Here is an 856644-nt window from a genome sequence, read left to right as displayed (position 1 = left end):
ATAACCCCTAACCTATAATTACTCAACCTCACGCCATATAATTGCCTTATAAAAACGGGTACTAATTTTAGCGAATTTTAGTGAATTTGTAAATTAAGTCTGCGGTAATAATAAAACACATTTAATTATGATGTAAGTTTGAGAGTATGCTAAGCAAGCTAGCCCCTGTATCTGATTCCAAACTTTCCATACTTGTACATCTTTTGACAAAATATTGTGCCAATGAATTTGCCTACAAATTAGTGCCTAAAAACAGAAAAAAATCTGAAAACGCTAAAATTACTACCGTCTATAATAGTAACCTTAAGGTATACACTACATGTATGACATCTCCACCATAATTATATACATTACCCTCTATAACATTTTTTGCTAAAGTCCATGCAGCATGAGTTCTGTAAGTATTAATTGTTTCTGTTCTAATCTATATAGTAGTCATTGAGGTATCTTGTCCCGACACGCTAGCTACAGGCACAACACGAACACAAGCCCCTCTCCTCGTTATCCTCATTCTTGCTCTCTTCAACATTGTCTTTATACCCTCCCTAAATTTTCTTTGCAGACCAATGAACAATGCCGTAAACAAGAAACTATTCGATTGTGAAACCAGTCGGAGAACTGTACCTATTATCGGGATAAGTCTAGATAGTCCAAATCCATGACCAAGTATCGGAATAAGAGGAATCAAAAGACGTGATATGAGTGTGGTGAGGAGGAAAAATGAGATCATTAGAATTGGCAAGAAGAGCATTTTTTTTTGCACGCTAGCACTTGGAAGAAGCGATCTCTTGTAGAAGCAGCTGCATGAAGTAATGGTGGCGACGATAATTAATACAAAGCAAGGTAAGTCAATAAAGAATGCATCAATTGTGTTGAAGACAACTCCAATAATCACGCGAGAATCTCCCTCAGTCGAATTCAGATTAACAGACTCACATGTCCGAGCAATCATATAAAGGTAACCAGTTGTATTTACCATTGACACGATCACACCATATGTCCAAATAGCAAATATCGCTGTAACAACTCGTTTATAAGTCAATTTCTTCACACCATTGAGAATTCCATAGCACTGTACAAAAGCAATCAGAGTAATCGTGAGAGGTGGAAGTGAAAAGACGAGCATGTGTTGAGCTTTGATCTCGACATGTGTATACAAACACACTCCATTGCTTACAGCTATGGGATGAACGAATGTACTGAGAGAAAATAGAATAATGTGAATTGCTATGGACAAACAAGAGAAAGAGACAAACAGAAAGTTGTAAGGTGATTGAAGTTTCTTGCAGTAACGGTAGCTTGCCAGGATGAGAGAGTTGAGAATTGTTGATGGTACAAAGTTGATGAGTAGCTGTAGGATGGCAAGTAAGATAGTCCCAAAAATGCGGCCATTGTTTGTGTCTTCTGTCCCAAATACTAGCGTACCATTCAAATCATTCTCTGAGTCATTGAAATCCATCACTTTCCTAGACTATGTACATGCATGGTTTACTATACACATAAACTCTTTTATACTACAAACTGTACCGTGCATTTACGCTAATCAGAATCGCATAGCTGTAAACGATACTGAAGCCTTAAAGAAAGGAAGTGGAGCATCACAACAAAACATTCCACAACAATTGCACTCCCTTCTAAACTGCGAATAGCCATATAGGTAGCTACGTACTATCTTCATGCAATGTGCCAACAGCATGCTATTACATGCAAGTACAATCTATTATATTATTGTGACTTACATGCATAATTATAGTCTCATGAATCAGCCTGCCTTGGGAGAGTCTCCAAGGCCGGCTGATTCATGAGACTAACATGCATATAGGGCCCATGCATGGATGGATACACACTGGAATGATCCCATCCAGGAATTAAAGTAAGTACTACAAAATGGATCCTCAACGAAATAATATTTTTGAGGTGCAAGGCTAGCTATCTCATCGTCATTTTGACTAAAGCGAAAATGCTCCGTAATATTACAGCATATTCAAATTCACTTCATTACATACACGCTAAGAGAACAATAAAAAAAAAGTAATTTGCAATAAACTTACTTACTGAAATAAACTTACCAGTAACAAAAATAATAGGTAGTTATTAACTAAAAAGATCGTCCAAAGAATCAGATTTTTCCAGTTTTTCAGATGGTTGTTCGCTCGGAGAGTCTTTACCTGGGAGACTGCCGGGGAGGAGGAGGTCTGGTCTATGTTCTACTTCAGACTCAGCGTTTGATTGGTCGATGAGCTCAGGGGGTGGGCTGTTGGACGCCCGGGATTTAAGGAGCTTCAGTACTACCTCCCATTCATCTAGACACTACAGGAAGAGTACATTGCATGACGTTAGTACAAACTGCCGTATAATTATGTCATAGCATACATGTCGATGTACTTCTTTATAAATACAAGCTTTCACCGTAGCAAATCATGGGGCACACTCACAAAGCTAAGGTATGAGCATTCAGATTTGCTTATACATGTACCCTTAACGAGTCCACCACCTTACAATGTGTGCACAAATCCACTCAATTAATCTGTTAACGTTTCGTCTCGTACTATAGCCTAGGGATATTACAATGAGACAACTCCCATGTACCTTCTGATGATAGGTGATATGCGAGTCTCCCAAATGCTTCATGAGTGAGCACATCTCTCTGTCCTTAGAGGCCCCCCACTTCTCAATGTCCACCCTCAACATCTCGTTAGCTCTAGACAGGTCATCAAGAGCCTTGTCAGCATCTAGGCTGGACTAAAGGTGGGAGCACATAGTCGCTCATTACCTTGTATAATCAGTACTGTATACCGAATGTATCAAACATATGCGAACGTTGCGAGGGTTGATCAATTCACATAAATAAAATCGCAAAACCTAATGCACACGATCTGTACCTTTTGCACGTCTTCTGCCAATTTCGGTAGCTTCACCACTTTGCCAGTAGCAGCTGCCTGCACAAGAACACATAACATGGTAACACAGTCAAAAGACGCGGTTATACTCACGTCATCATGAGTCTTCTTCCTCTTGTCTCTCTCGTCCCACGCCCTTTCCTTCTCGTACTGGAGAGCGTCCCTCCTATGAACCGCATTCTATGTGGCAGACAGTTATGTACCATATATGTGTAATAACCATGGTGACTTACCACTCCAGCTGCAGAGAACAACTGGTACTCTCTAGAGGCCATCAGTAGAGAGTAAGCATTTGCTTCATTCTGGAGGGCAGACAACAATACATGTAATACCAATACTAACAGCAATAAAATAAAATGCTTACAAACTTCAGGTTTGATACTGCATGCATGTATACACAATGCATACCACACAATTGCATGACATTATCATATCCATGAGCCTAAACAAGTGCTGAATTTTAAAGGCCTTAAAACAGAGACAATGTTCAACGTACTAGAGTCTTGGTTGCACTGCCGCATGCCTCTATACAGGTGCCGACTTTCTGCAGGGGGTGGGCTAGGTGTGGCTCATGAGTGGCCCACTGTATCATGGCCGAAGAAAAGTCTTCCAAGTTGTTGGAGAGCTCGTCCCTGTCAGTGTGCAGACGGGTGGCTACTCTCTCCAAGTGACTAAACTTCTCGCCCAGCTCTGCATGGATAGAAGCCGTGCAGCTGGCAGACATATTGAGGGGGGGCAACGAGTAGGAGGATGTACAGTACGTGCATGTATATGGAATGGGTAATTAAGGCAAAGAGAACAAGACAATACAAGTCTAATGGGTTAAGAGTACGGTACATGTACATCAATTCATATTGAGACACACCAGCGAAATACTTTGCGTGCTTGAGGTAGTCGGGGTCAGGGTTTTTGAGCATGACGTAAGTGGTGGCATTCTTGACAGAAGAGGAGAACATGTTCAACAGTTTCAGGGAGTTGCCGCTGTTCTCGCTCACGTGGGACGAAAACGTCTGCAGAAACAATTTCATTCAGAATAGGTCAAAAGTGAAACATTTGAGACATCACGAATCTTTAATATGACCCCCAAGGTTACACTGTAAATGTAGGTATGGAACATGCTGAACAAGTTACTGTATAGCGGGTATTTTTTGTTGGAGCGAATGTTCGTATGAACTGTCCATTTAAACAATTAAATATTCGTACAACACAGGATAGTTACATTTAACATATTGTGGTAGAATAATTTCGTAGTTTTACTATTTTCGTATGATGCTCTACAATACGAAATATATGAAAAGAACCCGCTATATGGTATTGGGTGTTACATGTAAGTCTAGACTCGAGTACTATGATCCCTCAAAGTTAGGTGCCAGCATGCTGAACACGTTATTGGGTTAAATACACTGTACATACACGCAGAGATAGACTCACATCGGGGTCGGCAGTGAGGAAGATCTTCAAGTGCCGATCAAACGAGAAGTATGGGTGGTAGGCCAGTCTCTTAAGGAACCTGTCCAGTGCTTTCTGTCTCTCTTTGAGGAACGTCTCACTCTTGTGATCAAAGAATCGAGATATCTGCTTGCCAGGGAGAGGCTGAAGGGAAAGAGAGGGAGATAAGGTAATCTTTGTGTGAAGATTGTACCACGTGTCCTACTATTCTAGCATAATGTGCAAATCAACAATGTATTGTAGTGTACTACTATTACACTGTAATCACTGCAATGAAACATGTCTAACAGTGGCTGTAATAAAGAGGTGGCCCTCTAACACAGGTCAAAACACATGCTATGAGGCATATTAACTAATTATAGAGGGTGGATCGGCTTATTGAGGTGGCCTTATAATGACCAGATACTTTGGAGATCACGGTAACAACTCACAGGGGTGATAAGAGTGTAGTGTATCTTCTCCAGCACATCCCTGAGCCACTCAAAGTCCTTGTACCTCCTCCACACCTCGTAGTGGGACTGCTCGTACAGAGAACCGGGGCGGGTGCTCTGTGAAGTGTGTGTGTGGGTGCTCAGTGGAGTGTGTGTATGGTGTGGGGGTGGGTGCTCTGTGGAGTGTGTGTGTGGTGTGGGGGTGGGTGCTTAGTGGAGTATGGGGGTGTGAGTGTGTGTGTGTGTGTGTGCGTATGTATGTTGCTGACATAATTATGAGCAAGAATACCACCCCCAAGCAAACAACAAACAACATTTTCTGTGTTGACATTCTCAGCCAATAGTACAAGCCCAGAAATCTTCTATTTAACGCAGCTACATGTACGTATGTATGTATGTACATGTACAATAACATATGATGGTGTTTCAAGACAACAAGACGACCACCATAATAATTATAACAGATAGAGATTACAAGTACGAGCATTTTTAATTGCTAAGTGCTCAAAAGCACTTACATCGGTGGTGATTTTGTAAGATATATACGAGTCATTTTTGGCCGTGTGTTTCAGTCTTTCCGTTATCTCCACCTTGAGGTCGATATCCTGACCCTCCTCAGGCTCCAAGCTCCTCTCTCGACCGGGGGAAATGGGGCTCTCCATATCCATCATTTTACGCTGTTTTTTCAGGTAATCAGGGTTGTCTAGTTTTGATTTCGGTTGTTCTGTGGAGCTTGTACTTCCCTCGAGGCTCCGAAGTACGGTGGAATTGACGTCATCACCATAACCCTTGTCTGGGGGAGGGAGTTAATGAACCACGTAATTAACATTGTAGAATGATATTATAATTAAACTAGAGCTGCTTCACAGTTTAGCTGCTAATCTACAGGAATTCTTCGCAGGGGCAGACCAACAGTGATGAAGAGGTGGCCAGCTAACACAGGTTGATATACAGGCTATAGAGAGTTTAGGGCCTTGGCTGTATTATAGAGACAATAGACACATTTTACTAACAATACATGTACGTGTGCAAGTATGTGGTGGACCAAGTATGCCTGGGACTTCTACATGGAAAATGCTAACTTTTAGCTGGTTAAAGCTTATCAGCTCTACAGTATATAGATTTTAACAAGGAATCCAATGGTATATGAAACTTTGAAGTATGACAAAGTTATGACAACTTTATAAAGGTCAAACTCAACACAAATAGACTTTAACACAGGTTGATATACAGGCTATAGAGAGTTTAGGGGCTTGGCTGTATTATAGAGACAATAGACACATTTGACTAACAATACATGTACATGTGCAAGTATGTGGTGGACCAAGTATGCCTGGGACTTCTACATGGAAAATGCTAACTTTTAGCTGGTTAAAGCTTATCAGCTCTACAGCATATAGATTTTAACAAGGAATCCAATGGTATATGAAACTTTGAAGTATGACAAAGTTATGACAACTTTATAAAGGTCAAACTCAACACAAATAGACTTTAACACAGGTTGATATACAGGCTATAGAGAGTTTAGGGCCTTGGCTGTATTATAGAGACAATAGACACATTTTACTAACAATACATGTACATGTGCAAGTCTAAAGAACAAAATGGCAAGCGAACTATAGCAGTTAGGGTGAACAGATTCCACAAGGTTCCATTGTATAAGTAAACACTGTTCAGTATGTGTTACTAAGAATCTTAGAGCTGGGTGCATGAATATACAAGCATGGTTTTGAGCTTATACCACTATTTCGGACAGATCTCAGTTAGGGGGTTTTCTCTGGCTTACAAGAGATCATCAGCTAGGGTTCGTACCACTTGCAAGAGGTTGTAGTCATATACGATATTGTAAAGCTACAAGCCAGACACAGCCAGGGACTTTCCCTTACAAAACTACAAGCCACACACACAGCTAGGAGGTTTCTATACCGAGAACTGCAAACTATGCCTCAATCATGGCTGGCTTTAACCACCACATTACATAAAGCTACAAGGCAGACCTGACACAATAAACTACTGTAGGGGCTCACTGGACCAGCCCCACCCACTCACCGGGACTGGTTGGAGGCGAGAGGGTAACGAAGGAGTGGGAGTTACTGTCACTGTCTACTTGTTTATCAGACGGCGAATCTTCGGACTGATCGAGTGTGGTGATGTCACCGTTTGCAGTTGTATCTCTTGTGGGTGTGGCGTGCCCGTTGGTAGTTTTGTCGTTAGACTGGTAATCTTTGGAGGGGGTGTCGACATTAGGGGCAGAGTCCGGGGCTGCCTGATCTTCAATCTGTGCTGATTCCATCATCTTCTCAGCCTCTGCAGATCACATAGTAATAGCGTAATTAACTTCACATAGCTATAGCTAGCTTGAGGGGATTAATTAATTATAGGCTGTGTAGTGCAAAGCAGTTTCAAGCTACGAAAGCTTTTTAGCAGCATAGGTGATGTAATCTAAATGTAGCCTGCATGCATACACACCTGTCTTACTCCACTGGAGCCTGCAAATCTTGTTTCCAGCAGTTCCAAAAACAGCAACACATGTGACAGAGAAGGTGTTTAGTCTTGCAAGTCTAGCCACGCCCCTTCACACACACAAAACCCCAAAGAAGGGGCGTGGCTTGCTAGACTTGCATGCAAAATGACCTTCTTGTGGGGTCGGCCCTAATGACCTTTGACGAAAGAGCTAGTTAGTTTTCAAGCCAGCGTGACTGTCACAAGACCAAGAGAAGTTGTATTTGGAGACAGAGGTCGAGGGTGGACAACTGCTATGAGAGTCTGGTGAAGCTAGCTCCTGTTCTGAGAGTTGCTTGCCCTTCAAATCTAAGAGCCAGGGTAAGTGTATAAAAAGATACCTTCACTACACAGCAATAGTTAGTGTGCACCATTAATTTCATTGACCACACAGTGCTAAAACACTCCAACCAACACGTACGTAGGTACTTTCTAAGCACCGGCGTTCAACTTTAATTTGTCGTCAAAATAAAGCCTTGTAACCTTTGCAGGAAAGATGCTAACGCCTTGTTCATACATGTACACACTCGTTGTCTAACACTACTGCAGCCTATAATGAATGTGTACTGTTTGACAATAGTGCTGGCACTGTGTCAGACTGTTTTATTACTGCTTTAATAGTCTTTCATATTGGGCAAAATGTATTAATATAAATTCCAGTTAGTGCTAGTGTACATGGTGTGAGTTTCCTCAGTGCATGTTCGGCATGGTGATACTTTGTTATAGGACCTTGATTGTGAAGCTTGCTCTTAACACTAGCGACTGAGACTGGGTGTGTGTATATTGTATATTGTAGCTGGTTGCCTTGGCTTGCTCGTTTTTCTCCTTTTCATTTGAAGAATTTGAGGTGGGTGTTCGTTACAACTATTATTGTATTGAGCTAATAGATGTAACCCAAGAGTTCCCTCTTGATTAGAGGCCCCTGTTATAGTAGTCTTGGAGTGTGTGTACTGGAAAGTCCCCTACCATGAACCAATACCTCCAACAGAAGCCTGAATATTGTATCCTTTGAGGTCAAACAAGGAAGCTCTGTGTATACGTGTATATTGATGCATTTGTGAGCTATTATTTGTATCTTTTGTAAGCTAAAATTCAGTCTAAATAATTATTTGTAAATCACTTTCCCCCGATCGTAGAAATTCCTCTCAAGTGTTGAGACACTAAATGATGCCAATGGCATCTCCCGTCATATCTGACCACCGGATATCACCATCCCCTCGACAAACCACGCCCACTTCTCCCGGTGGTACCCGTTTACTCCATCAAACCACTCCCACTTCCCCAGGAGGCCAGTTACCCTACAGACAACAGCCTAACCCCAATTCCCCAGGTAATTCCCGGACTCACAGACAGTATACAATGCCTGTATTGCCAGTACCCAATCACGTACGCTCCCCACCACACAATATGAGTTTCACTATCGCCGAAAGTGACGAAGACGAAATAGATCCACTTGGGGACCACCTCCCGATGCTGCTGTCCCCTATGATCCCCCCTGGACAGGACAACATACTTCGAACACAGGAAATGCAAGAGACAGAGGAAGACGTGTTTTTTATACACCCAGAAGTGCCTATTATTTATGAAGAAGCGAGGAAAGAAGCTAAAATCATTGGAGGACGGTATTTAAAGGGGGAACAGCTGGGAGAGGGATCGTACTCAAAGGTGAAGGAGATGCTTGATGTTAACACACTGTGTCGGAGAGCTGTCAAGATTATGAAAGAGAAGCGGTTAAAGAGGATCCCAAACGGAGAGGCTAATGTTCAGAGGTGGGTGCATGGTGATTAATGTGGCTGCTCCCACAGTACTGCATACATGTACAGAATGTTATTGTACTCTCTCAAGTACCCAGTGAAACCAGTCTATTGCAGTCACCCTTGGAGCTGCTGAGTTCAATATACACCATACCTATTATACATGTACATGTAGTAGGTCACTCATCCTCTGTAATAAAGAGCAGGGCCACTTTGGTCTGCTCAAGAGTGACCGTTAGACTGTGTGTTTATGTAGTATGCATGTAGTCACAATTTGACCCAAAGTGACTGCTGACTTTACGTACAAAACAAGAAATTAATGTGTTTTCTTAATTACTGTGACCTTTCACTACGTGGGGCTATTTCTAGTGTGGTTTCTATTACACGTATCAATTTGTACACTTTGTATGGTTTTGACTGTGTGTATTGTGGAACCAACATTATTCTTGTTATGCAGAGAGATCAAAATTCTGAAGAGGCTGGACCACCAGAATGTGATACGTTTCATTGAAACTTTCAAAGACCCAGAGAAACAAAAACTATATCCTCTCAATAATACTTACACACCTCCACACTTGAGTCAGACCCACACTAGTTATTTTACAGAGTCTTATCAAGTTTGTCTCAATATTGTGCGTTTCCTTGACTGCCCTCTCACGTATATGGTATTGGAGTACTGTGTGGGGGGTCTACAAGAGATGCTGGACAAAGCTCCTCACAATCGGTTCCCACCGTGGCAGGCACACAGGTGAGTGAATCCAGACAGCCAATAGACTGTGTTTGAGTGTGTGGTCTACATGTACACTGCACGTGGTATGTATGTTATAGAATCTTAATAGATTGGGGTACATGTACACTGCATGAGGTACCGTTATTGGGACTTTGTTTGTGTTGAGTGTTTAGTCTATGTGTACACTGCACGTGGTATGTGTGTTTGGTCTACATGTACACTGCATGTGGTGTTGTTTGAACCTTAATGGACTTAGTTGCGTAATTGGGTGCATGAAGTAACCTTAATGTTCCCAGGTGTCAAAATGTTCTCAGGTGTCATTTCAATAGTCATAGCGAGGCATTTGCAATGTAGATTATTTAATGTCTGCCGTTTACATTAATTGTGTGTAGGCGTGTGCGTCTGACTAGCCGAAATGTCAGGCAAATCCCTTTCAATGAAGCTGTATAAATATGTTTTATGGAATATTTTTGGTATTGTCCTGCAGTTACTTTGTCCAGTTGATAGAAGGGCTGGAGTACCTTCATGGTCACTGGGTGGTGCATAAAGATATCAAGCCAGGGAATCTCCTCCTCACCTCTGACAATACTGTCAAGATTGCTGACTTTGGAGTGGCTGAAGTAAGTCTATGGAGGCACAGAGGAGTTAGCTCGCTTTTAGCGTCCAGAAAAATTTGACCAACTGAAGTCAAGTTCTGCCCCTTCAAAGCCATACATTATGTAATAATATTATGTAATACAGTCTTGCCTCCTTAGCTTATGCGGCAATCTGTTATCTAAACACACCCCATGCGAGGGACGTCCTTAAAAGCTACATATCCAAATACACTGTACTGGGCCTCAAATTCTCAATCTCCTGTATAACTACATAACTTACATAATGTGTCTTGTAGTAGTTTCATTTCACTACTACAAACCATTGCAGGAGTTGGAGCAGTTCAGTGGTAGTGATGTGTGCACTACCTGTCAGGGTAGTCCAGCCTTCCAGCCTCCTGAGATTGCCCTCGGCCAGGATGAGTGGTCAGGATTCAAGGCTGACATCTGGGCAGCTGGAGTCACATTGTGAGGGAGGATGGTTCTAGTCAACTCATGTATTGGTCATTGTCACTAGGAAATTAATATATGTACAAGCTTTTGTGCATAAAGATATCAGTTTCTGTAATTCACTGTGTATGACAACTCAATGTATTTTGCCACTACTCTGCCTGTTTTAAGCTTTGAGCAATCTACGTAGGATACTCACGTGTACAGCTTATCAAACACTGGCTGAAGTAGCTCTACATTTAGTCAACAATTGTGTATTTCTCTCTCGTATTAGATACCATTTTGTGACTGGAAAGTTTCCATTTGAGGGCGAGAATGTGTACAAACTCTTCTCGGTGATTGCCATTGGACAGTTTGAGATTCCGGGTGATTTGTCACCGCTCCTCACCGACCTCCTCAAGGGAATGCTACGGAAGGAAGCTGAAAACAGGTTCACCATACAAGAGATCATGCAACACTCGTGAGTGGATGGGCCTCCTCTGAGTACATGTACATAGCAGTTAGAGGGGTGTGGTGTACCGTATAGCGGGTATATTTCGAAGGTATAAATTTTCACGGATGTGCCTTTAGAAAGGTTTTCGCGGATTTAATGTTCGTGGAATAGCGCCTTTTTTGCAGCATGCATGCATGAAATATTAAATTAGTGGTTATAAATGTTCGCGGTTTATGCCTAATCCGCGTAAACCACGAACATTTATACCCTCGAAATATACCCTCTATACGGTATGTGCAACTGTACTCATGCATGCATTGTTGCAAGATTACAGAGTAGTATGCTTTTATTAAGTTGTCCACTGTATTTTTATATCAATTGCCTGACTACAGAAAAATGTGTTCCATGTACATGTACAAGTTCCCCTAATCTTTAAGTGTTAAACCGTGTTTGTCTAAAACTTACCCTTTCTCTCCCTCTATAGATGGTTCATCTTCAAACACTCTAAGCCGTTGCCCCAAGATATAGTTAGGTTCACGCCATACGCAGACTCTGGTGACCACTACCGAGGGACCACTGTACTCCCGTACCTCGAAGCATTCTACCAATACGGGGTGGAGGGTGGAATGGACAGGGCAGCAACTGCTACAGGTGTGTGCCAGCAAGCAACAGTACAGTAAAACCTAGGCTTGTAGTATGCCATTATTAGAAGTCTCTTAGAGTAGGGCCGTTGTATGGTACAGTGAAAGGTTGTCTTGTAAGCAGGTCACCCTATAATGCAGCCATGTTAATGGGCCCCAAGGTCTCCATGTAGCATGTGTTTCAACCTGTGTTAGTAGGCCACCTCTATACTACAGCCACTGTTCGTCTTCCCAAGGGTGACCACTATAGACATGTTCACTGCATGTATATTAGGGCTAAACTATGGGTGCATTAAGTTGTGGTAGAGTGCACATCATGAATGTGTGTATAGCTTTCACTGTCCCTTCAGCTTTTAGCTTATAGCTACATATGCGTACATATCAATTATGCTCATGCAGCCTTGAAAGGTTTGATAGTACATGTAAGTAGAAGCCCAGTAAAGGTGACTAGTTTTCGACTTTGTTGCCCAGTGAGTGGGCAGATCAAAGCAATCCAGTACTCGATATATGGGATGTTGCATCACTACCATGGCAACCATATATTGCACTGCATTGTATGGCATAATTCACTGGATTATATGCACTTGCACTGTGTGTAAATGCAGTAGATTTCTTTAAGGTTACGGTTAACCGTTTGCTCGTTAATTATTCATGAGCTAGATCTAGTGATCTTTTCCAGCTAGAATGAGCTGGGAGTCCAGCTGAAACGCAGTAGTCATTTTATGGCTCGAATAGACATTTTTACTATAAAGCTTAGGTACAGTCTACTGTAGCTTCACTATATGCAGGGCGGGTCGAAGGAAAAAGGCTACTGAAAGCTCACAAGAGGCTGTTTTCCTTGGCTCTGGCCGCCATTTTAGTCTACATAAAAATTATTATTATTTTGTGAGAGTTTCTTGGCCTGGAAAGAAAAAAAACGCTTCGACCCGCCCTCCAGAATGGTAAGAAGCATCATATAAGAGCAAGAACACAGAGCTAGAAGTGTTTTTGTAACTTTAAAATGACTACTAGTTTGTGTTGTTTCTAGTAACTTGATGATCGCTCAGAGCTTCCACTGGAAAATGTTTTGAAGACTGATACTTGTCATACAGGATGATACACCAATATATGTATCATGTATGTGCTTCAAACTTTTCATGGCATGTTATATAGTTTCACAAAAATCATTATAAGAAAATCATGAATATTCATGAGCAAACTTGTCCCTTTTAAAGGCTAATACTAGTGGGAAGAAAACCTAAAAATTTACTATGGAATTAAAACTAATGAATACACTAAATTCCTTCAAAACACATGTCTTTTATTACGATTTATATGACCAGTCAGACGAGTTTAATGTCATTGGGTAACAAGTTAGTTATTGCAGGCGCCCTCGTGCAACATGCCATATATTACACTGGATGACATAATGCCCTCGGGCATTATGTTGCTCCAGTGCAATATATGGCATGTTGCACTCTGGCTGGGCAATAACTAATACGTACTGTAAAGCTGGTAAATGTGACGTGTTAGTACATTGTACATACAATGTAGCTATAAGTGATCTAATGTACACACAATGTACTTTACACTACTAATGTTCATGTAGTACTGCCCCACCCCCACAGAAAACCCTCGTCACGATGTACAGGACCCTGCCTGGTCGAGTGAGGACGACCTCTTCAACCAGTACGAGGCCCAGAGCATGGCCTCCGTCCAATCAGAACGCTCGCTGGAGAACATAATACAGAGACGATCACGAGTCTCCTCACAAGAAAACGGTGGGAGCTCATTACGTACACTACACAATGTATTGTACAAACTTATTAGTACCATTGTCAAGCATCTCCTCCAGCACCTGTGCGTGTGAAGGGGGCGGGGTTAGTACAGAGCTAATGCTCAGCTAATACGGTATGGATGGTAGCCTAGGTGACAATATGACATTGTACATTGACTTGTACATGAGCAAGTGCCCCGCCCTCTCCTCGAATAATTAGCTACATGAAGAATTGCATCCATGACTAGCAGAGTACTGTTGCCGTGGCTTGCATATACATGTACACCATTTCAGCATGTAGCTTATAATTATTCAACATGTCTTGTGACATACGTATACTTGTACAGTTTGACTTATGGTCAAAGATAGGTACACTGTATTTATTGGTACTTTGATTTAGATTATGATCATCTTTTGTCTGCAGTTCTTTTTCCGATGTCTAGAAGTGTGGACGCATTGGGAGGGAACATAAAACCATCGAGCAGAAAGCCTAAAAAGAAAAAGAGCAAACTCAGAAAGATCAGTAGCAAATCAAACTGTGCCCAACAGTAGCTCATACTCGTATCATGTTTAGGTCTCTTTTTTTAATACTGGTCTTCACTTTTATGTATTAGTGTGCTTATTATCCATCATCCATCTCCGTACAATGTATGCATTCTCTATTATATAGATTTGATTTTTTTATCATTTCACACCTGTCTTGTCTTTGACATGCAATCCTCTAGTTTGCACAGCATCATTCCCATTCCCATTGTGTGTTTGTGTGTAGTATTCTCATGGACTATAGAAAGTCAATTTATAATATCCAACAATACATTATTGAGCAAAGTGCATGTTGATGAGGAAAAGGACAGTGAGATAAAAACTAGTGCATGTATATTAAATTAAAAATAATCGAATATTATTTCTACACGGGTGTCTATAATTATTATGACTGCATGTGTCATAACCATGTATATCTCTATCTATAGCTTTATGGGTACTGTCTGTGAAATTATTATAAACTCAATAATTATAATGGTGTAATTATTGTACGGGTGGTCTTCTTTCAATCACAGAGTAGGTAACGACGTTTTTTAGCGGCTGTGGAGCAGGAGGTAATTGTTGATTCTCAATCTTCCAGTCGTTTTCTGTAAGAGGAGCCAGTATATCGAGATCAGGTTCTCTCAGCATACTGTCTCTGTAGCTGTCCGTTTGTTGTGCATTGTTGCCTCTTACTTCTAAAGCTGTATGTTGTATGTTTTCGTGAGGTACTGCACCGTGTGCAGCATTCCTTCCATGGATGACATTTCTTTGAAAGCAATTCCGTACACATTTTCCGAAGCATCTCCCCAAGGGTGAATTTGAAATGAGGAAAGCGTACACATGGTACAAGCAAGTTACAAGGAAGGTAAGCATAGCTATGCTCACTGACACACTAGCAAATACAAGCTGTGTCAACTGTTGTTCTTTTGTCTCTGTGCTCAAAATGTGGTATGTTCCAGCAGCAAATATACCGAGATTTACAAGAAATGAAGTTTCTAGAAGATCGATAATCCAATTTTTATACACTCTTACTCGTAGCTGCTTCAAGAGGAGAAGAAAAAAGACAGTTCCTATGATAGCAAGCAAGGTTGCTTTGTGTTCAAGCGTGGGTTCAGAGTTAAATCCAATTGCATGCATATAAAGTGCTATACGAGTCAGTAGCAACAGACCTACCCAGTAACAGTGTTGCGGATTGAAAGGTGCGTAGTATGCATCCATGAATCCATGTAACTTAGTATTGTTTAAGTACTTCATTAGCCTCCATTTTGAGTATTTTCTGCAGCGTTTTTCAAGAAGTAACAGTAGCACATATCCAAAACCAGCCATGATGATTGTGGCAACCACTACAAACCTAAATAAGTGTTCAGTCGCTAGAAAAAGGACATTACCGTCCGGCAACCATACTGTATCTGAAGTACCATCAGGTAGTTTCAAATGGCCAAAAGATAGACCAGTTATTATTACCCGGATAAACTTGGTGAAGGACAGGATAACTAATGTGGCGAGAGCTGCAACTGGATTCCTTTTCCCAATAAGGGCAGCAAATCGTTCCGAATATTTACAAATGAATATCAGGATTAATACTAGTGTAAGAACATACGTGGGAAACACCACCTGTAGTAGAGTTTTAGCGTGCATGTCCATTCCATTGTAAAAGCATGTCTCAATACCTAGATCAAGGTTTATCCAAGCAATGAAGACAGACAATACTGCTGGCATTTTGTCAGGGAGAAATGCTGAGCGATTAGCAATAACAATATTGGCGTAGAATATGAGTCCATTCATTGTACCAGTAGCTACCGTCATGTTAAAAATCAGAAGAAACAAAACAAGGACAATTCCAGCTATTGCAAACACTACCAATAATGCAAGATATGAATTCGAACATTTGAGACATTTTGAGCTGCCAAAAATGAGACTGTGTCCAGGTATACAAGATCCACATAGCCTTCCTGATCGATTGAAAGCACACTGTTTATCAGCTCCATTAGGAACATTGAGGTCTATCGGTATTGGTCGCTTAAATGCACTCAAGCAATAGTCATACGGACAGTACTTGTAAATCAGGAAACCATTGGGGATCGTTTCATTTGAAAATGTCAACCAGAAGTCATTTTGCTTGTTTATAGTTCGGTTTGAAGTACAATTTGTGACAACTGAGCTTATCCTATTATCACAAATACATTCACAAGTGCTGCTTGAATTACTGGGTTGAAATCCGATTGCACAAGTGCATGGTTCAAAGTAGATTTTAATATTACGCTGCGATATGCCCTTGCCCATGCAGGGACCTTCAGCATAAAGCATCATTTCTTCCACATTGTTAGGAGAATAAATATTATATTCCAACTCTGTGCATGCTGATGATATGGATTGATTTGTTTGTCCTTCGTCCAATCCAGCGATACTTGATACTGATACCAGAATATTTGCTGGTAATGAATTCAATACTTGATCCACTGCTGTTAAAGAAATATTAAAAGGATGACCTCTCCGTACGTAAATCGTGGAATGCTCATAGTTGCAATTTAGGCTTTCATTTTCACAAAAGCACACACGGACAGGATCAGAACTGATAGAGTTGATGTCTTCTAACTTTGTAGTTACATTTAGAATTGATACTGCATTATAATTGTAGTTCATGTTTGAGTAGACAGCACGAAACTCACTGAAAATACTCAGTGTACACCTGTCAAGGAGACCTCCATATATGGAATTGCCACCATATCTAGCTGTATTGTTCGAGAATGAAGCTGACAAAATAGCAGGCGGTGTTTGATCGCGTAAATCAGAGAGTGAGTAGATTCGCACAATTTGCAAAAAGCAATTGGCTTCATTGTCGGTTGTGGAGTTATTGCTACACACATCTGAATTACTAGCATCGTTGACGAATACTGCTCCTCCATAATCGGCAGTGTTCTCTGAGAAGTCGATAAAATAATGAGGAAGTTTTTGTAGGACAAGTTTCTGTATAATTAACAGTGAGTTTTGCAAATACATACCGCCTCCATATTTCGCTCGATTATGGGCTAGCTTTAACTGATTTGCCATTATCACAATCGTACTGCTTGATGCCATAATCCCACCACCATTCTGAAAGGCGTTATTTCCTTCTATCAATATCTTTGCCCCGAGTATCAACTGAGCTTGAATGCAATAGATTGCAGCCCCTGAGAAAAGAGCCGTGTTATTGGTTAATTCAAATTGAGATTTCAATGTTGCAAAAAGGTTCGAATTTGAAATGTACATAGCTCAACCAAATCTAGCCTTGTTGTATGACATTACAAATTGTCCATAAATTACCACATTGCTTTCGATGAATGTAGCTGCACCACCTTCATCAGATAAGTACGGTTGCTTGTTTTGAAGAAAAATGCTCCTATTCATGAAAGTAATACCAGTTGCGAACAAAAACAGAGAGCCTTTATTATTGACAAACCACACCTCACCATGAAATTTAACATCACAGTTATGAAAGTACACAACACCTCGGTTTAAGCACGAATTATTTGTGAAAATTAGATAGCCACTGCTGTTGATTTTTGAGCCTTGTGCATATATGGCACCACCAATTTGAGCTGTATTTCTGCTAAACTCACTGTCGTCTAGTTGTGTACGGCATAACTCACAAGTATGCAAAGCACCGCCATGAGACCAGGCCGTATTGCCTCTGAAAATGCATGACTTGATATAAACCCATTTAGCAAAGTAGTTTAATATTGCTCCTCCTCTACCAGCTTCATTCTCTACAAACGAACAGTTGACTAAAATGTATCTATTGCCAGATAGACTCAGGGCACCTCCTCCAAAATCTGTATTACTTTTAATCAGATTGTAGTTCTGTTCAAAGTAGGTTTCGTATGCAGAGAGACTGGTGTTGATAGATGAGTATATAGCACCACCAAAGCCGTGAGCATAGTTACCCAAGAATTGGGAATGTTTGACAGTAACGATACTACCGTTGTTAATATACATAGCACCACCAAAAGTGATACTGTTGTTTCTATCATAAACAAAGTTTAGGGTGAGAACAGAGTGTTCAATTGTCACAACAGCATTCTGAGTATATAGTGCTCCACCACCAAAGCTTGCGCTATTGTTTAAAAATGAGCATTTGTATAACGATGTGTTTCCTTCGTACAGCAAGATTGTTGCACCTGACAGAGCTTTTCCATTGATGAATGTACTGTCATTAATGACTAATGTATAATTTTTGAAACAATACAAGGACCCTCCGTATTTTAAAGCTTCATTATGATCAAAAAATGATTCGGAGATGAATAGAAATCCACTAAAAATTGACAAAGCACCACCATTTATCGCCGTGTTATTCTGAAAATGACTAGCTTGAAGTTTGATCACACTATCCCCAGCGTAGATAGCTCCACCGTTTGTTGCACTATTATTAGCAAACACACAGTCAATAATTTGAGTGTTGCTGCGCACAATAAACAAAGCTCCTCCTCCATTAGTATTGTGGTTTCCAATAAAGTGTGTATTGTATATCGTCACACCAATGCACAACTCAAAAAACAAAGCACTACTGAGTGCACTCCCTGAAAATGTGGAGCTCACAACAGAAATATTTCGACTTCTAGTGATGGAAACTGTAGGACTGATTAGTTTTTGGCACCCACTGAACGTTATGTTACTGATAATACAATTGTTTGTTGTATCCAATGTAATGCTACCACTGTTATAGGAGCATTTGATATTTGGTAACACATAGCTACTCCAAACTCCGGAAAGAGAGATATTTTCTAGATTCTTAAAAAGCAGTGGTCTGTTTAGAACGTGTTCACCAGGGAGTAAAACTAATTCAGTGTTGTTCTTCTTATCGTTTAAATGAGAGTACTCAGATAGGTCCATGCAAAGGTAATTCGAAGGACAAGGTATTTTGGGTATCGTTGGTGTTATGTAAATTGCAACAGGTGATACTCGTGGTGGAATTTGAGCCGAAAGTAGCAAAATTATCAGCAGTATCATGTTTCAATTATAGCTGCATGTATGACGAAGTTCAGTACTCAGTAACAGGTCATTAGTTTTATGCTATGTTAATTATAGTCTATACTGAGTGTCGGAGATTGTATATTGCACTGAAGCATGCATGAGGGCTGAGTGCAATATACACCATGCATTCCGAGTGCACGTGTTATGACTAGTTTACATCCCTATAGCAATACAAAATACACCACAGCTTCTACAAAAATAACTGAAAGAGTTTAGTCCCAGCTAGCTACTTGCATCTCTGCTCACAAAGACACCAGTATCTGATCATTCAATTACGAATGGCTTGATGCTGCATATTGCACATAGCAACAGTATAGCAGTGGGATATATATGTACCATAATTATTAACCCCTGCAATTATCGCTAAAATCATGAGCAAAAAGCATATAATTATTATACCTCAATATGGAGAGATGCGATGGACTTGAGTTTCCTTCTCAGCAAAGTCACTGTCACTGTTGTATATATAATTATATAAGACTTTATATCTGTACAATTTTCTTTATCATCGACAGATACAGTTTCTTGGTACAGATGTCACTAAAGTGTTTCCTTTTTAGTATGTTTGCCACTATACTCGCTAGCCTCCTTAGCATGTTCTTTGTCATAGTTCAATAAGATAAAATACGGGACTAATTGGAGGAACAAAGAAAGAAAGAAGGAAGAGACTAAGAAAAAGGAGAGCCTGCCTTGCTAAGTCGCGTGACGGTAGACGAGTGGTAGACAAGTGAAAATGAACGTGGGCAATCACTAGCTGGGCGGAGCCTGACAGAGCAAAAGCTACAGCATGCCTACGCATTGCAAACTCTAAATAAAAGCTGTTAGCATCCTAGATAGTAAGCCAGAATCAACATCGTAGACGAGGGCTTACCTAGTAAAGACTAAAGAGACTAAATATCTAAATTTAGCTCAGTTTTTTTTCCTGAGTTCAGAACAGACCCACTTGATTAGTAGATATAATTATTACAGCAGTATAGTTTACTCTACTCTAGTCTTTCATACTTCCTCTACTGACTAAAGGTCTCACAAAGGCTGACTCTACTGCACTGTACTGTACTGTACTGTTCATAACAGATTATGTTCCTGGTAAATGCGCTCCAAGTACTGTGTGGGAGGACAGTTATTGAGGTTTTCTCTCGCCCACGCTCGTTAAAATTTGTCTATGTCAGTAGGGGATCACGCGACTTAGCAAGGCAGGCTCTCCTTTTTCTTAGTTGCTTCCTTCTTTCTTTCTTTGTTCCTCCAAGAACAGAAAAAGGAGAGGCTGCGAAGGAGGCTATATACTCGCCACATAATAAACCTTTGAGTACGCATGCGCAGTACTGCTGCGTGAACATTTGGCCAATTAGTCTCATGAATCAGCCGCTCCTTGCATAAGAGGTCTCTCCAGCCTAGCCGGCCAGGGAGCTGAGATCTAGCCAATGGGTAGGAACAGTTCTGGAGTCGCTTGACTGGTAGATCTATTAAGCTCTAGGCTAAGGCTAAACTCATGGACGAGTGAAGAAAAGAGACAAAAGAAGCAGGAGAAAGATGACTGATTGTAGCTGGCCACGCCCTCCCCAATTTTGTGTACAAAATGGAAAGAGGCTGAAATTCGAGACTAAGACTGATTGGACTTGAATTGGAGTCGCCCTCATTTCTGTGATAATTTCCTGTTGAGGAGGAAGTGTAGAATCACTTCTATTTATAAAGATGCCGAGATCCACCCCCAATTTAGTATTTGTGCAGGAGAATACAAGCTACCAATGCTCTTAGAAATTAAGCTGAAAGTGCATCACAAGTAAGAAAACCTAATGTTGTGTGAATATTTAAATATTATTTTGAAGAGGTTACCTAATTAGCTTATACCTCTGTATGAAAAGTCAGTAGTGATGTGCAAGCTAGGATGTGTGTGTGTTAGATTACAGCTACTAGCCTAACTTCCTTGCAGCTCACACAAGAATGAGGTGCTTACTGATCACCACAATTAGTTTCTTCTCCATCCTTGGTAAGTTGCAGTGCTCTATTAAACTATAAATTTACCTAAGTTGTAATATTAGAAGCTATAACTACTTAAATTCACGAGATTGAGATCTCTATCTGTCTATCTTGTGGCGGCATGAAATACTTAGTTCTGTACGTGTTTCAGCTTGCTTACTGCATGTTTACTGCACCAGCTCTGATAGCTAGCATAAACAATTACCGGGTCATTGACTTCTAGTCGCCATTGAATTGTGGGAATTTGTACACAATAGGCCCCCCACAGCAGTTAGTGGGGGGTTGACTTGTTGTGGTGCTGTCAAAACAATGTTGTCAGAACTAAACGTTGTTAGAACTGTGCCGTTCATTACAAACTTTTTTTGTTAGAGTTCTACAAAATGTTGTCACATAACACTCCTAATTTTTCTTGTGCAGGTTTGTCTCTATCAATTGAGTGCCCGGCAAATCAATATCCCTATGGAGATTGCTCGTCTTGTTTTGGCGTCATTGATCAGAGCCTGGAATTTGACGCAGCCTCGCAGTTTTGCCGTGAAAATGGCGGCTCTCTTCTTAGCATTAGCGATTTGTCGCAGTTTAAACTTCTTTCCCGATACCTTGAGGGGCTCTTGGAAGAGAGACAGTTGTGGATCGGGTATACATACAACAGTGAAGGAAGAAGGGTGACTGTAGATGGAGAAATGGCACCTGAAGTTATTCGCAACAACCAAAGCTTTGTGGGATCGACAACTGGCAACCAGTTGACTTGTGTAGCAGTGCAAGGATCTACTCTGGTGAATCTGCAGTGCACTCAAGCTCAAGCCTTTGCTTGCATGTATTCCTTTGCAGGTAAGTAGATGGGTGTATTATTATTAGCTGTCTTTCAAATAGTGGATTAATTGAGCGGTGCTATTTCTTCTAAAAAAGAGTGGCATGACCATTAATTTTAAATATTAGTGTTGTCCTTTGTCTTGATTTATTATTATTATTATTATGCTATTAGCTATAGGGAATAATTATGATTTTGTCTGTTTTCTTGAGCCCCAGTCACCCTCCAAATTCAGTTAGTTTGGGGCTTGTCTTAGACAATTTGTTAGGGAGTGTATTGAGTCCATTAGAGTTTGGGTTGGGTTAATGTGGTGGTGGGGGGAAGGTGGGGGGACCAAGCACTTCTATAGAAAGTTGGCTCGTTGTGACCCCTATAAATGGTTGATTGTTGTTCAGCAACTTTTATGGCGTGTGTAATATAATAATGTTGCAGACTATTGTATGGTCCATTGCACACTTAGAACTCAAACTCAGTCTTGCTTGAGTGGAGAGTTTTTCATCACAATTAAATACCTCACCTCAGTTGTAAATCGTTAGTAATGAATACTTCACAAGTCTTGTCTCCCAGGTGCAAGTCACACCTGTTTACACACCCCTAATGGGGAACTGTCTTCCTTTGAGTAAAAGAGTCCCCTCACAGTTCTGAGGAGGTGCCAGTCCTGTTCATTAGCACACACTGACTAGGGCTACGATATAAACCCGAGGCGCTCATGCATGGGGATAGCCTCCTTCACATGGCCTCAACAGTGCGGCCTGGAATCGAGGCTAGCATGGGGATTGTATAGCTTTAATTTGAAATCCATCATAATAATTCTGTGTTGACGTTTTGTGTTACTATGTTTCACAGTTCTGGAAGTCAGTCGAACTCCACCCGAGAGAATAGTTTACGTGTCCCCTTCTCATACGAACTTTGAACTATCAGTAGACGTCACCTCACCAGAAGCCGCTACTCTCTCTGCTCAGTGGAGGATGAATGGTGTCGCTATATCACCTGATCTTGACAATTACATAGTAACAGCTCAGGGCAGACTATTCTCGCTGGTGATTATGACCATGGTTACCCCAGGAACTTATGAGCTGTTGGTTACGGGGCAAGCTGGAACTGCTGTGTCAGCAACATGGCAGCTCAAACATCCAGGTGAGTCGTGTTGTCTTTGTGTCCTCCTCTCTATGTCATGTGATATGCATGGACACCCACTCTGTTGAACTTCTCGAACTTCTCTAGAATTAAGTCCAATAATTAAGTCCAGTAAAGTCGAGAGCAATGTCCCATGAGCTTCAACTATCCCCATCAATAAAGTTGGCACTGCATGTCTCTTGTGTAGACTATAATATGAGTCATTATTTGATTTATAGCCTCCACACTTATAGAGTTTGATTGTTTGCTGATTCTCCTGGCTAGCTCTGGCATTGTGTGTGTGTGGCCATTGTGTGTGTGTGGCTGTCATTAGTGTGCGTGTAATTAGTGACAACTGATTCAGTGTTGTCTTGGCGAGTAGTGCAGTAATTCTTTTGTATTCGTGAAGACCTCCTTTTCTTCTGTGATGGCCTCTATAGTGTACACCTTTGATGGCTTGCCAATTTCTGATTTGCATGTTCTACCCTAGCTGCCCGTGGTATACAAGCAAGCACATGCAGAGTTTGATATATCACATTTCTTTGCTTCTCAAGGGATAATTTTAATTGATATAATTGAACAAGTCTTTATTCACTTATCAGCTGTGATTAAAACAATTAAAAACCACCAACAAGCTGCATTCTTTTACGAGGCTTAATGTCAATATTGTCTTCTCGTTTGCGAACCATTACTAACTGCTTGTCTAATCTAGCTCAAATTTTCCGGGGTGCTTGATATGGTAAGAAATTAAGATTTTCCCATAGACAGGGTCTCCTTGTATAGAGCGATCAATTTCTGCTTGTTTAAGACCTTCATGAGTGTTTGTAGTCTACACACTTGCCTTGTGGGTGTCTTGTTCGACAACAAGACTGTCAACATTGAGTTTACCTTTTGGTATCAAATTCCTGGAAGCCAGAATTAGGATCCCTCTCCTTGCATCCCTTGTAGACTTCATGTTATATTACTCTCCTTACAAAAATCAATGGTATATAGGCATATACCAGACGTTGGTTTGAGAACTCTTAAAAAGTTGTTGTAACTGCTGCTATCTCTCCCCCTGTAGTGCTGGGTGACATCACTGTTCAGCCTCAGGACATTACTATTTTACAAGGCCAAATCGCAGCCTTCGAATGTAAAGCTGAAGATGCCCTCCCACGCACAACAATCACATGGTACAAAGACTCCGTGCGATTGGATGTTCCCGCAGACCGCCGTTTGTTCGTATCGGATGTGACGGGGACTCTGTTCGTACGAGAAGTAGGCGTGGCAGACGCTGGACAATACCACTGTGTGTGTGAGAATGGAGCTGGACAAGTGACCAGTCGAGTCGCCAATCTGACTCTGACCGCTAACATTGAGTGTGAGTGGGGGGGGGGGGGTCTCGTAGTCACTATAGTGATAAGTATATTACAAACATCTAATTTTATTGTTGCGTATATACGAGATACATGTCAGTGTTTCATCGTTTGTGTATATAATTATGCTTTGAGTTCGATTTTTGACTTATAATCTCTCGTTTTACAGCTAACATGTCCAATTTCTTCATTAACCCTCGTCCACTCACGATATTGGCTGGAGAACCGTTCAGTCTCGAGTGTGTTGGGTCACAATCGTACGACATGAACTCAACTGCATATCGATTCTTTTACGATCAGTCTGTCGTTTTCACTGCACCCGACGATGAATTTTTGTATCCTAGCGATAATGGTTTCCCCGTATATCGGATAGAAGCGGTCACGGTTGACAGCAGCACTACCTGCACTTCTTGTACCATCTCTGCACCAACGCCAGGTAGCTTCGGTGAAGTTCAAGAGTCGGCTAAAGCCCCATTGACTGTTCACTGTAAGTTATGCCTGGTACACGTATACGTCTAATTTGGTAATGTGTGCATGTAGCTGATTCCCTACATCCATGTCCAACAACGCCATACAATATATAGGTGGTTATAAGCACTCCTAATGTGTGTAGCTGATTCCCTATGCTCATTGTTCTATTGGGTCAGGTTCACTGTTCCCTATATAGACATGCATCCATTAAAAATGATGTCATGACTGCATTGTAGTTCATGTAGGGGCATTTATGTCATTGTTTTGAGGGTACTACATAGTTGCTTTGGGGATGAAATGAGGGGGAGAGGGGTGTGATATGCAAGTGACGTATTTAGCTTGATTATAGTGGACAGAGTATTATCATATCATGTGCTAGCCTCCTTCACAAGGCCTAAACAACTAGGAAGAGCGGCCTGGAATCGAGGCTAATCATGTGCTAGCTTGCAGTTGTCTATACATGTACATGTCTTTAGTTGTGGTGATTCATAGATACGGGGTTTTATTGAGGGTGGGTTTTGACCACGTTTTCATTTGATGGTGTCGATTGTTTGGATAATCTCAAGATAGCACTTTCATTGTTGGTAAGGGAAATGATATGTTTATTGTACACTTTCAGCTTTTGGTATCTCAGCTTATAATCACATGATATTCAGGGTATTGTTATTGGTCACTGATGCACACTCACTGTATATGTCAGCTGCTGCTCGGATAACATGTGTAAAGGGACTTTCATAATTATTTATACATGTATGGGTAATCAGATTGTCTTTTGTTCTGTATTCAGCTTTGGCTAAGGTGACCAGACTTGTTACAACTGTGGGGAATGGAATGCAGACAGAGTCCGGTCTCATACCGATACCAGGTGGATCTGACGTAACACTTCAATGTGAGTACAGTGGTGTCCCTATTCCAAGTACCGTGGAATGGACTCTGGACGGAGAAGCTGTCAGTGTGGGCGTGGTCACTGAAGGAGGCGTGTCTAAACTGAATGTGGAGGGTGTGACAAGTGGGGGTGTGTACCAGTGCCATGTGGGGAACCAGTACGGCAGAGACAGTGCCTCAGTGTACATCTGCTTGGAGGAACAAGGTACATGCACGTGTGTGTGTGTGGGGGGGAAGGGGGAGGTGCTGGTTGGTCAAGGGGAGGCTTTTATTAGCTAAATCGTAGTGCTATACTTGTATTTTTCAGTAGTGCGTGTACGTACATGACTTGTAGTGCCATTATGACAGTTTCTCACACACTCCTCTCTTCTCTCATACACACACAGAATCTGTAGTGGGTGTGGTCTCCTTCACAGCCGAGCCCCATACCAACTCCTCCCTCTACATAACGTGGGAAACTCCCTCCCCTCTCTCTACACACCCACTTCTTGTCCGATACGAGATCAAAGTTGAACAAGTTGATTCACAATCTCCAATACTCTATTCCCCACCGCCTGGAACTAACGAGTTCATAGCCTCGGGGCTTATAGCGGGAGAGCTGTATCAGGTTTCTGTGGTTGCTATGTCGTTGCTAGGGCCAGGGGAAGCTCCTGCTGAGGATTTCTTTGTCAGAACATTTGACATTCGTAAGTTATGATTTGAATAATCGGACTGAGTATGATTTGAACCATTGTGTGCTGATTTAGTACAAGTACTAAGTAGTACAGTGAAACCTGTCTGTAATCACTATTGGGATTGAAGACTAACAGTGGCATATTAACAGGTTGAAATACATGCTCTGAAGACCTGGGGGCCTACATGTATTAACCTGGAAGTACATGTACATGTATAAAAAAGGTTTATGTCCTTATAAGGTCACCATGCACACGTTTGTTGTGTCTTTAGATGTTATGTGTCCACACTAACTTCCTAGCATTCTCTTTACATAGGCCAGGTAAGGGGATATTTATTGCTTACAAAAATACTGTATTTCAATATTTTGATTTATCATTAATTTTGGTGTGTGTTTGTCACTCGTGTATAGTATCGGTTGTGATAACACACTGACAATGTTGAGGTACACTGTAATGTATTTCTCATGAGATCTCAATGGTACCCCCCCCCCACACACACACACAGCCATCACAGATGTAGTCAGTGGATTAAAAGTCCAGCGCACATCGGACAACTCTGCACTTGTGGTGATTTGGGATTCTGTTGCCATGGAGATGATTGCCCCCCTCCCCCGAATATACGAGGTGGAGTATCGACTGACGGGTAGCAACGAGGGACTGTTTGAGATAGTGAGAGGAGACAGTCTACTGACCATTGAAAGTCTGGACGATGCCGCCAGCTACAAGGTACACACAAATTCACATTATAATCAGTGTACGTGTGCATAATATATGCATACAACCTTTTTCATCTCTTGCTTGTTAATTAGACAACTTTTTGACTACGTGCTATGCTAAAATTTGAGAACAGTGGAAACACAGAATGCACTGTAGCTATCACTGTACACGATAATGATGCGTATTGCCCGAGTGTATTATTGACTAGGTACTGTATTTCAAGTGTATTAGTTGAAACAGGGTTTATTTAGAAAACCCATTACGTATAAGTAGCAGTATAATTAGTTGACTAAAGTCTGTATGTGTTCAAAGAGTTAGCTATTTTGTGAACAGTTCACACTCGATATGTTCCCTGTTATCGAGTTGCGTACACACTGTCTACAAGTTGTTTACTGCTTGTTGACATTGGTACAGTGTCACCATGGGATACGCTGCATTGAGCATGCTCACTTCCACGATGCTGATAGTTCGATGGTATTTTCTCGTGCCCATACGTTATTTTTGTATCAGACATCAAAGCACCTAGAGCCAGGATGTTGTTGTGTTACTATACACATGTACAGTAAACATTCTTACGGGTTAACAGCCCTAGGGCAAGGGGTCTATCTGTGGAACATGTATTTTTTTCTAACCCAGGTTCGTATTCGAGTGCTGTCACAGACGCATCGAGACCCCGCCCAGTTTGTTCTCGGGCCGTGGAGTGACTTTATGGAGGTGGTGGGCATCACGACCCTCCCACCCGTCTCTCAACCTACCACACCCTCTACAGTAGGGCTCTTGACTCCGATGGGGCTCCTACTGATCTACATCTGTGTGCCTGTGGGTGTGGTGTTACTCGTGGGGGTGTGTCTGTGTCTGGTCATCACTGTCTGTTGCTGTCGACAGGGTAAACGGTCAGTGAATAATGCTTTACTAATAAAGTAACAAGATTTACATGTAGCTGTACGGAGCGCTTTTTTAGCATGGTGGTACATGTACATATGTGTACATGTAGAAAAGCGCATCACCACTTTTTGGAAAATTCAAATTGTACAGTACGTTTAAAGGTATAGTCCGGGGAGAACATGACATATCTTACCCTCTAATCCTGCTTGCCTCCCTTACTATAATGACCATACTGTGTCCATGTGTGTGTACATGCATACATTCTAATGACCTGTGCCTACATTGTTGGTATAGTACTGCAATAATGCTGGTGCAAAAATGAGCAATACTGTATTGTATAATTGTGGGAGGTACAAGGTGATGGCCACTTCACACATTAACTCTGTTTACCTTTGTTACAGGAAACGGGTATATCGGCCCTCAAAGAAGGAAAGGAAGGGCGGCGAGAAAACAGTTGACACCGCTCAGCGGCCAATGGGATCGCAGGTCTATGCACTTCCAATCAATGGCCTTGCCAACCGAACGCAAGTATGGCTGGATAATAGCAGCTATGATCCGACAATCACTGCTGGTCAAAACACCACCCTCGAAGGACCTCCCACCACACCCCCCGTCAAGCCAAACAATGTGTCATCGACCAATTCTAAAGCGGCCACTCCGGCGTTGAGCGTAAAAAGTGGAACCGTGACGTTGACATATTACGACCAAAAGAACTCGAATTCTTCAAGTCCCATTCCAGATCCAGAATCGGAATCAGTTGCTAAGAGACCATTCAGCGAGCTTACTCAATCTCAATCTATTGGAGGTTCGGCCAAATTTTATTCCAGACCTGGAACCGCAACTCCAGCCGGCAAGGACGGCGGCTACACCACCTCTACGAAAAGTCTTATGACTCCCAGTTCTTCTGAAAGAAACTCTTTCAATTATGCATTCCAAGAAGCGAGTTCTGCTGCTGACGATCTCTACAAACTAGCCGTCTCCTTGGAGTCCGATTTGAGTCACGGGCATAGTGAACTCAATCTCAGAACTCGCGGACTTAGCAACAGTGAACAAAGAAAACGTCCACTCAGTGAAATCGACATCAAAAATCACCGGCTGAGCGATGAGTACGATTCGTTGGAACCCTCACCCGATATGAAGGAGGAAGAGGGCGGAGCTTATGGGGTGGTGACAGATTCGATGGATTTAGATTTCAAAGTGCTTGAGGAGTTAGCGGCAGAGAGCGCTGCTTTGGCATCACTGTCCGGCACACCCGACCCCTATGCTTACAAACCACCAACCTCTGAACCTTGACCTATGAACTCAGCACCCTTACCTAGTAGCTAGTTACTACTGTCGACCTTTCACCTGACATGTATGAACTCGATCTTTGCTCCATTAATTCACATCTTTTTAGTATATAGCATGATTGTTGCATTGAATTGTGATCACTATATTAATTTACCACTTCATATTAAATCGTTCTTGTAAAACCTGTTTGTGCTGCAAGTTCTGCTATGCATGTCCGGACGATCCATGACAGCAATTATTGTCTGAAGTTGCGTAATGCAAGCTGCAAGTGCAGAATAAAAGCACTCCACGGCAGGTGGTGCTGATGCCTCGGTGGAGGTGTCAAATTAAAGCTATACATAACATAAAGCTACTAGCAATAGCTTTTGTATATACACCATGATGAACATTTTTGCCAGAATCCAGAACATCAAAGAGTGGGTAATGATCGGGTGCCAAATTACGGTCTGAGTCTAAAATTAATGGCTACATCTCAGCACAGAGCCTTGCAGCTACCAATAGCTAGCGTTCTAGTGCAAAGCTAACTACTATGTAGAGTAGCAACATTCCATGGACAATTTTTTCTACGCACTCTCTGAAAAGGCTGCATGACATTCTAAGTAAGCAAAACAAAACTAGGCACAACTGGAGAACCAAGCATTATTTTGCAATCAATAAAACATGACTAGAAGCCTATAGAAACTCTTATTTGCACTTCATTGATCCATAATTATATCCTTGAGCAATAATAGTATAGCATCAAGAGTATATCTCTATCATGCAGTCTACACACGCGTATACGTACGCACCTCGATTGCGCATGCGCACCAAGGCATCACATTGTGGCAGCCATTTACTTTTTGTCACTTTTCCCAGTGGCACATACAGTTCGCTGGTTCAAATAAAGCAGCTCATCTTCTGTTAAATAATACTCTATCAGACAATGGCTGATGCTCCAAGCACTTCTAGTGTCAAGAACCGAAAGACTAATTATGATTTCAGTGATGATTTTGTCAAGATTAAGAAGAGGAGGTATTGTTCGTGCAGTTATTGTGATGTAGTTCATGACATGATCGACAATGATAAGCGTGTGATTAATTGGGGTTTGGATCAAAGTGTTGCGACTCGAACATGTTATAAAAAACAGCTGCAGGTGGAGGAGTCACTACCAATCCAAATCAAGTCATACCTTGCTGGAACTGCACCATCTGATGGTATAAAGGCTCATTACACTACTCACGGCCATGTAGTGTATTTATATTCTCATCACAGAACAGTACACATGTACAAGTCCACCATTGACACCTGGTACCTACTCCCCGATTGCCCTGCTCAATACGTATGTGCTTTTATCATGATTTATGGAGAGCTGACTGCTATAGGTGGAAATAGTGACAATAACAAGTTGTACACTCTGACTGGACAGGGGGCAAAGCAACAGTGGACTGAAGAGTACCCACCAATGCTTCAAGATCAAAATAAAGATATCCTACTTGCAATTTGTGTGGGAGAAGCTCTTATTGTATTTACAATCAACGCTATCAAAATAATGAATACCGTAAGCAAGCAATGGTCAACAGCAGGAGCTAGCCTTCTTCACAGTCTTCACAGGTATTCAGGTCATTTAGAGTTTTGGCGAGGTGGTGAAACACGACCCTTTGTTGAATTCCACGATTCACATCTCTGGGTCAGAGCGTGCAAAGTATCAGTGCACAAAGTATCACCTAGATACACTCCTCAGCTCATGTGAGCCTTCTATATTCGAGCAAGTACCTCTAGTCCAGGTATCACCCACTGAGTTTAAAATTTACCCTCAGGGCAATCGGCTGAGAACGAGTTCAAATGGTAGAATAATCACTGAAAATTATCGTGATGATGAAGACTGTTGCTGTAGTGGGCTAAACCTTCCAAGCCGTATGATACTTAAGTACAGCCAAACTGACGAAAGCTGGGAGACTGTTGGATTGTTAAAGAAAATCAAAGGGGCAGTGATCATTGCTTTGCCTGACAACAGATTCATGACGATTGGCTGTTGTACCAATAAGGTAGTGTTTTTCACAGTTGACTGACTATTAATTTTTGTGATGGACACTGAATTGTACACTGTGCATAATTATATTGCTATTAGAATTAGTTCCTATATAAATGCTGAGATGCCAGAGATGCCAGAGATTGTATATAGTGGTATATGTATGAGGTATAATTATGTTTATAATTATGTTACTGACCGAAACATTATAATTATGGTATAAGAAGACGGAACCAATGAGACAGCTGATTAAAAAATTTAAGTGGGTGCCAAATGTTTTTTAGTAAAATTCACTATAGGTATATCTGTTAAAATTAAACAGGAGTAACTGTTTTTATAGGCAGAATAATCACTATAATAATTATTTTAATATCATGTTAGAGTAGCCAATTAGCATTAATTGTAATGGTGTCTCATAATACCCCCCTGTCTCCGAATCTCTTTGAACACTAAATGCTAGCATTAGCTGCAAACAAAGCATTGTCACTATTTTTTTGCTTGCATGCAAGCCTATTGACCATAGTAGTTAGTGAACAGGCTATTTAGCTCCCTCAAGATTACTGCAAGACAGGCCAGGCCTGGGGGTCAGAAACATTTAGATGACTCATAATACCCAAATTTGTACCTATGGTACAGATTATTGAGAAATCTCTATAATTATGATGGTATGTATAATTACAGAACAGGGACAGAGGGACGCGTACGATGTATGGTCCATTGGATAAGATTATACTGTAATGTTTATTATACACTTCAGCTCTCTGTATGTTGGACAGCGTACGCCTACTCACATCCCAAAAGTGACCTCACCATTATATAATTTTCATTTGCTGAGCAAAAAATTATGCTATATCAAGACTATATACTTGTTATAAACTCACCCTAGCTCAGACACTTTATAAATGCTTGATCGTTTACTTATATATGTGTACAAAATGTATATATGAACTTTTGGCTCTACTTCCAATCAAGCACCCCATGCATGCATGCATTGTCATTGAAATTGTGATCACTATAATATACGTATAGTTGTTCTCGTAAAAACTGGTTCTGCTGTGTCCATGACAACAATTGTCTGATTGTACACAACAAATTAGTGATTGTGAAATAATAATTATAGACTTGTGAAAATTAGGAGTGCACAACACACAATACGTAAGTCATATTAAAAAGAATATAGACCACACCCACTAGGAGGTCTCCGCTGCATACAGTGTTCCATGATAACCTCTGCACATCAGAGAGAACTCGTTCACTTTGTCTTTTATCAATTTCTTGTTGTTCCTGCATGTGTAGGAGTGTGTGTGTGTGTGTGTGTGGGGGGGGGGGGTCAAGATAGTAATAAATGTACATCAGTTCACAATAATTATGAGCATTACGATTAGCCTCGGTCCCAGGCCGATTTTTTAGGGTAGAAACTAGCGTTATACTTACGTCTCCACTAATTGATCTCATTGGTCAACAGCTGTATATAGGATACATAATTATACAGCCCCAGGCATGCAAGTTTTTTTTCATTTGTTCAAGAAAGAGCCATGCTTGACAGTACTAAAACTCAAAGCGATGGCAAAAAAACACAGAAGCTTCTCGGGTCCATGGGCGTGGTTTAGATACATTTTATCCAAGAAGAGCTTGCAACTCCAGTATAAGAGACGTCGAATGGTCAACACTTGGACCAAGGAAGCTCTGTAATGAGTCGACATGTTGCTCAACTAGCTCTTGACGACTGCGAAATTCAGCATAGTCTTGCAGTCTGCATCGTGGATTAAATTGTTGCTAGGGGGAGGTCCTTTTATAGTGCTACGATTAAGTGGGGTAAGTGATATATCACACCTACTCGGAGGATTTCACCCCATAAATCCTCTGCTACCATGGTTACATACCCCTCGACTACGCCTCGGAGTAACCACGGTATAGCAGAGGATATATATGGGTGCATATCCTCCTTTTAGGTGTGGTATATCCTTAGAGACAACTCGGCTAGGAATGAGGCTAGAGCTTATTGCACTCCGTCTCTCATTCAGACAGCCGAGACTGCTCACTTCAGCATGGTGGACTTGAACTGTTGTTTCTCCACAATGGTGAGGTGGGTGGACGGGTAGCCATCTTGAGAGAGGAGATCCTGCAATAATGTGTGCATGTGTGTGTGTGTGAGGTCGAGTATAGAAACGCCAGAAAGTATAGAGGCATTTAAACAAAGCTTGCTTGGAGACCAGTCGTTTTCTCAGAGAGTAGAATTAATTATATGGTGTGTAATTCTGATTACGGAGACGACTCCAATTTCTCCGAAGATGGTTTCCCTGAACTAAGCAGTGATCCGCTCATGGTTTAAATACATGCACATGTCACACGCATGCAGGCTTAAAATAGACAATTGTTTCTTTATAATTCCTTTTTTACCGTCATTATAATTAAAAATTCTAAATTGCTAATTTAAGTATTATTTAGAACACACCTAGCCAAGATTAAGTGTTTTAATCTGCGTGCCGAGGATGGCCTCGAGGTTAACGTGGTGCTCGAGGCGCAGCCGAGTGCATTACGTAACCAAGAGGCCATCCGAGTGCACCAGCATTAAAACACGTGACTTGGCTAGGTGTGTTCTAAAGGATTTAGTGCTGTCACGTGAGCTCTAGCCTCGTGGCAGCTAGATCTAGCTACATTTTAAATCAGTTGCTGGTGGCTAGCTAGCAGGGTTTCATACAGGATTTTGAAGTAGAGGGGGGAAATAAGAAAAGTAACCAGAAAATTTTGCTAAAAAAAGGTCAACTGTTATTTCATAGTATGTAAAATTGCCAGCTATGGACCCTCAGTCAGCAAAAAAGGGGGGGGAAATTGGAGATAGGGGGGGGATATCCCCCCTTTCCCCCCCCCCTGTATGACACCCTGGCTAGCTAGCTAGACGTAATAGCAAATTTTAGTAGGTTTGTAGATCCAGTAACTGATGCAAAGGAGAAGGAGATACGATCTAAAGCTATCTGGACTGACTGGGCATGTTCTCGACTTATTTCTCCTGCTGACCAACAGTCCCAATCCCACTACTGGATATGCCTCCAGCTGATCTGGCTTACTGGATGGGAAACTTTGTGCGCAAACTATATGGCAATGAGTATCTGTTTGCTCTTTTGGAAAGCTATGATATTCGAAGCACCTTTGATGAAACAATCTTATGGATCTGGCTTAGGTACAGGTATGTACATCTTTGAAGCAAGCTGAGCCTATTTCTCCAGACGAAAAAGTGATGCTATGGTCAAGTCAGCAATTTGGTACACATGAAACAAGTCGAAACAATAACATTCAACTTTCTAAGCTTTGCTTGTGTACGTGTACATATTCAATCTGCTTGTATTATTATTATAATTATGATGACATTCAGATTCAATCTGCTTGTATTATGATTGTTCGATAAAAAGTGTGCATTAACAAACCAACTTAAAGCACACTTAAGTGTGGATTAAGTTATTTATCCATGGTCACCTGACTACTTTCAGATAAGCTGATTGGCTGGAGATCATGTGATCAGCACTAAGTAGAACAAACTACTGTTATAAATTACCAATTTACATTTTTACCCATAGTGCAATATTGTATAGCTACACATACACAATATACCTCGAGCCACTGTGACAGCTGGGAGGTACAGCTGCTACTGAGAGCTGACAAAATGTCGGCAAGCATCCTGAGATAGGATCGAGGGGCCGCCCACGCTATGGCCTGTGCAGGAGAGGAGACATTATAGAGACTGATGTGAAATCACCAGTATACAGTAGATGCATGGTACAGAGTATTGCAACACATCAGAGTTTTGGGGAAATAAAAACTGAATTTTCATTGTGGTTTTGCAGTTTGTCTATATGCAGTTCACTGCAATTTACATTTGTACACACCTTATATATACACTCAGGGAAGAAGTAAATACTGATACAATGTACATGAATGATTACGTACATGTATACACATCAAAAAGTTCTGTTAACTTCCAGAACATTCCCCACAGAGCACATGCAGCTCACATAAAGTGCTCAAATAACTGACTACATGTACCTTGCTGCTATTGCAGACAGTGACAATTGCTTGCATAATAATGTCTTACTTGTAGGATGTACTGCACTAGTGTTCGGCCGTTGAGGGAGAGGGTTTGGTTAACCGCCTCGTTGGAAGGGAATAGGGAGATGAAGGCAACAAAGAAAGAAGATGAGGCTGTTACTGTGGGCTGCTCGGGTAATTGGAGGGTGGTCAGACCTGTGAGGGCGTGTAATGTGTGTACCCTGAATAGTGTTGTCAGCAGAAACCAAAAACACTAGACGCACAGTTGTTAAATGCATACGTGTATATAAATAATTACTGAACATGCATGCAGACTCACTGATTTCAAAGAGGTTATTAGCGATGCTCTCTGAGTTTACAAACAAATAGGAGCAGACCTTCACAACCTGAGCAAAATAGACATGTGTAACTGCACAGTGTACTAGTGTAAGCAAGGAATTAGTGGTTCTTTCCTATGTACATAATACAGTGAAAGCTGTCTATAGAGGGCTGCAATGCACCCTTTGCACCCTTGGCCAGACCAACTCACTGGGTGTAATAAAAAGGTGGCCAGCTAACACAGGTTTAAACTATAGGTTGCATTTACTATTATAGAAGGTGACCATAATACAGTGATGTCCAGTGTTGCCTACACTTGGGAGGACAGTACTTGGGACGTTCTAGGACGTATATATAGGGCATCCCAGGATAGTCCCACCATTCATGCACCGTTATCACAATAATACACATGTCACTGCAAAGAAGCAATTGGACAACACATGTATACTCACAGCCGTCATGAGGCCGAGGTACGCCTGTACAGTGTCCGGGTGTTCCGCTATACCTGCAGCAGATGGAACCCAAGTTGGAGAAATGTTTTCATTAGGCTCAAAATAATACTGTCTTTCCAGAATTTAAGTAATAGTTACATTCGAAAATACTGCACAATTAAACAATCAGATTTGCTATGATGGCAACGTACATGCACTTGTGGACAAAAGCATCACCGTTGATGTACATAGCTATAGTACCCCCTCCAGATACACACACCACGTACACACACTCGTACCTCCCTGGAAGACCTGTACTGAGGTGGAGTGCAGCTGTGCCACCAGAGTGCCGATGATCTGTGAGCATGAGCCCTCCTTACCAAACACCTCCACTATCTGTGCATGGAGATATAATTATAATATAAGCCTTGTTACCATGCAGGCCAGTTTTTTTCTTATTGTATTGTTATACATTTCGTCGGAGGCTATAGACTATTAGATTTTAGTTGGAATGATCAATGAACACACCCCTCCTCACCTGTGTGGCCGTGTCCAGAAGCTTTGAGTGATGTACTGCGGCGTAACATTGCACAACTATTTCCACGGTGCCCTCCAGCAGGGGGACATACTGCTCCCCTACAGTACGCATGCCTCGGTTGAAACAGATACAAATGCTCTGTGTGTGTGTGTATGTATGTGGGGGATGGAGTAAAGGGGTGGGGTAAAGGGGAGGTTGACTCAGAGTAAGAGACTCGATATACAAGTAATAATATTAGCTAAACTAAAACAGTTGAACCCTAGCTCTGATTACATCACCCCTATGTTATATAATAAAGGCCAGGTCCCCAACAAAGGCCACCAAAGTGGCAGATACAAAGGGGTTATCCATCCACAGTATTACTTTTTCTTACAATTACAGCGCCACCCTAATAGAAACGCCAAGTCCAAAAACTTTTTACTCTAATTGAAAACCAAATAAATTTTACTTCGTGCTTAAATAATTAGTATAACGCGGCCCGAAACCCAGACTAACATACAATATGCGCATGCCTCATGGAACAGCTACTAAGTTCTATCGCTACAGTCATGTATAAGTCCCTCTATTTAAAAGTCCTTATTCATCGATCTATTTGCATGTGCACCACTGGAAATGTAATTAGAAGAAAGACGGTAATTATTGTATTGGAATACAAACCACTCTATAGCACTAGCATGACTGTGGATGGTTTATTTACCTCTACAATGTCGTGGTCAGTGCACCATTTACTGACGAGGGCTTGCAAGGAAGGAAACAGCTGAATCAGCAGAAGAACAACCTGCACAGATTCACAAAAAAAAAATCTATAATATCTGCACACTAACACCCACACACACTCACACACCCACACACACACCCACACCCACACACTCACAACTCACACACACACACTCAAACTCACTCACACACACTCACACACACACACACACACACACACACACACTCACACACACACACCCACACCCACACTCACACACACACACACACACACACACACACACACACACACACTCACACACTCACACTCACACACACACTCACACACACCCACACACACACACACACTCACACACACACTCACACACTCACACACACACTCACACTCACACTCACACACTCACAGGGTGTTCTTCTCCACTCTGCAGTGTGGGGTAAATATGATGACAAAGTGACGATAGTATAACGAGCTCCTTCTCCACCTGTCCCTTTGTCAATGGCGATACGTCCGTCATCGCTAGGGCTTGTAAACTCTCAACCCGTGACTGGACGAGGGACTCGAGGGGAGAGAGGAGGTCCTTGGCAGACATTGACGAGAGGACGCTGCCGATAGCTGATATCAGTCGCACACAATCTCGAGAGTCAAGGTCCGGGTTGGAGAGAGCAGTCTGAAATTTAAACGACAATGTTGGATTGCCAAATATATATAGCATAATTACATTGTATGTACATACATAAATTGCTAAATCTACAATAAAATTAATTTGTTGAGGATGGAATATCAAGAGCAAACACTGCATGAATCTAAACACATTAATAGAAAAGACAGCACCTTGCAGACTGGCACAATCTGGAGCACCACTGGGGCTAGCTCAGCTGCACACTCTCCACACACATCCCTGAAGGCCAACGCAGCATTGGGTGCAAGAGATGGCTGACTCAGCGCATCAAGGATCATGGGGAGAACGGCTTGTAAGAGGTCCACATGGTCCTTGAACCAGCTGGACAGACAGCCTGGGGGCATAAGGAACTTACTCATGACTCAATTAAATCAAATGACAGCAGAAATTATATGTATGTACAAAATGGTGTGAGTACAGTGAGTACTGTATATTGAGTGGACTTGATACAATGATATCATCTGTGGAAAGAAATCACACCAAGTTTTGGGCACTACACAACTGACACTGGCCTGCTACCAGGCCACTAACACCTTTGGTGTGTACACATGGGGACTGCATGTTACTGGTACTACACCTACTTTAGTTCCCACCACCAACCACCACTACCACCACCACCACCACCACCACCACTGATCCCCCACCCCAAGCATGTGGTGATGTTGATAGGCAGGATTTAGCAAGATTGATAGTGCTAAAACAGCACTGTGCATGCATGAGCTTGAATCCAGAGATGCTTACCTAACAGTGTTAGAGCAGTCTTCACTAGTATGGGATGGAGGGGCATTCTAGGGAAGAGAGAGATGACTGACTGCAGATGAGGGGAGCTGTGCTGATGGAGGTGGGAGGAGACACCTTGCAGGAGGTACAGGATCGCTTCAATTGACTGTGGGGCATAACCGATTTCGCAAAAGTTTTTGTAAATTAAGTTGTTGCAAAACATTCTAAATACATGCATGTAACATTGTAAAATTAAATTAAACCCTTGGATATTAGGCACTTTGTAAGTAGCTCTGAAGGGAAGTCCTCACAATAATTAGCATGCACCCATAATGTGATGTAACTGTGTTGCGTGTCTCACCTGCCAGGAGGGGGGTTGCGAGGAGGCAAGCAACGACGACAAGAGGGTGGAGAGGTGCTGTATGTACTCCATGTGCATAGTCCTCTGAATACACTCCTACAATGAACACACATTTTCAAGATTAAATTCTAGTCTTTGTATAGGTTGAAAAATACAATATTAGCTCCTACACATAGCATTCAATGAGTGAAAATGGTCACGGTCATAGAATTAGGTCTACCGGTATATTGAATGCATCTACTCGTACATTTTCTATCATGCATGCTTACCCCCACGTCACACAGATCCTCTCTGTACTTTGTGAAGTTGTCACGGTCCTCTATGGGGTCATACAAAGTTCAAAATATAGACAAAAAGAAGTGCATTTAACTGACCCTCTATCCAGTCGTCTTGCCACTCTTTCTCCAGTGGGTATTGCGCCTTATCTGGAAACACCTGCAATATGCACAAGTAAATATGAAATTTGACAATTATAGCCATTTTCATACACAGTGAAATTTTAACATTTTTGAAGAAGCCAAAAATAATGTTGTTGTTGTGTGTAAGAGGCTGCTTGTTTAGTGCACAATATACATGCAAGTAAAATTAGGGACGCATGAATCATTCTCTTGAAGGGAGGTTGGTAACTCAATATAGTGCCGTATTCTTCCTTACCTCAAGGAGAGAGCGGATAATGGATCCATAGAACCCAGAGAGAAACCTGCTCCTGTCTGGATCATCTGAAGCAATGTGGTCCTGTGTATGGTAGAAATGTTGAATGTGATAGCTGACAAATTTGTGTTTTCACAGTAATTATGGTACTTCTCACATTCTGTATGCTCAGCACAAAGTGATATAATGAGCTTCGCTACTATACCATACAGCGGGAAATTTCGTGAGGTGCAAAATTTGAGGGCAAACAGTTAGCGCAAAAATTAAAACTGGGAGAAATCCTACGCACCGGTATTTCACATGCAAAGCTATTGGTGTGTGTGGTTTCCTGGCATTGAAACGCGAATATTAGAAAATTTCTGCTGAGGGTTCTGGAGCCAAAATTTAATAGTGAAAATTTGTACCCACGAAAATTTCCCACTATACGGTACTCTGCAACAATAATTATACAAAGGCATGCATACTTTAATCAACTCTAATAAATTCTACCAGACCATGGCTGATGCTCCAAGGGAAAGGACTCAATACTCTATAAATGAAGACTGCCAAAATGATGTTTAGTTAGTTGTGGCGGCTTAGCCTTGAATATGTTACTGAGGCTGAATAAGATGAGGTTGGAACACTTTGACTTTAGCTAATATTGGCACTAATTGGATTTTTCCAAACTTCTCTTGCAGATTACTAGTTTTCAGTATCTGTAAAGAGCCGGGGTGGTACAAATTAGTGCTCTCGTGTTACCATCGAGACCAGATAGTTGCTCTAGGCTCTAGCGCTGACCTCAATATCAGGCCGCTCATGGTATTTGATGGGGTAGCACAGGAGCACCATTTACTAATTAGCTAAATGGTTCCAGCTTCAATTTATACACGGCCGCCTTAACATATTCGAGGCTGAGCCGCCGCCATCAACTAACATACCGCTGCGTCCTAATACAGATCATTATTCATCCCTCATATTGATGAACTTCGCATTTACCAAACTGTATAATTATGTCAACACTCGTAGTTACTGTACAGTGGTCTGTGGTTTGTAGCACTGCCCTGTATGCAACAGAAAAGGAGGTACGACAGGCTGGTACAGCAATTAACATACGGTGTGCATGGGCAACCGTGAGTGGATAATATCAAAGCCTGACTAACTCAAGACAAGAGTTGCACCAGTGCTAGCCTTGGTCCCAGGCCGATTTTTTTTAATAGAACGAAGTTGAAAAATACTAGTTGGCGGCATAGTGTTAGTTTAGAGACAATGAGGCTGGGAACGAGGCTGCACCAGCGCCTGTCTGTCGTTCCTTCTCTGGTGCAACAGCATGACTATTGTGCGGAAGTGTTGCTATACTCATAGTTATCAGTGACGACCAGAGTTGGGGCAAATGCTACTATAGTATCACATCAATGAACACTCTACATATTTATTATACTTTTGATTTTGCTTGATACCTGAGGTAACTCGATTATGCAAGTGTTGGAATCTTTATGGTATGTTGTGGTATTGTTGTGGTAATGTTGTGATATTCTCACATCCTGCTTTAATTAGTAAATTTTGACAAGACAGCACAAAATCAGTATAGACTAGATCTTAAACAGAGGATCTCAAAGGCTACTTCAATTAAAGGCTAAATATTCAGTTTCTACCAGGCAATTAATGGCTGCAGCTCATGATGTTCCAAGTACCTCTGGTATTGGTACCAAGAGGCAAAGGACTCAATACTGGTACTCAATACTGGGTTTGGGAAAAAACCGTTACAAAGAACTACGAATAATACGAAAAATAGAAAAGCTGTCACAGGTGAAGTCACCAATAATAAAGTCATTCCTTGGTGGAACTGCACCTTATAAATTAAGCAATGAAAATACTTATGAAAAAACCGACGATATCGATATCCGTTTCCATTACACTACTCACGGCCATGTTGTTTACTTCTCTTTTCTGGGATCCAGAACAGTATACATGTACAAGTCCACCATTGACACCTGGTACCAACTCCCCGATGTCCCTTTACGTGCTCAAAGTGGTAGGGCTGAACTTCCCGTATGTGTTACCACGATCCAGGGAGAGCTGACAGCTATTGGTGAGGATAACAAGCTGTACACTCTGACTGGACAGGGGGCCAAGCAACAGTGGACTGAAGAGTACCCACCAATGCCAAGGGGGGCCCCACGGTATCATCAACCTGCCTACGATGATACCTACGACTACCTTAATGCCGCCCTGAATGCATTTTGTGTGGGAGAAGCTCTTATTGTATTTACATGCACTGATATCAAAATAATGAATACCGTAAGCAAGCAATGGTCAACAGCAGCAGCTAGCTTTCGCCCTTCAATAGAGGAGCGGAGTGGTGGTGATGCTAAATTCTATGATTCACACCTCTGGGTCATCTATTACAATGATTCAAAGTGCATAAAGTATCACCTAGATTCGCTCCTCAGCTCATGTGAGCCTCCGATATTCGAGCAAGTGCCTCCAGCCCAAGCATCACCCACTGAGTTTCTCTGCCGGGAAATAGGTTCAAATGGTGCACTAAGTTTAAATGGTACTCTGATTGGTGAAGGGTGCGTTGATTCGAATTTAGATTATTCGAGGCGTGAGATACGTAAGTACAACCTAAACAAAACTAATAACCCAACTACATGTAATAGCTGGGAGCGTATTAGCTTGGAGAGTGAAAGTGTTGGCTTTTTAAGAAAGAAAGAAGGCGCACCAATAGTTGCTTTGCCTGACAACAAATTTATGACGATCGGCCTTCATACCGACAGGGTACTGTTCTTCACAATCGACTGACTATTAGTTTTTGCAAATTGTTGGACTTCAGTGAATTTCAATTACGAACATACACATGCTAACCGATAAAATTTATTTGTAACATTGCATGCCCACACATATACACCAAAATTACTGCATGTATACATCCTTGGCACATGCGCACTGAGAGAAGGATGGATCTAATCAGCTGTAGGGGGGAAGGCAATATCCCCTGATGGTGTATAGAAGCACATGCATGGTACTATACATAAGAATGCTCTGTGATACCGGAGCACACAAATAGATCTCTTTGGATATCAGTATGGGGAGGGTGAAGAGGCAAATGCTACTCTATACTATAGTACGTACGAATGCTAGCTGATGTGATAGTAACCCAGCTACCTACTGTTATATATAATCATGTATAATACACGCTAGCATAATTATAAACTAATAACGTTACAGGGGCGGATCCAGAGGGGGGGCTAGTAGAAAGGGGCAATCCCCCTCACGCCTTGCCGGAAGCGATAGCTTTTTACAATTTGCTCACAATTTGACCTTTAAACTTTCATATCAATGAGTGAATACCGAATACGTACATGTATACAAAAACTCGTTCTAATCAACAAAAGGTTTGTATACTGTACGGGTCAGATGGCATATACGGCACCGGATGTAATTTTGAAGGGGGAGGGGTTAGGGTTAGCTTAGGGAAAATAACAAAAATTAGGGCGTTTTCACATCCAGTGCCGTATAAGCCACCTGATCCGATGTTACATGTACATTCATGCACTCTTGGTACATTAAAATTAATTAAAGAATCACAATGACTGCACTGAGAGTGAGAGGAGGTAAGGCTGCTTCTTTGCAACTAGCTGAAAAAGTCTGAGATCTGCTCCATCACTGCATGTTGCAGCAGCATGCACAATAGCCTCCTTCACAAGGCCTAAAGAGATCGAGGCTACAAAACATTGCACAAGCCTTGAAGGAGCTGACTCAGCAACAGCAATAGTTGACCTATACACTTTAAATTGCTAGACCTACCTAGCTAGCCTATATCCTTTATACTCTTAGTACTAGACCTGGCTGTTGTCTAGCATATCTTAAGTCAGTGAGTCTACATGCAGATGCAGATGCATAAGTAACAAGGTTGGTGGCAAAATTGTTGTAACCTCAGACTAGCAATACATAGGTAGTTTTTTTCAAAAGGGGGGGCTTCAGCCCCTCAAAACCACCCCCTGGATTCGCCCCTGCGTTAACAGAAATAAGCTAGCATACTAACAGTGGCTGTAGCAAAAAGATGCCACAGGAACATGCTATGCATGCATGTAGTCGGCTTTAGAGCTGGAGAGCATTTGTTTTCCTAATCCTTAACCCCACAATTTAGTGTGTGCATGATTTAGTGAATAGTGATTGAGTGTGCTCTGTGCGTACACGTACACTCTTGTTACACTGCATAACAACGGTCTACGAATAAACATCTCGTAATCTGTCTGGTGCTTATATTGAATGCAAGCTAGTTCAACGTATAGTTATAGACTTTGTGATTTTACGTACAGAGTGACAGTCCATCCCACTCAACATAATAGCGTAAAACAGAATTACTACACTAACTGACCTCATGCTGCTTGAAATAGTGTACAGATCAAGCCTGTTTGTGTACAGCTATAGTACAAGTGATTGATTTATGTTTTCTCAAAGAAGATTTGCACGGTGTAGTAGTAAAAATGCTGACCATGCACACTACTCTCCATGCAGTAAGCTAACACACTGTAATTATAATTATAGCTACATTACATTAATGTAGCTATAATTATAATTACAGTGTGCTGCTCTCATGCACAACCACAAGTCAAAGGCACCCACTGCTGGTAAGTATGATTTAGTTGTTGTGGGCTCACCATGAAGTTGGACCAGAAGGTGAGGGACACTTCAGAACACAGCTCATCCACAGGATAGTTGCCAGACACACAAGTGAACTCCTGCGCAAAAACGTGATATTTGTAAATACTGTGTCCTTTGTATAGTACATGCGTAACTACTACTAGTAGTTGCGAATACTTTTTAGTCCAGGATTGGAAAATGGTCCAAGTGAACCTAATAATGATTCTGCAACAATAAGCTCCTGACACTGCACACACACAATTATATTGCCGATGGTATATATAACTCGTACCAAGAGGAGCTGGACCACGCCCATACAGAGATCTGCCTCTTCCCCATCCTCATCTGCCACGCCCACAAGCACATTCAGGTTAGCACTGGCTGCGTTTTGCACCAGCTGTGCCAAGCTCATACACACATCCTGTAGAGAGTAACAAGTGAAATGGGGAATAGGGAAAAACCCATCAGAAATACATGGGAGGGAAAACCACATCACAAAATACCATATAGCTGGTAATTTCCGGGAGGGGGGAGCAAAAAATATTCATGGTTTTTCATGGTTGAACACTGGACCACGAATATTTACCACAAATGAAGCGACCTTGACTCGACTACCTTTACCAGTGCAAGCAGGAACCACGAAAATAAGATTCACAAACTGAATATATTGCTCAACCACAAATATATTGCCCTCCGCTATATGGTAGGTTCTAAAATAAGGTACATGAATGAGAAATAAACGGCAGACATACATGTACATACATGCACTTTAGCTACATGTTCGCTGTACACAGTCACATAATCAACTAAAGAGAACATAGGCCAAATTTTTTATTTCTACGCTTGTTCGTGCTTTTCCTGGCAATCCTAGCAACGTTTCACATTTTTTAGTTTGATTTGTTACCGTCCACTACATGGCAGTAAACCTCCGAGGACGAGGGCGAAGCCCCGAGGCCAGGAATTGGTTTACGTTGCGAATGTAGTGGACAGTAAGTGTTATATACCCACTGGAATGAAAAGTGCTTGCTATACATAAGCTTCCGAGCCTACCTCACCTTGGATAAAACTAGCTAACAGTCTATTGAAAACGAACAAAAAGCTTGTGCGTATAGGTTGTAGCTAGTGCTAAGCTTCTAGCTCTACGCACTAACTTGTCCATGTCCAAGCAGTGACCCTTTCTCCAGCCTTCCTGGTGTGTTTAGTGAGCCCCACCCATCTGTCCTGCCCTTGCCAACAAGTGTCTAGCTATCTTTTTGGCTGTGTAAATCAGGTAGATCTAGTACATGTATATAGCATTCGGTTTCGCGTCGGGCCTTGCTATTGCTTGTTACTTGTGCTATTAACCCATATTTCAGGAAGTGATATATAGCTATAAAATCAGTGTACCCTCAAGGCAAGGGAGGAATGCGGAGTTTATGGTACCCACCCAATTGCTATGATACAGACCCCAAGTGGGATATAATTATAATAATAATAATCCCCCTATGTATGTAAAAGCAGGAACTGTTATAGAGGGTTATTTTCGAGAAACTAGTCTCTACATTTTCACGGATTGCTCAAACTAAATATTTCGCGGATTTTATTTTCGAGGATAGAGGTTCCAATGACTACATCCCTACAGTTGAACTGGAAGTAAACCAATTTTCGAGGCACGAGTTTCGAGGTCAATCCTCGAAAATAACAGCTATACGGTAGTTTAAGCATATGCAGCAACCATACATGCAGCAATGGGCATATTAACCATACAGAGTACGTACCACATCATTTTCCTCCACTTTGAGACTGATAAAATCTTTAATTTGGAGCAATCTTTGAAGAAACTTGCGCAGAGAAATTGGATATCTGTAAAATTAAGGTGCATCAATGTTCATGATTAGGACACCTCACTAGGAACTACAGAAAATGAGGATTAAAAATAGCCTCCATACAGTATTGTACAAGCATGCTCTCACTTGAATGAGTCGTCATGGGAGAGCATCTCTTGTAAAGTGTCTGAGGCCGTCTCCAATAACTCGGGGACAAGGAGACAAGCAAACAGGTGGTCGATGAGAGAGTCAACTTCGGGCAAAGGGAGCCCAAACTGAACCCAGCTGCTGCAGCAGTGCATAGCCTGGGGGAATACAACAAAAATATTCAGTAATTAATCTCCACGAGGACCTGAGGTGGCCATGCAATTTTCAATAACACTCATAAGAAGCGAATATTACATGTATATAATATATAAGTGCTGTGTATAGCAAAACTATATGTGTTGGTGTACGTTCATCGCAATTAAATGCTACACAGAACAAGGGAAACCTGCGTACATCGATTTTCGCAGAGTTATCTCGAGCATTTGTCAGCATCTCTTCGAGCAGTGAGAGTACTAGTGTATGAGGTGTGTGTGGTGTGTGTGTGGTGTGTGTGTGGTGTGTGTGTGTGTGTGTGTGTGTGTGTAGGTGGTGTGTGTGTGTGTGTGTGTGTGTGTGTGTGTGTGTGGGTGGTGTGTGTGTGTGTGTGTGTGTGTGTGTATGTGTGCAGAGAGAGACAGTTATACGTACATACACTGTCACCAGATGTCGGTATAATACGCAGACTATATATTTCTAAAGAAAGATTCGCTGTGTACTGAGACAGAGAAACGAACAGAGAGAGAGGGAGGGAGAGAGAGAGAGAGGGATTAGCTCACCACTCTGTAATCCACTGCATATTTCTCTTCTAATAATCCCTCTCCTTTGCGCAGTCACATTGTCAATAGTCCGCTGAAACTAAAAGGGGGGGGGGATATCACCGTTTGCTTTGAGTAACTATTGCCCTCTGTGCTTACCTCCTCCGGCAGTATCGTTAAAAACTGAAGTGTTGCTGAAGTGAAATCAGCACCCTGTACGGAAAACAAAAAAGTATTTAAATATAGATGGTACGTGGAAACCTTAATGTAATCTCTCTGAAACGAGGACTGCTAATTCCAAGCAGAAGCTACAAATTAACTCCAGAAATAAGGGCACCTCAATATAAGGAAATTTTCGACAGGTCCCAAAAGTGACCTCATTTAGAGGACATGCAGACAGTTTAATCTCTGGTAACTTAATTCCATTATGAGATGTATATGCACCACTGTATATATATAATAATAGTCCTTCTTTACTCCAGCTATTGTAATAAAATTTACGTAGAATTCTTTGCTTACATTAACTCACCGTGACAACCTGTGTAGCACTGCGTAGACTTTGAACACAGCTGACGACTGTGTTGGGCCATAAATCAGGCATCGTATTGAAAGCCACACCCACCAATGCTCGGCAAAGCTGGATTAACACCATTTTAGGACCAAGAGAAAATTTAGCGATGGATTTGAAAAGCTCTTGTTGAACAGCACCGTATTGGTCTCTAGGCAACTCAGCCCTGTAAAGGATGAAGCAATTAAGGCTTCAAAATTAGGTAAATTGTACATTTATAGTAAACCATGAAAATAATGATGCGAAGGCTTAATTAGTAGCCAAGTTGTCTGCGCAATAATTTGTTTGGGACTAGATTACTAAAACTTTAAATCATTTGTTTTTAAGCTTAATTGACAAACTCTCCCTTTCACATTGTGCGACTAACATGTCTTGTTGCCATGACAGAAATAATCCGTTGATTAGGCAACGTAAACACAAACCAAATGTGTAAACAACATTCCCAGAAAAAGGATGCAATATTTTCACTCACCATTGCTTTGTTATTTTTGAAGTAAGTGTCAGTGCTCCAAAGTTTTGAACCTCTATACTCTGTAAGTAATCCAATTACGACATGCAGCAATCAATAGCAGCTGTATCGTCTAAGAGCATTCAAAATGGAAACCATATTGAATTTAAATCCCAGTCACCACATACGGATGTACCTTGTGCTCACAGAATGACATATAAGACACAATAACTGTACTACTGTATTTTGGGCTATATGACAGCAATTAAGTCGTTTGTAGAAGGTCTGTCATTCTCTTCCCATGCCTCATATATATACATGCGAACAGCGCTAGCTGTACGTAACACATACATGTAGCACATACAATACATATACCGTAGTTCTCCAGAGGAGGATCGTCAGGGTTAATCATATAAAGCTGCTTCCAGAGGACTTTAATTGAATTCCACTCATCTACTCTTCCTTTAGTATCTCCAATTCACATGGAGCTTAGTTGAGTGGAATTCAATTTTTAAGTCCTCAGGAAGCAGCTTTATGATTAAGACCTTTTGACCCTGACAATTCTCCTCTGGTAGTTCTCCAGACAATCGTACCGTAAGATTATAGTTATACCTATACATAAGGTGGACATTTGCACCTTAGAGTGTGCCCAGAAATGTTGAAGTAGTGTCTATTTTCATGTAGTAAACTAGGCCTGGTAGGTGGTTAGTACCAACCACCACCACCGACCAGTGTGGGCACATCCCTGATACTTGTATCCTTCTCATTGTACATTCCACAAACTCTCTTAATTCTCCCTACTGACAGGAAAGCTACAACCCACACATCCCACACATCTAAGGATATGAAATTCAAGGCCTCCCTTGTCACCTGTTGTTCCAGCAGCGCCCAGGCTATGCTCCACGCCTGAGTGCTTCGTTGTATTTCTTGTAGCCAACGATCGGCCGTTACCTTCTTCACAGGATCAGGGTCACTGTACAGCTGGTAGAGTGCCTGGGGGAATATGTGTAGATAGAGATACGGACGGACGATTTTAGTTAAACTATAAACAAGCTAACATGATATTTACGAGCTTTGAACGAGGTATTATGTAACAACCTCGTTTTTCATCAAAATAATTATTATGATAAGGTCTCTCAACAGTCTCTTATTACAGTGATGTACAAATCCATTTAATGTACTCAGACTAACACCAGAGGAAGGTAATCATTTCAGTACGTATTGTTTTATGAATTATACAATAGTTTCGAGGGAGTATGTGTACTCACGTTCACTACTCTACGCTGTTGCGTCTCATAATCAAGCCGCCATCACATGGTATAAAGTGAGATAAATTAGTATCATTAGTAGCCCAGAATCACAATACAAAGGCAAGTTAGTACTCTCCTGAAATAAAATACTACAATCTACCTGTTCTATTTGAGAAATATCAACTGTTATGTTCGTGCTGCTGGGATCTGATTCATCATTATTCTGCTCCATCTTTTCTCTATTTGTGGGTAGGGCTTCACTAATAGTCTACGTCTGTTGAGCCATTATTGTGATGCAATGTGACGTTTAAATCATTTGTCTTTTGTTGTGGGTTTAAATGCATTCCACCATGTACATGTTTAGTAACAGCTTTCTTGATCGCTTGTACGACAGCTCCCCCCCAAAGTTAGCTACCTGAGAACTGTTTGTATTCTTTTCACCTGTCAAGCAAATCCGAAACACTATACCAACACATCTATCACTATCAGTGACAATACATGACGTCATATACTCATGGACTCCAATAGTTCACTTCCTCGAGCTCGCAGTTCAGTCAGCCAGAGTGCCCCAACTTTTGCTTTGCTGTCGGAGATAGGAGAGTCGTTGGATATAGACGTGAACACTGGGCTACCAAAGCTACCCGTTGAGTTGCCAGACTTCTTCACTGACTCTACTGAAGAAGGACAGCCCAGAAAGTCAGTATCTTTCCACCCAGTCCTGGAGACAGATTTGAGCATGAGCAGAAACGTGAGTGTGTTTGTGAGGGGCCATGAGGTAGCTATTGCTATGCATGGCTGCTTGTGCTTATTATTAAACACACACACACACCACACACAATGTATTAAAGCTTCTAAGCTTTGACCTCTGAGCTAGCTAGCTGCAGGTGTCATTAATTAAAGTATGCCCAGTTTTTTAAATTCAAACATGTAGTAGTTTGGAAGAGCTCTATATGTCATAGGTGCCAGCCCAATAGTGCATTTAATTTCTAACAGTGAATCCATGCTCTAACATGGCCACTGAAATTCTAATTAGGGATGTTGTTTCATTCGTATGTTTGACCTTTGCCAGCCTCTGTTTTAGCTCTATGTTTTCTATGCTGTACTAGGTATCAGGCATGTTGCATCATAAGTACGGTGTAAGTGTTTTCTTCCTTTTCCTTGAGAGCACCTTTTAGGAACTCTTTAATGCCATACATACACACACATACGGCTACTAGTCATTTACACAATTCCAAGGGAATGTTTCTGTTCCTCTTAACATAATATGTTACATAATAACACGGATAGAAATATTATTTCTATTCGTGTGCACACTTCTTGAGAGACTTCTTCTATATAATGTGCAAGTGTGTGTCTTTGTCTGTATGTTATTAGAGTAAGGAAGAACTTCCTTTCAGAATGTTTACTTTAGTAAAAAGTGTCATAACTGGTTCACCATTAATGTAATTTTAATTGATATGATACTCAGGGCCTGTATATTTCATTTATGCCCAACCCAAACTCCTTTTCCGACTGAACTATGACCTCTCAATGGCTCTGTTGTGTGTTTAAATAGTTTGACAGCTATTCAACTGGCTTCCTCCTCTCTACGTTTTATGGTATCTATATATAATTATACACTAGCAATAATTATTATACTGTTACAGCATAATCTAAGCCTACCATGTGATAGTCCCTAAGAGGTATCGTTTCAGGTGGCAGGTGGTTTTATGGAACGTATCCATTTATTGTATATTGCAACCAATTTCCTAGGAACCCTAATTGTTGGTGGTGAGGTCATTTGCACAATGCCCTGTGTGTGTGTGTGTGGTTTGTTTTTGAAATATACCCTGTTAATTATTTATTTATGTGTTAAAGTATGTACTATAGTGGTGTGGCTCTGAATGGTATGGTAACCTGATCCATGACTGTTGTGTGACAGTTACGAGATCTTTTGTAATTGTCTCCGGTATGTGCTTAATATAGTTAAGTGATCGAAATTATCATCATTGTCTTTGATTCAATGCTGTTGAAACCATAAGTGATAGACAAACTTGCGTTACGTACAGGTATAGTATACTCTGTGTACTTGTGAAGTGTTTAAGCTTTACAGCCGTAACAATTGATGTTTTTCTCGGAGATCATTCCGCAAAATTGGTCTGTGTCTAAGAGACTGTGCCGTCTTTGTGTGTGCATATATACACTTTAGATATTGCATGTGTTAGCTTCGAACTAATAGGCTTGATGGAGAAACTGTGTTGTCTGGGCCAACTATCAGACAAAGGGGTATAAAGACTGGTATCAGTTTTTCGCATCAAACTAGCACAGGGCAAGCCGTAAATAGAGTTTATATAGAGTGTACAGTACACTGTACAGTGTGCGTGCATTGTATTGAAGCCATGTGCTAACTATAGTTATTGGCAAAACTGTAATGATTGCCACTATGCATAATTATGGCCGTGTGCGTGTCATGTATAGGGATTGTGCCCCGAGTAATTATAGGGAGGCTTGTACTAGTACATGTATATCATTTTCAAGGAAATGATACTCCTCTGCACTTTTATAGTCCACCCCTTCTTTGATCAAGAGATCATTGTTTGTTATTAGTCCTTCTCTGCAACTGGTTGCGTACGTCACTAGCAAAACAGTGTCTTTTTTCTCAGTGAAATAAGAGTATATTATATTATATTGTGTTCAGACGGTTTTTTTTTTACTTTGGTTGCTTTGATGTTCAGGAGCATTGCTTAGCAACTATCGATGCGTAGATATGACACTGTGTGAACCTTGCTTAGCAACTATTGATGCGTAGATGTGACTGTGTATTCACTTTCCAAGTTTGCTTACCCATTGTAACTAGCAAGCATCCCTACGGCTATCTGTTAGTTTCCATCCAGCTTCACATTGTTAACAAATTGTTGTGCTTTGTGAATATAAACCAAAGTAAATGTTATTGATTTTCAAGTAAACTTTGTAATAATTATAGTGTATCATATAAAGAACACTGTGCTTGTTGGACCGTACACCCTGTTTATGTTGCCCCTAACGACCATCCACTTTGCGTGCAACAAACTATCCTTTACTTTAGTAGAGCCCTTGAAGATTAATGTTTGATCAACATGAATTAGGCAACACAGCACACAAATACACATCCCTACCAGTAGCTTTAGTGAGATCAAGCCTATAGATTAGTAGCCACGCTCACTTCCACTCCTGGAAGTACAATAGAACAATAGTCCATTACTATCAATTCCGCTGTATGTTCGATTGAAGGTTTCAAGCCCTACTGACTCCCATAGCTGCATGTGTGCTAACCAAAGGCTCACAGCCTGTGCAATAGTGTGGATCTATTACCATCATGTGAACAGAATAGAAGGAGTCATAATTATACTAACTTTGGTCAAAGAGCCTCAATCAAAATTGAAAATTAAGAGAAATGACTACAACAAACTTGCATTACTACTGTGGTTTATTATGATAGTCTTCGTTTGTTTCCTTATCTGTTTAATTAACTTCACTTTAAGTTCATGTCAATTATCCAATAATGTTACGCATGCGTGAACAGTCAGAGGTAGGCCTTGTTTTCTCAAGAGGCCTGCGAAGGTAGGAGATGAGCTTGATTGAGCAGCTTGATTGACTGCTTTTATTTAGGGATTCACGATTACAGGAAATGTCCTTATTTGGTTATCTCTTAATTAATAATGGTTTTTAAATAATTTATGAAATACAGTGGATACCTCTTATCCTCCCTCCTGTCCCTCCTGTCCCTCCCGTCCCTCCCGTTAGCCTTTCTTTTATGTGAGATCATTTGGAAATCTCGTACATTGTAGCTATAATTATCACACTGTGCGTAACCTTAGCTGTAAATCAATACATTTGTGAAATTGTTAGCATATATAATTAATACAAGTACACACCAGAGGAGGTCCGACACCAGAGGAGGTCCGACACGAGTGCCTCGACTCAGGCTAAAATTGAGTTAATTAGTCACATGCAACAATGGATTTAAGGTTTCATTTTGCATAATTATGATCAAGCCTAATCGAGGTACTCGTGTCGTGTCATACCTCCTCTGAGTATACACTGTATGTAGAAGGTGTGGCTGATCCAGTGACTGATCTTGATTTCCCATGTGTATGTAGGACAATATATAATGTCATGGGAAATCAAGATCGGCCACTTGCTCCACACCTTGATCCATAGTAATTATAATAAGCCCTTTCCTGTATTTAATAACATAGCTTAGCTAATTAATAGTCCATGTTTAGAGCTGAGTCACAGCAGCTGTGTAGGACTGACATTCTATAGAGCCTCTTGTACTGCGTATAGTTATCGTGTTGTGTACACGGGATTGTTTAATCTCAGCCAGCTATGGAATGTACAACTTTGACCCTAGTCAGGCTCTGTAACCGTAAGACATGAACTGGATCTCATATAAAATGACATGGTATTGGCTTTCATGTGGGTATCAAGGGTATGATATGCCTCGTTTCATGTGTATGTATAGAGCATGTTCTTAGTTCTAGTTCAGTTGTAACTCTAAAGCAGCTTCTGTTAAAGTGTCCAGTGCAGCAGCTAGTCCTGAGTTTTGACTCTGAGTTTTATGAACTTGAGAGTGTATAGTGCAGCCAGAGTAGGTATGATGTATGTGTGTTGAGACCTGTGAGATATATATAATAATACCTGAGTGGATTGTGTTGTGCTAGCTGCTATACTGAAAGACTCAAGCTGAAAGTTCACCAACAGTTTATTTTCTCACCGGTCCTAAGTCAACTGATAGTTTGTGTACGTGATCACTGTGAACACTCAAAGGATTTCACACATAAACCGATTGAATGCACAATTTCTCTATCCATTGAAGAAGGAGGGAGAGAGGCTGCACTCTGACCCCATATGAGCCTGACCTTTGTACATGTAGAAAAACACTTGCTGTGAGAAGGGTGTGTGTTGTCTTACTGGTGATGCCGATTGAAGTTTTCATGGGAAACATGCCCTGTGTGGTGGGTGTGTACAGTACATTGTGAGCGTATGTGTGTATAAGGGGAGGGAGGGAATTTGATCTATCATTTCCTTTAACCGGTACAATTTGGCATGCAGACATTGTAGTTGCCATTATACTCACTGATCAGTAGGTAGGTACCCTCCCTCTTGCATCTCCACCTGTTTCTGAATAGCATGACCTCACAGGAAATTGCGCGTTTGACATTTACTGAGAGGCGTAGTGAAGGAAGACTCACTTCCCATGAATGACCATTTTGGGCTTCATTGTGTGTGTACTGTTTGGATCCATTGTTGCTGTTAACATTAATTTGGTGATTCTGTTCTTTTACTCGAGTATTCTCTTATTTAGTCTTCAAGGTTGCAGTTTGTTGTCAAGTAATTATAGAGCAATTAGCATCTTTGTCTTTATTGGAGTAGAGAGCACTTTGGACATCATCACCGTGTAATGCTAATGTGAACATTAGAGAAATTACAGGGACCAATATTGGTACAAATTACACTGTTTGTGTCAGCAAATGCTTGTGTATCATACAAGGGGCATCCTCACTGCAAATACAGTACGTCTTGTTACCAGCTTGATAGTTGATAGAATCACTATAAACAAAACATAAACACATCTGACGTTTACTGTTGTTGATATTGTCACACTGCATCATGCAGTGTCATTTTCAGTTTCGTACGCTACAGTGCTTGCAATGGTGTGTGTACACTACTCACTAGATAACTATTGATAGCTGTACAGTACACGTACACTAGTATGACTGTATAAAGCATGAAGAATGAGCATCAATGTTGAAAGTTGATCCAGATTTGTGCCTAGCTGTCTCTCTGCATGAAACATGTTTGCTAATTGCACCTTCCTTATCTCCTTAATTGGAGGGGCTTACACAAAGAAGCTGTTGCAATGGTAGATTCCATTTGTCCTAATCAGTACAGGTGTGAGTGGGTGAGAGGAGGTGGTTCTTGTTTCCATACTTTAACACATGTTGCGAGGCACTTGTGTGTGTGTGTGTGTGTGTGTGTGTGTGTGTGTGTGTGTGTGTGTGTGTGTGTGTGTGTGTGTGTGTGTGTGTGTGTGTGTGTGTGTGTGTGTGTGTGTGTGTGTGTGTGTGTGTGTGTGTGTGTGTGTGTGTGTGTGTGTGTGTGTGTGTGTGTGTGTGTGTGTGTGTGTGTGTGTGTGTGTGTGTGTGTGTGTGTGTGTGTGTGTGTGTGTGTGTGTGTGTGTGTGTGTGTGTGTGTGTGTGTGTGTGTGTGTGTGTGTGTGTGTGTGTGTGTGTGTGTGTGTGTGTGTGTGTGTGTGTGTGTGTGTGTGTGTGTGTGTGTGTGTGTGTGTGTGTGTGTGTGTGTGTGTGTGTGTGTGTGTGTGTGTGTGTGTGTGTGTGTGTGTGTGTGTGTGTGTGTGTGTGTGTGTGTGTGTGTGTGTGTGTGTGTGTGTGTGTGTGTTGCAACTCTATTAGCCTACCCTCTCCCCTCCCTGTTTGCCCATATTGAATAAATTGTTAGCAGTGGTACCACCAGTAAGGTGAAGTTGGTAACTTAATTACTGTTTCCCTCTTGTGTATATAAATAGAGTGTTTCTCACTTAACATTAACTGTAGCCACCCAGTAAATGTGTATATAATGATAGTCACTCTGTCTGGTCCGTAACAGTGCCAAAAACTCTCCTATTGTTAGCCATAATCACTTATTTGTACGTGCCTGGAGTAATGTGACCTATAGCCTGGGGTAATGTGACCTGTATGTATATCCTTGTTGCGTGCATGTACAGTGTGTGTGTGTGTGTGTGTGTGTGTGTGTGGATTGTGTTACTCTGGTGTGTGTTATTGTCACCTTTGAGCAAACATTGTTGACCTTTCTTAAAAAACAATTGTACATAATTATCTTGTTATCTAATGAGCATGCTACCGTATAGCCGGTAATTTTCGGGGAGGGAAAAACATTTGTGGTTGAGCAATTTAGTCACTTTGTGGATAATATTTTCGTGGCTCCTGCTTGCACTGCAGTTAAAGGTAGGCAAGGTTATATAATATTCGTGATCTGAGTTCCAACCATTCAATCATGTACTTACTGAGTTGAGCCTATTATTCAAATAATTATTATGGGGTCCTTTCCCTTAAATTATACACAACATCTTCTTGGAAAGTGTATGTGTCATGCAATGTGGAAGCTAAAAGCAGCCAAACACTAGAAAAAAAATACCATGAAAAATTGTTTGAAATGTGAACCAGATACATTCCTAACCACAGTATTTGTGGCCAACTGCATTCTGCTACTAATAGCAACCGTTTTAATTGCGAGGAATTCATAAACTCATATTTCTGCCGAGTGGGGGTGGGTTATATAAAGGCACTGACTGCAGCAGTTGTAGTTTAGTTTTCTACACCAACAAGCTCTTTACTGTGCTCACTCAATTAGAACTTGGATATAGTACACGTAGGATGACTGGTAGTAGTATGACAAATAGGAGAATGCAAAGAAGATCTACTGTGGAGTGTATAGTAAGATGATTATACTGTCTGTGCAAGTGCATGTAATAGTATCTCAAGGTTTAATTACATCTATATACTAGCTGAAATTCTTATGATTCAGAAGTGAACCCACTAGTGAGTGTTTTTGGCATGTGCAGGATGAGCGAGCAAATGCAGCGTTCTGAGTAGATTAGCGTAATTATAGACATAGCCTTCATTGTTCTACTGTGCACTATTATTGTATTGAACTGGTTATCATTTCCTCATCGTTTCTCTCCTCCACACAGTCACCTTCGACCTCTGCCACCTGCCCTGTGACCAAGCCGTGCTCTCCCCTCGTACACCACAAGACATCCGATGACCCAGCCTCCTCTAACTCGAGCCGAAGCATCGATACCTCGAGCTCCACCCCAGAATTCAGGAGAGGGAAAAGAGGAAGGCACACACTACCACTCAAGAACCGGTCTCGCTCTGTGTTTATACGGCTTCAGCTGCCGAATGCTCGCACGCCCCCGCTACCACACCGCAACCTGTCCATACTCGGAGAGTCGGATTCTTCAGACACTGAGTGAGCACACACAATAAATCATTTTTAGGAAGCTTTCTGTTTGATTGAGAGGGTGTGCGACTGACAATCTTTGCCCACAACTATCTTTTGTCAATCAAACACACACACACACACACACGTTACCCATCAAAATGTTGCTTGTGCTACCATTTCCAGGCTAGGTACACGTATACATGTACCTTTTATAATGATAGCAGTTGCTTTTCAAATTTATGCTTACACACTGCGTATGTAAATACACATGTACATGTAGGCAAGCATAGTAAGGCCTCTATTGTATGCTATTGTATTACATATACCCAGATTCATTTATTTTTTTGTAATTTGTTTTTAATTGTGTGTGGGAGTTGTTTCCTTTCCTGGAAACTTTTTGCGACATCACACATACATCATACAGTAATACTGCTGCAGCATGTCTGCCAGCATAACTTGTATAGTACCTAGTAGGCAACGCCCACTCACATTATTAACCCCTTCCTCACAGCATTCAGACGGCTCCGGTGGTGGAGTCCACTGGCGCGCCATTCTTCCTGTATGAGTCCAACAGGAGAGCATCGGATGGTGTCAGTGTGGACAAGAGACTAGACTTCTCAGACATCAAGTCAGTGCCACACACCGCTACATATTGTACTACGTTTAGTATATGTAGCCAGCCTATACCAGTACTTTTATTGAAGCAATGTGGGCCTGTAACTGTATTGTACAGACTCCTGGTATGTCTGAGGCATGGGAATATGGTGATAGTGTCAGTATGACAGGTCAGGAGTGAATTGTAACCTAAGAATATTGTACAATGTCATGTTTGTTGCTAGTAAGAACTTGCAGATATTAAGTCAGTTAGTAGCCTGTAGTGACTTTATGAAGATGTTTTCCCCTGGTATGAAAATAAGAACATGGTTTTGAATTGAATGTCTCAGCTACATACATGTATCAGCTGTTGTACTCCCTCTGTGCATGTGCAGGTCCCCCCAAGAAGAGCCCCTCCCCTCACCACACACACACGCACGTGCACGTGTATCATCAGACAGACCAGGAACTACCAACAGGTGAGTAGATCAACTAGCTAGCACACACTTGTTTTGTACACAGTACTCTGGTTTCTGTTTGCCCACAAAGCTTGTCATCAACACTTAGCATGTTTGGAGACTCACTATAATTTAATTGTGCGTGTGCGCGAAACTTCACAATTATGGCAACTTTTTGTTAGGAGAGACAATTTTATTCTCCTGTTATGGAAAATTTGTTACGTATAGATAAACAAACATTTAGAAGAGTCTCTTTAAGGTACCTTGGAATATAATGTAGTAGGCGTTCATGTTAACTTCATGTAACCCCAAAAATCCACCCCCCTACCTCCTACCCCCCCACAGTGCTGGTCGTCGAGGGTCCTTTATCCATCTGTCTGATGCCGACGATGAAGATCAGCAGAATGTACGCTCCAGAGCCTCGAGCATGAACAGTCACATCGGAGACGAGACGTACATCACTCCATTCGCTCAGGTAACCGTGGCTACACCGCACTGTGATTTTGGTGTAATTCAAAAGGAAATTCCATTTTCAAGACCAGGCCTGCAAAGTGTTAAAAAAGCAATCAGTTTATTGTCTTGATTTTTGTACTGCTTCTGTTAGCAACAAGTTATCCATTCTCGTTTGGCACAGATTTTGGCCAACTTGCATCACATTCGGCACCAGTTCCTCTCGCTGTTCAGTCTCCCCCCAGAGACGAGGACCTCTCAGACGAAGGTCAACCCCCGCACCCTTCCCTCCCCACTCAGCTCTCCACCCAAGAAACTATCGGAGGGAGTACAGATGAAGGTATGTGATGATGTGTGTGTGTGTGTGTTACGTACATAGAATGTGATGTGTGGCTGTGGCTGTGTTTCCTATAAGAACCATTATATATCGATTACAGTTGTGCATTGTTAGTTGTCTTACCCACACTTGTTTGCCGTCTTATTGTTTATCTTTCTATGACTATGTTTATCTGATGGATATGTGTGGCACCACTAATAAGTGTATTCATGGCCGTGAATACTCGTACACTTGTATCAATAACAATAGGATGGTGACCTGTACTGACTATGAATTTGCTCAAGGTCTACGGGTTTTTTAGTTGCGCACGTTTTGCTTCTTTAACTATTCATCATAATGATTAGTACTGTACTACATTAGGAACCTCCCCTCCTTCCCTACAGCTGGCTATGCAGACTCTCGAAGAGTTTGACTGGTGTCTGAAGAAGCTGGAGTCTGTCAACTCGGCTTCAATGGGCACGATGGCTCAGGACAAGTTCCGACGAATCTTATCTCGTGAACTCTCCCACATGACAGGAAAGAGTCGAGCTGGTGACCATGTGGCTGAGTGGGTGCAGAACATCACCAACCCTGGTCAGTGGGGGAGGATAATTAACCTCCTGGTGGTTACTGTACATGCAGCACAGTGTGTACACGTGGGAGTTTCACATGTTATCATAATGTATAGTTGTCGAGGCTTTAAAGAGCATCCCATGATGAAATAGCGGTGGTTTGGTTATCTAGAACATTGTAGGTTCTTAGCATCTTTGCAAGTACATACATAATTATGATATGAAGGTCCCTATTTCTTCGTTTGTGTACATCCTCACACCTCACACCTCACACACCCTCACAGACGATGGCTCCTCTATGGTAGACCGTGCTCTGGACACCTCTACCATTCATGATGACACTGATGACATCAATGACACTCTGTATCTGCAGGAAGCTCGAATGTCCGGCTCTCTAGTTCACGACGTCTGGTCCAAGATGAAGCATAGGACCACCTCCACATCTTCTGTGGGGGGCAGTGTGGATTACTGCATCAGAGTGCCAATGTGAGTGTGTGTGTCAGTCAGTGTCATGTGCCCAGATTTTTCAAAGTGGTGGCTATTTTCAATCCTCAGTCTCCATTCAACACACCTTTTTACAGCCTACTTGTACATGTATAGTTTTGTATAATAAGAGTTATGTGATAAACTAGGCCTATGAGTTGTCTAGAGGTGGTTAGTACACCGACACATTTCTGTACATGTACATGTGTGTGTGTTCTGTGTTTAATTGTTACATAGACAGCGCCATATTTGATGGTACATATTTCTAATATCCCTCAGGTTCGGAGTTCACGACTCTAATATGGACAAGACTGCAATGAGAGAGGTAAGAGTATACCAGCAGGGTACACAGTTCACTTCCAATTCAATCTCAACCTCGTTATTCCTCTCTCTGATCTCTAACTAGTCTCTCATTTCAGCTCTGTAGCTGTAGTAGGTAGTAGGTAGCAGGTAGTAGTACATCCTTTACTACTTTAGAATGGCTGTATAGCAGGTAGTGCATTGTGTGGTTGTGCTAGTCTCTCACATACTCCCCCCCTCCCTCTAGTTCATGGTCCATCAGATGGATGCTTGGGACGTGGACACATTCCACTTGGACACCATCTCAGCTGGCAACGCACTTGTATCCGCCTCTTATCTCATTTTCAAGAAGCGAGACCTCTTCTCAACCTTTAAGATCTCCCCACACGCCTTCATCAACTTCATGTCAGAAATACAGGTAAGGGCAGAGGGTATACATGCACATACACTGTACCTTTAAATTGTGTGTGGTAGCAATGATTTTATTTTAGAGCTTGGGTATAGATTGTATAAGAGTTCCCGCCCACACATACTCACTGCATATGTATGACTTTTTAAAAAGATGCATGTGATATGTACATGTACATGTCACATGCACGGTAGAGAGCTAGCATTACTAGTAGGTGGTGGTTTATTAGTCGACGCAAGCTCTGCTTATAAGTAACCCAACTCCCACAGAGATCGTATCTGCCCAACCCTTACCACAATCAAGTACACGGTGCAGACGTCCTCCTAGCTACAAACTACCTCCTCAAATCCGAAGCCCTGAAAGGAGTGTTCACTGACCTCGAGATACTCGCCGCTCTGGTAGCTGCTGCTATCCACGACGTAGGTCATCCTGCACGTACCAACCAGTTCCTGGTCAATGTGCAACATGACCTGGCTGTACTCTACAATGATAACTCTGTACTTGAGAACCATCATCTTGCCCTGGCTTTCAAGGTCCTTCAGGTAAAGTGAACCTGTAAGACGCTCAGTTCCGTAGCACTGTTTGTAGTCGCAGAATTTGTCTGCACTTTTGTAACTGTGGCCACTACCATGTTTTGTAAGGAGCTGTTAGTTGTTATCTGCATGTACTTGCAGTGTACATGTATATGCAATCTTACCCACTAGTGAGATAGCTTGCCCACTAGTGAGATAGCTTAACTAACAGTTAGCCTGTAGTCTACTAATAATTGTAGAGATATAGACTTTGTAATGTGCTTCTTCTGTATACATGTACATGCATGTAATGCTTCCAATGACATGCAGTCACATTTAAACTCTGTTTGTTTCCATGCAGGACCCTAAGTGTAACTTCATTCAGAACTTCGAGAGTGACCAAAGACAGGCTTTCAGGAAAATGGCCATTGATATGGTGAGTGACTTGTCATTGCTGCTAGAGAGCATCGTGTATTGCACGTGGGTGCGGTACATCCTTTTGCAATGTGTGTTTGCCAAGTCTACCTCTGGTGTGTTCCAGTAATCCAATTGCCAACATTTGGTAATTGTCTGAAAGTGCTCTTTCTCGTGTGTTGTACTTGTAAGTAGTAGTGTACAATACAATAGCGTCCAGGAACCTTAATTGTCTTTACTATGTGTGTTATGCTACAGGTGCTAGCTACGAACATGAACCTTGTCTTTACTATGTGTGTTATGCTACAGGTGCTAGCTATGAACATGAACCTTGTCTTTACTATGTGTGTGTGTTATGTAACAGGTGCTAGCTACGGACATGTCCAAGCACTTCAAGCACCTGGGAGATTTGAAGACACTCCTGGAGACTCAGAAGGTGGCCAATGATGGAATACTACAATTGGACAAGTACAGTGATCGATCAGAGGTGAAAGAGCAGCTATATATACACGTGATCACATTTCATTTTGCCTTTTCTGTGATTCCCCGGGCTTTGTTAAGTACACAAATTTACCCCACCCCTCCACACACACACACTCTCAAAGGTCCTCCAATGCATGATCCACTGTGCTGACTTGAGCAACCCCACCAAGAGAGAAGACCTGGCTGCCAACTGGTCACGCAGAATAATGGAAGAGAACTTCCTACAGGGAGATGAAGAGAAATCGCTGGGAATTCCCCTGAACCCTCTCGGAGATAGGGAGCAGGTGTCACTGTGTAAATGTCAGGTGTGTGGATCGGGACTGTTAAATCTTAGTTAGTACATATTCGAGTAAATAATTTAGTGGGTGAACGTGAAATATAATATATTATATCATGTTATGTTCTGATTCCCCTGGTGTAAACTGTGCCCATTGTCAGCATCTCAAAGCATGTGTGTACAGTGTATCATATGTCATTGTAATCCTTACGAAATTGTGTGCTGCATGTACATGTAGCTGGCTGCATGAGGAATAGTAAGTATTGTCACACTTGTATGTATGTACATATCGCTTGCAACACAAACATAATTATTTGAATTGTCCTGTCATTACCCTAACATTAATTTATTCTCCCTATACAGGTGACATTCATCGACTTCATTGTTGACCCGCTATGGGAAACATGGGCAGAGCTAGTCTATCCGGACGGACAACTCATGTTAGACAATATTGCCAAAACTCGCGAGTACTGGCACACCCTGGTGGACCCCAACTCACCCCCACCCTCGGATGAATCAGGAAGCGAGGAAATAAATCAGACTAATGGGCCGAGGGAGAATTGCAGTGGCGAGAGGGTTAACGAGGTGGCTATACTTGATGACTCTCCTGCGACAGTGACGTGTACCGTACTGTCCTCTGTGAGCAGTGAAGCGAAGTACAGCACCAATGTATTAAAATCCTTCTCAGGATCTCCTCTATCAGACAGAAGGTGAATGAGTGAATGGCTGTGCTAGCTGAAGTGTACTGTAGAATTTATTGAGGCAGCATAGCATAATATTGTAGGTGGCATTTATGATACTACTACTGGCCAGTACACTTTTAAGCTTTTCCATTTAGTGTACGTAATGAGTCGTGAAGACGTTGCCCCTCACATCGTATTCGGTGATTTTTGTGCAAGTCTCAATTTGCTATCACTTCTTTTTATTGCAGGACATCTTTTCAAAAAATGAAAAAGCTGAAAGCAGTACAAGATTCAGCAGACTCTTAACTGTACAAGCACGTTGTAGTGCTCTCCACTCATTCACATGTTCAACTTTTTTTCTATGCTCAATGTTTTTCGAAGTTCGTACTATATAGTACGAATGCTCGGATCTCATTTGAAAACAGACTTTACTAGCATTTTTGACGTTTTATTGTCTTCATTTTTATGTTGTATATAGTAACCCTTTGTATAAATTACAGTGTTCTCATTACACGGTCCAACAAATATTAGCAAATAGTAATTTTTTTGGTATATATTACATAATTATGTTACCTAACTAACTTTCTAGTAGAATGATCCTATACCAAAGACTAGTTCCCAGGCCGATCGGTCTCCAATTGAACGCTAGGAGTCGACTCCAGCGTTCAATTGGAGACGGATCGGCCTGGGAACCCTAAGGGTTATTGGGCTTTCTAATTATGATGATCCTGTACCAGACTCTCAATTAATTAACATAAGCACAACCTTCAATCAAGTCATGTCCACTGTAAAAAAGACACATCACAAGAAGGAAGATGTAGCCACCAATAGACCAGGCTATAGAGAGGCCAGATGGGAGAGAGCTGTGAAAGTCAGTTCATGCATGGCCATGGGGTATAATAATTTATTGTGGTTGTCAAAAATCTCCTCTCTATAATTATGTCTGTGATCTAGAAGCATTCCCTGTTTGATATCGAAATATATACAAGTTTTAATCTGTGTACCGAGCGTCCATCCGTACGCGATTTTGTTGGCTATATAGTGCTGTTACGTGATCTCTAGCTTCGTGTACAGCCTGCCATTTGTACAGCTAGGCCTGTCAAACCAGTTTTCTATCTGGCTACATTTCGTTCTTCAATGTCTCAATTTGCTGTGCATTTTTTCTCACTCCACTAGGTGTACACAGTGAACCAGGAGAGCCAGTACCTATTAGTGCAGAACGTGCATGCCCTGGGGGTAACCCAGGAGCTCCTGCAGCTTTTCGCACTCTATGGGGCCATTCAAGAGTAAGAGACTCTCATTCTAATTCACTGTCAGAGTATTGTATCGGGTGGACTACAACGAGTTGCGTCAATGGTACACTGCATCATAATTATGTGCCATATATTGATTTGTTGATTACAGCATGGGCTCTCTCATAGCGTGACTTTTCCGAAACAGGCCTGTTTTGATGACTAACTTTGACTGCTCATAATTTGGGTTAAGATTGGCTACATTTTCATGCAGCCAAGCATAAATGCCAAATGTCTGAATCAATATGGTTCCTCTCTTCTACTGAGTTGAATTTTACAATAAAAAGACACATTCGAAGTACCTAAAACTGCCACTTTTCTCATGAGCCCTTTAGTGTCTCTAAATCTAAAATTATTGCAGATACCGACTGCTTGATGAGTATCCTTCAGAGCCCTATACCGATGTCTACTGGATAAAGTTTTCCGAGATTGACTCAGCCCGTGTGGCAAAGAGGAAGACCGACAACCACTCATTCTTTGGCAAGAACCTCCATGTCTGCTACGCCCCAGAGTTTGAGAGTGTGCAGGACACTAGAGAGAAACTGCAACAGAGGAGAAAGATTATTGCTGCTAAAACTAGAGGTATGTGTATGCCTCAAAATAATCATTACGGACCAAGTTCAGTTTTTTCTCCTATTTATAATAATTATTTTTCTACACAGAACAGTTCGTAATTATAATACCAATTTTGCAATTCGCTATAGTCAATTAATTCATTCGTGGTGACTTCTTTTCGACTCTTAAGACAAGGCTCATCGTCCGTTGGAGCAAGAACAGTCTCAAGCTAGCAGCATTGCACCTACCAACCCACCATCAAACAAATCTCCTAAACTGGATCAGGGATCAGTGCCTGGAAAATATCGTGAACACAATTTTATGACAGTACCTTCCTCGTTATTGGAACCAGCCTCGTCCCAAAGTTCCATACCAGTCCCTATTCCGATTCTACCAACCCCTCCCATAATGGGTGTGTCATCTTACCCCTCCATGGAAAGACATGTTGCTCCTCCAAGCAGCTACCCAGTAGGCAATAACGAGAGTGCTAAAAAATCAGATACTGGAACGCAAAAAACAGGGAATTACAGCCGCAAACCTCAACAAAAGATTCACGAAAGCCATGAACTGGAACCTAAAAAAGGGTTAAGTTCAAACGAGCGATTGTCTCTATATTTTTCTTCGCTAAACGACTCTCCTGGGGAAGCTCTGGGAGTAACTGGCAATAGAACAACGTCAAGTGAAAAGCAAGCAAAATCCACACAAAAAGTCGTAAGAGAAAATCAAGTACAATTAGTATGTACACCCTTGGGGATATAGTTACATGTATGTCACATGAAGTTGTGGGTGTTTTTTGATTGTGGTTTTAATAATTATGTGGTCTCTATGGGTTAATTTTATACATGTAGTACATCCATCTCATGTCTTCTTTCATTCCTCTCAGGTTCAGCAGGCCACTAATAACCCATCTACCAAGAAAAGAAGGAGAATATAATTTTTCATACTTTATTATGCATCTCTTCTTCTCTCACTATACTCAACTACGGACTATACTCGGACATAATTTTTGTGTGTGTGTGTGTGTGCTATTTTATTGATTGTGGAGCATTGCTCTGGTGGACATTATTTTAGTCAAAATGTCAAAGCCTAAATTTTAGGCGTTGATACTCCTGAGGGATGTTGGCGCACAGTCTTTACGAGACAATTATTTATAAGACAACTTGATCAACAACACGCCCCATACTGGGGGTGGCCTTGCGTAGTGAAGATTTCATTCACAACCTATTTTGATGTGTGCAAGATCGACTAGTGCTTGAATCTCAAAAGTGTTGACTGCATGGGGACTTGAAGACAGAATCCTGAATATATATTGTGTTCGCCTGACCCCCCCCCCCCCTCCGGCTAACACATGGTGGGGCATCACATTGCTACATTTATTTAAGGTAGATACCTGTATTATGTATTATGGGTATCTTTGATAAAATGCTTCCAAAGTTTCAGTATAATTATTCTTTAAATTTTTAAAAGATAACCTGATTTTCATAATCACCATGAAATTATCTTAATTGTATTATAGCGTAAATTTTACATATTATCTCCAGAGAAATTTATAATTAAGCTTATAGGTGACTTATTATACCAACATTTACCTTAAGCTATTGAGAATGCATGGTTGTGGTCAATTAGTGGTTAATTTGATTAATTAATTATTAATTTATACTTTCTCTACGGTAGTTCTAGTACAATCCTCTACACCTCTTTTTTTTAGTGAACCAATACCATAGATAGTGTAGAAGAGGGATTGGAAACGGATCGCGATTGTTGGCCAGTCCAGGCTGCGCAGGAAGTTAATTCACTGCACCGGAAGCTAATAATATTTTCTTCACATCACCTTGGGATGGCAGCACAGATTACAGAGCAGACAGACAGCACATGAGACTTGAGAAAAGCTAGCTAAAGAGCAGTGATGAGCATGGAAGGGGTATAAGTCCAAAATACCAGTCTACATTTGTATAGCTTGCTTGTCCATTTTAATATTGTCCCTTTTAATATTAATACAGAGAAACGCTCTACTGAGATCGAGAGAAGCCACTAAGCCTCTGTTTGTGAAGACGAAGGATTCAAGATATTTAGCAGTGCCAGCATCATGTAACTGCACTGACTTTGAGCAACAAAGTTGTAGCTATGAATGGATGATTTACGAGGGAAATACAATTTAATAGCTTGATCACTTTAGCGTATTGTGTATTCACACTCTTATACTCTTAGTATTATAGTTGATTCGATTCATAATTATAATTATGGTTGTTTGATCACATGTAAAAAAATAATTATGTGCATCAAATAGAAATGTAGTTAAACACTTCGAGAGGGTTCTAGCCGATTCGCTCACTCAGAAAGGCACTTGCGTCAGGGAGGATGAACAGGTCCCCTATCATGTCAATGAATGATTTGACTGCAAAGGGACGAGGGGAGTTTTAGGTTTACAATACACATTGTATATATACGTACCTGACTGTGAACTTCAGTCCTTGTGGCATCACTACAGCATCTTGTTGCAGCCAGTGCACTTAAGCTCCTTACGGCTAGAAACCGATTTTTCCCAGTGTCCCAGTCATCTAGGTATTCATTCTCTAACCCTATAGTATATATCACCCATGGGTAAGTAAACAAGACGGTAGTAACATAATAACGTATGACCAATATATACATGTACGTACGTCAATTTGTAAATATACATGTAGACTAAACATCACAGCTACTGCCAAAATAAGGCTTTGTTCAGTCAAATAAGGGTGCCCATTTCACAATATACAGTACTCACTACAATATAGAAATACCTAAGACAAATTATAAACCAAAGAGAGGTACGGAAAAGTGGACATAAATTCCGGTAAATTTTGCCATTTTATCACATGTTGTGAACTTTCCTTAGTACTTAGCAGTGCCAATTCAACACCATTCCATTCCTCACCTAATTCTCTATTCAACAAAGTCAAAATGGTAAATATTGCTTGTAAAACAACGAAGATATAGGTACAGAAAGTCATTCCCAGTTGAATATGCCGCTAATTTCACTAATATAGGCCTGGAAATCCAGGCCCCAATTAATAATTAGCACCTATGCATGGTAAGAGAGGCTCTAATAAATACTGCTACTGGTCTTAGTGCTATTGAAAGTTTTACCTTTGTCTAAGAATAGGAGAAAACCTTATCTTTGGTATCTCTGAACGTGCGTAATTTAGCGCTTGTAGCTGCATTAATCGAAGCCTGGATTGTCCACTGGCCTTTACGTTTATTACACACACTTGATAAGCCCACTTCCAATCCCTCTTTCTATACACTATCTATGATAATACCATCGTTCCCCAAAATTTGCATTTAGTACATCTTTACAATTAAATTACGATTTAAGTGACATAATTGGGAAATAACCTGATTTTCATAATCACCATATCTTAATTGTATTATAGCGTACATTTTACCGATCATCTCCAGAGAAATTTATAATTAAGCTTAGGTGACTCATTATACCAACATTTACCTTATAGTCTAGATGTACAAAAGAACAAAAGAAATGTAACCAAATCCAGATCACATTACATGTATAGGAACTAAATAATTATGATGGTAAGCAGGGCCGTAGCCACCAACTTTAGAGTGGTTAGGTTGTTACGCGCGCCGAATTTTGATTGAGGCCACTCCCATTTCCAGTATCGTTGGTGATTCTTATCATGATGGAGAAACAGCAAAGTTGTATTTGGCAAGACCACAGAACTGGTTTGGACTTTCCAAATGATCGCTTGGGGAACAAAAATGGTTAACTGGATGGTGAGCTTGGTCTGGAAGACTTGGAAGGGATTCTCTCTCGCCATAGCAATGATAGCATGTAGTTTAATAGTCTTGATCACTTATAGTTCTAGCATGCTTACATGTTTTGCACTGCAGAAGAAGTTCACTGCATTTTTGTCCATTATGTGTTTACTGTAGTGACGACCATTGCCTATTCACCTCGGAAAAAGTGCTCAGGTTGAAACCTGACTAACCTGACTGGTGGCTACGGCCCTGGTAAGCCAATAGGCTTTAACAAGTTCTACTTCTGTAGCTTTTTAGCACTTTGTAATAGGATTTGGTTACATGGAAACAACTAGATCTACTGAGCATTTACTGAAACAAACAAAATCCATTAAACAGATAGGTCTACTGTTTTGGAGTCTATATAGTCTGATGCTAGAGGTTGCATACAATGAAGGCTCAAGGTGTTCAGCTTCTGCCGCTGTTGCTATGTATTGTATCCACCTGCTGGGGACAACAAGGTAAATGGATCCAATCATGTGTCATGAATAATATTACATCTCAGCTGAACTGCTACAGTATTATTATTGGCATGGTATGGCTTAACATTGTAAAATTTGTGTCACTAAACAGTCTCACTGTCCCTGGGATCGGGTCGTACCATCACTACAAACAATATGGAGATCCTTATCACTGACATTGGGGAGGATGCTCCGGGTGGTCTCCCTTCTCTCACCTGTCACACTGATCTCACTACCTGCTGTAGAAGTAATGCTGACAACAATGGTATGGGAGCACTGGGACAGTGGACGTATCCTAATAGGAGTGTGATACCGCAAAATGGTGGCTCAGCAAACGCAGGACAGCAGTTCTACATTAACAGGAATGCTCCCAAACTCATCAGACTGAACCGTAGACAGGGTAACAACCCCCTCACTCCAACCGGGTCCTACTGTTGTACTGTACCAACTACTGGAGGAGATATGACCATCTGTGCCAACCTGGGTGAGTGGATAAAAGTATTACCATTGCCCTAACTTCTGTATTTAAATTTATTTCACCCAGTGTATGCACCTCCATGAGTTTATGAAACCATCACAACTCTCCTATTTACATAACCTTATCTCCCTTGCAGTTCCACCACTCTGTTTTGATAATCTCCCGACCATTTCTAATGGAGGCATAACCTATAATAATGGACAAGCCACTTACAACTGCTTTGGTGACTACCGTCTGGTCGGAGATGCAATGAGGACTTGTGGGAGTGAGGGTATCTGGGGAGGGTCAGCTCCAGTGTGTCAGCGTAAGGAATGACTGAATGTGTAATAACGTGTATGTTATGCGTATACCTGTTCCCATATAGAGATAACCTGCTCTGACTTACTACCCACACTGACCAACGGGGTGATATCTTACAGTGATGGATCCACTGGCATCAGACCAGTGGGCACTACAGCTACTTACTCTTGTACCAATGGCTACCGTCTGGTCGGAGAGGCAATGAGGACTTGTGGGAGTGAGGGTACCTGGAGTGGATCAGCTCCAGTGTGTCAGCGTAAGAAATGCTGATCATGAATGTGTAATAATGTGTACGTAGGGTGCTTGTGTTCCATATATAGAGATAACCTGCTCTGATTTATCCACACTGGCAAATGGGGACATTAACTATGGTGCTGGATCTACTAACAGCAGACCAGTGGACACTGTGGCCACCTACAGCTGTAACTTTGGCTACACTATCAATGGCGGCAGCACCAGGACTTGTGAGAGTGATGGAAATGATAAAGTGTGGAGTGGGTCTCCTCCAACTTGTCAGCGTAAGTGGAACTGACCCACTATATATTCTTTTGTTGAATGTACCTATTCCCACAGAGATAACCTGCTCTGATTTACCCACACTGATCGTTTCCTACGATGGTGGATCCACTGACATCAGACCAGTGGATACTGGAGCTACCTACTCCTGTGACACTGGCTACACTATCAATGGAGACACCAGCAGGATTTGTGGGGTTAATAGAATGTGGAGTGGGTCAACTCCAACTTGTCGAGGTAAGGAGTACAAGCTAGACGTGTATGATGCATGGATGGTTGATAGATTTTGTTGCCCCAGCCACCTGTCCTGACCTCCCTGTACCAACCAATGGAATGATCAGCTACAGCTCTAGTACCTCACCATGCCCTGAGGGAGCCACGGTCACACAGAGCTGCTTGAATGGATACGTACCCGCCACTACTACCAGCACTACTACCAGAGTGTGTCTGGCTAACAGATCATGGAGTGGATCACCCCTCACTTGTGAAGGTAAGTATATACAATGTTGTATAACAGAGATACAATCCCCCCATCCCCACAGTACCTCCAGTACCTCCTGTATACGTTTCCTTGGGAACCACCAACTATGCTGGTATGAACTCACAGGTTGACATAAACACTATCGGGGAGGCCGATGATCAGGCGCTTATCTGCAGAACTAACAATGCTCAATGCTGTCGTGGAAGCGACGGCCTTGCAGCCGGGGAGTGGAGGTTTCCCAGCGGAGAGGTTGTTCCTAGACGATCTGATGTCAACACCTCGGTTCCATTCGTTTCCTCTCGTGGTGTTGGGATACTTCGACTCCATCGTCGAGGGTCTGTGTCAGGCCCCACTGGGTCCTACTGCTGTGTGATTCCTGACAGTACTGGAGTAGATATGACATTCTGTGTGCGGCTAGGTGAGCTTGGATAATAAATTTTTTATCTGCAATAATCATTTATTCTCTTAGTAACTACCACTGCTATAGTTACCAGCACCACTTCATCTAGCTCATGTAAGCCTCACTGCTATTTGTGCTGATATTACAGTGTCTTATAAACAGTACTCTCCTGTGGCCCTCCTCGCTCTATTGACAACGGATATCCTGGACAACCAACCAGCACAATGATTGGAGGAGAGGCGACCTACACCTAGCTGTGACACTGGATTCATTCATTCTGGGTCATCTATTGCCACTTGTCTGTCCACTGGCAGTTGGAGCAATCCACCGTCTTGTCAGAGTGAGGGTTACCATTATATTTGTCTGACACTAATAACACCCCCATGCATATAGCCCCTCCCCCTGTCTACCTATCCCTATCCTCCACCAACTACCTGTCTGGGCTCTCTGAGATCCCCCTGTCCTCCTTGGGAAAGGGGAGTGGCCTCGTTTGTCATACTGACCTTGCTGGCTGCTGTGAGGGGAACACAGGAGATTGGTACTATCCTAACGGGTCTGTTGTTACAGAGGATGGAGCGTTGTATGTTAGCGGAGGTCAGATGAGTGTCAGTCTGATGATGAGTGGAACAGCTTCTGCTCCTGGTGGTGTCTACTGCTGTGTGTTGCCTACCAGTGGAGGGATGAGCACAGCATGTATTGTGTTAGGTTAGTGCTAACATAATTATACTGTTGGGTTGTCATTACCCCATATTCCATTACAGCCTCTACTGATGATCATGATTGAGAGCTCTCCCTCTAGTTCTGACAACACTGGTGCTATGGTGGGAGGAGTGGTGGCCCTGGTAGTGGTAGTGATTGCAGTGACTGTAGTGATGGTGACCTACCTGGTGCTCCGGTACAAGAGAGGAGGGAAAATGTGACAAACAAATGTTATTGTACTAAGTGATATCATCTGTTCTCTCCACACACAGGACCGTTCTGCAAGATATCCCCCTTACTGACCGGGGTCAAAGTGCAGCTGCTACCTACGAGACTGCCCCTGCCATTTATGAGGAGATCCCAGCCTCCAGAGAGGTCAAAGGTGACTACAGCTATACGCAAAACAAAGCCTACTCGACTGTGAGTGGGCGTGGCAACACAGAGGCTCCAGCTGCTGGAGGAATACGATCAAAAAACTGAATTGAACTAGCATATGTTTGTGAGTGCTCATATTCATTCAAAAAAATTAATGTTCCAAATTCAGTAGCAATATCAGCCCATCTCATTTTCGATGGTATATACACTGATTTTTTGTGTCCGGCATAGCTATTAAAAATTCGGCCTGCATAGGAACGAGCACACAACCACGTATGTGGGTGGGTAAAAATTAATTTCAGACACTTAGCTTGGCAACTCAATAAAAGTATAAAATACATAGTGTTCTCAAAGGTTACTCGTGTCCTTCACCAGATCAGCTATTCTGTACCAGGCAATCTTGCACACCTCAGCCAGTGCATTCTCAAGCTCACTCTCAACATCGTTATTTACTCTCTTTCTGATCTCTCGGAAAATCGACTCTTTCTTATTCTCTCGTGCACACAAAATGAATGGAAACTGAAATTTCTCCTTGTACGTCTGGTTTAACTCTGTTAGGGACCTCTTTTCGTCCACACTGAGGCTCAATAATCCAGCACTTTTTTGCTCTCTCGCCGATTCATCCGACAGTAGTTTTTCTGCAGCTAACTTCCCAGCGAGATCAGGATAGCATCTTACTACTCCTAGCTTTGTGGTTTTGTTGAGAGCTCCTAGGAAGGTCCCAAAGGCAGAGTGAAGTGATTCTCTGTTTAGAAATGGATGAGAACTCCAGACACCAGCTGCAACAAATGGACAGTGCTCTATGACCGAGCCAAACTTGTCTTTGAAATCTGAGTAGTCCAACAGGTTTACATTCTCAATAGATAGCATGTCGAGCCACCATAGATAAAAGAGAGAGAGGGATTGGAAACGGATCACGTGATGCTACACAATTTGCTTATGTGACGTAACACCCCCAAATAACAACCGCGTTTCGCCCTCGAAATAGCTTTGTGCTATGTGAAAAATCGTTTAACCAAAGCTAGGAAGTCTCATCAGTGACGTTTACAGTGGTAAAATGTGTTCACCCACGTGGCATACACTGTCATAAAGTTGGTATAGTGCAGCTGTAAAATTTTTGCAAGTATAGGTGAGTAACAGCAGTTTTTTCAGTAAATTTCATGTTTCTGTTCCTATAACTTATAAAGTAGTTTGTAAAATGGGCTGAAAATATATCTGGCACTAATTTACACTTGAATGAACAAGAATATTGTGTTAGCCAATTATAGTAAGAAATGTACTTGCCTGTGTCAGTTACTTTAATGTTTCCGTACCTATTATTAAAGTGCTCCAATAGTTATTACTATGATATTGGGCAATTTAAAAGCTGTGGATTTGTTGAATGAGAATGACTGTGTTTTGTTATAATCCGTTTCTTAGAAAATCAGAGAAGTAAAATGCCGCGAAAGTTGAGATTCTACCAAGCCAAAAATTGGGAAAGTGAAAAACAGAAAAAGAAAGTATGTTGCAAGTATATAAGTATAAAAACACAATGATAATGTCAATAACTTGCTACAGGAAAGCATATCCGCTGTTCCATCGACATCTAATAAAGAACAAAATGTTGAGGTTAATACTCTGGAAGATTTTCATGATCGCGTAGTGCCTACCCTTGATATGACATGGAGTAATCAAACATCACCTGAAAGGCCAATAACAGCAATCAAACTCTGTAAGATATCATCTGAAGCTTCTACTTCAAGTCAACCTCTGGTTATAACACATACATTGTTAGTAAATGTTGATTTATCTTGGGAATTGTTTGTTCACGGTCACAAAGTTGACGCAGGAAATACCAAAGTACTGTCATCAATTCCATTTACGCTAATAAGTTTTTCGAGTTTCAGACAGCTTTTGGATGTAATTCAATCAAGTACTGTGTGTACTGGTAACCCTGATCCGCATTTTGTGGGTATGATTGTGTCACGCAAAGGAAAATTATTGAGTCCTAATGGAGAAATAAAAGCTCAGTTAGACAGTGGATCTCTCCTCAGCTGCTTATCATTCCTTGCGTTCTTCTGGCTTTATAAGACTACCATCAGAAAGAACACTTAGAGATTATTCTCATGTATTCAAAGTTAAGTGTGGTTTCCAATCCGAAGTTGATAAAATGTTGCTGGAAGAAGCTAGTAAACATGGACTATTGGAGTGGAAAAAGTTCATTGTAATTTTAATAGATGAAATGAAGTTGCGAGAGAGTTTGGTCTATGATAAGCATCATCATAATGTGATTGGTTTCGTTCATTTGAGTGATGTAGAAAATCAACTAAGCGAGAGCAACATTTCCGATAATAGCGTTGCAACACATTTGCTTTGCCTTATGGTAAGAGGTGTTTTTACTGGATTGCATTTTCCGTATGCTCATTTTGCTACAGCTGAAGTAACAGGATCATCGCTATTTTTCATGGTCTGGGAGGCAATAGAACGATTAGAGAGACTTGGTTTTAAAGTAATAGCAGTAACCGGAGATGGCGCTTCAACAAATCGAAAGCTATTTAATATACACTCTGTTAGTAAGGATGATGTTTGTCACCGAGTTAAAAATCCATATACTACTGAAGAACGATACATTCACTTCTTTTCAGACATCCCTCACCTTATTAAAACAACGCGTAATTGTTGGTCACATTCCTTTGGGCATGGATGGACAAGAAAACTGTGGGTGAGTATAAATCATGTGGTTGTTTGCTCTTTCAAATTATGAATCTGTTCACAGATCAATGGCAAACATATTAGCTGGGATCATTTGCGCTCCCTCTACAATGGTAAAGTATCAATGGGAAAGAGGTCAGAGGGACTATTTCTTCTTAAAAAACTTTCGAAAGAACATGTTGATCTAAATTCGTATTCAAGAATGAAAGTGAGCCTTGCAGCCGAGGTAAGGAAATGCCTTGTTATTAAATTAATACATCGTTATGCACAGGTATTAAGTGAATCAGTCGCTGAAGGATTGTGTATGCAAGGGTCTGTGGACACATTTGAAACGCAAAGATTCGTGCGCATGATGGATAAGTTGTTCGACTGTCTTAATGTACGTCACCCAAAAGTATACTTAAAACGGAGAAAACACAACTTGAAGCCATATGAAGATGCTGACGATGCACGCCTAAATGTAAGATTAAAATGGCAACATACCATTTATAACACACTGTACACACACTTCTATTGCAGTGGTTGGAAAAAGATTTCCTAGGATACCTCAAAGAATGGGAGGATAGTGTGGAAACAAGAACTGATGTACCGAAGGCAGAAAAACCAACAATGCTTCTAAGCAGGGCAACTAGGGAAGGATTAAGGATTACTGGTAATTACATATAGCATATACATACATGTATAGGTATGTGCATATCTATTTTTGCAGTGAAATCATTTGTGGCTGTCATTCGATACTTGTTTAGTCTACCATGTGTGTCTGGTCGATACTTACTCAGCGAATGTTTCTCTCAAGATCCATTAGAAAACTATTTTGGACAGTTGCGTAGTAGAGGAGGATTTTGTACTAACCCTACTCTACAATCTTGCTTGCAATCTTCCCAATCAATTCGAGTTCAAGGCAGTCTTTCCATGCTACCAGTAAGGGGAAATTCGTCTAAAAAGAGAAGGCTATTTAATGAAGAGGAAGTAGTTGATGACACTCCCCTTAAGAAGAGACCTAGACATAAGTAGGGTGTGTTGTATGTATTATTGTGTTTCATGTTGTTTTTAACTCTATAATTCCATGACTGTATTAATTACTATCGTAACTTCAATACATACTTGTAATTAGATAAGTAATATCCCTAAAACGAGAGAAACATAATATTGCACCAAAGTATTAATACATGTACACAGCTACAGCTAGTCAGTACTGAGATCTTTTCTGAGACTTTTTGATCTTTTGACATTCTTTTGCTTGGCTAGCTTGTACTGCTCAAGCCAAGAAGACACCATTGAAAAACCTCTCATAGTTATCCACTTTTCAATTATCTCCTCCAGCAATTGTGATTGTTCAATCTCTAAATCAATGTCAATGGATATCATAGACCACCAAAATTGTACATCATCATCGGCTACTACTTCAGCAATCAACTCCTTACTGCTCGTTTGTTGTGTTCGTAAGTGCTGTGGGAGCAATTCTTGTGTTTTTATTTCAATAGCTTTAAACAGCATAAAACTTTTGTCATCTACGTAGAACAGTCCACCTCTGTCAATGTTTGCCATCCATTCCATTGAAAAGTCGTAAAAAGAGCAGTCTTCAATACTTCCATGTCGATGACCCACCATTTTCATTTGAGAGAGACATTCAACAAAGTTAGCAGCAGTACATGAATTAACTTTTTTATACACTTCTAATAGCTTTTTTGTTGTATAGCCGGCTGCATATCTAACAGCATTACATTCGTCACATGAAAGATCTTCTCGTTTACGGGTAAGCTTACTTGAATTATCTTCACAGTGACTTAGACTCCTAACCAAAACTTTTTCGAACAAAACTCGATTTACTGACTGCTGTTGATGTACACTGACAACTGATATTCCTAGCTGGGCACAACCATGTTTCCATACACCAGGTAGTTCCTGCTGTGATGACGTGAAGAATAATGTTTGAGCTCGCTCTTTTGCTGTGTGTTCTCTGACTCTCCCAAAGTGCTTCAGTGTTTTGTTTATCACAGCTACTAGTTCCAGACAAAATGTTTGAAGTATGGCCTTCTTTTCAGCTGACTGTGACAATTCCACAACTTGTTGTATAGATCTTTTACTTTCTACTTTAAACAGATAGGTCTACTGTTTTGGAGTCTATATAGTCTGATGCTAGAGGTTGCATACAATGAAGGCTCAAGGTGTTCAGCTTCTGCCGCTGTTGCTATGTATTGTATCCACCTGCTGGGGACAACAAGGTAAATGGATCCAATCATGTGTCATGAATAATATTACATCTCAGCTGAACTGCTACAGTATTATTATTGGCATGGTATGGCTTAACATTGTAAAATTTGTGTCACTAAACAGTCTCACTGTCCCTGGGATCGGGTCGTACCATCACTACAAACAATATGGAGATCCTTATCACTGACATTGGGGAGGATGCTCCGGGTGGTCTCCCTTCTCTTACCTGTCACACTGATCTCACTACCTGCTGTAGAAGTAATGCTGACAACAATGGTATGGGAGCACTGGGACAGTGGACGTATCCTAATAGGAGTGTGATACCGCAAAATGGTGGCTCAGCAAACGCAGGACAGCAGTTCTACATTAACAGGAATGCTCCCAAACTCATCAGACTGAACCGTAGACAGGGTAACAACCCCCTCACTCCAACCGGGTCCTACTGTTGTACTGTACCAACTACTGGAGGAGATATGACCATCTGTGCCAACCTGGGTGAGTGGATAAAAGTATTACCATTGCCCTAACTTCTGTATTTAAATTTATTTCACCCAGTGTATGCACCTCCATGAGTTTATGAAACCATCACAACTCTCCTATTTACATAACCTTATCTCCCTTGCAGTTCCACCACTCTGTTTTGATAATCTCCCGACCATTTCTAATGGAGGCATAACCTATAATAATGGACAAGCCACTTACAACTGCTTTGGTGACTACCGTCTGGTCGGAGATGCAATGAGGACTTGTGGGAGTGAGGGTATCTGGGGAGGGTCAGCTCCAGTGTGTCAGCGTAAGGAATGACTGAATGTGTAATAACGTGTATGTTATGCGTATACCTGTTCCCATATAGAGATAACCTGCTCTGACTTACTACCCACACTGACCAACGGGGTGATATCTTACAGTGATGGATCCACTGGCATCAGACCAGTGGGCACTACAGCTACTTACTCTTGTACCAATGGCTACCGTCTGGTCGGAGAGGCAATGAGGACTTGTGGGAGTGAGGGTACCTGGAGTGGATCAGCTCCAGTGTGTCAGCGTAAGAAATGCTGATCATGAATGTGTAATAATGTGTACGTAGGGTGCTTGTGTTCCATATATAGAGATAACCTGCTCTGATTTATCCACACTGGCAAATGGGGACATTAACTATGGTGCTGGATCTACTAACAGCAGACCAGTGGACACTGTGGCCACCTACAGCTGTAACTTTGGCTACACTATCAATGGCGGCAGCACCAGGACTTGTGAGAGTGATGGAAATGATAAAGTGTGGAGTGGGTCTCCTCCAACTTGTCAGCGTAAGTGGAACTGACCCACTATATATTCTTTTGTTGAATGTACCTATTCCCACAGAGATAACCTGCTCTGATTTACCCACACTGATCGTTTCCTACGATGGTGGATCCACTGACATCAGACCAGTGGATACTGGAGCTACCTACTCCTGTGACACTGGCTACACTATCAATGGAGACCAGCAGGATTTGTGGGGTTAATAGAATGTGGAGTGGGTCAACTCCAACTTGTCGAGGTAAGGAGTACAAGCTAGACGTGTATGATGCATGGATGGTTGATAGATTTTGTTGCCCCAGCCACCTGTCCTGACCTCCCTGTACCAACCAATGGAATGATCAGCTACAGCTCTAGTACCTCACCATGCCCTGAGGGAGCCACGGTCACACAGAGCTGCTTGAATGGATACGTACCCGCCACTACTACCAGCACTACTACCAGAGTGTGTCTGGCTAACAGATCATGGAGTGGATCACCCCTCACTTGTGAAGGTAAGTATATACAATGTTGTATAACAGAGATACAATCCCCCCATCCCCACAGTACCTCCAGTACCTCCTGTATACGTTTCCTTGGGAACCACCAACTATGCTGGTATGAACTCACAGGTTGACATAAACACTATCGGGGAGGCCGATGATCAGGCGCTTATCTGCAGAACTAACAATGCTCAATGCTGTCGTGGAAGCGACGGCCTTGCAGCCGGGGAGTGGAGGTTTCCCAGCGGAGAGGTTGTTCCTAGACGATCTGATGTCAACACCTCGGTTCCATTCGTTTCCTCTCGTGGTGTTGGGATACTTCGACTCCATCGTCGAGGGTCTGTGTCAGGCCCCACTGGGTCCTACTGCTGTGTGATTCCTGACAGTACTGGAGTAGATATGACATTCTGTGTGCGGCTAGGTGAGCTTGGATAATAAATTTTTTATCTGCAATAATCATTTATTCTCTTAGTAACTACCACTGCTATAGTTACCAGCACCACTTCATCTAGCTCATGTAAGCCTCACTGCTATTTGTGCTGATATTACAGTGTCTTATAAACAGTACTCTCCTGTGGCCCTCCTCGCTCTATTGACAACGGATATCCTGGACAACCAACCAGCACAATGATTGGAGGAGAGGCGACCTACACCTAGCTGTGACACTGGATTCATTCATTCTGGGTCATCTATTGCCACTTGTCTGTCCACTGGCAGTTGGAGCAATCCACCGTCTTGTCAGAGTGAGGGTTACCATTATATTTGTCTGACACTAATAACACCCCCATGCATATAGCCCCTCCCCCTGTCTACCTATCCCTATCCTCCACCAACTACCTGTCTGGGCTCTCTGAGATCCCCCTGTCCTCCTTGGGAAAGGGGAGTGGCCTCGTTTGTCATACTGACCTTGCTGGCTGCTGTGAGGGGAACACAGGAGATTGGTACTATCCTAACGGGTCTGTTGTTACAGAGGATGGAGCGTTGTATGTTAGCGGAGGTCAGATGAGTGTCAGTCTGATGATGAGTGGAACAGCTTCTGCTCCTGGTGGTGTCTACTGCTGTGTGTTGCCTACCAGTGGAGGGATGAGCACAGCATGTATTGTGTTAGGTTAGTGCTAACATAATTATACTGTTGGGTTGTCATTACCCCATATTCCATTACAGCCTCTACTGATGATCATGATTGAGAGCTCTCCCTCTAGTTCTGACAACACTGGTGCTATGGTGGGAGGAGTGGTGGCCCTGGTAGTGGTAGTGATTGCAGTGACTGTAGTGATGGTGACCTACCTGGTGCTCCGGTACAAGAGAGGAGGGAAAATGTGACAAACAAATGTTATTGTACTAAGTGATATCATCTGTTCTCTCCACACACAGGACCGTTCTGCAAGATATCCCCCTTACTGACCGGGGTCAAAGTGCAGCTGCTACCTACGAGACTGCCCCTGCCATTTATGAGGAGATCCCAGCCTCCAGAGAGGTCAAAGGTGACTACAGCTATACGCAAAACAAAGCCTACTCGACTGTGAGTGGGCGTGGCAACACAGAGGCTCCAGCTGCTGGAGGAATACGATAAAAAAACTGAATTGAACTAGCATATGTTTGTGAGTGCTCATATTCATTCAAAAAAATTAATGTTCCAAATTCAGTAGCAATATCAGCCCATCTCATTTTCGATGGTATATACACTGATTTTTTGTGTCCGGCATAGCTATTAAAAATTCGGCCTGCATAGGAACGAGCACACAACCACGTATGTGGGTGGGTAAAAATTAATTTCAGACACTTAGCTTGGCAACTCAATAAAAGTATAAAATACATAGTGTTCTCAAAGGTTACTCGTGTCCTTCACCAGATCAGCTATTCTGTACCAGGCAATCTTGCACACCTCAGCCAGTGCATTCTCAAGCTCACTCTCAACATCGTTATTCACTCTCTTTCTGATCTCTCGGAAAATCGACTCTTTCTTATTCTCTCGTACACACAAAATGAATGGAAACTGAAATTTCTCCTTGTACGTCTGGTTTAACTCTGTTAGGGACCTCTTTTCGTCCACACTGAGGCTCAATAATCCAGCACTTTTGTGCTCTCTCGCCGATTCGTCCGACAGTAGTTTTTCTGCAGCTAACTTCCCAGCCAGATCAGGATGGCATCTCACTACTCTTAGTTTCGTGGTTTTGTTGAGAGCTCCTAGGAAGGTCCCAAAGGCAGAGTGAAGTGATTCTCTGTTTAGAAATGGATGAGAACTCCAGACACCAGCTGCAACAAATGGACAGTGCTCTATGACCGAGCCAAACTTGTCTTTAAAGTCTGAGTAGTCCAACAGGTTTACATTCTCAATAGATAGCATGTCGAGCCACTAGCACTCGATCTCATGAACAGCACCCCCATAAGGTAAGGCAACGCCCATGCACTTGCTCCAATTAATGTGACTTGGGACGACCCATACCATATAGATCTATTAAGAGAACTTCTGTCTGGCTGGATACTACAAAAGTGACTCTGAGTCGAGTGAGGACATGTGGGGATCAGTAGCCATTGTGTTAGTGAGTGCAGTAGTGATGCTACTGGTTGTCAAGCACAGGACATCCCTGAAGAAGCACATGTGTCAATCCAAAGCTCATCTCAAAGGAAAAACAGTTTTGGTCACTGGAGCTAACTGTGGAATAGGATATGAGACTGCATTGGAACTCGCAAAGAGACAAGCACGAGTTATTCTAGCCTGTCGGAATATCGAAAATGGGGAGCAAGCTGCAGTTAAAATTCGCCAGAAAAGTGGTAATCAGGACATTATTTTCCTTCAATTAGATCTTGAATCGATGGTTTCAATCCGTCTATTCGCTGAGAAAATCTTGGAGTTTGAACCACACATTGATGTTTTGCTAAATAATGCTGGTGTGATGTATCCTGAATATTGTGCTACGGAAGATGGATTTGAGTTACATATGGGAGTTAATCATCTAGGCCATTTTCTTCTGACAAATTTGTTACTGGAACGTTTGAAAGAATCTCAACCAAGTAGAATTGTCACCGTCTCTTCACTTCTTTACAAAAACTGTGACCAATTTGACTTTGATAATATGAATAGTAAAAGTGAAGCACGTCTGAGCACTCAACCAAATCGTCATGTAGCTTACTGTCAGAGCAAACTGGCTAATATTTTGTTCACCCGAGAGTTGGCACGACGACTATCAGGCACACGAGTTACAGCTAATGTCCTCTCTCCTGGGATGGTCCAAACACGACTTGGACGACACTCTCTCCGCAAGCTACCATTTGCTCTACAGGTAAGTTCTTCTGCATGTTATATGGCATAACATATTTCTGCCACTGGTACTACTGTCTAAATAGCCACTGTCTAACTACCTATGTGAGGCTAGCCTCGTTCCCGGCCTCGGTCTATTATAAAACTAGGTAGAAAACAAAACTCTAACCCTCTTTTTGACCAAGTGTTATAGTCGGTCGGTCGGCCTATTGTGAGGCTAACCCATATCCCATATCCTAATTTCAGCGTAAAATTTCATCTGCACATTTTTTCCTGCAGCCGCTGGTATATGTTGTTCTCTCGCTGCTCTTTAAGACTCCTTGGGAGGGAGCTCAGACAAGCATCCACTGTGCCCTGGCTGAGGAGATGGAGGAGGTGTCCGGAGCATTCGTTCGTGACTGTCAACAAGCTCAACTCCTCACAGATGTTAGCAAGGATGAACATGTAGCTAGGAAACTATGGGATGTTAGCTGTAGATTAGTAGGAATCGTTTGATTATGGTTGTTTGCTTGTAGGGTGCTTTCCCCTGTGGCTGTGAACATTGAGTGGGCGTAGCTAATTTGCGCATGAGCATTTACATCCTATGGCCTATGGCATGTGATTATTATCTATTATTATATTATCTACTTCAGCAGCAAGCTTTTAAATATCATGTCTGTCAAGTGTCGCAAATGGGTCCTCAAGAGCCACTTCAGTGGCATGCCCAAGAGAGAAGACCTTGATCTAGTGGAGGAAGAGCTGCCACCACTCAAGGATGGAGGTTACCTTTTGCTGTTTAATAATGTTTTTCCACAAAGCTATAATTATTGAAGCTTGTGATAAAATAATATCAGCAGCAACGCCAGATAATTGTGTGATTGTACCATAGCTAGCTAGCTATAGCAACAGTGCCTAGCTAGCTAGCTATAGCACCTATCAATCAATAATGCACTTGTCAAAGTAATGCCCCACCTCCCCCCTACCGGGGATAAGTGGGGATTAGTTGGGGATTAGACTTGAATTACTCCCCTACCTAGGGGACGTACTTAGACAGATCACTTAGAGATCACCTGATGCATGCATTGGGTCAAAGGTCAATTAAAGATCACATGATATCTGCCCACACTCTTCCTTCCAACAGGTATACAGTGACAGCAAAATTTAATCCTGAAGCAATCTCTGCCTTGACTTCACTAGCTCTATAGGAGTAAGCTTATAGCTGTCAATGTAAGAACATATTTATACAGTGATTCTGTACTTGTTATCTTCTCGCTACAGTGAAACCATGAAGAAATAGCTACAGTGTGATACAATGCAGGTCTAATCCCCACATAACCCCCATGTTGCACCAGAGGATTAGACCAAATAAACATGCCTAAAGGTAGGGGTATTAGATCATGTGATTGGTCTAATCCCCACCTATCCCCGGTAGGGGGGGGTGGGGCATTAGATTGATAAGTGCATAAGTACTAGATGGGCGTGGCCTGTCCACCCAAAAGAACGGGTTTGAAGCATTTGTACTGCTGCTTTACTAACTATGAAGTTAATATTCGCCGCGCCTCAAACTGCAGAGCTAAGCTTGCTTTCCGGCTTACTGCTGGGAAACCAAAAAATGCATTACGTATATTTAAAGGATTCTGTGATCTGATTAGTCCGTGCTCTACTGCAATATTCAATTCTTGCATGCAGTGAGTACAAATCCATTATAGGCTTGAAACCCGTCATCCCTCTTTTTTTGGGTGGACAGGCCACACCCATCTATAACTACAGATGCTATTTTATCAGAATTGCCTCCTCACAGAGTACATGTGTGAAGCACTATGGCTGTCTGTGGATCCTTACATGCGTCCCTACAGCAGAAGATTTCCTGTGGACACCACTATGATCGGTGCACAAGTAGCAAAGTAAAGATGATGAAAATACCAGTTTTTTGGTTTATATCTAGTTAGCTAGAGCTATTAATGTGCTCATAAATGATGTGTAAATCCCTACAGAGTTACTGAGAGCAAGTCTTCGAAATTCGCAGTGGGAGATTTGTTGGCAGGATCCTTAGGATGGAGATCACATACAATTGGCTCTGAGACGACTGACGTGCATAAGCTCGACTCCACCCTGTACACGGACAGAGCGTCCACAGCTGTTGGAGTACTAGGAATGCCTGGGTAAGGTCATGTGATACTTTGTTATTGTTGCCTATGATAGCAGAATTCCTGATGAAAGTGACAGCACATTATTCTTCATTTCAGAGCTACTGCCTATTTTGGATTTTTGAATATTCTTGCACCCAAAGAGGGAGAGACGTTGGTGGTCAATGGTGCTGCTGGAGCTGTGGGCTCTCTTGTCGGACAGATTGCCAAGATTAAAGGCTGCAGGGTAGTAGGTGAGTGTGATTCTTGAATGAGCCTTCTGTAACATTGTATTGGTGTTTCAGGATTTGCTGGCACTGATGAAAAAGTGGAATACATCAAGGGACTGGGATTCGATGAGGCGTTCAACTACAAGACCATGGGGTCTATGAGTGAGACACTGAAGAAGGCTTGTCCCAAAGGCATCGACATGTTCTTTGATAATGTAAGTTAAACAATGTGACAATACCTTGTATAATAATTATATGCAATCATGTGTAGGTGGGTGGCGAGTGGTTTGAAACTGTTCTGACTCAAATGAATTTATTTGGTCGTGTATCGATTTGCGGGGCTATTTCTGAGTACAACATAGATGAACCAAAAAGTAACGTTCATAAGTTAATATTTGTCCATTACTCTTGAGTTATTCATTTTAGGCCGAGCCGTCAATCAGTTGATCCTCTTTAATCAGCTCAAGATTGAGGGGTTCATGGTGATGCGGTGGCTCAAGGAATGGCCGGAATGTTTCATGCAAATGAGCCAATGGATTGCTGAGGTGAGAATTAGCTATTTCTGTTCACCATGTTATTACTTGTTTCTTATGTGTAGGGGAAACTCAAGTATAAAGAAACTGTCACTGTGGGATTTGAAAATATGTTTGATGCTTTCCTCGGGCTTTTCACTGGAGCAAATACAGGAAAGGCAGTCGTTAAAGCTTGAATGACTGTAGATGCTATACATAGATGCTAATTTTGTTGTGTGCAACTGGTAGAGTAGTATCAAGATGTTTACTTTGTGTATTTGCAAAACTTTGTTCTCGAGTTATACCTATAGTTTTGTTTGCCATTGCAACTGTTTAGTAGTAAAACTTGCCTGTGTTGTGCTATAATAACATCGTGGGTTGCAATGTTTCACAATCAAAGTTTTTACTCAACCTGCGGTGTTAGCAGAGGTGTCTGTGCATAACTTGTGAGCGTGCATGCTGTGTGTGGGCGTCTGCACTCAGCAAAAGTCAGATTATATTCAGCAGTTGGGCCGGCTAACTACCTTGCATGCACTTAATTTGGCCTTGCAAACTTCAAGCAATCGTATCCTGCAACTCATCAAGCTTCATCATGTCTGTCAAGTGTCGCAGATGGGTCCTCAAGAGCCACTTCAGTGGCATGCCCAAGAGAGAAGACCTTGATCTAGTGGAGGAAGAGCTGCCACCACTCAAGGATGGAGGTTACCTTTTGCTGTTTAATAATATTTTTCCACAAAGCTATAATTATTGAAGCGTGTGATAAAATAATATCAGCACCAACGCCAGATAATTGTGTGATTGTACCATAGCAAGCTAGAGCTATATACCCATTGCAGTGACGTAATTAATAATGATGTCATTGGAATGTCAGCCATTTTGAGGTACCAGTAACAGACTTTTATGTACAATGAACACGATTTGGCTAGTATTTAGCACCAAAAAGATACCCTTTGTAGAAGTAGCCTCGAGACCAGCCGTTCGTTATCTGAAAGAACGCCTGGTCAAGTTCCAATGTAGCACTCGTTCTAGCTGAGTCAGCGTTTTATAGCATAATAATGATATTCATGGGTAATACACCTTGGGCGGACCTTTGTGGGCAATTACCGGTCCAAGAAATTCCTGGACCATGGGACGAGTGCTACATTGGAACTTGACCAGGCGTTCTTTCAGATAACGAACGGCTGGTCTCGAGGCTATTGTAGAAGGTTATTTATCTTCAAAACAAGACCAAGGTGGCAAGAAGAAGTACCTGAACAAGCTAGATATCATTATTGGACTAGATCCTTCAAAATGCGGCTAAAAACAAGGAGTGAAAAGATGGCTCTGTACTATTGGAAATGTGCACATTGTAATGACATAGAGTTATTTTCAAGTTTAGCTATATGTGTTAGCTATGATTTGTGACATGTGTGTGCAAGTATGAACTGAATTGAACATTCTATGAAAAAGTTACAGGAACAGCAAAACTGCAGAAATACACAAGCCATTCTCCATGTCTCAGGCTGCTCAGCTCTAATTCTTTGTCTCTTTTACTTGGGATGACACTTGAGAGTCAGTAGAAGTTCTTGTCTTTATCCCTACTACTAGAATTTCCACAATATATAATTACAAAAATCACTATTTTTACCTGTAAACTGCACAAATCTGTTTGATGTGGTACCCCAAAATGGCGGCTATCATCTATCATTGAAATATCAAAGCGTGACGTCATAACCACACCCACTGCAATGGGTCTATAGCAACAGTGCCTAGCCAGAGGAGGTACGCCAATGTCAAAAGGTCACTAATTAAAATATCACATGGGCTTATGTTTTACATGTAAAACTGAGTTTACCCTCACGCCCCTGGGTTTATACACCACCACTAGCTTCATCCTCTTCATAATGACAGCAGAAATCACTTGAGCTATCGCGCCCCAGACAAACCAGCTTGAGAGAAGAGATCCAGGAAACCTTTGACCTTTGTCAGGCTTTGATTGCATTCTTCAAAACCACAAGATATGGAAAATTAGCCTTCTGTAGCTAGGGTATAAATTTTGATGCACTGGTTTGCTGTACTGGATAGATCTAGCTTTCCAAGCAGGCAAATAACCGATCAAGAGCAACAGAAACGGTAGCTGCTATAATCCAAGCAAAGGTCAAGAACCCAGGACAAGATGATTAATGTTTCATTAAAAGTGACCCTTTTGACCTTGGCTTACCTCCTCTGGTGCCTAGCAAGCTAGCTAGCTATAGCGCCTATCAATCAATAAGTACTAGATGGGCGTGGCCCGTCCACCCAAAAGAACGGGTTTGAAGCATTTGTACTGCTGCTTTACTAACTATGAAGTTAATATTCGCCGCGCCTCAAACTGCAGAGCTAAGCTTGCTTTCTGGCTTACTGCTGGGAAACCAAAAATGCATTACGTATATTTAAAGGATTCTGTGATCTGATTAGTCCGTGCTCTACTGCAATATTCAATTCTTGCATGCAGTGAGTACAAATCCATTATAGGCTTGAAACCCGTCATCCCTCTTTTTTTGGGTGGACGGGCCACACCCATCTATAACTACAGATGCTATTTTATCAGAATTGCCTCCTCACAGAGTACATGTGTGAAGCACTATGGCTGTCTGTGGATCCTTACATGCGTCCGTACAGCAAAAGATTTCCTGTGGACACCACTATGATCGGTGCACAAGTAGCAAAGTAAAGATGACGAAAATACCAGTTTTTTTGTTTATATCTAGTTAGCTAGAGCTATTAATGTGCTCATAAATGATGTGTAAATCCCTACAGAGTTACTGAGAGCAAGTCTTTAAAATTCGCAGTGGGAGATTTGGTGTCAGGATCCTTAGGATGGAGATCACACACGATTGGCTCTGAGACGACTAAGGTGCGTAAGCTCGACTCAACCCTGTACACGGACAGAGCGTCCACAGCTGTTGGAGTACTAGGAATGCCTGGGTAAGGTCATGTGATACTTCGTTATTGTTGCCTATGATAGGAGAATTCCTAATGAAAGTGACTGCACATTATTCTTCATTTCAGAGCTACTGCCTATTTTGGATTTTTGAATATTCTTGCACCCAAAGAGGGAGAGACGTTGGTGGTCAATGGTGCTGCTGGAGCTGTGGGCTCTCTTGTCGGACAGATTGCCAAGATTAAAGGCTGCAGGGTAGTAGGTGAGTGTGATTCTTGAATGAGCCTTCTGTAACATTGTATTGGTGTTTCAGGATTTGCTGGCACTGATGAAAAAGTGGAATACATCAAGGGACTGGGATTCGATGAGGCGTTCAACTACAAGACCATGGGGTCTATGAGTGAGACACTGAAGAAGGCTTGTCCCAAAGGCATCGACATGTTCTTTGATAATGTAAGTTAAACAATGTGACAATACCTTGTATAATAATTATATGCAATCATGTGTAGGTGGGTGGCGAGTGGTTTGAAACTGTTCTGACTCAAATGAATTTATTTGGTCGTGTATCGATTTGCGGGGCTATTTCTGAGTACAACATAGATGAACCAAAAAGTAACGTTCATAATTTAATATTTGTCCATTACTCTTGAGTTATTCATTTTAGGCCGAGCCGTCAATCAGTTGATCCTCTTTAATCAGCTCAAGGTTGAGGGGTTCATTGTGAATCGGTGGCTCAAGGAATGGCGGGAATGTTTCATGCAAATGAGCCAATGGATTGCAGAGGTGAGAATTAGCTATTCCTGTTCACCATGTTATTACTTGTTTCTTATGTGCAGGGGAAACTCAAGTATAAAGAAACTGTCACTGTGGGATTTGAAAATATGTTTGATGCTTTCCTCGGGCTTTTCACTGGAGCAAATACAGGAAAGGCAGTCGTCAAAGCTTGAATGACTGTAGATGCTATAGATGCTAATTTTGTTGTGTGCAACTGGTAGAGTAGTATCAAGATGTTTACTTTGTGTATTTGCAAAACTTTATTCTCGAGTTATACCTATAGTTTTGTTTGCCATTGCAACCTTTTTAGTAGTAAAACTTGTCTATAGAACGTGATAAATTATAATAACATTGTGGGTTGCAATGTTTTACGTTTTTACTCAACCCGCGGTGTTTAGCAGAGGTGGCTGTGCATGCTGTGTGTGGGCGTCTACACTCAGCAAAAGTCAGATTATATAAACAGCAGTTGGGCCGGCTGCATGCACTTAATTTGGCCTTGCAAACTTCAAGCAATCGTATATATCCTGCAACTCATCAAGCTTCATCATGTCTGTCAAGTGTCGCAGATGGGTCCTCAAGAGCCACTTCAGTGGCATGCCCAAGAGAGAAGACCTTGATCTAGTGGAGGAAGAGCTGCCACCACTCAAGGATGGAGGTGAAGAGATGCAAATAACAAAATTAATAACAAACATAAAAATAATGTTTTAAATTTCCAGATACTTAGGCCACACCAAATTAATCTTATGTTTCACGGATTTTCGGGTCATATATTTTTGCAGAATGGCCAAAAAAATAAACCGATTAGTGGTCCAGGTCAGAGGTCAGAATGGCCATGTGCTCTAGCAAAACGTTGTAATGTTTTGCTAAAGTGACTTTTTGTGGTGTGTTGTGATCAATTCGCAACAATAAAATCTGCAAAACCTACTAGTACAGTAGAACCTCGATTATCCGGCCCTCCATTATCCGGAACCTCGATTATCCGGCTTGGCAGTTTTCTTGTTATCAGATCAGAAAATGGGGGTGTCCCTCAAACGCGCATGCGCGTTGCAGCTGTTACCATGGAGACATGCCTGCTTATCTTTTGCGCATGCGCAGACAACCATGTGGCACTGTTTTTTATCAATAAAGTGGGTGGATCAAGGCGTGGTTTATCTATTCGATTATCCGGCGTATTCACTTATCCGGCCTGCTTCTGGAACCAAGGTGTCCGGATAATCGAGGTTCTACTATATATACACACCATCCTTGCCATAACGCAATAGTAGATTGCAAAGGGTCAAATTATCTGCTTATTTGGCTCATTATGCCTCAGTGCGTATGCGCAAGCGAGGTATACGGTAGTGTGTTTGTGTGTGTGTGTGTGTGTAGACTATTTCAGCTGCTCAAGGATCAATGAAGTGCAAGTAAGAGTTTCTATAGGCTTCTAGTCATATTTTCTTGGCATGCTATTTGTCGATTTGCAAAATAAAGCTTCGTTCTTGAGTTATGCCTAGTTTTGCTTACTTGGAATGCCATTGCAGCCTTTTCAGAAGAGTCCGTAGAAAAATTTTTCACCGAGTGTTGCTACTCTACTTAGTAGTTAGCTCTGCACTTAGAACGCTAGCTATTGGTAGCTGCAAGAGTGAGAAGAGAGCTGCAAGGCTCTGCTGACTTGCAGCCATTAATTTTAGACTTGAACTTTTGGCATCGATCGTTTTTAACAACAATCATGGTCGATCATTACCTATACTATTTGAGTTTCCCTGCGATTACAATGCAGCAAAATTTAAAATGTTCTCATCATGATAATTATAATCAATGTGACAGTATATAAAAGCTAGCTAGTAGTTCTATGTTATGTAGCTTTGGCACCTCCACCGAGGCATCAGCACCCGCGGTACTTTCATTCGCAAAGGTTTTTCACCAGCAAAATATTCTAGTAATACGGTAACAATTATTTACTTTGTATATATACATGTAGAGTTTTTGTGTGAAGCTCTGTGGCTGTCCATGGACCCCTATTTTCGCCCAGCCAGTGCCGGACTTGCATTAGGAAGCACCATGATGGGTGCACAAGTTGCTAAGTGAGTGAAAATTACTATACGCATTGTGCATTGTCTGTCTCAAATCATGACCATCAGTTTCTGACTATGCTGCGTGGTTATTAATGCATGAATAATACATTGCTATACAATGTGGCTGTTTAATATAGGGCTATCTCAATAATCTATAATTATAGAGTTACTCAGAGCAAGTCTTCCAAGTATGCAGTAGGTGATCTGGTTGTCGGCCCGTTCGGCTGGAGGACACACACCAATGTTCCGGAGACAGGCTATGAGAGTGGAGACCTCAGTACTTACATGGCTAAGTTGGACCCCACCTTGTACAAGGACAGGGAGTCAACTGCTCTGGGGGTCCTCGGAATGCCAGGGTGAGATATAGATCAAGTTTCAAATGCACATTTAATATTCAGTATATGACTGATACTGTACAAGCCTGAACGATTCTAATGATTGTGAATTGCATGCCACAACATTCTTTTTTTAATAACAAGTCTTGCAATTTTATCATAATTGTTTTCGAATTCCATCTATATTCCGATCTACAATAAAATTATGATTTCCTTTTCGTTCACTATATAATAATGTAGGGCCACTGCTTATTGTGGGTTCCTGAATCTCTGCACACCCAAAGAGGGAGAAACGTTGGTGGTCAATGGTGCTGCTGGAGCTGTGGGCTCTCTTGTCGGACAAATTGCCAAGATTAAAGGCTGCAATGCTGTTGGTATGTTAGAGTATTATACAGCATATCACGAGTTTGCAAACAAAAATGAAGATTGTGCAGTAAGCACTGCATGCATGGCTTCATATACCACTCATGCATTAATGTACTAACATTGAAGACATCGTTTTTACAGGATTTGCTGGCAGTGATAAAAAAGTGGAGTACCTTAAAAGTTTGGGATTTGATGAGGCGCTTAACTACAAGACCATGGGGTCTCTGAGTGAAAGTCTAAAGAAGGCTTGTCCTAAAGGCATTGACCTGTTTTATGATAATGTGAGTGCATGCATGCTTCTTGCTTTGATTTGTGATTTGTGATGCATGCATGATTATGTATAGGTCGGTGGTGAGTGGTTTGAAAATGTTCTTGCTCAAATGAACACCTTTGGTCGTGTGGCTGTTTGTGGTGCTATCTCCCAGTACAATGCAACAGAACAGCCAAAAGGTAATTGATTGATTAACTTCATCATAAATCACAATTACGGTTCCTCTCACACAGGCCACTATGTGTCTCAGCTGATCCTTGGTCATCAACTGAGGGTGGAGGGGTTCCTGACGGCAAGGTGGCTGGAGGAGTGGCCAAAGGCATTCAAACAAATGAGCGACTGGATTTCAGAGGTAACTATCACACAAAACGTAAAACTTCTACGTATATATATGTGAAAAGCCAAAAATAATATGCCAGGAAAATCGGCTGCATGGTATATATTTATATATAGCCATGCATTGGCCATTCCCAGATCAGATTGGGGCCTTAGCCACATATATATGGATGGCTCATATACTTATGCACTATGTGCCTCTTACTTATCGCACAAACAATTTGACATTAGGGAAAACTCAAATATGAAGAAACCATCACTGTGGGGTTTGACAATGCGTTCGATGCTTTCCTTGGACTCTTCTCTGGAGCCAACACTGGGAAGGCGATTGTCAAGATTTGAACTACATTGACTCTAAATGCCATTAGCTAATATATAGTATACGTAGCTAATCTGGTTAGTTGAGTGATTTACTAGTTGTTCGTAAATTATGTCCTGATTGGTTGATGGGGTAAATGTCAACATCCCATGCAGATCTTGTGTTTGTATTAATATGAGCATGATGCTGCAGCTATAGTTGTATTCGGAAGCTCCTGTACAAATTATTATAGGCATGCATGCATGCTGTAGATCTGTCATAACAGATCAAATGACTGCATGCATGCACTGGCATTGGGCATGAATCAAACAGCTGAGTGATTAGTAAAGGTTGATTGGCATCATAGATAGTAGAGGAGAGGGATTGGAAACGCATACGTAAATGCCCGGCCCATGCGTGTCACGGTTAAATTTCTTCCTTTCCTGCCTCCGTCACTAGAAATTGACCTAGTATTTTAATCTTTAACAGCCAAAAGACAGGCAGGAAGGCTACTACTGACTAGCCAGAAAGAGACATGAGACAGGCAGGAAGGCTACTAGGATCAAGTTAGGCTACTAGCTTCCATTCGTGTTTCAGAAGTTAGTATTAGAGGAGTTTTCGCCATTGTATGAAATAGTTTACAGTGGGATTAGACACAGTGTTAATAGAAGTTCAAGAACATGTTAACTTCTCTTTTATAGATCTAGATCATAAACAATTCATTATACAAACAATTTAACATAATTATTGTATGTCTACTCGTGATGTAAAGACAGAAATAATGATGCAATTTTCTTGAACGTCCTCTTTGGTAGTGGTTCAGTGAACGTGCTACAGTCTGCCGATGTAAACTCTGAAGAACCATCATCAGATGCACACAATCTGAGATTAAAAACAGTATCAGTTTGAGATAACAGTTACCTTGGGTCTTCCACAACTGACACTTCCGTCGTTTATTCTCTCATAACTCTTCCCCAAAAAACTTGCCGATCCATTCGTATAACTACAAATAAAGTGTACAATAGTATGTAGTAACATTAAAGGGTCACTTCTAGCCTATATACATTTGCTACTTCAACACCTACACTTCCACAAAATCCCACAAGTGAAAGTCATGAGTGTGATAATAAATTTGTCAGCAAATACTACCATGGAGAGTCAATCACAAAGTTGCTACATTTAAAAAACACTTAACATACCACTGTACTTGTCTTCAATCTCAAACAGGCTGTACTTCTTTTTGGAGAGATAAAAAAATCCCACAATCCTCAGCCAGTCAAGGAAAGCTTAAAAAAACTCATGAAACTCCTTTAGTAGACACTTCTAGGTTAAGGTTACAACTATACTAGGTACTAAGAGCATAGTACTAACTGGCATAGCCCTGTGCAATATCCCTGAGGCCAAGGCACTTCTCTGTCCTTCTAAACAGATGCCTTGCTTCAGTTACCGCTACAGCATTGCGTGGGCGTAGGCAAGACACGGATGGGCCGAAATTGTACTGAGTCCCGATCCCACGCATGCGTTTCCAATCCCTCTCCTCTACTGTTGGCATTCAACAGAAAGTTTTGGGGGTGTGTCAACTTCAACTTGTACACTCAGCAGAATACTGTAAGTGTACTGTGTTGTGTACGTGTTGTACTGTGTGGAGCTTCATCATGTCTGTCAAATGTCGCAAATGGGTCCTCAAGAGCCACTTCTGTGGTATGCCCAAGAGAGAAGACCTTGATATTGTGGAGGAAGAGCTGCCACCACTCAAGGATGGAGGTCAGCTTGCTTGTACGTCCAGTAGGTATATTTCGAGGGTAAACTAGTTAGCACGACCAATAACAAAATACAGTTAGCATGGCTTCAAGGACATAGTCTGCAAGACAAGCTCAGTTAAATGCTGCTGTTGCTGATACACATTACTACTTTAGGTGCAGATAGCTAGATCGCAACGGTTTTGAAACATGGCTATATTCAAGGCAACCAGGTCATGTAATGCTAAGGTTCTACCCTATTCTTAAAACCAACTCTGCTGTCTTCCAAATGCACGTAGACCATTTCCCGATCAGAACAAAGATGGTACCCTCGAAATATATCGCTGTACAGTATATATCGAATGTGCATTCCTGATTGTACCAGCACTGGAGCTAGGAAACCATAAGAAATAGATCTGGCAGGACTTAGCTAATGGACCTCTGAATGGAAAACTAATTTTTTACAGAGTTCTTATGTGAAGCTGTCTGGTTGTCAGTGGACCCCTACATGCGTCCATACACTAAGAACTTTCCACCGGGCAGCTCTATGATTGGAGGTCAAGTTGCTAAGTGAGCCTATAGGAGCTTACAGCCTGCTAATTATATTATTCTTTTTACCTTTTACAGAGTCGTTGAGAGCAGATCATCCAATTACTCTGTCGGAGATCTGGTGGTGGGTAACTATGGTTGGCGCACACACACAGTAGTCTCCGATTCTGTTCCTGAAGCAGCTGGCGGAAGATCAAAGCTCAGCCCCACTCTGTACAAGGACAGGGAGTCCACGGCTGTAGGTGTACTAGGAATGCCTGGGTATATATAATACCCTCTTATATATAATTGTCTATTGTGGTCTATTAACAATTCTTGCAGAGCTACTGCCTATTTTGGGTTCCTGAATCTTTGCACACCCAAAGAGGGAGAGACGTTGGTGGTCAATGGTGCTGCTGGAGCTGTGGGCTCTCTTGTCGGGCAGATTGCCAAAATTAAAGGCTGCAGGGTAGTAGGTGAGTTGTTCTATTATAGTATACGGTATTATTGTATGTATAGTGTCATCCTGACGGTGTTACAGGATTTGCTGGCAGTGATGAAAAAGTGGAATATGTCAAGGGACTGGGATTCGATGAGGCGTTCAACTACAAGACCATGGGGTCTATGAGTGAAACACTGAAGAAGGCTTGTCCCAAAGGCATCGACTTGTTCTTCGATAACGTAATTATTATTCAGTTACGGTACTTATGGGTTCCTATACCCAAAACTCTCATAGGTTGGTGGTGAGTGGTTTGAGACTGTACTTGCTCAGATGAATACATTTGGACGAGTATCTATCTGTGGTGCTATCTCTCAGTACAATGCAGAAGAAAAACCAAAAGGTGCATGAAAACTATATTATAGGCTACTTCAGTTGAAAATTTCTCATTCAGGTAACTATGTGTCCCAGCTTATTCTGGGTCATCAGCTCAAAGTTGAGGGATTCATCGTCTTGAGGTGGATCAAAGAGTGGCCAGAATGCTTCAAGCAAATGAGCCAATGGATTGCAGAGGTGACACATTTTTCTGTACATTCCATGTTATCCTTTATTATGCAGGGGAAACTTAAGTATGAAGAAACTGTCACAGTGGGATTTGACAATATGTTTGATGCTTTCCTTGGGCTGTTCACTGGAGCGAACATAGGAAAGGCAGTCGTCAAAGCCTGAGCACATATTGTGTTTGTTTAGTGTGACTGACGTTTCTAATACGTGTCGTTAAAAATATTTATGTCTAGCTGTACATGAGTGTAGATGCACATCATGGTGACCACAACTAATTTGACCAACTAAATTTCTATTTGGTTTTGACATTGTAGCTTATATACCTACATGGCAATGAGTGCAATGCCATAAGTTACTGCATTTGCGAGGTCAAAAGGCAACAAATGTGCATGTACTATTATTTGTGGGTTTGTTGGTGGCCAGTGGGTAAAGCACTCGACTCAAGATCACAAGGTTGAGAGTTCGAGCCCCATCAGTAGCAGAAAAATATTTTGCAAGGAGTTCACTTATTGGTTTGCCCTGAAAAATGAGTAGGTGTCCACTACTGTCTGGATGTAAAGCCGGACGCCCAGAGATTTGACTCGACAAGCTTGAAGCTTACTTTAGACCCTCGTTAGCTACTACAGTGGTGAAACCTAATAGGGGTGTCGTAAAGAAAATGTAGTAACCATACATGGAAGCAAAGGTAGTTATGATAGTTATAAATGAGAACATAAAACATACACAATGAGGCAATCAGAAATTCAGGATGTGGGTTTCTACCAGGGAGGCATTTATTGCTAAAAATAGATGTTTTGGATGATGTCAAAATGTTATGTTTCTGGGCATGCGCAATAGGCAGAATCTGACCAATCAGGGTGCATATTTCGCAATATACGCATAGCAACGTTGACCACAAAACAACGTTGCGGTTACGACCAGTTCAGTCCAGAACAAACAAGTTGGAACCAGACGTTGTTTTCACGTCACGGTTAGTATATAAATGCCAAGCACTGTCTTGAAGTACAACTAAGGACCACTCTGGACACGAAGAGTAAATCGCCAGGCGGCTAGGCGCATGCTTAGCGGCAGATTCGACTACCGTGGCGCTCAAGAAAAGGATCATGGAGCGCTGAGCTAAGATAGCTTATATTCAAGGTAAGTTTCTCATTAAGTTACTGGTTTCTTACACTGTTAATACTATTGGGCTAATAGATATAATTATTATGGGCCAGTACAGTCTGGTTTCCAGTAGCTATGTGGTCCATGGTGATGGTAGCTCAATGATTTATTGCAGGGTCTTCTGGTACTAGGGCACAGTGATTTCAGTGTACTACTCCCTTTGGTGCGGCATGTTTTCCAGTTCACCATTCCAGTCGTGTGATGGGTCATTGATAGCCTAGTCTCAATGTAATGTCAAATTAGACAAAAGAGGCTTAAACACACAAAGTAAAAAAAGGTAAATAATCTGTGATTCAAGCGGTCAAAAAAACCATAGACTTGCTACTCAATAAAATAATAGTTCAATGTAACAGTGTTAATATGCGCTAATGATGCTAATGTTGAAATATTTGCGGAATTGAAACCTAAGAGGTGGTTGTATGGTGTTTTGCCAACTTTCTTTGTGTAGGTAACCCAACCCGTAGTGTATTGTGGTATCTAAGGAGGAAGAACCCTATCCTGTTGTACCTGGTACCAAGAAGCGTAAATTTGTAACCTGGTAGCCACAGCCTTCCTGGCAGGTCAGACATCAGAAGAATGCGGCTTCCTGGTAAAACCTGTTTGTCTGCCAAGTATAACTTCCTAACATAGGCATCATTCTAAACAATGTAACCACATGATAAGAACATAGTACAAACAGCTGTCTGGACATTCTGATAATGGGTTCATTGTGTTTTCTGCGTGCCTGCATTTCGCTTTGTCTTTGTCATTGGTGTATCTTGATGTGTCAACATAAGGTTGTTCATTGTGTCGCTAATAATTATAGCTGATAGCTAGTTCCAATTCGAATGTTTTCCCTTCCACATAGCAGAGAAGTGGCTGTCAATCTGTCCAAGGGACTTGTTCAATGGTATAACTATTTGTTTCACTCTTAGTATCAAGTAGGTATTTGTATTGGATCATTTCCTTGTGCATGTGTGCTTCTTAAATAGTTTACCCACAGTACATACAAGGTCAATATGTCTATGAGAAGGTTGCTCGATAGCTGATATTCTACGCTCTGTAAGTCGATAGTTTGTGCTTATCTACCTAACGTATATTGTATTCGAAGGAAATACGATTACAAGCCACCCATCAAAAATAGTTGTTGCGATCGAATTCACCATTGGGAAATCAACTGTGTACCATAGTTTAATTATGTGACCCGACTTGATGCTACTTGTCTTGTGGATCAATCAAAGTGTTTCCATGGAGTATCCAGGCAACCATTCCGATAATTAGTTGTGAGTTCAGTATATTTATTCAAGAATATAGAAATTGAATCTTCACCTGCCCTTGCTACTAGAAGCCATGCTTATGTTTCTTCTTCATTGTGTATGCATTTGTAATATCCAATAAATAAACCAGCCCTTGTTAGAAAACTATAATTGTTTCTTTTAGTTCATGATTCATTGTCAGGAATTGATGGAAAAGGTGTTGCTCAATAGAAGGTCTGTGTGCAAATGAGTTGCCTGTTTTGCTGGGAGGATAAGAAAAAATTGGCCAAGAGTCATGTACAAGTATAATTATAGGGTACATCTATTTCTGTACAAACAAAAACATTTGGTATTCTTTTTTTAGACAGTAACAAGCAAAAAACGCATCCTGTCCTCAAGTAATACCGGAGTCTATTTCGTAAGGTATTCTCACCATAAATTGTAATGTATAAATCCCTGTACAAGACCCATCAATCGAGATTTCCTGTTCCGTGCATTTTTAAAGTCCTTACCTGATACTACAATGTCACAAATTTTCACACTCTACCCAACCCATTCAACACCCTAGCTATGGTATGTGCCAAACCATTTATTAACCCCTAACAAGATTTCATTCCAAGAACACAAGGACTTGCAAGCAGAGTGCCGCGTAATTCCACCTGAAAAACAAATCAGTATTAGTAAGTCTTAAGTATTGTTGCTCCTTATGGTCCACAATTGTTTCTTTTGCTCGAAATAAGTACATTTACAAGCAACTTCTGGTTTGGCAAGTCAGCATGCAGTATTCTGTGAACAGTAAAATATATGGTGTGCCTGGTCATTACAAGATTCGCCTAATGCAATAGTAACCTGAGATCCACGATCGTAAGCTTTTCCCTCAGTGTGTGATTCGATACGGCCATAAAACAACGACTCACAGTTTGGTAATGTTAAAAGAATTGTGTATTGTTATGCATTTTCAATTTAGGTCATTCGCTATTGGCTAAATATTATACCTAACAAACCCTGGGTCCTGAGCAGCACTTGGGATGTCATTTGCAACCTTACTCCCTTTTCCTATACCAAGCAAAGTATCCAGATCCATAACAAAGCCGTATCCCATTGCAAATCGCCTATACCGTTGTGAGTTTCAATACTGCTACGTTTATTTCGCTACTAAGTATTGAATATAATATTATGTATACCTCTACCGCAAAATCCAATATTGTTACTGTCCAATTTTCTGCTGTGCGTACTTTATCATGATGTTTGTAAGCCAAAATCTTGTTACTCGAAAAGGTCTGCTTTTATCAAAGTTCCCATAATCAGAGATCATTGTCAAATCAACCATAGTTCAATACGAATGCTCCTGATTGATTCCTATCTACTGTGAACAAAGTTTCAGAAAATCAGAGTTGCTAGTATCTCCTGTGTGCTCCCCATTCATCAACAAACAAAGGTTCCAGTATTTCTATCCCCCCAGCATTTCAAGTATGTATTGTACCGAGGTTAGCTAGGATGTATGTTCTACATATAGTTTTTTTTATGCTCAAGGAAACGTTCGCTTGTAAACAAGTTCTGGTTATCTTTTAACAAGTCGCTTCACAGTACGTGTATGAGTGAGTGGTAAATGTCATTGGATTCTCGTATGTATACCACAAATGTGTTCAATTAAGTACCTTCTCCTGGTTTCCATCAGTTAGTTTTGCTGTGTTTCAGTTGTTTCGTTCCGCAAGTTCATGTTTCTCGATAAGTTTATGCAAGAAAATCATTTTTTCACAAGTCACTGTGCAGTAGTACGTATGTTCATCAATATACTTAGATGTATAATGTATGCCACAAATCCTGTTTTGCTTTTCAATTCCAAGATTCTCCCAAGTTATACTTACCGCAGTAGGGAAACATGTTGTCCAAGTGATTCCACTCGATTCTCAAGTGTATAGTAAGCAATGGTTTTTCGATTCAAGTAGTTAGAATGTATATCCAACTAAATAACGGTCTCCTTGAGAAAGCATAACATGCAATAATCATATTGTTTTTGTATGTATTCCACAAATCCTGTTCTTTATCATTCAAGATCCAATTACCTCTACTAGAGTTCCGAACATTTTTTCTCCTGATTTCACCATATCTAAAAGTCTGTTAAATTCGCCATGTTACCATTTTTTCCTCCCCCCTCAAGTTATCTACTCGCGCATTTTTCGAAAAAGCATTCCTTCAAACTTTTATTTGCAAGTCACTGTGCAATACATAATAATATTATGTGTATGCCACAAATCTTGTTTTTGCTTTTCATTCCAAGATTATCTCAAGTCTTACCAAAGTAGGAAAACAAGTTGGGGAAGCTGAGCGTGATTACAACTAATTCTCTATTGAGCAGTGTACAGGTCAGATGTTCAGTTTAGCTAGGTTTTTCATTCAATTAGCTATATAAGATGTACATCCAACAAAATGGTGTTCTTTTCAAAGCGTAGCATCAAGCAAGCTCTAGTTGGTAGTGCGACGAGTGGTAAATGTGATGGATTCTCTTACCTGTACAATACGGTGTAGTGTAGTAGTGTATGCTGTTCTACTTTTATAGAAGTGAGATTTGCCCCCAGAGTACTCTAGTAGTGTGAAATTGTCGAGTTCAGCATGATTCAACAAATCTTCTGTAAGGTCAGCGTTGTAGTGTTCCAGTATTCTACCCCCCCCCCCTTCAGCATCTTATAAGTACATTGTTTATGATCTACAAATACTGTTTCTTTTGCGTAGAAAGCATTCGTTTGCAAAAGTTCTAGTTTTCGAGTATAATTATGAGTGAATGGTAAATGTGATGGAGCCTCTTTAATTCTAGCACTTTCTATGCCACAATCTTGCTCCCCTGTCAAATGTCATTAGAGTTCAACCAACGGTTCAATTGGTTCCAGTTAACAGCGAACAAAGGTTCAGTATTAATTTATGTCCCAGTACCAGCCTGTTTGTTATTGTTCCAAAATAGATATATATGTTCTACAAATGGTGTTTCTTTTGTTTAAGAAGGTTGTTTGAGATCCTTTAAAGCACCCAAGTACCGGTAGCGATACAACTGAGTTCAGCTGATTTTGATTGGTGCCGTGGTAAACAAAGCTTCATGTAAAATTCCCCAAGTGGGCAAGTCACTGGTCAGTACACAAGTATGCCCACTGTTATTTAATGTACTTAGATAAGTATGTGTATGCCATAAATCCTTCCTTTCCAAGATTCTCTTAACAAGTTGGTCGAGCTGAGCGTGATTCCAACCGATTCTCATCGTTGATTGAGCTTGTGAGGTCAGATTTTCAGTTTACCTAGGTTTTCAATTCAATTAGCTAGGATGTACGTCCAACAAATGGTGTTCTCTTCTCCTTGAGAAAGCGTAACATACAAGCAAGCTCTGGTTGTTCATCTTAGTATTGTGGCGAAGTCGCACAGTGAGTGGTTATTATTTATAATGGATTCTCTTCTTTGTAGTGTTAGTTGTGTGTATGCAAAATATCTTGCTCTACTTTCTAGAAGGTCATTTCACCCGGAGTATCCTAGTATTGTGAAATTGTCGAGTTAGCATGATTCCAGATCGGTACTATTGAACAAAGGTTCTAAAGGTCAGCGTTGTTGTGTTCAAGTATGAAAAGTTAGCTAGGATGTATGATCCACACATACCATTTCTTTTGCTCGAGCAAGGGTTAGGCTGCAAACAAGTTCTGTAACAAATCGCTGTACATAAATTTGAGCAGTAACGCTAGGATGGTACATGTATGTCCAACAAATGGTGTTCTCTTCTCCTTAACGAAGTGTTTTACTTACAATTGGATGGTATTGCGATGAGTCACAGAGTAATGAGTGAGTGGGTAAATGTGATGGAGCCTTTTGTGATTCTAGTGTAGTTGTGTATGCCACGATATTTGTTCTACTTTTCTAAAGGTCATTTACGATTCTATGCCTGAAGTTATCTGCTCAGCATTAATGCGAGGCGGCTGGGTTCAACATGATTCAATTGGTTAAACAGCGAACAAAGGTTCAGTAGTAACTTTGCAGTATGATTAGATGTATGCATGTTCTGCAAAATATGGTTTTTGTTTAAGAAGGTTTGTTCGAGACTCCTTTAAAGTACCCAGGTACCGGTAGCGATACGTGATTACTGTGGTAAACAAAAGTTCGTGCAATTGAGATCACCCAGCATCCACAGGAAAAAAGCTTTGATTGGCAAGTCACTGAATGTACAATGTCCGTCCAAATTAATGTAGTTGTAGGTGTATTAATAGATGTGTATGCCACAAATTTGCTTTTTATTTACAAGAATCTTCCGGAAAATATAGTCGCCATTATTCTTCCACCCAAGTTTCTGCTTCACTACTACTACCCACATGTATAGCGTGCTGAAATCTGTGGTCGTGAGTCCCTAGCTACACTCTTTATAAAGAATGATCGATTGCTTAGTTATAGCGTAGGCTATGTGCATGCATACATGTACTTCTATTTTTATATCAGAACGTGTGATCTCAGCGCCTGATGTGTTTGGTCTAAGAGACTCTACTAATTAAAGACGCCCGACTGACAAGTACAGTACACAATCGATTAAATTGGAGGTAAAGCCAGTTTGCGGTCATCATATAGAAATAGCTTTAGGCTGTATATATGTATGCAACAAATCCTATTATCTCTCCTCAAGAAGGCACGCAAAGCATCCCCTAACTGACGTGAGATATCAATTCCCTAAAGAAAGTGAGTTAGTGTTGCCACCTTTCTCTATTGTTCAGCCATTCTAGGATTTTAATGACGCAATGTTTCCGCTCCGAAAGTTTCAAATTCTCCAATACTTGTGAGTTTTTAAATCATTCACTGCTACTGTAGTTAGCGTATAATTATTGTTGTACACAACAACTGCGGCATTTTTGCAAATACATCATAAATATTAAGCACCTTAGTTATCGATTATGATCAACTACCATCCATCTGCCTATATAATTAGTAAGTTGTATCTCGCCAGTCTTTGCCCTTGATCAATGGATCTAGCCATGCAGATAAGATTGTGTACATGTTTCTATTTTGAGAAAGGTAATTTCGAGAGATCCTGACAAATTAATAGGTTCTGCAAGCCCGTTGAGTAAAACTACATTTCCTGCAATGCATCTTGCCCTACCTCCATCCCGTCCCACACAAAAATCCCTTGCGGTATATAATTATATCAAAACTGTATCGAATGTCAGGCTGCATAATTCCTTTTTTTCTTTGCTATATAGTTTTAAATGTCGAGCCTAGCGTGTTGTATGTGAAGCGTATATCTTAGCAACAAGAGAGTAACAGATCAAAGCAATGAAAAGTGCGAGCAATGTGTTCAAAGAACGTGAGGGGATTAATTCCGGTAAGGGTAACCGTGTACAAGTTAACATGTTGTCTTCCATCTTTAAAGCTAACAGTCCGGATTTTTTCCAGTTAACAGCAAGCAAAGGTTCAGTAGTAACTTTGTCTTGGTACATTATTCCCTAACCCTGTTAGTGTTCCGGTTTAGCTAAAATGTATGTCCTACTACAAATGGTGTTTCTTTTGTTCAAGAAGGTTAAAGTACCCAAGTCTGATAAGTGATACAAAGTTCAGCATTTACTCCTGGTTTCGATTGGTGCCGCGGTAAAAAAAAGTTCATGCAGTTAAGGTCAGCTTAACCTCCACGAATGCTTTGAGTATGATTGACAATTCACTAAATGTACGCCCAAATGAATGTAGTTGCATTATTATAGGTGTGTATGCCACAAATTTTGCTTTTCTATTTTCAAGAATCTCCCGAAAAATGTAGTCACCATTGTTGTTGCACCTCTTAAGTTTCTGCTTCCAAGAAGATAATCCATTAAGTATCCCGGAATCTGTAGTCTTGAGTGAGTCTATAGATTTTACACATCATCATAGAGCTTATAATTATAGAGTAGCGTAGGTTGTGTGTGCATGTACTCCTATTCTTATATCAGAACGTGTGATCTCAGCGCCTAATGTGTTTGGTCTAAGAGTCTCTACGAATTAAAGAAGTCGACTGACAAGTACAGTACACAATCGATCAAATTGGAGGTAACGTCTGTTTGCGGTCATCCTATAGTTTAGGCTGTATGTACGCAACATATCGTTTTATCTCTCCTCAAGACAATACACAAAGCAATCCTCAAACTGACAAGAAAGTTTAAGTGTGAGTTGGTGTTGCAACCTTTCTCTATTGTCTTTTCGACTATGATCAACTAATCCATCTGCCTAACTTTAAGATATAAGATAAATTTTATCACGCCAGAAAATATTGCCCTTGATCAATGGAACTAGCCAATATGGAACTAGCCAATAGGATTGTGTATGCGAAAATGTTTCTATTTTGTGAAAGGTAATTTCGAGTGGTCCTTAATAAAGATTGAACATAAAGAGTTCTACAAGCCCGATACCGTGCAGTAAACTATGAAGGACAGCCTATCCTATCCCCGTCCCACCTTACAAAATTCCCCCGAGGTATTATAATCAAAATTGTATATGAAGCGTATATTGTCTTAGCACAAGAGTAACGGTTTAAAGCAATGGAAAATGCGAGCGGTGTATTCAAAAGGATTGATTCTGGTAAGGGTAACCTTATACAAGCTAACATGTTGTCTTCCATCTATAAAGCAAACAGTCCCGTTCTGAAGCTTTTGAGCCTGCCAATAAATCACTGAGCTGAGCTAAGTAATAATCAATTTCCTTGTTCAAATTAGATCGTTGGTGCGATGTATTTTTTGTCAATTTGGAGTGGGTAAGGAATTAAACAGCGTGTTTGTCCAGCCTTATTTAACCTTACAGTATTTTTCTGCTGCACTAACGGGTCAATGCTTCTGCTTGAGTTTTCAGGGATTATCCGGTCTTAAAATTCCTTGCAGGTATCATTAAAAACTACATACTTCCATATTTAGTGCTAAAAGTTTTAACGTTGCGCCTAGTATCTTGTATGAAGCGTATTGTCTTAGCGCAGGGGGTAAAGCAAACAGTATAGATTGGGCAAACAAAAGATTCAGCAACTTAGTCCCAGTAATAATTCCCCAGCCTGTTATTGTTCCAATATGTATGTTCTACAAGTGTTGTTTCTTTTGTTCAAGAAGGTTGTTCGAGATCCTGCACTGATAGTAATAGTAGTTCCTGAATTCGATTGGTGCCGAGGGTTAAGGTCAGCTAGCATCCGCAAGTGTTTGAGTAGAGAAAGAAAACAAGTCACTGAATGTACGTCCAAATTATAGTCGTTGTATAGGTGTGTGTATGCCACAAGTCTGCTTTAAAGGTAATTCATAAGTCATTAATTGCTTTATAGTTAGCTAGGGTGTATGCATTCCCTCTATTATTCACATCAGAATGTGTAATGTCAACGCCTAATGATTGAAGACACCGCGACTAACAAGTTACAGTAGTACACAATGGATTCAAAAATAGAGGTAACACCGATTGTTTGCAGTCATCCAATGAAAGTAGCTTTAGGCTTGTATGTATGCAACAAATCTTATTATTTCTTCTCAAGAAGGCACACAAAGCATCCCCTAACTGACATGAAAGTATGAATCCCTGAAGAAAGCTGTGAGTTGGTATGCAACCTTACTCGATTGTTTAGCCATTCTAGGATTTTTAATAACACAATGTTTCCGCTCAAATTTCACATTCTCCAATACTAGTGAGTTCATTCAACACAGCTATAGCGTTTATTAATGTTCTTGAACTAACACATACCCCATCTGCGTACAAGATAAGTTTTATCTCACCAGAAAAATATTGCAATGGATCTAGCCAATAGGATTGTGTATGCGAAAATGTTTCTATTTTGTGAAAGGTAATTTCGAGTGGTCCTTGAACATAAAGAGTTCTACAAGCCCGATACCATGCAGTAAACTATGAAGGACAGCCTATCCTATCCCCGTCCCACCTTACAAAATTCCCCCGAGGTATTATAATCAAAATTGTATATGAAGCGTATATTGTCTTAGCACAAGAGTAACGGTTTAAAGCAATGGAAAATGCGAGCAGTGTATTCAAAAGGATTGATTCTGGTAAGGGTAACCTTATACAAGCTAACATGTTGTCTTCATCTATAAAGCAAACAGCCCCCCGTTGTGAAACTTTGAGCCTGCCAATAAATCACTGAGCTAAGCTAAATAATACTCAATTTCCTTGTTCAAATTAGTTTGTTGGTGCGATTATTTTTTGTCAATTTGGAGTGGGTAAGATATTAAACAGCGTGTTTGTCCAGCCTTATTCAACCCTACAGTATTTTTCTGCTGCACTAACGGAGAATAGGGGTCAATGCTTCTGCTTGAGTTTTCAGGAATTATCCGGTCTTAAAATTCCTTTCAGGTATCATTAAAAACTACATACTTCCATATTTAGTGTTAAAAGTTTTAACGTTGCGCCTAGTATGTTGTATGAAGCGTATTGTCTTAGTGCAGGGGGTAAAGCAAACAGTCCAGATTTGGCAAACAAAAGATTCAGCAACTTAGTCCCAGTAATAATTCCCCAGCCTGTTATTGTTCCAATATGTATGTTCTACAAATGGTGTTTCTTTTGTTCAAGAAGGTTGTTCGAGATCCTATAATGAAACTGATAGTAATAGTAGTTCCTGAATTCGATTGGTGCCGAGGGTTAAGGTCAGCTAACATCCGCAAGTGTTTGAATAGAGAAAAAAAACAACTCACTGAATGTACGTCCAAATTATAGTCGTTGTATAGGTGTGTGTATGCCACAAGTCTGCTTTAAAGGTAATTCATAAGTCCAAAATCCTGTTAATTGCTTTATAGTTAGCTAGGGTGTATGCATTCTCTCTATTATTCTCATCAGAACGTATAATGTCAACTCCTAATGATCTAAGAGACTCTACTAGTTGAAGATCCGGACTAACAAGTTACAGTAGTGGATTCAAAAAATCTTATTAGAGGTAACGCCTATTGTTTGCAGTCATCCAATGAAAGTAGCTTTAGGCTTGTATGTATGCAACAAATCCTATATTTCTTCTCAAGAAGGCACACAAAGCATTCTCTAACTGACATGAAAGTATGAATCCCTAAAGAAAGTTGTGAGTTGGTATGCAACCTTACTCTATTGTTCAGCCATTCTAGGATTTTTAATGACACAATGTTTCCACTCAAGCTTCACATTCTTCAATACTAGTGAGTTCATTCACCACAGCTATAGCGTTTATTAATGTTCGTGAACTAACACATACCCCATCTGCGTACAAGATAAGTTACCAGAAAAATATATTGCCCTTGATCAATGGATCTAGCCAATAGGATTGTGTATGCGAAATTGTTTCTATTTTGTGAAAGGTAATTTCGAGTGGTCCTTAATAAAGATTGAACATAAAGAGTTCTACAAGCCCGATACCGTGCAGTAAACTATGAAGGACAGCCTATCCTATCCCCGTCCCACCTTACAAAATTCCCCCGAGGTATTATAATCAAAATTGTATATGAAGCGTATATTGTCTTAGCACAAGAGTAACGGTTTAAAGCAATGGAAAATGCGAGCAGTGTATTCAAAAGGATTGATTCTGGTAAGGGTAACCTTATACAAGCTTACATGTTGTCTTCCATCTATAAAGCAAACAGTCCCGTTGTGAAGCTTTTGAGCCTGCCAATAAATCACTGAGCTGAGTTAAATTTCCTTGTTCAAATTAGTTTGTTGGTGCAATGTATTTTTGTCAATTTGGAGTGGGTAAGGAGCGTGTGTTTGTCCAGCCTTATTCAACCTTACAGTATTTTTCTGCTGCACGAACGAAGAATAGGGGTCAATGCTTCTGCTTGAGTTTTCAGGAATTGTTCGGTCTTGCAGGTATGTCCACATACTTCCATATTTAGTGCTAGAGTTTTAATGTTGCGCCTAGTATTTTGTATGAAGCGTATTGTCTTAGCGCAGAGGGTAAAGCAAACAGTCCAGATTGGGCAAACAAAAGATTCAGCAACTTAGTCCCAGTAATAACTCCCCAGCCTGTTATTGTTCCAATATGTATGTTCTACAAATGGTGTTTCTTTTGTTCAAGAAGGTTGTTCGAGATCCTGTAATAAATCTGATAGTGATAGTGGTACGGAGTTCAGCATTACTCCTGATTTCGATTGGTGCCAAGGGTTAAGGTCAGCTAGCATCCGAAAGTGTTTGAGTAAAGAAAGAAAACAAGTCAACGAATGTATGTTCAAACTATAGTCCTTGTGTAGGTGTGTATTCCACAAATTTCTTTTTTAATTGTTTACAAGAATCTCCAAGTCTAACCAGATAATAGTTATAGTCACCATTATGCTTCACAAGTTTTTGCTTTAAAGGTCACAAGTCCTACCTTAATAATTATATATTTTATCGTGTCGAAATCCTTAGTTAGCTACGGTGTACGCATGTCCTTCTATTCATATCAGAACGTGTAATCTCAACACCTAATGATCTAAGAGACTACTAATTGAAGACGCTGACTAACAAGTTACAGTAGTACGCAATGGATTCATTAGAGGTAACGCCCAATGAAAATAGCTTTAGGCTTGTATGTATGCAACAAATCTTGTTATGCAACAAATCCTGTTAAAGAAGGTACACAAAGCATTCTCTAACTGGCATGAAAGTATGAATTCCTAAAGAAAGTTGTGAGTTGGTGTGCAACCTTACTCAGCCAAATGGCACAATATTCGCGCTCAAGTTTCACATTCTCCAATAGAGTTCATTCACCGCTATCTACATTTATTATAACTACGGTAGTTTAAGATTTTGAACTAACACATACCCCATCTACATACAAGATAAGTTTTATCTCACCAGAAAAATATTGCCCTTGATCAATGGATCTAGCCAATAGGAGAATGCGAAACATGTTTCTATTTTGTGAAAGGTAATTTCGAGGTATCCTAAAAGATGAAACGTAAAGAATTCTACAAGCCAGTAATACTGAAGCTTACCCCACCTCCTTTCCCCATCCCATCTCACAAAATTCCCTTGCAGGTATAATAATAATTGTATCGAATGTTGCCAAAAAACTACATAAATTCCTAAATTTTTCACTCTGTTATATTTTAAATTTCGTGTTGTATGAAGCGTATATTGTCTTAGCACAAGCACAGTTCAAAAAACGGGAAAGGATAGATTTTGGTAAGGTATAACCTTGTACGAGCTAACATGTTGTCTTCATCTTTAAAAGCTAGCGGTCCGGATTGGTTCCAGGTAACAGTGAACAAAGGTTATGTAGCAATTTTTGTCCCAGTTCTTTATTCTCCAGCCTGTTAATGTTCCAAAATAGATGTATACACTACAAATGGTTTTCTTTTGAACAAGAATGGTTATTCCGAGATTTTTTTAAGTACCCAAGTCTGATTCAAGGGTTCAGCATTTCCTGCCAAGGTAATCGAAGGTTAAGGTAATCTGGCATCCACGTGTTTGAGTATATAGAGAAGGTAAACGAGCTTTGATTTGCAAGTCACTGAATGAACGTCCAAGTTAATATTGCCGTATGTAGTGTTTATAGGTGCCACAAATTTACTTTTCAATTCCAAGACTCTCTGAAGTGTATCATTTTCTTCCACCCAAGTCTGCTTTCAAGAAGGGTCATTCATAAGTCTTATACCTATACATGTTTCAAGGTAAAAACCTATTGTTTGCAGTTGTCCTAGCTTTAGGCTGTATGTATGCAACAAATCCTTTTATCTCTCCTCAAGAAAGTGTACAAAGCATTCTCAAACTGATCCCTGAGGAAAATTTAAGTAAGTTGGTGTTGCAACCTTCTATTATTCAGCCGTTCTAGGATTTTTAATGGCGCAATGTTTCCGCTCAAGTTTCAATTTTTGTGAGTTTTCACCAGGTATCACTGTAGCTATTGTACAAAGATTATAATCTCAGCTATTCTAAGTCTAAGTATTCACCAGAAAATATTGTCCCTTGATCAATGGATCTAGCCATGTATGCAAAAAAAACATGTTCCTAATTTCAAGAGGTCCTGACAAATTTATGGAGATTGAAAGTAAAAAAAGTGCAACAAGCCCAATACCAGTAAAACTACATAAGTTTTTGCTCTATTGGAGGATTTTAAGGTATATGTGCCACCTGTATGTTTGTCCAGCCTATTCAGCTTTACAGTATCTTTTTACTGCTAACGGAGGGAAGTGTCAATGCTTTTTTGCTGATTGTCGAGCCTATTCCCATTACCCCGTTTTCCAAAAATCCAGGTATCAAAATTGTATGGAATTTAAAGAACTATGGCTTTTTCGAGTTTTTCGCTTTGCTATAATTATTATATTCTGTGCTAAAGTTTAAATATCGAGCCTAGTGTGTTTGAAGCATATTGTATCGGCGCAAAGAGATTGGAAAGTGTGACCAATGTGTTCAAAGAACGTGAAAAGATTGATTCGTATTGTATTGGCGCAAAGAGATTGGAAAGTGTGACCAATGTGTTTAAAGAATGTGAAAAGATTAATTCTGGTAAGGGTAACCATATACAAGCTAACGTGTTGTCTTCCACCTTTAAAGCAAACAGTCCCGTTGTGAAGCTTTTAAGTCTGCCAATAAATCACCCATGCAGCTAAGTAATCAATTTCCTTCAAATTAGTGTATGTGCCATTGTTAACTGTCGAATGGAGGATTTTAAAGTTTTTGCTCAAGTTGGAGTGTTGATGTTTGTCTATAGCCTATTTATCTTTCTGCTGCACTATCAGAGCTATGGGTCAAAGCTTTTTGCTCGAGTTTTCAGTGATAGGAAACAGGTATATGTCATTAGTGGCTTCATGCTCTTGTTCTTCTCCTTACAAAGACGTGCGTTGCAGTTTACTACTACAGATGATTAGGTAACTTCATGTTTTGTGTTGTGATTTTATTTTTATTCAGAGCATTCCCTTAAGTCTAAGTGTGAGCATTAATAATTTAAACTCCCCTATCTAGGCGAAAGGGCCAGGTTTTGTTCTCAACACAAAAGCTGGAGGGTGGGAGGTGGGCCTTTGTTAATCACCTTAGACATTGTTATGGGTGGGTGGTACCCAAGCATTAGGCAAAGGGCTCCAGCTTGTGTTGAACCAAACCTGGAGAGGAGGGAGGCGGGCCCTTTCTTAACACTCAATGTGTATGCATGCTTCTGTGCTAAGTTATTAGGCTGCTGGCAGACATTGAAGTGAACGGTTGAGGAGTGTACCTGGGCAAGAGTGCATGGATTTGAGGACAGTCTGACCACCGGACATGCTGGAGGACATACTCTCGTTCGAGAATCAAGAGGAGGCCTGATCTCGTGTGAACTGATAAAACATTTCAAACACTTTCCATGTGTATGATTTGCTTCTTTTCATTCATTTTGTGCACTTGTTGTTTCAAAGAATTGTTTACAAAAATAATTATTAATCTAATACTGAATGCATGCAAACATACAACTAATCAGTTTATCCTGAACAAAAGTATACGATATAGGGGGAAATTTTCGAGGCATGAGTCAACCAGGAGTTGAGTTGCCGAGGTTAGACATTTGCTAAAATCTAAACGTTCAATGACTAATATTATTTTAATAATTATTTATAATTAGAGCTACTGATCAGGGGGTGGGGGGAACTTTGGTACTACTTGGGTGTAGTAGCCAATCACCTGTGCTCCTGGGATATTAACACGCAAGCCTGTAGCTGTAGTCTCTATTCGAGTGGTGCTATGAGAGCGGCCATGATTGAAAGAGAACGAAGCACTCCACGGACCAAATCCTCCCGATAAACTCGCACTATACGACTCACGAACGGCGCGGGTACTGTATTCCAAATTATCTGTTTCAAAGTCCAACTCTATGTTTCGTGACATGAGGAGACCAGTGACGTATTGTGGTAGAAGGTACTTCTGTGCGTTGCCTGGTCGAATTTTATTTACGAAATCTATCTCAGAGAGCTCTCCCGGTGACACTCGTAAGTTTGGGTCGGTCTGTAAAGTGAAGAAGAACAAGAGCACGTCAACTTTTTACCATTTTTAAACCGTCCTAGGATTTATAGTTATGCAATGTTTGTAAATAGGGAAACTAATAGCATGCAGTGCCGTCACTCCGTCAATGTGTATGTTAATTAAGTGCATTTACCCTGATCTGGAATTGAGTACTTTTAAAGAGTGATGGGCGGAACCATGGTCTTTGCACCACAACACGAAGTAATTCGCCTTTAATTTTCACGTTTGCAGAATTCATGGCTGCTCGAAATGATGACTCACTTTTAGAGTACGAGAATGATCCTTGAACAGACCAGAAGAGGCCACTAGCCTTAAAAGCAGATGCCACTGATGTATGCTTTTGTGAAATCTCAGTTTCTTGAATCTTTTTGCTGGAATCAAACTGAAATTGAAGCCACCTTGAGTCTAGCTGGTCCTGCGAGTCGGCAGCATGGCGAGCGAGACTAGGGAATTTGCTGCCAGCCCTCAGCAATAAACGTTGCAAATCATCAATGTTTTCATCGATATCGTCAATGACCGCCTGAAAAGCCTCTCTTGTCTTGTTGACGCCGTTTACTTGAAAGTCCAAGTCTCTGACACACGCATAGAGATCAGAATTGCCAATAATTTCATCAGAAGCATTTCCAGTTTTGAGTTCATAATTTTGACAGTCAACTGTTTTGGGATTGTCACCAACTGATTTAGCTTTGATTCTGCTCACAAGACAAGCCTGTCGCAATGTCTCAGTCTCTTCAGCAAAATCATTTAAGTTTTGATTCGAGGATTAGTTTCTCTTTTAGCGTTGCTAGTTCACTTCGAAGATTTTCAGAACTGCCGGATGCCTGCTGCAGTGCTCTAAGGACTTGCTTTTTAGCTTCCAGCTCCCCAATTCGTGCTTGTATTTCGTCACGAGTTAGATTTTCCTTTTCTCTCACCCTCTCTTGTTGCGCGTCATCCCTACAAAAAATGGGTATGTAATGTAAAATGATACAAGTAATGTATCAGCTTCATTTCATAATTATAGGGCAAAGCAAAGAATATAGAACCCATGGCTTCACTATATAGACCTAAAGTCATTGAGTCAGCGAACGGAGTTTGTCCCAAAATAATTATGTGCATGGTAAACTGGTCCTGTATACAGACAGATACATGCACGTGTACACAATCGAAAGCATTTCTAAGGTTATGGCCACCACTTGTGGGTGAAGCCCTTATAAGTACTCGTGAGATGAGGTTAGAGGTAGATATATGGTCCAGACTGATAATAGGCTGGCTATACCCACATTAATAAATCCTGCATGGTTTCTAATGTAATAACAAGATCAGTCTAGCGGTGTCAGGTGCATGCATGCATTTCCAAACTCACACAGCGCTGACGTTGGTGAGGTAGCGATACCAGTTGGAGGGTGCAAAACTAACAGGGTAAACTGTTCTTGTACGATCGAGAGATGAGAGTCCTGATGCACGCAAAGCCATTCGAGCCTCCTCCAAGCCAATACCAGGCGACTCCACATCAAGGTAGCTCTTGTAGAGCTCCACAATTTCTTTCTGTCCAAAAATAAGCCATTCCGTATAGGCCCCTTCAATTCTAGAGTTGAGAGAAGGGTAGTTTCTCTGAAACCAGTGCTCGAATTCAATCCCTGGTAGACTGCTTCTTTTCTCGGCAATAGTGTTTTCCATTTCTAGCCGTTTAGAATTGTAAAGATCCTGACTCCTTCTATACAGCCCAAAGCGAGTTACAGTAACAGTTACATCAAGAGGATCCGGAATCTCTTCAGCTAGGTAGTCAATTGCCTTCACATAGCGTTCCTTCTGTGTTTGAGTTTTCTCATTGAAACCTTTAACTTCAAGCTGATTCAGAATGTTCTCGTAGATGATGGCCATACTTTCACCTGTTTCAGCACCTCCAAGAGGATAGACGCCTGGTATCACATCCGCTAACTGAAACATGTTTTCCATTACTTTTGGAGGAATGGGTACTTGTTGTCCATCGTGATGTGGGTCTTCAAGACTAGCTTCGTATCGGTCTCCCGGAAAATAATCGTAATAGTTTAGTACTTTCCCAGGCAGCAAGAGAACCAGCCGAGAATTAATGACCTCTTCTCCGCTGGCGGCTTCACTAACTGGAGGCTGGGCAATGCTGCGAATGGTTGTATATAGCCTCGCCAAGGTTCCCTCCGAGTCTTTAGCTGACTTTAACACTTCTTGCGAAACCTGCTGCCCTTTGCAGAAGTTTCCACACAGAGCAAGCAGCAGGAAGATACCAATAACTCTCTTCATCTCTATAAAGCCTGCATAAATTGCATGGTGAATAAACAATTTTATCATCTGCAACACAACAAGCTTACCTGATCTAACAGACAACAAAACACAGAAAAGGAGTGAATATGCACATTATAATATCTAAGAGGAAGGTAATTTAACCACATTCACCTATAATTAAGGTTGCTAGAAAGTATAACTATAGTAGATCTACTAGATAAGAACCTCCTAACCTTAGCTTGTCGAGTTTCTAATACCTACAACAGTCTCCACTAGTCTATAGGGCTACTTTGCATTATGGTGAGTTAATTGGTATTAATAGAGCTATAATTTATATAGATTGTTGTTGCTATTGTCATCTTTGCACAATCATCCACAGTCATTTGGATCATTGGTTTTTCTGGCATCAGCCATTTGCTTATCTTGCTGTAAGAGTGTGGATTCTCAAAGAGGTATAAGATATCAATGGCTAGAGTTTTACCATGAACACTTTACTTATATAATTGCAGTTATTTCTACATCCGCAAATGAGTTTGTGGTTGGATTCATGCGAAACTATGTGAAACCTAGCAACTATCGCTATTCTCTGCTTCGTCTGAACAATACATACCTATTTGTCACCACTGATGAGCCTGAGAGTATTACGGTTACCATAACATTTGATGGGAAGGAAACAGTTCACACTATTTCCCCTCGGGGGGCAGAGTTGATCTCTGCAGGTACCCTCCAACTACCGACAGGGGCTAGAGTACAGGGAGATTGGGACAGGAACAAAGGTGGTTAATTGATATTCATTTGAGAGTGCAGTGTTTAAGTTGATGGCCATTATTGGTTTGATTATTTACTGGGTAATGAGTGTTAGATTAATATTTATCAGGTGCAAATTCATAATTGTATAGTTGCTGCTAAGATACATTGTTGTCTGATTGCTTTGCAGGGATACGAGTCAAAGCTGATGGGAGTAATCATTTCTCTCTGCAATGTTTCAGCGAGGAGATTCATTCAGTCGAGGGTTACACAGCTCTTCCTTGTGTTCACTTGCCATCAGTAGCTGAGTATGTCTACTACGCCGTCTCTGTGCCCAGGTCTAGCACTGACCACTCAGAGAGTTATCGAGCACCTCACAGTATGTTCCTGATAGTTGCTTGCGAAGATAACACTATAGTGACTCTCACACCTACACAAAGAATAGAGAATCCGTTTGAGAGGGGATCATTTGTTGAACCTGGTCAGAATATGACTGCAACTATAAACGCTTTGGAAACACTGCAGATAGAACACCTCGAGGATTTAACTGGCTCTCGAATAGTAACCAATGCTCCAGTGACGTTTGTTTCTGGTCACGAATGTGGCAATATGCCATACAATATCAGGGAGTGTGATCATCTTGTTGAACAATTTCCTCCCACTGCAACATGGGGCAAAGAGTTTATGGTGACATCATCGTCAGCTCGTACGGTGGGCGATATTGTGATGATAATGAGCAGCAAAGAGAACACTGATTTCAATATCTCATGCGGTATTGGAATGTCTATCAACTCAGGCAGGATTACAAAAGCTGGGAGCACAGTCAACTTTACAATTGAGATAGAAAATCCCTACTGTTACATACAAGCTGATGAGCCTGTTCTTGTAGTGCAGTTCACTCCTGGTCGATATGCAGAGAGCCTTTCTTCAGGAACTGGAGATCCATTCATGCTATTGGTCCCACCTACTAATCAATACTTGAACAAAGTTGTCTTTTCTTCTGCTCAGGGCTTTGATTATACGGCTCTTGTTTTTCAAAACTATTTGAATCTTTTCGTTCCCGAACCACCAGACATTTTTAATTCCAGCTCAATTTCAGTCAATGGAAAAGAAGTAATGAACTGGTCGAAAGTTTACTGCCTCACTGATGTTTGCGGCTATACTGCTAGAGAAAGTACTCCAGAGCAGCAAGCAATTGTTGTTGCTCACTCAAATCCCGAGGGTAAAGTTGGCGTGACATCTTATGGGATCTCGTTCTTGGAGACGTATGCTTATATCGGTGGAATGAAAATAACTTTGAGTGAAGGTAAGAGCTAGCTAGTACTGACCACTTTATTTTGTGCAATTATGTACTCCATGCATGCATGTATGCACACTCAGGTCCATACATTGTGGAGCCTGAGCAGACATCATTTGTTGTACTTCACTACACTTCTTTGTGTTTGTCTTGTGATCTCTCTCATTCGCTTGATGCACCCGACATATCGTGGGAATTCAATAAGAGGAATTTGATAACTGATCGTAACCTGGAACTACTTGACAATGGAACTCTTTGTATTAATGCTGTAACTAGTCGTAACGGTGGCAACTACACATGTCATGCTGGTGAACACATGCTCGTGTATCAAGTCTCCACTACAGGTAAGCATCTTTTTATCTATATCCTAAGATAACTAATAATTGGTGTCTGCAGTTGGTATAGTTGTTAAAGACCCTGTGTGTCTACCCACAAGTAATGAAAATGTGTTGATTGGAATCGGTGTCTCCAAAACCGAGTACATCGATCTCGACACCTCGGCAATTGAGATTTGCTGCCCTACCCAAGGCGAGGAAGAAAATATGCAATGGCATGCTGACAATGTCAAAGTCTCAAACAGTACCAAGTATGTCATTGGATCTAATTTCCTTCGTGTCTCTGGGGAGTTTGTGGATGGGTGTGTCACTTACACATGCCATGCAGATTTTTCATCAAAAATCGTTCAACAATCTACTGAAGTCTGTGCCGGAAGTGAGTTGTATATTTGTTTTCCCATGCATGCCTGTTCTGCTAGTTCGCCGATTGTTTTTGTTTCTAAATTTTTATACTCTAATACTGTGTCCTGTGTTTGAACTGCTAATAATATTTACTAGTAATGTAATATCTTGAGAAGATTAAAGTTTATAAGTGCCACATGGAATATATTGGCTCAGTAGTGACTTGGCCGAGCCTTCAATTTTGTTTTTGTTGCTAGCTCTGAGTGCTGCCTAACCTGATTGTGATCTTGGATTGTTCAGTTTACTGACCTTGTTACACATAATATACACGCTAATTGTGATTGCGTTTACATTCCATGCAGGGATCAGTCCTCCCAGCAATGTGACTATTGAAGGGCCTGTGGAAGTCATGGAGGGGCAAACATTTACTTTCACCTGTTCTGCAAGTGGTTTTCCCTCTCCTGAAATCACGTACGTATACATCTATGTATGTGTTTTATAGAACACATGCAAAGCATAATGCTACGGTTAGTTTTATAACTATTGTCTCAACTAGTCATTAGTAAGAACTGTTGCTAGGCCATTTAGTACTTTCGAAAGTAGATGGCTCAAGGCATTTTCTAATTCTAATAACTGTTGTCTTTTTACTGTAGTAAATTGCTTTGTTTATAGTTGTATCATACATCCTGTAGGTGGTCAAGGTTTGGTGAGCTCCTGACTAGCATGGCTGAGCAGCACAGCAATGGAATCCTGATAGTTACTGGTCTCGGAGGGGACAACACAGATCCAGAATTCTGTTGTGATGTTGGAAATACTCAAGGAACAAGGAGCAAGTGCATCAGCCTAACTGTTCTAGGTAAGTAAATACCGTAATATTGTGGTTATTTAATTCTATGTACGTCATAAACCTCAGTTGAAATTAGTGCTAATACAATAATGAGGGGTTTTAATATAGTTGTTTTTGTTGCTGAAGTGGTATAAAGTACTTGGCTAGTTAGACGACTATACATAAAGGGTACAAGACAACAAGTATTCAGCTTATAGTCATTCTCTTCAATCTTCATTTTGTGATCATTATTAATTTTTAATGATCTTTCGCAGTTCCTCCAAAGATACAACAACCACCCTCCATCACAAACATCATTACTACAAACCAGGCCACATTGCCGAAAATTCCTCTACCTATTTCTCCGTTGAGTGAATTTCCTGCCCTCGGGCCATGGATAGCCCATGCTGGACAAATTATCCTGATCCACGTGAGCTTGAGTGTTCGCATTGACTGTGAAATAAGGAAAGGGTCTCCTCGACCTGACATTTCTTGGTGGAGTGGTCAAGAGCGACTACAAAACAGCTCTAAAATAGAGATTTATGGGAACGGCTCCTTGTTGATTAAGAATGCCGACAAGGACGTTGATGGTGTGTACACATGTATTGCTGAAACTAGTGGACTGCCTCCGGACCAAATAAACACAACGATATCCACTATAGGTAAGCCTTGCCAGAGATTTTTCATTTTTTTTAAACATTACTCACATTCTTTTTGCCCAGTTTCTCCGGAGATAGAGAGAGCCCCTCCCCCTTACCACTCACCTGGTAGCTGCAAAGATGCCACAAAAAATGACACTGTTCATCAACAAGTTGGGTTAGATGTCTGCGTGCAAGCGAAAAATACAACACAAATCTATATGTCTTGTGATATTGCAAAGGGAGTTCCAAAGCCTAATATCACATGGTACAAAGATCACCAGAAGATAAGCTCTAGGAACACAAATTTGACATTCTTTGAAAATGGGACAATACTGATTGAAGGACCTCTTGTGCCTATTGAAGCTAAAGTTAGTCATCAAGTTGATTACTCGGGTCTCTACACGTGTGTAGTCGTTAATATTGCTGGCATCACCAATTCTTCAAGTTACATTCTTCCATTTGGAGGTACGTTCTATTTTTTTTATGGTACGTGTACATGTGTTTAAACAGTTACTTTCATTAGGAGTTTCTCAAGATGTACTTGCCTATCATATCCGTCCAATTCACGTTGCACTCTACAAGGATCTACACTCGACCATTGCCGAGCAATTTGAAGAACTCTCTTCTGGTGAACAGCACCTTACTTTGTCGACTAACGGCAGGATATTACAATATGATGACTATTATCCAGGACGAAACTTTGATGGTAGTATGGACACGATCTTGTATGATGTCATGGAGAAAAACTTCAAACTGACTGATATTATTCCCAAAGGAAATTTAATCGTTACTGATCTGAGTAATGCGAAATCTTTATCTGAAACGTACGAGTTTTTGGTACGTCAATTAAGAGTGGTTCCTATGAATGTTGGGCCAAACGAAATGCAAGAAGCTAGATTGTATCTTCAAGAGAAGGTTGAAGACTTGGGTAGTACTGACAGTAATAGTACACGTCCCAGACTCAGTCTGTATATCCAGTACAAGACAAAATATTACGAGAAGAAACTGAGTATTGATAATCAAATTGAGGCGCAGAAGAATTTTTTGTCTGGGTATTATTTTAGCGAGTGGTTCGATAGACACTCGAGTTTATTGAACGGACAAGTGGAAAATGCCTACATACAGTGGGTCATGTATGGATATAAGGATGAGGTGGAGAAATGGCTGAAATTACTTCAACTACAAGATACCGGATCATCACCTCTCGATTATAACGAGTCATTGGAAGAAGCCAAAGCTTTGCTCATTGCCTCTAAAGAGAGGTCGAAGTTCAAGGAGGACTCTGTATATAGACCTGTAAAGTTAGTGCCTGACTATTGGTTCAGGATACTCAAGAATAGGTACGTGTACAACATAATTAAATTCATCTGTCTATCACAGATAATTAGTTAAACGTACACTTACCTTTATATATACTCTACTATTTTGCAGTTGTGATAATATTGATTATTTCTTCTACAGGGTTGAAGAGAGCGTGGAGCAGCTTCTGTATCATATTGCAAACTTGCGGTCACAGAAAGAGGTCCTCGAGGTTTCTGTCAACTATCTTCAGGAGGAGGAGAAGCGATTGGAATTTTGTAACCGACCGTCCATTCAATTCCCCATCCCTATCTCATGCCCAAAGGACCCATTGGATGATCCTAGTTCTGCTGTGAACCAGTTGAACCATGTTCGCTATTTTTTGGAGCATGAAGTTGAGCGCTCGGAGATGTTCCGATATCGTTGTCTAGTGACAAGAAAACCTAGTGATTGTGACTTGTATTCCTTGGAGCACGATGCTGTTCTGCATCTAATGGACACTTATGCTGACTTGTACTTTACCGTTCAGTTGGTCACTGCTGCGAGAGATCATAAAGACACCTCAAGCTTTGTAATTTTTTATACAATTGATTCGTTGGAGAAAAGAATACAATTTTTAGAGTCTTTGGTACAAGCACAACTTCTCAAAACTGCTGACAGGAAGAAAAAAGAAGAAATTGATGTATTCAGAGCATTCAAGAACCCCATGAATTTTGATTTTCGTTCGGATAGTATTCAGGACAATACAGATTCAACGTTAAGTCTTCCTAAAGCTATTAGAAATCAATTGTTGTGGCATTTTGAGTACAGCAGTTTCAGATCAAACTATCATGCCGATGACTCGAATGAAGAATATAAGTTGATTGTGGACTATCTTAACTCTCTCTACACCAATGTCACAGCTGATCTGGTGAATGTGGACATTAAGAGACGATGGCAAAAACCGTTGCTATTCGATAACAAACACCTTCAGTTGGTGAGTTAGATTTCGATAGATAAGACTGCATGCATGTGATAAATTTGATTGTAACATCATCATCTTCTGAATATTTTATTCCTATAGATAAATCACTCCATTTTGGTGTCGCCTGGCGTTACTTATCCTCCTGAGAAGTTTAGAGACAGTCTGGCTAATGAAACTTATCTATTTCCAATTTACCCATCATCAATGCTCCTAGCAACCAACATAAAGCTTTCTCTACACACCCCGTTTCCGTACTTCATTCTCCCTCCTCTTTTGAGGATGTCTTATGATCGGCACCTGCACGGTGGATTTGGACCGTTTGTTTTTGGACCAAACTTCAAATCTGCAACTGGTAGTATGAAGTTTAGTGTTTCTGTGAGGGATAGCAATGTAATAATTAGCCTATCTGGAACCCAGCTGATTGGTTACGTATGCAACATTGTTCCGCAGCATCCAAAGGAACCTAGTGGAACTAGGAGGAGTAAAAGATTCGTGAAGGATGATTTCTACGGTGAAGAATTGCGTGATAGTTCCAATCGATTTAAGCAGTGGCTCTCATTACGGAACAAAGATGAAGATAGTAAATTAGATGCAAAATTTACACTTGAGAAAGAAGGCGCTATTATTCCATCATCTACATTGTCTACATACAGCCTTGGTGAAGTGGAAACCTATGACAATTCGTCTATAGATCTTAGAGGCTTTAAGACTGACACTGTAAATTGATTAATGTTTGTGCATCATCATTCTGTATGTCTCATGTGCATGCACCTGCAAATGCAAGGCTACCTCGGTTTCTACCTGCGGCGAAATATACAAACACTTTTGTCGCCGCGCTTTGTTTCGAGGCTATACCAATCACACAAAAGCTAGCCGGCCAATTAACTAGCTTGGCAGTGAAAGCCAATCGAGGTGAAAGAAAGGCGTGAAAGAAAGCGTATGGCATCACTGGATGACAAGCTAGGTGTTAGACCAATTGCAAGTCCCCTTCATTCCATCAACACTTCCACAGAAAGCTCAAATATGGGAGACAACACTGAAGCAGTGGCTGAAAACCCAGGTATATTTGCTAAGCTCTCCAAAGCCTGGCGAGTGGCCACTCAAGGCACTGTTGTATCATCCATATTCATCCTACTGACGACGTCTGTGGGAGCTGGTACCCTCTCCCTGCCCTACGGGTTTGCTCAGGGAGGCCTGGTGTTCTCGAGTATCATTTTCTTTGTTATTATGGTGAGGTCACTCTTTATACACTATAATTAGCTTCATTTGTTGACCTTTCCACCTTTTGCCGCACGTAATTTACGGTACTTATCAGTACAGTATAGTCTATGTCAGTGTACAGTCAGGTGTATATGAGTGTTAACACATCATGGTTTTTAGCGCCATTTCCCATTACCCACATCTAACACCACCTCATCACCTCTCCAGTTGATATCTATTCACGTTGGCTCCATGTTATTTGCTGGTAAGAGGTACGCAGAAGAGGTCTACCCCGACCGTGAGGTGTGGGGATACGCTGACCTGGCAGAGGTGGCATACGGAACCATTGGCAAGGTGACTGATTGCAGGGGTATTTCATATTACCCTCTGCATATAGAGCTACATGATACAGGGGTACTTTAGTTTAATTTCCAAGCTTGCTACATGTATAATTCCTATCTATTAGTACTGTACTTTGCTGATATCAAAGGGACTTTGGACAATAGCATTAAAGGCATGTGGCAGAGGTAGTCATAGCTACCACACCTTGTTACATGTTATTTGATAGTGCTATTGTGTTCCCACAGATTGCTGTTCTATTGACAATTGCTGTTCTACTCTTCCTGAGTCTTATTGCTTACATGATATTCGCACGAGATCAGGTGATTGATTATCTGTTTGTCTGTTTCCTATGTGTGCGTGTGTTCCTTGTTACAAGTGGAACACAAGGAAGGCTGTTATTACATGCATCCTTGTGTTAGAAACCTTTGTGTATCAACATTATAGCCAGGCCTTGACACATTTAATTGCTCCAATAGCTTGAGTGTACATTGTATAAGCACTTTCAGTTTTATTCTTATTGTACGTTGGCAACGATGTTTCTCAAGAAGCATGGTTAGTTATCCCCGGGCCCCTCTCCCACACACACACACACACAGCTGGAGGCCATAGTGTCCTACGTCCTGGTGGCCACTAATAACATCCCCGCGTGCTCCCCCCTGCTCAACTGTGCCCTGCTCATGTGCATGGCCTTCCTGCCGGTATTTCCGATCACCCTGTTGCGTAACCTCTCTCCACTTCAGTTCACTAGCTATTTAAGGTATGTGTACCATCATTATACAGTACATGTGCAGTGTACAGATTAGATTCATTGTAGACACACGCAGTCAAAAACTGATCAGTATAGCTAGAAGACCGACCAGAGACTCCAACGTTCGGTCACAAATTGACCGGGAAGAATTATCACGTGGTTTGTGTTCAAAAACGTTAATCAAAAACGGCTTGGACACATGTTCTGTCTAGTCATTTAAATGTCAATTTCCAATTCATAATCTTTACTTGTATAATTGGGGGCGAGCAAAGCGAATTGAGATTTGACATTTCAAAAATTCTGGGCATATCACTGGGACTATGTACAGTGTATGGTATGACTTTGAGCACAGTAACTTATTTGCATGTACATGTATCTAACACACATGCACACGCCCACACAGTGCCACCTGTGTGTTCTTTGTTGCCACGGCCATGTCCATTGACACTGGTATCTACTGGACCTCTTCTGATTTCAACGCCAGTATAGCCGACCATTCGATTCAACTCGCACCTGTCGGTGTAAATGGATCACTGACTGTCATCTCTTACTGCAGTCTTGCCTTCATTTGTCATTTCAATCTTCTGCCACTCCAGAAAGAGCTGAAAGGGCCTGTTACAAAAGTGAAGCTGTATTCCATCATCGTAGGGGCTATACTCACTGCTTATGTGCTGTACAACATTGTGATCTTTGCAGGGTACTTCAGGGTAAGCCTGTGTGTGCATGTCTCTGTCCGTACAGTGATAGATTAACTCTCTTCCTGAAGCTTTTGTGTGTCCACTGTTAACTTAGCAAGCATAATTATACATGTACATGTAGTTGTACTTTCCAGCAGTACTGTATCTCGGGAATGTTCGTTTGCAGTATAATTATTATTCTTGCAAATTACTTATAATTATTATTTTTAGGTGCATTGAAGAACAATTTTGCCAGCTTACGTTTTTGGATTGAGTTCATTTGTGACTTTTTTGTTGATTATTATTGTGATGTACATGTAAGGTCCCTCAGCTAACAGTCCCCTCAACCTTCCCCCAGTTTTTTGAAAGCTTGAAGAGTGACGTGATGGTAAACTATCCTAAAAATAACCATCTGATGTTGGCTGCTCGTGTTGCCCTCCTTTTCATGCTCGTCACCAGCTACCCCGTCTTACTCCACCCCACCAGAGACTCAATCAACAGGTGAGGACATTAATCGTAGATAATGGTCAGTGTTGTCTTACATGTACAATAACACATTATTTTGTAGATTAGTGTAAACATGTACCTATTTTCAGATATATTTTCAGTCAATTCTCAACACTGGATGCTAATTAACACATGCGGCCCTCTATCTGCTTCACACGCACACAATAAAGTTCAATGTTTCCTTTGCTGCATTGTTTTAACCTCCCTCCCTCCCTCCCTCCCTCCCTCCCTCCCTCCCCTCCCCCACCTCTCTTTCCAGTGTGATCATATTGATCAAAGACTTGGTGAGTAACAAGCTCAAGAAGAGACGAGCACGAAAGAACAATGTCAACACTGAGGCCATCACTCTGCTCGATGATGTGGACTCAAAAATACCCAAGGGATCCAATAAAAACAAGGTGTGTCATCAATTTTCTTCTATTCTACCCCAAACTGTTGCCTGTACTGGTTGTTAGGAGTCTTGTACCATTAGGCAAAAGGCTTTCCTGTATTGTGAGGACTTTGTTTCTGTTCATCACGATCCTTTTTTAGGCTATGACTGCTAATTTTGTTTTGTACTAACAAATTTGCTGTGCTTTTTAAGAAGTTAAGAGGTGACGTTATAATATTTACCTGGAAATCAAAAAGTGCAAGTAATTTTAGTTGGGAATTAGTCTGTTTGCTAAACACACACACGCATACACTCCCACACGCACGCACGCACGCACACACACACACATGCAGATTCCTACTCTGATTTGGTTCTGTGAGACGTGGATTATCTTTGCACTTACTTTCCTGCCGGCTAGCTTCATTACAGACGTGAGTGTTGTTGTATGCAACTTTACGTCACACTACATACCTTAAAGAAATGCAGTGTGTATTGTACTGACATTAGTAAGTACAGGTGTAAAAATTAATGTACAGTGGAACCCCTCTATAACGGACACCTTTGGGGAACAATGTTTTGGCCTTTATACAGAGGTGACCTTTGTTGAGAGGTTGTTTTGTACACAAACTGTTCATTTGGGACCTGGGTGCCTGGCCGTTATATAGCAACTGGCCTTTATTCGGAGGTGGTTGTTAACAGAGGTTCCACTGTACTGACGTACCTGTCATATTAGGTACAACCAAGTATGTGTGTGTATGTATGCACATATGTGTATGTATAAGGTCAAGAGTTCATTAGGAAGAAGGAAGAAATTAAAACCGTAGTAGGCGTTCTGTCCAAACCTACATGTGCAGCACAACCACATGCTGTTGGAAAACTACAATGAAACACTAGTAAATGATTAGCACTGATGTTATTCATGGCCTTTCCTAGGTTATTATCAGCGGTGTTATTGTTAATGCCTTGCACAATAATGATTGTACAGAGTTGCATACTTCCTAATAAGGTATATAATATAAATGTATATCAGGGTTAATTTCATGGGGAAATCGGGGCTTTTATATCTCCTTGAATTTGAATTTGGTTTTCCCTTCTTGGAATTTTAAATTCAAACATGGTATCCACACCCCCCCCCCCCTCTAAAATTTGATCAACGATACTAATTGAAAGATGTTTAACTACAACCCCCCCTGCATGTTTAATCAATAGTTCGGGATACTTTTTCAGCTGCCATAATGTGGATCGATATGTGTCATCAAAATTCATATTAGTATTTGGCCATACCATGGAATGAATGCCCATGGTCCAAAAAACAACAAATTGTGGCCCTCAAATTGTGGCCCTCAAAGAAATTTTAAACACATCATTTGAAAGGCCTCTTCTAAGCTTTTAAAAATCATTTAACATTAGATTAACTAATTAAACAGTTACGGGTGTTGAAAGATCAATTAAAGCATTGGGGGGGGGGGGGTTGTTGAATATCTATGTTCAACGACGACCCCCCAATGCTTTAATTGCTGAATGAATAGAAACACTAGTACAGCAGCCCTTTATTGAAACTATTGTTTTCCTCGTGCAGGTGAGCCTTGTATGGAACTTTGTTGGCTCTATTGGTGGAGTGCTAGTCCTCTACATCTACCCTGCTGCCTGCTACCTCAAGCTACGATTTGCTCGCAACCGACTACGATCGGAACTGGGCAATATCACTATTCGGTCTCAATACAATAGTGCAGCTGTTGTGAAGGAACTGGTCGCATGGACAATTCTCATTATTGGACTCTTACTGCTGGTCGTCGAGAATTATCAGGCCATTTCTCAAGCAGTTATAATTACTTCTGGGAGCAAAGAGCCGAGCGGATTATGTTTCCAGCTGGACTGTAAAGTTGTTGAAGAATGGAACCACACCTACTGGGGACTCTATAGCTAGTGTTGTGACGATAGACTATAATAACTATGCTTGTGTGTGGTTATTATAAATAAATATAGTTTTATTTCATTGTTCAACAATTTCGTTATAAAGAGTTTATTACAATTGAATGTACACAGCATAAAGGGCGTGATAATAAGATTGAAAGTTGAAATTAAACAATAAATTAATTATATAAACACTATCACGAACAAAAACTTAGTTATTATATATAATTATATAGTGACGTACGTGCACGAATGGTATTGTCTTATATAACACAAAACATCAGCTATTCTATAGCCTGAGTCTCACTCCACTCTTGAGGCCTGCTCTCCTGACATGTCCATGTAAGTCTCAAGCTCACCCCCTTCGTGTTTGTCAGACCCCGCCCCTTCCTTGCTGACTGCCTGTATGATAGTGTCATACTCTTCACTGAATTGAAGGTACTCTTTCGATTTTGGCTCCTTCACATCGTCTTTGGCTTCCCCCGCTTTTGCCTCCATGCTTGCCTCGTGAATGATGGTGTCGTATTCGTCATTGAACTCAAAGTAAGGTGCTTTATCTTTAGTTTCAGTACTGGTTGCACCATCAATTGAATCTGGTTCTTTCTTCGCATCATCTCTGATTTCCTCCGTCTTTGCCTCCATGCTTGCCTCGTGAATGATTGTGTCATATTCATCATTGAATTCAAAGTAAGGTTTAGCTCCGGTACTAGCTCCACCCTCAATCGATTCCGGCTCTTTCTTTGTTGCATGTTCACTCACTTCAGCTTTTTTCCCCAGCAGACTAGTGTCTACTTTATCCTCTTGTTTAGCTGCACCAATATCACCATTCACGATGGTTGAAGATGGACTCAAGACAAGGTCAGTAGTGCTGGCCATAGCTTCATACACTTCTCCGCTGTTGTTTGATCCAGTGTCTTCTGTAGTAGGAGGAGGTTCGCTCGAAGATGGCTTCTTTAATGGCAATGATTTGTACGGCTTAGGTTGTGGTGGGGGAACTTTGTGTGCTGGATTGCTAACAACCAAGCTTGTGTCCAGTTTTGAAGATTTTGCACTGCTAGCATTTCCAACGTCACTGTAGATATTCGGATTAGAGTTTTTACGAACTAAGAGTTGATCTTTTTCAAAAGGATCATTATCATATACATCTTGCACAGGTTGCTCGGTTTGATGGTCAACTGTGTCATACGTTTCCATGTTTGCAATGACAGCAGTGCCTTTAGGTGGCAGAGCACGGAGAGAATGTTTAGCAGTGGGCGTGGTGACTTGTACGGTGCTGTATCGATCGACCTTATGAGGAGCTTGATCATCATTGTCGTAAATGTCTTCGATTTGTTGATCTTGTGTTACCGCTCGATAGGAGGCATTTAACTGTACTGCAGAGGTAGAGTGGCCAGAGAGAGTGGGCGGACCAACAGGGATGTTCGGCAGTTGTCTCCTGCACAGGATGAGGCCAAAATTGTTAACAAAGAGTGAAAGAATCCAATTAGACTAACTCATGAAGATACGTACATACAAATGTAGGTAGCAAAATCCTATAGCACACCATACCTTATCATCTCCACACTCTCATAATGTCCTTCCTCAAACTGAAGGGACGGATTTGACCTGTGCGAATGTGTAAAGGATAAGGAATCATTAATGATGCAAAATTATACGTCGATGTATTATGTATGTAAAAATGCTCGTATGCTAGAATTACAAGAAAGATTTACAATATAATTATGTACAATTCAGATACGTATGTACAATTGTGAGATATCGATTGTATAATTATGTTATCTACAAGCACATATTCAACTCACTTCTTTTTAGAGTCGTAGCACTGCTTTGATTTCAGGTAGACAAAGAAGACAATCACGCACACTATCACAGTAAGGATCACCACAATAGGTATGGATATTCCTAACTGTACCTCTGAGGTTTCAACTGTGTGTGTAAAGAAACATTATGACGTAATTTTATGGGCAAATTTTCTAATCCCCAAAATAATGGCAATTATAGTGATGTGCCCAGAATATTCGAAGGTGGCTATTTTCAATGGACACATCAAATTTGCTAACTAGTCTTAACTGGTGGTTATTTTTGTTTAGAGGTAACTATCACTGTGAGCAACATCCCTGCCATGCAATAATTATGCTTATCATACAAATGTTAACACTTACGGGGAGTTTCAGTAGCTTGGACAGCGAGGAAAGAGTCGTGATTGATAATCGATAGATCTCCTTCGATTGTATCATTGTCAATTCTCGCAATTGCTAAAACTCTAAACAAATATTTCGTGTCAGATAGTAGACCCTCAATCCTCCGACTGCCCTCACTGGCCTCAACATACACCGTGCTCAGATCCGAAGGCTCGCTTTCAGTGCTGTACACAATCTTGTACTGTACAACATCCTCAGCATCGACCCCAGTCAGTCGACTCCATTCAACTGTTGCAATCTCCTCTGACTCAGCATAGTTAACTGTGAGACCTGTCACCTCAGCTGTAAATATGTACGTAGGAGAACACACATTGAACTTGTGTCAAACAAACCGTCAAACAGAAAACACAAATCGTCAAGTCATCGACTTCTTCAAAATAATGTATCAGTCTAAAAGTTATGGTCAGCTAAGATATATAATTATAAGGTATATAAATACTTACGTGGTTTGTCTCTGGTAGTAACATGCATGGTTACGTACGGTCCTGGGCCAATTCTTGTGTAAGCTCTTACTCGTATGGTCACAGTTTGGCCGGTGGTGAGGTTAGAGACAGATCTCGAGGGTGTTATACCGGTAAGGGGACGTATGTTGTCAATAGTCACCAACTCAGTCAGAGTTTTGTTGTAGGCGAGATCATATTCAGAAATGACCCCGTTTGGTTCCAAGGGCATCTCCCATTCAACAGTTATCGAGGTGAACCTTTCCACCACATTTAGGTTGCTCACTTCACCCGGGCCTGTAAGAAAGAGATCAGAGAAAAAATGTTAGGCTCTAGCACAAATACATATGATTGAAGTGTGGGCCTGTCGTACGCAAACAAAAATTAATGAGTATGAACAGTGAACCTATTGCACAACCGTTGCCAGGAAAGATAATACGTCACAAAGCTGTAAGGCTGTTGTACATAATTATGGACTGTAGTTACTATAGTAATTATAGTCCACTCACTTTCTTCCAGAGTGCGAGGGTTGATATCGTCAGAGAAGGTACTCCCTCCCTGACTCGTAAAAGCAGCAACCTTTATCGAATACAGGGTCCCCGGTATCAAGTCGATAGCTCGAAACAACATTCCATCCGCTGCATTGACAATGGCTTCGATCAATTCCTCATTCACGGGTGCATAGCTAAGTTTGTACTGAACAATCTCTCCATTACGATGAATGAGAGGGACACTGTCCCAGAGTATTGTCATGTTGCGTGAGCCGGTTTCGTTCACTCTCAGACCAGGAGGAGCAACTGATGGAGCTGCAAGCAAAAAATGGAGATGCTTATATGCTACTTTTTTAATACATACATACAGTCCTGATTAAATATCTAGACTGCATGCAAAAGAAAGTATATCTTTTTTCGCATCCAGGGAAATTATAAGTGTTTATAAGTGCCTGACAACACTGGTTATCAGAAAGTATACCACTGCGTAGCAACTGTATAGCCATTGGGCTTATGCCTGTATATTTCATGGATTATCATAATAATTATGCTAAAAATTAATGACAACCCTTACCAAATTATGCCTCGAGGCTACATGGAAATATATATATAACACCGAAGGAACTGCATGACTTTTATTACACTCTTGTTACCTTGGCAACTACTTATATACCAAGGGTGTATGAATTAAGAGAAGAGGGCATGCAACTACAATCTATCATAATTATTATAAAAATGGGCGGGGGAAAATAGTAAAGAATTTATTGCATGTGCACTTTATACTCTCTAGACCAGCCTTCTATTCCCTAGTGGGCGGTTGGGCTAATATAGCATATCCTGCTGACTCATTAATAATACGACGCATACACAGTATACATTGTGAGTTGCATGCCCTCTTCTCTTCATACACCCTTGATAATAGTCTCATACGTACTTATGATACATATTGTATATGACACGCCCACTGCAGCTTAGTTACTTCACTCACTTCCTTCACTTGTCCGCCCAGTGACCGCTTGACTGAAGGGACCTTCTCCCACTACAGTGTATGCCCGTATAGACACGTTGTACTCAGTGTATTCCTCCAGACCAGATAGAGTAACCATCCTCACGGTTGTGGTTTCGGTTCCGGGTCCAATTTGTCCGCCATAGTTCTCCAGAGGCTGGTACATGATGTCATATCTGGTGATGATTCCATTCCGTACTGACCTGGGCACCTCGCCCCATGTGACTTGCAGGGACCTTGGATTGGGCAGCTGAGGGAACTGTATTTCAACTGGGGAGCCATCAGGTTCTGTGTGTGTGTGTGTGTGTGTGTGTGTGTGTGTGTGTGTGTGTGTGTGTGTGTGTGTGTGTGTGTGTGTGTGTGTGTGTGTGTGTGTGTGCGTGTGTGCATGCGTGTGGGTGCATGATGTGTGTGTGTGTGTGTGTGTGTGTGTGTGTGTGTGTGTGTGTGTGTGTGTGTGTGTGTGTGTGTGTATGTGTGTGTGTGTGTGTGTGGTGTGTGTGTGTGTGTGTTTGTGTGTGTGCGTGTGAGCGTGCATGTGGGTGCATGATGTGTGTGTGTGTGTGTGTGTGTGTGTGTGTGTGTGTGTGTGTGTGTGCGTGTGAGCATGCGTGTGGGTGCATGATGTGTGTGTGTGTGTGTGTGTGTGTGTGTGTGTGTGTGTGTGCGTGTGTGTGCGTGTGTGTTTGTGTGTGTGTGTGTGTGTGTGTGTGCGTGCGTGTGGGTGCATGATGTGTGTGTGTGTGTGTGCGTGCGTGCGTGCATGCGTGTGTGTGTGTGTGCGTGCGTGGGGTTGTAAGAGCAGTCCATTTCTGATTCGCATTGCTTTATTCATGTATGACCCTCAATTCAATGTATAGCTGACACAACAAAATCAATATGCGACATTTGAACATTTTCCCCATAATTATAGCACTATATATAATTATATGCCGTACGTGTGTATAATTATTTAGTGCGCACTCACTGTCTTGGTCTGTGCGTACTGTCCTTGGATCACTGAACTCTCCATCTCCGATAGTGACTGCTGCTAACTCCACATTGTAGTTTGTGAACTGAATCAGTTCATCTATTATAAACGACCTGTTAGCACTGGGAATGCTTCGGATATACACAAACTGAGGATTTGGTAGGTCAGTGTTCATGTAACGAACTGTGAATCCGCGAAGAATACCAAAGAGTTTATTCTGCGGTGGTTGCCATTCTATTAGTATGGATTCAAACGAGTTGCTTCTCACTTCCGTTACTATTGGAGCTTCTCCCGGAACTGTATAGGAAAGGAATAATGAAAGAGGAGATGCACCGACATAGTAAGCAATAGTTTTATTATATACCGTAGTGCTAGAAGTATGTGAGAGAGTATAAAATTATGCGGTTTGGCCAATTTTAAGGCTCTGAAAACGTTATGCGATTAACATAATATTATTTCCTCGATTAATTTATAAATACCATTTTCCTTGGTGCATCCAGTCTCATTGGCAACAGGCCCCTCCCCCACTCTAGTGTAAGCAGAGATCAAGATGTTGTAGCAGGTGAAGTTGCCCAAGTCATTAAGAACAGCTGTTGTCACTGTGGGGTCGCTCACATTGAACTGGTTGGTGTCGTCAGAGTTGACGACTCTACTGTACTGTACGCGATACTGAGTGAGCTCTCCGTTGATGTGGATGGATACTGGATTGCTCCAGGCTAGAGAGAGGTTAGTGGGCCCCGCCGCATTCGCTGTTAGGTTACGAGGGGGTGCTGTTGGCCCTGTGTGTGTGTGTGCATCACATGATCGTCACATGATCAGAATCAGAGCACACACTAACATTAGAAATTATGCACCATTAAATCTAGGCAATAAATGACCTAGTATGTCTCGTGCATACAAAAATTGAACTCAAATTAGAATTAATTATACAGCACATGTTTCGATATAACTTACTGTCTTCAAACGTAGTCTCTGTCAGTAACCCACTGCATGGACCGGCTCCTACGCTGTTTATTGCCATCACACACACTGTATAGCTTACATCCTCTTCAAGACCCATCACTAGTCGTACGTTCACACCACTAGAACTTGCATTGAGAACACTCATTAATGGAGGAATCTCCGTGAAACGACTTTGGTTGAGATTGATGTCATATTGGTTGATTAACCCGTTGTGGTGTATAGGGTCAGGTGCTTCCCATGTGACCCTTATCGCGCTAGAGGACACAGTGGTGACATTGACATTTAGGGGTGGTGACGCAGGTACTGAGGGGAGTGAAAACAATACAGGTATGAAACAAATCAACTATACTCGTAGAAATAAATGCAGTTATGTACGGAGTGGGTTTGAGCTCCATGCATGTAGATATATATGTACATTACCGCATTCAGCTATGTATGCATGATCAAATGACACTCACATGATGGTTGTGTTGTATTATAGACGGCTTCACTGAACGGCCCTGGCCCTCTGATAGTGGCCGCCCTCACACTAACATTATACATCAAGAACTCTTCCAAATTAGCGAGAATGAGGTTCATGACTGGAGCAAAGACTCGGGTGGTCTGGGAGCTGGAGAGGCGGCCATCAAAGGTCTCGGAGGGTTGGTACAAAACGTCATGCCAGATAATTTCCCCGTTTTGATCGATGTCGATTACTGGATCCCATGTAACAGAAATCTCAGTTGGTGAGAGAGCTTCAGTCCTAACACTCGTTGGAGGACTGGAGGGAACTAAAAAAGAAAAGAATCAAATTATACACACTCAAAGTTCCAAGTATAGCTCAGTATAGCTTTCATGCCAGAGCCTTAAAGTACACAATAAATACCTGCCAGTCTTTAAGTACATTACCATACAAAAAAGGTATTTTTTAATCACACGTGCATATCATTGTACGTACCATCGTCAATAGTTCTGACGGTGCTATTGGCACTGTAGGGGCCAGCTCCGACATCAGTGAAGGAACGGACAGACACAATATACACGATGAACTCTTCCAATCCAGTCAGAGAAAACTGTCGGGAAGTAGTAGTCAACCTACTCCCACCTTCAACACCATCAATTGTGGTATTTGGTACGAATCTGATTTCATACATGGTCTGGATTCCATTCTGATCTATTGGTTTCACCTCGTTCCATCGCACCACGAGAGAAGTTGAATTCACAGCGACGGCCGTGACGTTTCGTACTGGACCACTGGGTGCTGAATATAGGAAGCACGTGTAATGCATCTAAGTACACATGCAGCCAGTCATCACAAATGTACGATCTCTTGGCTACGTAGAATGATTGCATAGATTGACACAACTAGTTAGTTAATCAGGACGTTGCTTATAACTATGTATGTACATACGTATAGTTACACTTCAGAGTAAGTTTCAGACAAACCTGCGGTCAAAGTCCTCTGCGAGACGGGATTGCTATAGTTACCAGGACCCTCCACAGTGTACGCTCGAACTGATACCTCGTACACTAGGAATTCCTCGAGAAGTGTGAGTAGTATCGACCTATCACTTGTGAGCCGTGTCTCATTTGGTGGCAGTTGCCCGTTAAATGTATTGTTTGGATAGTATAAGACCTCGTACATGATGATAGGGCCATTTCGATGAATCACGGGTACTGGGTCCCATGTGACCATCAGCTGATCGGTCCAGTTGGTGGTGACGGAAACATTGATAGGTGGACTGCCGGGCACTGCATGAACATCACACGGACAGTAATAATACACACATGAGTACATTACATCAATCCTGGTTGAGTGAGGTGTTATGTGACTGGTTAGTAACTTGTGCCTCATCTGAATTCAGTACCGTATAGCATGCATACTTTTCGTATAAAGCCGGCCACTCAATAAAAAGTGTGTATACACCAAAATAATTATAGATCCCATAATGTCATTCAATATTAAAAACAAAACGTACCATCCATAAAGGTCATGTTTGTAACTGGATCAGTGTACGGTCCGGGTCCAACAGAAGTGTACACTCTAATAGACACGTTGTACCCAGTGTTCTCCTCCAATCCAGTCAGTATGGCAGATCGATTAGGCACGAATACACTAGCACTGCTAATGAGGCCACCGTATGTATTGAGGGGCACGTAGAAGACTTCGTAGTTAGTGATGATGCCATTGTGATCGATGGAGGGAGGATGCTCCCATTCTAGAGAGAGCTCTGTTGAGGATATTGTCACTATGGAGAGGTTCATAGGAGGAGCAAAGGGTACTGTGTGTGTGTGTGTGTGTGTGTGTGTGTGTGTGTGTGTGTGTGTGTGTGTGTGTGTGTGTGTGTGTGTGTGTGTGTGTGTGTGTGTGTGTGTGTGTGTGTGTGTGTGTGTGTGTGTGTGTGTGTGTGTGTGTGTGTGTGTGTGTGTGTGTGTGTGTGTGTGTGTGTGTGTGTGTGTGTGTGTGTGTGTGTGTGTGCGTGTGCATGTGATGGGAAGGGGTCATCTCACAAGGAAACTTCATTGCATGCATACTTTACTTTGTGACCTTTGTACTGGTTAAGTGCATTCCTATAGCTACGTGCACTTATGAGTTTCATTAACACACCATCACTACCATTGTTCAATACACACACACAACCGTGTGAAACACATATACGTATGCCATGCATTACCAACATCAACAGCATCAAAAACCCACAGCCATTAATTTTTTCAAACTACTTTTACAATCATCTGTAAACCTAGTATATATAAATGATCCATTTACGCTTAAACTAGGGCAGCTCACCATTCTCCTTGGTTGTATTTGACTGAGGAGAGCTATACGGTCCAGCGCCTATGGCAGTGTACCCCATGATAGTCACATGATACTCATTGAACTCCTCCAGACCCGACAGCATCACCCACCGATTGGACGTGTTTATAAATCTCACAGGATCAGTTATTTCACCACCAAAGGTGTTGAAAGTCTCGTAGCGAATCTGGTAGAGAAAGATTTCCCCGTTTTCTTTGCTACAGTTTATTGAGTCCCAAAGTACTGACAGTTCTGTAGGAGAGAGACAGTTGACCTCCACCCTCTCAGGAGGTCCAGAGGGAACTGAAATGAGAGAAATATTGTTCAATATAATTATTATGCTACACACTTAATTGGTTTTGTGCAAGCATAGAAATTTTGTTGACATTTAGCGCTACGTATAGCTATAATTATGTTCCACAGATATAGCTTCTAACACTGAGAGTTGCTTTGCATACCAAATGTTGCCAGTTAGCTGAAAATAAAGCTAATTACAAGCCTTTTGATTAGCCTTAACAATACAGGGGTTTAAACATAAGCACAAGAATAACTCGAACAAACGTACCATCTTCTAGGGTATTGTTGACCACGTTCTCTCCATAAGGCCCTGGTCCAGCACTAGTGTAAGCCCTCACTCTGAAACTGTACTCTGTGTTCTCTTGCAGCTCATCCACAAACAGCTGTGTGCTATTACCAAACCCACTCCTTGTTCCTGGGCTTATGGAGGAGCAGTTAACTAGCGGGGTGTAGTTAATTTCGTATGCAGTGATGATTCCGTTTCTATCGATCTCAGGGAGTTCGCTCCATGTGAAGTAGACAGATGTTGAGGATAGTACCGTTGCAGTCAGGTTAGGGGGTGGGCTAGCAGGTTCTGCATGCATGAGAGAAGATGTAAAAAGTACGATTATGATCAGATACCTCGATCCTATACAGAAGGTTGTGGGTTGTATACATGGTTGTTACAAGGTTTTACTAACCTCGTTCCCATGCTCACTTCACTTTAAAGGCTTGTAATTATAAATGTGATTTCCAAAGTTATTGCTGGTAATTTTCGTGGGACAAAATATTCGTGGTTTTCGTGGTTGAAGCTCTGCCACGATATTTTACCCACGAATGAAGCGACTTTGCTTACCTTTACCTGCAGTGCGAGCAGCTACCACACAAATATTATCCACGAAGTGACTAAATATTGCTCAACCACGAATGTTTCCCCCCCCCCCCCCAAATTACTCGCTATATACAGACCTCGATTAAAACTGCGGAAACGTTCTGCAAAACCTTAAGCATGTGTACATGTACACGTACAAGTATATGTCAGCCTCTAAGTACTTGCTGTGGCTTATGTACGTACGTACATGCTCCCTTAAATCCAAAATGTGAACTCTACATGTATAGATACACAGAGTATGTTAAAACACTACAGTTTCTATAGTTAGTGTCTGTCTTTCAACCAGTCTATCATTCTTCAGCCAAGCAGAGGTACACAAAGCTCCATGGTTGTTCTGTAGGTCCTCCCCCACCTCCGCCTCTTTTATTCAAACACATGGGTCTGTCTGCATACTCATCAACAAGTTCCTCTTCAATATCCCGGCATACGTCTTGAGATCTCGACCTGTAGATAGCTATCATACGGTTGAGGCCTCTCGCGTCGTAGGTATTATCACGACGTGATGTCATTGCAGCATGACCGGAACGGCTACTACCGCTAGTAATACCGATGTAAAACGCAGGGTCCCGTCTAAGATAAGCACTCACACTCCTTACAAGTTGATCACGGGGCCTGTAATTTTCCTCGGTAGTTACATCAGCCATCAAGATCGTAGCCTGATTACTCTATCCACAAGTATGCAATTGGTTGCACATGCACAACACAGATGATATCTTCTGACAAGTGCGTCAACTGGAAGCTATATGTGGTCTATTTATATGGCTTCATCTGTGTTGTGCATGTGCAACCAATTACATGTTTGTGGACGTTACGTGGTCAATTATGGTTTCATTTTTATGTGGTGGACAAGTATGCCTGGGACTTCTACATGGAAAATGCTAACTTTTAGCTGGTTGGAGCTTACCAGCTCTACAGCATATAGATAGAAGCGCATTTTAACAAGGAATCCAATGGCATATGAAACTTTGACTTTTAGTGAAGCATGACAAAGTTATGACAACTTTATGAAGGACCAAAACTTAACCAGAACTCAACAAAATGGACTCGGTGGAGGTGCCAAAGCTACATAACATAAAACTACTATTTTATACACACATTGATTATAATTATCATGATGAATATCTTTAATTTTGCTGCATGCAATCAACCGAATAGTGGGTAATGATCAACCATGATTGTTGTTAAAAACGATCGATGCCAAAAGTTCAAGTCTAAAATTAATGGCTGCAAGTCAGCAGAGCCTTGCAGCTCTCTGCTTACTCTTGCAGCTACCGTTCTAGTGCAGAGCTAACTACTAAGTAGAGTAGTAACACTCGGTGAACAATTTTTGCTACGGACTCTTCTGAAAAGGCTGCAATGGCATTCCAAGTAAGCAAAACTAGGCATAACTCGAGAATGAAGCATTATTTTGCAAATCCACGAATTAAAATCCAAGTAAACATGACTAGAAGCCTATAGAAACTCTTACTTGCACTTGATTCATCCTTGAGCAGCTGTAGCGGTCTACACACACAGACGCACACACAGACACACAAACACACTACCGTATACCTCGCTTGCGCATGCGCACCAAGGCATAATTAAGTTTACAATAAATTCCAAGGATCAAAATTTGAAGCGGGCAACAAAAAGCTCTCATACGCATAAATTATGGAGCGAGGTATGAACACACCACCATCATAAATCAGTTAAAGGAAGTATTATTTACCTTCGTCAAGGGTAGCTAGTCCCGTGACCACACTGGGCTCGCTGACTCCGAACTCGTTGTGAGCCACCACACTGAAGTTGTATACCACTCCCGGGTGAAGCCCGCCAATGAAACTCATCTCTGCACTGCTATTCACACTCTCTTCTTGCCCTCCCAGGAACGAGGGGTGTTGGTAGGTGACGGTGTAGCTGGAAATGGGGGCGTTGCGGTCGTGAGGCTCCACCCACATTACAATCATGCTGGTATTAGTGACGGAGAGAGAGGTTAACGAGTGGGGAGGGTCAGGAACATCTGTGTGTGGGTGGTGTGTGTGTGTGTGTGTGGGGGCGGTAATAATTATACGGCAATAACGAATTAAGAGCCAAGGTTTTGTAACGCACTACTGCATGAGTACTGATACACAATTTAAATGAGTGACTAATAGTCAGCATTTTATTCTCTGCATGTCCTATAGCTAGCAGCCTGTTTGAGGTAATTGAATAATTAATGATTATGCATACCTTGCACAAGAACTCTGGCAGGATCTGTAGTTATTGGTGGGAAATCTGCGATTGGACTGACAATCAAACAGCTGTAATTTCCCGAGTCGTTTGTCATCGCCATGGAAACATCGAGTGTGCTACTGATGGATCTCACTCCATACGTCTCTGTAACTTCAATAGGGACAAGTGAACCGGAACCAGAGCCAGAAAATAACGTGGTATTGAGCAGGTCCACTTCGGTTCCATTGAGTAGCCAAAAAATCTCAGGAGTAGGGACACCGTTAGCAGCACAAGAGAGGGAGAATGAGCCTGAGATGCTGACATTTAGGGCAGCGGGGTGCTCTGATATCTCCGGGGCAACTGTACAGAAGAGAAACGTACGACAGGTCATGTGATAGTCAGAGACAGGACAGTACAGACAGGGAGGGACTTGCAAGATTATGCATGCCTAACAGTTTTAACATGCATGAATATTCAATATTCAAGAGTATGTATACGTATATATGCTATTTGGTTAATCGCAGGTACAAGCCTAAGAAGCAGGATGACAAACTAAAATATTAAAGTACGACTATAATAACCCGGGCAAACGTTACCATTCAGAGTTGCTTGGAATGACCCATTTCCTGCTCTGTTGCTCACGTCACAGCGATACTCCCCACCACTCAATACCCCATCCACACTGACTTCCAGCAGAGACGAGTTGCTAAGCAACGTCTGATCCAAGAGTCGTACCCAAGAGAAAGAGTTGTTTGGGCCTCCGAAAGATATGCAGAGAAATTGGATGGTTTGGTTTCGTATACTATTGAGCAATGGTGGCATTGATGTAACACCAGCGTCTGGCGATACTGTGTGTGTGTGTGTGTGTGTGTGTGTGTGTGTGTGTGTATGTGTGTGTGTGCGTGTGTGTGTGTGTGCGTGTGTGTGTGTGTGTGTGTTCGCGTGTGTGACAGTGTGGCTCTCAAACATTTGTGAAATGCAATCGTTGATATGATGTACTTGCCTTTAAACAATTCAAGGGAGGTTTATAAGACTATGTATGTACACACATAATGTGGGTGTCACTAATTAGCCATAGTGCAATACCCTCTAAGGCGAGGAAGATTGCTCCAATCAATTGGCCGTGACTTATGCAATCAATAAATCAATCACTGCAGCTCACCTGTCAATAGTGCAGCTGTCGAAGAAGCCGTCAGGTTAGTGATATTCGTAGTGATATATGCCACGCACTGATACACGCCTTGAACTCCAAAGGTCACAGGTGCAAATACAAGCTCCTGATCTTCACTCACAATAGTACTATTATCACTAACTTTCTCCCAAAAATATCTAGGAGAAGGAAAACTTTCAGCTTGGCAGTCAAAACTCACAACGTTACTGTTAAACGATAGAACATCTGGTGTAGGGTTTAGTGTTATATACGGCCTAATGAAGAGCGTTGCATCTACAGTCTCGTTACCAGCTGCATTGCTAGCAACACAGCTGTAGGTACCACCATCAATCGCCGATACATTAGAGAGAGTCAGAATTGAGGTGGTTTCGTTGCTAAGGTCGATCGTGTTTTTCTGCCACTGGTACGTGTTGTTAGGACCTCCAAGGGAGAAACATTCAAACGTGATATTATCAAATCTCTCAACCACTTGAAACTCAGGCTCCACCCTCACACTGCCCTCAGGGGACACTGTAAGAAAACAGCAAAAACATTAAAGGAAGAAACGCAGCAAATACATTTACCACATACAAAATTAAAACCATGCATAATTATTCTCTCATATATACTACTAGCTGTGTGGGACAGTTCGACTAGTTTGCTCCAACCTTTGTCAGAAAAATGCATACTACTTTTACGCAACTTATGGAACCATGATTGTACAAATACTATTAGACTGACTGTACTAGCACTGTAGACTATACACAGCATTCTCACCAGTTACAAGGGTGGGCTGTGACATCACTGTTTCCAAGGCAACACCCTCGGATGTCTGAGCACTCACAACACAGCGGTAGTAGCCCTCATCTCCAAAAGTGACCAACGAAAACTCCAGTGGCAAATTATCAAACGCAGTAAGATTGGAATTGATACCGTCCATTGAAATATTTTTCATTCCAGAATTATTTCCAATTTCGATTCCAAGGCTCTCCCATGTCACATTCGGGGCGGGGAAACCATCCACAGCACATTCCAGGCTAACAAACTCTCCATTCATAGTGTAAATGTTCAGTTCCGGTGCCATGGTAATGTATGGATGTATGTAGAGATCGGTCACGGCCGAGTCATTGCCAGCGTTGTTAGCAGCAATACACGTATACGCCCCTCCATTGTCTGCACTGATATTAGTCAGTTTCAGGGCGGGTCCAAAACCGACAACCTCCTCGTTATATAACCAGGTGTACGAGTTGTTAGGGCCACCAAGAGAGGTACACGATAGAGTTGTGTTGTCGCCGAGGAAGTACGTCTCAATGTCCCACACTATGCTGACAGAAGACAATGGCGACACTGTGGAATTAATGTGGAATGTTAGTGTATACGGATTGATTCCGGGAATTAGCTATGAGTAATTCAAACACACACAAAGTGGACTATAAGAATGTTTCTTAATGGATACTCTATCTACTCAAGTCATGGGCAATCAAATAAGCTAACAAAATTTAATCACCAGGAAAAGGCTATAACTTTATGAAAGGAGTCAATTGTACAGTACACACATGCACATACATATTACACACACAATTGCTATTACGTCAATATGCACTGACTATACAAACCTGCCAGTTCACTGGGAGGGTCCGTCACGACGTCTTCTAGCTGCCTCCCATCAAACCTTTGTGAGCTAGCCACACACGCATAGAATCCTTCATTCCCAAACAAAACCGGTTCCAATTCCAACACACTGTTTCTGGTAACTTCAGAAAAGTCTGAGCGGTTCTGAAAACTTTCATACTTGATCCAAGTGATGTTTGGCATTGGAAAACCGTCAGCTTCGCATGAAATATTAGCCGCTGAGCCATTATCAGCTGTAACTAGTTCCTGTGGAAACAACGTTATATACGGTTGAATGTACACGATAATACTGGCATTCGAATTCCCGGCAAGATTGCGGACGACACATGTGTACGTTCCTCCGTCCATTGCTGTTACGTTGGCTAGAGATAGAAGTGTGTCAGTCTCGTTGAGTGGACGACCATCTTTGAGCCATGAGTAGGTGTTGCCAGGGCCCCCTAAGTGGTCACAGGTCAGGTTCACACTTTGTCCAAACGTGACCTCATCAGACGCCATCGCTGTTACATTGACCCCGTCAGGAGATACTGTACGAAAACAACAAATTGTACACAAGACAAAAAATTGCAAAAAAAATTGATCAACATGACTGTACTGTTGTCATGTAATAAGAATTTCAAAGTATACGTACACATATATAATTGACGTACATTCTTCGGGTGTAGGGTGCTGTTTCTCAAAGTACATGTAAGTTGTATAGTAAGTACCATTGCCCTCAGGGCTAACTTATGTAAATTGTGTACACCTTACATGTGAGAGTAGCATTGTCCGAGGGTACTGTCACGTTCAGTATGGTGGCCTCACAGTGGTACACTCCCTCGTCACCAAACAGCACGGACGTGTAGACTAACAACGAACTGTTCAGTCCAATGACTTCAGTACGAATCTCTTCTACCTCAGCTCGTTTCCATGCATACGAAGGCATCGGGAAAGCCTCTGCCAAGCAACTAAAGTTCACATTTTCACCATTCTCGGATAATACGTCCACAGGATGTCTGATAAAATACGGGGCAACAAAAAGTGTGGTACTAGCGTTTTCTCGTCCTGCAGAATTGCTGACAGTGCAAGTATACACACCCCCATCTCCAGCATTGATTTCACTCAGTACAATCTCTCTCTGTGTCTCTCCATTCACATCGAGTCCATCTTTAGACCACTGGATCGTGTTATTGAGTCCACCAAGAAATGAGCACGAGAAGGTGACGTTGTTTTCAAAGTAGTACACTAGATTGACTGGAGACACACCCACACTGCCCTCAGGGGACACTGTGGAAGCAAGCGTATAGTGTTAGAATGGATTGAAAATGGGGGCAATTTAATGTTAATACAGGCCAAATTCAGACAAAATCTCTACTGCAAAAGTGATACTTAAAACCAGTAAATAAAAAAGTAATGATAGGTTCACAATTAGTGTGTTTCCTTGCTCTAAAAAATTTTGAAGAGCTCAGCAACAAAATTAATGGCTGTCAAAACTATCATGATAATAACAAAGCACGCACACGCCTATACCGGTACCTGTGAGTAGAGCAGAAGCTTGTGTACTGTTTAACCCATCGGGAACATCGGACATCGCAAAACACTCGTAGTTGCCCTCATCTCCGAATTCGACAGGGTTAAACTCTAAAACATCCCCCGTTCCGACAATAATCCTCGAGGAATTGTTGACTTTAAACCAGGTTATGAACGGTGGGGGAAAACTCTGAGCCATACATGTGAAATTTATCGACCTATTGACCCTGGTCGTAATCTCAGTCTCGGGGAAGAGTACAATGTACGGGCGTACGTATAGGGTTACCGTGACGTTCTCACTACCAGCTGCATTCATTACACTGCACATATACGCTCCACCGTCCAATGAGCTGATGTTAGAGATGGTGATGTTTGCATTCGTTTCACCGGCAAGTATTTGCGCGTCATGGTACCACTGGAACGTGTTGTTGGGGCCTCCTTTAGCTTGGCAACTGAACGAGACATCATCAGTTAAGTTAGCCACTTGTGCTTCGGGTGAAACAGAGACACTGTCCCTGGGAGACACTTTAAAACAGAGAAAATAAAATTGTTAACCGCAGATTCAGAATCAGTTTATGTGGCACATACATACACCTAGCTGAGGAATGTATATAATGGAAGCTACACTCATTGTAAGTATGCATGCAGTTCAGTTTTTGTACTTTAACTTTACAAGCACATATCAGAAAATTAATGTATTCAGTTGCAGTTGTACTTACAAAGATCAAGGGAATGTATAACCTATTATTATAATTATCATGAGCAAACGTACACCATTCAATAATGAAGTGAGGGAAGCTAAGAGATTGTCTGTACCTGTGAGGATGGCTGTTCTTGATGTAGCTGTGAAGTTAGTCCGTGACGTTGCCGAACAGTAGTACTCTCCTTCATCACCAAACAGTACACTATCCAGTACAAGACTACTGGCATTGAGTCCCGTCAGGTTACCACGGATACTATCGTCCAATCGAAACCACTCGTACGTAGGCTCAGGAAACGATTCGGCCTCACAAATCAATACAGCTCTTTCTCTCACGTCCGTTTGAGTGTTGTTTGGTTGAACGATAAATCGGAGGCTAATAAACACTGTGGTGGTTGCACTTCCAAAGCCAGCTGTGTTACTAACCACACACGTATACACTCCGCCTGTTACGGGAGACTGTTCAAATGTTGACGATAGAGGGCCTTGGATAATGACATCATTCCTAGTGATAGTCCAATTGAATTGATTGCCTGGTCCGCCTTGGCTCTCACAAGAGTGTGTGATGTTGTCATCGTGCTCAAGGAGTTGGTTTAGGGGGGACACAGACACGCCACTCTCTGGTGATACTGTAGGGAAATAAGACATCATGTAATGTTGAAAGGACATCATGTGACTATGTAGGGACATCGTGTGACACTGTAAAGATATCAAGTGACTAGATGTGACGCTATATATAGACTATAAGAATGTCATGTGACACTACAGTAGGGATATCATGTGCACTAACTACTGTATATATAGCGAGTTATTTTCAAGGCACTAATTTTTCGTAGATTGCTCAAACTAAACATTTTGCAGATTTTATTTTTGAGGATAGAGGTTCGTATGACCACACCCCTGCAGTAGAGAGATCTTTCAATACCAAATGTACGAGGCACTAAATTTTCGAGGCTCGAGGTCAATCTGCAAAACAATCCGCTATCACTCCAGTATATCAATAACACCATAATTATTTCAAAGGCACTGTTAATTAAAAGAAATTTACTCCCTTATACAACCGAATGACTAGGCAAATTTATGGTTACAACGTTTGGAACTATCTACTTACATTAAAGTTTAGCAAGGTTATAGATTACTCAAAGGTGAGAGAGGTTGTAATTAGTGAAAGAATATATACATGCCACGAGGTATCAATATCTCTGATGTACTCCCACACTAGCCAGACGTCATCCAACTATAGTTTCAAAGGCGGAAATGGAGTAAGAGAATCAAGAGAAACTGTACACATTTCCCATATCAAATAATACGCTCGAATATCTCACATGCAGGACCACCTTTATATTATAGTCAAACAAGGGAACAAAATTAGCCGTTATTATGGGGAGCACCTTTGTAAGGCAATGTTGCCTATGTGTGACTCTTTCCCCTGTGGATAAACTTATTCATTCAATATGGCAACTCGATTAACATACATGTACATAGAGAGATCGCTAGACCATTAATTTTACAAGCCTCATTATGTTATACCTTATACAGCACATTCTGTCGTGCCCAATCAAACAAAATATCTGCAATGTCCAAAAAAAAATACCCAGTTCTTCACTCACCTGTCAGAAGAATTTCATTGGACGGAATCGACTCAAATTCCAGTGTGTAAACAACACACCTGTACACTCCTTCATCTCCGAAGATGATTGGATCAAAAGTTAGATTCTTCGACGTTGTGTTCAATATACGACCATTGGTGTCAATTTGTGGACTCAAAGTTTGAAACGTGTTGTTGAGCTCTTTCTGCCAGGTGAATGACGGCGCTGGAAAGTCTTGGACATCGCAAGTGATTGTTAAAGTGTCGTTGATAGCCACAGTGTAATTAATCGGTTGAATCACAGGGTCAACGTAGAGCAAGACTGTACTGTTATCAAATCCATCAATATTCTCAGCAATACATGAGTATTGTCCACCTTCGGATGAGCTAGCGTTGATGATAATCAAAGTCGTGTTTACAATTTCGTCATAAAAATACAGCAACACTTCGTAAGAAGAAGTGTTCTCTATTGTAGCACCCAGGGGCCCAGTCCAAGATGCACTGAAATTGGCAAGATCTGGTTGGAAGTCCAGTCGAGAGCTATCATTGGACGCATTGAACGAGCACTGATAAGATAAAGTGGTACCAGCTGTGACGTTGAGCTGCGGGGGGTCAGGTTCAATGATAAGGAAGGGGGCTTCAACGATGAACAATGTTGCACTATCAGATTGAGATGTTTCTGTACACCCAGGGGCATTATCATAACGTGTCTCACACCAATAATCACCAGTGACGTTATAAGTCACTCCTGTCAAAACGAGTGTGCTTTGTACAACACCATTTCCAAGTGGAAGTTGTGGCTGTGGATTAAAGCTAGGGGATCCAGCCGCAGGTCCAAACCATGTGATCTCCACTGGATGTCTAGTTCCACCGCTGACAATACATCTGAAGCTAACATTGTCAGAGTTCAGTCTGCTTGCTCCAATACTCGTATGTACGAGATGTTCAGTTATTTTTGGTGCTACAAGTATAGGATATAAATAATTATATAAAAACGATGTCAATTGGCTTAATGAATCAATCAATAGTAATCATGCAGTACAAAATTTAAACAGTGAAAAGTAAGACTGTCAGTAAATTCTACGAGTACTCAATGCGAATGATCCCCACTGGAATACTTTCACCAGCCACTAACAGAGCCTTTTATATTCTTCTTAAGTTCTACCTTCCTTCAAATAAAATAGACTCACCAACATCCACTGTGACTTGCTCAGAGAAGCTGCCTGACAAGATCTCCTCAGTGCAGGTGTAAGTTCCACAGTAGCCGGAATCAACTGTTATATTGAGAGAAACAATTTCGACATTTTCAGGAAGGTCCATGACATCTCTAACGTTACTAAGGTCGGCCCCGGTCGCGTTTGTGCTCCATGTTATGTCAGGGTCTCCATCAGTGAGAAAAGCAGCACAGACTAGGCCTTCCTCTGAACCAAACACTGTTGTGACTGATGTTGGACCAACGATGAACACTATTGTAAGCAGTGTGTGTGTTGGGGGGAGGGGGGCAAATGTGAGAGCTATATCTAGTGCATAGACACAATTTGGTACGGTTTGCATGCATATATCCACCTTCAAGTTGATGAGTTTTATGTAAATGGCAGTTTCACTTTTACTTTTAATATAAACTGAGCTATTAAACTATACCTACATGCACATGTACCTTTATATACAATGTTTACATGCATGGGGATCGAGACCTATTCTAATCGTTTCTTACCAGAGCCTTGTGCAGATACTTGCTGCACAGTAGCCATGAACAGCATGGTCAACAGCAACTGAAGGAGACAAGTCATTACTTGCATGCTGCCAACAATTATAGCTATAGAGCTGTTTGTACACTCAACAAGCTGGTACTATAAAATGAAGTAGCTATTAAACTGGCTATAACTAGAGTCACTGATCCATTACAGTCTGACTGCTGTCTATGGAAACACCCCCATCTCATACTTTCATTGAGATAGGATTACACAACTCTACAAACAATGATTAGCCCCCACACCTATAGCATCGTTGCATGCAGCTGGTACTATAACACACACACACATGCACACTATAATTATACAGTTTTACTCGAACATACACTGCAATTACGATGCATAGCAACGCAAAACAATCCTTCTATTTGTACAGTATTACAAACAATACGTAAATTTAATCCTATAATTATAACAAGGTACGTCGTTATACAGAATTTATAATATAGTGGAACCATATCCGGACACCTTGGTTCTATAGAGGCAGGCCGAATAACTGCCAGACAAATCGAATAGATAAACCACGCCTTAATCCACCCACTTAATTGATAAACAGCAGTGCCACATGCATGGTTGTCTGTGCCTGCGCAGAAGATATAAGCAGACCTGTCTCCATAGTAACAACTGCAAGAGACACGCCCATTTTATTAAAAATAAAATTGCCAATACGGATAATCGAGGTTCTACTGTAGTGTCACGGAAACCATGCTATAGATACACGTACATGTAGTCCAGCATGCACTTAATTTGCATGTTTGTAGTATAATAGCAACGAAATGTTTTTTCAAAAAGTAGTATATTGAACAAAGGTACGTAACCAAAAAATTAATATAAATTTTGAAGTGCAAAATGCACATACGAAAAAACATTAAACATCTGTATGGAAATTAAATCTTTTGTTGGAGTGTTCAAAATCTTAAAATAACGATGTATGTAAAAACGTAGAAAACCAAAAACTTTACAGCAACTTCACCTTAAGCATGCCAGCATTCACCTCCTCATATCTGTACAGTGAAGAAAACAAAGTTGTTAAGTGCATGGTGAAAATTTCAAGAGGACATCCAAATGATGGGGTTTGAACTACTGCATAGATAAGTCTAAATTACAGCCGAATTTGTCAGGGGGGGGGGGGGGGGGGGAGAGAATCTAAAACACAATTTACACACAATTTACTATCACAGTTCAAAGATCGCGATCAACAGGAGCACATTACAGAAGGAGCGTCTAACTGTGCATGGGTTCGGAAATCACATCTCGTGTGCTTTCCTAAACGCCGCATTGCCTTATAAGAAAAGTGTGTAAGTACTGTGTACATAAATTACGGACCGCGGTCAGCCTGTGAATATCATTATAAACGGATTTTGTATGTAGTGCAGCAGCAGGAGAGCTAGGTTGAGCCAGAAAGAGCTAAAATGAATAGCTAGATCTTTGATGGATGTTGGTATACATCATGGAAGAGACTGTCATCGGTGAGGTACAGAAAGTTCTAAAATAGGAGCATATCCAGTCACTTTGTACAGAGTAAGTTTGCTAGACTTAGACTAACACATACTAGGCGTTTTGTTTTTGCAGTAGGGAGTCTTACTGGGGTTCTTAGAGAGAGAGCTTACTACCAGGCCTATAGCTAGCTAGCTAGCTGTAGCTTTTCACTTTTATTGACCTTAGCCTCGATTCCAGGCCGCTAAGAGAGGGCCTGGTATCGACTGTTTGCGCATGTGCCACCTATTACCCAGAAAGTGGGTAATTCGGATACCATTGTATTTTGCTCAGTAAAACAATGACGTCACAACGAACGGAAGTAAATTGAAGAAAGTGGATAGAAGTGTGATTGTAGCCCGTGTGATAGCATTCTAATAGCTACCCTTAGCCTACTATGTTAACAAAGGACTCACAGCCTGCAACAGTGTGGATAACAATCCTCTGAACGGAGGGGAAGGCTGACAATAGCCTATATGATAGGCCACGCCCATCTGACACTAACCTTGGTGAAAGTCGACTCTATCAGAAAGAAATTGCTGCTGTAACCAATACAGCTCTGTCTCTAGCTAGCTAGCTATATAGCTCTGTGTCTGACTTTATGAAGAGTATTCTTTGTCTGTATATGTTATTCAGGATATAATTCGGGTAAAAATTCAGTTTAATGGGAAACATTACGGGAATATTATCCAATAATTTTGCGCATGCGCAAGCAGTCAGTAGCAGGCCTAATTGTTTAGGCCTTGAGAAGGAGGCTATATTGACCTATGCTTGGTAAAAGTGCACCGTCAGCTCAATTAGCACTCGCCCGCAGACCCACTTAGTGGTTTTGCATATAAGGTCATGCTTTGCAAACTTCCACGAGATGCGATTCCCGAGGTAAGACGCTCCTTCTGTAATGTGCTCCTGCGATCAACAAGGAAAGCTTTATAGGACAACCCAATTTGTAAATTCTCAGGCTACCATGTACTATTTCCAAAACCACAAAGCAGAATGAGGCAATGATAAATACAAATTATAATGATATTCATAGAATTTTAATTGAAACAATATTCTTTTCTTTTCCTTTAGTGCCACTAAATTGCCAACTTTGATGCGTAAGTGCCTGTGAGAAACTATGGCGACACAGCGCAGGCTTACTTGTAGTTGCAGCGTTTAAGGAAGCTAATGACAGCTGGTTTGATCCGGGCCACTTGTCCCTCGCTATGACTACCTCTCCCGGTCACCACCTCGAGCGCAACTCCTGTACAGGTGAAGTGGGATGATGGTCGTGAACAGACAAGCATATATAGCAGGTAATTAAATTACTCAAGCTGTAGCAAGAACTACAGTCTAGTATTGTACTCGGCAAAGTATCATGAACTAGAAGCTTAGGGCAGAACAATTTCAATTGACTAAGCAGACACCGTAATGGATTCGCACAGGTCATCCTTTCTTTCTTACTTACCCTTCTCTGTGTAGAGCTTCTCCTGCAGAGCCTCCAGAGCCTCACTGACATGCAGGCCATGGAGGTCCAGTCGAGTAATGGAACGGGAGCTTCTACTATGGGTCCTGCAGGGAGGGGGGGGGGGGGGAGCAAAATGGTGGATTTTGTTGACAACCAATGTCTTTGATAAACCAGTGACATTGTATGCAATGAATGATACTGGGTATATTAAGCAGCTCAAGTAATCACATTCCTAATGCCCAGATACATACCGTATAGAGGGTAATTTTCATGGGGCAAAATAATCGTTGTTTTCATGGTTGAAGGTCTGACCACGAATATTTTACCCACGAATGAAGCGACCTTGCCTATATACCTTTACCTGCAGTGCAAGCAGCAACCACGAACATATTATCCACGAAATGACTAAATACTGCTCAACCACGAATATTTTGTCCCCTGAAAATTACCCGCTATACGGTACATGTACATGTATACAATGTACATATAATTATAATTATGTGTTTACAAGTCTAAACTCGAAATAATTATAATGTCTATACACGTATAATGTTATAGTGAACATGTTCCAGACATAAGACTGTAACCATGCTAATTATGTGACACTCTAAGAATGCAGTGTCTTAAAGGAAGCTCTAATTGACCATCCCGGGGGAGATCAAGCCCAGCAAACAAAGCAACAAAGCAACTCAAGCCCACTCACTGCTTGGATAGAGTGTGCCCAGCTGCCCTCCTGTTGGCCTCCTTCATCTTGTCAGTGTGCAGGTGACCCTATAACAACCCATCACAATGTATTAATAGTACACAACTACATGTAGGATACGCACATCCTATACACTTATTTTATTGATGACTAATACCCAAGGGAGGTGCCTAAGCAAACCTTAAACTTTAATACAGTGTCATGCACAATGTATGAGGCTATTAATTTTAAGGAACTAAAGAGAGGTCGACCTTCTCTGCTATCACAATGTACACACCCACACCCACACCCACACCCACGGCCATGATCTACAGCTAATACATGTACCCCAGTTTTATAAGAGAACTCTTTAACTCTAAACCGAGACCATTTCACAACTTACTTGTTGAGCGTAGAATTGCGCCAGTGAATACTGCTTTTGCCCGTGTGCTTTGGCTGCTTTCTGAAAACTCTCTGCTCGTAGTTTAGCGTGTAGTGCCGCCTCGGCTCGCAACTCATCGTAGGAGGGTTGATAATCCTCCTCTTCCACCGATGCAAAGTCCACCACTTCCTGTCTAGATGAGGCCACGCCCACTACCCTTCTGGGAGAGGTCAGTTTGGTGGGAGATCGGTGCCGGGTGGGGCCAGCTGCAGACGGGAACAGGCCTTCAAGTTTCTCAGCAGCATCTTTATAGTTGAAGCTACATGTAACGGGGGAGGGGGGAAGGAGATCTTGTTACACGTGGACAGCACAATAAAGTTTTGTACAGTAGACTAAGATATGGAGGTGTTCTTTAGAATAACGCTCGCTTTTAGTTTTTAACGTGTACCTACATTGTAAGACTAGAATTGCATTCTCAGCAATCTTACTTTGTTCCCATAACAACGTCACAGATGGTTGACCTATTGACCCCTGGAAAGTGAGTGTACAGCTCAGTCAGCTTTAGCTGCTGGGACACCTTCAGATCATTGCTAGTCACAGCTGGCATTGCCTGAGGGGGGGAGCAACAATGAAGGCTTTGAATAAGATTATTAGAAACGTCAAACGCCAGTGGGTGTCATTATTCAGATATTTGCTTGCTCAGGCTAATAATTAGGTGTCTGAAACAGCCGCATTAGTGTAAACATGTACTGGCAATGTATAATTATACATGTAGAAATGGTAAGTTAAAACCCCTTTACGTGGATCACATGTAGTGTGGCCACACCATTAAGCACAACCTCCTTCCTCTCTTACCTCCAGAGTTAGTCTTCTGTCTCTAGGCAGTGTCTCGTCCTGACCCCTGGTGAGTGGGAGGGAGTGGTGGTGGCGTCGAGGGGTGTGGTCTCTCACGAGGAGCGGCTCACTGGCCACTCGATGTTTGATCATCTCCGTCTCCAATAGTGACCGTGCCAACGCTTCATCTGGACAGGGCATGAAATGAGTTGCAATTTAACCATAATAAATAAAAAACAGGACATACACGTACAAGTACAATTAAGCTCAGGTAGGTATACCTTTCTTCAGGAGAAGCTCAGCTTGTACCTGGTACTCGATATGCTTTGCCTGTGTGTGTGTGTGTGTGTGTGTGTGTGTGTGTGTGTGTGTGTGTGTGTGTGTGGTGTGGGTGTGGTAAGCTATTGCCTGTATCATTCTCTGCACTCTACCTGAAGCGTCTTGACCCACATCTGATATATTCCCTTGGCAACCGTCTCGGAGAGTAGTACCTTCAGATCGTCACCTTGTACCTCACCTGCACGTACAATAAACAGGGAAACTTATATATATAGTATGTGCAATAAAACACAATGAGAGAGAAACTCCGTTAGTATTGCATATAACTTAATTAGTATGCACGTCTGCAAAATAAGCACATACACACTGTAGTCTATAATTATACACACATGAAAATGCACAATAACAACTGTACAGTAGCACTAAAGCAAGTACGTGTAAGAGGCACATGTGACACACCCACACACACACCCACACCCACACATACACCAGAGTACACAATATTCTCGCACAGTACCTTCATGCGGCAGATGTTTCTCAATGGACCCATACAAAGTTTGCAGCTGCTTTGCAAACGATTCACTCAGCGTCAGAACTAAATTATCATCGCCATTGGATTCAATCTTGTCTCGACTGGACGGACTACTTTTAGTAGAGCTCACTGCACTACCTTCACTAGAGTCGGCCATTTTAGCGTTCCCCTCGGCAACGAGGCCATTCATTTCTTCTTGCAACATCTGTGCTATCTTCTCATCATTGTAACATTCCGCACTCTCAACTTCAATTTTCTTGTCGTCTTTCACTTTTTTCGGAGTTCTTAGCTTGCTGATTTCTTTAAACTGTTTTTTGGGCTTGTCCAATGGAATGGGCGTTGTCATGGAAACAAGAGCGACAGAGAGGGCACTTTCGACGTCCACACATTTTGTTAGCAGCTGCTGGAGATAGCTTGGCTCAAGATCGGGAAAACACCCAATGAGAAAGGTCAAATCGTTCTCTTCTTTGTTTTGTACACCATTGTCATTATCCTCCACACTTGCTTCTGGCGCTGCTTCTGTCAAGTCCATTTCGGTTGCTAAGAGAGCTGCTCCATTTTCTGAAACATCCATTTTAGCACTATTTTCGATTGCTACATTCTCAGTTTTCATTGCATCAACTTCTTCATTGTTTAGTACGAGAATATCCTCACTCGGTGGAAATGCAGAGAAATTTATTCCCTTTTCTTCGTCTTCTTCGGACGTGCAAATGCTTTCTCCCAGACTGACATAGATCTCCACAGGATGGGGGGAGGGCGGGGGGGAAAAAGAATCGCTGGAGGGCTCAACTTGTTCGTCTGTATTTTGCAGTATTGCATTGGTTTCGCTGGTTACCGGGAAAGCTGACGGGAAAATGTCCACATTTTGCACAATATTTGAGAGTTCTTGCTCCAAGCTATCCATGACCGAGCTACTGGCTACTTCTCTACTTGATTCCACCGATTCCTCGCTGCTAAGAAATGCATCTAAAGAGTCGCTATTCAATGGCTGAACATCTTCATCGACAGGTGAGCTGTTTCCCTCCTCCAAATTCTGGCGGCCATTAATGTCCTCCAAATGACCTTCAACATCTTCTGTAGACTCTTCTTTTTCGATAACGGCTTCTAAGTGTTCTGTTGCCACGGTAATACCTGCTACAGTGGAACATGAGAATTACGGTACGCACAATAATATTATCAGAGTAGTGCCTATACCGGTCGGTACTAACCACCTCCAGACAAAAATAACCACCTCTTAGGCTTAAAATCACATACAGGCATACATGTACAGTGTCAGTAATAGGCTGTAAAAGAGGCAAGTTTGTGTGTTGATCGAATTGAGATCATAAGGATTGAAAAAAGACAACCCACTTCTAAAATTATGGACACTTCTGTTCGGTTCGTAATTAATAATTACATGTACCTGCACTTTGCTTACCAATAATGCTTCTATCATCATCACCAGCTGCCACTGTTTCTCCACCTACATATCTGGAGACAGCATCACTGGGGAAGATGGTATCTATCCAACCAGACTTCATCAAGCTCTCCTGAAGCGCTCCTAGGAATGGGTCGCTATGACTGTGTTCCACACTATTGTCCTCTGGCAGCTGCTTCAAATCAAGTCCATCAACCATACGAGATTTTCTCACCACACCCATTTTGGGCGCTTTGTCGTCGCTAAAGGAGGCTAGCATTAGGTGGGCGTCATTTGGAATCAGTCCTTCCGTAAAATTCTCGTGCAAACTAGACACCAAATTGCCAAATGAATTCAACGGATTCTCTGCTTCGTCTTTCGTAGCCTCCAACAGATATTTTTCCTCCCATCCCTTACAGCTGTCAAACGCTGCACTGAGAATGTTCAAATTACCACGTGTTTTTCTCACGTTGTCAGGAACTAAATGAATCGTAACTGGTCCAACTTGCATTTCATTAATCATTGACTCATTTTTCTCCTCCACAGCAGCTGAGTCCAAAATGGGTGTGGTCACGTTCAAAACAGACGCATCAGTTGTAGAAGGTGCTTGTAATTGTGAAAACATTGCTGTCAAGTTTGTAGAATCATTTTCAGTGCTTTCTTTTCGTGCCATTTCCCAAGCTTTCTCCATTAAAACAAGTCCGTCATTCTTCATCATTTGTTCACTCGCATCAGTCTCCATGGATACAGATACAGGTTGCTGTTCAGAAATCCCAACTACTTTGTCTGTTTGTTTATTGTCCATTTTGCAAACGTTTTTTCGTTTTTCGTTGCCAACCAGTTTGGCCAGAGAGCTTGGGTCATGTGATCCATTGAGGTCCTCGTCAGTCAGCAATTCCATCTCTTCCGAGGAATCCCATTGGTCGCCTAAGAGATCGGCTTCTATCTCAGCCACAGAAGGAACATTAGCGAGAGAAATTTTAGCACTTTGCTCGAGGTCAAGCGTGAAATGAGCAGCTGCTGTAGGTGCAGATTTCGTCTTTTGTGGGGGAGGGTTCTCGGTTTTATTGACCTTTTTCGAATTGTTTGGCTTCCCGTTAGTATTAGTGCGGCTTTGCTGATTGTCATGGCTACCATTTTTCTCAGTACTACTCTCATGAGTATGTCTTCCGTTTCGTTGTTGATTGCCTTCATTCTTTCTCGGTGGTTTCGGAGAAACCATTTTCTTCGGTTTTGTTTCGTGCGTCTTGTTGCCTCGACTACTAATCGTGGGCTTATCTTTCTGCCATCTTTCGACTGTCGGAGATTTCGGCTTCTCAACTTCCTTCTTAACTTGCCTGCAAAAACAAATATAATGTCGATGAATATAATTATAGGACGTCACATGACATCTCTGCCAATGTACAAGGCATTCAATGAAACCGAGATCTAATTATAAGCACATTATTGGCTAGAACTATCTGAGTTACGATAATTATGGCTCTGTGAAAACATATCAGACAAATAGTTTGGGCTGAACAGTTTGAGAATATTGGCAAACAAAACTCAACTTTTGAAGCCAGCATCCATCCTCTAAGCATTGTACATGAGACTGAATATAGTTCTCACCTTTCCTTGTTTTTGCTCTGCTCAATGGGTGTGGTCTTGTTAGTGGGTGTGGCCTTGTCTGGCCGATCACTAGTGAGTATCCTCTCCACAGACATTCGATGTTCGTACTTCTCCAACATCCTCTCAATGGCCGCCCGAGGCACACCGTGTTTGTTACGTCTGCAAATGAGGAGAAGGCAATTAAAACTGAATACGTTCTCTTAATTACGTACCCTACATTGGTAACTAAGCATGCACACGTACGACTTTGAGTCTTGTATATGTTTACCATGCAATGTTAACATAATTATAGGGGGAAAATCCACACTTCAGGCATGTTACACATGCAGTCAACAATGTCTCTGGATTAATATTAGCACAGGGCCTTGTAGCAAGGCCTGGGGGCGTGCCTTTATATTGCAGCATCTGGTGTATTCTAAGTCACTGGGTCCGCACAGTCACATTCATACAATGAACTGTACATGTGTAGCCAACACCCACTCACTTTGTTAGCTCGGCAACTTTGAACCTCCACGGAGTGTCAGGCTCAACAATCTCGACATCATAACCAAGCTCAATAGCCTGTGAAACACACGCATGTATTTAGTACAGTCACCTCATACAGTGTGAGATGTTTGCACAGTATATACTGTACACCACTACACCACAATGTACAACACAGATAATACAGTGAGCACATGTACGTACAGGGGTCACCCTAGGGCAGACTCTAACAGTGGCTGTATTAAAGAGCTGGCCGACTGAAACACTGCTATAGATACTTGGGGCCCATAAACCTGACTGTATTAGTATTGCGAACTGCTTAGAGGGCAATCATAAAAGACGAGTCACTACGTGAACCAATCTCTCTTATACATAAACACTGTTAGAATAGGTAACTAGTACAGTGTGACGTATAGTTGACAACGTACCATTGACACATACGGCTTCATCTCCCATGCATTAGCGTTGGTATTGTCGATGACAACGGGTGAGCGTCCGCTGGCCATAGACTTGCGAGCTAGAGAGAAACACACAAACTTTTGAAGAAGAAGAATGTAAATTTGATGTCAAGACTTTACACTTTGGGTATACTAATAAGCACAAATAGCCTAAGGCAAACAATCTTCTTATGGGATAATAAGATATTGATTATGCTACAGCATCTGGTAATTTAGGCTCATACCTTTCACTCTGTTTTTTTCATGATTATCCGCCAATGCGGTGGGGTCAAACACATACCTGCGCCGAAGACATACATACTGATAGCAACAATCAAATAGCAACAAAATCACATAGCATGATGCGTGTATTCCAAGAAAATGTAAAAGAAGCCACATGCAGCTTTAATTCGAGCAAGTGGAACTTACTTTCCACTCACTACAAAGAAATCATCAGTGCTGCAAATCACTCCAAATTGACCTACCAGACTTCTAAAGAATGAGAGACATAGATCTGAATGACATAACACGACAACACCTCTGGGCACAATATTATACATTCTAAATTAAACCTTCTCACAATAAGTATACGTGTATTTACGGCCACAGATTGTACATCAACAATTTCTTACAGTTTGTACATTGCGAACACTGCAATTCTAAGCCCTTCTACATGTAACCTATTATAGCAATTTAAGCAGTGGTTCAAACAAAACATGCTAGTGATTTTAATCGTACAGTCATTAGTCAGTACCTTGCCAGAGTGCTCTTTCCACTTCCAGATAGCCCTCGAATGATTATCAACTTCTTCTCAACACTCTGCAAAGATGCCGACTTTTGCTCTGTTGGTTTTGACCTCTCTTGAACTTTAGACCCTTGTGGCCGTGGCTGCAGCGGCTCGAAACGATTTCTGACCTCAATGTGCCGATTCTGAAGACGTGGGATATTTCGTTGTCCAATCGTCACTGGAGGGGGTGGTGGTTTCTGAGCATACTCAGTAGAGTTCGTCCCGGTCACCTGGCCATTGCTCCTGATACCAGGGTGGGGAGATAGCCACTGCTGGGGTATACCCCCGGCGGCCATAGTGCTTGGAACAGTTTTACTTCTTCCCGGTACAGTTACAAAACTTCTGTTCGACGTCACTACTTCAACAGGTGAACAACTTCGTTTGCTAACAACAGGTTTCGGTGTCGGATGTTGCAGAGAAACAGCTGGTTGGATGTTGGGCCACAAGTTATCGTTATCGTAGTCTCCCGTATCTAGCGAAGATTTGGGGGTGGGACGAGGTGGTTGATACTGATACTGCTGCATGAAGGGGGGCTGGTTGTATACGGGGAGTGACGGGAAGGATTGTGGATCAGGAGTCATCCATCTGTGGAGTGACTGAGAGTTGGTGGAGGGCTGAGGGGGCGTGGCAATATACGCAGGTTTTGATTGGTCGTTAGCCTCCAAGGACATTTCGAGCAACCTCTCCACAGTAGTCTCAACTGTGTGTGTGTGTGTGTGTGTGTGTGTGTGTGTTGATACGTTCAGTGATATCAATGTTTGATCAGTGTTTTGTGTTCCACCCCCTAATAATAAATTAAGATCACATCTCACGTACACAGTAATTAAACGCTTAGCAGTACACTATGATGGGCCTCACCATTGTCCTTGCTCTGGTTGAGAATAATGGCGATCACATCAGCGTCCAAAGACGGAAACATGCTCTGCAGCTCACTCAGGTGCTCCATATTTAATATTAATTAGTGATTAAATCAATCAGATTCTGATCTCAACTTGACTGCAGCTTGACAGAACATCCTACACATCTTGGCCTTCATTTAGAGGCCTAGAAAAAACAGCAATCTACCTAGCTATTAAGTCCCAGTACAGGTGAAATAAAATACCATAATTTTTTTGTACAATGTGGGGCCGGGGAAAGTCATGTAGCCACTGTGCCACACCCATCATAATAAAATTAGCCACGTGGGTGTGTGTGAAGCTCACGTGCACACAAGTGGAAGTGGATGCAATGACCCTTTACCTATACTTTGACCTTTGTAGACTGAAGATGGGTAAAGGTCGACAATGCCATTTTGACCTTTGACCAAAAGGGGCAGAGACAGCAATGGCTGCTTTTTCCAAGCTATGGAGTTCCATGAACCCCAAAGCGGTGGTGGCAGCTGTCACTTTGACAGGAGGGCTTATCTTCTATGTCAACAGACGCATGGTGGACATGAGGTGAGAGACTGCAATGGCCACAATACATACTTGATTTAATACCGCCCCACAATTATTTTAAAAGCCCCATTTCAATATTAAATGTGACACCTTATAAGTTGTGTGGTACTTTGAGAGTCGCTCGCTTGTGTTATTAACAGACCCACCCTAGCTTTTTCTTCTTGATGAATTATGCCTCTGGGCGTGGAGTGGTATACTGTGAAGCTTTTCGTGTGTGTGTGCTTAACACTGTTTTTTTGTCCTACAGGAATGTTCGAGACATTATAAACGCTCAGGTACGTATGTAAAGTATCTAGCAATCACAAAAATGTCTGTACTTTATCGGTGCAGTACATTGTAACTTTGATAGTTTATTATAATTATTTTGCTTGCAGAAAAAGTCTGGTGGTGGCAAGAAAGAGAGAGCTGCTGTAGACATGACCTTTATAAGGTGAGATTATTGTAAATACTTGCAGACTGAGGTTAAAGGTCACCTCCCAACAATGGCCTCGTACTCACTGTGTGTGTGTCTGATTCACTCCACAATTGTGCATTGTAACCATGGTTGTAAAGGTATAATAGCTGAACAAATTGACTAACTTAGTACTAGTCAAATTGCTGGTTAAGTTGATCTGAGTGGGTGTTAAAAATCCCAAGTAGTGTCTGGGCTGACCCGTGTGGGCCTAACCCTTGTATAATAATGTTTCAGTGTTGATTCCCTTATTTCTCTCATCACAGGCGACTGATGAAACTGCTCAAGATCATTGTACCAGGAGTGTTCACACCAGAGGTACGTGTGTGTGTGTGTGTGTGGGTGTGTGTGTGTGTGTGTGTGGGTGGGTGTGTGTGTGTGGGTGGGTGGGTGTGTGTGTGTGTGTGCACTGTGCAGCTTGGTGGTCTGGTGTGTGTATCTGTATCCTCCTATGGACTGTGTACTATCAGTATGATACGTTGCTCTCACTTAATTTAGACTGGTTTTCTGATCATGGTGGCTGTCATGCTGGTTTTGAGAACCGTGGCCGACGTCTGGATGATTCAAAACGGCACGGCCATTGAAGCGTGAGTAACAGGGCTCGGTACATGCAATTCTAACAATAAAACGGGTGCCTTTGACCTAGTCAACTAAAATGGGTAAGCTTGTAGAACTTTGAGAATTTGTATAATTTAGGCGTGTTGCTCTACAAGATCTAGTAACTCGGATTAATACTTGATTTTAATTTTGCAGTATGGTTGTACCTAATGGTTGTATATGCGTGCACCATTGTGTATCGTGTTATGTGTATGGCTACTTGAATTCTAGAACCATTCTTACATGTAGTATTAAAGTTTAGGACAATTCTGTTTGATTAGATGTTCATTGTTGCTCCACACAGCTCCATCATCGGACGAAGTTGGCCCAAGTTTCTGCACAACCTGCTCAAGTTTGTGTACGCAATGCCCATCGTAAGTCATCAGTGATCCACAAGTTGTTTATTTCATTGTCACCTTCAATTTTAGATATCCATCGTCAACAGTCTGTTGAAGGTACGTTCTGGTTCTTAGATATAATTATACATGTAATTATATGTATGTACAGGTGTATACATGTATGTACAATTAGACACTAGTTGATAAGATCTACATTGGAAGTACATGGGAAAAGTGCCTCAGAGCAGGTATACTATGGGACTTATGTGTAGTATACCTGCAATTTACTTTGTATACCTAGTATTCCGTTGTCAAGTAATTGTATTGTAGTCAAGCGGTTTGCGCATGTGCACTAGTATCTAAATGAGTTAGACACTGTTTTGTCGGTGTCCATGTGATTTAGAAGCCCTCAGCCACTTTAGTACCCTCGCTACGCTCGGGATACTAAATCAGTGCCTTTGGGCTTCTAAATCTCATAGACACCTCCAAAACAGTGTCTAACTACTATGTATAGCACCACGGTACGGTATTGTGTCAAAATGGACCTGAAAATGATAAACATACATGATACATGTATATGTATCGTAGTCATGAAAGACCAGTATAAGCTTTTAAACAATCACCTTACAATTAGACTACCCACATTCAATTGTTCAAAGATGACCCTGTACCTTTTATTATAATTATACTGTATGTACATGTTACTTCCATTTCAACCCACACCCTCTCATCTCTCTGTCTCTCTGTCTCACCTCAGTATGGTCTGAACGAGCTCAAGCTGAGGTTCAGAACTCGGTTGTCCAAACACCTTTACGCCAGATATATGAAGTAAGTTATGCTATATGGAGGATCACTAAACATGGAAGTCACTAGACAAGTAATGTCTGTGTAATCATGATATTCAAAATCTTTGAGTTCAGTTACAGCTTCATTATTATAATTGTAGATGCATATAATTATTATAATTATGTGTGCAGTGTACATGTCAGCATATTAAGCACACTCCAGTACTGGACACTGTATGTGCACATGTATAGACTAGTAGGAACACGTATTGTTTCCTTCTCCCAGTGGTTTTACTTTCTACAAGATGGCTAACCTCGACAACAGGATAGCCAACGCCGACCAGCTGCTCACTCAAGATGTGGAAAAGTTTTGCGACACTATGGGAGAACTCTACTCCAACATACTCAAGGTGAGACTTAATGTCGGCACGTGTGTGGGTAGGAGTGAGTCTGTGTGGGGTGTGGGGGTGGGTATGTGATTAAACACTTAATCCTTTGATTGGGTTTATTGTGAATCATTATACCTGTACCTCCATGTAGAATCCGCTTTCTTTAACATATCTAAGTTACCTATAAGACTTGCATTTTAAATACGTAGGAATGCTTGTGCTTGACCTGTTAAAGCAGCTTCAGTAGTGGCTTCCTGTGTACATGCAAGTAACCGAAGTTGCCAGAAATCATGTTGTAGCTACGTAGTGCTCAGTGTGATACCGTAAGCCTTCATACAATAATGATTATACAGGTTTGTACTTTTTCTGAAGTTCTTTTCAAATTCTGATACACTAACAGTTTAATAATTTTTATATTGACGATGTGTGCGTACATGACTGTGCACCTGCCCACACCCTCTAGCCTGTGTTGGACATTGTCCTGTACGTGCGTGAGTTGACAGGGAGTGTGGGGGCACAGGGACCTATCACCATGCTCGTCTATCTTGCCATCTCGGGCATCATCCTAACCAGGTGGGTGTGGTTTCATGTCCATGGTGGTCAGAGGAGATCTAATAGCCTGTACAGTTTATGTATCTGATACATACAATGTGTAAAGAGCTTGCTGTGTACACTTTTATTCTAGATTAGAGATGGTATATATACGTACGTACATGTATATACATTGTGATGATGAATGGGTTAGTGTGGCTCATGCTTTGTACGCCTGTATTGTATTGCATAGACTGAGGTCACCGGTGGGTCCCATGACGATGAAGGAACAACAGCTGGAGGGGAAACTCAGATACGTCAACTCAAGGGTTATCACTAATAGGTACACACTATACTGCATTGGATGCATTACACATGTCTTTACAATACTACTTGCACTGCACTTGTCATGTACCCTTAAATATGTCTATAGACTGTCACTGTCTCTAGGCGTAGCTCTATAGAAGCCAGTTCCTCTGTGCATTAATTGTACTTCATACTATTCTATTTCTCTTTACAAGAATGGCTTTGTGCTTTTAAACAATGTCTTCTCTTTCTTTGCAGTGAGGAGATCTCCTTCTACCAGGGCAGCCCACGAGAGAAGAAGACCATTCTGGGCACACTGGACGAGCTGGTCAACCACTTGAGGAACTTTATACTCTTCAGATTCTCTATGGGCTTCATCGACAACGTCATAGCAAAATGTGAGTGTGTGTGGTAAGTAGTGTTTACTTTAATACTGATTTTATCCTCTTTCCCTGCAGATATTGCCACGGTGATGGGTTACCTGTCTCTCCAGGGTCCTTTTCTCAACCTTGCCCACCCCCGTCACTTGCACAGCACTCACAACGAGATCATGACGGTATGTTGATGATGATGATGTGTCATGCAGTGCAGCTTTATTTTATTTAGAATTGTGTTATACCTACTAATGTACTTCATAGTCACCAGTCCAATGCTATAGCATACATCAAATCCACAACCTGATTAAATATAGACTAGCATGATTTCATTATTGAAGAAAGCCTTCGTGTACAGTGTACTAACCCCCCTCTCCCATATCCACACACACACGCAGGACTACTACCGCAGTGGACGTATGCTTGTGAGGATGGCTGAGGCCATTGGTCGACTGGTTTTGTCCGGCAGGGAGTTAACAAGGCTAGCAGGGTAAGTGGAGACACGAGACATTGCACCCTCTACACACACAAAGTATTACAAGGCGATTGCTCGTACACTACCTTACTTGATCAAGATTAGAGTGTAATTCGAACCTGGCCATGCATGTTTGTGATATAGAAGTGCACTTAGCTACAACTACAGGTACAATTAAACAATTGTTTGCTCTTACAACCTTGCCTGTTGATACCTCTGTGTTTATAGTATGCAGTACATCTGTATCAAATCAATTGCTTCTGGTATATCATTAATAATTATGCATAATTTGTATGTATCTCTGAAAAAAATGTTTCGATGTCTCAAAGGCTCTTCTCATCCTCACAGGTTTACAGCTAGAGTGTCAGAACTGCTGACGGTACTAAATGACATGGAGAAGGGAGTGTACCAGAGAACAATGGTCAATCCCACAGCTGCTGAGTCAGCAGAGGACGGTACGTGTACGCTAAAAAGTAGCCCCTCCCCCTCATAGACATAGTACTCTATTATATAAAGCTTTACATTCGGTTGTAGTGCTCTGTTGCAATTATTTCAGTTTCTTAATTCTAACCCCCCACCCCACCCCCCTAGATCGAGTACCGTCTGTACCGTTGGTCCCGGGAGCTGGTGAGATTGTGGAGATGGATCACATCATCCGCTTCGAGGCCGTTCCCTTGGTAACGCCTAACGGTGACGTACTGGTGAGAGACCTCAACTTCGAGGTCAAGTCTGGGATGAACGTGCTCATTGCCGGACCCAATGGCTGTGGGAAAAGCTCTCTGTTTAGGATCCTGGGAGAGGTGGGTCCACTATGTGTATATATACATAGCTATAGACTTTGAGTAAGGCGACAACTTTGGATGCCGTTAATTTGGGTCTAATCGTGTTCTATTTTTGGATGCTGTCACGTACATGTAGGGACTTTTGTAGTATCAGTGTATAGCTATAATTATTTGAGGGTCTAGGATACTGGGAGAGGTGAATGTCCAGAGCATTACTGTGTGTATAATTAGAAAGCTACATGATTTGTGTTCTTCTCTGTATACATGTACAAAGGATGATCCAATTCTTACTTTAATAAATGCCAAAATATAGCTCTAAGAGATATCCGAAATGCATTATTTTAGCTATTTTGAGGGTCTTTAAGAGTGTCCTAATTTCAACAATAATGATCCCATGTTAAGATCTGCATCTGCATTACCCACTGTTCACATTCTCCCCCCCCCCCCCCCCCTCAGCTGTGGCCACTGTTTGGTGGCAAACTGATCAAACCTGCTCGCTCTAAGTTGTTCTACGTGCCTCAGCGTCCCTACATGACCCTCGGCTCTCTACGAGATCAGGTGATCTACCCGGATACGCATGACGACCAGAAGAGAAAGAACATTAGTGATGAGGCTCTTGCTGACTTTCTAAGCAAGGTACACGTATATACAGCTACTGAGTAAATGTGTAAGCTCACTACAAGATCTACTGTACAAAGAAAACACTTGTATTCGAAGACAGTACATTACATGTCGTAATAGTGCATTCTGTTTCTCGGATACCCAGGTGCAGCTGTCGTACCTGCTTGAGAGGGACGGTGGCTGGGAGGCCAATCAGGACTGGATGGATGTGCTCAGTGGAGGGGAGAAACAGAGAATGGCTGTAAGTAACTCTCAGTCACCATCTTGTGACAGCACCTCTAGTATACATTGTAGGCCGACACAGTACGTTGTGAATAGACTAGTATGATGAATAGACTAGTATGCATTTGTACAGTATCCTGAGGCTATTTAATTACTTGTACAGTGAATTAAATATTGTGGTCACCCTCTGTAACGTCCTCCAAGTCTCTATAGCATGTGTTTCAACATTCATACAGTCACTGCTGATCACTATAACATTTCGTACACTTCTGTACAATCATTGACCCATTCTCTGTAACTAGCTATACCCACCACCTCCTCCTCAGATGGCGAGGCTATTTTATCATGAGCCTCAGTTTGCTATCCTGGACGAGTGCACGAGTGCTGTGAGTGTGGATGTGGAGGGGTTCATCTACTCCCACTGCCGAGAGGTGAGTGGGCAGGTGTGAGGGCTCCTACCAACAAATTTTAGGACAATAATTATTATAACCGTTAACATTGCTAAATACTTTTTTTTGGTTTCTCTCATTTACAGAAAGGGATCACTCTGTTCACAGTGTCTCACAGGAAGTCACTATGGAAACATCATGAGGTATGTGGGCGTACTTTTCCCTTAAATGGCGTACATGTAATCACAGTAATATAAATTATGTGCGCTGATCCTACACAATCACATTTATTTATTGTGATTCTCATGCCACGCCTCTGCCACTCCCCCTTGCAGTATGTCCTCCAATTTGATGGCCGTGGGGCGTACGAGTACAAGCCCATTGACTCGAGTACTGAGGAATTCGGATCCTGATTTTTTGGCAGCAATAACTCTCTCTGTGTGTAGGGCCTACAGATATTAATAAACACTCTGCGCATGCAGTAGCATTTTTTTACTGACTATTATTGTCTGGCAGTTTTACCTTATATTATTTCTATAATTAGATTTATGGTTATTTTCGAACAAACATTAAATAACGAGCAATTAATATGCTGCACTTGTGAATATATCATAGGGGTAGTATATAGCTATATATTATGGAAACCGCCCTAATTATATATAACTGCCATATGGCCATTGACGACCATTATTTTGCAAAAAGGGAGGGATTTCACAAAAGTATATTGAGTATATATGGCTGGGTTATAGGTTACCAATGGGGGAAAAGAGGCCAAAATTGAGGTTGACATGTACAGTATAATTATAATTATAGGTGAGAGCTTGTTGCAGATATGTGCATGTGAATCGGGCGAGGTAGCAGAGATTGCAATTGATATTAAATTTTTTGAGTGAGAATCATTTAGCAGGTAATCATGCAGTTAACGAGCTACTCAAACAAATTTGTAAGCACTAATTATACACGTATAATTATGCAAGAGTGCATGAATATGAGTTAACAATTAAAATACCCACACAGTAATATAATACATACGAGAGTGGTTCCTGATACTACAGTCTGCCGGCTATGCTCTTCACCATTGCCTGTTCTGAGTGATCCTTCAGAGTCTCTAGAGACTGCTTGAGGGCTGTTCCTACATCAACAGGTAGACAGTACCTTACACCTGAATCAACATAAGCTTTTAGCCTCAAAAAACAAATTAGTTATATATAAGGGACCAAGTATCACTTCACTCTCTTGAAGATTAGTATGATTAATTATTATCGGAGAATAGCTTAATTTTCCACAAATTTAAATCTCCAGTGTACAACAAGGTGTATACAATATGGATGAAGCATACCTTGCAAGTATATAGTAACTGCATATAGCGATTGCAAGTAAACCATTTAGTATAGCTATATACCTATATAAATTGAGGGAGGCTTGTATCACGCCCTATAGGGCTCTGCTTAGCAACATAAGCCCCGTTTACCCGAGGCCTTTAATCCGGGTTGGAATCTGGATTAAACCTATAACCGCGTTTGTGTACGGCCCTTATCCGGGTTCTAATCCGGATTAGCCAACCCATCTTTGGAGGTGGTTTAGATTGTGTCAGAAGCGGTTTAGCTGTGAGTAAGCACAAAGGGCTAATTCTGATATGTTGTACATGTTCATGGGTGTTTCTAGAGTAAGCCTGTAGCTTCCTATCAGCCAATGTTTGCGCAAATGAAATTAGTGGTCATTTTACTATGCCCACTACCCAGAAAAATTTGACCCGGATTCAATCCAGATTCGACCAGGATTAGGTGTCGTGTAAACGGGGCTATATAGTATAGTATACACCTTGTCAGCTGCCGGTTGTTCTGGATCCTCAGGCTTCATGACAGAAACGCTACAAGAGGTGCACAGCAACTTCAGAGCTTTGAGAACAGCCACCTAGTATAGTGCAGATTGCTCATGCATAGTAAACTGCAAGCTTTTGGTGTCACTGCAAGACAATACATAGAAACATGGACATGGGCTGTAAATTAACTGTTTAGGGCAGAACTATTATTATATAATACCTTTCCCTCCCAGATCCTAATTCCTTGTAATGCAGAGAGGAGAGTAGTTAGAATAGTTGTGAGGTGGGGAGCATGGAGATCAGGGCCTGCAGGTCGTAGGATGGGGGGTAGGAACAATTATGCTGGTATGGCTGAAATATAGTAATAATTACTTGGGCAGATTGCACCAACAAACGTGATGTGTGCATGATTATAGGTGGTGGTTCAAGCTGCTGATGGCATGAACTGCATGAACAGATAGCTTGATATTATTGGAATAACACTTACTTGTCAATATTCATTCACCATCCCATGCACATGGGTACTATAACTACATGCACAGAAGTACTATACACGTGCATGTACATGTGCATGATGTGCATGACACTACCAATTGCCAACATTCATTCACCATCCATGCATCCAATGTGTATAGGAAGGTCAGACACATTTTGCATGTATATAGAAGTACTACACATGTGAAATTTAGTAGGGGGGAAAGGATATGTGCGTGGGTATGAAGACGAATGATTACACCACTAAGTTCATGTGATCAGATATGTAGCAGGTGCAGTGATATAGGAAGTGAAATGGGTATAATAGTTATTGAAGACAACGATTACACTACTAAGTTCACGTGATCAGATATGTAGCAGGTGTAGTGATATAGGAAGTGAAATGGGTATAATAGTTGCATATTTAGCCAGGGAAACACTAATAGGACAGTATACATTTATATACACATGTCAGGGTGACGCTGATATAGGTATAGCTAAAAGGTGCATGTAGTAGACATGTGTACATTAGCGCTCAGGCCTATTATCAGCATTGGTATGTATAATTACACACACCACATGTGTATGCGCTGTATACCTGTGTCCAGGGAGCTGAGAGCTTCCAGCAATGTGGGTACGAGAACAGCCACATGGGGCTTGAGGAGAGGACCCTGAGGAAAGAGCAAATCTATACACCCAGCTTAATTTATATAAGCAACATTCCATAGTTTAGTGCCTATAATTATATTTTTCCTAACATGCACAGCGTGAATGCATGCAGTATCGTTTTGCGTCAGCCACATGGCCTAACAAACAATAAGTATAGGAAATACTTCTGGCTAATATCACACACAGTTAGTAACAATGGAAAAACTTACAGCATTTTGTGAGACCTTTAGAATGGTGACAAGGCTGTAGAAAAAACATAAACACAAAGTTCAGGTGCCTACTAAATGACCAACCTTATGGCTTTCACTTCATCTGAAGGGTTTGTCATTCCTTTAATTATATATTATCCAACAGCAGAGGTAGAATAGCTTGGATAACTTGTGCGCCTGAAATAAAAGTGTTGTTTATCACAGGTATATATATATATACATATATACGTACAATTTAGTGGTGATACCAGTAAAAAGTAGATATCCCGTGGACACAAATATCTATAGAATGCATGACTGTACCTGTTTTGGACATGGTGGTGCCGTCACATGCTCTCACTGTCAACTTGTGGAGTGCTTTGCAGGCATTGGCAGCTGCCTTACGGACTGACTCCTGCATGCAAGCAATCAAAGCATGCAGGGTGAATGAATGCATGTGATCAGCACAAACAATAAAGGGTGCTATAATTGCATGCAGTGTAACATGCAGGTGAACAGTTCCTATAGAAAACAGAGTGGACTGCATGGTGATTGAAATTATACTGGAATGCACTTAGGGTTATGGGAAGTACTACCTTGATATTGTCGAGCACTCTCAGACACATTTCCCATGCACAGCTCAATCAAGTCATCCACGACCTCTCCAACTTGTCTGCCCGACAGAATCGAGGTCACTAAGAGCCATGCAGCTGTCGGTGGGAGGATAACATGTTTATAGTTACCACTCTACAATTTACATCCACGACCTCTCCAATTTGTCTGCCCGACAGGAGGTCATGCACTAAGAGCCATGCAGCTGTCGGTGGGAGGATAACATGTTTATAGTTACCACTCTACAATTTACATCCACGACCTCTCCAACTTGTCTGCCCGACAGAATCGAGGTCATGCACTAAGAGCCATGCAGCTGTCGGTGGGAGGATAACATGTTTATAGTTACCACTCTACAATTTACATCCACGACCTCTCCAACTTGTCTGCCCGACAGAATCGAGGTCACTAAGAGCCATGCAGCTGTCGGTGGGAGGATAACATGTTTATAGTTACCACTCTACAATTTACATCCACGACCTCTCCGACTTGTCTGCCCGACAGGATCGAGGTCACTAAGAGCCATGCAGCTGTCGGTGGGAGGATAACATGTTTATATTTACCACTCTTATAATTATAATACTACACAAAAACAAGCAAATTTATAGAACATGATTTTGCTTTACACCCTGTATTCCCGTGAGATACTATGCGCACAAACATGCAATCATTATGATGTCGTTGCAATAACTAGATGTATATATACAACATGCACTGTCTAGTTATAGTTCAACTACAGCGCATGATTGAAAGCTTCTGTTGGCAGGGAGAAATTTCGATGATTTCGGTGTTTTCACTCCTGTTAGTGACCATCTTGTTGTGTCCTCTCTCCCCTGAGGCACAGGAGTACTACGTCACTCCCAACGCACTCCCAAATCCTGACTGTCCTTTGGACCAGCCTTGTCACACTCTGAGCTACTATGCCAGCAATGTGTCTCTTTTCAATGATAGAGAGAATGTATCTCTGCTATTTTTAGACGGTGTTTATAATTTTGATATATCTCTGAACATTTCTCAAGTACATTCTCTGACTATAGCAGGAGTGAATGAATTGTTTAACGATGGAATCCCTCGTGCTGCAATCCAATTCAACCAAGTCTTCCCTTTGCTAATAAGTGTTTCAGTACTTGAAGTCAAAAATATCAAACTACTACGAGCTATTCTGAACATTTATAATGTTGAATGGTTTATAAGCCAAAACACATCCTACGAGGACTCAGCAGTTTCTATATTGTCAGCTACTGCCAAACGAGTTCATATAACAGGATCAAAGTATTTAAGAAGTTTTTTGGGTATAAACTTGTCTGGCAATCATTTCACGACTGTGCAAATTGCTAACACTGTTTGTCTTGATTATAATTATTACCCTAGCCTAGCTTGCTTTGGTTTACTAATATCAACTGATGCACACGTCCTCATAACAAACTCTACATTCGAGAACAATGTATTAGGTGTTGCAATTAGAGTCGATAGTGAAAGGAATGTGCAGCTGAAACTGGAAGTTATGGACACACAATTTATCAAGAATCAAGCCGCTTGCTATTCAAGTGGCAATCATTCTCAGACTGTTTTATTTCGAAATGTTTCAGTGATCGATAACCAAGCTAAAACAACTACAGGTGGAAGTGTGGCTATAATTGGTCCAGCAACAGTGACTATGGAAAATTGTTTGTTTGATCACAACAACGCTGGGTCAGCAATACGACTACTGCATGTTAACCTGTATTTTATCGGGAACACAACATTTTCAAACAATATTGGAAACAGTGGAGGAGCAATATTGATGATCAACACAACAATGTGGTTAGGCAATGGTACACACATCAGCTTTATCAATAACAATGCCACGGAAGTGGGGGGAGCTATATGGGTTACACCATATGATCCCCTACCCCCATTTTACTCTTCTATAACAGCCTACCCTCCATGCTTTTACCAACTAACATTCAACCTAGCAGAACCACTAAACAACCAGACACTTTCAGTGTCAGTAAACTTTTCAGGCAACAAAGCTCAAAAAGGAGGAGATGATATCTATGGTGCTGCTTTACAAAGCAACTGCAAAATGACACCTAACAGACAAATTAGTAGCTACATGGTGCAAGATAAAATCTTCCAATTTGATACTCGTACATTGTCTTCGATTTCCAGCAACCCCAAAAGAGTGTGTCTTTGCGAAAATGGAGTGGCAATGTGTGTTACTGATATCAGTCTGAACATCAATCGAAATACCTCTTCCAATTTTTTTGGCCCTCAGTTTATGTATAACTATCATAATGTATCAGTCACTCCAGGAGAGAAGTTCTATTTGAGTGTTGCACTTGTTGGAAATGATTTTGGCTTAGTCACAGGAGGTGTGTATGCCTTGGATACAAGCGGGGAGGATGTCAGTTTCTTGTTTTCTTCTGGGCAGAACTTACAGCCGATTACTAATTTAAACTGTACAGATATTGAGTATGCAGTACATCCAGTTAATGAAAGCACAACAACTGCTGATTTAATACTTTCTACAGATACTAATTCAGCATCCATACAACTTGTTGTGTTTCAGACCTCATTCTCTTCTGATTATCCCTTTTCCATAAGGAAGTACCGCAATGAAAATGAAATTACTGCCCAGCTTCTAACTGCTCCAGTATTTGTCAGGATAACCATTCTTCCTTGCCCTTTAGGGCTGATCTTAACCAAGGAAAAACTTGACCAATGTCAATGCCAGCCATACCTAACAAAAGATTTTGTTGAAAGTTGTACAATTATGAACAAAGTCGGTATATTGTATCGAAATGGAACCAGTTGGATTGGAAGATCCCCATCTAATAACACTACTATCTTAGCAAATAAATACTGTCCTTTTGGTTACTGCAATTCTACTAAACTCGGAGTCAATTTGGACAATCCTGACATCCAGTGTGCTCTCAATCACAGTGGTGTTCTCTGTGGAGGCTGTGCACCTAATTTCAGTCTGGCTATCGGCAGCTCTAAGTGTATAGATTGTCCTGACAACAATGGTGTTGCCTTGTTAGTAGTGTTCATTGTGGCAGGTGTGGCTCTTGTATTGTTCATCAAACTACTAGACATCACTGTTGCTCATGGAACTATAAATGGACTGATTCTCTATGCTAACATCATCTGGATTAATCAGGGAATATTTTTTCCTGTTCTTGATCTTAGTGGACAAGTTACTTGTCAAGTAGTTCAAAACCTTTCAAGCTTGTACTATTTCTTGAGAGTGTTTGTTGCATGGCTAAACCTTGATTTTGGCATTGAGACATGCTTCATGGAAGGATTGGATGCTCATGGTAAAACTTGGCTGCAGTTTGTTTTCCCCACTTACCTGTGGTTAATAGCACTGCTCATTGTGTTGCTATGTCGATACTCTACCAAGGCAACTAAGATTTTTGGACACAATGCAGTGGCTGTGTTAACTACAATGCTTATGCTGTCGTATACAAAACTTCAACGAACTATTGTCCTCAGTCTTGGAGCAACAAAGCTAGACCAGTTCAATCCTAATGACACGCAACTAGTTTGGACATTAGATGGTAATGTCAAATACTTTTTCAGCTTTCATGCAGGTATTTTCTTTGTCGCACTAGCTGTACTGATACTCTTGTGTTTACCATTCATCCTAATCCTTCTCTTTGCGGGTCATCTTCACAGGCTACCTTGTGCCTCTATTGCTAGACTAGTTAACAAAGCAAAACCTCTACTGGACACGTTCACTGGACCACTGAAGGCAAAGCATCAGTATTGGGTGGGTTTGACATTTCTTATTCGAGGTGTTTTAGTGGTAACAGTTGCGATTTTTGAGACACTTAAACCAACAGTTAATATTGACCTGATTATAATTCTGTCTGCTCTTCTTTGCCCAATAGTTGTTAAAGTATACAGGAAAATATATTTGGGTTTGCTTGAGTTGGCATTTCTAATTAACTTGGTGATTCTTGGTGTTGCATTCTTGTCGACGACACACGAATCTAATCCTAATATTCGTGTTGTGTGTACGTGCATATCTGTAGCAATAAGCTTCTTGATCTTTGTGGGTATTGTAGTCTACCATCTGTACTTGATTGTAAGTAAGTGTTGCAAAGCAAGAAAGGTGATGGAACCAGAAAACACAATCCAACAACCAACGAAGACAGTGACAACATACGATGTACGTATGGGTGATTTTCATACTACAACATGGGTAGAGCTTCGTGAAGATCTTCTGGAGAGCAATAACGAAAACTGACTTAAGACTATGATGATATATTGTATTTACTTAAAAGCTGCTTTGTAATTCTAGCTGCATGTGACACATGTGTGAGTGTGTATCTACTTGCATGTTTGAAAGTTTAGTTGAATACTGTGTGTGTTGTTGTAGTTTTCATTGTATCCATACAAAAAAAGTGTAAAATTGTCCAATTGAAAACATTTCCCTATAATTATTACTTATAGTAGACCAAGTTGAGACTGTAGACGGCAAATGACAACTGGGTGTGCCAGCATAGATCACATGAGCCTGTATATCAACAGAAGATTTTATAACTATAGCTGCTATCTGCTAACGTATAAAGTCGAATATGTTATATGTCTATGGCTCACACTATGAATATGGACAGCAATTTAGCCCACTTCAAGACTTAGGATATATACTGCACTTAAAAGGAGGATGTGCACCCATATATCCTCCGCTACCGTGGGGTATGTAGGTGCATATCCTCTGAGTAGATGTGGCATATCTGACTTATACCATGACTGCAGCAGTATAAAAGGACCTCCCCCTAGCAACAATTCAATCCACGATGCAGACTGCAAAAAAGAACACAACTATGCCGGATTTTGCAACTGTCAAGCATGGCTCTTTCATTACTTTCTTAAACAACAAAAAAAACAACTTGAAAACTGCATGTGCATGCCTGGGGCTGTATAATATTTTTCTATATATCCTATACAGCTGTTGACCAATGAGAACAATTAGTGGTGACATAAGTGTGGTATAAATACTCACGTGGGCGGTCCCACGCCTAACTATACCGGTATTACTACACAAAATACTATTGGCCTCGAGTATAAGTACATCACTGGAGGTCTGTTATCGAGGCTAAAGTAATATCACCCACGCTTTAAGTATTTTATTGTTTGAATTGCATTCCAACTGGACAACTCTCAACACAGAGGAGGGAGGGCACAATTAACCTTAGGCTAAAGTTAATTGTGCCCTCACTCCTCCGCTCTCAACATGGCAGCCTGCGAGTCCCTGTATCAAAGGGAGTGGTTTCCAGTCTAAAGTTGAGCCTCGATTATCCGAACCCCGATCATTAGAATTCTCGAATGAAAGATTCGACCAAATGATGATATATTCAAAGCAAACACCTACTCGCGCATGCATGCGCATAAAATGTCCACGTGGTTGAAAGCTTTTGTGTTTAGAAAGTATAGGAGCTACAGCTCAGCTATGACATCACCTAAGTACTCCTGTTCCCAGAATGAAAATGTGCTTTTAGCAGAAGCAGCTAAACGCTTCAGCTTAGCCTAACAGTACAGCTTGCTACCTTGTTCTGTCCATGCACTGATGCATTACGTCCAAGACTAGTACACCACGGCGAGGTAGCTGAATTGATATTTTAGCGAAAATCATCGGTAGGTAATCAGTTAACGAGCTATACTCAAAAAAGTTGGTACAATTTTTTTATACGCAAGTATATGCAGGAGTACATGAATATGATAGAGCTAAAAATTAATATTGCTAACCTAATAAAATACCCACACAGTAATATACATACGAGAGTGGTTCCTGATACTACAGTCTGCCGGCTATGCTCTTCACCATCACCTGTTCCGAGTGATCCCTCAGAGTCTCTAGAGACTGCTTGAGGGTTGTTCTTACATCAACAGGTAGACAGTACCCTACACCTGAATGAACAATAAGATTTGGGTAAGCGACCACTCTTTTGCAGATTAATATAAATTGTTCCGTAGATTAACACACTTATTATCAGAACACAGATTCAAAATCTCCAGGGTACAACAAGGTGTATACAATAATATTATGGATGAAGTGTATATACCTTGCAAGTAAGTTGTCAGCTTATCCAGAGCCAGAATGGATGCATGTCGTACAGCCGAGTACCTGACATTACCTATTATGGTGAAATGACAAGGTGATAATTATGTGACAGCTAAAAACTGCAAGGGGATATCAAGAATTGCTAGAATCAATATTTTGCAATAATTATAGCTGCAAGTAAAGTAATACGAACCTAAGCATGAGCACACAGCCGGTATGACCTCACTGTTGATGTGACCTTTGTTCACCTCACTTAGCTCAATCTTTAACCTACAGGGGATCACATGAGACGAGCTTAGAGGTTAATACATCAGAGTACGTACCTGTCGTAGATGTTTTGCAAAGCTGACAGAACAGCGATTTGAAGCTTCCAATTGTTTTTGATCAGTGAATTTGTGAGAAGTGTGGAGAACGAAGAGTAATGTACGCCTGTACACAAAGCAATTATGACAATGTGATCACGATAATTATAGGTATGGAGGAGGATACTAGAGGGTGAAGTATTACGCAACCACCTTGCAAACTGACATTATAAATGCAGTTATTATACAACGGAACCACAGTTTCAACACCAAAGAGCTATAGGGAACTTGTTGCTTTTGTTGAACTCACTCTGCGTGGCAGTAACTGAAGGCCAGGCTTGCCCGAGAGCCACCAGAGCTTTAGTCTGAAGGTCCATTCTCACAGCTGAGTTTGACCTCCTCTCTTCAATAGTCTCTTCCTCATCTTTATCAGCCTTCTTGTCCTAGGGAAAAACAGAGAGATACCTTTAATTACGAGGCAGCAACAAGCTCGATCCATGCACATTAATAAATAATGAGGTAGCAGTCTATGAGTAGTACAATGTACCAGTGCTTATGCAACCTCCACATTTCTTTCCAAAGTAATAGTAATATTTAGCTCCGATAGCCAAAGTGATACCACCTCACTTCTGTGCACTTACTTTATCAACAATAGGCAAGAGAAGGGAATAAAATTCCTCGAATCTGTCAACTTGTAGGCTCTCCATGACAACACCCGTTGTTTCAATGGCAACCGTCTTGTACAGCAGGTCCTGTTTCTTACACTGCCCGAGTAGAGCATCAATGATCTAATTGATAAAATTAACGTAGACTGAGTGTATAATTATTTGATTCCCTAAACAAGCCCTCCACTTGTTAAAGCTTATTACACAAAAATGAGCAGTTACAGCTGGAATACACAGACACACATGCACACAGACACTCGAACAGATTAACGTACATGTATGCCCCTGAAATAACAATCTGCTCTTAGTAGCGATTGCAAGTAAATCATTTAGTAGCTATAGTGAGGGCTTGTATCACAGCCTATAGGGCTGCTTAGCATATACACCTTGTCAGCTGTCGGTTGTTCCGGATCCTCGGGCTTCATGACAGAAACGTTACAAGAGGTGCACAGCAACTTCAGAGCTTTGAGAACAGCCACCTAGTATAGTTGCAGATTACATTCATGTATAAAAAAACTGCAAGCTTTTGGATTGTATTACTGAAAAAAAATTATTGTTGCCTGCGTAGTTGCATACAGATTTATAATTGATAGCTTGGAAACATGGACAAGGGCTGTAAATTAATGCAGTGAACGTACTGTTTACTATACTGTTTGCTATAGCACTGATGACAGAACTAACCTTTCCCTCCCAGACCCTTCCTTTTAATGCAGAGAGGAGAGTAGTTAGAATAGTAGTGAGGTGGGGAGCATGGAGATCAGGGCCTGCAGATCGTAGGATAGGGGTGGGAACAATTACACTGGTCTGGCTGAAATATAGTAATGGCTGAAATATAGTAATAATTATACTTGGGCAGATTGCACCAACAAACGTATTGTGTGATTAGCTTAAAATTTGGCATTATAATTATACCACCTAGTATACGTATTTACTTACCCATGCTTTCCGTGATTGTTGCTATAGACGATGCCCCGAGGGCCTTCACCCGCCACAGCTGTGCCTGTAGTGCTGAGCAGGCAATGTCCAGTAAGTCGGACAGGTAGAGTTTCACACCAGTTTTTGTGCTCGGCACAAGGTCCAGCCATGTCTCCTCCCACAGCTTGACTATTGCCGCTGATGTTGGGTCTATACAGTAATAAAAAGTAAATGTAAGCGTATACACCTTAAATGCACAGATAGGTTCCTCCACATAGAATTACTACATATTGTAGATTTCATTCAGACAGTCAAAGATATTCATCAAAAGTCATACAAATCAACAACCCCACGACAAATAATTTCTTAGTTGAACGACCTTTCTAAATTATAGAGATACCTTCCTCCACTGGTTGAGCGTGCTTGGCTAGAAAAACCAGTGGCAGGAAATCAGTTGCATGGTTAGACACAGCGTCAAGAGAACGAGTGACAGATGAGTGGAGGACCATCGCTATACCAGCTTGAATGGCATCGTCTGTAAATGGGAAAAGAGCATATCTATAATGTGAACATTATAACGACATTTTAGGACTAACACTAAATAAACGTACCATCTTTTTCGAAGTACCAACTCTTTAGTTTTCCAGCCATCTTAGTCAGAGTAGTTTCCTTTGCAATCTACACACAAGTACAATATTTTGTGAGCATCAAACATATATTATATGCGAACTTTGTGACTTTAATAACAATAAGATTGCTATAAGACCTGTACTATGTACATCCCGATCCTTGCCAGATCACAAAAGTTAGATAGCAAATTGGTAAATTTTCTGCTAATTTAGCTCATTCACAAAGACTTTTCACTTCATTAGAAGTGTTGATTACTAACTGCATGCAGCATAGTTACCTTGACCAAGTAGCCAGCTGCTCCAGCGTAAGCCTTCCTCACACCCGCACTACGATCAGAGAGTCCAGAGAGAAGAGCATTCACCAGCTTACCTGCATGCATGGGAATTGGAAACACAGGTTAATGGATAATGGATTATTGCACCATACATGAGTAGTGTATGCATGCACGTACTCGTAAGGAAAACATTTCAGTCTGTGAACTAAAGCTATAGAACAAAGAAATTTGGAAAGGCCTGATTTATAAAGAATCCATGCAGACAGCTAAAACATCGCACCCCAGAGTATATACTAACCAGCGTAGGGTGTGAGATCGTGCAAGCAGTGATGAACTAGTGAGACCACCACTTGAGCAGCTGCCACCTTTGTTCCCAGGCCAACCCCTCGCTTGAGGACCTCAACCAGTCTGGGAATTAGTGAGCTCAGAACATCAGTATCCACTTGTTGAGTGCACTGTGTGGGAGTGGTGATGCTTGCTTAGTACCGGAATTATAATTATATACATGCATGCATGTATAATTATATCTACTGGAGGGGCCTTGTTGAGTGCACTGTGTGGAGGTGCATGGTGGTGCTTCCTATAGTACAGGAATTACATTACGTATGATCTACTGGAGGGGCATGCATGCATACTTATTGTCATGTATGGTAACAAAATTAATATACTTCGGTGGATCGAAATAGAAAATTGTGCTAATGGAAGGTGTTATTATCACGACTGCATGTATATATACCAAGTTGACAATCTCCATCAAGGGTGAGGACTTCGAGGCAGCCACTCTCAAATCATCCAGTTTCTCCTGAGTAGAGGTCTCTCCACTGTACTGAAGGGTGATGGTATTGAGTGCCTGTATGGAGGAATGGTAGCAGTTTATGATACAACTTAAAACAGTCTTAAAAATGCAAATGAGTGAGATATCTTGTTACCCAGTAAGAAAGGAGCCTATAACAATGTTGTGTATCAAAAGATTATGACCAATTCTACTGTTTCCAAACACCTACCATCACTAGCAGGATACAATAACATTCACTGTTCTATTCAAGTGATGTACTGCATGTACACAATAACTGCATGGACAGGTACAATTTGTTGCACAACACTATAAACTTCAGTTCCTGTAACTGAAACATGATCACATGAGTTTGCAAAACACATATACAGCACTTCTAAGGCAGAAGGAAATAGACAGCGATATGTACCACGATATACTACATGCACTGATATCTCAACAACAACTGCTCAAAGCTACAAAGATTCGTAACTGATACAGATATCAAGAGTGATATAAAACCTCAAACAAGCTATACTAGTTTCCACGGCATGAATTGTCCACCTACCAAGCTTGATTCCTTTCTGCTCAGTATATACAACACAAGCAAAGTCAAGAATAAATTCAAAGGAACTCAATATGCGGGCCAACCTTTCATACAGATGGTGCAGGAAACACCCTATGCAGATGTCATGGAGGATGAACATCAGACGTACAGCGTGTATCTCGATAAGACTAACTTACACTGGATGTTATTATTGAAAAGCACTGTGTCAAGTCTACCGTATATTACACTCGAAATAAGCACACTAAATATGATCGATTTGCTCACTGTAATGAAAATTATAAGCGAAACCGAATGCACAAGTAAGAAGCTCACACATATCGGCAACTACAGCGGCAAACTTTCAACATTTTGCTTAACAGCTGATAAAGTACGAGAAGCGATGGATCGCTACGAACTATTGCATAGCAACTGCCAACACTTTTGCAACAACCTTGCCTACCAGTTTGACATGAAAGTGTACAATCCAACATGCTCTGCTATCTGCAATATACCAGCTGTAACTGTAATGGAGATACTAAAAGACGAAAGGTCGACAGATACACAAGACTTGATGCAGATCCAAGTGGTTTGTACAAGAGGCAACTCATTTCGATACACGCCACAAGTTGTGCAGAAAAATGTGGCAAGAGCTGTGGCTGCCTTTACGGGGGTCAAAGGTTATGGTGAGATGGTGGTTCAAGCTACTGATGGTACTGATGGCATGAACGAACAAATAGCGTGAATGTCAATAGTGTACTCAAACACTTCCTTGTCATTACGTTCACCATCCCATAGTACATTGCTATTGTAGTAACAAAGTCTAGGAAGGTTAGACAAAAGATGGATACTGTATGTATAGAATCACTACAATCACTACACACATGATAGCTATAGTTGTGGGAAAAGGATATGTGGATATTGAAGACCAGTAAAAAATTACACCACACAAGTTCAGTCAATACTGACATGCGTATAATGCAAGTGCAGTGATATAGGCAATGCCTGCATGTAGACGACATGGGTATTACTGTATATACATGTAAACAGGGCAACACTGATAGCCGGTAGCTACAGAACATATGGGTGTATAGCTAATATACAGTGTGAAGTGGACATGTCTGGTACACAGGGTGCCTAGCCTATCTGCTACATTGAGTCATAAACGCGTGCCCTGCACTGTGTCCATCGGAAATCTCACAGAGAGCACAAAGTTGCTAAAATCGATGCACGTAGTAAAGTGTAATTCGAAGGGGCCGTGCCCCTCACCTTGGTTAGGCACTTTTAAGGTTTCAGCACCCCCGAGACGTCATTTAGTGAGTAGCTGAGGGTGTACGCTACAGTTCAACCTCATCGTGTCCCGATATAGGTGTCATCCTGCAGTACGTTCCAAGGTACTTTGAGGTTGCCGAAAACATAGAATCTCTTGCTTATTCCGGCCATTATGTGGAAAAGGGGAGGGGTTTCACTGGGGTATTGGGGTATGGCTGGATTGGGTTACCAATGGGGGAAAAAGGAGCCTAAGTTGAGGCCAGTGGGTGAGAGCGTGTTACAGAAATCTGCACGTGAATCGGGCGAGGTAGCAGAGATTGACATTTTAGCGAGAATCATTCAGCACATGCATGCAGGTAAATGGTTAGCAGCATTATGTACGTGGACAGTATATATAGGGTGTGCTGCACACTACATTAATTATTACCTGTGTTTCTAGTGAGCTAAGAGCCTCCAGCAATGTAGGTATGAGAACAGCCACATGGGGCTTGAGGAGAGGACCCTGAGGGAAGATCAAATTTGTACACATGGCAGTTAAATAAACAGCATTCCATAAACCAAATGGCCTGGTAACAATTACACCCATATATACAACATGCACAGCATCTTTTTAAAGTAGCCATGCACACACTGAGTTTGGTCTAATAAACCATTTATAGATATGAGGTAGACAAAGTACTACAATCACATGTACACAGTCAGTAATAATGGAAAAACTTACAGCATTCTGTGAGACCTTTAGAATGGTGACAAGGCTGTAGAAAAAAACATAAACACGAAGTTCAGGTGCCCACTTAATGACAAACCTTATGGCTTTCACTTCATCTGAAGGGTTTGTCATTCCCTTATCCAACAGCAGAGGTAGAATAGCTTGAATAACTTGTGTGCCTGAAAGAATACATTAATTTTGGTGTCTAAATGAAGATGACATATACCGCTAGTTAGCAAACATTTGAACCCATTCATATCCCATGGACACAGATATGTAGCTGACTATACATGAGTGTACCTGTTTTGGACATGGTGGTGCCGTCACATGCTCTCACTGTCAACTTGTGGAGTGCTTTGCAAGCAGTGGCAGCTGCCTTACGGACTGACTCCTGCATGCAAGCAATCAAAGTACACCATGCAGTGAATGTGTTCTCAAGTAGGAACAAAAAAGGCTTAAAGGAACTTGAATATAGCTTATAAGGTAAACAGCTTTATAATTGTATGAAAACCCCTAATAACATAACTAATAATAATTGTAGGAAGACGTTGGATCATCCATGAGAGGTACCTTGATATCGTCGAGCACTCTCAGACACATTTCCCACAGCTCAATCAAGTCATCCACAATTTCTCCAACTTGTCTGCCCGACAGGAGGTCACTAAGAGCCATGCAGCTGTGTGGGAGGATAATAAAGTTTATATAGTGGGAGGAAAAGGTATACGTTATATACTATGCATTCATAGAAACAAGCGGTTTTAGAGAATAATGATTTTTTTAACCTTATTATGCAAAATTCACATCACATACTATGCACAAGTACAACAATAGAGAGAATCTGTATACAGCCCAACTAGGACCTTCTACCAATTCTGTTAGCTTATCAACACTGCATGCATGTATACACACAAGGCTTGTACAGAATCCCAAATTCGATAAGCTCAATTAGCTCTAGCCAAATAGGCTATAGGTGTTCTTTACTGTGTGATGGGGGAGTACTAGCTGCCCCATTAGCTATATATTCAACGTAGCATGCCAACACACATTTTTGTTAGCAATTGTTCAGGTATACTGATTGAAAAACCTTTCCTTAAGCTCCAAGTTGACCAAGCTATATACTTATCAAAAAATACAGGTCAGTTACAGTTTATACTCAGTGTAAATCAGCTACACAATAGGGTTATATTAATGCAGGGAGGAATTTCAATGGTTCCTGTATTTCCACTCCTGCTAGTGACCATCTTGTTGTGTCCTCTCTCCCCTGAGGCACAGAAGTACTACGTCACTCCCACCCCACCCCCCAATCCTGACTGTCCTTTGGACCAGCCTTGTCACACTCTGAGCTACTATGCCAGCAATGCATCGTCTCTTTTCAATGATAGAGAGAATGTATCTCTGCTATTTCTAGACGGTGTTCATAACTTGGATATATCTCTGGTAATTTCTCAAGTGCAGTCTCTGACTATAGAAGGTGTGAATGGATTGTTTAACAATGGAACCCCTCGTGCATCAATCCAATTTAACCAAGCCTTCCCTTTGCAACTTAAACTACTTGAAGTCAAAAATATCAAACTACTACAAGCTATTCTGAGCCTTTTTAATGTTGAATGGTTTATAAGCCAAAACACATTCTACGAGGACTCAGCAGTTTATATATTGTCAGCTACTGCCAAACGAGTTCATATAACAGGATCAAATTATTTGAGAAGTTACTTGGCCTTTAACTTTCCTGGCAATAATTTCACAACTGTGCATATAGCTAATACTGCTTGTCTTGATGCAGCTTATTATGCTTGCTTTGGTTTACTAACATCAACTGATGTACACGTCCTCATAACAAACTCTATATTTGAGAACAATGTATTAGGTGTTGTAATTAGAGTCAATGGCGAAAGAAATGTGCAGCTGAAACTGGAAGTTATGGACTCACAATTTATCAAGAATCAAGCAGCTTGCTATTCACAACATTCTGGTGGTAATCACTCTGTTTTATTTCGAAATGTTTCGGTAATCGATAACCAAGCTAAAACAACCACAGGTGAAAGTGTGGCTATATTTGGTCCAGCAACAGTTACTATGGAGAATTGTTTGTTTAATAATAACATGGCTGGGTTAGTACTACGACTTCAATTTGTTGAGCTGTACTTTATCGGGAACACAACATTTTCAAACAATATTGGAAACAGTGGAGGAGCAATATTGATGATCAACACAACAATCTGGTTAAGCAATGGTACACACATCAGCTTCATCAACAACAGTGTCAGCGAAGTGGGTGGAGTTATATGGGTTACACCATATGATCCCCTACCCCCTTTTTACTCTTCTATAACAGCCTACCCTCCATGCTTTTACCAACTAACATTCGACCTAGCAGAACCACTAGACAACCAGACACTTCCCATCTCAGTAACTTTTTCAGGCAACAAAGCTCGAACAGGAGGACATGACATTTATGGTGCAGCTTTACAAAGCAACTGCAAAATGACACCTAACAGACAAATTAGTAGCTACATGGTGCAAGATAAAATCTTTCAATTTGATACTCGTACATTGTCTTCGATTTCCAGTAGCCCTAAAAGAGTATGTCTTTGCAAAAATGGAGTGCCAGTGTGTGTTACTGATATCAGTGTGTATAACACCTTTTCCAATTTGTTTGGCAATCAGACTAAGTTTTTGTATAACTATCATAATATATCAGCCACTCCTGGAGAGAAGTTTAATTTAACTGTCGCGCTTGTTGGAAATGATTTTGGCTTAGTCACAGGAGGTGTGTACGCCTTGGATAGAACCGGAGAAGATGCAAGTTTTTTGTTTTCTCCTGGAGAAAAATTACAGCAGATTACTGATCTCCGCTGTACAGATATTGAATATGCAGTACATCCAGTTAGTGAAAACATAACAACTGTGGAATTATTACTTGCTACGGACAGCATTTCAGCATCCATACAACTTGTCATGTTTCAGCCCTCATTAGCCGTTGATTATCCCATGTCCATAAGAAAGTACATCAATGAAAATGAAATTACTGCCCAGTTTTTAACTGCTCCAGTGTTCGTCAGGATAACCATTCTTCCTTGTCCTTTAGGGCTGATCTTAACTCAGGAAAAATTTGACCGATGTCAATGCAAACCAGAGCTAAATGAGTTTGTTGAAAGTTGTGCAATTATTAATAAAATCGGTGTGTTGTATCGAAATGGAACCAATTGGATTGGAACATCTCCATATAACAACTCTACTATTATAGCAAACAAATTCTGTCCTTTTGGTTATTGGAAGTCAGAAAAGCTCGGAATAAGTCTGGACAATCCTGACATCCAATGTGCTCTCAATCACAGTGGTGTTCTCTGTGGAGGCTGTCCACCTGGTCTCAGTCTGGCTATCGGCAGCTCTAAGTGTATAGATTGTCCTGACAACAATGGTGTTGCCTTGTTAGTAGTGTTCATTGTGGCAGGTGTGGCTCTTGTATTGTTCATCAAACTACTAGACATCACTGTTGCTCATGGAACTATAAATGGACTGATTCTCTACGCTAACATCATCTGGATTAATCAGGGAATATTTCTTCCAGTTTTCAGTGAAAAATTAGATCAAAACCTTTCAAACTTGTACTATTTCTTGAGATTATTTGTTTCATGGCTAAGCCTTGATTTTGGCATTGAGACATGCTTCATCGAAGGATTGGATGCTTATGGTAAAACTTGGCTGCAGTTTTTGTTTCCTATTTACCTGTGGTTAATAGCACTGTTTATTGTTGTGTTATGTCATTACTCTACCAAGGCAACAAAATATTTTGGACACAATGCAGTGGCTGTGTTAACTACACTGCTTATGTTGTCGCATACAAAACTCCAGCGGACTATTGTCCTCAGTCTTGGAGTAACACAGCTAGACCAGTTCAATCCTAATGACACGCAACTAGTTTGGACATTAGATGGTAATATCAAATACTTTTGTAGCTTTCACGCATTTCTTTTCTTCGTAGCACTAGCTGCAGCTGTATTTCTGTGTATACCATTCATTCTGGGCCTTCTCTTTGTGGGTCATCTTCACAGGCTACCTTGTGCCTCTATTGCTAGACGGATTAACAAAGCAAAACCTCTACTAGACACGTTCACTGGACCACTGAAGGCTAAGCGTCAGTATTGGGTGGGTTTGACATTTCTTGTTCGAGTAATTCTAGTGGTACTAACTGGGATCTTTGAGACATTTAACCCTACAATTAATATTGACCTAGTTATTATTCTGTCTGCTCTTCTTTGCCCAGTTGTCATTGAAGTATACAAGAAACGATACTTGTGTCTGCTTGAGTTAGCATTTCTAATTAACCTGGTAATTCTTGGTGTTGCATTCTTGTCAACAGATGAGCTTGAAAGTCGTGTTGTGTGTACGTGCATATCGGTCGCAATAAGCTTCTTGATCTTTGTGGGTATTGTAGTCTACCATCTGTACTTGATTATAAGTAAGCGTTACAAAGCACAAAAGGTGCTGGAACCAGAAAACACCATCCAACAACAACCAATAACGACATTCACAACATCCGATGTTGACATAGATGATTTTCATACTACGTCAATGCTAGAGCTTCGTGAAGATCTTCTGGAGAGCAATTACAAGAAACTGACTTAAGACATAATTTGTGCATGCTGCATAGCTGTGACACTGTGTGAGTGTGTATCTATAGACTTGCATGTTTGAAAGTTACACTGTGTTGATAATTATTGTAATTACAGCCGATTACTGATCTAAACTGTACAGATATTGAATATGCAGTACATCCAGTTAGTAATTACACAAAGACTGTTGATCTAATACTTTCTACAGATACTAATTCAGCATCCACACAACTTGTCGTGTTTCAACCCTCATTAGCCTTTGATTATCCCAGATCTATAAAAAAGTACCTCAATGAAAAAGAAATTACTGCCCAGTTTTTAACTGCTCCCGTGTTCGTCAGGATAACTATTCTTGATTGTCCTTTAGGGCTGATCTTAACTCAGGAAAAATTTGACCGATGTCAATGCAAACAAGGACTAACAGAATTCGTTAAAAATTGTCAGGCTATTAACAATACTGGTGTGCTGTATCGAAATGGAACCAGTTGGATTGGAACATCCCCATTTAACAACACTACTATTTTAGCAAACAAATACTGCCCTTTTGGATACTGTAGGTCAGATAAACTCGGAGTCAATCTGGACAATCCTGACATCCAGTGTGCTCTCAATCACAGTGGTGTTCTCTGTGGAAGTTGTCTACCTGGTTTCAGTCTGGCTATCGGTAGCTCTAGGTGTATGGAGTGTCCTGACAACAATGGTGTTGCCTGGATATTAGCGTTCATTGTGGCAGGTGTGGCTCTTGTATTGTTCATCAAACTACTAGACATCACTGTTGCTCATGGAACTATAAATGGACTGATTCTCTACGCTAACATCATCTGGATTAATCAGGGAATCATTTTTCCTGTTCTCAGTGAACAAGAAGATAAAAATCTTTCAAAGTTTTACACTTTCTTGAAAGTGTTTGTTGCATGGCTAAACCTCGATTTTGGCATTGAGACATGCTTCATCGAAGGATTGGATGCGTATGGTAAAACTTGGTTGCAGTTTGTTTTTCCTATTTACCTGTTGTTAATAGCACTGTTCATTGTTTTGCTATGTCATTACTCTACCAAGGCAACGAAGATTTTTGGATACAATTCAGTGGCTGTGTTTAACTACAATGCTCATGTTGTCATACACAAAACTCCAACGAACTATTGTCCTCAGTTTGCAATTCTCAAAGCTAAGTCAATTCAATCCAAATGACACACAACTAGTTTGGACATTAGATGGTAATGTCATGTACCTACAAAACTGTCATATACTTCTTTTCGTTGTGGCAGTAGCTGTATCAATCTTCCTGTGTCTACCATTCATCCTAATCCTTCTCTTTGCGGGTCACCTTCACAGGCTACCTTGTGCCTCTATTGCTAGACGGGTTAACAAATCAAGACCTTTATTGGACACGTTCACTGGACCACTGAAGGCTAAGCATCAGTATTGGGTGGGTTTTACATTTCTTATTCGAGGTGCGTTAGTGATACTAGCTGCATTCCTTGAAACAGCTTATCCAACAGTTAATATTGACCTGGTTATAATTATGTCAGCTCTTCTTTGCCCAGTAGTTGTTAAAGTATACAGGAAAATATATTTGGGTGTGCTTGAGTTGGCATTTCTAATTAACTTGGTAATTCTTGGTGTTGCATTCTTGTCGACAGATGAGCTTGAAAGTCGTGTTGTGTGTACGTGCATATCGGTCGCAATAAGCTTCTTGATCTTTGTGGGTATTGTAGTCTACCATCTGTACTTGATTGTAAGTAAGTGTTACAAAGCAAGAAAAGTGGAAGAACCAGAAAACACAATCCAACAACAACCAACAACAACAGTCACAACATCCAATGTTGATATGGGTGATTTTCATACAACGTCATGGATAGAGTTTCGTGAAGATCTTCTGGACAGCAATTAAAGAAACTGGCTTGAGACTTAATTTGTGCTTTCTTAGAAGTGTGTAGTTCTAGCTGTGACACTGTGTTGATACTGTATAGTTTCACATGCACCCATATAAACGTGTAATTATTTCCCTATATTTTTTATGAGATTAAGTTGAGACTATTGATGGTAAATGGGTGAGCTAGCATGCATGCACAGAGTAATCACAATAAGCAGATGTATCCTACTATCATAGTACAAGCTACACAATAATTATTATTAATTCTTTATACATTAGCAGCTATATAGCTCTCAAGACTATAATCAAGGCTCTTGATTGTAGTTCCACTCCTGCTGGTGACTATCTTGCTGTGTCATCTCTCCCCTGAGGCACAGGAGTACTACGTCACTCCCACCCCACCCCCCAATCCTGACTGTCCTTTGGATCAGCCTTGTCACACTCTGAGCTACTATGCCAGCAATGCATTGTCTGCAATATCAGATACTTGGATACCCCCTTTTATTTTGGCACTAGCTGTACTGTTATTTCTGTGTCTATACCATCACCTTTAGGCTAATTCTTCTCTTTGCGGATCATCTTCACAGGCTACCTTGTGCCTCTATTGCTAGTCGAGTAATAACACCTCTACCGGATATATACACTGTAACACACAGGGCTATACTGAAGACTAATAGCATCAGTATTGGTTAGGTTTAACAATATTTTCTTATTCGAGCATGTATGGTAACACAGTTGCATTAGTCAATCCTCCAGTTAAATATTACGTGTTACAAAGCAAGAAATAATGGTACAAGAAGCAGAAACATAATCCAACAGCAACCATTATAGTGATAACAGATAATGCTCACCCGGTATACTATACAACATAGACAAATCTACGAGAAAAGCTTCTGGACCGCAATTATAATAACCGACTTTAAGACTTGAACTCAAGGAGACAGAATGCTTATAATGTGTGACCTTTATAATATTGATTTTATTATAATTTACACCACCATGACAAGTCAACTAATCAATTTGCACAAAGGAGGAAATGCTTTACCATTGCTATACATCTGTTAAACAATACTCACATGACATACTACTCATTGCTTTGCTGTTGTTACACACAATATACTGCATGCATGTATAGGGCATGCAATGTCATGTGCCCATGCATGTTTGTTTAGTGAGCCATTGTTCAGTTGATAATCAGCACTTACGTGATTGGAAGATCTTCTGTGCTTATAACCAAACTAAAGCAGAGCTAAAAGTTGACTAAGCCACAACACAGGTCAGTTACAATTTACATACTATAAATCAACTACAATTACTTATAATATGAATTTATGCAGAGAGCAAAGTCAATGGTTCCGGAATTTCCTCTCCTGCTGGTGACCATCTTGTTGTGTCCTCTCTCCCCTGAGGCACAGGAGTACTACGTCACTCCCACCCCACCACCCAATCCTGACTGTCCTTTGGACCAGCCTTGTCACACTCTGAGCTACTATGCCAGCAATGCATCATCTCTTTTCAACAATAAAGATAACGTATCTCTGCTATTTTTAGACGGTGTTCATAGCTTAAATACATCTCTGGTAATTTCTCGAGTGCAGTCTCTGACTATAGCAGGTGTGAACGAATCACTCGATGATGGAAATCCTTGTGCCTCAATCCAATTCGACAATTTGCAAGTGATCGATGTTTCAGTACTGACAGTCGAAAATATTAACTTACAGCGATCGAATCTGACCACAAGCAACGTTAAACGGTTTATAAGTCAAACTGCAGTTTATGAGGAGTCAAAAATTTCTATAATAGCAGCTACGGAAATCAGCATCAATAATACTATGTTTCTGACGGAAACTTACTTTAACGCCTTTAACCATTCCACGACTATGCAGATAGCCAACACTGTTAGCCTTGGTACATTGTTAGGTTTCACACTATTTACTAATAACACGAAAATCAGCATAGCAAACTGTACATTTGGTGACGAGAACACTTTGGTATTTCTGATCAATCGCGATTCCAACATAACAATTCTCGATTCAAGATTCTTCAACAACACAGTTGGTTTCGCACTACTCTATCAAAATAATGAACAAAATTTGGATTTGAAAATTGAAAACTCTCAATTTATCGGAAATCAAGTAGCTTTTTTTAATGCACCAAACACCTTTAGAAGCTCTCTGGTACGTTTTAACATTCTACTTCGGAACGTATCAGTCATCAGTAACAATAAAAATAACTTTGCAAACGAAGCAGCTGCCAATGGAATTGTAACTATAACAGGTCCAGCAATGCTTAATATAGACAGTTGCTTATTTGACAACAACACTGGCGTGACAGTATTACAGTTATTAGATGTTGATTTGTATTTTCTTGGAAACACGACATTTTCGAATAATACTGGAATCAGTGGAGGAGCCATGGTTCTGAGCAACACAACAATGTGGTTGAATAATGGTACACACATCAGCTTTATCAACAATACAGCGAGTGAAGTGGGTGGGGCCATATTGATTACACCAGAACTTCTGTTAGCTTTATTCGCCTCTCAACTGGGCATAGCCTACCCTCCATGCTTTTACCAACTAACATTCGACCTAGCAGAACCGCTAGACAACAAGACAATTCCAGTGTCAGTAACCTTTTCAAGCAACAAAGCTCAAATAGGAGGAGATGATATCTATGGTGCTGCTTTACAAAACAACTGCAAAATGACACCTAATAGACAAATTAGTAGCTACATGGTGCAAGATAAAATATTCCAATTTGATACTCGTACATTGTCTTCGATTTCCAGCAGCCCCAAAAGAGTATGTATTTGTGAAAATGAAGTGCCAGTGTGTGTTACTGACAGCAATCTGTTAGATACTGCCAATAACTATCTCAATGTATCAGTCACTCCTGGAGAGAAGTTCAATTTGAGTGTTGTACTTGTTGGAAATGATTTTGGCTTAGTCACAGGAGGTGTGTATGCCTTGGATAGAACCGGAGAAGACGAACGGTTTTTGATTTCTCCTGCACAGAACTTACAGCAGATTACTGGTCTAACCTGTACAGATATTGAATATTCAGTACATCCAGTTAGTGACTACACAGGGACTAATGAAAGGCTACTACTTTCTACGGACAGTATTTCAGCATCCACCCAACGTGTTATATCTCGAAGGAAATTTTTTTTGGCTCTTTATACGAGATCTGTACAACGATACTTAAGCGAAGCTGAAATTACTAACTTTATTCTAACTGCTCCAGTGTTTATCGGGATAGCCATTCTTCCCTGCCCTTTGGGTCTGAGTTTAACTAACGATACGTACAAGACATGCCAATGCCAGCCAGAAATATCAGAATTCGTTGAAAGCTGTGCAGTTATTAACAACATTGGTATATTGTATCGAAACGGAACCAGTTGGATTGGAACATCCCCATTTAACAACTCTACCATTATAGCTCACAAGAACTGCCCTATTGGTTACTGCAAGCCAGAGACACTCGGAGTCAATCTGGACAATCCTGACATCCAGTGTGCTCTCAATCACAGTGGTGTTCTCTGTGGAGGCTGTCCACCTGGTCTCAGTCGGGCTATCGGCAGCTCTAGGTGTATAGATTGTCCCGAAAACAATGGTGTTGCCTTGTTAGTAGTGTTCATTGTGGCAGGTGTGGCTCTTGTATTGTTCATCAAACTACTAGACATCACTGTGGCTCATGGAACTATAAATGGACTGATTCTCTACGCCAACATCATCTGGATTAATCAGGGAACATTTTTTCCTGTTCTTAGTGAACAAGCAGATCAACATTTTTCAAACTTGTACTATTTCTTGAGAGTATTTGTTGCATGGCTAAACCTTGATTTTGGCATTGAGACATGTTTCATCAAAGGATTGGATGCTTATGGTAAAACTTGGCTGCAGTTTGTTTTCCCCACTTACCTGTGGTTAATAGCACTGCTCATTGTTTTGCTATGTCGATACTCGACCAGAGCAACTAAGATTTTTGGTTATAATGCAGTGGCTGTGCTGACTACATTGTTAATACTATCATACACAAAACTCCAACGGACTATTGTCCTCAGTTTAGGAGCATCAGAGCTAAGCCAATTCAATCCTAACACCATACAAGTAACTTGGAGGTTAGATAGCAATATCGAATACTTCGGAGATCCTCATGCATTTCTTTTCGTTATGGCAATAGCTGTATCATTCTTCTTGTATCTACCATTCATCCTAATCCTTCTCTTTGCTGGTCATCTTCACAGGCTACCTTGTGCCTCTATTGCTAGTCGGGCTATAAAGTCAAGACCTCTACTGGACACGTTCACTGGACCACTGAAGGCTAAGCATCAGTATTGGGTGGGTTTGACATTTCTTATTCGAGGTGTTCTAGTGGTAACAGCGACTTACCTCGAGGTAGTTAATCCAACCGTCATTATTGGCCTAGTTGTTATTGCCTCTGCTATTCTTTGCCCAGTTGTTGTTACAGTATACAGAAAAAGATATTTGTGTTTGCTTGAGATAGCGTTTCTTTTGAACTCGATAATTCTTGGTGTTGCATTTTTGATAACAGATGAACTTGAAAGTCGTGTTGTGTGTACGTGCATATCGGTAGCAATAAGCTTCTTGATCTTTGTGGGTATTGTAGTCTACCATCTGTACTTGATTGTAAGTAAGTGTTACAAAGCAAGAAAGGTGCAAGAACCAGAAAACACAATCCAACAACCATCAAAGACAGCTACAACATACAATGTTGATATGGGTGATTTTCTTACAGAGACATGGCTAGAGCTTCGTGAAGATCTTCTGGGGAGCAATACCTGAAATTAAAGACTTACGCCCTGTTTCAATATGTTCTAGTGTCAATAGCATTAGTCGTTGACTACGATAATTTTTTAGCTGCGACACTGTGTAAGTGTGTATTTACTTGCATGCATGCATTATATCCTTTATAATTGTACTATAGATAATAGTGTTGCTGTGGTGCGAGTGTGTTTGCTTTGGGTAAAAATTTTGCACTGCATGCAGCTGTGAAATTGTTAGTACATGCAGCATAGTTGCATGCTATGCTATATACATACATTTCATTATGCAACATTCACATGACATTGCATGACTTGCTGTTACAATAAATATATTGTATATATATGGCACTGTCTATCCATATTTCTCTTTATATAGTATTCACATTGTTCAGTGATTCATTTAATCATCACTAGGTTTGGATGACCTGCATGGAGTGTTAACAAAGCAGCCTAAGCAGAGCTACAAGTTTACCAAGCCACGACACAAGTCAGTTACAATTAACATACCAGATCTACACAATTATATAATATTTATGCAGGTAGCATGTCAATGGTTCGGGTGGTTCCACTCCTGCTAGTGACTATCTTGTTGTGTCCTCTCTCCCCTGAGGCACAGAAGTACTACGTCACTCCCACCCCACCCCCCAATCCTGACTGTCCTTTGGACCAGCCTTGTCACACTCTGAGCTACTATGCCAGTAATGCGTCGTCTCTTTTCAATGATAGAGAGAATGTATCTTTACTATTTTTAGACGGAGTTCATAATAATATTATGGATATATCTCTGGTAATATCTCGAGTGCAGTCTCTGACTATAGCAGGAGTCAATGAATCACTGGACGATAAAAACCCTCGTGCCTCAATCCAATTCACCTTGCGAATGACCAATGTTTCAGTACTCACAGTCAATAACATCCAATTACAATCTGATCTGATAATTTGCCATGTTGAGTGGTTTATATGTCAAGACACAATATACGAGAACTTAACAGTTTCTATATTTTCGAGTACTACCAAAGGAGTTCTTATAACAGATTCAACTTTTCTGAGAAGTGACATCGTCGCACATTTTTCTGGCACTCATTCCACGACTGTGCAGATAGCTAACACTGTTAGTCAAGGCTCACGTTCAATGTATAGTGCCTTTGATTTTACAATTCTTACTAACACGGAAATCAGTATAGTAAACTCTACTTTTGGTAACAAGAACTACGGATTGGTATTTAACGTTGAACGTGATACATACATAACAATTACCAACACAACATTCGTCAACAATGAATTTGGTTTTTATATTACAAAAGAAAACTATCAGGGTAGGGAACAAACCATGGTGGTACTGAACATTGAGACCTCTCTATTTATCCAAAATCAGGTCTCTTTCTATTTTTTTAACTCTGACACCATGGAAAACACTCCAGTAGGTAACTACTCTATTCTATTTCGAAACATTTCAGTGATCAATAACTTTGCCAATGGAGCAGCTGCCACAAGCTTTGCCAATGGAGCAGCTGCCACGAGAATTGTCACTATAAGAGGTCCAGCAACACTTAATTTAGACAGTTGCTTATTTGACAACAACATTGGGGCGACAGTATTACAGTTATCAGATGTTGATCTGTATTTCCGTGGAAACACAACATTTTCGAACAATGCCGGAATCAGAGGAAGAGCTATGGTGATGATTAACACTATGATGAGGTTGAATATTGGTACACACATCAGCTTCATCAACAACACCGCTAGTGAAGTGGGCGGAGCTATATGGGTTACGCCAGAAGTTTCTCCAACTATTTCCAACTCTCTAACTCGCTACCCTCCATGCTTTTACCAACTAATTTTCAACCTAGCAGAACCACTAAACAACCAGACTCTTCCAGTGTCAGTAACCTTTTCAGGCAACAAAGCTCGAACAAGAGGAGACGATATCTATGGTGCTGCTTTACAGAGCAACTGCCAAATGACACCTAACAGACAAATTAGTAGCTTCATGGTGCAAGATAAAATTTTTCGATTTCATAATCGTTCCTTGCTTTCGATTTCCAGCAACCCCAAAAGAATATGTCTCTGTCAAGATAAAGAGCCAATATGTGTCACTAACTATCTCAATGTATCAGTCACTCCTGGTGAAAAGTTCAATTTGAGTGTTGCACTTGTTGGAAATGATTTTGGCTTAGTCACAGGAGGTGTATACGCTTTGGATACAAGCGGGGAGGATGTCAGTTTTTTCTTTTCTCCAAGAGAGAAACTACAGTCAATTACTGATCTACGCTGTACAGATATTGAATATTCAATACATCCAGTTAGTGAAAACTCAACAACTGTCGAACTATTACTCGCTACTGACAGTATTTCAGCGTCCATACAACGTATTCTATTTCAGAGACAAGACGTATTAACTGAATATCGCAGTTCTATAAAACAATACATGCAAAAAAATGAGATCACTGCACAGCTTTTAAATGCTCCAGTATTTATTAGGTTGACTATTTTCCCCTGCCCTTCAGGGATGAATTTAACTGAGGAAACTTACAATACATGTCAATGCCAACAAGGGCTAACAGAATTCGTTAAAAATTGTGAGGCTATAAACAATACTGGTGTGCTGTATCGAAATGGAACTAGTTGGATTGGAACATCCCCGTTTAACAACACTACTATCTTAGCAAACAAATACTGCCCTTTTGGATACTGTAGGTCAGATAAACTCGGAGTCAATCTGGACAATCCTGACATACAATGTGCTCTCAATCACAGTGGTGTTCTCTGTGGAGGCTGTCCACCTGGTCTCAGTCGGGCTATCGGCAGCTCTAGGTGTATAGATTGTCCCGACAACAATGGTGTTGCCTTGTTAGTAGTGTTCATTGTGGCAGGTGTGGTTCTTGTATTGTTCATCAAACTACTAGACATCACTGTTGCTCATGGAACTATAAATGGACTGATTCTCTACGCTAATATCATCTGGATTAATCAGGGAATATTTTTTCCTCTTCTCAGTGAACAAGCAAATCAAAACCTTTCAAACTTGTACTATTTCTTGAGAGTGTTTGTTGCATGGCTAAATCTCGATTTTGGCATTGAGACATGCTTCATCAAAGGATTGGATGCTTATGGTAAAACTTGGCTGCAGTTTGTTTTCCCCACTTACCTGTGGTTAATAGCACTGCTCATTGTTTTGCTATGTCGATACTCGACCAGAGCAACTAAGATTTTTGGTTATAATGCAGTTGCTGTACTGTCTACATTGTTTTTGCTATCATACACAAAACTACAACGGACTATTGTCCTCAGTTTAGGAGCATCACAGCTAAGCCAATTAAATCCTAACAACATACAAGTAACTTGGAGGTTGGACAGCAATATCAAATACTTTGGATACCCTCATGCATTTCTTTTCCTAATGGCACTAGCTGTACTGGTATTTCTGTGTCTACCATTCATCCTAATCCTTCTCTTTGTGGGTCATCTTCACAGGCTACCTTGTGCCTCTATCGCTAGCCGGGCTATAAAGTCAAGACCCCTACTGGACACGTTTATTGGACCACTGAAGGCTAAGCATCAGTATTGGGTGGGTTTAACATTTCTTATTCGAGGTATTTTAGTGGTAACAGCTACAATCTTTGAGGCAGCTAATCCAACAGTCAATATTGACTTGGTTGTGCTTGTTTCTGCTCTTCTTTGCACAGTTGCTTTAAAAGTATACAAGAAAAAATACTTGTTTCTGCTTGAGTTTACATTTTTGTTCAACTTGGTGATTCTTGGTGTTGCATTCTTGTCGACAGATGATCCTGAAAGTCGTGTTGTGTGTACGTGCATATCTGTAGCAATAAGCTTCTTGATCTTTGTGGGTATTGTAGTCTACCATCTGTACTTGATTGTAAGTAAGTATTACAGAGCACAAAAGGTGCAAGAACCAATCCAACAACAATCAATAAAGACTGTCACAGCTACAACATACGATGTTGATATGGGTGATTTTCTTACAAAGACATGGCTAGAGTTTCGTGAAGATATTCTGGAGAGCAATTAAAGATAAGAAACTGACTTAAGACTTAAATTTGTATAGATACTTATAATAGTAATTCTAGCTGTGACACTGTGTGAGTGTGATCTACTTGCATGTTTGAAAGTTTAGTTGCATGTGCATGACAATAAATGTGTGTTAAATTCACATGCACCGAATACATGCAGTCATGTCAAAATGTGTAAATAACTTATTACCAAGTTGATTGTTGACTGAGAATACATCTATCAGTTGTTTCAATTCATTCAAGTTGCATGTGCTATAGCATGCATGCATGCACAATAAAGTGATCACAATGAGTAGATGCATGTCAGTCACATGTATAACCTGCCATGAAGGGAGTAAGCAACTATACATGCCATACAAATACGTTGTTGTCTGCTGTGCACGTCACAAATACTTGCAGTCATGTAAACTGTGTGGGTTGACTTGACTGTTGACAGGACCAGTGTTTTCCTCTCGAGAAAAATGTAAGCAGGCGGATTTAAACAAAATATGGGGGCTGAACCACCCACCATAATTATAATACACCTTTGTAATTGGCCTGCCCTATATGTAACAAGCAGTATAGGCTATCAGCAGTTCGGATATAATTTGACGTGCCATAGCTAGTATTTTTTATAGAGAAGTTCTCGATATGATGGGAGGATCCGTTATGGGAGGTTCCACTGCATGCAAATTATTATTTCCCTATATGCTAGTAGATCAAGTTGAGACTGTTACAACTTAGATGTGCTAGCATGCACAACAGAGTGATCACAATAAGTAGATGCATGGCAGTCACATGCATCTTATATATACACAGTCCATTGTATGGTATCAATATTCATAGTAGGAGCCATATGACATGTCAGAATCTAGAAAGCTAAGAGTTATAGCTCTCAAGACTATGGCTCCCGTGGTTCCACTCCTGCTAGTGACCATCTTGTTGTGTCCTCTCTCCCCTGTGGCACAGGAGTACTACGTCACTCCCACCCCACCCCCCAATCCTGACTGTCCTTTGGACCAACTTTGTCACACTCTGAGCTACTATGACAGCAATGCGTCTCTTTTCAACAATAAAGAGAATTTATCTCTGCTATTTTTAGACGGTGTTCATAACTTGGATATAATATCTCTGGTAATTTCTCAAGTACGATCTCTGACCATAGCAGGAGTCAATGAATCACTGGACAATGGAAACCCTCATGCATCAATCCAATTACGCTTGCTAGTGAACAATGTTTCAGTATTCAAAGTCGAAAACATCAAAATACAACAAACTAGTATGAACATTATCAATGTTGAGTGGTTTATAAGCCAAAATGCAGTTTACAATCACTCAACACTTTCTATATTGTCAGCTACTACCAAAGGAGTGCTTATCACAGGATCAATGTTTCTAGAGAGTTCATTTCGCTCTACTTTTAATGGCAATCATTCCATGACTGTGCAGATAGCTAACACCGTTAGCCTTGGTGCATATTTACGTTATAGTCCCTTTGGTTTTACACTATTTACTAACACGGAAATCAGCATAGCAAACTCTACATTTGGTAACAGTAGACGTGGATTATTATTTGTGGTCAATCGTGCTTCTAACATAACAATTCTCGATTCAGCAATCATCAACAACAGACTTGGTTTAGTAATATTCTATCAGAATGATCAGGTTCATGGACAAAAATTGGGTCTGAAAATTGAAAGCTCTCAATTTATCGGAAATCCAGTCGCTTTTGTTTGTGTACCATTCAACAGCGTAAATTCTCTGGTACGTTTTCACATTCTATTTCGGAACATTTCAGTGATCAATAACTTTGCCAATGGAACTGGTGCCACGGGAATCGTAACTATAACAGGTCCAGCAATGCTTAATATAGACAGTTGCTTATTTGACAACAACAATGGCGTGACAGTATTACAGTTATCAGATGTTGATCTGCATTTCCTTGGAAACACAACAATTTCGAATAATATCGGAATCAGTGGAGGAGCCATGGTTCTGAGCAACACAACAATGTGGTTGGATAATGGTACACACATCAGGTTCATCAACAATACAGCGAGTGAAGTGGGTGGGGCCATATTGGTTACATCAGAAGTTCCGCTATCTGTGTATGCTTCTCAACTTAACTACCCTCCATGTTTTTACCAACTAACGTCTGAACCACTAGACAACAAGACCCTTCCCGTGTCAGTAACCTTTTCAGGCAACAAAGCTCGAAGAGGAGGAGATGATATCTATGGTGCTGCTTTACAAAGCAACTGCAAAATGACACCTAACAGACAAATTAGTAGCTTCATGGTGCAAGATAAAATCTTTCGATTTGATACTCGTACATTGTCTTCAATTTCCAGCAACCCCAAAAGAGTATGTCTTTGCGAGAGTAAAGAACCAGTGTGTGTTATTGACCCCAGTGTTGTCACCAACTATCTCAATGTATCAGTCACTCCTGGAGAGAAATTCAATTTGAGTGTTGCACTTGTGGGAAACGATTTTGGCTTAGTCACAGGAGGTGTGTACGCCTTGGATACAAGCGGGGAGGATGTCAGTTTCTTTACTTCTCCTGGAGAAAAATTACAGCAGATTACTGATCTACGCTGCACAGATATTGAATATTCAATACATCCAGTTAGTGAAAACTCAAAAACTAATGAAGGGCTACTACTTTCCACGGACAGTATTTCTGCTTCCACGAAACGTGTTATATATCAGAGGCAGAGTTTTTTGAATCGTTATGGGACATCTGTACAAAGATACTTAAGCGAAGCTGAAATTTCTACCTTTATTCTAACTGCTCCCGTGGTTGTCGAGATAACTATTCTTCCCTGTCCATTGGGTCTGAGTTTATCTGAGGGCACGTATAAAACATGCCAATGCAGAACAGAAATAACAGAATTTGTTGAAAGGTGTGCAGTTATTAACAATAATGGTGTGTTTTATCGTCAAGGAACCAGTTGGATTGGAATATCCCCATTTAACAACTCTATTACTTTAGCCAGCAAGAACTGCCCTTTTGGTTACTGTAAGACAGAAACACTTGAAGTCAATTTCGACAATCCTGACATTCAATGTGCTCTCAATCACAGTGGTGTTCTCTGTGGAGGCTGTCCACCTGGTCTCAGTCTGTCTATCGGCAGCTCTAGGTGTATAGATTGTCCTGACAACAATGGTGTTGCCTTGTTAATAGTGTTCATTGTGGCAGGTGTGGCTCTTGTATTGTTCATCAAACTACTAGACATCACTGTTGCTCATGGAACTATAAATGGACTGATTCTCTACGCTAACATTATCTGGATTAACCAGGGAATTTTTTTCCCTCTTCTCCGTGAACAAGCAAATCAAAACCTTTCAAACTTGTACTATTTCTTGAGAGTGTTTGTTGCATGGCTAAACCTCGATTTTGGCATTGAGACATGTTTCATCAAAGGATTGGATGCTTATGGTAAAATATGGCTGCAGTTTGTTTTTCCTATTTACCTGTGGTTAATAGCACTGCTCATTGTTTTGCTATGTCGATACTCTACCAAGGCAACTAAGATTTTTGGTTATAATGCAGTGGCTGTGCTGACTACAACGCTTATGTTGTCATACACAAAACTCCAACGAACTATTGTCCTCAGTTTGCAATATTCAAGGCTAAGTCAATTCAATCCTAACGACAGACAACTAGTTTGGACAATTGATGGAAATGTTAACTATTTTGGAAGTGTTCATGCAGTTCTATTTGTTGTGGTAATAGCTGTATTAATCTTCCTGTGTCTACCATTCATCCTAATCCTTCTCTTTGCTGGTCATCTTCACAGGCTACCTTGTGCCTCTATTGCTAGTCAGGCTATAAAGTCAAGACCTCTACTGGACACGTTCACTGGACCACTGAAGGCTAAGCATCAGTATTGGGTGGGTTTGACATTTTTTATTCGAGGTGCGTTAGTGATACTAGCTGCATTCCTTGAAACAGCTTATCCAATAGTCTACATTGACTTGGTTGTGCTTGTTTCTGCTCTTCTTTGCACAGTTGCTTTAAAAGTGTATAAGAAAAAATATTTAAATGCGCTTGAGTTTGTATTTTTATTCAACTTGGTGGTTCTTGGTGTTGCATTCTTGTCGACAGATGATCCTGAAAGTCGTATTGTGTGTACGTGCATATCGGTAGCAATAAGCTTCTTGATCTTTATGGGTATTGTAGTCTACCATCTGTACTTGATTGTAAGTAAGTGTTACAAAGCAAGAAAAGTGCAAGAACCAGAAAACACAATCCAACAACAACCAATAAAGACAGTGACAACATACGATGTTGATATGGGTGATTTTCTTACTACGTCGTGGATAGAGTTTCGTGAAGATATACTGGAGAGCAATATCTGAAATTAAAGACTCGTGTACTCTGTATGTACTATGATAATTGTAGTTGCGACACTGAGCAAGTGTGCATGCATGCATTATAACATTGTATCCTTTAAGTTTTTGTACTACACATAATAATTATACTTTGCTGTGAGTGTGCATGTGTCTGCTTTGCGTGCTATAAACGTGCTGAAACTTTTAATTAGTGCATGTCATTAAAACTGTGTAACTGATGCATGTCTGCTAATTATAAATGTTTAATTGAGTTTATAGTGTGTTTACCATGGACTATATATTCATGCAAGTCAAGGTGATCACAATGGAGTGCAATAAATAAAGATGAATGTCACATGCATTTACCCTACACACAATATGCAGTCTATAATTGGGTGACAATATTCATAGTACGAGCCAGCTGCATCTATAGCTAGTATAGTTACTCGAGAGTTGCCAAGATCAGCATCTTACTATATGGCTCTCGTGGTTCCACTCCTGCTGGTGACCATTTTGTTGTGTCCTCTCTCCCCTGAGGCACAGGAGTACTACGTCACTCCCACCCCACCACCCAATCCTGACTGTCCTTTGGACCAACCTTGTCACACTCTGAGCTACTATATATATGCCAGCAATGCATCGTCTCTTTTCAATGATAGAGAGAATGTATCTCTGCTATTTTTAGACGGTTTTCATAGCTTGGATGTATCTCTGGTAATTTCACAACTACAATCTCTGACTATATCAGGTGTGAATGCCAATGGAAACCGTTGTGCCTCTATCCAATTCAACTCGCAGGTGATCAATGTTTCAGTACTCAAAATTGAAAATATCAAACTACAACGAGTTAATCTGACAATTAGCAATATTGATTGTTTTATAAGTCAAATTGCAGTTTACGAGGACTCAGCAGTTTCTCTAACATCAGCTACAACCAATGAGATCAGTATCAAGAATTCCATTTTTCTGAAAACTAACGTTTCCGCTCGTATTAATGGCAATCATTTCACGACTGTACATATAGCAAACACTGTTAGCCAAGATTCATACAGAGGCTTTCAATTAGAAACATCAACGGATACACAAGTCTTTATAACAAACACTACATTTGAAAACGAAATCATTGGTCTACAAATCATAGTAGACGATGAAAGCTTGAAAGTGGAAGTAATAGACTCACAATTTATTAAAAATGAATTGGCTTGTCACACACAAGTTTTGGGGAGTGGGAATCACTCTGTTGTATTTCAAAATGTTTCAGTAATCGACAACTTAGCTAGAGAAACATTTGCAGTTGGAAATGTGATTTTTATTGGTCCAGCAACAGTTACAATAGAGAATTGCATGTTTGACAACAACACTGGTGTATCAGCCTTAGTGCTAGCACATGTTCAGCTATACTTCACCGGTGAAACAATATTTTCGAACAACACTGGAGTCAGTGGAGGAGCCATACAGATGAGCAATACAACAATGTGGTTGGATATTAGTACACACATCAGGTTCATCAACAATACAGCAAGTGAAGTGGGTGGGGCCATAACGATTACACCAGAAGTTCAGTTAGCTCTATACGCCTCTCTAATTGGCTACCCTCCGTGCTTTTACCAACTAACATTCGACCTAACAGAACCACTAGACAACCAGACCCTTCCAGTGTCAGTAACCTTTTCAGGCAACAAAGCTCGAAGAGGAGGAGATGATATCTATGGTGCTGGCTTACAAAACAACTGCAAAATGACACCTAACCGACAAATTAGTAGCTACATGGTGCAAGATAAAATATTCCAATTTGATACTCGTACATTGTCTTCGATTTCCAGTGATCCCAAGCGTGTATGTTTCTGCAAAAATAGAAAACCATTGTGTGTTACAGAAAAAAATTCAGATCTCAATGTATCAGTTACTCCTGGTGAGAAGTTCAATTTAAGTGTTGCACTTGTTGGAAACGATTTCGGTTTAGTCACAGGAGGTGTATACGCCTTGGATAGAACCGGAGAAGACGTGACTTTTCTCTTTTCTCTTAGAAAGAATCTACAGCAGATTACTGATTTACGCTGTACAGATATTGAGTACTCCGTACACCCAGTTAGTGAAAACACAACAACTGTCGAACTATTACTCGCTACTGACAGTATTTCAGCGTCCATACAACGTATTATATATCAAAGTCCTATTTTAGTCAATAGATACAAAACATCAGTAAGACAGTTCCTCAATCAAAATGAAATAAATATCTTTCTCCTCACTGCTCCAGCGTTTATCAGGATAAAGATTCTCCCCTGCCCTTCAGGTCTATACGTTTAAGTGAGGGTGTCTATAAAACATGCCAATGCAGGCCAGAGCTATCAAAATTTGTTGAAAATTGTGCTGTTATTAACAACACCGTTGTGTTATATCGAAATGGAACCAGTTGGATTGGAACATCCCCATTAAACAATTCTACTATAATAGCTAACAAGAACTGCCCTTTTGGTTACTGCAAGTCAGAGACACTCGGAATCAGTTTGGACAATCCTGACATCCAGTGTGCTCTCAATCACAGTGGTGTTCTCTGTGGAGGCTGTCCACCTGGTCTCAGTCTGGCTATCGGCAGCTCTAGGTGTATAGATTGTCCTGACAACAATGGTGTTGCCTTGTTAGTATTGTTCATTGTGGCAGGCGTGGTTCTTGTATTGTTCATCAAACTACTAGACATCACTGTTGCTCATGGAACTATAAATGGACTGATTCTCTACGCTAATATCATCTGGATTAATCAGGGAATATTTTTTCCTGTTCTTATTGAACAAGCAGATCTAAACTTTTCAAACTTGTACTATTTCTTGAGATTATTTGTTGCATGGCTAAACCTTGATTTTGGCATTGAGACATGCTTCATCAAAGGATTGGATGCTTATGGTAAAACTTGGCTGCAGTTTGTTTTCCCCACTTACCTGTGGTTAATAGCACTGCTCATTGTTTTGCTATGTCGATACTCGACCAGAGCAACTAAGATTTTTGGTTATAATGCAGTGTCTGTGCTGACTACATTGATTTTGCTATCATACACAAAACTCCAACGGACTACAGTCCTCAGTTTAGGAGCATCACAGCTAAGCCAATTCAATCCTAACAACATACAAACAACTTGGAGGTTGGATAGCAATATCAAATACTTTGGATACCCTCATGCATTTCTTTTTGTTATGGCACTAGCTGTAGCTGTACTCCTATCTCTCCCATTCATCCTAATCCTTCTCTTTGCTGGTCATCTTCACAGGCTACCTTGTGCCTCTATTGCTAGTCGGGCTATAAAGTTAAGACCTCTACTAGACACGTTCACTGGACCACTGAAGGCTAAGCATCAGTATTGGGTGGGTTTGGCATTTCTTATTCGAGGTGTTTTAGTGGTAATAGCTACAATCTTTGAGGCAGCTAATCCAACAGTCAGAATTGATTTGGTTGTGCTTGTTTCTGCTCTTCTCTCCCCAGTTGTTCTTAAAGTATACAGGGAAAGGTATTTATGTTTTCTTGAGTTTACATATTTATTCAATTTGATAATTCTTGGTGTTGCATTTTTGTCAACAGATGATCTTGAAAGTCGTGTTACGTGTACGTGCATATCGGTCGCAATAAGCTTCTTGATCTTTGTGGGTATTGTAGTCTACCATCTGTACTTGATTGTAAGTAAGTGTTACAAAGCAAGAAAGGTGCGAAAAGCAGAAAACACAATCCAACAACAACCAATAAAGAAAGTGACAACATACGAGGTTGATATTGGTGATTTTCTTACAAAGACATGGCTAGAGCTTCGTGAAGATCTTCTGGAGAGCAATAACTGAGCACTTACATTTGCACTATATATAGCTGTAGCTGTGACACTGTTCATCTATACTTGCACGCATTGTATGTTTGATATATTACGTTAATTGCTTTGTGATTGAGTGTGTATACGTATATATATATATATTTACTTGCGTGCTGGTTGAAAGTTTTGTATAGTGCAGCTGTGAAACTGTTAGTATACGGGTATGTCATTTAATTAAAGAATGTTATGCCAGAACAAAATTGTTTTAAGTGAGCAAAAGACCACTGTGTTTAACATGTGGCATGCACACTATTTAGGTCAGAGTGATCAGTCACAATGAGTGTCACATGCACCCTATACACACAATATGCATTCAGTCTATAACAGGATAAAAATATTCATAGTACGAGCTACTCAGTAAGATTCTTCCTACAGTAGCTATATCTAGTTAGTTTAGTTACTATAGAGATCAGAGTTGCCAATACTATTATAGCTGTAAGTATCTCAAGACTATATGGCTCCCGTGTTTCCACTCCTGCTGGTGACCATCTTGTTGTGTCCTCTCTCCCCTGAGGCACAGGAGTACTACGTCACTCCCACCCCACCCCATCACCCAATCTTGACTGTCCTTTGGACCAGCCTTGTAACACTCTGAGCTACTATGCCAGCAATACACCGTCTCTTTTCAACAATAAAGATAACGTATCTCTGCTATTTTTAGACGGTTTTCATACATTTAATGTATCCCTGAAAATGTATCCAAGTACATTCTCTTACTATAGCAGGTGTGAATGAACTGCTTGAAGTATAAACCTCCCAAGTTGTAATCAAATATGTGAACTACATTTGCAAACACTAACAATGCTCAAGGTAGAAAAGGTCACCTTTGAGAATTCAGTATTAAACATTGTTGACGTGGAGAAGTTTAGCAACCATAGAACGACGTATACACACTCAGCAATCAATGCTGTCAATGCAGAACAAGTTTTGATCGACCAGTCTAAATTTATCTCCACTGAAACAAACTTTTTTTTACAATTTTCTGCGAAACTTTTGGACGCAACTATAAGTAATACCACAGCTGCTCGTACCTTTACTATTACACAGACAGTGTTTACTGGTAATGACGTCACTAAACTGTCGCTTGTTCAACATGTACCTGCATCAACCACACTAACAGCTATATACAGTTGAGTTTATTAACCTATTGATCTCAGGAACACAAGTAGAGGTGTTTATTGATCAACCACTCCATACCTAAACATGAGTGTGATCAACTGTGAAGTAGCTAACAGCAGTCAAAGCGGCTTGGAAATAATCAAAAATAGAGATACTGACATGTACGTATGCATTACGAACTCTATATTTGTTGGAAATCGGTTAGGGTTGTCTGTGATCGGTAACACTGCTGCTACCATTCTAAGTTTGACAATAGAGGATACGAAATTTCTACAAAATGAAAAATCTGGACTTTTCAAGCTTGGTTCAGGACAGTCTCTACTATTGCGCAATACTTCATTTATTGATAATGTTGAAACACTGCCAAATAGTTTAGCGAAAAAATATGATTTAGTAGATCTACGAATCAGAGGCCCAACGATTGCTACTGTGGACAGCTGCTTATTTAATGGCTATGTTGGGGTATCATCTGTCCTAGCAACTGATGCACAATTATACTTCCTTGGAAACACAACATTTTCAAACAATGTTGGAATCAGCGGTGGGGCATTAGAACAGTTCCATGACACCGGCACTACTAGAGCAGACACTATACATATACATATATAATAGTTTATATCACTAGACCAACTGCAATGTTAAGTTGCTATAATTATAATTAGGATTGGCCATGCGCAAGGAAAGTACCAAAAACAAAAGAGAGAATCTTATGCTCATTCCATCACAGCGCCATTATACCAGCATACGTGTCATAATATGACACGTATATTATATAGCAAGTCAGGGATCTGCCCAGAATGTTAAAGTGTGAGCTATTTTCAATCCTTAAATTGGTTGCTTGTACAAAATAGGCTTACGAGATACGTGGTTATTTTTGTCTATATAGAGGTAAATGTTACTATCGACCATCACTGCATGACCGACCAGTGAGCATGCAGATCCCTGGCAAGTTCTTGCACACTGATTTATGGCGTTATGGGAGAACGAGCGTAATATTCCATAAAGTATAATTGTAGTAGAGAGAATACAATGCAGAATTGTTCAGGCCACATGCATTCCAGTAATTACTGGGTCTATTGTATATACTGACACAAATACATAGCTGTATACATAACAATGCAAACCTTGACTCTCTGTTCCTCCATTGTGGGTTGTTGAGGTTGCTCCTTAGGTCAGCTAGGATCTCCCTCAAGTACACGTCAACCTACACATGCATGCACAACAATTAAAGACTGAATTGATGAAATGCATTTGTTCATTAAAAAAAAGCAATCATTGAACCAAATTAATTAACAGAAGCCTTCATCGATTTAGCTTCCTATAATGGGTACGTCCTACACCAAAATTAATATCTGCTATACACATAGTCCGCTACTATGTACATCATTATAATAATTATACTGATATAAACTTACAGCTTTTTTGCTTTCGGGTACCACAGCTGCCCAAATGTTGCTCATGGCCAGCTGTATGTTTGGGCTGGGGTCGTACTTGTAACGATAGAGGCGTGGCACTAGTAGGGGGAGGTGGGGGGACAGCTGCTCTTGGGCCTGTGCCGCAATAGAGGAGAACCCGAACGCTGCACCCTACATGTATATGTACGAGATTATTATCGGTAGCCAGATATATAGGCCGGCGTGCACATGCAGTGTTTATATAATTATGTACATGCACCAGTGTTATACATGTGTACCCTGTGTTACCAGGTACAATGTAGGCCTCTTAATTACTACAGCCATGCACTGTTAGTCTGCCCTAAGGGTGATCGCGCGACCATTATAGACAGCTAGCTAGATTTCACTGTACACGTAATAACAAACACCATTCATTACCTTCTTAGAGTTCCAGAGTGAGTGGTGATTTGCCAGATGCAAGAACTTGTAGACGAGGTGAGGGTTGTTAAGGTCGCTGGCCAGGGAGCACAGTTCCTTGTACGTGGAAATGCTCCCTCCCTGAGGGGCTTTCCCTAACATGCCCTTGTTGAACAGCTGAGTGTCGCCAGACACCTTAACATCACTCCTGAAGAACAGAGAGAGCATTAATTATAGCTTTGCTTTGCTAATATAGGAATTAATCAAAGTTCTCCTATGCATGCTCTTGCATGAGTAAACTGTTATAAGCATAATAGTAAACTAAGAGTATGGAGTTCAGTTGCAAATTATGAACCCTAACATGAATTCATACATATACATCCATTTAAAGACAAACAGTCTTTCTATATAGAAATGCAGATAGCCTGCCTTAATAATTCATTAGCAAGTTGCAAACCTTCTCCCTTCCATGAGAGTGCCCACTAGTAGGTTGACGAGTGCTTCTCTCTCAGAGGGTGGGCTCATCTCGTACACCAGCCCCATGCCGCGAGACGCAATCTCCTGGGTCATATCTGGGGGAGGGATCAATGAATGGAGATTAGATATATATAATTATTCGAAGATAAAACAACTCTTTCTTGAAAACTCAATTAGACACAACACATTCAGCATTTAAAACTCAACTCCTCTATAGTTGAAAACACAGATTAGACTTTAAGAAAATCATTTCAAACTTACATAATTATAGAGAAGCTATCTCACCGTTTTTCTCAGACAGGAGATTCATAAAGGTCATTTGAAAGCGTTCGAGGAATCTCTATGGAAACAATTGATAATGATGTACAAACATATATATTATATTTTATGATGGCTATAACATATTTCTTACTGAAAAATCTGGATGACGACTGGTGTGCTTCACGAGGGAGAGAAGCCATACGCATGCAGTTTGTCGGACAATGGGAGACGCTTTCACTGTGTACCTCTCCAGTAGCGTTTCCACTGCCCACACCATCACACTAGTCACACCATCACCAGCCTCACTAGACACAGCTGTCATGTCACTCACACCCTCACTGCAAAATATGACGACATTTATTCAACTGGGGGACAGGTATTCCATCAAAGCTTTGTTTCGCAGTAATAAATGGCACAAGAATTTATATTTTCAACACCAGTGGTATGTATAGGATAATATTATACTGACAACTTGCAGACCAGGCATTGGCTAAATTTGTGTTCACAGTGGATTAACGACAAAATTTAGCCCTCACTTCTTGTCGTTCTTAAGTGCCTCCCACTGGTCCCATGCAGCCGTACACAGAGGGCCAGCTGCAGTGCATGCTATTGCCTCTCCGATAGTAAAGTGAAGATCGATGGCCTTCTCTTCTCGTGTATCAAACAGAGCCTCCAGCACCACCCTCTTGTGTGGGAAGGAGGGGTCGCCGACAGACAGGTAACCTAGCGACAGAGCACAACGACCTTTGACCTAGGGTGAGGGGGGATCGTAGTTTACAGCAGAACCACCAGAGACATGCAGTAATCAAAATTCATTATCAAAACATAGCAAACTAGCCCTGACAGAAAGCTAACTGAGATGACAGCAGAGCAGAAGCACATGTACTTTTAAAAGCTAATTTCAAATCTTAAGAGCGTAACAATTTAAAAGCTTCGATCTATACAATCACTGCACAAGTATACAACTCATCTAGCTACTACATAATATGCTAAGCCCTCACTTTAATGTCTTTCTCCGTGTCCATTTTGTTGACAAGCGTTTCAACGAGGCCCAGCTTGGTGAGCCCGACTGTGGAGGGTCCCGGTCCGTTGGGAAGGGGGAGTAGCCCACTCTTGAAGATTACCCCCAGCGAAGACACGGCAGTGAGTGTGAGAATGGAGGTTTTTGACTCACGAACCATTATTGCTGGGATGTGTGCGGAGAGAGTGATGGTGGGGAGGGGGGTATTCAACTTGTTATTGCACTAAGGTATATAGATTTACACAATCTACAGATAAATTACACGAACCACTTACACAGTGATTATCAACTGTCAAATTGTCATACATATGTATGTAATTTTAGTCATTGAAATTTTACAAGTATAAACTTCCGGTATAAGTTAACTTACAGAGTAACAACAAGGAAGAGTGGACCAGCTCCTTACTGATAGACTGACGATCAGAGGAGTCCATCTTCTCCTCGTCTGGATGCGAGGTACTCATCACATGACTGATCACATGACCAAGGATAGAGAGCGCACCCAACTGCACTGAGAATACCTACATGTACAGAAAGACAAGCAGATCATTTCCATGCAACAAATGTGCATTCCTCACCTCACTGGTTGCATCTTTGAGCAGGTCCTGAGCTAACTGAGAGAGCTCCTCTGTTGAGAGGTGGTCCGACAATACGCCCAGGAGGTGGGCAGCTGCTTCCCTCGTCTCTTGGCGACTAGATGCAGTGAAGCTCTGGAGCAAAGATCGAACAACAACATCTTTAAAGTCAAAACAGAGACAGGGTTTGAAACAAATTACGAAAGAGCTTTATTGTAAACTTTGAGTGTTGCATAGCACACAAAAATGTAACAGAAAACCATGGCAACTCTTAATTGAATTGTGAGGCAGTGTTGTACAGTAACCACTAGGATTACGCCATCACCTTGATCCATTGTAGCTTGCTCTTAAAGGAGAGAGCAACGTCGGGAGTGGAGCATGCCAGTACCTCCAGTAGAGCTGCCATGGCAACGCAGTGCAGATCAGCATCTGAAGTGTGTAGAATATTAAGTATAAGATTCCTGCCTGAGCATACATCGTAAATACAACATTCTGATTGGGGGACATTGTCACGTGACACAAGAACACACCTCCTGCTGGTCCGAGTGACTGTTCAAGAAGGCCCACATACTGAGAGAGGCAGGCCATGTCTGTATGGTAAATAACATTATTACCAAGAGTTTTAACTCTTGATATTACCAATACTCCAAATGGCTGGAACAAAATTAAATACTGTACAACAGATGACATATAATTATAGTACTAACTTCCCACATTTCATTTCGTCAGATTAGAACGAATAACTGTACAACAGATTGCATACAAAAGATCAATAGCGTCAACTACATTTTGTCAGAGTGGAAGGATTTCTCCCCACTTACTGGATGCATACAACTGATGTAGGTAGGTCTTAACGCCACTCAGGTCCAGCTGTTCCGTGGTCCTGGAGCCAGAGCTCTCGTAGAGACAGGCTTGTAAGAAGACCACCCCCTCACTTAATGAAGCTGGAGGAAACGGGAGCTTCCCTGCTGCTGTTGAGTACCCACCCCCTGTTTCCATAGCTACCTTTGCCTGTAGGGAGAGAGATAATAAACATTACGCTATTACCTAAATATGTGTCATTGATAGACTTGCGTAATTTTCATTCTAGAAACTGAAAGCCTACTATAAGGGTAACACTCACTCTTCTGTGCAGGTAGTCAACCATGTCGCTAAAGAGTGGAGAGGCGTGGCTCCAATCTTCAGGGAAATCCCCCTGCTCCCACGTCACCTTCTTCAAGCCACGCTTACCGTGCTCCCTCACATCCTCCTTACTGCACAAACAATAGAAAGAGGGATTTCATCAGACAAGAATGACATAATTATATGCATTATTATTATATAGGGTTCGGTATAATTATATGTAGCGACCCCACCATGCATCACCTGTCTCCAGTGGCAACGATGCAGACCAATCGAGATGGTGTATGGTTGAACGGAAACATGGCCAAAGCACACTTGACCGACATTAGTCTACACTGAGGCACCACCTATGTGAGTGAGTGTGGTGGGTGGTGGGAAGTGTGAGTGTGGTGGGTGGTGAGAAGTGTGAGGGGGTGGGGTGGTGCATGTAGCTGTGTGAGGAGTATTAAGTAATTATGGTGACTTTATTAACCAATTAAGTATTAAGTTATATGGTAACTTGTAGGCCAATTAATAGTTTTGAGTATATTGATGTTACTAATTACTAAAATTGTGAAACACATTTCTGTATACAACTAAGTATCGCAACTCAATATATAATCGGACACTCTATAACTTCCTGCCATGCACTCACAGAATAAATATTCTCCAAGAGTAGAGCTTCCAACAGCAGTGCGTTCTGACCTCTGACCCCGCGATAGGCCAGCGCCAGGGAGCTCAAACACTCTTGAACGGCCAGACCCACATCGGTCGGCAAGTCCTATCCATAAAGATTGTAATCTCTAAAGATGCATTATGCAGAAGGTACTGACCTTTTTAACAGCATCGAAAAGTTTAGAAATCTGTTTTGTGTCCTTTTGAAACAGCGAGGGGACTTGCCTGCAATGAAAGTACACATGTGATTTTAAGAAGTTGGAAAATGCTGTGAAAGTATATACGAACTTTGAGATCTTTCCCACAGCTGTGTAGGACAACGCTCGGAGACTGGTCTCCTGCATGGAAAAAAGTAGACCAATAGCTCAATTGCATCATGGTCATGTGATTATACTCTACCTCATCTGGTTGGTCGATGATCTTGTTGAGCCCTGTTAGCAATACAGGAGCCATTACAGTCAGCTTCTGGTCAGTAGCTCTGCACGTAAAGAACAAGACGCTCAAAACATCTTTTTTAGACTAGTGATCTGTTCGACAACAAAGCTATACTCAACTCTGGTTACTAGAGGCTCACCTGGAACAGATATGGTGGACCAGCTGCAGTGAGAGGATCCTCAGTCGCGGGTTAGTGATACCACTAAACAGGCCATCAAACACAACCTTAAGAGAGACAATAACTACTTAAATAGTATATTAATTGGGTATTTGGATCATAAATTATCTATCGAAGGTTATATATAATCATACCAATTTCTATATTAATAGCTCGAAAGGGGATGAAAAATACATACACAATACAAAATTACCTTGTGGACGGACGCAGCTATCACATATTTCCCTTGGGCATATTTTATAGCTGGTAAGTTACAATACAGGAGATACTATTTTACCTGAACGGCTTGGGGGAAGCAGCTGGCAGCGAGGGATGACCTGGTGATATAGGGCAACAGTCTCAACTTCACTCGTAGACTAGCAGGTGATACTCTATCCTTCACAGAGTTAGAACTCTGAGTGAATGAGTGCATGAGACATTATGATGTACGCTGATTCAGAAGAACAACACTGATACGAGCTTGTACTATACACGTATATAGGTGAGTGAGTTGTATTGGAATCAATCCATAGCTATAGGGAGGGGATTTACAGTTTTTCCATCAGCCATAGCACCTCTCGGCTCACACAGTAAATGTAGTCACTCGCCAGCTTACCTGCGGCCTTGTCTTCTTCCCTGCCGGGGTGGCCACTGTGCCTTGGTAGAGAGAGTAGAGTTGGGAGACCAGTGTCGCACTATCCCAGTCAACGGAGCTGCTAAACTGCCTCAGATGGTGGTCCCCTCGATCAGACACACTAGGGGGGGGGTGAGATAGTATCATGATAATTATTATTAATTTTGTTCTCGCTCAAGCTTTCAAGCATTGGGTGATCGAGTGGAGGTAATCATGCAATCAAAAGCAGCATACACATCAGCATATATATACTGATGGTATTTTTTGAGACTCTACTTTGCTAGCATGCTGACAAGCTTAATTTCTACGTTTCGATACAATGTAAGTGAACATTCGAAATAAATGCAACCAACTGTATATACTATAGTTAGACTTCACACTAATTATTATAGTTGACTAATGAACATCCCCCACCCACTCACTTGTGTCGGTTGTCCCCAGCTGCTATTATAAAGTGTACCACCATCTCATCTGCTGAGAACACTTCAGAGGAGAGAAGCTTCAATATCGCCAACTTCATCTAAAAATAAAAACGTATTTGATAAACCAAACGCAGTCAGAGAGAAGTATTGAAATAAAGCATGTCCAATACTTTTCTGGTTCTTCAGAAATTTAATACTGTACCTTCTCAAGTTCCTCTGGATGAAGGTATATACCCCCCGTTACCCTAGTTACCAGCGTCTTACTGAGACCAGGTGGAGCTTGCACTGTCAGTGTGTCAACATCTATCGCTCTATATCGAAAGAGATACACTTGAGATTTGGAACACGTTTGGAGCGTACACAGTACACAACACAACAACTCTGTGTTTGATAGCAGTTACAATTTTGGCATAAGTCAACCGCCCACTCACCCATACGGTAGCAGGAGGTAGGCTCTCATGAATTCCAGCACCGTTGCTCTGACTACCGGCTTGTCCTGCAGCTGTAATATTGATCTCCGCTGCTCTAAATCGTCAGGCAAGACGAGGTGAGGGAGGGAGGGGAGAACCAGCTGAAGAATGCTGTGACACAGGCAGTTATCGTAGTGTAACTTTTTTGCATCCAGAAATTGAAATAGTAAATGAAAACTTTTGCAGAACTTTCTCTAGCATGCACTTTCATAACTCCTTCACAACACTTCATTCACAATCATGGATACAAAATATGCGGTATTTTATAGCAACCACACAGTTACAGTAGCTCTGCAGCATGCAGTAATGAATGACCATCGCTATATTGATGAATTCATCATTTCTCACCTGTCTTGTTGATGAGTGGTCTTGCCCTCCAGAGCATCGATTAGTGAGGGAATGAGACGTCCCTTCTCGTTACCAGGGAGACGAGGAAACCCCAGCTTGATGTACACCAATGTGAAGTTCTGCAATTAAAGAAAAGACAGCAATGAGCACTAAAGTTTAGCAACCCCGATAATAATGTCCCATCCATGCTTTCTTTCGAGAGTGGAACATTTCACAATCCACTGATCTGAGATAGCTATTTCAAAGGGATAAATAATGCATAAAAATGCACAATCCCAACTACCAGAACATGACTTATTAATCTCAGCACACTAATACTGGTTGCTCACGGCAACTTGTGGAGGATGGTGGGTATCGGTAAAGACTGAGAGGAGGGCGATTAGGGGGAGGGGCACGTCGGGCCGACTCTTGATGCGTTTGCTGATATGAGTTAGCAACTCCAGCACCTAGAGATACAAGAATTTGTTGGATCGTAAATCGTAATTTTACCACTATACATTGATTGACCCTGCAGTCATTAATATCTCATAGGCGTTATTATAGACGAGAGTATCAAATGATAGATATGATCAAATGCTACCCAAAACGTCATTACATCATGAACATATTTATTATATACGATAATTATATTAATTAACAGAAGGAATGCAAAAGCTGAACAATGTTGTACATGTACGGAAATGTCTGAGTTAATAATCTCTAGTTGCACTGAGTAAGTCCAGCAGCATGCACTGAGCCAGGCCCTCACTTTATCTTGCACTGGCTTGTGGGGGGAGGTGATCTTGAGTATGGTGGGGAGGAGGAATCGAGAGAGACAGCTCTCCAACTTGTCATCACTCTCTGCCACTCCAAGACGCAGAAACACTCTCTCCAAGAGCTCTGAGAGGGATAGGATATATAGCTATAATTATTCAGAAGATATAAATAGATCTAGCTCAAGCATCAAGCTAGTAAGTTCTACAGTTTGTCTTAGTAAGCAATTGGACAACAACCAGGTACGTTAACAGATCAATGAATGTAGTGGATGTTGTTTGTACGTACATGTATGCTGAGTAAAATAGATATATTTTAGTACGATGGCATATATTATATACTCTGGCGAAGTTGGCCACCTTTTCGTTAAAGCAAAGGTATAGTGTGAGGTAGCGTAAAATTGGGTTTAATTAGCTGACCAAAAAATAGTGAATTATTATTTGTACTATAATTATCCTATAGAGACGGTCTAGTCTATAGTGTAGTATTGTGGTTTAATGCTTTCTAGTGTGAGACATGACTCACCTAATTCATTGCTTTCGCTTGATTTGACAACACTTTCCATGGTCCTAGTTTGTAGGTCTTATGATTAGACTTATCAACGGATCCAATATCCTTACTGTCAATGACAATCCTTACAGGCAAGCAAATCTCTGTAGAAAGTGTGATAGAGTTCTGGGATGATCAATGTTTATGGTAGCAAAGCTGCTACACGTGGCATTATATCAGCCCTAGCATTATGGGATATGTTGTCGTGTAGCTCTATGAGCTAAAATTTGCCAATACAACACATTATTGTTTGTGTGTGGATGAACTTTAAAAGCCAGTGCTAGTGCTAGTGCAAGTGCAAGTGGGGACCAGCTATAACTAAATCAGGTTAGTATTGGAGCTAGCTAGCTGTGCATACTTCACAAACTGAACCTGAACTGTTGTAACTTTACATTCCAATTCCAGGAGCTTGTATGGCTTCCTCTAGCAGAAGAGTGGCAATAGTGTCAGGCTCCAACAAGGGCATTGGGCTGGCTATTGTGAGGCAGCTTTGTAAGCAGTTTGACGGAGACGTGTTCCTCACTGCACGTAATGAAGAGAGGGGAAAAGAATCCGTTAGAGCTCTGAAGTCCGAAGGATTGAGCCCGAAATTCCATCAGCTGGACATTACCTCAATTGATTCCATTGAAAAGCTTCGAAAATTTACTACTGATACGTATGGAGGCTGTGATGTGCTTGTGAATAATGCTGGAATTGCTTTCAAGTATGATACAACTGCTTCCAATATCGAGCAAGCTACAGTCACCCTTGGGACTAACTTCACTGGCACAATGCAAATGCTTAGAGCATTCTCTCCAATAATGCAACCCCATGGGCGAATTGTCAACATCATGTCTTGGACTGGGATTTTTTCAAAACTATCAAGTGATGCTCTTCGAGATAAATTCTCCAGTCCTTCTCTGACCGAGAAAGAGTTGATTGCACTGATGGATCAGTTCATTGCTGATGTTAGGGATGGTAAACAAATTGAGAGAGGATGGGTGAAGACCTTCTACGCCAGCATATCAGTTGGAATTCTTGCTCTGTCAAACGTCTATGCTAGAGTACTAGCAGAATCAGGTCATAGCTTTACAATCTATATGACATTGTGTAGATGTCTGCATGTTGATGTGTTTTGTGTGTGGTACTCTCAATGTCTGCTATGACTGTATAGATTTACAGCTATTATAATTATTTACTGCAGGTAAAGAAGATGTGGTTGTGAGTGCCAGCTGCCCTGGGTATGTTCGTACGGACATGTCTGGACCCAAAGCCCCCCTCACTCCTAACCAGGGAGCAGAGACACCTGTACTGTGTGCACTACTGCCTCAGGGAAGCCCAACTGGGAAATATTGGAAAGATAAAACTGTTCAAAGTCAACTATAACTTAACTATAGGGACTCTTTAGTCTTATAATTGCTTATTATATTTGAAGGAAGCCATTTCTGGTGATTTATCAAATTATCATCAGAAGGAAAAACGACCTTTATCTAGTTTCATATAAATCTGCAAGGTGTACTAAAGATCTACTAAAATCTGCAAGGTGTAGAAGACAAGCAATCTACAAGGTGCATGCATGTGTATAGTAATATAAAGGTGAGAAGGTATCTACAATTTACATTGTTAACCTACAGGACTGAATCGAAGGTGTGAATGGCTTCCTCTAGAAAAGTGGCAATAGTGTCAGGCTCCAACAAGGGCATTGGGCTGGCTATTGTGAGGCAGCTGTGTAAGCAGTTTGATGGAGATGTGTTCCTCACTGCACGTAATGAAGATAGGGGAAAAGAATCCATAAGAGCTCTGGAAGCTGAAGGATTGAGCCCGAAATTCCATCAGCTAGACATCACCTCAATTGATTCCGTTGAAGAGCTTCGAAAATTTACTATTGATACGTATGGAGGTCTCGATATTTTAGTGAACAATGCTGGGATGGCGTACAAAAGTAGTACAACTGCTTCCAACATTGAACAAGCTACAGTTACCCTCAAGACAAATTTTACGGGCACACTAAACATGCTGAGAGGTCTTGCCCCAATTGTTCGTCCTCATGGTCGAATTGTGAATGTTACCTCTTGGGTTGGTCTTTTCTCAAAGCTCTCTAGTCAAGCTCTTATTGATAAATTGTCAAGTCCTTCTCTGACGGAAGAAGAGTTGGTTGCACTGATGGGTCGATTCATTGAGGATGTCAGGGAGGACAAGCATGTGGAGAGGGGATGGGCAAACAGCTTCTACTCCAACAGTAAAGTGGCCATGAATGCACTGTCTAATGTCTACGCTAGGAAGCTGGCTTCTTCAGGTAAAAGACATGCTGCTGTAGTACGTATACTATTGAATGTGAACTGCTGCTGCTTGATGTCTTAAAATTATTTTTTGTTGGCTTGTTGATATTTTGTTGGTATATACAATGCTTTTCCTTTGTACTGGCTTGCTACAGTAATATAATTATATAACCATTATGCAGGCAAAGAGGATGTGCTGGTGAATGCCTGCTGTCCTGGATGGGTTAACACGGACATGGCTGGACCCAAAGCCCCCCTCACTCCTGACCAGGGAGCAGAGACACCTGTACTGTGTGCACTACTGCCTCAGGGAAGCCCGACCGGGAAATTCTGGAAAGACAGAGTGGTGCAAAGCTTAGTTTGAACGCTACATATAGGAGTTAATTTTATGGCTGAAAATGTGACTGTACTGTTAGTATTTTTGTGGAATTAAAGGTGGGAGGAAACTGACTGCATTGTGGTTTGCAATGAATACCATTAATTTCATTGGAATGCAATAAGGTACCGTATAGCTGGTAATTTTCGTGGGGCAAAATATTCGTGGTTTTCGTGGTTGGAGGTCTGACCACGAATATTTTACCCACGAATGAAGCGACCTTGCCTACCTTTACCTACAATCCAAGCTCCAACCACGAAAATATTATCCATGAAATGTCTCAATATTGCTGAACCACGAATATTTTGTCCCCCGAAAATTACCCGCTATATACCGTATAGCGCGAAATTTTCGAGGCACTTATATTTCGTGGAATGGCCTCTAAAAACCATTTCGTTGCACAATGTTCGCGGAATGACTGCTTACCGGAAGCCACGCCTTTAAATATTTGCACGATAGCAGGTAATTCTAATTAAAGAATAATTTTCGTGGACTTAATTTTCGTATAGAATTCTAACCCACGAAATCCGCGAAAATTAAGCCCCTCGAACATTTCGCGCTATACGGTATACGGTAGTTAGCATTGGAAATTCCCTTCTTGTTCGTTCAATTAGATAGTTAATTGTGCAATAGATGGGCGTTTTATAATGATCATGCATCGACATTGATGTCAATGTACAACGCTTGATCGAATATCTATTAAACATGGAGAAAGCTGTATCTCTCTTTTGTCTACTAGCTACTTTAATTTCAGGTAAGCCTAGATGTTTTTTATATAACCTTGTTGTGGTTGAATAGTTTAAAATGGGTGTAGCTAGCTTGTCTGTTTAATTAATAACACTCCTACAGCTGTGAAAGTGGAGTCACTGAATTGCCCAAATGGAGAGAGACCCTACCCTCCCAATAGCTGTATCAATCTATCAACTGCAACTTCATTAGCAAATGCATTCACTTGTGGTTCGAGTTCTTCTAAACTAATCACCTTTGAAGACAGCGAACAGTTCAACACACTCTCGAGATACGTTGAACTCTATCAACAAAACTATTGGACTGGCTACAGATACAACGCTAGCAGCGCACTAGTAGACAGTGATGACAGCCCACCATCTCTTGGAAGCCCCGTCCTGGATTCAAATAATTTTGCTCCTGATCAACCAGCCCCTGAGGCCGATGTCACTTGTTTGTTTATCGGTATGGTTGATGGGAGCAATGATGTGCGACTGTTCCGACAGATGTGCAGCATGGAACTACGTTATATCTGTGCCGATCCTGTTCAAGGTTTGTGTGTGTGTGTGGATTGAGTCACTAGCACCTGCATAATCTATGATAATACTGACAGTACAGTGGGACTTGATTAAACAATGGTATTGGGTTGTGCATACGTATCTGGCTGACTACGAATTTGGCTGGGATAATTATACAAAATTGTCTGCTGTGCCAATTATTGCGCAATGTGCTTGGCAGTCTGATAATGCTTGCTGCATAATTAGTGTATTTGTCAGCAACAATAGGATGATGATTCAGCTTCTACATATACTGTGACTGTGAACCTGTGTGTGTGTCTACTACAGTCAAAGTGTTAATTAATGCATAATTAGAACTATGACCGTTCTCGCGCACACAGGACATGCACTGATGACTGACTTCCCACAATATTATATGTACTGTCTAATGGTACATTTGCTTGTAGCCATTTTGTTAATCGATATTATGTACAAGGTTGTTACAGGAAATTGGTTGCAACAAACATACGTGGCCTTGTAGTTTTGATGTTAGTAGCATTGCCACATCTCTCCCTGAACATACGTACTTAACCATACTGTATCTACCATCTACCACACTCCCACACACACACACACACAGTTCCATCCATAACCTTAGCAACCTCAGTCCCACGATTCCTGAGTCAAGGCTCTTCAATCATCCTAACTTGCACTGCTATGAACAACGATGGTCCTATAATGTGGAGAAGAAATGGCAATGAAATATCCAGTGACACCTCGGGTGTGGTTATTAATGATGATACTCTAACTGTGATTTCCTACGATGGAGTGACGGTCAACTACGAATGTGTGGCAGGAAGCAGAGTAGGGGGTGTGGTCTCACAGGCTGTCGTCTTGGAGACTAGTGGAGCGGAGAGCCCAGGTACATAGGAATTTGTCGTCCTGTGTACCTCTTAGTGAAAATTACTAGAGGAGTGTCAGTTGAAGTGTCGCCTGTGCTAATGAATTCATTGCATTCCATTAAGCTTTAGTCAATGATTTTATTTTCCTACGCAATGAGGTAATGAATATTTCATGCCAGTACTTCCATATATATACACATGTACCAGTGTAACATGTATTGTAACGGTGTATATAGCCCATCAAAATAGTATCATGAATTAATCAATTATGTCCTCAACGTTCCTGCAGCTCCTACCATAATGCAGCTCTCCTCTGCCCCACTCACCCCTGTCCAACTGGGCACGTTGGTCACACTCACCTGTTCATTCACCTCTGATAACACACTGGCCATGGTCGAGTGGTTTGTTAGTGGAGAAATGGTATCCTCTGCTCCCCTGATCATTGGAGACACTCAGGCAACCTTCACAGTGGATAGCTTCTCTATAGTTGGAGTGTATCAATGCCGAGTGTTGAATGAGAATGGAGATAACGCGATTGAGAGTTTGTTTATTTCAGGAACAGGTAAGCAGATGTCATTATTTTTAGTAATTACCGTGTAGAGGATATAATTATTTCAAGAGTATAACTTTCACGGAAAGACCATTAGAAAGGTTTCGCTGGTTTAATTTTCGCAGAATAGCAGCCTTTTTGCGGCCATGCGATATTAAATTTATGTGGGTATAAATGGTTGCGGTACCATGCTTAATCAGCAAAAACCGCAAACATTTATACCCTAGAAATATACCCGCTACGTGGTATACGCTGCAGGTGTTACATTGTAGGTGTAGTGCGGTGTACTTAATACAGTGAACTTGGATATGGCGTTGCTTACTTGCTGGTTTTTGTTGATTACTTTACTTCCCCTCCCCCCCCCCCCACACACACACACATAGCTGGCACTCCTGGCCTCGTAACATCTCCAATTATCGCCCTCGCCGACTCTCAATCTCAAATCTTTATCTCCTGGCTCTATCCTATCGACCACAATGTTCTAGACCCAACCCTATTACGCTACGAAGTCTTCTACCAAGAAGGAACACTCCTTGACCTATCTACTGCTTCAAGTAATACTGGGTTACTACCTGTACTGCTGAATGGACAGATCTCAGAGGTGGGGGACGTACAGACGACACTGACTGGACTTAATCCCGGCACCACTTACAGTGTGGCCATTAGAGCAGTGTCTACTGCCTCGTCGGGTGGACTGGGCGGAGGGACAGTCATCGTATCAACCTTTGGAAATGGTAAGTGTGTCTGTGATTTAGCATTTATATATTTACCCCGTGCATGTGATTGTGTCACACAGACTTAATCATAGATGTGGTAGATTCTAAGATATCTCCTTTTATCCTTACCACGTCGTTACACACAACTATAGCATTGTTATACATGTAGCAGGAGACCATAAATGGAGAGAAAAGCCCCTAACTCAGTGTATAGTGAAGACCGTAACAATTTGACAACATTCCACTTTATTATACTGTCAAAGGTTCACTACCTCATCCACCCACTCTTCTCTCTCGTACAGTCCCTGTGATCACCGTGGACGACAGTCTCAAGGTACAGCGAACCACGGACAATAAGACGCTGTTTGCTGATTGGTCGGACGTAAAGACGACACCTCCTGTGGGACAAGTCGCACGTTATTGTGTTGAGTACAGAAACTCTGGCAAGAATGATGCAAAAAATAGTGCCATACTGGATCCAAAATTCAGCTACCTCGTGGTCTCACCTGTCGAAAATGCCCAGAACTACCAGGTAGGTGGTGGGCAGTGTAGTCCATTAGAATGCATGTACCAATAGTTGTACATGTACCTAGAAAGTATACTGTAACAGTGTATACGCATGTACATTGATAGTACAAATTGTCAGTATACAGTATAGGCCAAATTGAAGTTTCTGTTTCGTTTGCATAGTACTCTGTGTTTGTTTGGATGCATGTGCATGCTTAGTGACCAAGCAACCAATTTTATTATGTAGATTTTGAATACAGGCTATTTACTGGCAGGTTATGAGCATGGACAGTGTACTAGGAGGTTGATTGAGGTGGTCCTACGTGCATGTATGTATGTTTGAGGTTCCACTAACAGTGACCACTATGGACGTATTTCTATGTTCACTCTATGTGTCCAGGCTTCTTTGCATGTACAGTCAAACTTGTCTAGTGAAGGGTCACCTTATAAGCAGGTCACCCTAATATAGCCAGGCTAAAGAGACCCAAAGTCAAACTCCATAGCATGTGTTTGTACCTGTATTAGCAGCAGGCCACCCTCTCTATTAGGTACATGTACGTACAGTCACTGTTAGTCTACCCAAGCAAGGGTGACCGCTAATAGACATGTTTTCACTGTACCAGTGTGGTTTGTGTACAGCTTGAAAGTCACTATATAATTATGTGCGTGTGTGTTGCAGGTGAGAGTGCGTATAGGAGTGATAGTGGAGCGGATGCCTCTGACCTACGACTATGGCCCCTTCACCAAGTGGGTTCTGGTTCAAGGAGTCACCAACACCGGTAAGGGCACCTCACAGTCTCACACTTTACAGTATCTCATTGTAATGATCGCTTGTAATGACAAAGTATGAACTACTGTAGGTGACAGTCCTAGTGTGTACAATCAGGAGCTCTCTTTCCTAGCTTCTTTTGTGTACTGTTAAATGCGTTCATGTCTGTTAGCTCGTTAACAGTACGTACTTAAAAGCACTTTAATGCTCACTCAGGCACCATTAAATTTTGTATGGCTACTGTTTAGTTACCGTGATAATATTTGTATGTTTTCCTCTCTCCCCACGTGCAGTGCCACCTGTCCCACGTAAGTGCTGACTCAGTGATAACATTGTACTACCAGCAAATGTTTAGGAAAATTATGCATGATGCAATAAATTCAATTTCCTGAGCTGTTATAGTTCACGCTTTTTGTGATAATTACAATTATTTTGCACCCTCTTTCTTTACATGTCTGCTTCTCCTGACTCAACAGCCACTCAGGCTATCTTTTGTAAGTTGATTTGTCGTATGTAAACGTATCCATTGTCCCTATGGCAATGGCTTAATTGTGTCTCCTTCTCATAACCGTATGGGTGCATGTCTGTCTTGTATTGTTGGTGGTATAACAGTGCAGCCTGCTCATATCCCCATACTCCAATAAAGAGGAAGCACAATGTGAAACCATGTAAAGGAGACGTTGTATCGACGCAGTTTGGCTGTACTATTGTATAATTTAATTGTAGGATGTCCTGATTGGGTGACCACAATAGACAGTTGTCACTGTATGCTCACACTGTTTACCCCATTTCCCTCTTCCTGACAGCTGCTACTGGTGTGATAGTCGCTGCTGTGGTGGTCCCCGCCCTCATCCTGGCTCTGGTGGTGTTTGTCATCATCTTCGGTGCTGTCTGCTACTGTGTGAAGAGCGGGAAAAAAGACAATTATAGGTGAGAGTGGCGAGGGGGGAAGCCCCTAGCTGTTCATTACATAGGTGAGAGTGACGAGGGGGGAAGCCCCTAGCTGTTCATTACATAGGTGGGAGTGGCGAGGGGGGAAGCCCCTAGCTGTTCATTACATAGGTGAGAGTGGCGAGGGTGGGAAGCCCCTAGCTGTTCATTACATAGCTTCAAGCTCATGTTCTTCATTGTATGGAAGTTAGTCGCACACACAGTCTCCCCTTTTGTTGTGGAGGAGGCTGATATTTGCACGTCCTATAATTAAGAACGGCCTCTCAAAGTTAATGTGTTGCAGCTCGATGCTTTTATTCAGAGGCTCAATGCTACAGTCATGAGTACATACAGTCATGTATTCAATACATGGTTTCTGGCTTCTACTCCTCCCCATTTTGTTGTGTCATGTTTTAACTGTTGTGTTCTTCGTTTCTGTAGTCCCAGACAAAAAATTGAATCTCGACCCATCGATCTCAGACCTGAAGAACAAAGAGACGCAAAGGAATTGGAAGCAATGGAACATGTCATTTAGACGTAGCATACTGTACAGTCTTGTTTCTGTGTTTTTAATGTGTCTGCATGCATCTTTGAATTACCCATTAATAAATTGTATTATAATTTGATCTCCACTACACTTAGATCTGTTTTTTATGTTGTCTATATAATAATAATAATTATTGCATTAATTATTGTTTCCCTGAAATTTTATTTATTTGAAAGTTGAATAGAACAAACACTAAAATCATACATTAATGGCGATGAATGATTGTAAATAAACAGTTGAAACAAAATGATTTGCATGATCGAGATCAGCTAGCTGACTCAGTGAGTTCCCGGCAAGAGCCTGCCAGTCACACTACTCCCTTGCTCTCTGTTGTTGCTGGTTCCACTCATTTTGGCCATTCTGGAGCCGAACTGAATAGCTCTCTTGGGAAGCCGGCCAGCACCATGGCAACCAAGGAGATGAGCCACTTCTCTCAATAGACGTTTCTCCCCTTGTCCTCGTGGGAGGGAGAGGTCCGCCTGTGTGTGTGTGTGTGGTGTGTTTGAAGAATCGACTGGTGATAATTATAATAAGGCCACGGCCAAAAGGCTAACTGCGATACAAAGCAAACAGTTTGTGCGAAAAACAACCCCTCAACAAATTAAGCCATCTCTGTATAATCTGAATTCCAGGAGCTGACTCAAGTACTAATACTAGACGCTACGTGTCTGATTATTTGAGTATCGATCTTCTACAAATACAATCACAGAGAGTCTCACCTTGCAACATGATGGTAGTGTCTGTAGGAAGGTGACAACATGCTCATCCAGGAATGGGAACTGCCCCTCCCTCTCATGGTCCGCCACACACCTGCACCAGCCATGACATCACTCTCATGTCACATTACTATATGTTGTATTACATACCATCATAGTGCAAAGGAAGGAGTCTTTACCAATCAATGGGTGCATGGGTGGAAAGCTAGGTCATTGAGTGCAACTGAGAAATTAACTTATTCCTACTTGGTTCCGAACACATGTACAGGTAGAATAGCCCGTTTATAATGGACACATTTGGGGAACAACGTAGTAATAATACAGAGGTGGCATTTGTAGGGTTGTTTTGTAGGGTTGTTTTGTAGGGTTGTTTTGCAGGGTTGTTTGGTACACAGAATATGTTAATTTGGGAAATGGATGCATGCAAATTATCACAGTTGGCTTTTCTTCAGAGGTGGCCATTATGAAGTGCTCCCCTACCTGTCATCTCTGCCGAGGTTCCTTCTGGCCAATCGTTTGACTTCCATCTCCAACTCAGCAGTGAGACCAGGCCAGCCAGACGAGCTGAGAGTCCGAATAGTCATGTGACACTTTATGAGATGATTGTTGCAGGCATAGTACAATTTAAAAACTTTGTACATGCAACATCTTAAGCTTACTTGAACTTGGTTCTGTGTCTTGCATAACCTGCCAGCTGCTCATCCGCTCCTATGCCAACAAGCAGTGTCTGCATGATTGCGGGAGAGGCATCAAAATAACAGAAGATGGCAATCACAATCATGAACTAGCTACTCAAAAATGAGATAGGAAAACGTCTATTGACTGTATTTTATTTAAAACATATTATCTTCTCTGAACATTTCAACTTAAGTTTTAACAAGAGCCAGAATTGATGTTAATTGTTGTAGATACTCACTCTTGCTTGACTGTGATACGGAGCTGGTGGGTGGTGATCAGAGTGCAGTAGCCCCACCCCTCTAGCGGCAAACCACAGGGCACAGCCAATGCTGTCATCCAGCACTGTGCACAGGGGGTACACCATGTGTGAGATTTGGGTACGTCTGTGGGGGCGGATAGAAACAAGGATGACTTAAATACGATTATTTCCTGTGTGGGAAAAGGGAAAAATAGAAAGCTCTATCACAAGTTGTCAGAAAACTTTGAGTGACGGGGTTACGTATACAATTAAAGATTTACCTCATTTCATTGACTTCTTCCAATGTTCCATTCACCTATAAAGGATAGAAAAGTCATACACACACACTACAACACAGCAGCAGAGGCCTCACCATGACCAGGTTCCATGCCCTCTCTGGGTTCAACTCCCTCAAGCTCTCAAAAGCAGACACTCTGTCTGGTACATCAAACCTACGTACAAGTACAGTAAAGGCTTAATTATAATACTTGTACACAGATGAACATTGTTCAAGTGTGCATGTGTATATACCTTTTCTCAACAGTAGCTGATTTTTGCTCAAATGCCACATTGATCAGATCAATCTCTTCCCCTTTAGGCAGACACCTACAGCAGAGAAAAACATGAAAGCGCTGCAAAGTTCTGTAGCCTGATAAGTAGAACCACGCACACACTTGAAAAAGAAAAGGACTATCACTCAATAATGGTGTGTCTAACCAACCCACACACACACACCTATCAGCGAGAGCAGCCAATACTGTAGAATCAACACCTCCGGAGTACAACACAGCCACTTTAGCTCTTCCCTCCCTCACAACACTTCGCTCAACTCTGACTTCAAAATGGGCAGCTTTATCTTGCAAACTGTCTTCCGGTGAGTTATGTTTTCCACTTTCTTTACGTCTAACTTCATCAAGCGAGGTAAAACTCTCTCCCTGAACTTTTAATTCATCTTTTGTAAAATGTTTTGAATCTAGTGATTGTACACCACAAGAGCTTGGAGCTTCATTGTCTTTACAATCGACTACGGTAGCACTTCCGCTGCTCAATTCTGATTGTTCTTTGGCTGACGAAACGGTAATACTGTGATCGGTACTGGGTCCACTTGTGTTGGACGGGACTTCAGGGGCATGGTCAACTCGTACTTGAACAGCTGCTTGTAGGACGTCCAATAGCTGCTGACTCAGCACTGACCAGTCGAGTGCAGACAAAGGATAAGTGTGTACAGTTACAGGTGGGGACACATCGCAGAGCGGTAGGATTGGGGTTTCAACAGTAGTTGCTTTAGATACATTATCACCATCTGCGATCTCCGTCTTGCAGCACTCAGTGGGGTTGGTTGTTGGTGTGTGCTTGTTGAGGGGAGGGAATGGCACCTGGAGACACTTGACTAATGATACGCTGGTTGATAATGTGGTGTTTAGAGCAGAGAAGTCATCCTGGATTATAGATTCAGTCTGGAAGAGCTCATCTGCAAAGATAAGTTAGGCAGTGAAGTGAGCTAAAGAATAACGATAGAGCGGTTTTCACATACCTCCTTGCATCCATGGAAAGCAGATTAGTTCACCTGCAGTCATAATTATACATGTATGGTGAGTGTCAACAATATTCACCTCTTTCCAATGGTCCACGGCATTTGAGTTGGTAGATTCCATTGGCAGGAATTTCCATCCAATAGCCCTACAAAATCGTTAAAATTTCACTGACAAATCTGACAAATCAAAGTAATACTAAAATTATAGCCTGCCTATACATGTATTAGCAAAAAGAAAACACCACTCATTTAATGTTACTATAATGGTAAATGCAGTATACGTTGGCTATCTTTGTACTTACCAAAGGCATATCTTGTTCACTGTAGTGACCCACCGAGCAGAGGGCAAAGAGGTCATCGTCTTTAGAGGGGGTGTGCCAGAGTAAGCTCCGCCTACCAAAGACATCACGACCAAACCACAGAGACTGGGTAGATTCCTGTCAGGAAAATAGTGTAGTAAGATAATACAATTCCCATTAATTTTTCATTAACAAGCTTTACGAACAATATAATTCTACGCATGCACTATATTTACTAATCTCTATAATTATTAGACCATAATTATAATTATGCAGTTGTCACAGACCTGCCAGTAAACCAGGGCCCAAGGTCCACAGATACTACTCAGCGTGGCCAAGAGTCCAGCCACAGTCCCCTCCTGGGCAGCAAGCTCCTGGCCCAATATTACTGTGTCATTGCATCCACGAGGGATCTGCAGGGAGAGTGAACACCTACTATCACAGAGATATATCATTGATAATAAGTCATGGCCTTTATACAACCGAATGAACGGTACGGTATATGATCGATTATTAAGCATAAAATTATTAAACAGTGCGTTTCCCAATCCTTCATTGGCTCAGTAGTGACGTTGATTAATAATGTTCACACCTTGATTCCCCCACCAAAGATGTTCCCGTTCCACAGCAGGTGGTTGGTGTGATGTGTACCAGTAGCTGACGTCACCTCCACTTGATGCGGCTGGGGGGTGGGGTCACCTCTCATCCGGAGCAATGAGCCAATCAAATTGAGATGCAGAGAGGGGCCTCCGACCTTTAGAGTGACCTCCTTGATTGCATCTGGACCTCTTCGCTTCAGTTTCCAAAGAATTTCCTCCTGTTACAAAAATACAGAATCGTCATACACAATATGTACCATCTTGATGCACTCCATGATACTTACTTTGAGTTGAGCATTGATCCCTCCTTCACAGAACAGACAAGCAAAGATGCCACACATTGTTGGGGAGGTGGAGGGAACTGCTATTGAGGGCGACTATAAATGCGGCTAAAGTTCAATACTAAACCTGGACGATTTATTTCTAATAGAACGTAATTAAGAAATAATCGGTCAGCGTCAGACTGCGAAGATTGTCGTCATAGGAACTAAGAACTGCATCTTGCATCATCAAAATAGTTTGCGCGTGTGCGTGGGATACTCAGGTACAGCAAAGCACAGAGTACAGTAATTACAAGTTTCTGCATCCGCTAAGCTTGCTACAAAGGTCAGGCAGCAGAGAGCTACAACCATTAGAGAAATACTGTCTTTGGACAATCAGAAGAGGAGAGAATCATGAGTCAACCAGGATATCCAGAGAAACCAGAATGGGAGGAGCAGACTGTGGATCAGAGAACAGCATCTCAGAAGCTCTGGCAGAAGTGCAGAGATGAGCCTTATGTGCCAGTAGGTAAGTATACAAAAGGTTGTACTGGTAGATCTACAAGACACGTTGTGAGCAAGAGCTTGTAGCATGAACACAAGGTTGTTGTTTTTCCCCAATTGTGTGGGTGTAAGATTGTCTTTAATATCTCTCGGTTGTAATCTCTCACATAATAATATCTACACACTCCCTTTTTCACTGAGATGGCTCTTTCATGAGATGGCTCCTATACTCTATACACACACATTCACCATTGCAACCTTTGCACTGTTTTCCTGTATCAGCATACCCTGAGAATCAGAGCATAATTGGAAATACTTCCTGTGGAGCTTCCTTTGACCTTTACAGTTCCTTTCAGATGTATAGTCATACACTTTGTAAGGATTTACACTCTCTTGAACTGAAACCTCCTAGAGCACATGTATGGTATGGTATTATGAGACATCTTGACCCCGGTCACTAATAGCCATAGTCAATAAGGAAGCAAAACATGTTATAGTGATAGTGACAACTAGCTATTAATATGAGACACAATGTAAATAGCTTCTGGCATAATATTACAGTCGTTCTTCTGTCCACAAAGCAGTCCACTGTTTTAACAATTTTACTACAATCACACCCACTTAAATGGTTGGTCAATTAAAATTATTTCCTTAATTAAATGATGTACTTAAGGTTACGGTAAACAGTTTGCTCATGAATATTCATGATTTTTCTTATAATGATTTTTGTGAAACTATAAATGCCATGAGAGAAATTTGAAGCACATACATGATGAATATATTGGTGTATCAATCTGTATGACAAGTATCAATCTTCAAAACATCTTCCAGTGGAAGCTCTGAGCGATCATCAAGTTACTAGAAACAACACAAAACTAGTAGTCATTTTAAACTTCCAAAAACACTTCTAGCTCTGTGTTCTTGGTCTTATATGATGCTTCTTACCATTCTGGAGGGCGTGTAGAAGCGTTTTTTTCTTTCCAGGCCAACAAACTCTCACAAAATAATAATATGTAGACTAACTCCACTTAAAATGGCGGCCAGAGCCAAGGAAAACAGCCTCTTGTGAGCTTTCAGTAGCCTTTTTTCGAAATATCTCTTCTATACGCCCTGCATATAGTGAAGCTACAGTAGACTGTACCTAAGCTTTATAGTAAAAATGTCTATTCGAGCCATAAAATGACTACTGCGTTTCAGCTGGACTTCCAGCTATTCTAGCTGGAAAAGATCACTAGATCTAGCTCATGAATAATTAATGAGCAAACGGTTGACCGTAACCTTAAACCAACTATTTTGAGGTACCTCTGTACACAAGAATACGGCTTCAAGAGATAGGGACTAGTGCAGAAAGATTAGCTGAAGTACATGTATTACTTCTTATTTTTTACTGTCTCAATAATCGATACCGTCTCACAATACTCTCTTCTATTCCTCTATTCACCTATGACCCGCACTTGGTACAATTATATTCACATCGTTGAACACTGTTTAATAAGGCATTCATAGTCTAAATAGCTCATGTGAACCAATCCACGTACCATACATACATCATACTTGAACAGTACACTGCTTATAATTTATAGACTACATGTACAATATTAAACCTGTGTTAACTTGTTTTTGTCTTGATGCAGGTGCCACCCTGACTTTGGGGACTCTTGTGTACGGAGCATATGCCTATCGTTTCAGAGGAGCAATGAGTACATCCAGATACCTGATGAGACTAAGAGTTGTGTCACAGGGAGCCATCGTCATGGCAATGGTGATTGGAGCCGCATGGACCACAAGAAAGATAACAAAATAGTGCAAATTATCACAAAAAAATTACCTACACTTATGTAGTGTCTAATTCACACCTGTTCTATATTTTTGTACTCATCACTGTTAAACAGTGCATTTGTAAAATCAATGTTAATTGAGTAAAATGATGAGACATTTTCAAGTTTGAGTACTAACAAAGGAGTATGCATGGCATGATATAAAAGTAGAATAATGCATGGCTATTATAGTATAAACAATTAATACTAGAGATATACATGTACAAGACATGGAGAGGTTTGGCTGCCAATGTTCAGGTAAAATATCAGAATACTGCTCTAGAATGTTGTCCAATTAATGTTTTTCTCATGATCAGGCTTTATCATCTATATTCTGGTCTCTTTTTTGAGAGACGTAAAAAGCCAAGAAATTTGTACAAATGGTACCCTAGGAAATTTTCCGGAAGCCAAGCATACCGATTTTCTGTACGGAGGTCTATTTGTGGATATCTACAATAGAGTTCCTTGTGACAGCAATGTGTTAGGTTGGCAAGTTTGTTTCTTTCCGCCGAGCGATCATAGAGAGGCATACGCTGTACAACTGAGTGTTTTCAAGCATGACGCCCCAATCAACGGTATACTGTATTTGCAAAGACCGGAGAGTGTTTACAATGCATCATTTAGTGGTGCTTCACTAATTAATGGCGATGGTGGCATGGATAATTGCAGAACGATCAATCTTCCTGAGAATGAACAATTTGTGGTCAACCAAAACGAATTCATTGGTGTATACATTGAAGAAGTAGCAGACTTCACTGGTTTTAGAAATGGCTATATTTTGGACATTATAGGAAACACCACAAATGGAACCGAATCAATAGCATGGAGATGCCCTCGCCAGGACAATACAATTATCTACGCCCTGGATGCCTACTCAAGCTGCTTTGGACGTCTGAATAATCACTTGATACAAGTTCGCTTGCTAATGTCCAATGGCAATGGAAATATGTTCGGTACTAACATACCTGGGAATGATTCTAATACACTAGGACAGCCAACAACAGTTCCTACTATTACACAAACAGAAGTGGCAGACACTTCAAGTACACAACCAGTAATAGCTCCTTCTCAATTCATGAATGCTACAGACACACAACAGAGAGCTGACGTATTGGTCCCACTGTCAGTAGTGGGAGCTTGTTTGATTGTAATCCTCATTGCTTCGATAATCAGTGTCCTAATCGTAATCATCGTTCACCAAAGACGAAAAGCCAGGCTGGAGATGATGAGGTGGAGAAAAGAGAGAAGAAACATTATGCCAGGTAAAATCATCACAATTCTGCTATTATATTAATTTTATTTCATGTAGATCATTTTGTGATAGTATCCGAGCAGCCAGCAAGTCCGGGAGGGGAGCTTCCATTGCACACTCCACAGCCATACGAGGATCCACAATCTGCGGCAACTAGAAGAAGGCAACTCAACAGTCTGACCACTGGGCACACTCACTTTGAAAATCTAACCTACGAAAGCGAAGATGAACCTCTTTCTGCTTCAAGTGTTCCAAGACAAACTACTTCATTCATGCTAAACTCCGAGGAATATAGCGATGAACGTCTCTACAGTGAGATCGACGCACCATGTGTGGACGAAAATGAGGAGATTTACGAGAGCATTGACGACAATTACATTCAGAGTCCACCCGCTCATATCAAAGCTATGTATTCTGTAATCAACAAAAACAGTCTGGTATGTTCAATGAACCAGCAAGCCCTCGGGTATCATGCACTGTATTATATTTCATACAAACCCTGCTGTATGTACTTTTTTTATTCACATGCAGCAAAAGCCATCCATTGCTCAAGCAAGAGAGAGCAGGCTTTACGAGCACTACTATAGGACACTAGAAAAGGTACATCATTCAATACAATAACATTATTAATATTCCGTGATTGACAGATCTCTACTTGTGAAAGAAGTCGATCTTCTATTGTAACAGAAGACAAGTTCACAAATCCAGCGTCAAGTGAAAATGACCTACTAGCACAGTTTGAGAAAGCTAGCTTTATCAAAATCCCTTGGAAAGAGATCAAGTTAGTACAATTTTGTTAACAACACAATTCACCTATAATTATTATAACAGGATAATGGCACATCTTGGAGCGGGTCAGTTCGGTGAAGTGAGTAGGGGTGTGTGGAAGAACGGTAAAAACAGCACGGACGTTGCAGTCAAGAGCTTCGTGGCTTCCAAGACAGAGGACAAGACAATAAGCAGAGTCAAGCTACTACAGGAGGCTATCATCATGGGCCAGTTTACCAACCCAAACGTCATTCACTTCTACGGAATGGTTATTGCAAAAGATAGGGTAAGGGAAATTGGAACTCAGAATAGCGACTCAAATGTAATTTGTGACACAGATAATGCTAGTAATGGAAATGGCAGCAAAAGGAGATCTAGAGCACCTTCTACTTTCAATGGTCCCGGAGTAAGCTCTTTAAAAAAACTGTTTGGGTTAATTAAAACATAATTCTATGTTTTCACAAGCAGTCCAGGAGAGATGGTCACTCCCAATATCAGTAAGGTGATGCTGGGGTTCTGTCAACAAGTGGCCTTTGGAATGCACTACCTATCAAGCAAAGGGTTTGTACACAGAGACCTCGCTGCTAGGAATATACTGGTCACACAAGACAATGTCCTTAAGGTACCGTTCGTATAGCAGGCAATTTTTGTTGGTGCAAATTTTCGTGTGAACTACCCATTTACGTAATTCTTCTTACAGCTTAGGACTGTTGTGCAGTCGTAGTTTTACGAAAATAACACGCTATACGGTAGCCAATTTTTCAGAGCTAAGTGTAAATGTGCACTAAGAGTAATACAAAGGGCAGATGTCAATGGCAACTATGTTTACATAATTTACACTTCGCATGAAAGTTGAATAAGGTATTGAGTAAGAGGAAGTTGCACCTATTAGACCTCATGAGAAGTATTTATCAAATCAATGACATTTGAAATGTCTGTACTTAAAGGGAACGTTTTAGATTGCAGATTTCGGAATGTCACGAGATCTAGCTGATGAGGATTATTACATGTCTCAAGGAGGGAAAATCCCTGTAAAGTGGACAGCCCCTGAGGCCATTCACTACAAGAAGTACTCGACTGCCAGTGATGTGTGGGCCTACGGGTGTCTGCTCTATGAGATATGGAGTCTGGGACAAACACCTTTCAGAGACTACTCCAATACAGAGGTATCAAACGCAATGTTAATTTTTAGCATGTATATAGTCAATGAAAAGGGAAGAAAATGTATAGCGTAGGGTTTGATGAGGTGGACGCAATCATGTATTACCAAAAGTCCTACTCTCTTGTGTAACCCTTCTTAACGGCCACCCATGCCAACTGCAATATAAAAGCCTGCCATGGTCTTAAACTATAATTATACGTATACACAACACACACACTACTATATTATACATGCAGGCACTGTCCAAGTTACAGACAGGCTACCGACTCTCCCCTCCTCCAGGATGCCCCAGGCTACTTTATGACATCATGATTCAATGCTGGTGAGTATGTAAGAACAGAAATGCTCCGTTTACATGTAATAATTATTAAACATTTTGGAACAAACTATTTATCCTCACACAATTCAGGAACCCTGAACCTTCACGAAGAACGCAATTTAAGGCTCTCATTTTCGAGCTACTTGAACCTGAAACTAAAGTTCTTAATTTCCCAGAAGAGGATGCATCCAGTCACCAACTTGCTGAGATTATTGGCGGACCATTAGAGGCGGGTGAAAAAATGTACTTGGATCTTCAAACAATGTACCTCCATTAACTTTTAAACTGACCCGAGTAGCAAATTGAAGCACACGATTTATTTATTGAGTTAATTCCCACACAAAAATTTGTATCTGAACCTTCAAGAAAATGGTTAATTGTTGGGCACAATGAATATTAAAAATGAAAAAATAATTCTCAAAAAGATTGCTACTGTGATTACCATTATATTAAGTACTGATTTGTCCTGACGCTAACTGTTCTGAGGTAGTGATCTGGTCGAGTGTTATTCTCCCTAACTCACCATTTCTATACTTGTGTATGAAATGGATGGCTGCTCTCACGATATCAAGAGACCCACCTGAATCAAGAAAAAGACGAGGAGTATTATTTAGATCAATAATAGGCTCAGTGTTATTTACAGGTCAATTAAGATACAAAAGTTTTACGTATAATTTGATTCAACCTCCGCTAAAATAAACATTTAAAGGAGGTGGTTTACATTTACCTTTCTGGAGGGCTCCCAAACGCTTGGCAATACGGCTCAGGACCACTGCAATATCATCCATTGGTTCTGGCAGCCCATAGAACTTAGCATAGCTGTACACATAAAAGAATACAAATCAGTACATTTCTTACAACGTAATTTCACTCACTTACTCGAACTGGCGATGCTGGTTGAGAATGAACAGAAGGTAGTCAGCTATCAGATAATCATTCATGATGTTGTCTTTGAGTATGCCTATAACAGTAGAGCAGTAAACATCGATAATTTGCCGTTATTTAATGGCATGTATATACTCCGATTATAATGCTGCTCTTTACCTGTGATGGCTAATTTCAGAGCAGATTCTTCAGAATCAATTTTAGGGATCATCACACCAGGGGTATCATACAAGAATATTTCAGGATGCTCACAAATCTGCGAAAAAAAGTTAATAAACATTTATTTTAGTGAGAATGCACTCAAGTTTTGACCAGTCAAATTTAGCTATCAAAACAGACCCATTTCAGGGACATACCCGAATCTTGAACAGTACACTTCTAGTCACACCAGGTAGTTTTCCAACAGCAGTTGCTCTCCCTATGCATTAAAAATCTTCACTTAAAAATTACATGCAAACATACTCTAGCTGATGCAAATAATTTTCTTCCCTGATACAAGAAAAAAGGGCAGCTATACAGCATGTCAAACAACAATAGTCAATAGACCTTGCTAAAGGCTATATATAATTATAGTGGTCTAACCTCTCCCTAGATTGTTTCTCCTGAGAGCGTTGATGAGAGAGGACTTGCCGACATTGGGCATACCAACCACCATCAGTTTGAGAGCTTTACTATCGTCACCCATCGACTGTGTCGCCTTCTTGATCTTGCTCATTAGCTGCAGAGATGAATCATCGAACACTTTAGTGTCTGAAAAAATATAATGCACAAACTATTCTGTATGGCGAAGGATATAATACAGGCAATCCTTAAATTGCTGACCTTGCAACTAAAAGCATATTCTCTATTATGTACTTACTTCTTTGACACTCTTGTGGTGTTGTTTCCTCATGTTGCTGAATAGCAAGTCTTTCTCTCCTTCATCCCTAAGTCTTGTGGCCACCTCCATGCACTTTGATTGGTCGCATAGATCAACCTTGTTCAGGACAAGAAGCTTCGGTATTCCTTTCAGCATCAAGTCGAAGTTGGGATTACGTCCCGAAAATGGAATCTGTTAGCAGATCATGTTAAGGCACTGAAACGAATTACACATCAGAAAACAAACTGAATGGAAAGGATACTCTTGCATCATGAACTTCTATTACATAGTCACAATACAACAGCCTCTTGGACATGATCCTCAAACCTGGTGTGTGTGCAGGGTTGGGGGGTGGGGTGTTCATAGACTGGAAACCACGCCCCTTTCTTTAGGGAAAGAGACTGGCCAGGTGACTATCAACGACTCGTCCCAACGGAATGCTTGGAATGTAGTGTGTGCATGAATTGCACACTAAGCTATTATAATTGATTTTATGTGAGTATTAATATTTTTAGCTGTACAGTTGCAGTATAAATTTTATGTCTACTTAGCTAGCTGTTTGGATATAAGTTGTCTATCAGTACTTCTGCAATGAAGCAATTCTAAAGTTGCTATAACCTGGCTGGCTACAAGGCCACTGCAAAAATAACAGACAGAAGTCAGTAGCAGAGATCAGATATATTTGTCTCTCTGCCAACTGGTTTATGGAAAGTCCCCTTGCTGGCCCTATTGCCAGCAACATTTGAGTTTTCTATTACAGCGGTGTCATTGTAGACTCGCAAGCCGTCACTGTTGCAGGCGTTCGCCTGCAACAGTGACGGCTTGCGAGTCTAGTGTCATTGCCACAGACAGGACAAGAACTAGGTACATCCAGGTGACAGCTAGCTCCAGACTTGGACATAGTTTTGCAGCAGTTGACTTGTGATTGAAATAGGTGGCTGAGCTAGCTAGCTTGCTAGAGTACTGTACAGACTACTGTACGTACTTAGCTACAGTAGATCTAGCCAAAGTATACTAAACCGCAACACTGGTGACCACACCCTTTTCCCTGAACCACTTCCGCAAAATTCAGTACGCAATGAAGACGAGTCGTTGATAGTCACCTGGCCAGTCTCTTTCCCTAAAGAAAGGGGCGTGGTTTCCAGTCTAGGGTGTTCAGTGTCACTGTTTGTAGCTCTACTCTTAACCATGCAATTTACCTTTTGCCATGTGCCCTGGATACCAGTTGGCCACAGGTAAGTTAGGAAAGAGAAACTGCTTCCTGAATTCATTCATACCACCTTTGGCAGCTCATAGAAGCTAGCTTGAGAACAATCTTAGAGACTTAGAAGCCACGTGTTTGTACTTTGCCCTCAAAAAGGGGAGGGGCTGGCTGCTTGCAGACTTGCAGCAACGCCCCCTTCTAGAGTTAGCTAGCCGGCCTCCAACAATACTTTGCTAGAGGTCAGTAGAAACAGGCTAGTAACAGTAGAATGCCAGGAGAGCCAGGACAAGTCCCTGTGGAAATGGGTGAGTGAACTTTCAACAAACCCAAGATTCTAGATGCTGTAGATTCTACCATATAAATTATGATTTCTTGTGAACTGCTTTGCATGAAGGTGGAACCACTCTGCCTGAAGGATGGGAGAGGTCAGAGACAGCCAAGGGAATCCCTTACTACATCAAGTGAGTGAATACTACTGTTTGTAATCGTAGCATGTATAGCCATTTGTATTTCTGACAGTCATGGTGATGGAGCCTCGCAATGGGAACACCCTGACATATCTGAAGTTGTCGTAAGAATGGGTAGGTTTGTCGTCCTCGGTCAAATTATCCCTAATTTATTTGTTGATTTAGATGGTATGAACGAGATCAAATTTGCTGCTTATCGTACGGCCATGAAGTTGAGAACTGTCCAGAAAGTAACTCATTGTAAGTGGTATCTACTATAGCTAGTGATGTTTGCTGTTCAACTATGTCCTATTCTTGCAGTGAATGTGGTAAGCAAGAACCACTTGGAGAGAGCATTCTTTGAGCTTGGATTGGCCACTCCACAAAGCACAGAAGTGATGACAGTGCAAGAGCTTGAGGCACTGCTCAGCAAGCTGTTCCATTTGGCACAGCGAGGCCGGGCACAATTCATCCAACCAGATTCCTGCGTTGAAGTCACACTGAGCTGGCTACTGAAATGCTTGGATAGGTATGATTAGTAAAGCACATACAATGTCAGCTAACTATTTGTTTTCTCTCTCACTCTCAGTGGAAGGACTGCTTTAGTGAAAGTTCGCACTGTTAAAGTTGTTTTGGCTGCATTGTGTACCGCCACAGTAGAGGAGAAATTCACCTGTAAGAAAAGTTAACTCTTTCTGTAACAACTATTTAATTGGTGATCTCTCTTACACAGACATGTTTCAGCAAACCAGGAGAGAAAACAGTCCTGGGATCTCTAAGTCAACTCTCAAGATGATGCTGAAGGATCTTCTCCTTGTAAGAATTACTGCAATGTCTGCTACAAAGTTACCGTAGCAAGGTAAACTAGCTCGTGTTTTTTTTTGCAGCTCCCACTGAGTGTGTCTGAGAATGCAACATTCAAGATAGCTACTGCTGACAATGCTGTTGAGAACTGCTGGAGAATTGTGAGTGCAATCATCACAAACCAATGAATAAATAAATTGCTACCTATCTAAAGATATTCATCTTCATACAGTATACAAACGATTAGACCACACAGAATCCCCATCACTCATGCATATTTCTTGTATAGAGGTTTTCAGGTAGGTTGAGGGAATGCTTCAGAGTGTAAAGTTACTCATGCATGAATTACTACATACAGCACAGTACAGCAGTAATTTAATTATAACTTATGCATGAGTAACTTTATGCTCTAAAGCATTCCCTCAACCTACCTGAAAACCTCTGTATGTAGTTTGGGAGTATAGTTATGAATAATGCCGGGCCGTGCTTTGTATGGGTACTTCAGCAATGGTATTGACACAGTCCGGCATGCAGATTGATAACTGTAGCTATACTCCAGTGCCACCCTCTCCATAGAATGAGCTTGCTGGTACTGATGTGCTCAACGAAGAGGAGTTCCTGTACTGGGCACTCCAAGAGCCCCTCCATGTGGTATGGCTGCCCACCCTCCATCGGCTGTCGTCTGCAGAGACCGTGAAACACGAGGCAAAGTGTGCCAAGTGCAAGGCCTTCCCTATAGTCGGGTTCAGGTATGCCAAATAATTGACTGTAATAAAATTGGCTGTGGTGACATGAATTGTGCCGAGTTGGTGCTCATTGCCAATCAGTAGATTAATTGAAGCTTCATAGAAATGGCAATAGAATGACAGTGTACAATCACTGCCTCGATTACTAGTAATTATTTATTGCAGATACCGTTGCCTGAAGTGTACCAGTGTGGATTTCTGCCAGGTGTGTTTATGTTTTTTCACACTTAAATAGTATGATGGCTGCATATATTAAATTAAATACAGAGCTGCTATTGGACGCAGCAGAGTCTTAAGAACCACAAGGCCACCCACCCAGTTAGGGAGTACTGTCTTGCAGTAAGTATTATCATCAAAATCTGTTTCGAAAAATTTATTTGCTGTATACCATCAGACCACAACTGGAGATGACGTCAGAGATTTTGCCAAACAGCTAAAGTATAAGCTGACGAGAAAGTACCGGAACAAGCCCCCTAAAAAGATATATTTGGATTATCCTACAACTGCACAAGAGCAGCAAGAAAGGTACGTATATACTGGAAGACCTGTTTAATAGCAGTCACCACCATGCATGGCTGATAAGACTCTCGAGGTGCAGACCTAGCTGGTACGTACTGCATATTATGATTTATAGCGAGTAAATTTGTCTTGCTAAATTAATAGGGTGACCACAACATGCAGTACTCACGTATCAGTATAGTATTACTGTGTATCATTTTTGTGTTTTAGGATTCCTGATCAGTCTCCACTGTTTGCCAATATCCACAGCAGAGCAAATCAACTTGCAGCACGGTAATTGTATATCGTTGAAAACATCAGTCTAGTTATTCTCCGGAACCTTCATACACAGGTTGCAGGAGCTTGGTGGCACTGGTCACGGTGGGGGTGGTGCTCCTAACACACAGGTGGTGCACGTGGAACATCACGGGGGACCTATACACTCTGAACGACCTCCTGGTGAGAATACTATAGTACTGTACACGTGTATTGTATATCAGAATCACAGCTACCCAGTGTATCATGTATCGAGTATGTAGCTAGTTTGATGCATATACAAAGTCCTAATTGTTAAAATTGAACCTACTGATTAACCGATGATGCCTAACTGCGTATAGGTGAGGAGGAGGTACCGAGAGGAAGGCTACAGAGTCATATCTCTGGGCTGGAGGAGGAGAATGAAGCTCTACGTGCTCAAATGGACCGACTCGCAGAACGTTTAAGAGAAGTGGAAAATCAGCCGGTAAATAATTGAAGTTAAATTGAAGTTATGAGGCAGGTGTTACTAACGCTCATTGGTTCGCTTTTCTACCCTATACAGCCACCACCGCCTGCATTCATCAAGGTACCCGTACCTGTGGGCAGAGTTCCAGCTACTCCAGGTATAGTGGTCGTCTACCATTTAGTCCATTGCTTTTTTAGGCCCAGCTAAAGCAGCTAATCGCCATGGCAAAGAGCGAATTGCCATCACTTTGCAATTGCACACTACAGTTCTGTGCACTCAGTATAAATTATATAGTTGTTAATGTACACATCTCATGATACAGAGATGAAGACCCAAGCTGTGAACACTGTGTTAACTCCCTCTCTCCCGTCTGTACCCACCTTTGCAACCACCGAGTGGTCCTCGATGTATGGAGGAGAAGAGGATAAAATGGAGGAGTTGCTCCAAGAGGTGCTGGCGGCATTTCCTACTCGAACCACTGAAAGTATGTACATGTCATGCAATAACACAACATTTTAATGCTTCTGTAACTGTGCAAAATATCTTTAAATTAGTACAGTACATTGAAGTGTTTGGAGTGTTTGGAGTGTTGGGTGTTGTTGCTGGGAGACTAACAGGATCAAATGCACACATCGTAATAGTATATCAACATATGCCACGCATAATACTATCAACTATGATACATAGTTTCAGATAGACAATACATCCTATTAGGATACTATTCTCCCAGAGCATTGTGACTAGAAAAGCTCATACTGCGTAGCCTTGATTGAGTTGTTAAGCAGCTGAACATCATTTCTTAGAAGCTATCAACACAGGCTATTGATTTAGTTCTACAAGACAGTCTCAGCTTTTGCTTCAGACAGATGATGTCAGTATCTCTCAAAGCGGTGCCCAGATCCTACTCAGGGAACGGAGACTGGCACGAATGGAGGGAGCACTTTGAGCAGCTAGCCACTGTCGAGAATTGGGGAGAAGAAAGACGATTGTTCTGGTTAAAGTTTCGTCTGGTTGGTCCAGCCCAGAGGGCTTTGCAGTCACTGCCCTCAAGCGTAAAGGAGAGCTACGCTAACACGATGAGCGAATTAGAGAAGCGATTCTGAACAATTTTCAAACAAACAAAATTCTATAATTGTAGCAAATCTGACATGCTGTAAACTATAATTATACATTTTGATAAGACCATGTATAAATTATTCTCTAATATCAACCCCCCCCCCCACACACACAGCCGTACCGTGTGACCTGGACTCTCAATTGCTGAGGTCAGCACAAGTGGTGGGCTCATCTCTGGGTGCCATGGTGTTTGAGGTAGCATCGGCTCTACAGTAACATTATTACTACGTAGCTTATAATTATAACGGATAACCATTATGCTTTTTTTGTTATCCTAGGAAGACATTTTATTGCCCTTTACAAACTCTGGACTACTTTTTATAATGTATTTTGCTATAACTTATAACAAGATCTATACAATGCAAATGAGCAATATGAGCCACAATTTTACATAATACTATGTGCCAAACCTAGAGTTCAAAGAGCATGCACTTCTATAGTTTAGATCTAACTTGGTTCAATACTTTCTCTAGCGACATTGCTTTCACAATGTCACCCTTTATCTTCAATTCTCCCTTCATGAAGGCCGAGGTGGCACTCACTTTGCCAGTGAACATTCCCATCATAACCTGAGCATTGGAGGCAAGAGTTACATCAGCCTCTTTGTCAGCTTCACATGGGCCGGCAGAACCATCGTTCTTCAAATCCAGGAACCAATATTCTGTAGAGACAATAAAATTAATGTAAATGTACAGAAGCGTAATACGGCATTTATGCTATAAGCAAGCTTTGTAACCAGAAACCACACAAACACTACGTAGAAAAACTTTGAAAAAGCAAGCTCTTGTACCCTTGTAAAAGTATGACAAGCTGGTAATAATTTAACCTTGGGTTGCTACGTACAAACCTCCTAAATACAATACCTCTTAGCATATACATGATGATGTAATAATTATAATGACGCACTCACCTGGAGTTTCCTCAGTGATAGCAAACTTGTAAGTGGCAGAAATGTTGGCGATTACTTCTGCGGTAATTAGAGGTTGAATTTTAGCAAATAGCGGTCCCATTGAGCTGCCAGAGTCAGCAGAGGGTTTGTTCTCCTTAACCCACTCGTCCCTGAATTTCTCAGCATCGTCAAGGAAGTAGTCAGGCATGAGCTGATTGCCTAAGAGAGGGATAATAACACACAGCTAGTGCACAATATAAATAGCTTAACACCTTTTACACAGGAGACACTAACAGACAGTGACTATAAGAGCTATTTAAACACACAGTACCTCTAACAGGTAATGGTAATACACTGTATGTGTCTAAAATTCACCTCAACCAATGCAACAGCACTCAGATCAGTATGTATGTATGTATGCAGCTACTGTATATTATTGTCTAGGGCAAGGATAAGCATACCTAATAGTCACCTCTACACAAATTACTGTTCTCTGGGCGGCAATCCTTCTAAAAAAAGTTTTTTCAGTAGTGACATTTTTCTTTAGTGGCCACCCTAGGGCAGACCAATTACCGTCGCTGTAAAGAGATGGCCTACCAAACACAGGTCAAAACACATGCAGTGAAGCCCATTAACCTGGCTGTATAAGAGGATGACTATATATAGGGTGACCATGACAATAGACAAGTTTCACTGTGTATCCACTTTAACTTACCAGGAGCGTGAGCGTACTGGTCCAAATCAGTGACACCACTCTCTGTCAAAACATCATCATCAATAAGGAATTGACCTGTGTACTCTTTGCTGTTCTTGGTCAGAATGAGGTAGGCTGCATCCGCCATTATCTCAGGCTTCCGTGACATATTGACAAGCTCGTCTCCTCCCAGCATCTCCACAGCTGCAGTTGCTATGGCTACGGGGGAGGAGTTAGATTATCCTTAAGTACATAAAATTTGAAAACAAACATTTCAAAATAGTGTACAATCTCATGAAACAGTAGTAGCCAAGCAGTAGTAGGAAGCTCTAGAGTAATTTCTCTGCTCAAACTTTCAAAGAGCATACATACTGACCATACATTTACTAGCATAGACCTACCAGTTCTGGGCCAGAGACCGTTGACTGCAATGCCCACCGGCTTCAGTTCCTCAGCCATGCCCAAGACACACATTGACATCCCGTATTTGGCTATCGTGTATGCTGTGAGGGAGATACATGATAGGGTTAACATACATGTAGCCTATATTCAGGTATGTCATGATCTTGAAAGTACATGTATGCCGCTGAATGTGGAGTAATTATTTTGTCTTATAAGAGGCTTACCACAGTGATTGGAGAACCAGCCTGGCTTCAGGTTGAGAGGTGGGCTAATGTTGAGGATGTGCGGGTTGGAGCTCTTCTTCATGTGAGGGATGCACAACTTTGACCTGCACATAAGCACGTTAAGATCTGAAGACATTACTGTGGGGACATCTCGCTACCTTAATATATATGTGGGTACATTTCGCTAACTTAATGTGAACACCCTGAATCAGAACATGTTTAACATGTTAACAATTCGCTTGTATTCTTTGAACATGTAGCCAGGCCATGGCATTAACTGCTGTACTTACGCTAGGAATGTTCCACGAGTGTTAACATTCATCATCAAGTCATATCTGATGAAAGAAAAGTATATTATTGCATTGAAAACAGTCAATCCCCATTCACCTAGTGCATGTACTATTCACCTAAACAGACTAGTGTATTAATTAAAGTACAGCTTAATTACCTCTTCATGGCTGTCTCAGTGGTACCCGTGAGACTGATGGCACTCGCGTTGTTCACAAGGATATCAATACCTCCAAACCTGTCCACTGTTTCTTGTACTGCCCTCTCCAAGTCCGCATCGTTACGAATGTCCACGACACATGGTAGACAATTACCACCCGCCTCCTCCACTGTGTGTGTGTGTGTGTGTGTGTGTGTGGGGGGGTGTGTGTGGGGGTGTGTGTGTGTGGGTGTGTTACGGATGGAGAGGTATAGGTTTAGTGGTGTCTGATACACAATCACACAAATTATTAATTTCCAAAAAATTAATGATTGAACAATTTTAACTAAGGGGTTCTTTGAAAAGGGGTGTGTGTGTACAGTGAACGTGTTTATAGAAGGGCTCTCTTAACTGGTACTATAGAGGCCGCTTGTTAATTAGCCTCGATCCCAGGCCGCACTTCCCACTTCACTTAGGGAAGTGGGCCTGGTATCGACTGCTTGCGCATGCGCTAATATCCCCATGGTATCTGGGGGCTTTGGATAACATCGTATATGCTCAGTAAAACTATGACATCACAACGAAAGGAAGTGGATTGAAGGAAGTAGATAGAAAGTTCGATTGAAGGTTTCTAGCCCATCGGATAGCATTCTCTGATAGCTACCCTTAGCCTGCTATGTTAACAAAAGATTCACAGCCTACAACAGTGTGGATGACAATCGTCTGAACGGAGTGAAAGCTGACAAGAGCCTATATGGACAGGCCACGCCCATTTAACACTAACTTTGGTGAAAGTCTACTATACTACTGCTACTGCAGAAGAAAATAGCAGTACAACAAACCTATACAGCTCTGTCTCTAGCTAGCTAGCTATATAGCTCTGTGTATGACTTTTAGGATATTTTCTCTGATGCAGTATTATAGGAAATTTTACGGGAAAAAATATCCAATAATTTGGCGCATGCGCAAGCAGTCGATAGCAGGCCTTCTTTCCTATGAAGGCCGGTGAAGGAGGTTACTTGTTAATATGATAACAGAACTGCACCTGACGACAAATTCAGCAGTATTAATTATAGCTATGCTAACGCACACTCTTTGGCAGCTGTGTAGACGGTGCCGGGTAGCTTGGGGTGGGGCTCGGCAGTCTTAGCTGCTATGGCAATATTGGCTCCGTCCCGGGCAGCCCTCAATGCGATGGCCTTGCCAATGCCCCTACTCGCTCCAGTGATGAAGAGAGTCTTCCTACGTACGTACGTCAATAGAAACAAATTTGTGCTTAAACATTTTTACTGGAAAGACAGGTGCGTAGCACAGGCTGTACGTGTTGCTTGCATGCATGTGTACATAGACTTACTTACCCAGCTAGAGCCATTTCCAAATAGAGCTGGAGCTAGAGCTGGACTCGACTGTGGAGTGCTAGAGTAACTTTTTAATACGAAAGTGAAAAGATGGGCGGGGCTTTAGACCACCCTATTTTAAGGGATTTACCCATCACAAGAAAGAGGTGGGGCTGGTTCTTCTCATCATGGCAAGCAAAAATTCATTCAATGGTGCAAAAAAACAAAAATGTGTGTTTAAAAAACAAAAATAGAGTTATTGATATCTGCTCTGCAGCTGAGAGTACATGTTCTCTCCGGCCTCCAGTGGAGCTCCCAATACTCCAGCCAGTGGGTTAGTGGAGGAGTCCTCCTCGGGAATGTTCAGGATCATCTCCTCGCCTCTGGCTAGACTGAGTACAACATCTCTGAAAGCAGGACGTTGGGAATTCTCTGGATGCCTGCAAAATAGTGACAATTTTCATAAAATAATATTGCTGCAGTTTTTGTGTTTGATTTGTACTTACCAGCATTGAACCATCAGCTCGTACACTGCTTTGGAAGTTCCAGGGGGTGGAGCCAACCTTTGACCTTGTTCAATCAGTCTTATAACCTATAATTATGAAAACAATCAATAATCCTAACAATAGTCATTGGACCATGTTTAATGCAAGACAAGCACAATAACTGTTACATCACGATCACATGTCATTGGTATTTAACAATAGCAATCACAGTCATGTGGTTAGATACCATATAGGTACATGTATTTACCTCAACATTTTTATTGGCTTCAAATGGCTTGTGCCCAATGCTCCATATCTCATAGAGCAGACACCCGTAGGCCCACACATCACTGGCAGTCGAGTACTTCTTGTAGTGAATGGCCTCAGGGGCTGTCCACTTGACAGGGATCTTGTCTTTTCCTTGTGAGACGTAGTAGTTCTCATCAGCAAGATCTCGAGACATTCCAAAATCAGCAACCTTCAAGTTTTGAAAGGAAATGTTAAACAAGATGTGGGGGGGGGGGGGAGGAAAAACATACAATCATGTATTTAAATAAACCACCTTGCATATGTTATTTGTTGTCACTAGCACATTCCTAGCAGCCAGGTCTCTGTGCACAAATCCTTTAGCTGAGAGGTACTGCATCCCAAGAGCCACTTGTCGAGAGAACTTCAGTAACATTCTTGGAGTAGTAGCGGGCATAATCTCCCTTGGTGAGCTGTGAAGCAAAACTTCAAGTTACATGTAAATATAGAAACATGAACTCACTTTGGTCGGATTGATAGTAAAAAAATTCTCAAATCTCCTTTTTTTGCAAACTCGACAGCAATCATCATCTGTGTACATAATGATGGTCAATTGAAAAAGATGAGTGGCTTTCACTTACTGGTTCCCCTTTCGCAAGCACTCCATGAAGTAGGATGACGTTAGGGTGTCTGAACTGAGCCATGATGGCGGCTTCTTGGAGGAACTTAACTTTGTTCTCATCTGATATTTTGGTGAGACTCTTGAGTGCCACGTCCACTGGTTGAGTTCCCTGTCTCTTCCACACTCCTTGCTCCACACTGCCAAACTGACCAGACCCAAGGTGACCAGCAATCCTGTGAATCATCACCAATTATACAACTATTAATTTCGATAAATTAACTTACTGTACATCTCTTTGTTGAATGTAAGTCACCCCCCACGTCTTTAGTTGAGCATAGATCTCCTGTTCTCGAGTAGCTGGTACCTCATATGCACTCACACTGCCGTATATGTCCTCTTCTTTGTTCTATATAGTAGTTCTCACAATGTTATACTAAACTTTAACTGTGATGCTTACCTTTTCCAGTAGCTGTCGGTAGCTAATAGTTGTTGGCATGCTTTGTGGAACCTCATACAGTGAGTTTTTCTGTAGTGGGTCCAAACCTTACACAACATTGTGAACAATGATCAAGGTAATGTTTCAAGGTGAATGATAATGGTATCAATAACAAGTTCAAATAAGTTGAATACTAATCATCCGTATTAGTAGCCTATCACAACTATCGCTTGCCTGAGTGGGCTAACTTATTGTGCACCTACCGTATCCAGTAAGGGTCCAACTTCAGCATAGTAGTTGAACTCTAAAGCATCGCTGGATTCGTACGTGTGTTCCATTTCATAGTCATTGGGTGACAAAGGAACTGGGCTCCTTGTGGCGCTGATTTCTTGATAATCTGCACTATATTCCTGGCCCTTAATAGATGAGTACATAGCATTGTCTGCACCAAAAGAGCAATAATGAGGTGTCAATAAATAGATGTTATAACACCAACCATTTAAGGCACTAGCTAAACAAATTTGAAACCATAAAACCATAAACAATTTAGCTAACAAACTAAGTGCTGTAGTGCGTATCCTTTTATTGAGAGAAAACAAAACAAACACCTTACCCATCCCATCGTTGGTTCCAGTATTAGTGTTCCTACCAACATTGACCTCTGTTATCTCTTTACGGGATCGTCCTCTCTTCACCAGTACAAAAATGACTACCAAAATCACCACTGCCACGACAATTACTGCCAATACAAAAACTATCACACCCGCTACAACTCCAGCATTATCGGCTGGGGCCAAAGGGGCCATGGTGATTGAGTCATTTCCTGTACTAGTTGTGGGAGAGTTTGTTAGTGGCACCTCATTTGAGAGAGAAGTTTCTATTGTGCCTGTTGAACTTTCAGTCTCTGTCGTGCTGTCAGTAACTATGGGAGGATCTGACGAGGAGGGTGGTGTTGTGCCCATAGTCGTGAGGATGATTGGAGGTTCAGTAGTTGGGAGGGGAGCTGTATAAAACACAATGGTAATCATAAAAGTATGTTTGAATGGATTTTCACTTACTTATGTCGGCATGGATGTGTAAAACTCTGTCGTCTGCTCTATTAAGAGAACTAACTGCTACTGGGTTTGGGACGGACATGTCTCCACAATCAGAGTTACCGGTGGACATAAGAAAACGATCTTCTCCTGCATCTTGGCTAACCATGTCTATTGGTAGTCTGTTAGTATAATCATTCCCAAATATGTCGACAGATTCAGCATTGTCTGGAGGGTCGTAAATGCAAACACCAATCACATCGCCAGCCTGCACTGGAATATCATTTACCGAAAAGGTTCTACAGCCAGTGCCAAAGTTAGCAACAGTTCTGCCTGTAGTGAATGCTTCTGATACACTTATATATTCTGAGCTGCTTCTTCTGTACACAGAGAAGGTAAAGTCATATGATGCAGCAATTTGAATTGGGTTCGAGCGATAGTAGCAGAAATTAAATTCAGTTATTGTCCCATCACATTGAGCTGGATCTTGAGTGTTGAGGTAGAAACTATGTTCTCTGTTAGCTTCAAACTCTGTAGCATCAGTTCCAACACGACAACTTTGCCCATGGATTGTGAGCACCTCAAGGGCTGAAGAATAGCAGAGTATAAAAAGAAAAAAACCACTAGACTAAGTTTTATATAAATTATGGTAGATCTGAACAAACAAGATGACTCACCTATATAAAAGCAGATGATTACTGTCCACTGAGCAAGACCTGATGACTTACTGTAACTCATCTTACAAGTAAGTATCTAGTCTATAGCTCTTAAACTAAAATGCACTGTAGTACAGTGTAGTGTTTACAGATCTTGCCGGCGGTGAACGTGATTCATTTTTACAAAAGGGGTGGAGCTGGTGTGAAGTTTGGTAATTCACAAACAATTATGTAGATCTATATGACTATAATTATATCTGTTCTGCAGCTGAGAGTCCCAGCCTCCAGCTAGTGGAGCTCCCAATAGATCTACTCCAGCCAGTGGGTTAGTGGAGGACCCACATCTCCTCGAACCAGCATCAACACAATCAATGTCACAAAACCAGGACGTTGGGAGCTCCTCTCAGAATGCCTACAAATAACAAATAGTCTACACAAAATATATACCTGCACAGACAAACAACAGATAACTTACCAGCAATGCATTATATAAGCTGGTAAATTACTTTTGAGCAGCCATAGGGAGATAGACGTCGACCAGAGTCTACCTGACTACAATATGAATAGTCAAAAAATAAAAGGTGTCACTTTGTTAATTAATAGTAATACATGTAGATTTAAACTCAAGGTTTTCAAATTGTTCAAATGGCTTGTGTCGCAGACTCCATATCTCATAGAGCAGACACCCATAAAGCCCACATATCACTGGCAGTTGAGTACTTCTTGTAGTGAATGGCCTCAGGGGGCCACGTGATAGACGATATTGTCCTTCTTGTGAGACGTATAGATCTATATCGTCAGCAAGATGTACATGTCAGGACATTCTGAAGTCAGGGAATGATTACAGGAAAAAAATATTGCTAATAAACCACCTTGCATGTCTATTTGTTGTCACTATATAGCACATTCCTAGCAGCCATGTCTCTGTAGCACATTCCTAGCAGCCATGTCTCTGCCAGTAGCACATTCCTAGCAGCTATGTCTCTGCCAGTAGCACATTTCTAGCAGCCATGTCTCTGTGCAGCTGAGAGGTAGGTACTTCATGCACCCCAAAAGCCATTGTTAAGAAAATGTCAGCATTGATAGGCATTAACTGTGTCCAGGCTATATTGGGGCCAGGGTGGGTGTGTGGTGGTAAATATTGAAACTGTAGATTACCTTGAGGTTGCTAAAAAAGAGGTAGATAAACGTTAGCGTTTTCAAATTCAAATCTGCCAAAATAGTACACAAAAAACAAACAAAAATCTGATTACGCTAATGTTTATCTACTCTATGCTAATTATTTAGTTAGCATGAATTCTGCATGCATGGAGGTTGTCTCCTGCTGCTAAAAGCAAGAATCACTGGTTCTTAAAACGACCAGTTACACTAAAATATTACAACGATCAGGCATACAGCTAGTGATTCATGATCAGTTTACAGGATAGCGTAATCATAGTCAAGAGTTTCCTCAGGTTGTCTATCTCTCTCAGATGTGCGATATGCCTCATTACTGTCCATTTGAATTTCAGTTCCACTGGTTGCTTCTCCAGATTGATGACCAGGCAAGTCAATGACACTATAGCACACTGCATCAGTGGTCCCATTGATGGCAGCAACTTGCACCTCCCCTCTCACACTATACGCCTCGTTGGACTTTAGGTCCACTTCTTGAAAGTATGTTTCACCCGGCATTTCTATACTTTTTTCATTTCCAGATTTGTGTACACTGTAAGCTTCATTATTTTCCAAAGGTATCGGCTGACAGGGATCATTGTAGTGTGTAGGTCCTGGCACTTCCTCATAAGTCACATCAGGGTTTAAATCATTGGGCTGTTGAGTGGGAGTTGTTGATAATTGTCCTGCAATAACAATACATGCCATAAAAGCAATTGCGCATAATTATAGTGCGAACATTTCAAGGCAATTAATTTTCGTTGAACTGCTTAATAAATTGTGTATATACTTCTCGGATGTCAATGCACGTTGTGTCCGCCGTTATAGCTGTGTTGTGAAACCATTTTGTGGAGGATTTTGCTAACCCTCAAAAACAGCGAAAATTAAGCACCTTGAAGATTACGCTATACGGTACATCAATGCTTCATGCATTGTCAGGCAATAATTATTATTGCTAGTGAATAATTATGTGCACATCGTACCTAATTATTCATTGATGCATCCTCTTATCACATCTTTACCTTCTCCAGATTCTGTGACACTATCATAGAGAGGCCCCTCTGCAGTCGATTCCGTAACATAGTCTGTGGCAGAGTCTTGAGTCTTGCCGTGAACACTGTAAGCCTCATTGGACTTTAGACTGATGGAGTGGGGGCTTCTTACTGTATGTGCATATACAAGCAATGAATCCACATGTGATAATTATGTGCTTTCAATCTGACAGCTGATCTATAGCATTAAATAAACACACTGAACACTAACAGCTAGTGTGACACTGTACCTACATGCTTATTGGGATAAACAACACCTTACCCATATCATTGTTGATTGCAGTAGTGTTCCTACCAACATTTACCTCTGCTATCTCCTTTCGGGATCTTCCTCTCTTCACCAGAAAAACAACAACCACCAAAGTCACCACTGCCAGGACGATTACTATTACTAGCAATGGCACCATCACACCCGCTACAACTCCGGTATTCTCGGCTGGGGCCAAAGGGGCCATGGTGATTGAGTCATTTCCTGTACTAGTTGTGGGAGAGTTTGTTAGTGGCACCTCATTTGAGAGAGAAGTTTCTATTGTGCCTGTTGAACTTTCAGTCTCTGTCGTGCTGTCAGTAACTATGGGAGGATCTGTTGAGGAGGGTGGTGTTGTGCCCATAGTCGTGAGGATGATTGGAGGTTCAGTGGTTGGGAGGGGAGCTGTATAAAACACAATGGTAATCATAAAATTATGTTTGAATGGATTTTCACTTACTTATGTCGGCATGAATGTGTAAAACTCTGTCGTCTGCTCTATTAAGAGAACTAACTGCTACTGGACTTGGGACGGACATGTCTCCACAGCCAGAGTTACCGGTGGACATAAGAAAACGATCTTCTCCTGCATCTTGGCTAACCATGTCTATTGGTAGTCTGTTAGTATAATCATTCCCAAATATGTCGACAGATTCAGCATTGTCTGGAGGGTCGTAAATGCAAACACCAATCACATCGCCAGCCTGCACTGGAATATCATTTACCGAAAAGGTTCTACAGCCAGTGCCAAAGTTAGCAACAGTTCTGCCTGTAGTGAATGCTTCTGATACACTTATATATTCTGAGCTGCTTCTTCTGTACACAGAGAAGGTAAAGTCATATGATGCAGCAATTTGAATTGGGTTCGAGCGATAGTAGCAGAAATTAAATTCAGTTATTGTCCCATCACATTGAGCTGGATCTTGAGTGTTGAGGTAGAAACTATGTTCTCTGTTAGCTTCAAACTCTGTAGCATCAGTTCCAACACGACAACTTTGCCCATGGATTGTGAGCACCTCAAGGGCTGAAGAATAGCAGAGTATAAAAAGAAAAAAACCACTAGACTAAGTTTTATATAAATTATGGTAGATCTGAACAAACAAGATGACTCACCTATATAAAAGCAAATGATTACTGTCCACTGAGCAAGACCTGATGACTTACTGTAACTCATCTTACAAGTAAGTATCTAGTCTATAGCTCTTAAACTAAAATGCACTGTAGTACAGTGTAGACTGCAAATTGTATAGCGTTTACAGATCTTGCCGGGTGTCACAGGAAATAAAGCAACTTATACTCTTTGTGAATATAGACTAATAGAAAAGATGCCATTATTGACCATTGATCTATATAGGTGTGGCCATCATTATAGATGAATAGCATAAATGGTTCCGATGATCCGAGCCCTGCACCTCCAGGGAAGCTGTGCCTAGCCCAATTGAAGTGGACTCTGCTGTGTGGGTAGTGTGCATGTAGATCTAAACATGGATCCTGTTAAAGATATTGAACACACTGAAGGTCAGTGGATCTCACTTGTATACACTCCAGTACTGAGTCCCAGACATCTGCATGGGTGAGAGAAAAAGTCTCGTCACCTACACTTGTCGTCTGCTGGGCTAGCACACAATTCATAGCTGCATGTTCCCTCGTGTATATTCGAGACCACTGAAATGTCTTAGTATCGTGATTATAATTACAGCCCCAGCCGGGAAAAATGAATTAGAATAATTATGAGCATGGCCGCCTCTATATATATGGTTGGGGATGGGGGATGGGCGCGGCACGCCTATCTACACTTTGGAGTGGTATGTTTTTATAGAACCCCCAAATTGTGCTCAATCCAAGCTGGTGTTTATGGGCTACAGTTAGTCGTCTATAGTGTCAATCTCTAGTACACAGGTGGATGGTTTGATTTTTGGCCTCTGTATTTTACTGCTGCATCTTATTGTAAAACTATTCATCATCAAAAAATGTTATGGGTCAAAAAAGTAAAAGCCGGCTGCCTTGGTAGCACAAACATGCCTTTTTATAAGCGCCAATTAAAGTAACCGTTGGCGCTTTTCAGCGTTTTAGGTCCTAAAAATTGCGTCAAGTCTGAGCTTATAATTATGGTGGCGCTGTATCAACTACGACGGTAGATGGACATCAGTTTGTAGCATTTGCAGAGGGAAACAAAAATCTGATGTTTGCAATTTCAATTTAGTATTTTTGATGTTGTTTTGGAACATTGACCTTTTCGTTGCATCACTGATTCAGTTGACGTGTGCACTTCTAGCATGTACATAGAGATGTATACCAAGTTTAAATATACACTGCAGTCCAACCTCGAAGGAAACCTTCAAAATGTTCGAGGCGCTTAAGTATCTCATGAACTGAATTGTAATTGAATTTCCTTGTTCGTGATTAGTCTGTATACCTTTATAATTATATAGCTAACTCAAATATTAGGTGTGTACTATATTTATTTGTAGAACTACCAGTACTCAAAAGTTTGTATGCCCACTGCAGTGCTTTTTTTTCATGTTGGTAAAGGGGTCTCATGCATCTAGCCCATTCGCCTCCCACCCGCCTTTGTATTATTGATACAGACAGTATACCCAGGGCTTCATAGAGGGGGGACGCTCACCCCCTGGCTACAATTTTGCCCCCCTGGCAATTGTAAAAGAAAATATAGACCATAACACACAGTGTTACGGCCTGTGACACACCAACCAAACAAAGAACTCTGCCTAATTATTCAATATTGAGTTCTTTACGAAGCTCTGCTATTCTACTACTCTTTCTGTTTATACGTTCACAATTTATTCTTCTAAGTCACTATCTGTAAGTACAGAGGGAGCGACTTTCATTAACTAATATAAGTGAGAAAGGCTTGTGTTGCTCAGGTTATGGCTTTTATCTAGTACCATTCAGCCTAGGCAACTGCATTTTTATTACATTCCCCAATGCTATTATAACAATAACCCTGACACTGACACCACAGTTCCTAAAAATGCACCAGATGCGATATACGACAGTCTAAACACAAAACTTTCCTTGGGGCATGCCCCCAGACTCCCCCCTAGATGGCCATGTGCTAACACACACAGATAATCGCCTCGCCCCTCATTTTTCTGAAATGTTGATTTTCTGTCATTTTTCTGTATGAAGGCCTGATACCTAAAACTTTATCATAAAGCCTTATAAGTATCCAAATTACCCATCCCATTGACAAATTAGGGGAGCGGAAAATTGTTGCCGTATAGCGCGATATTTTCAAGGCACTTATATTTCGTGGAATGGCCTCTAAAAGCATTTTGTTGCACAATGTTCGCGGAATGACAGCTTATATATACCGGAATAATTATATATATAGCAGATAATTCTAATTAAAGAACAATTTTCGTGGACTTAATGTTCGTGTAGGATTGCTAACTCACGAAATCCGCGAAAATTTCGTGCTATACGGTATACATAATTATGGCTACAATAATTATATGCAGCAATAATTGCTTTTGCGACGCTGCCCAACTCAGTATTATGAATGTGGTCTACTAGTGGTTACAACCGCTGAAGAGTGACAACCTGCATGGGCCCTTTTAGTGGGTTGCAACTATAGTCGATCAGTTACAGTGAGTTTCCATTGTTAATTAACAGCCTGAATTTTCATTCATAATTATTGTTGTCTTTTACCCTGTTTAAAGTGTCGTTAAAATTATTTTGTAGAAATCCATGCCACCCCAAGACGACGGTGTCAATGTGGAGAATACTGTCATATTCGTTGTAATAAATGTCCCTCCTGTAAGGCCGTTTTTCCACCTTCCAATAAGAAACTGGCTGTAGGAGAGCCAAGAAAGTATCCTGCGGATCTATTGGCACAACTTCACAAAAAGGTTGAGTGGAATTACATATTGGGATTGTTAATAATTATAACCAGTTATCAGCACATTGATTATAATTATATAGTGATAATTATACTACTTGCATGTATGATTGTTGCACACTTATGCAAGTTAATTGCATGGCTGAAGTGATGTATCATGCTTATAGCTACCAACATAATTATGATATGAGACGATACAAGTTGTGTACCTCTCTGTGTGCCTCTCTATGTGCCTATAATTATAGCTGGGGAAAAAGTTTGATTTGCAAAAATCATATAATAATCAATTAAGAGTCCATAATAAAAGGAGAGAGTATCGAACGAAGTATTACCTTGCATCCGGAAAGTAATGTGGCTTCCTGCTTGGTATAACTGACCAATCTGAGCGCCTGGAGCCGGCCCCACTTGCCTCGAGACAGCAATAGAATGTTATTGCCAAATAAAATATTATTATCAGTTCAGAGACAAAATCTACAACTGATGCACAGTATGCATTCGTTCGATGCTTTCTTCTCTGGACTCTTTCTATAATTGTGATGTCTCACACATGGTACATTTATTTATGAATGTTAACTTTGTTTTTGTGTTCCTCCAGGCAAACCAGTTGCACCAACTTGGATATGATGTCTTTATCATTACGCATAGGTATTCCAAAGTATACACACTTATCAAAGAATCACTATACACCTGGTGCAGCTAAGGAGTTCAGTCATAAATATGAAAACGTTTTTCAATTGTGGAAGTCTTACATGAATGTGAAACCCAATACTACCCTAACTAACAGTTCCACCCTCTCTACTAGCCCTACCAGTCAGCCTGCTGCCGACTCTAACAGTGCCCCGACACAGGAAAATGTTCCCATCAACACTAACAGTTCCACCCTCTCTACTAGCCCTAACAGTCAGCCTGCTGCCGACTCTAACAGTGCCCCGACACAGGAAAATGTTCCCATCAACACTAACAGTTCCACCCTCTCTACTAGCCCTACCAGTCAGCCTGCTGCCAACTCTAACAGTGCCCCGACACAGGAAAATGTTCCCATCAACACTAACAGTTCCACCCTCTCTACTAGCCCTACCAGTCAGCCTGCTGCCGACTCTAACAGTGCCCCGACACAGGAAAATGTTCCCATCAACACTAACAGTTCCACCCTCTCTACTAGCCCTACCAGTCAGCCTGCTGCCGACTCTAACAGTGCCCCGACACAGGAAAATGTTCCCATCAACACTAACAGTTCCACCCTCTCTACTAGCCCTACCAGTCAGCCTGCTGCCGACTCTAACAGTGCCCCGACACAGGAAAATGTTCCCATTAACACTAACAGTTCCACCCCCTCTACTAGCCCTACCAGTCAGCCTGCTGCCGACTCTAACAGTGCCCCGACACAGGAAAATGTTCCCATTAACACTAACAGTTCCACCCTCTCTACTAGCCCTACCAGCTGCAGTCAGCCTGCTGCTGCTGTCTCTAACAGTGCCCCGACACAGGCAATTAACAGTTACTGTCTTCACTACCACCCTAACTGATAAAGAAACGTCGTCGTTGCGGTGTCTGCCGACATCCTAATTGTGGTACATGCCCAACATGCTTAAATCAGAAATGGAAAAAGGCATGTTTAAAAAGACATTGCCATAATAAGAATTAATTTATTAACTGTGAATTGAACTGAATTTTATTTAAGGCATGAATATATAGTCTATTGCTATATAGCTCATAGTAATTATTATTCATTAATTTAGTATCATAATTTTATACAGTCAGTTGGTTACTCATGCAAACTATCAATATTCATAATCATCACTATCGTTCTCTGAGTCATTATCTTCCGCTATCATGAGATATGCAAGCTGGTCATTTTCGCTGAACGTAGGTTCATTCTTAAACTCTTGAACAGCAGGGGCGGATCCAGGAAAAACAAAAGGGGGGGGCTAGCTAGAAAGGGGCGAAGCCCCGTAGGAGAGCCGCCCAGGGCAGCCTCGCCGGAGGCAATTTTTTTCAAGATTTGACCTTTGAACTTTCATATTAATGAGTAGAATACGGCACTTACTTTTAATACTATGGTGATACTGTACTGATCAGATGTACATACGTAAGTACAGCTAGCTAGCTAGCTAGGTACGTCCAGCTAGCTACCCTAGATCCTTTATACTCCTAGTAGCTGTTGTCTAGCATCTCTCAAGTGATTTCAAGTGAGTCTACAGATGCATAATTGGTGGTAAAATTGTTGTAGAGTCAGACTACAACATGGTAGTTTTTTCAAAAGGGGGGGGCTTCAGCCCCTCAAAATCACCCCTGGATCCGCCCCTGAACAGCACAATTGAGGTGCTTAGCAGCATCACTGAGGCCACTCCTCTTAATAGCCAAAAGTCCATCCAAAGTTCGTTTGTTCTTGGTTAGGACCAAGGGCGTATACAGAGAAGAGGGCATGCAACTCACTATGTACCCTACGTACTCATCCGACTTCGTATCAGAGACCGGATATGCTAAAAATAGAATCCAGTATACGGACGTGAACAAGTGGGCGGTGTTGTTTACGGAGTTATAATTATGGGCGTGTACATCAGAGCTGCCTAGCCTTTGCTAGCTAGCTAGCTAGCTAACAGTGGAGTATTATTTTAGAGAAGTGTCATGACCAGTCCTCGTCCAGCCAGGTCCAAGACAACCCCTTCGAGCGGGAAGTTAAGTGCTGGGCGCATTGTTAAGAAGTACCAGAGACTCAGGAAGACAGGTTTATTGTACCTAGGTTTCATCTTCTTGGAGTTGCAACTGTTGGATGGTTTGCCTTTGATACTGCTAGTACGAGCCATACTGCTGCTGAGAACTAGTTTTACTATGCTGCAATCGAGCTAGCTAGCTAGCACAGATATAAAAAAGACTTTGATTTACCTTGTGCGGTCAAAGATTACGCGTGGGCGTTTTGTGGGCAGTTCTAAAAATAGCTCAATACGAAGTCGGATGATTCTGAGAATTGGGCGAGTTGCATGCCCTCTTCTCTGTATACGCCCTTGTTAGGACTGCATATTTCTGCATGTACATACGCATATGCATAATATCAATAGGTTATAATAATAATAGTTTACGTTTGAACAAGCTGAAGGTGTTGTACTAGTGACACTAGAAGACAGGCCATTATCGTTGGATATATCTAAAGACTGAATATCAGCTGTAATACCTGCATGTGTATACAATAATATTACTGTTATAGTGTGATGATTGTATCTATGCATCTGATTGAATTATGCTACGCTGAGCATCTACCCCCTACCAATGGTAACTCACTTTCAAACTAGTACTTTTTAGCAAGCCAGACAAAATTATCTACAAAATCTTTAGTTTCCCAAACATGCATGTCTGGGGAAATATCAAAGGGAATTATCATAGTTAAGTTATATACCCTGGACATAATTATTATATCCTAGCAACTGCATATTATAATTATGATGGTATAATTATAGTAGCATAAAAAATAGTAAAGTAGTATAAAAAATCGTGTGCTACATGTATATGGTATGGGAAAATCCATAAGGCTATCCCAGCTGTTAGGACCTAAGTGGTTGCTAAGTGGTTTGTGGCCTAGATGTTTACTCTTAGATGACCCTAATCTGGAAAAGATTGACAATGAATTGTGATATTGAAAATTCTATAATACATGCAGTACATACACATGTTAATACGTATACACAATCGTTTACCACTTGTACTATCAAGCATAGCTATAGAGAGATGTAGGAACAACAACTACAGGTACGTTCGTAACATACCTTGAATATCACATTCAAGCTTATTTGGTACAGAACTTTTAAAGTACATTAAGTACTGGGTCATCTCCAACAGTAGCAGTGATTCTTCTTCTTTCAGTCGCTGAATTTGGTTGTACACAGTAGAAATTTTGTACTTTTCTTGTACTGACACACAATAGCGACCTGATCGAAAGAGTTCAAGCCGGTCACAGTGTATACCTATATGCTGGACTATATATAACTAGCTTACTTGAAAGGGATGACCAAGGAAAGTTCCCTGATAAAATGTCTTCGTCTATGGCTTGAGGCAGTTCCATGTTGTATTGCTGTATGAGATCATTGTACTGCTTTGCCAATTTCTTGAGTTTTTTGTGGTCATTTGATATTGCTTTCCTGAGTTTTGCCCGTTGTTTGCTAGTAGCTGCACAATTTCATGCTCATAAAACACAACCATGCACATTTAATAAACATATTGGACAGCTTTTGAATGTTGGCATGCCTCCTTTGAGCTGTTAAGTACCCTAATTCTATACGTTCCTTAAACTTGCATGTGGCTGCTCTTGCTGCAGCTAGTTCACACTCGGTATCAACTTGATCCGGAGAAATGGCATTTGATTGCACTATCGTACTCTTTAATTCATACTCTTTAATTCAGACATCCGTCGCTGGTGGTGAGAGTCACATGAAAGAGAATTAAAGTTTTTCAGCCTCAGCATACAGCTGTTCATTGCCTATAATAATAATAATTATTATTATTATTATAGAGTTAAATATAAAGGCTATAGCTGCATATACCTGTTAAAATACTCATTGCTGAATTAGATCCTCTCTCTAACCAGTGGCTGCAACTGTATTGCAGTGTCGTTCGACATCTTCAGTTGGAAGTAGTCAACTCTTTGCTGTTCGCAATCAATTATATCACCACCTGAACATTCTCCTAAAAATTAGTGTTAACCACAAATGAAGCTATTTACCACACAGAAATTATAATTACATACTCCTTGCGATTTCTTGCACCTCTTGACGGCATTGTTCGCAATATTCAGGGGTCAGATCCTTACTAACTTTATCTTGAAGGAGAAGCAATTCTTTTTTGAGTTCACCCAGATCACGTCGAGTCTACAGTAGTTAATAAACACACAAAATAGCGTACATGCAAACAATTAACACACCTTGTTTAAGCGACACTTCAAGTAGCTTGGAAGACTACTGATCTTTCTATCATTCCAAAACATTGCTGCTTCTGTTAGCTGTTCTTCTCGGCCTAATAGATAACCACTAATTATTTAGCAAAAATATAATCACACACCAGCTGCATTCATGTACTTTGTTGTTAAGTTGAAACGACTGAGATAGCTAAAGAGCTGCTCCATTTCTTCCCCAGCTCCAGCTGCTGAATTTGGCTGCCACCTTCCACCCCATAATACCTGTACATTACAATGTGTTATGAGAACTTTACAATAGTTAAAAAATAACCTACCTGACAATGCCATGAGTGAGCTTTAGCGTGCATCACAGACAAACATGGTTGGGAAGACATTGCGTCTTTAGTCTCGGGACAGGAGTTCACCTTTTATTTGGCCCAGGGCCAATACTGACACATAACGTCGGCCCAAACACACTTCGCTTTAGAAAAGTACTTTGTGTGGAGATAATGAGGATATCCAAATCTACAAGGAAGGTTAATTTTTCCATCTAGCATTATTACTATACGAATCTACCACTTACATCTCTCCTCGGAACATGTTTAAAGCTTTCAAAGCTAAGGCATGCCTGCATCCTGCCACCTCCAAGCCAGTCTCATCAAGATTGACCATTGTCTTCGAGATAGCTTTGGCAGCTTTCAGTAAAATTGCGTATTTATATTATAATTATTGGCCGGGAAAACAACCAGTACATGTGATTGACGTTAAAAATTAAATAAAGGCTGGTGCTTATGAGCTACAACATCACAGATATTGCACATGTACTGTGAAGCGCCGCACTGATGACATCAAATTTGAGGACTTTCGTCACCACACATAAAACAAGCCTATAGTAGAGTATACATGGAAATAAGTCTTTATGGTCATCATAACTTACAGAATCAGCAGGCATTGAAGAGTACATGACTACTTCTTCAAACAATTTACTGCGGAATGCTTCCCAGTTCTCCTCGCGGGTATCCATACGTTTTCGCCAATCTGATTTTGGCTGGTTATCTGCTATGGACACATCAATGCTCTGGAGCAGGTCATCTAGCCTCATCTGATTATCTGATACTATAACAGAATGTAAATACATCCGACTAGAAAAACATTTGCAATGTGAAAAATTGCTAGGATTGGCCAGGGGAACCACAAAAAAGCGTGGAAACAAGAAATCCGACGAGAGCATAACTCCAATCCGTTACAACGTCAATCACATGTACTGGTTGTTTTCCCGGCCAATAATTATAATATAAATACGCAATTTTACTGGTGGGGTGATGACCAATCCTTTTATTATACATCCATTTTAGAATGTGCGCATATAATTATGATGATTTGTGATGAATTGATGTTCCTAATACATGCAGTGTTGAGAACAGGTACACACAGTCCATCCATGCGTAGTAACATGCACGGACCGTACTGGTGACCTGATGTGGTGGATGGAAGCTGGTAGAGATGGACCTGGAACACAGTCTATATACTATGTATTGTACATGTTCATGACGTTGTAACGGATTGGAGTTATGCTCTCGTCGGATTTCTTGTTTCCACGCTTTTTTGTGGTTCCCCTGGCCAATCCTAGCAATTTTTCACATTGCAAATGTTTTTCTAGTCGGATTCCCTTTCTTTTTCAGTACAAGTGGAACGTCAAGAGGCAGTACAGAAGTTCAAGAAGAGAAGACAGGACTAATCACGGGGGACTAATTGCGCGCGCAGAAACGGTCCGTGCCGGACAGCGTTCGCGTCGCATTTCCTGTCTGGTGCCGCGTGTATTGTCTGGGGGGACAAACCGTAGATAGCATAACAGCAAGTGAAGGGCCAGAAAAGCATGTCTCTGTAGCACATTCCTAACAGCCATGTCTCTGCCAGTAGCACATTTCTAGCAGCCATGTCTCTGTGCAGCTAAGATGTAGGTACTTCATGCATCCCAAAAGCCATTGTTAAGAAAATTTCAGCATTGATAGGCATTAACTGTCCAGGCTATATTGGGGCCAGGGTGGGTGTGTGGTGGTAAATATTGAAACTGTAGATTACCTTGAGGTTACTAAAAAAGAGGTAGATAAACGTTAGCGTTTTCAAATTCAAATCTGCCAAAATAGTACACAAAAAACAAATAAAAATCTGATTACGCTAATGTTTATCTACTCTATGCTAATTATTTAGTTAGCATGAATTCTGCATGCATGGAGGTCGTCTCCTACTGCTAAAAGCAAGAATCACTGGTTCTTAAAACGACCAGTTACACTAAAATATTACAACGATCACGCATACAGCTAGTGATTCATTCAGTTTACAGGATAGCGTAATCATAATCAAGTGTTTCTTCAGTTTGTCTATCTCTCTCAGATGTATGATATGCCTCATTACTGTCCATTAGAATTTCAGTTCCACTGGTTGCTTCTCCAGATTGATGACCAGGCAAGTCAATTACTCTATAGCACACTGCATCAGTGGTCCCATTAATGGCAGCAACTTGCACCTCCCCTCTCACACCATACGCCTCGTTGGACTTGAGGTCCACTTCTTGAAAGTATGTTTCACCCGGCATTTCTATACTTCTTTCATTTCCAGATTTGTGTACACTGTAAGCTTCATTATTTTCCAAAGGTATCGGCTGACAGGAATCGTTGTAATGTGTAGGTCCTGGTACTACCTCATAAGTCACATCAGGGTTTAAATCATTGGGTTGTTGAGTGGGAGTTGTTGATAATTGTCCTGCAATAACAATGCATGCCATAAAAGCAATTGTGCATATAGTGCGAATATTTCAAGGCAGTTAAACTGCTTAATAAATTGTGTATATACTTCTCGGATGTCAATGCACGTTGTGTCCGCCGTTAAAGCTGTGTTGTGGAACCCTTTTTGTGGAGGATTTTGCTAACCCTCAAAAACAGCGAAAATTAAGCACCTTGAAGATTACGCTATACGGTACATCAATGCTTCATGCATTGTCAGGCAATAATTATTATTGCTAGTGAACATTTATGTGCACATCGTACCTAATTATTTATTGGCGTATCCTCTTATCACATCTTTACCTTCTCCAGATTCTGTGACACTATCATAGAGGGGCCCCTCTGCAGTCGATTCCGTAAGAACATTATCATAGTAGTCTGTGGCAGAGTCTTGAGTTTCGCCGTGAACACCGTAAGCCTCGTTGGACTTTAGACTGATGGAGTGGGGGCTTCTTACTGTATGTGCATATACAAGCAATGAATCCACACGTGATAATTATGCTTTCAATCTGACAGCTGATCTATATATAGCATTTAATAAACACACTGACAATATAAGTGTGACACTGTATCCACATGCTTATTGTGATAAACAATACCTTACCCATCTCATTGTTGATTCCAGTAGTGTTCCTACCAACATTTACCTTTGCTATCTCCTTTCGGGATCTTCCTCTTTTCACCAGAAAAACAAAAACTACCAAAGTCACCACTGCCAGGACGATTACTATTACTAGCAATGGCACCATCACATCCGCTACAACTCCGGTATTCTCGGCTGGGGCCAAAGGGGCCATGGTGATCGAATCATTTCCTGTACTAGTTGTGAGAGAGTCTGTTTGTGGCACCTCATTTGAGAGAGTAGTTTCTATTGTGCCTGTTAAACTGTCAGTCTCTGTTGTAGCTAAGGGAGGATCTGTCGAGGAGGGTGGTATTGTGCCCATAGTTGTGGGGTTGGTTGGAGGTTCAGTGGTTGGGAGAGGAGCTGTAAAACAAAATGGTCAATCATAAAACTATTTTTGAATGGATTTTCACTTACTTATGTCGGCATACATATGTAGAACTCTCTCGTTTGCTCTATTAAGAGAACTAACTGTTACTGGGTTTGGGACGGACATGTCTCCACAGCCAGAGTTACCGGTGGACATAAGAAAATGTTCTGATCCTGTATTTTGGCCAACTGCGTCAAATTGCACTCTGTTTGTATAATCAGTCCCAAATATGTCGACAGGTTCAGCATTGTCTGGAGGGTCGTAAATGCAAACACCAATCACATCGTCAGCCTGCACTGGGATGTCATTTACCAAAAAGGTTATACACCCAAATGTGCCAAAACGGCCAAGATTAGAATTAGCAACAGTTATGCCTGTAGTGAATGCTTCTGATACACTTATATATTCTGAGCTGCTTCTTCTGAACACAGCGAAGGTGAAGTCATACGATGCAGCAAATTGAGTTGGGCGATAGTAGCAGAAATTAAACTCAGTTATTGTCCCATCACATTGAGCTGGATCTTGAGTGTTGAGGTAGAAACTATGTTCTCTGTTGACTACAAACTCTGTAGCATCAGTTCCAACACGACAACTTTGCCCATGGATTGTGAACACCTCAAGGGCTGAAGAATAGCAGAGTATAAAAAGAAGAAACCACTAGACTAAGTTTTATATAAATTATATAGATCTAGTAGACTAGATCTACACTGAACAAACAAGATGACTCACCTATATAAAAGCAGATGATTACTGTCCACTGAGCAAGACCTGATGACTTACTGTAACTCGTCTTACAAATAAGTATCTAGTTTATAGCTCTTAAACTAAAATGCACTGTAGTGTATAAATTTAGTATAGACTGCAAATTAATTGTATATAGCGTTTACAGATCTGCGGTGCTGCCCAGAACATGATTTTTTATTAGCAAAAGCGAAGTTTGGTAACAAATTAAATTAACAGTTTATACACTTTTACTATATAAACTATCTGTTCTGCAGCTGAGAGTCCATGTTATTCCCGGCCTCCAGTGGAGCTCCCAATAGATTTCTCCAGCCAGTGGGTTAGTGGAGGACCCGCATTTCCTCGCTGGCTGCCAACCAGCATCAACACAATCAATGTCACAAAACCAGGACGTTGGGAGCTCCTCTCAGAATGCCTACAAATAACAAATAGATACCTGCACAGACAAACAACAGATAACTTACCAGTAATGCATCATAAACTGGTAAATTACTTTTGAGCAGCCAGAGGGAGATAGATGTCGACCAGAGTCTACCAATCAATAGTAAAAGAATAAAAGGTGTCACTTTGTTAATATATAGTAGAATAATACATCTAATACATGTAAATTCAAACTCAAGGTTTTCAATGGCTTGTGTCCTAGACTCCATAGCAGACACCAGTAAAGCCCACTCATCACTGGCAGTTGGGTAGACGTATATAGTAATTCTCGTCAGCAAGATCTCAGGACATTCTGAAGTCAGGAATGATTATACAGGAAAAAGTATTGCTAATAAACCACCTTGCATGTCTATTTGTTGTCACTAGCACATTCCTAGCAGCCATGTCTCTGTGCAGCTGAGAGGTAGGTACTGCATGCATCCCAAAAGCCATTGTTAATAAAACTTCAGCATTGATAGGCATTAACTGCCCAGGCTATATTGGGGCCAGGGTGGGTGTGTGGTGGTAAATATTGAAACTGCATGTAGATCGATTACCTTGAAGTTACTAAAAAAGAGGTAGATAAACTTCAGCGTTTTCAAACTCTTCTCTGTTTACAAATCTGCCAAAATATAGTACACAAAAAACAAACAAAATCTGATTACGCTAATGTTTATCTACTCTACATGCATGTGCTAATATTGAATTCTACATGCATGGACATCGTCTCCGGCCTGCAGCTAAAAGCAAGAAGCACTGGTTCTTAAAACTACCAGTTGCACTATAATATTACAACAATCAGACATACACAAGCTAGTGATTCATGATCAGTTTACAGGATAGCGTAATCATAATCTTCAGTTTGTCTATCTCTCTCAGATGTGCGATATGCCTCATTACTGTCCATCCGAATTTCCGTTTCACTGGCTGCTTCTCCAGATTTCTGACCAGGCGAGTCAATAACACTATAGCACACTGCATCAGTGGTCCCATTAATGGCAGCAACTTGCATCTCCCCTCTCACACCATACGCTTCGTGCATTGTTATTGCAGTACAATTATCAACAACTCCCACTCAACAGCCTATGATTTAAACCCTGATGTGACTTATGAGGAACCTACACACTACTGTGGTCCCATTAATGGCAGCAACTTGCACCTCCCCTCTCACACCATACGTTTCGTTGGACTTCAGCAGGTCAACATCTTGTGAGGATGTTTCACCTGGCATTGCTGTCACTTCTTTCATTTCCAGATTTGTGTACACTGTAAGCTTCATTATTTTCCAAAGGTATCGGCTCCTCACAGTAGTGTGTAGGTTCCTCATAAGTCACATCAGGGTTTAAATCATTGGCTGTTGAGTGGGAGTTGTTGATAATTGTTCTGCATTAACAATGCACGCCATAAAAGCAATTGTGCATATAGTGCGAATATTTCAAGGCAATTAATTTTCGTTGAACTGCTTAATAAATTGTGTACTTCTTGGATGTCAATGCACGTTGTGTCCGCTGTTAGTTGTGTTGTGGAACTATTTTTGTGGAGGATTTGCTAACCCTCGAAAACAGCAAAAATTAAGCGCCTTGAAACATTACGCTATTCGATACATCAATGCTTCATGCATTGTCAGACAATAATTATTATTGCTAGTGAACATTTATGTGCACATCGCACCTAATTATTCATTGGCGTATCCTCTTATCACATCTTTACCTTCTCCAGATTCTGTGACACTATCATAGAGAGGCCCCTCTGCAGTCGATTCCATAAGAACATTATCGTAGTAGTCTGTGAGAGTGTCTTGAGTCTCGCCGTGAACACCGTAAGCCTCGTTGGACTTTAGACTGATGGAGTGGCGGCTTCTTTCTGTGGATGCATATATATAAGCAATGAATCCACACATGATATATAATTATGCTTTCAATCTGACAGCTGATCTATAGCATTTAATAAACACACTGACAATATAAGTGTGACACTGTACCCACATGCTTATTGTGATAAACAATACCTTACCCATCACATTGTTGATTCCAGTATAGTCTTCCCACCAACATTGCTCTCTGCTATCTCCTTTTGGGATCGTCCTCGCTTCACCAGAAAAACACCAACTATACCAAAGTCACCACTGCCACGATTACTATTACTAGCAATGGCACCACCACACCCGCTACAACTCCGGTATTCTTGGCTGGGGCCAAAGGGGCCATGGTGATTGAATCATTTCCTGTACTATAGTTGTGGGAGAGTTTGTTAGTGGCACCTCATTTGAGAGAGTAGTTTCTATTGTGCCTGTTAAACTTTCAGTCTCTGTCATACCGTCAGTAACTATGGGAGGATCTGTCGAGGAGGGTGGTGTTGTGCCCATAGTCGTGGGGTTGGTTGGAGGTTCAGTTGTTGAAAGGGGAGCTGTAAAACACAATGGTCAATCATAAAATTATGTTTGAATAATGATGGATTGTCACTTACTTATGTCGGCATGGATGTGTAGAACTCTCTGGTTTGCTCTATTAAGAGAACTAACTGCTACTGGGTTTGGGACGAACATGTCTCCACAGCCAGTGTTACTGGTGGACATAAGAAAACGATCTTCTCCTGCATTTTGGCTAACCATGTCTATTGGTAGTCTGTTAGTATAATCATTCCCAAATATTCTGACAGATTCAGCATTGTCTGGAGGGTCATAAATGCAAACACCAATCACATCGCCAGCCTGCACTGGAATATCATTTACCGAAACAATTCTACAGGCAAATGTGCCACCAGTGCCAAAGTTAGAATTAGCAACAGTTCTGCCTGTAATGAATGCTTCTGATACACTTATATATTCTGAGCTGCTTCTTCTGAACACAGCGAAGGTGAAGTCATACGATGCAGCAAATTGAGTTGGGCGATAGATCTAGTAGCAGAAATTAAACTCAGTTATTGTCCCATCACATTGAGCTGGATCTTGAGTGTCGAGGTAGAAACTATGTTCTCTGTTGACTGCAAACTCAGTAGAAGAATCAGTTCCAACAAGACAACTTTGCCCATGGATTGTGAGCACCTCAAGGGCTGAAGAATAGCAGAGTATAAAGAAGAAACCACTAGACTAAGTTTTATATAATATAATATATAATAATAATAATCGATGCTTTACAGTATGACTTTACATTTACAAATAGATTGTTGTGCGTCAGAAATTAAACATACTGACAGGAAGTTCCTAGAAGGAACACCTGACTAAATCTACATAAAATGTATACATAATTATACAGTTATACAGAGCAACAGGGACAGACTAGGTGATAAGTGCAAATTCTTGATTGATCAAAGCGTTCTAGAAAACTGTCCCAGAAATGTTTGTAGAGTTGATTCTTGATAGTTGACATCGAGTGAGAGAGATCTATAAAAGGGAGGGTGTTCCAGAGTCTGACCAATCTTTTGAAGTAAAAGTGTCTTGTTGTGTTTGAGCGATGATGACCTTTATGAACTAGCTTGTGATTAGACGATAGTCTTGCGTTGCTGGTAGAGAATGATATGAACTCAGTAATGTTGAAGTTGTCTACTGGTTTTTGGAGACACCTGACGGCGAATATGACATCTTGCAACTCTAGCCAGTTCATTAGTGGTAAAAGGTCCAGTTTAATGAGGCGACTTTTGTAGTCGAGACTATCAGATCTACATGTAAGGTTCAGAATAAACTTTGAAGATCTTCTCTGGATTTGTTCCACTTTTGTGATGGCCTTGTGTGTCTGTGGTCTCCACAGTTGCGAACAAAATGTTAAATTAGATCTAACAAGCGTAGTATAAAGTGTTCTTTTTGTGTGGAGATCATGAGAGCATTAAGTGTTTCTTTTAATAAGGTACAAACAGCTGTAGGCCTTCGAACATAGGTTATTGATATGTTGGTCCCAGGAGAGACTATTCTGGATGGTCACTCCCAGGTCTTTGTGAGAGTCTCTTGTTAAGATTAGCTTTGAGTCCAAATTGTATAGCGAGTCATGAATGGTTTTACCAAAGTGGAGGTAGACACATTTGTCTAAATTGAGTGATAAGTTCCAGTCCTTGCACCATGTGACAAGATGGTCTAGATCAGATTGCAGGTCTGCTTGGTCTTCTGCATTGGCTATTCGCTTCACTAGTTTAGTGTCATCTGCATAGATATATATGGACGAATTAACGATTGGAGTGGTGATATCATTGACATATACTAAAAACAACAGAGGACCGAGAATGCTGCCTTGAGGTACGCCTGATAGCACAGATAGTGATGAAGAGTTTGTTCCCTCTAAACAGACATAGTGGCTTCGGTTGCTCAAATAACATTCAAACCATTTCCATACATTACCTGTAATGCCTAACCTCCATAGTTTGAATAACAGTTGTTTATGGGACACTTTATCAAACGCCTTAGCAAAGTCCAAGTATATAACGTCGCAGGATTCTCCAGCATTTAGAGCTTCCACAATCTCGCTGCATGATGTTAGCAGCTGTGATAAGCAGGATCTGCCCTTTAGGAAACCAAATTGATTTGTTGAGAGCTGTGGTCTAATGAAGTCAATTATGTGGTTGTAAACAATTCTTTCCAGAATTTTAGAAAGCATACACAGTAGAGAGATCGGGCGATAGTTTTTAATGAGCGTTAAGTCTCCTTTCTTAGGAATTGGTACGATCTTGTGTATCTTCCATTCTTCTGGAAGTGAGCCAGTACTTAGACAGATATTAAAAAGCATTGAAACAGGTTCATATATTTGTAGTGCACTCATTTTTAATAGAGCTGGATGTAAGTTGTCGCAGCCCATTGCTTTTGATGTGTCCAGCGATAATAGTTCTTTATAGACCTCTATCGGATCAAACACAATGTCATGAAGTTGATGGGATGGAGTGGGCATTTCTTCAATTGGTGGTAAAATGAAAATACTTACTGAAAAGGTAGAATGAAAAAAATTATTTATTGCGTTTGCTTTGGAGAGTGCGTCAGAAAACATAAAATTTTCGTGGGCGAGTATTTTAGGAATGGCACGGCTTGTCCTTAGTCTCTTTAAATGCCTAAATAAAGTTTTTGGTTTAGATGAAAAGGATGTAACGATAGAGCGCTCATGTTTTATTTTTGCATCAGCGCACTTCACTTGAAAAGTATAAAATTAGACTATGGTAAACAAGATGACTCACCTATATAAAAGCAGATGATTACTGTCCACTGAGCAAGACCTGATGACTTACTCATCTTACAAGTAGTCTAAGATAGATCTACAAGACTACATAGATAGATATAGTCTAGCTCTTAAACTAATGAAAGCACCGCGGGTGCTGATGCCTCGGTGGAGGTGCCAAAGCTACATAACATAAAGCTAGCTTTTATACACATAATTACAAATGTATCATGATTAATTTTGCTGCATGAATCCAGAATCACAGGGCATAGGGAAACTCAAAGAGTGGGTAATGATCGGTGGAGCTGGTGTGAAGTTTGGTGCACAATAAAAATTAAACAGTTAATACACTTCTACTGTATCTGTTCTGCAGCTGAGAGTACATGTTCTTCCCGGCCTCCAGTGGAGCTCCCAATACTCCAGCCAGTGGGTTAGTGGAGGAGTCCTCCTCGGGAATGCTCAGGACCATCTTCTCACTGCCAACCAGCATCAGCACAATGTCACGAAAACCAGGACGTTGGGAACTCTCAGAATGCCTACATGTACAAACGCACACACACAAAATATTGTTATGCAGACACCCAAAAGATTACAAAACTTACCAGCAATGCATCATAAGCTGGTAGATTATTTTTGAGCAGCCAGGAGGTGGAGATAGACGTTGACCAGAGTCCACCAATTGAATAGTCTAAGAAAAGGTGTCAATAAATATTAGGTATTATTTTCAGAGGATATACCTCAAGGTTTTCAAAATTTTCAAACGGCTTGTGTCCCAGACTCCATATCTCATAGAGCAGACACCCGTAGGCCCACACATCACTGGCAGTCGAGTACTTTTTGTAGTGAAGGGCCTCAGGGGCTGTCCACTTGACGGGGATCATGCCTCTTGCTTGTGAGACGTAGTAGTTCTCATCATTGAGATCTCGGGACATTCCAAAATCAGCAACCTATTTTCACAAAATTGTCATAGGCAAGTAATCACATGAATTTGTTTTACTCACCTTGCACATGTTGTTTTGAGTAACTAGCACATTCCTAGCAGCCAGGTCTCTGTGCACAAATCCTTTAGCTGAGAGGTACTGCATCCCAAGAGCCACTTGTTGAGAGAACTTCAGTAACATTGATGAAGTACTCCCAGGAAGAAGCTGGCCAGGACTGTACATAAACAAACATTCATGGCGATCGTATTCTTTAGTATAGTAACTTACTCAGGCCTTAGAGACCGTAGGAGGTTACGAAGATCACCTCTTTTAGCCAACTCAACGACTAGTCTTATCTAATTAGGAAGGAATTTTTTTTTATAGAGGGATGGTATATTAGAATGCAACATTTCTTACAGGGTGTTGTTCACTGATTACTCCATGGAGCATGATGATATTAGGGTGTCTGAACTGAGCCATGATGGCGGCTTCTTGGAGGAACTTGACTTTGTCCTCCTCTGATGTTTTGGTGAGACTCTTGAGTGCCACATCCACTGGTTGAGTTCCCTGTCTCTTCCACACTCCTTGCTCCACATTGCCAAACTGACCAGACCCAAGGTGACCAGCAATCCTGCAAAATGAATATCACACATATTAGATTACATAAAAGGTTTCTTTTGTGACTCACTTTACATCTCCAGATGTTATAGTGGTGATTCCCCAGCTGCTAAATTGCTCATATATGTGATCTTCACTTTCAGCTGGCACTTCATATGGATTCTCGTATCCGTAGATATCTTCTAGTTTATTCTAAAATACAAAAAAACACAGTACATCACCCATATTCGAATACTGTGTGATTGTTTTAACTATACCTTTTCCATGAGTTTGACAAAACTGATTGATTTAGCATCCAGTGGTGACTCATACACATTTTCATTGACCTATAATATCACGTAGGTGTGGTAAAACCATTATGTGGTAGCCAAGGACATGACACCGTATTATGGCTTTAGTATAGACAACAGTTGAAACCATAATATGCAAAATCGAATTGCACTTAGTGGGTACACACATGAGCTGTACACACCGTGCAAACATCCCCCCACATGATACACTACAATAAATGTTTTGATACTAAATTGCGTTTTCCTGGTAATTTCCTGGTCTGTTGGAAAGCTACTAACACACACTCACCACTTCATTGAACGGTCCAATCTCAGCATAGTAGCTGCTACTTAACTCCATCATCTTGTTACTCTCAGTTAGCTCGTAAAAATGCTCCTGAGACACCTCGTAGTAGTCTTCACTTTCTTTCCTATTGTTTGCTGACTCCTTCCCACCATCAACAGCATACACCATGTTATCTGACATTATGTAGGTGAAAGTTAACAGGATAAATTTGTTTAATGTCAATACACATGAATTATCAGGTCTAATACGTATAGTCACTAGACAATACATGTTAAGTAAACGAATGATCAACACTTAACTCTACAGTGACTATACGAGGATAAACAATTAATGCTTCAGAGCAAATTTTGCACAACTCACCAATACCAAGTGCTACATCTTGACGAGGATGTGTGGAGACCGTGTATGAGCTCGTAGGCCTGTTCCGTTTTTGTTTGCCTTTCCATACAATCACAATCACAGTAAAAGTTGCAATCAAACCAGCTAGAATAAGCAAAACTACCACCACGGCAGCAGCTGTTGGGCCAGCTGCACTGCTAGGAGAGTTTGGAGCAGGCATACTATCTGTGGTATCAGTTGCACTAGTTCGAATTGCTTCATCTGTTGTCATGGTAGGAGAATTAGTAGTTATCGCTACCTCATCTGTAGTTGTTGCTGGTTCAGAAATATCATTCGACACCACCATTGCATTAATGTAAAGAGTTCCAGTTACTGTATTACCAGATACTGATACACTAGTAGGTACTGCAGTTTCGCTACATTGAGAGCGAGATGGCTGTGATATCCTTCGTAGTCTGTCTGTTCCTCTTCCAACTAGATCGAGTCGAAACATATTCCTGTCAGAGGGATTAACAACACAAGCTCCAAATACATCACCAGTCTCCACGGACACTCGTTGTTTAAGCGTGACAGTGGAGCAAGCAAATTCAATCTCACTGATTTCTTCTTGAGTCTGTCTGGCTTGAAATACCTCCGACACAGGATTATACATAGTTCCCCGAAAATTCAGTCGATACACAGCAAATGTAGCTACGTAGACATCAAATTGTCGTCGTGATGGCCTGTAATAGCAATAGGAGAAGGAATTGATGGTTCCATTACAGCTCACTGGTCTCGCAGAGTTCAGGTAAAATGCGTTGTTTGTCCTTGCATTTGTTTCAGTAAATACAGTCGCACCAACATCACACTGACCAGATACATAATGGAGCACTGAAAAACAGAGCAAAACTACTGTTATAGCTATTAAATGATACTGATCTGCATCTGGGTATCTAGATCTACACATGCATGCATGCACATCAGCAATTGAATAGCTATGAATTCACCCACCAGCATAGAACAGAAGTTGAACACATTCCAATATACACCGTTTCTGCATCTTTTGAAGAAGGTTTTCCTTTTCCTAGATCCTGTACTTTTAGTCTATAGTCTCACAGCTTAGATCTAGCTAAGATCTACCTCAACATTCAATTAATAGTTAATTCAACATTGAGCTTTGAGGTTCAACGATCATTGCATGTACACTTGATCAACATTGAGCTTTGAGGTGCAACAATCATTGCATCAATTACATGTGACAGGAGGTCAAAAAGTGAAAAAAATTTGTAAAAATATTCAATTTCAATTGATACTCCATCAGAGTTGTAGGTGCAGTTGCACCTCTATGGAAACAATTAATGTATATATCTCTTTTGCAGCTGAGAGTACATGTTCTCCCCGGCCTCCAGTGAAGCTCCCAATACTCCAGCCAGTGGGTTAGTGGAGGAGTCCTCCTCGGGAATGTTCAAAACTCTCTCTTTATTTCCAACCAGTGTCAACACAATATCACAAAATACAAGACGTTGGGAGCTCTCAGGATGCCTGCGTGCAAAGACAGACTTATATTAGCAAATGGTGCAATGCCGGCTCAGAAACATCATGCATCAGTGCAGATTTTACTGATATATAGACCTGCGTGGACAAAAGTTTTACCAGCATAGTATCATGAGCTCGTAGATCATCTTAGGGCAGCCAGGGGGTGGAGAGAGACGCTTGCCCGAATCAATGAGTCGAATAGCCTGCATGTGTAAAAAACATTAATTAATAAGGAATTAATTAATAGCCTGTACGTATATCTCTTGATTAGATGTTCCCTCAAACGGCTTGTGCCCAATGCTCCATATCTCATAGAGCAGACACCCGTAGGCCCACACATCACTGGTAGTCGAGTACTTTTTGTAGTGAATGGCCTCAGGGGCTGTCCACTTGACGGGGATCTTGTCCGTTCCTTGTGAGACATAGTAGTTCTCATCAGCAAGATCTCGGGACATTCCGAAATCAGCAACCTATGTGTATCAATGAAAGTGAGTGTTTTTACAGCTAAAAATTAATAACCTTGCACATGTTATTTGTTGTCACTAGCACATTCCTAGCAGCCAGGTCTCTGTGCACAAATCCTTTAGCTGAGAGGTACTGCATCCCAAAAGCAACTTGTTGAGAGAACTTCAGTAACATTGAAAAAGTGTTGCTAGGCATCAACTGTCCCGGGCTATGGGGTGGTGGAGGTGGTACATTTATATTTAACTGTAAATTATAATGCTTACTCAGGTCGAAGAGATAAGAGAAATTGTCGCAAATCACCTTTCTGCGCCATTTCTACCACAAGCATCATCTGCAGGCACACGAATTGCATTTTTATTATTGAAATGAAGTGTGCTGGGCATACTAAAATGGTTAGCACAAAAAGCATGCTATATGCGACCGTTTTAGTGTGCTCACCGTACCGCAGTGCATCATAAGTAATATAATATAATTCAGTGTAATCAAATGTTGCCAAGCAGCATGCTGTAATCAATGACTGTGCATTCTGGTCCTAATTTGTTGGACAAACAAACTTATCTAGCAGAGGTCATTTGAGCTACTGCAATGCACTCACAGGGTCTCCACTGGTGACTACTCCATGCAGCATGATAACGTTAGGGTGTCTGAACTGAGCCATGATGGCGGCTTCTTGGAGGAACTTGATTTTGTTCTCCTCTGATGTTTTGGTGAGACTCTTGAGTGCTACGTCCACTGGTTGAGTTCCCTGTCTCTTCCACACTCCTTGCTCCACACTGCCAAACTGACCAGACCCAAGGTGACCAGCAATCCTGTATACAGTGTTGGTTGTCAATATCATTTCACTGGAACAAAACTTACTTAATGTCTTCTCTGTTCAAGTGTGTCACCCTCCAGGTCTGCAACTGAGCATAGATATCGTTCTCTCTAGATGCTGGTGTTTCGTACGGATTTTCTCCAACATAAATGTCCTCTTTCTTGTTCTGTATTCATATTCATTAACCATATAATGTGCATGTAAACTTGAAAGGTTGTACCTTTTCCAACAGTTTATTGTAGCTGATAGCTGGGGCATCCAGTGGAGACTCGTACACAATCTCACAACCATTCTGTATAGATGCATTGTATGAAATACTGACAGCATGTGAGGAATTCATTATTTGCATGCATTATACCTTTTTAAGGGCGCGTGATAGATCGAATTCATAATGATACCTATTAAAGCTACACCACATGCACTTAGGTGTAATGACACCAGTGTCACTATAATATGATACCCTAGACACATAACTGTATAGCTTTTTGCCCTCACCACTGCACCAAAGGGCCCAACTTCAGCATAGGTGTTGGACTCCATTGAGCGGGTAGGACTGTATGCGCCCTCAAACTCATACACATGCTCCTGGGACTGTGTGGGCCACTGACTGCCTTGCTGCTGTGGCTGTGGCTGTTCCCGTTTAGCTCTCTCTAAGCTTTCAGCATTAGCCACTGCCGAGTACAACTGGTAGTCTGTAATATTAAAAGTATTCAAGTGTCCGGAGAATTATGACAACCCATTGATACTACACCTTTTAGAGAGTACAATCATACGAGAGTCATGTATATAATACCGATACTGTTTTGGACTTATCACATACCTACTGAGTTGTTGGTCATTGCGTATGATTTCTTGACCTTTTCCTTTTTCAGTCTCTTTGATACCAGAACAATGACTGTCACCACGATGGTAGCTAGACTGACCACAATAATGAGCACAACTATCACAGCAATGGCTACGTTGGAACCACCTCCCCCACCACCAATGGATTGTGCAGTGGTGGCATCAGGGTTGCTCGTCCCTCGGTTTGTGGTTGCAGTGGTAGAGTCCCCATCAGTCATCAGTGGACCACTTGCTGTGGTCATGTCAGTTGTGCCGTCTTCGGGAGTGGTGGTGGGAGTGGTGGTGTCTGCAGTCAGTTCAGGTGTAGTTGTGGAAGGTGTAGCTTCCATTGTAGTTGAGTCCATGGTAGTCACCCCCATAGTTGCTTCCTCTTCTAGAACATAAAGTTTATGTTGATTGTATAGTAAAGACTTAACTAATACCTATGTTTGCCCAGATGTGAAGAGATCTGCGAGCACTAGTACTATTCTCAGATGCACCTCCATCAAAGGAACCTGGCACAGTAGTAGCACTGCAGCCGGCAGGGATACTGGGGTGTGTAAAAGTTCTCACAACGTCTTCAGTATTGGGATCAGCTCTACTGACTATATCAAGACGATAGATAGTGACACCACTTGTAGTGTCATCAGGGTCAAACACACACGCTCCAAGAACATCACCAGTCACCATGGGCACTGGTTGTGGTAGGTTAAATACAGAGCAGGCAAAGGCAAAGTTTGTATTAGTAGCAGCGTTTAATTCAGCTTCAAGGTCTGTTGCTGATTTTAGTATTGTGATTGGTGAAGAAACAACAGTAAATACTTCCTCATTTGCATTGGTGCTCGCTGGTCTGTACACAGCAACTGTAGTCAGGTATTCGTTAGCAACTGGAGCAGTCAATGGTGGTCGATGGAAACAGTAAGAGAGTGAGGTGATCATCCCAGCACACCCAGCACGATTACCACGATCAATGAAGAACTGATTTCGCGCTCTATTCCTGTTATCAGTTCTCATCCTACCTACACGACTGACTGTACCACACTGCTGTCCAGACACCAGCTGCTGGAGCACCAACACTGCATAGGAATAAATCATCTGTTAATAATAATCAGTAAGAGTTTGCTCAGTCATAGCTACAGAACACTCGTAACTTTGAAGCCAGCTAGCTTCCTCTTTCTGATAGTGACCCTAACAACCCTCGAAGGAGCATCTAGACTACAATCTTCACAATGAGATTGACGATATAGTCTAGTAGATCTAGCTAGCCTGATCTGAGAAACTTACAAATACATAAAATTGTAGAAAGTGTACTGCATCTCATCTTGTAGACTTGTATCTTGCTTGCTTATTCTTGTAGTTGTTTGCACAGTAACAAAGTTCTCATCTCTCTGCATGTGGAATGCAATCTGATTTCCTGGCAGTAGTCGTGCAGAGGTGATGATTAACTGTCCAGGCTATATTGGGGCCAGGGTGGGTGTGTGGTGGTAAATATTGAAACTGTAGATTACCTTGAGGTTACTAAAAAAGAGGTAGATAAACGTTAGCGTTTTCAAATTCAAATCTGCCAAAATAGTACACAAAAAACAAACAAAAATCTGATTACGCTAATGTTTATCTACTCTATGCTAATTATTTAGTTAGCATGAATTCTGCATGCATGGAGGTCGTCTCCTACTGCTAAAAGCAAGAATCACTGGTTCTTAAAATGACCAGTTACACTAAAATATTACAACGATCAGGCATACAGCTAGTGATTCATGATCAGTTTACAGGATAGCGTAATCATAATCAAGTGTTTCTTCAGTTTGTCTATCTCTCTCAGATGTGCGATATGCCTCATTGCTTGCTGTCCATTTGAATTTCAGTTCCACTGGTTGCTTCTCCAGATTGCTGATCAGGTGAGTCAATGACACTATAGCACACTGCATCAGCGGCCCCATTAATGGCAGCAACTTGCACCTCCCCTCTCACACCATACGCCTCGTTGGACTTTAGGTCCACTTCTTGAAAGTATGTTTCACCCAGCATTTCTATACTTCTTTCATTTCCAGATTTGTGTACACTGTAAGCTTCATTATTTTCCAAAGGTATCGGTTGACAGGAATCGTTGTAATGTGTAGGTCCTGGTACTACCTCATAAGTCACATAAGGGTTTAAATCATTGGGCTGTTGAGTGGGAGTTGTTGATAATTGTCCTGCAATAACAATGCATGCCATAAAAGCAATTGTGCATATAGTGCGAATATTTCAAGGTAATTAATTTTCGTTGAACTGCTTAATAAATTGTGTATATACTTCTCGGATGTCAATGCACGTTGTATCTGCCGTTATAGCTGCATGTGTTGTGGAACCATTTTTGTGGAGGATTTTGCTAACCCTCAAAAACAGCGAAAATTAAGCACCTTGAAGATTACGCTATACGGTACATCAATGCTTCATGCATTGTCAGGCAATAATTATTATTGCTAGTGAACATTTATGTGCACATCGCACCTAATTATTCATTGGCGTATCCTCTTATCACATCTTTACCTTCTCCAGATTCTGTGACACTATCATAGAGAGGCCCCTCTGCAGTCGATTCCGTAAGAACATTATTGTAGTAGTCTGTGGGAGTGTCTTGAGTCTCGCCGTGAACACTGTAAGCCTCGTTGGACTTTAGACTGATGGAGTGAGGGCTTCTTTCTGTGCATGCATATATACAAGCAATGAATCCACACGTGATAATTATGCTTTCAATCTGACAGATGATCTAATAAATACACTGACAATATAAACACTAACAGTGTGACACCATACCCACATGCTTATTGTGATAAACAATACCTTACCCATCTCATTGTTGATTCCAGTATCAGTGTTCCCACCAACATTACCCTCTATTATCTCCTTTTGGGATCTTCCTCTCTTTACCAGAAAAACAGCAACTACTAAAGTCACCACTGCCACGACAATTACTAGCAATAGAAACATCACCACACCTGCTACAACTCCAGTATTATCCGCTGGGGCAAAAGAGACACTAGAAGGCATTGTGGTGATTGAATCATTTCCTGTACTAGTTGTGGGAGAGTTTGTTAGTGGCACTTCATTTGAGAGAGTAGTTTCTATTGTGCCTGTTGAGCTTTCAGTCTCTTGTGTGTCAGTAACTATGGGAGGATCTGTTGAGGAGGGTGGTGTTGTGCCCATAATCGTGAGGATGATTGGAGGTTCAGTGGTTGGGAGAGGAGCTGTAAAACACAAATGGTTAAATTAATGTATTATGTTGGTGGAATGCATATGGGCTGTCACTTACTTATGTCGGCATACATGTGTAGAACTCGATCGTCCACTCTATTAAGAGAACTAACTGCTACTGGGTTTGGGATGGACATGTCCCCACAGCCAGAGTTACCGGTGGATATTAGTAGAAACTGATCAGATCCTGTAGTTTGGCCAACCATGTCTATTTGCCATCTGTTTGTATAATCAGTCCTGCTTATTCTGACAGGTTCAGCATTGTCTGGAGGGTCGTAAATGCAAACACCAATCACATCGTCAGCCTGCACTGGGATATCATTTACCGAGAATGTTTTACAGGCAAATGTGCCATCAAGATTAGCAACAGTTCTGCCTGTAGTGAATGCTTCTGATACATTTATATATGTTTCCAGGCTGCTTCTTCTAAACACAGCGAAGGTGAAGTCATATGATGCGGCATATAGGGTTGAGCGATAGTAGCAGAAATTAAACTGAGTTATTGTCCCATTACATTGAGCTGGATGTTGAGTGTTGAGGTAGAAACCACGTTCTCTGCTAGCTTCCAACTCTGTAGTAGTATCAGTTCCAACAAGACAACTTTGCCCATGGATTGTGAGCATCTCAACTGTAGAGATGCAGAGTATAAATCTATAAGAAACCTCATGAACCTTGGCCCTAGCCGCGCCGCTAGACTTCATATAGATCTAATATATAGCCTAGTTTGTCACTGTCAAATCATATAGATATAGACTACTAGATCTATTATAATTTTAGTATGGTTAAATCTAGATCAGCACTGATAATAATTAGACTCACCTATAAAGCAAATGATTAGGTATATAGGCCTGACGACTTAGATCTACTCATCTTAGGAATAGCTTCTTATAGATCTACTAGTAGCGAGAATTTAATAGCATGACAACATTTAGATTACAATATTTATAAAGGGGGGTGCAGCTGGTATGAAGTTTGGTATGCACACATAAATTAATAAACAGTTCTATACTCTTCTACTGTATCTGCTCTGCAGCTGAGAGTACATGTTCTCCCCGGCCTCCAGTGGAGCTCCCAATACTCCAGCCAGTGGGTTAGTGGAGGAGTCCTCCTCGGGAATGCTCAGGACCATCTCCTCACCTCTGGCTAGACTGAGTACAACATCTCTGAAAGCAGGACGTTGGGAATTCTCTGAATGCCTGCAAAATAGTGACATTTTCATAAATATTTGCTGCACTTTTGTTTTGTACTTGTTTTGTACTTACCAACATTGCACCATCAGCTCGTACACTGCTTCGGGAGTTCCAGGGGGTGGAGCTAACCTTTGACCTTGTTCAATCAGTCTTATAACCTATATGAAAACAATCAATAATCCTAACAATATTTAGTCATTATGCCTCGGTGCGCATGCGCAAGCGAGGTATACGGTAGTGTTTGTGTGTCTGTCTGTGTGTGTGTGTGTGTAGACTGTTTCAGCTGCTCAAGGATCAATGAAGTGAGAGTAAGAGTTTCTATAGGCTTCTAGTCATGTTTTCTTGGCTTGGTATTTGTGGATTTGCAAAATAAAGTTCCATTCTCGAGTTTTGCTTACTTGGAATGCCATTGCAGCCTTTTCAGAAGAGTCCGTAGGAAAACTTGTTCACCGAGTGTTGCTACTCTACTTAGTAGTTAACTCTGCACTAGAACGCTAGCTGCAAGAGTGAGAAGAGAGCTGGAAGGCTCTGCTGACTTGCAGCCATTAATTTTAGACTTGAACTGTTGGCATCGATCGTTAACAACGATCATCGTCGATCATTACCCACTCTTTGAGTTTCCCTGTGATTCTAGATTCTGCATGCAGCAAATTTAAAAATGTTCATCATGATAATTATAATCAATGTGTGTATAAAAGCTAGCTATTAGTAGCTTTATGTTATGTAGCTTTGGCACCTCCATAGAGGCATCAGCACCCGAGGTGCTTTCATTGGACCGAGTTTAATGCAAGACAAGCACAATACTGTTACATCACAATCACATGTCATTGGTATTTAACAATAGCAATCACAGTCATGTGGTTAGATACCATATAGGTACATGTATTTACCTCAACATTCTTATTGGCTTCAAACGGCTTGTGCCCAATGCTCCATATCTCATAGAGCAGACACCCGTAGGCCCACACATCACTGGCAGTCGAGTACTTCTTGTAGTGAATGGCCTCAGGGGCTGTCCACTTGACAGGGATCTTGTCTTTTCCTTGTGAGACGTAGTAGTTCTCATCAGCAAGATCTCGAGACATTCCAAAATCAGCAACCTTCAAAGTTTTGAAAGGAAATGTTAAACAAGATGTGGGGGGGGGGGGAGGAAAAACATACAATCATGTATTTAAATTAATAAACCACCTTGCATATGTTATTTGTAGTCACTAGCACATTCCTAGCAGCCAGGTCTCTGTGCACAAATCCTTTAGCTGAGAGGTACTGCATCCCAAGAGCCACTTGTTGAGAGAACTTCAGTAACATTCTTGGAGTAGTAGCGGGCATAATCTCCCTTGGTGAGCTGTGAAGCAAAACTTCAAGTTACATGTAAACATAGAAACATGAACTCACTTTGGTCGGATTGATAGTAAAAAAATTCTCAAATCTCCTTTTTTTGCAAACTCGACAGCAATCATCATCTGTGTACATAATGATAGTCAGATGAGTGGCTTTAATTCACTTACTGGTTCCTCTTTAGCAAGCACTCCATGGAGCATGATAACGTTAGGGTGTCTGAACTGAGCCATGATGGCGGCTTCTTGGAGGAACTTGACTTTGTCCTCTTCTGATGTTTTGGTGAGACTTTTGAGTGCCACGTCCACTGGTTGAGTGCCCTGTCTCTTCCACACTCCTTGCTCCACACTGCCAAACTGACCAGACCCAAGGTGACCAGCAATCCTGCGAATTACCACCAATTATACAACCATTAATTTCGATTAATTAACTTACTGTACATCTCTTTGATGAATGTAAGTCACTCCCCACGTCTTTAGTTGAGCATAGATCTCCTGTTCTCGAGTAGCTGGTACCTCATACGCACTCACACTGCCGTATATGTCCTCTTCTTTGTTCTATATTCAGAAGTCAATAGTTCTCACAATGTTATACTAAACTTCGACTGTGATGCTTACCTTTTCCAGTAGCTGTCTGTAGCTAATAGTTGTTGACATACTTTGTGGAACCTCATATGGTGTGTTATTCTGTAGAGTGGGTCCAAAAATTAGAAGCCTTACACAACAATCATAACAATTGTAAACAGTATATCGAGATAAACGTTTCAAGGTGAACGATAATGGTATCAAAACAAAAGTTCAAATAAGTTGAATACAATCATCCGTATTAGTAGCCTATCACAACTATTGCTTGCCTGAGTGGGCTAACTTATTGAGCACCTACCGTGTCCAGTAAGGGTCCAACTTCAGCATAGTAGTTGAACTCTAAAGCATCGCTGGATTCGTATGAGTGTTCCATTTCATAGTCATTGGGTGACGAAGGAACTGGGCTCCTTGTGGCGCTGATTTCTTGATAATCTGCACTATACTCCTGGCCCTTAGTAAATGAGTACATACCATTGTCTGCATCAAAGAGCATACATTAGCAATAATTACACGTTAACACCAACCATTTAACAAATCTGAAACCATATACATTAAAGCAACAATTAGCTAACAAACAAGTGCTGTAGTGCATGTGTGTGTATCCTTTTACTACAACAAACACCTTACCCATCCCATTGTTGGTTCCAGTATTAGTGTTCCCACCAACATTGCCCACTGTTATCTCCTTTCGGGATCTTCCTCTCTTCACCAGTACAAAAACGACTACCAAAATCACCACTGCCACGACGATTACTACCAATAGAAACACCACCACACCCGCTACAACTCCAGCATTATCGGCTGGGGCCAAAGGGGCCATGGTGATCGAATCATTTCCTGTGCTAGTTGTGGGAGAGTTTGTTAGTGGCACTTCATTTGAGTGAGTAGTTTCTATTGTGCCTGTTGAGCTTTCAGTCTCTGTCATGCTGTTAGTAGCTATGGGAGGATCTGTAGAGGAGGGTGGTGTTGTGCCCATAGTTGTGGGGTTGGTTGGAGGTTCAGTGGTTGAAAGGGGAGCTGTAAAACACAATGGTCAATCATAAAATTATGTTTGAATGGATTGTCACTTACTTATGTCGGCATGGATGTGTAGAACTCTCTGGTTTGCTCTATTAAGAGAACTAACTGTTACTGGGTTTGGGACGGACATGTCTCCACAGCCAGAGTTACCGGTGGACATAAGAAAATGTTCTGATCCTGCATTTTGGCTAACCATGTCTATTGGCAGTCTCGTTGTAAAACCAGCATTGTCTGGAGGGTCATAAATGCAAACACCAATCACATCGCCAGCCTGCACTGGAATATCATTTACCGAAAAAGTTCTACAGGCAAATGTGCCAAACAAGCCAAGGTTAGAATTAGCCACAGTTCTGCCTGTAGTGAATGCTTCTGATACATTTATATATTCTGAGCTGCTTCTTCTGAACACAGCGAAGGTGAAGTCATACGATGCAGCCAATTGAATTGGGTTCGAGCGATAGTAGCAGAAATTAAATTCAGTTATTGTCCCATCACATTGAGCTGGATCTTGAGTGTTGAGGTAGAAACTATGTTCTTTGTTAGCTTCAAACTCTGTAGCATCAGTTCCAACATGACAACTTTGCCCATGGATTGTGAGCACCTCAAGGGCTGAAGAATAGCAGAGCATAAAAGGAATAAACCACTGACTAAGTTTTATAGTCTATGGTAGATCTACACTGAACAAACAAGATGACTCACCTATATAAAAGCAGATGACTACTGTCCACTGAGCAAGACCTGATGACTTACTCATCTTACAAGTAGTCTAAGATAGATCTACAAGACTACATAGATAATAGTCTAGCTCTTAAACTAAAATGCACTGTAGACTGCAGACTACTGCATTAATAATGGATAGAGATCTTGTGACCATTTAATGTTTTTTGCAAAAGGGGTGGAGCTGGTGTGAAGTTTGGTGCACAATAAAAATTAAACAGTTAATACACTTCTACTGTATCTGTTCTGTAGCTGAGAGTACATGTTCTTCCCGGCCTCCAGTGGAGCTCCCAATACTCCAGCCAGTGGGTTAGTGGAGGAGTCCTCCTTGGGAATGCTCAGGACCATCTTCTCACTGCCAACCAGCATCAACACAATGTCACGAAAACCAGGACGTTGGGAACTCTCAGAATGCCTACATGTACAAACACACACACACAAAATATTGTTATGCAGACACCCAAACGATTGCAACACTTACCAGCAATGCATCATAAGCTGGTAGATTATTTTTGAGCAGCCAGGAGGTGGAGATAGACGTTGACCAGAGTCCACCAATTGAATAGTCTAAGAAAAGGTGTCAATAAATATTAGGTATTATTTTCAGAGGATATACCTCAAGGTTTTCAAAATTTTCAAACGGCTTGTGTCCCAGACTCCATATCTCATAGAGCAGACACCCGTAGGCCCACACATCACTGGCAGTCGAGTACTTTTTGTAGTGAAGGGCCTCAGGGGCTGTCCACTTGACGGGGATCATGCCTCTTGCTTGTGAGACGTAGTAGTTCTCATCATTGAGATCTCGGGACATTCCAAAATCAGCAACCTATTTTCACAAAATTGTCATAGGCAAGTAATCACATGAATTTGTTTTACTCACCTTGCACATGTTGTTTTGAGTAACTAGCACATTCCTAGCAGCCAGGTCTCTGTGCACAAATCCTTTAGCTGAGAGGTACTGCATCCCAAGAGCCACTTGTTGAGAGAACTTCAGTAACATTGATGAAGTACTCCCAGGAAGAAGCTGGCCAGGACTGTACATAAACAAACATTCATGGCGATCGTATTCTTTAGTATAGTAACTTACTCAGGCCTTAGAGACCGTAGGAGGTTACGAAGATCACCTCTTTTAGCCAACTCAACGACTAGTCTTATCTAATTAGGAGGGAATTTTTTTTTATAGAAGGATGGTATATTAGAATGCAACATTTCTTACAGGGTGTTGTTCGCTGATTACTCCATGGAGCATGATGATATTAGGGTGTCTGAACTGAGCCATGATGGCGGCTTCTTGGAGGAACTTGACTTTGTCCTCCTCTGATGTTTTGGTGAGACTCTTGAGTGCCACGTCCACTGGTTGAGTTCCCTGTCTCTTCCACACTCCTTGCTCCACACTTCCAAACTGACCAGACCCAAGGTGACCAGCAATCCTGCAAAATGAATATCACACATGTTAGATTACATGACAGGTTTCTTTTGTGGCTCACTTCACATCTCCAGATGTTATAGTGGAGATTCCCCAGCTGCTAAATTGCTCATATATGTGATCTTCACTTTCAGCTGGCACTTCATATGGATTCTCGTATCCGTAGATATCTTCTAGTCTATTCTAAAATGCAAAAAAACACAGTACATCACCCATATTCGAATACTGTTTTAACTTTAAACTATACCTTTTCCATGAGTTTGACAAAACTGATTGATTTAGCATCCAGTGGCGACTCATACACATTTTCATTGACCTATAATATCACGTAGGTGTGGTAAAACCATTATGTGATAGCCAAGGACATGACACCGTATTATGGCTTTAGTATAGTCAACAGTTGAAACCATAATATGCAAAATCGAATTGCACTTAGTGGGTACACACATGAGCTACAATAAATGTTTTGATACTAAATTGCGTTTTCCTGGTCATTTCCTGGTCTGTTGGAAAGCTACTAATACACACTCACCACTTCATTGAACGGTCCAATCTCAGCATAGTAGCTGCTACTTAACTCCATCATCTTGTTACTCTCGGTTAGCTCGTAAAAATGCTCCTGAGACACCTCGTAGTAGTCTTCACTTTCTTTTCTATTGTTTGCTGACTCCTTCCCACCATCAACGGCATACACCATGTTATCTGACATCATGTAGGTGAAAGTTAACAGGATAAAATTGCTTTGTTTAATGTCAATACACATGAATTATCAGGTCTAATACGTATAGTCGCTAGACAATACATGTTAAGTAAACGAATGATCAATTTAACTCTACAGTGACTATACGAGGATAAACAATTAATGCTTCAGAGCAAATTTTGCACAACTCACCAATACCAAGTGCTACATCTTGACGAGGATGTGTGGAGACTGTGTATGAGCTCGTAGGCCTGTTCCGTTTTTGTTTGCCTTTCCAAACAATCACAATCACAGTAACAGTTGCAATCAAACCAGCTAGAATAAGCAAAACTACCACCACGGCAGCAGCTGTTGGGCCAGCTGCACTGCTAGGAGAGTTTGGAGCAGGCATACTATCTGTGGTATCAGTTGCACTAGTTCGAATTGCTTCATCCGTTGTCATGGTAGGAGAATTAGTAGTTATCGCTACCTCATCTGTAGTTGTTGCTGATTCAGAAATATCATTCGACACCACCATTGCATTAATGTAAAGAGTTCCAGTTACTGTATTACCAGATACTGATACACTAGTAGGTACTGCAGTTTCGCTACATTGAGAGCGAGATGGCTGTGATATTCTTCGTAGTCTGTCTGTTCCTCTTCCAACTAGATCGAGTCGAAACATATTCCTGTCAGAGGGATTAATAACACAAGCTCCAAATACATCACCAGTCTCCACGGACACTCGTTGTTTAAGAGTGATAGTGAAGCAAGCAAAATCAATCTCACTGATTTCTTTTTGAGTCTTTCTGGCTTGAAATACCTCCGACACAGGATTATAAGCAGTTCCCCGAGAATTCAGTCGATACACAGCAAATGTAGCTACGTAGACATCAAATTGTCGTCGTGATGGCCTGTAATAGCAATAGGAGAAGGAATTGATGGTTCCATTACAGCTCACTGGTCTCGCAGAGTTCAGGTAAAATGCGTTGTTTGTCCTTGCATTTGTTTCAGTAAATACAGTCGCACCAACATCACACTGGCCAGATACATAATGGAGCACTGAAAAACAGAGCAAAACTCCTGTTATAGCTATTAAATGATACTGATCTGCACCTGGGTATCTAGATCTACACATACACATCAGCAATTGAATAGCTATGAATTCACCCACCAGCATAGAACAGAAGTTGAACACATGCCAATATATACACTGTTTCTGCATCTTTTGAAGAAGATTCCATGCAACAATAAAAAACTTTTCCTAGTAGATCATGTATTTTATAGTGTACATGTACGTATTATAGTCTCACAGCTTGGAACCCACAGCTTAGATCTAGCTATGTTAATTCAACATTGAGCTTTGAGATTCAACGATCATTGCATGGACTAGAGTTCAATTGAGCTTTGAGGTGCAACGATCATTGCATATATACTGAGGTAAAAAAAATGCAGATGCAGTTGCATCTCCATGGAAACAATCAATGTATATATCTCCTTTGCAGCTGAGAGTACATGTTCTCCCCGGCCTCCAGTGGAGCTCCCAATACTCCAGTCAGTGGGTTAGTGGCGGAGTCCTCCTCGGGAATGTTCAAAACTCTCTCTTTATTTCCAACCAGCGTCAACACAGTATCACGAAACACAAGACGTTGGGAGCTCTCAGGATGCCTGCATGCAAAGACAGACTTAATATTTAGAAACATATTTTGGCTCAGAAACATCATGCATGAGTTCAAGTGCATGCAGATTTTTATATAGACCTGCATGGACAAAAGTTTTACCAGCATAGCATCATGAGCTCGTAGATCATCTTAGGGCAGCCAGGAGGAGGAGGGAGACGCTTGCCAGAATCAATGAGTCGAATAGCCTGCATGCACAAAAAACATCACTGCATGGAACTGATTATACAATAGCCTGTAAGTACCTCTTGATTAGATATTCTCTCAAACGGCTTGTGCCCAATGCTCCATATCTCATAGAGCAGACACCCGTAGGCCCACACATCACTGGCAGTCGAGTACTTCTTGTAGTGAATGGCCTCAGGGGCTGTCCACTTGACAGGGATCATACCTCTTACTTGTGAGACGTAGTAGTTTTCATCATTGAGATCTCGAGACATTCCAAAATCAGCCACCTGTTGTGTTGAAATGAATGTAATGTAGCCTACACGTTTGTAATAATTATACCACCTTGCATAGATAATTTGTTGTCACTAGCACATTCCTAGCAGCCATGTCTCTGTGAACAAATCCTTTAGCTGAGAGGTACTGCATCCCAAGAGCAACTTGTTGAGAGAACTTCAGTAACATAGACAATGTGTTGCTCGGCATTAACTGCCCTGGGCTATAAGGGGTGGGGGTGGGGTGATAAATATTGAATATCTAAACTGTAGATTAAATAGAAACTTACTCAGGTCGAAGAGATAATAGAAACTTTCGCAAGTCACCTTTCTTTGCCATTTCCACCACAAGCATTATCTGTTGAATGAGCAAAGTTACAGTGCACAGCATTACAGTATACTGAATGGGCCTATGATGTGTGATCATGCAGTGAACCTTTATAGTGTAATCAACTGTCAGTGGCGGATCTAGAAAAGTGGTAGGTAGGTGCTGCAAGAGAGGCAAAGAGCCTCCCTCAAAAAATGCGCGCGAAAATCTGGCGCCCCTATTTGATGTCATTTCCAGTAGGTGCAGTTTGCTAGCATACTGCACTTGTCGAGTCGAGTCGAGTCAGCACTGCAGTGCAGCTTTTATCACAGCTTTTAAAAGACACTACTGTAATAGATAGGTTTACAGGTACTCAGCTAGCTATATATAGTACCAAGTCTGAGAGTGCATGACTTCCATCAGCCAATGAGTGAGACACAATTTGTCCAAGGTCATGGGTGTGCTTGAGCACCCTCTGCTACCTGCTAGATCCGCCCCTGACTGTTGCTGTGCAGAAATCTATATTTCTATTTTTGTATTTGTTGGACAAACAAACTTAGCAAGTCAGCAGAGGTAATTTGAGCTAATACCATGCACTCACAGGGTCTCCACTGGTGACTACTCCATGGAGCATGATAACGTTAGGGTGTCTGAACTGAGCCATGATGGCGGCTTCTTGGAGGAACTTGATTTTGTCCTCTTCTGATGTTTTGGTGAGACTCTTGAGTGCCACGTCCACTGGTTGAGTTCCCTGTCTCTTCCACACTCCTTGCTCCACACTGCCAAACTGACCAGACCCAAGGTGACCAGCAATCCTGTATGTAGTGTTGTCGCCAATTTTTCTCCATGAAATACAAAACTTACTTAATGTCTTCTCTGTTCAAGTGTGTCACCCTCCAGGTCTGCAACTGAGCATAGATATCATTCTCTCTAGACGCTGGTTTTTCGTACGGATTTTCTCCGACATAAATGTCCTCTTTCTTGTTCTGTATTCATATTCGTTAACCATACAATGTGCATGTAAACTTGAAAAGTTGTACCTTTTCCAACAGTTTATTGTAGCTGATAGCCGGGGCATCCAGTGGAGACTCATACACAATCTCACAGCCAGTCTGTATAGATGCATTGTATAAAAATACAAATGACTAACAGTATGTCATGACAACGTGTGATTAAGTTAAAGGAATTCATATTAGTTGCATGCATTATACCTTTTTAAGGGCGTGTGATAGATGATACCTATTAAAGCTACACAACATGCACTTATAGGTGTAATGACAACAGTGTCACTATAATATGATACCCTAGACAATTTAGTACATAACTGCACAGCTTTTTGCCCTCACCACTGCACCAAAGGGCCCAACTTCAGCGTAGGTGGTGGGCTCCATTGACCGGTTAGGACTGAACGCCCCCTCAAACTCATACACATGCTCCTGGGACTGTGTGGGCCACTGACTGCCTTGTTGCTGTGGCTGTTCCCGTTTAGCTCTCTCCAAGCTTTCAGCACCAGCTACTGCCGAGTACAACTGGTTGTCTGTAATGTTAATTAAAGGCATTCAAGTGTCCGTAGAATTAAGACAACTATTGAAACTACACCTTTTAGAGATTACACAATCATACGAGAGTCCATTATAATTATTGCCAATAATAGTTCAATTGCGTCATTCGTCAAATTTATCCGCTACACGGTATTGTAATAAGATGTGGTAATTATTTTTCTTTTTGTAATTGGCAGTGGAGCACTGATCACTACGGAAAGTGTTGATGCTGGATCGCTACTTTTTCAACATCCCTTACGAGAACCAACTAAATACAACAAATTAAGGGACCAGCTGGATGTGACTTTTGGCGATAAGACATTTAAAATGACTTGCTGCACTGGTTATGAACAAGGGAAAGATTTCTGTATGAAATTCTTTCAAAGAAGACCTAACAACAATTGCAGTGGATATAAACCATCTGTTGTAGGTAAGTTTGTATAGTTGGTTATTTTGTCCTTAGAGAAATATTGATATCAGGAGCACATGAGGAGATAGAGTGTCTTACTAAGCGGATTCTGTATCGTCCTGCTATGTACAAACGTTGTCAAACCGCTACTTAAGTGCTGCTATCATTATTCATTGTACATTCACGTTATCAGCCGCACGTGTACAGAACAATTGCACATTACAAACAAGGAAAGACGACATTGAGTCTATGCATAGTAAGACACTCCTGTGCTCCTGATACTAATGTCATGATTGCCAGTGCCTAATTATAATGTTCACTATAATTATTGAGGATGTATCACACTATAGTGATGTATACATAGGTACTGGCTCGGGAGATCCACACTTCACTACATTTGATGGGTTAAAGTTTGACTTTCAAGGAATCGGAGACTTTACAGTGTTCAAAACGTTGTCTCCTTCAATTACTGTTCAAGGGAGAATGGAGAGAATCATCAATGATCGTAAAGCTACGTGGCATACCGGCCTTGCCTTTGGAGACACTGATAAATCATTTGAAGTAAGACTAATAATAATTTATAATTATTCCTGCCAATTTATATTTGCATTTGGTTGCATTGTCATGTATGCTTCGATTATGTTGTGAGTTAATTAATAATTTATGTCATAATCAGGTGACTGGCACAAACAATGGGCCAACAGGATGGAGAATTGTGGAGTCCAATAATGAAATAACTGACCAACTTCCACCGGTCAGTAGATGGCCAGATGATGACACTACTTTAGTACAGTTACGGAGAGATAGAAACAACAAACTTACTGCAGATTTTTTCAGAAGTGGAATATCACTAATTATTAATTTGCACTGGTACAAAAACTTTAATTTCTTTAGCTACAAACTTAAAGTCCCCACTTCATACATGCGTCAAGTACGAGGATTGCTTGGGAATTTTGATGGTAGTCTTAGTATTGATCGTGAGCTATTTACAAGAGAGAACCAGCCTGTACCCTACACATCGGATCAAGGAGTTTATTCCGCTATGACCTCATGTAAGCAAAATAATGTGTAGAGATCTCTATAATTGTGCATTGAATAACTTAATTGTATTACAATGCAGGGATGGTGACAGAGTCACTTTTATTTCGTAATGCTTATGTACCTGTACCTAATGATGATGACCATGGTGCAAGAAAGAGGCGTCAAGCACCAAATGCATATACTCCAATATTTTTTGATAACTTGAATTTTACTGATGCACAAAGAACGCTCTGTGAAAACAATCGACAGTGTCTGTACGATTTGTTGATTACTGAAGACAATGATGTCGCACAGACTACATTGGACACAGAAAAAGAAACTAGTATGACCATTGCAACTTTAAGTAAGATCAATATAAACAATGTGAATTGTTTATAACTTTCCCATGCATCTGTGCAGATAATTTTCCACCAAACATTTCAGCTGAAGCTACTTTAAGGGTCAACCTAGGGGAACAGTCTGTTCTCGCTCTAAGTTTGGTTGATTCGGATGATAATTTTACGTTGAATATCCAAGATGGTCTACCTGACAGCCCCATATTGGAGAAGATATCAGATGGGGAGTATTTCTTTATGTGGACTTTGCAACAAGTTACCAACAAGACTCTTGTGTTCATTGCTAACGATACGAGAGGTGCTGCCTCACTTTTCATTCCAACTGTGGAAATCTGTGCCTGTGTCAATGAAGGAGTTTGCACACTGGACGGTTTACTCACCAGCAATACCACTGTTGTGATGAACTGCTTGTGTAGTGAAGGTGAGTGTCACTCACAAGCTGGTTTAATTACTCCTCTATTTTATAAATATTCTGTAACAGCGTATGACGGGAGGTTCTGTCAGGAAGATCGCAATGGCTGTTCGGAGATCCAGTGTTTTGAGGGGGTGGAGTGCATGGACATTCCTGCTCCTGGGGTGGGGGCGGTGTGTGGAGATTGTCCCCTGGGTTACACAGGAGACTCACTCAAGTGTTACGGTATATAATGATAGTCAGTATAGTTTAGACTATAGCTAATGCTTACAATTTTCAGATATTGACGAGTGTTTCCTTGATGCTAATCTATGTGAACAAGTATGCACAAATACTGATGGAGGATTTGTGTGCTCTTGTGTGGAAGGCTACCAGCTTATGGCAAACCAGTGCGAAGGTATATATATATAACATTTACGGTATAGAGCTACACCTAAAAACAATAAACAGCATTTCTGTTAATTGCTCACCTAACCAAGAGTAAGTGTGTGCCAAGTATGGGCTCGAGGATAACGTGGTGCACAAGGTGATCAAAGCTGAGTGAATTTTTACTAGAGCCCATCCAAGTGCACCAGCATTAAGACACATGATCTTGGCTCATAATTATGTGACGGGCTCTGACATTTGGAGCAGATGCATGTTAGTATTATTAAATATAATGGGCTGCAAGCGCAAATAAAATGTCTTGACTTGTAGGTAACTATAGCTACAGTTCTTTTACTACGTACCCGTTTGCAAAATCTTCTTTCCACCAAGCGCTTTGTCTAAATAGTCACTATAATGTAATTTTATGACCTAATTGAGCAATATTTGAAGGTTTCTCAATCTATACACATACATGCTATATAATATGTACTATTATCAGATGCATCTGCATCAAAGGAACTTGGCACAGTAGTAGCACTGCAGCCAGCAGGGGTACTACTGGGCTGTGAATCATGTGTAAAAGTTCTCACAACGTCTTCAGTATCGGGATCAGCTCTACTGACTATATCAAGACGAAAAGTTGTGACACCGCTTGTACTGTCATCAGGATCAAACACACACGCTCCAAGAACATCACCAGTCGCCATGGCTATTGGTTGTAGTAGGTTAAATGCAGAGCAGGAAAAGTTAGTATTAGTAGCATTATTCAATTCAGCTTCAAGGTCTGTTGCTGACTTTCGTATTGTAATCGGTGAAGAAACTACAGTAAATACAGTCTCATTTGCATTGGTACTTGCTGGTCTGTACACAGCAACTGTAGTCAGATACTCGTTAGCAACTGGGCCAGTCGATGGTGGTCGATGGAAACAGTAAGAGAGTGAGGTGATCATCCCAGCACATCCAGCACGATTACCACGATCAATGAAGAACTGATTTCGCGCTCTATTCCTGTTATCAGTCCTTGTACTGCCCACACGACCGACTGTACCACACTGCTGTCCAGACACCAGCTGCTGGAGCACCAACACTGCATAGGAATAAATCATCTGTTAATAATTATCAGTAAGAGTTTGCTCAGTCATAGCTACAGAACACTCGTATCTCTGAAGCCAGCTAGCTTCCTCTTTCTGATAGTGACCCTAACAACCCTCGAAGGAGCATCTAGACTACAATCTTCGCAATGAGATTGACGATAATAGTCTAGTAGATCTAGCTAGCCTGATCTGAGAAACTTACAAATACATAAAATTGTAGAAAGTGTACTGCATCTCATCTTGTAGACTTGTATCTTGCTTGCTTATTCTTGTAGTTGTTTGCACAGTAACAAAGTTCTCATCTCTGCATGTGGAATGCAATCTGATTTCCTGGCAGTAGTCGTGCGGCTACCCCACGAGGCATAATAACAGGTGATGATTCAGAGTCCAGGCTATATTGGGGCCAGGGTGGGTGTGTGGTGGTAAATATTGAAACTGTAGATTACCTTGAGGTTACTAAAAAAGAGGTAGATAAACGTTAGCGTTTTCAAATTCAAATCTGCCAAAATAGTACACAAAAACAAACAAAAATCTGATTACGCTAATGTTTATCTACTCTATGCTAATTATTTAGTTAGCATGAATTCTGCATGCATGGAGGTCGTCTCCTGCTGCTAAAAGCAAGAATCACTGGTTCTTAAAACGACCAGTTACACTAAAATATTACAACGATCAGGCATACAGCTAGTGATTCATGATCAGTTTACAGGATAGCGTAGTCATAATCAAGTGTTTCTTCAGTTTGTCTATCTCTCTCAGATGTGCGATATGCCTCATTACTGTCCATTTGAATTTCAGTTCCACTGGTTGCTTCTCCAGATTGCTGACCAGGCGAATCAGCAATGACACTATAGCACACTGCATCAGTGGTCCCATTAATGGCAGCAACTTGCACCTCCCCTCTCACACCATACGCCTCGTTGGACTTCAGGTCCACTTCTTGAAAGTATGTTTCACCCGGCATTTCTATACTTCTTTCATTTCCAGATTTGTGTACACTGTAAGCTTCATTATTTTCCAAAGGTATCGGTTGACAGGAATCGTTGTAATGTGTAGGTCCTGGTACTACCTCATAAGTCACATAAGGGTTTAAATCATTGGGCTGTTAATTGAGTGGGAGTTGTTGATAATTGTCCTGCAATAACAATGCATGCCATAAAAGCAATTGTGCATATAGTGCGAATATTTCAAGGTAATTAATTTTCGATGAACTGCTTAATAAATTGTGTATATACTTCTCGGATGTCAATGCACGTTGTATCTGCCGTTATAGCTGCATGTGTTGTGGAACCATTTTTGTGGAGGATTTTGCTAACCCTCAAAAACAGCGAAAATTAAGCACCTTGAAGATTACGCTATACGGTACATCAATACTTCATGCATTGTCAGGCAATAATTATTATTGCTAGTGAGCACCTAATTATTCATTGGCGTATCCTCTTATCACATCTTTACCTTCTCTAGATTCTGTGACACTATCATAGAGAGGCCCCTCTGCAGTCGATTCCGTAAGAACATTATCGTAGTAGTCTGTGGGAGTGTCTTGAGTCTCGCCGTGAACACCGTAAGCCTCGTTGGACTTTAGACTGATGGAGTGAGGGCTTCTTTCTGTGCATGCATATATATAAGCAATGAATCCACACGTGATAATTATGCTTTCAATCTGACAGATGATCTAATAAATACACTGACAATATAAACACTATAAAAGTGTGAACCACATGCTTATTGTGATAAACAATACCTTACCCATCTCATTGTTGATTCCAGTATCAGTGTTCCCACCAACATTGCCCTCTATTATCTCCTTTTGGGATCTTCCTCTCTTTACCAGAAAAACAGCAACTACTAAAGTCACCACTGCCACGACAATTACTAGCAATAGAAACACCACCACACCTGCTACAACTCCAGTATTATCCGCTGGGGCAAAAGAGACACTAGAAGGCATTGTGGTGATCGAATCATTTCCTGTACTAGTTGTGGCAGAGTTTGTTAGTGGCACCTCATTTGAGAGAGTAATCTCTATTGTGCCTGTTGAGTTTTCAGTCTCTTTCATGCTGTCAGTAGCTATGGGAAGATCTGTCGAGGAGGGTGGTGTTGTGCCCATAGTCGTGGGGTTGGTTTGAGGTTCAGTTGTTGGGAGAGGAGCTGTAAAACACAAATGGTCAATCATAATTATGTTTGAATGGCTTGTCACTTACTTATGTTGGCATGGATGTGTAAAACTCTGTCGTCTGCTATATATTAAGAGAACTAACTGCTACTGGACTTGGGACGGACATGTCTCCATAGCCAGTGTTACCGGTGGACATAAGAAAACGATCTTCTCCTGCATTTTGGCTAACCATGTCTATTGGTAGTCTGTTAGTATAATCATTCCCAAGTATTCTGACAGATTCAGCATTGTCTGGAGGGTCGTAAATGCAAACACCAATCACATCGCCAGCCTGCACTAGAATATCATTTACCGAAAAAGTTCTACAGGCAAATGTGCCAAACAAGCCAAGGTTAGAATTAGCCACAGTTCTGCCTGTAGTGAATGCTTCTGATACACTTATATATTCTGCACTGCTTCTTCTGAACACAGCGAAGGTGAAGTCATACGATGCAGCCAATGGAGTTGAGCGATAGTAGCAGAAATTAAATTCAGTTATTGTCCCGTCGCATTGAGCTGGATCTTGAGTGTTGAGGTAGAAACTATGTTCTCTGTTGGCTACTAACTCTGTAGAAGAATCAGTTCCAACAAGACAACTTTGCCCATGGATTGTGAGCACCTCAAGGGCTGAAGAATAACAGAGTATAAAAGGAATAAACCACTGGCTAAGTTTTATAGTCTATGGTAGATCTACACTGAACAAACAGATCTACACTGAACAAACAAGATGACTCACCTATATAAAAGCAGATGATTACTGTCCACTGAGCAAGACCTGATGACTTACTCATCTTACAAGTAGTCTAAGATAGATCTACAAGACTACATAGATATAGTCTAGCTCTTAAACTAAAAATGCACTGTAGACTGCAGACTACTGCATATAGTTAATAATGTATAGAGATCTTGTGACCATTTAATGTTTTTTGCAAAAGGGGTGGAGCTGGTGTGAAGTTTGGTGCACAATAAAAATTAAACAGTTAATACACTTCTACTGTATCTGTTCTGCAGCTGAGAGTACATGTTCTTCCCGGCCTCCAGTGGAGCTCCCAATACTCCAGCCAGTGGGTTAGTGGAGGAGTCCTCCTCGGGAATGTTCAGGACCATCTTCTCACTGCCAACCAGCATCAGCACAATGTCACGAAAACCAGGACGTTGGGAACTCTCAGAATGCCTACATGTATACAAACACACACGCACAAAATATTGTTATGCAGACACCCAAAAGATTGCAAAACTTACCAGCAATGCATCATAAGCTGATAGATTATTTTTGAGCAGCCAGGAGGTGGAGATAGACGTTGACCAGAGTCCACCAATTGAATAGTCTAAGAAAAGGTGTCAATAAATATTAGGTATTATTTTCAGAGGATATACCTCAAGGTTTTCAAAATTTTCAAACGGCTTGTGTCCCAGACTCCATATCTCATAGAGCAGACACCCGTAGGCCCACACATCACTGGCAGTCGAGTACTTTTTGTAGTGAAGGGCCTCAGGGGCTGTCCACTTGACGGGGATCATGCCTCTTGCTTGTGAGACGTAGTAGTTCTCATCATTGAGATCTCGGGACATTCCAAAATCAGCAACCTATTTTCACAAAATTGTCATAGGCAAGTAATCACATGAATTTGTTTTACTCACTTTGCACATGTTGTTTTGAGTAACTAGCACATTCCTAGCAGCCAAGTCTCTGTGCACAAATCCTTTAGCTGAGAGGTACTGCATCCCAAGAGCCACTTGTTGAGAGAACTTCAGTAACATTGATGAAGTACTCCCAGGAAGAAGCTGGCCAGGACTGTACATAAACAAACATTCATGGCGATCGTATTCTTTAGTATAGTAACTTACTCAGGCCTTAGAGACCGTAGGAGGTTACGAAGATCACCTCTTTTAGCCAACTCAACGACTAGTCTTATCTAATTAGGAGGGAAAATTTTTTTTATAGAGGGATGGTATATTAGAATGCAACATTTCTTACAGGGTGTTGTTCGCTGATTACTCCATGGAGCATGATGATATTAGGGTGTCTGAACTGAGCCATGATGGCGGCTTCTTGGAGGAACTTGACTTTATCCTCCTCTGATGTTTTGGTGAGACTCTTGAGTGCCACGTCCACTGGTTGAGTTCCCTGTCTCTTCCACACTCCTTGCTCCACACTGCCAAACTGACCAGACCTAAGGTGACCAGCAATCCTGCATAATGAATATCACACATACTAGATTACATGACAGGTTTCTTCTGTGACTCACTTCACATCTCCAGATGTTATAGTGGAGATTCCCCAGCTGCTAAATTGCTCATATATGTGATCTTCACTTTCAGCTGGCACTTCATATGGATTCTCGTATCCGTAGATATCTTCTAGTCTATTCTAAAATGCAAAAAAACACAGTACATCACCCATATTCGAATACTGTGTGATTGTTTTAACTTTAAACTATACCTTTTCCATGAGTTTGACAAAACTGATTGATTTAGCATCCAGTGGCGACTCATACACATTTTCATCGACCTATAATATCACGTAGGTGTGGTAAAACCATTATGTGGTAGCCAAGGACATGACACCGTATTATGGCTTTAGTATAGACAACAGTTGAAACCATAATATGCAAAATCGAATTGCACTTAGTGGGTACACACATGAGCTGTACACACCGTGCAAACATCCTCCCCACATGATGCACTACAATAAATGTTTTGATACTAAATTACATTTTCCTGTGTCATTTCCTGGTCTGTTGGAAAGCTACTAACACACACTCACCACTTCATTGAACGGTCCAATCTCAGCATAGTAGCTGCTACTTAACTCCATCATCTTGTTACTCTCGGTTAGCTCGTAAAAATGCTCCTGAGACACCTCGTAGTAGTCTTCACTTTCTTTCCTATTGTTTGCTGACTCCTTCCCACCATCAACGGCATACACCATGTTATCTGACATCATGTAGGTGAAAGTTAACAGGATAAAATTGCTTTGTTTAATGTCAATACACATGAATTATCAGGTCTAATACGTATAGTCGCTAGACAATACATGTTAAGTAAACGAATGATCAATTTAACTCTACAGTGACTATACGAGGATGACAATGCTTCAGAGCAAATTTTGCACAACTCACCAATACCAAGTGCTACATCTTGACGAGGATGTGTGGAGACCGTGTATGAGCTCGTAGGCCTGTTTCGTTTTTGTTTGCCTTTCCAAACAATCACAATCACAGTAACAGTTGCAATCAAACCAGCTAGAATAAGCAAAACTACCACCACGGCAGCAGCTGTTGGGCCAGCTGCACTGCTAGGAGAGTTTGGAGCAGGCATACTATCTGTGGTATCAGTTGCACTAGTTCGAATTGCTTCATCCGTTGTCATGGTAGGAGAATTAGTAGTTATCGCTACCTCATCTGTAGTTGTTGCTGGTTCAGAAATATCATTCGACACCACCATTGCATTAATGTAAAGAGTTCCAGTTACTGTATTACCAGATACTGATACACTAGTAGGTACTGCAGTTTCGCTACATTGAGAGCGAGATGGCTGTGATATTCTTCGTAGTCTGTCTGTTCCTCTTCCAACTAGATCGAGTCGAAACATATTCCTGTCAGAGGGATTAACAACACAAGCTCCAAATACATCACCAGTCTCCACGGACACTCGTTGTTTAAGAGTGACAGTGGAGCAAGCAAAATCAATCTCACTGATTTCTTCTTGAGTCTGTCTGGCTTGAAATACCTCCGACACAGGATTATACATAGTTCCCCGAGAATTCAGTCGATACACAGCAAACGTAGCTACGTAGACATCAAATTGTCGTCGTGATGGCCTGTAATAGCAATAGGAGAAGGAATTGATGGTTCCATTACAGCTCACTGGTTTCGCAGAGTTCAGGTAAAATGCGTTGTTTGTCCTTGCATTTGTTTCAGTAAATACAGTCGCACCAACATCACACTGACCAGATACATAATGGAGCACTGAAAAACAGAGCAAAACTCCTGTTATAGCTATTAAATGATACTGATCTGCATCTGGGGTACCTAGTCTACACATACACATCAGCAATTGAATAGCTATGAATTCACCCACCAGCATAGAACAGAAGTTGAACACATGCCAATATACACTGTTTCTGCATCTTTTGAAGAAGATTCCATGCAACAGTAAAAAAAACTTTTCCAGTAGATCATGTACTGTATAGTCTACATGTACGTATTATAGTCTCACAGCTTAGATCTAGCTAGTATCTACATGTTAATTCAACATTGAGCTTCGAGATTCAACGATCATTGCATGGACTAGAGTTCAATTGAGCTTTGAGGTGCAACGATCATTGCATATATAGTGAGGTAAAAAAAAAATGCAGATGCAGTTGCACCTCCATGGAAACAATCAATGTATATATCTCCTTTGCAGCTGAGAGTACATGTTCTCCCCGGCCTCCAGTGGAGCTCCCAATACTCCAGTCAGTGGGTTAGTGGCGGAGTCCTCCTCGGGAATGTTCAAAACTCTCTCTTTATTTCCAACCAGCGTCAACACAGTATCACGAAACACAAGACGTTGGGAGCTCTCAGGATGCCTGTATGCAAAGACAGACTTATATTAGAAACATAGTTTGGCAATGTCGGCTCAGAAACATCATGCATGAGTTCAAGTGCATGCAGATTTTTATAAGACCTGCATGGACAAAAGTTTTACCAGCATAGCATCATGAGCTCGTAGATCATCTTAGGGCAGCCAGGAGGTGGAGGGAGACGCTTGCCAGAATCAATGAGTCGAATAGCCTGCATGTGCAAAAAACATCACTGCATGGAACTGATTATACTTCAGAATGCTTCGTCTCACATATCAATGTGGTCGACTTCACATTCCTCATATAATCCAGAATAGCTGGCGCCCACTTCGTGGGCTGAGCCCTGTAATTATACAATAGCCTGTAAGTACCTCTTGATTAGATATTCCCTCAAACGGCTTGTGCCCAATGCTCCATATCTCATAGAGCAGACACCCGTAGGCCCACACATCACTGGCAGTCGAGTACTTCTTGTAGTGAATGGCCTCAGGGGCTGTCCACTTGACGGGGATCATGCCTCTTACTTGTGAGACGTAGTAGTTTTCATCATTGAGATCTCGAGACATTCCAAAATCAGCCACCTGTTGTGTTGAAATGAATGTAATGTAGCCTACACGTTTGTAATAATTATACCACCTTGCATAGATAATTTGTTGTCACTAGCACATTCCTAGCAGCCATGTCTCTGTGAACAAATCCTTTAGCTGAGAGGTACTGCATCCCAAGAGCAACTTGTTGAGAGAACTTCAGTAACATAGACAATGTGTTGCTCGGCATTAACTGCCCTGGGCTATAAGGGGTGGGGGTGGGGTGATAAATATTGAATATCTAAACTGTAGATTAAATAGAAACTTACTCAGGTCGAAGAGATAATAGAAACTTCCGCAAGTCACCTTTCTTTGCCATTTCCACCACAAGCATTATCTGTGGGAAAAAATTGAATGAGCAAAGTTACAGTGCACAGCATTACAGTACTGAATGGGCCTATGACATGTGATCATGCAGTGAACCTTTATAGTGTAATCAACTGTCAGTGGCGGATCTAGAAAAGTGGCAGGTAGGTGCTGCAAGAGAGGCAAAAAGCCTCCCTCAAAAAATGCGCGCGAAAATCTGGCACCCCTATTTGATGTCATTTTTTCAGTAGGTGCAGTTTGCTAGCATACTGCACTTGTCGAGTCGAGTCGGCACTGCAGTGCAGCTTTTATCACAGCTTTTAAAAGACACTACTGTAATAGATAGGTTTACAGGTACTCAGTTAGCTATATAGTACCAAGTCTGAAAGTGCATGACTTCCATCAGCCAATGAGTGAGACACAATTTGTCCAAGGTCATGGGTGTGCTTGAGCATCCTCTGCTACCTGCTAGATCCGCCCCTGACTGTTGCTGTGCATAAATCTATATTTCTATTTTTGTATTTGTTGGACAAACAAACTTAGCAAGTCAGCAGAGGTAATTTGAGCTAATATCATGCACTCACAGGGTCTCCACTGGTGACTACTCCATGGAGCATGATAACGTTAGGGTGTCTGAACTGAGCCATGATGGCGGCTTCTTGGAGGAACTTGATTTTGTCCTCTTCTGATGTTTTGGTGAGACTCTTGAGTGCCACGTCCACTGGTTGAGTTCCCTGTCTCTTCCACACTCCTTGCTCCACACTGCCAAACTGACCAGACCCAAGGTGACCAGCAATCCTGTATGTAGTGTTGTCGCCAATTTTTCTCCATGAAATACAAAACTTACTTAATGTCTTCTCTGTTCAAGTGTGTCACCCTCCAGGTCTGCAACTGAGCATAGATATCATTCTCTCTAGACGCTGGTTTTTCGTACGGATTTTCTCCGACATAAATGTCCTCTTTCTTGTTCTGTATTCATATTCGTTAACCATACAATGTGCATGTAAACTTGAAAAGTTGTACCTTTTCCAACAGTTTATTGTAGCTGATAGCCGGGGCATCCAGTGGAGACTCATACACAATCTCACAGCCAGTCTGTATAGATGCATTGTATAAAAATACAAATGACTAACAGTATGTCATGACAACGTGTGATTAAGTTAAAGGAATTCATATTAGTTGCATGCATTATACCTTTTTAAGGGCGTGTGATAGATGATACCTATTAAAGCTACACAACATGCACTTATAGGTGTAATGACAACAGTGTCACTATAATATGATACCCTAGACAATTTAGTACATAACTGCACAGCTTTTTGCCCTCACCACTGCACCAAAGGGCCCAACTTCAGCGTAGGTGGTGGGCTCCATTGACCGGTTAGGACTGAACGCCCCCTCAAACTCATACACATGCTCCTGGGACTGTGTGGGCCACTGACTGCCTTGTTGCTGTGGCTGTTCCCGTTTAGCTCTCTCCAAGCTTTCAGCACCAGCTACTGCCGAGTACAACTGGTTGTCTGTAATGTTAATTAAAGGCATTCAAGTGTCCGTAGAATTAAGACAACTATTGAAACTACACCTTTTAGAGATTACACAATCATACGAGAGTTCATATATAATACGAGTACTCTTTTGGGCTTATCACATACCTACTGAGTTGTTGGTCATTGCGTATGATTTCTTGATCTTTTTCAGCCTCTTTGACACAAGAATGATGACTATCACCACGACGGCAGCTATGCTGACCACAACAATGAGCACGACTACCACAGCAATGACGATGGTTGCTACGTTAGAACCATCCATTGTAGTCGAGTCCATGGTAGTCACTCCCATAGTTGCTTCCTCTTCTTCTGTAGAACATAAAGTTTATGTTGATTGTATAGTAAAGACTTATCTATTACCTATGTTTGCCCAGAGGTGAAGAGATCTGCGAGTGCTAGTACTATTATCAGATGCATCTGCATCGAAGGAACTTGGCACAGTAGTAGCACTGCAGCCAGCAGGGGTACTACTGGGCTGTGAATCATGTGTAAAAGTTCTCACAACGTCTTCAGTATCGGGATCAGCTCTACTGACTATATCAAGACGAAAAGTTGTGACACCGCTTGTACTGTCATCAGGGTCAAACACACACGCTCCAAGAACATCACCAGTCGCCATGGCTATTGGTTGTGGTAGGTTAAATGCAGAGCAGGAAAAGTTAGTATTAGTAGCATTATTCAATTCAGCTTCAAGGTCTGTTGCTGACTTTCGTATTGTAATCGGTGAAGAAACTACAGTAAATACAGTCTCATTTGCATTGGTACTTGCTGGTCTGTACACAGCAACTGTAGTCAGGTACTCGTTAGCAACTGGGCCAGTCGATGGTGGTCGATGGAAACAGTAAGAGAGTGAGGTGATCATCCCAGCACATCCAGCACGATTACCACGATCAATGAAGAACTGATTTCGCGCTCTATTCCTGTTATCAGTCCTTGTACTGCCCACACGACCGACTGTACCACACTGCTGTCCAGACACCAGCTGCTGGAGCACCAACACTGCATAGGAATAAATCATCTGTTAATAATTATCAGTAAGAGTTTGCTCAGTCATAGCTACAGAACACTCGTATCTCTGAAGCCAGCTAGCTTCCTCTTTCTGATAGTGACCCTAACAACCCTCGAAGGAGCATCTAGACTACAATCTTCGCAATGAGATTGACGATAATAGTCTAGTAGATCTAGCTAGCCTGATCTGAGAAACTTACAAATACATAAAATTGTAGAAAGTGTACTGCATCTCATCTTGTAGACTTGTATCTTGCTTGCTTATTCTTGTAGTTGTTTGCACAGTAACGAAGTTCTCATCTCTGCATGTGGAATGCAATCTGATTTCCTGGCAGTAGTCGTGCGGCTACCCCACAAGGCATAATAACAGGTGATGATTCAGAATCCAGGCTATATTGGGGCCAGGGTGGGTGTGTGGTGGTAAATATTGAAACTGTAGATTACCTTGAGGTTACTAAAAAAGAGGTAGATAAACGTTAGCGTTTTCAAATTCAAATCTGCCAAAATAGTACACAAAAAACAAACAAAAATCTGATTATGCTAATGTTTATCTACTCTATGCTAATTATTTAGTTAGCATGAATTCTGCATGCATGGAGGTCGTCTCCTGCTGCTAAAAGCAAGAATCACTGGTTCTTAAAACGACCAGTTACACTAAAATATTACAACGATCAGGCATACAGCTAGTGATTCATGATCAGTTTACAGGATAGCGTAGTCATAATCAAGTGTTTCTTCAGTTTGTCTATCTCTCTCAGATGTGCGATATGCCTCATTACTGTCCATTTGAATTTCAGTTCCACTGGTTGCTTCTCCAGATTGCTGACCAGGCGAATCAGCAATGACACTATAGCACACTGCATCAGTGGTCCCATTAATGGCAGCAACTTGCACCTCCCCTCTCACACCATACGCCTCGTTGGACTTCAGGTCCACTTCTTGAAAGTATGTTTCACCCGGCATTTCTATACTTCTTTCATTTCCAGATTTGTGTACACTGTAAGCTTCATTATTTTCCAAAGGTATCGGTTGACAGGAATCGTTGTAATGTGTAGGTCCTGGTACTACCTCATAAGTCACATAAGGGTTTAAATCATTGGGCTGTTAATTGAGTGGGAGTTGTTGATAATTGTCCTGCAATAACAATGCATGCCATAAAAGCAATTGTGCATATAGTGCGAATATTTCAAGGTAATTAATTTTCGATGAACTGCTTAATAAATTGTGTATATACTTCTCGGATGTCAATGCACGTTGTATCTGCCGTTATAGCTGCATGTGTTGTGGAACCATTTTTGTGGAGGATTTTGCTAACCCTCAAAAACAGCGAAAATTAAGCACCTTGAAGATTACGCTATACGGTACATCAATACTTCATGCATTGTCAGGCAATAATTATTATTGCTAGTGAACATTTATGTGCACATCGCACCTAATTATTCATTGGCGTATCCTCTTATCACATCTTTACCTTCTCTAGATTCTGTGACACTATCATAGAGAGGCCCCTCTGCAGTCGATTCCGTAAGAACATTATCGTAGTAGTCTGTGGGAGTGTCTTGGGTCTCGCCGTGAACACCGTAAGCCTCGTTGGACTTTAGACTGATGAAGTGAGGGCTTCTTTCTGTGCATGCATATATATAAGCAATGAATCCACACGTGATAATAATGCTTTCAATCTGACAGATGATCTAATAAATACACTGACAATATAAACACTATAAAAGTGTGACCCACATGCTTATTGTGATAAACAATACCTTACCCATCTCATTGTTGATTCCAGTATCAGTGTTCCCACCAACATTGCCCTCTATTATCTCCTTTTGGGATCTTCCTCTCTTTACCAGAAAAACAGCAACTACTAAAGTCACCACTGCCACGACAATTACTAGCAATAGAAACACCACCACACCTGCTACAACTCCAGTATTATCCGCTGGGGCAAAAGAGACACTAGAAGGCATTGTGGTGATCGAATCATTTCCTGTACTAGTTGTGGCAGAGTTTGTTAGTGGCACCTCATTTGAGAGAGTAATCTCTATTGTGCCTGTTGAGTTTTCAGTCTCTTTCATGCTGTCAGTAGCTATGGGAAGATCTGTCGAGGAGGGTGGTGTTGTGCCCATAGTCGTGGGGTTGGTTTGAGGTTCAGTTGTTGGGAGAGGAGCTGTAAAACACAAATGGTCAATCATAATTATGTTTGAATGGCTTGTCACTTACTTATGTTGGCATGGATGTGTAAAACTCTGTCGTCTGCTATATATTAAGAGAACTAACTGCTACTGGACTTGGGACGGACATGTCTCCATAGCCAGTGTTACCGGTGGACATAAGAAAACGATCTTCTCCTGCATTTTGGCTAACCATGTCTATTGGTAGTCTGTTAGTATAATCATTCCCAAGTATTCTGACAGATTCAGCATTGTCTGGAGGGTCGTAAATGCAAACACCAATCACATCGCCAGCCTGCACTAGAATATCATTTACCGAAAAAGTTCTACAGGCAAATGTGCCAAACAAGCCAAGGTTAGAATTAGCCACAGTTCTGCCTGTAGTGAATGCTTCTGATACACTTATATATTCTGCACTGCTTCTTTTGAACACAGCGAAGGTGAAGTCATACGATGCAGCCAATGGAGTTGAGCGATAGTAGCAGAAATTAAATTCAGTTATTGTCCCGTCGCATTGAGCTGGATCTTGAGTGTTGAGGTAGAAACTATGTTCTCTGTTGGCTACTAACTCTGTAGAAGAATCAGTTCCAACAAGACAACTTTGCCCATGGATTGTGAGCACCTCAAGGGCTGAAGAATAACAGAGTATAAAAGGAATAAACCACTGGCTAAGTTTTATAGTCTATGGTAGATCTACACTGAACAAACAGATCTACACTGAACAAACAAGATGACTCACCTATATAAAAGCAGATGGTTACTGTCCACTGAGCAAGACCTGATGACTTACTCATCTTACAAGTAGTCTAAGATAGATCTACAAGACTACATAGATATAGTCTAGCTCTTAAACTAAAAATGCACTGTAGACTGCAGACTACTGCATATAGTTAATAATGTATAGAGATCTTGTGACCATTTAATGTTTTTTGCAAAAGGGGTGGAGCTGGTGTGAAGTTTGGTGCACAATAAAAATTAAACAGTTAATACACTTCTACTGTATCTGTTCTGCAGCTGAGAGTACATGTTCTTCCCGGCCTCCAGTGGAGCTCCCAATACTCCAGCCAGTAGGTTAGTGGAGGAGTCCTCCTCGGGAATGTTCAGGACCATCTTCTCACTGCCAACCAGCATCAGCACAATGTCACGAAAACCAGGACGTTGGGAACTCTCAGAATGCCTACATGTATACAAACACACACGCACAAAATATTGTTATGCAGACACCCAAAAGATTGCAAAACTTACCAGCAATGCATCATAAGCTGATAGATTATTTTTGAGCAGCCAGGAGGTGGAGATAGACGTTGACCAGAGTCCACCAATTGAATAGTCTAAGAAAAGGTGTCAATAAATATTAGGTATTATTTTCAGAGGATATACCTCAAGGTTTTCAAAATTTTCAAACGGCTTGTGTCCCAGACTCCATATCTCATAGAGCAGACACCCGTAGGCCCACACATCACTGGCAGTCGAGTACTTTTTGTAGTGAAGGGCCTCAGGGGCTGTCCACTTGACGGGGATCATGCCTCTTGCTTGTGAGACGTAGTAGTTCTCATCATTGAGATCTCGGGACATTCCAAAATCAGCAACCTATTTTCACAAAATTGTCATAGGCAAGTAATCACATGAATTTGTTTTACTCACTTTGCACATGTTGTTTTGAGTAACTAGCACATTCCTAGCAGCCAAGTCTCTGTGCACAAATCCTTTAGCTGAGAGGTACTGCATCCCAAGAGCCACTTGTTGAGAGAACTTCAGTAACATTGATGAAGTACTCCCAGGAAGAAGCTGGCCAGGACTGTACATAAACAAACATTCATGGCGATCGTATTCTTTAGTATAGTAACTTACTCAGGCCTTAGAGACCGTAGGAGGTTACGAAGATCACCTCTTTTAGCCAACTCAACGACTAGTCTTATCTAATTAGGAGGGAAAATTTTTTTTATAGAGGGATGGTATATTAGAATGCAACATTTCTTACAGGGTGTTGTTCGCTGATTACTCCATGGAGCATGATGATATTAGGGTGTCTGAACTGAGCCATGATGGCGGCTTCTTGGAGGAACTTGACTTTATCCTCCTCTGATGTTTTGGTGAGACTCTTGAGTGCCACGTCCACTGGTTGAGTTCCCTGTCTCTTCCACACTCCTTGCTCCACACTGCCAAACTGACCAGACCTAAGGTGACCAGCAATCCTGCATAATGAATATCACACATACTAGATTACATGACAGGTTTCTTCTGTGACTCACTTCACATCTCCAGATGTTATAGTGGAGATTCCCCAGCTGCTAAATTGCTCATATATGTGATCTTCACTTTCAGCTGGCACTTCATATGGATTCTCGTATCCGTAGATATCTTCTAGTCTATTCTAAAATGCAAAAAAACACAGTACATCACCCATATTCGAATACTGTGTGATTGTTTTAACTTTAAACTATACCTTTTCCATGAGTTTGACAAAACTGATTGATTTAGCATCCAGTGGCGACTCATACACATTTTCATCGACCTATAATATCACGTAGGTGTGGTAAAACCATTATGTGGTAGCCAAGGACATGACACCGTATTATGGCTTTAGTATAGACAACAGTTGAAACCATAATATGCAAAATCGAATTGCACTTAGTGGGTACACACATGAGCTGTACACACCGTGCAAACATCCTCCCCACATGATGCACTACAATAAATGTTTTGATACTAAATTACATTTTCCTGTGTCATTTCCTGGTCTGTTGGAAAGCTACTAACACACACTCACCACTTCATTGAACGGTCCAATCTCAGCATAGTAGCTGCTACTTAACTCCATCATCTTGTTACTCTCGGTTAGCTCGTAAAAATGCTCCTGAGACACCTCGTAGTAGTCTTCACTTTCTTTCCTATTGTTTGCTGACTCCTTCCCACCATCAACGGCATACACCATGTTATCTGACATCATGTAGGTGAAAGTTAACAGGATAAAATTGCTTTGTTTAATGTCAATACACATGAATTATCAGGTCTAATACGTATAGTCGCTAGACAATACATGTTAAGTAAACGAATGATCAATTTAACTCTACAGTGACTATACGAGGATGACAATGCTTCAGAGCAAATTTTGCACAACTCACCAATACCAAGTGCTACATCTTGACGAGGATGTGTGGAGACCGTGTATGAGCTCGTAGGCCTGTTTCGTTTTTGTTTGCCTTTCCAAACAATCACAATCACAGTAACAGTTGCAATCAAACCAGCTAGAACAAGCAAAACTACCACCACGGCAGCAGCTGTTGGGCCAGCTGCACTGCTAGGAGAGTTTGGAGCTGTGGTATCAGTTGCACTAGTTCGAATTTCTTCATCCGTTGTCATGGTAGGAGAATTAGTAGTTATCGCTACCTCATCTGTAGTTGTTGCTAGTTCAGAAATATCATTCGACACCACCATTGCATTAATGTAAAGAGTTCCAGTTACTGTATTACCAGATACTGATACACTAGTAGGTACTGCAGTTTCGCTACATTGAGAGCGAGATGGCTGTGATATTCTTCGTAGTCTGTCTGTTCCTCTTCCAACTAGATCGAGTCGAAACATATTCCTGTCAGAGGGATTAACAACACAAGCTCCAAATACATCACCAGTCTCCACGGACACTCGTTGCTTAAGAGTGACAGTGGAGCAAGCAAAATCAATCTCACTGATTTCTTCTTGAGTCTGTCTGGCTTGAAATACCTCCGACACAGGATTATAAGCAGTACCTCGAGAATTCAGTCGATACACAGCAAACGTAGCTACGTAGCCATCAAATTGTCGTCGTGATGGCCTGTAATAGCAATAGGAGAAGGAATTGATGGTTCCATTACAGCTCACTGGTCTCGCAGAGTTCAGGTAAAATGCGTTGTTTGTCCTTGCATTTGTTTCAGTAAATACAGTCGCTCCAACATCACACTGACCAGATACATAATGGAGCACTGAAAAACAGAGCAAAACTACTGTTATAGCTATTAAATGATACTGATCTGCATCTGGGTATCTAGATCTACACATGCATGCATGCACATCAGCAATTGAATAGCTATGAATTCACCCACCAGCATAGAACAGAAGTTGAACACATTCCAATATACACCGTTTCTGCATCTTTTGAAGAAGGTTTTCCTTTTCCTAGATCCTGTACTTTTAGTCTATAGTCTCACAGCTTAGATCTAGCTAAGATCTACCTCAACATTCAATTAATTCAACATTGATCTTTGAGGTTCAACGATCATTGTATGTATATAACATGATCAACATTGAGCTTTGAGGTGCAACGATCATTGCATCAATTACTTACCGTAAGTTTCGTGGGGTAAAAAATTTGTTCAACTCGAGAAAAGGTGGTTTTCGTGAGTAAAAATTTTGTTTAATCTCGTGGCTGCACAGCATTCCTACCAGAGTTCGATAAGCCACGCCTACGTTAAAATTTCGTAGAGGTCAGCCTGCCCACGAATATTTTACCCCACAGAAATTACCCGCTATACGGTAGTGACAGAAGGTCAAAAAGTGGAAAAAGTTGTAAAAATATTCAATTTCAATTGATAATCCATGCATCAGAGTTGCAGGTGCAGTTGCACCTCTATGGAAATAATTAATGTATATATCTCCTTTGCAGCTGAGAGTACATGTTCTCCCCGGCCTCCAGTGGAGCTCCCAATACTCCAGCCAGTGGGTTAGTGGAGAAGTCCTCCTCGGGAATTTTCAAAACTCTCTCTTTATTTCCAACCAGTGTCAACACAATATCACGAAATACAAGACGTTGGGAGCTCTCAGGATGCCTGTGTGCAAAGACAGACTTATATTAGCAAATGGTGCAATGCCAGCTCAGAAACATCATGCATCAGTGCAGATTTTTACTGATATATAGACCTGCATGGACAAAAGTTTTACCAGCATAGTATCATGAGCTCGTAGATCATCTTAGGGCAGCCAGGAGGTGGAGAGAGACGCTTGCCCGAATCAATGAGTCGAATAGCCTGCATGTGCAAAAAACATTAATGAGGAACTAATTAATAGCCTGTACGTATACCTCTTGATTAGATATTCCCTTAAACGGCTTGTGCCCAATGCTCCATATCTCATAGAGCAGACACCCGTAGGCCCACACATCACTGGTAGTCGAGTACTTTTTGTAGTGAATGGCCTCAGGGGCTGTCCACTTGACGGGGATCTTGTCCGTTCCTTGTGAGACATAGTAGTTCTCATCAGCAAGATCTCGGGACATTCCGAAATCAGCAACCTATGTGTATAAATGAAAGTGAGTGTTTTTACAGCTAAAAATTAATAACCTTGCACATGTTATTTGTTGTCACTAGCACATTTCTAGCAGCCAGGTCTCTGTGCACAAATCCTTTAGCTGAGAGGTACTGCATCCCAAAAGCAACTTGTTGAGAGAACTTCAGTAACATTGAAAAAGTGTTGCTAGGCATTAACTGTCCCGGGCTATGGGGTGGTGGAGGGTGAGGTGGTATATTTAACTGTAAATTAATGCTTACTCAGGTCGAAGAGATAAGAGAAATTGTCGCAAATCACCTTTCTGCGCCATTTCTACCACAAGCATCATCTGCAGGCACACGAATTGCATTTTTATTATTGAAATGAAGTGTCCTGGGCATACTAAAATGGTCGCATATATATAGCACAAAAAGCATGCTATATGCGACTGTTTTAGTGTGCTCACCCGCACCGCAGTGCATCATAAGTAATATAATATAATTCAGTGTAATCAAATGTTGCCAAGCAGCATGCTGTAATCAATAACTGTGCATTCTGGTCCTAATTTGTTGGATAAACAAACTTATTATTATAGCAGCTAAGGTCATTTGAGCTATCTGCCATGCACTCACTGGGTCTCCACTGGTGACTACTCCATGCAGCATGATAACATTAGGATGTCTGAACTGAGCCATGATGGCGGCTTCTTGGAGGAACTTGATTTTGTTCTCCTCTGATGTTTTGGTGAGACTCTTGAGTGCTACGTCCACTGGTTGAGTTCCCTGTCTCTTCCACACTCCTTGCTCCACACTGCCAAACTGACCAGACCCAAGGTGACCAGCAATCCTGTATACAGTGTTGGTTGTCAATATCATTTCACTGGAACAAAACTTACTTAATGTCTTCTCTGTTCAAGTGTGTCACCCTCCAGGTCTGCAACTGAGCATAGATATCGTTCTCTCTAGATGCTGGTGTTTCGTACGGATTTTCTCCAACATAAATGTCCTCTTTCTTGTTCTGTATTCATATTCGTTAACCATATAATGTGCATGTAAACTTGAAAGGTTGTACCTTTTCCAACAGTTTATTGTAGCTGATAGCTGGGGCATCCAGTGGAGACTCGTACACAATCTCACAACCATTCTGTATAGATGCATTGTATGAAATACTGACAGCATGTGAGGAATTCATTATTTGCATGCATTATACCTTTTTAAGGGCGCGTGATAGATCGAATTCATAATGATACCTATTAAAGCTACACCACATGCACTTAGGTGTAATGACACCAGTGTCACTATAATATGATAGATACCCTAGACACATAACTGTATAGCTTTTTGCCCTCACCACTGCACCAAAGGGCCCAACTTCAGCATAGGTGTTGGACTCCATTGAGCGGGTAGGACTGTATGCGCCCTCAAACTCATACACATGCTCCTGGGACTGTGTGGGCCACTGACTGCCTTGCTGCTGTGGCTGTGGCTGTTCCCGTTTAGCTCTCTCTAAGCTTTCAGCATTAGCCACTGCCGAGTACAACTGGTAGTCTATAATATTAAAAGTATTCAAGTGTCCGGAGAATTATGACAACCCATTGATACTACACCTTTTAGAGAGTACAATCATACGAGAGTCATGTATATAATACCGATACTGTTTTGGACTTATCACATACCTACTGAGTTGTTGGTCATTGCGTATGATTTCTTGACCTTTTCCTTTTTCAGTCTCTTTGACACCAGAACAATGACTATCACCACGATGGTAGCTAGACTGACCACAATAATGAGCACAACTATCACAGCAATGGCTACGTTGGAACCACCTCCCCCACCACCAATGGATTGTGCAGTGGTGGCATCAGGGTTGCTCGTCCCTCGGTTTGTGGTTGCAGTGGTAGAGTCCCCATCAGTCATCAGTGGACCACTTGCTGTGGTCATGTCAGTTGTGCCGTCTTCGGGAGTGGTGGTGTCTGCAGTCAGTTCAGGTGTAGTTGTGGAAGGTGTAGCTTTCATTGTAGTTGAGTCCATGGTAGTCACCCCCATAGTTGCTTCCTCTTCTAGAACATAAAGTTTATGTTGATTGTATAGTAAAGACTTAACTAATACCTATGTTTGCCCAGATGTGAAGAGATCTGCGAGCACTAGTACTATTCTCAGATGCACTTCCATCAAAGGAACCTGGCACAGTAGTAGCACTGCAGCCGGTAGGGATACTGGGGTGTGTAAAAGTTCTCACAACGTCTTCAGTATTGGGATCAGCTCTACTGACTATATCAAGACGATAGGTAGTGACACCACTTGTAGTGTCATCAGGGTCAAACACACACGCTCCAAGAACATCACCAGTCGCCATGGGCACTGGTTGTGGTAGGTTAAATACAGAGCAGGCAAAGGCAAAGTTTGTATTAGTAGCAGCGTTTAATTCAGCTTCAAGGTCTGTTGCTGATTTTAGTATTGTGATTGGTGAAGAAACAACAGTAAATACTTCCTCATTTGCATTGGTGCTCGCTGGTCTGTACACAGCAACTGTAGTCAGGTATTCGTTAGCAACTGGAGCAGTCAATGGTGGTCGATGGAAACAGTAAGAGAGTGAGGTGATCATCCCAGCACACCCAGCACGATTACCACGATCAATAAAGAACTGATTTCGTGCTCTATTCCTGTTATCAGTTCTCATCCTACCTACACGACCGACTGTACCACACTGCTGTCCAGACACCAGCTGCTGGAGCACTAACACTGCATAGGAATAAATCATCTGTTAATAATTATAGAGTTTGCTCAGTTATATATAGCTACAGAACACTCGTATCTCTGAAGCCAAGCTTCCTCTTTCTGATAGTAAACTTACAAATACATAAAATTCTACTGCATCTCATCTTGTAGACTTGTATTTTGCTTCTTCTGGTAGATTATATACTTGTTTGTACAGTAATAAGTAAAGTATATTAAATGTCTGCATTGGAATGCAATCTAGTTTAGATTGATTTCCTGTCATGTGCAAAAGGGGGTGGAAGTGGTAAAAAAGCAGTCGTGCTCGAGGCGTAACCGCACGACAGGTGCGCTTGCATCGATCATCACCCGTTATTAACGGGTGATGATCGATGCAAGCGCACCTTGCGCGCTACGATGTGCTAATGCCTCTCGCCATGTTTTGCTTTGCTCACAAAGTATTAGGTATTAGAGTGTTATAGTTATATCACTAGTATAATATGGTTATTATGATTAGAAGAGGTATTAGTTTGCTTTGTACATGTATATGATTTATGTTTATAATAATTATGCTGCTGTCTGCAATTATATTGTTGACAATGAACTCACAGTGACACAGACATTATAGAAGAGGAGCATAACCATTGACGCACGCCATTCTAGCTAAGCTAGGCCACTTCATTGGGGCGGCGATAAAATCAAGCTAATTTGGTGGGTTGGGCTGACCTTTTAAACAACTGAAGTGTGGCTTTTCCAGTTTTGCGATGAGTACAGTGATTAGCAGATGGGGTAAAAAAACATTGAACGGTGTAAGTAAAAATTACTTTTGCTTTCAGTGTGCACTGTATTGCCAGTAAATACGTTAAAGTCAGCTTGCCCACAAAAATAAAGAATTTTTACCGTGATAGGTAGACCTAGGTACATGGGGGGGGGTATATCAGCAAAATAACAATAAAAAAAAACATTTACTATTAGAACACTGTTTCAATCAGTCTCAATCAATATCGAAATAATCTCCATCAGTTTCAGATGCAGTTGCAGCTCCATGGAAATAATCAATGTATCTGTTCTGCAGCTGAGAGTACATGTTCTTCCCGGCCTCCAGTGGAGCTCCCAATACTCCAGCCAGTGGGTTAGTGGAGGAGTCTTCCTCGGGAATGCTCAGGACCATCTTTTCGCTTCCAACAAGAGTGAGCACGACATCACGGAACACAAGACGTTGAGAGCTCTCAGGATGCCTGAAACAAGCGACAGTATTAACATGACTGTATGCAAATGGTCCATGGCTCAGCAACATCAATGCTTAAAAGTATTATTTGAGCATGCACATTTCTCTACCAGGACAAAATCGAGTTACCAGCATAGTATCATGAGCTCGAAGATCATCTTAGGGCAGCCAGGAGGTGGAGAGAGACGCTTGCCAGAATCAATGAGTCGAATGGACTGCACGTGTGAATAAATAAAAACATTTTAATAGCATCTGTACCTCTTGATTAGACATTCCCTCAAACGGCTTGTGCCCAATGCTCCATATTTCAAAGAGCAGACACCCGTAGGCCCACACATCACTGGCAGTCGAATACTTTTTGTAGTGAAGGGCCTCCGGGGCTGTCCACTTGACGGGAATCATGCCTCTTGCTTGTGAGACATAGTAGTTCTCATCATTGAGATCTCGGGACAAGCCAAAGTCAGCAACCTGTTGTGAAAGTTGTTTATTGGTGAATTGTGTTTATAAAACACACCTTGCATGTGCTATTTGTTGTCAATAGCACATTTCTAGCAGCCAGGTCTCTGTGCACAAATCCTTTAGCTGAGAGGTACTGCATCCCAAGAGCCACTTGTTGAGAGAACTTCAGTAACATTGACAAAGTGTTGCTAGGCATTAACTGTCCCGGGCTATAGGGGATGGGAGCGTGTTTAAGTATAGTCATAATGACAGAACTTACTCGGGTCGAAGAGATAGGAGAAATTGTCGCAAGTCACCTTTCTTTGCCATTTCCACCACAATCATTATCTGCGAGCACACACATTGCATAAATGTGTGTATAATTATACAGCATTAACGCGCTAAAGGTGTCGGCAATCATTCTCCCTATGCTCTGCAATCCAATCCAATGTATTAGCAAGGGCGTATGAAGAGAAGAGGGCATGCAACTACAATCTATCGTATTATAAATGGGCGGGGTTTATGTCTAAAAATAGTAAAGAATGTATTGCACGTGCACTTTATACTCTGACTAGCCTTTATTCCCTAGTGGGCGGTTGGCAAAATCATGCCTAAATGTAGCATATCCTGCTGACTCATCAATAATACAACGCATACACAGTATACATTTTAGTTGCATGCCCTCTTCTCTTCATACGTCCTTGGTATTAGTACATGTTTTTGTCTCTTTATACAACATTACAGTGCTGACGCGGTCTGCTGTTAGCTATGTCCGTGGAACAATTTAGTTGAGGATTGCTATAACTGAAAACAGCAAATTAATCACCTCGAAAATTTTCCGCTATATATACTGTAATCAATGGTGTTTCTTGCGCTAATTTATTGCTTATCTAGAAGAGGTAATGCACTCACTGGGTTTCCACTGGTGACTACTCCATGAAGCATGATAACGTTAGGGTGTCTGAACTGAGCCATGATGGCGGCTTCTTGGAGGAACTTGACTTTGTCCTCCTCTGATGTTTTGGTGAGACTCTTGAGTGCCACGTCCACTGGTTGAGTGCCCTGCCTCTTCCACACTCCTTGCTCCACACTGCCAAACTGACCAGACCCAAGATGACCAGCAATCCTGCATGTAGTTTTGTCTTTTGTTATCAATATTTTCAATGACTTCTTAACGTACGTCTTCTGTTCAAGTCAATATTTTCAATGACTTACTTAACGTCTTCTCTGCTCAAGTGTGTCACCCTCCAGGTCTGCAACTGAGCATTAGATATCGTTCTCTATAGATGCTGGTGTTTCGTATGGATTTTCTCCGACATAAATGTCCTCTTCCTTGTTCTGTATTCAGAAATAGTACTGAATCATGCAGTTCAATCCATACAATGTACACACGAAAGTTGTATACATACCTTTTCCAACAGTTTATTGTAGCTGATAGCCGGAGCATCCAGTGGAGACTCATACACAATCTCACCATCATTCTGTATAAGTGCATGCAATGGCATAAAACTGTTGTTGTCAGTGTTTCAGCTATACATTTTACCATAATGGTGTTGTGTACCTGTACTGAAGCACTTCAAACAGGAAGCTACACTCCTATTTAGGCTTCTCTACATGAATAGCTAGTAACGGGTAATTTAATTAGTCGATACAATGTCATTATTTTTATACATTGATGTTTATGATTTTGGTATTGGTGGGGCGATGCAATGTTTAGAAGTGAAGTTCAATCACATGGTTCAATGATTGTTAATTAAGCAAAAATAATAACCGAACTCAGCATGTTTGTGCTCGTTTCTCGCTTGATGTTGTCTGGCCTTAACATTACAAAAATATCACGTGACAGGCCCTTTTACGCTATAGACATTGCAGTTGCAGTAAATACCTGTACCAGTCATGCAACCACATAAGGGCCTAAATAAAGCCATAAATTGACCACACTCGAAGCAAATAAGACATTAGTATGCATGCTGTGTACATTATACTCTTTTTAAGGGCGTGTTAACAAAATTCATAACGCTTCACCATACTTGGATGAACTAATAAGTACACTATTGAGTGGTGGTACACTAACAATGGTATCCTAAGACAATAATGCTATAAGTGCACTCACCAGTGCACCAAAGGGCCCTACTTCAGCATAGGTGTTGGACTCCATTGACCGGGTAGGACTCAACGCTCCTTCAAACTCATACACATGCTCCTGGGACTGTGTGGGCCACTGACTGCCTTGTTGCTGTGGCTGTGGCTGTTCCCGTTTAGCTCTCTCTAAGCTTTCAGCACCAGCCACTGCCGAGTACAACTGGTTGTCTGTGAAATTTGAAATTATAATCTTACACAAAGGACATTAAGGAAGAAAGGTATCGAGGTCTCTTTGGTATTATACTAGAGGTACGTACATACAATACTGGTACACTTACCCACGGAGTTCGTGGTCATTTCATAAGATTTCTCTTTTTTCAGCCTCTTTGACACCAGAACGATGACTATCACCATGACGGCAGCTAGGCTAACTATAACAATGAGTACAACTACCACAGCAATGGCAATGGTTGCTACGTTAGAACCACCTCCCCCACCACCAATGGGTTGTGCAGTGGTGGCATCAGGGTTGCTCGTTGTCCCTCGGTTTGTGGTGGCAGTAGTAGAGTCCCCATCAGTAATCAGTGGACCAGGTTCTTCAGTTGTAGTTGCTTCAGTTGTAGCCTGTTCTGTTAATGGGTGTGTTCAGTGAAGGTAATAAAAAATCATTTTTAAACTTACCTATGTTTGCCCAGAGGTGAAGAGATTCGTCAGTGCTCGCTCTATTATCAACATCAGAGTCACCTCCATCAAAGGAACCTGGCACAGTATTGGTATTGCAGCCAGCAGGAATACTACTGGGCTGTGCATTATGTGTATCTGTTCTCACAAGGTTTTCACTACCACCAGCAGCTCTACTGACTATATCAAGACGGTAGGTAGTGTCATCAAGGTCAAACACACACGCTCCAAGAACATCACCAGTCTTCATGGGTACTGGTTGTGGTAGGTTAAATACAGAGCAGGCAAAGTCAGCATTGTTTAATTCAGCTTCAAGGTCTGTTTTTGACTTTTGTATTGTGATCGGTGAAGAAACAACAGTAAATACATTCTCATTTGTATTGTTACTCGCTGGTCTGTACACAGCAACTGTAGTCAAGTATTCGGTAGAAACTGGATCAGTCAATAGTGGTCGATGGAAACAGTAAGAGAGTGAGGTGATCATCCCAGCACATCCAGCACGATTACCACGATCAATGTAGAACTGATCCCGTGTTCTAATCCTATTATCAGTCCTTGTACTGCCCACACGACCGACTGTACCACATTGCTGTCCAGACACCATCTGCTGGAGCACCAACACTGCATAGGTAAATCATTCATGATCATTAAACTAGATTTAGCTAAAGTTTACTCAAGACCAATCTACTACTCTACATAGCAGACACTTACAAGAACATAGTACTGACAGTGTGCTGTTTCTCATCTTGTCCCTTGCTTCAGTATGATCTTGTTTTCTGCTGGTACATGGTCTGGTCTGGTTTTTGCTGTTGCAAGGGTTAACCGTTGCAAGGGAATGGCTGTGGAATGCAATTAACACAATGATTTCCTGTCATGGCATGCATCAAAAGGGGGTGGATGTGGCTTGTATACAACAATAATGAACACTTTCCTCAAATCACTTGCACTATAAATTTAGTTTACAGAATAGTATAAATCATATAGTCAAGAGAGTTTCCTCTGTTTGTTTATCTCTGTCAGATGACAGATGTGCTATAATTATTCCTCCATTTGAACTTCAGCTCCAGTGGTTGCTTCTCCAGATTGCTGACCAGGTGAGTCAATGACACTATAGCACACTGCATCAGTGGTCCCATTAATGGCAGCAACTTGCACCTCCCCTCTCACACCATACGCCTCGTTGGACTTCAGGTCAACTTCCTGCGAATATGTTTTACTCGACATTTACTTCTTTCATTTCCATTTTTGTGTACACTTAAAGGTATCGGCTGACAAGGATCATTGTTAGCGTGTAGGTCCTGGTACTTCCTTACAAGTCACATCATTGGGTTGTTGAGTGTTTCCTCTTTGTCTATCTCTCTCAGATGTAACATACACCTCATTGCTGTCCGTTCGAATTTCAGTTCTACTGGCTGTCTCTGCAGATTGCTGAAGAGGCGAGTCAATAACACTATAGTACACTGCATCATTGTGTTGTTGAAATCCTTGATAAGCATTAATATAATAACGCATGTATGTCTCACAACTAAATTTAAAACATGTGCGTGCAATGAATTGGTCAGGCATTTGAGAAACTGAATGTGACAGACTGAAACTGTACACAGTCAAATTTATACCGAACTGTTCATTGCATGATGTGTGATTCTGTCGCATCTTCTCCCTCTTCTGAATCAGTTTCTATGACATCATGACTCTATTAGCTTCATCTTCTAAATTGGATTCTTGTGCTCTAACAATTATTTCCTGTCATGCAACAAAAATGTATGATATAAACAACATAATTATCTATATACATGTATCACTTTCACTATTAGTTTATACATAATCATAGTCAAGTGTTTCCTCAGTTTGTTTATCTCTCTCAGATGTGCCTGTGCCATATGCCTCATTACTTTCCATTCGAATTTCAGTTCCACTGACTGTCTCTCCAGATTGCTGACCAGGCGAGTCAATGACACTATAGCACACTGCATCAGTTGTCCCATTAATGGCAGCAACTTGCACCTCCCCTCTCACACCATACATGTTGTTAGACTTCAGCAGGTCAACTTCTTGTGAGCATGTTTCACCTGGCATTTCTGTACTTCTTTCATTGCCAGAGTTGTGTACACCATAAGCTTCGTTACTTTCCAAAGGTATCGGCTGACAGGGATCATTGTAGTGTGTAGGTCCTGGTACTACCTCATAAGCCGCATCATTGGGTTGTTGAGTGGTAGTCGTTGATACTTGTCCTAAAATAATAACACATGTCTTAATAAAAGTAGGCGCAGTCACACACAACTAAAAAAACATGTGAGTACTTGGTCAGGTATTTGAAAAACTGAATGTGAAACTGTACACTTGTCATACCTAACTGTTCATTGATGTGTGATTCTGTCACATATTTTCTCTCCCCTTCTATGACATCATAAAGAGCCCCTTCTGTATTAACTTCATCTTCTAAATTGGATTCTTGCACCTCCCCTCTCACACCATACGCCGCGTTGGACTTCAGGTCAACTTCTTGCGGGCATGTTTCACCTGGCATTTTTTCATTTCTAGATTTGTGGACATCGTAAGCTTCATTGTTTTCCAAAGGTATCAGCTGACAGGGATCATTGTAGTGTGTAGGTCCTGGTACTACCTCATAAGTCACGTCATTGGGTTGTTGAGTGTAAGTTAATAATTGTCCTGCAATAATACCACATGCCTTAAAAGCAGTTGCACTACAACTATTTGCACAGTACGTGATGAATGCTTCATACAGTGATTTAATATAATGATATAATAGTGAACAAACAATCCATAATATTTACGTACAATGTGGTAGAATAAAATATGTGCACATGTCAAACCTCGTACGTAATAGTTGTTCACTATACACATCTTTACCTTCTCCAGATTCTGTGACACTTTCATAGAGAGGCCCCTCCGTGTTAGTTTCATTTTCTGCTTTTGACTGATCAAGAACATTTTTGTAGTAGTCTGTGGCAGGATCTTGAGTCTCACCATGAACACCATATGCCTCGTTGGATTTTATACTGATATGGTTTCTTGCTGTGCATATATACAAACAATAAATATTATACATCTTGTAAATGCTTAGGTTACATCGGAAGCAATTGCAATGCTTTCACAAATTAGTGAATCCATAAACTTACCTATGGAGTTGACTGAGTGCAATGCTTTCGATCGTTTCCTTAACAGCGCAAGTACTATCACCAGTATGGCGACTAAAGCAATCACAACAATGAGCACAACTACGACAGCAATGGCAATGGTTGCTACGTTAGAACCACCTCCCCCACCACCAATGGGTTGTGCAGTGGTGGCATCAGGGTTGCTCGTTGTCCCTCGGTTTGTGGTGGAAGTAGTAGAGTCCTCATCAGTAATTAGTGGACCAGGTTCTTCAGTTGTAGTTGCTTCAGTTGTAACCTGTTCTGTAATGAGTGTTCAGTGAAGGTAATAAAAGAAATCATTTAAAACTTACCTATGTTTGCCCAGAGGTGAAGAGATGTGAAAGTGCTCGCTCTATTACGAGTAGCAGGATCACCTGCATCAAAGGAACCTGGCACAGTAGTGGCACTGCAGCCAGCAGGGATACTAGGATCTGCATTATGTGTATCAGTTCTAACAATATCTTCACTACCACCATCAGCTCTACTGACTATATCAAGACGGTCGGTAGTGACACCACTTGTAGTGTCATCAGGGTCAAACACACACGCTCCAAGAACATCACCAGTCTCCATGGGTACTGGTTGTGTTAGGTTAAATACAGAGCAGGCAAAGTCAAAATCAGCAGCATTGTTTAATTCAGCTTCAAGGTCTGTTGCTGACTTCTGTATTGTGATCGGTGAAGAAACTACAGTAAATACATTCTCATCTGTATTGGTACTCGCTGGTCTGTACACAGCAACTGTAGTCAGGTATTTGTTAGCAACTGGAGCAATCGATGGTGGTCGATGGAAACAGTAAGAGAGTGAGGTGATCATCCCAGCACATCCAGCACGATTACCACGATCAATGTAAAACTGATCTCGTGCTCTATTATCCATATTACCAGTTCTTGTACTTTCCACACGACCGACTGTACCACACTGCTGTCCAGACACCAGCTGCTGGAGCACCAACACTGCATAGGAATTCATATGATCATGCACTAAACTAGATATAAATTTACTAGCTAAAGTTTGCTCAAGACCAATCTATAGCTACTCTACATAGCAGACACTTACAAGAACATAATATAGACAGTGTACTGCTTCTCATCTTGTCCCTTGCTTCAGTATGATCTGGTTTTCCGCTGGTCTGGTCTGGTTTTTGCTGCTTGAATGGCTGTGGAATGCAATTAATAATTATACACAATGATTTCCTGTCATGCATGGGGCATGCATCAGGAGGTGGCTTGTATATATACAACAATAATAAACACCCACTTCCACTTGCACTATACATTTAGTTTACAGAATAGCATAAATTATAGTCAAGAGAGTTTCCTCTGTTTGTTTATCTCTGTCATATGACGGATGTGCTATAATTATTCCTCCATTTGAACTTCAGCTCCACTGGTTGCTTCTCCAGATTGCTGACCAGTGAGTCAATGACACTATAGCACACTGCATCAGTGGTCCCATTAATGGCAGCAACTTGCACCTCCCCTCTCACTCCATACGCCTCGTTGCGCTTCAACAACTTCCTGCGAATATTTTTTACTCGACGTTTACTTCTTTCATTTCCAGATTTGTGTACACTTAAAAGTATCGGCTGACAGGGATCATTGTAGCGTGAAGGTCCTGGTACTTCCTCATAAGTCACATCATTGGGTTGTTGAGTATTTCCTCTTTGTCTATCTCTCAGATGTGCCATATACACCTCTTTGCTGTCCGTTCGAATTTCAGTTTCACTGGCTGTCTCTGTAGATTGCTGAAGAGGCGAGTCAATATAACACTATAGACACTGCATCATTGGGTTGTTGAAATTCTTGATAAGCATTAATAATAACGCATGTGCATGTCTCCCAACTAAATTTAAGACATGTGCGTGCAATGAATTGGTCAGGCATTTGAGAAACTGACTGAAACTGTACACAGTCAAATTTATGCCGAACTTTTAATGTGTGATTCTGTCACATCTTTTCTCTCTTTTGATGGCTATACCTTGGTATAAAAAGTCACAATTCATGAATATAATTAAGCCTCTATAATGACATCAATATTATGGTTACATTCCATTCCACATAATTAAGTGTAACATATAATTATGTCATTACTGTAACCAATGTAACATCAACCACCACTGTAACAACTGCAACAACTGTAACACCAGTCACCACTGTAACGCTAGTCACAACTCACCACTGTAACAACTGTAACAACTGTAACTATTGTCACCACTGTAACAACTGTAACAACTGTAACACTTGTCACCACTGTAACGCTAGTCACCACTGTAACAACTGGTAACACTTGTCACCACTGTAACAGCTGTAACAACTGTAACACATGTCACAACTGTAACAACTGTAACACTTGACTACTGTAACAACTGTAACACTTGTCACAACTGTAACAACTGTAACGCTAGTCACCACTGTAACAACTGTAACACTTGTCACCACTCTAACAACTGTAACACTAGTCACAACTGTAACAACTGTAACGCTAGTCACCACTGTAACAACTGTAACACTTGTCACCACTGTAACACTAGTCACCACTGTAACAATTGTAACACTTGTCACCACTGTAACAACTGTAACACTAGTCACAACTGTAACAACTGTAACGCTAGTCACCACTCTAACAACTGTAACACTTGTCACCACTGTAACACTAGTCACCACTGTAACAATTGTAACACTTGTCACCACTGTAACACTAGTCACAGCTATAACAACTGTAACACATGTCACCACTGTAACGACTGTAACACTTGTCACAACTGTAACAACTGTAACACTAGTCACCACTGTAACAACTGTAACGCTAGTCACCACTGTAACAACTGTAACACTTGTCACCACTGTAACAATTGTAACACTTGTCACCACTGTAACACTAGTCATAGCTATAACAACTGTAACACATGTCACCACTGTAACGACTGTAACACTTGTCACAACTGTAACAACTGTAACGCTAGTCACCACTGTAACAACTGTAACACTTGTCACCACTGTAACACTAGTCACCACTGTAACAATTGTAACACTTGTCACCACTGTAACAACTGTAACGCTAGTCACCACTCTAACAACTGTAACACTAGTCACAACTGTAACAACTGTAATGCTAGTCACCACTGTAACAACTGTAACACTAGTCACAACTGTAACAACTGTAATGCTAGTCACCACTGTAATAACTGTAACACTTGTCACAACTGTAACAACTGTAACGCTAGTCACCACTGTAACAACTGTAACACTTGTCACAACTATAACAACTGTAACGCTAGTCACCACTCTAACAACTGTAACACTAGTCACAACTGTAACAACTGTAACGCTAGTCACCACTGTAACAACTGTAACACTTGTCACCACTGTAACAACTGTAACACTTGTCACAACTGTAACAACTGTAACACTAGTCACAACTGTAACAACATGCCACCACTGTAACATCTGTAAGGCTAGTCACAACTGTAACACTTGTCACCACTGTAACACATGCAACAACTGTAACACTAGTTCTTATAGTACTTATAGTCTATAGTGGTGCCAGACTAAAGTGTTACAGTAGTGACGTGTGTTGCATTGGTGACATGTGTTACAGTTGTTACAGTGGTGACAGATGTTACAGTTGTTACAGTGGTGACTAGTGTTACAGTTGTTACAGTGGTGACATGTGTTGCATTGGTGACATGTGTTACAGTTGACAGTTGTTACATTTGTGACTAGTGTTACAAGTGCTACAGTTGTTACAGTTGTGACTGGTGTTACAGTGGTGGCTGGTGTTACAGTTGTTACAGTGGTGACGTGTGTTGCATTGGTGACTAGCGTTACAGTGGTGACATGTGTTGCATTGGTGACATGTTACAGTTGTTACAGTGGTGACAAGTGTTACAATTGTTACAGTTGTGACTAGTGTTACAGTGGTGACAAGTGTTACAGTTGTTACAGTGGTGACTGGTGTTACAGTTGTTACAGTGGTGACTAGTGTTACAGTGGTGACAAGTGTTACAGTTGTTACAGTGCTGACTAGCGTTACAGTTGTTACAGTGGTGACTGGTGTTACAGCTGTTACAGTTGTTACAATTGTTACAGTGCTGACAGATGTTACAGTTGTTACAGTGGTGACATGTGTTACAGTTGTTACAGTGGTGACTAGCGTTACAGTGGTGACATGTGTTGCATTGGTGACATGTGTTACAGTTGTTACAGTGGTGACAAGTGTTACAGTTGTTACAGTGGTGACTAGTGTTACAGTTGTTACAGTGGTGACTAGCGTTACAGTGGTGACATGTGTTACAGTGGTGACAAGTGTTACAGTTGTTACAGTGGTGACTGGTGTTACAGTTGTTACAGTGGTGACTGGTGTTACAGTTGTTACAGTGGTGATATGTGTTGCATTGGTGACATGTGTTACAGTTGTTACAGTGTTGACAGATGTTACAGTTGTTACAGTGGTGACTAGCGTTACAGTGGTGACATGTGTTGCATTGGTGACATGTGTTACAGTTGTTACAGTGGTGACAAGTGCTACAGTTGTTACAGTTGTGACTGGTGTTACAGTTGTTACAGTGGTGACTGGTGTTACAGTTGTTACAGTGGTGACATGTGTTGCATTGGTGACATGTGTTACAGTTGTTACAGTGTTGACAGATGTTACACTTGTTACAGTGGTGACTAGCGTTACAGTTGTTACAGTTGTGACTAGTGTTACAGTTGTTACAGTTGTGACTGGTGTTACAGTTGTTACAGTGGTGACAAGTGTTACAGTTGTGACTGGTGTTACAGTTGTTACAGTTGTGACTGGTGTTACAGTTGTTACAGTGGTGACAAGTGTTACAGTTGTTACAGTGGTGACATGTGTTACAGTTGTTACAGTGGTGACTAGCGTTACAGTGGTGACAAGTGTTACAGTTGTTACAGTTGTTACAATTGTTACAGTTGTTACAATGTTGACAGATGTTACAGTTGTTACAGTGGTGACTGGTGTTACAGTTGTTACAGTAGTGACATAATTATATGTTACACTCCATGCGTACGTACACTTATTGGAATGGAATGTAACCATAATATTGATGCCTATACCCTTATTATAGGGGTTTAATTATATTCATGAATTGTGACTTTTTATACCAAGGTATAGCCCTTTTGATTCAGTTTCTATGACATCATTACTCTATTAGCTTCATATTCTAAATTGGATTCTTGTACTCTATATAGATCTAAAAAATTATTTTCTGTCATGCAACAAAAAGGAGTTAATAATTTATAAACAATATAATTATGAACACTACTACATTTATAAATATAAATCACTAGCACTATTCGTTTATACGTAATCATAGTCAAGAGTTTCCTCAGTTTGTCTATCTATCTCAGATGTGCTATATATAAAAATTATGCCTCATTGCTGTCCATTTGAATTTCAGTTCCACTGGCTGTCTCTCCAGATTGCTGACCAGGCGAGTCAATGAAACTATAGCACACTGCATCAGTGGTCCCATTAATAGCAGCAACTTGCACCTCCCCTCTCACTCCATACGCCTCGTTGGACTTCAGCAGATCAACATCTTGTGAGCATTTCACCCGGCACTTCTGATGAGTTGTGTACACCATAAGCTTCATTGTTTTCCAAAGGTATCGGCTGACAGGAATCATTGTAGTGAGTAGGTCCTGGTACTTCCTCATAAGTCACGTCATTGGGTTGTTGAGTGGAAGTAGTTCATAATTGTCCTATAATAATATCACATGCCTTAAAAGCAATTGCACTACAACTATTTGCACAGTACATGATGAATGCTTCATACAGGGATTTGAAATATAATAGTGAACAAACAATCAAGTATTCCTATAATATTTACGTACAATGTGGTAGAATAAAATATGTGCACATGTCAAACCTCGTACCTAATAGTTGTTCACTATACACATCTTTACCTTCTCCAGATTCTGTGACACTTTCATAGAGAGGCCCCTCCGTGTTAGTTTCATTTTCTGCTTTTGACTCATCAAGAACATTTTCGTAGTAGTCTGTGGCAGGGTCTTGAGTCTCACCATGAACACCATATGCCTCGTTGGATTTTATACTGATATGGTTTCTTGCTGTGCATATATACAAACAATAAATATTATACATCTTGTAAATGCTTAGGTTACATTGGAAGCAATTGCAATGCTTTCACAAATTAGTGAATCCAAAAACTTACCTATAGAGTTGACTGAGTGCAATGCTTTCGATCGTTTCCTTAACAGCGCAAGTACTATCACCAGTATGGCGACTAAAGCAATCACAACAATGAGCACAACTACCACAGCAATGGCAATGGTTGCTACGTTAGAACCACCTCCCCCACCACTAATGGATTGTGCAGTGGTGGCATCAGGGTTACTCGTTGTCCCTCGGTTTGTGGTGGAAGTAGTAGAGTCCCCATCAGTAATCAGTGGACCAGGTTCTTCAGTTGTAGTTGCTTCAGTTGTAATCTGTTCTGTAATGGGTGTTCAGTGAGGGTGATAAAACATCATTTAAAACTTACCTATGTTTGCCCAGAGATGAAGAGATCTGTCAGTGCTCGTTCTATTATCAACATAAAAGTTACCTTCATCAAAGGAACCTGGCACAGTAGTGGCACTGGAGCCGTCAGGGGCACTGGGCTGTGAATTAGTTCTCACAATGTTTTCACTACCACCAGCAGCTCTACTGACTATATCAAGGCGATAGGTAATGACACCACTTGTAGTGTCAGGGGGGTCAAACACACACGCTCCAAGAACATCACCAGTCGCCATGGGTACTACTTGTGGTAGGTTAAATACAGAGCAGGCAAACAAGTCAGTATCAGCAGCAGCGTTTAATTCAGTGTAAAGCTCTGTAGCTGACTTTGTTATTGTGATCGGTGAAGAAACTACAGTAAATACCTTCTCATTTGCATTGGTACTCGCTGGTCTGTACACAGCAATTGTATAGTCAGGAATTCATTAGCAACTGGAGCAGTCAATGGTGGTCGATGGAAACAGTAAGAGAGTGAGGTGATCATCCCAGCACATCCAGCACGATTACCACGATCAATGAAGAACTGATCCCGTGCTCTATTATCACCAGTCCTTGTACTGCCCACACGACCGACTGTACCACACTGCTGTCCAGACACCAGCTGCTGGAGCACCAACACTGCATAGGAATAAACTAGATCTAGATCTAGCTAGCTAGAGTTTGCTCAAGACCATGCAATCTACATAGCTACTCTACATAGCAGACACTTACAAGAACATAAATTTATAGACAGTGTGCTGCATCTCATCATGTCACTTGCTTCAGACAGTGGTCTGGTCTTGATTGTAGAAGTAAAATGAAGCCACCTAGCTATAGATACATGTAGCTATCTATGATGTAGCTAACTGTGGAATGCTACTAGATCTACAACAATCATTTCCTGTCATGCATCAAAAGATGGGTGGAGGTGGTCTGCAGCAGTTAAAGATTTTCCTCCGTTCTTTAGATAGATGGCACAGTTCTACATGGTACAGTTCTACACCATCAGCTGCATTTTTTCTAAAGATATCGGCTGACAGGGATCATTGTAGTGTGTAGGACTAAGGTCCTTGTACTTCCTCATATGTCACATCATTGGGTTGTTGAGTGGTAGTCGTTGATAATTGTGCAATAATAATACAATCATGTCTTAAAAGTATAGGCCATGCACACACAGCTATGTTGTGTGCTTGAATTGGTCAGGTATTTAAGAAAACTGTTCATTGATGTGTGATTCTGTCACCTCTCCTGAGTCAGTTTGTTTCTATGGCATCATAAAGAGCCCCCTCTCTATTAGCTTCATCTTTTAAATAGGATTCTCGCACCTCCCCTCTCACACCATACGCCTCGTTGGACTTCAGGTCAACTTCTTGTGAGCATGTTTCACTCGGCATTTCTGTACTTCTTTCATTAATTTTCCAGATTTGTGTACACCGTAAGCTTCATTAAATAGTTTTCCAATGGTATCGGCTAGGATCATTGTAGTGTAGATACTTCGGTTCCTCATAATTCACGTCATCTGGTTTTTGAGTGCACATGGTAGTCGTTGATAATTGTTGCAATAACAGCATGCCTTAAAAGCAATTACACATCATTATTTGCACAATACGTGATGAATACACTTCCATAGACAGGGATTTGATACAATTATAGTTAAAAATCTAGTATTCATTGTGGTGGAATGAAGTCTATGTGCACATGTCAAACATCTAGCCTCGATCCCAGGCCGAGTTTTCGCTTTTATAACGGTTAGGCGAACAACTGGCCTAACCGTTATAAAAGCGAAAACTCGGCCTGGGATCGAGGCTAGTCAAACATCATACGAAGTTGTTCATTGTGATGTATCCGACCTCCTATTACATATTTACCTTCTCCAGATTCTGTGACACTGTCATATAGAGAGGCACCTCTCTATCCCCTCTCTACTTAGTTTCATCTGTGTTTAACTCATGCATTATTTAAGAAGAAGATTATTGTAGTAGTCTGTGGGAGTGTCTTGAGTCTCACCATGAACACCATAAGCCTTGTTGGACTTTAGACTGATAGAGTGAGGGATCTTTGCTGTGCATCACTGACAAAGAATGAAATCATGACAACTATGTATATACATGTTAAATGCTCACATCAAAAGCAATTGCAATGCTTTCACAAACAGTGAATCCATTCGTAACATAAAACTTACCCATGGAGTTGACTGAGTGCAATGCTTTCGTTCGTCTTCTTAACATCACAAGTACTATCATCAGTATGGCGACTAAAGCAATCACAACAATGAGCACAACTACCACAGCAATGGCAATGGTTGCTACGTTAGAACCACCTCCCCCACCAATGGGTTGTGCAGTGGTGGCATCAGGGTTGCTCGTTGTCCCTTGGTTTGTAGTGGCAGTAGTAGAGTCCCCATCAGTAATCAATGACAGTTAACCATGCAGCATGCAGTTGTATAGTTGCTTTAGCTCACTGCTGTAACCTGTTCTGTAATGTGTTTTCATGCATGCAGTGAGGGTGATAAAAAAATGTTTGCCCAGAGGTGTATAAGTACTAACATTTCAATACCACCTCCATCAAAGAAACCTGGAACAGTAGTGGCATTGCAGCCGGTAGGGATATCGGGTTGTGTAGACTAGCTATATCAGTTCTCATAATGTTTTCTGCAACTCTATAGTGACTATATCAAGACGGTATAGGTAGTGACACCACTGGTAGTGTCATCAGGGTCAAACACACACGCTCAAAGAACATCACCATGCATTCGCCATGGATACTGGTTGTGGTAGGTTAAGTACAGAGCATGCAGTGAGTACCAGCAGCAGCGTTTAATTTAGTTGAGGTATGTTGTTGACTTTGTATTGTAATTAGTGAAGAAACAAAAACTCATTTTCATGGTGCTTGCTGGTCTGTACACATGCAGCACCTGTATATATATAATTATAATTATATAGAGATATTCATTAGCTAGCGATGGTGATCGATGGAAACAGTAAGAGAGTGAAGTGATCATCCTAGCCTCGATCCCAGGCCGAGTTTTCGCTTTTATAACGGTTAGGCGAACAACTGGGCCTGGTACTAGTTGTCTGCGCATGCGTCAGTCGTTTGTCAGATTCTGACCAATGGATATTCTCGTTCACTTTCGTGACATTTATATTCGTGTACTATCGTGTACTAGAAGTCAGTTCCCGTTTTATCATTATTGGAATCGATTGGAATGGCTCTTAGCTGAAGCTTCTCTCTTCTCTGAAGCTTATTCTGAAGACTGAACAACAAGGGAAGAGGTATAAAGCTTTGTCAAGCTTGTTGTTAAGGTCAGATATTTTTGTGTGGGCCCTATGGCCGGCTATGCTATCAAGTCTTGTTCATGTTTGGCAAGAATGTAGGTAGACTATAGTTTCATCATTAATATGGTGGATCAAGTGAAGAGTGTGAGCTAGAGAACTTGGTGCTGCCATCATCAGCTCGTCGACAATGACACTATAACCGAGAAATTTAATATGTATAGATCTACACGTATTTAAAATGTCTACTTCTCTGTACAGGAGCAATGGCTAATATCCAGCTATCCCAACAGTGCTCCTCTTGGCTATACTAACGGACGAGACTGGACAGTTTGAGGTAAGGGTTTAACCGTCTTTGGTTTCTTTTAATATTGTCCTATACTCACAGACACAGGACTGGAGTATGACCTGCTCATTCGAGCGTTGCTGGGTAGCTCAGAGACATCAAGAGAATCTACGTTTTCTCAAGCAATGAGTTACGAGTTGGGGCCTAGAATCAGAGAAGTCCAGCAGCCTGCTAAATCTTTTTGAAACGTAATTTGAAGGCATTCAATCATCCTGAAGTTGCCCTGGGTCACTGTAATTGTGCTGCAGCACAACTGGCAACTCCCCAGGCCTTTGTGAAGCAGCTCCCTATGTGCATCTTTTGTGTACTCACTCTGTGCATTTTCTGTGTACAAATTTCTATTATTGATTTATTAAATATTTTTGCCGACCACAAATATACAATGAAAATTTGACGCATGCGCAGACAACTAGTACCAGGCCCAGTTGTTTGCCTAACCGTTATAAAAGAGAAAACTCGGCCTGGGATCGAGGCTATGATCATCCCAGCATGATTATCATGATCAATGTAGAACTCATATTTCTATCATCATACTGCCACACGACCCACTGTTGTACCACAACAGTGACAACTTGCACTAAAGATTATGAGGCAAACAATTTATTATTTAGTTTACAGAATATAGCAGTTTGTCTATCTCTATATACCAAATGTGTACTTTATCATGCCTCGTTACTACACTCCGATAAATATATCCCTTAGCTGTCACCCGATCATTTATATCCGCTACAAAAATAACTATGGTAACTCATGTGCTCAATCGGAGTAGGTTCCGTCATAAGAGTTCAACCCTATTTTGATGAAATGTGATCTTTAGCGATGAACATTCGATCTGTTCAGAAACAAAAGGAGTATTTTAAAAACTACGGAATCAGATAATAGCATTAATTTATGACTATGATCACTATGATTTTAACGATTCCTGGTTCCATATAATTATGCATGCACGCTTTCCTAAACAATGCTGAGCTGAGCTCAACACTAATTATTGTATTGAGCTCTAGCTTTGAAATACAACAATTGTTGGAACTTGCACTGATGGAACTTCTATATGGTACTGATCGTTATTTCACTTGTCAGTATTCTCAGTAGACTGTTTTCGAATTGCAATTGTGAATAAATTATTATCATGATGAGGAGTTGTAGCACTCGATCCCAGGCCGAGTTTTCGCTTTTATAACGGTTAGGCAAAGTTGTTCGCCTAACCGTTATAAAAGCGAAAACTCGGCCTGGGATCGAGGCTGGATGAGTTGTTGCAAAGTGTGAAACTAACTATCTAGCCTTACTAACACAAGAGAGTAGAACCTACTAACAACAATCATTATTTTGTATATATAATGTTATTATAGCATGAGTTCATAATAAAGTCTATTATGAACTCTTGATTAAAATTATGACATTACAAAAAAGTGAAAAACAATTTTTGGGTATATCGAAACAGTTTCAGCAGTTGCACCTCCATGGAAACGATCAATGTATATATCTCCTTTGCAGCTGAGAGTACATGTTCTCCCCGGCCTCCAATGGAGCTCCCAATACTCCAGCCAGTGGGTTAGTGGAGGAGTCCTCCTCGGGAATGTTCAGGACCATCTTTTCGCTTCCAACAAGAGTGAGCACGACATCACGGAACACAAGACGTTGGGAGCTCTCAGGATGCCTGCATGAAAAGACAGACTTGTATTAGAATATGTAGTTTGTTGCAAATGGTGCACACATTTCTAAACCTAGAATAATGAATCTTACCAGCACAGTATCATGAGCTCGAAGATCATCTTAGGGCATCCAGGGGGTGGAGGAAGACGCTTGCCAGAATCAATGAGTCGAATGGACTGCATGTGTACAAAGAACATCAATAAGTTAAAGTTGACGGTATATATAATACCTCTGGATTAGATATTCCTTCAAACGGCTTGTGCCCAATACTCCATATCTCATAGAGCAGACACCCGTAGGCCCACACATCACTGGCAGTCGAGTACTTCTTGTAGTGAATGGCCTCAGGGGCTGTCCACTTGACGGGGATCTTGTCCGTTCCTTGTGAGACATAGTAGTTCTCATCAGCAAGATCTCGGGACATTCCGAAATCAGCAACCTATGTGTATAAATGAAAGTGAGCGTTTTTTACAGTTAAAAAGTTAATAAACCACCTTGCATATGTTATTTGTTGTCACTAGCACATTCCTAGCAGCCATGTCTCTGTGCACAAATCCTTTAGCTGAGAGGTACTGCATCCCAAGAGCAACTTGTTGAGAGAACCTCAGTAACATTGAAAAGGTATTGCTAGGCATTAACTGTCCCGGGCTATGGGGTGGAGGGTGAGGTGGTATATTTATATTTAACTGTAAATTATAATGCTTACTCAGGTCGAAGAGATAAGAGAAATTGTCGCAAATCACCTTTCTGTGCCATTTCTACCACAAGCATCATCTGCAGGCATACGAATTGCATTATTACATTGTACATACAGTTTATAATACGATCAGTGTAATCAACTGTTGCCAAGCAGCAAGCTGTAATCAATTAATGACTGTGCATTCTGTTCCTGTGTCCTAATTTTGTTGGATAAACAAACTTGCAGCTGAGGCCATTTAAGCTACTGCCATGCACTCACTGGGTTTCCACTGGTGACTACTCCATGGAGCATGATAACGTTAGGGTGTCTGAACTGAGCCATGATCGCCGCTTCTTGGAGGAACTTGACTTTGTCCTCCTCTGATGTTTTGGTGAGACTCTTGAGTGCCACGTCCACTGGTTGAGTTCCCTGTCTCTTCCACACTCCTTGCTCCACACTGCCAAACTGACCAGACCCAAGGTGACCAGCAATCCTGTAATATAATATCGTTTTGTCAAATATCTCAATATTCAATGACATACTTAATGTCTTCTCTGTTCAAGTGTGTCACCCTCCAGGTCTGCAACTGAGCATAGATATCGTTCTCTCTAGATGCTGGTGTTTCGTACGGATTTTCTCCGACATAAATGTCCTCTTCCTTGTTCTGTATTTAGATTAAATATAGCCATACAATGTATACACATAATTTGTACCTTTTCCAACAGTTTATTGTAGCTGATAGCCGGGGCATCCAGTGGAGACTCATACACAATCTCACCATCATTCTATATTACACATGTGCATGGAATAGCAACCTGACTTCTTTATGGTATACATTTCATGTGATCAAGTTAAAGGAATTCATACTGTAAGACTAGACTCCTGATAAGGGCAAGGGCAATAGAATTCATAATATGGCATCCCCACACACTTGGGCAAGCTAATAATGACAACAGTGTACATGTACACATTGTGTTGAGTGGTTTACATAGTCAGCACATCCACACACAGATGTACCATAAGAGATAACAATGTACAGCAAACATAATAGTGTATAGCATTTTGCCCTCACCACTGCACCAAAGGGCCCAACTTCAGCATATGTGGACTCCATTGACCGGGTAGGACTGAACGCCCCCTCAAACTCATACACATGCTCCTGGGACTGTGTGGGCCACTGACTGCCTTGCTGCTGTGGCAGTGGCTGTTCCCGTTTAGCTCTTTCTAAGCTTTCAGCATTAGCCACTGCCGAGTACAACTGGTTGTCTGTAATTGAAATAACATTAAATAATTATATCGAGGTCTCTGGAGAATCATGATATTGATGCTAACACATTTTTGAGGGACAATACGGGTACTCTTTTTACAAGATGGCTTAACTCTTACCTACTGAGTTGGTGGTCATTGCGTATGATTTCTTGACCTTTTTCAGCCTCTTTGACACAAGAATGATGACTATCACTGTGACGGCAGCTAGGCTGACCACAATAATGAGCACAACTACCACAGCAATGGCAATAGTTGCTACGTTAGAACCACCTCCCCCACCACCAATGGGTTGTGGAGTGGTGGCATCAGGGTTGCTCGTTGTCCCTCGGTTTGTGGTGGAAGTAGTAGAGTCCCCATTAGTAATCAGTGGACCACTTGCTGTGGTCATGTCAGCTGTGACGATTTTGGGAGAGGTGGTGTCCGCAGTTGGTTCAGGTGTAGTTGTGGAAGGTGTAGTTACTTCTATTGTAATTGATTCCATGGTTACAGTAGTTGCTTCCATAGTAGTAGCTCCTGTTGTAGGTGCTTCAGTTACAAGCTCTTTTGTAGAAAGGACAGAATAATTATACTGCATGAATGTAACATAAACTGTAGTCCATAAGACTTTGTACAGCTCAACTTATACCTATGTTTGCCCAGAGGTGAAGAGACCTGCTAGTACTAGTACGGCCTGTACCAGATGTACCTTCAACAAAAGAGCTTGGTACCACATTAGCACCACAACCAGTAGGTATGCCAGGGTCTGTACTGGTTCTCACCAGGTCTTCATTGTTTCCTCTGCTAACTATATCAAGACGATAAGTGGTGACACCAATTCTGTCAGGTGGGTTGAAAACACATGCTCCAAGAACATCACCAGCCAACACAGCGACTGGTTGATCCAAAGTAAGGTCAGAGCATACAAAGTCATCAGTATCGCCAGTTAATTCAGTTTGAACTTCTGTTGCCGACTTTTGTATTGTGATCGGTGAAGAAACATTCATAAATACATTCTCATCTGTATCGGTACTCGCTGGTCTGTACACAGCAACTGTAGTCAGGTACTCGTTAGCGACTGGAACATTTCCTGGTGGTCGATGGAAACAGTAAGAGAGTGAGGTGATCATCCCAGCACATCCAGCACGATTACCACGATTAATGTAGAACTCATTTTCTACCCTATTATCACCAGTCCTTGTAGTGCTCACACGACCGACTGTACCACACTGCTGTCCAGACACTAGCTGCTGGAGCACCAACACTGCATAGGAATAAATCATCTGTATAGAGTTTGTTCATAGCTAAATCCTGACTAGACAGTCTACTGTAATTGATGTAATTACAGCGCCAGAAAAAATTAATTCAACTTCTGAGTGGCGCATCTTTAGAGCACAAAAAATTGCATTCAGCCCAAACTGGCGCCTAAATTATGGTGGCGCTTATGTTCAACATGCAGCTAGTATAGAATTTGTAGAGAAAATGGGCGTGGTCTGGTTCAGTTTCGCTTGCTAGCTGCACTGTTGAGAGCTGAGTGACTTGTGAACAACGTTCATTGACTGTAGCTATGGGTTAGACAACTGTTTATATAGAAGTGAAAGAAGTGAAGGAAGTCAAAGATGCAAGATGATTGTCTTGATGTCTCAAACAAGCCTTTTTATAAGCGCCAGAAAAAAATAATTCCAACAAAGGTTGGCGCTTTTTTAGGACCTAAAAAATTATGCTGATGCTGACGTGGCGCTTAAATTATGGTGGTGCTGTGATTACATCAATTACGGTATATATATACATGTATATAGGCTCTATACACGTACACGTACACATTTACACAAATCTGACTTACGAATACTTGAAATTATAGAAAGTGTGCATCTCATCTTGTAGATCTATCTTGTAATACTTGCAGATCAGTCTGCTTTAGATGACCTACGTATATAGATACACATACATGTATCTTTAGATGTGGAATGCAATCTACACAATCATTTCCTGTCATGCATGCAAAAGGGGTGGAGGTGGTGTGTAGCCTCGATCCCAGGCCGAGTTTTCGCTTTTATAACGGTTAGGCAAACAATAGTTGGGCGGAGTCCAACCAACACTTCTCTCATTTTTGGGTATCAGTACACGTAGCCTCGATTCCAGGCCGCTCTCAGTTGAGAAAGACGGCCTGGTATATATGGCACGCCGTTTGTAACAAAATTCAACCAGTCTAATTACACAAAGGAAGTAAATGAAGACGTCACGGGGGGCATGTCAAACGGGCTGCGTGACCTTTGACCCCACTTGTCCCTCACAGTGCATGCAGGGCCTGTTGTTATGTGCAGTCTGGCTCCTAAGCTAGCTAGCTGTACCTTGCTGGTCACCTTCAAGATTATACTGCAGGGGAGATGTCCTGGAGTTACCTGTGCATGTGTGATAATAGAATCAGGTATTGCTAAGTTTAAATACTATTGTATCCATTGGTTAGATCGTATCCGGGCGTTTTTAATAGTCTGGGAGCCACACCATTTCCCAGGGGGAGGGGGGAAGAAGTGAGAAAAGCGTATCTGCCGGGAGAGACTCTTGCAGCATTTTAGTGTGCCGTTCTTGGAATGTAGAGATTTGTAACGTCGGAGGTTATAAGATATACGAACTTATATAGTGAGCAGTGCATGTCCTGTTGTAAATATTGATGTTAATATTTGCAGACTGCAACAAAGTTTATACTGACTACACTCATAATATTAACCATGCAGGGAAATTGGAGAAATAGTCTCAATCCTCATCAGCTTTATACTCCTGCATGGTTGCTGCCCTGAGGGGTCTAAATAAACTTCCTCTTTCCACTTTAAAGTATTCAACTCTTTCTGGTTGGAGAAACCAGTTGGAACAAATATCTCTGCGCTGCTGATAATTCACCATGCAGGGAGGGACATTATTCGACTACTGAATTTTGTTCGGGGGACAGTATTCACTCTCACACTAGATGAACGTTGTTACCCTCGCGACCCCGCTGCACCTAGGAAAGAACGGATTGCATATGCTCTGCTTGTTTAAAAGAACTTTCATCTCATCTATGTTTCGCTTTTTAATTAGTATAGAAGCGATAACATAACATACTGTAAACTCTCGCTATTCCAGCTCTCTAAAGTACGGCCATTTCGATATACCGGCCATTTGGTTTGGCACAGATACTGTGGCCCTGAAATGGGCCATTCGTGTACTGGCTGCCTCAAACTATATTTTTAATGTATGTTTTATTACGGTCGGATATGACGTTTGGGTGTGGTTTAGTAGAATCACCAGGCTTCACATGTTATTTCCAGGCTCTATTATAGGTACTATAGTTGTTTATGTGTTGTAATCAAGTATTACCCGTGTACCGTAGATGGGTATGTGCGTGCTGACTGTATCTAATCTATAATTATCGCATGTTTGGATAGACTGATGCTAATACAACGAGTGCAGAAGGCAGCTGGAGTGTCTTCATCACCATAGCTACTTGTACAAGATAATAGCACACCCACGTGGTATGGTGGCTTGACAGTGACGTTAGCTGAGCTGAAACAGTGTCTGCAGACTGTAGCAGGATCACTGGAATCAAAGTCAAAGACGGCTAAAGTGGAGTTTATGCATAGCAGGAAAAGCAAACTGTTAATTGCTAAGGCATTTGATGATGTGATGAATAATGTGTCCAAGGAGAAGTTTGATAACTGCTTATGGTTCAACAGCTGGATAAGCCAATAAAGTTGTTATAACATTTGAAGGCGTACATTGTAGCCCTGACCAAAACCTCTTACCCGGGCTATTAATTATACACTCATGTAGCTAAAGTAGTTGACAGTCCCACTTCCCACTGGGAATGGGTCAACTTCCTATCTAGAATGTGTGACATGATTTTGAGTTCAAGCATGGGAATACTATACAACGTACCTCCTAAAGTTACAAAGAGTGTGTAGGGGGATACGTATATGTACGACAGGGTCAATAAGGTCCACTTTTACCATGCTGAAGAGTTAGCTCCTCATTTTGATCAGTTATTTGATGAAGTGCGTGAATGATAACCCCATGCATGTGATATTTTATGACCTTTTGACTGTTTCATTGTCATACCCCAGTGACAAGTGAAGTACGCTGTAAATGTCACATGATATTGGTCCTTCACTCTCATTGATCATAATGATTCATTGGTAGCTGACCAGTTCAACTCCAACCCTTCAACCCTCCTGGCCTGGAATCGAGGCTACTTTTGTTGTAGTTGTGGTGCACTGTGGCCGGTGTGTAGTCTGTAATTATAGTATTCCAGTATTTCATACCCCACCCCCTAGCTAATTACTGAAAAGTTTACTTTGCGCCTATTTCACCGTACATATAATTATAGGTTATAGTCGTAAATATTGCATATATATATAGCCGATAATATTATAGCTTTGTATTTATGTCCATGCATTGGGTAACTGTGTCATGATGGAATGTAATTTCTATTAGCACACGTTGTTAATTTGCTTAGTCTTATGTGTACACTATTGGTCTTCTCACCCCCCCCCCCACACACTCATTATTTTAACCATGTATTTGACTATGTTTCACCATGATAGTGTACAATGATGTACTGGTATAATATACAATTGTAGATCCTGTACTCGTTCATTTTAGTGAGTGCACCACTTTCTGATTGACTATAAAATTCATCTAGATGTACATACATTCTTCCATTGCAGAATTGAATTGCCAACAAAAGAGCATGTAGGAAAAGAGTGTGTGGTCGAAATAATGATGACGATGATGATGATACTGTGTGCAAAGAAACTGCCACAAAATATATTCGTAAAAGGAGTTCTTCACTAAAAAAGGCAAGTATTTTATTTTAGATCCCACTTGATTCTGTTGAGCAGCTATTAATAATTATTGCTTTAGGATACTTTAGCTCTATACTTACCCAATAAAAATGAAATTAGATTATGTGCATGACTGCTACTGCACACATTGATATCCATGGGTTGTACTAATAACTTAGGAACAGAGTATATACTTATACTTTAAATTTGCTAAATGAAGTATTAATGTAGTGGCCAAACAATTTACAGTATTATTATAATACATAATGGTTTCTCTTAATGGTCGTAACCAGTTCCACTCGTGATCTTAATTGTGTGTCTTCATTCCTTTCTCTCAAATTGATTGGGTGTTCTGTAACGTCATGTGCATTTATGCAGAGGGTGTTTCAATGTTTTTATGACAGAAATAAGGCTGCATCAGAAAAGTGGAAAGAAATTAAACAAAGGTTAGCCAAGCAAGTACCTTCAACTTAATCCAACATCTAGTCCTTTCAATGTATGGCATGAAACTCAACGTAAACAATTACCTGCAATGAAAACATGAGTTGTGCTGTTTTGATTATACACACATGTACATGTTGTTCTGTTATGCCTCTGTAAACTGGGCTGAAATTTTAGGTGTCTATGTTTGTATGCAATAAGAAGAACCATTTTTTGGGTGCATAGTACCAAAACTGGACAAGCGTTTATTCTCATTTGCTCTAGCTTCATTTCTGGTATCTGTACAAAGCCTGGTATGTCACCCCTTTATAGTAATGTTATACATGAATACATGACATAGAGATAGGTTTCCATGTGCCTGTGTTATATCCCAGCTCAGTGAGTAAACTTACATGTGAATTGTATATACGTATGTGTGCAGTTGTTATAAGGAAAGTACACTCTTTTCATAATGCTAATTTCTAACGACTTATTCAATATACAGATGTATACTCTTGTGTTACCAAAATCTGCTGACCGAAAGAGATTAATTGCGAAGCCACATTTAACAACAGCTGAACAGAAAATATTGTAAGTACACTATATACATGTGAGTTAGCAGCGATTAAACAGCAGTCTCATGGTATTATTTCAAGCTCATGTGGCCATACAATTAATTATTTTATGCATGGGTGGTTAGTAGATTATTATTATGCTAACAGTGCATGAAGCTTTAAGTACTATAACGTATAAGTACCATAACGCGCATGTAATATCTTAAACAGCGCACTACATTTAATAGCGCTTGCTGTGGAGACTTAGAGGTGAAAGTTCCCTATAAGTATCAGATCGGAGCATGTTGGACTGTCTCGTGGTGTCTCCCTCTTTCACCCCTCTGTTTTACCTCTACCTCCACTTAAAAGAAATTTATGACACACTTCCTTTGATCAAGTTTTTTGGTGAGCTATAATTACAAACTTATAATCAGGGTTATTTTAGACCAGGCTAGTGGGTTAAAGGAAAAATCACCAGCTTAACTATAATATAGTGTATACATGTTTACAGTATAGTGGTAATAATTTTATTATAGTGGACATTGTATCCTATAAGAAACCACTTGTGCCTTCTATTCTCAGGTGTACCTCCAAAACTGCTCCTCAGGCTGAATTTGATCAGTCATAATAATTATTTCAAGGGCCAACTCACTTCATCGTCTAGCAGCACCTTAGTTGGTCATACTACATTGTTGACTGTCTCAGATCAAGACTGCCTTAGTATACTGTACCTATAATGGCTTCACCATGCACAATGTCAATTGTTGTTTACTACTTTACATCACTACCGTATAGCGAGTAATTTTCGTGGGTTAAAATATTCGTTATTTTCTAGCTTGGGCAAGCTGACCTCCACGAAATTTTAACGTAGGCGTGGCTTACCGGAATGTAGGAATGCAATGCAGGCCATGAGACTAATTAAAAATTTTACTCACGAAAACCACCGTTTTTCGAGTTGAACGAATTTTTTACCCCACGAATTACCTGCTATACGATATTTATTATAATTTATATAAAATGGTGTTTTATAAACAGCTTTTTATTGTCATGTTTCCTGTTTCAAGTGCAATAACATGCTGTGTGGTATTCTAGACACCTGTCATTGTGAAAAACCTTGTTGACCTTGACTACTATACTGAGGTTAAAAATTAGCTAGTTACTTTAACCAAGAATGCCAATACATACATATTTTCATCACCCAATGAAAGCTGTACGTTATTATAGGAGAGATTTAGTACCGAGCATTAATTATTCCCTGAAGTAATATAGGAGAGTTTTATAGTTTTAGTGCCCATTGGCTCTCCTATGTATATACTGGGGAAATTCAGTGGAGGACTAGAAAAAGTGTTAGGTAGGTGCCAGAGGAGGTTCGACAGGGTCAAAAGGTCAAGGATAATGACACTAGAAAATTATTGCGTATTGCATTCTTGACCTTTGGACCCATGCGCATAGTTCTAGGAGACAAGTGAAGTGATGGTTGAATTTGTACTTGTGTATAATTATATACATACATTGTCAAAGATCAGTCTGAACTTTGGCTTGGACTTTGTTGCTTTAGCTAGCTACATAATAACTTTATTCCTCACCACTTAAAGCTATAACTTATTTTCCTCACCACTATTATATTGGATGGACAGCTATTATCATAGTACATCAATATAACCATTTCCAATAACTCTGCATGATCTTTGTTGTGTCCACAAGTGTACAATTATGTGCAACTATATTAAAAGATGTCTTATACCACTCAGTATAATTATTATTATGATTATGTTCACCTGACGGCTGCTTACTTACTGAAATTCCTGTAACCAGCAATACGGTGTTATGCAATGGCTTATAGAAGCAAGCTAGGTTGAGCAGTTGAATTATGCCTGTCACACTTTTAATTACTCAAGAGTGTGCATGTGTACACATGCATGCATGCAGTTGTGTAGGTGCATGCTGCTGGTACTATTAGGAAATAGGTATACAGCTGCCATACATACCTTTTTTACGTGAAACATACAGCTGAAATAAATAGCTTAACTGCTTGTAGTTGCATGTGTCTGTCCCGATGTTCCATCGGCATCACCATGCATTCGCATAATAGGTACATATAGGTCGAGAATCAATTAAATTGTTGTACGCAATCAGGTAATTTATTACTAAAAATTAAGTTTGTATAGTATGAATACAGGCAGTTCGGTGCATAATCAACGCATTGAGCGTTTTTGGAGAGATTTACACCGTTGCATGACTGTAGGCAGTTGTTGTACTACAGACTTTTCTATTATCTCGAGCATAGTGGCTTCCTAGACCCAAGCAATAATATTCATCGATTTGCCCTCCACTATGTTCATTTACCAATTCAATAGCTGAGTTTTGAGATGGGTGAGATGACCATGCTGTTGTTAGGACAGAGCACAATCTCTCGCCTCATCAAGTGTTCGTGTCAGGTGCACTATATGATTTCAAAGAAGTATTGATGGCATTTGAATGAGTGGACGAACATATGAAGCAAAAGATGGCACATGCACTAGAGCAGAGTGATTATATACAGTGCGTGTATATAATGTTCCTTCAAATTCATCAGAACATGATTGTCAGAATTACTAAACCCAATGGCTGAAAGTAGTGACTTTGGTATTAATGTGTATTTGAGCACCATCGAGTTTCTTAATTATTGACAATTACTATAATTAAGAACCTCAATTTCAGTTATTAATGGTTAATTGTCACTCCCTATACATAAGCACAGTCAAGTCATTTCTGGAAGTTGTATTCATATAAACGAAATACATCAGCACAAATTGTGTGGCACAATGACATAATTATATAATATCTATACTATTGAGTCAGATAATTTAGCCATGCATGCGGCCCATGCCATGCATGCATACATGTATACTATTATAGTGAGGCACGACATATTATATGTATATCTATTGAGTCAGACAGAATCCATTAGCCATGCGTATGATGAATTAAGACAAGCCTTAAATTCATCCACAAATTCCTTGTATGTGCGGTAGCTTGTAGATAGTTCAATTGAGGGTGAGCAAGTGTGAGCGATAGGTCGTCTCGAAAATCCGTCTGTGTTGTTGAAAAGCACCGAAACTTGCAGGGATGAACAGGTTGCAGCCCCAGTTACAAATCTCAAAAATGTACGAATTCATCGTTCGACATATTCCCAATATACTGTCTGAGGTACAGCAAAATGCGTGTTTGAATTTCATTTGCGCCCTCGGCATTCTCAAACATTTTGAGAGTCATAGATGTGGAAACACTCTGTGCACGATAAATAGATAGCAATTTGTTTACGTCGACAGTTTTCCAAAAAGGCTTATGTTGAGCTGGTGCACCTAAATTCATCAAAACAAGAGCAGCCATGCACAGGTTTGGCTAGAAATTCGTACTTGGATATGTTAATTAGCATTTGCCGAAGATTCAGGGGGGTTGGGATTTCACGGATGTTAAAGCGACTGAGGATGTTTATTAAATTTGATTGGAGGGAAGGTGTGAATGAGCTCGAGTCTGCACCATACTGAATTGCCTGCTTGATGATATCTCTTTCATGATTACTAATGGTGTCCACAAAACAATCTAAGAGCACCCCCTCAGGATATAACAACATCAATACCTAATACAGATTGTGTTAGACATGGAAATGAAACCCGAGTAGGCAACAGTCCGGTTAATAAGTATGCATGAGAAATGATTAAGCCCACTGTCTTGAGGTTGGACACATCCATTCCAGGATGAACAATGGGGCAGAGAAGTGAGGATCCATCGAACAGCTTCTTATACGCTTCTTCAAAGAACGCAGAAAAGAGATCCCTCGTAACTCATTGCTCGCTCATCAGCAAACTTAACTCTAACGGATACACTTGCAGGACATCTTGCTCGTGGTTGCGGTAGAGAAGTATTATTTCTTCAAACACATGCTGGCGAGTGATGATGAAAGGAAGACTGCTTCTGAGAGCCAGTGACTCCATAAACTGCTGACGGGCACTATCCGCTAATAAAAAGGGATTCAACGTTTATAGTGTACACATGTATTAACAGGAACAAAATTAACGAGTAGACACAACTATACATACGTTCGCGGAAACAATAATTATTGCCTCGACTCTATATAGCCACAACATTTTCTTGTTTGTAACATGCTACTTGCTGTGTAAAAAAGCACCGCAGGTGCTGATGCTGTAATGGTAGGGGTTGTTATGCTCAAGATAATTTCCTATTATGCTATTCTTTTATTCTCAAGCACAAGTAACAGCCTATCAAATCGCCTATTCTCACATCATTCCTCCAAAGCACAACATAGACCCTATGCAAACTCAGAGGAGGTTGGACGCACTTTATCCACAAAGCAAAATCCAAAACAACGTGGCTCAAAGCATAGAAGCTGTTAGTTTTCGTCGCATTGCAACCGTTGAGCAGTTAAAGCTGGAAAAGACACACATGCAGATACACAGTCAGCTTTACCGTATCCCTCGTGTGGCTACACCTCGAGGCATAATTACTATTATATACATACCTTTACGTAACACCTTAGCATCTTCTTTCACATTCAGAGCTGGTAAGTCACCCTAAAAATAAATATTACAATAAACATTGTGTGGTTCGAAGGACATATCAGGTCATTATAGTAAGGGTACCATGTAAAAGTCCCAGGCATACTCCACCACACATATAAAGCATAAACGAAGCCATAATTGACCACATAATTTCCGGGGTTGAACTCAACTCAAATAGACTTTAGCTAGCTAGGCTGTACCTAAAGCCAACGACACTAGGGGTAAGGGTGAAGCGTACTTTGTTACTCTTAAAAGAGAAAGCAGAGTTCGGAGAGATTGATTCTCCAATAATGTTATATCCAGATCTTATCTACTATACCAAAGCGCTGCAATTATTGAATTTTGAAATTTATACTAAACCTTGCCTCGTCATGAAGATAGTCTAAGGGGTTCGGAAAATTGAGATCCTTTGATTCTAGCTCAACAGCAATAGCGGATGGAAGGTCAATTTCAGACTGACAGAGTGGATCCATGCATTGCCTTGGATAAGTAGTGAACAAGCCAAAGCAGGGTGTATCTTGCAATTGACTGGAGCAGAACACATGCTCGTACAAATCCTATATAATTATAATGAAGGTGGTAATAATTATAAAAAATCTTGCCTTTATACGGTCTGTCATGACAGGCTGAATCTTTCAACAGTTGTGGCTCCATTGGGGAAACGAAATGTAATTACTTTTCCTCTGAGGACAGTACAGCATGCAGCTCTCTTTTCCTTGAGTATTGTGCGAAGAGATGTTAATTTCTACAGCTAGCTATAGTCACTTTATACATAGTATAAATCAACCCATTATACACATACACCAAAATTATATAGCCCCAGCCATTGTAGTCTCATGAATCAGCCGCTGTCGTAGAGACACCGTCTGAGCACTTTAGTCTGAACTTTTTTAGCGGAGATCAAAGATTGACTAAATTAAAGGAATTAAAGAATGACAAGAAGCGTATGTGTTCTTTACAGTAGGACGCATTTATAGCTAGCGCTAGTCAGCCTAACTGTGGCTACTGTTAGCCAGACAAGGAGCTAGAGTAAGTTGAGTTGACTGCACTAGTGCTGTGCAACCTTTTTCTTGTTCTTTTAACAACGTTCTTGGAGCAAGCTAAACAAAAATTCTTAGCTGCTACGTCAAGCGTTCGCGGTTGATATTTTACATGCGTTGGAAATAATTGATTGATGCATCAGCACCTGCTTTCAATTATACATAATGCGATCACTATAGCCTCCCATCTTGAAGGATCAATCACATGCACAATAATACAAACTGACAAACAAGTGATGTCTATATGTGAGTATATATATATGAACAAAGTCAGCTAGGTTATATTGTTAATAGATTGTTCAATTGTTCGCAGCACACGCTGGTAAATATCAATTAGCAAGACTGTCACTTTCAGCAAGTGGATTGACTTGATTGCTCACAAATTCGATAAGATGAGAATATTGATTGTTAGCATCCATTTGAGGGACATGAACACCTTCCAAGTCAGAGTTATCATCACTTTCATCGGCATGAAGTTCTTCAACACCGTACTCAGAATACTCACTGTTGGGATACTCAACTGGGTTCAATCCAGAAATGTGCATACGAAGGGCACCTTCCGTGAATAGCTGTTGAGGTGTGGCATTGTGCATCGTGCGTACTCCATGATTGTTCCAAGCACGCTTGAAAATACCCAGGGCCCTATTTATGCGTGGTAGGTACACATAATGAAGACAGAAGAGGTGCATGTCATTTAGAGGGTCTAAGAGTCCACACTCCTCCAAGTGGTAAAACAGTTCGTAATACAATTTCGTGACAGCACCGTGAACATCACGCCATAGCCGCTCAATTCGCTGATTATGCGTGGAACTACCAGTGATTATGCTACCTCTGTTAAGACCACGATGTTGTAGCATGTGACGAGCGACTTCAAAATTCTCCAATCCACAATCTGTACGCACACGTGATGGGAGACCGTTCTCCTCAACTGCTGACAAAAAATACTTATAAACCGTTGATGCCTTGTTGTTTGAGCTGCAGTGGAGGTAGACAATCAGGCGGGAGTAACCGTCAATGCCTCCATGGGTCACTAGACGCCATCTTATCAGCTTGTGATGACCATCTGGAAAGGAAATAATATACATAATGCCTTGTTATGGTTATGAATAAATACATCCTACTTTCATGCAGGTGCTGCCAACCGATTAACGAGGAGGTTGGAAGGAAGTTAAGTCACATGCAAAAAATATCGCTATAAATGTGCTGAATCAGCGCTATTTTTGTGTCTGGTCAACAGTTTCATAGATAACTACTGGACATCAAGAAAATGAGCGGTCTGACTTTTTTCTCACCCCAAGCTGTACAACATTGATCACTGCACCTGCTTCTGATTTAAAAATCTCAACTAAGGTTTCTCCTAGCTAAAGTACTAGATCTACGGAGATGAGACTTCTCTTCCTGGACAGGAGTCTGGCGTGTAGGTGCTCTTCTACTCCTCATCTCTAGCTCTTGATATCTTAATAAGTATAACTAAAAGGCTGACTAGACACAATAATAATAGCGCCAACTCAGCACATTTATAGCTTTAATTGAGCACGATCTCAACTTCCTTTCAACCTCCCCTGGCTGCCAACTGCGGTATTTGTGATCCCTAGACTAGACAAGTTTGGCACAAAATCTTGCAGATAATTAATTTTGTCTAGCTTGTTAAAAAGTATTACATATACTGCATCCACGGTACTACTTTGAAAGTGAACCATGGCATATTGTGACTGTCATAGGATATAAACACTCATACTATAACTTATTTACCTAAATGCCACAAGCAGTTAGGACCCGGAACAGAATATGGTCTTCTTGAGTGTCGATTCCTTCCCCATCGTAAAGGAGTGTTCAGTGGGTCAATTCGTCGGATACTTTCCCTGACACGCTTACACGGAATACAGCACTGAATACTTCTTAATCTTCCCATAACAATTGTTTCACCACTGTATGGTAGCTCTCTACGGATCTCACGAATACGCTCGTCCAACTCAGAATCAGTCAGAGACGAATTTGTTGAAGAAATGCCAAATTGTTTTTTTCTCCGGTAAAGTGTCATTCTTGATACTCCTAACAACGAGGAAATTGAACTCCAGCTAAATGATAGATAGCGAAGATATTCAATTTGTTCCTGTGTTATGTCAAACCGTGGCCTTCCTCTACCATTACCAACAGTAGGTGGTACTCGTTGTACCACCGAGGTATTCTTCATGGCCTCCTCATAACTACTCCAAACAGATTGTAGCACCATTAAAATGTCAGAAAGCTCGTTTACATAACCAATTATTTCCTCTAAATCATCGGAGTTTTCATGAGCGATCAATGCTTCTTCTATACTCTGCAGGCTTCTGATAGTTGTTGAGATCCTCAAAACAGCATACTCAGTGAAGGCCACGTTTGCCAAGCCGTACTGCCTCTCAAGCATGTCCACAAACCTAGAAACTTCTGAGAAGAAGTCACACCAGCTAGATATGTCCACAACTACATCATCATCTTCTTCTTCACGGCTGACTTCCATAATTATTGTCTTTTGAACATGTGGATATGATATGGATGTGTAATCGACAGTACATAAGGTCAAAGGTCACACAGCCCGTTTGACATGCCCCCCCCCCCCCCCCCCCGTGACGTCTTCATTTACTTCCTTCGTGTAATTAGACCGGCTGAATTTTGTTACAAACGGCGTGCCATAGGTATAACCCTTTCCTTGCCATTCGTGAAATCTGGAACAGGAGCGTCTTTAGGTCGATCAATTAGTGTGGATCCGGCCTCACCTTCTTCTTCTTCTTCTTCTTTTTCGCCTCCAGTTTTGGAGAGTAGCCCACGAGGGCAGATCACATGATGAGAAGGTACAGCTCCACCCTCAGGTGGAGTTTAAAGTTAGAATGTCACTGCGGGTTTGCCGCAGATTGTGGAGAAAAGTGTAAGATCCAGTCTTGCGCATGGGCATCAGATGGCCAGATTTGACCAAGCAGAAGGCCGCAGAGGTCCCCAGAGCTGTGGTCCTTTATGCTGGCTGGGGCAGCGGCTATGAGAGCCTCCCTGAGTGAGGAAAGAGCTGGGCAGGTCAGCAAGAAGTGCGAGGGTGATTCTACACCTAGATTGCAAAGTTTGCAGGTTGCATCTCCCGGTGTAGCGTTGGTTGATCTGTACCTAAATCTTGAGGCGTCAAATTCTAGGCCATCACAGCCGGTGAGAAGCCTGATTCTGAAGTTAGAGGGGCCGTGCAGAGATCTGTCTTTCAGGGAGCATGACCACAGCTGGGAGGGCTTCCCAAGATGGGCAGGCAGGGATGAAATATTGAGGTGTGAGCAGGAGTCTACCAGATTTACATGCTGTTTGATGAGCATTGACTTTTTCGCAGCTGCTCTGAAGGAGTCTTTGTTTTTTCCATTCAGAACCATGTTCGAAATTGGAGGGTATGAGTGAGTAGAAGCTAGAGACGCCCATGTCTTGAGTACCCCAGTGAGAGTGTTTAGAAGCAGTCTTTCCATCAGGACTTTTTTGGGGAGGTCTTCTGTTGACATACAAGCTATAGAGTTAATAAAGCAGAGCTGCCTGCAGTCTACCATGGGGGATATCCCCATTGATCCAATAAGGCTCGACAGTGCAAGTGAGGGACATCTGGTCGGGAGACCCTGAATCGTACGCAGTATTTTTCTGTGGGATCTTTCCAGCATTGTTAGTTCAGTTTTTGTGAGTGACCAAAGCTCTGACCCGTATAAAGTAACTGGGAGGCAGAGAGAAGAGTATAATTTGTGGGATGTGATGGGGTGGAGGCAGCCAAATCTTGCTCCAATCGAGTTCAAGGCAAAGAAGGCACTCCTCCCTGCAGAGCAACGATTGGAAATTTTTGCCAGGCCAGATGTAGTTACCAGGCGCAAGATTCCTAGGTGAGAGTAGCTGTCTGCCTCTTGTATAGTTTCACGGCATACAAAAAAGGAGCGGGAGAGACGGCCAGACGAGCGGGATTTTGACGACTCCCCAAAGATTAAAACTGCAGATTTTGAAGAATTGATTTCATAACGCCAGGCACTAGCATAGTCTGAAACGATGTCAAGTAGAGATTGCAGCTTGACAGGAGTATCCGCAATGAGAGAAAGATCGTCTGCGTACATGGGGGATGGGCAGTGAACAGAGCCGACCATAGCACCAAGGCAGCATTCATCTAGTTGGACCAGAAGTGCATCCACGTAAACCGAGTAGAGCAGTGGGGACAGGATTGCACCTTGGCGGACACCCTGTTTAATACTAAAGACACGAGACCTTTTACCCTTCAAAAGGAAGCAGGAGGAGGAGCGAGAGTACCAGTCGACCAGAAGGTGCCAGATTCTCGGATGAATGTTCTTTTCATGTAGTTTGACAAACAGGCCCTCATGCCAGACAGTATCGAAGGCCTTCTTGACATCTAGGAAAGCCACAAACGCCTTTTTCCCTAGGTCACAGAGAGATTGGACAGATTCTTGGAGCACAAATGCAGTGTGTATCGAGCTATACCCTACTCTGAAGCCCCCCTGGAGGTGGTTGAGGGAAATGCCATCTGCTGACAACTTGTCTAATATTAGTTTTTCTAATAGTTTCCCGACGTTGGATAAGAGAGAGATTCCTCTATAGTTCGATGGGTTCCTAAGGTCCTTGTCTGCCCCTTTTGGGATCGCCGTGATTAATCCCAGGGTGAACATCTCCGGAGTATAGCAGCAGGCGAGGATCGCATTAAAAATCTTGCAGAGCTCTAGTTGGGCAATGGGACCAGTAAAACATAGATGTTCAGGATCAATGTCATCAGGGCCTGGGGCCTTGTCTCTCTTCAGTGACTTTATTGCCCTAGCTATGTCCTGTGGTGTGAACACAATGTCACCACCATGGGAGGATTCAAGTAGGGCACGGAAATTACCCCTCACACTATCATAGTTGCGAGTATCAAACAGCGGGCTGTGCCCCGGGGTGCCAAGTGATTCAAAGTAGTTAGCCCAACCATCCAGGAGGGTATCACCCGAGTATGAGGTGCCCCTAAATACAATCCTGCCAGGGCTAGGAGATGGAGATGAGCCATAGAACCTTTTGATCTCTCTAAAAAGCTTTTTGGAGTCTTTGTTGGCACAATCCAAATTGAGGAGATAATCTTCTTTGAGAGATTGGCGATGTCTCCGGAGCAAACTTCTAAAGGAGCACTTCTTTGATTTGTAGTAGGCCCTAAGGGGGTTCTCTGGGGACTGAGGCTTGCCAGCAGATTTCCAGCGGCAGAAAGCCAGTTTAGAGTCAGAGTGAGCTGACTTAAGAGCATCAGACCAGCCAGGGAGAATGTGTTTGGCATATTTTCTGGCTGGAAGCCCTTTGCTTGATGTTTTTTTCATTAGGATTATCAGGTTGGAGATGGACTCAGAGGGGGACAGCTTGGACCAGTTAGCCCGAACAACAGAGCCATCAGCAGTGGGTGGATTTACGATGGGCAGTGCTGCTAAGGTGACTTTAACCCTAGCTGAGAGGGGGAGGTGGTCAGAAGTGTTCAGAGGCGAATCCTCCAGGACCTTGGCAGAGAGGAACGCGTCCAGGAAGCGATTGTGGCAGAGGATATGGTCTATGGTAGATATAGAGCTGTGGGCCTCACTTACGTATGTGTGAGAGTTTAGGGGGGAGCTGAGTTTCAGGTGCACAGAAACAAAATTCCAGCGGGCAAGGTAGCGGCGGAGAATCTTGCCTTGTTCATTAGGAGGTCCATAGACTCCAGGGTCTGCGTTTATATCCCCCAAGATAATGACCTCATTGTCAAACCCTAGAGTATTTATAAGCGAGTCTAGATAGTCCAGGCATTCCTTAAAGTCATCTGTGCAGCCTGACCTAGAGGGGAGATAGACTCCTAGGAAGCAAATAGAGAGAGGTTGGGTGTGTACTTTCAACCCTACTATACGATGTGACAGGGAGGTGTCTAACTTTGAGACAAGACTCTGCAGGGATTTTTTGTAGAGGATGGCCACTCCTCCATGGCCTACTGTGCTTGTCAACAGTATAGTTGTGCTATGTTGTGCCCACTGTCTAGCCTCGATTCCAGGCCACAAAGAGAATAGCACTTCTCTCTTCGCGGCCTGGAATCGAGGCTATCCATGTATAGTCATGCATGCATGCATGGGGTTGGTTTGAGGTCCAGTTGTTGACAGGGGAGCTGCATGTACAACAAAATCAGCATGCAAGAAAGATCTATAAGATGATTGTTACTTACTTATGTCGGCATAATTTTATATATATATATATATAGATAAACGCTGAAGTGATCAGGCCCAGCATTTCGTCCAATCACATCCAACTGTGCTGTACATCCATCCACTTCAGGAGGGTCATAAGTACAAGCACCGATCACATGACCAGCCTGAATATCAACATGCAATGTTAATGCCAGTAGGAAGATTGGCATTTCTCTCTGTAGTGAAAGCATTTGACATGCACTGAAGTATAATTATATTCCAGAGCTGATCTATAATATCTATAGTTTTGGCTGATCACTCAAATGCGAAAAGGAAAGCAAATTTTAAAGCTAAGCTTGCATATAGTCTACCAACTGAAGGTCATGAGCTCATAAAACATATCCAGACAGCCAGGAGGTGGAGAGAGTCTTTTACCAGCTTCTAAGAAAATTAATGAATATCAGTATAATTATAGTGATTATCTACGTGCATGTACATCACTATGGGAACTTACCTGAATGTTTTTTTAGCAATTGAAACGTCATAGAGCAGACACCCGTAGGCCCACACATCACTGGTATAGTCGAGTACTTCATAATTGTAGTGAATGGCCTATATAATGGGTTGTCCACTTGACGGGAATACACCACCTTGAAATACATAGTATAGCTTTCGTCAGCAAGATCGCAAGATCAGGCCCAGCATTTCGTCCAACCACATTCAACTGTATGTCCATCCAATCCACTATCAGGAGGGTCATAAATATACAAGCACTGATCATATCACCAGCCAACAACTCCACTCAGTAAATATGATGCAATAGCAAAGTTAATGCCAGTAAGAAGATTGGCATTTCTCTCTGTAGTGAAAGCATTTGACACTGAAGTATAATTATACTCCAGAGCTGGTCACTCAAATGCAAAAAGGAAAGCAAATTTTAAGCTGAGCTTGCATATACCAACTGTTGAGATAGCCAGTCTTGGAAAAGACTTCAGATGAGCTTCTTTGTTCAAATGAAGAAATTGAACTGTATCTGAGAGCCTTAGATACGAAGAAGGTTGCAGGAGCTGACGATATCTCTGCGCTGATGCTCAAACACACTGCAAACGCTATAGCGCCCAGCCTTAAACTCTATTACTAACTAAAGGAAAGTTTCCGAAGAACTGGAAGGTCGCTAGAGTTGTGATTGTGCCTAAATCAGGTAAAAAAGACAATCCTGCCAATTATAGACCATATCACATCTCCCAATCGTCAGCAAAGTCCTCGAGAATGACATGTATTCACAGCAATCACTATATACTTAGCGGAGCATACTCCTCTATCCACTATCAATGGGGCTTTACTGCCAAAAAGTCAACCACATCGGCCCTACTCTCATTCACACACCACTGCCTCAAATCATTGGATGAGGGTAAAAAAATATGTGCTGTCTACTTAATTTGATTTATAAGCAAAGCATTCGATTCCGTACCCCATGGTCCGTTATAAAGCTAAACCCCTTTAAGTGCTGTTACATGACATTTTCGAAGAAAAAGTTTCCCTCATACCCTGACACACCTCTACACATCAGCGAAAACTGTCCTCTCCTCAAAGTTGACGATGTTGTGTTTGAATTGGTCAGGCATTAATTTGAGAAAACTGTTCATTGATGTGTGATTCTGTCACATCTTTTCCCTCTTCAGAATTTCTGATTTAGTTTCTATGACATCATAAAGAGCCCCTTCGGTATTAATTAGCTTCATCTGGATTCTTTCACCTCCCCTTTCACACCATACGCCTCGTTGGACTTTAGATCAACTTCTTGCGAGTATGTTTCACCCGGCATGTACTTTTTTCAATTCCAGATTTGTGTACACTGTAAGCTAGCTTCATTAAATTGTTTTTCAATGGTATCGGCTGACAAGGATCATTGTAGTGTGTAGATACTTCCTTGTAATTCACGTCATTGGGTTTTTGAGTGCACATGGTAGTCGTTGATAATTGTCGCATTAACAACATTAAGCAATTGGCGATGGTCGATGGAAACAGTAAGAGAGTGAGGTGATCATCCCAGCACATCCAGTTGTCCCTATTTCTATCATCGCATACTGCCTACACGACCGACTGTACAACAACAGTGACAACTTGCACTAAAGATTATGAGGCAAACAATTTAGTTTACAGAATAGGGTTTCTTCAGTTTGTCTATCTCTACCATATCATGCCTCATTGCTACACTATGATAAATCTATCCCCTAGCTGTCACCCGATCATTTATATCCGCTACAAAAATAACTATGGTAACTCACGTACCAACCAGACTTTTGGAGTAGGTTCCGTCATAACAGTTCAATCCCATTTTGATGAAATTCGAGCTTTAGCAATGAACATTCGATCCGTTCAGAAACAAAAGGAGTATTTTAAACATAAATGTACGGAATCAGATAATGATAGTAAAATTCAATTTGATGACTATGATCACTATATGATTTTAACGATTCCTGGTTCCATATAATGCATACATGCTTTCCAAAACAATGCTGAGCTCGCTCAACACTAATTATTGTATTGAGCTAGCTTTGAAATACAACAATCATTTGTTTATAAAATTATTATAGTGACAGAGATAAAAATAATTATGACATCACAAAAAAGTGAAAAAACAATTTGTGCATGGCATATTTAATGAGACACTTCAATATCGAAACAGTTTCAGCAGCTGCACCTCCATGGAAACAATCAATGTATATATCTCCTTTGCAGCTGAGAGTACATGTTCTCTCCGGCCTCCAGTGGAGCTCCCAATACTCCAGCCAGTGGGTTAGTGGAGGAGTCCTCCTTGGGAATGCTCAGGACCATCTTCTCACTGCCAACAAGAGTGAGCACGACATCACGGAACACAAGACGTTGGGAGCTCTCGGGATGCCTGCATGAAAAGACAGACTTGTATTAGAATGTGTGTAGTTTGGTGCAAATGGTGCACACATTTCTAAATTTGTAATAATTAATGCATCTTACCAACATAGTATCATGAGCTCGTAGATCATGTTAGGGCAGCCAGGAGGTGGAGGAAGACGCTGACCAGAATCAATGAGTCGAATAGCCTGCACATGTGCAAAGAACATCAATGAAGTTGTGATTTAGGCGGTATAATTATAATACCTCTTGATTAGATATTCCTTCAAACGGCTTGTGCCCAATACTCCATATCTCATAGAGCAGACACCCGTAGGCCCACACATCACTGGCAGTCGAGTACTTCTTGTAGTGAATGGCCTCAGGGGCTGTCCACTTGACAGGGATCTTGTCTCTTCCTTGTGAGACATAGTAGTTCTCATCAGCAAGATCTCGGGACATTCCAAAATCAGCAACCTATGTGTATAAAAATAATTAAATTGAGTGTTTTTTTATAGCTAAAAATTGATAAACCACCTTGCATATGTCATTTCTTGTCACTAGCACATTCCTAGCAGCCATGTCTCTGTGCACAAATCCTTTAGCTGAGAGGTACTGCATCCCAAGAGCAACTTGTTGAGAGAACTTCAGTAACATTGACAATGTGTTGCTCGGCATTAACTGCCCTGGGCTATGGGGGGGTGTGTGAGGTGGTATATTTAACTATAGAAATTCTTACTCAGGTCGAAGAGATAGGAGAAATTGTCGTAAATCACCTTTCTTCGCCATTTCCACCACAAGCATCATCTGCAGGCACACGAATTGCATCATTATTGCATTATTGCATACATACAGTTCAAATGTTGCCAAGAAGCAAGCTGTAACCAATGATTGTGCATTCTGTTTCTTGTGTCCCAATTTGTTAGCCGCAGAGGTCACTTGAGCTAATACCATACACTCACAGGGTCTCCACTGGTGACTACTCCATGCAGCATGATAACGTTAGGGTGTCTGAACTGAGCCATGATGGCGGCTTCTTGGAGGAACTTGACTTTGTCCTCCTCCGATGTTTTGGTGAGACTCTTGAGTGCCACGTCCACTGGTTGAGTTCCCTGTCTCTTCCACACTCCTTGCTCCACACTGCCAAACTGACCAGACCCAAGGTGACCAGCAATCCTGCATGTAGTTTTGTCATCAATATTTTCAATGACTTACTTAACGTCTTCTGTTCAAGTCAATATTTTTAATGACTTACTTAATGTCTTCTCTGTTCAAGTGTGTCACCCTCCAGGTCTGCAACTGAGCATAGATATCGTTCTCTCTAGATGCTGGTGTTTCATACGGATTTTCTCCGACATAAATGTCCTCTTCCTTGTTCTGTATTTAGAAGAATCTTGCATTTCAAACTAAATATAGCCATACAATGTACACACAAAAGTTGTACCTTTTCCAATAGTTGATGGTAGCTAATAGCCGGGGCATCCAGTGGAGACTCATAGACAACCTCATAACCATTCTGTATATGTGGATGGCATATATAACAAACTGGCTTCTTATTATAGTTTATATCCTATTGCTACGTTGCTGCCAAGTGCAATATGCAGCATAATGCACTGCTTAAAGTCATAATGCACTAACCGAAAAGTCATAATGCACTAACCACAAAACGCCCCTCTGGCATTAGACAGACAATAATATCATGAGAAATAACAAGTATCAAAGTAAGTCCAGCCATGCAGGAATGTTAAGCACTGCTGGAGTTTCTTCTTTGCAACCATGCAGGTTTTTAAATTGTCCAAGGTTCATTTTGTGGAAGATTCTGTGTTTCTAGACCTAGTCCTCGACCTTGTGATGCATTTTAATTCTGTTTCACCATAGCACTAGAAGCGGCTCTTTTTGCTGGGGGCTTGAGCTGTTTTGCAGCAGTGTAGAGGCGAGCTTCTTTGGCTTGGTTGTGATGCCGAGGATAGACCACTGTGGAGGGCTGTTCGAGCAGCAGTTACACTGAGTAGTGGGGTAGGGCTGTTTCTTTGCAGCAGTAGTGGGGTGGCTGTTTTGCAGCATCAGAAGTGGGGTGGGGCTGTTTTGCAGTGTACTGGTTTCAGCGTTGGAACTCCAACAATTTTATGTCAAGCCATTCGTCGGTCATGCCAATCTTATACGCTGCAGATACTGGCGTCTAGAAGAGAGAAGAGATGAAGCTGTGTCTAGAGTTGTCTCTGTCATCTATTTGTGCAGGTTATTACTAAGACAGTGTTATGTTGCTATGCCCTCGGGATATAAACTAGTTATAACACGTGCACTCAGGATGCATGCATGGCATATATCCTTCGTGCCTGTGTTGTAACTATAACATAATACATTCATGTGATCAAGTTAAAGGATTCATGAGAAGTGCCACAACACTAGACTCCTTTGTAAGGGCATTTGTAATAGAATTCATAATGGCATCCCCACACACTTGGGCAAGCTAATAATGACAAACAGTGTACACATTGTGTTGAGTGGTTTACACAATTCAGCACACACACAGAGGTACCCTAAGACAATGATGTACAGAAAACATAAGTGCAAAGCTTTTTTCCCTCACCAGTGCACCAAAGGGCCCAACTTCAGCATAGGTGGACTCCATTGACCGGGTAGGACTGAACGCCCCCTCAAACTCATACACATGCTCCTGGGACTGTGTGGGCCACTGACTGCCTTGCTGCTGTGGCTGTGGTTGTTCCCATTTAGCTCTCTTTAAGCTTTCAGCATCAGCCACTGCCGAGTACAACTGGTTGTCTGTAATTGAAAGTAACATTAAAGATATCGAAGTATCTGGAGAATAATGATATTGAAGCTATATAACACATTATATTTGAGGGCTTAACAATACAGGTACCCTCTGGCTTAACACTCACCTACTGAGTTGTTGGTCATTGCATATGATTTCTTGACCTTTTTCAGCCTCTTTGACACAAGAATAATGACTATCACCATGACGGCAGCTAGGCTGACCACAACCATGAGTACAACTACCAAAGCAATAGCAATGGTTGCTACGTTAGAACCACCTCCCCCACCACCAATGGATTGTGCAGTGGTGGCATCAAGGTTGCTCGTTGTCCCTCGGTTTGTGGTTGCAGTAGTAGAGTCTCCCTCAGTCATCAGTGGACCACCCGCTGTGGTCATGTCAGTTGTGCCGTCTTCAGGAGTGTTGGTGTTTGCAGTCGGTTCAGGCGTAGTTGTAGAAGGTTTAGTCGCTTCCATTGTAGTTGCTTCCATGGTCGCTTCCATGGTAGTCGCTTCCATGGTAGTCGCTTCCATGGTAGTCGCTTCTATCGTAGTCACTTCCATGGTAGTCGCTTCCATGGTAGTAGTTTCCATAGTAGTCGCTTCCATGGTAGTCGCTTCCATGGTGGTCGCTTCCATAGTAGTCGCTTCCATGGTAGTTGCTCCCATTGTAGGTGCTTCAGTTGTAACCACTTCTGTATAACATACGGTACATGTCCTCATGTTCAGTGTATAATAACAGAATTAAATAATAATTGCTTCAACTTACCTATGTTTGCCCAGAGGTGAAGGGACCTTGAACTGCTAGAACCAGTACCAGATGCGCCTCCATCAAAGGAACTTGGCACAGTAGTGGCACTGCAGCCAACAGGGCTACTGGGATCTGTGTTTGTTCTCACAAGATCTTCACTACCGGAAGCAGCTCTACTGACTATATCAAGCCGGTAAGTAGTGACACCACTTGTAGTGTCAGGGGAGTCAAACACACACGCCCCAAGAACATCACCAGTCGCCATGGGTACTGGTTGCGGTAGATTAAATACAGAGCAGGCAAAGTTTGTATCAGTAGCAGCATTTAATTCAGTTTGAAACTCTACAACTGGCTTTTGTATTGTGATAGGTGAAGAAACAGCAGTAAAAACATTCTCATTTGCATTGGTACTCGCTGGTCTGTACACAGCAACTGTAGTCAGGTACTCGTTAGCGACTGGAACATTTCCTGGTGGTCGATGGAAACAGTAAGAGAGTGAGGTGATCATCCCAGCACATCCAGCACGATTACCACGATCAATGTAGAACTCGTTTACTGCTCTATTCGCCATTGTACCAGTCCTTGTACTGCCCACACGACCGACTGTACACTGCTGTCCAGATACCAGCTGCTGGAGCACCAACACTGCATGCATAGGAATACATCATCTGTATATATAGAGTTTGTTCCGGTATTAGTACTAGACTATACACTACACATACACAATGGTAATCTAACACTTACAAATACATGAAATTATAGAAAGTGTGCATCTCATCTTGTAGATCTATCTTGTAACACTTGCAGATCAGTCAGTTTACTATAATCTACTTGTTCGAAAATTCACCTATCTCTCTCTTTATAGATGTGGAATGCAATCTAAACAATCATTTCCTGTCATGCATGCAAAAGGGGGTGGAGGTGGTCTAGAGTGTATTCACAATGAAGGATAATTATGACCACATGCACCACTTGCACTAAAATGTTTATAATTTAGTTTACAGTCATGTCAAGAGTTTTTCCTCTGTTTGTTTTCTCTATCTGTCTCAAATGTGATAATAACCTTTTTCACCCATTGGACTATTCGCGTATAAAAAGTCCCCTGACAATGATTATAGACGTAGACATAAACACAGTATACACAACTGAAAAACAAGTGTTTTATCTTGCTGATTTGAAGTGATGCATCATATCACCTTCAGACTTTTTACCATGAGAACGTTGTTATGCAAAACTTAATGTTAACGATCTTTACCAAAAATGGACATTGATGCCCAATTATCTTTAGACACTAAACGGAGCATAATTTATTAGAGCCTATAGCACAGGGGTGAAGGTGCTCGACCAATTATCAATGACCACTTCGCACTACTTAATTGCAAAAAATTATTTACAGGATAGCGTAATCATAGTCAAGAGTTTCCTCTGTTTGTCTATCTCTCTCAGATGTTCCATATGCTTCATTGCTGTCCATTTGAATTTTAGTTCTCCTGGCTGCTTCTCCAGATTGCTGACCAGGCGAGTCAATGACACTATAGTACACTGCATCAGTGGTCCCATTAATGGCAGCAACTTGCACCTCTCCTCTCACACCATACGCCTCGTTGGACTTCAGGTCAACTTCTTGTGAGCATGTTTCAGCCATTTGTGCAGATTTGTGTACTCTGTAAGCTTCAATGTTTTCCAAAGGTATCGGCTGACAAGGATCGTTGTAGTGTATAGGTCCTGGCACTTCCTCATAAGTCACATCATTGGGTTGTTGAGTTGTTGATGATTGTCCTGCAATAATAATATCATTCCTTAAAAGGAATTGCACATACTTAGTCTATCTAGTATTAGCTTCTTCTACTTCGAAGAACATTATCGTATAGTAGTCTGTGCATGGGAGTGTCTCGAGTCTCATCATAATCCTCGTTGGAATTTATATGCATAACAATTAAGCAATGAACGTATGTCATGTGAACAACGCTTTTTTCACTTCAGATGCAATGCTTAAACCTTTCACAAACAGTGAATCCATTTGTAAAGATCGTGCACGGCTATACTTCTACAGATTGCTGACTAGACGAGTCAACAATGCATTCACCAAAGAATAGTCATAGTAGTCTGTGGGAGTGTCTCGAGGCTCACCATGAATACCGTAAGCTTCATTGGACTTCAAGTCAACAGCAGTTTCTTTCCCAGATTTGTCATGTACTTCATTGTTTTCTGTGCACAACAAAGAATCCACGCAGTTAATTGTAACATTGTTTTCAATTTCAAAATTAACTTACTTATTGAGTGCAATGCTTTCGATCGTCGCCTTAACAACACAAGTATTAGTATGGCAACTAAAGCAATCACAACAATGAGTACAACTACCACAGCAATGGCAATGGTTGCTACGTTAGAACCACCTCCCCCACCACCAATGGGTTGTGCAGTGGTGGCATCAGGGTTGCTCGTTGTTCCTCGGTTTGTGGTTGCAGTAGTAGAGTCTCCCTCAGTCATCAGTGGACCACCCGCTGTGGTCATGTCAGTTGTGCCGTCTTCAGGAGTGTTGGTGTTTGCAGTCTGTTCAGGCGTAGTTGTAGAAGGTTTAGTCGCTTCCATTGTAGTTGCTTCCATGGTCGCTTCCATGGTAGTCGTTTCCATGGTAGTCGCTTCCATGGTAGTCGCTTCCATGGTAGTCGCTTCCATCGTAGTCACTTCCATGGTAGTCGCTTCCATGGTAGTCGTTTCCATCGTAGTCACTTCCATGGTAGTCGCTTCCATGGTAGTCGCTTCCATGGTAGTAGTTTCCATAGTAGTCGCTTCCATGGTAGTCGCTTCCATGGTAGTCGCTTCCATAGTAGTCGCTTCCATGGTAGTTGCTCCCATTGTAGGTGCTTCAGTTGTAACCACTTCTGTATAACATACGGTACATGTCCTCATGTTCAGTGTATAATAACAGAATTAAATAATAATTGCTTCAACTTACCTATGTTTGCCCAGAGGTGAAGGGACCTTGAACTGCTAGAACCAGTACCAGATGCGCCTCCATCAAAGGAACTTGGCACAGTAGTGGCACTGCAGCCAACAGGGCTACTGGGATCTGTGTTTGTTCTCACAAGATCTTCACTATCGGAAGCAGCTCTACTGACTATATCAAGCCGGTAAGTAGTAACACCACTTGTAGTGTCAGGGGAGTCAAACACACATGCCCCAAGAACATCACCAGTCGCCATGGGTACTGGTTGCGGTAGATTAAATACAGAGCAGGCAAAGTTTGTATCAGTAGCAGTATTTAATTCAGTTTGAAACTCTACAACTGGCTTTTGTATTGTGATAGGTGAAGAAACAGCAGTAAAAACATTCTCATTTGCATTGGTACTCGCTGGTCTGTACACAGCAACTGTAGTCAAGTACTCGTTAGCAGCTGGAAGATTTCCTGGAGGTCGATGGAAACAGTAAGAGAGTGAGGTGATCATCCCAGCACATCCAGCACGATTACCACGATCAATGTAGAACTCGTTTGCTGCTCTATTCCCCATTGTACCAGTCCTTGTACTGCCCACACGACCGACTGTACACTGCTGTCCAGATACCAGCTGCTGGAGCACCAACACTGCATGCATAGGAATACATCATCTGTATATATAGAGTTTGTTCCGGTATTAGTACTAGACTATACACTACACATACACAATGGTAATCTAACACTTACAAATACATGAAATTATAGAAAGTGTGCATCTCATCTTGTAGATCTATCTTGTAACATTTGCAGATCAGTCAGTTTACTATAGTCTACTTGTTCGAAAATTCACCTATCTCTCTCTTTATAGATGTGGAATGCAATCTAAACAATCATTTCCTGTCATGCATGCAAAAGGGGGTGGAGGTGGTCTAGAGTGTATTCACAATGAAGGATAATTATGACCACATGCACCACTTGCACTAAAATGTTTATAATTTAGTTTACAGTCATGTCAAGAGTTTTTCCTCTGTTTGTTTTCTCTATCTGTCTCAAATGTGATAATAAATTTTTCACTCATTGGACTATTCGCGTATAAAAAATCCCCTGATAATGATTATAGATGTAGACATAAACACAGTATACACAACTGAAAAACAAGTGTTTTATCTTGCTGATTTGAAGTGATCCATAATATCACCTTCAGACATTTTACCATGTTATGCAAAACTTTATGTTAATGATCTTTACCAAAAATGGACATTGATGCCCAATTTTCTTTAGACCTAATTAAACGGAGTATAATTTATTAGGGCCTATAGCCCTAATTTTTGTACATTTTTTGTCATAGTCATTGGGAGTGTCTCGAGGCTCACCATGAATACCATAAACTTCGTTGAACTTTAAGTCAACAGCAGTTTCTTTCTTAGACTTGTCATGTACTTTATTGTTTTCTGTGCATAACAAAGAACCCATGCAGTTAATTGTAACACATTGTTTTCAATTCAAAATAAACTTACTTATTGAGTGCAATGCTTTCGATCGTCGCCTTAACAACACATGCAAGTATTAGTTGGCAACTAAAGCAATCGAGTACAACAACTATACCACAGCAATGGCAATGGTATGTTAAATACAGAGCAGACAAAATCAGTATCAGCAGCAGCGTTTAATTAAGTTTGAAGCTCTGTTGCTGACCTTTGTATTGTGATCGGTGAAGAAACAACAGTAAATACATTCTCATTTGCATCGGTGCTCTTTGGTCTGTACACGGCAACTGTAGTCAGGTACTCGTTAGCAACTGGAGCAGTCATGCAATGGTAACAGTAAGAGAGTGAGGTGATCATCCCAGCACATCCAGCTGAGCACGATTACGACGATCAATGTAGAACGCATTTACTGCTCTATTGTCCATATCACCAGTCCTAGTAGAGTTTGTTCATAGCTAAATCCTGTCTATAGACAGTCTACTCAATGATACCGACCTTAATATTAAGATCATAATTTCCCTTTTGAGACACTTTATAGATCTTATTGCTTGCAGATCAGTCTGCTTTAGAGTCTACTTGTGTTGTTCACATTCACCTTGTCTATTCAGCTAGATTTTTAGAGGTGCAATCTACACCTGCATGTCATGGGGGGTGCATGGTGGTGGTTTGCAGCAGCTCAACAATACTTGTATATGTACTTGCACCACTCCACTAAAATAATGTTATCATAGGCCTAATAAAATCATAGTGAAGAGTACATTCCTCCGTTTGTCTATTGTTGCCACTTTGCCCTAATTGTTGTATACATTTCAATTTTCATGGTTGCTTCTCCAGATTGCTGACTAGGCCAAGTCAATGACACTATATAGCACACTGCATCAGTGGTCCCATTAATGGCAGCAACTTGCACCTCCCCTCTCACACCATACGCTCATGACTGAAGGTCATGAGCTCGTAAAGCATCTTCGGACAGCCAGGAGGTGGAGAGAGTCTTTTACCAGCTTCCAGTACTCTTAAGGCCTGGCCTGGAATAAGACTAATTGCTTAAAAATAGTGCTTATATAATTATAGATCTACATTTTTCTGCATGGAAACATGCAGTAAAGCAGTTAATAAATACGTAAATAATTGTTATAAACACCACAGAGTCGGACATCTTGCTGTAAGAATCATTAGGTACAATGCAGTGATTTTAAGTTTCATAATCTAGATCAGAGTGCTACTGTAGATATAGAGTATGCTGGAGATGAACACTTAGAGCTGCTGTCAACCAAGGAGTAAACTAGATAATAAAAAAATAATCGTATTCTAGGTGTACTTCAAAATGTTCCTTAAAAGCTCCTGCAGAATCAACATACGTAGCAGACACTTATAAGCCCAATGTATATCATTGAAACAGTGTGCTTCATCTCATCGTACTTGTATTAGTCAGTTTACATAAAAACTAAAGTTGCCTCAGTCTATAGTAGACTGTGTCTGAAATCTATAGCTATAATCTAGCAATAATTTGTTCATTTTTTATGTTGGTCTCCTACAGCTCAAACAAACCACAATAATGACTAGTTGCACTAAAATATCAGGTAATCACTGTATACACAATGTATACAGTGATTCAAAGAATAGCATAATAATAATATCAACAGTTTCCAATATATGCCTCCGCATTCCTCATTGCTCCACTGGTTGTCTCTACAGATTGTTGACCAGGCGAGTTAATGACACTATAGCACACTGCATCAGTGGTCCCATTAATGGCAGCAACTTGCACCTCCCCTCTCACTCCATACGCCTCATTCGACTTCAGGTCAACTTGTTGCGAGCGTGTTTCACGCAACATTTCTGTAGTTTCAGATTTGTGGACAGCGTAAGCTTCATTGTTTTCCAAAGGTATCGGCTGACAGGGATCATTGTAGTGTGTAGGTCCTGGTACTTCCTCATAAGTCACATCATTGGGTTGTTGAGTGGAAGTTAATAATTGTCCTGCAATATAATAACATGCCTTAAAAGCAATTGCACTACAACTCTTTGCACAATACGTGATGAATGCTTCATACAGGGATTTAATATAATGATAGTGAACAAACAATCAAGTATTCCCATAATATTTACGTACAATGTGGTGGAATGAAATGTGTGCACATGTTGACCTCATACCTATAATATCTTTACCGGCAGGGTCTTGAGTCTCATCATGAACACCATAAGCCTCGTTGGACTTTAGAGTGATACGGTTTCTTGCTGTGCATATAATTATACCAACAATAAATAATTATACATCTTGTAAATGCTTAGTTACATCAGAAGCGATTGCAATGCTTTCACAAATTAGTGAATAATTATCCAAAATTAACATAAACTTACCTATGGAGTTGACTGAGTGCAATGCTTTCGATCGTTTCCTTAACAGCACAAGTACTATCACTAGTATGGTGACTAAAGCAATGATCACAACAATGAGTACAACTACCACAGCAATGGCACTGGTTGCTACGTTAGAACCACCTTCCCCACCACCAATGGGTTGTGCAGTGGTGGCATCAGGGTTGCTCGTTGTTTCTTACAATGTCTTCAGTACCGTCAGTAGCTCTACTGACTATATCAAGACGGTAGGTAATGACACCACTTGTAGTGTCATCAGGGTCAAACACACACGCTCCAAGAACATCACCAGTCTCCATGGGTACTGGTTGTGGTAGGTTAAATACAGAGCAGGCGATTTCGGTATCAGAAGCAATGTTTAACTCTTCAAGGTCTGTTGCGAACTTTAGTATTGTGATCGGTGAAGAAACAACAGTAAATACATTCTCATTTGCATTGGTACTTGCTGGTCTGTACACAGCAACTGTAGTCAGGTATTCGTTAGCAACTGGATCAGTCAATGGTGGTCGGTAGAAACAGTAAGAGAGTGAGGTGATCATCCCAGCACATCCAGCACAATTACCACGATCAATGAAGAACTGATCCCGTGCTCTATTCCTATCATCAGTCCTATTACTGCCCACACGACCGACTGTACCACACTGCTGTCCAGACACCAGCTGCTGGAGCACCAACACTGCATAGGAATAAACTAGATCTAGATCTAGCTAGCTAGAGTTTGCTCAAGACCATGCAATCTACATAGCTATTCTACATAGCAGACACTTACAAGAACATAATATAGACAGTGTGCTGCTTCTCATCTTGTCCCTTGCTTCAGTATGATATTGTTTTCCGCTGGTCTGGTCTGGTTTTTTCTGCTGCAAGCCAATGACTGTGGAATGCAATTAGCAATGATTTTCTGGCATAAAAGGGGGTGTAGATCTACAACAATAATGATTACTTCTGAGAGTTTCCTCTGTTTGTTTATGCTATAATTATGCCTCCATTTGAACTTCAGCTCGATCCATGCACTGGTTGCTTCTCCAGATTGCTGACCAGGTGAGTTAATGACACTATAGCACACTGCATCAGTGGTCCCATTAATGGCAGCAACTTGCACCTCCCCTCTCACTCCATACGCCTCGTTGGACTTCAGGTCACAACTATATCTTGCAAATATGTTTTACTCGACATTTACTTGTTTCATTTCCAGTACACTTAAAGGTATCGGCTTACAGGGATCATTGTAGCGTGCAGGTCTGGTACTTCCTCATAAGTCACATTATTGGGTTGTTGAAATCTTTAAGTTGATAAGCATTAATAACGCATGTAATGTCTCGCATCTAAAAAAAACATGTGATGTGCGTGCAATGAATTGGTCAGGCATTTGAGAAACTGAATGTGACAGACTGAAACTGTACACAATCAATTTTATTTTATACCGAACTGTTCATTGATGTATGATTCTGTCACATCTTTTCCCTCTTCTATGGCATCATAACTCTAATAGCTTCATCTTCTAAATTGCATAGATTCTTGTACTCTATAAAGATCTAATTAAATCCTGCCAACAAAAAGGTAAACAACATAATTATGACATACATCACTTTCACTATTAGTTTATACATAATCATAGATCACGTGTTTCCTCAGTTTGTCTATCTCTCTCAGATGTATGTGCAATATGCCAAATTTCAGTTCCACTGGTTGCTTCTCCAGATTGCTGACCAGGCGAGTCAATGACACTATTATAACACACTGCATCAGTGGTCCCATTAATGGCAGCAACTTGCACCTCCCCTCTCACTCCATGCGCCTCTACTTCAGGTCCACTTTATGCGAGTATGTTTCACTCGAAATTTCTTCATTTCCAGAGTTGTGTACACCATAAGCTTCATTGTTTTCCAAAGGTATCAGCTGACAAGGATCATTGTAGTGTGTAGGTCCTGGTACTTCCTCATAGTCACATCATTGGGTTGTTGAGTGTGTCCTCAGTTTGTCTATCTCTCTCAGATGTGCCATATACACCTCATTGCTGTCCGTTCGAATTTCAGTTTCACTGGCTGTCTCTGTAGATTGCTGAAGAGGCGAGTCAATAACACTATAGACACTGCATCATTGGGTTGTTGAAATTCTTGATAAGCATTAATAATAACGCATGTGCATGTCTCCCAACTAAATTTAAGACATGTGCGTGCAATGAATTGGTCAGGCATTTGAGAAACTGACTGAAACTGTACACAGTCAAATTTATACCGAACTTTTAATGTGTGATTCTGTCACATCTTCTCCCTCTTCTGATTCAGTTTCTATGACATCGTAACTCTATTAGCTTCATATTCTAAATTGGATTCTTGTACTCTAAAAAATTATTTTCTGTCATGCAACAAACGTGTATAAACACTTTATATGTGGAATGCAATCATTTCCTGTCATGCTGCAAAAGGGGGTGGAGGTGGTCTGGAGTGTAAATTCCGATGAATGATCTGACCACATGCACCACTTGCAAAATGTTTACATGTGTATTAGTTTACAGAGTAGTACAATCATGTCAAGAGTTTTTCCTCAGTTTGTTTTCTCTATCTCTCAGATGTGCCACTTTGCCCTATACTGTAATAGGGCCTGATGTGATTACCCATTATTCCCATGACAATGATTATAGACGTAGACATAAACACAGCACACAAACAAGTTATCTTGCTGATTTGAAGTGATCCTAATATCACCTTCAGCCATTTTGCCATGAGAACGTCAGTAGTACTTAATGTTAATGATCTTTACCAAAAATGGACACTATGCCCAATTTTCTTTAGACACCTAATTATACATTATTTTCATACCCTATAGCCCTAATTGTTGTACAGTTTTCAGTTCGATTAGTTGTCACTCCAGGGATCATTGTAGTTGTTGAATCGTTGTCTGGTAATTGTGAAGGAGTTTGTTAGCGCTTCATAGGATAGAGTTAATCCTACTGTGCTTGTCAACAGTATAGTTGTGCTATGTTGTCACGTGCCCACTGTCTAGCCTCGATTCCAGGCCACGAAGAGAATAGCACCTCTCTCTTCACGACCTGGAATCAAGGCTATCCATACATAGACATGCATGCATGCATGCATGGCAGGAGCGTAGCCAGGATTTTTTGGAAGAGGGGGCAAAACCTATCAGCCGCACAGCGCCAAAATTTTGACCAGAAGCCACGCCTCTTAATTATGACGTCACATTGACTTCTCTCTTTAGTTGGGTGTGGCCTGATGTTTTAGAAGAAGCTAGTTTAGCAAAGAACAAGAACTGTCTATAGATTTAGACCAGAATAGCTCACAGTTTAGAGACTAAATCGTTTTGCTTGCCTGCTAGCAAAACAAAGAATACACTCCACCATTACTTCTGGGAGCACTTCAAACAAAACTTTGTCTCTGACATCCCATGTACCTACCACTTAATGTGCCCATGCAACAGATGCTACACACGTAATTATAGCTAGCTTCACATGTAATCATTAAATTATCCAGCTGTGTCGCTCAATGCGGCACAGTCTGTCAGCTATAGTCTTTGCTACAACAATCACTTGTTTTTATATCATTCACGTTGCAGGCTGTAAAGTCTTAATAATAATAATAATAATAATAATAACTGCAGCAAGATTCCGAAGAAAGGGAGTGCTCAGCAAGATAATCAGATACAATAACTTGAGCAGAGTAGTAGAGATCCAGAAAAAGGGGCATTTGCCCCCTTTGCCACCCCCTGGCTACGCCACTGCATGGGATTGGTTTGAGGTCCAGTTGTTGACAGGGGAGCTGCATGTACGACAAAATCAGCATGCAAGAAAGATCTATAAGATGATTGTTACTTACTTATGTCGGCATAATTATATATATATTATAGATAAACGCTGAAGTGATCAGGCCCAGCATTTCGTCCAATCACATCCAACTGTGCTGTACATCCATCCACTTCAGGAGGGTCATAAGTACAAGCACCATCACATGACCAGCCTGAATATCAACAGCAATGTTAATGCCAGTAGGAAGATTGGCATTTCTCTCTGTAGTGAAAGCATTTGACATGCACTGAAGTATAATTATATTCCAGAGCTGATCTATAATTTTGGCTGATCACTCAAATGCGAAAAGGAAAGCAAATTTTAAAGCTAAGCTTGCATATACCAATTACTGAAGGTCATGAGCTCATAAAACATATCTAGACAGCCAGGAGGTGGAGAGAGTCTTTTACCAGCTTCTAAGAAAATTAATGAATATCAGTATAATTATAGTGATTATCTACGTGTACATCACTATGGAAACTTACCTGAATGTTTTTTAGCAATTGAAACGTCATAGAGCAGACACCCGTAGGCCCACACATCACTGGTATAGTCGAGTACTTCTTAATTGTAGTGAATGGCCTATATAAGGGGTTGTCCACTTGACGGGGATTACACCACCTTGAAATACATAGTATAGCTTTCGTCAGCAAGATCGTAAGATCAGGCCCAGCATTTCGTCCAACCACATCTAACTTACGTCCATCCAATCCACTATCAGGAGGGTCATAAATACAAGCACTGATCATATCACCAGCCAACAACTCCACTCAGTAAATATGATGCAATAGCAAAGTTAATGCCCGTAAGAAGATTGGCATTTTTCTCTGTAGTGAAAGCATTTGACACTGAAGTACAATTATACTCCAGAGCTGGTCACTCAAATGCGAAAAGGAAAGCAAATTTTAAGCTGAGCTTACATATACCAACTGTTGAGATAGCCAGTCTTGGAAAAGACTTCAGATGAGCTACTTTGTTCAAATGAAGAAATTGAACTGTATCTGAGAGCCTTAGATATGAAGAAGGTTGCAGGAGCTGAAAATATCTCTTCAAACACACTGCAAACGCTATAGCGCCCAGCCTTAAAACTCTATTACTAACTAACTAAAGGAAAGTTTCCAAAGAACTGGAAGGTCACTAGAGTTGTGATTGTGCCTAAATCAGGTAAAAAAGACAATCCTGCGAATTATAGACCTATATCACTTCTCCCAATCGTCAGCAAAGTCCTCGAACGACATGTATTCAAAGCGATGACTATATACTTAGCAGAGCACACTCCACTATCCACTCATCAATGGGGCTTCACTGCCAAAAAGTCCATCACATCTGAACTACTCTCATTAACACACCACTGTCTCAAATCATTGGATGAGGGTAAAGAAATATGTGCTGTCTACTTTGATTTATAAGCAAAGCATTCGATTCCGTACCCCATGGTCCATTATAAAGCTAAACCCCTCTAAGTGCTGTTACATGACATTTTCGAAGAAAACGTTTCCCTCATACCCTGACACACCTCTACACATCAGCGAAAACTGTCCTCTCCTCAAAGTTGACGATGTTGTGTTTGAATTGGTCAGGCATTAATTTTGAGAAAACTGTTTATTGATGTGTGATTCTGTCACATCTTTTCCCTCTTCAGAATTTCTGATTTAGTTTCTATGACATCATAAAGAGCCCCTTCGGTATTAATTAGCTTCATCTGGATTTTTTCACCTCCCCTTTCACACCATACACATCGTTGGACTTTAGATCAACTTCTTGTGAGCATGATTCTCCTGCATGTACTTCTTTCATTTCCAGATTTGTGTACACTGTAAGCTAGCTTCATTAAAATTGTTTTTCAATGGTATCGGCTGACAAGGATCATTGTAGTGTGTATAGATACTTCCTTGTAATTCACGTCATTGGGTTTTTGAGTGCACATGGTAGTCGTTGATAATTGTCTCATTAACAACATTAAACATTAAAAGCAATCAATTGGCTATATATAGTGGTGGTCGATGGAAACAGTAAGAGAGTGAGGTAATCATCCCAGCACATTCAGTTGTCCCTATTTCTATCATCGCATACTGCCTACACGATCGACTGTACCACAACAGTGACAACTTGCACTAAAGATTATGAGGCAAACATTTTAGTTTACAGAATAGGGTTTCTTCAGTTTGTCTATCTCTACCATATCATGCGTCATTGCTACACTACGATAAATCTATCCCCTATATATAGCTAGCTGTCACCCGATCATTTATATCCGCTACAAAAATAACTATGGTAACTCGCGTACCAACCAGACTTTTGGAGTAGGTTCCGTCATAAGAGTTCAACCCCATTTTGATGAAATTCGAGCTTTTGCAATGAACATTCGATCCGTTCAGAAACAAAAGGATTATTTTAAATAAATGTGCAGAATCACATAATGATAGTAAAATTCAATTTGATGACTATGAACACTATGATTTTAACGATTCCTGGTTCCAATATAATGCATGCACGCTTTCCTAAACAATGCTGAGCTCAGCTCAACACTAATTATTGTATTGAGCTAGCTTTGAAATACAACAATCATTTGTTTATATAATTATAATTATTATAGTGACAAGGATAAAATTATGACATCACAAAAAAGGGAAAAAACAATTTGTGCATGGCATATTTAATGGGACACTTCAATATCGAAACAGTTTTAGCAGCTGCACCTCCATGGAAACAATCAATGTATATATCTCCTTTGCAGCTTCGAGTACATATTCTCCCCGGCCTCCAGTGGAGCTCCCAATACTCCAGCCAGTGGGTTAGTGGAGGAGTCCTCCTCGGGAATGCTCAGGACCATCTTCTCACTGCCAACAAGAGTGAGCACGACATCACGAAACACAAGACGTTGGGAGCTCTCAGGATGCCTGCATGAAAAGACAGACTTGTATTAGAATGTGTGTAGTTTGGTGCAAATGGTGCACACATTTCTAAATTTGTATAATTAATGCATCTTACCAACATAGTATCATGAGCTCGTAGATCATGTTAGGGCAGCCAGGAGGTGGAGGAAGACGCTGACCAGAATCAATGAGTCGAATAGCCTGCACATGTGCAAAAAACATCAATGAAGTTGTGATTTAGGCGGTATAATTATAATACCTCTTGATTAGATATTCCTTCAAACGGCTTGTGCCCAATACTCCATATCTCATAGAGCAGACACCCGTAGGCCCATACATCACTGGCAGTCGAGTACTTCTTGTAGTGAATGGCCTCAGGGGCTGTCCACTTGACGGGGATCTTGTCTCTTCCTTGTGAGACATAGTAGTTCTCATCAGCAAGATCTCGGGACATTCCGAAATCAGCAACCTATGTGTATAAAATAATTAAATTGAGTGTTTTTTATAGCTAAAAATTGATAAACCACCTTGCATATGTCATTTGTTGTCACTAGTACATTCCTAGCAGCCATGTCTCTGTGCACAAATCCTTTAGCTGAAAGGTACTGCATCCCAAGAGCAACTTGTTGAGAGAACTTCAGTAACATTGACAATGTGTTGCTCGGCATTAACTGCCCTGGGCTATGCATGGGGGTGGGGGTGAGGTGGTATATTTAACTATAGAAATTCTTACTCAGGTCGAAGAGATAGGAGAAATTGTCGTAAATCACCTTTCTTCGCCATTTCCACCACAAGCATCATCTGCAGGCACACGAATTGCATCATTATTGCATTATTGTATACATAGTTCAAATGTTGCCAAGAAGCAAGCAGTAACCAATGACTGTGCATTCTGTTTCTTGTGTCCTAATTTGTTGGACAAACAAACTTATCTAGCAGAGGCCATTTGAGCTAGCTGCCATGCACTCACAGGGTCTCCACTGGTGACTACTCCATGGAGCATGATAACGTTAAGGTGTCTGAACTGAGCCATGATGGCGGCTTCTTGGAGGAACTTGACTTTGTCCTCCTCTGATGTTTTGGTGAGACTCTTGAGTGCCACGTCCACTGGTTGAGTTCCCTGTCTCTTCCACACTCCTTGCTCCACACTGCCAAACTGACCAGACCCAAGATGACCAGCAATCCTGCATGTAGTTTTGGCGTCAATATTTTCAATGACTTACTTAACGTCTTCTGTTCAAGTCAATATTTTTAAATGACTTACTTAATGTCTTCTCTGTTCAATTGTGTCACCCTCCAGGTCTGCAACTGAGCATAGATATCGTTCTCTATAGATGCTGGTGTTTCGTACGGATTTTCTCTGACATAAATGTCCTCTTCCTTGTTCTGTATTCAGAAATAGTACACGTACTTTTCAATATTCATTATTAAATATAGCCATACAATGTACACACGAAAGTCGTACCTTTTCAAACAGTTGATGGTAGCTGATAGCCGGGGCATCCAGTGGAGACTCATAGACAACCTCATAACCATTCTATATGAATTGTATATGTGGATAGCATAACAAACTGGCTTCTTATTATGGTATATACATTCATGTGATCAAGTTAAAGGAATTCATTAGAAGCGCTACAACACTAGACTCTCCTGTAAGGGCAATTGTATAATGGCATCCCCACACACTTGGGCAAGCTAATAATGACAACAGTGTACACATTGTGTTGAGTGGTTTACACAACTCAGCACACACACAGAGGTACCCTAAGACAACGATGTACAGAAAACATAAGTGCATAGCTTTTTTCCCTCACCAGTGCACCAAAGGGCCCAACTTCAGCGTAGGTGGACTCCATTGACTGGTTAAGACTGAACACCTCATACACATGCTCCTGGGACTGTGTGGGCCACTGACTGCCTTGCTGCTGTGGCTGTGGTTGTTCCCGTTTAGCTCTCTCCAAGCTTTTAGCACCAGCCACTGCCGAGTACAACTGGTTTTCTAATTGAATTAAAGATATCGAAGTTTCTGGAGAATAATGATGTTGAAACTAACACATTATATTTGAGGGCTTAACAATACAGGTACTCTTTTTACAAGCTGGCTTAACACTTACCTGAGTTGGTGGTCATTGCGTATGATTTCTTGACCTTTTTCAATCTCTTTGACACAAGAATGATGACTATCACCATGATGGCAGCTAGGCTGACCACAACAATGAGTACAACTACCAAAGCAATGGCAATAGTTGCTACATTAGAACCACCTCCCCCACCACCAATGGATTGTGCAGTGGTGGCATCAGGGTTGCTCGTTATCCCTCGGTTTATGGTTACTGTAGTAGAGTTTCCATCAGTAATCAGTGGACCACCCGCTGAGGTCACGTCTGTCGTGACGTCTTCAGGAGTGATGGTGTTTGCAGTCGGTTCAGATGTAGTTATAGAAGGTGTAGTCGCTTCCATTGTAGTTGCTTCCATGGTAGTCGCTTCCATGATAGTCACTTCCATGGTAGTCGCTTCCATGGTAGTCGCTTCCATCGTAGTTGCTTCCATGGTAGTCGCTTCCATGGTGGTCGCTTCCATGGTAGTCGCTTCCATGGTAGTCGCTTCCATGGTAGTCGTTTCCATGATAGTCGGTTCCATAGTAGTCACTTCAATCGTAGTCGCTTCCATCGTAGTTGCTCCCATTGTAGGTGCTTCAGTTGTAACCACTTCTGTATAACATACGGTTTATGTCCTCATGTTCAGTGTATAATAACAGTAATAATAATAATAATTTGCTTCAACTTACCTATGTTTGCTGAGAGATGAAGAGATCTGTCAGCACTACCTCTATTACCAGTACCAGGTGCACCTCTATCAAAAGAACCTGGCACAGTAGTGGCACTGCAGCCAGCAGGTGGGCTACTGGGATCTGTGTTTGTTCTCACAAGGTCTTCAGTACCGCCACGAGCTCTACTGACTATATCAAGACGGTAGGTAGTGACACCACTTGTAATGTCATCAGGGTCAAACACACACGCTCCAAGAACATCACCAGTCGCCATGGGTACTGGTTGTGGTAGGATAAATACAGAGCAGGCAAAGGCAAAGTTTGTATCAGTAGCAGCGTTTAATTCAGTTTGAAACTCTACAGCTGACTTGTGTATTGTGATTGGTGAAGAAACAACAGTAAATACATTCTCATTTGCATTTGTACTCGCTGGTCTGTACACAGCAACTGTAGTCAGGTACTCGTTAGCAACTGGAACATTTCCTGGTGGTCGATGGAAACAGTAAGAGAGTGAGGTGATCATCCCAGCACATCCAGCACGATTACCACGATCAATGTAGAACTCATTTTCTGCTCTATTCCTCATTGTACCAGTCCTTGTACTGCCCACACGACCGACTGTACACTGCTGTCCAGACACCAGCTGCTGAAGCACCAACACTGCATAGAAATACATCATCTGTATATATAGAGTTTGTTCCGGTATATAGCTAAATCCTGACTAGACTATACACTACACATACACAATGGTAATCTGACACTTACAAATACATGAAATTATAGAAAGTGTGCATCTCATCTTGTAGATCTATCTTGTAGTACTTGCAGATCAGTCAGTTTACTATAATCTACTTGTTCAATTCTCTTTATAGATGTGGAATGCAACTCTGCACAATCATTTCCTGCCATGCATGCAAAAGGGGGTGGAGGTGGTCTAAGAGTGTAAATTCACAATGATATAATTTAGTTTACAGTCATGTCAAGAGTGTTTCCTCTGTTTGTTTTCTCTATATCTGTCTCAAATGTGATAATAACTTTTTTCACCCATTAGACTATTCGCGTATAAAAAATCCCCTGACAATGATTATAGACGTAGACATAAACACAGTATACACAACTGAAAAACAAGAGTTTTATCTTGCTGATTTGAAGTGATCCATAATATCACCTTCAGACATTTTACCATGAGAACGTTGTTATGCAGAGCTTTATGTTAATGTCTTTACCAAAAATGGACATTGATGCCCAATTTTCTTTAGACACCTATAATTAAACGAGCATAATAATTTATTAGGGCCTATAGCTCTAAATTTTTGTACATTTTTTTGTCATATAGTCATTGGGAGTGTCTCGAGGCTCACCATGAATACCGTAAACTTCGTTGAACTTTAAGTCAACAGCAGTTTCTTTCTTAGATCTGTCATGTACTTTATTGTTTTCTGTGCATAACAAAGAATCCACGCAGTTAATTGTAACACATTGTTTTCAATTCAAAATAAACTTATGAGTGCAATGCTTTTGATCGTCACCTTAACAATACATGCAAGTATTAGTTGGCAACTAAAGCAATCGACAAGACTTGTATATGTACTTGCACCGGCCACTTGCACCACTCCACTAAAATAATGTTATTATAGGCCTAATAAAATCATAGTCAAGAGTACATTCCTCCGTTTGACTATTGTTGCCACTTTGCCCTAATTGTTGTATACGTTTCAATTTTCATGGTTGCTTCTCCAGATTGCTCACTAGGCCAAGTCAATGACACTATAGCACACTGCATCAGTGGTCCCATTAATGGCAGCAACTTGCACCTCCCCTCTCACACCATACGCTCATGACTGAAGGTCATGAGCTCGTAAATCATCTTCGAACAGCCAGGAGGTGGAGAGAGTCTTTTACCAGCTTCCAGTACTCTTAAGGCCTGGCCTGGAATAAGACTAATTGCTTACATTTTTCTGCATGGAAACATGCAGTAAAGCAGTTAATAAATACGTACATATAATCGTTATAAACACCATCCATGCAGGAAAGAAATGGCTAATATTGACACAAGCTCCAAGTACGTCACATTTATAACAGAAACTGACCATGCAAAATTTCCTGTTAAATAAAATTACCTCATGCAGTTTGTGTAACAAACAGAGTCGGACATCTTGCTGTAAGAATCATGATACAATGCAGTGATTTTAAGTTTCATAATCTAGATCAGAGTGCTACTGTAGAGTATGCTGGAGATGAACACTTAGAGCTGCTGTCAACCAAGGAGTAAACTAGATATAGAAAAATAATCGTATTCTAGGTGTACTTCAAAATGTTCCTTAAAAGCTCCTGCAGAATCAACATACGTATAGCAGACACTTATAAGCCCAATGTAGATATATCATTGAAACAGTGTGCTGCATCTCATCCTACTTGTATCAGTCAGTTTACATAAAAACTAAAGTTGCCTCAGTCTAGTAGACTGTGTCTGAAATATATAGCTATAATAATTATCCCTCGGTGTGCATGCGCAAGCGAGGTATACGGTAGTGTGTTTGTGTGTCTGTGTGTCTGTGTAGACCGCTACAGCTGCTCAAGGATGAATCAAGTGCAAGTAAGAGTTTCTATAGGCTTCTAGTCATGTTTACTTGGATTTGAATTCGTGGATTTGTAAAATAATGCTTCGTTCTCGAGTTATGCCTAGTTTTGCTTACTTGGAATGCCATTGCAGCCTTTTCAGAAGAGTCCGTAGCAAAACTTGTTCACTGAGTGTTACTACTCTACTTAGTAGTTAGCTCTGCACTAGAACGTTAGCTATTGGTAGCTGCAAGAGTGAGCAGAGAGCTGCAAGGCTCTGCTGACTTGCAGCCATTAATTTTAGACTTGAACTTTTGGCATCGATCGTTTTTAACAACAATCATGGTCGATCATTACCCACTATTCGGTTGATTGCATGCAGCAAAATAAAAGATGTTCATCATGATATTAATAATCAATGTGTGTATAAAAGTAGTAGTTTTATGTTATGTAGCTTTGGCACCTCCACCGAGGCATCAGCACCTGCGGTGCTTTCATTTGTTCATTTTTTATGTTGGTCTCCTACAGCTCAAACAAACCACAATAATGACTAGTTGCACTAAAATATCAGGCAATCACTGTATACACAATGTATACAGTGATTCAAGGAATAGTAATATCAACAGTTTCCATAATAATTATGCCTCTGCATTCCTCTTTGCTGCCTTTTGAATTTCAGCTCCACTGGTTGTCTCTATACAGATTGCTGACCAGGCGAGTCAATGACACTATAGTACACTGCATCAGTGGTCCCATTAATGGTAGCAACTTGCACCTCCCCTCTCACACCATACGCCTCATTGGACTTCAAGTCAACTTGTTGCGAGCATGTTTCACCCAACATTTCTGTAGTTTCAGATTTGTGGACGTGGACATTGTAAGCTTCTTTGTTTTCCAAAGGTATTGGCTGACTGGGATCATTGTAGTGTATATAGGTCCTGGTACTTCGTCATAAGTCACATCAATGGGTTGTTGAGAAGCTTCTGTGACATTATCATGAAGAGGCTCCTTTGCATCTTCTACTTTTGATTCGTCAAGAACAATATCGTAGTAGTTTGTGGGAGTGTCTCGAGTCTTGCCGTGAACACCGTAAGCCTCATTGGACTTTAGATTAATAGAGCGAGGTTGTTTTGGTGCGTACACAAACAACGTAAGAATTAATTGAGTTTCAGAAATAAAAGCATTACAGATGGCAGACATCTATATTGGGTTGCTAAAAAATTTGGAATTGCTGACTAGGCGAGTCAACAATGCATTCATCAAAAACATTGTCATAGTCTGTGGGAGTGTCTCGAGGCTCACCATGAATACCGTAAGCTTCGTTGGACTTCAAGTCAACAGCAGTTTCTTTCCCAGATGTGTCATGTACTTCATTGTTGTCTGTGCACAACAAAGAATCCACGCAGTTAATTGTAACATTGTTTTCAATTTAAAAAATTGACTTACTTATTGAGTGCAATGCTTTCGATCGTCTCCTTAACAACACAAGTATTAGTATGCATGGCGACTATAAAGCAATGATCACAACAATGAACACAACTACCACAGCAATGGTTGCTACATTAGAACCACCTCCCCCACCACCAATGGGTTGTGCAGTGGTGGCATCAGAGTTGCTCGTTGTCCTTCGGTTTGTGGTTGCTGTAGCAGAGTCCCCATCAGTAATCAGTGAACCACCTGCTGTGGTTATGTCTGTCGTGAAGTCTTCGACGGAGGTGGTGTCCTCAGTTGGTTCAGTTGTAATTGTGGAAGGTGTAGTTACTTCTATTGTAGTTGATTCCATGGTTACAGTAGTTGCTTCCATAGTAGTAGCTCCTGTCGTAGGTGCCAATGGTGGTTGATGGAAACAGTAAGAGAGTGAGGTGATCATCCCAGCACATCCAGCACGATTACCACGATCAATGAAGAACTCATTTTCTGCTCTATTAACACCAGGCCTTGTACTGCCCACACGACCGACTGTACCACACTGCTGTCCAGACACTATATGCTGGCATAGTGCATAAGGATAGACTACATGCATTAGCTATTAATAAGAGTTTGCTCATCTAAGCGTAGTGAGCACACTTCATTTTTACAGTGTAGTCTACAATTACATAGTTAATCTATCAACATAGCAGCCACTTACAAGCACATGAAATTATGGAAAGTGAGCTGCATCTCATCTTGTTATATACTTGTATCTGTCTGCTTTAATCCATTTCCCAAGATATCGGCTGACAAGGAACGTTGTGTGAGTAGTTCCAGCTGGTAATTCCTCATAAGTCACATGATTCAATTACTGATAGACTGAATTGTCCTACAATAGCAACAATGCCATAAAAGCAATTGCATGCATACAACTGTTTACAGAACAACAATACGTGATTGCTTCACGGGTCAGGCTTTAGATAGTGAGCAGGCAAATATTAATTCCTGCGTAGAAATGTGGCAGAATGAAAAACATGTACGTATAAATATGTGAACATCATACCTAAAGTTTCATCTTTCTGCCACATAACTCTCCAGATTCTGGAATAAGGAGGCTCCTCTGTCTGTATTACCTTCCTCTATATACGTTTGATTCTTTCAGAACATTATCGTAGTAGTCTGTGGGAGTGTCTTGAGTCTCGCAGTGAACACCACAAGCCTATATAGCTTGTTAGATTTCAGACCGATAGAGTGCATGAGGGCTTTTATTGGGCTTCTTATTGTGCATACATGCAAACAATGAATTCACATGAACTGTGGATGACTTTAAATTCACTTCAGACTGAAATCTTATCTATAGAATTGCGATGCCTTTAATTGTCCAAACACACATATATCATGCATGCATGCAACAGAATTAATTGGTCCACTTCTTGTAATGTACCCCCGTATAATAATATGGAGAAATAAAACAAACACCTTACCCATCCCATTGTTGACTCCAATATTAGTGTTCCCATCAAGATTGGCCTCTGTTATAGGCTCCTTCTGGGAACGTCTTCTCCTTACCAGAACGAAACACTGACTATACCAAAATCACCATTGCCACGAGCCTCAGGAATAAAAACACCACCACAGCTGCTACAATTCCAGGAAGGAGAGAGCACTGGATGTCGGTGTTAAGTCATTGTTCGTATCTGCAAACTTGCATCTCCGATCTCCTCTCACACAATACGCCTCGTTGGACTTCAAGTTAACTTCTTGCCAGTATGTTTCACCCGGCATTTCTATAGTTCTTTCATTTCCAGATTTGTGGACATTGAAAGCCCCAAAGATAATTATCGGCTGACATGCATGCATGCAGGGATCATTGTAGTGTGTAGGTCCTGTTACTTCCTCATAAGTGACATCAGGGTTTAAATCAATGCCATATGAAGTGTTGTAACAACAAAGCATGCATGCCTTACTACAGAACAATTTTTCATGTCAAGATTATTTGATAAGTGAGCAGGCAAGTATTCCATTAAATGTCAATTTCATGACTGATAAAGTGAGGGCTTCTTGCACGCTTTGCATACAAACAATGAATTTATGTACATGCTGCTTATTTAAATCAGATATAATTATATAATATGCAATTGCAATGCTTTCACAATCAGTGAATGTATACCGTGTAGCGAGTAATTTCCATGGCGTAAAATTCGTTATTTTCGTGACAAAGCTGACCTCCATGAAAACGTAGGCGCAGTTTATCGGAACGCATGGAATTCAGTGCAGGCCATGAAGTCGAACGAACTTTGTACTTACAAAAATCTCCTCATTGAAGGTAAACGAAATTTTTACCCCCACGAAAATTCCCCGCTACATGTATACGGCATGTAAAGATTATTACAGACAATATTTTAAAATCAAACCATATTTGTATTCATTGATAGTTGGTTCCGCGGCAGTGCATGATTTAGTTTACAGAAAAGCATAATCATAGTCAAGTGTTTCCTCAGTTTCTCTATCTCTCTCAGATGTGCCATATGCTTCATTGCTGTCCATCCGAATTTCAATTCCACTTACTATCTCTGCATATTGCTGACCAGGTGAGTCAATGACACTATAGCACACTGCGTCAGTTGTTGTCCCATTAATGGCAGCAACTTGCACCTCCCCTCTCACACCATACGCCTCGTTGGACTTTAGGTCAACTTCTTGTGAGCATGTTTCAGCCATTTGTGCAGATTTGTGGACACCATAAGCTTCATTGTTTTCTAAAGGTATCGGCTGACAGGGATCGTTGTAATGTATAGGTCCTGGTACTTCCTCATATGTCACATCATTGGGTTGTTGAGTTGTTGATGGTTGTCCTGCAATAACAAAGGAATTGCACATACTTAGTCTATCTAGTATTAGCGTCATCTTCTACTTTGAATTCTTTAAGAACATGATCGTAGTAGTCTGTGGGAGTGTCTCGAGTTTCACCATAAGCCTCGTTGGAATTTAAACCGATAGAATGAAGGCTAATTTTGTGTATACAATTAAGCAATGAACGTACATGTGAACAATGCTTTTTTTAAACCCTTTCACAAACAGTGAATCCATTTGTAAAGATCATGCACAGATCTATGGCTACTTCTACAGATTGCTGACTAGGCGAGCATTCACCAAAAGGATTCTCATAGTCTGTGGGAGTGTCTCGAGGCTCACCATGAATACCGTAAGTTTCGTTGGACTTCAAGTCAACAGCAGTTTCCCTCCCAGATTTGTCAGGTACTTCACTGTTTTCTGTGTGCAACAAAGAATCCATGCAGTTAATTGTAACATTGTTTTCAATTTCAAAATTAACTTACTTATTGAGTGCAATGCTTTCGATCGTCGCCTTAACAACACAAGTATTAGTATGGCAACTAAAGCAATCACAATAATGAGTGCAACTACCACAGCAATGGCAACAGTTGCTACGTTAGAACCACCTCCCTCACCACCAATGGGTTGTGCAGTGTTGGCATCAGGGTTGCTCGTTGTCCCTTGGTTTGTGGTGGAAGTAGTAGAGTCCCCATCAGTAATCAGTGGACCACCTGCTGTGGTCATGTCTGTTGTGACGTCTTCGGGAGTGGTGGTGTCCTCAGTCGGTTCAGATGTAGTTGTGGAAGATGTAGTCACTTCCATTGTAGTCGCTTCCATAGTAGTCGCTTCCATGGTAGTCACTTCCATGATAGTCGTGGTGTCCTCAGTCGGTTCAGATGTAGTCGCTCCAATTGTAGTCACTTCCATAGTAGTAGTAGTTTTTACCATTGTAGGTGCTTCAGTTGTAGCCACTTCTATGACAAACGGTTTATGTGCTTATACGTTCAATGTAATAACAGTAATTGAAATAAACGTTCAACTTACCTATGTTTGCCCAGAGGTGAAGGGACCTTGAAGTACTAGATCTAGAGCCAGTACCAGATGCGCCTCTATCAAAAGAACCTGGCACAGTAGTAGCACTGCAGCCAGCAGGTGGGCTACTGGGATCTGTGTTTGTTCTCACAAGGTCTTCACTTCCTAAAGCAGCTCTGCTGACTATGTCAAGACGGTAGGTAGTGACACCACTTGTAGTATCATCAGGGTCAAACACACACGCTCCAAGAACATCACCAGTCTCCATGGCTACTGGTTGTGGTAGGTTAAATACAGAGCAGGAAAAGTTCGTATCAGTAGCAGCGTTTAATTCAGTTAGAAGCTCTACAAATGGTTTTTGTATTGTGATCGGTGAAGAAACAACAGTAAATACATTCTCATTTGTGTTGGTGCTCGCTGGTCTGTACACCGCAACTGAGTCAGGTACTCGTTAGCAACTGGAACAGTCAATGGTGGTCGATGGAAACAGTAAGAGAGTGAGGTGATCATCCCAGCACATCCAGCACGATTACCACGATCAATGTAGAACTCGTTTCTTGCTCTATTCTCCATTGCACCAGTCCTTGTACTGCCCACACGACCGACTGTACCACACTGCTGTCCAGACACCAGCTGCTGGAGCACCAACACTGCATAGGAATAAATCATCTGTATTAGCTAAATCCTGACTTGACAGTCTACACATACACAATGCACTTACAAATATTACATGAAATTATAGAAAGTTTGCATCTCATCTTGTAGATCTATCTTGTAAATACTTGCAGATCAGTTTGCTTTAGAGTGTACTATGACTTTACACATGTATGAAGTTAGTAGATGTGGAATGCAATCTACACAATCATTTCCTGTCATGCATGCAAAAGGGGTGGAGGTGGTCTGCAGAGTGTAAATTGATGAATGACCGACCACTTGCATCACTTGCACTAAAATGTTTACATGTGTATGCTAGGCCTAATTAGTTTGTACAATCATGTCAAGAGTTTTTCCTCAGTTTTTTTCTCTATCTGTCAGATGTGCCACTTTGCCCTCATTGACCCTCATAAATTGGCTATACCTTGGTATAAAAAGTCACAATTCATGAATATAATTAAGCCTCTATAATGACATCAATATTATGGTTACATTCCATTCCACATAATTAAGTGTAACATATAATTATGTCACTACTGTAACCAATGTAACATCAACCACCACTGTAACAACTGCAACAACTGTAACACCAGTCACCACTGTAACGCTAGTCACAACTCACCACTGTAACAACTGTAACAACTGTAACGCTAGTCACCACTGTAACAACTGTAACAACTGTAACACTTGTCACCACTGTAACGCTAGTCACCACTGTAACAACTGGTAACACTTGTCACCACTGTCACCACTGTAACAACTGTAACACTTGTCACCACAGTAACAACTGTAACACTAGTCACAACTGTAACGACTGTAACACTTGTCACCACTATAACAACTGTAACAACTGTAACGCTAGTCACCACTGTAACAACTGTAACACTAGTCACAACTGTAACAACTGTAACACTTGACTACTGTAACAACTGTAACACTTGTCACAACTGTAACAACTGTAACGCTAGTCACCACTGTAACAACTGTAACACTTGTCACCACTCTAACAACTGTAACACTAGTCACAACTGTAACAACTGTAACACTTGTCACCACTGTAACACTAGTCACCACTGTAACAATTGTAACACTTGTCACCACTGTAACAACTGTAACACTAGTCACAACTGTAACACATGTCACCACTGTAACGACTGTAACACTTGTCACAACTGTAACAACTGTAACACTAGTCACCACTGTAACAACTGTAACGCTAGTCACCACTGTAACAACTGTAACACTTGTCACCACTGTAACAACTGTAACACTTGTCACCACTATAACACTAGTCACCACTGTAACAATTGTAACACTTGTCACCACTGTAACAACTGTAACACTAGTCACAACTGTAACAACTGTAACGCTAGTCACCACTGTAACAACTGTAACACTAGTCACAACTGTAACACTAGTCACCACTGTAACAATTGTAACACTTGTCACCACTGTAACAACTGTAACACTAGTCACAACTGTAACAACTGTAACGCTAGTCACCACTCTAACAACTGTAACACTTGTCACAACTGTAACAACTGTAACGCTAGTCACCACTCTAACAACTGTAACACTAGTCACAACTGTAACAACTGTAACGCTAGTCACCACTCTAACAACTGTAACACTAGTCACCACTGTAACAACTGTAACGCTAGTCACCACTGTAACAACTGTAACACTTGTCACCACTGTAACAACTGTAACACTTGTCACCACTGTAACACTAGTCACCACTGTAACAATTGTAACACTTGTCACCACTGTAACAACTGTAACACTAGTCACAACTGTAACAACTGTAACGCTAGTCACCACTGTAACAACTGTAACACTAGTCACAACTGTAACACTAGTCACCACTGTAACAATTGTAACACTTGTCACCACTGTAACAACTGTAACACTAGTCACAACTGTAACAACTGTAACGCTAGTCACCACTCTAACAACTGTAACACTTGTCACAACTGTAACAACTGTAACGCTAGTCACCACTCTAACAACTGTAACACTAGTCACAACTGTAACAACTGTAACACTTGTCACCACTGTAACACTAGTCACCACTGTAACAATTGTAACACTTGTCACCACTGTAACAACTGTAACACTAGTCACAACTGTAACACTAGTCACCACTGTAACAATTGTAACACTTGTCACCACTGTAACAACTGTAACACTAGTCACAACTGTAACAACTGTAACGCTAGTCACCACTCTAACAACTGTAACACTTGTCATAACTGTAACAACTGTAACGCTAGTCACCACTCTAACAACTGTAACACTAGTCACAACTGTAACAACTGTAACGCTAGTCACCACTGTAACAACTGTAACACTTGTCACAACTGTAACAACTGTAACGCTAGTCACCACTCTAACAACTGTAGCACTAGTCACAACTGTAACAACTGTAACACCAGTCACCACTGTAACAAGTGTAACACTAGTCACAACTGTAACAACATGCCACCACTGTAACATCTGTAACGCTAGTCACAACTGTAACACTTGTCACCACTGTAACACATGCAACAACTGTAACACTAGTCACAACTGTAACACTAGTCACCACTGTAACAATTGTAACACTTGTCACCACTGTAACAACTGTAACACTAGTCACAACTGTAACAACTGTAACGCTAGTCACAACTGTAACACTAGTCACCACTGTAACAATTGTAACACTTGTCACCACTGTAACAACTGTAACACTAGTCACAACTGTAACAACTGTAACGCTAGTCACCACTCTAACAACTGTAACACTTGTCACAACTGTAACAACTGTAACGCTAGTCACCACTCTAACAACTGTAACACTAGTCACAACTGTAACAACTGTAACGCTAGTCACCACTGTAACAACTGTAACACTTGTCACAACTGTAACAACTGTAACGCTAGTCACCACTCTAACAACTGTAGCACTAGTCACAACTGTAACAACTGTAACACCAGTCACCACTGTAACAACTGTAACACTAGTCACAACTGTAACAACATGCCACCACTGTAACATCTGTAACGCTAGTCACAACTGTAACACTTGTCACCACTGTAACACATGCAACAACTGTAACACTAGTTCTTATAGTACTTATAGTCTATAGTGGTGCCAGACTAAAGTGTTACAGTAGTGACGTGTGTTGCATTGGTGACATGTGTTACAGTTGTTACAGTGGTGACAGATGTTACAGTTGTTACAGTGGTGACTAGTGTTACAGTTGTTACAGTGGTGACATGTGTTACAGTTGACAGTTGTTACATTTGTGACTAGTGTTACAAGTGCTACAGTTGTTACAGTTGTGACTGGTGTTACAGTGGTGGCTGGTGTTACAGTTGTTACAGTGGTGACGTGTGTTGCATTGGTGACTAGCGTTACAGTGGTGACATGTGTTACAGTTGTTACAGTGGTGACAAGTGTTACAGTTGTTACAGTGGTGACAAGTGTTACAGTTGTTACAGTTGTGACTAGTGTTACAGTGGTGACAAGTGTTACAGTTGTTACAGTGGTGACTGGTGTTACAGTTGTTACAGTGGTGACTGGTGTTACAGTTGTTACAGTGGTGACAAGTGTTACAGTTGTTACACTTGTGACTAGTGTTACAGTGGTGACAAGTGTTACAGTTGTTACAGTTGTGACTAGTGTTACAGTGGTGACAAGTGTTACAGTTGTTACAGTGGTGACTGGTGTTACAGTTGTTACAGTGGTGACTGGTGTTACAGTTGTTACAGTGGTGACAAGTGTTACAGTTGTTACAGTGGTGACTGGTGTTACAGTTGTTACAGTTGTTACTAGTGTTACAGTGGTGACAAGTGTTACAGTTGTTACAGTGGTGACTAGCGTTACAGTTGTTACAGTGGTGACATGTGTTGCATTGGTGACATGTGTTACAGTTGACAGTTGTTACATTTGTGACTAGTGTTACAAGTGCTACAGTTGTTACAGTTGTGACTGGTGTTACAGTGGTGGCTGGTGTTACAGTTGTTACAGTGGTGACGTGTGTTGCATTGGTGACTAGCGTTACAGTGGTGACATGTGTTGCATTGGTGACATGTGTTACAGTTGTTATAGTGGTGACAAGTGTTACAGTTGTTACAGTGGTGACAAGTGTTACAGTTGTTACAGTTGTGACTAGTGTTACAGTGGTGACAAGTGTTACAGTTGTTACAGTGGTGACTGGTGTTACAGTTGTTACAGTGGTGACTAGCGTTACAGTTGTTACAGTGGTGACTGGTGTTACAGTTGTTACAGTTGTTACTAGTGTTACAGTGGTGACAAGTGTTACAGTTGTTACAGTGGTGACTAGCGTTACAGTTGTTACAGTGGTGACTGGTGTTACAGTTGTTACAGTTGTTACAATTGTTACAGTGCTGACAGATGTTACAGTTGTTACAGTGGTGACATGTGTTACAGTTGTTACAGTGGTGACTAGCGTTACAGTGGTGACATGTGTTGCATTGGTGACATGTGTTACAGTTGTTACAGTGGTGACAAGTGTTACAGTTGTTACAGTTGTGACTAGTGTTACAGTTGTTACAGTGGTGACTAGCGTTACAGTGGTGACATGTGTTACAGTGGTGACAAGTGTTACAGTTGTTACAGTGGTGACTGGTGTTACAGTTGTTACAGTGGTGACTAGTGTTACAGTTGTTACAGTGGTGACATGTGTTGCATTGGTGACATGTGTTACAGTTGTTACAGTGTTGACAGATGTTACAGTTGTTACAGTGGTGACTAGCGTTACAGTGGTGACATGTGTTGCATTGGTGACATGTGTTACAGTTGTTACAGTGTTGACAGATGTTACACTTGTTACAGTGGTGACTAGCGTTACAGTGGTGACAAGTGTTACAGTTGTTACAGTTGTTACAATTGTTACAGTTGTTACAATGTTGACAGATGTTACAGTTGTTACAGTGGTGACATGTGTTACAGTTGTTACAGTGGTGACTGGTGTTACAGTTGTTACAGTAGTGACATAATTATATGTTACACTCCATGCGTACGTACACTTATTGGAATGGAATGTAACCATAATATTGATGCCTATACCCTCATTATAGAGGTTTAATTATATTCATGAATTGTGACTTTTTATACCAAGGTATAGCCCAATCTTGCTTAAAACAGTACATGTGAATGAAGTTGTAACGGATTGGAGTTATGCACTCGCCGAATTTCTTGTTTCTTCGCTTTTTCGCGCTTTTCTTTTCCTGGCAATCCTAGCAACGTTCACATTGCAAATGTTTTTTAGTTTTGATCTAGTATAAAATCAGTACGCCCTCAAAGCAAGGGACTTTTATGCGGAATGCGGAGTTTATGGTAGATAAACCCCACCCAGTTGCTATGATAGACCCCAAGTGAGGTTATAAACCTGTGTGCTAGAGTTAGGGCCATTATTAATTAGCTCTATTTTCTGCTTATACATGCAGGTGATGATATTGATGATTGTGCTGAACCAAACAACTGCACTCAAGTGTGTACCAACACTGAGGGATCATTCACCTGTGGATGTTGTGAATGTGAGGCAGGATATGTGCTGGACACTGACAGAACATCATGTTCTGGTATGCATGTACTGATTATAATAAATGTGCTGTCATATCATTTACTAGCTCTCTGTGAAAACATCACCCTCACCAATGGATGGGTGACCTATGATCCAACCTCTTATCCAAGACTGGAAAGAACTACAGCCACTCACAACTGTAATGGGAATAGTGTTCTCTCTGGTGGATCTCAGAGAATATGTCAGTCGAACAGAACGTGGAGTGGAGACATTATTACTTGCAAGGGTGAATTGGTGGGTAAGAACTTGTAATCTTTTCAAATTCTTTCCTTATAGCCATCATCTGTCCACCTCTTGCTGACTCTCCTTATGGCCCAATATCTTACTCTCCAAACACTTCCCCATACTTATTTGGAACACAAGCAACGTACACTGTTCCATGCCCTCCTGGACAGGAGAGGAGTGGAGGAGATGATGTGAGGATTTGTATGGGTGATGGACGTAGTACTGTGGGGGTGTGGACTGGGACTATTCCCATCTGTGCAGGTTAGCAATGCACCATGAATTGTATTGTTGAACAACGTACTGTGTCATGATATTGTACACACACAGCTTGGACGTAGCACACCTCCGTCTATTACCAATGAATCTACTTTTACGTATTTATTGTTAATTGCGGCAGTCTCTGAGAGTGTTTTTCCCACAGCTATAATTGTATATACAACTACACACACTGGGTGTATAGGCATTGATGCATGCTGAAAGCATCGTTGATCCACCACTTTCTTAATCATTTAAATGCAATCTATGCTATCCTTGAAGATAATTTCATCAAGCTACCAGATAGACTTCTGTTTCCACTCTTTTGTAACAACTGTGTGCATTCATGGCAACAATTGCAATAACATAACATCATACACTAATTACCTCTTCTATAACACTCTTGAGCAAACGCAAAACATGTTATTAGCAAAGCGCAGCTTGCACCATGCACTCGTTATACAGGTGATATTGATGAGTGTGCTGGACCAAACAACTGCACTCAAGTGTGTATCAACACTGAGGGATCGTTCATCTGTGGATGTGAGGCAGGATATGTGCTGTACAGTGACGGAGCATCATGTTCTGGTATGAAGTGATGTGCTATATTAAATTGCATTACTTTCATTAAAATTCTCATAGCAATCACCTGCTCTGCTCTTCCTCTTATTGAGAATGGGGTGATTGTCTACTCTAGTAACACAACTGAGCCTTATGACTATGGGACAACATCTGTGTATGAGTGTAACACTGGGTATGAAGTAACCAGTGGAGACAGTGAGAGGACATGTACTGAATCTACTTTAACTTTGGAAGGAATTTGGAATGGAACCATACCTACCTGTTCAGGTATAGTGGTCTGGGCACTGTGCATTGCATGGATACCGTATATAGTGGGTAATTTTCGTTCGTGGAAAATGTTCATATGAAATACCCAGTTACAAGATTTTGTAATCTAAATAATTATTATCAGAATAGTGACTATTGCGCACAATTGTAGTTTTAATTTTTGTATTAATACTCTAAATACAAAAAACCCGAAAATGTCCACCATGCGAAGTAACCCGCTATACGATACGCTATAATTACGATTATGTTTAATAGCTATTTCTTGTGGCTCTCCTCCCATCATGATGAATGCAAATATTGGAGGGCCCACTCCTGACACAACCTACCAAGGCAAAGTGACCTATATCTGTGTCAGTGGGTATTGGATCTCCAATGGAGACACCACAGCAACGGCTACCTGTATGGCTAATAAGACCTGGGGACCTCTACCAACTTGTTCACGTATGCATGTGATTGTAATAATGATGTGTTTAAATTGCTCTCATCCACTCAGTTGTGGATTGTGGTTATCCTCTCACTGTATCTATTCTCAATGGCTCACCTGGAGCACCATCCAGAACAACCTACCAAGGGACAGTAATCTACACCTGTGTCAGTGGGTATGAAGTCTCCACTAGAGTCACCACAGCAATGGCTACCTGTACGGCTAGTGGGACGTGGGGACCTCTACCAATTTGTCAACGTATGTGAAGTTGATACTGTCACTGATAATAGCTACTGCATTGACTGTTGTGTTCTCACCCACTCAGCTGTGGATTGTGGCTCCCCTACCACCATTAGAAATGGCTCTCCTGGCATATCCACTCCTGGCACAACTCTCGGAGGAAAGGTGACCTACACCTGTGTCAGTGGGTATGAGGTCTCCACTGGAGTCACCACAGCAATGGCTACCTGTATGGCTAATAGGATGTGGGAGACTCTACCAACTTGTTCACGTATGTATCAAATACCTCTACTTCTTCACATACTACGTAATACATTACGGTGCATGATTAATCTATATACAGCTGTCTCATGTGGTGACCCTCCCTCTGGCAACAATGCATCTCCTGGAATACCAACCAACACATTGTACCAAGGAGCAGTGACCTACACTTGTGTCACTGGATATTGGATCTCTCAAGGATCCTTCTCAGGATTTGCTAGCTGTATGGCTGACAGGACCTGGGGGCCTCTACCAACTTGTTCACGTATGTGAAGTTGCTTTTCTGATTAATAAGTACAGTAAATGGATGCAGTTGTGGATTGTGGCTCCCCATCCACCATTGGCAATGCATCTCCTGGAAAACCCACCAACACAACCTACCTAAGGACAGTGACCTACACCTGTGACAGTGGGTATGAGGTCTCCACTGGAGTCACCACAGCAACGGCTACCTGTATGTCTAGTGGGATGTGGGAGACTGTACCAACTTGTCAATGTAATAGCAAATAGTATTGTTTTGCCTCTCCAGTAGCTACATGATAAATCTATGCAGGTGTCACTTGTGGTGACCCTCCCTCTGGAACCAATGCATCTCCTGAAACACCCAACCCTGACACATTGTACCAAGGAGCAGTGACCTACACCTGCTACCATGGGTATGAGGTCTCCAATGGAGTCACCACAGCAACGACTACCTGTATGGCTAACAAGACCTGGGGACCTCTACCAACTTGTCAGCGTATGTGAAATTGCTCCCAGACTATAATTATGCTGCATTAACTGCATGTTCTCACCCACTAAGTTGTGGATTGTGGCTCCCCTACCACCATTGTCAATGCATCTCCTGGAACACCCAACAGAACAACCTACCAAGGGATAGTGACCTACACCTGTGTCAGTGGATATGAGGTCTCCGATGAAGTCACCACAGCAACGGCTACTTGTATGGCTAGTGGGATGTGGGAGCCTCTACCAACTTGTCAACGTAAATCTAATCACAACTAATACTGATCTGCTTCTCCACACTTTATGTACAGTACGATGCATGATAAATATATGCAGGTGTCACTTGTAGTGATCCTCCATCTGGCAACAATGCATCTCCTGGAACAACCAATCCTAACACATTGTACCAAGAGACAGTGACTTACACCTGTGAAACCGGATACTGGATCTCTCCAGGAGTCACCACAGCAATGGCTACCTGTATGACTAATGGAATCTGGGAGCCTCTACCAACTTGTACAAGTATGGTTCAATGAAGTTTCTTACTTCATAATTGTATCTAATACGTACAGTTGTGGACTGTGGTGCACCTCCCACCATTCTTAATGGAACTCCTGGATCACTAACCAGAACAACATTTGGAGAGACAGTGTCTTACACATGTATCGATAAATATCACATATCAGGATCAGCCACTGTGACTTGTGAGGCTAGTGGGAGTTGGAGCACAAGACCAACTTGCTCAGGTGAATAGTGGCCTAATTACTACTACTTGATATACTTATACAATGCTCAGCCATATGCAAAGACCTCAACCAAATTGTGAATGGTGACATCATTTTCAATCCTGACACCACACCGAGAGCAGAAGGGACCACTGCTGTGTACTCGTGTGTGTCTGGTTACCAGCTGTCTGGTGTAAACACTACGACCTGCGTGGACGGTACAAGTGGAATGGGTGGAGAATGGACTGAATCAATCCCAAGTTGTAGAGGTATGAAAACTTGCAAATATCAATCTCCATTCCCTTTTAATAATTATATGTACTTATTCATTTCCAATTATGCAGCAGTCTGTGATAGTCTCACCCTCACCGATGGAGTGATCAGCTATAGTCCATCTACTACCCCCAGACTGGAGGGAGGTGTGGCTATACACAGCTGTGATGAGGGGTACGGACTGTCTCCTAGCGTGAGAACAAGAACTTGTCAGCCTGACAAGACATGGAGTGGAGAAGACGTCATTTGCCAAAGTCTGCAATAATGATTATACGCACAATCAAATTTCATTTTTAATTTCAGCTATCACGTGTCCACCTCTTACTCATCCCCATGGCTCGGTACTCCACTTTTCTCCTGGACCACTTTACCCCTTTGGAACACAAGCACGATACTTGATGATATCTTGTCCTGGTGGTATGGAGGAAAGAGGAGTAAATGATTTAAGGACTTGTACTGGTGATGGTCATAGCACTATGGGGGTGTGGAATGGAACTGCTCCCGTTTGTGCAGGTATGTATTGCACCAAAATAAGCCATGCATGGCTCATATACCTAAATCATTCAGGTCAACCACTCTTTCTGTCACTTCAAGGGGTATCGTACTCTACCAACAAAAGTAACATTCTAGTGACCAGAATTGGAACCACAAATGACTCTGCCTTGATCTGTCACACCAACTCAACCACCTGTTGCAGGGATAGGGATAATCCACAAGGAGGTTCAGGAGAGTGGCTGTTTCCTAATGGAACAATGATCACCGAGAACAGTGTCACTGGTAGTAGGTTTTATTGGATTAGATACCATCAAGTTGTCAAACTCTATCGTGAAGGTGATTTGCAGTTTCCACTAGGAACCTACTGCTGTAGAATACCTGATGGCCATGGTGATGTAGTGACTGTTTGTGCTAATCTTACAGGTGAGTTTAATATCAGTACTATTCATATAACTGTTTTATGTAACAGCTAACACCATTCGATGTCCCTCTGACTCGGTGATGGCTCCCACTAATGGGACGGTCTCATACTCTAGTCCAGTGGAAAATGACAGTTACGTGTACGGAACTGTGGCCACCTTTTCCTGTTCCCCTGGTTTTAGTCTTGATAGTCCCTCAACTAGAACATGTGAGACTGAACAGGGAACATTTAGTGGCACAACCCCATCTTGTATAGGTGAGACCACCGTTTTTGTATTTTCCTACTATAAGATCACAGTAATCATCTGCTCACAGAACCAACTGCCAGTGGCAGTGTCATGGTTGTAGGAATAGTTGCGACGATTGTCATTTTGGTGGTTGCTCTACTGATCATTGGAACAGTTATGGTCATTTTTGTCAGGTAATAAGTCAAGGACATTGGTTGTTTCATAAAAACTATCTTTCTCAATGTACAATACTCAGAGCTGCACTGATATACAATGTACTTACCGTGATCCTTTTAGGGTTCGAAGATCTGGTAAGCACACTTTCTCAGGCCTTAAATCTGGTGGAGGGAGGGTCACGCGTAAATCTCTCTTCACTGTAAAAGTTGACCCACTGACCCGATTAGACATACCCTTGGACAACCACATTGACACCTTGACCCCTGATGCAAATACGTATGTGGGCGTGACCACCTCCTTCAGTAAGGAAGGAGGCGGAGATAATACACAAGGTATCCACTAAAAATGCCATCACAATACCACAAATAAAGGATGCATTATGACTAGTGGAAAGGGTGGCTATCACTCGATGTACGTATCTCAGATCCAAATTATGGACGGGGTAAATTTGGTAAATTTTAGACAATAGATATCCCCGTGGGTCTATACCAGTATAACCACTATACCAGTAACAACTGCTTCTTACAATTTATGTTTTACATTTCACAGGATCTGCACTTGGTACAAACAGTTCATTTTACACGACTGACTTCCCTGCTCATGTGGACACAATGCACGAGGACACAGACAAGCTCTTCGAGGCTGAGTACACGGTGAGTATGTGTGCAGGGTCGAACAATCTGTTCATAATTAATATTGTGGTAACTTCCTAATTTGTTCATCTCAGTCCATCAGCAAGGAGCCCCACTCTCCCAACAACGAGTCAAAACTGCCTCACAATACAACCAAGAACAGATTCGGAAATGTCTTCCCTTGTGAGTACACAAATTAATGTCACCTTGTGCTTATTCTGTATACAGATGATTTCAACCGTGTTAAGTTGAAGCCTGTGAAAGACATCAGAGGATCAGATTACATCAATGCCAGCTATGTCAATGTGAGTCAATTATCATTCAGCATCACTCATTTTTCATGACATGCACTGCATTTATATTTGCAGGGCTATATGACCAACACCAAGTACATTGCTGCTCAAGGTAAGCAATGCATCACTCATGCACATTCACAGTGTATCATTGCCCCAAAACTCAGGTCCTCTGCCCAATACGCTGGAAGATTTCTGGAAGATGATTATGGAGAACAAACTGCGAACAATCGTCATGCTCACCAAATGTTTTGAGGAGAGGGTGAGCTACTACACCATCCAACCATTGCTATCATTGTGGAAGTTTTCCTTCTAATCTTGTTACCACAACTTATCATTGTAGAAAAAGTGTGAGTGTTACTGGCCCCTGAAGGACGACCAACCTCTTGAGATGGGCTGTGGTATTGTAGTCTCTCTGACCAGTATGGTGGCCTTCCCCGACTTCACTGTCAGGAGAATGAAAGTCAATCAAGTCAGTGTGTTTACAGTTTGGAATGTACTTTGTACACAAACGCCCACGCACTTAGTGAAGTGAAGCCTTTAACTGTTGATAACAATGTTGAAGTAGAAAGCATAATAATATTGCAAGCATTATGCAGTGAAGTGAAGCCTTTAACTGTTGATAACAATGTTGAAGTAGAAAGCATAATAATATTGCAAGCATTATGCATGTACCACTGTTATACAGGGTTCCAAACAACTATTGATAAATATTGTAAACTCCACCCCCTATAGCCCATCCTCGGCTCGTTCGCTGTGTTTGAGGTGACCCTGTTCCACTACACCTCCTGGCCAGACCACGGTGTCCCCTCCAGTGGCATGTCCCTCATCTACTTCACCCGAGCTGTTCGTAAGACACACCCCCAGGATGATCCCTGCCCACTCCTCGTACACTGCAGTGCTGGTGTCGGACGAACAGGAACGTTCATCGTCTTGGATACGATGTTGGATCGTATGGAGCAGGACGGGATGATACATATCTACGATTGTGTTACTCATATTCGGAAACAGAGGGTGCTCCTCGTACAGACTCTGGTATGCTTTAACTCTGTGCATGTGTGTGCCTCAATCCCAGGCCACACTTCCTCTGAGTAGAGGCTATGTACATACATGCTGTTGCATGATATGTATGCTTATACAGCGTAAAGAAGCAATGTTATGTTAGTACTGCATGGTTAATCACAATATTTATTGCCCAATGTGATAAATATTCTGTGACTAGTCAGTCAATATAAGCATCCACCCTTCCTTAGTCCCAGTACATCTTCCTGCATGATGCCCTCAAGGAGCTCATAGTGTGTGGGGAGACAGAGATACCAGCACATGTTCTCATGACAACCGTCAACCAGCTCAAAGAACCAGCTGCTGCTGATGAGGAGAGAGACATGGCTCAGTCTTGGGTAGAGGAGGACACACCCACTGGCTTCCAGCGACAGTTCAAAGTAGGCTATTCATTCGTTGTTCTAGCCACAATGTACTTATCATTGTTACCTCATTCTTGAGATATCATTTGGTGTATTATTGCTATGGTCAAGTCTGTGTATTTTATAACTGCATGGCTAATTAATTGTTGCACATACATTATTGGGGAAGTCGACTTAGAATGCTGGTAAATGTTAATATTACTCAGATTTTGAGTGAGTGTTCTGGGCTTGACGGGACAGAGGACTACTACAGCTCTCAGAATGAGGAGAATGAAGATAAGAACAGATACTCTCAGATTCTGCCAAGTAAGTTAAAATCAACTCCACATGGCGTGCTGCAAACATATCCAGCTTGTAGTCAAACTTGCATGTTTTTAGCTTTAAGATTTTATTTTCCATTTGTAGATGAGATGCATCGAGTCCAGCTTCAGTTCTCACCTTCTGGTTCTAACTACATCAATGCCAGCTACATTCATGTGAGGATACAGTACCCATATATATACACTATGTTTTTCTCTATGACTGTTCATATGATTTTTCAAGGAGGGAAGTTTTTTAATTCTCTCTTGTCCAGGGCTACCAACAGAGGCGAGGGTACATAGCCACTCAAGGTCCCCTGGAGCACACCACTGGAGACTTGTGGAGGATGGTGGTGGAGAATGAGTGCAGCTGTATCGTCATGCTCTGTACCCTCAGGGAGGAGGAGCAGGTAACACACTGTGTTGTGTGTACCTTTAGTTGCTGTCGAAATGTTTATGTAGAGAGAGCGATATGAACTACACACTTAAGAATGAACGCAACCAACACAAAACCTTTTAGCATTGCTGTTTAAAGTGAATACAGTATACATCTCCTAGCCTTCTATAGCTTATATTGTACACTTACTGTATCTTCACTATTGGAATATCTTCTTCAACAGGAGGTGTGCCATCGCTACTGGCCAAAGTTCCAAGGAGAAGCAGGCACTTACGGTGACTTCACTGTCACTCAGCAGACATTCGACGCTTATGGTAACTACGTTGTCAGGAAACTATCCGTTGCCATGGCAGCCTCCAATGAGCCCCCCTCTGTGGTTACACAATTTCACTTCACCCGCTGGACCGAGAAGGACCCCCCACAGAGCCCTGCCGCTGTACTGGACATTGTGCAGGAGGTGAATGCTGTTCAGATGGCCTCAGGCAATAAGCCCATTGTGGTCATGTGCAAGTGAGTGTGCATGTGTGTGTGTGTGTGTGTGTGGTATATGCACTACTTATGCATTAAAGTAAACATATCTGAATCCCTTACTACCTCCCCCCTTACCCACACAGCAATGGGATTGGTCGCACTGGAGTGTTCATCACCCTGCATGCTCAACTGGAGCGACTCAAGATTGAGGGTGTGGTCGATGTGTTCCAGTTCATCAAGTTTGCTCGCAAACAGAGGGAGGGGCTCGTTAGCAGTCCTGTAAGTTTACAAGTCTATTACACAAGTCCATTGGAAGCTACATTCTACTGTTCTCTTCTCCATTCTATATGCTGTATAGATCCAATGTTTAGCTACTCTGTTTATTTTGAAAGTAAACTAAAAGTACGTGTGAGCTTTGTACATTCATTTACTTTGTATTATCCTACATCCACCCACTGTGTAGGAGATGTATGCTTTCTGTCACGAGGCACTGGCTGACTATGTGGACAGTTTTGAAACTTATGCCAACTTCAAAGAACTGGTTTAAATAATAACAGTAACTCGCACAAACGTTTGATTTTAGATTTTACTGCTGCTTTTTATAGTTTTTAGATTATTGTACAGACTCAGATTATACCAATAGCAAAACTGTGAATGTGTTTACCATTGACTTTTATGATACATAACTGAATTATTGCACTTGCTGGGGTGAGAAACTCAGTATGGATGTTATATACCAACCCTAATGTGTTATTCATTGTTACCAATTCTCCTCACCTCCAGCAGTGTGGTTGACACAACGATGAGATCAATGCTCATATTGAGCATATTGAGGCTGACTCTAGTGGAGTGGAGGAGGACAAGGGACTCTACGCCACCTACGCCATGCTACACACCTATCCCAATGAGTGAGTGGGGGAGGACGGGCTGGGTACTGTGTACCTGTATATGTCGATCTGGTTATACTAAAGCTATGATTTAGACAATTTAAATTTGCATATTATAATTATATACTTGTGGTAGGGCCAATCATTCTTATTCTGAGAAGTGTGTTTTGCATCTAAGATATTGTTGCTTAGCAATGAATTCGAATGTGAACTGGTGAAGTTGGTTACGAATCGCTTGGGACCTCTTGATTCTCTAATATAATGATTAATGTCTATCATCATACTGCATTCAGTTATCGTGAGTACTTAACTTACAATGTTATATACTAACATAGATATAATTACGTAGCTTAATGAAATTGCACGAGCAGATGTTGTGTGTTTTCTTTGCACAGATGAGGGTGTTTATATTTATGTGTATGTGCAGTAAAAAAGTTGATAGATTACTAAATCTCAACCATGCAGTGTGTTCATTGTTCAAAAGAATACCATTAAACTGAAATACATGCTGACATTGCCTTGTGGCAAATACTTTCCTCATGTGCTCATACTGTTCTACATTTGTATGAATGACATGGTATTAAGATTGCTACGCACATGTAATACCGTCTGCCTCCCTGCCTGCAGTCTCAACAGCTAATCATCAGCTACAATATTCAATAATTTGCATCCATTATGTGCACACTTGCTTTCATAAAGGTATAGCCTTTTCCCTAGCAATGGTTTCCTGCATGTCCAGAGTAGCCTATTTGCATGCTATTCCATGCACTTATATACATGTAGCTGGGTACACAATAATCCATTATCCTTTTAAGCGTTGGGTACGTAATTATAGCCCATGGTTGCTTAGAGTGGGTGTGTGATTGCTTTCAATCTGATAGAGTGCTTCATTGTTTATTGTGAGCATTGCTTGTTGTGTTGTCCTGAGGCAATGTTTGTGCACGTTTAATAGCCTAGGGCTGTGATAGTTTAGGAACTCTAGCAAATGGTGCATGTTGCCTTTCCATTAGTCAATTGTTTACTGTGTACAGTGGGGCTATCTCAAACAAAAGTATATAGCCATGTGTATGTATGCAGAGTAGTGTACCAAAGTGATCTTAAAACTCTATTTGAAAGCCTATGAATTAAATGAGCTGGTATTAAATGTCTTAGGACATGAATGTACATAAAATGTTCCTCCGGAATAGGTACAATAATGTATACTTTGTAATGTCTTCCTCTCACCCTCTCCTCAGGAGAGATGGTTCTTGAGACATGCTCACTGGTAAACTCAACGGGACCTTCTTGGTTCGACCCAAGAGTAATATGGAGGAGTCCTCAACCATGCCTTGTCACACACACGCCATCGACATCATGTAAGTTAAAGAGAAGAGTAGTTAATTTGTTTGTGCTTAGATACCCTACATTCCTTGTGGACAGGGGGCCGTTAGTAACTGAACTAGCAGCTGTACAGTATTGTATGTGTATGTGTAGGAGTATCTAGCAATCGATTTATTTGCATATTTATTCTGTATGTGGGTGCATGTACACTTTTGATGTGTGGATGACTGTTCACAACTCAGACTTCCTGTTGTCATCAGTATAAGATTAAAGTCCATAAGCCAACTATTTTTGGAACATGCATGCATGAAAACAGCATGAAGAAGTTACAAGGTGACCGTGTCTCTTGGCTGGTCCTTTTGACTGGAGCTGCTCAGCTCCTACTAGTGTGTGGAGAGGGTATGTTTAACTTACGACCTACCAGCTAGTGTCATGTTGCATGTATGCGCAGGAGTGTACCTATCTCTGGGATCAACCAACATCACCACTAACAACACCGAGATCCTCATCACTGACATTGGAGATGATGCTGATGGTGGTATGCCTTCACTCACCTGTCAGACTAACCTAACTCAGTGCTGCATGATTGGGGATGACAACAATGGTAGTGGAGATGAAGATATGGGACAGTGGACGTATCCTAATGGGAGTGTGGTATTGAACAATGCTGAGTCACAGGCTGCTGCTTATATATTGTACATTGTGAGGAATGCTCCTCAAGTAATCAAACTGGCTCGTAGAGCTAGTACTAACCCCCCTACCCTGAGTCCAACAGGTTCCTACTGCTGTATTATACCAACTATTGGAGGAGATATGACCTTCTGTGCTAACCTGGGTGAGTGGTTCGGCAATATTCACTATTGGTTCCATTTACAACCCCCTTCCATGCAGTTGTGTGCCCATCTCTCCCTCCTCTGAACAATGGAATAGTCTCATACAATGACTCAACACTGGGTCTGTACACTGTGGCCAACTACACCTGTAACACTGGCTACACTCTCAATGGAGGGAGCTTGTCCAGGAGATGTATGAGTGGAGGGAGATGGAGTGGGCCAGCTCCAGCATGTCAAGGTGAGTTTTGTAACTCTTACACATGCAGTTTTTTCAAACAATTATGAGTAGAAATTACCTGCTCTGACCAGACTAATCCGACCAATGGAATGATCAACTACAATAATATGGGGACTGTTAGTATGAGACTAGTGGACACTGTGGCCACCTACACATGTGACACTGGATACACTCTCAATGGAGACAGCACCAGGACTTGTGGGAGTAATGGAGAGTGGAGTGGGTCAGCTCCTATTTGTCTGCGTAAGTGAAATGGGATTTCGTATAATTCTTTTAAATTCCTATCTAGAAAAACTGATTTGTTCTGACCTCACTCTTACCAATGGATACGTTACCTATGTTGGTGATAGATCTCCTGACAATAGACCAGTGAACACTATAGCTTTCTTCCACTGTAATCCTGGCTATACCCTCAATCTCACTGGAGGGAGCTCTTTCAGGGTCTGTATGAGTGGAGGGATCTGGAGTGGGTCAACTCCAACTTGTCAAGGTGAATTCTATAACTCTATAGAAAACTTTATGTTTCAAACAATACGTATAGACATAGGACCGACTGATCCTCCACCCACCACCTGCTCTAAACTAACTAATCCAACCAATGCAATGATTGGCTACAATATGGGGACTGCTAGTCTGAGACCATTGGACACTGTGGCCACCTACACCTGTAACACTGGCTACACTCTCAATGGAGACACCACACACAGGGTCTGTGTGAGTGGATGGATCTGGAGTGGGTCAACTCCAACTTGTGAAGGTTTAATAGTAATACATGCCACGGTGTTGAGCAATAAAGTATAATGACTTCTTTCTCCTTCAGCCATTGAGTGTTCTCCTCGACCGGCCATTACCAATGGCATGACGTCCTACTCTCCTGATGTCACCCCTGACTATGACCTGGGAACTGAGGCAACCTACACTTGTGAGGCTGGGTTCTATCTTGAGGGTAATCAGGTACGAGTGTGTATGGATGATGATGGAATAGACACCATTGGAGTGTGGAGTGGTCGGGAGCCAAGCTGTGTCCGTAAGTTATCAGCGAAAGTGTATAATTCACTTATACTTGTACTAACCCGAAGTATTGATGTGTATGTATTAGGGCTATGAGTGCCACAAGCTGTTTATTATGCCTCGGTGCGCATGCGCAAGCGAGGTATACAGTTGTGTGTGTGTGTGTGTGTGTGTGTGTGTGTGTGTGTGTGTGTGTGTGTGTGTGTGTGTGTGTGTGTGTGTGTGTGTGTGTGTGTGTGTGTGTGTGTGTGTGTGTGTGTGTGTGTGTGTGTGTGTGTGTGTGTGTGTGTGTGTGTGTGTGTGTGTGTGTGTGTGTGTGTGTGTGTGTGTGTGTGTGTGTGTGTGTGTGTGTGTGTGTGGTTACTTTGACCCAGTGCAATATGCCATAATTATACTGGCACTGCTATTCCTTTGATCTCAGAGGTCAAAAGGCAACAAATGTATACCGTATAGCGGGGTAAATTTGTTCAACTCGAAAACGGTGATTTTCGTCAGTAAAATGTTCGTTTGACTTCATTTCCTACACTGCATTGCGTGTGTTCCGATAAATCACGCCTACGTTTTCGTGGAGGCCAGCTTACCCACGAAATAACGAATACTTTACCCCACGAAAATTACACGCTATACGGTATGTAGTGTAAAATCAAGTTGTCAAAGTGAGTTTTGTAACAGTTTGCGTTTCAAACAATTATGTGCATGTATACATAGGACCGACTGCTGCTCCACCCACCACCTGCTCTGACCTGACTAAACCAACCAATGGAATGATCAGCTACAATATGGACACTGCTAGTTCAATACCAGTGGGCACTGTGGCCACCTACACCTGTGACACTGGCTACACTCTCACTGGAGGCACTATTAGCACTTGTGAGAGTAATGGAGTATGGAGTGGATCACCTCTAGTGTGTCAGCGTAAGTGAAATGGAATGCGGACCATTCTTTTATTGAGTGTACCTACTTCTCTACAGGTATCTGCTCTGACTTACCCTCACTGACCAATGGGATGGTCTCCTATAGTGGTGGATCCCCTGACGTGGCCACCTACACCTGTGACGCGGGCTACACTAGTACTATCAATGGAGAGGCTACCAGGACTTGTGAGAATGATGGAATGTGGAGTGGGTCAGATCCAGTTTGTCAGCGTAAGTGAAATATATCTTCGGTTTTTTATGTAATTTATGGATTCCCATACAGAGATACTCTGTTCTGACCTCACTCTCACCAATGGAGACATTGTCTACAGTGATGGATCTCCTGACAACAGAATTGTGGCTATCTACAGCTGCAATCCTGGCTACACTCTCACTGGAGGGAGCACCACAAGGATCTGTCTCAATGGAGGGATCTGGGATGGGTTAGCTCCAACTTGTCAAGGTTAGTATTGTAGCCAGGTATAGTACATGCATGTACACAATCATTCCAAGAGCACGTTCCACGTTGAGTATAATCCTACAGCCATAATGTGTCCTCCTCTACCGACCATTACAAATGGCATGATCTCCTACTCTCCTGATGTCACCTCTGACTATGACCTGGGAACTAATACAACCTACACTTGTGAGGCTGGGTTTTATCTTGAGGGTAATGAGGTACGAGTGTGTATGGATGATGATGGAATGGACGCCATTGGAGTGTGGAGTGGTCAGGAGCCAAGCTGTGTCTGTAAGTCACTTGCACTAAATAGTTAATGATTATTTTACTTAGTTAAAACTTTCAGCAACCCAATGTAACTCGCTGACTGAACCTACTAATGGAAATGTGACTTACTCAAACCAATTGCGCATGCAAAATGGCAAGTACATGTACATCTTTGGCACAGTAGCCACCTACACCTGCTCTCCTGGTTATGGTCTGAACAGTACTGAGAGTCGAACATGTGTCACTGATTATGGTAGAGGGACAATCGGGAGATTCAATGGAAGTGAACCAACTTGTGATCGTGAGTTAATTGAATGCTACTGAATAGATCAAAACTCGTTTCTGGTTCAGATATCATGTGCTCTGCTCTCCCAAGCATTACAAATGGAATAATCAATTACTTTAGTGGTACTAGTATACCATATGACTATGAAACAAGAGCTACTTATCAATGCAACGATGGACATGTGTTAACAAGTGGAGTCAATGAGAGGACCTGTACTGGTGATGGAAGCACTCCTAGTGGTCAGTGGGATGGTGCTGCTCCTCAATGTCCACGTATGTTCTACTATAATAATTGTATATTTGATCACATGATAATGTGCACACATAGCTGTGGACTGTGGGACCCCTCCGTCTATTACCAATGGATCTCCTGGGATACCAACAACCACAACATTCACAGGGACAGTGACATACAGCTGTAATGATGGCTATGCACTCTTTGGGATTGCTACAAGTACTTGTCAGGCAAATGCAACCTGGAGCAGACCACCAGAATGCGAAGGTACAGTATATTGTTTACATTTATGTGTGTGATGCACATAAATATTAGTCCAATCTGATGAGTTACCATCACGACTCTCTTCTTACCCACAGAACCAACTACGAGTAGCACTGCCATGGTTGTAGGGATAGTTGCTGGGATCGTTATTTTGGTGGTTGCTCTATTGATCATTGGAGCGGTTATTCTCATTGTTGTCAGGTAAGTCAAGGAAATTCATGCACTGTGTAAAACAAGTCTAACAAAACACAAATAATTCAGAGCTGCATAAACTGATATCAGGAGTGCATGCACTCCTGCTGATAATTATTATACAATGTACCTAATATAAATTTTTCAGGGCTCAAAGATCTGGTAAGCACACTTTTTCTGGCCTTACATTTGGTGGAGGGAGGGTCACGCATAAATCTCTTTTCACTGTGAAAGTTGACCCCCTGACCCCATTGGACATACCCCTGGACGACCACATTGACACCTTGACCCCTGATGCAGATATGCATGTGGGTGTGACTACCTCCTCCTTCAGTAAGGAGGGAAGCGGAGATAATACACAAGGTATCCACCATCTCACAATACCACACACTCAGAAAAGGATGCATGGCTAAGGAAAGGCTATCAAATTGTATCTCAATGTACGTATCTAGATACAAACTATGGGCGGAGTACTATGGACATCCCTGTGAGTATGCCTGTAGCAACTACTTTTGTTTTACATTTTACAGTATCTGGAATTGGTCAGAACAGTTCATTTTACACCACTGACTTCCCTGCTCATGTGGACACAATGCACGAGGACACAGACAAGCTCTTCGAGACTGAGTACACGGTAAGCATGTGTGCAGAGTCGAACAATATTTCTCACAGTTTACAAATGTGATATAGTTAATTGATTGCCTAATTCTTTCTCCCCTCAGTCCATCAGCAAGGAGCCCCATTCTCCCAACAACCAGTCAAAGCTGTCCCACAATACAATCAAGAACAGATTTGGAAACGTCTTCCCTTGTGAGTACGTTCGTTTGGGTTTGCTATAATTATGCTGTGTTTATTTTGTGTACAGATGATTTCAATCGTGTTAAGTTGAAGCCTGTAAAGGACGTCATAGGATCAGACTACATCAATGCCAGCTACGTTTACGTAAGTCAATTTGTATCATTGATTGTTGCTCGTTTTTCATACACCTATATAATTATTTGCAGGGATATATGGCTAACACCAAATACATTGCTGCTCAAGGTAAATGCACTAACATTTCCAGTAGTGGTTGCTGTATCATTTCTTCAAACTCAGGTCCTCTGCCTAATACGCTGGAAGATTTCTGGAAGATGATTTTCGAGAATAAATTGCAAACGATTGTCATGCTCACCAGATGTTTTGAGGAGAGGGTGAGCTACTACATCATTTAACCCTCGTTATCAAAATTATTGTCTATTGAAAATCTTGTACATTTTGCTGGTGGTTTTCGGTGTCATTTGTTATTTCCATAACCCCTTATAGAAAAAGTGTGAGTGCTATTGGCCCCTGAAGGACGACCAACCTCTTGAGATGGGCTGTGGCATCGTGGTCTCTCTGACCAGTATGGTGGCCTTCCCCGACTTCACTGTCAGGAAAATGAAAGTCAATCAAGTCAGTTGGCTTAACTAAAAACGGTTTGGTGTACTGTGTACATACAACGCCCCCAGAAACACCTCATTGCTAATAAATGTAAAGTAGAAAGCATAATAATGTCTAATTGTTACAAACATGTACCACTGGTACTGTTGTACACACTTGCAAGCACCCATTGATAAATACTGTAAACTCCACCCCCTATAGCCCACCCTCGGCTCGTCCCCTGTGTTTGAGGTGACCCTGTTCCACTACACCTCCTGGCCAGACCACGGTGTCCCCTCTAGTGGCATGTCCCTCATCTACTTCACTCGTGCTGTTCGTAAGACACACCCCCAGGATGATCCCCGCCCACTCCTCGTACACTGCAGCGCTGGTGTCGGACGCACAGGAACGTTTATTGTCTTGGATACGATGTTGGATCGTATGGAGCAGGACGGGATGATACATATCTACGATTGCGTTACTCATATTCGAAAACAGAGGGTGCTCCTCGTACAGACTCTGGTACGCTTAACTCTGTATTATGTGTGAATTAATGTACTGTGAATACATGACATTGTACATGTACACAGTTAAATTACTGATTGTACATGCTTGCATGCATGTATATAATTATGCATATAATTATGCTTATACGATTGCTATGTGTGGTTATCACAATAATGTGTACCCATGCAACGTGATAAATGTTCTGTGACCAGTCAGTCAATAATTATAAGCATCCCCCACACCTTCCTCAGTCTCAGTACATCTTCCTGCATAATGCCCTCAAGGAGCTCATAGTGTGTGGGGAGACAGAGATACCAGCACATGCTCTCATGACAACTGTCAACCAGCTCAAAGAACCAGCTGCTGCTGATGAGGACACACCCACTGGCTTCCAGCGACAGTTCAAGGTGAGTGATTCTATGCTTTGTTCGTACTATAGTGTGTCTGTGCTCTGTCCAATTACCTGTGCTAATGTTTTCCAGTTATTATAAAATTATGGAGCCGCATAATTATGTCACTGTGTCCGCTTGCTCAGATTTTGAGTGAGTTTTCTGGGCTTGACGGGACAGAGGACTACTACAGCTCTCAGAATGAGGAGAATGAAGACAAGAACAGATACTCTCAGATTCTGCCAAGTAAGCTAACCTCATAACCGCACTGAACAAGTGAGGTTTCATTATCCATTTGTAGATGAGATGCACAGAGTCCAGCTTCAGTTCTCACCTTCTGGTTCTAACTACATCAATGCCAGCTACATTCATGTGAGGAAGCTAATGCCGTATCACACATATACTATGTCTTTCTCTAGCGACTGTTCATATGATTTTATCTTTCAAGTTTTAAACTCTCTCTTGTCCAGGGCTACCAACAGAGGCGAGGGTACATAGCCACTCAAGGTCCCCTGGAGCACACCACTGGAGACTTGTGGAGGATGGTGGTGGAGAATGGGTGCAGCTGTATTGTCATGCTCTGTACCCTCATGGAGGAAGAGCAGGTAACACTATAATTATGTGGTGTGTATCTTTAGTTGCTTTCACATGTTTATAGTGAATGATTTACACATAGGAAAAGAACTATCTATAGCTAGCAAATAACTTTTTAAGAAGTAAAGAAAATTCATTATATGTATCCTAAAGTTTTTTTATCGTACATTCTTTGCTAGCCTATTCGTGTCTACTTATCAACAGGAGGTGTGCCATCGCTACTGGCCCAAGTACCAAGGAGAGGCAGGCACTTATGGTGACTTCACTGTCACTCAGCAGACATTCGACGCTTATGGGAACTACGTTGTCAGGAAGCTATCTGTTGCCATGGCAACTTCTGATGAGCCCCCCTCTGTGGTTACACAGTTCCACTTCACACGCTGGACCGAGAAGGACCCCCCACAGAGCCCTACCGCTATACTGGACGTTGTGCAAGAGGTGAATGCTGTTCAGATGGCCTCAGGCAACAAGCCCATTGTCGTCATGTGCAAGTGAGTATGTGTGTGTGTGTGTGTGTGTGTGTGTGTGTGTGTGTGTGTGTGTGTGTGTGTGTGTGTGTGTGTGTGTGTGTGTGTGTAAATACTTTTATTTTTTATGGTACAGCCGTGTTAGTATAAGTATCTCATTGTCTCACTACCCCCACACACACACACACACACACACGCACACGCAGCAACTTATGCAAAGTAAACAATGTCTCACTACCCACAGTGACACTTAATGCCTTACTACCTCCCCCTCACACACATGCAGCAATGGGATTGGTCGTACTGGAGTGTTCATCACCCTGCATGCTCAACTGGAGCGACTCAAGATTGAGGGCGTGGTCGATGTGTTCCAGTTCATCAAGTTTGCTCGCAAACAAAGGGAGGGGCTCGTTAGCAACCCTGTAAGTTTACAAGTCTATTGGAAGCTATATTCTACTGTTCTACTACATTCTATTCTCCATTCTATGCTGTATAGATCCAATGTTTAGCTACACTGTTTATTTTGAAAGTAAACTAAAAGTACCTGTGTGCTTTGTAGACATTATCTTTCAATATTAAGTAATCACCGTACATCCACCCACTATGTAGGAGATGTATGCTTTCTGTCACGAGGCACTGGCTGACTATGTGGACAGTTTTGAAACTTATGCCAACTTCAAAGAACTGGTTTAATTAACAGTAATTCGCACATAAAACATTTAATTTACTGCTGCTTTGATAATTATTTTGTTTTTAGATTATTGTACATACTTAGATTATACCAATAGCAAAACTGTGAATGTGTTTACCACTGACTTTTATGTTACTGAATTATTGCACTTGCTGGGGTGAGAGTGTGTTCCTAACTAAACTAGTTTTAATGTGTTATTCAATTCTACACCTCCAGCAGCGTGATTGGTATAACGATGAGATCAATGCTCATATTGAACGTATTGAGGCTGACTTTAGTGGAGTGGAGGAGGACGAGAGACTCTTAATACGTGTGTTTTGCAGCTAAGATATTGTTGCTTAGCAATGATGGTGCAGTTGGTTATGAATTGCTTGGAACCTCTTGATTCTCATTGTTTACCACCACACTGCATTCAGTTTTCATGAGTACGTAAAATTCTTCTTACAACAATGATACTAACATGGATACGTAGCTTAAGGAAGTTGCAAGAGCAGATGTTGTGTGTTGTCTTTGCTACATCACATTGTCTTCTACAAAAACATATAAACCTTTACCTGTATAAACTTTCATTATTTCTGACCTCCAGACCTGACTACCAGCGGATATCGCAGGAGCTTGGGGGGCGTGGTGGGAAGATACTACCCCCTCTGAGAAATTACGACCCTCCGAGAGTGGGAGGGGCCAGACCAGAGACCACCAGTCCACCACACAGATGAGGGTGTGTATAATTATGTGTATGAGCATGCAGTAGAAAAGGTTATGGATTGTTGTTCTATTTGAATTATGTCTCTCCAAGCAACGAGTGTGTTCATTGTTCAAAAGAGTAACAACCTGCAAATATTACATGTATAGCCTTGTGGTAAATACTTCCCGCATGTGCTCACATGCACTGCTAGCTGTTCTATACGTACACATTTGTATGAATGACAGGAATAAGATTGCTATGTATGTGTATTATACTGTCTGTCCTCCCTGCCTGCAGTCTCAGCAGCTGATCAGCTACTTGAAAACGCTATATTTGCATCCCATTACTACGTGCACATTATTTACTTTCAGCATAATAATTATATTACAGATTTCAGCCTTTTCCCTAGCAATGGTTTCCTATTCAGATTACACCCTATTTACTCTTCCATGCACCTTACATGTATATAGCTGTGTACACAATTTAATTGTATTATGTACATTTCCTTCAAAGAGTATAGATCTAGCCTGTTTGTCTGCAATTGTTTGTGCTTAGAGTGAGTGGGTGTGTGCTTGCTTTCAATCTGATAGAGTGCTCAGTGTTTATTGTGAGCATTACCTGTTGTGTTGTGCCTGAGGCAATGTTTGTGCACCTTTCAATAGCCTAGGGCTGTGATAGTTTAACAAATGGTGCATGTTGCCTTTGCTCCATTTGTCAATCTGTTCACTGTGTATGATGGCAATAATACAAAGTGATCTACTAAGACTCTCCTTGAAAGCCTATGAAATAATAATTCGCGACTGTGTGTGTGTGATACACATTAGCGACTATTTATTGATTTATTTGTCTTAGAGTTTTCCCCCCTCCCTCCAGGTGAGACGGTTCTTGGTCACTGGTATATCCAAAGAATCCTTCTTTGTTCGACCAACCATAGCTTGTCACACCCATACACACCACCATTGATATTAGTTCATTGCTGTGGTGCTTACATTACTGTCCATGTGGACATGCAGGGGCCGTCAGTACTAGCATTTGTACAGTATTGTGTGTAATGTGTAGGATTCTTTTTCTGTGTATGTGGTGTATGTATGTGGGTGCATGTACACTTTGATGCGTGTACCGGAAATTGCATTAATATTTCAGACTTCCTGTTGCCATCATGCACTATTAAGGCCAATTACTCTGAAGCATGCATGCATGAATGAAGACAGCATGAAGAAGTTACAAGGTGACTGTGTCTCTTGGCTGGTCCTTTTGACTGGATTTGCTCAGCTCCTACTAGTGTGTGGAAAGGGTGTGTTTAGCTATTGACCTTGCAAGCAATATTCATTACCGTATAGAAGGTAATTTTCGTGAGGCAAAATATTTGTGGTTTTTGTTGTTGGTTGAAGGTCTAACCACAAATATTTTACCCACAAATGAAGTGACCATGCCTATATACCTTTACCTGCAGTGCAAGCAGCAACCACGAAAATATTATCCACGGAATGACTAAATAATTATTGCTCAACCATGAATATTTTGCCCCCTTAAATTACCCGCTATACGGTATGTGGAGAAGATTCACCTTTGTTTAATAATGCATGCATGCAGCGCAGCAGTACACCTGGTAAACCTGTGCGTTGGTGTAGATCTATATAGGTGGAATGGATTTTTGCTTTTGAGTGTATAAATTCCTACATAGAGACAGTGACCTCCTGTTCTGACCTCACTCTCACCAATGGAAACATTACCTACAATGGTGGATCCCCTAACAACAGATCTATCTTCTCTGGAGCTACCTATTCCTGTAACCCTGGCTACACCCTCTATGGAAACACCACCACCAGGAATTGTAAGAGTGGTGGAAGCTGGGATGGGTCAGCTCCAGTATGTCAGCGTAAGTGGACTGTATACTTATAAAGTAAAATTTATCATAATCATTTGCTAGCTCTCTGTGATGACATCACTCTCACCAATGGAAATGTGACCTATGACCCAACCTCTTCTCCAAGACTGGAAAGAACTACGGCCACTCACAACTGTAATAGTGGTTATGTTCTTTTAGGTGAACGTAAGAGAATGTGTCAGTCAAACAGAACGTGGAGTGGAGAAATTGTTACTTGCAATGGTAATTAAAAACAAAAAACGTGTACGATTATAATTTGTTTTTTCGAACAGTTATTGTCTGTCCACCTCTTGCTGACTCTCCCTATGAGCCAATATCCTACTCTCCAAAAACTTCCCCATACTTAATTGGAACACAAGCAATGTACATGGTTACATGCCCTCCTGGACAGGAGAGGAGAGGAGGAAATGATGTGAGGATTTGTGTGCGTGATGGACGTAGTACTGTGGGGGTGTGGACTGGAACTGCTCCCATCTGTGCAGGTTTGCAATACACCAAGAAATACTGAATGTAGCATCCATGTCTACACACACATGTGTAGACATTGATGAATGCTCTGGTGCTCATGGCTGTGATCAGATCTGCACCAACACTTCTGGATCATACACCTGTGACTGCAACTCTGGATATCGACTTGCTACTGATGGAAGAGGATGTACGTTATTATTGTGGGTATAGTTTAGGATCAGTATTATGCTTTGTAAAGGTGATGATATTGATGAGTGTGCTGGACCCAACATCTGCCAGCTGCAAGTGTGTACCAACACTGAGGGATCATTCACCTGTGGATGTGAGGCAGGATATGTGCTAGACAGTGACAGTCCAACATGTTCTGGTAAATCTGATATGCTGTACTTGCGTTACTTTCGTTTACTTAATATTGCCACAGAAATCACCTGCTCTGCTCTCCCTGATATTGAGAATGGGGTGATTGCCTACTCCAGTGACACAACTGAGCCTTATGACTATGGAACAACAGCTACTTATGAGTGTGATACTGGGTATGAGCTAACAAGTGGGGACAAAAAGAGTAACTGCACTAAATCTGGTGTGAATTCAGAAGGCATTTGGAATGGAACCATACCTACCTGTTCAGGTATAGTGGTCTGTGAATTCATTGGAATATGGCATAATCACGGTTATGTTTAATAGCTGTTTCCTGTAGCTCTCCTCCCACTGTTATGAATGTCTCTCCTGGAACACCCACCCCTGGCACAGCTCTCGGAGGGACAGTGACCTACACATGTGACAGTGGGTATGAATTCTCCAATGGAGTCACCACAGCAACAGTTACCTGTATGGCTGACAGGACTTGGGGACCTCTACCAACTTGTCAACGTATGTGAAGTTGCTCCCCGACTATGATTATGCTGATTAAACTGTTCTCATCCACTAAGTTGTGGATTGTGGCCCCCCTCCCTCTGGTATCAACGCATCTCCTGGAGCACCAACCAACACAACCTACCAAGGGACAGTGACCTACACCTGTGACAGTGGGTATGAGGTCTCCAATGAAGTCACCACAACAACAGCTACCTGTATGGATAGTGGGATGTGGGAGACTGAACCAACTTGTCAACGTAAGTAACAATAATACTGTTCTGCTTCTCCACACTTTATGTAAATCTATGCAGGTGTTACTTGTGGTAATCCTCCCTCTGGCACCAATGCATCTCCTGGAACACCCAATCCTGACATATTGTACCAAGGGACAGTGACGTACACCTGTAAAACCGGATACTGGATCTCTCCAGGAGTCACCACAGCAACAACTACCTGTATGACTAATGGGATCTGGGAGCCTCTACCAACTTGTACAAGTATGGTTAAATGAATTTTCTTACTTCATAATTGTATCTATTACGTACAGTTGTGGACTGTGGTGAACTTCCCACTGTTATCAATGGATCTCCTGGATCACTAACCAGAACAACATTTGGAGGGACAGTGTTGTACACATGTAACGATAAATATCACATGTCAGGATCAGCCACTGTGATTTGTGAGGCTAGTGGGAGTTGGAGCACGAGACCAACTTGCTCAGGTGAATAGTGGCCTAATTACTACTACTAAATGTAATGGTATACGTATACAATGCTTAGCCATATGCAAAGACCTTCACCAAATTGTGAATGGCGACATCATCTTCAATCCTGACACCACACCGAGAGCAGAAGGGGCCACTGCTGTGTACTCGTGTGTGTCTGGTTACAAGCTGTCTGGTGTGAACATTAGGACCTGCGTGAACGGTACAAGTGGAATGGGAGTGTGGACTGGATCAATACCAAGTTGCAGAGGTATGAAAACATGCGAATATCAATCTCCATGCATTCCCTTTTAATATAATTATGTACTGGTATTCACTTCCAATGATGCAGCAATCTGTGATAATATCACCCTCACCCATGGAGTGATCAGCTATAGTCCATCTACTACTCCCAGACTGGAGGGTACTGTGGCTACACACAGCTGTGATGAGGGGCACGGACTGTCTCCTAGCGTGAGAATTAGAACATGTCAGCCTGACAAGACATGGAGTGGAGAAGACATCCTTTGCCAAAGTCTGTAATAATTATTATGCGCAAAATCAAATTTAATTTTTTATAATTACAGCTATTATGTGTCCACCTCTCACTCATCCCCATGGCTCGGTAATCCATTTTTCTCCTGGACCACTTTACCCCTTTGGAACACAAGCACGATACTTGATGTTATTCTGTCCTTTGGGTATGGAGGAAAGAGGAGGAAATTATTTAAGGACTTGTACTGGCGATGGTCGTAGTACTGTGGGGGTGTGGAGTGGAGCTGCTCCTGTTTGTGCAGGTTTGCTTTGCACCAAAATAAGCCATGCATGGTTCATATGCTTATATCTCAATCATCCAGATCAACCACTCTTTCTGTCACTTCAAGGATTATCGTACTCTACCAACAAGAGTAACCTTCTAGTGACCATAATTGCAGCCACAAATGACTCTGCCTTGACCTGTCACACCAACTCAACAATCTGTTGCAGGGATAGGGACAACCCACGAGAAGGTTCAGGAGAATGGTTGTTTCCTAATGGAACAATGATCACCGAGAACAGTGTCACTGGTAGTGGGTTTTATTGGATCAGATACCATCAAGTTGTCAGACTCTATCGTCAAGGTGATATCAAGGCTCCACTAGGAACCTACTGTTGTAGAATACCTGATGGCCATGGTGATGTAGTGAGTGTTTGTGCTAATCTTACAGGTGAGTTTAATATCAGCACTATTCATATAACTGTTTTAAAGGACAGCCAACAACATTCGATGTCCCTCTGACTCGGTAGTGGCTCCCATTAACGGGATGGTCTCATACTCTAGTCCAGTGGAAAAGGGCAGTTATGTTTTTGGAACTGTGGCCACCTTTTCCTGCTCACCTGGTTTTGGTCTTGATGGTACCTCAACTAGAACTTGTGATACTGAACAGGGAACATTTAGTGGCACAACCCCATCTTGTATAGGTGAGAGAATACCGTTTTTGTACTCCTTCTACAGTAATCATCTCTGCTCACAGAACCAAGTTCCAATGGCAGTGTTGGAGGGATAGTTGCTGCGATTGTCATTTTGGTGGTTGCTCTACTGATTATTGGAGCAGTTATTCTCATTCTTGTCAGGTAAGTCAAAGACATTTCTGATGAAATTCCATGCAAAAACTATCTTTCTCTGTGTACAATAAAAGTACAAATAATTCAGACCTGCATAAACTGATATTCAAGCTAAGGTACTTACCATGATTCTTTCAGGGCTCGTAGATCTGGTAAGCACACTTTCTCTAGCTTTGCGTTTGGTGGAGGGAGGGTCACGCGTAAATCTCTCTTCACTGTGAAAGTTGACCCCCTGACCTCATTGGACATACCCCTGGATGACCACATTGACACCTTGACCCCTGATGCAAATATGTATGTTGGCGTGACCACCTCCTCCTTCAGTAAGGAAGGAGGCAGAGATAATACACAAGGTATTCACTAAAAAGCCATCACAATACCACACAGATAAAGGATGCATTATGACTAGTGGAAAGAGTATTACGTATCTCAGATCAAAATTATGGGCAGGGGAAATTTGGTTGATTTTGGACAAGTACCATATAGACTATCTACGTGGGTCTATAGCAGTAACCACTATATCAGTAGTGACGTACTGCTTCTTATATGTTTTTATATTTCACAGTATCTGGAATTAGTCAGAACAGTTCATTTTACACGACTGACTTCCCTGCTCATGTGGACACGATGCACGAGGACACAGACAAGCTCTTCGAGACTGAGTACACGGTGAGCATGTGTGCAGAGTCGAGCAATCTTTCTCACTGTTCACAAATGTCTATAATTTATTGCCTCCACAGTCCATCAGCAAGGAGCCCCAATCTCCCAACAATGAGTCAAAGCTGCCCCAGAACACAACCAAGAACAGATTCGGAAATGTATTTCCTTGTGAGTACATTCCTTTGGTGTTAACTAATTATGCTGTGTTTATTCTGTGTACAGATGATTTCAACCGTGTTAAGTTGAAGCCTGTGAAGGACATCATAGGATCAGACTACATCAATGCCAGCTACGTTTACGTAAGTCAATTTTTATCATTGATTGTTGCTCGTTTTCATACACCAATACTTGCAGGGCTATATGGCTAACACCAAATACATTGCTACTCAAGGTAAATGCACTAACATTTCCATTAGATTGCGGTATCATTTCTCCAAACTCAGGTCCATTGCCTGATACGCTGGAAGATTTCTGGAAGATGATTTTCGAGAATAAATTGCAAACGATTGTTATGCTCACAAGATGTTTTGAGGACAGGGTGAGCTACTTAACTATTCAACTATTGCTATCAAATGATTTTGTCTATTGACATTTTGCTAGTGGTTTTCAGTGTCATTGTTTTTTCCCTCATATATAACCCAATATAGAAAAAGTGTGAGTGTTATTGGCCCCTGAAGGACGACCAACCTCTTGAGATGGGCTGTGGTATCGTGGTCTCTCTGACCAGTATGGTGGCCTTCCCTGACTTCACTGTCAGGAAAATGAAAGTCAATCAAGTCAGTTTGCTTAACTAATACGGTTTGGTGTACTGTACATACAACGCCCTCAGAAACACTTCATTGTGCTAACAAATGTATTGTAGAAAGCATAATAATGACTAATTGTTATAAACATGTACCACTTTTGTACACACTTGCAAGCACCCATTGATAAATACTGTAAACCCCACCCCCTATAGCCCATCCTCGGCTCGTCCCCTGTGCTTGAGGTGACCCTGTTCCACTACACCTCCTGGCCAGACCACGGTGTCCCCTCCAGTGGCATGTCCCTCATCTACTTCACCCGTGCTGTTCGTAAGACACACCCCCAGGATGATCCCCGCCCACTCCTCGTACACTGCAGCGCTGGTGTCGGACGCACGGGAACGTTCATTGTCTTGGATACGATGTTGGATCGTATGGAGAAGGACGGGATGATACATATCTACGATTGTGTTACTCATATTCGGAAACAGAGGGTGCTCCTCGTACAGACTCTGGTACGCTTTAACTCTGTGTTATGTGTGAATTTTATGTACTGTGAATACATAACATTGTACAATCATGTATGCAGTTAAGTAATTAAATTACAGATTATACAGTGCTTGCATGCATGCATGTATACATGCTTATACGATGTATTTTGCTATGTGTGGTTTACAATTATGCAATGTGATGAATATTCTGTGGCCAGTCAGTCATTATAAGCACCCCCTCTTCCTCAGTCCCAGTACATCTTCCTGCATGATGCCCTCAGGGAGCTTATAGTGTGTGGGGAGACAGAGATACCAGCACATGCTCTCATGACAACTGTCAACCAGCTCAAAGAACCAGCTGCTGCTGATGAGAACACACCCACTGGCTTCCAGCGACAGTTCAAGGTGAGTGATTCTATTCTTTGTTTGTACACTATAGTGCGTCTGTGCTCTGTCCAATTACCTGTGCTAATGTTTTCCAGACTTTTAAATTATTGTTGGAGTCGCATATGTCACTGTGTCTGCTTGTTCAGGTTTTGAGTGAGTTTTCTGGGCTTGACGGGACAGAGGACTACTACAGCTCTCAGAATGAGGAGAATGAAGACAAGAACAGATACTCTCAGATTCTGCCAAGTAAGCTAACCTCATAACTGCACTGAACAAGTGAGGTTTCATTTTCCATTTGTAGATGAGATGCACAGAGTCCAGCTTCAGTTCTCACCTTCTGGTTCTAACTACATCAATGCCAGCTACATTCATGTGAGGAAGCTAATGCCGTATCACACATATACTATGTCTTTCTCTAGCGACTGTTTAATCTTTCAAGTTTTAAACTCTCTCTTGTCCAGGGCTACCAACAGAGGCGAGGGTACATAGCCACTCAAGGTCCCCTGGAGCACACCACTGGAGACTTGTGGAGGATGGTGGTGGAGAACGAGTGCAGCTGTATCGTCATGCTCTGTGCCCTCAGCGAGGAGGAGCAGGTAACACACTGTATGCATGTGTTGTGTGCCTTTGTTTGCTTTCACAATGTTATTAGTGGAAAGTGAATGATTTACACGTAAGAATAGAACTATAATTATATAGCTAGCAAAAAACTTTTTGATAAGTAAAGAAAATTCATTATACGTACATCTCCTAAAGTTTTTTTTTAATCATAATTATGTATCTTCGCTAGCTTATTAGTGTCTTCTTCAACAGGAGGTGTGCCATCGCTACTGGCCCAAGTTCCAAGGAGAAGCAGGCACTTATGGTGACTTCACTGTCACTCAGCAGACATTCGACGCTTATGGGAACTACGTTGTCAGGAAGCTATCTGTTGCTATGGCAGCCTCCGATGCGCCCCCCTGTGTGGTGACACAGTTCCACATCACCCGCTGGACCGAGAAGGACCCCCCACAGAATCCTGCCGCTTTACTGGACGTTGTGCAGGAGGTGAACGCTGTTCAGATGGCCTCGGGCAACAAGCCCATTATCGTCATGTGCAAGTGAGTATGTGTGTGTGTGATGGTACGCATTAAGAAAACAAGTATCTCGTAAGCATCACTACCATCCTACCATTCCACACACACACACACACACACACACACACACACGCAGCAATGGCATTGGTCGCACTGGAGTGTTCATCACCCTGCATGCTCAACTGGAGCGACTCAAGATTGAGGGCGTGGTCGATGTGTTCCAGTTTATCAAGTTTGCTCGCAAACAGAGGGAGGGGCTCGTTAGCTGTCCTGTAAGTTTACAAATAGTTATTGCCATGGTACGCCATCAAATGACAATTGTGCTATATTAAATTTATTACATGTACTATGTCTTCTTTGTGGTATACATGCATGTATTTCACCAAGTTAACTTTTTACATTCACCACTGTGCAGGAGATGTATGCTTTCTGTCACGAGGCACTGGCTGACTATGTGGACAGTTTTGAAACTTATGCCAACTTCAAAGAACTGGTTTAATTATAACAGTAACTATCAATTAATTTTTTAGATTTAGATTTATATGTAGTTCATTATAGTGGCTATACCTTGGTATAAAAAGTCACAATTCATGAATATAATTAAGCCTCTATAATGACATCAATATTATGGTTACATTCCATTCCACATAATTAAGTGTAACATATAATTATGTCACTACTGTAACCAATGTAACATCAACCACCACTGTAACAACTGCAACAACTGTAACACCAGTCACCACTGTAACGCTAGTCACAACTCACCACTGTAACAACTGTAACAACTGTAACGCTAGTCACCACTGTAACAACTGTAACAACTGTAACACTTGTCACCACTGTAACGCTAGTCACCACTGTAACAACTGGTAACACTTGTCACCACTGTCACCACTGTAACAACTGTAACACTTGTCACCACAGTAACAACTGTAACACTAGTCACAACTGTAACGACTGTAACACTTGTCACCACTATAACAACTGTAACAACTGTAACACTTGACTACTGTAACAACTGTAACACTTGTCACAACTGTAACAACTGTAACGCTAGTCACCACTGTAACAACTGTAACACTTGTCACCACTCTAACAACTGTAACACTAGTCACAACTGTAACAACTGTAACACTTGTCACCACTGTAACACTAGTCACCACTGTAACAATTGTAACACTTGTCACCACTGTAACAACTGTAACACTAGTCACAACTGTAACACATGTCACCACTGTAACGACTGTAACACTTGTCACAACTGTAACAACTGTAACACTAGTCACCACTGTAACAACTGTAACGCTAGTCACCACTGTAACAACTGTAACACTTGTCACCACTGTAACAACTGTAACACTTGTCACCACTATAACACTAGTCACCACTGTAACAATTGTAACACTTGTCACCACTGTAACAACTGTAACACTAGTCACAACTGTAACAACTGTAACGCTAGTCACCACTGTAACAACTGTAACACTAGTCACAACTGTAACACTAGTCACCACTGTAACAATTGTAACACTTGTCACCACTGTAACAACTGTAACACTAGTCACAACTGTAACAACTGTAACGCTAGTCACCACTCTAACAACTGTAACACTTGTCACAACTGTAACAACTGTAACGCTAGTCACCACTCTAACAACTGTAACACTAGTCACAACTGTAACAACTGTAACGCTAGTCACCACTCTAACAACTGTAACACTAGTCACCACTGTAACAACTGTAACGCTAGTCACCACTGTAACAACTGTAACACTTGTCACCACTGTAACAACTGTAACACTTGTCACCACTGTAACACTAGTCACCACTGTAACAATTGTAACACTTGTCACCACTGTAACAACTGTAACACTAGTCACAACTGTAACAACTGTAACGCTAGTCACCACTGTAACAACTGTAACACTAGTCACAACTGTAACACTAGTCACCACTGTAACAATTGTAACACTTGTCACCACTGTAACAACTGTAACACTAGTCACAACTGTAACAACTGTAACGCTAGTCACCACTCTAACAACTGTAACACTTGTCACAACTGTAACAACTGTAACGCTAGTCACCACTCTAACAACTGTAACACTAGTCACAACTGTAACAACTGTAACACTTGTCACCACTGTAACACTAGTCACCACTGTAACAATTGTAACACTTGTCACCACTGTAACAACTGTAACACTAGTCACAACTGTAACACTAGTCACCACTGTAACAATTGTAACACTTGTCACCACTGTAACAACTGTAACACTAGTCACAACTGTAACAACTGTAACGCTAGTCACCACTCTAACAACTGTAACACTTGTCACAACTGTAACAACTGTAACGCTAGTCACCACTCTAACAACTGTAACACTAGTCACAACTGTAACAACTGTAACGCTAGTCACCACTGTAACAACTGTAACACTTGTCACAACTGTAACAACTGTAACGCTAGTCACCACTCTAACAACTGTAGCACTAGTCACAACTGTAACAACTGTAACACCAGTCACCACTGTAACAAGTGTAACACTAGTCACAACTGTAACAACATGCCACCACTGTAACATCTGTAACGCTAGTCACAACTGTAACACTTGTCACCACTGTAACACATGCAACAACTGTAACACTAGTCACAACTGTAACACTAGTCACCACTGTAACAATTGTAACACTTGTCACCACTGTAACAACTGTAACACTAGTCACAACTATAACAACTATAACGCTAGTCACAACTGTAACACTAGTCACCACTGTAACAATTGTAACACTTGTCACCACTGTAACAACTGTAACACTAGTCACAACTGTAACAACTGTAACGCTAGTCACCACTCTAACAACTGTAACACTTGTCACAACTGTAACAACTGTAACGCTAGTCACCACTCTAACAACTGTAACACTAGTCACAACTGTAACAACTGTAACGCTAGTCACCACTGTAACAACTGTAACACTTGTCACAACTGTAACAACTGTAACGCTAGTCACCACTCTAACAACTGTAGCACTAGTCACAACTGTAACAACTGTAACACCAGTCACCACTGTAACAACTGTAACACTAGTCACAACTGTAACAACATGCCACCACTGTAACATCTGTAACGCTAGTCACAACTGTAACACTTGTCACCACTGTAACACATGCAACAACTGTAACACTAGTTCTTATAGTACTTATAGTCTATAGTGGTGCCAGACTAAAGTGTTACAGTAGTGACGTGTGTTGCATTGGTGACATGTGTTACAGTTGTTACAGTGGTGACAGATGTTACAGTTGTTACAGTGGTGACTAGTGTTACAGTTGTTACAGTGGTGACATGTGTTACAGTTGACAGTTGTTACATTTGTGACTAGTGTTACAAGTGCTACAGTTGTTACAGTTGTGACTGGTGTTACAGTGGTGGCTGGTGTTACAGTTGTTACAGTGGTGACGTGTGTTGCATTGGTGACTAGCGTTACAGTGGTGACATGTGTTACAGTTGTTACAGTGGTGACAAGTGTTACAGTTGTTACAGTGGTGACAAGTGTTACAGTTGTTACAGTTGTGACTAGTGTTACAGTGGTGACAAGTGTTACAGTTGTTACAGTGGTGACTGGTGTTACAGTTGTTACAGTGGTGACTGGTGTTACAGTTGTTACAGTGGTGACAAGTGTTACAGTTGTTACACTTGTGACTAGTGTTACAGTGGTGACAAGTGTTACAGTTGTTACAGTTGTGACTAGTGTTACAGTGGTGACAAGTGTTACAGTTGTTACAGTGGTGACTGGTGTTACAGTTGTTACAGTGGTGACTGGTGTTACAGTTGTTACAGTGGTGACAAGTGTTACAGTTGTTACAGTGGTGACTGGTGTTACAGTTGTTACAGTTGTTACTAGTGTTACAGTGGTGACAAGTGTTACAGTTGTTACAGTGGTGACTAGCGTTACAGTTGTTACAGTGGTGACATGTGTTGCATTGGTGACATGTGTTACAGTTGACAGTTGTTACATTTGTGACTAGTGTTACAAGTGCTACAGTTGTTACAGTTGTGACTGGTGTTACAGTGGTGGCTGGTGTTACAGTTGTTACAGTGGTGACGTGTGTTGCATTGGTGACTAGCGTTACAGTGGTGACATGTGTTGCATTGGTGACATGTGTTACAGTTGTTATAGTGGTGACAAGTGTTACAGTTGTTACAGTGGTGACAAGTGTTACAGTTGTTACAGTTGTGACTAGTGTTACAGTGGTGACAAGTGTTACAGTTGTTACAGTGGTGACTGGTGTTACAGTTGTTACAGTGGTGACTGGTGTTACAGTTGTTACAGTGGTGACTAGCGTTACAGTTGTTACAGTGGTGACTGGTGTTACAGTTGTTACAGTTGTTACTAGTGTTACAGTGGTGACAAGTGTTACAGTTGTTACAGTGGTGACTAGCGTTACAGTTGTTACAGTGGTGACTGGTGTTACAGTTGTTACAGTTGTTACAATTGTTACAGTGCTGACAGATGTTACAGTTGTTACAGTGGTGACATGTGTTACAGTTGTTACAGTGGTGACTAGCGTTACAGTGGTGACATGTGTTGCATTGGTGACATGTGTTACAGTTGTTACAGTGGTGACAAGTGTTACAGTTGTTACAGTTGTGACTAGTGTTACAGTTGTTACAGTGGTGACTAGCGTTACAGTGGTGACATGTGTTACAGTGGTGACAAGTGTTACAGTTGTTACAGTGGTGACTGGTGTTACAGTTGTTACAGTGGTGACTAGTGTTACAGTTGTTACAGTGGTGACATGTGTTGCATTGGTGACATGTGTTACAGTTGTTACAGTGTTGACAGATGTTACAGTTGTTACAGTGGTGACTAGCGTTACAGTGGTGACATGTGTTGCATTGGTGACATGTGTTACAGTTGTTACAGTGTTGACAGATGTTACACTTGTTACAGTGGTGACTAGCGTTACAGTGGTGACAAGTGTTACAGTTGTTACAGTTGTTACAATTGTTACAGTTGTTACAATGTTGACAGATGTTACAGTTGTTACAGTGGTGACATGTGTTACAGTTGTTACAGTGGTGACTGGTGTTACAGTTGTTACAGTAGTGACATAATTATATGTTACACTCCATGCGTACGTACACTTATTGGAATGGAATGTAACCATAATATTGATGCCTATACCCTCATTATAGAGGTTTAATTATATTCATGAATTGTGACTTTTTATACCAAGGTATAGCCCATAAATTTCACCCATTATTCTATTTGTGTATAAAAAATCCCCCAAAATGTGACAATGATTATAAACCGTCACAGCACACGACTGAAAAACAAGTGTTATCTTGCTGATTTAGAGTCATATATACCGAAATCAGCAACATGCCATGGAATTTCAAATTGCCTAGCAACCAGGTCTCTATAAACACTCTTATAAAACGAATACCCATTATGAGTTCTGAAATTTAATAATTATTACAGCTTAGATCTACTCCGATATCTTGATTTGAACTGGTTTCGTTCATCAGTCCCAAACCCTGTCTATAGACACCATGCATAAATTATGGGGCTGCTGGAACACCAGTATATATAGGACCAGATTAATTCCCTAACAATTAATAAGCCAAGTATAATCATTATAATTATGCTCATAGACTAACATAGCAGAAACAAATATTACATACAGAAAGCATCTCGTCCTACTTTTATCTATCATTAATGTTTGTAGAAGTAGATAATTAAAGTTGTCTAATGTATAATATGGAATGCAGGATTTGCAACGATTTCCTCCTGTCCTGCTAGTCTCATGGATCAGCCCCCTCCTTCTTACGAGGGGCTGATCCATGAGACTACTTGTCATGCATGCAAAAGGGGGTGGAGGTGGTCTCCTCTGTTGTCTATCTCTCTCAGATGTGTCATATGCCTCATTGTCAAATTCAATTCCACTGGTTGTCACTCCAGATTGCTGACCAGGCGAGTCAGTGACACTATATATAGCACACTGCATCAGTGGTCCCATTAATGACAACATCTTTCACCTCCCCTCTCATACCATACGCCTCGTTGGTCTTCAGTTCAACTTCTTACGAGCATGATTCACCGGGCATTTCTGTTCATTTCCAGATTTGTAGACACTATAAGGCCCAAAAATAATTATCAACTGACATGCATGCACAGATCATTGTAGTGTGTATAGGTCCTGTTACTTCCTCATAAGTCCCATCACAGGGTTTTAATCAATGCCATATGAAGCGTTGCTAATTGTTGCAATAATAATGCATGCCTTAGTACAGTACAATAATTTATGAATGCTTCATTGTCAAGGCCTGGATTATTTTGATAAGTGGGCAGGCAAGTATTCCCACAAGAAGAATTAAATGTCAATTTCATGACTGATAGAATGAGGGCTTCTTGCACGCTTTGCATACAAACAATGAATTCATGTACATGCTGCTTATTCAAATCAGATATAATATTATATATATAATATGCAATTGCAATGCTCTCACAATCAGTGAATGCATACCGTATAGCGGGTAATTTTCGTGGGTAAAAATTCGTTATTTTCGCAGGAAAGCTGGCCTCCATGAAAACATAGGCGCGGTTTACTGGAATGCATGGAATTCAGTGCAGGCCATGCATGAAGTCGAACGAACTTTGTACTTATGAAAATCACCTCATTGAAGGTAAACGAAATTTTTACCACCACGAAAATTCCCCGCTATACGGTATATGCATGTAAAGATTATTACAGACAACTTTTAAAATTAATAAATTACGGATTGACTGAGTACAATGGATGCTTTAGATCGTCTCCTTATTATAGCACAAGACTAGTATGACAACTAAAGCAAACTCAGTAACTTCCACAGCAATGGCATGGTTTGACATAGCATATACTGTTCGTGTACCCATTTAGAAAATTGTCTCTTTGTATTCATTGATAGTTGGTTCATTGTATTGGCAAGGTACATGGTAAAGTTAATGTCAGCAGCAGCATTGAATCTGCATGTTACCAACCTATTTATGGTGATCAGTGAAGAAACAGCTGCATACACTTAACCCCACTTATCAGTCAGCTTAATTTGTTTGTGGTAGTGTTAGTATAGATCTAACATTAAGTCTGCACGTGGAATGTATAATCTTGGGATTTTGCAATGATTCCTGTCAAGACATGCATGAAAGGTGGTGCAGGCATTATTATAAGCATTCTAACCAGCACTTGCATGTACAATAATAAACACTGCACTATAAGTAACTGTTGTTACATGATAAAACGAGATCAAGTAATTCAGTTTACAGAATAGCATTATCATAATTATAGTCACTATCCCTCTCAGATGTGCCATGTGTCTCATTGCTGTATATCCATTTAAAATTCAGTTCTATGCATGCACTTGCTGTCTCTCCAGAATCTGACCAATGACACTATAGTACACTGCATCAGTGCTCCCATTAATGGCAGCAACTTGCACCTCCCCTTTCACTCCATATGTGTTGTTGGACTTCAGGTCAACGTCTTGTGAGCATGTTTCACCGGGAGTTTCTGTAGTAGTTCTAGATTTGTGTACACCGTAAGCTTCGTTACTTGTCAAAGGTATCAGCTGACAAACATCATTGTGGTGTGTAGGTCCTGGTACTTCCTCATAAATCACACCGGGGTTTAAATCAATGGGCTGTTGAATACATGTTGTTGCTAATTGTCCTGCAATAATTAAAACACACCATCAAAATAATAAGCAGTCACATATACGACTATAGAATAATAAGCATGGTTGTAGAACTGAATGTGGTATAACATTAAACATGTCAATTTTATACCTGAGATGTACAGGTGTCCTTCTATTATATCTCTTCCCTCTCTAGAGTCTGTGACGGTATCATAAAGAGGCTCCTCTGTGTTAACTTTATCTGTGTTTGATTCATCAATAACATTATCATATAGTAGTTTGTGGGAGTGTCTTGAGTCTCACCATGAACACCACAAGCCTTGTTGGACTTTAGACTAGTCGAGTGTAGACTCTTTGCTGCATACGTACGAATGTAAACAAACTGTTGTAGTTTCACTTTAGACATTATATTGCAAAATAGTGACTTACCCAATGTTTTTGATCGTCTCCTTAACAGCGCAAGTATTACCAACAGTATGGCGACTAGAGCAATCACAACAATGAGCGCAACTACCACAGCAATGGCAATGGTTGCTACGTTAGAACCACCTCCCCCACCACCAATGGATTGTGCAGTGGTGGCATCAGGGTTGCTCGTTGTCCCTCGGTTTGTGGCTGCTGTAGTAGAGTCTCCATTAGTAATCAGTGGACCACTTGCTGTGGTCATGTCAGTTGTGCTGTCTTCTAGTGTGGTGGTGTCCTCAGTTAGTTCAGGTGTAGTTGTAAAAGGTGTGAGTGCTTCAGTTGTAGTTTCTTTTGTAGAACATAACATTTACTTGCAGTCAACACTTTGTATATAATAAGACCCTAACTTACCTATGTTTGCCCAGAGGTGGAGAGATCTTCCAGTAATAGGTCTTGCACCAAATGCACCTCCATCAAAGGAACCTGGCACAGTAGTGGCGGCACTGCAGCCAGCAGGGACACTAGGTTGTGTATCAGTTCTCACGAGGTTTTCATTATTGAAAGCAGCTCTACTGACTATATCAAGACGGTAGGTTGTAATGTCATCAGGGTTAAACACACACGCTCCAAGAACATCACCAGTTTCCATGGGTACTGGTTGTGGTAGGTTAAATGCAGAGCAGGCGAAGTTAGTATCAGCAGCAGCGTTTAATTCAGCTTCAAGGTCTGTTGCTGACTTTTGTATTGTGATCGGTGAAGAAACAACAGTAAACATATTCTCATTTGCATTGGTACTCGCTGGTCTGTACACAGCAACTGTAGTCAGGTATTCGTTAGCAACTGGAGCAGTCGATGGTGGTCGATGGAAACAGTAAGAGAGTGAGGTGATCATCCCAGCACATCCAGCACGATTACCACGATCAATGTAGAACTCATTATATGCTCTATTATCACCAGTCCTTGTACTGCCCACACGACCGACTGTACCACACTGCTGTCCAGACACCAGCTGCTGGAGCACCAACACTGCATAGAAAAACTAGTTAACTCATTGCAAAGACTAATTCTATAGCGATAAATATTAAAGCAGACACTTACAAGCACAGGAAATTATAGAAAGTGTGCTGCACCTCATTTGTACCAATCTGCTTAAATTTCTTGTAGACTCTATAATAGAAGTGGATATCTACATGGAAAACTTGCCTCTGCCTATGGAATGCAATATAATCTTGGATGGTTTCCTGTCATGCAGAGAGGTGACAATGACCAGTTACTCAAATATCGTATAAGGCAAACTGTGATTCAGTCCAGTAGCAAAAATCTAGTCAAGAGTTTCCTCTGTTTGCCTATCACTCAGATGTGCCATATGCCTCATTACTGTGATCAGTAGGTTTTACATAGGATTGGCAGTGGGTTTGCCCTTGTTTAGCAATATTTCAATTATTTTTTACTCATGTTCAAACTGTTCTATCTCTGCAGGGAAAGGCCACATCAAGGAACTGGCTATACAGATAGTTTATTTAGCCTTTTCTCTCTTTGTATCTCGTCTGATTTCTTGTTTCCACGCTTTTTTGTGGTTCCCCTGGCCAATCCTAGCAATTTTTCACATTGCAAATGTTTTTCTAGTCGGATTTATCAGTAGATCTATGAGTATGACTATCCACATACTTCTTGCAGTGGGAAAACAAAACAAACACCTTACTCATACCCAACCCAACCCTATACCTCCACAATGAATTGGCTGAGATACTGCCTCTCGTTCTCACTCCTAAGATCTTCAATCCAAGCCATCAGAGGAGCTCGTTCAACTGCAGGCAAGGCCTCAAAAGCAACTTCCCTCCCAATCGATTTAGTGATCAGTGAGTCACTGATAACAGGCCACTGATCCTTTAACATTGAACTAACTAGCATAATTATTGCACTGTACATTGAACTAACCTACCCTATACTGAGTGTGTGTGTAGTATGCATTAAAAAAAAAACGCATACCACTAGTATATACTGTTGATTCCAGTGTTAGTATTCCTATACCAACATTTCCCTCTGCTACCTCCTTCCGAAATCTTCCTCTCTTCACCAGTACAAAATGACTACCCAAAAAATCACCATTGCCACAACGATTACCCCGGTGTTGTTGGCTGGAGCAAAAGAGGCACTATAAAAGATGACGTTGTGGTGATCGAAACATTTCCATGCAGTATACTGGCTGTGGGAGAGGAGAGTTTGTTCGTGGCATAAATTATCGTTTAAGATAGTTGCTGTTGCTGCAGTGCTACAAACATATTGTCCAGCCAGATTAACCTGTGTAGCATCACTATAGTATCGACAGTCACACAAGCTCCAAGAATACGTCGCCTTTATCAACAGAAATTGGGCCTGAGCAGTATAATTTCAGTCTGTCTGACAGAAACAGAGTCGGATACCTTGCTAATTATTAATACTTCAATACAATGCAGATCGAGAAATCTTGTGATTTGAACTGGTTTCGTTCATCAGCCCACAACTGGAACACCAACACTGCATAGAAAATTAATAGACTAAATCAAGCAATGTCTGCATGCTCATCAATATTATGGCAACACATGAAACTGTGCTGCATCTCATATCTTGCTACAGTATACTTGTATCATGGCATGATGCAGTCAGCTTAATTTGTTTGCAGAAGTTAGCTATAGGGTATGCATGTCTACTTGGCAAGCACATTCTAACGTATGCATGCAAGCACTCAATAACGAGGCATACACAACAGTGATTCAGTATATACAGAATAACCATAGTCCAGTTCCTCAGTTTGTCTATCTCTCACATCAGATTGCCATATATGCCTCCTCATTGCTGTCCATTTCAATTTCATTTTCACTTGCTTTCAGACGCGCATCATTGTAGTGTGTAGGTTCCTGGTACTTCCTCGAAGTCTCATATCGGGGTAAATCAATGCATGAAGATGAAGTTTTGAGCGGGTGTTGTTGATATTTGTCCTGTAATAAAAACGCAATAAAAACGCATGCCATGAAGCAATTGCTATTATTATAGTCAGGCATTTGATAGTGAACTGACAAGTATTCATATAATGGTTCATCCCATCACATCCGTACCTTCCCCTGATTCTAGAACACTTTCATAAAAAGGTTCCTCTGTATACAGCTTCATATAATTATGTGTTTGATTCATCAAAAACATTATCGTACAGCAGTCTGTAAGTGTCTCGAGTCTCACTGTGAACACCGTAAGCCTTGTTGGACTTCAGAGTGATAGATAGTGAGGGCTTCTTTACTGTCTGTGCATACAAATAATATGTTTAGTCCCCAGATGAGATTCATTTGTCCTCAGGCCATGTTTTTAAGACCATTACATTTTTTTCAGCAACAAATCTATAATCTACAACCAAGGTGAACTCACTTACAACTAGAATTGAGATCTGAGCAAGACCTGGTTTACTCCTCTCTTGTGTTGCTCTACATCTCCATGGTGATAAATGTTTATTGTGGAATCTATAATCTCTCAGCATGCAGTTCCTGCCACACAATAAAAAGGGAGGAGAGGTGGTCTGAGCTATAAGTCTACAGGCAACTTATTATGTATTTTCTGAACATAACTGAAAACATATTCTAGTTCTATACACTTCTACTGTATCTGTTCTGCAGCTGAGAGTACATGTTCTCCCCGGCCTCCAGTGGAGCTCCCAATACTCCAGCCAGTGGGTTAGTGGAGGAGTCCTCCTCGGGAATGTTCAGGACCATCTTCTCACTGCCAATCAGCATCAACACGATGTCACGAAAACCAGGACGTTGGGAACTCTCAGAATGCCTGTGCGTAGAAATATGCAATTGAAATGAAGCTAAGCTTATAATTGTATATACCAGCTGAGGGTCATGAGCTCGTAAATCATCTTTGGACAGCCAGGAGGTGGAGAGAGTCTTGTACCAACTTCCAGTACTCTTAAAGCCTAAATAGAAAAAAGTATGTTATACTGAGTTAAAAGGCTCACTAGACTCTATATATAAGAAATGATTATCAGTCGTAAAGTACAAATAGATTACACACTGCTTATTGAAACGTACCTGGATGTTTGTTAGCGATTCAAACGGCTTGTGTCCCAGACTCCATATCTCATAGAGCAGACACCCGTAGGCCCACACATCACTGGCAGTCGAGTACTTCTTGTAGTGAATGGCCTCAGGGGCTGTCCACTTGACGGGGATTACACCACCGTGTGATACATAGTAGCTCTCGTCAGCAAGATCGCGAGACATACCGAAATCAGCAACCTGGTGTTTGAAACAAAAGTATAATAATTATATCAGAAAATGAATGATTTTCATACTTTGCAAACATTCTTTTTGGACAGAAGTATGTTCCTAGCAGCCAGGTCTCTGTGCACAAATCCTTTAGCTGAGAGGTACTGCATCCCAAGAGCCACTTGTTGAGAGAACTCTAAGAATGTTTTGCTCAATCCTTCGGGAGGCTTCTCATTAGGACTGCATAAATTATACGATTGTCTAAAACTGAAAACAAAATTACACTTAAAAAAATGTTGCATCTAACTCCACAAAAGTATAGAAAGCAATACACTCTTACAATACCATTACCCATTCTGAATTCTGTAATACACATTACAGCTTACTCTGGTCTTATGGAGATGAGATGGTTTCTGAGGTCTCCTTTAGTAGCAAGTTCAACTACAATCATCATCTGAAAAACCAATTAACAAGTTGTTTGTTTTTAGTATACAATTTGTAATTTGTAATTTGCAATTTGTGCAGGGTTTTTCAGAGCCTTGCAACAAGGCTAAACACACAGCAATGACTTCCATATATGGAAATTAACTGCTTTACTATAGTGTACATAATTATACAGGTATGTATATTGAATTGAAAGATGTTCTGTGAGTCTAAGAGAGCATCAGCTTATTCACAAGCTGTATTGACTGATATATTGATAAGCTTATTATTATCAGTTTATGTTGGAGGTTTTTGCATTCTTCAAATATAACCAGACAAAAGAGATGGTTCTTGTTTGCAAAGCAAAGAAGTGACCTTCAATTAAGACTTGCAGATTTTCGATGGTCATCCTAAAATGCTGATTTTTGCTGACAAGACGGGAACTGACAGAAAAATTGCCTGAGGAGATTTTGTTACAGTATAAGACCTTAGGGGCAAGCTGTCTAAGAAGCTGTTAATACGAGGCCAGTGAGTAAATGCAATTGAAAATCTGCATCAACATGTGTACCAGTCTCATTAGAAAGAACCTCTCGCAAGTAAATAATATCTGGCCTCTCTGAAATTGTTTTAATATGATAAGCTTATCAATATCAGTCAATACAGCTGGTGTTTTTGTTTATCAACTGTTCTGATATCATTGAAAAGAGCAACAGTTCTGCACACAGCTGAAGCACACCAACTTCACGACATTTCTACCTGGTGCACCATCCGCCACCTTATAAGCTGATGCTCTCTTAGGATCACAGGACATCTTTCAATTCAAGCTATTCAAATAATTATACACATACCAGGTTGTCATACAGGATTTTAAATTATAGAGGGGACTTTGAATAATTAAAAAAAGTCAACAGCTATGGACACTCAGCACTCAGTCATAACAACTGAGGTACCTGAATGCCTGGGGAATTGGAGCCAGAGGGGACTCGGATAATCATATCCCTAGAGTCCCCTGTATGACACCCTGCATACATGTACACAATATTATAAGTCAGCAGTTGACTTCCATATATGGAAGTCATTGCTGTGTCTGTTTAGCCCTGGTTAGGCTTGAGGCTATTATGCTCCAAATTTTACCCATTATTCTATTCTCCAATTCCCAAGCTATAGCCTATTATTCTCAGTGATTTAGCCCATTATTCTCAAAAAAAATCATTATTCTTTATTAAAATCACAATAAAAATCATCTTTTGATAAATTGCAACACAAGGAAGTCTCTACATAATGATATAATAATGTACATAGTCCTGAAGAGTATTGTCTTGCTGATCACCAAACGAAGTGCCTTGAGTTGATCCAACATCGATATGTCTCTACTTGTTGGAACTGGAATTGGCTTCAGTAGGTTCAGTAATCTAATCTCTTGATTTTCTTCAGATTCCATATAAAGTACTAGTAGTCTACTATACTGTCTATGGTCTGTCTTTACCGGTAAGGCTAGCTAGCTAGCTAGCTGCAGTCTCTAGCCCAGAGATCAGATCAGAGCTACATGTAGAGTACAATAACAATGGTAATTGTGCTTTATTTAGAATGCTAGCCACGTGGCATAATTATTCCCACCCACTCTACCGTTTATTCCCGCATAATTCCTAATGCTCCAAGCTACCCATTATTCTCAAAATTATGCTCGCATAATCGCCGCATCCCTAGCCCTGGTGCAAGGATTCTGCAAAACTCTGTAATTATAAGTCACTCACCGGTTGGCTTTCCACCACAACCCCAAAGACCATGATGATGTTAGGGTGTCTGAACTGAGCCATGATGGCGGCTTCTTGTAGGAACTTGAGCTTGTCATCTGGAGCACAATCGTGTTTGAGGCTCTTGAGTGCAACTTTAGTGGACCTGCCATCCTCCTCCTGCCACACTCCCTCTTTTACGGTACCAAACTGCCCCGTTCCAATATCCAGCTGTACGCTGTAAGGATAAATGATTGGAAATACAGAGTTAGTTTGATAAGAAAGCACTGCTTTACAACTTCTATAGATTATATCAACAGGTTTTGAACTTACTCAATTGTGTCTCTCGCCAGAGTTCGTATGTCCCACGATTTTAGCTGACCCATCAGATCCACCTCTATTGAGGCAGGCCGCTGGAATGGACGCACTTCACTGTATATGTCCTCTTCCTTGTTCTGAGAGGAAATACAGATATAAACACATACTATATAGGTTATGTGTATACAACTCCACAAATAAGTGTTGAAACAGGAAATTCCATGCATTTTATTGGACCTAGTCTAGTGCATGTAGTATATTCTAACAGCCGTTACAATTATTTTAGAGGAAGTTGTAGCAAATTAAACACCCAAACCCACGTATAAGGGCAATGACCCAGTTTACACTCACCATTTCCAACAACTGTGTGATAGTTACAGGCTTCTCAGTGGCCTGAAGAGGATCAAGATACTCCATCCCAGGGTACTAGCATATTGTGACGAAACAGGTGGCGTGTTAAAAACAGCATAGAAGTATTCTTAGTCAGCCAAACACCAGCTCAATGTATATATAGGTATGTGGGTGTGTGGTTGAGTATATCTCACCATAGGTTCGTAGTGATTGACATCCTCATAGGAGCACTCGAAAGAGCAACCTCGCGTTCTGCTACTGATTTCTAACTCGTACACATGTCTTTGAGAAGCCTCCATATCTTCCCTGTTCTCCCTCGGGCTAACCAACGCTGCTCGGTTATGAACCGAGGTGTGTCTGACCACGGCATAACTTCCCGAGTCTATTCTTGTGTCGTCAGGAGCGGAGTTGTCAGAAAGGATGGGAGTGTGAAACTGTGTGCTTGACTCAGGTGAATCCACTGCTTCGTAGGTGCCAGAGTCCGCTCTTGATTTGTACTGGTGCCCACCGCGCATAATGCTGACATCATAGTACATAGCATTATCTAGAAAAAGTATATGAAGCAAGTGAATATTCAGAAAGCTGAAGCAATCAATACGACGAGAATGTAGACATAACTAATTACATACTCACCATATCCAGGGTTTTGAGGAAGAAGTGGTTCAGTTGAAGCAAATGGACTGATGCTATGTCTCCGTTTGCAACTCCAGTAAATCACAATAATTACGACAGCAATAATTGCTATAGCTGCTAGAGGAACGACAATTGCAACAATTTCTTCGGCTATCAATCCTGAGTTAGTTCTCGATAATACGGTAGCCGAGAGATGTAAAACTAATCCTCTTGTCTCCGTGAGACTTTGTCTTGGAATTGAGGGTGGAATGGAACCACTACAGAGGTCGATGCCAGCTGTCAACAAATACATATTGGAATTTGAATTGTTTCCAATCGGACTAACTTGCGTACTAGCATTGTCAGCGCTAATATTGACACAAGCTCCAAGTACGTCACCTTTATCAACAGAAATTGGATCTGAGAAATATCCTGTCACACAAATTTGTTTCACAGTCACCTCAGTCTGTGCGACAAAAATAGAGTCGGACATCTTTCTGTAGGAATCATTAATACTTCGATATACTGCAAATTCAAACGATAAAGAAATCTCTTTATTTGAACTGATTTCATTCATCAGCGGATAGTAGCAGTATTGATAATTTGAGATGGTTCCGTCGCAGGTTGCTGGCTCCAGCATGTTAAGCACAAACAGCTGCTGGATGCTTGCCGTAGTAGGTGTGGTAGAATTTGTTCCGATCCATCCACAAGTAGACTGGGCACTGACACAATGAATGCTCACTAGCAGCCCTGAGGGAACAGTTCATTCATAATTATATAACAGTTCATTCAACAGATCATTCAAGTTTATAAAGCTATATAGATATCTAGATCATCTATCGGCAGACTAGATTTAGCTAATTTTATGTCTTCATTATCTTTTTAACGATTAGAGTTTTAAATTACCGTAAAACAGAAGCCAGATATATCTAGCTGCTCCAGTCATCCCAGCTCTATTGTGTTGACAACGCCGTGCTCCTAGCCAGCTATTATAGTGACCTTGTTTACTAGATCTAGTACAAAGGTTACAAGATCTAACTTCCAGTTTGCTGATTCTGCAAAAGTGGGGGAGGGGCTCGTGAGTGCATGATCAACGGCTTCTATGAATACCTAGGATAATGATCTCTTAATTAACAGAGCTTGAGATGAAAGTATAGGTGAAATTATTAATCAAACAAACAATGTGTGCATTAAATATTAAATTCAAAAAGAAGTGGGGTTAAAGTAGTCATCATCAGTCTCCACAACAGCTCTGTGGTCGTAGTTCCTGTACCTCCTCTGCAGCTGAGAGTACATGTTCTCCCCGGCCTCCAATGGAGCTCCCAATACTCCAGCCAGTGGGTTTGTGGAGGAGTCTTTCTTGGGAACTTCAAGGATTGTATCTCCATTGCCGACAAAGGTCAGCACATTTCTCTGAAATGTAGGACGTACCATTGTCTGTGGGTGCCTGCATACAGTTCAATTGTCATAGGTCCGTGCAAGCGATTATTTTAAGACAGACGTGCTTACCAGCATAGTATCATGAGCTCGTAGATCATCTTAGGGCAGCCAGGGGGTGGAGAGAGACGCTTGCCAGAATCAATAAGTCGAATAGCCTAAATTACATGCACGCATGGGAATACAATAAAGATGATGCATTATAATTAATTTACTACCTATACCTCTTGGTTAGTTATTCCCTCAAGCGGCTTGTGCCCAATACTCCATATCTCGTAGAGCAGACACCCGTAGGACCACACATCACTGGCAGTCGAGTACTTCTTGTAGTGAAGGGCCTCAGGAGCTGTCCACTTGACAGGAATCTTATCCGTTCCTTGTGAAACGTAGTAGTTCTCATCAGCAAGATCTCGGGACATTCCAAAATCAGCAATCTGTATTGAAAATAGATTCTGTATAAGAGTGAGAATATTTTATCTAACCTTGCATATGTGATCCTCGGTGACTAGTACATTCCTAGCAGCCAGATCTCTGTGTACAAAACCTTTTGCCGATAGATACTCCATACCAAGGGCCACCTGGTACGAGCACTTCAAAAGCAGCTGTGCAAGGTTTGGATCACGAGCACTAGGGTGGAAAAAAATTCGAATTGTAGAAATTTATTATGGCTATCATAGTGAAGATTAACGTACTTTTTCCTAAGTTTATGAAGGAATGTTCTGAGGTCACCTCTGGTTGCAAGTTCACCCACAATCAGTGTCTGCATGGAGATATATTTATAGCAGCCGAATTATTTATGCAAATATTTCTTACAGGTGTTCCTCGTACTACAACGCCATAAAGTTCAATAACGTTAGGGTGTCTGAACTGAGCCATGATGGCGGCTTCTTGGAGGAACTTAACTCTGTCTTCCTCACATGCTTTGGTGAGACTCTTGAGTGCCACATCCACTGGTTCAGCTTTTGGAGCCTTCCATATTCCCTGGTCCACACTTCCATATTGCCCAGATCCCAGATGACCAACAATCCTGCACACATGCTACTTGCATATCTTATCTTAACTTCAAACACAAACTGACTGTATATCACTCCGAGGGATGCTTCTTGTTCCCCATGACTTCAGCTGTCCGTAAATCTCCTTCTCTTTTGAAGCCGGAGCTTGGTAAGGACTTAATTGATCGTAAATTTCCCTCCGGTCATCCTGTAAAAATGGATCAATTAATACCATAAATTCCTATCCATAAATTTTACAGTTACCTCTCCTAAGAGGTCAGAGAATTTGACAGTAGCATCTCCATAAGGCGTTGACTGAGCACGAATCTGCAATTATTCATGAATTGTCATATCACCCCCCACCAACAAGTGTTAGTAAAGACAGCTCATGTGACCCGTGAATACAATTTCATGCCTGCATGCATGCGTTGTACTAATCTAATTACCTTATCATTGGGACCACATTCTGCATAAGAGGCGGAGCTGTCAAACAACGGACTGGTACTGGTTACTGCTGTAGGGACGTCATAGGTTCCCATGGCAACATCATATGTTCCACTAGCATACGTATAAGTGCTCTCCAAATCCTCTTTGAATTTGTCATCAGTGGTGTTAGTGTCCTCATAAATATCGTTGATCACCACTGCTTCGTTGGATGCACCAGCAGTAGATTTCCGAGTAGTGTACATGACATTCACTGCATAGAAGGTTTTATTATTCTGTAATGCAAAATTATTGTACTGTAGGTACTTACCAAAGCCAGGTGTTAGCTGTAGCATCTGCTTTCGTTTCCTTCGTTTTCTGACCCATACGAAAAATATTACAATAGCTACAGCAGCGACAATTATGACAATCACTACGACAATGGCAATAATGATCACAGTCATTCCTCCGCTAGAAGCCGTGGTAGAGGAAGCCGTGGTAGCCATAGTACTTTCTTCGGTACCTTTCATTAGAAAATAGTTATTTATATACATGCTAACTTACTACACTTTTGACAATAAATGGTATGGACTTACTTTGGGGTGGTGGAAAAGTAGCTGTAGTTTGGATCTCCAAGGAGCTGGTCTTTTCTGGAGATTCACCATTAGCTTGAACCGAACTTGTAGCAATCAGTACCATACTGCTCTGGATTGTTACTGAGCTGGAGGCTTTTTGCAATGAGGAGGCAAGTAGTTGAGCAGTGGACGTGCTTGTCGACATTATAGCTTCGACTGAGGCAGGTGTCGGGGTGGTAACAGCCACTCCTGTAGATGTTGGTGTGCCCATTGTAACTGCCAATGTAGAAATTGAATCTGTGGTAGGTGTGTTTGTTTGAGTGGTTGTCGGAATAGTGAAGGAAGTTACCACATCTGGAGTTGATGTTGTTGATCCATCAGTTACTGACGTTGTCAATGTAGTAATTGTTGATATTGGAGAAGATAAAACAGTAGTAGGTAGTGCAAGATTTCCGGAGGTTAAAGCCACAGTTGATACTCGGGTAACACTTGGGATTGGGGTCCCAGTACTCGATGTTGCTATGACAATAGTGGATGTTCCCAACATAGACGATGATGTTATTGGACTAACAGTTGATGATACAGGTGCTGCAATCTCTACTGAACTGGTGGATATAATTATTGATGCCACAGAAGACGTTTCAACAGCAATTAGAGTAGCAACTGTTGAGGTAAGGATTTCCGATATCATAGGAGTTGGTACCACTGTAGTAGTAGCCACAGCCGGAGGTGTGGTAGTTGGTATAGGAACTGCAAAAGAATATTATATATTGTGTTAGTTAATCAAACATTTTGCAAGACTTACTAATACTTGCATAGATGTGCATAACAAACGAGTCCGCTCTACTGAGACCACTAACGGAATCAGGAACAGCTGAGTTACTACATCCTGAGTTATCAGTTGCTGACATCAGGAATCGATCAGAACCAGCCTCTTGCCCAACTACGTCAAGTTGCACTCTACTACCGGTTATTCCTCCCTCATTTGGAGGGTCGTATATGCAGGCACCAATCATGTCACCAGCTTGAACTTGGATTGTCTGGCCAGCTGGATATGTTATGCATGTAAAACTGTTCCCTCCATGACTGAAAAAAGTTGTACCAGTGTTGAATGGATCAGAAATTGGAGTGTATGCGTTACTCCCTGGGTTTGTTTCCCTATACACAGCGAATGTAAACAGATGACGTGCTGAGACCTGGTCAGTGAGGTAATAGCAGTACTCAAACTGATCGATTGTCCCGTCACACGGAGCAGGATCTTGAGTGTTGAGGAAGAAATTCTGTTCTCTGCTCTCAGTGAACTCCTGAGCATTGGTCCCAATATCACCACAGGTTTGAGCCTGACATTTTGTCAAAGAACAGAATACTATACAGACAAAAAAACAGACAGTCATACGATAAGCAGTGCGAATATAGGCCTTTTAATGCAGCTGCATGGAGGTCAGCAAATCTCACCTAATGCTAGAAGCAAAAGATTGACTTGAAAATCCATTGTACTAGCAGGAGTCTAGCAATAGCAAACTCATGTCTAAAGCACTATAAAGCACACCAGCTCATGGGGGTGGGGCTGGTTTATCATCCCTTTCCCATCAATGAATATTATAAAAGTAGGAAGTTGTGCACAAAACAGATAGTAAACAAAATGCACAGTATTCAATTATTTATTGTCAACAGTATAACTATGCACAGATAACATAATTTGTACGCATTTAAAGAACATCGAAGTAGTCGGTATCAGTCTCCATTCCAGCTTTGTGGAGATAATCAATGTATCTGTTCTGCAGCTGAGAGTACATGTTCTCTCCGGCCTCCAGTGGAGCTCCCAATACTCCAGCCAGTCGTTTAGTGGAGGAGTCCTCCTCGGGAATGTTCAAGACCATCTCCTCGCTGCCAACTAGCGTCAGCACAATGTCACGGAAACCAGGACGCACCATTGTTTGGGGGTGCCTAGTGAAACAAGTGATAGAAGTAGTTTCTAAGCATGCTGTAACCGCAACTCACCAGCAAATGGTCATAAGCTCATAGATCAACCTTGGACAGCCAGGCGGTGGAGGCAATCGTTTGCCAGAGTCAACAAGTTGGATTACCTGAATTTGGGATGAAAGATTGATTGCTGTCATATAATGTCAGTCTTACATCAATATTCTGTATTCCCTCAAAAGGCTTGCGTCCCAAACTCCATATCTCATAGAGCAGACACCCGTAGGCCCACACATCACTGGCAGTCGAGTACTTCTTGTAGTGAATGGTCTCAGGAGCTGTCCACTTAACGGGGATCCTGCCCCCTTGCGACACATAGTAGCTTTCATCGGCAAGGTTTCGGGACATGCCAAACTCTGCGATCTGTGTAGTATATCCGACACCATAAGGTCTACACTAACACATAATTATGAACGTTGCGCTCACTTTACAGATGTTATTGCTAGTCATTAGCACATTCCTAGCAGCCAGATCTCTGTGCACAAATCCTTTAGCTGAGAGGTACTGCATCCCAAGAGCCACTTGTTGAGCACACTTAAGCAGACGCATTGGGACATTGCTCGAAACAAGGTCACCAGGCCTGCAGAAAAGCATTATTGTTTGAAATTGAATAATTCTTCTTACTTTGGCCTGAGGGAGTTCAGATAGTCTCTGAGGTTACCCTTTGTAGCAGTTTCAGCAACAATCATCATCTAAATAATCAATGAATGAAGTTTATATAGCTTTTAATTTAATGGCGTACAGGGCTTCCTTGAATCACAACTCCATGCAGCAGAATGACATTAGAGTGTCCGAACTGAGCCATGATGGCGGCTTCTTGGAGAAATTTGACCCTGTCGTCCTCCGATGTCTCCACAAGACATTTTAATTCAACATTCACTGGTTTTCTTCCATTCTTCCGCCACACCCCCTGCTCTACGCTGCGGAACTGACTCGGAGCAACATCTCGAGAAACACTGCATGGTGCACGTGTATAAACTTAGCTAACCATGGATAGCTATACACTATCTACTCACTGTATTTCATGCAGAGGTATGCTTCTTGTTCCCCACGACTTGAGTTGACCGTAAAGTTGTCTCTCTTTTGTAGCGGGGACTTGGTAGGGACTGATGTGATCATAAAGATCTGCCTCTTTGTTCTGTAAAGTGTAACATTTAAATAATCGATTTATAAGAGGAGAACATGCAATCTATTCTGATGGCTCAGATAAGTGAACTACCTTTTCCAAGAGCTCACTAAATCTGACGCCACCTTGGGCATCGATAGGTGAATCATAATTTCCTGATGTGTCCTGTGGGAAGGCATAATATTATTGTGCAATGATTCATTTGCAAGCATGTGACTGTTGTTATGCATGTGACTAGACCATATTTTGTTTTTATCAGTATTTATAGTTAACCACCTACTTTTATGGTAATGCATATGACCAATATTAATTAATTTATGAGTTGTCAACAAATGAATATGGAATTAAATTTTACCTCATTGTATGGGCCGACTTCTGCATAGACATTTCCATAGTCTAGTTCAATATCTGTTTCTGGGTATTCGTATTTGTCTTCATCGATAAAGTCATAATCTTCATCAGTATGAAGATCACTGCACTGCTTAACCTCGTCAGTATGAAAATCACTGCGCTGCTTAACCTCGTCATAATCGGCGATTGGACTAAACACTACAGTGTCCTGTTCAGCAGATCTTGCATGCTTAGAGTAGAGCACATTATCTAAAATAAAGCATACTTCAATCATATAATTATATGTCATATATAAATTTACCGATTCCTCTCTGGTTCCTGCTGCTTTGAATATTGAAGTCCCGACGTCCTTTCTTTCGATATCTCTTCATTACTATTAACATCATGAATCCAAACACAGCACCAACCAAAAGCAGAACAATTACAACAGGCACGATGATTGTAACAATGTTATTGCTGCCACCCTGAGCCACATTGTCAATCTCCCCTGCACTGGAAGTTGTGGCGTCTTCAGTTGTTTGTGGATTGGTGGTAGTGGGTGCATCTGTCATTGGGATTTGCGTTACTGGAGGGGGTATGATAGTGAAACCCTCTGTGGTAGTAACTTGTGTAGTTGAGGTTTCTGTGGTAAGACCTTCAGTCGTAGTTTGGGTGGTGGGAGCCTCGGTTGCAGGAGCTGATGTAGTTGCAGCTTGTGTGGTGGGAGCTGGTGTAGTTGCAGCTTGGGTGGTGGGAGCCTCCGTTGTAGGAGCTGGTGTAGTTGCAGCTTGGGTGGTGGGAGCCTCCGTTGTAGGAGCTGGTGTAGTTGCAGCTTGGGTGGTGGGAGCCTCTGTTGTAGGAGCTGGTGTAGTTGCAGCTTGAGTGGTGGGAACTTCTGTTGTAGGAGCTGGGGTAGTTGCAGCTTGGGTGGTGGGAGCCTCAGTTGTAGCAGCTGGTGTAGTTGCAGCTTGGGTGGTGGGAACCTCTGTTGTAGGAGCTGGTGTAGTTGCAGCTTGGGTGGTGGGAGCCTCCGTTGTAGGAGCTTCAGTAGGAGGTAACGGCTCTACAATAAGGAGCATTTCATACATAAGAACATGCAAAATAATGGCTTACCGATGTCTGCATACAAGTGAAGAGCTAGTTCATCGATCTCAGTAAGTGCTGACACAGTTTGAGGAAGGCTAGTACTTGTGCACCCTGTTGTTCCAGCTCTTAGTAAATTATATCCATTTCTAGTAGTTGAACGAACCATATCTAGTTGATGTTGATTGCCCGATGGGGGATCATACACACAAGCACCCAGAATATCTCCAGGGTTCACAGTGAATGGCTGATCAAGATCAAAGTTCTTACATATATCACTGTTGTCATATTCACCATCATCATAGTCTAATTCATTGTCTATTTGCGACTGGGTCCTCTCAACAGTGAAAACATCTGAGACGAGGTTGTAAACAATAGTACCATCCGATTCCGAACTTCGTCTGTACACACCAAAATTTATTTTGTAGATCGAATTGCTTGAACGTAGAGATATAGCAGGCTCGTAGTAGCAGAAGTTAATTTGTGTGATGGTACCCCAGCAGTCTGATGGATCTCTTGTGTTCAAGTAGAGGAACTCCTCTCGAACAATATTTGAACTACTACCAGTAGGATTCCTGTCAGTTCCAAGCTGATTAGCACTGCACTGGTTAGGGTCCACTTGACCAGCAGCCAGCTGGAGAGTTAGCACTGTAAAAGAAGTCAATTATTAATGCTGCACAAATCTCCTCACTTAGACTATACTTTAATTGACTAGATCTAACTCTCTCTGAGTTCAGCCATTAGTTTACTAGCCAGCTAATTAAACTCACCTAACAGCAAGCATACTAGTTGGAGAAGTCGAGCACTCATAGTTTGCATTTGCTTAGTTACAGCAACTTGGATCTTTTGACCTAGATCACAACATTAAAATTATTATACATAGAAGAAAGCAGCCACGCCTCCAAAATTCAATTGTACACCCACACATCTGAGTCCCACCCACCATAGGCCGAAAATGAAAGCAGGGACACAATATTAACACTACCAAGAGTTTTGAACTCTTGACACTACAAAAAGGACTGTTTTTTGGCTCAAAATATTTTTTACGTGCAGTGTAATCAATATACATGTATCTCTTTTGCAGCTGAGAGTATATGTTTTCCCTGGCCTCCAGTGGAGCTCCCAATACTCCCCAGCCAGTGGACTAGTGGAGGGAGTTCTCCGAATGCTCAGTCTGACCATTTCTTTATTTTCAACCAGCGTCAACACAATGTCACGAAAAGCAGGACGAAACTCGGTCTCAAAATGCCTAAGTAAGGAGAGGGGAACACCATATTCATGTTTACACAAATGGAACTTTTCCAGAGTCCACATGCAAGTCTCAATAACCATGCACACATGAGTGAACGATCTAGATTTGATGACGTATACATCCACATTTTATATTTTGCATGCTTTAGCACAAAGGGAACAAAATATTTAAACACTGTATTTTGTTCACTGAGAGTGGTCCATATTATTATTTTATTCAACAGTGTAAGCCATTTCCTGTGTGATCTATTGACTGTTACACACATGCAGGCTTAGTACTACTTGACAGCTTGTTCTAATCTGTCCTTAAATTTTAGGCTTCGCTATAATTATGACTTAGTAAAAATTATGCACTTTTGCTTATTGAGGAAGTTAGGGGTGTGTTTTAAATTAAAATTCTATGAATATCATTATCATTAACAAATGCCTAATAATAGCCTGAGAAACTACAAATTGACTTTGCATGGCCTAAGCTGTTGATAAGAAAGACTTTAGTTCCAGATAATTGTGATGTTAATACATTTTTTACGATCACCCCCATTTTTACCTAAATGGATTACCCAAATATTTTCAAACAATGCCCTAGTTTTATTCACCTACCACTACAATGGTATATCAGCACAATTTCTTCCAGATAATACATTTGTACATTCAACTAGTCAGTAATCTACTCTTTAGACATACTGGATGCACTCTAGCCTTCCATGGCAATGGTTAGTGAGACTAGTACTGTAGTCAAGTAGTGACAACAAAATCCTTGCAGATTATTGTTTGAACATAGACAAAGCAAAACAGACACTGACAGAAAGCTGTTTCGTGGTAAGGAGTTATGCTTTTGTGTGGTACCCACCATGCAGCAAATTGGACCATGCTCACCTAATTTCCGTTACTTCTATTTTAGTGAAACAAAAGTGGTGCACATGACCATTTAACATTAATTGTACACAGAGGCTTCGAAAACTATCCGCTTGCCTATATTGTTTGCCATTATTTCAGTCGTTACTTGAGAAATCGTGTAGTTATCATCGCTCATTTCGTAATTCCACCATGTTTGTTCGTTACAAGACGGTGCATATCACCCAAATCCATGCATTGTTGGCTCCAACATTCCCAAAGATGGCATGCCAGGCCAGTACCATCAAGATTCCCAGCATGAATTCTGAAATACCACAATGTTAGCAATACATTATACACACATGCACCATCCAGTGTAGCAAATTTTTCTCTATCATAGCTAATACTCGGAAATTATTAGGAGACCAAAACCTACAAAAAATAATGCATTGGATTAAGGAGATCAACATGTGACTCACATGCACAACATCGTTGCTGGACAGGTTGAGGATGCCCCAGGAACGCAGCTGCGAGTAGATCTCATCTTCATCTGAAGCAGGCGCTTGGAACTGGTCCACATTGCTGTAGATGTCCTTCTCCATGTTGTTCTGCTATTGAACCAAGATCAAGATGGTTGGCATTCATGTCAGGCATGTATTATTGCATGTATCTTGTGATCACACATGGAAAAATACTGTGGTGGTATATAGGTGCATGGTTCCAGATGATGCTCCATTAAAGGGAGAGCTAGCCTCGATTCCAAGCCGATTAAATCGATTTTAATCGGCCTTGAATCGAGGCTAAGGGAGAGCTAGCCCTGTAAAGCAATAATCAATGCTGCCTCTCTGATACTCTTGAGTTCATCAATAATTATCAGCAACTCAATTGTATATACACCCACACACTTGAGGCTCAACCCCCATGCCCTCCAATGACACAATTATAGTAATTAACATGACATTAAAAATTGAGAGCACACAATAGAAAAAGTACTGGTTCAATCAATCTCAAAATAGTCTTCTTCAGTTTCTTTACGTGCAGCGTAATCAATATATCTACTTTGCAGCTGAGAGTACATGTTCTCCCCGGCCTCCAGTGGAGCTCCCAATACGACAGACAGTGGGTTAGTGGAGGAGTCTTCCTCGGGAATGTCCAAAACTCTCTCTTTATTTCCAACCAGCGTCAACACAATATCACGGAAAGCAGGGCGAAGCTCAGTCTCAGGATGCCTAAGGAAATAAGGGAATATAATCACGCGCCTACAATGCTATATAGATCTAGCTTACCAACATAGTATCATCAGCTCATAGAGTATTTTTGGTATTCCAGGAGGTGGAGGCAATCGTTTTCCAGAGTCCACAGTCTCAATAACCTACAAACATGACAAAAAGTGAAAAAAAATATGCTAAATAGCAACATACATCCACATTTCGAATTCCCTCAAACGGCTTGTGCCCAATGCTCCATATCTCATAGAGCAGACACTCGTAGGCCCACACATCACTGGCAGTCGAGTACTTCTTGTAGTGAATGGCCTCAGGGGCTGTCCACTTGACGGGAATTTTTCCTCCGTGGGATACATAGTAGCTCTCATTCTCCAAGTCACGTGACATACCGAAATCAGCCACCTATACACAATAGCAGGTATGATACTCAGCTTCATATATCACATTTATACCTTGCAAATTTTATTTTTGATTACAAGAATGTTCCTAGCAGCCAGGTCTCTGTGCACAAATCCTTTGCCGGCCAGATACTGCATCCCAAGAGCAACTTGTTGAGAGAACTTCAGGAACATGGTGCTGGATTCAGGGGGCAGTGTCTTAGACCTCTCCCTCCGTTCAGTCACATCTGTTATAGTACCATCATCTTGAGCACGATCGTCTAACTCTTCACCAAAGCTCCTGTTAGTGAGAATAAATATAATTTATTGTAGAGTCAAAACTGCATAACTCACTCAGGTCTCATTGAAAGAAGGAATTCTCTCAAATCTCCATTTTGGGCCAACTCGACAACCAACGTCATCTGTTGGGTGAAACAATTAATGCATGTACCCCGAATAAGACACTGTATTTCAAGTAAAGAAAAATAAATCCATTCAAAGAAGGGACAACCTATAGCCCAGCCCCTACAGTGAATATTACTATAACTTACTGGCTCCTCTTTAGCAATCACTCCATAAAGCATGATAACGTTAGGGTGTCTGAACTGAGCCATGATGGCGGCTTCTTGTAGGAACTTGACTTTGTCCTCCTCTGATGTTTTGGTGAGACTCTTGAGTGCCACGTCCACTGGCTTAGTTCCATGTCTATTCCATTGACCAAGTTCCACACTACCAAACTGACCAGAGCCGAGATGACGTTTTATTCTATGATAACAAAATAAGTTGAAACGCTACATGCAGTGTGAGTATATATAATTATGTTGTATGTTGTGGGTGCGTATTTATTTTCAACAATGTAAGCCCTACATGTGGTTGTGATCAATAGTGATACTTCAACTTATAATCCACTGCCAGCATGAAATTGAAGGTGAAGCTATAGACCGCAAAACCACTACCGTATAATTATGATAATGTTATTTAAAGATAGCATCAGTTGTGGACGCCTAAAAGCCTATTATGGTTTTAATACAGTCTTCCATTATATAGAAGGACAATGTAAACAGCAAATCAATTATTAATGGGGGAGATCAACATGTAACTCACACAACATCGCTGCTGGACAAGTTTAGGATGCCCCAGGAATGCAGCTGCGAGTAGATCTCATCTTCATCTGCGGCAGGTGCTTGGAATGGGTCCACATTACTGTATATGTCTTCTTCCTTGTTCTGAAAATTAGGTGTATAATATAATTTTAACTGCTCAATACAATAAAGTGCTACAGAAGATTCCCCGCAACACTGGCATCATAACCATTCACGTATTTGTTAGTATTGACGTACATTGTAGGGCTTTTGTGGCTTTATATTTTAAAACAACACTCAATGAATACTCTTGTAACAACACACACACACACACGGCTGTCTAGCATAAACAGTGTGTTGCTAATGTGTAAATATTTCACCTCAAGCAAAGGTAACCAGAAACCATAGAGTGCTTATTTTATGTTAAACGGCTCCCACACACAGGTATTTGTCAACAATTATCTGATAATTTATACCTGCTCAATAAGTTCCGAGTATCTCATTGCATCAATTGGAGAAGAGTACACATCACCACCAAACGCCTGCATGCATGCATGAGTTAGAGATAGTGTGGTGCATGCGTGTGTGTACACACCTAATAAGTCAATTCCCAATAATAATTATCTCCTTATAAGCAAACCTAGTATTCATAACCTATCCCATATCAAGCAGATGCTGATACACCCACAATGGTAATAGTCTCTGAATACGTACACTGTTACAACCGTTCACACAAAAAAGGGACTTACTCAACCTTATTTAGAGATTGACATAAATAGATTTAGTTACCATTCCTTCGTATGGAGCAGGCTGGATGTTCCACGGCATGGTGGCTGAGCGCGATGCAACAGACAGGTTCTTATGAGATGCTGGAGCTGCCATTGTCCCAATCCGTTTGGGAGGCACTACCTCATATGGAGAGATATCACCATTTTCATGAGGCACTTCGTAATTATTTTCAACATCTTTGCCATCAGTAAAGCTTGACTCCAGCTCCCCAGTTCCATAGATTTGATTATCAATACCTGCACATTAATACATGAATGTGATGACAATTATTAATTTAACTCACCGATAGCTTGGTGGTTGTTATTGGCTCTTAGAGAGTATGAAGTTTTCCCACGTTTTGTAATAACGATGACGACAATCACTATCAGAGCTACCAAGACAGCCACGAATAAGAGAGCGAACACAACACCAACTGCAACTCCAGCTGTGTTATCGGCGGCAGCTCCTATAAGAAACGGTTTGAACATGAATTACAAAATCTGATGATTTTTTACCTCCTGTTGGTGGGTTAGTTGTTGGGGTGGGAACAAGAGAGCCTGAGCTTGTCAGTGGATCAGTGGTCAGGGGATCAGTGTTTGGGGGATCAGTGGGTGCGGGTGTGGTTGGGTGCTCAGTAGGAGCTATATGAGCATGATATAATCACTCGTATTACTACTGCATGAGTATTGTAATATCTAATAACTCACCGAATTCAGCTGAGAGATGAAGAATCCTGTCCGGAAAAACCATACATTCACTAGTCATAACTGTTACTGAATTTAAATCATTTGTGGGACAGCCAGATCTCGATGCACGCGAACAGAAAATCCAATCGCATCATTCCCAGCAAGATTCAACTGACGTCTGCTATTACCACCTTGTCTTGGACCTACACACGCTCCCACTATATCTCCAGGTTCAGTCTGTACATTACCAAGGAATGGAAGAGTGACACAGCTGAAGGCTTCAGTGGTTGTGACTTCGATAACTATGTTTGATCCATCCACAGCTACATAGTTACTGCCTACCAATCGAAACACAGCTAAGATAGAATTATAAGTTAAAGAAGCATCCATTGTGGGGTAGTGACAGTATCGGTAGGAGGAGAGTGTGCCAGAGCAATTTGCTGGATCGTTCAAGTTGAGGTAAACCGTCGTATCTGTGGCCTCGGTGTATTCTGTTTCATTTTTATTACCAAAAACTTGGTCGGTACAGTCGAGCTGACACAAAACTGCTGGCAGACCTGCACAAAAAGAGGTGGTATACATAAATTATTATAGCCAAACTTAGCTAGATACAATGTAAATAGATAATTATAAGTTAGTTAAATGTCAGCCTCTATTCTCTATTCTTTGTTCTTACCATACAAGATGAAGCAGAGGTAGAATGCATACACCTCCATTATGATCACAACAGCACTAGAGTAGCTACAATGCTAGCTAATGATTGATTGAAGTTTCTTTGGGTGTTAACCTAGCCTCGACTCCAGCCCCTCGACCTCAGCGGCCTGGAATCGAGGCTAGATGTTAACCTCAAAATAATTATAGTAGTGTCACACACCCACACATCGATATCAGCCAGCCTGCCCACGCATCAAACACTAGCTAGCTACAAATTATGTATTAGTTATTACATGGCTATATGAGTGTCACATGTTTATTGGCCCAGTAGTAGATTGTGGTCCAGGGCGCCTTTACTCAAATATCAGAAATTAATAACCGCGAAAAAATATGTCATCTTAATTAGGTAATTCAACACCAGTTTTCATCATGCACACAATAAAATTATGATAAAGACACAATGAAAATAGAAATCCATACGCTAGAAAGATGAATAGGGTAGTTTTTTTGATTCTATTGAATATTGTTTATAACATAATCATATACTCATGATCTTCATTGTTATTAACAACAGTAGATGTGCCATATGCTTCATTATGACACATTCCGAGTTGTTCCTCGACTGTAGTACCTGACCTATTGTTCATGGTGGTAGTTCCATAAGCATCGTTGGACTTCACTGTGAATGTTTGTCCATGCTCGCTATGTATGTTCGCAAGTGAAACTTCAGAGCTGAGCTCTACTTCATTATCTGATGATAAACCGGAAATTCAAACAGATTTAGAAATGTTTGTGCACTAAAATTACCAGGTGAGTGGGTTCCGTGTTCTTTCACAGCGTATGAAGTTTTCCCACGCTTCTTAATGACGATCACTACGATTACTATCAGAGCTACAAGGACGACCACGAACAGGAGAGCAACAACAACACCAACTGCAACTCCAGCTGTGTTGTTAGTGGCAGCTCCTAATAGAAACGGTTTGAACATTGAATCACAAAAGCTGACAATTTTTTACCTCCTGTTGGTGGATTAGTTGTTGGGGTGGTAGCAAGAGAGTCTGAGCTTGTCAGTGGATTAGTGGCTGGGGGATCAGTGGGTGCGGGTGTAGTTGGAGGCTCAGTAGGAGCTATATGAACAATATAATTATAATCACTCGTATTATATACTACTGCATAAGTATTGTACTAGCTATCTAATAACTCACTGAATTCAGCTGAGAGATGAAGAATCCTGTCTGGAAAAATCAGCAATTCACTATTCATAACTGTTACTGAATTTAAATTATTTGTGGGACAGCCAGATCTTGATGCACCGCGGACAGAATATCCGATCGCATTATTCCCAGCAAGATTCAACTGACGTCTGTTACCACCTTGTCTTGGACCTACACACGCTCCCACTACATCTCCAGGTTCAGTCTGTACAGTAGCAGTGAATGGAAGAGTGACACAACCGAAGGCTTCAGTGGTTGTGACTTCAATAACTATGTCTGACCCATCCACAGCTACATAATAGTCACTGCCTACCAATCGAAACACAGCTAAAATAGAATTATATGTTAAAGAAGCATCCATTGTGGGGTAGTGACAGTATCGATACGAGGAGAGTGTGCCAGAGCAATTTGCTGGATTGTTCAAATTGAGGTACACCATCGTATCTGTGGCCTCGGTGTATCCTGTTTCGTTTTTATTACCAAAATTTTGGTCGACACAAAACTGCTGGCAGACCTGTACAACTGAAAAAGAGGTGGTCTATATAGTTCATAGATCTAAGCCTCTATTCTCTATATTCTTTGTTCTTACCATACAAGATGAAGCAGAGGTAGAATGCATACACCTCCATTATGATCACAACAGCACTAGCTACAATACTTCTTTGGATTTGCTAGAGATTCAACCCAGCCACGCCTCCGAATAATTATAGTGTCAAACACCCACACATCGATGTCAGCCAGCCTGCCCACATATGTATCAACTATTATACCTTGGTTGGCCCCGGCCATTATGATAATGTCAAACCCCTTAAAATAAATGCTGCTAACATTATACATAGATCAAACGCACTTAGCACATTACAAACAAGGAAAAATGTGGTTAGACGATCATATTATAGTGAGCCGCTCCATCTCATAATTATGCTCCTTGACCTTATTAATTAAGGTGGCATATTTTCACTGTCTGCGATTTCATATTTTACTGGTGCCAATTCTGGTTGTGTTAATTCATAGCATTTCTACAAAAGATTCATGCATTTTCAAATTATCTGCGAGTACACAGAAATTAATACCCGCGAAAAAATATGTCAAGGTAATTCAATATGTAATTCAATATGTTAAGGTAATTCAACACCCGTTCCACCATGCACACATAACTTACGATGAAGACACACAATGAGTACATATAAAATAGAAATGCATACGCTAGAAAAATATGAAAATGGTAATTTTTGATTCTATTGACCATTGTTTATAACATAATCATACTCATGATCTTCATTGTCATTAACAACAGTAGATGTACCATATGCTTCATTATGACACATTCCGAGTTGTTCCTCGACTGTAGTACCTGACCTACTGTTGGTCATGGTGGTAGTTCCATAAGCATCGTTGGACTTCACTGTGAATGTTTGTCCATGCTCGCTATGTATGTTCGTATGGGAAACGTCAGAGCTGAGCTCTACTTCATTATCTGATGATAAACCGGAAATTCAAACAGATTTAGAAATGTTTGTGCACTAAAATTACCAGGTGAGTGGGTTCTGTGTTCTTTCACAGCGTATGAAGTTTTCCCACGCTTCTTAATGACGATCACTATGATTACTATCAGAGCTACCAAGACGACCACGAACAGGAGAGCAACAACAACACCAACTGCAACTCCAGCTGTGTTGGTAGCTCCTACAAGAAACGGTTTGAACATGAATTACAAAATCTGATGATTTTTTACCTCCTGTTGGTGGATTAGTTGTTGGGGTGGGAACAAGAGAGCCTGAGCTTGTTGGTTGATTAGTGGCTGGGGGATCAGTGTTTAGGGGATCAGTGGTTGGAGGTAGGGTTGGGGGCTCGGTAGAAGGAGCTAAGAACATGAAGTAATTATGAACATCTCGTGATGATATGTACTATCAACTCACAGAATTCAGCTGAGAGATGAAGAATCCTGTCTGGAAGATTTATCAGTTCACTAATCGTAACCGTTGCTGTATTTAAATTGCAGTTACCAGATATAGACACACCACTGACAGAAAACCCAGTTGCATCATTTCCAACAAGATTCAGCTGTTCTCTTTGACCTTGTAATGGCCCTAAACACACTCCAATTACATCTCCAGGTTCAATCTGTACACTGCCTGACCCCTCAGGCACACTAGTACTACAGTTGAAGGCTTGAGCAACCGTGACTTGGAGAAATGCTCCTGACTCCATTACGGGTACGTAGGTATCGCCTTGTCTTCGAAACACAGCTAAAAAAGCATTGTAATCTGTCCCAGTCGTCATGGGGTAGTGACAGAATTTATACGAGGAGAGGGTACCATAGCACTTTGCTGAATCGTTCAAGTTGAGGTACACCATCGTATCTGTGGCCTCAGTGTATATTCTGTTTCATTTTCATTCCCAAAAACTTGGTCTGTACAGTCAAGCTGGCACAAAACTGCTGGCAAACCTGTACAGAAAAAGGTGGTTAGATCTAGATCTAGTTGATAATTTTAAAAGTTTTCTCTACAAATAGATCTACAAATGCATGTCAGCCTCTATTCTCTATGCTTACCATACAACATGAAAAAGAGGCAGAATGAGTACACCTCCATTATGATAACAACTTAACAGCACTATACACTGACTATAGACTATAGACTGCTAGCTTGCTAGACTGACAAATGCTGTAGATTCTAACTATAAATGAAGAAGATTCAGGGCCAGCCACGTCTAGTGCCTCCAAAGACCAAACACCCACACATCATGATGTCAGCCAGCCTGCCCACGCATCAAACACCAGTTCAGCACACAGATGTGCTTGACTGGTTTCAATAATGCACACACTAAAATATGCCATTCAGAGACACACACACAGTGAACATAAAATAGACATTCGTGGAAAGACACGCTAAAAAAATAATTTTGATTCTATTGAAACATTGTTTATAACATATCATACTCATGATCTTCATTGTCATAACAACAGTAGATGTACCATATGCTTCATTATGACACATTCCGAGTTGTTCCTCGACTGTAGTACCTGACCTATTGTTCATGGTGGTAGTTCCATAAGCATCGTTGGACTTCACTGTGAATGTTTGTCCATGCTCGCTATGTATGTTCGTAAGTGAAACTTCAGAGCTGAGCTCTACTTCATTATCTGATGATAAACCGGAAATTCAAACAGATTTAGAAATGTTTGTGCACTAAAATTACCAGGTGAGTGGATTCTGTGTTCTTTCAGAGCGTATGAAGTTTTCCCACGCTTCTTAATGACGATCACTATGATTACTATCAGAGCTACAAGGATGACCACAAACAGGAGAGCAACAATAACACCAACTCTGCAACTCCAGCTGTGTTGTTAGTGGCAGCTCCTAATAGAAACGGTTTGAACATTGAATCACAAAAGCTGACGATTTTTTGCCTCCTGTTGGTGGATTAGTTGTTGGAGTGGGAACAAGAGAGCCTGAGCTTGTCAGTGGATTAGTGGCCAGGGGATCAGTGTTTAGGGGATCAGTGGGTGTGAGTGTAGTTGGAGGCTCAGCAGGAGCTATATAAACAATTAAACGTCTCGTATTACTACTGCATGAGTATTGTCTAATAACTCACCGAATTCAGCTGAGAGATGAAGAATCCTGTCTGAAAAATTCGTCAGTTCAGTAACTGTTACTGAATTTATATAGGCTGAGGGACAGTCACTGACAGACACACCGCTGACAGAAAATCCGGTCGCATCAGTCCCAACAAGATTCAGCTGTTCTCTATTACCACCTGTTCGTCTTTGACCTACACATGCTCCAAGTACATCTCCAGGTTCAATCTGTACACTGGCTGCAAGCATATCAGTACTACAACTGAAAGGTTCGATACTTGTGACTTCGATAGCTGCTTCTGATCCCATTAAGGATTGCCTTCCAATCGAAACACCGCTAAAATAGCATTGTGTTTAACTGGATTACCCTGTGTAGTGGGGTAGTGACAGTATCGATACGAGGAGACAGTACCGTAGCACTCGACTGTATCGTTCAAGTTGAGAAACACCATCATATTTGTTGCTTCAGTGTATTCTGTTTCGTTTTCACTACCAAAGGTTTGGTCGGTACAGTTGAGCTGACACAAAACTACTGGCAGACCTGTACAAAAATCTTATGACTCTATACAAGTTTCTACAAATATATACAGATGTCTCTTCTCTGTGCTTACCATACAAGATGAAACAGAGGCAGAATGCATACAACTCCATTATGAACACACAGCACTAACTATAAACTAGAGCTTGATGGCTTGTTCAATTGACATAGAGCTAGATAGAGTAGGTTACTAGTGTGAATCAGTCAGCCACACCTCCCAAAGAGAGTCTAACACCCACACATCAGAGCTCTCGCCTGCCCACATCATGTTACACTATAGCCTCGATCCCAGGCCGAGTTTTCGCTTTTATTAACGGTTAGGCGAACAACTGTTCGCCTAACCGTTATAAAAGCGAAAACTCGGCCTGGGATCGAGGCTAGTTACACTATTAAAGTTGATTGCATGTGCAGAGAACAATAACGTTAATTATGTCGTGTGTCAGTTGTGTGCTGTGTTTAACAATTATAGGACGTAGACATTACAAAATTATAATTGTTGTTTCTAATTAATGCAGGACGTTTAAACCACTTGCAATGGATGATGCTACTGGAGACTACTTCCGATGTTGCTATAGCCACGGTGTACATTGCGGACATAGCAATTGGTGTTATTGGACTAACAGTTGATGTCACCGATGCTGCAATCACAACTGAACTAATTGGGGATAGAAATATTGATATCCCAGAAGAAGTTTCAACAGCGGGTATATAGAGTATAGTAACTGTTGAGGTAAAGGTTTCCGATATTGTACAACTGCATGTCTATATAGTCACAGCTGGAGGACTGGTGTGGTAGTTAGTAAAGGATCGAATTGTTATTACGGTTTATTGTGGTATAAACAATTAATCTCTATTTGCAGGATCACTAAAATCTACTGAGACCCACTAAAACAGAATTAGGAACAGCTGAATTACCACATCTTGAGCTAATGCTATCAGGAATCAATTGGAACCAGCTTGTTACCCAACTATGCCCATGCATGCAGCTGCACTCTGAAACCGGACAACCCTCCCTCATTATAGGAGGGTCGTATATATATGCAAGCACCATGCAATCACGTCACCAGCTAGAACTTCGATAGTCTGATCAGCTGAATATGTTTTGACTGTTGAGAAAGAAATTTTGTTCTCAGCTATATATCAGTGAACTCCTGAGCATTGGTCCCGATATCACACCATGCACACAACATGATATGCAGGACTGGTTTGATTCTGAGCTCTGTATGTATAGCTATGTCTGAAAGCTGGATATAGCTAACAGACAATCATAAATTCGCGCGGTATAGACTATACATTTTCGAGTTTTTTGAGGGCAGAGTAGTTAACGTGAAAATTAAAAACTGGGATGCAAAGCTTGTTGGTGCATGGGTGTATTTCTTGGCAAATAATAATCACAACCTCGAACATTTCCTGAAGGCTTTACTAGAGCCATTTATCGAAAATTTCCGCTATACGGTATACTCACACAAGACAGAAAGTATATATACAACAAACAGAACTATAAAACTAGATCTATAACAAACCAAACGTACAACACCTAAATGATAATAGGCAATCAGGCATGCAATTTTATTTTTATCTTTACATGACATCAACCAGGAAAATGGGCGGGGCTTGGCCTATTGCACTATATAAACATTACTCACTCTAGCTAGCTAGACTCTAGATCTATATCTAGATCTATACCACCTTGAAGTTCTGGTGACATGTTGCAAGCATTGTCTCTGATGTTGGTGCTAACAGCCACATTCTCTGGAGGTGAAGCCAGGGCCTACACCAACAGCTGGGCAGTGGCAGTGGAGGGAGGAGCAGAAGCTGCTGACCAGCTTGCTGCAAAATATGGTTTTACCAACTTAGGCTTGGTAAGCTTTCTGTTTGATCTACCTGCATTGAGGTCTACACAGTAGCTAGACATACCTCGATCTAGATCTATATAGTATGTACGCCGTCTGCGTGCTGCACCTTGAGTGCATGTGTAATACAGATACGGTCTAGACTATAGCTAATTTATTATATATAGGTAACTAGATATCAAGATATTTTTGGCTGTAGGTGAGCCCAGATCTCCTCAAGGACATGTACCACTTTGTGATGCCTGAGCACACTTTACTTGGGAAGAGAAGCCTCAGTGGTCTGCCAGTCTACCATCTCAGTCAGGCTCTGGAGAGTGAGAGTAATGTGAGTCAGTGTGTGGCTAGCTCAGCTCTTAACATTGTTGCTGTGTATATAGATAGGTGTGCACTGTAATGCTGCATGCCTACGTTTCTATAATACCTTGTGCAAGAGTATAGATAAGAATAAGAGTAATTAACTCTTACTTCATGTTAAAACAATGCCCCACACATTCCATAATAATTGAATCATAGTAGCCTTCCCACACTACTCCCTTATATGATTTCTGATACACATGCATGCATGCAGTTATAAGTACCTATACATAAATCATACATAATTCGTAGGTTCAATTACGTCGGTTTACTTAATGCTATACACACTGATGTGTCCCAATAATTAAATCAGGTTCAGCCTTCCCACACTCTCATAATTTCTTATCCATACGAATTAATTAGTGTGATGATACTTGTTTGCTTAATGCTATACCGATGTGCCCCATACGTTTAAATCATGGCCAGCCACTCACACCCCCATGCATATGGATTGCATTTCTGGTACACAGTAACGTATACTTATTGCGTAAAATAGTCCATGCGTCATACTGTTGTCATGTATGTTAGCAGCCAATGACATTTGAGCTTGAATTAATGGCCTCGGTTGTAATTCATTCCGCATTTCTTAGTAGGTTAACCCATTAGTAGACCACATATTTCATATAATTATACCGCAAATACCCACATATTGACCACCTGGGTATGTATGCCTGGTGATTTACAAAGGATATAGTGCAGCTACAAAACCAGAACAAATAAACCAGAACAAATAATGCTGAATATTATACTGAATATGCTGAGTCTGTGCTACTAGGCCATCAAGGAAAAATGAGCAGTATGGCTTCTTCCGCTGCATGTGCGTACATCGATACTGCTGATTTAAAATCTCTACTAAGGTTTCTCCTAGCCAAACTACTAGATCTTTGGAGATGAGGCTTCTCTTCCTGGATTGAACAGGAGTATGGCATGTAGGTAATGATAAATCCTCTAGATCTTACTGCTATCTCTAGCTCTTGATATCTTAAACTGCTGACTAGACACAAAAATAGCATTTATAGTTTTTAATTGCTCTTTTTGCGTGTGATCTCAACATCCTTCATCCTTCCAACCTCCTCTGCTATAACAGTAGACTCTCGTTAATCCGGTCACCCTTGGGACCGTACAGTTTGCATGGCCGGAATAGCGAGGTGGCCACATTTCATAAAATAGCCACGGCAAAAAAACTACCTTATCGCAGTTCTGTCTTGAGAATAATGAATCAGTATGCCCTTTTTTCTGCTAAACCACACCCAAAACGTCATATCCGGCCGTATTAAAAGTTTGGGGCAGCCAGTACTGGCTAGTATACGGAATATATAGCGAGTACTGGCCGCATTTCAGGGCAAGAGTTTTATGCAGCAAACCTCTAGCTAGCAGCCGTGCTAAACAAAATGGCCGAGGTGGCCGTACTTCAGAGAGCCGGAATTGTGAGAGTCTATAGCTACTGCACCAATATTAAGCACCAGTGTCAAATTAGGCGCATGTACTAACTGTATTTACAAGAGCACTACATTGACTCCTTTGATGTCTGACCACAATGACTCGTACAATATTTATACAGGTTGGATATGTGAAGCAGCAAGAGCTGAAGAAGATGGTTAAGAAGGGATACTCTGTGCCCAGTGACCCAGAATGGAACACTCAATGGCAACTGGTATGATAGTACAATGATGTATAATTTATATACAAAATGTATGACTAATGCTTTTTTTAGATTAATTTATGCCCATACCCACCTTAAGATGAATACCCCTCTTAACCCCGCCTTGAGGCGACATGGCAACCGATAAAAAGGAACAAATTTGCTGTGCATACTGGGTTGGATGACAGGCGTGCCTCAATTAGGCAATTAGCCACTGCAATAACCTTGAGCGTGGGCGTAATTATGCCCAATTATCCGCCCACACTCAATGTTTATTGCAGAGGCTAATTGCGTAATCGAGGCACACGTGTCGTACCTCTTCTGGGTTGGAGCTATATGCGCATGCAGTACAGGGGCGTAGCCAGGATTTTGGGGGGCCATAAAGCTTTGGTGCCTCCACCCAGGCATGAGCACCCGTGGTGCTTTCATTAGCACAGCAGTGGACATCATTAGCCACCATTGAACTTGTAAACTGTGTGGTGTGTACGTGTAGTGGAAAAAACATTTTCCCGGGAAAGAGCGTCTGCCGCGATAGGACCTAACAGACATTTATATACCAGTTTCTGTTTTTGAACCATGTTTCTGTGAGAACACTGGGAACATGCACTTGTTTAGTCACTAGTAAACAATTGCTAAATTAGTGGGGGTGGTCAGTTGCTAGGTAAAAATGATGGTGTCATGATACCCCTGGGGTCTGGTCTACCTGAAGTGTTATAAGTGAAATCAATCAATCGTTCACGAGAGCACCGGCTTCATATTATAATCTTTAGTTTACTCGATCTCACGTATACCTTATGCTTCTAAAATAACTATTATACATTCCTATGGCATCACGTATGACATCACACAGTACGGTTGCACTGTATGGCTACCCACACAACATGAATAATTTAGAACTTCCGGAACCATTCTCGTAGCTTGCATAGCACACTACTTAAGCTACTGCATGTACTAACTGAATGTTCATGATGAACTTCTTGCTATAGTTGAACGATGGCCAGCTGCCTGCAGCGTCTGGTGGCAGGGACTTGAATGTGGAGAGGGCGTGGCTACAGGGGATAACAGGGTGTGGCAGTGTGGTAGCCATTGTGGATGACGGTATGTCTAACCTGATACTATATCATCAAACATGACTCATTCCCATGCAGGTGTGGATTACACTCACCCAGACTTAAGAGGAAACTATGTAAGTAAAGGTATTGTAGCTGCAACGCATTGATACCGTATAGCGAGTTAATTATAATTGTTTCCTTCTCTGTATTTAGATTATCATACAGTTTAAACATAGCGCAATGCATGCGTCACCATTTGAGCTCTACGATTATACAATGCGATTCGAAATATTTAATTGGGTACACAAAAGTGTGTACCAACAAAAACTAAGTGCAAAAGCACGGTCAAATCTATAACCAACTATACTCTTATTATCTGCTGTAACTATGCATTGATCATTAGATCGATAATTTTGTTCACATACCAGAACTCCTTCTTTCAAGCCGATGTAACTAATACTAGTAGTGATAACGATCCTTTCCCGATCAACGATGGCAACGGGATTCCAGAATCTCACGGGACTAGCTGTGCGGGAGAGATCGCCATGGAAAAAAACAATACAATCTGCGGAGTGGGGGTGGCTTACAACAGTCAGATCACAGGTGTGTCTTTTATGTACAGCAGGCCTCTACAAATTAATCTTTTGAACATTTGTGTGCGGTTTGGGTGCTATCATTATAGCCTGCACATGCACATGCGGGCTCTTCTGTTTTCATCACAATAAGATAAAATATGCATGGGATTAATTGGAGGAATAAAGAAATATGTATATATAGACGTCGTAGAATCAATTTCTTTACTGCCTCATGTTGTCATTTCGTTTTTTACTGCCTTCATCAGCAAGAAAAGGAAGGCCTAGGAACAAGGCTATGGTGTTTCAGGATTAAAATTGACATTTCCACAATTGCTGCCACATTTAGAATGACATGCATGTTCATAGAAAACCATTATATTTGACAGGGCATTCATTTGAGCATTATGTAAGACAATGTATATATTGGAATTTCCGTGTAGGCATACGGTTGCTAGAATTAAATGGACAGACTGACATCACAGAGACTAAGGCACTTGGTCACATGACAGACAAGATTCATATATCCAGCAACAGTTGGGGACCACCTGATGACGGTATAGCTGCTGTTCAACCTGGAGAACTGCTCTCTGAAGCACTCGAGACAGCAGCAAGAAGTGTACGTTCTGCTATACTGCATGCGCATATATACTGAGTCAAAGAAGAACATGTTTTGATAATTCAGTCATGCATATTTGCTACATAATGTGTCTAAACTATATAGTAGTAATGCCCCCCCCCCTTTGAGTTATTAACACTTTAATTCTGCTACATGCATAGTGCATGATTAAAACACATCAACAAAAATGTATACATGCTCAATGCATGCTGTGAATGTGTTGACTATATAAAATTATGCATGTTTATTTTCATATTCTCTACAGGGTCGCCAGGGCAAGGGAACCATTTTCGTGTTTGCTGCCGGCAATGGTGGAGCGGTGGGAGACTCATGTGCTGCTGATGGCTATTGCAGCAGTATCTACACTATCGGGATAGGAGCTGCTAATAGCAATGGAGAACAAGCGCCATACGATGAGCAGTGTGCTTCGAAGATGGCCGTGGCATTTGTTGATAGCACTAGTCAGGAGCAATTTGTGGTGAGTGTGTGTAAATGGCTTGTGTGGAAAGGGTGAATTCTTTTTTACGCTAGGCTGTAGCCTTGTTCTCAGGCCGATTTTGGAAAAAATATACGGCCTGGTGCATGTCTATTGCATGCATGAGTGATAGTGTGCATGCACTTAGTCTTGCTGCAGATTATATACATGGGGGAACCCCCCAAATCTTTTTGCTGCAGCTGTTTCAGCTAGCTAGCTAGCTAACTGTGGCTTTTAGCCTCTATTACGTACTCTACCGAGATTACGCCCACCCTAATTGCATGCTACAAAGCAGCTACAGGTGTGATGGGCTTAATTTCGAAAAAAGCAGAAATTAAGCCCACCCAGGTGTTTGCTTCGAAATTACGCCCACTCATTAAGAAACTACATGTAGGTCTTTTCTGTCTGCGTTTGAGGCCTGCCAGCTCTCTTGAAATACAATAAATACAGCGAACATGGTAATGCATAGGTAACGTATAGCTAGGTATAAAGAAGGTATACAAGTCAAGATTCTGCATCAGAAGGTCACTGTCAGAGTCTTCAACAGAGATTCAGAGAAGATTGTCCTTGTCCTGTGTCTCTTATACTTGCAAATAGGATCTAGCTATAGCTAGCTATATATTCAGAGCTAACCAGCTTACACAAGAAACTGCTAAACCTTTTCTGACAACTGCTCAATACACTTCCTGGTGGGCGTATTCTCGAGGCAAATTAGCCTATGCAAGAACTTTCACTTAAAAGTGGGGGTGGGCGTAATTTCGGACGTGGGCGTAATATCGGTAGAGTACGGTATATATATTGGTCAAGACGGCTTGTACACTATGAGTCTGAAGCCAGAATATATAGGCCTCATCTACCTATACGATAGTCATATGGTTGAGCTTAATTGGTTCTGTACTGGTAGATGAAGGCCTATATAATTATTCTGGCTTCAGACTCATAGTGTGCAAGCATGCAATAGACACGCACCAGGCCGTATATTTTTTATGAAAGAAACTGTCAATACTATACTCTAGTATAATTATATCAAAATCACAATCAGTTCTGTTGTGAGCAGATCGAACTGCATATTCTGACAGCTAGTACTATAGAGGATTTCAAGTTGGTTGGCAGAAGTTAAAAGTTGAAGTGCATGCACTCAATCATAACCACACACTGTCCTACTAATGCAATTAGTGGTCATGTTGACTGCACTTCAACTTTTATCTTCTACCAACCAATCTGAAATCCTCTGTATATATACGCTATGCCTATATGAATTTCCTTATCCCATAGACAACTACAAGTACTAGAGACGGTTGTATCAACAACTTTGATGGTACTAGTGCTGCAGCACCCCTGGCTTCGGGGATCATTGCACTCATGTTGGAAGCAAAGTAAGTTACTATGTATTTATTATTATGGTGTATATATAGCTTAGCTATAAGCGTGTTTTGTGTACTAAAAGAAATATAGCATAAATCTCCATTGTTTAGTATAGTTTATCCCGACAGAGCTACAAAATTAATGATTTAATCACTATACCCATCATACGATTGCATGCTCTCTACCCATGCAGTAATGACCTGACCTGGCGGGATGTACAGTATCTAATTGCATACACCTCCAATCGTGACATCCTAGTCAACGGGGACTGGTTTACAAATGGTGCCACTCCATCGCTGAGGGTCAGTCACAAGTTTGGATTTGGTGCTCTAGACGCAGAGGCACTAGTTACTCGTGCCCGGAACTGGATCAGCGTGCCCGAACAATAGATTCACACTATTGTACCTTCAACTAGCACAGGGTAAGTTTTTTAAATTCTAAATGTTAAACTTTTTCAAATCTATATAACTCTAGAGTGGCCGAAGGACCAAATGATCGGTTGTTTATTTACCCTACGTACACATCGGACATTCGTTATCTTGAGCACGTTGTGGTGGAACTCACTCTCTCTTTCCGTGATGCCACCCCGGATAACAATTACTTTTACGAAGAAGGAGACACAACGGAGACAGTCAATCGTGGTCCGTATCGGGGCAATATTCAAGTGGAGCTCAATTCTCCCTCCACAACCAAATCAATCATTCTGCCATATCGACTTCGCGATTTAACAACCGTTGGATATATTAAATTCCGATTTTCATCCATCCATTTCTGGGGAGAAAATCCAAGTGGTTCATGGACTCTGACCGTACTGAATAGAAACAATTTTGTACGTGGTACCGTTTATGTGATCGCCCATGGCATAACGTTTTACGGTACTGTCAACACACCCGAAGCTGTCAGTCGAATCCCCAATCAGTGCCACGAGAGCTGTGACTTCAACAAAGGCTGTGCAGCATCGGGGGCTCAGTATTGCGATGCTTGTCGCTATCAACGTAATGCTACGACACGGGAGTGTATCGGATCTTGCCCTCAGAACTTTATTCAACGAAACAACTATTGCTACGATGATGATATTCCGGAAGTGGCGTGTGTACTAGGCGGTGCTGTTGTCCTCAGTTCGTTCACCATGCTGACTATCTTCATAGGACTCCTCTCTCTGTGGTTGGGTTCCATGTAGTTCTAGTTTGAAGAAACAGTTCTGTTCATGCAAACTGATGTGGTAGACTATAATAAGCTATAGCCATGCAATGTAATTATGTTTTTAGCATATATTTACCTGCCGTTTTATTAGCAGAGCTGCTATCAGAATGAGTACTAATCAATAGGCAATTTGTTTAGCTATTTTATAACTTCAGAAATGATCCATCAGAAATCCTTCTTTGCCCAAAAGTTAAACTATATACCCTCTATGAGTGTATGAGTATATACGTATATATACTGCATGATTATATAGTCTACATGTATGTAAATAATGGCCGTGCAGTCTTACTGTGCAGACAATGATCATAATTTGATAGGAGTGCAAGTGGTAAGTGATAGCATCAAATCTTGTTGCAGCGTTGTGAATAGAAAAGAAAAGCAATGCGCATGCGCCGCAAAGAAAATGGGTGGGGCTGGATAGCACAGCTGGTGGCTTGAAATCAGGCTTGAAATTATGGTGACATGTTGCAAGCAGTGTCTCTGATGTTGGTGCTAACAGCCACATTCTCTGGAGGTGAAGCCAGGGCCTACACCAACAGCTGGGCAGTGGCAGTGGAGGGAGGAGCAGAAGCTGCTGACCAGCTTGCTGCAAAGTATGGCTTCACCAATTTAGGCCTGGTAACTTCATAGTCAATAGACATTAGTTACTAGCTATGTATCTATACGCCTTAAGTGACATAGAGTCGCTAACCGTCAGCACCTTGAGATTTAACTATGTATATCTTTATAGTCCGCTAGACTTGATACTACTCAGTCTCAATGTGCTCCAACTCGTTGGCTGTAGGTGAGCCCAGATCTCCTCAAGGACATGTACCACTTTGTGATGCCTGAGCACACTTTGCTTGGGAAGAGAAGCCTCGGTGGTCTGCCTGTCTACCATCTCAGTCAGGCTCTGGAGAGTGAGAGTAATGTGAGTGTGCATGTGACATGCAGCATTGTTGCTATGGAGAGTGAGAGTATTGTGAGTGTGCACGTGAAGTGACTAGCTCATCTCATAATTCCATTGTTGCTATGTGGATATTGTCAAGGATATTACATTGTTATAGCTACACGTACACTGTTAATATACACTGGCTACGTACTACGTATTAGAGATTTTACACGTGGAACGCGTGCAGTGAGGGTTTTCTACCCAAAAACCTCAAGTGTCTAGATTTTAACATATAAACAACAGAACAGAACAGGAATTGTGAATAAGAACAGTTAAGATCATAACAGCAGTAAGCTCTAGCCAATCAAATTTATAAGTTGTACCTCTACAACCGATCAGATTGCCTGTTCCTGTATGAACTTTTTAATTTCTAGACGGTAATGCCCAATGTGGTTGTTCTAATTTCGAGTTTGTCATGCACCCATTTCAGTTCTAGTACACACAGCTATATAATACGTACAGGTTGGATATGTGAAGCAGCAAGAGCTGAAGAAGATGGTCAAGAAGGGATACTCTGTGCCCAGTGACCCACAATGGAACACTCAATGGCAACTGGTAGGGTTAATTATACAGTAGACTCTCTTTAATCCGGTCCACCCCTTGGGAAAGTGCATGCAGTTCAGCTGGAATAGCGAGGTGGCTATAGAAATTAGCCACGACTAAAGCGGTTCCTATATATACCTTGAATATTAATTGCGATTCTGTCTCGTAAAGAATGATTCTCTCTATTTAACCAATTTTATCTGCCAAACCATACCCAAAACATCATATCAGGCCGTAAATACATTGGGACAGCCAGAACTGACTATAGTATATGGAATAGCGAGTGGCCGCATTTCAGGGCGAGTTTTGTGCAGTAAAAATCAAGCTAGCAATCCGTGATAAACGAAACAACCAGTATATCGAGGTGACCGTACTTCAGAGAGCCGGATTTAGCGATAGTCTATACTGTTACCTGTCATTTAATTTATTGTTTGTTATAGCTAAACAGTGCAGGTACTATATTAAGCTAATGTAACAGCTACTGTACTAACTGATTGTTCATGATTAACTTCTTGCTATAGTTAAACGATAACCAGCTGCCTGCAGCGTCTGGTGGCAGAGACTTGAATGTGGAGAGGGCGTGGCTACAGGGAATAACAGGATGTGGTAGTGTGGTAGCCATTGTGGATGACGGTATGTACCCTGATATTGTTTTAAACTTGACGCTATGGTTGTTTTCATTTCCATGCAGGGGTGGAGTACACTCACTCTGATCTGAGAGCAAACTATGTAAGTAAGGCATTAGATTACTATATGTTATTACCGTATATACACACATTGATAATACCAAGGGCGTATAAAAGAAGAGTGCATGCAACAGCAAATGAGCAGAGTTCAAACGTGGGCGGATGAATGTGCATGAAATGCTAAAAATAGAAATTTCTATTTTTAGCACTCATGCAAATGCACACCATCCTCTGCCCACGTTTGAACTCTGCTAGCTACGTGCACTGATAGTGGAGTTGCATGCCCTCTCTTCTTTTATACGCCCTTGGTGCAATGATACTCTCTATCTACAATTAAGATCTGCTATCATAACTTTGCCTTGGTTGATAATTTTTACCGATACTTATACCAGGACTCTTCCATTCAAGCCGATGTTGTGGATAGTGACGGCAATCCTTTCCCAGACGTTGATGGCTTTGGGTATCGGGAATCTCACGGGACTAATTGTGCGGGAGAGATCGCCATGGCAAAGAGCAACTCACACTGTGGAGTGGGAGTTGCCTACAACAGTCGGATCACTGGTAATAGTCCTCTTGCATTCACAGGAAATGCTCATGCACTGAAATTTATTATGCATAAAACTTATATGAAGCTCTACAAAGCTAAACATTAAATTGCAACAGTTACTGTTAGTATACTCCCAAAATACTCAGCTTCCTCCCCAAAATGATGACCCTTATAGCGCTAAATTTTCGAAGCACTTAAATTTTGTGAAATGGCAGGTAAAAGCAATTCGTTGAATAAATTTCGCGGTTGTGCATGTCTTCCATTAGCTGTGCATTTCGTGGGACTTAATTTTTGTGAGAAGATTGCTAACCCACGAAAACAGCGAAATAAATTAAGATCTTCGAAAATGTTGTGCTATACGGTACTATACAATTAATGCTAACACATTGTATTTTGTGAGGACCATGTAAATTAATACCGTATACAATTCCATGTATATATAGGCATACGATTGCTAGGACTAGCTGTAACTGACATCACAGAGGCTAGTGCACTCGGTCACATGACAGACAAGATTCATATATTTAGCAGCAGCTGGGGACCATCTGACGACGGTGGAGCTGCTGAACAACCTGGAGAACTGCTCTCTCAAGTACTTGAGTCAGCTGCAAGAACTGTACGTTCTGATGTGCTATACGATATCCATGCAATTAAATATACAAGTATAATATTATTGGTATTAAGCATGACTGCATGTAAGATCATGCGAAACTGAAGTGCCTCAGAGAGGTAGGTATATATATACTATGACACTTATACAGTATGCCTATAATTTATAGTATCCAAGTTAATTGTTGTCAAGCCTTGAGGAAAGGTTTGCGCATGCATGCGCACTAAATAAGTTTTGTTGGTGTCCACGTGATTTAATACCTCAAGGGCACATGTATAGTACCCTCACTACGCTCAGAATCTAAATTCAATCGACACCTCCATAACAGTTTTTCTATATAAAATTAGCCATAAATACTGCAATTTGATTGGCTAAATGAAGTGTTCTATCCTACTTAGAAAATCATGTAGAAAATCATGTACTTACTTACTTAGAAAATCATGTACTTCACTTGTAGCAAAGATTAGATAAGAACATTCAAATCGGATTGGCTAAATACTCATGGTTGCTATGATCTATAATGCTTAGACACTGTTTAGGAAGTTTCCACATGATTTAGAAGTCCTCAGGGCTAGTGGAACGCTCACTGCGTTTGGGATACTACAACCAGCCCTTTGGGCTTCTAAATCATGTAGAAACTTCCTAAACAGTGTCTAACTATTATTTATAAGTATTACTTGGGAGTATATACATGTTTCCTCTTGACTCAACAATTTAGTGGCTATATAGTGTCGATATTCATGGTGTTAAGTGCACCCTTCACTTTCTGCTAGTGATATACACAGGCATGATGATATTTACTGTAGGGTCGTCAGGGCAAAGGAACCATTTTCGTGTTTGCTGCCGGCAATGGTGGACACATGGGAGACTCATGTGCTGCTGATGGCTATTGCAACAGTATCTACACTATTGGGATAGGAGCTGCTAATAGCAATGGAGAACAAGCGCCATACGATGAGCAGTGTGCTGGGAAGATGGCCGTGGCATTTGTTGATAGCACTAGTCGATTCCAACATGTGGTATGTATGTAATGAAAGGGCTCGTACTAAATGTAATTGAGCTTTGAGTTAGTGATCTTTAACTGCACATGTGAGACTGTTGGATTTCTTTTTCCATAGATAACCACTAGTGTTGAGGAGGCTTGCATCAATAACTTTGTTGGTACTAGTGCTGCAGCACCCATGGCTTCTGGGATTATTGCACTCATCTTAGAAGCAAAGTAACATAACCAGCATTATACATGTAGATGTGTACCACAGTGCATGTCAGTGTGTATTTAGCTGCATGGGTTTTAAAACAGAATTCACTGCATGCATGCTTAGTAAATACGCATGTATGTATGTTCTCCCCCACCTCCTCCGTTGTCTGCTTGCGATACTAAATATAGCTGTCCATGCATGCACTGGCTAACAAGTTAATGAAACTACTCTATTATGTACCCAGTTCAAACCTGACGTGGCGGGACGTACAGTATCTAATTGCATACACCTCCAATCGTGACATCCTAGTCAACGGGAACTGGTTTACAAATGGTGCCACTCCATCGCTGAGGGTCAGTCACAAGTTTGGATTTGGTGCTCTAGACGCAGAGGCACTAGTTACTCGTGCCTGGAACTGGATCAGCGTGCCCGAACAACAGATTCACACTATTGTACCTTCAACTAGCACAGGGTAAGTTTTTAATTGTTATAGGTCTCTTTATCACCTTATTTATATTTCTAGATTGGTGCCTGGTAATGATACCTCGGTCGTTACGCACATGTACACATCGGACATTGGACATCTGGAGCATGTTGTGGTGGAACTCACTCTCTCCGTCCCTGATGACTCGTTATTCGCCCCCTATTTCAATGAGGACAAAACACAGACTTTGCGCCATGTCGCATATCGGGGCAATATTCAAGTGGAGCTCACTTCTCCCTCTAGAACCAACTCAATCATTCTGCCATATCGACCTGCCGATACTAGGTCGGATACTTACTCTAATTTCCGGTTTTCATCCGTCCATTTCTGGGGAGAAAATCCAAATGGAACATGGAATCTTACCGTACGGAATAAAAACGATTTTGAAAATGCTACTGTCCAAGTGACCATCCATGGTATAACATTTTATGGTACTGACAACACACCCCAAGCTGTCAGTCGAATCCCCACTCAGTGCCACGAGAGCTGTGACCCCAACAGAGGCTGTGCAGCGTCGGGGACTCAGTATTGCGATGCTTGTGCCAATCTACGTAATGCTATGACACGGGAGTGTATTGATTCTTGCCCTCAGAGCTTCATTGAACGAAACGGTTATTGCTACGACAATAATATTCCGGAAGTGGCGTGTGTGCGAGACGATGCTGTTGTCCTCAGTTCTTTCACCATGCTGACTATTTTCATGGGACTTTTCTCTCTGTGGTTGGGTTCTATGTAGTCTGCATGTATATAATTATCTAGATCAGTACATCTAGTTTGAAGAAACAGTTTATATAAACGTTGTAGACTATTACGTCAATTTTTATAGTTAAGCAATAGCCTATGTAATTATTTTAGCATTTACGTAGTAGTACGTGTTATTAACATAACTGCTGTCATTAGTATAATAGCAACTTTAACTTGGAGCATTGTCTATAAGGTACATGCAGTGAAAGCACAAGATTCAAGCAATGCGCATGTGCAGCAATGAAAATGGGTGGGGCTGGTCTATTGCAAGTGTAGTGCAGCTGGGATTGATAATTATGGTGACATGTTGCAATTAGTCTCTCTAGCTCTACTTGTGTTGGTGCTAACAGCCACACTCTCTGGAGGTGAAGCCAGGGCCTACACCAACAGCTGGGCAGTGGCAGTGGAGGGAGGAGCAGAAGCTGCTGACCAGCTTGCTGCAAAATATGGCTTTACAAACTTAGGCCTGGTAACTTCATAGTTATCAAGTCTTAAGTGACATAGACTCTCTAGCCGTCAGCACCTTCAGTGTAGATTTACCTGTGTATATTTGTATAGTCCTTGATAAGAGCTAGACCTGGTACATATAGTAGTAATAGGTCTACTCAATGTGTCATTGGTTGTAGGTGAGCCCAGATCTCCTCAAGGACGTGTACCACTTTATGATGCCTGAGCACACTTTGCTTGGGAAGAGAAGCCTCGGTGGTCTGCCAGTCTACCATCTCAGTCAGGCTCTGGAGAGTGAGAGTATTGTGAGTGTGCATGTGACATGCATTGTTGCTATGTCAATATTTTATTGTTAAGGACATTGTTATAGCTACACTGTCAATATTACGTATTACACATGGAACGCGTGCATGAGTGTTTTCTATATACTGCAAAGCCTCAATACAAACAGTACACAGAACAGAACAGGAATTGTGGTTAAGATCGATCATAACAGCAGTGAGCTCTAGCCCAATCAGAATTGATTAGTCTTAATGACTGTTCTATATACGTGAAGTACATTATTTTCTAAGTTGTACCTCTTCAACCAATCAGATTGCCTGTTCCTCTGTGACGTTATGCCCAACGCATTCCAATTAGTTGTCCTAATTATTCGAGTTTGTCATGCACCCATTTCAGTTCTGGTAGACACAGCTATATAATATGCACAGGTTGGATATGTGAAGCAGCAAGAGTTGAAAAAGATTGTCAAGAAGGGATACTCTGTGCCCAGTGACCCGCAATGGAACACTCAATGGCAACTGGTAGAGTTTTAATTATACAGTAGATTCTCGTTAATCCGGTCAACCTTGGGAAAGTGCATGCAGTTTGGCCGGAATAGCGAGGTAAATACGCTAAAAACCTTTTGTGGTAATTTATACTTCCTCTCATTATTGATGTCATTATTGTTAGACTATTTAAGTTGATTTTTGAGCACTTGTACACAGCTCGATAAATGATCTTTTATATAAAGAGTGCATGAACTTAGCTCTAACTTTCTCTAGCTAGCTGCTATAAGTCGGATACCTTTGGGGCGGCCAAAACTGACCAGTATACAGAAGAGCCGGATTTAGCGATAGTCTATACTGTTACCTGTCATTTAATTTATTGTTTGTTATAGCTAAACAGTGCAGGTACTATATTAAGCTACTGTACTAACTGATTGTTCATGATGAACTTCTTGCTATAGTTGAACAATGGCCAGCTGCCTGCAGCGTCTGGCGGCAGGGACTTGAATGTGGAGAGGGCGTGGCTACAGGGGATAACAGGATGTGGTAGTGTGGTAGCCATTGTGGATGATGGTATGTGACCTGATACTGTATCATAACAAACAAGACGCGTTTTCATTTCCATGCAGGGGTGGAGTACACTCACTCTGATTTGAGAGCAAACTATGTAAGTAAGGCATTAGATTACTATGTTATTACCGTACACACATTGATAATACTAAGTGCATTGATACTCTCCATCTACAAGATCTGCTATCATAACTTCGCCTTGGTTGATAATTTTTACCGGTATTTACCAGAACTCTTCCATTCAAGCCGATGTGGCGGATGGTGATGGCAATCCTTTCCCAAACGCTGATGGCCTCGGGAGTCGGGAATCTCATGGGACTAACTGTGCGGGAGAGATCGCCATGGCAAAGAGCAACTCACACTGTGGAGTGGGAGTAGCCTACAACAGTCAGATCACAGGTACACCAGGAAAGCCTCACTGAAATGTATTATGCGCATAAGACTTATGTGAAGCTCTCCAAAGCTATAACTTACTGTTAATATAATTATACCCCCAAAATAATGACCCTTATTACGCACAATTTTCGAAGCACTTAAATTTTGTAAAATGGCCTCTAAAAGCAATTCGTTTCGCGGTTGTGCATGTCTTCCATTGAAATGCACCTAATTTTCGTGGAGGATTGCTAACCCACGAAAACAGCGAACAAAATTAAGACCCTCGAACATTTTGTGCTATAATTATACTGTACTACAATGCTAACACATTCTCTATTTTACAATTCCGTGTATATAGGCATACGGTTGCTAGGACTAGTTGTAACTGACATCACAGAGGCTAGTGCACTCGGTCACATGACAGACAAGATTCATATATTCAGCAACAGTTGGGGACCATCTGATGACGGTGGATCTGCTGAACAACCTGGAGAACTGCTCTCTCAAGTACTCGAGACAGCAGCAAGAACTGTACGTTCTGATGTACTACATGCAATTAAATATTCAAGGTTACCCATATTATGTATTGGTATTAATCATGACTGCATGCATGTACTTATAGACATAAGATCATGTGAAAAGTGCCTCAGAGGAGGTATATATACAATGACACTTATATAGTATGCCTACAACTTACTTAGTATCCTGTTGTCAAGTTGTTGTCAAGCCTCGAGGAAAAGTTTGCGCATGCGCACTATATATGTATCTAAATGAGTTTTGTTGGTGTCTATATGTGATTTATAGAATTATTCCTCAAGGGCACATGCATGCATGCATGTATATAGTACCTTCGCTACGCTCAGGCTTCTAAATCCCATATATAGACACCTCCAAAACAGTGTCTATATAAGTATTATTTAGTCATGCATGGGAGTATAATATATGTTTCCTCTTGGTTCGTGGCTATATATAGCGTCAATATCCATGGTGTAGTATAGTGTTAAGTGCACCCTTCACTTCTGCTATAGTGATACACAGGCATGATGATATTTACTGTAGGGTCGTCAGGGCAAGGGAACCATTTTCGTGTTTGCTGCTGGCAATGGTGGAGCGATGGGAGACTCATGTGCTGCTGATGGCTATTCCAGCAGTATCTACACTATTGGGATAGGAGCTGTTAATAGCAATGGAGAACAGGCGCGATACGATGAGCAGTGTGCTGGGAAGATGGCTGTGGCATTTGTTGATAGCACTAGTCGACTCCAACGTGTGGTATATTTGAAAGGGCTCGTACTATAGCATAATTATACTGAATGTATTATAATTATTTATAGTGAGCTGCATGTTTGATTGAGCTCTGAGTCAAATGTTACACATGTGAGACTGTTGGATTTCTTTCCCCTTAGACAACTACAAGTGTTGAGAACGCTTGCATCAGGAACTTTGATGGTACTAGTGCTGCAGCACCCCTGGCTTCTGGAATAGTTGCACTCATGTTGGAAGCAAAGTAAAAGAACCAGAGCACCATTCTATATTATTATTAGACGTGTACCACAGTGCATGTGTGTACTTAGCTACATGGGTTTTAAAAATTTATGCATGCACTGCTTATAGATCGCATGCAGATGCATGTATGTCCTACATCCTACATCCTACTCCTCTCTTCTGAATTCCAGGGGCAGATCCAGGGGTATGGAATAGGGGGCTCATTTCCATCTATATAGTAATCTACCCTGCAGCTACTATAATTATAGCTATAGCTATTAACTCACTGCATGCACTGGATGATGTAGCTAGGTGACATTATCATGACCACACCCAGTTTAATACTGAGCCTGACTCAATGAGTCATGCAGGAAACATAAAAAATAGATCCTGACTATCACCTCAGAACTATGGAGCATTGAAAAACAGTTGACCTTTTTTTAGAATAATGTTTTGTGATTTTCCCCCCTATTAAAATTCCTGGCCGCCCCTGAATTCTGATGGCGATACTATATAGCTGTCCACTGACTAACAAGTTGATGAACTATAACCATCATTGCTCTCTATATATATACCTATATAGTAATGACCTGACCTGGCGGGACGTGCAGTATTTAATTGTATACACCTCCAATGGTGACATCCTAGTCAACGGGAACTGGTTTACAAATGGTGCCACTCCATCGCTGAGGGTCAGTCACAAGTTTGGATTCGGTGCTCTAGACGCAGAGGCACTAGTTACTCGTGCCCGGAACTGGATCAGCGTGCCTGAACAACAGAATGACACTACTGTTCCTTCAACTAGCACAGGGTAAGTTTTTATAATTGTTATATAGCTCTCTTTATATTACCTTATTAGATTGGTGCCTGGTAGTGATACCTTGGTCGTTACGCACATGTACACATCGGACATTGGATATCTGGAGCATGTTGTGGTGGAACTCACTCTCTCCGTCCCTGATGACTCGTTATTCGCCCCCTATTTCAATGACGACAAAACACAGACATTGCGCCATGTCGCATATCGGGGCAATATTCAAGTGGAGCTCACTTCTCCCTCAGGAACCAGCTCAATCGTTCTGCCATATCGAACTGCCGATACTAGGTTGGATACTTACTCTAATTTCCTGTTTTCGTCCCTCCATTTTTGGGGAGAAAATCCGAATGGAATATGGAATCTCACCGTACGGAATAGAAACGATTATGAAAATGCTACTGTCCAAGTGACCATCCATGGGATAACATTTTATGGTACTGACAACACACCCGAAGCTGTCAGTCGAGTCCCCACTCAGTGCCACGAGAGCTGTGACCCCAACAAAGGCTGTGCAGCGTCAGGGGCTCAGTATTGCGATGCTTGTGCCAATCTACGTAATGCTATGACGCGGGAGTGCATCGATTCTTGCCCTCAGAACTTTATGGAACGAAACGGCTATTGCTACAAGGACAACATTCCTGAAGAGGAGTGTGTACCTGATGCACCGTCAAGCACACAGCCCTCAACAACAGCTGCACCGTCAAGCACACAGGCCTCAACAACAGCTGCACCGTCAAACACACAGGCCTCAACAACAGCTGGTGCAGCTGTTCTTCTCAGTTCGTTCACCATGCTGACAATCTTCATGGGATTACTCTCTCTGTGGTTGGCTTCTATGTAGCAAGTTCGCAGAAACAGTATATGGTACTTTTACGAGTATATGGTACTGTGCAAACGTTTTTAGCATTTATCAGTTCTTAATTTATAGCATTAATATGTATTTTTGTTAAGCTGTTATTATTTTAGATAGAGCATGGATTTATAATTATCTGTGGAATAAGTTGCATAATAAACAGTTAAATAAAGCAAACTCAATTGCAGTCCATTAATTGGGCAGAAATCGTACTATAATTATAATTATAATGAATGCATGGAGTAACTGCATGTACTATAATTATGCTATTATAGTGATTCTTTACTTAGTAAAAGCAGCTCTATATATAGTGCATGCTTACCTTTTAAGCGCGCACGGTTAATTGTGCATGGCGGGTGACCCTTCTCGGCCAACATAATTATAGACTTGCTTGTCCAGCATGCATGACTTTAACCCGAAATATCTTACGACAAGATCTTATTAGAATTATAATTATAGCATGCATTTTGGTGGAATGCGTATAGGTGTACATGCAATCATTACACTTGAAATTATACCTATATACGTTGCACTATAATTGCTAAAAGTATACGAAATTATTATTATACCATCCTATATATATAGGAATCCATATATGCATGATAGAATTACAGATTGTCATGCATCTAACGTGCACTGTATATTGGAGAGAACACATATCAAAGCGTATAGTGTCAGGTTTACTGTTTGAGTGGGTGTACCAGATAGCCTTTCATATATAGCTCTTCCCTGCATACAAGGCTTTGACAAAGCATAATAGAGTCAGTCTTATAGTTATAGTACAAAGAGCAAAATGAAATCTAACATCTCTGTATTGGTGGTGATATCTTGCCTTCTAACCAGTGAGTTGATTCAAGCTGAAGCTTGAAAGCTAAGTGGAACCATATAGTATAGTACAACGCTAAATCTAAGCACGTGCATGCATGCCTTAATAGAGTTCCTCGAGAGAATGTATACATAAAGTCTAGCACTATAATTATCTTAAATTAAGGCACGCACATGCACTCACTGACAGGATTAGACAACCGTATAACCTCACACGTACTGTACGTCAAGGTGTAGTACTCCTTGTGCAATAAGATGTATACACTATACCACCTCTTTTACTGAGTGTAATAAACCTTCTGTAGAATCTGTTTACGGACAAGAATTAACAATAAACTGTACACTGGGTAACAGAGATGAAGTTGATACGAGGGATTACCAAGTGTCAGGGATCTATTTGAACATTGAGCACCCTGCTGAGTGTTCAGGCTCACTAATAGCTTGGAGATTCTGTCACTACAGTCCTCTACTCCTTTTCGAAGCCAAGTATTCTGCATCTATTCAAATCTGGAGGCAAACTAGCACCGATATCTACACCAGAATAGTCGATAGCACACAGGAGTATGACATTATTCCTGAAAAGAACGATTTCTCCTGTCACGATGTGAGCCTAGAGCTTCCAGTCAGGGTGGAGAAAGGAGACGTATTTGGTATTCATCTTCCGAGTGTGAGAGGCCTCCGTATGGTGAGTAGGAGCAAGCCAGGCGACAAGCTGCTCTTGGACGAGCTGGAGGGTGAAAATGATGCACAGTTTGTGAAACAACTGTCAACAACATCGATGCAAAAGCTGACTCAGCAAGTACTGCATCTGAGCGGAGTTATAGGTAAGCCCCTGACCAGAAACATACATTTACGGGTTGCCATGGTTAACATTTATTTTGTCCATTTATTTTGTCCAGTTGCCATATCACTAAAAATGATGTGTACAGTTTTGACGCAGAGTGCGTGACTATTGTGACAAATGTGCGTTTTTTCCATAATATTTGTCACAATAGCCACGCATCTGCGTTAAAACCACACATCATTTTTAACACTAGTGTGCTACTATTTTACACCTACATAATACTATTTTCATCTCACTCGACCTCGTGGGAAACATTGTACTTATGGACATACGAAATTGATCCAACATATTAATAATTTGATGTCAGTAAACATTGCATTCCAACTGACCATTACCGAAACATACTGTTAATTGATACAATTGAAGACACAAACAAACATTCCACAACATACTAGTAAGTACTCAGCTATAATGCACAGATCTACTGGTTTTCATTTAGTGTTAGTGATAACAGTGTTTTAATTTCTGGCAAAGAAGCTAGCAAAGATATACTATTCTAATGAAGAAAGCTGCTATGCAAATTCCTTTTCTTCTGCTGATTGTAGCCTCTCTTTTAGCAGGTAAGTGTGGTCTATAAATTTTAGCTATTACAGGTAGTGAAATTAAACTGTCTCTACAGTAACTGTTGATGGGCAAGAACATTGCACAGTTGGTGATTTGCTAGAATCGGCTTCCTCTTCTCCTATGACTGGTACATTGTTCTTGGACATTGATCATCCAGCTCCTTGCTCTGGGCGGATCACTGCCTGGCATTTCTGCCATTTTGCCCAGCGACGTATACTTCTATCCCGAGAATTCACAGCATTGCTGCAAGTATGGAGACAAATGGCAGGCACAGATACTTACGAAAGAGTGGCCCAATCGTCACAAACTGATGATGTCTTGAACTTTGGCCGTTCTGAAAGGTTTGATTGCAGAGATCACATTCTGCAAGAAAGTGATTTTATTCCCATTGAAGAAAACGATATTCTAGCTGTGTATATACCCGGATCTGATGGGTTGAGAATGGTTTCGGATGATTTTCCAGGGAGTCGGTTGTACTACATTGACACCGGTGCAGACATTAATGCCGTAACAACTTCTGAATTAGCGCAGGAAATAACTGGGCATGAGCTTTATTTGACAGCTGACATAGGTATAGTTACATTCAAGTTTCCCTTTCACTGATTTATTATTAATTTTATCTTCACTCCAAACACGAACAAACAAAACGTAACAATACAATACAAACAGCTATAGAAACGGACTTGACTACAATGACACCAACAATTATGACAACACTAACTACAGATATGAATGATTTCACAATAGAATCAACAGTTCCTGTGACAGTTCCTGTGACAGCTCCTGTGACCACTCCCCCAAACAGCACAGACTCAGGAACTAATCAGCAGTCATCTGACGAGGGTCTCTCCGGAGGGGGCGTGGCAGGCATCATCATTGCAGTGATGATCCTTATTGGTGTCATTGTTGCCATATCAGTGCTAGGTCTGCTACTGTGGTACAAAAAAGGAAGGGGCTCAAGTTGGGAGAAAAGATTCAAGAGAAAGAGTCAAGAGGTACCATCATACGGTGAGTGAAATTCAAGTAATACTGATTATTTTATCTTCATTCATGCCGCGCAGACAATACTGTCTACGATGAAGCTCCAATTCGTGCAAACTCGGCTTTAGCCCACTACCTGAACAGCACTGCCATAGAAACGGGTCCAATGACTGACTATGAAATCCCTATAAGCACAAAGAGCGGTGCCATCGCTAAGCCAAGGAATCAGATGGAGTCTATGTACGTAGCCATGGACGGAGCTAGTGTACAGAAACCACTGGACTCTGACACCCCAGATTTTATCGACTCTTTTGAAACTTACGCTAGTTCAGAGCCAGACAGCGAACGATATGCAGTTCATAAGGTGGGTATGTATTATACTGAACACATAATTATTATACCCTATTATATACATGTACTGCACACTACGGTAGTACGGAGTAATTAAGGTAGTACCATGTTTATTCGTTACAATGAACATTTTTCTTAAAAATCCATGCTAGTAAATGCCAATCATGCACACACACACACTGTAAGCTTCCTATGTATAGCTCAAAATCAAACACATGCATGCACATACACAGAGAAATAGAACAGTTAATCGGCAGAGCACAGATGCAGTGTTCGATATCTATCGCTCATTTGGACCTGAGAATGAAGTCTATTGTCAGTTTATGGAAGAGGTGAGATAATTGATATTAATAATCACGCCTTATTATGGTGAAATATAATCATTTGTTTACACTTAGAAATCAAAAGAATTAAGATGAATTCCCAAAATAGGGTACAAGCATTCCTACACTTGCCACATTCTACACTATTCAAGTGATTCTACAGTATGTATCCTATTTTGGGAAATTCGTAACAGCATGTATGTGATACCTCAAGCATGCTCATAGGCTAAAAAGGTTCCATTTAATTGATGCAAAATTCTCTAAACGTAATATTTGTGTGTAAAGTAAAAAGAAAACATGAGTGTACAAATTGGAATAAATTGGTACACTTTACTTTTGTAATATCTGAGTACAATATTTCGATCAAGTGTGTTTGTATAATTATGTACAAATTAATGGCTCATTGGTGAATTTGTACACTTTTGTGTACATTAATTGGTATGAATTTGTTGTGTGAAAGTTAGACAAAGTATGCATGCTAAAATCAAAATTGTTTCTCAATGTGCACATTCTTAAATCATGAATGGCACTGCCCCCTTATAATTATAGACTGTATCACAAAAAGGCACCCTCCCACACAATGCTACGATGGGGGACTTTGACCCCTATGCTGATCCGCCTAGCAACGAGGAAGAAATCTGTTTAACATTGTCGACCAAGACACAGAGCATTCACCACAGTAAAATACAGTAAGGCAATAGTTCTGCCGTTGACCTTAAATAAATGCATAATGCACTCACTAAGTATTGTTTGCTACAAATGCTGCACCTATACACCCACGCCTCACATGCACACACACTCGCACCCACGCCTCATGCACACACACTCACACCCACGCCTCATGCACACACACTCACACCCACACCTCATTCACACACGCACGCACGCACGCACGCATGCACGTACACACGCACACACACACACACCACACACACACACACACACACACACACACACACACACACACACACACACCACCACACACACACACACACACACACACACACACACACACACACACACACACACACACACACACACACACACACACCACCACCACCACCACCACCACACACACACACACACACACACACACACACACACACACACACACACACACACACACACACCACACACACACACACACACACACCACTACCACACACACACACACACACACACACACACACACACACACACCACACACACACACACACACACACACACCACCACCACACACACACACACACACACACACACACACACACACACACACACACACACACACACACACACACCACCACCACACACACACACACACACACACACACACACACACACACACACACACACACACACACACACACACACACACACACACACACACACACACACACAGAATCATGGCTGAGATAGGATCTGGTGAGTTTGCCTTTGTTAACAAAGCTCAGTGGATAGAGAAATCGGGAGCAAGCCTGACAGTCGCTGTGAAGTCTCTCCACTCCCCAGCCTCACCCGAAGAAAGGATAAAGTTCCTCCAAGAAGCAGCCATTATGAGCCAGTTTGTTCACCCCAATGTAGTGAGACTGATCGGAGTGGTGAAAACAGGAGATGAGGTAGAAAGAGCTACTAATCTGTATCGGTAATTTGATTATATACCTGTCTTTTTTGTAGATTTCACTTGTAACGGAGTACTGTGCAAAGGGGGATTTGTGCTTCTGTCTCAAAGAGATGAAATCAGAGTAAGTCAGTCAGTGTGTACTATACATAGTAAGTAGCCATTGCCTCAGACTGAAGATCCGCTGATGCATTAATTTCTCCACCACACAGACTAGGAAATTTGCCACCGGATACCCCACAAAATTTGCTCAGCTATTCCCAGCAGGTGGCACTGGCTATGCACTACCTGTCAAGCAAGGGCTTTGTACACAGAGACCTGGCTGCTAGGAACATCTTTGTAACGCAAGAGAACATTTGCAAGGTACGTAGGTAGCTTTTGGCATAAAACATACCTACATGTATATATTGAAGAAGAGCTACCGAAGAAGATAAATTCTAGATTAGCCAGCTTCACTGAATGATCATTAAGCAGAAAACAATGTATATTGCACATAAACACTGCAATGAGTTGATAATTATATCCGTTACAGTTGGGAGACTTTGGTATGTCACGAGATCTAGCCAATGCCGAGTACTATGTGTCACAAGGTGGAGCTATTCCAGTTCGCTGGACAGCCCCTGAGGCCGTTTACTACAGCAAGTACTCCACAGCCAGTGACATATGGTCGTATGGATGCCTACTGTTTGAGATTTGGAGTGTGGGCAGGAAACCATTTGGTGGACTACCAAATACAGAGGTGGGTGCAGAGGAATACAATAAACACATTCACTTTCAAATTCTACGCTGATTCGTACAGGTTTTGGAGACTATAAAGACAGGCTACAGACTCCCACCACCACCAGGATGCCCTGAGGCAATCTACAGTATCATGATACAATGCTGGTAAAAATAAATAAATAAAATGTTTAAGAGTTCTATGGGACTTACCCTCGTGGGCTAGTAGTACCCTCGCTACCTTCAGAATACTATACAGCAGTCTCATTGGCTTCTAAATTTGCCTAATCAGTACGCGTTTTTTGTTGCCATTATGTAGGGACCCACAAGTAAAGCCTCGACCAGCATTCAGGGATATTCTCGAGTCTATGTTGAGAGACGACAAAGAGCTTCTCTACATACCCGAAGAGGATGCCGCCTCATACCCTCTGGCTACCCAACTAGGAGCTATGTTGGAGGCCGGTAAAGGCATGTACCTCTCCTTACAGCACACCTACCTCACGACTCTTCCCATCAATAAGAGAGAAACAATCTACGAAGCAATTGAGCAGTACTCGATGGAGTCTCTGCCACAAACTTCACAATCAAGCTTTTCTAATGCTCCACCACCCTTGCCGTCTACACCAATACCCAAAGCAGATGTTACATCCAAAATGAGCTTTCGTAGCCCTCCTGCCACACCCCCTCCTCCGATGAGGAAAGCTCTCCTCCAACAACAGTCAAGCATTCGTAGCTTGGGTGCACCTCCATTACCATCATCACCAAAGCCTTCGAAGACACCACTGTCACAGCAACTAAGCATCGCAAGTTTGTCTTCGTCATATCCGAATGTAAAACCATCCCCACTCACAAAACAACCTGGAGAGGTGAGAGCGAGCAACAAGCAGCTGATCTACAGCAATGTCGACGATGAAATCTATGATGATGTAGTCGGTGTCATGTCCAGTACGAATTCTGCTACAAAAAATGATGATTTTATCGAGGATATTTACGAGGATATAGCTGACGGATCCAATATGGAAGGTGCTCCTGATACAAGCGTGTACGAGGTGCCAGCTGATGCTAGGGATAACTACAATCCTTACGATGTGGACTATGAAGATATTTAATATAGCCAACATCAATAATTATGCACAGTATACTACTAGTGATAGCTGCTATACATCACATTTTTATTTATGTTGATATAATACATTTATTGAAAAATTACACACAATCAGATGGTGCAAAATAATACTTCCTATTATGGATATAAAACAGTAAACATTGGCAGACTGTACACCCACCAACAGAGCCCACCTAAAAGCCGAGGCCTATTGACCACTACCAAGGCACATTCCTCCCACTCAAAATGAGCTGTAGTTTATTACTTTATGACCATGTGTTTGTGGGTTGTTTGTGGTTAACACTTTATTAGATCAGAGTTGCATAAATGGAAATCTCGAGAAGGTGGGCTGCTCCTTATAAATACTTGATTTTGTATTACTCTCATGTTGTTATACTTGCCTAGAGAACAGTATCACATAAGCAGCAGCAGCAACACATGCATGCAACAGTTACTACTGCAAAGACAGAACAGAAGATGATGATCATTCTTCAGATAGTATTCATAGCAGTTGCAGGTAAGATAATTAGAAAATTATGCATGCTAGAATTTTATGTCTCTTAGCATGCATAATTGTACCGTCTGATTTCTATAGCTATTACTGCTATATCAGGACAGTGTACGATAGGAGAGACAGTGCAACCAACAGAGGCCTTCATCACGAATGGCCAATACGTCAATCTCAATGATCCAGCAACATGCAGTGGCAACCTCACAGCTTGGCATTTCTGCTACTACAGATCCAGTATCGATACAGGCTCTTCAATGTACAACATCTACTTGCGAGTCTGGAGAAATGTACAGGGGAACACATACAATCTAGTGTCAAGCGCAGCAGTCAGAGGAAGTCCAAATCTAAATGCAGGAGATGTGATTTGTATAGATGCCTTAATAGCAGAGGATCAGTATGTACAAGTCGAGCAAGGAGATGTTATAGCAGTGTATATACCATTTACAATCCCAACAGTATCAATATTGGCCTCACAGCCGGCTGTGGTCCAAGAGCTACATCAAGACACGAGGGGAAGTGCTGCATTTACTGCTACAGAGTTCAGCAGGAATGATTTGAGGTTAGAAAGCACCTACGGATTGCATCTCCAAGCTGACATATGTAAGTAAAACTAATTGTTTACAGTGTCATGCATAATTATATGTACAGCTATAATTATTATATCATTCAGAGACTCATGTTTTTAGCCTCAGGCACTGCAATTACCTCAACACCGACTACAATGAGCACTATCACTACAGAATCAACCACGGTCACAGTAACAACTACCGTACGACCAACTACCATGGCAACCACTACCATGGTAACAACAACAATTGGAGCGACAACCATACATCCTACTACTATGGGTTCGACATCACCCGATTCTGAAAGTACCACGAGCGATATTGAAACTGAATTTGCACCTGAAGGTACGGCTGCACCTGCTGCTGACAATGGTGGTACTGTGGCAGCTGTTGTTATTGTGGTGCTACTGTTGGTGCTAGGAGTTGCTATAGGTCTCACACTGTTTCTTGTTTGCTATCTGAATAGAAAACATGGCTCCTTTAAAGGCTGCCTACAAAGCAGTAAAACCAGTTTATTGGCCATAGGTAAGTGGAAGTTGCCAAGCACATGCTCACTTAACTGTAAGGTTTCTTGTAAATATGGGTCTTCAAGTTTAGACTAGACATGCCTGGGACTCGTGATTTGATTAAAGCTAAAACTGTGACAAATATTTATGGAAACGCATTCATGCACGAGCTGCATGTGATGAGATTAAGCCCCTCCACAGACACACCTCTATATACAACACACACACACACACACACATAGACAACCTGATTTACAGAGTGGGATCAAATCGTATTCCTGTTCAAGTACCCAAGAAAAACAGTAGATCCACTTCAAATGCAAGCTCTCAACAATATGACATACCTAAAGACAGACACAATCGAACACTGTACGATATTCCACACAACAATACTCCCTCTATCCACGAGAGCCAAAACTACTCGGTAGTGCGACCATTCTCACAGTCAATCAGTACGGTACATTCTGTTAGTGGCGGGCAGAATATTGAAGCTCAAAATGGACACGTAGTGGACACACTATTACGGAGCACAGCTACTGGGGATTACATCTTCATGGGTAATAATGAACAATTAGAGGAACCGGGAAACGAGCAAGATGTGCAATCTCAGGTAATTATGCGCACAAATCCAAAAATTATATCCCATGTATATAATTATGGCAATGATGACTGTTACATGTAGGGTGGACAAGGTGGCAGCCACGACGATGAAGCCTACATCTACCTGACTTACGGTACTGTGGAGTATCACAAACTACTCAGTCAGGTAAGCATCAACATGCATACAAACACACAAAACATTTTAACAGTATTCAATATATCTATTTTTCCACTCTGAACTAGCTAATAACTCATTTTCACATGCTCGAATTTTCTCTATATACCTGAAGTACACATTGAGCAGCACAGCAGTACAAAATACGTCATACTCGTCTGCATTTATATAGGCTACAGATGGAGATAATGAAACTGAAGGTCCATTTCATTCCCCACCATCAAGCGAGGAAGAAATCTACGTCGTCCTATCCGAACAGCACATCAAAGTCATCCCAAGAAAAGCCATACAGTGAGCAAGCAACCACTTAACACATTTTAGTAATGTACATATACCTAATTCATGCAGTAGTGCAGTAATCTGCATGATTGTGTATACAGCGACTCTTTGAAGTCGTTCTAAATTCATATAGGATTGAACAACGCTTGGGATCAGGCCATTTTGGAAATGTGGACAAAGGAACTTGGAACGGGTCTAAAGGTACTCTACAGGTGGCAGTTAAAAGTCTGAACAAGAATGCTTCACAAAATGACAAAGTTAGACTGCTTCAAGAAGCCGCCATCATGGGGCAATTTAAACACCCTAACATCACACACCTACACGGGATTGTCACACAAGGGGAACCAGTAAGTCCAAATAAACTAACTATAATACTAACATATGTAACGGTCTATACAGATACAGAAGGATATAATTATGACACACAGTATATACACTACTTATTTAGGCAGTTCTTTTATACCAGAGTTTACCATGACATATATAATCCAGCTTCTATTACTAATGGAGTATATGCCCAAAGAAGATCTGAAAAAATACCTTGGGAAACTGAGGCCAGCGTAAGTCCATAGCACCAAAACTTTAAGGAATTAATTATCATTAATTTTATTCCTACAGGCCAAATAATCTCATAACAGCTGGTGTGCCTTACCTTCTAGTAAGCTTCTCTCAACAAGTTGCTCTAGGGATGCATTATCTGGCCAGCAAAGGATTTGTGCACAGAGACCTGGCTGCGAGGAATGTTTTTATTTCTGCAGAGGACACATGCAAAGTACGTTCACTTATAGACATATAAAGCAAATTACAAAGCTTCATGCGATATTGCTATTGAGTTTACTTGTACTCAATGAATTTATAACACACTACTACTTGTAGTGCATATATACATTTCATGCATACAAGGTCCCCCACAAATGAACTTTTTACAATATAGATTGGTGATTTTGGGATGTCGAGAGATTTGTCTGAGAACGGGTGTTACACTGGCCGAGGAGGGAAAGTCCCTCTCAAGTGGATGGCCCCTGAGGCGATCCACAGGAGGAAATACTCTATTGCCAGCGATGTGTGGAGCTATGGATGTGTGCTCTTCGAGATATGGAGTCTGGGGAGAAAACCATTCAGAGGCATTGAGACTAAGAAGGTGAGAGGCAAATAAATTCATTATACAGACAGTTAATTGTCCTTCATAGCAGTGTACATGCAGTGAAATGGTTTAAAACAAGGTGATCAGAAAAAAAGAGCATAATTATAATTTTAGCGCTTCAAAATGCTACACTATTTTCATGAGGATGTCCCATTCGAGTAGTTTGTACTGGGTATTCAAGAAATTTGTTCGTACCTCAAAATGTTGATTGTTTATTGACAGACACTGAATCTTATCGATACTGGTTACCGTCTCCCTCCACCCCCTGGCTGTCCCTTCATCATCTATGACCTCATGATAAAGTGCTGGTAAGACTCCTCAGGGCATTCACCCGCACATAGAGACAAACACATAACTATTGTAGGTCAGGTGTTAGGGTAGTATACAACCTAATGTTTCAGCAGCAGGCAAAAAACAAGTACAATAAACAATGAAAAATGGAGAGTATATAGTGTGTTTGTGCAATATGACTGACCGGTAGCTGGCACATGCATACATTTGAATCAGTTAATTCTACAAACATAGAAAAGAGAACTGTATATTAAGTAAGTGCTAAAAATTCTCTTACCAATTCAGGCATCCAGTGGCTGGCGCACGCCCCAAGTATCGTGATATTCTCACTAGCCTCCTTCAGGAGGAGACGAAGGTATTGGACGTCCCGGTGGAAGATGCCTCCACTCACCCCGAGGCTTGTCTCCTTGGAGCGTCCATTGAAGCTGGGACAGGAATGTACCTTGGTCTACAGCAGTGTTATAATCCTGACGCTTCGGACAAGAATGACCCTGACTATGAGTATGGGGAAACAGATTAAACAATTCATATAAAAACATTGCATTTAGAAATAATTATTGTGTTTTTATAACTATACTAACCAACTGATCTACTGACATCATATTAATTTTAAGAATAATAATTATACATTTTAGTGCTCACTTAAGTGTTTAAGCGGCGTGGAATCGAGGCATCGAGGCTAACAATGCCAGCCCCACCCCCATCTAGCTTCTGGGCATGCGCAATGATCTCATCACAGTTTTCTTGTCACAGTGAAAATTAATGTCAATGCTGTACATGCAGAGAGCTAGCTAGAGATGAGGTGCACTTACAACTTCCATATAATAATCATAGTAGATTTCAAGAAACTTAAGTAGATCTAACCTCCTGGTGGTTAGTTATTGCAGACACTACAAATCTAAGACAAAATTTGGACACAAGGTCAGTAGGAGCTCGAGAGTATAAATAGATAATAATTATTGTATCTAGCAAGAGTTGATATTGAATGACATACATTGATATGGGAATTATAGTTACAACTAAAACTACTGATTCTACATAGTAGAGTCCATGCAAGCACTGACTACCAGTCAGTCAGCATGATGGCTGAACAGCTATGCATGGTATCAGGAGTTCATTCTTACTGAACTCCTGATGGTATTTAGCCAGTAAAGTTTTGACTAAATCTTCCATAATGCGACAAAGGTGGAACCCACACAACAGCTTCAAACCGCCTGTAATTAATTTAACAAAATTGTTACACAGAACTAATTGGTTGTTATTTTGTCTTCCATCTGTGAAATAGACCAACATAAAAGACAACTGAAGGATGAAAAGTCATTGGAATCGGTCACAGCTGGTGAACCAAAACATACTTTTGTGTATCATAGGTGAGCAAACATGCTAAGTACAATTGGGAATGCACAGATATTGGAGTTGAAATTTGATCCAATTAAAAATTACAGTGTACTGTATTAGGTGAGCAAGTATAGCTATTATAGTCGGAAAATTCACACTAAATTATGATTCGAGTTGAAATTTGATCCAATTAAACTGTTATGCAAGCAATTAGATCGACAATCTCTTTATACCTTATCCATTAATTGCTTCTCACAGATCATTTCACAGCACTAGCTACGGCTTTAATAGGCATAGTGTGTATGGGGGAGACTATAGCATCAGTAATAGTGCATGCAATGTTTCAAGAAATCTGTTTTACACTTTTTAGGCATCTTCTTTCTTTCGATGCCTTACAAAGCCCGGAGTGAAGTTTGTTCGTTTGGAGCAAACGATATTGACAGTCTATCCAAACCTCTATCAATAAACCCAGGTCGATATTTTGACCTAAATAATACAGCATCATGTGATGGAAATATTACGTCAATACGGTATTGTTTGCTGGACACCAATCCAACAAATAATTTCTCGGTTCAAATTTGGAGAAAAGCAAATGATGGCTACACTATGATGAAGGAGTACCCCATTAATGTTACAATGAGTCATAATGACGGTATTATGATTAATAACTCCAACGCTGTTTGCAAGAGAATAACGATTAACGGAGAAAATTCATTTCAAGTGTTTACAGGAGACATTATTGGACTGTATTTTGAGACTGCGACTTTCGGCATACTTGCTACTAGTTTGAGCCACTCTGACTATGGATTATACTATGACACAAGAACAGGCACCGAGGTTCAAGAGGAAATGAGTGTTGCCTTAACTGACCTCAGTTTCAATACTACCATTCAATACCACCTTAAAGTTCAAGTCGGTAAGCACCTTAATCCATTTTTAAGTACAAGTATGCATATAATTTGTCTTCAAAGACTTCTAGATACAAGAATTTGAGCTATTTCTACGTGCATATGGTTTCTGTGTACCTTAGCTATTTTGAGCTATTCACTGCAGGAAATGAGCTAACATCACCTGAACAGAGGTTATCAACCATTATGAAAACTCAGCAGACTGCTGCTCAATACAGCAGCTCACCTATCATATTTCAAACATCCACATCAAAGCTAATAAAACATATTGCGCCAACAGCCTCGCAATTGATGACTGAAGTAGCGATCAGCACATCCTCCTTTGGGACAAAAGTGCAAATGACTGCACAACCTACAGAGTTCATACTGACAATTTCCACTTCAGTCCCAATGACAATTTTACCCACCCCCATACCCTCACGAATGCCTGAGGCTACAACAAGCTTAAGTCTGAGTTTAAACACTAAGAGCTCAAAATTGAATACACCATTGCCGACCAATGTGCAAGTTTCTGCTACAAGTGAGAAGAGTAGAGACTATGTTAAAGCGTCATTGGTACCTCCTGTTCCTCCCGGAAGGCCAGACAATCAAGTTAACTCTCAGACAATAATCGTGATAGCTGGTGTGTCAGCTGGATGTGCAGTCTTGGTGTTACTGGTAGCCATAGCAATTGTTGTATGCACAATACTCGCACGATCAAGAAGAGCGGTTCTGGTCCACTCCTCAAAGAAAGTAAACTCACGGTTACAAGAAAACAATGTATTTGAATTCAGTAAGTGCAATGCAAAGCGAATACTAGATGTACATTTTATAATTTTGTTTGTTTCTGCTTTCTGCAGATAATAATACTGTGAGTAATAGCATTCCAGAAACAGTGCTAGTAAATGAGATTCATCTCACAGAAATTTCTTTACCATGTTCACAAGACAGCAGCCAGGGTAAGGAGTCACATATTTACTGCATATTCTGAGTCTACAGTAATTATAACGTGCTTCTTTATGCAGGAAACGTATCTGAAGATGACAATTACAATCGGTTACAGAATGGAGTACCTTCTTCAAACAAACACATGAGTGTTCACATCTACAACACAATCGAAACTCTCCGAAGAGAACAGCCATTCCTACTCATTGGTGCACCAACCGAGAGGTCACAGTCCGAGATGAATGATTATGAAATTCCAGTACCGTCTCTTGGCAACACCACAGCTGCAATATCGCTAGAGAGCGTACAAGCATCCACTAGAACAACAATGACTTTTATTCCCACAGACTATGAAGTACCGCAATCGTTGTCGGGGTACTTTAGTGATGGTACGGTGCAGTGTGCTTCCTCGAGTTCATCTTATATGTCCATTCCTGAAGAACCATTTGCTATAGACAGTGACTTGGAGCTATGGAGAAAGTGCAAGCAACAACTGGACACCGCAGTTCAAAAACAAAATAGAACTGAGGTGAGTACACCATATACTATATATACGCTACAATTAAGTTATAGATTGTAAGGGAGGATCTGGAGATTCCCTGGAGATCTTTCATAATTTGGTCCTTAATTGTTTTAATGAGGAGGGGGGTGAGGGAGCCCTGTATAATATTTCCCTCCTGTGAGATATTATGATACATAGCCAAATAACTGATTGTCATAAATGTTAGTTGATTTTTGCAGTAGGCATGGTAACCGTGGTATTTACTGCAATATTCCTAGGCTCTCCCAAGTACCCACTTATTTTCATCCACAAACCATATAAGGACTTGTGTGCTATCCAATAATTAGCAAGCCTGCATACCTCCCACTCATTCTTGGCTTTGAAGATTTGTGTGAAAGGAAATCACAAGTGGTCCTGTTTTTGCATTATTGTTGGATCCGTACAAACACCTAGTCCAGTATATATATGAGGTATATATAGATGTAGCTTGCCGTGATAAAGGAGAGATGTGCTATCGCAGCCTCCATGGATGCCAATCATGCAATCCTGCATGCAAAGCCAAATTTGAATTGTGCATGTAGTGTATATTAAGCCATTGCCCATATACAGGTATGTTTGAGAGTATTCATGCATGGGGGCATTGAGTGTGTGCATGCATCATTGTATGAATTCACTACACACTAGCTGTTTATTGTTTGCTGTTTTCACAGTGTACAGAGATTAGATACCCTTCTTAGTAAGCTTCAGGAAGGTACACTAACAGGTGCAGCACCTACAGTACTCTATCTATATACTTAAGCAGTTGCTATATAGATAAGGAAATAAACTAAATCTACATGTAGCATATGCTGATTGAAAGTATTAGCTCATTTATTTAATAAGTTTGCTATTTAAAATATAATTATATAGACAAGGACAAGATCCAGAGCTGCTTCAATGGACGGCCCTTACAACCCACCACCCAGTGATCTGGCACAGCTTCACAGAAAGTTGAAAGAGCTCTCTATAGAGATCATATCAATGAAGGAAATACGGTAAGTACTATAAACCTCTCAGTTGCTACAGTATAGTTTAACTGATACCACATAATTATATATACAGGACCGATTTAGGGATGCTCCAATCATCACTTATAACCCAGAAAGCCGTCTTAAAGAAGAAAAGTGGACACGAGAGACAAGTTATTATACAGTCTCCAGATCCAGCAGGAACAGAAACACAGGCTACAACACTCTTACTTCAAGAAGCAGTAATCATGGGGCAAATACGACACCCCAACGTTGTTTCACTGCATGGACTTATAATGGAAGACAAAAAGGTATAAATTATATATAGTTAGTCAACATTGTTGTCATAGTTAGTACTTATACACATGCAGGTCATGCTAGTTGTGGAGCAATTTCCAAAGGAGGACTTGAGGAGGTATCTAGTACAAATGGGACGAAGGTAAGGCCTGCAGTAGGTGTACATAAATCTGATAATTAAATTATGCATCGTTAACAGTGTAATTCATGAGGATGCTCCCAAACTGCTACTGACTTTCTCTCAACAAGTTGCTCTAGGGATGCATTATCTGGCCAGCAAAGGATTTGTACACAGAGACCTGGCTGCTAGAAACGTCTTTGTGACCAAAAATGACACTTGCAAGGTATGCAGAGTTATCTTTCACATTACAAACAAACAGTGGACAATACTAGAATTGATACGGCATAGAAAGTGAATATGAATCGGAGCATATAAATATTATGATGCAATCTTATATACACAAGCACACACAAATGACACACACACACACACACACACACACACACACACACACACACACACACACACACACACACACACACACACACACACACACACACATGCACACACACACACACACACACACACACACACACACACACACACACACACACACACACACACACACACACACACACACACACACACACACACACACACACACACACACACACACACACACACACACACACACACACACACACACACACACACACACACACACACACACACACACACACACACACACACACACACACACACACACACACACACACACACACACACACACACACACACACACACACACACACACACACACACACACACACACACACACACACACACACACACACACACACACACACACACACACACACACACACACACACACACACACACACACACACACACACACACACACACACACACACACACACTGCATACAATACGTATAGGTAGGAGAACTTGCCAAGTGTCTGGAATATGCCGATCCTGAGGATTACGTCATCAATGGAGGGAAGCTGCCTATTCGCTGGATGCCGCCAGAAGCAATGTACAGGAAAAGGTACTCGACTGCCAGTGATGTGTGGAGCTATGGTTGTCTCCTCTATGAGATATGGAGTCTGGGACGAATGCCGTTCAGGGAGTACACAAATGCACAGGTATAAGCAATAACAAATGCACAGGCACAAAAACACATATTATGTACCTAGCTGTTTATATTAGCCTCAGCCTGAACTTTTGATAAGTTAAATTCTGACTCTTATAACCTAATTGACCACTCAGGTGGTATAGTACACATAATTGTATGCCGCATTTCACACAGGTAATTGAGAAGATAGACTCTGGCTACAGGATACCACCGCCACCTGGCTGCCCCAGGGTCATCTATGACCTAATGATACAATGCTGGTAAGTGAATCTATCCGTATAAGCATCTAATACTCAATTCGATACTCAAACTTGCACGTTTATAATTATAGTGGTGACTGAAATGGGAATGTGAATTACTTTCTGAAACTCAAATACAGCCAAATGGCTATCATTGATATAATGGAGAAAAAACTAGTTCATATTTGGCCTTTAATTTTGTTGAGTTGGTTGTTCTGTACACCACACTGTTCTTATATTGCATGCGCATCCAGTTGGCAATTTTTCATGGTGGCCATTAAACAACCATCTACTGAGCTAGCTAGTGAATTGACATATAGCAGATCAGGTTAGCTACACTATACACACCCTCACATAATTATGATTGCTCTGATGCAGGCACCCCTATCCCCTCTCACGGCCAACTTTCAAAGACATCCTGAACACCCTTCTTGGAGATGAGGCTCAAGTCCTGCAGATACCAGCTAAAGACGCAGCCACTCACGATGCAGCCATTGTGCTTGGAGCAAAACTTGAAGCCGGGAAATATCTATACCGAGATCTCCAAACCATGCATAGTGAGCGACCTGGGGTACAGAAATTCCCAGTCGGCTTGCATGACAGTCGACCAATCAGACCACGGTCGCCGCAAATATCTAAACGACCTCAGCGGAGTTCAGACTACGATCACATTTCACACAGCAAAGTTATGATGACGGCTTTTCCAACATCTTCTGCAGCTATTGATCACATGTACAAAAGCCAGCCGAAAAATAAGAAAGGAAATGGAACTGCCGTTGAATATGATTTTGATCCATCCACTTTTTTGTTCCGACAGAGATTATTAACTGACGATAGAAGTGACTATGCTGATATTGGTGACTAATTCTTGATTATTTATATTTATTTATGGGCTGTTTTCAGCTAATACCTCGCTCTAACTATACATGATGTGATGGTTCTATAAATGAAAAAAAATAATGTAAATTGAAGGGTACTGATACTTCTCAAGAAGGCAACATGCAGACTGCAGAGTAGTGTCAATGCAGTTGCTGCAGGAGCAGAGCATGTAATTTTGGTTGCTGCAGACCAGCCCCACCCCTTTTCATTGTGGAATTTCCCCAGAATTTCCCTTACATCATTCGGGCCTGATCAAGAAGCTCTGCATTGTACTGTAGATATATATATACACGATTGTACGCCACCACTTCAAGTTCGTGTACCTGATTCTCTGGTAAGGTTGTACCATGAGTAAAGGAGGTGGCAACAATGATCAGCTACTGTTGATTGATAACGAGCCTCTAGGTAAGTCAATTCTCACACTGAACTAAATCTCAGTGCCTAGTGCCTAGCGCCTAGTCAGTGTAAACACTCTGATTAAGTATTTCCCTGTTACAGAGACCGACATTGACCTGAGTGAAGTTGTTGAGACGATGGAGCCAGTGGCATCGGTGTGGAAACGAGTTGGTGTGCACTTACGATTGCCTATTTCCAAACTCGACCAAATCGAAGGTGACCTGAAGGACTGCTTGATGGAGATGCTAAAGCAATGGCTGAATAGGAACTATGACACAGTGAAAAATGGGGAGCCTTCATGGAGGATGTTGGCTCAGGCAGTGGCTCGTGAGAACGGAGCAGTCTTCAAGACTATAGCAGAACAGCACAAAGGTATAATTTGATACTTTTATTGTGGGGTTTTTGGCCAAAAACTAGCATGTATGGCATCTGTGATAAGTGTCATATACTTCAATGTGGTGCTTCTAATAGCACTGCATGTATTTGATTTCTCCCATTGCTATCATGTACAGTACATTATTTATTAGTTTCCCTTTCCTACAGTTGCGAAGCCCCCTGAAGCAACTGCAAAGCATAAACCCACACCATCTGAAACACTCACCCCCAAAGCGACGCCCACTGAGACCCCTCCTCCCCCTCGTCCTGAGTGCCCTCAAGCTATCAGAACAGATCACCCAGCACTACGTACGTGAACACACATTCAATCACAATGATTATCATAAAGTGTGAAAATAGAGTTATGGGTAAGATTCGTTCAAGCTATACACAGCTAGTCATCCTAATCCTATAGCCTCAAGTATATACAGAATCCCCTTTATAACAGACACTTTTGGGGAACGACGTTTTGGTCACATGTAGAGAGAGGGTGATCTTGTTGAGGGATTGCTTTGTACACGAACTGTTCATTGGTGACCTTGTCTTTATATCACAGTTGATGGCCTTTCTTCACGGGTGGCTATTACGAGACGTTCCTCGACCTATGTTTCTTAATAACCACCACCTTTCACACCCACACACACCCCCCACACAACACACACACACACCCCACACAACACACACACACACACCCCACACTCTTACAGACGAGAGACCTACACTCCGACTGCTACAATGTATCAAGTTCAAGAACTCAGAGGGTCAACAACAGCGGGTCCGTCCAAAGCAACAACTTGCCCCCAAATGGAGAGAAATGGGAACTGAATTTGAATTTGACGGTGCAAGACTAAGTATTTGGGACACACAATATCGTAATGACGAAGAACGAGCACACGCTGTGTTAGCCCATTGGTTGGATAATGGGGCCGCCGAGTATCCATTGGAATGGGTGAAGCTATTAGAGATGTTCGATGTGCTCGGACTTGGGGAGTTTGGCAAACTTGTTGAGACAGCATTGATAGCAAACTATAAGACACAAACTACGTGAGCGATACTATTTTTATTTTTGTATTGTTATGTTCATTGTCTGTTCAAAGTTTTACTGTGTGTGTGACGATAAATAATTATTATTGACTCTGCATGTGATCAAGGTAGGTGTAACCATGCAAGCTAGCCCTTATAAAGGCATGGCTCCTAGCTGCATGATGGTGTAATCCATGCATTTTAATTTATAGTGCTTATAATTACAGTAACCTTGGAACTCCACACAACTTGCCTATAATTATAGACAACAATTATTGCCATGGTATGGTGTGTGCCCCCCCCCCCCATCTATAGAATCTCATATAGGCCTGCGTTTATCTTCATAGGGTCTTTGAGCTGTAACTGCGCTATGCCTCTCTCCTACTGTGTATACAGGTCATGCAATATATACAGTGCCACTAGCTGGGGGAGAGCTTTTTGACTATATATAATTATATATATAATAATACCTCATGCAAATGGTCAAGCTATCAGAGAATATATCTACTTCTTTCAGTTACGTTATACACTCGTTATAATACACCTCACAAGAGCATGCACTTGGTAAGTGAGACTTGTTTGTGATAATTATATAAGAGACAGTTCCTTTGTTAATTGTTTGTGGTGTGAGAGACAGCTGTTCCTTTCCGTTTCACAAATTAAGGGTTAAACTAACAAAAGTGATGATCATGCACTCAGTCAATGGACTCTACATCTATGAAGTCCTTGGAGCTGTGCTTGTGTTTATGCTTGTTCTTTTTAGATTTCTTCTTCTTGTGTTTGTGCTTTTGTTTGTGTTCTCCCTTGTGCCTCTTTGCCTTGGGCTGATAGGGACTCGTAGTTGCTGACTCATCACTCCCAACAGTGCCTGTAGTGTAGATGAGATTATGTCAATAAATTAATTGTTACAATAACCAGAAAAAAGTGAGATCTAAAACAGATTAGAATGCTCTATATTATAAGCATTCCCTTTTTCACGTCACAAATTAAAAAAACAAAAAGCTCAAATTGACCTCCAGTGTGTATACAGAGTCCATAGTAGTGCATGTGGTCTCACTGTGTACACTGTTAGTGGCTGACCTAATGTTTTCTCATGTACATGTATAAGATTTGCATTTCAAGTGGTGAACGGGTTGTCTAACACACACTTACCCAGAGGAGGTACGACATCTGCGTGTCAGTTTTAGACACACATTCCCTAGGTCAAAGTTCGGAATGTGTGTGTTTAAGCGTAGTTTAAGACACGCGGGTGTCGTACCTCCTCTGACACTTACCTGGAGAAAGTGCTGACTCAGGACTTGCAGTGCGACTCCTGTCCATGATGTCATCAGGCAGTATTAACGAGGGGGAAATTCCCCTAAGATGAGCCGTGCTGATCTTGAGTGAGAGGGAGGAGTGTGGTTGGGACTGCCCCGAGCGAATAGCCACCACTTGAGGATGCTCGGGCGGTGTTATCCGAAGCATTGGAGCACCAGGAGACTGTGGTGGAGGGGGAGTTATCACTAAACGCAATGTACTCTCTCAAGAATACTCTTATCTACTCTTATCTACTCTTGACTCTCTATAAACAAAATGTGTGTAGGATTGACGCAGAAGGCAGACTCACCAATACGGAGGCAGGAGAGGCGGGGCCACCACGACCACCACCTGTGGAAGGAATACAGAAATGAAAAATGTTTGGTTAAAAATTGAGGCTTTAGTTTATACTAAAACAGACAGACATTACACACATACATGCCGGACCTGATGAGGAAGCCCCTTTCATTAGTGGTGACTCGTCGGCTGTCTTGGGGCTCTGAAGTTATAAGGAAGGTCAACCTCAACACAAATAGACTTTATACTAATACCCACACACACACCCCCACACTCACCATGACAGGAGCAGTCAAACTTGAGCGAGCCACTCTCTCCTTCAGGTCAATGACCATACCCAACTGTGGGGGGGGGGAGGGTAAAACAAGTCATGTGATTGTCATGTGATCACTCACCCCCTCTGGCACGCAAGTAGGGGTCAGTCTGCCGTACAGAGAACTGTATAGGTCAACTAACGCATTTCTTAATCTGACATCGTAATAGAACTTGGAGCTGCATAAAAGTAATTCCACATCGGTGTAAAATATATGCCTCTGTAGAGATCTAAACCACACCTCCATACACACAACACACACGCACAACACACACACACGCACACCTGAGCAGTGACCAGAGTCTCTCCACGAGGGGTAGAGTATCGAGGGCAGAGTCAGTCCTTCTGGTAAACGGAGGGTGGGTGGCTAGCTCCCTCATTACAATCAACCTAGACAAGTGGGAGGGGGATTTAGACAACAGGCAAACAGAATCGAGGGACAAAGTTACACACATACATGTACATGTATATACATACAATGTAATTTTGCTCAGAGAGTAAAGCTAACAAGAGATAGTTATAGCACAAGTACTGACTAACTACAGGAACATATAGCTGCATTACTATCCATAGAGTTGGGTCTTTGTAGGCCCATACAGTTCACTCTCCAAGAGTAGGCACAAGTACTGACTCACTGTATTCTCGGCTCATTGCTCTCAATGAGATCCAACAGGAACGTGAGGTCACTGTCACTCTGCTCAGACTGTACAATGTCCACTATTGATTTGATGGCTGCCTCTCGAACTTCAATAAAGTTCCCTGAACTGAGGAAAGATAAAATTCTTGTGTGATTGACCATTTAAGATACATGTGGTTTTTACTAAGGAACATTAATTTGTAAACTACTTTTTTGTTAGCTACCATGCGTGTGTGTGTGTGTTTGTGAAGTATTGAACATACTTGTTAGCTGTACGGTAGTTATACTTCTGCTATTTAGTGCAAGCCATGGCTAAATCCACTCACGCTGTGTACTCCTTGAAAAGGCTACTGTCAGAGGGGAGGTGGCCGTTCCTCTGGAGCACCCTCAGGCAATTCAAACAGCTGCAGAATACTTCAGTTAAACAATTATCCTCTATATAAAAACACGAATAACACACAACTCCTCACCTCACAGTGACTGTATTGTGATAGGAGGGCAGCACTTTCTCAATGTTCAGTCTCTGCACTATCTCCTGGAGGACATACTGTACAAGGAGAGTGAGGAGAGAGAGCGACAAATACTATACATGTATAGTAAGATCAAAACTAGAACAAAGGGTATATTAGCCTCGAATCCAGACCGATTAAAATTTAATTGGCCTGGATTCGAGGCTAAGGGTATATAGACACTCTACTATAACCATACACCCTCAGGCAGTGACTGCACACTAGCTAGAAGTTTAGCCTAACCTTACCTGCATTTCTCTACTGAGGGCCAGAGCTGGTGTCTTTGAGACATCTACCCTGTAGGTACGAAAAAAATCAACTATCACAGCTGCTCCATAATAATTATTAGCAATAAACTTTTATTATGCCTACATGGAAAGGTTATTTGCATACAGCTGTGCCTAATATGAAATGCCCTGTAGGCCCATGCACTCACCCCTGAGGCACTGACATGGCCACCATTGGAGTGATGGTGGTCGCAAGAGCATCAATCAGGGCACTCGTGTAATGGCCGTCAGAGAACTGCATGGGGAGAAGGGAACATTTAGCCGTCGAAATAAACAGTAGTCAATACAACACAGTGTCCAAGCTGTACGCACAGTGCCATTGGAGGATTTAAAATTGACACAGAGTTAAAACAGCCTCAAAAATGGAATGGGGAAAGTTAACTTTCGCTAGCTGCAAAATTGTTATTTCTGGCTCACTTTGTTGTTATGGTTGTCCGAGTACTTGAAGAGGTCCATGATGAAGCCCACCACCTCACGTGGGGTCTGCTTGTGAACTGTACGCAGTCCACAGATACACAGGGGGAGGGCCTGCAGTGTGTGTGTGTGTGTGTGTGTGTGTGTGTGTGTGTGTGTGTGTGTGTGTGTGTGTGTGTGTGTGTGTGTGGGGTTGTCAATGTGGCGATTAATGGCATGTGTATAATTTTATACACTGTAGTCCTCTTGCAATTATTGTAACAATTTCATACACGTACGTATTCACAGACAAATTAATCACAAGTATGCAGTGCAGAAATAAAACGGTATTTTGACCCCTGACCTTTTGCAGGAGGTAGGCTGTGATATCAAAGAAGTCGTTGTACCTGATGATACTCTGATGAGAGTTGGAACCAAACAGCCGCTGGAAGAGAGAGACCAGGAACGTGGGGGAGCTACCAGACCCGGCTGTGTCCACAAGGTACTGCGTGGGAGGAGGAGATCATATGAGGTGGAAATAATACAAGAAGCATACGTACAGCAAGCAGTGCTGTGCCCAGAATTTTCGAAAGTGGTCGCTATTTCAATCCTTAATCACATTTATGTATCAACCACCACCAACTACTGCCAGTGTGAACACATCCATGGGCAACAACACTTCACTTTTAAATTAATTGACAATTACCATTACTAATGGACTCACACAAAACACATACACTACACACATTAATTGTGAGTCTTGTGACCCTCACCTTGGCCAGGCTCTGTGCTGCCTGCATCCTGACTCTATAGTAGAAGTGTCCATTCAGCAGAGTGTCTCTGTAAATATCCTTAGTGGAGGATGAGGGGAAGCCCTCTAATGCCTGAGGGGAAGACAACTAACACAGTGGTCGCACTAATAGAGTAAATAGATACACTGTATATTGTATCATTTACGCACTAGCCTTTACAAACTAGGCAAAATTTGAGATAACAGTAATAATTGATCATCATCATCTTAGAGTACATACATCATAACTCTTACCTGCAGTGCCTCCAACTGACTGCAAGCATCTCTTTCAAACTTGAGCAAACAGTTCCAGACGGTGTCCGACTGCTCCATGAAGACCTGCCGCAGCCATTGAAACTCAGGGTCCACTCTCACCCACAGTACAGGGACCTCTGAGCTGTGTGGGGGGTGGAAACATTAAATATCTGAGGTCAATCCACACTTGTAGGGTTTCATTGCAGTAATATACATAATTATACATGTATGAATTAAGCGTTCACAGTATAATAAATACAAAGAAAGCTGACTCACTCTAGACTGGAGATATCGATGTCCACCTCCTCACCGTGACCCAGAGGCACTTTGCGTTTCTTGGCCCTGTAGGGAGAGGGGGAGATGAATATTTGACTAATACGTAATATACACACACACACACAAACGTGTAAACACAGTGCTATTTAAACCCTCACTGTACAATAATTGACTGCTTGTTAGCCAATACCTAGGCTAGTACAGTAGGCCTTCACCTGTACACCAATGTACATGTACCTACATGTACGCTGGTACACACAGGTCTTGGGAAATGCTTTCAACACTGGAATCAAAACCATAATTATATGCACAACATGATATCACCTATAGCTGGGAGACTTCTAGCAACATACCTTACTACATGTATACAGCACCTGTAGGCTGTACTTATAAGTGAGAGGTATCTATTCACCATATCTGGTGTATATTAACTCACTTCCTGATCTTGGAGTGGCACTGCAGCTCGTGAGAGGTGGTACTCTCCTCAACCTGGATGGTGTGAGAGAAGGAACCATCGAACTCTTGTACCACGACTGTCATTGGACCCTGCATGGGAGAATGGTGGGCATGCAGTGTGAGACACATAGCATACAAATTCCTCAAAATAAAGTCTAAATTATACGGCACACTGACCCTCTGATTACGTTGTCTCGAGTGACTCACTCACCACAAAGCTCGGCTGTCCCTTGGACGTGTCCTGTTTCAGTTTCAGTTCAATGATGTTCTTCTTACGTATGAACGTGAAGGAGGCGTGGAAACGTGGAACTCCACCACGACACACCCACTGCTCCATGAAAGCCGTGAGGTCCTTGCCAGACACGGTCAGAATCAACTTCACAAACTGATAGAGGGAAGGTGTGTATGGAGGGGGCTCTATGTACATGTATGAAAATCAGGAATGAGAAGTACATAAAAAATTGTCGTATTTGATTAATAGGATCGAGGTTTTGCTATTTGCCTGCTGAGATCACACTTACCAAATCACATATTGCGATATCTATATGGGACATACCAACCAGACTACCAACCAGACTACAGGTTACTTACTGCAGACGTGGAGACAAGAAGGTTGCTCCACAGGCCCATGTCAGAGCTACCACTGGCAGAGGAGGCCAAGGACAACAGTTTGTTGAACACCTGTGTTTGGTGTGTGATGTGTGTGGTGTGTGTGTGTGTGCGTGTGATGTGTGTGTGGGATACTTTGATTTTGAGAGGTGCATAAACCAAGATCAGTGACATGAATATGAATGTACAAGTATATACAATAACAGTATTCAGTTCTGTATAGGAAACTTCTAAATGCACCATTTGATAGGCCTCTCTATAAGAACTATGAATCCTTTTTTACAACAAGTTATGACCATACCAGGTTGTAGAAAAGGGTTGAATCAAAGTGTGTGCTCACCTGTAAGAAAAGGTCGTTGCCCACTTTGAGTTGTATCATTCTGATGACCAGATGAGCCTTTGACGTGAGCACGGCCAACCTCCTGTCCCCCACTAGGTTGGGGTGAGTGAAACCTCCGCTGTAGCCTGGAGGAGCGGGGATATAGGATAGCGGTAATGCATATATGAAAATCACCAAGAAACAGACAACCCAATCAATCAATTTGGTACCAGTTAATGCAATTCAAATTTAAGATTAAAAATAACAACAACTGTTACGTACAGTATAAACATAATATGTACATGTACATATAGCGCTACACAATACTATATAATTATAAGCAGTTCTCTACTTGTTTGATGTTCTACACATTCTCAAATGAAAAGTCGTTAGTCTTCAGCGTAATAGGCACTCGGTTCTTGAAGTAGGAGTAACAGGTGCTTCTGAGCATGACACATCTCCACAGCATCGCAGGTTGACATTGTCTGTGTTTGTGATTCTCAAAGTGGGGCAGGAAAGAGGATCAGTACAGAGTATGTTACAGCTGTAGTCTCCTGTTGGACAAGTGATTCTGGCAAACCGACACGAATTGCGTCCACCACATTTTATTGTGCAGTTGTAGTTGTCAGGGCATTGTATGTTTGAAAACTGGCATGAGTATTCACCGGTGCAACTCACTGACAAGCTAGCTGTAGTAGTGCTAGGAAGGGTGATGGTTGCACTGCCGCAAGAGTACGAGCCACTGCAATTCAAGCTGGCTGTATCTGTGTTTGGCAGTATGATGGTTGCACTGGAGCAAGAGTACCGGCCACTGCAACTCAAACACTCTCTGCCACGACCACAGGCAATGTTTGAAGACCGGCAAGCGGAGTTCCCACTGCACTCTATACTACAGTCCCCACTCTCTGTGGGGCAGGTGATACGGGACCGGGAACATTGATTTGATTGTCCAGTGCATTTAATACTGCAAGTACTGTTCTCTTCGCATGTAATAATCAAGTTTTGAACTTGGAAAGAATTTTGCAGTCCCTCAAACTTATATATACAGTTTCCTCCTGACGGACAAGTGAACTGTGAATTGGAGCAAGTATAGCGATAACTGCTTTGACAGTGTACCACACAGTGTCCACCAGATGGGCATACCACTGAAGCGTATCGACACGCGTCTTCACCCATACAGTTCAGCAGGCAGTTCCCTCCCTCAGGGCATGTTATGTTTGTTTGCAGACAAGCGTAAGTACCATCACAGTTGAGTGCACAATCTCCTTCCCTAGGGCAGATTAAACCAGTTCGATAGCAGGGGTAGGATCTTGAGTCGTAGCAACGTATCGTGCAGTTGTCTTGTTCTGGACACACCAGCTGTTCTTGTCGACAATTAGTATGCTGGCAATTAATCAATGTTCCGTTACTATCACATGATGGCACTTTTCCACTCCAATTACCAACGGTATCAGTATAGCAAGTCCTAACAGCTTCACCAAACAAAACAAAGCCAGGATCACAGGAGAAAGTAGCAGTAGTACCGACAATAAGGGTCTGATTGCTATACACCACATCTCCGTTATCAGGTGCTGACAGCTCCGAGCATACACCTATATATTATATTGAATGAGTGTTACATACATGTATATGTAGCAACTGCATGACAACCAGACGAGTACAACTCTAATTATCACAGTTATAATAATCTATACTTGATTTTTGTGTGAACTAGCTATAATTTTACTGGTTTTTTGTGTGTACTTGTAATCAAGAATAATACTCACTTGGGTTATTTGGGTTATTCGATGAGATAAGAGCAGTTTTAACTTCTACATCCAGCCACATCATAAAATCATCTGAGAGTTTTTTGGTTTCAGCTACAATTTTTTGGCTCACGTTTATCTGCGATAAGATGACAGCTTCTTTCGTGGTGACAGTAAAGTTGTTAGCTTGTTGCTCTATCAATTTTCTCAGGCTTTCAAGCTCTTGCTGTAACTCGGTATTGGATCCACTGAAAGCACTGCTGGTTTCAGTGGGGGAAACAGTTGGTGAGGGTCTAAACACGACAATAGCGATCACAGCAACGATAGCCAAAATAACAAAAGTGGCAATTATAACACCAGCCGATATAGCACACATTCGAGTGGACATTTTCTTGCCTCCTCCAGCCTGCTTTGGTACTGGCCTGGCCAGAGGGACAGTTGGGTTGCCTCCACCTGGTTCATCCATTTCGTAGTGGTTACAGTTCTCACACGTTGGATCCTTTTGCATTGTTAGCAATCAGTATTCGGACTGTTTGCTAGAAAATAATTACATCTAAACAGTTCACCCATGCACTTTTATATACGAGGGGTGATTTAGTGCCCGAACATTAGTACTAAATTTACTACCTTTTGATGACATCACAAGCTGCTAACCACAAATCGATGACACTTTAATTAACCACGTAGTGGGCGTACAATAACTGTACGCCCACTTTTAATTAAGCGTGTGGTTGATTAAAGCATCATTGGTTTGTGGTTTGCAGCTGCTGATGTCATCAAAACAGTAGAAAATAGTAAATTATGTAGCTTTTCAGTGTTATCTCAGCAATGGAATAAGCATATAGGATGTTTTTGGTATCACAATGTAGCCCATTTACCTGTAAACTTACTACAGAAATTTGAAAGCTAAGCTATTAATTTTTCAGAAGTTATTACTCTAACCAAAAGTGTACCTAAAATCCAGTAAATCATGAATTATAAACACTGTGAACATAATATGTAAGACCCATAAAGGGATGGTCAGGATACCTAAACCATTGAACAATTATGTGATGAAGTCTAGGACCTTATACAAGATTACTGTTTATTACTCTAACCGATTACCCACTATAACAATTTGCTGTTGTTCTGTTAATCACCACAAATCCACCACCTTACGTTTCCATGGAAACATTTTTGAGTATGTTGTACTTGGTCATTCACCTACACATTGGTATCAACACCATTTCTTAGAAATGTTCCAATCGAAATATATTTACATTTAAGTACAGCTACTCACAAATTTGTGGTAATCTACTCTCTAAGCTGGATGCTCTGTATATATATACATGAGAAGTTCTACATGTATACTTCTACTATTATACATGAGAAGTTCTACGAAAAAGTTCTACTATATATACATGAGAAGTTCTACATGTATACAAAAGAAAACTTTTACTATAGTAGAAGTTTTCTTTTATATATACAATGAGAAGTTCTACATACAAATGAAAAAGTTTTGAGAAGTTCTATAGACTCAGTCATATAAATTGGAGAAGTTCTACATATAAATGAGAAGATCTACTATAAATACATGAGAAGTTCTACAAATGAGAAGGTTTATACAGTCATACAAATTCGAGAAGTTCTACACACAAATGAGAAGTTCTGCATACAAACTAGAGCAGTAAAGTGCAAACCCTCAGCTGGTGACATGATTATAAAGAAACCAGAGGAGTGATGTAAATGCAGTGTATGTTTAGTGATGTATGACTAAGCTGTCTAGCACAGCAGGTATGGATGCTGACTAGGGGCGCAGCCAGGATTTTGGAGAAAGGGGTGCTATCATAAATGAAAGAGGGCGCGAAGCGCCGAAATTTGGTTGACCGGAAGCCACACCTCATATTAATGACGTCATAGTTAACTTATCTGCGGCGTGGCTGAACCTTTATTTGCATAGAGAAGCTGGCCACGATCACAAAAGAGAACTAGTTCATAGATTTAAGCCAGAATAGCTCACAGTTTAGAGACTGAATCGTTTTCCTTGCTAATATACTAGCCTCGATTCCAGGCCGATTAAAATACGGCCTGGTACCTATTGCAGGGGTGATAGTGCACATGCTACTAGCTTTCTACTGTAGTGACCCTTTTCTATTGTTCTTGGCCGAGATCAACTCAGCTGCAAATTAAGTGCCTCGAATAAAGGCCGCGTTAGCTAGCTACCAACGTGCAAGTTTAAGCTTCTTGGCTTTTGCTCGCTTTTACATGTGTACAACAATGAAGCTTAACAACAAAATCTGCCACAATTAAAACTAATAACTTGTTGTGTGTAGGCTATCCATGCTGTAAACGCAGTGCTATGGCATCAAGGTGAGTAGACTCACATGTTACACACAAACAAACGTGCAAAATAAGCTAAACAGTGAAATCGCAAACAAATCTACCTATGAAAACTACCAATTGGACAGAAAGACACCTTTTTTTTAGGCACGACATAATTATGTTGAGTAACCTTTGATATACCAAACTCAAAGCATAATAAGCTACACGGCTACACGTGGACATAAAACGATCGTTTCAATAGTACTGTACATGAATACAATAACAATAGCGAATCATACCCGGCCATGCATGCACAATGAAAAGTTTAAAACACTAACGGAGTGCCCACCTGAGGGTGTGGAGGCCAGACTATCGGACAGAGGGGAGAGGTGGCTCTCAGACTCCGCCTTGACGACTCCTTGTAGCTCGGTGAGTACCCAATGTTGGTACTCCGTGCTTCCAAACACCTTGCGACAGTAGAGTCCAGCGAGGAAATGGGAGACCCCAGTCGTTAACCACCAATCACTCCTGAGATGGAGGGATGGGGGTAATAGCGGCAGTGTTATTGTATACAGCTAGTATATAGTGAAACATACACTGTATTTATAGTGCGTTGCATAGTTACCCTATAATAAACCCCTATAATGCAGCCAAGTTAATATATGGACCCCATGCAAAGTCTTCATACCTATAATGTAATTCGTGACACTAAAAAAGTGTTGTCCACCCAAGTATGAGATAGGTTTCCAACTGACAGCATGATCAGATATCTTAGCGGTCTAACCCCCCCCCCCCCACACACACACACACACACAGATAGATAGGTTTCTTGTGATTGTATAGTTGCCACATACCATGATTGAGGTAAGACGTAGCAGCCAAAGTATTGCCTAGCAATAGCGTGAGCTAGAGCTCTCCGAGTGGGGATCACCTGATCTATGACACGAGCAGAGTGGAGAAGGTTCACACTGCATAGGGAGGGGGGGGGTGATAATTGCTAACTAGCAAATTGTACCATAATATTATAGGTAAACGAAACGTGTGAAACCAGGATGTTTAGTGTAGAATCTGCAGTGGCCAAATACAACAATACTGTAGAAACCTTCACTGGCCAGTAACTGCGCATGCTTTGAAAGGCATGCTTTGAAAGGAAGTAACGTGTTGTTACATTCATCTACTTACAGTGTATGAGTACTTACAGTGTATGAGTGACCTTGGCTCACCTGAACAGGCTGAGGGTGGAATAGCTGGCGGTGCTCTGATAGGTGTGGTCTAGAAACACTATCTTGTAACTGGAGTACGGGAAACGACTGCTCAGAAGCTCCTCAAATAATCCAAACACCTGTGTGTGTGTGGGGGGGGTGGTCTACTACATCTCCTGCATAATTGTGACTGATTATAACTTGACTAGCAACCTATTGCAAAACTGTCATGAAATACCATGCTCAATTCAAAGATTTAACAAAATCTAGTTAGACACTGTTTTGGAGGTGTCTATGGGATTTAGAAGCCCAAAGGCACTGATTTAGTATCCCGAGCGTAGCGAGGGTACTAAAGTGGCTGAGGCTTTCTCATTTAGATACTAGTGCGCATGCACAAACCGCTTGACTACAATACAATTACTTGACAACGGAATACTAGGTATACTAAGTCCCATAGCATACCTACTCTGAGGCACTTTTCCCATGTACTTCCCATGTAGATCTTATCAACTAGTGTCTAACTATGGTTCTCTAAACGATTGCTCACCTCATGCGCACACTGCACCGTGTGTTTGAGCAGGGGCATTAATCCAGGGAGACAGAAATGAGTGACCTCCTGCATTACGGGGTCAGGGTGCACCTCGAATCCCCCCACAGTGAAGCCTATGCAGGGGGCGGACGTGGGGATGGTCAGACTGTAGTGGAACACCTTCCTGCGACCATCGCTGGAGATGAGCTGTGGGGGAGGAGGGAAGTCTAACTTGAGCTTAGACAAAAAGTGTTGTGTTGGTAAAGGTTGTTAAACGTACGATGGATTTATGTTCAAACAACAAACAATGAGGCGGTAAAGATCGCTAAATGTAGAAATAGTATAAGCAGTAAAGCAGTAAGGGTGGTTAAAAGTAAGATGGATTTTTGGGATCCTTAAACCTACATGTACAATGGATTTATGTACAATCAACAAATGAATACACAGATAGCTGCCCACCTGTTCTGTCAGGTCTCCTACGCTGATTGCGGTCATATGAGGAGGAACTACAAACTTAAGTGACCAGGTGCACAGCTCAGTGTGCGTGTCCACACACGGAAACCATAGCCTAGGAAACACAGGGGAAGACAGTTAGCACAAGCAATAATTATTTATGCACAACAGAGAGAGAAAACGGACCTACATTAATGCCACAGTAACACTGACCTTGAGGAGTTCTCCCAGCCGTAGGTGTACATATGAGTATGCTCCTGTGTAGGAATGCATGGACACTGTTCAATACACACACACACACAATGCATATCTACACCGAATATTAGCTGAACACTGAAATGGCACTCAGTGGCCGGCAAACTGGAGGTTGTTATCATGGTTTAGAGCTTGGTACATAATTAACAGTGTCAGGGTTTCATCTAGTGGGGGGGGCTGGGGTTCCCCCCAAAATGTTTGTATAATAATGACATCATCACATTAGTACTGTATATGATGTACCAAACATTTTGCGGCGTGCGTAAACCTTCCCCCCCTAAACTTTTTATCCTAGATGAAACCCTGAGTGTATACATGATTCTCCATTGCCAGCAGTGACTGACCACAGAGCCTCCAGGTGGTATCACAAACTGCACTCCACCCTTGGGCTGCTCCAGAGAGAACTCTATCAGGATCCTTAGAGGCTTGAAATCTGTGGAGAGGGGAAGCAAGTTAGTAACAGTTTCCAAACACTAATTGTACATTACGCCTACTACATGTAGTATAGAACAGATTGCATGTACATTGTAATACAGTGCACATTCACTGATTAACATACTTTTAACATAGAACAAATTAGGCTACATATAATAATGCTCCGAGTGATGAAGTTAGTATGATTATTCAGACATGTGTACAATGAGGAGCCCAGAACATGAAGATGAGAGCTGATCACTACTCTCACCTCTCAGTCCTGGAGTGCTGTACACATCTTTGGGTATCTTGATGGTGAGCTCTCCGGCCGTGGGTCCGCTGTCGGGGTCACATGACCACAGCTTCTCCTGGTGGGCGTGGTCATAATACTCTAGGTTGCGTCTGTGAGGATTAAAACCAGCCCTAAGCACACAGGTAATATCAACAACAAGCCATCTTGTTTAATCCCACGTAACGCAAGTAACGGTAATTAAATAATAAGCCCCGCACACACACCCACACACCTCACACACTCCCCACAATCAAGCCACTACATTGAAAACTACAATCCCATGTACTAACAACAAGCTAGTACACGGGGAGAGCTCTTATTGAGTATGAGGAAAAACTAAAACATTATCTAACGCTTCAGGGAAACCAGTACCACAGCCCTTTCAGACTCCCAGTACTCACTTCTTGGTGTCAGGGGGGCAGACTGAGAGTAGGGGGTCAACGTAGGAGTACTTGGCACTGTACTGAGTCTCCACAGTAACTTGGATGATCCTACTCTGCTTGCAGTTGAGGCTCACCTTCGATAGCTTCCCCGTCCCAGTCAGGGGGAGCACCTCCAGCTCCGTGGTCCCCTGAACAGGTGATTATAGATACTCAGATACGGGATTTATAGTTTAGGTGTTTCCCCATTGTTAATGTTGCTACTCATTGTAATAAAGCATAGAAGTAGCCATGGTAATCATCTTCCCAATGCTAGGATGTTACTATACCGAGTGTTCCTGTGCCGTGAGTGACCATGTGGGCTATATTGCTGTGACACTGAATATACTTACGGAGATGGTTTGCTTCTTGAAGTTGATGTCATTGATAGACAGGCTCTGACTGATGAGCTTGAAGCTCCTCACACTAGTGATTGGGGTGGATTTCTTTTGCTTGCTCATGGTTGGATTGGGCCATCCATCACCAACATGCAGTCAGTACGTACTTAACTTCACAGGGTAAAGATCTAGTTGTTCACCTAACCGTTATAAAAGCGAAAACTCGGCCTGGGATCGAGGCTATAGCTAAACTAGCCTCGAGACCAGGCCGATTAAGATTTTAATCGGCCTGGATTCGAGGCTATAGCTAAACTAGATCTAGCTGCACATCATGTGAGGTAGCGCGCGCTTGCCATACGCGCGAGTGTATGAGCCGTTTTCCCTGTTTGTATTACAGGTTTTGGTACATGCCATGATGGTACTAGGATTTTTTTGAGCTCTAATGAATCTATAATCAGAGGATACTTTATGCATAGAGTGTTGAACTGATAGACAGATAGTAACAGCATTTGCCTGATACTGCGACATCACTTCATAGTTGTTATGTTACTTGAACTGATTTTATCAACTGAAAGGGTTGTACAGAAGGTATAAAGTAAGTAAACCTATAAGGGTACTCCCCCGAGAACACAAACAAACACATACCAATGTACATTTTAAAAAGTCATGTAGCTTTTCGAATAACTTCAATGAAGTTGAGCTTACAATACCTGCTGGTAAATTGTTCCATTGAGTGTACGGGGCATTAATGATATACGAATGCCTGTAACAGTTTATTATCGACTGTTCACAGAATAGCGTGAGGTGGTGATGCCTTGTGTTTGTGGTAGTTAGGATGCAGTGGCTGCATGTATGGGGACTCTATATCGGTGCGGCGTACTCCAGAAGAGGTCTACCAGGGCTGTGAACGTTCTTTTCTTGGCTGATCTCCTGCATCTGTACATTGATCTGCGTAGAAGGTTGATAATGAAGGTGGCTTTGTGTGAGGCAGATGAGAGGTGGTTCTTTCATTTTAGGTGGCTGTCTGTATGTACTCCTAGGTACTTACAAATTCCACTAAGTATTGTTTATTATTCAACGAAATTTACAACGTGACGTCTTCAGAATTGCACAAAATTTGATGAGGAATGGTGTAAAAAAATGTTGGGTTTGACAACAATTATGCCGCCTGAGATTAAAAAATGCAAGAAATTCCCCACTTTTAGAAACTGGCTGCATGCTGTTAGTATTCAGCCCCCTTACCGGTAATCACATCAAGGATGGAAAGGAGTGGTCAGAGTAATGTCTGACAGGGAGGGTGGGAGGCTCGAAAGTTGAGCAGCCCGATATACAGCAGTGCTAACTTTCTAACCATTAACATTCAAGACTAAGAATGTATATCATCTTGTTACCTAAGCAATTCTGCACACCATTTTTGGCATGATGTATGGCTTCACTTGATAAAGTTTGGATATTGCATCTAATTACATGTGTAGTGTTCTTTGAACTCTGACTTCTCTATTTTTTTCCTGTACTTTTTGAGTATCATGCATCAAATGCTGTTCCACATTTACTAGAGCAATTCAACACTCTTATACTCTTGATACCATATTACTGGCATACCAATTAAAACTCATGGCATGAATTACTGCATGATGTTGAATTTAAAAAGGGTATGATGTCAGTAGAGTGGTGCGATATCATATTCAGTCATACGCACAATAAAAGTAGGGGGTGCACTAGATAACAAAAGGTAAATTGTAAAACGTACAAAATAATTATTATGATCACAGTATATAATATATGGGGTCAATACTTTATATATAATTATACGTGGAGATAAATATATACATGGTTCATCTCACAAGTTGACTCAGACCCTGTCATTATTTCAAAGCACAGGGACGTCCATTTCTATCACGTGTAGGGGGTGGGTCGCTCGCCGGGTTGCATCCGTCCGGTGATGGGCTAGGGTTTCCGGAACTTGTACCTACAAAATTATACAAGCATACATACTGTGTCGCTATGAATCGACCACCAGAATGACAGTATATTAAGTTTCGGGAATCGGGCCTCGGCTGACCATGTGCTGTTTTGCTAGGTCATTTGTGTGAATTACACGGAAATTGGCCGATGGCTAGCTGCTGTTTTGTATACTGCTGATGTGAAATAGCTTTTCAACCAAACTTAACCCGAGGTGCATGGGCGGCCACGGGTTAGCTAGTGCATGTCCGACTATGCACCACAGCCGTTTTCAAAGCCCTGTCATATAGCGTTCTGATTTTTCTCTGTTTCATTGGTTTCCATGCATTTATATATTTGTTCCAATACTCTGGTTATGAGAATATAAAACCACCGAGGTGCTGGAGGCATGCACCTAAACTGTATGGCAATGAAGCTAAAATTATACATATGAAGTACTAGCAGACTATCTAAATACAATGTCATGTACAGTTACAACTATCCGCATTGCTTGAGAACGAACATTATTTTGTAAAACCACTAATTGCAATCCAAGAAAATGTGACTATAGAAGCCTATACAAACTCTATAGCTTCATTTATCATTCAGCAGCTGTAACACTCTACACACAAACACACTACCATATTATATACGCACACCGAGGCATAATAACATTAACATGCATTGCACTTTTTACAATAGCAATATTATCTTAGCTCGCACCTAAACTGTATATCTTCTAGCTGGCACCTATAAACTATAAGTTGTTTTTTGACAAAAAAAATAAGTAAATATCAACCTTTTTGTCCTTTCTCTCCTTTTTGTCCAGATCCTCCGCTGTAACCTCTCGGTCCCTGGATCCCGGTTGCACCTTTCTGTCCTCGTATTCCATACTGTCCTCGTATTCCATACTGTCCTTTCTGTCCTTTCTGTCCTATTGGTCCCTGGAACCCGTTCTGTCCTTTTGGTCCTTGTATGCATGTGAATAGAATTTAAGCCTATATAATTACCCGAGGCGCGCGTGGTCGGCCACGGGTATAGTAGTCTGCTGGTTTGTTTGTTTGTGTATTCTGAATCTACTCACCTGGATATCACAGCACTGCGTTTACAGCAAGGATATAGCCTTCACACAACAAGTTATTAGTTTTAATAGTGGCAGATTTTGCTTCGTTGTCAGATAAAAGCTAAGAAGCTTGAACTTGCACGTTGAGCTAGCTACACTGTGGCCTTTATTACTTGCAGATGAAGTGATCCCGTACCAAGAACAATGGAAAAGGGTCACTACAATAAAAAGCTAGAATTGTAACTGGATGTGGTCTCTGTTAGATCTGGGATCCTACTCCATGATCCAGGAGCCTGAGACTCCAGGCTTCTTTGCTGTGATCCTAGTCCACAGTGCATATATATCTATAGTACCATGCACTACCTGTTCTCAAATGTTTCAGCATGTCTCTCTCTCTGTAGTCTGGTTTAGTTCTGAGTTGCTGTGCTAGACAGCTCTGTCACTACCAGTAACCTGGTACCTAATTCTTCTGGTTTCTTTGTAATCATGTCACCAGCCGAGGGTTTGCACTTTAGTGCTCTAGTTATACTTGCATTTCATTTCTTATTAAGCAGTTGTAGCACTCTACACACAGACACAGACACACAAACAAATTACCACGTATACCTCGCTTGCGCATGTTGCGCATGTTGGTGACATTAACATGCATGCAATGCAGTAACAATTTTATAGTTAAACAATATACACTAACAGGATTATAATTATAGTCTTAGCTTTATACTGACGCACCTAAACTGTATTGTTCTTGGACAAATTAATAAAGTGTGAGTATATATCAACCTTTTTGTCCTTTCTCTCCCTTCCGTCCTATTGGTCCCTGGATCCCGATTGCACCTTTCTGTCCTGGTGGTCCTTTCTGTCCTTGCAGTCCTCTCTGGCCCTTGAGTCCGGTCTGTCCTGGTGGTCCTCTCTGTCCTTTTGGTCCTTGTATGCCAGGGTCTCCTTTCACTCCTCTTTGACCTAGGTAACCAACTGTTCCATTCAAGCCTGCTTCACCAGCACAGCCTTTCTCCCCTTTGTGTCCAGAGTCTCCTTGAGAACCAGTGGCTCCAGGTTCACCTTTAGCACCAGTGTGTCCGTCCACTCCAGGATTTCCATCTGTTCCAGGTACACCGAGTCCTGGTGATCCTTTTTTCCCTTTTTTCCCTCGATTTCCCTTTGGTCCAGCGGGTCCACTAAGAGTTCCACATTGAGTGAAAAGTCCATCTGAATAGCTGCAGCTGAAACCAGTTTTTATTTTGTCAATGACAACTTGCATGACAGCATTTTCCATTGATTTCGAAGCAGATCTCATGCTTTCTTCATCATTTTCAGATGCACTAAGCCATTCAGACAACGCTTCATGAAATATACTTGTTGCAGCTTGTCTTGAATTTCTCTTGCGAATTTCGTCATTCAGCTGCACATCTATCGAACGTTGATTTTCCAATTCAGTTTTGGTTCTTACCAACTTGGAATCAATGACAACTACAAAGAATGAAAGCAAAAACAAACCAAAAATAATGCTCTGTTTTTCCATTATCAGTTAGTTGCAACTATATTGAGACAAGGCACTGTCTTTAGCTATATCTATCTGTTTTATACATGCAGGGATGCGCTTAGCCTCGAATCCAGGCCGATTAAAACAAGTATTTTAATCGGTCTGGATTTGAGGCTATAGGGCTATAGGATGTGCTAGGTCCAATGATGTTTGTTTATGGTAAGCCAAACCAAAGATTGATAAACTCTTAAATCTATGGCTAAACCAAATTACTGCACTACAACCACATTGGTAAACATGATTGCATGCATATTAATCTACAAGGTTTCAATACACCACATTGACAACATGTCCCACACTTGAAACATAATTATCGTACTACTGACATCTGGACATCTGCCACAATTAAGTAAGCCAATGCCATCTGCTATATATCTGTGCACTAACCAGTTGAATTAACGAGTGATGGCTGCTTGCTAATGCATCTCGTCATGCATGCTTTGCTTTCGCTGACAAGTATTAGAAGAGGACAGGTATGATTATAGTTTGCTGAATGAATGAATTCGATCCATGCACGGAGTCATTATAGGAGAGGAGCTTAATGGCAACAAAAGTCTATCTGATGGCTTGATGAATGATCTTCCAAGGATTTATTATACTTATATCATGTAGCCTCTGAAATAATGCAAAATCGGCCAGATCTACAATACATGAAGATGAAAGAAAACAACATTAGAATGTAGAAGTTGTACAGTTGCATTTCCTGTCAATAATTACTAAACAATGGGGTGGATCTGCAATGCAAGGGGCTCCACTCTAGCCTCAGAATCCACGCCGATTAAAATATAGTACCGTAATAACTTTTCGAGGCACTAAATTTTCGAGGTTTTCAAGGATTGACTCAGAATACGAAAATTTAGTGCCTCGGATTGGTATTACAGTAGGGGTGTGGTTATTTGAACCACTATCCTCGAAAATAAAATCCTCGAAAATGTTTTGTTTGGGTAATCCACGAAAATTTATTGCCTTGAATAACCCGCTACGGTGTTTTAATTGGCGTGGATTCAAGGCTAGGCTCACTCAAAAAAGTTTCTGCAAGCAGATGCATGATGCTATAAAAGATTCTGAAGAGACTGCAACAGCATTCACTGTGGGTCAAACTAGCCATATTAAACTCGAGAAAGAAGCACGAATTCGTGGATTAGCACGGTGGCTATAGAAGCCTATATAGAAGCTGATTTTTTGTCACATTGCAACCGTTGAGCAGTTACAGCTGGAACAGACAGACACACAGACAGACTGACACATATTAAATCAGCGTATCTCTTGTGCGGCTACGCCCTGAGGCAATTATGTGGATTTTGGTTACTGCATGTAAATGCACATCTGCTGAGTCCCAAATCAACTCAAGTATAGGTATACCGACTAGAAAACATTTACAATGTCTAGGATTGGCTGGGGAAAACACCAAAAAGCGAGGAGGAATAATTATAGTGACTTACATCTGTGACACTGGATATGAACTGACTTTACCTAGTGGTTTCTATGCTGGTTCTATATGCAGCAAATGGTTTTCAAATTATTACATGGCAATGGCCAATGGGCCAATAAACAGCTTGTGGCACTCATAATTATAGCTATGTAATAACTACCGTATAGCGGGTAATTTTCGGGGGACAAAATATTCGTGGTTCAGCAATATTGAGACATTTCGTGGGTAATATTTTCGTGGTTGGAGCTTGCACTGCAGGTAAAGGTAGGCAAGGTCGCTTCATTTGTGGGTAAAATATTCGTGGTCAGACTTCCAATTACCACGAAAACCACGAATATTTTGCCCCACGAAAATTACACGCTTACCCAAATATTACATATAGAGTGATGACACATTTACACAATTTATGGTAATATAAAATACCGAATATGGGAAAAGAGATGTGTGGGCCAATGCCTGCCAAATATTCGTTTAGCGGCAGGGGGGGGTTCATTTAACCAATTAAATATTAAGTGGTGTAAATCATGTTACAAAGGGGTTGTATGGTAAGCATCAGTCAACCAATAAACACATTCTTGGCAATCACACTGAGACGGTAAAGACCCACTAGACAATAAACATTAAGTGAGGTAGCTACATTCAAAGTTAGCTCCAAATACAGGCCTGCTTTCGAAAAAGCACCCACTTGGATAAAAGTTCTGCAAGGGGCAAGAAACTGCCTATTTCGACTATTTCGACAAAAGACCAAGGGCTATATAGCCTATTTTCCTACAATTTGGCAGGCACGTATTTTGGGGCTGCCAAAATTTTTTTATATATTTTGTCTGCGTCAGCATGACCTTCCTGGCACAGAACACAGTCAACACAGTCATCAATGCCACTACGTACACACACTTACAATGAGATGTCTCGGCAGCTCTTTGAGCAGGACAGGGTGCTTCTCCAGTCTGCGGAACAGCTGTGGGGGAGGGGGGAGGTCACACGAAATTCTATGAGCCAATTATATGAAGAATATTTGGCCAATGCCTGCCTACTGCATGTCCCCTCCTACAACAATGCTATATTTATAGTACACTGTCAAATAGTACACTAGTCAAATATCAGTATCAATAATTACATGATAGAGTCACCATTTTTTACAGCTATCATAATTATAGTACCTCACACACAATACATTAGGTTGTTTGTAGACAAAGAGTAGAAAAAACTTTTTTCTACCATGATCGTAATACTCCATGGCATATATTTTACATGCTGCATGCATGAGAAGCTATCAAAATGTTGTTTATGGTAAGACAAACCAAAGCATTATTGTAACACAACCACATTGGTATCCATGCACCAGTAGATCCTGCAATGGTTACCTCTTAAAAAGGTTTCCATACCAGATTATCAACAACAACATGCATGGCCCCAATGATTACATATGACTATTTTCTGTACACTCATGAAATGTCAATTATCAAGACTAGGAGCTGTTTGAGTGAACTAGACACTTTCATGGACTGCTTTACTGCTAATTATAGACAGTGGTTGAAAAATAATAGGCAACTGATACCGTATAGAGCGGGAACATTTCGTGGGTTACTGAGTACTCCCGATTCAATGCCAGGAAACCACACCCAATACTAGTTTGTGGGAGTTTACTAATTTTTGCGTTAGCTGCTCTGCCCTCGAAAAATGCGAAATCATTCTCCATTAATGTCATTACAGTAAAAGTTATGAAGCTCAACACACCGGGTGAACGCTCTATGAACATCTTGTTGGTATTATTCTGTATGACAATTAAGTTTCAATTCTTCAAAACATAGAAGGTCTGAGCGCAGTGAGCGGTATAATAGTCGATACTTCTAGCTCTGGTGGATACGTATTTCTTACCATACTTAGGGCTATACCCGAAGCGTTTTTTTTACAATTGCATGGTGCACAAATCTATCTAGATAATACACTTCATTTATATATATCCAAAAAGATAATTATACCAGCCACTATCTTGCCTCTAAATCGTTAACACTAACATACATAATTCACTGTGGTGTGTGTCAGTTTGTTTGTGACGTGCGTACGTCTCACGGTGTGTGGACAAAAAACTGAGCTTTTTGAGCAAACTAGACACATTCATGGACTGCTTTAGCTGCTAATGAGACAGTGGTTGAACAATAATAGGCTACTGAATAGTTGAAACTTGTAGGTGATCTTCGAAGATCTCCTTGAACTTCAAGAGGTTTTATAATAGACAGGCTCTGCCTGATGAGCTCAAAGCTCCTCACACTAGTGATTGGGGTGATGGATTTATTTTTCTCGCTCGTGTTGATATGGCTGTGACAGTGCTACGCTATATACAGTGGCTGGGAAAGGTCACCCGCCAACCGCGCACAGATGTTTTGTTAACCGCGCGCACTTAATTCTAAACGCTCGCGGTTAACATATATTAAGCGTGCGCGCTTGTTTCTGATGTCCGCGCACAAAACCGCCAACAAATTTTCTGATCAGTCTGTACAAGGTCAAAAGTCAATGAATCATGCCCTGCAGTCTGCATTGATAGCCAAAGAATACGTTGCATTAATTACAATGCAGATATGATTTATTGACCTTTGACCTTGTGCAGACTGATTTGAAAATTTGTTGGCGGCTCTTTGTTTAACCACGCGCGATTAATGTGCGCGGTTCATTGTGGTGGTAGGCGAAGGGGGGTGACCCTTCTCAGCCACCGTACTATACTGATACAGCGAGCTGGGGTAAAGAGATTACTATATACATGTAGCTCTTAATTAACCTAGATCTCAATTTAATATTGTTTCTAGGGAAAATTACTGTATACTATACTATTCATGTTAAATGGGTAGAGATCGGTGCTGTGGTCGTCATGCAGTGTTGTATAAACTAGTAGGTATAACATTGATAGCACATGCACTGGTTATTTTATCTGGTCTCTCTGCAATTTGCTCGGTAACAATGTGCATATGGTATATTGACTATATACGTACTAGCTGGCTTGCTTATACTTTTTAACATATACAATTCACTGTGCATATACAATGTACAATTATTTGTTAAATGCAAAATGGAGTACAAATATATTGCATGTTCACAATCATTGTACACAATTCTAAGACAGTCCTTTTGAGCAAAGTCTCTCTTTAAGAAGAGCCAGAAGTTCCTACGGATCCCATGTCTCCTGCATCACCCTTCATTCCTCTTCTTCCTGGGGGTCCGCTATCCCCAATGTCTCCTTTCGGTCCGGGAGATCCTACTGGTCCTACTGGTCCTGGTCCCCCTGGGAACCCACCTGCACCTTTCATTCCACGAGATCCTACTGGTCCTGGTGCCCCTGGCGCTCCAGATAATCCATTTTGTCCATTAAATCCGTCTGCACCTTTTATTCCGGGAGGTCCTGCAGGTCCAGCCGCTCCTGGAGGTCCAGAGATTATTGTCGGAAACTCATTTCCAGGCTCAAACACCACAGTTTCTCCAGGAACTCCAGGAGGTCCTAATGGTCCAGGGTCACCAATAATTCCCCTAGCACCACGTTGTCCACTAGGACCCCTAGCACCAGGTTGTCCACTAGGTCCCACGGGTCCGGAATCTCCACGTTCGCCAGTGAGTCCAGGTGGTCCAGATGGTCCAGATGGTCCAGAAGGTCCAGGAGATCCTGTATCACCTATTTCTCCCGGTGTTCCGGGGGGTCCGCTATTCCCAGGGTCTCCCTTCTGTCCAGATATTCCTTGAGGTCCGGGATTGCCAGGTGGTCCAGCAACTATTTGACCACCATCGGTTTCTATGAATCCCGGGGGTCCTGGTGCTCCGGTTGATCCAGGATCTCCTTTAGGACCAGGAACTCCGCCATCTGCACCTTTCATTCCAGCAGGCCCTACTGGTCCTGGTGCCCCTGGTGGTCCAGATAATCCATCTTGTCCGTCAAACCCGTCTTCACCTTTCATTCCACGAGGTCCTGCAGGTATAGGGGTTAGTATTTTCTTCCCTCAGTGTAAATAACGAGCACAACATATAGACCACATCCCATTGCATGTGATGTCATACCAGCAACATCTAACTATGACTGGAATCATATACCATGCCAATTAAGGATCCACCAATCAATGAAAAAATACTTAGTATAGTCATACAAGTGCTTACTACTGACTCAAATACTGACTTTCTTTTTTTCAGAAAATTCAAGTACTCTACCAACCCGAGTTTATACCTGCAGGTCCTCGTTGTCCGGTTGATCCAGGATCTCCTTTAGGGCCGCCATCTCCACCTCTCATTCCACGAGGTCCTGCTGGTCCTGTTGCCCCTGGTGGTCCGTTGAACCCATCTTCACCTTTCATTCCGCGAGGTCCTGCAGGTCCAGCCGCTCCTGGAGGTCCAGAAATTATTGTTGGAAACTCATTTCCAGGTTCAAACACCACCGTTTCTCCAGGAACTCCAGGAGGTCCAGAAGGTCCAGGGTCACCAATAATTCCCCTAGCACCACGTTGTCCACTAGAACCCCTAGCACCAGGTTGTCCACTAGGTCCCACAGGTCCGGAAACTCCAGGAATGCCAGTGAGTCCAGGTGGTCCAGATGGTCCAGATAGTCCAGTGAATCCTATATCTCCTGGTGTTCCAGGGGGTCCGCTATTCCCAGGGTCTCCTTTCTGTCCGGGTGTTCCTGGAGATCCGGGTAGGCCAGGTGGTCCAGCAACTATTTGACCATCATCAGTTTCTATGAATCCAGGAGGTCCTTGTGGTCCGGTTGAACCAGGATCTCCTTTAGGGCCAGGCACTCCGCCATCTCCACCTTTCATTCCAGTAGGCCCCACTGGTCCTGATGCCCCGGGTGGTCCGTTCAACCCATCTTCACCTTTCATTCCGCGAGGTCCTGCAGGTAGTAGATAGCTCAAGCCACTGCTTATTATTTTACTCGAGAAGACATAATTATCACATTATTCAAGTGTAAAGAATGACCACAACATAGACCACATCCCATTGTGATGTCATATACAAGCACGCAGCACCAAACTATGATTCAAATCATGCCATGCAAAGGAGATATTCCACCAGTACTCCTCGATTCAAAATTCCTAGAAGGTTTTTTTCTGTCATCAGTATAACGGAAGAAAAATCGGCCTGGAACAGAGGCTAACTATATAGCATGTAATCTTCAACAACCTCTATTATGCTCAAAATTATGCTAGTATAATCTACCAATCCCTGCCTACCTGCAGGTCCTTGTTGTCCGGTTGATCCAGGATCTCCTTTAGGGCCGCCATCTCCACCTTTCATTCCGCGAGGTCCTACTGGTCCTGGTGGCCCTGGAACCCATCTGCACCTCTCATTCCACGTGATCCTACTGGTCCTGCTGGTCCTGGTTCCCCTGGCGCTCCATCTTGTCCGTCAAACCCGTCTTCACCTTTCATTCCGCGAGGTCCTGCGGGTCCAGTCGCTCCTGGAGGTCCAGAAATTATTGTTGGAAACTCATTTCCAGGCTCAAACACCACAGTTTGCCCAGGAACTCCAGGAGGTCCTAAAGGTCCAGGAATTCCAGGAGGTCCTCCATCACCAGTAATTCCCCTAGCACCACGTGGTCCACTAGGTCCCACAGGTCCGGATTCACCAGTGAGTCCAGGTGGTCCAGATGGTCCAGATGGTCCTGAACCTCCAGGGGGTCCAGCGAATCCTGGATCTCCTTTAGGGCCGCCCCTTCCAGGTGTCCCAGGTCCTCCGGGAGAGCCAGGAGGTCCATCTATACCGTCACTGCCAGATGCACCACGAAGGCCACTGCGGCCTATGAGTCCTCTTCGACCCGCGTATCCACGTTGTCCTCTGCTGCCCTTCGGTCCAGTAACTTTGGAAATAATTTTACAGCTGTCGATGACATTGCTAACTCGACTGCAATTGTGAATTTCATTGAGAACAACCTCTTTTACAGCACCTCGCAAAATTGAAGCAGCTTCCTTGTCATTTTCAGACAGGGCTAACACAGCCTCTTCAAATTTGTCATCATTCCTATCAGCTTGCCGAGCTCTCCTTTTGAGAATATTACCATTGTTTATCTTGCCATGCTCGATAGTTACAAGTCTCTTGTTTTGTAGGCTAACTTGAAGCTTGGTGTTTACTAGCTCACTTTTGGTACTTGCTAGCTCACTTTTGGTGTCAAATACAACATAAATCTGACATCCCACTACAACAAAAAGTATCAGAATCAAACTGGAGATAACAGTTTGTCCTTTTTCTAGAGCCATCATTGCACATGCAGTACTTGCTAGCCCAATATAGCAGAGCTCACTGACTCATAAATATATGCACTAGTAAGAGTCTATATATAGGGTTATCTCAGTCAGGAGATGATCTGACTTTCTGGTCACCCCTTGCTATGTGGCTTCCTATAGTGACTTCATATAGTGGAAGCTACAATTAACAAAAATGTCCTTGTATGAACGCAAACCTAGATCTACATATGAAAATGATCACATGGTTCATTGCTCCAACACTCCTTGCATGGCTTCCCACCTCCGAGATAACCAAATACCATAATTATGCCACTGACCACTATAAGTGCATGTACATGTGTAATAACTTAGCCTCGATTCCCATGCAGGAACCGAGGCTAAAGGAGTACTGCAATATGGTGATTGATTCCCTTATCTTGGTGTAGAGCGATTCTAAACAGGCTAGACAAATTAGCTAGAGGCAGGCTCCTAGCTATAGGCAACAACAACTAGCAAATTGACTTCACAGTGTAGCTTAACCAAATTCTTAGCAAAACCAACTGACAATACAGGTAAAGTGAAGGTAAAGCGAAGTGAGGCAAAAAAGGTGAACAAAACCTTAAATACGTGGAGCATTAACAATGAGAAAAGAGTATGATATCAAAATCAACATCAAATCATGGTTAAGGTAGTAGTAAGTATTACATAATGTATAATAATGCTAATAAGGTTCTAATAAATGTTAATTAGGTACATATTGAACACATGCAGATGGTGACTATAATTATGTATGCCCAGCAGTAAGAAGTTGAACACTCATTGATGGCAAGTGCATGTGCATTAAGCTCAGTACTGCCAGTATATCAACACAGCTCACAACTCATAACATCAGCACTATATCATGCATGCATGCATGATCTCTGTTGACTTTTGAAAGAAATCTCTATATACCATTCAACCTTTGGCTATTTGACTTCTTAGTAAGAAGGTGACTTCATAAGTAGGTCACCGATATTTCCATATGAATGCAACACTATAGAACAATGAGCACACATTTCATTGTTCATGGTACATACAGCAACACTCCTGACACCACTGCATGTGCATGGCTTCTCACCTATTATGTATACTGGCCTTACTGGGAAAACCAATTTATGTGTCTACCATCTGTGCCACTTGGTTAAATTATCATAGGAAATTTATATGAGCACACAGTTCTTAGTACAGCAATACTTCTGATATCATGCACCGTACATGGCTTCCCTACACCTATACGAGTACACCAACTACCATCTGTGCACTGACCACTTGGTTTGAGTAAACCAATTACCTTATGTACACTGACCTTTTTGTGTAGGTTTCTGTACTGCTATGCCTATAATTATGGTTCCAGGTAATGTATAGCTGCCACCAGCACAATAGAGCGATTGTTCTACTAGCTCCTTGGCCTCATGATGTGTACCATGCAGCCATGCTTGTCAGTTTGTACAATTAATTGAGCTGGTACCGCAAGCGAAGATAATAAAGGATCAAACAATACCAGTCACTGCATGGTATTGTTCGATCCACTTGTACCTTTGCGCCGTAGTGTGTTATACACAGCCGGGCATGGCATCAATTAGCCTCAATTCCAGGCCGATTCGAGGCTAGGCACCAATGTACGTACATCTGGGACCTTTGATCTTGGCAACGTCGGTCCTAAAAATACTGCAGTTGGGGGGGATTTTTAGAATCTTTTATTTTATTTAGTATGACAAATCAATCAAGCTACACATAATTATGTGTGTATGAACACTAACTCTACAATAATAATAATAACAAGGTAATTAAGCAATTTCAACTTACATGCACTAGCAACTATATGTACTCTTCTCATGCAGTCTTTCTCTCTAGAACCTCTCATAAAACATTCAAAGGATTGTACCTATAAAGCTGCTACAACTGAAGGAGAAGTAGTGCTGGACGTCACTCGAACCATGCCAATAATCATAAAGTTAATAAACCAATACCAACACTCCATCCTGTTACTTTTTTTGGTGTGTTTGAGCAGCTTAGCCAACGGTTGGCAACCCTACTTCTTCTCCCCATTTTTGCCACAAAACAGCACTTGTATAATAATAAGCTATCTAAGTTAATGATCTTTACCGTCACACAACACTTGATCTTGGGTACAAAAACTATATCCTATATGAACACATCAACACACTGACACACATTTTATTGGGGGGTGAGCAGCTAAAAAAGTACATTCTGTCACCGTATTGTAATTACTTGTATGTATTGCTCACTGGTCACTGCTCCTCTTATTAACGTCTGTTTCCTGGGGTTTAACGCTGGCATTGTGTTTGACATATGGTCTTGACAACGGCCAGTGGGGAAATCTCTGCGTAATTAGAATCATCGATGGCTCGAGGAGAAATTGATTCGCATTGCTGGTATCTTTGATAAGTATAAGCACAGTTGTTACAGCAACAAATACAGCGACTATTCCTCCTGCAGATGCCCCAGTACTATCTGCTGAATGCTTGGAGGTTTAGTGGCTCCTTGGTGATGGAAAATAGAAATAATAAATGATTAGTTACCTAATTTCCTTGAGTAGTAGGGACAACGCAACAGTACACACCACCTGGAACATTGGTAGCATTCTTGTGATTCAAACTGATCGTCTTCTGTTCCCTATAGTTGTATGCAAATCATCCCGTAGTTTATCTGTCACTACGACTGTCCCGTTTGGATAATGCCACTCTCCTAGACCACCCTCCACTCCTGAATCCAGCTGTGAGTAACAAGCGGCCAGGTCAGTATGGAATGAATTATCCTACTCAACGAACTAAAAACAGAGAACTGAAACTGAAACAATAAATAATTACCTACCAAAACAATGACAGACGAGGGAACTATTCTTCCCCTCTTCTACAGAGGATAGGAGGATTTCCGGGAAAGTAGACAAGCGGAGAAAAGCGATAAGTAAACAGGGGGAGGACCTGTGTAGATTTGATGCTACATGCACTCAATTTTAATTGCACTTTGATGCTTTTCATATTTAAACAAACTTTCATCGTTTGGGATTCCTACTTTGGCATTTAAGTGGTGTTAACACAGTGCGTCCTAAAAGTTCCGATTATAGTTTGTATATGAGAATGCATGACTGTATTTCCAAGATTCTGCTCTATGCTATCAAGAAATGTACTCATTCTGTTAGCGACTCTCCTTTTAGAAACAACAATTTCGATGGACCTCGTGTCACTAACAGATAAAACAAGACAATGCAATAGATCTTCAATGCTACATGCAACAATAATATTATAATGTGTTTCAACCATGATGTATGGAACTTGAGTTAGTTCATTTAATTGGCTCTTTCCTCTCTCCTTTCATCATAAGCTTTTTTGAGATGCTCTATTGTGGCCTTCCTTAGATTCCCTGCAGACATGAGCTCAAAATCAAATAAAATGATGGAGCTTTTCGGAACTGTGTCTTTCCAGTCTATCTTCTTTCGCCTGTTAATGGGGTCTTGCACTTTTGCTTCTTTCCATTTCTTTGTGTAAGACCCTTCCAGCCAGACGACATTCACCATTGTGTTGGTAACACCTTCCAGTCTGCCAATCCAAGGCTCAGACTCAAAATGGAAAAGCGGGGTTGAGCCTCCTGAAACAAATGAGGGAGGTAGATCTGCTGTAGTGCAACTTAATGCAGGTGAAAATAAATCATTGATGTATTCGTGCCATTATGCAGAGACAAACTTGAGTAATTATAGCTCATGGTTCAGTATAGTCTTCTCAATTATATTATAGCTGTAGAACCATGCAGAATTTCTGTCTTGCAAAATACGTGCAGCTGCGTGCGCGCATGCGCGCACACAGCTGCATGATTGAGCTCCTCCCATAATTTTTTTTTCATAGTAAGATAAACACAAGTGCAGTTCAATACGTGTACAAAAAATAAATTGTGAGGTTCCAGTTAGTTACAGCCGATGAGGCCACATATTCGGCACTCATTAGGTCTGCAAGAGATCTTACGAAGCATCCCGGATGCTAGCCTCGATCCCAGGCCGAGTTTTCGCTTTTATAACGGTTAGGCGAACAACTGGGCCTGGTACTAGCTGTCTGCGCATGCGTCAAATTTTCATTGTATATTTGTGGTCGGCAAAAATATTTAATAAATCAATAATTGAAATTTGTACACAGAAAATGCACAGAGTGAGTACACAAAAGATGCACATAGGGAGCTGCTTCACAAAGACCTGGGGAGTTGCCAGTTGTGCTGCAGCACAATTACAGTGACCCAGGGCAACTTCAGGATGATTGAATGCCTTCAAATTACGTTTCAAAAAGATTTAGCAGGCTGCTGGACTTCTCTGATTCTAGGCCCCAACTCGTAACTCATTGCTAGCCTCGATCCCAGGCCGAGTTTTCGCTTTTATAACGGTTAGGCGAACAACTGGGCCTGGTACTAGTTGTCTGCACATGCGTCAAATTTTCATTGTATATTTGTGGTCGGCAAAAATATTTAATAAATCAATAATTGAAATTTGTACACAGAAAATGCACAGAGTGAGTACACAAAAGATGCACATAGGAAGCTGCTTCACAAAGGCCTGGGGAGTTGCCAGTTGTGCTGCAGCACAATTACAGTGACCCAGGGCAACTCCAGGATGATTGAATGCCTTCAAATTACGTTTCAAAAAGATTTAGCAGGCTGCTGGACTTCTCTGATTCTAGGCCCCAACTCGTAACTCATTGCTTGAGAAAACGTAGATTCTCTTGATGTCTCTGAGCTACCCAGCAACGCTCGAATGAGCAGGTCATACTCCAGTCCTGTGTCTGTGAGTATAGGACAATATTAAAAGAAACCAAAGACGGTTAAACCCTTACCTCAAACTGTCCAGTCTCGTCCGTTAGTATAGCCAAGAGGAGCACTGTTGGGATAGCTGGATATTAGCCATTGCTCCTGTACAGAGAAGTAGACATTTTAAATACGTGTAGATCTATACATATTAAATTTCTCGGTTATAGTGTCATTGTCGACGAGCTGATGATGGCAGCACCAAGTTCTCTAGCTCACACTCTTCAGTTGATCCACCATATTAATGATGAAACTATAGTCTACCTACATTCTTGCCAAACATGAACAAGACTTGATAGCATAGCCGGCCATAGGGCCCACACAAAAATATCTGACCTTAACAAGCTTGACAAAGCTTTATACCTCTTCCCTTGTTGTTCAGTCTTCAGCATAAGCTTCAGAGAAGAGAGAAGCTTCAGCTAAGAGCCATTCCAATCGATTCCAATAATGATAAAACGGGAACTGACTTCTAGTACACGATAGTACACGAATATAAATGTCACGAAAGTGAACGAGAATATCCATTCGTCAGAATCTGACGAACGATTGACGCATGCGCAGACAACTAGTACCAGGCCCAGTTGTTCGCCTAACCGTTATAAAAGCGAAAACTCGGCCTGGGATCGAGGCTACCCGGATGCGAGCGTGCTCCCCTGATGCAGCGAATTGAGGATCTCAACAAGGAGAAGGTGAGGCGACATCTCAGCCAGGATATGGTTCTATTATAAGGATCGTCTCTCTTGGAATCCAGGAGACAGGTTAGGTGCTTATAAAAAGTAATTGCCTCATGCAGTTCCGAGTCCACCTGTTGCCGAGAAAACCAGGGGTGTGAACGAGGCATGCTCTAACTCTTTGTTTGTAGGCGTTCTTCTTCAGTCTTTCGTGTTTTCGATAGCAAGCGGTGAGATTAGTGTTACTGTGTTTGAGCGAGCATGTGGGTTGAACACTCTCACGTCACAGAAGGTTCTTTCATGTCTACCTCCTCAGAATCCGCTCACGGCGACGTCTAGTCTTGCCCTAGCCTCGATTCAAGGCCGATTAAAATACGTATTTTAATCGGCCTTGAATCGAGGCTAGTCTTGCCCCATCTTGTGTACTTGTGTACTCTAGTACCTCCGGGCATTTCTGCAATGCAGGTTGTTCCTCTTGTAACAGCAAAAGTGAATTACAACAAAGCCTCGGATAAATCAAGCTAGAGCTCAAAGGCATAGAATACTACGTATATCTACTACGGTAGGGCTAGGGCATTGCAGCTAGCTGTCGGTGAAGCATAATTATGGGAGGAGCTACCAAGGACACTGAAGCGACCTAGTACATGTACTTAGTATATGGCATCCTTAAATATCTCAGCCCCACTAAAGAAAGCTATTTTAAGTAGACTAACACGTCATCTTACTCTTACAACATAATATCCACTCAACTAACTGCAAAGTCAGAAAACCGGAAAATAAGACGCTCATGCTCGGAACTGCAGGCAAACAACCTGAAACAGACCCTAACTCAGCAGAAAAGAGCAACGACACTCGCTTCGGAAAGAGGAGCTTCAAACTGGCTAACCGCACTACCCATTGAAGAATTTGGATTCCCTCTATACACAAAGGTGCGTTCACGACGCTTTGGCCCTGAGATATGGCTGGAAACCAAATCGTACTCCCTCCAATTGCTCATGTGGAAGCTCCTTCTCTGTGGAACATGCAGTTGTGAGAAACAAAGCTGAGCTGTTAAACAAGTCAGGAAAGCCTCTTGGAGCAATTTCACATGTTTCAACCCCAACAAATCAGAAAAATTGTGCGGAAGCCACAACTCAAGGGTTTCTAGAGCATGCTATTCAGGTAGAATTGTATTTGGCTGTACACTGAATGTCATACTATAGGTGCAATTCAAGAATGGGAGTTATATCGTACTCAATTGCCTTCTTCTTAAATGGAACCAGAGCAATTTCAACCACGAGTTTAAGCTGTTGGCGCCTAATAACAAGTCCCTGGATTTCATAAAGGCATGGAATACATTCACAGAGGTATATATAATTATGTGAAGGTTTTGCTCTATAATAAATATTGAGCCAGTCGATCATTAAACTTGACGTTGTGACTAATGATAATTATTTCTGCAGTTCAACGTGGAAAGAGGGTTTCATGTGCCAAAATCTACCTATGACCAAAACAGTTTAGTGCATGTGATGACCTAGCCTCGACCCCAGGCCGATCCGTCTCCAATTGAATGCTAGGTCGCTTTAAAAAAAATCGGCCTGGGACCGAGGCTAGTGATGACCAGGAGTTTTCACTTGATAGTGATGCGTCCAGTTCCAGGGAAAACCTAACTCCACCAACTGCGAAGGTATTTAAACACCGCGATCCCCTTGATGATGCCATCTTCATCAAGCGACAAGGTATATATAAATACTATTCACACAATCTTAAAAAATGTACAGTGGAACTATAACGGACACCTTTGGGGAACAATGTTTTGGCCTTTATACAGAGGTGGCCTTTGTTGAGAGGTTGTTTTTGTACACAAACTGTTTATTGGGGACCTGGGTGTCTGGCCGTTATATAGCAGCTGGCCTTTATTCGGAGGTGGTTGTTAACAAAGGTTCCACTGTAGCATGATTGTATAAAATTTACACTATAATTATTTATATTTGTACACCGCAGGTACATTTGATCTGCTTCTCAACACCCTAGTAAAACCACATGAGGCCAAACGATGTGTTAGACCAGTAGACACATCGTTTGTTAAGGCTCTGGCAGCAAGGTTTGAAGGTTCCCTTCAGCTCCTGGTGTACCACCCATTGCAGCACTATGTGTATCTGTTCCCTCAAAAGAAGCCTTCGACACAAAAAGGAAAGATGGCTACAGGTACGAGGTATTGGGAGGGCAGCACTCAGCTCTGGCAAGAAAAGAGATATCTTTAAAGAATCCAGAAAACATGGCTCTTCAGAGAGTCTATATTGGGCTCACAGATGATGAATCCCTCCGTTTAGCTTCACGGCACAACGTCAACGGGCATTTTGGGTACAAAATGACGCACAGAGACTATGTGAGTTATTTTATGCGCTATACAAACTATAATATTATACTTGCAATGACTATGTTGAAGCATGCCGTTTCAAACTCTTTGCATTGGCTGGTACGGAGTCCAGCGGGGAAACCTCAGAAACCAAGTCGCACACAGAGTGGAGGGACACATGCAAGCGTTGCATACTACCACAGGTAAGATTTGTATTGCAATGGCCGATTACATGCACTGACCGCTCAATTAATTGTTTTAGGACATGGGAAGGTGCACTATGGACAATGTCTTCAATCAGGCCTCGTTTAAGAGTGATGTTTGGAAGCTGGTGTCCACTATATCATGGACAAGTTTGAGGAGGGGGAGTTAAAAGACCAGACCCTCAGCACAAAATCTCTTATTACGAAGCCTGAATTCAGGCAACAATACTTGAGCCCAATTCAGTGCTTGCCTGAGGAATTTAAGCTTGATGTTCTGCAGGATGTAGTTGATGGAGATCTTAGTTTGGCAGAGCTTCGTGAAAAGGCGGTAAACTACCGATCAATGTGGACTATTGAGCGAGCCTTTTGCAAGTAATATAATTTTTGTATTGGCATAATTATATCTCATAATTTCGCAATAACATGCTGTCTTAGAAAATTATATACATGTACATAATACATCAGGGCCATAAGAACCAGGGGGGCTGGGGGGCAGAAGCCACCTCTGGTTTTTAGACTGTGAAATGGGGTGGGGCTCCTCTGCAGAGTCCAGCAGATCACTGTGTTGTCTTTCTAAACTTTGATCTGAGAACATACAAGTCAAAAAGTTCCCCCTCCCGGACCCACCCCTGTGTCGCAAGGGGTGGGTCTATTTAGACTCGCAAGCCACTCCCTTTTCTCTGATTGGACGGGGGCGGGAGAAAAGGGACTGGTGACTCTGGGACACATTTTGTGTCTCTACCAGAATTTGGGTAGAGATTATTCATTGATTTTTCCACGTGATCCAAAAATTGCGTGAGGTTAAGTAGAATTGCGTAGCCTGCAAAAGTGATCGCGGGCTTCTTAGCTACAGTTTAAGAATGGATGCTAGTGCTAGAAAAGAGAAGATGATGGAGTAATAACATCATCAGGCATTCAGCTAGGATATAGTCATCTAAGACACCAGCAGAGATTAGCTTGTTTTAGTTTTACGTGATGAGAACTGGCAGCCGAAAGTCATTGGTTGCCTAAAGCTTTTAATAACCTGTACAATACAAGACAGATAATGGCAGACGGCAGCAGTTGAATTGAGAGTAGTCAGACTTGTACAAGCTGTCTTAAATCGCTGCCACTCCTCGGTTCAAAGAAGGACTGCCAAGATTTCTACGTTCATCAGCTGTTCCATGCTAATCCACAAGTTGTGGCACAACAGACACTGGTACAAGGATCTATAAAATCAAAAGGCTGGCTAGATAGATCTGTATACTTGTCTTCTGTGTGTCTTTAGCTTTTGACGCATCAGAATAAATTGGATAATTTGCACGTGACATTAATATTTAATAGCATTCCTGATTTACACAAGCTGTAGCCCAGAGTCACCAGTCCCTTTTCTCCCGCCCCCGTCCAATCAGAGAAAAGGGAGTGGCTTGCGAGTCTAGGGTCTATTCCTTTTTCCTGCCCCCCCCTCACCTAAAACATCTTACGGCCCTGTACATGTACAGTGTACTTCACTTTATATAGATAAGACCACCAAATTGCATTGCTAAAGTGCTTATACTTATATCTGAGACACTGTTTAGGGAGTTTACACGTATTTAGAGACCCTCAGGGCTTATAATAATTATAGTAGAACCTTTACTGCATTTTTGATACTACAGCACGCCCTTTGCTGTACATGCATTCATGGACGTTAAAAAATATTTTTGTAGAATCACGAGTACTACCTGGGAGGAAGCTAATCGGAAGTACCCTGAACACACCAATCCTGAGCGTTTGGAGTCATTTGCTGCAGTCTTCACAAAATCCCCAAAAATTCCACCTTCATTTCAGGCATATTGTGAGGGTGCTTTGCAGTCTGCCACTCGTGCCACAGATATATTCACTCACCAACAGTCCAAAGCACACCTTGTTGAAGACACTATATTTTCAACATCATTTGAAAAATTTCGGGCAGCACATGCCACATACATGGGTGCAAAGCTGTTTGTTGCAAACGTACAAAAAGTAAGATACAACTTTTACTGTATTGAGATTTGTGTGCTTTGTACATGACAATACAAGTACGGGTATGATTATTGATTTTTTTTCGTGTACATTGCAGGAATGGACGAAGGAAGACATACTGAATGTGATTTTCACTTGTAGGCAGGTAAATACCATTCCTGAGAAAACTCTCTCGCTGTACAATATCGCACTAATCGGAGAATACCTATCACAGCTTGAAACACAGTCAGCGATGGAGAGTTGTTACAGTTGCGTTAGCATTTGCTATTGGCATAACAGCTCTCTAACTTCGAGACGTGAGTAAAAAGTATAGCTTCATCCGGCATCATACTGCTGCATGCCAATCCTAATGCAATCCGACTAGAAAAACATTTGCAATGTGAAAAATTGCTAGGATTGGCCAGGGGAACCACAAAAAAGCGTGGAAACAAAAAATCCGACGAGAGCATAACTCCAATCCGTTACAACGTCAATCACATGTACTGGTAGTTTTCCATGTTTTCCCGGCCAATATAATATAAATACGCAATTTTTACTGGTGGGTGATGACCAATCCTTTTATTATACATCCATTTTGGAATGTGCGGGCATATAATCATGATGATTTGTGATGAATTGATGTTCTAATACATGCAGTGTTGAGCACAGGTACACACAGTCCATCCATGCGTAGTAACATGCACGGACCGTACTGGTGACCTGCATGGAATGATGTGGTGGATGGAAGCTGGTAGATGGATCTGGAACACAGTCTATATACTATGTATTGTACATGTTCATGACGTTGTAACGGATTGGAGTTATGCTCTCGTCGGATTTCTTGTTTCCACGCTTTTTTGTGGTTCCCCTGGCCAATCCTAGCAATTTTTCACATTGCAAATGTTTTTCTAGTCGGATTCCCTTTCTTTTTCAGTACAAGTGGAACGTCAAGAGGCAGTACAGAAGTTCAAGAAGAGAAGACAGGACTAATCAGATATCTTCTCGAATATCTCTGGACTAATTATAATTATAGCAATGAGTAATATTGCTTGATATGTTGAATTTGTGAATCAGTATTAAATGACAGCCATTTTTAAGAGCATGATATATAGCCAGTAAATATAGCATGCTTGTCAGAGAAAGGGAGCTGGAGCTGAACAGTGTGAAGAACAGCAACATCTCAGGCTCTAAAAGCCCGGCTGCACTCATCACCCAGTGATTTTAGGCGCACGGTTTCTTAACCACGCCTATCTATGATTAATTTTGCAATTGCTGAGTCATTAAAGATGGCGGAATTGTCTAGGTAAGAGAAATAGAGACTGAGAGGTCATCTGCCTCGTGGAAGCAATCGCAAATCTGAAGAAGCGCTTTGTAATCCAGGTTGTAGTAGTTTGGAAACCCTGTGCAGAATGTCCTGGAGAGGGCTGTACTTGGAGTAAATGCGGGGCAAGAAACTTACTTACTTACTTACTTACTCACTTACTTAGTCAGTCAGACAAGGAGCGGTGAAACATAGAAATAGTGCAATTTTTAAAATGACAATATTCATACATTTAAAACGTTCATGGATTATGAAATGAGAGATACAAAGAGAGAAAAGGCTAAATAAACTATCTGTCTATTCAGTTTCTTTATGTGGCCTTTCCCTGCAGAGATAGAACAGTTTGAACACAAGTCAAAATAAGTAAAATATTGCTAAACAAGGGCAAACCCACTGCCAATCCTATGTAAAACCTACTGGTTTTACTAATTACGCAAACAATAACAATAATTATGTTTTCATTGCAGGTAGCTCCCTAGGGTTTGTGCCAGCACTAGGCTTCGTCATAATTGGCCACTACTCCATCAACGGAGAGTTGTTGAAGGAACACTTCAACACAACACCTGAGGCCCAGAGATCCAATGTGTTTTTGTCGGACGTTAAGGATGTTGGTGACGGTGTGCCAACAAGTGTTTTTGAGTCACTGATCTACACACTCTCATATGAAGGACAGTGCATCATCGATGCCACAACAGGAAGTAGTATGTATACGAGTTATAGTTTCTATAATTAGAGAAAAGACTATAACCATGCATGCACATAAACAATGCTTAATTAAAATTCTGATACATTGATTAATTATCTGTGTAGTAGTGCACGTATAGTAAGCATTGTAAACATTGTACATGTAGATGCGTGCAGTCGTGCATGAAGGCTCAGCTCTCATAGTAGACATTTGAGTCAGGATCGACTGCTGACTGGGTTGATATAAGAAACCTACACGGGAATTATACGATTTTATATAGTGTTGCCTCATGCACAATTGTAGTACAGTGGAACCCCTCTATAACGGACACCTTTGATGGGGAACAATGTTTTGGCCTTTACAGAGGTAGCCTTTGTTGAGAGGTTGTTTAGTACACAAACTGTTCATTTGGGACCTGGGTGCCTGGCCGTTACGATTAATTTTTTTAATTAAATACTTACATCTTACATAACTTCCAGCTGTCTCGTGTGGAGCTGCTTCTATACAATTATCAATGAATCATTGACTTCTACCGAAGGGTACTACATTTGCAACAAGATTACAACTACATTACTACATTACTACATTACTACATTACATTATTACATTACTACATTACAACGGCCATGATATTGGTTTCATTCTGACTGGTTTATCAACAAATATATACTTGTCTAGCAAACCAAATGTGGGAGCCTGAACCTGTTTGCATTAATTGCAGGTGAGCTGTTTTAATCCAGTAATCAATTAACTTGTGTTATGTCTCTATAAATGTATTATGTCATTAGAAATCATAGGGAGGGGAGCCACAAAAAACAGCTGCATTGACAGTATTAAGTTCATATTAAGTTCATAACTAGCACAATAGTATATAAATACTTATGAGTAGGTGCCAATTCCCATCCCCCACCCCCCATTTGCCTGCATGGCATGGCAACTGATAGTAGAAGTAACTTAGTTACAACAGAGAGTACTTTAGTTTACCAACACTTGAGGAGCATTTCTTTGAATGTATATAGAACTGTTCTTGAGCATAGCATCAAATATAATTATGCAAACATTGCGAGCTAGCACTGATCAATTCGCATAAATAAAATCGCAAAACCTTAATCTTAGATCCCATTTGAGTGTATTTAGCAGGGAACTATGAGCTATAGTACCGGTACTATAGATTGCTCTGGGCTACAAACTACAACATTGTACATTGTATTGTGATTTACAAGAAGATACACATGTAATAACATAAAAATTATTGTAGCTAGATGCTTTGTCTAGTAATAATAATAATAACAGAACTAGAATGAAAGAGAGAAGCTCTAGTTTCTTTTTTTGGCTTTGTTCGAAAGTAGTAGGAGACGCTCGTTTTTTGCTGCAAGGCTGCATGGGGGAGGAGCTGGATGTATGGAAGTGCTGGGATTCTAGCTTTGGCTTCTTCCTAAAGTTCCTTTCGCTTTGTTCAAGAGTAGTATAGGAGCCGCTCGTTTGCTGGGCTTGTTTGCTGCAAATTATAGCTTATAGGTGTCTTCCTTTCGCTTTGTGAGAGCCGCTCGTTTCGTGGGAAGTGTGCTGGGCTAGCTTGTTTGCTGCAAAACTGGGGGAGGAGCTGGATGTTTCCGTTTTGTGGGTGGAGCTAGGACTATAATTTTGTCCATCAAACTGAAGTGGAGGAACAGGGTTGACTTGAATAGAGACCACAGATTTAGTAGAGACACAGAGATGCCAACTTCAGATATTAGTTTTCAAAAGAATAATGATGCAGTTGCTAGGTTGGCTGTTTATATAGGTTGACTGTTGCTAAGCTAGTGCATTTCTAGTAGCCAATAGGTTTTGGGATCTAAATCAGTTAGAACATGTGCATTCGGTATCTATGGTTATAGTGTCCCTCATCCCTCGGGCTAAAGCCCTCGAGCTTTGGGACACTATAACACATAGATACCTCATGCCCATGTTCTAACTATTACATAGTACTGGTAATTATACACAATCTTTGCAAATTTTCTGCTGATTTGGCTTATTCGAAAAGGTTTTTCACCAGCAAAATATTCGGAAACAGAGAAAATGTATGTTATTATCTGTTTTCAGGTAGGTTGAGGGAATGCTTTAGAGTGTAAAGTTTAAATTACTGTGCTGTATGTACAACTTATGCATGAGTAACTTTACACTCAGAAGCATTCCCTCAACTTACCAGCATAAAAACCTTTGTACCATATGCTATTTGATCTTGCACCTAAATTATGTAAACAGAACACTATATTAAAACACACTGCGTGGGCTTAGTGTATATGTATAAGTTGAACTCAAATAAATCCCCCAAAATTTCCAAACAGGAAATCTCATATAATTGTAGCACTCAAGTGTGTGCCTACATTGTATCCAATTACACAGGGTTCATAATTTTTGGCTCATGACATTGTATAAATTAGTGGAAACGCTTGGTGTATAGAACCATATTTTGCACTTTATCGAGTTAGAATGAGCCACTGGAGATCAACAGAGTCATCTGTAGCTACTCGGGTCCTAACTGAGGAAGAAAAGAAAATAGCGTTAAGCCAGATTACAGCTCTCGAACGTTTTGCTGCAGCTAGGGATGGTCTCAGAGCCATAGTGTGTGTTCCTCCCCGGGAGGGAGAGAATGAGAGATGGATAGCTGTGAACCCTATCAGCCATCAAATTGATTTCAACATTCGACAACCAGACCAAAATCGAACTGTACTGTATGCTGGTGAGAACAAATATGGATGCAACAGCTACTGTTACATTGACCAACTTTCATGCTGCATCATTTGGACAATTATTGCCACTGTGATCTTCTCTATTCTGACATCTCCCGCGATTCTTTTGTGCTGCATTCCCATGATCAAGAAAATGAGACAGGTATAGTTATTATGTAGTTAATTTGGCATCATACTGTAAAGTTCTAGCTCTAGCCTACACACTGTATATGTATCATGTAATCATATAATCTACTGACAGTATAATAGCTAATTATGTATTAGTTATTGCCCAGCCAGAGTGCAACATGCCATATATTGCACTGGAGCAACATAATGCCCGAGGGCATTATGTCATCCAGTGCGGCATGTTGCACGAGGGCGCCTGCAATAACTAACTTGTTGCCCAATGACGTTAAACTCGTCTGACTGGTCATATAAGTCATAATAAAAGACATGTGTTTTGAAGGAATTTAGTGTATTCATTAGTTTGCTGAATTCCATAGTAAATCTTTAGGTTTTCTTATACCACTAAAAGTAGTAACCTATAAAATATTGGGTGGGATGGTGGGGCATAAGTCCCAAGTGGATATCTCTTAAAGAGATCTACTGCATTTACACACAGTGCAAGTGCATATATAATCCAGTGCAATATATGGTAGCCATGGCAGTGATGCAAATGCCATATACTGAGCACTGGATTGCTTTGATCTGCCCACTCACTGGGCAACAAGTTATGCTAGTATAATAACAACTATGATCTAATAGTTAATGCATCTGTTTAATAACTCCTGCAGGCTCAGAGAAAATTTGAGGAGAGAGACAACTTTGGTGCCCGTAAGGAGTACAAGAGTTGCTGTAACTGGTGCATAGGTCCTGCAATATGGATTATTGCAATTCTACCAATACTTGTAATAGCAGTTGTTCTAATAGTGGTATTTGCTGCAGATTCTAATAACTGAACTTTTTTACGGTTATGGTATAATGATTGCTCATGAATATTCATGAGTTTTTTTATAGTTTGCTTTTTCTCTCCTTAATCTTGCAGGACAAAAGCTAAGTCTACTGTACATATTTGTATAAAGATTAATTCTATTGCTTTTGTTTTATGAATGAAATGATTATGAAGATGCATAAAAGAGACAAGATAAAATTAAAACTGCTAGTATAACTAGTCGGCATTTTGTATGAGCAATAAGTACTTGCAGCTCTCATCAAGACTTGTAGATGGAGATAAATACCTTCCAGAGTGAGAAACGAAGAGATATAGCTTGTAAAATTTCATACGGAAGAGCTAAAGCTAGAACTAGACGGTCAGTACCTACAAACTCGCTCGATCTCTCTACAAACTGACGGCTAGCTGCAACTCACTTGACTGCATGTGTATTCAACATTTCTCTTCGTGTCGCCCTGCCCATTCATTCGTATAAATAGATAGAAGCGTCAGTTCAATATTTCCTTGCCTACCGAGGATAAAATAAGTCGACTAAGAAACATTTCTAGATTCTCCACTGTATAAAATGCACAAAAATAATGATATTCATAGAGCATTTGCTGCGTGGGTGGGAACACTATACCGTAACCGATGATTAACAACTTGTGTCACAGTATCAGGTAGAGTATTATATCGTTATGCAGTTAGCGTAATGATATTGGTTGGGTTCAAGTTCATCTGAAGGGGCATCCCCGCCTAGGGGATTAACCCCTCAGCCTTTTTGGGGTTATATTTAAGCCAGATCTTGTTTTCTTTAAATGGTATTTTACCACAGTAACCTATTACTCAATCTGGTGCCCATGCACATGATATGCTCTTGTCACAGTGCTGGACAGGGTGCAAACTGACCGACACTGGAGATACCGAAAGAACTAAGCATAATTATAAGTACAAGAGGGGTGGGAATGAGGAGGGGAATGAATGACGGACGTTTGATATCGCTCACAAAGTGACTGCTAATAGTTCTGAGACTGCCACGAGGCTTCAACTTTAGTGCACATGCGTTGAGATGAGTGACGTCATTGCGGCCTGCTCCTTGTTGTTAACCCCGTTTAATATGCTATTAATTGCATTTTATTACTTTGGTTCACAATAACACATAACCATGGCAACCAGGACAACAATAATTACCATTCATTTTAACATAGTATCAACCATGGCAACCATGTCAATTTCTAAAGATAAAAAGGATCAAACAATAACTCACATATTTCTCATGCAGTCTTTATCTTTTTAGCTCTGGGTCCAAAAAACAGACATTTGTACTGGTAGGATAGTTAGGCGAATATCCGGACTTGCAGTGGTGAGCGTGTGCGTTCGTAAAATGTGTGTAGATACTATATAGACACATAATTATGATAGGTATGTAAGCTGCTACTTATAAAGTATACTATATACAATATTCTACATTGTAACTTAATTAATGATCTTTACGGGCTCAGAACACTTACTCTACAATAATTATAACAATAAACTCACATATGCGCACTATAGCAACTATTCTTCTCATGCAGTCTTTCTCTCTATAGAACCTCTCATAAACAGATAACAATTCAAGGACCTATTAGTTGCAGGTCTAGTGGTGGACCTCACTTGAACCATGCCAATATCAACACTCCTTCTTTGAGCAACTTAGCCAACCCCTGAGCCAACCCACAAAATGTTTTATGGCTAATAAACGATCAAACTTAATGATCTTTACCCTCACACAACACTTGATTTTGGTAAAGATCATTAAAAACATAATATACAATTCTATATGAACGCAACAACACACTGACAGAGGGTGAGCAGCTATAAAAGTACATTGTGTCATATTTAAGCTGTATCGTAATTACTTGTACGTAATATGTCAGCTCACTGGTCCTCTTCAAGGCTCTTATCAACATCTGTCTCCTGGGGTTTAACGCTGGCATTATGTTTGACATACGGTACATATTCAAACTTTGTCTTGACAACGGCCAGTGGATAAATCTCTGCGTAATTAGAATCATCGATGGCTCGAGGAAAAATTAATTCGCATTGCTGATAGCTTTCCACAGATGATAATTCACATGAAGCAGGTCTGGGAAGAATTATAGTGCATTATAGCCATATGGAACTGATGCATGGATGCACACCTTGGGTTTGCTTTTTTGCGATTGGTACGGTATCTCAGCACAAGCATAAGCACAGCTGTTGTTACAGCGATAATTACAACAACTATAGCGACTGTTCCTCCTGCAGATGCCCCAGTATAGTCAGTCTGCTGAATGCTTGGAAGTTCAGTGGCTCCTTAATAATTTATTAGTGATGGAAAATACATCAGATAAAAGATGATTATAGTTACCTAAGTTTGCACAAATAGACTGCTTTCCTTGAGTAGTAGGCACAACGCAACAGTACACACCACCTGGAACATTGGTAGCATTCTTGTGATTCAAACTGACTGTCTTCTGTTCCTTAGTTGTATACAGATCATCCCGCAGTTATCTGTCATTACGACTGTCCCGTTTGGATAATGCCACTCTCCTAGACCACCCTCCACTCCTGAATCCAGCTGTGAGCAACAGGCGGCCAGGCCGGTATGACAGACGAGGGAACTGTTCTTCCCCTCTCCCACAGAGTATAGGGGGATTTCTGGGAGAGTAGACAAGGAGTTGGTGGAGAAAAGCGATATGTAGACTGGGGGAGGACCTGCATTTATAAATAATGGATGCAATCAGTATATGCACTCAAGCAGTTTGATACTTTCATGATTATTTCATTGTTAGGTATTCCTAGTTTGGCATTTAGGTGATGTTGTCCACATACTAGTCGACAAGCAAGTAACTTTGCTCGAGCCGATTAAGATGAATCCATGATCGCAGGTATATGTAGTTGTTCCACCATCTAGTATACGGAAGTTGGTCTACCAGGAGATCCATGGAAGATATAACAGGAGGAAAACCACACAAGAAAGCTGCACGTATAATTATACATGATAGTTAGACTATAGTAAATTTACCTGCAAGCAAGCACTCTGGCTCAGCGTTCCACTTCCCATTCGCCCGACAGATTATTACGGCTGAACCAGAAATATGGTAGCCATTATTGCAGCTGTAAGTAGCTGTCTCTCCAATATTCGAGGCACTCCACAAGAGACAACTGTGTGCATGTACATATAGACGCATAATAAGCTGATAATAGCAGCTTACCTGTGCAAACAGGTTCAGCCTCCCAAGTTTGATTTGCCTGACATGTAATTATCAGAAATCAATATCACAAATGTAATTGGCCATTTCCCCAAATGTATATATAGTACCGGTAAACGTCATTGATCCATTGATAATAATATTGTAGGAGCAGCTCCACATGAGATAGCTGGAAGTCATAAATCTATAGATGTAAGTACTTAACCCTTTCCCCGCTTTAGCCGACTATAGTCGGCATGGCTACTGATAAATTTCAAAAAATCGTTGTGCACGCTGTGTTGGAGCTATGCACACACTGCAGGTACCAGCACATGCGCATTGAGCTGCTCTTCCACATGGTATTTTTAATATTTTGCTTTGAGGTACGGTTCGATCAGAATTGTCGAAAGAAAAGTGACCGTTTTATAATTGCTACAAGATCTTTGTAGTACAACCTCAGGGAGGTTCTAGGGAAGCTAGAGAGTGAGAATATCGATGCCTATGGCCTTGTAGAGTGAGAGGACAGTGACTGGGATCATAGCTAGGTAGGAAGCTTCCTTTCAGAGGTCAAGCTAAAAAGAAAGAGCCTGAGAATCCTGAGGAAGACGCACTTGAGGTGGACCATGAACCATCTTCCTGAACCTGGTAAGTCACTATAGAGTAGCATTTGTAGTCTTGATAGCTTCACTATAGGTTTGTTTAGGCTAGTTAGTACAACAGTGGACACCATGAGCCACCATTAAACTTGTAAACCTGTGTGTAGGTGAAGAAAATATTTCCCGGGAAAAGGGCGTCTGCCGATAGAACCTCAAATACAAGTTTCTGCAGATCCTGATTGAGTCCTGAGTCAGCCATGTCACCGTGAGAACATTCTGAACACTTATATCATGTGTTCAGTCACTTCGTAACATCACACAATATTGTTTGTGTACATAATTATGAATTTTTGTTAACAATTGTTATTTGTGGGGTGGTGGTTGGTTGCTAGGCAACAATGATGATTCCATGAATGCGACAGGTCCGGTTCTACCTGTGGAACTTTGTTACAAGTGTTTTTAATATACGGTTCATGAGTTATAAATTTTTTAAACAAAATATGCGAATATTCACTGTTAATTAAAGCAGGGAAAGGGTTAATATGAGAACCTGTACCTAACCATTATGTAAACAGGAAACTATATTAAAACACTGCATGGGCTTATAAGTTGAACCCAAATAAATCCCCCAAAACTTATTATTATCCCAAACAGGAAATCTCGTAATTTGATATCATTGTAGCACTCTAAGTGTGCATGCCTACATTGTATCCAATTACACAGGGTTCATAATTTTTGGCTCATGACATTGTATAAATTAGTGAAACGCTTGGTGTAGAACCATATTTTGCACTTTATCGAGTTAGAATGAGCCACTGGAGATCAACAGAGCCACCTGTAGCTACTCGAATCCTAACTGAGGAAGAAAAGAGAATAGCCTTAAGCCAGATTACAGCTCTAGACCAGTTTGCTGTCAGAGCCATAGTGTGTGTTCCTCCCCGGGAGGGAGAGAATGAGAGATGGATAGCTGTGAACCCCCATCACATTGATTTCAACATTCGACAACCAGACCAAAATCGAACTGTACTGTATGCAACTGAGTCATATGGATTCAACTACTATTACATTGACCAGCTTTTGTGCTGCATCAATTGGACAATTATTGCCACTGTGATCTTCTCTATTCTGACATCTCCCGTGATCCTTTTGTGTTGCATTCCCATGATCAAGAAAATGAAACAGGTAGTTCTTATGTAGGATGATATTTGATTTGGCATCATACTGTAAAGTTCTAGCTCTAGTACACACTGTATCTTATTTTTCACATAATCTACTGACAGTATAATAGCTAATTATGTTACGCTAGCATAATAGCAACTATGTAATTATAGTTAATGCATCTGCATGTTTAATAACTCCTTGCAGGCTCAGAGAAAATTTGAGGAGAGAGACAACTTTGGTGGCCGTATGGAGTACAAGAGTTGCTGTAACTGGTGCATAGGTCCTGTAATATGGATTACTGCAATTCTACCAATACTTGTAATAGCAGTTGTTCTAGTAGTGGTATTTGCTGCCCTAGGCAGATTCTAATAACTGAACTATTTTTACATACAAGATTATGATTTATTACTTTGGTTCACAATAACACATAACTATGGCAACCAGGACAACAATAATTACCATTCATTTTAACATAGTATCAACCATGGTAACCATGTCAATTTCTAAAGATAAAGCGGATCGAACAATAACTCACATATTTCTCATGCAGTCTTTATCTTTTTAGCTCTGGGTCCGAAAAACAGAAATTCGTACTGGTAGGATAGTTAGGCGAATACTTGCAGTGGGAGCGTGTGTGTACGTACAATGTGTGTACGTAACTAGGTACCAGATACGTATGATAGGGTGTGAGCTGCTAATTATAAAGTATGCTGCTTACAGTAGGGTTAACCTACATTGTAACTTAATGATCTTTACCGGCTCAGAACACTTAAAATTGGTAAAGATCATTAACAGATAATTCACTTTACAGTAAACAAAAACTAAATCTTTACAGCATAGCTAAACAAACTCCTTCACATCTTTATCTAAAGGGAAGTGTCATTGTCCAAATAGTCACATTTGAATCTCATCAGATAGTTACTTGTATATGTATTCGTAATCACTGGAACTACTCGTATCGTCATTTTGAATTGTTAGCACACTTATTTTCAATGGTACTTAGGCCAATTTCTTCGTAAATAGAATCCTTAACCGGCGTAGTTTGAAGAGGATGATCTCTTTTCATTTCACATGATGCATCTCTATTGAAAAACATAATGATGTAATACTTTTTGCTAGGAACTGATGCGTGGATGCAAACCTCAGGTTTTTTTTGTGCAGTTGGCATGATTTTTCAGAACAAGCAGAAGCACAGCTGTTCCAGTGATAATTAAAACAACTACAGCGACTATTCCTCCTGCAAATGCCCCAGTATAGTCTGTCTGCTGAATGCTTTGAGTTTCAGTGTCTCCTTGCACAAATTCTGTAATTGGCATGGAAAGTATATATACATCAGATTATCTACTATAATTACCTAAGTTTGCACAAATAGACTGCTTTCCTTGAGTAGTAGGCACAACGCAACAGTACACACCACCTGAAACATTGGTAGCATTCTTGTGATTCAAACTGACCATCTTCTGTTCCCTAGTTGTATACAGATCATCCCGTAGTTTATCTGTCACTACAACTGTTCCGTTTGGATAATGCCACTTTCCTAGACCACCCTCCACTCCTGAATCCAGCTGTCGGCAACAAGCAGCCAGGTCGGTATGGCAGGAAAGGGAACTGTTCTTCCCCTCTCCCACAGAGGATAGGGGGATTTCCGGGAGAGTAGACAAGTAGTTGGTGGAGAAAAGCGATAAGTAGACTGGGGGAGTAGCTGTAGGGGCAATGAGGGAGTGAAATATTATGGTAACATTCCAAACTACTGTTTTTTACTTGTTTTATGTTTTCACACTCAAAATACTGATTTGTGTTATGTTTTCACACTCACTCAAATAAACGTTCTGTTTTGAAATCTTACTTTGGCATGTAGATGGTGCTGTCCACACACCAGTTGACAAACAAGTAGCTGTGTTTGAGCCGATTAGGATGAATCCATGATCGCAGGTATATGTAGTTATTCCACCAGTTAGTACGGAAGTTGGTCTACCAGGAGATCCGTTGAGGATAACAGGAGGAGAACCACATGAAAAATCTGCACATAATGTAATATACATGCTGGAATGCCATAAATTCACCTGCTAGCAAGCACTCTGGCTCAGCATCCCAGTTCGCATCTGCCTGGCAAATTATTTCGGCTGAACCAGAAATATGGTAGCCATTATTGCAGCTGTAAGTAGCTGTCTCTCCAAATGTGGTCCCAGTGAAATTACTAGATCCTTCTTTAACTATTCGAGGTACTCCACAAGAGACAACTGCATGCATGTACATATAATAGACGCAATAATAAACTGAATAATAGCAGCTCACCTGTGCAAACAGGTTCAACCTCCCAAGTTTGGTTTACCTGACAAGTAATTGTTGATAAACCAGTCAGACTGAAACCAATATCACAAATGTAATTGGCCGTTTCCCCAAATGTAGTACCAGTAGAAGTCATTGATCCATTGATAATTGTAGGAGCAGCTCCACATGAGATAGCTGGAAGGAATAAATCTAGACATAAGTGTTTTGCTTTACAAAACGAGAACCTGTACAAGCCGGTAATGAGCTCCAACTCTTGTCTGCTTGACAAGTTACAGTAGATGATCCCGACACCTCATTACCAGTATCACATTCGTAAGTCACAGTTTCTCCAAATGTAACTACTTCAGCAGGTGTGGTAGAAGATCCATTCAAAATTGCAGGAGGGGAGCCACAAGAAACAGCTGTATTGACAGTATTGTAGTAGTATTGTAACAAACACAAATTAAAGTATATGAATACTTACGAGTACATGTAGGTGCCGATTCCCACCTCCCATTCGCCTCCCATTCGCCTGGCAACTGATAGTAGAAGTACCAGAAATATTATACCCATTGTCACAATTGTAGATAGCGTTCTCTTCGAATGTAAAACCAGAGTGAACACATGAACCATTTGCAACAAGAGGAGGTAGTCCACAAGAGACAACTGAAAAGGATACATATCTTTATACAATATAATACAGCATTCTAGTATTACTTGTACACATAGGTAGTGTACTCCACCTCCTACTAGCCTGACAAGTCACTGCTGTCAATGGTACCAGTTTGTATCCAGTGTTACAGCTGTACGTCACTGTCCCTCCAAATGTTGTGCTGGTTGGTGTCCCGGAAGATCCGTTGATAATAGTGGGAGGAAGGCCACAGGAAACAGCTGAATGCAACATAATTATTTTAACTATAGAACACACTGAGCTAATTTCAATAACAAGTGTACCTGCACAAATTGGCCGTAAAGTTCAACTCCCACTAGCTTCACAAGTTGCTGTAGTTGATCCGAACAGTTCGTATCCAGAGTCACAGCTGTAGATAACTTTCCCTCTGAGCATTGTGCTTGTTGGTGTCCCAGGAGATCCATTGGGAATAGGGGGAGGCGGGCCACAGGTTACAGCTATAGCAACCATACAAATTCAGACTAAGAACATACACCCTAAAGGCTTGGCAGGCTTAGTGATAGCTGAAACTCACAGCAATTTAAGAAGTCTATTTAATCAACAACATACGTTTGCAAATCAGAGAGGTCCAGTTTCCATCAGCCTGGCAGGTGGCATTCGTCACTCTCACTCCAGCAGAGAACTCGTATTCATAATCACAGCTGTAGCTCACATTACCTCCGAGCACAAAGGTGCTCGGTATTGCATGAGATCCATTTAGAATAGAAGGAGGTGCTCCACAAATGACTATTTACAATTTTAGAAATGTAATGCAATTAGATGCATGGTTGTATAAACATGCAGAATGTGATCTTACTCAGACACCTTGGTCTCGTGGTCCATCGTCCAGTTGGCTGGCAAAGAATCATAGCTGATCCTACCAGTTCATATCCTGTGCTACAAGTGTATGTTACTGATACTCCAATGGTCACATTCACTGGGACTTCAAGAGACCCATTGGAAATAGACGGAGGAATACCACAGGAAAAAACTGTTTGTATATAATTATAGACTCCTAAATCAAGTGAATCTACACACCCAATACTTACCTTGACATAATGGGTTATATCCACTCCATCCATCATTCTGACAAGTTATATTATTCTCGCCAATAAGGCGGTATCTAGGCTCACAGCTGAAGGTAGCCATGCTTCCTACATCCGGTATTGGGTCAGAGTAGGAGATCATCCCATTGGTCAGGGGAGGGAGGGACAAACACACAACTGAAACGTGTGGACTAGGCATTTAAACAGTTTCACAGAGAGCAGTTTAATTTTTACCAAGTTCGGCACAGAGGGTCATTTCTCCTCCAGTAGTTGGTATGGTACAGCAGTAGGACCCAGTTGGACTCAGAGGGTTGTTGGCTTGTCTACGAGCCAGTCTGATGAGTTATGGAGCATTCCTCACGAAGTAGAACTTCTCACCAGCAGCCGTTGACCCAGCATTGTTCTGCACCAATGTCCCATCAGGATACGTCCATTGTCCTAGACCTCCGTTACCATTGTTCTCGGCATTACTTCTACAGTAGGCAGTAAGGTCTGTGTAACAAGTGAGAGAGGGCAGACCACCCGCAGCATCCTCTCCAATATCAGTGATGGGGATCTCAGTGTTGTTAGTGGTGATGTTAGTTGATCCATATCCCAGAGAGAGGTATACATGTACTGCTGAATTATTAATAAAATTATGTACATGTGGCAGAATAGAATTACCTTTCTGTGCTGCACATGCTGATATAATGACAGCAAGAAGAAGCAAGCTAGAGTTGTTCATTTTGTGAGTCCTCTAAGCCTTAATAATTGCAACTGTGTATAAAATGTGAGGTATTTATAGCAACATGCACTGTAGTAGGAGGAGCTGGTGCTGCAAGTAGACCAGCTCCTCCCACCTAGATCTAGAGCAGACTAGCTAATTAGTCAACATGACCCACTGAGAAAAGTCAACACAATAACCTACATTGCAACTTAATGATCTTTACCGTCTCAGAACATTTGATATTGGTAAAGATCATTAACAGATAAATTGGTAAACAAATATAAATTATGACAAGGATACCTAAACAAAATTCTTCACATTTTAATTAGTTATTTAAAGGGAAGTATCGTTGTCCAAATTATCACATTCGAGTCTCATCCGATAGTTATTTCATAGATTATCTACTATAATTATTAACTGAGTTTGCAGCTTTCCTTGAGTATAGTATAGGGACAACGCAACAGTACACACCACCGGGAACATTAGCAGCATTCTTATGATTCAAACTGACCATCTTCTGTTCCCTAGTTGTATACAGATCATCCCGTAGTTTATCTGTCACTACAACTGTCCCGTTTGGATAATGCCACTCTCCTAGACCACCCTCCACTCCTGAATCCAGCTGTGAGCAACAAGCGGCCAGGTCAGTATGACAGACAAGGGAATTATTCTTCCCCTCTCCTACAGAGGATAGGGGGATTTCCGGGAAAGTAGACAAGCGGAGAAAAGCGATAAGTAAACAGGGGGAGGACCTGAGTGTGTATAGATGTTGATGCAATTAGTACATGCACTCAATTTTAATTGCATTCTTCAATGCTTTTCATCAAACTTTCATTGTTTGGTATTCGTATATACTTTGGAATTTAGGTGGTGTTGTCCACATACTAGTCGACAAACAAGTAACTTTGCTCAAGCCGATTAGGATGAATCCATGATCGCAAGTATATGTAGTTGTTCCACCAGTTAGTACGGAAGTTGGTCTACCAGGGGATCCATTGAAGATAATGGGAGGAAAACCACACGAGAAAGCTGCACGTATAATACATGGAATAGTTGGGATAACAGTAAAATTACCTGCAAGCAAGCACTCAGGCTCAGTATCCCATTTCCCATCTGCCCGACAGATTACTACGGTTGAAACCAGAAATATAGTAGCCATTATCGCAGCTGTAAGTAGCTGTCTCTCCAAATGTGGTGCCAATGAAATTACTACATCCTTCTTTAACTATTTGAGGTGCTCCACAAGAGACAACTATATATATATGTATATTATGTACATTATAGAGACATAAACACAATTAGTTGATTACTGGATTAAAGCAGCTCACCTGCAATGCAAACAGGCTCCCATGTTTGTAAACCAGTCAGAATGAAACCAATATCATGGCCATTTCCCCAAATGTATAGAAGTCAATGGATAAATTGGAAGTTATAAAAACTTAGATGTAAGTATTTACAAAATTAGAACCTGTACAAGCTGCATGGTAAAGAGATCACAATAGCTGATCCCAACTTCACCTCATAGCCAGTATCATATGTAGGTCACAGTCTCCACACATGTGAATATTTCAGCAGGTAGGTAGAGGATCCATTCAAAATCGCAGGAGGGGAGCCACAAGAACAGCTGTATTGACAGTATTAAGTATACAAGTACATGTAGGTGCCAATTCCCATCCCTCATCGATCCCCCATCCCCCATTTGTCTGGCAACTGATAGTATATAGAGTTACAACAGAGAGTACTTTAGTTTACCAACACTTAAGGAGCATTTCTATGAATGTAGAACTGTTCTTGAGCATAGCATCAAATATAATTATGCAAATGTTGCGAGCATTGATCAATTCGCAAACCTTAATCATATATAGTACTGGTAATTACACACGATCTTTGCAATTTGACTCAAGGTTTTTCACCAGCAAAATATTCGGAAACAGAGTAAATGTTTTATCTACAACTTACTATATGTTATTTGATCTTGTACCTAAATTATATAAACAGGAAACTATGCTATTAAAACACGCTGCTGGGCTTAGTGTATATATAAGTTAAACCCAAATAAATCCCAAAAACTTTCCTTATTATCTCAAACAGGAAATCTCATATAATGTAGCATTGTAAGTTTGTGCCTACATTGTAAACAGGAAATTACACCGGGATTTTTGGCTCATGACATTGAAATTAGTGGAAACGCTTGGTGTCGAACCATAATTATTTTAAGTTAGGATGAGCCAATGGAGATCAACAGAGTCATCTGTAGCTACTCGGATTCTAACTGAGGAATAAAAGAGAATGTAGTTAGCGTTAAGCCAGATTACAGCTCCAGACCATTTTGCTGCAGCTAAGGATGGTCTCAGAGCCATAGTGTGTGTTCCTCCCCGGGCAGAGGGAGAGAATGAGAGATGGATAGCTGTGAACCCTATCAGCCATCAAATTGATTTCAACATTCGACAACCAGACCAAAATCGAACTGTACTGTATGCTTCTGAGTCATAATTATGGATGCAACTATACTGTTTACATTGACCAACTTTCATGCTGCATCATTTGGACAATTATTGCCACTGTGATCTTCTCTATTCTGACATCTCCCGTGATTCTTTTGTGCTGCACCCATGATCAAGAAAATGGACAGGTAGTTCTTATGTAGGCTTTTCCCAATTATGCTGGCATAATTTTGGAATAATAGGGACCATTTTGAGCTCCATTAGCATTGAGCATTATTCCAGGTGAACAAAATAAATTTGGAGGTGTGGTTTTACTTAAAGAGGCGTGGTTTAACATAAAGGGCCGTGGTAAGTGATGTCATTCAATGGAAATGTGGGCAGGGTCATCTACTGCGCATGCTTACTGCTGAGGAAAATGATGAGTCGTCACGAAAGAGTTTTCTCTATTTTGGAAAGTTCTTTTAATAAGAAACAAACCCATTCTCTTCAAGACTATATAATTATGTGCATCTGTAATGCTACAATATAATAACAGAAAATAGCTTTTTCTTTTTGTAAACACTGTCTCACACACTTTTTTAATGATTCATTTTCCGAAAAATCTATTGGAATAATAGGTGACAGTCAAAGAATAATAGGTAACATACTAACAGTCGAAGAATAATAGGTGGACCTTCCTGGCATAAAAGAATAGCATAATAGGCAAATTTTTTAGCATAATTGGGAAAAGCCTATTCTTATGTATATAGGATGTTATTTGATTTGGCATCATACTGTAAAGTTCTAGCTCTAGTACACACTGTATCTTATTTTTCACATAATCTACTGACAGTATAATAGCTAATTATGATGTTATGCTATTATGATAGCAACTATGATCTAATAGTTAATGCATCTGCATGTTTAATAACTCCTGCAGGCTGAGAGAAAATTTGAAGAGAGAGACAACTTTGGTGCCCGTATGGAGTACAAGAGTTGCTGTAACTGGTGCATAGGTCCTACAACATGGATTAGTGTAATTCTACTAATACTTGTAATAGCAGTTGTTCTAGTAGTGGTATATTTGCTGACCTAGGCAGGTCTAATAACTGAACTTTTTTACTAAAAGTATAAGATCATGATTTATTACTATGGTTCACAATAACAATAACACATAACCATGGCAACCATGTCAATTTCTAAAGATAAAGTGGATCAAACAATAACTCACTTATTTCTCATGCAGTCTTTATCTTTTTAGCTCTGGGTCCGAAAAACAGAAATTCGTACTGGTAGGATAGTTAGGCGAATACTTGCAGTGGTGAGCGTGTGTGTGTACGTACAATGTGTGTACGTAACTAGGTACCAGATATGTATGATAGGGTATGTGAGCTGCTAATTATAAAGTATGCTGCTTACAGTAGGGTTAACCTACATTGTAATACAGCCAGGTCTCCATAGCATGTGTTTAGACCTGTGTTAGCAGGCCACCCTCTATAATAGTTATACAGCCAGGTTAATGGGCCACAAAGTCTCTCCATAGCATGTGTTTGGACCTGTGTTAGCAGGCTGGCCACCCTCTATAATACAGCCACTGTTGCTCTTGATCTTTACTGTCTCAGAACACTTGATATTGAATTGGTAAAGATCATTAACAGATAATTCACTTTAGGAAACAAAAATGTGATTCTAAATCTTAAACAAAATCCTTCACATCTTAATTAGTTATCTAAAGGGAAGTGTTACAAATTTAAGTACATTGTCCAAATAGTCACATTCGAGCCTCATCAGATACTTGCACGTAATCACTGGAACTATTCATATCGTCATCTCTCTCTGTAGTCATACCACCATTATCATTCTGTTTAACATACGATGTATTGTTAGTACATATAACTTTTCTATTTTCGATGGAACTTAGGTCAATTTCTTCGTAAGTAGAGTCATTAACCGGTATGGCTTGAGGAGGACGATCTCTTTCCATAGTAGATGTTAATTCACATGATGCATCCCTATTGAAAAATATTGTCATGTGATATATTTTGCTAGGAACTAATGCGTGGATGCAAACCTTAGGTTTTGTTTTGTGCAGTTGGCATGATGTTTCAGAACAAGCAGAAGCACAGCTGTTCCAGTGATAATCAAAACAACTACAGCGACTATCCCTCCCGCAACCACCCCAGTATAGTCTGCCTGCTGAATGCTTGGAGTTTCAGTGTCTCCTTGCACAAATACTGTAATTGGCATGGAAAGTATATATACATCAGATTATCTACTGTAATTACCTAAGTTTGCACAAATAGACTGCTTTCCTTGAGTAGTAGGCACAACGCAACAGTACACACCACCTGGAACATTGGTAGCATTCTTGTGATTCAAACTTACCATCTTCTGTTTCTTAGTTGTATACAGATCATCCCGTAGTTTATCTGTCACTACAACTGTTCCGTTTGGATAATTCCACTCTCCTAGACCACCCTCCACTCCTGAATCCAGCTGTCGGCAACAAGCAGCCAGGTCGGTATGGCAGGCAAGGGAACTGTTCTTCCCCTCTCCCACAGAGGATAGGGGGATTTCCGGGAGAGTAGACAAGTAGTTGGTGGAGAAAAGCGATAAGTAGACTGGGGGAGTAGCTGTAGGGGCAATGAGGGAGTCAAATATTATGGTAACATTCCAAACTACTGTTTTTTGTTTGTTTTATGTTTTCACACTCAAAATACTGTTATATGTTTTCACACTCACTCAAATAAACGTTCTGTTTTGAAATCTTACTTTGGCATGTAGATGGTGCTGTCCACACACCAGTTGACAAACAAGTAGCTGTGTTTGAGCCGATTAGGATGAATCCATGATCGCAAGTATATGTAGTTATTCCACCAGTTAGTACGGAAGTTGGTCTACCAGGAGATCCGTTGAGGATAACAGGAGGAGAACCACATGAAAAATCTGCACATAATGTAATATACATGCTGGAATGCCATAAATTCACCTGCTAACAAGCACTCTGGCTCAGCATCCCAGTTCGCATCTGCCTGGCAAATTATTTCGGCTGAACCAGAAATATGGTAGCCATTATTGCAGCTGTAAGTAGCTGTCTCTCCAAATGTGGTCCCAGTGAAATTACTAGATCCTTCTTTAACTATTCGAGGTACTCCACAAGAGACAACTGCATGCATGTACATATAATAGACGCAATAATAAACTGAATAATAGCAGCTCACCTGTGCAAACAGGTTCAACCTCCCAAGTTTGGTTTACCTGACAAGTAATTGTTGATAAACCAGTCAGACTGAAACCAATATCACAAATGTAATTGGCCGTTTCCCCAAATGTAGTACCAGTAGAAGTCATTGATCCATTGATAATTGTAGGAGCAGCTCCACATGAGATAGCTGGAAGGAATAAATCTAGACATAAGTGTTTTGCTTTACAAAACGAGAACCTGTACAAGCCGGTAATGAGCTCCAACTCTTGTCTGCTTGACAAGTTACAGTAGATGATCCCGACACCTCATTACCAGTATCACATTCGTAAGTCACAGTTTCCCCAAATGTAACTACTTCAGCAGGTGTGGTAGAAGATCCATTCAAAATTGCAGGAGGGGAGCCACAAGAAACAGCTGTATTGACAGTATTGTAGTAGTATTGTAACAAACACAAATTAAAGTATATGAATACTTACGAGTACATGTAGGTGCCGATTCCCACCTCCCATTCGCCTCCCATTCGCCTGGCAACTGATAGTAGAAGTACCAGAAATATTATACCCATTGTCACAATTGTAGATAGCGTTCTCTTCGAATGTAAAACCAGAGTGAACACATGAACCATTTGCAACAAGAGGAGGTAGTCCACAAGAGACAACTGAAAAGGATACATATCTTTATACAATATAATACAGCATTCTAGTATTACTTGTACACATAGGTAGTGTACTCCACCTCCTACTAGCCTGACAAGTCACTGCTGTCAATGGTACCAGTTTGTATCCAGTGTCACAGCTGTATGTCACTGTCCCTCCAAATGTTGTGCTGGTTGGTGTCCTGGGAGATCCATTAGTAATAGTGGGAAGAAGGCCACAGGAAACAGCTGAATGCAACATAATTATTTGAATATTGAATACGAGTGTACCTGCACAAATTGGCCGTAAAGTCCAACTCCCACTAGCTTCACAAGTTGCTGTAGTTGATCCGAACAGTTCGTATCCAGAGTCACAGCTGTAGATAACTGTCCCTCTGAGTATTGTACTTGTTGGTGTCCCAGGAGATCCATTGGGAATAGGGGGAGGCGGGCCACAGGTTACAGCTATAGCAACCATACAAATTCAGACTAAGAACATACACCCTAAAGGCTTGGCAGGCTTAGTGATAGCTGAAACTCACAGCAATTTAAGAAGTCTATTATTTTAAGCAACAACATACGTTTGCAAATCAGAGAGGTCCAATTTCCATCAGCCTGGCAGGTGGCATTTGTCACTCTCACTCCAGCAGAGAACTCGTATTCATAATCACAGCTGTAGCTCACATTACCTCCGAGCACAAAGGTGCTCGGTATTGCATGAGATCCATTTAGAATAGGAGGAGGTGCTCCACAAATGACTATTAATACAATTTAGAAATGTAGATGGTGATTATATATAAATGCAGAATGTGATCTTACTCAGAAGACACCTTGGTCTCATAGTCCATCTTCCAGTTGACTGGCAATGAATTATAGCTGATCCTACCAGTTCATATCCTGTGCTACAATCGTATGTTACTGATGATCCAATGGTCACATTCACTGGGACTTCAAGAGACCCATTGAAAATAGGCGGTGGAGAGCCACAGGAGAAAACTATAGTTAAAATCCCCTGAATCAAGTGAATCTACACACCCAATACTTACCTTGACAGAATGAGTTATATCCACTCCATCCATCATGACAAGTTCTAGTATTCTCGCCAATAAGGCGGTATCTAGGCTCACAGCTGAAGGTAGCCATGCTTCCTACACCCGGTGTTGGGTCAGAGTAGGAGATCATCCCATTGGTCAGGGGAGGGAAGGACAAACACACAACTGAAACGTTTGGATTAGGCATTTAACATAGAGCAGTTTAATTTTTACCAAGTTTGGCACAGAATATCATTTCCCCTCCAGTAGTGGGTATAGTACAGCAGTAGGATCCAGTTGGACTCAAAGGGTTGCTAGATTGTCTACGAGCCAGTCTGATCAGTTGTGGAGCATTCCTCACAATGTAGAACAGCTCACCAACAGCCGTTGACCCAGGATTGTTCAGTATCACACTCCCATTAGGATACGTCCACTGTCCTAGTCCTCCATTACCATTGTTCTCGGCATAACTTCTACAGCAGGCAGTGAAGTCAGTATGACAGATGAGAGAAGGCAAACCACCCGCATCCTCTCCAATATCAGTGATGAGGATCTCAGTGTTGTTAGTCATGATGTTGGTTGATCCATATCCCAGGGAGAGGTATACTGCTGAATTTATTATTAATATGTGTGGCATGCAGAATAGAATCACCTTGCTGTGCTGCACATGCTGATATAATGACAGTAAGAAGAAGCAAGCTAGAGTTGTTCATTTTTGTGAGTCCTCTATAATATAAGCCTTAATAATTGTAACTGTTAATTTACTTATATGAGGTGTATTTATAGCAGCATGCACTCAAGTAGGAGGAGCTGGTGCTGCAAGTAGACCAGCTCCTCCCACCTAGATCTAGACTAGGCTAGCTAATTTCCGTTTTTAGTCAACATGACCCTGTACCCACTGAGAAAGGTCAAGAATGTTTATACTGAGAAGAATCTCAACATCCTCTCTCTGCCTGAGAAGAAGTTTCCACACTCACCAGAACCAATACCCTCTCCCATGGTCTCAATCTCTCAAGCACACCCCCACTCACTCTCTCTTCCATAAACTAGCTGGGCTGTTCCTTTTCAAGCAATTTGTTGGCGATTTCTCTCCATCGGAGTTTCTGCTAGGAGTCAAAGATGCTGTGTATGCAATAGCTGGTACGATTTCTAACAAGTCCCGACACAACGAACTAGAGCAGCTGCTCACGAGGAGACTGTATGCAACCGTTAAGCCATCGATTGATCAGTTACCAGTGGACGCAAGCGTACACTTGGATATCGAGTCACTGAGACACCTACAGCTGTGTACCGTACACGGAACAGTTGGCGAGGCGATACCAGGTGATGCATTCGCTGTGAGGCTACTCGGACAAGAGCTAATCGCAAGTGAAGCCAGTCTGGAGATGTACTCGGATATATTTTTTCGTGGGTCCAAAGCGGATAGAATGGAAGCAAGCAATGCTGTACTAGCAATGAAGGGAAATTTCGAGCTAGGAGTGAGCTTCACTACAAGAGAGAAGTACATTGTGTTTGGTGGAGATGGTGCGGTAATTGATGGGTCAAACAAGTACAAAACATGTCAACATTTCTGGAAGTTTAGCTCCCCTGTGAATTTTGAATTTGAACAAGAGTGGGCTTATCCTATTGATTGGACTGTATCAGATATTAATGATTGGCTTATAGACACAGATTAAATTAAATATAATTATAATACTATACCATTTTTGCATGTGTTAAATTTCCGTTAATATACTATGTAAATTTCTTATAGTCGAGTAATTAAAAATAAATAATTATGATAAAAGCAGACATGATAATCATTCACAATTGACTATAGAGCAAGAATGTCTTAGAAAATGTTCCGACACATGGGACAGCTGCTCTTGTTGCTTGTGTTGAACCACTTGTACTGCAGTAAAAGAAATAACAATCAATGCAGCTCAAATGGCAAGGGAATATCGGTATATATATAGCTGAGTACCGACTAAGCTTAAGATGTGACGTGTGAGTAAAATGATACACGTATGTACAAGGAAGTACACATGCATGCATGTATAATAGGCATAAAATCGTTCTAATTATAGAACCAGTAAAAAATATTAGAAACAATGTACGAAAAAAATAATTTTTATAATGGTAGTAATATAGGTGTTATAAAAGAGGGCGTCCTAACCGAGGCTGGTTCTATAATTAGAAAACGATTACGGTAGCTACACATGTAGTGCACTGGCAATAGCCTTAGGTAATGACTATTAGTAGGAGGTACGTACAGATTATTATTAGCAAGGGAGTTGTACGAAAGTACATTACTCGCTACACTTACGAGACAGGCTGAGTGGAATTTCTTCTTGCAAGTTTTGCAGTTCATCTTTGGCAGTGAGTAGTTTGAGCTGTGAATGACACTGAAGCAGATCATGCAGTCCTCCACTCCAGAGAAGTGCTTGTCCAGATTACTCTTCCATAACAAGAGACCGTCCAATAGGGAGCCATTCTGAGAGGGGGGGCGGGGAAAATATGTTAGGGGCACCGTCAATACAGTCGTGCGTACAGTCGTACAGTCGTACAGTATAAGAATGGCCTTTAATCTATTATTAACTGTTGCACTGTATTTCTATACTTTACGATCCTTGCCAGAACGCTAAAGTTAGATCACAAAGTCTACTGACTTGGCTCAATTGCCAATGTTTTTCACGTGCATAACAATTGGTACAAGTGTCAACAAATCTTGACAAAGTTGAGACAGAAGACAGGTCATCCATTAGACACACGCTCACCTGATTAGTGACAAAGATGTTGAGTTGCAGTAACCACTTCCTCCAATGTGCCTGGTCCACACGCACTCTCTTGCCCTCCCTGAGCGTGGGTGGCTGGAGGGGGTAGGACTCAGGCAGACGCAGGAACAACTCAATACTGAACTCGTCCACCCTATACACCACTGAGACCTCTGAGACAGTGCTGTACGCTCGGACCTCCATGTTCCCGTGAATGGGCGGGGCTTCACGGATACTCGCCAGCTCGGTGTTTTGTAGATGGGGGCTGACGTGTTTAGTGGTGAACCTGGTGGGAAAAGAGAGGGGAAGTAATCACGTACATCACATGTATACACAACACAACTGGCACTGACAGAAAAAATTTATTGACTTGTTATTCACTTATACGTGATAATTAAAGGCTCTACACCCACTGTACATTTCACCCATAATCAATATACCGTATAGCGGGTAATTTTCGGGGGACAAAATATTCGTGGTTCAGCAATATTGAGACATTTCGTGGGTAATATTTTTGTGGTTGCTGCTTGCACTACAGGTAGAGGCAGGCAAGGTCGCTTCATTCGTGGGTAAAATATTCGTGGTCAGACATTCAACCACGAATATTTTGCCCCACGAAAATTACCCGCTATATGGTAGTCTCAAAAAGGTAATTATGTTGCGAGCTGTCTAGTATGTATAATAAATCATAACACAGCTCAATATGTACTCTCTCTACGTACGCTGCAATTTGTGCACTGGTCTGTCTGTTCAAGGTCAGGTACCACTGTCGGAGCATACAGGGCAGTTGCTTAGCGACCGCAGTGTACGTCATGAGAGCCAGCTGCTGTAGACTAGGAGTGAGTGTGACCTCTAGATCCAGGTTGACTACTGACCTCCGCTGGACGGAGGGCAAGAGGGAGAGTAGACCGTGGAGGAGGTGATCAAATAGAGAGAGCTCTTTCAGCCACTCAGACAGCGCCCCTCGAGACTACAGAAGAGATAAAATAGAGCCGATAAAAAATATTGAGTCTACATGTATAAAAAAATTGTTGTCTGTCAAAATTAATATTTCAAAAACCAATTAAAGGTGTACACAACCCACACTAAACATGGGGCACTAGATCCACTGACACCCACTCACCTCAGGTCCACAGCGACTCATTGCTCTGATGACCAGTAACCAGGTGAGCAAGTACGCAACTGTGTGTCTACTGGTGACCTCTGACCTCTGACCCTGCTGGGAGTCTTCAAAGAACACAAGGTCCATATCAACTCTCTCAAAACAGCCGGAGAGAAGGTCCTTGAGTTGAGACAACCTATGTGTGTGGTGGTAACCAAGCATCATATGACATCCCATAGACACTGTGTGTACAACTGTACTGTGAAACCTGTCTAAAGGTCACCCTTGAGCAGACCAGCAGTGGTTGCAATAAAGAGATGGCCAGGTTGAAACACATGCTATGGAGGCTATGAAGCTGGTTGGCTGTACATGTATTATAGAGAGTGGCCTGCTTACATATAATTTACACAGTAGGCCATTCCATAATAATACAGGTGTCAATGTACTCAGTATGTGTTTACTGTGTCATGGCAAGTGTATGAATGCACTAACTTGAGAGGATTTCCAGCGTCATCTGTCTCAGTGTCTTCATCAAGCACTACAGTATGGGAATCCATCAACCTGCAAAGCCAGAGTTACATGTAATAATGACAAACGAGAATTAAATACAAAAATAATTTAATTATTTTATAATACGGTAAAACACACAAATGATACAACAACTGTCCACTCACCTCTCGGCTAGTTTGAATGCTGCCAGCTGCTGTGGGTGTGTGGGGGCGGAGAGAAGCATGTCCGTTAGTTGTCCAAGCTCCACCCCCTCCGGAGAGGAGCACACGGCCCACACCACTCTACTCAGAGACAAGGTCTGGTAGGCCAGACAAGGGTCAACAGAGCAACCTACATGTGTGTAGACAGAGAGAGAGCGATTACACATACACCGAGCTTTCAGAAAACCACTGAAACTGGATCACCACACGTTTACTGTTTGTACGAATATGTCTCAGATAATCATTACAGCAGTAAATCTCATATATTATATAGAGGGCATTTGAATCAACAGAAATCAAGTTAGCTCTTTCTATGAAAATGTTCCAGCCACAATACAGTACATTACTGATACAGCAGTACACCTTACGTTATAACAGTCAATTACAACTCTCACAATTTTAATAAGAGCTTGTCATACATGTAATAGAGATAGTGACACTCATTGTAGACACCCACTGCTCACCAGAGTGCCTCAGGAACAGTGGTAGCAGCTGGCTCTGTAGAGAGGGTTGAAAGAACTCCCTCCACTCTTTAGCCTGCTCCCCGCTGGCCTGAGGGGACGTGAGGTGGAGACACAACTGATGAACCGTGTCCAGCAGCTGACAGGTGAAGAGGGCGTCATTGACAGAGGAGGAGCTGCTGGGAGGAACTTCATTCAAGAGCTGTAGCAACGGAGAAATGAATTGAACACTCGCTTCATTTGTAGAGAGCTGAAGACTACACAAATATAATCAAACCTCCATGTGCATGAATTACGATAGTATACTGTACATGTACATTAATTGATTCTAAGTTTGACAAGCTTTGCAATACGTATGCATTCAGTGACAGCTAGTACAGATCAGCGGAAATGTGTAAGTAGAATAGATAAGCATTCACTGTTGTTTATGTGGTATACACAGTACCTGAAATGCAAATCCAATCACGCAAATGTACATAAGAATACGAAACACACGTGTAGTGCTACTAGTCACAGATGATAATTATTGGTAGGCTGCTCTCTGTGTGGGTGATCACCTCAATGAGAGAGACGGAGCTGCAGAGTACAAAGTCCATACTGACAGGGGGTGGTTCCTTGCCCTGAGCCAGGAGGAGGTTGAACAGCTTGAGGATGGAGTACGAGATTGGGTCACCTGACGAGTCAGACACACTGTGCATGAGTGGGGGGGGGGGGCATGGGATAAACGAACCATTTTACTAAATTATTATTTTTATCAAATCATTTATATTTTCTTACTAAACTGTACCTTTCAAAGAGGTTAAGTTCAGAATTTGATTGTTTCTCAGCTATCTCGATGATAATCTTGGACCCCAGGGAGAGGAGGACTTCGTTATTTGGCAACAGCTTCAAACAGCCAGCCAGCAAACACGGGTCTGCATACATGGAGACAAGCAGCAATATGTATGCCATACTAGGTACTATTATTGACTAGCTATAACTGCCATGGCATGAATTAGCCTCCAGAGAAAAATGGAATAAAACAAACTCCATAGTATTTGATTTTCCACAAATCTATACACGATCGAGATCGGACTGACTGAATGGAATATCGCAAGACGCACTTAGTGGGAGTGACCTAGCAATGATTAGGAGCAGAAGAGGGCTCAGGCTGGGGACGAGGCTAAGAGTGAACGTGACTATATATACCTACTCACCACTGTGTCTCTGTGTGGCCAGCTCCTCAATCTGCTGCTGATACCACTCTGTCTTCAGTGGCCTGAGGGCGGAGAAGATGATTGGTCCTTCAGGCTCCTTGTACAGTGCACTACAGAAGAGAAAACATTTAAACTTTACATTCATGTACAGTAGCAAAACTGTCACCCTAAATCTAGTATCACATTCCACATTCATACGAATACATGTAGATACACTGTTGCTAGGATATACACGTTGCTATTAGAAACTGAGTCTTTTGGTTGAGAAATACAAAAGTAAGCGTTACCTCATCAGGTCTTGGATTGAAATGTCTTGATTCCCTTCAAACACTTTTCCCAGGATGGCAAAGATGTTATTCACCACGGGTAACCATAGAGACCCGCTATAGCTTGCCCTCTTAACGACCTCCCCCACCAACAGTGAGAGAGAGTGGGGGGCGTGGTCACTGGTGTACTGGACACACCTCTCCACAGCTCCACGGAGCACCTCCCCAACTCTAGACTCCTGCAAAGTACACGATTATACATAAGAGTGTAGTCAAAAAATTATTAATGTCAACAATTATCTTTGCAGTAGTGCATGTGATATTTATTGCTTTTTAGCCACAAGTTGATGACCTCCCGGACAAATTGGGTAAGCACTGTTGAACACTAGTATGAAAAAGTGCCAAAAGTGGTACTAATCATAGGAGGCTTTAACAATAGTTACACTACAAGTCGGTGTGTGCAATAATAGCACTTACTAATGGAGTCCTCTTTACCAGATGAGATACAGTCAGACAAGTAGCTGCCAGTGATAGAGAGAGCACCAACTCCACACCACCCCCCTCACACGCCTCCTGCAGGCCACACCCACTCCCCAGTCTCTGTTGTAAAGACGCCAGCTTCATGAGCTCTGAGTCATCACCTTGGTCACCAGTTGGAGCGAGGAGACGATTGTTTAGTAGCAGAGCCGGGTAGAGGAGAGGGGTTAGTGACGATGGTAGGGTGGGTGTGAGGGCAGTGGGGGGCAGGTCCATGAACAGGGGGGAAAATATCAGGTCCCCCTCACAGAAACAATCCAATGAGGACACGGGGAGAAGAGATTTCTGGAGATAAGGTAAAAATGAATTTGACAGAATCGGTTAAAAGTTGCAAATAAAATTACATGTTGTATTGTATACGTACGTCTTCATATTCACGAGCATCAAAATTAATAGTGAGAGGCCATGCACTTAACGCTATCTGTGACATGTGGACTTTTCTCTATTGACTGTAACGACGTAGGCTGAACTAGCGTCAAATAGAGAAACGAGACTAGGACGTACCTCAATGCGTTTGGGTAGCTTGGTGAATGAGCCGTAGAGTACGTTGAACGTGTCATGTGACATCACTTGACTGTGGAGTGCTGAATAGACCAACGCAGACTGTAGATGTCTGCAAAATAATCAGCCAAAACAAAATAATAGTCAGGCAAATGTTTTATACTCAGAAATTGAGAGATTTTTAATCAGTATACGTACCTAGATAGTAATTCTTTGGTGGACAGCTTCTCTTGGTCCGAGGCTATCACCATGGCAACCAGTGATGAGCAGCTGGTTAGGAACGAGGTGGTGTTGGGTAGAAGGGACAACAGGTGATGGTAGCACTGGATCACACACTCCAACAAAGAAGGCTCTTCAAGAGCTGGGTGTACAAGAGTGAGGAAACAATGGACTGCATACAAAATTTACATACCGTATAGCGGGTAATTTTCGGGGGACAAAATATTCGTGGTTCAGCAATATTGAGACATTTCGTGGGTAATATTTTCGTGGTTGCTGCTTGGATTGTAGGTAAAGGTAGGCAAGGTCCCTTCATTTGTGGGTAAAATATTCGTGGTCAGACCTCCAACCACGAAAACCACGAATATTTTGCCCCACGAAAATTACACGCTATACGGCACATGTACATTAATTATACTAGCTACTATAATCATTGCACTGTGCAGTAGGCGTTGCACATGTACCACACATTAAAGTTGCTCTGTGTGTGTGTGAAAGGTTAACTCAATGGCAGTGGAATGAAATAAAATTGTTGCAGTAAGTAAGAAAGGAGATAATTGTACATGTACATGTAACAGCAGCACAAAGTTTGCCTGCTTACCAGGATGAAAGAGAGCCCATCTCAACAATGCCTCCAGTAGTTTGCTGCAGTCTTGCACTTTGACCTGTGTGCATGAGCATGAACAGTTCGTATGGTAATGCAGAGCAAGACTATACACTGACCTGCACTGTTGAATGTTGCAGTTTACAAAGCACTCGCAGCATGTTAACCCCAGAGTCACTGAATTCCTGATCACTAGACGCAGCCTCACACAGCTGCTGACAAAGTATTGAGAACATCTTACTGCTGAGGGGAGTCTCTGTTGCGTGGGTGGTATGTGAATTAGACTCTGTATACATGTACATACATGTATTATAATAAATATGATACATGATTGTATTTATGAGTACCTACATGTACTAGTGTCGGCTCTTGTAACTAGAGCTCTGGTGATACTAATTCCCGATTTTCTGAAAGCTTAGAAGTAGCCCGCTCAGATGGTATGCTCACTCTCAAATTTAGAACGGCCCATATCGAATGACCATGGGCTATATAATACTGTATGTCGAGCCAAGAGTTCATTATGAACTCTTGGTCTAACCTAGAGTACTAACACTACATTGTACGTACACGTATGTGTAAGCAGAACGAGACAGGGGAGCACGACATTTGTACGAGATGCACAGAGATACATATAGTTGAATTGGTGTACCTGGTTGCTTTGTGAAGAGAGACTGGAGGAAGGGCCACAGGAAGATGGTGTTGTTTGGTGTGCCAGTGAGCAACCCAGTGAGGAGGTGCTCACATGATCCAAGTAACGAGGCAGCTGCCCCACTCTCACCGAGCTCTTCAAGCTAAGGGGGAAACAAACACTTAGAGAAGTACACAAATGTATGTACTGTATTGATACTATCAAAGAGCGTTTATATAGTAACTACATGTACTTTGACCTATTAACGAATAAGACACCACTGTACTACTGTACGTGTCTACAGCAATGGTTTGACTGACCTTCATGAGCAGTAGTGGAGTGACTGTAGTGTTCTCCTGTGAACAATAAGAAAGGGAAAAAGCGCTCGTAAACAGAAAAAATCGATGAGAAATGCACACTCATCATAATTATGTACAATTGCACACTGAATTCTACATGTACGCACATGTAGGTCACTATGGTGAGGCCGATTACATACTATACACTTCATCCTTTCTTCTCCACTATCCCACATTTCCCCCCACAATTACCTGTACTAGTTGAGTGAGCAGACTCCACCCGGTACTAGTGACCATGTCGTCAGTGCCCCTAGACACCAGTATCAGCACACACTCGAGCATGTTAGCACTGAAGTGTGAGCTCTGAGGAGACAGAGCGTCCAATCGAGCTAGCCTCAGCAGTAGTGTTGGTATGGCAACCGTATCAGGTGGAGAACTGCCCTCCAGGTACTCAGGCAATACCTCAGGATGGTTGGGTTTGAGCACACTGTAGAATAAAGCATCGATAATACACGATCAGTATCGAAAGTACGTGTACATTGTGCACTATGTTCAAATAGTCATAATTTGTGTTGAATTAACGATTTTCTGAAAGCTTTTTCAAATACATGTAGCTCTTTCAGATAAGCTCCTTCCAGAAAATCATTGGGATATAACTAAGTTCTGACTGTTTTAAAGAGTTGAGTTTAGGCGCTTAGTGCATGCAATGTACATGTATACATGTAAGGACACAAATATTTTACCTCAAGACGTCCATGGAGAATGCTGAGTCGACACAATAGAGTCGGAGCAGCTTCAATAATAATCCGCTCATTTCCAGATCCACTACAGTAGACAGCCTCACGACACACCCAGCACACAGGGAGCACACCACTGGGGACACATAGTCTCTCAGGAGGGTCCCTTTGTCAGTGGTCATGTGACTAGCGGGCATTGTCATGTGATTGTCTGGTAGTTTGATGGGAGAGGTCACATGATCTTCAGTGTCTTGGCCATCTGTAGTATCGTTAGTGTTGTCTGGGGGTTGGTCAGAAAATCGTACCGAGCCCCCTTTGACTTTCTTTGGCTTGGGGAGTGAGTGAAAACTGGAGAGCAGTCCTTCCAGCCGAGGGAATAGAGGCTACAAAGGATGAAAGAATGCAGTGTACTAATTCGTAAGAATGGCACACTGTTATATATGATGGGTAAGATCATTAGTGGAACAATTGAATATTAGAGGCCATTAAATTGAAATTGCTCTAAGAAAAAAATCCATTGATTTTGATTAAAACCAAGGCTATAAAAGCTTGGCCTTTCGAGAGCCAACTGACTGCCTGTAAAGTTCTATAGTTTAGACCAACGCATTTAGTAGCTATTAGGTACTATTAGGGGGGGGGGGGTTCGATCACATGACATGCAGTCCACATTTCAGCACACACACCTTTTGATCAGTTGTCTCTGTTATGTAGCTTGTAAGAGCCTCCTCCAGGTCTACCCTGAGGCCCTCTAGGCAACTCAAGAGGGGGTGGTTTCGATACTCCGTCCCCAAGTGGGTGTGGTTTTGTTCCATTGTCCCGAGGAGTGAGGAGAGTAAGTGTACGAGGGACGAGGAGACCACCTCACTCTGGACGAGGGGACAAGACTTGGACAGACTGTACAGAAAGAGATCCTTCATCTGTGGGGAGGGGAGAGGGTGTGTGGAGGGGGGTTAATATTATTGATGAGTATCTTTCAATAACAAGCTGAATATCGAACACAGAGATACTGAGATGAAAACTTCGAACGAGTAAAATACACCCATGTACAAGGTACTAAGGGAGATTGCCTAAAGCGATATGCATGTACGGAGACCATAACTGTGATTATCAAGTTACTTGTACCGTGTTTAGTTTGTAGAAATAATAATACTAGCAGAGCATAAATAATGCCTGTAGCAGATATTTAGTAGACGAGTAAATACAGTCTGCATGCAAGCACCACTCTCTCGCCCACCCACCTGACTAAAGACAGGACAGAGGGTCTCCACTGGCTGGAACCTTGTCATGAGGTACATGACACACTCTCTGTATGTTCTCATCACCACCTCACTGTCCAGTCGTGACATACGAACACGGTCACCATGGAGACCAGCCCCCAGCCGCTCCAGGAAAAGTATTGCAAAGTCAGCGTCATTGGAAAACACCTGAAGAATCGCAAAATAGATTGAGTGACTGAATATCTGTAGCTCTATAAATTATCAATATTAATGATCTCACTGTTCTAAGCAATTAACACGGATAGCAATAATTAAAGCTAGAGACACTTCAAATATTTGAAATGATGCCACGACTATTTATATCAAACCTTGTCTGTGAGTATACTGAGCAGTGGTAGGAGACAGGGGTAGGTGATTTTGGCTGAGCCGTGACCCCCAGACTTGAGGAAGGACCACAGCCCAGGAAGCAACCCCTTCTGCAAATTGACATGATCGCTCCAGTTCTAATGAGGGCAAATGATGGACAAATTTAAATTATAACTATACATGATAAAATTGAATAGCTAATTTTTTTTCTTTCGTCGATAATGTCCGCAGAAATTAGCTATTGCAACATTGTAAATACAACTCATAGGGAAGGACCTGGATCTCTTGCTACAATGTACGTACCTCTGTCTTAGTGATGAGGGTGAGACATGCCTCCCATAACGGGCCAATAACGACAGGGTCATCCTCTCCTAGCGAGCCCAGCACTGCAGAGCAGAGTGGCTTCATGTTGTCAGCCACAAACTCTGGAGCCCTCTCACACAGGGCAGTCACTAACATAAACACAGAGGCTCTCACCTACGTTGTATATAGGAGGGTAGAGAGGTGAGTAGGGTGAGGAGGGGAGATACGCTGTATAATGGCAGCGTATAACAGATATTTACAATGTCTGTAAAATGTACTTAGTCTAGCAGATGTACAGTACAATGACAGTTGCGTTGGAGACATGCTGTGTAATGGGTCAGTATATATGTACAATACTATGTGTATTACATTACGCTTTACAGTGGCCAGCATAATATCATACGCAGCCACTTACTCTTAACACATCAACAATCACACTAAGCTGCTCCCACTCACCGATGGGTTTTTGTGTCTGGCTAGTTTCCACAGCCTCTTCTCAGAGAGCAGTGTCTGGTAGACCTCCGTCGACTTTGTCAGGTGATCTGGAGATACTTGATGCAAGAGGAGGGCCAGGCCTGCCACGCCCATCATCAGAGCTCTTTCGTACCTTTGTTGCCTCTCATCAGCCGGCACCACCCTACATGTAACATGATTAGTAATTCTTACCACATACTGTGTACTATAAACGTATACTTACTTTGGGTCACTGAAGGTGTCAGGAGTTTCATGTAAAATCAGATCTTCAGCATGCTGCAATGAGACGAACAATAAGTGCATACATTATACATGTGAGCAGATAGTAACAATTAATTAGCCTAAACAAAGGTAATTCCTTTTGAAACTTATGGGGAAACATTTTCACATGACAGGAAATCACCAAATAGCAAACTACCACAGTCATGTATACACAACAGTCATGTATACAGAGAGCAAAAGTCTATTTATTCACATGACAGGAACCATCAACTATTTGCTACATGTACACACACACACAGGTATCACCTTGACTACAGCCCTGGATCCAAACTCGAGTACCTCCCTCTGTTTCTTACTAGTGAAGGCGGCATCAAAGGCCAGCTTTGCCGCAGAGGCAGCTGGTCCGTGTGGGTCACACATTCCCGACACCCAACACCCGATAATGCTCCGTAGTTGGGGGGCCAGGCTGCTCTTGAGTTTCTCGGCACAGGCCCTCAGGGCTTTGTGGCTAGCCTCTCTCACGCGATGGTCGTTGTCCTGTGTGGTGTAGGGGGGGAGGGGTATCAAACTACATGTACTGTGAAACCACTAAGTGTTGTAAGTGCCTGAAAAAGTGTCACCTCTTGTAATCAGAACAACCAAGTTGGCTTTCAATAGAAACTAAATCCCTGAAACTACACGTAAGAACACTTCACTTAAACGGGATAAATTCTTGCTAATTGTCCACACTGCTGAGGTTCATATCGAAGGCCACCCTGTGTCTTGACTCACCGTGCTCAGTTTGTTGTACATGAGTGACCACACGTGCAGCACAGCCAGTATGTTCTGTGTCTCCTCTCGTCCACACAGCAGAGAGAACTCCTGCAAAGCCTGGTCAGGTGAAGGAGAGAGTGGGATACATTATACTGAACGGACTGGGTGTGACAATACTTAATCACATAAATCAGGTCAATTACGAAGTTTACCACAAATTTGTCAAATATGGAATCTCAACAACGCCATACCTTTAGTTTTGTGGTTGGATCCCTCTTGCCCAGTTGTTTCATTGCCACATGGAAACTTGACCCAGAGCCAGCCACCGGGAGATCCTCTATCCTCCCGCCACCGTCGATACTTTCGGCCCAGTTGCTGCCACTGAGACCACCCGAGACGCTGTCGAACCCAATGAACCCCACGCCCTCTGAGCCGAGGAGTTCGGACATCCGACCACTGCTAGCAGTCTGTATGTGTGTGTGGGTGGGTGTGTGTGTGTGGGGGTGTGTGTGCGAGTGCGAGTGTGTGTGTGTACGAGTGTGTGTGTGTGTGTGTGTGTGTGTGTGTGTGTGTGTGTGTGCGAGTGTGTGTGTGTGTGGGTGGGTGTGTGTGTGTGTGTGTGTGTGTGTGTGTGTGTGTGTGCGAGTGTGTGTGTGTGTGTGGGTGGGTGTGTGTATGTGTGGGTGGGTGTGTGTGTGTGTGTGGGGGTGTGTATGTGTGTGGGGGTGTGTATGTGTGTGGGTGTGTGGGTGTGTGGGGGTGTGTATGTGTGTGGGTGGGTGTGTGTACGGTATAATCAAATGATTTACTGGGTGTTCGTGTTGGTACAGTACAAATAGACAATGACAATAAATTATTGATCATTCATACTAACCTTGACATTTCCTTTCACTCTCTGTTCAGTTCCCTTCTTCCCTTTCTTCGGCATAGCTGTTCCAGTTGTCCTCTAGCTAGCTCTATAGAATATAGAAATCACTTCCATGAGGCAAGGTACAGCTTTGTGGTGTAATTGTCGACCCTTTTCCAGACACAATTAATGAGACAAGTGGGGGCGTGTCAGGGGTTTGCCACCATTGATGCATGTGGTATACAACAAAGACTTTCACTTGACTTCCATAAAGCCTAGGATATCCTTCTATCGAGCCTAAAACGCTTCTTTCAAGACAGAACAAGATGTCTACTTACCCTCACTTTGGTACTGATGCTATACACGCTGGCCAGGATCCAGACCAATGGAGCTCCAAGGCTGTGGTACCCCCTATCGTCATGTCCTCAACCTACAAGCAAAGAATACCTGGACAGCCAGTGAGACTCTAATACTAGCAAGTATTTAAAAACATACCTCCTAAAATACTTGCTAATAAATCCATGAAGCCGTATGCTTTGCATTGATAGATGTAGGCTACATGTATTAGAGCGGACCATACAGAGTATTTCAGGTAGGTTGAGGGAATGCTGTAGAGTGTAAAGTTATACTCATGCATAAAGTTATAATTAAATTACTGTTGTATTGCGCTGTACATAGGCCAATAGTAATTTAATGCGTGAGTCGTATGAGTAACTTTACGCTCTCAGCATTCTCTCAACCTACCTGAAAACCAGGGCATGGCACTGGATGTTGGTCTTAGTAGGTGTGTCCAGGAAGGGGTTAGAGTTAGTATTTAGGGCGTTTTTCCATATCCGATTTTTTTTAATAACAGTGTCTTGTTTACAGGATCCATACGAGTACTCGAGGAGTGCCAACCCAACTAGAGGAGTGTTTGAGAGGTGCATTGCAGCTCTAGAGGGAGCAAAACACGGTATTATATATGAACTGTTTTAATGGGTGACCTCTCACTTGTATAGCAGAAGAAACTGCCAGGAGTGCATGATACATGTACAGTGCAACAACCAAAGAGAGTAGATTTTTTTTTATATTATTTTTTTTCACATTTTGTGGCATATCTTCTGAAGTAAAAGTGATATGATCTATTTGAGTGCAGGTACTGAAAGTTCAATTATTGGCGCTTCCATTGGACCACCACCTGTTACATCATATGACATCATCACTATGAAATGGCTGTCTGAAGATGTGTACCTCCGAAAATATGTTAGGAATAGAAATAGCTTATTTGTTTGAGTTAAGATCTGAAATTTATTGTGTATGTACCTGACTATATTGCTCATCTTTTGAGCTTCAACGGAAGTCTGGGCTGCTAGTAAGTTCTGAGAAATACTGAATTTTGTTGTTTTTTGGTGGCAAATATGTTAGGAATACAACTTTCGATTTTATGCTAGTTAAGGTCTGATTTTTGAGGAGCATGTACTACAATAGCATAGAATTCATCTGTACTAACTTACAGGAGCTAGACAAGTCTCATCTTTGCTAGAGCGGCCCTTCTTGTCAAAAATGGTGATTTTGGTCCGTTTTGCTACTTTTGCTGACGTATGCAATGATATTCATTGATTTGTGACATCACAAATCATCCTGTTGTTATTTGCTACATTCAAAGGTCATGTGATGTCTACCTGCAAATACACAGTTGGTGTTGGTCATTTTGTGTCACAGGGGCGTGGTAATTGAGCTTACTACGTAGCCAAATCGCCCCAAAAGTCATAAAAAGCACTGTTTTTGACAAGATGGGCCGCTCTAGCAAAGAAGAGGCTAGCCTAACTCCTGTAAGTTAGTACAGATGAAAAGTACACTATTGTAGTACATGCTGCTCAAAAATCAGACCTTAACTAATATAAAATCGAAAGTTGTATTCCTAACATATTTGCCACCAAAAAACAACAAAATGCAGTATTTCTCAGAACTTACTAGTAGCCCAGACTTCCGTTGAAGCTCAAAAGATGAGCAATATACTCAGGTACATGCACAACAAATTTCAGATCTTAACTCAAACAAATAAGCTACTTCTATTCCTAACATATTTTCGGAAGTACACATCTTCAGACAGCCATTTTATACTGATGATGTCATATGATGTAACAGGTGGTGGTCCAATGGAAGCGCCAATAGTTGAACTTTCAGTACCTGCACTCAAATAGATCATATCACTTTTACTTTAGAAGATATGCCACAAAATGTAAAAAATGTGTACCAAAAAAAAAAATCTACTCTCTTTGGTTGTTGCACTGTAGTACCCACATTTTGCCCTCATAACCTTACTATGGCTGCAGCTCCAGGAAAGGGAAATCAGCATTGTAGTGCCATACCCACATCCACCCAGGGACATAGGCAGGAATTTGAGGAAGGGGGGGCTGAGCTGTTAGGCTTCGCGCCAGAAACTACTTGGCGCGGAGCGCCGAAATTTTTCATTGACCGGAAGCCACACCCCCTAATTAATGACTCATTGCGCATGTGCAAGAAATAGCCACACCTTGCTAAAGCTAGCTAGCCGTAGCTAGCTAGCTTAGTTGCACTAAAGAATCAAAGTTACTAGTATAGTATAGCTAGCTCTTGGACATGCTGTTTGTCTGCCACTAATCTATATCAGTAATTCCCAGGCTGAAGACTCATCAGAGAAGGTGGGGCTCTTAGTGTAGTTTTTGCAGAGAAAGGGGGGGCTCCAGCCCCCAAAGCCCTCCCCCTCCCTACGCCCCTGCCACCCTTAGTCCATTTGGGTCTGGTTTGAGACTGCATCCACCTACTCCCCCCCCCCCCCCTCCACACACACAGGCATTGCCGCAGGCTCTGGATTGGGTGCTACCACTCTCCTATGCCAGCTGCTGAAATCCGGAGATCATGTGATTGCAATGGACGACTGTTATGGAGGTATGAATACAACTATATACAGCCATGAATATACTTCAACTTGCATATTTTTTTGCTACAGGTACCTATCGTTTCTTCACTGCGATAATGTCCAAGTATGGTATAGAGTGTGACTTTATTGACCTCACTGACATCTCACTGATGGAGAAAACCATCAAGCCCAACACAAAGGTAACTATTACGTATAATTATACCTGCTTAGTAATGACTCCATCCAGTGCCAGGGTCCAGGGTTCGGATTAATATCTCTAATTCGCTTTCCCCGTATTGCAGATGATTTGGGCCGAGTCTCTGACCAACCCCACTCTCAAGTACACTGACATTGAGGCCGTCGTGAAACTCTCAAAGAAAAACAAAGTGAGCCCCTTCCCCTCCCCACTATAATTCAGGCTATTTTTAGAGGTTGTGTATTTAATTTAATTTAGGTGTTGTTTTGTCTAGAAGATAGGTGACGAGACAATGAGTAGGCTTGTATATAATTATACATGTAGAGGGCCACATGAATTCTATAGCTTGATTGCAAGAGCGCTGCGTTGATTTTGTGCTTATTATTGACCCCCCCCCTACCCCCAGGACTGTATTGTGGTGGTGGACAACACGTTCATGACCCCCTACTTCCTGCGGCCGCTGGAGCTCGGGGCAACCATCGTCTACCACTCCGTCACTAAGTACCTCAACGGTGAGAAAACTCAGTAATTATGAGGATGGGGAAACCCCTAGTAATTAGTAATTATGAGGGGTGAGGAAACCTAGTAATTAGGTGGGATACGGTAATGTTGTGGAGTGTTTGTCATTACTTTATACCTCGGTCTACTATTGCACCTCAACAATTACATGTTGTGCACGGGAACAGGTACATGTATAATATGTCTCGATGTAAAACAAATAGCTTCTTGCAGGCATTCGTATCAGGACTTGCACACCTCAATATTCACCCCTTCAATTTAAGTGGTACATGTAGTAATCTATCGCTTATGCGTCATTGCTGTTGCTAAACGAAGTTGGTAATCTACATGTATGATCTGATAAGGCATCACACAGGAAATTACGTCATCAACATTTCTATTGCTGCCAATTAGCTCAAAGCTATCATTATAATTACAGCTAGCTACTTGAATTACCTGTACATGTACATATCTTGTACATACTTATTATAAGTTATCAGATCTGCCACCTGCTAGCTATTCAGCCAAAAACACTGAACTTACAGGATGAGCCAAACCAGGTGAGACAACTGTGTATAGCTGGCTATCTATCTATCCTACATGTATCTACTGAGCATGAGAGTGATGTGTGAAATTATTGCCAATTTGCTAGATAGCTTGAGTACGCATATAGCAATTTCTGTAGCTTAACACCATTGCCTTTCTTTAACCTTGCAGCAGCAATGATTCTAAGAAGGCAACCACCAAGGACACATCACCAGCCGCTAGCTCCAAGGCTCTCCCAGTCATCACTGAAGAAGAAGTTGGACGAATCATTGACCTAGGTCTTGGCCGTGGTGTGGATGCTACTGATGCTTCTCCTTGGCTCCACAAGTCTTCGTTTCAAGTCAGGAGAATCCACATTGATAATATCATTGGAACAGAAGAAGGTGGATCGATGCAGAGCTATGAACGAGAGGTGTCCAGTGTTACTACACAACAGACCAACTTGAAAGCCTCCGTGGCAATACCCCAGGCTCCGGTTAATCTAGGCCTCGAGGGAGAGCAATCGAGAAGTGTTTCAACAACACGAAAAGCCATTGGAAAGAGAGTGATGAACAGGACTATATCTTTTTCTTCACAATTTGATGACCTCCCACAGTCAAGCAGCAAGAGTGTCAAAACTATAGATGCTCAGAAAGAAACCGTTGTTCCTAAAGTTGTCTATGCCACAGCCACTGAAGTTGAACAAAAGGAACTAGATCGACAACACGTATTCAATTTTGAGGAAAGGCTCTCGAAATGGATCCTGGAGCGAATAATACATCGCTATGAATTGGCAAAGAAGATTGAAGACAGAACAGTACCCCCGGAGATTTCGCTGGTCAAAGGAGTCAACCCTTGCGACGATTTGTCAAATTACATCAACGCAGTCGATAAAGAGGGAGCTAAGCAGATTGTCAGCGATTGTGCAGATTTCGTTCGTCATTTCCGCATCACCCATTACGTCAATTCCATCAGTCTTGGGGCATCTCAGTACAGACTCTTCAGCGAGACCGAGTATTACAGCAAAATTGGGGCCAAGGGAACATTTGGCTTCGAAAGTCTTGCAAATCTAGTCATCTCCCAATCATTTTCCAAGAAAACGACGAACAAGGCTTCAGATTTACGACAAATTGGGAGGATCGTGAACGAGAAAGTTTCTAGGGGTACCTATGATGAGGCGGTGATCGGGATTGGGATACTGCCGATACATCAGCTCGTGCAGTTGAGGTTCCTTCATTTGGCAATGAGAAAAGCTCTTCTGGACTACATTGAAGTGCAAGGAGACACAAGTTGTAAGTACATGTACGCACAGTGTAGCTGAGTGATGCATGTGTTTGTGGTGCTAAATGTTGTGTAACAATGGCTTTGGGTACTTGCGTGGTTAGTTTTGTATGGTAATTCATAATACCACCTTTTAATACAGTCATGTGTTGTGCATTCTGTAGCTGGTCCATTCCTCATTGCTGTGGGAGACATCTACTGGAAGGTAAACAAAAGAAATGGATTCGCCGTCGAAGGAACCACAGAAGTATCCCAAGCCTCGTTGTTTTTCATCATCCCAACGGACAATGGGGACCACCCGTACGAGTTTTTGATTGGTTGGCACGGTGACGGACATCGAGGACTGCAACGTGGTATTCCCACACTCTCTCAAGACAGACCCCACACACCAGCAATGTTTCGATACCTCGATGCTCATGTGAGTATTTTGGGGCGAAACAGTGGACCTCTGTACATGAGGAATGATATTCATGAGCATAATGCACGGTTCTCACTTCACAGTCGATTGTTCAAGAAACACACGGCTCCAGTTGATCTTCGAGAGTGGGTGTTGGGAAATGACCAGTTCTTCATCAACTGTTCACGAAGGAGTGGTCGTATCGATGGATTCTTGGCAACCAAGAGGGTAACACAGAGAGGTGCTGCACAAGCCGAGTATACGTCAGCGTGTGTGCCGTCTATCAAGTATCACAACGAGGTGGACGCTTTTATGCTTTTCAGTTTGATCTCTCCGAGAGTTAAAGAAAGTCTTTTGTCGCCCGCCAAAATTGTTACCCCAGAGCAAGATCTTAACGAGGAATTCGATTCGTTTATCGGAGACAGTTCATTGGCAAAGTTTAGTTTCAAGGACAAACCGCTACCTGGGAAAAGAGGAGCCAGTTTAGGAATGGAAATGACACCATTAGCACCACAAGACCAATAGACTATTAGCATAAATCTCACTAACTGCGTGACTGGACACATGTTGTATTTGTATGTTTGACCCTTGCTCCTTTTTATCTTCTGACAACTAAAAGTGAAATTTTATCACTCTATACAAACACAGTGACTGCAGTACGTGTGTTAATTTACTAGCTGTTAAGGTTTCAATTGTGCCTTTCATGCGCAAGCGAGGTATATGGTAGTGTGTCTGTGTGTGTATGTGTCTGTCTGTTTGTATACGGTCGTACTGAATATAGTTGATGTTTCATAACTGTGCATACATACACACAGGACACAGTGATGTCATGATGGGTGCCGTCTGTACCAACGATGATGAGTTGGGCTCTAAGCTGAGATACTTCGCAAATGGTATATATGCATGTCATTGTTCAGTTAAACTTTTGAGCCAATCTAAAGGTAGCTAGAGAGGTTGAAGTACTCTAAAGGTATAGAGGTTAAAGTACTTGGAGCCAGTTTAAAGTAGTTCAAACCAGTTGAAATGTAAGCTGCTCTAAAATTTTGAATGGGTTATAGGAAGTTGAATAGGGCACATGGTTAATCGCTTAAAAATACCACCTACTATTTATTAGTGTACCATTCCATAATAAGTACAATGTTTATTGTTTTTATTAAGAATCTGTTCAATTACACATTTGTCATTCTGTGTTCCGTCCTTATAGCCTGTGGTACTGTGCCCAGTCCATTTGACTGTTTCCTTGCCAACCGTGGCATGAAGACACTCCATGTGCGTATGAGGGAACATCAAAAGAATGCCACAGCTGTCGCCCAGTTTCTGGAGACCTCTCCATATGTGGAGAAGGTCATATACCCCGGTCTCCCCTCACACCCACAGCACGAGCTGATGAAGAAGCAAGCCAAAGGATTCAGTGGCATGGTCACCTTCTACATCAAGGGAAATCTTCAGAAGTTCTTTGATGCTGTCAAGGTGTGTACATGCATGTACATGGCAAATAGCTTCTCTCTATATACGTTATGGTGTTTTGACTGAAACTTAGCTACCTGTAATTCAGTATAACTACCTTTGAGGGCCAATAACTTAAGTTAGGAATGTCCTATTTTCAAAACCAAATTATGTTTTTACTAAAAAAAGACATTTATATTAATTATCCATTGTGGTTATTGCATGCTTAATTATTGTCATCGTATTGTTCGGCTTCATGAATATATTGTTGCAGCAATCTGTGTAATTGTGTACTATATATACATGTAGGTGTTCACGCTAGCTGAGAGTCTCGGAGGATTTGAGAGCTTGGTGGAGCACCCGTAAGTTCTGATAGCATTTGATAACAGCACTGTTCGTTTATACTCGACACTTTACTGCAATGTTCCAGATGGAGTATGACGCACGCGTCCATTCCCAAGGAGAAGAGAGAGGCCATTGGAGTGCTGGACACTTTGGTCAGTCAAAATTAATAGCAACTGATTCAAACACACCCACACACACACATACATAGTGTACGCACACACACCACACACCACACACACACACACACACACACACACACACACAGCCTCACCCATACACACACCTTTTCTAACTCCCTCACACACACATAGTCTTTCGTACACACACAACCACCCACCCACCCACACACCACACCACACACACACACACACATTTTTTCTAACCCCCTCACACACACAGGTCCGTGTCTCTGTTGGATTAGAAGAGACTGAAGATCTTGTTGCAGACTTGGAACAAGCACTAAAGGTATTGTTCGTAAAACCTATAATTTAATTTAAATTATTTTTTTCTCCTCTGCAGGCAAGCCAATAGTCTGCTTGAAGCAAGCTCGTCAAAAAGACTTTACTGTAGCTAGAACTCGATTAACTGACTTTAAGTCAGATTGCTTTTGGTGTGCTATTTATTGCTGCTTGCATTGAAGATGTTATAATAATTATATTCTTATGAAAAATTGATGACAGCAATTCGTTATTAAATTTCCGATTTAGGTACATGTATTAGCTACATTATAATTTATACACAGCACATTAATTGTTGCGGCAGCCATACATTAATTGTCAAAACTAATTAGATGAGCTCATGCATGCATGTATCAACACCTATTATAATTATGTAAGTACTAATTTAGTGCAAAAGTTGAGTCCAAGAACCCAATTGACCTGTAATATTATACTTTGACCAGTTCAAGAACCCAATTGGCCAACTTTGACCAGTACATTTCTAACATGAACCTTCTAGATAGACACATGCATGCATACATGCCTCCATTCCCAAAGAGACCGGGAGGCCTTTGGAGTGCTCTACAGTCAGTACTCCACTAAATGGTGCATGCTCAATATATAGCCTCGATTCCAGGCCACAAGAAAAGGAGAGAGGCTTTCCAGGCCTAGAGTTGGTCAACTGCTGATTCAAGGATTGCATGTACACACTCACACATGCATGAATATAGCCTCACACACACCCACCGGTGACCCACACTCACACACACACACACACACACACACAAATGATACACACAGTGACACACAGCCTCCGACCCACATGCACACATTCAAACATTTGTAACGCCCCACTACACATGCACACACACAGGTCCGTGTCTCTGTTGGATTAGAAGATACTTAAGATCTCGTTGCAGACTTGGAACAAGCACTAAGGGTATTTAATTTTGCTACCTTTACCATTTTTTTCCCCTCTGAAGGCAAGAGATTAATGACAGCAACTTGATTTAGGTAGCACGTCTACACAGTACATTGTGCAGCTACTGTATGTCAAAACTAAGATGAGCTCATTGTGGTATATGTATAATTATAAACAAGTCATATAATATAGTGCAAAAGGGAGTTCAAGAACCCAATTGGCCAACTTTGATCAGTACATTTGTAACATGATAATCTATGGTATTATCCGAGGGCGACAATGTTTAGTATAAAGGCCCAGTGCAGAATTGCAGAGCTCCAAGCAACTTCAGCCAATGCAAAGCCATTAAATTGAGAAAGCAGCCAACATGGGGAATACAAACTCAAGCATGTAAGTATAATAGAGTCTGCAGTAAAGGTTCATAACTAGATGCTGGTGCCATCTTCAGCAGAGCCAACGATTGCATGCATGGTTCAAGTTGCATGCACATAACATTTTACTTCGATTGTTAGATGAATATTTGTATCATTATTATCTTTTTGACATTATTGTAGGAACACGCCATTATTTTTAGTGGAGCAAAAGGTGGAAAAACCTATGTCAAACTTTGTGGACAAATTAATCGAGTTCGGAGAAGACAAAGTGAAGGAAGCACTGGATGATGTGACGTCAGAACCTAAACCAAACCCACCACTTCCAAGGTAATTATTGATTAGCTCAATCCAGGGGCGGATCCAGCAGGTAGCAGAGGGTGCTCAAGCATCCCCCTGATCTTGGACAAATTAAGTATATTTGTGTCTCACTCATTGGTTGATGGAAGTCACTTAGACTTGGTACTAGCTAGCTGAGTAGCTGTAGACCTATCTAATACAGTAGTATCTTTAAAAGCTGTGATAAAAGCAGCACTGCAGTGCAGACTAGGCTCGACAAGAATAGAGTGCAGTACAACACTTGCAAAATTATCTATGTCTTTTAGAAATAATTTTATGTCTATATAAGGGAGGCAACTCTTTATTGGGGCGAACGTAATATTATTGACACCGCATCTACCGGAAATGACGTCAAAAGGGGCGTAATCCCGGATTTTTGCGTGCTACTGTGCACGTTTATTTGAAGGAGACTCTTGCAGCACCTACCTATCACTTTTTCTAGATCCGCCACTGCAATCGTCAATATAATTTATGGCTCTAATTAACTCACTCTATTTTTGTGCAGCAAACCAAAGCAAATTCTGAAAAACTACGAGAGCTGGGAGTTACATGAGCTTGGTCTTGGCCGTGGTGTCAATGGTACTGAGCCACGACCATGGGTCAACAAGGTGTCTTTCCAAGTCAGAGAAGCTAAAATGAGTGAAGAAAACTTGAACTTGATCGGTACTAACGAAGGGGGAATGCTCCGCGACTATGTGGAGGAGGTGACAAGCATTAAAGATCAAAGTGCGAAGATGGACCTGAGTATCACTGTGCCTAAAACTCCTGTGAGTGTGGGCGTGGGTGCTGATCTGTCTCGGACCTGGACAAACACGCAGAAAGCTATCGGAAGACGAGTTCTCAATGCTACCATTGCATTCCAGCAACTGTTTGACGAATCCGATGATAAACTGGCTCGGTACGTACTGGAGTGCTCAGATATCAAGAGAGATGGGAAATGGATTGACGCTCTAGCAGAAATGAGTGACCTCGATTGTACGAAATGTTTTGAGCGATTCCTGGGAAGGTACAACATCACCCACTACGTTAGTGCAATCACACTAGGTGCTAGTATGTTTATTGTCGAGACTGAATCCCATTATCAACAAACCGTCAGTTCCCATGGCAAGCTGGAGTACGAACCTATTGCGAGTCTTGAAGCTTCAGCTACTTTCAGCAAAAAGCTCAAATACAGCTCTAAGGATATCAGGTACATTGGGAAGTTTTCTAAACAAGACATGAGCACTGTAGACAAAGAAGCAGTAATCAATGTTCAGCTCCAACCGATTACAACTCTGATTCAAAATGAACGCCTCAGGAAAAATTTGGAGGAAGCTCTGAAACTGTACGTACAGAAGCAAAAACAAAAAACAGGTGATAAAGCGAATGCAGTAAGCTATAACACTGTGATAATACATAATCATAATGTAATGCCAGTAATAAATGTAAAATTGTGTACCTGATATAATTATTTTCGTCCACAGTTGGACCATACTATATCTCCTGCAACGATGCAAAAATCTACTTGAGAGCTGAGGAGACCGATGGACATGCTCATGTGTACGGAGTGAAAGACAAGGAGAGAGCATCAAAGTTCTACATAATTCTCACTGATGATGGGGAACATGCACACGAGTTCTACATTGGCTGGAAATCACATGATACAGATGGTACAATGCGGTACCTCTGTGCACCTGTGTCGGTCTCTGGTTCCAATGCTGGACCTCTCTGCCTTGAAAGTAAAGGAAAGAAGCTCCACAGTCTCTTCTCAATCAACAACCAACTCACAAAGCCTTTCTTTAGGCTGAGAGGTGATGAAAATGTCAATCCAAAAGCCTGGTTTGAAGGACAAGACTCATATTTGATTCGTTGCACAAGGAGAAGGTTTCGCGTGGATGGCTTCCTGGCAGTTCGGAGTGAGACTGAAGCTGGGGGCGACATGTATCGGACGATCACTAAGCGAGATGCGTCTGGCCATGACAATGAGGATGTCCACATGGCATTTAGAATTCATCAGACAATTCAAGAAAATGAGGAAACGTTTTAGTGACACATCATTTGTAGTCATCGCTCTATTTTGTAGCTAACTCTTGTTTTACTAACAAGCAATATAAACTGAGAAACTTGTTTATCAATTTTATTAACTGTAATTTTTGTTGCAAACAATCTAGATTTAAACCTGTGTTGTATCATACTTTAGTAATTAAATTATGTATTCTGTGTTTTTGCTATTGTGTTAGAAAGCTCTGCACAATATGCTCTAGGTGCTCCCTGTGAGAACAAAACTACAATTTATTATATAATTATAGTGCCTATAATAATTGAATGGAGTATAAGATGTATATTTTTGCTGATCATGTGACCTCAGCCAATGAAATTCATCAAATACATTTACGTGCAAGTAGATCTAAGGGCTGATTTAAATTTCCAATTTAAGTACCGTATAGCGGGACAGGTATATTTTGAGGATATAAATGTTCATGGCTATCCCGGATTAGGTATGAACTGCGAACATTTATAACCAAATTTAATATTGTATGCATGCATGCTACAAAAAGGCGCCTTTTCACAAAAATTAAATTCGTCAAAACTTTTTTAAAGTCATTTCCGCAAAAATTTACACCCTCGAAATATACCCGCTTTTTACGATATTAGCTAGAACATTGTTGCCGGCAGCCATTAGATTGTATGTCAAAACCAAGACTGAGGAGATTATGTTATGAAAGGTCATAAATTATGTAGCCTCGATTCCAGGCCAAGTTTTCGCTTATAACGTTATAAAAGCGAAAACTCGGCCTGGGATCGAGGCTAATAATTATGTAGTAGATATATAGTAGAGTCCAAGAACCCAATTGGTTTTATACTTGACCGTAATTAACATGAACCCTCTATTATCTATATGCTCTGTTGACCGTACCCTCGCGAAAATAAGCCCATCCCCAGAGGAGGTACGACATCTGCGTGTCTTATAAAGACCCACATTCTTTATTATATCCGGTGTCATAAAATGTTGGGCCCCCCATGTTTACACCCCCCAGGGCCTAGAATGTTAACAGTTTAGGCCCCCCAGGGGGTCCATTCTGTTAAAATTCTAGGCCCCCTCTTTTCTGCTATCCTTTTCTGCACGATAGAACAAAGATGAACGAAGTCAAAGAGATATAATATTATGGTAAAGGTTATGTTAGCTCTATTAGTTGACAAAGCATCAAAGAGACATGCAATGCAAAGACTCTGTATAAAAAGTACTAGCAAAAATGTTAGCTATCATGGAATTCAAAGTGAAGGAAGATTTACCTTCAAAGTTACTCATGTTGTGCATAGCTATCGCCATAAAATTATTTGCAAGTTCATGCTAGCTTCGCCATTCCAACTTTCCCAGTAGGACAAAACATGGTAGCGTTATCCCCCGAACGGCTGGCTGCCAAAGAAGGCAAAATTTTGTGAATTCATAATAATTATAAAGCACACGATTTTCAGTGCAAAGACAACAATTCATATCTTCTTCCATATGTTTTCCTAGATCGATGTAAATTGTTGTGGAGATGCTCCAGTATATATAGCATCACTATCTCAGCTCTCAATATATGGAATCATAGAGAGAAGAGAGAAACTCTTTATCTATGGTGGAATCACAGTACATGCATGCAGGGCAGTAAGAACCAGGGGGGCTGGGGGGGCAGAGCCCCCCTGGTTTTCAGACAGTAAAATGGGGTGGGGCAGTGGGGCTCCTCTGCATGCAGAGTCCAGCAGATCACAGTACTGATATAAATTATATTTAGTGCCTTTTAATCTAACCACATTGGTTAAATGCATGTGGTTTGTTGCAACAACACTGTACAGTAACTAAAGTAAGTTAATCCTGAAATTTATATAGCTAGAAGATCTAGAGCTCACTATGGCACAATATTCATTCTTTTTTCTCTTCAGTACCTCAGCCTGCCCATAATGAAGAACTTAAGTATATAGGACCTTCTTCTTACGAAGCTCGATGAATCCCCAGCATCTATTCTTACTTTATATACACAAGTTGCTAACTGATTCGCAGTTGCTCGTGACTTTGATTCCACGTCAATAAACTATTTTGCTATAGCTCTCACATGCAGATTATTTCATTTATGTATCTTTCTCCTGTTTATCTCTGAGAACATACAAAATGTAAAAAGTTCGCCTCCGGCGGGATGGGAGAGTGGAATTTCCCCCTCCCGGACCCACCCCCTGTGTCGCAAGGAGAGGGTCTATTCCTTTTTTCTGCCCCCCCCCCACCTAAAAAATCTTCTTATGGCCCTGGCATGCAATAAGTGCACAAGCAAGTGAGCCCTGCCCACTTGTTAGACTGATCAGCTAGTTTCTCTTATGTAAAGCTCATTGTTTGAAGATTCTAGTAGTCCAGGCTTGAAGCTTTATGGAGTAACCCAGCTGCTCAGATAGCAGCAACTGGCTGATAGGTTTTGCCCCCTCTTCCAAAAAATCCTGGCTACGCTCCTGCTTCAAAGCATATCTGCATACACAAACAGTCGACATGTTCAACATTCACCTAGTAAATTGAGCAAGGTGTAACTTCTCACAAGAATGCATTCAGGTCATAGAAATAAGACATTACGATGAACCTATTCCTATGCTTGCATGGCCTATAACTAAAAATTGTGCAATTAGAACCTCTTCACCTCTCTGCATATGCGCATAGAGGTACAAATAAACATATAAATCAATTAGCGTAGATCTAGTTGATACTTGAAAGCAGCAACACACGTTTTTAAATCAGCAACATTGTGGCTTATTACAATCACTAATGGAATACTTTGGAACACTAGCACTATATACTTCTTTAAACTCTGGTTCTAGGGAGAAAGAGCATATAAAAACTCATCAAAGTGTTATAGAATCGTCTTGAAACTCAAACTTGGACAAATTCACAACTAATGTGGTTCCAAATGATGAACACTAGCAGTTGCTAGAGCTGTGATTTACTTTGTTTGCTTATCTAAGTCTCTTTAGATGCTTTAGAAGCTAAATCTCTAATTAGCGGTCACCACTAACTCGGAAGTAAAGCCACCTGGAAGGAACGCAATTTCGAAGTGAAGCCGATTGGAGATTCTGTATTCATGATAGATTTGTGATATATACAGATCTATGATTTACTGTTTGCAGTCTGTAGAAGTGATATTGAGTTTGCAATGCACTGCGCATGCGCAGAACTAGCCTCGAGACCAGGCGATTTTAATCGGCCTGGTCTCGAGGCTAGCGCAGAACACGATGCCATGTGTTTATTATCAGTTTACCTCTGACGGCAGTTCTCGCTTCAACAATTTATAAATGCATAGACTACAGAATCTCTATTCTATTGACTTATTAGAATTTTCCATCTGTCAACTTGCTTTTTTCTAGACTCGCCAGCCAGCCCTTCCTCGGCCTTACCCTGAGGAAGGGCCTAGGGCTGCGAGGGGTCGGACACTTTGGATTATGGTGTACAAGATCTGAAAGATCTAAGATTTAGTGGGATTTACCCAGATTTAGTAAGATTTACTGCAGATTTGCCCAGATTTACCTAGATTTTGGAGATTTGCTCGAGATTTAGCAAGATTTGCAGAGATTTACTCGAGATTTAGTGCTGTAAATCTAGCTAACTTGTAGTATAGTCTATACAAGGTTTACATAGCAAGTATAATAGACAACATACAGTCAAGCATAATCACTATAACATTATTTTCACAAAAAACAGATACATCTATAGCTATAATAATTATTATACATACTTCAGTGCACGATGCATCGTTTGCAATACCACAACTCGGGAATTTTAGTTCACTTCAAGGCATTTTCTGTGAAACCAACCCCCAAGTGGGCAACTTGTCCCATCACAAGCTATCATTTTGGTTTCATCATCTGGACAGCGACAATAGCAATTAGATATCAATGTTAATAATAATATGCTTTGAAGCCCCTCTCTTCCTCCTCTCAGGTCCCACTGGAAATGGTTTAATCTTTTCATCTTCAATGCAGTGAAGAAAATGGTTTCTCACAGAAGGTTGTATGAATGTGACGCCACTTGGATCCTTCCTAAATGCCAGGTGTGTGGCATAGGCTATTGAAAACAACCCACAATCTGATGCCCCCCCCCCCCCCCCCCCACTGCTTTGGCATTTGTGGAACACACAGTCTAATGAAATGTTTACTTGAATTTAGCAACTTTGCAAGTAGAATTTTGGTGGTCAAACTAATCTCTGTATGAGAGTACAATGAGTCATATAGGAAGACATCAGTGTCTTGCAGTTGTCCCACTCCTATCGTGGAGACTGTGGCCCAATGATTTCTATTAGTAATGTGTACAACTTGGAGAGAATCTGGAGGTAGAGGAAAACAAAAGGTTTCAGAGATAGTGTGTACTCATTGTTACCAGAAAAATGTTGGTTAATAAATTTCTCAATTATGTCAATTGAATTCCCAGGCTTGTCACACTGAGATCCATTGATGCAACCACTTCAACAACATCGAATCCAGCAGCAAGCATACACTTTACTAGCCTCGATCCCAGGCCGAGTTTTCGCTTTTATAACGGTTAGGCGAACAACTAGGCTAACACTTTACAACATACGGTGGAAGTTATCATGCATGAGAGCGAGAAAATCTTTGTCGCTGAGTGAAGCTGGGTCCGGGTGAATATCACATGTAGCCATCTTTCCTATAGATGATTGCCCCGATTATACATGTCATGTGGCTTTACACTACAACCTATTATTGGCAGCTACAATGACAGACTATATATGCAATGAGTATGATAAGACTTACTGCAGAGCCTATAGATATTAAGATAATATCAGTAGCAATAGACCTGTCAGTCGGAATTCCACAATAGACACTGTGAAATGATGAAATGTATAATAATTATTATAAACAGTGCTACATGGCTCTAAAAGCAATGGCTCACCTTGATTCAGTCACTCAGTACAGTCTTTGTATAGCGAATATAATTATAAAGTGATGCACAATACATAGATACAATAGTATCTATGCATAATGTAATAGATAGTGCATGCAGATAGTGCATGCACCTCGAATGGAGAAGGTTCATAGGTCAGATAAAGATTTAGATTTACCCAAGATTTAAGAGATTTACCAAAGATTTAGGCGAAGGGTGTACAAGATTTAAAGGAGTGTCGGACCCCTCGCTAGGGCTGGCTGGCGAGTCTATTTTCTTCCAGGTATAGGTGGCTTTACTTTCGAGTTAGTAGTGACCTCTGACCTCCTGTAAAGCCTTCTAAAGAGACCTTAGATAGTAAATTACAGCAATAAAGTAAATCACAGCTCTATGGCAAACTGCTAGCAACTATTATTCATCCTACAACACGGCTAATAACTTCATTCAATCGGCTTCACTTCCAAGCCGCAGTTACTATTTACTTCCAACTGGCCTGACTTCCGAGTTATGGTGACCTCTGACCTTCATAACTTAGGAAGTAATTGGGTTTCAGTCATTGTCGCATGTGATCCCGTTTCTACACGCAATTGAACTTTGACCTAAGGAATGTGAGTCTAAAAACTTCCTTCAACACACGGATGTCGTTCCTCTGCTTTAGGACACGCGGATGTCGTACACCTCCTCTGATATGTATATAAAATCAAAGGGAGTTCAAGAACCCAATTGGCCAACTTTGACCCAGAGGAGGTACGACATCCGCGCCGCGTGTCTACACCTATTATATTGAACTTTGACCTAAGGAAGTAAGGAATGTGTGTCTAAAACACTTGCTTTGACACGCGGATGTCGTATCTCTCCTCTTTGACCAGTACATTTGTAACCTGATAATCTATGGTATTATCCGAGGGCGACAATGTCTAGTATAAAGGCCCAGTGCAGAATTGCAGTAGCTCCATACAACAGTTGAACTTCAGCCAATGCAAAGCCATTGAGAAAGCAGCCAACATGGGGAATAGAAACTCAAGCATGTAAGTGTATAGAGTCTGCAGTAGAGGATGTTGGTGCCATTTTCAGTAGAACTAACAATTGCATGGACTATTTTTCAAGTTGCATGCACATAACATTTTACTTGGATTGTTAAGCTATTTAATATATGAATAATTTTATTATTTTTTGACATTTAGAAACACGCCATCATTTTTAATGGCGCAAAAGGTGGAAAAACCTATGTCGAACTTTGTGGACAAATTAATCGAATTCGGAGAAGACAAAGTGAAGGAAGCACTGGATCATATGACGTCAGAAGCTGAAGTACCAAACCCACCAGTTACAAGGTATAATTATTGATTAGCTCAATCGTCAATATATTTTTACGGCTCTAATTAACTCACTCTATTTTTGTGCAGCAAACCAATTAAGCAAATTCTGAAGAACTATAAGAGCTGGGAGTTACATGAGCTTGGTCTTGGCCGTGGTGTCAATGGTACTGAGCCACGACCATGGGTCAACAAGGTGTCTTTCCAAGTCAGAGAAGCTAAAATGAGCGAAGATGACTTGAGCGAAGGAGACTCGAACTTGATCGGTACTAACGAAGGGGGAATGCTCCGCGACTATGTGGAGGAGGTGACAAGCATTAAAGATCAAAGTGCGAAGATGGACCTGAGTATCACTGTGCTTAAAACTCCTGTTAGTGTGGGCGTGGGTGCTGATCTGTCTCGGACCTGGACAAACACGCAGAAAGCTATCGGAAGACGAGTTCTCAATACTACCATTGCATTCCAGCAACTGTTTGACGAATCCGATGATAAACTGGCTCGGTACGTACTGGAGTGCTCAGATATCAAGAGAGATGAGAAATGGATTGACGCTCTAGCAGAAATGAGTGACCACGATTGTACGAAATGTTTTGAGCGATTCCTGGGAAGGTACAACATCACCCACTACGTTAGTGCAATCACACTAGGTGCTAGTATGTTCGTTGTCGAGACTGAATCCCATTATCAACGAACCATCAGTTCCCATGGCAAGCTGGAGTACGAACCTATTGCGAGTCTTGAAGCTTCAGCTACTTTCAGCAAAAAGCTCAAACGCAGCTCCAAGGATATCAGGTACATTGGGAAGTTTTCTAAACAAGACATGAGCACTGTAGAAAAGGAAGCAGTAATCAGTGTTCAGCTCCAACCGATTACAACTCTGATTCAAAATGAACGCCTCAGGAAAAATTTGGAGGAAGTTCTGAAACTGTACATACAGAAGCAAAAGCAAAAAACAGGTGAGAAAGCAAATCAAATACAGTAGCATAAGTTATAGCTATAACACTTTGATGATACATAATTATAATGTAATGCCAATAATAAATGTAATGCATGGTTGTAAAAAATTGTGTACCTGATATAATTATTGTCATCCACAGTTGGACCATACTATATCTCCTGCAACGATGCAAAAATCTACCTGAGAGGTGAGGAGACCAATGGACATGCTCATGTGTACGGAGTAAAAGACAAGGAGAGAGCATCAAAGTTCTACATCATTCTCACTGATGATGGGGAACATGCACACGAGTTCTACATTGGCTGGAAATCAGATGATACAGATGGTACAATGCGGTACCTCTGTGCACCTGTGTCGGTCTCTGGTTCCAACGCTGGACCTCTCTGCCTTGAAAGTCAAGGAAAGAAGCTCAACAGTCTCTTCTCAATCAACAACCAACTCACAAAGCCTTTCTTTAGGCTGAGAAGTGATGAAAATGTCAATCCAAAAGACTGGTTTAATGGACAAGACTCATATTTGATTCGTTGCACAAGGAGAATGTTTCGCGTGGATGGTTTCCTGGCAGTTCGGAGTGAGACTGAAACTGGGGGCAACACATATCGGACGATCACTAAGCGAGATGCATCTGGCCATGACAATGAGGATATCCACATGGCATTTCGAATTCATCAGACAATTCAAGAAGATGAAAGTGTGAGCAGACCAGACAGTGCTGGTAGCTCAATTTCAAGGAGAGAGAGTGATGAAGTTACCCAGCAACTTCTTAATAATTAATAATTATTTTTTTTGTTCACCAATTTTAGTAATTTTTGTTGCTAACAATCAAATCTATAATACCTGTGTACTTGTCGTATCATTTTTTAGATGAAAGTGTATTACCGTATATATATAGTTTGTATTCAAAATTGTCCAGGTATATAATTGGACCATATATAATTATAGAGCACATGAAAATTGCCCAGAAAAGTGTCCAGGGTAATTAGAAGTGTCCGATAGATATATAATTATGTGTTCTTTCGCTATTGTGGTATTAAAAAGCTTTGCTATAGGTGCTCCCATGAACAAAACTACAGTGCATGCCTTTAATAATTATTAAACTTACGGTTTTGAATAGAGTATGAGACGTATATTTTTCTGATCATGTGACCTCAGCCAATGAAATGCATTTTATGTGCAGGCAGATCTAAGAGCTAAGGTTGCTGGTTTAAATTTCTGCTAAATCATTGTTGCCCAGCAGTCATTACGTACTGTATGTTAAAACTGGAGACCATGTTATGGAATGTATCAACAAGGTTGTATAATGATGTACAATTAGCGCAACAGGTGAGTCCAAGAAACTAATTGGCCTGCATGACTGCTATTTTTTGACCAGTATAGACTATAATTATACATTTGTAATTAACATGAATGTTATCGGCCATTATTTAAAGGCGACAATGTCTAGTAGCGATTATATAATGTTCAGGTTCAAATATATGTTTTTAAAACAAAGTAAGTGTTGCAGATCTAGTTAAATTGTTACTGTCATGTTAAACATTCTTTGTGCAGGAAACTAATTCCTGACAAATTAGCTAACTACTTAATTATTCTGACAACAGTTCTGCTAATATAAACACAGTCTACATGGATGCTAAAAAATTACAGTTGACGTAATAGGCTACAATGTTCATATAATACTGGAATGTCCAAACTTGCTACACAAAACCCAACAATAGAGAGAGGAGTCCCATGAAGATAGTCAGCAAGGTGAATGAACTGAGGACAACAGCTGCATCTGCTGTTGTTGAGGCGTGTGTGCTTGACGGTTCAACTGTTGTTGAGGCCTGTGTGCTTGACGATGCAGCTGTTGTCGAGGCCTGTGTGCTTGACGGTGCAGCTGTTGTTGAGGCCGAGGCGTGTATGTTGTCATCGTAGCAATAGTTGTTTCGTTCTATAAATTCTGAGGGCAAGAATCGATACACTCCCGTGTCATAGCATTACGTAGATTGGCACAAGCATCGCAATACTGAGCCCCCGACGCTGCACAGCCTTTGTTGGGGTCACAGCTCTCGTGGCACTGAGTAGGGATTCGACTGACAGCTTCGGGCGTGTTGTCAGTACCGTAAAATGTTATACCATGGATGGTCACTTCAACAGTAGCATGTTCAAAGTTGTTTCTATTTAGTACAGTTATTTTCCATACTCCATTCGAGTTCTCCCCCCAGAAATGAACGGATGAAAACCGAAAATTAGAGTAAGTATCCGATGTAACATCGAAAAGTCGATATGGCAGAATGATTGAGCTGGTTCCAGAGGGAGAAGTGAGCTCCACTTGAATATTGCCTCGATATGCGCCATTGTCTAATGACTCTGTTGTGTCATAATAATCGTAGTAATAATAGTATTCGACATCGGGGAAGGAGAGAGTGAGTTCCACAACAACATGCTCGAGAAAACCGATGTCCGATGAGTACATTTGTGAAACAACCAACGGATCGTTAGGTCCAGGCACCAATCTAGAATTACCGGTAAGAATGAAACGATTAATTTGAGAGTATACATTATAGTTACCCTATGCTAGTTGAAGGTACAGTAGTGTGAATCTGTTGTTCGGGCACGCTGATCCAGTTCCGGGCACGAGTAACTAATGCCTCTGCATCTAGAGCACCAAATCCAAACTTGTGACTGACCCTCAGCGATGGAGTGGCACCATTTGTAAACCAGTCCCCGTTGACTAGGATGTCACGATTGGAGGTGTATGCAATTAGATACTGCACATCCCGCCAGGTCAGGTCATCACTGCATGGGGTACGGAGCAATGATGCATGGGTTGTTATACACTATTCCACTATTCAATTGCTCCAGCCTAGCTACAGTGTATTAACTAAACCAGTGCCACAAGCCCATATACATGTAGCCTCGATCCCAGGCCGATCCGTCTCTAATTGAACGCTAGGTCGCCTCCTCGGCCTGGTATTGATTGTATCTGGGCGTGTATCTGGGAGTGCTTTTATTGGCTCCACCTCGCTCAGGTATTCGCTAAAAAAGAGCGAATTCCTGAGCGACTTAACACTAATGGTGTATGTATGAGCACCTACTCCGTAAAAGTAATTGTAATCTCATGAATAGCTCCGTAAAGCTAGCTAGCTACTACTATGGCAATTTCAACGTCTTTTGATATCCAAGAAGCATTAGCATATGCACTGTCTTGTATGAAGCAAGAAGGACTGATCCTCAAGGAACAGCAGGTCCGTGCTCTCAAGCTCCTGTCAGAAGGAAGGGACGTTTTTGTGTGGTTCCCAACTGGGTATGGCAAGTCTCTGTGCTATCAATTGCTACCCTTCTTGATGGACTACAAGCTTGGTAGGACTAAGGGTCCTCTTGTCGCCAGAAGTGTAGTTCTTGTCATCTCTCCCCTTGTGTCTCTCATGATTGACCAGGAGTCTGAACACTAGAGGTGTTTCTGCTGCCATCCTCAGTAGTAATAAGGGAATCGACAGAAGTCTTGTTGCCACTAACAAAGATGTGTCGGATGGAAAGTACCGTCTGCTGTTCACTGCCCCAGAGGCTGTTGTTGAAGACTATCGTTGGAGGATGCTATTACTAGAGCCTCCACTCAATTCCTCTTTAGTGGCAATAGCTGTGGACGAAGCACACTGTGTTTACAAGTGGTAAGTTATTAATAACTCCCGTTGTGATTATTATGTATGTTCTGTAGGAGCTCTGACTTTCGTCCTGCCTATGCACACCTAGGTGAGCTTAGAGCATTTGCCCCTCCTGGTGCTCCAATGTTGGCTGCAAACTGGATAGTTTCTGACCTACCCTCTAGCTCCACAGCGATTGCAGATGATGTCGAGGCACTGGCATTATGTGGACCATTAATGTGAGCTAAAAAAATAATTTTATTTACAACACTATCACATTAAAAATTTCCTACTTTGTGCAGGAGTAAAAGCAAGCCTTTTTCCTCGAACCCCGATGGTACTCCTCTTTGCTGATGGACGCGAGCTCACAGTGAAAGGAGATGCGTCGGAACCACTCGTGTCCTTAGTCCTTTTCTTAGGGGCTGATCTTACTGGACTACTAGGGAACTGCTCTTTGGACACTTGTTTCTGGTAGCTACGTCTGGCCAGGAGCCTGAACACCTCTATGGACTCTATCTTCTTGATACAAGAAAGACAGACAATCTTTGACAGGCCATCTGAATCACTAACAGGCAGATCCAATGCAAGACTGAGCCTCCCTGGAATATCTTCTTTGAGAGCCTTACTGCTGAACAAATGTTTATATCTTCTGTTTTGTATGGCATCAGTGCTGCAACATAACCTACAAAGAACAAACTTAGAAGCCATCATTAATTTTATTCAATTTTTATTTGACCACATGGACTAATAATAATAACGAAGTCACGCCCAGATACAATCAATACCAGGCCGAGGAGGTGACCTAGCGTTCAATTAGAGACAGATCGGCCTGGGATCGAGGCTAATACATGCAGTACCGATACTAATTTTGGTACAAATCTAACAACTATATAATTTATAGTGCTCAGATTCTCTTACTTTGCTTCAAGCATGAGTGCAACTATTCCAGAAGCCAGGGGTACTGCAGCACTAGTACCATCAAAGTCCTTGATACAAGTATCCTCAGCACTTGTAGTTGTCTATGGAAGCAAGAAGGGATTCATTAACACGTACATACAGCAAACACATTAGTAATTTAAAAAATATCAAAGGTCAACTTGAACAAGATCGAAACAACTGCATGTTACAAGTAATTACACGCACCAAATTTATGAATTTCAACAACAATACATTGTGCTAGTTTGTTAGAGCATAAAATCATGCACTTGACAATAATTATGTTTCTCATAATTATGTTAACGCTTAAACTAAAGCTATATAGATGCAATCCGGCATTTATTACAAACAGCACACTATAATTATATACATTTAGCAATTGAGCTTGTATACTTATATGCAACCTTTATAATCACTTTATACATAATTATACATACCAAATGTAGCTCTTCACTAGTGCTATCAACTGAACAGATGCCATGGCCATCTTCACATGCACTAAAGAACTACGTATCAGAGGTCATTAACAACATTTAATCCAGAGCTCAATCAAACAGCTCATGCATGCATGCACTTATTATATATATACGTGTACATTCAGCACTGCACTGCAAAAAATTTTGTTTGAAACTACATTGCATAGTCGTTTTAACACTATTCTTAAACAGTTGAATCAACTTAATATTTAGTAAAATAAAAAGACAACGTTAAAATAATCAGTATATGTGGTTTTAACTTAAAATATTGTAGAATCACACAATGTCTTTTATTTCTACAATAATTTACATAGAATCTATTATTGATATCTTAAATCAAACTAACAAACTCATTTTGATTAAATTATATTTGAAACTCTATCATGCAGCATGTTAGAATACAATATATAAATTTAGATTTAACAATAATAATAATTATTTGTTCTAACACAGGCACACATATAATTATATACAATCAATATTTTTAACAATCCATTTATAATAGCATGAGTGATGTGAAATTATATACAGTCATGAACATTGTAAGGAAATGTACAAGTTTGCATAGAACCATAGATATTAGAGGACCTAGAAACTAAAATGAAATTGTGGGCGTGGCTATGCTAAGTCTAAGATTGCGCATGCTCAGTAGATCTAGAGCTGTGAAACCATGTGCTCCAAGAAAAGAGAAGACGATTACCCTTTCTATATGCTGGACATTTGCTGCTATAAATCTGACTGTGATGATACTTCTGTGAGAGGTGAGGGACAGACATGAAGTGTTCTCAACAGTATAATTATAAGACTTTAATAGGTATGACTGTGACTACACCAAGTGGATGATGATACTTTTAGTTCTGTGAGAGGTGAGGGACAGACATGAAATGTTCTCAACAGTATAATTATAAGGCTTTAATAGGTATGACTGTGACTACACCAAGTGGATGATGATACTTCTGTGAGAGGTGAGGGACAAACATAAAGTGTCTAGTTTTCTGGTGAACACTGTCACTGTCAATATACCTCTAAGCATATACTTTTTCCTACAGAAATTCCTTAAACTGGCAAGCTTGACATGCGAGAACAAACAGACGAATGGATAGAAGTGGCGTTATTGTTGGATATCCTCTCGGTGATTGATAATACACGGTAATAATTAATATCAATAACAATGATGTATTTACTATTATAGGTGGACTCTGCGTGGTCAAGAGTGATCGGTCTGCTATACTTGTGAGTCCAGTATGTTACACCAAGAAGAACTATTCCTTGGGCTAATTAATTTAAAACTGTCCTTCTAATTTAACATTGTATACCATTGTCTCACTCAGTTGTCACGAACGTTTCCTATCACTATTTTTGTATTAACATGTTATTTATTGAATTGAATAATAATTGTTATACCGATTCATTTGTAAATCGTTGTTTTAGGAATTTATTTAGCTATAATGAGTCATAATAAGTATTTTCTTAATGGTTGTTTTAATGTATGGCTTAAGTAGATTTGACAATAAAACACAATAGTTTTAACCTAGCAATAATAATGTTAAAACTACATTTATACATTAATACTTATAAGTATTTTTAAATAGTTGTTATAATTATTACATAAAAGTTGAATTGACGCTTTTTGTACTTCGTTAAAGCTACATTAATAAATGTCACCTCAGTTTCAATTGTTTTGACCATTAAAAAAATTGTTAAATTGATTAATTTTTTTTGTAGTGTGAAGCTAAGCCCTTTCATTACATATTATACATACCACAAGTTTGAATCGACTAGTGCTATCAACAAATGCCACGGCCATCTTCCCAGCACACTGCTCATCGTACGGCGTTTGTTCTCCATTGCTATTAGCAGCTCCTATCCCAATAGTGTAGATACTGCTGCAATAGCCATCAGCAGCACATGAGTCTCCCATCTCTCCACCATTGCCAGCAGCAAACATGAAAATGGTTCCTTTACCCTGACGACCCTGCATGTACAGTATAAAAAAGCATGCATGCTATACTCACTATAATAGTCAACATAATATTATTATTCGCACTAGCATGTACGATTGCATGTATAATCAGTAGCAGAAAGTGAACTTCAGAAGGGGTAATTCAGCGCTACTACCATATAGACAGTAGCTAGTAAAAAACAATTGGTAGAGGCATACTCCGAGTTGGTCTCCTATAACATGCAGTCATAACTGTAGTTTTTCTCTCCATGCACAGTACATCAGAACGTACAGTTCTTGCTGCTGTCTCGAGTACTTGAGAGAGCAGTTCTCCAGGTTGTCCATCAGCTCTACCGTCATCATGTGGTCCCCAACTGTTGCTGTATATCTGAATCTTGTCTGTCATGTGACCGAGTGCACTAGCCTCTGTGATGTCAGTAGAATCTCTTCGTCCTATCAACCGTACGCCTACGGAAATGTGTATACACGGTGTTGATTTACATGGTTCTATATACATATCATGGTACAATGTGTGATTCCATGTAGCCATCCGTATCGTCTGAAAGTGACAGTATAATTATTATACTGAATTTTGTTACAGATGAATTTTGCTGGCATATACAAAGAATTGCAAATGTGACACTACACAGCTTTGTATATAGAGCTTCTTCATTCTTGTCATAGAGTTTCATGCATAATTTATATACATTTCAGCGAGGCTTTCCTGATGTACCTGTGATCTGACTGTTGTAGGCTACTCCCACTCCACAGTGTGAGTTGCTCTTTGCCATGGCGATCTCTCCCGCACAGTTAGTCCCGTGAGACTCCCTATCCCCACGGCTATTGATGATTGGGAAAGGATTGTCGTCATTATCCACCACATCAGTTTGAATGGAGGAGTTCTGGTTATCGAATGAGGTATAATAACAGAAATCTTGTAAATAGTGTTTGAGCCCTTTCTCGATATAGACAAATAGTTAGCTAAGTGATACTAGACAGGCTAGATCTAAATAGAAACAGGTTCTATTCCGCTATATGCAATTGAAATACTGTAGCTAAGCTATAGCAAGCATTCATGCAAATTGACTTCACTATTGCTGTGCCAACAATTCTTAGATAGAGAGCAAAGTGAGTACAAAATGGCTGCAGGAGCACAAAGTACAGTGATGGAGGCCCTGGGTGGGGCTCACATAAACAAAGAGAGGAAATGTTAAACAATAGTGAGGCTAAATACTAGAGTCCAAAAGTACAACTTAACAGCAGCAAATTATGGTTTGAATTGTAGTAAATATTACGTAATAAGGTATAACATGTATGCACCAACAAATAGTATCATTAATATTGGCATGTTGCACAGACCGGATGATCAATGTGTGTACAGGTATATAGTCTAATGCCTTACTTACATAGTTTGCTCTCAGATCAGAGTGAGTGTACTCCACCCCTGCATGGGAATGAACAATTATATGGTATCATGTTTGCATAAACTGTATGGCACAACCATATAGCGTCATGTTTGTTATGATACAGTATCAGGTTAGACATACCGTCATCCACAATGGCTACCACACTGCCACATCCTGTTATCCCCTGTAGCCACGCCCTCTCCACATTCAAGTCCCTGCCGCCAGACGCTGCAGGCAGCTGGCCATTGTTCAACTACAGCAAGAAGTTCATCATGAACATTCATGATCAGTTAATGAAGTAAATTAATGTATTATGGACAATCTACTACTCAGTATACTAGTGTAGTGAATTATGGATATACTGCTGTTCAGCCAGCTATGGAATTGTGACACATGTACAACTATAATACCAGTTGCCATTGAGTGTTCCATTGTGGGTCACTGGGCACAGAGTATCCCTTCTTGACCATCTTCTTCAGCTCTTGCTGCTTCACATATCCAACCTGTACAAATTGTTTATGGGTAATTCTAGCTGTGTATCAGAATGGGTTTATGACAAACTCTACAACGTAATATTCTTGTTGAGGAATGTGTTAATTGACATTACCGTCAATAGCGTTATCCTCCCATGTAGCAGAACAATACCCACAGCAACTACTGTTGTGCTAAGAACTGAGCTATACCCACACCACTCACGTTGCTCTCACTCTCCAGAGTCTGACTGAGATGGTAGACTGGCAGACCACTGAGGCTTCTCTTCCCAAGTAAAGTGTGCTCAGGCATCACAAAGTGGTACACGTCCTTGAGGAGATCTGGGCTCACCTATACAGCCAAAAGTAGTTTAAAGTCTATAGCTGCAAAATCTGTACAATGAATAGCTATAGACCACCACACACTCAAGGTGTCTATATCATTTAGGCATTAGTCCTCTAGATTTATAGCTACGCTGCATGTGTACTTGTAGACCCACCCTATCTCTATTTGTAACTGAACTGACACAGTAACGAGCTACACTCTACTACACGTTCCTACCCGTGTCGGGAGTACGGCACCTGCATATCATACACTGTTACAAAAACCCACTATATACACAACTCCCTACGCCTGCACTTAGTGTGTAATGGTATTCAACGCATCAAGTCAAAATCGAGCCAACCAAGACTACCGTTCACCCCACTCATCCTCTGACTCACTTACAACCCCTAGAAGAGTTCGACAACGTGATGATATGGGCAGCAGCTTGTGTAGCCTCGAATCCAGGCCGATTAAAGTACGTATTTTAATCGGCCTGGTCTCGAGGCTATACAGCTTGCGTGGCTTTCTTCGGTTTCCTGAGGTCAGCTGAGTTTTGCTCCTCGGCTCTCGCCTTAGCAGACATTGGATCGATCGATGGTCCAGTGATGTCTTTCAGGCTAAAGATCCCGAGACAAAACTTTGCTGACATCACAAAATCGCTAGTTACCATTACGAACACTAGAGGACATGAGGTCTAGAAAACAATACATATATAAATAATATGTTGTTGCGGGAAAATAAATACTACTGTCACCCCTTTTTCATTTTTTTTGTTTAGGGAAGAAAGTTTTCTCTTCCCTCCAAAACAATTTGGGTCTTAAGAGTGGGATAACCTTTAGAAAGCGTACATACCCATCAATCAATCTGCTTGGGTCATAACTAAGGGTAAAACTGCATTTCGTATGATTTCTCAGGGTTAACAACATCCGGGGATCAAAAGCTCCCGAAAGAGGCCTACGCTAACTGCACAGCCCTTGCATGGTTGGCATATTACAAAGTAGCATCACTAAGGCATACAATTTAGCAGTATAATATATTACAGCATAATTATACGTAGATCTATCTATGATTATACTGAACCTGTTAATATAAATGAGCTCACCATGCCTAAGTTGGTAAAGCCATGTTTTGCAGCAAGCTGGTCAGCAGCTTCTGCTCCTCCCTCCACTGCCACTGCCCAGCTGTTGGTGTAGGCCCTGGCTTCACCTCCAGAGAGTGTGGCTGTTAGCACCAACATCAGAAACACTGCTTGCAACATGTCACCAGATTTTTGTACTCTGGTTTTTCAATAATTAAATCTAGACCAGGAATACAAGAGAGTATTGTGAGACGTACCAAAAGGAGTTCTTCAGCTATTCTTTGTGCAATTAATAGCACTATCTCTCTATAGTAGTATTTTTCCAATTGAAGTTGTATGCTTGTGTTAATTGACAGATCGAGATATACCACCAATATTTGTTTAAGTACAGAATTTAATTGGACAACACATTTTAATTGAACATACAAACATGCATACTTAAGTGGGTGTGAATAATTTATACTGGTATCTGTTGCCACAAAAGTAACTGTTTTTGTAGACAGGTGTATTTCAAAATAAGATATGCCAGACGTAGCCAATTAGTGTGAATTGCAATGGTGTCTCACGAAGATCGATTCAACCTAAAGCACCACCCACCACCTTATTACCCAGGATGAAGATCCATTAGCACCACCCACCACCCTATTAACTTGCATTGCGAATCCCAATGCAATCGGGTAGGAAGTAAGTTGATCAAGGCGTAGTTTATCTAATCGATTATCCGGCCTGAGAAAACTTTGTCACAAGAAAATAATACTTAATAGCCATAATTTTATTGCTAACAATCTTAAGTAGATCTCTATACCTGTGTCGTTAGTAATGAACGATGTTCTTTCGCTATATTGAAGCTCTGCACAATAGGCTTTATATTAAGTATAAGATGTCAGAGGAGGTACGACAGGCGCGGTGCAGCTCAAGCAATTAGCCTTTGATTGAAATAATTATCCGCCCACGTCGTATGTTTTTGCTGAGGCTAATTACTTGAGCTGCACCGCGCCTGTCGGACCTCCTCTGATAAGATGTATATTATTGCTGATCATGTGACCCTCAGCCAATCAAATGCATTTACGTGCAGGCAGATCTAAGGGCTGGGGTTGCTGATTTAAATTTCCGATTTAGGTATCAACTAGAACATTGTTGCCAGCACTCAATAATTTATGTCAAAACTAAGAGGAGGTCTAGTATAAAGGCCTAGTGTAGAATTGCAGAGCTCCATGCAACTTCAGCCAATGCAAAGCCATTGAGAAAGCAGCCAACATGGGGAATAGAAACTGTATAGTGTAGAGAGTCTGCAGTAGACTAGATGTTGGTGCCATTTTCAGTAGAACTAACAATTGCATGGACTACTTTTCAAGTTGCATGCACATAACATTTTACTTGGATTGTTAGCTATGAATAGTTTTTATTTGTATATATAATTATTATTTTTTGACATTTAGAAACACGCCATCATTTTCAGTGGCGCAAAAGGTGGAAAAACCTATGTCGAACTTTGTGGACAAATTAATCGAGTTCGGAGAAGACAAAGTGAAGGAAGCACTGGATGATGTGACGTCAGAAGCTGAAGTACCAAACCCACCAGTTACAAGGTTTAATTATTGATTAGCTCAATCGTCAATATAATGTATGGCTCTAATTAACTAACTCTATTTTTGTGCAGCAAACCAATTAAGCAAATTCTGAAGAACTATAAGAGCTGGGAGTTACATGAGCTTGGTCTTGGCCGTGGTGTCAATGGTACTGAGCCACGACCATGGGTTAACAAGGTGTCTTTCCAAGTCAGAGAAGCTAAAATGAGCGAAGATGACTTGAGCGAAGGAGACTCGAACTTGCTCGGTACTAACAAAGGGGGAATGCTCCGCAACTATGTTGAGGAGGTGACAAACGTTAAAGATCAAAGTGCGAAGATGGACCTGAATATCACTGTGCCTAAGACTCCTGTTAGTGTGGGCGTGGGTGCTGATCTGTCTCGGACCTGGACAAACACGCAGAAAGCTATCGGAAGACGAGTTCTCAATACTACCATTGCAACTGTTTGACGAATCCGATGATAAACTGGCTCGGTACGTACTGGAGTGCTCAGATATCAAGAGAGATGAGAAATGGATTGACGCTCTAGCAGAAATGAGTGACCACGATTGTACGAAATGTTTTGAGCGATTCCTGGGAAGGTACAACATCACCCACTACGTTAGTGCAATCACACTAGGTGCTAGTATGTTCATTGTCGAGACTGAATCCCATTATCAACGAACCGGCATCAGTTCCCATGGCAAGCTGGAGTACGAACCTATTGTGAGTCTTGAAGCTTCAGCTACTTTCAGCAAAAAGCTCAAACGCAGCTCCAAGGATATCAGGTACATTGGGAAGTTTTCTAAACAAGACATGAGCACTGTAGAAAAGGAAGCAGTAATCAGTGTTCAGCTCCAACCGATTACAACTCTGATTCAAAATGAACGCCTCAGGAAAAATTTGGAGGAAGTTCTGAAACTGTACATACAGAAGCAAAAGCAAAAAACAGGTGAGAAAGCAAATCAAATACAGTAGCATAAGTTATAGCTATAACACTTTGATGATACATAATTATAATGTAATGCAATGTAATGCCAATAAAAAATTGTGTACCTGATATAATTATTTTCATCCACAGTTGGACCATACTATATCTCCTGCAACGATGCAAAAATCTACCTAAGAGCTGAGGAGACCAATGGACATGCTCATGTGTACGGAGTAAAAGACAAGGAGAGAGCATCAAAGTTCTACATCATTCTCACTGATGATGGGGAACATGCACACGAGTTCTACATTGGCTAGAAATCAGATGATACAGATGGTACAATGCGGTACCTCTGTGCACCTGTGTCGGTCTCTGGTTCCAACGCTGGACCTCTCTGCCTTGAAAGTCAAGGAAAGAAGCTCAACAGTCTCTTCTCAATCAACAACCAACTCACAAAGCCTTTCTTTAGGCTGAGAAGTGATGAAAATGTCAATCCAAAAGACTGGTTTAATGGACAAGACTCATATTGATTCGTTGCACAAGGAGAATGTTTCGCGTGGATGGTTTCCTGGCAGTTCGGAGTGAGACTGAAACTGGGGGCGACACATATCGGACGATCACTAAGCGAGATGCATCTTGCCATGACATGAGGATATCCACATGGCATTTCGAATTCATCAGACAATTCAAGAAGATGAAAGTGTGAGCAGACCAGACAGTGCTGGTAGCTCAATTTCAAGGAGAGAGAGTGATGAAGTTACCCAACAACTTCTTAATAATTAAAACAAGCTTATTTTTTTGTTCACCAATTTTAGTAATTTTTTTGCTTAACAATCAAATCTATAATACCTGTGTACTTGTCATATCATTTTTTAGATGAAAATGTACTACCGTATATATATAGTTTGTATTTAAAATTGTCCAGGTATATAATTGGACCATATATAATTATAGAGCACGTGAAAATTGCCCAGAAAAGTGTCCAGGGTAATTAGAAGTATCCGATAAATTAGAAGATATATAATTATGTGTTCTTTCGCTATTGTGGTATTAAAGGTGCTCCCATGAACAAAACTACAGTGCATGCCTTTAATAATTATTAAACTTACGGTTTTGAATAGAGTATGAGACGTATATTTTTCTGATCATGTGACCTCAGCCAATGAAATGCATTTTATGTGCAGGCACATCTAAGAGCTAAGGTTGATGGTTTAAATTTCTGCTAAAACATTGTTGCCCAGCAGTCATTACGTACTGTATGTTAAAACTGGAGACCATGTTATGGAATGTATCAACAAGGTTGTATAATGATGTACAATTAGCGCAACAGGTGAGTCCAAGAAACTAATTGGCCTGCATGACTATTTTTTGACCAGTATAGACTATAATTATACATTTGTAATTAACATGAATGTTATCGGCCATTATTTGAAGGCGACAATGTCTAGTAGCGATTATAGTGTTCCGGTTCAAATATATGTTTTAAGGTGTTGCAGATCTAGTTAAATTGTTACTGTCATGTTAAACATTCTTTTGTGCAGGAAACTAATTCCTGACAAAATAATGAAGACTCCTACTCATTCTGACAACAGTTCTGCTAATGTAAACACAGTCTACATGGATGCTAAAAAATTGTAAATTATAAGGCTACAACGTTCATTATTATAATACTGGAACTTTCTGCAAACTTGCTACATAGAACCCAACCACAGAGAGAGGAGTCCCATGAAGATAGTCAGCATGGTGAATGAACTGAGGACAACAGCTGCATCTGCTGTTGTTGAGGCGTGTGTGCTTGACGGTGCAGCTGTTGTTGAGGCCTGTGTGCTTGACGGTGCAGCTGTTGTTGAGGCCTGTGTGCTTGACGGTTCAACTGTTGTTGAGGCCTGTGTGCTTGACGGTGCAGCTGTTGTTGAGGCTTGTGTGCTTGACGATGCAGCTGTTGTTGAGGCCTGTGTGCTTGACGGTGCAGCTGTTGTTGAGGCCGAGGCGTTAAGCATACACGCCTCTTCCGGAATGTTGTCATCGTAGCAATAGTTGTTTCGTTCTATAAAATTCTGAGGGCAAGAATCGATACACTCCCGTGTCATAGCATTACGTAGATTGGCACAAGCATCGCAATACTGAGCCCCTGACGCTGTACAGCCTTTGTTGGGGTCACAGCTCTCGTGGCACTGAGTGGGGATTCGACTGACAGCTTCGGGCATGTTGTCAGTACCGTAAAATGTTATACCATGGATGGTCACTTCAACAGTAGCATGTTCAAAGTTGTTTCTATTTAGTACAGTTAGATTCCATACTCCATTCGAGTTTTCTCCCCAGAAATGAACGGATGAAAATCGGAAATTAGAGTAAGTATCCGACGTAACATCGAAAAGTCGATATGGCAGAATGATTGAGTTGGTTCCAGAGGGAGAAGTGAGCTCCACTTGAATATTGCCTCGATACGCACCATCGCCTGAGTTCTCTGTTGTGTCGTCATCATAGTAGTAATAATAGTATAAAACATCGGGGAAGGAGAGAGTGAGTTCCACCACAACATGCTCGAGAAAACCGATGTCCGATGAGTACATTTGTGAAACAACTAACGGATCATTAGGTCCAGGCACCGATCTAGAATTACAGGTAAGAATGAAACGATTAATTTGAGAGTATACCATTATAGTTACCCTGTGCTAGTTGAAGGTACAGTAGTGTGAATCTGTTGTTCGGGCACGCTGATCCAGTTCCGGGCACGACTAACTAGTGCCTCTGCATCTAGAGCACCGAATCCAAACTTGTGACTGACCCTCAGCGATGGAGTGGCACCATTTGTAAACCAGTCCCCATTGACTAGGATGTCACGATTGGAGGTGTATGCAATTAGATACTGTACGTCCCGCCACGTCAGGTCATCACTGCATGGGGTACGGAGCAACGATGCATGGGTTGTTATACACTATTCCACTATTCAATTGCTCCAGCCTAGCTACAGTGTATTAACTAAACCAGTGCCACAAGCCCATAATACATGCAGTAATTAAGTACTAATTTTGGTACAAATCTAACAACTATAATTTATAGTGCTCAGATTCTTTTACTTTGCTTCCAACATGAGTGCAACTATTCCAGAAGCCAGGGGTACTGCAGCACTAGTACCAAAAAAGTTGTTGATACAAGTATCCTCAACACTTGTAGTTGTCTATGGAAGCAAGAAGGGATTCATTAACACGTACGTACAGCAAACACATCAGTTTAAAAAGTATCAGAGGTCAACTTGAACAGGATCGAAACAACTGCATGTTACAAGTAATTACACACATCAAATTTATGAATTTCAACAACAATACATTGTGCTAGTTTGTTAGAGCATAAAATCATGCACTTGACAATAATTACGTTTCTCATAATTATGTTAACGCTTAAATATATAGATGCAATCCGGCATTTATTACAAACAGCACACTATAATTATATACATTTAGCAATTGAGCTTGTATACTTATATGCAACCTTTATAATCACTTTATACATAATTATACATACCAAATGTAGCTCTTCACTAGTGCTATCAACTGAACAGATGCTATGGCCATCTTCACATGCACTAAAGAACTACGTATCAGAGGTCATTAACAACATTTAATCCAGAGCTCAATCAAACAGCTCATGCATGCACTTATTATATATATACGTGTACATTCAGCACTGAAGCTAAGCCCTTTCATTACATATATACATACCACACGTTGGAATCGACTAGTGCTATCAACAAATGCCATGGCCATCTTCCCAGCACACTGCTCATCGTACGGCGTTTGTTCTCCATTGCTATTAGCAGCTCCTATTCCAATAGTGTAGATACTGCTGGAATAGCCATCAGCAGCACATGAGTCTCCCATCTCTCCACCATTACCGGCAGCAAACACAAAAATGGTTCCTTTACCCTGACGACCCTGCATGTACAGTAGAAAAAAGCATGCATGCTATACTCACTATAATAGTCAACATATAATATTATTATTCGCACTAGCATGTACGATTGCATGTATAATCAGTAGCAGAAAGTGAACTTCAGAAGGGGTAATTCAGCGCTACTACCATATAGACAGTAGCTAGCAAAAAACAATTGGTAGAGGCATACTCCGAGTTGGTCTCCTATGACATGCAGTCATAACTGTTTAGTTTTTCACTGCATGCACAGTACATCAGAACGTACAGTTCTTGCTGCTGTCTCGAGTACTTGAGAGAGCATTTCTCCAGGTTGTTCACTAACTCTACCGTCATCAGATGGTCCCCAACTGTTGCTGGATATCTGAATCTTGTCTGTCATGTGACCGAGTGCACTAGCCTCTGTGATGTCAGTAGTATCACTTTGTCCTAGCAACCGTACGCCTACGGAAATGTGTATACACGGTGTTGATTTACATGGTTCTATATACATATCATGGTACAATGTGTGATTCCATGTAGCCATCCGTATCGTCTGAAAGTGACAGTATAATTATTATACTGAATTTTGTTACAGATGAATTTGCTGGCATATACAAAGAATTGCAAATGTGACACAACACAGCTTCATTCTTGTCGTAGGGTTTCATGTATTAGTTAATGTACAGTGTAGAGGGGTTTATGACAGTAAACCTCCCGACTACGAGGGCGTAAGCCCGAGGGGGAGGTGTGGTTTACTGTCATAAACCCCGAGGCACTGTGCATTAATTGATATATATGTCCCATCTGATTGGCTGACTGGTTGCTATGCATCAAGCTGCATGACTACCACATAGCAACACTATTCAAACAAGAAGACAACTAGGAAAAGATAGCTCGTTCACACCAGGGCTGCTGTCCACACTCAAATCCTTGCGCAGCCTGGACAGAATATGAGCAGCCCCTCCCTCAAAGCGAACGGTACAGAGCCACCCCCCTCTCTGTTCAATTAGTCAGCCCCTCCCTCCACTTACTGCGCAGCAACCAGCCAGAAGAAACAACACAGCTAGCTCTAGAGGGTGTCTAGACCAGCTCTCTTCAGCTATGCCAGGCTAGTAGGCAAGCAAAGGTAAGCTTAAAATAGCCACTCCTATATTATTACTAAACTGGCTTCTTTTTATTTAAAATAATACAGAAGCTGAACAGGCCTAGTGCAGTGCGTGCAGTACTAGTGCTAGTTGAGCAAGGCTCAGCCTGAGCCCTAGCCCTCTCCCAGAGTGTCTCTAAAGCAGCTCCTTCTGCAAGCACACAGCAGAATTTTTGATGAACTAGTCTACAGACTACACCCTCTGTCTCTATGTTTTCATTTATGACATTTTGTTTCTCATGCAAGACATTTTCATTCATCGAAAACACCATTAATTTATTTTTACTGCATAATTATGCTTGAGGTGCCAATTTATGAGCCATATTTTCCCTTGTAGCCCTGAGGTGCCAATTTATGACAGTTAAACCCCACTAGACTACAGTCATGGCAAAAGTGTAGTAGATGGGAAATATGCATAATTTCATGCAGTGAGGCTTTCTTGATGTACCTGTGATCTGACTGTTGTAGGCTACTCCCACTCCACAGTGTGAGTTGCTCTTTGCCATGGCAATCTCTCCCGCACACCGAGTCCCGTGAGACTCCCTAGCCCCATTGCTATCGACGATTGGGAAAGGATCACCGTCATTATCCGCCACATCAGTTTGAATGGAGGAGTCCTGGTTATTGAATGAGGTATAATAATACAGAGCTAGGAGTAGGAAGATGTTTTTGTAAGGGGGTGTTGATGTGGCTGGAGGTCACTGAAAAATGTGGGGGTAAGCCCCCTGGAAAATTTTGGCATTCTACATTCCCGGAGATAAATTCTGAGCAAATTTGGTATAAAATTATCAGTACGAAAATTTGCCCAAAATTAATAATTAATTCTACGTGAGTTTACCTGGATAAATTGTTCTGCTATTATAATAATTATTACTATAGAGTGGGTATGAATATACAATAAGGTTCATGTTCATCATTAGCCTCCTTCACCGCCCTAGTGGGAAGTGCGGCCTGGGATCGAGGCTAGTTCATCATCAGGTTCATAAAGATGTGCAATGTGCTTGCTCTTTATAAGAGATATCTACGATGTGGTTCATCTAGCTGACCTTTGTACTGTGTACGTAACTATGCTAGTATAGCTAGCTAGCTCAGTAACTATTAGCTACTAGCTTGACTACTAGCTAGCTAGCTGTTCTGAACTTCATGGAGCAAGTAGGTAAGGTAGCATGAGATAAGGGGGTGCTGCAGCACCCTGAGCACCCGTGCTTCCTACGCCACTGTTAATAGAAATCTTCTAAATATAGTATATCATTTGCATGTTGCACAAACCGGATGATCAATTAATATGTGTACGGTAATCTAAGGCCACTCCAAGTGACACTCTGGTTTCTGGTCCTGAAGTTTTTCTAATTGCATGCGGGCGGGCGGCTTTTCTCATTATGTCATTATCAATTTCACCTTATGAATCTCATTATTTTGCAAATGAATATCATTATCACACTATTTTGTGCCACATGGACCATTCTGCGCATGCGTAGTAGAAATAATGAGATAGAAATCCAATAATGAGATAGAAATCCAAGAATAAAATCTGATGCGGGCGGTGGACCAGAAACCAGAGTATCACTTGGAGTGGCCTAATGCCTTGACTTACATAGTTTGCTCTCAGATCAGAGTGAGTGTACTCCACCCCTGCATGAAAATGAAAACACAATCAGAGTGTCTTGTTTGTTATGCTACAGTATCAGGTCACATACCATCATCCACAATGGCTACCACACTGCCACATCCTGTTATCCCCTGTAGCCACGCCCTCTCCACATTCAAGTCCCTGCCACCAGACGCTGCAGGAAGCTGGCCATTGTTCAACTACAGCAAGAAGTTCGTCATAAACATTCATGATCGGTTAATGATATGTATTATGGACAATCTACTACTCAGTACTGGTGTAGTGAATTATGGATATACTGCTGTTCAGCCAGCTATGGAATTGTGACACATGTACAACTATAATACCAGTTGCCATTGAGTGTTCCATTGTGGGTCACTGGGCACAGAGTATCCCTTCTTGACCATCTTCTTCAGCTCTTGCTGCTTCACATATCCAACCTGTACAAATTGTGTATGGGTAATTCTAGCTGTGTATCAGAATGGGTTATGACAAACTCTACAACGAAATATTTTTGTTGAGGAATGTGTTAATTGACATTACCGTCAATAGCGTTATCCTCCCATGCATGTAGCGTTATCCTCCCATGTAGTGGAACAATACCCACAGCAACTACTGTTGTGCTAAGAACTGAGCTATATATACCCACACACTCACGTTGCTCTCACTCTCCAGAGCCTGACTGAGATGGTAGACTGGCAGACCACTGAGGCTTCTCTTCCCAAGCAAAGTGTGCTCAGGCATCACAAAGTGGTACACGTCCTTGAGGAGATCTGGGCTCACCTATACAGCCAAAAGTAGTTTAAAGTCTATAGCTGCAAAATCTGTACAATGAATAGCTATAGACCACCACACACTCAAGGTGTCTATATCATTTAGGCATTAGTCCTCTAGATTTATAGCTACGCTGCATGTGTACTTGTAGACCCACCCTATCTCTATTTGTAACTGAACTGACACAGTAACGAGCTACACTCTACTACACGTTCCTACCCGTGTCGGGAGTACGGCACCTGCATATCATACACTGTTACAAAAACCCACTATATACACAACTCCCTACGCCTGCACTTAGTGTGTAATGGTATTCAACGCATCAAGTCAAAATCGAGCCAACCAAGACTACCGTTCACCCCACTCATCCTCTGACTCACTTACAACCCCTAGAAGAGTTCGACAACGTGATGATATGGGCAGCAGCTTGTGTAGCCTCGAATCCAGGCCGATTAAAGTACGTATTTTAATCGGCCTGGTCTCGAGGCTATACAGCTTGCGTGGCTTTCTTCGGTTTCCTGAGGTCAGCTGAGTTTTGCTCCTCGGCTCTCGCCTTAGCAGACATTGGATCGATCGATGGTCCAGTGATGTCTTTCAGGCTAAAGATCCCGAGACAAAACTTTGCTGACATCACAAAATCGCTAGTTACCATTACGAACACTAGAGGACATGAGGTCTAGAAAAAAATACATATATAAATAATTTGTTGTTGCGGGAAAATAAATACTACTCTCATGCACCCCTTTTTCATTTTTTTTGTTTAGGGAAGAAAGTTTTCTCTTCCCTCCAAAACAATTTGGGTCTTAAGAGTGGGATAACCTTTAGAAAGCGTACATACCCATCAATCAATCTGCTTGGGTCATAACTAAGGGTAAAACTGCATTTCGTATGATTTCTCAGGGTTAACAACATCCGGGGATCAAAAGCTCCCGAAAGAGGCCTACGCTAACTGCACAGCCCTTGCATGGTTGGCATATTACAAAGTAGCATCACTAAGGCATACAATTTAGCAGTATAATATATTACAGCATAATTATACGTAGATCTATCTATGATTATACTGAACCTATATATAAATGAGCTCACCATGCCTAAGTTGGTAAAGCCATGCTTTGCAGCAAGCTGGTCAGCAGCTTCTGCTCCTCCCTCCACTGCCACTGCCCAGCTGTTGGTGTAGGCCCTGGCTTCACCTCCAGAGAGTGTGGCTATTAGCACCAACATCAGAAACACTGCTTGCAACATGTCACCAGATTTTTGTACTCTGGTTTTTCAAGAATTAAATCTAGATCAGGAATACAAGAGAGTATTGTGAGACTACCAATTATGCGACAGCTCTTTTTAAAAGGAGTCCTTCAGCTATTCTTTGTACAATTAATGGCACTATCTCTCTATAGTACCAATTGGAGTTGTATGCTTGTGTTAATTAACAGATCGAGATATACCACCAATATTTGTTTAAGTACAGAATTTAATTGGAGAACACATTTTAATTGAACATACAAACATGCATACTTAAGTGGGTGTGAATAATTTATACTGGTATCTGTTGCCACAAAAGTAACTGTTTTTGTAGACAGGTGTATTTCAAAATAAAATATGCCAGACGTAGCCAATTAGTGTGAATTGCAATGGTGTCTCACGAAGATCGATTCAACCTAAAGCACCACCCACCACCTTATTACCCAGGATGAAGATCGATTAGCACCACCCACCACCCTATTAACTTGCATTGCGAATCCCAATGCAATCGGGTAGGAAGTAGGTTGATCAAGGCGTGGTTTATCTAATCGATTATCCGGCATATCCGGCATATCCGGCATATTCAGTTAATATCCGGCCTGAGAAAACTTTGTCACAAGAAAATAATACTTAATAGCCATAATTTTGTTGCTAACAATCTTAAGTAAATCTCTATACCTGTGCCGTTAGTAATGAACGATGCTATATTGTTTGATTGGAAAGCACAATAGGCTCTATATTGAGTATAAGATGTCAGGAGGTACGACAGGCGCGGTGCAGCTCAAGCAATTATAGCCTTTGATTGAAATAATTATCCACCCACGTCGTATGTTTTTACTGAGGCTAATTACTTGAGCTGCACCGCGCCTGTCGGACCTCCTCTGATAAGATGTATATTATTGCTGATCATGTGACCCTCAGCCAATCAAATGCATTTACGTGCAGGCAGATCTAAGGGCTAGGGTTGCTGATTTAAATTTCCGATTTAGGTATCAACTAGAACATTGTTGCCAGCACTCAATAATTTATGTCAAAACTAAGAGGAGGTCATGTTAAGGAATGTATCAACAAGGTCGTATTTAATTTAAATTAGTGCAAAAGTTGAGTCCAAGAACCCAATTGGCCTGTATAATAATATTGAACCTTCTAGCTATATAGGTATTATCCGAGGGCGACAATTAATGTCTAATTTTCTTGTTTTTGGGTCTAAATCTCTGTTAAAAATGAAGTAGGTGTTGTAGATCTAGTTAGTCTATGGTTATAGCTGAATTGCAATTGTTACTGCCATATTAAATATTCTTTGTGCAGGAAAATAATTCCAGAGTAAAACTGACAAAAACTCCTACTTTTTCTGACAACAGTTCTGCTAAGCTAATAATTATAAACACTGTATACATGGATGCTAATTATAAGTTGACGTAATAGGGTATTCATTATAATACTGTTACTCTGCAAACTTGCTAAATAGAACCCAACCACAGAGAGAGGAGTCCCATGAAGATAGTCAGCATGGTGAACGAACTGAGGACAACAGTACCGTCTAGCACACACGCCACTTCCGGAATATTGTCACCGTAGCAATAACCATTTCGTTGAATGAAGTTCTGAGGGCAAGAATCGATACACTCCCGTGTCATAGCATTACGTAGATTGGCACAAGCATCGCAATACTGAGCTCCCGACGCTGCACAGCCTCTGTTGGAGTCACAGCTCTCGTGGCACTGAGTGGGGATTCGACTGACAGCTTCGGGCGTGTTGTCAGTACCGTAAAATGTTATACCATGGACGGTCACTTCAACAGTAGCATTTTCAAAATTGTTTCTATTCAGTACAGTTAGATTCCATACTCCATTTGGATTTTCTCCCCAAAAATGGACAGATGAAAACCGGAAATTAGAGTAAGTATTAGACGTAACATCGGGAAGTCGATATGGCAGAATGATTGAGTTGGTTCCTGAGGGAGAACTAAGCTCCACTTGAATATTGCCTCGATATGCGCCATTGTCTAATGACTCTGTTGTGTCATAATAATCGTAGTAATAATAGTTAAAGACATCGGGGAAGGAGAGAGTGAGTTCCACAACAACATGCTCAAGAAAACCAATGTCCGATGAGTACATTTGTGAAACAACAAACGGATCATTAGGTCCAGGCACCAATCTAGAATTACCGGTAATATAATTTGAGAGTATGCATTAGAATTATGAAACTTACCCTGTGCTAGTTGAAGGTACAATAGTGTCATTCTGTTGTTCGGGCACGCTGATCCAGTTCCGGGCACGAGTAACTAGTGCCTCTGCGTCTAGAGCACCAAATCCAAACTTGTGACTGACCCTCAGCGATGGAGTGGCACCATTTGTAAACCAGTCCCCGTTGACTAGGATGTCACGATTGGAAGTGTATGCAATTAGATACTGTACGTCCCGCCAGGTCAGGTCATCACTGCATGGGGTACGGAGCAATGATGCATGGGTTGTTATACACTATTCCACTATTCAATTGCTCCAGCCTAGCTACAGTGTATTAACTAAATCAGTCATCACTATCCAGGTCAGGTCATCACTGGGTAGAGAGCAAGGTCGGGTTATTACTATTCAGCTACTCTAGTAACTATAGCTCTTCAGTAATTAACCAGCCTAGCTACAGCGTATTAACTAAACAGTGCTAAAAGTCCATACTGATATATGCACTAAGTATATAACATTAATTTTGGTACAAATTGATCAACTTATATATATGAAGTGGTGCTCTGATTCTCTTACTTTGCTTCCAACATAAGTGCAACTATTCCAGAAGCCAGGGGTGTCGCAGCACTGGTACCATCAAAGTTGCTGATGCAAGTGTCCTCAACACTTGTAGTTGTCTATGGAAGCAAGAAGGGAATCATTAACACGTATGTACAGCAAACACATCAGTTTAAAAAGTATCAGAGGTCAACTTGAACAGGATCGAAGGGATTCATTAACACGTATATGCAAACACATGCAGTCTCAGTTAAGAAGTATCAATGTTTAGGATCGAAACAACTGATACAAATTGTGATTTTCAACATGATAATTATTGTGCTTAGCTTGTTAGAGTATATACAATCACTTGACTCATAATTATGTAACGCTTAAATAGATGCAATCCGGCATTTATTACAAACAGCACACTATTATACATTCAGCAATTTGTATATATCACTTTCTACACATACATACCACAAGTAGCTCTTGACTAGTGCTATCAACAAATGTCATGGCCATCTTCCCAGCACACTGCTCATCGTACGGCGTCTGTTCTCCATTGCTATTAGCAGCTCCTATCCCGATAGTGTAGATACTACTGGAATAGCCATCAGCAGCACATGAGTCTCCCACATCTCCACCATTACCGGCAGCAAACAAGAAAATGGTTCCTTTGCCCTGGCGACCCTGTACAGTAGAAAAAGTGCATGCTGCTCACTACATAAATTGTTCGCACTATCATGTATACGATTGCATTTATTTATGCCTCGAGGCGTAAGTCGCACGAGGGATACGGTAAAGCTGATTGTGTGTTGTGTGTGTGTGTGTGTCTGTCTATCTGTCTGTGTGTGTGTGTATTCCAGCTGTAACTGATCAATGGTTGCAATGCGACGAAAACTAACAGCTTCTATAGGATTCTAGCCACATTCTCTTGGAATTTGATTCGTGGATTAGCAAACTAAAGCTTCTTTCTCGAGTTTGACTCACATAGAAGGCTGTTTGCAGTCTCTTCAGAATCTTTCATAGCATCATCTGTTCGCACACACTTTCTATTCAACTTATGAGTTAGCCTTGCACTAAAGCGCTAGCTTTTTGTTAGCTACAAGAGTCAGAAAAAGCTGCTAAAGAAGCTAGCTATTTTATTAATATTAATTTTTGTGAACTTGCAGACACACCCCTTATTCGTGGATGTAATGCGCATGCGCGCTCAAATACACGCTTGCAACACTCGTATAATCAGTAGCAGAAAGTGATCATGAAAGTGATCATGAACTTCAGAAGGGTTAACTACCATAGACAGTGTAGCTAGTAAAAGCAATTGTTATAAACAGTGGGAGGCATACTCGGTCTCCTATGACTAAAAGTACACTGTCATGCAGTCATGACTGTTTAATACAATATAGTGTTTTTCACTGCATGCACAGTACATCAGAACATACAGTTCTTGCTGCTGTCTCGAGTACTTGAGAGAGCAGTTCTCCAGGTTGTTCACCAACTCTACCGTCGTCAAAAGGTCCCCAGCTATTACTGGATATCTGAATCTTGTCTGTCATGTGACCGAGTGCACTAGCCTCTGTGATATCAGTCTGTCCTAGTCCTAGCAACCGTATGGCTACAGAAATATGTACACGGTGTCAATTACACGGTTCTATACATATCATGGTACAATGTGTGAACCCATGTAGCACCATTCCCTAAAAGTGTCTGAAAGTGGCAGTATACTACTATACTTTACGAAGAATCGCAAATGTGATACAAAACAGCTTAAAGCTGTTTTGAGCTTCTTTATTCTTGTCGTAGAGTTTCATGCATACATTCAGTGAGGCTTTCCTGATGTACCTGTGATCTGACTGTTGTAGGCTACTCCCACTCCACAGTGTGAGTTGCTCTTTGCCATGGCAATCTCTCCTGCACAGTTAGTCCCGTGAGACTCCCGAGCCCCATTGCTATCGATGATTGGGAAAGGATTGCCGTCACTATCCACCACATCAGCTTGAATGGAGGAGTCCTGGTTATCGAACAAGGTATATAATTAACATAATAGTTAAATAGTATCATCTGCATGTTGCACTTGAGTATATCATGTGTGTGGGATAATACGGTAATCTAATGCCTTGACTCACATAGTTTACTCTCAGATCAGAGTGAGTGTACTCCACCCCTGCATGCATGGGAATAAGCATCATGTTTGCATACAACAACTATGATACAGTATCAGGTTACATACCGTCATCCACAATGGCTACCACACTGCCACATCCTGTTATCCCCTGTAGCCACGCCCTCTCCACATTCAAGTCCCTGCCGCCAGACGCTGCAGGCAGCTGGCCATTGTTCAACTACAGCAAGAAGTTCATCATGAACATTTAATGAAGTAAATTAATGTATTCAAATGTGGATCTATACTACTCAGTACTAGAGCTATGGAAAAGTATTAAGTCATTAATTTTAACTTGTAATACCAATTGCCATTGATTGTTCCATTGTGGGTCACTGGGCACAGAGTATCCCTTCTTGACCATCTTCTTCAACTCTTGCTGCTTCACATATCCAACCTGCATGTGCAAATTGTGTATGGGTAATTCTAGCTGTGTATCAGAAAAATGGGTGTATGACAAACTCTACAACGAAATATTCTTGTTGACGAATGTGTTGACATTACCGTCTATAGCGTTATCTTCCCATGTAGCGGAACATTACCCACCAGCAACTACTGTTGTGCTAAGAACTGAGCTATATATACCCACACACTCACATTGCTCTCACTCTCCAGAGCCTGACTGAGATGGTAGACTGGCAGACCACTGAGGCTTCTCTTCCCAAGCAAAGTGTGCTCAGGCATCACAAAGTGGTACATGTCCTTGAGGAGATCTGGGCTCACCTACAGCCAAAAGTTGGAGTAGATTTTACTGCGGAGTCTAGCTCAAAGTCAATAATTATAGACCACACACACACTCAAGGTGACAGAATCTCACATTTAGCCATCAGTCCTCTAGATCTATATAGCTACACTGTGTCTATACACAGTGTAGCTCTAATAGACACAGTGTAGCTCTATAGATCTACCTAACTATAGTAGACTATACATGTAGATATAGGGATGAGCTCACCAGGCCTAAGTTGGTAAAGCCATATTTTGCAGCAAGCTGGTCAGCAGCTTCTGCTCCTCCCTCCACTGCCACTGCCCAGCTGTTGGTGTAGGCCCTGGCTTCACCTTCAGAGAGTGTGGCTGTCAGCACCAACAGCAGTAGAGACACTGATAGCAACATTTCACGGCAGATTCTTACTGTGGTTTTTTAATTACAAATCTAGGTTTTTATGGCTCATTGTGGTCAGACATCAAAGGATTGTAGGGTGTAAGGGGGTATTAATTATGAGAAATCTTACCCCCCCTGTTTGCAGTAATCTTGAGGGAACTATTCCCCACTAACTACTATGGTCAATAGGCTTTGCATGCAAGCAAAACAATTCTAGCTTTTTTTGCAGCTAATGCTAGTGTTCAAATGGTTTGGGTATATTATGGGACAGGATTACAAGACACCATTGCAATTAAATTTAACGCTAGATCTAATTGGCTACTTTAGCATACTGGAATTTGATTATTCTGTCTATAAAAACAGTGACTCCTGTCGATACCTACAGGCAATTTTGCTTTTGGCACCACTTAAATGTGGTCATTTTTCACTATTGTGGTATCTCTGTCAACACAAGCATACAACTTCAAATTTCTTTTAGAATAATACTCGAGATAGTGCTATACTTAAATGCAGAAAGAATAGCTGAAAAGCACTTGTGTTTTAAACAGCTGTCTCATAATTGGTTCTGTCTCACAATTACTATCTTCTACCCTACTAGATCTACTGTTGCAGTACATGCCTGCATGGATGTGGTCAATATACTGGGATCACTGGTATGATTGTATTACCCAGGATGAATCGATTCAACCTAAAGCAGCACCCACCACCCTATTACCCAGGATAAAGATGCAGTCGGGTAGGATCAAGGTGTGGTTTATCTATTCCGGCCTGCCTCTGGAAGGTGTCCGGATAATTGAGGTTTTCCACTGTAAGTGTAATAGACCAGCCTCGCCTATTTTTCTTTGGTATCTTGTCAAGAGTTCATTAGGAAGAGTATGCAACTCCAATAGACTGTACCAGGGGGGATGGAGCGTCTTACTATACGCGGATTCTGTATCGTCTAGCTATGCAAATCATGCCATATAAAACCGCTAAGTGTTGCTTGTAACATTATTCATTGTAATGATATTCATGCACTATTATCACACGTTATATCAGCCACACATGTTGCAGCTCTCTTCCCACTCTTGCAGCAACCAAGAACTATAGGTTCTAGTGCAGAGCTAACTACTAAATAGAATAAGTTTTGCTACCACTCTTCTGAAAAGCCTTGTACGTGCAGAGCACTTATTTTAGCACATTACAAACAAGGAAATGTGATATAGACGATGGTAAGGCGATAGCAAGAGTGCATAAGAAGAGAAGAGTGTTGAACTACTGATACCTCTACACAAAAACTGTGCACAAAGTAACGTGAAATCCTGTCAATTGCACATGAGCAACTCGCAATTGATGCGACGTTTGCGCAAAATTACGCAAGGCACAGAATTTGTTAATAGTGAGTAAAGAGTGAAGAGGTCATCTCCTATCAGTGTGCAGTGAGCCGCTCTGAACGTTGAACACGAACGACTAGCTAGAATCAGATTTCATTGTATTGTAGTAATCTCCTAGTAAATATTAGCCGTGACGTTCCGCGCAGATCTATAACTCTATACCGTATTTTGCGCATGCGCATGTCTTTGACATGCATCACTCTAGTGGCCGAAACCCTAGGAAGCTTAGCAGACGACTTCATCTCAACCATCCGGGATATCGGCCGATCAATTTGTCTACGTTCAGGTGCTGACCGAAACATAGTCATCACCAAACACCTCTTTGGGAGAGCGAGTATAGCTCTATGGCGAGGTAGATTTAACACTTCCATGCTCATACACAGGTCTCCCACTCTATCACCTGTGCTGGGTGGGCATACTTAGGCTAATCGCCTACTTACTTTTAAACTTAACTCGTCTGTTTTACCCAAATTTCTACTCGTCTGCCGTGTACTTAAGGTTACGGTAAACAGTTTGCTCATGAATATTTATAATTTTCTTATAATGATTTTTGTGAAACTATAAATGCCATGAGAGAAGTTTGAAGCACATACATGATAAATATATTGGTGTATCATCCTGTATGACAAGTATCAGTCTTCAAAACGTTTTCCAGTGGAAGCTCTGAGCGATCAAGTTACTCTAAACAACATGTGTGTGTGTGTGTGTGAGTAGTCATTTTAAACTTCCAAAAACACTTCTAGCTCTGTGTTCTTGCTCTTATATGATGCTTCTTACCATTCTGGAGGGCGGGTCGAAGCGTTTTTTGTAAGTGTTTTGCGCATGCGCATAGGTAGGGTATTTTGCTAAGGTCCACCATTACTCTGCTTACAGTTAAAACGGACAACAACCATTTAAAGAAAAAGCTACCACCCTAGGAACATCTACAGCTCTGTTGAGGTGACTATAATTATTAACAAATATACAAGTAGATCTATTAGGTCAAGCTCTGATGGATGGTCATACGTAGAAAGTATAGCTATTACAAAAATTATTTAGCCAAATATTCTATATATAGCTGTAGCCCACACTCAGTAATACTAAGATTTTTATCCTGTATGTACTAGACTCCAATTCAATGGAGAGTTGTAGAAAAACTACTATAAGTATAGTAGGAAGTAAATTAGCCAAATGTTCTAGCTGGCGCCCCACCGTTGCATTCTGGGAGTTGTTAGCTCATATCATTTTGACAAAACCTGTATAGTGCTGTCTATAGAAGACAGTGAGTAATAACCAGAATGTTAGAATGAGTGTGGTAACATACATTCAAGGGTATTAAATATCTGCTATTTCTGCTAGTAATAACCATGAGTGTGGTAACATACATTCAAGGGTATTAAATATCTGCTATTTCTGCTAGTAATAACCATGAGTGTGGTAACATACATTCAAGGGTATTAAATATCTGCTATTTCTGCTATAGCAAGTGAGTGAAATCGCAGTCGCAGATAATTGGAAAATACTCACAGAACCCTATGAATGACATTAATTTCACCAACTTGAATGAGCGGAAAAATGAGGAAATCTATCATTGATACAGGCGCACATGTGTATTGGTTATTGTACTATGGTTGCACCAAAGATCAAAGGCTTCAGTTGTAGTTTATACTACTTATACTACTTATACAACCTGCATGTCTGACCACAGCCATGGTATATGGCTGTTATACCCTAGTGTATAACAGCCATATACCATGGCTTGTGGTCAAACTACATGTACAGCTAGAACTGAATACTAGTATCCCACCTTTGCAACAAAATTGGGTTTTTTGACACACTGTTTCAATTAAAACAATGACACACTAGATCTACTCAATTCAATCAATATTAGAGCTAGAGAGAATTCAATACAAAAAAGGGTCTACTAATGTTTTAGTCAACATAAAAAGAGCCAAGTTCGAGCGATGAATAGTTCCAAAAAGGAGGCAAATTTGGAAGAACTCCGTGAACCAAACGATACTGGTTTGTTTGTGTTGCTTTTTTTCAACTTTCAACATTGGTTGTCACAACCTGCTTATTGCATTGCTGCATGGGACCGGGAGCAGTAAGAAGGGTCCAGACTGCCAAGTGTTTCTCAGACTAAAGAGACTGCACTGCACTGGGCCAGTACAGTAGGCTTGTGGAATGATATTTTCGGGTACATTTGCACTCTTTGTAGACAAGTAGCACCAGTGTACTTTCTTGAAGTGCCTTCTATAAAGATGCAGAAACACAGCCTTCACAATTGCTTGCTTGAATCATAGACGCTTGCTTGAATCAGCCATCGCGCTTTTTAAAAAGATAGCAAATTCATTGCATAGCTATAGCAACAGTGACGTCAAACAGTAGTTATAAGCATATTCATTGAAGAAGCATGACAGGAAGTAGCTAAACATAGTAGTACAGTTCTAAACATAGTACAAGCCAGTTAAACTATGGCCTCTCGTGGTATATTTGCTTTACACGCTCGAGTAATCAGATAAACCAACTCGGCTGCGCCTCGTGGTTTATCAGATTACTCTCGCGTGTAAATCAAATATACCACTCGAGGCCATTGTTTAACTATAACTTGCCCAGCACGAGTGCAACATATACCAAATATTGCACTGGAGCAACATTATAATGCCCCGCACAATATTTGGCATGTTGCACGACGCATTTCATTCAGGAATAAGGGGTGTGTCTGTAAGTTCAATAATGGCTACTAAAATACTAGCTTCTTTAGCAGCTCTTTTTGACTCTTATAGCTAACAAAAAGCTAGCGCAAGGCTAACGAATAGAAAGTTTGTGCGAACAGATGATGCTATGATGCTATGATCAATTGCGTGAAAACCACACATTATTTTTTACAGTGCACATTACTAACAAAAGACAGACAACAACATATGCTTATATACTCCCCTCATGTACTCCTGTATAGAAAACTGGATTATTACCGTATACGCTTATATTCGAGAGGTGCGCTTATAATGCAGTCAGTTTCCAGCCCCTCCCATACAGTAACTGGATGGGGGATGACTCCTTAGCTATAATGAGCGAGCTAAGCAAGCAGGCAACTCTATAAGTTAACTTCTATGCTACAGTTCCAATACTGAATTTAATATTGACCAGGAACTGAAACAAAAGGTTCCAAGTTCACCTCTAAGCATGTTCAGACAAGGTATACCAGCATGTCCATGCAAAGAGCTTTCTTCCAGATTTATTTTCTCGATTGTATAAGGTATGTGCATGCATGGGGAACTATAATTATTATACAACCCATGCACCTACCATCATATGCTCTTTTGGCTTCTTCTTGATAAGGAGGTGAACACAGAGAGTCACTTATAGGCTAGCACTCACTTATTTACCTTGTCAGTCTATAAACTGGTCTGCTTTTCTGCTAGTATGTCACTGGAGCTTAAGCAGAACAGCTGCTGCAGTGAAGATTGACGGTTATGACCCCAATTTTGCTACAATAAGATTGGCAATAGCTAGGTATAAGATAGGTTACACTGTTGCATGAATAAACATGCACTGCATGTGAATTAGAATATCACTGCAAAAGAGGCTTGGAGTGTTCAATCAAAGAAGCCTTCCAAAAAAACCACAATCATAATTATTTTCTACTTTAGTGACCCTTTTCTATTATTCCTGGTGCAGGATCACTATAGCTGCAAATAAAAAGTGTCCAATAAAAGTTACTACTATACTAGTTAGCTGGTTTGGTTGGAAGTTAAACGGTTAACTATAGTTCAGAGACAGAGTTTCACTTACCGAACCTTTTTACAGCTGCATGTGTTGACATTTCAAATATCGGAGTATTTTGAGTACTCATTTTATTTATCCAAAACAAACAAAATTACTTGATGGACCATTGGTAGCTAGCCATTCAGCCAACATGCTTTTTAGCTTTTGCTCGCTTTTATTCGACGGCGAAGCTTAGAGCATCACTATTAAAAAAACTAATACTTGTTATGTGGAGGCTATGATCCAGTTTTGTACCTGGTTAAATTTCATTCAATGTCTTGTATTTTATCTTAAAGCCACAACTTGTTGATTTATGTTTACCGTCACATGAATAGTATAAAAGAGCCTCGAGGGAGACGAGTGTATTGTATAATAGGTACATGTATTAGGTTTCCGATCAAGTTGTTCCTCGTTCATTAGCCTCGATCCAAGGCCGCACTTCCTTTCCTGTAAAGGAGGCTATAGTTGTCGTGCATGTGCTTGCAAATATATGGCTGTAAATAGTATTAGGCAGGCTGGCTAGCTCAGGCTATCTGACAGTAGCCTCGATTTCAGAAAGCAAGCCGCGAGCATTATTGCATCATCCGAGATCATGTGACAGCACTAAGTTCTTTTTTTAATACTCATCGTTACTAACTTTCAAATCTGGTTTTAAACAGGTTTTTCAGCTTACATCAAAGCATGCGTAGCCATGCAGTCATGAATTGAAAGATGAAAGGGAATTGTAAATGGAAGTTTTGCATGACATGGATAGGTACCTGAATAAAGATAGGTAGCTAAGGAACTTAGTCTACTGTGAGGGGTGGGTATTGCTGTACACTGATGCTATATGAATTTCCTACTTAGATCTAGTTTCAACACAATAATTAAGTTCCTGCACCTGCATGTGCAGTAGATCTACTTCTGATATAATGCAACAAGACTCTTATCTCTGAAGCAAAAATTATCCTTCTCTGCATGCACATTGCTAAGCTGCGCAGCTATAATGAATAAACAGCAGCAGCAGGATTTGTAAGCAACTTTATATAATCATTACTTGAAGCTATTTCTATATATCTGCGCCTGATAGTGAGCTATGTTATACAGCAATCAGTTTAATAGAGTTTTAGTTGCCCAGATAATCACTAATCTATTTCTTTATCCCCTCAGTGCTAGCGATCTGATCGCTGCAAAATTATACAGCATGGATGAATGCGATGCTGGTCTAACGATCAACCCGTCATCCAGTGTTGAAATATCCCCAACTGACAAGGCTCTCCCAGTCATCACTGAAGATGAAGTTGGACGAATCATTGACCTAGGTCTTGGCCGTGGTGTGGATGCTACTGATGCTTCTCCTTGGCTCCACAAGTCTTCGTTCCAAGTCAGGAGAGTCAACATCGATAACATCATTGGAACAGAAGAGGGTGGATCTATGCAGAGCTATGAACAAGAGGTGTCCAGTGTTACTACACAACAGACCGACTTGAAAGCCTCCGTGGCAATACCCCAGGCTCCAATTAATCTAGGCCTCGAGGGAGAGCAATCTAGAAGCGTTTCAACAACACGAAAAGCCATTGGAAAGAGAGTGATGAATAGGACTATTTCCTTTGCCACGCAATTTGATGACTTATCTCAATCTGAATCAAGCAGCAATTTTTCTGCTCAGAAAGATTCAATGGCTTGCAAATCAGTGTACACCAAGGAACAAAGCATTGAAGAATTTCAGCAAGCTTATACCTTTGAAGAGCAGCTCTCAAAATGGATCCTGGATCGTGTGCTACATCGTTATGAATTGGCCCAAACAATGGAAGACATGGAGATTCCACCTGAAATTGCTGCAATCAAAGGGATCAACCCTCGTCAAGACATTTCCAATTACATCAATGCAGTGGATCATGAAGGTGCTAAGCAGATAGTCAGTGACTGCGCAGACTTTGTTCAACATTTCCGTATTACCCATTACGTCAATTCCATCAGTCTTGGGGCAGCTCAGTACAGAATAATCAGCGAGACCGAGTACTTCAACAAAGTTAGTGCTAAAGGATCATTCGGTTTCGAGGCAACTGCAAGTCTTGCTATCACAGAGAGATTCTTGAAGAAAACCATCCACCGAGCTTCCAATGTAAGAAAAATTGGCAGAATTACCGACGAGAAAGTTACCAGAGGGAGCTACAGTGAGGCGGTTATCGGGATTGGAATCCTGCCGATACATCAGCTGGTGCAGTTGAGGTTCCTTCATTTGGCACTGAGAAAGGCTCTTCTTGAGTACATAGATGTCAAAGGAGACACAAGTTGTAAGTTATTCATAAATGTATGTTTGTTGTTCATTATGTTAACAAAGTCTTTTCTCCTTGCAGCTGGTCCTTTCTTGATTAAGTGTGAGGACAGCGAAATCTACTGGAAGGTGAACGATGCAAATGGATTTGCGATTGAAGGAACCAGACAACCGTCTCAGGCCTCACTGTTTTTAGTCATCCCCAATGACGATGGAGATCACCCGTACGAGTTTTTGATTGGCTGGCAAAAAGACCACAAACCTACTCTCCTGCATTCCGATTCCACCCTTTTCCAGTCTGAAGAAAGAAAGGGAGCTCGAATGTTCCGCTACTTAAATGCCCATGTTAATATTCTCGGGAAAAACAGTGGCCCCCTTTGCCTAAGTAATAACATTCATGAAGAAGATGCCAGGTTTGCACTTCACAATCGACTACTCAGGAAACATGTTGCCCCAGTTGATCTCCGAGAGTGGGTGTTGGGGAAAGACCAGTTCTTCATCAACTGTTCACGAAGAAAACGGAGTAAAGATGGATTCTTGGCAATAAAGAGGATTGTTCAAAGAGAAGAGGGACAAGCTGAGTATACGTCAGTGTGTGTGCCTTCAGTAAAGCACAACAACGAAGTGGATACTTTTATGCTTTTCTCTCTGGTGTCGCCAAAAGCGAAAGAAGACGCAAAAAAGAACAAGGAACTCGTACTCGATGACGAACTTGATCAATTTTTCCAAGCCTCTTTGTCAAAATCGAACCCCCATTTCAGAAGCATGTCAAACTTGGGGAAAAGATTGGCCAATGCTGTCGCAAACACAGCTAGCAGTGCTATGAGCCATACAGCTAGTGTCGTCACAAGTATTGTGGGTCATCATCACGCCATTGCCGACAAGTCAACAGAGATGAAAAAAAGTACTCCTGATCTCAGGAAAACTGTTGCCTTTGATGCTGAAGAAACTACCTTTATTGATCAGTGAACAATAGGATCTATAGTCGTATAATTTGTATGTGCTACTTTGTGTATTTAAGTTATGCTATGTTTAGACTACACATTTTAGGTCACAGCAATCCAAGTGATAGTGAGTGCCCCATGGATGGGTGAGGGAGAGAACGTATGCACTAGCTCTTGGTGGGAATATAGCTCCCCACATTCATACATACACCCGGATAGTGATGTCAAGCTACCTCTTCGGAAACAAGATATCTCCCCACAATTTCAGTTTTGTGCATGTTTGTGGAGCCATGGAGAATAGGTCAATGGCATCCATGCATGCATATACACCTGATCGAGTTTCTTGGTATACTGATGTCAAAGCTACTGCTTTGAAAATAAGATCTCCCCTAGCTAATTTCATTAGGTTGCTGCTTCCAGTGCAATCATGATAACTTTCTAGGTCATTTGCTGGAAAATCCTATATTCTCATCGACCAATGCTATGCTACAACATATTTGTAGGCCTCCAGTGGAAGCTTATGTTGTGGTTCTGCACAGATCTATATATACCGTGTTTTGCACATGCGCATAGGGTTATACGGTATTTATAGCTGTATAATATTCCATAAAGCCTAAGGCCCCACCAGAACATTTATTCTGTTTACAGTTACAACGGACAACAACCATGAATGACACTGTTAAAGAAAAAGCAAGTACCCTAGGAACATCCACAGCTCTGTTGAGGTGACTATAATTATTACAAAGTAGATCTATTGAGTCAAGCTCTGATTACACATTTGGTGCACCCACAGAAGCACTGTATTCGTCAATCGAGTCTTTAGAAAATTAATTAGATCTATTAACGCAATAGCGTAGAATTTGCACCTAACCTCTTGGGCACAGCTATGGGCCTTGAATGCCTTCATCGAACCATGTATACTATAATAGATAAATGGACGGTAGAAAGCATATAGCTACTAAGAAGTATTTAGCTATATATAGCTGTGGCCCACACTCAGTAATGCTAAGATTCATATGCCTGTACGCACTAGACTCAATGGAGGGTTGCATGTGTAGAGAGCATATAAAAACTACTAAGTACAGTAGGAAGAAAATTAGCCAAATGTTCTAGCTGGCCCCCCACCATTGCATTCTGGGAATTGTTGACAAAACCTGCATAGTGCTGCCTATATAGAAGCCAGTGAAGTATAACCAATTTCATAAGAATGCTGGGCATTATGAGTGTGGTGACATACTTTCACAGGTATTAATTTCTGCTACTTCTGCTATTAATTTTATGCGAATGAGAGTAAAATTGCAAAAATGTGTATTTGCAGATAATCGGAAAATGCAATGAAACCACTTGCAATTACATAATTTCACAACTTGAGTAGCAAAATGAGCTATTGGAAAATCTATACCACAATGAACGTCACCTTGTTGCATTTTGACCTCTGAGATCAAAGGAAACTCTGTGCCAATATCTGCCATATGGCACAGTTCAGATGGTGAACTGTGCCACTATCTGGATACTAGCTGGCACAGTATAGCTGAAGTTACCTAAAGCCCACTCTCCACCCAATAACCTGAAACGGTCCCTTTTAGTATAACACTGTTGCATTACTAGTTTGCCTAAGTCTATACATCATATAACCCTATGCCTCGGGCCTAAGTCACTGTACTGAGCCAATATATATCCCATGTGCACTCGTGCATGTGTCACAATTATTACTTATCTTAGATAATTATACAGGAGAAGATCTTAATTACTCCACGGATTCCGTATCATCCTGCTATATGTACAAACATTGCAAGCCGCTAAGTGCTGCTAACGTTATTCAATGAATATTATTAGATCAAAAGCGTTATCTGCCAAACATGTACAGAGCACTTAGCATAGAAATGTGGTAATGAGTCTGTAATGCGTAATAAGATACTCCATCTCCTGATACATACATGTACATACAATTTATGAGAGTTCATAGTAAAGCTTTGATTATGCAGTAGTACCATGTCTATAGATGCCTGTATTAACAAAAAGAACAGTGCAAATAGCCTCTGGTTCCCTTAAAAAGGGTTGAAAACCCCTCTTATAGTATCCTAAGCACTAACATACTGACAACCTATTAGACTACAATTAGAGTGTTAGTGTTTCTAATGACTTGTACACTATTACATCTCTGCAGAGGTGTTGCTGGGGGTGATGAAGAACATGAGATATTGGAATACTTCCCTCCGTGGAAACTTCAGGACTTTGGCCTTGGACGTGGTATTAATGGAACCGATCCGCAACCCTGGGTTAACAAGTTAACTCTCCAAGTTCGTGATATTGTTCGTGAAGATTTGAGAGCTAAATCAACCTCGAGTGAAAAACCGCAGAAGATGTTTAAGAGCAACTTGATAGGTACAAACGAGGGTGGAGTAGTGCATCACTTTGTTCAAGAGGTGACGAATATTAAGGAGCAGAAAGCCAAGCTGGATACTTCGATAACTGTCCCGAATTCCCCTGTGTCAGTAGGCATCGGTGCTGAAATGTCTCGTAGTTTAACCACCACTCAGAAAGCCATTGGACGTAGAGTGATCAATCGAACAGTATCATTCACAATGGAGTACAATGATGCTGCTGAAGAACAACTTGCAAGGCATATAATTGAGTGTACAGGGATTGGAGAAAAAGTCGTCAGTGGCTCATTCATGGAAACGTTAGAAGGATTAGAGAAGTCAGTACGTGAAGAACACTTCAAAAGATTTGTCGATCGTTACCGTATAACACACTATGTGAGCTCGATTTCACTGGGAGCAAGCACTTTCACTGTACAGTCAGAGTCTGAATACAACAAGTTAGCGAGTGTGGGTGGAAATATTGGTGTACAACAGATTGCACAAGCTAAAGTCTCCACTTCTTACGTCGATAAAATAATGAAGAAATCTAAAAATGTCCAAAAGGTTGGCAAGCTCAGAGAAAATGGGACTGTCGAGAAAGAGGCTGTAGTGGATGTGAAGATGGAACCAATCAGTAGCCTGTTTCAGAGTGATGAATTCCGTCGTTGTATGCAGAGTGTGCTGACAGCTTTCTTTCGGGAAAAGGACTATGGAAAAGGCAAGTAATGTACCTGTGCGTATATAGGGTTGCTCTATAGTGCTGTTTTGGTGTCCCTGAATTGTGTGCTTATTTTCAGTCATTTTGATGTGATATTGTCAGTGTTGGTTTATATGTTAGATGATCTCTATGCATGCACAGTTAGCAATTCGATCATAATCTCGTATGTCTTGTTGTTTCCAACAGAGGGTCCTTATCTTATCTCCTGCCATGATGGTACCATCTTTCTAAAAGTTGTACAAGATGAGAACGACCATGCTTTTGTCTATGCCACTACAAAAACCGAAGATGCTTCATATTTCTATATTGTTCTTACCGACGATGGCAACAATCCGTATGAATTCTATATAGGGTGGCAGAAATCCGAGGCTACAAATAAGCCTGGAACAATGCGATACTTGAACGCACCTCTCTCTATTTCCGGCTACAACAATGGCCCATTAACACTCGAAAGTCTGGGAAAAAAACAAAACAGCATCTTCTCTGTAAACAGCCGATTGATGGACTCTTTCTGTGGGCTACTTTTGCGTCTACAAGGCAGCAACAATGTTAATCCCGAGATATGGTTCAAAGGCTTAGAATCGTTTTTTATCAGATGCAGTAGGAGAAGATTTGGTGTTGATGGATATTTTGCTGTTCAGAGAAATGCAGGTCCTGCCAGAGAGCAGTATAGAACAATCTGCAAAGCTGATGCAAGTGATAGTCACAACCGGCATATTCACATGACATTTCAGCTCCACCCAAAAGACAAAAAAACAGACAATCACGATACGACTGTTACAATGAAAAATGATGAGACACAAGCATCTTCAAGAACTGAGATACAAGGTCATGAGCTAATCCAAGAAATTCAACATGACTAATCTGATAGACTAGCTAGAGGAGGATTGAACATACTCACTTAGTTTTCACACACTTTATGTAATGTATTTTTATATACCATTACACGTATATATGACAAACTCCTTTTACACTGAGTCATGTAATCTGATGTGCACATGCAATATGGCAACAGATAATTATACCAACAGCACAATTACAAAGACATTCCGTGTGTGTCTATAATACAGTTTTTGCCTATAACTTTCTTGCTGCCATAAGAGCATGCCTGTTCAATACATGACTGTAGATATTGGAATGGGAAATCCTATAATTTCCATGCATGCATGCAGCTTCAGCAATTTCTTTCCTGTGTGCATGTGTGTATCCTATATGACTCACTATAAAAATGATTATTGAACTTATCATACACACAGACCCACCAGCTATCCACCACACACATGGGGTTGATGTCACAGGTAGCTACCACAAAGCTGCTGTAGAATAATTATGTACACCCCTATACATAAACTGTAAATACATTTCCTCTTCACCACATCAGTTAGATAAAACACAAGGACAGCATGTTTCATTCAAAACTGCTATAGGCTGTATAGACTATCAAATTCAGCTTATTAATTAAAGTTCAAAAACCAGAACTGCTAAAGTTACTGTACTTCATCAGTAAGGAATCATGAATGTTGCAAAGGATATACCAAAGAAGATCGTGAGATATTGGTTTCGCCATGGAAACTGCAAGAGCTTGGTGTCGGACGTGGTGTCAATGGAACGGATCCACGACCATGGGTCAACAAATCGTCTCCAAATCTGAGATATTATCATGCAGCCTATTTCAAATTCCACTGATTCGTCTCAACAGTTACTCAAAAGCAGCTTGATAGGCACCAGGGGCGTAGCCAGACTTTTGAGACAGGGGTTTCTGCAGAAAAATCAGCGGCGCGATAGCGCCGCGAAATTTTTGTGGTCACGCCCACTTCCGGTACCACACCCTCTTGATTGGGGCACACCTACTGTTATTGACTATCTATTGTTCATGACTTTTTTACATGTTTGTGAGAAGCTAGCTAGCTATAGACGTAACATACTAGGCATGCAGGTGCCAATTGTGTATTGCTAGTCTAGCTGAGCAACAATTAAATGTCATTTACCTGAGAGGTTTCATGTGGCTGAGATTGTTCTAAACTTGTACACTTCCTGAATAAAGTTGTGCTTAGAGCTGAGTCTGAGAATACTGGAGCATTCAGGATTGATACTAGATCTAGAACTTAAGTCTTGGTCTTCTTTGTTTGAGGTAGCTAGCTAGCTGAGACTAACTAGCTGAGACAAAGCCAAAGTGAAACGCTTCACGGTGCTGCTCTGATTATTGATTTGCAGCCACGTGTGAAAAGATGGGCAGGGCTGCATGATTTCAATTATAGGGAGCCCTGCCCAATTTTCTCAGCAGCTCCTGGGGGGGTTTCTGGGCAACCAGGAAACAATGGTAGCTACGCCCCTGGGCACAAACGAGGGTGGAATGGTGCATCACTTTGTTTAAGAAGTGACGAGTATTAAGCCAAGCTGGATACTTCAATATCAGTGCCAAATATTATATGTAATTATGTATAGTTACCACCTTTATCAAAAAAATTCATTTGAGTATACACAGATTAATTATTATCTTCAAAACCCATTATTAATGATCGCATCACCAAATTTGCTCTACAAAGAGGGTAATTGTAGTGAACATTATACATTAGAAAATTTGGTTGTTTAAAAAAAAAATCTAAATCAATTTTAACATGTATCCCATAATCATTAATAGAAGCCGCACAACATACCATACATACGAAACCCTGCTACATAAGCTACAAGTTGATATTAGTGACACATCGGAAACACTCTGATCAAAAGTTATTTCTCTTTTACGTACAACTAAGTGAGTGAAATTGTCTGGGAAAACGGCAATATTCAGGTGGCCATACCCCAGAAGCTACAATAAATAACCCTAAATACTTACGTGTGTTATTACCTCACCGTACTCTATCTATGATATGAATTTTGAAGAATTCTGACAAGTCACCCGTTTAGATAGTGTTGAATTGGTATGGAATGGCCCACAGGCATGTTAATAATTGCACCAACTTGTATTGCAAAGTCTGATCCATGAAGATCCCATCACAAAACTTATACAAGCCGGGAAATAGTACATAAAGACTATAGGAATAAAGACGCCATTTTTGAGTAATGCTTAATTAAAGGTTACGATAATGACCTTTGACCCTTTAACGAGTGCCCACCCCCCTTTAAGCACGTCACCGGAAAGGTCATATTATAGGGAGTACGGTGGTACTGTTTTTATCTGTCATAATAATCATGGCAGAAGTTATGCTCTAAGAAGCAACAATGTTAATCCTGAGATATGGTTCAAAGGCTTAGAATCGTTTTTGATCAGATGCAGTAGGAGAAGATTTGGCGTTGATGGATATTTTGCCATTCAGAGAAATGCAGGTCCTGCCAGAGAGCAGTATAGAATCGAACAATCTGCAAAGCCGATGCAATTAAGTGATAGTCACAACCGCATACTTACATGACATTTCAGCTCTACCCAAAAGACAAAAAAACGGACAATCACGATACAACTGTTACAATGAACGAATGATGAGGCACAAGCATCTTCAAGAACTGAGATACAAGATCATGAGCTAATCCAAGAAATTCAACATAACTAATCTGATAGACTAGCTAGAGGAGGATTGCATGTTCACTTAGTTTTCACACATGCACTTGTATTTTTATATACCGTTATGTAAAATGACAAACTCTTTTTACACTGACTCAGAGTCATGTAATCTGATGTGAACATGGCAAGTGATCGTCTATACCAACAGCACAATTACAAAGACATTTGTGTGTGCATGTCTATATATAATACAGTTTTCGCCTATAACCTTCTTGCTGCCATAAAAGCATGCCTGTTCAATACATGTCTGTGTTCAATCAAGGGCGTATACGCCCTTGGTTCAATACATGTAGATAATGGGAGTGCATGGGAAATCCTATAACTGCCATTCAGCTTCAGCAATTTCCTTCCTGTATGTGTATCCTCCTATAGACTCACTAAAAGTGACTATTGCATATATAGACAAAACCACCTGCTATCCACACAGATGATGTCACCGGTAGCTACCACAAAGCTGCTGTAGAATATATACACCCCCATACATAAACCGTAAATACGTTTCCTCTTCCTTTTCCTTTACCACATCGGTTAGATAAAAACACAAGGACAGCATGTTTCATTCAAAACTGCTATACTAATAGGCTGTATAGACTCAGCCTATTAAAGTTCAAAAACCAGAACTGCTAAAGTTACTGTACTTCATCAGTATGGAATCCATGAATGTTGCAAAGGATACCGAAGAAGATCGTGAGATATTGGAAGACTTTCCGCCATGGAAACTGCAAGAGCTTGGTCTCGGGCGTGGTGTGAATGGAACAGATCCACGACCATGGGTCAACAAATCATCTCTGCAAATCCGAGATATTATCATGCAGCCTATTTCAAATTCCACTGATTCGTCTCAACAGTTACTCAAAAGCAGCTTGATAGGCACAAATGAGGGTGGAATCGTGCATCACTTTGTTCAAGAAGTTACGAGTATTAAGGAGCTGAAAGCCATGCTGGATACTTCAATATCAGTGCCAAATTCACCTGTGACTGTGGGTGTAGGGGCTGATCTTATTCGCAGCATGACCAAAACACAGAAAGCCATTGGACAGAGAGTGCTCAATCGAACAGTGACTTTCAAAGCTGAGTATCAGGATAATGCTGAAAATTTACTTGCTAAATACATTTTACAGAACGTAGGTGTTGAAAAGGAGGACAGTGAAACGTACTTGAAGAAGCTGAGAGAATCATCCAAACTGAAAGCAGAAAGTTATTTTAAAGCATTTGTTGATCGTTATCGTATCACACACTATGTGAGCTCTATCACACTAGGAGCAAGTTATTTCACTGTACAATCCGAATCTGAATACCACAAGGAGGCAGGTATCGATGGTGAAATTGGCTTCCAGCAAGTTGCTCAAATTAAAGTCTCTGCCTTTTATGTTTCTAAGTTGTTGAAGAAATCTAAGAATGTTCACGCTATTGGAAAGCTCGGGCAAAATGGGACTGTGGAAAAAGAGGCTGTAGTGGATGTAAAGATTGAACCAATCAGTAGCCTGTTTCAGAGCGATGAATTCCGTGATTGTATGCAGAGTGTGCTGGACGAATTCTTCCACAAGAAAGACTATGGAAAAGGTACTTAAGTTTATGTATTTTGTCTGTCTTCCCTAACCATATAATTATTGCTTGCAGAGGGTCCATATCTGATCTCTTGCAACGATGGGCTGGCTTTCCTAAAAGTTGTGCAGGAAATTCATGGACAAGCTACGGTCATGGCCACAACAAAAATTGAACAAGCCTCACAGTTTTATGTCATCCTCACTGATGAAGGTGACTATCCTTACGAGTTCTACATTGGCTGGCAAAAAAGTAAGACAGGAGAAATGCGATATCTGAATGCACCTGTCTCGATTACTGGTTATCATTGTGGACCTCTCACTTTTGAAAGCAGAGGAGTGAAAAATCACAGCCGATTCTCACTCAATAGTCGACTGATAGATTATTTCTGTGGTCTGTTTGTTCAAGGCAATGACAACATCAACCCTGACATTTGGTTCAAGGGATCTGAATCCTATTTGATCATGTGTAGCCGAAGAAGATGGTGTGTTGACGGCTTCCTAGCTGTGCAAAGAAACATTGGCTCTGAAACTGAAGAATATCGTACCACCAGTGTGTCGAATCCAAGAACTTATGATGGTGAGAATCTTCACATGACATTCCAGCTCCACCCAAGAAAAAAATGGAACGATCTGGGATACCCAATAATTAGTGAAACTCGACACCCTCCCAGTACAGAAGCAAGGAGCCTTGAGGTTGCTAGTACTGACTTAACAATCAATGAATGATTTTCACCATGCATAATTTCTATAGCTATTAAATAGTTGCACTAAAGTAAATATTCGTTTAAAGTTATATGCATGTGGTGTTCATGCATATTACACTGTATTATTGCTAACCAAAATTAATATTTATAGTGATATCCCCAATGCATGTACATGTACTCTACTATGCTGCACAAAGTTCCCAGAACCTCAAAAATATAATGTATAAAGTCATAATTTAATATTTGGTGACGCCATGACGTAATGACACATGCAGGCTATTAGCTTATATGTTACAACAGCTATAGGAAACACATGCATGTACGCATGCAGCTATTCGTCCCTATAAAAACAACCAAGTACCAACCATCGCAGGGTGGCTACCAAATCATTGAATGCAGATAAACTACAAAGTTTGATAAACCCATACATGCACCGAACATATTCTTTGTTTATTATTGCACAACGACATAATTATAGTTTTAACAAAAACAAGTGTGTGGACTGACTACACATGATTGCAATTATTGATAGTATCTATGGTTTCCATGACCCTGGAATGAATTCTTTGCCAGTACTGGTTGGTTTATCGTTGGCATCAGTCTTATAGGAGGGCGATGAGGCGTGATCAACAGCTGTAAGGTCAAAGAGGATGTGATGATAACATAGCTGAGATACAGTACTATAATTATTATAGTCTGTACCTTTGGTTGAGATTGACTGATGCTGTTCAGCCACTAGCCCCTCTGTATAGGTGTGGATATTTTGTAGAAGAAGTGTGTGTAATGCATTTCTAACTCACCAGAAACCTCTTTGTTTCTCAGCTACACTGGGCAAATATATTGGGAATTAAGGTGTAAACACATACATAATTATGATTGAGTTCACCTCAGAATCTTTCCTGTTAACGTTCTCCACTTTGTACTGGAGTATTTGCTTTTGTTGAACCCTCAATTCTTGTTCCTGCCATTGTAAATCTTTTACAGTTATTGTATATATCAGTAGGAGCACTTACCTCAGGAGTTGGTGGCTCGTCAGCAATTCCTCTCAGCCATCCTGCAAAATATTTAGGCAATTAATTCGAGTCAAGGCGGCACAGATAGCGAGAACGCACTGTCCCACTCGGGAGGCACTGTTTCCTGACTGTATTCCTCTGGTGACTGCATCTCATGCACCCTCACATGACGCTTCGGTCGACCGCCTAATATAGAGGGAGTCTGTATATTTTTTGCTTTATCTATGCTTCTCGGGAGTATCTAGTTTATAGTCTCCAATACTCAAAACAAATATTCACTTTTTCCGCCTAATGTGTTACTACACTAACTTTAGGGGGGGTAGTTGGGCGGAGTCCAGCCAACGGTTCGCTCATGCTTCAGAGCGCAGTGTTGGTTGGACTCCGCCCAACTAGGGGGGGGTGTCAGTTATTGTCTTATCACACTTTACAATAAGAAGCTACCTTCCAAGGCTCTTATCTGCTCATAGTACTGGTTCCCCCTGAGGTCCACCCCCACCAGCCTCACTTTAGACCCAACCCTCAGCAGTTTCTTCAGCCAAGACATAATCACACACACAACATTCTCTATATGAGAATTGGTAATGGTCATCATTCTCGAATGTTAACTCAAAAGTACTGCGGCTAATTAGCGGTTGATTATCGAGGCTAATTGCAAAATTTATGTCAGAATAATATCAAATTTGTATACCGATGCCAAATTCGATGAGAGTATTATAAATGATAAAAAAACACGTTGTATTGATGTCAACAGTAATGACAAACAAATGAGACAACCACAGTCAATGTTCACTTCACTTCAATGTTGTTGAAGCAAATCCTTTGTCAATCATCTTCTGACTAATTTGAACATCCCCCTCCGCAAAAAATAATATTGAGCTTCTTTCATCCGATATTTGCTTGTAGAACACGTAGTACTGCTTCTCAGCATGATCGTTGAAGAAGCGGCTTGCCTCAGGACTCCACTGTTCCTCGATCGGCTTAATACCTACACACAGTAGAGATGCATGTACATACAGTAGAGGAACACATTGATCACAAAAGCAATAGTGACAAGAAAGCTCACACTACTACAAAGAATGACCAATTTTCACAAAAACAAAAAAACCATCCATAACACCTCGAAATTGTGTAGCAAAGTTGAAACACTTCAGGCACTGCGATTTAATTTACCCACAAGTAATTACTGACAGCTCACCATAGAGTGTGCACTTGATGCCTTGAATAGGGTAGCTACTCAAATATGGGGGGAGGGCTCTCAGTGACGAGCACAGCACCTCCTCATGGCCTCCGAAGTCTACAAACTCCACCGTTGCCTACACAGGGGAGCATGTGTGTGTCATGTGACAGACCTACAAGTAACTGAATGTCCTTGAAATTGATTTAAATAATATGGCCTTTACATTAATTTGTTAAAAACAGTCGATGTCAACCAGAATACAAATTGACAGCCACTCACAATAGCAGAGTCAATGTCGACAATGACAGCTCTATACCACCGCCCGTCAATGGAGCAGGTGGCACAGCACAGCTGACCAGTCGTCAGGCTGGAGGGTGGGGCACTCGAACTAGCCAGGGCTTTGTTCAGTGATGTCATCATCGATTCTAGAGGCGCAAGATTTTCAGAGAGCTGGACCTGCAAAGAAGAGCAAAGCATTTAATACAAATAACAACAAGTCAATCAAACTCTGCAAATTTCCACCCCCAGAACTACACGTACATGTATGCTAAGATTTTGTAGTACAATATTTATGTACTGATAAAGAAACTCGCATACCGTATAGCGGGTAATTTTCGTGGGGTAATTAATTCGTTCAACTCGAGAAACGGTGGTTTTCGTGAGTAAAAATTCTGGTTGTCTGCCTGCATTCTTACGTTCCAGTAAGCCACGTCTACGTTAAAATTTCGTGGAGGCCAGCTTGCCCACGAAAATAACGGATATTTTACCCCACGAAAATTACCCGCTATACGGTAATAAATGAAGTCAGAGGAGGTACGACACGGTCACATGACCAGCCAAAAAGATTATGAATCTCATTAACTTGTGCATGAATATCATTCAAGACTGTGTACTTTGATAGTGGATTTGGTTTGGTATGTATCTTTCAAGAAATACACTTGATGTTTCTAAGATCAGGATAGTTGATTGCTGGGCTTATACTGATGTGAAATAGCTTTTCAACCAGTTTCAACCACCACTTAGATTTTGAGATATTATTGTTTTTAGTGTAATTCTGTTTTAGAGTATTTAATAAGTGTTCTGTGCCTGCATTCAGAATAGGATCACTGCCAACATCTGAGCCTTGGTTCTTACAACAAATCTGATCTCTACTTGTAAAACTCTAGCAACAAATTCACTGAGTTTTATGCTCTCAACTTGTTTCTTTATGGCGCTTACTTGCCACCAGTTGAATGTCGTCATTGGAATGCATTTTTAACGACTTCTTTGTCTTTCTTGCCTCAATCAAGACATACCAGCCACGTGAGCTTAACCGCGTGTCGTACCTCCTCTGAAATGAAGTGTAACTTACTACAAAGTTGCTGGGAGACTCAGTCCATGATAGCATCACCTGTGACAGCTCACTGAGGGTTAAACTGGCACATGGCATAGTGGGCAGCTCAGGTGGTGGGGACGTGACGGGTGTGGCTGGTGAGGGGGTGCTCTGTGGAGTGTGGGGGGAGAACAGCGTGCCATCTGATGTGCTGACTGGGCAACTGGTTACACACTCGAGTTCAGTCAACTGTGACTCTAACGGCTCTTCCCTGAGGCAAATTACAAGAATGTGAACGAGACAATGATGAAAAATATGTACAGAACGAGTCGGAGATACATACAGTTTGAAATAATAGTTCCATTTGTACAGTTCTGTTTAACAGACAAAGCAGCCATGTATATGTATTGAGCATGTACAGTTGGACGCCTCTTAACTGCCACCCATGAAGGAAGACCATATGCGATATAAAGGCCAGGCATCTCGGTTCTAAACAAACAGTTTATATACAATTTAAGCAACCCCTCAACAAAGGTCACCTCTATACAACCACGACCTAGCACTGGGACTACACCACTGCATGTACCGATCGAAGAACAAGTCGGGTTGTTCAGCGAGCCAGTGGTTGAGATTGAGCTCCTCCCCATCAGCACACAGTGTGAGGGTGACACTGGGGAGAGTCCCTCCAGACCCACTCTGCACCACCTATGAAAAGCAACACATGTAGGTCAGTCACAATACTTGTACCAGGCATTGTGGGTCACGTGACTGCGATTAGGTTTTGGGGGAGTACTGAGTGAGGGGCCCCTGTGGTTATCATTATGCCCGTATGTTGGGGGATCTCATTCTCGGCCCTAATTTATATATTTGACTGGTATAATGTTAAGGGTCAGTACATTATATTATCAGAGGCTCTAATGGTACGCTATTAAAGGGCGTATAAAAGAAGAGAGGGCATGCAACTCCTATATGAGCAGAGTTCAAACGTGGGCGGATGAATGTGCATGACTGTGTATGAAATGAAATTTCTATTTTTAGCACTTCATGCAAATGCACACATTCCTCCGCCCACGTTTGAACTCTGCTAGCTACGTGTACTGATAGTGGAGTTGCATGCCCTCTCTTCTTTTATACGCCCTTGTTAATATACAGTAGAGGCAAAAAGATAGTAAGATAGCTATAATTTATGAGCATGCATAATTACAAAAAAGGTGTGCAACTTAAAAGGCTGGTACACTCACAGACACATTGAGGTTCTCTTCCTTATCCCAGACGTGATTGATGGCCGCCTCTGTCCACTTGCCCCCCTCTGGGGGTAACCCGGCGAGGGTGCATTTCACAGCCTGGGGGGGCGAGGGGGGGTCAGTATAGCATACATGTATGTAGTTATAGAGAGCCCACCTGAAAGGGCAGTGAGAACAGCTCATCCTTGACAGGTGCCCTCAGGTCATTAGTCAGTAAGTCATCCTCATTGCCATAGTCCACATAGTGTACAGTCACCTGACACAAATAGCGGTAACTTTTACAAACAAAATATATGTACCACGTGCGCTTCTGAGCTCTCAAAAGTTACCCCATGCAAACTACAGCATGCATGCGCAGATACTGGCAGGACAAGCACATTTCAAGACTACAAAACTTTGCTACAACTACTTAAAGACAGAGTTTGATATTATGTGCATGAAGCTGTTGCAGTCCTGACCTCCTTCAAGCTGATGACCTTTGTGACCTCCACCCGATACCACTTGTCATCATACTGAGCACAATACAGCGACCCCTTTTTGACCTCCGTGACCTTGTCGTTCGGCCCTGCCTCCTGGAGGTAAAAAAGAACGAGAGAGAGTGAGTGAAGTTAGTATAATGGATTGTAATTATACATATACGTGCACTTGATGTGTACCTTGTCCAGGTAGACATTGTTGATGATGGCCATGAGCTGCTGTAGTTGGTTGAGCCCTGGGCCCTGCACCTGGAGTGCTATCACACCCTCCAGGTCTATATCTGTTAGCTCCACAGGCACCATCGGCTCCCCGAGCTGTGTGTGTGGGTGTGGGTGTGTGTGTGCGGTGTGTGTGTGTGTGTGTGTGTGTGTGTGTGGTGTGGGCGTGTGTGTGCAGTGTGGGTGTGTGACATGTAACAGTGCTGCACTGTATTATCAGGCTACTCTATTGCACCAAGTATTCAAATACATGCCTTTGTTCTATTACACTAACAAAAGTATGAAAAACAATAATTACAATAACACAATGTCCACACACCTCTGGTAGGTGTGGCTCTAATGTTGAGATAGGGTGGGTGGCTCTGAGGAGGATGCTGTTGATGGTCTCGTGCACGGCAGGGTCAGAGTCCATCAGCTCCACCGACACCCTGGAGCCAGACCTGCAGCGAGTGGCAGGGTCAACACTGTCAATATAGTGGCAGTGTACAGTATTTGTACAGTATTTACTGTACAAGGTACGAAACAAATTTTCTTTAATCATCAATTAGCAGGCCCCCTTCTATAAATACAGCCCCGCAATGACATGCAATACTGACCACGACCACTATAGAGCCAGACCCATCCACAATGACATGCAATATGATACAACACTAATACAGATAGCAGGTACAATGATGCAATGCTAGCTGTGTGTGCCTGCCCACCTGTCCATGACCTGTGCTGTGTAGCTGGCCCCACTGATCAGCTCATTGAATTGTGAGTTGATCTCATCATTATCAATGAGATCGTGGAGACAGCACTGAACAGCCTGAGGGGAGGGGAGGAGTTACACAGCAACAAAAACACAAGCACTGAAAAAAAATCGATATACAATATACATGTACATAATAAAACACGCCTGTTGCATTTTATATATGCACAGTACAATACACACAGTGGAGGGTCACATGCATAGTAACCACGAATAAAGTAAAATCAACCTCTCAACTCGATTTCGATCGTCAAACCCTCACCTGAAATGGGAGTTGGTAAAAGGGAGGTGGTAGTTCCCTGAGGGCGTGCACATCCACCAGGTCACCGTTGCCATAATCCGGGAAGAGCACCTGGGCCTTGTTATCACTCAGCGAGCCCACCACTGCCCGACACCATAACTTGTCACCGCCACCGTCGTCCCACAGGAAGCCGTACATATCGTCCACCGCCACTGGATGCTCTGGAGAAGAAAGAAAATGTGTTCATCACTCAATACCAATTATTTAGACACTCCTATAGTGAGAAAAGGCACAAGGAAACTGGTGATATCTGAAAGCTCTAGCAGTGATGAGAGGAGTGAGGAGGACGTAAAGGGGAAGAAGAATATCAAGTTGACAACACTAACAACGCTGCCCCCCCATCATCCTTACTTAGTTTTTGGGCGTGCTTTCCCAAATAGGCGTTCATTTTCTGCATCATCTCCGCAAACTTGTCCTGTGTGTGAGTAAGACAAACAGCGACTGAAATTCCTGTCACTGTGACTAAGAAAATGTGGCATTTACACTTAAAATTTCTACAGGTTTAGCAGTCATTGGGCAGACCAGCAGTGGCTGTAATAAAGAGGTGGTCTGCTAACACAAGTCCAAACACATGCTATGGATACTGTAGTATAGAGGGGGACCTAACACACAACTTACTGAGTAGTCACTCCCGATCATCTGGACATAGAAACTAGTGACACTATTGACAAATGTTATCGTAACGTCAAAAATCTCTGTGTCAATGTCGAACTCCACACTGCTTGGCAGGACAAGGGTCAAAGGTGAGGCGGGTGGAGTGGGCTCAGTGGGTGTGGAGGCATCAGTCTTGAGGTACACCATCGGGTGTTCTGGGTTACTGCTTCTGTATGAAGAGAAACATGAGATGATTGGGCCCGTGTGCAAATGACAAAGTAAATGTATGACACTCTGAATTATATACAGTACCAGTACATACATGTATACAAGAACGGATATTCTCTGACTCATGACCATCCCTAAAATAGCTACTTTAATTACGATGCACGCTTGGAGAGCCAATCCATACACACTGGTCTGTCAGATACCAATGTTATCTGGACCTACCCATCATAATCGATAAAGTCCAAGCTCTTGATAATCTCTGCCAAATTCATTGGAGCCTCACTCTTGTACTTGTCTTCAAACACCATGCGAAGGTGTCTCACGTATAATCCATTAGGTTTCTCCTTGAGTAGTTTAAAAATCTTCTGTTTGAGAGAACCGCTCACAAAACCAGCCGGTGATGTGTCGGGGCGTGCTGAGTCAGCAGGCCTCTGACTAGACTGCTTGAGGGAATAGACTAGCCCCTCGGCATCTCTGTGCAACAAATACACGTACATTTAAGATATCGTTTCTAAGAGGCTGTACAAACACTTACAGTGTACATAGGTACAAATTTGATTTTGTACTACAACTATGATACCGCATTACTGGAATGTTTTGCAAGCATCAAACATTTGCGAACTTTGTGATCGTTGATCAATTTGCAACAATAAAATCCTAAATTATTACTAGTAAATACACACGATCCTTGCCAGAACGCAATAGTTAGATCGCAAAGGGTCAAATTTTCTGCTGATTTGGCTCATTCGCAAAAGGTTTTCACCCGCAAAATATTCTAGTAATACGGTACATGTAGCTAAACAGTTATTACACATATCTATAATTGTTCCAGCTAGAATGCAGTTCGTTCATATTGAAACAGAAGTACAGGCTAACAGTATGCCTTACCTTCTACACACGACTTCAGGCAGACTTTGTGCTATTTCCAAAAATCTGTTTGGAGGATCCTTCCCAGTCTTTTCAGTGAACAAGGTCTCCAGTTGTGTTTCTCGCACTTCGCTATGTGGCTCTAGTGTCATGAGGATTGCCTGCTTGAGTGAACTACTCACAAGACCAACAGGAGGGATGCTAGGACAAGAGGTCCATTGACTGCTAGTTGGGGAGGACACACTGGCCGTGGTCCTCACTTGTCTACTGAGCTGGACTGACGAGGGCACATTGTCACTACGCAATGGTGGGAAAGATAAAGCGCCTCCTTTTGATAATGCAGACACCACTTCATAGTAAACCACCTGTGACAGAATGGAAACACACTTTATAGCTATCATGATGATTGTTATGTACATGTACATATCATGTAAATACAATTACATGTACATGCCTACAGGAGCATAACCATATAAGGAAATGTACATGTGCACAGTTACCGTATATGCTCGATCAGAGGCCGCTCTTGTATAAAGGCTGCACTCAAATAGTAGCCTCCCTTGCTAGCAAAATGAAACATTTAGTAGCCGCTCTCAAATAGTAGCCTCAGTGAACTTCGATTCTAGCATTTCTGCACGTGGCAGCCAACAAAAATTATTACTAGCAGCTAGCTACATGTACGTAGCTACGAGTAGCAGCTTGTTAGTGCTTCACAAAGACTTTCTCATGGCAGAGTAGTTTATGCAGGTGAAAACAACTTTTGATGACAAACTAAATTATCTGGAGCTAATAAACGCCGCTCTTGAACAGTGGCCTCTCTTGAGTTGTAGCCTCCTCTTCCAGCAAAATGAAACATTTAGTAGTCGCGGCTCCTGATCAAGCATATACGGTATGTGTGGTAACAGTGTTCTTACCATCATGGCTGGTTCTTCCCTCCCATTCTTGGCTGATATCTGCTTGAAAGGCTTCCCATAGACCAGCAACTTGGTGGCAGGTTTTATCGTAGCCAACTCTGGGTGTTCCTAATAAATGAATGATACAGTGAATATATTGAACACCTCTTAGAGGTTGATTTCACGTGTCAATTGCACAAACATTGGGACTGGTCTTATGCAATAGAAAGGTGGTTTTAGGTTGTTGTTTTTTTTGTTTTTTTTACAAATGCAAGATCAGTTTTTCGTGTATACAAAGCTAGAGAGGTGGTCCTTGCATGCAAGTGGTCTTAAAGGTTAAGTTAGTATCTTCACTTACTCGTTTATTCCAAATGTTTGCTCTGAAGTAGAGCATCACAGCAGGGAATACTCCTCTACCATCAGATGGGGTTTCAGACGATGACAGGTCAGAATATAGAAGATACTTGATTCCATCACCCACTTTATCAATCCGATAGGGAGTACATACATAGCCTTCGGTACGTAACTGTGTGTGTGTGTATGTGTGTGGGTGTGTGTGTGTATGTGTGTGTGTGTGTGTGTGTGTGGGGGGTGATGAGAATTGAGACTAGGTGCAATGCGTCTCCTCACGAGATCATAGGCTAGTGTCCTCTGGACGACCCTCATATCATTGACACTGAGATACTTAGCTCTGCTGTACTCATCCTTCCACATGGGACCTCCTGCAAAGGAAACACAATGATAATGATGTCATGCATATAATTACACGTACAGTACGTATAGTAACAAAACAATAACAAGCCGTATTTAACTACTTAGCTTCGCAATGCAACAAAAAGCAACTTTTTATTAATAATATTCTATCATTTAGACAAAGAAGTACTCACCAACTGGAGACCTGGGCTCAATGCTGATAGATCCAAGCCCCACCGTTGTCTCGTTCACTGCCGAGGTATAAGAGGGGGTGGAGCTTATCCTTCCTCTGTGGGTGGGCGGTGCGTATGCGTAGACGTGGTTGCCTGGGGAATATAATTATAATCATAGTTCATTCATTCATTTGTTTCAATTTTTGTGTAAACAATAAATGCACGTGACAAAAGCTCTATACCTCTATACCTCTATACAGCTGTACATGTACATGTATTAATGCTGACAGACTTTTCACAATGATAACTAAAAAAAGTGGCTTGCATATAATTGTCACTCAGAAAAACGATTGTATTTATTGCGAAGATGCTACAAAAATGTATTACATAATTATGATAACAGTCTTTTCAGACAAAGACCAGCTCACCAATTAAAGACCTGGAATCAGATCTAGGTACCGCTGCTGAGTTATATGAGGGGCCGGGGGTGGAGCCCAACCTCCCTCTATGTTGAGGGGGCGGTTGGGTGTACCCTCGTGAGAGGTATGGTTGGACAGGAGGGTCTGGGTGCACGGGGAACAAAAGTTGCTATACAGTTAGAAAATAGAAAGAGAATAATTAATGCAGACAATTAAACTAATTAAAATACTCAAAAATAGGATATTGCAAAGATGGCTATAAAGTAATTCTAAATACTTGATAGTCGCTCACTCAGTAAATATCTTGGTTGGTGGAAACTCCTCGTGTTGCTCCTTGTCCTCGACCGACCGTACGAACTAGACTTGTTGGAGAAGCCAGACATCTTCACTGAGCGGCTGGGAGCCATTGTCGACGGTGGCATGTACGATCTCTTCAATTTCGGCTTCTTTTGCGTTGCAACAAAACGAGCAATCTGTGACGTCTGAGCCGTAACCACGGGGAACAACGTAGGCTCACCAGTTGCCCCCATCCCTATTCTGAGCACGTCCGGAATGCCACGAATAAAATCATCCACATTTCTAAAGCCAAGGTTACGAAATGGCAACTCTTTTCCCATAACTTTCCTGTAGTCGACTAGGAACAACCTTGCAGGCACTCCTCTGGGTGCCGAGATCAGCAAGGCCCGTATGGCCTTTTTGGTTTTCTCCATTAGCTCTGCAGAATCCATTTTAGCAGGACCGCGCTAATTGTACACTCCACCAGCTTCAACAGACGTACCTCTCTTCAGCTCTAGCGCTCTAGACTCTCTCAACTCACTGCAAGAATATCATAAAGATGGCGATCATGTGAGTAATTCCTTTGCCATGTGGTCTTCGATCGCTGAGTCAGCACAAACAAAGCAAGTGAAACAACATGCCCAAGAAATCTAAGAGAAGTAGATCAAGGAACCCTGGTAGATATTACATAGTCCTGATCTCAACATACACACACACAGTTGAATAGTGATGTGCATTCAATTTTGGAAGGTTGACAATGGTGTACATATCCATACAGAAAATGTACACGCACACACATGCATATACACCTGAACACACTCAATCACATGTCTGTAGTTATATAAGATTATAAGTACACTGTCTTGGTACACACACGTTGTTATGCAGAAGACCCTCCACACGAGGACAGACCAGCCAAGAGGGGGAGAAATGAGGTAATTGTTAATGCTGAAGAAATTTTTATTCATAGCTACCCATTTCTATAGAACTCTGATGATGAGTCACCACTTCCACATCTGTCAGGTAAAATATTTAACGTAATTGTCTCTACTTATAACAGTGTCTCCCAATTACAAATTTGTAACGGTAAAATTAATTATACTTTGATACGGTGTCCTATGCAATTAATGCTAGACAATTTACTGCATACTCACCTTACTTGTGCAGGATCTCGCTTCTCCTCTGGTGGAGCTTTGTCTTCTCTAGAGGTACTGGAGTGTCCCTAGCCAGCTTGTTGTACACGCATGCACTGCATGTCTCCCTACTCACCATCTCAGGACCGATATGGAGCCAAGGACTACACTAAAGCCCTCTCACTCAAAACAGACCACTCAGCCCGGCCACTATGGGTGGTACGTTCACTAAAAAAATACTAATATGGACCTTTTTCATAATTATTCTAGGCTCCGGATGGTCACATTTTCCTGGAGGCTTTCTCTCCAGTGTACAAGCATGCTAAGGACTTCCTCATAGCCATTGCAGTGGTGAGTGTCTCTGTAACTGCTGTTTGGCATATTGTACAATACACTCTCTTAGCCTGTATGCAGACCACAGCACATCCATGAATTCAGGTGAGAATAAATCACACCTGTTGTGCTGCATTAATAGATTGACCCCCTGCATTGATTGATCCGGCCCTTCACTCACATATGTATTGTGCTGTATTGACTCATTTTACCCCCTGCATAGATTGACCCCCTATTCGCTGTATGCCGCCGTGTCAGTTGGCCTTCAGGTAAATCATACATTTCACTCGTCATTATTTTCAAGATAATCTCACCACCAGACAAAGGACATCATTGAATATTTGAAGCGCCTCAGCAAGACCTCGCTACCCATGGGCATAGAGCAGTTCATTAAGGTAACGTGTACGTGCTTTCTACAGTAGTTCATCTATATTGTTGTTTTCACCCATGCAGGATTGTACTCTGAGCTATGGCAAAGTGAAGTTGGTTCTTAAACAGAACAAATACATGGTCGAGAGCACCTATCCGGTGAGTAGGGTTATGTTTATGAGTAAAACTAAAGAATTGTTCGATTGTCCCAACAGTTCTCTGTGTGTTCTAACTGTGTTCTATAATACAAGACATTTTGGGTCATTTTCCAACCCTTACAAGTTATTTATAGCTCTATTATCTCCCCCCCCCCCCCCCCCCCACCACACGTACATTGCTAGGAAGTATTCCAGCAGTTCCTGAGAGATGCTGTGATTCAGGAGACTCGGAAAATGCCCGGGGATGACGAAGAAGAGGAGTCTGATAACCCTCTGGCGACTGGAACCAGCGTACCGCCACTCACTGTGAGTAGCCATTGACATACATACAGTGATGTGTGTCTATTGTTGCTAACTTGGCATTAATAGTAGTCTGTCAGTGTGTGTGTGTGTGTACCACCACTCACTGTGAATAGCCATTGACTGTGTACATTAATTGATTGGTATCTTCTGTAGCTAACCTGGCAGCCATGTGTTATTCATAGTAGTCTGTTAGTGACATGTGTATGTGTTTGTTTGTGTGTTCTGTGGATGCTAAATCGCTGCATTTATAGTTTTCTTTCTTAACATAGTTTGGTGCCAAGAAGGATGGGGAGGAATCATCGCAGGTACATACATAATTATTGTGTGGTCTACTCAACACTTACTGTAACGTCTGACTGTAGGATGCACCTGAAGATACGTCCGCTGTGCCTTCAGATATCTATGACTACCTGGACAAGATCGACAAAGATGAAGAGACTGAAGATCAGGTGAGTGAGTGAGTGACCACTTCAACCAGCTACACTGTTCATGATTGTGCAGATCGTGATGTCTTTCGAGATACAACAAGACAAGCTGGAAACACTTCAAAGAAGGTACTGTCGTATAAACTGTTTCTGAAATGCTGATTATTTTGGTTGCATGGTGCAGGTGTATTGAACTGGAGTACCCACTGCTGGCTGAGTATGACTTCAGGAATGATACTCACAACCCTGACATCAAGTGAGGGAGGATAATGGCCCTAGCTGTGTGTTGATTAATGCTCTAACATTCTCTCTAGGATTGATCTGAAGCCAACCACCATACTCCGACCGTATCAGGTAATCTAACTCAAAGTTTTTGTTGTGTTTTGTGAGAGAAAAGCTTAGTAGGTTTACTGTTGTAAGTTACATCATTTTCTATTTCTGGCTGGTATGTGTTCCTCACGAGCCCTCCCCTCTCCACAGGAGAAGAGCCTTCGTAAGATGTTTGGTAATGGTCGTGCTCGCTCTGGTGTCATTGTGCTTCCCTGTGGGGCCGGTAAGACGTTGGTGGGAGTGACAGCTGCCTGCACCGTCAGGAAGAGGTGTCTGGTGCTCTGCACATCCGGTGAGGCAAAAGTGTGACAGTCATATGCTCTTAGAAAAATTAGGACTGGTAGATAAAAGGTGATTAAAGGCTTCCAAATTAAAATGTGACTGCTGACTGCATAATTCAAGTGCACTGTTATTTGCAGCTGTGGCTGTGGAGCAGTGGAGATCACAGGTAATCTCTCGATGTGTGCAATAGTTGGGTATAATGATCTCATTCCCCAACAGTTCAAGCTCTGGTCCACTGTGGATGACCGGCTGATCTGTAGGTTCACTTCAGACGCCAAGGACAAACCAAACCGTGAGCCATTCTATATACTCAATGCTAGCTAGAGAAGTATCTTAAGAGGATCGTACATTTGTGCTGGTGCATCAGGTAGTTTATTACAAGTAACCCTTTTGATTTTCCTCCAGAGCACACTGCTATAGCTATCAGCACATACAACATGGTGTCCTACACACAGAAGAGAGCCTGGGACTCGCAAATGGTATGTTATTTATGATCCCTTTAACTGTACTATTACCCTGGTTTTATTAGATGATGAATTTCCTACAAGAGAGAGAATGGGGAATAATGATCCTTGATGGTGGGTCTTATTTACTGCAAAATAATGGAGTATAGATCCTTTCTTCACATGCAGAGGTACAGACATGTCCAGCGGACAAGTTCAGAAGAACTCTATCAGGTAAAAAAATTGGTGTAGAATACACCAAAAAAAAATTGGAGGGAGCACCCGGATTTGAACCAGGGACCTCTCGATCTGCAGTCGAATGCTCTACCACTGAGCTATACTCCCATTCCTTGTACAAACAACGTTTATTTCCGGTTATAAAGCCGTTATGGCTATTCGTAAGACTAATATTCTTTTCTTTCCTATAGCTGTACAAGCTCACACAAAGCTTGGCCTAACAGCTACCCTAGTGAGAGAAGATGACAAGATTGAAGACCTCAACTTTCTGATAGGACCCAAGCTCTATGAGGCCAACTGGATGGAGCTACAGAATGCTGGCTACATTGCCAAAGTACAGTGTGCAGAGGTATAGTACTGTATTGCACATGGGAGTCATGTGATAGTGTGCCTGTGCAGGTGTGGTGTCCCATGACCCCCGAATTCTACAGCGAGTATCTGGGGATGCGAACTAGAAAGAGAAAGGTGAACACTAGCACACTCTCCACATGACATCACATGATGCACCCTCCTCTAACTTTGTTTAGTTGCTCTACGTTATGAATCCTAACAAGTTCAGATACTGTCAGGTAAGTATTGAAACCACCCTCTATATTATCCAAGCTACTGTTTTCCTATGTATTGCAGTTTCTGATGAAGTATCACGAAAGGTAAATTGATCTGTACTTACGTGTCAAGTGTTTTATCCACTCTTGTTATTTCCTGTAGGAGAAATGACAATATCATTATCTTCTCTGACGTAGTGTTTGCCCTCAGGGAGTATGCCAGACATCTCAAGAGGTATTGTACATGCAACCATAGCCTCATCGCTAAGTTCCTCAATAAATAAATAACTCCATATAATTATAGGCCATTTATTGATGGGCAGACTTCCCAACACGAGAGAATGAAAGTACTGGACAACTTCAAACACAATGCAGCCGTGTCCACAATTGTAATCTCAAAGGTTGGTACATGTCCATGCATGAATTCTTGGCGAATCACTGGTATCTGTTACAGTAGCTATAGCTACATGTATCTAGCCTAAAGTATCTGTACAGTAGTACATGTGTTTTCCCTGTCAAGACAGAGCTTTAACTGTTTCCCTTTGTCACTCTAAGGTTGGCGACAACTCATTTGATCTACCTGATGCCAACGTGCTCATTCAAATATCCGCCCACGGTGGCTCACGGAGACAAGAGGCACAGAGGCTGGGAAGAATACTCAGAGCAAAAAAGGGTATTTATATTACGAGCTACACACAATACATCTTTGCTAAAGTTGTAGCCATGCAGCTAAGAAAATTGGTCCCAGAATGTTGTTAAATTTTACCCTCTCCAAATGTTTCATCTAAACATGACTCGTGTGATATATTATACAAGATCCAAGATCCATCTTTTATGTTGGTTAATTTTTTGTTAATTTCTCGTAGACTCGGTTGCAGAGGAGTACAATGCTTTCTTCTATTCCCTAGTGTCACAGGTATAGGCCTGCGTGTACACAGACAGCTTTTGGCACCGCATGTAGGAGGTTACTGGTATCGTTCACTATAGGATACTGAAGAGATGTACTTCTCTACCAAGAGACAACGGTTCCTTGTTGAGCAGGGATACAGCTTCAAGGTACATGTAGCCCTGAATACACACATGTGTACGCACAGTGGTGTCCGTTAATTAGATTCCTTGCATTTACCGTACAGGCACGTAGAATAAAATTGTCTCCCCCTCCGATTCTGTATGTCTATACAATTATTGTATCCCATGACCATCAGGTGGTGACCAAGATAGCTGGTATGGAGGAGGAGGCGGATTTGTCCTTCTCGTCTCGTAAAGAGCAGCTGGAAATGTTGGAGAAAGTGCTCAAAGCCTCGGATACGGACGCTGACGAAGAGACTGACTTCGGGGGCGGTATGGACTCTCAACATGTGAGAGTGTTATATTATAATATTCATTTTATGCGGAGGATTTTAATATACTCAGACCTATAGTTCTGTAGAGTGTACTATAAAACGCCTACCATCCCTTCGTATCTATACCTCCCCCTCCCACACACACACACACACACACACACACACACACACACACACATACACACACACACACACACACACACACACACACACACACACACACTCACACACACACTCACACACATATGTACACATGCAGGCGAGTGGCAGTGGTGTCAGTCGGAAGTCAGGGTCGATGGCGTCCATGTCTGGAGGAAACGACATGATGTATCTGGAGGTCAAGAAGGGCAAGTCAAAGGAGCAGCACCCTCTCTTCAAAATGAGGAAATAAAGACTCTGAACTGTACTCTGAACTGTACACACACGTATCAGTTTAATCATGTGCACTCTATTGTTATTATCACCAATCATGTATAACATTTTGTAATAATTGATTTTCTTCACATGAAAAGTGAATACAACACAGACATAAAATAAAACCTCAGCATGTGACCTTCCAGGAATATGGAATTTAGACACAAGCGTCATGAAATATGCACTGATTGCAAACAAAAAATATTGCAGTTTTTTGAATTTGAATTTAAAGCTGAACGAGTTCAATAGCTAGCTTGAGAACATGGGGTGCTGAGAATGTCTTCCTAATCCATTCTGTTGGAATGGACTCCAGTCCAAACTTTGCCCCGAGGCAAGCCCCAATGAAGCTGACCCTGGAGCAGTTACACCCCCCTGCCAGTACCACCTGTCTCACTGGTCCCTCGTAGTCCCCTGCATCCAACAGAGCCCTCACAGCCGCCTGTAAGGACCCTGGCAAACCTGTACATGTGCATAGATGTGTGGGGGGGGGGCACACATTACACTAGTACAACTTCTACACGCACACACACACAGTAGACATACATAATTATGACTTGTAAGCTTATGCATGTACCTATAGTACATCTCAATAAAAATGCATCATTAAAATATGCATTAATTTCCCCAATACATTCTAGTCATAACAATAACCTCACAGACACACCTCATGCTTTCCCCAGCTTTGCAGTGGCCTCATCAACTGTCATCTCTTTAGTAGCCAGAGCGTCGGCCAGGAAACCAGACACTGCAAGATCCAAATCATTCGGGAAAGTACGTTTTGCCGATTTCAAATCACCAATCACTTTCTCGACTTGAGGGGAGCCATCAGCTTCAGTCCCATCTTGAAGTATATACTGCTCCATGACTCGACAAGCTGCCAGGACTATGGTTAGAATGATATCAGAGCTTTGTATCATACTGCAAGCATCGTAAGCTGTGCTCAACATCTCAGGATTGCCTGTGTAGAGGGCAACCAATGGTACACAACGAGCGATACTGTCTGGGTCATCGTTTGTATCTTCTTCAGTTTCGTCCTCGAGTTTTTTCTTTTCGGAATAGAGTTTGGTGAAACGACTGAGCATAAATGTTACCCATTTTGATTGGATAGGGTATCTCTTGTCTTGTTTACCCTTTGCGTAATCTGCAGTCACTGGATTGTCATAGGGAGAGCCAGGACCAAATGCTTTGAAGACCTTCTCACCAAAATCATCGGCGTTGAAACCTTTGAAAACAGACAAAACAGTGGTTAATTTGAATGCCTACATGTGAGTTTTAATGAGTGCATCTATAGCGCAAGTGATAAATCGTTACCAGGGCCCGGGGGTATGATGGTACCGAATGGTTGTATTAGTGCTCACCTTTTGACACCACGAGTGATTCCAGCATATTGATGAGCTGGTCACCATAGGGACTCTGGCTGCCAGTTGGTATACAGTAGAAGGGATTGGCTGACTTGGGCAAGAACTCAGGACAGTCAATACCAGCCACTGCACTCTTCAGGGCATCAGGATTGTACACCCAGTGGAGCGGTTGTGCTATGGATCAAAACATTCCATTACAATTCGGCTTGTTTTAACATGTAGGCCTATTGTAATATAATACGTGGGGAATTAACAAGCCGAAACTCAATCAACTAAATTAGGTCTACTCTTGTATCTTCATACGTCTATCCTCTATAGTACAGCATGAGGAGAGAGGGATATTTAATACACTATGTATGCTTAGTACATTAATAACAGTAAACATTGCAGCTAGGTTTAGGTCTAGGTGTACCTGCTGCATCAGCCACCACTGAGCCTAGGATAGATGCCACCTTTCTCTGCTTGTCAGGAGGGAGCCCATGAGCTTGCTTTAGGAGCTCCTCTAATCCAACTGCTTCCTCAGAGGCCATGGATCTCTGGTACGGTGGTATGGAGGTTTGTTATTTATTGCTGGGGAGGAAGGAGGAAGCAGCCACTCCCACTATTTGGTGGGAGTGGTGGAGAAGGTGTGTCTTTACAATCTAGCCCAATGAAAAGTCTCCACATCCAAATGCCACGTGTAGCTCAGTGCGCATGCTCAGTTTGTAGAGAGAGGATAGCTTACATTCTTCGGCTACAAAAAGCATCTTTGCAGTCCTTGAAAGTGAAGAAGAGACTTGATACATCATGAGGGTAGCACTAGTATCATTGTTGCTGCTGGGGATCGCGTTTGCAGACCCTTCAGTCTATTTTCAGGAGAGATTTGAGACAAGTAAGTACAAAAGGTCACACTACTAGCAATAATTACGTTAATTTTACACCATTATAATTATATACCACAGTGTATGATGGGCATGTTTGAGCTGGTATTGTGTTTACGTCAATAATATGAAACTATGGGAGCTGTACTAGTAGCTGTACTCAGTGTGTGTGTGTATACTCACAATTATTGATACCCGCCCCCCCTCTCCACAGAGGAGTGGCGGGAGAGATGGATAGACTCCAAGCATAAGTCTGACTACGGGACGTTTGACTGGACAGCTGGCAAGTTCTATGGAGATGCTGAGAAGGATAAAGGTACACACACACACACACACACCGCCCACTTTGTTGACTAATGGTCACTCTTTGTTTGTTGTGTTCATTGCATACACATTTTCACATTGTGGTCCTGTTGGTTTCAATACCACCATCGTAAGCCTTGGTACAGCTCATACTAAATAATTTCCACCCATTTTTGCACATTTCAAAGTGGGCCACTTTCTTTGGAATGTGCTAACGAAGACCTAGTAAATATTTCACGAGTCAGTTTCTTCTAACTATCTGTTCCGAGATTTCATCATCAATATTAATTTTCACACAGGTGTGCAGACAAGTGAGAATGCTAAGTTCTACGCCATGTCTGCCGGGTTTGACAAGTTCACTAATGAAGGGAAGACGGTCGTCATTCAGTTCACCGTCAAACACGAGCAGAAGATCGACTGCGGAGGTGGCTATGTAAAGGTGGGAGTGGCTTCTTTATGAGCATCTGTACTGTACTTGTATGTATGTGTGTACACAATTGTTCAATTATCTGTACAGATAATCTTGCTGTGTAGTACATGGTGTAGATGTGTAGATAAAGCATGATTTTGATTCAGATTCAAGTGCATGCCATCCATTGTACTTTATGTCTTGGGTTTTTGCTTTAATTAACTCTACTCTCTTTACCTTTGTTGCCTCCTTCCCGTGCAGATATTCCCGAGTACGATGGACCAGAAGGACATGCACGGAGAGTCCAACTACAACATTATGTTCGGGCCTGACATCTGTGGACCAGGCACCAAGAAGGTACACGTCATCTTCAACTACAAGGGCAAGAACCTCCTCATCAAGAACGACATTAGATGCAAGGTGGGTGTTGGCAATCATGTGATCTGTTCATTATTACAGTGAACATTTTGCGTGTGACATAACACATGATTATCATTCCCTTGTAAATATAGCTTGTTTTAACTGTACAGTACACAGTTTTCTACTTGTAGCTTTTACTATTGTTAAAAGCAAGTATTGTGTTCCCATTGTGTGCCAGTACAATACATAACATTGTCCATAACATTCACTACAGTTGTGTATTATATTCAGTAAGCTTCTCCATGAAATATTGTCTACCATCCAGTCACACACACACACACACACACACACACACACACACACACACACACACACACACACACACACACACACACACACACACACACACACACACACACACACACACACACACACACACACACACACACACACACACACACACACACACACACACACACACACACACACACACACACACACACACACACACAGACTAACGTATACACGCACACCACACCACACAGGACGATGAGTTCACCCATCTGTACACGCTCATTGTACGCTCTGACAACTCGTACATGGTAAAGATTGACAACAAGAAAGAGAAGGAGGGTACGCTCGAGGAGGACTGGGACTTCCTGCCCACCAAGACCATCCCAGACCCTGAGGCTAAGAAACCTGAAGATTGGGACGATAGAGCCAAGATTGACGATCCTGAGGATTCTAAGCCTGAAGTAAGTGTGTATAATTATTATTATCCTGAATCTATTCATTAGACCCAAATCTATTTTAAAGGTTAGTATCTGAGCCTGTGTTAAATGTGGTATAGAATTAGTGATGTGGTATATATGCCATAGAACTTATTACACAGAAGCCTAAAGCAGCGAAAATCCCCAACTACTAATTAGTGTGCTGTGTCTGTTTTATAGAATTGACTCATACGCATGTATCCTGTGTGGCTTTGACACTCCGCCCTCTTGTGTAGGACTGGGTGGAGACTGAGTACGTGTCTGACCCTGATGCTGAGAAGCCAGAGGACTGGGACGATGATATGGACGGAGAGTGGGAGCCCCCTATGATCCCTAACCCAGAGTACAAAGGTCAGCTGTAATTTTATGCATAAAGTACAGTAGGCAAAATTACATATAGGTCTACCGTGATGTTTTTTTTTTGTGTAATAGTTGTATTGACCTTCCTCCCCTTACAGGAGAGTGGTCACCCAAGCTCATCGACAACCCTGACTTCCAGGGCATGTGGGTGCACCCAGAGGTTCCCAACCCAGAGTATGAGGCCGATGACAACCTCTACCTGTACGAGGACTTTGGCAGCATCGGGATTGACATCTGGCAGGTACAAATATTTGTTGCCCCGTATTGTCTGTTTTCTAAAAAGAAAAAGTGGGGTGCTTTTTCAGAATCAGGCCTGTTTTCGTAGAGTTCACTTTAAGGGGCCATAACTTGTGGGGAACGTATTATTGCCTCTGTGTCTTGTATGTCATCACATACGTACCGCTGTGTCTGTGCAGGTGAAGTCTGGCACTATCTTTGACAACTTCCTCATCACTGATGACGAGACGTACGCAGAGGAGGTGGGCAACGAGACCTGGGGGGAGACCAAGGACCCTGAGAAGAAAATGAAGGAAGCGGTGAGTGCATTTAATTGAAATATGGCTAAGTACAGTAGCAAGTAAGATGTATATGAGGCTTGTAATACATTGCTCACTTTATTTTATTGTGCTCTCTTTCTCTACAGCAAGATGAAGAAGAGCGTAAGGCTGCAGAAGAGGCGGCCAAAGCAATGGAGGAGGAGACTGAAGCAGAGACCGATGACAATGATGATGATGATGATGAAGACAATAATGACGAAGATGTAAGTGTTTATTATAAGTTTATCACATGGCGCAAGTACGTTTAACAAACTGTGATAATTAATTTGTGTGTAAGTCCTTAAAATGCTAGCTTTAAGAACGTCCTACAATTATTTAATACTCCTGATAGTGCCCCGTTTACTCAGCGTAGTTGAAAAGTATACATTTATGTACCAAGAAAACTTTCACTGACCCACCCTCCCTCCACTCTTCACACACACTCACAGTTATTAAGTGATGGCGATGACGACACCCAAGAGGAGGAGGATGACGAGAGTGTGGGTAAAGACGAGTTGTGATCACACAGACGACGTCATGTGACATTCATATGACTCAATTTAGGAACAATTTTGTTACACATTTCTGGAGTATTATTATTATAGATTATATACACCAATTAAGACTTGTTTAGGTGTTTACATTTGTTGAGTGATATAAATTTATTATTGTGAAGGAAATACGTTGTTTGTATGTGGGTGATGTTTACCGGTTTTTACCAAACAATTTCTCAATATTTAACATTATTGTGGACAAAAATTTAACAATTCACAGAAGAGATTGAAATCATATAATAATACATAATTATATATACACAGCAAACTATATTTTACATGTAGTGTCATAGAAAAGAGAGTGTTCATCTGAATGTGTTACTGCCGTTGCTGTCCCTCCCAGTTGTACTCTCCCAGAGAGGGTCTGAGCGGTCGGTCGTCCTCACGAGGGCTGGCAAACATGTCAAACTCCCCCATATTCTGACCTGTGTGGGTGGGTGGGTGGGTGTGGTTGGTGGGTTTTAATTTATGGTAAGCGTATATTTTCTCTAATTGGACACACTATAGTCAAGGGCACTCAAAATTAATGCTAAATACTGCAAGCCTACAATAATAGCTAAACAGAGAATTATCCAACACACACCATTTTTGTAATGTATGTTTCTATTTTGGTTGATTTTACTAGTGTTTTTGGGTATAATCCTGTACATGGACTCACCAGGCCTGATTGGAGTTGAGTTCTTGTACTGGTCTAGGTAAGTCTCCACATCGGCTGACGACTCCTGAGCAGCTGATTCATCAGACGAGTAGCGTCGACTCTGTCGTCGAGCATTGCCATCCACCGTTGCCCTGACATTGGTCTTTCGTCGGCTCTGCTCAGTATCACCATCATAGCGCTGCTGCATGCAGTGCAAGTCATGCAATGGCTGTTGAAACACACGGCTATAAACAGTATTTCTAAAATTCCATGCACTTCTGGAAATTCACTTTAGGCCTATAGCTATAATTATTATATAGTATAATTATAGTGCATGCCAAACAGTAATTTGTATCATGTGAACTCAAGCCGTATGATATAGCTAATTATTTATATATGGTTAGATGCCAAAAACACCACACTTTCCATAAATGTCTGCAGGGTATACCTCATCTGTGGCCAGGTATTTGGGGTCGAACCACGGCATTGTCTGTTCGGAGTCTAATATGTCATCATCATCGTACATGGTCTCATAGGCCAAGTCACTCCCTCCCCTCGGAGTGAGCGCCAGGTCCTCATAGGAACCACGCCTACTCTTCTGGCGTCTCGAGCGAGGCTCTTTCCTCTTACGGAGATACAGATCACTTGGCTTTCTTTGTCTGTGGTGGGAGAGGGTTGCAGTATAATAAAATATACGCATTTGGTTAGCATGCACAATGTTGGAATTTTATACACATGTGCAAGTGTGTAAGTAAACACAAGAATACCAAAATAGGACATGTTTGCCAGGTCTTGCACATGCATGCATGGAACATTTGACCCGTAATACCACATGTGGCTGGCACGAACCTTTTGGGTCTAGGCTCATTCCTTTTCCTCAGCTTGAGCACACACACCAGAACAATGGTGAGCACAATACACAGGCCAGCCACCACCACACCACACACCACTACTGCTATCAGTATAACCTGGTCCAGTTCTTCAGGAGGTGGAGCCACAGTGGGCTCATCAACTTCCACTCCAAATGAGAATGGTAGGAATTGGTCACTACTGGAAGCAGCTGTGAAAGCTGCAACATTGCTGGAGTAAGAAACATAAACGATGTTTGGAGTAGTTGAGCTGCTCAGTTCTCCATTGTTGTCTCTAGCTGTGTTGTATTCAGAGCCGTACCATCCGTACACTTCCAGTGTAATCCTATATAGATATAGAGTGAATGACCAGTTAATAAGTATCGTACCACAAAGAAAGGATTTCAAAATTTGATTTACAGTGATGAATGGAAAACATTTCTTTCTAACATGATTACCAAAACATAGGCCAAGAATAGAATTTTTGGCTCAGTTAGTTATAATTATATATATAGGTCAACCTTATTACTGTACTTACGTGTTCGTGTCTGTGTCTGTGTTACTGGCAACCAAAGAGTGATTGGAGAAGAACACTCCATTGCTTGCTGAGAGTTGTGCTTTTACAACTATTCCGAGCACGTCCAGGAAATTGCATAACGAGGTTAAATTATTTACACAAGACTCAAACTCTTCTTTACCCACTCCTCTTAGGTTGAAGGTAACCAGGTTATCACTAACAAACACATAGATATAAAGAGGAATAGTAGTTGAATGATCGCCATCGCTCACACTAAGCCGAAGAGAAAGAAGTTTTGGTCCTGCGCCAGTATTTTCTGGAATGTTCATTATGCGAATTCGATACGGAGGGTCTTCTATGACCTGCAATACATATCCTGCTAGACTGGCATCTGCAGAGGACTGATCACTGAAAGTAATCGCGAAATTAAAATCTTGCTCGTTGTTCACATCATCATCATCAGTGACAGTCAGTATGATATGGTGCACGATATCCCCCCTCATCGCTTCTGAAGACATCTCTCCAAAATAGGCTACAGCTGAAAACTTAGGAATATTGTCATTGATGTTGTTAATTCGAATTGAGTACGTTTGAGAGCTCGAAAGGAAAGTAGAAGCAGCAGCAGAATCTCGAGCTGTAACTGTCATCTCGAAAGATTGCACCTCCTCATAATCAATATCTCCTATGACAGTGAGTATCCCAGTATTTGGGTCGAGGGAAAATGGGAACCCCAGAGGAGGGTTATCGACTGTGTACTGGATACGACTATTTTCTCCGATATCACGATCAGTGACATTGATTTTGCTGACTTGTGTGTGAGAGAGCGTCTCCTCGTCAACGTTAATTACAGGGTTTGCCCCGTCAATAAACGTTGGTGTGTTATCGTTTATATCTAGAACATTAATCACCAAGGTAGTGACGGCTGTCTGTAGAGTCGGAACTGTTCTTTGAGCTGTAATTGTCATTCTATACTCGTTAATATTTTCTCGATCTAATCCTTCGCCATTTGCAAGTGAAATTACAGCCTGAGGGCTACTGCCTCCGGGTAAGGTGAACACATCCCCTTCATTACTCGGGCTGTTGACCTCTAACACATAGGTAATGCTCGAAGATACTGACAGTTGTTGAATAAACAAACGAGTTAGTTCAGATCCAATTCCAACTCCTTCACTGATGTCCACTGTGTAGGAAGGCTGTTCGAATTGCAACTGTTCTGGTAGAATCTCGACAAGCAAAAATACACTATCCGTCAAATTAAACTGACTGTTGTCATACACGATAATTCTAAATGTGAATCGTGCCTCCGGAGTGAATACTTGATCACCCTCCAAGTATACTCGTCCAGTAGCTCCGTCAATCACAAACAGAGGTTGTATTCCACTGTTACCCTCTTCCATGATGAAGTCGATCTCATAGCTAAGTTGGTCCTCAGGGTCTGCATCTGTGGCTTCCACTTCATGTATTGTGAGTCCACTACTAAGCATTGGATTTAGAGTGACCTGGTACATGTCTTGGCCAGTGGGTAGCGAGAATTGAGGGTCGTTATCAGGTTCATTAATCACATTAATTTGAATGCCCGTATCTGATCTTTGGCTACCATCTTTTGTATCAGTATTAAACCACCTGTCTCGCACTCTGATAATTGTGGTATAATACCTTTCAGTTTCATAATCCAGCTCGACTATAAGAGAAACGACACCAGTTTGTTCGTCAATAGTGAACACACCACCACCTCTCGTACCATAGATTATTCCAGAAGATCCGATAAGATTTGTGTTGGGTAGTAGATATCTCAAACTATTAACTCCGTTGCTACCAGCGTCTGGATCTGAAGCAGTAAGAGTAAATACAGAAGTTCCAGCAGGCAATCTCTCACGTACTTCGTATGTAGTACCAGAAGTGAGTTGAGGAATATTATCATTGATATCCAGTAACATAAAGTTGATAATTTCCGTAATACAATTTGGAGAGCTGCCCATATCACATACTCTGATCAGTAGGAAGTACGTTTCTTGCACCTCTCTGTCTATACCAGCTGCTGCAAATAATTCTCCATTGCTAGCGTCAACTCTGAAACTGTTTGTGATGGAAGGGTCGCTGTTTAGCAAAGTGTACACTAGCTGCTGGTTTGACCCTGAGTCAGCATCTGTGGCTCTTATAGTGGCAACAAGTTCTTCAGTTGGTCTTTCCTCAAATTGTTCTAGATTGTAGGGAAAGTTGTCGAATACTGGATCGTTGTCGTTCAAATCAACCACGAATATAATCACTTGTACAGTTGTGGTGAGAGTGACTTTTGGTGTGAATCGTTCTATTGGAATGTCCAGAGTGGTAGTTATATTGAGTGTGTAGTTATGAGCAACTTCAAAATCTAACACACCATTTGATTTAATATTTCCAAGTCTATCGATTGAGAATATGTTAGAAACTACAGAGAATTCTAAGAAAGTTTGCAGGTTTTCAGGTTGTATAGCCTCTACACCAACTTGACCAATTACTAAAAGGAAGTCCGAGTTCTCATTAACACTAAATTGGTATCCACTAGGTTGAAGGAAACTGATGTTAGCAGGTATGGCATTTTGAATCACAATAATCACAGTGGCCGTGCTACTCAACACATTGTCCCCCATATCTTCAGCTGTCACAGATAATTGGAATGTCGATGCATTAAGAGGAGCTGTCGTAGGAAATATGTCTCCAGTTTCCTCAATTCTGAACAGTCCCAAATCGTTTCCGTCGGTGATACTATACTGTATCTCGGCATTACTTCCTTCGTCTTCATCTGTTGCGAGTACACTGATAATACTAGCTGTAGTGCTCACTTCATCGGTGAAGATTGTCCTGGAGTAGCTCCCGCCATTAGTAAAGATAGGCCTCTCGTCATTAACGTCCAGAACGTTCACTGTTATCATTGTTTCAGCCGGCACAAGTTGAGAAGCGCCGAATAAAATTGCTCGCACCAAAATTGTGAAAGTTGAATTTGCTTCTCGATCGATTGATCGTGCAGTAGTTAGTGTTCCTGTACTTGGATTAAGGTGAAAGAAACCAGAATTCCCACTGGTGATTTCGTAATCTAACTCATCTAGTGCAGGTGTTACTTGCATTACTGATATATTTCCAACAAAAGTACCCAGCGGCATATTCTCAGTGAAATTGAATACATATAATGGTGTGGGGAAGAAAATTATTTCTGGTAATGCATGCTCCACAATTATGGTTACATCAGCAGTTTGATTAAGAGCTGGATTCCCGTTATCCGTACCTAGTATTTGGAACTGGTATGTTTTCGGAATCAAGTTTGAGACATTTGAGACGATGATCTGTCCCCTGGTGATTGGTGGGCTGAATTGAACGGAGACTACACCAAACGGGAAATCATCACCGGCTCCTTCGATAGAGAATGTAACTCGAGAATTGTCACCTTCATCAGTGTCTCTAGTAGTAATCATGCTAATTACGACATAATCCATGGTCGCATTATCATCAATTATAGTCGAGTACTGGATTGGGTTGAATACTGGTGTCACATCGTTTTCGTCTGTCACCCGAATTACTATCGAATCTGCAGCACTAATACTAAATGCAGTGAAGTCAGCTACAATGAAGAGTACATGGCTAGAAACTGTTTCGCGATCGAGAGGTTGAGTGGTGAAAATTTCTCCTGATATTGAGTCAATTCTGAAATAGTTATTGTCAACTAATCTAAACTGAAGATTGTTGGGGAATTCTGAGGGTACAATGTCTTGAATACCAGAGCTGAGAAGAACAGTTCCAACTGAAGCTCCACCAGGTAGATTCTCGCTAATGCTGAAGATTGTCGCTCGAAAAACAATCTGACCTGGTTGAGATCGTGTGACGCAGATTAGAACAACAGCTGTAGATGACATACGCACAAACATACCAAGATCAGTTGCCACAGCAATCACTCTGTAATCACCAATAGGAACGGTTAAATCAGACAGTGTTATAATGCCAGTAGAGTTGTTTATTTTGAAATACTCAGTAGCATTTACCAATACGCCCTCAGGGTCAGTCAAACTGTATTCAATAGCTGCATTGCTTCCACTGTCAGCGTCAGAAGCGGTCACTTGTAATACTGTATTGTTACCATGGTTATCGTTGATTACAGTAGCGTAGACATCGAGTAAAAAAACCGGTTTTTTATCGTTTATATCCAGGATGTTAATAATGACTTTAGAGTATCCGATTACATCACCATTTGGACTTGAAATACTAGCTACAATTTGCAGCTCAAACTGTTGTACCGTTTCTCTATCAAGTCCACAAGACACACGAATTTCACCGTCTAATAGATCAAGCGTGAAGCACCTCGTTACATTAGGAGTCGAATACACGATACTCTCAAGTGTTGATGTGGTGTTAGGGTTGGAATCGAATGCTCGAACTACACCAACGAGTGCGCCTAGCTCAGCACTTTCAGAGATACTAAAAGAGTACAAAGTCTCATTAAATTCGATCCTAGTTGGAACAGCTGGCAGTATAGCTATGAAAACAGTAGCAGAACTGTTCAATATAGGGAAGCCTCTATCACTGCCGACTATGGTTAGGTAGTACTCTCCCGGTATTAGTGTACTGTTAGTTACTGAGAGATCGCCAGTGGAAGCTTGTAGAGCAAAACCTAACGGGCCTGATATAATACTGTACTCTACCTCACTGTTGATAGCTTCAGCATCTCTATCGACGGCCGAGACTGTCAGAATTACCGAGTTTATAGGCTGAGTGGTGTTTATGACTTTAGTATAGAGCGATTGAGAGAAGACGGGTCTATTATCATTCACATCAGCCAGCTGTACCTCAACAGCGGCCGCATCATAAACTATCACGTCATTGTCAATATTGAAAACTTCCACGTAGAATATAAACACCCGCTGGCTCTCTGCATCAAATTCTGCAACGGAAAAAGTTGAAATATCGCCTGAAATACTGTCAATATGGAAAAATGAGCCAGTGGAATTACTATCGTTCATCGATGGCGTATCAGGACTGAATATTCTGAAACCAAGGTGACGGAATTCGTCCGACGGAATGCTTCCATTTGTCAGAGCGGCTACACTGCCAATGTAAGACCCAGGTGGTACATTTTCCGATATATTGAATATGTATTTCTCTTTTGTGAACGTAAGACTGACGGAAGTTGCTCGAGTTACAGAGATGAAGATAACAGCTTCTGATTCTAGTTCTCCATCGGAAGCAATCACGTTGAAACGGTAGTCACGTATATTGGTTAGTACGTATCTCGCACTCACTGTACCAAACTCATCTATGTTGAAGTTGTTAGTATCAGGTGATCCATCAAGGCGATAGGTGATATTTACCGAGTCTATATCGTCAATATCAATTGCCGAAACTTGGAGTAGTGTAGTACCAGCTGGGGCCAATTCTTCTACGGTAGTTGTATAGAAACTTGATAAAAACATCGGAGCATTATCGTTCTGATTTACAACCATAACTCGCACAACGACATCTTTGGTAATGTTCTCCTGTGAAGATAGCGATGCTCTAACTATGATGTCATATTCTTGTGCTGTCTCGTAATCCAAACTCGTTAGCAGGAAAATTTCTCCGCTTTGTCGACTTATAACAAAAATGGAGGTAAATGTTCCGTTGATAATCTTGTACTCAACTTGATGTTCACTGCTTTCATTGAAGGTGGAGTTCAACACATCGACTATGACCGCCTCAACTGAACCCACTATGAACCCTCGAGCGTTATTCTCAGTGACGTTGAACAGATAGCGATTTTCATCAAACCTAAGTCTATCTGGGGATGGTCGAACGTATACAATAATCGTGCCATTCGAGGTCATCGGCATGTCTCCGTTATCACTAGCGTACACACTTATTCTGATCGTGCTACGAGGAATTAACTGTGAACTGCTCACATGCACAACCCCTGTTGTTTCATTTATTGCAAAGTAATCGTTTTGTTGGAGTCCATATTTGATTTCTCCGTTGCTACTGATATCATCATCCCTCGCTAGGATGGTTAATACAATATCACCAATCGCACTGTGTGAAAGCAACTCATCAATGTAGACATCAGACTCGATAAAATAGGGAGCATTGTCGTTAATATCCGTCAGTTTTATCGTAACATTGGTTGTGACCACACTCACATTATTGATACCAGGCGTTGCCAACCTTGCCTCAACTCTGAACTTGTACACCTCCATTCTCTCTCGATCTAAACCAACACTTGTGGTTCGAATTGCTCCATCGGACATGGAAATGTGAAATTCTGGAACGTTGCCATTGATAAAAGTGTACACAACATTCGTATTTGGAGAGTCCAAATCAAACGCTTGCACGGTTAAAACTACTACAGAATCTAAGGTGTTCTCCGGGATCTCCACAGAATATAATGGTATATCAAACATGAAGAGATTATCGTCAACATTTTCAATTTCAACTTGAAATACGAGTGTGTCACTAATTTGACGTCGATTCGTACAAACAACTGCCAAATTAAACAGAGTATTCGAAATAGTCTCATAATCGATATCCCGTGCAACGGCCAGACTAGAGGTGTCCTGGTCAATCACAAAAGGTCCAGAAATTAAGGAATTCATTGATAGAGTGAGGAGCTCACTGGATGGTCCTAACTCAGTACATTCGAAGGCATCAGATACGATTCTACCAATTGGAGTGTTTTCCTGTACTTTGATTGTTGCTATGCTACCCGGCAGCATGGTAACAGACAGAGGGGTAATAGTGGCTGTAGTTTCGGAGGATTTTGGAGCCACACCTTGATCTGTGGCGACAATGTTCAGGACAAATGAGGAGATTTCAAGTGTTCTATAGACATCCGCTAAAGCCATTGTGTTTGTTATTTCACCAGTTGAAGGGTGAATCTCAAAATACTCTAAACCGTCCGCTAAACCAGATGAGACTTGGTACTGAGACTTGGTCAAACTGTATTGTACGCTGCCAGAGTTCGGGTTGGTGTCATTGTCAATAGTAACCACCGTAGCAACGAGAGATTCGGCTGGTAGATCCCAGCGAATTTGGCCGTTTAGGGTGAACGAATTGTCATTGAAGACAGGAGTGTAATTATTGACCTCTATATATAGAGGTGAGAAAAAGATATGAAAGAGAGGAAATTACAACAGCAAATAAGTATATAATTATAGATCTACGTACACAACGGAAATGAATCAACATGCTAACTATACAGGTACTCATTGAATGCACGGATACAAAAGGATATATACACACTTACCAATTGAGCATTCAGTTCCAGTCCACTCTCCCTCCACACACACACAGCCTGTTTGTGGATCACATGTTCCTCCATTCATACAGTTGCAGGTCTCCATGCAATTGTAACCATAGATACCGTCAGTGCAACCTAAAGCAATAGAACACATTATCAACAGCCATTGTCATAAATACCTCATATTTCTGGTATAATATCGACTTTTAAGGGTACGTATATATACACTCATTACCTTGGCATGTCTGTGATGATTCTTGCACGAGAGTCTGTGTTCCAGCACATGTTGTGCCCATGCACATTTCCCCAACCGCACAAACACATTGAAACATTCCAACAATCTCAGTAGTAGCACACATTGTGTTAGAGTCACATGGATTGACGTTGGTGCATGTTGCTGTATAGAATTACATGCAGTAAATTGATGTTGAATAAATTGGAGCAATAATTACTTACCAAGTTCACATTCGTTAGTCATTCGGACATAGCCAGAGAAACAGCTGCAATTGAATCCACCGTCAGTGTTAGTACAGATTTGATCGCAGTCATCATCGCCTTCAAAACACTCGTTCACATCTGAAATTGAAACACTAGTGAAGTACTGCCAGAGATATTAATACATAGGCACAACACAATATGAAACACCTCATGAAGAAAAATTGTACAGCCTTTACTACTTAGTATATAGTTCTATTCTACTATGCAGAAGCTTTGGTAGAGGTTGTGCAATACAGATAGAGTAAGTCGCCGAACTTCGTCAGACATCAAAGTGCGTCAGGTAAAAGGGCATGTAATGCACAAACAAAACAAGACTAATAATTATTACACACACTAATACAGTAATTGTATGCATCCAGCACACATCGTGTAGTTATATGCTATGTCCTCAAGCATGCAAATGTACATGTATTTTAGAATAATTATACCGGTCTTTCTTATTCTAAGCGGTTACCTTGGCAAGTGACACCATCAGCTGCAAGTCTGTATCCAGGTATGCAGTCACAAGTGTAGCTGCCCTCTGTGTTCACGCAGACCTGACTGCAGTTATTGGTCGATGTGGAGTTGCATTCGTCCAAATCTACAGTGGTATAGAAGTTGTAGCAGTTAAAGCACTTGGTATAATAATTTTAATTGTGAGAATGCACAATGTAACTCAAGATGGGCACACAAAGTTAGCTAACAAATCAGAACAACCACCCTATAATATAGCCCATGCTTTTTATTCGAGAATGCAGCAGTCACGGAATAATCTAAACACATCATAATAGTTTTTTAAGAAGGTAGCTTACCACTACACTTGTTCTCTGGCAGATTAGGATCCGCGATAATTTCATATCCCTCGGAACAATTGGAGCAGGTGTAGCCGGAATCAACAGTTGAATCATTCATGCATACGGCATAGTCCGGACAGACGTCAAAACCACACCCTCTCATGTCGATCTCGCATGAATCTCCGCCAAAGAAGAGGGGACAATTACACAACAACTTATGATGACCTTGCACGTTGAAGAGAGTGGTATCGATCAGTTCAGAGCAGTTTCCATTGCTCATACATCCACACAGTACAATCGATATCCTTCTTGAAGTTGAGGCATCGTTCTTGTCAATAGCAACAATCCTGATCTCCTCTGACGGAAGCGAGTATCCAGGGTTAGGCCAAGTCAACTCCAAAGTGGCGGTAGATCCTGCTATGGTCGGCGAGTACTCGATCCCAGTTGAGTTAATGCCCTGTGGAACACAGAAGGAATAATGAAACCAGACTATACTAGCAATAAAGGATGGTGCAAACTACCGTACAACATACATAGCAATAGCTTTAATAGATCTCGTATTAATTATGCCTTCAGTGTACACAATATTGCCAGAAGTACATGACCTCTAGATCTGCAATATCAGTATTAAGCTACACACACTAGTACCTGTACCTTTAGTTCAATGCTGATGATGTCATCTCCATCAGGGTCCTCCACTTTGTATGTGGCTGTCACATTCTCCATTGTGGTCACCACTAGAGTGAACACTCCACTCGTCACCTTGGGGGGTTTGTTGTCTGGGAGGAAAGGAGGGTGAACGTACAATCATGATGACATCAGTAATCAACCCCTTAGTCTATACAGTATAGTATTTTTCAAACGTTGAATCCTTTATATACACGAGAAATAGTTTATGGATAGCTATATATTCACACAAATGACACACTCAAACACGCACGCATGCAGTTCAATCGAATCTTGTAATAAAGAGGTGGCCTATTACCATATAGCGGGTATATTTCGAGACTATAAATTTTCGCGGATGGACCTCTACAAAGGATTTGGCGGATTTTAATTTCGTGGTCTGAGTTCCAGCCTTTTGGCGCATGCGTACATCAACATGCAGATGTACCTCAACACCGTTAGCCTCGAATCCAGGCCTAGCCTGTATAAAATAATAGAATCGGTGAGGCACTATGTCCTCCACCTCTAGCAGAACGTTTGCTGTGCAGGCCATGTCAGGGGATACCACCAGTACAAAACAATCTGGGCTATACCGGCGTCCTTGTCTCTTGATTTCTTTTTTCTTTCCTCTCATTGTCGATAGGTGTGGTCAATAATACTGAACACACTTACTATTCATAAATTTTCGCGGTACAGGCTCAATCCGCGAAAACCGCGAACATCTATACCCTCGAATTATACCCGCTATACGGTACTACAGATGGACTGGACTGAAGAGTATCATCGCCACTGGTGACAACAACTCTTTCTCTAGTTATGAGTAACGTCTTTGGTGGATACGCAAAGTAAATAACAATCCGGCACACGGACTTACGGCTGAACCCTAATCATACAGGCTAGGGTGACCACAACAGGAAGATTAAACTTCCGGTATAATAGTGCTGTATTGCATATCACATGTTCAGTATTTGTTATTTGTTGCCTATCACCATGGTATGCGTGCTGATGATATTCATAACAGGACAGCAGTTGTTGTCATCAATGAGGTAACAATATTCATATACCAATAACGATATGAATGACAGCTGCACACACGCCACCTGGACACCCATAACCACTCTCATGGTTACACTTATAAGCATCATGCAGGTTCCTACTGGTAACATCATACTGTGTGGTTATTGGATACCTGTCAAAAACGGCTTTACAATTTGGAGCCTCAATTATATTTGCAAGCTTTCTTTGGGATGTAGTATATGTTGTCCTGTTTGTTCAAGACAAGAGGCTTGTTTTTCTACTATTACTTAATGGTTGGATCGAGGATCTAATTATCTTATAATATAATACGGTGCATGCATTCATTTTTAACTTACCAAGAATCTTTTCAAGCTCTTTGTTCTCCATGGATTTATTGAGGGTAAAAGTCCCAATGTCCACGTTTCCAGTGAGACTAGCGTCTAGTATGCACGCTTGGTTGCTACCACAAGCATCCATTACGTCTTGCGTGATGTTGAGCTCATCAAAGAATGTCGGGACAAAATCCAAGTACCCATCGTTGATAGAGCTGTAGTTTAGATCACCGTAACTGAAGAGAGATTCTTCTTCACCCAAATGCCCTGTACGGAACATTGGAATATAAGACATCCGATAAAATCTCAGAACATTAAATCAAACTTGATCCAACTTTTCATTGCATGAGTAAATATACCATTGAATAAAATAATTTGTGTATATATTGTAGCATTATATTTATAACTTATACTTACATTCTAAACCAAACTGATAGATATCTTCCTCTTGTGATATATCGAGAACTGTTCCGTTTGGCAGTGTGAAGTCGTCACTGCCGTCTCCATTGAACACCCCTAGCAACCCACGAGTCTGGTTTCTGAAGTTCTCCGACAACTCGACTGTGATACCCAGGAACGAATTCTCCAAAACAAGAGACAGAGAGCCACCTGCTAGCGTGGTGATGGTCAGTGTATCTTGTCCGTTATCGTCTTCACGTCTAATGAAAATCTCGTTCAAATTCATCGCCACAATACCAGTACTGATAGTGTTGATATCCGTCACACCACTGCTACCAATTATAATAGCCGATCCAGTTCCAGGCAAATCAGTTTTATTACCACCCACGTAGAGAGCGAAGGAGCTAGCCTCGGCATTCACTTGGATAGGAGGTGAACCACCCTCTAGGAGGGCAATGGAAGTTGTGACAGTACCGGGAGTATTAACGTCAAATTGTTCTAATCGAGCTTGGATACTGAGGTTGTTTGCAGCTGACTCTAATAGAAGGTACTCTCCTATACCGTTGAAGGTGAAGTTACGATTGTCAATAGACTGAAAATGAGGATCTCCGAAAATAAAAACTGCATTGAGGGGAAAATATTAATATCCAGGTTATAATTATTCTGGCTTTACAGTTCTTTCTTTATAATGGAAAAGCAATTTTAATTACACACTTACATCTTCTTGGAGGCTCGTAGTTGGAGCAGTCATCGGAGGGCCTGTAAGTATAAAAGAGGTCACATCTGTCAGAGTTCTCACAGCAGCGTTGATACGGAAGTCTGTCCTCTCTGAAAGAACTCTCAAACCGAAAGAGAGGATTGTACAACAAGTAGCTGCCACCTGCATTCGGCCCCACAAGCAGGGAGCCATCAGTATCATAGCAACACTCGATGGTAGCTTGTCGACCTGACCACAAAAAAGTAGCACAGTTAGATCGTGAAGATAGGCCCCAAAAATGAGCAAACCAAAACCTCCAATCTCTCCTAGCTTGCTGTCGCGTACAAGGACAAGATGGTAGCCCGGAAAAATGTGTCTCAAGCGTGTTGTTGATTCCAATTCTTTCTTTCCGGCTCCATTCCAAACACAGCTGCTCGGAATTAGCGTCCAATTCAGAGGAGGTAAAATTGTAGTACCATTCTCCCAATTGTCCAGTATTTCCAGTTATAGCATCCATCATGTTGTACTGAGCTCCTCTTGGTAGTTCCACATTGTGGTAGTTGGCATAATCCTTTGGGTCGTGGCCGATAACGACTCGTGTCCATCGAGGCAGCTGTACATTGAAGCCACCCGGAGGATAGAGATAGAAGGCATACATGCTTATGTAGTCAGTAGCAAGAACCAGTTGAAAGGTGAGACTCTGTGCATGGATGAAAATATCAAGAGATTTAAGGTCACATAAAATTATACATGGCATTAATGTACACAATTTCATACATTGACTGAATTTGTAGTAATTTAAGTGCTTGCATTGTACAGCATGGTACATATTGAAAACTGCGAGATTCTTACCTGTCCACTATAAAATCTCCAATAATAGGGGGTGGCTTCATTCCAAGTTATGACTGTCATCCATTCAGGTTGGAAACCAGTATCAGCACCAACGTAACTCTCCAGTCTCTCGGCAAACAGATTTAAAAATCCAGCAGCTCGTCGTGTACCATCACTAGTAGCGTATGTGTTGTAGTATACTTTGCTTGTATCGGTGTTTGTATTCCTGAAGTCCAAGTCTGTCCAGAATGGGGCTATAATTGGTGTGAGAGTTCTCCCGTATGGGAATGGGACTGGCCACCAGGAGAGATACGGTTGGTTGAAGGAGACTAGACCGTTAGAGCTCACCTAATTTAGAGATAAAATTAATTTGCATATAATAATTATTTTAACTAAGTTAACTTACGTATAGAGAGTGGTAATAGTTGGAATAGAATGGAATAGTCTCTGATAATGGAATGGAGACAGCACCATCCAGCACGTTCCTAAAAGAGCTGTCCTCAGTGATCTCCCCATAAGGTAAGAGACGATCTTGATGTGAGGTCAAGGTGACACTAACACTGCCTAGTTCAAGTACATGCTCTCCATCACAGTCCTCCATATCGTCAGTGTACGTGCACACGGTCACCGTGAATACTATCAGATCTTCATTAAATTCGTCTAGAAGTAGCCGACTGCCAATTTCTTCTGTCACGGTAACAGTTTCTCCATTAAGAAGCCCTATAATGAACAATAGGCCAGTAGAGTTGCCGTTCTCAGTGTCTAAACTGCACTCGAATATATTCAATGAAGTTGCAATTGTCTCGAAATTCGATATAGTAACTTGGTCGATAGGATTTGAGCAAGTGATGATATCCGGCTCAAGATCACCCCCTGACCCGCTGCCCTCGGTGGGGGATTGTCCACCAGACCCTGAAACATCGCCATTGTCATTACCTGGTTCTTCTGTAAACGGCGTTAGCATCTCCCCACTCCCCGTCTCTGTACCCACTCCTGCATCATCACAATAACGATGAGTGAAATAATGTCATGTACAGTGATAAAAATTATGTATAGTGGGTGCACTTGTGGTGAAATGATATTGCCTAGGGATATAGGTGGAGAAAGCGAATTGTACATATAGTATACGTACTTAGCTTGAATTAGAAGAAGAGAAGAAGAATTGTACATAATTATACATAATTATATGGATGTACTTACCTTGTTGGAAGAGAAGCAAACTTGAAACTAGTAGGAGAATCATGTGGAGGTGTCTTGCTGAAGCCATTTTATGATTATTCCTTATCCTTGTTAGTAGTAGCTAGATCCTTGTATACCAGCCCCTCCCCCTTTTTTGCAAAACTATTATTATATATGCCGTAACTATTGTCAAGCAAGTAAATAGATCTACCTACCAAAATTATTAGCCTAGCTAGCCTACGATTGCAACAAAATCAGCCCCACCCCTCTTTCTGAAGGATCCTGCTGATACAGCAAAACACAGTAATAATTATCAGGTAAAGATCATATAACTTATAAACACACATTGATAGTCATTGTTAGCTACCAAAAACTACATAAAACTAGAATCTAAATCTATTGTGAGTTACTGTATATTAAACCAGTTCTTTGAAGTTGGCATAAGCTTCAAAACTGTCCACATAGTCAGCCAGTGCCTCGTGACAGAAAGCATACATCTCCTGCACAGTGGTGAATGCATAATAAAGTTAACTTGGTGAAATACATGCATGTATACTACAAAGAAGACATAGTACATGTACCACCGTTAAATTTAATATAGCACAATTGTCATATTTGATGGCGTACCATGGCAATAACTATTTGCAAACTTACAGGACTGCTAACAAGTCCCTCCCTTTGTTTGCGAGCAAACTTGATGAATTGGAACAGATCGACCACGCCCTCAATCTTGAGTCGCTCCAGTTGAGCATGCAGGGTGATGAACACTCCAGTGCGACCAATCCCATTGCTGCATGTGTGTGTGTGTGTGTGTGTGTGTGGATGGTAAGGAGGTAGTGATGCTTACGAGATACTCGTTTTCTTAATGCATAAGTAGGCTGTACCACCACACACACACTTACTCACTTGCACATGACGACAATGGGCTTGTTGCCCGAGGCCATCTGAACAGCATTCACCTCCTGCACAACGTCCAGTATAGCGGCAGGGTTCTGTGGGGGGTCCTTCTCGGTCCAGCGGGTGATGTGGAACTGTGTCACGACACAGGGGGGCTCATCGGAGGCTGCCATAGCAACAGATAGCTTCCTGACAACGTAGTCACCATAAGCGTCGAATGTCTGCTGAGTGACAGTGAAGTCATCATAAGTGCCTGCTTCTCCTTGGAACTTGGGCCAGTAGCGATGGCACACCTCCTGTTGAAGAAGTAGACACTGTTAAGCTAGCGAAGATACATAATTATGATAAAAAAAAAACGTTAGGAGATGTACATATAATGAATTTTCTTTACTTCTCAAAAAGTTTTTTGCTAGCTATATAATTATAGATAGTTCTATTCTTACGTGGAAATCATTCACTTTCCACTATAAACATTGTGAAAGCAAACAAAGGCACACAGCACATGCATACAGTGTGTTACCTGCTCCTCCTCGCTGAGGGCACAGAGCATGACGATACAGCTGCACTCGTTCTCCACCACCATCCTCCACAAGTCTCCAGTGGTGTGCTCTAGGGGACCTTGAGTGGCTATGTACCCTCGCCTCTGTTGGTAGCCCTGGACAAGAGAGAGTTTAAAACTTTAAAGATAAAATCATATGAACAGTCGCTAGAGAAAGACATAGCATTAGCTTCCTCACATGAATGTAGCTGGCATTGATGTAGTTAGAACCAGAAGGTGAGAACTGAAGCTGGACTCTGTGCATCTCATCTACAAATGGATAATGAAACCTCACTTGTTCAGTGCGGTTATGAGGTTAGCTTACTTGGCAGAATCTGAGAGTATCTGTTCTTGTCTTCATTCTCCTCATTCTGAGAGCTGTAGTAGTCCTCTGTCCCGTCAAGCCCAGAAAACTCACTCAAAATCTGAGCAAGCGGACAAAGTGACATAATTATGCAGCTCCAACAATAATTTTATAATAACTAAAGTCTGGAAAACATTAGCATAGGTAATTGGACAGAGCACAGACACACTATAGTACGAACAAAGAATAGAATCACTCACCTTGAACTGTCGCTGGAAGTCAGTGGGTGTGTCCTCATCAGCAGCAGCTGGTTCTTTGAGCTGGTTGACGGTTGTCATGAGAGCATGTGCTGGTATCTCTGTCTCCCCACACACTATGAGCTCCTTGAGGGCATCATGCAGGAAAATGTACTGAGACTGAGGAAGAGGGGATGCTTATAATTATTGACTGTCTGGTCACAGAACATTTATCACGTTGCATGGGTACATATTATTGTGATACCACACATAGCAATCGTATAAGCATAATTATATGCATAATTATATACATGCATGCAAGCACTGTAAATCAGTAATTTAACTGCGTACATGTACAATGTCATGTATTCACAGTACATAAATTCACATATATACAGAGTTAAGCGTACCAGAGTCTGTACGAGGAGCACCCTCTGTTTTCGAATATGAGTAACACAATCGTAGATATGTATCATCCCGTCCTGCTCCATACGATCCAACATCGTATCCAAGACGATGAATGTTCCCGTGCGTCCGACACCAGCGCTGCAGTGTACGAGGAGTGGGCGGGGATCATCCTGGGGGTGTGTCTTACGAACAGCACGAGTGAAGTAGATGAGGGACATGCCACTGGAGGGGACACCGTGGTCTGGCCAGGAGGTGTAGTGGAACAGGGTCACCTCAAACACAGGGGACGAGCCGAGGGTGGGCTATAGGGGGTGGAGTTTACAGTATTTATCAATGGGTGCTTGCAAGTGTGTACAACAGTATCAGTGGTACATGTTTATAACAATTAGCCATTATTATGCTTTCTACTTTACATTTGTTAGCAATAAAGTGTTTCTGGGGGCGTTGTATGTACACAGTGCACCAAACCGTATTAGTTAAGCCAACTGACCTGATTGACTTTCATTTTCCTGACAGTGAAGTCGGGGAAGGCCACCGTACTGGTCAGAGAGACCACAATACCACAGCCCATCTCAAGAGGTTGGTCGTCCTTCAGGGGCCAGTAACACTCACACTTTTTCTATATTGGGTCGATGAGGTAAATAACAGTGACACTGAAAACCACCAGCAAAATGTACAAGAATTCAATAAAATTTGATAGCAATGGTTGAATGGTGTAGTAGACAATATAATTTGATAGAATGGTGTAGTAGCTCACCCTCTCCTCAAAACATCTGGTTAGCATGACAATCGTTTGCAATTTATTCTCGAAAATCATCTTCCAGAAATCTTCCAGCGTATTAGGCAGAGGACCTGAGTTTGGGGCAATGATAATACAGCATCCACTGCTGGAAATGTTAGTGCATTTACCTTGAGCAGCAATGTATTTGGTGTTAGCCATGTAACCCTGCAAGTTAGGTGTATGAAAACGAGCAACAATCAATGATATAAATTGACTTACGTAAACATAGCTGGCATTGATGTAGTCTGATCCTATGATGTCCTTCACAGGCTTCAACTTAACACGGTTGAAATCATCTGTACACAAAATAAACACAGCATAATTATAGTAAACCCCAAAGGAATGTACTCACAAGGAAATACATTTCCAAATCTGTTCTTGGTTGTGTTGTGGGGTAGCTTTGACTCGTTGTTGGGAGATTGGGGCTCCTTACTGATGGACTGAGATGAACAAATTATAATTACATTAATTTTGTTAAAAGTGATGGATTGTTCGACTATGCACACATGCTCACCGTGTACTCAGTCTCGAAGAGCTTGTCTGTGTCCTCGTGCATTGTGTCCACATGAGCAGGGAAGTCAGTGGTGTAAAACGAACTGTTCTGACCAATTCCAGATACTGTGAAATGTAAAACAAAAGTAATTGCTACATATAGTCCATAGTACTCAGCCAATAATTTAGATCTAGATACGTACATTGAGATACAATCTGATAGCTACCCTTTCCTTAGTTATAATCCTTTTTCTGAGTGTGCTGAGTGTGTGCATTGTGATTGTGGATACCTTGTGTATTTTCTCTGCCTCTCTCCTTACTGAAGGAGGAGGTAGTCACTCCCACATACATATTTGCATCAGGGGTCAAAGTGCCAATGTGGTCGTCCAGGGGTATGTCCAATGGGTTCAGGGGGTCAATTTTCACAGTGAAGAGAGATTTACGCGTGACCCTCCCTACACCAAATTTAAGGCCAGAAAAAGTGTGCTTACCAGATCTTCGAGCCCTGAAAAAGTACATTGTACAGTTTATGCAGCTCTGAATTAATTGTGTTGTTACACTTATTTTACACAGAGAAAGAATGCATGAATTTCAGGAATGTCCTTGACTTACCTGACAACAATGAGAATAACTGCTCCAATGATCAGTAGAGCAACCACCAAAATGACAATCCCAGCAACTATCCCTACAACACTGGCCATTGGTTCTGTGGATAAGAAAAGAATCACTGTATAGGTGGATGGTAACAGAACCTCTCATCAGATTGGATACCACTAATATTTATGTGCATCACACTCATAAATGTAAGCAATGCTGTGCACACACCTCTGCATTCCGGTAGTCTGCTCCAGGTTGCGTTTGCCTGACAGATACTTGTAGCAATCCCAAAGAGTGCATAGCCATCATTACAGCTATAGGTCACTGTCCCTGTGAATGTTGTGGTTGTTGGTATCCCAAGAGATGCATTGATAATAGACGGAGGAGTCCCACAGTCCACAGCTATATATAATTATTATGTGTGCAATGATTTCACAAATCACAGAACCTACGTGGACATTGAGGAGCAGTACCATCCCACTGACCACTAGGAGTGCTACCATCACCAGTACAGGTCCTCTCCTCACTGTCTCCACTTGCTAGCCTATGTCCATAGTTGCATTGATAAGTAGCTCTTGTTCCATAGTCGTATGGTGCAGTAGTACCACTAGGGTAATTGATGGTCCAATTTGTACTGCTTGGGAGAATAGAGCACATGATACCTGTGATAAATGAATATAGACGCTCAACTACACGGTAAAAGTGCCTCAGTGGAGCAAAACAGTGTCTAACTATCATTCAACTAACTCACGATCACAACTTGGTGTATTCCCACTGAACGCCCCGATTGTCCCACCACCAGTATCACTGATACATGTTCGACCCTCATTACTGTTTAGACCATAACCAGGAGAGCAGGTGTAGGTGGCCACTGTACCAAATATGTACATGTCATTTTGCAATTTTTTTGAGTAAGTAACATTTCCATTATTTGGAGCAGTCAGCAGATGACATCGTGTTGCTGAGAAGAATGATCATTTAATAGCCACTACAATATAAATATTGACCTCACCAACAAGGTTAGCACAGAATGTCCTCATCTCTCCACCACTGTCAGGTAATCTACAGCAGTAGGTTCCCAGTGGAGTCCGGGTATCACCTTGACGATACAGTCTGAGTACTTGATAGTCTCTGCTCCAATAGAACCCACTAGTACTACTACCAGTGACTCTGTTCTGGGAAATACTTGTTCCATTAGGAAACAGCCACTCTCCAGTACCCATATTTGAAGATGGCACCTTGTCCTTACCTCTACAGCAGGTGGTTGAGTCAGTGTGACAGGTCAAGGATGTGTCATTCGTTTCCATAATGCTTGAAACGATGATGGTAGTATTGTTGGCATAGTAGTGTGTGTTCCCATGAGATATATACACCTTCTGAGCTGTAGGCAAAAGAAGCAATGCGTTGGCATGTATAAATTACGTACTTGTACAGGTATATGTAGGTAATACATACCTGTACAATTTGGAGCAGTTCCACTCCACACACCCACTGCACTGATATCATCACTAGTACAAGTCCTCACATCATTGCCTCCGTTCCTCTCCATGCTCTTGGGACAGTTGATGGTGTACGTTGCATGTGCTCCAATGGGGAAAGGTGAACTGGTGCGAGGAGAGTAGGTTATTGAAGTGTAGGGAGGAACAAGGAGACGAGGACAAACGATTACTGCAATGAAAATATATACACGTCTTTGGGTTCGTACAGTACAAGTGTGTAATTACACACTTTCGTTGATAACTTACAGTCACAGCTTGGCTCCTGACCACTCCAACCTCCAATAGCATCAATTTCATCATCATCAACACACCTTCGTACCTGATTAGCCTCAGTGATATTAATATAGAACCCAGCCTCACAAGTGTAGGTTGCCTCAGTTCCCAGGTCATAGTCAGGGGTGACATCAGCAGAGTAGGAGATGGTGCCATTGGTAATGGTCGGTAGAGGAGAACACACAATGGCTATACAATAGAAATGAGACCATAATCGACCAACATAATTATCTGTATATAGAACATCATGAAGTAAGAGCTACTGCACAATTACCGATACATGTTAGAGCCTGTCCATTGAATACTCCTTCTACATCATTGTTCAAATCATCCACACAAGTTCTAGACAGAGATCCCCCAGGGGAGAGGTCCATAATAAACCCAGTGTCACAGGCATAAGTGGCCACTGTGCCAAGATCATAGTTATGTGTGGTGTCGGGAGCGTACGTGATGAATCCATTGGTAATTGTGTCAAGGGGAGGACACTGAATGGCTGTGTGTGTAGTGCGAATGTTTAGTACCAGTTATACATAGGCGAAAACATTCCTTTTCGTAACACATGTTATAGTCAATTTAAAAGTGTTTTAGCAGATACCGTATAGCGGGTATATTTTGATAAATTTTCGCAGATGTGCCTTTAGAAAGGTTTTCGCAGATTTAATTTTCGTGGAATAGCGCCTTTTTGCAGCATGCATGCATGAAATATTAAATTCGCGGTTATAAATGTTCGCGGTTCATGCCTAATTCCCAAAAACCACGAATATTTATACCCTCGAAGTATACCTTCTATACGGTAACTTACGGACACAGATTGGCTCCGGACGACTCCACACTCCAATGGCGTCCATTCGATCATCGTCCATACACACTCGTACCTCACTACCCTCAAGATAGAACCCAACCTCACAAGTGTAGGTTGCCTCAGTTCCTAGATCATAGTCAGAGATGACATCAGGAGAGTAGGAGATCATGCCGTTGATAATGGCCGGTAGAGGAGGACACTCAACGGCTGTAAGAGAAAGAAGTCCATTATACTTTATTGCTCAACATCGTGGCATGTATTACTTTGCACTATTAAACCTTCACAAGTTGGAGGTGACCCACTCCAGAATCCTCCAATCACACAGACCCTGGTGGTGGTGTCTCCATTGAGAGTGTAGCCAGTGTTACAGGTGTAGGTGGCCACAGTGTCGAATGGTCTCAGACTAGCAGTCCCCATATTGTAGCCAATCAATGCATTGGTTGGATTAGTTAGGTCAGAGCAGCTGGTGGGTGGAGGATCAGTCGGTCCTGTGTCTATACATACTGTTTGAAACATAAACTTTTCTATAGAGTTACAGAACTCACCTTGACAAGTTGGAGTTGATCCACTCCAGATCCCTCCACTCATACAGACCCTGAGAGAGCTCCCTCCAGTGAGAACGAGGGTGTAGCCAGGATTACAGTTGTATAAAGCTACAGTTTTCACTGGTCTGTTGTCAGGAGATCTATCACCACCATAGGTAACGTATCCATTGGTGAGAGTGAGGTCAGAACAAATCAGTTTTTCTAGATGGGAATTAAAAATTGTACGTAATCCCATATTTCACTTACGCAGACAAGTTGGAGCTGACCCACTCCACACTCCATCACTCCCACAAGTCCTGGTGGTGTTTCCATTAAGAGTATAGCCAGTGTCACAGGTGTAGGTGGCCACAGTGTCCACTGGTCTTGAACTAACAGTCCCCATATTGTAGTCGATCATTCCCTTGGTCGGATTAGTCTGGTCAGAGCAGGTAATTTCTACTCATAATTGTTTGAAAAAAAATGTGTAAGAGTTACAAAACTCACCTTGACAAGTTGGAGCTGACTCACTCCATTTCCCTCCCGTCATACAGAATCTGAACAAGCTCCCTCCAGTGGGAGTGTAGCCAGTGTTACAGGTGTAGGTGGCCACAGTGCCCACTGGTCTGTTATCAGTAGATCCATCAGTGTAGACAATGTCTCCATTGATGGTGAGAGCGACGTCAGAACAGGCTGCTATCTCAGTATGGAAACAGTAAAAATCACAAACAGTAAAAATCCACCCACTTACGCTGACACACTGGGTTGAATCCACTCCATGTTCCATTACTCAAACAGATCCTGGTTGTGCTCCCTCTATCGAGACTGTAGCCGGACTCACAGGTGTAGGTTGCCACAGTGAACAGACCCAGTGTTAAGTTGCTGTATGAGACTGCTCCATTGTTCAGAGGAGGGAGAGACAGACACACAACTAGAAGAGAGATTATTGATAAATATAGTGCATATTACCGAACCTCTCACCCAAGTTAGCACAGAAGGTCATTTCTCCTCCATTAGTTGGTATAATACAGCAGTAAGAACCAGTTGGACTCAGGGGAGGGGGGTTAATACTAGCTCTACGAGCCAGTTTGATCACTGGAGAAGTATTCCTCACAATGTACAATGCATAATCAGCCTGTGACTGGACATTGTTCAATACCATACTCCCATCAGGATACGTCCACTGTCCCATATCTCCACTACCACTGTTGTCAGCCCCGCTCATACAGCACTCGGTTAGGTTAGTCTGACAGATGAGAGAGGGAAGACCATCCTCAGCATCATCTCCAATATCCGTGATGAGGATCTCAGTATTATTAGTAGTGAAAAGGGTTGATCCCAGAGATAAGTACACTCCTGCATGCATATGTACAGTCTCATTTAGCAGGTAAGTAAAACATACCCTCTCCACACACTAGTAAGAGCTGAGCAGCTCCAGTCAAAAGGACCAGCCAAGAGACACAGTCACTTTGTAACTTCTTCATGCTGTCTTCATGGCATTGTATGCTCCAAAACTATTTGACTTAATGATGACAACAGGAAGTTTGAATTGTGAACGTCCATATACATCAAAAGTGCACATGCACCCACATAGTCTACAGCATAACAGAAAGAAAATCTTACACACATACACATACAATACTGTACAGCTGCTATTTCAGTTACTAATGGCCCCTGTCCACATGGAATGCAGGGTATCTAAGCACAAACAAATGAACTACTATTCTCTTCAAGTTATGCAATGTCGATGGTGTGTGTGTGACAAGGCATGGTTGAGGACTCCTCCACATTGCCCCTAGGTCGAAGCAGGAAGGTTCCGTTGGGTTTATCAGTGAGTATGTCTCGAAAAACATCACTCCTGAGGAGAGGGTGAGGGAAGACATACATAATATACCTATTCCGTGGAGGAACATTTTATGTACATTCAAGACAATTACCAGCTCATAGGTTTTCAAAGGATCACTTTGGTACACTACGCTGCATACATGCATGGCTATACTTTCTATTTTATAATAATTCTGCAAAATGCATGGATACACTAGTAGCATAGTGATACCGTATAGCGGGTAATTTTCGTGGCTCAGCAATATTGAGACATTTCGTGGGTAATATTTTCGTGGTTGCTGCTTGGATTGTAGGTAAAGGTAGGCAAAGTCGCTTCATTCGTGGGTAGTGGTCAGATCTCCAACCACGAAAACCACGAATATTTTGCCCCACGAAAATTACCCGCTATACGGTAATATGCTAACCTGTGCCCTGTATATAGTACTTACAATAGCGTGTATAAATTAATATTAAAGATAAAGACTAATAATTATTATACTAATGCAAGTGACAGAGTATACATTTCTCTTAAAATTAATGACAAAATCGATGTACTTTCCTGCAGCTCGAGTGGTAGTTTATTCCATATAGATATTGCTTTTGGGAAAAAAGAGTTCGCATGCATTTGTCCTGCAAATTGGTCTTTCAAACTGTATATTTTTTGTGCTTCTTAGATTGAGAGGGCATACTCTTCTTTCCAAGTGGTGGATCAGGGAATTTAAAGTTACCATTTATTACCTGGTAAAGGTATGATAGTTTCAGGTACAATCTTCTTGTGGAAAGGGACGGTAGGTCCACAGTATCTAATAGGGAGATAGCCCACTGCACACAGTAAACACATAGACTAATGGAAAGGCACCATGCACCGTTTGCTAGAGGATCACAGCCCTAGGATATTGAAAGGTGCACAAACATTGTCTCAGGGCAACACAACAGGCAATGCTCACAATAAACAATAAAGCACTCTCTATCATATTGAAAGCAATCACAAACCACTCACTCTAAGCAACCAAATTAACTATGGGCTATACTCAGTACCCAACGCTTAAAAGGATAATGGATTATTGTGTACCCAGCTACATGTATATAAGTCCATGGAATAGCATGCAAAATAATAGTCTACTCTGGACATGCAGGAAACCATTGCTAGGGAAAAGGCTATGAAAGCAAGTGTGCACATATTAATGGGATGCAAATTATTGAATATTGTAGCTGATGATTAGCTGTTGAGACTGCATGCAAGGGAGGCAGACGGTAATACATGTGCGTAGCAATCTTAATAGTTATTTCCATGTCATTCATACAAATGTAGAACAGTATGAGCACATGAGGGAAGTATTTGCCAAAAGGCAATGTCAGAGTATTGCATGTATTTCAGTTTAATGTTGAACAATGAACACACTGCATGCTTTGAGAGACGTAATTTTCAAAACTAAAATAATCCATCAACTTTTTTACTGCACATACACATAATTATAAACACCCTCATCTGTGTGGTGGTGGTGTCTGGTCTGACCCCTCCCACTCTCTGAGGGTCGTCCTTTCTCAGAGGGGGTGGTCTATTCACACCATGCTCCCTCAGCTCCTGGGATATCTGCTGGTATAGTCGAACCTGGAGGTTGGAAACAATGAAAGTTTTTCTAAGCAAAGGCACACATAAATGTTTTTTCTGAAGACAATGTACATCATGTGATGCAGCAAAGACAACACACAACATCTGCTCTTGTAAGTTTAATTGTTAAGCTACGTAATTATATCCATGTTAGATATTAACATTGCATGTTCACGATAAGTGAGCAGTATGATGGTATAGACATTAAACATTTTATTAAAGAATTAGAGGTCCCAAGCGATTCGTAACAACTTCACCAGTTCACATTCGAATTCATTGCTAAGCAAAATATTTTAGCTGCAAAACACACTTCTCATAATAAAAATGATAGGCCCTACCACAAGTATATATAATATGCAAATTTAAATTGTCTAAATCATAGCTTTATTAGTATTAACCAGATCGACATAATTATACAGGTACACGGTACCTACCCACCCCCTCTCCCACTCACTCATTGCGATAGGTGTGTAACATGGTGTAGGTGGCGTAGAGTCCCTAGTCCTCCTCCACTCCACTAGAGTCAGCCTCAATACGCTCAATAACGAGCATTGATCTCATCGTTGTGGTAACCACACTCCTGGAGGTGAGGAGAATTGGTAACAATGAATAACACATTAGGGTTGGTATAATTATAACATCCACACTGAGTTTCTCACCCCAGCAAGTGCAATAATTCAGTTCATGTATCATAAAATTCAGTGGTAAACACAAACACAGTTTTGCTATTGGTATAATCTGAGTCTGTACTACACTCTACAAGCAGCAATAATATCTAAAATCAAATGTTCTGTGTGAGTTACTGTTATTATTTAAACCAGTTCTTTGAAATTGGCATAAGTTTCAAAACTGTCCACATAGTCAGCCAGTGCCTCGTGACAGAAAGCATACATCTCCTGCACAGTGGGTGGATGTAGGATAATACAAAGTAAATGAATGTACAAAGCACACAGGTACTTTTAGTTTACTTTCAAAATAAACAGAGTAGCTAAACATTAATTGGATCTATACAGCATATAGAATGGAGAATAGAACAGTAGAATGTATATAGCTTTCAATGGACTTGTGTAATAGACTTGTAAACTTACAGGACTGCTAACGAGCCCCTCCCTCTGTTTGCGAGCAAACTTGATAAACTGGAACACATCGACCACACCCTCAATCTTGAGTCGCTCCAGTTGAGCATGCAGGGTGATAAACACTCCAGTGCGACCAATCCCATTGCTGTGTGGGTAAGGGGGGGAGGTAGTAAGGGATTCATATATGTTTACTTAAGTAGTGCATACACCACACACACACACACACACACATGCACACTCACTTGCACATGACCACAATGGGCTTATTGCCTGAGGCCATCTGAACAGCATTCACTTCCTGCACAATGTCCAGTACAGCGGCAGGGCTCTGTGGGGGGTCCTTCTCGGTCCAGCGGGTGAAGTGAAATTGTGTAACCACAGAGGGGGGCTCATCAGAGGCTGCCATGGCAACAGATAGTTTCCTGACAACGTAGTTACCATAAGCGTCGAATGTCTGCTGAGTGACAGTGAAGTCACCATAAGTGCCTGCCTCTCCTTGGAACTTGGGCCAGTAGCGATGGCACACCTTCTGTTGAAGAAGATATTCAAATAGCGAAGATACAGTAAGTGTACAATATAAGCTATAGAAGGCTAGGAGATGTATACTGTATTCACTTTAACAGTGATACTAAAAGGTTTTGTGTTGGCTGCGTTCCTTCTCAACTAGTTTTATAGTTCATATCGCTCTCTACATAAGCAGTGTGAAAGCAACTAAAGGCACACACCACATGCACACAGTGTGTTACCTGCTCCTCCTCCATGAGGGTACAGAGCATGACGATACAGCTGCACTCATTCTCCACCACCATCCTCCACAAGTCTCCAGTGGTGTGCTCTAGGGGACCTTGAGTGGCTATGTACCCTCGCCTCTGTTGGTAGCCCTGAACAAGAGTAGTATAGATTATTGTTGGGAGAAACACTTCACAATTGAAAGAGTAAAAGTCGGTAGAGAAATACATTGCATTGGTAGCCCTGGAAAAAGCAACGTAAACAGCTAGTGCAAATTGTGATATGAGTGCGTGAAATACATTATCTTCCTCACATGAATGTAGCTGGCATTGATGTAGTTAGAACCAGAAGGTAAGAACTGAAGCTTGACTCGATGCATCTCATCTGAAAAGGAAAAGTTTGACTACAATGCTGCATAATGTTTGAGGCACACTGTGTGCAAGTGGAGTTGATTTTAGCTTACTTGGCAGAATCTGAGAGTATCTGTTCTTGTCTTCATTCTCCTCATTCTGAGAGCTGTAGTAGTCCTCTGTCCCGTCAAGCCCAGAACACTCACTCAAAATCTGTGAGTAATAATACCATGCAGTAGTTTAAATTGACTCCAAAATGTATCCGCAACGATATTAATGCCATTCAATCATAAAATACACAGGCTTGAGCATAGCAATAATACACAAAGTGATATCTCAAGAATGGGGTAAATCATAATAATTATAATATTGGGGCAAGAACAACAAATGAATATTATAGCCTACCTTGAACTGTCGCTGGAAGCCAGTGGGTGTGTCCTCCTCTACCCAAGACTGAGCCATGTCTACCTCCTCATCAGCAGCAGCTGGTTCTTTGAGCTGGTTAACGGTTGTCATGAGAGCATGTGCTGGTATCTCTGTCTCCCCACACACTATGAGCTCCTTGAGGGCATCATGCAGGAAGATGTACTGGGACTGAGGAAGAGGGGGTGCTATAATGACTGACTGGCCACAGAAATTTTGTTTTGAAACCAAAACTTATTTATCACACACAGGCAACAAATGCCATGCAAAATTACGTATACTTCACTGTTCTTTATACTATAATTATAGAGACCACTTCCTAGCATACCAGAGTTTGTACGAGGAGCACCCTCTGTTTCCGAATATGAGTAACACAATCGTAGATATGTATCATCCCGTCCTGCTCCATACGATCTAACATTGTATCCAAGACAATGAACGTTCCTGTTCGTCCGACACCAGCGCTGCAGTGTACGAGGAGTGGGCGGGGATCATCCTGGGGGTGTGTCTTACGAACAGCACGAGTGAAGTAGATGAGGGACATGCCACTGGAGGGGACACCGTGGTCTGGCCAGGAGGTGTAGTGGAACAGGGTCACCTCAAACACAGGGGACGAGCCAAGGGTGGGCTATAGGGGGTGGGGTTTACAGTACGTATAAATAGTTGTTTGGAAATGTGTATAAGAGTAGTGGTACATGATTGTGACAATGTTATAATTCACATTCACACAATGGCTTCACTTCACTAAATTCGTGGGCGTTTGTGTACACAATTACTTATCAACTTTGTATGCTGCTTCATCATTTATCAACAGCTATAAGGCTTCACTTTGAAAATTTGTGGGCGTTTGTGTACACAGTACATTCCAAACTGTAAACAAACTGACTTGATCGACTTTCATTCTCCTGACAGTGAAGTCGGGGAAGGCCACCATACTGGTCAGAGAGACCACGATACCACAGCCCATCTCAAGAGGTTGGTTGTCCTTCAGGGGCCAGTAACACTCACACTTTTTCTACAAGGATAAAATTAATATTGGGAATTACAATAAGTTGTAGCAAAAATATTAGAAGCAAAACTTCCAACTAGACAATAATATGTGATAACAATTTGAATTGTGAAGTAGCTCACCCTCTCCTCAAAACATCTGGTGAGCATGACAATTGTTCGCAGTTTGTTCTCCATAATCATCTTCCAGAAATCTTCCAGCGTATTGGGCAGAGGACCTGAGTTTGGGGCAATGATACACTGTGAATGTGTATGAGCGATGTGCTCACCTTGAGCAGCAATGTACTTGGTGTTGGTCATATAGCCCTGCAAATGCATGTCATGAAGAATGAGTTATGCTGATGATTATCGACTCACATTGACATAGCTGGCATTGATGTAGTCTGATCCTCTGATGTCCTTCACAGGCCTCAACTTAACACGGTTGAAATCATCTGTATACAGAATAAGCACAAGTTGACATTAATTTGTGTACTCACAAGGGAAGACGTTTCCGAATCTGTTCTTGGTTGTATTATAAGGCAGCTTTGACTCGTTGTTGGGAGAGTGGGGCTCCTTGCTGATGGACTGAGATGAACAAATTAGACACAAATGTGAACAGTGATAAAGATTGTTCGACTATGCACACATACTCACCGTGTACTCAGTCTCGAAGAGCTTGTCTGTGTCCTCGTGCATTGTGTCCACATGAGCAGGGAAGTCAGTGGTGTAAAATGAACTGCTTGTACCAAGTGCAGATCCTGTGAAATAGTAGAAGAATTGCGTATATATCCTTAAGGGCACTTATTTTAAGGGATACCTTGCTGATTTCCTTCAACTTTTTTATCTGGTTCCTTACTGAAGGTAGTTACGCCCACATACATACTTGCATCAGGGGTCAACGTGTCGATGTGGTCGTCCAGGGGTATGTCCAATGGGGTCAGGGGGTCAACTTTTACAGTGAAAGGAGATTTACGCTTAACTCTCCCTCCAAACGCAAGGCTAGAGAAAGTGTGCTTTCCAGATCTACGAGCTCTGAAATCATGGTACATTCATTAATGCGAAGAAGATTTGGTATTTAGCTAAGTATTGTGTCTTGTTGCATTTTGAGTGGGCAGATCAAAGGAAACACTGTGCCAATATCTGCCATATGGCACAGGTCACGCCTAGAACTGTGGCACTATCTAGATACTGGCATAGTATGGCTGAGGTTACCTAAAGCCCACCCTCCACCCAGTAACCTGAAACGGTCCCTTTTATAGTATAACACTGTCAACAGATTCAGTGGTAGGCAAAAAACGTTTTTCATGCGTCTGGGTGCATTCCACAGCCACCACAAGTAGTTGAAACTAGTTGTCCTATAAAAGGAGTGATGTGTACACCGAAAGGAATGCAACAAATCAGTTGTTACACAGCTCACTCCTGCGCACATTGGATATATTGGCTCAGTAGTGCCTTTGCCCTCGAGGCCTGCGGCCCTCGGGCCTAAGTCACTACTGAGCCAATATATCCCATGTGGCACTCGTGCATGTGTCACAACTATAACTTAATTACAGAGAAAAGACTTAATTCACATAAATGTCTTTGACTTAATCATACCTGAGAGCAATGAGAATAACTGCTCCAATGATCAGAATAGCAACCACCAAAATGACAATCGCAGCAGCTATCCCTCCAACCATGGCAGTGCTACTAGAACTTGGTTCTGTGGGTAGAGTAGGGCCTGAAAAATAAGGCCATGTAAAGTAGAGGTATAGATCATGTCAGTTCCATGTTAAAGCTGGTTACACATGTGTCTCACATTACCAAGAATCATTAAGAGCATTTATAGTAATACTACCCTCTGCGCTACATTGGAAGCACATAACATCTGTCTTAACTCCTCACTTGCACTACTACACATCCAGATTTATTATACAATTATATCGCACGTTATTTCAAGAACATCATCTGCAAAATAAAAGCAAATGCCAAAGTATTATCATCAGCTCACCTTGCTCCACATGCACACAGAGGGTGTGGCTGGTTCCCCTGGCGTCCTGAGCCTTGCAACAATACTCTCCAGCTGGAAGGGAACTGTTCCCTACTCGAGTGAGTGCCAGGTGTCCTCCCTCTTGTGTTGCAATAGCCAGTGTGCTGATGTTAGTAATCTTGGTGCTATTAGGGAAAGTCCATCCATGTTGGTAGTCATCGAATGTATCTGTCTTGTCAGAGTGACACTGTATGACACGTACATCCCTCGCTAGTACAGAGGTTGTATTATGGTCAAGTGCACTGCCGTTGAACATCAGAAACACACCTGAAGAGAATATAGAACGTGTTAGCTTTTTATCGTGCTATGAAAACAGCAACTCACCAGCAACAGATAACGTGTCTTCATATATACTGCTATTACTTTGAATAAACCTGCTAGCTGAACTAATTGTTCCATTGCAAGTTACTCTCTGGTCATTTGAACTTAAATCATTCAGGGTCCAACTTCTCTCAATGGTATTGGTTGTACTATTCACCACGAATACTTCAGTGGTTGTATTCAGATAGCTATAAACCTCACGAGACCAAGTCAAGCTCAAACTGACAGGAGTATCAATGCTTTGAGGTATAGACACTTGACATGTAAATGTTACCTCACCGAGGTTAGCAAACAAGGCTAAACTAGGTGGAGATCTTGAGATTGTCACTGTTGGTGCTGGTACTGTAAAACAGCATTTACAAAGTTACAAGTTATGGATGTCTGGCTTACTTTGAGTAATTAAATCGAAATCGCTGATGTTTGAAGAAAGGGGTTGAGAGTAAACGGTAGTATTGAGGTTACCCTGACAACGGTATCTACCAGCATCTGATGTTTTCAGTGGAGAGAAATTGAGAGCAGCTTCATTAGGAGTTGACGAGATGATTCTTTCAGTCCCCATAGCAACCTTCAGCCATTGGGCAGTTGGTGTGCGAGTTAGTCCAGGCAACTTAGAAACAGAACAAGTCACAATATACATCTTTCCAATTAGTGGAATTGAAGGGACAGATTTTCTGATACTAGCGATAATTGGTTGTTGGGGAACTGTGGGATAGTGTTAAATAATATCCATACGCAATTATAGACTTACCTTCAATGGAAATGGTAACTATATTAAAGGCAATGTCTGAAGAGTTTGTTCTTCCTGTCAAATTGGCCTCACATTTGAAGGTGTTCCCATAGATGCTGTCAGACACAAGAGAGATGTTATAAGTCAAGATGGTTGATGATTGCTGAGTTTCATGAAGAGGTTGGTTATCTTGGAGCAACATTATTGAGTCAGCAGGAGAGTCAGTGGTGCAGGTGATGATAACAGAACCTCCAATTAAGATGGGCACGCCAGTGATACCACTAATAGTGACACCTGTGTTGTTAGTATCATGAATCAGGTAAACAAATTGGGAACAAGGAAATTGAACAAAGAAATGAGAAGCAAGAACAAAATGAGAAATAAAACAAATGAAGCTAGCTAGCTAGCCATTTAGAGTTTGATGTCAGTGTGATGAGAGTTAATCAGTATACTAAAAAGGAAAGCACAGAGTTTATCAAAACTGAGCCCTATTCAAGCTGTACCTCTGGGAGCTATACCAATGGGGATGGTGATACTCTCTCTTGTGCCAGGTGAGGAGAGCTAGGGTCCAAATGTGGAGAAGACTTCGCTATAATCCGTTACTAAACTTACTGCTTACTTTATACCAGTTTCATTACTTCTATGCATCTTATATTCATAAAACTAATTATGTATTCTTGTGCTTCTGTTCCTATTTCTCATTTCTTGGTTCTCTCAATTTTATGCACCAACCCTAACTAGTGTGTAATATGTGCTTGTACCTCTGCATTCTGGCGGTCTGCTCCAGGTTGCATTAGCCTGACAAGTACTTGTAGCAATCCCAAAGAGTGCATAGCCATCATTACAGCTGTAGGTCACTGTCCCATTGAATGTTGTGATTCTTGATATCCCAAGAGATCCATTGGTAATAGACGGAGGAGTCTCACAGTCCACAGCTGTGTGTACATTATCATGTGATACGACCAATTGCAATAATAGAACATACGTGAACATTGAGGAGCAGTTCCATCCCACTCTCCCACTGTGCTTCTCCCATCACCAGTACAGCTTCTCTCAATATCTCCACTTGCTAGACTATATCCACCGTTGCATTGATACGTAGCTGTTGTTCCAAAGTCAAAAGGTGGAGTTGTGTCGCCACTGGAGTAGACAATCATCCCGTTGACAGCAATATTACTTGGGACAGCAGATTCAGAACAGGTGATTCCTGTGAGAATGCAACTAGACAATGCACACATAATAGCATATCATTTTATACCAGAACAGGATGCTCCTTCACTGTCCAGCACATATCCTGCCTCACATCCACAGGTGAACGATCCCTCAGTGTTGGTACACACTTGGTGGCAGACGTCGGGTACAGTACACTCGTCAACATCATCACCTGTATAGATACATCGAGCTATTGGAGGCCCCAAACGCAAGCGAATTATAAGCATGCTGCTCCTGATATAAATATAAACGATAGTCCTCATAAGATAGTAAGTTACATTCTCTTCCATCAGCAGCAAGTCGATATCCTGTGTTGCAGTCACAGGTGTATGATCCAGGAGTGTTGGTGCAGATCTGATCACAGCCATGAGCAGTACCAGAGCATTCATTAATGTCTACACATGTGTGTGTAGCTGAATTAGCTGCAAACAACAGACACAACAGTTGTATAGTACTGTGGCGTACTCCTAGTAGCCACTAACCACAAACACTCAATCTGTGGTCAAGTTGAACTATGTGCTGACTAGAAATATCTTAGTTGTTCTAGAGTATTCTTACACTAAGCAATTCTGGACTATTCTATGTATTGTTCTGGTTTGTTCTAGAACTGTTTTTGTTTTGTATTTAAAACAGTTCAGTTTTGTGTCTAAGTTGTGTTATTCGTGCGTGTTCTTTATTGTTCAAGACAGCTATTAAAAGTCAATTCTCCTATAGTCAAGAGTACTACGTTACAGTTGGTGGCAGCGGTGGGATTCTCAATTGTCCTGACTCTACTCGACAAGCCCGAGATAGCCGTGTGAAAGACTTTAGTGTGACTGGTACTGGCATATGACTGAGCAAGGTGGGAGTAGGACAAGAGCTGGGACAGTATTTAGAACCACGATGGAAGAAGAACACCAAGATGTGCAGACGAATGGAGGGGGAGGGTTCGAAGCCCAGGTTAATCCCCAAGCAATGTTAATGATGCTCCAGGAGCAGCAGAGGATGATGGCGGAGCAGCATCAAGCTCAGCAAAGAGTTCTGCTAGAGATGTTACAAACTCAGCAGGAAGAGCAGCGTGCCTATCGCCAGGAGATGGAGGAGCTGCGACATCAAGAAGCTGTGAGGCACCGTGAAGAGACAAGGCATAAATTGCCTAAGCCTGTTTTCAAGAAATTAGAAGAGACTGACGATATCGAGAACTTTTTGGAGACATTTGAGCGGGTTGCCACCCAACATGATTGGCCGGATAATGCATGGGCTGTCCAGCTGGCGGGACTGTTGACCGGTAGAGCACAAGCTGCCTATGCTGCTCTAGATGCTACAGAAGCCCAGGATTACAAGAAAGTGAAGGAGGCAATCTTGCATCGGTATGACGTCAACCAAGAAACACATCGCAGAAGATTCAGGGAAGACCGGAAGAAGCCAGAAGAATCTTACAGAGAGTGGCTATGGCGCATCACAAACCACTTTGACAAGTGGTGCAAAGACTCAACAATGCCAATGAAGGAGCTTGTTGTCATGGAGCAGGCTCTCTGGGGAATGCCCGAAGGTCTAACTGTCTGGCTGAGAGAGAGACAGCCAAAGTCATTGGAGGAGCTGGCGAAACTTGCAGAGGACTACACTCTGGCCAGGAAGGGTAAAGACCAGCCCTTTGGTACAAGGAAGCCCCTATCCTCTCCAGGGACACCAGCCGTGGAAACTCAGGAAACAAGAGCACCACATAAAAGGAATGGATTTCGTACAGAGCCAAGAACCAAGGTCAATGCTGCCGGAGAAAAGCAATGCTTTCATTGTCACCAGTGGGGTCATCTAAAGTACAATTGCCCCAAGCGAAGCCTGTCACAAGGGAAAGCTGACTCCAAGCCTGCCTTCAATGGAAAAGCTTGTGAAGATGTGGCCTGGCCGAAAGGAACTGAGAAGTACCTCAAGTGGGGGAAAGTTGGAGGAAAGTCTGTTCAGATGCTTTTGGACTCTGGATGCAGTCGAACGATGGTGAGTGCCAACAGTGTGGATTCTTCCAAGATCAGTAAGGCAGAAACGGTGGCTGTTTTGTGCGTGCATGGAGATACGGTAGAGTATCCTACAGCAATGGTAGAGATCGCTTTAGGAGGCTATACCAGGAAAGCAAACGTTGCTGTTGCCCCTAGCCTACCGGTACCAGTACTCCTTGGAAGAGACCTCTACGATATCAGAAGTGGATGGAAGTCTTCAGATACCGGATACATGGTGGAGACTAGGTCTCAAAAGAAGATACGAGAATCGAAATCGATGGATGATCTGATGGATCTGGACGAACAAGCCGTATTGTCAGAGCTATTTGATCAATCGTTGGAGCTAGAAGTTCCAGAGGCAAACCTTGCCTCTGAAGAGCATGAAAATCTTAGGAGGGAGGACATGGCAGAAAATACCTCTACGTTAGAAGAGGAGATGAATACAGAACCAGTGTCCCCCTTAGATGCTTCGAAAGAACAAATTCAAGCATGGCAGGAAAGCGACGCAACGCTAGTAAAAGTTTGTGATTATGCAAGTTTCCAACCCGAAGATGGAACCGAAGGAGAGAATGTTTTCTTCTATAGGAAGGATGGACTGCTGTATCGTCACTGGCAACCGAGAAAACGAGGAAAAGACGGAGTGCAGGCAGTCGAGCAGTTGGTGCTACCGACTCAGTGCCGACAACTGGTATTACGACTGGCGCATGATGTGCCTACAGCTGGCCATCTAGGCGTCACTAAAACCCGAAACCGAGTACTCCAGAGATACTATTGGCCTGGTGTTTTCAAGGAGGTAACGGAGTATTGTACTACCTGTGAAGTTTGTCAAAGAAGTCGTGGAAGGAGGCCAGCTCGTGCTCCTCTGGTCTCAATGCCATTGATTCAGAAGCCTTTTTCAAGGATAGCAATGGATATTGTTGGGCCACTGCCAAGGACGCAACGAGGGAATCGGTATATCCTTACTATCTGTGACTATGCCACTCGATACCCTGAGGCAATTCCATTGCCAAGTGTGGAAGCTACACGTGTTGCACGAGAGCTACTTTTGCTCTTTACTCGAGTTGGAGTTCCTGAGGAGGTGCTGTCTGACCAAGGAACTAACTTTATGTCTTCATTGCTAGACGAGATGTACCAGGCTCTGCAGATCACCAGGATCCGAACAACTCCATACCACCCTCAAACCGACGGGCTGGTGGAGCGTTTTAACGCAACTTTGAAGTCAATGCTTCGGAAGTTTACGAGCCGGAACCAGAAAGATTGGGACGAGTACCTTCCATATCTGCTCTTTTCTTATAGAGAAGTCCCACAGGAGAGCACTGGATTCTCACCGTTTGAGCTGTTGTACGGGCATAGAGTGCGAGGACCACTCGACGTAATACGAGAGGGATGGACAGAGGAGAGGTCACCAGAGTTCCCAGTAATTGCTCATGTGGTCCAGATGCGAGATCGCTTGGAAGAAATGATGGAGATTGTGCAGGAGACTACAAGCAAAGCCCAGCAAAAGCAGAAGAGGTACTATGACAAGGGTACCAAAAAACGAGAGCTGAAGGCCGGTGATCAAGTCTTGGTTTTGCTACCCAAAGATGAGAATAAGCTCAAGTTGGAATGGGTTGGTCCCTATAAAGTACTTCGTGCTGTTACTCCAGTGGACTATGAAGTAGCCACACCAGGGCGGAGGCAGAAGAAGAAGATATACCACATCAACCTCTTGAAGCTGTGGAAGTGTCCAACGCAACCAGTCCCAAATCTGATGTCGATAATGGAGGAAGGGAACGAGTGTGACGAGGAAGAGTTGACCAACCTGAGTTTGTGGGAACCTGAAGAGACACTGTTCGATGTGACCGAGATCCAAACCCCTGGCTTAAATCCAGAAGAGCGAAAGCAACTGTTGTCACTGGTGCAAGAGTTTGACGCAGTGTGTGGTCCAGCCCCGGGAAGGACAACGATTGCAGAGCACGAGATATTTGTGGCGGACGAGACTCCAATACAACAGAGACCCTACCGTGTACCTTACTCAAGGAGGGAGGTAGTGAAAGAAGAGATCCACAAGATGCTGGAAGCCGATGTCATTCGACCTTCTACCAGTCCATGGGCTTCACCTATTGTAATGGTTGGCAAGAAAGACGGATCTGTGCGGTTTTGTGTGGATTATAGAAAGCTTAACAAAGTGGCTCGCTTTGACGCTTATCCTATGCCACGCATTGAGGAGCTACTTGACAACATTGGACCTGCTAGATACATCACCACCATGGACTTAGCGAAAGGTTATTGGCAAATACCCCTTGAGGAATCTTCTAAAGAGAAGTCAGCTTTTACAACACCGTTTGGCCTGTACGAGTTTCAAGTGATGCCTTTCGGGTTGCACAATGCTCCAGCCACTTTCCAGAGGACAATGAATCGAGTGCTGGAAGGATGCGAAGAATTTGCAGGTTGCTATATCGATGATCTGGTTGTGTACAGCAAATCCTGGGAAGAGCACCTACAACACTTGCAGGTGGTGTTAGAACGTCTGCAAGCTGCCAAGTTGACCCTGAAACCGAGAAAATGTCAGTTTGGACGACGGGAAGTTCGTTATTTGGGACATGTGATTGGTGGTGGCAAAGTTAGGCCCGATCCACAGAAGCTGCAAGCAGTAGCAGAGTATCCGCGTCCACAGACCAAGAAAGATGTACGAGCTTTCCTTGGACTAGTAGGATACTACCGGAAATTCACCCCCAACTTTGCGGATATTGCAGTGCCGTTAACGGACCTCACTCGAAAGAAGAAACCAGAAAAGGTTATCTGGACCGGTGAATGTGATCAGTCTTTCATAGCTTTGAAGGAGACTCTGTTGAAGCATCCTGTCTTAGAGGTATTCGATCCAAACAAACAGTTTCTGTTACAAACTGATGCATCAGAACGAGGCCTTGGGGCGGTTTTGAGTCAGCGAGATTCGGAAGGACAAGAAAACCCAATCGCATTTGCAAGTCGGAAGTTGCAGCCGAGGGAAAGGAATTACGCAACAATAGAAAAGGAGTGCTTGGCGGTTGTGTGGGCTCTTAAGATCTTCTATACATACCTTTATGGTCGGAAAATTGAAGTACAGACGGACCACCAACCTCTCGCCTGGTTACACAAGATGCAGAACGCGAATGCCCGATTGACGCGTTGGGCGCTGGCTATTCAGCCCTATCAACTGGAAATCACCCATCGTCGAGGAGTTTCGAATGGCAATGCTGATGGACTGTCACGAGCTGGCCCCCTTTTAGGAGGGAGGGATGTGGCGTACTCCTAGTAGCCACTAACCACAAACACTCAATCTGTGGTCAAGTTGAACTATGTGCTGACTAGAAATATCTTAGTTGTTCTAGAGTATTCTTACACTAAGCAATTCTGGACTATTCTATGTATTGTTCTGGTTTGTTCTAGAACTGTTTTTGTTTTGTATTTAAAACAGTTCAGTTTTGTGTCTAAGTTGTGTTATTCGTGCGTGTTCTTTATTGTTCAAGACAGCTATTAAAAGTCAATTCTCCTATAGTCAAGAGTACTACGTTACAAGTACCTGAACAAACTGGTGCAGTTCCACTCCACTGACCCACTGAACTGCTACCATCGCTAGTACAGGTCCTCTCACTTTCTCCACCTGTTATCTCATACCCAGTGTCACACTCATACGTAGCTGTTGTTCCATAGTCATAAGGTTCAGTCATGTCACTAGAGTAGACAATCATTCCGTTGTCAATAGTGAGAGCAGAGCAGGTGATTGCTGTGATTTTATGTAGTGACGTAATTACAGTACATTATTATGACTGTATATCTCACCAATACAAGATGGGGTTGTGCCACTAAATGTTCCCTGTTCAGTCTCACATGTTCTAGTTGAGGTACCATTAAGACTAAAACCAGGGGAACAGGAAAAGGTGGCCACAGTTCCATACACGTAACTGCCACCTTCTTCTGGACTAGAGTATGAGACGATCCCATTAGTGGGAGCCATCACCGAGTTAGAGGGGCATCGAATGGTGTTGGCTGTAGTAGTAACAGTAATACATGGACACAGTTTAGTGTTAACTTACCTATAAGATTAGCACAAATACTTGCCATTCTACCCAAGCTATCAGGTATTCTACAGCAGTAGTGTCCCAGTGGAGTCTGGGTATTACCTCGACGATAGAGTCTGAGTACTTGATAGCGTCTAGTCAAGGAAAAACCATTTCTATTCTCGGCAATTCTCTGTCCACTAGGAAACAGCCATTCACCTGAACCTTGTATACAACAGGTGGGTGAGTCAGTGTGACAGGTCAAGGCAGTGTCATCCGTTGATCCAATTTTGGTTACTAGAATGTTACTGTTGTTGGTAGTATAGGTTATTCCTTGACGCGACAAAAAGACTGATTGACCTGAATTATTGTGAATGAACAACAGTATGGACGGCACATTACAAACCTGCACAGATGGGAGCAGTTCCAGTCCACGCCCCCATGGTACTACTTCCATCACCAAAACAATTCCTCCCACCATCTCCTCTCCTCTCCTGTCCAGGAGGGCAAGTGACAGTGTACCTTGCATTTGTTCCAATTAAGTATGGGGAAGTGTTTGGAGAGTAAGATATTGAGCCATAGGGAGAGTCAGCAACAGGTGGACAGATGATGGCTATAAGACAAAGTAAATGAACAATACGGATTCTTTACACCATATACCATTGCAAGTAACAACATCTCCACTCCAGGTTCTGTTCGACTGACATATTCTCTCCTCTTCACCAAATCGAACATAACCAAAATTACAGTTGTGAGTGGCTGTGGTTCCTTCCAGTCTTGGAGAAGAGGTTGGGCCATAGGTCACTCTTCCATTGGTGAGGGTGATGTCATCACAGAGAGCTAGAAATTACATGATAGGTTTGGATACATATTTAAAAGTATACCAGTGTACCAGAACATGATGCTCTGTCACTGTCCAGCACATATCCTGCCTCACATCCACAGATGAATGATCCCTCAGTGTTGGTACACACTTGGTGGCAGATGTTGGGTACAACACACTCATCAATATCATCACCTGTGTAGGCAGAAATAGTACTACCATAGTGCTAGATAAGCAAACATAATTGCTCTGAAAACATTATGCTTACTACTATCCATACCTCGACTAAATGCTGATTAATTGTGCGATACAAAAACATATAACATTATAGCCACTCGTATAAAACAATAGCATTAGTTAGTACAGTATTGGTGACCTCTAACCCTATGGAAGAGTTAATACAAGATTTAAACTAACATCCTCTTCCATCAGCAGCAAGTTGATGTCCTGAGTTGCAGGCACAGGTGTATGATTCAGGAGTGTTGGTGCAGATATGATCACAGCCATGAGCAGTACCAGAGCATTCATCAATGTCTACACACGTGTGTGTGTGTGTATAAGATCTCTCAATTAGCTGAGAGAAATACTCCGCAAATACAATACCTGAACAAACTGGTGCAGTTCCACTCCACTGATCCACTGTACTCGTGCCATCACCAGTGCATGTCCTCACACTGTCTCCACTGGCTAGACTATATCCATCGTTGCATTGATACGTAGCTGTTGTTCCATAGTTAAAAGGTGGAGTTGTGCTGCCACTGGAGTAGACAATCATTCCATTGCCAGCAATAGCAGATTCAGAGCAGGTGATTCCTGTGAGAATGCAACTAGATGAAATGCACACAATATAACACAGTATACGTATACCAGAACAAGTTGCTCCTTCACTGTCCAGCACATATCCTGCCTCACATCCACAGGTGAACGATCCCTCAGTGTTGATACACACTTGGTGGCAGTTGTTGGATCCAGTACACTCATCAATATCATAACCTGTATAGGCAGACATGCAGCTAATGATTACCCAAAATATCTTAGCACATAATCGTGAGTAATAATGTCATTAACCCTCATAATGAAGCTGAATAAACTTACACCCTCTTCCATCAGCAGCAGGTCGATATCCTGAGTTACAGGCACATGTGTATGATCCAGGAGTGTTGGTGCAGATATTATGATCACAGCTATGAGTATCACCAGAGCATTCATCAATGTCTACACACACGTGTGTGTATGTGTTGTGTGGCATGTGTGTGTGTGTGTGTGTGTGTGTATATGATCTCTCAATTAGCTGGGAGAAATAGTCTGCCGCAAATACAATACCTGAACAAACTGGTGCAGTACCATTCCACTCTCCCACTGTACTCGTACCATCACCAGTGCATGTCCTCACACTGTCTCCACTTGCTAGACTATATCCATCGTTGCATTGATACGTAGCTGTTGTTCCATAGTCAAAAGGTGGAGTTGTGCTGCCACTGGAGTAGACAAACATCCCATTGCCAGCGATATCACTGCGGACAGCAGATTCAGAGCAGGTGATTCCTGTGAGAACATAACTAGATGAAATGCACACAATAAACACAATATACGTATACCAGAACAAGTTGCTCCTTCACTGTCTAGCACATATCCTGCCTCACATCCACAAGTGAACGATCCCTCAGTGTTGGTACACACTTGCTGGCAGTTGTTGGATCCAGTACACTCATTAATATCATCACCTGTATAGGCAGACATACAGCTAATGATTACCCAAAATATCTTAGCACATAATTGTGAGTAATAATGTCATTAACATAGGTGCCAACCTACAAAGAAAATTTCCGGGACAAAAAATTAGGAGGAGACAGATTTATTATTAACAGTTGCTTTCTGCGCATGCTCAGTATGATCATCCTGGAGGGCCCCACCCACAAAAACTGCAAAACAGTGCAGCAGCCCCACCTCTATTTTCTAACCAATATTTTGATCGTAGCGATAGACGGACAGCATAGTACAAAAACTGAATTCTGTTCATGATTTAAGCTTTCAAGCCATAGCTTCAGTAGTTTTTGAGCTTCTTTGGACTGTATTATCTCAGCTCGGGAGCAGCAACCTTGAAAATCCGGGACATTTCAGGTAAATATATAGCAATTTTCGGACAGGACACAGGACAAAGCCTCCAAATCTGGGACAGTTGGCACCTATGCATTAACTCATAATGAAGAGAAACCTGAATAAACTTACATCCTCTTCCATCAGCAGCAAGTCGATATCCTGAGTTGCAGGCACAGGTGTATGATCCAGGAGTGTTGGTGCAGATATTATGATCACAGCCGTGAGTATCACCAGAGCATTCATCAATGTCTACACATGCATGGGTGTGTGTGTATAAGATCTCTCAATTAGCTGGGAAGAATATAGTCTGCCGCATTGTCAATAAATACAATACCTGCATGAACAAACTATACGATCTTGGGATATAAACACTCTGACTGCCGCATATATATAATTATACTAGGCAATAAAGACGCAAAAGTATATGAAGACGGAGGAGGTTTACAGTCCACAGCTGTGGTGTGTACATTTTCATACATGGACATTGAGGAGAGTAATTCCATTTATTATTTACTAAATAGGTAAAGTCATGGGCATGAGGTATCTATGTGGTTAGGGGAAATTATTAGTAATTTCGTAATTCCCAGGGATTATATGACTGAGGATACAATGTTTCTATCTAGTTATCCAATGGGATCCAAATCAGTTTGACCATGTGCATTCGGTACCTATGCAGCTATGTTTTGTTGCAGAGTGGTTCCTGCAGAAGTAGAAGCTAGAGTACAATCAGAGTTCATTCCAATGAAGGCACAGGTCCGGCCAAAGCGAATGTTTTTCAGTAGAGAAGCAGAAATCACCATGTCAGACAGAACTGGTAATTTTCAAAACTGACAGCAACAACTTGCTGCTTGTATATACCCTAAGAGACAGGGCTAAGTACAGCCAATAAAAAGAAAAGTGGGATCAGCTGAGGGCCGAGGTACACTATATATATATCAAAGACGTGACTATACAAACCATTGATGGCAGTAACTCAGGCAGCTTACATGTTCTTTCAGGTGTGCCCCAAGGGTCGGTTTTGGGTCCACTATTGTTTATTACGTACATAAACCAAGTCACAGATGTTTATTCTCAAGCCAGTAAGCTTAATATGTTTGCTGATGACATGGCCTTGTACAGAGTTATTACATCTTCTAATGACTACGTAGATCTCCAAAATGACATTATAGAAGTCTTGAACACCAGAATTCAATCTTGGCAAGTGTAAGTTTATGTCTGTTTCTAAGAAAACATTGCGCTCATTGAAGGCCCCAACTCTACTTTTAAATGGCTATATGTACCGCAGCAGGTTTTTAACTACAAGTATACCTAGGAATACCACGTCGGCTGACTTGAGCTGGCACACTCATATCAATACCATCTGCAATAAAACAAGGAAGTTACTCCTACATCGCCGGTTCTCAGGTAATTCTTCTCCAGCAACACTATTAAAGTTGTATACATCCTTTGTGAGACCACATCTGGAATACGCTTCCTCTGTGTGGAACCCATTTCACATTTGATCTTACCAGCTTCATACACCCAAGTTCTGTTGAGTCATCCTGGAAAGAGTGGAAGAATGTATTCATGACTACTATGAGAAATTGTATTCCCACAGCAGAAATCGTAACCCGAAAGAATCTTCCTTGGCTAACGAAAAATATAATAAGAGATATCAAAAAGAGAAACTATTACTACAGACTTGCCAGAAAATACAACAAACCCTCTGATTTTGCAACCTACAAACAGATCAGAAATAAGGTTGTGACCACTCTCAGACGGAGTAAGCAAGATTTTTTTAGCACCCTCAAGCCTCAGTCAAAAAAATTTTGGACAGCTCTGAAATACCTGAGAAAATCAGATAGCTCTATCCCATGTCTTGTAGTAAATGGCTGCAAAATCGAACAGGATGAAGAAAAGGCCCAGGTCCTTAACAAACAGTTTTATGCAAATTTCAACCATTCACTTCCTCCTCTTGACCCAAATTCCTTTAAACAACCAACAAGAGACTTACCTGAGAACTTACGCTGCACAGAAGATGAAGTATTCAACCTGTTATCAAATCTAGACACCACAAAAGCAAATGGTCCTGATGGAATCTCCGCCAAAATGCTAAAGGCTACTGCTGAAACGATCACCCCAAGTATAACAATGCTTTTCAATATATCGATAAAAAACTGTGAACTGCCATACGACTGGAAATTGGCTCATGTCACTCCAATACCCAAATCAAACGACAAGTCTGATCCCTTAAACTATCGCCCTATATCGCTACTCTCCATTCTTGTAAAGCTCCTGGAAAAACATATGTATAGTAAAATCTTAGAACAGCTAAAAGATATATCTTTCCTCTCAAATAAACAATGGGGTTTCAATAAAGGAAAATCCACCACAGGTGTGCTGCTTACGGCAGTGCACAATTGGCACAAACTGCTTGAAGATGGTCAGAGTGTATGTGCAGTCTTTTTTGATTTCAAAAAAGGATTTGACAAGGTTCCTCACTTGATATTGATGAGTAAGCTAACCAATCTGAACCTAGATCCCCACCTGGTATCTTGGGTAGCAAGCTACCTCAGGAATAGATCACAATATGTCATAATAAATGGAAAGTCATCAAATATCTCGGAGGTTGTGTCAGGAGTTCCCCAGGGTTCGGTGCTGGGACCTCTTCTTTTCCTAATCTATATAAATGACATCGATCTACATCAAAATGAAGGAAGTCTCTTGCTCTATGCTGATGATCTTCTTCTTTACCATCCTATTCAATCTCCTGAAGATTATATAAAATTGCAAGGAGATATTGATCAACTCCAAGCATGGTCTGAAAGAAATGTACTCTTGTTTAACCAAAGCAAGTGTAAATACATGACTATATCAAGAAAATTCAGCCCACCACTTCCCAACATGTGTCTCAATATCAGTGGACGTCCCCTACTTAAAGTTGACCACTACAAGTACCTTGGCGTGTGGATCTCTCACGACCTCTCATGGTCAAAACACATAGAAGAAATGTGCAGAAATGCCTGCAAGCAGGTTGGTATAATTTACCGACAGTTCTATGGCCACTCGTCACTAGAATGTTTAAGACAACTCTACATCTCCCTTGTGAGATCAAAACTGGAATATGCTGCCCCTGTTTGGGATCCACACCAAAAAACAAATTCTCACAAAATAGAAAAAGTACAAAAGTTTGCCCTTAAAATCTGCACAAAACTTTGGAATATGGACTACGACTCCCTATTAGATACTGTGGACCTACCGTCCCTTTCTACAAGAAGATTGTACCTGAAGCTATCATACCTTTACCAGGTAATAAATGGTAACTTTAAATTCCCTGATCCACCACTGGAAAGAAGAGTATGCCCTCTCAATCTAAGAAGCACAAAAAATATACAGTTTGAAAGACCAATTTGCAGAACAAATGCATATGCGAACTCTTTTTTCCCAAAAGCAATATCTGTGTGGAATGAATTACCACTGGAGCTGCAGGAAAGTACATCGATTTTGTCATTTAAGAGAAATGTACTCTGTCACTTGCATTAGTATAATATTAGTCTTTATTTTTAATTTGTACTCGCTATTGTAAGTAATATATACAGGGCACACATTAGGTTAGCGTAATATGTTACTAGTGTATCCATGCATTTTGCAGAATTATTATAAAAAAAAAAAAAAAAGTCGGAAATCAACAATCTAGAAAAAGTTCAGAGATTCGCTATGAGAGTCTGTTTGAAGAAATGGAATTTTAGAAGTGAGGTTAGTACTTGATATAAGACTCACAAATATAGCTGAATCAGAATAAGCTTGTTAGCCACAAGGAATTTGCTTTAGTAGACTGTGCTGTTCATTTAAGACATATTTGTATTCTATTCTCACTTAGTTGACATGTTGTAAGTATTAAAATGTATTATAGGACACACTTCACCCTAGCTTTATAGCTATTTATTGTATCCTAGCATTAATTGCTGAACCTTTAATAAAATAAAATAAATTAAAGCACCGCACCGCGAGTGCTGATGCCTCGGTGGAGATGTCAAAGCCACATAACATAATAGTGTGTTTTGGGTGTGCACTAAACAATGGTTAATGGCAGCAGAAGGGCTGAGGTGCTTGGGTGTGGATGGGTCAGGTAATGGACTGCGCATGCGCAGTGCAGTTGCCAACCACGTGCAGTATCAGTTTACCTTGGTTGAGAAGCGTTCTGAGTAGCTGTTTCTTTCCCTCCGCCCTCCCCTTTCCACCTGCTTCTAGGGGTGGTGAGGAGGCCGCTTTAGTTTCACACCACGAGCTCGGGCTGGGGCACAGCCGGCTCGATTAAAGAGGTTTAATAAGTTATTAGGGACCCGCTCAGGGGGGGGGGTGCTCTCCTCAGCCAGGGCACTCCTTCTGTTCGGGGGTGGCCTTATTGTACTGGGCCCAAATTGTTGGTTTATACGGTTATAATTATTAGGTGGCTCTCCTCTGCCCTTCAGTCTGACATTAAGCTTATATAATTTTATACACACATTATATCATGATGAATATGTTTATTTTGCTGCATGCAAAGCCAGAATCCAGGAATCACAGGGAAACTCAAAGAGTGGGTAATGATCGACCATGATTGTTATTAAAAACGATCGATGCCAAAAAGTCAAGTCTAAAACGATTGGTTGCATCAGCAGAGCCTTGCAGCTCTCTTCTCACTCTTGCAGCTACCGTTCTAGTGCAAAGCTAACTACTAAGTTGAGTAGCAACACTCGGACTCCGTAGACAAGTTTTGCTACGCACTCTTCTGAAAAGGCATTCCAAGTAAGCAAAACTAGGCATAACCCGAGAACGAAGCATTATTTTGCAAATCCACGAATTGAAATCCAAGAAAACATGACTAGAAGCCTATAGAAACTCTTACTTGGACTTCATTGATCCTTGAGCAGCTGTAGCAGTCTACACAGGACAGACACACAAACACACTAGTCTACTGTATACCTCGCTTGCGCATGCGCACCGAGTTATAAAAATAGATAACTGATTGAAGACAAGACTTGGTACTAGCTGAGTAGCTGTGGACCTGTCATAAAAATAGATAACTGATTGAAGACAAGACTTGGTACTAGCTGAGTAGCTGTAGACCTAGAGCACAGTTGATGCTACAATCTGTACATGTATAATATTTCTTTTACAATGTATCCATTGTGCCATTAATTCAATAAAAGTGTTTCGTAGGGAACTATGAGCTACGGTAGATTGCTTAGGACACAAATTATGTAATGTTGTTAGTTGTTAGCCAAAAAGTGGGATCAGTCAGGCGGATCTAGAATAACAAGTAAGGTGCAGAAAAATAAAATAAATATACGCACACGATTTTTGAGGCCACTCCCACTTTCGCGCCATTTCCGGTTGCATGGGTGTGGTTTGAAGTAAAACTGTACTTCTACTCTGCTAGTCCGCACTGCAGCAGTGCTAGTTATTGCTAGTCATAAGCTCTATATACCAACCTGCACAGACGGGAGCAGTCTCAGTCCATGCTCCCACAGTAGTTTGTCCATCTCCCAAGCAAATCCTCACACCATCTCCTCCACTCCTCTCCTGTCCAGGAGGGCATACAACAGTGTACATTGCTTGTGTTCCAATTAAGTATGGGGAAGTGTTTGGAGAGTAGGTTATTGGGCCATAGGGAGAGTCAAGAGGTAGACAAATGATGGCTATACAGGATAAAAAGTGAAAACATCACAGAGAGCTATAGCAAATGATACGTTAGGTTTGGAGATTTTATAAGTATTTTTAAGTATACCAGAACAGGTTACTCTGTCTCTGTCCAGCACATATCCTCCCTCACATCCACAAATGAATGATCCCTCAGTGTTGATACACACTTGGTGGCAGATGTTGGATCCAGTACACTCATCAATATCATCACCTGTATATGAGGCGACTCAAAGTTTAGCATACAAACTAGATGCATATATATATATGCTACCATACCTGTCACAGGTAATACCAAACTCCAATAGACCGTACACAAAAGGCATTCCTCCAGACCTACGTCACAGATACTAGCTGTTGTACCCGTAACTAGCAGAAAAGGCAATGAATAAATTTAGTAACTATGTTATTCATTGCCTTTCCTACTGGCAGTTGTAAATTAGTGATAATCATCACTATGTTATTCATTGCAAATTTGAATTCACAGTTGTGACGTAGTTTGGAAGAAACGCCTACTACAGTTTTAAGTGGAGTTGCGTACTCTTCCTAATGAACTCTTAATACCATAATTATAGCGGGTAATTTTCAAATTTTAGTATGAACTGCCCATTTAAATATTTCGGATTTTAAATTCGTACAGCTCAGGATAGTTACGGTGAAGGTCGTATTGCGGTAGAATAATTCTTATTTTTAATTTTCATATGATACTCAATATACGAACATTTCCACCATACCATTACCTGCTACCGTATAGTCGTTACAAGATATAAACTTACACCGTCTTCCATTATCAGCAAGTTCATATCCTAAGTTACAGGTACAGGTGTATGATCCAGGAGTGTTGGTGCAGATATGATCACAGTCATGATCAGTACCAGAGCATTCATCAATGTCTACACAGTGTATGTGTGTAGTGTCTCAATTACATGTATAGCTGAGGAAAATTTACATTCCATTGCAAACCTTAATAGTGAACCAAGAATGGTTTCTAGTCAATCACACATTATCATACACATCAAAACTAACATTATAATTGGATAACGAAAAAAGCTACTCACAAAAGTTAATTTTGAGCAGATGGTACAGAGAGATTGAGTTTTCTACTAGTTCAGGAGTGGGCATAGCCTATTATTTGCCCTTCGTGCCCATAATTTTTAATGCCTTCCATCAGAAATAAGCCCCTACACGCTAATAATTATGTAAGATCACAATGACCCTTTCAATGTTGTAGAATTACTCCCTTTGGAGTGCAAATACAATTTTGGAAGTTTATGCAAATTGCACTATAGCACTATTGTTGGGCGGGTTGAGGTGGAAACTAACAATTAAAACAAAAGATAGAGAATGGGGTTAATTTTTTTAGTGTGGTATTAAGTAGTCTTCCGCTCTTCTTTTGGGAAGACATTGACACACCTTCGCAGATTGGTGACGATTCGCTCCAAGTTGGCGTGCTATTATCACTCAACTGACAAGTTATCATCACTGGTTCTCCCACAATTCGGTATCCTACAATGCAGCTGTAAGTAGCGCTAGTACCAACTCGTCTGCTGTCATCACTGTACAAAATGTCTCCATTATCCAGAGCGAGAACAGGACAAACCACTGGGAAAGGATTATAACAATGGAATCGGATTGCATGTAGACTCACCTTCACAAGTTGGACCATCAACGCCACTCCACACTCCATCACTCCCACAAGTCCTGGTGGTGTCTCCAATGAGACTGTAGCTAGTATTACAGGTGTAGGTGGCCACAGTGTTCAGACCCAGTGTTGAGTCCTTGTATGAGACTATTCCATTGTTCAGGGCAGGGAGAGACAGGCACACAACTGGAATAAAAGTTTGGATGGAATATAAGAGTGAGAATATTCCAACAACTCACCCAGTTTGGCACAGAAGGTCATATCTTCTCCATTAGTTGGTATAATACAACAATAGAAACCAGTTGGATCCAACGGAGGGGGGGTAAACTCATCTCTACGAACCAGTTGAATGGATTGAACATTTCTCAATGACACAAACGGTTGAAATACTGAATTAGATCCTGATCCACCAGGAACACGATCTCGATTTGGATAGCGCCAATCTCCAATTCCTCTTGTCATATTTGTCTCACTGGGTGTACAACAGGCCACTAGGTCAGTGTGACAGATGAGAGGGGGATTAAGATCAATGTCATTATCATCTCCAATGCTAGTGATGAGGATCTCAGTGTTATTCATAATGAAGGTGGTGGTCCCCAAAGACAGGTACATTCCTGCATACAAGCATACAACATAATTATAATTATAATACACTGACTTGGTTGCAGAGCTCATGAAAGCTTTAAACATACCAGCAGGTGAGCCCTGTCCACACACTAATAGGAGCTGAGCAGCTCCAGTTAAAAGGACCAGCCAAGAGACACAGTCACCTTGTAACTTCTTCATGCTTCTTAGCTCATACATGCTCCAAATTTATTTAAATAATAGTCTGTGATGACAACAGGAAGTATGACAGAATGCACATCAAAAGTGTACATGCAACCACATAGAATAGCCTCTACATAAAAATAATACACAGGTTCTAACTTCAGACACAACAAAAAAACAAGCAAAAACTAAAAGCTAACCACAACAACACATACAAACAAGGAACTCCACAGATGAAAGGGCGAATCAGCAAAAAATGAGTGCCTATACACATTAATACGTGAACTTAATAAGCACAAATTTTAGTGTTGGCAAGATAATAATTATGTATGACAATGTAGGTATTTAGAATATGCCATATTATGTATAATTATACCTTATTATAATTATAATACACAGAAAGAGACTCCTATTTTACACATTATTATATACACATACAATACTGTACAGCTGCTAGTTCAGTTACTAACGGCCCCTGTCCACATGGAATGCAGGGTATCTAAGCATTGTCTCTAGTTCAGGGTTGTGTTTCTCCAGTGTTGGTGGCATAGTACAGAACTAAACTGAGCATAGAGTCAAATTCGAATAGTGATGCAAATCCGTACCCTCCAGCAGGGTCTCTGTACACGGAGATCCTCTTGAACCTGCCTCCATCTCTGCATGGGGGAGTAATGTATGAATGACACTTTAAAATTGTAGTACACAACTATAAACCGCGCAGAATTTGAAAGGAGAAAATAAGTAAATTACGGTGGCCGAGAAGGGTCACCTGCCTCCACCTACCGCCACAATGAACCGCGCGTGGAGGTTGGAACACCTTGCGTTAATTATAACGCAGACATCTTCATTTACCTTTGACCTTGTACACTGAACATTTGTTGGCGGTCATCTTTGTTTAACCGCGCGCGTTGTGTGTCTCCTACCGCGCGCAGTTAACAAAACCTCTGCGCGCGCGGTTCATTGTGGTGGTAGGCGGAGGTGGGGGACCCTTCTCGGCTACCGTAGTATACATCATATTGTAAATTTGCATGTATAGTGCATCAAGTTGCATTGACGGAATTTTTATAAATATACTATATACTGCAGGCCACATGCAGTGCTTTTATTCTTAATCCAGTCTATACAGAAACACCACAGCAAGCTAGAGGCTATACCTGTCGATGGTGTTTGTGTTTAAAGAAAGTGCTAAGAAAGTTGAGGACTTCTCGATCCACATTACTCTTGGGTCGAACCAGGAAGATCCCATTGGGTTTACCAGTGAGTGATGACAAAAGACTACAGAAACTTGGGCCAGTGCAAAGGTACACAATACTTACGAGAAATAGCACTTTCTTTAAACTGCTCCTAACAGCAGCAATTACCAGAACTACAACCGTCATGCAGCCTTACACAAAGACACGTATAAGCTAGCTCGTTTGACTGCACATGAATGAGCCCTACAACTGTCAAACAATACAGGGACTGCACAAAACAAACCGGAAGAGATTAACCACTCAGCATTTTGTGGGCGATATTTAGATATCTGGGTTGCGTATATAAACGCAGAGAATTGATAAAACGGTTTCAAAACCAGTAGTGGCTTCTTCTAGTGGCTTCTCCTATAATAGTCAGTGCAGATCATAATGAAAGCTAAGGCAATAGAGTTAAAGTAGGTCACCTTCTCACACTATGACTGACTCGAGGTAATAATTGTGGTCATTAGATAATGAGATACACTTATCGAATTACTATGACATTATCCTATGGATACTGAAGATTATCACGAGTCTGTGCCAGTAACTGCACGAGTGCCTGCAAGGCACGAGTGACAGCACTTATTTACAATAGTAAATATTTTCAGGCATGGCAAAAGCTAGTAGTCAACAAAGGAGGGATTGACTGCATGTGAACAAACTCTCATTAAAGTCCCAGCAGAAGGCACTTGTTGAGATAGCCCACTGTACACAGTGAACAGATTGACTAATGGAACAAAGGCAACATGCACCATTTGCTAGAGTTCTTGAATTATCATAGCCCTAGGCTATTATAATGGTAAGTCACACAGGTGCACAAACATTGCCTCAGGACAACACAACAGGTATAATGTTCACAGTAAACACTAAAGCACTCTATCAGATTGAAAGCAAGCACACACTACTCATGCACAGGCTATAATACTCTTTGAAGAAAAGCAAAGACCCATTGCACATAATAGCAATGAGACTATACACTAAACTGAAAGCAATGTTTACACATGGGTAGTGAGGGGGTGCGAGATAACAATCTCAATTGGGGATCGTTATACTGACAGAATAGTTAAGTTCACTCAAGATAGATGTTGGTTGACTCACGATCGCGAGATGCTTGGGTTCATCCAGGCTGACTCTAAAAAGTTCGACAAGTCACGTGACACCTTCAGATCCTTGTAGCTGATCAGCTGTTGAGATTGCAGGGGGGACAGAGCAATCACTGTCATTCATACACAACAGTATGTACAGGCTCTATAGGATGTACCCATAACAGCAATGTCACAGTACAGCACAAATGCTGTACATGTACGTACGTGCACCATACACTCAAAGTAGCATACTGTTACATGTAGCCAATTATGGAGTCGAGGCTACAACTATACACGTATAGCTACAGCTTTCAACTTTCTCAGTACCACCTCACACACATGTACGTACTTATGGGGTAGTGGTGGTAGCAGGGATAGCCCCTCCCACTCTCTGAGGGTCGTCCTCTCTCAGAGGGGGTGGTCTTTTCACACAATGCTCCTCAGCTCCTGGGATATCTGCTGGTAGTCGGATAAGAGGTCAGACAATGAAAGTTTATACAAGTAAAGGCACACACATAAATGTTTTTGCAGAAGACAATGTACATCATGTGATGCAGTGAAGACAACATGCAACATCTGCTCATGCAAGCTCTTACTAACAGTAAATTTGAGTTGAGTTTGACCTTCATAAAATTGTCATAACTTTGTCATACTTCACTGAAATTCATATATCATTGCATGGTTTTATTAGAACTGATGAGCTCAAACCAGCTATAAAAGGTAACATTTTCCATGCAGAAGTTTCTGGCATACTTGTCAACCACATAAAGTATAAATGAAGCCATAATTGACCACATAACTTCCGAGGCCGAACTCAACACAAAGAGACTTTTAGCATAGATTCAGTTACAATGTATCATGGAAACTGAATACTTATAATGGTAATACCTGCGGTACCAAATATCTATGGCAGTACTATAAAGCTCCAAGCACATCCAACTCCATGCACTATAATTATACTTCACAATTGCTACCATCCATGCATGTATGCTTTTTGTACGTGCTAAACTAAAAGTAATGGAGTAAGGATTAATTCCAGTGTGCGATTGTCCAATCCAACAATCTGATTACCTAAGCAAGTGTTAAATATTATTTCTAGTTCGTGATTCTAGACGTACAGATATACACAGTACCCACTCACTAATTGCGATAGGTGTGTAGCATGGCGTAGGTGGCGTAGAGTCCCTCGTCCTCCTCCACTCCACTAGAGTCAGCCTCAATACGCTCAATACGAGCATTGATCTCATCGTTATGCCAACCACGCTGCTGGAGGTGAGGAGAATTGGATAACACATTATGAGTCAGTAACATCGGTTAGGAACACACATCACCCCAGCAAGTGCAATAATTCAGTAACATAAAAGTCAATGGTAAACACATACACAGTTTTGCTATTGGTATAATCTGAGTCTGTACTACAAATATAAAAACTCTACAAGCAGCAATAATATCTAAAATCAAATGTTTTTGAGAGTTACTGTATATTAAACCAGTTCTTTGAAGTTGGCATAAGTTTCAAAACTGTCCACATAGTCAGCCAGTGCCTCGTGACAGAAAGCATACATCTCCTGCACAGTGGGTGGATATACGTACGGTAATTACTTCATATTGAAAGATAATATTGTACAAAGCTGAAAGCACACACACACTTTTATCAAAATAAACGCAGTAGCTAAACATTGGATCTATACAGCATAGAATGGATAAGTAGAATGTAGCTTCCAATAGACTTGTATTGTTAATGACTTACAGGACTGCTAACGAGTCCCTCCCTTTGTTTGCGAGCAAATTTGATGAACTGGAACAGATCGACCACACCCTCAATCTTGAGTCGCTCCAGTTGAGCATGCAGGGTGATGAACACTCCAGTACGACCAATCCCATTGCTGCATGTGTATGGTAGTAAGGTATTAAGTGTGGGTAGTGAGACATTGTTTACTTTAATATATAAGTTGCTGTGTGTGTGTGTGTGTGTGTTGGGGGGGGGGTAGTGAGACATTGAGATACTTGTTTATTTTAATGCATAAGTATACATAACAGGCTGTACCATCAAAGCATACATACACACACACACTCGATCACTTACTTGCACATGACAACAATGGGCTTGTTGCCTGAGGCCATCTGAACAGCATTCACCTCCTGCACAACGTCCAATATAGTGGCAGGGCTCTGTGGGGGATCCTTCTCGGTCCAGCGGGTGAAATGGAACTGTGTCACTACAGAGGGGGGCTCATCGGAGGCTGCCATGGCAACAGATAGCTTCCTGACAACGTAGTCACCATAAGCATCGAATGTTTGCTGAGTGACAGTGAAGTCACCATAAGTGCTTGCCTCTCCTTGGAACTTGGGCCAGTAGCGATGGCACACCTTCTGTTGAAGAAGAAAGAAAATAAGTGAAGATACAGTATAGTGCATATACTGTTCAATAAGAGCTATAGGAGGTTTAGGGTTATGTATACATTGTACTTTTTGCTGCATAAAAAGTTTTGTTAAAACTGTTTATGTGCAAATATTCACTTTCTAAATGCAAGTTAAAAATGAAAGCATAAACAAAAATATACATAAATACAACACACCTCCTCCCCCTCCCTGAGGGTACAGAGCATGACGATACAGCTGCACTCATTCTCCACCACCATCCTCCACAAGTCTCCAGTGGTGTGCTCCAGGGGACCTTGAGTGGCTATGTACCCTCGCCTCTGTTGGTAGCCCTGGACAAGAGAGTAGTGGATTATTGTTGGGAGAAACACTTCACAATTAAAGTATTAAATCACATAAAAAGTCGCTAGAGAAATACATAGTGCATTGGTAGCCCTGGACAAGAAGTAGCACATGAACAGTGAAGAAATAGTGTGTGGGCGGTACTGTTTAGCTTCCTCACATGAATGTAGCTGGCATTGATGTAGTTAGAACCAGAAGGTGAGAATCGAAGCTTGACTCGATGCATCTCATCTGAAAATGAAAAATGAAATCTTAAAGCTAAAAATATGCAAGTTTGACTACAACGCTGCATAACGTTTGCAGGACGCCATGTGCATGTGGAGTTGATTTGTGGAGTTAATTTTAGTTTACTTGGCAGAATCTGAGAGTATCTGTTCTTGTCTTCATTCTCCTCATTCTGAGAGCTGTAGTAGTCCTCTGTCCCGTCAGGCACAGAACACTCACTCAAAATCTGGGTACATTTACCAGTATAGCCCAAGTTGACTTCCCCAAAAATGTATTATACAATAATTATTAATGCCATTTAGCCACAAAATACACAGGCTTGAGCATAGCAATAATACACAAAGTGATATCTCAAGAATGAGGTAATGTAAGTACATTAATATTGTGGCAAGAACAACGAATGATTAGCCTACCTTGAACTGTTGCTGGAAGCCAGTGGGTGTGTCCTCCTCTACCCAAGACTGAGCTATGTCTATCTCCTCATCAGCAGCAGCTGGTTCTTTGAGCTGGTTGACGGTTGTCATGAGAGCATGTGCTGGTATCTCTGTCTCTCCACAAACTATGAGCTCCCTGAGGGCATCATGCAGGAAGATGTACTGGGACTGGAGGAAGGGGGTGGTTATACTGACTGACTGTTTACAGAATATTTATCACATTGGGCAGTAAATTGTGATAACCAGTGCTAACATAGCAATACATAACTTATTTGCATATTATTATACATTAAATGTCGTGCAAGCACTGTACAATCTGTAACTAAATTACTTCAATGCACCATAACTGCATGTATGCACATAATTATATAGCTTCCTTCACAGGCTTCTACTCAGAAGAAGTGCGGCCTGGGATTGAGGCTAGTATGCACACACATGCACAGAGTCAAAGCATACCAGAGTCTGTACGAGGAGCACCCTCTGTTTCCGAATATGAGTAACACAATCGTAGATATGTATCATCCCGTCCTGCTCCATACGATCTAACATCGTATCCAAGACAATGAACGTTCCAGTTCGTCCAACACCAGCGCTGCAGTGTACGAGGAGTGGGCGGGGATCATCCTGGGGGTGTGTCTTACGAACAGCTCGGGTGAAGTAGATGAGGGACATGCCACTGGAGGGGACACCGTGGTCTGGCCAGGAGGTGTAGTGGAACAGGGTCACCTCAAACACAGGGGACGAGCCTAGGGTGGGCTATAGGGGGTGGAGTTTACAGTATTTATCAATGGTTGTTTGGAACTCTGTATAACAGTGGTACATGCATAATGCTTGCAATATTATTATGCTTTCTACTTTATCAACAGTTAAAGGCTTCACTTCACTAAATGCGTGGGCGTTTGTGTACACAGTACATTCCAAACTGTAAACAAACTGACTTGATTGACTTTCATTCTCCTGACAGTGAAGTCAGGGAAGGCCAACATATTGGTCAGAGAGACCACGATACCACAGCCCATCTCAAGAGGTTGGTTGTCCTTCAGGGGCCAATAACACTCACACTTTTTCTACAAGGATAAAATTGGGAATTACAATTGTTGTAGCTACAAATTTGATGAAATAGACACTAATTATGTGATAGCGAGGGTTGAAGGGTGTAGTAGCTCACCCTCTCCTCAAAACATTTAGTGAGCATAACAATTGTTCGCAGTTTATTCTCCATAATCATCTTCCAGAAATCTTCCAGCGTATTGGGCAGAGGACCTGAGTTTGGCAATGATACACTGTGAATGTGCATGAGTGATGTGCTCACCTTGAGCAGCAATGTACTTGGTGTTGGTCATATATCCCTATAGTGCATGTCATGAAAAATGAGTGATGCTGATGATAATTGACTCACATTGACATAGCTGGCATTGATGTAGTCTGATCCTATGATGTCCTTCACAGGTTTCAACTTAACACGGTTGAAATCATCTGTATACAGAATAAGCACAAGTTGACATTAAGTTGTGTACTCACAAGGGAAGACGTTTCCGAATCTGTTCTTGGTTGTGTTGTGAGGCAGTTTTGACTCGTTGTTGGGCGAGTGGGGCTCCTTGCTGATGGACTGAGGGGAGAGGAAGCACTTTTAACTAGACACTCTGTAGAAGGGCCCTCAAATATAGCTCTTCTTCTATAATAGTGCGACGGATTGTTCCTCACCGTGTACTCAGTCTCGAAGAGCTTGTCTGTGTCCTCGTGCATTGTGTCCACATGAGCAGGGAAGTCAGTGGTGTAAAATGAACTGCTTGTACCAAGTGCAGATCCTGTGAAATAGTAGAAGACTTGTGTATATATATACTTAAGGGAGATTATTTATGGGATACCTTGCTGATTTCCTTCAACTTTTTTTATCTGGTTCCTTGCTGAAGGTGGTCACACCCACATACATATTTGTATCAGGGGTCAAGGTGTCAATGTGGTCATCCAGGGGTATGTCCAATGGGGTCAAGGGGTCAACTTTTACAGTGAATGGTGATTTCCGCTTGACTCTCCCTCCACCAAAAGTAAGGCCAGAGAAAGTGTGCTTTCCAGATCTACGAGCTCTGAAAATGTCACCTTATTTTTTTACTTACAGAGAAAGGATTAATTACCTGACAACAATGAGAATAACTGCTCCAATGATCAGTAGAGCAACCACCAAAACGACAATCCCAGCAACTACTCCTCCAACCATGACATTGCCACTTGCATTTGGTTTTGTGGGTAATACATAGAGAGTAGGGCCTGAAAAAATGAAAGGCTGTAGGTATATCACTAGCCAGTTACATCTAAGAGCTGGTTACACATGTGCCTCACACCAATAATCTCATGTCCTCAGAGCAATTAGATACCTCTAGATTTGAAGCTATGTAAACAGCCATAACCCTCACCTGGGTTCACATGCACACAGAGGGTGTGGCTAGTTCCCCTTACGTCCTGAGCCTTGCAACAATACTCTCCAGCTGGCAGGGAACTGTTCCCCACTCGAGTGAGTGCCAGGTGTCCTCCCTCCCGTGTTGCAACAGCCAGTTTGCTGATGTTAGTAATCTTGGTGCTATTAGGGAAAGTCCATCCGTGTTGGTCTTCATCGAATGTATCTGTCTTGTCAGAGTGACACTGTATGACACGTACATCCCTCGCTGGTACAGAGGTAGTGTTGTCATCAAATGAACTGCCGTTGAATATCAGAAACACACCTGAATGATTATATACACTGTGATAGATTTGTCATAGGTTTAGCAAAGGTAACTCACCAACAACAGATAACATGTGTTCATCAATGCCTCTATTGCCTTGAATAAACCTGCTAGTACTTAATTCTCCATTGCAGGTCACTCTCTGGTCATTTGAACTTAAACTGTCTAGAGTCCAACTTCTCTCAACGGTGCTGGTCGTACTATTCATTATGATCACTTCAGTAGTTGTATTATCTTCATCACTATAAACCTCACGAGTCCAAGTCAAGCTCAGATTGACGGGAGTATCGATATCTTCATGTATAGACACTTGACATGTAAATGTTACCTCACTATGATTAGCAAACAGAGCTGAACTAGAGGGATACCTTGAGATGTTCACTGTTGGTGTTGGTACTGTAAAACATAATCATTCATGGTAATATTTACATCTAGCCTACGAAGATTTGACTTACTTTGTGCAATTAAAGTGAAATTGCTGCTGTTCGAAAGAGGTTGAGAGTGAATAGTAGTATTGAGATTTCCCAGACAATAGTATATGCCAGCATCTGAGCTTCTCAGTGGAGAAAAAATGAGAACAGCTTTATTAAGAGTGGGCATTCCGATTTGTTCGGTCTCCATGGTAACATTCACCCATTGAGCAGTTGGTGTGCGAGTTAGTCCAGGCAACTTAGACACAGTGCAAGTAACATTGTATGGCTCTCCAATAATTAGTGAAGGACTGGATGTTCTGATATTAATAGTAATAGGTTGTTGGGGAACTGCAGGGAAAGTTTATAAAGCGCATACTATATCCAGCCAATTTTATTATACCTTTAATAGAAAGAGTGAGACTTTCAAAGGCAGTATCAGAAGTGTCTGTTCTCCCTGTTAGCAGGGCCTCACATTTGAAGATGTTTCCATGAATGCTGTCGGTAACAAAATATATAGTATACATCAAGGTGGTAGTTGATAACTGCTGAGCTTTGGGTTGGTCATCTTGGAGTAACATTATTGAGTCAGCAGGAGAGTCAGTGGTGCAGGTGATGGTAACAGAACCTCCAATTAAGATGGGCTCACCAGATTGGATACCAGTAATGTGGATACCTATACATAATTTATTGGTATGGTATCCATGCATGTAATGTGGTCAACAATGAAGTGCTTGTACCTTTGCATTCTGGTGGTCTGCTCCAGGTTGCATTTGCCTGACAAGTACTTGTAGCATTTCCAAAGAGTGTATAGCTATCATTACAGCTGTAGGTCACTGTCCCTCCAAAGGTTTGTCGAGTTGGTGTCCCAGGAGATGCATTAGTATCAGAAGGAACTTGGCCACAGGATACAGCTGTCAGTAATACATCGCATAAACGTCTCAATAAAAGACGTTTTCCAACTTACGTGAACACATTGCAGCAGTTCCGTTCCAATCGCCACTTTGTGTAGTACCATCGCCAGTGCAGTTTCTCTTTTTGTTTCCACTTGTTATCTCGTACCCAGGGTCACACTTATACGTAGCTGTTGTTCCATAGTCATAAGGTTTAATCATGTCGCTAGAGTAGACAATTTTTCCATTTCCAATAGCAGTGAGAGCAGAGCAGGTGATTGCTGTGAGTTTAAAAAAGGAATAAAGTACAACAATTATGGTATTCTATACTCACTTATACAAGATGGGGTTGTGCCACTAAATGTTCCATGTTCAGTATCACATGTTCTAGTTGAGGTACCATTAAGACTAAAACCAGTGGAACAGGTAAAGGTTGCAACTGTTCCATAACTGTAACTGCCACCTTCCACTGGACTAGTGTATGAGACCGTCCCATTAGTGGGAGCCATCACCGAGTCAGAGGGACATCGAATGTTGTTGTCTACAGTAATAACAAATAAGTTAATCCTAGATACATTGTATTACACCACTCACCAATGAGGTTAGCACACATAGTCTTCAATATTCTACCACTGTCAGGTATTCTACAGCAGTAGGTTCCCAGTGGAGTCCGGGTATCATTATTACGATACAGTCTGATAGCTTGATGAAACCTTGTATAATAGAACCCGCTACCAGTGACTTTCTTTCGGACAATACTTGTTTCATTAGGAAACAGCCACTCTCCAGTACCCATATTTGAAGATGACTTCTTGTCTTTACCTCTACAGCAGGTAGTTGAGTCAGTGTGACAGGTCAAGGATGTGTCATTTGTAGTCTCAATCCTGGTGAGTACAATATTACTGTTGTTTGTAGTGTAGGTTGTTCCTTGAAATGACAGGAAAACTCCTCGAGCTATACAAGAGAATATGTTTCAACTTTGTACACACAACATTTACACTGCAAACCTGCACAGATGGGAGCAGTTCCAGACCACACTCCCACAACACTACGGCCATTATCAGTACAAGTCCTCTCATCATCTCCTCCACTTCTCTCTAGTTTAGGAGGGCATGAGACGTTGTATCTTGCTCGTGTTCCGTATGAGTAAGGTGGAATTTCGTGATGATAGGTTGTCATACCATAGGGGTAAGGGAAAAGAGGTTGGCAAATGATACCTGCATGTGGTTATTGAATGATAGAAAGTTGAGCAGGTCAGAAACATGAATCTGGAATTTGCATTGGAAACCAGACCAAAGGAAACTTACGGACGCATTTTGGAGCCTGGTTATCGAACACTCCCTCTGCATCATTGTCCATATCATCTACACAAGTGCTCATCTCAAATCCCCCCAGGGAGAGGTCCAGAACAAACCCAGGGTTACAGGCATAAGTAGCCACAGTGCCCAGATCATAGCCAGAGGTGTTGTCGGGAACGTAGGTGATGACTCCATTAGTAATGGCCAGTAGAGTGCGACATTCAATAGCTGCATGCATGGGAACATATAATTACGAATAATTATTGCAAACTGTGCTGTGCTAATGCCTCTTGTATGTTTGCTTTGCTCAAAAGTTTTAGAAGAGGAAATTAGTATATATGTTTAAATTTGCATTGTACGTACAATGATCGAATTGAATTGAATTGAATTCCATACATTAGTGTTATTAATTTTAGTGGGACAAGCTTACTTCGAGAGGTAACATTGGTAATATTTGAACAAGAAACAAAAGTCTATATCTTATGGTCTAGAAAGGCACACTAAATAATGTAAAATGAATGTGCACATACCTCTGCATTCTGGTGGTCTGCTCCAGGTTGCGTTTGCCTGACAAGTACTTGTTGCAATTCCAAAGAGTGCATAGCCTTCATTACAGCTGTAGGTCACTGTCCCTCCAAAGGTTTGTCGAGTTGGTGTCCCAGGAGATGCATTAGTATCAGAAGGAACTTGGCCACAGGATACAGCTGTCAGTAATACATTGCATAAACGTCTCAATAAAAGACGTTTTCCAACTTACGTGAACACATTGCAGCAGTTCCGTTCCAATCGCCACTTTGTGTAGTACCATCGCCAGTGCAGTTTCTCTTTTTGTTTCCACTTGTTATCTCGTACCCAGGGTCACACTTATACATAGCTGTTGTTCCATAGTTATAAGGTTTAATCATGTCGCTAGAGTAGACAATTTTTCCATTTCCAATAGCAGTGAGAGCAGAGCAGGTGATTGCTGTGGGTTTAAAAAATGAATAAAGTACAACAATTATGGTATTCTATACTCACTTATACAAGATGGGGTTGTGCCACTAAATGTTCCCTGTTCAGTATCACATGTTCTAGTTGAGGTACCATTAAGACTAAAACCAGTGGAACAGGTAAAGGTTGCAACTGTTCCATAGCTGTAACTGCCACCTTCCACTGGACTTGAATGTGAGACCATCCCATTAGTGGGAGCCATCACCGAGTCAGAGGGACATCGAATGTTGTTGTCTACAGTAATAACAAATAAGTTAATCCTAGATACATTGTATTACACCACTCACCAATGAGGTTAGCACACATAGTCTTCAATACTCTACCACTGTCAGGTATTCTACAGCAGTAGGTTCCCAGTGGAGTCCGGGTATCATCATTACGATACAGTCTGATAGCTTGATGAAACCTTGTATAATAGAACCCATCACTAGGTACTCTCTTCTTCCGGACAATACTTGTTCCATTAGGAAACAGCCACTCTCCAGTACCCATATCTGAAGATGAATCTACAGCTCTACAGCAGGTGGTTGAGTCAGTGTGACAGGTCAAGGATGTGTCATTTGTAGTCTCAATCCTGGTGAGTACAATATTACTGTTGTTCGTAGTGTAGGTTGTTCCTTGAAATGACAGGAAAACTCCTCGAGCTATACAAGAGAATATGTTTCAACTTTGTACACACAACATTTACACTGCAAACCTGCACAGATGGGAGCAGTTCCAGACCACACCCCCACAACACTATGGCCATTATCAGTACAAGTCCTCTCATCATCTCCTCCACTTCTCTCTAGTTCAGGAGGGCATGAGACGTTGTATCTTGCTCGTGTTCCGTATGAGTAAGGTGGAATTTCGTGATGATAGGTTGTCATACCATAGGGGTAATGGAAAAGAGGTTGGCAAATGATACCTGCATGTGGTTATTGAATGATAGAAAGTTGAGCAGGTCAGAAACATGAATCTGGAATTTGCATTGGAAACCAGACCAAAGGAAACTTACGGACACATTTTGGAGCCTGGTTATCGAACACTCCCTCTGCATCATTGTCCATATCATCTACACAAGTGCTCATCTCAGATCCCCCCAGGGAGAGGTCCAGAACAAACCCAGGATCACAGGCATAAGTGGCCACAGTGCCCAGATCATAGCCAGAGGTGTTGTCGGGAACGTAGGTGATGACTCCATTAGTAATGGCCAGTAGAGTGCGACATTCAATAGCTGCATGCATGGGAACATATAATTACGAATAATTATTGCAAACTGTGCTGTGCTAATGCCTCTTGTATGTTTGCTTTGCTCAAAAGTTTTAGAAGAGGAAATTAGTATATATGTTTAAATTTGCATTGTACGTACAATGATGGAATTGAATTGAATTGAATTCCATACATTAGTGTTATTAATTTTAGTGGGACAAGCTTACTTCGAGAGGTAACATTGGTAATATTTGAACAAGAAACAAAAGTCTATATCTTATGGTCTAGAAAGGCACACTAAATAATGTAAAATGAATGTGCACATACCTCTGCATTCTGGTGGTCTGCTCCAGGTTGCATTTGCCTGACAAGTACTTGTAGCAATCCCAAAGAGTGCATAGCCATCATTACAGCTATAGGTCACTGTCCCTGTGAATGTTGTGGTTGTTGGTATCCCAGGAGATCCATTGATAATAGACGGAGGAGTCTCACAGTCCACAGCTGTGTGTGTACAGTATCATGTGACATGACCAGTTACAATAAAAAACGTACGTGGACATTGAGGAGCAGTAGTATCCCATTCTCCAACTGACCTCATACCATCACCAGTACAAGTCCTCACTTCGTCTACACTTGTTATATTATACCCGGGGTTACACTGATAAATAGCTGCTGTTCCGTAACTGTAACGGGCAGAGTTAGGAGACCGGGAATAATCAATCGTCCCATTGACAAGTTCAGCAAGAACAGAGCAGGTTATTGCTGTGAGAAAAAATACGGCATGAGAATATGAACATCACTGTGTATATGTATGGTAGTGTATAAGATTAGGATACTCACCATCACATGTTGGACTGGAACCACTAAAGGTTCCCATTGTAGTGCCTTTGCACATTCTAGTACCAAGAGTACTGAGGCCAAAACCAGGAAAGCAGGAGAAAGTGGCCACCGTTCCAAAAACGTAGCTGCCACCTTCCTCTGGACTAGAGTATGAGACACTCCCATTAGTGGGAGCCATCAATGAGTCATCAGGGGGACATCGAATAGTGTTTGCTGTCACATTATATAAATTGCTTAATAATTATTGTTATGATAAACTCACTTGTAAGATTAGCACAAACAGTCCTCAACACTCCACCACTGTCAGGTATTCTACAGCAGTAGCGACCTACTGGAGACTGGATATCATCTTGACGATAGAGTCTGACAGCCTGAAGGTTTCTGACCCAGTAGAACCCACTACCAGTGACTCTGTTTCGAGCAATCTCTGTTCCATTAGGAAAAAACCACTCCCCAAAACCAGCATTTCCATCTGGATTGTGTATTCCTCTACAACAGGTGATTGAGTCAGTGTGACAGGTCAAGGATGTGTCGTTTGTGGTTCCAATTCTGGTCACTTGAATGTTACTGTTGTTGGTAGTATAGGATATTCCTTGGAGTGATAGAAAGAGTGGTTGATCTAGTAATGGAAGAATTGTTACAAAATACAGAAAAGAGTAAGTATTTACGAACCTGCACAGATGGGAGCAGCTCCATTCCACGCTCCCACAGTACTACTGCCATCACTAGTACAATTCCTTATATGATCTCCTCCTATTTTCTCTGTACCCTCAGGACAAGATATCATCTCATATAGTGCTTGTGTTCCAAAGGGATAAGATGGTCCAAGGGAAGAGTAGGTTACCGAGCCATAGGGATGAGTGAGAGGTGGACACATGATAGCTGTGTGAATTATACATACAGAATGTGGAATGATAAAATTCGATAGACACTACTTCTATTTTGGCATTACCTTTTAAGAAATTAATTCTACAACTTACGAACACAAGTTGGTGGCTGTGCACATAGCAATACCTTATAGCCATTAATTCTCATGAACACCAACTTACGAGTACAAGTTGGTGGTTGACCAACCCATATTCCAATAGCATCAGTTCCACCATATGCATCGTCCTCCATACAGGTTCTAACTTCAGACACAACCAAGGAGAACCCAATCATACAACTGTAGGTGGCGATAGTTCCCAGGGAAAAATTTCGAGTATTATCGGGGGCGTAGGAGATCATGCTTCCATTGGAAATGGGTGGTGTAGGAGGACACTCAATGGCTGTACACATAGCAATACCTTATAGCAACCAACACCTCATGAACACAACTTACGAACACAAGTTGGTGGTTGACCAACCCATATTCCAATAGCGTCAGTTCCATCATCGTCCACACAGGTTCTAACTTCAGACACAACCAAGGAGAACCCAATCATACAACTGTAGGTGGCAATAGTTCCCAGGGAAATATTTTGAGTATTATCGGGGGCGTAGGAGATCATGCTTCCATTGGAAATGGGTGGTGTAGGAGGACACTCAATGGCTGTACATGTGTTTACACATAATTTATAACAATATACCTTATACCGTATTGCGGGTAAACTTCTAGGTGAAAATGTTTGTCAGTAGTTTTCACTGATTAAGCATAATTATTATACTGCGAACATTTACACTCATAATTAATGCAAAAAGGCTGTTATTCTGCGTAAGTTTTAAATCTACAAACAAAAAGATTTCTACATAAGTTTATAACCCTCGAATATACTCGCTACAGTAACCATAATTATGTGCACAACTTATGAACACAAGTTGAAAAGTTGCCGTTATACAAAAGTTGCTGTTATATTCATTAAAAAAACAGAATACAACAGTTGGTATACGACTATACATACTGTACTATCACTTAACTATATCATTGTATATACCTTGACAAACTGGAGCTGATCCACTCCACACTCCATCACTCCCACAAGTCCTGGTTGTGCCTCCATTGAGAGTGTAGCCAGTATCACAGGTGTAGGTGGCCACAGTGTCCACTGGTCTTGAGCCAATATGCATGGGATTCATATCGTAAATAATCATTATATTGTTCATTTCTTGAAGGTCAGGGCAAGTGGCGGGCAGAGGAGTAGTAACTGTTGGCATAGTTCCGGGTACTGTGGAGAGTGCATGTGGATGCTGTTAAAACTCTAAAATTATAATTCTTAGTTGCACCCACATTGACAGTTAGGAGCTGATGTAATCCAGTTCCCATCCATTCCACAAGTTGTGGTGTCCTCTCCCGTTAGAGTATAGCCAATGTCACAGGTGTAGGTGGCCACAGTGTCCACACCCAGTGTTAAGTCGTTGTATAAGACCATTCCATTGGTCAGGGCAGGGAGAGACGGGCACACAACTGGAATAGGAATTTGGATGGAATCCAAGAGTGAGAATAATTATTCCATAATAACTCACCCAGTTTGGCACAGAAGGTCATATCTTCTCCAGTAGTTGGTATAATACAGCAATAGGAACCAGTTGGATCCAACGGAGGGGGAGTAAAATCGTCTCTACGAGCCAGTTTAATGGAATGAACATTTCTCAATGACACAAACGGTTGAGATGCTGAGTTAGATCCTGATTCACCAGGAACACGAGCCCCATTTGGATAGCGCCAATCTCCAATTCCTCTTGTCATCATTGTCTCATTGGGTGTACAACAAGTCATTAGGTCAGTGTGACAGATGAGAGGGGGAAGACTACCCCCATTATCATCTCCAATGCTAGTGATGAGGATCTCAGTGTTATTCATAATGAAAGTGGTGGTCCCCAAAGACAGGTACATTCCTGCATACAAGCATAATACATTTATAATACACTGACTTGGTTGCAGAGCTCATGAAAGCTTTAAACATACCAGCAGGTGAACCTTCTCCACACACTAATAGGAGCTGAGCAGCTCCAGTCAAAAGTACCAGCCAAGAGACACAGTCACCTTGTAACTTCTTCATGCTGTCTGTGTTCATGCATGCATGGTCCAAATTAACTGACTTTAATAGAGATGATAACAGGAAGTGTATGACGGAATGTACATGCAACCACATACTTATACATACATTGAATTGAAATAATTTGTTCTCTCAAAGAGAGAAGAGTTGTACAGAAACACATGTGACCTATACTTGATGGGACAAACAACAAAAACAACAACAACAACAACATTAACAAACAGAAACAAAATTCTGTATTATGCATGGTGCTTAAACTAGTTTAGGAGGTAATACATTGCATACTAGACTATACAATGGTAAGGAACTCTACAAGAATGGCGAATTAATGAGTAACTAATATGATACGTGAACTTAATAAACAATAGTGTTGTGTTGGTATAATGTATGAATTATAGAACCTAGACAATCTAAAATCTGACATAATTATGTACCTTATTATAATTATATCTACATATACATACCCCCACAACATACACAGAAAGAGAATCCTATAAATAGTTATACACATACAATACTGTACAGCTGCTAGTTCAGTTACTAACGGCCCCTGTCCACATGGAATGCAGGGTATCTAAGCATTGTCTCTAGTTCAGGGTTGTGTTTCTCCATCGTGTTGGTGGCATAGTACAGAAATAAACTGAGAAAAGAGTCAAATTCGAATGGTGATGCAAATCCGTACCCCCCCCATACAGCAGGGTACCTTGAACCTTCTTCCATCTCTACCGAGGGAATGGGAGAAAAAATGGTAGATGGCAATTAATGCATGACACTTTAAAATGGTAGTATATAGAAGAAGATGCTCAGAGAGCATTCACCCCCTGCGTTTACAGAATGGACACGCGATCAACTTTTTATCTGGTAATGACCTTAACATGGAAATGATCTTGAATCGGAGAATAATTGTGATGAACTGAGCAGAGAGTTGACTACTTATAAGTTAAGAATGAAAGCACAATGCATTGTATAATAGATACATCACATTGTAAGATTTGTAAGTATCATTATATGAACTACCTGTTACTTACATGATACGTTGCGTGTGTGTGGGTGACAAGGCACGGTTGAAGACTCGTTGAATTTACCAGTGAACACCAAAGAAAGTAACATAAACCATGTCGTGCGAAGGCAGAGAATAATTATAAGAACTGCATAATTATAACACTAACTCAACAAGTACTTTCTTTTTAAACAGTGACAACTGTTCCTAACAGCATAGTAATTGCCAGAGCTACATCAAGACCAGTCTAAGCATTAATTTGACAGTACATAAATGAGCCCTCAACTGTCAAACAATACTAGGACTGCACAAAACAGAACGGAAGCATTAATTTTGTGGGCGATATTGGATATTGGGCAGAGTATATAAACGAAGAGATTTGATAAACAGTTTCAAAACCAGAAGTGGCTTCTTTATATATACTAGCTTCCTCTATAGTGAAAGCTATAATTATGCAAGGCAATATAGAGTTACAGTATGTAGGTCACTTTCACACTATAAATCAAGTTATAGTGATTAGAATGTTGGATAATGTTGATGAGCAGACATGCAAAAGCTGAAGTAGTCAACAAAGAAAGGATTGATCATTAAAGTTCTAGCAGAAGGCACTTGTTGAGATAGTCCCACTCTACCGTCATATGAACAGATTGACTAATGGAGCAAAGGCAACATGCACCATTTGCTAGAGTTCCTAAACTATCACAGCCCTAAGCTATTGAAAGGCCACACACGTGCAAAAACATTGCCTCAGAGCAACACAACAGGCAATTCATAAACACTATATAGAGCACTCTATCAAATTGAAAGCAAGCACACACCAGTCACAGCCAGACTATATACTCTTTGAAAGAAAGCAAAGACCACTTGTGCACATAGCTAAGTTCATGGAATACCTATAATAATGCCATTGTGGCTATAGGAAACCAAACTGAAAGCAAATAAATTATGTGTACACATGGGGTAGTTGGGGTGCAAGATACAACAACCTCAATAGGGGATCATTATATATACTAGTCTACTGACAGAATAGCTAAGTTCACTCAAGAGATGGTGAACTCACGAGATGTGTGGGTTCATCCAAGCTAACTCTAAAAGTGTGAGGTCATGTGACACCTTCTATATACTGATCAGCTGTGGAGACTGCAGGGAGGACAGATATATAGCCAATCGCTAATGTCATTCATAATTCCACAACAGCATGTACTGGCTCTATAGAAAGAATTCATAAAAGCGAGGTCACAGTACAGCACATAATTGCAGTACATGTACATAATTATACCATATAGCGGGTAATTTTCGGGGGGCAAAAAACAAAATTTGTGGTTGAGCGATATTTATAGTCACTTCGTGAATGATATTTTCGTGGTTGCTGCAGTAAAGGTAGGCAATGTCGCTTCATTCATGGGTAAAATGTGGTCTGAGCTTCAACCACGAAAACCACGAACATAATAATTGCCCCACAAAAATTACCAGCTATACGGTATAATATTATACACCATAATATTATACACCCACATGCATACACTCAAAGTTAAAGGCTTTAGTTTTAGCATACATGCTAATTATAATTATGTGCCTTGAGTCGAGGCTATAACGTACTATACACATATTATACACACGTAGCTACAGCTTTCAACTTTCTCAGCCACCTCATACACATGTGGGGTAGTGGTGGTGGTCTCTGGTGTGGCCCCTTTTACTCTACAAGGGTCGTCCTCTCACCTCGCTATTTCAGCTCCTGAGATATCAGATCTAGAGGTCAGAAACAATGAAAGTTTATACAAGTAAAAGCATACATAAATGTTTTTGCAGAAGACAATGTATATCATGTGATACAGCAAAGACAACATGCAAAATCTGCTCATGCAAGCTAGCATAATAGATTCCCATACTGCAATTTAAATACAGTGACAGTTACACTGTATCACGGACACTGAACACATTAATACCTGCAAACAATCAATGGCAGTACCAAAGGCTCCAAGCACATCCAACTCCACTATAATTATACTTCATGCACAAGTATAATAAATGTCTAGCTACACCATACATATAAATACAATTGTCCCTCGATCCTTTCAATAATCCACTAAACAATCTTCATTCGTATTTTAGTAGTATAGGTACATTGTAACCACCCCCTCCCCCACTCACTCATTGCGATAGGTGTGTAGCATGGCGTAGGTGGTGTAGGTGGCGTAGAGTCCCTCGTCCTCCTTCACTCCACTAGAGTCTGCCTCAATACGCTCAATACGAGCATTGATCTCATCGTTACACCAACCACGCTGCTGGAGAAACCTGTAATATGGTGGGTGGGGAGAGAATTGGTAACAACACAGATTAGGATTCGTTAAACAACAAACGTCACCTCAGCAAGTGCAATAATTCAGTATCATAAAAGTCAGTGGTAAACACATTCACAGTTTTGCTATTGGTATAATCTGAGTCTGTACAATAATCTAAGAACTATAAAAGCAGCAGTAAAATCTAAAATCGAATGTTTGTGTGAGTTACTGTTAATTAAACCAGTTCTTTGAAGTTGGCATAAGTTTCAAAACTGTCCACATAGTCAGCCAGTGCCTCGTGACAGAAAGCATACATCTCCTGCACAGTGGGTGGATGTACAGTGATTACTTCATATTTAAAGATAATAAATGAATGTACAAAGCTGAAAGCACACACGTACTTTTTCATAATAAACAGAGTAGCTAAACATTGGATCTATACAGCATAGAATAGATAATAGAGAATACAGTAGACCAATAGACTTGTATTGTTAATGACTTACAGGACTGCTAACGAGTCCCTCCCTCTGTTTGCGAGCAAACTTGATGAACTGGAACAGATCGACCACACCCTCAATCTTGAGTCGCTCCAGTTGAGCATGCAGGGTGATGAACACTCCAGTGCGACCAATCCCATTGCTGCATGTGTGTGAGGGGGAGGTAGTAAGGTATTAAGTGTGGGTAGTGAGTTACTTTAATGCATAAGTTGCTGCGTGTGCGTGTGCGTGTGTGTTTGTGGGGGGGGGGTAGTGAGACATTGTTCACTTTAATGCGCATAAGTTGCTGCGTGTGCGTGTGCATATGCGTGTGTGTGTGTGTGTGTGTGTGTGTGTGTGTGGGGGGGGTAGTGAGATATTGTTTACTTTAATACATAAGTTGCTGCGTGTGCGTGTGTGTGTGGGGGGGGGTAGTGAGACATTGTTTACTTTACTGCATAAGTTGCTGTGTGTGTGTGTGTGCGTGTGTGTATGTGGGGGGGGGGTAGTGAGACATTGTTTACTTTAATGCATAAGTTGCTGTGTGTGTGTGTGTGTGCGTGTGTGTATGTGGGGGGGGGGGTAGTGAGACATTGAGATACTTGTTTAGCATAGGTATAGCTGTACCATCAAAGCACGCATACACATACACACACTTACTTGCACATGACGACAATGGGTTTATTGCCTGAGGCCATCTGAACAGCATTCACTTCCTGCACAACGTCTAGTATAGCGACAGGGGTCTGTGGGGGGTCCTTCTCGGTCCAGCGGGTGAAGTGAAACTGTGTCACTTCGGAGGGGATATCATCGGAGGCTGCCATGGCAACAGATAGCTTCCTGACAACGTAGTCACCGTAAGCGTCGAATGTCTGCTGAGTGACAGTGAAGTCACCATAAGTTCCTGCCTCTCCTTGGAACTTGGGCCAGTAGCGATGGCACACCTTCTGTTGAAGAAGAAAAAAATAAGTGAAGATACAGTATAGTGCATATACTGTTCAATATAAGAGCTATAGGAGGTTTAGGGTTATGTATACATTGTACTTTTTGCTGCATAAAGAGTTTTGTTAAAACTGTTTATGTGCAAATATTCACTTTCTAAATGCAAGTTAAAAATGAAAGCATAAACAAAAAAGATACATAAATACAACACACCTCCTCCCCCTCCCTGAGGGTACAGAGCATGACGATACAGCTGCACTCATTCTCCACCACCATCCTCCACAAGTCTCCAGTGGTGTGCTCCAGGGGACCTTGAGTGGCTATGTACCCTCGCCTCTGTTGGTAGCCCTGGACAAGAGAGTAGTGGATTATTGTTGGGAGAAACACTTCACAATTAAAGTATTAAATCACATAAAAAGTCGCTAGAGAAATACATAGTGCATTGGTAGCCCTGGACAAGAAGTAGCACATGAACAGTGAAGAAATAGTGTGTGGGCGGTACTGTTTAGCTTCCTCACATGAATGTAGCTGGCATTGATGTAGTTAGAACCAGAAGGTGAGAATCGAAGCTTGACTCGATGCATCTCATCTGAAAATGAAAAATGGAATCTTAAAGCTAAAAATAAAATGCAAATTTGACTACAACACTGCATAATGTTTGCAGCACGCCGTGTGCATGTGGAGTTATTAGTGATTTTAGCTTACTTGGCAGAATCTGAGAGTATCTGTTCTTGTCTTCATTCTCCTCATTCTGAGAGCTGTAGTAGTCTTCTGTCCCGTCAGGCACAGAACACTCACTCAAAATCTGAGTAATATACATTACCATGCAGTATAGTCCAAGTTGACTTCCCCAAAAATGAATCCACAATAATAATAATTAATTCCACAGCCATAAAATACACAGGCTTGAGCACAGCAATAATAGCATAGCAGTAATACACAAAGTGAGATCTCAAGAATGGGGCAAGTACATTGGGGCAAGAACAACAAATGATTAGCCTACTTCAAACTGTCGCTGGAAGCCAGTGGGTGTGTCCTCCTCTACCCAAGACTGAGCCATGTCTATCTCCTCATCAGTAGCAGCTGGTTCTTTGAGCTGGTTGACGGTTGTCATGAGAACATGTGCTGGTATCTCTGTCTCCCCACACACTATGAGCTCCTTGAGGGCATCATGCAGGAAGATGTACTGGGACTGAGGAAGTGATAAAGACACATCGGGGAGAGGGAAGTGATTATAATGACAGCTGGTCGCAGAATTTTGTTGTGAAAACCATTAACATAGCAAAACTTATTTATCACACACAGGCAGCAAATGCAAGATTACGTATACTTCATTGTTCTTTATACATACAATACTATAAACCACTTCCTAGCATACCAGAGTCTGTACGAGGAGCACCCTCTGTTTCCGAATATGAGTAACACAATCGTAGATATGTATCATCCCGTCCTGCTCCATACGATCCAACATCGTATCCAAGACAATGAACGTTCCAGTTCGTCCGACACCAGCACTGCAGTGTACGAGGAGTGGGCGGGGATCATCCTGGGGGTGTGTCTTACGAACAGCACGAGTGAAATAGATGAGGGACATGCCACTGGAGGGGACACCGTGGTCTGGCCAGGAGGTGTAGTGGAACAGGGTCACCTCAAACACAGGGGACGAGCCAAGGGTGGGCTATAGGGGTTTACAGTATGTATAAATAGTTGTTTGGAAATGTGTATAACAGTGGTACATGATTGTGACAATGTTATAATTCACATTTGTATCAACGGCTTCACTTCACTAAAATCGTGGGCGTTTGTGTACACAATTACTTATCAACTTTGTATGCTTCATCATTTATCAACAGCTATAAGGCTTCACTTTGCAAAATTCGTGGGCGTTTGTGTACACAGTACATTCCAAACTGTAAACAAACTGACTTGATTGACTTTCATTCTCCTGACAGTGAAGTCGGGGAAGGCCACCATACTGGTCAGAGAGACCACGATACCACAGCCCATCTCAAGAGGTTGGTTGTCCTTCAGGGGCCAATAACACTCACACTTTTTCTACAAGGATAAAATTGGGAATTAACAGTAGCTACAAATTTGATGAAATAGACACTATGATATCAATGGTTGAATGGTGTAGTAGCTCACCCTCTCCTCAAAACATTTGGTGAGCATGACAATTGTTCGCAGTTTGTTCTCCACAATCATCTTCCAGAAATCTTCCAGCGTATTGGGCAGAGGACCTGAGTTTGGGGCAATGATACACTGTGAATGTGCGTGAGTGATGTGCTCACCTTGAGCAGCAATGTACTTGGTGTTGGTCATATAGCCCTGCAAATATAAGCAGTGCATGTCATGAAAAATGAGTGATGCTGAATGATTTATTGACTCACATTGACGTAGCTGGCATTGATGTAGTCTGATCCTCTGATGTCCTTCACAGGCTTCAACTTAACACGGTTGAAATCATCTGTACACAGAATAAGCACAAGTTGACATTAATTTGTGTACTCACAAGGGAAGACATTTCCGAATCTGTTCTTGGTTGTGTTGTGAGGCAGCTTTGACTCGTTGTTGGGAGAGTGGGGCTCCTTGCTGATGGACTGAGATACAAATTAGGAAGTTACCACAAATGTGAACAGATTGTTTGACTATGCACACTTGCTCACCGTGTACTCAGTCTCGAAGAGCTTGTCTGTGTCCTCGTGCATTGTGTCCACATGAGCAGGGAAGTCAGTGGTGTAAAATGAACTGCTTGTACCAAGTGCAGATCCTGTGAAATAGTAGAAGACTCACGTATATATACTTAAGGGCAATTATTTTAAGGGATACCTTGCTGATTTGCTTCAACTGGTTCCTTACTGAAGGTAGTTACGCCCACATACATACTTGCATCAGGGGTCAACGTGATGATGTGGTCGTCCAGGGGTATGTCCAATGGGGTCAGGGGGTCAACTTTTACAGTGAAAGGAGATTTATGCTTCACTCTCCCTCCAAACGCAAGGCTAGAGAAAGTGTGCTTTCCAGATCTACGAGCTCTGAAATCATGGTACATTCATTAATGCGGAGAAGATTTGGTATTTAGCTAAGTATTGTGTCTTAATTACAGAGAAAAGACTTAATTCACATAAATGTCTTAATCATACCTGAGAGCAATGAGAATAACTGCTCCAATGATCAGAAGAGCAATCATCAAAATGACAATCGCAGCAACTATCCCTCCAACCATGGCAGTGCTACTAGAACTTGGTTCTGTGGGTAGAGTAGGGCCTGAAAAATAAGGCCATGTAAAGTACGTAGAGTTATAGCTATATTGATCATTGCTGGGTACACATGTGCTTCACATTACCAAGAATCATACTTATCTTAAGAGCATTTATAGTAATACTATACCCTCTGCGCTACATTGCAAGTACACAACATCTGTCTCAACTCCTCACTTGCACTACTACACATCCAGCATTACTATACAATTCTATCTCAAGAACCTCATCTGCAAAAAGTAAATGCTCATCAGCTCACCTTGCTCCACATACACACAGAGGGTGTGTCTGATTTCCCTGGCGTCCTGAGCCTTGCAACAATACTCTCCAGCTGGCAAGGAACTGTTTCCCACTCGAGTGAGTGCCAGGTGTCCTCCCTTCCGTGTTGCAATAGCTAGTGTGCTGATGTTAGTAACTTTACTGCCATTAGGAAAATTCCATCCGTGTTGTCTTTCATTGAATGTATCTGTCTTGTCAGAGTGACACTGTATGACACGTATATCCCTCGCTGGCACAGAGGTAGTGTTATCGTTAAGCGCAATGTCGTTGAACATCAGAAACACACCTGAAATGTATTCACTTTATCACAGGCTATGAAAACAGTAACTTACCAGCAACAGATAACGTGTCTTCATATATACTGCTATTTCCTTGAATAAACCTACTAGCTGAGCTTATTGTTCCATTGCAGATCACTCTCTGGTCTTTTGAACTTAAATCATTAAAGGTCCAATTTCTCATAATAATTTGGGTTGTTGTGCTATTCACCATGAATACCTCAGTAGTTGTCTCATTTTCATCATTATAAACCTCACGAGTCCAAGTCAAGCTCAAAGTGACGGGAGTATCAATGTCTTTATGTACAGACACTTGACATGTGAATGTTACCACACTTTGATTAGCAAACAGAGCTGAATCAGAAACAGACCTCGTGATTGTCACTGATGGTGTTGGTACTGTAAATATAATTATTAATAATACGACAATAAAAGCAATAGAGATTTGACTTACTTTGAACAATTATGTCAATATCGTTGCTGTCTGAAAGGGATTGAGAGTGAACAGTAGTACTAACATTTCCCTGACAACGGTATCTGCCAGCATCTGAGGTTCTTAGTGGAGAGAAATTAAGAATGGATCGATTAAGATTTATTATTTCCTCTCCCATAATAACCTTCAACCATTGTGCAGTTGGTGTGCGAGTTAGTCCAGGCAACAGAGAAACAGAGCAAGTCCAATTGTACAATTGTCCAATTAGTGGATTTGATGGGCTGGATGTTCTGATACTAGCATTGATAGGTTGTTGGGGAACTGTGGGGTTGTGTTAAATTATATCTATAATACAATTATCAACTTACTTTTAATGGAAATGGTAACCATATCAAAGGCAGTATTTGAAGAGTAGGTTCTTCCTGTTAAGTTGGCCTCACATTTGAAGATGTTCCCGTTGATGCTGTCAGTCACAGAGATAGTATGCATCAAAGTGGTTTGACTATTAGTTTCATGAAGAGGTTGGTCATCTTGCAGCAACATTACTGAGTCAGCAGGAGAGTCAGTGGTGCAGGTGATGGTAGCGGAATCTCCAATATAGATAGACACACCAGATTGGATACCACCAATAGTGATACCTGTGTTAGTGTTGGGTGGCTATTAATGTAAAAACACTGAATAAGCATGCACACGTACCTCTGCATTCTGGTGGTCTGCTCCAGGTTGTATTCGCCTGACAAGTACTTGTAGCAATCCCAAAGAGTGCATAGCCATCATTACAGCTGTAAGTCACTGTCCCTGTGAATGTTGTGGTTGTTGGTATCCCAGAAGATCCATTGGTAATAGACGGAGGAGTCCCACAGTCCACAGCTGTGTGTACAGTATCATGTGACATGACCAATTGCAATAATAGAACTGTTACATACGTGGACATCGAGGAGCAGCACCATCCCACTGACCGCTAAGACTCCTACCATCACCAGTACAGGCCTTCTCACTGTCTCTAGTTGTTAACACATGTCCAAGGTTGCAATGATAAGTAGCTGTTGTTTCATAGTCATATGGTGCAGTAGCACCACCACTAGAGTAATTAATGGTCCCATTGATAACATCAGGGAGAGCAGAGCAGGTTATACCTGTGGATAAAATTTTTTTTATTGGAGTTGCAGTCAACTAATAACTCACGATCACAAGTGGGGTCACTTCCATTGAATCTTCCAATAGTCCTTCCACCATCAGTGATGCATGTTCGATTCTGAGTACTGCTCAGACCGTAACCAGGAGAGCAGATGTATGTGACTAATGTGCCAAAGATGTACTTTTTATTTTGCAATTGGTTGGAGTAAGTCACTATTCCGTTATCAAGAGCAGTCATCAGTGGGGCACATCGTATTGCTGAAAAGGAATGTCAAAGTCACACAAAATATAATTATATGTGCCATATAATATTCAACTAGATACACCTTCTGAGCTGTAGAAAAAATCAATTTACATACTTTAAGTGATGGCTGTGATCAGAGTAATTGTATACAAGCAAAACACATCAACCAATGCTATAATACACAGTGCAAGTAACTTACGGACACAGATTGGCTCTTGACCACTCCACACTCCAATGGCATCCAGTCCATTATCATCCATACAAGGTCTCATCTCAGATCCCCCTAGGGAGAGGTCCAGAACAAACCCAGGGTCACAGTCATAAGTGGCTACAGTGCCCAGATCATATTTTGCAGCAATATCAATAGCATAACTGATGACTCCATTGACAACAGAATCGAGGGGAGGACACTGAATGGCTGTAAGTTTAGAGCACATTGTTCTTTCATACAAGTACAGTGTGATTGAGCAAAAACAGTACAACGCAATTTTAGGAATCAACAGACTTACCGATACATCTCGGACCATATCTATCAAACACTCCCTCTGCATCATTGTCCATATCATCCACACAAGTTCTCATCTCAGATCCCCCCAGGGAGAGGTCCAGAACAAATCCAGTGTTACAGGAGTAAGTGGCCACAGTGCCCAGATCATGGCTACTGATAGGTGTGTTGTCGGGAGCGTAGGTAATGAATCCATTGGGAACAAGATTGAGAGGAGGACACTGAATAGCTGTGTGTAGTGAGAATGTTTACACCAGTGCTCTAGTGAGGGTAGTAAATTTGTACCAGCTATATTAATATTTGACTAACTATATTATCTGGAAAACACATAAATTTTAGTTTCATCTGCCCTTTCTCCGACGAAATTTACCTCCTCACCACCACGACAAGGCATTTACCACCTAAGCTACACTGGCTCAACGTTCCGAGCCACGTAAGCTTAACTTACAGACACAGCTTGGCTCCTGGCTACCACTCCACACTCCAATGGAGTCCATTACATCATCGTCTATACATACTTGTACCTCATTACCCTCAAAATAGAACCCAGCCTCACAAGTGTAGGTTGCCTCAGTTCCTAGGTCATAGCCAGGGGTGACATTAGGAGAGTAGGAGATCATGCCATTGGTAATGGCCGGTAGAGGAGGACACACAATGGCTGCACAGGTATAGATTATTGTTAAATAGTACTTTAGTAGTCAGTGGAAAACATGAACAAGCAGCATTGCTCATAAACTGAGTACAGTTCACGAATGTACAAAATACTACATACTACTTAGCTAATACTAAGTTTGGAACCTTGGCAAGTTGGAGCTGGCCCATCCCAACTCCCTCCACGCACACAGATCCTGGTAGTGGTACCTCCAGTGAGAGTGTAGCCAGGATTGCAGGTGTAGGTAGCTGTAGAGATGAAAGGTCTGTTGTCAGGGGATCCAGCACTGTAGGTAATGTCTCCATTGGTGAGAGTGAGGTCAGAACAGGTCAGTATCTCTGTATAATAATCGACACAATAAATACAAGTAGTTCAAAATCCATTCCACTTACGTTGACATACTGAAAGTGACCCACTCCACACTCCATCACTCCCACAAGTCCTGGTGCTGCCTCCATTGAGAGTGTAGCCAGGGTTACAGGTGTAGGTAGCCACAGTGGCCACTGGTCTATTGTCAGGGGATTCATTACCACTGTAAGAGATCATCCCATTCATCAGTGAGGGTACGTCAAAGCAGATACCTGTACAGAAACAAGTACACTTAACAATAGAATAGTCCACATTCCATTTCACTTACGCTGGCATACTGGAGGTGACCCACTCCACACTCCATCACTTCTACAAGTCCTGGTGCTGCCTCCATTGAGAGTGTAGCCAGGGTTACAGGTGTAGGTAGCCATAGTGGCCACTGGTCTAATGTCAGGAGATTCATCACCACTGTAAGAGATCATCCCATTCATCAGTGAGGTTACGTCAAAGCAGATACCTGTACAGAAACAGGTACACTTAACAATAGAATAGTCCACATTCCATTTCACTTACGCTGGCATACTGGAGGTGACCCACTCCACACTCCATCACTTCTACAAGTCCTGGTGCTGCCTCCATTCAGAGTGTAGCCAGGGTTACAGGTGTAGGTAGCCATAGTGGCCACTGGTCGATTGTCAGGAGATTCATCACCACTGTAAGAGATCATCCCATTCATCAGTGAGGTTACGTCAAAGCAGATACCTGTACAGAAACAGGTACACTTAACAATAGAATAGTCCACATTCCATTTCACTTACGCTGGCATACTGGAGGTGACCCACTCCACACTCCATCACTTCTACAAATCCTGGTGCTGCCTCCATTCAGAGTGTAGCCAGGATTACAGGTGTAGGTAGCCATAGTGGCCACTGGTCGATTGTCAGGAGATTCATCACCACTGTAAGAGATCATCCCATTCATCAGTGAGGTTACGTCAAAGCAGATACCTGTACAGAAACAGGTACACTTAACAATAGAATAGTCCACATTCCATTTCACTTACGCTGGCATACTGGAGGTGACCCACTCCACACTCCATCACTTCTACAAGTCCTGGTGCTGCCTCCATTGAGAGTGTAGCCAGGGTTACAGGTGTAGGTAGCCATAGTGGCCACTGGTCTAATGTCAGGAGATTCATCACCACTGTAAGAGATCATCCCATTCATCAGTGAGGTTACGTCAAAGCAGATACCTGTACAGAAACAGGTACACTTAACAATAGAATAGTCCACATTCCATTTCACTTACGCTGGCATACTGGAGGTGACCCACTCCACACTCCATCACTCCCACAAGTCCTGGTGTTGTCTCCATTGAGAGTGTAGCCAGGATTACAGGTGTAGGTAGCCATAGTGGCCACTGGCCTATTGTCAGGAGATTCATCACCAATGTAAGAGATCATCCCATTCATCAGTGAGGTTACGTCAAAGCAGATACCTGTACAGAAACAGGTACACTTAACAATAGAATAGTTAAAATTCCATTTCACTTACGCTGGCATACTGGAGGTGACCCACTCCACACTCCATCACTTCCACAAGTCCTGGTGCTGCCTCCATTGAGAGTGTAGCCAGGGTTACAGGTGTAGGTAGCCATAGTGGCCACTGGCCTATTGTCAGGAGATTCATCACCACTATAAGAGATCATCCCATTCATCAGTGAGGGTACGTCAAAGCAGATACCTGTAGAAACTGTTTAACAGGTACACTTAACAATAGAGTAGTCCACATTCCATTTCACTTACGCTGACACACTGGATCTGACCCACTCCACACTCCATCATTTCCACAAGTCTTAGTAACGCCTCCATTGAGAGTGTATCCAGTGTTACATCTGAAGATGGCTACAGTGTGCACTGGTCTCAGACTAGCAGTCCCCATATTGTAGTTGATCATTCCATTGGTAAGATTAGTCAGGTCAGAGCAGGTGGTGGGTGGAGCAGCAGTAGGTCCTGTGTCTATACATAATAGCACATTATGTACTTGAAGGCGAACTGCGTAAGAGTTACAAAACTCACCTTGACAAGTTGGAGTTGATCCATTCCAATTCCCTCCAGTCACACATACCCTGGTGGTGGTACTTCCAATGAGAGTGTAGCCAGGATTGCACATGTAGGTAGCTGTAGTGCCAATAGGTCTGATGTCAGGGGATCCAGCACTGTAGGTAATGTTTCCATTGGTGATGAGAGTGAGGTCAAAACAGGCTGCTACCTCAGTATGGAAATTGAAACACATTAAAAACGTACATAAACAGTGTTCCACTTACGTTCACAGAAGGATGGAGCTGATCCACTCCACACTCCATCCCTCCCACAAGTCCTGGTAATGTTTCCTTCGAGAGTGTAGCCAGTGTCACAGGTGTAGTTCGCCACAGTGTTCAGACCCAGTGTTGGGTCACTGTATGAGACTATTCCATTGTTCAGGAGAGGGAGAGACAGGCACACAACTGGAAGGGGGTTGTGAATAGAATGGAATAGTGAATATTACATGCAGAACTACTCACCCAGGTTAGCACAGAGGGTCATTTCTCCTCCATTAGTTGGTACAGTACAACAGTAGGACCCGGTTGGAGTGGGAGGGTTGCTACCCTGTATACGGTTTAGCCTGATGAGTTGGGGAGCATTCCTTTTCATGTAGAACTGCTGTCTAGCAGCCACTGAGGGACCATTTCCCAGTATCACACTCCCATCAGGATACGTCCACTGTCCTCGTCTTCCATTACCATTGTTGTCATTCATACTTCTACAGCAGGTAGTGAGGTCAGTGTGACAGGTGAGAGAAGGGAGACCACTCGGAGCACCCTCTCCAATGGCAGTGATGAGGATCTCAGTATTGTTGTTGGTAATGGTAATGTTGGTCGATCCCGACGACAGGTACACTCCTGCATGCATGCACTGGCTATATAGCACACTCCGTTAGTATATAGATCTATTATGCATAATACTACTAGACTAGTCTATGACCATGGTTAAACATACCCTCTCCACACACTAGTAGGAGGTGAGCAGCTCCAGTCAAAAGAACCAGCCAAGAGACACAGTCACCTTGTAAGTTCTTCATGCTGTATTCATGCATGCTCAAATTGATAGATTGTGTGATTGACTAATCTAGATCTATTAAACAACATGCAGGAAGTCTGAAATTATCATTGCAAACAATTTCCACACAAAAGTGTACCAGTACCCACATAGTCTACATAACATCACATACACAGAAAGAGCACAAACACACATACACATACAATACTGTACAGCTGCTAGTTCAGTTACTAACGGCCCCTGTCCACATGGAATGCAGGATATCTAAGCATTGTCTCTAGTTCAGGGTTGTGTTTCTCCATCGTGTTGGTGGCATAGTACAGAACTAAACTGAGCAATGGGTCAAACTCGAAAACTGATTCAAATCCGTATCTCTCAACATGGATCCATCTCTGCAGGAAGGGGGTATTAGCAAGATGAATAGTAAATGTCAGATGCATGACAACTTGAAGGCTTATGCGGATGAAATCATATACAGGCATTGTAGCCTAATACCCACATCTATTATTATGTTATAACGTACAAGATGCTCATAGAGCATTCACCCCGTGCATTGAACTTTATTGCACAGCATCAACACCGTAATGACCTTATAAAATTATTGTGAATCAAGAGAATAATCGCAAATTTTTTCGCACACACGCGTACACGCACACAACGACACGCACACACACAAACAGACACACACACCTAACTGCGCGTTGCGCACACACGGAGTAAAATTGATTCTGAGATTGAATATTAAAACGTAAGTACAGTGTATAGTAAGTGATCTATTGGCATGGCCAGTGGTATTGCAAGCTAAAGCATGGAATTATTAAGATGTACAAACTATGCATAAAGAAAAGCTCATTGCTGTGGTTTTTTAATGTAAATATTTACACAATGCCGACGGGTGTGGCAAGGCTTGAGACTCCTCCACGTTACCCTTGGGTTGGGCAGTGAGCAAGAACAAAGTTGAGCGAACAAAGGAAACCAGATCAAGCCAGTAGTGTTAAGAAATTTCTTTAGATAAGGCAAATACGTACTACCTATTATGGTACATCTTCAAACTGTTTCTTACCTTTGTACCAGCTAGTATACCACTGCACACACTATAACCACTATCAGCCTTACTAAAAAACAGCAAATAAATGAGCCCTGCAAGCAAATACACAAAACTGGGACATACCGGAAGAGATTGTCAGCTACTCAGCATTAATTTTTGTGGGCGATACTGAGATATGAGTATATAAACACAGGGATTTGATAGGGTTTCAAAACCATGCAGCTATGGCTTCTCCTAGTAGTCAGTGCAGATCATAATGAAAGCTAAGGTAATAGATTTAGAGTTACATTCACACTACAAATTGAGTGACTATATATATATCAAGGTAATAGAATGTGCATCGAATAGTGAGATAAACTTACTATTTCAATTTTGATGGATTGTCAGACATGCAAAAGCTAAGTATAGTCAATGAAGAAAAGTTTACATTAAAGTCCCAACAGAAGGCACTTGTTGTGATAGCCCCACTACATACAAGAACAGATTGACTACTGGAGCAAAGGCAACATGCACCATTTGCTAGCGTTCCTAAACTATCACAGCCCTAGGCTATTGAAAGGTGCACAAACATACCTCCGGGCAACACAACATGTAATGCTCACAATAAACACTAGAGCACTCTATCAGATTGAAAGCAATCACACACCACTCACAGGCTAACTCTTTGAAAGAAGCAAAAGACACATTGTGCACATACCGTATAGCACGAAATTTTTGAGGCTGGCCTCTAAAAGCATTTCGTTGCACAATGTTCGTGGAATGGACTGCTTACCGGAAGCCACGTCTTTAATCTTTGCACGTTACAGCAGATAATTCTAATTAAAGAACAATTTTCGTGGACTTAATTTTCGTGTAGGATTGCTAACCCACGAAATCAGCAAAAATTAAGCCCCTCGAAAATTTCGCGCTATACGGTAGCTGAAATGCACGGAATAGCTGATAATTATACTGGAAACCCAACTGAAAGAGAAGTGTATGGGTAGATACTAGTACGTAATAGATAAAAACCTCAATTGGGAATCATTAGGCAGGGATACTCATCGGTTGACTCACGAGATGTTTGGGTTTATCCAGGCTAACTCTAAAAAGTGCGGGTGTCAGCAGGTCACGTGACACCTTCAGATCCCTGTAACTGATCAGCTGTTGAGACTGCGGGGGGACAGATATAATCATAGCAATCACTAAAAGTAATGCCATTCACACAATAGTCTGATACAGGCTCATACATAAAAGCAATGTCATAGTACATCACATTGTACATCGATTGAATACTGCACATGTATGTACGTACAACCATAATTTATACACTCATGACGAAGTTATGAAAGTCTTAGTTGTAGCAACTAAATGTAGCCTCGATTACATGCAATTAAGGGCCTGGAGTCGAGGCCTTTCAACTTTCCAGTACCACCTCACACACATGTACATATGGTGTAGTGGTGGTAGCAGGGATGGTCTCTGGTCTGGCCCCTCTCACTCTCTGAGGGCCATCCTCTCTCAGAGGGGGTGGTCTCTTCACATCTCGCTCCCTCAGCTCCCTGGGATATCCTCTAGTAGTCGGACCTGGAGGTCGAAAACAATGAAAGTTTATGCAAGTAAAGGTACACATCAATGTTTTTGCAAAAGACAATGTACATCATGTGATGCAGCAAAAACAACATTCAACATCTGCTCATGCAAGCTCTTAAATTAGCAGTAGATTCCCATGTACCTTAAAAATTAAGATACACACTTACAATGTATCGTGGAAACTGAATACTTACGATGGTAATACCTGTGGTACCAAATATCCATGGCAGTATCTAGTGATCCAAGCATATCAACTCCACTATATACTTCACAATTAATGACTAACTACAATCCATGTATGCTTTTTACGTAAGTGCTAAACAAAAAATAATGGAGTAAGGATTAATTCCGGCGTGCACATAAATGCGATTGTTCAATCCAACAATCTAATAACCTAAGCAAATCTTAATTCTAATTCGTGATTTTAACGTACAGGTACACTGTACCCACCCCTCCCCCCCACTCACTCATTGCGATAGGTGTGTAGCATGGCGTAGGTGGCGTAGAGTCCCTCGTCCTCCTCCACTCCACTAGAGTCAGCCTCAATACGCTCAATACGAGCATTGATATCATCGTTATGTCAACCATGCTGCTGGAGAAACCTGCAATATGGTGGGTGGGGAGAGAATTGGTAACAACACACATTATGAGAACACACTCTCATCCCAGCAAGTGCAATAATTCAGTATCATAAAAGTCAGTGGTAAACACATTCACAGTTTTGCTATTGGTATAATCTGAGTCTGTACAATAATCTAAAAACTATAAAAGCAGCAGTAAAATCTAAAATCAAATGTTTTTGTGAAGTTACTGTTATAATTAAACCAGTTCTTTGAAGTTGGCATAAGTTTCAAAACTGTCCACATAGTCAGCCAGTGCCTTGTGACAGAAAGCATACATCTCCTGCACAGTGGGTGGATGTACAGTGATTACTTCATATTTAAAGATAATAAATGAATGTACAAAGCTTTTCGAAAGCACACACGTACTTTTTCAAAATAAACAGAGTAGCTAAACATTGGATCTATACAGCATAGAATAGATAATAGAGAATACAGTAGACCAATAGACTTGTATTGTTAACGACTTACAGGACTGCTAACGAGCCCCTCCCTCTGTTTGCGAGCAAACTTGATGAACTGGAACAGATCGACCACACCCTCAATCTTGAGTCGCTCCAGTTGAGCATGCAGGGTGATGAACACTCCAGTGCGACCAATCCCATTGCTGCATGTGTGTGAGGGGGAGGTAGTAAGGTATTAAGTGTGGGTAGTGAGTTACTTTAATGCATAAGTTGCTGCGTGTGCGTGTGCGTGTGTGTTTGTGGGGGGGGGGGTAGTGAGACATTGTTCACTTTAATGCGCATAAGTTGCTGCGTGTGCGTGTGCATATGCGTGTGTGTGTGTGTGTGTGTGTGTGTGTGTGTGGGGGGGGTAGTGAGATATTGTTTACTTTAATACATAAGTTGCTGCGTGTGCGTGTGTGTGTGGGGGGGGGGTAGTGAGACATTGTTTACTTTACTGCATAAGTTGCTGTGTGTGTGTGTGTGCGTGTGTGTATGTGGGGGGGGGGTAGTGAGACATTGTTTACTTTAATGCATAAGTTGCTGTGTGTGTGTGTGTGTGCGTGTGTGTATGTGGGGGGGGGTAGTGAGACATTGAGATACTTGTTTAGCATAGGTATAGCTGTACCATCAAAGCACGCATACACATACACACACTTACTTGCACATGACGACAATGGGTTTATTGCCTGAGGCCATCTGAACAGCATTCACTTCCTGCACAACGTCTAGTATAGCGACAGGGGTCTGTGGGGGGTCCTTCTCGGTCCAGCGGGTGAAGTGAAACTGTGTCACTTCGGAGGGGATATCATCGGAGGCTGCCATGGCAACAGATAGCTTCCTGACAACGTAGTCACCGTAAGCGTCGAATGTCTGCTGAGTGACAGTGAAGTCACCATAAGTTCCTGCCTCTCCTTGGAACTTGGGCCAGTAGCGATGGCACACCTTCTGTTGAAGAAGAAAAAAATAAGTGAAGATACAGTATAGTGCATATACTGTTCAATATAAGAGCTATAGGAGGTTTAGGGTTATGTATACATTGTACTTTTTGCTGCATAAAGAGTTTTGTTAAAACTGTTTATGTGCAAATATTCACTTTCTAAATGCAAGTTAAAAATGAAAGCATAAACAAAAAAGATACATAAATACAACACACCTCCTCCCCCTCCCTGAGGGTACAGAGCATGACGATACAGCTGCACTCATTCTCCACCACCATCCTCCACAAGTCTCCAGTGGTGTGCTCCAGGGGACCTTGAGTGGCTATGTACCCTCGCCTCTGTTGGTAGCCCTGGACAAGAGAGTAGTGGATTATTGTTGGGAGAAACACTTCACAATTAAAGTATTAAATCACATAAAAAGTCGCTAGAGAAATACATAGTGCATTGGTAGCCCTGGACAAGAAGTAGCACATGAACAGTGAAGAAATAGTGTGTGGGCGGTACTGTTTAGCTTCCTCACATGAATGTAGCTGGCATTGATGTAGTTAGAACCAGAAGGTGAGAATCGAAGCTTGACTCGATGCATCTCATCTGAAAATGAAAAATGGAATCTTAAAGCTAAAAATAAAATGCAAATTTGACTACAACACTGCATAATGTTTGCAGCACGCCGTGTGCATGTGGAGTTATTAGTGATTTTAGCTTACTTGGCAGAATCTGAGAGTATCTGTTCTTGTCTTCATTCTCCTCATTCTGAGAGCTGTAGTAGTCTTCTGTCCCGTCAGGCACAGAACACTCACTCAAAATCTGAGTAATATACATTACCATGCAGTATAGTCCAAGTTGACTTCCCCAAAAATGAATCCACAATAATAATAATTAATTCCACAGCCATAAAATACACAGGCTTGAGCACAGCAATAATAGCATAGCAGTAATACACAAAGTGAGATCTCAAGAATGGGGCAAGTACATTGGGACAAGAACAACAAATGATTAGCCTACTTCAAACTGTCGCTGGAAGCCAGTGGGTGTGTCCTCCTCTACCCAAGACTGAGCCATGTCTATCTCCTCATCAGTGGCAGCTGGTTCTTTGAGCTGGTTGACGGTTGTCATGAGAACATGTGCTGGTATCTCTGTCTCCCCACACACTATGAGCTCCTTGAGGGCATCATGCAGGAAGATGTACTGGGACTGAGGAAGTGATAAAGACACATAGGGGAGAGGGAGGTGATTATAATGACAGCTGGTCGCAGAATTTTGTTGTGAAAACCATTAACATAGCAAAACTTATTTATCACACACAGGCAACAAATGCCATGCAAAATTACGTATACTTCATTGTTCTTTATACATACAATACTATAAACCACTTCCTAGCATACCAGAGTTTGTACGAGGAGCACCCTCTGTTTCCGAATATGAGTAACACAATCGTAGATATGTATCATCCCGTCCTGCTCCATACGATCCAACATCGTATCCAAGACAATGAACGTTCCAGTTCGTCCGACACCAGCGCTGCAGTGTACGAGGAGTGGGCGGGGATCATCCTGGGAGTGTGTCTTACGAACAGCACGAGTGAAGTAGATGAGGGACATGCCACTGGAGGGGACACCGTGGTCTGGCCAGGAGGTGTAGTGGAACAGGGTCACCTCAAACACAGGGGACGAGCCGAGGGTGGGCTATAGGGGGTGTGGTTTACCAATAGTTGTATGGAATTATGTATAACAGTGATACATGATTGTGACAATGTAATAATTCATATCAACGGCACTTCACTAAATTTGTTGGCGTTTGTGTACACAATACATATCCCAAAATGCAACGTTGTATGCTTCATCGTTTATCAACAGCTATAAGGCTTCACTTTGCAAAATTCGTGGGTGTTTGTGTACACAGTACATTCCAAACTGTAAACAAACTGACTTGATTGACTTTCATTCTCCTGACAGTGAAGTCGGGGAAGGCCACCATACTGGTCAGAGAGACCACGATACCACAGCCCATCTCAAGAGGTTGGTTGTCCTTCAGGGGCCAGTAACACTCACACTTTTTCTACAAGGATAAAATTGATATTGGGAATTACAATAAGTTGTAGCAAAAACATTAGAAGAAAAACTTCCAACTAGACAATAATAATTATGTGATAAAAATTTGAATTGTGTAGTAGCTCACCCTCTCCTCAAAACATTTAGTGAGCATGACGATTGTTCGCAGTTTGTTCTCCATAATCATCTTCCAGAAATCTTCCAGTGTATTGGGCAGAGGACCTGAGTTTGGGGCAATGATACACTGTGAATGTGCATGAGTGATGTGCTCACCTTGAGCAGCAATGTACTTGGTGTTGGTCATATAGCCCTGCAAATACATGTCATGAAAAATGAGTTATGCTGATGATTATCGACTCACATTGACATAGCTGGCATTGATGTAGTCTGATCCTCTGATGTCCTTCACAGGCTTCAACTTAACACGGTTGAAATCATCTGTATACAAAATAAGCACAAGTTAACATTAATTTGTGTACTCACAAGGGAAGACGTTTCCGAATCTGTTCTTGGTTGTGTTGTGAGGCAGTTTTGACTCGTTGTTGGGAGAGTGGGGCTCCTTGCTGATGGACTGAGATGAATAATTTAGGAAGTTACCACTAATGTGAAACAGTGAGAAAGATTATTCGACTCTGCATGCACACATGCTTACCGTGTACTCAGTCTCGAAGAGCTTGTCTGTGTCCTCGTGCATTGTGTCCACATGAGCAGGGAAGTCAGTGGTGTAAAATGAACTGTTTGTACCAAGTGCAGATCCTGTGAAATAGTAGAAGACTTGCGTATATATACTTAAGGGCAATTATTTATAGGATACCTTGCTGATTTCCTTCAACTTTTTTACCCGCTTCCTTACTGAAGGTGGTCACACCCACATACATATTTGCATCAGGGGTCAAGGTGTCAATGTGGTCGTCCAGGGGTATGTCCAATGGGGTCAAGGGGTCAACTTTTACAGTGAAGAGAGATTTACGCTTCACTCTCCCTCCAAATGCAAGGCTAGAGAAAGTGTGCTTTCCAGATCTACGAGCTCTGAAATTAAATGGTACATTCATTAATGCGGAGAAGATTTGGTATTTAGCTAAGTATTGTGTCTTAATTACAGAGAAAAGACTTAATTCACATAAATGTCTTTGACTTAATCATACCTTAGAGCAATGAGAATAACTGCTCCAATGATCAGAAGAGCAACCACCAAAATAACAATCGCAGCACCTATCCCTCCAACCATGGCAGTGCTACTAGAACTTGGTTCTGTGGGTAGAGTAGGGCCTGAAAAATAAGGCCATGTAAAGTAGAGGTATAGCTATATTGATCATTGCTGGGTACACATGTGCCTCACATTACCAAGAATCATACTTATCTTAAGAGCATTTATAGTAATACTACCCTCTGCACTACATTGGAAGTACATAACATCTGTCTCAACTCCTCACTTGCACTACTACACATCCAGCATTACTATACAATTCTATCTCAAGAACCTCATCTGCAAAAAGCAAATGCTCATCAGCTCACCTTGCTCCACAAGCACACAGAGGGTGTGTCTGATTTCCCTGGCGTCCTGAGCCTTGCAACAATACTCTCCAGCTGGCAAGGAACTGTTCCCCACTCGAGTGAGTGCCAGGTGTCCTCCCTCCCGTGTTGCAACAGCTAGTGTGCTGATGTTAGTAACTTTACTGCCATTAGGAAAATTCCATCCGTGTTGTCTTTCATTGAATGTATCTGTCTTGTCAGAGTGACACTGTATGACACGTACATCCCTCGCTGGCACAGAGGTAGTGTTGTCGTTAAGCGCAATGTCGTTGAACATCAGAAACACACCTGAAATGTATTCACTTTATCACAGGCTATGAAAACAGTAACTTACCAGCAACAGATAACGTGTCTTCATATATACTGCTATTTCCTTGAATAAACCTACTAGCTGAGCTTATTGTTCCATTGCAGATCACTCTCTGGTCTTTTGAACTTAAATCATTAAAGGTCCAATTTCTCATAATAATTTGGGTTGTTGTGCTATTCACCATGAATACCTCAGTAGTTGTCTCATTTTCATCATTATAAACCTCACGAGTCCAAGTCAAGCTCAAAGTGACGGGAGTATCAATGTCTTTATGTACAGACACTTGACATGTGAATGTTACCACACTTTGATTAGCAAACAGAGCTGAATCAGAAACAGACCTCATGATTGTCACTGATGGTGTTGGTACTGTAAATATAATTATTAATAATACGACAATAAAAGCAATAGAGATTTGACTTACTTTGAACAATTATGTCAATATCGTTGCTGTCTGAAAGGGATTGAGAGTGAACAGTAGTACTAACATTTCCCTGACAACGGTATCTGCCAGCATCTGAGGTTCTTAGTGGAGAGAAATTAAGAGTGGATCGATTAAGATTATTAATTTCCTCCCCCATCGTAACCTTCAACCATTGGGCAGTTGGTGTGCGAGTTAGTCCAGGAAATAAAGAAACAGTGCAAGTCCAATTGTACAATTGTCCAATTAGTGGAGTTGAAGGACTAGATGTTCTGATACTAGCATTGATAGGTTGTTCAGGAACTGTGAGATAGTGTTAAATTATATCCATAATACAATTTTCGACTTACTTTTAATGGAAATGGTAACCATATCAAAGGTAGTATCTGAAGAGTAGGTTCTTCCTGTTAAGTTGGCCTCACATTTGAAGATGTTCCCATTGATGCTGTCAGTCACAGAGATATTATGCATCAAAGTGGTTTGACTATTAGTTTCATGAAGAGGTTGGTCATCTTGCAGCAACATTACTGAGTCAGCAGGAGAGTCAGTGGTGCAGGTGATGGTAACAGAATCTCCAATATAGATGGACACACCAGATTGGATACCACCAATAGTGATACCTGTGTTAGTGTTGTGTGGCTATTAATGTAAAAACACTGAATATGCATGCACATGTACCTCTGCATTTTGGTGATCTGCTCCAGGTTGCATTTGCCTGACAAGTACTTGTAGCAATCCCAAAGAGTGCATAGCCATCATTACAGCTGTAAGTCATTGTCCCTGTGAATGTTGTGGTTGTTGGTATCCCAGAAAATCCATTGGTAATAGACGGAGGAGTCCTACAGTCCACAGCTGTGTATACAGTATCATGTGACATGACCAATTGCAATAATAGAACTGTGACATACGTGGACATTGAGGAGCAGCACCATCCCACTGACCGCTAGGACTCCTACCATCACCAGTACAGGTCTTCTCACTGTCTCTAGTTGTTAACACATGTCCAAGATTGCAATGATAAGTAGCTGTTGTTTCATAGTCATATGGTGCAGTAGTACCACCACTAGAGTAATTAATGGTCCCATTCATAACATCAGGGAGAGCAGAGCAGGTTATACCTGTGGACAAAAAATTTTTTATTGGAGTTGCAGTCAACTAATAACTCACGATCACAAGTGGGGTCACTTCCATTGAATATTCCAATAGTCCTTCCACCATCAGTGATGCATGTTCGATTCTGAGTACTGCTCAGACCGTAACCAGGAGAGCAGATGTATGTGACTAATGTGCCAAAGATGTACTTTTCATTTTGCAATTGGTTGGAGTAAGTCACAATTCCGTTATCAAGAGCAGTCATCAGTGGGGCACATCGTGTTGCTGAAAAGGAATGTCAAAGTCACACAAAATATAATTATATGTGCCATATAATATTTAACTAGATACACCTTCTGAGCTGTAGAAAAAATCAATTTACATACTTTAAGTGATGGCTGTAATCAGAGTAATTGTATACAAGCAAAACACATCAACCAATGCTATAATACACAGTGCAAGTAACTTACGGACACAGCTTGGCTCTTGACCACTCCATACTCCAATGGTGTCCATTCCATTATCATCCACACAAGGTCTCATCTCAGATCCCCCTAGGGAGAGGTCCAGAACAAACCCAGGGTCACAGTCATAAGTGGCTACAGTGCCCAGATCATATTTTGCAGCAATATCAATAGCATAACTGATGACTCCATTGACAACAGAATCGAGGGGAAGACACTGAATGGCTGTAAGTTTAGAGCACATTGTTCTTTCATACAAGTACAGTGTGATTGAGCAAAAACAGTACAACGCAATTTTAGGAATCAACAGACTTACCGATACATCTCGGAGCATATCTATCAAACACTCCCTCTGCATCATTGTCCATATCATCCATACAAGTTCTCATCTCAGATCCCCCCAGGGAGAAGTCCAAAACAAATCCAGTGTTACAGGAGTAAGTGGCCACAGTGCCCAGATCATGGCTACTGATAGATGTGTTGTCGGGAGCGTAGGTGATGAATCCATTGGGAACAAGATTGAGAGGAGGACACTGAATAGCTGTGTGTAGTGAGAATGTTTACACCAGTGCTCTAGTGAGGGTAGTAAATTTGTACCAGCTATATATTAATATTTAACTAACTATTATCTGGAAAACACATAAATTTTAGTTTCATCTGCCCTTTCTCCGACGAAATTTACCTCCTCACCACCACGGCAAGCCATTTACCACCTAAGCTACACTGGCTCAACGTTCCGAGCCACGTAAGCTTAACTTACAGACACAGCTTGGCTCCTGGCTACCACTCCACACTCCAATGGAGTCCATTCCATCATCGTCCATACATACTCGTACCTCATTACCCTCAAGATAGAACCCAGCCTCACAAGTGTAGGTTGCCTCAGTTCCCTGGTCATAGTCAGAGGTGACATCAGGAGAGTAGGAGATAATGCCATTAGTAATGGCCAGTAGAGAAGGACACATAATGGCTGTAAGAGAAAACAGTCATTATTAATTTTATTGGTCAACACCGTGGCATGAAACATGTACTACCTTGCACTAACCTTCACAATTTGGAGTTGACCCACTCCAGATCCCTCCAATCACACATACCACCCTGGTACTCCCTCCAGTGAGAGTGTAGCCAGGATTGCAGCTGTATATAGCTGTAGAGAAGATAAGTCTGTTGCCAGGGGATCCAGCACTGTAGACAATGTTTCCATTGGTGAGAGTGAGGTCAGAACAAAGTTTCTCTGTATGGGAATCCAAACACAGCATGAAAAACGAAAAGCTATTTTCCACTTACGCTGACACACTGGAGTTGACCCACTCCACACTCCATCGCTCCCGCAAGTTCTGGTAGTCTCTCCATTGAGAGTGTAGCCAGTGTCACATATGTAGGTGGCCATAGTGTCCACTGGTCTTGGACTAGCAGTCTCAATGTTGTAGCCGATCATTCCATTAGTTGGAATAATCAGGTCAGAGCAGGTGGTGGGTGGAGCAGCAGTCGGTCCTACGAAACGAAAACTGGCCAGGTTAGAGTTACAAAACTATTATTATAGGCACACGCGTTGTTCAGGTTTGTACAGTGCAAGTGGATTGCACACTTTTACTGATAACTTACGGACACAGCTTGGCTCCTGACTACTCCACACTCCAATGGCGTTCATTACATCATCATCCATACACACTCGTACCTCATTACCCTCAAGATAGAACCCAGCCTCACAAGTGTAGGTTGCCTCAGTTCCCAGGTCATAGTCAGGGGTGACATCAGGAGAGTAGGAGATCATGCCATTGGTAATGGTCAGTGGAGGAGGACACTCAATGGCTGTAAGAGAAAATATGGTCAACACCGTGGCATAAAACGTGTACTACCTTGCACTAACCTTCACAATTTGAAATTGACCCACTCCAGATCCCTCCAATCACACATACCACCCTGGTGCTCCCTCCAATGAGAATGTAGCCAGGATTACAGTTGTACATAGCTGTAGAGAAGATAAATCTGTTGTCAGGGGATCCAGCACTGTAGACAATGTTTCCATTGGGGAGAGTTAGGTCAGAACAGAGTTTTTCTGTATGGGAATCCAAACATAATTATCATGAAAACGGAAATATATTCCACTTACGTTGACAAACTGGAGCTGACCCACTCCACACTCCATCACTCATACAAGTCCTCATAGTGTTTCCATTGAGAGTGTAACCAGTGACACAGGTGTAGGTGGCCACAGTATCCACTGGTCTTGGACTAGCAGCTTCAATGTTGTAGCCGATCATTCCATTGGTTGGATTAGTCAGGTCAGAGCAGCTGGGGGGTGGAGCAGCAGTCGATCCTACGAAACGCAAACTGGGTTAGAGTTACAAAACTAACTGACTAAAATTACATATTATACACATCAGTTGTTCGAGTTTGTACAGTACAAGGGAATTACATTTTCACTAATAACTTACTGACACAGCTTGGCTCCTGACCACTCCACACTCCAATGGTGTCCATTCCATCATCATCCATGCACACTCGTACCTCATTACCCTCAAGATAGAACCCAGCCTCACAAGTGTAGGTTGCTTCAGTTCCCAGGTCATAGTCAGAGGTGACATCAGGAAAGTAGGAGATCATGCCATTAGTAATGGTCAGCAGGGGAGGACACGCAATGGCTGTAAGAAAATAGTCGGTATTAATTTTTATTGCATGGTCAACACCGTGGCATGAAACATGTACTACCTTGCACTAACCTTCACAATTTGGAGTTGACCCACTCCAGATCCCTCCGATCATACATACAACCCTGGTGCTGCTCCCTCCAATGAGAGTGTAGCCAGGATTGCAGCTGTACATAGCTGTAGAAAAGATAAATCTGTTGTCAGGGGATCCAGCACTGTAGACAATGTTTCCATTGGGGAGAGTTAGGTCAGAGCAGAGTTTTTCTGTATGGGAATCCAAACATAATTATCATGAAAAACGGAAATATATTCCACTTACGTTGACAAACTGGAGCTGACCCACTCCACACTCCATCACTCATACAAGTCCTCATAGTGTTTCCATTGAGAGTGTAACCAGTGACACAGGTGTAGGTGGCCACAGTATCCACTGGTCTTGGACTAGCAGCTTCAATGTTGTAGCCGATCATTCCATTGGTTGGATTAGTCAGGTCAGAGCATGTCACCGGTGGAGCAGCAGTCGGTCCTGTGTCTATACATGAAATGCAAACTGTGTAAGAGCCACAGAAACTCACCTTGACAAGTTGGAGCTGACCCACTCCATCTCCCTCTACTCACACAGACCCTTCTTGTGCTCCCTCCAGCGAGAGTGTAGCCAGGATTGCAGCTGTAGGTAGCTGTAGAGCCAAAGGGTCTGTTGTTGGGAGATCCAGCACCATAGGTAATGCTTCCATTGGTGATGAGAGTGAGTTGTGAACAGACCACTATCTCGATCATTATAGAAATAGAAACACACCTACACAAACAGTACACAATTTATTTCACTTACACTGACACAATGGGTCGAACCCACTCCACACTCCATCACTCCCACAAGTCCTGGTAGTGTCTCCAGTGAGAGTGTAGCCAGTGTCACAGGTGTAGGTCGCCATAGTGTTCAGACCCAGTGTTAAGTCGTTGTATGAGACTATTCCATTGGTCAGGGGAGAGAGAGACGGGCACACAACTGGAAGGGGATTGTGGATGGAACCAATAGTAAATATTGCTGGCAGAGGTTGTAAGTAAAACATACCCTCTCCACACACTAGTAGGAGCTGAGCAGCTCCAGTCAAAAGGACCAGCCAAGAGACACAGTCACCTTGTAACTTCTTCATGATGCATGCATTCAAATCAATTGGTTCATTGTCTTTAATACTGATGACAACAGGAAGTCTGATTTCTACCCATCAAATGCATGCACCCACATACATAAGCACATATACAGAATGAAAATCTCACGTATACATGCACAATCCAATACACATGCATACACATACACATACAATACTGTACAGCTGCTAGTTCAGTTACTAACGGCCCCTGTCCACATGGAATGCAAGGTATCTAAGCATTGTCTCCAGTTTAGGTGTTTCTCCATCGTGTTGGTGGCATCGTACAGAACTAAACTGAGCAGAGAGTCAAATTCAAATTGTGATGCAAATCCGTACCCTCCAGCAGGGTCTCTGTACACGGGGATCCTCTTGGACCTGCCTCCATCTCTGCACAGGGGAATAAGGGGGAAAAATGGATGGCAGACGCATGACACATTGTAGCATAATTTTCTTGCCCGTTGCTATGTGGTTGCTAAGGTATACAATGGTTTATAACTGTGATACAGAACCTGCTATTACATAGGAATGATTGGGAATCATATACAGATCCCTGTGGTTAGGGAAAATGTTAATACAGATGTACAATGGATGTTTTTCACGTGTTTAAATAATATTTAACATGATTGTGTGATAAGGAAAATAAACAAAGAAAATTATTAAGCATGACTTAAGCATGGGGGAGGAGCTGGATGTATGGAAGTGCTGGGATTCTAGCTTTGGCTTCTTCCTAAAGTTCCTTTCGCTTTGTTCAAGAGTAGTATAGGAGCCGCTCGTTTGCTGGGCTTGTTTGCTGCAAATTATAGTTTATAGGTGTCTTCCCTTTCGCTTTGTGAGAGTAGTACGAGCCGCTCGTTTCTTGGGAAGTGTGCTGGGCTTGTTTGCTGCAAAACTGGGGGAGGAGCTGGATGTTTCCGTTTTGTGGGTGGAGCTTCTTGTAGGAGGGGTTGGTCTTGTCAAGGAAGTTGGGGGTGTTGGGGTTTATTCCACGCATGTGTCGAAGCAGCCCACACAGTAGCTGATAAAGGGTTTTTGGAGGATAAGGTTTTCCTTTGTTATTTCGGGTTTCCAGTACATAAAAAGACAACCAACGGTCCAATTGTTTGGCAGTGCCAGATGTTAGGAGCGCTTCAGGTACTGGAACAGTTGGAAAACGCAAATTCCGCTGCTTTATCCAGTCTAAAAAGTTGCGAACAGCCCAAGTAGTAGAGTAATTTGTGTTTTTTGGTGCTTGTTTTTCTGTGTAGCTGTCTAGGTCTTCTTCAGTGGCAGTTTTAAATCGAGATTCAAGTTAAAGTTTTTGTTTCTTTGTCAAAGGACCTGTCAAAGGACCCTCTTCATCAGAGAACCACCCTTCAGGGGCAACATTAAGTTTAAGGTCCATTGAGTAGCCTACACCTAGTCTAGTAGAACTCATTCTCTACTCTACTTGTTCTTTGTATGGCTAATAGCTACATGTAATAATAAATTCAAAATTGCTGTCAATAGCAACATGCAAGAAAACAGTTATTGACCAATCACACGGTTTGTATGGATATACAGTGCATTCAAACCTCGGGCAAAGCCCTCGGGCATCATGCACTGTATATTCCATACAAACCTTGTGATTAGTCTATAACTATAACATATAGAACTGCAAACTGAGCAGATATAGTCAAAATTGAATTTGAAAGGTTAATACACACAATACATTGTAGATAACAGTAGATACAAGTACATAGTTGATTAAGTTAATTGCAAGCTGAAAATCATGGAATTTTATACGAACTATAATATGCAGTGCTTTATTACAAATAGAAAAACCATGGCAATGAACTATACACCCGTTACTTACATGTGACATGCAAGGCATAGTTGAGGAGTCCTCCACATTACCCTTGGGTCGAACCAGGAATGTCTCGTTGGGTTTACCAGTTGAGGAAAGAACAAACTTGAGCCAAAGAAATATAGAAACCAGGGCCAGTGCATACAGAGAATATAGCGAAATACTTATGAGAAATACGTAGCACTTTCTCTTTACAGTGAAAACTGTTCGTAACAGCTATAACTATCAACCTTACACAAATACCAGTATGAACTAGCTCCTTTGACAGCAAATGAATGATAGCCTTGCCCTATATAACTACACAAAACAGACCGGAAGAGATTATTGTCAGCCACTCCATTTTGTGGTAAGTATTAAGATATCTGGTCAAAGTATATAAACGCAGAGATTTGATAAACGGTTTCAAAACCAGTAGTGGCTTCTTCTAGTGGCTTCTTCTACAGTATAATATAGTCTGTAAAGATCATAATGAAAACTAAGGCAATGGATTTAAAGTATATAGAGGTCACATTCACACTATATGACTCAAGGTAAGAGATACACTTATTAAATTACTATTTTGATATTGTCAGACATGCAAAAGCTAAAGCAGTGAACAAAGAGAAAGGATCGACCGCATGTGCGCAAAGTCTCATTAAAGTCCCAGCAGAAGGCGCTTGTTGAGATAGCCCCACTGAATACTAATGGAACAAAAGAAACATGCACCATTTACTAGAGTTCCTAAACTATCACAGCCCTAGGCTATTTTATATTGAATGGTAGGTCACACAGGTGCACAAACATTGTCTCAGGGCAACACAACAAGTATAATGTTCACAGTAAACACTAAAGCACTCTATCAGATTGAAAGCAAGCACACAACACTCATGCACAGACTATTATACTCTTTGAAGAAAAGCAAAGACCCATTGTGCACATAGCTAAGTGCATGGAATAGCAATGAGACTATACACCAAACTGAAAGCAACTGTTTACACATGGGTAGTGAGGGGGTGCAAGATAACAACCTCAATTGGGGATCGTTATATTGACAGAATAGTTAACTCAAGATAGATGTTGGTTGACTTACGATCACGAGATACTTGGGTTCATCCAGGCTAACTCTAAAAAGTTCGACAGGTCACGTGACACCTTCAGGTCCTTGTAACTGACCAGCTGTTGAAATTGCAGGGGGGACAGAGCAATCACTGTCATTCATACACAACAGTATGTACAGGCTCTATAGGAAGTACCCATAACAGCAATGTCACAGTACAGCACAATTTGCTGTACATGTACGTACGTGCACCCATACACTCAAAGTAATTATTAGCATACTGTTACATGTAGACAATTATGGAGTCGAGGCTACAACTATACACGTATAGCTACAGCTTTCAACTGTCTCAGTACCACCTCACACACATGTACCTATGGGGTGGTGGCGGTCTCTGATCTGACCCCTCCCACTCTCCGAGGGTTAGAGAGGGGGTGGTTTTTTCACACAACGCTCCTCGGATATCAACTGGTAGTCGGATAGGAGGTTAGACTGTGAAAGTTTATGCAAGTAAAGGCACACATAAATGTTTTTGCAAGAAGACAATGTACATCATGTGATGTAGCAAGGACAACATGCAACATCTGCTCATGCAAGCTCTTACTAGCATAGATTCCCATGCATGTACACTGTAAAATTAGATACACAGTTACAGTGTATCATGGAAACTGAATACTTACGGTCTCATGATGGTAATACCTGCAGTACCAAATATCTATGGCAGTATCTAGGGATCCAAGCACATCAACTTCACTATATATACTTCAAATGACTAGCTACCACCCATGTATGATTTTTGCGCAGTGCTAAACTAAGTAATGTAGTAAGGATTATAATTCCCAGTGTGCATGTAAATGCGATTGTCCAATCCAACAATCTAATTACCTAAGCAAGTATTAAATACTATTTATATAAATCGTGATTTTAATGTAACTAGACGTACAGGTACACGGTACTCACCCCCTTCTCCCCCACACTTACTCATTGCGATAGGTGTGTAGCATGGCATAGGTGGCGTAGAGTCCCTCGTCCTCCTCCACTCCACTAGAGTCAGCCTCAATACACTCAATACGAGCATTGATCTCATCATTACGCCAACCACGCTGCTGGAGAAAACTGCAAGGGGAGGGGGGTATATTCATAGCAATAAATAGGATTCAATAACTTACTACATGTAGTTACTTATTGAGAGAATTGTAACAACACACATTAGGATTCGTTAAAGAACACACTCTCACCCCAGCAAGTGCAATAATTCAGTATCATAAAAGTCAGTGGTAAACACATTCACATGCAGTTTTGCTATTGGTATAATCTGAGTCTGTACAATAATCTAAAAACTATAAAAGCAGCAGTAAAATCTAAAATCAAATGTTTTTGTGAAGTTACTGTTATAATTAAACCAGTTCTTTGAAGTTGGCATAAGTTTCAAAACTGTCCACATAGTCAGCCAGTGCCTCGTGACAGAAAGCATACATCTCCTGCACAGTGGGTGTATGTACAGTGATTACTTCATATTGAAAGATAATATCTATAAAGCATGCACACACGTATACTTTAGCAAAATAAACAGAGTAGCTAAACATTGGATCTACAGCATAGAATGGAGAATAGAATACAGTAGAATGTAGCTTCCAATAGACTTGTATTGTAATGACTTACAGGACTGCTAACGAGTCCCTCCCTTTGTTTGTGAGCAAACTTGATGAACTGGAACAGATCGACCACACCCTCAATCTTGAGTCGCTCCAGTTGAGCATGCAGGGTGATGAACACTCCAGTGCGACCAATCCCATTGCTGCATGTGTGTGAGGGGGAGGTATTAAGTGTGGGCAGTGAGACAGTGTTTACTATAATGCATTAGTTGCTGCGTGTGTGTGTGTGTGTGTGGGGGGGGGGGTAGTGAAACATTCAGATACTTATTTAGCATAAGTATACATAACAGGCTGTACCATCACACACACTCATACTCACTTACTTGCACATGACCACAATGGGCTTGTTGCCTGAGGCCATCTGAACAGCATTCACCTCCTGCACAACGTCCAGTATAGCGGCAGGGCTCTGTGGGGGGTCCTTCTCGGTCCAGCGGGTGAAGTGGAACTGTGTCACCACGGAAGGGGTCTCATCGGAGGCTGCCATGGCAACAGATAGTTTTCTGACAACGTAGTCACCATAAGCGTCGAATGTCTGCTGAGTGACAGTGAAGTCACCATAAGTGCCTGCCTCTCCTTGGAACTTGGGCCAGTAGCGATGGCACACCTTCTGTTGAAGAAGAAAGAAAATAAGTGAAAATACAGTACAGTGCATATACTGTTCAATAAGAGCTATAGGAGGTTTAGGGTTATGTATACATTGTACTTTTTGCTGCATAAAAAGTTTTGTTAAAACTGTTTATGTGCAAATATTCACTTTCTAAATGCAAGTTAAAAATGAAAGTATAAACAAATACAACACACCTCCTCCCCCTCCCTGAGGGTACAGAGCATGACGATACAGCTGCACTCATTCTCCACCACCATCCTCCACAAGTCTCCAGTGGTGTGCTCCAGGGGACCTTGAGTGGCTATGTACCCTCGCCTCTGTTGGTAGCCCTGGACACGAGAGAGTTTAAAAACTGGATTATTGTTGGGAGAAACACTTCACAATAGAGAAATACATAGTGCATTGGTAGCCCTGGACAAGAAGTAGCACATAAACAGTGCAGATAGTGTGTGGGTGGTACTGTTTAGCTTCCTCACATGAATGTAGCTGGCATTGATGTAGTTAGAACCAGAAGGTGAGAATCGAAGCTTGACTCGATGCATCTCATCTGAAAATGAAATCTTTTAGCTAAAAACATGTAAGTTTGAGACAACGCTGCATAATGTTTGCAGTACGCCGTGTGCATGTGGAGTTGATTTTAGCTTACTGGGCAAAATCTGAGAGTATCTGTTCTTGTCTTCATTCTCCTCATTCTGAGCGCTGTAGTAGTCCTCTGTCCCGTCAGGCACAGAACACTCACTCAAAATCTAAGTAATATACATTTACTAGTATTAATAGTTCAAGTTAACTTCCCCAAAAATGTATCCACAACGATAATTACCATTCAGCCACAAAATACACAGGCTTGAGCATAGCAATAATACACAAAGTGATATCTCAAGAATGGGGCAAGTATACTATACATTGGGGCAAGAACAACGAATGAATAGCCTACCTTGAACTGTCGCTGGAAGCCAGTGGGTGTGTCCTCCTCTACCCAAGACTGAGCCATGTCTATCTCCTCATCAGTAGCAGCTGGTTTTTTGAGCTGGTTGACGGTTGTCATGAGAACATGTGCTGGTATCTCTGTCTCCCCACACACTATCAGCTCCTTGAGGGCATCATGCAGGAAGATGTACTGGGACTGAGGAAAGAGGGAGACTTATAATGACTGAATGGGTTTTCAGGGACACCATATTAATTTCCAAGCGTACCAGAGTCTGTACGAGGAGCACCCTCTGTTTCCGAATATGAGTAACACAATCGTAGATATGTATCATCCCATCCTGCTCCATACGATCCAACATCGTATCTAAGACAATGAACGTCCCTGTGCGTCCGACACCAGCGCTGCAGTGTACGAGGAGTGGGCGGGAATCGTCCTGGGGGTGTGTCTTACGAACAGCACGAGTGAAGTAGATGAGGGACATGCCACTGGAGGGGACACCGTGGTCTGGCCAGGAGGTGTAGTGGAACAGGGTCACCTCAAACACAGGGGACGAACCGAGGGTGGGCTATAGGGGGTGGGGTTTATTATTAGTTACTTGGAATTGTGTATAACAGTGGTACATGATTGTACATGTAATAAACAATGTAATAATTCATAACAACGGCTTCACTTCACTAAAATTCGTGGGGGTTTGTGTACACAATTACATATCCCAAAATGCAACGTTGTATGCTTCAACATTGTTATCAACAGCTATAAGGTTTCACTTTGCAAAATTTGTGGGCGTTTGTGTAGACAGTACATTCCAAACTGTAAACAAACTGACTTGATTGACTTTCATTCTCCTGACAGTGAAGTCGGGGAAGGCCACCATACTGGTCAGAGAGACCACAATACCACAGCCCATCTCAAGAGGTTGGTCGTCCTTCAGGGGCCAGTAACACTCACACTTTTTCTACAAGAATAAATTTGGTATAATTATGTTGTAGCTACAAGATTAGAAGCCCACTAGACAATATATTTTTAAATTGTACGTAGCTACAAGATCAGAAGGGAAACTCCCACTAGACAATAGAATTTGGTTGAATGGTGTAGTAGCTCACCCTCTCCTCAAAACATTTGGTGAGCATGACAATTGTTCTCAGTTTGTTCTCCATAATCATCTTCCAGAAATCTTCCAGTGTATTGGGCAGAGGACCTGAGTTTGGGGCAATGATACACTGTGAATGTGCGTGAGTGATGTGCTCACCTTGAGCAGCAATGTACTTGGTGTTGGTCATATAGCCCTGCAAATATTAATACAGTGTATATATGAAAATGATTGATGCTGAATGATAATTGACTCACATTGACGTAGCTGGCATTGATGTAGTCTGATCCTCTGATGTCCTTCACAGGCTTCAACTTAACACGGTTGAAATCATCTGTACACAGAATAAGCACAAGTTGACATTAATTTGTGTACTCACAAGGGAAGACGTTTCCGAATCTGTTCTTGGTTGTATTGTGAGGCAGTTTTGACTCGTTGTTGGGAGAGTGGGGCTCTTTGCTGATGGACTGAGATGAACAAATTAGGAAGTTACCACAAATGTGAAACAGTGAGAAAGATTATTCAACCCTGCATGCACACATGCTCACCGTGTACTCAGTCTCGAAGAGCTTGTCTGTGTCCTCGTGCATTGTGTCTACATGAGCAGGGAAGTCAGTGGTGTAAAATGAACTGCTTGTACCAAGTACAGATCCTGTGAAATAGTAGAAGACTCACGTATATATACTTAAGGGTAATTATTTGTTGTGATACCTTGCTGATTTCTTTCAATCTTTTTATCCGGTTCCTTACTGAAGGTGGTCACACCCACATACATATTTGCATCAGGGGTCAAGGTGTCAATGTGATCATCCAGGGGTATGTCCAATGGGGTCAGGGGGTCAACTTTCACAGTGAAGAGAGATTTACGCTTGACTCTCCCTCCACCAAATGCAAGGCCAGAGAAAGTGTGCTTTCTAGATCTATGAGCTCTGAAAGAATCATGGTACATCCATTAATGCAGAGAAGAGTTGGTATTTAGGCATTGTGGGACTTCATTCACATAAATGCAGGAATGTCTTTGACTTAAGTTTACCTGACAACAATGACAATAACTGCTCCAATGATCAGTAGAGCAATCACCAAACTTACAATCGCAGCAACTATCCCTCCAACCATACCACTGGCACTTGGTTCTGTGGGTAGTAAATATTATATATAGGGCCTGAAAAAATAAGGCTATGTAACTAGAAGTATTGATTGCTAGTTAGTTCCATCTATAGGAGCATGTGTGTCACATTAATTCCCAAGAATCCCAAAGCAATTATATGGCTACTGGCTGAATTAGTGGACATAACATCTACCTTCACCCCTAACCTGGCTCCACATGCACACAGAGGGTGTGGTTGGTTCCCCTGGCGTCCTGAGCTTTGCAACAATACTCTCCAGCTGGCAGGGAACTGTTCCCCACTCGAGTGAGTGCCAGGTGTCCTCCCTCCCGTGTTGCAACAGCCAGTGCATCTGTTGCCATAACTTTACTGCCATTAGGGAAAGTCCATCCATGTTGGTCTTCATCGAAGGTATCTGACTTGTCAGAGTGACACTGTATGACATGTACATCCCTCGATGGTACAGAGGTCATGTTGTCGTTAAGTGCAATGTCGTTGATGAGAAACACTCCTAAATGAAATAGAACGTATTAGCTTTAGGGGATGAAGATGGCAACTCACCAGCAACAGACAATGTGTCTACAGCCATACTGCTATTGCCTTGAATAAAACTGTTAGCTGAACTTAATTCTCCATTGCAAGTCACTCTCTGGTCCTTTGAAGTTAAATCATTAAAGGTCCATCTCCTCTCAATTTTTTTGGTTGTACTATTCACCATGATCACTTTAGTGGTTGTATCATCTTCATCACTATAAACCTCACGAGTCCAAGTCAAGCTCAAAGTGACGGAAGTATCAATGTTTGTATGTATGGACACTTGACATGTAAATGTTACCACACTGAGGTTAGCAAACAAGGCTGAATCAGAGGGAAACCTTGAGATTGTCACTGTTGGTGCTGGCACTGTAAAACAGCAGACTATAGAATTATTATGTTTTATAGATATCTGACTCACTTTGAGCAATTATAGCGAAATCGCTGCTGTCCAAAAGGAGTTCAGGTTGAACAGTAGTATTGAGGTTTCCCTGACAACGATATATGCCAGCATCTGAGGTTCTCAGTGGAGAGAATGTGAGAACAGCTTGATTAGGAGCGGGCATGCCAATTCTTTTAGTCCCCAAAGCAACCTTCATCCACTGAGCAGTTGGTGTGCGAGTTAGTCCAGGCAACTTAGACACAGTACAAATTTGACTGTACGGCTCTCCAACTTGTGGAGTTGAAGGGATAGATGTTCTAATAATAGACGTAATAGGTTGTTGGGGAACTGTATAGAGAAATGTTTAAGTCTATAGAAGCTGCAAACAATTATTATACTTACCCTCAACGGAAATGGTAACCATACCAAAGGCAATGTCTGAAAAGTAGGTTCTTTCCGTCAACTTGGCCTCACATTTGAAAATGTTTCCATGAATGCTGTCAGTCACAAGAGAGATGTTGTAAGTCAAGGCGGTTTGATTATTAATAGTGTCATGAAGAGGTTCGTTATCTTGGAACAACATTATTGAGTCAGCAGGAGAGTCAGTGGTGCAGGTGATGGTAACGGAACCTCCAATTAAGATGGGGGCATCAGATTGAATAACACTAATAAATATACCTGTATGTGTTAGTGTATGTCCCAATAATGTTGACAAATACAGTGTGCACCTGTATGTACCTCTGCATTCTGGTGATTTGCTCCAGGTTGCATTTGCCTGACAAGTACTTGTAGCATTCCCAAAGAGTGCATAGCCATTATTACAGCTGTAGACCACTGTCCCTGTGAATGTTGTGGTTGTTGGTATCCCAGGAGATCCATTGGTAATAGATGGAGGAGTCCCACAGTCCACAGCTGTGTGTGTACATTATCATGTGATACGATAATGCAATAATAACATACGTGGACATTGAGGAGCAGTACCATTCCAATGACCATCAGGAGTGCTACCATCACCAGTACAAGTCCCCACTCTGTCTCCAGTTGTTAAGGTATGTCCATGGTTGCATTGATGAGTAGCCATTGTTCCATAGTTATATGGCGCAGTAGTACCACTAGAGTAATCAATGGTCCCATTCGTAACATTAGGGAGAGCAGAGCATGTGATACCTGTGGACAATACACAAATTAGTGTAGCATCTCTATGATATACCGTATAGCGGGTTTATTTCGAGGAATGACATTTAGAAAGGTTTTCGTGGAATAGCAGCCTTTCTGCAGCATGCGTGCGATATTAAATTCGGGGGTATAATGTTTGCAGTACATGCTTAATCAGCGAAAACCGCGAACATTTATACCCTTGAAATATGCACACAATACGGTACCCAATATTTGCGAGGGTGAGACTATCACAGATTGCTGCAACACATTGGAAATATACTGGGGAATGGATATTGCTATACTTGTTTTCATACCTATACAGCTTGGCATGGATCCAGTCCACACACCCTCCATTCCATTACGACCGTCCATACAGACCCTAATGCTCAAACCAGACAGGTGGTAACCAGACACACATGAGTACAAGGCAATGTTTCCCTCTGTTCTCGGTGTGGTATCAGGATCATAATCGATGTCACCATTTTCAATTTGATGGTCATTGCAGATGGCTATTAACAATTATGTCACCACTAAATTATTGTATATGTTCACAGATCAGACCTGAGCAAGTTGGTCTTGTGCTCCAACTCCCACTAGCCTCACAAGTCACAGTGGCTGATCCTGACATCATGTGATATCTATTGTTGCATGTGTAAGACACTGTTCCTCCAAATGCTGTCCTGGTGGGTGTCCCGGGTGATCCATTGGGAATGGTGGGAGGATCACCACAGTCCACAACTGCATGTACATAATTATGATGCACAAATCTGAAGTTAGAAAAATCCCTGAACCGTACTTGTACAAGTTGGTACAGTTTCCCACATTCCACTAGCCACACAGGTAGCCATTGCTGTGGTGACTCCATTAGAGATCTCATACCCAGTGTCACAGGTGTAGAGGACTGTCCCTCGATAGGTTGTGCTGGTTAGTGTTCTAGGATATGCATTTATACCAGGGGGAGGAGAGCCACAATCCACAACTGAGTGGGTGAAAACAATGTTAATTCAGTTTGGGAGCAATTTCACACACGTTGACAAGTTGGTAGAGGTCCCCAGGTCCTGTTAGCCATACAGGTAGCCATTGCTGTGAGGGCTTCATTGGAGATCTGATATCCAGTGTCACAGGTGTAGGTCACTGTCTCTTGGTACTGGTAGGTTGTGTCAGGGGTTGGTGTCCCAGGAGAGGCATTGAGACCAGTGTCCGGAGGGTCACCACATGTGACACCTAATATTATTTACATTAAGTGGGTGAAGAAATATTACTTACGTTGACAAGTTGGTAGAGGTCCCCAGGCCCCACTAGCCATACAGGTAGCCATTGCTGTGGTGACTCCATTGGATACCTCATACCCAGTATCACAGGTGTAGGTCACTGTCCCTTGGTAGGTTGTTCTAGTTTGTGTTCCAGGAGATGCATTGCCAATGGTGGGTGGGGAGCCACAATCCACAACTGTGTACCATTTACTGTACTTATATTACTAATCAGAATAGCAACTTCACATACGTGAACAAGTTGGTAGAGGCCCCCAGGTCCTGCCAGCCATACAGGTAGCAAATTTCGAGAAGGATCCTTGAGAGATCCAATATCCACTGACACAGGTGTAGGTCACTGCTCCTTGGTACACTGTGCTGGTTGGTTTTCCAGGAGATGCATTGTTGCCAGAGGGAGGGACACCACACGAGACACCTGTATAGATTAGTCATGCAACGTAATGGTGGTAGGGGAGCTAGCCACAATTCACAGCTGAGTGGGTGAGAACAACAGCTAATGCAGTAGCTATTATCAGTGACAGTGTCAACTTCACATACGTTGACAAATTGGTATAGGTCCCCACGTCCCACTAGCCGTACAGGTAGCCATTGCTGTGGTGACTCCAGTGGAGACCTCATACCCACTGACACAGGTGTAGGTCACCTTCCCTCCGAGAGTTGTGCCAGGAGTGGATATGCCAGGAGATCCATTGCCAATGGAGGGAGAGGAGCCACAATCCACAGCTGAGTGGGTGAGAACACAACAGTCAATGCAGTAGCTATTATCAGTGACAGTACAACTTCACATACGTTGACAAATTGGTAGAGGTCCCCACGTCCCACTAGCCGTACAGGTAGCCATTGCTGTGGTGACTCCAGTGGAGACCTCATACCCACTATCACAGGTGTAGATTACTGTCCCTTGGTAGGTTGTTCTGGATGGTGCTCCAGGTGAGCCATTGAGAATAGATATATTGAGAGGAGAACCACAATCCACAACTGAGTGGGTGAGAGCAATTTAAACACATCATTATAATATTACAATCACATGCATACGTGAACAAGTTGGTAGAGGTCCCCAGGTCTTATTAGCCATACAGCTAGCCATTGCTGTGGTGTCTCCATTGGAGATCCAATACCCACTAACACAGGTATAGGTCACTTTGCCTTGGTAGGTTGTGTCAGGAGTGGGCCCTCCAATATTTGCATTCATCATGGTGGGAGGAGAGCCACAAGAAATAGCTATTAAACATAATCGTAATTACAGCGTATCGTATAGCGGGTTATTTTCGCATGGTGGACATTTTCGGGTTTTTTGTATTTAGAGTATTAATACAAAAATTAAAACTATAATTGTGCATTCTGATAATAATTATTTAGATTACAAAATTTTTTAACTGGGTATTTCATTGAAAATTTTCCACGAACGAAAATTACCTGCTATATACGGTATCCATGCAATGCACAGTGCCCAGACCACTATACCTGAACAGGTAGATATGGTTCCATTCCAAATTCCTTCTAAAGTTAAAGCAGATTCAGTACAGGTCCTCTCACTGTCTCCACTGGTTACTTCATACCCAATGTCACATTCATAAACAGCTGTTGTTCCATAGTCATAAGGCTCAGCTGTGTTACTGGAGTAGACAATCACCCCTTTCTCAATAAGAGAAAGAGCAGAGCAGGTGATTGCTGTGATAATTTTAATAAAAGTAATGCAATATAGCACATCACTTCATACCAGAACATGATGCTCTGTCACTGTCCAACACATATCCTGCCTCACATCCACAGGTGAACGATCCCTCAGTGTTGGTACACACTTGCTGGCAGATGTTGGGTCCAGTACACTCATCAATATCACCTGTATAACGAGTGCGTGGTGCAAGCTGCGCTTTCTAATGCTTTTCGCCATGTTTTATGTTCGCTCAAAAAATATTAGAGTGTTATAGAAGAGGTAATAAGCATGATGTTACGTATGTTATTATTGTTGGTAGAAATTGTTGACATGAACGCACACAATACGTTGTTATGAAGAGTGGAAACAGAAGTCTATCTGGTGAAATGATCTTCAAGGATAGCATGTAGATTTACAATGTAGAAGTACGTATTTTGCATTTGAATGATTAAAAAAAGGGTAGATCAACGATGTTTTCAGTGTTCCCAAGGGCTGCTTCTGGCAGTGTACATGCATGTAGCCTCGTTCCCAGGCGAGTTGTCTCTGCTAGAGTTTTGCCAAAGCATTGCCTATACACCCAGTGTGTGTAGTTGTATACAATTATAGCTGGGGGAAAAACACTCTCAGAGACTGCCGCAATTAACATGAATACAAAAGTAGATTCATTGGTAATAGACGGAGGAGTACTATGTCAAATTAAGCTGTGTGTGTACAATATCATGACACGGTAACGTTGTGCAACAATACAATTCATTGTACATTGCCAACCTGCACAGACGGGAGCAGTTCCAGTCCACACCCCAATGGTACTATGTCCATCACCCGAGCAAATCCTCACATCATTTCCTCCTCTCCTCTCCTGTCCAGGAGGGCATGTAACAGTGTATGTTGCTTGTGACCCAAATAAGTATGGGGAAGTGTTTGGAGAGTACAATATCATGCCATAGGGAGAGTCAGCAAGAGGTGGGCATATGGTGGCTATAAGAAAAGTAAAGACAATTTTTATACTTGTTTTTTACCATTGCATGTAACAATTTCTCCACTCCACGTTTTGTCCGACTGACATATTCTCTGAGATCCACCAGAGAGAACATAACTACTATTACAGTTGTGAGTGGCTGTAGTTCCTTCCAGTCTTGGAGAAGAGGTTGGGTCATAGATCACCATTCCATTGGTGAGGGTGATGTCATCACAGAAGGCTAGTAAAAGACACATTATGGTTTGGAGAAATAAAATTTATAAATATACCAGAACATGATGTTCTGTCACTGTCCAGCGCCTCACATCCACAGATGAACGATCCCTCAGTGTTGGTACACGCTTGCTGCTGGCAGATGTTGGGTCCAGTACACTCATCAATATCATTACCTGTATAGGCAGAAATAGTATACTAATGTAGTGCTATAGATAAGCAAACAGTGCAAGAAATAATTATAGGCGAGCATAACATTATGAGTTATGGCCAATTTTCCAGTCAACATTTTGTTTGGATTGTACATGCCGCGACAGCTGATTAGATAATATAGTCGCTCGCAGGCATAAATAGCATTGCGCATAAATTTCTAGCACTACGGTATAGTCATTACAAAACTAACATCCTTTTCCATCAGCAGCAAGTTGGTATCCTGAGTTGCAGTCACAGGTATATGATCCAGGAGTGTTGGTGCAGGTATGATCACAGCCATGAGCAGTGCCAGAGCATTCATCAATGTCTACACATGTGTGTAGTGTATAAGATCTCAATTGCATGTAGCTGAGAAAAATACTGCAGTATATATAGATGTCTAGGCACTACATTTAGTACCTGAACAAACTGCCACAGTTTCATTCCACTCTACCATTGGACCATCATCAACAACACCAGTGCAGGTCCTCTCACTGTCTCCACTCGTTATCTCATACCCAGTGTCACACTTATACGTAGCTGTTGTTCCATAGTCATAAGGGGAAGTTGTGCCACTGGAGTAGATGACCGTTCCATTCTCAATGGCAGGGACAGCAGAGCAGGTGATTGCTGTGAGGAAGGGAATGCATGTGGAACAGGTGTAACGATACATGTATGGGAAACTGTAAGTGGGTGTGTAGATGATAGCACTATTAATTGGCAGGCGGGTTGAGGTATTGGCAGGAAACTAACAAGTGCAATCGTAATAATGTTGTTTTAGTGTGGTATTTAGTGTTGTTTTCATATGTCTTTCACACGTGTAATTTAGCAACATTGACACACCTTTGCACATTGGTAATGATTCACTCCAAGTTGCCATGTTATTATCACTCAACTGACAAGTTATCTCTGGTTCTCTCGCAAGACGGTATCCCACAATGCAGCTGTAAGTAACGTCAGTACCAACTCGTCTGCTGTCATCAGTGTACATAATATCTCCATTCTCCAGAGCGAGTACAGGACAAACCACTGGGATAATATGGAGGTAAATATAGTTCAATGCATGGGAATCGATTGCATGCATGTGTAGACTCACCTTCACAAGTTGCATCAACACCACTCCACATTCCATTACTCCCACAAGTCCTGGTGCTGCCTCCATTGAGAGTGTAGCCAGTGTCACAGGAGTGTGTGGCCACAGTGTCCAGACCCAGTATTGAGTCGTTGTATGAGACTATTCCATTGGTCAGGGGAGGGAGAGACAGGCACACAACTGGAATAAGAGTTTGGATGGAATCCAAGAGTAAGAATATTCCAAAACAACTCACCCAGTTTTGCACAGAAGGTCATATTTTCTCCATTAGTTGGTATAATACAGCAATAAGAACCAGTTGGATCCAATGGAGGGGGAGTAAAATCGTCTCTACGAGCCAGTTCAATGGAATGAACATTTCTCAATGACACATACGGACGAGATGCTGATTTAGATCCTGATCCACCAGGAACACGAGTCCCATTTGGATAGCGCCAATCTCCAATTCCTCTTGTCATCATTGTCTCACTGGGTGTACAACAAGTCATTAGGTCAGTGTGACAGATGAGAGGGGGATTAAGATCAATGTCATTATCATCTCCAATGCTAGTGATGAGGATCTCAGTGTTATTCATAATGAAGGTGGTGGACCCCAAAGACAGGTACATTCCTGCATGAAAGCATAATACATTTATAATACACTGACTTGGTTGCAGAGCTCATGAAAGCTTTAAACATACCAGCAGGTGAACCCTCTCCACACACTAATAGGAGCTGAGCAGCTCCAGTCAAAAGGACCAGCCAAGAGACACAGTCACCTAGTAACTTCTTCATGCTTCTTAACTCATACATGCTCCAAATTTATTTAAATAATAGTCTGTGATGACAACAGGAAGTATGACGGAATGCACATCAAAAGTGTACATGCAACCACATAGAATAGCCTCTACATAAAAATAATACACAGGTTCTAACTTCAGACACAACAAAAAAAAACAAGCAAAAACTAAAAGCTAACCACAACAACACATACAAACAAGGAACTCCACAGATGAAAGGGCGAATCAGCAAAAAATGAGTGCCTATACACATTAATACGTGAACTTAATAAGCACAAATTTTAGTGTTGGCAAGATAATATGTATGACAATGTAGGTATTTAGAATATGCCATATTACGTATAATATTATTATAATTATAATACACAGAAAGAGACTCCTATTTTACACATTATTATATACACATACAATACTGTACAGCTGCTAGTTCAGTTACTAACGGCCCCTGTCCACATGGAATGCAGGGTATCTAAGCATTGTCTCTAGTTCAGGGTTGTGTTTCTCCAGTGTTGGTGGCATAGTACAGAACTAAACTGAGCATAGAGTCAAATTCGAATAGTGATGCAAATCCGTACCCTCCAGCAGGGTCTCTGTACACGGAGATCCTCTTGAACCTGCCTCCATCTCTGCACGGGGGAGTAATGTATGAATGACACTTTAAAATTGTAGTACACAACTATAAACCGGGGCAGAATTTGAAAGGAGAAAATAAGTAAATTACGGTGGCCGAGAAGGGTCACCTGCCTCCACCTACCGCCACAATGAACCGCGCGTGGAGGTTGGAACACCTTGCGTTAATTATAACGCAGACATCTTCATTTACCTTTGACCTTGTACACTGAACATTTGCTGGCGGTCATCTTTGTTTAACCGCGCGCGTTGTGTGTCTCCTACCGCACGCGCAGTTAACAAAACCTCTGCGCGCGCGGTTCATTGTGGTGGTAGGCGGAGGTGGGGGACCCTTCTCGGCTACCGTAGTATACATCATATTGTAAATTTGCATGTATAGTACATCAAGTTGCATTGACGGAATTTTATAAATATACTATATACTACATGGCCACATGCAGTGCTTTTATTCTTAATCCAGTCTATACAGAAACACCACAGCAAGCTAGAGGCTATACCTGTCGATGGTGTTTGTGTTTAAAGAAAGTGCTAAGAAAGTTGAGGACTTCTCGATCCACATTACTCTTGGGTCGAACCAGGAAGATCCCATTGGGTTTACCAGTGAGTGATGACAAAAGACTACAGAAACTTGGGCCAGTGCAAAGGTACACAATACTTACGAGAAATAGCACTTTCTTTAAACTGCTCCTAACAGCAGCAATTACCAGAACTACAACTGTCAGCCTTACACAAAGACACATATAAGCTAGCTCGTTTGACTGCACATGAATGAGCCCTACAACTGTCAAACAATACAGGGACTGCATAAAACAAACCGGAAGAAATTAACCACTCAGCATTTTGTGGGCGATATTTAGATATCTGGGTTGAGTATATAAACGCAGAGAATTGATAAAACGGTTTCAAAACCAGTAGTGGCTTCTTCTAGTGGCTTCTCCTATAATAGTCAGTGCAGATCATAATGAAAGCTAAGGCAATAGAGTTAAAGTAGGTCACCTTCTCACACTATGACTGACTCGAGGTAATAATTGTGGTCATTAGATAATGAGATACACTTATCGAATTACTATGACATTATCCTATGGATACTGAAGATTATCACGAGTCTGTGCCAGTAACTGCACGAGTGCCTGCAAGGCACGAGTGACAGCACTTATTTACAATAGTAAATATTTTCAGGCATGGCAAAAGCTAGTAGTCAACAGGGGAGGGATTGACTGCATGTGAACAAACTCTCATTAAAGTCCCAGCAGAAGGCACTTGTTGAGATAGCCCACTGTACACAGTGAACAGATTGACTAATGGAACAAAGGCAACATGCACCATTTGCTAGAGTTCTTGAATTATCATAGCCCTAGGCTATTATAATAGTAAGTCACACAGGTGCACAAACATTGCCTCAGGACAACACAACAGGTATAATGTTCACAGTAAACACTAAAGTAATCTATCAGATTGAAAGCAAGCACACACTACTCATGCACAGGCTATAATACTCTTTGAAGAAAAGCAAAGACCCATTGCACATAATAGAAATGAGACTATACACTAAACTGAAAGCAATGTTTACACATGGGTAGTGAGGGGGTGCGAGATAACAATCTCAATTGGGGATCGTTATACTGACAGAATAGTTAAGTTCACTCAAGATAGATGTTGGTTGACTCACGATCGCGAGATGCTTGGGTTCATCCAGGCTGACTCTAAAAAGTTCGACAAGTCACGTGACACCTTCAGATCTTTGTAGCTGATCAGCTGTTGAGATTGCAGGGGGGACAGAGCAATCACTGTCATTCATACACAACAGTATGTACAGGCTCTATAGGATGTACCCATAACAGCAATGTCACAGTACAGCACAAATGCTGTACATGTACGTACGTGCACACCATACACTCAAAGTAGCATACTGTTACATGTAGCCAATTATGGAGTCGAGGCTACAACTATACATGTATAGCTACAGCTTTCAACTTTCTCAGTACCACCTCACACACATGTACGTACTTATGGGGTAGTGGTGGTAGCAGGGATAGCCCCTCCCACTCTCTGAGGGTCGTCCTCTCTCAGAGGGGGTGGTCTTTTCACACAATGCTCCTCAGCTCCTGGGATATCTGCTGGTAGTCGGATAAGAGGTCAGACAATGAAAGTTTATACAAGTAAAGGCACACACATAAATGTTTTTGCAGAAGACAATGTACATCATGTGATGCAGTGAAGACAACATGCAACATCTGCTCATGCAAGCTCTTACTAACAGTAAATTTGAGTTGAGTTCGACCTTCATAAAATTGTCATAACTTTGTCATACTTCACTGAAATTCATATATCATTGCATGGTTTTATTAGAACTGATGAGCTCCAACCAGCTATAAAAGGTAACATTTTCCATGCAGAAGTTTCTGGCATACTTGTCAACCACATAAAGTATAAATAAAGCCATAATTGACCACATAACTTCCGAGGCCGAACTCAACACAAAGAGACTTTTAGCATAGATTCAGTTACAATGTATCATGGAAACTGAATACTTATGATGGTAATACCTGCGGTACCAAATATCTATGGCAGTACTATAAAGCTCCAAGCACATCCAACTCCATGCACTATAATTATACTTCACAATTGCTACCATCCATGCATGTATGCTTTTTGTACGTGCTAAACTAAAAAGTAATGGAGTAAGGATTAATTCCAGTGTGCGATTGTCCAATCCAACAATCTGACTACCTAAGCAAGTGTTAAATACTATTTCTAGTTCGTGATTCTAGACGTACAGATATACACAGTACCCACTCACTCATCGCGATAGGTGTAGCATGGCGTAGGTGGCGTAGAGTCCCTCGTCCTCCTCCACTCCCCTAGAGTCAGCCTCAATACGCTCAATACGAGCATTGATCTCATCGTTACGCCAACCAGGCTGCTGGAAAAACCTACAAGGGGAGGGAGGTATATTCATGGCAATAAATAGGATTCAATCCATGTACGTAGTAACTTATTGAGAGAATTGTAACAACACACATTAGGATTCGTTGAAGAACACACTCTCACCACAGCAAGTGCAATAATTCAGTATCATAAAAGTCAGTGGTAAACACATACAAAGTTTTGCTATTGGTATAATCTGAGTATGTACAATAATCTAATAACTATAAAAGCAGCAGTATAATCTAAAATCAAATGTTTTGTGTGAGTTACTGTTATAATTAAACCAGTTCTTTGAAGTTGGCATAAGTTTCAAAACTGTCCACATAGTCAGCCAGTGCCTCGTGACAGAAAGCATACATCTCCTGCACAGTGGGTGGATGTATGCACGGTGATTACTTCATATTGAAAGATAATATCTAAATGAATGTACAAAGCACACAGGTACTTTTAGTTTGCATTCAAAATAAAAACAAAGTAGCTAAACATTGGATCTATACAACATAGATAATAGAATACAGTAGAATGTAGCTTCCAATAGACTTGTATTGTAATAGACTTAATGACTTACAGGACTGCTAACGAGTCCCTCCCTTTGTTTGCGAGCAAACTTGATGAACTGGAACAGATCGACCACGCCCTCAATCTTGAGTCGCTCCAGTTGAGCATGTAGGGTGATGAATACTCCAGTGCGACCAATCCCATTGCTGCATATGTGTGAGGGGGAGGTAGTAAGGTATAGGTATTAAGTGTGGGTAGTGAGACATTGTTTTGTTGTATACGTTGGTGCGTGTGCGTGTGCGTGTGTGTGTGTGGGGGGGGGGTAGTGAGACATTGAGATACTGTTTTACTTAACTTCATGAGTATACATAACAGGCTGTACCATCAAAGCATGCATACACACACACAGACTCACTTGCACATGACGACAATGGGCTTGTTGCCTGAGGCCATCTGAACAGCATTCACCTCCTGCACAACATCCAGTATAGCGGCAGGGCTCTGTGGCGGGTTCTTCTCGGTCCAGCGGGTGAAGTGGAACTGTGTCACCACAGAGGGGGGCTCATCGGAGGCTGCCATGGCAACAGATAGCTTCCTGACAACGTAGTCACCATAAGCGTCGAATGTCTGCTGAGTGACAGTGAAGTCACCATAAGTGCCTGCCTCTCCTTGGAACTTGGGCCAGTAGCGATGGCACACCTTCTGTTGAAGAAAAAAGAAAGTAAGTGAAAATACAGTATAGTGCATATATACTGCTATAGGAAAGGTTTAGGGTTATGTACACTGTACTTTTTGCTGCATAAAATATGAAAAACTGTTTAATAATTATGTGCAAATATTCACTTTCTATAAAATGCAAGTTAAAAATGAAAGCATACAACACACCTCCTCCCCCTCCCTGAGGGTACAGAGCATGACAATACAGCTGCACTCATTCTCCACCACCATCCTCCACAAGTCTCCAGTGGTGTGCTCCAGGGGACCTTGAGTGGCTATGTACCCTCGCCTCTGTTGGTAGCCCTGGACAAGAGAGTATATAGTGGATTATTGTTGGGAGAAACACTTCACAATAGAGAAATACATACTGCATTGATAGCCCTGGACAAGAAGTAACACATAAACAGTGCAGAAATAGTGTGTGGGCGGTACTGTTTAGCTTCCTCACATGAATGTAGCTGGCATTGATGTAGTTAGAACCAGAAGGTGAGAATCGAAGCTTGACTCGATGCATCTCATCTGAAAATGAAATCTTAAATCTATAAACATGTAAGTTTGAGACAACGCTGCATAATGTTTGTAGCACGCCATGCATGTGGAGTTGATTTTAGCTTACTGGGCAAAATCTGAGAGTATCTGTTTTTGTCTTCATTCTCCTCATTCTGAGAGCTGTAGTAGTCCTCTGTCCCGTCAGGCACAGAACACTCACTCAAAATCTGAGTAATATACATTTACCAGTATTAAGTTGACTTCCCCAAATTAAAATGTATCCACAACGATAATTACCATTCAGCCACAAAATACACAGGCTTGAGCATAGCAATAATACACAAAGTGAGATCTCAAGAATGGGGCAAGTATACTATACATTGGGGCAAGAACAACGAATGAATAGCCTACCTTGAACTGTTGCTGGAAGCCAGTGGGTATGTCCTCCTCTACCCAAGACCGAGCCATGTCTATCTCCTCATCATTAGCAGCTGGTTCTTTGAGCTGGTTGAAGGTTGTTATGAGAACATGTGCTGGTATCTCTGTCTCCCCACACACTATCAGCTCCTTGAGGGCATCATGCAGGAAGATGTACTGGGACTGGGAAAGAGGGGGAATGGGTTTTCAATGTTTCATAGGGACACTGTATTTATTTCCAAGCATACCAGAGTCTGTACGAGGAGCACCCTCTGTTTCCGAATATGAGTAACACAATCGTAGATATGTATCATCCCGTCCTGCTCCATACGATCCAACATCGTATCCAAGACAATGAACGTCCCCGTGCGTCCGACACCAGCGCTGCAGTGTACGAGGAGTGGGCGGGGATCATCCTGGGAGTGTGTCTTACGAACAGCACGAGTGAAGTAGATGAGGGACATTCCACAAGAGGGGACACCGTGGTCTGGCCAGGAAGTGTAGTGGAACAGGGTCACCTCAAACACAGGGGATGAGCCGAGGGTAGGCTATAGGGGGTGGGGTTTACAGTATGTATAAATAGTTGTTTGGAATTGTGTATAAGAGTAGTGGTACATGATTGTGACAATGTTATAATTCACATTTGTATCAACGGCTTCACTTCACTAAAATTCGTGGGCGTTTGTGTACACAATTACTTATCAACTTTGTATGCTGCTTCATCGTTTATCAACAGCTATAAGGCTCACTTCACAATTTGTGGGCGTTTGTGTACACAGTACATTCTAAACTGTAAACACACTGACTTGATTGACTTTCATTCTCCTGACAGTGAAGTCGGGGAAGGCCACCATACTGGTCAGAGAGACCACGATACCACAGCCCATCTCAAGAGGTTGGTTGTCCTTCAGGGGCCAGTAGCACTCACACTTTTTCTACAAGGATAAAATTGGGAATTACAGTAAGTTGTAGCTACAAATTTGATGGAAATAGACACTAATTAAAATGATAGCAATGGTTGAATGGTGTAACAGCTCACCCTCTCCTCAAAACATTTGGTGAGCATGACAATTGTTCGTAGTTTGTTCTCCATAATCATCTTCCAGAAATCTTCCAGCGTATTGGGCAGAGGACCTGAGTTTGGGGCAATGATACACAGTGAATGTGCATGAGTGATGTGCTCACCTTGAGCAGCAATGTACTTGGTGTTGGTCATATAGCCCTGCAAATATAAATACAGTGTATATATGAAAAATGAGTTATGCTGATGATAATTGACTGACATTGACATAGCTGGCATTGATGTAGTCTGATCCTCTGATGTCCTTCACAGGCTTCAACTTAACACGGTTGAAATCATCTGTATACAGAATAAACACAAGTTGACACTAGCGTGTACTCACAAGGGAAGACGTTTCCAAATCTGTTCTTGGTTGTATTGTGAGGCAGTTTTGACTCGTTGTTGGGAGAGTGGGGCTCCTTGCTGATGGACTGAGGGGAGAAAGAATTATAACACATTTGTTAGTAGTGATGGATTGTTCGACTCTGCACACATGCTCACCATGTACTCAGTCTCGAAGAGCTTGTCTGTGTCCTCGTGCATTGTGTCCACATGAGCAGGGAAGTCAGTCGTGTAAAATGAACTGTTTGTACCAAGTGCAGATCCTGTGAAATAGTAGAAGACTTGCGTCATTTATATTACTTAAGGGCAATTATTTTTTGTGATACCTTGCTGATTTGCTTCAACTTTTTTATCCGGTTCCTTACTGAAGGTGGTCACGCCCACATACATATTTGCATCAGGGGTCAAGGTGTCAATGTGGTCATCCAGGGGTATGTCCAATGGAGTCAGGGGGTCAACTTTAATGGTGAACAGAGATTTGCGCTTGACCCTCCCTCCACCAAACGCAAGGCCAGAGAAAGTGTGCTTTCCAGATCTATGAGCTCTAAAAGAAGTATAGTACATCCATTAATATAGTTATTTAAGTTGTGCATTCTTTACAGAGATAAAAGTTTAATTAATGACTTAATTATATACCTGACAACAATGAGAATAACTGCTCCGATAATCAGTAGAGCAACAACCAGAATGACAATTGCAGCAGCTATCTCTCCCACCATGGCAGTGCTACTGGAACTTGGTTCTGTGGGTAATAAAAATAGAGAGTAGGCCAGGCCAGGCTATGTAACTAGAGGTATAGATCGCTAGTTGTTCCATCTAGGAGCTGGTTACACATGTGCCTCACATTCATTCCCAAGAATCTCAGAGCAATTAGATGGCTACTGGCTCGGATGACATAACATCTACCTCAACCCTCTAGCTCACCTGGGTTTACATGCACACAGAGGGTGTGGCTGGTTTCCCTGGCGTCCTGAGCCTTGCAACAATACTTTCCAGCTGGCAGGGAACTGTTTCCCACTCGAGTGAGTGCCAGGTGTCCTCCCTCCCGTGTTGCAACAGCCAGTGTGCTGATGTTAGTAATCTTGGTGCCATTAGGGAAACTCCATCCATGTTGGTCTTCATCAAATGTATCTGTCTTGTCAGAGTGACACTGTATGACATTTACATCCCTCGCTGGTACAGAGGTCGTGTTGTCCAGTACACTGCCGTTGAACATCAGAAACACACCTGAATAGTGTATTAGCTTTATCATAATTATAGGTTATGAAGACGGCAACTCACCAACAACAGATAACATGTCTTCAATTGTGATGCTATTGCCTTGAATAAAACTGCTAGCTGAGTTTATTGTTCCATTGCAAGTTACTTTCTTGTCTTTTGAACTAAAATCATCAAAGGTCCATCTCCTCTCAATATTTTTGGTTGTATTATTCACCATGATCACTTCAGTGGTTGTATCATCTTCATTACTATAAATTTCACGAGTCCAAGTCAAGCTCAAACTGACAGGAGTATCAATGTTTGTATGTATGGACACTTGACATGTAAATGTTACCACACTGAGGTTAGCAAACAAGTAGAAGGTGGAGGGTGACCTTGTGATTGTCACTGCTGGTTTTGGTACTGTAAAATGATAACATTGACGGATGATTAGGGCTATGGGGATTACTTACTTTGAACATTTAAGTCGAAATCACTGTTGTCAGAAAGGAGGTCAGGGTAAATAGTGGTATTGAGGTTACCCTGACAACGATATGTACCAGCATCTGAGGTTCTCAGTAGAGAAAATTTGAGAGTAGCTTGACTAGGAGTGGGCGAGATTAGTCTTCCAGTCCCCGTGGCAACTTGTATCCACTGAGCAGTTGGTGTACGAGTTAGTCCAGGCAACTTAGACACATTGCAAGTCACAGTGTATGGCTCTCCGATTAATGGAAGTGAATATATTAATGGGCTGATACTAGCGTTGATAGGTTGATCAGGTACTATAGAGTGAAGTTTAATCATCATGAGTGCTAAAACTGTAACTTACTGCCAATAATAGTAGTGACATTGTCAAAGGCAGTGTCTGGAGTTTCTGAGAAATTGGCCACACATTTGAACGTGTTTCTATGGATGCTATCGTTCACAAGAGGGATGTTATGCGTCAAGATGGTGGAGGACTGACGAGTTCCATAAAGAGGGTGGTTATCTTGGAGCAATATTATTGAGTCAGCAGAAAATATAGTTGTGCAGTTGATGGTAACAGAACCTCCAATTAAGATGGGTACACCAGATTGGATACCAGTAAGAGTGATACCTGTGTTGTATAATTTTATTATGCCCAATAATGTAAACTACGTACCTCTGCAGGACTAAACTTGTGAGTTAATGTAAGTACACACCTCTGCATTTCGGTTGTCTGCTCCAGGTTGCATTTGCCTGGCAAGTACTTGTAGCAATCCCAAAGAGTGCATAGCCATCATCACAGCTGTAGGTCACTGTCCCTGTGAATGTTGTGGCTGTTGGTATCCCAGGAGATCCATTGGTAATAGACAGAGGAGTCTCACAGTCCATAGCTGTGTGTGTACATTATCATGTGATACGACCAATACAATATTATAACATACGTGGACATTGAAGAGCAGTACCACTCCACTGACCGCTAGGAGTACTACCATCACCAGTACAGGTCCTCACTCTGTCTCCTCCACTTGTTAACATATGTCCGTGGTTGCATTGATACGTAGCTGTTATTTCATAGTTATATGGTGCAGTAGTACCACTAGGGTAATTAATGGTCCCATTCGTAACATTAGGGAGAGGAGAACACGTGATACCTGCGGACAATACATACATTAGTGTATAGCATCTACGATATACCCAATCTTTACGTTTGCAAGTGATTTCCTCTCCACTCCACGTCCTGTCGGGCTGACATGTTCTTGTTCTCACACTAGGAAACAGTCCGTGCCCCTCACCACAGCTGTGTGTAGCCACAGTATCCTCCAGTCTGAGAGTAGTAGATGGACTGTAGCTGATCACTCCATGGGCAAGGGTGAGATCAAGGCAGATTGCTGCAACATTAGAAATGTACATACAATAGGGAATGGAGATTTCTTTGTTTTTATACCTGTACAGCTTGGTATTGATCCAGTCCATACACCACCCATTCTATTTCCATTGTCCGCACAGATCCTAAATCTCACACCAGACAGCTGGTAACCAGACACACACAAGTAAAAGGCAATGGCTCCCTCTACTCTCGGTGTGGCATTAGAATCATAGTTGATGTCACCATTTTCAATTTGATGGTCATTGCAGATGGCTATTAACAATCATGTCACCACAAAAATTAATTATTAAATATGTTTCACAGACCTGAGCAAATTGGTCTTGTGCTCCAACTCCCACTAGCCTCACAAGTCACAGTGGCTGGATCTGACACGTGATATCTATTGCTATTACATGTGTAAGACACTGTCCCTCCAAATGTTGAGCTGGATGGTGTACCAGGAGATCCATTGAGAATAGTGGGAGGATCACCACAGTTCACAACTGTATGTACGTAATTCAGTATGACGTACAATTCTGAAGTTAAAAAATCCCTGAACCATACTTGTACAAGTTGGTAGAGGTCTCCAGTTTCCGTTGTCCTGACAGATTGCCATTGCTGTGGTAACTCCATTGGAGACTTCATATCCACTGACACAGGTGTAGGTAACTGTCCCTAGGTAGGTTGTTCTGGTGGGTGTTCCAGGAGATGCATTCATAATGGTGGGAAGAGAGCCACAATCCACAACTGAGTGAGTGAAAACGATATGTCAATGCACAAGTCGGGTAGAAATTCACGTACATTGACAAGTTGGTAGAGGTACCCAGGTCCTGTCAGCCTTACAGGTAGCCGTTGCTGTGGTGACTCTTGGAGATATCCAATATCCAGTAACACAGCTGTAGGTCACTGTTCCTGTGAATGTTGTGGTTGTTGGTATCCCAGGAGATCCATTGTTAATAGACAGAGGAGTCCCACAGTCCACAGCTGTGTGTGTACATTATCATGTGACACGAACAAAACACTTAAAACATACGTGGACATCTGGGGGCATTACCACTCCACTGACCACTAGAAGTGCTACCATCACCAGTACAAGTCCTTTCACTGTCTCCACTTGTTAACACATGTCCATCGTTGCACTGATAATTACCTGTTGTTTCATAGTCATATGGTGCAGTAGTACCACTAGGGTAACTGATGGACCCATTTGTAATGCTTGGGAGAGCAGAACACGTGATACCTATGGACAATACAGGAATTAATTGTTAGATTAATCAGTAAAATCAACTCACGATCGCAGTTTGGTTCATTCCCACTGAATCTCCCGATTGCCCCACCACCACCATTATCAGTGATACATGTTCGACTCTCAGTACTGCTCAGACCATAACCATGAGAGCAGGTGTAGGTGGCCACTGTGCCAAAGATGTACTTGTCATCGTCCAATTGATTTGAGTAAGTAACATTTCCATTATCAGAAGCAGTCATCAGCGGGTCACATCGTATTCCTGAGAACAATGAAAGCACCGCGGGTGCTAATGCCTCGGTGGAAATGCCAAAGCTACACACATTATTATTTTATCATGATGAACATTTTGCTGAATGCAGGCAGAATCCGAGCCAGAATCACAAAGAGTGGGTAATGATCGATCATAATTGTTATTAAAAACGATTGATGCCAAAAGTTCAAGTCTAGCTGCATCTATAGTACAGAGCCTTGCAGCTCTCTTCTCACTCTTGCAGCTACTAATAGCTAGTATTCTAATGCAGAGCTAACTACTAAGTAGAGTAGCAACACTCGGTGAACAAGTTTTGCTACGCACTCTTCTGAAAAGGCTGCAATAGCACTCTAAGTAAGCAAAACTAGGCATAACTCAAGAACAAAGCATTATTTTGCAAATCCACAAATTAAAATCCAAGAAAACATCACTAGAAGCCTATTACTTGCACTTGATTGATCCTTGAGCAGCTTTAGCAGTCTACACACACAGACAGACAGACAGAGAGACAGACACACACGTCACACACACACACAAAAACACACTACCGTATACCTCGCTGAATGTACATGTACATAATACGGCAATTTAAGCCACAAAAATCAACTTACGGACACATGTTGGTACGTATCCTGTCCACACCCCACTGATATTGTCCACCTCTCCAGCAGTGCAGTTCCTCTGAAATTGTCCCTCCAGGAAATACCCATTGTTACACTTGTACTTTGCTGTGGTATCCAGGTAATAAGGAGTACTAGCATTGTACATGATTGTTCCATTTTTCAGCAGAGGCAATTCTTTACACTGTTTTGCTGCAGGACAGAGCAATATTTAGCATACTAATTTCACGCAGCTGGTGTTGTATGTGTTTCTAACCTATACAGGATGGTTCTGGTTCTGACCCATTCCATCTCCCCGCACTCTCACAAGTTCTAGTGGTGTTGGCGTCTTCCTCGAGCATGTAGCCAGTATCACAGACGTACGTGGCCACAGTGTTCACTGGTCTGTTACCAGTGGTGCCAATATCGTAAGTGATACCTCCATTGACAGGATCCATCAGATCAGTACAGTCCATTGTATCTGTGGCTGTATAAAATTACAGCGCTGTGGGTGATGATGCCTCAGTGGAATGATAGCAGCACAGCTAAATACTTTAGCTACTTACATGCAAGAATTGTGCAAGAGAGTGGGAAAGGATTGACCCTGATTGTTGCTAAGAAGGTTGCCAGTACATTTATTAATGGGGCTTCTGCATTCTTGAAACAGTGCAGGTCTGCAGCTCTTTCCCCACTATTGCAGCTAATTAGTGTGCTAACTCCTATAAGTAGAATAGCTACAACGTAAGTTATATCAACAGATTTTGCTACACACGAGTCTGAAAATACTGCAGTGGCCTTCAAAGTAGCCATAACTCCATTGTTTTGCAAATCTACAAATTCAAATCCAAGTAAAAAAAGATTTTAAAGAGGCCTATGAAAGCTCTTACTTGCACTTTATTTATCATTGAGCAGCTATATATAGCAGTACATACACACAGACACACACACAAACAACACACTATATACTGTATACCTCACCGCATCCAAACACCGAAGCATAATAATGAGGTTGAAACTTGAAGAAAAGTGACCGAAACATTGATTTATAGAACACACCTATAACTATAACCAAGATAATGTTAATTTATTCTGTGTAGCGTTCACCTCGTACCACATTAACCTTGAGCCCATTCGAATGCACCAACATTATAACACGTGATCGATCTTTTTGGCTATATAACTGTGGTGTTGGTTGACCTATATACGTACCTGTACAGGTTGGAGCAGTTCCATTCCAAATACCCACTGCACTACTGCCATTACGAATACAAGTCCTCACATCGTCTTCTCCGTCCCTCTCCATGCCCTCAGGGCAGTCGATGGTGTAATTCGCTCGTGTTCCATAGGGGAAAGGTGGTGTGGTATTGTCATGAAGGTAGATTATTGAGGTGTGAGAATTATCAGGGAGAAGAGAGGGACAAGTGATGACTGTGTAATGTGCACATGCATGCATGACCATACTCTATACATATTCGGATTCGTACAGTACATATACAAGATACACTTTCGCTGATAACTTACAGACACAGCTTGGTTCCTGGCCACTCCACATTCCAATGGCGTCCAATCCATCATCTTCCATACACATTCGTACCTGATTAATGATATTGAATCCAGCCTCACAAATATAGGCTGCATAAGTTCCCAGGTCAACGTAAAGAGTACTGACATCAGGATAGTAGTAGATGGTGCCATTGGTAATGGCCGGTAGAAGAGGACACACAATCACTGAGGAGAAAATAGCCTGATTTATTGAGAACAGTTATGCGACTGCATGTATACATGTACTACAGCATAGCTATAGTTAACCAACCTTCACAAGTTTGAGCTGAACTGCTCCAGCTCCCCCCACTCTCACAAATCGTAGTGTTGTCTCCAGTGAGAGTGTAGCCAGGGTTACAGGTGTAGGTGGCCACAGTGCCCACTACTGGTCTTAGGCCCATGGGATCCATGTTATACGTGATAGTTCCGTTGACTAGATCCATCAATTCAGTACAGACCATTGCAGTTAGAATGGCTGCAGAAATATATTAATCTATAGGTACTGTGCAATAATTATATATACAAATCATCGAAGGGCCCGGGCCATAAATTAGAGTTAACAGCATGCAGCATAGCAAATATAAAACAAGACAAGGGCACTCACCAACGCAGTTTGGTTGACTGGATTGACTCCACTCTCCACCCTCTTCACATGTCGTGCTAGTACTGTTATCATTTATCATATATCCGGCCTCACAGCTGTAGGTGGCCACACTCCCCACACCCAGTGTTGGGTCAGAGTAGGATATCATTCCATTGGTCAGGGGAGGGAGGGACAGACACACGACTGCATTGAAATATGAAAGGGGAAATTATACTTTATTGAATTCTACCCATTGCGTAGACCACATTATTACTTTATTATTACTTTTATGAACTCGGTACTGCATGGTTCACTCACCAAGGTTGGCACAGAGGATCATTTCCTTTGCAATAGTAGGTATAGTACAACAGTAGGAACCAGTCTGAGGGTTGATACTCTCATTACGATGCAGTCTAACCACTTGTTTATTTCTCTGTATATAAAACAATGCATCTGGCGGTGCTTTATTTCCAACAAGAATAGGAATTCCATTTGGATAGTGCCAATCTCCCGTTGGATTTGTCTTTGCTATTGTATCAGATTTTCTACAACAGGCCACTAGATCAGTGTGACAGATGAGAAGGGGAAGATCACCCGGAGCACCCTCTCCAATAGTAGTGATGAGGATCTCAGTATTGTTAGTGATGATGTTGGTTGATCCCAGAGATAGGTACACTCCTGCATGTATGCAATTGATATAAACTGGCTGGCAGAGGTCATGAAATTTAAACATACCAGGTGAACTTTGTCCACACACTAGTAGGAGCTGAGCAGCTCCAGTTAAAAGGACCAGCCAAGAGACACTTTGTAACTTCTTCATACTGCCTTTACATTCATGTCTAAACATTTTTGACTTTATAATAGTGGTGACAACAGGAAGTCTGAAATTGTGATTGCAATTTCCACACATCAAGTGTACACCTATACAGCCTATAGTAATTATACTCCTACACACACATATATACACACATACAATACTGTACAGCTGCTAGTTCAGTTGCTAACAGGGCCTGTCCACATGGAATGCAGGGTATCTAAGCATTGTCTCCAGTTCAGGGTTGTGTTTCTCCATCGTGTTGGTGGCATAGTACAGAACTAAACTGAGCAGACAGTCAAATTTAAATGATGCAAATCCGTACCCCCCAGCAGGATCTCTGTACACGGGGATCCTCTTGAACGTACCTCTATCTCTGCACGGGGGGGGGGGTAAGAGGAATAAATGGTACATGGCATACTTACGCCTTCAGGGTTTCGTCCCCTTGGGATTTTTCAGTACGACAGGCACGATGCAGCTAATTATCCGCCCACGTACAACGTTATTGCCGAGTTCAATAAGAGGCTAATTACCTTGAGCTGCAACGCGCCTGTCGTACCTAAAAACACTATAATCTTCTTGAGGGAGCATGTCCCAAGACCCTTCTAGGTGGCCGTTTAGAGATAGCAGCACACTGATATACAATTCGCCCCTTATTTTCAAAATGTCTGGATGGAACCCTGAAGTTGTAGACTAGTACAGAACTATAAACTAATCAAATACACATCACACTGCAAGTCGTTGCCACAAGTTGCAAGCTAGAATTGCAAAGCTGGAAACTTGCAGTGTTTTAATTTTTACAAAAAACCCACAGCAAGGACTATACCTGTTACTTAAAATGTACACGTGTGCATGTGTGACAAGAGGACTCCTTCACATTATCCTTGGTTGTTGAGTTTAGAAGTGAGTGATAACAAAGATGAGCCAAAGAAAGTATAGGCTACAGAAACCATGCAGAGCCAGTGCCAAAGCGTTATAGAATATAGAAACCGCGTAAACTCATGAGAAACAGCACTTTCTTCTGACAGTGGAAACTGTTCCTAACGTATTAGCATGCAGTTACCATGCAGAGCTACAACTAGCAGCCTTACACAAATACCAGCTAGCTTCTTTGACAGCAAATGAATGATATAACAAACAATTCTGGGACAGCACAAAAGAGACTGAAAGAGATTGTCAACCACTCAGCATTTATGGGCGATAATTATTGAAATCTGTGGGTTGAGTATATAAACGCAGAGATTTGATAAACGGTTTCAAAACCAGTCAGTATAGTGGCTTCTTCTAATGGCTTCCTCTAATAGTCAGTGCAAATCATAATCGAAAGCTAAGGTTGTAGAATTACAGCTGGTCACCTTGGAAGGCCAAACACTATGAATTGAGTGGTATACATCAAAGTAAAATGTTTTGTCTAATAAGATACACCAATTCAAATATACTAGGATGAGTAAATATTATTGTTAGACATACATACCAAGCCAAAGTAGTAAAGAAAGAAAGGATTGACTCTGAACAAACTCTCATTAAAGTCCCAGCAGAAGGCACTTGTTGAGATAGCCCCACTGTACACAGTGAACAGATTGAATAATGGAGCAAAGGCAACATGCACCATTTGCTAGAGTTCTTGAACTACCACAGCCCTAAGCTATTTTTATTGAATGGTAAGGTCACACAGGTGCACAAACATTTCCCTCAGGGCAACACAACAAGTATAATGTTCACAGTAAACACTAAAGCACTCTATCAGACTCATGCATGCAGGCTATTATACTCTTTGAAGAAAAGCAAATACCCATTGTGCACATAGCTAAATGTATGGAAAGCAGTGAGGCTAAGGAAGGGAAACCAAACTGAAAGCAAATGTGTACACATGGGTATAGTGAGGGGGTGCGAGATAACAACCTCAACCGGGGAGTTCACTCAAGAGATGTTGGTTGACTCACGAGATGTTTGGGTTCATCAAGGCTGACTCTAAAAAATGCGACAGGTCAGGTGACACCCTCAGATCCTTGTAGCTGCTCAGCTGTTGAGACTGCAAGGGGGACACATAGCAATCACGTACTGTCATTCATACACAACAGTATGTACGGACCCATAAAAGCAATGTCACATTACAGCAATTTGCTGTACATGTTCGTAAGTGCATACACTCAAAGTAAAGGCTTTAGTTTTAGTGCATAATTATACATGTAGGCAATTATGGTACAACCAACCTTCTCAGTACCACCTCACACACATGTACCTATGGGGTAGTGGTGGTGGTTTCTGGTCTGGCCCCTCCCACTCTCCGAGGTCATCCTCTCTCAGAGGGGGTGGTCTTTTCATACAACACTCCTCAGCTCCATGGGATATCCACTGGTAGTCGGATAGTAGGTCAGACAATGAACGTTTATGCAAGTAAAGGCACACATAAAATGTTTTTGCAGAAGACAATGTACATCATGCAAAGACAACATGCAATATCTGCTCATGCAAGCTCTTACTAACAATCCAAAGTCTTAAATACTATTATACACTGTACCCAGCCCCTCCTCCCCCACTTACTCATTGCGATAGGTGTGTAGCATGGCGTAGGTGGCGTAGAGTCCCTCGTCCTCCTCCACTCCACTAGAGTCTGCCTCAAAACGCTCAATACGAGCATTGATCTCATCGTTACGCCAACCACACTGCGGAGAAACCTGCAATATGGTGGGTGGGGAGAGAATTGGTAATAACACACGTTAAATAACACACTCTCACCCCAGCGAGTGCAATAATTCAGTATCATAAAAGTCAGTGGTAAACACATTCACAGTTTTGCTATTGGTATAGTCTGAGTCTGTACTACAATCTAAAAACTATAAAAGCAGCAGTATAATATAAAATCAAATGTTTCTGTGAGTTAATGTTAATTAAACCAGTTCTTTGAAGTTGGCATAAGTTTCAAAACTGTCCACATAGTCAGCCAGTGCCTCGTGACAGAAAGCATACATCTCCTGCACAGTGGGGGATGCACGGTGATTACTTCATATTGAAAGATAATATCTAAATGAATGTACAAAGCACACAGGTACTTTTAAAATAAACGGAGTAGTTAAACATTGGATCTATACAGCATAGAATGGAGAATAGAATACAGTAGAATACAGTAAAATGTAGCTTCCAATAGACTTGTATTGTAATAGACTTAATGACTTACAGGACTGCTAACGAGTCCCTCCCTCTGTTTGCGAGCAAACTTGATGAACTGAAACACATCGATCACACCCTCAATCTTGAGTCGCTCCAGTTGAGTATGCAGGGTGATGAACATTCCAGTGCGACCAATCCCATTGCTGCATGTGTGTGAGGGGGAGGTATAGTAAGGTAGTAGTGAGACATCAATGCATAAGTTGCTGCGTGTGTGTGTGGGGGGGGGTAGTGAGACATTGAGATACTTGTTTATTGTAATGCAATCAAAGCATACACACACACACACATTCACTTACTTGCACATGACAACAATGGGCTTGTTGCCTGAGGCCATCTGAACAGCATTCACCTCCTGCACAACGTCCAGTATAGCGGCAGGGCTCTGTGGGGGGTCCTTCTCGGTCCAGTGGGTGAAGTGGAACTGTGTCACTACAGAGGGGGCTCATCAGAAGCTTCCATGGCAACAGATAGCTTCCTGACAACGTAGTCACCATAAGCGTCAAATGTCTGCTGAGTGACAGTAAAGTCACCATAAGTGCCTGCTTCTCCTTGGAACTTGGGCCAGTAGTGATGGCACACCTTCTGTTGAAGAAGAAAGAAAATAAGTGAAAATACAGTACAGTGCATATACTGTTCAATATAAGAGCTATAGGAAAGGTTTAGGGTTATGTATACACTGTACTTTTGCTGCATAAAAAGTTTTGTTAAAACTGTCAATTGGGGATCGTTATACTGACAGAATAGTTAACTAAAGATAGATGTTGGTTGACTCACGATTGCGAGATGCTTGGGTTCATCCAGGCTGACTCTAAAAAGTTCGACAGGTCATGTGACACCTTCAGATCCTTGTAGCTGATCAACTGTTGAGATTGCAGGGGGACAGATATAATAGCAAATCACTGTCATTCAAACACAACAGTATGTACAGGCTCTATAGGAAGTACCCATAAAAGCAATGTCACAGTACAGCAATTTGCTGCACATGTACGTACGTGCACCCATGCATACACTCAAAGTTAAAGGCTTTAGTTTTAGCATGTAGGCAATTATGGTAGTACCGTACAACTATACACATTATAGCTACATCTTTCAACCTTCTCAGTACCACCTCACACACATGTACCTATGGGGTAGTGATGGTGGTCTCTGGTCTGGCCCCTCCTACTCTCCGAGGGTCGTCCTATCTCAGAGGGGGTGGTCTTTTCACACAACGCTCCTTAGCTCCATGGGATATCCGCTGGTAGTCGGATAGGAGGTCAGACAATGAAAGTTTATGCAAGTAAAGGCACACATAAATGTTTTTGCAAGAAGACAATGCACATCATGTGATGTAGCAAGGACAACATGCAACATCTGCTCATGCAAGCTCTTACTAGCATAAATTATATTCCCATGTACTGTAAAATTAGATACATGCACAGTTACAATGTGTCATAGAAACTGAATACTTAATACCTGTGGTACCAAATATCTATGGCAGTATCTAGCAATCCAAGTACATCAACTTCACTATATATACTTCAAATGACTAGCTACCATCCATGTATGCTTTTTGCGCAGTGCTAAACTAAGTAATTTAGTAAGGATTAATTCCAGTAAATGCAATCGTCCAATCCAACAATCTAATTACCTAAGCAAGTCTTAATAATTCATGATTTAAAAATAACTAGACGTACAGGTACGGTACCCACCACCCCTCCCCCACTCACTCATTGCGATAAGTGTGTAGCATGGCGTAGGTGGCGTAGAGTTTCTCGTCCTCCTCCACTCCACTAGAGTCAGCCTCAATACGCTCAATACGAGCATTGATCTCATCGTTATGCCAAACACGCTGCTGGAGAAACCTGTAATATGGTGGGTGTGGAGAGAATTGGTAACAACACACATTAGGATTCATTAAAGAACACACTGTCACCACGGCAAGTGCAATAATTCAGTATCATAAAAGTCAGTGGTAAACACATTCACAGTTTTGCTATTGGTATAATCTGAGTCTGTACAATAATCTAAAAACTATAAAAGCAGCAGTATAATCTAAAATCAAATGTTTTTGTGAAGTTACTGTTATAATTAAACCAGTTCTTTGAAGTTGGCATAAGTTTCAAAACTGTCCACATAGTCAGCCAGTGCCTCGTGACAGAAAGCATACATCTCCTGCACAGTGGGTGGATGTACAGTGATTACTTCATATTTAAAGATAATAAATGAATGTACAAAGCTGAAAGCACACACGTACTTTTTCAAAATAAACAGAGTAGCTAAACATTGGATCTATACAGCATAGAATAGATAATAGAGAATACAGTAGACCAATAGACTTGTATTGTTAATGACTTACAGGACTGCTAACGAGCCCCTCCCTCTGTTTGCGAGCAAACTTGATGAACTGGAACAGATCGACCACACCCTCAATCTTGAGTCGCTCCAGTTGAGCATGCAGGGTGATGAACACTCCAGTGCGACCAATCCCATTGCTGCATGTGTGTGAGGGGGAGGTAGTAAGGTATTAAGTGTGGGTAGTGAGTTACTTTAATGCATAAGTTGCTGCGTGTGCGTGTGCGTGTGTGTTTGTGGGGGGGGGGTAGTGAGACATTGTTTACTTTAATGCGCATAAGTTGCTGCGTGTGCGTGTGCACATGCGTGTGTGTGTGTGTGTGTGTGTGTGTGTGGGGGGGGTAGTGAGATATTGTTTACTTTAATACATAAGTTGCTGCGTGTGCGTGTGTGTGTGGGGGGGGGGGGTAGTGAGACATTGTTTACTTTACTGCATAAGTTGCTGTGTGTGTGTGTGTGCGTGTGTGTATGTGGGGGGGGGGTAGTGAGACATTGTTTACTTTAATGCATAAGTTGCTGTGTGTGTGTGTGTGCGTGTGTGTATGTGGGGGGGGGGTAGTGAGACATTGAGATACTTGTTTAGCATAGGTATAGCTGTACCATCAAAGCACGCATACACATACACACACTTACTTGCACATGACGACAATGGGTTTATTGCCTGAGGCCATCTGAACAGCATTCACTTCCTGCACAACGTCTAGTATAGCGGCAGGGGTCTGTGGGGGGTCCTTCTCCGTCCAGCGGGTGAAGTGAAACTGTGTCACTTCGGAGGGGATATCATCGGAGGCTGCCATGGCAACAGATAGCTTCCTGACAACGTAGTCACCGTAAGCGTCGAATGTCTGCTGAGTGACAGTGAAGTCACCATAAGTTCCTGCCTCTCCTTGGAACTTGGGCCAGTAGCGATGGCACACCTTCTGTTGAAGAAGAAAAAAATAAGTGAAGATACAGTATAGTGCATATACTGTTCAATATAAGAGCTATAGGAGGTTTAGGGTTATGTATACATTGTACTTTTTGCTGCATAAAAAGTTTTGTTAAAACTGTTTATGTGCAAATATTCACTTTCTAAATGCAAGTTAAAAATGAAAGCATAAACAAAAAAGATACATAAATACAACACACCTCCTCCCCCTCCCTGAGGGTACAGAGCATGACGATACAGCTGCACTCATTCTCCACCACCATCCTCCACAAGTCTCCAGTGGTGTGCTCCAGGGGACCTTGAGTGGCTATGTACCCTCGCCTCTGTTGGTAGCCCTGGACAAGAGAGTAGTGGATTATTGTTGGGAGAAACACTTCACAATTAAAGTATTAAATCACATAAAAAGTCGCTAGAGAAATACATAGTGCATGGTAGCCCTGGACAAGAAGTAGCACATGAACAGTGAAGAAATAGTGTGTGGGCGGTACTGTTTAGCTTCCTCACATGAATGTAGCTGGCATTGATGTAGTTAGAACCAGAAGGTGAGAATCGAAGCTTGACTCGATGCATCTCATCTGAAAATGAAAAATGGAATCTTAAAGCTAAAAATAAAATGCAAATTTGACTACAACACTGCATAATTTTTGCAGCACGCCGTGTGCATGTGGAGTTATTAGTGATTTTAGCTTACTTGGCAGAATCTGAGAGTATCTGTTCTTGTCTTCATTCTCCTCATTCTGAGAGCTGTAGTAGTCTTCTGTCCCGTCAGGCACAGAACACTCACTCAAAATCTGAGTAATATACATTACCATGCAGTATAGTCCAAGTTGACTTCCCCAAAAATGAATCCACAATAATAATAATTAATTCCACAGCCATAAAATACACAGGCTTGAGCACAGCAATAATAGCATAGCAGTAATACACAAAGTGAGATCTCAAGAATGGGGCAAGTACATTGGGGCAAGAACAACAAATGATTAGCCTACTTTAAACTGTCGCTGGAAGCCAGTGGGTGTGTCCTCCTCTACCCAAGACTGAGCCATGTCTATCTCCTCATCAGTAGCAGCTGGTTCTTTGAGCTGGTTGACGGTTGTCATGAGAACATGTGCTGGTATCTCTGTCTCCCCACACACTATGAGCTCCTTGAGGGCATCATGCAGGAAGATGTACTGGGACTGAGGAAGTGATAAAGACACATAGGGGAGAGGGAGGTGATTATAATGACAGCTGGTCGCAGAATTTTGTTGTGAAAACCATTAACATAGCAAAACTTATTTATCACACACAGGCAGCAAATGCAAAATTACGTATACTTCATTGTTCTTTATACATACAATACTATAAACCACTTCCTAGCATACCAGAGTCTGTACGAGGAGCACCCTCTGTTTCCGAATATGAGTAACACAATCGTAGATATGTATCATCCCGTCCTGCTCCATACGATCCAACATCGTATCCAAGACAATGAACGTTCCAGTTCGTCCGACACCAGCACTGCAGTGTACGAGGAGTGGGCGGGGATCATCCTGGGGGTGTGTCTTACGAACAGCACGGGTGAAGTAGATGAGGGACATGCCACTAGAGGGGACACCGTGGTCTGGCCAGGAGGTGTAGTGGAACAGAGTCACCTCAAACACAGGGGACGAGCCAAGGGTGGGCTATAGGGGGTGGAGTTTACAGTATGTATCAATAGTTGTTTGGAATTGTGTATAACAGTGATACATGATTGGTGATACAACAATATAATTTGTATCAAGGCTTCACTTCACTAAAATTCGTGGGCGTTTGTGTACACAATTACTTATCAACTTTGTATGCTGCTTTATCGTTTATCAACAGCTATAAGGCTTCACTTTGAAAATTCGCGGGCGTTTGTGTACACAGTACATTCCAAACTGTAAACAAACTGACTTGATCGACTTTCATTCTCCTGACAGTGAAGTCGGGGAAGGCCACCATACTGGTCAGAGAGACCACGATACCACAGCCCATCTCAAGAGGTTGATTGTCCTTCAGGGGCCAGTAACACTCACACTTTTTCTACAATGATAAGTTGTGGTAACGAGATTAGAAGGAAAACTTTCACAATGATATCAATGGTTGAATGTGTAGCAGCTCACCCTCTCCTCAAAACATTTGGTGAGCATGACAATTGTTCGCAGTTTGTTCTCCATAATCATCTTCCAGAAATCTTCTAGCGTATTGGGCAAAGGACCTGAGTTTGGGTCAATGATACACTGTGAATGTGCATGAGTGATGTGCTCACCTTGAGCAGCAATGTACTTGGTGTTGGTCATATAGCCCTGCAAATATAAATGCAGTGTATGCATGAAAAATGATGAATTATTATTGACTCACATTGACATAGCTGGCATTGATGTAGTCTGATCCTCTGACGTCCTTCACAAGCTTCAACTTAACACGGTTGAAATCATCTGTATACAGAATAAGCACAAGTTGACATTAATTTGTGTACTCACAAGGGAAGACATTTCCGAATCTATTCTTGGTTGTGTTGTGAGGCAGCTTTGACTCGTTGTTTGGAGAGTGGGGCTCCTTGCTGATGGACTGAGATGAACAAATGTGAACAGTGAGAAAGATTGTTCGACTCTGCACACATGCTCACCGTGTACTCAGTCTCAAAGAGCTTGTCTGTGTCCTCGTGCATTGTGTCCACATGAACAGGAAAGTCAGTGGTGTAAAATGAACTGCTTGTACCAAGTGCAGATCCTGTGAAATAGTAGAGCCTTGTGTATATATACTTAAGGGCAATTATTTTAAGGGATACCTTGCTGATTTGCTTCAACTTTTTTATCTGGTTCCTTACTGAAGGTGGTTACGCCCACATACATATTTGCATCAGGGGTCAAGGTGTCAATGTGATCGTCCAGGGGAATGTCCAATGGGGTCAAGGGGTCAACTTTCACAGTGAAGAGAGATTTACGCTTAACTCTCCCTCCACCAAATGCAAGGCCAGAGAAAGTGTGCTTTCCAGATCTACGAGCTCTGAAAGAATCATGGTACATCATATTAATGCAGAGAAGATTTGCATGGTATTTAGAACTTAATTCACAGGAATGTGTTTGACTTAAGTTTACCTGACAACAATGACAATAACTGCTCCAATGATCAGTAGAGTAACCACAAAAATGACAATCGCAGCAGCTATCCCTCCAACACTGCCACTGGAACTTGGTTCTGTGGGTAGTAAATAGAAAGTATAGGGCCTGAAAGAATAAAGCTATGTAATTAGAGCATTTAGACTGGCTGCGTTAGTGGACATAACATCTACCTCCATGCACCCCTCACCTGGGTTCACATGCACACAGAGGGTGTGGCTGGTTCCCCTGGCGTCCTGAGCCTTGCAACAATACTCTCCAGCTGGCAGGGAACTGTTCCCCACTCGAGTGAGTGCCAGGTGTCCTCCCTCCCGTGTTGCAACAGCCAGTGTGGTACGGTTAGTAATTTTGGTGCTATTAGGGAAAGTCCATCCGTGTTGGTCTTCATCGAATGTATCTGTCTTGTCAGAGTGACATTGTATGACACGTACGTCCCTCGCTGCCACAGAGGTCATGTTGTCATCAAGTGCAATGTCGTTGAACAACAGAAACACACCTGAATAAAGTAGAACGTGTTCACTTTTTATCATAGGATGAAAACAGCAACTCACCAGCAACAGATAACGTGTCTTCAATTGTAATGCTATTGCCTTGAATAAAACTGCTAGCTGAGCTTATTGTCCCATTGCAGGTTACTCTCTGGTCCATTGAACTCAAATCATTATAGGTCCATTTTCTAATAATTTCTTTGGTTGTACTATTCACCATGATAACTTCAGTGGTTGTATCGGCTTCATCACTATAAACCTCACGAGTCCAAGTCAAGCTCAAAGTGACGGGAGTATCAATGTCTTCATGTATAGACAATTGACATGTAAATGTTACCATATTGAAGTTAGCAAACAAAGCTGAGGTAGAAGGAAACCTTGAGATATTCACTGCTGGTGTTGGTACTGTAAAAATATTAATAATACGACAATAAAAGCAATTAGAGATTTGACTTACTTTGAACAATTATGTCAATATCGTTGCTGTCTGAGAGGGGTTGAGAGTGAACAATAGTACTGACATTTACCTGACAACGGTATCTGCCAGCATCTGAGGTTCTCAGTGGAGAGAGATTAAGAGTGGATCGATTAAGATTATTTAGTTCTTCTCCCATAGCAACTTTGAGCCACTGAGCAGTTGGTGTACGAGTTAGTCCAGGCAATAAAGAAACAGTGCAAGTCACAATGTATGGCTCTCCAATTAGTGGAAGTGACAGGCTAGATGGGCTGATACTAGCATTAATAGGTTGTTGGGGAACTGTGGGGTAGTGTTGAATAATATCCATACGCAATTATCGACTTACCTTCAACAGAAATAGTGACAGTCACACTGTCAGAGGCAGTATCAGAATCGATTGTTCTTCCTGTTAGCAGGGCCTCACATTTGAAGGTGTTTTGATGAATGCTATCGTTCACAAAAGAGATAGTATACACCAAGATGGTTGACTGATGAGTTTCATGAAAAGCTCGACCATCACGGAGCAACATTATTGAGTCAGCAGGAGAGGCAGCGGTGCAAGTGATGGTAACAGAGTGTCCAATTAAGATGGGCACACCAGAGTGGATACCACCAATAGTGACACCTGTATTAGTCTATATGTCATGCATGTACACATTATATAATCGTCATGCACCTATGCATTCTGGTGGTCTGCTCCAGGTTGCATTTGCCTGACAAGTGCTTGTAGCAATCCCAAAGAGTGCATAGCCATCATTACAGCTGTAGGTCACTGTCCCAGTGAATGTTGTGGTTGTTGGTATCCCAGGAGATGCATTGGTAATAGACTGAGGAGCCCCACAATCCACAGCTGTGTATGTACTTAATCATGTGATACGAACGAGTTCCAATAATAGAACATACGTGGACACTGGGGGGCAGTACCATTCCACCGACCGCTGGGAGTACTATCATTGCCAGTACAGGTCCTCACATTGTTTCCATCTATTAACTTATATCCAGGGTTACACTGATAAATAGCTGCTGTTGTGTAATTGAACACCTCAGTTGTACTAGGAGATGAGTAGACAATCGTTCCATTGAAAATATTAGGAGGAGCAGGGCAAGTGATCACTAAGAAATAATTTATAATTATGCAACTATAGACTCTACAATGACTATACTCACCATCACATGTTGGACTTGAGCCACTGAAAGTTCCCACATCATTTGTTCTTGTGCATGTTCTAGTCTCAAGAGTGCTCAGGCCAAAACCAGGTGAGCAGGAAAAGGTGGCCACAGTTCCAAAAACATAACTACCATCTTCCTCTGGGCTAGAGTATGAGACCATCCCATTAGTAGGAGCCATCACTGAGTCAGAGGGACATCGAATGTTTTCGTCTGCAGTATAACAATAAGCAAAATATTTAATGACCTATACACACTCACCAATGAAGTTAGCACAGAATGTCCTCAAAACTCCACCCGCACCGTCAGGTATTCTACAGCAGTAGGTTCCCAGTGGAGTCTGGGTATCATCATTACGATACAGTCTGACAACTTGATGAAACCTTGTATAATAGAACCCACTACTAGAGACTTTCTTCCGAATAATACTTGTTCCATTAGGAAACAGCCACTCTCCAGTACCCATACCTGAAGATGACTCCTTGTCCTTACCTCTACAGCAGGTGGTTAAGTTAGTGTGACAGGTCAAGGATGTGTCATTTGTAGTCTCAATCCTGGTGAGTACAATATTACTGTTGTTCGTAGTGTAGGTTATTCCTTGAAATGAAAGGAAAACTCCTCGAGCTATACAAATTACATAATTTTTTTGCAACTTTGTACACACAACGTTTACACTGCAAACCTGCACAGATGGGAGCAGCTCCAGACCACACCCCCACAGCACTATTTCCATTAGCGGTACAATTCCTCACATCATCTCCTCCCCTTCTCTCTAGTTCGGGAGGGCATGAGACGACGTACTGTGCTCGTGTTCCGTATGAGAAAGGTGGAGTTTCAAGATGATATGTTATCATACCATAGGGGTAAGGGAAAAGAGGTTGGCAAATGATACCTGCACATTCAGTAGGTTAGAAATAAATTCATAATGTAAAGTTATGGAAACCAGAACAAAAAAGACTTACGGATACATATTGGAGCCTGTCCATCAAACACTCCAATAGCATCCAGTCCATTATCATCCACACAAACTCTCGTCTCAGATCCTCCCAGGGAGAGTTCCAGAACAAATCCAGCATCACAATCATAAGTGGCTACAGTGTCCAGATCATAGTCCGGTGTGGTGTCGGGAGCGTAAGTGATGAATCCATTGAGAATATCCGGTAGAGTGCGACAAATAATAGCTGTGTGAAGAACAAATAAATAGTTCGTAACACACAAAACTATTGAAACACTCACATGCAGTCAGTATATAAAGTCAGTGGCAGACCACACAATGTATCAATACTTACAAAAACCAACCATTGAAATCATGCACGTGAAATTGCTAGTTTGAAACATTGCTAAATTAATTATTACATGCAACCTTCGTTGCTAGCTATTCTGGACACTCATAACCTTATACATATTACAGTTTCATGGATTAGATAGTTTGAATTTGGTTATATCATGGTACATGTATGTTGATGAGAGAGATTTATTATTGCAGTACTTACGAACACAAGCAGGCTCCTGGCCTCTAAACACTCCCACAGCATCATTGTCTCCATCGTCAATACACGTCCTTACCTTAAAACCAATAGTGATTTCTAAAGTGTAGCCATCATTGCAGCTATAAGTTGCTGTAGTACCCAGGTCAAAGTCAGGGGTCACGTCTGTGGCATAGACGATCATTCCATTGGTGAAATGGGGCAGAACAGGACACTCGATAGCTGTATTGAGAATTTAGAATTAGAACACGGCAAATGCAAACATAATCTCAATCTTTAATGTAACTTACGGACACATATTGGAGCCTGTCTATCAAACACTCCAATAGCATCCAGTCCATCATCATCCACACAAGCTCTCGTCTCAGATCCTCCCAGGGAGAGTTCCAGAACAAACCCAGCGTCACAATCATAAGTGGCTACAGTGTCCAGATCATAGTCCGGTGTGGTGTCGGGAGCGTAAGTGATGAATCCATTGAGAATATTCGGTAGAGTGCGACAAATAATAGCTGTGTGAAGAACAAATAAATAGTTTGTAACACACAAAACTATTGAAACACTCACATGCATGCAGTCAGTATAATTATAAAGTCAGTGGCAGACCACACAATGTATCAATACTTACAAAAACCAACCATTGAAATCATGCACGTGAAATTGCTAGTTTGAGACATTGCTAAATTAATTATTACATGCAACCTTCGTTGCTAGCTATTCTGGACACTCATAACCTTATACATATTATAGTGTCATGGATTAGATAGCTTGAATTTATTTATATCATGGTACATGTATGTTGATGAGAGAGATTTATTACTGCAGTACTTACGGATACAAGCAGGCTCCTCGCCTCTAAACACTCCCACAGCATCATTGTCTCCATCGTCAATACACGTCCTTACCTTAAAACCAATAGTGATTTCTAAAGTGTAGCCATCATTGCAGCTATAAGTTGCTGTAGTACCCAGGTCAAAGTCAGGGGTCACGTCTGTGGCATAGACAATCATTCCATTGGTGAAAACGGACAGAACAGGACACTCGATAGCTGTATTGAGAATTTAGAATCAGAACACGGCAAATGCAAACATAATCTCAATCTTTAATGTAACTTACGGACACATATTGGAGCCTGTCTATCAAACGCTCCAATAGCATCCAGTCCATCATCATCCACACAAGCTCTCGTCTCAGATCCTCCCAGGGAGAGTTCCAGAACAAACCCAGCGTCACAATCATAAGTGGCTACAGTGTCCAGATCATAGTCCGGTGTGGTGTCGGGAGCGTAAGTGATGAATCCATTGAGAATATTCGGTAGAGTGCGACAAATAATAGCTGTGTGAAGAACAAATAAATAGTTTGTAACACACAAAACTATTGAAACACTCACATGCAGTCAGTATATAAAGTCAGTGGCAGACCACACAATGTATCAATACTTACAAAAACCAACCATTGAAATCATGCACGTGAAATTGCTAGTTTGAGACATTGCTAAATTAATTATTACATGCAACCTTCGTTGCTAGCTATTCTGGACACTCATAACCTTATACATATTATAGTTTCATGGATTAGATAGCTTGAATTTGTTTATATCATGGTACATGTATGTTGATGAGAGAGATTTATTACTGGAGTACTTACGGATACAAGCAGGCTCCTCGCCTCTAAACACTCCCACAGCATCATTGTCTCCATCGTCAATACACGTCCTTACCTTAAAACCAATAGTGATTTCTAAAGTGTAGCCATCATTGCAGCCATAAGTTGCTGTAGTACCCAGGTCAAAGTCAGGGGTCACGTCTGTGGCATAGACGATCATTCCATTGGTGAAAACGGGCAGAACAGGACACTCGATAGCTGTATTGAGAATTTAGGATCAGAACACGGCAAATGCAAACATAATCTCAATCTTTAATGTAACTTACGGACACATATTGGAGCCTGTCTATCAAACACTCCAATAGCATCCAGTCCATCATCATCCACACAAGTTCTAGTCACAGATCTTTCTAGGGAGAGGTCCAGAACAAACCCAGTGTCACAAGCATAAATAGCCACAGTGTCCAGATCATAGTCTGGTGTGGTGTCGGGAGCGTAAGTGATGAATCCATTGAGAATATTGGGTAGAGTGTGACAAATAATAACTGTATGAAGAACAAACGAACATTTGTAACACACAAGCAGCATCGTGCATAAAGTCGGTGTATAAAGTCAGTGGCAGATGTAGCTCCAATGCACCAAATAACCAAGATATTTCCCAACGCTTCATTTACTCCCAAAAACAAACCATTAACAACCTGTACAATTGCTAGTTTGAATTAAAGATGCTATAACATAAATAAGATACTTACGGACACAGGTTGGTTGTGAGCCAGTGAACTCTCCTAGATCGTCTAATCCATCATCATCCTCACAAGTTCTGGCCTCATTTCCGACAGATAGGTCCATAAAAAATCTGTCGTTGCAAATGTAAGTAGCAGTTGTCTTGAGCATGTAGTTGGCAGTCATGTCTGGACCATATTCAATCCTGCCATTTGGTATTTCAGGTAGAGGGGTGCATTGAATGCCTGCAAAGTATAAGCAAGACGGGAATCATTGTGCAATAATAGACACAGTATCGTACTAATTTGTTTTCTGGGCACCCATAAATTTAGTTGGATTGCCCCATTTAAAAAATGAATTTGGTTGCTTTATATCATGGTACATGTATATTGATGAGAGAGATTTATTACTGCAGTACTTACGAACACAAGCAGGCTCCTTGCCACTAAACACTCCCACAGCATCATTGTTTCCATCGTCAATACACGTCCTTACCTCAACACCAATAGAGAGATCTAAAGTGTAGCCATCATTGCAGCTATAAGTTGCTGTAGTATTGAGGTCAAAGTTAGGGGTCAGGTCTGTGGCATAGACGATCATTCCATTGGTGAAAACGGGCAGAACAGGACACTTGATAGCTGTATTGAGAATTTAGAATCAGAACACGGCAAATGCAAGCATAATTATTGAATCTGCAATTATTTTAATTGATTACTTACGGACACATCTTGGAACCTGCCTATCAAACAGCATTCATTTTATTATCATCCACACAAGTTCTCATCTCAGATCCCCCCAGGGAGAGGTCTAGAACAAACCCGGCGTTACAAGCATAAGTAGCTACTGTGCCCAGATCATAGTCAGAACATTGAAATATCTCCTTTTAATTTAAGCGTTCATAAAAAATTTTTTGACATGGATCAACAAAAGTTATTGATGTTCAATTACAACCCCCCCTCCGATCTTAATTGATAGTTCGGGGACTGTTTCAGTTGCCATAACTACTTGAATTCCGTGGAATATAAGAATAATTTTTATGATTTTCTGAAAGCTTAGAAAGAGACCTTTCAAGTGGTATTATCAAAGTTGAGATAAAAGTGTTGTCAATTGGACCATCCATGAATGGAAAAATGGCTCCAACAAAATTGCTATAAAATTGCTATACAATTGCTATATTATACAAAATTCATGGGCATGAGGTATCCACGTGTTATAGTGTCCCAAATCCTGAGGGATGAGGGACCCTATAACTATAGATACCGAATGCACATGTACTAACTGCCTACTTCGTTGGCTATGTACGCAAGAAGTTTATCTATAAAAACAGCAAGCCTTAGCAACAGCTTTGTTATGTTCTGACAGGGTGATTTCTACTTCTCTGCTAAAAAAACCTTCGCATTGGTCTTGAATTGCCCTGCTGCTTCAACATTGGAATGGACATGCGTGCAAGCTAATGGAAGGAAGGTACCATGAAAAAATAAAGTTTTATTTTTTTGCCTTAAAATGTTCTTTGTGAGGTATAAAATAACCTTGATGCAAAAAAAAAAAATTTTTTGAAATTAAAGTTTCTGAGAAACAGGATTGTTAGAAAAGGCTTAAAATTTTACTTCCTTGAGGTCAAATGTGGGCGCGGTCAAACGTGACGTCAGAGTAGGTACTAGTAAACATTGCATACTGGTGGCTGCATGAGTCTGACTGACAGACACATGTGATTTTCTAGCTATGATTTTTTCAGGCCAGTTGAGTCTTTCCTACTCCTTCTCATCTGTTGAGCATGAAAAAAGCTGCAGTGAAGATGAAACAAGCGCTGTGAAGCCATATCTGTATAAGCCAGAAAACCTTCCCATGCTAGTTCGAGTGGTGATGATAATGGTGACAATGAAGGCAGGATAGGAAATGTTAATTGACTGATTAGTATATAGACTAGGTCCATATGTATAAGTATACAGTCATGCAATTGAGTGTGTCAGGTGTGAATGCGGTGTACGTTGTGTAGCAATGTATAATTATACCAATAGAGAATCTGTGTGAGGGATTTTATCCTTGATATGTGGGTGCTACAGATGGCGTACACCAGGGGGAGAGTCACCATTCATGGGTCCAAGCAGACCTCAGATCTCAGCTTCTTCCTCTTTTGGATCCCAAACTGAGCAGCAAGGGAGGTCATATCTGTGAGTTTTCACTGTACACAAAAACAGGATTCTGTTGCTTTCCAGTGAGCTCTGGTACATAGGACTTGTTTTTCCCACTCATATTTCAACTGAGAGAACTGTATGACTGCTAGATCTATTGGAGCAACCAGCTGCAACACACTCAACACACTCAGAATACACATTTTGCATGCAGCACAATTGCCTACTCTGACGTCACGTTTGACTGCACCCACATTTGACCACAACAGGAAGCAAAATTTAAGCCTGAAATTGTGTTTCTACAGTCCTGTTTCTCTGAAAAGTTAATTTTCAGAAAAAATTTTTTTGTCTCAGGGCTATTTTATACCCCACAAAGAAAATTTTAAGACAAAAAAATAAAACCTGTATACCTTCACTGTAAAAAATGATTGAAAAAAAGTGCGGTGGACACACTAAAACCGTCGCATATAGCACGCTTTTTTGAAAAAGTGTGCTATATGCGACGGTTTTAGTGTGGTCACCGCACTTTTTTTTTTACAGTGTTCCCTTTAACTATGACTTCACCTTCTGCAGGAAGCTCTCTGCAACAAATGGTAGGGTGCAAAAAACCTACACTCGAGCCCCACCCCCAGCCCAAGCTTCTCAGTTCTGTACGGCTTGCTAGCAAGGAACAGCTTCCTACGCTATTGTTCCCCCAAAAGACACAAGAGTCTCAGTAAACAATTTTAAAACATGGCTGCAATACAAATGCAGTAACAGAAGTCAGGAGGACGAAGTTGACAAATGCCTAGAAGACCTGCTTGTGACAATGGACCCACAACAGTTAAAATATTGGCTCTCAGTGTGTTCCTCTAGAGACAAGAAAAGTTACTGGTGAACCCTACCATGTCATCAACTATAGCAAGTGCTATATGGTCTATCAATGATACATGTATGTCTGATGAAGGAGATCTTAGACTATAATTTTATGAGCAGGGCAAGTGATCCCTAAGAAATGTAATATACAGTATAATGACTATCTCACCATCACATGTTGGACTTGAGCCACTGAAGGTTCCTATTTCAGCATCATTTATTCCTGTACATGTTCTAGTCGTCTCAAGAGTACTCAGGCCAAAACCAGGTGAACAGGAAAAGGTGGCCACCGTTCCAAATACATAACTCCCACCTTCCTCTGGACTAGAGTATGAGACCATCCCATTAGTGGGAGCCATCAACGAGTCATCAGGGGGACATCGAATGGTGTTGTCTGCAATATTAATTAATACCACATTTTCGAGGTACTTAAATTTCATGGAATGTCTGCTGTGTTAAGTAAGCAAGTGATTATATTAAAATTGTTACCTATATATACCTCATCACTAGCTAGTGAAAAACCTTTGCGAATGAGCGAAATCAGCAGAAAAATTGACCGCTTGTGATTTTACTATTGCGTGTAATTACAAGTGTTTTACGAATTATTTTGCGCAAAGTTTGTATACGTTTGATGCTCCCAAAACATTCTAGTAATAATTATGGTAAATGTATACACCACTCACTGATGAGGTTAGCACAGAATGTCCTCATCACTCCACCACTGTCGGTAATTCTACAGCAGTAGGTTCCCAGTGGAGTCTGGATATCATCATTACGATACAGTCTGATAGCTTGAGGAAACCTAGTGTAATAGAACCCACTACCAGTGACTTTCTTCCGGACAATATTTTTTCCATTAGGAAGAATCCACTCTCCAGTACCCATATTTGAAGATGGCTCCTTGTCCTTACCTCTACAACAGGTGGTTGAGTCAGTGTGACAGGTCAAGGATGTGTCATTTGTAGTTCCAATTCTAGTAAGTACAATATTACTGTTGTTCGTAGTGTAGGTTGTTCCTTGAAAGGACAGAAAAACTCCTCGAGCTATATACAAGAGAATATGTTTCAACTTTGTACACACAACCTTTACACTTTGAACTGAATCTGAAATTCGGATTTTATAAATTTAAAGACTTACGAAAACATCTTGGTGCCGGTCTATCAAACGCTCCCTCTGCATCATTCTCAATGTCATCGAAACAAGTTCTCATCTCAGATCCCCCCAGGGAGAGGTCCAGTACAAACCCAGGGTTACAAGCATAAGTGGCCACAGTGCCCAGATCATAGTCAGGTGTGGTGTCGGGAGCGTAGGTGATGAATCCATTGGGAATATCGGGTAGAGTGCGACAAATAATAGCTGTGTGAAGAAAACGTAATACACAACCATGCATTAGAACACTCACACGGCACGCATGTGTAGTCATTGCATTATAGTAATTGGCTCAAGGGAAGGACACTGAATAGCTATATAATGGAAATTGAAGGTCTAAACAACAAAATTGCCAACTTACGAACACACTGTGGTTCTTGGCCTGTCCACATTACAATACTAGTTCCTACTTCTCTAGTAGTGCAGCTCCTCTCATCGTCTCCGTCTAGGAAGAAACCATCGTTGCACATGTACGTCGCCATGGTACCCAGGTCAAATGGAGCACCATCATCTTCAACATATTCTATCAATCCATTTGGGATGGATGGCAATTCTGGACACTGTACGGCTATAGTGAACCATACAATAATTACACACACCTGAGGCTTGACCTACAAATAGCCATACTATATCATTTAGTTATCAATGTGGGCAGTCAAAGAAAGTTGATTCCTGAGACAATTATATACACTGCACATTTTGTTATTATTCTACCCCTGGATTATGAAAGTTATATACATAAATCTACCAGGTGAAGTATCTCCACACACTAGTAGGAGCTGAGCTGCTCCAGTCAAAAGGACCAGCCAAGAGACACAGTCACCTTGTAACTTCTTCATACTGTTTCATGCACACATGCTCCAAATTAACTGACTTTAATAGTGATGACAACAGGAAGTATGAAATTGTGATTGCAATTTCCACATCAAAAATGCACATGCACCCACATACAATTACATACACAGAAAGAGAATCCTGCACATGCATATACACATACAATACTGTACAGCTGCTAGTTCAGTTACTAATGGCCCCTGTTCACATGGAATGCAGGGTATCTAAGCATTGTCTCCAGTTCAGGGTTGTGTTTCTCCATCGTGTTGGTGGCATAGTACAGAACTAAACTGAGCAGCGAGTGAATGGTGATGCAAATCTGTACCCCCCAGCAGGATCTCTGTACACGGGATCCTCTTGAACCTACCTCCATCTCTGCACGGGAAAATAACAGGACTAATTAATTGCAGATGGCATAAATTATGTTGACAATTCCAAATTGTAGTAAACTGATAGAGAGTTAAATTGAAAAATGCATTGCAGTTAATTATATGATTATTGTAACATTTGCAAGTATACATGTAGCTGGCACAAGTTGATTGACAAGTTGCTATATAACTGCAAAATAATGGAATTTACAAACATGTATACAGTCAGGTTACACGCAATGTTTTCGATACAGAAACCACAGCAAGGGACTATACCTGTTATACATGATGTGTGAGTGTGATGACTTCTCCACATTACCCTTGCCAATGGGTCAACCGGCAGGAAGGTCCCGCTGGGCTAGAAAGTGAGGCTACAGAAACTAGGTCAGTGCTAAGGAAAATTCGACGTTGGAAACTGTAACTTCAGAATGAACTAACATTATCAAATAGATCTAGTTCTACTATATAGTTACCAGAACTACAACTATATGCACCAGGAGCATATATATAATTATATGTAAGTACACTAAGACCGGTCTAAGCTAGCCTCCTTTGACATGAGCCCTACAAGCAATACTGTATGTGACTACACGAATCAGACCGGAAGGATTGTCAGCCACTCAGCATTTTGTGGGCGATATTGAGAGTTCTGGGTTGAGTATATAAACGCAGAGATTTGATAAACGGTTTCAAAACCAGTAGTGGTTTCTTCTAATGGCTTCCTCTAATCTAATAGTAAGCGCAGTTCATAATTGAAAGCTAAGGCAATAAAGTCACCTTGGAAGGCCAAACCCTATGAATTGCGGAGTGGCACATCAAGGTAATCATGGTCATTATAGAATGCAGTTTTAATTGGTACACTTAATTGTTCAACTACTGATGATATTGTCAGACATACGTAGAAAGCCAAAATAGTAAAGATTGACTCTGAACAAACTCTCACCAACAGAGGGCACTTGTTGAGATAGCCCCACTGTACACAGTGAACAGATTGACTAATGGAGCAAAGGCAACATACACCGTTTGCTAGTTCCTAAACTATCACAGCCCTAGGCTATTGAAAGGCCACACATGTGCACAAACACAATGCCTCAGGCAATGCTCACAATAAGCACTAAAGCAGATTGAAAGCAAGCACACACACCCACTCACTCATACCTCAAAGTAACCAGACTACAGTACATGCAGCACAAAGTAATCTCAGAAGGAAAGCAAATCTATGTAAAGTAAAACACGTAGACAGACCCATTGCGTACGTACCTGGCTAAGTGCACATGCAGAATAGTAAATGGGATATACGTACTCTTGATAGGAAACCAAATTGCAATATCAACCCATACCAAGAATAGCACTCAAAGCAAAATTTAAATTATGGGCAGTAGGGCACACATGTGCACAAACACAATGCCTCAGGCAATGCTCAAATAGTTGCAATAAGCACTAAAGCAGATTGAAAGCAAGCGCACACACCCATTCATCCCTCAAAGCATAGATTAAGGAAGAGGATGGGAAACAGGAGTCCACGAACGTGATTTTTCCTTAGCTTTACATTGGGAGACGGGGCCTATTCCTAAACCCCCCGCCAAACCCCAGGAAACACTTTTACTTGCTCAACCGTTTCCAGCCTGAGTTTTCTTTCCATGTTGGAGTAGACAGCCTCGAGTAAAACCGGGGGCAACACGGATGGTTATTCGAGGTCACTTCCATTTCCAATCCCTCTAATCTCTGCTCAAAGCAACCGCATTATACTCCATACAAACTACAAACAGGGTGATCTCATAAGGAAAGCAAATGTATGTACAGTAACACGTAGACAAACCCATTAATACCTAGCTAGGGATATACGTACTCTTGATAGGAATACCAAGAGTAGCACTCAAAGCAAAACTTTATCAGTATGGGCAGTATAGGGCACATGCTTAATTTAATACCCTGCTACTACTCAATGCTACTAGAGCTCCCAACTATAGCCTAGCCCATCATTAAGAAGGTATATAGATGATGGGATTGGTTACACGGAGAAACAACCCATCAAGAATCCGCACTGCATGTCTAGATCTACTGACTTAATATTTTGCAATCAGTGTCAACATTAATTTAGATCAATGTTCCTGACTTGTAGTTGTCCAGCTGCTTACACAGCATGGGGGAGCTTAAGAGGCACTGTGTACCCACTTAGCAAGCGGCCCTGAGATATGACGGCCACTCTCTCATCCATATCTCGTTTGTCACCAGAACAGTTCAAGTCTTTCATTCAGAACAACCTCATACACCGCGGCTTTAAATCGAGAATCCACTCAATTAAAAATAATTATTACCCGTGGGCTGACATAATTATAGAGCGGTTGCATCGCGCGTCATCCACCCACGCACAAAAGTTTTTGGAGGACAACCTCCAAAAACACAGGTGTAAACAATGTAAAAGTACACGAAGAACTGGACACCATTTGACACAGTAGAACTATGATCCAGGATACAGAGTGCTCTAGTATTGTAACTGTCAGTCTACCTGACAGTGGCGTAGCCAGGATTTTGGGAAGGGCAGGGCTCAAATCAGTTGAGCAGGCCATCACTTTTGCTCAGCAGTCAGCATGCGCATTAGATGGCCCTGCCCACATTTCCATTCAATGACATCCGGCATTCTAGTAGCTATACACGTACACATGCAGTACAGTGCAGAATACATGGACAGATCGCAGCTGAGTAGGAGTTGATAAAGCACAAAAGGGGGGGGCTCTAGCCCCTCAGCCCCCCCTCTGCCTACGCCACTGCTTTACCGACATCGTCTCTGGTCTCTGAAACATTAATAATGGGTCGAGCAATTAATGAATGTTGGTTGACTCAAGATTGACAAAAAAAGAGTAAATAACAACAAAAAACACTGCATCTCTTAATTATTGAGCTTAGAAGATGACAGAAGCAAGCATCCAAATCTTTGTACCATATCATCGAGAGGAGCACACCCTGTATATGTGTTGTGTGTGCATACATCAGAAGGTAATCCGAGTACAAAAGTACGCTATATTCTCCCCTGCCATTATGATCATTTAGATATACTGTGTATGTACTTCATATAAAGCTGCTGCTGACTAGATCTAAAAGGCAGCTAGCAGATATTGACATAGATCTATTCATGCACTCCTGATCCATAATTTTAATTAATAATAATATAAGCGCATGAGAGCTTACAAGTTACATCAAACTCATTTCCTCTGCAGCAGTTCAGGTAGGGGTCCTTTGATCGTCTATAGCTATTAACGTTGCTTAATTCGCTTTCTCTGCTAAGAGAGCAAAGCTAAACTGAGAGTTCGTGCAGCCGCCATGTAAATTTTCGGGAGGTTGTCCTCCAAAAACTTTTTATGACGTAATGCGATGACGTCGATGCAACCGCTCTATAAGTTAATAATGACATCGATAAACTTTTTATCGTGAAAGGAAATGATCTTGAGTTTATAATGTTTTTTTCCAAAACCCCAAGTGGGTATTACAGTATTGAGAGTGACAAATTAAAGACCAGATAAGACTTTTGTTTCACTCTATAATAATGACTGGTTCATCAATAATTCCAAACACTAATAAATATACGAAGCAAGAAGTAATACTTTTTCTAACAGTTATAACACAATACTTTTTTAGCAAAGCAAAACATGGCGAGAAGCATTAGCATAGTTTAGCTTGCAGCACTCGTGTTATCAGAGTTTTCACAAATATATGCACACAATTTGCAAATAAATGTACAGATACATATATAATTATAATATGTATATAGCAGTCAGCATCAAGGGGGGCATTTCAGTGTTCATAAGCTTGTGGGCTGTGGGGGACGACTGTGGGTGGTCGTACTGTAAGCAACGCACTCTGTAAACTTAATATTATTTCCGGCAGCCTTAGTCGCTTGTGAGGGTTGTGGAGTGGGTGATGATGGCTCAATTTTTATAGGAGTCTTGCTTTCGGAGCCAGTTGTCTGTGAGGGTGTACATGTTCCAATGATCTCATACTCTCCACCGACGACTCGTTGGAACTTGGACACTTCCTCGTATTCGTGACCCATTTCAATCATCTCGCATGGTTGTATCTCACCAGTACTGACCACACCCTTTAGCGACACTGGTGGTAGGTCATGGCTGGAAATGCAAGATAGTAAAAATTGTATTGAATTTTTTGACAGTATACACAAAAATTAAATTATTGATACTCACTTTGATGTTTTGTTGGCGGTCAGCTTCTCTCTCCTGTTCTTGAACACCAGTATACAGCAATCACTATGACAACAATCGTAATGCCAACCACAATGATAAGGACAATGACAACTCCTCCCACCACTCCACCAACCACAGCGGCTAGGTTACTGCTCCCTGCAGCTACAGGCTGGTTGCTGCACTCTGTGTCTGCAAGGCTCGATATCTGCACCTGACAAGACTTATCCACCTCAATCAGTACATTCTGAATGGGAATGAATCATTGGTCACTTTTATCCAGTCCTGTATGGGAGTGAGGAGCCTGGAATCGGTTAGAGTGGCTCGGAATGTGACAGCTCTGTCCGACCCAGGGAAGCAGCGGAAGAGAGGGGCAGTCATGACCATGCTTGAGAAACCACACCCACAGTGACTCTCCACCTCGGCAGCAAACACACTCATTACAGCTTCTATCCTCCCATCCTGGTCCTGCATGTGTAAAGAGAGCAATATAAATTTCCTATTTGCTTTGGGTAATGTTAATTATAATCAGCATTGAACTCACGACCCAGTCAGGACAGTTGTTGATGTTGGTGAGTCTGAGTTGGAACAACACTGAGCGTACAGGAGGGGGGAGGGCTGGGGAAATGACAAACAGCTCATGAATCACTTGACTGGCATTTTACTTTTGCTCCATGATCAGGGAGATAGGGACAGTATTATATAGCTATAAATTATATATATACATAATTGTAGTGGAAATTCCCAAACACACAATGCAATTGCTTAGGCTGATATCTTAAGGTTACGGTAAACAGTTTGCTCATGAATATTCATGATTTTCTTATAATGATTTTTGTGAAACTATAAATGCCATAAGAGAAGTTTGAAGCACATACATGATAAATATATCGGTGTATCAATCTGTATGACAAGTAGAGTAAGTAACCTATCTTCGCCAGACACCTATAATCGGCGGCTATTGCACGAAGCACAAGACAATTTTGCACAAAACTAACTACATGGATCTACAGATGGGTAAGAAAGTAACAGCTCCCCAAAATTTAGAAAGAATAACTTGCTTGCGGAGGGAATGGTGGTCATGAGAAATGAGCTGCCGAATGTATCGATAATCGTCAGTGAGACATTTATCTCCGTCTTTGCACGCTTACCAAGCACTGAAACTACCAGCACTAAACAATACTTCTTGGCACAACTCTAACTAGTGAGCACTACTTGCAGGCAAAGCAGCGTTAGCTGCAGATCGAGCCCCACCCAGCTAGGCATGACGAAAATTTTGCAAAAAATAGTGCTGATTCAGCAATAATTGTGCACATATCTTCAGGGCGGCCTGAAATCGAGGCTAATCCCAGTTTAATTTGCCACAATTATTGCTGAATGTGCACAATTATTGCTGAATCAGCACTATTTTTTGCAAAATATTCGTCATGCCTAGCTGGGTGGGGCTCGATCTGCAGCTAACGCTGCTTTGCCTGCAAGTAGTGCTCACTAGTTAGATTTGTGCCAAGAAAGTTGTTTAGTGTTGGTAGTTTCAGTGCTTGGTAAGCGTGCAAAGACGGAGATAAATGTCTCACTGACGATTATCGATACATTCGGCAGCTCATTTCTCATGACCACCATTCCGTCCGCAAGCAAGTTATTCTTTCCAAATTTTGGGGAGCTGTTACTTTCTTACCCATCTGTATCTATGTAGTTAGTTTTGTGCAAAATTGTCTTGTGCTTCGTGCAATAGCCGCCGATTATAGGTGTCTGGCGAAGATAGGTTACTTACTCTATCAATCTTCAAAACATCTTCCAGTGGAAGCTCTGAGCGATCATCAAGTTACTAGAAACAACACAAAACTAGTAGTCATTTTAAACTTCCAAAAACACTTCTAGCTCTGTGTTCTTGGTCTTATATGATGCTTCTTACCATTCTGGAGGGCAGGTCGAAGCGTTTTTTTCTTTCCAGGCCAACAAACTCTCACAAAATAATAATATGTAGACTAACTCCACTTAAAATGGCGGCCAGAGCCAAGGAAAACAGCCTCTTGTGAGCTTTCAGTAGCCTTTTTTCGAAATATCTCTTCGACCCGCCCTGCATATAGTGAAGCTACAGTAGACTGTACCTAAGCTTTATAGTAAAAATGTCTATTCGAGCTATGAAATGACTACTGCGTTTCAACTGGACTTCCAGCTCATTCTAGCTGGAAAAGATCACTAGATCTAGCTCATGAATAATTAATGAGCAAACGGTTGACCGTAACCTTAATACAGACACAGTTTGGCTCCTGACCACTCCACACAGTAAAATGTGGGTGTGGCTTCTAGTGAGTGGGCGGGGCCCAACATTTTTCGCGCTATTGCGCGACCTGAGAACCCTCCTACTGACATGCCTAGAAACGCCACTGGTTACTTAGGGAAATATTGCTTTTTACGTCAGTACAAGCTGATAACTTACAGACACAGCTTGGCTCCTGATCACTCCACACTCCAATGGCGTTCATTCCATCATCATCCATACACACTCGTACCTCATTACCCTCAAGATGGAACCCAGTCTCACAAGTGTAGGTTGCCTCAGTTCCCAGGTCATAGTCAGGGGTGACATCAGGAGAGTAGGAGATCATGCCATTGGTAATGGTTGGTAGAGGAGGACACATAAGAACTGTAAGAGAAATGACTTGTTAATACCATTGCTCAACACAGTAGTATGATTGTAACGTACTGTGCATACCATAGGAAAACGTTATTAGGCGCTATTTGTTGATAAGCTGCACTCACTGTTAAGCATAGGTGCAGCTCCTGTCTCCTAAGGTGCTCTTCAGTTATAAATGCTTATATCCTTGTGGGATTATAGGCGCGGCCATTTAATAACGCACGCCTACGGTATTACAACTAAAACCACCAACCTTCACACGTTGGATCTGACCCATTCCAAATTCCATCACTCCTACAAGTCCTGGTGGTGCCTCCATTGAGAGTGTAGCCATGGTTACAGGTGTAGGTGGCCACAGTATCTACTGGTCTGTCGTCCATATTGTAAGCAACATCTTCATTGACTAGATCCATCAGATTAGTACAGACCATTGCATTTACAGCTGCTGTAATGATTAATATTATAATATTATATGATTCTGGTCTGAAACTGAATATCATTAAACATAATTTGTGCATGGGCTCACACGCAGTCAACAGCTGCTATATGTTTTATTACTCAGTGCAGCCATAGATAAAAGAGAGAAATGGATAGGAAACACTTAGCAGCTCGAAAACTATCCGTGTTTCGCCTGAGATTTAATCGAGGCCGCCTACTGTACATGGAAAAAAATGGCCAAAAACACAAAAAAGAGACAAAATTAATGATTGTATTACTGTCAGTGTGAGAATCCCGCTGCTGAACTTCTACTTATGTTTGATACTTGAGGCTATATGACACACAGTACACTACTTATTTAGGTTATCTAGCTGTATATAGGTGTTATTGGTACAGAATGAAACATCCTGAAGTAGTGAAAGCAATGTTTCTGTATACCTCTAGCTAGCTACTTCCTATATAGCAATCCCAGAAAATGTTCTGGTATAAAGGGACATTAAATTGAAGTTGTAGGGAGACTTGGAAAGGTCTGAATTTTCCAAAAAACAGCCATAGAAGTAGTTTTCCTGGGGGTAGGGAGCAAAACACGGCTGTATCTTAGCTCAGTGTATGCATGTATTTTATATGTAGCTTATGGGAACACGTGATCCGTTTCCAATCCATGTAGCTCTTTAATCTATGGTGCAGCTATACTGCATTAGTGCAGTACCATATTTACTTGATTAAACGCCCATCTCGTTTAAACGCCCATGGTAAAAGCTCTGTCTTTGTCAATAAATGCCCACCTTAAATAATCGCCCATGTATGGGCGTGGCACTGTGGGTGGAGCTGAATTAGCACGTGGAACCAGTTTGGCAGGGAATAATAGTATAATAGATAAGAATAATAGATCTTTTTATGGCATAGAGAGAGAAATACCAACACAGAGGTAGAAACACCACTCCTATGACTTAGGATTTAAGCTGAGAGCTGTGGCAGCAGCCAAACATGAAAGAGCATAATAATAACTGCTGCTGTGCAAGAGTTTGAAGTAGACATAACTATAAACGCCCATTTCGAATAAGCGCCCATCTCGTTTAAGCGCCCCCTTTACAGACTTCGATATGAAATAAACGCCCGGGCGTTTAATCAAGTAAATACAGTGTAATTATGCATGGTATATACATGCAAATGTAAACACTGCATGGACAAATATATACCTCTGCATTCTGGTGGACTGCTCCAGGTTGTATTTGCCTGACAAGTACTTGTAGCAATCCCAAAGAGTGCATAGCCATCATTACAGCTGTAGGTCACTGTCCCTGTGAATGTTGTGGTTGTTGGTATCCCCACGAGACCCATTGATAATAAACGGAGGAGTCCTACAGTCCACAGCTGTGTGTGTACATAATCATGTGATACGAGCGAGTTCCAGTAATAGAACATACGTAGACATTGAGGAGCAGTACCATCCCACCGACCTCTAGGGCTAACATCACCAGTACAAGTCCTCTCACTGTCTTCACCTATTAACTTATATCCATGGTTACACTGATAAATAGCTGTTGTTCCGTAATTGAACACATCAGTTGTACCAAGACGTGAGTAGCCAATCGTTCCATTGACAATATTAGGAGTAGCAGAGCAAGTGATCACTAAGAAATAATATATACAAAAATAAACTCTCTTCGTATTATGACTATTTCACCATAACATGTTGGACTTGAGCCACTGAAGGTTCCTATTTCAACATCATTTTCTCCTGCACATGTTCTAGTCTCAAGAGTACTGAGGCCAAAACCAGGTGAGCAGGAGAAAGTGGCCACAGTTCCAAAAACGTAACCCCCACCTTCCTCTGGACTAGAGTATGAGACCATCCCATTAGTGGGAGCCATCACTGAGTCAGAGGGACATCGAATGGTGTTGTCTGCAGTATTAACAATTATGAATAGTAGAGCACACAAATTCGAAATGCTTAAATTTCGTGGAATGTGGAATGCACTCCAAAAGCATTTCATTGAATAATTTTCGCGCTATTTAGTCAAATGACGTTGTGTCTTCCGTTAGCAGCATTTCGTGGACCTAATTTTCTTGGAGGATTGCTAAAGGAACAGCGAAAAGTAAGCCCTTCGAAAATGTTGCGCTATATTTAATTATAGTACATATATACACCACTCACCAACAATGTTAGCACAGAATGTCCTCAACACTCCACCACTGTCAGGTATTCTACAGCAGTAGGTTCCCAGTGGAGTCTGAATATCACCTTGACGATACAGTCTGAGAGCTTGATGAAACCTTGTATAATAGAACCCATCATCAGTGACTCTCTTCCGGACAACACTTGTTCCATTAGGAAACAGCCACTCTCCAGTACCCATACTTGAAGATGGCTTCTTGTCCCTACCTCTACAGCAAGTGGTTGAGTCAGTGTGACAAATCAAGGATGTGTCATTTGTAGTCTCAATCCTGGTGAGTGCAATTTTACTATTGTTCGTAGTGTTATAGGTTATTCCTTGAAATGACAGGATAATTCCCCGAGCTAAATATACAAGAGAACATGTTACAACGTTGTACACACAACGTTTACACTGCAAACCTGCACAGATGGGAGCAGCTCCAGACCAAACCCCCACTGCACTATTTCCATTAGTGCTACAAGTCCTCTCATCATCTCCTCCCCTTCTCTGCAGTTCGGGAGGGCATGAGACGACATACTGTGCTCGTGTTCCGTATGAGTAAGGTGGAGTTTCGTGATGATAGGTTATCACACCATAGGGGTAAGGGAAAAGAGGTTGGCAAACGATACCTGCATGTGGTTATTATTAACAGGTCAGGACGTAATACTGAAATTTGCATGTCAATATATTTATGGAAACTATGGAGATCAAAAGAGACCTACGGACACATTTTGGAGCCAATCTATCAAACACTCCAATAGCGTCCAGTCCATCCACACAAGTTCTCATCTCAGCAGATCCCTCTAGGGAGAGGTCCAGAACAAACCCAACATTACAGGTATAGGTAGCCATAGTGCCCAGATTATAGTTAGGTGTGTTGTCGGGAGCATAGATGATGAATCCATTAGTAATGGCCGGTAGACGAGAACACTGCTTTGCTGCACGGGAATAATCAGTTTAATATAAACAGAGAGCCCTTACTTACGGATACATATAGGAGCCTGTCCATTGAACACTCCCTCTGCGTCATTGTCTATATCATCCACACAAGTTCTAGTCACAGATCCACCCAGGGAAAAGTCCAGAATAAACCCAACATCACAGGTATAGGTGGCCACAGTGCCGAAATCATATATAGGTGTGGTGTCGGTAGCGTAGGTGATGAATCCATCAGTAATGGGCGGTAGAGGAGAACACTGTTTTGCTGCACGGGAATAATCAGTTTAATATAAAGCAAACAATATTTTACTTACGGATACATCTCGGAGCCTGTCCATTGAACACTCCCTCTGCATCATTGTCTATATCATCCACACAAGTTCTAGTCACAGATCCACCCAGGGAAAATTCCAGAACAAACCCAGCGTCACAGGTATAGGTGGCCACAGTGCCGAAATCATATTTAGGTGTGGTGTCGGTAGCATAGGTGATGAATCCATCAGTAATGGGCGGTAGAGGAGGACACTGTTTTGCTGCATCGGAATAATCAGTTTAATATAAAGCAGAGAGCCCAAACAGTATTTTACTTACGGATACATCTCGGAGCCTGTCCATTGAACACTCCCTCTGCATCATTGTCTATATCATCCACACAAGTTCTAGTCACAGATCCACCCAGGGAAAATTCCAGAACAAACCCAGCGTCACAGGTATAGGTGGCCACAGTGCCGAAATCATATATAGGTGTGGTATCGGTAGCGTAGGTGATGAATCCATCAGTAATGGGCGGTAGAGGAGAACACTGCTTTGCTGCATGGGAATAATCAGTTTAATATAAAGCAGAGAGCCCAAACAGTATTTTACTTACGGATACATCTCGGAGCCTGTCCATTGAACACTCCCTCTGCATCATTGTCTATATCATCCACACAAGTTCTAGTCACAGATCCACCCAAGGAAAAGTCCAGAACAAACCCAGCGTCACAGGTATAGGTGGCCACAGTGCCGAAATCATATTTAGGTGTGGTGTCGGTAGCGTAGGTGATGAATCCATCAGTAATGGGCGGTAGAGGAGAACACTGCTTTGCTGCATGGGAATAATCAGTTTAATATAAAGCAGAGAGCCCAAACAGTATTTTACTTACGGATACATCTCGGAGCCTGTCCATTGAACACTCCCTCTGCATCATTGTCTATATCATCCACACAAGTTCTAGTCACAGATCCACCCAGGGAAAAGTCCAGAACAAACCCAGTGTCACAGGTATAGGTGGCCACAGTGCCGAAATCATATTTAGGTGTGGTATCGGTAGCGTAGGTGATGAATCCATCAGTAATGGGCAGTAGAGGAGAACACTTTTTTGCTGCATGGGAATAATCAGTTTAATATAAAGCAGAGCGCAAACAATATTTTACTTACGGATACATCTCGGAGCCTGTCCATTGAACCCTCCCTCTGCATCATTGTCTATATCATCCACACAAGTTCTAGTCACAGATCCACCCAGGGAAAAGTCCAGAACAAACCCAGCCTCACAGGTATACGTGGCCACAGTGCCAAAATCATATATAGGTGTGGTATCGGTAGCGTAGGTGATGAATCCATCAGTAATGGGCGGTAGAGGAGAACACTGCTTTGCTGCATGGGAATAATCAGTTTAATATAAAGCAGAGAGCCCAAACAGTATTTTACTTACGGATACATCTCGGAGCCTGTCCATTGAACACTCCCTCTGCATCATTGTCTATATCATCCACACAAGTTCTAGTCACAGATCCACCCAGGGAAAAGTCCAGAACAAACCCAGCGTCACAGGTATAGGTGGCCACAGTGCCGAAATCATATTTAGGTGTGGTGTCGGTAGCGTAGGTGATGAATCCATCAGTAATGGGCAGTAGAGGAGAACACTTTTTTGCTGCATGGGAATAATCAGTTTAATATAAAGCAGAGCGCAAACAATATTTTACTTACGGATACATCTCGGAGCCTGTCCATTGAACCCTCCCTCTGCATCATTGTCTATATCATCCACACAAGTTCTAGTCACAGATCCACCCAGGGAAAAGTCCAGAACAAACCCAGCGTCACAGGCATAGGTGGCCACAGTGCCGAAATCATATTTAGGTGTGGTGTCAGTAGCGTAGGTGATGAATCCATCAGTAATGGGCAGTAGAGGAGGACACTGTTTTGCTGCATCGGAATAATCAGTTCCGTATAACAGTTTTTTAGTATACAAGATAATCTACTCTTTTGTAAAACATCCAATTCAATTGCTAACCACTCTCCCTCAGTTATAACTTACAGACACAGCTTGGCTCCAGTCCACTCCACACTCCAATGGCGTCCATTCCATCATCATCCATACACACTCGTACCTCATTACCCTCAAGATAGAACCCAGCCTCACAAGTGTAAGTTGCATTAGTTCCCAGGTCATTGTCAGGGGTGACATCAGGTGAGTAGGAGATCATGCCATTGGTAATGGCCTGTAGAGGAGGACACTCAATAGCTGTAGGAAAATTATTTTTATTGGTAAACACAGTGACATGATTTTATAATGTACATATCAACCTTCACAAGTTGAATCTGACCCACTCCACATTCCATCACTCCCACAAGTCCTGGTAGCAGTTCCATTGACAGTGTAGCCAGTGTCACAGCTGTAAGTGGCCACAGTGCTCACGGTTCGTGTACCCATGGGATCCAAGGTAATATTACCGTAAGCAATGTTTGTATTGTTCGGTTCTTTCAAGTCGGGGCAAATGGCAGGCAGAGGAGTAATATTTGGTGTAGTAATGGTTGGCGTAAATCCTGGTACTGTGGAGATTGTGAGTGGGGAGAGTGGATACTGTTATGGCTCTTATGCCTTTAATAAAAACCCAGGGCCGTAGGAAGGTTTTAAATATGGGGAGGATAAAGTAGTCAAATTAAGGGGATCCACCAACCCTGGAAAAAATTGACTGAGTGTTCTCTGAGATGCAATTTAAGTAACTAGACCACACACACAAAAATGCCTTGTACTTTACGTCATCATCATCTGTTTGATTGCTGCCAAAGACTGATTTTGTTATAAAACCTATAAAACACACTATAGCATCATATTTATAGCCCCCTCCTTGATTATTTATTCCTTTTATGTAGAGAGGTTGTTCATTAGTGGGGAGGTAGCAATTATTATGCCTCGGTACGCATGTTTGTGGTTATATTGTGTTGTATTGGTAGCTGGTTGAGAGAAGTCATAAACTATGCCCACACTTTTGGACCACAAAAAAATTTTTTTTGGGTATTTTGGTCACTCGGCATTTTGTACAAACTTTTTTTTGTTTTGTTTTTTGTTTTTGTTTTTGTTTTTGTTTATAAGATAGCTAATGTGTGTGTGTGTGTGTGTGTGTGTGTGTGTGTGTGTGTGTGTGTGTGTGTGTGTGTGTGTGTGTGTGTGTGTGTGTGTGTGTGTGTGTGTGTGTGTGTGTGTGTGTGTGTGTGTGTGTGTGTGTGTGGACTGCTACAGCTGCTCAAGGATCAATGAAGTGCAAGTAAGAGTTTCTATAGGCTTCTAGTCATGTTTTCTTGGATTTTAGATCGTGGATTTGCAAAATAATGCTTCGTTCTAGAGTTATGCCTAGTTTTGCTTACTTGGAATGCCATTGCAGCCTTTTCGGAAGAGCACGTAGCCAAACTTGTTTACCAAGTGTTGCTACTCTACTTAGTAGTTAGCTCTGCACTAGAACGCTAGCTATTGGTACTGCCCTTTGCAGCTCACTTGGAAGTTTGGAGCAAATAGTAAATTGCAAAAACCCACTTGAGATAAGTGTAACAGTTTACAAAGTAAACCACAATACTATAGAGCCCTCTAAGGGACCAACTTTAAATTTTGGAATAGACCAGATCTTTATGTTTTGTTGTTGTAGTTTTTCACGCTATTTGTTGTAGCTCACGTAAGCTCACGTGAAGTTTTGGCAAATAGTATTACTGTAAAATGCAAAAAACCACTGTGTAACAGTTTACAGCTAAACCACAACTTGGCCAAATCTCTATCTATAAGTACTAAGTTTGGGCTGTAGGAGTAGCTTGATTACGACATAACTGCCTGTTCGTCTATATCTATTTTTTGTTGACTGAGAAACAGCCTGCTGCTGAACCAGTCTCCAATTCTCTGCCACAATGACATAGTACGCCACTTAACTCCTCTTGATAAGGATTAGTTTTTCATGGTTACCCAACTATAGTAGTTTATGCTGAAAACTGTACTAAGGTATATACTATAATATCCACATAAAGATCTGAATCTTCTGTTCCAAAATTTATACTTTGTCCCTTGTTCTATAGTATTGTGGTTTACTTGTGTAAACTGTTACACTTATCTCAAGTGGTTTTTTGCAATTTACTATTTGCTCCAAACTTCCAAGTGAGCTGCAAAGGGCAGTAGCTGCAAGAGTGAAAGAGAGCTGCAAGGCTCTGCTGATGGCAGCCATTAGTTTTAGATTTGAACTTTGGCATCGATCGTTTTTAACAACAATCATGGTCGATCATCACCCACTCTTGAGTTTGCATGCAGCATGCAAATTAAAAAATGTTCATCATGTGTATAAAATTAAGCTATTAGTAGCTTTATGTTATGGCATCTCCACCGAGACATCAGCACCCACCTTTCATTACGCATCAAAATAAGATGTAGCCAAATTCTTGCTTTGCATGCATTAGCCTCGATTCCAGCCGCGAAGAAAAAAGCGGTCTGGTATACCTTGTAGGCGCATGCACGAAATAATTGACAGCAATTTCATCATACAAATTGTAAAAAACTGGACAAAGTTACAATATGTATGACAATATGACCACAATGGCAGCTTTCAGAGACACTAATCAAAGTAGAATAATTATACTGCAGCAGTGTTGCTTCTTCTAACTCTGTTTATCAAAGAGACAGTTCAAGAAAGCCTCCCAGACAGCTAGAGATGCCAGCTAGGAAGAGTGGTGGACTCTTTAATACATCAGTAGATCTTTAGTGAATAACTTCCTGAGTGTCGAGTTAAAGCGTATTAAAAGCTTTCAGGAGTGATCAGTAGCTTCTTTATCTTCAGCAATGACTTCTTGTCGAACATAAAGGCAAGCTTGCCTGGTCCATATTACCACAGCTTCATCAGGGGACCCACAGGAACACATCATGCCTTTCCTATAACATCTGTAGCCTTACAGTGTAGGGTGTCGTTGAGTAGAGACTTGGCTTGATACAATAAAGGGCGTAAGAACTCAGTCATCTTTGTACAATACTTCTAAATAAGTTCTACGTAATGGACTGTAACTTCAGAATACAAATAGTATACGGTTTATTTTACTGACAGTATCCACAAATACACGGATTACCCTCTTTTTGGGGTAATGTACGCGCATGCGGATACAGGTATACCAGGCCGCCTTTTTCTTCGCGGCTGGAATCTAGGCTATGCATGCATGTGCTTTTTAGCCAAGCCTGTGGCTGAGAAGAGTGTAAGTAGACAATAACAGATAACTAGCTAGCTAGCTATAAAGCGCTAACAAAATCTAACCAGTTGTCTTGTCAGGTTCAGATGACTAAAGCCTAGTAAAAGTTTGGAGCAAGGCTGGAGCCTCCCCATGCAGACGCTCCTACCCCTACGGTCCTGATTAGCATGCAAATTAGTTTCACCCACATTGACAGTTTGGAGCTGATTTACTCCAGTTCCCATCCATTCCACAAGTTGTGGCATTGTTTCCCACTAGAGTATAGCCAGTGTCACAGGTGTATGTGGCCACAGTGTTCAGACCCAGTGTTGAGCTGCTGTATGAGACTATTCCATTGTTCAGGGGAGGGAGAGACAGACACACAACTGGAAATTTAAAGAGATTATGGATTGTAGTGAATATTGTCAAACCACTCACGTAGGTTAGCACAGAAGGTCATCTCTCCTCCATTAGTTGGTACAATACAGCAGTAGGAACCAGTTGGACCCAGGGTAGCGGGCTTGTTAAAGAAAGAGAACCTTTCCTCACGAGTCAGTTTAATGAATTGAATATTTCTTGCTGATACAAACGGTCGAAATGATGAGGTAGATCCACCAGGAACACGATCCCCATCTGGATAGTACCAATGTCCAATTCCTCCTGCCATTGTCTCACTGGGTCTACAACAAACCACGAGGTCAGTGTGACAGACGAGAGAGGGACGACCATCTCCAACATCATCTCCAATATCAGTGATGAGGATCTCAGTGTTGTTAGTGGTGATGATGGTTGATCCCAGAGATAAGTACACTCCTGTATGCATATATGTACATTTAGCAATAGCTGGCAGTGGTAAGTTAACATACCCTCTCCACACACTAGTAGGAGCTGAGTAGCTCCAGTTAAAAGGACCAGCCAATAGATACAGTCACCTTGTAACTTCTTCATGCTGTCTTCATGCATGCATAATGCTCCAAATCAACTGACTTTAATAGTGATGACAACAGGAAGTTAGTCTGAATTGTCAATGTCCCACCTATTCAATCTGTGGTCCCACACATCAAAAGTGTACATGCACCCACATACACAGAAAAATGATCGATGATGACAACAGGAAGTGAAAGTGTGATTGCGCATCAAAAGTGTGCATGTATCCACATAAATACTTGTTTCAGAACATACACAGAAAAAGAATCCTATACACTATACATATACAATACTGTACAGCTGCTAGTTCAGTTACTAACGGCCCCTGTCCACATGGAATGCAGGGTATCTAAGCATTGTCTCCAGTTCAGGGTTGTGTTTTTCCATCGTGTTTGTTGGCATAGTACAGAACTAAACTGAGCAGAGAGTCAATCGAATGGTGATGTAAATCCATACCCCGCAGCAGGGTCTCTGTACACGGGGATCCTTTTGAACCGGCCTCCATCTCGGTAACAAGAGAGATGTAATGCAAACAGTGACCAAAAACTATTTCTGCAAACCATGTACAAAAACAAGCAAAAATGGCATCAAGTGGTTAGATTCAAGAAAATACAGCATATAACTGGGCTCTGTTGACAATGTACAGATACAGTACAATAACATGTTTGTAGCTAATGGCCTCTCTCTATGGACAGTCATTACAGCAATGCATGCACTGCTCTTCCCTTTAATTTACAATATCAATGGTGTGTGACAAGGCGTGGTTGAGGACTCCTCCACATTACTCTTGGGTCGAATCAGGAAAGTCCCGTTTGGTTTACCATGTCTTGAGAACTATCTGTCCTGCATGAGGAGGGTGTGATTATGACTTCAATAATAAGGCATATTACTATTGAACAAAAATAATTAATACTGGCATCAATAATCACTCCATGTTATCACTAAGCACTGCACACAGTGAACAGATTGACGAATGAACAAAGGCAACATCCACCATTTGCTAGAGTTCCTAAACTATAAACGTGCACAAACATTGCCTCAGGACAACACAACATGACATTAATGCTCATGCACAAACAATAAAGCCTCAATTATAATGAAAGCAAACACAGCATGCACACCACCCCCACTGAGTACACATGCATGCAGCTGTATACAGCTATAATAATTATGTCAAAGAAAGCCAATGGTAGATAAGCTAGACACTGGTCTACACAGTGCATGGTGGGAAGGGTATACATACATATGCAACTCAGCTGTATTCAGCTAGGAAATATATACCCTGTATTGAAAGCAAAGGTGCACATGCATTGCACCATAGGAGTTCCTGCAGGTTGTGCATTTACAAGCAATGGGGTGAGCAGTATATCTAACACTCGAGAGATGTTGCATGGGTTCATCCAAGCGATTTCTAAAAAGTGTGACAGATCACGTGAAACCTTCAGATCCTTGTAGCTGTTGCGACTGCAAGGAATTAAGGATATAAATGCGAGACAACTAGCAACAGGCATTCATTGACAAGAAAAGGAAAGCACTAAATCAATTTTTAGCAATAATGCGTACAGCTTCCAACCAATGAGAACAGAACACTATAATAGCACATTGTTGTACAATAATGCAGCTTAACTACTACATACTGTCCATTCATACAGTTAGTGCATGTGTGCTAGTTGACTCACATTGAAGTGAGGGTAGTCGACGACCCTGGGTGGTGGTAACTGTGCAACTGTGCCCACCCTCAGTTTCATGGCCATGCAAAATGAAATGGCAGAAACTAGCAAAATAACATTATACATGCACATACATACATAGTCAACAGTTGCATAATGATACAGGGGGTTGGGTATTTCATAAGCTTGTGGGCTGTGACTGTAGGCCCTGACTCGGAATAATTATTTTTAGCATAATACGTACAGTAATAAAGTATTAGTTATTGCCCAGCACGAGTGCAACATGCCATATATTGCACTGGAGCAACATAATGCCTGAGGTCCGCGGCCCCGAGAGCATTATTCATCCAGCGCAATATATGGCATGTTGCACGAGGGCGCCTGCAATAACTAACTTGTTGCCCAATGATGTTAAACTCTTCTGATTGGTCAATTTTCCCCTATAAAAGACATGTATTTTGAGTGGAATTTTGGTTAACCGGAATTTTAGTGAATTCGTTAGTTTTGCTGAATTTCATAGTAAATTTTTAGTTTTTGTTCCCACAACTAGTGGAAAAGTAATGCAGTGCAATATATGGTTGCTATGGTAGTGATGCAACATGCCATATACAGAGCACTGGATTGCTTTGATCTGCCCACTCACTGGGCAACAAGGAATAATTATTATAATAATAATGAAACAATGTTCATTTTTGATAAAGATCATTACATTTAGTTTTGCATAACGACGTTTTCATATTGTCGTGTGTGTGTTGGTACCGGTATGTCTATATTAGCCTCGATTCAAGGCCGATTTTAAAATACGTATTTTAATCGGCCTGGAATTGAGGCTATGTCTATGTCTACAACTGAACGTAGGACCCAGTTGGACTCAGGGGGTTGTTAGACGACTTGGGGAGCATTCCTCACAAGACTATTGCTCACCAAAAGCATAAGGTATGAGTCAATTCAGTATGTTACTACAATAGGTCCTTGAATCGTGCACATGAATTGATTAGAGGCACCGTCTATAAGGTTGCCAGATGTCAGATTAGCCTGAGTGTGTACCTTATCTGTAATCACAACAAAGTGCATGAGTTGATGCAATGTGAAAACATCAATGCACAAAAACACACAGCGAATATGCATACAAACTGGAACCAACCCACTACACATTCCTATAAACTGTTCCATTAGCCCGAAAAATGTCCAGATAGTTCTAATTATACCATTCTACTTCCTCAACAGGTTACAAAAATATCACCTCTAAGATCTTGCTACTACATCATCTATACAATATTAATTTGGTTCTAAACATAAGCTGTCATTTATATATACTTATCATCATTCACTCATATAGGGCCAGTGGAACATTCGGTATTCTTGCAACCTGTACAAGGAACGATGCATTTAAAGTGTATAGTAACATGGAACTTGGTGTAATCACACACTGACAAAACTTACCCAGTGGCACCAGCTCACTCCACCTCCCCTCTGCAACTGATGTTTTTGCTCTCACCTGAACAATATACATTGCATTGCATTGCTGAAATACACTGTGTATATAGTCATATACCTGCACCATGACGTTATCAGTACTGATGAGCCTGGTATCATCTCCAATGGCGTGGAAAAGTTCTTTTCTTCCTTTGGACACCACCAGATCTGAACCAGACCCTTGAGGAATGAACCCTCCCATACGACTTTGTGGGCTCGATCCAAACCACAACTGTGCAAAAACCGATCACCAGGGAGGGGGCATTAGATCCTTGAGGGCAAGGTAGAAATGTTAATTACGAAATTGGAAATTTTACTTAAATGTTGTTCTTCAAATAATAAGTACAATACTAACAGCAAAAAATGCGAGTCCACTCACTTGTATCTCCAGTCATGGCAACGACCTCACAGCTCCTATTCTGACCTCCCTCCTCCTGACCACTCACTCCATTCTCAGGGATCACTCGGATGGTGTAGCTGGTGAGTGGCTGCAGACCAGACACTGAGTAGTCCACCAGGGCATCTTGTTTGACATACGGCCTGCTGTTGTGTTGAGTGAAGGTCTGGTTGTCCTCAGAGTAGAATATGTTGTAGTAGAAGTCGTCTCTCCCAGTAATCTCGGGCCTCTCCCAACGCACAGTGATTGTGTTACCTCGAGTCCTCTCAGTAACTACTTGCAAACTCTTACAGCTAACCGGAGGAGCTATATGGATAAACTAACGTGTTCATATGTACAATTCAACAACTAAACACCCACTCGCACATGCACATGCATGCATGCCTAGAAATTAATGTAGAGTGCAATTCTTACATGAACATGGAAAGTTTGGTCCTTCTAGTTTTGTCCTGTAGTAGCCGCGAAAACAGGTACACTCCACACTATTTTCAACAATGCTGAATGTGTTTCTAGGGCAAGACACACACACACTCTTTCCAGTTGACAACTCTTCGTGATAGGTTCCCACTGGGCATATACGCTCTAACAAACATCATAGCACAACAGGGCTAAACTTGTGAATGCAAACAGTAATTAATGTATTAAAGCACACACCTCTGCATTCTGGTGGTCTGCTCCAGGTTGCATTTGCCTAACAAGTACTTGTAGCAATCCCAAAGAGTGCATAGCCATCATTACAGCTGTAGGTCACTGTCCAATGTTGAGGTTGTTGGTATCCCAGGAGATCCATTGGTAATAGACAGAGGAGTCCCACAGTCCACAGCTATGTTGCGTGTACATTATCATGTGATACGATAATGCAATAATAGAACGTACGTGGACATTGAGGAGCAGCACCATCCCACTGACCACTAGGAGTACTACTATCACCAGTACAGGTCCTCTCACTGTCTCCAGTTGTTAACATATGTCCATAGTTGCATTGATAAGTAGCTGTTGTTCCATAGTCATATGGTGCAGTAGTACCACTAAGGTAATTGATGGTCCCATTCATAACATTAATGAGAGCAGAACATGTGATACCTGCGGACAATATATTTATTATTGGAGTTGTTTGTGTTCCATAGGAGAAAAGGAACTGGTACGAGGAAGGTAAGATATTGAAGTGTGGGTAGGAACAAGGAGATGAGGACAAATAATGGCTGTGATAATTAATTGCATATGACCAAACATGCATGTTCGGGTTGTACAGTACCTACACACTTTCACTGATAACTTACGGACACAGCTTGGTTCCTGACCACTCCACACTACAATGGTGTCTATTCCATCATCATCCATACACACTCGTACCTCATTACCCTCAAGATAGAATCCAGCCTCACAAGTGTAGGTTGCCTCGGTTCCCAGGTCATAGTCAGAGGTGACATCAGGAGAGTAGGAGATCATGCCATTGGTAATGGTCGGTAGAGGAGAACACTCAATGGCTGTAGTAATAAGCTCAGGAGTCACGGTACATGTACTACCACTCAGCTAATAATTATGACCTTCACATGTTGGATCTAACCCACTCCATGTTCCATCATTCCCACAAGTTCTGGTAGTAGTGTCTTCATTGAGAGTGTATCCAGTGTCACAGCTGAAGATGGCCACAGTGTCCACTGGTCTGTTGTTAGTGAATCCAGCACCATTGTAGGAGATCATCCCATTGGTCAGTAAGGGTAAGTCAAAGCAGATACCTGTAGAGAAGGGTACACTCAAAAAAATAATGTCCACATTCCATTCCACTTATGCTGACACACTGGATCTGATCCACTCCATATTCCATCATTCCCACAAATCTTAGTGGTGTCTTCATTGAGAGTATATCCAGTGTCACAGCTGAAGATGGCCACAGTGCCCACTGGTCTGTTGTTAGTGGATACAGCACCATTGTAGGAGATCATCCCATTGGTCAGTAAGGGTAAGTGAAAGCAGATACCTGTAGAGAAGGGTACACTCAAAAACAGAATGTCCACATTCCATTCCACTTACGCTGACACACAGGAGATGATCCACTCCACATTCCATCATTCCCACAAGTCTTAGTAGCGTCTTCATTGAGAGTATATCCAGTGTTACAGCTGAAGATGGCCACAGTGCCCACTGGTCTGTTGTTAGTGGATCCACCATTGTAGGAGATCATCCCATTGGTCAGTGAGGGTAAGTCAAAGCCGATACCTGTAGAGAAGAGGGTACTACACTAAAACAAGAATGTCCACATTCCATTCCACTTACGCTGACACACAGGAGATGACCCACTCCACACTCCATCACTCCCACAAGTTCTGGTGGTGACTCCATTGAGAGTGTACCCAGTGGCACAGGTGTAGGTGGCCACAGTGTCCACTGGTCTTGGACTAGCAGTCCCCATATTGTAAGCAGTCATTCCCCTGGTCGGATTAGTCAGGTCAGAGCACGTTGTGGGTGGAGCAACAGTCGGTCTTGTGTCTATACATAATTATTTGAAACACAAACTGTGTACGAGTTACAGAACTCACTTTGACAAGTTGAAGGTGATCCATCCCATCTCCCTCCACTCACACAGGTCCTGGTGGTGCTCCCTCTTGTGATAGTGTAGCCAAGATTGCAGCTGTAAGTAGCTCTAGAGCCGATAGGTCTGTTGTCAGGGGATCCATCAGTGTAGACAATGTCTCCATTGGTGAGAGTGAGGTCAGAACAGGCTGCTATCTCAGAATATATGAAACACACAAAAAACATTCAAACAGCACAAAAGTGAATATTCACTTACGAAGACAAGATAGATCTGACCCACTCCACACTCCATCACTCCCACAAGTCCTGGTGGTGCCTCCATTGAGAGTGTAGCCAGTGTCACAGGTGTAGATGGCCACAGTGTTCAGACCCAGTGTTAAGTGGCTGTATGAAACTATTCCATTGTTCAGGGCAGGGAGAGACAGGCACACAACTGGAAACAGAATCAGATTGTGGATGGAATCCAAGATTACAGAACCACTCACCCAGGTTGGCACAGAACATCATCACTCCTTCATTAGTTGGTATAGTACAACAGTAGGAACCAGTTGGACTCAGGGGAGGAGAGAACAACAAACTCTCTCTACGAGCCAGTTTGATGGATTGACCATTTCTTAATGACACATACGGACGAGATGCTCCTGATTCACCAGGAACACGAGTTCCATTTGGATAGCGCCAAAGTCCAATACCTTTTGCCATTGTCTCACTGGGTGTACAACAGGCCACAAGGTCAGTGTGACAGATGAGAGAAGGACGACCATCCCCAACATCATCTCCAATATCAGTGATGAGGATCTCAGTGTTGTTAGTGGTGATGTTGGTTGATCCCAGAGATAAGTACACTCCTGTATGCATATCATTATGTACAGTCTATGTTCATTTATAGCAGGTCAGTTAAAACATACCCTCTCCACACACTAGTAGGAGCTGAACAACTCCAGTGAACAGGACCAGCCAAGAGACACAGTCACCTTGTAGCTTTTTCATGCTGTCTTCTTGCATGCAGTCATTGGTAATTCTAGTGTAGATCTATTAGAATCTACATGTAGATCTACATCTATTCACTTTAATTAATGACAACAGGAAGTATAAAATGTACATGCACCCACATACATGCATAAGAGTACTCTTGAGCACATAGACACAGCATTTAGACTCTGTATCATTATTATACAACAAGCTATTGGCATCAATTCAAAGCAACATAAGGCATAGAACTGTACAGTACCAATTTAAGCTCTATTGACCAGTACAAGATACATACTTGTAGTCAATCAATTTTCATGTAGCTAATGGCCTCTCTCTATAGACACAGTCACTACAGCAATGCACTGCCCTTCCCTTTAACTTACAATGTCGATGGTGTGTGTGTGACAAGGCGTGGTTGAGGACTCCTCCACATTATCCTTGGGTCGAACCAAGGAAAGGTTTACCATGCCAGTGAGCATGTCTCGAGAACCATCTCCTCTTGAGGTGGGGTGGGTGGTTATAATTATGACTTCAAAACAAAGTGAAATGATTGCACTATATAGTATACAGGTAGTCTATATAATTATACATGAGTTGGCAATAGATCTACATGGTATAGGATCAGCTGTTAAATACAGATTGACTAGGATGGAGCAAAGGCAACATGCACCATTTGCTGGAGTTCTATCTCACAGCCCTAGGTAGAAATTGAGAGGTGCAAAATCATTGCCTCAAGGCAACACAACAAGCAATGCTCACAATAAACACTAAAGCACTCTATATCATATTGAAAGCAAGCACAAACCACTCCAAGCTATCTTCTCATGAATACCAATGTGTCAATTAATGGGAATGGCTATACAATGAGGATACCTCGTCATATTCATATTCACGAAGGACTGGTGATGACATTACACATGCAAGAACGTGTAAATGCAAATGCAGACCAAAGTCTTTGAACATAAATTTGTAATAGCCAAAAAAAGGCCCATGCATGCAAATACAAGCAAATGAATGTATCATTAAAATAATTGCTAGAGCAGTCAACACAAATTCTGTATATATCAGTTTGCAGTTTCATGTTTATATAGTTCACAAGCTTGTGGACTGTGGGGGGCGACTGTGGGTGGTCGTGCTGTAAGCAACGCACTCTGTAAACTCAATATCATTTCCGGGAGCTTTAGTCGCTTGTGAGGGTTGTGGAGTGGGTGGAGTGGGTGGAGTGGGCAGTAGCAACTCAGTCTTTATAGGAGTCTTGCTCTCGGAGCCAGTTGTCTGTGAGGGTGCTCCAATGATGTCATACTCTCCACCGACGGCCTGTTGGAACTTGGACACTTCCTCGTATTCGTGACCCATTTCAATCATCTCGTATGGTTGTGTCTCACCAGTACTGACCACACCCTTTAGCGATACTGGTGGTGGTAGGTCATGCCTGGGGGAGGAATGTAAGATTATTGTATGGAGAATTCAGAATCTTTTTACGGTAGAGTAACAAAAAATTTAAATTTATTGACTCACTTTGTTCTACTGTGGACGGTCAGCTTCGAATTCTCTCTCCTGCTTTTGAACAACAGTACAGCAATCACTATGATGACAACGCCCACCACAACCACAATGATCACTCCCACCACTCCACCGACCACAGCGGCTATGTCACTGCTCCCTGCAGCTGTAGGCTGATTGGTGCACTCTGTGTCTGTATGGCTCAATATCTGTACTGGACAAGACTTGTCCATTTCAATCAGTACATTCTGAATGGGAATGAATCCATTGCTTTGTATCCAGTCTTGTATGGGAGTGAGGAGCCTGGAATCGGTTAGAGTGGCTCGGAATGTAACAGCTCTGTCCGACCCAGGGAAGCAGCGGAAGAGAGGGGCAGTCATGACCATGCTTGAGAAACCACACCCACAGTGACTCTCCACCTCGGCAGCAAATGTGCTCATCACAGCTTCTATCCTCCCATCCTGGTCCTGTAGAGAGAGAAACAGTACTGTTTGCTTTAGGAAATTCTTAGCACTCACCACCCAGTCAGGACAGTTGTTGATGTTGGTGAGTCTGAGCTGGAATAACACTGAACGTACAGGAGGGGGGACGGCTGGGAAAATGATAAACAGTTAGTCAATCAATTGTTCTGACATTTTGCAACTTACGTATAATTATGATCAAGGACGTACAGAGGGACATGCAGTATACTAGCTAAAAATAATAGTGGCAAATATTCCTATGCTGTAACTGCTTCTGCTGATAACTTACAGACACAGCTTGCCTCCCGACCACTCCACACTCCAATGGCGTCCATTCTATTATCATCAACACACATTCGTATACCATTATCCTCAAGATAGAACCCAGCCTCACAAGTGTAGGTTGCATTAGTTCCCAGGTCATAGTCAGGGGTGACATCAGGAGAGTAGGAGATCATGCCATTGGTAATAGTCGGTAGAGGAGGACACTCAATGGCTGTAGAAGAAAGTAATTGCCGTTAATATTACAAAGTTTGTCAACTAATCCCTCATTTATTCAGCTAACTCACGATCACAAGTTGGTTCACTTCCACTGAATATCCCGACTGTACCTCCATCATCAACAGTGATGCATGTTCGATTCTCTATACTTCTCAGACCATAGCCGGGAGAGCAGGTGTATGTGGCTACGGTTCCAAAGGTGTACTTGCCATCGTCCAATTGATTTGAGTAAATCACATTTCCATTATCAGGAGTATTTATCAGTGGGTCACATTGTGTTGCTGAGAAGGATTATCAATTATTTACACTGAATAATATATAAGCCATGTTTTCAGCCACACGACTCTATATTACCACTATAATTTTATAGCCTAGAATGATGCCTAGAATGATGCCATGCATGCTAAGCAGATATTCACCAACAAGACTAGCACAGAATGTCCTCATCTCTCCAGTATTGTAAGGTATTCTACAGCAGTAGGTTCCCAGTGGAGTCTGGGTATCACCTTGACGATACAGTCTGATAGCTTGATAGAATCTTGTCCAATAAAACCCATCACCAGTGACACTGTTCCGAGCAATACTCTCTCCAATAGGAAAAAACCATTCTCCGAAACCATTAGATCTCACTGGATTGTCAACACCTCTACAGCAGGTGGTTGAGTCAGTGTGACAGGTCAAGGATGTGTCATTTGTTGTCATAATGGTTGAAATGATGACTGCAGTGTTGTTGGCATAGTAGTGTGTGTTCCCATGAGATAGATACACCTTCTGAGCTATAGGAAAAAGCAAACTTAAGCAATCATTTGTCGTACACATGTATAAGATAATTACCTGTACAGGTTGGAGCAGATCCATTCCACACCCCTATGATACTATTGCCATCACTAGTACAAGTCCTCACATCATCTCCTCCGTCTCTCTCCATGCCCTCAGGACAGTTGATGGTGTACATTGCTCGTGTTCCAATGGTGAAAGGTGGTGTGGTGTCAGTAGAGTAGGTTATTGAAGTGTGGGTATGATCAGGGAGACGGGGACAAGTGATGACTGTGATAATAATTATAAAGAGTAATAATACCACATGACAAGAAAACACATCAACCAACACTAATAATTATACAGAGTACAACTTACGGACACAGCTTGGCTCCCGACCACTCCACCCTCCAATGGCGTCCATTCCATCATCATCCATACACACTCGTACCTCATTACCCTCAAGATAGAACCCAGCCTCACAAGTGTAGGTTGCCTCAGTTCCCAGGTCATAGTCAGGGGTGACATCAGGAGAGTAGGAGATCATACCATTGGTAATGGTCGGTAGAGGAGGACACTCAATAGCTGTATAGGTTATTAATGACTTGCTCATTGAATGATTGTACATGTAATGTTGCTACTAACTTTGACAGGTTGGAGCTGACCCAGTCCAGATCCCTCCACTCACACAGACCCTAGTAGTGCTCCCTCCAGTGATAGTGTAGCCAGGATTGCAGCTGTAGGTAGCTGTAGAGAAGATAAGTCTGTTGTCAGGGGATCCAACATTGTAGACAATGTTTCCATTGATGAGAGTGAGGTCGGAACAGAGTATCTCTGTATGAGAATCCATACATAACATGAAAAACGGAAAATTCATTCCACTTACACTGACACACTGGAGCTGACCCACTCCACATTCCACCACTCTCACAAGCCCTGGTAGTGTCTCCATTGAGAGTGTAGCCAGTGTCACAGGTGTAGGTGGCCACAGTGTCCACTGGTCTCAGACTATTAGTCTCGATATTGTAGGCAATCATTCCATTGGTTGGTTTAGTCAGGTCAGAGCATGTGGTGGATGGAGCAGCAGTCGGTCCTACATACATGTATATAACTTTTTATGGAGCTACAAAACTCTCTTTGACAAGCACTATAATAATGTGTATGTATGTTCTTCCGGTTCGTACAGTACAAATGAATTACACTTTCGCTGATAACTTACGAACACAGCTTGGCTCCTGATCACTCTACACTCCAATGGCGTCCATTCCATCATCATCCATACACACACGTACCTCATTACCCTCAAGATAGAACCCAGCCTCACAAGTGTAGGTTGCCTCAGTTCCCAGGTCATAGTCAGGGGTGACATCAGGAGAGTAGGAGATCATACCATTGGTAATGGTTGGTAGAGGAGGACACTCAATGGCTGTATAGGTTATTAATGACTTGCTCATTGAATGATTGTACATGTAATAATATACTTCACTACTAACTTTGACAGGTTGGAGCTGACCCAGTCCAGATCCCTCCACTCACACAGACCCTGCGTGTGGTATCATGATTGAGAGTGTAGCCAGTATCACAGGTATAGATGGCCATAGTATCCAGTGGTCTCTGACTACTAGTCCCCATATTGTAGCCAATCATTCCATTGGTTGGATTAGTCAGGTCAGAACAGGTGGTGGGTGGAGGATCAGTCAGTCCTATGTCTATACCCAATTGTTTGAAACTTTGAATATATAGAGTTTACTGAGCTCACATTGACAAGTTGGAGTTGACCCACTCCAGATCCCTCTACTCATACAGACCCTGAGCAAGCTCCCTCCAGTGAGATTGAGGGTGTAGCCAGGATTACAGTGGAAGAAAGCTACAGTGTTCACTGGTCTGTTGTCAGTAGATCTATCACTGCCATAGGTAACGTATCCATTGGTGAGAGTGAGGTCAGAACAAATCAGTTTTTCTAGATGGGTAATTAGAATTTAAAAAAATTGTATTGTACGAAATCCCATTTCACTTACGCAGACAAATAGGAGCTGACACACTCCACACTCCATCACTCCCACAAGTCCTAGTGGGGTTTCCATCGAGAATGTAGCCAGTGTCACAGGTGAAGGTGGCCACAGTTCCCACTGGTCTCATACTAACAGTCCCCATATTATTGTAGTTGATCATTCCATTGGTCGGATTAGTTAGGTCAGAGCAGGTGGGAGGATCAGTCAGTCCTATGTCTATACATATTGTTTGAAACATATGTAAACTCTTTTCTCAGATTGCATCACATATGCACTGCATTTATATATCACTATATCAGGGGCGTTTCTAGAGATTGAAGCAGGGAGGTGCTCAAGAGCACAGAAAAAAATAGGGCCGCCGCGTGCATAGTGCGCGATTTTACGCCCCCACATTTATTGCGGCGCGTCTTTTACATGCATAGCGTGATATTAAATAAGAGTATCAAGTATGAGTCAGTCATCTTGTAGGATCTCCAATCACTATTCTTCTGGGGTACATCCTAGTAAACTGGTCAACCACTGCAATGGGGATGTCCAGTCACTCTAGTGTTAGTCATTGCTTCTCAAAATCTCTCAGTGGAGCAAGAGGTGACTGGGAGAGTGCAGAGGATCTTGATCAGCTATTATGCATTACATAACAACATTGGAATATGGCAATGCTGATTGCGCATGCTCAATTGGGCGTGGTCATGACTTGTAATCGAGATAGAAAGCTGCACCATAGATACTGTACACTCCGTGGATGTGAAACACTTCCGCCCACTACCAAAAGTCCTGAAACACTCATTGCAACGGATGACACGGACCGAGTATCCGAAATTCCCTATAGTATACGGAATCTACTGCATGGATACAATAATAACAGTAACTACGTGTGAGTGATAGGATAACTGAAGCTCCCAGTCCAAGTTCTTCCAGTGCTAACTGATTCTCTGCGCAGGGAGAGCCAAGAGAGATGTTCATGAATGAAAGTGGAAATGCAGAAATCATATTGGAACCTGATCTAGCTACATGTACACTGCTGACTTAATTTTTGTGATGACATTGTATATATAGCACAGCATGTATGCACACAGAATATTATATAGGCAGGCATCCATGCACGGAGATAGACTTAGTAATAGACAACTAAATGGACCACTAAAACTGATTTAAAGTTGAAGGAGGATTCTTCTTCGTCTTATCGCTACTTGTGCTCGTACACTTGTTTGTTAGTCTTGCATCAGGGAATAATTATGCTCCTTTCCGCTTCCTTTGGTGATAGAGCATTACCTAAATTAAAAAAGTATGTTAGTAATAATAATTTACTCAGGCCGCTGTTGTACGATCATGTATGCATTATCATCATACAGTACATTTGTATGAGTAAACATGTTCACCACAAAAAGACACGCTTTCCTGAAATAACAAAACATTTACTGAGGGTCAAAATAGATTCTCCTGGTATAAGGACATCTATATTATTGAATGACCACATCATTTAAGTGATGGAGCTTTTTGTTGGCAAGATTGCCTAACCACAAGATAGGTACTGTTGAACACCTATTTTTGACCTATCATTCAGTTTTCTGCTAGCCTTATACATTTCCTTAAGTGCTGAACACATTCTCCCAGTACTTCACTTCATAGACTAACAGGAAAGCAAAGCGAAATGTTCCAACCATAAACCCAACCAAAGATCGCCTAACCACAAACTTGTCACCTAGTAAGTTACAGACAAAAATGAGTTCCAAAAGGCTATCCACTAATAATGTAGGCTCAATATACATGCTCTATGATAGACTTACCTCCCACCTACGAGTACAGCAAGCCTTCTCCTCAACTGAAGCCACAAGTGCGCAGCTGTGCAAGAAAAACAACACTAAAAGTGTCCATTTCTGCAGCTGGGTGCCGTTGCAGTGAGTGAACACGAATACTCCGTAATCTACCCGTATACTACCTACGTTTCACATCCACGGAGTGTACAGTATCTATGGCTGCACGTACGTAGAGTAAGTCGTCGAACTCCGTCAGACATCAAAGTGCATCAGGTAAAAGGGCGTGTAACGCACAAACAAAACAAGACTGAGTCAAACTAATTACACACACTAACAGATGGCCATGGGCCTATTATCCAGCGAAAACTTAGATAGGCCAGGTCGCTTCCAGTCCGAGCAGTGATAACTTGAAAAAAACCACCGAATTTTTCGATTTTTGTCAGAACGTACCGATCGCCGTTTTTGAAAAACTACACAGCTAGAACTAACTGACACAAGCTGAGTACAATTTAGATAGAGTGCAGTACAGAGTGGAGCAATTCCCAGAATCAGGCGACCCTGCAAAGCAGAGCTACACTTGTTTCTTTGTGAGGTTGTAAAGTGCTGAGTCAGCAATATTCTGGCTATAAGCGCTAGTATAATAGCGCCTAAAGTTATAAGCGCTATATACCATTAGCGCTTATAGCTAGAATATTGCTGACTCAGCACTTTACAACCTCACAAAGAAACAAGTGTAGCTCTGCTTTGCAGGGTCGCCTGATTCTGGGAATTGCTCCACTCTGTACTGCACTCTATCTAGATTGTACTCAGCTTGTGTCAGTTAGCTCTAGCTGTGTAGTTTGGCAAAAACGGCGATCGGTACATTCTGACAAAAATCGAAAAATTCGGTGGTTTTTTTCAAGTTATCACTGTTCTGACTGGAAGCGACTTGGCCTATTTAAGTTTTCGCTGGATAATAGGCCCATGGCCATCTGTTAGTGTGTGTAATTAGTTTGACTCAGTCTTGTTTTGTTTGTGCGTTACACGCCCTTTTACCTGACGCACTTTGATGTCTGACGGAGTTTGGCGACTTACTCTACCTTTGGAGCTGCACAGTTAGCTAGCTATAGCTAACTACTGCATGAGTGATAGGATTAGTTTCATGGTTGTCTGGGAGGACAGGGGGGTGCTCAAGCCCCCAAAGCCCCCATTTTACACGCCACTGACTATCTGGTTTCTTTATAATCATGCCAGGGGTTTGCACTTTAGTGCTCTAGATCTATGTTGTAGCTTATTCTTTTACGGTATCAGCACAATTTCTTCCAATCTTGAGATACAGTACAACTATAATTATATTGGTCTTCTAGTCTCTAGACTGGATGTACTGTACACAAACAGTTCCACTTACGCTGACAATATGGAGAAAACCCACTCCACTCTCCAACATTCCCACAAGTCCTGGTACTATTTCCATTGAGAGTGTAGCCAGGGATACAGGTGTAGGTGGCCATAGTGTTCAGACCCAGTGTTAAGTCGCTGTATGAGACTGTTCCATTGTTCAGGGGAGGGAGAGACAGGCACACAACTGGAAGGAGATCGTGGATGAAATCAATAGTGAATATTGCTGGCAGAGGTCATAAGTTAACATACCCTCTCCACACACTAGTAGGAGCTGAGCAACTCCAATCAAAAGGACCAGCCAAGAGACACAGTCACCTTGTAACTTCTTCATGTTGGTTGTGTTCATGCATGCATGCTCCAAATTATAGTTGAGTGATCTCAGTGACAACAGTAAGTCTGAAATTATCATTGCAATGAATTTCCACACATCAAAAGTGTGCATGCACCCACATACATACATCACATGAACACAGAAAGATACCGTATAGCGGGTAATTTTCGGGGGACAAAATATTCGTGGTTCAGCAATATTGAGACATTTCGTGGGTAATATTTTCGTGGTTGGAGCTTGCACTGGCAGCACTGCAGGTGAAGGTATAGGCAAGGTCGCTTCATTTGTGGGTAAAATATTCGTGGTCAGACCTCCAACCACGAAAACCACGAATATTTTGCCCCACGAAAATTACACGCTATACGGTAATCCTACACTATACACATACAATACTGTACAGCTGCTAGTTCAGTTACTAACGGCCCCTGTCCACATGGAATGCAGGGTATCTAGCTAAGCATTGTCTCCAGTTCAGGGTTGTGTTTCTCTGTCGTGTTGGTGGTAGCTACTGAGCAGAGAGTCAAATTCGAATATAGTCATGCAAATCCGTACCCCCAGCAGGGTCTCTATACACAAGGATCCTCTTGAACCTGCCTCCATCTCTGTACGGGGGAATGCTATGACCGATGTAAATATAGTCACCCACAATTATTTAGAATCTGATACATTTCAATGCAAGACTTTGTATGTACTTCACACATATTGCATGTTAACAGATAAATGAAACAAAGGCAACATGCACCATTTGCTAGAGTTCCTAAACTATCACAGCCCTAGGCTATTGAGATGTGGACAAACATTGTCTCAGGACAACACAACAAGCAATGCTCACAATAAACACTAAAGTACTCTATCAGATTGAAAGCAATCACACACACACACACACACACACACACACACACACACACACACACACACACACACACACACACACACACACACACACACACACACACACACACACACACACACACACACACACACACACACACACACACACACACACACACACACACACACACACACACACACACACACACACACACACACACACACACACACACACACACACACACACACACACACACACACACACACACACACACACACACGCACATGCACCCACAAGTACTAGTAAACAGCTGTAGCTATATGTGTACAGTGGTTGAAATGGTAAGAAATAGTATATGTATACGGTAGAGTGGGGCTGAAGTGAAGCTGACAGGGATACTCAGTATAGCCGACTATACACTCAAGAGAGATGTTGGTTGACTCATGATATTAAGTATGTTTGGGTTCATCCATAGAAAGAAAGGGCTGGCAATATATGTAAGTTACATATAGTGTAAGCTTGTAGTATTGTAGTTATGCTATATAATTACTGTGTTTTCTAATAGTCATGTGGTATGAAACTCAAAACTTATTACAATGCACACTCCAAAGATCCCTAGGAGGGACACAGTTCCGTTCTCAATGATCCTCCGTTAGATTTGTACTCGCACTCGCGAACCGTCACTTTTGCACTGGCTCAGCTAGTTTTGCCTATATACCTGTGGGTGGTACGTATATATAGTGGTCTCTGGTTTTCCCCTCCCACTCTCCGAGGGTCATCCTCTCAAATCAGAGATGGCTATATGCAGGATACTGGATAGTCACAAGGTCAAAGTTAAAATCTGCTTCCGGAGGACATTTTCCTATCATCTAATCTTTCTTTAGTACCTCCTCCCTTGTAAACTTCACTGTGGTTGGAGGTAACAAAGAAAGAATAGACGATCGATATGCAATTTTAAAGTCATCCGGAAGCAGATTTTAATTGACACTGGCTATCTTCCTCTGCCACCAGGCCACACATTTACTTTTTGTCACCAGAACGGCTTTTCAAATGGTAGATGAGGCTATGAGTTCTTAGCGGCTAATAACCACCACATTCAACGACATGGCATGATAATCCACAGTTGTTGGGTAGAGTCCATGCAAATAGCAAGGATGCGTAAAATTGATGACAATGCCATGTAAAATGAAATGAAATGCATGCAAGCAAAAACATTAGACAAGATTATACAATATGCAAATAGTCAACAGTAGCATACAGGGGATTGGGTATTAGTTCATAAGCTGGTGGGATGTGGGGGGCGACTGTGGGTGGTCGTGCACTGCTGTAAGCAACGCACGCTGTAAACTCAGTATCGTTTCCAGTAGCGTTAGTCGCTTGTGAGGGTTGTGGAGTGAGTGGAGTGGGTGGAGTGGGTGGTGATGACTCAGTTTTTATAACATACTTGCTTTCGGAGCCACTTGTATGTAAGGGTGGTGTTCCACCAACGGCTCGTTGGAACTTGGACACTTCCTCGTATTCGTGACCCATTTCCATTATCTCGTATGATTGTATCTCACCAGTACTGACCACACCCTTTAGCGACACTGGTGGTAGGTCATGTCTGAGGAGGGGAAATGTAGATATAGTTAACAAATTCAGAACAGTAGAGAGATACATAATTAACCCGAGGTGCGCCACGGCGCCACGAGTTTTATAGTATATAGTCGGTCAGTCAGTCTGTTGTTCTGTGTGTACTCAGATAGCTAGCACTGTGTTTATCCGACTAGAAAAACATTTCAATGTGAAAATTGCTATGATTGGCCAGGGGAACCACAAAAAAGCGTGGAAACAAGAAATCCGACGAGAGCATAACTCCAATCCGTTACAACATCAATCACATGTACTGGTAGTTTTCCATGTTTTCCCGGCCAATATAATATAAATACGCAATTTTTACTGGTGGGTGATGACCAATCCTTTTATTATACATCCATTTTGGAATGTGCGGGCATATAATCATGATGATTTGTGATGAATTAATGTTCCTAATACATGCAGTGTTGAGCACAGGTACACACAGTCCATCCATGCGTAGTAACATGCACGGACCGTACTGGTGACCTGCATGGAATGATGTGGTGGATGGAAGCTGGTAGATGGATCTGGAACACAGTCTATATACTATGTATTGTACATGTTTATGACGTTGTAACGGATTGGAGTTATGCTCTCGTCGGATTTCTTGTTTCCACGCTTTTTTGTGGTTCCCCTGGCCAATCCTAGCAATTTTTCACATTGCAAATGTTTTTCTAGTCGGGTTCCCTTTCTTTTTCAGTACAAGTGGAACGTCAAGAGGCAGTACAGAAGTTCAAGAAGAGAAGACAGGACTAATCAGATATCTTCTAGAATATCTCTGGACTAATAATGAGTAATAATTATTGCTTGATATGTTGAATTTGTGAATCAGTATTAAATGACAGCCATTTTAAGAGCATGATATCTAGCCAGTGCATATATAGCATGCTTGTCAGAGAAAGGGAGCTAGAGCTGAACAGTGTGAAGAAAAGCAACAACACCTTACTCATCCACCCAGTGAATTTTAGGCACACGGTTTCTTAACCACGCCTATCTATTATTAATTTTGGCCACAACGCAATTGCTGAGTCATTAAAGATGGCGGAATTGTCTAGGTAAGAGAAATAGAGACTGAGAGGTCATCTGCCTCGTGGAAGCAATCGCAAATCTGAAGAAGCGCTTTGTAATCCAGGTTGTAGTCGTTTGGAAACCCTGTGCAGAATGTCCTGGAGATGGCTGTACTTGGAGTAAATGCTGGGCAAGAAACTTACTTACTCACTCACTTACTTAAACGAGCGGTGAAACGTCGAAATAGCAGTAGAGAGATACACAATTAACCTGAGGTGCGCCACGGCGCCACGAGTTTTATAGTATATAGTCGGTCAGTCAGTCTGTTGTTCTGTGTGTACTCAGATAGCTAGCACTGTGTTTATCCCAACGCAACAAGTAAAGTTGGCTAGCTATTTTTTGATGTTTCGTTTTCGAATAAAAGCGAGTAAGCTGCATGTGGCCTATGTACATGTATGTACACACGGCTTTGATTCGAGGCTGTAGACTACATCAAATCACAAATTAATGCCGAGGGTTTGCACTTCAATGCTCTAGTAAAATTATTGATTCACTCACTTTGTTGTTCTGTGAACGATCATCTTCTGTCTCCTACTCTTCAACAACAGTACAGCAATCACTATGACAACAACGCCCACCAGAAGGATCAACCCCACCGCTCCTCCCACCGCTCCACCAACCACAGTGGCTAGGTAAATGATCGCTGCAGCTACAGGCTGGTTGGTGGTGCACTCTGTATCTGCAAGGCTCGATATCTGCACCTGACAAGACTTGTCCATCTCAATCAGTATATTCTGAATGGGAATGAATCCATTGGTTTGTATCCAGTCTTGTATGGGAGTGAGGAGCTTGGAATCGGTTAGAGTGGCTCGGAATGTGACAGTTCTGTCCGACCCGGGGAAGCAGCGGAAGCGGGGAGCAGTCATGACCATGCTTGAGAAACCACACCCACAGTGACTCTCTACCTCGGCAGCAAACGTATTCGTTACAGTTTCTAACCTCCCATCCTGGTCCTGTAGAGAGAGAAGTAATTGTTAGTTTACTTTAGCTTTAGGACATTCTTAGCACTCACCACCCAGTCAGGACAGTTGTTGATGTTGGTGAGTCTGAGTTGGAACAACACTGAGCGTACAGGAGGAGGTGCGACTGGGGAAATGATACAGTTCATGAATAGGTCTTGCCAATAAACAATCAGAGATCTAGGTGCACAGTACTATACGTACGTATGCATTACAGTATGACTAACATAGTGGCAAATGTTCTGTAGCAAAACACAAAACACACACTACAATTGCTAAACTTACGGACACAGCTTGGCTCCTGACCACTCCACACTCCAATGGCGTCCATTCCATTATCATCCATACAAACTCGTGCCTCATTACCCTCAAGATAGAACCCAGCCTCACAAGTGATGGTTGCCTCAGTTCCCAGGTCATAGTCAGGGGTGACATCAGGAGAGTAGGAGATCATGCCATTGGTAATGGTCGGTAGAGGAAGACACTCAATGGCTGTATACACGCAAGTGAAAACAACTTGTTATAACACTTGAAATATTAATATTGCTCAACACAGAGTGCATGACTGTAAACGTGTTGCCTCCAACCTTCACACGTTGGATCCGATCCACTCCACACTCCATCACTTCCACAAGTCCTGGTAGTGCTGCTTCCATTGAGAGTGTAGCCAGTGTCACAGGTGTAGGTGGCCACAGTGTTCACTGGTCTGTTATCTTTGGTCTTCATATCATAAACAATACCTCCATTGACTAGATCCATCAGATCAGTACAGACCATTGCAGTTACAGCAGCTGTAATAACGAATAGTTCAAGTTTGCACACAGTGATGAATTGAGTATAATTTATAGGAAATGAATAACTGTGAAACGAATGCTAAAAATAAAATAACAGCACGCGGTAGACTATAAGTTGGCATGTACTATGTGCAGCATTGCATGATGCAATAACTTGATGCAACGGATATATTGCAAGGCAGTGTAACTTTTGCAACTATTGCTTTACTGCATGCAGAAACAACTACTATCCTATAAATTAACAGATATTGCTACGCAAGAGTCTAAACTGAGACTTCAATGGCCTCCAAGTAAGCAAAACTAAAGCCGAAAGAAGCTTTAGTTTTGCAAATCCACAAATTATAATCCAAATGGACATGGCTATCAAAACTGTACATGTTAGTTTTCGTTGCATTAGTAAACAGTTGAGCAGTTACAGCTAGAATACACACACAGACACACACAGTCAGCTTTACCGTACGGCATAGTTATAGTTCTGTAATCCGTTATCACTACCAACGTTTTTATTTGATTTGTTTTTCCATTTCTTATGATTTGTGAAAGAGTAGTTATTAGTGGACTCTCGTTAATCCAGCCACCCTTGGGAAGTGCAGCTTGGTCGGAATAGCGAGGTGGCCGCATATAAAAAATAGCCGCAGCTAAAAACAACCCTACCATTAGCTAACATGCACCATTAATTAGCTAACACAAAACTAGGAGAAACTCCCACGTATGGATATTTTATTGATGCATGGGTGTTGGCTTTAAAAAGGTGAATCGAAAGTTTTTACTTCCACATGGTCCAAAAAGGAAGTTTGAACTCAATACTTTCAAGATAGCAAATTACTTTCACACAATCCCAAAAGGCAAAATAGTGTCTCTGTGCATTGTTTGTATATATGGGGGATTGATAGTTTTTTGGCATTGAAACGAAAACTGCGAACATTTATTCTGAGGGTTCTTGAGCCATATGGCAAAAACGTTCACACGTGAAAATTTCCCACTATACAGCACCACAATTATGTTTCACAGACCTAAGCAAGTTGGTTTTGTGCTCCAACTCCCTCTAGCCTCACAAGTTACAGTGTCTGATCCTGACATACGGTATCTATTGTTGCACGTGTAAAACACTCTCCCTCCAAATGCTGTGCTGGTTCGTGTTCCAGGAGATCCATTGTGAATAGTGGGAGGCGGGCAACAGTCCACAACTGTATGCATGCATGTATCACTATAAATATATTACACCATACGCGAACTTTGCGAGGTGATCAATTTGCAACAATAAAATAGCAAAACCTAAATTTGTATACTGCATGGTAAATATATACAATCCTTGGCAGAATGCAATAGTTAGATGGCAAAAGGTAATTTGTTTTTAATTTCACCAGAAAAATAATTATTATATATACATATTGTCGCATATGCACATGTATCCATCATGCATGCACTGCATGTACTATAGCATGCACTAGCTCACTCACCCAGGTTAATATTGGCACAGAGGGTCATTTCTCCTCCAGTAGTTGGTATGGTACAGCAGTAGGACCCAGTTTGGACTCAGGGGGTTGTTGGACTGTCTACGAGCCAGTCTGATGAGTTGTGGAGCATTCCTCACAATGTAGAACTGCTGTCCAGCAGCCGTTGACCCAGCATTGTTCAGTATCACACTCCCATCAGGATACGTCCCCACTGTCCCAGTCCTCCATTACCATTGTTCTCAGCGTGACTTCTACAGCAGGCGGTGAGGTCAGTCTGACAGATGAGAGAGGGCAGACCACCCACAGCATCCTCTCCAATATCAGTGATGGGGATCTCAGTGTTGTTAGTGGTGATGTTGGTTGATCCATGAGATAAGTACACTTCTGCATGCATCCAATTAACATTTATTACACTATGCATGCTAGAGCTGGCAGAGGTCATGAAAGTAAACATACCAGCTGCAGGTGAACTTTGTCCACACACTAGTAGGAGCTGAGCAGCTCCAGTCAAATACCAACCAAGATACACAATCACCTAACTTCTTCATGTTATCTTCATGCATGCATGCACATGCATTCATTGGTTTTGTTGACTTTATTATAAATGATGACAACAGGAATTTGAATTGAAATTTCCACACATCAAAACTGCATGAGTGTATACATGCACCCACGTACACAGAAAATAAATACACATACAATACTGTACAGCTGCTAGTTCAGTTACTAACGGCCCCTGTACACATGGAATGCAGGGTATCTAAGCATTGTCTCCAGTTCAGGGTTGTGTTTCTCCATCGTGTTGGTGACATAGTACAGAACTAAACTGAGCCAAATTCGAATGGTGATGCAAATCCGTACCTCCCAGCAGGGTCTCTGTACACGGGGATCCTCTTGAACCTGCATCCATCTCTGCACGGGGAAATAAGAGGAAAGTGATCAAAAATCACATAGTCTGATACTAGCCTCGATTCCAGCCCGAGTTGTTTCTAGCTTTCAACTTCGTTCTATTAAAAAAAATCGGCCTGGGACCGAGGCTAAGTCTATGATAATTATTATCCTTTAGATCATGTTTGTCATAAATACTGCAATCTGATTGGTTAGAGGAAATGTTCTATCCAATTTAGAAAATCATGTACTTCAATAGAAAATCATGTACTTCACTTAGAAAATCATGTAGCAAAGATTAGATAAGAACATTCAAATCTGATTGGCTAAATACTCATGGTTGCTATGATCTAAAATGCTTAGACACTGTTTAGGAAGTTTCCACATGATTTAGAAGTCCTCAGGGCTAGTAGAACCCTCACTGCGTTCGGGATACTACAACCAGCCCTTTGGGCTTCTAAATCATGTAGAAACTTCCTAAACAGTGTCTAACTATTATATGGATACTGAAGATTATCACGAGTCTGTGCCAGTAACTGCACGAGTGCCTGCAAGGCACGAGTGACAGTTACTAGGCACAGACGAGTGATAATCATCAGTATCCATGGGATAATGCATTTATTGCTTGGCAACCAAAATGCAGGTTGAATCTGCGCATGCGCAACATGCGGTTGCTTTATCAACCAGAAGAATGCGTAGCAACAAAATTGAGTTCTCCCAATTGAAGACGAGTTTAAGAGAAAGAAAACAGCTAGAAAGACAAAGAAATAAGACTCTAGAACACCAAGAGAGCTTGCAGAAGGCTACTTAAAGATTTTGTAGAGAACAGACAAGAAAAAAAGACAGAAAAACGTTGACAACCAGCAACCCGTTTTGAAAATGAATAGTTCTGAAGGATAAACAGCATGTGCTTGCTTTTTATCATGCTCCAGTGGCTCCAGTGTATCAGAAGAGGAAACATGCACCGCTATAACTGAAGAAAAGTGTGACAACCGTTTTTGAAGCCAAAACGACTTTATACAAGCCTGAACAGGCTTATATGGTGGTGCAGTACACTTCTACATGTGCAATACTCCGCTCAAAGTACCCACTCCCAACACTGATGCCTGTTTGATGCATTAAATATGAATACTGACAACCTCCTGACCCTCAGCTTCACTGCAAAAAGAGCACAGAAGTGATACAGAGCATCAGAAAACAAGAAAAGAGACTGATAAACATTGCAATGCATGATTATAAGTGTGTAAACTATGTTTTTCTTGTTCTCTCACTGCTGAAAACGTTTTATTCCAAATAAGAATCACTTCCTAGTGTGCAATAACAAGTGTGCAATAATACTTCCGGGTGTGCAATATGGAAAAATATCTGCACAGTCGGTGATGAGTCGCTTCCTGTGCAATTTGAATGTAAAACGCTGATGTCAGCACTTATTAAAAAGCAATAAATAATAGTTAGATACTGTTTAGGAGGTATCTATGGGAATTATAAGCCCAAAGGCCTGTCAAAAGAAGTCAGTTCATAATAATGAAGCAAAGTGTCTGCAGGCCTCTTATCACGGCAGGTGCAGTGTACAGTTTGGATAGTGATATCTGCATAAGGTGAATAATTAGAATGGAAATCCCGGGATTGACCTGTTCAAGGATGCTTGTTTTGCTGACTTTCGAGTGTGCCTAGACTCCGAAATGAAGCGCTTGCAGAGAGCTGGACTAGGGTCACAAAAGAAGGCTGAACCTCTAATACATACTCCGTGCAACTGCTGCTACTAGACTCTACAACGCTGGAGTGGACGAACAAATGATAATGGAAACAACTGGACACCGAAGCTTGGAAGGAGTTCGCAGCTACAAGAGAACTTCTGAGTGTCAAAAGAAGTCAGTTTCAGACATCCTCAACGTAAAGCCAATTAACATACTGGCACACACTGATCACTCACAGATGGCAGTGCAACAAAACTCACAAACCAACTGCTGTCAATTTATGCCTCCAAACTTTAACTTTAGTGCCTGCAACGTTATACCATCAATCTCTCTATATGCCTACATCCAACAACCAACGTATTAACAGCGACTGAACATTATAATTTTTTATCATTACCAAAACAAAACAGTTACTTCTCATTGTTTTTTATAATACAATATACAAAAAACATGTTTGAAAAACACAAAAATTAATAATGAATGGTTGTTGTGAACATGAAAATTACAGGTTTATATGAGAATTTACAGGTTAATATGGGAAATATAAACCCTGTACTGACCAATCAGATTGCTGGATTCTGGGCTACTAGTAACTAATGATACATACTAGCCTCGATTCCAGGCCGATTAAAATACGGCCTGGTACCTATTAATAATAATATATATCTTTACAGTGATATTATACAGTGTGATATTAGTGACATATTTAAAATAAAGCTATAGAGTCACTGAAAGCTTGGACCACTTAAGGAACAGCTTAGTAATTATATATATATACATGGTAATTATACATGGTATGTACGTGTATTAGCTATACATTTGTAACACGGACAGAGAAAATGAAAGGTGCAAAGATTGTTCGGGTCGAAGTTCTCCATAAAATGTTTCCACAGGTATTTTGTAAGGTGTGTTTTGTTTTGTTCAACGATGACTCTAGATCCAAAACACCTCTTGGGAGCGCATTCCAGAGCCGGACTATACGGATGAAAAAGAAATTTCTTGTAGTCGTTAGCCTCACGAATTTGTGCTCCAGTTTGACACCATTTGCTCTTGTCCTATTATTAACAAACTTTATGTACTTTTTCAAGTCATTTGCATCAGATGTGTCTTTCAGATTCCTGATTAACAGCATTATGTCTTGGATTTCAAGCCAGTACATGAGCGGTAGAGTCCTAAGCTCAAGAAGTCGATATTTATAGTTATTTGAGTAGTCATTCAGAATATACTTCGTTGCTTTACGCTGTATTCTTTCTAGACTTTGAATATGTTTTATAAGTTGCGGCCGCCACAATTGACAGCAGTAAGATATTTGGGATTTCACCAGTGAGCAATATAGATTAGTATTTTCTTCAGTTGTATGGGTGAGTGGGGAGGTATATTTCTTCTGATAACATAGAGCGCTTGGTAGGCTTTGGAGCAGATAAGGTCAAAATGTTCGCTCCATGTTCCACGATAGGCTATTTGAAACTATTACACCTAGCCTAGGTCCTAGGTCTTTCTGTGAATTTACAAAGGGAATATCACTCTGGCCAATGGTGTAAGGGGCTAATTCTTGAGATGGAGTTTGGGTGGAGAACTGAATTGCACTGCATTTGGTGGGATTTAGGGCTAAGTTCCACTGCTTACACCAATCACTGATTGCCTTTAGGTCATCTTCAAGCCTTTGGTGATCTTCCATAGTATTTATGGTCTTTAGTAACTTGACATCATCAGCAAAAAGGAAGCAGCTGGAATAGGTTATAATGTCAGGTATATCATTTACATAAATTATGAAGAGGAGTGGCCCTATTGCAGGGGTGATAGTGCGCATGGGTTAGTTTATTCTCCAGAATCTGGGGAATCCCCTTTTTCTTTCTCTCATCTATTTTCTATCTTTGTACATCAGCTTAGCTCTCTATTGTGTTGTTCCAGAAGGCTTTCACACTAGTCTAAAGCCAGAAGAGGCTCTCATCTACCTCTATGACGGTTGTATGGTCAGGATGTCTTACCTTGGATCTGTACAGGCTATGGGAAGTGTATGGTGCCTCAAACTGCTACTTGCGAAGACTACCCGGCTATAGGACCATCCTAGACGTAGATGAGAGCCTCTTCTGTCTTAAAACTAGTGTTCAAGCCTTCTAGACCAACGCAATAGACGGCATAAGCCACAGCTTTTCAGAACTCAGTCATAGAGATAAAGTATTACGGAACATATTTTTAGTAAACGGACTAATTTCCTGTGTAATTTACTAAGGTTTTACGTTCGTAGTACGATTACCCATATCCTGGGTAATTTGAAGCGCATGCGCACTATCACCTCTGCAATAGGTACCAGGCCGTATTTTAATCGGCCTTGAATCGAGGCTAGATACATACATGCTCCGTGTCAATGCACCAAAACAAATTATTGACAATAAATGGGTTTCAAAACAGCATGAATGTACAGTACCAATTTAGGCTCATTGTCAAGTTGCAGGTAGTTTTCTCTGACAAGGTGGGAGGGCACGCTGGGGAGAGAATAGGTTATTAGTGTAGTGCAAGATTGAAGTATGCTATAATTAATCATTGAAACACAATGCACACCGGCTATATTAAAATTCCGGTAAGGGGACATAGTTTCGTTTCTCAGAGGGGGTGGTCTATTTTTTACACATTCATTTTTGTCTGGCTGCATCCAGAGGCCTCTGAGAGTGCAGTGGCGTAGGCAGAGGGGGGCTGACGGGGCTAGAGCTGTTTCATCAACTCCAACTCAGCTTGAATCACCTTGATCTGTCAATCTATTCTGCACTATACTGCTGCGTAGTTACTAGAATGATGTCATTCAATGGAAATGTGGGCAAGGCCATCTACTGCGCATGCTTACTGCTGATGAAAAGTGATGACCTTTTTATAGGTAAAATTCCAAGCTATTCAGCGCCTGCTCTGGCCCTGCTCAATGGATTTGAGCCCTGCCCTTCCCAAAATCCTGGCTACGCCACTGGAGTGGCCAGTGGTGAATCAGGATGACAACTACGTAGAAAAATTCTACCTCTAATCTTGGGACGTGTATAAATGACATGGCCTGGAATCGAGGCTATCAGTATAAGTTGCGGCTTTTATTGAAAGATGGATCTACTGATTTTCGCGGATTGACCTCGAACCTTGTATTTAGTGCCTCGAAAATTTTGAAATCATGGTTTACTTTCAGTATTGAAATCCTCGTATTGAAAGACCTCTCTACTGTAGGGGTGTGATCATTCAAAATAAAAAATGTAGTGCCTCGAATATAACCCTCTATAAGGTAACACATTCCTCCGCGGCATGACCTCGAGAATCCACAACTATTTTAATGATATTGCCATGCAAAATAAAATGCAATAATTATACGTGCACATAGTCGACAGTTGCATAATGATTACAGGAGGTTGGGTATTTCATAAGCTTGTGGGCGGTGGGATCCCGATAAAATTAATTATGCTTGGAATACTTTTAGTATAATTATTTAATAATAGGTGTCTGAGAATGATAAATAGGCAACAACGTCCATTTTTGGTAAAGATCATTACATTTAGTTTTATAACGCTGTTCAAAAAATGTCTGAGTTATTGCAAGGTGAAAAAACATCAATGCACAGAAACACACCGACAGCAAACATTCGTACATACTGGAACCGACCCACTACATTCCCCCTGTTCCATTAGCCCAACAAAAAATGTCCAGATAGTTCTACTACTATACTTTCTACTTTCCTCAACGGGTTGCAAATAATTATCACCTCTAAAGATCTTGCTACATCATCTATACAATATCTAAACATTAGCTGTTGCTATCTAAACATTAGCTGTTGCTACATCGTCTATACACAATGTTTGGTTCTAAACATTAGCTGTCGTTACGTATCATCATTCACTCATATAGGGTCAGTGGAACCTTCAGTATTCTTGCAACCTGTACATAGAACGATGCATTTAAAGTGTATAGTGACATGGAACTTGGTGTAATCACACACAAAACTTACCCAATGGCACTACCTCACTCCACCTCCCCTCTGCAACTGACGTTTTTGCTCTCACCTGAACAATATACATATACATTGCATTGCTAAAATACAATGTGTATAGTCATACCTGCACCATGGCGTTATCAGTACTGATGAGCCTGGTATCATCTCCAATGGCGTGGAAAAGTTCTTTTCTTCCTTTGGACACCACCAAATCTGAACCAGACCCTTGAGGAATGAACCTGACGTCATAGCCAGTGATCCTCCCATACGACCTTGTGGGCTCGATCCAAACCACAACAGTGCAGAAACCGATCACCAGGGAGGGAGCATTAGACCCTTGAGGGCAAGGTAGAAATATTAATTAGGAAATTCAATCACAATAATTTTCAATTGTACAACTAACTACACATGCAATAATTTACTAACAAAATGGTTTCAAAAATGCGAGTCCACTCACTTGTATCCCCAGTCATGGTTACCACATCACAGCTCCTGTTCTGCCCTCCGTTCTCCTGATCACTCACTCCATTCTCAGGGATCACTCGGACTGTGTAGGTGGTGAGTGGCCGCAGACCAGACACTGAGTAGTCCACCAGGGAGTCTTGTTTGACGTACGGCCTGCTGTTGTGTTGAGTAAAGGTCTGGTTGTCCTCAGAGTAGAATATGTTGTAATAGAAGTCGTCTCTCCCAGTGATCTTGGGCCTCTCCCAACGCACAGTGATTGTGTTACCTCGAGTCCTCTCAGCAAAAACTTGCAAACTCTTACAGCTAACCGGAGGGGCTACGTATATGGATAAACTAACATTTTAATTGTCAATGTGTATTGTACAATTCAACTACTGAACACCCGCTTGCACACATGCATGCATGCCTTGCAGAGTGCAATCCTTACATGAACATGGAAAGTTTGGTCCTTCTAGTTTTGTCCTGTAGTAGCCGCGAAAACAGGTACACTCCACACTACTTTCAACAATGCTGAAGGTGTTTCCAGGACAAGGCACACACGCACTCTCTCCAGTTGACAACTCTTCGTGATAGGTTCCCACTGGGCATATACGCTCTAACAAACAACATAGCACAGCAAGACTTGAATGCAAACAGTAAGTGTATTAAAGCACACACCTCTGCATTCTGGTGATTTGCTCCAAGTTGCATTTGCCTGACAAGTACTTGTAGCAATCCCAAAGAGTGCATAGCCATCATTACAGTTGTAGGTCACTGTCCCTGTGAATATTGTGGTTGTTGGTATCCCATGAGATCCATTGGTAATGGACAAAGGAGTCCCACAGTCCACAGCTGTGTGTGTACATTATCACGCCACGCTTTATAAAACAAATACAGTAACATACGTGGGCATTGAGGAGCAGTACCATCCCACTGACCACTAGGACTCCTACCATCACCAGTACAAGCCCTCACGTTGTCTCCACCTATTAACTTGTACCCAGGGTTACACAGATAAGTAGCTATTGTTCCATACTTGAACACCTCAGTTGTACCAAAAGGTGAGTAGACAATCGTTCCATTGACAACATTAGGAAGAGCAGGGCAAGCAATCTCTAAAAAAGTAGTAATATGCAGCTAGTCTCTATATACGTATAATTATACGACTACTCACCATCACATGTTGGACTTAAGCCATTGAAGGTTCCAATTTCAGCATCATTTGTTTCTGTACATGTTCTAGTCTCAATAGTACTCAGGCCAAAACCAGGTGAGCAGGAAAAGGTGGCCACAGTTCCAAAAACGTAACTGCCACCTTCCACTGGACTAGAGTATGAGATCATCCCATTAGTGGGAGCCATCACCGAGTCAGAGGGGCATCGAATGTTGTTGTCTGAAGTAGTAACAAGTATACCTATAATACTATTAATGCACTACTCACCAATGAGGTTAGCACAGAATGTTCTCAACACTCCACCACTGTCAGGTATTCTACAGCAGTAGGTTCCCAGTGGAGTCTGGGTATCATCATTACGATACAGTCTGATAGCGTGATGAAACCTTGTATAATAGAATCCATCATCAGACCTAGGTACTCTCTTCCTCCGGACAATACTTCTTCCATTAGGAAACAGCCACTCTCCAGTACCAATACCTGAAGATGAGTCAACACCTCTACAGCAGATGGTTGAGTCAGTGTGACATGTCAAGGATGTGTCATTTGTAGTATCAATCCTAGTGAGTACAATATTACTGTTGTTCGTAGTGTAGGTTGTTCCTTGAAAGGACAGGAAAATCCCTCGAGCTATACAAGAGAACACGTTTCAACTTTGTACACACATGCAACATTTACCGTGGAACTGACCTGCACAGATGGGAGCAGTTCCAGACCACACCCCCACAGCACTGTTTCCATTATCAGTACAAGTTCTCACATCATCTCCCCCTCTTCTTTCCAATTTGGGAGGGCATGAGACGACATACTGTGCTCGTGTTCCGTATGAGTAAGGTGGAATTTCATGATGATAGATTATCGTACCGTAGGGGTAAGGGAAAAGAGGTTGGCAAATGTTACCTGCATGTGGTTATTGAAATTAATGATAGTAGAATTACTGAAATTTTCTGTAAACAAGACCAAAAGAGACTTACGGACACATCTTGGAGCCTGTCTATCAAACACTCCAATAGTATCAAGTCCATTATCATCAATACAAGTTCTTATCTCAGATCTCCCTAGGGAGAGGTCCAGAACAAACCCAGCGTCACAGACATAAGTAGCCACAGTGCCCAGATCATAGTTAGGTGTGTTGTCAATAGTGTAGGTGATGAATCCATTGGTAATGCCCGCTAGAGGAGGACACTCAATAGCTGCATGGGAATAATCATTTCTGTATAGCAACTTCATACGGATATACCTTGGTTCCTGTCTATCAGTAAGGAATTAAGTGTATATGACAAATACTGAGCATACAAATACAAACTTACTAGAGGAAAACACTCAATGGCTGTACAAATGGAAATAGGGTGTAAATCCCAGACTCTATATAAAAAAAATCAAGTGTGTATGTTGAAGGATTTGTATAACTATAGTGGTGTAGCTCGAAGAAGTTCGAAGGAGTCGGCTAATTTTTTTATGCTGTGGTGTAAGTGTGTGTGTGTAGTGTGTGTAGTGTGTTAGAGGAGGACACTCAATAGAAAAAAAAATCAAGTATGTATGTTGAAGGATTTGTATAACTATAGTGGTGTAGCTCGAAGAAGTTCGAAGGAGTCGGCTAATTTTTTATGCTGTGGTGTAAGTGTGTGTGTGTAGTGTGTATCTCTGTAATTCATATACTAAAAAACAAAGCATTTTACTTACACTGACACACTGGAGCTGATCCACTCCACACTCCATCACTCCCACAAGTCCTGGTGGTACCTCCATTGAGAGTGTAGCCAGTGGTACAGGTGTAGGTGGCCACAGTGTCTGGACCAGCAGTCCCCATATTGTAGGCAACTATTCCATTGGTCGGATTAGTCAGGTCAGAGCAGGTAGTGGGTGGAGGACCAGTCGATCTTGTGTCTATACACAATAATTATTGTTTGAAATGCGAACTGTGTACGAATTACAGACTCACCTTGACAAGTTGAAGCTGACCCACTCCATCTCCCTCCACTCACACAGACCCTGATGGTGCTCCCTCCAGTGAGAGTGTAGCCAGGATTGCAGCTGTAGGTAGCTCCAGAGAAGATAGGTCTGTTGTTAGGAGATCCAGCACTGTAGATAATGTCTCCATTGGTGAGGGTGAGGTCAGAGCAGGCTGCTATCTTAGTATGAAACACAAAAAACATATAAACAGCACAAAATCTATATCTACTTACACTGGCACACTGGATCCGCCCCACTCCACACTCCATCACTCCCACAAGTCCTGGTGGTAGTGACTCCATTGAGAGTGTATCCAGTGTCACAGGTGTAGGTGGCCACAGTGTCCAGACCCAGTGTTAAGTCATTGTATGAGACTATTCCATTGTTCAGGGCAGGGAGAGACAAGCATACAACTGGAAAGGGAATGGGATTGTGAATGAACCAAGGTTGGAGAACCACTAGCTCACCCAGGCTGGCACAGAAGGTCATTTCTCCTCCATTAGTTGGTATAATACAACAATAGGAACCAGTTGGACTCAAGGGAGGGGGGTTAATACTCTCTCTACGTGCCAGTTTAATGGATTGAACATCTCTGAATGACACAAACGGTCGAGATGCTCCTGATCCACCAGGAACACGGTCTCCGTTTGGATAGTGCCAAAATCCAATTCCTCTTGCCATTGTCTCACTGGGTGTACAACATGCCACTAGGTCAGTGTGACAGATGAGAGAAGGACGACCAATCCCAACATCCTCTCCAATATCAGTGATGGGGATCTCAGTGTTGTTAGTGGTGATGTTGGTTGATCCCAGAGATAAGTACACTTCTGCATGCATGCAACATGACACTAGATAGTAGGTCGTAGTTAACATACCCTTTCCACACACTAGTAGGAGCTGAGCAGCTCCAATCAAAAGGACCAGCCAAGAAACACAGTCACCTTGTAACTTCTTCATACTGCATTCGTTGAGATTAGACTAGTGTATATCTATTTACTCTAATGACAACAGGAAGTTTGAATTGTAACGCATCAAAAGTGTACATGCACCCACATGCATACAGCACATCAAGAGTAGATAAGAGTACTCTTTAGCACATACACAGAAAGAAATCATTTAGACTCTGCAGTGGCGTAGGAAGAAATTTCTCAATGGGGGGGGGGGGGGGGCTCTGGTTGTAACTGTACATAGTGCAGCTTGATAAGTCATCTCTATAATTATATGTAAGAGCCTAGAAAGATGGGGGGGCTCAAGCCCCTCCCTCCTATAGATCACTGCTCTGTATCATGTAGATCAAAAACAAGCTATTGGCATCAATTTTCAAAGCAGTATAAAGTACACATATTTAAGGCATTTAAGCTCTATTGACTAAGTTCTATTGACTAAGTACATATCCATACTTGTAGTCAATCAATTTTTCATGTAGCTAATGGCCTCTCTCTATAGACACAGTCACTACAGCAATGCACTCCGTTTAACTTACAATGTCGGTGGTATGTGTGTATGACAAGGCATGGTTGAGGACTCCTCCACATCACTCTTGGGTCGAAGCAGGAAAGGTTTACCATGCCAGTGAGCATGTCTCGAGAACCATCTCCTCCTGAGGTGGGGTGAGTGGTTATAATTATGACTTCAAACAAAGTACATGATTGCACTATAATTAGTATACGGTAGTCTACATGAGTTGGCACCATGGTATATAGTATGAGCTGTTAAACACAAATGGACTATAATGGAGCAAAGGCAACATGCATCATTTGCTGGAGTTCTATCTGATCACAGCCCTAGGTTTGAGAGGTGCAAAATCATTGTCTCAGGGCAACACAACAAGCAATGCTCACAATAAACTAAAGCACTCTATATCATATTGAAAGCAAGCACAAACCACTCCCTCTAAGCACACAACTGAATATCAAAGCTATCTTCTCATGAATACCAATGTGTCAATTAATATACACACAG

General features: G+C 41.5%; 110 protein-coding genes, 18 long non-coding RNA genes, 1 other non-coding gene and 2 pseudogenes across 182 annotated transcripts; 55 read left to right on the top strand and 76 right to left on the bottom strand.

Annotated features, from left to right (window-relative positions):
• Positions 1-1963: 1963 nt before the first annotated feature.
• Positions 1964-7399, bottom strand: LOC135335330 (sorting nexin-30-like). The gene is made up of 12 exons (XM_064530795.1): positions 7250-7399; positions 6830-7087; positions 5299-5573; positions 4781-4897; positions 4332-4493; positions 3766-3910; positions 3397-3590; positions 3134-3202; positions 2994-3080; positions 2883-2939; positions 2590-2742; positions 1964-2310 (listed from the first exon to the last, which is right to left on the bottom strand). The coding sequence occupies exons 2-12, from the start codon at positions 7074-7076 to the stop codon at positions 2095-2097; spliced, it is 1722 nt and encodes a 573-aa protein (XP_064386865.1). The 5' UTR covers positions 7077-7087; positions 7250-7399; the 3' UTR covers positions 1964-2094.
• An 18-nt stretch (positions 7400-7417) lies between these two features.
• Positions 7418-14470, top strand: LOC135335331 (serine/threonine-protein kinase stk11-like). Its single transcript, XM_064530796.1, has 10 exons — positions 7418-7603; positions 8419-9051; positions 9494-9577; positions 9695-9784; positions 10254-10386; positions 10691-10827; positions 11084-11269; positions 11727-11893; positions 13491-13643; positions 14064-14470. The coding sequence occupies exons 2-10, from the start codon at positions 8447-8449 to the stop codon at positions 14189-14191; spliced, it is 1683 nt and encodes a 560-aa protein (XP_064386866.1). The 5' UTR covers positions 7418-7603; positions 8419-8446; the 3' UTR covers positions 14192-14470.
• A 6076-nt stretch (positions 14471-20546) lies between these two features.
• Positions 20547-29538, top strand: LOC135335319 (uncharacterized). Its single transcript, XM_064530780.1, has 11 exons — positions 20547-20954; positions 21105-21161; positions 21569-21979; positions 22806-23096; positions 24139-24435; positions 24600-24917; positions 25689-25991; positions 26173-26472; positions 26966-27186; positions 27814-28070; positions 28464-29538. Exons 2-11 carry the CDS (start codon positions 21116-21118, stop codon positions 29353-29355), a joined length of 3336 nt encoding a protein of 1111 aa, XP_064386850.1. The 5' UTR covers positions 20547-20954; positions 21105-21115; the 3' UTR covers positions 29356-29538.
• A 2825-nt stretch (positions 29539-32363) lies between these two features.
• On the bottom strand, positions 32364-49637 carry LOC135335322 (importin-13-like). 2 transcript variants are annotated; one of them, XM_064530784.1, is made up of 27 exons: positions 49520-49637; positions 48980-49102; positions 48134-48192; positions 47623-47827; positions 47253-47306; positions 47115-47193; positions 46753-46811; positions 46399-46556; positions 46204-46288; positions 44739-44867; positions 44464-44544; positions 39824-39904; positions 39544-39604; positions 39439-39488; positions 39170-39265; positions 38830-38974; positions 38241-38422; positions 37813-38076; positions 37389-37469; positions 36692-36829; positions 36453-36549; positions 36175-36227; positions 35724-35790; positions 35451-35599; positions 34970-35071; positions 33403-33482; positions 32364-32644 (listed from the first exon to the last, which is right to left on the bottom strand). In XM_064530784.1, exons 1-27 carry the CDS (start codon positions 49589-49591, stop codon positions 32551-32553), a joined length of 2844 nt encoding a protein of 947 aa, XP_064386854.1. In that variant the 5' UTR covers positions 49592-49637; the 3' UTR covers positions 32364-32550. The 2 variants fall into 2 exon arrangements, with proteins under 2 accessions (XP_064386854.1, XP_064386855.1); XM_064530785.1 differs by lacking the exon at positions 49520-49637 and adding an exon at positions 49378-49519 and having other exon boundaries at positions 48134-48242.
• On the top strand, positions 41359-42697 carry LOC135335338 (uncharacterized). The gene has a single exon (XM_064530804.1). The coding sequence runs from the start codon at positions 41462-41464 to the stop codon at positions 42599-42601; it is 1140 nt and encodes a 379-aa protein (XP_064386874.1). The 5' UTR covers positions 41359-41461; the 3' UTR covers positions 42602-42697.
• Positions 49638-49711: 74 nt separating the features above from the next.
• Positions 49712-63837, top strand: LOC135335323 (3',5'-cyclic-AMP phosphodiesterase 4C-like). Of its 3 annotated transcripts, none has more exons than XM_064530786.1 (16): positions 49712-50107; positions 57092-57372; positions 57857-57973; positions 58335-58418; positions 58743-58872; positions 59032-59187; positions 59568-59757; positions 60020-60221; positions 60498-60543; positions 60766-60936; positions 61197-61469; positions 61801-61875; positions 62218-62340; positions 62459-62641; positions 62977-63323; positions 63545-63837. In XM_064530786.1, the coding sequence occupies exons 1-16, from the start codon at positions 49874-49876 to the stop codon at positions 63600-63602; spliced, it is 2670 nt and encodes an 889-aa protein (XP_064386856.1). In that variant the 5' UTR covers positions 49712-49873; the 3' UTR covers positions 63603-63837. The 3 variants fall into 3 exon arrangements, with proteins under 3 accessions (XP_064386856.1, XP_064386859.1, XP_064386858.1); XM_064530789.1 differs by lacking the exon at positions 49712-50107 and adding an exon at positions 53819-54335; XM_064530788.1 differs by lacking the exon at positions 49712-50107 and adding an exon at positions 56622-56834.
• A 173-nt stretch (positions 63838-64010) lies between these two features.
• LOC135335342 (RNA-binding protein 48-like) lies at positions 64011-66220 on the top strand. The gene is made up of 5 exons (XM_064530809.1): positions 64011-64167; positions 64473-64582; positions 64950-65170; positions 65334-65854; positions 66027-66220. Exons 1-5 carry the CDS (start codon positions 64075-64077, stop codon positions 66075-66077), a joined length of 996 nt encoding a protein of 331 aa, XP_064386879.1. The 5' UTR covers positions 64011-64074; the 3' UTR covers positions 66078-66220.
• Positions 66221-66790: 570 nt separating this feature from the next.
• LOC135335350 (uncharacterized) lies at positions 66791-67375 on the top strand. The gene is made up of 2 exons (XR_010394485.1): positions 66791-67064; positions 67144-67375. It is a non-coding gene; the product is annotated as an uncharacterized LOC135335350 (long non-coding RNA).
• Positions 67368-69027, bottom strand: LOC135335351 (uncharacterized). Its single transcript, XR_010394486.1, has 3 exons — positions 68270-69027; positions 67595-67722; positions 67368-67538 (listed from the first exon to the last, which is right to left on the bottom strand). It is a non-coding gene; the product is annotated as an uncharacterized LOC135335351 (long non-coding RNA).
• A 108-nt stretch (positions 69028-69135) lies between these two features.
• On the top strand, positions 69136-72860 carry LOC135335328 (CUB and sushi domain-containing protein 1-like). Its single transcript, XM_064530794.1, has 14 exons — positions 69136-69151; positions 69278-69399; positions 69512-69883; positions 70014-70181; positions 70242-70433; positions 70498-70695; positions 70751-70930; positions 70992-71183; positions 71236-71592; positions 71644-71688; positions 71737-71914; positions 71968-72279; positions 72336-72490; positions 72546-72860. The coding sequence occupies exons 2-11, from the start codon at positions 69330-69332 to the stop codon at positions 71826-71828; spliced, it is 1866 nt and encodes a 621-aa protein (XP_064386864.1). The 5' UTR covers positions 69136-69151; positions 69278-69329; the 3' UTR covers positions 71829-71914; positions 71968-72279; positions 72336-72490; positions 72546-72860.
• Positions 72861-72924: 64 nt separating this feature from the next.
• Positions 72925-73942, bottom strand: LOC135335346 (2-oxo-4-hydroxy-4-carboxy-5-ureidoimidazoline decarboxylase-like). The gene has a single exon (XM_064530815.1). The coding sequence runs from the start codon at positions 73516-73518 to the stop codon at positions 72997-72999; it is 522 nt and encodes a 173-aa protein (XP_064386885.1). The 5' UTR covers positions 73519-73942; the 3' UTR covers positions 72925-72996.
• A 3492-nt stretch (positions 73943-77434) lies between these two features.
• LOC135335336 (sushi, von Willebrand factor type A, EGF and pentraxin domain-containing protein 1-like) lies at positions 77435-79295 on the top strand. Its single transcript, XM_064530803.1, has 7 exons — positions 77435-77564; positions 77677-78048; positions 78179-78346; positions 78407-78598; positions 78663-78860; positions 78916-79093; positions 79155-79295. The coding sequence occupies exons 1-6, from the start codon at positions 77495-77497 to the stop codon at positions 79056-79058; spliced, it is 1143 nt and encodes a 380-aa protein (XP_064386873.1). The 5' UTR covers positions 77435-77494; the 3' UTR covers positions 79059-79093; positions 79155-79295.
• Positions 79296-81797: 2502 nt separating this feature from the next.
• LOC135335344 (retinol dehydrogenase 11-like) lies at positions 81798-83125 on the top strand. The gene is made up of 2 exons (XM_064530812.1): positions 81798-82618; positions 82876-83125. Exons 1-2 carry the CDS (start codon positions 81851-81853, stop codon positions 83089-83091), a joined length of 984 nt encoding a protein of 327 aa, XP_064386882.1. The 5' UTR covers positions 81798-81850; the 3' UTR covers positions 83092-83125.
• Positions 83126-83159: 34 nt separating this feature from the next.
• LOC135335343 (prostaglandin reductase 1-like) lies at positions 83160-85842 on the top strand. Its single transcript, XM_064530810.1, has 8 exons — positions 83160-83356; positions 84377-84479; positions 84570-84737; positions 84822-84955; positions 85007-85146; positions 85203-85305; positions 85358-85476; positions 85530-85842. Exons 1-8 carry the CDS (start codon positions 83248-83250, stop codon positions 85638-85640), a joined length of 987 nt encoding a protein of 328 aa, XP_064386880.1. The 5' UTR covers positions 83160-83247; the 3' UTR covers positions 85641-85842.
• Positions 85843-85889: 47 nt separating this feature from the next.
• On the top strand, positions 85890-89450 carry LOC135335339 (prostaglandin reductase 1-like). Its single transcript, XM_064530805.1, has 8 exons — positions 85890-86144; positions 88029-88131; positions 88222-88389; positions 88474-88607; positions 88659-88798; positions 88855-88957; positions 89010-89128; positions 89182-89450. Exons 1-8 carry the CDS (start codon positions 85973-85975, stop codon positions 89290-89292), a joined length of 1050 nt encoding a protein of 349 aa, XP_064386875.1. The 5' UTR covers positions 85890-85972; the 3' UTR covers positions 89293-89450.
• A 113-nt stretch (positions 89451-89563) lies between these two features.
• Positions 89564-92975, top strand: LOC135335340 (prostaglandin reductase 1-like). Its single transcript, XM_064530806.1, has 8 exons — positions 89564-89774; positions 91080-91182; positions 91338-91529; positions 91749-91882; positions 92016-92155; positions 92219-92324; positions 92379-92497; positions 92713-92975. Exons 1-8 carry the CDS (start codon positions 89666-89668, stop codon positions 92821-92823), a joined length of 1014 nt encoding a protein of 337 aa, XP_064386876.1. The 5' UTR covers positions 89564-89665; the 3' UTR covers positions 92824-92975.
• Positions 92976-93435: 460 nt separating this feature from the next.
• LOC135335348 (uncharacterized) lies at positions 93436-94248 on the bottom strand. Its single transcript, XR_010394483.1, has 3 exons — positions 93979-94248; positions 93701-93782; positions 93436-93632 (listed from the first exon to the last, which is right to left on the bottom strand). It is a non-coding gene; the product is annotated as an uncharacterized LOC135335348 (long non-coding RNA).
• Positions 94249-94349: 101 nt separating this feature from the next.
• LOC135335341 (prostaglandin reductase 1-like) lies at positions 94350-108553 on the top strand. Its single transcript, XM_064530808.1, has 9 exons — positions 94350-94543; positions 94986-95088; positions 95146-95328; positions 95389-95522; positions 95588-95727; positions 95783-95888; positions 95940-96058; positions 96104-97186; positions 97326-108553. The coding sequence occupies exons 1-8, from the start codon at positions 94435-94437 to the stop codon at positions 96212-96214; spliced, it is 1005 nt and encodes a 334-aa protein (XP_064386878.1). The 5' UTR covers positions 94350-94434; the 3' UTR covers positions 96215-97186; positions 97326-108553.
• A 1733-nt stretch (positions 108554-110286) lies between these two features.
• On the bottom strand, positions 110287-114764 carry LOC135335326 (uncharacterized; annotated as a pseudogene).
• LOC135335314 (uncharacterized) lies at positions 114646-121773 on the top strand. Its single transcript, XM_064530770.1, has 13 exons — positions 114646-114876; positions 114956-115028; positions 115086-115352; positions 115514-116629; positions 116704-116964; positions 117017-117331; positions 117660-117768; positions 117990-118153; positions 118399-118785; positions 118846-119229; positions 119288-120104; positions 120226-121039; positions 121127-121773. The coding sequence occupies exons 1-13, from the start codon at positions 114874-114876 to the stop codon at positions 121751-121753; spliced, it is 5337 nt and encodes a 1778-aa protein (XP_064386840.1). The 5' UTR covers positions 114646-114873; the 3' UTR covers positions 121754-121773.
• Positions 121774-121885: 112 nt separating this feature from the next.
• On the top strand, positions 121886-126908 carry LOC135335332 (sodium-coupled neutral amino acid transporter 7-like). Of its 2 annotated transcripts, XM_064530799.1 has the most exons (10): positions 121888-121991; positions 122040-122257; positions 122456-122581; positions 122815-122889; positions 123166-123326; positions 123721-124024; positions 124353-124495; positions 124761-124899; positions 125225-125302; positions 126451-126908. In XM_064530799.1, the coding sequence occupies exons 1-10, from the start codon at positions 121967-121969 to the stop codon at positions 126796-126798; spliced, it is 1617 nt and encodes a 538-aa protein (XP_064386869.1). In that variant the 5' UTR covers positions 121888-121966; the 3' UTR covers positions 126799-126908. The 2 variants fall into 2 exon arrangements, with proteins under 2 accessions (XP_064386867.1, XP_064386869.1); XM_064530797.1 differs by having other exon boundaries at positions 121886-122257.
• LOC135335313 (protein sidekick-2-like) lies at positions 126879-147467 on the bottom strand. The gene is made up of 28 exons (XM_064530768.1): positions 147281-147467; positions 146757-147032; positions 145589-146527; positions 144095-144607; positions 143285-143803; positions 142520-143035; positions 141757-142296; positions 140918-141487; positions 140153-140671; positions 139587-139838; positions 139009-139350; positions 138509-138799; positions 136198-136503; positions 135627-135935; positions 134815-135117; positions 134282-134587; positions 133794-134096; positions 133315-133626; positions 132848-133159; positions 132373-132672; positions 131891-132190; positions 130906-131211; positions 129936-130232; positions 129430-129723; positions 128948-129268; positions 128588-128711; positions 128334-128390; positions 126879-128220 (listed from the first exon to the last, which is right to left on the bottom strand). The coding sequence occupies exons 1-28, from the start codon at positions 147363-147365 to the stop codon at positions 127089-127091; spliced, it is 10644 nt and encodes a 3547-aa protein (XP_064386838.1). The 5' UTR covers positions 147366-147467; the 3' UTR covers positions 126879-127088.
• Positions 147468-148042: 575 nt separating this feature from the next.
• Positions 148043-158814, bottom strand: LOC135335310 (NEDD4-binding protein 2-like). Of its 2 annotated transcripts, none has more exons than XM_064530764.1 (18): positions 158519-158814; positions 157628-158360; positions 157303-157365; positions 157119-157174; positions 156865-156953; positions 156438-156514; positions 155954-156112; positions 154367-155682; positions 152935-154083; positions 152570-152655; positions 152420-152468; positions 152160-152326; positions 151793-151914; positions 151326-151623; positions 150944-151011; positions 150241-150344; positions 149934-150036; positions 148043-148321 (listed from the first exon to the last, which is right to left on the bottom strand). In XM_064530764.1, exons 1-18 carry the CDS (start codon positions 158604-158606, stop codon positions 148276-148278), a joined length of 4773 nt encoding a protein of 1590 aa, XP_064386834.1. In that variant the 5' UTR covers positions 158607-158814; the 3' UTR covers positions 148043-148275. The 2 variants fall into 2 exon arrangements, with proteins under 2 accessions (XP_064386834.1, XP_064386835.1); XM_064530765.1 differs by having other exon boundaries at positions 152935-154080.
• Positions 158815-158925: 111 nt separating this feature from the next.
• Positions 158926-165944, top strand: LOC135335638 (ATP-binding cassette sub-family D member 3-like). The gene is made up of 21 exons (XM_064531194.1): positions 158926-159096; positions 159344-159371; positions 159471-159526; positions 159814-159865; positions 160046-160134; positions 160449-160518; positions 160573-160599; positions 161240-161310; positions 161554-161677; positions 162120-162229; positions 162441-162530; positions 162752-162891; positions 162952-163049; positions 163266-163357; positions 163691-163797; positions 163934-164142; positions 164581-164760; positions 164891-164986; positions 165294-165398; positions 165503-165559; positions 165692-165944. The coding sequence occupies exons 1-21, from the start codon at positions 158984-158986 to the stop codon at positions 165767-165769; spliced, it is 1992 nt and encodes a 663-aa protein (XP_064387264.1). The 5' UTR covers positions 158926-158983; the 3' UTR covers positions 165770-165944.
• Positions 165945-166341: 397 nt separating this feature from the next.
• On the bottom strand, positions 166342-215731 carry LOC135335160 (proteasome adapter and scaffold protein ECM29-like). 3 transcript variants are annotated; one of them, XM_064530571.1, is made up of 48 exons: positions 215517-215731; positions 214987-215117; positions 214568-214684; positions 214239-214357; positions 213852-214001; positions 213623-213731; positions 213421-213518; positions 212981-213119; positions 212663-212779; positions 212347-212432; positions 212172-212250; positions 212061-212110; positions 211931-211997; positions 211753-211878; positions 211362-211465; positions 211120-211249; positions 210818-211007; positions 210527-210586; positions 210322-210425; positions 210000-210131; positions 209792-209942; positions 209402-209586; positions 208937-209151; positions 208552-208738; positions 208425-208479; positions 208120-208234; positions 207684-207870; positions 207267-207437; positions 206976-207055; positions 181827-181932; positions 181557-181647; positions 181354-181435; positions 181269-181302; positions 180975-181049; positions 178696-178809; positions 178258-178414; positions 177963-178054; positions 177667-177733; positions 177456-177590; positions 177077-177265; positions 176822-176904; positions 176527-176619; positions 176117-176263; positions 175786-175918; positions 175497-175602; positions 175367-175443; positions 175175-175246; positions 174772-175019 (listed from the first exon to the last, which is right to left on the bottom strand). In XM_064530571.1, exons 1-48 carry the CDS (start codon positions 215554-215556, stop codon positions 174907-174909), a joined length of 5460 nt encoding a protein of 1819 aa, XP_064386641.1. In that variant the 5' UTR covers positions 215557-215731; the 3' UTR covers positions 174772-174906. The 3 variants fall into 3 exon arrangements, 2 of the variants coding, with proteins under 2 accessions (XP_064386642.1, XP_064386641.1); XR_010394464.1 differs by lacking the exons at positions 174772-175019; positions 175175-175246; positions 175367-175443; ... (3 more) ...; positions 176527-176619; positions 176822-176904 and adding exons at positions 166344-166518; positions 167178-167322; positions 167399-167484; XM_064530572.1 differs by lacking the exons at positions 174772-175019; positions 175175-175246; positions 175367-175443; ... (3 more) ...; positions 176527-176619; positions 176822-176904 and adding exons at positions 166342-167322; positions 167399-167484.
• Positions 188876-196769, top strand: LOC135335161 (uncharacterized). Its single transcript, XM_064530574.1, has 4 exons — positions 188876-189024; positions 189086-192643; positions 192952-193024; positions 193077-196769. Exon 4 carries the CDS (start codon positions 193082-193084, stop codon positions 196565-196567), a length of 3486 nt encoding a protein of 1161 aa, XP_064386644.1. The 5' UTR covers positions 188876-189024; positions 189086-192643; positions 192952-193024; positions 193077-193081; the 3' UTR covers positions 196568-196769.
• Positions 201288-204850, top strand: LOC135335166 (uncharacterized). The gene has a single exon (XM_064530580.1). The coding sequence runs from the start codon at positions 201360-201362 to the stop codon at positions 203187-203189; it is 1830 nt and encodes a 609-aa protein (XP_064386650.1). The 5' UTR covers positions 201288-201359; the 3' UTR covers positions 203190-204850.
• Positions 215728-216999, top strand: LOC135335171 (carbonyl reductase [NADPH] 1-like). Its single transcript, XM_064530588.1, has 3 exons — positions 215728-215867; positions 215946-216599; positions 216724-216999. Exons 2-3 carry the CDS (start codon positions 215954-215956, stop codon positions 216903-216905), a joined length of 828 nt encoding a protein of 275 aa, XP_064386658.1. The 5' UTR covers positions 215728-215867; positions 215946-215953; the 3' UTR covers positions 216906-216999.
• LOC135335172 (carbonyl reductase [NADPH] 1-like) lies at positions 216973-218290 on the top strand. The gene is made up of 3 exons (XM_064530589.1): positions 216973-217087; positions 217154-217815; positions 217981-218290. Exons 2-3 carry the CDS (start codon positions 217173-217175, stop codon positions 218160-218162), a joined length of 825 nt encoding a protein of 274 aa, XP_064386659.1. The 5' UTR covers positions 216973-217087; positions 217154-217172; the 3' UTR covers positions 218163-218290.
• A 478-nt stretch (positions 218291-218768) lies between these two features.
• LOC135335165 (uncharacterized) lies at positions 218769-224477 on the top strand. Its single transcript, XM_064530579.1, has 11 exons — positions 218769-218928; positions 219024-219452; positions 220038-220319; positions 220589-220861; positions 221233-221583; positions 221868-222097; positions 222752-222851; positions 223135-223149; positions 223318-223335; positions 223648-223771; positions 224213-224477. The coding sequence occupies exons 1-11, from the start codon at positions 218880-218882 to the stop codon at positions 224304-224306; spliced, it is 1965 nt and encodes a 654-aa protein (XP_064386649.1). The 5' UTR covers positions 218769-218879; the 3' UTR covers positions 224307-224477.
• Positions 224478-224573: 96 nt separating this feature from the next.
• On the bottom strand, positions 224574-228813 carry LOC135335163 (asparagine synthetase domain-containing protein 1-like). Of its 3 annotated transcripts, XM_064530576.1 has the most exons (15): positions 228667-228813; positions 228376-228600; positions 228071-228196; positions 227787-227921; positions 227564-227630; positions 227485-227517; positions 226686-227421; positions 226482-226556; positions 226324-226402; positions 226232-226266; positions 225951-226095; positions 225694-225761; positions 225515-225598; positions 225038-225128; positions 224574-224797 (listed from the first exon to the last, which is right to left on the bottom strand). In XM_064530576.1, the coding sequence occupies exons 1-15, from the start codon at positions 228721-228723 to the stop codon at positions 224597-224599; spliced, it is 2157 nt and encodes a 718-aa protein (XP_064386646.1). In that variant the 5' UTR covers positions 228724-228813; the 3' UTR covers positions 224574-224596. The 3 variants fall into 3 exon arrangements, 2 of the variants coding, with proteins under 2 accessions (XP_064386646.1, XP_064386647.1); XM_064530577.1 differs by lacking the exon at positions 227485-227517 and having other exon boundaries at positions 226686-227423; positions 227563-227630; XR_010394465.1 differs by lacking the exon at positions 224574-224797 and having other exon boundaries at positions 225063-225128; positions 225515-225624.
• A 2132-nt stretch (positions 228814-230945) lies between these two features.
• Positions 230946-234919, top strand: LOC135335164 (probable tyrosine-protein kinase kin-31). Its single transcript, XM_064530578.1, has 10 exons — positions 230946-232225; positions 232273-232652; positions 232747-232815; positions 232863-232996; positions 233047-233269; positions 233322-233389; positions 233452-233605; positions 233943-234149; positions 234382-234467; positions 234555-234919. Exons 1-10 carry the CDS (start codon positions 231619-231621, stop codon positions 234739-234741), a joined length of 2115 nt encoding a protein of 704 aa, XP_064386648.1. The 5' UTR covers positions 230946-231618; the 3' UTR covers positions 234742-234919.
• Positions 234797-237567, bottom strand: LOC135335170 (mitochondrial ribosome-associated GTPase 1-like). Of its 2 annotated transcripts, XM_064530584.1 has the most exons (9): positions 237408-237567; positions 236471-236535; positions 236209-236400; positions 235932-236067; positions 235706-235767; positions 235509-235605; positions 235344-235425; positions 235192-235283; positions 234797-235044 (listed from the first exon to the last, which is right to left on the bottom strand). In XM_064530584.1, exons 1-9 carry the CDS (start codon positions 237481-237483, stop codon positions 234914-234916), a joined length of 933 nt encoding a protein of 310 aa, XP_064386654.1. In that variant the 5' UTR covers positions 237484-237567; the 3' UTR covers positions 234797-234913. The 2 variants fall into 2 exon arrangements, with proteins under 2 accessions (XP_064386654.1, XP_064386657.1); XM_064530587.1 differs by lacking the exon at positions 236471-236535 and having other exon boundaries at positions 237408-237562.
• Positions 237568-237574: 7 nt separating this feature from the next.
• LOC135335168 (dystrophin-like) lies at positions 237575-242119 on the top strand. Of its 2 annotated transcripts, XM_064530582.1 has the most exons (18): positions 237575-237717; positions 237807-237873; positions 237932-237993; positions 238045-238119; positions 238180-238387; positions 238448-238533; positions 238592-238674; positions 238746-238823; positions 239239-239411; positions 239574-239613; positions 239676-239747; positions 239803-239933; positions 240138-240200; positions 240259-240365; positions 240524-240648; positions 240727-240787; positions 240953-241114; positions 241862-242119. In XM_064530582.1, exons 1-18 carry the CDS (start codon positions 237681-237683, stop codon positions 241960-241962), a joined length of 1731 nt encoding a protein of 576 aa, XP_064386652.1. In that variant the 5' UTR covers positions 237575-237680; the 3' UTR covers positions 241963-242119. The 2 variants fall into 2 exon arrangements, with proteins under 2 accessions (XP_064386652.1, XP_064386651.1); XM_064530581.1 differs by having other exon boundaries at positions 237932-238119.
• LOC135335169 (hydroxysteroid dehydrogenase-like protein 2) lies at positions 242062-245877 on the bottom strand. Its single transcript, XM_064530583.1, has 9 exons — positions 245741-245877; positions 245473-245624; positions 244404-244572; positions 244246-244290; positions 243956-244059; positions 243731-243832; positions 243351-243548; positions 242657-242854; positions 242062-242407 (listed from the first exon to the last, which is right to left on the bottom strand). Exons 1-9 carry the CDS (start codon positions 245752-245754, stop codon positions 242181-242183), a joined length of 1209 nt encoding a protein of 402 aa, XP_064386653.1. The 5' UTR covers positions 245755-245877; the 3' UTR covers positions 242062-242180.
• Positions 245878-245905: 28 nt separating this feature from the next.
• Positions 245906-249366, bottom strand: LOC135335162 (uncharacterized). The gene is made up of 12 exons (XM_064530575.1): positions 249220-249366; positions 248567-249130; positions 248122-248511; positions 247772-247950; positions 247530-247598; positions 247357-247478; positions 247092-247305; positions 246974-247041; positions 246767-246923; positions 246473-246682; positions 246226-246311; positions 245906-246159 (listed from the first exon to the last, which is right to left on the bottom strand). Exons 1-12 carry the CDS (start codon positions 249278-249280, stop codon positions 245976-245978), a joined length of 2304 nt encoding a protein of 767 aa, XP_064386645.1. The 5' UTR covers positions 249281-249366; the 3' UTR covers positions 245906-245975.
• A 1169-nt stretch (positions 249367-250535) lies between these two features.
• Positions 250536-252987, bottom strand: LOC135335107 (uncharacterized). Its single transcript, XM_064530524.1, has 5 exons — positions 252766-252987; positions 252113-252676; positions 251668-252057; positions 251376-251516; positions 250536-251039 (listed from the first exon to the last, which is right to left on the bottom strand). Exons 1-5 carry the CDS (start codon positions 252824-252826, stop codon positions 250615-250617), a joined length of 1581 nt encoding a protein of 526 aa, XP_064386594.1. The 5' UTR covers positions 252827-252987; the 3' UTR covers positions 250536-250614.
• Positions 252988-253018: 31 nt separating this feature from the next.
• Positions 253019-257346, top strand: LOC135335122 (mucin-5AC-like). 2 transcript variants are annotated; one of them, XM_064530554.1, is made up of 3 exons: positions 253019-253170; positions 255358-255524; positions 256110-257346. In XM_064530554.1, the coding sequence occupies exon 3, from the start codon at positions 256135-256137 to the stop codon at positions 257038-257040; it is 906 nt and encodes a 301-aa protein (XP_064386624.1). In that variant the 5' UTR covers positions 253019-253170; positions 255358-255524; positions 256110-256134; the 3' UTR covers positions 257041-257346. The 2 variants fall into 2 exon arrangements, with proteins under 2 accessions (XP_064386624.1, XP_064386623.1); XM_064530553.1 differs by having other exon boundaries at positions 255358-257346.
• A 2384-nt stretch (positions 257347-259730) lies between these two features.
• Positions 259731-260874, bottom strand: LOC135335130 (uncharacterized). Its single transcript, XM_064530561.1, has 6 exons — positions 260735-260874; positions 260564-260681; positions 260427-260518; positions 260253-260373; positions 260050-260191; positions 259731-259985 (listed from the first exon to the last, which is right to left on the bottom strand). Exons 1-5 carry the CDS (start codon positions 260792-260794, stop codon positions 260073-260075), a joined length of 510 nt encoding a protein of 169 aa, XP_064386631.1. The 5' UTR covers positions 260795-260874; the 3' UTR covers positions 259731-259985; positions 260050-260072.
• A 1863-nt stretch (positions 260875-262737) lies between these two features.
• On the bottom strand, positions 262738-264357 carry LOC135335117 (uncharacterized). Its single transcript, XM_064530544.1, has 4 exons — positions 264222-264357; positions 263787-264167; positions 263486-263638; positions 262738-263162 (listed from the first exon to the last, which is right to left on the bottom strand). The coding sequence occupies exons 1-4, from the start codon at positions 264328-264330 to the stop codon at positions 262738-262740; spliced, it is 1068 nt and encodes a 355-aa protein (XP_064386614.1). The 5' UTR covers positions 264331-264357.
• Positions 264358-265087: 730 nt separating this feature from the next.
• Positions 265088-277989, bottom strand: LOC135335204 (uncharacterized). Its single transcript, XM_064530623.1, has 29 exons — positions 277821-277989; positions 276980-277612; positions 276535-276930; positions 276210-276406; positions 275935-276006; positions 275759-275880; positions 275496-275709; positions 275164-275231; positions 274955-275108; positions 274675-274905; positions 274553-274638; positions 274289-274441; positions 274104-274120; positions 272942-273790; positions 272585-272754; positions 272263-272331; positions 272076-272197; positions 271805-272018; positions 271676-271743; positions 271469-271622; positions 271205-271414; positions 271070-271155; positions 270487-271003; positions 267802-268386; positions 267349-267741; positions 265893-267198; positions 265697-265830; positions 265380-265648; positions 265088-265330 (listed from the first exon to the last, which is right to left on the bottom strand). Exons 1-23 carry the CDS (start codon positions 277855-277857, stop codon positions 270802-270804), a joined length of 4524 nt encoding a protein of 1507 aa, XP_064386693.1. The 5' UTR covers positions 277858-277989; the 3' UTR covers positions 265088-265330; positions 265380-265648; positions 265697-265830; positions 265893-267198; positions 267349-267741; positions 267802-268386; positions 270487-270801.
• A 1373-nt stretch (positions 277990-279362) lies between these two features.
• LOC135335087 (uncharacterized) lies at positions 279363-284763 on the bottom strand. The gene is made up of 14 exons (XM_064530501.1): positions 284605-284763; positions 283957-284514; positions 283513-283902; positions 283184-283362; positions 282919-282987; positions 282737-282858; positions 282472-282685; positions 282359-282426; positions 282152-282308; positions 281854-282063; positions 281036-281121; positions 280593-280969; positions 279832-280401; positions 279363-279766 (listed from the first exon to the last, which is right to left on the bottom strand). Exons 1-12 carry the CDS (start codon positions 284657-284659, stop codon positions 280777-280779), a joined length of 2301 nt encoding a protein of 766 aa, XP_064386571.1. The 5' UTR covers positions 284660-284763; the 3' UTR covers positions 279363-279766; positions 279832-280401; positions 280593-280776.
• Positions 284764-284766: 3 nt separating this feature from the next.
• LOC135335090 (ephrin type-A receptor 3-like) lies at positions 284767-288044 on the bottom strand. Its single transcript, XM_064530504.1, has 11 exons — positions 287902-288044; positions 286941-287789; positions 286581-286750; positions 286296-286364; positions 286110-286231; positions 285839-286052; positions 285710-285777; positions 285503-285656; positions 285239-285448; positions 285104-285189; positions 284767-285037 (listed from the first exon to the last, which is right to left on the bottom strand). The coding sequence occupies exons 1-11, from the start codon at positions 287969-287971 to the stop codon at positions 284836-284838; spliced, it is 2214 nt and encodes a 737-aa protein (XP_064386574.1). The 5' UTR covers positions 287972-288044; the 3' UTR covers positions 284767-284835.
• A 100-nt stretch (positions 288045-288144) lies between these two features.
• On the bottom strand, positions 288145-300751 carry LOC135335092 (ephrin type-A receptor 3-like). Of its 2 annotated transcripts, XR_010394431.1 has the most exons (15): positions 300593-300750; positions 299632-300480; positions 299277-299446; positions 298953-299021; positions 298759-298880; positions 298488-298701; positions 298358-298425; positions 298151-298304; positions 297887-298096; positions 297752-297837; positions 297246-297683; positions 296556-297136; positions 296101-296502; positions 295807-295959; positions 294877-295486 (listed from the first exon to the last, which is right to left on the bottom strand). XR_010394431.1 is itself a non-coding variant. In XM_064530505.1 (11 exons), the coding sequence occupies exons 1-11, from the start codon at positions 300639-300641 to the stop codon at positions 288209-288211; spliced, it is 2178 nt and encodes a 725-aa protein (XP_064386575.1). In that variant the 5' UTR covers positions 300642-300751; the 3' UTR covers positions 288145-288208. The 2 variants fall into 2 exon arrangements, 1 of the variants encoding a protein (XP_064386575.1); XM_064530505.1 differs by lacking the exons at positions 294877-295486; positions 295807-295959; positions 296101-296502; ... (5 more) ...; positions 298358-298425; positions 298488-298701 and adding exons at positions 288145-288395; positions 288509-288594; positions 288652-288861; ... (1 more) ...; positions 289137-289204; positions 289755-289968 and having other exon boundaries at positions 300593-300751.
• On the top strand, positions 290828-293491 carry LOC135335105 (mucin-like protein). Its single transcript, XM_064530523.1, has 7 exons — positions 290828-291124; positions 291468-291664; positions 291780-292155; positions 292224-292487; positions 292544-292900; positions 292961-293116; positions 293172-293491. Exons 1-7 carry the CDS (start codon positions 291022-291024, stop codon positions 293300-293302), a joined length of 1584 nt encoding a protein of 527 aa, XP_064386593.1. The 5' UTR covers positions 290828-291021; the 3' UTR covers positions 293303-293491.
• Positions 300752-300780: 29 nt separating the features above from the next.
• On the bottom strand, positions 300781-323566 carry LOC135335084 (discoidin domain-containing receptor 2-like). 2 transcript variants are annotated; one of them, XM_064530494.1, is made up of 12 exons: positions 323297-323566; positions 303877-304515; positions 303622-303825; positions 303299-303489; positions 302993-303064; positions 302817-302938; positions 302554-302767; positions 301933-302000; positions 301713-301866; positions 301448-301657; positions 301202-301287; positions 300781-301082 (listed from the first exon to the last, which is right to left on the bottom strand). In XM_064530494.1, exons 1-12 carry the CDS (start codon positions 323514-323516, stop codon positions 300896-300898), a joined length of 2367 nt encoding a protein of 788 aa, XP_064386564.1. In that variant the 5' UTR covers positions 323517-323566; the 3' UTR covers positions 300781-300895. The 2 variants fall into 2 exon arrangements, with proteins under 2 accessions (XP_064386564.1, XP_064386565.1); XM_064530495.1 differs by lacking the exons at positions 300781-301082; positions 301202-301287; positions 301448-301657; ... (6 more) ...; positions 303622-303825; positions 303877-304515 and adding exons at positions 320799-321310; positions 321429-321749; positions 321951-322115; positions 322220-322498; positions 322549-323193 and having other exon boundaries at positions 323297-323541.
• On the bottom strand, positions 307603-310942 carry LOC135335094 (hepatocyte growth factor receptor-like). The gene is made up of 11 exons (XM_064530511.1): positions 310778-310942; positions 309821-310657; positions 309466-309635; positions 309142-309210; positions 308948-309069; positions 308677-308890; positions 308547-308614; positions 308340-308493; positions 308076-308285; positions 307941-308026; positions 307603-307872 (listed from the first exon to the last, which is right to left on the bottom strand). The coding sequence occupies exons 1-11, from the start codon at positions 310824-310826 to the stop codon at positions 307671-307673; spliced, it is 2181 nt and encodes a 726-aa protein (XP_064386581.1). The 5' UTR covers positions 310827-310942; the 3' UTR covers positions 307603-307670.
• On the bottom strand, positions 311201-319901 carry LOC135335086 (tyrosine-protein kinase Abl-like). 3 transcript variants are annotated; one of them, XM_064530498.1, is made up of 12 exons: positions 314790-314927; positions 314045-314677; positions 313612-313995; positions 313287-313483; positions 313008-313079; positions 312832-312953; positions 312569-312782; positions 312218-312285; positions 312011-312164; positions 311752-311961; positions 311613-311698; positions 311201-311500 (listed from the first exon to the last, which is right to left on the bottom strand). In XM_064530498.1, the coding sequence occupies exons 1-12, from the start codon at positions 314815-314817 to the stop codon at positions 311314-311316; spliced, it is 2355 nt and encodes a 784-aa protein (XP_064386568.1). In that variant the 5' UTR covers positions 314818-314927; the 3' UTR covers positions 311201-311313. The 3 variants fall into 3 exon arrangements, with proteins under 3 accessions (XP_064386568.1, XP_064386569.1, XP_064386570.1); XM_064530499.1 differs by having other exon boundaries at positions 313612-313992; XM_064530500.1 differs by lacking the exons at positions 313008-313079; positions 313287-313483; positions 313612-313995; positions 314045-314677; positions 314790-314927 and adding exons at positions 317726-317797; positions 318430-318626; positions 318737-319027; positions 319080-319700; positions 319791-319901 and having other exon boundaries at positions 311206-311500.
• LOC135335083 (probable LIM domain-containing serine/threonine-protein kinase DDB_G0287001) lies at positions 315511-337937 on the bottom strand. 2 transcript variants are annotated; one of them, XM_064530492.1, is made up of 12 exons: positions 337801-337937; positions 336607-337221; positions 336099-336524; positions 335785-335978; positions 335426-335497; positions 335255-335376; positions 334992-335205; positions 316597-316664; positions 316393-316546; positions 316137-316346; positions 316008-316093; positions 315511-315888 (listed from the first exon to the last, which is right to left on the bottom strand). In XM_064530492.1, exons 1-12 carry the CDS (start codon positions 337832-337834, stop codon positions 315645-315647), a joined length of 2439 nt encoding a protein of 812 aa, XP_064386562.1. In that variant the 5' UTR covers positions 337835-337937; the 3' UTR covers positions 315511-315644. The 2 variants fall into 2 exon arrangements, with proteins under 2 accessions (XP_064386562.1, XP_064386563.1); XM_064530493.1 differs by having other exon boundaries at positions 336099-336521.
• On the bottom strand, positions 327432-367587 carry LOC135335127 (uncharacterized). 2 transcript variants are annotated; one of them, XM_064530559.1, is made up of 5 exons: positions 367485-367577; positions 328767-329401; positions 328440-328718; positions 328171-328335; positions 327432-327966 (listed from the first exon to the last, which is right to left on the bottom strand). In XM_064530559.1, exons 2-5 carry the CDS (start codon positions 329017-329019, stop codon positions 327956-327958), a joined length of 708 nt encoding a protein of 235 aa, XP_064386629.1. In that variant the 5' UTR covers positions 329020-329401; positions 367485-367577; the 3' UTR covers positions 327432-327955. The 2 variants fall into 2 exon arrangements, 1 of the variants encoding a protein (XP_064386629.1); XR_010394435.1 differs by lacking the exons at positions 327432-327966; positions 328171-328335; positions 328440-328718; positions 328767-329401 and adding exons at positions 365872-366316; positions 366491-366574; positions 366698-367391 and having other exon boundaries at positions 367485-367587.
• LOC135335140 (uncharacterized) lies at positions 331768-332739 on the top strand. The gene is made up of 2 exons (XR_010394441.1): positions 331768-332371; positions 332423-332739. It is a non-coding gene; the product is annotated as an uncharacterized LOC135335140 (long non-coding RNA).
• On the top strand, positions 338241-342791 carry LOC135334678 (uncharacterized). Of its 4 annotated transcripts, none has more exons than XR_010394359.1 (7): positions 338241-338385; positions 339380-340213; positions 340658-340789; positions 341153-341220; positions 341700-341785; positions 341980-342153; positions 342331-342791. It is a non-coding gene; the product is annotated as an uncharacterized LOC135334678 (long non-coding RNA). The 4 variants fall into 4 exon arrangements; XR_010394356.1 differs by having other exon boundaries at positions 341997-342153; positions 342331-342790; XR_010394358.1 differs by lacking the exon at positions 341153-341220 and having other exon boundaries at positions 341997-342153; positions 342331-342789.
• LOC135334449 (uncharacterized) lies at positions 347522-349882 on the bottom strand. The gene is made up of 2 exons (XM_064529601.1): positions 349103-349882; positions 347522-348413 (listed from the first exon to the last, which is right to left on the bottom strand). The coding sequence occupies exons 1-2, from the start codon at positions 349848-349850 to the stop codon at positions 347680-347682; spliced, it is 1482 nt and encodes a 493-aa protein (XP_064385671.1). The 5' UTR covers positions 349851-349882; the 3' UTR covers positions 347522-347679.
• On the bottom strand, positions 356087-360802 carry LOC135335080 (tyrosine-protein kinase-like otk). Its single transcript, XM_064530489.1, has 12 exons — positions 360656-360802; positions 359930-360556; positions 359289-359855; positions 358976-359169; positions 357830-357901; positions 357641-357762; positions 357348-357561; positions 357125-357192; positions 356923-357076; positions 356653-356862; positions 356509-356594; positions 356087-356416 (listed from the first exon to the last, which is right to left on the bottom strand). The coding sequence occupies exons 1-12, from the start codon at positions 360687-360689 to the stop codon at positions 356230-356232; spliced, it is 2535 nt and encodes an 844-aa protein (XP_064386559.1). The 5' UTR covers positions 360690-360802; the 3' UTR covers positions 356087-356229.
• LOC135335100 (mucin-5AC-like) lies at positions 361283-363743 on the bottom strand. Its single transcript, XM_064530518.1, has 5 exons — positions 363597-363743; positions 362871-363497; positions 362185-362796; positions 362042-362119; positions 361283-361690 (listed from the first exon to the last, which is right to left on the bottom strand). The coding sequence occupies exons 1-5, from the start codon at positions 363628-363630 to the stop codon at positions 361302-361304; spliced, it is 1740 nt and encodes a 579-aa protein (XP_064386588.1). The 5' UTR covers positions 363631-363743; the 3' UTR covers positions 361283-361301.
• A 5436-nt stretch (positions 367588-373023) lies between the features above and the next one.
• On the bottom strand, positions 373024-377079 carry LOC135335079 (uncharacterized). The gene is made up of 12 exons (XM_064530487.1): positions 376929-377079; positions 376182-376823; positions 375508-376104; positions 375208-375392; positions 374859-374930; positions 374658-374779; positions 374364-374577; positions 374127-374194; positions 373921-374074; positions 373653-373862; positions 373509-373594; positions 373024-373417 (listed from the first exon to the last, which is right to left on the bottom strand). The coding sequence occupies exons 1-12, from the start codon at positions 376960-376962 to the stop codon at positions 373231-373233; spliced, it is 2571 nt and encodes an 856-aa protein (XP_064386557.1). The 5' UTR covers positions 376963-377079; the 3' UTR covers positions 373024-373230.
• A 494-nt stretch (positions 377080-377573) lies between these two features.
• LOC135335114 (uncharacterized) lies at positions 377574-384838 on the bottom strand. Of its 7 annotated transcripts, none has more exons than XM_064530538.1 (6): positions 384721-384838; positions 384012-384649; positions 383471-383941; positions 383286-383405; positions 382788-382987; positions 377574-377977 (listed from the first exon to the last, which is right to left on the bottom strand). In XM_064530538.1, exons 2-6 carry the CDS (start codon positions 384265-384267, stop codon positions 377912-377914), a joined length of 1113 nt encoding a protein of 370 aa, XP_064386608.1. In that variant the 5' UTR covers positions 384268-384649; positions 384721-384838; the 3' UTR covers positions 377574-377911. The 7 variants fall into 7 exon arrangements, 6 of the variants coding, with proteins under 6 accessions (XP_064386608.1, XP_064386607.1, XP_064386604.1 ...); XM_064530537.1 differs by lacking the exon at positions 377574-377977 and having other exon boundaries at positions 382478-382987; positions 383471-383810; positions 383904-383941; XR_010394432.1 differs by lacking the exon at positions 377574-377977 and having other exon boundaries at positions 382479-382987; positions 383047-383405.
• Positions 377986-380995, bottom strand: LOC135335145 (uncharacterized). The gene is made up of 3 exons (XR_010394449.1): positions 380851-380995; positions 380169-380712; positions 377986-380102 (listed from the first exon to the last, which is right to left on the bottom strand). It is a non-coding gene; the product is annotated as an uncharacterized LOC135335145 (long non-coding RNA).
• A 5275-nt stretch (positions 384839-390113) lies between the features above and the next one.
• On the top strand, positions 390114-399733 carry LOC135335062 (sushi, von Willebrand factor type A, EGF and pentraxin domain-containing protein 1-like). Of its 3 annotated transcripts, none has more exons than XM_064530463.1 (35): positions 390114-390242; positions 390291-390470; positions 390521-390730; positions 391190-391312; positions 391367-391573; positions 391829-392014; positions 392067-392255; positions 392323-392508; positions 392581-392763; positions 392812-392994; positions 393052-393237; positions 393301-393483; positions 393561-393746; positions 393797-393970; positions 394021-394218; positions 394297-394476; positions 394526-394735; positions 394790-395140; positions 395187-395393; positions 395453-395558; positions 395662-395873; positions 396091-396194; positions 396269-396356; positions 396402-396478; positions 396542-396578; positions 396634-396728; positions 396810-396938; positions 397202-397501; positions 397720-397908; positions 398097-398196; positions 398296-398366; positions 398465-398599; positions 398810-399096; positions 399201-399336; positions 399521-399733. In XM_064530463.1, exons 3-35 carry the CDS (start codon positions 390673-390675, stop codon positions 399602-399604), a joined length of 5340 nt encoding a protein of 1779 aa, XP_064386533.1. In that variant the 5' UTR covers positions 390114-390242; positions 390291-390470; positions 390521-390672; the 3' UTR covers positions 399605-399733. The 3 variants fall into 3 exon arrangements, with proteins under 3 accessions (XP_064386533.1, XP_064386531.1, XP_064386534.1); XM_064530461.1 differs by having other exon boundaries at positions 394294-394476; XM_064530464.1 differs by lacking the exons at positions 391829-392014; positions 392067-392255; positions 392323-392508; positions 392581-392763 and having other exon boundaries at positions 394294-394476.
• Positions 399734-402175: 2442 nt separating this feature from the next.
• LOC135335203 (E-selectin-like) lies at positions 402176-403136 on the top strand. Its single transcript, XM_064530622.1, has 4 exons — positions 402176-402335; positions 402387-402578; positions 402625-402825; positions 402877-403136. The coding sequence occupies exons 1-4, from the start codon at positions 402293-402295 to the stop codon at positions 403134-403136; spliced, it is 696 nt and encodes a 231-aa protein (XP_064386692.1). The 5' UTR covers positions 402176-402292.
• Positions 403137-403163: 27 nt separating this feature from the next.
• Positions 403164-410146, top strand: LOC135335071 (receptor-type tyrosine-protein phosphatase S-like). Its single transcript, XM_064530475.1, has 24 exons — positions 403164-403362; positions 404055-404261; positions 404318-404491; positions 404544-404723; positions 404805-405011; positions 405067-405288; positions 405339-405545; positions 405601-405774; positions 405867-405972; positions 406112-406326; positions 406494-406597; positions 406686-406773; positions 406829-406905; positions 406968-407004; positions 407059-407153; positions 407266-407394; positions 407584-407883; positions 408120-408275; positions 408404-408503; positions 408559-408629; positions 408728-408862; positions 409056-409342; positions 409605-409740; positions 409928-410146. Exons 1-24 carry the CDS (start codon positions 403194-403196, stop codon positions 410009-410011), a joined length of 3660 nt encoding a protein of 1219 aa, XP_064386545.1. The 5' UTR covers positions 403164-403193; the 3' UTR covers positions 410012-410146.
• Positions 410147-411872: 1726 nt separating this feature from the next.
• LOC135335065 (sushi, von Willebrand factor type A, EGF and pentraxin domain-containing protein 1-like) lies at positions 411873-420192 on the top strand. Of its 2 annotated transcripts, none has more exons than XM_064530468.1 (32): positions 411873-411988; positions 412379-412573; positions 412625-412804; positions 412855-413064; positions 413124-413237; positions 413289-413417; positions 413472-413678; positions 413735-413920; positions 413980-414162; positions 414217-414402; positions 414453-414626; positions 414685-414879; positions 414961-415143; positions 415196-415405; positions 415466-415816; positions 415896-416069; positions 416123-416222; positions 416352-416566; positions 416779-416882; positions 416954-417041; positions 417096-417172; positions 417228-417264; positions 417317-417411; positions 417521-417649; positions 417832-418131; positions 418357-418512; positions 418641-418740; positions 418796-418866; positions 418956-419090; positions 419308-419594; positions 419707-419842; positions 419986-420192. In XM_064530468.1, the coding sequence occupies exons 1-32, from the start codon at positions 411892-411894 to the stop codon at positions 420067-420069; spliced, it is 5088 nt and encodes a 1695-aa protein (XP_064386538.1). In that variant the 5' UTR covers positions 411873-411891; the 3' UTR covers positions 420070-420192. The 2 variants fall into 2 exon arrangements, with proteins under 2 accessions (XP_064386538.1, XP_064386537.1); XM_064530467.1 differs by having other exon boundaries at positions 415863-416069.
• Positions 420193-426777: 6585 nt separating this feature from the next.
• Positions 426778-430630, bottom strand: LOC135335110 (uncharacterized). Of its 2 annotated transcripts, none has more exons than XM_064530530.1 (7): positions 430458-430630; positions 428750-430168; positions 428063-428677; positions 427676-427984; positions 427550-427603; positions 427398-427487; positions 426778-427281 (listed from the first exon to the last, which is right to left on the bottom strand). In XM_064530530.1, exons 2-7 carry the CDS (start codon positions 428784-428786, stop codon positions 426962-426964), a joined length of 1425 nt encoding a protein of 474 aa, XP_064386600.1. In that variant the 5' UTR covers positions 428787-430168; positions 430458-430630; the 3' UTR covers positions 426778-426961. The 2 variants fall into 2 exon arrangements, with proteins under 2 accessions (XP_064386600.1, XP_064386599.1); XM_064530529.1 differs by having other exon boundaries at positions 426779-427281; positions 427676-427999; positions 430458-430609.
• A 560-nt stretch (positions 430631-431190) lies between these two features.
• On the bottom strand, positions 431191-436393 carry LOC135335088 (uncharacterized). The gene is made up of 11 exons (XM_064530502.1): positions 436233-436393; positions 435348-436076; positions 434909-435258; positions 434715-434789; positions 434379-434500; positions 434067-434283; positions 432276-432343; positions 431976-432129; positions 431713-431919; positions 431512-431597; positions 431191-431458 (listed from the first exon to the last, which is right to left on the bottom strand). The coding sequence occupies exons 1-11, from the start codon at positions 436270-436272 to the stop codon at positions 431266-431268; spliced, it is 2241 nt and encodes a 746-aa protein (XP_064386572.1). The 5' UTR covers positions 436273-436393; the 3' UTR covers positions 431191-431265.
• Positions 436394-436478: 85 nt separating this feature from the next.
• LOC135335077 (uncharacterized) lies at positions 436479-440332 on the bottom strand. The gene is made up of 13 exons (XM_064530484.1): positions 440209-440332; positions 439559-440119; positions 438775-439503; positions 438510-438701; positions 438202-438452; positions 438020-438082; positions 437842-437963; positions 437577-437790; positions 437456-437523; positions 437246-437390; positions 436988-437197; positions 436836-436921; positions 436479-436773 (listed from the first exon to the last, which is right to left on the bottom strand). The coding sequence occupies exons 1-13, from the start codon at positions 440243-440245 to the stop codon at positions 436530-436532; spliced, it is 2922 nt and encodes a 973-aa protein (XP_064386554.1). The 5' UTR covers positions 440246-440332; the 3' UTR covers positions 436479-436529.
• A 20-nt stretch (positions 440333-440352) lies between these two features.
• LOC135335078 (uncharacterized) lies at positions 440353-444204 on the bottom strand. Of its 2 annotated transcripts, XM_064530486.1 has the most exons (13): positions 444043-444204; positions 443303-443920; positions 442512-443252; positions 442380-442459; positions 442215-442346; positions 441953-442024; positions 441750-441871; positions 441476-441689; positions 441358-441425; positions 441160-441313; positions 440890-441096; positions 440755-440840; positions 440353-440700 (listed from the first exon to the last, which is right to left on the bottom strand). In XM_064530486.1, the coding sequence occupies exons 1-13, from the start codon at positions 444089-444091 to the stop codon at positions 440463-440465; spliced, it is 2781 nt and encodes a 926-aa protein (XP_064386556.1). In that variant the 5' UTR covers positions 444092-444204; the 3' UTR covers positions 440353-440462. The 2 variants fall into 2 exon arrangements, with proteins under 2 accessions (XP_064386556.1, XP_064386555.1); XM_064530485.1 differs by having other exon boundaries at positions 442215-442459.
• A 2090-nt stretch (positions 444205-446294) lies between these two features.
• On the bottom strand, positions 446295-454093 carry LOC135335093 (ephrin type-A receptor 5-like). Of its 4 annotated transcripts, none has more exons than XM_064530506.1 (13): positions 453919-454093; positions 453284-453813; positions 453100-453228; positions 449115-449276; positions 448832-449067; positions 448519-448584; positions 448065-448186; positions 447512-447725; positions 447315-447382; positions 447036-447261; positions 446779-446985; positions 446644-446729; positions 446295-446586 (listed from the first exon to the last, which is right to left on the bottom strand). In XM_064530506.1, the coding sequence occupies exons 2-13, from the start codon at positions 453720-453722 to the stop codon at positions 446355-446357; spliced, it is 2187 nt and encodes a 728-aa protein (XP_064386576.1). In that variant the 5' UTR covers positions 453723-453813; positions 453919-454093; the 3' UTR covers positions 446295-446354. The 4 variants fall into 4 exon arrangements, with proteins under 4 accessions (XP_064386576.1, XP_064386577.1, XP_064386580.1 ...); XM_064530507.1 differs by having other exon boundaries at positions 453100-453165; XM_064530510.1 differs by lacking the exons at positions 453100-453228; positions 453284-453813; positions 453919-454093 and adding exons at positions 449326-449451; positions 449518-450053; positions 451954-452058.
• A 3034-nt stretch (positions 454094-457127) lies between these two features.
• Positions 457128-464030, top strand: LOC135335111 (furin-1-like). The gene is made up of 11 exons (XM_064530531.1): positions 457128-457344; positions 457535-457660; positions 459251-459343; positions 460318-460429; positions 460480-460517; positions 460812-460986; positions 461399-461574; positions 461840-462052; positions 463325-463425; positions 463608-463835; positions 463889-464030. The coding sequence occupies exons 1-10, from the start codon at positions 457189-457191 to the stop codon at positions 463801-463803; spliced, it is 1386 nt and encodes a 461-aa protein (XP_064386601.1). The 5' UTR covers positions 457128-457188; the 3' UTR covers positions 463804-463835; positions 463889-464030.
• A 1006-nt stretch (positions 464031-465036) lies between these two features.
• Positions 465037-470567, top strand: LOC135335097 (furin-1-like). The gene is made up of 11 exons (XM_064530514.1): positions 465037-465235; positions 465402-465527; positions 466011-466103; positions 466613-466724; positions 466783-466820; positions 467170-467338; positions 467768-467940; positions 468741-468953; positions 469053-469153; positions 469378-469605; positions 469657-470567. Exons 1-11 carry the CDS (start codon positions 465080-465082, stop codon positions 470351-470353), a joined length of 2106 nt encoding a protein of 701 aa, XP_064386584.1. The 5' UTR covers positions 465037-465079; the 3' UTR covers positions 470354-470567.
• Positions 470568-470643: 76 nt separating this feature from the next.
• On the top strand, positions 470644-475842 carry LOC135335089 (proprotein convertase subtilisin/kexin type 4-like). The gene is made up of 11 exons (XM_064530503.1): positions 470644-470830; positions 470988-471113; positions 471519-471611; positions 472037-472148; positions 472205-472242; positions 472376-472544; positions 472879-473051; positions 473580-473792; positions 473927-474027; positions 474589-474816; positions 474865-475842. The coding sequence occupies exons 1-11, from the start codon at positions 470666-470668 to the stop codon at positions 475661-475663; spliced, it is 2217 nt and encodes a 738-aa protein (XP_064386573.1). The 5' UTR covers positions 470644-470665; the 3' UTR covers positions 475664-475842.
• Positions 475843-476374: 532 nt separating this feature from the next.
• Positions 476375-483284, top strand: LOC135335076 (serine/threonine-protein kinase MARK2-like). 2 transcript variants are annotated; one of them, XM_064530482.1, is made up of 12 exons: positions 476375-476517; positions 476806-477324; positions 478656-478916; positions 478970-479253; positions 479474-479572; positions 480113-480252; positions 480963-481179; positions 481238-481305; positions 481394-481544; positions 481714-481920; positions 481981-482066; positions 482218-483284. In XM_064530482.1, exons 1-12 carry the CDS (start codon positions 476469-476471, stop codon positions 483005-483007), a joined length of 2871 nt encoding a protein of 956 aa, XP_064386552.1. In that variant the 5' UTR covers positions 476375-476468; the 3' UTR covers positions 483008-483284. The 2 variants fall into 2 exon arrangements, with proteins under 2 accessions (XP_064386552.1, XP_064386551.1); XM_064530481.1 differs by lacking the exons at positions 476375-476517; positions 476806-477324 and adding exons at positions 477549-477904; positions 477964-478479 and having other exon boundaries at positions 478578-478916; positions 482218-483273.
• On the bottom strand, positions 477161-486704 carry LOC135335150 (uncharacterized). Of its 2 annotated transcripts, none has more exons than XR_010394455.1 (3): positions 486568-486704; positions 486293-486392; positions 477161-477227 (listed from the first exon to the last, which is right to left on the bottom strand). It is a non-coding gene; the product is annotated as an uncharacterized LOC135335150 (long non-coding RNA). The 2 variants fall into 2 exon arrangements; XR_010394454.1 differs by lacking the exon at positions 477161-477227 and adding an exon at positions 478754-478840.
• On the top strand, positions 483361-487703 carry LOC135335081 (probable serine/threonine-protein kinase DDB_G0267686). Its single transcript, XM_064530490.1, has 12 exons — positions 483361-483520; positions 483599-484114; positions 484201-484605; positions 484829-485196; positions 485269-485352; positions 485534-485652; positions 485774-485987; positions 486133-486200; positions 486259-486412; positions 486575-486781; positions 487007-487092; positions 487361-487703. Exons 1-12 carry the CDS (start codon positions 483442-483444, stop codon positions 487593-487595), a joined length of 2535 nt encoding a protein of 844 aa, XP_064386560.1. The 5' UTR covers positions 483361-483441; the 3' UTR covers positions 487596-487703.
• Positions 487704-487827: 124 nt separating this feature from the next.
• Positions 487828-494424, top strand: LOC135335074 (uncharacterized). Its single transcript, XM_064530479.1, has 13 exons — positions 487828-487996; positions 488361-488445; positions 488784-489329; positions 489467-490093; positions 490161-490259; positions 490326-490774; positions 491657-491781; positions 491849-492065; positions 492126-492193; positions 492251-492395; positions 493009-493215; positions 493380-493465; positions 493823-494424. Exons 2-13 carry the CDS (start codon positions 488385-488387, stop codon positions 494307-494309), a joined length of 3117 nt encoding a protein of 1038 aa, XP_064386549.1. The 5' UTR covers positions 487828-487996; positions 488361-488384; the 3' UTR covers positions 494310-494424.
• Positions 494425-494559: 135 nt separating this feature from the next.
• LOC135335125 (uncharacterized) lies at positions 494560-496233 on the top strand. Its single transcript, XM_064530557.1, has 4 exons — positions 494560-494728; positions 494822-495091; positions 495263-495403; positions 495802-496233. The coding sequence occupies exons 1-4, from the start codon at positions 494671-494673 to the stop codon at positions 496140-496142; spliced, it is 810 nt and encodes a 269-aa protein (XP_064386627.1). The 5' UTR covers positions 494560-494670; the 3' UTR covers positions 496143-496233.
• Positions 496234-496625: 392 nt separating this feature from the next.
• Positions 496626-510712, bottom strand: LOC135335073 (transcription initiation factor TFIID subunit 2-like). The gene is made up of 31 exons (XM_064530477.1): positions 510518-510712; positions 510147-510316; positions 509725-509855; positions 509384-509472; positions 508998-509041; positions 508791-508899; positions 508350-508538; positions 507824-507942; positions 507455-507568; positions 506950-507128; positions 502576-502700; positions 502218-502307; positions 501838-502011; positions 501607-501716; positions 501171-501236; positions 500895-501036; positions 500623-500733; positions 500214-500354; positions 499874-499984; positions 499606-499691; positions 499418-499466; positions 499131-499207; positions 498987-499064; positions 498659-498787; positions 498309-498413; positions 498106-498202; positions 497989-498051; positions 497861-497912; positions 497724-497764; positions 497392-497596; positions 496626-496985 (listed from the first exon to the last, which is right to left on the bottom strand). The coding sequence occupies exons 1-31, from the start codon at positions 510623-510625 to the stop codon at positions 496813-496815; spliced, it is 3477 nt and encodes a 1158-aa protein (XP_064386547.1). The 5' UTR covers positions 510626-510712; the 3' UTR covers positions 496626-496812.
• On the bottom strand, positions 502712-505654 carry LOC135335101 (low-density lipoprotein receptor-related protein 2-like). The gene is made up of 2 exons (XM_064530519.1): positions 504321-505654; positions 502712-504146 (listed from the first exon to the last, which is right to left on the bottom strand). Exons 1-2 carry the CDS (start codon positions 504805-504807, stop codon positions 502951-502953), a joined length of 1683 nt encoding a protein of 560 aa, XP_064386589.1. The 5' UTR covers positions 504808-505654; the 3' UTR covers positions 502712-502950.
• Positions 510713-512122: 1410 nt separating the features above from the next.
• LOC135335120 (collagen alpha-2(VI) chain-like) lies at positions 512123-517736 on the bottom strand. 4 transcript variants are annotated; one of them, XM_064530550.1, is made up of 5 exons: positions 517639-517736; positions 517377-517436; positions 514287-514973; positions 513243-513413; positions 512123-512471 (listed from the first exon to the last, which is right to left on the bottom strand). In XM_064530550.1, the coding sequence occupies exons 3-5, from the start codon at positions 514798-514800 to the stop codon at positions 512368-512370; spliced, it is 789 nt and encodes a 262-aa protein (XP_064386620.1). In that variant the 5' UTR covers positions 514801-514973; positions 517377-517436; positions 517639-517736; the 3' UTR covers positions 512123-512367. The 4 variants fall into 4 exon arrangements, 3 of the variants coding, with proteins under 3 accessions (XP_064386620.1, XP_064386618.1, XP_064386619.1); XM_064530548.1 differs by lacking the exons at positions 517377-517436; positions 517639-517736 and having other exon boundaries at positions 514287-515217; XM_064530549.1 differs by lacking the exons at positions 513243-513413; positions 517377-517436; positions 517639-517736 and having other exon boundaries at positions 514287-515228.
• A 1772-nt stretch (positions 517737-519508) lies between these two features.
• LOC135335202 (collagen alpha-1(I) chain-like) lies at positions 519509-522904 on the bottom strand (annotated as a pseudogene).
• A 4235-nt stretch (positions 522905-527139) lies between these two features.
• On the bottom strand, positions 527140-528146 carry LOC135335139 (uncharacterized). Its single transcript, XR_010394440.1, has 2 exons — positions 527547-528146; positions 527140-527495 (listed from the first exon to the last, which is right to left on the bottom strand). It is a non-coding gene; the product is annotated as an uncharacterized LOC135335139 (long non-coding RNA).
• A 1148-nt stretch (positions 528147-529294) lies between these two features.
• Positions 529295-538568, top strand: LOC135335121 (uncharacterized). Of its 2 annotated transcripts, none has more exons than XM_064530551.1 (8): positions 529295-529534; positions 529631-529906; positions 530172-530556; positions 530617-530729; positions 530789-531101; positions 532418-532712; positions 532810-533008; positions 534480-534745. In XM_064530551.1, the coding sequence occupies exons 5-8, from the start codon at positions 530872-530874 to the stop codon at positions 534743-534745; spliced, it is 990 nt and encodes a 329-aa protein (XP_064386621.1). In that variant the 5' UTR covers positions 529295-529534; positions 529631-529906; positions 530172-530556; positions 530617-530729; positions 530789-530871. The 2 variants fall into 2 exon arrangements, 1 of the variants encoding a protein (XP_064386621.1); XR_010394434.1 differs by lacking the exon at positions 532810-533008 and adding an exon at positions 538206-538568 and having other exon boundaries at positions 529309-529534; positions 532418-532545; positions 534480-537571.
• Positions 534809-541779, bottom strand: LOC135335142 (uncharacterized). Of its 3 annotated transcripts, none has more exons than XR_010394445.1 (7): positions 541579-541779; positions 541389-541528; positions 540732-541343; positions 540523-540676; positions 539882-540467; positions 539610-539739; positions 534809-534948 (listed from the first exon to the last, which is right to left on the bottom strand). It is a non-coding gene; the product is annotated as an uncharacterized LOC135335142 (long non-coding RNA). The 3 variants fall into 3 exon arrangements; XR_010394444.1 differs by having other exon boundaries at positions 539610-540467; positions 540732-541078; positions 541196-541343; XR_010394443.1 differs by having other exon boundaries at positions 539610-540467.
• Positions 541780-542071: 292 nt separating this feature from the next.
• Positions 542072-542649, top strand: LOC135335155 (uncharacterized). Its single transcript, XR_010394460.1, has 2 exons — positions 542072-542199; positions 542318-542649. It is a non-coding gene; the product is annotated as an uncharacterized LOC135335155 (long non-coding RNA).
• Positions 542650-542876: 227 nt separating this feature from the next.
• LOC135335138 (uncharacterized) lies at positions 542877-543751 on the top strand. Its single transcript, XR_010394439.1, has 2 exons — positions 542877-543332; positions 543516-543751. It is a non-coding gene; the product is annotated as an uncharacterized LOC135335138 (long non-coding RNA).
• Positions 543752-544151: 400 nt separating this feature from the next.
• Positions 544152-545983, bottom strand: LOC135335201 (protein lev-9-like). The gene is made up of 6 exons (XM_064530621.1): positions 545828-545983; positions 545607-545777; positions 545375-545551; positions 545158-545331; positions 544666-545013; positions 544152-544177 (listed from the first exon to the last, which is right to left on the bottom strand). The coding sequence occupies exons 2-6, from the start codon at positions 545734-545736 to the stop codon at positions 544152-544154; spliced, it is 855 nt and encodes a 284-aa protein (XP_064386691.1). The 5' UTR covers positions 545737-545777; positions 545828-545983.
• Positions 545984-546542: 559 nt separating this feature from the next.
• Positions 546543-548022, bottom strand: LOC135335200 (sushi, von Willebrand factor type A, EGF and pentraxin domain-containing protein 1-like). The gene is made up of 6 exons (XM_064530619.1): positions 547962-548022; positions 547677-547913; positions 547302-547475; positions 547070-547243; positions 546823-546999; positions 546543-546710 (listed from the first exon to the last, which is right to left on the bottom strand). The coding sequence occupies exons 1-6, from the start codon at positions 548020-548022 to the stop codon at positions 546559-546561; spliced, it is 975 nt and encodes a 324-aa protein (XP_064386689.1). The 3' UTR covers positions 546543-546558.
• A 526-nt stretch (positions 548023-548548) lies between these two features.
• Positions 548549-551179, bottom strand: LOC135335148 (uncharacterized). The gene is made up of 3 exons (XR_010394452.1): positions 549333-551179; positions 549079-549256; positions 548549-549033 (listed from the first exon to the last, which is right to left on the bottom strand). It is a non-coding gene; the product is annotated as an uncharacterized LOC135335148 (long non-coding RNA).
• An 867-nt stretch (positions 551180-552046) lies between these two features.
• LOC135335115 (C4b-binding protein alpha chain-like) lies at positions 552047-553812 on the bottom strand. Its single transcript, XM_064530541.1, has 6 exons — positions 553649-553812; positions 553417-553593; positions 553200-553373; positions 552713-553060; positions 552499-552661; positions 552047-552439 (listed from the first exon to the last, which is right to left on the bottom strand). Exons 1-6 carry the CDS (start codon positions 553776-553778, stop codon positions 552199-552201), a joined length of 1233 nt encoding a protein of 410 aa, XP_064386611.1. The 5' UTR covers positions 553779-553812; the 3' UTR covers positions 552047-552198.
• A 101-nt stretch (positions 553813-553913) lies between these two features.
• LOC135335109 (sushi, von Willebrand factor type A, EGF and pentraxin domain-containing protein 1-like) lies at positions 553914-556029 on the bottom strand. 2 transcript variants are annotated; one of them, XM_064530528.1, is made up of 9 exons: positions 555950-556029; positions 555532-555903; positions 555313-555483; positions 555086-555262; positions 554848-555024; positions 554558-554731; positions 554342-554515; positions 554109-554290; positions 553914-554046 (listed from the first exon to the last, which is right to left on the bottom strand). In XM_064530528.1, the coding sequence occupies exons 1-9, from the start codon at positions 556008-556010 to the stop codon at positions 554014-554016; spliced, it is 1521 nt and encodes a 506-aa protein (XP_064386598.1). In that variant the 5' UTR covers positions 556011-556029; the 3' UTR covers positions 553914-554013. The 2 variants fall into 2 exon arrangements, with proteins under 2 accessions (XP_064386598.1, XP_064386596.1); XM_064530526.1 differs by having other exon boundaries at positions 554342-554731.
• Positions 556030-556187: 158 nt separating this feature from the next.
• LOC135335126 (uncharacterized) lies at positions 556188-557029 on the top strand. Its single transcript, XM_064530558.1, has one exon. The coding sequence runs from the start codon at positions 556212-556214 to the stop codon at positions 556971-556973; it is 762 nt and encodes a 253-aa protein (XP_064386628.1). The 5' UTR covers positions 556188-556211; the 3' UTR covers positions 556974-557029.
• LOC135335064 (E3 ubiquitin-protein ligase listerin-like) lies at positions 557013-569681 on the bottom strand. Its single transcript, XM_064530466.1, has 31 exons — positions 569520-569681; positions 568897-569112; positions 568664-568762; positions 568199-568429; positions 567894-567946; positions 567653-567833; positions 567197-567370; positions 566896-567030; positions 566549-566734; positions 565994-566227; positions 565317-565693; positions 564826-565060; positions 564595-564630; positions 564296-564437; positions 563766-563902; positions 563644-563707; positions 563022-563184; positions 562827-562935; positions 562263-562607; positions 561807-562024; positions 561520-561629; positions 561111-561237; positions 560881-561013; positions 560327-560525; positions 559827-559992; positions 559645-559713; positions 559174-559348; positions 558773-559020; positions 558054-558336; positions 557603-557770; positions 557013-557188 (listed from the first exon to the last, which is right to left on the bottom strand). The coding sequence occupies exons 1-31, from the start codon at positions 569571-569573 to the stop codon at positions 557129-557131; spliced, it is 5127 nt and encodes a 1708-aa protein (XP_064386536.1). The 5' UTR covers positions 569574-569681; the 3' UTR covers positions 557013-557128.
• Positions 569682-569688: 7 nt separating this feature from the next.
• On the top strand, positions 569689-578420 carry LOC135335116 (putative cystathionine gamma-lyase 2). 2 transcript variants are annotated; one of them, XM_064530542.1, is made up of 12 exons: positions 569690-569950; positions 570360-570444; positions 572307-572402; positions 572464-572573; positions 572676-572759; positions 572976-573081; positions 576086-576163; positions 576475-576740; positions 577026-577078; positions 577147-577213; positions 577461-577526; positions 577581-577731. In XM_064530542.1, exons 1-12 carry the CDS (start codon positions 569819-569821, stop codon positions 577590-577592), a joined length of 1155 nt encoding a protein of 384 aa, XP_064386612.1. In that variant the 5' UTR covers positions 569690-569818; the 3' UTR covers positions 577593-577731. The 2 variants fall into 2 exon arrangements, with proteins under 2 accessions (XP_064386613.1, XP_064386612.1); XM_064530543.1 differs by lacking the exons at positions 577461-577526; positions 577581-577731 and adding an exon at positions 578373-578420 and having other exon boundaries at positions 569689-569950.
• Positions 573088-575913, top strand: LOC135335099 (uncharacterized). The gene is made up of 3 exons (XM_064530517.1): positions 573088-573627; positions 573785-574884; positions 575038-575913. Exons 1-3 carry the CDS (start codon positions 573614-573616, stop codon positions 575793-575795), a joined length of 1872 nt encoding a protein of 623 aa, XP_064386587.1. The 5' UTR covers positions 573088-573613; the 3' UTR covers positions 575796-575913.
• A 350-nt stretch (positions 578421-578770) lies between the features above and the next one.
• On the top strand, positions 578771-581156 carry LOC135335199 (uncharacterized). The gene is made up of 4 exons (XM_064530618.1): positions 578771-578810; positions 578975-579121; positions 579636-580483; positions 580594-581156. Exons 1-4 carry the CDS (start codon positions 578788-578790, stop codon positions 581154-581156), a joined length of 1581 nt encoding a protein of 526 aa, XP_064386688.1. The 5' UTR covers positions 578771-578787.
• Positions 581157-585237: 4081 nt separating this feature from the next.
• Positions 585238-586518, bottom strand: LOC135335156 (uncharacterized). Its single transcript, XR_010394461.1, has 3 exons — positions 586035-586518; positions 585896-585965; positions 585238-585788 (listed from the first exon to the last, which is right to left on the bottom strand). It is a non-coding gene; the product is annotated as an uncharacterized LOC135335156 (long non-coding RNA).
• Positions 586519-586643: 125 nt separating this feature from the next.
• On the top strand, positions 586644-589172 carry LOC135335102 (uncharacterized). Its single transcript, XM_064530520.1, has 4 exons — positions 586644-587053; positions 587210-587359; positions 587432-588297; positions 588439-589172. The coding sequence occupies exons 1-4, from the start codon at positions 587031-587033 to the stop codon at positions 589071-589073; spliced, it is 1674 nt and encodes a 557-aa protein (XP_064386590.1). The 5' UTR covers positions 586644-587030; the 3' UTR covers positions 589074-589172.
• Positions 589173-590229: 1057 nt separating this feature from the next.
• Positions 590230-598873, bottom strand: LOC135335198 (proprotein convertase subtilisin/kexin type 6-like). The gene is made up of 11 exons (XM_064530617.1): positions 598580-598873; positions 597379-597504; positions 597093-597185; positions 596824-596935; positions 596683-596720; positions 596010-596178; positions 595569-595744; positions 595097-595309; positions 592841-592941; positions 590850-591077; positions 590230-590794 (listed from the first exon to the last, which is right to left on the bottom strand). The coding sequence occupies exons 1-11, from the start codon at positions 598733-598735 to the stop codon at positions 590230-590232; spliced, it is 1977 nt and encodes a 658-aa protein (XP_064386687.1). The 5' UTR covers positions 598736-598873.
• Positions 591300-592646, top strand: LOC135335141 (uncharacterized). Its single transcript, XR_010394442.1, has 3 exons — positions 591300-591949; positions 591997-592161; positions 592225-592646. It is a non-coding gene; the product is annotated as an uncharacterized LOC135335141 (long non-coding RNA).
• LOC135335137 (uncharacterized) lies at positions 593508-594741 on the top strand. 3 transcript variants are annotated; one of them, XR_010394438.1, is made up of 5 exons: positions 593508-594095; positions 594149-594200; positions 594254-594299; positions 594384-594483; positions 594527-594741. It is a non-coding gene; the product is annotated as an uncharacterized LOC135335137 (long non-coding RNA). The 3 variants fall into 3 exon arrangements; XR_010394437.1 differs by having other exon boundaries at positions 593512-594095; positions 594384-594466; XR_010394436.1 differs by having other exon boundaries at positions 593522-594095; positions 594384-594741.
• Positions 598874-600498: 1625 nt separating the features above from the next.
• Positions 600499-601871, top strand: LOC135335136 (uncharacterized). Its single transcript, XM_064530568.1, has 2 exons — positions 600499-601076; positions 601206-601871. Exons 1-2 carry the CDS (start codon positions 600680-600682, stop codon positions 601370-601372), a joined length of 564 nt encoding a protein of 187 aa, XP_064386638.1. The 5' UTR covers positions 600499-600679; the 3' UTR covers positions 601373-601871.
• A 678-nt stretch (positions 601872-602549) lies between these two features.
• On the bottom strand, positions 602550-615832 carry LOC135335197 (uncharacterized). Its single transcript, XM_064530616.1, has 23 exons — positions 615573-615832; positions 615218-615343; positions 614925-615017; positions 614690-614801; positions 614586-614623; positions 614302-614470; positions 613902-614074; positions 612937-613149; positions 612496-612596; positions 611948-612175; positions 611195-611893; positions 610032-610055; positions 609581-609755; positions 608378-608503; positions 608068-608160; positions 607809-607920; positions 607706-607743; positions 606560-606728; positions 605254-605429; positions 604778-604990; positions 604136-604236; positions 603725-603952; positions 602550-603668 (listed from the first exon to the last, which is right to left on the bottom strand). Exons 1-23 carry the CDS (start codon positions 615729-615731, stop codon positions 602747-602749), a joined length of 4488 nt encoding a protein of 1495 aa, XP_064386686.1. The 5' UTR covers positions 615732-615832; the 3' UTR covers positions 602550-602746.
• A 2073-nt stretch (positions 615833-617905) lies between these two features.
• LOC135335098 (uncharacterized) lies at positions 617906-624156 on the top strand. Its single transcript, XM_064530515.1, has 3 exons — positions 617906-618031; positions 621989-623115; positions 623179-624156. The coding sequence occupies exons 2-3, from the start codon at positions 622023-622025 to the stop codon at positions 624063-624065; spliced, it is 1980 nt and encodes a 659-aa protein (XP_064386585.1). The 5' UTR covers positions 617906-618031; positions 621989-622022; the 3' UTR covers positions 624066-624156.
• Positions 624157-624626: 470 nt separating this feature from the next.
• LOC135335104 (uncharacterized) lies at positions 624627-628087 on the top strand. Its single transcript, XM_064530522.1, has 3 exons — positions 624627-624765; positions 626208-627121; positions 627308-628087. Exons 1-3 carry the CDS (start codon positions 624707-624709, stop codon positions 627982-627984), a joined length of 1650 nt encoding a protein of 549 aa, XP_064386592.1. The 5' UTR covers positions 624627-624706; the 3' UTR covers positions 627985-628087.
• Positions 628088-631214: 3127 nt separating this feature from the next.
• LOC135335108 (uncharacterized) lies at positions 631215-633092 on the top strand. Its single transcript, XM_064530525.1, has 2 exons — positions 631215-632243; positions 632301-633092. Exons 1-2 carry the CDS (start codon positions 631328-631330, stop codon positions 632951-632953), a joined length of 1569 nt encoding a protein of 522 aa, XP_064386595.1. The 5' UTR covers positions 631215-631327; the 3' UTR covers positions 632954-633092.
• A 199-nt stretch (positions 633093-633291) lies between these two features.
• On the bottom strand, positions 633292-634548 carry LOC135335129 (NADH dehydrogenase [ubiquinone] 1 alpha subcomplex assembly factor 2-like). Its single transcript, XM_064530560.1, has 7 exons — positions 634386-634548; positions 634044-634130; positions 633945-633985; positions 633818-633892; positions 633732-633753; positions 633634-633675; positions 633292-633564 (listed from the first exon to the last, which is right to left on the bottom strand). The coding sequence occupies exons 1-7, from the start codon at positions 634534-634536 to the stop codon at positions 633467-633469; spliced, it is 516 nt and encodes a 171-aa protein (XP_064386630.1). The 5' UTR covers positions 634537-634548; the 3' UTR covers positions 633292-633466.
• A 53-nt stretch (positions 634549-634601) lies between these two features.
• On the bottom strand, positions 634602-644019 carry LOC135335072 (tudor domain-containing protein 7-like). The gene is made up of 22 exons (XM_064530476.1): positions 643584-644019; positions 643301-643435; positions 642894-643025; positions 642637-642728; positions 642365-642532; positions 642028-642135; positions 641135-641478; positions 640469-640720; positions 640043-640247; positions 639776-639839; positions 639386-639585; positions 639077-639180; positions 638692-638812; positions 638334-638468; positions 638136-638249; positions 637835-637933; positions 637675-637776; positions 637020-637138; positions 636473-636704; positions 635401-635577; positions 635140-635257; positions 634602-634929 (listed from the first exon to the last, which is right to left on the bottom strand). The coding sequence occupies exons 1-22, from the start codon at positions 644017-644019 to the stop codon at positions 634736-634738; spliced, it is 3651 nt and encodes a 1216-aa protein (XP_064386546.1). The 3' UTR covers positions 634602-634735.
• A 137-nt stretch (positions 644020-644156) lies between these two features.
• Positions 644157-649929, top strand: LOC135335085 (general transcription and DNA repair factor IIH helicase subunit XPB-like). The gene is made up of 33 exons (XM_064530497.1): positions 644157-644244; positions 644456-644502; positions 644554-644590; positions 644735-644775; positions 644845-644919; positions 644971-645051; positions 645104-645138; positions 645257-645302; positions 645354-645428; positions 645487-645561; positions 645744-645866; positions 646133-646168; positions 646226-646312; positions 646365-646417; positions 646473-646544; positions 646603-646642; positions 646769-646910; positions 647038-647066; positions 647120-647192; positions 647306-647379; positions 647430-647478; positions 647533-647577; positions 647772-647929; positions 647980-648045; positions 648108-648149; positions 648208-648230; positions 648289-648360; positions 648430-648526; positions 648681-648798; positions 648992-649041; positions 649113-649181; positions 649331-649483; positions 649728-649929. Exons 1-33 carry the CDS (start codon positions 644205-644207, stop codon positions 649857-649859), a joined length of 2355 nt encoding a protein of 784 aa, XP_064386567.1. The 5' UTR covers positions 644157-644204; the 3' UTR covers positions 649860-649929.
• Positions 647617-647688, bottom strand: Trnac-gca (transfer RNA cysteine (anticodon GCA)). Its single transcript has one exon. It is a non-coding gene; the product is annotated as a tRNA-Cys (tRNA).
• A 271-nt stretch (positions 649930-650200) lies between the features above and the next one.
• LOC135335124 (crystallin J1B-like) lies at positions 650201-651818 on the bottom strand. The gene is made up of 4 exons (XM_064530556.1): positions 651656-651818; positions 651241-651417; positions 650547-651104; positions 650201-650341 (listed from the first exon to the last, which is right to left on the bottom strand). Exons 1-3 carry the CDS (start codon positions 651771-651773, stop codon positions 650548-650550), a joined length of 852 nt encoding a protein of 283 aa, XP_064386626.1. The 5' UTR covers positions 651774-651818; the 3' UTR covers positions 650201-650341; position 650547.
• Positions 651819-651925: 107 nt separating this feature from the next.
• LOC135335112 (calreticulin-like) lies at positions 651926-655521 on the top strand. The gene is made up of 10 exons (XM_064530532.1): positions 651926-652114; positions 652318-652419; positions 652706-652845; positions 653077-653235; positions 653721-653930; positions 654182-654296; positions 654404-654546; positions 654722-654841; positions 654949-655065; positions 655291-655521. The coding sequence occupies exons 1-10, from the start codon at positions 652030-652032 to the stop codon at positions 655360-655362; spliced, it is 1263 nt and encodes a 420-aa protein (XP_064386602.1). The 5' UTR covers positions 651926-652029; the 3' UTR covers positions 655363-655521.
• A 46-nt stretch (positions 655522-655567) lies between these two features.
• Positions 655568-671256, bottom strand: LOC135335054 (protocadherin Fat 4-like). 2 transcript variants are annotated; one of them, XM_064530447.1, is made up of 17 exons: positions 671042-671256; positions 670248-670834; positions 669863-670189; positions 669032-669710; positions 668332-668934; positions 667939-668181; positions 666554-666678; positions 665918-666356; positions 665581-665706; positions 665085-665204; positions 664864-665025; positions 664635-664763; positions 657419-664475; positions 656882-657226; positions 656481-656691; positions 656054-656234; positions 655568-655820 (listed from the first exon to the last, which is right to left on the bottom strand). In XM_064530447.1, the coding sequence occupies exons 1-17, from the start codon at positions 671106-671108 to the stop codon at positions 655714-655716; spliced, it is 11508 nt and encodes a 3835-aa protein (XP_064386517.1). In that variant the 5' UTR covers positions 671109-671256; the 3' UTR covers positions 655568-655713. The 2 variants fall into 2 exon arrangements, with proteins under 2 accessions (XP_064386517.1, XP_064386518.1); XM_064530448.1 differs by having other exon boundaries at positions 656054-656231.
• A 53-nt stretch (positions 671257-671309) lies between these two features.
• On the bottom strand, positions 671310-679900 carry LOC135335061 (uncharacterized). The gene is made up of 31 exons (XM_064530460.1): positions 679771-679900; positions 679350-679724; positions 679120-679299; positions 678876-679064; positions 678639-678827; positions 678393-678593; positions 678111-678341; positions 677848-678054; positions 677320-677538; positions 677019-677234; positions 676729-676941; positions 676286-676654; positions 676025-676234; positions 675726-675935; positions 675502-675675; positions 675289-675382; positions 674967-675181; positions 674699-674802; positions 674537-674624; positions 674404-674480; positions 674313-674349; positions 674161-674255; positions 673894-674022; positions 673406-673705; positions 673020-673175; positions 672781-672880; positions 672655-672725; positions 672438-672572; positions 671927-672213; positions 671675-671810; positions 671310-671520 (listed from the first exon to the last, which is right to left on the bottom strand). The coding sequence occupies exons 1-31, from the start codon at positions 679850-679852 to the stop codon at positions 671437-671439; spliced, it is 5373 nt and encodes a 1790-aa protein (XP_064386530.1). The 5' UTR covers positions 679853-679900; the 3' UTR covers positions 671310-671436.
• A 2580-nt stretch (positions 679901-682480) lies between these two features.
• Positions 682481-706682, bottom strand: LOC135335055 (uncharacterized). Of its 2 annotated transcripts, none has more exons than XM_064530450.1 (44): positions 706575-706682; positions 706122-706496; positions 705889-706068; positions 705654-705842; positions 705017-705133; positions 704329-704454; positions 704033-704239; positions 698709-698828; positions 698078-698203; positions 697803-698024; positions 697575-697694; positions 697347-697472; positions 697083-697292; positions 696897-697013; positions 696549-696674; positions 696317-696496; positions 696063-696269; positions 695693-696016; positions 695439-695645; positions 695179-695382; positions 689943-690059; positions 689711-689836; positions 689438-689659; positions 689214-689387; positions 688474-688746; positions 688116-688427; positions 687729-688067; positions 687366-687671; positions 686972-687095; positions 686193-686407; positions 686030-686133; positions 685873-685960; positions 685751-685827; positions 685663-685699; positions 685517-685611; positions 685272-685400; positions 684714-685013; positions 684368-684556; positions 684076-684175; positions 683926-683996; positions 683630-683764; positions 683126-683412; positions 682893-683028; positions 682481-682700 (listed from the first exon to the last, which is right to left on the bottom strand). In XM_064530450.1, exons 1-44 carry the CDS (start codon positions 706666-706668, stop codon positions 682617-682619), a joined length of 7617 nt encoding a protein of 2538 aa, XP_064386520.1. In that variant the 5' UTR covers positions 706669-706682; the 3' UTR covers positions 682481-682616. The 2 variants fall into 2 exon arrangements, with proteins under 2 accessions (XP_064386520.1, XP_064386521.1); XM_064530451.1 differs by having other exon boundaries at positions 686972-687077.
• On the top strand, positions 690116-695143 carry LOC135335067 (uncharacterized). The gene has a single exon (XM_064530470.1). The coding sequence runs from the start codon at positions 690493-690495 to the stop codon at positions 694909-694911; it is 4419 nt and encodes a 1472-aa protein (XP_064386540.1). The 5' UTR covers positions 690116-690492; the 3' UTR covers positions 694912-695143.
• A 7241-nt stretch (positions 706683-713923) lies between the features above and the next one.
• Positions 713924-723795, bottom strand: LOC135335058 (complement receptor type 1-like). 2 transcript variants are annotated; one of them, XM_064530455.1, is made up of 31 exons: positions 723577-723795; positions 723135-723506; positions 722899-723075; positions 722606-722836; positions 722014-722223; positions 721742-721960; positions 721365-721574; positions 720955-721311; positions 720693-720905; positions 720405-720614; positions 720180-720353; positions 719659-719877; positions 719359-719568; positions 718949-719305; positions 718689-718895; positions 718429-718635; positions 718202-718375; positions 717681-717899; positions 717381-717590; positions 716968-717327; positions 716708-716914; positions 716448-716654; positions 716221-716394; positions 715884-716156; positions 715526-715831; positions 715128-715466; positions 714765-715070; positions 714486-714618; positions 714219-714437; positions 714055-714158; positions 713924-713959 (listed from the first exon to the last, which is right to left on the bottom strand). In XM_064530455.1, the coding sequence occupies exons 1-29, from the start codon at positions 723761-723763 to the stop codon at positions 714233-714235; spliced, it is 6873 nt and encodes a 2290-aa protein (XP_064386525.1). In that variant the 5' UTR covers positions 723764-723795; the 3' UTR covers positions 713924-713959; positions 714055-714158; positions 714219-714232. The 2 variants fall into 2 exon arrangements, with proteins under 2 accessions (XP_064386525.1, XP_064386526.1); XM_064530456.1 differs by lacking the exons at positions 722899-723075; positions 723135-723506; positions 723577-723795 and having other exon boundaries at positions 722014-722120; positions 722606-722743.
• Positions 723796-724143: 348 nt separating this feature from the next.
• Positions 724144-738628, bottom strand: LOC135335057 (uncharacterized). 2 transcript variants are annotated; one of them, XM_064530453.1, is made up of 40 exons: positions 738505-738628; positions 738030-738407; positions 737793-737972; positions 737545-737733; positions 737272-737484; positions 737021-737218; positions 736776-736964; positions 736531-736719; positions 736286-736474; positions 736041-736229; positions 735796-735984; positions 735551-735739; positions 735305-735496; positions 734955-735164; positions 734511-734735; positions 734201-734419; positions 733806-734015; positions 733547-733756; positions 733317-733490; positions 732989-733258; positions 732642-732941; positions 732242-732586; positions 731890-732195; positions 731514-731637; positions 731200-731405; positions 731037-731140; positions 730883-730970; positions 730761-730837; positions 730662-730698; positions 730516-730610; positions 730297-730425; positions 729749-730048; positions 729374-729562; positions 729076-729175; positions 728889-728959; positions 728584-728718; positions 728089-728375; positions 727456-727591; positions 726822-727271; positions 724144-726419 (listed from the first exon to the last, which is right to left on the bottom strand). In XM_064530453.1, the coding sequence occupies exons 1-39, from the start codon at positions 738599-738601 to the stop codon at positions 727188-727190; spliced, it is 7212 nt and encodes a 2403-aa protein (XP_064386523.1). In that variant the 5' UTR covers positions 738602-738628; the 3' UTR covers positions 724144-726419; positions 726822-727187. The 2 variants fall into 2 exon arrangements, with proteins under 2 accessions (XP_064386523.1, XP_064386524.1); XM_064530454.1 differs by having other exon boundaries at positions 731514-731619.
• A 3226-nt stretch (positions 738629-741854) lies between these two features.
• Positions 741855-769355, bottom strand: LOC135335056 (complement receptor type 1-like). Its single transcript, XM_064530452.1, has 42 exons — positions 769265-769355; positions 768820-769194; positions 768588-768764; positions 768335-768520; positions 767912-768121; positions 767703-767819; positions 767356-767475; positions 767127-767306; positions 766876-767085; positions 766171-766293; positions 765915-766121; positions 765486-765671; positions 765240-765428; positions 764988-765173; positions 764683-764865; positions 764446-764628; positions 764209-764403; positions 763976-764158; positions 763741-763917; positions 763494-763688; positions 762982-763188; positions 762760-762933; positions 762424-762699; positions 762061-762369; positions 761667-762008; positions 761314-761616; positions 761033-761132; positions 760711-760928; positions 760548-760651; positions 760379-760466; positions 760257-760333; positions 760159-760195; positions 760013-760107; positions 745115-745243; positions 744571-744870; positions 744191-744379; positions 743893-743992; positions 743706-743776; positions 743401-743535; positions 742906-743192; positions 742273-742408; positions 741855-742084 (listed from the first exon to the last, which is right to left on the bottom strand). The coding sequence occupies exons 2-42, from the start codon at positions 769190-769192 to the stop codon at positions 742001-742003; spliced, it is 7341 nt and encodes a 2446-aa protein (XP_064386522.1). The 5' UTR covers positions 769193-769194; positions 769265-769355; the 3' UTR covers positions 741855-742000.
• LOC135334706 (sushi, von Willebrand factor type A, EGF and pentraxin domain-containing protein 1-like) lies at positions 746918-752210 on the bottom strand. Its single transcript, XM_064529983.1, has 19 exons — positions 752027-752210; positions 751780-751971; positions 751495-751701; positions 751170-751376; positions 750927-751115; positions 750662-750868; positions 750344-750550; positions 750102-750290; positions 749817-750026; positions 749373-749597; positions 749063-749281; positions 748668-748877; positions 748409-748618; positions 748179-748352; positions 747851-748120; positions 747504-747803; positions 747270-747448; positions 747104-747204; positions 746918-747057 (listed from the first exon to the last, which is right to left on the bottom strand). Exons 1-18 carry the CDS (start codon positions 752175-752177, stop codon positions 747157-747159), a joined length of 3594 nt encoding a protein of 1197 aa, XP_064386053.1. The 5' UTR covers positions 752178-752210; the 3' UTR covers positions 746918-747057; positions 747104-747156.
• Positions 753032-756452, bottom strand: LOC135335151 (uncharacterized). The gene is made up of 3 exons (XR_010394456.1): positions 756091-756452; positions 754690-755835; positions 753032-753245 (listed from the first exon to the last, which is right to left on the bottom strand). It is a non-coding gene; the product is annotated as an uncharacterized LOC135335151 (long non-coding RNA).
• A 163-nt stretch (positions 769356-769518) lies between the features above and the next one.
• LOC135335152 (uncharacterized) lies at positions 769519-772126 on the bottom strand. The gene is made up of 3 exons (XR_010394457.1): positions 772001-772126; positions 771663-771748; positions 769519-769989 (listed from the first exon to the last, which is right to left on the bottom strand). It is a non-coding gene; the product is annotated as an uncharacterized LOC135335152 (long non-coding RNA).
• A 945-nt stretch (positions 772127-773071) lies between these two features.
• LOC135335059 (uncharacterized) lies at positions 773072-800615 on the bottom strand. Of its 3 annotated transcripts, XM_064530457.1 has the most exons (37): positions 784434-784549; positions 784017-784376; positions 783720-783902; positions 783387-783590; positions 783095-783301; positions 782783-783001; positions 781851-782060; positions 781586-781786; positions 780768-780983; positions 780509-780715; positions 780277-780459; positions 780040-780222; positions 779802-779978; positions 779554-779748; positions 779315-779497; positions 779051-779260; positions 778826-778999; positions 778474-778740; positions 778118-778426; positions 777726-778067; positions 777369-777671; positions 777081-777186; positions 776771-776988; positions 776604-776707; positions 776446-776533; positions 776326-776402; positions 776228-776264; positions 776082-776176; positions 775849-775977; positions 775291-775590; positions 775037-775225; positions 774753-774852; positions 774585-774655; positions 774305-774439; positions 773835-774121; positions 773490-773625; positions 773072-773283 (listed from the first exon to the last, which is right to left on the bottom strand). In XM_064530457.1, the coding sequence occupies exons 1-37, from the start codon at positions 784543-784545 to the stop codon at positions 773200-773202; spliced, it is 6801 nt and encodes a 2266-aa protein (XP_064386527.1). In that variant the 5' UTR covers positions 784546-784549; the 3' UTR covers positions 773072-773199. The 3 variants fall into 3 exon arrangements, with proteins under 3 accessions (XP_064386527.1, XP_064386529.1, XP_064386528.1); XM_064530459.1 differs by lacking the exons at positions 776604-776707; positions 776771-776988; positions 777081-777186; ... (19 more) ...; positions 784017-784376; positions 784434-784549 and adding exons at positions 793578-793681; positions 793740-793957; positions 794050-794149; ... (16 more) ...; positions 800024-800239; positions 800417-800615; XM_064530458.1 differs by lacking the exons at positions 773072-773283; positions 773490-773625; positions 773835-774121; ... (32 more) ...; positions 784017-784376; positions 784434-784549 and adding exons at positions 789576-789837; positions 790022-790157; positions 790651-790937; ... (29 more) ...; positions 800024-800239; positions 800417-800615.
• LOC135335135 (receptor-type tyrosine-protein phosphatase alpha-like) lies at positions 787318-788195 on the bottom strand. The gene is made up of 3 exons (XM_064530567.1): positions 787980-788195; positions 787691-787826; positions 787318-787487 (listed from the first exon to the last, which is right to left on the bottom strand). The coding sequence occupies exons 1-3, from the start codon at positions 788015-788017 to the stop codon at positions 787404-787406; spliced, it is 258 nt and encodes an 85-aa protein (XP_064386637.1). The 5' UTR covers positions 788018-788195; the 3' UTR covers positions 787318-787403.
• A 3483-nt stretch (positions 800616-804098) lies between the features above and the next one.
• LOC135335196 (complement decay-accelerating factor-like) lies at positions 804099-804644 on the bottom strand. Its single transcript, XM_064530615.1, has 2 exons — positions 804492-804644; positions 804099-804337 (listed from the first exon to the last, which is right to left on the bottom strand). Exons 1-2 carry the CDS (start codon positions 804610-804612, stop codon positions 804099-804101), a joined length of 360 nt encoding a protein of 119 aa, XP_064386685.1. The 5' UTR covers positions 804613-804644.
• A 4383-nt stretch (positions 804645-809027) lies between these two features.
• LOC135335195 (E-selectin-like) lies at positions 809028-812597 on the bottom strand. The gene is made up of 5 exons (XM_064530614.1): positions 812420-812597; positions 811969-812175; positions 810073-810146; positions 809532-809996; positions 809028-809456 (listed from the first exon to the last, which is right to left on the bottom strand). Exons 1-4 carry the CDS (start codon positions 812595-812597, stop codon positions 809766-809768), a joined length of 690 nt encoding a protein of 229 aa, XP_064386684.1. The 3' UTR covers positions 809028-809456; positions 809532-809765.
• Positions 812598-813883: 1286 nt separating this feature from the next.
• On the bottom strand, positions 813884-822108 carry LOC135335194 (sushi, von Willebrand factor type A, EGF and pentraxin domain-containing protein 1-like). The gene is made up of 19 exons (XM_064530613.1): positions 822027-822108; positions 821599-821973; positions 821370-821546; positions 818275-818520; positions 818006-818212; positions 817675-817893; positions 817400-817618; positions 817123-817341; positions 816848-817066; positions 816571-816789; positions 816294-816512; positions 816017-816235; positions 815749-815967; positions 815486-815701; positions 815183-815392; positions 814763-815125; positions 814292-814510; positions 814053-814238; positions 813884-813978 (listed from the first exon to the last, which is right to left on the bottom strand). Exons 1-19 carry the CDS (start codon positions 822106-822108, stop codon positions 813884-813886), a joined length of 4128 nt encoding a protein of 1375 aa, XP_064386683.1.
• Positions 822109-826073: 3965 nt separating this feature from the next.
• LOC135335153 (uncharacterized) lies at positions 826074-827526 on the bottom strand. Its single transcript, XR_010394458.1, has 3 exons — positions 826507-827526; positions 826285-826453; positions 826074-826212 (listed from the first exon to the last, which is right to left on the bottom strand). It is a non-coding gene; the product is annotated as an uncharacterized LOC135335153 (long non-coding RNA).
• A 58-nt stretch (positions 827527-827584) lies between these two features.
• Positions 827585-829155, bottom strand: LOC135335193 (sushi, von Willebrand factor type A, EGF and pentraxin domain-containing protein 1-like). The gene is made up of 7 exons (XM_064530611.1): positions 829074-829155; positions 828651-829013; positions 828422-828598; positions 828171-828353; positions 827908-828120; positions 827675-827850; positions 827585-827611 (listed from the first exon to the last, which is right to left on the bottom strand). The coding sequence occupies exons 1-7, from the start codon at positions 829153-829155 to the stop codon at positions 827585-827587; spliced, it is 1221 nt and encodes a 406-aa protein (XP_064386681.1).
• A 1074-nt stretch (positions 829156-830229) lies between these two features.
• LOC135335192 (sushi, von Willebrand factor type A, EGF and pentraxin domain-containing protein 1-like) lies at positions 830230-837883 on the bottom strand. The gene is made up of 15 exons (XM_064530610.1): positions 837757-837883; positions 837515-837691; positions 834377-834586; positions 834118-834318; positions 833852-834067; positions 833659-833784; positions 833269-833451; positions 833004-833192; positions 832737-832943; positions 832437-832649; positions 832109-832378; positions 831671-831883; positions 831391-831597; positions 830656-831232; positions 830230-830569 (listed from the first exon to the last, which is right to left on the bottom strand). The coding sequence occupies exons 1-15, from the start codon at positions 837851-837853 to the stop codon at positions 830230-830232; spliced, it is 3426 nt and encodes a 1141-aa protein (XP_064386680.1). The 5' UTR covers positions 837854-837883.
• Positions 837884-839823: 1940 nt separating this feature from the next.
• LOC135335123 (uncharacterized) lies at positions 839824-842495 on the bottom strand. The gene is made up of 3 exons (XM_064530555.1): positions 842368-842495; positions 841854-842308; positions 839824-840273 (listed from the first exon to the last, which is right to left on the bottom strand). The coding sequence occupies exons 1-3, from the start codon at positions 842461-842463 to the stop codon at positions 839895-839897; spliced, it is 930 nt and encodes a 309-aa protein (XP_064386625.1). The 5' UTR covers positions 842464-842495; the 3' UTR covers positions 839824-839894.
• An 8440-nt stretch (positions 842496-850935) lies between these two features.
• On the bottom strand, positions 850936-852164 carry LOC135335191 (ephrin type-B receptor 4a-like). The gene is made up of 5 exons (XM_064530609.1): positions 852121-852164; positions 851569-851909; positions 851236-851447; positions 851127-851181; positions 850936-851056 (listed from the first exon to the last, which is right to left on the bottom strand). Exons 1-5 carry the CDS (start codon positions 852162-852164, stop codon positions 851019-851021), a joined length of 690 nt encoding a protein of 229 aa, XP_064386679.1. The 3' UTR covers positions 850936-851018.
• Positions 852165-853378: 1214 nt separating this feature from the next.
• Positions 853379-855519, bottom strand: LOC135335189 (E-selectin-like). Its single transcript, XM_064530608.1, has 6 exons — positions 855150-855519; positions 854926-855095; positions 854672-854861; positions 854413-854616; positions 853704-853922; positions 853379-853629 (listed from the first exon to the last, which is right to left on the bottom strand). Exons 1-6 carry the CDS (start codon positions 855517-855519, stop codon positions 853379-853381), a joined length of 1404 nt encoding a protein of 467 aa, XP_064386678.1.
• Positions 855520-856644: the final 1125 nt, after the last annotated feature.

Source organism: Halichondria panicea, chromosome 4 (assembly GCF_963675165.1).
Source record: "Halichondria panicea chromosome 4, odHalPani1.1, whole genome shotgun sequence".
In the NCBI taxonomy this organism is placed as follows: domain Eukaryota; kingdom Metazoa; phylum Porifera; class Demospongiae; order Suberitida; family Halichondriidae; genus Halichondria; species Halichondria panicea.
Note: the sequence above shows the minus strand (reverse complement) of the source record. Positions and strands in the feature narration are given on the sequence as shown.

Bases quoted from the DNA above. Each gene is read 5' to 3' on its own strand.
- LOC135335330 (XM_064530795.1), bottom strand. From the start codon at position 7,076: ATGATGGAATCAGCACAGATTGAAGATCAGGCAGCCCCGGACTCTGCC. The intron at 3,203-3,396 runs GTACGTTGAACA...TCTGCCCTCCAG, and splicing joins GCAGTGCAACCAAGACTCTA to AATGAAGCAAATGCTTACTC. The intron at 2,743-2,882 runs GTACAGATCGTG...TCCCACCTTTAG, and splicing joins TGGCAGAAGACGTGCAAAAG to TCCAGCCTAGATGCTGACAA.
- LOC135335331 (XM_064530796.1), top strand. From the start codon at position 8,447: ATGATGCCAATGGCATCTCCCGTCATATCTGACCACCGGATATCACCA. The intron at 9,785-10,253 runs GTGAGTGAATCC...ATTGTCCTGCAG, and splicing joins CCACCGTGGCAGGCACACAG to TTACTTTGTCCAGTTGATAG. The intron at 11,270-11,726 runs GTGAGTGGATGG...CTCCCTCTATAG, and splicing joins CAAGAGATCATGCAACACTC to ATGGTTCATCTTCAAACACT.
- LOC135335319 (XM_064530780.1), top strand. From the start codon at position 21,116: ATGAGGTGCTTACTGATCACCACAATTAGTTTCTTCTCCATCCTTG. The intron at 21,162-21,568 runs GTAAGTTGCAGT...TTTCTTGTGCAG, and splicing joins TAGTTTCTTCTCCATCCTTG to GTTTGTCTCTATCAATTGAG. The intron at 21,980-22,805 runs GTAAGTAGATGG...TATGTTTCACAG, and splicing joins TTGCATGTATTCCTTTGCAG to TTCTGGAAGTCAGTCGAACT.
- LOC135335338 (XM_064530804.1), top strand. From the start codon at position 41,462: ATGGCTGCAGCTCATGATGTTCCAAGTACCTCTGGTATTGGTACCAAG.
- LOC135335322 (XM_064530784.1), bottom strand. From the start codon at position 49,591: ATGGAGCAGAATAATGATGAATCAGATCCCAGCAGCACGAACATAACA. The intron at 46,289-46,398 runs GTGAGAGCATGC...TTAATTTTACAG, and splicing joins TCCCATGACGACTCATTCAA to ATATCCAATTTCTCTGCGCA. The intron at 44,868-46,203 runs GTACGTACTCTG...TACTCTCTACAG, and splicing joins AAGTGGAGGAAAATGATGTG to GATGTGTGTATGAGCTTGGC.
- LOC135335323 (XM_064530786.1), top strand. From the start codon at position 49,874: ATGGACTCCAATAGTTCACTTCCTCGAGCTCGCAGTTCAGTCAGCCAG. The intron at 50,108-57,091 runs GTGAGTGTGTTT...TCCTCCACACAG, and splicing joins ATTTGAGCATGAGCAGAAAC to TCACCTTCGACCTCTGCCAC. The intron at 60,937-61,196 runs GTAAGGGCAGAG...CAACTCCCACAG, and splicing joins ACTTCATGTCAGAAATACAG to AGATCGTATCTGCCCAACCC.
- LOC135335342 (XM_064530809.1), top strand. From the start codon at position 64,075: ATGTCCACTGTAAAAAAGACACATCACAAGAAGGAAGATGTAGCCACC. The intron at 64,583-64,949 runs GTAAGAGACTCT...AAATTATTGCAG, and splicing joins CTCTATGGGGCCATTCAAGA to ATACCGACTGCTTGATGAGT. The intron at 65,855-66,026 runs GTAAGAGAAAAT...CATTCCTCTCAG, and splicing joins CAAAATCCACACAAAAAGTC to GTTCAGCAGGCCACTAATAA.
- LOC135335328 (XM_064530794.1), top strand. From the start codon at position 69,330: ATGAAGGCTCAAGGTGTTCAGCTTCTGCCGCTGTTGCTATGTATTGTA. The intron at 69,400-69,511 runs GTAAATGGATCC...GTCACTAAACAG, and splicing joins CACCTGCTGGGGACAACAAG to TCTCACTGTCCCTGGGATCG. The intron at 70,182-70,241 runs GTAAGGAATGAC...GTTCCCATATAG, and splicing joins GTCAGCTCCAGTGTGTCAGC to AGATAACCTGCTCTGACTTA.
- LOC135335346 (XM_064530815.1), bottom strand. From the start codon at position 73,518: ATGCTATCTATTGAGAATGTAAACCTGTTGGACTACTCAGATTTCAAA.
- LOC135335336 (XM_064530803.1), top strand. From the start codon at position 77,495: ATGAAGGCTCAAGGTGTTCAGCTTCTGCCGCTGTTGCTATGTATTGTA. The intron at 77,565-77,676 runs GTAAATGGATCC...GTCACTAAACAG, and splicing joins CACCTGCTGGGGACAACAAG to TCTCACTGTCCCTGGGATCG. The intron at 78,049-78,178 runs GTGAGTGGATAA...TCTCCCTTGCAG, and splicing joins GACCATCTGTGCCAACCTGG to TTCCACCACTCTGTTTTGAT.
- LOC135335344 (XM_064530812.1), top strand. From the start codon at position 81,851: ATGTGGGGATCAGTAGCCATTGTGTTAGTGAGTGCAGTAGTGATGCTA. The intron at 82,619-82,875 runs GTAAGTTCTTCT...TTTTTCCTGCAG, and splicing joins AGCTACCATTTGCTCTACAG to CCGCTGGTATATGTTGTTCT.
- LOC135335343 (XM_064530810.1), top strand. From the start codon at position 83,248: ATGTCTGTCAAGTGTCGCAAATGGGTCCTCAAGAGCCACTTCAGTGGC. The intron at 84,480-84,569 runs GTAAAGATGATG...AAATCCCTACAG, and splicing joins ATCGGTGCACAAGTAGCAAA to AGTTACTGAGAGCAAGTCTT. The intron at 84,738-84,821 runs GTAAGGTCATGT...TCTTCATTTCAG, and splicing joins GGAGTACTAGGAATGCCTGG to AGCTACTGCCTATTTTGGAT.
- LOC135335339 (XM_064530805.1), top strand. From the start codon at position 85,973: ATGCACTTAATTTGGCCTTGCAAACTTCAAGCAATCGTATCCTGCAAC. The intron at 88,390-88,473 runs GTAAGGTCATGT...TCTTCATTTCAG, and splicing joins GGAGTACTAGGAATGCCTGG to AGCTACTGCCTATTTTGGAT. The intron at 88,958-89,009 runs GTAACGTTCATA...TATTCATTTTAG, and splicing joins CAACATAGATGAACCAAAAA to GCCGAGCCGTCAATCAGTTG.
- LOC135335340 (XM_064530806.1), top strand. From the start codon at position 89,666: ATGTCTGTCAAGTGTCGCAGATGGGTCCTCAAGAGCCACTTCAGTGGC. The intron at 89,775-91,079 runs GTGAAGAGATGC...ATATACATGTAG, and splicing joins GCCACCACTCAAGGATGGAG to AGTTTTTGTGTGAAGCTCTG. The intron at 92,156-92,218 runs GTGAGTGCATGC...GATTATGTATAG, and splicing joins TTGACCTGTTTTATGATAAT to GTCGGTGGTGAGTGGTTTGA.
- LOC135335341 (XM_064530808.1), top strand. From the start codon at position 94,435: ATGTCTGTCAAATGTCGCAAATGGGTCCTCAAGAGCCACTTCTGTGGT. The intron at 95,329-95,388 runs GTATATATAATA...CAATTCTTGCAG, and splicing joins GGTGTACTAGGAATGCCTGG to AGCTACTGCCTATTTTGGGT. The intron at 96,059-96,103 runs GTGACACATTTT...TTTATTATGCAG, and splicing joins TGAGCCAATGGATTGCAGAG to GGGAAACTTAAGTATGAAGA.
- LOC135335314 (XM_064530770.1), top strand. The intron at 115,029-115,085 runs GTATAAGATATC...ATATAATTGCAG, and splicing joins GAGTGTGGATTCTCAAAGAG to TTATTTCTACATCCGCAAAT. The intron at 121,040-121,126 runs GTGAGTTAGATT...TTATTCCTATAG, and splicing joins ATAACAAACACCTTCAGTTG to ATAAATCACTCCATTTTGGT.
- LOC135335332 (XM_064530797.1), top strand. From the start codon at position 121,967: ATGGCATCACTGGATGACAAGCTAGGTGTTAGACCAATTGCAAGTCCC. The intron at 123,327-123,720 runs GTATGTGTACCA...ACGCCCACACAG, and splicing joins CAGTTCACTAGCTATTTAAG to TGCCACCTGTGTGTTCTTTG. The intron at 124,900-125,224 runs GTGTGTCATCAA...ACACACATGCAG, and splicing joins AGGGATCCAATAAAAACAAG to ATTCCTACTCTGATTTGGTT.
- LOC135335313 (XM_064530768.1), bottom strand. From the start codon at position 147,365: ATGCAAGTAATGACTTGTCTCCTTCAGTTGCTGTTGACCATGCTGTTC. The intron at 136,504-138,508 runs GTAAATAATACT...TCATGCATGCAG, and splicing joins ACTAGCTACCCTTGACGAAG to AACCTGCTAGCCCACCCCCT. The intron at 134,588-134,814 runs GTACGTTTTGTT...ATGTTCATGCAG, and splicing joins AAACATGACCTTTATGGATG to TGCCCGGCAGTCCACCTATC.
- LOC135335310 (XM_064530764.1), bottom strand. From the start codon at position 158,606: ATGGAGCACCTGAGTGAGCTGCAGAGCATGTTTCCGTCTTTGGACGCT. The intron at 156,954-157,118 runs GTATGAGCCTAA...GTTTCTCTCTAG, and splicing joins TGAAAAAAACAGAGTGAAAG to CTCGCAAGTCTATGGCCAGC. The intron at 151,915-152,159 runs GTAAGAGAGGAA...TCCCCCCCTCAG, and splicing joins ACAGAAGACTAACTCTGGAG to GCAATGCCAGCTGTGACTAG.
- LOC135335638 (XM_064531194.1), top strand. From the start codon at position 158,984: ATGGCTGCTTTTTCCAAGCTATGGAGTTCCATGAACCCCAAAGCGGTG. The intron at 165,399-165,502 runs GTGAGTGGGCAG...TCTCATTTACAG, and splicing joins TCTACTCCCACTGCCGAGAG to AAAGGGATCACTCTGTTCAC. The intron at 165,560-165,691 runs GTATGTGGGCGT...TCCCCCTTGCAG, and splicing joins CACTATGGAAACATCATGAG to TATGTCCTCCAATTTGATGG.
- LOC135335161 (XM_064530574.1), top strand. From the start codon at position 193,082: ATGTCAATGGTTCGGGTGGTTCCACTCCTGCTAGTGACTATCTTGTTG.
- LOC135335166 (XM_064530580.1), top strand. From the start codon at position 201,360: ATGGCTCTCGTGGTTCCACTCCTGCTGGTGACCATTTTGTTGTGTCCT.
- LOC135335160 (XM_064530571.1), bottom strand. From the start codon at position 215,556: ATGGAAAGTGTTGTCAAATCAAGCGAAAGCAATGAATTAG. The intron at 178,810-180,974 runs GTAATAATTAAT...TCCTCCATACAG, and splicing joins TTAGCTCACTAGAAACACAG to GCACTCAATACCATCACCCT. The intron at 178,055-178,257 runs GTTAGTATATAC...CCATGCATGCAG, and splicing joins CGATCTCACACCCTACGCTG to GTAAGCTGGTGAATGCTCTT.
- LOC135335171 (XM_064530588.1), top strand. From the start codon at position 215,954: ATGGCTTCCTCTAGCAGAAGAGTGGCAATAGTGTCAGGCTCCAACAAG. The intron at 216,600-216,723 runs GTCATAGCTTTA...TATTTACTGCAG, and splicing joins TAGAGTACTAGCAGAATCAG to GTAAAGAAGATGTGGTTGTG.
- LOC135335172 (XM_064530589.1), top strand. From the start codon at position 217,173: ATGGCTTCCTCTAGAAAAGTGGCAATAGTGTCAGGCTCCAACAAGGGC. The intron at 217,816-217,980 runs GTAAAAGACATG...ACCATTATGCAG, and splicing joins TAGGAAGCTGGCTTCTTCAG to GCAAAGAGGATGTGCTGGTG.
- LOC135335165 (XM_064530579.1), top strand. From the start codon at position 218,880: ATGGAGAAAGCTGTATCTCTCTTTTGTCTACTAGCTACTTTAATTTCA. The intron at 218,929-219,023 runs GTAAGCCTAGAT...ACACTCCTACAG, and splicing joins ACTAGCTACTTTAATTTCAG to CTGTGAAAGTGGAGTCACTG. The intron at 219,453-220,037 runs GTTTGTGTGTGT...ACACACACACAG, and splicing joins CTGTGCCGATCCTGTTCAAG to TTCCATCCATAACCTTAGCA.
- LOC135335163 (XM_064530576.1), bottom strand. From the start codon at position 228,723: ATGTGTGGCATCTTTGCTTGTCTGTTCTGTGAAGGAGGGATCAATGCT. The intron at 227,422-227,484 runs GTATGTGAAAAC...TTATCTTTGCAG, and splicing joins CTTTCCATGGATGCAAGGAG to ATGAGCTCTTCCAGACTGAA. The intron at 225,762-225,950 runs GTGAGTATCTAC...GCAATCATGCAG, and splicing joins CGTATCACAGTCAAGCAAGA to ACACTGCTTGTTGGCATAGG.
- LOC135335164 (XM_064530578.1), top strand. From the start codon at position 231,619: ATGGATAATTGCAGAACGATCAATCTTCCTGAGAATGAACAATTTGTG. The intron at 233,270-233,321 runs GTAAGGGAAATT...TTTGTGACACAG, and splicing joins TGGTTATTGCAAAAGATAGG to ATAATGCTAGTAATGGAAAT. The intron at 233,606-233,942 runs GTACCGTTCGTA...GGAACGTTTTAG, and splicing joins CACAAGACAATGTCCTTAAG to ATTGCAGATTTCGGAATGTC.
- LOC135335170 (XM_064530584.1), bottom strand. From the start codon at position 237,483: ATGAATGAATTCAGGAAGCAGTTTCTCTTTCCTAACTTACCTGTGGCC. The intron at 235,426-235,508 runs GTAAAGAGCAGC...CTACTGTTATAG, and splicing joins TCTGAAATTAGCCATCACAG to GCATACTCAAAGACAACATC. The intron at 235,284-235,343 runs GTAAGTGAGTGA...TTATGTGTACAG, and splicing joins AACCAGCATCGCCAGTTCGA to CTATGCTAAGTTCTATGGGC.
- LOC135335168 (XM_064530581.1), top strand. From the start codon at position 237,681: ATGCCAGGAGAGCCAGGACAAGTCCCTGTGGAAATGG. The intron at 238,534-238,591 runs GTAAGAAAAGTT...TCTCTTACACAG, and splicing joins AGTAGAGGAGAAATTCACCT to ACATGTTTCAGCAAACCAGG. The intron at 239,412-239,573 runs GTATGCCAAATA...TATTTATTGCAG, and splicing joins TTCCCTATAGTCGGGTTCAG to ATACCGTTGCCTGAAGTGTA.
- LOC135335169 (XM_064530583.1), bottom strand. The intron at 244,573-245,472 runs GTGCGTTAGCAT...ACACACACACAG, and splicing joins CTACACAGCTGCCAAAGAGT to TGGAGGAGGCGGGTGGTAAT. The intron at 244,291-244,403 runs GTAATTAAGCTG...TTCTTTCATCAG, and splicing joins ACTGAGACAGCCATGAAGAG to ATATGACTTGATGATGAATG.
- LOC135335162 (XM_064530575.1), bottom strand. From the start codon at position 249,280: ATGAGTTACAGTAAGTCATCAGGTCTTGCTCAGTGGACAGTAATCATC. The intron at 249,131-249,219 runs GTGAGTCATCTT...GCTATTCTTCAG, and splicing joins AATCATCTGCTTTTATATAG to CCCTTGAGGTGCTCACAATC. The intron at 246,312-246,472 runs GTAAATACATGT...TCATAATTATAG, and splicing joins AAGCCAATAAAAATGTTGAG to GTTATAAGACTGATTGAACA.
- LOC135335107 (XM_064530524.1), bottom strand. From the start codon at position 252,826: ATGAGTTACAGTAAGTCATCAGGTCTTGCTCAGTGGACAGTAATCATT. The intron at 252,677-252,765 runs GTGAGTCATCTT...GCTATTCTTCAG, and splicing joins AATCATTTGCTTTTATATAG to CCCTTGAGGTGCTCACAATC. The intron at 252,058-252,112 runs GTAAGTGAAAAT...TGTTTTATACAG, and splicing joins ACACATTCATGCCGACATAA to CTCCCCTCCCAACCACTGAA.
- LOC135335122 (XM_064530553.1), top strand. From the start codon at position 256,081: ATGTTAACTTTGTTTTTGTGTTCCTCCAGGCAAACCAGTTGCACCAAC.
- LOC135335130 (XM_064530561.1), bottom strand. From the start codon at position 260,794: ATGTCTTCCCAACCATGTTTGTCTGTGATGCACGCTAAAGCTCACTCA. The intron at 260,682-260,734 runs GTAGGTTATTTT...TGTAATGTACAG, and splicing joins CTCACTCATGGCATTGTCAG to GTATTATGGGGTGGAAGGTG. The intron at 260,374-260,426 runs GTGTGTTAATTG...TAACTACTGTAG, and splicing joins TGAAGTGTCGCTTAAACAAG to ACTCGACGTGATCTGGGTGA.
- LOC135335117 (XM_064530544.1), bottom strand. From the start codon at position 264,330: ATGTCCACCGGTAACTCTGGCTGTGGAGACATGTCCGTCCCAAACCCA. The intron at 263,639-263,786 runs GTAAGGTATTGT...ATGCACATACAG, and splicing joins TGGAATCAACAATGAGATGG to TAAGAAGCCCCCACTCCATC. The intron at 263,163-263,485 runs GTAAAGATGTGA...TTGTTATTGCAG, and splicing joins TGTCACAGAATCTGGAGAAG to GACAATTATCAACAACTCCC.
- LOC135335204 (XM_064530623.1), bottom strand. From the start codon at position 277,857: ATGAGATGCAGTACACTTTCTACAATTTTATGTATTT. The intron at 277,613-277,820 runs GTAAGTTTCTCA...ATTCCTATGCAG, and splicing joins TTCTACAATTTTATGTATTT to TGTTGGTGCTCCAGCAGCTG. The intron at 276,007-276,209 runs GTGAGGGCAAAA...GCATCTATACAG, and splicing joins TTGGGCCCTTTGGTGCAGTG to AATGGTTGTGAGATTGTGTA.
- LOC135335087 (XM_064530501.1), bottom strand. From the start codon at position 284,659: ATGAGTAAGTCATCAGGTCTTGCTCAGTGGACAGTAGTCATCTGCTTT. The intron at 282,988-283,183 runs GTAGGTGCTCAA...CCCACTCTACAG, and splicing joins TTGGACCCTTACTGGACACG to AATAACACACCATATGAGGT. The intron at 282,309-282,358 runs GTGAGTTCATGT...TTTGCTTCACAG, and splicing joins TTACTATCAATCCGACCAAA to CTCACCAAGGGAGATTATGC.
- LOC135335090 (XM_064530504.1), bottom strand. From the start codon at position 287,971: ATGGAATCTTCTTCAAAAGATGCAGAAACAGTGTATATATTGGCATGT. The intron at 286,751-286,940 runs GTGAGTTGTGCA...ACATGATGTCAG, and splicing joins AGATGTAGCACTTGGTATTG to ATAACATGGTGTATGCCGTT. The intron at 285,190-285,238 runs GTATATCCTCTG...ACCTTTTCTTAG, and splicing joins AAAATTTTGAAAACCTTGAG to ACTATTCAATTGGTGGACTC.
- LOC135335105 (XM_064530523.1), top strand. From the start codon at position 291,022: ATGACTTGCTGCACTGGTTATGAACAAGGGAAAGATTTCTGTATGAAA. The intron at 291,665-291,779 runs GTAAGACTAATA...TGTCATAATCAG, and splicing joins ACACTGATAAATCATTTGAA to GTGACTGGCACAAACAATGG. The intron at 293,117-293,171 runs GTATATAATGAT...TACAATTTTCAG, and splicing joins AGACTCACTCAAGTGTTACG to ATATTGACGAGTGTTTCCTT.
- LOC135335092 (XM_064530505.1), bottom strand. From the start codon at position 300,641: ATGCAGAAACAGTGTATATTGGCATGTGTTCAACTTCTGTTCTATGCT. The intron at 299,022-299,276 runs GTGAGTGTGTGT...GTGATATTATAG, and splicing joins TTGGACCGTTCAATGAAGTG to GTCGATGAAAATGTGTATGA. The intron at 289,071-289,136 runs GTAAGTTTCTAT...CACCCCTTATAG, and splicing joins CTATTATCTCTTCGACCTGA to CCCAGGGCAGTTAATGCCGA.
- LOC135335094 (XM_064530511.1), bottom strand. From the start codon at position 310,826: ATGCAGAAACGGTGTATATTGGAATGTGTTCAACTTCTGTTCTATGCT. The intron at 309,211-309,465 runs GTGAGTGTGTGT...GTGATATTATAG, and splicing joins TTGGACCGTTCAATGAAGTG to GTCGATGAAAATGTGTATGA. The intron at 309,070-309,141 runs GTATAGTTTAAA...TTTGCATTTTAG, and splicing joins TTGTCAAACTCATGGAAAAG to AATAGACTAGAAGATATCTA.
- LOC135335086 (XM_064530498.1), bottom strand. From the start codon at position 314,817: ATGAGATGCAGTAGAATTTTATGTATTT. The intron at 313,080-313,286 runs GTGAGGGCAAAA...GCATCTATACAG, and splicing joins TTGGGCCCTTTGGTGCAGTG to AATGGTTGTGAGATTGTGTA. The intron at 311,501-311,612 runs GTAAAACTTTTG...CTTTGCACACAG, and splicing joins GAGCTCATGATACTATGCTG to GCATCCTGAGAGCTCCCAAC.
- LOC135335084 (XM_064530494.1), bottom strand. From the start codon at position 323,516: ATGTATAGTGCAAGTGGAAGTGGGTGTTTATTATTGTTGTATATATAC. The intron at 301,867-301,932 runs GTAAGTTTCTAT...CACCCCTTATAG, and splicing joins CTATTATCTCTTCGACCTGA to CCCAGGGCAGTTAATGCCGA. The intron at 301,288-301,447 runs GTACTTACAGGC...TTGCACATGCAG, and splicing joins AGGGAATATCTAATCAAGAG to GCTATTCGACTCATTGATTC.
- LOC135335127 (XM_064530559.1), bottom strand. From the start codon at position 329,019: ATGGCGACTGGTGATGTTCTTGGAGCGTGTGTGTTTGACCCCCCTGAC. The intron at 328,719-328,766 runs GTAAGTTTTAAA...CACCCATTACAG, and splicing joins TCATCTCTGGGCAAACATAG to AACAGATTACAACTGAAGCA. The intron at 328,336-328,439 runs GTAAGTTTTTGG...ATATATGCACAG, and splicing joins GCACTCAGTCAACTCTATAG to CAAGAAACCATATCAGTATA.
- LOC135335083 (XM_064530492.1), bottom strand. From the start codon at position 337,834: ATGAGATGCACACTTTCTATAATTTCAAGTATTC. The intron at 335,377-335,425 runs GTACAAATTATG...ATCTAAATACAG, and splicing joins ACAATAAACTGTTGGAAAAG to AACAAGGAAGAGGACATTTA. The intron at 315,889-316,007 runs GTAACTCGATTT...CGCTTGTTTCAG, and splicing joins GAGCTCATGATACTATGCTG to GCATCCTGAGAGCTCTCAAC.
- LOC135334449 (XM_064529601.1), bottom strand. From the start codon at position 349,850: ATGGAAGTCAGCCGTGAAGAAGAAGATGATGATGTAGTTGTGGACATA. The intron at 348,414-349,102 runs GTAAATAAGTTA...TTTCCTTTCCAG, and splicing joins TAACTGCTTGTGGCATTTAG to ATGGTCATCACAAGCTGATA.
- LOC135335080 (XM_064530489.1), bottom strand. From the start codon at position 360,689: ATGAGATGCACACTTTCTATAATTTCATGTATTT. The intron at 357,763-357,829 runs GTACAACTTTTG...TTCTAAATACAG, and splicing joins ACCATCAACTATTGGAAAAG to AACAAGGAAGAGGACATTTA. The intron at 357,193-357,347 runs GTGAGTGTATGG...GTGTGCCTGCAG, and splicing joins TAGTCACCAGTGGAGACCCT to ATGATGCTTGTGGTGGAAAT.
- LOC135335100 (XM_064530518.1), bottom strand. From the start codon at position 363,630: ATGAGATGCACACTTTCTATAATTTCATGTATTT. The intron at 363,498-363,596 runs GTAAGTGTTAGA...CTATGCATGCAG, and splicing joins TTCTATAATTTCATGTATTT to TGTTGGTGCTCCAGCAGCTG. The intron at 362,120-362,184 runs GTAAGTTAATTT...TGTTGTGCACAG, and splicing joins GAAAGCATTGCACTCAATAA to AAAACAATGAAGTACATGAC.
- LOC135335079 (XM_064530487.1), bottom strand. From the start codon at position 376,962: ATGAGATGCACACTTTCTATAATTTCATGTATTT. The intron at 374,780-374,858 runs GTACGACTTTCG...TTCTGAATACAG, and splicing joins ACCATCAACTGTTTGAAAAG to AACAAGGAAGAGGACATTTA. The intron at 373,863-373,920 runs GTGGTTTATCAA...TTATACACATAG, and splicing joins CAACAAATGACATATGCAAG to GTTGCTGATTTCGGAATGTC.
- LOC135335114 (XM_064530534.1), bottom strand. From the start codon at position 384,267: ATGGAGACTGGTGATGTTCTTGGAGCGTGTGTGTTTGACCCTGATGAT. The intron at 383,406-383,470 runs GTAAGTTAATTT...TGTTGCACACAG, and splicing joins GAAAGCATTGCACTCAATAA to AAAACAGTGAAGTACCTGAC. The intron at 382,988-383,285 runs GTGAATGCTCGC...TTGTTATTGCAG, and splicing joins AGACTATGAGAATCCTTTTG to GACAACCATCAACAACTCAA.
- LOC135335062 (XM_064530461.1), top strand. From the start codon at position 390,673: ATGGGTGATGGACGTAGTACTGTGGGGGTGTGGACTGGGACTATTCCC. The intron at 392,015-392,066 runs GTATGCATGTGA...TCATCCACTCAG, and splicing joins ACCTCTACCAACTTGTTCAC to TTGTGGATTGTGGTTATCCT. The intron at 392,995-393,051 runs GTAATAGCAAAT...AAATCTATGCAG, and splicing joins GACTGTACCAACTTGTCAAT to GTGTCACTTGTGGTGACCCT.
- LOC135335203 (XM_064530622.1), top strand. From the start codon at position 402,293: ATGAGTGGAGGGAGATGGAGTGGGCCAGCTCCAGCATGTCAAG. The intron at 402,336-402,386 runs GTGAGTTTTGTA...AATTATGAGTAG, and splicing joins GCCAGCTCCAGCATGTCAAG to AAATTACCTGCTCTGACCAG. The intron at 402,826-402,876 runs GTGAATTCTATA...CAATACGTATAG, and splicing joins GTCAACTCCAACTTGTCAAG to ACATAGGACCGACTGATCCT.
- LOC135335071 (XM_064530475.1), top strand. From the start codon at position 403,194: ATGACGTCCTACTCTCCTGATGTCACCCCTGACTATGACCTGGGAACT. The intron at 404,492-404,543 runs GTAAGTGAAATA...ATTCCCATACAG, and splicing joins GTCAGATCCAGTTTGTCAGC to AGATACTCTGTTCTGACCTC. The intron at 406,327-406,493 runs GTATCCACCATC...TACATTTTACAG, and splicing joins AAGCGGAGATAATACACAAG to TATCTGGAATTGGTCAGAAC.
- LOC135335065 (XM_064530467.1), top strand. From the start codon at position 411,892: ATGAATGAAGACAGCATGAAGAAGTTACAAGGTGACTGTGTCTCTTGG. The intron at 415,817-415,862 runs GTGAGTTTAATA...TTTAAAGGACAG, and splicing joins TGTTTGTGCTAATCTTACAG to CCAACAACATTCGATGTCCC. The intron at 416,070-416,122 runs GTGAGAGAATAC...CTCTGCTCACAG, and splicing joins CACAACCCCATCTTGTATAG to AACCAAGTTCCAATGGCAGT.
- LOC135335110 (XM_064530529.1), bottom strand. From the start codon at position 428,786: ATGAGGTGCAGCACACTTTCTATAATTTCCTGTGCTT. The intron at 428,678-428,749 runs GTAAGTGTCTGC...TTTTCTATGCAG, and splicing joins TTCTATAATTTCCTGTGCTT to TGTTGGTGCTCCAGCAGCTG. The intron at 427,604-427,675 runs GTAAGTCACTAT...GTACGTATGCAG, and splicing joins GAGACGATCAAAAACATTGG to CAAAGAGTCTACACTCGACT.
- LOC135335088 (XM_064530502.1), bottom strand. From the start codon at position 436,272: ATGACTGGAGCAGCTAGATATATCTGGCTTCTGTTTTACG. The intron at 434,284-434,378 runs GTAAGTTCAAAA...TTATCCTTACAG, and splicing joins CTGGCGAGAGACACAATTGA to CGTACAGCTGGATATTGGAA. The intron at 431,598-431,712 runs GTACGTTTCAAT...TTTTCTATTTAG, and splicing joins AATCGCTAACAAACATCCAG to GCTTTAAGAGTACTGGAAGT.
- LOC135335077 (XM_064530484.1), bottom strand. From the start codon at position 440,245: ATGGATTTTCAAGTCAATCTTTTGCTTCTAGCATTAG. The intron at 440,120-440,208 runs GTGAGATTTGCT...TTGTCTGTATAG, and splicing joins TCTTTTGCTTCTAGCATTAG to TATTCTGTTCTTTGACAAAA. The intron at 438,453-438,509 runs GTAAGTACCTAC...CCTTCTATGCAG, and splicing joins ACAGCTAACACCTGGCTTTG to TGAATGTCATGTACACTACT.
- LOC135335078 (XM_064530485.1), bottom strand. From the start codon at position 444,091: ATGCAAACTATGAGTGCTCGACTTCTCCAACTAGTATGCTTGCTGTTA. The intron at 441,426-441,475 runs GTACGCCATTAA...TTGATTATTTAG, and splicing joins TTGTGATTCAAGGAAGCCCT to ATGATGATTGTTGCTGAAAC. The intron at 440,841-440,889 runs GTAAGACTGACA...TCCCAAATTCAG, and splicing joins AGGGAATACAGAATATTGAT to GTAATCCAACTTGTTGACTC.
- LOC135335093 (XM_064530506.1), bottom strand. From the start codon at position 453,722: ATGGTGTACCTCAACTTGAACGATTCAGCAAAGTGCTATGGTACCCTC. The intron at 446,730-446,778 runs GTATGTTGCTAT...TCATGTTTGTAG, and splicing joins AGGGAATTCGAAATGTGGAT to GTTATTGAGACTGTGGACTC. The intron at 446,587-446,643 runs GTAAGCTAGATC...TTATTTCCTTAG, and splicing joins GAGCTGATGATACTATGTTG to GCATCCTGAGACTGAGCTTC.
- LOC135335111 (XM_064530531.1), top strand. From the start codon at position 457,189: ATGTTGCAAGCATTGTCTCTGATGTTGGTGCTAACAGCCACATTCTCT. The intron at 457,661-459,250 runs GTGAGTCAGTGT...ATATTTATACAG, and splicing joins CTCTGGAGAGTGAGAGTAAT to GTTGGATATGTGAAGCAGCA. The intron at 459,344-460,317 runs GTATGATAGTAC...TTCTTGCTATAG, and splicing joins GGAACACTCAATGGCAACTG to TTGAACGATGGCCAGCTGCC.
- LOC135335097 (XM_064530514.1), top strand. From the start codon at position 465,080: ATGTTGCAAGCAGTGTCTCTGATGTTGGTGCTAACAGCCACATTCTCT. The intron at 465,236-465,401 runs GTAACTTCATAG...CGTTGGCTGTAG, and splicing joins GCTTCACCAATTTAGGCCTG to GTGAGCCCAGATCTCCTCAA. The intron at 467,941-468,740 runs GTACGTTCTGAT...TATTTACTGTAG, and splicing joins TTGAGTCAGCTGCAAGAACT to GGTCGTCAGGGCAAAGGAAC.
- LOC135335089 (XM_064530503.1), top strand. From the start codon at position 470,666: ATGTTGCAATTAGTCTCTCTAGCTCTACTTGTGTTGGTGCTAACAGCC. The intron at 470,831-470,987 runs GTAACTTCATAG...CATTGGTTGTAG, and splicing joins GCTTTACAAACTTAGGCCTG to GTGAGCCCAGATCTCCTCAA. The intron at 471,612-472,036 runs GTAGAGTTTTAA...TTCTTGCTATAG, and splicing joins GGAACACTCAATGGCAACTG to TTGAACAATGGCCAGCTGCC.
- LOC135335076 (XM_064530481.1), top strand. From the start codon at position 477,844: ATGAAGAAAGCTGCTATGCAAATTCCTTTTCTTCTGCTGATTGTAGCC. The intron at 478,480-478,577 runs GTATAGTTACAT...CAATACAAACAG, and splicing joins TTATTTGACAGCTGACATAG to CTATAGAAACGGACTTGACT. The intron at 478,917-478,969 runs GTGAGTGAAATT...CATGCCGCGCAG, and splicing joins TCAAGAGGTACCATCATACG to ACAATACTGTCTACGATGAA.
- LOC135335081 (XM_064530490.1), top strand. From the start codon at position 483,442: ATGCATGCAACAGTTACTACTGCAAAGACAGAACAGAAGATGATGATC. The intron at 485,197-485,268 runs GTAATTATGCGC...TGTTACATGTAG, and splicing joins AGCAAGATGTGCAATCTCAG to GGTGGACAAGGTGGCAGCCA. The intron at 485,353-485,533 runs GTAAGCATCAAC...GCATTTATATAG, and splicing joins ATCACAAACTACTCAGTCAG to GCTACAGATGGAGATAATGA.
- LOC135335074 (XM_064530479.1), top strand. From the start codon at position 488,385: ATGAAAAGTCATTGGAATCGGTCACAGCTGGTGAACCAAAACATACTT. The intron at 488,446-488,783 runs GTGAGCAAACAT...TACACTTTTTAG, and splicing joins CATACTTTTGTGTATCATAG to GCATCTTCTTTCTTTCGATG. The intron at 492,194-492,250 runs GTAAGGCCTGCA...CATCGTTAACAG, and splicing joins CTAGTACAAATGGGACGAAG to TGTAATTCATGAGGATGCTC.
- LOC135335125 (XM_064530557.1), top strand. From the start codon at position 494,671: ATGAGTAAAGGAGGTGGCAACAATGATCAGCTACTGTTGATTGATAAC. The intron at 494,729-494,821 runs GTAAGTCAATTC...TCCCTGTTACAG, and splicing joins GATTGATAACGAGCCTCTAG to AGACCGACATTGACCTGAGT. The intron at 495,404-495,801 runs GTACGTGAACAC...ACACTCTTACAG, and splicing joins AACAGATCACCCAGCACTAC to ACGAGAGACCTACACTCCGA.
- LOC135335101 (XM_064530519.1), bottom strand. From the start codon at position 504,807: ATGCAAAAGGATCCAACGTGTGAGAACTGTAACCACTACGAAATGGAT. The intron at 504,147-504,320 runs GTGAGTATTATT...TATAATATATAG, and splicing joins GAATAACCCAAATAACCCAA to GTGTATGCTCGGAGCTGTCA.
- LOC135335073 (XM_064530477.1), bottom strand. From the start codon at position 510,625: ATGAGCAAGCAAAAGAAATCCACCCCAATCACTAGTGTGAGGAGCTTC. The intron at 507,943-508,349 runs GTGAGCAATCGT...ACACACACACAG, and splicing joins CGGTGCAGTGTGCGCATGAG to GTGTTTGGATTATTTGAGGA. The intron at 498,052-498,105 runs GTGAGTGATCAC...CCCCCCCCACAG, and splicing joins CTACTTGCGTGCCAGAGGGG to TTGGGTATGGTCATTGACCT.
- LOC135335120 (XM_064530548.1), bottom strand. From the start codon at position 515,025: ATGGAAAAACAGAGCATTATTTTTGGTTTGTTTTTGCTTTCATTCTTT. The intron at 513,414-514,286 runs GTTGATATATAC...CATGCATACAAG, and splicing joins GGGAGAGAAAGGACAAAAAG to GACCAAAAGGACAGAACGGG. The intron at 512,472-513,242 runs GTTGATATTTAC...ATAATTTTGTAG, and splicing joins AGGAGAGAAAGGACAAAAAG to GTACAAGTTCCGGAAACCCT.
- LOC135335121 (XM_064530551.1), top strand. From the start codon at position 530,872: ATGGACAAGTTTGAGGAGGGGGAGTTAAAAGACCAGACCCTCAGCACA. The intron at 532,713-532,809 runs GTAAGATACAAC...TGTACATTGCAG, and splicing joins TTGTTGCAAACGTACAAAAA to GAATGGACGAAGGAAGACAT. The intron at 533,009-534,479 runs GTGAGTAAAAAG...TTTTCATTGCAG, and splicing joins CAGCTCTCTAACTTCGAGAC to GTAGCTCCCTAGGGTTTGTG.
- LOC135335201 (XM_064530621.1), bottom strand. From the start codon at position 545,736: ATGACTTCTACTGGTACTACATTTGGGGAAACGGCCAATTACATTTGT. The intron at 545,332-545,374 runs GTGAATTTATGG...CATTATGTGCAG, and splicing joins GCCAGAGTGCTTGCTAGCAG to ATTTTTCATGTGGTTCTCCT. The intron at 544,178-544,665 runs GTAATTATAGTA...ACTTCCCTTTAG, and splicing joins GTCTATTTGTGCAAACTTAG to ATAAAGATGTGAAGGAGTTT.
- LOC135335200 (XM_064530619.1), bottom strand. From the start codon at position 548,022: ATGAACAACTCTAGCTTGCTTCTTCTTGCTGTCATTATATCAGCATGT. The intron at 547,476-547,676 runs GTGAGAAGTTCT...CACACGTTTCAG, and splicing joins TGCTGGGTCAACGGCTGCTG to TTGTGTGTTTGTCCCTCCCT. The intron at 546,711-546,822 runs GTATGTTGTTGA...TGGTTGCTATAG, and splicing joins GACCTCTCTGATTTGCAAAC to CTGTAACCTGTGGCCCGCCT.
- LOC135335115 (XM_064530541.1), bottom strand. From the start codon at position 553,778: ATGACTTCTACTGGTACTACATTTGGGGAAACGGCCAATTACATTTGT. The intron at 553,374-553,416 runs GTGAATTTATGG...CATTATGTGCAG, and splicing joins GCCAGAGTGCTTGTTAGCAG to ATTTTTCATGTGGTTCTCCT. The intron at 553,061-553,199 runs GTAAGATTTCAA...TTGCCCCTACAG, and splicing joins AGCACCATCTACATGCCAAA to CTACTCCCCCAGTCTACTTA.
- LOC135335109 (XM_064530526.1), bottom strand. From the start codon at position 556,010: ATGAACAACTCTAGCTTGCTTCTTCTTACTGTCATTATATCAGCATGT. The intron at 555,904-555,949 runs GTGATTCTATTC...TAAATTCAGCAG, and splicing joins AGCATGTGCAGCACAGCAAG to TATACCTCTCCCTGGGATAT. The intron at 555,484-555,531 runs GTAAAAATTAAA...CAAACGTTTCAG, and splicing joins GATATTCTGTGCCAAACTTG to TTGTGTGTTTGTCCTTCCCT.
- LOC135335126 (XM_064530558.1), top strand. From the start codon at position 556,212: ATGTTTATACTGAGAAGAATCTCAACATCCTCTCTCTGCCTGAGAAGA.
- LOC135335064 (XM_064530466.1), bottom strand. From the start codon at position 569,573: ATGCCGAAGAAAGGGAAGAAGGGAACTGAACAGAGAGTGAAAGGAAAT. The intron at 568,430-568,663 runs GTGAGTCAAGAC...TACACCACACAG, and splicing joins TGTACAACAAACTGAGCACG to GACAACGACCATCGCGTGAG. The intron at 565,694-565,993 runs GTGTGTGTGCTG...CATCCTTTGTAG, and splicing joins CAGAGACAACTGATCAAAAG to CCTCTATTCCCTCGGCTGGA.
- LOC135335116 (XM_064530542.1), top strand. From the start codon at position 569,819: ATGTCTACTTACCCTCACTTTGGTACTGATGCTATACACGCTGGCCAG. The intron at 572,403-572,463 runs GTATGAATACAA...TTTTTGCTACAG, and splicing joins AATGGACGACTGTTATGGAG to GTACCTATCGTTTCTTCACT. The intron at 573,082-576,085 runs GTGAGAAAACTC...ACATACACACAG, and splicing joins CGTCACTAAGTACCTCAACG to GACACAGTGATGTCATGATG.
- LOC135335099 (XM_064530517.1), top strand. The intron at 574,885-575,037 runs GTAAGTACATGT...TGCATTCTGTAG, and splicing joins AGTGCAAGGAGACACAAGTT to CTGGTCCATTCCTCATTGCT.
- LOC135335199 (XM_064530618.1), top strand. From the start codon at position 578,788: ATGGGGAATACAAACTCAAGCAT. The intron at 578,811-578,974 runs GTAAGTATAATA...ACATTATTGTAG, and splicing joins GGGAATACAAACTCAAGCAT to GAACACGCCATTATTTTTAG. The intron at 579,122-579,635 runs GTAATTATTGAT...ATTTTTGTGCAG, and splicing joins CCAAACCCACCACTTCCAAG to CAAACCAAAGCAAATTCTGA.
- LOC135335102 (XM_064530520.1), top strand. From the start codon at position 587,031: ATGGGGAATAGAAACTCAAGCAT. The intron at 587,054-587,209 runs GTAAGTGTATAG...TTTGACATTTAG, and splicing joins GGGAATAGAAACTCAAGCAT to AAACACGCCATCATTTTTAA. The intron at 588,298-588,438 runs GTGAGAAAGCAA...TGTCATCCACAG, and splicing joins GAAGCAAAAGCAAAAAACAG to TTGGACCATACTATATCTCC.
- LOC135335198 (XM_064530617.1), bottom strand. From the start codon at position 598,735: ATGTTGCAAGCAGTGTTTCTGATGTTGGTGCTAACAGCCACACTCTCT. The intron at 596,936-597,092 runs GTATTATAGTTG...TTCTTGCTGTAG, and splicing joins GGAACACTCAATGGCAACTG to TTGAACAATGGCCAGCTGCC. The intron at 595,310-595,568 runs GTACGTTCTGAT...CTGTACATGCAG, and splicing joins TCGAGACAGCAGCAAGAACT to GGTCGTCAGGGTAAAGGAAC.
- LOC135335136 (XM_064530568.1), top strand. From the start codon at position 600,680: ATGAGTGACCACGATTGTACGAAATGTTTTGAGCGATTCCTGGGAAGG. The intron at 601,077-601,205 runs GTGAGAAAGCAA...TTTCATCCACAG, and splicing joins GAAGCAAAAGCAAAAAACAG to TTGGACCATACTATATCTCC.
- LOC135335197 (XM_064530616.1), bottom strand. From the start codon at position 615,731: ATGTTGCTATCAGTGTCTCTACTGCTGTTGGTGCTGACAGCCACACTC. The intron at 615,018-615,217 runs GTGAGTGTGTGG...TTGCACATGCAG, and splicing joins CTCTGGAGAGTGAGAGCAAT to GTTGGATATGTGAAGCAGCA. The intron at 610,056-611,194 runs GCAAGTTTGCAG...CTACAAAAACAG, and splicing joins CTGTGGTTGGGTTCTATTTA to TTACTTTTGTGGCAACAGAT.
- LOC135335098 (XM_064530515.1), top strand. From the start codon at position 622,023: ATGGATGAATGCGATGCTGGTCTAACGATCAACCCGTCATCCAGTGTT. The intron at 623,116-623,178 runs GTAAGTTATTCA...TTCTCCTTGCAG, and splicing joins TGTCAAAGGAGACACAAGTT to CTGGTCCTTTCTTGATTAAG.
- LOC135335104 (XM_064530522.1), top strand. From the start codon at position 624,707: ATGAATGACACTGTTAAAGAAAAAGCAAGTACCCTAGGAACATCCACA. The intron at 624,766-626,207 runs GTGACTATAATT...ACATCTCTGCAG, and splicing joins ACATCCACAGCTCTGTTGAG to AGGTGTTGCTGGGGGTGATG. The intron at 627,122-627,307 runs GCAAGTAATGTA...TGTTTCCAACAG, and splicing joins GGAAAAGGACTATGGAAAAG to AGGGTCCTTATCTTATCTCC.
- LOC135335108 (XM_064530525.1), top strand. From the start codon at position 631,328: ATGGAATCCATGAATGTTGCAAAGGATACCGAAGAAGATCGTGAGATA. The intron at 632,244-632,300 runs GTACTTAAGTTT...TATTGCTTGCAG, and splicing joins CAAGAAAGACTATGGAAAAG to AGGGTCCATATCTGATCTCT.
- LOC135335129 (XM_064530560.1), bottom strand. From the start codon at position 634,536: ATGATGACCATTACCAATTCTCATATAGAGAATGTTGTGTGTGTGATT. The intron at 634,131-634,385 runs GTAGCTTCTTAT...CCTCTATATTAG, and splicing joins GCAGATAAGAGCCTTGGAAG to GCGGTCGACCGAAGCGTCAT. The intron at 633,676-633,731 runs GTGAGTTAGAAA...ACACCTATACAG, and splicing joins GAGAAACAAAGAGGTTTCTG to AGGGGCTAGTGGCTGAACAG.
- LOC135335072 (XM_064530476.1), bottom strand. From the start codon at position 644,019: ATGGATTCTGCAGAGCTAATGGAGAAAACCAAAAAGGCCATACGGGCC. The intron at 639,181-639,385 runs GTGAGGGTTTGA...CCCTCCCCTCAG, and splicing joins TTTACCAACTCCCATTTCAG to GCTGTTCAGTGCTGTCTCCA. The intron at 634,930-635,139 runs GTGAGCTGTCAG...TACTGTGTGTAG, and splicing joins CATCAAGTGCACACTCTATG to GTATTAAGCCGATCGAGGAA.
- LOC135335085 (XM_064530497.1), top strand. From the start codon at position 644,205: ATGCCCAAGAAATCTAAGAGAAGTAGATCAAGGAACCCTG. The intron at 645,867-646,132 runs GTGAGTAGCCAT...TTCTTAACATAG, and splicing joins CCAGCGTACCGCCACTCACT to TTTGGTGCCAAGAAGGATGG. The intron at 649,182-649,330 runs GTACATGTAGCC...CATGACCATCAG, and splicing joins AGCAGGGATACAGCTTCAAG to GTGGTGACCAAGATAGCTGG.
- LOC135335124 (XM_064530556.1), bottom strand. From the start codon at position 651,773: ATGGCCTCTGAGGAAGCAGTTGGATTAGAGGAGCTCCTAAAGCAAGCT. The intron at 651,418-651,655 runs GTACACCTAGAC...TTTGATCCATAG, and splicing joins AGTGGTGGCTGATGCAGCAG to CACAACCGCTCCACTGGGTG. The intron at 651,105-651,240 runs GTGAGCACTAAT...CTGTTTTCAAAG, and splicing joins ATCACTCGTGGTGTCAAAAG to GTTTCAACGCCGATGATTTT.
- LOC135335112 (XM_064530532.1), top strand. From the start codon at position 652,030: ATGAGGGTAGCACTAGTATCATTGTTGCTGCTGGGGATCGCGTTTGCA. The intron at 652,420-652,705 runs GTACACACACAC...ATTTTCACACAG, and splicing joins AGATGCTGAGAAGGATAAAG to GTGTGCAGACAAGTGAGAAT. The intron at 655,066-655,290 runs GTAAGTGTTTAT...ACACACTCACAG, and splicing joins AAGACAATAATGACGAAGAT to TTATTAAGTGATGGCGATGA.
- LOC135335054 (XM_064530447.1), bottom strand. From the start codon at position 671,108: ATGGCTTCAGCAAGACACCTCCACATGATTCTCCTACTAGTTTCAAGT. The intron at 665,707-665,917 runs GTAAGCTACCTT...ATACCACTGTAG, and splicing joins GCCAGAGAACAAGTGTAGTG to ATTTGGACGAATGCAACTCC. The intron at 656,235-656,480 runs GTATACCCTGCA...CACTGCATGCAG, and splicing joins AATACCTGGCCACAGATGAG to CAGCGCTATGATGGTGATAC.
- LOC135335061 (XM_064530460.1), bottom strand. From the start codon at position 679,852: ATGAAGAAGTTACAAAGTGACTGTGTCTCTTGGCTGGTCCTTTTGACT. The intron at 675,383-675,501 runs GTGTGTGCACAG...TCTTATCCACAG, and splicing joins CAGACTACCGGAATGCAGAG to AACCAATGGCCAGTGTTGTA. The intron at 674,350-674,403 runs GTAAGTCAATTT...CCTAACTTGCAG, and splicing joins TCAATGCCAGCTATGTTTAC to GGTTACATGGCTAACACCAA.
- LOC135335067 (XM_064530470.1), top strand. From the start codon at position 690,493: ATGACTGAGCAAGGTGGGAGTAGGACAAGAGCTGGGACAGTATTTAGA.
- LOC135335055 (XM_064530450.1), bottom strand. From the start codon at position 706,668: ATGAAGAAGTTACAAGGTGACTGTGTCTCTTGGCTGGTCCTTTTAACT. The intron at 685,612-685,662 runs GTGAGCACATCG...CCCCAAACTCAG, and splicing joins CAAGTACATTGCTGCTCAAG to GTCCTCTGCCCAATACGCTG. The intron at 685,401-685,516 runs GTGAGCTACTTC...TTATCCTTGTAG, and splicing joins CCAGATGTTTTGAGGAGAGG to AAAAAGTGTGAGTGTTACTG.
- LOC135335058 (XM_064530455.1), bottom strand. From the start codon at position 723,763: ATGTGGTTGCATGTACATTCCGTCATACACTTCCTGTTATCATCTCTA. The intron at 718,636-718,688 runs GTGAGTATAGAA...TTAAACCCACAG, and splicing joins CACAACCCCATCTTGTATAA to CAATCACCTGCTCTGCTCTC. The intron at 717,900-718,201 runs GTATGTGCACAT...CCATGCATGCAG, and splicing joins CAGACCACCAGAATGCAGAG to CTATTGAATGTCGCACTCTA.
- LOC135335057 (XM_064530453.1), bottom strand. From the start codon at position 738,601: ATGCATGAATACAGCATGAAGAACTTACAAGGTGACTGTGTCTCTTGG. The intron at 736,965-737,020 runs GTAAGTGAAATG...GTTTCTGTACAG, and splicing joins GTCACCTCCAGTATGCCAGC to GTATCTGCTTTGACGTAACC. The intron at 730,049-730,296 runs GTCAGTTTGTTT...AAACCCCTATAG, and splicing joins GGAGAATGAAAGTCAATCAA to CCCACCCTTGGCTCGTCCCC.
- LOC135334706 (XM_064529983.1), bottom strand. From the start codon at position 752,177: ATGATCGGCTACAACATTGAAGCTGCTAGTCCAAGACCAGTGGATACT. The intron at 748,878-749,062 runs GTAAGTTACTTG...ATTCCTTTTCAG, and splicing joins TCAAGAGCCAAGCTGTGTCC to CAACACGATGTGCCCCACTG. The intron at 747,205-747,269 runs GTATTCATGGTG...TAATGATTTAAG, and splicing joins AAAATGAGACAACTACTGAG to TTCAAAAGACCAGAGAGTGA.
- LOC135335056 (XM_064530452.1), bottom strand. From the start codon at position 769,192: ATGTACCTGTCTTTGGGGTCCACCACCTTCATTATGAATAACACTGAG. The intron at 768,521-768,587 runs GTGAGTCTACAC...ATATTATCCCAG, and splicing joins TGTTGATGCAACTTGTGAAG to TGGTTTGTCCTGTACTCGCT. The intron at 763,689-763,740 runs GTCTGATCTGTG...AATTGTTAATAG, and splicing joins CACAAGACCAACTTGCTCAG to CCATCTGCAATGACCATCAA.
- LOC135335059 (XM_064530457.1), bottom strand. From the start codon at position 784,545: ATGTTTAGACATGAATGTAAAGGCAGTATGAAGAAGTTACAAAGTGTC. The intron at 778,741-778,825 runs GTGTGTACTTAC...TATACAACACAG, and splicing joins CAGACAACCGAAATGCAGAG to GTATCACTCTTACTGGTATC. The intron at 776,708-776,770 runs GTATCACAAAAA...ACTATTTCACAG, and splicing joins AGTTGAAGCAAATCAGCAAG to GATCTGCACTTGGTACAAAC.
- LOC135335135 (XM_064530567.1), bottom strand. From the start codon at position 788,017: ATGGCCTCAGGCAACAAGCCCATTGTTGTCATGTGCAA. The intron at 787,827-787,979 runs GTAAGTGAATGT...ACACACATGCAG, and splicing joins CCCATTGTTGTCATGTGCAA to CAATGGGATTGGTCGCACTG. The intron at 787,488-787,690 runs GTAAGTCATTAA...CCCACTGTGCAG, and splicing joins AGGGACTCGTTAGCAGTCCT to GAGATGTATGCTTTCTGTCA.
- LOC135335196 (XM_064530615.1), bottom strand. From the start codon at position 804,612: ATGGCGACGTACATGTGCAACGATGGTTTCTTCCTAGACGGAGACGAT. The intron at 804,338-804,491 runs GTAAGTTGGCAA...TTCTTCACACAG, and splicing joins CCAAGAACCACAGTGTGTTC to CTATTATTTGTCGCACTCTA.
- LOC135335195 (XM_064530614.1), bottom strand. From the start codon at position 812,597: ATGGTCTGTACTAATCTGATGGATCTAGTCAATGAAGATGTTGCTTAC. The intron at 810,147-811,968 runs GTAAGTTATCAG...TCATTTCCCCAG, and splicing joins TCAGGAGCCAAGCTGTGTCT to CCCTCCCCCCTCCTGTACGC. The intron at 809,997-810,072 runs GTGAGTTCAATG...TTACACATGCAG, and splicing joins ACAACTGTCCTGACTGGGTC to GACCAGGATGGGAGGATAGA.
- LOC135335194 (XM_064530613.1), bottom strand. From the start codon at position 822,108: ATGAAGAAGTTACAAGGTGACTGTATCTATTGGCTGGTCCTTTTAACT. The intron at 817,067-817,122 runs GTAAGTAAAATA...ATTCCCATGCAG, and splicing joins ACAGGCTCCGAGATGTATCC to CAAAAAAGTGTTCTCCTCTA. The intron at 815,702-815,748 runs GTAAGTAAGGGC...ATTCCCGTGCAG, and splicing joins ACAGGCTCCTATATGTATCC to CAAAGCAGTGTTCTCGTCTA.
- LOC135335193 (XM_064530611.1), bottom strand. From the start codon at position 829,155: ATGAAAAAGCTACAAGGTGACTGTGTCTCTTGGCTGGTCCTGTTCACT. The intron at 828,599-828,650 runs GTGAGTGGTTCT...TTCTGTTTCCAG, and splicing joins GATGTTCTGTGCCAACCTGG to TTGTGTGCCTGTCTCTCCCT. The intron at 827,612-827,674 runs GTGTGTCAGCGT...CCTTCTCTACAG, and splicing joins TGTGGAGTGGATCATCTCCT to GTATCTGCTTTCACTTACCC.
- LOC135335192 (XM_064530610.1), bottom strand. From the start codon at position 837,853: ATGAACACAACCAACATGAAGAAGTTACAAGGTGACTGTGTCTCTTGG. The intron at 837,692-837,756 runs GTATGTTAACTT...ATCTCCTTCCAG, and splicing joins CCTACTAGTGTGTGGAGAGG to TTGTGTGCCTGTCTCTCCCT. The intron at 832,379-832,436 runs GTAATTATCTTA...TTTTTCCTATAG, and splicing joins ATCTGCTCCAACCTGTACAG to CTCAGAAGGTGTATCTATCT.
- LOC135335123 (XM_064530555.1), bottom strand. From the start codon at position 842,463: ATGAACTGTATCATTTCCCCAGTCGCACCTCCTCCTGTACGCTCAGTG. The intron at 842,309-842,367 runs GTGAGTGCTAAG...CTCTCTCTACAG, and splicing joins ACAACTGTCCTGACTGGGTG to GACCAGGATGGGAGGTTAGA. The intron at 840,274-841,853 runs GTGAGTGAATCA...TCCCCTCCTCAG, and splicing joins ATCGTTCACAGAACAACAAA to ACATGACCTACCACCAGTGT.
- LOC135335191 (XM_064530609.1), bottom strand. From the start codon at position 852,164: ATGCCCAGTGGGAACCTATCACGAAGAGTTGTCAACTGGAGAGA. The intron at 851,910-852,120 runs GTGCGTGTGTGC...TTAAAATGTTAG, and splicing joins AGAGTTGTCAACTGGAGAGA to TTTATCCATATACGTAGCCC. The intron at 851,448-851,568 runs GTGAGTGGACTC...CTTGCCCTCAAG, and splicing joins AACCATGACTGGGGATACAA to GGTCTAATGCTCCCTCCCTG.
- LOC135335189 (XM_064530608.1), bottom strand. From the start codon at position 855,519: ATGCATGCAGAAGTGTACTTATCTCTGGGATCAACCAACATCACCACT. The intron at 854,862-854,925 runs GTGTGCCAGTGT...TTTCATACTAAG, and splicing joins TGTGGAGTGGGGCGGATCCA to ATAGCAGCCTGCTCTGACCT. The intron at 854,617-854,671 runs GTGAGTCTGTAA...TATTGTGTATAG, and splicing joins GTCAGCTTCAACTTGTCAAG to ACACAAGATCGACTGGTCCT.